Source organism: Budorcas taxicolor, chromosome 1, assembly GCF_023091745.1.
Source record: "Budorcas taxicolor isolate Tak-1 chromosome 1, Takin1.1, whole genome shotgun sequence".
Lineage (NCBI taxonomy): Eukaryota > Metazoa > Chordata > Mammalia > Artiodactyla > Bovidae > Budorcas > Budorcas taxicolor.
In genome coordinates, this window is record NC_068910.1 from 155,520,425 (window position 1) to 156,673,857 (window position 1,153,433).

The 1,153,433-nt window shown below is 36.8% G+C and overlaps 1 protein-coding gene and 1 non-coding gene across 2 annotated transcripts; one reads left to right on the forward strand and one right to left on the reverse strand.

Moving 5' to 3' along the window:
* Positions 1 to 9,882: 9,882 nt before the first annotated feature.
* LOC128057893 (U6 spliceosomal RNA) lies at positions 9,883 to 9,989 on the forward strand. Its single transcript, XR_008200355.1, has one exon. It is a non-coding gene; the product is annotated as a U6 spliceosomal RNA (small nuclear RNA).
* Positions 9,990 to 61,174: 51,185 nt separating this feature from the next.
* NAALADL2 (N-acetylated alpha-linked acidic dipeptidase like 2) lies at positions 61,175 to 957,139 on the reverse strand. Its single transcript, XM_052645317.1, has 15 exons — positions 957,017 to 957,139; positions 956,143 to 956,168; positions 954,437 to 954,940; positions 814,853 to 815,126; positions 796,111 to 796,230; positions 718,369 to 718,519; positions 570,258 to 570,401; positions 536,575 to 536,667; positions 532,547 to 532,752; positions 528,254 to 528,373; positions 383,890 to 384,036; positions 297,400 to 297,495; positions 165,924 to 166,017; positions 131,475 to 131,673; positions 61,175 to 61,373 (listed from the first exon to the last, which is right to left on the reverse strand). The coding sequence occupies exons 1-15, from the start codon at positions 957,137 to 957,139 to the stop codon at positions 61,175 to 61,177; spliced, it is 2,496 nt and encodes an 831-aa protein (XP_052501277.1).
* Between the last annotated feature and the right edge of the window lie 196,294 nt (positions 957,140 to 1,153,433).

A 1,153,433-nucleotide genomic window follows, 5' to 3' on the forward strand; every position in this document is an offset into this window, starting at 1 on the left:
TATTTAGTTTAAAATAAATAAGTAAATATTTAAACTGTTTTCGTATCTAATATAATAACCACCAATAGATGCAAACCATATTAACAAAACATCTTTGGGATCCTGAATAATTTGTAACAGCATAAAGGTTCCTGAGAAAAAACATTTTGGGACCCTCTGGACTAAACAATTATCCATAAAGTAACTTAGAGTAAGAGTTCTGGGCATGAGGAGGTCTTATACTGAACAGTGACTGGTTACCCTGAAGTTCCTTGTTTGAAGGATTTGAGAAAGGCCAACTAACATAACAATGCAGAACACAGAAGACTGAGGTGTACACGGAGAAGAAATAAATGAGGACCAGGCAGGCAATAAGTCTTCCCAGGTAGTGCTAGTGGTAAAGAACCTGCCTAGCAATGCAGGAGACTAAGAGATGCAGGTTCATCCATGAGTTGGGAAGATCTTTCGGAGAAGGGCACAGCTACCCATGCCAGCATTCTTGCCTGGAGAATCCCATGGACAGAGGAGCCTGGTGACAGTCTACAGCATGACAAAAAAGTTAGACACAACTGAAGCAACTTAGCACACAGGAGGCAATAATCGACCATAAATGTATCAAGGGCATGAGTAGAAAATAGACTAGAAGGAAAGCAGACCCGGAAGCAACACCAGAACAGACAGGATCCCTGGGTCAGTGAGCAGTGGCCATACCCTCCCCATTATGGAGTATCTGGACTGAAAATGAGCTTCCATGTTCCCTTGAGACAATCCCATCTACAGGGATGTCTGAATGTATGGCCACTGCTCTGACACTATCTCCAGCTCTTTCTTATTTCCTTATATATCTGCAAACTAAAGGAGGATTTGAAGAAAGTCATTATAAACAGGCAGTCCTATGACTTTTCTGATCACTCTTGAGAGAAGAGAAAGTCTTGGAATCACTTTGAACATGAAACATAGTCTCAATGACATGGCTGACAAAGATAAAACCTAGTTACATATAATGACCGTAACTCCAACTAGATTTGAAGGTAAATCACCTCTTCCCTCCCTTGCTTGCCAACTGGAGACCTTGGAGCAGCTTCCTGGGACAGGCACTGGGCTCTTTCTCTCCTTACCCGCCCATTATGGTGCCTCCTTGCTATGCAGGAAAATGCCTGCCTTTTCTCTCTGCATTGCTGCTGCAGAGGTTCTAGTGTTAAGGCATTTTATCTTCTCTGAACCTGGCAAATATTAACAGCTGATTCATGTGGAGGCATTTTTTGTGGATTTGCTGGAGATTTTCTGGCTGAGTCTTTCCAATTCTGACTTTCTTCATGTACACCATGCCGTGTTTAGTCACTCATTCTTGCCTGACTCTTTGGAACCCCAAAGACTGTAGCCTACCAGGCTCCTCTGTCCATGAGGATTCTCCAGGCAAAAACACTGGAATGTGCTTCCATACCCTCCTCCAGGGGATCTTCCCAACCCAGGAATCGAACTCAGGTATCTTCCATTGCAGGTGGATTCTTTACCATCCAAGCCACCAGGGAAGCCCCCTCATGTACACAGAATATCTTAAATTGGCCATACATTTACTTTCTCCACCTCTGCTCCCAAGAGTCTAGCCAAAAGCTGACCAGGGTCCCTGAGGTTACTTCAGATTGAAATGTATGCCACAGTTTTCATGTCTAGTCATCTGTCATCAAAGTACAATTACAAGCTGCTGTGATGAAAGGCTTCAGATATGTTCTGTGTGTGTATATGGCTGAGGAGGCAAAAATTGCAGTGACTACTTTCAAAGAAATCCTCTATACTCTTTTGACCTTTATTTGTTGTTGTTCAATCACTCAGTTGTATCCAACTCTTTGTGACTCCATGATCTGCAGTATGCTGGGCTTTCCTGTCCTTCACCAACTTACTCTCTTGCTCAGACTCATGTCCATTGAGTCAATGATGCCATCCAACTATCTCATCCTCTGTCACCCCCTTCTCCTCCTGCCCTCAGTCTTCCCCAGCATCAGGGTCTTTCCCAATGAGTCTGTTCTTTGCTTCAGGTGGCCAAAGTATCGGACCTTATTTACTACTGCTAATAGCAACAGGGTTCAGAGTAATATAACTAGTTTCTGGCAATTTAATTTAAAACTTTGAATAAAAAAGAAAAAACATGTACCTCTTTTGGAGTGAAGCATCTATTATAGATTGATGCCTTAGTTGAAACTTTCCAATTTAAGGCCCTGTTGCACATCCTGGTAATGAGCTCCCTTTAATTGAAAAAATCTGCTTTTCTTTGCAACATGAAAGAGCCTTTTAACATTAAATGTCTTGTGGTGTTACATATAAGAAGTACACTTAGCATTATGACCCAATACATGCATAAACATATTTATGAGTTTATACACACTCTGAAAAGTTTCTCAAAATCTTTTAATTCTCTATAACTTTATTCTTATCACAATTTTTCTAAGCCCTTATTGTGATTTTTTATTTCTCAACTCTTTGTTTTTCCTGTTAACAAAAATATTTCTTCTTTATCCCTCTACAGTGAACCATTGTTTCTGCTTGAAGCCACAGTAAAAATAAATAAATAAATAAGTTGGGAAAAATTTCACCATCTTTGACCAAATCATAATTACCAATATAACAGAGGATTTTAGGGGGAAATTAATCTTTACTTTCAGAGTTATGAGAGACCTTATAGTCCAGGAGGCAGCCTGAAAACAGTATTTAAAAGAGTGGATTTGGGGAGAAAGTGAAAATGAAAGTCACTCAGTCATGTCTGACTCTATGTGACCCCATGGACTATGCAGTCCATGGACTATTCTCCAGGTCAGAATAGTGGAGTGAGTAGCTGTTCCCTTCTCCAGTGGATCTTTGCAACCCAGGGAGCTAACCTGAAATGATAGCTGTTGTACATCTTAAACATCTACCTTTGGAAGAATTATTCTTTTATCCCCAACCATGTAAATTCTGCTTAAGTATTTTGCTAAGATATCATGGTACATTTTTCTAGGGAGAAGGGAAAAATCTAAGTCCAATAATGCCATAAAATGAGTGACCTGTGAAGGACTATATAAAGAAACATCTTAGTAGCAATGGACAAAAAAAATTCAGAAGAAACTGGGACCCATGAGAGCCACTATTTTTACCTCATGATTATTCCTACAATTGGTTCTGCTTATGTGGATGTGTGGGCAAAACAAGAACTGATGTATTTACCCACAACCTACTCAGGGCCAAATGCTGTATGAGAATATGTTCGTACATCAATAGGCATCTTTTACTCCATCTAATAATTTTAACAGTTTTCAAAGGCTTTTGTAATAAGTACCCAGACTTGGTGGAAAAGGAAATGGCAACCCACTCCAGTATTCTTGCCTGGAAAATCCCATGGACGGAGGAGCCTGGTAGGCTGCAGTTCATGGGGTCGCAAAGAGTCAGACATGACTGAGCGACTTCACTCACTCACTCACCCAGACTTGGTGGCTTAACTCACAGAAATTTACATTCTCATGTTTCTGAAGATCAGAAGTTTGAGACTGAGATGCCAGCAGGTTGGCTTCTTCTGAGGTTTCTTTTCTTGGTTTTTTGATGGATGAGTCTTCTCCTTGTGTCTTTTCTTGGTTTTCCCTCTTTGTCTTTCTTTTGTCCTAACCTCTTCTTATAACAACACTGGTCATGTTGGGTTAGCACCCACCCTTTAGATCTTGTTTTAACCTAATTACCCCTTTACAGATTTTACTGCCAAATACATTCACATCCAAAGGTTACTGGGGGTTAAGGCTTAAATATAGAAATTGGTCTGGGGAGTGATACAGTTCAGCTCACAACATTGCTTTAGTTATAGACCTCTACGAACCTGACTGAGAGACTTTCACTTTCACTATCCTGCTAACTGCTAAAGATGTTGGCACCTGGATCATATATTTATTTTTTGCTCCTTTTTGTCATCATCATGAATATCTTCAAGATTCAGGTAGATAATGGCTCTATCTCTACATATCCATAATCTACATATTTCACATAAGTAGTTCACTTCTATTATCAACCTCTAATTGTTGAGTTCAACTCGACCACAGGTTCCTGAAAGCGTGGTACAGCAAAAGAATGAGAAACACTCAAGAAAGTTACCACCAACACCCCCACGAGGTGAAGGTGCCCAAACTGATCTCAAGTCTACTTAATTATACTTTTTGAGACTTACTTGTACATGTTTACATGAGCATAGCAGGCCAAGTGGCCTTCAATGATAATCCTGTGTCATTAACATTTAACATTTTGGTATCCCTGTTTTTCTGCCTCAAGTGCAAAGACCCAGTTAATCTTTACGTGCCTCCCAAGCGCCAAAGATAGGAACAGTCTGTTGATGGTTTCCCATCCCCAGGTGTACATCTTGCTTTCAAAACGTTTTTTGTTCCTTCTTGGATTCCTTCAGGAGTCACATACTGGAATCCTGTCCTCTCAGCAAGATTGTTTAATTCTTTTGCCAGGCCTTTTAATAGGCCTTTCTCCTATACCTAATGGTAGCATTTATATCCATTTCACCACTGCACACTTATATTTCAGTGCCTACTGTGTAACCAAGGTTTTCCACTCTTAATTCTCTCAAACTTTGTACTTATCACACCTATTATCAACCTTCATTGTGATTCTTTTTAACTCTTTTTAAGAGCTCTTTTTAACTCTTTTTCTTGCAAAATAAATCCCCTTCTTTTAATTTCATCTCTACTGAGCTATTAATTTGTCTTCAAACCAGAGGAAAACATGAATCAGACAAAAATTTCTTATCTCTTCTTCCACATGTAACTGTTGAGTATGTGTATTTTCTATTACTGCATACCAGGTTATTACAAATTTAGTACATAAATCAAAAATTATGAGTTTAGAGCTTTCATGGGTCTGTAGTCCCTGTGAGAGTTAACTGGATCCTCTTCTGCGGTCTCACAAGGTTGAAATTAAGGTGTTGGTGCCTGCGTGCATGCTAAGTCACTTCAATTGTGTCTGACTCTTTTTGACCCTATGGATTGGATCCCACCAAGTGCCTCTGTCCATCAGATTCTCCAGACAAGAGTACTGGAGTGGGTTGCCATGCCCTCCTCCAGGGAATCTTTCCCACCCAGAGATCAAACTCATGTCTCTTATGTCTCCTGCTTTGGTAGGCAGGTTCTTTACCACTAGCGCCATCTGGGAAGTCCAGACCTGCAATCTCTTCTAAGGCTTAGCATTCTCTTGCAAACTCATTAAGGGAGGGAAAAATTAATTTTCTTACTGTTCTGACCGAAGTTATTGCTTGTTCTTGCTAGCTATAAACTAGGGCTTGCTCTCAGCCTCTGAACGCCTTCCTTCAGTTCTTTTGCCTTGTGGCCTCTTTCTCTTTATCATATAAGTTTACTTCATCTTTGATGCCAACAGAAGAATGTCTCTCTGTCACTTCATCTTCTTTTAGAGGGCTGACCTGTTTGGATTAAGCCAACTAAAGATATAACTGATCAGTAACCTAATAAGGGGAATGATATCTCATCATATTCATTCTTCTGGGATTTTAAAGGGCATATATGTGAGAGGATAGGAATCTCAGAATCTAGCTTAGAATTATGGCTACCCCACGACATCTGGAGAGCATCATACAACTGTGTTACCCCAGGAACTTCAAATGCATGATATCCAAAAATTGATTATATCCTCAACAGAGTCAGACATTACTGAGGTGACTTAGCATGCATGCATGCAGCAGGCATCTTATTCAAATTAATTTTTTTGTGAGTAAGGACTGGATAAGTATGTGTTTAATGTATTAACAAAAGGAATAAGTGCTATATTGTGATTCAGGAAAAAAATATCTTATTTATACTTAAGCTTTGGTTTTCCTTCAAACTCTCTCCAATTCTAACATTAAATGAGAATGTAATTGTACATCTTTAATAAAAGAAAAACTACCTATTGAAATAAGAAAAGTCATACCCTTTAAAATTACTTTTATAATAGGTTATAAAAGTAGGTTAGTTTGTATTTCCAGTAAGGAATATAAACATGAAAAACAGATCTCATTGTAAAATAATCATTGGAGAACAGGAATTATAAAATTATTATGCTATAAATTATTTATGGACTTGTTATGTTACAGTGAGAGAGAAGCAGTATATAGTCATCAACTAATCTGCAAGAATTCATTAACACCCTCACACTGTTTTATAATTAATATTTTGACTAACCTCCTTACACAGTTTTGGAATTTATACTTTGTGTATAAAATATATAATATAATCTAGGAGTGTGTATATATATATATGTATATATAATAGATTATATTATTATTTGGGGCAAGGTCTATGTATTATTAATCTTTGTCTTCTTAGCACCAAATAAAATACCTAGAAAAAGGAAATTACTAGTTATTTATTGAATAAAATAAGAGATTGACTAATAAGTAATCTGATGTACAGAACACTGAAACAAAGCTTGCAAAGGTAAGACACTTTCTTAGGTCATAATTTTCAAAAACATTTGGAAATGTAGAAAGAACAGTCCAGAAGATGTTAGTGCTAAAAATACAGACTTGAGATATATCTGTGAAGGTGGGTTTGCTTGTACATATAAATTAGGGCTAATACTACAATTAACTTTGATCCTTTTTACCCCAAGTCCTTTGCAGAGTCCTTTTTTATCCCACATCCTATATGCTTCTGTATTGAATTTTTTTGTACTAATTTAGCTCCCAGTCTCCATTTTCTTACCATTCTAATGTATAGTACAGACACATTTAGATGAAGTATCACAAATCATCAAGATATTGCCCTGCTTCAAAGGCACAAAGTATTCCTCCTAATTACCAAATTAAGGTGAAATAACCTGGTCCCATTTTCCCTTTATAGATCAGCATGCCAATTCATGTTACTTGTATTCTAATCTATTCAATGCAACCTTGTTTCCTAAAAATATTGGTGTACATAACTTCTCATTCTGTTTTCTCTCTCGGAAATAGCTTTCTTCATTACTGTATTTCAAAATTTTAAACATTTTCAAGTATCTAACTCATATGTTGTATTTTTCCTGAAGTCTCCTTAAACTTAACAGCAAGAAAGTGTTTACATGCTTTTGTCTTTTAAAACATGTTTTTTTTTCTGTTTTCTTATAGTACTTATTGTTTGCTATCATGTGCAATAGTTCTTTATATGCTTTATGACTTTCTTATTGAATGGGAAACTTTTTTTAAGATAAGGGTTTTTGTATTTTGGAACCCAGTTTTCTGTGAGGTGGCACAAAATAGACTCAGTGGAGTATTTTTTCATTGACAGTATACAATAATCATTGATTGAATCTTATAATATGCCTCATATTTTGCATATCTATCCAACCAACAACACAGATACAGGATCCCTAATTTAAAGAAAAGGCACAGACATATGTTAGTAACAGGATAGAGATTTGTATATTAACCTGTCAAATTTTAAAACCCATACACTACTGTATAACTCGGCTCCCACTCTAAATAGTGAAGAAACACCTTGATAAAATTTTTAAAAGAATTGAGCTTTCACTCTTTGAAAATTGAAATTTTGGTTTAGACACACTTACACTTGTGCCTCTATATTTTAAGCATTAAAAAAATTTAAGTATAGTTAATTTTCAGTGTCATGTTAATTTTAGGAGTATGGCAAAGTAAATCGAATGTGTGCATGTATATTCTTTTCCAGATTGTTTTCTGTTATAGCTTATTACATGTTAATGAATATAGTTCCATATGCTATATAGTAGGTACTTATATATCTATTTTCTATATAGTAACATGTATATGCTAATCCCAAACTCCTAATTTCTCCCTTCCCATCCCCCCACTATCTTTTTTGATAACATAAATTTGATTTCTATGTCTGTGAATCTATTTCTGTTATATAAGTTCAGTTCAGTTCACTTTAGTCACTCAGTCATGTGCAACTCTTTGTGACCCCATGGACTGCAGCACGCCAGGCCTCCCTGTCCATCACCAACTCCCAGAGTTTACTAGGGTTAGGGGTTAGGGTTAGGGCTAGGGTTAGGGGTTAGGGTTAGGGTTCCCAGCCCATAGTCACTAGAATAATCTACTCTCTGAGCAGGTTAACCAGAGATGTTTCTGTTGTTTAGAAACAAGAACACTGGATGGTACTATTAAGTACAGGAGAGGTAATGAATGTTCAAAGAATTTGAAATTAGTTATCTTGCCTATTTGGGCCTGAAAATAAACATATTCCTGCTGGGTTTCAGAAATATAATTCTTGCAGACTATAACTTGAAAGGAGTTGGACTAGAAAGAAAGCTGAGTGCTGAAGAATTGATGCTTTTGAACTGTGGTGTTGGAGAAGACTCTTGAGAGTCCCTTGGACTTCAAGGATATCCAACCAGTCCATCCTAAAGGAGATCAGTCCTGTGTGTTCATTGGAAGGACTGATGCTGAAGCTGAATCTTCAATATTTTGGCCACCTGATGTGAAGAGCTGACTCATTTGAAAAGACCCTGATGCTGGGAAAGATTGAGTGCCGGAGGTGAAGGGGATGACAGAGTATGAGGTGGTTGGATGGCATCACCAACTCAATGGACATGAGTTGAGTAGGCTTCACGATTTGGTGATGGACAGGGAGGCCGGGTGTGCTGCAGTCCATGGGGTCGCAAAGAGTCAGACATGACTGAGCGATTGAACTGAACCTATACCCTTTTTGGGCTCCAATTGAATCAAAACAGATTATCAATGGACATTAACAACATGGTAAAAGTAATGTTAGAATTATAAAGATCTTGAAGCAACCGTCATAAAAATGCTTCTATAAGCAGTTATGAACAGAATACAAACAAATGAAAATATAGAAAGTCTCAGCAAAGAACTAGAAAGTTTTAACCATTAAATAGAAGATATGAAAATCCAAATATAAATTTTAGAAACTTAAAATATAATAATTAAAAATCAGTGACTAGACAGTTAAAAAATAGAACATATAAGTATTTTTATAATACAGATAAAACGGTGCTGAGAGGGAGATTTATAGCACTAAATGCATGTATTAGAGAGGACAAAGAGTCTCAGACTGATAATTAAGCCCTTCCACGAAAACCTAAAAAAGAAAGACAAAATGAACCCAAAACAAGGATACCAAGAAACTAGATCACTCATACATTTCTGGTGGGAGTAAGAAATTTTATAGCCACTCTGGAAAACAATTCAGCAGTTTCTTAATAAATTAAACATTCAACTACCATCCAACCCAGCAATTTCACTTCTGTGCCTTTACTCCAGAGATATGAAAACATGTTTACACAAAATCTGTACATAAATATTTACAGCAGCTGTATTTGTACAAGGCCAAGATTAGTAAAACACAGATGTGCTTCAACTGGTGAATGGTTAAACAAATTCTAGAACGTTCAAGCCACATAATCTAGCTCAGCAATAAAAGGCAATGAACTATTGGTACATATAACAACTTGTACAAATCTCCACACTGAGTAATACACTGAGTTAAAAAAAAGAAGTCCCTATATATAGGTTATATATGATATGATGCAATTTATATAACGTTTTTAAAATGATTAAAATTGTTGAAATAATAAACAGATTTCTGGTTAACAAAATTTAAGACCTGAAGAAAGTATAAATGGCAATATGGAAGATCCTTGTAATGATGGAAAATTCTGTACCTTGACAATTCAATGTCAGTATCTTGATTATGGTATTGTTCTGTATGAATTTGAACTGCATGGTTCCACTTGTATGTAGATTTATTCAATAAATATTTAGTATATATCCATGGTTGGTTGAATCCTGGGGTACAGAACCTCAGATAAGGAGGGCCAACTCTAAATTCATACATGGAATTTTGACCCTGCAGGTGGTGGGCAGCTCTAGTTCTCTTGGGTTGTTCAAGTGTAAACTGTAGTTTTAGAATGTTATTGTTGCTGCTCACTTCGGTAGCACATATACTAAAATTAGAATGATACAGAGAAGATTAGCGTGGCCCCTGCACAAGGATGACATGCAAATTCGTGAAGTGTTCCATATTTTTAGGCTCAAAAGGGAGGGGATATATGTATACCTATGGCTAATTCACTTTGAGGTTTGACAGAAAACAACAAAATTCTGTAAAATAATTATCCTTCAATAAAAAAATAAATTAAAAAAGAAAAATGTTATTTTTGGGCAACTGGGAAAAAGGTACATGGAAATTCTTAGTATTATTTCTTAAAATTGCAGGTGAGTCTATAACTATCTCAAAATATCATTTTGCTTAAGACCATACTGTTAGTTCTTTCAGCCACTGACAAACTGTAAGGGAATCAAGAGGTGTAAGTATGAGTTTCTTAAAGTAAGACTCCCTCTGCATTATGCTGGAATTCCAGATGAAAGCCATTGATTAGTAAAGCACATTTTCAGTGGTTGAGTGATGATTTGATGATATTATTTGGTGAGAGGATCGAGGAATTCCCAAATTCTGTTTAGACCATCACTCCATATCCCCATTGAATTTCCACAGGAACTACCTACACACAGAAAACACGGCAAAGATACCATTTTACCCAGGGTCAAAATAGCTTAATACCTCCCAATCCTAAGCTCAGGTAAATTTAGGAAGGAGAATATAGATTAGGAGAAAGTCAAGTCACTCAATCTTGTCTGACTCTTTGCGACCTCATGGACTGTAGCCTATCAGGGTCTTTCGTCCATGGGATTTTCCAGGCAAGAGTGCTGTAGTGGAGGCTTACTAAAATGAGGCCTCTCTCTTAATCCTTATATTAGATTTTGAGATTATTATCATTTTAGTTAAACCCTAAAGCAATGATGAGCATACACAAGGAACTATGAACCCATGAAGAGAAGAGACAGGGAGAAGAAGGCATGACCTTGATCTTCAAATGAACAGTGATCCTGCTTCCAGTAAATATGACTGATGTCCGGTTCAAGACTTGAATAGCCACCTAACATGTACACACTGCTTTATTTAAAATCGATAACCAACAGTGACCTGCTGTATAGCATAGGGAATTCTGTTCCATATTTTTTGATAACCGTAATGGGAAAAGAATTTGAAAAAGAAAATATACATGTGTATTTATAATTGAATCACTTTGCCACATACCAGAAACTAACACAACAGTGTTACTCAACTATGCTCCAATATAAAATAAAAATTGAATAAATAAATAACTACTTGACAATGGGGGGAAAACTAGGGCATAGGTCAAGTGAGAGTTCCTGTAAACTTGTTTGGTTCCTGACAATCACATTTGGAATAATTTGACCAGAATTTTCACTTACGATCAGAGCATTTTGTATCAGTTAGACAAAATGATATAAGAAGGATTAAAAACTTCTAAGGCCTAATGACTCTTTCATTACTCAATTACTGTAGTGCATACTTGTAATTCAGCACTTCTCCTCCTCCAAATGTCTTATCATCTGGGAGTATTACATCATACAAGGAGTAATCAAAATACTTAAAGCATCTGCATGGAAGAGCAGGGTACAGCAATATCATTCTTGAGCAGAGTTCAATGGAGCAGTTTAGGAACTCAGGCAATGTCTAGTGGTATTGATGCCAAAAACAGGTCAGACAGGCCCGGCAGGCCTAATAAGACAGGCCTAAGAGTTTACCTAGGCTGTGCTTTTCTCCTATTTTCTCTGCCCATTCTGAAAACTGGTTAGGGGTAAGGTTAGGGCTAGGGTTAGGGGTTAGGGTTAGGGTTAGGGTTAGGGTTCCCAGCCCATAGTCGCTAGAATAATTTACTCTTTGAGTAGGTTAACCAGAGATGTCTCTGTTGTTTAGAAACAAAAACACTGAATGGTACTATTAAGTACAGGAGAGGTAATGAATGTTCAGAGAATTTGAAAGTAGTTATCTTGCCTATTTGGGCCTAAAAATAAACATAATCCTGCTGGGTTTCAGGAATATAATTCTTGCAGACTATAACTTGAAAGGATGGATTTTCTAATTAAATTATCAACTGTATACTCCCCAAATAAATTGCCCTTTGAAAATAAAGCTGTTAAATACTGAGTTGCTTCTACTTTGGAACAGCAAAAATAGAATTCAAGAAGGATGGAGTCCATTGACTATTTTTTAGGACAATGGGCAACTTAACATAGAGAATGGAAAGCTCAAAAATCCTAAATTCTTAATGCATATTCTAAATCCCCATATTTTCTATGATCACATTACAGCTATAGTTGCAGGCCTGCAGGAACCAAGAATCAAATGCAAAATTTGAATCTATAGTTTGCCAAATTGTAACATCCATTGATTTCAGTTAATCATCAGATCTCTTTTGGGAAAATTAGAGCTTTGATTAGAGTAAAGCAGAAATCTAAGAACTGGTGTTGGGCCAAAATAGGAAAGATTCAGAGTACCCTGTTCATCCTGACCCCCAAGCCCACAGGGCCCCCCCATTGCTATCTGAGTCCTTCTTCCCTTGGTTGTGACTCTTTTTCCTTGCTTATAGATGCTGCAAGTCCTTAATCTAAATAAGTTATTTCTTAAAAAAAAAAATCTTCATTGCTTATCTCTTAAATTTTATTATTTCTAGCTTTTTAACTTTTAACTTTTATCTATTTTATAGGCATGATAAGACATTCAATGTTCTGAAATAATTATTGCTAGTTCTAACAGCTGGAAATATTTAATCATATAGCTTGCTGACCAAAACCTGAACTCAATGAAAATACATACCAAATGAAGTTGAAATAAGATATCTTTCTTGAATTAAGATATTTTTCTTGCTATAATGAAATTCAAAGTTTCCATATTTAGAAATGCTAGAGAATGTTTATCATTTGTGACCTACTCTTTTGTTTTGTTTGTTTTCACTATATACCCCATGAAAGTCCATAAAAGGTGATGAGGTGCATGCCAAAGCTTTGAAAAGTACTTTGATAGCCATTTTTCATTCTGTTTTTCACTTTAGTTTTTTTGTAAACATGATATATTCATGGGAGAATATAAAGTTGAAATGAGCTTCCTGATAGGAATCTGAGGCAAAGGAGCATGTTATGATGAGATGATTTGTGAAATTTAAAATGGTCATAGATTTTTGATAGTTGCTTACTGGTTATACAGTTTCATAGAATCACAATATATGTATAGTATACTAAAGATTGTTTTACTTAGGGTAGGACAGACTTGTTTGTACTTGGTACAAACACACACTCACACCAAATATATGCACAAATATATAATCCTCAACACACAAAAAATGTATTTCTTTCCCAAATAACAATTATAAATGGTTCCATGAGAGAGGATGAGGAAGGAGGGCATAGATACTACAGAGCTGTTCACTAACCCAGGATGATGGTGCCTCTGCCAACCTCAACATGCAGCTTCCATGGGGGATCCTGGAATACTCTGGAAGGGAAAAGAATATGAAGGAGCGAGAGGTTTTTATGAGCCAGATCTAGAAGTGGTAGACAGCATTTAAAGTAACATTCAGTTGACTAGAACTCTGTCATGTGGCCACATGCAGTTGCAGGGAGCAAAACTATAAACTTGCTGTGGTCCAGGGGAGAAAAGGATGCCTATTTTGGTGAACAGCTAGCAGTTTGTTTGTTTGTTTGTTTGTTTTTTAAATAAAAGCTATAGGAGAGAAGCTAATGGAATCATAATGTTAGACTGTTGCAGCCATTCATCCCAATTCTCATATCTGAAAGTGTTGTCAAGGCCCGAGTCTACTACACTTTGAGGGAGCCAGACTCATTGGGAAACATTCTGAAATCACATCAAATAAATGCTTGGTGAATATTTCTCTCATCTTTTCTCAGAGATCAGTAACTATTTACAAGGGAACTGTACTATACTGGGAAATGGGAAATATCTAAATCTTTTTGAGAAAATTTTTTTAATAATTAATTTTTTTTAATTGGAGGGTAATTGCTTTACAGAATTTTGTTGTTTTCTGTCCAACATCAACATGAATCAGCCATAGGTGTACAAATTATTGATCACCAACTGTGAACTAACAGAATACCTACCCCTGGGAGGTTGGTGGTTACAATTTTGTTTCTCCTCCACAGGTTTCAGAATATTGAGATGAGAATCACAAAAGATTGAGAGAATAATGGATATTAATCAGAGCTGTACTGTTGGGTGCCTCCTTTGTCAAGAGAGTAAGTATACATAAGACAAAATTGCCCTATACTAAACTCCAGAATTCTTTTTTGAAATACAATATGAGAAAAAGAGAACTGTGGATATTGAACAACTAAGAGAGTAGATTGCAGTGAGCATTTGTTTTGGTCTTCCTAGCATCCACCATCCTTCTTATTTGATTGGACCTCAAGAAAGTTTAATGTCAAGGCCCTTCTTTCCACAGTGTAAGACAGATGGGGCAGAGAGTCTCTTTTACAGTTTTCTAATACTTGTGGTGGTGCTATGTGACCTAGGCTCAGTTCATCAGATGCTCTATCATAGAATTTTGGATCTTGGGGGTTTGACATGAGACTCAGAGGAGACAAAAATTATTCACACTGTAGGGTATACAGATTAAGAGGTATGATGTGTACACACAAAACTCATATAATATTATAAATTGCTGTTACACAATTAAAAAATATGTATTCAGTGGTATGTATTTGGTATGGTTAAGAGCCTGTGAGTTGAACTAAAGCTATTAGAGACTATTTCTCATATGATTTTGCTGTACATTTCTTTCCTCATATTCTGACATTGGTTTCCCAATACTTTTGTCAATTCTGTGAATGCTAAAGTATTCCTAAAAAAAAAATAAATAGATAAATAAAAAATAAAGTATTCCTTATATATGTTTCCTTTCTGTTTAAATTGGTCAGATATAGTTTTTGTTTCTTAGAAATACAAAGCCCCATTAAAAAACACCACCACCAAACAACAACAACAACAAAATGTTTACTCATTAGTCAGGATGAAAGTATCATTTGGAAAACATGTTTCAGAAGGATGAATATTGCTAAAGAAAGTAGTCTTTAGCAAATATGAATATTGCTAAAGACTACTTTCTTTAGCAATAATGTTAAAAGTATAAAATTTATGTTAATATTATAAAAATCTGGTATAAAGATGATACATGAAGGAAAGCGAAGAAAAAAATTGAGATTCTAGTTAATAAAGAAAGTGAATTAAAAACAATTCATTATTTTAACTTAACTCAAAATATCTTTGTATTTGCTTTCTCCAGTCACACTGCTAGATGTTTATTGTTATGATATTTTATATAATGGTCATGTAGTCATGATAACTACATGAGGTTCATGCTATCACTATTTTAAGGACAGGCAAATGATCATTTGATAGTTTTGTGACTTCCTATGGCTTTCTGGGTGATAATGGAATCAGGGCATGATTTTGACCTTAGCTCAGAATCTGCCTTTTTTTAATTGAAATTTAATAAGACTCCCAAAATGAAATACTTTGCTGCATGATTAATGTGGCAGGCTGATTGCATTAACTATCCCAATAGTAGTCTCTGTATGTGCTTTGAAATAAAACTTTTCAGCAACTTCCATCAAAAGATGAAGTCTATTTCACATCCCTTAGATCAAGGATTAACTTATATATTTTTCTGATCCATAAAAATGTGGCAAAAATGACATTCATTAGCCATTTTAGTCAACTCACTAGTCATTTTAATTAAGTCATTAATCTTAACCAAACCTTAGTCAAGAGAATTTGCACCTATCTTTTCTCCCTTGGATGGGGTGATCATCATTTGAACAAATCTGAGGCAACAAAAGAACAGCTAGACTATCCCCCAGCACCCTTCCACCCAACCACAAATATATAAGTGAGTCCAGAATAGATCAGGCAAGTTCAGAGCACTTAGCCAACTCACAAATTCATGAGAAATAATGAGTGGTAGTTGTTTTAAGCCACTAATTTTTGGAGTGACTTCTTACCCAGTAATAGTTAACTAATACAAGCAGTAATACTTAGTATTCAAGAAGGCTTTAAAATACTATTATGCTTATTGAATCAACAAAGCAAGTTTATGGTCTCTGCAATCTTAATGTTGTGAATTAAATACGTTGACTCTATTACTCAAATACATTGAGTTTTGGCATTCTATGAAAAAATGTTTCTGAAAGTTTATAATTAATCAAAAATAATTGAAGTAGTGGAATTAGTTTAGCAGATTAAGATATTTTTATATTTCCAGTGATTAAATTTAAATATATATATAGAGAGAGAGACAGAGAGAAAGAGAGAGTATAGGTCTTCTTGGGTCAGGATCAAAAGAATTTATGCAGTCCATCTGACAACAGAAATATTAGGAAATGGTAATATTTATTGAGTGCTTACCCTGAGCCAGCCTCTACGTGAGTACTTAGTCTTCATTCTCATTTTTAACCCTCAGTGACACCCAATCTGTATGTTCTACAGGGAATCCTTACATCCTCAGGGTCTAATTTGATTAAAGGTAAACCCACAGAGCATGAGCCGTCACAACTGATCAGAATCAGTTTGCAGACTGCAATCCACAAAACTGTTCTAGGGGTAGCAGCAGCAGCTGTGGCAACACCTGTGAAACTCAGTGAGCATCTAAGAATAGAGTCAGCAGGCTGAAGTTTCTGTAGTGAATTTTGCATGGAGAAGGTAGTATGGAGATTTCTGGAGTCCATTAAAGGGGTTTCCAGTTTTCCTGAAAGCCTAAGGAATCAGCTTCAGGAAGGACATTCAATAGAGAGTCTTCTTTCTAGTTCTGAGGAAACTGAACTACTGTTTAATGAAGTCCTAAGCTAAGACAAGTGGCCACTGGAGGAAACAGTTGTTTGAAAACAGAGCTTACTCTCTGTTCACGGTTGTCTTCTTCAGAATCATCTGGGGGATGTGTTTTAAAATGCAGATTGGTAAACTCAACACCCTGCAGCTTCTATTTAATATTCTGAGATTGAAATCAGGAATTTGTAGCAAGTATCCTCACTGAGCTTCACAGTTAAGCAAATTTGGGAAACACTGCTTGAGTGATGTAGGAGTTAGAACATCCAGATCTCTTGCAGCAGGCAGCAAGGGAGGGTATAACTAAGAAGCAGCAAAACCGCAGGCAAAACTGAGCAGATTAGAAAGAGGTGATTGTGTGAAACAAAGGGCAAGTTTTTATAGTCCAAGGAGTACTTGAGAAACAACTGATCTCATACTTTTCTGTGTGACCTAAGTTAATGATCCATTCATTCATTCTTCATATACTGAGTCTTAATGTGGATCAGGCACCAATCTGGGTTTGCTGAACTAAAAGATCTGTTATAAATTACCCCATCTCCAAGTGTGTCACAGTCTAATAAGAGAAATAGATATGCAAACAGTAATTAAACAACCTCATAGTTTTGATGTTGTGATAGAAGTGCAAACAAAATGAGAGGGAAGTAGAAAAAGGAATCATTAACTTTTTGGGGGAAAAGGAGAGGTATGAAAGATGTTAGTGAAACTTAATCTTGAAGGATAAGTAAGAGTTGACCCATGGCATCTCAAGCAGAGGGAACAAGTATATGAAAAGCCATTTAAAGAATCAGACATTTTGACTGAAAGCTAATGAAATGCGTTATGGCTAGAGTCCAGGGAGGAGAGGAGTGCAGAAACCAAGAAAATTAGGGTCAAGTAGTAAAAGTATCTCATACTCTTACTCTAAGAAATCTGGAAATTATCCAAACTTCTATGAAGATTCAATTCAGCCATCTAGGTATCTTTTTTAACAGAAAAATAATTATCAGTTTTATTTTTGAAAACACTTTCTGCATTTAATACAGCACATGCACCATATGGGGCTTTCCCATATGGTGGCACTAGTGGTAAAGAACCTGCTTGCCCACACAGAAGACATAAGAGATAAGGGTTAAATCCCCAGGTTGGGAAGATCCCCTGAAGGAGGGCATGGCAACCCACTCCAGTATTCTTGCCTGGAAAATCCTGTGGACAGAGGGCTACAGTCCATAGGGTCACAAAAATCAGACGCGACTGAAGTGACTTAGCATGCACGCATGCATGCACTATATGCTTTCAGTGTATGCTACAAATTGAACGCGACAAATGATATGTCAACACTCTAACCATCAATTTGATGGGGTTTGGCAGTGAGGTCTTTGACAGATAATTGGGTTTAGATGAGATTGTGGCCCCCAAGATAGAATGAGTGGCTTTATAAGAGAGACCAGAGCTCCTGTTTCTCTGCAAAGTGGGACAAACTCATGAAGAAGGTGGTGCTCTCTGGGCCAGTAAAAGAGCTAACACCTGCCTAACCCTTTGATCTTAGACTACCCAGAACCATGAGAAATGAATATCTATTGTTTAAGCCAACCAGTTTACGGCTTGTTATGGCAAATCAAGCTAAAACAAGGTACAAAGCCACTCTGTTTACATTTCTGTGTGTTGGAAATATGTGCAGATGGTAGGGTGGGGGAGAAGCCAGAGGAAGAATTCAGAAAGCCAAAGACTGCCTTGAACTTACAAGTTAGGCTTAGAAGCCTATTTTTGCAGTCTATATGATTATAGGTTGTTGCAGCATTATATCAAGAGATTTGAAAGGTACTGTAATTTTCCATCCCTCAGCTTGTCTAATTCATAGCTAAACACTGTGACTTGAATGAGCTAAAGGTATATGTGAAAAATTAGGGTGCCACAGAAAGGGAATTGGGAAGTAAAACTGGGAAAATATGAATTAAAGTAGAAAAATATTGAATATAAGTACCAATCAAATTAGGTAAGTGCATGTTAGGTGAACCAGATTGTCTTGCGGTGAGGACCAGTATAGCCGTGACACTCATCATACTTTACTTGTTGATCTTTCCACTATTTTCACTCTTCCATGTACATTTGCATTTGAAGGGCCATCTATAAGGTTTTTGTTTTTTTTTTTCCCCCATCTTACAGTACTCCCAGTGTCAAGATTCATGAGGTCAGATGTAAAGATAAATTTGTTGGTTAAGCTGTTCTCTCCTAAGGGCAAGGAACTCAATCTTTTTTTTTTTTTTTCATACTGACCTTGTCTTGTCTGGAGATGAATCAATGAATCAAGTAAGGAATAGTAAATCATGAATAAATGATTTATGCTTGGCTTGATCAAATATGATAGATTGCTTGGGTTCCTGACTATTACTGTGTATAAAGATTTATGTAATATATAAGTGACTGCGGACTGAAGAAAAAAACTGAGTTTTCTCCAAGAATATAATCCTATGTAACACTTTAAATGTTATTCCAAGTGATCAGTTCAATAAAACTTTTTTTAAAGTAATGAATGCATTCTTCCTTAGTTTCGCTCTTTCTCCTTTTTTTTCCTTTTTAGCCATAATTCAACATCAATAATATAATACCAATAATTCCAAATCAGTTTGGTAATGGATCTTTCTTTTTAGTTTTTATTGGAGTATAGTTGCTTAACAATGTTGTGTTAGTTTATGCCATACAGTAAAGTGAATCAGATATCTGCATGCATATATCACCTCTTTTTGGGATTTCCTTTCTATTTAGGTCACTACAGAGCACTGAGTTCCCTGAGCTATACAGTAGGTTCTCATTAACTATCTATTTTATACATAGAATCAATAGTGTATATATGTCCATCCCAATCTCCCAATTCATTCCACTGCCTATACCCCACCTTGGTATCCATATGTTTCTCCTCTAAATCCGTGTCTCTATTTCCATTTTGCAAATAAGGTTTTCTATTCCATTTTTCTAGATTCCTCATATATCCATTGGTGATGGATCTTTCTTACTGATCTACTAACTCAAATTTCTGGAAAATTCTCTACAGTCTTTGACCAGCAATAAACCAATAATATATTTACTATAGTCAGTGATGAACTAAGAGATAAATGATTGAATTTCCTCTGGATAAGTTCTCATATGCCAAGTATGTCTGAGATGAGGAGGGAGGGATGGAAAGGAGATTTCAAGGCACCCCGAGAAAGCAAGGCTAATTCAACTTTTCAGGCTAACACCTCCTAAAGATGATCCATCTGATTTACCAACTTGTATTGCATAATTTTTCATGTGAGCCTTTTAGAAGAATAAATTGGGAGTTGATTGATGAATGACTGCTCTGAAATTGGGAATGTATGTCACACACAGTGTGTTGGAAGCAGAGGTTTGAGATGGGAAATATTTTTCTTTCCCTAGTAATTAATATGACTATAATTCTTCATAAATGTTATTACATAATGAAAAGCACTATATGCCATGAAAGTTGCTGTCATCAACAAAGTAGAAATAATGGTGACTGTTTGAATTATGTGCTTGGCAATCTGAGTATCCTGTAAAATCATCTTTCTTGATCTTAAAAAAATATGTGAGCAGTAGTCAGTGTAAAATAGAAATCCACATACTATGCAAATTTTTATGCTATATTATAAAGAATTGAAGAATTAAAAAGAGTTTTTAATGTATTAACTACACCTTTATAATTTCTACTGGATGAATTAATTTGACAGAGTATGTTAAATGTATTCTATGCTGTACACCCTAAGAGAATAAAAAATATCCAGGCAAAGGTAGATGCAGAGGGGCTTAAGAAAGCACATTATATTGATGAAATTCAAAGATGTCATAAGAAAGAGCACTGGGGATATTTCTAGCCTATTCCAAAGGAGAACATTTGACCTCACTTTACGCAGATCATAGAAATATACTTTACTTTGCAGAATAATAAGTACAGTTTGTTTGCTTGTTTGTTTTCTGCAGTCTTTTCTGAGGCTTTATTTTCTTTTTGATATTCTCATATTTCAAGTTCCATTCTGGGCACTTATATAAATTTCTAACTTTTGAGGACCATTTCATTTTGAAGTTCTCAGGCTCTTTAAAATATTCATATCAGCAAGGAAGATCCAAAGAATATATCAAAAACAATCTAAATAATTAACAGGGTTGTGCTTAGTCACTTCAGTCGCGTCTGACTATTTGTGACCCTATGGACCATAAACCCGAGAAGCTCCTCTGTCCATGGGATTCTCCAGGCAAGAACACTAGAGTGGGTTGTCCTGCCTTTCTCCAGGGGATCTTCCAAATCCAGGGATCGGACCTGTGTCTTCTGTGTCTCCTGCATTGCAGGGAGGCTAATTACCCACTAAGCCATGTTGGAAGCCTAATTAACTGGGTTAAGCAAGCAAACTTCTGTGACTTCAAAGATTCTTGCCCCCTAATAAACACCTCCCTGGGCTCCCCTCATAGCTCAGTTGGTAAGAATCTGCCTGCAATGCAGGAGACCTCAGATGGATTCCTGGGTCGGGAAGATCCACTGGAGAAGGGCTAGGCTACCCATTCCAGTATTCTTGGGCTTCCCTTGTGGCTCAGCTGGTAAAGAATCTGCCTGCAATGTGGCAGACCTGGGTTAAATCCTTGGGTTGGGAAGATCCCCTCCACTCAAGTATTCTGGCCTGGAGAATATAGTCCATGGGGTCCGAAGAGTTTGACATGACTGAGAAACTTTCACTTTTTCAAACACATCCCTTGAATGTAGGCACTACCTGTGAGTATGATGGAGGTCACTCTCATGATTAGTTTACTTACATAGCAAAGGTGAAGGGATTTTGGAAATGTAATTAAGGTCTCTGATCAGTTTAACCTTAATTTAATCAAAAGGCTATCTTACCAAATCAAATGAGTTCTTTACCTTTGAAGGACAGATTAGTCTTTCCTTGAGTTCAGAGACATTTTCATGCAGGCCTTGCAAAGACAAAATACCCTGAGTAATACAGCTGCAAGAAAGTGAATTCTGCCAATAATCACATGGGCTTGGAAGAGGACCCCACACTTCAAATGACACTATAGACCTGGCTGACATCTTATTGCAGCTGTGTGAGACCCTGTGCAATGGAGTTGTAATGTAAGTTGTATATGGGGCTTCCCTGGTAACTAAGTGGTAAAGAATCTGCCTGCTAATGCAGGAGACCTGGTTCAATCCCAGGGTTGGAAAAATCCCCTAGAGAAGGAAATGGCAGCCCACTCCAATATTCTTGCCTGGAGAATCCCATGGATAGAGGAGCTTTATGGGCTACAGTCTATGGGCTCACAAAAGAGACATAACTTAGTGACTAAGCAATAACAACAAAGTTGTATCTGGACTACTGACCTATAGAAACTATAAGATGAGACAAAGTTATATCTGGACTATTGACCTACAGAAACTATGAGATGATAAATTGTTGTTTTAAGCTGCAAAGTTAGTTGTGATTTGCTTATACCTGTAGAAAACTCACTAAGGATATAAGGCATGTGTATAGTTATATCAGCATCAAGAACAATCTCTGTGAAAGTGAGAAGTGAAAGTCGTTCAGTTGTGTCTGACTCTTTGTGACCCCATGGACTATACAGTCCATGGAATTCTCCAGGCAGGAATATTGGAGTGGGTGGCCTATTCCTTCTTCCAGTGAATCTTCCCAACCCAGGAATTGAACCAGGGTCTCCTGAATTGAGGCAGATTCTTTACCAACTGACCAATCTCTGTAGATAACTGTATATAGCTATAAATAGATTTATTATAAGGGATTGGCTCATGCAATCTGAAGCCTGAGAGACCTAAGGTTTGCAGATGGAGACCCAAGACTACTGATAGTCTAAGTTCTAGTCCAGGTCTGAGTTTAAAGGTAGAAGACTGATATCCCACTTAGAGACAGTCAAGCAAAGAGAGGGATTTCTCCCTTAATTGTTTTTATTCAATTCATGCTTCCAACAGATTGGATGAAGCCGCTCAAATTGAGGAGTGCTTTACTTAGTCTATCAGTTCAAAAGTTAATCTTATCTAGACACACCTTCACAGACACAACTAGAACATTGTTAAACTAAATATCTGTGCACCCCATATCCCAGTTAAATTGACACATAAATTAATCGTTACAAGAGATAACAAAAGGGATAAGTTAAGTCGCTCTGTCGTGTCGGACTCTTTGCTACCCAGGCAAGAATACTGGAGTGGGTTGCCATTTCCTTCTCCAGGGGATCTTCCCAACCCAGGGATCGAACCCAGGTCTCCTATATTAGAGGCAGACGCTTTAACCTCTGAGCCACTAGGGAAGCCCAACAAAAGGGATAACTTTACGTAAATACTAGACATTTCCTGTAGATCTGCTTTAAGATAAAATCCAATGCATGGATGCATCCAATGCATCCAATGCATCCAATAGAATGAATGAGAAATTTTAAAGTTTGTCTGCAGCTCTCACAGTTTATTTCATTCTTTTTTTATATCAATATTTATTTTAGGTTTTCTATCCTTAATATTTTTTAATACAATGCTCATTCATTGCTTCAAAGAAACAAATTACTGAATAACTAATATTGGACATAAGTGTCTGTGGGTCAAATCAAGGTTAGGCACTCTTCTGCATTCTTCAAAGCATTAAAAAATACTGTATGCGTTATTTAAAAAATTTTTTTGGCCACACCCCATGGCATATGGAATCTTAATTCCCCAACCAGGGGCTGAACCCATACCTCCTGCATTGGAAAACAGCATCTTAACCACAGGACCACCAGGGAAGTCCCTGTATGTATTATTTAATTAAAACAAATTTGAATACTTACTAGGTACAAAATAATGTACTATGTACCATGAGTAATATAAAGAAGAGTTGATAGAAGCATTAGTCCTAAGAAATAATATCTGATGGGAACAGAGCAGACACACATGCAATACCATAAATAAGTTAAAGTAAAAATCTTACGAGATTATGGGAAAGGAAGAGACCAGTTCTAGGGGGGAAGATCAGTTCTAATGGAGATTATAGTTTTCAGAGAAAACATAGTATTTAAAATCAATATTGAAACATAGAGAGGACTTTGAAATGTTAGAATATGGTAAAGTTTAATGAACAGGCCATGCCTGCTGTAAATACTTTTCAGGGCACAGGGACATTAAAATAGCAAGACATTTGGACTTGGAAAACTTGTCTATATATCAGTTTGTGCACTTATGATCAAGCTTAAATTTTCTGAGCCCAAGATTTTTTGACAATAAAATGGGATAATATTAAAATCTGCATTCATGTTGTGACAATCAAATGAGATTATGTGATTAGTTGGATTAAAATAAAAATTTACTGTGCCAATTACTGTTTCCCAATGCCTTCTGTCAACTCCCCATCAACAGCTGAGCAAGGGGCTCTCTAAAGGATATTTCTGTATGATAATATATATTTCACTTATTAAAACAATCTCATTTCAGTTAAGACTTTGTTTTTAAAAATTCAACCTTACATTTTATTGAAAGATTTCCCTTTCCCCGTAGCACACAGACTTTTGGCTCCAACAGTGTAGAGCAGAAAAGGGAGAGAGAAGTTCGGGCAGAATCTTCCAGTTTCTCTTTTTCTTCTCAGGTCCTGGGAAAAGGCAGAGAGATTATAAAATGATCAGTCCATAAAGAGAGGACAAGGACCGTTTTCTGCAAAATTTTAATAGTCTATAGAAAGGTGTTTTCCTTTTGAACTATGGTGTGCAGTCTTTTTCGTTCTCATAAATGTATGAATTGGATTTTCTTGAACTCTTAGCACATGGATTCTGAAGAGAAGTGTGGAGGGGTCCTGGTGGTTTTTCAGATTTCAGGCTCAAGGGCTCCCAGTTCCCCTTCTATGTCAATCGATTGTTTCCTTCTGATAATAAAGGACCATTAAGTACACACTCTGAATCTTAGAACCCGTCTTGGTTCATAAGGGCTTATAACCTCCAGCCCTGTTCTTCCGGATTTCCTCAAGGACTGCAATCAAGTGACTCAGATCTTGTCTTTCTTTTTTTTCCCACTGATGTTTTCTGAGCTTTGCCTCCTCTGAGTTCCTGGAAAATTTTCAAGCCCCAGTCTCTCGTCCTCCCTCCAGTGCTTACACTCTGTTCCGTCTCAGCTAAGCTCTGCACTTACCTCTGAGGAAAGGCCTTCCTACTCTTTTGAGTGTGAATATTTTCCAGAGATTTCTGACGTCTTCCATTGGCTAGACCCTTTTATAGTTCCCTTTTTGCTCCAAGTATCATTTCAGTTTCCTGTTTGGGGTTCCTCCAGCCTCTGACTTTGTTCAATTTGGAGCTTGTAAGTTTTCTTAAGTTTGTAAGTTTGAACTCAACATTCAAGAAATGAAGATTATGGCATCCAGTCCCATCCACTTCATGGCAAATAGATGGGAAAACAATGGAAACAGTGATGGACTTTATTTTCTTGTGCTCCAAAATCACTGCAGATGGTGACTGCAGACATGAAATTAAAAGAAGCTTGCTCCTTGGAAGAAAAGCTGTGACCAACCTAAACAGCATATTCAAAAGCAGAGACATTACTTTGCTAGCAAAGGTCTGTCTAGTCAAACCAACTAGACAGTAGTCTAGTTTTTCCAGTGGTCATGTATGAATGAGATAGTTGAACCATAAAGAAAGCTGAACACTGAAGAATTAATGCTTTTGAACTGTGGTTTTGGAGAAGACTCTTGAGAGTCCTTTAGACTGAAAGGAGATTCAACCAGTCAATCCTAAAGAAAATCAGTCCTGACTATTCATTGGAAGGACTGATGCTGAAGCTGATCCTCCAGTACTTTGGCCATTTGATGTGAAGAACTGACTCATTGGAAAAGACTCTGATGCTGGGAAAGATGGAAGGCAGGAGGAGAAGGGAACGACAGAGGATGAGATGGTTGGATGGCATCACCAACTCAATGGACATGAGTTTGAGTAACCTCTGGGAGTTGGTGATGGACAGGGAGGCCTGGCATGCTACAGTCCATGGGGTTGCAAAGAGTTGGACATGACTGAACTGAATCTATATTTTAACCCTATACTTACACATGACTAAGCGACTGAACTGAACTGAAGTTTTCTTCAAGTTGAAATAAACCTAAGATTATTTGTGCTTGCTATTTTTATTTCTTTTTTTTTTTCCCCAGAAGAATGTGAGAATATTCAGATCTAAGCTGCTGCATTTTTCCTAATGGAAGCACTTGTTTTCACCAAATTTTATGACTGTAACATTCTCCTATAAGTCTCAAACTTTTAAACATATTTAATGTAACACTCCAATATGCTTACTTTTGGTAGTTGAAATCCTCTTTAGACCTTGTTGCCTCTAATTTTTGAAGACTTGGGTAGTGAAACCCTTGGTAATTATTAGTCAAATCTATGTCACCTGCCTTCACCAATCAAAGTTGTTTTAATTGCTCCTATGGAAGACTTGCATGTCCTCTACCTGAAAGTAACCTAAACAGTGAATTGTTTGCCAGAGTTGTTTTTCAGGAATTTCGAGTCATCTTCATCAAGTTGGAGCTGAGCTGGTTAAAACTGAATAAGGCCACCAAGCCTCCAACTAGGCAAGCAAAAGTGTTCAAACTGTGATATTTTGACATAAGAGTATCAAAATCTCCAGCCTCAGATCTTCTATGTGCCTTCATTCTAGACCATGCAGAGGCCTGTAGCCTAGCTACACTTGTGCAGAACAATTACCAAACCTTTTTCCAATTACCTTTCCCTATGCTCACCATGCCTTGGACTGCCCTGCTTCTTTATTGGCTATCTTAGAAATAATCCCTTGCCTTGAGGAAACAGTCCTGAGATTGGTCTTCTTGTCTCCTCGGTTGGCTGCCTTGTGAATAAGCATTCTCCTTGCTGCAAACCGTGGTGTTTTAGCATTTTGACCTGCGGCATGTGTACAAATGAATCTGGGTTCTGTCACTGTAGACTTGTTGTCCAGGAACAGACAAGAAGGTGAGTTTGTAAAAATAATGAAACTCCATGGTGTGCAGGTGTAGACCATCTTGGCCTGAGCATGGCTACTTTCCGTGTGTCTCTGGAATCCTCTAGAATGATTTTTGGTCTCTCTGACCTAAGTTCCTTTAGTGGCTGCTTAAAGGTAGAAACAGATACCCTCGTGAGGCTGTGTGGACAAAGATGAGGAAATGTGTGCAGATGTGGTAGTCCTCCATTTCCACCCATTTAGTTGCTCCTCGTTCCCCTCTAGCTCTGACTTTCCTTAGTGAGGCGATAATGGCTACCTGTTTTGATATATTTTTTTTTTTTTGCTGTGCATTTTTGGATTTCTCATGCTTGCTGATCCATTCAGGAAATCTCTTCCAGGTTAGCTTTTTTTTCTTGTTATACATGTCTGCCATTTTGGGGGGATATAAGGTGGATCAGAAAGGCTATCATGTATTTTTAGATCTCTGCCTTTAGCTGGAAATCAATGTTTTCTTCACTTTTTGACATTTTTGTCACATTCCTCTGGATAAAGTCTGGTTTATCAGTGTTCTTTTAAATTGCTGCACAGTATTGAATAAAATGGAGAAGGCAATGGCACCCCACTCCAGTACTCTTGCCTGGAAAATCCCATGGACGGAGGAGCCTGGTGGGCTGCAGTCCATGGGGTTGCTAAGAGTCAGATACGACTGAGCAACTTCACTTTCACTTTTCACTTTCATGCATTGGAGAAGGAAATGGCAACCCACTCCAGTGTTCTTGCCTGGAGAATCCCAGGGACGGGGGAGCCTGGTGGGCTGCCATCTATGGGGTTGCACAGAGTCAGACACGACTGAAACGACTTAGCACTGAATAAAATATTCTATTTGCTCTGTCATGAAAAATATGTGAGCTATCACCTCCCTTGGCCATTAAATTCCTATGAATTCAGTATAAAATTAGCACATGTTGAGAGTCATCATATTTGCTCTAATAGAAATTAAATCAATTAACACTAGAAGTTCTTTTAAAATGTTATTTATGTAGATAACATGATGTTAAGCTAAACAGTCTGTCTTATATTCATGCAGTTGAATTTTTGATCTATTTCACTTCCTTATCCCCATCTTTTTGAATTTGATTTGTTTCCCAATTTATTACCTAGCACTTCCTGCTTTCATATAAATTATGATCAATATGACCAAAGCTAAAAATAACTTTTTCAAATGACCACTGTATTTTTTTGTTGAATATACAGTTCACATACTAAATAACTTTGGGGATAAATTTTAAAATTTTATTAGTTTAAATACTTTTGTAGAAGAGCTATTCATTCAATAAATATTTATTGAGTACCAAGTCAAACTTAAGATATTAGACAGACAAATTCAAATAGACTCTCACAGAGTTTTTTGGTTAGAGGAAAGGACTATTGATACCAACAAATATACATTTCAGAACCATATCTGTGAAAGACCATTGTTTTGCCAAGAATTGAATAAGATGATTTGAGAGACAGTAACAAAGTGGCTACTTTAGATTTGCTGTTCCTGATAAATTATTTTTTGTGTTAAGGGCAGTTTTGGATACTAAGAAGATGGCCTCAGGAACATGACACTTGAAGAATGTTCCTGAACAATTTTTAGCTGCAGGCTTTCATACACCAGGGTGTCCTAAAAAGACTAAGGTTTCAAAATAAAAATTCACCAAGGATCCCTAGCCAGTTGAGCTGCTAGGTAACCTAAGGAGGTGAGAAACAGTTCCCAAATGAGCTAATGATGTTATGTGTATCATAAATTTTATGCTTATTTTGATTATGATCAAATACTTCCTGTTTTACCTTAAATGATCTAAAAAGTTTCATCTTAGGGAAATTGAGGCAATAGTATAGATAGATAGATGTTGGTGTTTTTTTTCTGCAAATAATTGCTTTAGCAAAAATTGAGTTTATAGCTTCAAATCTATATATTTCCCACTTGCCTCAAGTTCTAGTGTTGTTTCAAATTGTTACTCTAAAATTGCTCACAGATGGTCTTTGCTTCAGATCCTTTACTTACAACATTATTCTTTTAAATTTATATTTTTTCCATCTTAATGTTTCTGTAACATCCCTTATCTTCCATAATTTTTATTCATTATCTGATCTTGGGGAAAATATGCATTTTTATTCACTGTCAGTTGTAGAAACTGATGTTTCTTTATAGAGCAACTTGAAAATAACTTGAAATTTAGGGTTCATAGAGATCTTCCATTTCAAAACGGCAGATGAAACATAACTTTTCTTCCCCTTATCATTTTAAAGCCCTGTAAGAATGACAAAAACATACCAGAAGCATAAAAGCAGTGAAATTTTATAGTAATGAATATGATAGGGCTAATGCATTCCTGGACAATGGTTTTCCACACACTTCCCTAAAGTAGAAAAATGGAGGAGTGACTTTTTTTTTTCCCTAAGGAAAAGGTGCAGAAACATCTGCCTCTAAGATTGGAGGCCTCTTTTGTGCTGATTTTAAAGGAATATAGACATTCCTCTCTAACCACTTCTCCCATGAGGAGCCCTATAAAACTCAGTTTAACTAACAACTTAACCAGTCATGTGGGACAGAATGTTTCCTGGGCCTCTTGAAATGTTCAAGCACATAGAAGTGTGCTTTTCTTCCCTTTTCCAGACAGGAAGACCATCCAGACTGTTCTAAGCACCTTTCTTTTTCTTCTAATCATTCACTGAAGGAATACATATTGGACACCGACTTGTTGCCAGATACGTGAGGTATTTGGCATAAAATGGTGAGTAAATAAAACATTGATGCTGGCTTCATGAAATCGACATTCTAACAAGGGGAATCAATTATACACACACAAACACAGAGAATATAAAATTACTAGATTCCATGACAGAAATGGGAATTTCTATGTTGGTATGGGAACAAACAATAGGAGTATTTGATATCTTCTGAAACAATTTCATAAAAACGTGAAAATCTAACTGTAACCTGGAGGATGTACAAGAAGCGCTAAGGTAAGAGCATTCTCAGTAGTGACAACAGTCTGCATAATGCACTGTGCCAGGAAGGTTCTGTGAAAGTCCAAGATTAAAATAAAAAGCCAATGAGATTAGTTCAGTTCAGTCGCTCAGTCGTGTCTGACTCTTTGTGACCCCATGAATCGCAGCACGCCAGGCCTCCCTGTCCATCACCAACTCCCAGAGTTCACTCAGACTCACGTCCATCGAGTCCGTGATGCCATCTAGCCATCTCATCCTGGGTCGTCCCCTTCTCCTCCTGCCCCCAATCCCTCCCAGCATCACAGTCTTTTCCAATGAGTCAGCTCTTCGCATGAGGTGGCCAAAGTATTGGAGTTTCAGCTTTAGCTTCATTTCTTCCAAAGAAATCCCAGGGTTGATCTCCTTCAGAAGGGACTGGTTGGATCTCCTTGCAGTCCAAGGGACTCTCAAGAGTCTTCTCCAACACCACAGTTCAAAAGCATCAATTCTTCGGTGCTCAGCCTTCTTCACAGTCCAACTCTCACATCCATACCTGACCACAGGGAAAACCATAGCCTTGGCTAGATGGACCTTAGTCGGCAAAGTAATGTCTCTGCTTTTGAATATACTATCTAGGTTGGTCATAAGTTTTCTTCCAAGGAGTAAGCGTCTTTTAATTTCATGGCTGCAGTCACCATCTGCAGTGATTTTGGAGCCCCCCAAAATAAAGTCCGACACTGTTTCTACTGTTTCCCCATCTATTTCCCATGAAGTGATGGGACCAGATGCCATGATCTTCGTTTTCTGAATGTTGAGCTTTCAGCCAAATTTTTCACTCTCCACTTTCACTTTCATCAAGAGGCTTTTTAGTTCCTCTTCACTTTCTGCCATAAGGGTGGTGTCATCTGCATATCTGAGATCATTGATATTTCTCCCGACAATCTTGATTCCAGCTTGTGTTTCTTCCAGTCCCGTGTTTCTCATGATGTACTCTGCATAGAAGTTAAATAAGCAGGGTGACAATATACAGCCTTGACATACTCCTTTTCCCATTTGGAACCATGCTGTTGTTCCATGTCCAGTTCTAACTGTTGCTTCCGGACCTGCATACAGATTTCTCAAGAGGCAGGTTAGGTGGTCTGGTATTCCCATCTCTTTCAGAATTTTCCACAGTTTATTGTGATCCACACAGTCAAAGGCTTTGGCATAGTCAATAAAGAAGAAATCAATGCTTTTCTGGAACTCTCTTGCTTTTTCTATGATCCAGCGGATGTTGGCAATTTGATCTCTGGTTCCTCTGCCTTTTCTAAAACCAGCTTGAACATCAGGGAGTTCACAGTTCACGTATTGCTGAAGTCTGGCTTAGAGAATTTTGAACATTACTTTACTAGCATGTGAGATGACTGCAATTGTGCAGTAGTTTGAGCATTCTTTTGCATTGCCTTTCTTTGGAATTGGAATGAAAACTGACCTTTTCAAATATTCTTGAAAAGAGAGTCCTCAACAAAAACAATCACAAAATGTGTTGAAATGCCATGGAGAACATTCTCCCAACACTGGGTTTCTAAAGAGGACTATTTCATTTAACCATGATGTTCTTGAGAGCCATCCATGATTATGTAATAGATCAATAATTTGCTACTTTTTATTCCTGGATAGTAATCCATTGTAGAGTTATTCCATAATGTGTTGTATCATTTCAACAGTTCATGGACATTTGAGTTGTATTCAGTTTATGAAATATTATTTTATGAACAGAAGTAAATGTCTTTGTCAAGGAATAAGTTTTTATGTCTCTTAAATAATTACAGTGGGACAGGATTTTGGGGTCACATGGTATGTATAGTTATAAAAAATTGTTGAATTGTTTCCCAAAGTGGCTGTAGCATTTTGTCTTTCCACCAGTAGTGTGTGAGAGTTTAAGTTGTTTTATATCCTTGTGAAATTTTTGTATTGTTATTCTTTGTGCAGAGGTAACACATTATGTCTTATTTGAACTAATTTTGCATTCATAATTCTTTTGTGACATATCTGCTCAAATATTTTGCCCACTGTTTTAATTGTTGGTTTTGTTTTTATTATTGAGATATGAGTTGTTTATATATTCTGAATGGGTTTCTTTATCAGATAGTCTTTGCAAATAATTTCTCCCAATATTTAGCTTGCCTTTTCTCTTTCTTAAAAATACCTTTTGAAAAGCAACGTTTTAAGTACTGGTAAGTTCATTTTTTTTAAAGTTATGGTTTGTGTTTTCTGTTTTTATCAAGTAAATCACTGCTTATTTTATGGTCACAAAGATTTTCCATGTTTCCTTCTGAAAGTTTTTAGTTGCTCCTCTTAAAGGATTTTGAATATATATTCATTATATAACTTTTGTTCTGTGTTATATTTTTGTTTGCTTATGTTGCCGAGAAAGTGTGGGCCTCATAGTGTAGGTTAGTATTTCCTCTGTGGTTTCTAAAAACGTTGTCTAAAATGTGTATTATTTCTTCCCTAAATGTTTTTCTAAAATTCATAAGTGAATTCAGGTGGTTTTGCTGTTTCTTTGTAAAGTTAAAAAAATAATAATAAATTAAATTTCTTTAAGAGGATTTGGGTTACTTATGTTTTTCTTGAGGAAAGAATGGTATTTTATGTCTTTCAAAGAACATTTCCATTTCATCTAACATTTAAAAATCATTAAAACAAAATTTCTTTTTCCCATATATAGGCATGTTTTTAAAGAATATGATTCAGCTATTGTTGAGTAGAATATTCCATAAGTGTCAATTGGGTCAAGTTGATGCATTTTAAGGAATATTATATCCTCTTGATGAGATTATCACTTTATCACTTTGAAATGCCTTTTTTATTATTTAAGTATGGTTAGTTTACAATATTACATTCATTTGAGGCATACAACATAGTGGTTCAATATTTTTATAGATTGTATTCCATTTAAAGTCATTAAAAATAATGACTACATTTTCCTATGCTATAATCACTGGTAACCACTAGTTTGTTTTTCGTATTTCAGTTTGTTTTCTGCTTTGTTACTCACATTAGTTGTTATTTTTTAAATTCCATATAAAATCGATAGCACATAGTTTTAATATTAGTCTTTTTCTGCCTTATTTCACTAAGCATAATATTCTTTAGGACCATCCATGTTGTTGCAAATGACAGAATTTTATTCTGTTTAGGATTGAGTAATATTACAATGTGTATATGTGTGTGTGTATATATATATATGTATATATGTATATATAACATGTCTTTGTGAATGGACATAGGTTGCTAGAATATTATAGCTATTACAAATAGTGCTGCTATGAAAATTGGGATGAATGTATCTTTTCGAATTAGTGGTTTTCATTTTCTTTGCACATGGTTATTCTTTGTTTTTAATTTTTTTAGGAACCTCTATACTGATTGCCATAGTGAGTGTTCCAATTTACAGTCCCACCAACAGTATACAGGGGGTCTCTTTTCTCTGCATCCTTGCCAACATTTTTAATTGTAGACTTCTTAGTGATAGCCATTATGACAGGTGTGAGTGATATCTCATTGTAGATTTGATTTTCATCTCTCTAATAATAAGCAATATTATTATATTATATTATTAATATTATATCTTTCCCTGTGCTTGTTAGCCATCTGTAATGCTTTTTGGGGGGGGGGAAATGTTTATTCAAATCTTCTCCATTTAAAAAAAAAAAATTGGGTTGTTTTTTCTTTTTGATATTGAGTTGTATCAGCTTTTTATATATTTTGAATCTTAACCTGTTATCAGTTATTTTAGTGGCAAATATTTTCTCTAACTCACAAGGTTGTCTTTTTGTTTTATTGACAGTTTCCTTTGCTATGGAAAAGCTTTCAAGTTTAACTAGGTCCTGTTTATTTTTGCTTTGGTTTCCTTTGCCTTAGGAGATCAATCAAATAAATAAATAAAAATGTTACCAAAATTCGTATTGAGGTGTTCTGTCTCTGTTTTCTTTTATGGTTTTACATCGTACATTTAGATCTATAATCCATTTTCAGTTCATTTTTGTATAACGTGATATTGCCATCTCATTCTTTTAAATATAGCTGTTCGGTTTCCCCGGAACTACTTCTTGAAGAGACTGTCTTTTCTCAATTGCATATTCTTGCCTCCTTTGTTGTAAATTAATTGACCATAGATGTATGAGATCTTTTTCTTTTTCTTTCTGGGCTGTATATTCTGTTCCATTGGTTGATATGTTTGCTTTTCTGTCAGTACCATACCATTTTGAGTAATGTAGCTTTTTAGTATGGTCTAAAGTCAGGAAGTGTGATACCTACAGCTTTATTTATTTATTTATTTTTTCCTGAAGTTTGCTTTATCCATTTGGAATCTTTTGTGGTTCTGTATAAATTTTAGGGTTACTTATTTTAGTTCTGTGGAAGATGGGTGTTTTGGTTGGGAGTGCATTAAACTTGTGATTCCTTTAGTATGGACATTTTAACAATATTAATTATTCTACTCCAAGAGCATGAGATATCTTTCCATCTCTTTCTATTGTCTTCAGTTTTATAGTTTTTAACTTACAGGTCTTTCACATACTTTGTTAGCTTTATTTCTAGGTATTTTATTCCTTTTGATGGAATGTTAAGTGACTTTCCTTGTTTGTTTTCTGTAATGGTTCATTATTATTGTATAGAAAAACAACACATTTCTGTATAATAGTCTTGTATCCATAACTTTTATTGAATTCATTTACTGTAATAGTTTTCTGGTGGAAATTTTATGGTTTTCTATATGTAGTAACATGCTGTCTGCAAAAAGTGACAGTTTTACTTCTTTTCTTTAAATATGGATACCATTTTATTTCTTTTTCTTATCTGATTTCTGTGGCCAGGTCTTCTAATATTATGTTAAATAGAAATGGCAAGGGTGGGCATCCTTGTCTTATTCCTGATTTTAAAGGAAAGGCTTTAGCTTTTCACCACAGAGTATGATGTGAGCTGTGGGTTTGTCAGAATGGCCTTTATTATGTTGAAATATGTTCCCTATATACCAGCTGTGATGTATTTTTATCATGAATGGATGTTTAAATTTGTCAGATGGTTTTTCTGCATCTATTCAGATGATCATATGATTTTTACTCTTTTATTAATGTGGTTTATTGTATTTATTTATTTGCAAATGATAAAACATACTTACATCCCTGGAATAAATCCCATTTGATCATGTTATGTGATTTTTATTATGTATTTTTAGATTTGGTTTGCTATATCTTGTTAAGAATTTTTTCACCTGCATTCATCAAAGTTATTGGCTTCTACTTTTCTTTCTTTGTAGTGTCTGTCTGCTTTTGGTATCAGGATGGCCCTGTAGAATGAATTTGGAAGCTTTCTATTTACTTCAGTTCTTTGAAATAGTTTAGGAAGGATGGGTGTTAACTATTCTTGATGTATTCATTGGGGTTTCCCTGGTTGCTCAAAGGTAAAGAATCTACCTGCCACTGCAGGAGACGTGGGTCCAATCCCTGGGTTGGAAAGATCCCCTGGAGAAAGAAATAACAATGTACTTCAGTATTGTTGCCCGGGAAATTGTTACCTGTTATAATCCATGGGGTCTCAAAAGAGTCAGACATGGCTTAGCAACTAAAAAACAACAGGAGTGTGTTTGATGGAATTCAAAAATTCCATTTCATTATTCTCCTGTGATATCATAAGGTCCTGGGCTTTTGTTTGCTAGAATTTTTTGTTTTGGTTTTCTTACTATTATTGTAATTCAATTTTACCTGTAGGGATCAGTCTGTTTGGAATGTCTGTTTCTTCCTGATTTAGTCATGGCATGTGGTATCTTCCCAGAAATGTGTTCATTTGTTCTAGGTTGTCCAATTCATTGGCATATAACCATTCATAGTATTGTCTTATGACTTTGGTATCTCTTTGATATTTCTTGCTATTTCTGGGTTTTTGTAAAATGCCTTTATTTCTTAGTTTTTGCTATAAGGGTTATTTCACTTAAGATAAAAGAGCTGTTTAGGTTCCTTTCAATTTTTGTCATGTTGTATTTTTTCCCATTTTCTTTATTTTAACCAATATGTGTTTTCATATTTAAACTTGGTTCTTGTATTCAGCATATAGTTTGGTTTTGCTTTTTAACCACTATGACAATCTTGGGTTTCCCTGATAGCTCAGTTGGTAAAGAATCTGCCTGCAATGCAATGGCAATCTTTGCCTTTGAACTGTTTAGAATATTCATAGCCAATGAAATTATTGATACTGAATTTCAGTATGCTATTTGCTTTTTTTATTTGGTCATTGTGTCATACTCTCTGATACTATCACTTTTGTTGCCAAATTTTGGATTGAGCATTTGTTTGTAATTCTATATTTACTTATTTGCAAATGTTAAAACATAAATAGATAAACATAGATAAAATAATTGAAGATAAATATAGAATCACAAGCAAATTCTCAATCCAAAATTTGGCAACAAAAGGGAGAGTATCAGAGAGTATGACACAATGACCAAAGGGAAAAAGCAAATGGCATACTGAAATTCAGCATCAATAATTTCTATCTTCAATCTTTTCTTTATCTATATATTTTTATTGTTGCTTTTTACAATGTTTTTAATATCTATCTCTAACTTGTTGCAGTCAAACTTCAAATAACATTATGACATTTTATATAGATGGTATGTTTCTATTAAGAATATATTTCCATTCTCCCTAGTACCCTGCGTTCAGTTCAGTCGCTAAGTCGTGGCCAACTCTTTGCGACTCCATGAACCATAGCAGGCCAGGCCTCCCTGTCCATCACCAACTACTGGAGTTTACCCAAACTCATGTCCATTGAGTCGGTGATGCCATTTAACTTTCTCATCCTCTATCGTCCCGTTCTCCTCCTGCCTTCAATCTTTTGCAACATCAGGTTCTTTTCAAATGATTCAGCTCTTCACATCAGGTGGCCAAAATATTGGAGTTTCAACTTCAACATCAATCCTTCCAATGAACACCCAGGACTGATTTCCTTTAGGATGGATTGGTTGGATCTCCTTGCAGTCCAAGGGACTCTTAAGAGTCTTCTCCAATACCACAGTTCAAAGGCATCAATTCTTCAGTGCTCAGGTTTCTTTATAGTCCAACTCTTACATCCACACATGACTGCTAGAAAAACCATAACCTTGACTAGATGGACCTTTGTTGACAAAGTAATATCTCTGCTTTTTAATGTGCTGTCTAGGTTGGTCATAACTTTCCTTCCAAGGAGTAAGTGTCTTTTAATTTCATGGCTGCAGTCATCATCTGCAGTGATTTTGGAGCCCCCCAAAATAAAGTCAGCCACTGTTTCCCTATCTATTTGCCATGAAGCAATGGGACCGAATGCCATGATCTTAGTTTTCTGAATGTTGAGCTTTCAGCCGAATTTTCACTCTCCTCTTTCACTTTCAACATGAGGTTCTTTAGTTCTTCTTCACTTTCTGCCATAAGGGTGGTGTCATCTGCATATCTGATATCATTGATATTTCTCCCGGCAATCTGGACTCCAGCTTGTGTTTCTTCCAGTCCAGCGTTTCTCATGATGTACGCTGCATAGAAGTTAAATAAGCAGGATGACAATATGCAGCCTCCTTTTCCTATCTGGAACCAGTCTGTTATTGCATGTCCAGTTCTAATTGTTGTTTCCTGACCTGCATACAGGTTTCTGAAGAGGCAGGTCAGGTGGTCTGGTATTCCCATCTCTTGAAGAATTTTCCACAATTTATTGTGATCCACACAGTCAAAGGCTTTGGCATAGTCAAGAAAGCAGAAACAGATGTTTTTCTGGAACTCTCTTGCTTTTTTGAAGATCCAGTGAATGTTGGCAATTTGATCCCTGGTTCCTCTGTCTTTTCTAAAACCAGCTTGAACATCTGGCAATTCATGGTTCATGTATTGCTGAAGCCTGGCTCAGAGAATTTTGAGCATTACTTTGCTAGCATGTGAGATGAGTGCAATTGTGTGGTAGTTTGAGCATTCTCTGGCATTGCCTTTCTTTGGGATTGGAATGAAAACTGACCCATTCCAGTCCTGTGGCCACTGCTGAGTTTTCCAAATTTGCTGGCATATTGAGTGTAGCACTTTCACAGCATCATCTTTCAGAATTTGAAATAGCTCAACTGGAAATCCATTACCTCCACTAGCTTGGTTCATAGTGATACTCTCTAAGGCCCACTTGACTTCACTTTCCAGGATATCTGGCTCTAGGTGAGTGATCACACCATCATGGTTATCTGGGTCATGAAGATCTTTTTTGTATAGTTCTTCTGTGTATTCTTGCCACCTCTTCTTAATATCTTCTGCTTCTGTTAGGTCCATATCATTTCTGTCTTTTATTGAACCCATCATTGCATGAAATGTTCCCTTAGTAACTCTAATTTTCTTGAAGAGATCTCTAGTCTTTCCTATTCCATTGTTTTCCTCTATTTCTTTGTGTTGATCTCTGAGGAAGGCTTTCTTATCTCTCCTTGCTATTCTTTGGAACTCTTCATTCAAATGGGTATATCTTTCCTTTCCTCCTTTGCTTTTTGCTTCTGTTCTTTTCACAGCTATTTGTAAGGCCTCTTCAGACAGCCATTTTACTTTTTTGCATTTCTTTTTCTTGGGGATGGTCTGATCCCTGTCTCCTGTACAGTCTCACAAACTTCTGTCCATAGTTCATCAGGCACTCTGTGTATCAGATCTAGTCCCTTAAATCTATTTCTCACTTCCACTGTATAATCATATGGGATTTGATTTAAGTCATACTTGATTGGTCTAGTGGTTTTCCCCACTTTTCTTAAGTTTAAGTCTGAATTTGGCAATAAGGTGTTCATGATCAGAGCCACACTCAGCTCCTGGTCTTGTTTTGCTGACTGTATAGAGATTTCCATCTTTGGCTGCAAAGAATATCATCAATCTGATTTCAGTGTTGACCATCTGGTGATGTCTTTGTGTAGAGTCTTCTCTTTTGTTGTTGGAAGAGGGTGTTTGCTATGACCAATGTGTTCTCTTGGCAAAGCTCTACTAGCCTTTGCCCTGCTTCAATCTGTACTGCTAGGCCAAATTTGCCTGTTACTTCAGGTGTTTCTTGACTTTCTACTTTTGTATTCCAGTCCCCTATAATGAAAAGGACATTTTTTGGGGTGTTAGTTCTAAAAGGTCTTGTAGAATTTCATAGAACCATTCAACTTCAGCTTCTTCAGTGTTACTGGTTGGGGCATAGACTTGGATTACCATGATATCAAATGGTTTGCCTTGGAAACTAACAGAGATCATTCTGTCATTTTTGAGATTGCATCCAAGTACTGCATTTTGGACTCTTGTTGACTATGATGGCTACTCCATTTCTTCTAAGGGATTCCTGCCCACAGTAGTAGATATAATGATCCTCTGAGTTAAATTCACCCATTCCAGTCCATCTTAGTTAGCTGATTCCTAGAATGTCAACATTCATTCTTGCCATCTCCTGTTTGACCACTTCCAATTTGCCTTGATTCATGGACCTAACATTCTAGGTTTCTATACAATATTGCTCTTTACAGCATTGGACCTTGCTTCTATCACCAGTCAAGCACCCTGTGTTAGTTTTAATATATTTTATAATTTTGATATAAACTTTAGAATATTATTTATTAAATAGTCAGTTATTATATAAAAATATTAAGAGTAAGAAAAAAGATTTGTATTTACCTTCTCATTTACAATTTCTGGCATTCTTTATTCCTTTGTGTAGATCCAAATTGCCATCTTTTATCACACCTTCTCCCTAAAATACTTTCTTTATCATTTTAGTACATATCCACTGGCAATGGATAAATATATGCATTAATAAAAAACATTTGTTTTTCTCTTTCTGACTTACTTCACTCTTTGACATTCTCGAGGTCCACCACATCTCTAAAAATGACTCTATTTCATTGCTTTTAATGGTTGAGTAATATCCCATTGTATATATTTACCACATCTTCTTTATACATTCACTTTTCATTTGGCATTTAGGTTGTTTCCACATCTGCCTGTTGTATATAGTGCTGCAATGAACACTAGAGAACATATGCTCTTTTGAATTATGGTTTTCTCAGCGTATATGCCAACAGTGGGACTGCCAAGTCATATGGTAGTTCTGCGTTTAGTGTTTAAGGAACCTCCATACTATTCTCCACATTGATTGTATCAGTGTATATTTCCTGCAAAAGGATTCCCATTTCTCTACTCCCTTTTCAGCATTTATTGTTTGCAGACTTTTTGATGATAGTCATTCTTACCAGTGAGGTGATACCTCACTGTAGTTTTTAATTTTCATTTCTCTATTAACTAGCAATATTGAGCATCTTTTCAGGTGCTTCTTGGCCAACTGTATGTATTCTTTAGAGAGATGTCTATTTAAGTATTCTATAGCATATTGAAAAGCAGAGACATTACTTTGCCAACAAAGATCCGTTTAGTCAAGGCTATGGTTTTTCCTGTGGTCATCTATGGATGTGAGAGTTGGACTGTGAAGAAAGCTGAGCACCAAAGAACTGATGCTTTTGAACTGTGGTGTTGGAGAAGACTCTTGAGAGTCCCTTGGACTGCAAGGAGATCCAACCAGTCCATTCTAAAGGAGATCAGCCCTGGGTGTTCTTTGGTAGAAATGATGCTAAAGCTGAAACTCCAGTACTTTGGCCACCTCAAGCGAAGAGTTGACTCATTGGAAAAGACTGATGCTAGGAGGGATTAGGGGCAGGAGGAAAAGGGGATGACAGAGGATGAGATGGCTGGATGGTATCACCAACTCGATGGACGTGAGTTTGAGTGAACTCCAGGAGATGGTGATGGACAGAGATGCCTGGCGTGCTGCGATTCATGAGGTAGCAAAGAGTCAGACACGACTGAGCGACTGAACTGACTGAACTGAATGATTTTTTAACTGGGTTGTATGTTTGTTTTTGATTCTGAGCTTCTTGAGCTGTTTGTATCTTTTGGAGATTAATCCTTTGTCCATTGTTTTGTTTACAAATGTTTTATCCCATTCTATGGATTGTGTTTTTGTCTTGTTTATGGCTTCCTTTGCTGTGTAAAAGCTTTTAAGTTTAATTAGATAGCATTTGTTTATTTTCCTATTTTCATTTCTCTAAAAGCTGGGTCTAGAAAGATCTTGCTGTGGTTTATGTCAAAAAGTGTCTTTCCTATGTTTTCCCCTAAGAGTTTTATAGTGTCTGGTCTTACATTTACATCTTTAATCCATTTTGAGTTAATTTTTGTGTTTGGTGTTAGGTAGTATTCTAATTTTATTCTTTTGCATGTTGCTGTGAAACTTTCTCAGTACCACTTATGAAAAGGCTGTCTTTTCTCCATTGTATATTTTGGCCTTTTTGGTCATAGATTAGGTAGTGGCTCAGATGGTAAAGAATCTGCCTGCAATGCAGGAGACCTGGGTTCAAACCCTGGGTTGGGAAGATCCCCTGGAAAAGGGAACAGCTACCCACTCCAGTATTCTGGCTTGGAGAATTCCATGACAAGAGGAGTCTGGTGGGCTACAGTTCATTGGTCACTAAGAGTCAGACATGACTGAGCTGCTTTAACTTTTTGGGTGCCCATAGGTACATGGGTTAGAGAAGCCAATGGCACCCCACTTCAGTACTCTTGCCTGGAAAATCCCATGGACAGGGGAGCCTGGTAGGCTGTGGTCCATGGGGTCGCGAAGAGTCAGACACGACTGAGTGACTTCCCTTTCACTTTTCACTTTCATGCATTGGAGAAGGAAATGGCAACCCACTCCAGTGTTCTTGCCTGGAGAATCCCAGGGACAGGGGAGTCTGGTGGGCTGCCATCTATGGGGTCACACAGAATGGGACACGACTGAAGTGACTTAGCAGAAGCAGCAGCAGGTACATGGGTTAATCTCTAAGCTTTCTATCCTGTATCACTGGTCTATATTTTTATTTTGGTGCCAGTACCATGTTGTCTTGATTACTGTACCTTTGTGGTATAGTTTGAAGTCAGGGAAACTAATTCCTCTGGCTCCATTTTTCTTTCTCAATATTACTTTGGTATTTTAGGGTCTTTCTTTGGTGTTTCCATGCAAATTGTGAAAAAAAAAAAAAAGTGTCAATTCCATGAAGAATGCCATTGCTAATTTGATTGTATTTGCATTGAATCTGTAGATTGCTTTGGATGTCGTATTCATTTTCACAGTCTTGATTCTTTCAATCCAAGAACATGGTATATTTCTCCATTTGTGTTATCACTGATTTCTTTCATCAGTGTTTTATAATTTTCTGAGTACAGGTCTGTTGCCTTCCTAGGTTGGTTTATTCCTAGGTATTTTACTCCTTTTGTTGCAATGGTAAATGGGATTGTTTCCTTAATTTCTCTTTCTGCTTTTTCACTGTTAGTGTATAGGAATGCAAGAAATTTCTGTGCATCAATTTTATATCCTAAAATTTACCAAATTCATTGATTAGCTCTGGTAGTTTTCTGGTGGCATCTTTAGGATTTCACATGTATAGTATGTCATCTGCAACCAGGAACAGCTTTACTACTTATTTTACAGTTTGTATTTCTTTTATTTCTTCTCTGATTGCAGGGGTAGGGCCTAAAACACAATGTTGAATAAGAATGGTGATAGTGGACATCCTTGTCTTATTCCTTATCTTAGAGGAAATGTTCTGAGTTTTTCACCATTGAGAGTGATGTTTGCTGTGTTTGTCATATATGACCTTTATTATATTGAGGTAGATTCCCTCTATGCCCACTTTCTGGAGAATTTCTATTATAAATGGGTATTGAAATTTGTAGAAAGCTTTTTCTGCATCTACTCAAATGATAATATGGTTTTTATTCTTTAATTTGTTAATATGCTATATCACCTCGTTTGCTTTTGTGTATATGGAAGAATTGCATTCCTGGGATAAATCCCACTTGATGATGGTGTACAGTCCTCATAATGTTGTTGATTTCTGTTTGCTAGTGTTTTGTTGAAGATTTTTGAGTCAGTTTTTGTCAGTAACATTCATCTGTAATTTGTATGTGTGTGTGTGATATCTTTGTCTGGTTTTCATATCAGGGTGATAGTGGTCACATAAAATTTGTTTGGGAGTGTTCCTCTGCAAGCTTTTAGATGATTTTGAGAAGGGTATGTGTGAGGCCTTCTCTCAGTGTTTGATAGAATTCTCCTATGAAGCCATCTGGTCCTGGACTTCTGTTTATTGGAAGATTTTTAATTACAGTTTCAATATCATTAATTGTGATTTATCTGTTTCTGTTTTATAATTCTTCCTGGTTCAGTCTTGGAAAGTTGTATCCTTCCAAGAATTTGTTCATTTATTCTAGGCTGTCCATTTTATTGGCGTGTAGTTGTTTGTAGTAGCCTCTTATGAACCTTCACATTTCTGGTGTCAGTTGTAATTTCTCCTTTTTCATTTCTAATTTTTATTGAGTTCTCTCCCCTTTTTTCTTTAAGAGTGTGGATAAAGGTTTATCAATTTTGTGTATCTTCTAAACTTTTATTTTTATTGATCTTTGCTATTATTTTTCTTCATTTCTGGTCTCATCTTTATAATTTCTTACCTTCTACTGACTGAATTTTATTTGATTTTCTTTCTCTTGCTGCTTTAAATGTAGGATAAGATTGTTTATTTAAGACTTTTCTTGTTTTTAAAGTGAGGTTGAATTGCTATAATTTTTCCTCCTAGAACTACTTTTGCTCTGTATAATAGGTTTTGAATCACTGTGTTTTTGTTGTCATTTATTTCTATATATTTTTTTATTTTGTATTTCCTCTTTGATTTCTTCAGTGATTTCTTGGTTGTTTAGCAGCACACTGTTTAGCCTCCATGTGTTTGTGTTTTTTATAGATTTTTAAAAAAATTCTAATTTTATAGCATTGTGGTTAGAAAAGATACTTGACATGATTTCAGCTTTCTTAAATTTTCTGAAGTTTGATTTGTTACCCAAAATGTGAACTGTCCTGGAGAATGTTTCATGTACACTTGAGAAGAAAATGTACTCTGTCACTTCCAGGTGGAATGTCCTATAAATATCAATTAAACTTATCTGGTCAATTGTGTCATTTAAAGCTTGTGTTTCCTTAGTTATTTTCTGTCCATTGATGTAAGTGGGGTATTAAAGTCCCCACTATTATTGTGTTACTGTCGATTCCGCTTTTATAGTTCTTAACATTTGCCATATGTATTGAGGTGCTCCTTTATTGAGTGCAAAAATATTTATCACTGTTATATCCTCTTGGACTGATTCCTGATCATTATGTTTTGACCTCCCTTACTGTTTCTAACAGTCTTTATTTTGAAGTCTATTTTATCTGATATGATCTTTGCTATTCTAGCTTTCTTTTGATTTCCATTTGCATAGAATATCTTTTTCTATCCCCTCACTTTCAGTCTGTATGTGTCCCTAGATCTGAAGTGGTATATGTAAGCAGGATATACAAGGGTCTTGTTTTTGTATACATTCAGCCAGTCCATGTCTTTTGGTTGGGGGCATTTAATCCATTTATATTTAATGTAATTATTGATAGGTATATTTCTGTTACCTTTTTCTTAATTCTTTTAGGTTTGATTTTGTGGGTCTTTTTCTTGTGTTTCCTGCCTAGAGAAGTTCCTTTAGTATTGGCTGTAAAGCTGGTTTGGTTGTGCTGAATTCTCTTAGCTTTTGCTTGTCTGTAAAGCTTTTGATTTCTCTGTCTATTCTGAATGAGATCTTTCCTGGGTACAGTAATCTTGGTTGTAGGTTTTTTCCTTTAATCCCTTTAAATATATCCTGCCACTCCATTCAGGCCTGCACAGCTTCTGCTGAAAAATCAGGTGATAGCCTTATGGGGATTACCTTGCATATTATTATTGTTTTTTTCTTTTTCCTTGTTGCTTATAAAATTTTTTCTTGAATTTAATTTCTGTTAGTTTGATTAGCATGTATCTCAGTGTGTTTCTCCTAGGGTTTATTCTTTATGGGATTCTCTGTGCCTCCTGGACTTGGGTGGCTATTTTCTTTCCCATGTTAGGGGAGTTTTTGACTATAATCCCTTTGGATATTTTCTTAGTCCCTTTCTTTTTCTCTTCTTCTTATAGGACCCTTATGACTCAAACATTAGTGCATTTAACATTGTCTAAGAGTTTCCTGAGACTATCGTCAATTCTTCTGCCTTTTTGTTTATTCCTTCTTTATTTTAAATGAAACAAAGATGACTATTTTTAATGATAAAAAGTACAGTTCACAAAGAAGATAAACATCATAAACCATTAGACATTTATAAACCATTAGATACCTAAAACAAAAATCAGAAGAAATATAGGATCATAGTGAGACATATTATTCCTCTGAGAATATTTTATCAACTGAAGAAAAAATAAGATAGGAGCATCTTGAATGATGTCATTAATCATTTATGTAAAATATATTTATATTAATTTATATTGCTCTTATATCCTACAGAAATATATTTAAAATTTTGTATCTCATACATTGTTATTAGATGCCAATAGCACATTTAAAAAAAATTGGCAAAAAGATAAACATTGCTAAATTTCAAAAGGTAGAATTCTTTTTTGTGTGTGATTCAGTTATCTATATACACAGAAATTATTTTTTAAATTATTTTCCATTATAGATTACAAGATATTGACCATAATTCCCTGTGCTATAAATTAATCTTTGTTGCTTGTTGCATATCTATTTTTTTTTAATTAGAAATCTAGCACTCTATATATACTAAGTAGAACAAATGGAACCAAAGTGTCATAAATTTTGTAGTTAGGCAAAAATTCATAAGTTTTCTAAAATATATATGTTTATACATATTATATATACATGTATGCAAAAGCTTTTCTATTACACTTGATGAAGCCTTGAGAAAATACATCAGAAAAAAGAGATGGAGAAATTCAAAAGCAACTGAATATGAAATAGAAAAAGTGAAACAAACTAGATAAAAATAAAAGTTCCTCATATAGTCCAATTTTTTTAAACCTGGCTGCTCATTAGAAACTTATCTGGAACTCTGGCAAAAAAAAAAGGATCTGGCCATTTGTATTTTTCAAAAAAAATTCCAAGATAATTCTGATATGCATGTGGATTTTAAAAAGTGATTACAGGTTTTTCTATTAAATAGTAGTTTTGGTGATATAGAATTCTATTATTTTTCTGTTGAACAATTATGATACAATGGTATTAAGTGACTAATAGTTACATAATCACAATAATAGATGTTTATCAGTTTTCACAATCAATAACTAGACAAAAAATAAAAGATAATTACAAGTCGTAATGGAAACATAATTAACCTAACAATATAAAATTATTACATACAGTTTCAGGGGTCAGGCAGAGTGATGTGGTAAGTGGAAGTGCATATAAGCACATGTTTTCATCTGCTCAGCCAGTCTATGTCTTTTGGTTGGTGCATTTAATCCATTTACATTTAAGTTAACATGAATGATGCTATTACTGTTTTCTTAATGGTTTTGGGTTTATTTTCTGTAGCCAAATCATTTATTCCCTTCTCTTGTTTCCCGCCTAGAGAAATACTTTTAGCATTTATGGTAAGGCTGGTTTGGTGGTGCTGAATTCTCTTAATTTTTCTTGTCTGGAAAGCTTTTGATCTCTCCATCAAATCTGAAGAAGAGTCTTGCTGGGTAGAGTATTCTTGGTTGTAGCTTCTTTATCATCACTTTGAAAATATTATGCCGTTCCTTTCTGGCTTGTAGATTTTCTGTTGCAAAATCAGTTGGTATCCTGATAGGAGTTCCCTTGTATGTTATTTATCATTTTTCCCTGGTTGCTTTTAATATTTTATCTCTGCCTTTAATTTTTGTCAGTTTGACTACTATGTGTCTTGGTGTGTTCCTCCTTGGGTTTTTCCTGCCTGGGATGGTCTTCCCTGGTGACTCAGAGGTTAAAGCATCTGAATGCAATGTAGGAGACCTGGGTTTGATCCCTGGGTTGGGAAGATCCCCTGGAGAAGGAAATGGCAACCCGCTCCAGTATTCTTGCCTGGAGAATCCCATGGACAGAGGAGCCTGGTGGGCTACACTCCATGGGGTGGCAAAGAGTCCGACACAACTGAGCCACTTCACTTTGACTTGGTTGATTATTTCCTTTCCCATGTTAGGAAATGTTTCAGCTATTATCTCTTCAAGTATTTTCTCAGGCCCTTTCTCTCTTTCTTCTCCTTCTGGAAACCCTATAATGCAAATATTTATTTGTTTAATGTTGTCTCAGAGGTCTCTTAGGCGGTCTTCATTTCTTTTCATTCTTTTTTCTATATTCTATTCTGTGGCAGTGATTTCCACCATTCTGCCCTCCAGGTGATTTATCCTTTCTTCTGCCTCAGTTATTCTGCTATGGATTCCTTCTAGTGTGTTATTCATCTCTGTTTGCTTTTTATTTCTTCTAGGTGTTTAGTAAACATTTCTTGCATCTTCTCAATCTTTGCCTCCATTCTTTATCTGAATACTGATTCATCTTCACTATCATTATTCTGAAGTCTTTTTCTGAAGGGTTTCCTGTCTCCACTTCACTTAGTTGTTTTTCTGAGGCTTTATCTTGTTCTTTCATTTGGAATATAACTTCCTGCATTTTTCATGCTGATTAACTGTCTCTAATGTGCTTTTGTTTTAGTGACTGTGGGATTGTGGTTCTTGCTTCTTCTTCTGTCTGCCCTCTGATGGATGAAAGTAAGAGACATGTGTAAGCTTCCTGGAGGGGGGGACTTTTTGTTGTTCTTCAGTCACTCAGCTGTGTCTGACTCTTTGCAACTCCACGGACTGCAGCATGCCATTATGTGTGTGTTGTGCTTTGTTCAGTCATATAGTTCAATTACTAATTATTAGTAGATTTTAGCTTGATTCAGAAGTGTCCAGAGCAGCCTTTGACCTAGGAGTAGTTTTGCTTACTAGTAAGAAGATATCCAAGGACTCGGGCAAGCTACTTGAAAGGATATTATTATACAGCTTCTCTCCTCTGGTCTCAACCCAGAGCTTATTCAGACTCCTGTTTACTGGTTGTTCTTTGAGCAGCTTCCTAATAGCCCACCCTACATATTCAAGTAAAGGTTCCTGTCTTCAGATATAGAAAGCTCTCTTTATCCAATATCCAGTCTCTATTATTCTCTTTGTATTTGATCAACTTACTGCCTTTAGGCAGTAAGCAGGGCAATTATAGGGCTCACCTGATTTGTTTGTCTTCCTTCAGGCCTCTTATTTCTAGATTGCCTTTTGTCCAATGTCCAGGAAAACCTTTGTTTTGTATAGCTTGCCCTGTTTTTTAGTTTATAGTAGGAGGGTAACCTTCAAAACAGTTGACCCTTTTTTTTTCTTTTTACATTTTATTATTTATTAGTGAAGTATAGATAATTTACAAATTGAGTTTCATTTCAGATGTACAGCAAAGTTAATATTTTAAAAATATGAGAACTGGTTGATTCGTTTATTATTGTTGTTGGTCTTCTTGGATTGATATTTGTTTTTTTCCTTCTCTGCTATATTGGCTTTCCAACTACATATGCATATTTTTTTTCTGGGAAAAGTGACTTCTTACATTCATTTAGTGGCCTGTCTTATTTTTCATTTTTACAGAACTTTCCTTGCTTTATTATTATGTTTATTATTTTTTTGTGAAAATAGTATCTTCTCAAATTATCACACATATTAACAATTTAAGGAGGTTCTCTTTTCTTTGAATTATCTTTTTTCTTAGGTGTTTATTGATTTTTTTTTTTTTTTTCAATTCTCTTTTAGACTTCTTCAACTGTTTGGTACTCCTTTATTCCTCTATATGTAAAGATGAGTGTGAGTTGTTGTGTTGTTTTTTTTTTTTTTTCCTTTTGTGCCATAAGGCAGGTTTGAGTAACTTTGAGATGACTTCATAAGATTTATTTCAGAAAAGAAAGATGTACATCATATGGGAATTGGGGGCTGGAAGTTGTCTTACTGCAAGAATGAAAGCAGTCACGCAGATATTGAAATGAGAATGTGTTATCAGTTGGAAAATTCAGGCCCTTCAATTTGGCTGGAGTAGAAAATGTGAGAGGGAGAAGAGGCAAACACTGAGGCAGAGGTAGGGTGGGAATCACCTGAGAAGGATGCTGAATATCATCATAAGGCTTTCGGATTTTATGCTGAAGATGATGGGAAACCTCTTTGACTCTCTACTGTGAGGAGAATCTGTTCAGTATGTACTACATGCTCAGTATGTACTTTATTAGTCATTTTAAGTATTTTATAATATTAATACCAAGTAGAATCTAAACTAGTAAATAAATAGTCTAGAAGTTGCTCCTCTCACATAAAACACAATATTAAATTGTAATTTTGCTGAAGTAAAATAAAAGATACAAACTTCAAAGCAGAAAAGTATGGGAATGTCCTGGTTTTTGTCTCTGGCAAAATTTGCATAATCTGCTCCTTTTTTTTTTTTTTTTCTGGAATGCTATTCTCTTTATCCCCCCTGAAGGATTTCTATTCATTCTTCAGACTCCTGAGAAAACCTTCTTGGCTTCTAAAGAATTTAAATATTTTTAACCTCTGCTCACTTTTCACCTTATTTAGGCCTCCATTATAAGACTTAAGGCTTTACCACAGCTATGTGTTTATGTCTTTTGCTTTCTTAGCTCTGCCTTGGAGCTAGTCGTCATTTTTTCAGTTATGAAGTGGTGTAAGGAAATTACTTAAGCCATTTCAGATTGTTTTATTATAGATTAAGTGACATCCATTGATTTGAGGTGGGGGGAAAAGGATCTTAATACATGTGTATAAATGTTAGGTATGTTCAATCATTCATTCAAAGAAGAACAGAGAGCCATTTAGAGATTGCAGTAGAAATGATGTGTGTGGACTTGGTCCCATATCTGCCCACCTACATCCTCCCCAATAAGGCGGGGGCTGGAAGCAGAAACTGATTTCAGAGCCTCTCATGCCATTGGATTCCAGTGTGATCTGCCAAGGAGAGGGACTCAGAAGAAAGTCAAGGAAGTGTGGAAGATTTTTCGTGCTTCTAGTAGGGGAGGTAGAGGAAGTACAGGCTCCCAGACTTCTGATCAATTCTGTCGTTGTTCTTTAAGCCCTGTGAGTGGTGCTTAAAGCAGCAGCAACAAAGTCTCCAAGAGTCTGAGTAGAAGGTTGACTCCTGGGTCCTCACAGGTGCCTCCTTTATGTTTCTCCCACCCTAAGGTCAGTAGTGGTTTCCTACAGTTACTGATCTCTGAAAAACAGTAGCTTTACTTTTTTGTATAGTAGCCCTTACAATAATTTTTGAATGATATTTATGCTTTAAAATTCCCTTTGCTCTAAATACTTATGTCTACTGTAATGCATGTCAGAAGAAATGTTGACATTAAATAGGATGGTGGCAGTGGAGATGGAGAAGTGTCAGTTTGGGGCTGTATTTTGCAATAAAGCCAATTCAACTGGCTGATAGATCGGATATAGGAAGTAAGGGAAATAAAATGATCAAAGAAGATTCTTATTTTTAGTAAGAGAATCCAGAGTATTTACTAACACAAGGAAGAATTTTGAAGAAGAGCAAATTGGGCAAAAAATATAACTGTGGTAAAATTCTGTCTGTAAGCACTTAGGATGTCAGAGGATTCCTTCTAATAATGCCTCTTCCTTTATAAGATTAGTACAGTTGAAGGAGGAAAGAGCAAATGAATTGGGCTTAAAAAATTCTGTTCTTTAGAAAGACATATTAGGGTAGTGGTTACAAGTGTGGGTTTCAGGATCAGACCACCTTATTAGAAATTTGTTACTTCAGAAATTTTATTTAGAAAACCAGTGAGAATTCCACAACAAACATACATATATCCACCACCCAAACAGACTAGGGAGGATGTAAAGAAATGAGAAGAAAATCTGATATAACTCTCCTCCATTTTATTGTATGTGCTTCAATTCCTTTTTCTGTTAAAAAAAGGTAATAAAACAAAACAGTTATAGTGTTCTCTGTATGCCTATCCTTACCACTGTTTCCCTTCTACCATGAATCAAATTATTTACTTTTCAGTCTGTATTTTTATACGTTGAATACACATGTTAGTCATAGGTATACAATTTTGTACATTTAAACTTTGCTTTATGGTTAGAATCATATGCATATTATTCTGCAGAATATACATATGCAAAATACGTTATTTTTTGAAAATTTTTGTGTGTAGCATAGGTATACCTGGCACAATGGTAAGCTCCCGAAAAATGTTAGCTCTCATACAGCAGTGATGTTGGAGATAAGAATGAAGACGGAAACAAACAGAACAGGCTCTATCTTGAAAGCAGGACTCCATCTTGTGCTGGACTCTGGACTTTGAGCTATATGCCCAGTATCTATGGAAATGACATACCAACTGGAAAACCAGGCCCCTGGAAGAAAGAGCCCCAGGGCTTGTACCTAGACTCTTCATCTCCTAAAAGAATACCCTAAATATCTATGTAACCGAATAGAATCATACATTCTATTATGCTTATTGGGGTATGACCACAGGCCTATTGATAATTATCCACTGTTAACTACCTAGGCTTAAGGTGTATGAATCACGGGCTAACTTTGATTGTATGTTTCTTTTCCTTTGTTCAGACTAGTTTCAGGGAATTTGGGTTTGGACATGTACACTTAGGGTATATAAGATTTTCACAAAAATTGGTCAGAGTCCTTGGCTAAGAGGAGAATCTGACTTGGGCCTGCCGGTGTAATAAACTGCACTCCACTATCTACATTGTCCTTCTGAGTGAGTTTGTTTCCCAGAACACATGGCTACAACAAGAACACTCTGCTTTAGCCTTAACGAGCCTAAAGGAAGGCTCAGCGAGTTACCTATGTAGCCTGAACATTTGGTGCCTTTAAGCCATCTCTGCTCTGTCAATATCCTTGTGACAAATTACACTATTGGGAGTCCCTCTGAATCTAGTATTGCCAGTAGTTAATCTGAAGTGTTACATTTTATTTGGTTGTGAAATCCTAGAAGAGTGATCCCCGACCTTTTTGTTCCCAGGAACTGGTGTCATGGAAGACAATTTGTCCAGGGACTAGGTCTGGGGATGAGGGATGGTTCACATGGTATTGCGAGCGATAGGGAGCTGTAGATGAAGCTTCACTAGCTTGTGTGCTGCTCACCTCCTTATGTGCTGCCAGGTTACTGCCCATGGACCAGTACTGGGGTTTTGGGACCCCTGTTCCAGAAAGTCAAACTGTGTTAATCATCTTTATACATCCAGTCCTTAATGCAGTATATTGCCTAGAATAGGCTCTCTGTCAATGTTTGCAGAATAAGTAAATGAGTGAAATCTGCTAATCATGCAATAGAGATCCATTAGCAATAAAGAACTGGCATTTTCTAGTGTATATTTGAGGGAACAAAACTCCTTAGCATTAGAGTTGACACAAATGCTGTTACTTGATGTTAGAGCTTGGCACAAATATTAAAGCTAAATGGCCTAAAATGAGTTCTGCATGTCTGAGAAAAGAATAGAAGGCAAAAAAGAAAAAGGTGATAAAATCTTACACTGTGTTCTTGAGCAAGGCTTATTTCTCTTTGGGTGTAATATACAATACAGATAAATATATAAAAATAAATCATGCAATTGCACTCATCTCACACATCTAGTAATGCTCAAAATACTCCAAGCCAGGCTTCAACAATACATGAACTGTGAACTTCCAGATGTTCAATACGGATTTAGAAAAGGCAGAGGAACCAGAGATCAAATTGCCAATATCTGCTGGATCATTGAAAAAGCAAGAGAGTTCCAGAAAAACATCTACTTCTGCTTCATTGACTATGCCAAAGCCTTTGACTGTGCGGATCACAATAAACAGTGGGAAGTTCTGAAAGAGATGGGAATATCAGACCACCTGACCTGCCTCTTCAGAAATTTGTATGCAGGTCAGGAAGCAACAGTTAGAACTGGACATGGAACAACAGACTGGTTCCAAATAGGAAAAGGAGTAAATCAAGGTTGTATATCGTCACCCTGATCATTTAACTTATATGCAGAGTACCCAGAGAAATGCTGGGCTGGATGAAGCACAAGTTGGAATCAAGATTTCCAGGAGAAATATCAATGATCTCAGGTATGCAGATGACACCACCCTTATGGCAGAAAGTGAAGAGGACCTAAAAAGCCTCTTGATGAAAGTGAAAGAGGAGAGTGAAGGAGTTGGCTTAAAGCTCAACATTCAGAAAACAAATATCATGGTATCAAGTCCTATCACTTTATGGCAAATAGATAGGGAAACAGTGGAAACAGTGGCAGACTTTATTTTGGGGGGCTCCAAAATCACTGCAGGTGGTGATTGCAGCCAGGAAATTAAAAGACATTTTCTCTTGGAAGAAAAGTTATGATCAACCTAGACAGCATATTGAGAAACAGAGACATTACTTTGCCAACAAAGGTCTGTCTAGTCAAAGCTATGATTTTTCTAGTAGTCATGTATGGATGTGACAGTTGGACTATAAAGAAAGATGAGTGCCAAAGAATTGATGCTTTTGAACTGTGGTGTTGGAGAAGACTGTTGAGTGTCCCTTGGGCTGCAAGGAGATCCAACCAGTCCATCCTAAAGGAAATCAGTCCTGAATATTTATTGGAAGGACTGATGCTGTAGCTGAAACTCTAATACTTTGGTCACCTGATACAAAGAACGGATTCATTTGAAAAGACCCTGATGCTGGGAAATATTGAAGGCAGGAGGCAAAGGGGACAACAGAGGATGAGATGGTTGGATGGCATCACCAACTCAATGAACATGAGTTTGAGTCAACTCTGGGAGTTGGTGATGGACAGGGATGCCAGGTGTGCTGCAGTCCACAAGGTTGCAAAGAGTTTGACACACTGAGCAACTGAACTGAAAGACAATTCATTACTAATACAGACTAACAACTAATTCATTTTTATAACAAAACACAGTATAACAATGATTTTCACCTGTATTTAATATTTGTAAATGGGCATTTTAAATATTACTGTGTCACTGCACATACACATTACATTTATGAATCAGAAAATATTCCTTAAAAGATGTCTTCATTTCATAGTATTCAACTATGTGCAAATATTTAAACAACTAAAATATAAAATATTCACCTGTATTCTTAATGGACGTGATGTACCAATCCATTTTTTTCTTTTGTCACTCCAAATCACAACATAGTTTTCTAAGTAAGCCATATCAAGTCATGTGAATAGTACATAAAATGTTGTAAAATAAAATCACAATTGGGTAAATAGGAAAAGCACTAGATTTTTGGTGGACATCCACATATTATAGAAATTAGGCATTCAACCCTCTATAGTAATTAAGAAACTAGAGACACATGCCTCTAAATCAATCATTCAAAATCAGTCACAACAAAGACACTAATAATGAATTTCTTTACAATGAAAACGTTTCCAAATCACAGATGTAATCTATTTTGAACAATATTCAACACTGTAACAGTTCAGTGCAATTTAATAATTGGAACACCCCTTGAGAGAGATTTATTTTTTAATCAAACAAATTTAAATGAAGAAATTGTGCTCCAATTTTACCCAAAGTTAGTTTCTAAATCTTTATAAATCTGCTTATCACAATTCTTTTCGGGCTATATTTTTTATTTATTTGTATTTGTTATTATACAATTAAATTTTACTCATTATAAAATTTCATATATCTAAGTGTTGCTATACTGCTGACATGGCTAAAACTATTTCATGTTCCATATTAACATTCCAAACACATATGAAGCTATCGTCAATGATGTGCTGATTTTTCTAGATGTCTATAAAAGCAAATTAGCCCTTCAAAGTGTCTTAGAAAGCTTTTTTATCTTCTGAATACAACTGCATTCATACTCTAAAAGTAGCAAGTCTGAATATGTGGGAAATATTTGCCATTAAACCTTCCTATGTGAAATGTAAATACAAAATCACCTAATAGAGTCCTAGCTCAGCTTTTAAATGGAATTATGTATAACATCTTTGGAATATAATAATGTGAGCTACACTTAACCATCTGGGCACTTTCCTGCAGACAAATGGTGTAGTAAAATATGTTGTTTCTTATTAAACGGGTATGACAAACTTGTCTTTATAGACCAATAGCATTTTCTCTGACTTTCAGAATAAGGTGGTCACTTGCAGCACCTTGATATAAAGGTAGACAAGTTAACATTAATAAAATACTATCACATATACTGAAAGCATGATTTAACAATGGCTAATAATTTCAAAAGATAAAACACTCCAAAGAGTGTCCACCTGTGTTATTATTATGTTGAATAAATAGTCTTTGAACAAATTAGAGTTAAACTTACTGAGCAGGCCAGATAATTAAATAATTACACGTTTTGATTGAAAAAATATGTAGTTCATTAAAATAGAGACTCTAACTTCATTTCTTTAGCTAAGCTTCTGTTCCAATGCCAACTTTGTACTTTAATTAGAACAAAAGACCAATATTAACTTCAATACAACATAATAATTCATGATAATGATTGTATATAAATCTCTTGAGCTTGCTTGAATATAGCACATGACATATGGCATGATACAGGCACCTGTGTGATCCTTTTGGGACTGAGGGGGTACATATTAATTAGCCCCTGGAAAATAAAGTCTGCTTTCTTCTGAGAAAAGCTACTTTAGTGCTTATTGGCTTAAGACATCAAAGGGATTCGAAAGAACGTTGTTAGGTTCTGTCTACACTTGTTAGAGCTTTGTCTAGATGTAGGCTCTGCATCTAGAATCAACTGCAATTAGCTGAGTTAATTCTTGAGAGAGCCTGCTTAAGAAATCAGAGTAGTCATATATTTCTTTGGCCTTGATGATTGTATTTTGTCTAAAAAAAAAAATCAAAATTGCCATTTTGGTTATACAAAACTGCATAACTATTTTAATTCAAATACAAAATAATTAACCAGAACATATTAAAATTTGAAGCAGCTTTTTCTTGAGTGCTACCTGAAAGTGCCTCAGTTTAATCCTTTCCCTTGTAAATTCAGATATCATCTGAGTATGAGATTCTAAATGTCTTTAAGACATATGCCATTTCACAATCAGCCAGCTCTGAAGATCCTTGATGGTCCCAGGAATGCTCAAGGCACTTCAGTGTACATCTTTGAAGGATAATGGAAAGGTATTATGGAAATAAAATTCTAGCTGATTAACAGATAAATGTACATTGAAAAGACTAAATACTAAAATTACTTTCTCATAGTTAAAAAAAAAAAAAAAGCCTAATCCCATTGCTAGAGTATATCTAAAAAGGGAAAACGGAACTGAGTGAACATTGTGGTGACCAAAATAGGCTACATTTAAGAATTTTCTTTTGCAACGCTTTTAAATTTAGCTCACTTGAAATTCTAAACTGCATAAAATAAACCCACTTAACTGAAAAGTATTTACACTTGATGGGGAACTTAAAACTCTTGGAAGTTTAAGTTCTTTCTAAACAGCAATTCTAATGAGTCTTTTTTAAGCTAGCAATATAAACTCATGCAAGAAATACAAATTTACCAGTGCACCTAGGCAGAATATTTCTTTGCTCAAATATCACGTCTATTTTTTTCTCCTGTGTTGCATCCATGCTCCTGTAATGGAACTGTTAGTTTGCTGATCTATCTTTTGTAATGTATAGACCCATTTGCCTTCCACTCAATACATGGATTGGCAGTTTAAAATATAATTCTATCAAGGGAACTTGTAGTTAAGGCACATTTAAATGGTCCTTTAAACCAATGAGATGACAATGCAATATCAGTGAAAAAGTTTAGTTTTTGGAGTAATCACACATACCACAGAATGTCTCGTGAGAACACTTTTGGCTAGGTCTACCATTTATGAAAATAGTTTTTCATTTGAGGCAAAGATACTGACTCATCACTGGATACATGGTAACAAATCATTTTATTTTCGTAACACCTGTCTTTGCAATGGAGAAACCTATTGTATGCTATACATTTTGAAAGTACATGTAATTTAAAATATATGCAATTTAAAAAGTCAATTAGTTATTCTGAGTTTTAAGTATGATATAAAACTGAGGTTATAAGTCCCAGCACTTGGTCTTCCCCCCTTCCCCCAGTGAAGGTATATAGACATTTTGAGGAGGAAATTATGAGATAATTTTTCATCTAGTTGTTATGATATTCTACAATGGTAGACTTATTTTGTGCTCTTATTTACCTACTTATTTTTGTGCTCTTATTTACTTATCTTCTAATTTACATACATACGTCCACCATTGTGGGGTGGGCTACCATCATGAGGAATAATGTTGTTGGTTTCTTCAAGCTCCTTAGTTCAACCAGTGCAGTGGCAGATGACATAGTCTGATCAGTTGTGCTGCTGCTGCTAAGTCGCTTCAGTCGTGTCAGACTCTGTGCGACCCCATAGACGGCAGCCCACCAGGCCCCCCCATCCCTGGGATTCTCCAGGCAAGAACACTGGAGTGGGTTGCCATTTCCTTCTCCAATACATATAAGTGAAAAGTGAAAGTGAAGTTATGTCCGACTCTAAGTGATCACATGGATTGCAGCCCACCGGCCTCCTCCATCCATGAAATTTTCTAGGCAAGAGTACTGGAGTGGGGTGCCATTGCCTTCTCCGGATCAGCTGTGCAGTAATACATTAAAAATTTCAATAATGTCTCTTTCTGTAACTGATTCTTAACTTTCTGTAGCACCCAGCATGAAGAACACAGGTCTGGACCCCGGGGGGCCCAGCAGAGACACATACATCAATCATCTTTATTAGCTATGGAACTTTGGGCAGTCACGCAACTAAATTGCCTCCTCTTTTAAAATCAGTTGGCATGAGGAGTCAACTAGAAAAAAAAAAAAAACCATTAAATTGAGAAACATGCCTGACTTGTAGCAGGTACAGACTTAGCTGCATCTGGGTCCTTTTCTGAGAAATACAATGGTTACTCACTCTCTCTTTCTTTAAAATGCCATTATTAGCAAAGCTAGAAAGTGAAGTCGCTCAGCCGTGTCCAACTCTTTGCGACCCCGTGGACTGTAGCCCACCAGGCTCCTCTGTCCATGGGATTCTCCAGGCAAGAATACTAGAGTGGGTTGCCATTTCCTTCTCCAGGGGATCTTCCCTACCCAGGGATCAAACCCAGGTCTCCTGCATTGCGGGCAGATGCTTTAACCTCTGAGCCACCAGGGAAGCCCTAGGTATCTCCTATTATTGTGACCCTTCAATTTTTTTAGTATGTTGCCACATGATGTTTTCTCAGGAAGACTCAGGATTATTAAAGTAGATGAGAAATCATTAAGCATAAGGATCATTTGGGAAATCTTGCTAAAAATATAGATTCCTAGGCTCCCTTTCCCAAAAACTACATTTTGAGAAATATGGATTTAAATTGCCAATTTAATAGAGGGGAAAATGCTCTCTTATAAAAGTATTTTGCTTAATACCCTCCTTCCTGAGCACTGGTATCATGTGGAGACTCTACCTCCCCACAAGTACACAGGCTTGTGCCCTTTGCATGAAACTCCTTGGGACAGTTCTACTTGTTAGGTATATTAAGAGAATGAACTAGTCCCTAATTGAAAAAGCAGTGCTTCCAGCCCATCCAGCATCTGATATAGTGACTGAAAGTGAAAGTGAAGTCACTCAGTCGTGTCCGACTCTTTGCGACCCGTGGACTGTAGCCCACCAAGCTCCTCCGTCCATGGGATTCTCCAGGCAAGAATACTGGAGTGGGTTGCCATTTCCTTCTCTAGGGGATCTTCCCGACCCAGGGATTGAACCCAGGTCTCCCATATTGCAGGCAGATGCTTTAACCTCTGCACCACCTAGAATATACTGGAAAAGACCATTTAGAACTCTATGAAAAAACAAACAAGCTTAAATTTTAGCAGCCCTTCTGCTACTAACTAAAACTGTGACTCTATCCCAATTCCGTGACCACTTTGTCTGCAGTTACTGTATCTAATGGAGTGCTGATGCTTTCCCTGACTGAAGGTAATATTCTCAGACTTGAATCAGAAAGTCTTAGGCTTTCTTTTGACTCTGGAATCTGTATTTTTTCACAAAGAGCAGTATTCCAGGTGTACCCTGCCTGAACCCAAATTGCAGTGGTCCACATCTGCCACCTTTTCTTGGGGGAATAATTATTTATGATTCATTGTGGACTGGCACAATGCTATGTATGAAGGGTGGTGAGAAGTACCAGGCACCCAGATATTTCAGATATAACCTAACTAGCAATTCATTGAAAATACTTGTTAATAACTTGCACAGGATTTTATTTACTGGGATCATTAGGGAAAAATTTAAATGATATAAATTTCAAGGAACCCTGAGGTAATCAGACTATAGCAGTAATGTTCCTAGTTAAGAGGTTTGTTTCAGTCCAAGATGAGCAGCATGTATATAATTGGTGGATGTCTGTTTCAATTATAATTGTTTCCTCACATCATCTCTTAAATAGACTAATAAAAACATGTTAGTCCATAGTTAACTTCAGTTTCTAAGTATCAAATATCATGATTTAGAAGTAATAAGTACAGAATATTGAGACTTTGATCTGTGCAGTGTGGGTTAGCTAAATGCACAATCTTTCAACAAAAATGTGCAAACACAAACATTCATGTTCTCAATACCAAGGAGTGAATTTACTTGGGATTTTGCTCTGAAATGATAAACTATCAAATCGATAATTATTTCTCTTTGTCTGTTTTAAATCCAGCTCCAGAGGAAGAATTAAAATGAACACACTGAAACAAGTCACTATTTATGATCCTTTGGTATAGGGATTCTATTATTTGACCTGACACAAATCCATATGTGTATTCCTCCTGCCTCTTTTCTCTTCTTTTCTGCAGAAGGAGAGAGGGCAGTGACACCAAGGTATGTGGGAGTTTGGTTCTTTAGCCCCTTCCTGTAGCCACTTCTCAACATAGCAAATACTTTCAAACAAACACATGCATTGGTTAGAAATACATGTTGTAAGGTAGTTTCCTTTCTTATGTAAAATATGTGCACACAAGCAATTCACTGAAACTGAGTTTCTGCTTGAAATATCTAGCTAACTGCTTCAATTCTCTTCTTTGCCTTGAGTGTATAAACATTACTGATAGTAAGAACAGCTGACCCTTATAAATCAGTTAATCAATGCTGACTAATTCTTTCCCTTTAACTTCAGTTTTCCTTTAAACTAAGATTAGGTGTATCTTCATTCATACACAGCAAAGATTTAGACCTATAGGCACTGTTTGTGAAGTTGCTCTTGAGGTGTGTAATAGGGACATGTGTTTGAATGTTATGTTAGAGAAAAATAATCCACATGAAATATTCTGAAGATATGCTTCCTAAGAAAAATTGCTTTATCCAATACCAAATCAATTTCTAAAGGTAGACTCAGAGTTTAAACACTTAATGGAATTCTGTGGTTTGGGGGAATAGTGGATACTAAGGCCATTCAATGGCCTTAGTGTGAAAAGCTTCATTTTCAGCATGAGAGAAGAACTGAAGCCTGGGAAAGATATACTCTTAAAGTAATACAGTATTTTCTGCCTAAAAGTAGAAGCATGAATATATTATGTGTTGTCATCTCAATCACAAGTAAGGATAGAGAAGGGAAAAAAAGTTTTTTTCATAGAATTAAGGAGCTTTTTTGTTGATCAAAACAACTATTTCATTCATCAGAAGTCCTTTTTTGTTAGTGGCAGAAATAGCAATTGATACTTTTTAAGATATTTTGGGTTTTCAAAGAGAAACTTTGCTACTTTCCTGTGGAAATTATATGGTATTCTGAGAAAACTGCCTTTCAGCAAGGAGTTTCAGAAAAGATACATGAATGAGGAGCAAAGTGAGATGCTTTCATTTTAGAGTAGCTCTATTTCAGTGCTTCCAACAGAAACAACACAGGAAGAAATACATATTTTCTCCCTCATAAGACATACATCACTCCTGAAATTTTTACAAAATCAACTGATACAAATGAGGGATTTCAAAGCTAGTCATCTTATAAGTGGTTAGGAAAAAAACTTACAATTAAATTGCTCTGTGCAGCTACCTTGCGATTTTCCCCTGGAATGTTTATGGCTCTTTTTTTTTTTTTAATTAATACTTAAAAAAATACATTTTCATAACCAGTGTATTGCTACATCTAGTTGTGTTATAAACAGGCACTTCATTTCATAAAATAGACACATTCAAAGTGGTTTTCATCAACCAATCACTCAGTCAGAATACTTGTGTTCATATTGAATATTTGATAGTAAAAGTTAATCTGAAACCATATCAACTGTCCATTTCTATTACAGAAGGTAGGTCATTAAAGCTCTAACATAGGGAATCATTTCTATTCCTACATGTTTTATCCATAGGAAAAAGATTGTCCAGAACTTCTTGGAAATTTTTTCCCCCAAATATTTCATATATATATATAAATACAGCAGATTTCTTTTTAATAGATAAATCTTAAGTATTATTTTCAATAGCTTGCTTTTACATAATCAGAAATCTAGATATAAGAAAAATATTAAATGTGCAAAATGCTCTTTTTACATGTACATCAAAAATTCAAAGGAAGGATAGCTTTATACTTATATAAAAAGCTATTGAGGGGAAAAAGTCTTCCATGTCAGAAAATCTGGTGAGATTAGAGCTTTTGCTTGAGGAATTGTAAACAAACTTTTTAAAATGCTGAGAGTTTTCTCAGTTCTTTCCAACTAAGACACTCTCGAACACATCAAGTCCTGCTTTGAAGTAAACCTGAGCTGCATTAATGCTGTTCAACACCTCTGACAGGGCTTCTTGAAGGGTCTCATTTGATGCAAGTGACTTGCAGTGCTCCCAAGCCTCCAGGAGTATTGAAAACTGGCTTTTCTTCCCATCAAGGTGGTACAGGATATTTCTGAAAAAAACAAAACAAACAAACAAACAAACAAAAAAAACCCAAATAACAGAATGAGTAAATGTTTTAGGCACCATGCTATTTTGTATCAAACATTGTAAAAAATATTTTCAAGAAACAGTGATGTTTTAAATAAATAAAATAATTATAAGAATGCAATATTATCATTTTGAGGCCACTATTTAATGAATGGATTTAGACATTGATCATCCAAAGTTCCCTCTAGTGATGAGAGACATAGAACTAGACAGTATGTACCTCCTGATGGAAGTACACAATACAATCAATGAAATAAATTATTTTTTGCTAAAAAAGAAAAAAGAAAAAAAAAAACACTGAATCTGATGACGCTTCTAAATCTAATTGTTCATAAACACAAGGGACAGAAAATATAAAAATAATACTGCAGTGTGTCATCAGCAAAATATTGTGAGAAATTCTGTAGGACAAATGGCCCAGTTTATTCAATGACCAAATTATAACAAGAAATGGGTGACAGAGGAACTGCTAGACCAGGGTTTCTCAGCCTCCCACTATTGACATTTGTTGGGGGCGGGGGCTGAGGTAGATAATTCTTTATTGTGGCAGCGGTCCTGCGCATTGAAGGATATTTAGCAGAATCCCTGACCTCTACCCACTGGGTACCGGTAACACTCCTCCTGTAGTAGTCCCAGTCAGTCTGAACTACTATACCAGAATACCATCAACTGGGTGGCTTAAACAATAAGCATTTATTTTTCACAGTTCTGAAAGCTAATCCCAAGATCAGCATGCCAGTATAAACAGATTGTCAGTGAGGGGTCTCTTCCTAGTATATTCTTCCATGGCCTATTGCATGCACACAGAGGGATCCCATGTCTTCTCTTCTTTTTGTAAGGGCTTTATTCCCATAATGAGGGCCCCACCTGTATAACCGAACCTAAGCTGAATTACTCCCCAAAGGCCCATCTCCAAAATATAGTTCCATTGAGGTTAGGGTTTTAATGCATGTCTTTATATTGGGAGAATACAAACATTCAGTTCATAGCTGTTGTACGAACCAAAAATGTCTCCAGACTGCCAAAATTGTCCCTTACAAAGCAAAAGTACACCCAGTTGAAAGCTGTTGCTTTAGATTAAAAGAAACATCAACCTATGTAGTAAAGTACAGATTTTCTAGGTCTTTATTCAAACAGTTTTAAAACTGAGAAGTAGTATAAAATTGAATACTAATTAAGGATTTGTTACTATTAAGAAATAACATTTTAGGTACGATAAGGGTATTATCAGTATATTTTCAAAGTGTTCTTAACTTCTAGAAATACATACAGTAATATTTGTGAATGAAAAGTTACTATATTTAAAATTTGCTTCTAAATATTTGGAAGGAAAAATGGAGAGTGGAGCTATGGACATCACAGGTAGAATAAGACTGACCATTAGCTAATAACTGTTGAATTGGGTAATGTATTCATTATCCTGTTCTCTTTCTTTGTATGTGTTTGACATTTAGAATATCTTCTCATAAGTGTAGAGTATGTAATATGATGGTGCTCTGAAATTTATCCAAATATCTGAGAAAGAGGTATTTGGCCTTGGGCAAGTCTAAAGAGATTCCTTTTATTAGTTGATAAGTAGAAAGAGATGCATTTTGGTAGAAAGGAATGGATTATTGCATCATTTGACTTATTTCCAACCCAAACTATCTGAGCTAGGTGAAATTCCATGCTCTAATAAGAGAGGCAAATATATAAATAATTAAAATAAGGTCATTAATTGTCATGCTAGAAATGTAAAAAGTCTAGTGATAACAGATGAAGGTTTGCCACTGGCAAAGTTTATCATGGAGAACATTTCATCTTGAAGGATGACGGGAACTACCAGCTATAAGGGCAAAAGAAAGGAAATAAACTAGAAAGTGGATACAACACCCTATGCAGGAGGAATTAGCATATTCAGAGGTATGGATTTATAAAACAGCTTACTATTCTTAGTGGATCAGTGCCAGTGCTGCTGTATGATCAGAGCACAACAGCTATAGAAGAACTGGGAGAGCAAGCCATTGGCCACATCATACCAGGCCTTCCGTATCAAGGTAAGGTTATACTTTTTCTTATGGGCAGTAGGAAGCTAATGAAAGCTTTTAAGAAAGAAAGAAAGATTATTTGACTTTATTTTGGTATAGTTACTTTGGTTGTAATACAAAACCCAGAGATGAGAAGTGAACAAAGATGTCAGTGACGCTAGTGGTAAAGAATCCACCTGCCAATGAAGGAGACACAAGGGATGCAGGTTTGATCCCTGGGTCAGAAAGATCCCCTGGGGGAGGAAATGGCAACCCACTCCAGTATTCTTGCCTGAGAAATTCCACGGTCAGAGAAGCCAGGTGGACTACAGTCTGTGGGGTCGCAAAGAGTCAGACATGATTGATCAAATGGAGCAAGGATGCACAGATAAGTTTGAGAAGATGGAGCAAGGGCCACAGCATAAGATTTAGTTAATTTATAATTATCCCTAGTACTGACTTAGTGGAGAAGGGATAGGCTACTCACTCCAGTATTCTTGGGTGTGCCTTGTGGCTCAGCAGGTAAAGAATCCTCCTGCAATATAGGGGACCTGGGTTCAATCCCTAGGTTGGGAAGATCCCCTGGAGAAGGGAAAGGCTACCCACTCCAGTATTTTGGCCTGGAGAATTCCATGGACTGTATAGTCCATGGGGTCACAAAGAGTCAGACATGACTGAGTGACTTTCACTCACTAGCACTGACCTCAGTTTTAAATAAATTCTGGATCATTGTTTCCTAGCTGATCAAGACTCCACTACTTGAGCCTCTCCTGAACTTCGTAAGCTCAATAATGAAGCCTGTAATGTCAGTGTAAATTACATCAATTAGGTTATTTTGCATTCTCCTGTACTCTGGTGGTGAATGGACATTGAAATCTGCTTAATCACTCATGACAGAACCCTGCAAGTTATCTCTTTTCCTAAGTATCCAACTGGTCTTTGAAGATACTCACTCTTCCATCTTTTTCATGTCTTTTTGTCTCTGTTATTGGGCCCTGATCCCAATATTTTCAAGGATAGATTATGATATCATTGCTTTACATGTTTGACTTGAGAAATATGTTACTTTATCAAGTCTACATATGTTACTTTATCAAGACCAACCTAGACAGCATATTAAAAAACAGAGACATTACTTTGCCAGCAAAGGTGTGTCTAGTCAAAGATATGGTTTTTCCAGTAGTCATGTATGGATATGAGAGTTGAACTATAAAGAAAGTTGAGCACTGAAGAACTGATGCTTTTAAACTGCGGTGTTGGAGAAGACTCTTGAGAGCCCCTTGGACTGCAAGAGGATCAAACTAGTGAGTCTTAAAGGAAATCAGTCCTGAATATTCATTAGAAGGACTGATTTTCAAGCTGAGACTCCAATACTTTGGCCACCTGATGTGAAGAGTTGACTCTTTCACTCTCTCTTTCCCCCTCATCAAGAGGCTCTTTAGTTCCTCTTCACTTTCTGCCATTAAAGTGGTATCATCTGCATTTCAGAGGTATGCAGATGATACCACTTTGTATTAAGGAAATTTGTAGTCATAAAACTTTGTATTAAGGAACATATATTCTCTCTAGATGTGGGAGGGAAAAAAACATCTTCCAAATGGAGAGGCAAATTGGTCATGAGCAATGCTTTAGCTATGAGCTAAAAATGGGGATTCAGTTTACAAGGAGAATATTCCTTGAAACAGAGATTTCTGTCTTGCTATTTCCACAAACTTCATAAAATTAAAGAACTTTTCAGAAGAAGCCACTGTGCTGTGTTAAAATAATCACGTAAGAATATGTATATACATAGACATATGTATACATGTGTTTTATGTGTAAAGGTTTTTACTATATAAAACTGACAAATAATGAAAATTAGCAAAAAACCTAATGGAGGTTTCCCTAAATATTAGTTTTATATTATTAAATTGGTAGTGGGGGGGGGGTGGCAAAAAAAAAACCCTGCTAATACAGAGGAACCTTGATACAACCATGGAATTTTCCCAGATGAAGATGAAACTGCTTCAGATAGTCATATGTATTCTCCTACATGACAGAGGCTATATACAAGTCACATTTTCATGTTAACATAATCCTTAATTGCCATAAAAAAAAAAGGAGTGGGTTTTAGTGTCAGGATACCTATCAAACATTTTTAAATTCACAGTAAACCATTTAGATAGATTGATAGATAAAAATTGGTTTAGTATTTTGAGAATAAAAGTAGTTTAAAATATATTTTAATTAATCATTTTAAAAAGTATTCATTGTAGACAACTTATACTACTTTTCTACTAGTGGTTACTAAATTACTATAAGAAAAATTTTTATCATCTCATTAATATTCATAGTTTTGAATTCTCTTCCTCTACTTTATTAGTTTCATGTTTAATTATAAATCATTTAATAGCAAATATATTTCCAGAATTAAGAGTGCAAAAACATCTTCAAAAGCTGTACCAAATACTTCCATTCCTTGAGGGTATACTATTCAGCATGCTGACAAAGATACTGTAATCATTGTTATTCAGAGCTGTCCTTTAAATGAGTTGTAGCATTGCAATTAATACATTATGGGAAATATGTTTAATGATTTGGGGGCTGTTATAGTGACTATTCCACATATTCAAAGCCCACTAGCATGAAATATATTCCTAAATACACATTCTATGGTTATTAAATGTTAAATGTTATTAATATTCAGTTTAATGATAAGATATTAATAAAACATGCTCATAAAGGTTATAGGATTAATCCCTCAATGACAGTTCATTTAAGCATGAGCACAATCTCTAATATATTTACATAAAACTTCAGCTATAACTAGTATAAAATATTGAGAAGAGAGAGAATGTGGAAGAATAAAAATACATCCTAGAAAAAATGTTTATGTCTAAGCATAACACATACAATCACTGTGATTTTTTAAAAAACTGGAAAGCAATACATATAATTCTTAAAGACCAATGCAATGGAATCTGCAATGTGCCAACATTTGCTTTTTTCTAACTCGTAAGCAACTCAGTAATACTTTTCTAATGACTGTAAACAAGCCATGTGCATAGAAATGGGTCCTTTTTGGTTTGTGAAATTTCTACAAGGAGCTAAACACACTTTCCATATGCTACATGATTCAAATAGTAGGCTGTGGTAAGCTATTATGTAAGATAAACACTCATATCCATTTCGACCCAAATTGGATACAAATCAGCTTAAAACTACAGATGCTTAAATTCTGGTTGAAGATAAGTGACTAGTATTCTTTCATCATAGTTTAAGAGGGAAACTTCATTCAGGGTAGCTGCTGACTTAAGGCAATTGATCTTTATTATAGTAGAATTTATTTATTTTTTACTTGGATAGATTGTTTTACCTTAAAAACAAATTGAGGAAAACAAAAATACCTTCTTTAAACTTTCATAAGAAGGATAATTTCACCTATTGATCTTCAGAAGCAGCTTATCTTTTTACTATTTCTCTTTTGCATACTAAAAACTATTTAGCTTCCTGCTAACAGAAAATAAAGTTCAGTATTTGTAGACCTTTTCCCAAAAAGTGTCATAATATTATTTTAGTTGTATTATTTGAATGGAAGACAAAAAAACACAAAGCCCATCCACGTCTGTGTCTATATACTTGTTAATTCTGAGAAATTTCTTATATATTCATTCATTTGTTAAGTACCCCTGGGGAGCAAAACTGCTACTGTACCTTGTTTTTAGTATGTCAATTATTCTTACCTTTGAAAACATTTCAATTTGATCAATGTTTGTTATGGAAGCTTCTAAGCCAAAAGGTCTTTATATTCTCATATTATATGACCAAAACTGAACTTCAGTTATATGGAGTTAAAAGATGTCAACAATGTGCATCAGAATATTCAAATGTGTTTCTCCTCCTCATGTATAGAATCATATTTTTCAGATTAGGAACTTGGAATTAACCAATAGCCAGTCAAAAGGCACATGTCTTATAGGAAAATAGAGTGGAAAGAAAGTGAGCAAATACCCTTGAAGAGTTTCAATGTCAAGAGTCGGTTCTTTATAACCACAAGGAATTACATGCCTTATTGAACCATTCCTGCTCTTACACCTGCTTTAGTTCAATTCATAAGTTTCCTGGCAGAAAGAATGGACTGTGTTATTAATTCAATAAATCACCATCCTATTTGCATACATATAACATGCATTTCAGTATGGCATGTAGAGACATCAGACCTAATTAAAATATTACTTAATTGAAATCATTTTAGTAGTTATCATGTTTAAAATAACATTAATTCCACCCTCATGCCTATCTTCTCTCATCTGTAACAATTTGGATCTTATAAATGTAATTCATACAGTCATCCTGACCCACACACAACACAAAGAGACTACTAAAAGGGAAATGTAATACATTATTGATGACACTAATGAAATTACAACACACATCACTCATTTTAATGGGTCTGTTTCAATGACACATCACGGTGACCAGGAAGGAGCAGTGCCAAACTCAGAAACTTAATTAATAACTCCCCGCAGCATCAGTGAAGGAGATGAAGCATCTTTACTCAACTGACAAATCTTTTCCACTCAGCTAAAGCAAAGGAAAACTGAAGAAAATGAATTTTGAAACAAAGGCATCTAAAGTCTTCATGAGTCATTTCCTCGTGTGTGAATTAGCAAATTAATGATGGAAATGATGACTCTCTTTCAAATGTTCCTTTTATATTCATAAATGTGGAAAGGATGCCACCCATTCTAAATGTGAATTAATATTCATTAGACCCATGTCGAGAAAGTCCTAAATGAAATCACACTAAATAATAAGTCATGTCTTTTAAAATTGACTGGGTATGCATGTGGAATGCAGAAAGAAAAGGTCAGTTCAGTACCTCACAACTGTTGCTCACTCTTTTTAGGGATTATACGAGTTGTACTCCATAGTTAACAGTGGATTACTGTATTTATATCAACATTAGAAAATATTATGTGTCTTGGATACTCTATCCATGAGAAGTCACAGGATACCTGGCTATGCTATTTATAGTACAAATGTCCATTCAGTTAGATTTAAATATGGTCTAGACTGCAGCCATGAAATTAAAAGATGCTTACTCCTTGGAAGAAAAGTTATGACCAACATAGATAACATATTGAAAAGCAGAGACGTTACTTTGTCAACAAAGTTCCATTTAGTCAAGGCTATAGTTTTTCCAGTGGTCATGTATGGATGTGAGAGTTGGACTGTGAAGAAAGCTGAGCACCAAAGAATTGATGCTTTTGAACTGTGGTGTTGGAGAAGACTCCTGAGAGTCCCTTGGATCGCAAGGAGATCCAACCAGTCCATTCTAAAGGAGATCAACCCTGGGTGTTCTTTGGAAGGAATGATGCTGAAGCTGAAACTCCAGTACTTTGGCCACCTCATGCGAAGAGTTGACTCATTGGAAAAGACTCTGATGCTGGGAGGGATTGGGGGCAGGAGGAGAAGGGGACGACAGAGGATGAGATGGCTGGATGGCTTCACTGACTCGATGGACGTGAGTTTGAGTGAACTCCGGGAGATGGTGATGGACAGGGAGGCCTGGCGTGCTGTGATTCATGGGGTTGCAAAGAGTCGGACACAACTGAGAGTGACTGAACTGAACTGATACTAGCAAAAGCATCAATGAGAATTAAGACCATTGTTGATACTGTTAAACCATAAATTCACTTTGTAGACAATTGAGGCAGAAACACATGTGTGGTAGATTGTTTGTTTGCAAAAATGGCTATAGTTATTCTCCCTGTATGCAGGCCACTTCAAATTATGACTGTAGTTCTTTCCAACAAGAGGTGGGGTCTACACTCAAAAAGTGGGCCAAAGAACTAAACAGACATTTCACCAAAGAAGACATACAGATGGCTAACAAATACATGAAAGAATGGTCAGCATCATTCATTATCAGAGAAATGCAAATCAAAACCACAATGAGATACCATCTTGTGCCAGTCAGAATGGCTGCTATCAAAAAGTCTACAAATAATAAATGCTGGAGAGGGTGTGGAGAAAAGGGAGTCCTCTTACACTGGTGGTGGAATGCAAACTAGTATAGCCACTATGGAGAACAGTGTGGAGATTCCTTAAAAAACTGGAAATGGAACTGCAATCCCACTGCTGGGCATACACACCAAGGAAACCAGAATTGACAGAGACACATGTACCCCAGTGCTCATCGCAGCACTGTTTATAATAGCCAGGACATGGAAGCAACCTAGATTTCCATTGGCAGACAAATGGATAGTGGTACATATACACGATGGAATATTACTCAGTTATCAAAAAGAATGCATTTGAATCAGTTCTAATGAGGTGGTTGAAACTGGAGCCTATTATACAGAGAGAAGTAAGTCAGAAAGAAAAACACCAATACAGTATATTAATGCATATATATGGAATTTAGAAAGATGGTAACAATGACCCTATATGTGATACAGCAAAAGAGACACAGATGTAAAGACAGACTTTTGGACTCTGTGGGAGAAGGCGAGGGTGGGATGATTTGAGAGAATAGCATTGAAACATGTATATTATCATATGTGAAACAGATCGCCAGTCCAGGTTTGATGCATGAGACAGGGTGCTCAGGGCCAGTGCATTGGGATAACCCTGAGGGATGGTGTGGGGAGGGAGGCAGAAAAGAGGTTCAAGATGGGGGATACATGTACACCCATGGCTGATTCATGTCAATGTATGGCAAAAACCACTACAATATTGTAACATAATTAGCCTCCAATCAAATGTATCCTAAATAATCTTATTGATTATATAGCTATTAAAAATAGACCATATATTCCTTTATAACTATAGATACAATTTTATTTGACTGAAAAGATTTAGATAATTCATTCAGTTGACATTTAAAATAGACTGTATTAAGGTAAAAAATGCATTATTCCTCTTGAATAGAAAGTACATTATTCAGTATGATTTGAAAACTTAAAAAGTCAATAGAACATTAAATGTTTGCTAAATTTTAGCTAGAAGAAAAAAATAAGGACCAAGTAGAATAACTGATCTACTGAAGCTCTGAATGTTGATCACAGATGTTGAAGGTATTTAATGAAGAAATATACTAATGTAAAATTAGTCATAAATATTTCAAAGATTACCTTTCACATTTTATGGAATTGTTATACATGTTATTAAACATTCACTTTGAAAGTGTAACAAAAAATAACATTTTAAAGGAACTCTGTTCCTTAGCTATGTAAATTTGCTCACAATTTATTTTTATATTACTATCTATATTATTGCTGCTGCTGCTGCTAAGTCACTTCAACAGTGTCCGACTCTGTGCGACCCCGTAGATAGCAGCCCACCAGGCTCCGCCATCCCTGGGATTCTCCAGGCAAGAACACTGGAGTTGATTGCCATTTCCTTCTCCAATGCATGAAGGTGAAAAGTGAAAGTCTCTCAGTCATGTCCGACTCTTTGCGACCCCATGGACTGCAGCCTACCAGGCTCCTCTGTCCATGGGCTTTTCCAGGCAAGAGTACTGGAGTGGGTGGCCATTGCCTTCTCTCTAGCCTAAGGAAATAGGAATGCTGTGTTTCTACCGGTAAATAAATGGATCCCAATACAATTTTCTATGAAAATGTTTTAAAAATAAAATGATCTGATTTTTAAATACTATTAAATTTTTCAAAATACAAGTACCAGACAGGCAAATTCCTATTGTTTGTGTTGAAATTGACCATTAAAAAATTTAGATTGTGAGTAAATGGTAGGAATTTCAGTTCTTTGCTTTGGGAATTCAAAAAGAATATGCTTTCACCTGTGTTCTCAGGCATGGGTGTCAACGGTTGAAGAGGGTCCCCAGGTACTTAACTCAAAGAAGGTGTACATTTGGTTATACCAAAGTTATTTATATCTAATTTGAGAAAAAAACATATGTTTTCAATATATTTTCGACATACATAAATGTACTACTACATGTAAATGTAATGGCTTATAGAAAAACATTGAGAATGAGACAGTAACCAAGGGAAGCTGAGTATCAAAGAGCACCATCAAGATTCTTCTATAGCAGCATATTTAGGACATATACATTTCAGATACTCCCACTGCCACCACTTCCTTAAGAATACTTCACAACCACTGCAAATTTACTGTCTCTTAACATTTGCTCTGCCATTGCCAGAATCTTGACCCACAAGTGGCATGAATAATCTTGAACTGTTCCTCCATCTTTGCCTCACTTCTTTCAGATAGGAAGTCCTGGGAGAGCTCATCCAACTGGCTGAACTTAGGTCATGTGCCTGTACTCTAGGAAGAAAATACCTAGATTCAGTCACCTGCGGAAGCGCTAAGCCCTACTTTCCACCAAGCTCGTTAGAAGGAATTTCCCACTTATAGGAAAGAATTCTGACACCAGAAAGATTTTATTGTAATTAAAAAAACTCAAAACCACAACTCAATATCTACTGTGTTAGTGGTGGGAAGGGAGAGTGTATTTCCACAGGGTTCTCTTGGAATTACACTGCAAATTGCTGTTCTACTATATTGCAGTTTTCCCCTTCATGTTAAATGTTTCCAAGTACTCCTATAATATGGCAGCAGTGTTTATCAAATTGAATATGTACAAGAATAAGCTGAGGCATTTTGAAAACTGCTCAAAGGATTCAGATGCAATGAGTCTGGGATATCTCGTAGGACTACACATTTTTTTCCTGTGCTCCCTTACTTAAATCTGCTGGGTGATACCCATGCATACTCAGCAGTTCCCTCCAGTGAGTTCTATACTTGCCAAGAGGTCTTGGTTCGGCCTCAAACTAGCTTCTTCCAATGTTATATTATTATCTACAGAATTATGTGATTTATTTAACATTATGATAAATAAGACATATTGAATGTGAAAGAATCATTCCTGTGAAACTGAACCTGAATGTGTTGGAAAGATTCACAAAGATTAAGTGACACAATGGGAGTTGTTGAATTATATGTAAAGAGATAACTGAATAGATCATTAGCAAGGGGAGCAGGAATCTATAGTGACAATGAAAAAGAATCTGAATTTAGATTGTTTTGCAAATGCCAATTTATTTCTCCAAAATGAGAAAGCTGAAATTGGAAATCTCAGATGATGTATCCTTAGTGTGGCTTAAACAGGAAAGTAAATTAGAATTCCAATTTGCATAACATAACTCAAAGAAAAGTCCTTGGTCCTATATCAAAAGATCAGTGATGAATTTTGAGTTAAAAATAAACTGCTTTTTCTATCACTTGACCATTTACTGGTTCTAACTGTGTCAGATGAAGGAATGTTTGCCCTTTGGGTATTAGTTAGAACTTTACTGTTAAGAACTAGAAAGATGTAGGAATCATCTTGAGTTCCAACTATCACAGACGGGTCATTGAGACTTAAAGTATGAGATTAACAATGGGTTGGGCTATTTCAGGATCTAAAATAAAAGGTTTTTCGTGATTTAGATTCCTATGTGTAGACCTCGCTTAAGATTTTTTAGCCCATTCTCTTGGTAATAATATAGAAGTTTCTTGAATTAATCAGTGGATGTATAAAACAAAATCAAAGGAGAAAGTCATAATTATTTGGCTTTGCTAATTAGAGTATAATCAACTCAAGTAATCCCTTCTAAATTCTATATTCTAAATTCTCTAGTTTTCCTGTTTATGGATCAAAATGTTTTTAAAAAATTAAGTTTTCCTTTTACTTGCTGCTCTAGACTGTGTGGTCTCTGAGCAATGAACCAATCTATAAATAATCAATTAAATTATACTAAAAAATTAGAATTTATGGGCATTTTTCATAAATAATTCTGTTGCTGGACATTTAGTTCTTTTGCAAGATATGTTAGTAAGTGTCAATGTCTGAAATACAAATTACTTTTTAAAGTAATTGACTTTATTCAGTGAATAATGTTAATCTGTAGTTGCCTTTCTTGAAGACTAATATTTAGTATATGAAAAAAATAGTACATTCAGTTTTTAACTGAACCTTTTGGGGAGCTATGCCCCTAAATATAGAAGAAAAATAATTGGTTATTTGCACTGCACATCTGGATATGAGTCATCTTGAAATTTTGTTCTATCCTTAATGAATGTTCTGGCAGACATATTAATCCAATATTTTAAAAAACAACATCACTAAGTGAATCCTGAGCCATATAAAAGCAAGACATTTAGTAGTAGGTATGTCTAAATTGTGTAAATGTCAGGTATTCTGTGAGGTGATCGCTTAATTTCATAAAGTACATTAAGATGATTAAATCACATAATTTTAAAGAGTTTTGATATTTTTAATACTTAGATAAGGCAGATTCAAAACAGTCTACATCTGGATGGAAAATAGAAGAAAGAATATAGCAATTACTGTACTAATCTCATCATACATCAGAAAATCTAAGAATTTTTAAGTATAAGTTGATAGAAATTAAGGAACAATTATTACCTTGAGAGCTCAATTTATGAAATATTTATTAAGCACCAAGGACTATATAGTATACAAAGGAATTACAAGAGTGGTCTCAGTTCCAAAGAGATTTTGAATTTTGAGTTAAGTGGGAAGAGGAGAGTTTCAGAGCTATTGTCTTTTGCATATGAGTCTAACAAAATGAACCCTGATATTTAAAAAGTCTACCAATTTTCTTGCCCATGAAGACCTCAAATGAAACAATTTTAATAACTGTATATTTTATATTCCCCTGGTGGCTCAGACAGTAATGAGTCTGCCTGCAATACAGGAGACCTGGGTTTAATCCCTGGGTTGGGAAGATCCCCTGAAGATGGGCATGACAACCCACACCAGGATCTGTGCCTGGAGAATCCCATGGATAGAGGAGACTGATGGGCTATGGTCCATAGAGCTGCAAAGAGTCAGATGAGACTGAAGTGACTTAGCACACAGACCCACCCCCATACAGCCAATAAACTTTGCTTTTCCTCTAAAATGGAATTTAAAAATTATTCACTTTCTAATGAAGAGAAGTTATAGTGATAACAATTATTATTGGTAGTATTGAGCAGCTGTAGATAAATGAAGACTTTGAGGATTAAACCACACTAGTTTTGCCCTCCTGTGGTTTTATTAATGCATGAAGTATCAACTCAGAGAAAATCTTATATCTGATGATAATATGGAAACATTTCTTTTTATTCTTGCCCTTTAAGTATTTATCACTTGTCTATACATTTTTGAAATGCATGAATATATGTGTGCATGTAAATACATATGTGTGTATTCATAAATGTATGTGTGTAGATAGATATGTAATTTGTGCCACACTGGACTATGAAGAAAAAAAATCTAAATTTTATATCTACCTCCTATATCATATAAATGAATAGTAAGCTGGTTGTTATACTATAAAATCTTACATTTATTAGTATATAAATCAATAAGGATAAAAGACAATGAAAACTGAACAAATGTATTGGGTTCTAAGAGATAAAGGGGTAAGTATGTTGTTTTATGGACACCTGGGTAATTATGTGAAGATAGAATTTCCCATGTTACTTACAGGCTGTGGAAGATTTCCATAACAGCCTGTCTTGGTATCTGTTCTTATATCACACTCTTTTCTCCAGTTAAAGGGTAATCTCCAAATCTTAACCCTTATTATATTTTTTTAATCAAAATAGGACTTTATTTACAAAATTCTGATTACATCAGTAATCATCCTACTTGCGTAGTGGGAAGTTAACTTGGATACCTAAGTTTATATGCTTACTGCTTTTTTGCCCTACTGAGTGAGGAAGAGCAATCTAAAGAAGCTAAATGTTTGAAAAGAAAACATGAATCACATTTAAGAAGAAATTATAGGAACTTCCCTGGTGGTCTAGTGGTTAAGACTATGCTGCCATTGCAGGGGGCGTGGGTTCGATCCTTGGTCGAGGGAACTAAGATCCTATATGCCACATGTCTCTGTCCAAAAAAAAAAAAAAAAAAAAAAAATCCAGCCCAGCATGTCAACTCTGATTTAATAAACAGTAAAAAAGAAACTATAAAAAGTAAAAAGTAATTTCAACAACAAAGAAAAATGAAAAAATATGAAGTAAATACTAAATGATCAGTATAAAAATCTCGTCTGAGTCTAAAATCCATGCTCTTTCTCAGGATACTAGTCTTCTTTCCTATCATCACCACTGCATAGCTCTGTGATACACGGCACATTAAAGTTATTTAACTTCTTTGAGATTCTTCTTCCTTACTGGTAAGATGGGAAGTATTATTTTCAGACTAGAGTTTTTGCAGTAATTAGCTAAAGTATCTAAAGTGCTTAGTTTGGGCCTAGCATATACAATAAATACTTTATAAATAGTAGCTATTCTTATTTTTTTAACTTTTTAAATTTTATATTGGAATGTAGTTGACTTATGATGTTATGTTAGTTTCAGGTGTATAGGAAAGTTATTCAGTTACAATATATGTAGATACCTATTACTTTTCAATTTTTTTTTCAAATGGTAGCTATTGTTATTACTTTACGTTTCTGGGTTTTCCTTCCTTGGAAACATATTACCTCCTCCCCTTAATTCTCATCTAACTCTGTCCTTAGTGCAACAGAGCTGTGAGATCATCAGATAACTTTTCATACCCAGTAGAGTTCATCCAAAAGGAAGTTTCATGGAACAAGGGAAAGACAGCTTCTAAGGATTTCCCAAGAATATATCACCTCTTGCAAGTTTCTGTACCAGCAAACCATCTGCCTTTTAATTATCAAAAATAGCACCCATTCACTTTGCTGTATACATACAACATATATGTATATGAATGACTATTTTAAAAGGTGTTTTTCAGGTCAGAATAACCTGTTTTCAGATGGCTGGCAGGGACAATACATGGATACACATGTATATGTGAAAATGTTTTGCTAAACTGTACTTTAGATATTAGAAAAAAATGTATCTTGGTTCATTGGTAGATTAAAAAGCAGGTTCTTTTTACTTGTAATGCTTAAAGGATTATGGTAAATCAATGAATAAAAGTTCTATATTTTCTAACTTGATATATGGGAGGAAATCCAACTACTAAATCTGTGAGGTACTAATGAGAGCACAAGTTTCTTATGGTCTGGAGGAACCAGAACACAAATTTGATGAATTTCAGAAAGGAACATAACACTCATGTTTCGTCAACAACCGAAGGCAAACTTTGTTGATTCACCTCAGCGGAACATGGCATGGTTTCATCATGTCACTGATCAAACACCATTGTACTCTTTGATGAATACTTGTCTCTCAGGCAGACCTCTTCAAGAACAGAGTTTCTTGTTCACTGTGGATATCACCAGGCTTCTAACAAGTAGATATGGAATAAATTTGATGGTATAAATTTATAATGGTGAAAATAATTGCTAATATTTGTAGATAATATATTGTAGGAAATATACCAACCAAACATTCCACTTTAGCATAAGAATAATTTTTTAATTGCCTTAGAAATGTTATAGGAGTTTTTTAAATTATATTTATTTATTTATAATTGATGATTGCTGATTCCTTTATAATCTTGGTTTGATTTCTGCCATATATCAACATGAATTAGCCATAGCTGTGCATATGCCCCCTCCCTCTTGAAAATTCCTCCCTCCTACCGCCCTTTCCCTCTCATCTAGGCTGTTACAGAGTCCTGGTTTGAGTTCCTTCAGTCATACAGCAAATTTCCACTGGCTATTTTACATATGGTAGTGTATATGCTTCCAATTTAGCATAAGAATTATTTTGATCTGAAAACAATTGAGAAACTATAGATAGAAAAGCTGTCTATCTTCCACTAGCTCTTCATCACTAGAGATGAATCTATATTCTCATCAACCCAGAGACACCATCAAGAGGAATGCACATAACAAATCTTACTAAAATAGCCCTCATCAATTTTTAGCTTCCCCCACATATTTCCATTCCTCTAATTATATCCTTTCCCACAGTGTGCTGCCCTTGGAAGGCTATAACTTTATTGTGGGGCTTGTCACTTCTCTGTAAATTCATTGCTCTTTTTTTTTTTTTCAATTTTATAGAAGAATAGTTGATAATGTTGTGCTAGTTTCTTCTGTGCAGCAGAATGACTCAGCTACACCCCCCATCGACATATATAAGTCCTTTTTTTTTTCATTTTCTTTTCCATTACGGTTTGTAGCAAGACATTGAATATAGTTCCCTGTGCTATATTTTATTATTTATCCTATATACAATAGTTTGCCTCTGATAATCCTGAACCATCAGTATGTCCCCCCCCCACCCACCTACTTCCTGGCAACCTTGGAAGCAATTTCCTTGGAGAAGGAAATGGCAATCCACTCCAGTATTCTTGCCTGGAGAATCCCATGGATGGAGAAGCCTAGTAGGTTACAGTCCACCGGGTCACAAATAGTTGGACATGACTGAGCGACTTCACCTTCACCTTCACCCACCTACTTCCTGGCAACCACAAGTCTGTTCTCTAGTCTGTGAGTCTGTTTCTGTTTTGTGGATGTGTTCATTTTTGCCTTATTTTAGATGCCATATATAAGTGATATATGATATTTGTATTTTTCTTATTTCACTTAGTATGATAATCTCCAGTTGTATCCATGTTGTTGCAAATGGCATCATTTCATTCCTTTTTATGAGTGACTAGTATTCCATTGTATATGTGTACCACATCTTCCTTATCCATTCATCTGTTGATGGACATTTAGGATCCTTTTATGTCTTACCTTAATGTAAATAGTGCTGCTATGAACATAGGGGTGCAAGTATCTTTTTAAATTATAGGTTTGTCTGAGTATACACCCAGGAGTGGGATTGCTGGATCATTTGGCAACTCTAGTTTTAAGTGGAAAATTCACACAGCTTTCCAGAGTGGCTGCACTAATTTGTATTCTCAACAACAGCATAAGAGGGTTTTCTTTTCTTCACACTCTCTCCAGAATCTGTTATTTACAGAGTTTTTCTGATGGCGATTCTGACCTATGTGAAGTGGAACCTCATTGCAGTTTTGATTTTCATTTCTCTAATAACTAGCGATATTAAGCATCTTTCCATGTGCCTATTGACAATCTGGATGTCTTCTTTGGAGAAATGTCCATTTAGGTATTCCACCCATTTTTTGATAGGGTTGTTTGTTATTGTTGAGTTGTATAATCTATATGTATATTTTGCAAATTAAGTCTTAGCATCATTTGCAAATATTTTCTCCCAGTTTAGAGGTTGTCTTCTCATTTTTTAATGGTTTCCTTTGCTGTGCAAAAGCTTGTGTTTAGTTACGTCCTATTTTTATTTATTTATTTTTCTATTGCCTTGGTGACTCACATAAGAAAGCATTGGTAGAATTTATGTTAGGGAATGTTTTGCCTGTATTCTTTTATAGGAGGTTTATAGTATCTTATATTTAGGTCTTTAAGCCATTTTGAGTTTGTTTTTGTTTATGGTGTGATGGTGTGTTCTAACTTCATTGATTTACATGCAACTAACTTTCCAAACACCATTTGCTGAAGAGACTGTTTTCTTCCCATTGTATATTCTTGCCTCGTTTGTTGAAATTAATTGTCCATAGGTGTGTGTGTTCATTTCTGGGCTCTCTATTCTATTCTATTGCTCCATATGTCTTTGTGCTAATACCATGCTATTTTGATTATTGTAGCATTCTAGCAATGCCTGAAATCTGGGAATGTCATGACTCCTGATTTGTTCTTTTTTTTTTTTTTTCTTTCAGCATTGCTGTGGCAATTCTAGGTCTTTCATGGTTATGTATAAATTCTTCTTCTGTGAAAAATGTCATTGGTAATTTAATACGGATTGCATTAAATATGCAGATTGCTTTGGCAGTATGGCCATTTTAACAACATTAATTCTTCCAATTCAAGAGCATGGGGTATATTTTAATTTCTTTATTATCTTTAATTTTCTTTATTATCTTTAATTTTCTTTATTAATGTTTTATAATTTATTTATAAAGGTTTTACATTTACAACATGTAAATTCTCCTTGGTGAGATTTATTTGATATGATTTTAAAACGAATCATTTGTTTACATTCCCTTTGTGATACCTTGTAGCTCAGCTGGTAAAGAATCTGCCTGCAATGCAGGAGGCCCTGGTTCAGTTCCTGGGTTGGGAAGATCCCTTGTGGAAGGGAATGGCTACTCACTCCAGTATTTTGGCCTGGAGAATTCCATGGACTATATGTACATGGGGTCCCAAAAAGTTGGACATGACCAAGCGACTTTCACTTTTTCTGATATTTTGTGGTTAGTGTAAAGAAATGCAACCAATGACTGTGTGTCAGTCTTGTATCCTGTTACCTTGTTGAATTTTTTGATCAGTTCTAGTAGTTTCTATGTGGAGTTTTAGAGTTTTCCCTAGATATATTACCATGTCACCTGTTTTTAATGATGATTTTACCTCCCCTATCATTTTGAATACCTATAATTTCTTCTGTTTGCTGTGCTTAGAACTTCCAATGCTATGCTGAAGAGTAGTGGTGAGAATGGGCATTCTTATTCCAGATTTTAGAGGGAAGGTGTTCAGCTTTTCATCACTGAGTATTATATTATATGTGTATTTTGTCATAAATAGCTTTGTATCACACTGACTGATTTATGTATGTTGATTCATCCTTGTGATCCTAGCATGAATCCAACTAGGTTATGGTATATGAGATTTTTTATGTGTTGTTGATTTTGTTTTGTGAATAACTTGTTGAGAAATTTTGCATCTATATTCATCAAAGATATTGACCTGTAAATTTTTGGTAGTCCTTTTGTGTGAGGGTATCAGGGTGATGTGGACTTTATAGAGTGTCTTTGGAAATGTTCCTTAGTCTTTAGCCTTTTGGAAGAGATTGAGTTCTTTGTTTGTGTGCTGGGTATCCTCTGTAAAGTCATCTGGTCTTAGACTTTTGTTTGTAGGAAGTTTTTTTTCATTATAGATTCTATTTCATTTCTGATAATTGATCATTTCAAATTATTTATTTCTTCTTGATTCAAATTTGGTGGGCTCTATGTTTCTAGAAACTTGTCCATTTCATCAAGGTTTACAAATTTGTTCGTATACAATTGTTCATAATATTCTCTCTCTCTCTCTTTTTTTTTGTATTTCTGCATCGTCTATTGTGATTTCTCCTCTTCCATTTCTTTTTATTTTTGCTTTATTAGAGTACAATCACTTTACACTTTTGTGTTAGTTTCTGTTGTATAACAAAGTGAATCAGCTATATGTAGATATGTATCCCCTCCCTCTTGCACCTCCCTCCCATTCCCCACCTAATTCCACCCATCCAATGCCCACAGAGCATGGAGCTGAGCTCCACATGCTATAAATCAGGTTCCCACTAGTTATCTATTTTGAAAGATGATGCTGTGAAAATGCTGCACTCAATATGCCAGCAAATTTGGGAAATTCAGCAGTGACCACAGGACTGGAAAAGGTCAGTTTTCATTCCAATTCCAAAGAAAGGCAATGCCAAAGAATGCTCAAACTACCACACAATTGCACTCATCTCACATGCTAGTAAAGAAATGCTCAAAATTCTCCAAGCCAGGCTTCAGCAATACGTGAACCGGGAACTTCCTGATGTTTTAGCTGGTTTTAGAAAAGGCAGAGGAACCAGAGATCAAATTGCCAACATCCGCTGGATCATGGAAAAAGCAAGAGAGTTCCAGAAAAACATCTATTTCTGCTTTATTGACTATGCCAAAGCCTTTGACTGTGTGGATCACAAGAAACTGTGGAAAATTCTGAAAGAGATGGGAATACCAGACCACCTGACCTGCCTCTTGAGAAACCTGTTTGCAGATCAGGAAGCAACAGTTAAAACTGGACATGGAACAACAGACTGGTTTCAAATAGGAAAAGGAGTACGTCAAGGCTGTATATTGTCACCCTGCTTATTTAACTTATATGCAGAGTACATCATGAGAAACGCTGGACTGGAAGAAGCACAAGCTGGAATCAAGATTGCCGGGAGAAATATCAATAACCTCAGGTATGAAGATGACACCACCCTTATGGCAGAAACTGAAGAGGATCTAAAAAGCCTCTTGATGAAAGTGAAAAAGGAGAGTGAAAAAGTTGGCTTAAAGCTCAACATTCAGAAAACAAAGATCATGGCATCCGGTCCCATCACTTCATGGGAAATAGATGGGGAAACAGTGGAAACAGTGTCAGACTTTATTTTTTGGGGCTCCAAATTCACTGCAGATGGTGACTGCAGCCATGAAATTAAAAGATGCTTACTCCTTGGAAGAAACGTTATGACCACCATAGATAGCATATTCAAAAGCAGAGACATTACTTTGCCGACTAAGGTTCGTCTAGTCAAGGCTATGGTTTTTCCTGTGGTCATGTATGGATGTGATAGTTGGACTGTGAAGCAGGCTGAGCACCATAGAATTGGTGTTTTTGAACTGTGGTGTTGGAGAAGACTCTTGAGAGTCCCTTGGACTGCAAGGACATCCAACCAGTCCATTCTGAAGGAGATCAGCCCTGGGTATTCTTTGGAAGGAATGATGCTGAAGCTGAAACTCCAGTACTTTGGCCACCTCATGCAAAGAGTTGACTCATTGGAAAAGACTCTGATGCTGGGAGGGATTGGGGGCAGGAGGAGAAGGGGACAACAGAGGATGAGATGGTTGGATGGCATCACAGACTCGATAGACGTGAGTCTGAGTGAATGCCGGGAGTTGGTGATGGACAGGGAGGCCTGGCGTGCTGTGATTCATGGGGTCGCAAGGAGTTGGACACGAGTGAGTGACTGAACTGAACTGAGCCTGTATATGTCAATCCTAATCAACCAATTCATACCATGTTCCCCTTCCCTGCCTGTGTCCACATGTGTTTCCTGTACATCTGTGTCTCTATTGTTCAGTCACCAAGTTGTGTCCAACTCTTCACCATCCCAAGGACTACAGTATGCCAGGTTTCTCTGTCTTCACCATCTCCCAGAGTTTGCCCAAGTTCACATCCAAGGAACTGATGATGCCATCCAACCATCTCATCCTTTGTTGTCCTTTTCTCCTTCTACCTTCTATTTTTCCCAGGGTCTCCTCCAGTGAGTTCAGCTGTTCACATCAGATGGGCAAAGTATTGAAGCTTCAGCTTCAGCATCAGCCCCTTCAAAGAGCATTCAGGGTTGATTTCCTTTAGGATTGACTGGTTTGATCTCCTTGCTGTCCAAGAGACTCTCAAGAGTCTTCTCCAACAGCACAGTTTGAAAGCATCATTTCTCAGCACTCAGCCCTTAATGGACCAGCCCCCTCACATCCATACATGACTACTGGAAAGACCATAACCTTGACTATATGGATCTTTGTCAGCAAAGTGATGTCTTTGTGTTTTAACACACTGTCTAGGTTTGTCATAGCTTCCCTGCCAAGAAGCAATCATCTTCTAGCTTCATGGCTGCAGTCACCTTCCGCAGTGACTTTAGAGCCCAAGCAGAAGAAATCTGTTACTGCTTCTACCTTTTCCCCATCTATTTGTCATGAAGTGATGGGACAAGATGCTGTGACCTTCGTTTGTGAAATATTGAGTTTTAAGCTGTCTTTTTCATTGTCCTCCTTTGCCTTCAAGAGGCTCTTTAGTTCCTCTTTGCTTTCTGCCATTAGAGTGGTATCATCCCCATATCAGGTTGCTGATATTTCTAATGTCAATCTTGATTCCAGCTTGTAACTCATCTAGCCTAGCATTTCATATGATGTGCTCTGCATATAAGTTAAATAAAGAGAGTGACAATGAACAGCCTTGTACTCCTTTCTTAATTCTGAACCAGTCAGTTGTTGCATACAGGGTTCTAACTGTTGCTTCTTGACCTATATTCAGGTTTCACAGGAGACAGGTAAGATGATATGGTATTCCCATCTCTTTAAGACTTTTCCACACTTTGTTATGACCCATACTGTTGGAGGCTTTAGCGTAGTCAATGAAACAGAGGTAGATGTTTTTCTGGAATGCCCTTGCTTTTTCTGTGATCCAGCAAATGTTGGCAGTTTGATCTCTGGTTTCTCTGCTCTTTCTAAACTCAGCTTGAACATCTGGAAGTTCTCTGTTCACATAATACTGAAGCCTAGCTTGGAGGACTTTTAGCATAAGCTTACTAGCATGGGAGATGAGTGCAATTGTTCAGTGATTTGAACACTTTCTTAAGTACTGCCCGTTTGGGAACTGAAATGAGGATTGACCTTTTCCAGTCCTGTGGCTACTGCTGGGTTTTCCCAGATTTGCTGATATTATTGAGTGCAACACATTAATAGCATCATCTTTTAGGATTTTAAATAGCTCTGCTGAAATCCCATCACCTCCACTGGCTTTATTAGCAGCAGTGTTTCTTAAAGCACACTTGATTTCACAGAATGTCTGGCTCTGAGTGAGTGACTATACCATAATGGTTATCTGGATCATTGAAGTTCTTTTTTGTACAATTCTTCTTGTGTATTCTTTCCATCTCCTCTTGATCGTTTCTGTTCCTGTTATGTCTTAACCATTTCTGTCCTTTATTGTGCCCTTCTTAGGATGAAATGTTGCTTTGATATTTCCAATTTTCATGAAGAAATCTCTAGGCTTATTCTTTCTGTTGTTTTCCTCTATTTCTTTGCACTGTTCATTGAAGAGGGCCTTCTTGACTTTCCCTGCTATTCTCTGGAACTCTGAATTTAGTTGGGTGTACCTTTCCCTTTCTCCTTTGCTTTTTGCCTCCCTTCTTTCCTCAGCTATTTGTAAAGCCTCCTCAGATAATCACTTTTCCTTCTTGCATTTCTTTTAATTTGGGATGGTTTTGTTCACTGCCTCCTGTCCAATATTATGGACCTCTGTCCATAGTTCTTCAGGCACTCTGTCTACTATATCTAATGTCTTGAATCTATTCATCACTTCCACTGTATATTCATAGGGGATTTGATTTAAGTCATACCTGACTGGCCTATTGGTTTTCCCTACTTTCTTTAGATTAAGCTTGAATTTTGCTATGGGGAGCTGATGATCTGAGCTATCGTCAGCTCCAGGTCTTATTTATATTGAGTGTATACAGCTTCTCCATCTTCAGCTACAAAGAATATAATCAATCTGATTTCAGTACCGACCATTTGGTGATGTCCATGTGTAAAGTCATCTCTTCCATTGTTGAAAAAGAGTGTTTGCTTGGACCAGTGCATTCTCTTGGAAGAATTCTGTTAGCCTTTGCCCTGCTTCATTTTGTACTCCAAGGGCAAACATGTCTGTTACGTCAGGTATCTCTTGAGTTCCTAATTTGCATTCCAATCCCCTATGATGAAAATGATATCTTTGTTTTGCTGTTAGTTCTAGGAGGTCTAGGTCTTCATAGGACCATTCAACTTCAGCTTCTTCAGCATCAGTGATTGGGGCACAGACTTGAATTACTGTGATATTGAATGGCTTGCCTTGGAAATGAAGCGAGATCATTGTCGTTTTTAAGTTTGCACCCAACTACTTCAATTTTGGACTCTGGTTGATTATGAGGGCTACTCCATTTCTTCTATGAGATTCTTGCCTCCAGTAGTAGATATAATGGTCATCTGAATTAAATTCACCCATTCTTCTACATTTTAGTTCACTGATTCCTAAGATGGCAGTGTTTATTCTTGCCATCTCTTACTTGCCCACATCTAATTTACCTTGATTCCTGGACCTAACATTCGTATGCAATACTGTTCACTACTGCATTGGATTTTGCTTTCATCACCAGATACATCCATAACTGAGTGTCATTTCTGCTTTTGTCCAGCCACTACATTTTTTTCTGGAGCTATTAGTAGTTGTCCTCTGCTCTTCCCCAGTAGCATATTGGACACCTTCCAACCCGGGGGGCTCATCTTTTGGTGTCATAACTTTTTGCCTTTTTATATAGTTCATGGGGTTATCATGGCTAGTATACTGGAGTGGTTTGCCATTCCCTCCTCCAATGGATCACACTTTATCAGAACTCCCCACTATGACCCATCTACCTTGGGTGGCCCTACACAGCATTTCTCATAGCTTCACTGAGTTACACACTGAGTTCCATAAAACCCGCTCACAGTCACAAGGCAGTGATCCATGTCTCTATTCCTGCATTACAAAGGTTCATCTGTACAATTTTTTAGACTGCACACACACACACACACACACACACACACACACATATAATGATTATATATATACATTCTTCTCTTTCATTTCTTATTTTGTTTATTTGGGTCTTCTCTCTTTTCTTCATAGTGAGCCTGGCCAGAGATTTATCCATTTTGTTAACCTTTTCAAAGAATCAGTGCTTGTTTTTATTGATTTTTTTCCTATGACTTTTTAAATCTCTATTTCCTCTCTGATCTTTATTATCTCCCTTTTTTCTGCTGATACTTTGCCGCTTTCTAATTTTGTTTGCTTTTCTTTTTCTAATTCTTCTAGGTGATAGGATAGGTTGTTTATTTGAGATTTTTCGTATTTCTTGAAGAAGATCTGTATCATTATGAACTCCCTTCTAGGAACTGCTTTGTTCCATCCCACAGATATTTTATGGTTGTACTTTAATTGTCATTTGCCTCAATGTATTTTTTGCTTTCTTCTTTAATTTCATCATTGACCCATTGGTTTTTAGTAGCATGTTGTTTGGTGGCTCAGTGGTCAGGAATTTGACTGCCAAGGTAGGGGACACAGGTTCAATACTACATTTGGGGATATGCCCTGGAGAAGGAAATGGCAAACCACTCCAGTATTCTTGCCTAGAAAATACCATGGACAGAGGAGCCTGGTGGATTATAGTGCATGGGGCTGCAGCTGGATATGACTTGGAGATTAAATGACAACAACAACATAAAGCATGTTGTTTAGCCTCTGTGTAATTTTTTTCCTTATTTCTCTTTTTTTTTTTTTTTTTTGTGGTTGATTTCTAATTTCACTCCATTGTGACCAGAAAAGATTCTTGAAATAATTTCTGTACTCTTAAATTTGTTCAGGCTTATTTTGTGACCTTGTAAGTGGTCAGTCCTAAAGAATGTTCCATGGACACTTGAAAAGACTGTGTATTCTTCTGTCTTTGGATGTAATGTCCTGAAAATATCAATTAGTCTAGTTCTAATGTATTATTTAAAGTCTCTGTTGCCTTATTGGTTGTCTGGAAGAACTTTCCATTGACATGAGTGAGGTGTAAATATCTCTTACTATTATTGTATTTATGTCAGTTTCTCCCTTTCTGTCCATTAGTATTTATTTTTATGTTTTTGGGTGCCCCTATATCAGGTGCATATACACTGATGAGTATAATATCCTCTCCTTATATTGATCCTTTTATCACTATATTTCCATGGAGAAAGAAATGACATCCTACTCCAATATTCTTGCCTGGGAAATCCCATGGACAGAGAAGCCTGGTGGGCTATGGTCCATGTGGTCACGAAGAGTTGGAAATGACTGAAGTGACTAAACAAGCAAGTATGCTTCTTTATATTTCTTTATAGCCTTTGAGTTAAAGCCTATTTTTTCTGATATGAGCATTTTGACTCCGGCATTATCATTTCCATTTGCCTGAAATATCTGTGTCCCGCCCCCCCCCCCCCCCAATTTCAATCTATGTGCTTCCTTTATCCTAAAGTGGGTCTTTTATAGGTATCATATTGTAGACTCTGTTGTTTTTTTTTTTAATCCAACCTGCCACTCTGTGTCTTTTGATTGGAGCATTTAGTCCATTGATACTTAAAGTAATTATTGATAGATATGTATTTATTGTCCCTATTGATTTTTTATTTCTTCTTTATCCCTTTCTGTTTTTCCTTTTGTGGTTTAATGGTTTTCTTTCTATTATACTTATGTTCTCTTCATTTTGGTTGTAGTGAATCTATTGTATGTTTTTGATTTGTGGTTACCTTGTTTTTCAAATATGTTAACTCCTTCATATATCTACTTGCCTTAGACTAGTAGTCTTATAAACTCAGACACAATCTAGGGGGAAATTATCTCCATTTTCTTACTCTCTTTCATCACATTTTATAATTTTGATGTCCTCTTTTGCATCTTCACATTCATTCTTATACTGTTCATTTTGGTTATCATCACCTTCACAGAATATTTTTTTTAATCTGTGTACTGGCTTATTTGAGCTTCCCAAGTGGCATATTGGTAAAGAATCCACCTGCCAGTGCAGGAGATGCCAGAGACATGGATTTTATCGCTGGGTCTGGAAGATCCTCTGGAGTAGGAAATACTGGAGCAACCCACTCCAGTTTCTTGCCTGGCAAATCTCATGGACAGAGGAGCTTACTAGGTTATATAGTCCATGGGGTCACAAAGAATTGGATGTTACTGAGCATGCACACATGCATGCACTGGCTTATTTAAGTGATTTATTTTCCAATTGTAATTTTTGCTTTCCTATAGATTTTTATTTTTTATTTAGAGGAGATCTTTCAATATTTCCTTTAGGATATGTTTAGTATTGCTGTATTCTTTTAATTTTTGCTTGTCTAAGTAATTCTTTATCCCTCCTTCTATTCTAAATGATTTTCTTGCTGGGCTGAGTATCCTCATTTGCAGATTTTTCCCTTTTAGCAGGACTTTGAATAAATGTTTCCACTTCTATCTGGCCTGCAATGTTTCAGTAGAAAAATCAACTGATAGTCTCATGGGAATTCCCTTATAGTTCTTTGTTTTTCCTTTTCTGCCTTTAGAATCTTTTGCTATTTTTATTATATGTCTTGGTGTAGATCTGTTTGGGGGTATCTTGTTCTGAACTCTCTGTGCTTCCTGTATCTGGATATGTTTTCTTCTTTAGAATTGGCAAGTTTTCCATTTGGCATGCTTTATGTTATCCGATAGGTCTCATATTGCTTTCATTTTTTTCTCCTTTAAGTTTCTACCTGCTGTTCTTAATAGGTGATTTTCATTATTTATCTTCTAGATCACTTCTTCGACATTGTTCATCCTGCTATTCATAGGCTTTAGTTCAACTTTCATCTCTTCAAGTGAATTTTCTAATTTTTCTTGGCCCCTCCTGGTTTCTAGCTCTTTTTTATAGTATTCTGCATTTCTGTTGATAGTTTTCCTTTATTCCTTAAGTATTTTCACTATCTCCTTTTTGAATTTTGTGTCTATTATATTGAAGAGGTCTGTTTCATTGTTGTTCTTTTAGGGGTATTCTCTCAATCTTCTTTTTGTTGTTCACATACATTTAAAAAATTTTAATTTTGTTGGATTATCATTGATTTACAATATTATTAGTTTCAGCAAAGTGATTTAGTTAAAAAATACATATACATATATTCCATATTTTTATATTCTTTTCTCATAATTGGAAATGTTTCCTCTGTTGCCTTTATTCTTTTACTTATATTTCTCTTGCTCTATGCTGCTGCTGCTGCTGCTAAGTCGCTTCAGTCATGTCCGACTCTGCGACCCCACAGATGGCAGCCTACTAGGCTCCTCTGTCTCTGGGATTCTCCAGGCAAGAACACTGGAGTAGGTTGCCATTTCCTTCTCCAGTGCATGAAAGTGAAAAGTGAAAGTGAAGTCGCTCAGTCGTGCCTGACTCTTAGCAACCCCATGGACTGCAGCCTACCAGGCTCCTCCCTCCATGGGATTTTCCAGGCAAGAGAACTGGAGTGGGGTGCCATCGCCTTCTCCCTTGCTCTATGAGTTTAGCAGAAATATTTATCTACTGTGTAGAAGGCTATTTTTATGTGGCTAAACTCATGTGTACCCAGCATGGATTTACTATTTTTTGGTGCAAGGGCTGTTTGAGAATGGATTCTTGCCACCTCATTCCTGGTGTATAATCTTATCCCCTTGATAGGAAGTATGACTGATGTGACCAGAGCCTGCACTGGATATTGAGTTGGGCTTCCTCTTTGTTCTGTGGTTGTCACTGATCTGTTAGGAGTAGGATATGCCCCCTAGTCGGAATAGAAACCCCCAAATTATTTTCAGAGGTGTGTTTCTAATCTGGCATGTGAGGTAGGCAGGATTGGAGCACTCTCACTGGGAGAGGAACCACTGAATATTTCTGCACTGGAGCTGTTCACCTATAAGTATAATCTGTTGTGTCACCTTTTTACCCATTGTGCAGGCTTACAAAGTATACTCTTGTTGGCACTGCCCTTGGCCCCACCTCAACTGTGAATGCTGGCAATTGGCCCTAGTGTCATTCAGGCTTTATTTTCATAAGGCCACTGAACTCAGGTCTCTGGACCATAGTAGTAGTCATGTATATAGGCCCCACTGTGGGAGCTAGGGAGGTGGCTCCAACACTAACCCGACCCAGTCCCAAAGTGTATGTGCCCACAAAGCCCACAGCTACCAAGGCTAGACCTATCCCTGCCACAGGACCATCCATTGTCCTATCAGATACTTCACAAGCTCTGAATTTACAAAACTGGTAGCTGAGTTGTAAATCTGTGGTTCATGCCACGATGAGGAGAGGTTTCAGCTCTGCTTCCTGAGTCACATGACCCCTAGGAACTCAGCTGTGATTTCAGCCCCACTTCTTCATGCAGGCAACCCACTGGCAGCTGCTCCCAGCATTGCAGAGGCGGTGGCTGTGGCAAGCAAGCCAGACTGGGAGGGAGCCTCTCCTGGAACCTGCAGAGGCAGGGGCTGGAGGTTGCTAAAGAAGACTGTAAAGGTGGCCCTGCCCATCTCTTCAAATGCCACTTAACAATGGTGCTCAGCTCCTGTGGCCAGATGCCACTCAACAATGGTGCTCAGCTTCTGTGGCCAGATGCCGCTTAACAATGGTGCTCAGCTTCTGTGGCAGCCTGGACTTCCACAAATACTCTCGATCACAGGACCCTAGAGTCCAGCACCTTCAGGCTGTCTCCATGCAGCCAATACTAGTTCTCTTCCTGGACATGTCCTCTAAATCCCTGTTCCAGCAACCAGCCCCTGCCTGTACCAGCAGACGTGTCTCAGGCTGGGACCTGAATGGCAGTGGCATGGACCCTCTGGGTAGCTCTCTCTGTCCTGCCTACCACAAACCAGTAGTTGTACTCTCCTTTGAGCCTCTTAAGTTTCTTTTCTCTCCTTACTGATATCCTCAGTAAGGGGCTTCCCAGGGTGTGGGAACCTCTCCTCTCCTTCAGCCCCCTCCCAAGAGCACAGGACTCATTCTGCTTCCTCTTTTTTTTTCTTCTCTCTCTCTCTCTGGTCCTAATTAGTTATGTGGAGAACTTTCTTGTCCTTTCAGGTATCTGAAGTCTTCTGCTAGTGTTCTGAGGGTGCTCTGTGAAAATTGTTAAATTTGTAGATATATTTTTGATGCATTGTGAGAAGAACTTAGTTTGATATCCTACTACTTCACTGTCTTGATTACAATCCACCCATTGCTCTTCTTTAAGATGCTATAAAAATACAAGTTCGGACCACCCCTTTGAGTTGCTCATCACTGAATTTCTCTTCTGTGGACATGTGCTTCATGTGTTAATCAACTGTTTGTTTTTCTCTTGTTAATCTATCTTTATACGTCTAGTTTGCAGGGTCCCAGTTAGTGAACCTAGGGAGACAGAAGAAAAGTTGTTTTTTCCCCTCCCTACAATATACTGAGCAATATTCTAAGAATTTTGCATACTATGGCACATGTAATCCTTAAAGCAACTTAATGCAACATATACCATTAGTGCTCAGCTGCCAAGTCATATCTGACTCTTTGCGACCTCATGAACTGTAGCCCACTAGGCTCAGACTTTGTCCATGGGATTTCCTAGGCAATACTGGAGTGGGTTGCCATTTCCTTCTCAAATACCATTAGTATTACCCATTTTACAGAGAAAGGAAAAAGCATAGAGAGATATGGCAGTCTAACATCACACAGCACTTAAGTAGGAGAGGCAATATTTAGAAAAGCAATGGTTGAAAGGGTTTTGAGTATCAGTCTCTATTTTGGGACTTATATTAAAATCATATTTCAGTTCAGTTCAGTCAGTCAGTTGTGTCCGACTTTTTGCGACCCCATGAATTGCAGCACGCCAGGCCTACGGCAACACACTCCAGCACTCTTGCCTGAAAAATCCCATGGGCAGAGGAGCCTGGTAGGCTGCATGCAGTCCAGCAGTCACGAAGAGTCTGACACGACTGAGCGACTTCACTTTCACTTTTCACTTTCATGCATTGGAGAAGGAAATGGCAACCCACTCCAGTGTTCTTGCCTAGAGAATCCCAGAAAAGTGGAGCCTGGTGGGCTGCTGTCTATGGGGTCGCACAGAGTCAGACACGACTGAAGCAACTTAGCAGCAGCAGCAGCAGGGCTCCCTGTCCATCACCAACTCCCGGAGTTCACCCAAAATCATGTCCATCGAGTTGGTAATGCCATCCAGCATCTCATCCTCTGTTGTCCCCTTCTCCTCCTGCCCCGAATCCCTCCCAGCATCAGAGTCTTTTCCAATGAGTCAACTCTTTGCATGAGGTGGCCAAAGTAGAAGTTTCAGCTTTAGCATCAGTCCTTCCAATGAACACCCAGGACTGATCTCCTTTCGAATGGACTGGTTAGATCTCCTTGCAGTCCAAGGGGACTCTCAGGAGTCTTCTCTAACACCACAGTTCAAAAGCATCAGTTCTTCGGCGCTCAGCTTTCTTAACAGTCCAACTTTCACATCCAGAACTAAAATGGACTGGAATGGGTGAATTTAACTCAGATGACCATCATATCTACTACTGTGGGCAGAAATCCCTTAGAAGAAATGGAGTAGCCATCATGGTCAACAAAAGAGTCCGAAATGCAGTACTTGGATGCAATCTCAAAAATGACAGAATGATCTTTTTTCATTTCCAAGGCAAACCATTCAACATCATGGTAATCCAAGTCTATGCCTCAACTAGTAATGCTGAAGAAGCTGAAGTTGAATGGTTCTATGAAGATCTACAAGACCTTTTAGAACTAACACCAAAAAAGATGTCCTTTTCATTATAGGGGACTGGAATACAAAAGTAGGAAGTCAAGAAACACCTGGGGTAACAGGCAAATTTGGCCTAGGAATATGGAATGAAGCAGGGCAAAGACTAATAGAGTTTTGCCAAGAGAACACACTGGTCATAGCAAACACCCTCTTCCAACAACACAAGAGAAAACTCTACACATGGACATCACCAGACGGTCAACACCAAAATCAGATTGATTCTATTCTTTGCAGCCAAAAATGAAGAAGCTGTATACAGTCAGCAAAAACAAGACTGGGAGCTGACTGTGGCTCAGATCATGAACTCCTTATTGCCAAATTCAGACTTCAATTGAAGAAAGTAGGGAAAACCACTAGACTATTCAGGTATGACCTAAATCAAATTCTTTATGATTATACAGTGGAAGTGAGAAATAGATTAAAGGTACTAGATCTGATAGATAGAGTGCCTGATGAACTATGGAATGAGGTTTGTGACATTGTACAGGAAACAGGGATGAAGACCATCCCCATGGAAAAGAAATGCAAAAAAGCAAAATGGCTGTCTGGGGAGGCCTTACCAATAGCTGTGAAAAGAAGAGAAGCGAAAAGCAAAGGTGAAAAGGAAAGATATAAGCATCTGAATGCAGGGTTCCAAAGAATAGCAAGGAGAGATAAGAAAGCTTTCCTCAGTGATCAATGCAAAGAAATAGAGGAAATCAACAGAATGGGAAAGAACAGAGATCACTTCAAGAAAATTAGAGATACCAAGGGAACATTTCATGCAAAGATGGGCTCGATAAAGGACAAAAATGGTATGGACCTAACAGAAGCAGAAGATATTAAGAAGAGTTGGTAGGAATACACAGAAGAACTGTACAAAAAAAAAAGTCATATTTCAGCTAGTACTAAACTTGAAACTCAGGACTGGTAGACACAAAATTTCCATAGAAATAATGAAATGAATTTTTTCGAACTGCCATAAAACAGAAAACTCCAAACTTACAATAATTCATGGCACTGGCAATAAGAAAATAGTAAATAAAAATTTCTCCCTACTCCAATAATGATTTCCTTTGAAAAAAATCAAGCGAGATGGTAATACTTGCCTGAGGATGTTTTCTAACAAAAGAGGGAGGTGATCACGTATACTAAGTACTTCTCCACCCACTGTGAACACTGAAAATTTGTGTCTCTCTTTTTTTAATTATAAAATTTTATCTAGACATATTATAACATTTAAATAAATACTATAACTAAATGTTATAGTTATCTATACTTCAAATATGAGACCTGTACTCATTTTTCATGAATGTTTTCTTTTTTTATTGAACTACAGTTGATTTACAATATTGCATTAGTTTCCAGAGTAATTCCTTGTTACTTATCTATTTTATGTATAATAATTTGTATCTGTTAATCCCATACTCCTAATTTGTCCCTGCCCCATCTCTCAGCTTTGATAAATATGTTTGTTTTCTGTGCCAGTGAGTGTTTTTATGTTTTGATATAATTTTATTTGTATTACTCTTTAGATTTCACATAAAAGTAGAATCTATATTTGTCTTTGATACATAATATTCTCTAGGCCCATCCATATTGCTGCAAATGACAACATTCTTTTTTATGACTGAGTAATATTTTACTGTAAACATATACCACAACTTATTAAGCCAATCATCTGCTGATCGGAACTTGGGTGTTTCCATGTCTTAGCTATAGCAAAGAGTGCTGCTGGGAACACTGGGGGTACATCCATCTTTTTGAGTTAATGTTTTTGTTTTTCCCATATATATACTCACAAGCAAGTTCGCTGGATCATACATATGGTAGTTGTACTTATAGTTTTTGAAGGAACCTCCATACCATTTTCCACAGTGGCTGTACCAATTTACATTCCCACCAGCAGTGTATGATGGTTCCTTTTTCTACACATCCTGTCCAGCATTTATTATGTGTAGACATTTTCATGATAGCAATTCTGACCAATGAGAGAGAGTACCTCATTGTGGCTTTAATTTGCATTTCTCTAATAATGAGCAATGTTAAGTATCATTTTATGTGTCTGTCGGCCATCTGTATATCTTCCTTGGAAAAAGTGTCTATTTAAGGCTTCTGCCCATTTTGGGATTGAGCTTTTTGGTTTTTTCAGTATTAAGTTTTCTGAGCTGTTTATATATATTGGATATCAACCCCTTATTGTTCACACCATTTGCAAATATATTCTCCCATTTTGTGGACTGTCTTCTCACTTTGTTGAAGGTTTTCTTTGCTGTGCAAAAGCTTTTACATTTGTCTAGGTACCACTAGTTTATTTTTGCTTTTATTTCCTTTGAGTTGGAAGAATCATCTAAGAAAATATTGCTACAATTTGTCTGAGGTTTTTGTCTATAATTTTATTCTGGGTTATTTTCTAAATGAAATTGCTTTTTACCTTTCTCTTTCTGATATTTTATTATTAGTGTAAGGAAATGCAACACATGTCTATAAATTAATATTGTACCCTAATATATTACTGAATTAATTTATTAGTTCTAATAATTTTACTTTGGGTCTTTTTTGCTGTTATTATTATTTTTAATTGAGATATAATTAATGTATAATATTATAAAAAGTTAGGACTTCCCAGGTGGCTCAGTGGTAAAGAATCTGCCTGCCAATGCAGGAGAGGTGGGTTGCATCCCTGGGGAGGGAAGATCCCTTGTAGAAGAAAATGGCAACCCACTCCAGTATTCTTGCCTGGAAAATCCCATGAACAGCAGAGGCTGGTGGGTACAAGTCCATGAAGTCACAAAAGAGTCAGACACAACTTAGCAATGAAACAGCAACATTATATAAATTAGAGGTATACAACATGGCGATTCAGAACTTTTAAAGGTAATACTACATTTATAGTTATTATAAAATCTTGGCTATATATCCTATGTTGTACAACATATTCTTATAGCTTATTTGATTAATAATAGGCTGTACCACTTAATCCCTGACCCTATCATGCCCCCACCACTGGTAACCACTAGATTTTTATCTGTATCTGTGAGTCTGTTTCCTTTGTTAAAATTCATTAGTCTGTTTTAATTTTTAGATTCTGCATATAAGTGATATCATACAGTATTGTCTTCTCTGATTTATTTCACTTAGCATAATACACTTCCAGTTCAACCATACCTTTGCAAATGGCAAAATATCATTATTTTTATGGCTCTGTAGTATTCCATTGTACATGTGTGTATGTGTATATGTATATATATACACACACATATATATCACATTTGCTTTATCCATTCATTGCTTGATAGATAAATTGGGTAGTTACATATCTTTGCAACTGTAAATAATGCTGATGTAGACACTGAAATGTGTGTGTCTTTTGAACTAGTGTTTTCATATATGTATATAAAGTGAAAGTGAAAGTCACTCAGTCACGTCTGACTCTTTGTGACCCCATGGAGTGTAGCCCACCAGTCTCCTCAGTCCATGGAATCTTCCAGACAAGAATACTGGACTGGGTAGCCATTCCCTTCTCCAGGTGATTTTCCTGGCCCAGAGACCAAACACTGGGGCACTGCAGGCAGATTCTTTGCCATCTGAGCCACATACGCAGGAGTATAATTTCTGGATTATACTGTAGTTCTGTTTTTAGCTTTTTGAGAAATCTCCATTCTATTTTCCAGAGTGGCTGCACTAATTTATATTCCCACAACAATATATGGGCGTTTTCTTTTTTCCATAGCCTTGTCAACATTTTTATTTTGTGTTCTGTTTGATGATAGCCATTCTGACAGGTGTAAGGTGATATATCATTGTGTGTTGAATATGTTTTCATATGCTTGTTGGCCATTTTAATGTCTTCTTCAGGAAAATGTCTATTCAGGTCTTCTACACATCATAAGAAATACAGGGCTGGAAGAAGCACAAGCTGGAATCAAGATTGCTGGGAGAAATATAAATAACATAATCTCAGATATGCAGATGACACCACCCTTATGGCAAAGTGAAAGAGGAGAATGAAAATGTTGGCTTAAAGCTCAACATTCAGAAAACTAAGATCATGGCCTTGTGCTCCCATCACTTCATGGCAAATAGACGGGGAAATAGTGGAAACAGTGGCTGACTTTATTTTGGGGGGCTCCAAAATCACTGCAGATGGTGATTGCAGCCATGAAAATAAAAGATGCTTACCCCTTGGAAGGAAAGTTATGACCAACCTAGACAGCATATTCAAAAGCAGAGACATTATTTTGTCAACAAAGATCCGTCTACTCAAGGCTATGGTTTTTCCAGTAGTCATATATGGATATGAGAGTTGGACTATAAAGAAAGCTGAGCACCAAAGAGTTGATGCTTTTGAACTGTGGTGTTGGGGAAGACTCTTGAGAGCCCCTTGGACTGCAAAAAGATCCAACCAGTCCATCCTAAAGGAAATCAGTCCTGAGTGTTCATTGGAAGGACTGATGTTGAAGCTGAAACTCCAATATATTGGCGACCTGATGCAAAGAGCTTACTCATTTGAAAAGACCCTGATGCTGGGAAATATTGAGGGCAGGAGGAGAAGGGGACAACAGAGGATGAGATTTTGGATGGTGTCACTGACTCAATGGACATGAGTTTGGGTACACTCCGGGAGTTCGTGACGGACAGGGAGGCCTGGTGTGATGTGGTTTATGGGGTCGCAAAGAGGCGGACACAACTGAGCAACTGAACTGAACTGAACACATTTTTAATTGGGTTGTTTGTGTTTTTTTATGTTCAGTTGTAAGAGCTGTTCATATGTTTTAGATATTAACTCCTTATTGGCCATATTTGTTATCAAAGACTTTGGATTGTTGTCTTTTTCTATTTTCTTCTGGCTCTAGGCATTTTTTTTCAATTTCCTCTTTGATTTTTTCAGTGATCCATTGATTCTTTAGTAGCATATTGTTTAGCCTCCACATGTTTGTTTTTTTGCAGTTTTTTTTCCCCTTGTACTTTGTTTTTAGTCATAGCATTGCAGTTGGAAATGATGTTTCATATGACTTAATAGAAATTTAGCAAACAATTTTTTGTGGCCCTGTATGTGATCTTTCCTGGAGTATGTTACATTTGCATTTGAAAGAATGTATATTCTTCTGCTTCCAGATGTAATGTTCTATGTGTGTATGTGTATTACATTAATTTGATGTAATATGTCATTTAAGGGCAGTGCCCCTTTATTGAATTTCTGTCTGGATGATATGTCCATTGAGGTAGGTGGGGTGTTATAATTCCCTATTATTAGTGTCTTATTGTCCATTTCTCCCCTTTTGTTTACTTGCTTTGTGTATTTAGGTGCTCCTACGTTGGATGTAAATATATTGACAATTGTTATATATTCTTCTTGGATTGATTGCTCAATAATTATACAGTGTCTCCTTTATCTCTTGTAACAGTCTTTAAAGTCTATTTTGTCTGATATGAGTACTGCTACCATATCGTCTTTGGATTTCCGTTTGTATGGAATAGTCTTCACCATGCTATCACTTTCAGTCTGCTGTGTGTCATTGGATCTGAAATAAGTCTTACAGACTTGCTTGACTCCATATATGTGGGTCTTAATTTTGTATCCATTCAGCCACTCTATGTCTTTTGATTGGATCATTTAGTTCATTTATATTTGTGGTAATGATGTGTGTGTTCTTCCTATTTTATTAATTGTTTTGAGGCTATTTTCATAGGTATTTTTCTTCCTTTCTTCATCTTTGTTCTCCTGTGATTTGATAATCATATTTAATGTTATGTTTGGATTCCTTTTTCTCTTTTGTGTATCTATTATAGTTTGTGGTTACCATGAGGTTTTTGTATAGCAGTCTATATAGATATATGATTGTTCTAAGTTGTTGATCTCTTACTTTCGTTTTATTTATTTTTTTTAACTTTACAATACTGTATTGGTTTTGTCATACATTGACACGAATCCACCACGGGTGTACATGAGTTCCCAAACATGAACCCCCCTCCCACGATCTCTTACTTTCAAATGTGTTTTAATAACCTTGCATTTGTATTCTCCTCCCCTCATGATTCCTATTTTAGATATCATATATTATATCTAATTGATTTGTGTATCTCTTAAGTGCTTATTGTAGACATAGATGATTTTACTACTTTTGTCTTTTAACTTTCCTACTAGCTTTGGGTGTACATGGTTTCGAAGCTTTATGGCTGTCTTGATTCATTAGCTTTTTAACTTTGTAATTTTTATGTTTCTAGTTGTGGCCTCTTCTTTTTTTGCCTGGAAGAGTTCCTTTAACACTTGTTATAAAACTGGCTTTGTGGTGCTGAACTATTTTATCCTTTGCTTGCCTGTAAATATTTTTATCTTTCCATGAAATCTGAAGGAGAGAATTGAATAGAATATATTTGGTAGAATATATTTGGTTGTAGGTTTTTGTGTCTCATAACCTTAAGTATATTGTGCCACTGTCTTCTGACCTACAGAATTTCTGCTGTAAAACAATCAATGGATAGCCTTTGGAAGTTCCTTTGTGTGCTACTTGTTGCTTTTCCCTTGCTACTTTTAATGTTATCACATTATCTTTAATTTTTGAGATTTTAATTATAATGTGTCTTACTGTATTCCTCTTTGAGGTAAATCTATACAGGAGTGTGTACCTCCCAGATTTGAGTGTCTGTTTCCTTTCCGAGGTTAGAGGAGTTTTCAGGCAATATGTCTTCAAATATATTCTCAGGCCCTTTCTATCTCTCTTGTCCTACTAGGATGCCTATAATGTGAATGTTAGTGCACAAGATATTGTCCCAGAGGTATCTCTTAAACCATCTTTATTTCTTTTTATTCTTTTTTTTTTTTTAATTTCCTGTTCAGTAGCAATGATTTACACTACTCTCATCTTCCAGCTCACTGATCATTCCTCTGTATCATTTAATCTTCTGGAATGTCTTCTGTGGCTAGGACTTCCATTATCATGTTGAGTAGAAGTGGTGAGAGTGCACATCTTTATCTTGTTCCTCAATTTAGTAGAAGTACCATTGAGTATTATGTTGACTTCGGGATGTTGTAAATGGCTTTTATAGTTTTATGGTGTGTTTCTTCTAAACCCACTTTGATGAGAATTTTTATAATGAATGGATGTTGAATTTTGTCAAATGATTTTTCTGTGGCTACTGAGATGATAACGTGGTTTCTGGTTGTGTTAATGTAGTGTATTATATTAATTTACATATGTTTAACTATCTTTGAGATCCTGGAATCAATCCAACTAGGACAGGGTATCTTATCCTTTAATATATTGTTGGATTTACTTTGCTAATATTTTGTGAAGATTTTTGCAAAATATGAGCTAATTTTCTTTATTTGGTAGTATCTTTGTCTGCTTTAGTATCTGGATGATGATAGCCTCATATAATGAATGTCAGAGGAGTGTTTCCAAATCTTCAGTTGTTTGGAATAGTTTGAGAATCAGTTCAGTTCAGTTCAGTTCCGTCGCTCAGTGGTGTCTGACTTTGCGAATATTCAGTATCAATTCTTCTTTGATTGTTTGGTAGAATTCCCCACTGAAGTTGTTTCCAATGGTTTCTAGTATGTAACTTTTATTCTTAATTTTTACTGGTTCTATATTTGTCACTTACTGTCACAGGCACCAAAAATAGCATCATGAAAATAATTCAACATAGAGAGAGTTTCTTTTTAAAAAAAGAAAAAGAGATCTTACTACTCTCTTGGAAGTTTTATAAGACTACCCTGCTGTGAGCCAATTCAAAAAAATTAGATATTTCATTTACAAGATGTAAAATTCCTGGGAACATCTAGTGTAACATGTTCAATCAAATAATGAATAGATATATGTAATTTTTAATTTAGCTATATTAAACTAAGGAAAAAACAGGTGAATTAATTTTACTCTACTTAATCTCATTTCAACATGAATCACTATAAAATTACTAATGTGATACTTTTCACTTCATTTCAACATGAATTAGTATAAAATTACTAATGTGATATTTTTCACTTCATTTTTTTCATAAAGTCTTAAAATCCAGTGTATATTTTATACTTTTTATATCTCAATTTGAACTGAGTATTTCAGATTACAACTGCCACCAGTTGCTAGTGACTATTGATATTTCTCCTGGCAATCTTGATTCCAGCTTGTGCTTCTTCTAGCCCAGCATTTCTCATGATGTACTCTGCATAGAAGTTAAATAAGCACGGTGACAATATAGAACCTGATGTACTCCTTTTCCTGTTTGGAACCAGTCTGTTGGTCCATGTCCAGTTCTAACTGTTCCTTCCTGACCTGCATATAGGTTTCTCAAGAGGCAGGTTAGGTGGTTTGGTATTGATCCACATAGTCAAAGGCTTCGGCATAGTCAATAAAGCAGAAATAGATGTTTTTGTGGAACTCTCTTGCTTTTTCTACAATCCAGCAGATATTGGCAATTGGATGTCTGGTTCCTCTGCCTTTTCTAAGACCAGCTTGAACATCTGGAAGTTCACGGTTCACGTATTGCTGAAGCCTGGCTTGGAGAATTTCAGCATTACTTTACTAGTGTGTGAGATTATTGCACTTGTGAGGTCGTTTGAGCTGGAAGAAGCACAAGCTGGAATCAACATTGCTGGGAGAAATATCAATAGCCTCAGATATGTGGATGATAACACCCTTATAGCAGAAACTGAAGAGGAACTAAAAAGCCTCTCGATGAAAGTGAAAGAGGAGAGTGAAAAAGTTGGCTTAAAGTTCAACATTCAGAAGACTAAGATCATGACATCTGGTCCCATTACTTCATGGGAAATAGATGAGGAAACTGTGGAAACATTGTCAGACTTTATTGTTTTGTGCTCCAAAATCACTGCAGATGGTGACTCCAGCCATGAAATTAAAAGACGCTTACTCCTTGGAAGGAAAGTTATGACCAACCTAGAGAGCATATTCAAAAGCAGAGACATTACTTTGCCAACAAAGGTCCATCTAGTCAAGGCTATGGTTTTTCCAGTGGTCATGTATGGATGCGAGAGTTGGACTGTGAAGAAAGCTGAGCGCCGAAAAGTTGATGCTTTTGAACTGTAGTGTTGGAGAAGACTCTTGAGAGTCCCTTGGACTGAAAGGAGTTCCAACCAGTCCATCCTAAAGGAGATCAGTCCTAGGTGTTCATTGGAAGGACTGATGCTAAAGCTGAAACTACAATACTTTGGCCACCTCATGCGAAGAGTTGACTCATTGGAAAATTCCCTGATGCCTGGAGGGATTGGGGGCAGGAGGAGAAGGGGATGACAGAGGATGAGATGGCTGGATCACATCACCAACTTGATGGACATGAGTTTGAGTAGACTCTGGGAGTTGGCGATGGACAGGGAGGCCTGGCATGCTGCAATTCATGGGGTCGCAAAGAGTCGGACACGACTGAGCGACTGAACTGAACTGAACTGAACCATGTTGAACAGCATAGATAAGGAGATTTAGATAACATAATTATGAATTATTTTTCAATAAAATAGCTAATTGTTAAAATAATTTAAAAAAAACTATTTAACATCCTTTTTATTTCCCTATGAACAAACTAGTGATTCAAAGTCATTTCTACTTTGTGTTGTTAGGTTCTTTATAGATATTTGATAAGAGAGTAGGGAGAAGCAAGACTTTTTTTTGTTTTTTGAATGATGGTTAAAAGATATTCCTATGCTTAATAGTTATTTTTTACCATTCATAAAGTCAAGTACTTGGGGCTAAAAGCTATGTGGTGTATATATAGATGTCCTTTTTGAGTTATGAGACTGCTAATAGTTAGCTTACCCTAACTTTCACTGGCTAGCATTTTAACGGGGGGGTGGGGGGGGGAGACTGACAAATACTTTACAATCTTGTTAAAAAGAATTTTGACGATATCGTTTGACAACTGGGGCTTCCCTTGTGGCTCAGATGGTAAAGAATTTGCCTGCCGTGCAGGAGACCTGGGTTCAATCCCTGGGTCAGGAAGATCCTCTGGAGAAGGAAATGTCTACCCACTCCAGTATTCTTACCTGGAGAATTCTATGAACTGAGGAGTCTGGCGGGCTACATTCCATGGGGTCTCAGAGTCAGACACAACTGAGCAACTAACACGTTCACTTCACCTTCCTACAGCTAAGGCCTTGGCATCACAGAATTCAAGAAAGAGTAAGGATAAATGACCATATTATAGAACCCTGAAGTGATGGTGTGTGTTAGAAATGTTGACAGACCTTTAATTGTAGCAGCACAAAGTGTGCTGCTCCGTGTACCATACATCATTGATAAATAGGAATTTAGTATGCAGTTTTCTCCCTTGACCTTCAAGCTCCAACTGTGTTTTGACCGTCAAGAGCCTGTAAATAATATAATTTACAATCTGTGAAAAGAGACTATGTGGACACAGTGAACCACATATATGTTACATGGGGAAAAGGGAGATATTAATACAGTTGATTTCACAGCTGCAAATTCAGCCAACCTTACACACAAAATTCACTGATGTTAACATGTCAATTTTTAGTCAGTGTCCAATGGCTAATGTTTATTCTTAGGTGTATTGTTTACGATCCAATAACACAGGCTAATTTTAGAGAACTTCAGACTTTGGCCTAGTGAGTCTTTAGGTCTCCCAGTTTTCTCAGCAACAGTTTTCTGATTATTGTCACTATAGGATGAACACCCTTGACCTACACAAAAGCAAAAATTTACCCTCTTTTTCCAGAAAGAGAAAGCTGAAACGAGGATAAGTTTGTTTATGTATTAGTAATACTCTGAGGCTGTGCTTCTAGAACATAGCAATTAAGCTGAAATAAACTAAAACAGCACCTGCACAGGCAAATAATTACCACAAAGCCTATGGAAGGAGATAATACTGAATAACTGAGGCAGTCACCAGCAACTAGACACAATGACATCAATTAGAAGTAACCAATAAAAACAAAGGAGCAAAAAAGGAACTACCATAACACTGAACTAGTCATTCATTTCAGCAGCAAATCATCTATAGTTATTTCAATTCAGCTCAGTTCTGTCATTCAGTCGTGTCCAACTCTATGTGACACAATGGGCTGCAGCACACCAGGCTTCCCTGTCCATCACCAATTCCCTGAGTTTACTCAAACTCATGTCCATTGAGTCGGTGTTGCCATCCAACCATCTCATCCTCTGTCGTCCACTTCTCCTCCCGCCTTCAGTATTTCCCAGCATCAGGGCCTTTTCCAATAAGTCAGCTCTTTGCATCAGGTGGCCAAAGTATTGGAGTTTCAGCTTCAGCATCTATCCTTCCAATGAATATTCAGGACTGATTTCCTTTAGGATGGACTTGTTGGATCTTCTTGCTGTCCAAGTGACTTTCAAGAGTCTTTTTCAACACCACAGTTCAAAAGCATCAGTTCTTTGGTGCTCAGCTTTCTTATAGTACAACTCTCACATCCATACATGACAGTTATTTAGTCATAGGGCAAATGACTCACTAGTCTTTAAAGGCTTTGTTATATTAGGAGAGAATGCATAATTTTGATGACTTTCAATTGGCAAGAGAATGCTAAACATTGTTAAAATGATTTTGAGAAACATAAACTGATACCTTTTAGAAAGGTTTTATTGAGAAATTCCCTTCCATTCTCATTGCAAATGAACAAAACTCTTGCCTAATTTATAGACTCTATTGAAGTATCACTTCCCTTGTGATGCCTACCCAGATCCTAACCAGCTAAGGAGAGCAAAACAAAACCTCTCACTCCTCATAATTAAAATCTGGTCCTTTCCCAGGATATATTACTTTTAGCCTTATTTGATATTTATTTTTGGAGATATTTTGTATCTATATAAGATTATAAGGACAGAGGAAACACTAAAATTACCATACTGGTAATAATAGCAGGAAGAGACTACTATCTGTAGGACTAGGAAGCAGAAAAGTTGGGACTATTAAAACTTAGAAGTTTGAAGGAGGTGTCCTACAAAGCTGAAACATAGACCTGTGAATAGGGATTACTGCTTGGCTGTTATTAATACTTCTGAGCAAGATGATGCAATCCTGTGACCCTGGGGCCCAGATCTATGAGAAAGGGACTCTACTCAACCAGTGCTGGTGTCCCTGAGCATTATGAGGTTGGTTTAGATAATGTTGGAAAAAGTGTAAATCAGAATTAACTACTGCTACCAAGTGAACTGTTGCTACCAGAGTGAAGCGTTGCAAGAGTGGCAATGACAGGAAAAGCAGACACAGGAAGAAAATGCAAACAGGAAGAAGCACCTGTATATTCATAGCAGCACTTTTTACAATAGTCAATACATGAAAACAACCTAAATGTCCATTGACAGTAGAACAGCTAAAGAAGATGTGGTACATATATACAATGGAATATTACTAAGCCATAAGAAAGAATGAAATAATGTCACTTGGAGCAACATGGATGGACCTAGAGATTATCATACTAAGTGAAGTAAGTCAGATAAAGACAAATATTTTATAATATTACCTATATGGAGAACCTAAAATATGACACAAAAGAATCTATGAAACAGGAACAGACTCACAGACACAGAAACCAGACTGGTGATAGCCAAGAGGGAGAGGGATTAGAAGAGGAATGGATTGGGAGTTTGGGATTAGTAGATTCAAGCTGGCATATAAAGAATGGATAAACAACAAGGTCTTATTGTACAGTAGAGGGAAAAATATTCAATATCCTATGATAAACCACAATGAAAAGAACATGTAAAAGATTGTATATATATATGTATAACTGAATCACTTTGCTGTATAGCAGAAATAAATACAACATGGTAAATCAACTATACAATACAAATATATTTGAAAAAATGATGATAGTTTAATGACTTAAATGCATAAGGATTTCCCAGGGAAGAACCAATAGGATGGATGAATGGATGGATAGATAAGCAGATAGATAGATAGGAAAAAGATGTCTTCATTATAGAGGACTGGAATGCAAAAGTAGGAAGTCAAGAGCTACCTGGAGTAACAGGCAAATCTGGACTTGGAGTACAAAATGAAGCAGGTCAAATGCCAACAGAGTTTTGCCAAGAGAACACACTGGTCATAGCAAACACCCTTTTCCAACAACACAAGAGAAGACTCTACATGTGGACATCACCAGATGGTCAATACCAAAATCAGATTGATTATATTCTTTGCAGCCAAAGATGGAGAAGCTATATACAGTCAGAAAAAAATAACAGGAGCTGATTGTAGCTCAGATCATGAACTCCTTATTGCCAAATTCAGACTTAAATTGAAGAAAGTAGGGAAAGACACTAGACCATTCAGGTATGACCTAAATCAAATCCCTTACAATTATTCAGTAGAAGTGACAAATAGATTCAAGGGATTAGCTCTGATAGACAGATGCCCAAAGGACTATAGATGGTGGTTCATGACATTGTACAGTAGACAGAGATCAAGGCCATCCCCAAGAAAAAGAAATGGAGAAAAGCAAAATGGTTGACTGAGGAGTCCTTACAAATAGCTGAGAAAAGAAGAGAAGCTAAAGGCAAAGAAGAAAAGGAAAGATATACCCATTTGAATGCAGAGTTTCAGTGAATAGCAAGGAGAGATAAGAAAGCCTTCCTTAGTGATCAGTGCAAAGAAATAGAGGAAAACAATACAATCAGAAAGACTAGAGATCTCTTCAAGAAAATTAGAGATACCAAGGGAATATTTCATGCAAAGATGGGCACAATAACAGATAGAAATGGTATGGACCTAACAGAAGCAGAAGGTAATAAGAAGAGGTGTCAAGAATACACAGAACTATACAGAAAAGATCTTCATGACTGAGATAACCACAATGGTGTGATGACTCAGCTAAAGCCAGACATCCTGAAATGTGTAGTCAAGTTGCCCTTAGGAAGCATCACTACGAACAGAGCTAGTGGAGGTGATGGAAATCCAGTTGAGCTATTTCAAATCCTGAAAGATGATGCTGTTAAAGTCCTGCACTCAATATACCAGCAAATTTGCAAAACTCAGCAGTGGCCACTGGACTGGGAAAAGGTCAGTTTTCATTCCAATCCCAAAGAAAGGCAATGCCAAAGAATGTTCAAACTACCACACAATCGCACTCATCTCACATGCTAGCAAAGTAATGCTCAAAATTCTCCAAGTGAGGCTTCAACAGTATGTGAACCGAAAACTTCCAGATGTTCAAGCTGGATTTAGAAAAGGCAGAGGAACCAGAGATCAAATTGCCAACATCCGCTGGATCATGGAAAAGGCAAGAGAGTTCCAGAAAAACATCTACTTCTGGTTTATTTGACTGCAAGGAGGTCCAGCCAGTCAATACTAAAGGAAATCATTACTAAATATTCATTGGAAGGACTGATGCTGAAGTTTAAACTCCAATACTTTGGCCACCTGATGCGAAGGACTGACTCATTGGAAAAGACCCTGATGCTGGAAAAAATTGAAGGTTGCAGGAGAAGGGGATGACAAAAGAATGAGATGGTCAGATGGCATCACTGACTCAATGGATATGAGTTTGAGTAGGCTCCAGGAGTTGGTGATGGACAGGGAAGCTTGACGTGCTGCAGCCCATGGCGTTGCAAAGAGTTGGACACCACTGGTGACTGAACTAAGATAGATAGGAAGGTAGAGATAGATAGACTTAAAGAAATTGATTCCTGTGGTTGTGAAGTATTGGAAGTCCAAAATCTGTAGGGTAGGAAGACTGGATATCAGGCAAGGGTTGACACTGCAGTCTTAAATCTGAAATTTGTAAGCCCAACAGTAGGCTGGGAATTAGGATAGACTTCTATATTATGGTATTGAGGCAGAATTCCTTCTTTGTCCCTAGAACATGTTTTTGCTCTTAAGGACCTCAACTGATTTGATGAATGCCATTCACATTAACAAGAATAACATCCTTTAATGAAAGTCAACTGATGGCAAATTTTAATCACATAGTGCCTGCATAACAATGTATTCAAACTTTAGTATTTGACCAAACAACTGGGCAGCATAGACAAGTTGATATATAAAATTTATCACTAGAGATCATATCAACAGAAGTATGAATGGAGAGAAGATGAATTTGTAACAATTTATAGGTAGAATCTATAGAACTTGTCAATGGAATAAATGCAAGGGTATACAAGAGGGAGGAAATCAAGAATATAGGCTTCTCATATGAACAAAAGATTTTAACCATGATGATCTGGACTAGATGAGTTTCTATTTTCTAATAGAGGTTGTGCTGATTTCAGCTTAAATACTATGACTGATAAGGTAAGAATACTTGTGGTTATCACTTTAAATGGCTAATTAATATTGGGAAGAAATTCTATTTGTATCTGCCTGCTTATATTTGGCTAATCCTAATATAGAATAAAAATTCACCTTACCTTCTCTTTCTCACCCAGAAATAATTACATGTAAATAATAATCTGCTCTTTATACAAGAATGTGAAATGGAAGGAAGCAGGGCCAAATATTTTTGGAAAGAATAGCCTTCATATATGCCAGTTAAAGTGTCTCCAATTTTTTTTTTAAATTTCTAATTATAGTAGGTCTTATTTTCTAATCAAAGCTTATGTATGCTCCACCAGGGAGTTTGGAAGATATGCTGTCTCAATCTAACTTTACATAGTATCATTCAAATCCAATAAAATGCAGCCTTGTTGAATACAAAAGTTAAGGAGCAAAGAAAATAATATCTGCTCTAAATATTAAGTATCTTGTCTGCAAGTTGCTAGAAATTCTCTTTGTTCTCAATTATCCCCTTTTCTTAACTATTAACTGTGAAATTAAATAGAAAGTTCTGAAAAAAATGGTAGACATTTTCAAAAAGCTGGTTCATAGTGCCAGTTTTTCCTTTCTAAAGTAGAATCAGTTCAGTTCATTCAGTTCAGTCACTCAGTCATGTCTGACTCTTTGTGACCACATGAATCACAGCACACCAGGCCTCCTTGTCTATCATCAACTCCCGGAGTTCACCCAAACTCATGTGCATCAAGTTGATGATGCCATCCAGCCATCTCATCCTCTGTTGTCCCCTTCTCTTCCTGCCCCCAATCCCTCCCAGTATCAGGGTCTTTTCCAATGAGTCAACTCTTCTCATGAGGTGGCCAAAGTACTGGAGTTTCAGCCTCAGCATCAGTCTTTCCAATGAACACCCAGGCCTGGTCTCCTTTAGGATGGACTGGTTGGATCTCCTTGCAGTCCAAGGGACTCACAAGAGTCTTCTCCAGCACCACAGTTCAAAAGCATCAATTCTTTTGTGCTCAGCTTTCTTCACAGTCCAACTCTCACATCCATACATGACCACTGGAAAAACCATAGCCTTGTCTAGACAGACCTCTATTGGCAAAGTAATATCTCTGTTTTTTTGATTCGCTATCCAGGTTGGTCATAACTTAGAATATCAAATGGATAAAGAGAAAATTATTCCAGAATTAACATTAAGAATTTAGAAAAATAGGAAAATGCTTTTCTAGATTAATTTCTGGAGATAAACTTTCTTTCAGTTTATTTCAGAAAATGTTTGCTCCTCTGTCTATATATTTATTACTATAAGTCACAAGTGAAAGTTTTGATAACCCTTAAAGTCAGATTTCTTCAAACCTTTAACTGATTAATTTTGCATCAAATTTAGAGTAGCTTTTGTCAGATTTCAATGACCTCAACTCATTAGTGTTTTATATTTGAAATATTTCTAAATTAATGAAATTTCTTCTACTTAATCAAAAATTGTGTGATTATCATTTAATTCATTCATCTCATAAATTTTGGTAACTTTCTCTATTTATGTACAGTCATCCCAGGATATCAATGGGATATCCAGTATCCCTCATAAGAACCAACAGTCACTTGAGTCGCTTATGTAAAATTCATCTATATTTGCATGATAGTAGTATAACCAAGGTCGGTTGACTTTATATATGTACATCACCAGATACTGAAATCAGATTGATTATACTCTTTGCAGTCAAAGATTGAGAAGCTCTATACAGTTAGCAGAAGTAAGACCAGGACCTGACTGTGGCTCAAATCATGAGTTCCTCACTGCAAAATTCAGGCTTATATTGAAGAAAGTAGGAATAACCACTAGGCAATTCAGGTATGACCTAAATCAAATGCCTTATGATTATACAATGGAAGTGAGAAATAGACTCAAAGGATTTGGTCTGATAGAGTGTGTGAAGAACTATGGATGAAGGTTTGTAACACTCTCAGGAGGCGGTGACCAAAACCATCACCAAGAGAAAGAAATGCAAAAAGGCAAAATGAAGAGGCCTCAAAAAGAGCTAAGAAAGGAAGAGAAGCAAAAGGCAAAGGAGAAAAGGAAATATATACCCATCTGATTGCAGAGTTCCAAAGAGTAGAGAGGAGAGATAAGAAAGCCTTGTAATAAGTGAACAATACAAAGAACAAGAAGAAAACAATAGAATGGGAAAGACTAGAGATCTCTTTAAGAAAATTAGAGATATCAAGGGAACATTTCATGCAAAATGGGCTCAATAAAGGACATAAAAGTTATGGACTTAATAGAAGCAGAAGATATTAAGAAGAGGTGGCAAGAATACACAGAAGAACCATACAAAAAAGGTCTTAATGATCCAGATAACCACAATGGTGTGAACACTCAATCTAGAGCCAGACATCCTGGAATGTGAAGTCAAGTGGGCTTTAGTAAACATTACTACAAACAATGCTATTGGAGGTGAATTATAGCTTTGTCCAGATGTATGCCCAGGAATGGGATTGCTGGATCATGCGGTAGCTCTACTTTTAGTTGTTCGAGGAACCTCCATACCATTTTCCATTGTAGCTGTACCACTTGACATTCCCAACAACAGTATAGGAGGAGTCCCTTTTCTCCATATTCTATCCAGCATTTGTCGATTTTTGATGATGGTCATTCTGACAAGTGTGAAGTAACAACTTCACTGTAACTTTGATTTGCATTCCTATAATAATTAGCGATGCTGAGCATCTTTTAATATGCTTCTTGGCCATCTGTATGTGCTCTATTCTGCCCGTCTTTTATTTGTTTATTTGTTTGTTTGTTTTGATATTGAGCTGCATGAGTTGGTTTTAAATTTTGGAAATTAATCCCTTGCCAGTTGTGTCATTTGCAAATATTTTCTACCAGTCTACAGGTTGTCTTTTTGTTTTGTTTATGTTTTCTCTTGCTGAACAAAAGCTTTTGAGCTTAATTATGTCCCTTTTACTTATTTTACTTTTATTTATATTGCATTGGAATAATGGCCTATGTTCTTTTCTAGGAGTTTTATATTGTCATGTCTTATATTTAAGCTTTAAGCCATTTTGAGTTTATTTTTGTATCACATCATTTTAAATCTCCCCAGTTCTTTCATTACCTCTACAATTCCTTTTTCACATAGCAGACAAGGATGGATGGATGAACAAATCGATGGATGAATGAATAGATAGATAAAATTATTACCCTCTACTTAGAATCAGATTAAAATATACTGAAAATAACATCTAACCTCCTTCTTCATGATTCTAGGCCCTTGTCTATTTCTAATCTAAACCCAATCTCTCCCAAGCCATTTGGATACCTTAAGAGAAAAAGTCCTGTTTCTGCTAGACACTTATAAAACTTTGTGTTTCTTCTAAACACTTATAAAGTTTTTAATTACATATGTATTTTGTTGTTTCCTTATTTTCTTTCTCCCCACTAAAGGGTAAAGTCCACAAGGTAAGGTCAATATTTACATTTCTGAGCTCTGTATTCTGAATACCTGACAGAGTTCTGGGATTTGGTGGACACTAAGCATTTGCTGAATTAATAAATGCAATGAAATCAGCAGTAATCCTAGGTAAGTATTTTGAAAAAGTAGCATGGATTTCTAGCTCACAGATGAGAAAAACAGTAAAATTAACATAAGAATCAAACAAAATACAAGAAACAAAGTTTCACTAAACCTGTAGGCATCAGTCTTACAACCGAGGTCTGAGTAGTGACAAAGGATTAAATGTCTGTTTTTCATGAGATAATACATATTCTGTTTTTGATTCTCTTTATTGGGTTGAGACAGGATTATTTTATTCACTTGGACTTTTTTTTCTTTAATCTCCATTTTATCTTCTGTGAGGTTACTACAAATATGGTCATGAATTTAATTTAAAAATAAAATTTAGAAAGGCTGCAACTAGAGTTTATAATTTACCAGTCTGTGGCATTTACCATCTCTGTTAACTTTGGGAAAATTTTTAATTTTCTGAACTTTAGGGTCCTTATCTGCAAAATGGGGAAAATATCTACCCGGATGAGTGACTGAAAAATCAGTAACAATGTACTGAGAGAGCCATAGGTGAAACTGAATTTTCTATAAATGCTCTGGGAGAGTATGTCAGAGTAAATGAGGAAGTGTTTTAAAGCCAGAAAGTCTTGGGTAAAACTCCTACTTCCAACAGTTATTATGTGTGTTGTTTTCAAGATCAGAGATAGGCACCAAATGTATTAAATGCCTGACTTTGATTTTTACAATACTTATAGGCAGTATCCTTGAGTCTTTATATTCTCTCCTTGACAGAAAAATGTATTATATATTGAAACTGAAAGTGAAGTCCCTCAGTCGTGTCCGACTCTTAGCGAACCCATGGACTGCAGCCTACCAGGCTCCTCCATCCATGGAATTTTCCAGGCAAGAGTACTGAAGTGGGTTGTCATTATACATTGAACACTCCCAATAAAATCTAGGCTATACCTCCATCATGACCATCATCACCAATTTCAGAATAACCCAGATCCCAGCTCACTTAAGATCTGAAGAGAACAGCATAAAGGACAAAGTTGATTTTTCTGAATAAAGGGGTCAACAAATGCTCTCATGGCACAGAAAAGGATACACAGTTAAGTCAATCATCACAGGATTTAGAAAGCAGAAGATGAAGTGAAACTATACTTTCTAACAATGGTTGCAGGCAGGCAGATGGCAGATATAAGATTCACAGACTTTCCCAGAGAGCTCCTAAAAATCACCTGCTTGAAAGCTGCAAGCACCTGGACTGTCATTGAAGGTTTTCTTTCAGTTCTGATAATTCTTGATTTCATACATCACAATGGAAACTTCCTTGACCTTTATATCACTAACACTTCCAATGGACACACAAACCTCAAATTCTCTCTATTCAGGCTATTCTTACTTTGAATCCCTATGTTGCCTTCTAGTTTCCTCAGTGAAACTTGTCTAATAAATAGAGATTGGAAGGAAATGCTAGAATCCCACCATATGTAATCTGAAGGTTTGTTGTGTTATCTAGTTAGGGTTACACCAATCATGTATCAAATTATATATTATATTTAGTTCTCATTGAAGATGCTAGGATGAGTAATTCTCATTTTATCCTTATAAATCTTATATATTTTCAAGCTGATGTCATCTCAATATGGCTATAAAATCACAACTCGCCCCCGGCTTTTTTTTTCTTCTTCAGTTAAAAATGTTGTAGTTTGGCAACCTTAGTGAGCAAACTGGGTAAGCAGCCCACTAAAGGCAGTGGTTGGCAAACTCATAAAGACACTTGAGGTGACCATGGGGAAGGGGAACTTTTGTGTTTCTCCCCCACCTCAACTAGAGTAACTCATGTAGGCTTTCATTTGAACAAAAGATTCCACTGGAATTGCATACAGGAATAAATATATGCTTTACACCAACCTAGATAGCATATTCAAAGCAGAGACATTACTTTGCTGACTAAGGTCCGCCTAGTCAAGACTATGGTTTTTCCTGTCGTCATGTATGGATGTGAGAGATGGACTGTGAAGAAGGCTGAGAGCCGAAGAACTGATGCTTTTGAACTGTGGTGTTGGAGAAGACTCTTGAGAGTCCTTTGGACTGCAAGGAGATCCAACCAGTCCATTCTGAAGGAGATCAACCCTGGGATTTCTTTGGAAGGAATGATGCTAAAGCTGAAACTCCAGTACTTGGCCACCTCATGCGAAGAGTTGACTCATTGGAAAAGACTGTGATGCTGGGAGGGACTGGGGGCAGGAGGAGAAGGGGACGACCCAGGATGAGATGGCTGGATGGCATCACGGACTCGATGGATGTGAGTCTGAGTGAACTCCGGGAGATGGTGATGGACAGGGAGGCCTGGCGTGCTGCAATTCATGGGGTCGCAAAGAGTCGGACATGACTGAGAGACTGAACTGAACTGAACTGAACTTACAGAATCATGTCAACAGGCTCTCACTTGTTTCTATGTGTGCTTCTCATTACACTGTACCTGCTCCATATTCTGTGTGTATGTGTGATATAAAGATCTACTTGTTATAAAAAAAAATAAATGTTGTTACTAATAATCTAGTTTTTGGCAATATGATCCCTGAGCATCTGACCTACTAAAAATATGATCTATATAGCAATCAAGTATTTTAGTTTCATTATGTAGCAGTGGGTACAAAGAAAATATCAACCACAATCCTCTCTCTTAATTTTCCTTATTGTTGTTCACTTCCTCAGTTGTGTCCAAATATCTGTGACACCATGGACTGCAGCACATCAGGTTTCACTGTCCTTCACTGTCTCCCAGAGTTTGCTCAAACTCATGTCCATTGAGTCGGTGATGCCATCCAACCATCTCATTCTCTGTCACCCCCTCCTCCTCCTGCCCTCAATCTTTCCCAGCATCAGGTCCTTTACAGTGATGGCTCTTCGCATCAGGTGACCAAAGTTTTGGAGCTTCAGAGTCAGTCCTTCCAACAAATATTCAGGGTTGATTTCCTTTAGGATTGACTGGTTTGATCTCCTTGCTACTCGAGGGACTCTCAAGAGTCTTCTCTAGCACCACAGTTCAAAGGCATCAGCTCTTTAGTGCTCAGCCTTCTTTGGTCCAACTGTCACATGCATATGTGACTACTGGAAAAACCATAGCTTTGACTAGATGGACTTTTGTTGGTAAACTCATGAGTTCGCTTTTTAATACTCTGTCTAGGATTGTCATAGCTTTTCTTCCAAGGAGCAAGTGTCTTTTAATTTTATGGCTGCAGTCACCATCTGCAGTGATTTTGGAGCTCAAAAAAATAAAGTCTGTCACTGTTACCATTGTTTCCCCATCTGTTTGAGATGAAGTGTTGGGACCAGATGCCATGATCTTGGCTTTTTGAATGTTAAGTTTTAAGCCAATTTTTTCTCTCTCCTCTTTCACCTTCATCAAGAGGCTCTTTAGCTCCTCTTCACTTTCTGCCATTAGGGTGGTATCATCTGCATACCTGAAGTTATTGATATTTCTCCTGGCAATCTTGATTCCAGATTATGATCCATGTAGCCTGGCACTTCACATGATGTACTCTGCATATCAGTTACATAAGCAGGGTGACAATATACAGCCTTGACATATTCCTTTACCAATTTGGAATCAGTCCATTTTTCCATCTGTTTTTTTTTTTTTTTAATTTTTATTTTTACTTTATTTTACTTTACAATACTGTATTGGTTTTGCCATACATTGACATGAATCCACCACGGGTGTACATGCTTCTTGACCTGCATATAGGTTCTTAGGAGACGGGTAAGGTGGTCTAGTATTCCCATCTCTTTAAGAATTTTCCGCAGTTTGTTGTAATCCACATAGTCAAAGGCTTTAGCTTAGTCAATGAAGCAGAAGTAGACTTTTTTCCTGGAATTCTCTTGCTTTCATTATGATCCAAAGGATGGTGATCTCTGGTTCCTCTACCTTTTATTGAATCATTATTTTCCTTGAATCATATTAAATCAGCAACAAATGTATACCTACAAATGTTAAGATAAGTTGTATTGATGATAGATAAAATGTGTGATATGATTAAGGAGAGAGAAGCAAGTGTCAAAACATTGAACAGGGTTTCCTGAAGAATCTAGATTTTGTTATTTTTTTCCCTCATTGAAATAATTATTTCAAAAATTATTTTTTAAGTCAGAATGTTATACTTTCTCAACTAATATTTCCATTATCTTAGTTTGTTTTTTCTTACTTAATTGGTTAAAAGAATGAATGTCATGGAAATTTAAGTGACTTATAGGATTATTTGATTAGTGGACCTTTTAGATCTAAACCCATATCTCTAAATTCCTAATCTAGTGATTCCTCCTCTATTTTATACTATTATTTATATAAGAACATTTCTAACTATGACATTAGCAGACAGAAGTCCCTCTTTTAATTGCATCTAAGGTTTATGAAGACATGAAAGATTAGTCAATATTTTGGGTTAATTGGATACTAGGGCATCTTCCCCACTCCCCCCAGAACTACGGATAAATTTGGTGCTTAACAATTGTCCTTTGACAACCATCAGGGTTAGAGGATACAATTCTGCAAATGTAAAACAAATGAAACTTAAGTCTTTATGCAAATTGGACCTATTCCATACATGGCTACATTTGCACTAGAATCTAACTAAATTTATTAGTGACTTCTGAGCACACCAGGTATAATTTGGATCAAATATATGCAGTACTATCTAGTAGACAGAGCAGTGCTTTTCAACAAAACAAGCCAGGTTCAAGTCCCTTTTCTGCCACACATTAACTTTTCCTATGCTTCAGTTTTCTTAACCATATAAAGGGGACAATGAGACCAATCTTTCAATTTTGTTAGAAGTGTTACAGATAAATATATGAAAAGGTTCGGCATAGTGCCTGGTACAAAGTAAATCCTTCTCTGTGAAAAGTACTATAATTACTACTAGTCTTAATGTTATTAAATACACCGTAAAGTCACAGCTCACCCTGAGACACTGAAGGCAATGTTTCTTGACTTGTAAATATGACACCAGTAAATTTTTCTCACTTTAGATGGAATAAAATCTCAAACTTGAAAAAGATATTTTTATAAAATCCCAACAGTTGAGCAGACATGGATTTGTATTTTGAAACTAGCAGGCTGGATCTCAGACTAATTAGCCTGATAACGTAGTCATTGTTAATTGAAATTTTTTAAGCAAGTGTTTCAATGTCTAATCAAATTGTAGTGAACATTATCTGTCACAATGGGATACACTCCTTGTTTTACTAATAAGAAAATGAGTTATCGGGGGTAAAAAAAAGGCTGGCATTTCAGTATGTTAATTTGGTTCTTTTAAAATTTGGAAGTCTTTTTAAAATTTTTTTACTCCTTTCAGTAGAAACTTTGAAAATATGAAAGGTATATATAATTACCAAGCTAGTACATATATTTATTCATGAAAGGGTAAAAGGGGATGTATACAATGATCAGGTCTTCAACCCTCTTTTAGTAATTATACATTGTGTAGATTATAAAAGTGTATTCATATATAGATTCTTATGTGCAAGTAGCTGCTATTATAAATATTTTAAAAGCATTATGGTAATTCTTAATCACTAGTTATTTTTCTCATAGTCTAAAAAAATCAGAGGCGTTGCTGATAGAATTAATGACAAGAGAAACAATAGTGGGATTTTAGCTCATTCATACCACCCACAACTTGCTGAAAAAAAGTACAACTGGAGCAAAGTGGTTATTATCCCAATCAAACACTGAACATGAGGTTCTGTTAGTACTTATATAACTCTAATTAAAACACCATGAAAACGTGTAGTGAGATCACTGTTATCCTGAAATATTTGAGGGCAGATGGGGTTGGGTCTTGGTATCTTAAAATTCCTAAAGTCAAATGTATGTCTGGAGCATGTAGTTGAAAACCTGATCGTAGAGTCCCTGAAAAACTGTTTTAATAGTTTTGTCTACTGTCATTGATTGCCTAAGTGTAAGCCATTCTACTATCTTTCAAAAGCAAAGTTTTGGGAGGTTATGTGTTTGAAAAGTACTTTTAATGGATTGCTTGCTCTGTTTATTTTTGGCTCAAGACAGAAGCATCTTGACATTTACATTGCTATTTTCCTGCTTTCAAGGATGCTAACAAAAATTATCTTGGCATGGATTGACTTGAATCTGTCCTCTGAACTTTCCATAAGACCATTCTGGCTAGCTTGGAAAGGATTTATTTTATTATGAAGCTGCTTTCAGAAGGACACAAAGCCAGAGACCTACACACACGCACAGGCTGTCATTCAAATTTCAAATGGGTGTGTTCCCAAAACTCCTGATTAAAACCATTGTATGGAACTGAGAAGCATCTTCTTAAAGCGTTATTATAAAGGTAGTTGCTTAGATAGCTCCTAAGAGGCTATATAGGGGTTTCCCAGATGCCTCAGTGATAAAGAATCCACCTGCCAATGCAGGAGACACACATTCAATCCCTGGTCTGGGAAGATCCCCTGGAGAAGGAAATGACAACCCACTCCAGTATTCTATACTGGTAAAACCCCAAGGACAGAGGATCCTGGCGGGCTATCATCCAGGGGGTTGCAAAGAGTTGGACATGCTTAGCAACTGAACAGCAACAGATGACTTCAGCAGGGTATAGCTGAAATACCGCGTATTTAGAAAGAACAATAGGACAATACTGCAGCAAACCAATAGTTTTGCTTTAAAGGTAATAATTAGCCTTTAATTTATTTTGAATGGTGGTGCTTGAGGCTGTTCACTTTCCTAGAATCCTATTTCTGTTTAGCAGTCAGCATTAAACACTGGCTCCTGTTGGCTTCCTTCTCAGTTCCCCATACCCTCAAATCAAAACTAGTGCAATACAAATGCAGTGGATGGATCTCTGCTTCTCTTCACCAGAGCAACACCAAATTTCCTATCCTTTGGTAAAATAACCTGATAATACCACCTAATCCCTATTAATAGTGCATGCAAGAGCGTATGTGTGTATATGTCTGTGTGTGTGTGTCTGTGTATATAATCCATAATGGGGAGGGAGAGAGGGAAACCTTTAGTAACTTTACTACTAAAGTGCTGTCTCCTTAAATGTGTAGAGAGACTAAACATGGGATTTTATGCAGATGATTTATCTAGTGTATGAATTGGGATAATGGAACGTAAGGTCACATTGATATACTTTGTACTCATATATTAGAATTGCCAATTAATAGAAAATGTTTGCCAATCACATTTTTGCTGGGAGCAATGTTCAGTCAGTTCAGTCACTCAGTCGTGTTTGACTCTTTGTGACCCCATGGATTGCAGCATGCCAAGCACCTCTGTCCATCACCAACTCCCAGAGTTTACCCAAACTCATGTCCATTGAGTTAGTGATGCCATCCAACCATCTCATCCTCTGTCGTTCCCTTCTCCTCCCACTTTCAATCTTTCCCAGCATCAGGGTCTTTTCAAATGAGTCAGTTCTTCACGTCAGGTGGCCAAAGTATTGGAGTTTCAGCTTCAGCATCAGTCCTTCCAATGAATATTCAGGACTGATTTCCTTTAGGATGGACTGGTTGGATCTCTTTGCAGTCCAAGGGACTCTCAAGAGTTTTATCCAACACCACAGTTCAAAGGCATCAACTCTTTGGTGCTCAGCTTTCTTTATAGTCCAACTCTCATATCTATATATGATTACTGGAAAAACCATAGCTTTGACTATACAGACCTTTAATGGCAAAATGATGCCTCTGCTTTCTAATACTCTGCCTAGGTTTGTCATACCTTTTTTCCAAGGAGCAAGTGTCTTTTAATTTCATGGCTGCAGTCACCCTCCACTGTGTTTTTGGAGCCCCCCCCCCCAAAAAAAAATTAGTCAGTGTTTCCACTTTTCCCCTTCTATTTGCCCCTCTATTTGAAGATGGGACCAATGCCATGATCTTAATTTTTTGAATGTTGAGTTTTAAGCCAGCTTTTTCACTCTCCTCTTTCACATTCATCTTCTACTGTTCCTCTTCACTTTCTGCCATTAGAGTGGTGTCATCTGCATCTTTGAGGTTATTGATATGTCTCCTGGCAATCTTGATTCCAGCTTGTGCTTCATCCAGCCCTGCATTCCTCATGATGTGGTCTGCATAGAAGTTAAGCAAGGTGACAAAATACAGCCTTGACATACTGCTATCCAAACTTTGAACCAGTATGTCATTCCACTTACGGTTCTAACTGTTGTTTCTTGACCTGCATACAGGTTTCTCAGGAGACAGGTAAAGCGATCTGGTATTCTCATCTCTTGAAGAATTTTCCAGTTTGTTGTGATCCACACAGTCAAAGGCTTTAGCACAGTCAGTGAAGCAGAAGTTGACTTTTTTTTTTTAATTCTCTTGCTTTTTCTCTGATCCAATGTATGTTGGCAATTTGATCTCTGGTTCCTCTGCCTTTTCTAAACCCAGCCTGTACATCTGAAAGTTCTTGGTTCATATACTGTTGAAGCCTAACCTGAAGGATTCTGAGCATTAGCTTGCTAGCATATGAAATGAGCACATTTGTGTGGTACTTTGGACATTCATTGGCATTGCCCTTCTTTGAGATTGGAATGAAAACTGTCTTTTTCCAGTTCAGTGGCCACTGCTAAGTTTTCCAAATTTGCTAGCATATTGAATGCAGCACTTTCACAGCATCATCTTTTAGGATTTGAAACAGTTCAGCTGGAATTCCATCACCACCACTAGCTTTGTTCATAGTAATGCTTCCTAAGGCCTATCTGACTTCACTTTCCAGGATGTCTGGTTCTAGGTGAGTGATCACACCATCATGGTTATGTGGGTCATTAAGACATTTTTTTGTACAGTTCTTCTGTGTATTCTTGCCACCTCTTCTTAATCTCTTCTGCTCGTTAGGTCCACAATGGTTCTGTTCTTTTTTGTGTCCATGTTTACATGAAATGCTCCCTTAGCATCTCTAATTTTCTTAAAGTGATCTCTAGTCTTTCCCATTCTGTTGTTTTCTTCTATTTCTTTGCATTGTTCACTTAAGAAGCCTTTGTTATCTCTTCTTACCATTCTTTGGAATTCTGCATTCAATTCGGTATGTAGTTCCCCTTCAACTTTGCCTTTCACTTCTCCTCTTTTCTTGGCTATTTGTAAGGCCTCCTAGACAACCACTTTGCCTTCTTGCATTTCTTTTTCTTGGGTAGGATTTTAGTCACTGCCTCCTGTACAATGGTATGTACCTCTGTCCATAGCTCTTCAGGCACTCTGTCTACCAGATCTAGTCCCTCAAATCAATTTGTCATTTCTACTGTATAATCATATGGGATTTGATTCAGGTCATACCTGATGGACTAGTGGTTTTCCCTACTTTCTTCAGTTTGAGCCTGAAGTTTGCAATAAGGAGCAGATGATGTGAGTCAGCTCCAAGTCTTGTTTTTGCTGACTGTAGAGAGATTCTTCATCCTTAGCTGCAAAGCATGTAATCAGTCTGATTCTGATATTGACCATCTGGTGATGTCCATGTGTAGAGTCTTCTCTTGTGTTGTTGGAAGAGGATGATTGCTATGACCAGTGCACTCTCTTAGCAAAAATCTGTTAGACTTTACCCTGCTTAATTTTGTACTCCAAGGTCAAAATTTCCTGTTACTCCAGGTATCTCTTGACTCCCTTCTTTTGTATTTCAAACCCCTATAATGAAAAAGACATATTTATTTTGGTGATAATTCTAGGAGGTCTTGTAAATCTTTATGGAATCATTCAACTTTAGCTTCTTTGGCATTAGTGGTTGGGGCATAGACTTGGATGACTATGATATTGAATGGCTTGCCTTGGAAATGAACAGAGATCATTCTGTCATTTTTCAGATTGCTGTATTTCAGAGTACTGTATTTCAGACTCTTTTGTTCACTACGAGGGCTACTCCATTTCTTCTAAGGGATTCTTTCCCACAGTAGTGGATATAATGGTCTTCTCAATTAAACTCACCCATTCCTGTCCATTTTAGTTTACTGATTCCTAAAATATCAATGTTCACTCTTGCTATCTCCTGTTTGACCACATCCAGTTTAACTTGATTCATGGACCTAACATTTCAGGTTCCTATACAATACTGTTCTTTACAGTATCAAACTATACTTTCACCACCAGACATATCCACAAGTGGGCATCCTTTCTGCTTTGGCTCAGCCTCTTCCTTCTTTCTGAAGCTATTTTTCTGCTCTTCCTCCGTAGCATATCAGACAGTTACTGACCTGGGGGACGGGGGATGGGGGTCTTCTTTCAATGTCATATCTTCTTGCCTTTTCATACTGTACAAGGGGTTCTCACGGCAAGAATAGTGATTTGGTTTGCCATTCCTTTCTCCAGTGGACTACATTTTGCCAGGTCCTAACTAGCAGGGACATGCCTTTCAGCCATTCCACATAGTTGGATGACATGCCCAGTGCCCTGGTTGTCCCACTACTGATCCTTGTTGACCAGCTGTTGGATGTTGGTCAGCCCCATGGGGGCTGAGGCAGTAGCCCTGCCTTTAGCTTTTGTCAGTTTGATTACTGTGCATCGAGGCATGTTCCTTCTTGTATTTATCCTGGCTGGGACTCTGTGCTTCCTGGATTTAGTTGACTATCCCATGCTGGGGACTTTTCAGTTATAATCTCTTCAAATATTTTCTCAGGTCCTTTCTCCTTTGGGACCCCTATAAAGTTGGTGAGATTTAACACCCTGGGCCTCTGCAGGAGATCCTCCAGTACTAGCAGGTAGGTCTGGCCCATGCTCTTATGAGGCTACTTCTTTTTCCCTGGATCCTTATGTGCATGAGACTTTGTGTGGACCCTCCAAAAGTGGAGTTTCTGTTTCCCCCAGTCGTGTGGATTTCCTGGGATCAAATACCACTGGTCTTCAAAGCCAAATTCTCTGGGGGCTTCTTTTCCCATTGCCAGAACCCTAAGCCATGGAACCTGACATGGAGCTCAGAACTTTCACTTCTGTGGGAGAACTTTTGTGGTATAATTATTTTCCAGTTTGTTCATCACTCACCTGGTGAGTATGAGATTTGATTTTATTGCAGTTATTCCTCTCCTACTGACTTGTAATGGCTGCTTGTCGTTGGATATAGGATATCTTTTTGGTAGGTTCCAACCTTTATTTTCCTGATGGTTGTTCAGCCATTAGTGATTCTCCTATTTCCATAAAAATGAGGTGAGCTCTTGTCTTTCTACCCCATCATCTTGTCTCCATCTCCAGTAGAGGTATTCTAAATCATGTAAGAAGTTGAGAAAAATCCCCTGATGGTTGTGGCAGAAAAAAGTTAAATATCAGGAAATCCTCCAGAATCTTCTCTATCAAAAAGCCCTAATCTCCAGATAGGAAACTTTGTCAGGGTGCTATATTTTGTCAAAGGGTAATTACTGTGATATTATTGCAACTTGGGGAAGGGAATATCACCCCTCTTGAGCCTTTCTGTTTCATCATAGGAATAGCAATTCCACTCCTATGTCTTTGCTGCTGCTAAGTCGCTTCAGTTGTGTCCGACTGTGTGTAACCCCATAGACGGCAGCCCACCAGGCTCCCCCGTCCCTGGGATTCTCCAGGCAAGAACACTGGAGTGGGTTGCCATTTCCTTCTCCAATGCATGAAAGTGAAAAGTGAAGTCGCTCAGTTGTGTCTGACTCTTCACGACCCCATGCAGCCTACCAGGCTCCTCCATCCATGGGATTTTCCAGGCAAGAGTACTGGAGTGGCTTGCCATTGCCTATGTCTTTACCCAAGAGATAATCCAAAACTGTATGGGAAAAGAAGAAAGGTAATTCAATGGGAAAGAATAGTTTGTTTGTTTTTTTTCCTACAAATAGTGCTGGCATAAGATATCCACATGCAAAAATAATGAATCTAGACAGTGACCTTATATCTTTCATAAAAATTAATTGGAAATGGATCAGTGACCTAAATATAAAATACCAAACTATAAAATAACTAGAAGACAACATAGGAGAAAATTCTAGATCTGAGCCTGGGTTTGATGATGGGCTTAGATATAATACCAAAGGAATAATCGATGAAAAAAAATTGATATGTTAGATTTCATTAAAATTTAAAACTTCTGCTCTGCCACAGTCACTCTTAAAAAATATTTGCAGCATTCATACCTGATAAAGTTTTGGCATCTAAAATATAAAAAGAGATTTTAAAAACTCAACAGTAAGGAAACATATAACTGAAAAGATAGGGAAAATATATGAACAAACACCTCACCAAAGAAGGTATACAGATAGAAAGTAAATATATAAAATGATGCTCAACATCATATGTCATTAGAGAATTTCAGTCGAAAACAATGGGATAACATTACCCATCTCTTGAAATGAATGAACTTCACAATACTGACAACAGCAAATGCTAATGAGGAAGTGGAGCAACCAAAAGTGTTTCTTTTGCTATTGGGAATGCAAAATGGTACAGCCAATTTGGAAGGCAGTTTGGCAGTTTCTTACAAAACTATACATAGGCTTATTATATGATACAGCAGTTGTGCTTCTTGGTATTTACCCAAATGAGTTGAAAATATACATCTGCACAAGAACCTGCCCACAGATGTACATTACAGCTTAGTTCATAACCGTGAAAATTTGAAAGCAACTAAAATGTCCTCCAATTGGTGTATGGATAAACAAACTAGTACATCTGTGCAGTGGAATATGGTTCAGTGATAAAGAGAAATTAATAAGAAAGAAACAAATTCTTATTGCTTAGTGATGAGGCCTAAATGTGAAGGTTACATGCTGTATGATTCAAACTATATGACTTGGAGACAGTAAAAAGATCAGTGATTGCCAGAGGTGGAGGGAGGGATAGGTGGAACACAGATTTTTTTAGGGTAAAGAAACTATTTTGTATGATACTGAAATGGTGGCTGTGTGCCATTAAACATTTGCCAAAATCCATAGAATGTAAAGAACAAAAAAATGAATCCTAATATAAATTATGAACTTTAGTTAATAATACATCAACATTGGCTCATCAACTGTAACAAATGTACTACATTGCTATAAGATGTTAATAATAGGGAACTATGTGTTGGGAGCTGAGGGAACTGTGCCTATGAAGGGTTGTATAAGAACTCTGTCCTTTCTGCTCAATTTTCCTCTAAACCTAAAACCACTCTGTTTTTAGTAAATATCTATTTTATTGGAGAATGAAGAGATCACTGGATTATACTGCTTAGTCCACCTTTGCTGAGAACTATAGGGAGCTAAAAGGAATCCAACAACAAAACACAGGTGCCACAATATATCATCTGCAGATATGCCAGTTGCCTGGAGCAGGAAAGCAGTCCATATTAGAACTACAATAAAAGAAGGAGGGAGAGAGAAGATTCAGAATTCCTAAGAAAATACGTAATCTCCTCCTTACTCAGGGGCAACAAGTTAGATCTTGAATTGCTGAATTTTGATAGTAGTAATATTTTTGCAATGTTTTGTAGTTTTCAACACACTTTCCTTAGATAGTCCCTGATCATATACATCATTGTGTCTGCTCCCCATTGCCTACCAATCTCAGTACCTCTGGAGCTCTTAGCACCTTTTCGTTACACTACTACAGTCTATCATTGTGCTCTTTCTTATACCTCTTCCTCAGGATTAGTAGGATCCCCCTTGACTGTAGAGTTTGGGAGGGTTAAGGCAGTGAATGTGCATTAAATCAGATTTTTAGAGGAAAAGGACTTTGGAAGTTACTTTTCTTAACAGATTTCCATACAGTTACATGGAGAGCAAAGATACTGAGTGTCTTAACTAACTGGCTGGAGAAATGGGCAGAGAGGAGACTCTTTCTACTACTCAACATTTGTTCATCTGCCTAGCTCCATGTGAACCCCAAAATAAAATTCCCACAGCCACTAGTTGGTTAAATGTTCCCATTCTTCCTTAATATCATCTCCCAAATTGGATTTGCTTTTCATTCCTGACAATAACATGCCAAATCATATTCTCATCACTTCATGAATTTCCTAAATCCACAGTTTCTCTGACTTCCCAGCTCCAGGGCACCCTATTTGGAAGACCAGATAAGTTAACACAGGTTTGTTAATAGCATCTTTTGTGTAAAAAAATAAAGCCCAAAGCTCTCAACAGAGCATGCACGGAACTCTATCACTTGGTTCCTTCCTACCTTTCCATAATCATGAACCCAATAACAATTCAGAAGACTCCACTTTCTGTGCTTCACTCCCCAGCACACCACAGACAACTTCTCCCTTGTGTCTCTCTATTCACTCTATCCTTCCCTGATAATGCTCCCTTTGTTAGTTAGTTTGGACTGCTACAACATAGCACTATATACTGAGTGAGTTATAAACACCACAAATATTATTTCCCACTGTTCTGGAGGCTGAGAAGTCCAAGATCAAGGTGCCGGCAGATTCCATGTCTGGTTAGGTGTGGCTTGGTGAACTATAGATGACTCTGTCTTCACATAGCAGTATGGGTGAAGGAGGTTTCTTTTGTAAGGATGCTAATCCCACTTATGAGTGTCCTCATGACCTAATAATCTCCTAAAGACCCCATCTCCAAACATTATCATTAGGTCTCAACATACAAATTTTGGGAGGACACAAACATTCAGTCTATAGCACTCCCAAATTTATTGGATATCCTCCTGAAGACCAGATAAATTTTTCCCTTCCTCTGTAAAGTTTCTGACTGCCAGAAGGTAATTTCTCTCTTCTGTGAATCCCAACAGTACACCTTACCTGTAGCATTCATTGAGTACTTTGAATAAGTATTCTGGAAATTTATTATGATTTGTATATTTTACCTCTTGAATTAAACTCCTTGAAGGTAGAGATCTTATATTGCCAGTTTTCTCCTCTAGTTACTGTGGGAAGCTAGTGGAGCTCCTAGTGGTATAAGGAACTCCAGTATAGCACACACAGGTTTTGGGACCTCAGTTTACAACAATCCTGAAGAACCTCTGAGAGGATCAGGCAGGAGAAACTGGATATGGTTCTGAGGCCTCAGAAATCAGAAAGCACACATTAGAGTATCACTGCTCTCTGTTCATGGCAACTGACAGGCAAAGAGTAGATTAAAGAGCCTCCCCGCTTATGCTCATGGTGACCCAATGGCCCAGCAACAGCTTCTGCTCCTGCTACCCAAGAACAAGATGCAGAATGAGCCGCAGAGGCTCCATGCATCCCAGGGGAGCTCAGTCCACCCTGATGAACTTTAGGAAATCATGAGACACATTGAGGCATGTAGGATCTTAATTTCCTGACCAGGAGTCAAACCTGCATGCCTGCAGTGGGAGTGTGGAGTTTTAGCCACTGGACCTCCAGGGAAGTCCTAATGGTAGGTTTAAAAATAATCTTGTTCCAGTGGTAGAGTTGGCGGGGAGGCAACAGCAGTCATCTAGGACAGAGACCATCAAGATAGGAACTAAGGCAGAGATGGCAGGGTGAGAGAAAAGGAACACACCAGGGAGATACTTAGGACATGAACTGCCAGACACTGGCATGCAGGAGTTTCAGTGGAGTCACCTGTTGCGTGGACATGAGCTTGGACTGACTGTACCATAATCAGGGATGTCAATTGTCCACTCGAACATAGACTTCCTAATAACCAAAAGTCCTGATGTGTAGTGCTTGATAATTTCAAGCTACAAAGGGCTTGACAATCAGCTGGCAAAATTCCTGATGTTTTTAATGTTGCTTGTGTGGGCCCGAACAAGAAAGCTCTGGCACATCACTGACCTGAATTCAGTGTCAAGCAATCCAGTTTTCAGGTCACTTAAATTTTATTTCTTTTATCCTTCCTTCTTTGAATCTATTGACTATCTGTTTCTTTGCCATTTCTTCTAAGAATGACTCTAAAGCCATTCATAGGATTTTATGGACCTGGAGAATAGACAGACACTGGACATACACTGGACATACATTGCACTGTATATTGGATGTACACTGGAGTGTACACTGCACATTACATTGCACTGTGTACACTGGACATACACTGGAGTATATAGCACTGTACACTGGTATACACTGAACTGTACACTGGACATATGGTGGACTGTACACCAGATGTGCCCACATGTGTCCCAGATGCACCCAGCTATGCATTTGGCCTGAACATCGTTCTCCAAATGTGTCCAGCTATGCTCCAGATATTTTCCAGCTGTGTTCCCGCTGTGCATTTGGCCTGTATATCTGATTGTCCAGCTGTGCTCCAGATGTATTCCAGCTGTGCTCTTGGCCTCTATATCTGATTTTCCAGATGTGTTCCAGATGTGTTCCAGCTGTGTCCAATTGTGCACTTGGACTGTACAGATGTGCACTGGAATGTTTACTAGACTGTACACTGGAATGTATACTAGAATGCACCATGTACACTGGCTTTACACTATACTGTACACTGACTGTATACAGTATACATTGGATGTGCATGGACTGTACACTGGACTGTACACAGTGTACACTGGCTGTACACTACTGTACATGGGACTGTATACAAGGCACAAGTGATACAGATGTGCTCCAGATATGTACTTGGACTGTACACCAGATGAGTACTGGAGTGTACACTGGAGTATATACTGTACTGCGAAAAAACTGAAACAAGCACCAGCGTTTCTTCTGCTTTTTCCCTTAAGGTCCAGGTAGACACGATTAGTCAATTTTCAGTTTCAAGATGCCAAAAATTTTTAAGATCAACTTGCTAGCATTTTATTACAAGCACAGAGTCACTGATTCTAAATTATATAATGCATAGCTCAAAGAGACGGGAATACCAGACCGTCTTACCTGTCTCCTGAGAATCCTGTATATGGGTCAAGAAGCAACAGTTAGAACATTATTTGGAACAACTGATTGGTTCAAAATTGAGAAAGGAGTATGACAAGGCTGTTTATTGTCACCCTGTTTATTGAACTTATGGGAGCACATCATGGAAAATGCCAGGATGGATGAGTTACAATTTGGACTCAAGATTGCTAGGAGAAATATCAACAACCTCAGATATTCATATAATACCAGTTTAATGGCAAAAAACGAAGGTGAACTAGGAGCCCCTTGATGAGGGTAAAAAATGAGTGAAAAACATTGGCTTAAAACTCAGTATTAAAAAAAAAATCTGAGATCATGGCATCCAGCCCCATCACTTCATGGCAAACAGAAGGGGAAAAGGTGGAAGCAGTAAATTATTTCCTCTTTTGGGCTCTAAAATCACTGTAGAAATGACTACAACCATGAAATTAAGACACCTGCTCCTTGGAAGAAAAGCTATGACAAACCTAGACAGCATATCAAAAAGCAAAAAAAAAAAAAAAAAAAAATTCACTGTGCCAACAAAAGTCCATATAGCCAAGGCCATGGCCTTTCCAGTAGTCAGGTACAGATGTGAGAGTTGGATCATAAGGAAGGCAGAGCACCAAAGAATTGATGCCTTCAAACTCTGGTGCTGGAGAAGATTCTTGAGAGTCCCTTAGACTGCAAGGAGATCAAACCAGTCAATCCTAAAGGAAATCAACCCTGAATATTCATTGGAATGATTGATGTTAAAGCTGAAGCTCCAATAATTTGGCCACCTGATGTGAACAGCTGATTCATTGGAAAAGACCCTGATGCTTTGAAAGATGGAAGGCAGAAAGAGAACAGGTGATTGAGGATGAGATGGTTGTATGGCATCACTAATTCTATGGATGCGAACTTAGGCAAACTCTGGGAGATGGTGAAGGACAGGGAGGCCTGGTATGCTGCTGTCCGTGGGGTTGCAGAGAGTGACACAACTTGCAGTGGCTGAACAACAACAGTAGCTCAAAACCCAAAGCCCCACGACTGAACTTGGTATAAATGCATGTTTTTATACTCATAACTAATGTTTTTCAAGGGGAAAATTCAGGGATAAACATTTGTAAAGAAGTTATCATAATAGAGTTTAGGGAACATTACAAAAAAAAAACAAAAACAGAAAAAACCTCCCTGGTGGCTCAGAGGTTAAAGTGTCTGCCTGCAATGCGGGAGACCTGGGTTCGATCCCTGGGTCGGGAAGACCCCCTGGAGAAGGAAACGACAACCCACTCCAGTATTCTTGCCTGAAAAATCCCATGGACAGAGGAACCTGGTGGGCTACAGTCCACGGGGTTGCAAAGAGTCGGACACGACTGAGCGACTTCACTTTCACTTCAAGAAACAAAAGTCCAGGATCAGAGGCCTTCACAGATAAGTCCTGCCAAACACTTAGAGGAGAGTTAGCACCTATCCTTCTGAAGCTAACACTTATTTTTCTGACGTATTTCAAAGTATTTCAGAGGAAGGAACACTTCCAAACACATTCTGTGAGGCTACCATCACTCTGATATCAAAAACAGACAAAGATGCCACAAGAAAAGTACAGGTTAATATCACTGATGAATATACATGTAAAAATCCTCAACAAAATACTAGCAAAATGAATCCAACAACATGTTAAAATTGTTACACACCATGATCAAGCGGGATCCCAAGGTTGCAGGGCTTTTTCAATTTATCCACAAATCGAAACTACAGCGAGATCTGTAGATCAAAACTACAGTGAGACATCATCTCACACAGGTCAGAATGGCCATCATCAAAACATCTGCAGTCAATGCTGGAGAAGATGTGTAGAAAAGGGAGCCCTCCTGTACTCTTGGTGGGAATGAAAATTGGTTCAGACACTATAGAGAACCATATGAAGCTTCCTTAAGAAACTGAAGATAGATCCAGCATATGATCCAGCAGTCCCACTCCTGAACATATATATCTGGAAGAAACCGTGATTTGAAAGGATACATGCACCCCATGTTCATTGCAGTGTTGTTTACAATAGCCAAGACATGGAAGTCACCTAAATGTCCATTGACAGAGTAATAGAAAAAGAAGATGTGGTTTATATGTACAATAGAATAGTTCTTAGCCATTAAAAAGAATGAAATAATGCCATTTGTAACAACATGGATGTACTTGGAGATTATCATACTCACTGAAATGTCAGACAAAGACATATATCTATGGTATCAATTAAATGTGGTATCTAAAAAAAAAATGATACAAATTAACTTATTTAAAAAACAAACTGAATAGCCTAGGTCATGATGCTCAATACTCTCTAACAACCTAAGTATGAAAGAGTTTGGAAAAGATGTGACTGAAATATGATTAAATTAATTTGATGTACACCTGAAACTAACACTTTGGTAATCAACTATTCTCCAATATAAAGTAAAAAACAAACAAACAAACAACATTTTATTAGTAAAGTGAGAGACAGTATATTCTCAAGTCTGCTTTACTATTTTGGCAAGTCATTTAGCATGACATTTAGCATTTTTGAGCCCAGTTTCCTCATCTGTAAAATGGAGACCCTAAGAATATCTGATCCATTGACCCTTTGCCAGGATTAAATTAATTAATACATGGAATGGGCTTAACATAGTATCCAAATTAAGTATCCATATTAAGAAGTCAATGAATGTTACTAATTTAAAAAATTAAAATGTTTTATTTTTTGAAACTCTACTTGCCCTCTTTGTTTCATTTCTACTATTTCTGAGAACCAGAAAAACAAGTATGTGCTTGTGTGATCCTCTAAGAGATTAAATTGAATATGACAATGTTTTATTAAAGTATCTGTTAAAATTGTGAAAATATTTTCAGAAATCACTGTATTGTGGCCCTCTAACCAAATATGTCTCATAACCTGGTTGCTGCAACCTTCCTATAAATTCCTCTCCCCCCTGAATATTTTGCTGTTGTTGTTCAGCCACTAAGTCATGTCCAACTCTTTGCAACCCCATGGGCTATAGCACACCAAGCTTCTTTGTCCTCCACTATCTCTGGGACTTTGCACAAATTCATGCCATTGAGTCAGTTATTAAACATATTTAATTCCCTCTTAAAATGTAAATAGTTTCTAGAATTAAACACAAAGTTGTAAACATAGACTTACTAGGATAAAAACATAGGCTTATCTACAGATTCAGTATTTCTCCCAATACAACCTACAACACATTTAGTTTTTCAGTAGCTATATCACATTCGATTCACATTGAATTTAATGTAAAAATTCTTAGTCATTTTTTAGATGATACAGCTAAATAGTATCACATGCTGTGCTCTGTCAAGTCACTTCAATCATATCTGACTCTTTGCAACCCCATGGACTGCCCGCCAGGCTCCTCTGTCCATGGAATTCTCCAGGCAAGAACTGAAGTGAGCAGCCATTCTCTCTCCAGCGAATCTTCCCAGCCTAGGGATCAAACCCTTGTCTCATGTCTCCTGCATTGGCAGGCAGGTTCTTTATCACTAGCGTCATCTGGGAAACCAAACTGGTATCATAGATATAGATATCTATATCTACAAATAATATCAATATCTACAGATATAAAGAAAACTAAAGCTTTATTTATTCACCATGTATGCAGTTGAACTTTGCTTTGAGGGTAGGAGAATGAGCCTCAAATTGTAGATAAAATAACTACTTCACATTAAAAAAAAACAAAACAGCCTTATGTTCACAGAAGGTACATATCATATTCTGAAAGTAAAACACAAATATTTCGTTGACAGGCATGAAAATACCAAATTTGAGCACACTTCCTACCTGTAAAACCCTGGTGGTGCATGCTGCACTAGGAAGCTCTTCTCCATGTCCTGGAGAATGTCATTCAGCATCCGCACACGGATGGGAGCTCTTTCCTTGGGGTCGTTAGCAGGACGCATCTCATCTGACTGAAAGAGTTCAGCACTCTCCCGCAGGCGTGAGGCCAGGGCTAGCAGTTGAGGGGTGCTGGTTTGATCACCTGGTAAAGATAAGTAGGCCAGTCATAGATCAGAGCATCTCAAAGGCACAATATAAACATTTTATAATCATGATGTCAAAAGGAAGATTTACCATTAATTCAACTTAAAATCTTTCCACCAAAAATATTCTAATACATTCTACTGAGTATTAAATTTATTACTACTGTGTGTTAGTCACTCACTCATGTCTGCCTCTTTGGGAACCCATGAACTGTAGCCCACAAGGCTCCTCTGTCTGTAGGATTCTCCTGGCAAGAGAACAGGAGTGGGTTGCAATTTCCTTCTCCAGGGGATTTTCCCAACCCAGAGATCAAACCCAGGTCTCCTGCATTGTAAGCAGATTCTTCACCATCTGAGCCACCAAGGAAACCCACTGCTGATAATAATATCACCAGTAAATATAAACTGATGGTTGAAAGAATGCAACATTCTCAACACTGTCAAGCCATTTGACACAGACACTTCACACAATTATCTCATTTAATATTCACCAAACATTGTATTGGCATGTCTTTTCATAGAAGCTGAGAGTAAAGGTAAGCAAACTGCCTTAGATCATAAAGTAAGTGATAGGTAAGAATTAGAAGACTGATCTTTCTGACTTAAAATTCATACTCTTAATGGAATATCCTGGGTTTCAAGGAGAAAAAAGAAACTGTAAAAGGAATTATCTTCTCTTCTGAGAATATGTTACTCTATGTTGTATGTCTACTGGGGTCTTTTTGCTTTACTAGAGTATTCCTGCAATTTGAAGCTGAAATACACCTTTGATCTGAAAATACACTAAAACCTATCTTATGTAATGTTTATATCATTTTCCTTTTGAGATGATTTTTGTTTGTTTGTTTTTCCATCTGTTTGTGTAACTTACTGGAAGTCATTCTGATATGAACGGTGGTAGCAAAAGGATCAAAGAATATTCCTTTGACTAAGGGAAGGGCTACATCGTATAGTAATTATGCTGCCAAATCCTAGAATGAGACCACTTGGGTTCAAATCCTTGCTCTACCACATAGTATAATAGCTTTGTGATGCTGGGTTATTTTGCCTCAATGTCCTCATGTGAAACAAACATATAGTAGTACTTGCTTTATAAGTGAGTGAAGTCGCTCAGTAGTGTTTGACTCTTTGCGACCCGTGGACTGTAGCCCACCAAGCTCCTCTGTCCATGGGATTCTCCAGGCAAGAATACTGGAGTGGGTTGCCATAGATTTTTTTTATTGAGAGTTCAATAATTAATACTTGTAAAGTACTCCCCTACAGGTAAGCTGTTCCTAGCTGGTGCTTAAACTTGTTTAAAAAGCTTTCTTTTATCATGCTAGGGGGGCCTTCCATCATCTTCCAGATAGCCCCACCATTAGAGGCAGTTTTTGACACCACTGACTATTGCCTCACCCATTCTCAGCCTAGCTACAACTGACTCCAACAAGGTCAGCACTGCACTACAGAGGATTACTTCAAGTCAACATACTGAAATGAATCTGGTAAATCTCAACTGACAATCCTGAGAGCATGGCAGGATAAGTAGGTAGAAGAGTGAAAAGGGACCTCATGGAACCTTCGCCTGGGAAAGGCTGCAAAGGGACACTTTCTCCAAGTGAAGTCTAAGGGTAAGGATCACCAGCTTCCAAAGCACCTGTGTTTTGTGAAAATGCAGATTCCTAGACCTTCTGAATTTCTCTAGGGCCCAGGAATCACAATTTCAACATGCTACTTAGACTATTCCTTATATCTTAATGTTTAAGAAGCACTGTAGAGAGGTTATGTGCTAAGAAAATGAAAAGTAGATTAGAGTCATAACTGTAGTATAAAATATGTCTGTCACAGAATTATTAATACCAACCTTTAACATAATGATCTTTATTTCCTCTCACCTTCATTTGATGTGAATGATTTTATATGTCAGTTTCATTATAGCCCAGCATAGTTCTGACATTCAGTAATTGTTTACTGACTAAATAAAGTAGACTCAATATTTTTAGAAAAACATCTAATAAAAAATATAAAAAAATGACAACTATGTAAAGAAACAAGTGGTTTTAATGAAGGCTACAAAGAAGGAGCTTTCTTTATAGCTCTCTGTTCACTAAAATTAACAATATGAATACAATCAATTATAGGAGTTCACAGGGTTTTGGCATTTGATATTTTCAGTGTGTGTTTCACATTTAGTAGTAATCTTGTTTGATTTTACAACAAACTTGAGGATGCAAGCAGAGATAATTTTGCTCATTGAGAATATCCAGCCTCTTAAGAAACAATACTAATAATGACAATTTTTGAAGATATGGTTTCTCTTAAATTATTAAATTATCATAATATTAACATAGAAAACCTATAGATATCTTTTTGCACAAGGAAAGAAAAAGAAGGATAAAGGCACATTTGGATTATACTAGAATTGAAAGACTGAACAACAGAGAAAACTAGTTCGACATCCTTAAGAGTCTTCCATTTAAGAAAGAAAAATCTCTTCTGATCTAACATACACCACAGAATTGAAGACATTACCACTGAATCAAGTGAGACAAATTGTACCATTCTACCTTATTTGGCCTTAAATGAATTTATCTTTCATGATGGTGCAGGTGGAGAAAATTGACAGCTTTAGGAACTGGTTGGTTTCAGAAAGGACCCTGATAGTAGAAACCTGCCACCACAGCATACCCTGTGCATTGCTTCAAGGATATGAGGTTACAGAGTGAAAGGTAGCTTTACTCCCAGAGGTTCACTCAATCATTTTGATATATAACTGATGTTCCAAAGATTTCTAATAGCCATTTCTATGATCCCAAATGATTTTCCCTTGTGATCCTTAGGATGAATACTAGAATGCCAGCTCTGTGAGGGAAGAGATTTTTATCTGTTTCGTTCACTGTCATTAGGTGTCATTTCCCAGCACTTAAAACTGTGCCTGACAAACCATAATGAATGAATGTACAAATTATATACTGTGATCATAGCATATGCAATATTTTAGCTTTACTTTCATTGTCTCTCTTTTCCTTGACTGAAAAGAACCCCACACAAACAGCAAATATGTTTTCTCTCTTTGTATCTCTGTACCCTAGCACAATACTTGATATATGGGAGTCATTTATTAAAAATCTTGTTTGAGTTTATATTGAATTATAAGATAATGTCTTATTTGAGATACAGTATTATGTCTACAAAATCATTCAGAAAGATATTTAGCACATAATGAACATCAACAAATGCTATTTCTTTTACTTTCTTACTAAATATCAATAATAATTGCATAAAAAGGGAACAAAAATTAAAAAGTTATTTTAGGGTAAATATAGGTTAAATTAAACTATATAGAATTAAAATTCTACTGATAATTACCCCCCAAAACTAAGACTATTAAAAACAACAACAACAACAACAACAACAACACTTCATTTAAGGCATAGTGAATGCCAGAGAACTAATTGAGGTTCTTAACAGTTCAGGTTTAATAATCCATTTGACCAAACAAAATGAACTGGGAGCTAGAGATTTCTGTAAGGATAGATACAATTATCTTGAAGTTTCACATAATACATGGCATCTGAGGACCATGACTTGGTATAAAGAAAATATAAGAGCCTGGTTTATTTAATTTCCATCAATGTGGACATGAACAGATTACTTAATATTGATGTTCTCCAGCTTCCTTGGGGAAATGGTCATTTTACTTTCTAAGTATTTAAGTCACTATATAAACACAAGTTACTATTGGTATTATCAGAGCACACAAACTAAATGCAAATTAGTACCAGCTCATTTGCTCAAGGCACGCACAAAATACTTAAACAGCTTTGCTAATGATTTTATTCTCATAGACATTATTTCTTATCACTTCCCCCAACTCATGCCTCCCCTCCCTGCTACTGTATCACACTCCTCCCCATATATACTTTCATAAGGATTCCCAATTTTATTTTTCAGTGCTTATGAATCTGGAGCTAGTTTTACTTTCCATGGGCTGGCATCTCAAACCTCTGAAGAACAAGGAAAGGGGTAATATAAAGGGTAAAAGAATTAGGGAGTGATCAAGATGGCAGAGTAGTAGCACATGAAGCTCACCTTCTCCCAGAAATATATCAAAAGTACATCTATATGTAGAATGATCCTCACAGAATATCTGCTGAACACTGGAAGAAGACCTCAGACTACTGAAAGACCAAGAAAATCTCCATGTAACTGGGCATGAAAATACACTGAAAAAAAAAAAAAAAAAAAAAAGGAGTTGGGTCAGAAGCTATGCCCCTGCGAGAGAGCTGTGAAAGAGGAAAGGTTCCTGTACCTAAAGAAGCCCCCTCACCATCACGAAGAGTGGCTGGGACAGAAGGGGAGCCTCTGAGTCTCAGAGGAGAGCACAGCAGCCTGTTTATGGTAGCCACAGCAGACGGATAACTGCACGGATGGTGCCGCTGCCCTGCACTCCCCAGCCTGACATGCGTGTCTGCCAATGCTGGAGGGGGATGGATGCTGGAACCTGGGCTTCAGGGATTGGACCTGGGGAAAGGACTGAGGTTGACTGTGCTGAGACAGACTGAGGGAGTGGGAATCCTATGAAACTGTGGCTGGCGGTTTACTAAGAGGAACCCTGGACCACCTGATAGGCCAGTCACCATCGTTTGGAGGGCATGGGATGAATGAGGTACAGATTGTAGCCTTTCCCTTCATGCCTACAGAGGGCAGGACACTGCCTTCATTGGCTCCAGAGGTGGATGTCAAGAGTGGTCACAGGCCACCAGTGTCTCCTTCCGAGACTCCAGGAGTGGTCACAAGCTATACCCACTGCCACTGCACGCTCAGGGGTGTGCCTGGACTGCCACCACTGAGAACCCCAGGAGTGGGCAGTAGTCACTGCATCTGCTTAACTCCTATCAAGGGGATAATGACCAGCACACACGGAGGAAAGAGAAGACAGGCAACTGTACTGAAAACAGCCCTTGCTTCAAATATACTAAGCCCAAAGAAGCTACACAGGAACAGCCCCACACATAAATAGCCCTCCACAACCATAGTAGATAATTATTTCTCCTAAACTCACAGAGTAGGAGGAATAGAAGGAAAAAGAAGAAGCAAAAGCACGACTCCCAGTTAAAAGACCAAGAGACTTCCCCTGAGAGAACAAATGATGAAACAGTCCTCTTCAGTCTAATACACTGGTTTCTAAAAGGAGACAATGAGAATACTGAAGGAGTTAAGAAAGTCTATCAAGAGAAATTCAGATTATTGAAAAAAAAAAAAGGAACTAGAAACTATAAATAGGAATCAAGAAAAATTAGAAAATTTATTTGGAGAGACAAAAGCCAAGCTCAAGGCAATGGATAGCAGAATGAATAATGCAAAAGAATGAACAATTGACCTGAAAGATAGGATAATGGAAATCACCCAGTAAAGACAGAAGATAGAAAGCCAAATTAATAAAAAGAAAATTAAAGCAATATGAAAGAGCTATGGGACAATCTAAAGCATGCCAACCTATGCTTAATAGAGATTCCAGAAGGAAAAGAGAAAAGAGATCAAAAATATATTTACTGAACTGAACCCTTCCTAAACCTAAAGAAAGAAACAAATATTGAGGAAGCATAGAAGGTCCCAAACAGACCTACAACAAGACATATTATAATTAATGTTTGGAAAAGTTAAAGAGAGTATTCTAAAGGCAACAAGAGAGAAACAAAAGAGTTTATTACAAGGGAACCCCCATAAGACTATCAGGTGACTTCTCCTCAGAAATGTTGCAGGCCAGAATGGAATGGGAAAGATACACTCAAAACCCTGAAAGGGAATAATCTGCAACCTAGGATACCCTATCAGCAAGATAATCATTTAGAATAGGAGGAGAGAGAAAGAATTTCTCAGACAAGCAGAACTATTCTAAAGGAAATACTGAAAGGTCTTTCTCTAAATTTAAAATAAGTAAGAATATACAGGGAAGAGAAAATTACAATTGGAAAATAAATCACTTAAATCAGTACAAAGATTTAAAAAAATCAAATTTTCTATGAAAGTAATGATAATCACAATGAACAGCAGAAGGACGAACATAAAGATATAAAAGAGGACATGAAAATCATAAAATATGGGGGAGGAGAGTAAGCAAATGCAGGGTATTCCCCCCACCCCCCCAGAATGCATTTGAGACTATATGACTAACAGTCTAGGGCAAGTAGATATAGGAAGGGTTTAACATACTCAAAAAACAGTGTAACTGCAAATCAAAAATATACAATAAATTCACTAAAGCCAAAAAGAACATAAGTATAATACAAAAGAAAATCATTAAACCACAAAAGAAAAACGGGACAGAGAAGAAATGTAAAGTCAATGGAAAAACAAAGCTTAAATGCTCCAATCAAAACACACAGAGTGGCTTATTGGATTAAAAAAAAAAAAGAAAGAAAGAAAAAGCAAGAGTCTACAATATGCTGCCTACAAGAGATCCACTTTGGGGCAAAGGACACACATAGATTAAAAGTGACAGAAAGAAAAAAGATGTTTCAAACAGAAATGACATGAGATCAGGGGTTTCAGTACTCATATTAGACAAAATAGTCTTTAAAACAAAGCCCACAAGGAAAGATAAAGAAGGACACTATATAATGATAAAAGAATCAATACAAGAAGAGGATTTTATGCTGATTAATATAAACCTAATATAAGAGCATCCAAATATATGAAACAACACTAATAAACATAAAGGGAGAAACTGAAAGCAACACAGTAAATAGTAGGAGATCATAACACCTCACTTACATCAACGGACAGATCTTAGAGACAGAGATTCAGTGAGGCAACAGATCCTAAATGATACAATAGAACAGTTAGACCTAATTATATTTTCAGGACATTATATCAAAAAAAGCAGAATACACATTCTTTTCAAGTGCTCATGGAAGATTCTCTAGGATTGACCGCTTACTAGAGTACAAAACAATCATCAACAAATTTAAGAGTATAGAAATTATCTTAAGCATCTTTTCTGATCATAATGGTATGAAAATAGAAATCAGCCACAGAAAAACAAATGAGAAAAAAAAAACAACAACAATTACATGAAGACTAAAAACATCATGCTAAAAAACTGACAAGTCAATGATGAAATCAAAGAGAAAATTTAAAACACTTTGAGACATATGACAATGAAAACACAGCCGTACAAAATCTATGGTGTGCAGCAAAAACTGCTCTTAGAGGGAAGTTCATATTGATACAGGCCTTCCATAAAAAGAACAGGAAAAATCTCAAATGAATAAACCTACCACTTAAAATAATTTGAAAAAGAATAAGCAAAAACACAAGTTGCAGAATGAAGGAAATAATAAAGATCAGAGAGGAAGTAAATTGAGATTAAAAATAGAAAAAAATCAATAAAACCAAGAGCTGGTTATCTATAAGGGTAAACAAGATTGACAAGTCTGTGGCCAGGCTTACCAAGAAGTTAAGAGAGAAAATTCAGATAAACAAAATAAGATATGAAGGAGACATAACAACTGATACTGCAGAAATACAAAAAAAAAAAAAAAAAAATAGGAAATATTATGAACAATTATATATATAAAAAATCTGACAAGCTAGAAGAAATGGGCAAATTTCTAGAAATACACAGCTTACCAAAATTGAATCAAGAATACAAAATTTGGACAGACTGATCACTAAAAGTCAAATAGAATCTGTAATTTTAAAACTCCCACTGGCAATTTGCTGTATGACTCAGGGAACTCAAACAGGAATTCTGTAACAACCTAGAGGGATGGGATAGGGAAAGAGGCTCAAGAGGGAGGGGACATATGTATATCTATGGCTGATTCATGTTGATGTTCAGCAGAAACCAAGACAATTCTGTAAAGCAAATATCCTTCAATTTTAAAAATAAACAAAAAAAGAAGTCCCTATAAATAAAAGTCCAGGATCAGATGACTCTACAGGCAACTTCCGCCAAACATTCAATGAAGAACTTATACTAATCCTTCTCAAACTCTTCCAAAATATTGAAGAGGAAGGAACACTCCCAAGGATACCAAAACCAAAGACATCACCAAAAAATTAAAAAACAGGCCAATATTTTTGATAAATATAGATGCAAAAATTCTCAACAAAATATTAGCAAACCGAATCCAACAACACATTAAAGATATCATATACAAAAACAAAGTAAGATACATTCCACGCTCATAGGAGGATTAAACATCCACAAATAAATCAGTATGATACACCACATAAACAAAAATCACATGATCACCTCAATAGATGCTGAAAAAGCCTTTGAAGAAATTCAATATCCTTTCATGAAAAAACTCATAACAAATGGATATGGAGGGAATACATCTCAAGATAGCAAAAGCTACTTACGACAAACCCACAGCCAACCTAATACTAAATGATGAAAATTCCAGATTCTCACTAAAATCTGGAATGAGACAAGAAGGCCCAATCTCATTTCTTCTATCAATGTAGTATTGAAAGACATCCACAACAGTCAGAAAAATGAATAAATAAATGTGTCCAAATTGGGAGGGAAGAGGTGAAATCATCACTATAAGTAGATGATATAATATTATATATAGAAAACCCTAAACTCCATGCAAAAACTAGTAGAACTGATCAACAAATTCAACAAGGTAGCAGGATATAAGATTAACAAACATAAATCAATTCATTTCTTTACAGTAACAATGAAATATCAGAAAGAAAATGTTAAAAAAAATGTAAAAAAAAAACCAAAACAATAAACCTCACCAAGGAGGAGAAAGATTTCTAAGCAGAGAACTATAAAGCATTTACAAAGGAAATTTAAGATGATTCAAAGAAATGGAAATACATCCCATGATTAGAAGAAATAATATTGCAATGTTGTTAAAATGACCATACTACCCAAAGCAATCTATAGACTTAATATGTGTGTGTGTCTGTCCAACTGTTTACACCTCTGTGGACTACAGTTCATGGGCTCCTCTGTCCATGGAATTCTCCAGGCAAGAACACTGGAGTGGGTTGCCATTCCCTTCTTTAGGGGATCTTATTGATTGAGGGATCAAACTTAGGTCTCCTTTGTTGCAGGCAGATTTTTTTTTACCATCTGAGCCACAACGGAAGCCCATACAGATATAATATGGTTCCTTTCAAATTACCCATGACAGTTTTCACAGAGCTAGAACAAACAATCCTAAAATTTATATGGAAACACAACAAACCAGAATTGCCAACACAATGCTGGGAAAAAACCAAACAAACAAGAGGCATAACCCTCCCAGACTTCAGACAATACTACAAAGCAACCATAATCAAAATAGTGGTGCAAGAACAGACATATGGATCAATGAAACAGAATAGAGAGCCCAGAAATAAACCCACACCCCTATGGTCAATTAATCTTTGACAAATGAGGGCTAGGGTATACAACAGGGAAATGACTATCTCTTCAGCAAGTAGTGTTGGGAAAGCTGGACAGCCACATGTAAATCAATAAAGTTAAAACATACACTCTCATCATATACAAAAATAAACTCAAAATGACTTAAGGACTTGAACATAAGACTTCTAGAAATTCCTAAGACTCTTAGAAGAGAACAGAGACAAAACATTGTCTGATGTAAATCTTACCTAGATCTTGTGAATTTTTTTTTTTTAGGTCAGTCCCCAAAGCAATAAAAATAAACAAATGGGACTTTATCAAGGTTACAAGTTTTTTTCACAGCAGGAAAACCATAAACAAAATGAAAAGACATTCTAGAGACAGTTATTATTGTTCAGTTGTCTGACTCTTTTTGACCCCACAGATTGTAGTCTGCCAGGCTCCTCTGTCCATGGGATTATCCAGGCAACAACACTGAGGTGGGTTGCCATTACCTTCTCCAGCAGATTTGTGCAACCCAGGGATTGAACTCATAACTCCTGCATTAGTAGGCAGATTCTTTACCACTGAGCTGCCAGAGAAGCCCATCCTACAGACTATATTTGCAAATAATGAGACTAAAAAGGGTTTAATTTACAAGTATACAAACAGTTCATACAACTCAACAACAAAAGAAAACAACTCAACTGAAAATGGGCAGAAGACATAAATAGACAGTTCTCGGCACTGGCCACAGGACTGAAAACGGTCAGTTTTCATTCCAATCCCAAAGGGCAATGCCAAAGAATGTTCAAACTACCACACAATTGCTCTTGTTTCACATATTGGCAAGTTAATGCTCAAAATGCTTCTAGTTAGGCTTTAGTAACACGTGAACCAAGAACTTCCAGATGTTCAACCTGGATTTAAGAAAAGAAGAGAAACCAGAGATCAAATTGCCAACATCCATTAGATCATAGGGCTTCCCTGGTGGCTCAGTTAGTAAAGAATCTGCCTGCAATGCAGGACACCTGGGTTCAATCCTTGGGTTGGGAAGATCCCCTGGAAAAGGGAAAGTCCCCTGGAGAATTCCATAGAATGTATAGTCCATGGGATCACAGAGTTGGACACAATTGAGCAACATTCACTTCACATTAGATCATAGAAAAAGCAAGGGAGTCCAGAAAAACATCTGATTCATTAACTACGCCAAAGCCTTTGACTATGTGGATCACAACAAACTGTGGAAAATTCTTCAAGAGATGTCAATACTAGACCACCTAAACTGGCCCCTAAGAAACCTGTATGCAGCTCATGAAGCAACAGTTAGAATCAAACATGGAACAATGGACTATTTAAAAATTGGGAAAGGAGTATGTCAAGGCTGTATATTGTCACCTTTTTATTTAATTTATATGCAGAGTACTTCATGTGAAACGCCGGATTGGATGAAGCACAAGCTGGAATCAAGATTGCCAGGAGAAATATCAATAACCTCGAATATACAGACCTCACCACCCTTATGGCAGAAAGCGAAGAAGAACTAAAGAGTTGCTTGATGAAAGTGAAAGAGAAGGGTGAAAAAGCTGGCTTAAAACTCAACATTAAAAAAGTAAGATTCTGGAATCTGGTCCCATCACTTCATGACAAATAGAGGGGGAAAATATGGAAACAGGGGCAGACTTTATTTTCTGGGCTCCAAAACAACTGTTCTCCCACTGTTGCAAAAGTTCTAGAGCCCACATCAGATTTCCCAAGCTGGGGATCCAGCAAAGGGACTGAGAACCCACAGGAAATTTGACTCCAAAGGCCAGTGGGATTTGATGACAGATCTTCCATAGGACTGGGGAAATAGACTCTTGGAGGGCACAGACAAAACCTTGTGCATACCAGAACCCAGAAGAAAGGTGCAGTGATACCACAAGAGACTGAGCCAGACTTGCTTGTGAGTGTCCAGGATTCTCCGACTGAGTGGTGGGTTGACAGTGGCCTGATGTGGGATCAAGGGCACTGAATACAACAGTCCTGGCATGTCTTTTGAAGGAGGGAGACACACGCTTTTTCAAGGCAGAAGCCTAGTGTGTCTCCCTTTGCCTGGCAAAGTAACAGAGCTATTCTTTTCTACTTCATCCAAAACTCTGTCTCCAGGATTTGATTTGGCATCGATGTGCAGAGAGGCTGAGCTTTTGATAACGACATCAGGGCTCAAGATAGAACAGCCACGTTCATGCTCATCACTTCAATTTGTGTCCGACTCTTTGCGACCCTCTGGACTGTAGCCCACCAGGTTCCACTGTCCATAGCATTTTCCAGGCAAGAATACTGGAGTGGGTTGCCATTGCCTTCTGCAGGGGATCTTCCCCACCCATGCATCGAACCCATGTCTCCTGCAGATCCTGCATTGCAGGCAAATTCTTTACCACTGAGCCACTGAGGAAGCTCAGAACAGTAATTGCCCCACAATTAATTCTGAACACCACCAGCTGGAAGTCCTGCTGCTGCTAAGTGGCTTCAGTTGTGTCCGACTCTGTGCGACCCCATAGATGGCAGCCCACCAGGCTCCCCCATCCCTGGGATTCTCTAGGCAAGAATACTAGAGTGGGTTGCCATTTTGAAGTCCAGGGCTACCAAAATAATTCCCTGTCCTGGTCAGAACTGGCCCTAAAAGAGTGGCTCTCAAGTTTGAGATACACCATGGTGACCTGGAGGGCTTGTCAAAGCACAGATTGCTGATATTGTCAAAATGTAACAGGCGGGAAAGGGGCACAACTTTTGAAAGAATGACATAGCCCAAGGACACAAGAAGGAGAAGGCAATGGCAACCCACTCCAGTACTCTTGCCTGGAAAATCCCATGGGCGGAGGAGCCTGGTAGGCTGCAGTCCATGGGGTCGCTAAGAGTCAGATAGGACTGAGTGACTTCACTTTTACTTTCACTTTCAACCATTATCTCTACCATAGTTTGGCCTCAGATCTAACTACAGGAAGGGAAAACAGCCCCACCCATCAACATAAAATTGGATTAAGATTTGCTGAGTATGTCTCTGCCCATCAGAACAAAACCTAGATACACAATTACAGAAAACTAACCAAACTGATCCCTTGGATCACAGCCTTGTATAATTCAGTGAAACTATCAGCCATGTAGTGTAGGGTCAACCAAGGTGGATGGGTCAAGGTGGAGAGTTCTGACAAAATGTAGTCCACTGGAGAAGGGAGTGGCAAACCACTTCAGTATTCTTGCCTTGAGAACCCCATGAAGAGTATGAAAAGGCAAAAAAGATATGACACTGAAAGATGAACTCCCCAGGTCGGAAGGTGCCTAATATGTTACTGTAGAAGAGTGAGAAACAGCTCCAGAAAGAACGCAGAGGCTGAGCCAAAACAAAAACAACACCAAGTTCTGGATGTGATTGGCAATGGAAATAAACTCCAATGCTGTAAATAGTATTACATAGGAACCTGGAATTTTAGGTCCATGAATCAAGATAAATTGGAAGTGGTCAAACAAGAGGTGGCAAGACTGAACATCAACATTCTGGGAATAAGTAAACTAAGATGGACCAGAATGGGCAAATTTAATTCAGATGACAATATATTTACTACTGTGGGCAGAGACCCCTTAAAAGAAATGGAATAGCCCTCACTGTCAACAAAAGAGTCTGAAATATAGTACTTGGGTGCACTCTCAAAAATGACAGAATGATCTCTGTTCATTTCCAAGGAAAACCATTCAATATTACAGTAATTCAAGTCTATGCCCCAACCACTAATGCCAAAGAAGCTGAAGTGAATGGTTCTATGAAGACCCACAGGACCTTCTAGAACTAACACCAAAAAATGATGTTATTTTCATCATAGGGGATGGAATGCAAAAGTAGGAAGTCAAGTTCTACCTGGAATAACAGGCAAGTTTGGCCTTGGAGTATGAAAATGAAGCAGGGCAGGGTAACAGAGTTTTGCCAAGAGGGTACACTGGTCATAGCAAACACACTCTTTCAACAACACAAGAAAAGACTACACATGGACATCACCAGATGGTCAATACTGAAATCAGATTGACTATATTCTTTGCAATAGAAATATTCTATTTCTCCAAAGATGGAGAAACTCTGTACAGTCAGCAAAAATAAGACCAGAATCTGACTATGGATCAGACCATGAACACGATTGCAAAATTTAGACTTAAACTGAAGAAAGTAGGGAAAACCACTAGACCATCCAGGTATGACCTAAATCAAATCCCTTATGTGTATACAGTGGAAGTAAGAAATAGGTTCAAGGCATTAGATCTGATAGCTAGAGTGCCTGAACAACTATGGATGGAAATTCTTCACACTGTGCGGCAGGAGGTGATCAAAACCATCCCCAAGAAGAAGAAACACAAAAAGGCAAAATGGTTTTCTGAGGAAGCTTTACAAATATCTGAGAAAAGAACAGAAGTGAAAGGCAGAGGAGAAAAGGAAATAAATGCCTATTTGAAAGCAGAATTCCAAAGTTAGCAAGGATAGATAAGAAAGCCTTCCTAAGTGATTGATGAAAGAAACAGGTGAAAACAATAGAATGGGAATGACTAGAGATCTCTTCAAGAAAATCAGATACCAAGGGAAATTTTCATGCAAAGATGGGCACAATAAAGGACAGGAATGATATGGACCTACAGAAACAGAAGACATTAAGAAGAGGTGGCAAGAATACACAGAAGAACTATACAAAAAAGATCTTAAATACCCAGATAACCATGATGGTATGATCACTCACCTAGAGCCAGACATCTTGGAATGCAGAATCATGTGGGCCTTAGGAAGCACTACTACGAACAAAGCTAGTAGAGGTGATGGAATTCCAGTTGAGCTATTTCAAAACCTAAAAGGTGATGCTGTCAAAGTGCTTCACTCAATATGCCAGCTGCTACTGCTGGTAAGTCACTTCAGTCGTGTTCGACTCTGTGCGACCCCATAGACAGCAGCCCACTAGGCTCCTCTGTCCCTGGGATTCTCCAGGCAAGAATACTGGAGTGGGTTACCATTTCCTTCTCCAATGCATGAAAGTGAAAAGTGAAAGTCAAGTCGCTCAGTCGTGTCTGACACTTAGCGACCCCATGGACTGCAGCCTACCAGGCTTCTCTGTCCACAGGATTTTCCAGGCAAGAATATTAGAGTGGGTTGCCATTGCCTTCTCCAACATACGAATCTACTTCTGCCTATAATTTCTATGACTTGTTTAGAAGGTAAGAGATGGGATATTTTTAAAAGTTAAGATCTAAAATCCACTATTTTGCTTTGCTCTTCATGATTTTTCTCTAAATAAACTTAAATGCTGTGAGTGAAGCAGAGTGTTAGAAGCAAACATAATGTCAAACTGAGGATTTCAGAAGATTTGGAAGACAGCAAAACAAGCCAGTGTAACTTATGGCCAACACCAGATCTAAGAGCTCACTAAATATGAACAGATCATTTTTTTAAAAAATGACATTTTCATTCTCAATGATGCCAGCAATATGGAAAACTCAGCAGTGGTCACAGGACAGGAAAAAGTCAGTTTTCATTCCAATCACAAAGAAGGGCAATGTCAAAAAATGTTCAAACTACCACACAATTGCCCTCATCTCACATGCTAGTAAAGTAATGCTCAAAATTCTCCAACCAAGGCTTTAACAGTACATGAACTGAGAACTTTCAGATATTCAATCTGGATTTAGAAAAGACAGAAAAACCAGAGATTAAATTGCCTACATCCATTGCATCATGGAAAAATAAGGGTATTCCAGAAAAATATCTACTTCTGCTTAACTGATGATATTAAAGCCTTTGACTGTGTGGATCACAACAAACTGTGGAAAATTCTTAAAGAGATGGGAAAACCAATTCACCCTACCTGCCTCCTTAAAAATATGTATGCAGGTCAAGAAGCAACAGTTAGATCGCAGACATTCTGACTGGTGTGAAGTGGTACCTCATTGTGGTTTTGATTTGCATTTCTCTAATAATGAGTGATGTTGAGCATCTTTTCATGTGTTTGTTAGCCATCCATATGTCTTCTTTGGAGAAATGTCTATTTAGTTCTTTGGCCCATTTTTTGATTGGGTTGTTTATTTTTCTGGAATTGAGCTGCATAAGTTGCTTGTATATTTTTGAGATTAGTTGTTTGTCAGTTGCTTCATTTTCTATTATTTTCTCCCATTCAGAAGGCTGTCTTTTCACCTTGCTTATATTTTCCTTTGTTGTGCAGAAGCTTTTAATTTTAATTAGATCCCATTTGTTTGTTTTTGCTTTTATTTCCAGAATTCTGGGAGGTGGATCATAGAGGATCCTGCTGTGATTTATGTCGGAGAGTGTTTTGCCTATATTCTCTAGGAGTTTTATAGTTTCTGGTCTTACATTTAGATCTTTAATCCATTTTGAGTTTATTTTTGTGTGCGGTGTTAGAAAGTGTTCTAGTTTCATTCTTTTACAAGTGGTTGACCAGTTTTCCCAGCACCACTTGTTAAAGAGATTGTCTTTACTCCATTGTATATTCTTGCCTCCTTTGTCAAAGATAAGGTGTCCATATGTGTGTGGATTTATCTCTGGGCTTTCTATTTTGTTCCATTGATCTATATGTCTGTCTTTGTGCCAGTACCATACTGTCTTGATGACTGTGGCTTTGTAGTAGAGCCTGAAGTCAAGCAAGTTGATTCCTCCAGTTCCATTCTTCTTTTTCAAGATTGCTTTGGCTATTCAAGGTTTTTTGTATCCAAAAATCTGCAAGCAATAAATGCTGGAGAGGGTGTGGAGAAAAGGGAACCCTCCTACACTGTTGGTGGGAGTGCAAACTAGTACAGCCACTTTGGAGAACAGTGTGGAGATTCCTTAAAAAATTGCAAATAGAACTACCTTATGACCCAGCAATCCCACTGCTGGGCATACACACCAAGGAAACCAGAATTGAAAGAGACACGTGTACTCCAATGTTCATCGCAGCACTGTTTATTATAGCCAGGACATGGAAACAACCTAGATGTCCATCAGCAGATGAATGGATAAAAAAGCTGTGGTCCATATACACAAGGGAGTATTACTCAGCCATTAGAAAGAATACATTTGAATCAGTTCTGATGAGATGGATGAAACTGGAGCCGATTATACAGAGTGAAGTAAGCCAGAAAGAAAAACACCAATACAGTATACTAACACATATATATGGAATTTAGAAAGATGGCAATGACGACCCTGTATGCAAGACAGCAAAAAAGACACAGATGTGTATAACGGACTTTTGGACTCAGAGGGAGAGGGAGAGGGTGGGATGATTTGGGAGAATGGCATTGTAACATGTATACTATCATGTAAGAATTGAATCGCCAGTCTATGTCCGACGCAGGATACAGCATGCTTGGGGCTGGTGCACGGTGATGACCCGGAGAGATGTTATGGGGAGGGAGGTGGGAGGGGGGTTCATGTTTGGGAACTCATGTACACCCGTGGTGGATTCATGTCAATGTATGGCAAAACCAATACAGTATTGTAAAGTAAAATAAAGTAAAAATAAAAATTAACAAATAAATAAATAAATAAAGAAGCAACAGTTAGAACTGGGCATGAAACAATCAGTTCAGTTCAGTCTCTCAGTCATGTCCGACTCTGCAACCCCAGGAACCACAGCACACCAGGCCTCCCTGTCCATCAACAACTCCCAGAGTCTACCCAAACCCAGGTTCATTGAGTCGGTGATGCCATCCAACCATCTCATCCTCTGTTTTACCCTTCTTTCCTTCCTGCAATATTTCCAAGCATCAGGGTCTTTTCAAGTGAGTCAGCACTTTGCATCAGGTGGCCAAGTATCAGAGTTTCAGCTTCAACATCAGTCCTACTAATGAACACCCAGGCCTGATCTTCTTTAGAACGGACTGGTTGGATCTCTTTGCAGTCCAGGGACTCTCAAGAGTCTTCTCCAACATCACAGTTCAAAAGCAACAATTCATTAGCGTTCAGTTTTCTTTATAGTCCAACTCTCACATTCATACATGACTACTGGAAAAGCCATTACACTGACTAGATGGACCTTTGTTGACAAAGTAATGTCTCTGCTTTTTAATATGCTGTCTAGGTTGGTCATAACTCTCCTTCCAAGGAGCAAGCATCTTTTAATTTCTTGGCTGCAATCACCATCTGCAGTGATTTTGGAGCCCCCCAAAATAAAGACTGCCACTGTTTCCACTGTTTCCCCACCTATTTGCCATGAAGTGATAGGACTGTTTGCCATGATCGTAGTTTTCTGAATGTTAAGCTTTAAGCCAACGTTTTCACTCTCCTCTTTCACTTTCATCAACAGGCTATTCAGTTTTTCTTCACTTTCTGCCATAAGGGTGGTGTCATCTGTATATTTGAGGTTATTGATATTTCTCCCAGCAATCTTGATGCCATCTTGTGCTTCCTCCAGCCCAGTGTTTCTCATGATGTACTCTGCATATAAGTTAAATAAACAGGGTGACAATATACTGCCTTGACGTACTCCTTTTCCAGTTTGGAACCAGTTTGTTGTTTGATGTCCACTTCTAACTGTTGCCTCCTGACCTGCATACAGGTTTCTCAAGAGCCAGGTCTGGTGATCTGGTATTCCCATCTCTTTGAGAATTTTCCTCAGTTTATTTTGATCCACACAGTCAAAGGCTTTGGCATAGTCAATAAAGCAGAAATAGATGTCTTTCTGTAACTCTCTTGCTTTTTTGATGATCCATTAGATGTTGGCAATTTGATCTCTGGTTCCTCTGCCTTTTCTAAAACCAGCTTGAACATCTGGAAGTTCACAGTTCACATACTGCTGAAGCCTGGCTTGGAGAATTTTGAGCATTCTTTGGCATTGCCTTTCTTTGTGACTGGAGTGGAAACTGACCTTTTCCAGTCCTGTGGCCATTGCGGAATTTTCCAAATTTGCTGACATATTGAGTACAGCACTTTAACAGATCATCTTTTAGGATTTGAAATAGCTCAACTGGAATTCCATCACCTCCACTAGCTTTATTTGTGGTGATGTTTCCTAAGGCCAACTTGATTTCACATTCCAAGATGTCTGGCTCTAGGTGAGTGTGAGTAATCATAGCATTGTGGATATCTCAGTTGTGAAGATTTTTTTCTGTACAGTTCTGTGTATTCTTGCCACCTCTTCTTAATATCTTTGCTTCTGTTAGGTCCATAACATTTCTATCCTTTATTGAGCCCATCTTTGCATGAAATGTTCCCTTGGTATCTCTAATTTTCTTGAAGAGATCTCTAGTCTTTCCCATTCCATTGTTTTCCTCCATTTCTTTTTATTGATCACTGAAGAAGGCTTTCTTAATTCTCCTTTTATTCTTTAGAAATCTGCATTCAAATGGGTATGTCTTCCCTTTTCTCCTTTGCATTTTGCTTCTCTTATTTTCACAGCTATTTGTAAGGCCTCCCCAGACAGTCATTTTGCCTTTTTGCATTTCTTTTTCCTGGGGATGATCTTGATTCCTGTTTCTGTACAATGTCACGAACCTCTGTCCATAGTTCATCAGGAACTATGTCTATCAGATCTAGTCCCTTAAATCTATTTCTCCCTTCACTGTATAGTCATAAGGGATTTGATTTAGGTCATACCTGAATGGTCTAGTGGTTTTCCCCACTTTCTTCAATTTAAGTCTGAATTTGGCAATAAGGAGTTCATGATCTGAGCCACAGTCAGCTCCCAGTCTTGTTTTTGCCAACTGTATAGAGCTTCTTCATCTTTGGCTGCAAAGACTGTAATCAATCTGATTTCAATGTTGACCATCTGGTGTTTTCCCTATGAGAGTTTTCTCTTGTGTTGTTGGAAGAGGGTGTTTGCTATGATCAGTGCGTTCTCTTGGCAAGACTCTATTAGCCTTTGCCCTGCTTCCTTCTGTCCTACAAGGCCAAAGTTGCCTGTTTACTCCAGGTACTTCTTGACTTCCTACTTTTGCATTTCAATCCCCTATAATGAAAAGGCCATCTTTTTTGGGTGTTAGTTCTAGAAGGTCTTGTAGGGCTTCATAGAACCATTCAACTTCAGCTTCTTCAGCATTACTGGTTGGGGTATAGGTTTGGATTACCATGATATTGAATGGTTTGTCTTGGAAACAGAGATCATTCTGTTGTTTTTGAGATTGCATCCAAGTACTGCATTTTGGACTCTCTTATTGACTATGATGGTTACTCCATTTCTTCTAAGGGTTCCTGCCCACAGTAGTAGATATAACAGTCATTTGAGTTAAATTCACCCATTCCAGTCCATCTTAGAGCACTAATTCCTAGAATGTCGATGTCCACTCTTGCCATTTCCTGTTTGACTACTTCCAATTTGCCTTGATTCATGGATCTAACATTCCAGGTTGCTACACAATATTGCTCTTTACAGCATCAGACTTTGCTTCTATAGCCAGTCACATCCACAGCTGGGTGGTGTTTTTGCTTTGGCTCTATCCCTTCATTCTATCTGGAGTTATTTCTCCACTGATCTCCAGTAGCATACTGGGGACCTACTGACCTGGGGAGTTCATGTTTCAGTGTCCTATCTCTTTGCCTTTTCATACTGTTCATGGGGTTCTCAAGGCAAGAATACTGAAGTGGCTTGCCATTCCCTTCTCCAGTAGACCACATTCTGTCAGACATTTCCACCATGACCCATCCATCTTGGGTGGCCCCACACGGCATGGCTTAGTTTCATTGAGTTAGACAAGGCTGTGGTCCATGTGATTAGATTGGCTAGTTGTCTGTGATTGTGGTTTCAGTCTGTCTGCCCTCTGATGCCCTCTCTCAGAGCCTACTTTCTTACTTGGGTTTTTCTTACCTTGGACTTGGGGTATCTCCTCATGGCTGCTCCAGCAAAGCACAGCCAGTGGTCCTTACCTTGGCTGTGGGCTAGCTCCTCTTGGCCAATAGACTGGTTCAAAATTGGGAAAGGAGTTCACAAAGACTGTATATTGTCACCTTGCCTATTTAACTTTTATGCAGAGTACCTCATGCAAAATGCTTGACTTGATGAAGCAAAAGCTGGAATCAAGATTGCAGGGAGAGATAGCAATAACCTCAGATATGCAGATGACATCACTGTTATGTCAGTAAGGAAAGAGAAGCTAAATATCTTCTTGATGAAAGTGAAAGAGAAGAGTGAAAAATCTGGCTTAAAACTCAACACTCAAAAGACTAAGATCATGGCATTTGGTCCCATCACTTCATGGCAAATAGATGGGGAGACAATGGAAACAGTGAGAGACTTTGTTTACATGGTCTCCTAAATCACTGTAGATCGTGACTGCTGCCATGAAATTAAAAGACACTTGCTCCTTGGAAGAAAAGCTATGACAAACCTAGAAAACATGTTAAAAAGAAGAAGCATTACTTTGCCAATAAATATCCATCTAGTCTAATCTATGGTTTTCAAGTACTCATGTTTGGATGTGAGAGTTGGACCATAAAGAAAGTTGAGCACCAAAGAATTGGTGCTTTTGAACTCTGGTGTTGGAGAAGACTCTGAGTGTTCCTTAGACTTCAGAGATCCAACCAGTCAATCCTAAAGGAAATCAGTCCTGGATATACATTGGAAGGACTGATACTGAAGCTGAAGCTCCAATACTTTGGCCACCTGATGTGAAGAACCGACTCATTTGAAAAGACCCTGATGCTGGGAAAGGCTGAAGGCAGGAGGAGAAGGGGATGACAGAGGATGAGATGGTATATGGCATCACCGACTCAATGGGCATGAGTTTGGGCAAGCTCTGGAAATTGATGATGGACAGGGAAGCCTGGCATGCTGCAGTCCATTGGGTTGCAGAAAGCTGGACGTGACTAAGTGACTGAAATGAACTGAAAATCACTACAGATGGTGACTGCAGCCAAAAAAATTAATAGATGCTTAGTCTTTAGAAGAAAAACTATGACAAACCTAGACATCATTTAAAATGCAGAGATATCACTTTTAGACAAAGTTCCATGTAGTCAAAGCTAAGGTTTTTCTGGTAGTCATGTACCGATGTAATAGTAGGACCATAAAGATTGGAGAAGGAAATGGCAACCCACTCCAGTGTTCTTGCCTGGAGAATCCCAGGGACGGGGGAGCCTGGTGGGCTGCCGTCTATGGGGTTGCACAGAGTCAGACATGACTGAAGTGACTTAGCAGCAAAGATACTGAAGGTCAAAGATGCTTTGATGCTTTGAAACTGTGTGTGGTGCTGGAGAAGACTCTTGAGAGTCCCTCGGATAGCAAGGAGATCAAACCAGTCAATCCTAAAGGAAATCAACACTGAACATTCATTGGAAGGACTGATGTTGAAGCAAAGCTCCAAAACTGATTCAAAGAGCCTACTCATTGGAGAAGACCCTGATGCTGGGAAAGATTGAGGATAGGAGGAGAAGGGGGCCGTGGAGGATGAGATCGTTGGATGGCATCATTGACTCAATGGACATGAGTTTGATCAAACTCCGCGTGATAGTGAAGGACAGAGGAGCCTGGCATGATGCAGTCCATGCAGTTGCAAATAGTCGGCACAACTATTTGGGCAACTGAACAACAACAGCAACAGCCAAAGAAATACAAATTGTCAAAAGGTAGATGATAAAAGCTCAATATCATCAGTTATGAAAGAAATGCAAATCAAAACTACAATGAAATATCACCTCACACTTGTCAGAATGACCATGATTAAAAAGTATACAAATAACAAGTGTTAGAGAGGGTGTGGAGAAAAGGGAGCCATGATACACTGTGTGTGTAAAGATAAATTGGTGCAGCCACTGTGGAAAACAGTTTGAAGGTTTCTCAGATAACTAAAAATAGAGTTGCCATTTGGTACACCAATCCCACTCCTGGGCATATACCTAGACAAAAATAAAATTTGGAAATATATATGCACTCCTATCTTCATAGCAACATTACTCACAATAGCCAAAACATGGAAATGACCTAAATGTCCGCAGACAGATGAATATCCATTATTAAAGATGTTTTACATATGTAGAATGGAATACTACTCAGCCATAAAAAGAAAAAGATGATGCCATTCACAGCAACACGGATGGACCTAGTCAGAAAGAGAAACACATGTATCATATGATTTCACTTATATATGAAATCTAAAATATGACACAAATGAAAATAATTACGAAACAGAATCAGAATCACAAACATAGAGAATAGACTAGTGTTTGCCAGGGGGTAGGGGGTAGAAGAGTGGTGGATTTGGAATTTGAGATTAACATATGTAACCTAATATACATAGAATGGATAAACAACAATACCCTACTGTATAGTATAGGGAACATTATTGAATATACTGATAAACCATAATGGAAAATGATATGAAAACAACTGTATATATGTGTGTGTGTGCATGTGTGTGTGTATGCATGTGTGTGTGTGTGTATGTATAATTGAGTCACTGCTGTATAACAGTAATTAATACATTATAAATCATCTATATTTCTTTAAAAAATATAGAACTAGACAACCAATCTTTATTTCTTTCTTTCTACTTCTTGACTATTATTGTTTTAAATTAATTTATTTTAATTGGAGGCTAGTTACTTTACAATATTGTGGTGGCTTTTGCCCACATTGACATGAATCAGCCATGGATGTATATGTGTCCTCCCATCCTGAAGCCCCACCCACCTCCTTCCCCACTCTGGGTGGTCCCAGAGCATTGGCTATGAGTCCCCTGCTTCATGCCTCGAACTTGCACTGGTCATCTGTTTTACATATGGCAATATATATGTTTCAGTGCTGTTCTTCAAATCATCCCACCCTCACCTTCTCCCACAGAGTCCAAAAGTCTGTTCTTTATATTTGTGTCTCTTTTGCTGTCTTGCATATAGGGTCATACTTGACCATCTTTCTAAATTCTACATATATACATTAATATACTGTATTGGTGTTTCTCTTTCTGACTTAATTCACTCTGTATAATACAATCAACCTTTAAAATGGACCCTTTTATATCTTTGCTCTTGGTGAAAAGCCAATCATTATAAGTTTTTGCAGCATGGTAAAACCTCTTGATGTTATTCAAGAGGTAATTGAAATGTACTTCTAAATTTCAAATGAAAACAGTTTGCATTTTTTCCTCCATTTCTATGCAAAATACAAATATATTTTCACCAACTACTTATTGAGTCCTATTTTGTGTACTGTTTTATAAGTACTGGTTCTGTAAGACACATAAGACTAAATATGTAGTCTTAATAAATTCCTAATCTAGTTATAAATAATCCAAAAACATGGAACAAACAAGTATGAAGTGAAATAAATGCTCTCAAAGATGAAGGAATACATCATCGTGTATACCAATATTCTAATTAGATCCCAGGGAAGACGTGAAACTTGCGAGATCATGAAATTACACAGAAACCAACCTCTAATGGAACTCTTGATAGTCTGGAAACGACCTACATTAAAGCAGCTGAGGTAGGGTGTTCCATCTAGAAATAATAATATTGATTGGTCTTCCCACATTTCCCTCAGTCTTCATCCTTCTGGAGGATGAACCCACGTCTAACTTAAACCCTTCCATTTGTCCAGGTTTCTGTAGAAAGGACAGGGCTGGATATTATAATCAGTATTAACATTAAGTGAAGAGGAAAAGGGAAGAGTGACGGAAGGAGGAATTACGAGTCAGTGGATATAGAGATGGATATTGAGACCTAGACCAGCCACTTCAGGAGAAACTGAACCATGCTGGAGGAAGCAGACCCCTACTCCCCAGAGAGCTCCCTGCCTTCTAGCCAACAATCACCCTGTGCCATTCTCCCCAGTCAGAAGCAGCGCAGCGTAGCGGGAGAGCAGAGGCCTTGGAATCTGATGGACCTCTATTCCAGGCCTAAATTTACTGCATAAATGTATACACCCAAGTAAGACCCGTCCTAGGCAATCTCTTAATCTTTAAATTGGTCGTAATACTCAGCTCAGCCCATGAGGTTAGAGTAAAGTTAAATGTCACAAAGAACGTAAGGCTGTTAGCACATTACCTGGGTTTTGGGGAGTGACCCCTAAAATGGCAAGGTGCCTCCCAGAAAATGTGTTCTTAGTACCCTTGGTATAGGATCCTTAAATACCTTCCAACAATAGATCAGACGCTTAAAGTTATTTAATAAACGTCCTACCCACAAGGCCTGTAAAGCTTCTGGGTACGAACAGTAACTACAGGGCTGACTACACTCCTTGAGCCTACAGGTGTTCCAACCTGCCAGGGTCTGAGACCAGCACAAACAACCTCTTATCCTGTAGCACTTCATACCTTGATGAGTTTCTGCTTGGCAGAAACCCATGGGCATTATATTTGTTCTGCAGTCACCTGAACAAATTTATAACTGTCTTATTTTAAATAATGATTTTACTGCCTACTATTGTGGCCTCTCGAGTTTCATACTTCAAAAAGTTTTAGTTTATATCTGTCTTTTGGTTCTGCTTTGTGGCTGTACTTTTAAAAACTGACTCAATTTCATTTTGAATTAAGAATGAAATGTACTGGTCATACTCTAAAACTATATTTTTATATCAAACTAACATAGCCTTTTACTTTAACAGTATTTCACAGTATCTCTTCTTCTACAGATTGAGCTTATCACAATTTTAAAGGTGCTAACAACTGCACAATCACAGCTTAGATTTCACTGATTTATAGTGCTAAGAAAAAGTATGATTTATGTTCTGCATAACACAGCAGTTAAAAGCAGAATAGAAGATTATTTGTGGGGGGGGGGATGCATGCTACTTAATGTTGTCTTAAAAATATCTTGTGGCATCACTAAAGAGAAGAAAAGAAATTTCCAATATGATTTCAGCCAGGGGAAACAACAGTCCTTTATTATCCTACATTTTCTATTCTTCATGCTGCCTTCTTTAGTATGAATCACAATGAATCATCTCAGCTGGTTATTTAAAGAAGTTAAACAAACAAAAATGCAGGTAGAGAAAGAAGTGTGAGAGCTACAGCACTGCTGATACTCAAAAATCTAACATTGATTCTACAATGCATAAATAAGAGGATATTATTTTCAAAATGCAATATGCCAGAAGACAATGGATAATTGTTTCTAAACTGAACACAGTAGAAATTCTTTTTGCAAAGATGCCAAAGTGGCATGTTTAGAAGAATCAGGTGGGCCACTTTTAAAAACAGAGGCAACACATTCTAAAGATTCAGTTCAGTTCAGTTCAGTTGCTTAGTCATGTCCAACTCTTTGTGACCCCATGAACTGCAGCATGCCAGGCCTCCCTATCCATCACCAACTCCCAGAGTTTACCCAAACTCATGTCCATTGAGTTGGTGATGCCATCCAACCATCCCATCCTCTGTTGTTCCCTTCTCCTCCTGCCCTCTAAAGATTATCTTGCATTCAAATATTATCTAAAAATTCCAGGTAGCCAAGGCAGAAGGAAATCTAGCAAGACTTTTCATATATTGCATTGAATGGGTTCTCCCAACAGTGTCTGTCTGCCTAGCACAGAAATTGAACCAGAGGCTCTTTTTATGGTTCATAGATGTGGCCACTGCATTCTGTTTGCAACTACATGATCTGGTTATTGGTGGTTCTGGAAGAGTGAGTACAAGCTTTCTTGAATGAATTAAATTAATGTGTGGTTTATTTTTTATCACTCTCTTCCTGAGGCAGAAAGTTGGAATTTTATATTTAATAAAACATGTGAGTTTAATTATGCTTTGACTAAACCAAGAAACTGAAAAAGAAAAGGCTTTAATACAATTAATCAACATGAGGGCAGGGTACTTTATGCTCTATTACAAGCTATAATTAAAAGTATCTTTAAAAAAAAGTGACTTTGTAAGTGTTGCCAGTGAAGCAACACTTAAAGCCTAATGGATTGTAGTGCTATCCTGTCATGGAAACAGGGTTTTATCCTAAAACTACTCTTAGAAAAACCAATTCACAATATAATAGTTCATTATTGTGATAGTAAAAATGATACTAAGTCATTAATCTATTTCAATCAATGTAGTGACACATGTGGAAAGAAACCTTCAGGCAGATTTGGATTAAGTATTCAGAGCAGGGAAGAAAATGATGATCACAAAAGAAAGCTGTATGAATAGCAACAAATTGTGAGATGGGTAAAATGGAGCAAAGAAAGTATAACTTTGAGGAAAACAAAGGAGACATCATATTTAGGATAATAATTAAGGAACATTATGCAATAAAAATATGAGTTCAAAGAGAAATGAGGAGAAAGAAAATCTAATTTCAGGAGACAAACACTGACATTTTAGAAACGATCAGATTTGTTGCAGACCTAGCTGTCTCACATTCCTTTTTGGATGAGGTGTGGAATATTAATAAATGAAATACAATCTGTAATATAGTTATATAATCAGAATCCATAGAGAAATATAATGGAGACTGAAACTAAACACATTTTTTTTAGGAATTTACACCCAATGAATGGTTAATCTCTTATCAAAATTCTCTACCAATTTGGGTAAGCACTTCTCAGAGAATGTTTTTAAGTCCTTGTCACACCAAAAACTCAGTTCCAGAAATGCTAGTTCAGATCACTACTAATCTGGCATGGTTCAGAATTCCCTTGGAAACACAATCTTTCCCTGGAAATATTTGGATTTTAGATTATCTGCTTCAGATTTCTCAGGGAGAACACAGAACCAGATATCTACCCTTTACTATCTATAGGCTGGTCCAGAGTTTGAATTGGTAGTCATTAAAACCAAGACTGGATACAGACAGACTGAGGATGTGATCATGCAATTTATAAAGTGCACATTTATTTGCAAATTGGGAAATTCGTCTTACATTACTCAGAAAGGGGGGGGGGGAGAGATTATACAGGTCCCAATCACTTGGGATTGTAGTAAAGGACCAACATGACAAGTGAAAATAGGAAACTACAAATCTTAAAGAAATCACAGAGCTTGCCTCAGTGGCATCATCACATTGAAATACTATCCCTCCTCCAAAAATGAAGTGATTGATGCTAATGAATTATTAAAGCTTATAAAGAAACAAACAAAGAAAAAAGTCAGATCAAATCAGCATTGTTAGCATTTCAAAAAACAGCAGAAAAGCTGCCAACAACCATTTCACATTGAGTGAGACAATCAGAGGTAGCAACAAGCCACACAGTTTGAAATTCTGTTTCCTGTTGGGTCTGGGTTGCACTAAATGTGTACATAGCCAGATCAAATGAAAATTATTTTTACTTTATTTGGTCATTTGTATTTTTTATAATCATGCTAAATAATTAAAATCCAGGATTCTGGTGAAGAAAGCAAAAAGCATCAGAATTACACAGTTGTTAATTCTTTTGAAGTGCTATTTTTGCATTACAAAGTAGATAAAGTGAGAAACTATAAACTTAAACAAAAACTATCAGAACTATACAGTGGTTAATTATTTTGAAGTGCTATTTTTGCATTAAAAAATGGATAAAGTGAGAAACTGCAAACTTAGTAAGGTCATCAAGTGCTTACTCCTTAACTGGCTTCCAGGTTCAAGGGTGTGGTAAGTTCAACTTTACTTATTCCTGACACTCTTCTTTGCCCCCATAAACTAGAACCATTGGCTTGTGTGTGCATTTTTTGGACATACTTTAATTTGTCATAAATACATCTGATGCATGTCAGTTATCTTATCAGTCACTATTTATACTATATCCCCATGCACCAGCCATGTTATAAATATTCATCCTCTATTATGTGCTTGGCATTGACCAAATATTAAGAGCCAAGGTCACTCAGTCAAAATGAGCTTTCAAGAACCGTCTAATAAATCAACTCAAACAAATTATTCACTGGTAAATTATCCTTCTTTCTGGGGGTTGTGAGAAGGATAGAGAATAGTCTGCTGCTACTGTAAACTAGTGTAATAAATAAACAAGATGGCTGGTTGTCAAGGGGTAAAAATTACACCATTGAAAATGCAATTGGGTTTCAGAGACCTTCATACTTAAACTCTTTGCAGTAAGGAGAAACAGTATTTTATAGTTCAGCCCTTGAAGGTCATTTTTTTAAACTGTAGTTGAGAACTTAAGAATAAGCACCATTAACTGTCATAGAAATATAAGAAAATATATCAACAATTAAAGCTTGTATCAAGCAATAAAACTATATGTTTCATTTAACATGGTATAGGAACTCTGTTTTGCTAGTGAAATCATCTAGCATTGTAGCTAAAATTGAAACAAATATTTACTTAGTTGTTGATAAGTGATGTCCATTATTCATGCTTAGAACATTAAAATATCCTATTTTAAAACTAAGGTTATAACCAAAGTAGTCAAAACAGAATAAGTAAACAAAATTGCCCACAATTTAGCAAACATTTAAATAATCTTCTACTATGATTCAGATAATTCAAATAGTTTTAAATCTTGATGACTAAAAACATGTATAGCTTAAAGGTGACTAGTCATATCCCTTTGATCAAATAGTTATAGCCAGGTCATGGTAAAGGAATAATTTTTGCCTATTTTGGGGGTTACATTTTGTTTTCCTTTGCTTTGTCTTTTTAGTATGGGTGTATCTCAAGTCTGGCCACATCTTTCTGAGTGAAAGTGACAGGGAGACTCAAGGAGTTTCACATCAAAAGAAGCAAAACTCAAAAATAACCAATAACCAAAGAAGAAACAATCCGATATAACAGCAAGAAGCCAAAATGCTCCTGGCTCATCCAGCTGAGAACCTGAGATTTTCAAGGGGGTTTCATCTAGACTTTGTCATGTCTGGCCTGCAGTGGAAATCACTGTAGAATGACTGCAGTTTCATCTTGTCTTATTGTCTCCCCTGTACTGACATGCTTTTAGATACAGCTATCAAAGAAAGGATTAGTAATCTGGCCTATTCTCAGACTGTTTTCTTTAATTGTTTGCCTCAAATGAAACCTGGCTCTCCACTATTGACAATGCTCCCGTCACATCACTTTTCAGCAGTAGCTCTCTTTTCTCCCAGGCCCTCTATACCACTAGCCATAGGAGAACAATATGAAGTGTCTTTAAGTCCCTGATCATTCTCTGAAGATTTTACCTCCTGGTTCAATCACTGTTTCTTATAAGAATTACTCTTGTCTTAGCTCTTGACAATATCAATATCCACATAGACATAGTCTGGCCTCTTTTTCCACAGCTCTTTTCCTCTGTTGATCAGCTACCACACTTCCATGGTCCTGCCTCAACCCTGACGCTGTCATTACCAATATCTGCACTCTTTTTATGATCAGATTTTCAACAATTCCAATTGTGGGTCTTTTCCACTTACTTTTTCTAATTATTTGGATTGACAATAAATGAGGTCTATTGATCCTCTTTGTGCTCACTCTCAATCCCTTTGTATCCTTACTTTATTCCACACCCAGTTTAGGTATGTCAGTCCATCAGTATGAGCACTCCTTTTCAGACACTCTCTCATTTTTCCTAACCTTATCTAGCTCATTTGCCCCCTCCCAGCAAAGTCCCAGCTCTGATTAAATCCAAATCTGCCTGTTCTATGCCTGAATCCTCAGCTGAAGGTTGGAAAAAAAATACACAGTTATGCTGAATTATCTCACTTAAAGACTTCCCTAATGACTCAGATGGTAAAGAAACTACCTGCACTGCAGGAGACATGGGTTCAATCCCTGGACTGGGAAGATCCCCTAGAAGAGGACATGGAAACACACTCCAGTATTCAAGCCTGGAGAATCCCCATGGACAGAGGAGCCTGGAGGGCTACAGTCCATGGGCTCACAAAGAATCGGACATGACTGAGAGAGTAAGCACAGCACACAGGACATCTCACTTAAAACATTTCTTCTGAACGCTTCAGTTCAGTTCAGTTCAGTCGCTCAGTCGTGTCCAACTCTTTGCGACCCCATGAGTCGCAGCACGCCAGGCCTCCCTGTCCATCACCAACTCCCGGAATTCACTCAAACTCACATCCATCGAGTCGGTGATGCCATCCAGCCATCTCATCCTCGGGCATCCCCTTCTCCTCCTGCCCCCAATCCCTCCCAGCAACAGAGTCTTTTCCAATGAGTCAATTCTTCCCATGAGGTGGCCAAAGTACTGGAGTTTCAGCTTTAGCATCATTCCTTCCAAAGAAATCCCAGGGCTGATCTCCTTCAGAATGGACTGGTTGGATCTACTTGGAGTCCAAGGGACTCTCAAGAGTCTTCTCCAACACCACAGTTCAAAAGCATCAATTCCTCAGTGCTCAGCTTTCTTCATAGTCCAACTCTCACATCCATACATGACCACTGGAAAAACCATAGCCTTGACTAGACAGACCTTTGTTGGCAAAGTAATGTCTCTACTTTTCAATATGCTATCTAGGTTGGTCACAACTTTCCTTCCAAGGAGTAAGCATCTTTTAATTTCATGGCTGCAGGGACGGGGGAGCCTGGTGGGCTGCCGTCTATGGGGTTGCACAGAGTCAGACGTGACTGAGGCGACTTAACAGGAGCAGCAGCATTCACCAAAGAGTCTGAGATGACTGAGCAACTGAACTGAATTGAACTGTTCTCAACTCCAAGCTTTCCATCTAACAGCTGTTGCTGCTGCTGCTGCTGCTAAGTCACTTCGGTCATGTCTGACTCTGTGCGACCCCATAGATGGCAGCCCACCAGGCTCCCCCATTCCTGGGATAGTCCGGGAAGAACACTGGAGTGTGTTGCCATTTCCTTCTCCAGTGCATCAAAGTGAAAAGTGAAAGTGAAGTCGCACAGTAGTGTCCAACTCTTATCGACCCAATGGACTGCAGCCTACCAGGCTCCTCCACCCATGGGATTTTCCAGGCAAGAGTACTGGAGTGTTACCGTTGCGTTTTCCACATCTAACAGCACCAGACCCCGATTTATCACTTCTCATTTTCTTTGAACCCCTCTAATCAGACAATTTTTTATACCACTCTACTAAAATTGCTTTGGTTGAGATCACCATTGACCTCCAAATTGCTTAATTCAATACTTGGTCCTCACATTTATTAACCTGTAGTAGTATTTGATGGAGTGGATCCCTTCTTCCTCTTTCAAAGCTTTTATTCCCTTGGCTTCAAGATATCACATTCACCTAGTTTGTCTCTTATCCTTTGTCTCCTTTTCATTCTCTTTCGCAGATTCCCCTTCTGTTCCTATTTCTAAATGTAGACATGCCCAGAAATCATAAGCCTTTTCTGTCCCTTTGCTGCTGTGCTCCATCCTGTCTGATTCTCTGTGACCCCATGGACTGCAGCCCGCCAGGCTCCTCTGTCCATGGAATTCTCCAGGCAAGAATATTGGAGTTGGGTGCCATGACCACCCCCAGGGGATCTTCCCAACAGTGGGCTCCAACTCTTACATCTCCTGCATTGGCAGGTGGATTCTTCACCACTGCACCACCTAGGAAGCCCTTTCTGTCCTCTGCTGCTGCTGCTGCTACCAGGCTCCTGCGTCCATGGGATTTTCCAGGCAAGAGTACTGGAGTGGGGTGCCATTGCCTTCTCCTTTCTGTCCTCTATCTGCACTCAATTAGAAATCTCATCTGGGACAACTCTCACATGTGTATTCCCAGACCAAATCTCTCCATTGTGCCCTGGATACAACCACAGTCAGCTGTGCTCTGTAACACTTAATACAAATTTATTCCAAAGTGATTGATATTAGAGAACAATTTGAGCATAAAGCTAATTTAAAAATTGCTTTGACTTATGGCAATTTTTTTTCTACCATGTACATAAGTTTCTTAGCAGTAGAAATTTTAATTTTGTTTTATTTACTTATCTAAAGGCTGGGATTTATGTTTTGGTTTTCTGGTCATATAACCATACGAGGAATACCATGGAGAGTCAATAAATATTTGTTAAATGAATGAATAAATGGGTTCAGGAGATCTTGTTAAGTATGAGGGATATATGCAAACTGTTTTGTACAAGTGCAATTTTCTGAAGAAACAGACAGTACTTTCCTGTATATTCAAAGAGATTCTTAACTACCTGTTCACACACACACAAAGGGAAAAAAAAAAAACAAACAGTAATGATATAATTCTGACAATGATTCAATGACTCATTAGGACTTTTTTCTGACCTTCATAAGTAGACTACATTAATTAAAACACTCATATAGAAATAATAATGCTAAAATATTACTTATAGATTTTAAAAGTACACCCAATTGTTTAAAAAACAATAGAATTTGTAACTCAAAATGACAGTATTGCTACTGCTTTTGGTTTTGCTGGCTTTGCTTAATTTTAAAAATATATCTTGATATCTTTATTATAAAGGTATTAAACATTTATCATAGATCTGAACTCAGAAAAGCAACCTGTAAATCATTTATAATTCTATTGTACAGTGTTACTATTTCACAGTATACTCCTTGAGGTTCATTTCTATGCATACAGTTATTCTTTATAGATGGACAAATCTTCTTTTAATACAAATAAGTCTCTTCCATATGTTCTCTGCAAGTTTTAAGTATAATATGAAGTACCAACTGAATTTTTTAAAGTATGAAAATGAGAACTAAAGAAAAAGCAAAACAGTCTACAGAACAAATAAAATAGATGGTTAAAAGAAATCCTTGCAAAGAATGTATTATTCACAGAAGTTTTTAACCCTTTATTTATACTTACACCATTCTTATTTTATAAAATACTGCATACTTGGTTATGCTTGGGGCTGGTGCACTGGGATGACCCAGAGGGATGGTGTGGGTGGGGAGGTGGGAGGGGGGTTTGGGATTGGGATCATGTGTACACCTGTGGTGGATTCATGTTGATGTGAGGCAATATTGTAAAGTAAAAAAAAAAAAATAATAATAAATAAATAAGAGAAAATTTTAAATGGAGGATAGAGTGACTGCTACAGGTAGTCATACTGACAACAATAAAATGAAGCTTGACAAAATAGAAAAAAATAGAGACAAGCTTAAATATCCCCAGAGTAGAGTAATATGAGGCCATTTAGTATAGGAGTAAAAGGCCCTAAACAGCTCAATTGTTCCCAAGGTCACAATTTTACAGCCAATATAATAAAAGTCATAAGAATCACTGAGGGGAAAAAATATTTTATTGTAGTACTCTCTGGATTAAGAATGAATTCAGGTAGTCAAAATTTTCAAAGTATTAAAGCTTTAGGTACTAGAACTATTTGGCTCTTCAGACTGACCCATTTTCCAAGAATTACTGCTTAAGTACTATAGTGAAAATATTTGCTTTTATATTGAGAAATGCATGTTTACAAATGATATGGTAGTACGATGTGTGGCTCAAAGAAAAGGAGGGTGCACTTTTAAATTATTTACAACACTGCCCTTTGTATTTGTTGAATAGAGATAAACTAAAAGTTTGGTTGAAAGGTTTATATATAGAAAAAGGGAAAATAAAGGTAATTATTAGGGTGATATTAAAAATTTTAGAAAGAGATATATGCAAACGTGAAGCAACTGAAATAGAGACTATGGAAATAATTTCCTGGTTTCCTCCTTGTCAGCCTTAATCTAGAATGAGCCAACACTTCAGTCAAATGGACCCAGCTCATACCTCACAGAAAACAATCTCAAAGCACAAACTTTCAGCCAATATTGTTTGAACTGACTGAATATTAGGCATGTGGTGGTTTAATCACTAAGTCATGTCCAACTCTTTCAACCCCATGAACTGTAGCCCACCAGGCTCCTCTGTCCATGAGATTTTCGAGGAAAGGATACTGGAGTGGGTTGCCATGCACTCCTCCAGGGGATCTTCCTGACTCAGAGATCAAACCCAGGTCTCCTGCACTGCAGGCAGATTCTTTACCAACCTCATTCTTATTGACATGGCAGCCAACATTCCTCTAAGCTCTTCTCAACATTATCCTCTATATGAAGGAAAGTGCCACATTACCATACCTAGTGAAATAGTTGTTGTTAACTTTATACCTGTTGAAAATTAGTTGAACATTTTCATTTGCTAAAATTGCTATAATTCAAAGAAAAATTACCTTTAAGGTTGTTTTGAACTTCTAAAGCTATATCAAGAGCATTAAAGGGCAGAACTGGTTCACTGGCAATTTGCAAAATCACTTCTCCTGAGAGCTGAAAGAAAAAGAAATAAAAACACTAGAATTTAGTATGAAGGGTTTTTGTTTGCTTTTCATTATTTCATGCAATTTTATACTCTTATCTAGAGTTTTTTTAAAAAAGAGGGCAAATTTATTTTTATAAAATTTCCTTTTTTAAAACCTTTAAAAAAACTTTTGTCTTTCTGAAAAGAAAAAAAAAATGTTCTCAGTATATTTTCCATGTCTCAGAATAGTATAAGGAGATAAAATATTTTCTTTCTTTTGGGCTAACATATTAAGAAATAGTTTCCCTAGTTGAAGGAGTTGTTAAACATAAACTTTAAAACAATTCCTTATAAAACAGTTCAGAATGTCACATGATAAAACCATCAAGAGGAACAACTGCAAATCAATAGCTGATTATAGGAGCTAGGAAAATTCCAGACAAAATTAATGATCAGTTAATTTCATGTAAGATATAATTTTTAATATCCTTTAAAATCCACATACTTCATGCTTTACTATATTCATAATCAGTTTTCCAAACTTTATCAAAACTAATACCATTTATATATCTCTGATATCAATGTTTAAATTAAATTATAAAAATATAAAAATTTAAATGGCATTCTCTAAACTCATACCTGGAATTTTCACACATGCATATGTTTCTACCACTGCACTCCAAAACTGGGTCTGAAAACCAACATATGCACTACAGCTGAACTAGCATCTGCTTAATAGACTGAACAAGTCATGCATTTTTATACATCTCTAAGGAACTTCGGGCTGGGGGCAAATGCCATTGTTACTCCCCACCCCCTCAAGTGATATTTAATATTTACCTGGGCTTAACAAATGTCCCTAGATCTCTTTTAACCCTGAAGCTGGCACACAGGGAAATTTGACTGTGTTGTTGTTATTAATGTACTATGAAATTTTGTTAATGAATGAAAACATTGTCTTGTGAAACTACACAGGGGAAATGAACACACTAATTTGAGACCATAAAGAACATATAAAAGAAGCAACTTACAAGGAGAATGTGATGTTAAATATTCAAATCAACACATTTAACAAGGGTCAAATTTCATTTAATATTTAAAAGTTATATTTCCCAGTTGTTTGCACAATTTATATCATAATGATAATAGGTAATGTATTTCTTAGGAACAGGAAAAGAAAACACCTTTGAGATCCCTTTATTTCTTTGAGATATTTGTCTCCCAATGTAACAACCACTTCTCCCCAAATGCCTCAAGTATTTTGCAGCATTTTATCCTCAGCATATGATCACAAAAATCCTAGGAAACTGCCTACTTTGACTATGCTGTTAGCTATTCAGGAAAAAAGCATTATATGCAACATGTTGATATGAATCCTGTTTCTAGCCCACTCCACCCCTTCTAAACCATGTATGGAAAACCAGTATTTGGAAATAATTTATTTGTAAAAGGAATGTTTAAAGAAGATTAAGAGTCATTATGGTTTCTTTTTTCCAATTTGCATTGGAGAATGGAAACTACAGAACAGACGTGTTTTGTATACATTTTTGGAATCTGGAAACCACACATTACAAAAGATTAAAATAAAAGAATTGGAAGGCAGGAGAAAGGCAGATTCTTCTTGTGCTGCTGTAGAAAGCTGTTTTGTTTTGGGTCTTTTGAGTCATTTGGCAGCTAGAACAACTAGAATATAAACCAGCCACCTTGCTATGTTTCAAAAAGAAGCTGGTAACAAATCCTGGGACTTCAAGTCACCTGGCCCACGGTGGAATGCTTCAAGTAAATAGGCTTTATTTGCATCTTCAGTCACATGAGAGAGATTTGTATATGCTGTGCCACGCAGTGAGAAGAGACAAACCATACTGCATACCCTTTTCGTGGATTCTGGAATTCATTTTTATTGAGGCATGACAAAGTAACTTTCCTTCACATTTAAATAAGGCTCCTTTCTTTTCAAAGTGCTTTATACACATTTTGTCATCTCATTCAATTATCTTGCAAGCCTAGAGGCAGATCAGTTCAGTTCAGTTCAGTTGGTCAATGTATCCAACCCTTTGCAACGTTACGGACTGAAGCATGCCAGGCTTCCCAGTCCATCACCAACACCCGGAGCTTGCTCAAACTCAACGTCCATCGCGTCGGTGATGCCATCCAACCATCTCATTCTCTGTTGTCCCCGTCTCCTAATGCCTTCAATCTTTCCCAGCATCAAGGTCTTTCCCAGTGAGTCAGTTCTTTACATCAGGTGGCCAAAAGTATTAGAGCTTCAGCTTCATCATCAGGCCTTCCAATGAATATTCAGAACTGATGTCCTTTAGGATTGACTGGTTTGATCTCCTTGCTATCCAAGGGACTCAAGAGTCTTCTCCAACACCACAGCTCAAAAGCACCAGTACTTTGAGGCTGAGCTTTCTTCATGCTGCAACTCTCTAATCCATACATGACTACCAGAAAAACCATAGCTTTGACTATGTGGACTTTTGTTGGCAAAGTAATGTCTCTGCTTTTCAATATGCTGTCTAGGTTTGTCTTAGCTGTTTTTTCCAAGGAGCAAGTGTCTTTTAATTTCATGGCTGCAGTCATCATCTGCAGTGATTTTGGGACCAAGAAAATAAAGTCTGTCACTGGTACCAATTTTTCCCCATCTATTTGCCATGAAGTGATGGGACCAGATGCCATGATCCTGATTTTTTGAATGTTGAGTTTTAAGTCAGTTTTTTTCACTCTTTTCTTTCACTTTCATCAAAAGGCTTTTAAGTTTCTCTTCATTTCTCTTCCATAAGGGTCATGTCATCATCATATCTGAGGTTGTTGATATTTCTCCTGGCAATCTTGATTCCATCTTGTGCTTCATCCAATCTGGCATTTCACATGAAGTACTCTGGATATAAATTAAATAAACAAGGTGACAATATACAGACTTGACATCCTCCTTTCCCAATTTTGAACCAGTCCATGGCTCCATGTCCAATTCTAACAATTGTTTTCTGACCTGCATACAGATTTCTCAAGAGGCAGGTAAGGTGATCTATATTCCTATTTATTTAAGAATTTTCCACAGTTTGTTGTGATCCACACAGTCAAAGGCTTTAGCATAGTCAATGAAGCAGAAGTAGATGTTTTCTGAAATTCTCTTGCTTTTTGTATGATCCAATGGATGGTGGCAATTTGATCTCTGGTTCCTCTGCCTTTTCTAAGTCCAGCTTGCATATCTGGAAGTTCTTGGTACATATACGGTTGAGACTTAGCTTGGGGAATTTTGAGCATTACTTTGGTAGCATGTGATATGAGTGCAACTGTGCCATAGTTTGAACCTTCTTTGACATTGCTCTTCTTTGGAATTGGAATGAAAATTGACATTTTCTAGTTCTGTAGCCAATGCTGAGTTTTCCAAATTTGCTGGCATATTTAGCACAGCACTTTCACAGCATCATCTTTTAGGATTTGAAATATCTCAATTGGAATTCCATCACCTCCACTAGCTCTGTCCATAGTAATGCTTCCTAAGGTCAACTTGATTCCACTCTGCAAGATGTCTGGCTCTAGGTAAGTGATCACACCATCATGGTTATCTGGGTATTTAAGATCTTTTTTTGCATAGTTCTTTTGTGTATTCTTGCCACTTCTTCTTTATGTCTTCTGTTTCTGTTAGGTCCATGCCATTCCTGTCCATTATTATGCCCATCTTTGCATGAAAAGTTCCCTTGGTATCTCTAATTTTCTTAAAGAAATCTCTAGTCTTTCCCATTCTATTGTTTTCCTCTTTCTTTGCAACTGATCACTTAGGAAGTCTTTCATATTGGTCCTAGCTATTCTTTGGAACTCTGCATTCAGATAGATATATATTTCCTTTTATCCTTCATCTTTCACTTCTCTTCTTTCCTCAGCTATTTGTCAGGCCTTCTCAGATAGTGGAGGAATTAATCCTATATTGAAAACATTGAGTATAAGCCTTACTAGGCTGCAGTTAAGATAGTAACATAGGAGGTTCCTGAACTCCCCTCCTCCCACAAATACATTGAGTCTACAGCTATACATGAAACAATTCCATATTGAAAATAAAATCCAGAAGTCATGAAATGACCCTGGCACACTGGGGGAACAACAATAAAAAAAAAACACATTGAAATGAATAACAAAGTCTGAGACATGTTCTTGCTATAAACTCCACCCCATCACAGTGATATATAATAGGAAAGGAACTCAGAAGTCTCAATTTCTCCTTGAAGAGGAAATGTTAAGACTCAACATCTAAAGGCTCAACTTTTAAGACTTCCAACCAAAGGATAAAATATCAAGCCCTGAAGGACAAAAGGCCTCTGTCCACATGGTATACAACTCTACAGCCAACAAAGAAACAGTCCCTAATGGACTCAAGAGGACTCACTGCAGTTCCTTACCTCAGGCTCAGTACAGAGGAAAAATGCTCACCATCCAGCCTTTACCTGAAGAGGTCTTACTGAACACTTTAAAAGTTGCTACCTGCAGGTCATATCTCTAATTTCTAGGGATACAACTCAATCATCAGTGGAGAACAGGGAAGCAAGAAGAGATAAGAAAATCTTTTGAAGTGAAAAGTGCAGGTAAATAAAATAAAATAAAATAAGCAATAGATTGGGAGAGACTAGAGATCTCTTCAAGAAAGTTAGAGATATCAAGGGAACATTTCCTGCAATGATAGGCACAATAAAGGACAGAAAGAGTATGGACCTAAGAGAAGAGGAAGATATTAAGAAAAGTTGGCAAGAATACGCAGAACTATACAAAAGGATCTTAATGATCTGGATAACCACAATGATGTGCTCACTCACCTAGAATCAGACATCCTAGAGTGTGAAGTCAAGTGTGCCTTGGGAAGCATCACTATGAACAAAGCTAGTGGAGGTAACAAAATACCAACTGAGCTATTTCAAATCCTAAAAGATGATGCTGAGAAAGTGCTGCACTCAATATGCCAGCAAATTTGGAAAACTCAGCAGTGGCTACAGGACTAGAAAAGGTAAGTTTCCATTACAATCCCAAAGAAGGGTAATGTCAGAGAAGGTTCAGACTACTACACCATTGCAATCATCTCACAATCTAGCAAGGTAATGCTCAACGTCCTTCTAGCTAGGCTTCAATCGTATGTGAACCTAGAACTTCCAGATATGCAAGCTGGATTTAGAAAAGGCAGAGGAACCAGAGATCAAATTGCCTACATTCATTGCTGCTGCTGCTGCTAAGTCACTTCTGTCATGTCAGACTCTGTGCAACCCCATAGACAGCAGCCCACCAGGCTCTCCCGTCCCTGGGATTCTCCAGGCAAGAACACTGGAGTGGGTTGCCATTTCCTTCTCCAATGCATGAAAGTGAAAAGTGAAAGGGAAGTCGCTCAGATGTGTCCGACTCTTAGCAACCCCATGGACTACAGCCTACCAGGCTCCTCCATCCATGGGATTTTCCAGGCAAGAGTACAAGAGTGGGGTGCCATTGCCAAAAAGCAAGAGAATTCCAGAAAAAAACCATTTACTTCTGCTTCACTGACTACGCTCAAGCCTTTGACAGTATAGATCACAGTAAACTGTGGAAAATTCTTAGAGATGGGAATACCATCACCATACCTGCCTCCTGAGAAATTTGTACGCAAGTCAAGAAGCAACAGTCAGAACCAGACATGAACAATGGGCAGATTCAAAATTGGGAAAGGATTTTTTTAAGGGCTGTATGTTGTTACCCTGACTATTTAACTTATATGCAGAGTACATCATGCAAAATGTCGGACTGGATGATGCTCAATCTGGAATACAGATTGCTGGACAAATATCAACAACCAAAGATATGCAGATGATGTCACCTTTATGGGAAAAAGTGAAAAGGAAATTAAAGAGTCTCTTGAAGAAGGTGAAAGAGGAGTGTGGAAAAGTTGGCTTAAAATTCAACATTCAGAAAACCAAGATCATGGCATCTGATCCCATCACTTCATGGCAACTAGATGGGGAAACAATGGAATCAGTAACAGGTTTTATTTTCTTGGGCTCCAAAATCACTGTGGACTGTAACTACAGTCATGAAATTAAAAGACACTTGCTCCTTGGAAGAAAAGCAATGACAAACCTAGATAGCATATTAAAAACCAGAATCATTACTTTGCCAACAAAGGTCTGTATAGTTAAAACTATGGCTTTTCCATTAGTCATGTATGGATGTGTGTGCTGGACAATATAAAAGGCTGAGCACTGAAGAATTGTTGCCTTTGAACTGTGGTGTTGGAGAAGACTTGAGAGTCTCTTGGACTGCAAAGATATCAAACCTGTCAGTCCGAAAGGAAATTAACCCTGCATATTCACTGGAAGGACTAATGCTGAAGCTGAAGCTCCAATACTTTGGCCACCTTATGCAAAGAACTGACTCATTGGGAAAGACACTGATACTGGGAAAGATTGAGGATAGGAGGAGAAGGGGACCACAGGGGATGAGATAACTGGATGGCATCACTGACTCAATGGACATGAGTTTGAGCAAAGTCTGGAGATGGTGAAGGACAGGGAAACCTGGCATGCTGCAGTCCATGAAGTCACACAGAATTTGACATGACTGAGTGACTGAACAATAACAATAGATGCCATCTCAGCTTTCTCCTTGTAGCCCTCCCAAACCGCTGAGACCTCTCTAGAAGCAGCTTACAGACACACATCTGGCTCTATGGCTTAAGCTACTGCCACTCAGGGGACATACCCCTCAATCATTTGGCTGTTACCAGCTGGACTCGCATTTATAGACCTCACAAGACTGAAACAAACAGAGAAACACCTTTTAACTGTGCTCAGCACAGAAGAGGACTGAAATGCCCATCACTTAGTTTTTCCCTGGAAGAGGTTTATTTGCATAATGCAAAATCTTCTGTCTGAGAGTCTGACTTCTAATTAGCCTGCATCTAGGTGTTGACTGAGATATTCCCCTCTGGGAGACTAACAAGTATTAGCATATCCTCAACTACTGAAAGTCACTTTAAAAAAAAAAAAAGAAAAGAAAGAGGCTTGGATAATCACAAAGGTTTGTGATACAATCAAGAGGTAAAGCTAGGCTAGATGATAAGTTTTATGACCTACATGAGACCATTCCTTAAGAATAAGAGTGGCTGTTTTATCTAATGCAGAGAAACCAACAGAGTCTAAGAAAATGAAGGAACAAAAAACGAAGTTCCAAAATAGAACAAGATAAAACTTTATTTACAGACATTAAGGAAAGGAAGATAAGTGATTTACTTGAGAAGCATTCAAATTAAAATCATAAATTTCCTCACCAAAGTCAGAACAGTACATTAACAAATTGAGAATTTCAATAAAGAGAGAGAAAATATAAGGAAATCCAAACAGTAATCACAGAACTGAAGAATACAATAGCTGAACAGAAAAACTCAGTAGAGGGTTCAGCAGAAGACTAGATCAAGAGGAGCAAAGAATCAATGAACATGGAGACAGAACAGTGGAATTCATCCAATTAGAGGACCAAAAAGGAAAAAATAAAAATAAAAAGAGTTAAAATAGTTTAAGGACATATGGGGTACCACCAAACACATCAATATTTGCATTATATAGGTCCTGGAGAGGAAAAGAGTGAGAAAGGCTAATTCAAAGAAATAATGGCTGTACCTGAAAGTAACACAATATTATAAATCAACTATACTTCAACTAAACAAACAAACAATAAAAGAATAGAAATAGAACTAGATCATTTTTTGTAAAAGAAAAGTTAAAAAAAATACGAAAAAGAAAAAAGAAAGAGAAAAGTTCCCTCTCCTGGGGAAGGAAACAGACATCCAGATCTACAAATCCTAGGCAGTTCCAAATGAGATGGATCCAAACAGACCTACATGGAAACACGTTAAATTCTTAGATTTAAGACAAGATGTAGGGGGGTTCTCTACCCTACTTTTAACAATGAATATATTGTTCAGATCAAAACTCCATAAGGAAACATTGGACTGAAACTACACATTGGACAAGATGTACCTAATACACATTTATAGAACATTCTATCCAACTGCAGCAGAATATACTTTCTTTTCAAGTGCACATGAAACATTTTCCAGGACAGATCATATGATAGGTCACAAAACAAATCTTAATGAATTAGAGAAGACTGAAATCCTATTCAGCAACTTTTTCAGCCACAAAGATATGAAACTAGAATTCAATGACATGGAGAAAACTGAAAAATTCACAAATATGTCAAGATTTAGGATGGTGAAGTGTCTCACTGGCTCAGGCAACTAAGGTCTGTGACATTGGCAACTGTGTGATACTTGACAGCAAGAGCTGTGTGTGCATGTGTGTGTGTGTTTGGGGGTGGGGGTGTTCCTTAGTAGCTTCAAGGACTATTGGTATCTCAGCAACAAAAGACCAGGGTGGTCATGAGAGCTAAAATCTGTGGTGTATATATGCTCAAATGCAGAGCTGGCTGCAGGTGTCTGAATGACGGCAGGGACTATCTACAGGCACACCCACACTGGCAAGGGCCTAGAGCAGTGGCTAGGGGCAACTCTGGGTGAATGAGCAGCTACAGGACTCACGTGGTTATAAAGACTAGTCTTGTGCACCATAGTGGGGGTCAGTGACAGAAAATCTAAGGTATAGTATGCATGTTTGAATGATAGGGGCTACTTAAAGGATAGATAGTGATACAGATCTGGGTTAGGAGTCAGGACTGGCTTCCAAAACAGGAGCAGCAGTGGGACCCTTGGTTGTCAGCATGTACTCATACGGCTTCAGGGGCCAGCCATGGGTGGGTACATGACACTGGAGAATGATACTGGGAGTTCAGGCCAGTGGTGTGTGAATTCATGGCTACACAGGGGCTAGCTGCTTAAATGAGTGAAGGTGCAGGCCAGTGACAGGAGTTGGGGTCAGGTCCTTTGGGCAGTGCCCTGAAAGGCTAGGGAAGCTGGTCACTCACTCTGTTCTCTATTTTCCTACCAAAAAACCTCTCTCTGGCCAGAAGTTGTCTGTTGGCTCTCAACAGTGCTGGTCTGGTGGACAGAATGATACTGTACAGGCAAAATGTATTATTTGGGTGTGGTTATTCTCAGGTTATTTTGCTGTGCTATATGCTAAAACTTCTTAAGTAGACTATGAGGTTTCCCAGAGCTATTTTCACTTTTACATTAAATTGTCTAATTGTTGTCTTTGTGGGAAGATGGAGGTTGGTATCTCCTACCCTGCCATCTTATTGACAGCATTCCCCTGAACTCTCTGACAGTGCATTATAAATACGTTCACAGGCACACCATCTGCCTCAAGATCCCTGTGTCCTTCTTTCTTCACTCCAGATCGTCCTACATCTGACCAGAGATTAAAAGAATACATTAGACTGAAAAGAAAATTATGGAAGTAAAACTGTTCAAAAAAATAAAAAGATTGTACTAAGAAATGAGTTAAAGAACACCATGTTGCAAAAGTTTTCCTGTCTTATGAAATACTACTGACATTTCTATAGTTATATTGATGTTAGGCAAGATCAGGTTGTTGAAAGAAAATAATTACTCATAGAGCCTTCTCTTAGATTATGTTGTTGTGTTAGTTGCTCAGTCATGTCCGACTCTTTGAGACCCCATCGACTGTAACCCACCAGGTTCCTCTGTCCATGGGATTCTCCAGGCAAGAATACTGGAGTGTGTTGCCATTTCCTTCTCCATCTCTTAGATTTTAAAGGTAATAATGGAAAATAACAGTTATCCTGATAAAAATTTCTCCTTCAGCTTGAAATTTTTTCAGTTGTATTTTAAGATTCAAAAGAGTATTTTTAAAACTTAATAAAGGAAAATATATGTATTACACACACCTTCTTTTTTCTTAAACTTTGTAAATAACAAATAGTTGCCTTGTTGGAAGGTATGTTTATAGTTTCTGACTTTGTCACAAATCTTTCCCTTACTCATCAGTCTAGAAAAATATATTTATTTACTAAACTCTAAATATATAGACTTGGAGAAGGAAATGGTAACCCACTCCAGTATTCTTGCCTGGAGAATCCCATGGATGCAGAAGCCTGGTAGGCTACAGTCCACAGGGTCACATAGAGTCGGACACAACTGAACAACTTCACTTTCAAATATATAGATTAGGGTCATTGTCCCCCTAACCCTACTCACATATTGTATCTCATAGACCAGTATGATAACTGTATTGACAATGAATATTTTAAATGAATTTACTACTTAGTACATGAATAATGCAATTAGACATAAATAGGTTCACTAAAATAATTGCCATAGAATACCATGGTTTCATAATGTAATTTCTTTTAAGTTACCAGCTGAGACACTCAGTAATGTGTGGTTTGTTCCACTTATATAATTTTAAATTAAAGTAACCATAGTTTATACTTTGTCCCTAAATCATTAGTTAAACTATCATTGTGAGATTGGTTTTATGTCTTCAATCAGACTTAAAATATAGTATCGCCGCACTCTGAAAGGGAATGCTGTGAGATAATCCTAACAACTGTTTTATAGGTTAGTGTGAGAAAGAAATTGAGAGAGACTGGGTTGTTACGGCATGGTGTGACATAATATGACAAACAGTAGATGAAACATGAACCATCCCACTACTAGTTATTGAGCCTTTATTGTATAATCATTTCTGTGCTATGAAGGAGGAAAGAGGAATGTAAGACAGTTTCTCCCATTAAGACTTACTTTACTGTTAAAGACAAGTCTTACCACTTTTACAAAATGTGAAAAAAGAAATTAACAATATAAAAATTATCACACATGAATCTCTTTCCCCCTAGAAAACACCATTTTCTACTCTTTTTTAAAATTTATTTTTTTTATTAAAGGATAATTGCAATAGAGAATTTTGTTGTTTTCTGTCAAACCTCAACATGTATCAGCCATCAGTTCAGTTCAGTCACTCAGTCATGTCCGAGTCTTTGAGACCCCATGAACTGCAGCATGCCACGCCTCCCTGTTCATCACTAACTACCACAGTTCACTCAAACTCACGTCCATCAAGTTGGTGATGCCATCCAGCCATCTCATCCTCTGTCATCCCCTTCTCCTCCTGCCCTGAATCCCTCCCAGCATCAGGGCCTTTTCCAATGAGTCACCTCTTTGTATGAGGTGGCCAAAGTACTGGAGTTTCAGCCTCAGCATCAGTCCTTCCAATGAACAGCCAGGACTGGTCTCCTTTAGGATGGACTGGTTGGATCTCCTTGCAGTCCAAGGGACTCTCAACAGTCTTCTCCAACACCACAGTTTAAAGGCATCAATTCTTTGGTGCTCAGCTTTCTTCACAGTCCAACTCTCACATCCATACATGACCACTGGAAAAAAACAGAGCCTTGACTAGACGGACCTTTGTTGGCAAAGTAATGTGTCTGCTTTTGAATATGTTATCTAGGATGGTCATAACTTTCCTTCCAAGGAGTAAGCGTCTTTTAATTTCATGGCTGCAGTCACCATCTGCAGTGATTTCGGAGCCTCAAAAAATAAAGTCTGACACTGTGTCCACTGTTTCCCCATCTATTTCCCATGAAGTGATGGGACTGGATGCCATGATCTTAGTTTTCTGAATGTTGAGCTTTAAGCCAACTTTTTCACTCTCCTCTTTCACTTTCATCAAGAGGTAGGTCCTCTTCACTTTCTGCCATAAGGGTGGTATCATCTGCATATCTGAGGTGATTGATATTTCTCCCAGCAATCTTGATTCCAGCTTGTGCTTCTTCCAGCCCAGCATTTCTCATGATGTACTCTCCATGAAGTTAAATAAGCAGGGTGACAATATACAGCCTTGACGTATTCCTTTTCCTATTCGGAACCAGTCTGTTGTTCCATGTTCAGTTCTAACTGTTGCTTCCTGACCTGCATACACATTTCTCAAGAGGCAGGTCAGGTGGTCTGGTATTCCCATCTCTTTCAGAATTTTCCAGTTTATTGTGATCCACGCAGTCAAAGGCTTTGGCATAGTCAATAAAGCAGAAATAGATGTTTTTATGGAACTCTCTTGCTTTTTTCATGATCCAGCAAATGTTGGCAATTTGATCTCTGGTTCCTCTGCCTTTTCTAAAACCAGCTGGAACATCTGGAAGTTCACGGTTCACGTACTGCTGAAGCCTGGCTTGGAGAATTTTGAGGAGTACTTTACTAGCATGTGAGATGAGTGCAATTGTGTGGTAGTTTGAGCATTCTTTGGCATTGCCTTTCTTTGGGATTGGAATGAAAACTGACCTTTTCCAGTCCTGTGGCCACTGCTGAGTTTTCCAAATTTGCTGGCATATTGAGTGCAGCACCTTCACAGCATCTTTCAGGATCTGAAAGAGCTCAACTGGAATTACATCACCTCCACTAGCTTTGTTCATAGTGATGCTTTCTAAGGCCCACTTGACTTCATATTCCAGGATGTCTGGCTCTAGGTGAGTGATCATACCATCATGATTATCTGGGTCATAAAGATCTTTTTTGTATAGTTCTTCTGTACATTCTTGCCACCTCTTCTTGATATCTTCTGCTTCTGATAGGTCCATACAATCTCTGTCCTTTATCGAGCCCATCTTTGCATGAAATATTCCCATGGTATCTCTAATTTTCTTGAAGACATCTCTAGTCTTTCCCATTCTGTTTTTTCCTCTATTTCTTATCAGATTGATTATATTCTTTGTAGCCAAAGATGGAGAAACTCTTTACAATCAGTAAAAAAAAAAGACTTGGAGCTGACTGTGGCTCAGATCATGAACTCCTTATTGCAAATTGAGCCTTAAATTGAAGAAAGCAGGGAAAACCACTAGGACATTCAGGTGTAACCTAAATCAAATCCATTAGGGTTATACAGTTGAGGTGACAAATGGATTCAAGGGACTAGATCTCGTAGACAAAGTGCCTGAAGAACTATGGACAGAGGTTCCTACCATTGTACAGAAGGTGGTGACTAAAAGCATTCCCAAGGAAAAGTAGTGCAAGAGGCAAAGTGATTATCTAAGGAGGCTTTACAAATTACTGAGAAAAGAAGCAAAAGCAAAGGAGAAAATGATTGTTATGCTCAACCCAACAGTTCCAGAGAACAGGAGATATAAAAAAGCCTTCCTAAGTGAACAGTGCAAATAATTAGAGGGAAACAATAGAATGGGAAAGACTAAAGATCTCTTTAAGAAAATTGGAGGTACCAAGGGAATATTTCATGCAAAGATGGGCACAATAAAGGATGGAAAATGTATGGACCTAAGAAGAAGAAGATATTGAGATGAGGTGACAAGAATACATGGAAGGACTATACAAAAACTATATCTGGATGACCACGATGTTGTGAACACTCACCTAGAGTCAGGCATCCTGGAGTGTAAAATCAAATGAGCCTTAGCAAAGCATCACTACAAACTAAGTTAGTGGAGGTGATGGAATTTCAGCTGAGCTATTTCAAATCCTAAAAGATGATGCTGTTAAAGTGCTGTACTCAATACACCAGCAAACTTGGAAAACTCAGCAGTGGCCACAGGGCTAGAAAGGTCAGTTTCCATTGCAATTGCAAGGAACGGCTATGCAAACAATGTTCAAACTACTATACAATTATACTCATTTCACATTCTAGCAAGGTAATGCTCAAAATCCTTCCAGCTAGGCTTCAACAGTACATGAACTAGGAACTTCCAGATGTTCTAGCTAGATTTAGAGAAGGCAGAGGAACCAGAGATCAAATTGCCAACATCCGTTGGATCATAGAAGAAACAAGGGAATTTCAGAAAAATATCTACTTCTGCTGCAATGACTATGCTAAAGCCTTTGACTGTGTGAATCACAACAAACTGTGGAAGATTCTTAAAGAGATAGGAATACCAGACCACCTTATCTGCCTCTCAAGAAACCTGTATTCTGGTCAAAAAACAACAGTTAGAACCAGATGTGGAACAACAGGCTGGTTCCAAATTGTGAAAGGAGTACATCAAGGCTGTATTGTCACCTTGCTTATTTAACTTATACACAGAATACATTATGTGAAATGCCAGGCTGGATGATGCTGAAGCTGGAATCAAGATTGCTGGAGAAAATATAAATAACCTCATATACATAGATGATACCACTTTAATGGGAGAAAGTGGAAAGTAACTAAAGAACCTTTTGGTGAAAGTGAAAGAGGAGAGTGAAAAAATTGGCTTAAAATCCACATTCACAAAACTAAGATCATGGCATCCTGTCCTATCATTTCGTGACCAATCAGTTCAGTTAAGTTCAGTCGCTCAGTCATGTCTGACTCTTTGCGACCCCATGAATTGCAGCACGCCAGGGCCTCCCTGCCCATCACCAGCTCCCGGAGTTCACTCAGACTCACGTCTGTCGAGTCAGTGATGCCATCCAGCCATCTCATCCTCTGTCGTCCCCTTCTCCTCCTGCCTGTAATCCCTCCCAGCATCAGAGTCTTTTCCAATGAGTCAACTTTTCGCTTGAGGTGGCCAAAGTAGATGGGGACAAAATGGAGACAGTGACAGACTTTAGTTTCTTGGGCTCCAGCATCACTGTGGACAGTGACTACAGCCATGAAATAAAACAATTCTTGCTCCTTGGAAGAAAAGGCTATGGCAAATCTAGACAGCACATTAAAAAACAGAGACATCACTTTGCCAACAAAGGTCCATATAGTGAAAGCTGTGGTTTTCCCAGTAGTCATGTACAGATGTGAGAGTTGGACCATAAAGAATGCTGAGCACCATAGAATTGATGCTTTTGAACTGTGGTACTGAAGAAGACTCTTGTGGGTCCCTTTTACTGTAAGGCGATCAAACCAGTCGATCTTAAAGGAAATCAACCCTTAATGTTCATTGGAAGGGCTGAATCTGAAACTCCCTTACTTTGCCCACCTGATGCAAAGAGCCAGACTTGTTTGAAAAGACCCTGATGCTGGGAAAGATTGAAGGCAGGAGAAGAAGGGGACAACAGAAGATGAGATGTTTGTATGATATCACTAATTCAATTGACATGGGTTTAAGCAAACTCCAGGAGATAGTGAAGGATAGGGAAGCCTGGTGCGGTGCCATCTATGGGTTTGCAGAGTCTGATATTACTATGCAACTGAACAACAACAAAATTGAGAGGTGTATCGAAAAGGATAAAAACTGATCTCTAAACCCCATCCCAGATGAACCCAGGACAGTACACAGATATGCTACAAAAATAACCACAGTGACTTTTCCAACTCTTGCACATGCACCCTAAGTACACAGTGGATACAAACTAACCACAGGGGCTTCTCCAAGTAACCTCGGGCAGCTAGGAGTCCATTAAGGGTTCATGAATATTATATATATATCTGACTATAACAGACTGAATTATGGGAAGACATAAACAAAGAGCCTGCTGTTATATAACTCGCAATGTCAATCTGCCTTAAGCGTATGCCCTCTTGCATTCCCTTTCATTGACTGATGGTGCGTTATGCACAGGGCACAACCAAAAGGAGGGGATGGAAAGTATAAAGAGGGGGAAACCAAGAAGGAACGGGATGACTCCTTTGGGGTTGGCCTGATCCCTTGTCTTGGGAGTGTCTGTCTTATAAAACATCTGTCTGCTTGACTGAACTGAGCTATAACTTGTCTGTTGTTTTAAACAGACATTAGTCCAGCATTCCAAATTTGTATTGTGATAAGAAAAGAACAGAGGAAGATAAATAAATCAACCTGACAGTACTATACAAAATTAATACACAAAATCTCTATACCTATAATATTACTAAAGTTCAGTATTAAAACTCTCATCATCTCTCATCTGGAATGCTCCACAAACTCCCTGCTGCTGCTGCTGCTGCTGCTAAGTCACTTCAGTTGTGTCCGACTCTGTGCAACCCCATAGACGGCAGCCCACCAGGTTCCCCCATCCCTGGGATTCTCTAGGCAAGAACGCTGGAGTGGGTTGCCATTTCCTTCTCCAATGCATGAAAGTGAAAAGGGAAAGTGAAGTCGCTCAGTTGTGTCCGACTCTTAGCAACCCCATGGACTGCAGCCTACCAGGCTCCTCCGTCCATGGGATTTTCCAGGCAAGAGTACTGGAGTAGGGTGCCATTGCCTTCTCCACCACAAACTTCCTAGTTGATCTAAATATCTAAAAGTCATTCTCTACATGATAGCCAGAAATACACACTTATTCAAAATGTATTTCTCATGTGATCCCCAAAATATAGGCTTGTCTGTGCCACTTCCTTTCTACTGCTCCTCTTTAGCTTTGGGGACATTGATATTATCCAACACTCAACTAAAAACCTATAATCTGGTAAGTCTGTTTATCGAAAAAATTACTTGAAAATAAAACTTTCTTATAAAAATCAAGGACTTATATATCCCCCCCAAAAGTATCACTTTAGATCAAACCCACACATCACAGAAACCAGTGAGCAAAACTTGGATGCTACAACTGCCACCTCAGACCTAAAAGGGTTAGCCCTATAAAGGTTGCTTGTGTGACTAGATACCTAATCACCATGCAAGAGACTTCCCGTCATTGCCAACAGATGACTTGAGAGTTCCTTTCTTTCTTCTAAATTTAATTTTGTTTTATATTGGGATAGAATTGATTTACAATATTATTTTAGTTTCAGGTGTACACCAAAGTGGTTCAGTTTTATATATACACGTATCCCTTCTTTTGCAGATTCTTTCCCATATGGGTGAATACAGAAGATTGAATAGAGTTCCCTGTGTTGTTTAATAGATCCTGGTTGATTTCTAGTTTATGTATAGTAGTGTGTATATGTTAATCTCAACCTCCTAAATTATCTTGAGGGCTCCTTTCTTTGGAGTTTTGTTGAGATGTTTGGGAGGCCTTGCTGAAGACCTTGTTTCCATTGTTCTTCATATACATCTGTGAAGCTCAATAGTATGGGAGAGAAAGGGATGGGAATATTGTTATAAAATCTCTAAGCTTCCAGGAAAGAAATGGTTCAAGATTCTACCTTTCCCTTATTAAGATTTCAGAGATATTAGGCTAGTTCTGAAGGGCAAAGGTAGTCTCAAATGAAGTTGACTGATAGCAAAGGTTTTTAAAAAATCAGTGAATTCCAAAAGTTACAGAGGGGAAAATCCATCTTAATTTAATGAAAGAGAATATATGGGATACGTGGTTCCTAAATGTTGTGGCTTTTGTTAGTTAGGAACTTGTGGTGGCTGATCATTTCTGGCCCGTGGACCTAGTGCAGAGGTCATGTGTGAGTCTAAAGACCTAAGCTAGCAAACAGTGGTAGACTGGGGAACCCAGCATCATTGCAAGTGGAACACTCATGGCTCTGGATACTACAGGAGAAGAGTTCTTTTCTCTCCAGCACCCTGAGAAAATTCTTTTTCGGTCACTAGCATGTCTCTTACAGCTGCCAAGGGCTCAGCAGGAATTTAGGAACGTGAGGTTTGGAACTAATACATGTCTTCACTGCAGGGTTGCTACACCTGACGGACAATTCAAGAGCTCTCTGGATCCCTTGGATATGATGGCAAACTGATGGAATATGGACTAAAGAAAGGAGCAATAAATGTAGCATGTATCCACAGCGTTTTAATTTGATGATTAATGATATTGGTCCTTATTTTGTCTCTTAAATTGATAAATGTGTGTGTGTGTGCGTGTGTATTTACAAACACACACTAACCACTTATAAATGCCAGGATATTTAAAGAACCAAGAAGGTCACCTCTTCTGGCAAGAAACTACTTGGCTTGGAATACAAACTCCCTGATTCTACCCTCTTTTCTAGCCTCTGCTCCTGATGGAAGCCCATCTCCTCTGTGTTCTCAGTCTAAATTCTGACCATGCAAGTTTATATGAACCTTACTTTGCCTTCCCCAAGAAGGCTTGACGCAGATTTGAGTGCAAGTAGTTCACTGAGAGGTGAAGGTAACTGAATGGGGGGATACAAGAAAGAGAAGATGGTCAACAGAAGGCATTTGATCAAGTCACCTACCATTTTGGTTGACCAGAGCTTAACTTTGTTGGAGTAAACCTGAGAGCCAGTCTAAGATAGATTCTTCAGAATTTCTCTTAAAAATTAAGTGTAAGGGAAGTACTTTCCTGGGGACCTAGTGGCCAACACTCTACACTCCTAATAATGCAGGGGACACTGGTTTGATCACTGGTTGGGGAACTAAAGATCCTGCATATACATGGCACAACCAAAAATATAAAATAAAATAAAAATAAATAATAGTTTTTAAAAAGAGTAAAGGAGCTGGGTATTGACTCCTCAGCTCTCATCAGTCATTGGATAAGGGTAGCTTCACGGAGATGTTAAATATTTAACTGTCTGAACTGTTGTCTGTGATTGAAGAAAGACTTAGGCAAAGAAACAGAAATCTATTGCTAAAATAGAATGCTTCCTTTCTATTCCCAGACCACAAAAGTATCTGATACAATTTTTGTCAATGGTAAGTTATCTTTACTCTTTTAGTGATTGTTATCAACCATTTCTTATTAAACCGTAGCAGAGAAAACACATTTACAGATTATACTGGAAACAACCAAGATGCTGGCATTTTAAATGATTACTTTTAAGTGCATTTGGTCATGTTTTGACTCTATAATCCAGTTGTATTTTATGTTAGTCATGTTGCTCTTAGAGAGGACCACTGTAGGTTGATGTGTCTTAAATCATTGAAGAAAAGCCACTTTAAGATACCAACTTTTATTTTACATGGGGTTACAAAGAGTCAGACATGACTGAGTGACTGAACTGAACTGATGCTTGGTAGCAATTTGAAGAGAACTATATGTGCTGACTGAGAAATTAAATTTTAATTTTCTTTATTATATTCACTAATAACTACCTTCAGCACAATATTAATAATAATAATAGCAGGTAACATTCCTGAGTTATTGCTATGTGTCAAGCATTATCTAAATATTTACATGAATTAATTTAATTCTCACAATAGCCTTATTCTAGTTTACAGATGAGAAAAGAGAGACACTGCTCAATTTAATAAATTTCCCAAGACCACCTGGGTGGAAATTCTGAGATTTGAGGCCAAACATTCTGGCTGCCGAATGTGGACTCTTCCATTAAATTACTTTTTTTAAAAATTTCTTTCCAATCCCTCTAAACTCGGAGATATTCAACAAATTAACAAATCAGGAATGCTGGTGGCCACTAAGCCAACATTTACCAAACCTGAATATGTGATTCTAAGAAATCATCAAGGACTGATTACACCCATCAGTCATACTTAAAATCAAGACAGAAGTAGTTCTATCAGGGATTATAACTTCTGATACTTGTCAATTCTCAGGCTTTCCTGAACCTAGATAAATGGATGCAGAGATTTATGAAATGAAAAAAGAAAATCTAAGATGTTCTTAGCAAATTATTTTCTCATCTTTCTTACAATAAATAGCATTGATTAGGTAAGTATCAAAGCAACTAGAAGAGTACAGGTAATAAACACGGAGGATCAGGTTGTACACATAACAACTGGTATTTGTCTAAAGAGACTGTAAATTATTATTACTCCAACTTTGATTTCTTTGAATGATGTTCTTAGAACAAAGTTAGTTTAAAATTAATCTGTGTGTACGTGCTAAGTCACTTCAGTCCTGTTCAACTTTTTGTGACCCTAGGGATTCTTGGTGTCCTTGGGATTCTCCAGGCAAGAATACTGGAGTATGTTGCCATGCCCTCCTCTAGGGGATCTTCCCAACCTAAGGATCGAATCCATGTCTCTTATATCTCCTGTCCTGGCAGGTGGGTTCTTTACCACTAGCACTGCCTCAGAAGCCCAAAGCTAACATGAAAACTCACCAAATGGTTATCAGTAATCTCCCATCCACCCATATTTATACAGCTTGAGGACATTTATAGTATTAAAATCAATATATACTGGGCATTGCTAATATGTCAGAGACTGTGTTAGCTGCTCGGAGAAGGCAATGGCAACTGACTCCAGTACTCTTGCCTGGCAAATCCCATGAACGGAGGAGCCTGGTAGGCTGCAGTCCATGGGGTCGCTAGGAGTCGGACACGACTGAGCGACTTCACTTTCACTTTTCACTTTCATGCATTGAAGAAGGAAATGGCAACCCACTCCAGTGTTCTTGCCTGGAGAATCCCAGGGACAGGGGAGCCTGGTGGGCTACCGTCTCTGGGGTTGCACAGAGTCGGACATGACTGAGGCGACATAGCAGCAGCAGCAGCAGTGTTAGCTGCTGGAGATTTTCAAGCTTTTCTGATGAAAGGAAATAGATATTGACTATATTATTTAATAGTAAAACGTTATGTGATGCTATGAAAAAATATTTAGGGATGCTAATGCATCTGAGGAAATCAGGAGATGCTTCCTTGAGAAAATTCCTTCTCTGAAAAAGGCATTGTGCTGGACTGTATATCCTATAGGAAAAATCAGAAGCAGATTTGGTACAAACATCAGTTTACACAGAGTTGCTTAGTTGAATTTTACAAATCTTCACCATAATAATAAAATTTAAAAGTTAAAAATATATTTTATTATTTACCTTACATACATTTCATGAAGTTTTCTTTGAAAGAAAAATTCATGTCTTTCAGTAGGCAGAGCTAGCTACCCTCTCTCATCTCTCCTCATATCTCTAACACCACAGAAAGCAAATTCTGTTGTTGTAGATACTACTAACAGCTCTGGTGTGGCAAACAGGGTAGGGGTTGTTTATTTTTAAAAGTGTAATTGTATGTTTATTAAATCATGAACTTTGCAAATTACCTGAAGTAATTAATCATGGAAACAAAGATTAGAGAATTAATTTAGCAGAGTTTGTAATAATGCAAAAGAAACATACATCAAATATATATAATACAGTAAGATGGAGACCAAAGTTTTCCTACTTATAGCTTATTTTTAGAGATTGAATTTCCAGAGCATAATGCTGGAAATCTGCACATGCAAAACAATGTGGTTTTAATTTCCACTTTAAGAATTTAATAAAAGAGTGCTTCCAGTAAAGGATAAAGACAGTATTTCTTCCTAATACCCAATCATTAAAGAAAGGATATTTTGGTGAAATAGATTCAATTTCATATAAAGTCAATTATTTAGTTAATAGATTAACATTATCATTTTGACATACATTATTAATAAATTATTTCCTCCTATATGTCCTAATTAAAAACCCAACAAAAAATAAACTTCTATTCTACTCTAGATTTGGACATGGAGTAAAATTTCATTTTTGTAATAATATTTTAGAAACATTGTTCTACTTTTTTTACAAAAATACTAACACAGGAGTATAATGACATCATATTTCTATAATATAGCATCAGTAAGGGCAATAGACAAACATAGAGATATAAGAATGAAAAAATAAACTATTCTTTTGAACTTTCCCTGGTGGCTCACACGGTAAAGAGTCTGCCTGCAGTGCTGGAGACCCAGGTTCGATCCCTGGCTTGAGAAGATCCCCTGGAGAAAGAAATGGCAAACCACTCCAGTATTCTTGCCTGGAAAACCATGGGCAGAGGAACCTGGCAGGCTACAGCCCATAGGGTCACAAAGAGTCAAACACAACCAAGCAACTTCACTTTTCTTTCTTTTGAACTTGCTATCTCTACTTAGAGATGCTTTGAATGATGCCCAAAATATTTATATGTGACCCTTACTATATGCAAATATATTATTAATGCAGTCTATCTTCTGGCTATAAATGCAATAAGTGTAGACTACAAACTACCAAGTGAGACTTGACTTTATAAAAATAGTGAAAGAAACAGGGCATATTTAAATCCTTTGATTTGAGATTATATGTATGAGAAGTTTCTTATATCAACTTTTTCTGACCTAGATGTTATTATTCAGTTGAATACAAATATAAATATATGTAAATATGAGCTTGTACAAAGAGAACATATAGTCTAGCTCTAGAATATCCATGATTTTTTTTTCTTTACATGTTGCTCAGTGATAGATAGGGTTCTTATAGCTCCTCGATTCTCAAACATCCCAGGATGTCCTTTAGATGTTCTGTCCATCTCAGAACAACACAGAACATTTCAATAATTTTTTAATATTATTTTTAACAGGTGATATTGAGGCAGGAGGTAGATTTCCCGCCTCCCAGGGTAAAGCGATTGGAGATTCATTCCCTGTGGACCAAGACTCCAAGATGAGAATAACAGGACAATTAAGAGAGAAGGCTGGGCCCTGCCCAGATCACATATTTCTTATTTTCAAAGTCAGGAGACCTGCTCAACCACATATGCACAGAAAGGCTCCTTGGAGGTCAAAGGGGAGTAATGTTTAGAGGTGCTCTACCCATAGGCCTCTTTGATAGATTCCATCTTGGCTAAGAGATGCATTCACACACATGGGAGGACCCTGAGATATACCAAATATGGACTATGAACAAGATAAATCAAAACAATTGGCCAAAGGAATCCCAAAAGAAATGGCCCTTAAAATTAATTCAAACTGCCACAAGGGTATGACTCAGCACCTCTCTCTATCTGAGTCTGCCTGTGTATCTGTCCACATGTTCTGTGCTCTTTTCTCCTCCTAATAAATACTTGTTTCATCCCTCTCCATCACTGTGGGAATTCTTCTGCGAAGCCAAAAAGCCTTGTCACTGACCACTGGTTTGGTGGCTAGGATTTGCTGCTCTCGCTGCCATGACCTGGCCTCAATCTCTGGCTGAGAACCCAAGCCCCACTTCAAGCCATTGCAGTCAGAGGTCACCGAGGATCCATATGATCTTTACTTTTATAATTAATTCTAGAACACTTCATCTTAGAGCTATTTATTTTGAAGAAGTGCTTATATAAAGCATCTAGAATTCAAGAGCCTTGGGTTAAATGCTAACAATGTGAAGCAGTTCTTGCAGTTAAGGTGTTTATGAATTGGAAGCCAAGATATTAGTAAAACAAAAAGGGCATACAAAGTGATGTGACTAAAAGGTCAAATGAGTAAAGCAGTGACCAAAAAAAAAAAAAAAAAAAAGACATTATTGACAACAATAGCCCAAGAACATTTCCTGAAGATTCCACTTCAGTTGGGCCTTAAAGAAAGCAGACAATTTAGAGAGGTATGGAAATTTGAAGGCAGCACTTCTCAGTAAAATGAAAGGCAAATGCAAGTCCTGATTCCAAATACTAAGTCTGTTTCCAGGGAAGAAGGATTCTTAATTTTAAAGGAGAAAAGGAAAATAAAATCTGAGAAGAAGATTTTATTTTAAGAGATCTCTGTCCTTGTCAATGAGTTTTTTTATAAAGGAGAAAGTTATTACATTTATACTGAGATGTCTTGATAAGTTTTAAAAAAAAAACTTTCTTTTAATCAACAATATATGATTAATAAGTAATTAACCTGGAAAAAATGCTGATACCATTCTAAGCCTTATCTGGAATGGTAAAAATAGGGACGCTTTCACTTCTTCATTTCACCCAATAGCTGGCAATTTGTGTTTCCATGTTGCCACTATCACGTAAAATCAGTATTGGAATGTATGTTGTTAAAAACACAAAGGCTTTTAATTTAGAATGTATAGATTTAATCCTTGCATCTCTATGGGTCTCAGTTTCCTTGGGTCTGTAGGACCTTACTCTCTAAAATTCAACCACAATATTCTCTTGAATTTTAAATTCATGGTTCATTATTGAGGTGTACTGAGAGTGTTGAGGGATTCAATCTAATAACAAAAACTGGGGCTGTCTAAAGAGCTTAATGTGACTATTTTGTAGAACTTGAAGTGGATTTTAACCAACCACTATGTTTGCCACAACAAACTCCATGTTTCATGGGCAGCGCACTCCCACAGATACTATGAACTTATTAGGGAACCATGGACTGAAACCATTTGCCCTGGACAGGCATGAAAATAACCACTTGCATAAGCTGTCTCACAACAGGAGGTGCTAGTAAGCAACACAGAACTGACACACTGCTGCCAAAACCAACCAGAAGAATTTGGAAAGAGCCAAAAACTGGGAAGAGGTGCCAGCCCATAATATATGTCCTGCCAACATCCCAGAAATCCTTACTCTGGGATCCATCTTGACTGAGAGATGCATATGTCACCAGGAAGGGCCCTGAGCTGGACCAAATATGGGCATGAGTAAGATGATTGGATAGAGACAACCCAGAAACCAATCCTATCTCCAAAACACCTGAGACTGTCAGCCACAAGGAAGCGCAGTTCTTCTTAACTTGCTGCTCTCTGCTCGAGCATCACTTTCCAATAAAGTCCTTTACTTCATTAGTATGTGTGTCTTCTCAGAAAGTTTCATTTCCCTAGTGTTAGCAGCAGCAGCAGCAGTGTTAGACAAGAGCCCACTTTCAGGCCCTTGAAGGGGTCTTTCTTTGGTAAGAAATTGAGAAGTCTCTTCCACAAGGAGAATTTGTGTGAAGGCCAGGGTTCAGCGAAGCCTGTCACTACTTGTTGATTGAGATGCAGGAGGAGGCATGCTTCCCCCAGGCCTCAGGAGTCCTTCTTCCTTTGCTCTCTAAACTTTGTGCTATCTTTGTGTTTTTAGTTCCTCAGAGAAAATAGGAACATTATACTACCCATCACTGAATAATATTTCTTTTCACTCTTTGTGAAGACACTAAAGAGATGATATGGTAAAATAATGGGTTTTCTAAGTTTCAAAGGAGGGTAGATGAAAGGAGTCTTAATTGAAAGTCTGTGTGCCAGACCTTTCATTAATACCATGAATGTATGGTTTCATTTAATTTTATCAGCAAACCTGCCAGAGTTCATTAAGCAATGATGGTAAAAAGGTAGATTGAATCAAAGCTGTGAAGAGCCTGGTGGGTTACAGAAAAGCATTCAGACTTTGTATTGCAAACCAGAGTATCTTGGTGTCTGGCTTATCTACATAAGAATCACTCATGAAACTTTTTAAACTGCAAATTCTCCACCATGTTCCTCTGTTCCTCTACTCACACAAGATTCTAACTCAGTTGATCTGCAGAGAGATGCTAGAATTCATCATTATAAAATAAGCTCCATTGCTGGTTCTGATGCAGATGGTTCAGAGATCAAACTTTGCGAACTAGAACTATATAAAGTAAAATTCAATAAAGGATGTTTGCATGACTTGATTAGATTTATTAATACACACACATAGATGTATAAACATCCCTGATTGCTCAGACTATAAAGAATTTGCCTGTAATGCAGGAGACCTGGGTTCAATCCTTTGATCAAGAAAATCCCTGGAGAAGGGAATGGCAACCCAGTACAGTATTCTTGCCTGGAGAATTCCATAGACAGAGTAGCCTGGCGGGCTCTTTGAGGTCACAAAGAGTTAGACACGACTAAGCAATTAACACACACACACACATACACACACACACACACACACACACACACACACACACTAATATATATATACATATGTTTATAATGTTACCAGACTTCTATATGAAAAATCTTGAAATATGAATGAGACACCATAATTGGTTCATAAAAAACTACATACATAAATAGGGCTTCCCTTGTGGTGCAGCTGGTAAAGAATCTACCTGCGATGCAGGGGACCTGGGTTTGATTCCTGGGTTGGGAAGTTCCCCTAGAGAAGGGAAAGGCTACCCAATCCAGTATTCTGGCCTGGGGAATTCCATGGACTGTATAGTCGATGGGGTTGCAAAGAGTCGGACTCGACTGTGTGACTTTCTTTTTCATACGTACATAAGAGGAAACATAAGAAGACATTTAGCAAACATAAGGACAAAGCAATAAAAGCAATTCCAAAAAGCTTATTATATCATTCAGTTAATTTTGAATAGGAAAGATGCATTGAGTAATAGAAATATAGGTGTCTCCATTTAAAAATGCCATTTATTTAGTGGGAAATGGCATGAAAAGAGGCAATAGGTAGTAATGTGCCTATTTATTTTTCATTTCATGTATGATTAAGTTGCTAAAACTGTATAATTTTTAAAGAAGACAACAGAATCAATTGCCCCTCCATTCAACTTATTTAGAAGACTGGGGACATAAATTGGGTCAGGCTGTAGTGAACGATCTCATTTATTTAGGTAGATCAAGAGGTCCTGAGAGTTTATTATTTCAGATCTGTATTATGGCATTCATGTAATAAATAAAATTGTTCTATTAGCCTGAATTTTGTAATGGAAAATATTAATTGCTGGCAACATACTTTGTGAAATATATAATTTAAATACATATTTATAAGTAACGAAACTCATCCCCCAAAACTCAACCCATCCCCCAATCAAATATTTTTCATAAACTTACAGAGCAGCGAGTGGTGAAAGAAATCTTAGCTGTTTGATCTTAACATCTCAATTTGCAGATAAGGAAACAGGGGTGGAAGATTGAAATGGTTTGTTTAACATCATACAGCTGTTTAGAGGCAAAACTAGAACTGGGATTAAGAGTCTCAAACTCTCAATACATTGCTTTTTACATAACAAAATGCTAGAAGTAGCATCTAAATCATGTGCGTATATTTGTGTGTGTGTGTGTGTGTGTGCTGAAAATATGGAGGAAGTCTGGCAACCTTGGTAAGGAAACCATATACACAAGAAATATACAGACGATAGTGGGCTATTAAATTTGTCCATTGCATTATCACGGCACATCTGTTCTAATGCATTAAAAATTATTTCCCTAACCCATTATTCTCTAAGTCCTCTAGAAGTAAATGTTTGACAGTCCTCTCTAGAGCATCAGAATTGCTCATCTACTCTCCTATCTAGTCACCCCAACTCCCATGCTAATTTTTGTCCTATACCAATGTATCCTCAGTTTCTCTGTATCCTTAGATAATCTCCAATCTCTCAGTTTCTACAAAAAGTATGTTAAAAATCCTACATTGTGGTTGTGGATGTATTGATTCCATCTAACAGTCTGATAATTTTTGTTTAGTATATATACTGATTGGTACTAATGAGAGGGTAACAGGCAGGAAGGCCAGGGGTCTCCAAAGGGAGGAGATAGGCTACAAGTGTCAGACATTTTTTTCTCTCTCTTAAGTGGCAGGAGGAAACAAACCACAAGTGTTCAAAATTGTTTCCCCTTCTATATACAAATTTAAAAAGAGGTTTCTTAAAATTCTGTGTTGCCATGACAACACCTGGCTCCACCAAAACTTAACTCTTCCCAAACCTTGAGCTAACCCATGCGTTTTTCTTATGGAAATGTTTGTCTTAACCTAAGTTAAAGAACTATGTATTTACCTTAGACTCTGTCTTCAAGTCGGTTCTGCCTAAGACTCAGAACCCACTTGACAAACCAGTATGCTTTACTCATGCAAATGTTCTCTTAAGCTATGTTAATGAGACTTGTATCTGCTTGGAAATCTGCCTTTCTTCATGATTCATGTCAATCGTTTTATGGCCCTCAACACTCACCTTGTGCCAGTGTTATCTCAAAATGCATGTTGTAGGTGTGGGGCCTGGTGCCATTCTCTGAGTTTTGAGACATTTCCTTTCTCTAATTAACAGACTGCAAGTACCAATATAACATCTGGCTAAAAACTGCCCCCTTCTGATGTCTATGTCAGAAACTTTCTCTATCTCTTTTATACTTTAATAAAACTTTATTACACAAAAGCTCTGAGCAATCAAGCCTCATCACTGGCCCCGGATTAAATTCATCTCCTCCGGAGGCCAAGAACCTCCACGTCTTTTGTGGTTCAGCAACAACCTTTCACTAACATATTTGGAATACTGTATCTTTCCAAATAATTATTTCTTTTTTTTCTTTATGAGATAATCCTCATTATATAAACCTCTACATTTGAGCTGTAAATTCTATGTGATCTTGTGCTGTTAATCCTACATAAATTTTCTTTGTTTAATATTTGTCTGATATACCGTTTTTATTTTAAAACTCTCTTTATTTTCAGGTTTTCTGTCTCAATATTTTGTCTAACTTGAAATTAGCAAATAATTGCATTTCTTAAGATTAAAAAAATCCTGTCTGACAAATTTTCTTTCAATTGATTTAACCTGTATATAGTTATTATAACTACAAAGGTATTTGCATTTTTTCTATTGTCTCATTCTGTGTTTTGTAGACATAATTTTGACTGAATTTTCTTTGTTCTCTTTCCTATCTCTTCTTTCTGTATTAAAATCTGGCTTCTTATTTACACTCATAATACTAGCCATCATCCTTGAGGCCCGTGACCATGTGGTCCTCAAATTCACTTTGAACCAGTCTCACTTTAAGTCACTTTCATTTCCCAGGACATTCTAAGGTCTTTCCTGCCTTTACAAATTTGCCTATGATTTTCCCACTAATGAAAGTTCTCTATTTCCAATTATTTGCTGAGCTGGCTCCTTTTTATCCTTTAAGCCTCGGTTTAATTTTGAGCTTCTTAGTCAAGCTTCCATGTAGAATTCTTGCTCCTTTCCTCCAAATTCTTCTGAGTTCTATGTTTATTACATATATAGAACTTTTTATTAGTATATGCATATAGTTACTTGGTTATCTTTGTCATCATTAATTATATATCAGTTCTTTTAAAAAAAATGTATTTATTTTAATTAAAGGCTAATTGCTGTACGATATTGTAGTGGTTTTGCCACACATTGACATGAATCAGCCATAGGTGTATATGTGTGTCCCCCATCCTGAACCCTCCTCTCAACTCCCTCCCCATCCCATCCCTCAGGGTCATCCCAGTGCACCAGCCCTGAGTGCCCTGCCTCATGCATTGAATCTGGACTGGTGACTATTTCACATATGGTAATGTACATGTTTCAGTGCTTTCTCTCAAATCATCCCACCCTCGCCTTCTCCCACAGAGTCCAGAAGTCTGTTCTTTATCTCTGTGTCTCTTTTGCTGCCTCACATATAGGGTCATCATTACCATCTTTCTAAATTCCATATACATGCGTTAATATACTGTATTGGTGGTTTTCTTTCTGGCTTACTTCACTCTGTATAATAGGCTCCAATTTCATCCACCTTATTAGAACTGATTCAAATGCATTCTTTTAATGGCTGAGTAATACTCCATTGTATATATGCACCACCGCTTTCTTATCCATGCATCTGCCAATGGACATCTAAGTTTCTTCCATGTCCTAGTTTTATTGTAAACAGTGCAGCTGTGAACATTGGGGTATACCTGTCTCTTTCAATTCTGGTTTCCTCGGTGTGTATGCCCAGAAGTGGGATTGCTGAGTCATATGGCTGTTCTATTTCCAGTTTTTAAGGAATCTCCACATTGTTCTCCACAGTAGCTGTACTAGTTTGCATTCCCACCAACAGTTTAAGAGGGTCCCCTTTCCTCCATACCTTCTCCAGCATTTTTTGTTTGTAGACTTTTTAATGGCAGCCATTCTGACCGGTGAGATGGTACCTCATTGTGGTTTTGATTTGCATTTCTCTGATAATAAGTGATGTTGAGCATCTTTTCATGTGTTTGCTATCCATCTGTATGTCTTCTTTGGAGAAATATCTGTTTAGTTCTTTGGCCCACTTTTTGATGGAGACATTTCTTTTTCTGGTATTGAGCTGCATGAGCTGCTTGTATATTTTTGAAATTAACTCTTTATTAGTTACTTTGTTTGCTATTATTTTCTCCCATTATGAAGGCTGTTTTTTCACCTGGCTTATAGTTTCCTTCATTGTGCAAAAGCTTTTAAGTTTAATTAGGTCCCATTTATTTATTTTTGCTTTTATGTCTCAGGGATGTGGGTCATAGAGGATCTTGCTGTGATTTACATCAGAGAGTGTTCTGCCTATTGTTTTCCTCTAGGAGTTTTATAGTTTCTGGTCTGACATTTAGATTTTCAGTCCATTTGGGTTTATTTTTGTTTACGGTGTTAGAAATATATATCAGTTCTTTAAAGGAAGCTGTCCACTATATACCCAGTACCTTCTACAGTTCACTGTTTACAGTAAATGATAAAGGAACATTCATTTAATGAATAAAGGATTTGTAAAACTAGTCATGTCTATATCTCCAAATATCTCAGTACCATTGTATAGTCATATGTTGAAATTTTTTTTACTTAATTAATTTATTTTAATTGGAGGCTAATTAGTTTACAATATTGTGGCAGTTTTTGCCATACAGCGACATGAGTTAGCCATGAGTGTACATGTGTCCTCCCATTTTGAATGCTCCTCTCACCTCCTTCCCCAGCCCATCCCTCTGGGTTGTCCCAGAGCACCAGCTTTGAGTGCCCTGCTTCATCCATCAAACTTGCACTGGTCATCTATTTTACATATGGTAATGAAATTTTTGACTCCAATGTTCTTTGATCAATTACCACCATTTGCAAAGGAAAAACATATAATATCATTATAAGATTATTTTGAAATGTCTAGGCAAAAAAAAAAAAAAAAAAGAAATAGAACCATTCATATAGGTAGCAATTAGAGATAAATCAAGGAAAAATGTGAGGTTTTGAAGATATTACTATTATATTAAGCATTTTAAACATCACCTAAAGGGAATTCATATGTGATTCAAAAAAGCAAAATAGAGCAAACACTGGGGTGTCAGCAAAAATGGATTCTCATGTGGTTCTGTCATTACCCATGTGTCCTTAAAATTAATTCTCCAGGCCTTGTTTTGGGGTTTTTGTTTTATTTTTAACTTCATGCAGGATGATGTGAGAGTAATTTATCTAATACCAAGGAAAGGATTTATAAATACTTAAGGCACTGTTACTATTAACAATAATATAAAGAATATTGGAGTAAATCTGATCATTCTTAAATATTTATAATTACTTTTAATATGAATAGATAATTGACACAAGAGAAAGTATTGATTGTTTTAAAAGCCTGATTTGAACAGACTGTCAAAGTTGTTTAGGAACTCCTTTCAGTTCAGTTCAGTCGCTCAGTCATGTCTGACTCTTCGCGACCCCATGAATTGCAGCATGCCAGGCCTCCCTGTCCATCACCAACTCCCGGAGTTCACTCAGACTCACGTCCATTGAGTCAGTGATGCCATCCAGCCATCTCATCCTCTGTCGTCCCCTTCTCCTCCTGCCCCAAATCCCTCCCAGCATCAGAGTCTTTCCAATATTTCAGATCTTCGCATGAGGTGGCCAAAGTACTGGAGTTTCAGCTTTAGCATCATTCCTTCCAAAGAATACCCAGGGTTGATCTTCTTTAGAATGGACTGGTTGGATCTCCTTGCAGGAGTCTTCTCCAACACCACAGTTCAAACGCATCAATTCTTCAGCACTCAGCTTTCTTCACAGACCAACTCTCACATCCATACATGACCACTGGAAAAACCATGGCCTTGACTAGACGGGCCTTTGTTGGCAAAGTAATGTCTCTGCTTTTCAATATGCTATCTAGGTTGGTCATAACTTTCCTTCCAAGGAGTGTCTTTTAATTTCATGGCTGCAATCACCATCTGCAGTGATTTTGGAACTCCTTTACCAATAATTAAATAACATCATAAATACATCTAAAATGCTAACCTTCCTCAAAAAAATCTCTGTACTAGAAGCCATGAAATCATGTTAAATATATTTTAGCAGCCAATTCCATATTATACAATTATAGAAATTTTTTTATTTCAAGACAGTAGAAGACATTTTCAAGAATAAATGGAGTTACTTATTTTTAAGCAACCAAAGTCTGTGAATAAAATCACAAGCTGCCAGGAATATTTTATTCTATTCTTCTAAACAAAACAATATTTATACTCAAAATGAATCAAATTCAAAATCATTGATGAAAGATATATTAGGTGGACAAGTAAAAACATGAAAAGCTATCTTACTTTAAATTGTTGTACTTAGGATCCTACTAAGCATTTTACCAAATCACAACAGTGAAATATACTTATCTGTGAATCTTAACTTTGTCATTATCACCTTACAGGAAATCTACCAATTCAGAGTTTATATATGAAAACCAATGTTTGACTCCTAATTTCAGACTGTAGGAGAAATAAACTCATATATTAAGTTGTATTTGAAGTGTTTTCCTATTAAATCACAATTTATACAGCTTTTAAATTAAGACCAATGATTTTGAGACTTTATTAATTACCTCACAAGCTACAGTCATGGACTAGGTTATGCTGCAATAACAAATTAACTAGTAAATCTCAGTGGTTTAGCATAATATTGGTCAATGGGGTTTCTACCTCATATAGTCACTTGTCCTTAGGACTCTTAAATATTCCCTTGGGACAATGCTTGCTGACATGGCAGGTGAAGTGAAAAAGTGGAGCACCACTCACTGACTGTTAAGTGCTGTGGCTCAAAACTGACCTAAATATCATCTATTTATTGTACATTAGTTAGAGCTAGTCACATTACCTCCATCTGATTGCAAAAGGTCTGTGAGACGTGGGGAAGCACACAAATGGATGGTGAGCTGTAAAAGGGCTTACCAGTCAGACCTGTGTTTGAGCACCAGCTATGCTAATTCTCAGCTATGAAAAACTTAGATAATTTCAACAATTATATCACCTCTTCAAGCTCCAATATTGTCATTCATAACTAGAATATACTTCTTGTTTTTAAAAGTTAAATGAGACAGCATATACCACGTGCTTCTTTTATACTTAATATTGTGTTAACATTTTGGAGAGATGTGATGATGTGATATATGTTTCCCTAAAATGTTAAAAAGTAGAAAAATAGATACTAAGGAAGCAGAAAAAGGATACGGTTAAAAGAGAAAAAAACTGCTATTTTGCTTCCAAAGGGTGACTCATGAGTTCATGAGTCAATATGGTTTTTGAACAGTGTCAGAGCCTAGTAATTTTAATAACAAATTTATGTGTGTATCAGTTAAGTCAGTTCAGTCACTCAGTCATGTCTGACTCTTTGCAACCCCATGAATCGCAGCACGCCAGGCCTCCCTGTCCATCAACAACCCCCGGAGTTTACTCAAACTCATGTCCATCGAGTCAGTGATGCATGCCATCCAGCCATCTCATCCTCTGTCGTCCCCTTCTCCTCCTGCCCTCAATCCCTCCCAGCATCAGAGTCTTTTCCAATGAGTCAACTCTTCACATAAGGTGGCCAAAGTGTTAGACTTTCAGCTTTTTATCAGTCCTTCCAATGAACACCCAGGACTGATCTCCTTTAGAATGGACTGGTAGGATCTCCTTGCAGTCCAAGGGACTCTCAAGAGTCTTCTCCAACACCACAGTTCAAAAGCATCAATTCTTTGGCGCTCAGCTTTCTTCACAGACCAACTCTCACATCCATACGTGACCACTGGAAAAACCATAGCCTTGACTAGATGGACCTTTGTTGGCAAAGTAATGTCTCTGCTTTTCAATATTCTATATAGGTTGGTGATAACTTTCCGTCCAAGGAGTAAACGTCTTTTAATTTCGTGGCTACAATCACCATCTGCAGTGATTTTGGAGCCCAAAAAATAAATCTGCCAGTTTCTACTGTTTCCCCATCTATTTCCCATGAAATGATGGGACTAGATGCCATGATCTTGTTTTTCTGAATGTTGAGCTTTAAGCCAGCTTTTTCACTCTCCTTTTTCACTTTCATCAAGAGGCTTTTTACTTCCTCTTCACTTTCTGCCATAAGGGTGGTGTCATCTGCATATCTGAGGTTATTGATGAATCTGTTTTAGAAAGCCATAAACCTACTGTCTAGCCTTTGCTCTGATCCTAAATAGTCTTAGAAGAAATGCAGTAAGGAAGAACTATAAAGAATTTTAGTCAGAGTTTTTAATCAATATACATCAAATCTGTTTCTCCTATTTTTTTCTTAACTCAGGAACCCATCACCATCTACCCAGTTGTTAGAGGCAAAACCTAGAAATTTTGACTCTATTTTGCCCATCATTCTTAAAATAGGATGGAGATATTGACCTGTTTTGTTTATTGTTATTCCCCAGCACCTCAAACAGTGGATAAAATAAGCAGATATAAAATAAATATTTTAAAATATGTCCATTACTCAATGTTTCTTGAATTTGGCCATTTCTCTTAATTTCTTCTGCCATTAATCTATTTCAAGACACTGCTACCATTCATCTGACCACAGTATCTACTTTCTAACCAGTCTCCCTGGACTCATTCTCATCACTTTCCAATCCATTCTTTATATTGCAGTAGGATGACTTTTTCAAAATGCAAGTCTAATATTATTTCATCATTCTTTAAAACTTGTCAGGGTTTCCTTTTCTTCCTAAGATAATATCTAAACCTATTAACATGTCTTCATATGTCTTCTTACTTCTTCAGCAAGAGCTTCTGAATCTGTTTTATGTCTTGATCTCTATTCCTAGACATATTGAATTTCTTTTGTTTTCTTAGTGGGCTAACTCTCTCTCACCTCTGGAATTTATGCACAACCTTGCACTTGCCTTGAATACCTTCCGCCCCGCCCCCCCCCTTTTTTTTTCACTTTAGGACATCATTTCATGGCTCCATTTGACACCACTGTTTTCTAGAAAGTGTTTCCTAAAACCTAGGATAGGCACCTGTTGTATATTCTCCCTTAGGCCTATATATATTTTTTCTATCAAAGCAATCAGCACACTTGCTACAATTTTTAATTCACTGTATACCTAATAAACTTAATTGTGAGCTTCACGGCAGCATCTGCTGTTTCCATTGTACATCTCCTGAACTTTAGTATTTCAGGGAAATCTCTGCTCCTAGGAAAATTTTAAACAGTATTTGAATAAATAAATTATTTCCTTTCATCCCTATAATATCACCAAAAATCTCTCTCTCTCTCTCTCTAGTCTACATATAAAGAAATCAGGACTCACAGAAATCAAAAAAAATTCAAAGATGTGTCAGTTACTTGCTATGTGATATTCTAGTCAGCTTAGTGTTCTTGATACTTAGTTTTGTCATCAATACACTAGAAGCAAATAACCTTTGCCTTGACATGGATGACAGAATTTGAAATGAAAATGGTAAATGTCTAGAACAATGGTCCACAGGTAAATCCAATCTACTCCCTGTTTTTATATGAACTGTGAGCTAAAAATGGCGTTAAAATTTTTAAAGAATTTCATAATATATAAAAAACCATGCAATATTTAAATTTCACTCTCCCCATAAATAAAGTTTCATTGGAACACTACTACATTTACTCACTTACACATTGTACTTTGCTTTAGTCCCAACAGATTTTAATAGTTACAATAGATCTATGTGGGTCACTGCCAGGAGCCAGCACGGGAGATCCCACCCATGACAAGGTCATGCGGAGAGACCTGACGGGGCAAGGCGAGTCAGGTCTCAAGGGGTCCTCTGCCTGAGCATCTACCCCGAAACCAAAATCTGTCTGTTTGCTGTCTGCTATACTATCCTCTTCTGACATTACAGGGGGCTATCCCTAACCACCTTTCTCTAGAAAAAGTAACTTAGAGCTCCAACTGGTCTCCTGCATATGAAAGGAGTGTCTCAGCTCAAATCCCTCTGATGGCTCTCTAACTTGCCTGACAGGTTCCCCCAGACTTTTACAAGTATGCATGTGGTTGTTTACAATCCCCCAACCTCGAGAGGCATGAAGCTTAAAACATCTTAAAGATATAGAGTCTTTTAGAGCTAAGAATTAGTTTGGTGAAGGGTTTCATTGTTGAGTTAATATTTGCCACCAGGCCTCCATATACTTTATCTTTTAGGCACCTGGGAGGATATTAATCAATGTAATCAGGATGCAGAAATAGGAATATAGTAGTTTTGATGTTATCAATACTAGACTTTTGAGTTAATGAATTTTCTCTTTGTTATAAATCACTATACTCCTCTTTCCTTGTTATAAATTGTTGTGTCCTTGCTATGTAAGAATGTAACCTTAATTAGTGCTTTCTGAGAGTGGCACCAGACTTTAGTAAGAACATCACTTTTAAGGCAAATAAGTTTTCTGGTTGATGGACCCTTATCAGAAAAGGGCCATAAAATGCTAATAGGCCTCCTGGCCAGAAGATGATGTAAATCACCTAAGACCTGTGTATACAGCTAAGTATGCAGAGAGAAAGCCTGGTCTTGATAAGGGTCGGGGCTGCTGACCCTGCATGACTTTGTATTATTCATCGATATCTATGTACAACTAAACGTATAAAAGCTTTTCCTGGAAAATAAAGGATGGACCAGTTTCTCGGGCCAGTTCCTGGAAAGACTGGCTCCCCCGTGTCTTCTTTTCTTTCAACTTTATTTTCTGGCTGATTCCCATCTGGGGCATAGAGGCTAGCCATGTCTACTTATTTGCCTGGGCTTCTAAGACCCACGCAAGAGGGAGCCCAAGGTGGGGCACCCTCCGCTATTCAAGCAGGTGTCTGTGGCCCTACGTAGATGGTTCAAGTCCCTTGTCTTGGGGCTTTATTGGCTTTCTATGTAAACCAAGGAATACAGCCTCTTTCTCTCCTCTATTCTCTTAACTGCAAACTCTTTCCTTATCTCTCTCTAAATCTATATATCTCTCTCGCCAGGCCATCCCCGCTTCGAATTACCCTGGATCCACTGGGGCTGGTCCCCGGCAGGTCACAAAGCCAAAATATTTAGAAAAATGCCTGTAGGCACTCAATTATGCACCTATAATTTTTTAATATTGTTTTTAATAATCAAGAGACAGTGACTTCCTAGTATAAGTATATACTAGGAAGTATATAAGTATATATATACATACATATATATATATATATATATAAGTATCTAAGTATAAATGACTTATACTTCATCTAACAGGAAAATTTATCACTAATAAAAAGCTATAATGATAAGTCCCTCCATCATTATTCCAAGTAAATACATTATATACATAGAGTCAAGTAATCAAACACTGTTTTGCTTTTAATGAGTTAAACCACTTAACAATATAAATACAAAGAACTACATATGATACTTAAAGTACTCTGGAGGTAGAACTCAGTTTTTCAGAACTCACCTTACTTTCTACCTTTGTACAATAATATAATAAATATTTATTAAAGATATCCCTCTAAGATCAGGATACTGTACAGCAACACTGAAAGGTTAAATTGAGCATCCAAGATGTGTAAAGAAGTTGGGACTAGTCTCAACCAGTTACTGAAGCCCTCTTCTTTTTTTTAATATAAATTTATTTATTTTAATTGGAGGTTAATGGTGACGTGCAGTCTCTCAGACACTAGGGATTCTAGAGTAGAAGCGTGAATTAACAGCATCTTCTCATGAAGTATCAGTGTATTCTGGAACTTAGTTAGCTCAACAATGCAATTTATAAATATTTAACTATTTGGGATTCTGGGACAAAATCAAACCATTTGGAACACTGATACTTTGGGAAATATGGAGTAATAGATGTTGGGTACACATATCACAAAATATAATTTGAGCAGGCAAATAAAACTCCTGAAAGCCAGAGATTCTACATCGACCCCCTTGTTATACAGTGCACCTCTTTCCACTCACTCATTGTTCCTTCTTCATGCTGCCTCATGACCTATTTTGCAATCTGTTCCCCTGGCCTCAGTCTTTATGGACATGTGGAGCCCAAAAGCTATTCAAAACGAAGGCTATGTACATGACTGCATTGGAAATGTCCCATTACTTTTCTTGCCTATGTCCTTTCTTAAAGACATTATCGTAAAACCTTTCCTCCATCAACATTTTTAGATTACTGACTCATCTTGTTTTGAGCTTAATGTTGAACTCCTTCCTAAGAAGCAGAGTTAGATAAGTTGAAGAGATGATTTGGGCCTAGGTCAAGCAGACCCAGATTCAAATCTCGGCTTGTCAGTCAACTGGCTGCATGATCTTGGTCAAGTTACTTAGGCAAGTTTCATACAGCTCAGTCTTAAAGTCTTCACTTATAAAAACTAAATAATAATACTTAACTTAAACATTCTTGTGAAAATTCAAATAACATATAGAAAATACCTAGCATAGTCCCTGGCTCACAGTAGACAACCAATCAGCATTACTTTCTTTCCTTTCTTCCCTTTATCTTCACTTTTGATTGCTTTAGGATGGGAAAAGCACAAAAATACAACCAGAAAAAAACTTCTTTATGAGTAAATAGAATATTGGGTCACCTGTTAAAGGAATTCTGCCCTCCCCTCAAAATCCCTGCAACATATGTAACACCAAAGTATAAAGCCTTGTATCTAAATTAGAAATTTATTACTTAAAGAAATGCTAACTAGATATATAATACAGTATAAAATGTACACAATGGGAGTTAGGAGAAGACCTGGTCTCGAGTTTGGGCTCTGCTATTGATTTTCTATACCACTTATATTCAATGGGCCTCATTTTCCTCTCCTAAAAAATTAGGATAAAATAAACCATACAGGCCTCATAGGTTGATGTAACATCCTTTCATGGTTCCCATCTCTTTCCTCCTTTCCAGCTTTTCTCTCACTACTCCTTCTCTCTATCTGTACAAGACATAATTCTAAAGATTAGTGAGGTTCATGAGCAAACACCCCTGAACAGTTTTGTTTCTTCCATCTGGAATTTATTTCTACCTCAAGTTCTGATTTGCCTTTCACATATTCCTCATCCAGAAGATGGTCTCAGCACTAACCCTTCGACACAGAGTTCCTCCTCCCTTCTTTGCTCCCATGGTCATTTGTTCATAAAATATTTACATATTTCATCAGAGTTAAATGAAATTTCTGATTACACATGGAGTCCAGATTTCAAAACAAATTCTAGGGCTCAATCAGCTTTTTTTTCTTTTCTGGCCACGTCATGTGGTTGGTGAGGTCTTAGTTCCCTGATCAGGAATGAAACCTGGCCATCTGAAGTGGAAACAGAGTCTTAACCAGGGGTCCTCATTCAGCTTTGACACTTGGATATCAAGGAGAATATTAGCACACAGATCTGTCCAAGTAAGATGGGGATATATGAGCATGATTATTAATCTTTAAAGTCATTACAATTCCTACCTTTAAAGAATTGGGGAAACAAAAACACAGATTAGTGCAGAGCAAATGACTGTATGGGGAAGATTTTGCATTGAAAATCTGTGAATAGTTAGGATACATCTGGAATTAAGATGAAGAACAGAGGCCAGAAAAGAAAAGGAATTTAGAAAGTGAAGGGGGGGGGGGGATGGCACATAGGTGCTTGTTTCATATTTTTTATTGTATTGGGAAAAGGCTACCTGTGAAAAAAATATTTTAGCCTATTTTTATGTCATAATATCGGTTAAATGGTTCTGGGCGGGGCGGGGGGGGAGGTTTTGTCAGAAGTGCTATTTTAAGCATGGCATAGAAAGTATTGTTTCAGAAATTCATAGGATAGGAGTAAATTTTAGAAATTATATCTTCCAGGCCCTTTCAAATGTTTGCATCTAATGTTGCACAGAATGCAGAGCTCCAGAGAATAGCAAGGAGAGATAAGGAAGGCTTCTTAAATGAATAGTGCAAAGAATTAGAGGAAAACAATAGCATGGGAAAGACTAGAGATCTCTTCAAGAAAACTGGAAATATCAAGCGAGTATTTCATGCAAGAATGGGCATGGTAAAGGACAGAAACAGTAAGGACCTGCAGAAACAGAAGAGATTAAAAAGAGGTGGTAAGAATACAGAGAAGAACTATTTAAAAAAAAAGGTCTTAATAACCAGATAACAATGATGGTGTGGTCACTCACATCCTGGAGTGTGAAGTCAAGTGGGTCTTAGGAAGCAAAGCTAGGGCAACTGATGGAATTCCAGCTGAGCTACTTAAAATATTGTAAACAATGATGCTAATAAAATACCATAATTGCTGTTTCACGTGTCAGCAAACTTGGAAAACTCAGGAGTGGCCACAGGACTGGAAAAGTCAGTTTTCATTTTAATTCCAAAGAAGGACAGTGCCAAAGAATACAGTACAGTTACACTCATTTCATATGCTAGTAAGGTTATGCTCAAAATCCTTCAAGCTAGTCTTTAGTAATATGTGAACCAATAACTTCCATATGTACAAGCTGGGTTTCAAAGAGGCAGAGGAATCATAGATCAAATTGCCAACCCTGGTTGGATTATGGAGATAGCAGGGAAGTTCCAGAAAAACATTGAGGTCTGCTTCATTGACTATGTTAAAGCCTTTGTATAGATCACAACAAACTGGAAAGTTCTTAAAAAGTTGGGAATAGCTGCCCACCTTATCTGTCTGCTGAGAAACTTGTGGGAGGGTAAAGAAGCAACAGTTAGAATTGGACTTGGAACAATGGACTGGTTCAAAATTGGGAAAAGAGTACATCAAGGATGTATATTGTCACCCTGCTTATTTAACTTATATGCAGAGTACATCATAAGAAATGTCAATCTGGATGAATCACAAGCTGGAATCAAGATTTCCAGGAGAAACATTAATGACCTCAGATATGCAGAGGTCACCCTAATGGAAAAAAAAGAGAGAGAGAGAGAGAGAGAGAGAACTAAAGAGTCTCTTGTTGAGGGTGAAAGAGAGTGAAAAAGTTGGCTTGAAACTCAACATTCAGAAAACTAAGATCATGGCATCTGGTCCCATCACTTCATGGCAAATAGATGGGGAAACAACAGAAACAGTGACAGGCCTTATTTTCTTGTCTTCCAAAATCACTGAAGACAATGAGTGCAGCCGTGAAAATTAAAAGATTCTTGCTCCTTTGAAGAAAAACTGTAATAAACCTAGACAGCATATTGAAAAGCAAAAACATCATTTTGCCAACAAAGGTCTGTATAGTCAAAGCTACAGTTTTTCCAATAGTCATGTATGGCTTGTGAGAGTTAGACCATAAAGCAGGCAGAGTACCAAAGAACTGATGCCTTTGAACTGTGGTGCTGAGGAAGACTCTTGACAGTCCCCTGAATTACAAGGAAATCAAACCAGTCAATTCTAAAGGAAATCAACCCTGAATATTCATTGGAAGGACTGTTGCTGAAGCTAAAGCTCCAATACTTTGGCTACCTGATGTGAAGAGAAACTGGAGTCATAAAATGTTAGTCATAACTTTGGACAACAACAACAAACAAATTTTGCACAAAAGACAGAGGAAACCCTTTCTCACAGCATAGCGCTCTCTTTCAAGTAACAATATCTTATATTTATGGAGTACTTAGTTTATTGCAAGGACTGTGCTAAGAATTTTAGAATTTTACATTAAACTTATTAGCAAGTTTAATCCTCACAACAATTCTAAGAGGCAAATATAATTCTATCCCCATTTTGTAGAAGGAAGGAGAGACATGCAAAGAAAGAAAATATCTTGCATATGTCTTACTACTAAGACATGTTGAGTCATTATTCAAGAATTGACAATTTGGTTTGAAATCAGTGCTGTTAAACTCCATACCAGTGGAAGTCCCCAGAGGTCTTATTAAAGCACAAATTTCTGACATTACTTAGAGCTTTAGATTCAGTCTGGGTTGAGTTCGATAATTTGTGTCTAAGGTATTCCCTGGTAATGCTGATGCTGCTGATTCTCAGATAATAATTTGGAACCCTTAAGATCACTGCCTGATTTTAAGCCAATATTCCCTTTACTCATAAAGAAATTTTTTTCTTCAGTGTATTTTGGTACATTTCCCATCCCTCCTATGTGGTGATAATCATTGTATTGCAGAAGCTTCTCCCCAAAAGATGGACAACATCCAACCAGGTTCACTGGCTTCTGGAATCAACTAGTCATTTCTAGAATATGACATTTCCAGTAAGAAGAAAGAATCATTTCCACTAAGTTTCATGATTCTGTGAAACATTTTTCATGGAAGAAAGTGGAATCATGATTCCACTCCCTAAAACATTATACATAACCCCACTAATCCAAGAATCTCAGATACTGCTAATTGTAAAAATTAATATTTAAAAACATTTATTTCACTCTGAGACTCAGAGCATCAGTTAAAATTTACAGAAAAATTTAACTTATATTATTAAATGTAATCCTCACAACTGTGTGAGGTTGGGTATTTTTATTCCATTTTGCTCATGAGAAAAAATGGAAGCCTGAAAGATATAAACATTTGTAAGGTCACAGATATGACAATAGGCAGAGCTGGACTATAAAGTCAATCAGATTTCAACTCTGTGAAATCCTTGTTTGTTTGAGGACCTCATATTGTCTGACTTCCAAATCTTACATATGGGGGAAAGAGGCCACAAATTATATTGTTGAAGAACATGGGCTTTGGAGACAGTTGTTGAGGGCAAATTCCCACACTCCCCATTTTCTAACCCTCAAGCTCTGTAACTAACCTAGGATAAATAACTTATCTTATCTACATCTCAGTTTCCTCATCTGTAACAGCACTTAGCAAGTTTAGCATGTAGAATAAAGAATGCATGAGTATACTGAGTACATAGTACATAAAACGCATTAAAAAATAAATCCTTTGTTAGGATTTGTGTGGTCTTGGCATGTACTTTATGACCAGAATAACCTTATGACCCACAACAGCACTTAATGAGTTCTTTCTGGGCCCCTTGAGGATCTGAGAAATTAACATACTTAGGGACTAAAATTGGACCAGATGGTATTTTATAAAAGACTGGAATTAGTTTCAGAGACTCTTAGGGAAAAAACATTTAGAAAAGGAAGGTGTTTTCTCTTCACAGAGATACTAGCTATCAAAATGTTTTTTCTTCCTTAATTCAATAATCCAAACTCTTTTAGTTTTACTTTTTCAGTTATAACAGGATCAGAGTCTCATTCAAGCCTGGTCCTGAAGCTCCAAAGGAAACTCAAGAGTCAATTAATTATTTAGATGAACTTATATAGAGTATTATGAATGGACAGCTTTTAAGAAAATGATATAAAATGTGTTCACCCCATCAAGTAGAGAGATGAAAAAAGAAAAAAAAAAGATATATATGAGTTGATTTATTTAGCTCTCAGCAACTTAGGTTAAGTAATAAGGAAAAGAAGGTTCTTATAGAAAGCATTAATTATAGTACAGATATTGAGGACTGTCCAGTTTCTCCCTAGACTAGTAGAAAATGCCAAAGCTGTCAGACTTATAACACCTTAGAAAATCTCTAGACAGTTTGATGGACTTCCTGAATTATTTTATAATTATGCTGCTTGTTCCCAAGTTTTAATGATTCACTTGCAAAAGAAATTTCTCTTCACATTAAAAAAATCTGTTCATGAGCTGAGAAAATAGGATTCCAAGAATGCTTTAAATTCAGGGGTTATTTACAAGAAAAATTCTGTGAGTGCTAGTGCATTTTGATTGAGTATTATTCTAACCCTAAATTAGAACTCCAATGGAACATCTTTCTAATTTTTCAGAAGACAGTCAATCATGAAACTAAATTTAATTAAGATAATTTATACAGCAGATAAAACATAGTAAGCATATTGCATAGGATATTTCATAGCATTTCAGCACAACACTATCCTCTTCCAGTTATGAGAAACGTCTGATACCCACTTATATGTTGTGCTATTTTCTTTTCTTCAGTGTACTCCTTTTTAGATTTAAATTCACAATCTAAAGATCTACTCTTCCTACCCATAACAATATATTCTTCTGGAGATTTTTCTTTTTCATGTGCTGACAATTTAATTTACAATATGTACTTAGCTAGTAAGATATCTTAAGCACTTGAAATAGAAAGAATTGCTGCTGTTTTTTTTCTTAGATTCATCCTTTGACCACTGAGAAAAGTTTAGCTCTTAGAAGTTTGGGGTTTTAAAATTGGTAACATTGTGATAACTTTTATCAGGATCTTTCATGGAATAGATGACAAATTCTATTGTGTATCTTACAGTGAACTATAACTGAAATCCAAAGGCCACATTTATTTGATATGTTTAATGTAGTACTTTTAGTCAAGTATTTTTTGTTATTCTGTATCTTTGTGGGTAGTGATTATGTTTTTATGTTTTTTTCTGTCTTTCATGAGGCCTAGGAAACTTTCAACATAATAAGTCCTCTGTAAAGGTATTTTTATAGCAATTTGGCAACAAAATAAAATCAGCACACTTAAGCTACTTTGAAAGAAACACGAACATTAACTCTATCTTCCAAATTTTTTACATGAGGACTTCATGTAAAGATGTATGAGTAACTGAGTATGTGCTCAGTTGTGTCTGACTCTTTGCAACCCTGTGGACTATAGCCTGCTAGACTCTGTCCGTGGGATTTCCCAGGCAAGAATACTAGAGTGAGTTGCCTTTCCTTCTCCAGGGGATCTTCCTGACCCACAGATCAAATCCATGTCTCTGTCATCTCCTTCCTGCATTGGCAGAAGGATTCTTTACCACTAGCACCACCTGGGAAGCCCCAGGTGATATATGGGATTGTCACAGATTGTCATTTGCGAATAACAGCACCTTTTGTGCTTTGTGACCTACAGATAAAGAACATCAAAACTTTGACACCAGACCTCTATAAAGTACTGCTAGAACAGAATTAGAAGATTAGCTTTCTATTTCTTTTTTTTTTAAGTGCCATTTTATAAGACCATTCATTATCTTGTTAAATGTTAGACCTAGCATATTTGACATATTCATAATTTATTTTCTCAAGGAAAAGAACCTCAGAGGAAACTGTAAATAAATATTGGAGATTTGGAGGGTCTAATAAATTTAGCTGAATGTATTAGCTCTGATGACAGTTAAAGTCCATTATTCAGGAAATTGAAATTTGGATAAATTAGTGTGGTGTTCACTTAGTTTTTAAAAACAGAAGCATATAATAAAATTGAAGAACATGCAATTTTCACACAAAAAGAGAATTTTAATATATAGCTAATATTACCTAAATGTAGATGTTAATTCAATTATAATAATCCTATCACATTAAGCACATTTTTTGGAAATTTGAAATGCAAATAGAATAACTATTTACCAGAAAAATTGGACTTCAAAGACAATTTTTGTTTCTTTTTCTAAAAATACAGTCATGTTATTAACATTATAATTGTTCCTAATAGGGTTCCACTGGTGTTGGCTTCTTCTGCTGTTTCTTTCTGCTTGATACACCTAATCCAGTAGAATCATAGTGAATTAGGCAATTGCAGTTTTTCCTAAGTCTACAAGCACAATTTTTCAATGGAATACATGGTATTTCTGGTAAACAAATATGTGAAATCATCTGCTGATTAGAGGTACACAAGGGATAGTAGAGACACGTCTGTAATGAGAGACTGAATATACAAATAATGGCTGGGCTATATATAAAAAAGAACACTAATCCACAATCTGCAACAACTAGACAGGATGTCAACCCACAAGTTCTATAACGCACAACATCAGAACAGCCAAATTTTACCAAAACTGATAGATTCTCTAATTTTTGCCATTTCCAACACAAAACCTATCAGAAAAAGTCAAATATTCTTCATTCACTTGTTTAGGATGCCCTGCTTCTAGCCAGCCTTTCTGCAATTTCCCATGCTTACAGCTTCCAAATAGAGCATATGTAAAGTCTTCCCTTTTCCCCACTACAGACCTTTGTTACTCTTCTGTCTGCCTTAGAGCATCTGCCAAAGACAAGTGATGAAGTTTCATCCCCTTGCTCTAGTCAGCTCTGAACAAACAGTCTTTACTCATTCTCATCTGAGTGGCCTTCCCTTATTTCCACAGTAGCAGTCTTCCATGGCCCACACTGCTTAGTCTGGAGCACCCTAAAGTCCTCAGGGTGGCTCCTCTTCCATGCTCCTCTTTGCCTTTCCACTCCAGCAAGCAAAACAGTATTGCATGTTCAAAGATACAGCCAACACCACAGATTAAGACTCAACAACTACTCTACTGCTCTTACATATTTTTCAAGATGAAGAAGTATTTTATATTAAAAAAAAGAACACTTATCAACCAACATTGTTCCATCACTATGTTGTATACTACTCTTTGTGACCCCATGGACTGCAGCATGCCAGGCTTTCCTGTCCTTCACTGTCTCCCAGAACTTGCTCAAACGCATGTCCATTGAGTCATCCTCTGTCATTAATTAAATACAAACAAGAATGAGTTAGGAAGAATGATGAAACACAAACTGGAACTTACTTAATAATGTCTTCATCAAGGAAGTCAGGAAAATTGATGAGATTTTTTTAAGGTTCCTCTGAAACCCTATGATTCCTTACATTTTCTTAATACTTCCATATAGCCTCCCGTAAGCAACTTTAGGTAGTAAAGTTTCTGACTTTTAAAATGTCATATATATTGCAAAGCTCATAAAGAGCAGCTAGATCTTGAATACTTATCTGATTCTTCCCTGAGTTTTAGAAGAGCTAGCTACCTTTGTTAGAACAACTTTGGTGATTCATTTTCTAAAGGAAAATCAGTCTTTAAATTTTCTAGCTTTTTCCTCTGAACACATAAGATTTTATGATCTTAAATCTCATCCATGGAAGTTTCCTGAGCTTTTTCTGAGCTCATCTTCTACTGGCCAGAAAGAAATATTGATCTTTCTTAAATTTATTTCAATCAACTACCTCAGTTGAAGCCAAGGGAAAACTTATCAGTTAGCACTGAAAAAAAGAAAAAAACACTCTTATTTTTAGACACAACTAACATGGCCACCTCATGCAAAGAGCTGGCTCATTGGAAAAGACCCTGATGCTGGGAGGGATTTGGGGCAGGAGGAGAAGGGGACGACCCAGGATGAGATGGCTGGATGGCATCACTGACTCAATGGGTGTGAGTTTGAGTGAACTCTGAGAGTTGGTGATGGACAGGGAGGCCTGGTGTTCTGTAATTCATGGGGTCACAAAGAGTCAGACATGACTGAGAGACTGAACTGAACTGAACTGAACATGTTTGAATAGCTTCCCTCGTGGCTCAGAGGTTAAAGTGTATACCTGCAATGTGGGAGACCTGGGTTCGATCCCTGGGTCGGGAAGATTCCCTGGAGAAAGAAATGGCAGCCCACTCCAGTATTCTTGCCTGGAGAATCCCATGGACAGAGGAGCCTGGTGGGCTACAGTCCACGGAGTCACAAAGAGTTGGACATGACTCAGCGAATTCACTTTCACTTTCAACATGTTTGAATAAACATAATCCAATCTATAATATTTTTAATGAAACAAAGCCTTCACAGACACTATCATTTATGCTCTCAAAATAATACTATAGTACACTATGTTGATTGCAAATATAATCAATCTGTTTCTGGATAACTTTTGATAGATTTTATCTTTAGAAACACAATCCCCAAATGCAACTTGGAAATCATAAGAGCTTACTATCTATGATATTCTAACTGGACTATCAGTTCAGTTCAGTTCAGTTCAGTCGCTCACTCGTGTCCAACTCTTTGTGACTCCATGAATTGCAGCACGCCAGGCCTCCCTGTCCATCACCAAACTCCCGGAGTTCACCCAGACTCACGTCCATCGAGTCCATGATGCCATCCAGCCATCTCATCCTCTGTCGTCCCCTTCTCCTCCTGCCCCCAATCCCTCCCAGCATCAGAGTCTTTTCCAATGAGTCAACTCTTTGCATGAGGTGGCCAAAATACTGAAGTTTCAGCTTTAGCATCATTCCTTCCAAAGAAATCCCAGGGCTGATCTTCAGAATGGACTGGTTGGATCTCCTTGCAGTCCAAGAGACTCTCAAGAGTCTTCTCCAACACCACAGTTCAAACGCATCAATTCTTCAGCACTCAGCCTTCTCCACAGTCCAACTCCCACATCCATACATGACTACTGGAAAAAACCATAGCCTTGACTAGATGGACTATAGAAAGTGCTATTCTGCTACATTTTTGAATCTCCTGTCCTCTGATATTACAAGTACAACATTGTTTAAAATGTCTTAAAACTAAGTATTAAAGGATTTGGCATTTATCAATTATTTAAAAGGATCTATTACAATAATGACTATGCTGGGAAAAATCCTATGATAGGCACCATAGGATATAAAAATATCTTTCTAATTGTCACTTGGTAGTACTCAATGAACATATGGATATGTACACGTGTATGTGTGTGTCTGTGTGTTTATCACAACCCTGTACTTAATTTATCTAATTCCAGAAAGGGCAAAGAATATGTATTTAATAAACACTTGTTGAATAAAAATGATTTGTGATAGATCAAAGTTTAAGAGTATTAATCTCCTGGCAAATAACTATATTATGTGGATTTATACCCTCTCAAGTAGACATGGTGGGATAAGGGCCATAAGGGGCAGGAGCAACTTACAGGCTGTCAATGAGAAATTACAGCTATACTCTTGAATAAAGAACTAATATCTTGCATTACTCCTGGTGAAAGATAAAAGTTAGTGAATGTATCTCAGGTATATTAGCACACCTAAGAACTCCATTATTCTTGCCTGGGAAATCCCATGGACAGAGAACCCTGGCAGGCTCCAGTTCATGGGGTGGGAAAGAGTCAGACATGACTGGGCAACTACACAACTAGCACACCTGAGGCATAGAACTACTCAAGAAAGCTACTTTTACTCCCTTTTTGCCTGTTTTCTATAAGGTTATAGAAAAAAAAAAAAACCTCAAAGACTCTATTCAGAACAATTGTATGTATATACACATACATACACATATATGCATGCATGAAAATATATGGGTGTATACATAAACACACATATTTCTTTATGTGAATGAAGAATATGTGGGCCCTCTGGTTGTGTCTAAGTCATGTCTGACTCGTGATCCTATGGACTGTAGCCCACCAGGTTTCTCTGTCCACAGGATTATCAGGCAAGAATACTGGAGTGTGTAGCCATTTCATTCTCCAGAGGATCTTCCTGACCCAGGGATCGAACCCAGGTCTCCTGCATTGCAGGCAGATTCTTTGCTGACTGAGCCACCAGGGAAGTCTTAATTTCCTGAGTTTGTAACTAGTGGGTTCAAATCAGATTCTTCTAGCAAGAATTTGCACAGCTAGAGCTTGGGCATTTTGCTACAATATTTCTTTCTTGAAATGATCCTGCTCTTTCAGTTCAATTCAGTTCAGTTCAGTTGCTCAGTCGTGTCCGACTCTTTGCGACCCCATGAATCGCAGCACGCCAGGCCTCCCTGTCCATCACCATCTCCCGGAGTTCACTCAGACTCACGTCCATCGAGTCCGTGATGCCATCCAGCCATCTCATCCTGGGTCGTCCCCTTCTCCTCCTGCCCCCAATCCCTCTCAGCATCAGAGTCTTTTCCAATGAGTCAACTCTTTGCATGAGGCGTCTGAAGTACTGGAGCTTCAGCTTTAGCATCATTCCTTCCAAAGAAATCCCAGGGTTGATCTCCTTCAGAATGCACTGGTTGGATCTCCTTGCAGTCCAAGGGACTCTCAAGAGTCTTCTCCAACACCACAGTTCAAACGCATCAATTCATCGGCGCTCAGCCTTCTTCACAGTCCAACTCTCACATCCATACATGACCACAGGAAAAACCATAGCCTTGACTAGACGGACCTTAGTTGGCAAAGTAATGTTTCTGCTTTTGAATATACTATCTAGGTTGGTCCCATACAATTTTTTTTTTTTCATTTATTTATTTATTTATTTATTTTACTTTATTTTACTTTACAATACTATATTGGGTTTGCCATACATTCACATGAATCCATCACGGGTGTGTACAAGCTCCCAATCCTAATTCAGGATTGGTCCCATACAATCTAATAATAAAAACAAAATTTGAAAATGTGAAAAAAGTTTATATTTGGGGGGAGATTTTACAGAACATTTTTCTACAGAATTGTTTTGGTTTCCAGAAACTAGAAACTTTAGAGTCGAACAATTCAAAGTTTGAGCTACATGTGTTGTTGTATATTTCTGAATTCCTCATTTTGTGTGTGTTTAGTACTCTTTTTAACATTTTTTGCAGTATTATATGTACGTTTCAGTTCATTTCATTTCAGTTCAGTTGCTCAGTCGTGTCCGACTCTTTGTTATATCAAGTAATATTTGGATTAATGAAAATCCAGTGCTTTATGGCCTTTGAGGCCAAATATTATTTGACCAAATGCTCTATTCTCATAGAGATTATGGAACTAAAGGATCACACATTCATGTGGATAAATGGTTATGTCTGTCTCTTAAGTAACTGCCATGAAACTCATGGAAGTAACTCATGGAAGATGCCACCAAATATTTCCAAAATCCACATATTTTAATTTTTAATGTATTTGTCTATATATATGATATCAGAAAAGCTGTCTTGATTTTACTCTTAAAGGATGTACAACTCATATTCCTTTTTTCAGGCACCTAGTCATCAGAATCATTAGAATCATCACAATCAGTTTTCTTACATTCTACTGTCATAGATTCTTCCTTGATGTGTGTGTATATATATAAAGTTCTGCCTCCCCCACCCCCCCATCAGTGAGATTTTCTGTCCTTTTTCAATTTCAGTTGAGAATTTATCTTGGAGACAATTATGATTTACAAGATTATGAGATTAAAATGGTACACAGGTTAGTTTTGGAGTCAAATTTTACTTTCGATTCTAGAGTTAGCCCACAACTCAAAGTCAGTTTCTACATCTGAAAAACAAAAAGAACAATACATCTTCACGTGCAATTTTTTGCACAACACCAGCACACTGTAACCAGTTGTTCAGCAGCAAGTGGCTAGTAAGTCCTATCCGTAAAACACACATTTTGTGAAAATAGGATACTCTATATCCTCCTCCAAGGTATGGGAGGAATCACATCTGTGAGCATTCTGCTGCTCATATGGTCCAGCTGTGCAAGCTCAAGAGGGCATAAACTACAGAGACCTAGTTTGAGCCTCTTCATAATATCTAAATTCTGTAGCATTTGTGGTGCTAGTGCAGTCTTAAGATTGATTGATAGATCCCAAATGCTTCTGGGCAGGATGCTGCTGCTGCTGCTGCTAAGTCGCTTCAGTCATGTCCGACTCTGTGCGACCCCATAGACAGCAGCTCACAGGCTCCTCCGTCCCTGTGTTTCTCCAGGCAAGAACACTGGAGTGGGTTGCTGTTTCCTTCTCCAATGCATGAAAGTGAAAAGTGAAAGGGAAGTAGCCCAGTCGTTTCTGACTCTTCGCGACCCCATGGTCTGCAACCTACCAGGCTCCTCCGTCCATGGGATTCTCCAGGCAAGAGTACTGGAGTGGGGTGCCATTGCCTTAGAATCCATCAATGAGACCAGTAGGCCACCTCCTTAAAAGAATATCTCAAGTTCATTTTCTAGCCCTGGCCAACATACTTTTCCAGTTTGACCTCCCTTCCCTTATTTTTCCCCTTTATATCCATTACAGTCTAGTAAAACTACCCATTTGTGTGGCCCACAAACTCATCCTGTGTATCCACATCTCTCAGTTCAGTTCAGTTCAGTCACTCAGTCATGTCTGACTCTTTGCAACTTCATGAATCGCAGTACACCAGGCTTCCCTGTCCATCACCAACTACCAGCGTTCACTCAGACTCACGTCCATCGAGTCAGTCCATCCAGCCATCTCATCCTCTGTCATCCCCTTCTCCTCCTGCCCCGAATCCCTCCCAGCATCAGAGTCTTTTCCAATGAGTCAACTCTTCGCATGAGGTGGACAAAGTACTGGAGTTTCAGCTTTAGCATCATTCCTTCCAAAGAAATCCCAGGGCTGATCTCCTTCAGAATGCACTGGTTGGATCTCCCTGCAGTCCAAGGGACTCTCAAGAGTCTTCTCCAACACCACAGTTCAAAAGCATCAATTCTTCAGCGCTCAGCTTTCTTCACAGTCCAACTCTCACATCCATACATGACCACTGGAAAACCATAGCCTTGACTAGATGGACCTTTGTTGGCAAAGTAATGCCTCTGCTTTTCAATATGCTAGGCTTTGCTAACTCTCTTCCCTTTATCTGGAGTGCCAATTACTTTAAATATTCCCTAACTCTTTTCTCTCAAGACCTATCACTTCCAAATGATCCCCCAACCTGGGGTGAGAGGAAGACTTCCTGCCCTGAATTCTCATTCATTTATACTTGCTTTGTAACACTGATCCATTTCTCACTCTATTACAGCTTTGTATGTATGTCTCAGCTCCCTGCAAGGATACACACCTCTGCAAAGCTTCTAGCAATGCACTCTGTATATGTTAGATGCTCAGTAAGACCTATTAGATAAATGTTAATATATGTCCCTGAGAACACTGGATCAGAGTAGTTTTGTGAGCATTTGGGGATTAATCTGAATATTTCTCACTCTTTCTATAAAAACTAATTGCTAAACTAGAAAATGTTCTAACATTCTCTTCAGAGGCAGATCTACAAAGATCAAGATCAGGTAATAACACAAGTGATGCCATTTATTTTCTATTTTTGCAAACCTAGTGTGATGGTCAGTTATTAGCCTCACCCCTTTTAAAAATTTTTTTAAGTAGACCATTATATTACCATTTTAATTTCCACAGGGACCACTGGACTATTATGACCAATGAAATGTATCAGCCTCTATGGAGTACTAAATATTATTATGTTTGATGATTGTAATGATATGTTTGAGACATATATCATTGTTTATTGCTCAAAGGATATTCTAAATTTATCTCCCATACATTTAAATTTGTTTTGGGAACTATTGTACTATTCTAAGGAATCATTTTTGAAAATTATTTTATCCATTTTTTCTCAGAGCTATTGCTGAAAAGATGGTGTCTGCTCATCAGAGTAGCTTTGATTTGAAAGAAAAAAAAAAGCACTAATTGTACCTGCACAGATTAAAGAGGGTAATAACTGTGCCTAGAGAAGCAAGGCATATGTCCCTAAACTAAAAATGCAGTGCATTTTTTCAGCAAGCATTCTTTTAAACATCACTACGAAGATAACAACAGATGCTGGAAAGTAAACTTCAACAACAAAATTGCAACATGGAGTCTACAATTTAAGAGTATTTTGATGGAAGAAGTAGGAAAACAGAAAAATCCCTATTCAAAATCTGAAGCGATCTTGTTCTAAACTATGATTTATGCATAATTTAAGAAAAAGCACTCTAGATAAAATTGCAAGCATGCATTGTACAAAAATACCCAATTATTCTAGAGACTGGATTCTTGTTAAGGCATCTGTATGGATCTCACCATAACCATGTCAAATTAGGCAATGTAAACACGGCAAGCTCCTGAAAGTTTAAGAGCAGTGAAGTCGAAAATGCTCATTAAAAACAGAGCTCTGAATCTAATTTTATGTTTACCAATTACATTGTTGAAAGGCCCCAAAATCTTCACTGCTATACTACTAGGAAAGACCTATCATTGGATTAAATAATTTATTTATCTGAATTCCTGTTTCTATATCATTAAAAATCTGATAGATGAAATGGGAGATTGAAGAGGACTAAATTCATTTATTGATTAATGACAAAGGACAAAGGACTCAAAGATGAAAAAACAAACAAAAGCCCCTAAAGTCAAGATATCACTTTTTGTTTCAAATATGGACATTTTACAGAGCTATCTTAAAGGTTGTTACCCCTCCCTCTGCAATGTTAATTCCTTTCAAATCTCCAGAAAGTCACTATAGCATACAGGATAGATACACCAAGACAAGGTATATAGTATTGGAATTCCCAAAGAATTAATTTACTATGAATATCCTAAAATGCACTAAAACTCATTTTTCCAAGAGAACAAAAATAACAAATCACTACAGCCTATATACCATATTCTTCTACCACTTTTCAGAAATATGTTCACACCAAGGATTTGTTACTGCACTCAAGAACGTGTCTTGTATATACACCATTTTAAATTTTATGATTTATTTATGAGTCACTTTTTGACTTCTTAGACATATTTTCATTGTTGGAAGTAAAATACTTTATTAAAAAAAGAAACTGATTATTTTTAGAATGAAGAATTAAATACACTGTTAAAGTGGATTAAGTTGTAACTACATTGGGTTATATTTGCTATGTCTATTGGAACAAGTGAAAATTTATAGACTATGAACTAGGAGCTTTATTATTTATTCATGGCAGATTTATTTGAATTTATTTTCTTTGACTTACCAAAAGAACTTCTAGACATATTTCTTACAAGTTTTTTTTTTAATTTCTACAAATCCCTATATAAAACATATTTCTCAACAGTAATGTTTTTATATGACCAATATTTGCTATTATGGCATCAGTTATTTCTCCTAAAAGCAGAATAACCTGATTAAAATATAGGTTTTTACAACACAGATATTAAATGTGATATTATTATAGCTTCAAAAAATTGTTGAAATTTCTGATAAAGCTTATGTCATGGGCAGAAGATTAAATTCTATAAGATGATACAGAGAAAACTGGTAATCTGTGTAATATTCTTTTTTAGTGAAGGTAATAAATCATATCAATTTGTTGGCTTAAGAATACAAATACAGGAGTTTCAAAAGGAAGGGGATATATGTATACCTATGGCTGATTCATGTTGCAGTTTGACAGAAAACAGCAAAATTCTGTAAAGCAATTATCCCTAAAAATTTAATTAATTAATTTAATAAAGAATACAAATAGGTATTATATGTAATTTGGCATAGGTCTTATTCATAAAATTTTCATAGATTGCTATATCCAATATATATTTTAGCTGGACAATAAGCCTAGTTTTATAAGCTATTTTATTTTTTTCTTACAAAGATAAGCACACTAAAGTAAACTTGGAAAATGCAGAGAAGGAAAAAGGGAAAAAAAAGCAAAAAAAAGCATTAGTTTCCCCAAAACCTTCATTCTTAAATCTATCTGAGATTATTTATTCAATAGTTATGTGTGTTTTGTGTATCATACTGTCTCCATTTCCATTTAAACTTTTATTTACCTTTATATATTTATAATTTTATTGGAAAAGATGTTTAATTCAATGAACTTTAAATAATTCAGCATTTTGAAGTTCATCATGGAAAGGAAAAACATTAAAAACAGAATTAAATGCCCAGAATTAATTGCCAATAACCATCATTTTTCCTCTTCTATTTTTTCCTAGGCAATTGACTGAATAGCTCTAAATGATGGGGAATCACAGCATGCATTGTATATTCTACTTTAACATCTGGCTTTGATTTAACGTTCTTAATCATTTCCCTTTGTTTACCATTCCATGTCCATTCTTTCCTAACTTTAATTTCATCTTTTTGCATTGTACATATAAAATAACCTTTTATTATTTCTGGGGAAATGTAGAGAATACCTTTTTGTTTTCAGTTCTTAATTTGGTATTAAGTACAGAAAATCTTCAAGCACGCAATACAAAGGAAGCAGTGACTGTGCTTGCCAAGGGTATGGTACTTGGTTAACTCGATTTCAAAACTTACAGCTTATCCGTATCCTATTTTTTAAAACACAAAACTCTAAGGGGCTGCTTTGTTTTGGGGTTCAGCGTCATTGTTTTCTGTTTATTTTCCTTTAGTAATCCAATCTAATGCTATATAAGTAAGACAATGATTTGGATACATTTTTTGAAAAGGTGTATTTTGAATTTTTTTCCCCAGGATTGCCTCTATTTACCACTCCTTTAAAATGTGCCTACTGTTCAATATCAAGAATTTATCCAAGCCTCTATATTGAATCCTACAAGGCAATATCAATCATTTTAAAATTATTTTTTCCTTTTCTTCTCAAAATATGAATGCCTGTTGAAGTCACCAGCGAAGATAAAATATAATGTGGTGACAAATTAGATAAATTAAGATTAAAAACATTTCTTGAAAAGGAAAATACTGAAAAGTTTTTTGTGAAAAAATTTTTTTTCACTTTGCTAAGGATGTTTCTTTATTATTTTCTTTCAGATTTTTCTGTGTGCGTGAATGTTTTCCCTCATTGCTACTTTTCTGTGATTTCTTAAACTTACTTGAAGTGAGAGTCGCTCAGTCCTGTCCGACTCTTTGCAACCCCATAGACTGTAGTCCATGGAATTCTCCAGGCCAGAATAGTGGAGTGGGGAGCCTTTCCCTTCTCCAGAGGATCTTCCCAACCCAGGGATCAAACCCAGGTTTCTTGCATTGCAGGGAGATTCTTTACCATCTAAGATGCAAGAGAAGCCTAAGAATACTAGTGTGAGTAGACTACCCCTTCTCCAGTGGATCTTCCCAACCCAGGAATCATATCAGCACTATTATTTTTGTTTCCTGTAGGTATCAACCTATACAATTAGGAAAGGGATATAAATTAGTAACATAAAAACTGATAAGAAGAAAATAGAGGAAAAGGTTTTAAACTACAAAACCTAGTATCAATTAAAAAATACTATAACAGATAAAAATCTCAGTAACACCTTTAGTTATGAAATTAATACATTTATATGATATGAAGCTCTCTATATATACATAAATATATATAACTATATATATGTATAAAATAGCAACTCTACATATGTACATACACATAAAACACAACCAATTACAATATACAATGAAAGCAATGCCTACCTATTAAAGGAAAGAAAAGGTGCCTAGGGATAAATTTAATAAGAAATGTGCAGTATCTATGAGAAGAAAACTTATCATGGTACTGAAGGACACAAAAGAAGATATGTACACATCAAAGATTTGACAGGTTCTTGTGAAAAAAAATAAAAATAAGATTAGCATCATAAAGGCATCCTTTCAATCTAAGGTAACAACATGTTTCAGGTGCCACCAATATAACTAACAAGTTTGGTTCTGCTTTTGCTTTTATATAACCATGTATGATTTTCAAATTTGTTTTTTTAAAAAAAGCAAACTAGCCAGGAAAACACTGAAAATGAAGGCAATATAGAGACTGTTTTTACTAGATATTAAAACCTATTATCAACACCCCATATTCTAAAATTTTAATTAGATGAAAACTAAAAATTCAGAAAGTGTTATATTTTTAGACACCCACACAATCTTTTTAAAAGATAAAGGTAGTGCCTTAATTCAATGTAATGTCTTAAACTTTATATACCAAAGTCAACGAGGCTTCTTTTTTTTTTTTTTTTTCTACTTCCTAGTATTATTTTCTCTAGAGAAATGAAGGTGTCTAAATCTGGTAGCATTTTAGAATAACCTGGAAATCCAGAAAGACATACATTTTCTCCAAGGCATTGGAATAGGTCTGAAATGTGACCAAAGAAGCTGAATTGAAAGTCTCCCCATGGAAGTTACATTCTTCATTGAGATGGAGAAAGGGGTACAGATATGAAGCTGTACATCTGTAAGTTACAGCTAAGTAATTCAGAAAAATAATGCTTATGTTTTGAGTTCCCTATCTCTGACCCAGTTCATACTGTGGGTTAAAGTATTTGAAGTTATACAGCTGTACAATCTTACCCATCTCAGGATCTCATATTTTCTATTTCACATTTTTAGCAAGTTGAAATACTCAGCCTTCAATTTGTTGTTTGCCTTATAGTTATTAGATCATTTTCCCTCAAGATTTGTCATTTTTATCTGCAACCACCAGTAGAAGGAAAAGCAACATTAAAATCACCATGCCAAAAAAGGAAACACAGAAGCACATTAAAGGCAATAATGGGATTCACTCATTGAAAGTTGTTTATAAGGTAGAGATTTTCCAAATAAACCATATGATTTGAGTCCATAACATGCAGTTTTACCCCCTTTATGTTGCTCATCTATTTATTCTGAGTTGTAGTTGGAAGAAGGGAGCCATACTGTAGTGTATAAGTAAGTTTTAGAGTCAATTTGGCTTGAGCATGAATCTTGTCACACAATTTATGTGCAAAATGTGGGCAAGCACCTAACTCCTCTGACCCTCAATTTCCTCATTTATTAAATGTAGGTAATAATATTTATTATAGAAATGTCTAAAGATTAAATAAAATAATGTATGTAAAGTGGGTAATTCATAGCAGTAACTCAATAAATGTAATTATTAATATTACAAGTGATTCAAGCACAAATATAAAGGCATATTTCAAAGGTAACTCATGGATCAATAATGAGTTTTTCAAATATGAAAACTAGGATCTTGAAAAATTACTAACAAAGAAGAATTGACATTGGAAATATTTAAGATCTTATAGAGAAAATAGAGTTTGAGAACTATGATAATCAGAAAATCCATAAAAACCCTTATTAGCATTTTTTCACTAGAATACAACAAGACAGCTTGTTAGGCAAAACACTATGAATAATGCTTTTAGACACCCTGAATTATTAATGTAATTAATTGTCATTTATCATCATTCAGTTGCTAGACTCTTTTCTCAATCTCTTCCTTCTGTAATTCCAAAGAGATTTTTAAACATTCATTTTCTTAATTTCAGCGGATGTTGTGCATATTGAGACTCTCAGCTACTCCCATATTTGGCTATCCAAATTTTCACTATCATTCTGATTTCATGGCTCAGGGTTCTTGAATCCTGTCTCCTAGGTCTTATCACAGTCCAGGAAGCAATGTAATTTGAACAGTGGAAATGAAACAAAACACAGAAACAGTAACAGTAACAATTTGGGGTGATTTTTCATAAACATCTTGATATAACCAATAGATTTTTCTCGTTTGCTACATGATAAGTTTATAGCCATGATGCATACCTTATTATTCTTTTACAACTAATTCTCTCAATTCTTAATAGATAATGAATTACAGCTCAAAATCCCTGTATATTGACCCTCTTCTTCGTTAATTTCTGTAGAAACTCAATACTGTATTTTACCACTCATATTCACAGCCAGATTTTTAAGTTGGCTCAATATGAGTGACTGTAGAAATTCTGGAGTAAAAATTCCCCCAGATCTCATAAAAGACTAACAGAATCAAGCCTTCTATGTATATTTATCTATATTCTCTATGTATTTTGCATACATACTAAAATTCCTCCCTATCATAATTGTCAGTATAGGAAGTATTACTAAAGCCCCAAGGCATTCTGAAGGGCATATAATGTATTTGCTTACCAATGCAATTATATTCAGTTAGTAATAACTCCAAAGATAGAAATACAATTTAAAAAATAAAAAGGAGGTCAAGGTGATAGAAGAGAGTATAAATACTCTTGGAATATAGCTAATAATGTCTGTTGGATAAAAAGTCATCTCAAAGTTGCAGGTCCTTTTAGCCTGAAGCATATGGAGATTTTGACAAAGGCCACAGTAAAGAACATGAACATCACAACAATTCTCTAAATATCAGGAATCATTACAACTTTCCTCATCAAGAGAAAAAGAAAGTTTAAGTCCATTTATCCTGTAAATTGCATTAAGTAGCAGCAGGATTCATTAGGAATGTTTGCAATTGTTGGGAAGAAGGATTTTATATTTAGCAGATAACCATGTGATAAGTATGGTTTGGCCAAGCATATAGTTGAAATCTTATGTGAGGAGTCTGGTTAAAAACTTTTGCATTATTTTTCAGGCCCAATCCTTGGCAATTACAAAGGCTTTCCCTGGTAGGCCTCATGGGAGAAGGCTGATCTCCCCACTGGAGACATAATGTACAGCCAGTGTGCTGCTCTCCTGAAGGAAGTTGTACTCTAGGCCGCAGGCACACTTACCAGTCATTCTCTTTGTATATTTGCATGCTCAGCCCAGGTGCCTTAACTCCTAGGTCTCTGTATCTGAGGCTCTGAACACAGGTCTTCTTCATGAGCCTCAGCTGCGATCTACTGGTTGGGTGGGGTAGAGTGTGGAATAACAGGAAAGAAAATAGAGAACTTGAAGACACTATTCCTCTAAGTGAGAAGCATTTCTCACTCTAAGCTCTTCCTTCTTTCCCTCTTCTGGACCACAAGGCCCATAAGAATTCCCAAGCAGTTTCTTCTGGGCTCCCTCAACAGAGAGACCCTCCTACACCTGTGCTAAACCACTTGACCCTTGATCAATGCCCCCATTCCATGGAGGAAAAGGGGACAAAGGGTCAGCACTCTGTCTGGTTTTAGACGCTTACTTTTATCACCATAATAAGTGATTAAATGTTTGTCTTTAATTTTTATCTTGTTTCCTTAATTGGCTTCTCCAGTATTTAACAGTTCATCTCTGTCTCTCCCATCTCAGTTAAGCTCCTGGCAATATGTTATCATAAAAGCCTATAATACTACTCAATAATCATGCTTTTCATTCAACACAAAAATATAGTTAACCTCCAAAAATGATGTCTAATTTCTTGCAGAAAAAGGAACACATATTGAGAAAATAATTGCTACCAGAAAACATTGATTGGGTTAATTTTACAACTTCAAGAAAAAGTTTTCATTAATTTCTCATCCTAGGGAATCCATAGAGTCTTCATAATGATAGTTTATTTCATTCTTCATAGCAAAACTTTTATATAGGATCATAACCTTAGGATTCCTAAACACACTGAACACCAATTTGTATTTTGATACTATATGTTGCTTTCCAAAGTTAAATATGACAAATACTGAGGGAGTTTGGTGCATGTAAAGAGTGTCAGATCTGGACTCAATGTTCTGACCCTATTTATTTGTTAGACCCATAATCTAGGACCAGCCAGTAATCATACCTGACTCTTCTATATCAAAGATTGCTAGGAAGATCAGGTGGAGCTACTCTGTAAACTGCTGCATGTTCTCATCAGAATTTCTAATATTCATTAAGATGTGCATAAACAATAACAGATTTAATGGATATTAGCAATAGTACATTTGATGTCAATGGTCACAGCGGCACAATATCTACCTCATAGATGTTTTATCAGATTAAAATGCTAATGAAATAAACTCCAAATGGATTAAACATCTAAATGTAAGATCAGAAACTATAAAACTCCTAGAGGAAAACATAGGCAGAACACTCTCTGACATAAATCACAGCAAGATCCTCTATGACCCACATCCCAGAGTAATGGAAATAAAAGCAAAAACAAACAAATGAGACCTAATTAAACTTAAAAGCTTTTGCACAATGGAGGAAACTATAAGCAAGGTGAAAAGACAGCTTCAGAATGGGAGAAAGTAACAGCAAATGAAACAACTAACAAAGAATTAATCTCAGAAATACACAAACAGCTCATGCAGCTCAATACTAGAAAAATAAATGTCCCAATCAAAAAATGGGCCAAAGAACTAAACAGACATTTAAAGAACACATACAGATGGCTAGCAAACACATGAAAAGATACTCAACATCACTCATTATCAGAGAAATGCAAATCAAAACCACAGCGAGGTACCATTTCACACCAGTCAGAATGGCTACCATCAAATAGTCTACAAACAATAAATGCTGGAGAGGGTGTGGAGAAAAGAGAACCATCTTACACTGTCGGTGGAATGCAAACTAGAACAGCCGCTACGGTGAACAGTGTGGAGATTCCTTAAAAAACTGGAAATAGAACTGCCATACAACCAGCAATTCCACTGCTGGGCATACACATTGAGGAAAGCAGAATTGAAAGAGACACGTGTACCCCAATGTTCAATGCAGCACTGTTTATAATAGCCAGGACATGGAAGCAACCTAGATGTCCATCAGCAGATGAATGGATAAGAAAGCTGTGGTACATATACACAATGGAATATTACTCAGCTATGAAAAAGAACACATTTGAGTTAGTTCTAATGAGGGGGATCAAACTGGAACCTATTATACAGAGTGAAGTACATCAGAAAGAAAAACACCAATATAGTATATTAACGCATATATATGGAATTTAGAAAGATGGTAATGATGACCTTATATGCAAGACAGCAAAAGAGACAGATATAAAGGACAGACTTTTGGACTATGGGAGAAGGCGAGGGTGGGATGATTTGAGAGCATAGCATTGAAACACGTACATTACCATATGTGGAACAGATGACCAGTCCAAGTTGATGCATGAAACAGGGTACTCAAAGCCAGTACACTGGGACAACCCAGAGGGATGGGAAAGGGACGAAAGTGGGAGGGGGGTTCGGGTTGGAGGAACATATGTACACCCATGGCTGATTCATGTCAATGTATGGCAAAAACTACCACAATATTATAAAGTAATTAGCCTCCAATTAAAATAGATTAATAATTTAAAAAAAAAAAATGGTAATACATAGGTGGCACTTGGAATAGTGAATAGAACGTAGCTCACCATGCTGCATGTATTGGTCACTGCACTATCATCTCCACCATCAACATTTCCTTATAACACATCTACAGGGTAAGTGGAACACACTCAGAAAGAAATATAATTTAGAAGGATCTATGGTTAGTAATCATTGATTAATAATATTATTTTTTATTCTGCAAATCTCTAGAAATTTTATAATCAGATCATTATTATCTTTCAAAGTATAATTTATCCTTCTGGAAAATACTAAGAGTACTTAAATTAGTTTTGGAACATACTATCACAGCAATTCCATCATAATCTATAAATGAGAAAGTGATTATATTTCACTTTAAAAAGTGTATTATAATTTATAATATCCAACTTTATCATCTGCTTTATTTACCAAACTACTTATTTAGTAAGAAAGCTTTGACAAACCTAGACAACTTATTAAAAAGCAAAGACATCACTTTGCTGACAAAAGTTGTATAGTCAACTTATGGTTTTTCCAGTAATCATGTACAGATGTGTGAGCTGGATCATAAAAAATGTTGAACTCTGAAGAACTGATGCTTTCATACTGTGCTGCTGGTGAAAGTTTCCTTGGACTGCAAGGGGATCAAGTCAGTCAATCTTAAATGAAATCAACCATAAATATTCATTGGAAGGACTGATGCTGAAGCTGAAGCTCCAATCCTTTGGCCACCTGATGCAAAGAGTAGACTCACTGGGGAAGACCCTAATGCTGGGAAAGACTGAGGGCAGGAGGAGAAGTGGGTGAGAGAGGATGACTCAATGGACATGAGTTTGAGCAGGCTCTGGGAGGGGGTGAAGGACAGGGAAGCCTGGACTGCTTCAGTCTAGCTGGACACAACGGGGTGACTGGACAGCAAATCTAGTATGCATTCTGACCTCAGACTTGGATCTTTTTGCCCTCTTGCCTTCGGAGATTATCAACTTGAATATGGAAATGTAATCCTGACGGGCTTTTACTTCACTTCAGTTAAATTTCTATATTTCAACTTAGCCAATGAACAACCACCACAGAAAATTCATAATCTATAAATGAGAAAGTGATGATGTTTCACTTTGAAAATTTTATTATAATTTATAACATCCAACTTTACTATTTGCTTTATTTACCAAACTACTTATTTGGTAATTATCTACTTTATTTACCAAATTACATTTACTCCAGACTGCTTGTTACTGTTTTTATAGCTTCACTTTTCTACTATATAGATATCAAGGTGTCAATTTTCTACTATATAGGAGCTTACAACAGCTTCATTAGAGAGCTTTTTCTCTGGCATAGAGCAAATCACTTATCTAGAATGAGATTCAAACTCTGGCTCTGCCAACTCAAAACTTTGTAACTTAGACAAGTTACTTGAACTCTAAGAATTTATTTCCTGATATGAAATAAGAATAATAAAGGTTTAAATGCCATGTGATAGAGTGAGACTAAATAAGTACAGAAAATTTAGAAGACAACTTTCTCATGGTAAACATGTAATTATATTGCAGCAATTTTGATTACTTGTGTTTTATTTTGGCTGTTCTGTAACATTGGATACTTTTTCAAATTAAAATATGTTTAAATATACATATTTCGAAGTCTGCAAGTAAATTTGATCAGGGCCTCTCTTAGAGATATTTTATCCAAGTCTAGAATTAAGGCATGTAGTTATTCTTTAAGCTAATCTGTTAATATCCTTCATAATTAAAGACTGCTATTGTTGTTCAATGACTAAGTCATATCTCACTGTTTTGTGACATCATGGACTGTAACCCACCAGGCTCCTCTGTCCATGGGATTTTTTAGGTAAGAATACTAGGGTAGGTTGACATTTCCTACTCTGGGGATCTTCCCGACCCAGGGATTGAACCCATTTCCTGCACTGGGAGGCAGATTCTTTACCACTAGCCACCAAGGAAGCCCCTGGGAGGGATTGGGGGCAGGAGGAGAAGGAAACAACAGAGGGTGAGATGGCTGGATGGCATCACCGACTCGATGGACCTGAGTTTGAGTGAACTCCAGGAGTTGGTGATGGATAGGGAGGCCTGGCATTCTGCAATTCATGGGATGGCAAAGAGTCAGACACGACTGAGCGACTGAACTGAACTGATATAATCATAATTATTGGTTTTGTTTATTGTTACTTTTGCAGTGGCTATCCATCACCTAATCTGAATAATTATAGCTTATTTTATTATAGCATGTCAAAGTTCAAGATATTTTTAATCAGTCTTCAATAGTGTTTGTGGAGGAAGAACCATTAAAACACTGCAAAAAAATGTGGCAGATTCTTGTGGAGGAAAAGCAGCTAAGGAATATAGAAATGGTGGTTAGGGCAACTATCTGTTTACCCACTGCTATGTTTTTTTGTTTTTGTTTTGTATGTGCCATCTTGACTGCATCACAGGGTTAAAGGATATTTGGTCAAACCTTATTCTAGTGTGTCTGTGAGGGTGGTTTTGGATGAGACTAACATTATAATTAGGTCAAGTAAAGTAGGAAGAAAGAAAGAAAGCTCAGTCTTGTCAGACTTTCTGCAACCCCATGGACTGTAGCCTACCAGGCTCCTCTGTGGGTTGCCATTTCCTTCTCCAGATCTTCCTGACCCAGGGATTGAACACAGGTCTCCTTCATTGTAAGCAGACATTTTACAATCTGAGCCACCAGGGAAGTCCAAGGAGAGAAATAAAGTAGATGCCCTTGCTAATGTAGGTGGGCCTTATCCAATCAGTTAAGGCCTGATTAGAAGGAAATTGGCTGACTGTCTGGAGGAAGAGATAATTCTTCCCTGTCTGACTGCTTTTGCCCTGAGACTTCAGTAATTTTCCTGATTCACACTTGAACTGAAACATCAGCTCTTCCTGGGTCTCATGTCTGCTGCCCTTCAGATGGGAACTACACCATCAGCATACCTGGTTCTCAGGCTTTAAGACTTGGACTAGAACTAAACCCTTAGCTTTCCTGGGCCTGTAGCTTGCTGACAAGTCACACAATAGATCTGGAGACTTTCTCATCTCCAAAATCACATGAGACAGTTCCTTATAACAAAATTCTCTCTCACACTCTTATTCTCTCCTCTCTTTATGTCTATCTATCATCTATCTATCCAGTCTTTATATTCTTTCCTGTGAAATAAACATTTAAATATAAATTTTGACAATAATTGGATTATTGTTTGTTTTGACAATATTTTGCTATATAGGTATAGCCACTGAAACTATGGGATTGGCCAACAAGTTTGTTCATATTTTTTTTTGTAAGATCTTATGGAAAAATCCAAATGAAGTTTTGGCCAATCCAAATGAAGTTTGATACTTTCAGTTTTGTTTTCTGGAGACCTAATAAATTCTCATGCTTGGGCTCCCTATCAACATTCTATTCAACTATGGTCCAGCAAACACATAGGTATTATACTTAGCTCATTGATATTTATATTGATTTACTGGAGATCTTTTCTTTTGATTTTATTATGCTTCCCCAAAGGTATTACATATTCAGCTCATATCTATCTATCTATAATATCAGACAAGATAAATAAAATATAGGTTAAAAGTAACAAACTAAAAGTAAAGAATCCTTTTTTTTAAAGAAATTCTTGACGTGGCTATGCATTTATTTTTAAAATGTCAATTTTTAAACTATTTTTGTTTTTGTACTTTCAAATACTATTTTTTCACTTTCTCCACTCTCTTCCAGGACTTTTTTGGGGTAGACATTAAATTTCTGCAATTTATTATAACTGCTTAATTATATTTATTTTCTCTTCATCTCTCAGTGCTATATTCTAGATTAATGCCTCACTGTTGACCTCTAATTCATTAATTCTTTCTGCAACAGGGTCTAGTCAAATGCAAAATCTATTGGGCTTTTAAAATTTCAAGGCTATATTTTTATTCCCGAATTTCATCAGTGCTATTTTCCTGTTAGTTTACATTAATCCATTTCTTTCTTGAATTTAGAATAAACATATATATGATAAATTTAAATAATAATTTTTCAAAAGAGAATTTATATTCTAGATGTTTTTCATCTGGTCTTTCTCATAATCAGAATTTCTGAAATTGAGAAATTTATTTCTCCTCATTTGGAATTGGTGTTTCTAGGTCGAAGTTTACTTAAGTGATATGCTTTGATTTTATTTTTCTGTTTGTTGATTTATTTTTGTCCAATGATATTATAGTTGTTGCCCTATAAACCTGACCTGTAGTTATGGCATTTTGGCACTTTTGTTCCATAAAGTTGTTGGAAAAATCAATGTTGGACTCAATTTCAAAGTTAACAGATAAGTTGATTCAGTTACTAACTTCTTTAGGTGTATAGCTTATAGAAAGCTATAACTACAGGTGAAAATGACAACAGAGGGTTTTTTTAAACATAATTTAACTTCAAACAATTCCACATCAGGCTTTGTTTTCAAACATTGAGTCAGGGTTTGATCCCTTACAATAGTTTCATCTTCAATTATTTACACTTCATGGGTGATACACACTAAACTCCTCATTGCCAATGCAAAGAAATTGGCTTTTTAGTTTAGGAAACTATTTCATATTTTATCGGATGTTGTATGTTTGGAATAAAGGAATAAAAAATGAAAGCTGAGCCACTGTGAACAAAAATACTGGGTACTTTTGTAACATTTCTTTTAGAATCATCTAAGAAAACAGACAAATATATGATATAGCCTTGAAACTTTATAATAAAAACTCATACACATTTTGAACAAGAAAATATCCCATTATGATTACTTGATTTATTATAGTATTAAACATATTTAAATTCTAATATTTAGGAAGTATAATAGTGATTTAAGCTATTTTTTCCACTAAAATTAGAAATACTCTGAAGAATGTATAAAGGAGATTTCTGAGTCATGACATATGTCTAAGCTTTAAACTGAAAGATAGTGAGTTTATATATCCAGAGTAACTTATACTTATTTTGTAAATATTTGTTATCCATTTAAAAATATTATTCATAATTCTCAAATCTATTGAGATATAACATACTAACAGTAAAGCAGTAAAGCAGATGATAAAACTGAGAATAAGAATAAATTTAGATAAGGATTATAAAGGATGTTCTTTATTGAACAGTCTCTGATGCATGCAATTATATGATTCTTGCATAGAGAAGAAGTTTAAGCTAATGAGTAAAGAACATAGTTCTGGAATCCAAAAGTCCTGGATGTGAATCCAGGCTTTGATATTCAGTAGATGTGTGGCCTTAGCTCAGAAATGTGGCAATTTTTAATCTGAGTTTCCTTATTTGTAATATGGGGATACTGGTTATATCTACTTACATGAGCATTATAAGGTCTAAACAGGATCAAATGTGTAAAACACAGAACACTAGCATAAGATTAGATAAAATATTATTTTGATAAATGAAATAAATTAATATACAATTTGCTTTCCTTTAACATGGTGGAAACTTCTAATGACATTTACATTTCTGAGTGTTAATATGCATACATCCCTCTATCACTGGCACTAGACCAGGAGCTCTTCAAGAAAAGGAGATTTTTGAATCTCCATGGCCCCAGAGTCTAGAACAGGTAAATAAATGAAGAGAAAGCACATTTCTTTAGAGAGCCCCCACTCAGAAAACAAAATGTATTCACAAAAACAATGACATTTTCTATGCAGTCAAAACCACCATAGCATACTTTTTTAGTGTAACAGTGAAAGGTATATTAAAGATACCCAACTATCAAAAGATCATGGCTTTCCTGAAATGAGGTGTTAGGGTTAAAATACCTTTGAACCAATAGTATCTCAAAGCAATTACTATAAACCTCAGGTTACTTCTGGGCTCTTCAAAGTGCTCAAAAATTTGGTACAAGTGATGATAATTTTTTCCAAAGGTAAGGAGAATCTTTTCTCCTCACCATTTTCTTTTCCTTTTTCAGGCAGGTGAGGATTTGTGTGAAATTATCCTGTTATTGTCACCTTCTCTCTGTCAATTGACTATACTGTACAATCTTGAGTTGTCTGAACTCAAGTTCCAAATTATATTTCTTCTTATTTGTTATACTCTTCACTGAAAGATCTTTGCTCAAATTGGGTCTCTGAAATGCATGACATAGGCAATTTTCAGGGTAAGAAAATTGCTAGGAAATACAGCCTTCCCTCACTTCTTAGGTGTGATGGTTGCTGAGGTTAATGAAGTTAGTTTTGCTTATCATGGGTAAAATGGGTTTTGTATTGATTGGTTTGTCTCAGAATATGGTATTCTAATTAAGATTGCTAAAAAGAACTATAGAATTAAACCGTGAGTTAAAACCAGCTGTGATGAAATGGCATACAGATATGTACACTCTTCTAAAATTCACAAGCAATTCCACAGTATGGACAATGTTTCTAGTTCATTCTCAATAAGACTATCTAGAGGAATGAAAGTGGACTTTAGATTATAAAAATCACATTTTACTACTACATTTTTTTTTACTTTAGAATCATTTGTTCATCAGGCATTAGCCTACCTCAAATCTTACCCTCTTTTCTAAACTAAAAATGTGTTTTATCATGCACATTCCTCCAAAACCAACTACTCAGACCTATAGAGTAGACATAGCACACATCTCTCAGAATTGTCAAATATCAACTGTTAGCTGAATATTGTGTTCCCCACTAAAAAAAACTATTTTTTATACTTACAAAGATTAAAAAAAAAAACATTTTGAAGGGATCAAAAAACAAACACAAAACCTAACTTACCTAGATGAGAGGCACACCTTAATTGAAATTGCAACAATGCTGTCACTTTGTTGATTAGGGGCTGGGCTACCAGGTTCTAACCCTCTGAACCTTTCAAATTCCCCAGGAAATGCCTATGAGGCTGTTTTTCAGTCGAGACTAATTTAACTATGAATATATAAAGACAACTGAAGACTGGCTTGCCTACTCAGGTAGAGACCTGAGGCAATTATTAGACTAATTCAAGCAGAAAAATTTCCTGCTGAGGAAGAGATAATATTTGCTTGAACTATTCAGATTGGCCATCTATAATAATTAAATTCATTAACTTACCCCTTCACTTTGCCTAGGAAGACACCATCTTATTGCTATTAAAAATATACACAGAAAGCATCTCAAATACTTTTATGTAAGTTTGCAAAACACTTCATTGATTACTTGTAAATAAGTACACAAGTTTAATGGACTATAATTCACAGAGAATTAGATAAGGGAGTTCCCAGATGGGGCAGTAAAGATGGGAGAAAGAAGAATAAACCATAGCAACACCTTTTCTGATTTTCTAAGATCTATGCCCCTATCTTAGCAACCTGCTATAGGTGAAGATTTTACTTAAACACACACACACACACACACACACACACTCACTCACTCACTCACTCACTACTATACCATTCATCTGCTACCAGAAATATGTATTCAAATTTTAACACATTTTAATGATTTAATAATTATGATAATAAAGTCAGTGATCCTTCACCTTTAAAGGCAATGAGCAGGCTTCTTCAAACATAAAAGAATTTACAGACCAAAGTACCAATAAACCCTTTCTAAAACAATACAAGGACCTTATTTATTTCTACTAGTTTCTAGTCCAGTATCTCCAGTTCTTGTCTTACTATTGTTCAGCTAAGGGTACCCCCAAACCCCCTCAAGGCTTCAGTGTTACCAGAGTCACTCCCAGGGAGTCACTGTATTCAGTTCTCTCCAGCTTCTTCCTCACCAATCAAACCAGTGATAACATGTTTGCCTACTCAGATGACTGACATGTTTTCCTACTCAGATGACCAAGATGGCAGGCAGTATATATGGTTTGATGAACTTTGATTAGGAGGCAGTTAAAGAGAGCTTTTTTTAAAAAAAAAAAAAAGTGAGGAGATTCCCCACGTCCAAGGTAAGAGAAACCCAAATAAGACGGTAGGCACTGAGAGAGGGCATGAGAGGACAGACAGACTGAAACCACAATCATAGACAACTAGCCAATCTGATCACATGGAACACAGCCTGGTCTAACTCAAAGAAACTAAGCCATGCCATGTGGGGCCACCCAAGACAGACAGATCATGGTGGAGAGGTCTGACAGAATGTGCTCCACTGGAGAAGGGAATGGCAAACCACTTCAGTATTCTTGCCTTGAGAACCGTATGAACTGTATGAAAAGGCAAAAAGAAGGGACACTGAAAGATGAACTCCCCAGGTTGGTAGGTGCCCAATATGGTACTGCAGATCAAAGGAGAAATAACTCCAGAAAGAATGAAGGGATGGAGCCAAAGCAAAAACAACACCCAATTGTGGATGTGACTAGTGATAGAAGCAAGGTCTGATGCTATAAAGAGCAATATTGCATAGGAACCTGGAATGTTAGTTACATGAATCAAGGCAAATTGGAAGTGGTCAAACAGGAGATGGCAAGAGTGAAGGTCGACATTCTAGGAATCAGAAAACTAAAATGGACTGGAAAGGGTGAATTTAACTCAGATGACCATTATATCTACTACTGTGGGCAGGAATCCCTTAGAAGAAATGGAGTAACCATTATAGTCAACAAAAGAGTCTGAAATGCAGTACTTGGATGCAACCTCAAAACAACAGAATGATCTTTGTTCATTTCCAAGGCAGGCCATTCAATATCATGGTAATCCAAGTCTATGCCCTGACCAGTAATGCTGAAGAAGCTGAAGTTGAATGGTTCTATGAAGACCTACAAGACATTTTAGAACTAACACCCAAAAGAGATGTCCTTTTCATTATAGGGAACTGGAATGCAAAGGTAGGAAGTCAAGAAACACCTGGAGTAACAGGCAAATTTGGCCTTGGAGTACAAAATGAAGCAGGGAAAAAGCTAATAGAGTTTTGCCAAGAGAACGCACTGGTCATAGCAAACACCCTCTTCCAACAACATAAGAGAAAACTCTACACATGGACATCACCAGATGGCCAATACCGAAATAAGATTGATTACATTCTTTGCAACCAAAGATGGAGAAGCTCTATACAGTCAGCAAAATAAGACCAGGAGCTGACTGTGGCTCAGATCATGAACTCCTTATTGTCAAATTTAGACTTAAATTGAAGAAAGTAGGGAAAACCACTAGACCATTCAGGTATGACCTAAATCAAATGCCTTATGATTACACAGTGGAAGTGAGAAATAGATTTAAGGGACAAGATTTGATAGATGGAGTGCCTGATGAACTATGGATGGAGGTTCATGACATTGTCCAGGAGATAGGGATCAAGACCATCCCCAAGAAAAAGAAATGCTAAAAGGCAAAATGCCTGTCTGAGGAGGCCTTACAAATAGCTATGAAAAGAAGTGAGAGCAAAGAAGAAAAGGAAAGATATAAGCATCTGAATGCAGAGTTCAAAAGAATAGCAAGGAGAGATAAGAAATCCTTCCTCAGTGATCAATGCAAAGAAATAGAGGGAAACAACACAATGGGAAAGACTAGAGTTCTCTTCTAGAAAATTAGAGCTACCTAGGGAACATTTCATGCAAAGATAGGCTCAATAAAGGACAGAAATGGTATGGACTTATCAGAAGTAGAAGATATTAAGAAGAGGTGGCAAGAATACACAGAAGAACTGTATAAAAACATCTTCCTGACCCAGATAATCACGATATGTGATCACTCACACTCACCTAGAGCCAGACATCCTGGAATGTGAAGTCAAGTGGCCCTTAGGAAGCATAACTACTAACAGCTAGTAGAGGTGATGGAATTCCAGTTGAGCTATTTCAAATCCTCGAAGATGATGCTGTAAAAGTGCTGCATGCAATTTGTTGGCAAATTTGGAAAACTCAGCAGGGGCCACAGGACTGGAAAAGGTAGTTTTCATTCCAATTGCAAAGGAAGACAATGCCTAGGAATGCTAAAACTACCACACTCATCTCACACATGAGTAAAGTAATGCTCAAAATTCTCCAAGCCAGGCTTCAGCAATATGTGAACTGTGAACTTCCAGATGTTCAAGCTAGTTTAGAAAAGGCAGAAGAGCGAGAAATCCAATTGCCAACATCTCCTAGTTCATCAAAAAAGCAAGAGAGATCCAGGAAAACATCTATTTCTGCTTTATTGACTATGCTAAAGCCTTTGACTGTGTGGATCACAATAAACTGTGGAAAATTCTGAGAGAGATGGGAATACCAGACCACCTGACCTGCCTTTTGAGAAACATATATGCAGGTCAGGAAGCAACAGTTAGAACTGGACGTGGTCAACAGACTGATTCCAAATAGGGAGAGGAGTACGTCAACGCTGTATGTTGTCACCCTGCTTATTTAACTTATATGCAGAGTACATCATGAGAAACACTGGGCTGGAGGAAGCACAAGCTGTAATCAAATTTGCCGAGAGAAATATCAATAACCTTAGATATGCAGATGACACCACCCTTATGGCAGAAAGTGAAGAAGAACTAAAGAGCCTCTTGATGAAAGTGAAAGAGAAGAATGAAAAAGTTTGCCTTAAGCTCAATATTCAGAAAAATAACATCATAGCATCTGGTCCTGCCACTTCATGGCAAATAGATGGGGAAACAGTGGAAACAGTGGCAGACTTTATTTTTGGGGGAGGATCCAAAATCACTGCAGATGGTGATTGCATCCATGATATCAAAAGACACCTACTCCTTGGAAGGAAAGTTATGACCAACCTAGACCGCATATTAAAAAGCTGAAACATTATTTGTCAACAAAGGTCCATCTAGTCAAGGCTATGGTTTATCCAGTAGTCATGTATAGATGTGATAGTTGGACTATATAGAAAGCTGAGTGCTGAAGAATTGATGCTTTTGAACTATGGTGTTGGAGAAGACTCTTGAGAGTCCTTTCAACTGCAAGGAGATCCAGCCAGTCCATCCTAAAGGAGATCAGGCCTGGGTGTTCATTGGAAGGACTGATGTTGAAGTGAAACTCCAATACTTTGGCCACCTGAAGCGAAGAGCTGACTCATTTGAAAAGACCCTGATGCTGGGAAAGATTGAGAGTAGGACGAGAAGGGACAACAGATGAGATGGTTGGATGGCATTACCTACTCAGTGGACATGGGTTTGGGTGAACTCCATGTTGGTGATGGACAGGGAGGCCTGAAGTGCTATGGTTCATGGGGTCACAAAGATTCAGACATGACTGAGCAACTGAACTGAACTGAGGGAGAACATCTATCTGGAAATAAGCACAGAAACTCTAGAGAGAAACTGATTTAAAAGAACAGTAATTTTGATGAGATGCCTAAATTTGAGAAGGGGTATGATCAAGAACATATGAATTTGGCCACAAATAGCACAATAGGTGGAAGCATACTGCAGAAGCAAGGAAATTGCAGTTAGAGGTATAACTGTCCAAGTCAAAGTGTTAGTTGTTTAGTCGTGTCTGACTCTTTGCGACCCCATGGGCTATATCCTCAGTCTAAGGGATTTCCCAGGCAAGAACACTGAAGTGGGTTGCCATTTCCTTCCCCAGGATATCTCCCCAGTCCAGGGATTTAACCGGGGTCTCCTGCATTGGACATGACTGAAGCAACTTAGCAGCAGCAGCAGTCTGTGTTTGAAGGTGGATTCTTCATCATCTGAGCCAACAGAGAAACCCAATAACTGCCCAAAGCCAGTTCTGAATTTCTTTGGAGCAAAATACCCTGTACATGTCTTAGATGGAATTATAAGACAAAACTTTACCGAACCCCTTGTTGTTCAAACTCAGGGATCTCCAGTTGCTCTAAATAGGTTGGATATAATTGGACTAGCTCAAATGGATTCAAGCAAACTTACATACTGCCTACCATCATCCTCATTGATTGTCATCTTGGTACTGCATCAAATCAGAAAGTAGCCAACAGTAACCAAGCAGCTGGTGAATACTATACAACCTATCGCTTATAGTCTACTTGCATCTTTGGTGATCCTCACAAGGGTATTTGGAGAGAGGTCTGGAAACCTGTATTGCAACTCCAAGAAAACTAACTGTTATTTAGTGTGTGAGAAAAATCAAACTAAGGACAACAACCTACATTTTTCTTGATGAAGCATATGGAATGCCTGATATGAGCTTTTACCCCATATAAGATTATGTATTGTTAGGATCTGATAGGCAAGCCCTAGTGTAGGATCCAACTTGGCCAAAAAAGTAAGACTGCTTCCTGAAGACTGCCTGAAACATTTTATTCATATAAATACTAGTCCACTAGAATAAAAACCACAATATTCTTCAGATTGTGGATGTATATAATGACACATGCAAGGAAGAAAATCTTAATGGAAACTAATGGAAGAGAACTTGAGGGAGAAAGAAGATAAAACTATTGTTTCTGTTGAAACCAAAGGTGTGATGAGCTTATCTGACAAATGGGAGGAGAGTGGCCTGTCTTGAGTATTCATGATGAAAAGACTTCCAATGAACATAACTGGGTCCTAAATTTTCAAACACGGAGAAGTTCCTATTCTGATTGGTCCAGATAGGATTTTCAGAGGATTGGATCTGGAAGATGTAAAAGTTTTCATCAATAATGACTACCTAACTCCTCGGAGGGTTATATTCCTCTAACTGGAAGAGTGACTCAGTATTAAAACACTTTCTTCACAGCTAATCATAGAAAGGAACTAAGCTACCTAATATCTGCTTCATGAAGTCAGACCTGCAAATGATCCCAAGTTGCTTCAGTTGATCAAAGACAGAGGTTAAGGTCATTCTAAGGACAGAGGAATGGGCCCAATGGCAAAATGGAATATTTCAAACATGCACATTATAACCAATAGGCATATGTTACTAACTATGGCTGCACCTTGATTGGTATCTAGTGCCAATAGAATAGTTTCAATAAGGCTTTGAAAGTATATGTAGATGTCTGTTGTTCATAACTGCTCTTTATATTGGATATTGTCATATAAAATATTTATTTTTTAAAAGCAGAAATGACTGCAACATAGCAGTATTTTAATTCACTTTTTTGCTATTTAAGTAGGAAATATCTCTACATTCCTGAATCACATCTAGTGGGTTTCTTGTACTAGAAAATACAGGTTGTATTTCTACAAAAGTTAGTGTATAGTATTTTAAAATACAAAAATTCAATGCAATACCAAATTTAAAAAATTGAAGACTGAATTGAGTGTGATATATATATATATATAATAAAATGTAATGTAAAAATGTATTTAAATTTAAATTACCTACATTTAAACCATAAAATAAACATTCAACTAAATAAGAATATTCAAAATACTCAAAAACACTCAGAAATAAAACAACTGTAGTGATAAAACTGGTGTTGAGCATTAAACTTGATTGCTTTTAAAAAAAAATTTAAAGGATTCAGTGCTTAACCACTTCAATTAAAAAGATAGATATTACTATTATAAAATAAAATGTAGTCTTGATAATATAAATAACAAAAAAATAAGTATTACCAATCAAGTTTCAGGACTCAGCAGTAAGGTGTAGTAAGTATGCTATCTACATCATCTTATAAGCAGAAATTTACTGGATGTCATCTTAAGTTGAAACAGGTAGTGAAAAGAGCACAATGAATCCAAGATCTCAAATTTTTTCAGGATCTTTTTTTTTTCTCCATACATAGTAGAGCTTCTTCAGAATCTAATACATATTGTGAGTGAGCAAGTGAGTAACAGTCGCTCAGTCGTGTCCAACTCTGTGACCCCAAAGGCTATCCAGTCCACAGAATTCTCCAGGCCAGAATACTGGAGTGGGTAGTGTTTCCCTTCTCTAGGAGATCTTCCCAATCCAGGAATAGAACTGGGGTCTCCCACACTGCAGGCAGATTCTTTACCAGCTGAACCACCAGGGAAGCCCCAATACATATTATATTGAAGCAAAACTAAATGTAATATTTTTCTTAATATTGCAATTAAATAATTATTAACTAAAATACATCTATTCACCTCCATTCATCCAGCTCTGTCTTCCAACAGTATATATGCATTGAGAAACTATTAAAATAATATTTACAAGATATTAATGTTGGTGATTGGGAAGGTAGGATTTGGGTTAACTTTTAACAATTTTAATCTTATACCTCTCTGTATTGATTCAAATTATTATACAATTGACTCTTGAATAAGCTGGGGATTACAGACGCCAATCCTCTGAGCAGTTCAAAGTTTGTGTACAACTTGTAGTCAGCCCTTCACATGTATGGTTCCTTTGTATCTGAGGTTTCTCTGCATCCATGGGTCTGTGTTCTTAGTTTAACCAAACTGGAATCTTGTAATATTGTAGTATTTACTACTGAAAAAATAGCCATGTACAAGTGTACCCACCCAGTTCAAACCCATGTTGTTCAATGTCAATTGTAAGAATCTTTCAGAAGGTATTTTTGCAACACTGGTTTCCATGAGAAGAGGAACTGGGTGACTGGAGAACATGGATACAAGGAGACTACTCACAATCTACCCCTTCATAATGTTAGATTTGCATCTTTAGAATATCTTAGTAATTGATAAAAACAAATTAAGTTAATCTTATTTTAGTGATTTTATCAAATTTACACAGACAGAGGATTTAAAAAGTTAAACATAAAGCCCTCAGCAAAACTTATGATAACATAAATCCTCAAGACCGAGAAACGTGTAGAGAGTTTGTTTTTGAGTGTTTTTTTAAATTTATTTATTATTTTTTTAATTTTAATTTTTACTTTGTTTTACTTTACAATACTGTACTGGTTTTGCCTTACATTGACATGAATCCACCACGGGTGTACATGCGTTCCCAAACATGAACCCCTCTCCCACCTCCCTCCCCATAACATCTCTCTGGGTCATCACCGTGCACCAGCCCCAAGCATGCTGTATCCTGCATCAGACATAGGCTGACGATTCGATTCTTACATGATAGTATACATGTTACAATGCCATTCTCCCAAATCAACCCAATTTCTGAAGAATATTATATAGTTATCCATCTCCAACCACTTTGAAGATTATGCTCTGATTTCCCTTTTACTCAGGAGTCAAGGAAGCTTCCAGTTCAAAATATAATGGTTTTGTAGCATGAAGATTATGTAAATTGTTTAAAGAACTATGTAAAAGTTTTATTCTTAGAAGAAATATAATTGAGTCTGCCTGTTAAAGGGATACTTGTTGTGGGCAACACAGAGTTAGAAGGTGATGACAGAAGTGAGTCAGCTAAACACAGAATAAAGAAGTATTAAAAGAAAAGCAACTATATAAGATATTCATGTTCACTATAAAAAATTAAACATATTCCCACAAGACTCATTCAGTTCAGTTCAGTTCAGTTGCTCAGTCGTGTCCGACTCTTTGCAACCCCATGAACCGCAGCATGCCAGGCCTTCCTGTCCATCACCAAATCCCAGAGTCCACCCAAACCCATGTCCATCGAGTTGGCGATGCCATACAACCATCTCATCCTCTGTTGTCCCCTTCTCCTCCTGCCCTCAATCATTTCCAACATCAGGGTTTTTTCAAATGAGTCCGTTCTTCACATCAGGTGGCCAAAGTATTGGAGTTTCAGCTTCAACATCAGTCCTTCCAATGAACACCCAGGGCTGATCTCCTTTAGGATGGACTGGTTGGATCTCCTTGCAGTCCAAGGGACTCTCAAGTCTTCTCCAACACCACAGTTCAAAAGCATCAATTCTTCGGCACTCAGCTTTCTTCACATACCAACTTTCACATCCATACATGACCACTGGAAAAACCATAGCCTTGACTAGATGGACCTTTGTTGGCAAAGTTATGTCTGTGCTTTTTAATATGCTATCTAGGTTGGTCATAACTTTCCCTCCTAGGAGTAAGCATCTTTTAATGTCATAGCTGCAATCACTATCTGCAGTGATTTTGGAGCCCAGAAAAATAAAGTCAGGCACTGTTTCCATGGTTTCCCCATCTATTTGCCATGAAGTGATGGGACTGGATGCCATGATCTTAGTTTTCTGAATGTTGAGCTTTAAGCCAACTTTTTCACTCTTCTCTTTCACTCTCATCAAGAGGCTCTTTAGTTCTTCTTCACTTTCTGTCATAAGGGTGGCGTCATCTGCATATCTGAGGTTATTAATATTTCTCCCAGCAATCTTGATTCCAGCTTTACTCATAAAATAACCATGGCTTGAAGTACCAAATTGACACATAACTGAGATCTAAGGAGGATAACTCTCTAAGTTTGAATCTTGAATTTTAAGAAAATAATATGTAAGTAAAATAGTTTATATATCTCAGAATAGCTTTATACACTATGTTTTATATAAATTTTCAAAAAAATGCTACAATTACAAGCCCATTAGCAGATTTATAATATCTAGTTCAGTCATGAACCATGGCAATAAATCCTAAATTAGAAATAGTTTTGACTTACAAATATTTCATGTGCACTTTAAGGATAAAAGTGACATATTCATACATTAGTATTTTTTGGACACAAGCCATTTTGATTGAGTTGATAAGCCCTACTCTCTCATTTCAGTTCAAAGTTCTGATTTATGAATCCTAACTGGTTCCTTCATCTATTGCTAGTTCAGTCTTTTGAAGTTCAAATTTTATTATGAGCTAAATAAGAGGTTAATGCAATATTTTCCCTATCTTTTTTCTGAAGAAAAAAAAAATCCTCTCTACTTCTTTTGCTCGGGTGCCAAGAGTAAGCAGTCCTGTTCAGTGAGATTTTCATTAAAAAGCACCAATAGATTATTTTTCTCCATAGAACCCAATAGATTATTTTTCTCCATAGAACCCACAGGATAAAGGAGGTGGGGGGGGCTTCCCATTATTGGAAAGATATTTCTACAGAAGAAAAACAAAATAAAGGCAGAATCTGTATTTATGCATTGTACTCATTGTCTGGTGCTTATAATTTAGTCAGGTGTCTCAGGCGGTAAAGAGTCTTGCTACAATGCAGTACACCTGGGTTGGGAAGATCCCCTGGAGAAGGAAATGGCAACCCAGTCCAGTATTCTTGCCTGGAAAATCCCATGGACAGAGGAGCCTGGCAGGCTATAGTCCACGGGGTCGCAAAGAGTTGGACAAGACTGAGCGTTTTCACTTTCTAACGTTTGTAATGGAGTTAAGAAGGAAACATGTTTCTGGCAGTTTCAAGCAAGCACTATAAAGAAGCCAGCACAATTTCTAAAAATGATTTAACACGACTCATGTTGAAGTTCTAATTCAGCAACATTTCCCTCCCTCAGCAATTCCTGTTCCACGAGCTTCAGTAATTAATGTCATGTCTAAATTCGAAAATATCAGTGTTCTAAACATGGAAAAATGTGATCTCTTTCAGTAACATTTTAATAAAAGAAGTCATAGATTAAAACCTTAGCACTACTAGACATTGTACTAGAAAGGAAAAAAATATACAATTTCATGAGAAATGATCTAAGAATAAATTTTTGCATTATAACTCTATTGTAACATAATAATAAACTAAAATAATTTAATCTCCCTAATCATTAATATTTTTAATGATTCATTCCTGAAAAATAATGAGAGAAAAACATTTTTTAAAAATTAGTAAAATCATCCCCATTCTGGTTGAAATCTTAAAGTAGGTTGAATTTTGGAGACACAATTTTCTCTTTAAAAATAAAAAAAAGTCAGTCAGTCAGTCAGTTCAGTCTCTCAGTCCTATCCGACTCTTTGCGACCCCAAGAATCTCAGCACGCCAGGCCTCCCTGTCCATCTCCATCTCCTGGAGTTCACTCAGACTCGTGTCCATCGAGTCAGTGATGCCATCCAGCCATCTCATCCTCTGTTGTCCCCTTCGCCTCCTGCCCCCAATCCCTCCCAGCATCAGAGTCTTTTCCAAGGAGTCAACTCTTCGCATGAGGTGGACAAAGTACTGGAGTTTCAGCTTTAGCATCATTCCTTCCAAAGAAATCCCAGGGCTGATCTCCTTCAGAATGGACTGGTTGGATCTCTTTGTAGTCCAAGGGACGCTCAAGAGTCTTCTCCAACACCACAGTTAAAGAGCATCAATTCTTCGACACTCAGCTTTCTTCACAGTCCAACTCTCACATCCATACATGACTACTGGAAAAACCATAGTCTTGACTAGATGGACTTTATATAATTTGAATTTTTCTAGCAAGAAATTCTCTAAGTAATTGTGAAATAGTTTAGCTATTTATTTCTGGCACGCTCACCACCTTTCAGTCTTCTCTAAAATGGTTTGTAAAATTGGGATACAAATCTCCAAGGATAGGCTCATGTAAGATTCCAAGAGATTAACTCCTTTGAACAAACAAGAAACCAAACCAAAGTAACTCAGATTCTCTTAAAATGGAATCTAAATATATGTGATATTTCTTCATTATCTCAATGTAAAACAATAGATATCTCATGTTAATATTACTTTGACAACAAATTCCAGGATATCTGAAATTATCCTTCAGAGAGTAGATAGCAGATGCTAACAACTTAAACTAAAAACTATTAAATAAATTCATACCAAAAATAGTACTATTGAGCAAGCATAAGCTTTTTTCTTCAATTAATTTAAAAGCTTATGCAAATACCCATATTTCATGGATTTCAGAAAATAGTTCAGAGCAAATTTACCTTCCAAAAAATGGAATTAATATTTTACAGAAACTTATAATATAAATGAAAGGGGAAAAATGCTCAAATTATTATTTTCATTTCCTCAATAAAACTCAAAATTCACAGGTATTAGAATGTGAGTCACTGTTAAAAATTGATTATTTTCTTTAAAAACAAAAATATAATGCTTTCCCAGGAACCATATTTAAAACATTTTTCTATATTTTAATTTTCAATTTTTTTTTGCAACTAGAGACTACTCATTTCTCACGAGATCAAACTAAGCTAGTTTTCATATGAATCAGAAATATTCAAAATTGCTTTTTAATTGCATTTAATGCCCCTAGTTATCTGAAATTAATATGCCTTTTAAGTATATTTTTATTTGTAATGTTCTTCAAGCATTAGACTTTAAAATAGCAATGTTTATAAAGAAATAACATTTTCCAAAAATGCTAGACAACTTTGTACGTATACTCTAAAGTGCCATGGGTCAAGAGTCATCAGAGGTGTTTCCATTTTTTCATTAAACAAAACTTTTATGTTTTGCAAGATTTTTAAATTTTATTAATGGAAAACAAATATATGAATATAAAATCTCCTTGAATGTGTTGCTCGTTTTGATTAAAACAAGAAAATAATTTTTATAGTCAATTTAATGAAGTTAATTTAGTTATTCTTAAACTTCACCTCCTAATCTTTATAAGTCAGTCAATGACTGACTTGTACTTTTTATTTTGAAGTGGTTGTTGCTGATTGTCCCCAGTTTTGATTTTGAGCATAGACTCTGGGGTCAGACCATCTGGGTTTAAATCCTAGCTTTGCCACTTGCTGGCTCTGTCATCCTGGTCAAGTTGCTACCTTCCATACTATGCCTCTCTCTCTTCATCTATAAAATGGTGGTGACAATAAGAGAGCTTACTTCACAAAGTTGTTAAAGGAAATGATACACAGTGAACAGTGCCTAGTTCATGGTAAGCTCTACATTAGTGTTTACTTTTATTATTTCATTTTTATATATTATTGATTATGAAATTATCATCAAGCACTGAGAAGGATTTTTGATAAACTAGTTTCCATTATTCAAATGAATGGTGTGCTTTATTATTATCACTTGAGAAATTATGCATTTATCTCATACCACCACTAATTAAAAAAACATTTTAGATTTTCTACTTTGGAGTTACCTTTGGAGTCATTCCAAATACAAGTAAGAAAATTATATCATTACTGCTAGTGTTGCAAACAGTATCTTCTAACTGCTCATCCAATGTAGTTATCAGACATGAACTTAAAATATTAATGTTAAAAACAATAACAAAATTCAAGTTTACTGAATATTTTATATGCCAAGTATGTTCCAGTTATAGTTTCATTTGGTTAATTTTGACCAATTTGAAAAAAAAAAAAAGTTTCAGCCTCAATGAATACAGGAGCACATCATTATGGACATTCTGAAAAATGTCCAAAATGGACATTCTGAAAGCTTTGAAGGTGATTTCAACATAAAAAGCCACAAAAGGTTTTGCATTATGATACAACTCATGTCGAGATGACCACTGGGGCTAAGAAAGGCATAACTCTCTGGATGGCACATATTATCATATTTTGGTTAAAATAGATTGTCACATGATTTCAAAGTCATCGGTCATTAAGTATTTTTAATTAACAAGAAATTCCTAACTAGCAATGAATAAAAAACAAAAATAACCCACACTTAGTTTAGGCTACACTTATCTTCTTATTTAATTGCTTCAGGGGTTTAGAAAAGCATGAGGGAATATGTGGCAATAAGACATGCTTTGGCTGTAATGACTCTCAGTGGACTATAATAATCTGCTCTCTTAAATCTTTGGTTAAGTCTCCCAAAGTAAAAAATTTAAGCCTCTGTTACCCATTGGTTAAATGGAGGTGATACTCACCAAAAATAATGAATATAAAACATAGTATGCCCTGCCTAGTACATCATAATATATAATAAATGCTATTGATAAATGTTGGCTATTAATGGTCATAAAATTTGCATCTGAAAAAAATATCAAAAAACAAAGATGTAAGGTTTTTTTTGTTGTTGTTGTTGTTGTTTTATTGCATTCAAGACCTTCTTGGTCTTTATTCATTATTCCAAGTGGAAAACTGAGGCAATGTAGTTTTGTCAAAAGAAAAAAATATCTTTGTGTACAAATGCTACTGTCATTGCTATCAAGGCAAAACCTGATGAGGAAAAATCAGTTGTTGCAAAGAAGACGGCCGTGGTGAGAAAAAGAAATCTGAAGATTTGTATATAGAAATAAACAATATAAAGTTATACGAATGGCTTGAAGTAACATTTTCTGCCCTCACTAATGTCTCCTTGTATGTATGACTGCTGTTATTTATTCTGTGGTCACTTAAACAAGATCAAAAGTCATTCACATGTAGTATAGTGGCAGCTGCTAGACAGTCTCATTTTTGTGCTTGAAAATGAAAATATCTGAAAACACAGTAAAAACAGTCTGCAATACTAAAGTAAAATTACAATGCTAGGTTATCATAATAGAGAAAACAATAGCTTATAAAAAAAGATTTGTGGCCATGGCATAAAACTTGTCAAATGCCACAATGGTTCTCTGATAGCTACATAAGCCAAACTTAATGGGTATTATAGCATCTTAGTAACTCCAGCAGCAGCAAAAGTTCATTATAAGAATAAAGGTGCTAAAACGACTAAAGTGACCAGTTTTTTCTATCTCTCTGGGCAAATATTAGAATAATATGCTCCAACCAGAGATCATGTATTGCCTAATTAAATAGTTGATCTGAAGAGAGGGTAATTTTTACCAGTTGAAGGATGGTATAGTATTAAACCAATGCAATTACTGCAATCTTGTGATGCTGTGAAATGATGGGTGGTCTTTCCACAGTGCAAGTTGGACATTCCAGTATGCAGTGAATGCCCAACAATTAGTCAAAGCACAAATGAGCTGTGCTGATATGAATCATCTTTAAACAGACACCAAGGTAGATTTCAAGGTTATCGAAACCAATAAATCCAACACTTCAAATAGATCCTCTAGTGTTGCCTCATGACAGGCTCACAGGTAGAAGGAAAAATACATCCTCAAGTCTAACTTCAATCTTTTGTAAGTGATAAAACTGATATTTGGGGTTATGTGAGCACTAAGGACACCATAAGTGAAAACCAAGTCATACATTTTCTAACTGAAGTGCAGTATTGTTCTGGCTGCTAAATCTGAAATTACTTACACAAAATTTATGATATTGGATCTTTGTGACCTGCAGTCTCTGTGCCTGCATCCATAACAATAGCATTGATGCTCTAGGAAATTAAGAGGTTGGTACCTCAGCAATAGAGCATAACCCCATACTTTCTGTTTCATCTCAGAACTCAGGCAAACAATAAATAGTTCTCTAGTTCACAGACAAGAACATTTATAGAACTGCTAAACAATGTGACAAATTGGACCTTTCTTCGTATTTTCATTCTCTGAAGTATTGGATTTTGAAGTATTTGACCCAGAGGAATTAAATCAATCTAAACCCTTCAGATTTCCCCCCTCTTACTTGCCAACACAGACATAAGTTTCACAAATCTTTATGTAAATTTGAAAATGTTTACATACCTTGGAAACATTTTGAAAAATTAGGGTTAGGAGTTGGAAAATAGACCAATTAACTCAATTGGTGTCACTTCAATTAGATGCTAATATATTTCAGAACCTAGTAATATTGGGGCTTCCTAGATGGTGCTAGTGGTAAAGAATCACTGCCAATGAAGGAGACAAAAGAGACACTGATTCGATCCCTGGGTTGGGAAGATCCCTTGGAGAAGGAAATGGCAACCCACTCCACCATTCTTGCCTAGAGAATCTCATGGACAGAGAAGCCTGGTGGACTACAGTCCATAGGGTCATGAGAAATATCAATAACCTCAGATATGCAGATGACACCACCCCTATGGCAGAAAGTGAAGAGGAACTAAAGAGCTTCTTGATGAAAGTGAAAGAGGAGAGTCAAAAAGCTGGCTTAAAACTCAACATTCAGAAAACTAAGATCATGGCATCCGGTCCCATCACTTCATAGCAAATAGATGAGGAAACAATGGAAACAGTGACAAACTTTATTTTCTTGGGCTCCAAAATCACTGCTGATGGTGACTGCAGCCACAAAATTAAGAGACACTTGCTCGTTGGAAGAAAAACTATGACCAACCTAGACAGGATATTAAAAAGCAGAGGCATTACTTTGCCGACAAAGGTCCCTATAGTTAAAGCTATGGTTTTTCTTGTAGTCATGTATGGATGTGAGAGTTGGACCATAAAGAAAGCTAAGTGCAGAATTGGTGCTTTTGAACTGTGGTGTTGGAGAAGACTCTTGAGAGTCCCTTGGACTTCAAGGAGATGAAACCATTCAATCCTGAAGGAGATCAGTCCCGAATAGTCATTGGAAGCACTGAAGCTGAAACTGAAGCTCCAATACTTTGGCCACCTGATGCAAAGAACCGACTCATTTGAAAAGACCCTGATGCTGGGAAAGATTGAGGGCAGGAGTAGAAGGGGGCAACAGTTAATGAGATGGTTGGATGGCATCACTGACTCAATGGACATGAGTTTGAGCAAGCTCCAGGATTTGGTGATGGACAGGGAAGCCTGGCATGCTGCAGTCCATGGGGTCACAAAGAGTCAGATACGACTGAGTGACTGAACTGATGGTACATGGTACGTGAAAATGATGCCTTTCATTTAAATTTGAAACCAGGTTTTCTTGCTAGATTGGTGCCTGAATGTGCATAGGCACAAGTGCCTGGCACTTTAAAGAACCACCTCTCATCTCCTGGTTAGAACTGTTTGTTCAGAAAATGTTGCCTCTATGTTATAAGCACTAAAATAGAGACAATAAATTCACATGCTCTAAACATGACCAATAACCACAACAAATGCTTGAGAATTTTCCAGAAACAGTACCTTGAACATATGGTATTCAGGTTTCTATGTAGGAACCTGAGTCCTCATCTTAGTTTTATCCCCTCACTCTGAACTTCATTTTGTTTTTTCAATCTATAAAGTCAGGTAGCTTAGACCAGATGGTCTCCAAATGTCATTGCAACTCTTTCTGAAACACACAAGTACAGGAAAAGGCAGTTTTGAATTGTGTTGGTGGGGAGAGTTCTCGTTTCACATGATCTGGATGCTGTTCTTAGTACTTGTAGTAGACAGTTTTATGACTTTGAACAAATTTCTTAACATTTCTAAATTTCAGTGTTCTCATCTGTAAAGTAGGGATACCATCAACTGTATCCATATGGAGTGCTCATTCGGGTGAACAAAATTGTTAAAATCATATGCTAAAACATAAAAAAAAATGTTAAGATGCCACCATAATGAACTGGAAAGGATTATGTTTATTGTGTTAGGATTGATTGACTGTCAGAATTTATTCTAGCATTTGAATTTTCTGAGAAATGAAAATGTGAAACACAGGAACAAAGTTTCTATTTGTAATCTTTGTGTTTCTGGACATTTAAGACTTAACCCTAGTTTATAATTCTAACTTAAAAGATTTCCAAGATTTTTAAGAACTTCTGTAAATTTACATTTTAATGATGGGAAATTATAATTTAAATCCATAAAAAGTTAGCCTGAATTCATGAAATATATATACATTCAAAAGGATATATACTTTCAAATTAACTTGAGTGTTGACAAATAGTTGATTTAAAATATGGACCTGTATGCTCTATGATGCTTTGCATGTAATCTTGATTACACCCTTTTCACTTTCTTATTGTAAGTTTCAAATTCCACTGAGTTTATATCACGAACTTTGATGGATGAGCTAGACTGCTGTGTCTGTCTGGGCAGGTGTGAGATAAATTGCTGGGCAGGCTATGATCTTTGGGCAAATTACTCTCCTTGACTACAATATATATCGATGAGATGTGTCAGTGTTCATATACACACTTGTCAGTTGCATTATCCAGGTGATGAAAATACAAGCTAAGGGATCATCAGAATGAAGGGCGAGAAATTCACTATGTCATAGGAAATTAGTAAAAGAACCATCATCTTAAACTAGGAATATAATGAGGTAGAACCTTTGGTAGGTCTTGATAGGGGAAAAAATTCAAACCATTTAGTCAAGTATAAGTAATTCTACTTTTTCATATCCATTCAAATTTAGTTTTACCTAATACAAATGAAAGTGAACATGACAATAATTTAGGATGTTTTAAGTGGGAAGGAGCAGGTAAAAGGTTTATAATTTTAATTCAATAAACTTTGACCATTCATTCAAACTAAAAACTGTTTTATTGCTTTGTGTTTGATACAAAGAAAAATCATTGATTCATTAGCTCTATTAATGAGATCTTTAGAAAAAATTAATATTTTATTTAGAATCCTTTCAGCAGATGTATCATCTATGCCTTAGGAGTAAGGCACTGCCCCAGGCACTGAGGATTAATGCATAAGATTTAAAAAAAGGGTCTTCATTAATGAAGCTTGCTTTGTATAAAATAGTTCATGCTTGATGAAAGCATGAATTAATCTTGGATTCAAGATGTAGAATATCAGACATGCCATACACAAAATTTATCTATATCAAAGAAAAAGCAAATTTCATGAAGAAGCCAGATGATTCCCAATAATTTTGTGTTTTACCACACTAACTCCTAACAGATACCATGGTATTCCCTAAAACTTAAAAGAAATTCCTGATTCTAACATTGCTCAAAAAGTAGCAGAAGATATGTATGCCTATTACCATGTTTGGTAATCTGTGCTCCTATCATTTAGATAGATAGATAATATTAAAAATTCTGTTTTATTCTGATCATTATGCAAATTTCTTATATCACAGATGTTATAGAAAACTATGATATTACTTGGCATTATTTGTCTTGGTGATAATCAAGAATAATATAACTGTTCCCATTATGCAAATGACCCCAAAATGAAGACACAAAACATTTTGAAAGATTTTCAAAAGGTCTTATATAGTATCATGATAATATTTTTAGTCACTACAAGATTAATATTGTATGTTGTCTTGATCCAGGTAGACCCTACTCATAGTCCTAATTTGTGCTTGGCAGTACCCAGCTGGAGAGGGAATTTAGTTTCCTTGGAAACATGTTGACTTACAGAGAATTAAAAGGCAAGGAACCCACAAGCTAAATATAGAAATCTAGCTCCTATTTGGTTAGATATTTGGGTGAGATACAGTAATGTCAAGATCAAACTAAATTTTATGGAATAATGAATTCAGACTTCCCTGGTAGCTCAGTTGCAAGGAATCCACGTGCCAATGCAGGAGACATGGGTTGGATCCCTGACCTGGGAAGCACCTACATGCCACAGAGCCACTAAGCCTGTGCACCACAACTACTAAGACTATGCTCCAGAGCCCAGAAGGCACAACTGATGAGCCCATGTGCTATAACTATTGAGGCTTGCGGACCCTAGAGCCCATTATCCACAACAAGAGAAATCACTGTGGTGAGAAGCTCTGCACTGCAGCTGGAGTAGTCCCCACTATTGCAACTAGAGAAAAGCCTGCACAGCAATGAAGATCCAGCAGAGTCTAAAAAATGATTAACATTTTTAACAGTTTATAATGAATTCTTCTATTTTTAAGTGTCTTAAGCTTCTAAGCAAGACTTTATTAACTGAATAAATTGAAGTTAATTTAATCAATTCAATTGTACACAACTGAATGTCTGCTATTATATTAATTACAACATATTGAACTTATCAGTGAGATCTACTGATGTCTATACAATTTTCTATGTAGTGATTCAACATTCCAATAGCTACAAAAATAAACAATGGCAAATCAGAGAAATTTGAGAAAGTGTGAAACAGATTACCTGTTGTTAATAATCAAGAATTAATACTTTATTAAGTATACTTGTACCATGTGTAAGGGATAAGATGGTCTGGTTTTAAAAATCTAAACAAAACACTGAATTTTCCTTAAACTGCTATTATATCTGATAACTCATAAAGAAAAGTCATATACTCACTGAGAAATATTAATTTTTCCATTGGCTTTTCTTTCATGGTCAAACTTTGGGGGAATAAAAATATTAAAGTCTCTATAAGTAAATATACGTGCATGCATGCTAAGCCACTTCAGTCATGTTCAATTCTTTGCAGCCCTATTGACTGTACCCAGCCACGCTCCTCTGTTCATGGGATTCTTCAGGTAAGAATACTGGAGTGGGTTGCCATGCCCTTCTCTAGGGTATCATCCCGACCCAGGGATTGAAACAGCATCTCTTACGTCTCCTGCATTGGCAGGCAAGTTCTTTATTACTAGTGCCACCTGGGAAGCTATAAACTAATATTTATTGTTTATTATGTGTGGGGCATATGATCTTCAAAACAACCATAGTTGTTAGATATTATTATCATCAACTTACAGATAAAGCAACAAGGAATTTGAGAGTTTAACTAAGTTTCTCAAACTGGCACAATTACTTAATAATGGACCTAGAATTAAAAATCAATCTGCATCCACACTCTTCAGCCTTAGCTTTGTAAATCTAGACTGTAGCCAATAAAACGTGTGTGTGTGTGTGAGTGTGTGAGTGTGTGTGTGTGTGTGTGTGTGTGTGTGTGTATTGGGTGGGGAGGAATAGAATCTGTTTAAAGCACATGCCTGCATGCTCAGACATGTTGAACTCTTTGTGACCCTATGGACGGTCCACCAGGCTCCTCTGTCCATGGGATTTTTCAGGCAAGAATACTGGAATAGGTTGCCATTTCCTCCTCCAGGAAACTGACCCAGAGATTGAACCCACATCTTCTGCATTGGCTGGTGGATTCTTTATCAGTGAGCCACCAGAGAAGCCCTTAAACAGAATAAGGAAAATGATAATCTCTTTGAAAAATAATTAGTGTAAGATATTCTTAGAAATATCACTTTGGCAATTTTGAAGTTAAAAGAAGGCAGAAATGCAACTCTACTTAAAAAAAATAATATGTTTAATTCAAATTACAGTGAATTTTCAAAATCACACATTCATACATTTTCTAATGTCTATATTCTGTATACTAGAAATGATATATATCTAAACGAATTATGAAATCATAAGAAACATTTCTGAGTTTAGAAAACTCTGTTTTGCAAAGAAAAAGCAAAACTATCATACTCAGCTGCTATACTGTTGCATATTTTGCCTATTAATCTCCAACACTTTCTAGTTTTTCTCAGTACCAACTATCACAATCTCTACTTGAACAGAAGAAAGCAAGATAAGGGAGTACCAGAGTTTCAGTCTAAAATGTTATATATAATTCTTAAGGACTAGTAAGTAAGCTTATCAGATTGTTTCCCCTCAAATCAATATTCTTTTTTTCCTTTAGAGTAATTAGCTGCATTTTCGGAAGTCCTATGAAAATCTGAAGAGACGCATTAAGGGTCCTCTCATTAAGCCACATAACCTATAGCAACTGATGCATTTGGATTATATAATCTTTAGCAACAGCAGCAAGTATGGAATGCATATATGAAAAACATCTCTGAGGTTACCATGACATGATAAAAGTTAATTTCTTTCAACTGAGCAGTCCAACTGCAGAGAGTAATTTTAAAATCCAGAATCCTGAAATGTTTATAATTAATCACTTAGCTCCAAAGAATCACAAATTTTATCCTTGAGTAATAAGAGAAAAATTATGTATATAACATACAAATATACAAATCATATTGTCTCTTTCAAATAAAAACATATATACTTTTAAAAATTATGATTGTTTTCCTCCTCAATACTTATTGAATTCTCTGGCAGAGATTTGAACCTGGCAACACTGTTAAAGAGGAAAATTCTAAAGTGCTAATTACAATAAGTAAATGAATATTCCTTTCTGACATCACTTTCTCTTTTCATCCAAACCTCAATCAGTAGCAACTTAGGAAACATTACTCTGTTTAGAAGAAATCCTGATAATTCATTTTAATATCTTCATTGTGAAAACTAGGCAAATATTGTAAAAAACCATAGTAAAATAAAAATTCTATGATTTACCAAAAATGGAATGCTATTTGTACATTTCTCTGACATTCATCTTATATTTGAAGACCTACAGTTGACTTTAGTTCATAATCTACAGTGGTTAAATATCAAATAATTTGTTAGGATTCCATTATTATTTATTCACTTAAATAGCTATGTAAATAGCATGTTCATAAAATGTTGTTGTTCAGTCAGTAAGTCTTGTCAGACTCTTGCGATCCCATGGCCTGTAGCTCATCAGGCTCTTCTGTCCATGAGATTTCCCCGGCAAGAATACCGGAGTGGGCTGCCATTTCCTTTTCTAGGGGATCTTCCCTACCCAGGATTGAACCAGCATCTGTTGTATCTCCTGCATTGGCAGGTAGATTCTTTATCACTGAGCCACCTGGGAAGCCCCGTGTTCATAAATACAGTGTCCTTTAACAAGTACACAGAGTTTTGGAAATCTTATGCGAGTTAGAATGATGAAATAAAAGGGGACTTGAATTCCACTTCAAGTGGAATTGCTGGCATTCTGAGGTAGATATCTTTGAACTTCTACCCATATACATTTGAATAGAGAAATTATGCCAGTCTCTGATTTTGGCAGGACATCAGAGAATGGCATAATCTAATTTTGGATTAATCTAATTAATTATTAGATTATCACTAGCAACTAATTTTGGCAGGAAACAAAACAGATGGTAGTCAAACTCTCAGGTGGCTACTACCTCTAAAGAAAATACCCTTATGTGATATTTTTTGGATGAGACGGCATGGTATACAGCACAATTAATAGTATGCCAGAGTAAAAGTGAGTGCTTTGGAAGTCCAAACTCAGATGGAGAATTAACTAGCCTTGCAACATTAGCCAGATGACTTTAGATGAGCCTTTTCAAAAGCCTGTATTTCAGTCTCTCGCCAATGCAGGAGACTAAGAGATACAGGTTTGATCCCTGGGTCTAAAAGATCCTCTGGAGACGGCCATAGTAACCCACTCCCGTATTCTTGCCAGGAAAATCCTATGGACAGAGGAGCCCGGCGGGCTACAGTCCACGGGGTTGCAGGGTTGGACACAGCTGAAGGGACATAGCACTCACGCACATAGGTAAATTAAGTAGTTGGAATGGACAATTTCTAAAGCCCCTTTCAATGGACATAAGAACATCAGTAGAAGACATTAACCAGCTATAAATTTAAACATCTCTAGAAGTCATTAGCCAAACCTCAAAAGGAGAAAATAGGAAAATAATGATTGTCCAAAGCAATATGTTAATGTGATCTGACACTTTAAGGCGCTTAAAAGGGCTTTTTTTTTTTTTAACATACCACTGAAGTGTCATTTGTTTCATAATACTGAACTCTGAAATACTGCTGTATATTGTTGTGTAAGAGGAAATCTCCCTTGCTCATGTTTCAAGGATCTCTAAAAGTGATGTTCAAAAACAGCTTTTTTTCAGCACTCACAAAGAACATAGCATAAAACCCAAGATTACAACAGTGTATGTTTCTCACTATCTAGCAAGAAATACACATAAACATTATAATGATTTTGCACTGTTTAACTAATTCTAGGAAGCAAAGATATTAGTACATACACATAGCTATAATGATAGTATAGAATAATAAATACTATACTATAATATAATATTTATCAATATATTAATTCAATAAAATACTAGAAAGTAGCATCATATATTAAAATAATGGTCTTTTTTCCAATAAAGTGACATTTTATTTTTTCTTTCTTCTGTTTCCCAATAGCAAGTATGGCATGAGCTTGACTATGAGCTTCCTCGCCAGTTTTGATACTAATGATTAGGCAACTTGATACTAGACTGTAATTCTCTATGCCTACTTGAGCTAACATTACAACTCTAAAAGTTTGTGGTAAAAATATTTTTCCCATATTTATTGCTGACAAGTATTCCAGGAATAAAAAATTCACATTTTAAGTATACAACACCATAAAAATCATATATATTATATACATATACACACACACACACATACACACATATATATATTATATGCATCACATCCTTACAATCACATATAAAGTCATAGTCTAGAGGTGATTTTTTTTCCTTTTCAAAGATGAAAAAATGTGAGCAATAATATATTATTACTGTGTCACATTTTAACAGCTCATTTCATTTGTGAAATCCAAAGCTCTCATATGCTCTCTGCTGGGGTGGAGAGAAGGGACGAAGTTGCTGCCAACCAATTTAAAAACCCTCCTCAGTTTAATCTCATATGCAAAATAAAGAATATCTTAACTATTTTATCAATACTTGCATGGCATTTTTGCTTCATTGCCACCCCATATCAATGATAGGCCATGTTGATGTCTGAAACAGTGATTTTAGATCGCCTAGGCTTTACCGTCGGAGAAGGCAATGGCAACGCACTCCAGTACTCTTGCTTGGACAACCCCATGGATGAAGGAAACTGGTAGGCTGCAGTCCATGCGGTCGCTAAGAGTTGGACACAACTGAGCGACTTCACTTTCACTTTTCACTTGCATGCATTGGAGAAGAAAATGGCAGTCCATTCCAATTTTCTTGCCTGGAGAATCCCAGGGGCAGAGAAGCCTGATGGGCTGCTGTCTATGGGGTCGCACAGAGTTAGACACAACTGAAGCAACTTAGCAGCAGCAGCAGGCTTTACTGTTTGTGAGAGTGGAAACTCATTGAAATTAACTAACTCTTTCAAAATGCTCTTAGGCATCTTGTATAATTATTTTCATCTTAGTGAGCTATTCAATTATTAAAATGAAAAACAACAAACAGGATGGCACCACACTGAAATTTGAGATATGACTTCCATCTTATTGTTTTTGTCCATGAGCCATAAAGCTTTCATGTTATGAGCAAACACGGCAATCAAACCCAGAAAAATGTTTTGCTTCTCAAGAGCAAGCTTCTCTTTTGGTTTTGTTTGTTTGCTTTGCTTTGTACAACACATTAAAAAAAATCTATTGAATAGAAAATTAATTGCATGTGTAGGTTGTACAGTCATTTGACTATTAACTTGCTGAAGGACTCATACTAATATTTAATACAAAGGAAAGACTGTGATTAAAGAAAAAAGAACCTGAAACTATCAGAGAGCTATAACTGGATGCTAAGAAATGGACTGGAAACATTCCAAATATATGCATTATGGCAAGGTGAATTTCCATTATAGAAGAGTTAAAAACATATTTATACCTTAAAAAATCTAGTGGGTTGTGGTAAAGGATTTATATAAATCCTTAACAATATGTGGACCCCTGTTTCTGTTATAATATCCCTATAAATCCAAAGTGACTGCTGCTGTCCTATCTTTAAATAATAGGAATCCACTAAACTCTTTTTTTTCCCTCTGGCTTAGCTGTGATAAGAACCTCTGTAAAATGAATTAGAATGAAACCAACCAGTCACTTCCCACAAAGGTTCATGCTGGCAGATTCTATCATTTAATCATTAAGTTCTATAAGTTTGTTCAAGTCCATAACATTGAATAAAAATACTTAAATCATATAGCAAATAGTTGACATGTGCTGCCTTCTTATATTGCCCTTGAAACTTATTTTAATGTGCTCATTATACTCAAAATAACAGTTTTATTGTTGGTTGTGTCACTATGTTTAGTCACTGATTCAATAATTTTCTTCAATTATGGAAGAAAATTATATTTAACTAAAGTCAGTGTAATTTTAAATTATTTACATGTATGAATTAAGCAATATGTTAAAGAAATATCTTCCAGGAATGAAAGAAGAGAATATATTTAATACTAAAAGGCTATATAATAATGCTATAATGCCACAAACATTGTAAAACTTCTACCACTACTTTGGAATCATATTCTCAACAATGTGGTTGATGTCATCCATATTTTAGAGATGAGGAGATAAATTCAGAAAAATTAGGTAACAGCATCACTCAGCTAGCATGAAAATGAGCTAGGATTTGAAAACAGGACATGACTGAGCAACTAACACCCCCCACTTTTATTTTGAATAGAGGCTTTTCTCATTTTTCCAGTAGTTCAGGCATTTTCATGTATACCATGATACAACAAACACTCTCATAAATAAGATGGGTGCACCTGTCAGGTGAGCTAGATCTCTTTTCTTTGAAAAGAGAAGAGATAAAGGTTTCACACAAATAAAAACCAAGAAATATGTCTTCGAGGGTAAAATAATATTTACAGAGAATTCTTCCCTGAAAGCAGAAGGACTAGAGACAACACAGAAGTGAGTTCCAGAAATCAAAGATCATTTCAAGGGGATAATAGGATTAAATCTTACTGAAAACTGGCAAGAATTTGACTTGATACTACTGAAATGATAGAGGGACACTAAATGTACAGAGTTACACATCCATCTCCACAATTCAGATTTAGAATATTTCCAACATGTCCCCTTTGCCAATAGTCCCCTGGAGTCTCACTGGTAATCAGCCCCAATCCCACACCAGCCATAGGAAAACTCTGCTTTCTTTCTCTATAAATGTGTTTCATTAAACACGTCATATAAATAAAATCATGCAATATGTAGCCTTTGGCATCTGGTTTCCCTCATTTAGCATAATGTTTTTGAGGTTCATCCCTGTTGAAGTCATATACTAGTATTTCACTCTTTTTATACTGAATATTGTTTCAGTTCAGTTCAGTTCAGTTGCCCAGTCGTGTCTGACTCTTTGCGACCCCATGAATTGCAGCACGCCAGGCCTCCCTGTCCATCACCAACTTCCGGAGTACACTCAAACTCATGTCCATTGAGTCGGTGATGCCATCCAGCCATCTCATCCTCTGTCGTCCCCTTCTCCTCCTGCCCCCAATCCCTCCCAGCATCAGAGTCTTTTCCAATGAGTCAACTTTTCGCATGAGGTGGCCAAAGTACTGGAGTTTCAGCTTTAGCATCATTCCTTCCAAAGAAATCCCAGGGCTGATCTCCTTCAGAATGGACTGGTTGGATCTCCTAGCAGTCCAAGGGACTCTCAAGAGTCTTCTCCAACACCACAGTTCAAAAGCATCAATTCTTCGACTTGCATGGATATACCACATTTTATTTATCCACTTTCCAGATTGATGGAAATCTAGATTATTCATAGTGTCAGGTTATTCTGAATAATGCTGCTAAGAACATTCATGTGCATGTCTTTCTGTAAACATAGTTTTCATTTAGAGGAGTAGATCCCTAATAGTGAAATTATTATGTCATAAGGTAAGCTTATGTGTAACTTGTCCAGGAACTACCAAACTGCCTTCCAAAATAGCTATACTATTGTGCATTGAGAGGGCTTCAATTCTTTCCTCCATAATTAAATATTTAAAAATTGTGTGCTAAAATTAGTAGTAGATTTCCTTTTAGTATCTAAAATTTAAGTGATACACATACTACTATGGACTAAATGATTTATTCACCCAAAATTTATACATTAAAACCTTAACCCATGGTGTGTCTATATTTGAAGATGGGGCTTGTAAGGAATTAATTAGGTTAAATGAGGTCATAAGCTTTGGGTCCTGATTAGATGGGATTAGTGTCCTAAGAAAAGATACCAAACCACCAAGAAAATGAAAATATAACCTACTGAATGGGAGAAAATATTTTAAAATAATTTTTTGATAAAGCGATAATATCCAAAATATATAAAGAACTCATACAACTCAATAACAAAAAGTCCAAAAAACTTGCAAAGAAAATATATATATGGCCAATGGGTGCATGAAAATGTGCTCAATAACACCAATCACCAGGGAAATGCAAATCAAAACCACAATTAGATTGTTACATCACATCTATTAGAGTGGCTATTATCAAAAAGACAAAAAAAGCAAGAGAAATGCAAATCAAAACTATGATAAGATATATCACCTCCCACCAGCCAAAATGGCTGTCATCAAAAACTCCACAGACAATAAATGCTGAAGAAGGTGTGGAGAGAAGGGAGCCTTCCTATTCTATTGGTGAGAATATAAATTGGTACAATCACTATGCTTTTGAACTGTGGTGTTAGACTCTTGAGAGTCCCTTGGACTGCAAGCAGATCAAACTAGTTAATCCTAAAGGAAATCAGTCCTGAATATTCATTGGAAGGACTGATGCTGAAGTTGAAACTCCAATACTTTGGCCACCTGATGCAAAGAACTGACTTATTGGAAAAGACCCTGATGTTGGGGAAGGCAGGAGGAAAAGGGGATGACAGAGGATGAGATGGTTGGATGGCATCACTGACTCGATAGACATGAGTTTGAGCAAACCCCAGGAGTTGGTGATGGACAGGGAAGCCTGGCGTGCTGCAGTCCATGGGGTCGCAAAGAGCTGGGCATGATTGAGCGAGTGAACTTAACTGACAACCACTATGGAGAATAGTATGGAGGTTCCTTAAAAAATAAAAACAGAACTAATGTATGACCCTGCAATTCCATTTCTGGGTATATATCTGGAAAAGAAACATGATCTGAAAGGATACATGCACCCCAAATTAACTGCAGCAATGTTTAAAATAGCCAAGACATGGAAGCAACCTAAATGGCCATCCACAGAAGAATAGATAAAGAAGATGTGGTATGCAATGGAATATTATTCAGCCATCAAAAGAATGAAATAATAGCACTTTCAGCAACATAGCTGGACCTAGAATTGTCATACTGAGTAAAGCAAGTCAGAGAAAGAGAAATATTGTATGACATACCTTATATGTGGAATCTAAAAATAAATGAGACAAATTAACTTATTTAAAAACCTGGAATGGACTCACAGACTTAGTTACTTAGAATTTATGGATAGTTAGAGAGCTTGGAATGGACATGTTCACACTGCTATATTTAAAATGGATAAGCAATGACATACTATAGAGCACACAGACCTCTGCTCCTTGTTATGTGGTAACATGGATGGGAGGGGAATTTGGGGGAGAGTGGATATATATAAACGGAAGACTGAGTTCCTTTGCTGTTCACCCGAAACTATCACAACAGTTAAGTGACTATGTGCGTGCTTAGTTGCTCAGTTGTATCTAACTCTTTGCAATGCCATGGACTATAGCCTGCCAGGCTGCTTTGTCCATGGGGATTCTCCAGGCAAGAATACCAAAGGGGGTTGCCATGCCCTCCTTTGTGGGTTCTTCCCAACCCAGGGATCAAACCCATGTCTGCCGCATTGCAGGCAGATTCTTTATCGTCTGAACCATCAGGGAAGCCTAATTAGCTATACTCTAGTACATAATAAAAAGTTTTTTAAAAAAAGTGTTGGTGAGGATGTGGATAAAAGAAAACCCTTGTGGATTTCTGGTAAGACTATAAATTAGTGCAGGTACTATGGCAAACAGTATGGAAGTTCCTCAAAAAGTTAAATTAGAACTACCTTATGATTCAGCAATCCTACTTCCAGGTATTTATCTAAAGAGAAAAAAACCACTGATCTGAAAAGATGCACGCACCCTCACAGTCCTGGCAGCATTATTTACAGTAGCCAAACACAGAAACAGTCCAAGTATCCATCAATGGATGAATAGATAAAGAAGATGTGATATATACACTGGGGAATATTATTCAGCCACAAAAGAGAATGAAATCTTGCCATTTGTAACAGCATTAATGGACTTTGAGGGCATCATGCTAAATTAAATAAGTCAGAAAAGAATAATAAATATTGTATGATCTCACTTATATGCAGAATATAAAAAACAAACAAACAAACATATACACACAAAATGAGTCCATGGATAAAGGGAACATATTGGAGGAAGCTTGAGGCAGGGGCTAGGGTGACAAAATGGATGAAGGAAGTCAGAAGGTACTCATTTCTAGTTAAAAAGTGAATAAATCATGGAAATGTAATGTAAAGCATGGTAACATAGTTAGCAACAGTATATTGTATATTTGAAAATAGCTAGGAGAATGGATCTTGGGGAAAAAAAAAACTATATACAGTAATGGATGCTAACTGAACTTACCGTGGTAATCATTTAACAATATCAAATATTAAGTATCAAATAACTAATATTGAATCATTATATTGTACATCTGAAATGAATATAATGTTTTACCAACTATACTTTAATATAAAAAGAAAGAGAGAGACTCACTGCCTTTCTTTCACAACAGGCATGTACTGAGGAAAGGCCATGTGAGGTCACAGTGAGATGGGGAAACCCAAACTAAGGGAGAAAGTTCTTGCTGGCCCCTTGATCTTCTTCCAAGCCACCAAAGCTGTGAGCAAGTATCTGTTATTTAAGCCACCCAGTCTTTGGTATTGTGTTATTGCAGCCTGGGAAACGAATACATATACCAACCATTTATTCATGGCCACTAAAGGGATTGGCAGGTATCTGAACTCCAGGGAAGAATCCTTCACCGAAGGCCTCTGAAACAACCAGTGAGATTTGGAGTCTGGAAATTCTTCAGAAACGTGAGTAACTGGACTATATCATATGTTTCCTCTGTTATATTACTTTCACAGAGCTGTCTTAAGTATAAATAATTGCAGACAGTCTTTGAATTGAAGAGATAATGGTACCGAGGTTGGAGGACAGAATACAGTGAGTTAAGAGATTATAAAATAAATTGCTGATGCTATATCCTCAGTTGTGGTCCATCTGTAGTTTTTTTTTTTTTTTTTTTTTTTTTTTTAGAAATTATCTTGTTTTCACAGGCATCCAACTCCCTAATTATATGCAAACAATAAGAATCAAACTTCTGCCAAAAGAATTAGCTCTGTAGCCAACAGCAACTTACTTTGGCATGACAGATGTATTCACTAGCATTAAAAACACTTAACTTTTTAATTTCTGAATTAAATCCTTGTAACTAGTTTCCAAAAGGGACAACTAAAGATATGAAGACAGAATAGAAGTAACCCTAGGCAAAGCATTTGATACTTATTACTAGAAAAATAAAGCTTAACCTCATTATTTTTGGAGTTGGAGTTTATAGAGAAAAATAAAAATACTTTTATTTAATTTGCAGTGCTTTCATGAGATACAATGACTTAGCAATGATGTTTTGAAATAGAAAGTGTTTGGATCAAAGGAAGGTTCTCTGGAGTACATGTGGATTTGACTAGATGTCCAAGAGTAGAATTAAGAGTCAGTTGAAGTGACTATTTTGCATAAAAGTATTTGCCAGCAAAATATGAAAGTTTAAAATGTATGTGATATTGGCATATCTTCAAAAGTAAAGTATTCTTTATAATTCGTAATGATTAATGTACAGAAGAATGTAAGGAAAAGAAAATTATCTGAATTTTAGAATTCCTCATTTGAATTATTGTGAAAAAGAGTAGTATGGTTCCAAACTCTTTCATCTGTTTATTCTAAATATGAATATATCAAGATTTCAAGTTGGGCTCACTCATACCATGAACTTTTACATATATTACCTAATTTTTCATGTAATAGATCCTCCCTAAGGATTCTACTATATATGTATTCTTTACCCATTTTTCTCAGATGAGAAAATCAAGAGCAAAGAGGAAAATGAGAAACGACGACAATTTTCTAGTGATAGTACAATGAATGTGGAATGAAGAAAAAATAGAGCCTATTATAAATGTTAGTAATTACTCTGCTTCACCCATGCCCTTCATGCTTTAATTTTGCTCTCAGAAAAGTACCTAGAGCAAATATGCTACACCTCTAGTCATGTGAATTGGGATATGACAACGCAATACGAGACAGAAGAGAAAGACAAAACATGACTTTAGGGTTCACCACTTTGTGCTGAATGTTATTACAAAGTTCTGCTGGCGGTACACTGGATCTAGACCAGATTAACATTATGAAAGTAATTGCTTGTCTATGATTGCTCTAAGGGAAATCCATAGACAATAAAATACACAGCACTAAGTACAAGAAATGAGAGCCGCTGCCTAGAGACTTTCTTTTTGCCAGGATGCTATAGTAACTGTCAGAGAAGTCTTCTGGATGGTAATCTAAGTGCTGCTAAGGCTCATATCACTCAGACACTTCTTACATTTATACAGAACTCCAGGTGCAAGTTAAGTTGAAAGTTAATTACACAGTCGTGTCCAACTCTTTGCAATCCCATGGACTAAAGCCCCCCAGGCTGCTCTCTCCATGGAATTCTCCAGGCAAGAGTACTGAAGTGGGTTGCCATTTCCTTCTTCAGCCCTTCACAAACATCACGAGGAATTATTGTGCTTCTCAGTGAACTGTGCTTCTTTCTGAAGCCTAAGTAGTAAATACAGCAACCCAAAGTTGCCTATCAGATCTAAATTGTCACAAACCAGTCATGGTTATACTCTCCAGTCCTCTTTGTATGTCAGTTTTTTAAAAACTGCAACATAAAATTCTGTAATCAGAGATTTAAAGTGAATTTAAGTATCGCCACGACAAAACAGTGGGAAAATAATCTGCATATAGTTGTTACAGCCCTTACCATCTGAGTCACCAGGGAAGCCCACAGAAAAAATTAAAGACATCCATATCTAGCAAGGAACTCTTAACTGACAGATTTTATTTTCTTGGGCTCCAAAATGACTGCATACGGTGACTGCAGCCATGAAATTAAAGGACCTCTGCTCCTTGGAAGGAAAGCTATGACAAACCCAGAAAGTGTATTAAAAAGCAAAGATATCACTTTGCCAACAAAGGTCTACATAGTTAAAGCTATGGATTTTTCAGTTGTCATATACAGATATTAGAGTTGGACCATAAAGAAGGCTGGGCACTGAATAATTAATGCTTCAAATTATGGTGCTAGAGAGAACTCTTCAGAGTTCCTTGACTGCAAGGAGATCAAACGAGTCAATCCTAAAGGAAATCAATCCTGAATATTCATTGAAGGACTGAGGCTGAAGCTGAATTTGCAACACTTTGGACACCTGATGAGAAGAGCTGACTGACTGGAAAATATCCTGATGCTGGGAAAGACCAAAGGCAAAAGAAGGGGGATGCAGAGGATGAGATGGGTAAATAGCATTACTGACTCAATGGACATGAATTTGAGCAAACTCCGAAAGATAGTGGAGGACAGAGGAGTCTGGTGTGTTGCAGTCCATGTGCTTGCTAAGAGTCAGAAATGACTTACTGACTGACCAACAACCAGTATCAGTGTAGTTCTGAATGTTTACTTTTGAGAGCTTAAATGATATCAAAGAAAAGTAACCCCTTTCCCTTTTATTATACATGTCAGACTTACAGAAACAATTTTCAAGGTGCACACACTATATCACATTTAATAATAACATGTTTGTGAGTCTGCCCTTCTGAATTTTTAATAAATGGTATGTAAAATTCATATTCATATTCAAAATAACATATTTTGACTATGCTAAATTTGTACTCAAATTTAAGTGCCAATTACCATAAAAAGCAAAATATATTAACATAAATTTTGAAGATTTGTAATGAACATTTTATAGAACTAAATACTGTTCATTTTAACTATTGTATAATATAAAGATATAAGTAATGTAATAATTACAGCTTTTTAAAGAGACTGAGTGAAGGAACATGTTTGCATTTTACATGGATGTGTGCGTGTTTATGTGTACCACTATATTTAGACCTTCTTCGGAAAAAAATTCTTTAATAAGAGAGTACCATCAAATATTATTAGAAACACAGGAAACCAAATTATTTCATAAAAGATTAATCCATAGCTATGGATTAGAAGTTTATTACACTTAAGAACTTTTCCATAGATGAAATTATAAATTACTTTGAGTTATCTTCTGAAAAAATCAGTTCAAAGATACAGAAAACAACATTAGCATCTATTTATAGTGTCCTTTCACTGCAAGTTCAAAAAGGCCTTATTTTATATTATCTCATTCAATCTAACAGAATTTTTATTGCATTTTTTCTGGAATAAAGTTCCTGGAAATCATTATGGTAGGGGATTTCATTTTTATGTGTTTATAAGACATCTGAGATTATGTATAATAATAGAAGATCTTAACTCCAGTGTATGGAATGAATTGTGAAAAAGAATCTTATCCTTAAACCTTACTTTACACTAAGCTAAGCTAAGTCACTTCAGTTGTGTCCGACTCTGTGTGACCCCATAGATGGCAGCCCACCAGGCTCCCCCGTCCCTGGGATTTTCCAGGCAAGAACACTGGAGTGGGTTGCCATTTCCTTCCCCAATACATGAAAGTGAAAAGTGAAAGTGAAGTTGCTCAGTACTATCTGACTCTTAGTGATCGCATGGACTGCAGCCCACCAGGCTCCTCCATCCATAGGATTTTCCAGGCAAGAGTACTGGAGTGGGGTGCCATTGCCTTCTCCATACTTTACACTAGTATTTCTCAAAATATGTTCCATAAAAACTAGTTCCATTTTTGAAATACTAGTCTCAACAAAGTTAAACGGACATGTTTATGTCACAGCTTTTCAGTCTCTAATTTAATAATGTATTTTATGACTATCTTAACAGTATAGTTTATAATATATAGCTTTTTCAAAAATTGACTGATTCTAGATTTACTTTCTTCTCTGTGTCTAAAATGACTACTGTGCTACAGGATCTACTTTGATAATGTTGAAATCAAGCTGGCTATATGATTTTTTTTAAATACGTATTTTCTAGATCTACTCATTTAAATTCTAAACGTAATATTACCCCATTAGCAATGAGCAATTTAGTGGCCAGGTACTGCTCTATACTACCATTCTCCACTAAAAAGAATGAGGAATCATTAGAGAAATGAGTCTTTCTAGGTCTTGGGTAGGGAAAGTACAAGGTAAGTCTGGAAAAACTGGTAAAAAAAAGCAAGCAAGCTATCACAAGAAATGGGACCATGTCAAAAAATTTTAGGCCAAAACTTGAAAGAGTCTCCTGCTATCACCATCATGAAAATCTGAGCTTCTAGTACAAATAACCTTAATTGATGGAGATATATTGATTCAAAGAAAATTGATTGGTAATATAAAAATTTAAAGGGAAGAAAATAAAAACATTTATTACTACTATATGAGGTAAGTTCATAAATATCAGTAATTAGAGAAAAAGAAGCAGGCCTTTCCACAAAAACTGTATTTCAGGATAGCCAAATAGTTTGATTTTACAAAAGAATATCAGCTAATAAAGGTAAAATAAATGATAGAAAATCACATTTTACAAGATTTAGTAAAATGAGTGACTCGAATTATCAATTATTATTAAAACAGGTAGATAAATGTTAATTAATATAATTTGTACTGATCATCACTATTTCTGTTTCCTTCTGTCAAGATACACAGTAATAATGCCTTTCCCTATCTCCTTGAAGCTATACATAGCATGTGATTTGCTAGTCAATGATAAATGAATAGCAGTGAGACAGGTAGAAATATTTAAGACCTACAGCATTCTGGGCATTTCACTTTTTTTTTTTTTTTTTTTTTTTTTTGCCATTTTAAGTCACTGAAGAGTGGCAAGAAGGAATATTGACATTTTAGGTATCAGTGAACTAAAATAGACTGGAATGGGCAAATTTAATTCAGATGACCGTTATATCTACTGCTGGGGGCAAGAATCCCTTAGAAGGAATGGAGTGACCCTCAAAGTCAACAAAAGAGTCTGGAATGCAGTATTTGGGGCAATATTAACATTGACAGAATGATCTCTCTACGTTTCCAAGGCAAACCCGTCAATACCACAGTAATCCAAGTCTATGCCCCAATCAGTAATGCTGAAGAAGCTGAACAGTTCTATGAAGACCTACAAGACCTCCTAGAACTAACACCCAAAACAGATGTCCTTTTATCGTAGGGGACTAGAATGCAAAAGTAGGAGGTGTCACCAGATGGTCAATACCGAAATCAGATTGATTATATCCTTTGCAGCCAAAGATGGAGATGCTCTATACAGTTAGCAAAAACAAGACTGGGAGCTGACTGTGGCTCAGATCATGAACTCCTTATTGCCAAATTCAGACTAAAATTGAAGAAAGTAGGGAAATCCACTAGACCATTCAGGGACGACCAAAAATCAAATGCTTCATGGTTATACAGTGGAGCTGACAAGTATATTCAAGGGATTAGATCTGATAGAGTGCCTGAAGAACTATGGATGGAGGTTCATGACACTGTACAGGAGTCAGGGATCAAGACCATCCTCAAGAAAAAAAATGCAAAAAGGCAAAATGGTTTTTCTGAGGAGGCCTTACAAATAGCTGAAAAAGGAAGAGACATGAAAGGCAAAGGAAAAAAGGATAGATATACCCATTTGAATGCAGAGTTCCAAAGAAAGCAAGGAGAGATGAGAAAGCTTTCCTCAGTTACCCGTGAAAAGAGATAGAGGAAAACAAAAGATGAAAAAAACTAGGGATCACTTCAGAAAAATCAGTGATACCAGGGGAACATTTCATGCAGCCTTGGGAACAATGAAAGACAGAAATGGTATGGACCTAACAGAAGCAGAAGATATTAAAAAGAGGTGGCAAGAGTATGCAGAAGAACTATACAATAACGATCTTCACAACTCAGATGACCACAATGGTGAGACCACTCACCTAGAGCCAGACAACCAGGAATGCGAAGTCAAGTGGGCCTTAGGAAGCATCACTATGAACAAAGCTAGAAGAGGTGATGGAATTCCAGTTAAGCTATTTCAAATCCTAAAAGATGATGCTGTGCAAGTGCTGCACTCAATATGCCAGCAAATCTGGAAAACTCAAGCAGTGGCCACAGAATTGGAAAAGGTTAGTTCATTTCAATTACAAAGAAGGCAGTGTCAAGGAATGCTCAAACTAAAGCACAATTGCACTCATGTCACACGCTAGCAAAGTAATGATGAAAATTCTCCAATCCAGGCTTCAACAGTACATGAACTGTGAACTTGCAGATATTTCAGTTAGATTTAAAAAAGGCAGAGGAAACAGAGAACAAATTGCCAACATCCGTTTGATCACAAAAAAAAGTAAGAGAATTCCAGAAAAAATCTACTTTGTTTTATTGACTATGCCAATGCCTTTGACTGTGTAGATCACTACAAACTCTGGAAAATTCTTCAAGAGATGGGGATACTAGAACATCTTGCCTGACTCCTGAGAAATCTGCATGCTGGTCAAGAAGCAACACTTAGGACAAGGCAACAGAGTGGTTCACTCTGTTTGAAACAACAGAGTTGTTCCAAATTGGGAAAGGAGTATGTCAGGATTGTATATTGTCACCCTGCTTATTTAACTTCTATGAAGAGTATATCATGCAAAATGCCAGGCTGGAGGAAGCACAAGCTGGAATCAAGATTTCCGGGAGAAATATCAATAACCTCAGACATGGAGATGATACTACCCTTATATCAGAAAACGAAGAGGAACTGAGGAGCCTCTTGATGAAAGTGAAAAAGGAGAGTGAAAAATCTGGCTTAAAACTCAGGTTTCAAAAAGCAAAGATCATAGCATCGAGTCCCTTCACTTCATGGTAAATAGATGGGGAACAATGGAAACAGTGACAAACTTCATTTTCTTGGGTTCCAAAATCACTGCAGATGGTGACTGCAGCCAAGAAATTAAAAGATGTTTGCTCCTTGGAAGAAAAGCTATGACCAAACTAAACAGCATATTAAAAAGCAGAGACATTACTTTGCCAACAAATGTCCACCTAGTGGTTTTTCCAATAGTCATGTATGGATGTGAAAGTTGAACTATAAAGAACGCTGGGTGCCAGAGAATTGATGCTTTTGAACTGTGGTGTTGGAGAAGATTCTTGAGAGTCCCTTGGACAGCAAGGAGGCTAACCAGTCAATCCTAAAGGAGATCAGTCCTGAATATTCATTGGAAGGACTGATGCTGTAACTGAAACTCCAGTGTTTTGCTCACCTGTTGCGAAGAACTGACTCACTGGAAAAGACCCTGATATTGGGAAATATAGAAGGCAGGAGGAAAAGGGGTCAACAGAGGATGAGATGGTTGGATGGCATCGACTCGATGGAGATGAGTTTGAGCAAGCTCTGGGTTTTGGTGATGGACTGGGAAGCCTGGTGTGCTGCTGTTCATGAGGTCCCAAAGAGTCGGACATGACTGAGCCACCGAACTGAAGTCACTGAGATTTTAGAATTCTTTGTTACTGTGAATCTAGTCTTTCAGGTCTATTATAACATTGAACTGAACATTTGATTGTGCTAAAGTATCATCACAGATATGATTTTCTGGTAAAAAGGGAAAATGTAACTGTATAATAGAGAGATCAGAATATTATTACTCTCATCGGTGATTATTCTTGGAATTACTGATGATATAGCAACTAGGTAAGATGTGTCTCTGAATGCATTATTATATATATATATGTATATATGTGTGTGTATATATATATATATTTATATATATATCATATAGGATGCAGTCTAGCCCCAAATGATTAATATTAATGTGTAATCAGGCTTTAACTCCCAGTTTACAGGATTCCAGAGGACAGAACAATGTGCTAAATGATACTACAAATCCAGAAGGTAAACTAATGATTTGGGTATTCACCATATCAGTATTATTTAAAAAAAAAAAAAAAAGACAACTGTATATAAAGAGACTTAATCTACTGCAATGTGTAGTCCCAAACTGAATCCAGGTTTAGACAAAGTATTTGCAGAACATATATGGAAGATAATTAGGGATATTGGATTATGGAATAGTATTAAATGACACTGAAGGAATTTTAGTAGTTCTGTTACATAAGACATTATCTTGAGTACTTAGAAACATGTAATTTAAAAAATATTAATTCTGAAGTATTTCAAAATGAAATCACTTTTAAATATGTCAACATATTCAAATATCTTTAAAATGCATTAATACAATTTTGACACTTTGGGATATAAGCTTCATTTTAAAGATTCAGAACAAAAAAAAATAAAGTGAAAAAAATAAAGGCAAAACCAAACAATTACATAGCTAACTTATATTTATGTTTATGCTGCTGCTGCTGCTAAGTTGCTTGTCATGTCTGACTCTGTGCGACCCTATAGATGGCAGTCCACCAGGCTCCTCCATCCCTGGGATTCTCCAAGCAAGAATACTGGAGTGGGTTGCCATTTCCTTCTCCAATGCATGCAAGTGAAAAGTGAAAGTGAAGTTGCTCAGTCGTGTCCGACTCTTAGTGACCCCATGGACTGCAGCCTACCAGGCTCCTCTGTCCATGGGATTTTCCATGCAAGAGTACTGGAGTGGGGTGCCATTGTCTTCTCCTATTTATGTTTAAAATTACATGTAAATTAATTTTAAGCTAGACTTCTAATTTAACATTCTACAAATTTAAAATATATTAATTATGTTAGAGTGGATTCTCTTTTTGCACATTCTTCTCCTATTTTCTTCACTTAATCACTGTCAGACCATTGATCCAATTACTACTCAGAGGAGTCAGCTCCACTGTCTGGTGCTGCTTACTGCCAAGTGAAAATCAATAGAACCACCCATCATTATCTATTCTGAAGAATGTGAGTATTGATTTTGAAAACCCCCATTCTACTAGTTTTAGAATATGGCTCATACTGTCTTGGGAACTCCCTTCCTCTTACAGGCAGTATGATGCATCACAAGGTCCTATCTATCAACTGACCCTCATCCTTCAGTCTGATTCCCACCACTACTCTGCTCTCTGGCTTCCTTCTGCCTCACTCTTTTTCTTCTCCCTATTAAACCAGGGAATTCTTCCAGATACTTTAGGTCAAAAACTCAAAAATTACTTTTCCAGAAAAAATTTTCCAGATATCCTAGACTAGTCAGTACTCCTGCACAGCCCCATTTTCATTCTAATTGTAATAATACTCCATGTTTTCTGTGAGTCTCAGCCAAGTGTATATTTAAACCTATGTTTTTAAGGTCTCTGTCTCCCATAGGCTCTCAGCAGTATGAGAGCAATCATTCCCCTTTTACTTACTGTTGTATCCTTTGCAACTCTACTAGTAATGTTTTGAGTTTAATAGATTCATATGATGAATTTTAATAAAGATTTCTGTAAATTATTTTTGAATTTTGGCATAAAAAATAATATGATACAGAAAAACACTGGGAAAACACATTTTCTTATGGATTTCTCCCTGGATGCATATAAATGCTGAGTCAGAAGTTTTGAAAGAATGAATGGGATTGGAGCTTGACTGAGTCCAGTTTCAGCTACATATCTGCTACTGTCTTGATCATTACATCTATGAATTGCATGAATTCTATAAAATTAATTATTTAAAGGATGACTTTTATTTTAGCACTAGAAATCTTTCAAATAAGGATATTCAATTATTTGCTACTGTCATTACTACATTTGATGCTAATAATATGATAATCTTCTGAGGACAATCAATAGTATTGAATCAAGCCAATATATATTAGACAAGTATATATTGCTTTTAATTCCAGAAAAATTTAAACATCCCAGAAAAGCATTTGTAGAATATGACAAGCTATTTTTTTTTTCTTTTTAATATGGGCTTACTAGGTGGCACTAGTGGTAAAGAATCTACCTGCCAATGCAAGAGGTGTAAGAGATGTGGGTTTGATCCCTGGGTCAGGAAGATGCCCTGGAGCAGGGCATGGCAGCCCACTCCAAAATTCTTGCCTGGAGAATCCCATGGACAGAGGAGCCTGGCAGGCTACATTCCATGAGGTAGCAAAGAGTCAGACACAACTGAAGTGACTTCTCTCACTCAACCTAGACTGTCATTGTGCTAGGACAAATGTGTGATACATGGATGGAAGAACAAGGGTAAGAATAGTCAAGATATTTTACAGAAGAATTAAGTATGGCATACAAAATATAAGACAGAAAGTCTTATTTAAAGATATAAAACTTTCTATTTTGTTCCATTGATCTATATTTCTGTCTTTGTGCCAGTACCGTACTGTCTTGGTGACTGTGGCTTTGTAGTAGAGCCTGAAGTCAGGCAGGTTGATTCCTCCAGTTCCATTCTTCTTTCTCAAGATTGCTTTGGCTATTTGAGGTTTTTCTGTATTTCCATATAAATCTTGAAATTATTTGTTCTAGTTCTGTGAAAAATATCGCTGGTAGCTTGATAGGGATTGCATTGAATTTGTAGATTGCTTTGGATACTATACTCATTTTCACTATATTGATTCTTCCGATCCATGAACATGGTATATTTCTCCATCTATCAGTGTCCTCTTTGATTTCTTTCATCAATGTTTTATAGTTTTCTATGTATAGGTCTTTAGTTTCTTTAGGTAGATATATTCCTAAGTATTTTATTCTTTTTGTTGCAATGGTGAATGGAATTGTTTCCTTAATTTCTTTTTCTACTTTCTCATTATTAGTGTATAGGAATGCAAGGGATTTCTGTGTGTTGATTTTATATCCTGCAACTTGACTATATTCATTGATTAGCTCTAGTAATTTTCTAGTGGAGTCTTTAGGGTTTTCTATGTAGAGGATCATGTCATCTGCAAACAGTGAGAGTTTTACTTCTTCTTTTCCAATATAGGATGCTTGGGGCTGGTGCACGGGGATGACCCAGAGAGATGTTATGGGGAGGGAGGTGGGAGGGGGGTTCATGTTTGGGAATGCATGTACACCCGTGGTGGATTCATGTCAATGTATGGCAAACCAATACAATATTGTAAAGTAAAATAAAGTAAAAATAAAAATTAAAAAAAAAATAAAGACATAAAACTTAAACAGTATTGTGTTTGTAACCAGATGGACAAACAGACTTGGAATACATTTGAAAAACAAACCTATGCAAATACTGAAACCTGATATATGACAGAGTTCTATCTTATATCATTAGGAAAGGATGGAATTCTCAATAAATTACATGGAGAATGGAAATTGTGACACTATCTAAATCATCAAAATCATTATCATCATCATGATTATAGTATATTAAATGTTTAAAGGTTAAAGAAAAATTACAAAGATGTCTAAGGTACTATAAGAATATTTTCTCAGGGTAGTGAATAATTTCTTAAGACCCTATAAACACTAAATTTAAAGGAAGAGATTGCTAAAGTAGATTATACTGAAACAAAAAACTGTTAATCAAAAAATAAATAAAAAGGAAATAAAAGCTAAAATCTGGAGAAAATGTTTGCAACACAACATAACTGACAACAAGCTCGTGGCCAAGATATATAAATATCTCGTAAGAATCGATAAATAGACAACACATTTTTTACAAAAGGCAATGATTGTAAAAAGCACTTAGAAAACATACTTAAAAGCATTGAGACAACTAAAATTGTCAATAAACATATATAAAAGTGTTTAACTTCTTGGAAATCAGAGAAATGTATATATTTTAAATCAAAATTAGGCAGCACTTATATATATCAGATTAGCAAAAATAAAGAAAAAAAAATGAGTCTGGTGGAAGACTGTATTAAAAGAGCAAGGTCACACATGGTTGTAAAAACTGAGATATCCTTAGTCCACTTAGCTATCAGCACTGAAAACTAAGGTGACTGGTGCATAATAACTATTCCAAGAGATATTTATTTATGAAGATAAGGCTTTAAGCTGACAAACGACTTTGCTCCAAGAAATTTCTGTGAACCAACACACACAGACAAAGAGTGCGCTTGTCTATGCAGACACCTCTCCTGTCTGGACAATATGTTGCTCACTTAGACAAACAGCTTATTAATCAAACAATTCTCTCATCACTGTGTCTACCAATCAATCCTAAACTATTGCCATTTTTCCCATTAATGGTTATTTCTCTCAATTAAAACCCTTAGTTTAGAACTCAAGCCTGGACATTCAAGCCTTCTATTAATATAAATATTTTATTCAGAATACTCCTTGAGATACTGTTAATACTAAGATTCACTCAAGATGGTGTCCTTCCTTTATAAAATTAGTGTAATAAACTTTGCTTCATCAGTAGACTATTCTAGTGGTCTTTTGGGGATTCAGCAGTCAACTATTCTAGTAGTGGGCTTCACTAGTAGCTCAGACGGTAAAACATCTGTCTGCAATGCGGGAGACCTGAGTTCAATCCTTGGGTCTGGAAGATTCACTAGAGAAGTAAATGGCAACCCGTTCCAGTTTTCTTGCCTGGAGAATCCATGGACAGTGGATCCTGGTGGGCTACAGTCCATAGGCTCACAAAGTATCACACACACTAACACACACTTGTAATTTAGCATCATCAATAAAGGTAAAATATTAATACACTTATATACCAGTAACTCCATTCCTGGGCATATATACTAGAGAAAATCATAGACTGAGACATGTGCAAAAAATATTCTTAAGAGTTGTTGGAAACAATCCAAATGCCCATCAATAGTATAGCAGTGCATAGACAGATCTAGCATATTTATGCAATGGAAAATTTTACAGTTATGAAAATAAACTACAGTGATACCTATAGATATAAGTAGAGAGGTTTAGCTTGGGAGGAGAGTGTTTATGTCAGGTGCAGCATCAGAATGTATATCTGTATACTTTAGAAGATAAACTGGAAACTGGTGAGGAAGAGACCTGTTGCCTATGCCCACCTTTCATATGAAATCATCCTATTGGTGTGGATGAGAAGCCTTGAACAGAGAGAAAGCAACCATATTGTTTTAGTTATTTCCCTGTTGTACTGTAAATTGCTTTTTTAGTCATTTGTTCAAAAAAATTATCAAACAGACCCAGAGATAAAGCAGGAAGCACAACAAACCTAGGCCGTGCCCTTCAGGAACTACATTCTAGTGGAGGGAAGACAAATAAAATAATAAAGGCTAAATTAGGGATGTAGAGAAAAAGAGAAGGAAAGAAAGAATTTCAAGTCAGAAAAAGTAAGGGCTTTGAAGTAAAAGCTGGGTGAAAAGGCAGGGATGAGCATGCATGCATTCTCAGTCAGTCATTTCTGACTCTTTGTAACCCCATGGACTATAGCTTGCTAGGCTCCTCTGTCCATAGAGTTTTTCAGACAAGAATACTGGACTGTGGTTGCCATTTTCCTCCTCCAGGAAATGAGAAAGGATGCTATTTTATATAAGGTACTTGGGAAAGTCTCAGAAACAAAGAGATTCTTAAATGGAGCCCTTGAGCTGCTGAAGGAAGCATAGGAATGAGCCACATGGATATTCAAGAGGAGAGTCCTCTAGACAAAAGTGTGTGTGTGCTAAGTCACTTCAGTGGTGTCTCTTTGCAACGCCATGGTTCGTAGCCCATTAGGTTTCTCTGTCTATGGGGATTCTCCAGGCAAAAATACTGGAGTCAGTTGCCATGCCCTCTTCCAGAGGATCTTCTGATCCAGGGATCTAAACAACAACTCTTATATCTCCTTCATTGGCAAGCAGATTCTTCACCACTAGCAATCTGGGAAGCCCTTTAGACAAAGGTAGCCTTGAAGAAGAAACATACTGCTTTCTTTGAAGAACATTAAAGAGTTCAGTGGAGCTTGAGAATATGTGGGAGATGAAGTCAGAAAAGTCTTAGGTTTAAATTTTTGATCAATAAGGGGATAAATGCTTCCCTCTTCTTCACCTAACTTTCTTGTGACTTTTCTGTCAGTTCCATGGAAATAAGAAATCTGTTGCCTATTAAAATGGCCCAACTGGATGCATCTATATGTTGGTTCTCTTTCTGCTCTTGCTTAAGGTCTTTTAATGCACTACCAAAACTTTGTTCCCATCCTCTATCATCTCACTAATTAAATCATATTGTAATGTTTTTCTGATTGTCTATATTTTCCACTAGTTTTTAAATTCTGTGATAATAAAAACCATATATCTATACATGCACACACATGTATCTTTACTTACTGACCATTGCATTATCATTAGAGCAAAATATACATACATACTTAATAAATACTGAATGCATGAGAGGGTAAATATATTCTTCAAATGAATTATGGGTAAGATACTGAACACTATTATGAAAATGGAAACTTTTCTTATTCACTGAGGCTATTTATGAAAAAAGCATTGAAATGATGATGCTCTCTAGAAATCTGAATCAACCACGTGTGGTCTATGCATATTTCACCAAGTTGCTCAGTCTCTCTTAAACTCAGATTTCTTCTCTGTACAATGAAAATAGTATTTAATGCAGAGTGAATGAAGACTAGAAGAATGAGAAGCCTATCTACCTGTAAGCTTATTATAAGATAAAAAGAGAACACATGTATAATGAACAAATAATAATCTTATTCTCCTCATTTGAAGCTTTAACATGAAAAGTATAGAGCAACACTGAATAGTTGCATTTCTCCACAATTAAGAGTGCTGATAAATTAACATAATTGGAATTTTCTCTCATCCTGATATCACTTTTCCACATCATTTACAGCCTGTCACTTTTTTGATAATAATATATTAATCATTCTTTATTGTGCATCTATGGGTAATCTACATGAAAAATGATTCTTACCAGTTGACAGAAAGAAGAAATGTTACCTAGAGAGGTTCAGTAAAGCCCATATTGTTTCAAAAACCAATAACTTTCTTTTCTTGTTTGAAAATGGTTTTATTATTTCCCCAAGTCATCTGACATAAAAATTACATTTTTTTTTTCTATTCTGAAATAGCTCTGCTTTCTAAGATTCTCATCAATCTCTTGTTCATGCATTTATTACTTGGTCTCATATTCCCAGACACTTTGTGTGGTCATTCTTGGATACCCATCTGCCTTCATACCCTGCTTCCACTGAGTTATCTCTACTCTAGATTAGCCAAAATTATTAATAAAAGCAGATATGATGAACCATCACTACTTGGTCTTCCTTAGTTTCATTATTCCAAACCAGGGGTTTTTAAAACATCCACTGTAAGTCTCGGAAAATGTTGATATTGGAGGGAAATTAAAAATATCCAAGAAGTGAAATATTAAAAAGCAAACAAACACTAATTATGCATGAAGAGAACTATTAAGCTTATCAAACACAAAAAACTGTTTTCCATTCTTTCCATGTTTAAAACAGATCACTTTTTTCAATATCCTATGCTAAAACATAATGGTAAAGAACATGAACAATAATGTGTGTGTGTATATATATATGTATAATTGAATTACTTTTCTGTACATCTGAAATTAACATCACATTGTAAATCAACTATACCTAAATACAATAAATTTTAAAGAAAATATCACTTTTAAGAATATCACTTGCAAAAACTGCTATAGGCAATACTAGTTTGATAAGTCAGTTTGAACAGGTGAAGGAGTCTATAGGCCCAACTGTATGATAGAAGCTCCATGCAATTCTTAATCCTCTTATTTAACTGTGACCCCCAACCTCCACTGCGTTAGTGCAAACATGATGCTTTCTCTGTAGCTGAAGCAGGGTGTAGTGTACCTGCTAATAAATGGACCTTCAGATAAACAGAAATTCTAGTTGTTTAGTCAAACCTTTAAAAACTCATTAATATAACTGATTAGTGAAAGCCATAGGTTAGGTGTTATGGTACATTCAAAGATGGGGCAGAAGTGATAAATTACATTTCAAAAATTATTATAGTCTATTATAGAAAATAAGGTACATTTATGAACAATTGTAATTCACTATGAAGCTGTCTATATGTTAATGACTGACATAGTGGTCATTTTATCATATTTTCAGTTTAGGGGCTTGATGGACTCCTTTGTAAAATAACCGAATGCCATGCATATACTTAGATTCTCATTCTTGTTAATTTTCTTCAAATAATATGCTTATATTAATCTGTTTAGTTTTCTTGAAAATGGTTACATAATTTATTTGGAAAGTAAAATGGTTTGAATGTAATTGTAGAAGTAGCTATAAACAAAGCTAATGCACTTGGATCCCAAAGTTAGTACTGAGACAATCTGTATCTCTGTGATTCCTCTTCCCAACTCAGCAAATACAGCCATCTCATGTCAACCCTTAAAACTTTAGACACAAGATCCCAAGGCACAGTGGCCACATTTCCAAACACAACTTGGAGCCAAACAGCTTGATTTCATAATTAATTCATCGAAATAAGGAAAATCTGAAAGTGGCAGCTTGCTTGTCCCTAGGGTGTTCTGAAGGACATGAATAAAATAAATGTAAACCATTTCATTAAGGGTATCTGAATCTTCTATCTGGATCTTTGCTGAGGAAGTAAACAGGGTGAAAAATGTGAAAAGAAATAGCACATTCTATCTTCCCTTTTCATTGATTTTGGAATTAGTTACTTAGATCAAATAAATATCTTTATGGCATATAAATTAGGTGGCACTTAGGAGTTGTGATGAATATTTTGCTAATAAGTTTCTTGTATTTAGAAGAAATTTTTCATGATTTGAGTTAATAATGAAAGATACACTAATTAAATACTTTTTTCATTAGCAGATTCTTTACCTACTGAGCTGAGGGAAGCCCAATGCATTTACAATATTTTTTACATTTGCCATGTCTTCTGAAGTTGTCTGATACACTTTACCACCTTCTCTATGTAACTCTTTATTCCATATCACACATTTCTCTTATACACCTCCTCTTTCCTTTATGTACTAAACTTGTTAATACAACCTGAACAAATAACAATTAATGTCATATCTCTATAGGCTCCTAAATATGCATCTCTAATATTTCAATCTTTAAGTCTATAAAATTCATCATTACTAATATTTCAAGCACTTAATAAAAATGTATAGTTAACTGGTAAATTGAATATTTTATTTTTTCTTTGGCCAAAAATGACAAGGAAAAGTTTTAGGCTTTATAACTACTGCTAAAACTGGAATTCTATAGTTTTTTTCAGTATACTCATAACTGATAGCCATGCCTTATATCAAATATCCCTTAGACTGAGATATAAGAAATCACATCAAGGAGTGAATAAATGCCAGCAGGCAAAATGAACAACCGTTAGAGCGAATATTGTCTCAATATTTATATGGTTATTTTATTTCATTGGCAATCACAGAGTATTGGTTGAAGTTTGGATCAATATTGAATTGGAGAAATAATAATAAATCTAAATGAATTAATTACCACTTGTTTAGTAAACAAAATCTTTCAAAGATGACATTCTCGGATAAGCGATAAAATGAAATAGAAATATCCTGCTATACACAGAAGAATACATTCAGATGTTTCTATCATTGACAAGAATAACAACTCTTTAAGGGAAGGAAGGGGTTGTAACTTAAAATAGTTTATATTTTTAAGACTGTCTCATATCATAAATATATGTTACCTTCTAAAAAATTTAGTTGTTTTGGGGGTACTTCAATTTGTGTGTTTAATTACAGAGCTTCTCACAGTGGGGCTTCTTAAATCAGCTATTCCTTGAAGCTTCTAAGGGTCTAGTCAACTCTTTAAAAGTAGAGGGTCATAACCGATAAGCATTTTAGATCCAGGTTGGCCAATAGGTTTACCTCATATGTCAAATCCAATCAACACATACTGGCTGTCCAAGATGATGCATTAGGAAAGACTCTGAGTTTCAGTGTAAATATGATAATTACCTTAAGATGTCTACCCATGGGACAGGAAAAGAGATTTACTTCATGCATACAGTGAATTTTTTTATTTTCTTAACTCCATTAATACTTCATCGGATGCAGTGAAACTGGGAGTAAATGCATTAGCCAAACTCATCTTGTGACTATTTCTCACCTGTATTTCACTGTTTTGTTTTGTTTTGTTTTTCCCCATCTCCTGTTGCCTTTCAGGTGGTTACAATGACTAGACATATCAAAGTAATAGCAATTTAACAAAAATGCTTCCATGGCTTAGCATTGATCTTGCCTTTTCTGAAATACTAATTCTTACTCATTTGTAGACAAAAAACATTGCTATAATTGATAACAGATATGATGGTTGTGTTTGCAACATTATTGCTACTATGCAATTTATACTGTTTTGTATCAGCCACATATTGTGAATGGGATTGACTTCAGTTTCAAGGGAAAGAAAGATTGTTCTAAGCTAATCAGGGTAACTTTAACCCCTTTTCCATTGTCATCAGTTCATATTAACCTGGTCTAATCCAGTCAGCATACTAATTACCCTATTCACAAGTGTAAGACCAATTTAGAATAATATTTCCCCCTCCATCATCACCCCAGGGCTTTCTAGAAAGTAGCATCATTGCTGTCCTGAAAAAGTCACCAGAAAAATCCTTTCCTACTCTGACAGAATTATGAACAGATATGATACTAAAAACTGCTAACAGGATTATTGTACCATGGCTAAACCCTTTGATTGTGTGGATCATAACAAGCTGTGGAAAATTCTTAACAAGCTGGGAGTATAAGACCACCTTACCTATCTCCTCAGAAACCTGTATGCAGGCCAAGAAGCAACTGTTAGAACCAGACATGGAACAACAGACTGGTTTAAAATTGGGAAAGGAGTATATCAAGGCTTTATATTGTCATCCTGCTTATTTACCTTATATGCAGAGTACATTATATGAAATGCTGGGCTGGATGAAGCACAAGCTGGAATCAAGATTGCTGGGAGAAATATCAATAACCTCAGATATTCAGATGACACCACTCTTAGAAAGTGAAGAGGAACTAAAGAGCCTCTTGATAAATGTGAAAGAGGAGATTGTAAAAAAAGATGGCTTAAAACACATCATTCAGAAAGCAAAGATCATGGCATCTGGTCCCATCACTTCATGGCAAATAGGTAGGGAGAAAATGGAAACAGTGACAGACTTTATTTCCCTGGGCTCCAAAATTCATGGCTGCAGACTGTGACTGCAGCCATGAAATTAAAAGACACATGCTCCTTGGAAGAAAACCTATCACAAACCTAGACAATGTGTTAAAAAGCAGAGACATTATTTTGCCAACAAATGTCCATATAGTCAAAGCTATTGTTTTTCCAGTAGTCATGTACGGATGTGATAGCTGGACCATAAAGAAGGCTGAGTGCCGAAGAATTGATGCCTTCGAAATTTGGTGCTGGAGAAGACTCTTGAGAATCCCTTGGACAGCAAGATCAAACCTGAAGGAAATCAACCCTGAATATTCATTGGAAGGACTGATGCTGAAGCTGAAGCTCCAGTACTTTGGCCACCTGATGCAAAGGACTGACTCATTGGAAAAGACTCTGATGCTGGGAAAGATAGAAGGCAGGAGCAGAATGAGATGACAGGGGATGAGATGGTTGGATGGCATCACCGACTCAATGGACATGAGTTTGAGCAAACTTTTGGAGATAGTGAGGGACACAGAAGCCGGGCGTACTGCTGTCCATGGGGTCGCAAAGAGTAGGACGTTACTTAGTGACTGAACAACAAAAGCTGCACTGGTAAGAAGTACAGTGTAGAGAAGGACAGAGCTCAGAGGATAACAGATAAGTACATCTATTTTCTGCCTAGACTTTTCAATTGCATGAGAAAAATAGAATTATTTTATTTTTATTAAACATTTACACATGGGTATTTATTAATAGTAAATGAAAACTTCCTGATATGTACCTTTTTAAGTTTCGATGAAAATATCTTTAAAATGGATTACCCTCTCTCCTGTTTTCTTTAAAGTCAGTAAATATATGAATCACTTGTGTTTCTTGATGACTCAGGAAAATAATTGTGATTGTTCATTATTATTTTGTTTTTGAATATAGAAAAATGACTATTTGAACCTCCATTAGGTTCACTAGAACCACTAGCGCCTCCACTCATCAAGGCCACTGTAATTTCAAATGTAATGAAGTCCCAAATCTTGATTTTTTAATTGAAATATTATGTCAAAGTACCAGAGAAGGCAATGGCACCCCACTCCAGTACTCTTGCCTGGGAAATCCCATGGACGGAGGAGCCTGGTAGGCTGCAGTCCATGGGGTCACGAAGAGTCGGACACAACTGAACAACTTCACTTTCACTTTTTACTTTCCTGCCTTGGAGAAGGAAATGGCAACCCACTCCAGTGTTCTTGCCTGGAGAATCCCAGGGACGGGGGAGCCTGGCGGGCTGCCACCTATGGGGTTGCACAGAGTCGGACACGAATGAAGCGACTTAGCAGCAGTGGCAGCAGCAAGTCAAAGTAAACATTGTTTATCTATCACAATGCCCTTCAAACAAAAAAAAAAAAATGTTTGATTTCTTTAAATCTAATTCTTTGCTCAGTTACTGAAATTCTTTTCAATGTCATAAAAATTTTCGTATTTGTGGAATACATTCATTCTACCCTAAAATACCAGTTACTATGAACTCTTTAAGACAGATGTTAGATAACGGAAATTATGACTATATTAGAAGATAAAAAAAGATAGCAATTTTTTATATTTTCTGTATTACACCAACAGCAGCAGAATTTATAGGTCCAAAGATTATTATTTTTTTTAATACAGTAGATATTCAGGCTTCCTTGGAGAAGAAGGTATGCATACATATATATGTAATTCACTATTTTCTAAGGAATAACACTGAGAGAAATTAGCACTGAGAGACTGTATCATTGATAAATTAATATCACATTGTATGTATGTGCGTGTGTGTGCAGGTATGGGGGGATCTTTTATTATAGTCATCCAAAGGGGCAGTGGGTACTGTCCCCAGAACATTTAAGTATCATGAACAAAGTTTATTGTAACAGACTCCATTACACTGCCCAGAGTCTTCTTGTTTGTTGTGTTATATTAGATATTTTTAAATAAGTGATTACTGCTTAGGGATTTTTAACTTTTTTATTATACAGAGTCTCTGTGTCAATAGCACTTTTTGGAAGGACATTTGACCTGTCTACCAGAGCTCATTTGTTGTGCATCAACTACTCTGCCCTTTGCCTCTGTAATTCTACAGTCCTTTGAAAATGATGGTATCCAAGAATGGTATGACAAGACAAAGTGAGGAAAAACACAGAAATTAACATTAAAATTCACTATCTACATATTAACAGATTTCTGAAATAAGAAGGGCTTGTATTTAAACCATACAACATTCAGTTATCACCAAAAAAGTTACTTTATTAGACTACTGCTTCTGGAAATCTATTAGCTCATGAATACAACATGTCTCCAGTATTGCAGGACACTTCCTGAAGTAGGCTCACTGCCTTTAAAAGACTCATAGTATACAGGTGATCACAGTGCTTCCTATTCTGACTTATATTAATAGCGTATTTATATTCTGTAACAAATACATGTCAAAATCAGTTTTTATGTATTTATATAAATATATATATATATATTCAGAGAATAGCAGTTTTTCCTGTTATTTCTATCTTCATATACAGTAATAACTTCTAATATGTTGGAGCAGAATACCTATACTTTGATGAAAATCATCTTTTTACAAATGGAGTCAAATTTTGGCAAGCTTTTATTGTGTAATAGTTTGCTTTGGAGTAATAAAACTGATAGTAAATATAAGGTATGACTTTAGAAACTATAATATTTGCACAGTATAATGGAAAATGATAAACTAAACCTCTCTAGGCAAGAGGAAATATAGACAATATACTCTCCAACTTTAGTAAATGAAGATATTGAGTTTAATTACACATTTATGAAGAAAATACACACCTGTAATATTTCCCTTTCAAAGTATAAGAAGTTGGTTTAATATCTCATCATCTCCCTTGAGTAGGTCCAACCAGAATTCTTTATTACAAAGTATAATCTCTGCATTGAAAATACTTACTTGGGGTATTTTCTGGTTTAGCTCATGTCATAAATACATAGAGTATAGATATCTATGGACACATTTGGCATCTAGTAACAATAATTTTATATAGCAGAAAAAAATTCTGGAGTGTTTTTGAAGATAAAAACAAATGCTTTAAACACATAGCTTCAAAATAACCTCAGATATACACATAAACAGGATTAAAGAACATCATTTTGTTTGTTTTACTAAGTAGGATATAATAATCTCATAATTTATCCAAACAAGATATCAAAACATTAAAGGTACTTGGAAGACAAATCAGATTTGCTCATTTGGATTAGAAATCAAAGCCAGGTTTTCTAATCATTTAAAGAACTATACCAGAAATTCTATTAGCTCATGAATACAGCATGCCTTTGAAATTCAATAAAATGAATAAAAAATATTTGGTCTCATCGATTTCCTCTTACTTTATACAAGACTATGGAGCTACATTTTTAAGCTAGAGCTGAGAATTATATCTCAAGAGAAATGAAATCATTCTGTATTTTAGTCTGCCTCTATATTCTTTAGTTACAAGTAGGGTTTTTAAGTTTTCAGCTACCATGCTATAAGAATAACAACTGGTACAGCTATAGTTTAATAATGATATTTAAAAATATCTGTAGATTCATATTTTCAAATCATGTTTTTAAAATTAAACCTTGGAACTTTTCAGGCAAGAATAATGGAGTGGGTTGCCATTCTGTTCTCCAGGGTATCTTCCCATCCCAGGGACTGAACCTGTGTCCCCAGTATTGCAGGTGGATTCTTTGCCTGCTAAGCCATCGGAGAAGCCCCAGTTAGCAGACTATGACTCCAGTAATCAAAGTGATTCTGGTTAATCATTTCTAAATGAAGACAAACAGCCAAATGTAATTAATATTAACTGAAATGATTAAAATTTTGAATTATTTAAATGCTTTTCATCACTGAGGACACAACCATTAGTCTTTATTCACACAACTGCAATACTGATTTTTAAATTTATAGCTCTAAGTAACAGCAAATGAAACTATATTGATAGAATATAAACTATAAGAATTATTGCCTTGATTTCTAGGATTTACACAAAAACTGCCTTACTCTGCAATGCAATCTCACTATGACACTTTCTCCATATATATAATGGAAATAAATACTATATGACTCCTACTGTTTTCTCTTTGGGATATTGTCCAAATAATTTCAGTAAAAGATCTCTATTTTGACATCAATAAAAAAGAAGAAATGTATATCCATTTAAGAATATTTTGAAACCACATACTAATAAGAATATATTAATATTACATAATGTATACTAATTAAGAATAAAAGAACTTTTGTTTTTTTACTGAAACAAGGTGGGAAAAACAATGAAAGAACTAATAAGCTGATATTTCTGGAGGAAGCTCATAAGCGGAATTAGGTCATTTGCTGGTTTCCATGGTACCACACGTATAAAGTATTTTTTTTGTTTTATTGGATGCACCATTCATACTGAGAAGTTTTAAAATATAACATAGAAAATTCAGGGTTCCAGAAGAAAAACACTATTAAGTCAATAATATTATAGGTAGTACATTTTCTCTGACATCCAAATGCTCTATATTCATACTTGATTTTAAAGCTCTTTTCTTGTAAACATAGCTATAGTGTTTTTGTTTGGTTTAAAATACAAGTTATCATTCATCATTTATTGAATGTCTATTATGGCCAAATTTTAGCAATAAAATGATAACAAAATATATTAAATCCAAAAATATATAAAATAAATGTGATTTGTTGCTCAGTCGTGTCTGATTCTTTGTGACACCATGGACCATAGCCTGGCAGGTTCCTCTGTCCATGGGATTCTCTAGGCAAGAATTGCAGGGGTTGCCATTTCCTAGAGGGTGTTATATCAATCAAAAGTAGATCAAAGTAAGGGATCAAGATGTATGGAGCTATCTATGGAACCTATTTGTGGATAAAAGAAGAGAACAGCGGATCAGGCATAAATGAAGTGAAAAACAATTTTAAATGTCCAAATTATTGATTCAAAAGTTATACTGAATGAGGGAATATATTTCTTCTCCAAAAAGAAAAAAAATTGTGGTAAAAGCACACAACATGAAATTTACCATCTTAATTGCTTTTAGGTGTATAGTTCAGTGGTATTAAATATATCCATGATGTATAATCATCACCACTATCCATCTCCATATCTCTTTTTACCTTTTGAAACTGAAACTCTATATCCAATTAAACAGTAACTTCTACTCCATTTCTCCTCTTGCTTCTGGAAAAACCATTCTGTCTTCTGCCTCTCTGAATATGATGTATTCTAGGAGTCACATGTAAGTGGAATCATACAGTAATTTTCTTTTTGTGACTGACTTATTTCACTTAACATAGTACCCTCAAGGTTTATTCATGGTGTAGCAAATGTCAGAGTTTCCTATCTTTCAGAAGTTGAATAATGTTCTATTGTATATACACACCACAGGATGCTTATCCATTCATCTGTCTATGGGCACTTAGGTCGATTCCATATTTTCAATTCAGTTCAGTCACTCAGTTGTGTCCGACTCTTGGTGACCCCATGAATCACAGCACGCCAGGCCTCCTTGTCCATCACCAACTCCTGGAGTTCACTCAGATTCACGTCCATCGAGTCAGTAATGCCATCCACCCATCTCATCCTCTGTCGTCCCCTTCTCCTCCTGCCTCCAATCCCTCCCAGCATCAGAGTCTTTTCCAAGGAGTCAACTCTTCGCATGAGGTGGCCAAAGTACTGGAGTTTCAGCTTTAGCATCATTCCTTCCAAAGAAATCCCAGGGCTGATCTCCTTCAGAATGCACTGGTTGGATCTCCTTGCGGTCCAAGGGACTCTCAAGAGTCTTCTCCAACACCACAGTTCAAAAGCATAAATTCTTCGGCGCTCAGCTTTCTTCACAGTGCAACTCTCACATCCATACATGACTACTGGAAAAACCATAGCCTTGATTAGATGGACCTTAGTCAGCAAAGTCATGTCTCTGCTTTTGAATATGCTATCTAGGTTGGTCATAACTTTCCTTCCAAGGAGTAAGCGTCTTTTAATTTCATGGCTGCACTCACCATCTGAAGTGATTTTGGAGCCCCCCAAAATAAAGTCTGACACTGTTTCCACTGTTTCCCCATCTATTTCCCACGAAGTGATAGGACTGGATGCCATGATCTTCATTTTCTGAATGTTGAGCTTTAAGCCAACTTTTTCACTCTCCTGTTTCACTTTCATCAAGAGACTTTTGAGTTCCTATTCACTTTCTGGCATAATGGTGGTATCATCTCCATATCTGAGGTTATTGATATTTCTCCTGGAAATCTTGATTCCAGCTTGTGCTTCTGAGGGGCAGCAGCCAAGATGAGCTACCCCATGTCTGAGGTCAGGGGAAACGGCTGAGAGTGCCAGGCTGCAATGGCGCAGGAACAGCCAAGAGGAGCTACCCCACGTCCGAGGTCAGGGGTGGCAGCCGGGAAGAGCTACCCCATGTCCAAGTTCAGTGGTGGTGGCTGGTAGGAGCTACCCCCTGCCTGAGGCCAGGGGCAGCAGCCTAGAGGAGCAACCCCATGTCCAAGGAGTGGTGGCTGCATGGGCGCAGGAGGGCCTAGAGGAGCTACTCCACGTTCAAGGTTAGGAGGGGCGGAGGTGAGGAGATACCCCTCATCCAAGGTAAGGAGCAGCGGCTGTGCTTTGCTGGAGCAGCCGTGAAGAGATACCCCACGTCCAAGGTAAGAGAAACCCAAGTAAGACGGTAGATATTGTAAGAGGGCATCAGAGGGCAAACAAACTGAAACCATAATTACAGAAAATTAGTCAGTCTAATCACACTAGGACCACAGCCTTGTCTAACTCAATGAAACTAAGCAATGCCCTGTGGGGCAACTCAAGACAGGAGGGTCATGGTGGAGAGGTCTGACAGAATGTGGTCCACTGGAGAAGGGGATGGCAAACCACTTCAGTATTCTTGCCTTGAGAACCTCAGGAACCGTATGAAAAGGCAAAATGATAGGATACTGAACAAGGAACTCCATATTTTAGTTAATGTGAATAATGCTATTGATACTATCAATATAGAGTAAACAAATATCTCTTTAAGATGCCACTTTCAATTCCTTGGGGTATATACCCAGAAGTGGAACTGGTAGATCACGTAGTAACTCTATTTTTAAATTTTTGAGTTTTCCACAGCAGCACTGTTTTGCATTGCCACCAATAGTTCAAAGGGGTTCTGATTACTCCAGATCCTCACCAACACTTGTTATTTTCTGCTTTGTTTTGCCTCTCGATTTTAGCCATTTTAATGGGTTCAAGGTGGTGGGTGGATATGCTTTTGAACATTTCTTCCTTCTTATAGTATTGTCGCCCTATAGATTCCATGAAACATTCTACCTTGGGTCATTAGTACTCTCCATTTTGCAGTTGGTCTGCATTATGAATACTGTCTGGGTAACACCATCTGAATCATCAGTGATGATCAAAATGTTCCATAACATATGCTATTCAATGCCATAGTCACTAGCCATATGTTATCACTAAACATGAGAATTGTGGTTAATGAGATGGAAAAACAAAAGCCTAATTTAATATAATTTATTTTAATTTAATTTAAATCAACCTGTGACTAATGGTGATTATATCAGATAATGCATTTCTAGAACCTACTTCTTCCTGAACTCAAACGTCACATGTCCCACTGCCTCCTTTGAATGCCTTATAGCATCCAATATTCCACATATTCAACATCAAACTCATTATCACTTTTCTCAGGCCCACAATTTAGTTAGTTCAATAACACTAACTTTATCCAAGATAGAACTATTCAAATGATCCTTTACTATTCATTCTGCTTCATGTTTCAAATCTAGTAAATCATGTATCCTGTCATTTAGTCTTAGAAATGACTTTCAAATCTACCTTCTGTTTTCTAAAATACATAACATCATTTCTCACATGTTACTAACAACAATCAGCTCTTTAAAGAACTCTTGGGGGAAATTCATTGATATTAAGGTAAAATTGGAATTCTTAAATTCCTCAAACATCAATTCTCTGGTGAATTCTTCAAATCTCTTGTGCTGCGCCTAGTCACTCAGTCATGTCTGACTCTGCAATCTCATGGACTGTAGCCTGTGAGGCTCCTCTGTCCTTCAGGATTCTCCAAGCAAGAACACTGGAGTGGGTTGCCATACCCTCCCCTCCAGGTGATCTTCCCAACCCAGGAATCAAATTCAGGTCTCCTGCATTGCAGGCGGATTCTTTCCTGTCTGAGCCACCGGGGAATCCCGAATCTCTTAGTCAGATGTAAAATCTCTTGAGGTAAAAGTGCCACCCTCCCCTCTCCCATTCTTTGTCCATATTACTATCATATTGTTTAGTAATTATATTGACATATTTTGCTTACCTTGGACCCACTCTTGTATGTAAATTGTTTTGCATTTTAAGTGTTTTGCGTCATCCTTGGGTTATAATAGGCTACAATTAATAGAATGCTTAGATAACTAATGGCAATTTATGAGCTAAATGTTAAAGATTTAGAAATATAATGAGAAAATTCCTAAGTGTAGAAGGAGAAATAAGCCTATTTCAAAACATAAATCCATGGTGATTTTTATTCATTTATTAAAAGATTAAGCAGCTAAGATTTATATTGGCATTTCATTTATGTTTAGTCTTTGGAAGAATTAGTATGGCTTCTATGATAAGTTAAAAAAACAAATGCTATTTTTAAGGAAATTATAGAGGATAAGAAAAACATCTTCAACATTGATGTAAGATGTTGCCCGTAGGCAGTTTTATACTGTACCACTTGACTATCATTGAAGCCATGATAAATTATATATTTTGGCATCAATATTGAGCCTCATTCATTATTTTCTTAGGTTTTATGCTTTATAACAAAAAGAAAAATTCCAAGATAAATTCAAACTTTGTAAAATATTTCTTTTTTTAAAAAAGCACTACAGGATACATTGGAAAACTAGGATTCAACTCACAGCTCACATCCCATGTATAAGTGTCATTTATTTATTTATAATGTGTTTTAATTCAAAAAAGCACCAATGATAAATTGTTAAATGTTTAATACTTAGAAATTTAATTCAATTTGACATAAATTATATTTGTGTAAAGAAAGGTCTAGAATGCAGTTCTTAATTTGGAAAAATAGCAGATTGTATTACATGAACATTTATACAAGATGTATGTATTTATTGCATTTATTTAATTAGATAACATTAAATACATGGTTGTGTTACAGTGTTGTGTATCAAGTTAAAACTTTTGCTGGGAGAATAAGGACTAGTATCTTCAATATTTCCATTACTTCGGATTTTTTGAAAATGGAAATGGCAACCCATTCCAGTGTTCTTGCCTGGAGAATCCCAGGGATAGGGGAGCCTGGTGGGCTGCTGTCTATGGGGTGGCACAGAGTCAGACACGACTGAAGCAACTTAGCAGTGATATAATATCAGTAATAGCTGTGCTTTATCATTTTACAAAGTGTTCCTCATATTTCATGTTATTTTCATAATTGGCAGTAACAGAATTGATACCTATCTGTATCTTTTTTGTTAAAAATCCAGTGTTATTATAATAATACACTACTATGCGAAATAGGAGTATACAAAACATTTGATATACTCTGATAATACCACTATTATCCCCACTAAAACAAAATATTCTAAAGACCTCAACCCTTCACAAATGAAATTTTATACTCCATTTATACACATTAACTTATTAATATATTCTAATCATGAGAAACACTGGACTGGAAGAAACACAAGCTGGAATCAAGATTGCCAGGAGAAATATCAATAGCCTCAGATATGCAGATGACACCACCCTTATGGCAGAAAGTGAAGAAGAACTAAAGAGCCTCTTGATGAAAGTGAAAGAGGAGAGTGAAAAAGTTGGCTTAAAGCTCAACATTCAGAAAACGAAGATCATGGCATCTGGCCCCATCACTTCATAGCAAATAGATAGGGAAACAGTGTCAGACTTTATTTTGGGGGGCTCCAAAATCACTTCACATGGTGAGTGCAGCCATGAAATTAAAAGACACTAACTCTTTGAAAGGAAAGTTATGACCAACCTAGATAGCATATTCAAAAGCAGAGACATGACTTTGCCGACTAAGGTCCGTCTAATCAAGGCTATGATTTTTCCAGTAGTCATGTATGGATGTGAGAGTTGGACTGTGAAGAAAGCTGAGTGCCGAAGAATTGATGCTTTTGAACTGTGGTATTGGAGAAGACTCTTGAGAGTCCCTTGGACTGCAAGGAGATCCAATCAGTCCATTCTGAAGGAGATCATCCCTGGAATTTCTTTGGAAGGAATGATGCTAAAGCTGAAACTCCAGTACTTTGGCCACCTCATGCGAAGAGTTGACTCCTTGGAAAAGACTCTGATGCTGGGAGGGATTGGGGGCAGGAGGAGAAGGGGACAACAGAGGATGAGATGGCTGGATGGCATTACTGACTCGGTGGACGTGAATCTGAGTGAACTCCGGGAGTTGGTGATGGACAGGAGGGCCTGGCGTGCTGTGATTCATGGGGTCGCAAAGAGTCGGACACAACTGAGTGACTGAACTGAACTGAAGCATTTAATTAATTAATTTAGTTATATGTTTTCATGTCTAATTTATTGTTTACTTTCATATTTTAGGGAAAAGCTAAATGCAAAAAATGCAGGTAAGGGACTACTTAGAAGACATTAACACTATTACTTTTTAATGCCAATAATTATACTCAATTATATATGTACTGCATTTCCAGAGAAATGTACACACCATCTTTTCAATTTCACAGAATCCTAGTGAGGAAATCATTATGTGTATACTTCTTTTTGATGTAGACAATAAAGTTCTACTAAACAACATAACAAATTGGGAAGCAAGGCAGAATTAAAATCTATATTTCCTAGTTTGGCGCTCTAGTCAATCCCTCTATATTTGTACTTTCATTTTGTTGTTTATCAAAGAAAATACGATTTTTAAAAAAAAGTATCTATTAAATGCTTTGTTTTATGGCTCTACACGTTCTTATATTGGTGAGATAAGACTGAACTTCTGAAGCACAATTCTTCCCTTGGCCTATGTATACAACACTACTGGTTACCACAGGTAATTGTGACTGAGGAAACAGTATCAACATCAAGTAAATATATGTGGTCCTTAAAAAGTGTCACAGAACACCTGATTCTGCACTTTCAGTAGGTTTTAATTTTTCATAGACAGCATTATTTTCACCATCCATCTAATGGGTTAAACATTAGTGTGCACAAGAAATACATTTAAAAATACCTGTAGAACATGTACCATATCTGTGTATAAATTTGTGTCTTCACTCATATAGTCTCTCATTCTCTGTTTCATACTGAGTACTGATCTCATATTTATAAGCTCAGGCCATGCTCTATGCTCCCCTAATCCCTTTCTCACCCAGTCATTCTTGCCTCCTAACATTCTCTCAGGAGATGAAGGGTGACTAAGATCTCACATGACAATAATCACTGTGTGTTTTTACATCTAAAATCTAAACCTTAGAATTTTCTATCACTGAGGATTTCACATATTAGATGTGAAATCATCTCATTATATATCTGATACCAATATGGTCTCAAATTTCCCCTTCTATAAAAGTTTATGAATTTCCTGATCCAGAGAAAAACAGAAAAAATGGAGAAAACATTATTGTTTCATTGCCCTAAAAATCCTCTAGTGCCTTACTTAAAAATAAGTAAATAAACTAAGGCTCTAAGTACCCATATGATGATGATGATGATGATGATTATGATGAAAGTCACTCAGTCGTGTCTGACTCTTTGCAACCCCATGGACTATATAGTCCATGGAATTCTCCAGGCCAGAATACTGGAATGGGTAGCCTTTCCCTTCTCCAGGGGATCATCCCAACCCAGGGATCAAACCCAGGTCTCCCACATTGCAGGCAGATTCTTTACCAGATGAGCCACAAGGGAAGCTCAAGTACCCATAACATTTCAACAAATATACACATACATATAAACACACATGCACACCCTCACCCAAATATATATAGATATAAATATTTACATAGATATACATATATGTAGATAACAGATATGTATTTTTCTTTCTCTCTTTGCATATCAGGAATACAATTAAGATTCTAAATGCTAAGGAGTTATTATTTGTGGGCCCCTTCTATCTTTGGAGAAGGAAATGGCAACCCACTCCAGTATTCTTGCCTGGAGCATCCCATGGACGGAGGGGCTTGGTGGGCTACAGTCCACGGGTCGCAAAGAGTCGGACAGGATTGAGCGACTTCACTTCCACTTTCACTTTCTATCTTATTGTATTCGAGTAACAATGATGATTGGAGGATGGATATATTCAAAACTAAGCCAAGGAACTAGATTAGACTGGAAAGGAAAGAGTTATAAATGTAGTTAAATTTAGATATCTTGAGCTTAGGAGAATTTTACATAAAGTGTGGTAGAAATTTTGCTTATTTTAAAGGTTCAGAAAAAAATAAATGTACACATCTCTTAATTGCCAGGGTACCTAGAATTTTAGTTTTAGTATTCTGAATTCATTCTATTGCCACTCATTGAGTTCAGTTATTATGCCACAATTCCTCTTTCTAAAGCATAAAAAGAGCTGTGTAAAATTTCACTAAGAAGATGTAAGAATGATTCAGTATTTTACCTAAGCATACATAAATATGGATTATTTTAAGAGTACTGAAATATCAATATTCTGTTCAAACTCTATCCCCCAAAGGCAGGTTATAATTGGTTAAATCAATAGTTGGTAAATGTAAAATTTCACATGATGTCATATGTTCTCGGAACATTAAATTAATTTGCTCCACACTGTAGAATTTAATTTTCTTCATTCTATAAACTCAAAGTCAAGTATTTACCATAAACATAGATATAAGCATCATAGAAGAAAATCAATTAATATAAATGCAGGCTAACTTTTTCTTAGAAAAAGTGTCATTTTTTTTTTTCCTACAACGAAGTACCACAATGAACCACGCAACTTAAATATTGGAACAAACCTTTGAAGATACAGAAATTCAAAGACTCATTTTGTATTGTCCTTAACCAGAGGTAAAGGAAGTATACTTGAGAATATACCACAAGTCTAGTTTCAGATTAAGAATTTTATTAAGAATCTATTTTGGTAGTATATATAAAATGGGATACTGCTCAACCATACAGAAAGAATGAAATTTTGCTATCTGTATCAACATGGCTGGACTTGGAGGACGTTGTGCTAAGTGAGATATGTCAGACAGGAAAAGATGAACACTATATACCATTTATATGTGGAATTGAAAAAAACACACCAATCTAGTGAATTCAAAAAATAAGTAGACTCACAGATAGAGAGAACAAACTCGTGATTACCAGTGGGGAGAGGGAACTGGGAAGGGAGATAAAAGCGCAGGGAAGTACAATATACAAACCCTAATGTATAAAATAAGCTACAAGGATGTATTGTATAGGACAAGGAATATAACCCGTATTTTATAACAACTATAAATGGAGTAAAATCTTTAAAATTTTGAATTACTATTGTATACCTATAACTTACAAGATACTGCATCAACTATACTTCAATTTAAAAAAATTGATTTTTGAATATAATCATCAGCTTTTGGTCTGATTGTGATAGAATTGCTTATTATCTTTACTCCATAGTAAAATAATAGGAGGTACTTAAAATCCTCTCTAGTATACTCTAAAAACGAATATATATATATAGATTTCTCTTGAGTGGCTATTTTCCTTTCCTTCATTTACTAACTGAAAGAACAAAGCCTCAACTTTTTCATGAATACATTTCTCTCTTACCTTAATAATGGTCTCATGAAGATTGAAAAATGGATCCACTTCTTCAACTTTTATTGCATGTTTAGGAAAAAGAGCCTCAGAGAGAAAACTTGGACCCTGTGGAAAACCAGAAAATTAGCATTTTAAACTCATTGATTTTGTTTTTCAAGTGCTTACTGAATATTCTTTAAAGCTACAAAAAGACTAAATTGCGTCAAAGTTTCTGATTGTTGGATTTCATTCTACTGATCTAATTAATCATGAGATACTCATAAACTAAAATAAGTAGATTCCATAATGAATTATTTGTGTTTATCAAAGGGTATTTTCTTTCTCAGAAAAGATCATTATTTGCATTTCAAAGAAAAGGGGGTGACAAACGGCAAACTTATTACAGAGTAAGATATATTGACTGAAACTCCTTTCAGATATGTTTTTGCAATTTAATTCTTTAAGCAAGCATAAGCTTCTATGCTTAAAGGCTGGTAGAATGGAATGCTTTTGAATAAAACAAAGTCTTGGCAACAAGGTACATAATATTATAAATATTGTAAAACTTCAAAACTATAGTAAGATATATTTTAGATAGAGTGAACTCATGAGGTTATGTACTGCTGAAAACGCAAAAGATGTTGTATGAGACACTTAGAGTTAAGATGGTTGAAATAAATCAAGATATTGTAATTAATAATTTTGTACTTGCAAGTATAGATAAAATTCAGATTGCAAGAAGTAATGGGGTGCTGATAATCCTTTATGGTCTAAATATTTATTGCCTTCCCCCCAATTTATATGCTGAAATACTAATCTCCAAAGTAACAGTATTAGGAGGTGGGGCCTTAAGGATGTGAGTAGATCATGAGGGTTCTGTTCTCATGGGGTTTAGTGTCCTTATAAAAGAGACCTCACAGAGCTCCTTAGTCCCTTAAATGAGATAAAACAAGAATTCTGCCACCTGGCGGAGGGCCTTTACCTGATCATCAGTTCAGCTCAGTTCAGTTCAGTTCAGTTGCTCAGTTGTGTCTGACTCTTTGCAGCCCCATGGACTTCAGCACACCAGAACTTCCTGTACATCAACAACTCCCAGAGTTTACTCAAACTCATGTCCATTGAGTTGGTGATGCCATCCAACCATCTCATCCTATGTCATCCCCTTCCGCCTTCAATCTTTCCCAGCATCAGCGTCTTTTCAAATGAGTCAGCTCTTCACCTCAGGTGGACAAAGAATTGGAGTTTCAGCTTCAAATTCAGTTCTTCCAATGAAGACTCAGGACTGATCTCCTTTAGGATGGACTGGTTGGATTTCCTTGCAGTCCAAGGGACTCTCAAGAGTCTTCTCCAACATCATAGTTCAAAAGCATCAATTCTTTGGTGCTCAGCTTTCTTTATAGCCCAACTCTCACATCTATACATGACCACTGGAAAAACCATAGCCTTGACTAGACGGACCTTTGTTGGCAAAGTAATGGCTCTGCTTTTGAATATGCTATCTAGGTTGGTCATAACTTTCCTTCCAAGGAGTAAGCGTCTTTTAATTTCATGGCTGCACTCACCATCTGCAGTGATTTTGGAGCCCCCCAAAATAAAGTCTGACACTGTTTCCCTATCTATTTGCTATGAAGTGATGGGACCAGATGCCATGATCTTCGTTTTCTGAATGTTGAGCTTTAAGCCAACTTTTTCACTCTCCTCTTTCACTTTCATCAAGAGGCTCTTTAGTTCTTCTTCACTTTCTGCCATAAGGGTGGTGTCATCTGCATTTCTGAGGTTATTGATACTTCTTCTGGCAATCTTGACTCCAGCTTGTGCTTCATCCAGCCCAGCATTTCTCATGATGTACTCTGTATATATGTTAAATAAGCATGATGAGTATATACAGCCTTGATGTACTGCTTTCCCTATTTGGAACCAGTGTGTTTTTCCATGTCCAGTTCTAACTGTTGCTTCCTGATCTGCATGCATATTTCTCAAGAGGCAGGTCAGGTGATCTGGTATTCTCATCTTTTCAAGAATTTTTCACAGCTTGTGGTGATCCACACAGTCAGTCTTTGACATAGTCAATGAAGCAGAAATAGATGTTTTTCTGGAACTCTCTTGCTTTTTTGATGATCCAACAGATGTTGGCAATTTGATCTCTGGTTTCTCTGCCTTTTCTAAAACCAGGTTGAAAATCTGGACGTTCACGGTTCACATATTGTTGAAGCCTGGCTTGGAGAATTTTGAGCATTACTTTACTAGCATGTGAGATGAGTGCAATTGTATAATAGTTTGAGCATTATTTGGCATTGCCTTTCTTTGGGATTGGAATGAAAACTGACCTTTTCCAGTCCTGTGGCCACTGCTGAGCTTTCCAAATTTGCTGGCATATTGAGTGCAGCACTTTCACAGCATTATCTTCTGGGGTTTGAAATAGCTCAACTGGAATTCCATCACCTCCACTAGTTTTCATACTGATGCTACCTCACCATGCTGGCACTCTAATTTTGAACTTCCAGCCTCCAGAACTTGAGAAATAAATTTCTGTTGTTTATAAGCCAATCAATCTCTGATAGTTTGTTTTAGCAGCTGAAATGGACTAGGACACCACCTCAAACAATACTCTTGTAGTATTAAACTTGTAAATATACTATGAAATTATTATTATCTACCTATAACTTTTATTTGAAAACCTGAAGTAACTAGAGTTATTTGTCTAGAAAAAATATGTCTTAGGACAGGATATAAGTAACTATGGAGATGATAGATAGAAAAAAGCAAGATGGTAGATAGGTAAGTTTTTCTAATTTTATCATGGGAATGAGATGAAATCTAGTCTGTACCAACAATGACCACACAGGGTAACAAATTTTATTTGAATTCTGTTAGAACTACTTATTAGATCAATGCAGCAGTAGAACAAATTACTTTGGAATCTATCAATGGTGGGAAAGAAAGTTAGGATAATATAGCTGATAGACTCAGAAACCATACAGATGAGAAATGAAACAATGTAATTATAAGTCTCTATATGTTAAATAATTCTGTGATCAAGCATATTCTTCATTCCTTATTTTGAACAATACTATGATTTTTTTAAAAATTATTTAGTTGTTTGTTCTAGCATATGTGCATTTTTGGATAAGACCACAAATCAACCAAAGAGCTTACCTATCAAGACTAATAGCTTATTTATCAAAACTTGTTTATGTTCCTCTCCTTATTTTGCTTGCCATTCTAAACCTAATTTTAGAAACTGCCCAGTTCCAACCAGCACTCCACTTTTTAAGACCTGCCATAAAACCACACAACTAAGGCTTAAAATAAATCATAAATACCCTCTCCTAATTTCTCCCCACTCTAAGAGACTACTAAGATTCTCTGTTATGGGTTGAATAACTCATATGTTGAGTCCTAGCCTTTAGTATCTCAGAACATGGTCTGATTGGGAAATAAATCACTGCATATATAATTAAGTTAGAATGAGGTCATATTGGAGTAAAGTGGGTCCCTACCACAATATGATTAGTGTCATTACATAAAAAAGGAAATTTAGAGACAAATTTTTACACAGGGAGTAAGCCATGTGAACATGAAGGCAGAGATTGGAGCACTGTGTCTACAAGCGAAAGAAGTACAAAGAGTGCCCGAAAACCACCAGAAGCGAGGCAAGAGGCTTGGAGCCGATTCTCTGTCACAGACCTCAGAAGAAACCAACACTGATAACACCTTGAACTGTCAAAACAAGATATTTCTGTTGTTTAAGTCACTCAATCTCTAATGCTTTACTATTCAGGCCTAGGAAACCAATACACTCAGTCAAGGTGGTATTCTTCTTTACTGCAATAAGTATAATACATCTAATTTTGTCTATCAATTAGGTTTTGTTGTGGTATTTTGGGCAGTCAATATAGAATCAGGTTAAAATTTTGATTTGCCATAGTTCGGTGGCATCTTAATCTCTAAAGGATTAGTTACAGCAGTTAAGAAATTTTGGAGATTTACATACTTCACAGAGATTTTGTGAACAGTCAAAGCCTGCTAATAGGAAACACTGTTAATGGCATTGATGACATTGCTAAAAACAATACATATCATAATAATAATGATGAGAGTGGTAATGATGTGGTAGCGATTATGGTAGGATGCTGAGCTAAAGGAAATCCAAAGACTCTATTTATGATCCTCAGAGAAAGTGTACAATTTGCATGGAGATATTTTTGAATTGATTTTAGTGAAAGTATGACATGGACAATTTGTGGCTTCCATTATCATTTAATAATTTAACTTGAAGTCCCTAAAACTTTGCCCCAAGAGTAGTTGTAAATAAACTTCTTAAATTAATTTTATCTTATTAGTATATTTAAGACTTCATAAATAGTGCAAAATTAAAATATCAGCAAGCCTCAAACTGAAAGATCTCATAAGAGTATAAATTGAGAATTATAATTAATGAGGTTTTATTGAACTTTCAATTATTCAAAAGCAGAACATATTGATTTAAATCATCCATATGTGTCTTATTCTCTAATATAACCCCCTTCTCTATCTTGTTCCTTCACCTGCCTCTTACATACGACTCATATCATTTTTCCTTTCTAGTGCATTTTTTAAATCATTAAAAAAAATATGCTCCTAATACTTACTATATGTCAAGTGCTACACTAAATACAGAATATAGTCCTTAACCTCATGAAGTTTAATTTAATGGGATTTGAGTCCATAATAGATCAAACATCACTGTCTTTGAAAATGTTAAGACACTACCATTCTTTTTCATGTATATATGAATATAATAATCATCATTTATGAACAAGTTTTTGCATATCCTGACATAAAAAAGTAATGAAAATATTTGTTTAAAAAGGGATATATTCATTGTGAAAGTTTTTTACTGCTATCACATTAACTATGAGTGATGGCTGTTTGATAATAGCTCCCATCTGTTGATGAAGAGAGAGAAGTAAAACACCCTTAACCATTTAGAGAGTACTTCTATTTAGAAAAAATTCATTGATAGACTGAAATGAAGGAGTAAACCAAGATATTCAAAACTTAATTGTGTAGGTATGCCACATGGAGATCATACTAAAATTATTACATAAGTAGGGATAGTGATAAGAAAAGTCTATCCAGGAACCCGTTTGAAATTCAGTTTTTCTCCCTAGTCTCCAACTTACATGTCCTCTCTGTAACATTTAACAATATTTAACATACCTTCCTTCTTTCAACTCTTTTGCCCAAAGTCCATGATTTGTTGCTAGATCTCTATGTATAATTTTCTACTTATAACTGGATCCTCTTTTAATTTTTGAGCTTTTAATGTTTCTAGGGGGTCTGTACAGTCTTCCATTTTCACAGACTACCTAGGTGGTTTGGTCTACTTTTCTGGCTTCAACAACTAATCTCCGATTGATAGTTCCGAAAGCTTTAGTTAAATTCTTGTTTTTAGTTCACCATTTTTTCTGCAAGATCTTTCAGACACATCAACTCATAGTCCAAATCATGAGCATACATTCCTCCACTGTCACCTTCATTTCTTATCTTGGATAATATCATAATACCCACATTTTGTCCAAATGTGAAATTTTATATTATACCTGACTCCAATTTGTTTCACCCTTAGTACTTCAGAACTACACTAGCCAGTTTCCTTCTAATCCATATGCTTAGACAATTCTCTATAAGTTCTTATTTGTTGCTATAATACAGTTACTTATTACTTTTTCCCAAACTATGGTCCTTATTGTCTGTAGATGCAAGTCCAAATTCATTAGTATAGTTCACAAACAAGACCCAACATATCTTCTTTCATCTTTAAACAAGTCTTTCTTTCCCATAAGCTCATTTGCATGATTTCCATATAGCTACTGGTTAAGTCACAGCAGTCGATTTATCAAATCTTAAATTTATCCTTACCTTCACTTTCTCTGTCCCTTTGTGCCATTTCTTCTGCCTGGAAAGATTTTTCTTTCTTTTTCTTTATTTGTTTATCAGGCTTCTTTCTATAATTGTTTTTCTCGATCCTTGAAAACCCACCAGAATTCATATTTTTGTCATCTTTCCCTATCATTTTGTACTTGATTTTTACTTATCATTTATTATATCTTTGTTAATTTCTGTTTTTATCACTATGACATGAGCCTTTTAAGACTAGAGATTCTTTTCTTATTAAAATAGTCTAAAACTGCCAGGTAAACTTGAGTAATTAATCTCTCAGGATTTTCCTTTACAAAGTTGAAATGTAAATATATATTTGCCCTCCTAACCCCAGAAAGTTCAGGTCAGGATCAAGCAAAATAACAAATCACATAAATACTCGGTAAGGAGAAAAGGATTACACTAATACTGAATGATTTTTTATTTTTATCACACTTGCCAGGAATTGCTTTTCTATATAACCAAGAGTCAGGATTTTGAAGTTTAAATTACTAAAATTTTGTAATTGCATGCATCATGGACTCAATGGACATGAATTTGAGCAAACTCTGGGAGAGAGTGAAGGACAAAGGAGCCTGGTATACTGCAGTCCATGGGGTTGCAAAGAATCGGACATGACTTAGTGACAACATACATATATTCCCTCCTTGTTGAGCCTCCCTCTCATGGTCCCATCCCAGCCCTCTAGGCCATCACAGAGTACTGAGCTGAGCTCCCTCTGTTATACAGCAGATTCCCACTAGTTATCTATTTTACACATGGTAGTATATGTCAATGTTACTTTCTTAACTCATCCCTGACCCTGCTTCTCCAGCAGTGTCCACAAGTTCATTCTCCTCGTCTGTGTCTCTATTTCTGCCATTCAAATAGGTTCAGCAGTACCACTGAGATTTTTACTGGCATTAAACAAGATGCACAGCCCAGTGCCTGACACACGGTGCAACAAAAGAGCCATTGATATTCTCGTGACTAGATAGTCTCATGACTAGATTTCCCTTTCTTGTTTTCTTCCTTTTATGAAGATAATGAAGGAGAAAGGAGCCTGGTATACTATAGTCCATGGGGTCATGAGTTGGACCTGAATTAATGACTGAACAACAACAACAAATCAACAAAAACCTGAAACTTCTTTTAAAGTCTACAGTTGCTAAAGCTTGAAAACCATTTCTGTAGGTGATAGGAAATCCTTGGAGGATTTTGTAGAGAATAAGTGATATTTTCAAGTGCGTATTCAGGATAGGGACACACTGATACATATGTGGGGGATAAATTTAAAAGAGAAATTGTGGAAACAGGAAGCATAGACAGAAGGCTACTGCAGTAGTAAAGTAAGAAAGAGTCAGAGGTTAAGCCAGGACGATGGAAAGAGAAAGAGAAAGGAGTAGATATGTTTGATAAATGTTTGAGATAAAATTGGTAAATCTTTTCAGTTAATTGGATTAGAAATCTTAAAAAGGAGTCAAGATTGCAAGTATTTCTAAATTTGATAAAAATGAGTGATAAACATTGGCAGTGATGTGTTTGTGGATATCCATATGATGTTACCCAGTAAACGAGTGATTGTATCATTCAAGACCAATTTGGTTCAAGACTAAATTGTGAACTAAAGTTAATAATACTTTGAGAAGCATGTACATGGTAATTAAAACATAAAGTGGTCCACATGTAGACTTAGAAGTATACGGAGTGTAGCCACAGATATCTGAATGACAGTTGACATTGATTGTCAGTGGCATCTCTGAATAACATTGATATTTAAGGGGTGGAAGAATAAAATGAAGACCCGTGAAGACTTTATAGATGGGATCATCAGAGAAATGTAAAGATAACCATGGGAGTGTAATTTCATGGGAGTCAAAAAGATAAAGACTGCTTAGGAAGTAATAATCTATAATCAATGCTTCAAAGGAAGTGAAGAAATACAATTAGATAAAAATTATTAATTGGAAATAGCATTTCAGAGACTCCTGGTGTTCTTTGGTGGTAGAGGGGGGGTAGGTTTCTCTGTGGATTCATGAATACAGGAGACAATGCAATAAGTTGAGAGAATAAATGTCAGAAGAAAAAAAGGAAATGTCAACTATGAACTGACTACACTATTCTCACTAGAAAATAAAATTAGGCTGAAAAGTTGGAAACACTGACCAGTAATTATAGAGAGTAAACAAATCAAGGAAGAGTTTATTTGTTGTGTTTTAGATGTGACTTTGGCTTCTCTTGTGGCTCAGCTGGTAAACAATCCACCTGCAATGTGGGAGACCTGACTTTGATCCCTGGGTTGGGAAGATCCCCTGGAGAAAGGAAAGGCTACTCACTTCAGTATTCTGGCCTGGAGAATTCCATGGACTGTATAGTTGCAAAGAGTCAGACACAACTGAGAAACTTTCACTTTCCAACTTAATGTAGAGAAATGATGAATGCCTCAGGATTTTAGGGCTTCCCTGGTGGCTCACAGGGTTAAAGCATCTGCCTCTAATGTGGGAGACCCGAGTTTGATCCCTGGGTCGGGAAGATCCCCTGGAGAAGGAAATGGTAACCCACTCCAGTATTCTTGCCTGGAGAATCCCATGGACGGCAAAGCCTGGTAGGCTACAATCCACGGTGTCGCAAAGAGTCGGACACGACTGAGCAACTTCACCTTCACCTTCACCTTCACGGATGTGAGAGTTGGACTGTGAAGAAAGCTGAGCGACGAAGAATTGATGCTTTTGAACTGTGGTGTTGGAGAAGACTCTTGAGAGTCCCTTGGACTGCAAGGAGCTCCAACCAGTCCATCCTAAAGGAAATCAGTCCTGGGTGTTCATTGGAAGGTCTGATGCTGAAGCTGAAACTCCAGTACTTTGGCCACCTCATGCGAAGAGTTGACTCCTTGGAAAAGAGTCTGATGCTGGGAGGGATTGGAGGCAGGAGGAGAAGGGGACGACAGAGGATGAGATGGCTGAATGGCATTACTGACTCGATGGACGTGAGTCTGAGTGAACTCCGGGATTTGGTGATAGACAGGGAGGCCTGGCATGCTGTGATTCATGGGGGTCACAAAGAGTCGGACACAACTGAACGAAGGTGGATATATTTTTAATTTAAGAGAAAACATCCAGAAGATAGAGATTTTTTTAAATGCTAGAAAATTGAGGGGAAATAAACAGATCACAGTCTTAAAGGAAAGGAATTCAAAGCTCACTAAAGTTACCCAGAAATTAGAATTGTAAGTATACAGCCATTTGTTTAAAAAAGAAAAAGATGAAATGAGGACAGGTTATTATACATATGGTGGAAGACAATGTGAGTATGCAGACAGAGGTGAAGAAAATTAAACAACAACAACAACAAAACCCTCAAATTTTATGTTTAATTCAATTTTAAACTGAATTGAATTGACTAACTCACTACCATGCTAAAATATACCCTTTGCATTTTTATCCTAAAATAACCATTTAAAATATTTAGTCTATGTAGATTTAGTGAGTATTGAGCTAGACAAAACCATTGTGCACACACTTTAAAATATATATATAGTTGGCAGTCAGTAAGCATGACCTGGAATGAACAAGATAGCAACAGCCCTTTCTGCATACTAGCACTCTATACATAATCACCTAATTTAATCCACACACTTACCTTTAAGGCAGAAACTAGTGTTACTCGCTCTTTACAAACAAAATGGACAACCAGTGAATTTTGGACATTAGCACAAGATTGTACCATGAGTAAATGGTAGAGCTAGATTTAAACCCATGTTTCTCTGACTCCATAGCCCACACTTCCATTCCTATGCCACGCACTTCCTCCTCACTGCAAAGTTCCTCATAGTCTAAGATTCTGTGCTTTGGCACCTAAGTAAGAAAAGTTGTTTCCCTCACTTCTTGTTCCAATATCCTTCAAGTCCTAGTCTACTCTGTAAGCAGCATAAACACTATGCACAGTTTAAAGGATATAATCAAAGACTCCCTGCTTAAACTAAATAAAATTGATTCTAAAAAGTCCTATGTGCACCTCATTCATTGCAATATTCTCTTTTCTGCAGTCAGAGAATATACACATCGATACTTAAATTTAATATATGAAATTAAAACATTTGCTAGCTTTGAAAGGCACTGACATTTAAACATTCATAACATGCTGGGCTGAGGAAAAAGGTAATTAGAGCCATAATTTTTGAAATATAACATTCTCATCACTATTCAAAGTAAAACAGACCTGAGGTAATATGGAGTCTAAATAGAAGTGAAACAATCCAAAGGTCAAATGTGGAACATCAGGACACTATTTTTTGAATTCACTTATTTTTTCATTTCAATTATTTTTTCAGGTCCTTAGATGGTCCATAGCATTGGTTTTATTGAAAATATTCAAGACACCTTCATAGTTCTATTCATATTGATTTAGCAACCTAATTTGAGACTTGAATCATACCTTAGAAATCTTAATCCAAATATAAAAAGCAAAACTTGGAGAATTCAAGTGATTAACTAATTTTTACAAAGTCACAAAATATTTATTACAATACCAACACTAAAATTTGGCTCTGTGTGTTTTTTAAACATTTTGCCTTTGTTTGTAAAGTACTTTTGAGTGGGGATAATAATTGTAACACAAGCCTTAAAATGTGAAAATTTTCATTTAGTTCATATTTATTTTTGTTATTGAAGTTCTTATATGTCAACAAAATACTTCTATAGAACCTAGTTTTCATATTTTAAGCTTCCTTCAAGCTCACCTGCTTTACATATTTTGCCTTCTTTCCTCTCTTAATCATTAAATGTTTGCCTATCTTACCTATTAATTAATACATACTATGAATCATTAATTAAATAGTCTGTGCTTACATTTTATTTGGTTTGTTATTCACATCATATCTGAAGGCAGGGAAAGCTAAGCTACAGCAACAAAGAGCCAAATAATAAAAGATGCTCCAAGCAGAGTATTTCACAAATTAAGGCATTGTTATAACAAATACCTTAGATTACATTTTGATGCTAAATAATATGTTGATGATAAATAGTTAAGAATTAAGACTAAGTGCATGTGGTAGTGGATATTTAGTTACTAAGATGTCTCCAACTCTTGCAACCCCATGGACTACAGCCCACCAGGCTCCTCTGTCCATGGGATTTCCCAGGCAAGAATACTGGAGTGGGTTGACATTTCCTAAGTGCAAGGAGAGGGGAAACTATTTTGTTAATAAAAATTAATTATTCCGTTTGGTAAAACAAAATGGTGTTTGCTGCTTCCAGATCTGTGCTGTCATTATGGATAGAGGAGCATGTGACAATCCAACACAAAGAGCAGGCTCATTGGGAAGAACACTGCAAAGGTTGTATTAAAAAGTTAATGAGAAATGACTAGATCCAAAGTACTATTTATCAGCCCTGCAATGTCTAGGATCTCTATGAAGAGTTGCTATTAATGCTATGAGAGACTACCCTGGTAGCTCAGCAGTAAAGAATCCTGCAGCCAATGCCTGAGACATGAGTTCATTCCCTGGGTTGGCAAGATCTCCTGCAGAAGGAAATGACAACCTATTCTAGTATTCTTGCCTGGGAAATTCCATGGACAGAGGAGTCTATTAGGTTACTGCCCATGGGGTCGCAAAGGGTCGAACAAGGCTTAGTGACTAAACAACAACAAATTAACCCTATAAATGAGTTATAAGAAATAACTCATCTCATTTTACATCCTATCCTTAAACTTCCATTAGAATTCTTTTGTTTCTTGTTTATTTTCAGCAAAATAAGAGGGAGGAGCAATCAACTTGCTGATACTTGCTATCACTCCACGGAGGCACCAATGCAGCATAGTTTCACAGTAGGAAGGAAAAGTTATATATTATTATATTTTGTTATATTTTATACTCACTTTTAGTCAAGAGTTCTCTGCTCTGATGCCCTATAGTCCATACTTTCAAAAAATAATATAATACAATATCAGATTATAAAACATAAAGATGTATGAGAAATCAGCAGCAGGCTCTTCACTGTCCATAACTATAATTAGTGACTTCTGCATCCTGTATTCATTCCCTGAGACTTTTATAGGTGATTCCTTTCTTGCCTCTTCTAACTTTTTGATTGTGGCTATATAACTCAATATTTTTGCCTCTCATCTTTACATGACCTTGACTGTATGTCTTCTCTTTTGTGATAGACATACTTGCCATTGGATTGAGGGTCTACCCAGATAATTCAAGATGATTTTATATCAATTCCATAGCTTAGTTGCATGTGCACAGACTCTTTTCTTCATAAATGGTCACATTCACAGATCCTAGGTACGTGTGGTTTTGAGGGCCACTTCACCATATTACTATTGCTATTCTCATGTCTTTAATGGGAGTTCTATACTGAAGCAATGGCTGGTGCTTTTAATACAAGATCTCAAGATTTCAATTCTAATTCAGACTTCATTCTTGCTTCTCTTTTCAAGAACAACCATAAAATTGAAGGATTTATACATCTGTGAAATAACTGTAGATAAGGTGCACACTGAAACTGTTCTAATTTAGTGGTCATAAATTAGCTACAAGTTAAAGGAGTTGTCTGGTTAGGAAGGTGTTTGTATAGGTATGTAGGTGTGTGTGAGCACTCAGGCACTAAGTCATATCTGACTCTGCAGCCTCCTGGACTGTAGCCCTCCAGTCTCCTCTATCCATGGGATTTCCCAGGCAAGAATACTGAAGTGAGTGGTCAATTCCTCTATCTTCTGATCCAGGGATCAAACCTGCATCTCCTCCTATGGCAGGCAGATTCTTTACCACTGAAACACCTGGGAAGCCCTTATATAGATATATATACAATTCTCAAAACCTATTTTAAGTGTGCATTTTATTTTGTATAAATTTTACCTTAAAGGAAAGCAGCCTACATAGATAAGGGACATTTTTATCATCCTCAAGAAATTTTCTCTTGCCTTTCTTTCTTCTAGTAAATTGTGAAATATTATACAATTGATCATAACATCATCTTTTTATCATTTTAATAGGGTCTGAGTTTATGTCTCTTCTTTAAGTCATCATGCTGGTAATTTTTGTATCATTTCTTGATATTTACAATCATTTAAATAATTTAAAATTCTGGCTGTTTTCATCTTACCTCCATGATTTCTTACAAATATATTCCACATTTTAAAGTTTTCTGCTGCTTGAATACACTTTTTTAAAAAATATGTAGCCACGGTTATTTAAGATCAAAAAAGTGGTGTTATCATTACCCTTATCTTATAAGTTAGTACTGAGATTCAAAGAAGTTACCTATCTCGATTCTGCTAGTAAGTGGTACAACCTAGATTGGAATTCAGATCTTCATCTCCAGTCTGCTACTACTCACATTTCATAACCCTGCATTTCAAATGCCCATGTCAAGGTAAACCAGCAGTCAGCCTTAGATATTAAAGAAGATACTATAGAAATTTCAAGGCAAAAATAAGAACTGTTTGGTTTAGTATGAAACTAAATTGAATAGAGATAATTTAAGGTTTAAAAATTCGTGATAAAGTTCTACACATAAATCACCTACTGTTGAACTGTTTCATAGTACTTGTTAAGTGAACAGAGTCACAGACAATCTCTTTTACTCTGTTTTCTTGTCTCTACCCTTTCCAAGGCTAAGCTAAATGAATATTTTATATAAATGGCTTTTATTAGTGACATGAATGAAGTCTATCCAAGTATCCACAGAAAGGGAGGTAAAGGTTATGTATAGTCTCAAAAATAACATTTTATGAATTCAAAAATTGTTACTGAATAATACCAGAAAATTTCAAAGAGTTATAGAACAAACATGGTTATATACCATATTTTCATCTTTAATTCTCCTGAAACTGAAACTTAAAATAAAACCTTAAAGCTTTAAGTGTGCAAGGGAATACCAAAGTATTAAAACAAAATCTATCTAGAGAACTGTGAATTCAATAATAGTAATTTTGGTAGTATCATTTACTGAGTGCCTGCTATGTACTGTATTGTCAGGAAGTGAATCCTCATGTATTATTGCATGGCTAGTATTTTCTGAGCAAATTTTACTGGAACCCGTATTAAATGACAAGCCTCAGAAGTGAAATAATGACTAAATAGTGAAAGAAACCTGAAGAGATTCACCTTTCTGGAAGTATGTGTCTACTCTTTAAAGGGAATAAAACCCATAATCCTGGGAATATGACATTCATAATATTACAAAACATATGTAATACATGCCATTGGGTAGAATTCCATTGAGTTGAAATAAATGGCAGTTTCTAATTTTTTGGTGTTTGTTGGTTTTGTTTTGTCAGAGAAGGCAATGGCACCCCACTCCAGTACTCTTGCCTGGAAAATCCCATGGACGGAGGAGCCTGGTAGGTTGCAGTCCAGGGGGACGCTAAGAGTCGGACACGACTTGAGCGACTTCACTTTCACTTTTCACTGTCATGCATTGGAGAAGGAAACGGCAACCCACTCCAGTGTTCTTACCTGGAGAATCCCAGGGACGGGGGAGCCTGGTGGGCTGCTGTCTATGGGGTCACACAGAGTCGGATAGGACTGAAGTGACTTAGCAGCAGTAGCAGCAGCAAGGTACTTAATTGGTAAATTTAGAGTTGGCATTCTCTTAGTTGGGTGGGAGGGAGACTCAAGAAGGAAGGGATATATGTACACTTATAACTGACTCATACTGTTGCACAGCAGAAACTAATATAACATTGTAAAGCAGTTATACACCAATTAAAAAATAAATTTTAAAAAAGAGTTTGTTAGAAATGCAGAAGTTCAGGTCCCTCTCTAATCCCTAAATCAGAATCTGTATTTTAGTAAGAACTCCAAGTAATTTGTATGCACACATGAAAATTTGACATGTACTGATCTAAATAAGAAGAAACTTAGGAAACTTAACAGTGGATTTGATTGCATCTTGACTTGACCCTATCAGTTGCAAGAGATATTTGGGGGACAACTAAGGAAATCTGAATATAGATTGCTGCTGCTGCTGCTGCTAAGTTGCTTCAGTCGTGTCCAACTCTGTGCGACCCCATAGACGGCAGCCCACCAGGCTCCCCCGTCCCTAGGATTCTCCAGGCAAGAACACTGGAGTGGGTTGCCGTTTCCTTCTCCAATGCATGAAAGTGAAAAGTGAAAGTGAAGTCGCTCAAGTCGTGTCCGACTCTTAGCGACCCCATGGACTGCGGCCCACTAGGCTCCTCTGTCCACGGGATTTTCCAGGCAAGAATACTGGAGTGGGGTGCCATTGCCTTCTCCAATATACATTGCTAGATTATAGTAAGAAATTATGATTATTCTGCTCGGTATGATAATGGTGCTGTGATTGTGTAGGAAAATGTCCTGAAAATTTTAGGGATCCTTACTTAAGTATTTAGGAGTGAAATCTCATGTATGCATTTTACTTAAAAGTATTTCAACAAGAAAAAATAGTGGATGAAGCAGATATATATAAAAACATTGTGTATATTGTGTGTTAGTCGCTCAGTTGTGTCTGACTTTTTGTGATCCCATGGACTGTAGCCCACCAGGCTCCTTTGTCCGTGGTATTCTCCAGGCAAGAATACTGAATGGGTTGCCATTCCCCTCTCCAGGGGAATCTCTCTGACCCAGGGATCAAAGCTAAGTCTCTCACACTGGAGGCAGACTTTGTCTCTGAGCCCACCAGGGAAGCCGATATAGCTAATTGTTAGCAACTGTTAAATGTAGGTGATGGATATGCAAGTGTCCATTATGAAAAATTTATATAATAAAAATTAGAAATAAAAAAATAAAGTTGGCAGAGTCTCAACATTTTTTATGACTAATATCATTTATTCTAAAAATATTTTAATCTAAGAAATACTGATTATATGTTATGGGCTTTTTCATCATGTGAGTTTTAGAGATTAAAATGTTGATTTTCAGTACATTTATTCAGTTTTTTTGTTTGAGTACCTTGTGTGAGAACTGAAATCTCACTTTGGTCAACTGTCTCTTAAACATGCACTTATATTTAAAACACTATATCAGATCAGAGAATTCTACTATTTCAATAATATACAGCCTAAGAAGCTTAGTAGGCACATTCACTACTTCAAAACAATAATTAAACTACTTATGTGAAACACTTTTCTACAGAAGTAATACCTACACAGCAAAATGTCAAGATAATACAGATTTCCAGATTGGTAGGAAGCTTACCAGAATTTTCAATATATATGCTAAATACTGCTTAACAGAAGGTCAGAACACCCTCGGCATTTGAATATAATCTGATCATGAAAGAGGACTTGTAATTTAAGCCAGAGTTTCTAAACATTTTAAAACCAAGTACCACTTAAAAATAAATATTAAATATCTTGACTGTTTCAAAGATTCTGGCATGCCTTCTCTGTGTGGGTCAAGTATTAAGGAGAGATGTGGGGAAGTTACACTACCCTTGAGAATCACTGGTAAGCAAAAAATACATGCTTATACATAGATTTTTACTCAAAGTGAAAAAAATCTATAGATAGTTACACTATAAAATACAGGAAGTTCGGTCAATTCTTGAGTTCTATAATAGACATTGAAAAAGATGTTTTATGTATTATGAATAATCCTAGTAGAGGATACAGCAAATATTATTTCAGCTAGGGCTTCCCAGGTGGAACTGGTGGTAAAGAATCTGCCTACCAACGCAGGAGAGGCAAGAGATGTGGGGTCTGGAAGATCGCCTGGAGGAGGAAATGGCACCTACTCCACTAGCTCAGTCAGTAAAGAATCCGCCTACAATGCAGGAGACCTGGGGTCAATCCCTGGGTGAAGAAGATCCCCTGGAGAAGCAAATGGCAACCCACTCCGTATTCTTGCCTGGAGAACTCCATGTACAGAGGAGACTAGCAGGCTACAGTCCGTGGAGTCGCAAGAGTAGGACACGACTTAGCGACTAAATCACCACCACCCATATCCCTTGCCTGGAAAACTCCATGTACAGAGAAGCCTGGTGGGCTACAGTCCATGGAGCCATAAAGAGTTGGACATGACTGAGTGACTGAGCACAGCACAGCACAGTTCTCATAAAATTCCTATCAGGTAGATACTATGATTAGTCCACGTAACAGATGAAGAAAAACCTCTTATCCAAGGAGTAAAGCTGAGAAATGAACCCAGGCAATATCTGTTCTCTTATCTTTTCTCTTATAGGCAGTACAAAATACACTGCCTATAAAATATAATATAGTATTGCCTTATATGGTTTTGAGAGCCTTTACAGATAAGAAAAAATGAAATCCATGTTCATCTTGTATACATTTCATAAATGAATAAAATATACATGTGTGTAATGTAATTTAAAATCTTTCCATGCCCTGAACTTCTCTTACCCTGTAAATTCATCTCTTAAGTAATTTTCAATTTATGTACTATTCTATCATATTTTAATTTTTAGATAGGATATGTGAAACTAAAACTTTCCTAAATATTTTGGATCCTTATACTAAGTTAGACACTAAAAATGTTGTCTCCATTTTTGCATGAAGTTTAAATAACCTCAGAGTAAAAGAGGCAATACCATAATCTCAAGTAATTGAATGTTTAGCTAAGCACTCTGTTCTTTTCAGCTTGCAGACATAGATGGTTCTCTTAAAAATCATTTGCACTTATAGGTGATTATAAATTTCATAGTCACTTAGCTGGAGTCCTGGAGCAAGTTTCAGGAGGAGCTGCTATGGATGAAGGAAAGGCACACACAGGATTCAGAACAGCAACTATTTATCAACTCTTCTAACATTTATTTCAGATGTAACTGGTTCAGCTCTACTTGTGCAAACTGATTACACCTGGGGGTAGGGTACAGCAGCCAATGGCACTGTAACACAGTTAACATTCTGAGTATCACTGAGAATTCAAGACACAAAAACTGAGTTGCAAGATAGAAAAAGAAAAACTGGTATTTGAAGATCTTAGAGGAAAAGAATTTTTCTCAATAGTGAAGAATCCAAACTTTAATATGGTCTTTAGTAAAACCTGGTCTCCCTGGTAAGGTCTTGAGTCAATTTAACAACATAATTTCTTGGAGGTCAGAGCCTGTTAGCCTCCTGAAAAGTTTTCTGTTGAACAGTCAGTCAGTGCTTTTCTCAGGGCTGTTACTTAATCAACTGTGAAAGAAATGAGGGATTTAAAGGTCTTAGAGTTAAGGGCAAAAGAATCTAAACATCAGGTTAAGAAGAAACAAATACATTATTCAAATCCTGGGAGAGATGCTGTAGTCCTTCAAAGTCCCTTTGCTAGAAATAGGGAGAGATTACCTTTATAGTCATGACCTCATGTTCCATAATCTGGATGAAAACACCTGGGGAAATTAAACCTGGAACATTAGCCTATCTGAAATTTTGCCATTCATTCTATTTCTCTTATTATTAGTTTAAAATCTTTCCTTGTGTGTGTCAAATACTAAGCCCAATGTAGGTTAAATAGTGGAGAGACCAGAGGCTCAATTCAGGAAATGATTAGCTATTTAAAGCTCTCCCAATCTGCCTCCCTACTTCCCCTTCTTCTAGACCACATCTTTGGTCTTTCATTTAACATATGAATGACTACATATTAATACAGTCAGATAACCCTGGGCAAATTATGTATTTCTATTCCTGTTGCTACTTACTAAAGGCTTAATGAAAGTCTTTATTTCCCTATGTATCCCAGGGAGCACAGGTAGATTTAATTTCAAGGACTGAAAATGATTTTTGGAATATCTTTAGTTTGAGGCAATGTGTTTCTCTTTAGCTAAACATATTCATTTTAATCATTCAACCCATTTATTCACTTGGAAATCAATAAAGACACCAGATTAATTGTTAATTCACTAAAGCAAAAATCCCATTTAATTGAATAAATAAATGGTAAAGAAAAGAGCTACTATTTTAGCCCTAGTGGATTAAACATGTATGCTACATTTGTCTCTTAATACAAGTCTCTGAAGATGATTCTAAGCTTGAATTCAAAATATATCCAACCTTCAACACAAAACAGACCTTTTCCTTTGTGATTAAAGTATATAGAAAGAAAATATGCTTTTGGTTGATTTCTGATAACATCTTTTCTTAATTTTCATTTGAGAATAATTGGTTATCTTGATTCCCCTCCTCCTTCATCCTCATTCAAAGACAGTGAAATTAAAAAGACATTGATGTTCTCCTTTTCAAAAAATGGATCACTTCTGATTCAGATTCTATTGAACATTAAAATTCCAGACTTAAGACTAATTGCCTCCTTTCTTATTAATTTGGACCCAATTTTCAGCTGCCCTCAGGTCGCTCGATGGCAATTAATTAATTTATGAATCAACTGAAGAGGAATTCAGATTGCAAAAAAAGAGAGAGAGAAACTGGTTTTCTTTAAATTTATGACCAGCATTTTTTAAATGACTCAATTCTAAGTGTTTATATTCATAATTAAGCATAGTTCACATTTGCAAGTTATTTTTAGAGAAGTTGAATGTTCAAATTTAATTTTTATTTTAGATTATTTATTATTTGCCTTGGGATAAGAGTTTTAATCAAAGTACAAACACACTAAATAATTATTAAGTTATTCCACTGTGATTTGATAGAATAACTGAATGTGAAGGGCTGCAGTAATTCTCACCAACCTCTCAATACAGGCAGTGTGGTAAACTAAGCTACATAGGAATTTTGAACATAGGTTTGAATTTTTACTCTGTTACTTACTATGGTGACTTTGAACAGGCACTTTAGTTCTCTGACACTGCTTCTTATGAGTATTTTGGAATTAATATAATGCACACAGAATGATGACACCACCCTTATGGAAGAAAGTGAAAAACTAAAGAGCCTCTTGATGAAAGTGAAAGAGGAGAGTGAAAAAGTTGGCTTAAAGCTCAATATTCAGGAAACTAAGATCATGGCATCCTGTCCCATCACTTTATGGCAAACAGATGGGGAAACAGTGGAAATAGTGGCTGACTTTATTTTTCTGGGCTCCACAATCACTGCAGATGGTGATTGCAGCCATGAAATTAAAAGACACTTACTTCTTGGAAGGGAAGTTATGACCAACCTAGACAACATATTAAAAAGCAGAGATATTACTTTGCCAACAAAGGTCTGTCTAGTCAAAGCTATGCTTTTTCCTGTAGTCATGTATGTATGTGAGAGTTGGACTATAAAGAAAACTGAGCACCAAAGAATTGATGCTTTTGAACTGTGGTGTTGTAAAAGACTCTTGAGAGTCCCTTGGACTGCAAGGAGATTCAACCAGTACATCCTAAAGGAGATCAGTTCTGGGTGTTCATTGGAAGGACAGATGTTGAAGCTGAAACTCCAATACTCTGGCCACCTGATGCAAAGAGCTGACTCATTGGAAAAGACCCTGATCCCGCGAGGGATTGGGGGCAAGAGGAGAAGGGGACGACAGAGAATGAGATGGCTGGATGGCATCACTGACTCAGTAGACATGGGTTTGGGTGGACTTTGGGAGTTGGTGATGGACAGGGAAGCCTAGCGTGCTGCAGTTCATGGGTTGCAAAGGGTCGAACACGACTGAGGAACTGAACTGAACACAGAAAATTGTTATATACTGTTATTGTAGTTATGTATTAATAACATAATAACAAAGGAGAAAAGGAAAGGTATACCCATTTGATTTCAGAGTTCCAAAGACTAGCAAGGGGAGATAAGAAAGCCTTTCTTAGTAATCAATGCAATTAAATAGAGGGAAAAAAATAGAATGGGGAAGACTAGAGATCTCTTCAGAAAATTAGAGATTCAAAGGGAACATTTCATGCAAAAATGGTCACAATAAAGGATGGAAATGGTGTGGCCCAAACAGAATCAAAAGATATTAAGAAGAGGTGGCAAGAATATACAGAAGAACTATACAAAAAGATCTTCATGACCCAGATAACCATGAAGGTGTGATCACTCACCTAGGGCCAGACATCCTGGAATGTGAAGTCAAGTAGGCCTTAGGAAGCATCACTATGAACAAAGCTAGTGGAGATGATGGAATTCCAGTTCAGCTATTTCAAATCCTAAAAGATGATATTGCAAAAGTGCTGCACTCAATATGGCAGCAAATTTGGAAAACTCATCAGGGGCCACAGGACTGGAAAAGGTCAGTTTTCATTCCAATCCCAAAGAAAGGCAATGCCAAAGAATGTTCAAACCATCTCACAGTTGCAATCATGTCACACACTAGCAAAGTTATACTCAAAATTCTCCAAGCCAGGCTTCAACAGTACGTGAACTGTGAACTTCCAGTTATTGAAGCCTGATTTAGAAAAGGCAGAGGAACCAGAGATCAAATTGCCAACATCAGCTGGATCATCAAAAAAGCTAGAGTTTCAGAAAAACATCTACTTTTGTTTTATTGACTATGCCAAAGACTTTGACTGTGTGGAAAGATGGGAACCAGACCACACAACCTGTCTTCTGAGAAATCTCTATGCAGGTCAAGAAGCAACAGTTAAAACTGGACATGGAACAACAGACTGGTTCCAAACAAGGAAAGGAGTACGTCAAGGTTATATTGTCAGCCTGCTTATTTAGCATATATGCAGAGTATATCATGAGAAACACTGAGCTGGATGAAGCACAAGCTAGAATCAAGATTGCTGGGAGAAATATTAATAATCTCAGATATGAAGATGACACCACCCTTATGTTAGAAAGCAAAGAGGAACTAAAGAGCCTCTTGATGAAAGTGAAAGAGCAGAGTGACAAAGTTGGTTTAAAACTCAACATTCAAAAAACTAAGATCATGGCATCCAGTCCCATTACTTCATAGCAAGTAGATGGGGAAACAATGGAAACAGTGAGAGAGTTTATTTTTTTGATCTCCAAAATCAGTGCCAATGTACAGCCATGAAATTGAAAGACACTTGCTCCTTGGGAGAAAATCTATGACAAACCTAGACAGCATTTTAAAAATCAGAGACAATACTTTACCAACAAAACTCCAACTAGTGAAAGCTATGATTTTTCCAGAGTAGTCATATATGGATGTGAGAGCTGGACTATAAAGAAAGCTGAGCACCAAAGAATTTGTGCTTTTGAACTGTGGTGTTGGAGAAGACTCTTGAGAGTCCCTTGGACTACAAGGAGAATCAACCAGTCAATCCTATAGGAAATCATTCCTGAATACGCTGCTGAAGCTGAAGCTCCAATACTCTGGCCACCTGACGCGAAGAACTGACTCATTTGAAAAGACCCTGGTGCTGGGAAGGATTGAAAGTGGGAGGAGAAGGGGATGACAGAGGATGAGATGGTTGGATGGCATCACTGATGCAATGGACATGAGTTTGAGTAGGCTCCCGGAGTTGGTGATGGACAGGGAAGCCTGGTGCACTGCAGTCCTTGGGGTCGCAACAAGTCTGACACAACTGAGTGACTGAACTGAACTGATTAATAGCATACTTTAACACATATATTAATAATACTTATATATTATTATTCAGGAACTTCCCTGGTGGCTTAGATGGTAGAGAATACACCTGAAATGTGGGAGATCTGGGTTCAGTCCCTGGGTCAGGAATACCCCCTGGAGAAGGAAATGGCAACCCACTTCAATATTTCTGCCTGGAGAATTCAGTGGACAGTGGAGCCTGGTGGGCTATAGTCTATAGGATTACAAAGAGTCAGACATGACTGAGCAACTACCACTTTCACTTTCATTCACTATTCAGCATTATTAACCTAGATATTACAATAAGCAAAAGTCTTAGAATGATAGCTGAAAGATAGCAGCTATTAAATAAATTCTAGTAATTATTATTATATTAATGTGTCCTATTAAACTCTGTATCTCCATTGCTTAGTATGACTTCACACACACTAACACATGTATATTTGAGCTTAATATCTTTTTATCTTTATTAGAATCATAAATGACCAAATATTTCATACCAAAGGGGAAAAGTTGGAGTTTTTAAATACTCAAAAATGTCCAGACTATTTTGGAGGATTTTTATACATCATTTGAGAATTAAAAATTCAAGTTAGCAAATACTACTACTTGATTCTAAGACAGGTTGCTAAAAGACAAAGGCTATCATAGTTACCCCTGTGGCCATAGACATATACCATACATATTTTCATGCTTTCTTCCCTCATTGTAACAGTTTAACAAATGTTTATTGGGTTACATTCATGCACTAAGAATAAAAGAGAGTCATTAATACTGAGAAACAAACAAGAGAAGAGACAAGAAGGTGGTAAGCGAAGAGGAAAAGTTCAATAATTACATAACCTCCTGCTCTTTCTGCCTCTGTAACTCGGCTTGCTCCTTCCAAAGTCTAGATCATGTAGGTCTCAGAAAGTGGGGACTCACGAGCATATCTCACTCACCCTTGTCCTGTTGTTTGCAATTGCCCTAGCCCCTACAAACCCACAAACCCGCTTAATCATGCCTGCTTGTAAATAAAAACTCTGTAACCCCTTTGTTCGGGGCTCAGAGCTTGGAGTGTTAACTCCTCTGGGTCCACCGGCGTAATTAACCTGAGTTCTCCAGCTCTCTTTGTGTGGTGCTTGGTTTCTTGATTACTGGTTTCCGCAACATAGGTACACAAAAATGTGTCTAAATGTGTACACATGCATTTTTGTGTGGAGAGAGAAATAGAAGATAAAGTTTATTTACTTACACAATCTAGATAGAAAGATATATACACCTCTATGCATATATTCAGCTAACAGTAGGCTTACATATACGTGTGTTATATAAATATGGCATGTTTGGTTATACATTTATGAAGAAATAAACTCTGCTTAAATAAACTAAATGACAAAATAGAGTCATGCACAGGATGCTAATTCCAAATAATGGATTTGGGTTTCAGAGAAAACATCCTGCAGAAGTACTTTCTTACCTTAATCTTGAAAGATACCACACAGTCAGGAAAGAAGATGGTTAGCATATAGCACTAAAACGGAAGAGAATGCTCTGTAGTAGACAGATGAAGAACTCCTTACTCTGTGACTAGATACTCTTATTAGTTTGGTGTTAATTGGCTAAGTGACAAGGACATGAGGAAATGGAAGATCATTGAGGATCTTAATACAATGCCAAAGTACTCAGATTCTATTTTGAAGATAAAAAGGAGACATCTTTACAGTTTTAAACAGGGAGTAAGGATATTTGACTAGATTATTTCAAGGGCAACTCAGTTCAAATACTATATTTTATGATCGTATCAGAGGTATAGTACCAGAAGAATTTTTTCAGAACTGTTTGTATAAACTCAGTTCAGTTCAGTTCAGTTCAGTCGCTCAGTCGTGTCCGACTTTCTGCAACCCCATGAATCACAGCGTGCCAGGTCTCCCTGTCCATCACCAACTCCCAGAGTTCACCCAACTCACGTCCATCGAGTCGGTGATGCCATCCAGCCATCTCATCCTCTGTCGTCCCCTTTTCCTCCTGCCCCCAATCCTTCCTAGCATCAGAGTCTTTTCCAATGAGTCAACTCATCGCATGAGGTGGCCAAAGTACTGGAGTTAACTTTAGCATCAGTCCTTCCAATGAACACCCAGGACTGATCTCCTTTAGAATGGACTGGTTGGATCTCCTTGTAGTCCAAGGGCTCTCAAGAGTTTTCTCCAACGCCACAGTTCAAAAGCATCAATTTTTTGGTGCTCAGCTTTCTTCACAGTCCAACTCTCACATCCATACATGACCACAGGAAAAACCATAGCCTTGACTAGATGGACTTTTGTTGGCAAAGTAATGTCTCTGCTTTTGAATATACTATCTAGGTTGGTCATAACTTTCCTTCCAAGGAGTAAGCATCTTTTAATTTCATGGCTGCAATCACCATCTGCAGTGATTTTGGAGCCCAGAAAAATAAAGTCTAACACTGTTTCCACTGTTTTCCTATCTATTTCCCATGAAGTGATGGGACCAGATGCCATGATCTTAGTTTTCTGAATGTTGAGCTTTAAGCCAACTATTTCACTCTCCTCTTTCACTGTCATCAAGAGGCTTTTGAGTTCCTCTTCACTTTCTGCCATAAGGGTGGTGTCATCTGCATATCTGAGGTTATTGTATAAACTCACTTTAAAAATAAATATAACAGAAACTCATAGACATATATGTTTACCACTTTTATAAATTATGTCTTGGCTATAATGTGGTTATAAGCTAGAATCTAAGTGTTATGCTTTACAATTTATGAGTGTATGCTGGAAAAGATGCTTGTTAAACAGAACAGTTCTAGCCATGAAAGAAGCCATATTTGATTTAAAAACTATCAATATTTTTATGATTGCACTTCAATAATGCAAACTATCACCAACAAAAAGTGAAGATAGAATCCATTTATAGCAAAAGTCATCAAAGATCATTTTCTACAAAACAAAGCTCCTTTTCTATGTTAGCCTCACTGCAGTCACAGAATTTTGCTTGTACCTTTGCTTGGACATTTGGTAATGTCCAAAACATGTAATCCAGTTCAATGATGATTATCTTAGTCTTTATGGCTATAATTATCCCTCTTCTATAATGATATGCCATCAGATTTTATATTGTTTGCAGAATAACTCTCACTTCCTCATTTACTGAGAAAGAGCAAACACTGATAAAAATCTGCTTCCATTGGATGATCTTCTATGTTTTCCTGTTTATAAATTAAAGGAGTCTGTTTAAATTACTAATGTGGTAAATAGACAAAAACAAAATTTCAACCAATGTATATTTAGTAACAATTTTTATAAATTATTTTTTAGTCTTAAATTTAGAATTAGTATTTCAGAATTGGAAAGGACATTAGGAAATAGTCAGGAGAGTCCTTCTTTTTACATCTGTAGCATAAAGATGGTGACTTTTTTACCCAGTATAAAGAGAACTCAGTAGGGGGGCATCTGGAAATAGACTGGTTAGGAGAAAAATGCTTGTTTGGCACCATATTGCCATATCGTACCATCATGTAACTTTCCGAAATGCCTATCAAAATTGTCAGTCACTAACAACATAAAAATGCCCAGTGACTTTTAGTAGAAAGAAGATGGAGTGAAAGAATATGTAAGTAAATTTTCTCACAGCTATGCTACATAGCATCTAGATTTCTGTCCATGGCTAGGTTCATGCACTTTAATGAGATATTTTAAAAAATGCTGAGAAGAGAGACAAAACTCTAGCAATATATTTATTATAATGATATTCCCTCAAATGGTAGAAGCATGCACACAAAAAGCAAATACCCACATGCACACATGAGTGAAGGAAAAGGGTAAAAAAAAAGAAAGCATATGAATGCACTCCACTTCTTTAATGAAGTTAATATAATATCTATGCATATTAACTTCATGGAAATATTCCCTGTGCTTCCTTTACTAGAATCACTAAATTTTAAACAGAGGTCTTTTGTTAATTGAAAATCTTTGAAAACCCCAATGAGGCCAAAGTCAGGGTTCAATCCCCATGTGGTCTAACAGGCTTGTCACTGAAAACATTTCCTCTCTGGGTGTCCATTGTTATCACAGATCTCAAAAATATGCACTGCTCTCCAAAAGGGAAATTCAGTCAACACTCCTAGAAAAATCAAGTCACATGAGGCCTTGGATTGTTAGAATTATCTTTTTGTCTATGGATTTGGCGATGACAGAAAGTTGTAGTGCACATCAGAATTTACTTTGCTTTGTAATTATTTTAGAAATAACGAGTTAATGACATGTACAAACTTTCAGTTAAGCATAATGGCAAAATGACAGTATTTGTGAGTTTTACTATTATACCACTCTGGAAACCATTTATACTTTGCACAGAGCAGACATTCAGTAAACTTGTGATAAGAAAATAAAAGATCATTAGAATTTTCATGAATTCATTATAAAGTCTATAATATTATTAAATCAACCTATGTTTAAAAGACTTATTTAAAAGACAAATTCCACTCCCCTACAAGACTGCTATAAAAATGCTTAAATGATTGTCTTATTTTGCTTTAAAATGGTATGCCAAAGCCTGGGGAAGCATGAAGGAGAAAGAAACACTGAGAGAGAAGATAAAAAGAAAAGCAAAACAAAAATAATTCTTGTGTCTGCATTGCAGGAGCACTCTTTCTTTACAGAATGGATTTCCCTTTCAATAAATAAAGCACTGGGCAGAGACTCACTTTGCAGATGAACTGCTTGTAATAAATTATACATTCTGGAATTTAAAAAAATATATAGAAAATATAAACTTAGGAAAAATGGTACTGATATATCTTATTTAAGAGATTAGAAGGATAATAATATTTTAATAAAAATAATACTTTTAGTTAATTACCTCATAGCCCACAGTCTGATATTACAAAGCATATCTTTCATTAAATGAAAAACATATAGACAAGCAAAAAAAAAAAAAAGAAAAACCTAAAAGTATTTGCAGGACATGACACATGAGTCTACCTGTTCTGGAAGCATTAGGGATGAAAAGAGAATTCTCTTCAAGGCTTTGCTTCTAGCATCATTACCTTGGACAAAATCTTTACTTAGCATTATTGCACTTAGGTTGCCAATTAATGTGTGACTCTAGGCTTCTTTTATTTTCTACATTTCTCAGATTTTAGATTTGGTATTCCCATTTCACCTGCTCTTCTGATTCTAACCAGTAGAGTTATTATTATAGCTAGAATTATTCAGAGAGCTACTAAAATTCTCTGATGCCTGGGCCCCATCCAGAACAATTAAATCAGCATCACAAGATTGACTTTAAAAGATACATTTTAGCAAAACCTCTTTAAATGGGAATCAACCTCTTCCCTCTTTGTGGAGGCGTGATTGGGAAGAAAGGCATAATTACAGGTTTTAATATATACTAGCTTATTACAAATTTGAACTCCATGGTAGCTGTTACCTGATTTTATAACACCTCAAAACAACTTTTTCTTATCTTGGGAAGTAACACATAATAAAAATATGAAATAATATGTTGAACTTCCTATCCTGCCTTTACTTGAAAGAGACAGTGTTAGTCACTCATTTGTGTCCGACTCTTTGAGACTCCATGGACTGTAGCCCAGGCTCCTCTGTCCATGGGATTCTCCAGGCAAGAATACTGCAATGGCTTGCCATTTCCTTCTCCAGAGGATCTTTCTGACCCAGGAATTTAATCTGGTTCTTCCACATTCCCAGCAGATTCTTTACCATCTGAGCCACCAGGGAAGCCCTTTACTTCTATAGCCTCTGTTACTATTGTCAACAAAATAGAGATGAGGCTCTATTTGGTATGTACATGTGAATCCTTCAAGGAGTACACACATGTGATTCTATTGCAAAGTATGAGTGGAAGAGAGTTTTCAACAACAAAAACACTTTAATTTAGCAGAGTGGAGGTAAAAAGTATGATTAGAAATTAAATCCATACTGCTATCATCCATGTAGAAAACTGAGAAAACATCTGAGAAAAATACAATAAAATTTGAGAACAGAAACAGGATAATAGGTGAATTCTTATACTACTATTTCTTTCCATTTTCATCAACACACATGCACTGTTTTTATAAATAAGAACACTTGAATTGAAAATAGTATATAGCCTAAGTTTTTGTGGAACTCTCAGTTGAAAGACATTTGGCTGAAAGCCAGAATTTTCCTCAGGCTCATAAAAGAAGCCTAACTTCGCAATACACCTGCTTTCTCCTCTGTGTAATTTTCTTTTTATATTCATGGAGTGAGCTGCAATTCAATAGCTTTTGTGGCCTTCTTCTCTCTGCTCCCCATTTGTGGTGGCATGAAAGACATTAAAAAAAAACAATATAAACAACTCAATTGCTTGTTAAATTTTATGTTAAGGATATGCACTGATCCAGCAAAATCACCATAGACAGCCAGAAATGCTGTTGAAATTGAAGTATCCCTGCCCCCCTATTTGTTGTTTACAGAGAAAGCAAGGAGTGACCCGAAATTGCTTTGCTCTTCTCTGACACTTCAGTTAGAGGAACCAAACCAGGAAAAAGGAACGGAAGTATGTTAGGTTTTTCTATGCCGTTCTATTTATTTCAAGTAGAGCAAACTGTAATGAGGATTAAGAACAAATTCAACACCGTCGGTTCATGTAACTGAATGTACTGTGCGCTCAGTTGCGTCTGACTCTTTGTGACCCCATGGACTGTAGCTCACTAGGCTCCTCTGTCCATGGAATTTCCCAGGCAAGAATACTGGAGAGGGTTGTTATTTGCTCCCCCAGAGGATCTTCCTGACCTAGGGATCAAATCCATGGCTCCTGAGTCTCCTACATTGGCAGGTGGGTTCTTTCACTGCTGAGCCACCTAGGAAGTCCTAGCTGAATGTCGACTGGGATTCAAAAACAATAGCACTCGACCTGTTGGGTCACAGCATCACAGCACCTCTCCCTACCAGGAAGACGTTATAGGAAACATCCAGTTGTTTCAGCAGGAATGAGTTCTGGAATGTCATTCTTCAAGTATTATGAAGATTTTAGCTGAATTCACTTGAAAGGAAAATACCTTTGCTCTGAATGTGACAAAAAAGAACTTTTGTTATTGCCTTTCCCCTCATTTTTTTTTTTTTCCCCCTGATGAGCCAGCAACAAAGTAGTTTTCCCGTCAGGGAAAAAAAAGAAAAGTTTTCCAATTAATTGAATCCTGCTTAGACCATCAGAAAGGGAAAGCAAACAGTAAGACACTTCTTCCCTCTGGCTTTGCTTCTCAAGCAACCCTTACCAAAATCCTAGCTACAGTACTCACTTCTAAGCAAGGTGCGGGGACGTGAAATATTCTGAGGAGTTCTTCATCAGATTTTTGACATTTTAAAAAGAAGTAACTCAACACTCTTTGGAACTGCAAGGCTTTTTTTTGGTTCTGTTCCTCTTCAGCCTTTTATTTCTGTTCTTTAGAGAAACAGAAAATATAATGGCAACTTAAGAAACAGTGGATAGAACTTGCTAAGAGGACTGGATTCCTAAGCTCCAACCTTGTAGAACACGGTCCTGGATTTAAGTGCTCTTTTCTGTCAACCTGGTGAGGACAAATTTTATTTTGTATTCTCTTTCACCAAGAGATACTGAGCAATAGTAAAGTAAAATGCTTTTATTCACCCTGAGGATATGCTCTAGTGATATGCCTTGTAATTCAATACTATGTTATTGAAACATATGTTAAGAAACATACAGATAATACAGGCTGTAATCATTCCACAACATGAAAAATGGGAAGCAATGGACAGTGTTGTAAAATTATAACTAAATGTTGATTAAAACACATGGAGGAATAACAAGCAATATACATCATAGGTGTTTTGAGGCTGAGAAGAAAATTATGGTTAGAGAAGGATATTATGGTTAGAGAAGGATATTGGGTGAAGCAGAGATCAGACCTATCATTGTATTAGGATTGAGCTTATCTTTCCATTTCAGTTCAGTAGCTCTCAGTTGCTCAGTTGTGTCTGACTCTTTGCAACCATCGACTGCAGCACACCAGGCTTCCCTGTCCATCACCAACTCCTTGCTCAAACTCATGTCCATTGAGTTGGTGATGACATACAACCATCTCATCCTCTGTCAAACCCTTCTCCTTCCACCTTCAATCTTTCCCAGAATCCGGGTCTTTTTCAATAAGCCAGTTCTTCGCATCAGGTGGCCAAAGTATTGGAGCTTCAGTTTCAGCATCAGTCTTTTCAATGAATATTCAGGACCGATTTCCTATAGGATTGACTGGTTTGATCTCCTTGCAGTCTGAGAGATTCTCAAGAGTCTTCTCCAACACCACAGTTCAAAAGCATCAATTCTTTGGTGCTCAGTTTTCTCTATAATCCAACTCTCACAACCATACATGACTACTGGAAAACCATAGCTTTGACTATATGGACATTTGTTGACAAAGTAATGTCTCTGCTTTTTAATATGCTGTCTAGGTTTGTTAGAGCTTTTCTCCCAAGGATCAAGTGTCTTTTAATTTCATGACTACAGTTACCATCTGCAGTGATTTTGGAGCCCAAGAAAATATAAAGTTTGTCACTGTTTCCATTGTTTCTTCATGTATTTCCCATGAAGTGATGGTACCAGATGCCATGATCCTAGGTTTTTGAATTTTGAGTTTTAAGCCAACATTTTCATGCTCCTCTGTCACTTACATCAAGAGGCTTTTTAGTTCCTCTTTGCCATAATGATGGTCTCATCTGCATTTGAGGTTGTTGATATTTCTCCTAGCAATCTTGATTCCAGCTTGTGCTTTATCCAGCTTGGTATTTCACGTGATGTACTCTGCATATAAGTTAAATAAGCCGGTGACAAATCAGCCTTGATGTATTCCTTTCCCAATTTTGAACAGTTCTGTTGTCCAAGTCTGGTTCTAAATGTTGCCTCTTGACCTGAATACAGGTTTCTCAGAAGGCAGATAAGGTGGTCTGGTATTCCCAATGCATTAAGAATATTCCACAGTTTGTTGTGATTCACACTGTCAAAGGCTTTAGCTTTTGACTTTAGACTTTGTATAGAATACAGATACATGAACATAACTTAGACAAGACACTAAAGAGTCCTCACTGAGGGAAGAAGAAGAAAAGAGCAAAGTTTCTGTTGACACTGAAGTCTCAAATAAATGACTGACCAGATCTCTGCTGATTCTGCGTCACATCCATTTGGATGGGAACTAGCAAAAAAATAAATAAATAAAAAGTAATGACTATTGGTGAGGATATGAAGAAAGTGAAGAGCATGCGGTATGGAAAAATTTAAAATTTTGTGCACTGTTTATGGGGTATAAAATGCTACAGTTGCTGTAGAAAACAGTATGAAGTTTCCTCAACAAATTAAAAATAGAATAACCATATGATCAAACAATTCCAGTTCTAGGTATATTTCCAAAGCTTTGTCTTAAACAGATACACTTATGTTCATAGAATTATTCATAATAGCTACAATGTGAATGGAAAAATAATATATATATATATGTACAATAAAATATTATTCAGCTTCAAGAAGCCAGGAGATTCTGAGATTTACTACAACATGGATAAACTTTGAGGACACTATGCTAAATGAAATAAGCCAATCACAAAAAGAAAAGTATTACATGATTCCTCTTATGTGAGGTTCCTAGAGCAGTCACAATCATAAGAGAGAAAGCAGAATGGGTTGCCAGAAGGGAAGGGGGAAAGGCAATAGGGAATTACTGATTAATGGGTTCAAAATTTCAGTTTTAAAAGGTAAAAACAGTTATGGAGATGTACGGTGGTGACGGTTACACAACCATATGAATGCACATAACATCATTGAATTGTATACATAAAAATGGTTAAGATGGTAAATTTGATGTCATGTGTATTTTACCACCATGAAAAAATTGAAAACAATGTAGACCTTTTAAAAAAGACAAATGCTATGTAAATGGTACAGACTGATGGTACTAAAAGGCATAACAACAAAACACAGCCCCTGAATATAAATTGGTCCTTGTTCTAGAAAAAATAAAAACTATAAATTATATTATTGGGTTAATTGATAAAACTAGAGTGTGAAAAAGAGATCAGATAAAAATAATTTTATTAATGTTAAATTTACTGAAGTTGATACTGTATTGAGTCATGTAAAAGAATATTCCTGTTATGGGGAAATGCACAAAGAATATTTAAGGTAAAAAGACATGATATATGTAGCTCACTCTAAAACATTTCAGCTATATATAGAAATATATGTATTAAACTATATATAGATAACATTATATCTATATCAATATCTACATATAGAGAAGTAGAAAGAGAATCAATGATTGATAAATAGGGAACAGTGTTAACAATAGGTGATTCTGAGGAAATAGCATGTTTCTGTATTAGCATTTGTATTTTATTCTTATAACTTTTCTGTAAGTTTGAAATAAAAAAATTAGTAGAATTAAGTCCTAAATTCTGCATGGGAAATTTGAGACCCTTCACAGTTTGGCCCTAATCTATTTCTCTAGCCTCTTTTCAATTCCCTAAAATCGATACTTTCTGAATCACAGCACAAATTTTCACCAAGCCCTATAAGTTGGCAATTCTTTTCCATAATAATTGTCTACTGATCTTGTAAAGCCCAACTCAATTATCATGCTCAGACAATTGAGTCAGAATTAATGTTCATCTTTGTCTCTACTGAAATAGAGCTAAAGATATTGTTCAGTTCAGTTCAGTCGCTCAACCGTGTCCGAATCTCTGTGATCCCATGAATCGCAGCACACCAGGCCTCCCTGTCCATCACCAACTCCCTGAGTTCACTCAAACTCACGTCCATTGAGTAAGTGATGCAATCCAGCCATCTCATCCTCTGTCGTCCCCATTTCCTCCTGCCCCCAATCCCTCCCAGCATCAGAGTCTTTTCCAATGAGTCAACTCTTCATATGAGGTGGCCAAAGTATTGCAGTTTCAGCTTTAGCATCAGTCCTTCCAAAGAACACCCAGGGCCAATCTCCTTTAGAATGGACTGGTTGGATCTCTTTGCAGTCCAAGGGAGTCTCAAGAGTCTTCTTCAACACCACAGTTCAAACACATCAATCCTCTGGCACTCAGCTTTTTTCACAGTCCAACTCTCACATCCATACATGACCACTGGAAAAACCATAGCCTTGACTGGATGGACCTTTGTTGGCAAAGTAATAGCTCTGTCTGGTTTCCAATATGCTGTCTAGGTTGGTCATAACTTTCCTTCCAAGGAGTAAGTGTCTTTTAATTTCATGGCTGCAGTCACCATCTGCCATGATTTTGGAGCCCAAAAAATAAAGTCTGACACTGTTTCCACTGTTTCCCCATCTATTTCCCATGAAGTGATGGGACCAGATGCCATGATCTTCATTTTCTGAATCTTGAACTTTAAGCCAACTTTTGCACTCTCCTCTTTCACTTTCATCAAGAGGCTTTTTGGTTCCTCTTCACCTTCTGCCATAAGGGTGGTGTTCCATTGTACTTATCACCATATTTATAAATTCACATTATGGACAATGTCTATATTATGTTTAAATAAGATGTTGAATTTAATTAATAATTTCTAATAATTAATTATTCATGGTTAATTGATGAAATTAAATTACTAATGCTAAGTGACTCTAGTTCTGTAAGAAATTGGTAACAGAAATGGATATATATGCATGTGTACTAAACTGGACTAATATTCTTTTTTTAGTCTTTTATTTTCCTGTCTACTGTCTACTTCAGTAGTTACTATATATAGATAAGATTATCTATCCAATATGCTACTGCAGAAGAGCAGAGAAATGGTTCCAGAAGGAATGAAGATGCAGAGCCAAAGCAGAAGCAAGACCGGTTGTGGATATGACTGGTGGTGAAAGTAAACTCTGATGCTGTAAAGAAAGATACTGCATAGGAACCTAGACTGTTAGGTCCATGAATTAAGGTAAATTGGAAGTGGTCAAACAGGAGATGGCAAGAGCGAACATCAACATTTTAGGAATCAGTGAACTGAAATGGACTGGAATGGATGAATTTAATTCAGATGACCATTATATCTACTACTATGGGCAAGAATCCCGTAGAAGAAATGAAGTAGCCCTCATAGTCAACCAAAGAGTCTGAAATGTAGTACTTGGGTGCAATCTCAAAAATAACAGAATGATCTTGGTTCATTTCCAAGGCAAACCTTTCAATGTCATAGTAATCCAAGTCTATGTATGCCTCAACCAGTACTGCTGAAGAAGCTGAAGCTGAATGGTTCTATGAAGACCTACAAGACCTTCTAGAACACACACCCAAAAAAGATGTCCTTTTCATCACAGGGGACTGGAATGCAAAAGTAGGGAGTCAAGACATACCTACTTATAGCAAACATCCTCTTCCAACTATAAGAGACAACTCTACACATGGTCATCACCAGGTGGTTAATAACGAAATCAGATGGATCTTTTGGAGCTGAAGATGGAGAAGCTCTATAAAGACAGCAAAAAGAAGACTTGGAGATGACTGTGGCTCAGATTATGAACTCCTTACTGCCAGATTCAGAGTTAAATTGAAGAATGTAGGAAAAACCACAAGGACATTCAGGTATCACCAAAATCAAATCCCTTATGATTATACAATGGAGTTGACAAATAGATTCAAGGGACTAAATCTGATAGACAGAGTGCCTGAAGAACTATGGACAGAGGTTCACGACACTGTACAGCAGGCGGTGATAGAGACCATCCCCAAGAAAAAGAAATGCAAAAAGGCAAAATGGTTTTCTGAGGAGGCCTTACACTCAAATGAAGAGAAGCTAAGACAAAGTACAAAAGGAAAGCTATATCCATCTGAATGCAGAGTTCCAGAGAAGAGCAAGGAGAGATAAGTAAGCCTTTTTAAGTGAACAATGTAAAGAAACAGAAAAACAATAGAATGGGAAAGACTAGAGATGTCTTCAAGAAATTTAGAGATATCAAGGTGGCATTTTATGCAAAGAGGGGCTCAATAAAGGACAGAAATGGTATGGACCTAACAGAAGCAGAAGATATTAAGAAGAGGTGGCAAGAATACACAGAAGAACTGTACAAAAAAGATCTTCACGACCCAGATAATCACGAAGCTGTGATCACTCACCTAGAGCCAGACATCCTGGAATGTAAAGTCAAGTGGGCCTTAGGAAGCATCACTATGAACAAAAAGAGTTGAGGTGATGGAATTCCAGTTGAGCTATTTCAAATCTTAAAAGATGATGCTGTGAAAGTGTTGTACTCAATATGAGAGCAAATTTGGAAAACTCGCCAGTGGCCACAGGACTGGAAAAAGTCAGTTTTCATTCTAATCCTAAAGAAGGGGAATGCCAAGAATGTTAAAACTTATGCACAATTGCACTAATTTCACATGCTAGGAAAGTAATACTCAAAATTCTCCAAGCTAAGTTTCAGCAGCATGTGAACTGAGAAATTCCAGATGTAAAAGCTGGATTTAGAAAAAGCAGAGGAACTAAAGATCAAATTGACAACGTCAGTTGGATCATAGAAAGAAGCAAGGAGATTCCAGGAAAACATCTACTTCTGCTTCATTGACTGTTCTAAAGCCTTTAACTGTTCATATCACAAGAAACCTTGGAAAATTCTTAATGAGATGGGAATATCAGACCATCTTACCTGCCTCCTGCAAAACCTGTATACAGGTCAAGAAGCAACAGTTAGAATTGGACATGGAACAACAGACTGGTTCCAAATTGGCAAAGGAGTACATCAAGGCTATATATTGTCACCCTGCCTGTTTAACTTATATACAGAGTACCTCATGCAACATTTAGGGCTAGATGAAGCACAAACTGGAATCAAGATTGCCGGGAGAAATATCAATAACCTCAGATATGCAGATGATACCACCTTATGGCAAAAAGTAAAGAACTAAAGATCCTCTTCATCAAGGTGAAAGAGTGAAAAAACTGGCCTAAAACTCAACATTCAAAAAATGTAGGTCATGGCATCCGCTTCCATCACATCATGACAAATGGATAGGGAAACAATAGAAACAGTGACAGACTATTTTCTCAGGCTCCAAAATCACTCCAGATGGTGAGTGCAGCCATGAAACTAAAAGATGCTTGCTCTTTGCAAGAAAAATTATGACAAATCTAGACAGCATATTAAAAGGCAGAGATGTTACTTTGTGAACAAAGGTCTGTCTAATCAAAGCTATGGTTTTTCAGTAGTCATGTATCAATGTGAAATGTGGACCATAAAGAAGGCTGAGAGCTTAAGAATTGATGCTTTTGAACTGATTGGACAAGACCATTGAAAATCCTTAGACTGCAGGGAGATCAAATCAGTCAGTCCTACAGGAAATCAATTCTGAATATTCACTGAAGGAACTGATGCTGAAACTGAAGCGCTAATATTTTGGCCACCTGATGTGAAGAGTGACTCATTGGGTAAGACCTTGATGCTGAGAAAGACTGAAGGCAGGAGGAGAAGCAGACAACAGAGGATGAGGTGGTTGGATGGCATTACTGATTCAATGGACATGAGTTTGACCAAGCTCCGGGAGATGGTGAAGGACAGGGAAGCCTATTGTGCTGCAGTCAATGGGGTTGCAAAGAGTCAGAGCTGACTGAGCAACTGAACCATAACAAATAGATAAGAAAGCTTCCAAATTCACATTTTTCTGAAGAGAAGCTTACATACTATTAAGATTCAGAAACACCTTATATACATACTAATAAAATTCAAATCTACATAAGTACACATTAACCTATATTATTGTTGTTCAGTAATTAACATATATTCTCTTGTATGTATATGTATATATTGATACATATACATATATATACAAATAACCTGAATTATAAAAGTTGCATGTTTGTTTTATTTTTACAATTGATGGAAATTCATTTAAATGCTGAAAAGTTTGAGGAAACTCAGAACTTACCTTATTGTACTTTTACATGGATCAATTCTTTTTCAAATTCTTTTCCCAATTAGGTTGCCACATAATATTGAGCAAAGCTCTTGTGCTATACAGTAGGTCCTTATTCTTTATCCTTTTTAAATATAGTAGTGTGTACATGTTAATCCCAACCTCACAATCTATTCTCTACCCACTTCCCTCCCACCTCCATAAGTTTGGTCTCTCAGTCTGTGAGTCTGTTTCTGTTTTGTAAATACGTTCATGTGTTTTTTTTTTAAGATTCTATATATAAGTGAATATATATATTCTATATATAATCTAACAATCTACATATTAGATTGTATATATAATTGTATAATAAGATCTTATTCTATATATAAGATTCTATATAACTATACAAAAAAGATCTTCATGACCAAGATAATCACGATGGTGTGATCACTCACCTAGAACCAGACATCCTGAAATGTGAAGTCAAGTGGGCCTTAGAAATCATCACTACGAACAAAGCTAGTGGAGGTGATGGAATTTCAGTTGAGCTATTCAGATCCTGAAAGATGATTCTATGAAAGTGCTGCACTCAATATGCCAGCAAATTTGGAAAACTCAGCAGTGGCCACAGGACTGCAAAAGGTCAGTTTTCATTCCAATTCCAAAGAAAGGCAACGCCAAAGAATGCTCAAACTACCACACAATTGCACTCATCTCACATGCTAGTAATGTAATGCTCAAAATCCTCCAAGCCAGGCTTCAGCAATATGTGAACCTTGAACTTCCAGTTGTTCAAGCTGGTTTTAGAAAAGGTAGAGGAACCAGAGATCAAATTGCCAACATCCGCTGGATCATGGAAAAAGCAAGAGAGTTCCAGAAAAACATCTATTTCTGCTTTATTGACTATGTTAAAGCCTTTGACTGTGTGGATCACAATAAACAGTGGAAAATTCTGAAAGAGATGGGAATACCAGACCACCTGACCTGCCTCTTGAGAAACCTATATGCAGGTCAGGAAGCAACAGTTAGAACTGGACATGGAACAACAGACTGGTTCCAAATAGGAAGAGTAGTACGTCAAGGCTGTATATTGTCGCCCTGTTTATTTAATTTATATGCAGAGTACATTATGAGAAACGCTTGACTAGAAGAAACACAAGCTGGAATCAAGATTGCTGGGAGAAATATCAATAACCTCAGATATGCAGATGACACCACCCTTATGGCAGAAAGTGAAGAGGAAGAGTGAAAAAGTTGTCTTAAAGCTCAACATTCAGAAAATGAAGATCACGGCATCTGGTCCCATCACTTCATGGGAAATAGATGAGGAAACAGTGGAAACAGTGTCAGACTTTTTTGGGGGGAGCTCCAAGATCACTGCAGATGGTGACTGCAGCCATGAAATTAAAAGACGCTTACTCCTTGGAAGAAAAGTTATGACCAACCTAGATAGCATATTCAAAAGCAGAGACATTACTTTGCCAACAAAGGTCTGTCTAGTCAAGACTATGGTTTTTTCTGTGGTCATGTATGGATGTGAGAGTTGGACTGTGAAGAAAGCTGAGCACCGAAGAATTGATGCTTTTGAACTGTGGTGTTGGAGAAGACTCTTGAGAGTCCCTTGGACTGCAAGGAGACCCAACCAGTCCATTCTAAAGGAGATCAGCCCTGGGATTTCTTTGGAGGGAATGATGCTGAAGCTGAAATCCAGTACTTTGTCCACCTCATGCGAAGAGTTGACTCATCGGAAAAGACTCTGATGCTGGGAGGGATTATGAGTGGGAGGAGAAGGGGACGACAGAGAATGAGATGGCTGGATTGCATCACTGACTCAATGGACGTGTGTCTGAGTGAACTCCGGGAGACGGTGATGGACAGGGAGGCCTGGCGTGCTGCGAATCATGGGGTCACAAAGAGTCAGACACGACTGAGAGACTGAACTGAATATATAAGAAATATCATGCAATATTTCTCTGAGAAAGACTGATCTTCTTTAAATCAAAAATTCTATATCACTAATTACTACTTATAAGTACTTTACAACTATATATTGCTACATATCTTTACTAAAAGTATAATTTTATAGCTGAAGATGTTAAAAATGTTATCAATGCTCTGATTTTTAGATGTGGTGTTTGGTGTTTCTGGAAGGTATTAAATTTATGTGTTAAGGAATTAAGCCCTCCTTTTAACCAATGGACCAGATACTTCCATTTAATCAACTAATCCCAATTTAACCTAGAACAGTAAATATTTCGAAGGATGATAGTATGATTTAATCACTATGTTCAATCTATTCAAAGTATTTTAAGAGTAAAAAAGTCTAAAAGGCCAGAATCTGAGATTGTTCATGTGAGTATATTGCTGTGAACTTAAAACTTGCCCCCAATCACCAGATAATAAGTGTTCCTGACACTTGCATTATATTCAATAACTGTATCAAAATGAACTGTGACTTTATGTTGTGTCCAACATCACAGAAGTAAAAATAACAAAAAACTTTTTTCAGTTTGGTATAAGAAAATGAATTAAAATACGCTTACTCCTTGGAAGGAAAGTTATGACCAACCTAGTTAGCATATTGGAAAGCAGAGACATTATTTGCCAACAAAGGTCTGTCTAGTCAAGGCTATGGTTTTTCCAGTGGTCATGAATGGATGTGAGAGTTGGACTGTGAAGAAAGCTTAGTGCAGAAGAATTGATGCTTTTGAACTGTGGTGTTGTAAAAGACTCTTTAGAGTCGCTTGGACTGCAAGGAGATCCAACCAGTCCATTCTAAAGGAGATCAGCCCTGGGATTTCTTTGGAAGGAATGATGCTAAAGCTGAAGCTCCAGTACTTTGGCCGCCTCATGAGAAGAGCTGACTCATTGGAAAAGACTCTGATGCTGGGAGGGATTGGAGGCAGGAGGAGAAGGGGATGACAGAGGATGAGATGGCTGGATGGCATCACCGATTCGATGGGCATAAGTTTTGGTGAACTCCGGGAGTTGGTGTCGGACAGGGAGGCCTGGAGTGCTACAATTCATGGGGTTGCAAAGAGTTGGACACAACTGAGTGACCGAACTGAACTGAACTGATAAGAAAATGTGAAGAAGAGCCTTTACTTTGCCAAGTACATAGATAAGACTTCAGAAGTAATTTTAAAATACGTATTCTAAACTGATATTAAATAATTTCCTATTGTTTCAACTTTAACTATTTTGAAACATTATAAGTAAATGGTTTTGCAAACTTTTATGAGAATTCTGAAATAGATTTTAAAAATAAATATCAGGTACCTAAAAAATCAATAAAAAATATTAGAAGGCAATTTAAGGTGTGAAATAAAAATGCTGCCTCCATGTAGCCATATGCCTAAATTTTTCCTTCCTGAGAGGGGGGAAAAAAAAAATCTTTGTTCGACACAGATTTTTCTGTATCATAATTAGAAATGCAGATGGGAAGTTTAAATTAGGCAATGGTTGACAGGAGGAAAAACATTTGCTTTAAAACTGTTGGGAGTGATTTCAAGTTCATATCCTTTGAAATGAAACAAGGTCCATTTGTCACAGAATATAATACAATGGCACATGATCTGATTGTTGGCTCAAGCTTGGATAAGACTAAAATGCATTTGTGAGACAAAACGCAAATGAAGAACAGATACTGGTAAAGGATGCTCAGAAAAAATGAATTTGTTTTACATTTCCAGAAGCTAACATATTAAGGCTTTTCAAATCTCTGTGAGCTCATCTAATACTTTTCTGTGATGGTTTTTACCTTAAAAAGGAAACATCTGCTATGCAATGAGATGTGATTCTTTCACAATTCAAAATTATCTATACATATGTGCATATATCATACGTTCAAAATTGAGTGTCTTGAGACACAAGGGATAAATATATATATTTATATTTCTGTGAACATATATATATATATATATATATATGTAACATATATATTTCTCTGAGCTTATCTTTCTAGCCAGGGACATATAACTGAGAAGCCTATAAATAATTCTTCAAAGTAATTAGAAATATTGGTGTAAATCCTCAAGACATGTACAGCTTGATTTAAGTTTTTATATTTTAAATTGCATATGTTATACCTGGTATTTATTTTTACTGAAATTAAATATTGGAAACTATGGAATATGACTTTGCCTGCTCTTATACAACTGATATGGCCCTAAGATTTGCATTCATAAAATAATTAAATGATAGTGTTTAATTTAAACTTCACTTTCAGTTATTCATGTGATATTAAGTGAAGACAATTTTATTAAACTCTTTCTTTAACGATGTCGATTTGTTCACATAATCATGGGTAGTCATCAAAATAAAGGTACTGGTTTGGTCAAATAAAGCCTAGGTTACTAGAAAGAACACTGCTAGTAAATAAAGTTACATATGCTCTACCTTCATTAATTGAAGGAGTATATTTAAATAATACATTTATAGATTTTCTGTCTTTCATGATGGTATTTACAGATAATTTCAGCTCCTGATTTACAATCAGTAACTAGATAAAGCATATAAGAACTAAACAAGTTTAGAACAGTAGCTTTGCTTACAGTACATTCTTAATTATTGCTTGGGTTCTGACTCTTGCTTTGTGACCTGACTGAATCATTTCTGCTCTCTCAGTTAATTAACTTCTCTTCTTTCTCCTTTCCTCCTCTGATTCTAATTCTGATACTTTTTTCTAATCACACATCAGAGTAGTAATTAACTTTATTAACTACACCTTTAAACTTCTGATTTAGTTATCCCGATAATATTATGTGTTTTTTGAATCATATGCTAATACTACTCTTTATTAATTTATACATTAAAAACATCTATTAACCTTGTGCTATAAAGATGAACTGGATTCACATACAGATATCAACTTCCCACTCTATTACTCCATAGTTATAAATACTACCTTTAGTTCCTGCATGTCTCTAAATATTTACCTTCAAAACTCAAAAGTACTTAAATCTCTATTTTTACTTATAAAAACAATTAATTATATCGTAATCCCTCCACCTACAAGATTAATACCTTAGTGGATCTATGCTTTCTTCATCTCCAAATTTGTCACAGACAGGATTTCTATTATTTACATTCTGTTATATGACCATAATTATTTATATAGACTTACCCTAAAACTTGAAAGCCAGTCAACAACATGTATAACATTTTAACTATGTAACTTGTTCACCACAGAGCCAAACTGGATGTCATAATTACATATGTTCTGACCAGTAAGACATAAAACCCCACTCCTCTAAAAATAATTTTCATATAGATTTTCCTTTCTGACTTATTGATCAGAATTGAGATACACTTTAGTCAGCTTCATATTTTGATCATATTTTAGCTTTCGTTTTAGTTTTGTTTTACCAACTAGAATTTCTGAATTTTTTCTTCTTAGGGAGTGAATAAACATTTTCTGTCTGTATGATTTTCCCAATATCTGTTAGATTATTACATAATCATTGCTTGAAATTTATTCCATTCTTAAAGTCCACAGATTTCATATTCTATTTTAAAGTGAAGCTTCATATTTGAAACTTACCCAAAACTTACATATATGAATTTTGGGTTTTCCCAGTGTTTCTAGGAAATACTTGCTTTCTGTATTTTTTTGTACCCTTCCAGCTGCCTCTGTCCTTCTGCTCCTAATTGTACCACTTGGGTTTTTTGCATGGCTACAGAGCCAAACTTCCATTTCCACTATTTTCTTCCCTTTGGACTCTACATCGTCTTTTATCTTGTTTTTCTCCTCATTTGGTTGAATAACATCTTAAAAGTAATTATTTAGGAATGTGTATACATGAGAGATAAGCTTTGTGAGCTCACACAATGGAGAGGTCTTGATTCTGTTTGCCCAGTTGATTGGTAGAAGGTCAGAGTTAGTATTCTAGGTTGAAAATAATTTTCTCTAACACCTTTAAAGGTATTTACCCATTTTCTACTATTCTCCTGAGTTGCTGATGTGAATTCTATGACTGTTAATCTCATCCTTTTGTAAGGATTATGCTTTTAATTACATTATTTGTTCATTTATTTCTAAACTTTGGAAGTTTTCAGGTTACCTATGTTTCTTGTGAAAACAACACATTAGATATATTAAAATAAGATTACTGGAGAAGGGTCAGTTTACATGTTATTAAGATAAGAAACCTACCTATACTGTGAAATTTCAGAGGCACCTAAAGATTGGCATGATTTTCTCCTTTTAAAACCATTTCCAGTACTGATCAAATGTGGTAAATAAATATGCCCATAACTAAGTCATGTATCTGAAAAAGGACATAAGTATTTTTTAAAGTTCCTGAAAATATCCCAATTAATTTTTTTTAAATATCCCTTAAGGGGAAAAAAAAAGATTAGGTTAATTTACTAGCATTTGCTCAGTGCCTTAGCCAGTGTATTAAGCACTGGAGATACACAACTAAATTTAAAACATCTTTCCCAAACAAAACAAAATGTAAAGACAACCCTCAGAATAGGAGAACATATTTGCAAATGACATGACTGACAAGGGATTAGCCTCTAAAATTTACAAACAGCTTATGATGCTTAACAACATCAAAACCAACAACCCAACTGAAGAATAGGCAGAAGATCTAAATGGACATTTCTCCAAAGAAGACATACAGATGGCTGAAGGGCACATAAAAAGATATTAAACATTGCTAGTTATTAGAGAAATGCAAATCAAAACTACAAAAACATCTCACACCAGTCAGAATGGCTATCATCAAAATAATCCATAAACAATAAATGCTGGACAGGGTGTGGAGAGAAGGGAACCCTCCTACACTGTTGGTGAAAATGTACAGTCACTATGGATAATAGTATGAAGGTTCCTTTAAAAATTAAAAACAGAACTAGCACTTGACCCTGAAATTCCACTCCTGTGCATATATCTGGAGAAAAACATGACACAAAAGGATACATGCACCTGGATGTTCATTACAGCACTGTTTACAATAGCCAAGACAAGGAAGCAACCTAAATGTCCCTGACAGAAGAACAGATTTTTTAAAAAAGTGGCAAATAAATACAATGAAATATTTCCTAGCCATTAAAAAGAATGAAACAGTGCCACTTAGAACAACATGGATAGACCTAGAGAGTGTCATACTGAGTGAAGTAAGTCAGACAGAAGGAGAAATACATGACATCCCTTTTTATGTGGAATCTAAGAAGAAATGATACAAGTAAACTTATTTACAAAACAGAAAGATTTACAGATTTAGAGAACAAACTTATGGTAGTTGAGGGGTGGAGAGAAAGGGATAGTTAGGGAATTTAGGATGGACATGTACACACTGCTATATTTAAAATGGATACTGTAAGGCCGGACCCCAGGGGCCATGATGGGCTGCCCCTCCTCTCCCTCCCGCCAGCGTAGGAAGTCCCTAACAGAAGGAGCCTCCCAGATCCCGGGGATCAATGACAGCACACTTCACCAGCTAGAGCCGCCCCACCCCAGCCACACAGAAGGACCTGTCAGCCTGTGACGCCTCGGCCTGGTGACCTATCCGAACCCCCGTCCATCTAGCCTGACCATCCCTCTCAACGAACGTATAAAAACCACCCCCAACACGGTCCGGGCAGGAACTTCCTTGACCTGCCTCTTTCGGGTCCGGGAACCCTGCCTGGGAGCGCTTCACTAGTAAAAAGCCTGTTAGACACGCTTTTGGTGTCCTGGTCTTTTACCTAACATTTGGCGCTCAACGTGGGGCCCAAGGCAAGGGCCCATCCCGCGACAAGTGGGATTTGCGGCCCCCTCGGGTCTGGCCCGCGCCGGACCAGGTCACCCCGTCACCCCTGTGGGACCATTCAACCGTCTGGCAGGATACGGGGTAAGTTCCATCAGTCGGGCTCTGGGGGGCGTTGCTCCCATGGCAAATATTCCTAGAGTGTCTCAGTCCCTTTAAATAGCGGCCGCGTCTGGACACCTCCTCTGCAGGCCAGGCCTGCTAATTCCTCGGCGCCAGTTAACTCGGAGATGTCTGTCTTGGCTGAGTGGCCCTCTCCTCACTGGGTTGACGGCCCATTCAGGGACGCCTGACCAGACCACTCCCAGCCCGGCTAACGATTGGTCCAAGACCTTAGTTTCATATTCGCCATGGGGGCATCTGCCTCCAAAGCCGACCAACCCTGGTTTACACCACTAGAATGTTCACTGGCCAACCTCAGAACTCTACATATCTCCAGAGAAATTCACTCCAAACGTTTAACCTTCCTTTGTTCTGAGGCATGGCCCCAATATTCTTTAGATAACGGCTCACAATGGCCGCCAACCAGAACTTTCAATTTGAACATCCTCCGTGACTTAGATAATTACTGCCAGAAGATGGGAAAATGGTCTGAGGTATGCGGGAGACCTGGGTTCGATCCCTGGGTCGGGAAGATCCCCTGGAGAAGGAAATGGCAACCCATTCCAGTACTCTTGCCTGGAGAATCCCATGGACGGAGGAGGCCAGTGGGCTACAGTCCACGGGGTTGCAAAGAGTCAGACACGACTGAGCGACTTCACTTCACTTCACTTCACTTCACCCTACGTACAGGCTTTCTGGCTGTTGTGCTCCCATCCCACCCTATATAACCACTGTTCCCCTTCTGGAATTCTAACTATCGCCCTTGCCAACCTCTCCAATGTCTTCCCCTCCTCCACCGCCCTCACAGCCCAGCCCTCCTGTGACAAAGCCGGCTCTGTATCCACCCCTCCCTTCGTGCCCGGCTTCACTGACCTCCCCCACACCAACCCCCACTCTATCGCCCTTGCCAACCTTTCCCATGTCTTCCCCTCCCCCACCGCCCTCACAGCCCAGCCCTCCTGTGACTACACCTCTCGCCACTCCCTTGGCTCCACCTCAATATCCACCCCTTCCTCCATGCCCACCCCTTTCTGGCTCACCAGTCAGCTCACACACATGGTCGCAGACCGCTCCCGATCTGCCGCCAGCTCCCCTGCTTCCTCTCCGCCAGGTGGCCGGCCCAGAGAGTCTCACCCATGTCCACGTACCCTTTTCACTCCAAGACCTTGCCCATAGCGAACAGCGGCTAGGCTCCTACTCGGCCAACCCCTCCAACTACATCAAAAACTTTACCCAGCTGTCTCGGTCTTACGCCCTCACCTGGCAAGACGTATTTGTCATCCTGGGGTCCACTATTACCCCAGAGAAAAGAAAGGCCATTTGGGCCACAGCAAGAGTGGGAGCAGACTGGAGACATGTAGCCAACCCAGCAGACCCAGCCCAGCCACCCAGAGAGCCTGCTATTCCAGACGTAGACCCAGACTGAGACTATCAGGAGGGACAGAGAGGCGGAGCCAACATTCGATACATGGAAAAACGCCTATTGGAGGAAATAGAAACCACCTTCCTCAAGGTGGTAAACCTACTTAAGCTAGATAAGATAACCCAGGGCCCCAATGAAAACCCAGCAGCCTTTCTTAACAGACTGACAGAGGCTCTCACCACCTATACCCAGATTGCCTCAGATTCTCCGGCAGGGGTCACCACCCTAGCCAACCATTTTACATCCCAATCAGCTTCAGACATCAGAAAAAAAACTCTCCAAGGCTGAGGATGGGCCTCAGAACCCCCTCCAAGACCTGGTAAAAATGGCCTTTAAGGTTTATAACACCCGAGAGGAAGCCAGAAAAGCCAGCTGCAAGGCAAGGCTTAAACAAAAAGCCAAACTTTAGGCTAACCTCCTTGAGAGACACATCCAGGCACTGGTAGCAGCCCTGCGGCCAGCCACAGGACAAAAGGTGGGTCCCCAGAAGCCACCGCCAGGACCTGCTTCAAATGCGGTCATGAGGGCCACTGGGCCCGCCAATGCCCAAACCCCCGGCTCCTGACAAAGCCCTGCCCTCGTTACAAGCAGCTGGGACAGTGGGTGAGTGATTGTTCCTGGGTGACTCAGGCCCTGGCCTTACTGGGCCGAGGTCTGGGCTCCCAAAAGGACGTTTCCTCCCCGCACCCCACCTTGGAACTTCTCTCCTTTGATGAAGACTGACGGTGCCCAGACTCGGGGACCCCCATAACCCAAGCTGAGCCCAGGGTAATGCTTCAAGTGACAGGTAAGTCTATCAATTTCTTGATAGATACGGGGGCTACTTACTCGGTCCTTCCCTCTTTCAGGGGCACCTTGCAATCTTCCCAGGTCTCGGTGGTGGGTATAGATGGCACATCTTCACGACCCTTGCAGACTGGGCCACAGCCCTGTCAGCTTGGCCGCTTCTTGTTCACACACTCTTTTCTGACAATCCCTTCATGCCCCACTCCTCTGCTGGGGCTGGACATTTTAGCTAAGCTTAGGGTCACCATTCACCTACCTCTCTCATTTTCCCAATCTCTCACCTTGCCCCTACTCTTCCTTTGCTCCCCTGAGGCTCCAATTGTCAACCCTACCATCTGGGACACTGAAATCCCTCTGGTAGCAACCCATCACACCCCCATCCTGATTAAAGTACGTGATCTTTTCCACTTCCCAAGCCGCCCTCAGTTCCCCATCTCTCAGACTCACCTACACAGTCTTAAACCAATCATAGACCATCTCTTAGGCCAGGGCCTCCTAGTCCCCACGGCCTTGCCCTGCAATACCCCCATTCTCCTGGTACAGAAAGCTTCTGGCAGCTACCGACTGGTCCAGGACCTTCGACTGATAAATGATGCTGTAATCCCTGCCCATCCGATTGTCCCCAATCCTTATACCTTGCTTTCTGACATCCCTAGCAGTACAACTCACTTTACTGTCATAGACCTCAAAGATGCCTTTTTCACTGTTCCCTTACTCCCAGACTGCCAGTTCCTCTTTGCTTTTACATGGACCGACCCAGAAACCTGACAGTCCTCCCAGCTAACGTGGACAGTCCTCCCCCAAGGGTTTCGAGATAGCCCCCACTTTTTTTTTGGCCAGGCTCTGGCCCGGGATCTGTCTATGTGCCCTTTGGCCCTAGTGTCCTCTTACAGTATGTGGATGACCTTCTGCTCTGCAGCCCCTCACAAGCTCTCTCTCAGACACATACCACTATTCTTCTTAACTTCCTTAGCTCTAAAGGATACCGAACATCTCAACAAAAGGCCCAACTCACCCAGACCTCTGTGACTTACCTAGGTCTAAAGATTACCCCAGCAACCAAGGCTCTAACTACTGACAGACTCAGCCTTCTCTGAGACTCTGCCCCTCTTCCACTGGAGAACAAATCTTGTCCTTTTTGGGGTTAACAGGATTCTTCCAGCACTGGGTCCCCAACTATGCTTCACTGGCTAAACCTGTCTACACAGCCGCAAAAGACACCCCGACTAGACCGCTCTCTTCAGAAACAGAGGTCCAAAAGGCTTTCTACAACCTCCGCTCAGCTTTGCTGTCCTCTTCCCTGTCTTCCTGCCCAATCCCAACCTCCCCTATCACCTGTACAGTGATGAAAAAGGGGGCATAGCATTTCGAGCCCTCATACAGCCTGCGGGCCCTAAAATGCTGCCAGTGGCATTTATCTCCAAACAGTGAGACCCCACCACCTGGGGATGATTCCCCTGCCCACGTGCCCTGGCAGCAGCAGCTTCTCTATATGCAGATGCAAAAAAAGCTAATTCTAGATCAACCCCTAACTATATTCTCACCACATCACCTGGCCGACCTCCTGGCTTCCAAATTCCTGTCTGACCTTAGCGACTCTGGGCTCCAGCAATTCACCATTACTAAGACACCCCTGCCTCCCGCCAGTGAGTGACACGCCCTGTCCAATGCTTGTCTGGCTTCATCCGCTGTGGCTATTGCCAAACACAACTTTGGCTATACTCTTCGCCATTGGACTGGCTTTCACGGCCCCCAGGACTGGCTGTCCACACTCTGACTTTCACTGGCCCTTACGTACCTTATCATCTGTTCACTACTCCTGGGGTGCTATACCTTTGGAACAGCCTGACCTGGCCATATGTCTCTAGCCTGCCTTGAGGACTTTATCTTGACCCTACTACAAGACCTCTAGCTGGCTACCCCAATTATTGACTGTGACTCCTTCAGCCAGGCAATTTCTGATCTGCACTTACAGGAGACCTTCCTCTTTTTCACAAAAGCTCAAATTGATTTTTTCTCCTTTATCACTCACCTCCTAATATCATGGCTAAACATGCTCTTGTCACTATTCCTCCTGGCCATGATAACATGGGTGGGACAACCTATGCCCTGCCCCCGGGGCTGCACCAAACAAGACCACTAAAAAACTAGGTTCACAGCCTACACTTATGTCCACCAAGACTGTTATGTCTCACTTGCCCAGCCATGCTCCCATGGGGGTAAATGGTATTGGATGGCCAAGAGCCTTGGGAATGCCAAATCAAACTCAGCCTCTAACTGCTATAAAGCTAGAGACAAAGACCTCTGCTTCACCATAGAAACCCACTATGAAATGACAGACAGAAAGGGGGGCCCAAGATCAGAGACAAAAACAAATCCAACATAAGCTCCAACAGGACTTAATAAAATTGACAACTAAAGCCTCTAATCCACACCATGAGCCCAATAAACTCCTACTCTGAGTCGTTTGTACAGCAAGGTGAAGGGTGTGTGGTCGGCTTGGCATTCCATCAGTATTAACTTTTATCAATATCAGGTTCCTTCCTGCAAGAGTCTTATTTTTTATACATTATCTTCTGGCCCGGAGGCCTGTTGATATTTTATGACCCCTTTTTGATAAAGGTTGGTCAGGCCAGAACAATAATTTTCCCTTAAAGTGTTTCTTCTTAAATTCCTAGCCTTCATCACCTTTAAAGTACAGAGTTACATTTTTATGAAGCAAAGATTCAGTGGGTTACAGCAAAGAAAGAACTTATTAACTCAAAGTCTAATGTTGCTAATGCTAAAGCTGCTGCTTGTTTTTCTACATCCTGACTATATGCACTCCCAGGAACTCAATGGATAAGTGATGTGAGAACTTGGCAGCAAGCATTGGCTCAACAATGTTGCAAGAGTCTGGATAAACCTGCCAAGTAAGCTAGAATGCTAACAGGGGGTTTGAAACACTCTTTTAATGCCCAGGAGATTTATCAACTAGAGCCCTAAGTTAACTCTTTCCAGAGAAAGGTGATCGGAGACAGCCCCCTGTTAATGTCAGAAGAGTTGGTGAAAGGCATAAAATAGTAAGACAGACAGATTCTGGTTTTGGGGTAGATGCTCAAGCAGGTCTGGGGGATCCATCGAGTCCTGAGGCCTTGCTTATCAGGACTCTTCCTGCATGACCTTGTCATGGGTGGGATCTCCCGTGCTGGCTCCTGGCATCTCCCCCTTTTTTATTTTTTAAGACAGCCAGATGTAATTCAGTCACGAGCTTCTGAGTGCTCTGTCAAAGAGTTCTAACAATACAAGGAAGAATAATTATGAAAAGCAGAATTAGAGTGGCCACAGCAGCATAGCTAAAAAAAGTAAACAGAATATTTTTTCCTAAAATAAAGTTAGAGAATGTATGGAAAAAATCTCTTGCTACTCCTGCGGCAGCAAAATCTAATCAGGAGTGTTCCATGGGCTCTGTCTTCCCTTGAGACTCCGACCGTTCCTCACCCAACTGATCCCCCCAAAATAGATAGAGGCCCAAAATCTCACTCAAAATGCCACTGAAGTAACCTGGCCAATGGGGCCCTTGACCACCGAGGTACTGTACCTCCCAGCCAATGCCTCTTGTGTCCTGGCCAATGACACTTCATTAACCACAGTGGCCTGTGATGGCTCAAGACGAGACCCCCTATCCCCAAACCCTCCGGTATGAGGAAAACCAAGGATATTCTTTCTCTGCAATCAAACCACCTTATTACAATGCTTCCCACCCAACTGGACTCAGCCTTACCCTTACTCCCTACCTGACCATTCTGACACCCCAGGCAATGGAGGACCAAACCCAGTCAATCCACAGCCAGAGGGCACTAACTGCAGCTCCCCTGCTCCTCAGGGGAGGTTTATTCATGGCCTTAGGACTGGGGGTGGGAGGATTTGGATCAGCCATGCACTTCTACTATAAGCTGTCTGCAGACCTCAGTCGAGACCTGGACAAGGTGGCAGATTCCCTAATGGCATTACAAACCCAGATAACCTCTCTGGCAGCAGTGGCTCTCCAAAATCAAAAGGCCCTAGACCTGCTAACAGCTGAAAAAGGGGGAACCTGTCAATTCCTAAGGGAAGACTGTTGTTTTTTTTTCGATAATGCCTCAGGGATAGTTCAGGACAAGGTCCGAGAGCTGAGAGAGAGAGCATCAGACTTGGACAGGCCAAGTCAGACGGTTTCAATTTCTCAGGATGGTGAAAGTCGTCTTGGGCAAAATGCCTTCTCTCACTTCTCGGACCCCTCGCAGCCTTGTTCCTCATCCCGTCGATAAGACCTTGTGGTTTTCAGATCATCCTCCAGAGGGTCAGAGAGCTGACCCAGACGGCTACTGGACAGATGTTGATGGTAGCCGCATACTCCAAGCTCCTGTCCAGAGACCCTGAGGCTCCCTAAAGGTCACTGGGATCTGGCCACAACCCTCAGCCCCAGCGATGCCACAGTTCAGCAGGAAGTAGCCAGAAGTGATAACAGTGCCCCTTATCCTATCAAAAGGGTCAGAATGTAAGGCCAGACCCCAGGGGCCATGATGGGCTGCCCCTCCTCTCCCTCCTGCCGGTGGGGGAAGTCCCTACTGGAAGGAGCCTCCCAGATCCTGGGGACCAATGACAGCACACTTCACCAGCTAAAGCCGCCCCACCCCAGCCATGTAGAAGGACCTGTCAGCCCGTCACACCTCGGCCTGGCAACCTATCCGAACCCCCGTCCATCTAGCCTGACCATCCCTCACAACGAACATAAAAACTGCCCCCAACACGGTCCGGGCGCGGACTTCCTGACCTGCCTCGTTCGGGTCCGGGAACCCTGCCTGGGAGCGCTTCACTATTAGAAAGCCTGTTAGACACGCTTTTGGCGTCCTGGTCTTTTACCTAACAAATACCCAACATGGACCTACTATATAGCACATGGGACTCTGCTCAATGTTATGTAGCAGCATGGATGGGAGGGGAGTTTGGGAGAGAATAGGTACTGAAAGTGGAGAGTGAAAAAGTTGGCTTAAAGCTCAACATTCAAAAAAAACGAAGATCATGGCATCTGGTCCCATCACTTCATGGAAAATAGATGGGGAAAGAGTGGAAACAGTGTCAGACTTTATTTTTGGGGGCTCCAAAATCACTGCAAATGATGACTGCAGCCATGAAATTAAAAGATGCTTACTCCTTGAAGGAAAGTTATGACCAACCTAGATAGCATATTCAAAAGCAGAGACATTACTTTGCCAACAAAGGTCCATCTAGTCAAGCCTATGGTTTTTCTAGTAGTCATGTATGGATGTGAGAGTTGGTCTGTGAAGAAATCTGGGTACCAAAGAATTGATGCTTTTGAACTGTGGTGTTGAAGAAGACTCCTGAGAGTCCCTTGGACTATAAGGAGATCCAACCAGTCAATTCTGAAGGAGATCAACCCTGGGATTTCTTTGGAAGGAATGATGCTGAAGCTGAAACTCCAGTACTTTGGCCACCTCATGTGAAGAGTTGACTCATTGGAGAAGACTCTGATGCTGGGAGGGATTGGGGGCAGGAGGAGGAGGGGACGACAGAGGATGAGATGGCTGGATGGCATCACTGACTCGATGGACGTGGGTCTGAGTGAACTCCAGGAGTTGGTGATGGACAGGGAGGCCTGGCGTGCTGCATTTCATGGGGTCGCAAAGAGTTGGACATGACTGAGCGAATGAACTGAACTGAACTGATGTACATGTATATGAATGACTAAAGTCCTTTGCTGCTCACCGAGACTATCGTAACATTGCTACCTTTTTTAAAAATTACATTTTAATCATCTATACCCCAAAACAACATAAAAAGTTAAAAATATATATCTTTCCCAATGAAAAGCAACTTAGAACATTTTATATGCAATTCGTTTTTTTTATCCACCAAAGTTCTGAGAAACCAGTATAGAGTGGTCAATCAACATAAGGTCTCAGAATGACAAAGGCAGACAAATCATCCAGATGCAGATGAGCTGGTGGACTTGACTTGAGGTGCTGTTCTTTGATAGAAGCATAAGGAAGTTATGATAGAAGTTAAGGAAACAAATTCTGAAACTGGACTGCGGGGCTTCAGATTCCTCCTTAATTTGTGCATGGCCATAAAATGCTACTGAATCTTTCTAATAAAGCAATGGGTTTATAGATGACCAAATATTTAATACAGCACACAAAACATAGTAGCCATTCTATAACCATTAGCCATTATCATCATCACTGCTAGTTAGTAACTATGTGACTTGACCAAGATACTGAACCTTTGATCATCAATACTGTCATTGGAATAATGGAATTAATACTGATTCCTATATGACAAGATTTCAAGTGAGTATACTATATAGCATTTACATTTCTTTATAAATTTTTTGCTATCGCATAGTATCTATGTGCCAGGGTTACTTCATTAGCAGTAATTTTTATAACTCACATATCAGCAACATTGTTAGAGCAGTACCAAGTTTGCCCTTATGTTATCACTATCAATACCAGACCATTAAAGAGGTAACAAAGGTCTTCCTCCAAGGTAGTAAACAACATCTGTACTCAAGGCCTTCACATTGTTGAACAAAATGATCCAATCAATTTAACCTCAAATGTGTTTCAATTTATAAAACATTGTCAGTAACCTTAATAATGTCAGTGTGCTCTTACTACAAACTCAACTGAATGAGTGTCCAGTGGAATATTTAAGAGTACAATTCATATAAAGCATTGCCAAAGGCTGTTAGGGGGACTAACCCTCGAGTGCACTGTAAAGATTAAATTGAAACAGTAAGACCTCTGTCTCAGTCAATGTGTCCATAAGAAGGTTGAAATAATCTGTACCTAGATGGCATAGCTGAGGTAATTATATGAGACAAGGAAAATGGCTTTGAACTATATAGAAAACTAAACAAAGTATTGTTATTATTAACATTAAGAAAATGTAAATATCAGAACCAAGTTTTATGTTTTCACACACTGCTTTTCATCTTAGGCTTTTAGGAATCAAGAAGCCCTTTAAAAACCATCTTAGGCTTTTTTTTTTTTTTTTTTTTTAACCCAACTGTGGTGTTAAAGTTAGAAACTCTTTTTTTTTTGGTCACAATCCTTTAATGTTGTATAATGGAAAACAATTTTTTCACTCTATGTAGGCCTCTTGCTATGCATGTATTTTATCCTTATAGGGCCACAGAGGAGAGAGAAAATTTAAGTCCATCTCTTTTGCAAGTTTTTGGTAATTTGTAAATATTTAGTATCAAAGAGCACTAAAACTAATGACACTAGGTAATTATCAGATAGATATTAGCTGTTTTACTATGTGCCTCACTACTTTGAACAACAGACGGGTAATAGGCAATGTACTGGTAGACATATATGTATCAACACTTACATGCATTTATTCCATATATATATATATTTATTTATATACAAATACACATAGAAAGAACAAAGATAGTGCTCATGTTCTTGAATAGTATGGTTCTTCAAAGAAGAGATTATGAATGTCTGTTTATTATATGATAATCAGAGTGAAAGTGTACTGAGTTTTTAGGCACCAGGAAGTATGTAAATCTCTCTTTCTTTAAATGTATTATAGATATTCATTCCACCCAGTGAGTCTTAGGTGCAGATTATTTTGTCCTGCAAGGGACATTTAGCAAAATGTGCAGACATTTTTGATTTTCACCATTGAAAGAGGTTTACTATACTGTCATCCAGTAAACAGAGGCCAGAGATGTTGCTAAACATTCTTGAAAGCACAGGAAAGTCCTCCATGACAAAGAATTTGCACAAAATATCATGGTATTGAGGTTGAGAAACTCTGATATAATATTCAATGTCATTGTGAGGCAGGTATTATTTTAACATATATTTTATAGATGAGAAGATTATAGCTACAAAATATTAGCTTGCATATGGTAACAGGTCAGTTAGAAAGAAGACTGGGATTCAAATCCAGAGAGCCTGACTCCAAAAGTCACACTATTATATTCAATATATAAACCCATTCCCACTAAAAGAGCTTACTTTAGCTCTTTACGTTAGCTAGTATTAGAGATATATGTTTATACTGCTGGTTAGGTATGAAATAATAGAAAATCTCAACTTTTATGTCCATAGTAGCATTTTTCCTCAAAGATGACGGAGCCAAAGTCCCAACAAGAAGGGAAATGACTGAATTGTTGATAAGTAAACATTCAATCTATTCAAAGTTCAAAGACGTTGTACCCTTTACTTTTGTAGAGATAGGAAACTTGCTTTGAAAAGTGCTAATGAGAGTTGAAAGTTACCTTCAAGAAGTTATGCATATTTCAAAAGAAATAAAAGTCATTATGCATTCTCTCTAAAGAGGGTACAATCTCAAACTGTCAAAACCCTAAACTGTTCTACATATATTACATATAAATGCCATCTTTTAAAAACCTCTTTCCATTTTTTCCTCTAAATTAGCTTAGTGGGCCATGGTTTTACAGTGTCTTGCTCTGGCCTGTGAATAATGTGACAGATAATTTTTCCACTTCTTCTTCCCTGTAGTTAAGTTTGACTGAAGATATGGAAAACAACTTTTATGACTTAGGTGGTAAAAATAAATGTTCTGTTAGCTGTACTGAGCTAGGTTCTGGACAGCTAGCATAAAATATTGCATGCTGAATTTATAACTGCCAATAAATAATTTTAAAAACTAGGGGCATTTTATACTAATGTACATTAAATATTTTCTCAAAATAAATTGATAATGTTAGTAATAATCTCAATATACCTGTCATATTACTGAATAGCAAGTTTCTTAACATCAAAAAAATTATTCTACTTGGATGTGTTCAAAAGATAAATAGCAAATAAATAACATTCAAAAATAGGAAGAACTCATTTTAAAGATTAATTCTTTACAGTAAAGAACATGGCAACATTCGAAATATGTCATCATGATAATAATCTATTCCTATTTCTACAATGGGTAAGTTCAGCCCTTGTGCAAGAGGCTGTGATTGCAAACAACACAAAAATTCTCTCTAAGACAGTATAATTTAGCTTCGTTTAGTTTATAATGATCATGATTAAATCTAAACTATTATAAGCAAGCCACCATCTGGAACCATAGCAAATCAAGATTCTATTTTCTATGATGACCAATCATGGAGAGCTTATGCAGACTTCTACTTTGCAATATTGTATAGTAATGTGATTAGATAATCATGCAGACCAATGAACCCAGCTAAGTGGAACATAAACAAATGCAGTGTATCACTTGGAAATACTTCAGTTTTTTATCAGAGCCTTCTGACTGAAACTGCTAAAGTTATTTTAAAAGAACAGGAGTGAAATTTGATATCAAATTTGATATTCTGAATCTACACAGAAAGTTATAAAAGGGCTTCCGTCTAGTCAAGGCCATGGTTTTTCCTGTGGTCATGTATGGATGTGAGAGTTGGACTGTGAAGAAGGCTGAGCGCTGAAGAATTGATGCTTTTGAACTGTGGTGTTGGAGAAGACTCTTGAGAGTCCCTTGGACTGCAAGGAGATCCAACCAGTCCATCCTAAAGGAGATCAGCCCTGGGAGTTCTTTGGAAGGAATGATGCTGAAGCTGAAACTCCAGTACTTTGGCCACCTCATGGGAAGAGTTGACTCATTGGAAAAGACTCTGATGCTGGGAGGGATTGGGGGCAGGAGGAAAAGGGGACAACCCAGGATGAGATGGCTGGATGGCATCACCGACTCGATGGACGTGAGTCTGAGTGAACTCTGGGAATTGGTGATGGACAGGAAGGCCTGGCGTGCTGCAATTCATGGGGTCACAAAGAGTCGGACATGACTAAGTGATTGAACTGAACTGAACTAAAGGAATGGAAATGTGGACATTTTATACGTGATTCATAGCAGCATTTAAGCACTTTCAGAAATAAACAAATAGCGACATAGTCAAGTGAGAATTTACAAACTGACTTCTTTTGCAGGTGACCTTATGGGAAACAGTCTTTGCAAATGATCATGTTACAATGAGGTCATCAGGATGAGCTCTAATCCAATATGACTGTGTCATTATTAAAAGGGGAATTTTGAACACAATGGCAGAAACAGGGAGAACCCCACATAAAGATTGGAATTATGCTGCCACAAGGCTAAGAAATATAAAGATTGCCAGCAAACCAACAGAAGCTAGGAGAGAAACCTGAGAACCTAGGACAGAAACATGAAACAGATTCTTCTTTGTAGCCCCCAGAATAAACTAACCCTGCTACTGACACCTCAATCATGATCTTTAACATCCAGAATTGAGACAATACATTTCCACTGTTTAAGCCATGTAACTGGTGGCACTTTGTTATGGCAGCTCCAAGAAATTAACATACTGTGTCATTAGGGATTAATCAATTTTTATGGTTCTATATCCTAGGTAAAAATGCACTATACAAAGATGCTTAGGAAAATATCTGTTTCCTTAACTAGCATGATATACTACTAGGAAAATAAGAAAATATAAGTAACTTCAAGGCATTATCTGTTAGATGTCATGAGGATGATAAAAACAATAGTTGTTCTTCAGGGAAAGTTTATGTTATTTACAGGACCATTAAGATTTGTTCACTGGAAAATGTGGAAGGTTGTTTTGCCAGGGAGAGGAATGGGAAGGAGGGGCATAATCAAAGCAGAATTTTAGGAGGTTAGTTTTTGCTCAGTTTGCAGAATGAAGTGGTGGGAGGAAAAGCTCCAAACTAAGAGACCAAAGTCCAGATGTGCTGAAATAATGAATGAATGATTTGAATTAGACATCAATATTGAGATTAAATGATAGCAATTAAATAAATTATTTCAGAATACAGAAAAAAATGAGTTCAGCAATAGAATGACTGGCAAAAATGAGAGAAGAATAGATAGGAGTGTAAAGAAGAAAATAGTCAATGACAATTTCAAGAATTAGAGCTTGGAGATAATCAGTGAGGACCTACTGTGTAGACAGGGAGCTATACTCAATAATTTATAATAATTTATAATGGAAAATAATCTGAAAAAGAATATATATGTATATATAACTGAATCACTTTGTTGTACAGGTGAAACTAGCACAACATTGCTAATCAACTATATTTCAGTTAAAAACAAATAAAAAGACAGCTCCACTAGAAATAAATAAGAATTAGAGCTCAGGTGGATGGGCTTACGACTATAAGTTCTGGGTAGGTGGTATCACTAGAAGTCTGGATTCCGAATGCAAAGGATATTGTTTATGGATGGCTTCATGAACTGATGATTGAAACTGAGCCTAAATATGACTATGGAAGGCCTGTACTTTTGATGCTGTTACTTTGACCTCTGCAGAGGCACAGGGGTTTGTAGACTTGTAAGACCTGCTCTCTGCTGAATTTTCTCTCTGGTTTATCTGACAGGTACAGTCTCAATTTTATTTTTCCTCCATAGTACTCTTGAGATTTATTTTATCTATGGTGTGTGTCTCTGTATTTCATAAAGTGTCCAAGAATCTATGACAATGTTAATATATATATATATATATATATATAATATATGTAAACTCTAAGGAATTAAAACTAATGAAAAATTTAAATGAATCACTATGTTTACTATGGCTCAGATACCCCTCTTATCTACAGAAATCACTTGGCACTGAGCCTTGGCTTCTTTTTATTGTCATTCATTTGTTAATGCTCATGGATGAGCCTCGATGCTCAAAAGAGATTATGAATCCTTCGAGAACTATGGTTTGTGGCATAGCTTTACATGTTCTTATTGCATAGCAGGGTGTTCTGTACATAGTTTGTGCTCAATTAAACTTAATTGATGATGATGATTAATATTTTTAAGGAAGCAAAGCCTCAAATTCCTTTCCTGATACCATGATATATTTGTCCCTTTCTGTAATTCCCTTTCTCTGAAATATTTCTCACAAAAATAAACAGGTCTAACGTGTTTTTCAGAGAAGGCGATGGCACCCCACTCCAGTACTCTTGCCTGGAAAATCCCATGGACGAAGGAGCCTGATAGGCTGCAGACCAGGGGGTCGCAAAGAGTTGGACATGACTGAGTGACTTCACATTCACTTTTCACTTTCATGCATTGGAGAAGGAAATGGCAACTCACTCCAGTGTTCTTGCCTGGAGAATCCCAGGGACAGGGGAACCTGGTGGTCTGCCATCTATGGGGTCGCACAGAGTTGGACACGACTGAAGCGACTTAGCAGCAGCAGCAGCAACATGTTTCATGTTTTTAGGAAACTTCTAGACTTACAAATCTGGTATTTCTTTTAGCATCAGAATTATATTTTCTATTTAAAATAAGCCAAATCCTATTCCTTATTTTCAGAGAAACGCTTTATACATATTATATATGAAAGCATAGATAGAATCCATTAATAAAACAGTCAAAACAAAGATATCATGAATAGCACAGAAATTCAGAAAACTTTATCTTCCACCTCCCACACTAACCCCTACCCACCCACCCATTCACCCTCTATGAAGTGTCATTTTCTCTATGGTACTTCTTGAAAAATGACATCAGGGAATGATAGAGTGTAGTGTGGTACAAGTCTATTTTACTGTTGCCTTACAGGTTAATCATAGTGTAGTAACAGCACCGGCTATTTTGAAGGGGTGGCATGCCCACTAGACAGAGAAATTAATCATGCTCTGGGACTCTTAACAACCTGCACTCTAGTGCTATCGCTAAGCACACACATATACTTTTGTTCAGTACTAAAAGAAAATACCTACAAGTTTAAGATTATGACGCTGAAATCATTAATTGCTGATTTATGTATATTTTTAACTGCATTTCTTTTCATTGACCCCTATCTCCCACCCTCTTAGGAACTACTACTGACCTTGTTGAAGGAGCAAAATATATTGCTTCCTTGCATTAGTTTGAAACAACATATTGGAACTATTCCACAAGGCAATCTCTGACACCTGTCAACCAAGTTGTCACACATTTTATATTTTCTAGCTTCAGTAATCCAAGTGCTTTAAAGCTTCTGGAAGTTCATCCTTCAAAATGTATGTTGATTTGCAGAAAGATTCATGTCTCAGCAAACTTGAACACACACTCCTTTATAAATATCATCCTGTGACTGATTATTAAATAAATTATAAAATTTATCCTGTCTTAGACTGGCTCCTTTGTTAACACTTGTGCCATATTATTCCTTGTAGAAAGGGGATTTAATTATCTTGATATACGCCAACATACTCATTTCCAAATACAGACTCTACATTGGATATCCTTAAAAATATTTTCATCACTCAGTAAATTAATATTGAATAAGTTAACATAAGAGAAATCAAAACAGTGGGATAACATTTACCTAGAGATTGGTAAAGATATTTTTAATGCATAATGTTAGCAAGGGTGAGATTAAAAAACACACTAATGTTCTTTTATTAATGGTTTTGAAATGTACCACCATTTAGGCTACGGTTTTTCCAGTAGTCATGTATGGATGTGAGAGCTGGACTGTGAAGAAAGCTGAGCACCAAAGAATTGATGCTTTTGAACTGTGGTGTTGGAGAAGACTCTTGAAAGTCCCTTGGACTGCAAGAAGATCCCACTAGTCCATTCTGAAGGAGATCAGTCCTGGGTGTTCTTTGGAAGGAATGATGCAGAAGATGAAACTCCAGTACTTTGGCCACCTCATGTGAAGAGTTGACTCATTGGAAAAGACTCTGATGCTGGGAGGGATTGGGGGCAGGAGGAGAAGGGGATGACAAAGGATGAGATGGCTGGATGGCATCATCGACTTGAAGGACGTGAGTCTGAGTGAACTCCGGGAGATGGTGATGGACAGGGAGGCCTGGCGTGCTGCGAATCATGGGGTCGCAAAGAGTTGGACACGACTCAGCAACTGAACTGAACTGAACCATTTAGGAAGGTTTTTTAAAATAAGGAATTTAAAATATTCATACTTTGACTCAAACTTTATGCCTACAAATAACATTCCAAAAGAACTAGAAAGAAGAACAAACATTGAGTTTAAAATTGTTCCACAAAATATTACCTACAATATAACAAAACAATGCAGAAAAATATATCCAATAATAGGGAACAGTTGCATTAATTATAATACAATTATATTAAGGATTATTAGGTTCTATTATCATTTTTATATATAACTAACTTTGGCTTGCTAATATTTGATAGATGATTTTTACATCTATATTCACCAGATATATTAGCCTGTAATTTTTCTTTTCTGGTGTCTTTGTCTGGTTTTGGTATCAGGATAATGACACTCTCTATAATGAATTTCTAAAATGATCTCTACAATGAATGGGACAACAGACTGGTTCCAAATTGGGAAAATAGTACATCAAGGCTATATATTGTCACCCTGCTTATTTAACTTATATGGAGAGTACATCACGTGAAATGCCAGGCTGGATGAAGCACAAGCTGAAATCAAGATTGCCGGGAGAAATCAATAACCTCAGATATGCAGATGACACCACTTTATGGCAGAAAGCAAAGAAGAACTAAAGAGCCTCTTGACGAAAGTGAAAGAGGAGAGTGAGAAAGTTGGCTTAAAACTCAGCATTCAGAAAACTAAGATCATGGCATCTGGCCCATCACTTCATGGCCAGTAGATGGGGAAACAGTGGAAACAGTGACAGACTTTATTTTCTTGTGCTCCAAAATCACTGCAGATGGTGACTGCAGTCAAGAAATTAAAAGACGCTTGCTTCTTGGAAGAAAAGCTATAACCAACCTAAGTAGCATATTAAAAAGCAGAGGCATTACTTTGCCAGTAAAGTCCATCTTGTCAAAGCTATGGTTTTTCTAGTAGTCATGTATGGATACGAGAATTGGACCATAAAGAAAGCTGGATGCTGAAGAATTAATCCTTTTGAACTATGGTGTTGAAGAAGATTCTTGTACTGAGTCCCTTGGACTGCAAGGAGATCCAACCAGTCAATCCTAAAGGAAATAAGTCCTGAATATTCATTGGAAGGACTGATGGTGAAGCTGAAACTCCAATACTTTGGTCACCTGATGAGAAAAACTGACTCATTTGAAAAGAGCCTGTTGCAGGGAAAGATTGAAGGTGGGAGGAGAAGGGGATGACAGAGGATGAGATGGTTGGTTGGCATCACTGACTTGATGGACATGAGTTTGAGTAAGCTCTGGGTGTTCGTGATGAACAGGGAAGCCTGGCATGCTGCAGTTCATGGGGTTGCAAAGAGTTGGACATGACAGCAACTGAAATGACTGACTGATTGACTGACAATGAATTTTGGAGTACTCTCTCTGATGGATTATTATTTTATAAAACAATCAGAAATTTCATTAATATTATATTAAGTAAGAACAATGTATACATAGCATGATTAACATTTGATTAGAGATAAGAAGGAAGGAAGAAAAGAAGAGGAATTATGGTTGGTAAGCACATGTGCGTGTTCAGTTGCTCTCTTTGTGGCGTCATTGCCTGTAGCCTGCCAGGCTCCTATGTCCATGGAATTTTCCAGGCAAGAACACTGGAGCAGTTTGCTATTTCAACCTCCAGGGGATCTTCCCAACCCAGGGATCAAAACCACGTCTCTTGTGTCTCCTGCACTGGCAAGTGGATTCTTTACCACTAGTCCCATATGGGAAGCCCCCTTGTAAACATATAGTAGCTACTATCAAAATATTAATTTAAAAAAATGTGTCCATTCACAAATGTAACATTACCAATAACTATGTTTCAAGCAAACAGTAGAACTATTTTTGCTTTCTAGTATAATAATTTATATTATGCTACATCTTGATTCTCTTGTCAGATGTAACCAAAAAAATTGTAACTACTAAGAAAATATAAGAAAACTGAATTAATTCTGACTAAATTCTTAACTAACATCTCTTAGGTTCTTTCCAGTTTTCTGACTTGTATCTTAGTTCAGAATTTATATTTACCTCAATAAGAATCAAGCACAGAAATTCTAATGATCCTCTGTTTAAAAATATCCAAGTATATTTTCGCTCAAAATATTGCTCAAATCTCCTCCTGCAAGAGCACCAAAATTACAACTAGCTGTTGAACAACCATCAACAGGAAGATGCTAGAACCCACCCAAAAAAGATATCCCCTGTCCAAAGACAAAGGAGAAGCTGCAACACGATGGTAGGAGGGGTCACAATCAGGATAAAATCAAATCCTGTCCCTGCCAGATGGGCAGATCACAAACTAGACAACAATAATACGGAAGAAGTTCTCCCTCTGTTCTCTCACAGAACTGAAGGTTTTGGCCTTATGTCCAGAGGTAGGCTCTGAACTCATGACCCTACCATAGAGCCTATAAACTCGATGGCTGGGTCATATCAGGGCAGATAGCTAACAGGGAGGGAGTGCAGCTTCCCAGCCTGGGTATCTGGCAAAAGGACTAGGAATCCCCAGGGAATCTGACTTTGAAGACCAGCAGGATTTGATTACAGGACTTCCATAAGACTAGGGGAAACAGAAACTCCACTCTTGGAGGGCAAAAGCAAATTCTTGTATGCACCAGGACCCAGAGGAAATTGAGCAATGACTCCATAGGATACTGAATCAGACCTCCCTGCTAGTATTAGAGGGTCCCCTGTGGAGGCAAGGGTCGACAGTGGCTTGCTATGGGGATGGGGGTGGTGCTCCTTGGAGTGAGCCCTCTTGGAGGTTGTTATTAACCTTACCATAGAGCCTATAGACTCCAGGGATGGGTCACATCAGGACAAATAACTAACAGGGAGTGAGTGCAGCCCCCCATCACAGACAACGGGATTAAAACTTCATTGAGCATGACTCTGTCTGCCAGGGCAAATTTCAGTTTTTCCCACCACCAGTTCCTCCAATCAGGAAGCTTACACAATACTCTTAACCTCTTCCACTGGAGGGCAGATAGAAGAAGCAAGAACTTCAATCCCACAGCTGCCAGAGAAAAAGCCATATCACAGAAAGTTAATCTAAATGAAAGTCAGAGGCTTATGTTCTAGATGAAGGGACAAGATAAAACCCCAGAAAAACAACTAAATGAAGTGGAGATAGGCAATATTCCAGAAAAAGAATTCAGAATAGTGATGTTAAAGATGATCCAGGATCTCAAAAAAAAAAAAAAAAAAGAAAAGAAAAGAAAGGAGAAGATGTAAGAGATGATTACCAAAGACCTAGAAGAAATAAAGAACAGAGATGAGCAATACAGTAGAATGAATCAATAGCAGAACTAAGGCAGAAGACTGGATAGTGACCTGAAAGTCAGAATGGTGGAAATCACTGCTGCAAAACATTATAGTAACAAGACTGAAAAAAAAAAAAATGATGATAACCTAAGTTATGACAAAGCATTAAACACACCAACATTCACATTATAGGAGTCCCAGAAGGAGACGAGAGACAGGACCTGAGAAAATATTTAAAGAGATGATAGTTCAAAACTTTCCTAACATTCCAGTTTCAGGTCAGTCACTCAGTCATGTCCGACTCTGGGAATCGGAAGACAGACCTCCCTGTCCATCACTAACTACTAGAGTTTACTCAAACTCATGTCCATCGAGTTGGTGATATCAACCAGCCATCTCATCCTCTGTGGTCCCCTTCTCCTTCTTCCCCCAATCCCTCTCAGCATCAGAGTCTTTTCCAATGACTCAACTCTTTGCGTGAGGTGGTCAAGGTATTGGAGCTTCAGCTTCAGCATCATTCCTTCCGATGAACACCCAGGACTGATCTCCTTTAGAATGCAGTGGTTGGATCTCCTTGCAGTTCAAGGGACTCTCAAGAGTCTTCTCCAACACCACAGTTCAAAAGCATCAATTCTTTGGTGCTCAGCTTTCTTCACAGTCCAACTCTCACATCCATATATGACTACTGGAAAAACCACAGCCTTGACTAGACAAACCTTTGTTGGCACAGTTATATCGCTGCTTTATAATATGCTATCTAGGTTGGTCATAACTTTTCTTCCAAGCAGTAAGCATCTTTTAATTTCATGGCTTCAGTCACCATCTGCAGTGATTTTAGAGCCCAGAAAAACAAAATCTGACACTGTTTCCACTGCATTCCCATCTATTTAACATGAAATGATGAGACCAAATGCCATGATCTTAGTTTTCTGAATGTTGAGCTTTAAGCAAACTTTTTCACTCTCCTCTTTCACTTTTATCAAGAGACTGTTTAGTTCCTCTTCACTTTCTGCCATAAGGGTCATGTCATCTGAACATCTGAGGTTATTGATATTTCTCCTGGCAATCTTGATTCAGCTTGGGATTCTTCCAGCCCAGTGTTTCTCATGATGTACTCTGCATATAATTTAAATAAGCAGGGTGACAATATACAGCCTTGACATACTACTCTTCCTATTTGGAACCAGTTTGTTGTTCCATGTCCAGTACTAACTGTTGCTTCCTGACCTGCATATAGGTTTCTCAAGAGGCAGGTCAGGTGTTCTGGTATCCCCATCTCTTTCAGAATTTTCCACAGTTTATTGTGATCCACACAGGCAAAGGCTTTGGCATAGTCAATAAAGCAGAAACAAATGTTTTTCTGGAACTCTCTTGCTTTTTCCATGATCCAGCAGATGTTGGAGATTTGATCTCTGGTTCCTCTGCCTTTTTGAAAACCAGCTTGAACAACTGGAAGTTCACAGTTCACGTATTGCTGAAGCCTGGCTTGGGGAATTTTGAGCATACATTACTAGCATGTGAGATGAGTGCAATTGTGTGGTAGTTTGAGCATTCTTTGGCATTGCCTTTCTTTGGGATTGGAATGAAAACTGATCTTTTCCAGTCCTGTGGCCACTGCTGAGTTTTCCAAATTTGCTGGCATATTGAGTGCAGCACTTTCACAGCATCATCTTTCAGGATTTGAAATAGCTCAACTGGAATTCCATCACCTCCACTAGCTTTGTTCGTAGTGATGCTTTCTAAGGCCCACTTGACTTCACATTCCAGGATGTCTGGCTCTAGGTAAGTGATCACACCGTCATTATTATCTGGGTCATGAAGATCTTTTTTGTACAGTTCTTCTGTATATTCTTGCCACCTTTTAATATCTTCTGCTTTTGTTAGGTCTATACAATTTCTGTCCTTTATCAAGCCCATCTTTGCATGACATGTTCCCTTGGTATCTCTAATTTTCTTGAAGAGATCTCTAGTCTTTCCCATTCTGTTGTTTTCCTCTATTTCTTTGCATTGATCGCTGAGGAAGGCTTTCTTATCTCTCTTCGCTCTTCTCTGAAACTCTGCATTCAGATGCTTATATATTTCCTTCTCTCCTTTGCTTTTCACTTCTCTTTTTTCACAGCTATTTGTAAGGCCTCCTCAGACAGCCATTTTGCTTTTTTGCATTTCTTTTTCTTGGGGATGGTCTTGATCCCTGTCTCCTGTACAATGTCATGAATTCTGTCACATCAGGCACTCTGTCTATCAGATCTAGTCCTTTAAATCTATTTCTCACTTCCACTGTATAATCATAAGGGATTTGATTTAGGTCATACCTGAATGGTCTAGTGGTTTTCCCTACTTTCTTCAATTTAAGTCTGAATTTGGCAATAAGGAGTTCATGATCTGAGCCACAGCCAGCTCCCGGTCTTGTTTTTGCTGACTGTATAGTGCTGACTTTATAGAACTTCTCCATCTTTGGCTGCAAATAATAAAATCAATCTGATTTCAGTGTTGACCCCCCGCTGATGTCCATGTGTAGAGTCTTCTCTTTTGTTGTTGGAAGAGGGTGTTTGCTATGACCGGTGCGTTCTTCTGGCAAAACTCTATTAGCCTTTGCCCTGCTTCATTCTGTACTCCAAGGCCAAATTTGCTTATTACTCCAGATGTTTCTTTACATTAGAAAGGAAATAGTCAACTAAGTCCAAGAAGCACAGAGAGTCCTAGGCAGGTTAAACTGAAGGAAGAACACACTGATACACACAGTAATCAAACTGACAACAACAACAAAAAATATTAAAAGGAAGAATGTAAAAATAACAAATAGCATACAAGGGAACTCCGATAAAGTTAGAATTAATCACACCAACCAAAATACATAGACTGGCTGGGTAGATGAAAACATGTCCATGTATGCACTTCCACTTACTACATCACTCTACTTAACTCCTCAAATTGTACATAATTATTTTATACTGTTAGGTTAATCTTGTTTCCATTATGGCCTGCAACTGCAATTATCTTTTATTTTTTCTGGCTATTGATTGTGAAAACTGGTACTATTTACTACTGTCATTATGTAACCGTTTTAATACCATTGTATCATGATTGCTCAAAAAAATATAGTAGATTTCTATATCACTATAACTACCATACAATATGAAAATCTATAACCACTTTTTAAAATTCAGGTGTACATTAGAATTATCCTGTAATCATTTGAATAATACAAATGCCCAGGTATTGCTTTTTTTCTCCAAGTCTCCTGATGTGAATTTGATGAGCAGCAATGTTTAAAAACAACTGGACTATATGATGATCTTTTATCGAGTTTGTTTCACTTTCTCTATTTAATTCAGTGCTCTCATTTCATTTAGTTTATCTTTTTCAATTCATCCATCTCTCTCTTTTTTTTTTTTTTTGGTTGTTCTTTTTCAAGCCTTTATCAAGTATAGTAGAAAAGCTTAATAAATAGTATTTATAATACACACACTTTAGAAAGCTTATGAATTTTTTCTTAGCAAAAAATTGTATATTTTGGTTACACTAGTTTGACTAAGTATGAATAGAAGCCTAGATTTTAATTTGTATTCACTCAAAACTGTGATATAGTTCCATTCATTCTGGTACCTAGTATTACTATTAAATACCTGGAAAGCTTATTATTTTAGTGATTTTTTAAAAAAATTTCAATGAGGATTGAAATTTTAATCCAATTCTGAGAATATAAAAAATACTACTAAGCACTAAGCGAGGGTGGCTGCAAGAGCCGGCGCACTAAGCATGGCCTAGAGGAGCTATCCCACGTCCGAGGTCAGGGGCAGTGGCCTAGAGTGCCAGGCTGTGATGGTGCAGGAACGGCCGAGAGGAGCTACCCTGTGTCTGAGGTCAGGGCCCGCAGCCCGGAGGAGCAACCCCAGGAGCCCTGGATGCACAGGCGCAGAAGGGCCTAGATCTGATAGATAGAGTGCCTGATGAACTGTGGAATGAAGTTCCTGACATTGTGCAGGAGACAGATATCAAGACCATCCCCATGGAAAAGAAATGCAAAAAAGCAAAATGGCTGTCTGGGGAGGCCTTACAAATAGCTGTGAAGAGAAGAGAGGCGAAAAGCAAAGGAGAAAAGGAAAGATATAAGCATCTGAATGCAGAGTTCCAAAGAATAGCAAGGAGAGATAAGAAAGGCTTCTTCAGCGATCAATGCAAAGAAATAGAGGGAAAGAACAGAATGGGAAAGACTAGAGATCTCTTCAAGAAAATTAGAGATACCAAGGGAACATTTCATGCAAAGATGGGCTCAATAAAGGACAGAAATGGTATGGACCTAACAGAAGCAGAAGATATTAAGAAGAGGTGGCAAGAACACACGGAAGAACTGCACAAGAAAGATCTTCATGACCCAGATAGTCATGATGATGTGATCACTAATCTAGAGCCAGACATCTTGGAATGCGAAGTCAAGTGGGCCTTAGAAAGCATCACTACGAACAAAGCTAGTGGAGGTGATGGGATTCCAATTGAGCTGTTTCAAATCCTGAAAGATGAAGCTGTGAAAGTGCTGCACTCAATATGCCAGCAAGTTTGGAAAACTCAGCAGTGGCCTCAGGATGGGAAAAGGTCAGTCTTCATTCCAATCCCAAAGAAAGGCAATGCCAAAGAATGCTCAAACTACCACACAATTGCACTCATCTCACATGCTAGTAAAGTAATGCGCAAAATTCTCCAAGCCAGGCTTCAGCAATACATGAACCGTGAACTTCTAGTTGTTCAAGCTGGTTTTCAAAAAGGCAGAGGAACCAGAGGTCAAATTGCCAACATCTGCTGGATCATGGAAAAAGCAAGAGAGTTCCAGAAAAACATCGATTTCTGCTTTATTGACTATGCCAAAGCCTTTGACTGTGTGGATCACAAGAAACTGTGGAAAATTCTGAAAGAGATGGGAATACCAGACCACCTGACCTGCCTCTTGAGAAATTTGGATGCAGGTCAGGAAGCAACAGTTAGAACTGGACATGGAACAATAGACTGGTTCCAAATAGGAAAAGGAGTATGTCAAGGCTGTATATTGTCACCCTGCTTATTTATCTTCTATGTAGAGTACATCATGAGAAACGCTGGACTGGAAGAAACACAAGCTGGAATCAAGATTGCCAGAAGAAATATCGATAGCCTCAGATATGCAGATGACACCACCCTTATGGCAGAAAGTGAAGAGGAACTAAAAAGCCTCTCAATGAAAGTGAAAGAGGAGAGCGAAAAGGTTGGCCTAAAGCTCAACATTCAGAAAACAAAGATCACAGCATCCGGTCCCATCACTTTATGGGAAATAGATGGGGAAACAGTGGAAACAGCGGCTCCAGAATCACTGCAGATGGTGACTGAAGCCATGAAATTAAAAGATGCTTACTCCTTGCAAGAAAAGTTATGATCAACCTAGATAACATATTCAAAAGCAGAGACATTACTTTGCCAACAAAGGTCCATCTAGTCAAGGCTATGGTTTTTCCTATGGTCATGTATGGATGTGACAGTTGGACTGTGAAGAAGGCTGAGAGCTGAAGAACTGATGCTTTTGAACTGTGGTTCTGGAGAAGACTCTTGAGAGTCCCTTGGACTGCAAGGAGATCCAACCAGTCCATTCTGAAGGAGGTCAACCCTGGGATGTCTTTGGAGGGAATGATGCTAAAGCTGAAACTCAAGTACTTTGGCCACCTCATGAGAAGAGTTGACTCATTGGAAAAGACTCTGATGCTGGGAGGGATTGGGGGCAGGAGGAGAAGGGGATGACGGAGGATGAGATGGTTGGATGGCATCACAGACTCGATGGATGTGAGTCTGGGTGAACTCCGTGAGATGGTGATGAACAGGGAGGCCTGGCGTGCTGCGATTCATGGGGTTGCAAAGAGTTGGACATGACTGAGTGACTGAACTGAACTGATGTGGTTAAAAGAAAAGAATAAGAAACTTTCATGTGACACATTATTATGGCAGAAATGGCCACCCACTCCAGTATTCTTACCTGAAAAATTCCATAGACTGAGGAAACTGGCAGCTACAGTCCACGGGGTCACAAAGAGATGGATATAACTGAGCATACACATACACAGTATCATTAACTAAAGGACAGATTTTCTTCAGATTTCACAAAGTTTTATGTTAATGCTCATTATTTACTTTAATTCCTTATTCAAGATTCCAAATTGTATTTAGTTGCATTGAGAAGCTTCAGCTGTATGCAACAACTATAAAAAACACTCTTTTCATTTTTATTCTGTTATAAATATTTTCTAATTTTCCTTGTAATGGCTTCTTAGACATATTTATCATTTAAATGTGGATATTTAATCCCCAAATACCTACAGTATTAATTAATAAACATAAGTCTTTAAATTGTCAAAAATAAAGAATAGATGCTCTGTAACTGTGTGTAGCTTACTAGAAGAGATAACTTACAATCAGAAATCAAATAAAATTTATTAGGCAACCAGAAATTGGTCTAGTCTATAAACAGATAATAAAAATGCCAAATCAAATGGAAATTTCTTCTTTGTCTTGCTCTTTGCAAATCTCTCCCACATCTTTGTTTTTATCTCAAAGAGATAAAATTCCTTGAATAAAAAGTTCTATACTTCTTTTTATCTCTAGTAATTGCCTTAGTACATAAGAAAAATGCAGATATTCTAATAATATTTATCTCTTCTTCGGTTGATTAATATAGGAGCAGCTGATACTTGGCAAACTGAAAAATGTAAAAACTGTACAGTAGGAGCCAACACAACATTGCAAAGCAATTATTCTCCAATAAAAATAAATAAATAAATTTTTAAAAAGTTTTAAATATTACTGAAAATATTTTGGTATGCATACACACACCATTTGGGCTCATAACATACACAGTCTTACAAGCTTCTCTTAGTACATGATCATAATCTTTAAAGTGAAATAAATGGTAGAAAGTTAGCACTTGAAATTTGCTCAGTTTGTTCAAGGTTCTATCATGTATTCCTTTGTTTAGAAAAGTGTTCTTAAATTAATAATTGCTTTAAAGCACACCTCCAAGACACTGTCTCCTTAACTGAAGACTCTTCATTCTGACAACTTCTTATTTCTTTTTATGCCTCTTTAAGCTTGAAACTTTGGAATGTCTTTTCAATCATATTGTGGAATCATATTGCTGTAGTGAGTACCTCATAGGCTCAAGCTCACAACCACTGAATAGCTGCACCATTTAGAAGCTAGGTTAGGCCAACACCAAGCTGATACTGCCAATGATCTTATAATATTTGGTTAAATCTTTAGTTTTCTTGGCAACTCATTTTAGAGTACAGACTCAAGGCATTTGAGCAGGTTTATTCAAGAATACTTATCTATCCTACACCAGGGCTTTCTGTAGTTTGGCATACCTAAACTTCAGGATCTAGACTTTAGTTATTTTCATTTCCAGGGTCTTTAGGTCTTAAATCAACACAGACAGATGTGTCCACTCATGGTCTATGACTTCCTTTCTGGTTCAAGTTATAGTTACCCTGAACTTTAGAGTCTCTGAATTCCCTTCTCAGATGATCCCAGATTTGCTTGCAGTGATTTGGCAGTCTTCTTCTTAAGATCCGTACCTCCAGGAAAGACTGTGCTTCCACTGTGTGATCATAGATGCAGGGAGTAAGTGAGGATCAGTTGTTTACGGCTGTTGTGGGCTGTGCTCAAAAGTGCAGACTGGGGTGTTCACACACATATACATGAGCCCCTTCATGGTATGGGACAGAGTCAGGGTGGGCAGAGAAAGAAGAGTAGGCCAAGGATCAAAGATCAGAGGCTGAGGAACCACTTCTTCCTCTGTCATTACATTTTGGCATAAGATTCTCAGGAGTCTAAAAACACTATATTCAAAACTTCCTGATAACTTTAGGCATGTATTTGTCAAATCATGAAGAAAGAGCATTTTTATTTAAGAGTATTTTTTCAGTTTGAGTTATAATACTTAAATATTTAGTGTTAACCCTTTAGCATAATGGTGTCTATTTATACAATTGCTTCTTTGTGTTAGGGGAAAACCAGGCCATGACCTCATCTGTAAGCAAGTTACAGGCATCAGTCAGTTGAAATACACTAATTTTCAGAGTTGACTAAAATACTGAAAATAAAGAAAATGGGGAGGGGGAAAACAGAGTAAGAGTAAAAATTTTATATAAAAGGCAAGGGATGAAAGAAGAATGAAAGGACATGAAGAGAAAGACCATATGTTCAGGAAAAGGTGAAAGAAGACAGTGTAAAAAGGAGAAAGAATTAAGAAAATAGATGAAAGAAAGAAGAAAACATACAGAAAGGGAGACTAGAAGAGAAGGAGGAGCTGTATATAGAAGTGACCTGCTGTGAATAGGAAGAATTAAGTCTGTACTTTTTTCATCTCCTCAGTCAAGTATCATGCCCCTCTAAGCTCCTCTCTCCTTGTGCTAGAGAAATGGATTATGCCACCTGGGTTTAATGACCACTCTTGATCTAAATGTAAGTGAATTTGTAAGTGTTTCTTTTCCATCAGTCCATCAGAGAAAGTCAGGGCCAGGCACATCTCTAGAATCACCACTCTTAGGGTCTATCCTTTAACCAAAGAGGCCTTTGATCTCACTGTGACCATCTGGATTGTCCAAAATCACCCCTGAATTTGTGGGAGTCTGCAAACCAATGACTGTCAATGGAACAACTATTCCTAACCTGTGCTGTGTGGCCAGTACAGGAAGACGTGCCCTGAACTGAACCTCATTATTCTGCCATTATCCACATCCTAATTCTGACTTTATTGTTTCAAAGACTAGGTCTCAGCAATATTAATACAAATTTCTTTTAATTCAACTTTCATATATACACATATACATATATATGTGTGTGTGTGTGTGAGTCATAAGTTAGAAATTATCTTTAAACATGGAGTATGTGTAAATTTTCTGTTAAGAATTACCAATAAATAAAAATAAATGACAAGATACTAATTTATTGATATATGGCAAAACCAATACAATATTGTAAAGTAATTAACCTTCAATTAAAATAAATAAATTTATTTTTTAAAAAGAAAAACTGAAAATGACCTTGTGCATAAAGCTACAGCTTATGCTTTCCGTACTTTTACCCACTTACCAGTACCACAGAAACACTACACTATTTAGACTTAAAATGTTCTTCACTGATATGAGAAAACTGGGTCAGGATAATTTCAATGCTAAAACTATTGACAAGAGGCTGTCACAGTGAGAATACTGATTACTACTTTGTTCTCTTTCAGAATTCGCTCCATTCAATTACAGTCTCAGGGACAGAAGCCTCATGAAAAGAGAAGACAACTGAAAGCTCTCTTGAGACTAACATAAAAGCCAGAACTTTCATAAGGAAGCAGTAATGAACTTCATAAGCTAAGTGGCCTTGGCTTCGTTTCATGTTTTTATTTTTTTAACATTTATGAGATTTCAAGGCCACTGTTGTATCTTTACTTGTAGTTTCTATAGAAACATGTGCTTATTTAAAACAACAACAACAACAACAATAACCTTCTGTGTGAGACATTATAAGCTATGAAAGAGAGAAGATCTACAATTCCTGATGCAAATAAAATATCAGGTTGGCCAAAAGTTTCATTCATTTTTTTCTGTAACATCTTATGTAAAAACTCAGATACTTTAGCCACTGAATAGGAAGAAGGTGTAGAAAGAATGGAGAAGGAAGAAGGTGTAGAAAGAATGGAGAAGGAAATTGATTCATGACCCTAGTCACCATCCACAGCTATGTGAGCTCTAGATATTTCATTCTGAAATTTATAGTTACAGCATATGAGTACCAATACTGTTCTTAACATTTTAATTATTCATTTTAAAAAGTCACCTAATTAGTTCCCCAAGTGGGTTTAGATGTGAAACATTCTCCTTAAAGAAATGTGGCGCTATCATTGAAATTAGAATAGACAAACTTGTCCATCACCTCATCTTCCAAAATTACTTTGGAAATAAAATTAGGAAACAGAAGATAGGACAACATATTTAAAGCTATTGGCCTTCACATTGAGTGGACAATTAAAATATCATTTTACAAAGAAAGAACAGACAAGAAAAACCATATTCAGTTTATGTTTTTAAAATTTAGGAAACAATGGTCATGTTTAGAGTAGTTTGATTTCACCAGATTTTTCCTCTACTGCTTTTTAATCCATTCACTTATATTTGTTGGAACTGTAAACTTTGGATAGCTTAGAATCTAATTTTAGACTCTTTTATAAAAAATATATAAACTATTTTAAGTGAACACTAATATTAGTTTTGTCATGACAGTCAAATTATGGGTCCTTTTAAATCTCGTTAAGAAATATTACCCACCTGCAGTTGCCTAACTTTGAGAGTTTTCAAATCTGAGATGCTTAGCATCTTTGCAAAGGAAACTGTGAAAAATGAGAATAAAGTTCCATCGCATTGCTCTGTACTCTGAATGCAGTGGGAGTGGGAGAAGCAGGTAGCACGTGTGTTAGTGCACTCAGTCACTCAGTTGTGTCACACTCTCTCTGACCACATGGACCACAGCCCATAGGATTTGCTAGGCGAGAATACTGTAGTAGGTTGCCCTTTCCTACTCCAGGAGTTCTTCCTGACTCACAGATCAAATCGGTTGTGACAAATGGAAAGCATTTTAGAACTCATTTTACCTTAAAAAAAAAAAAAAAAATCTTGTGAAAGAGCGTAAGAGTAGAGAAAAGAGTTCAGAAATCTGTTGCTAGAGTGTCAGGTTTGAATCCTAATTCCATCGCTTGATATATGTGTGATGTTGGCCAAGTTTGTACTTGACCACTTTGTACTTCAGTTTTATCTTTAATGAAAGTAGTAATACTTTAGCAAAGTGCTAGTTATAAGGACACAGATTAAATAAAATAAATATATTTAAAGGATTTAGAGCAAAACAACATCTACCACAAATGTTACATCAGTATTTCTTAAACACAGCTTTGCTTGATACCACCTTGCCTCTATCACTTCTCTCTACATTAGAGGCCTTCTTAGTCAATATGATATGTCCCACTAAATCGGCGGGTTAATTATCCATATGATGGTTCAAATATGTGATCCGTAAAACAAACCAAAAAAACTGTGCATATAAGATATTATATATGTTAATTTAAAACTTGCATATGTATGTTTGCTGGCCAATAATTTGATGTAAAGCCAAGGCCTTGTCTCTGAATACTGATCTGTTGAATAAACTTCTATTATTTCTTTCTTGTGTCATATATTATATAGCTTTCATGTTGCCTTTGATTTAAAGTAGAATTTTTAAAGACATTTTTGAAGTATACTGAGCATGGAATCCATTTAGATGACTAAAGTTTCCCCCAATCTTGAGAGTTGCCTGGACCATTCCACACCAATTCTTTATTAGCAGCATACTTTTTAGAAAGATACAACTACAAATGTCTAAGAAATTATTGTTTTTATACTCATGATCCATAACTTTATACAACAAAGTACCTAGCTATTAAAAATGAATGCAAAGGGCATATATAGGTCTAAGAATAGAGCTGACAACAGGCAAACATACCACTGAAGAAAAGAACAGGGTGTGCAAAAATTCAGGATGGATCTCCCTACAATGAACTTCAAGGATCCTTGAGCATTAATCATTATGTTTTAAGGGAATGCAGGCTGTCAATTAACCCCACAGATCGGTTAACTGGCAGTCAGTTAAGACAAATTCTACTATACTGACTTTACTTGGTAGTTTATATGTCTGTGTGCGTGCGTGCTCAGTCGCTCAGTCGTGTCCAACTGTTTGTGACCCCATAGACTGTAGCCCACCAAACTCCTCATTTCATGGGATTTTCCTGGCACAAATACAGGAAAAGATTGTCATATATGTCTGAATCCCAAGCTAAACCATGGCTGCTGTGAGGAAAGGAGGGTATTTTTAAAATTCATCTTTGCGTGTCTAACATAGTGCTGGATTACTGCAAATGCTTAATAACTTCTGGCTAAGTTAATGAACATGTTAGAATGGGCCAATATCTGAATAAATCACCTCTGGAGTTGCCCTATATTCTTAACTCACATGCTGCCAAATTTACAATTTAGTTTACCATTAAAACCTGTTGTAAGTAGTATCATTGAAATTATCAAAAACTTCATTAAAAAAAAAATCCCCTCATAACAGGCATGATCACAAGACCATTTTTGAAAACAGCATTCAAGTTGAAATATAGTGCATATGTGATATATTTTGACCCAGTGATTGTAGGCATTCAGAATAAATGTCCTTATTTAGAAATCCAAGCAAGGACAATCGCTAGGGGAAATCTGTCCTCCTTGCAGTCATTTAAGAATATTAGGCAATTTGAAATATGATCTTTTGAATTATCCATTTGAGTCTTAACAGTTTATCCACTCTTTGTTTTTTCAATATCTGTCTCATATTTCAATTTCTTGTGTTTACTCCTCAGGCTCTTGGAAGCATACGCCAACTTTAATAGCACTCCTTCTGTGACAGGCATTTCATATACTGTACAATCAGAGCTTTCCAAGTCTGCTCTATAACTGCTGATTTGTTGATTGGGGTTTAACCTTCCCTTTTAAAAGAAGGCTTCCAAGAAGCAGAATTCTTTGTAGAGTCACAGTTTATGAGAGTGTTACATTCCCTACTTCATGCTGTTTATCACGTGGATGTGATGGCAATACTCAAAGATGACCAGAAGAGATAAACACAGGTTAATATGAAATCAGAGTTCAAATCCTTGAACAGGGAAAAGATGAACAGCTAGTCAATATTATAAAAACTAAACTACAGTTATCCCTCAGTATCTGTTGAGACACTCACCCATGGATTCTAAAATGCACAAATGTTCAAGTCCCTTATATAAAATGACTCAGTGGCTGTTGACTCTCCATATACACAGGTTCTGCTTGTGGATGCAGAGGGCCAACTGTAGAATAGTTTAATCAAGGCATTCTCTCAAATCAGTATCCCTCCAAATGTGGTTCAGAGACCTGAAAGTGACACTGAGACTAATCTATTTTCATAATGATAGTAATATTACATGCCTTTTTCACTTTCATTTTCACGCTACATTCACGAGTGTATAGGGTATACAAAGTTCAGTAATAGAGCTTCAGATTCCACACTCGAACTAACCTTCAGGAAACTAATACCTGCCATTTCAGTATAAAATAAAAATGTCTGTCGTTATATGACCATTTCTAGCAAAACAATGTTACAACAGAATGCAAAAACCAATATGAGAATTGAGCTATCTGTTTAGTATTAAGTCACATTAAAAAGACTGACTAAATATAAAATAGTGTACTCTTCTCATTTGCGTTTTCTTCTCTTGGGAAATATAATTACCTTTTATAAAAATAAGTTATTTATATTGATTTAAGTGATTTTATATTTAAAAAATTATATTCATTTAAATGTATTGATATTTTTAAATTAAAAATTGATATTGATATTTTAAAAATTGATAATTACCTTTTATAAAAATAAGTTATTTATATTCATTTAAATGTTCTATTTTAAAAAATTAATAAATACTATATTTTTTTCTTCAGTTTTTACTTCTAACATGGTAAATATTAATATCTACACATATTAGTGCATTCAATATCTCAGCAAATTTGGAAAATGCAGCAGTGACCACAGGACTGGAAAAGGTCAGTTTTCATTATGATCCCAAAGAAGGGCAATGCCAAAGAATGTTTGAACTATGGCACAATTGCACTAATTTCACATGCTGCTAATGTAATGCTCAAAATCCTTCAAACTAGGTGTCAGCAGTATGTAAACTGAGAACTTCCAGGTGTATAAGCTGGATTTAGAAAAGGCAAAGGAACCAGAGATCAAATTGCCACATCCATTAGATCACAGAAAAAAGAAGGGAATTCAGAAAAACATCTACTTCTACTTCACTGACAATGTTAAATCCTTTGACTGTGTGAATCACAACAAACTGGAAAATTCTTCAAGATATGGGAATACCTGTGGAAAATTCTGAAAGAGATGGGAATGCCAGACCACTAACCTGCCTCTTGAGAAATCTGTATGCAGGTCAGGCAGCAACAGTTAGAACTGGACATGAAACAACAGACTGGTTCCAAATAGGAAAAGGATATTGTCACCCTGCCTATTTAACTTATATGCAGAATACATCATGAGAAACACTGGGTTGGAAGAAACACAAGCTGGAATCAAGATTGCCAGGAGAAATCTCAATAACCTCAGAGTTGCAGATGACACTACCCTTATGGCAGAAAGTGAAGAGGAACTAAAAAGCCTCTTGAAGAAGTGAAAGAGGGGAGTGAGAAAGTTGGCTTAAAGCTCAACATTCAAAAATTAAGATCATGGCATCCGGTCCCATCACTTCATGGGAAATAGATGGGGAAACAGTGGAAACAGTGTCAGACTTTATTTTGGGGGGCTCCAAAATGACTGCAGATGGTGACTTAAATTAAAAGACGCTTACTCCTTGGAAGAAAAGTTATAACGAATCTAGATAGTATATTCAAAAGCAGAGACATTACTTTGCCGACTAAGGTCCGTCTATTCAAGGCTATGGTTTTTCCAGTGGTCATGTATGGATGTGAGAGTTGGACTGTGAAGAAGGCTGAGCGCTGAAGAATTGATGCTTTTGAACTGTGGTGTTGGAAAAGACTTTTGGGAGTCCCTTAGACTGCAAGGAGATCCAACCAGTCCATTCTGAAGGAGATCAACCCCGGGATTTCTTTGGAGGGAATGATGCTGAAGCTGAAACTCCAGTACTTTGTCCACCTCATGTGAAGAGTTGACTCATTGGAAAAGACTCTGATGCTGGGAGGGATTGGGGGCAGGAGGAGAAGGGGGCGACAGAGGATGAGATGGCTGGATGGCATCACAGACTCCGTGGACGTGAGTCTGAGTGAACTCCGGGAGATGGTGATGGACAGGGAGGCCTGGCATGCTGCGATTCATGGGGTCGCAAAGAGTCGGACACGACTGAGCGACTGAACTGAACTGAACTGAGACCACCTTATCTGTCTCCTGAGAAACCTGTATACAGATCAAGAAGCAAAAGTTAGAACCTGACATGGAACAACAGCCTGGTTCCAAATTGGGAAAGGAGTACATCAAGGCTGTATATTGTCACCCTGCTTTTTTAATTTATGCAGAGTGCATTACGTAAAATGCCAGGCTGGATGAAGCACAAGCTGAAATAAAAGTTTCTACGAGAAATATCAACAACCTCACATATGCAGATGATACCACCCTAATAACAGAAAGTGAAGAGCTAAAGAGCCTCTTGTTGATTGTGAAAAAAAGAGTAGAAAAGCTGACTTAAAACTCAACAATCAAAAGTCTAAGATCATGGCATCTCATCGCATTCAGTTCAGTTCAGTCACTCAGTCGTGTCCAACTCTTTGAGACCACATGAACCGCAGTACACCAGGCCTCTCTGTCCATCACCAACTCCCAGAGTTTACCCAAACTCATGTCCATTGAGTCGCTGATGCTATCCAACCATCTCATCCTCTGTCGTCCCCTTCTCCTCCTGCCCTCAATCTTTTCCAGCATTATGGTCTTTTCAAATGAGTCAGCTCTTCCCAACAGGTGGCCAAAGTATTGGAATTTCAGCTTCAACACGAGTCCTTCCAAATTACTTCATGACAAATAGAAGGGGAAAAAAGTGGAAGCAGTGACAAATTTTATTTTCTTGGGCTCCAAAGTCACTGCAGACGGTGACTGCAGCCATGAAATTAGACATTTGCTTCTTGGAAGAAAAGCTCTGACAAACCTAGACAGCATATTAAAAAATAGGGACATCACTTTGCTGACAAAGTCGTCACATACAGATGTGATTGTAGGACCATAAAAGGTGCTGAAGAATTGATGCTTTTGAATTGCGGTGCTGGAGAAGACTTTTGAGAGTTCCTTGGACAACAAGGAGATCAAACCAGTGAATCCTTAAGGAAATCAACCCTGAATATTCATTGGTAGCATTGATGCTGAAGCTCCAATACTTTGGTTACCTCATGGAAAGAGCCAATTCATTGGAAAAGACCCTGATGCTGGAAAAGATTGAGGGCAGGAGGAGAAGGGACAACAGATGATGAGATGGTTGAATGGCATTACCAACTCACTGAACATGAGTTTGAGCAAGTTCCTGAAGACAGTGAAGGTCAGGGAAGCCTGGTGTGCTGCCATCCATGGGGTTGCAAAGAGTTAGACATGACTTGATGAATGAACAACAACTCACATAAACAAAAAGCTCTTTTCTTTGGAATGTTCAGTACTAATAAATGCAAATAGGTTTTAGAACAAAATATTTTGAAACCTTTACTCTAAGATCTGAAAGTAATCATACCATATATTTTTCTCTGACAGTCTTCTTTTCCTAAAATAACTTAGAAAGAAAACAAATGAGCTTGAAAGAACACTGAAAAACCCCTTTCTATCCTGTTTGGAATTGGTCCATTTTGAAATAGCAAAGGTAAAATCTCATTTCTAAATGACATTAATTTGTTCTGTAGCTACAGTATGAAACAGATTCTATCAGGCACTACAAAAAAACACTTCAGTTTTTGCATAGTTGTGTATAACTCTTCAGTTTCTAAAATAAAAAGGTTTTAATTGACTTTTGAACAGCTATTACCTATTAACATAACAATGACAGTGACTATGTTCCCAACAAAAAATGAAAATGACAAAACAATCTCTAAGTAATGTGTTTTTTTTCAACTTTATACAGTAGAATAAAACATAATCACCATGTAAACTATGAGATATTTTGCTCCAAAATATGTATGTATGCATTGCATCTGTATTGCATCTGCACAAATAATTATTTTTATACAGCACAATTACCTTAAAGTTGTCTCTTTCTCACACATACATACATTCATGCTTTTGTATAGCAGTTTAAGAATCAGAATTTATATCAAAGTCATCTAACTTAAAAGGAATTAGTAAGAGTTTCCAAATACTTATGCTACTTGGTTCTCATTTGCTGGGGTACCAAGAGATATTGAAACAATTGTGCAAAAATCTCTGCTATATAAAACCTGTAATACCCTTTTATCTCATTATAATTTAAATGTTAAATGCTCTGTTATAGTGGTAAATTGGGTTTAATATAGAATTTTTCAAGCAGAAGAGCAAAAAATGTAAGGTCAAATAGAGTGAGGAACCAGAGCTTCAAACTGTTGTATAAAACTTGTTAGGGCACGGATTGATCTATTGATATACTAAGAAAGTCAGACCCTCTGACATGCCCTATAGAGAGTAAATATACTGAACTGGAACAAAAATTATATGAAACAGCTGTTAAGTGACAGAAGAAATGTGCATTGGACCGCCAGCTTGTCATAAATATTGCACTCTGAATCAGAAAGCATCTGTCTTTTCATTTTCTTTTCAGTAATCTCTGCATTGTATTTAATCTGTGCAAAATGCTTCTTCTAACAGGTGCAACGATGTTTACAAAGTGAAAACCTTATTTAAATGAAGTTTACAACTAGAGACGTTTCAATTAACAAGGTGATATCTTATGAGGTGGAATAATTCTAACATTTGGCAAAGCCACAGATTGCTTTTCATTTGTGAAATTTAACTATTGTAAAATTAGAGTATAGATGCCAAGAAAAGCTGAAAGATGAAAGGTATTTCAAGCAATCTATGAAATATATGAACATACAGAGAAACTACAGGGAAAACTTACTGGTGAGAATACGGATAGTATGAAATATTGGGAATATTTCTTATAAAATGTCATATTTCATTAAAAAAATATTAGAACTAATAATGTTCAATATCTTTCCCCAAAGTGGTGTCTATAGCACTAGTCTACTTTCTGACAGGTAGTTTTTCTCTTATTATCACTACTTACTTGTGGAAATTGAATATACTAGATTCATAATCAATCTTGCTAGATTAAAGATCCTGTCAGAAATTATAAGACTTGCATTATAATCACCTAAATAAATTATAAATAAATAATTTCTTTAAAAACATGATATAATGTTAGCATACTTAGAATGCATATACAATTTTTAAAGTGAAAGGGACTATAGCTCTAACTGCTTTTACTTAAAATGCAAAGATATTGAGCACAAAGATAACAAACTCAGTTTCTACAGCCTCCAGACAGGTAATAGAGGTGACAGGAGTCTGGTGAAGCATGTGGCCCTTTAGGCTGTTGGATCATTCATTTCCTAACTTTTGGTAGAAAGGGGTGTTGAAGAAATGTTTTTAATATTGTAATTGTAATGCACAATTTCAGAGAAGGCAATGGCAACCCACTCCAGTACTCTTGCCTGGAAAATCCCATGGATGGAGGAGCCTGGTAGGCTACAGTCCATGAGGTTGCTAAGAGTCAGACACGACTGAGCGACTTCACTTTCACTTTTCACTTTCATGCATTGGAGAAGGAAATGGCAACCCACTCCAGTATTCTTGCCTGGAGAATCCCAGGGACAGGGGAGCCTGGTGGGCTGCCGTCTATGGGGTCGCACAGAGTCGGACACGACTGAAGTGACTTAGCAGCAGGAGCAATGCACAATTTAGCCAATAGTTTCCATGGAAAAAAGAATCCATTGCTTTCAGAAATTCAAGTTTTCAATAAAGCTCAGAACAAACAAAAGATATCTGTGGACTGGATCTTTCCCTTGGGCTACAAATTTGCAAACTTTAATGTAATAGTTGGGATTATTGTAATATTTGAGGATTACTGTTAAAGAGATCTAGATAAACTTCTATCTTGGACATTTATTAGCTTTATGATCTTGGATAAGCTACTTGATTTTAAGCTCCATTTCATCCACAGCAAAAAAAAAAAAAAAAAGCCAGTAATAAAAGGTGACTCATAGGGATATTGTAAATGATAAATGAGATAAAGTAATATACCTCAGTTGCTAAATTGCATCCAACTCTTTGCAACCCCATGGACAGTAGCCTGTCAAGCTCCTTTGTCCATGGAATTTTCCAAGCAAAAATAGCGTAGTGGATTGCCATTTCCTTCTACAAGGTAATTTAAAATATTTCCTAATGTAGAACTATTTAGCAAAGCAAGTATTCAATAAGTGGTAAACATTACATATTATATTACACATATAGTATATTATGCAATACATAAACATAATATATATTTTATCTTCATTGCATGGGAAAAGCTCTAATTTCCTTATCTGCTTTTAATAATTGACATAGGATAAATATTCTTTAAAGCATGGATAAAGTCTTTCAATGTTTATAATTCCTCTTAATAACTGCATACAAATATTTATTATAGGTTAACACAGAAAGCAAAGGCTATTATCTGTTCTTTGGACAGTTCACCATACAAAATTGTCTCATCTCAAGCTTTCACATTTTGTAAGGGACAAATCTATTAAATTTTTTTCCCACACTAAAGCAATATAAACAAGGTAATTAGTTATAAAACACAGAAGATTCTCTTTTAATTACTTTTTTTTGGAGACAAATACAGTAGAAAATATTTTGATGATGGGAGTTAGACATTCTGTGTATAATCTGAAAAACTGATTCAGACTAATCCAGTTCTAGGGGATAAACTTTAGCCTGAAGTTTTTGTTATTTAGTCACTAAGTCCTGTCGGACTCATTTGCCACCCCATGTAGCCCGTGAGTTATCCTGGGGAGTTTCACATTATAATCATACCTTCAGAGAACTTGGGATTCCCTGGTGGCTCGGATGGTTAAGAATCTGCCTGTAAGGCGGGAGACTCAAGTTCAATCGCTGGGGTGGGAAGATCTCCTGGAAAAGGGAATAGCAACCCAATCCAATATTCTTGCCTGGAGAACTCCATGGAGAGTGGAACCTGATGGGCTACAGTCCATGGGGTTGCAAAGAGTCAGACATGACTGAGAAACTAACGCCCAACCTCAGAGGACTACACTGGAACCTGTTTCCAAATTTCCTCCCATAATGCCCTCAGATCTTCCAACTCTTCATAACCCACCTAGTCAGCCTTAGAAATATGCTTTTCTTAATGATTAGCAAACTCCTCCCTCCCACTAATGTCTTATCAAAAAAGTTTTGAAACTCCTCCAATAATGTGTAAGTCAGATAATAATAATTCTGATGGTAGCTATGGGTGATGAAGCCTTACTATATACTTAATGTTAGCCAAGTCTCTTACAAGCATGGTAAGCATTTAATCTTTACCATGGCTCTGTAGAGGCTTCCCTGGTGGCTCAGTGGTAAAGAATCTGCCTGTCAAGCAGAAGACGTGAGTTCCATCTTTGAGTCAAAAAGATCCCTTGGAGAAGGAAATGGCAACCCACACCAGTACTCCTGCCTGGAGAAGCCTGTGGACAGAGGAGCCTGATAGGCTATAGTCCCTGGGGTTTCAAAAGAGTTGGACACAACTTTGTGACTAAACAATGGTGCTATAGATTCTGTATACATACGAAGGTTCCCTCATCTATAAAAAACAGTTCTTAAAAAAGTTAAATCATTCTAGAACTTGAATCCAAAATCAAAGCAAAAGTCTCTCAGTTGTATCCGATTCTTTGTGGCCCCATGCACTATACTGCCCATGGAATTCTCCAAGCCAGAATACTGGAGTGGGTAGCCTTTCTCTTCTCCAGGGGAGCTTTTTAACCCAGGGATTGAACCACGGTCTCCTGCATTGCAGGGAGATTCTTTACCAACTGGGCTATCAGGGAAGCCCCCAAAGACAAGTACAGTCTCATTACCAAGGGTATACTGTATTGCCTCTCTAAATTCTTGGCTTAAACTCAACCAGCATGAATTAAACATACATTGAATAAAAGCTTTCTTTCAACGTGCTAACATGACAGGAGCTGGATGGGCTGGGATGGGATGGAGGGAGATAAAAAGATGTTAAAATGTGTCAACTAGGAAAATTAAAAAATGAGTTAATTTCTTAATACATCAATTTCATTAAAGTATATATAGTAGGCTTGGTATGAGAAAAGATACCTCTATACATGTACCCCATTTTCAAATAGCAATAGCATATGAAAATTTAATTTTAAACAGCATAAATCACAGTGATTGCTTTTCTACTACCCAGGAATTTATATACAAAAGGAGTCATCCAGAATTTCTCCCTCCAATACTATAAATTCTTAGTGATCATTTGTAAGTGTCTACTGGTGGGTCAGATGGTAAAGAATCCACTTGAAATGCAGGAGCCCAGGATTCTATCCTTGGGTTGGGAAAATCCCCTGGAGAAGGGAATAGCTATTCACTCCAGTATTCTTGCCTGGGGAATCTCATGGACAGAGGAGCCTGATAGGCTACAGTCCATGGGGTTGCAGAGTCAGACAAAAATGAGTGCCTAATACACACACAGACACACACTGAGGAAATGAAGCGTGAGGGTAGAGGTCTGCAGAGAAGATCACTTTAGCGAAAAACTATCAGACATTAAGAGATTGCGTATCTGATACTGAACCTATAAAAATACAATTTAGATAGAACTTTTTAGGAACATCTGTAACAGAAAAACAAGCAAAGCTTCATTTTCCAGCCACTGTTTTGTTAATGAAATAATTACTTCAAGAAGCACCCCAGAGGCTTTCAAATACCTCCCAGCAAAGAAGGGATAATCTTGTAAAAGAAGGAAAAATCTTTCATTAGGTTTGGATCTATAGAGCAACAGTTTCCTGTGACATAACTCTGAGAAAGATAAAAAGGCTTAAGGTCCAACAGAAGAATGAACACAATTAAGGTGACTCAGGCCTCTGTGATATTCTTTGGGAGAAAACTTCATGTCCTCATAAGAAAAACATAGCATCTTTTTAGGCAAGGAAACTATTGACAAACTTCGGAAAGCTACTCCACAGACTCACATTAATATACAGCAGGTGACACGTACTTTCCCTTGGGCAAGGAGAGGAGAACCTGTTGCATATGTCATCTGTTTCTGTGAATACTGAAGATTACAATTATGTTTTGATGTTAATCCAACAAGTACACATTTCTTGTTGAGAAGCAAGCTGCGAAAATGTGAGTGACAGTATAAATCTTTGTAAATTGAATTCAGCACTATTGAAAAGAGCTGATGTTTTCAAATATTCTTACAAAGCCTCTGAACAAGAATAATTTTCTAAATGAAGCCACTTTTTAGAGTAACCTACTTGGTAAGCAAGATGAATAGCCAAGATAAAATAAAATCCTGCATGTCTGCTATAGATGGTGTGTGTCGTTTGCATTTCTGTAAGCACTCACCTCTAATGCTCTGATGTCCTCATAAGTAAACCTCATGGTGGGAACTCCGAGATGGTTGATGAAGTAATCAGCATCATCCTGCATCTGCTCAGAACTGATATTTGTTTTGGGGCACTGATCTCTTCTGGGACAATTGAACTTATTTTTCTGAAAAACATAATTTAAATTGTTAGCACACACTATACTTCTTAGGCCATTCCTGAACCAACACTATTTGAAACATGGGCCAATATGAGCAGTGTCAATGGCCAGTATGAGCAGTATCAATGACACCCAGGAACTTATTTGAAATATGAACTACAAATGCTTAGACTACAACAATACCCTCCCAAATGGGAACCTTTGAGAACAAAGTCCAGAAATCTTTGTACCAACATTCTTCTACGAGGCTCATGCTCACTGGAGAGTGACTTTAGCACTGGCCTAGATCAAGCTTTGCCTGCTGTGGTTGCTGCAAAAGCATTTTTATTATGCTGTTGCTGCTAAGTCATTTCAGTCATGTCCAACTCTTTAAGACCCCGTGGCCTGTCCTGCCAGGCTCCTCTGTCCAAGGGATTCTTCAGGCAAGAATACTGAAGTGGGTTGCCATGCACTCCTCCAGAGGATCTTCACCCAGGGATCAAACCCACAGCTCTTATGTCTCCTTTATTGGTAGCCAAATTCTGTACACTGGCATCAACCAGGCTTCCCTGGAAGCTCAGCTGGTAAAGAATCGCCTGCAATGCAGGAGACCCTGGTTCCATTCCTGGGTCAGGAAGATACCCTGGAGAAGGGATAGAGTAACCACTTCAGTACCCTTGGGCTTCCCTGGTAGATCAGACAGTAAAGAATCTGCCAGCAATGTGGGAAACCTGGGTTTGATCCCTGGATTGAGAAGATCTCCTGGAGAAGGGAATGGCTACCCACTCTGATATTTTTGCCTAGAGAATTCCATGGTCAGAGGAGCCTGGCAGGCTACTGTCCATGGGATAGCAAAGAATTGGATGCCACTGATTAACTTTCATTTTTACCTGGGAATAGACTTATTATAATCTTTAATGACTCATTAAAAGAGAATGTAGAGTCCCTCAAAGGTTTAATTCTGTCTTTTAAAAAAAGTTTTCCCACAAATATAAAGGATGGTTTCAGTTCAGTTCAGTTCAGTTGCTCAGTCATGTCCGACTCTGTGACGCCATGAACCGCAGCACACCAGGCCTCCCTGTCCATCACCAACTCCCAGAGTTTACCCAAACCCATGTCCATTGTGTCGGTGATACCATCCAACCATCTTATCCTCTGTTGTCCCCTTCTCTTCCTGCCCTCAATCTTTCCCAACATCAGGGTTTTTTCAAATGAGTCAGCTCTCTGCATCAGGTGGCCTATGTATTGGAGTTTGAGCTTCATCATCAGTCTCTCTAATGACCACCCAGGACTGATCTCCTTTAGGATGGACTGGTGGGACTCTTGCAGTCCAAGGGACTCTCAAGAGTCTTCTCCAACACCACAGTTCAAAAGCATCAGGTAGGATATAATTCTATTCTTAAAATAGCTTTTCTAAAAAAAAAAAAACAAAGAAAATAAAGTTCCTCCATTTCTTATTCAAAACTTATCCCCATATGAATTATGAGTATATGCCAAATACCCAAACCAAAGAGAACCACAAAGCTGAGTGCAACCTCTAGGGAAATAAAAAATGATGGACTATTGTTTCTTAAACTAAGAGTTTTCTAGCATATAAAACAAATGACAGTAACTTTAAAAAAATAAAACAAAAAAAAATCAAAATTCAGTTAAATAAGAGTTCCTGTAACTATTATTAAGATTTAAAATGTCTTCTTCAAAAATATTTTCAAAAATCTAGAATATTTCTGTGATGCTATTGTCTCAAGTATGAAATGTGGAAGAATACCAGCCTCTTCAGGAATCATGAGGGGAGTGAGATGACAGTGTGAGAATATCACATATAATATGAGGCAAAAAGTATGTATTCGGTACAAATTTGCCATTGAATCAGCACATAGACTCTTCAATCCCTTCCTATGTTTTTTTGATATGATATAGTTTCAGAAACACTCAAATAAAACCTATCAAAAGATTTAGAAATATGCATTTTAATATTCAGAAACTGATTTATTTCAACTTTTTTCAGCTATAGTGCTAGATCCTTCAAACATATAATAATGTTTCAATACTTACCTATTTTTTTGAGGTACTAATACAGGGAGGCTACTACTACTGTGGGCAGGAATCCCTCAAAAGAAATGGAGTAGCCATCATGGTCAACAAAAGAGTTCAAAATGCAGCACTTGGATGCAATCTCAAAAACGACAGAATGATCTCTGTTCATTTCCAAGGCAAACCATTCAATATCACAGTTATCCAAGTCTATTCCCCAACCAGTAATGCTAAAGAAGCTGAAGTTGAATGGTTTTATGAAGACCTACAAGACCTTTTAGAACTAACACCAAAAAAGATGTCCTTTTCATTATAGGGACTGGATGCAAAAGTAGGAAGTCAAGAAACACCTGGAGTAACAGGCAAATTTGGCCTTGGAAGCAGGGCAAAGACTAATAGAGTTTAGCCAAGAAAATTCACTCATCATAGCAAACACCCTCTTCCAACAGCACAAGAGAAGACTCTACACATGGACATCACCAGATGGTCAACACCGAAATCAGATTGATTCTATTCTTTGCAGCCAAAGATGGAGAAGCTCTATACAGTCAACAAAAACAAGACCAGGAGCTGACTGTGGCTCAGATCATGAACTCCTTATTACCAAATTCAGACTCAAATTGAAGAAAGTAGGGAAAACCACTAGACCATTCAGGTATGACCTAAATCAAATCCCTTATGATTATACAATGGAAGATGATTATACAATAGAAGTGAGAAATAGATTTAAGGGCCTAGATCTGATAGATAGAGTACCTGATGAACTATGCAATGAGGTTCGTGTCATTGTACAGGAGACAGGGATCAAGACCATCCCCATGGAAAAGAAATGCAAAAAAGCAAAATGGCTGTCTGGGGAGGGCTTACAAATAGCTGTGAAAAGAAGAGAGGTGAAAAGCAAAGGAGAAAAGGAAAGATATAAGCATCTGAATGCAGAGTTACAGAGAATAGCAAGAAGAGATAAGAAAGCCTTCTTCAGTGATCAATGCAAAGAAATAGAGGGAAAGAACAGAATGGGAAAGACTAGAGATCTCTTCAAGAAAATTAGAGATACCAAGGGAACATTTCATGCAAAGATGGGCTCGATGAATGACAGAAATGGTATGGACCTAACAGAAGCAGAAGATATTAAGAAGAGGTGGCAAGAATACATGGAAGAACTGTACAAGAAAGATCTTCACGACCCAGATAATCATGATGATGTGACCACTAATCTAGAGCCAGACATCCTGGAATGTAAAGTCAAGTGGTCCTTGGAAAGCATCACTACGAACAAAGCTAGTGGAGGTGGTAGAATTCCAGTTGAGCTGTTTCAAGTCCTGAAAGATGATGCTGTGAAAGTCCTGCACTCAATATGCCAGCAAATTGGAAACCTCAGCAGTGGCCTCAGGATGGGAAAAGGTCAGCCTTCATTCAAATCCCAAAGAAAGGCAATATCACAGAATGCTCAAACTACCGCACAATTGCACTCATCTCACATGCTAGTAAAGTAATGCTCAAAATTCTTCAAGCCAGGCTTCAGCAGTACGTGAACTGTGAACTTCCTGATGTTCAAGCTGGTTTTAGAAAAGGCAGAGGAACCAGAGATCAAATTGCCAACATCTCCTGGATCGTGGAAAAACCAACAGAGTTCCAGAAAGACATCTCTTTCTGTTTTATTGACTATGTTAAAGCCTTTGACTGTGTGGATCACAATAAAATGTGGAAAATTCTGAAAGAGATGGGAATACCAGACCACCTGACCTGCCTCTTGAGAAATCTGTATGCAGGTCAGGAAGCAGCAGTTAGAACTGGACATGGAACAACAGACTGGTTCCAAACAGGAAAAGGAGTACGTCAAAGCTGTATACTGTCACCCTGCTTATTTAACTTGTATGCAGAGTACATCATGAGAAACGCTGGAATGGAAGAAACACAAGCTGGAATCAAGATTGCTGGGAGAAATATCAATCACCTCAGATATGCAAATGACACCATCCTTATGGCAGAAAGTGAAGAGGAACTAAAAAGCCTCTTGAAGAAAGTGAAAGAGGAGAGTCAAAAAGTTGGCTTAAAGCTCAACATTCAGAGAACGAAGATCATGGCATCTGGTCCCATCACTTCATGGGAAATAGATGGGGAAACAGTGGAAACAGTGTCAGACTTTATTTTTTGGGCTCCAAAATCACTGCAGATGGTGACTGCGGCCATGAAATTAAAAGACGCTTACTCCTTGGAAGGAAAGTTATGACCATCCTAGAGAGCATAGTCAAAAGCAGAGACATTACTTTGCTGACTAAGGTCCGTCTAGGCAAGGCTGTGTTTTTTCCAGTAGTCATGTATGGATGTAAGAGTTGGACTGTGAAGAAGGCTGAGCACCGAAGAACTGTGGTGTTGGAGAAGACTCTTGAGAGTCGCTTGGACTGCAAGAGATCCAACCAGTCCATTCTGAAGAAGATCAGCCCTGGGATTTCTTTGGAAGGAATGATGCTAAAGCTGAAACTGCAAAACTTTGGACACCTCATGCGAAGAGTTGACTCATTGGAAAAGACTCTGATGCTGGGAGGGATTGAGGGCAGTAGGAAAAGGGGACGACAGAAGATGAGATGGCTGGATGGCATCCCTAACTCGATGGACATGAGTCTGAGTGAATTCCGGGAGTTGGTGATGGAAAGGGAGGCCTGGCGTGCTGCGATTCATGGGGTCGCAAAGAGTTGGACATGACTGAGTGACTGAACTGAACTGAATACAGGGAGGATACATATGTACACATATGGTTAATTCATGTTGATATATGACAGAAATCAAACCAATATTATAAAGTAATCAATGCAAAATAAATAGATATCAAAAAAAAGAAAGATATTTGCAACAATGTTTAAATCAGTTAAAATGGAAAGTTGGTGTAAGGATTTATAAACTAGGCAAGGTTTCAGATTCACTTCATTTACAAATATCTTGCGTAATTAGATAGCACCATGTGGTGCTAGGGGTGAAGAATCCACCTGCCAATACGTGAGAACCGAGAGAGGCAGGTTTCATCCCTGGGTTGGGAAGATCCCCCTGCAGTAGGAAATGGCGACCCACTCCAGTATTCTTGCCTCAAAAATCTCATGAAATTTTTGAGGAACCACAGAAGCCTGGTGGCTACAGAGAGTTAAACACGACTGAGCAAAACAGCTAACCACTAAGCACTAGGTAACTAAGTACTTTGGGAATAAAAAGTAATGTGTGCTCTAGTATACAGTGTAATGAGAAACCTAGTGCTTTTCATGGTGACCTCCCCACCACATACACACACACACCGATTCTTTCCTTTAAAAGCTTAGTTTTCTGAAAAGATAATGAATCCTCTTTCACTCCTTCATATCCTCGTGGGGCCAAGACCCCTAGAGGTTTAATACCAACTGGAAGACTTTAAGGAATGTCTAAAGAAGTTCAGTTCAGTTCAGTCACTCAGTCATGTCCAACTCTTTGCGACCCCATGAATCGCAGCACGCCAGGCCTCCCTGTCCATCACCAACTCCCAGAGTTCACTCAGACTCACGTCCATCAAGTTAGGGATGCCATCCAGTCATCTCATCCTCTGTCATCTCATGAGCTACCCTTAAGTACTGGAACATGAAAAGCAAAGAGACCACTTAACATCACGTAAGAAATCCCAAGTATATCTGAGAGATCCAGGTAACTAATTGTTGCACCAGAATAGACTTTTTTCTAATTGAATTTGATTGCACTGAGCGGTCAAGAACTCTGCAGTGTCCCATGACTAGTGTCTTACAGTTTGGCTGCTTCGTTCATTCAAATGTACTGTGTGGTGACTGGAGGCATTTGAGTTTGTGAAACTGTTGCACCCTTTTATGTTATTAATAGGTTTTGATGGAATCTAGTCTCTTTCCAGACTCTAGGCAATAAAATTAAAATTTATTTTTTAAGTGATCTACTTTCCCTTTCTGCAGCAACATTTACATCTCTTTGAGATGGTACATGTACCCTATTCATCATCAATGAAAATATAGGTTTTGTTTCATTTTGTATACATAACTCTTACATTCACTCTAAACATCATCCATGCTCCTTAGACAGAATTTTTTCTCAACAGGCATGGATAAAAATTGACATTTTTCAATTCTATGAGCTATCTGTAAAAACTGTTTTTAATTAAAGTTCTAAAAATAACAGTGGTTTTAAATGTTGATATCACTTTTACTCAGTTATCATTGTTATAGTTTCCCTCTCACAAAAGGTAATAATTTCCCATATATGCAAGTTGCTAAAATGGGAGAAATGATCAACTCCAACCAATGCTTACATCCTTTGTTTTATCTAACATTTACTCGAAGCATGATTCTTGTTTTGCCTCAGTTTTTTACTGAACCCAAGCATTCATCCCCAAACCAGAACAGATTCTGTAGTCTTTCTGTTTTTTCCAAGAAGAACTATACAAAAAAGATCTTCACAACCCAGATAATCATGATGGTGTGATCACTCACCTAGAGCCAGACATCCTGGAATGGGAAATCAAGTGGGCCTTAGAAAGCATCACTATGAACAAAGCTAGTGGAGGTGATGGAATCCCAGTTGAGCTGTTTCAAATCCTGAAAGATGATGCTGTGAAGGTGCTGCACTCAATATGCCACCAAATTTGGAAAACTCAGCAGTGGCCACAGGACTGGAAAAAGTCAGTTTTCATTCCAATTCCAAAGAAAGGCAGTGCCAGAGAATGCTCAAACTACCACACAATTGCACTCATCTCACACGCTAGTAAAGTAATGCTTAAAATTCTCCAAGCCAGGCTTCAGCAATACGTGAACCATGAACTTCCAGATGTTCAAGCTGGTTTTAGAAAAGGCAGACGAACCAGAGATCAAATTGCCAACATCTGCTGGATCGTGGAAAAAGCAAGAGAGTTCCATAAAAACATCGATTTCTGCTTTATTGATTATGCCAAAGCCTTTGACTGTGTGGATCACAATAAACTGTGGAAAATTCTGAAAGAGATGGGAATACCAGACCACCTGACCTGCCTCTTGAGAAACCTATATGCAGGTCAGGAAGCAACAGTTAGAACTGGACATGGAACAACAGACTGGTTCCAAATAGGAAAAGGAGTATGTCAAGGCTGTATATTGTCACCCTGCTTATTTAACTTATATGCAGAGTGCATCATGAGAAACGCTGGTCTGGATGAAGCACAAGCTGGAATCAAGATTGCCGGGAGAAATATCAATCACCTCAGAAATGCAGATGACACCACCCTTATGGCAGAAAGTAAAGGGGAACTTAAAAGCCTCTTGATGAAAGTGAAAGAGGAGAGTGAAAAAGTTGGCTTAAAGCTCAACATTCAGAAAACGAAGATCATGACATCCGGTCCCATCACTTCATGGGAAATAGATGGGGAAACAGTGTCAGACTTTATTTTTTGGGCTCCAAAATCACTGCAGATGGTGATTGCAGCCATGAAATTAAAAGACTCTTACTCCTTGGAAGGAAAGTTATGACCAACCTAGACAGCATATTCAAAAGCAGAGACATTACTTTGCCAATAAAGGCCCATCTAGTCAAGGCTATGGTTTTTCCAGTGGTCATGTATGGATGTGAGAGTTGGACCGTGAAGAAAGATGAGTGCCAAAGAACTGATGCTTTTGAACTGTGGTATTGGAGAAGACTCCTGAGCGTCCCTTGGACTGCAAGGAGATCCAACCAGTCCATTCTGAAGGAGATCAACCCTGGGATTTCTTTGGAAGGAATGATGCTGAAGTTGGAACTTCAGTACTTTGGCCACCTCATGCGAAGAGTTGACTCATTGGAAAAGATTCTGATGCTGGGAGGGATTGGGGGCAGGAGGAGAAGGGGACGACAGAAGATGAGACGGCTGGATGGCATCACTGACTCGATGGATGTGAGTCTGAGTGAACTCCGGGAGTTGGTGATGGACAGCGAGGCCTGGCGTGCTGCGATTCATGGGATCGCAAAAAGTCGGACACGACTGAGCGACTGAACTGAACTGAATCCCATTGCATAGCTTTAATATTTTCATTGCCATCAGTCTATTTCTGTGATGTCTTCTAGCTACATCATTGCTTTCATTTTTTGTGTTTTTCAGGCAAATAAAACAAGCAATATCCAGCCTTCAGTATCACATTTCCTAAAATCCTTCTGAATCCTTTCCCCTACTCTGGCTTGCTTTACTTCACTCGTCTATGGAAAAGTCTACATCTTTTCTCTAAAAGTGTGTATTGCCTCCTCTGTCACACATAAACTCTTTCGTAAACTAATTCTAAGATGTCAATGGGGTGAATATTATCAGAATTGTTTTTAAATAATGTTTTGACAGTTAAGATCTCTTAAACCACATCTCTGGTACTAATATGGACTATTTAGGTAGGGAGAACAGAGTGCAGAATAGGCTTGCACAGCCCAAAGTGTAGCTGGGCCCTATAGCTGAAGGCACTGGACTATTGAGTCTCCTGTCAAAATGAAGCCCAATGAAGAGTAAAAGATTCAAGAAAGTCAACCCAAGTTTGGAAGATCAGGGGTGACACAGAATTCCCTAAGGAGCCTTCCTGGGGCCTATCCTTTAACTACTGAGTTTCCCCATAAAATCTTGTGGAGAGCTTACCTGGCCAGTGCTTCTGTCCCTCCCTCTGTCTCCCCTAGTACCTTATTTTCTACCACCCACTCTCATATTTAACCAGGGACGAGAGGCAGAACTATAGGATCCTCAAGCCTATGCTTATTTTGTTCTTTTGTTCCTAACTACTTTCAGAGTAAAATAGGGTTAAAAAGAACCCAATTTTTAGATTGAATCATCTAGAGATTTCCCTTAAGAGGGAAACATTCCTGGCACACAAAACCTATCTTCTAAATCTTTTTATTATTCACTACTTTAAATTCTAGGCCAAACTCACAGACCTGAAGTGATCCTAAATCTGTATTCTAATTTAATATAAATTGTTTTCTCTCACAGCAGTGAAGTGGATTGTAATGGATCCATATCAGGTAACAGATGCTGATCTACTCAACCTCTAAAAGCACTATTATCTGAGAGGGAAGTAGAAAATTTATTTTTTTCACTTTTCTAGAAGTTAGCCACCACAAGTGAGAGAAGATTGGTAACACATTTGTACAGATCAATAATTTTTTAAAATTTATTTACAAGGCTGAATAAATACAAATTAAGTATTTCATTCAAGGAGTTCAAAATGTTTCACACTTAATGTTTTATACCAGACATGTTTATTCCAGTTTATAAAATAATCAAGTTCAGACAAAAGCCATGATTATGTCACATTTAATTTCCTATCACTAGTCTGTTGAAGACCTGAAATGAAATCATAACCTCAATCCTAAATCAGTAAGCTTTTTGCAAGTATACTTTTAAGCTGAAAGGAATAACCTCTTAGTAAATTATTATATAAGTGAGCTATAAAGACATTCAATTCAGTTCAATTCAGTTCAGTCTCTCAGTCGTATCCGACTCTTTGCAACCCCATAAAGACATTAAGTCAACATTTGCATTAGTTGACTAGCAATACCAAGACACATTGACAGGTGTCTATAGTATTTGAAAATATGTTTAATAATTCAAACATTTTATTTCTGCTTTCCCTTGCTTACATATTCACCCTACGTACTTAAGAAATCTAAGACGACCACTTACTCAAAAAGCAAAAATTAAACATTCAAAATTAAAGTACTGCATTCTACATATTATAATAAAATTAAGTCACCTTATATTCATTCAGCATTATTTTGTAATTTTATTTGGGCAGAAGCAATTTATCATTCTGATTTTCACACAGTATAAAAATGTTCAAATTGTGATCATAATGTCTATGATATTTTAAAAATTATTTTTTATAGGTACTAGGATGATTAATTTTATGTGTTAACTTGTCTAGGACATGAGGTACCCAGATATTTGCTCAATATTATTCTGGGAATGACTTTAAGGGTGATTTTAGATGAAATTTTCATTTGAATTGGTAGATTGATTAAAGCAGATCGCCCTCCCTAATGTGGATGGGCCTAATTCAATCAATTTAAGGCCTAAATAGAACAAAAAGCAGAACTTCCCACCAGAAAGGAAGAACTCCTCCTCCCTGACTGCCTTGAAGTGGGACATCGATCTTTTCTTTTTCTGTATTCAGCTGAAACATCAGTTTTCTTGGGTCTCAAGTCTCCTGGTATTTGGGCCAGAACTTATACCAGCAGTTCTCTTGGGTCTCCAACTGGCCAAATGCAGATTTTGGGACCCTGGAGAACGCTGATTTATATGGACACTCTTAGATGGTTGGTCACCTAGTTGCATAAGAAATTTCAATCAGAACCAGTGAAAAAATAACCTTTAATCATACTGAGAAGAACATTTTGTTGTTTTTTGATCAACTGAAAGTGGTTTCACACAATTTTATTATTTTTTAACTTCAGAATTTATAAACATGATCCCAGGCAATGTGAACACATAAACAGGTGAGAAATCATAGAGAAAGGACTACATTTTGAAATTGGAAAGAATCTAAAAATCCTAACGCCCCAAGGTGATTATCTTGAGCTCCACAGAAAGAATTTAGATCAATGAAACTAATGGACAAAAAAAAAAAAAAAAGGCATTTTTATATTCACTTAATTCTAACTGAAATTTAATATTTCATTCAAATGTGACGATACCATAAAACCAATACTGCTAGCATTATTTGTGACTTTGTGAACTAAATGAAATCAGGCACTTTCATTTCACATTTCAGTTGTTGTATAAGCTCACCACTAATTTTCAAAGAAGAAAGTTATGAGATACTTTGCTGAATTTTGATATTTAATGTGTCAATTTTTAAATGTTTGTATAATACTAAAATGTATACTTTTATATTTAGTTAAGTGCACTTTGATACAATTTGTTTATTTTGTCATCGTGTGTATTTAAATCCAAGCATTTTATAATATTATTTCTGAGAATTAGTCTATATAGGACTTGCCAGCCTCTCAAACTGTTCCATAGGGGAGATATATCCTTGCAAAACAGTTTCATCTTACAAATTAGGAAACTGAGGCTTCCAAATCAACAGATCTTGGGCTCCAAAACCATTGTGGATGATGATTGTAGCCATAAAATTAAAAGACACTTGCCCCTTGGAAGGAAAGCTATGATCAACCTAGACAGCATATTAAAAAGCAAAGACATCATTTTGCTGACAAAGGTCCATAGAGTCAAAGCTATGGTTTTTCCAGTAGTTATGCACAGATGTGAGAGTTGGGCCATAAAAAGAAGGGTGAACACTGAAGAATTGATGCTTTCGAACAGTGGTGCTAGAGAAGACTCTTGAGAGTCCCTTGAACTGCAAGGAGATCAAACCAATCAGTTCTAAAGGAAATCAACCCTGAATATTCATTGGAAGAACTGATGCTGAAGCTGAAGCTCCAATACTTTAGCCGCCTGATATGGAGAGCTGACTCAATGGAAAAGACCCTGTTACTGGGAAAGATTGAAGGTAGGAGGAAAAGGGATCAACAGAGGATGAGATGGTTGGATGGCATCACTGACTCAATGGACATGACTGCACAAACTCTGGGAGATAGTGAAGGACAGGGAAGACCGGTGTGTTGCAGTCCATGGGGTTGCAAGAGTCAGACATGACTTAGTGACTAACAACAACAACAAATCAACAGAATCAGGATTTGATTCCAGGTCTTCTCACTCCAAATGTAATGCTTTTTCCTCTCTATCATGTTTATATTAATGTATTAATACAAACATTAATGTATTAACATTAGTATATCAACTTTACATTTGTTCTTCCTAGGATTCTAAGATTTTTGTTTTAAGTCATATTCAATTACTGGATATAATTGTAACAAACTGTACCTGTGGCAACTCTTCAATGCTTAGCTATTGTGTTTATCATGTGTTCTTTATTTATTTAGCTTGTATTTTTATGCCAGTATGTTAAGTTGCTATTTAGGAAGTAATTCTTAATAATGAATTATAGAACTGCTCTAATAATCTTTGAGAGGAAACAAGTTATGTTTACTACTTTCTTTAGTATTTTAAACTAGAAACTTAAGTTATTCTTAACATCAGCATCTGGTATTGAGTTCTTTATACATAAAATATACTTTCAAAATGGCAAACCTATTTTTAAAAAATCAATAGATACATTGGCATGCCGTTTAAATATGTTAAATTCAGTAGGGGAAAAATAGCTTTTTACTTTAAAGTGGCAATTTTAAACTCATAAAATGGAACTTTGAAAATCTCCCATATCTCAAGGTTTCTACGAAGGTTTTAAAACCTACTCCCATGGTGTTAACAAAGTATTTTCAGCCTTAAGAGGTGAATGATTACTATTTTTCTAGTACACTCAAGTAGAATTGGCAAACTGAAAAACACACTCTAATTCTGTTAGATTTTTAAACCACAATCTTGTTATTGAATATAGAAAAATATAACTTTACATTTGAAATAATTCAAACTGTATTTAAAATATATTTATGAACTAATGAATGCTTTAAAGAGCACCCTGCTGCTGCTAAGTAACTTCAGTCACATCTGACTCTGTGTGACCCCATAGATGGCAGCCCACCAGGCTCCCACGTCCCTGGGATTCTCCAGGCAAGAACACTGGAGTGGGTTAAAGATCACTCTGTAAAGGTGCAAATGGAAAAGAATAAAGACATTTGTCCTTGTTTTTAGTGTAACTTCTAACTTATATCCTCATCCATGCCAAACTCTAGTTCTTTTCTCCTTCCACTTCCCTGACCAACTTCAGGTCCCTGACCAAGAGACACATAAGGCAGAAGACCTACTTATCTTTTATTTCTCTCCATTGAAGGCTTTTTGATGCAATAAAAACAAGTATGTTATTTTTAAAACTATAAGATATCAACACTTCAGCTTTGTTGGGTTTAAATAAAGATCTCAGCCAATAGACTTCATTCATGGTCCAGTAGTTGAGAGTCTGCCCTGTAATGCAGGGAATGTGCGTTCGATCCCTGGGGGAATTAAGACCCTACATCCCTGTAGTAAATAAACCGGTGGACCATGACTAGAAAGCTGGCTTGCTTCAACTACTGAAGCCTGCACCCTCTGGAGCAAACATGTCACAACTACTGAGCCCACAACGTGACTAGAGAGTCTGTGCACTGTGATGAAAGATCATGAGGGTCACAACTAAGATTACCCAAGATGGCCAAATAAATAAATTAAAAAAAAATCTCAATTAATAAAATAGTATCTACTCTATGCTATCTTATACCACAATACGTTTCAGATGAATCCATTTTTAAAATATAAGAATCTAAACAATAAAAGTGAGTGAAGAGTGAAGTCCCTCAGTTGTGTCCGACTCTTTGCAACCCCATGGACTGTAGCCTACAAGGCTTCTCTGTCCATGGAATTTTCCAGGCAAGAGCACGAGTGGGTTGCCTTTTCCTTCTCCAGGGGATCTTCCCGACCCAGGGATTGAACCCAAGTCTCCCATACTGCAGGCAGACGCTTTACCGTCTGAGCCACCAGGGAAGTAGAACAATAAATTAGAACCATAAGTAGAATGGTTCTCTAAAAAGGTAGAACCATAAACAGTAGAAGATAATTTTAATAATCTTATTAGAATACAAAAGACAAACTCAAAAGACAAAAAAGATTTACTAGTCCAACTACATAAAATTGTAACTTTTCTGCATAACAAAAATTACCATAAACAGGAATAATTGAAAATGTAGAAGGAAAATAGTTACAATTTATTCTACAGGCAAATGGTTAATGTCTGTAATGGATAAAGAAAAAAGACTGAAAAGTTAAAAAAAAAAAGCAATGAATATTAACTCACATGTCATAGGAATAAATAATTATAAATGGCTTTTATATATAAAATACATATAAAGTGTCTCTTATAATTACTTTACAGAAAACTTTGGCAAGTTTGATTATAGATTGCATTGGAGAGGATGTGGGAATTCTAGTGCCTCATATACTGCTGAAGAAAAAACTAAGACAAACTTTATGTGTCCAACTCTTTGCAACCCCATGGACTATAGCCCACCAGGCTCCTCCGTCCATGGGATTCTCCAGGCAAGAATACTGGAGTGGGTTGCCATTTTCTTCTCCAGGGGACCTTCCTAACCCAGGGATCAAACCCAGGTCTCCCACATTGCAGGCAGATGCTTTAACCTCTGAGCTACCAGGGAAGCCCAAATAAATGATATTAGATTTATTTAAAGGAAAAACATGCTGCCTTGAGGAAATGAAGGTACTTTTGCAAATGGATAAGACAATCTCTAAGATAAATTTTACATTCTTAATAAAAAGATTAAAAGAAGATTATATATCATTGTCATTTGTGTTTTATTTCTGAAAGTAAAATTTTGAAGAAGTGTATGTATATGCTCTATTTCAGCTGACCCTCTGTACCTGTGGATGTACTTTGCCATTTCATATAAGGGATTTGAGTATCCTCAGATTTTGGTATGGGATGAGGATGGGGAGGCTGTCATGAATCAATCCCTGCAAATGCTGAGGGGCAACTGCGTATGCAAATAATATTTGCCTCTGGGGAGAGGTACTGGTGCGACAAACAGGCTTAGGAGAAAGACTTTTCATTGTCTACCTGTTTATAACTTCTGAATTTTCAATCTGTGATTGAATTATCTGACCCCTGCCCAAATTACATGTTCCAAATCCCCTCTGAACTTATAGTCTATGTTCCCAATTCTAAGATTCCCTTGATTGTAAGAAATATCATTTAAAACAGATTTTCTTGAATAGTAGAGGAAAGAAAGAAACCACTAACAGGCATCTCACAGTTTCAGAAATATTAACATTTTATAGAATGTCCATGCCTAGAAAGATGGGTTATTTAGAGTTGTATTGCTGGCAACCATTTAATATAAGAAGGTCAATTTAGGATTATCAAAAATCTATGAAGCATTGGGGGAGGAGACAAATGACAGTAACTGCCATTTCAATTTAATAGGGAAGAAAAGGTTCAAATATAGAGGATTTGGGAATAGATACAAAAACATGAGGCCCTTGATAGGGTAGGGGGTCACCAAAGTAGGCATTCTAAATAACCAAGAGGATACTGGGAGAGAAAAGAGAGACAAAAGACAGCAGGGAAAACAGAAAAAACTCTATTCATTTAATTATTATGATTTCCTTAAGGACAATTCTTGCTTACGTGGTTTGCCTGTGTTTATATTTTCTAGACACATATCAAACAATGATCAAAATATGTTAAAGACAGACCATCTCACTTATTACAAGGAGACATTTACAGAAGGATTTGTCATTTACAAACAGACATATTATAGTGAAACCCTGTGAAATGGGTAAAATAAATATTATTATCCCATATTGTGGACTAAAAGCTTTGCTATTCTCTAATGATGTAAGGATAGAAAATGGAGCAACATTCAGTGATTTCTAAATTAGTTTTTATGTTACTCCCTCCCCCACTTACTCCCATCTCTTGTCCAGTGTCTTTTCCCTCCAGCTTAACTAGGGCAATAAGGAAGGAGTACAGAATCTGTACATAAAACGCTGGTGGCCTGTTGACTAATCAACTAAATTAAAATCACTTTTCAGTTTAAGAGAAACAGTGACTTAAAGTATCAGATTAAAAGACTCCATAGATCCCTTAGTCACTTTGGAATTTCTGTAATATGTTTGCAGATGGTCACTGCAATAGCTAAGCCTATTTCTTCATGAAATACAAACTATATATAGAATGACAACCTCAGAGCCCTTTCAAAAGATGGTACTCTGATTATATCTAAATGAAACTGTGCACATATTGAAAAGGTAAAGCAGAACCATCCAAATTGACCTTTGGCCAACACACTGGATGAAAGCACACTCCTCTTGGGTATAATTCCTATAGGACTATTAATGACCAAAAGAATCAAAATATAGATTTTATGTCACAGTGAAGGATAACAATTCTGGCTTCACAGTGCGTTTCTATGCTGAGGAATTGGCTGACATAACATAACTTCAGCTATTATATCACCAGCTTTCTTGAGGTTTGTCTTAAATAGCTTCTCCTAGCCTTACAGGCAATGCTGTTTTAAATAATCCAATGTCAGCATTTTAGTGATATATTCCAGCTGCCAGGCATTAGAAAAAAAAAAACCAAAAACTGAAAAACCTAACCAGTTTTCAATTCAACATTAACTGTCTCAAGCTGCAAATATATTTAATGAAATATTTAAACAAAATTATCCACAGATGAAACAATTTAGCAACTTTACTCAAAAAAAAAAAAAAAAAAAAAAAAAAAAACCACACCTGTACAGCCAAAAGCAAGAAAACAGTTGGAAATACTCTGCATATATTTTGCATCATTTAGTAGACAGCCAGAGGAAGTTTGCAATCCTCTCTATGACCAGGGTTATGGGGCAGCTGTAAGTCAGGAGGGTGCTTTCTGGTTTTTTAGCGGTAATTCATTTAATTTTAGGAGGAAACAGGGAGAAAAAGCTAAAAAATGCAGACTTGGCAAGCAGGAGGGCAAAAGGATTTTGGTGGCAAACCATCACATATTACCATTTCAAGCAAGTGAAGTGCTGAGTGTGAGAAATCAGGAAAAGGGAAGAATACCATCAGCAGTACTATGTCTCACACTGAGGAGGGCAACATCATGGCATAACCCTAAAGCCCTGGGCCAAAATATCTGCTAGCCTAGGGATGCTTTTGCTAGAATAAGTCCATCAGAGAGTAGCCACTGTGTGTCTAAGGAGCACTGACCATAGGGCACCCAGACACCCCCCATGACTGTCAACCCCAGGCCCATCCCTATATATGTGAACTTTCTTTGCACCATATATAGACCCGTTGTTTTGGTCAGCATGTACCAGGAAGTCTTATATCAGTGTTTTAATTTAATTCTTCTTTGTATTTTTTTCTGCCCCTTCTACATGCTTTCTTGAAGGCATAGAATTTGTTTAGCCCATCTTTCTGTCAATCCCATATTGATGAGGACAGTAAAATGAGTAAAAATAAAGTCAATCCTGTCATATCAACCTTTTCCAATGGGATAGAACCATAAGGGAAAAGAAAAGAGCTACACAAACACCATATGGCTTAGCCTAGGTTTGGACCTGAAAATTATTGGACACAGAATGCCAAAGATGCTGCAAGAAGTTTGAGGCTGACTTCAGGTAATTCCATAAGTCACACTTACATTGCAGCACATTGTATCTCTTAATCTCTTGATGGGCAAAGTTTGCTTTCAAGTAAACAAGATATCCTATTAGCTCCTGGAGGAAATCAATAACTATGTGCTAATATCACAAAGTACATTGTGTTGAGTAGGTACTTGAGATACATATTAAAGAATGATCAAAACATGACCCATAAATACATTATATAGAGAGAGGCAATTTTGCATTCTCCTTTAAAAAACACTGCATTTTAAAGTATGACTTTTCAGCAGTATGACTTTAGAGCAGTTACTTAACTTCCTGATGTTTGAATTTCTCAAATGTAAGAAAGGAATATGTGTATTATGTAAAGTGGTTGACAGGAGTACATTAAATAATGCATGCAAATCACTCAGCACCTAGTCCATCAAAAGTACTTGGTACATAATTACTACCATTATGAATTATCATGACTACAAAAGTAACAGACAAATGCCGACATATCCTATATTTTTGGCAATGTCTCCCCTACCAAATCTACTTAAAACTATACTTTCTCCTGCTTTCTAAGATGTGGATTGCTTATATTTAGAAAGTTAAGTCTTTTCACAATTATTTAATTCACTTTTTCCTAATGAACTTTGGTAGACTTTGGTTTTAAAGAAGGCTTTTTACATACTATTTGTTTTCTTTTCCCAATTCAAGTTAATTTATTTGAATTTTATGAGTTAGTTCATGTGATGTAGTGGGATTTTTATTGCTTAATTTCTCCATGTGAAATGCTTTACAAATATTAAATATTATAAAGTATATTCCCCTTTTGATATTTCAAACAATGAAAGGCTTTTTTACTTGAGGTAAGGCTATGTAAAACATGATTATCTATATCTGAGAAATGATAAAATATTATTACATATTTTTTCATTCAGTATCAAGTATTTTTTATTAGGCATTTTAAATTTTCTTAAATTTTCCCTTAACAAAACTATTATTTTCTTAAAGAATAATTCTTAACAATAAAAAATGACAAATTGTTCTTGTGGTTATAGTTTACATAAACTTGTGATACTTTTTATTAAAATATAAATTGGATCAAGATAAGTCTGTGAAAGAAAAAATACTTTAAAAGCATAATACTTAATTCTCAATTTTGTAATCCCAATGCTGTGATTCCAAAGAAGTGAGCTTTCAGAATTCACCTTGAAAACTCTCTCTTCCCCACATCTGGAACTAACAGCACTTAGAAATGGAGACTAGATAGAAGACAATGTATGGGAGTTTACATTTTGTAGAGACACAAAAAGCACACAAATGACTATTTAGGCGGCTGCAACCGGGGCACTAAGCCCAGGTGGTTGTGACCAGTGCACTTAGTGCAGCTGAGAGGAGCTACCCCACGCCTGAGGTCAGGGGTGGCAGCCGGAAGGAGCCACCCCACGTCCGAGGCCAGGGGCAGCGGCAGGGAAGAGCAACCCCACCAAGGAGCGGTGGCTGTGCAGGCGCAGGAGGGCCTAGGGGAGGTATCCCACGTTGAAGATCAGGAAGGGCAGCAGTGAGTGGATACCCCTCATCCAAGGAAAGGAGCAGCGGCTGCACTTTGCTGGAGCAGCCATGGAGAGATACCCCACGCCCAAGGTAAGAGAAACCCAAGTAAGATGGTAGGTGTTGCAAGAGGGCATCAGAGGGCAGACACACCGAAACCATACTCACAGAAAACTAGTCAATCTAATCACACTAGGACCACAGCCTTGTCTAACTCAATGAAACTAAGCCATGCCTGCGGGGTAACCCAAGACAGGCGGGTCATGGTGGAGAGGTCTGACAGAATGTGGTCCACTGGAGAAGGGAATGGCAAACCACTTCAGTATTCTTGCCTTGAGAATCCCATGAACAGTATGAAAAGGCAAAATGATAGGATACTGAAAGAGGAACTCCCCAGGTCAGTAGGTGCCCAACACGCTTCTGGAGATCAGTGGAGAAATAACTCCAGAAAGAATGAAGGGATGGAACCAAAACAAAAACAGTGCCCAGCTGTGGAGGTGACTGGTGATAGAAGCAAGGTCCAATGCTGTAAAGAGCAATATTGCATAGGAACCTGGAATGTCAGGTCCATGAATCAAGGCAAATTGGAAGTGGTCAAATAAGAGATGGCAAGAGTGAAAGTCGACATTCTAGGAATCAGCGAACTAAAATGGACTGGAATGGGTGAATTTAATTCGGATGACCATTATATCTACTACTGCGGGCAGGAATCCCTCAGAAGAAATGGAGTAGACATCATGGTCAAAAAAAGAGTCCAAAATGCAGTACTTGGATGCAATCTCAAAAATGACAAAATGATCTCTGTTCATTTCCAAGGCAAACCATTCAATATCACAGTAATCCAAGTCTATGCCCTAACCAGTAATGCTGAAGAAGCTGAAGTTGAACGGTTCTATGAAGACCTACAAGACCTTTTAGAACTAACACCCCAAAAAGATGTCCTTTTCATTATAGGGGACTGGAATGCAAAAGTAGGAAGTCAAGAAACACCTGGATTAACAGGCAAATTTGGCCTTAGAATGCAGAATGAAGCAGGGCAAAGACTAATAGAGTTCTGCCAAGAAAATGCACTCATCTTAGCAAACACCCTCTTCCAACAACATAAGAGAAGACTACACATGGACATCACCAGATGGTCAACACCGAAATCAGATTGATTATATTTTTCGCAGCCAAAGATGGAGAAGCTCTATACAGTCAACAAAAACAAGACCAGGAGCTGACTGTGGCTCAGATCATGAACTCCTTATTACCAAATTCAGACTCAAATTGAAGAAAGTAGGGAAAACCACTAGACCATTCAGGTATGACCGAAATCAAATCCCTTATGATTAAACAGTGGAAGTGAGAAATAGATTTAAGGGCCTAGATCTGACAGATAAAGTGCCTGATGAACTGTGGAATGAAGTTCCTGACATTGTACAGGAGACAGGGATCAAGACCATCCCCATAGAAAAGAAATGCAAAAAAGCAAAATGGCTGTCTGGGGAGATCTTACAAATAGCTGTGAAAAGAAGAAAAGTGAAAAGCAAAGGAGAAAAGGAAAGATATAAGCATCTGAATGCAGAGTTCCAAAGAATAGCAAGAAGAGATAAAGCCTTTCTCAGCACAGAATGGGAAAGACTAGAGAACTCTTCAAGAAAATTAGAGATACCAAGGGAACATTTCATGCAAAGATGGGCTTGATAAAGGACAGAAATGGTATGGACCTACAGAAGCAGAAGATATTAAGAAGAGGTGGCAAGAACACACAGAAGAACTGTACAAAAAAGATCTTCATGACCCGGATAACCACAAAGGTGTGATCACTCATCTAGAGCCAGACATCCTGGAATGGGAAATCAAGTGGGCCTTAGAAAGCATCACTATGAACAAAGCTAGTGGAGGTGATGGAATTCCAGTTGAGCTGTTTCAAGTCCTGAAAGATGATGCTGTGAAAGTGCTGCACTCAATATGCCATCAAATTTGGAAAACTCAGCAGTGGCCACAGGACTAGAAAAGTCAGTTTCATTCCAATTCCAAAGAAAGGCAATGCCAAAGATTGCTCAAACTACCACACTATTGCACTCATCTCACATGCTAGTAAAGTAATGCTCAAAATTCTCCAAGCCAGGCTTCAGCAATACGTGAACCAAGATTTTCCTGATGTTCAAGCTGGTTTTAGAAAAGGCAGACTGGTTCCAAATAGGAAAAGGAGTCCGTCAAGGCTGTATATTGTCACCCTGCTTATTTAACTTATACGCAGAGTACATCATGAGAAATGCTGGACTGGAAGAAACGCTGGAATCAAGATTGCTAGGAGAAATATCAATAACCTCAGATACGCAGATGACACCACCCTTATGGCAGAAAGTAAAGAGGAATTAAAAAGCCTCTTGATGAAAATGAAAGAGGAGAGTGAAAAAGTTGGCTTAAAGCTCAACATTCAGAGAACGAAGATCATGGCATCCGGTCCCATCACTTCATGGGAAATAGATGGGGAAACAGTGGAAACAGTGTCAGGCTTTATTTTTTTGGGCTCCAAAATCTCTGCAGATGATGACTGCAGTCATGAAATTAAAAGATGCTTATTCCTTGGAAAAAAAGTTATGACCAACCTAGATAGCATATTCAAAAGCAGAGACATTACTTTGCTGACTAAGGTCCATCTAGTCAAGGCTATGGTTTTTCCAGTAGTCATGTACGGATGTGAGAGTTGGTCTGTGAAGAAGGCTGAGCGCCAAAGAATTGATGCTTTTGAGCTGTAATGTTGGAGAAGACCCTTGAGAGTCACTTGGACTGTAAGGAGATCCAACCAGTCCATTCTGAAGGAGATCAGCCCTGGGATTTCTTTGGAAGGAATGATGCTAAAGTTGAAACTTCAGTACTTTGGCCTCATGCGAAGAGTTGACTCATTGGAAAAGACTCTGATGCTGGGAGGGATTGGGGGCAGGAGGAGAAGAGGACAACAGAGGATGAGATGGCTGGATAGCATCTCTGACTTGATGGACGTGAGTCTGAGTGAACTCCGGGAGTTGGTGATGGACAGGGAGGCCTGGCATGCTGCGATTCATGGGGTCACAAAGATTCGGACATGACTGAGTGACTGAACTGAACTAAACTGAACCTGCCATCTGTAACCTTGAGATCCCACTTGGATGTAAAATAGGTACTTCAAACTTAACTCATCAAAGATTAAATTCTACATTATGCTAAATGAAACATGCTAGTCACAAAGGGACAAATATTTTATGATGCCACTTACATTAGCACTATGGAATAGATTGTCCCCCCAAACACATGTTGAAACTCTAACCCCAAATATGACTGTATTTAGAGACAGGGCCAGTGTGGAATGACAAAAGGTTAAAAGAGGTCATAAGGGTGGGGCCCTAATAGACTCGGTGACCTTAAGAGAAGAGAAAGAGACACCAGAACTTTCTCCACCTGAACAACCAGATTAATACAATGAAGGATCTAGGGCAGTCAAATTCATAGAGACAAAAAATAGGACAGTGGTTGCCAGGGTCTAGGGGGAGGGGGAAATTGGGGTCTTGTTTAATGGGTACAGAATTTCAGTTTTGCAGGGTAAAAAGCTGTGGAGACTGGTTGCACAACAATATGAATGTACTTAACACTACTGAACTATACAACTGAAATAATATGGTAAATATTGTGTGTACTGTATCTCACTATATAATTAAAATTTTAATAATATATCAAAGAAAAAAGACTATTGAGTTCCTCTCAAAATAGTTCTTTCCCCAGTGTTTCATATCTCCAAATACGGTTCCAATATTTATCCAGTTGTTCACATCAAATTCTCAGGTTATTCTGTACTATACATCCTCTTTTGTCCCTTAAATGTTATCTAGTGCCTCTCAAATTTTAGCAAGCAAGAGATCACCTGGAGAGCTTACTACAACATGGATTGGTGGGCCCCACCGCCACACTTATGAATCAGTAGGTCTGAGGTGGGGCTCAAGAAACATATTCATAGGCCTTAATGTTCATAGCAATACTATTTACAATAGCCAAGACAAGGAAGCAGCCCAAGTGTCAATATATATAAATAAATAAATATATATATATAAACACATATACATGTATATATAAATGCAATATGTATATATACATGTGTATGTGTGTGTGTGTATATATATATATATATATATATATATACATACAACAGAATATTCAGTTCAGTTCAGTTCAGTCGCTCAGTCATGTCTGACTCTTTGCGACCCCATGAATCACAGCATGCCAGGCCTCCCTGTCCGTCACCAACTCCCGGAGTTCACTCAGACTCACGTCCATCGAGTTGACAATGCCATCCAGCCATCTCATTCTCTGTTGTCCCCGCCTCCTCCTGCCCCCAATCCCTCCCAGCATCAGAGTCTTTTCCAAGGAGTCAACTCTTCGCATGAGGTGGCCAAAGTACTGGAGTTTCAGCTTTAGCATCATTCCTTCCAAAGAAATCCCAGGGCTGATCTCCTTTAGGATGGACTGGTTGGATCTCATTGCAGTCCAAGGGACTCTCAAGAGTCTTCTCCAACACCACAGTTCAAAAGCATCAATTTTTTGGCGCTCAGCTTTCTTCACAGTCCAACTCTCACATCCATATATGACTACTGGAAAAACCATAGCCTTGACTAGATGGACCTTTGTTGTCAACATAATGTCTCTGCTTTTGAATATGCTATCTAGGTTGGTCATAACTTTTCTTCCAAGGAGTAAGCGTCTTTTAATTTCATGGCTGCACTCACCATCTGCAGTGATTTTTGAGGCCCCCCAAAATAAAGTCTAACACTGTTTCCACTGTCTCCCCATCTATTTCCGTGAAGTTATAGGACCATATGCCATGATCTTCTTTTTCTGAATGTTGAACTTTAAACCAACTTTTTCACTCTCGTCTTTCACTTTCATCAAGAGGCTTTTTAGTTCCTTTTCACTCTCTGCCATAAGGGTGATGTCATCTGCATATCTGCCGCTGCTGCTGTTGCTGCTAAGTCGCATCAGTCGTGTCCAACTCTGTGCTACCCCAGAGACAGCAGCCCACCAGGCTCCCCTGTCCCTGGGATTCTCCTGGCAAGAACACTGGAGTGGGTTGCCATTTCCTTCTCCAATGCATGAAAGTGAAAAGTGAAAGGGAAGTTGCTCAGCCGTGTCCGACTCTTAGCGACCCTATGGACGGCAGCCTACCAGGCTCCTCTGTCCATGGGATGTTCCAGGCAAAAGTACTGGAGTGGGGTGCCATTTATTGATATTTCTCCCAGCAATCTTGATTCCACCTTGTGCTTCTTCCAGCCCAGCGTTTCTCATGATGTACTCTGCATATAAATTAAATAAGCAGGGTGACAATATACAGCCTTGACATACTCCTTTTCCTATTTGGAACCAGTCTGTTGTTCCATGTTCAGTTCTAACTGTTGCTTCCTGGCCTGCATACAGATTTCTCAAGAGGCAGGTCAGGTGGTTTGGTATCCCTATCTCTTTCAGAATTTTCCATAGTTTATTTTGATCCATACAGTCAAAGGCTTTGGCATAGTCAAGAAAGCAGACATAGATGTTTTTCTGGAACTCTCTTGCTTTTTCAATGATCCAGCAGATGTTGGCAATTTGATCTCTGGTTCCTCTGCCTTTTCTAAAACCAGCTTAAACATCTGGAAGTTGACGGTTCATGTATTGCTGAAGCCTAGCTTGGAGAATTTTGAGCATTACTTTACTAGCGTGTGTGATGAGTGTAATTGTGTGGTAGTCTGAGCATTCTTTGGCATTGCCTTTCTTTGGGATTGGAATGAAGACTGACCTTTTCCAGTCCTGTGGCCACTGCTGAGTTTTCCAAATTTGGTGGCATATTGAGTGCAGCACTTTCACAGCATCATCTTTCAGGATTTGACATAGTCTCACTGGAATTCCATCACCTCCACTAGCTTTGTTCATAGTGATGCTTTCTAAGGCCCATTTGACTTTACATTCCAGGATGTTTGTCTCTAGGTGAGTGATCATACTATTACTCAGACATATAAATGAAATTATTTGTAGCATGGATGGACCAAGAGATTATCATACTATGTTAAAAAAAAAAACCTGAAGAAAGACAAATATCGTAAGATATCACAGACACAGAAAATCAATTTATGGTTAACAAAGGGGAAAGGGAGGAGAGGGCATTAGGAGTCTGGGATTAACAGATGCAGATGACTAATATATAAAACAGATAACCAACAACAACCTACTGTATAGTATAGTGAACTATATTTAATATGAAAAAGAATCTAAAACAGAATTTATGTAGATATATATGTGTGTGTTTTTATATGTATCTGAATCACTTTACTGCACGGCTAAAACTAACACAATGTCTTAAAATCACTATATTTCAATTAAAAAAATAAAAATAAAAGTATTATCCTTGGCTCCTGTCTGAAAGAAAAAACAGGAACATGTGCATAGATGGGAAGTGTGGGATAAGAGATTTAAGAATTAAAATACATTATTAGTATTATGAAAGCTGATTTTTTTTAATATGAAATAAAGTTTACAAGATATTTCTTAAAGTTTAGAGGAACAAAATGTTGATCAAAAATAATAAACTTTATTTCCCAGAGTCCAGAGTCTACCTTTTTTTTTTCTTTTTTGATTATATGTTTGGCATTCAGTGAAATGATACAAATTTCAAATGGACTAACTGGATGAATTAATTTAATAAAGAAATTGACAGCCTTCTACCTGGAGTACAGTTTCTACCATTTGAAATTGAAAGTATATCCTTTTCTTTTTTTAAACATATTGGTTCTGAGAGCTAAGTTTTAAAAGTATATTATCTTATTCTTTAAGGGCTTTATACTTTATAAAAGGTTTTGACCCATATGCTCTTCGTATATTTTCATACCCTTTTGAGGTAATTAGGGAATTAGAACTATCTGATGAATATATTGGTATACAAAGAAGTAGGCAATTGCCAAGAATTATATAAGTAATAACTAATAGAGACTCTAGTAGAAATCAATTCCTATTACAGGTTCGTTTGTTATTTTTTTTTTCTCCTTCTTCATGACTTGTCAAAAGATTTTTGTTTTCTTCATTTTTTATTTTTCTTCCCAGGTGCAGCTTCAGAATGTTTCGCCCTAATCACAATTTGGGGGCTTTTTGGTGAATGTGTGTTAAGGGGGAGGCAGGAAATGAGCTTTTATCACTACCTACACTTATGCTGCTCTGTTTGATCATGGTAATAAATGGCAAGGTGACTGCTAACCTGAGCCTGTGCCCTTAGCTCTGCTGCCCATTGCCATTGGTCTCAGTCGCATCAGGACAACTTTCCTTAAAGATTACTACTCAGAAGTTAAAAGATATTAAAAATTTTTTTAAGTCAATTCAGTTCAAATCTCAAATATTAAAGGGAAGGTGAAGTTTTCCATTAACCATCCTGGAGCTCAGAGACTATAAACCTAGCATGACACTAAAAATTAAGCAACGAAGTACTCCTCTTTCAAATAATATTAAGAATGATTAATTTTCATCTCTCAGCAGCATCTACAAGATGTATGCCAGTAAGTAATCACAAAGAATTGCAAAGAGAGGTTAGCAAATAATGTAATAATATGCACCCACTGGTATCTGAAAGAGAGGCAGGGGTCTTCAACCATAGATACTACTAGCTACAAGACTCTTTTATGATAACTGAACACTGTGGGGGATAGATAAATTGCTAAGAGGGTCACTTTGTCAATGAAGTTTGCATTTTTGTTTCAAATACGTAGAGTTAAATAGCGATGCATTTCCTTGTTCCAACACAGAGCAACTTAAAAAATAAAAATCAAAGAAGAAAACTCTTCCATTCTTTTCTGTGGTATATTTTCCTCTTCAATTTTCCATCCTTGAAAGTCTAAAACTCCTTTCCTTTGTCTTGCCACTTTTGTACAAATTCATTGTCCTCTGTGACGATGCTGTATAAGCCCAAATCCTAACCACTCCTTTGAGTTACTCATCACTAAGTTCTCTCTGGTGTATGTACAATGCACACATTAATAAATTTTGTTTGTATTTCTCTTGTTAATCTGTCTTTTGTTCAGTCTAATTTGCAGGGTCCCAGTGAGGAACCTGGGACCTCACTGGGAGTGAGGTAGTAGAAGAAGAAAGAGTAGAAGAAAAGCTTATTTCCCATCTCCTACAAATGATCAGTTAATACTAATTTTTTAAATAGAAACATTCTTGAAAAGAAAAATTAGATATATTTAAAGAGGATTATGCAAAACCCTTATATGATTACAGAATGAGCCTAATTTTTCAGCTATAATATCAGGTACCATTACCATGGGGGAACAACTTCTCTCATTAAAACGAAGAGTTCCCAAGGAAATGAATCATATTTTAGAGTTTTGCTTTTTGATGCAAGTAAAATTTTAAAATGTCAAATATTTACAAAAACCTTAAAGTGAAAGTTGCTCAGTTGTGTCTGACTCTTTGCGACACCATGGACTATACAGTACACGGAATTCTCCAGGCCAGAATACTGGAGTGGGTAGCCTTTCCCTTCCCAACCCAGGGATCAAACCCAGGTCTCCTGCACTGCAGGCAGATTCTTTAGCAGCTGAGCCACAAGGGAAGCCCAAAAATATTGGAGTGGGTACCCTTTCCTTTCTCCAGGGGATCGTCCCAACCCTGGGAACAAACCCAGGTCTCACGCATTGCAGGGTGATTCTTTACCAGCTGAACCACAAGGGAAGCCCAAGAATACTGGAGTGGATACCTATCCCTTCTCCAGGGGATGTTCCAGATCCAGGAATCAAACCAGGGTCTCCTGCATTGCAGGCAGATTCCTTACTAACTGAACTATCAGGGAAGGCATTAGGAAATAAGCTATGTGGTTCTCTATGTAAGAACAGCAGCTACACAAAGAAAGAAAAGATACATGCGGGAGATAGCTGTTTGGGAGGATTTCATGGAGAAGCCTCAACTCAAGGTCAGATAGAAGGATCTGGAACTCAAGGAAAGTAAAAAGGATCTCAGAAACATTGGGGAGAAATTTTTTTCAAGGAACTTTAAAATGTTTTCATCCCTCATGACTTGCTTTTGTAGGGCATTCTAACTAAAATATCCTAATTTCAATCATTTGGCCTAGAGCCAAGATAATACAGGATTGCAAGGAAATTTCTGCTCTTCAGATTCTTATATATACATTCATTTTGGACCAACTGGTATGTAATTGGTCGGGATATATCCAGAATTTATTAGATTCTTTTTAGGATTTTAGCACATTTATTCAGCATCTACTACATTAAATAACAACAATTTTGATATTTCTATTTACTTTCTGGGGCCTCAATAACCTTAGCAAATACAAACTGAGCTATAAGCGTAAAAGGGAGGTAATTATTCAGACATAAACCTGGATATTTCATAAGCTGCCAACATGTCATGCCATACATTGAATGCTTTGAAAAGCAAGAAAGTAAAAGGAAAGCTTACATCTTTAAGAGTAGATTTAATTTTGTGCCATTTGATTTAGATCATAAAACTTTAAATAATGATAAAATATATAGTAAATAAAACCAATTTGTCACTAGCCCATATATTTTAAAGTACACCTATTTAAAATTAAATAACATTATATTGAACAATATTCCCCACTGAATCAAGCAATTAATTCCAGGAATTTCTGAAATATCATGATATATTTGAATTCTCACCTGTGAAAAATGATACAATGCATTATGTTCTCAGTGTATGTTTTTAAATCAATAAAGTGGAAAAAAAGAGGAAAATTTAACATATTGTGAAATGTATGCATCATATCTTATTATACTTTTATTAAATATTTAGCTGCTAACATAGCACAATAAGACTGTATAGTGAGAGCACACATATTAATAGAACATTTCCTTAACAACTTATAAAAAAGACATGCAGATTTTGACAAGCACATAATATAGTAAATCTCAGTAATATGAAAGTGTAGCTGTATATTTCAACATAAAATGAATGTTCAACATTTTAAAATAGCAGTAGTGGGAATAAAGTAATTTAATAGGCAGAATTGTCCCTAGCAATTTGCAAACTACTGAAAATTTGCATGTAAAATTTAATACTCTATTTTCTTTTTCACTAGAGGCTTTATTGAAGAGGGAAGAAAGGAGCAAATATGAAGAAATCATGCACTAGTGAGTATATTGTTCTTCTAGAAACTTCTAAGAAGGGAATGACAACGGTTTCACCCTGTTGCATTCCAATGAACTTCATATTTCTACCTAACAAAATTTTCTTAACCATCATTCTAATGCTTGCTTTTGCATTACACCTACAAAAAGCTTGGTTATAAACTGTATTATTCTAATATATATTGTATATAACTGTTTGTATATAGTCAAAAAATTTTGCACTGTTTATATATACCTATACTTTTAAGCCAATAAATGATAGCATGAAAATCACTAGCATAAAAATAAATGGCCATAAATATCCCACATTTACCACAAAACAGAATTAGTACACTAGGGTACATCTAGGAAAAGAATATCATCCTATACAGATTTTGTCATATGTACAGTGGTACAACAGATAATTCACTAAGACAGATAATGCTTCCCAATTTCAATGAGACCCTTAATCGTATGAGTAAAGATTTAAAGACTATACAAATTGTTAAAGAAAAATATGAAGCCAGAAAATGTTGTCACTTTTATATCTTCAATTAACTAAAAATAAGGGATCTGACCAGGAATTACAGAAGACAGTGTATTTCTAGTTGCCATTGTTCTTACTTAGGCTAAGTCCTCCTTACACTACAACGTTGACACTCCTGTGAAATCCTAGGTTGCTGTGACCTCATTGTCCCTGATCCCAGGACAATCACTCCTAAGTGTCTCTCTCATCCCTAGATGAAGAAACTCATCATTAGCACTTTTTCTGAGTTGCCTGGTTCAGATCATTAAACGTCTAAGTATTGCCCACAGTTAAGCAAAATTCACCACCATCTCATCAAATCCACCATTAAGTAACAAGAACACACACACACACAAACATACATACACACACAATATCTCTCCAAATGGATTCTAAGTCCAAAGTTTTTTTTTTTTTTTTCAGATTCAATTCCTAATTATTTCAAATGAAACCTCCATCAAAAAATCCATTTGAGGAAAGCCTGGAATTCTTTAATATCAACTCTCCTCTGTTTTGAAAAGCCATTGCTATTAAACCAATCTGGTGCTTGTGTTTCTTCCAAAGGAGGTGGCACCAGTCAAATGTTTTAGAAATATGCGAGCTTCCCCTAGAATGGCACGTACCCGGAGAGTTAGGCTTAACAGAATGGTTCTGTATTTGTTGCCTTATTTGAAGTTTCTGCTCCAGAGATACTAAATTAATAATCATTCACAACTAGAGATTCTTGTTCTTTGCCCTTATTGTTTATCCCAAATATGTTTCTGAGATCAGAGCAATCTACTCTGTCCAAGAAGATTAAGAACATAATAAAGATCTAGCCTAAACTGTCCCAATATAAGGCCTATAATCATATTTTCTTGTCATAAAGAATTAGAGTATCAATTAATAGCTATAAGATTTGTTTGTTTTATCACTAAAAAAGCTTAGTTATATTCACTGCCATATACAGGTCGTACAAGCAATGAACATATACTACTTGCTTTCATGTTTAGTCACATCTAGCCAAACCATTATTTATTTTGTCTTAGAATCTACCTACTTCCATATATTTTGAAATAGAAAACTGGTGCCCCTCTTCCCCATTTCTCTTTTTTTCCTAAAGGCAATTTCTATTTGCCTTTTTATATCCAGATTTCCAGGGGAGTCAATTCAGTTACTATAGACTAAGTTTATACTAAATGTCCTATTGTGTTTCGCAGAGCCTCCTGAATACTTATGCAAGATCATGTTGACAGTATGGTTTCTGGCCATTCTGCCCAAATTGTCAAGGGCTATCTTTTGACCTCCCCTCTGTCAAAAGCTCATAGCATGATAAAATCAAAAGAAGACTTGGATTTAAATCCATATTGGTGATATTACCTTTAAATAATTATATCAAAGAGAATATAATTTGGGGAAAATTACCCAATGTTATATACTGCACAAAATATTTTTATCAGTATAAAATATTTTATCATAGGCTTGGTAGCTCCGTTATTATTGCTTCCATTTAAGAAAAACACCAATACAGTATACTAACTTATATATATGGAATTTAGAAAGATGATAATGATAACCCTGTATGCGAGACAGCAAAAGAAACACAGATGTATAGAACAGTCTTTTGGACTCTGTGGGAGAGGGAGAGGGTGGGATGATTTGGGAGAATGGCATTGAAACATGTATACTATCATGTAAGAAACAAATTGCCAGTCTATGTCCCGTGCAGGATACAGCATGCTTGGGGCTGGTGCATGGAGATGATCCAGAGAGATGTTATGGCGAGGGAGGTGGGAGGGGGGTTCATGTTTGGGAACGCATGTACACCCGTGGTGGATTCATGTCAATGTATGGCAAAACCAATACAGTATTGTAAAGTAAAATAAAGCAAAAATAAAAATTAAAAAAAAAAAAAACAAAGTAAAAATAAAAATTTAAAGAGAAAAAATAAAGGAAAGAAAAATAATTTATCTTACAAATATGAATTTTAAATTGCTTAAAAGAAGACATTTAAATTGCTTAAAACATTACCTGCACTGTTCAGAGTATATCTCAGTCTCTAAAATGGTATATGAACAGGGAGAACTGGCTCAGTCTCAATCTAGATTAAAATGGAACAGAAATCCCCAGAGTTGCTTTAATTACTCAGAACTACCCTGTCAAAGTGAGAAACTGCTCTTATAGAAACAATTTAGGCCTGTCTGATGGATTTTCAAGGTTCCAAATGCAAGAGTGCCTTAGGTCCAGACCAGTAATTCTCAACTAATTTTCAAACTCCAATATATTTATTAGTAACAAGAACTCATTAGGCAAAAGGAAAGCTTTTCAAAATCTCCAGAGGGAAAGAACAGGAACAGTACAGGTAGACTTAAAAGTGTCCATCCTATTATACTTTTAATTAAAACTTTTAAAGCTGATAAGTTTCTTCCAGTTTTAAGTCACTGACATAGACCCCATAGCTGTGGGAAATATAGTATTAAACAGAGTGCTGTGGCTAACAGGAAACTTTGTTATTTAATGATTTATACCTTTAAGTATTACTGATGAATTCAACTGGAATAATAAGTCCCATTCGGGAGGAAGATTGAAGACAAACAGTAATCAAAAGAGAAATCTACATCATAATGGAAGAGGGAAGTTAAAAATGCTGGGATATATTTAGGTGATACAGAGTTACAATCATTTGTCAAAGACTTAATAAAACTCAAATGTGTTCTACCATAAAACCTTCTTTAAATAAGACATACTAGCTGTGTAATATAAATATTATCTAATATGGGAAAAATAGATAGCTATACTGTATCAAATAGAAGGTATGCTCTAATTAGTATCAGCTACTTTTTACAGAAGCAAATATAATAATTTACCTCAGAAAACCCAAAAGTGTAAAATAAAATTTTCTTTACAGATGACATTTCTAAAATTTCAAAACCTACTAGAAGCATGTTAAAAGAAAAAAGTCCCAATCTCATTTACTCTAAGGAATGTATATAGGACATGATGTTCCACTGAAAGAAAATTACATGTTTAATTTTGGCAAGAGGGTTGTGTTTACGTTATTTGGGAGTGTTCTTAAAAGTCTTTTCCAATTAAAACTTCTGTCATTTACCAGCTCTGCATATTTGGGTGGGGTGCTTTAACTATGTCTTTCTTGATCACTAAATGAGATTAATAAAAATATTTCCTAGCATTAATTTCAAGATTAAAATGTATCATAAGAAGATAATTTATAATGCATATCAATAAAAAATGCATGCTAAGTTGCTTCAGTCTTATCTGACTCTTGCGACCCCATGGACTGTAGCTCGCCAGCTTCCTCTGTCCATGGGATTCTCCAGACAATAAAGAATACCGGAGTGGGTTGCCATGTCCTTCTCCGTGGGATCTTCCTGACCCAGGGACTGAACCCCCTTCTCTTTCATCTCCTGCATTGGCAGGCAGGTTCTTTATCACTAGCGCCACCTAGGAATCCCCCAAATGTAAGCTGTTATAATTGTTATCGTTAACAAAAGTAAAATCAAACACCTGACACGTAATTTCTCTCATGAAAAAAAAATCCATATCTCTGTCACACAAAGAGACATAATTTAGAGCTTCAAATGGATCCTAGTAGTTCACAAAGCTTCATATCAAACCTTACCCTACATTTAATAACTTCCCAGAGAAACCATTACACATCTTAAAAGACACTAGGAGAGAAAAAGGATGATTCATGGGGTAATAGTAATCAATGGATTTATTTAAATTATACGCCAAGTATTCAAGAGTTCAAAAATGTTAAAGAGCCTGTTAGTTTTCCTATATTAATCAGAAAATAAGGACAATCGCTTATTTAGCACCTTCTATTTCTCAAAATGTGCTCATGTTATTATCTCTATTGAAAATTACAATAATTTACAATCTTTAAGTCTTGAAAACTTAAGTTCTTTGAGGACTGTCTCTATATTGTCAACACTTAACATGAAATAGATATTCAATAAATGTATGAAAAGATAATTAGCTTTAGTTATGAATATTAGTTTACAAGAAGAATGAGAAATCAAATGTTCTATGTATTATGGCTAATTGTGCATTAGAGATTTCAAATTCATATTCTCTGATTCTCTCCAAAGAACTGTATTGTCACTGAAAGCAGAAAAGGAACTTACTGCTATTAAGACAAATTAGATAAGGAGTCATAGTGAACAATTAAACTGTTTAAGGACAAATGTATAAGAAATTCATAGATAGAAACAGCATACACATGGAACATTTACAATGCTAAAAATAATTTCAGGAATAGATTTAATACCTATAGTAGTGCATAAATTAAATATAAATAAATTAGAATGTCAGTTAAAGGAAAATAACCCAATGGTTAGATGTGTAAGCAGAATATTCACATTAGACTACAGGAAAAGGAAAAAAAAAACTACAATGTGGAAGGGGGGTAAAAAAGCAATCTCCAAAATTTTCATGTATTGAATAACAAAAATCCATTTAAGCTCTACTATAAATTTCTTAAAATAAATATTAATTCAAAAGGAGAGCAGAGCTCAATTTTCCTAGATTGCTAGAAATCCAGATAGATAGCAATTTAGGGGAACACAGTGCAATATTCCCTTGCCTAGGATGTGTTGGGAGTAACAAGCAGTATAAATGTTAAAATCACCCTATGAGCCATTGAGTCTATTAATTTCCATCTATGAATCACTACCAACTCATCCTTTAAAACTATAGTAAAATATTATCCCCTTGGTGAGCATTAATCACATCTTCCTTTGTACATTTACTGTTTCTTTAGACATCTCACCATATTGTACCAATACCAAATCATTAAGGAGCATCAGCATTGAAAGCCACAACCAGGACTATTCATATCTGAATCTCCAGTGTCTAGCACTGTGCACTCTCCTTGGTAGCCACTTAAAACAATCATTTGCCATGCTATTCAAGTATTCCAAAGACATCTGTGAAGCCTTCTCCTATCCATCTAGCTGGAAGCATTACTCAGCAGATCGCAGTGCCCTAGGACTTAATCCACCAGTCACTGCCACCCAGCTGCCTCCTTCACTTAAATCTCTCTGTGCTGTTATTACAGTTACTGTATCTGTGTTTCATTTGCCTTGGGCTTCCCCTGTAGCTCAGCTGGTAAAGAATCTGCTTGCAATACAGGAAACCTGGGTTCAATCCCTGGCTTGGGAAGATCCCCTGGAGAAGGGAGAGGCTACTGACTCCAGTATTCTGGCCTGGAGAATTCCATGGACTGTATAGACCATGGGGTTGCAAAGAGTCAGACACAACTGAGTGACTTTCACTTTCACTTTCTTTTCTTATTCTGCCTTACCAAAGTACCATCCACTTGAGTGCAGAGGCCTGTGTTATTTCTGTTTGTATCCTATGCAGCAGAAATTGCTCTGTACAGTAGGTGCATGGCACAGATTTTGTTAAATTCACCAGTAAATATATAATGTAAGAGTTAATATATAAAATAAGGTTTGAAAATGCAACAACTAAATAACTATGCTTAAATATCAAAGAGGTAAATCTTTTATGTCCATATCGCCCAGAATTCTGATGTGTTCAGAACACTATCATTCTTGTTTGTATAAGTTGGCATTTAATAGCTTGAAGTGAAGTGAAGTGAAGTCGCTCAGTCGTGTCCAGCTCTTTGCAACCCCGTGGACTGTAGCCTACCAGGCTCCTCCGTCCATGGGATTCTCCAGGCAAGAATACTGGAGTGGGTTGCCATTTCCTTCTCCAGGGGATCTTCCCAACCCAGGGATTGAACCCAGGTCTCCCGCATTGGAGGCAGACGCTTTAACCTCTGAGCCACCAGGGAAGCCCTTGGTTCAACTTTTATTAAACTAACAAGCCCTAGAATACAAAATACACGTTCAAATACAAACTGAGGCTTGCTGGCATCAGGACAGCATGACAATAAATATTTAACATTACAGTAACAGAGAATGTTTTGCATGCCAGATTCAATGCTTTTAGCAGTTTATCTCTTATTAAACAACCAAAGAAGCAACAAAATTATTCAAGCTGGAAACTACCTGCAAACACTAGCAACAATGTGGAATAACATAAGAAAAATATAACAGGAAAAGCAAACATAGAAACTGTGGAAATCATTCATGTCTTGACAAGAATGAAATGTCTTCACTTTTAGGTATCTGAAATTTTAAGAAATTTGCCATCACTATTAGATATGTAACAACCTGGATACAAATCTAATACTTTAACTTGACCAATAAGTACTACCAGTGAATGGCTACTCTAGGACTGGATTAGGGAATATCCTTTTAATTCCGGACTTTTGCTACAAACAAAGATAGTGGAGGTAATGAAATTCCAGTTGAGCTATTTCAAATCCTAAAATATGTTGCTGTGAAGTGCTGCACTCAATATGTCATCAAATTTGGAAAACTCAGCAGTGGCTACAGGACTGGAAAAGGTCAATTTTCATTCAAATCCCAAAGAAAGGCAATGCCAAAGAATGTTCAAACTACTGCACAATTACACTCATCTCACAGTAGCAAAGTAATGCTCAAAATTCTCCAAGCCAGGCTTCAACAGTACGTGAACCATGAACTTCCAGATGTTCAAGCTGGATTTAGGAAAGGCAGAGGAATCAGAGATCAAATTGCCAACATCCATTGATCATCTAAAAAGCAAGAGTGTTGCAGAAAAAATCTACTTCTGCTTTATTGACTTTGCCAAAGATTTTGACTGTGTGGATCACAAGAGACTGTGGAAAATTCTTTAAGAGATGGGAATATCAGACTACCTGACCTGGCTCCTGAGAAATCTATTGCAGGTCAAGAAGTAACAGTTAGAACCAGACATGGAAAAACAGACTGGTTCCAAATAAGGAAAGGAGTATGTCAAGGCTGTATATTGTCACCCTGTTTATTTAACTTATCCAGAGTACATCATGTGAAATTCTCGGCTCAGTGAAGCACAAGCTGGAATCAAGATTGCTGAAAGATATATCAATAACCTCAGATATGCAGATGACACCACCCTTGTGGCAGAAAGTGAAGAACTAAAGAGCCTCTTGATGAAAGTGACAGAGGAGAGTGAAAATGTTGGCTTAAAACTTGACATTCAAAAAATGAAGATCAAGGCATCTGTTCCCATCACTTCATTGCAAATAGATGGGGAAACAATGGAAAGAGTGAGAGACTTTATTGTCTTTGGCTCCAAAATCACTGCGGATGGTGATTGCAGCCATGAAATTAAAAGACGCTTGCTCCTTGGAGGAAAATCTATGACAAACCTAGATAGCATATTAAAAAGCAGAGACATTAGTTTGTCAACAACGTTTCATCTAGTCAAGGCTATGGTTCTTCCAGTAGTCATGTATGGATGTGAGAGTTGAACTATGAAGAAAGCTGGGCACCGAAGAATTGATGCTTTTGAACTGTGGCTTTGGAGAACACTCTTGAGAGTCCCTTGAACTGCAAGGAGATCCAACCAGTCCATTCTGAAGGAGATCAGCCCTGGGGTTTCTTTGGAGGGAATGATGCTGAAGCTGAAACTCCAGTATTTTGGCCACCTCATGAGAAGAGATGACTCATTGGAAAAGACTCTGATGCTGGGAGGGATTGGAGGCAGGAGGAGAAGGGGACGACAGAGGATGAGATGGCTGGATGGCATCACTGACTCGATGGATGTGAGTCTGAGTGGACTCCGGGAGATGGTGATGGACAGGGAGGCCTGGCGTGCTGTGCTTCATGGGGTCGCAAAGAGTCGGACATGACTGAGCGACTGAACTGAACTGAACTGAGTCCTGTAACCCATTTCCTTTGGTTGATCCTTTTTCCAGGTCACTTAAAGAACAGGACATTTGAGGGCATTTTGAGAACACAACTGAATGGAACTGCCTTACCAGAATATTCCAGATTTAATAAATATTGAATTTTACAGGATTTTCTTTAGACTTAGTACACTCTGACTATATACATTTGGGAATATAGTTGAAATTCTGTGTGAATGTATCCTTCTGTGTCTAGAAATCCCCTAAGTTCACTCAAACTTTGGAACAACAAAAGTATTTTTCTCCTATTTGAGAGAATACTTGTGAAATGCGGTGGTGTTTGATGACCTTTAATTCAAAGTCCCTGCAGGAACAATCACTTCCTGTCACAAGTTCCTGCACCCCCCTAATTATGTCCTTAAATCTTTTTTAGGGATTGGACATGACTAACAATGGCTTCCTTTCAAAAGAAGATTAAAAACCAGGCATAAACACTGGCCTTAGGATATCTGGAAGAAAATAAAAAGAAGTCTAGACTCGATTGCACAATTTTCTGTTTGGAGATTCAGTTCAGTTCAATTCAGTTGGTCAGTCCTGTCTGACTCTTTGTGACCACATGGACTGCAACATGCCAGGCTTCCCTGTCCATCACCAACTCCTGGAGCTTACTCAAACTCATGTTCATTGAGTTGATGATGCCATCCAGCCATCTCTTCCTCTGTCGTCCCCTTCTCCTCCTGCCTTCAATCTTACCCAGCATCAGAGTCTTTTCCAATGTTCTTCGCATCAGGTGGCCATAGTGTTGGAATTTCAGCTTTAGCATTAGTCCTTCCAATGAATAGTCAGGACTGATTTCATTTAGGATTGACTGGTTGGATCATTTGGAGATTAAGTAGAAGTAAAATCAGTTTAAAACATAGATCTGGCTGTTAGTTTGTTTCTGCAACATGACTGGCAATTGAGATTGACAAAACTGAAGATATTTTAAAGGCATCATCTCAAGGTCTTTGCCTGGTCAGTCAGGTCAGTCTGGAGTGCTTCCCCCCATCCTCACAAGTCACGTTCTTCTTGAGGTTTCCTCACTTAAAGGCAATACCACCAGTGGGTTTTTATTGTATTTTCTATCATTTTCTTCACTAACTTATCTATCTCTTGGTTTATTTATCCAATATATCTGCCTCCAATCCTTACTTAATTGCATTTGTAATAAACTTTAAAACATTACTTTCTTTCTAAAGATACCTTTAGATCTTTGAGTCTATCAAAATAATACCACTGAAACTGAGTGTCTGACATTTTCACTTATTCAACAGTTGCCCCAGTTTAGATGGCTCTACTATTCATTCATCCTGTTGCTTAGCCCCAAAATTTTATATAGATGCTTCTCTTTGTCCTATGTTTAGTATTACATTTATCTGCAAAGCCTCTCCCTCATCCAAACAACCATTGTTTCTCCTGTTCCCACTGTACTGGCTTCCCTGCTGCCTCTCCTCCCAGAACCTCTCATTCTTTGCCAAAATGAGCTTTTAAAAAAAACGGTATCAGGTCATGTCAATCATCAGCTTAAAACTCTACAGTGACTTCTCCTCTTGCTTAGAATGAAATCCAAACTCTTTGCCATGGCTTCTAAAGTCCTACATGATGTGTGCCCTATGCTCCCTTTGATCTTGTCATTACTGCTTTTGGCATTTAGTCATTATGCCCTAGCTCTTCAGCCTTCTTGTTCTCCCCCAGTACATTCTCACACCAGGGCCTTTGGGTTTTGTTTCCTTTTCACAGAGATATTTCCACAATGATCAATTGCTCAGTTCATTCTGATTTCTTCTAAAATGTCATTTCCCTAAAAAGGCCTTTCTGGGTGATACTAAAATAATATTCCTTATAATTACTAATAAATATCTCCTGACCTACTTTATCTTCCTTCATAACATGTATGTCTGCAATCTGAAACCAAAATAATTTCCTATTCCTGTGTTAAACATCTTGGGAAACAGGCATATTTTCCTAACCCTGTAACTAAAATAATTCTGGAATCAAATTTATACTTGTGCTAAATAATTCTATGATGAAGTGTATTTTTTTCTTCTATTTGAGAGCAAGCAAAATGACTTCATTGCCTACTTGAGGAAATATCTGCTCATGAAAGGCTTGAGGAAATCATAAACAGCTTAGTTATCAAGTTTTACTTTAAGACTGTCACCTCATTGTGTCCTTCAGTTCAAAGTAATTCTGTCATAAATTCTCTTCAATGTCAACCAGCTCATCATGCACAAGATTCACCTTAACGAGCCTGCTTTTCTCGTGTCTCTTACATTGCAGGCAGATTCTTTACCACTGAGCCACCAGGGAAAGCTTAAAATTATTCAGTTCAATCCTAAAACCTGATAAATATTAGAACATTTCCCATTTCAAAGCAAATTTTGGTTCTGTTAAGGTTGTCTTCAACTTTAACATAGAAATTCAACTAACTTAGTTTTGCTAGATGAAAAGTCATTTTCCCCCCTGTGGTATTTTGGAGAGTTGCCAGATAATAATTCTGGAGGTTCCACCAATATCCCATTAAAAACTTGTGACTGAAAGCTCTAGGCTGCCAGACTCAGACTATAACACTTCCAGAATGTTCTCTGAGCTTCCCATTTTTCCAACAGCAACAGTGAGGTAGGTCTGAATTTTTTTTTAAATAATCTTCCAAATACTATGTTTGTCTCCTAAAAATGAACAATTATAAATCTTTATTCAGTTAGAAAATCACCATCTTTAGTTAAAAAAAAAAAACCTATCTTTTTTTTTTTTTTTTTTTTTTTGCCAGTTCTTGTCACTTTCTGTTGTGACTTTATGAAACCCAAATAATTTTGTCTTTGAACCAGGAGTCAACAGTCAATGTGGTTTACTGTCTGCTTGAATAGAAGACGTAACCTCCTTTACCAATTACATTCATCTCCCTTGCTAGAAAGGTCATGTTTAAAATCCTGCATGCTGGGCTTCAGCATTATGAAAACCTAGAACTTTCAGATGTCCAAGCTGGGTTTGAAAAAGGAAGAGGAACTAGAGATCAAATTGCCAACATTCACTAGATCGTAGAGAAGGCAAGGGAACTGCAGAAAAACATCTACTTCTGTTTCATTGACTTTGCTAAAGCCTTGCACTGTGTAGATCATAACAAACTGTGGAAAGCTCTTAAAGAGATGGGAATACCCAGACTATCTTACCTGTCTCTTCAGAATCCTGTATACTGGTCTAGAAGCAACAGTTAGCACCCTGTATGGAACAACTGACTGGTTCAAGACTGAGAAAGGAGTACAAAAGGGCTATCTGCTGTCACCCTGTTTGTTTAACCTACACACTGAGCACATCATGAGAAATACCGGGCTGGATGAGTTACAAACTGGAATCAAGATAAGTAGGAGAAACATCAACAACCTCTAATCAGAGGATTAGATGGCTGGATGGCATGACTGATGCAATGGATGTGAACTTGGGCAGACTTTGTGAGATGGTGAGGGACAGGGAGGCCTGGTGTGCTGCAGTCTACAAGGTCCCAAAGAGTTGGACATGACTGCACAACTGAATGACAAGAAGAAGCTCCTTTAAGACTAGTACTGAAAGCAAGCAGGACCCTATAGGGATCCTTGGAATAGAAGACAAAACAGTGGCTAATAAGGGAAAGGAGGGGAATGCAGAGACAAAGAAGGAGCATCCAAGAAATATGAGTGTAGCCTTGAGGGAGGGTCTTGGTTCTGCCTCAAGGGATACATGTAACAATGTATTTGAGCTCTTTATCAAACTAAAAGTGAAGTCAGTCAGTTGTGCCCAACTCTTAGTGACCCAGTGGACTGTAGCCCCAAGAGACTGACCCAGACTTCCCTGTGAATGTCCAGGAGTCTAGGGCAGAAGTGTGGGTCGCTGGTGGCCTGTTGCAGGGTTGGGGGAACTAGGTGTAGCAGTGCCCGCATGGGAACTTTTGAAGGAGTTCTACATTATCTTCATAACCTCCACCATAGTTTGGCCCCAAGTAAATAACAGGGCATGAACCATGAGCTTCTTAGTGCCAAATTCAGACTTAAACTGAAGAAAGTGGGGAAAACCACTAGACCACTCAGGTATGACCTAAACCAAATCCCTTATGATTATACAGTGGAAGTGAGAACTAGATTTAAGGGACTGGATCTGATAGACAGAGTGCCTGATGAACTATGGACAGAGGTTGGTGACATTGTACAGGAGACAGGGATCAAGACCATCCCCAAGGAAAAGAAATGAAAAAGCAAAATGGCTGTCCAAGGAGGCATTACAGATAACTGTGAAAAGGATAGAAGTGAAAAGCAAAGGAGAAAAGGAAAGATATACCCATTTGAATGCAGAGTTCCAAAGAATAGCAAGGAGAGATAAGAAAGCCTTCCTCAGCGATCAATGCAAAGAAATAGAGGAAAACAATAGAATGGGAAAGACTAGAGATCTCTTCAAGAAAATGACAGATACCAAAGGAACATTTCATGCAAAGATGGGCTCAATAAAGGACAGAAATGGTATGGACCTAACAGAAGCAGAATGTACTAAGAAGAGGTGACCACCTGACCTGCCTCTTTAGAAACCTGTATACAGGTCAGGAAGCAACAGTTAGAAGTGGACATGGAACAACAGACTGTTTCCAAATAGGAAAAGGTGTACGTCAAGGCTTATTTAACTTCTATGCAGAGTACATCACGAGAAACTCTGAGCTGGAGGAAGCACAAGGTGGAATCAAGATTGCTGGGAGAAATATCAATAACCTCAAATATGCAGATGACACTACCCTTATGGCAGAAAGTGAAGAAGAACTAAAGAGCCTCTTGATGAAAGTAAAAGAGAAGGGTGAGAAAGTTGGCTTAAAGCTCAACATTCAGAAAACTAAGATCATGGCATCTGGTCCCATCACTTCATGGCAAATTGATGGAGAAATAGTTGCTGACTTTATTTTTGGGAACCCCAAATCACTGCAGATGGTGACTGCAGCCATGAAATTAAGAGACGCTGGCTCCTTGGAAGGAAAGTTATGACCAACCTAGACAGCATATTAAAAAGCACAGACATTACTTTGTCAGCAAAGGTCCATCTAGTCAAGGCTATGGTTTTTCCAGTAGTCATGTATGGATGTGAGAGTTGGACTATAAAGAAAGCTGAGTACTGAAGAACTGATGCTTTTGAACTGTGGTGCTGGAGAAGACTCTTGAGAGTCCCTTGGACTTCAGGGAGATCCAACTAGTCCATCCTAAATGGAAATCAGTCCTGAATATTCATTATAAGATTGATGTTGAAGCTGAAACTCCAATACTTTGGCCACCTGATGGAAAAAGTCATTTGAAAAGACCCTGATGCTGGGAAAGACTGAGGGCAGGAGGAGAAGGGGATGACAGAAAATGAGATGGTTGGATGGCATCACCGACTCATTGGACATGAGTTTGGTAAATTTCGGGAGTTGGTGATGGATAGGGAGGCCTGGCATCTGTGGTTCATGGGGTCGCAAAGAGTTGGACGCAGCTGAGAGAGTGAACTGAACTGAACTGAAACAGGAAGCTAAATAGCTATTTGTTTACATATCAGTAAACAGACAAAGCCTCTCTTTAGGAGAGAACCTTCCATGTTCTGCCCTAAACTCATCACTGATGCTATATCTTCTTTCAACAAATATGGTAAGGTCGTATTATCTTATTACCGTATTATCATAATGAGATCTTGCCTACAACATCTACATTTTTTACTTTAGGACTCTAATGGCAGTGTATGCATGCTCAGTTGCTCAGTCATATCCAATTCTTTTCAACCCGATGGACTGTAGCCCGTCAGATTCCCCTGACCATGGGATTCTCCAGGCAATAATCCTGGAGTGGGTTGCATTTTCTTCTCCCACTAATGGCAGAGGACTTTTTAATATATGTTTCTTCTGCTGGTTTTTTAAGTTAGTACTAATTCAATTTTTTTTCATATAGTTGTATGATATTTTTAAAGCTGCTGCTGTTTTATGATTGATAATTAACATTGTTATTTGTTTACTAGAACACCAGGGCATAGTTGTAAAAAGTCAGTACAGCATTTATTTATCTAATTGTCCTAAACCTAGTGAGAACATAGAGAAAATATAATCTTTCTGAAATCAATACCTGCTGTTCTCACATACACACACAAAAACAAAAACAAATCTCAATGCTACTAAAGCATGGTACAGTGACATAATAAATTGACAACTTTATAGACTACCTTCTGCCTATTGCCAAAAGTACTACTGAGTTATTTTAATATACAAAATATAGTTTGAGAAGCATCAATGTTCAAGGAGTCTTACTTTGCCACTCAGCTTAATATTACTGAATAAATTACATGTTCTCTCAATTTTTCATGTCTAAAATAATAGAAAAAAGGTAAAAACAAAAATGAATAGAACAACAGTAATAGTAACAATTCTTGCAAGATATTTCACAGATACAAATGCAAATCATCTATCCTAGAACATGGATCACCATAGCATGATGAAAAAAATACATTTTAATTTTTAGCAAGATAAAATGAGTAAAGAACAGAGGTTTATTTTTAAACTCTGTAATGAATTTGAGCAAACTCTGGGAGATAGTGAAGGGCAGAGGAACCTGGTGTGCTGTAGTCCATGGGGTCACAAAGAGTTGGACATGATCTAGTGACTGAACAACAACGATAAATACCTAGGCCCCTAGATATATACTCAAAAAGAACCTATTTTTTAATTTATTTGAATAGTAATTACTTACCATGTATTTACTACATGCAAATACCTCAGTCTCATCTCTACACTAAAATTAGGCTGGATGACTAAGAATTCTATATATTGTTCCATTTAGTTGTCACACTCATTTTAAAAGAATAGTACTTACTTGCTTTCAAAGGTGAGAAAATTAAAAATCATATAAGTTAGTCAGCATGCTTATGGTTAAAAAGCTACTAAGTGGTACCTACCTGATTTAAACCATGTTTGTCTGCTTTTTCAATTCCAATATATTTTCCCCAAAATATTATTCCATTGATTAGATGAAACGGAAAATAGCTTTTTGTTGATACCCTACTATTTGCCAAGCACATAGCTAGTTATTCGTTTTTTATTTTAAGCACTCTTGAAGGGCTCCCTCTTGTCCCTGGATTTTTATAGAAATGGAATTGAGGTTCACAGAGGTCAGTAAGTAATACATGACCAATAAGTGAAAGCCAAAATTCAAACTCAGATCTGCCTTCTTCCAAAATTCATGTACAGATGGTGTGAACAGTGAAAAAAGTTGGGGTTTTGGAATCAGACTGATCTGGGATACAATATCAGGTTTGCCATCTGTCAACTCTATTAAACCTTATTGGGCCTCACTTTGGGCTCCTAAAAAATGAACATATTAGTGCATTTCTCATAAGTTTGTTGAGAGAATGAAATGAGATATATATACTTACAGATTGCTTAAGAGCTAGTACATTTAAAAGTAGCTATTATATTACCGGCCTCAGGAAGGATGAAGCTGTAAGGACTGGGAAGAATTAAAATTTATTCCCAGGCTTCTAACTTGAAAAACAGGTGGTTCCATTTTCTAAATTAAAAATATATACACAAATATGTCATGTTTTTTCCTGTTCATATGCCTTTGTCACCTCTGAACAGAGATTCATATATGACATGACACACCAGTATTTCCCACAACTAACACACCCACTGGTAATGGACAGACCAGTCATCATTTTCATCTCTGGATTCGGAGATTAAGACATCAAAAGTGTGGCTAGTCATAGTTACAGGTACAGGGGGTGGGATGTAAGGCTTTTTAAACTACTAGCTTATAGTCGTTTTTGGTTGTGTATCTTCTGTTAAAGAAATATAGAAAGGCAACTCCTGAGAGTAGCAGGAAAAAAAAACAAATGCAGAGTTAAGCTGCGATGAGAGAAATGAAGGAACAGATAGAAAGAAAAAGCACCCGGTTGATAAACTGTCAAGTTTCTGACATGTCAGACTGTATTTCCTCAAACTATTTTTTGAGATTGTTATCTATCTTGAGAGTGAAATAAATGTTTTCATTTATGCTAACTCAATGTGATACTTTTGGTAACCAATCTCTAAACAAGGGGAAAATATGAAATACGTGGACATTGCAGTTTTCCCCTTGACATCTGATTTATTATTCATTGTTACACAGTAGTCTTGTGAGTGGATGAGATTGCTTTCCCACAGTTCAAGGCATGGATCCTGACAAGTTGAAGAATTTGCGTTAGCTACTAGTGAGGGAAACAGCCAGCCACTTCGCCTTGGCTAAGAAGTTTTTTAGGGTTTTGGAGAAAAGTCTCTTGCTCTATGGAAAGAACGCTTTAAAAGATCTGCCTTCTTCTTCTTTTTTTTTTTTTTTGGACAATTTGAATGAAGAAATAAAACCTAGAACTATTGTGACTATTGTGTAACTTTCAAAGAAGCCTCTTTAGGAATAAAGCCGACTCTCAAAGAAACACAGAGCCAAAAAATCCTAAAGAAAGAGAACCAAATCAGCTTTTCCCAGGTCTATAGTTCTAACTACTTCTGAGCCAATAGATCTCCTTTATTGTTTAAACAGCCAGTTCAGCTGGGGCTTTTGTTCCTTGAAATGAAAGCATCCTGGCTGGCACAGGAGAGAGGAATAAGAAGTGGGGAGATAAAAAACAATGAAGTCATCCTGGAACAGGTAGAATATGACAATCTTGTAGAATATCCAGGTGGAGATGTCCAGTGTCCTATTGGATATACAGCTTTGGAGTTCACTGGAGAAATCAAAGATAGCAATATAAATTGGGGAGGTCATTCACATAAAGGTGAGAAACAAAGCCCTGGGATTCACTGCAGTCATCCAGAGAGGACATATTTAGCACTGATTGTCTGCTGTTTTCTTTTAGTCACCAGTATAATTTGGCTCAGACAAAACCTACTTGAAATATTATTTTTTTTAAATCAGTTTCACTTGCATTTGAAATGTTCCAGAACCATCTAAAAATTAAAAATCTTGGAACTCACAGAATTTCTACTCAGTGAAGTTGCTCAGTCATGTCCGACTCTTTGTGATCACACAGACTGTAGCCTACCAGGCTCCTCCATCCATGGAATTTTCCAGGCAAGAGTACTGGAGTGGGTTGCCATTTCCTTCTCCAGGGGATCTTCCGAGCTGGGGATCGAACCCAGGTCTCCCACATTGAGGGCAGACACCATCTGAGCTACCAGGGAAGCCTAGCAAGAAATATGCAGTTGTTTGAATTGTTTTTCAGAATGATGTGCTGAATTTAATGCTAGAGGTTTTCTCATAAGTATTTGAGCACAAAGAATGAATATTACTTTTTCTATTACTGTTTACCAGAAGTACAATTTGCAGAAATAAGTTTTACCTAGCATTTTTTTTTATTTTTCCCAATTTACTCAATTTTGAATTTTATGCTAAATACATTGTTGTTGTTGTTTAGTTGCTACAGTTAGTCCAACTCTGTGCAACCCCATGGATGGGAGCCTGCCAGAATCCACTGTCCATGGGATTTACCAGGCAAGAATATTGGAGTGGGCTGCTATTTTCTTCTCTGGGGATCATCCCAACCCAGGGATCAAACCTGCATTTCTTGCACTGGCAGATGGATTCTACCACTCAGTCACCTGGGAAGCCCATATCCATTTATACCAAAGCAATAAAAATGATTATAAAGTTTCCACAGAGCTTATTTTGGAAGAAAGGCTGATTTCTGCTTGCTTCTTATAATCTCTGAATGTATATCAGAAAAACAGTTTTTTAAGAAAAATATTTGACTGATAGAATCCATATATTTTCTTTATTGCTAGCACGAATGTTAGATCAGAGAGGTAAGCAGCACTGCAAGCACTGGAGAAGAAATTGAAAGAAAAAAAGAAAACAAAACACTGAAAGAGAAAATGGAGGAGGGATTAAAAATAAAAGTTGAGGGGAAAAAGTTTACAAAATAATGTAATTACTTTCTCATAACAGAAATTTCTGGCTATGTCTTTATGATGAAAACAAAACCAAGGGCATTTTGAGCAGCAGAGAAAATCAATATAAAAATCAACTCTCAAAATAAACTTCTACCTTCTAAAGATCTTAATTCTGATATATAAAATTGACATTTTAAGTCATCCATTTGAATGTGTTTTAAACTAGGCATCTTGCCATTGGCTTAAGTGAAAACTGCCCCATTTAGTACCAAATCCTCTATGTAGAAATTCTGAAAATCTGTTAAAATCTCCCAGATAAATCTACCTTGTTTTTTTGCATTGTTTTGTTTTTTGTCTCTCCTACAGGCTCCCTGTGGAGTTCTAGTTATGTTTCCTAGGCCTTGCAAAAACAATTAAATCTAAGAACTTCAATTTCCTTATTACTAAAAAGATGGAATTAGATTAATACTTTTCCCTCCTCCCCCCCCCCCCCCCCCCCCCCCCCCCCCCCCCGCCAAGAATGAATTATCCCTTGAAAATCAGAACCTCTAGAGGTCACTGGATGGGTACAGTTCTTCCAGAAATCCATATATTATTAAAAGAAAAAAAATACACATTTTTGAAAAAACACTGATAATTTCGTGTTACAAACTATAGAAACTTCAGCTCAGTAAGATCATTTTTGAAAATACACCATCTTTCGCAGTTAGCACCCACCAGATAAGAGATATGTGAAAGAAATTTGATTCCAAGAGGAAAACCCTATCAGAATCTCTCCCTGGCTGGGATCTACAGGCTGTTTTCAATCCACATGTTTTACTGTTTACACTGCTCTCCTCCACCTTCTCGGTTTTGTACAGTTCACATATGAACCATGGCCTTTGAACAACGTTATTCACTTCCGAAATATCACAATTGGATCACTCCCCCTTTTGCATGTTCTGCTGAGTCTCAACACTCTCCTTCTGAAGAACCTCCTTTTCATCCTCTCTTGCTCATATTCTCACCAATCAAAAATGCTTTGTTACAAAAATGTAAATACACTATTTCAGACAACATGCCCACCCTAAACAGGTCATACCCTATCTCTTGAGAATCAACCAGATTCTGAACCTATGAGTCTTTAACGCCTTAGGGAGACAATGAGATCATTATAATCATTCCAAGAATATGAGCTTAAAGGCTTATCTATAAAATAAGTCAATTTGTAACATAAGTATTACTGTTTTTCAATTGTATGATATGCATGTATATAGAGTACATGTAATAATTTATAGATACTATATTATGTGCAGGATATTATAAAATGCTTTGGGGATTTACAATATACAATCTAATGATTTAATAAATAATGTTAAATAATAAATATTTAAGTTTAAACAAAATTTTTTATTATTTAAAAATAATAATAGCAGATGCTTACTCCTTGGAAGGAAAGTTATGACCAACCTAGACAGCATATTAAAAAACAGAGACATTACTTTGTCAACAAAGGTCCATCTAGTCAAGGCTATGGTTTTTTCCAGTAGTCATGTATGGATGTAAGAGTTGGACTATAAAGAAAGCTGAGCACCGAAGAATTGATGCTTTTGAACTGTGGTGTCAGAGAAGACTCTTGAGAGTCCCTTGGATTGCAAAGAGATCCAACCAGCCATCCTAAAGGAGATCAGTCCTGGGTGTTCATTGGAAGGACTGATGCTGAAGCTGAAACTCCAATACTTTGGCCACCTCATGCGAAGAGCTGACTCTTTCAAAAGACCCTGATGCTGGGAAAGACTGAGGGCAGGAGGAGAAAGAGACAACAGAGGATGAGATAGTTAGATGGCATTACTGATTCAATAGACATGAGTTTCAGTAAGCTCCGGAGCTGGTGATGGGCAGGGAGGCCTGGTGTGCTGCTGTTCATGGGGTCACAAAGAGTCGGACATGACTGAGTGACTGCACTGAACTGAAAAATAACAGATTTTTAAAATAAGTTTTGCTGACTCAGCACATATCACGCATTATGGCATGGAGATAGTAAAATATCGCCTATCTCAGTGATTTGGAACTACTCACTAAATCACTTAGAATATTATCTGTGTACTATCTTGAATCATCTTTTTTACTGGTGGAATCAGAATTTAGAGGGAGGTAAAAGAAGATTAGAGACCAATCCAATAGCCTTAATTTTTTACTTTCTCAAGTATATTTTGGCTAGCTGAGTAATTAATAGTATTTGATTATAAGAAAATAGGGTATGGGTGGGTAATCAGGCTTACAAGGAGGTTATTACCTATTCACCATTAACTGAGATTATAACCAGGTAACTAACTGTCCACCTATACCTACAGTTTCGGTTGATGGGCCCCATCAACCATCAGTTTAGTTCAGTTCAATTCAGTCACTCAGTTGTGTCCAACTCCTTCCAACCCCATGAACTGCAGCATGCCAGGCCTCCCTGTCCATCACCAACTCCCAGAGCCTACCCAAACTCATGTCCATTGAGTCAGTGATGCCATCCAACCATCTTATCCTCTGTCGTCCCCTTCTCCTCATGCCCTCAATCTTTCCGAGCATCAGGGTCTTTTCAAATGAGTCAGCTCTTCACATCAGGTGGCCAAAGTATTGGAGTTTCAGCTTCAACATCAATGAACACCCAGGATTTATCTCCTTTAGGATGGACTGGTTGAATCTTCTTGCAGTCCAAGGGACTCTCAACAGTCTTCTCCAACACCACAGTTCAAAAGCATCAATTCTTCAGTGCTCAGCTTTCTGTATAGTCCAACTTTCACATCCATACATGACCACTGGAAAAACGATAGCCTTGACTAGATGGACCTTTGTTGGAAAAGTTGATTTTTCTTACCTCACAATAATCTTTGATGTTTAGACTGCCTGCCTCCTTTGTTGCAAACTTGTATATAGTCTAACCCACCCTCCCAATTTCTTGAAGTTTTCTCAGTGCTACTGAAATGTGGTCTCCCAGACTCAGCATCCTAAACATTCCCACCGAATAACCCTCTACTTTCAGGTTGTGACTTTTTGTTTTGTTTTGTTTAGTCAACATGTGTCTCCTTGGACAATTCATTTCTGAGTGTCAGACAAGAGCTCCCTTTCGGGCCCTGGAAGGTGTCCCCTTTCTTGCACCAAGTTAGTAGGTGAGTGGAGAAATGGGAGGTGGTATAAAGTAGAGAATAAGAGAATAATAAAATTCTTGAGTTCTACCCCAGCAAATTCTGAGCTTTGTCCTGCTTATATTTATTAAAATGACCTGGATCAGTTTTCTTATTAAGTGAATAGATTATACACAAGTAGAAAAATGTTGACTAATAGGAATGTTAAAAGACCATGGTAAATTAAATTTCAAAGGCAATTGGAAGTCCAGCAAATTTGGGTACCTATTACATATAATATATGTATGGCCACCTGATGCAAATTTAGGAGTATCAAGGAATTTAGCATTCTGTTTTGGGAGCCCTCACTCACATATAGAGGCCAGAAATCCCTGAGGACTGTGACATTTCTTGTTCATTGGTGTCAGTAGCAGTTAGTTTTTGTAGCTCCTTGGAGGAAGGCGTGGTTGCCCACTCCAGTATTCTTGCCTGGAGAATCACATTAACCAATGAGCTTGGTGGGATGCAGTCCACAGAGTTGAATAGAGTCAGATACAACTAAAGCGACTTAGCAGGCACACCCAGCACATAGTTAATTTACAATGTTGTGTTAGTTTCAAGTGTACATTTTAGTATGTTTAATTAAAAAAAATCATTATTTAAGTGGAGCTGTGTTCAAATCCATGTTGTTCAAAGGTCAACCATACTTACTTATTAATTTTTTGTGTTGTTTTATGATTCACAGGACTTTTAAATGTATCCTTTACTTCATTCAAAGGAAAATTATAGATTATATTAAAAATTGCTTATGATAAAGATAACAAAAAATTAGGTTACAAAGTAAAGGCCTAGGAAAAATAGAATATTAAAGTGAAGCCAGAATCAGATTATTATCCAATCTACAATAGAAGATAAGTTTATATCTTCTTAATGATCCAAACAAAAAGGAAACAAGACCAATTCCACCTCACATTATCCATTGATGATATCCACAGCTGATTTTCCTAGAACTGAGACCTGAAAGGAAAACTGTAGGCAGATAAAGACAAAATCATTGTGGGATGACAGTCCATTCATATAAAATTACATTCCAGGGACAGAGTTCTATAACATGCCTTGAAACTAAGCGACAACATCATGCCAAGAAACAAGTTCAATAAAGTAGAAACTAAAATAATGAGTTTGAGTACTTATGCTTTTTTTTTTTTTTAATCTTAATCTTGAGTGGGGAGATACAGAATAGTCAATTATCTACAGTAAGGTCTCTCAGCAGTGGTACTAATGCCATTTTAGGTGCAGTAATCTTTTGTTGCAGGGACTATAGAAGGTTTAGCAGCATCTCTGTTCTCTATCTATTAGATGCCAGAAAAGACCTCCATTCCCCAGTTTTAATTACCAAAAAAAATCTGATATGTTTGCTGGGGCGCAAAATCACCCTCATTGGAGAAACACTGCTCTAGAGTATTAATTCCCACTTTATGGCGGACTCACAGACCCCTTATCCATTCAAAGCTATGGATTCTTTAATAAAATACAGACCTGTGTGTACACAAGACAAAAATGCACATGTAATGTTCAGGGTTCATGGACCGTCTGCTATCTCTCTCATTTAAAGGAAGAGTGGACTGAATGTCTTTCAGACACTCATGAACATTTATTTCTTGAAACTGAACCTTATATACAATTGTGTGATTTTAAGGAATATTTAAACATTGTTCATAGGCTAGCTGAAATGAGAGAAAACAATGCTTTAACTAAAGATCTCCAAAAATTATTTCCAAAATTAAGATAAAAATAACTTAGATTATTACTCCCCACCTCCCCCTGCCTCAGGGAAGGTAAGGTATATTTCAAATATTAAAATCTATGGCTGTGTTCTAATTGTGTACTGAGAAGACTAAACATTGCAAGTGAGATCAGACATAAGGCAAAGTATTTACTGAAATCTATTGTACTTTAATTTGCTGCTTTTACACAACAAGCAATATTTCACTGTTTAATTTGACAGATGGCCTAATCTCTGTGATAAGAGTGGGCTGATTCACCTTGCGGTTCTAGTAAAGATTACGTGGCCACAAGCAGTGTCATTCCAGAGTATACCTTCTCCTTGGCCCAGAGATTATTTAAGATGTGGTATATGGATTGAGTCCTAAGTAGTCAGCCTGAGTAGTTGAGGAAATTTTATCCTTCTGTGTGTACTAAGCCAAAACTACTGATGCTGGTATTTGTCACGACATTGAAAGCCTGCCACAAATGCTTCTGAGTATTTATGATGTGCCAGCAGTGGCTACAGCAACCAGAGTTACTTCTCTCAGCGTGAGTAAGAGGCAATAATCACAGAAATTTAAAAATATAATTTCAAATATTGATGAGTATTTAATAAGAGAGAATAATGGAAAGATGTAGAAATCTACATCTCCAAATTCCTGGGATTTTTAGTTTAAAACTTTTAATTATTCAATGAATGGCTTCATTTTTTTTGTCAATATGAAAGTTCAACGCATTCTTGATAGCATGCTCTAAAGGGAAATAATATTAAAAATTATTAAATAACGACCCAGTCTTTAAAAGCAGGAAAATGTTTATTTTTCATTACTAATACTGTCCTGAGGATTTTCCTATTTAATAAAAATCCACTGCCAACTATTTCCCTCTGTATTCATTTCCTGCTGCCGCTATTGCTATGTCGCTTCAGTCCTGTCCGACTCTGTGCGACCCCATAGACGGCAGCCCACCAGGCTGCCCCGTCCCTGGGATTCTCCAGGCAAGAACCCTGGAGTGGATTGCCATTTCCTTCTCCAATGCAGGAAAGTGAAAAGTGAAAGTTAAGTCGCTCAGTCGTGTATGACTCTTCACGATCCCATGGACTGCAGCCTACCAGGCTCCTCCATCCATGGGATTTTCCAGGCAAGAGTACTGGAGTGGGGAGCCATTGCCTTCTGCTATAACAAAATATCATAAAATATGTGGCTTAAAACACTAGAAATGGGACTTCCTTGGTGGAACAGTGGATAAGAATCCACCTGCCAATGCAGTGGACATGAGTTTGATCCCTGGTCCAGGAGGATCCCACATGTCTCGGGCCACTAAAGCCCATGCACCACAACTATTGGAGCCCACGTGCTTTTGGGCCTGCGAGCCACAACTATTGAGCCTCTGTGTTGCAACTTGCAACATGCAGTTTGCAATTTGCAAGCATGCAACATGCAGCTTGCATGCTGCAACTACTGAAGCCTGTGAGCTTAGAGCCTGTGCTCCACAAGAAGAGACGCCACCACCAAAGCGAAGCTGGTACACTGCAGTTAGAAAGTAGCCCCCACTCTCCACAACTAGAAGAAAGCCTGCAGCCATGAAGACCTGGTACAATAAATAAATATGCTTTAAAAAATAGAAACATGTCTCAAATATTCTCTGAAAGGATCTGGGCTTAGGATCCTTCTTCCACTTTTCCAGGGTTTCTGGTAGATGCCTATGATCCTTGATATTCTTTGGTTTGTAGAAATATCACTATAATCTCCTTCATGTCTTTACATGGCCTTTTCCCTGTGTGTTACTGTGTCCAAAATTCCCTTTTCATGGACACCTGTCATTGGCCTAAAGCACTACGATTTCATCTTAACTTGATTATATCTGCAAAGACCCTAATTCCAAAGAAGGTCATATTCACCAGCATTAGAACTTGGGATTGAATATAACTCTCAGGGGGATATAATTTAACCCATTCCACCTTGTATAGATTCTTAAGAATTTAGTACCAAAAAATATAAATATATACTCACAGAATAAAACAATGAAAGAAAACAAAAATGCTAGAATTACAACTGATTAGGTTATGTATATTTTGAGCAATAAAATCTACTTATTTTGAGAATTATAAAAATACACAAATGAAGATTAATCACAGAATTTCTTCCAAAAATACAATTGCATTTCTTTTTGGACTCAATTTAAAATAGCATTATTTTGTTAGATTATAAAAAGCCATATTCACTTAAAAATAGTTCATAAAATTTAAAAGGGAAAACCCATAATCTCTGAGACAAAGATATTATAAATATTTTATCATATTTCACACCTAGTTGTATTAGCTTTTGTTTCCAGATTTTTACACTGTAAATATTGCAAAACTGATATTTAGATTTTGTTGTTGCTGAAGCATTTTGAGTCTGTGTAATCTAGAAATCACAAGGGAAAGTATTAAAATTTTATATGATAGACAACAATGATCTTTCTCTGCAAAATTGCCAAACAACCATGAAATTTTAGATCCTCACCCTGATTCTCATTTCAGCTCCAGTGGTAGACACTTTTTAAAGTGGGCCTTTCTTTTTTGGACAGCTCAACATGTCAAAGATCTTCATTTATACTCTTTTTAAATATCCCCCACTAGTCCTTGTTCTGCCTTCTTAAACTGCAATAATATATTTACTTCCTCTGTCATATTAAAGGACAGTTATATACCTTAAGTCTTTTCTTTCTTTTAAGATTAATTACTTCAATTATATTTCATATAATACAATTTCAGATGCATTTACTTTCTGACTTTCTTCTGGTTATATGGTCCATTCTTCAAAACTCATGCAAATTCTCTAGGGATGATCTGACATGTGTAGTGAAAAGTGGAGTAACAATCATCTGTATTCTTTTCTCTAAAGTTGATTAATGCAAATTAAGGTAAATTTAGTCATTTAATGGTCATGTAACACTGTTGATTCATATTTAGCTTGCTGCCAAATAGAATCTCTGGAGTTTTTCCACATGTGATATTTCTAAGACATCCTTTCTCCAATTATCTATTATAATGGGAATTAGCATTGGTAAGGATAATTAAAATACACAGACAATTCTCCAATTACAACTTATCCATTAATCTAAACTCTTTTTACAATTAAACCTCTACAGAATCACTAAAAAGTATTAAAATAGATTGGTTTGGAATTTGGTGTCTTTAATTGCATACCTTAGTAAATGGATCAAAAGTTAAGCAGAAATTCAGAGATAATAGAAAAGCTGTAAGTGTGCTATGGATAACCTTATTGATAATAACAAAAAGCACTGCATTTTAATACTTTGAACTCAGTATTTTAAAGTTCATACATTATGTTTCCTTTTAAAGCATTTCAGTAATATACTCCATTTTTCAATTTGGCTAATAGAAATTCATCCTATTTAAAAAATGATTTCATTATTGTGGTTGATATACAAGTCTGATCATTTACATTTTCATAGACAATTCCATAATGTTGTCTATTTGTTAATTCAGTGAATACCTACTGAGTGCCTTATATGTATCAGGTCTGTCTCTCTCTTGCAATTTGACATGCCTCCATGTGTATTTGTATAAATATGGATACTTCTTTGTCTATATTTAATAAAGGAACATAAAAGTAAAAAATCCAAAGGGAATAAAGGCACTATTTCCTCCTATGATCTGCTTTATGGATCTCCTCCCAATTGATTGACAACTCAGTAAAGAGCCTGAAGCTCATGAATTTGGTTCTTAGTTTTGTCATTGTCTTTTAAATTTTTAGATAATAACTACTTTTTTATATTAAAAATATAATATCATTGGTGTAATCTTCAAATTTAAATTTAGAACAAATACCATAAATAGCAAATTAATAATAAAGGTGCTTATATATAGCATGACATGTACCAAAAGTTTTAGTTTTAATTCTGCAATTTTGTGTTATCAGAAAGATGTCAGAAAAATTTGTATAAATTGACAAAAATATAGAAAGAAGAAAATTTTATTTTGTATCTTCTCTTTTTAGCCCTACTGTATACTAAGGCATGTTTAGAGATTACTAAGGCATAAAATTATGAAAAATAATCATTTATTTAAACCCATAGTTGGGTGTCATCCAGTAATATATTGTTATGAGTCACTGTAGTCCATTTGTCTACTTACTGATAAATGATGTTAGTGAATATGAGCCATAAAAATCTTAAGATTATAGATTAAGAGAGTGTAAATTTTAGGAGAAATATAAGGGAGAGACATGAGATTATTTTAAGTAGTATCACTAAAAATAATATTGACATAAATACAAGCCAAGAGGTGCTCCATTATACTCTATAAGAGTCTTGAACAGTGTTTAAAGAAGAGAAATAGCTGCATATATGTACATATAAGACTTAGCTAAGTTCAGTTCAGTTCAGTCACTCAGTCGTGTCCAACTCTTTGTGACCCCATGAATCGCAGCACACCAGGCCTCCCTGTCCATCATCATCTCCTGGAGTTCACTCACACTCACGTCCATCGAGTCCGTGAAGCCATCCAGCCATCTCATCCTCTGTCGTCCCCTTCTCCTCCTGCCCCAAATCCCTCCCAGCATCAGAGTCTTTTCCAATGAGTCAACTCTTGGCATGAGATGGCCAAGGTACTGGAGCTTCAGCTTTAGCATCATTCCTTCCAAAGAAATCCCAGGGTTGATCTCCTTCAGGATGGACTGGTTGGATCTCCTTGCAGTCCAAGGGACCCTCAAGAGTCTTCTCCAACACCACAGTTGAAAAGCATCAATTCTTCAGCGTTCAGCCTTCTTCACAGTCCAACTCTCACATCCATACATGACCACAGGAAAAACCATAGCCTTGACTAAAAGGACCTTAGTCAGCAAAGTAATGTCTCTGCTTTTGAATATACTATCTAGGCTGGTCATAACTTTTCTTCCAAGGAGTAAGCGTCTTTTAATTTCATGGCTGCAGTCACCATCTGCAGTGATTTTGGAGCCCCCAAAAATAAAGTCTGACACTGTTTCCACTGTTTTCCCATCTATTTCCCATGAAGTGATGGGACCGGATGCCATGATCTTCGTTTTCTGAATGTTGAGCTTTAAGCCAACTTTTTCACTCTCCTCTTTCACTTTCATCAAGAGGTTTTTTAGCTCCTCTTCACTTTCTGCCATAAGGGTGGTGTCATCTGCATATCTGAGGTGATTGATATTTCTCCCGGCAATCTTGATTCTAGCCTGTGTTTCTTCCAGTCCAGCATTTCTCATGATGTACTCTGCATATAAGTTAAATAAACAGGGTGACAATATACAGCCTTGACGTGCTCCTTTTCCTATTTGGAGCCAGTCTGTTGTTCCATGTCCAGTTCTAACTGTTGCTTCCTGACCTGCATACGGATTTCTCAAGAGGCAGGTCTGGTGGTCTGATATTCCCATCTCTTTCAGAATTTTCCACAGTTTATTGTGATCCACACAGTCAAAGGCTTTGGCATAGTCAATAAAGCAGAAATCGATGTTTTTCTGGAAGTCTCTTGCTTTTTCCATGATCCAGCGGATGTTGGCAATTTGATCTCTGGTTGCTCTGCCTTTTCTAAAACCAGCTTGAGCATCAGGGAGTTCATGGTTCACATATTGCTGAAGCCTGGCTTGGAGAATTTTGAGCATTACTTTACTAGCATGTGAGATGAGTGCAATTGTGCGGTAGTTTGAGCATTCTTTGGCATTGCCTTTCTTTGGAATTGGAATGAAAACTGCCCTTTTGCAGTCCTGTGGCCACTGCTGAGTTTTCCAAACTTGCTGGCATATTGAGTGCAGCAGTTTCACAGCATCATCTTTCCGGATTTGAAATAGCCTCACTGGAATTCCCTCACCTCCACTAGCTTTGTTCATAGTGATGCTTTCTAAGGCCCACTTGACCTCACATTCCAAGATGTCTTGCTCTAGATTAGTGATCACATCATCATGATTATCTCGGTGGTGAAGATCTTTTTATTACAGTTCTTCTGTGTATTCTTGCCACCTCTTCTTAATATCTTCTGCTTCTGTTAGGTCCATACAATTTCTGTCCTTTATCGAGCCCATCTTTGCATGAAATGTTCCCTTGGTATCTCTAATTTTCTTAAAGAGATCTCTAGTCTTTCCCATTCTGTTCTTTTATTTCTTTGCATTGATTGCTGAAGAAGGCTTTCTTATCTCTCCTTGCTATTCTTTGGAACTCTGCATTCAGATGCTTATATCTTTCCTTTTCTCCTTTGCTTTTCACCTCTCTTCTTTTCACAGCTACTTGTAAGGCCTCCCCAGACAGCAATGTTGCTTTTTTGCATTTCTTTTCCATGGGGATGGTCTTGATCCCTGTCTCCTGTACAATGTCACGAACCTCATTCCATAGTTCATCAGGCACTCATCTGTCAGATCTAGACCCTTAAATCTATTTCTCACTTCCACTGTATAATCATAATGGATTTGATTTAGGTCATACCTGAATAGTCTAGCAGTTTTCCCTATTTTCTTCAATTTGAGTCTGAATTTGGTAATAAGGAGTTCATGATCTGAGCCACAGTCAGCTCCTGGTCTTGTTTTTGTTGACTGTATAGCGCTTCTCCATCTTTGGTTGCAAAGAATAGAATCAATCTGATTTCGGTGTTGACCATCTGGTGATGTCCATGTGTAGAGTTTTCTCTTGTGTTGTTGAAAGAGGGTGTTTACTATAACCAGTGCATTTTCTTGGCAAAACTCTATTAGTCTTTGCCCTGCTTCATTCTGCATTCCAAGGCCAAATTTCCCTGTTACTCCAGGTGTTTCTTGACTTCCTACTGTTGCATTCCAGTCTTAGACTTAGCTAAATATTTGTTTATCTCCAAATGTGGCATATACCAGGTGAGAAAGAAAAGTATTTTCATGATAAACTTACAAAGATGGTGAGAAAGTTACTTAAAATAACTTAGAGTTAACAGAACTGATAATAGCAAACAGATGTCCAGATTTAGGAAAGAGGGACAGTGAAAGAAGATATTGAGTCCTCTTGTCTTGATACTTGAAAACTGTAAAACTGAATAAAAGCTCACAATATAAAGGAAGTGATCATAAGAAGCATCCAGAGTCCAGACTTTGTGCATTTTCAAACTATGAAGATAATCTTCAAGGTCTTTTTCTGTCTCCTAACTGGTATTCAAAATACTGATGGGCAAATGAATTGCTCAAATAATATTTTTTCTTTTGTTACTTCAGAGTTTCAGGTTCATGGCTACCATCTCAGGAAGAGTGATTCGCTCACCTAATCCTAGGCCTTTTAATTAGAAATTCTTTAAAAACATGCATGTTTGAATCACACTGGTACCATGCAGTAGTTTGTAAAGCTTATTGCAAAATCTCATCTCACATGTATCCATACATTAACACAAAAGCTTGATGTCAGCTCTTCTGCACTCCTCAGACAGTAAGTCCTCCTTGTTAAGGTAACCAGGGAAACAGCCTTGTTTCTCAGCCTGAGGAGATGTGGGCTAACATCTAACAAAAGATACACTATATGGATATCTTGTTGCTGTGACATGCAGATATATATCTACATATGCATTTATTTATGTTTATTTATTTTATTGCTCCATAGGCAATTCAGATATTTATTCTTAGTGAAGAACCACTGCTTAATAGAGACTATACACTCAGGAAAAATCTTAATAGAAAATAGCAAACTACCAGCTGCTGGCATCTATCTACGTGAAGGGAACTAAGATTTACAGCTTTTTTCATCCCTTTCATTACTAACTCTACCTTTCATTTTTATCTGATTTTCCTCCTTTGATTCACCTATAATCTTGCCTTTGGTAACTGCCACAGACTGCTCACTTTTGTGACCAGTTTTTTTTAATTCATTTTCTTCTTTACCAGCAGTGCTTTCACAAAGACAAGAAAATTCTAACTGCCTATAATAGAAAGCCACCCTGAATTCTACTTCATTCACGAACCTCCCTCCCACCTGTACTGTGTATATATTTCCATCAGAAGAGATTTCACAGAAACTAGCAGGTAAAAAGCAAGAGCAAAAATCAAGGTTTGATATTTATAATGTTCAGTCATTTTCATCACAACATGACTTAACATTTAGATCTTCAAGTAACGAATTCAAAGGTTTACAATCAGAAAGACATGGAAAGCAAACAACTACAACAATTTATTACAAAATTAATTCAATTACAAGTACCGCAGAAGCATTCAACTATCATTCTGCAGTTACTACAGTAATCTTAACTGCAACCCCATACAGCCTGCAATTGCCCACTTTATTCTGGAAAGAGTGACCTAGCAGTCACTTAAAACTCTAATAATCAAAATACTTAGAAAAGGCATCAAGGTTTCTATCTGTTCAATGAAACCATCAGAATTGTCCTGTGATTGGTTCACTGCTCTCATCTTGTTCTCAAGCCTAGCTTTGTCTTCACATTTTTTTTGTTGTTGTTGTTAATTCTCTTACCCTTTGGAATGGTGGCTCTGCCGAAGAGCACCTTGTATAGATTTCTTTGCTAACCCTGACAGGCATTCTTGGTCTTGAAAAAACACTTGTAACATTTTGTATAATTCTGTAATTGTGTTGATCACTAATGTCCATCTTTCTGAAGCCCTAGGGATCCAGGATGCCACACTCTGCAGTGTATTGTAGTACAAGCATGACGTCTCGAGATGGCCACTATAAATGAGATTTTTGTTGTTGAAAAGAATAATAGTGAAAAAAGATACTTCCTTTTCACATATATTCATGAATTACTTTTCCCCAAATATGGCTAAAATAGGTTATCCATAGTATTGCCATAGTAAACAGAATTAAACTATGCTTTATCAGAACACACAAATTGCTGGATTATACTAGCAATCTCTAGACTGGAACAGAATTTTTGGCAAAGATGAAAACGTTCTTCTGTCCAGTAGGGCAGCCATTGTCATATGTGACTACTAAGCACTTGAAAAATGGCTAATGTGATTGAGGGAATTAATTCTTTATTTTATTTTTATTAGTTTAAATTTAAAAATCCACATGCAGCCAGCATATACTATCAAACAGTTAAAGTCTAGACTGTATTTTCTTTTATGGCTTTTATCTTGTTCTTCTTTTTATCTCTAGGATTGTGCCTGGCACATATACAAAACATGTTGCATTAATAATGTTTATTGAATTAGTTAGCAAGTGAATTATGTGCTATGAGATTAGCTTCTAACTTGCAGGAAAACTGAAATAATAAGCACACAGAAACTAGGACAGAGCATAGAGCTCAGAACAGTACATTCAATAAGTAATGGCTACATGTATATTTTAGAGTAGCTTCCTGTAAAGTTGCTTCTGAATATGGTCTTTCACTCTGCAATGAAAGCAGAAGTCTGCACAATAGATGAACTCAGCAAACTAGACAATAGCACTTCAACTTTGAATTTGAAAGAATGTGAGTTCAGGGTCTGCTGACCCAAGAAACAAAGGCAAATTGTTTGTCTCTGCTGGCCAACCTTTCAGGTCTCACCAAGGAACACTGCTCAAAGTAGAAGAAACATGCAGAGGCAGGTGCTATATTTTTCTTGGAAGTGACAGCAGATAATATCTCATTTGAAAGATGACTGGTCCTCTCAAGAAAACTGTACAGCAGTTCAATCCTTACTCAAGAGCATTTTTTTACCACACTGACACCAGCATCAATTTTTGCTTTATCTTTTGTCTTCTGTCTTTCATATGATAAAAATAATTGTAGAAAAGCAGATTTGTTATCTGCAGTTTTTACTTCTTTCTTTAAAGTACTAAAAAAGTTAGATTCTATCTTACTAGGATTTGCTTTTCCTCATAAAATCTCAAATATAAGAAATGAAAGAACTTTGGGGAAGTTAACCATGCTACAGTGATGTCATATATTAATATTATAAGTATTTTAAAAGTTCAGTTATTCTTTTATAAATTGTTGATATCACTGACCCTTTTATAGCTTCCATAGACTCAAACCAGAGTCATTAACATTTAACAAAAGGCCTCATTTCTCATGAAAATTTCCCCTAAGTCTAAGGAAACTATTTCTTAAACCAATTAGTAGACAGGAACCCATTGATTGAAGCTTAATCCAGACAAAATTGAACACTTCCTGGGTTGAAACCTGATTGTAATGACTACTAGTTCTTCACACAGTAGGTTCCTGACATTCGTAATTTCCTTCTGTATTTGAATTAATTTAATGCAGAAGCACAAATTCGGTCCCTGAGGTTTATAGCCATGTTTATGGCTCTAGCAGAATCTATGAGATCAGAAGGAAGTCACATGATTCTGTTTCTAGCTAAGTAAACTGTGGGCTGGAAGATGAGCCAGAGTTCTGCATTAGTTTAATAGGGCTACCACAACAAAGCCACAGACTGGGTAACTCACACAACAGAAATCCCTTTTCTCATAGCTCTGGAGACTGGAAGTCTAAGATCGAGGTGTCATCAGGTTTGGCTCTTCTGAGGGCTCTCTCTTGGGCTTGCAGGTCGCTACCTTCTTTCTATGTCTTCGCAAGGTATTTCCTCTGTGTGAAGCCATCCCTGATGTCTCCTTGTACCAACTTTCCTCTAATAGGACACCAGTCAGATCAGATTAGGGCCTGCCCTAACACTTTGTCTTAATTGCTCCTTTAAAGGCCCATTCCAAATTCTCATAATCTGAGGTACCAGTGAAATCAGCTTTTTGCTCCTTTTCTGTTTGCCCATTTCTGTTCCCCTCTAACCTTCAGTTCAGTTCATCTCAGTTCAGTCTCTCAGTCATGTCCAACTCTTTGCAACCCCAAGAATCGCAGCACACCAGGCCTCCCTGTCCTCTGACCTTAAAAGAACCTAATTATAGGAATGAGATCACTAGGCAATTTAACCTAACACCTGACTGTGCTCTCCCGAATGCACACTATGCCTAATCTGTTGCTTGTTTTCCAAGATAAAAAAAAAGTAAGAATGAACAATCAAATAGTTAAGAAACAATTAGCTCTCTACTCCCAATAGCCCCTAAAGGAATCCTGCAGGCAGAGCCCGCAGAAAAGATAGCTTCTGAAAATAGAATAAGTCAATTTTCATTCAATGGAGAACAATGCAGAACCCAACCTCCTGCTTCAGTGATTCTTTCCCTCATTTTTCCCTTCAGAAACTGTTACGGCTGAGCAGAATCTTCAGAGTTGGTCCCTGGACACAAATCTACTTCTCCCCAGACTGCTATCTTTTCTGATTAAAATACCTTTCCTTTCTTCTGACACTTGCCTCACAAATCATTGCTCTTTGAGTTTGCGTGCATGCTAAGTTGCTCCAGTCATGTCCAACTCTTTGGAACCCTATGGCTTGTAGCCTGCCAGGCTCCTATGTCCATGGGATTCTCTAAACAAGCATACTGGAGCGAGTTGCCATGCCCTTCTCTGGGGGATCTTCCTGACCCAGGGAATGAATCCACGTCTCTTACATCTCCTGCATTAGCAGGGAGCTTCTCTCCTGCTAGCACCACCGTGACAAGCAGCCAAACCTGAGTTCAGTAACACTGGGGGCTGTGGCTTCAACATATCAGTTTATGGAGGAGAGGGCATAATTCAACCCAAAACAGTTGCTCATAGTCTCTTTTGAGAGTATTGTGAGATTAAATCATGATTAACTTGGGTCAAGATATCTAGAAACCGCCAATATGGAAGTGATTGGCCTTCTAACCGTGTCCACTTGACTTTCGTTATTTTATTATTTTCTGTGACACTATCAAACTCACACACTCTTTTGAATTTAGCATCTTAAACTAATTGTTGAGAGAAGGGTGGGAGGAGAAAGAAAGAAAGATTCTAGCTATGATACCAGCCCAGTCCCTCTTTACCAGGGAAAATCTATGGAATGATAATAAATTAACTGAGTGGTAGACAGTCTGCTGAGAGTTGTGGATATATTACATGCATTTATCCTTCATAAGGCACCTCTTATGTTGGAAACAATACCACCTGATTTTATGAGTAAAGAAAGGAGGCACAGAGCTACTAAATGTGGGAACTTGGATTTAAACCCAATTAGCCTGAATCTATAGGACATGTTATAGCAGGTTTTAGTGTCAAATCCTGGTTGATTTCTAAGTTCTATCACTCTCTGCCTGTTATTCTGTTAAACAAGTGTTTTAACTTTAGAGTGCCTCCTGTAAAAGTGTCTAATTTACAGAGTTGTTGCAAAACTGAGCTAATATTTAGGGAAAAACTGAAAATTGCAAACTCATTAAAAATATTAGTTATTATTTTTTCATCATTTCCCCATAGTTGATACAACAGAGTCAGCAGGTGATAACATTCTTATTGGGAGCCTTACAGATTTTCTCAGTGCCATTACAGAGAGAACAGTCATGACAGACGTGACTGAAATGTTCCATGTACATGGAAATGAATGCAACTGAGGCACAGAGGGAGACTCACATCTCACTTCACTCATTTATCTATCATTCACTCATTAAGTCATTAAATATTTAAATATCTAGTCTATATCTTTAAAAAAGCTAAAATACAAAATCAAGAGGGTCAAATAAATTTTAAAAAGACCTGTAACTAATACAATGTGATTACTAGTAAAATAGAACTATTCATAATATACAGAGAAAAGAAGCAATTTATTTTGTTCTAATGGCAAAGGAATGGTAGTAAGTATAACAGGTGACATTTGAAGGATGAATGAGATACCTTTAAAGGAGAAGTGTGAGACATTCACATTGGGATCACTTCTGCTGCTCTTTACCTGCTAAGTCATGTCTGACTTCTTTGCAACCCCGTGGACTGTAGCTTGCCAAGCCCCTCTGTCCATGGGATTTCCCAGGCAAGATACACTTGAGTGAGTTGCCATTTCCTTCTGCAGAGGATCTTCCTGACCCAGGGATCAAACTCATGTCTCCTGCTTGGCAGGTAAATTCTTTACTACTGAGCCAACTGCAAAGCCCCTTGCGATCATTACCTGCATCATTAAAGGGCAAAGCTTATTCCTGAGCTAGCAAGTCACTCATACAAGTTCAACTGTAGGATGTCCAGATGCGTCAAAGTCTTGTAGGGAAGCTAAGGATGGCTATGTTAAAGCTGGAGATACAGGGCATGAATGCCATATTACTGAAAAGAAATATTGCACTATATAGAAAGAAGCAAACAATAGATGTTTTGCTCACAGGTCTCTGTTCTTAAAGACAATCTAGTGTCAATAGTTGGAAAACCCTAAGAATGCAACAAATAAATTCAAAAGAACTAATTAAGATGATTTTGCAGCAATTTAAATAAGCAATCAAGAGGTTCTGAATTATGGCAGTGGAAGTTAAAAATGGAGAATAATTAATAGATTTATAGTCACTTTGAAGTAAATTAATGGAACATAGTGACTGATTAGATAAGGAAAAGGAAAAGTATGAACCATATGGATTTGTAGTCCAAATGGTTGGATAACTAGCATTTTCAACCTACTGTTAATATCTAGATTGCTAGCTATGCAGTTAAGTGAATCAATGACCCATTAACAGAGAGAATATATTGAGAAAGAGTACGAAGTTTGAGTATACATAGATGGAAGGGACATAGACATTTATTCAACTGGAACTGAGGTACCTGGGAATATTCAAGTAGGTAAATATTCAGCAGGCACCAAAGAGACAGGTTCAGGTAACTTCCAGGATATCCATGGTAGGTGACAACATAGGAGATACAGAGCTCCCCCAGGCAGAGGTGAAAGCAGAAAACCACGTTTTTGTGCGTGTGCATCAGTGTGGAGGGGAAACAGTTGAGGAAAAAGTATGGACTTGAGTGGTGAAGCAGGAAGAGAAATAATGAAGAATGCTTTACAATTCAAATGATGAGAGATTCAGAGCAGTCTGAAAGATTAAGAATTGAAAAGAGACATCGGAATGTCCCCTATTGACCCTTGTGAGAGCTAAGATATTCCTGTCTCCCCTCTGCAATGCAAAAGCAACTTTCATTCAGTAGCAAAAGTGTAAATTAGATCATAGTGGGAGGAGTGAATCAAAGACCTCAAAATGGACAAAGTTAGTATGAAAATTTCTTCAGATGTCTGGAAGATTAGAGAGGATTAAAAAAAAAAGGGCAGTGTCACAGTGCAAAGCAGCACTGAAAGGTCTGTTTGATTTTTGTCTTGTGTGTTTGTTTTCTGAGGGTGATGAAAACAGCCTGTAAAATGTCTGTTGTCAGGCTGAAAGGAAAGATCCAATGAAGAAGAAACAACTAGAGATATGAGAGAAGAGGGAAATGTGAAGTCCTGATGAACGAGGTGTGACAACAGAGGCTGTCATCACAGCAAGTGGGGCTAAAAGTCTCAGGAACTTTATGACCTCAAATATATGAACAACAAGATAAAGAATACTTTTATTTAGACCACAATGTTTATTCATGGTGACTAAACCTTAACAAACAACTGTGAAGTAGTCCAAGAGATTATATCTCATAGGTCTCTGTGTATACTTTAAAGAGAGCATTGCATTTTTAACCTTGGTTAATGCTTTCCTGTAACTTTTATACTCCTGGAAGTGTGCTTTCCCCCTCACTAGCTTAAGTCTAGCAAAGTGTGACTGAGATGAATAAAAACTTGCTAAAGTAAAGCAAGTAGAAGAGTTTGCATTTTTCAATCCATATTTCAATATGACTTTTTCACAGCAAGGGTATATGCTCCTGAAAGACTGATAACATATTTTATCGTTTAAAATTATTAGACCAAACATTTAGAGAATGAAAGTTGATAGTTCCTAAATGTTATACAATAGTATCTAAAATGAACATAAATTGCATGAACCTACAAGCTTTCATCTATTAGAGGATGACCTTTGGAAATTACTTTTGCCACAATAAAACTAAACCTTCCAGGATGATGCATGTGCGGTGCATTAAGTGAGAAGTGTTTACATGACACACACTGCAAAAGATAAATTGGAAGATTGGCCAAAGCAGCACTCCATATCTACTTTTATTTTTTTTTTCATTTCACCTCAGTGAAAAGGAATGAAATATCTGTGTCAGAGCAATCTTTATGTGCTATAGTTTATAATGTGTTTGTGCCTTAAAGGAAAAGAAAGTAACTATAGCAGCAGTCAGAATTCCTGGATCAAAAAGGGGCCTGGTCATAAATGACCCAACTTCTGCTGTGGTCTAAGCCAGTCAGTTGGTTTTCATGCCCCCTGATTAACCTCGCTGTGATTCCAATCACCAGAACCCAGGAGAAGAAGGATAAGCCAGCCTTAGAAGGCTCTAACATCTACAAAAATGTAATGACAGATGTATTTGGGCATTAAGTCTAAAATTAATAAAGAAAATTTATTAGCTACATAGATCTGTCTCATACCCATACTCTGCACCTCACACTTTGCTTTCTCTCTTCTTATTTTCTCCTTCTCAGAGGAAGAGGTGTACAATCTGTTCACCAAGGTAAACTCCTCCTGCCACGATATTGAATACATTTTTCTATCATCCCTTTAGGTCCTTGCTACATTTACTCTCTGATGCCTTTCTTGCAACTTCAGTTTCTTTTTCTTTGGAATACAAATCCTCAGTCTACGTCAATCTCAGACCTATTTTCTAAACAAAATCAAACCACACCACCACAAAAAATAACATCTTCCCTATACTTTGTCATTCCCACAAGTCATGTCTGTTGTCCTTATCTTTTGCTATGAAAAATCCATTGTGTTTTAAAATAATAACTTATTCTTATCACTCTTGGTTCTGTGAGTTGATTGAGTTCCAGTGTGTAATATTCACTCAGGGTCTTTGTGTCATTTGAGTCAGGTTGGGACTATAGTCCTAATCACACACATTTCTGGTCTGGCTTCTCTCATAAAACATATTATCCTCAAGGTTTCCTCACAGCCAGCAGTCACAGGATAACTGGACTTCTTACATGGTGACTGGATTCCTTCAGGACAAATATTCTGAGGCAGAAAGTGGGAGTGGGATCCAACTGTTAATAGGAGAAATGTCAAAGAATTTACAGCCAGCTTTAATTTGCCACATATGTCTTTTTACTTTCCTTCACTGCAACGATTCTTATAATAATCCTAAATTTTTGCTGCTGTTGTGTCATCCTTACTCATTCTATCATCCACACACTTAGAGCTAACATTCATTGAGAACTTGTAATTTGCCAGTCACTAGGTTAAGTACATTTGAACATAGCTTCAAGTAAAATCTATACAGGAGATACAATTACTATTATAATCTCTATTTAAGCATGAGTACATAGAGCCTTTGGAGAAGGCAATGGCACCCCACTCCAGTACTTTTGCCTGGAACATCCCATGGACAGAGGAGCCTGGTAGGCTGCAGTCCATGGGGTCGCTAAGAGTCGGACACGACTTGAGCAACTTCCCTTTCACTTTTCACTTTCATGCGCTGGAGAAGGAAACGGCAACCCACTCCAGTGTTCTTGCCTGGAGAATCCCAGGGACGGGGGAGCCTGGTGGGCTGCCGTCTATGGGGTCACACATAGTCGGACACGACTGAAGTGACAGCAGCAGCAAATAGAGTCTTTGGAGAAGGAAATGGCAACCCACTCCAGTATTCCTGCCTGGAAAATCCCATGGACAGAGGAGCCTGGTGGGCTACAGTTCATGGGGTTGCAAAGAGTTGGACACAACTGAGCGATTAACACACACACACACACACACACACACACACACACACACACACACTCAGATAGAGGCTTAGAGATTTTAAGTTTCTTCTCCATGATCACAGAGCTTTCTGCTTAGTAGCCTCGCTAGGAATTTAAGACCTCTCTATTCTCTCTCTTCTTTAAAAGCATGTATTCTTTAAAACATGCTTTTGTTTTACCTGAACTGTTCTCTTTGTGACCACCATTGATTTGCTACTTATCAAGACCAATAGCTTTTTTTTAAGTTAATTTATTTATTTCAATTGGAGGCTAATTACTTTACAATACTGTGGTGGTTCTTGCCATACACTAATGTAAATCAGCCATGTGTGTACATGTATCCCCATCCCAAACCCCTCTCCCACCTTCCTCCCCATCCCATCCCTAGGATTATGCCAGTGCACTGGCTTTGACTACCCCATTTCATGCATCGAACTTGGACTGGTCATATACTTCATATATGGTAATATACATGTTTCAGTACCATTCTCTCAAATCTTCCCACCCTCACCTTCTCCCAGAGTCCAAAAGTCTATTCTTCATATCTCTGTCTCTTTTGGTGTCTCACATATAGGGTCATCGTTACCATGTTTCTAAATTCCATATATATGCATTAATGTACTGTATTGGTGTTTTTCTTTCTGACTTACTTCACTTTGTATAATAGGCTCCTGTTTCATCCACCTCATTAGAACTGTTTCCAATGCATCCCTTTTAATAACTGAGTAATATTCCATTGTGTAAATGTACCACTGCTTTCTTATCCATTCGTCTGCTGATGCACATCCAGGTTGCTTCCATGCCCTGGCTATTGTAAACAGCACTGCGATGAACACTGGTGTACACGTGTCTCTTTCAATTCTGGTTTCCTTGGAGTGTATGCCCAGCAGTGGGATTGCTGGGTTAAATGGCAGTTCTATTTCCATTTTTTTAAGGAATCTGCACACTGTTCTACAAAGTGGCTATACTAGTTTGCATTCCCACCTCAGTGTAAGAGGGTTCCCCTTTCTCCACACCCTCTCCAGCATTTATTGTTTGTAGACTTTTTGATAGCAACCATTCAGACTGGAGTGAGATGGTACCTCATTGTGGTTTTGATTTGTGTTTCTCTGATAATGAGTGATGTTGAGCATCTTCTCATGTGTTTGTTAGCCATTTGTATGTCTTCTCTGGAGAAATATCTGTTTAGTTCTTTGGCCCGTTTTTTGATTGGGTCGTTTATTTCTCTGGAATTGAGCTGAATGAGCTGGTTGTATATTTTTGAGATTAATTCTTTGTCAGTTGCTTCGTTTGCTATTATTTTCTTCCAATCTGAAGTCTGTCTTTTCACCTTGCTTATAGTCTTCTTCTTTGTGCAAAAGCTTCTAAGTTTAATTATGTCCCATTTGTTTATTTTTGCTTTTATTTCCATTACTCTGGAAGGTGGTTCATAGAGGATCCTACTGTGATTTATGTCAGAGAGTGTTTTGTTATGTTTTTGTTTAGGAATTTTATAGTTTCTGGTCTTACATTTAGATCTTTAGTCTATTTTGAGTTTATTTTTGTGAATGGTGTTAGAAAGTGTTCTAGTTTCATTCTTTTACTGGTGGTTGACTTGTTTCCCCAGCACCACTTGTTAAAGAGATTATCTTTTCTCCATTGTATATTCTTGCCTCCTTTGTCAAAGATAAGGTGTCCACAGGTGCATGGATTTACCTCTAGGCTTTCTATTTTGTTTCATTGATCTATATTTCTGTCTTCATGCCAGTTACCATACTGTTTTGATGACTGTAGCTTTGTAGTAATAGTCTGAAGTCAGGCGAGTTGATTCCTCCAATTCCATTCCTTTTTTTCAAGATTGCTTTGGCTATTTGAGGTTTTTTGTATTTCCAGCAAATCATAAAATTATTTGTTCTAGCTCTGTGAAAAATACCGTTGATAGCTTGACAGGGATTGCATTGAATCTGCAGATTGCTTTGGGTAGTATACTCAATTTCACTATGTTGATTTCTTTGATCCATGAACATGGTATATTTCTTCATCTATTTGTGTCATCTTTGATTTCTTTCATCAGTGTTTTATAGTTTTCTATATATAGGTATTTTTTTTTCTTTAGGTGTTATTTATTCCTAAGTATTTTATTCTTTTCATTGCAATGGTGATTGGGATTGTTTCTTTAATTTCTCTTTCTGCTTTCTCATAGTTAATGTATAGGAATGCAAAGGATTTTTGTATATTAGTTTTATATCCTGAAACTTTACTATATTCATTGGTTAGCTCTAGTAAATTTTTGATTGTGTCTTTAGGGTTTTCTATGTAGAGGATCATGTCATCTGCAAACAGTGAGAGTTTTATTTCTTCTTTTCCAATCTGGATTCATTTCTTTTTCTTCTTTGATTGCTGTGGCTAAAACCTCCAAACTATGTTGAATAGTACTGGTGAGAGTGGGCACCCTTGCCTTGTTCCTGACTTTAGGGGGAATGCTTTCAATTTTTTGCCATTGAGTATAATTTTTGCTGTGTGTTTATCATATATGGCTTTTATTATGTTCCTTCTATGAGGTATGTTCCTTCTATGCCTGCTTTCTGAAGAGGTTTTTTTTTTTTTTTTTAAATCATAAATCAGTGTTGAATTTTGTCTAAGGTTTTCTCTGCATCTATTGAGATAATCATATGGTTTTTACCTTTCAATTTGTTAATATTGTGCATCACACTGATTGATTTGCAAATATTGAAGAATCCTTGCATCCCTGGGATAAAGTCCACTTGGTCATGATGTATGATCTTTTTAATATATTGTTGGATTCTGTTTGCTAGAATTTTGTTGAGGATTTTTGTGTCTATGTTCATCAGTGATATTGGCCTGTAGTTTTGTGTGTGTGTGTGTGTTTGTGTGGCATCTTTGGTTTCAGTATTAGGGTGACGGTGGCCTCATAGAATGAGTTTGGGAGTTTACCTTCCTCTGCAATTTTCTGGAAGAACTTGAATAGGTTAGGTTTTTAGCTTTTCTCTAATTTTTTTGTAGAATTCACCTGTCAAGCCATCTGGTTTTGGGCTTTTGTTTGTTGAAAGATTTTTGATTTTCAAAAATTTTCAACAGTTTCAATTTCCATGCTTGTAATGAAGACCAACAGCTTTTTATCAGCCCTTCTTTGGTGTAGCTGTGGATTTTGATCCTGGCAACCCATCTGTCTTCTTGGAATGCTTTTTACTTAGTGTCTTCTTTTATATACATGACGATCATTTTTCTTAATCTCCTAAAGTTCACAGTTTTAGCAACCATTTCTCTACCCACTTGACTTCTAATATTTTATATTTAGCATTCATCTTTCTCCTACATTCAAGTTCCATTGTTTCAAACATTTTGTTGCTCATTTCTACACAAGTGTTCTTCCTTCATTTAAACCTAACATGTCTCTGAAATATTCTTTTCATTCTCAAACTGCCTATTAACCTTTTTCTCATATGCCTCATTTCTGACAAAGGGCACTATCACACTCTGGGTCACTAGGCTCAAAATGTTGGTTTTTGAGGCAAATACTTATTTTTTGCCTGTCTTATACTTTCTCCTTTTGGAAAACCCTTCTTTCCTGTCTCTCAGTTCAAGGGCTTCAAAAGAGGTTGATCCAAACTCTAGTTCTTGGGGTGGACATCTAACCTAAACTGAGTGACTCAGAACCATTTTATACCTTTTGACTGAAATATAAGTTAAGATACTCTTTTTTGTTGGATATTTTCTGGCCTTTATGATGATGTAATTCTGGAGGCCAGGCACCGTCTTCATCACCATATATATGGACTCTACCTGAAGATGAAGCCAATAAGAGAAAGTGAATTTGAGAAACAGTAAATGACAGAATGTCTCGACTCAAATATGTGAGCCAATGAATCCTCATTTTTGTTTAAGCAAGTTTGATTTGGCTTATACACTTGCAAGGTACAGAGTTCTAGACTGATGCCACTGTGATTACATTTGACTCTTGTTCTCTTATCCAATTTCTATTAATTCTATCCCTATACAATTCTCTTCTGTATATTATCACAGCTACCACTCTAGCTCAAAACTTCATCATCTTTCATCTAAAGTAAAGCAATAGCCACCCACTTCCCACAGAACTTCACTGTTTCAAGCAATCTTATTCACTACTGCCAGAATGATCTTTTAAAATTGGGAGTTTTTTTATTTTGTCAAGCTTCTTAGCTTGTCATTCAAGGCCATTCACAGTCTGTCTGTATTTCTCTGTAGAGACTTATCTACCAATTCACTATATTAAGTAGTAGGATGCAGTGCTTAAAAGCACAGATTCTAGAGCCAGATTCTTGAGCTTCAATCCTTTATCTGTCATTTCTCAGCTATGTAAACTGATCAAGTTTCTTATCTTTTCTGTGCATCAGTTTCTCCATCTATAAAATGGAGTCAATAGGACCACACCATGATGTTGCTATGAAGAATAAAGTAATTAAAAGTACTAAAGTACTTTGGACATACTTAACATATAAAAATTGTTATCTATTACTTTTGATATTGTTATCATGATTTAGTTTTCATTATAAGACAGTAAAACACTCAAAGAAGAGTATTATATTTTCCCTTCTCTTTCTCTTTTTAGTAGCCCTTGTACCTAACGCATCTGATTCATAGGAGGCCCCAATTAGAAGTTGAATGGATAAATGAATGGAAAGGAAGATAGGAAAGAAGGAAGAAAATTTTTGCTCTCTCTAAACAAAACTCCCCAAGAACATCTGCATCCATCCTTCTACCTTTGTGCCTTTATGCATACTGTATCCTTGGCCTAAGATATTATTTTCCTCCAGGATTATATATGGAATACTGTTAATTCATGAGTGCTTATTCAAATACTCCCTTCTTGACTAATTGTCTTACATCCTCTATACAGATATAAATGGAATTCCCCCCACAATCATTCTGATTTATCTAGACCTCTCTAATGGCACATATTTTTCCCTACTTTGCATTAGAGTTATTTATGTATATATATTATACATTCTTTTTAAAGATGAATGATTATAGGAAGTACAAGAAGGATTATTTTTTCAGTATTTCATAACACCTAACATAGGGTCTTGGGTGGTTAAGACATTTAATATTTATTTGTGTGTTACTATATATGACTATAATATATATGCAGACAACTGATTTATTACTAGTAAGAATAAATAAGGATATGTCAATACTGAAGTTCTAATGGGACTAGGAGAAAGAAATGTTGCAATATTAGTGAAACAAATAGGCTGAAAGCTTTAGAATCAACCAATTCAGATCAGACCAACACAGACCAGCACCTGCAAAATTGGCTTTATCTGTTTACCCTGAAGAAAAGACATAGCAGGCTTACTACAAACATAAGAAAATCAAACTTCAGAAGGTCATGTACACACTGCTGTATTTAAAATGGATGGCCAACAAAGATCTATTGTACAGTGTATGCGTGCACACACACACACACACACACACACAACAGTAGCTTACAACTCTAAAACAAAATGACTAATGGCATAATCAAAATATAGCTGATATATGAGGTAATAATTTGGACAGTAATTGATGAAATGGGCAAAATTAAATAACACAGGAGACTTGATCATCTGGAAACAAAGAGTAAGAATCACCTAGGAATACACTAAAGGTTCACATCTCAGGTTCTCAATCATGGACTTTTTTAAGTCCATCAATCACACAACTCTGGTTGTGAAGCCCTAACTCGTTAGTTAGGTGCAAAATATACCAGCTAAATCTAAAGAATTAAGATGATAAATAAGTCAAGCTCAGAGAAACAGAGAGTAGAATGGTCAGTTTTTAGCACCTGGTGGGTGAGGGGACTAGGAGACTGATAAAAGAGTAGAAAATTTCAGTTATAAGATAAGTAAGAACTGAGGCTCTAATATAACTATGGTTGATAACACTGAATTGTATAATTCAAAAAAAATTAAAAGAAGATAAGTATGTGAGGTGGTGTATATGTTAATTCAATAGTGGGGATCCTTCTGTGCTGTATACATGTATGAAATCATTGCATTGTACACTTTAAGCATTTTACAATTCGATTTCAATACAGCTAAACTCCGGGAGATGGTGATGGACAGGGAGGCCTGGCTGCTGCGATTCATGGGGTCGCAAAGAGTCGGACACGACTGAACTGAACTGAAGTTAAAATAGGAATAACAACAGAATTTAGAAAACAAATTTAAATCCACAGATTAAATCCTTCTTTCTCTGAGAAAAGAAAGATGACCAAAACTGGAATGATTATACTTTCATTTGCTTAATTTTTAGGATGTTAAAGCATTAAGAGACTCTCATAAAATTGTTAAGGCATTTAGTTGCTTAAGTTTGTAATTAAAGTTGAAATGTTTGATGAAATCTCAGTAGATATATGCATATTTTATTATTATATTAGTAGCATGTTAATAATTAGAAAATGCTAAAATAGAAAATTGGACAAAGTATATATGGTAGTATTCCTATCTTTGCACTAAGGGTTCTTTAATATTAATGACTATCACAAACTGAAGTATGAATTATCCACTAATGAATCATAGCTTAAATGTTTGCTGTTAATCTGCATTATCCCTATAGTAAAACATGAAGAAAATGCATTGTAACTAATTAGTCTCTCTATAAGGAAAGCTTTCTTGGAAATAAGCAAGGAACTGATAATTTTTTCTTAGGATGCTACATTTAAGTTGTATAATCACTGAAAGGAAAACCCTTAAGTAAAACTGATAATGAAAGAATTCACAGGAAGCCTCCAAGACATACTCCACTAACATTGTATAGTTTGCTAGGCCATCCTAATCACCTCATTTTAATTTATTTTTCTTTAATGACCCTATCTCTAAATGCAGTCACATTCTGAGGCACTGTACTTTAGGACCTCAGTATACTAATCTTGTAAGGACACAATTCAATCCCATAACAATAACAAAATGGTTTTATTTTATTCTATTGCTAAGAAATTATTTTTCTTATAATGCTCCTAAATATAGACTGGTTGGAAAGACAAATTCATACATTATTTTTAAAAAGTCTAATAAGTATATGTATTCGCAATAGTCATGTAAAGATGGAAATGCAAAATCATATATATTCGGATGAGCCTAACTCAAGACAGACTCTGAACTTTACATCCTACACTGTACTACAAATAACCCCCAAGATTTTTCCATTTGCATGTGTACCCAGTTGCTTCAGTCATGTCCAACTGTTTGTGACGCAATGGACTGTAGCCTGCCAGGCTCTTCTGTTCATGGGATTCTCCAGGCAAGAATACTGGAGTGGCCTGCTATGCCCTCCTCCAGGATATCTTCCTGACATAGGGATCGAACCCCTGGTTCTTGCATTGCAGGCGGATTCTTTACCACTGAGCTCCAAGGAGGCCCACAAATATTAATTTCAATAATCTTTTTTTTTTCTCATTTACAAAACTTTCTTGGACAGAGGATTAAGATTCTCATAGCTTGTCATTTGCCACCCTATCAAGACTTCCTCAGTTTGCAATCATACATTATTCTTAGTCTACAAATTGGCTCTGCTTCTCTGGAAGGATTTGGCCACATGTATCAAAATTAAGTTGTTTCAGAAATCCTACTCCTGGGAATCTGTCCTATTGATATACTGTCCTTGAATAAGAAGATGAAGCTACATAAATCTTTCTTATAGCATTGTTTGTAAAAGATCAGTATCACTTAAGAGTCCACTCACAAAAGTCAAATTAAATAAACACAATAACCACACACAAGAATATTTTACAGCTGAAAAAAGAATGAAGAATTCATTTTGCATCAATGAAGTTGCCCAAGACAAGACAAGATATAGAGGAGTTTGCTTGAAAGTTTGTATATGTTTCTGTGTGGGTATAATTATTTGTAGTTGATTAAAATTTTCTGAAAATACACAAAAAATACTGATAAAGTGTTTATCTGTATAAAAAGTATGAAGGGAAGAAATAGAAGCAAAATTTTTCATCAAAATCTTTTATACTGTTTGATTTTGAATCATGCAAACATATTATTTCCTGAAGAAAGGAGCAATTTAAAAAAACAGATGCTTCATTTGCTACCAGAACAGATGAAAAATTATAAATTTCAGGTAAGATGTAAATATATTTCATTTTCCCTCAGAGAATCCTATTTTATATTTTGGATCCTTGTGCCTTTTACAGTTTAACATTTGTCTTAGAAGACACAAACTAGTTTGGACAGTAAATGATACAGTAATCTTATTTTTTGAGCCCCTCTTACCATGTGCCCAGCACATTGTCGAGGCAATAAGCCCCTTTTGATTAGTTGATTTTCATTTTATTATGGTAAAGTTCACATAAAATTCACCATTCAAACTAAAAATATGCAATTCTGTAGCATTTAATACATTTACAGTGTTATATAAATATCATCACCATTTGGTTTCAAACATTTTAATCTCCTCAATAATGTTTTTGTTTAATGTAGGAACTCTTTTGCTGTATCATATATTTAGATAGAGAAAAAAGAGAAATAGCAGGGATTCTTAGAGTTCTTATGTGTGAAATTTATAACAGAGGGACTAAAAATGTCTTGATATGAACAGATAAAACAGGTAAAGGATAGTACAGTGTTGGCTATTTCACTGAATTTCATTACAAATTTTAAGTCTATGTCAGTGACTGTGAAAATCCCTTAAGAAATAAAATTCAAGCTTTCATAAGGGAAATTTCTAAGGCTTCTCTAAACAGAATATTATCAAATTCCAAAAACAGCAGTTTTCATTACTAATTTTCAGATTCAATGGGGAAAAGGAAAGGAAATAAAAACTCTTGAGGGCCTCCCATGTTTCAACCATCCTTGGCAGGTTTACCCCATACGTTGTGTAATCATCCTCACAACAAATATATAATGCAGATATTATAAAACAATTTTATAGATGAGGAAATAGACTTTCATGAGACTAAGTGGTTTGTCAAAGGTGACACAATCAATATGATGGAGCTGAAAGTCAAACCTGATCCTCTATTGTAAGTTAAGAGCTCTTTTTAGTTTACCAGACATGAAATAAAACAGCAATCTGATTCAGGTTATTCTCAGATGAAAAAGTCATGCATATATACTGCATCCTACTTCAAAGCCATAAGGAGGAGCTTATCAACGGATTTGGCAATTTCCTATGAAGGAAAATATTATAAAACTAAAATTAGGAAAGTCATGTTAAACAGTCCTCCACTACTTTATAAAGTGATTGGTTAGGGATTGGTGCTAACCTTTCTTTTATGTAATAATCATGGCATAGAAAAAAATTGCAAAAATGTACATACATACATATATATATATATATGTGTGTATATATATATATATATTTCTTTATTCCTAAAGGAAGGGAAATGCTTCTTATACATTGTACAGAAATATTTTCATTTATCATATAAGCCATCATAAATTTAGTATCTTCACTATAAAAAGAGTAAAAATTATTTTTATAATTCTTAATATGTGTTCATATATAATTGAGAAAAAACTTCATAATTACCATTACATAAATTCAAATATATATTTAGATAGATTTTAATCCATCTACATTCAGTGAAAAGAAATGTATTAGAAAAACTAATAAACAAATAATCAAGATAAATTCATTAGAAGGTAATTCAGTATGTTTTAGGAAGATATTCTCCAACTTTTTGCTATTTCTTAGAAAATCACCCCTAATAACTCTAAGGATATTAAGAAAACACTTGTATTTAAATTATAAGTTGCAATTTAATTATAATTACAATTATAATTTGTAATCTGTATACAGGTCAGGAAGCAACAGTTAGAACTGGACATGAAACAACAGACTGGTTCCAAATAGGAAAAGGAGTATGTAAAGGCTGTATATTGTCACCCTATTTATTTAACTTATGTGCACAGTATATCATGAGAAACGCTGGGCTGGAAGAAGCACAAGCTGGAATCAAGATTGCCAGGAGAAATAATAATATCAGATATGCAGATGACACCACCCTTATGGCAGAAAATGAAGAACTAAAGAGCCTCTTGAAGAAAGTGAAAGAGGAGAGTGAAAAAGTTGGCTTAAAGCTCAACATTCAGAAAACGAAGATCATGGCATCCAGTCCCTTCGCTTCATGGCAAATAGATGGGGAAACAGTGGAAACAGTGACTGACTTTATTTTTCTGGGTTCCAAAATCACTGCAGATGGTGACTGCAGCCATGAAATTAAAAGATGCTTACTCCTTGGAAGAAAAGTTATGACCAATCTAGATAGCATATTGAAAAGCAGAGACATTACTTTGCCAACAAAGGTCCATCTAGTCAAGGCTATGGTTTTTCCATTGATCATGTATGGATATGAGAGTTGGACTGTGAAGAAGGCTGAGTGCCGAAGAATTGATGCTTTTGAACTGTGCTGTTGGAGAAGACTCTTGAGAGTCCCTTGGACTGCAAGGAAGTCCAACCAGTCCATCCTAAAGGAGATCAGTCCTGGGTGTTCATTGGAAGGACTGATGTTGAAGCTGAAACTCCAATACTTTGGCCACCTGATGCGAGGAGCTGATTCATTTGAAAAGACCCTGTTGCTGCAAAAGATTCAGGGCAGGAGGAGAAGGGGATGACAGAGGGTGAAATGGTAGGATGGCATCACCGACTCACTGGACATGGGTTTGGGTAGACTCCGGGAGTTGGTGATGGACAGGGAGGTCTGGTGTGCTGAGGTTCGACTGAGCGACTGAACTGAACAATTGCAATTAAATCATTTCCTTCCATATAATCAATCAATATATACTCTATTATTAAATATTATATATTAGAAAATAATGTTTTAAAGAGTACCTCGAATGAAAACCTGCTATATACAGCAAAATCACACATAAATGTTATAGGCTAGGACAGTTTAAATGGAAAGTCATGTCATGTTTTTAATATAATAAAATAGATTGTTTAGTACAACTAAGATAAGAACTTATTTGGTGAAAAGATAAATTTCCAGTCTGAAGCAGAATCAACTAAAAGAGAAATTACTGAGAAAAGTAAAGGAGATAAGATATTGTATTTCTTAACTACTATGTTATTTGGAAATTCTAAATCCTATTTTTAGTGGGATAATGAAAATCTGATGTTCAGAATCCTAGTTTAAGAACTAAAAGTTTTGCAACTAGTGGTATGCTAAGCTAGTTATTAAAAACTGTCTTTACAATTATGCATATTTATCTATTTCAGGAGAGAAATATAATTTATAGAATGTTTAAACATGATTTCTCCAGTATAAACTTTCTGCTATTTCAATTAATAGCAAATAAAGGAAGTTCATCATCGTCAATTCACCATAAGATCCACAGAATATTAAAATAAGTAAAAGAGAATTTATTGAAGTCAAAGCACCTTAAGTTTCTTCAGGGCTATACTGTGTGTTTTGTTTTGTTTTGCTTGTTCCTTTTGATTTGTAGTCCTGAGGATCTGGATAAACCTCAATATTATAAAGTTAAAATACACACACACACACACACACACACACACACACACACACACACACACCCCAAAGGAAATAAAAGAACATAAGTAAGCTTGCATTTATACTTGAAAGTCAACCCATCAGTTTTGTCACATTGTATAGAATTCATAAAAACTGTTTTAACATACATCATTATGTCCCAGGAAATCCACTTTATTTTCTCAAACCAAAACTCTCATGAAATTTAGATGTAAAGAAAACAGTAGGTTCGTTTTCTTACTTTATTTTTGTTGTTGTTTAATGACATCTAATTCAACCACAGACTAACCTGCCATGAATGATAAAATATTTATGTAAAAAACAAACTAAAGTTTCTTGATCTCTATAATGTAAACATGATTCCCAGAGGACTTAAAATAATGGCATATACTACTGTAAGAGCATATTTAGAGACTGTAACCATTATTAAGTAGAAATTGAAGTAAGAATTATGAAGATAATTTGGACTAAGACAAAAATAGGGAAACAGGGATAGTCCTACTAGAAGATATGTTTCCAAGTAATTTAAATCAGGACATATTCTTAGAAACTATCCATCCCAAAGTTTCTCATTTTAATGGTTGAGAAACTGAATACCAGAAAAATACTCTTAAATTTATGTGTAGAGTCAATGAGTAGCAATAATCAGAAACTCATTCAAGATTATAGAATATTTGCTCTATTTTTTTCCCCTTTCTCAAACAGTGAATTCCAAAAGGTAGAGTTCCCATCTAGAATTCTGAAATAAATTCAAGAAAAGAGAGTCATGGCATGGACAAATGTTTGTTTTTATTCTCCCCAGTTTATTACATATTATAGCTTGTGTTGGTCACTATAATTTTATCAGACTTCAAAGAAAAATGAGTAGATTTTCATGTTCTTTATACTTCCAAGCTCCCAGCATCTAGCAAATGATTTGTACCTGATATGTAAAGAATTTCAGAAAGATTAAAAATATTTTCTAGAGAAGGTAAGCTTAAAACTAATATAAGTGGTTTCAGTTCAGTTCAGTTCAGTTCAGTCCGACTCTTTGCGACTCCATGAATCGCAGCACGCCAGGCCTCCCTGTCCATCACCAACTCCCAGAGTTCACTCAGACTCACGTCCATCGAGTCCGTGATGCCATCCAGCCATCTCATCCATTTGTTGTCCCCTTTTCCTCCTGCCCCCTATCCCTCCCAGCATCAGAGTCTTTTCCAGTGAGTCAACTCTTCGCATGAGGTGGCCAAAGTACTGGAGTTTCAGCTTTAGCATCATTCCTTCCAAAGAAATCCCAGGACTGATCTCCTTCAGAATGGACTGGTTGGATCTCCTTGCAGTCCAGGGGACTCTCTAGAGTCTTCTCCAACACCCACAGTTCAAAAGCATCAATTCTTCGGCGCTCAGCCTTCTTCACAGTCCAACTCTCACGTCCATACATGACTACTGGAAAAACCATAGCCTTGACTAGATGGACCTTTGTTGGCAAAGTAATGTCTCTGCTCTTCAATATGCTATCTAGGTTGGTCTTTAGACTAAGATATATTGCCAATTATATATATATATGAGACAAACTTTCCTGTCTGAGCAACAATTTCAAATATATACTACAGAAAGTCAATCAGTTATTTGAAAAATAAATCTCTCATTTTAGCTTTCTAAATATCATTTGCACACCAAAAATAACAGAATGCTCTCTGTGGGAGAGACCTTATACAAAGTACTTTCCAAATATTTGCAGTATTGTTTGCTAATGAAACAATTTATCTCCAACTTACAGAGGAGTTAACCTCAAGCTTAAATGTGGTTTGCACTGACTCTTCGACTTGTGGTTATAAATCACACTTATCTATGCAGTATAAATATTTTAAAATATAAGATTACACTTTCTAATTAAAATAGAATTTTGAGAACTTTATATTATGGTAGATATTTTCACAAAATTAACTTTAAGGAAAAACAAAAACAGTAATGATCTTGGGAATTTAGATTAGGCATTTGGCATTTGAAAACCATCCACTTCAGCCACCTGCTTTAACCATGATTTAAGGACCACTGTCCATCCTGACACTATTTCATGTGTGTTACTTGTTCTTGTCTGACTCTTTATGACCTCATGAACTGTAACCTACCAGGCTCCTCTGTCCATGGAAGCCTCCAGACAAGAATACTAGAGTGGGTTGTCATTTCCTCCTCGAGGGGATTTTCCCAATCCAGGGATCAAAACCGTGTCTCCTTCACTGGCAGGTGGATGCTTTATATCTGAGCCACCAGGAAATTTCATAAATATTTACAATTTGCAAAAGAAATCCAAAGGTTTTATGAAATAGAATTTTTTCTGAGTGACTGTGACTGCAAATCAATATTAATGAAGAAAAATGTGGAAGATTTTTCAGTTAGTAAGCACCAGGTTGTTAGAAATTTTGTAGAAAGTGAATTCTGTAAGTGTGGGAACTTTTAAGGACTGAAAAGATTAGCAAGGTTTCTGTTCATCTGTTTACCAGATATTTACTGTTTTTCTGCTGTGTACAAGGTGGTATAATGTGTTAGTTAAGGGACGGGCTGTAAGGAAAACTGGTTTTGTATCCCATGTACATGGCCTGTGTGATCTTGGGAAAATTATTTAATTTTGAGTTTTAAATTTCTCATCAACAGAACAAGGCTGCAATAATATTTGCCTGATAGAGTTGAGAGGAGGATTATGCTTAACCATGTGTCTGGTACATTCTGAGCATCCACTAAGTGTTAACTATTACCTTAAAGCCATCGTGGAGTGAGAAATGCAAAGATAAAACTGGCATGCACCCAGTTGAAGTTGTTCAATCGTGTGTCTGACACTTTGTGGCCCCATGGACTGTAGCCTACGAGATTTCTCCATCCGTGGGATTTTCCAGGCAAGAATACTGGAGTGGGTTGCCATTTCCTTCTCCAGGGGATCTTCCCAACCCAGGGATCAAACCCAGGTCTCCCGCATTGCCTTATCCTCTGAGCCACCAGGGAAGCCAAGGAGATTAGATTAATTAGCAAATTAAGATAATAACTGCATGTAAATGATAATATAAAAAACATATTGGGAAAGAAAATACCAAACATAGAAAAAATAAAATAAATCTTGTTCTAATACTTTTTGATATAAATTGCAGAAATTAAAAGATATGATAAATTACAATTAGCAAATTATAATATAGGTCCTTAAAGTTACCAGAAGCTCAGGCAACTTCTGATCTAAAAGATGTTTAATCAATGGACTCTGATAGACCTCTAAATTTTAGTGTGATCTAGTCTGGTGTCCTCTATTTATTTTGGTATTTAGTTACATTGCATCTTGGTTTTATTATTTTTAAAATTTATTCATTATTTATTTACATTATTTCATAATAATAACTATGGCAGAGCCTTCCTAAGAGTAGATATTGGTGTCAAACAGGTTTTGCTCCAATATAATATAGGACATTTAAATAAAGTCTGCCATGAATGAGGTTAAATAATTTACAGAGAGAAGTCAATGAGTCATAAGTAAAATACATAACTGCTGGAAGATGATTATCTAGAATCAATTACCAGTACACTGAATGACAACTTTGGGTGATTAAAAGTAACATAAAGCCATTTTATGCAAAAACATGGCAGATTAACCATATTTGTGTATCTCTTCTCCCTCCTGAGAAACAACTAAAATGAGAGGGAAAAAAAAAAAAAAAAAAACTACTAAGAACTCTCAAAGACAAGGAGAAAAAAGAGGAGATATAAACAGAAGGGAGAGAAAGCAGGTGAATGATTAGCAAATAATTTAATGGGGAAAGAAATCACAATAAATTATGTGTAAAGAGGGTACAAGCAAAGAGAGTCGATTCACCAAGGAAAAACCCAAATGCAGGACATGAAGGACCCAGGATAGCACAGGTTAAGAGTGAGCCTAAGTTGGGAAATGGGAATATTCTGAAGGTCTGTATATGGAAAGTCACCACTCATGCTACTGTTGACCCCACTCCCATACAGAAATTGTTAACATCCAAGCTCCCATCTTTCAGCCAGAAGGCTGAATATTTCTTCCCTGGAGAAATGAAGAATAATATAATGTCTTGACAATCGTAGACACCAGGCACAGTACAAAATGGGGTGAGCCTTATATCTTAAGTTTAAATGAAAATTAAAAACTTCTAGTCAAGATTGCTGGGAGAAATATCAATAACCTCAGGTATGCAGATGACACCACCCTTATGGCAGAAAGTGAAGAGGAACTAAAAAGCCTCTTGATGAAAGTGGAAGAGGAGAGCAAAAAAGTTGGCCTAAAGCTCAACATTCAGAACACGAAGATCATAGCATCTGGTCCCATCACTTCATGGGAAATAGATGGGGAAACAGTGGAAACAGTGTCAGCTTTATTTTTTTGGGCTCCAGAATCACTGCAGATGGTGACTGCAGCCATGAAATTAAAAGACACTTACTACTTGGAAGAAAAGTTATGACCAACCTAATGGCATATTCAAAAGCAGAGACATTACTTTGCCGACTAAGGTCTGTCTAGTCAAGGCTATGGTTTTTCCTGTGGTCATGTATGGATGTGAGAGTTGGACTGTGAAGAAGGCTGAGCGCCGAAGAATTGATTCTTTTGAACTGTGGTGTTGGAGAACACTCTTGAAAGTCCCTTGGACTGCAAGGAGATCCAACCAGTCCATTCTGAAGGAGATCAACCCTGGGATTTCTTTGGATGGAATGATGCTAAAGCTGAAACTCCAGTACTTTGGCCACCTCATGAGAAGAGTTGACTCACTGGAAAAGACTCTGATGCTGGGAGGGATTGGGGGCAGGAGGAGAAGGGGACGACTGAGGATGAGATGGCTGGATGGCATCACGGACTCAATGGACGTGAGTCTGAGTGAACTCCGGGAGATGGTGATGGACAGGGAGGCCTGGTGTGCTTCAATTCATGGGGTCGCAAAGAGTTGGACACGACTGAGCGACTGAACTGAACTGAGATGTGAGAAAAAAATTGTGACATGATAGACTGACATTAACAAGGAAAAAAAAATTGGTAGAAAGTCCAGATAATACATAGATTAGATGAAAACATCAAAAAAGCTAGACAAAATCATCGAAAGACTAAATAATAACTGTCAGAAAAATATTGTATCTAATTAAAAGCAAGAGAAAAGATATGCTATGAAAAAGAAACAACCAGAGGAAATCAATGTGAAAAAATTCAAAAATGGTTCTTCAAGATAATGAGAGGCTATCTCCCAGAAATCAGATTTTTAACAAATGACCAAGATGGGAAATATTTTTTAAAATGAAAATGAGAAATAGAGGAACAACCTATGTCTCTCAGAATCAACTAGGGAGGGTTTCAGATGAAAAGAACAAAGGAAATAGAGAAGTAAAGCTATCAAAAAGAAAGTAGAAGGATTCTCCAGAAAGGAAGGGAATAACTAAAAGGGCATATCTGTTGTCTAACCCAACCTGTTGAGAAATATCCTCATGAAGGGACACTTAATTTAAGAACACCAAGAACAAACATGCTACAAGATCACAAATTTAAAAAAAAGGTCACTTTAATAGGAAAGTAATCAGAATGAACCTATTCTAAACAGCAACACTGGAATCCAAAATATAATGAAGAAATGACTTCAAAATTCTGACTGAAAGTAATCTTCAAGCTAGGTTGTATACTAACTCAAACTAATAATCACAGGTAGGGACAACTTTTTTTTTTTTTTTTTTTTTTTAAGTTTAAACATTCAGAAGTTCAAGAAATTTATCATGCTGCTGCTGTTGCTGAGTTGTTTCAGTCATGTCCAACTCTCTGGGACCCCAAGGACTGTAGCCCACCAGGTTCCTCTGTCCATAGGGATTCTCCAGGCAAGATTACTGGAGTGGGTTCCCATGCCCTCCTCCAGGGGATCTTCCCAAGCCAGGGATGGAGCCCATGTCTCTTATATCTCCAGCACTGGTAGGTGGGTTCTTTTACCACTAGCGCCACCTAGGAAGCTCAAATTTATCATATATGCATGCTTTCTTTCAAAGCTATTCTTAGATGTCCTCCAGCAAGATACAGTAATAAACTACAACTTAAAAAGGTGTAATATTGCTTATACAAATAATCCAAAAGAGAAGAGCAACAATAAGAAATCTCAGGTTGAAACTATGCAGCTGGTTTAGTGAGGAATTGTTCCAGATTAAAGTAGATGACAGAAAACTTCAAGAGGGAAAAAAAAAATTGCAAGTCTTAGCAAAATGAAGCCTTTGGAAAAGTCTGTTATACATTCCCAGTAACAATATGCATAGCCTATTGAAAGCTTCCTCCATGGAAAAAACACACCAACTAAAATAATCTATTATACTTTAAGTCTTCAAAAATTCTAAAGTGAAAGAAACCACAGATAAATGTATGAAGTCCTGTGGCATCTGACAGCCAGGGCCAGTAGATGATAGATCCATGGGATGTAATGAGGGATCCCAACCATCAAGGATTGCCTTGTGTGTGTGGGTGAAAGGGCTTAGCCCTGTTCTTCTGCTCTCAGAAATACCAATTTATATTTTTTTGTGTTTTTTCCCATAGTGAAAAAGGCATAGATTCTTGGAGCTGGGATATACTGCACCTATGTTATATTCTAAGGCATTGTTCATACCTGAAAATGAAGAAACTTACCTTCCATTCATCTGTGGCCGGTGAGTGACTACAGAGCTATCGAAATTTGCTAGGAACCCAGCTCACAAGATGAATTCTAATTTCTTTGATCTTCTAAAGCTACAGGCTTATTTTAAAAGATTAAATATAATACATGCCTAAAATGAAGAAGCAGAGTTGCTCTGCTATTCTGATTGCTGGAAATCTAATTGCTGAATTTTGCACAAAGATATATATATATATATATATATAGGATATTTATCACCACCAGTAAGAGAAAAAATTAAAATAGTTTAAATGCTTCAAAATATGTACAAATTATCAATTATGAAATACAAATTAATGGAAAATATTTGATATATTAAATTTAAAAATCAAGTTATTAGGCAATATATATAGCATGTAGAAGCTTTATGAAAGCTACAAATATATGTTCATATACATATATGCATATATATATACATTTGGATTAACATTAGATAGAGTCCGCAAATGGTGAAATTATAAATAATTTTTAATTTTTGCTAGTTTATATGTATTTTAGGTTTGTCAATAGGAAGCATTTAATACTTTAAACATAAGACTTTTAAAAAGTGTTTATGTTATATAAAAGAGAAGGGAGATAGGAAGAAATTATACCATGAATTCCATGTTAATCCTACTTATTACAAAAATTAATATTTGAGATTTTTAGTTTCTAAGAACATGAGGAAAACTAAATATATTGTACTATCTTCATTCTGTGTGTGCATGTCTATATATCAATCTGTCACTATCTGTCTATATCACAAATAATTTGAGAGTTTTGACAAGAGTTTGTAATGGAGCCTTCAATAAAAGATGTAAAGCCAACATAATGGCAAAATTTGTACTAGTAGATTGAAAAAGAACTGCATTTGTAATACTGGTGACTATTACTCATACTGGTCATTGGGGAAAAAAACACAGACTTAATGATTTGTAAAGGAAATGCTTGGAGTACTCCAAGTTTGGCCTTGGACAACAAAATGAAGCAGGGCAAAAACTAACAGAGTTTTGCCAAGAGAATGCACTGGTCATAGCAAACACCTTCTTCAAACAACACAAGAGATGACTCTACACATGGACATCACCAGATGGTCAATACTAAAATCAGATTAATTGTAGTCTTTGCAACAGAAGATGGAGAAGCTCTATACAGTCAGCAAAAACAAGATCTGGTGCTGACTGTGGCTCAGATCATTAACTCCTTATTATAAATTTCAGACAAATTTAAGAAAGTAGGGAAAACCACTAGGCCATTTAGGTATGACATAAATCAAATCCTTTATGATTATACAGTGGAAGTGACAAATAGATAAAGGGATTAGATCTGATAGACAGAGCTCCTGAAGAACTATGGATGGAGGTTTGTAACATTGTACAGGAGGTGGTGATCAAAATCATCCCCAAGAAAAAGAAACTAGAAAAGGTAAAATGGTTTTCTCAGGAGGTTTTAACAAATAGCTGAGAAAAGAAGAGAAGCGAAAGGCAAAGGAGAAAAGGAAAGATATATCCAACTGAATGAAGAATTCAAAGAATAGCAAGGAGAGATAAGAAAGTCTTCCTCAGTGAACAATGTAAAGAAGTAGAGGGAAACAATAGAATGGGAAAGATTAGAGATCTCTTCAAGAAAATTAGAGGTACCAAGAGAACGTTTCATGCAAAGATGGGTACAATAAAGGACAGAAACAGTATGGACCTAACAGAAGCAGAAGATATTAAGAAAGGGTGGCTAGAATACACAGAAGACACCTAGAGCCAGACATCTTGGAGTGCAAGGTAAAGTGGGCCTTAGGAAGCATCACTACAACAAAACTAGGGAATGTGATGGAATTATAGCTGAGTTATTTTAAATTCTAAAAGATGATGCTGTTAAAATGCTGCACTCAGTATGCCAGCAAATTTGGAAAACTCAGCAGTGACCACAGAACTGGAAAAGATCAGTTTTCATTCCAATCCCAAAGAAGGGAAATACCAAAGAATGTTCAAACTACCACACAATTGCGTTGATTTTACATGCTAGCAAAGTAATGCTCAAAATTCTCCAAGTCAGGCTTCAACAGTACGTGAACCAAGAATTCCAGATGTTCAAGCTGGATTTAGAAAAGGCAGTGGAACCAGAGATCAAATTGCCAACATCTGTTGGATCACAGAAAAAGCAAGAGAGTTTCAGGAACATCTGCTTCTACTTCATTGACTACACTAAAGCCTTTGATTGTGTGAATCACAACAATCTGTGGAAAATTCTTAAAGAGATGAGAATACCAGACCAGCTACCTGCCTCTTGAGATACCTGTATGTAGGTCAAGAACAGACTGGTTCAAAACTGGGAAAGTGATATGACAAAAACTGTATATTGTCACCCTGCTTATGTAACTTATATGCAGAGTACATCATGCAAAATGCTGGATGAAACTCAAGCTGGAATCAAGATTTCTGCAATTAATAATAATCTCAGATATGCAGATGACACTACCCTTATGGCAGAAAGCAAAGAGGAACTAAAGAGCCTCTTGATGAAGGTGAAAGAGTAGAGTGAAAAAGCTGGCTTAAAACAACATTCAAAAGACCAAGATCATGGCATGCACTCCTATCACTTCATGGCAAATAGATGGGGAAACAATGGAAACTGTGATAGACTTTACTTTCTTGGGCTCCAAAATCACTGCAGATGATGACTGCAGCAATGAAATTAAAAGACACTTGCTCCTTAGAAAAAAGCTATGACCAACCTAGAGAGCATATTCAAAAGCAGAGACATTACTTTGCCAACAAATGTCCATATGGTCAAAGGCATGGTTTTTCCAGCAGTCATGTATGGATGTAAGAGTTGAACCATAAATAAGGCCAAGAGCCAAAGAAATTATGCTTTTGAACTATGGTGTTGGAGAAGACTCTAGAGAGTCCCTTAGACTGTAAGGAGATCAGACCAGTCAATCCTAAAGGAAATCAACTCTATTCATTGAAAGGAGTGATGCTGAGGCTGAAGTTCCAATACTTTGGACACCTGATGTGAATGAAGAGCAGAGCTGGCTCTTTGGAAAAGATCCTGATGCTGGGAAAGACTGAAGGCAGGAGAAGGGGATGACAGAGGTCGAGATGGTTGGATGGCATCACCAACTCAATGGACATGAGCTTGAAAAAAACCTCAGGAGGCTGTGATGGACAGGAAAGCCTGGCGTGCTGCAGTCCACAGGGTCACAAGTAGTCAGACACAACTGAGCAGTTGAACAAGTGATACACTATAGACCCAATTCAAGTGCTCTGTGAGATCTCAGCTTTAATGGATATAACATTAAATTGAAATTTTGTAAATATAAAAATAAAGTGTGCTGTGCAGGGCAAAATTGAATCGTTAAGTTGCCTTGCTTTCTGGTGAACTGCTGTAATGTAGGAATTGACCTTGATGATCTTGGGTAGTAAATGGTCAAGATGACCCATAGATGAATATTTCAAGTAGTATGTGTCCCAAAGGGTGGACTACATTTTGATTGCATTATACCTATTTTATTAATTCTGACTACTTTAGTCTTCTTTTTAAGGTAAGCTGAATCCAAATAATACAAATTATATTTTATAGAAAGACAGCATTTTTTCTTAATAAAGGGGAAATATCTTAATTACATTTCTGATTATAAAATTAATGTCTTTACTACCAAAACTCAGAAAGTAGAGGAAGGTAGAAAATAGGAAGAAAGCCACCAATAATCTGATGGCCCTACTTTAGTTATTTAAGTGCATACAACATCTAGATATTAACACTTTTAAAGTGTATACAGATATAAACATTCATATAAATATGTATATACACAAAATATGTATAAGTTATATGTGGTAACATATACACATACCTTTGATATATTATGAGTTATTTTTTACTTTAAAAATATATTATGAAGTTATTTTTTCATATAAACAAAAGTATAACTATAGCACCTTAATGGTTTCAATGAAAGAAAGTCATATATTCTACTTATCAGTCATGTAGATAAAAACATAGTGTTTAATTATGGAAGTCAAGGTGAATAGATGGTCTTCCTGCCCTATTGTAATATTTTTTAAAGGCATTATTTAGAAGTAGTACAGTAGTATTTTATTCAGCAATATACTAATATGTATACCTCTACACTGATATTAAGTATGATGAACATATATAATTTACATCTGTGTATGAATATGTGTGTATATTCATGTGTGCTTTTGCAAATCATGCTTAGGTTTAAATTTATGTGATCATTCTTTGAATGCTTGGAATTATTATGAGCAAACCAGTACACAGGCTTCCCTCAGAATATTCTCTGCCAAAAGCACTGGTATGTTGGCACAACTGTCAAACATTTGCAATCATCATCCATTATGTAGGTATCATCTCTCCCTTTGAATGGCATTTACCATCTTACCTGATTAGCATTTCATACTCCATATGTCTTAATGTCTTCTTTTCTTTCTAAGACACTTTAAGGACAATGATAAAAAGTGGAATACAGATGAAAAGTATCCTGTCTCTCAAAGCCACAAATTCGACTTCAAGGGCTTCATTTTAGCACATTTCAGAGCTGCCTGATTGACTACTCCACATACTAAAGAATGAGCGGCAATTGAGGCCAATCATGCTGAACTAAAAGGAGTTGTGGAAGGAAAAACTTTTGATGTAGTGTTCAACTGTAAGAGATAAACAATATTATTCTACATTAAGAGCCAGCATTTTCTCATCTCATAGCTCAAAAGAAAATTTTACCCTGGAAATTCTTTTGAAAAATCCTTATTATACAGCCTGCATTAAACAAGTTATGTAAGCCTGATACTTGATGTATTTTTATAACTATTGCATAACTTTATTCAAAGGTCCAAATGTGACCTTGCATGGGAGCTCCATTCTAGACAATGGATAACTTTGCTGAGGTTTGAAAACATCATTTCTGAGTTTTGTGACTGTAAATTAATTTATACATGCTTCTGGTCATAGTTTTTAGTCAAGGTGATTCCTAACCATTTTCCATATTATGGTACTCACTAAAAAATGGTGATTTTTAGATATCTGCCCTAACTGTTGGTGATTGCCCACAGTTGGGAACGGAATTTTGGATACAGAGACCTCCCTGGTCACTCAGGTAACTCATGAACAGCATCGCAAGTGGCATGGCTCAACAGACAGAAAATTTTCCTCTAGAGGATCTTCATATTGCAGTGAGCTTATAGTGCCTTGCCCACAGCTAATCAGTATGATAGCAATGTGGGAAATAATCTTGTTATTCAGCAAAGCAAATTTTATTTAAAGGAAACCATAAAACAACTAGAAGTAAGCATTTGGAAAAAAATGTTTAAATATCAGACAGTTTTACAAATAAACCCTAAAGTCAGAATATTACAAGGGCAAAAGTTAAAATCACAACTACATAAAAAGTTACAATGTCATATACTTCAAATCTGGAGAAGGAAATGGCAACCCACTCCAGTATTCTTGCCTGGAGAATCCCATGGATGGAGGAGCCTGGTAGGCTACAGAACACAGGGTCTCAAAGAGTTGGACAGGACTGAGCAACTTCACTTTCATACTTCAAATGGAGACAAAAGTAACACACAAAAGAGATAAAAACAAGCTTTATATATAAGCATATATGACAAACATACTAATAGAAAACTTGGAAAACAACATTTACTGAGATGAAATAGAAATCAGATATGATGAAAATGAAAGGTATAAATAAATTAATAATCAAAAGGGACACATAGAACAGTGAATTACTTCCTAGCATTAATTGATTAAATAGAATACTACTCAATTTGATCAATGGCTTTGGAAAACATATACTCATATTTTATTGATGAAATTACTACTGTATCTTTTTAGGAGGACAATATCTATATAAAATCTTAAATAGCTGCATACACTTTGACTAGCCATTCCAGTTATAAGAATTTTACTCTGGGTAGAATGAATGATGTGCTCATTTACATATAAGAAACATTTATAAAAATGAAAATTCAAAACAAAATATACAAAAATAAGACATTGGTTAAATAATACATTGTCTATCTATAGGTTGCAATATGTTTATATATAATCATTTAAAATTATCATATAGAATTATTCTTGTAAATATTTTAAAAATAAATATTTTGAATTAAAATTTATTTTGTAAATAATAATAGACAGATATAAATACAAAGAAACACATATCTTAATAACCTAGAAGTTTATGTACCATTATTTTATAGCAGTTTGGATGGTGGAATTGTTTCTTCATTATGTTTAAGTTCCTAATTCATATTTGAATCAGGTATTTTTTGTGTAAAATAAATAAACTGACAAATTTAAAAGCTTTTTTGTTTTCTTTTTATGAAGTATCTGATGGCAGATTAACAGACAATATTTTTTATAGGCTCCTGAACATTACCTATGGATATATATTTTTAATTGTCTCAGAACTTATGGTTTGGCCATGACTTAAAGTAGTAGATCCAGAATCAGATCAGAGTCTGTAATTAACTGTGATTATTTCTGATATGTTCTTATAAGCAAGAGGCAATTTCTGAATTTACAATATCTCAAAGTCTTAATTGAGATTCATAACTATCCAATTCAATATATCTTAAGCATGTATTACATATGAGATATTGTGTTATCTATCATGGGGCTAAATGAAGAAAAAACATGTTTCTAGCCTAAAGGCATTTATAGACTGGCAGAAGAAATACTACATGCATCACAAGACAAACTATGATAAATGCCATGTAAAAGCTTCTAATAAAATGAGTTTAGAGAAAGGAGAGATAATTTTCTGAAATGACCTTCAGGAATCATAAAATTTAATTATTTTCAGTAATTTATACTTACTAAGGGAAGAGATAATACTTAGTCATTTTAGGAACTCTGCAACAAAATGGGCATAATATTAAAGGATTTTCTGTTTACCTTCCATTATTCAGAAAATTAAATTACCAGAACACTTCATTCTCCAAAATTCCAGCTAATTAAGGCTTTATTTCTAAGGGCATAGGAACATATTTTCTCCATCATTAGGCTTAATTTTATTATTCTTAATTTCATCTCATTATCTAGAGCAAGATGAGTTAATGTTATCTTTTATGATTACTTCTATACATTTAAACTAATTAAAATGTATTCTAATACTTTGATTCCATCTTATTTTTTTCTATATAAAAATAAAACTGCCAGTGCCAGAAAATAAAACTGTCAATAATTTCCTCCACTATTCCTTTGCCTAAACCCAAATCAGAGGGGAAAATTTTGTTCACCCATAAAATTTTGCAAGTTCATGTAATAAAATTAATATAATATAACTTAAAACTATGGAATGACTGAAACATTATCTTTCAATTTAAAAATCTCATTATGTGTATGTGTGTGTATGAGAAGGAGAGAGAGAAAGGGAGGATGGAAGAGGATGAGAGAAAGTTATTTCTGAGTGACTTTTGTGAATAAGTAATTGTCTCCTTTAAAACAGAAAAAAATAAATTTATCATGTGATAAAGAATATAGCAGCTAAAATACTAATAGAAAAAACAAAATAAAAAAAATTATCATTTTGAAAAAGAACACATCAGGGACTTTCCTGGTGGCTCAGTGTAAAAAAAAAAAATCTACCTGCCAGTGGAGGAGATGAAGTTTCTATCCCTGATCTAGGAGGAACCCATATGCCACAGAACAACTAAGTTCATGCATCATGACTACTGAGTCTCTGCCCTAGAGCCCAGGAACCACAGCTACTGAGCCCTCATGCCATAACTACTGAAGCCCTCACACCCTAGAGTCTGTGCTCAACAACAAGAAAAGCCACCTCAATATGAAAGCCACATACCGCAACTAGAGAGTACCCCGGCTCTTCACAACTAGAGAAAAGCCCACGTAGCAATGAAGATCCAGCACAGCCAACAAATAAATAAATAAAATTATGTTTAAAAAATCAACTCTTCATTTCAATTACTGGTAGTACTTTTGGTGCACAAAGCTCACGTCTGCTGCAAATGTGAATCTCTTGCCACTGCACCTTCATGCAAAGATATTTTCTCAGTGTATGAGGGTGCTAATAGTAGGATAATTTCAACAAATGTGAAATTTTAGAAGTAGAAGGAACTTTCAGAAATCACATTTTTATTCAATGCAGAAATGTCTCCTGTGACCATTTCACCAGGTGATAGCAAATATTCAGATAAATTCTGGGTCAGGATCTGAAATGTAACTTAACAGATTCAGAGTATTTAAGGAAATTTATAGAAAAAACATTCCATTATTTGGCAAGATAAATTATAGATTTCAAGTGAATTATTGAATTATTCATTTTTAGGTATCCTTATGTTACGGATAATATTTATTCTACTGTTTCCAATTTAAACATCTTTCTACTTCATGAAGGTGATATAAACAAGGCTATGGAATGTCTTTGATTTTGTTTTTTCTCTAGTCATCTTCATAAATCATTATAGGCATAGAGAGATTTTTTTTCTCTTTAATAAACCACAAGGCAGATTTTTTTTTCTGAGTTTTTTCAACTGTTTTCTTAGAAGGTAGATGTTGGTGTCATACATAATCACAAGTTTATCAGAGAGAAACTGGTGTCCAGACCTACTAGGTGGCAGTTTTTATTTTTTGTTTTTTTGGTACTCACAAATCCTGGTTGAAGATGACCATACTTTATCACACATAATGGCAACACTGAATATATACATTTAAGGATAGGCTTCTGTATCAGAAATTAAAAAATAATGCTTCAGTTCAGTTCAGCTCATTTGTTCAGTCATGTCCAACTCTTTATGACCCCATGGCTGCAGCACACCAGGCTTCCATGTCCATCACTAACTCCTGGAGCTTGCTCAAACTCATGTCCATCAAGTTGGTGATGCCATCCAGCCCTCTCATCCTGTTGTCCTCTTTGCCTCCTGCCTTCGATCTTTCCCAGCATCAGGGTTTTTTTCAAATAAGTCAGTTTTCCACACCAGGCAGCCAAAATATTGGAGTTTCAGCTTCATCATCAGTCCTGCCAATGAATATTCAGGACTGACTTCCTTTAGGATTCACTGGTTTGATCTCTTGCAGTCCAAGGGACTCTCAAGAGTCTTCTCCAACACCATAGTTCAAAAGCATCAATTCTTTGGCGCTCAGCTTTCTTTATAGTCCAGCTCTCACATCTGTACATGACTACAGGAAAAACCATAGCCTTGACTAGACGGGCCTTTGTTTGCAAAATAATGTCTCTGCTTTTTAATATGCTGTCTGGGTTGGTCAAGGAGAGCATCTTTTAATTTCATGGCTGCAGTCAGCATCTGCAGTGATTTTGGAGCCCCCCAAAATAAAGTCTGTCTCTGTTTCCATTGTTTCCCCATCTATTTGCCATAAAGTAATGGGACCGGATGCCATGATCTTTGTTTTCTGAATGTTGAGCTGTAAGCCAACTTTTTCACTGTCCTCTTTCACTTTCATCAAGAGGCTCTTTAGTTCTTCACTTTCTGCCATAAGAGTGGTGTCATCTGCATATCTGAGGTTATTGATATTTCTCCCAGCCATCTTGATTTCAGCTTGTGCTTCATCCAGCCCAGTGTTTCTCATGATGTATTCTGTATATAAGTTAAATAAGCAGGGTAACAATATACACCCTTGACGTACTCCTTTTCCTATTTGGAACCAGTCTGTTGTTCCATGTTCAGTTCTAACTGTTCTTCCCTGACCTGCATACAGATTTCTCAAGAGGCAGGTTACATGGTCTGGTATTCCCATCTCTTTAAGAATTTTCCAAAGTATGTTGTGATCCACACAGTCAAAGGCTTTGGCATAGCCAATAAATCAGAAGTAGATATTTTTCTGGAACTCTCTTGCTTTTTCGATGATCCAACGAATGTTGGCATTTTGATCTCTGATTCTTCTGCCTTTTTTAAACCCAGCTTGAAAATCTGGAAGTTCTCGGTTCACGTACTGCTGAAGCCAGTCATCTGAGTAACCATCATTATTACCTAATTGACTTTATTTAAGTCTTCTACTCCCTAGGTACATAAAAAGTATCTTGCAGTTGGGTTTCTTGAAGACTGTGAAGGTTGAAAGTAGTGATATGAATCTTACTGTCTTTAACCTCACCTCATTATGCAAGTAGTTTCCTTATCTGTTCATTAGTACAGTCTAGGGTTATCTAGGAGCAGTATCCCTGGTGCCAAACAGTGCCTTCTGCAATGAAGTAATAAGGCAGCAATAATAATAAAAGAGCCAAAAAATGAGTGATGAAAAAACTTTTGTTTTTAAAATTTCCACTGAATGGAATCTACATGGTGAATGTTAACCCTTTTATCATTTTACAGGAAAAAGGACCGATTTGATATTGGAGGTAGAACTTTTCATCATCCAATCATAATGATTTCTTATTCTATTCAGAAAGATGATTAAAGTAGGATTAAAAGACTTTTTTTTGTTCCTCTTCTTGGAATTTCCATTTCTATTAAATAAAATCAACCCATTTCCTCCACTTGGAGCAGAAACTGCAACTTATTCACATGAAAAATATTCACTGATCTTTTTATATAAGCTATTCTTTTAAGGAAAAATTTTCAGAGAAAGATTTGTCTTTTTCCTATGAATGAACTAGCATTAAATAACTGTGTTCCAACATAATGCTACACTATTGAACTGAATTCCAAATTCACTTGTGTGTTCAATTTTGCTTCCTTTGTCAAGAAAAAAGTGAAGCCAGAGAGACAATTCTTTGTCCAAACATGTTTAACCTTACCAAGGTGGGTAAAAGGAAACACCATGGTTTTCGAGCCTAGGAGTCAATGATATTTACTAATTGTGAGACCTGAGATTTCAAAACCGATATATTTCCTTGTTAAATAGGGGGGTGGGGGGGTTGGGGATTGGATTGACCATCAGGTTTCTTCCAATTGAAATGAAGGCCATGTTGAGGCTTTGCAAGTAAAACAAGAAGAAAATGAGTTTAGATGCAAAACACACATACACACACACAAACACACACACATCACTGAAACAGAGCGGACTCAATGGGGCCCTCTCTGGTTCAAATACATCTCTGCTTCTTATTTATAGAAAATAGGCTTCAATCAGTTTTCCTGACTTTCCTGGAGTTCCAAAGGAACTGGGGAACTGTGCAGATTCAAACAGCTGCTAAACAGTGAAAGGAGGAAATGCAGAAAAAAAAGGAGGAGGAGTCAAGAAACAGAAGTGCTACTTTGGGACAGAGTCCTGGTTCCTCTTAAAGGAATATACATAACAATTGCGTTGAGTTTCTCTGAAAGAATAGAGTCAACAAGAGTCCCAAATGCAGTACTCTGGATGCAATCTCAAAAACAACAGAATGATCTCTGTTCTTTTCCAAGGCAATCCATTAAATATCACGGCAATCCAAGTCTATGCTCCAACAAGTAATGCCGAAGAAGCTGAAGTTGAATGGTTCTATGAAGACCTACAAGACCTTCTAGAACTAACACCCCCAAAAGATGTCCTTTTAATTATAGGGACTGGAATGCAAAAGTAGGAAGTCAAGAAACACCTGGAATAACAGGCAAATTTGGCCTTGGAGTACAGAATGAAGCAGGGCAAAGGCTAACAGAGTTTTGCCAAGAGAACACACTGGTCATAGCAAACACCCTCTTCCAACAACACAAGAGAAGGCTCTACACGTGGACGTCACCAGATGGTCAACACCAAAATCAGTTGATTATATTCTTTGCAGCCAAAGATGAAGAAGTTCTACACAGTCAGCAAAAACAAGACTAGGAGCTGACTGTGGCTTAGATCATGAACTCCTTATTGCCAAATTCAGACTTAAATAGAAGAAAAGTGGGGAAAACCACTACTAGAAAACCACTAGTGGAAAACCACTAGATCATTCAGGTAGGACCTAAATCAAATCCCTTATGATTATAGAGTGGAAGTGGAAAATAGATTTAAGGGACTAGATCTGATAGAGAGAGTGCCTGATGAATGATGGACATAGGCTCGTGACATTGTCCAGGAGACAGGGATCGAGACCATCCCCAAGAAAAAGAAATGCAAAAAGGCAAAATGGCTGTCTCAGGAGGCCTTACAAATAGTCATGAAAAGAAGAGAAGTGAAAAGCAAAGGAGAAAAGGAAAGATATACCCATTTGAATGCAGAGTTCCAAAGAATAGTGAGGAGAGATAAGAAAGCCTTCCTCAGTTATCAATGCAAAGAAATAGAGTAAAACAATAGGATGGGAAAGACTAGAGATCTCTTCAAGAAAATTAGAGATAACAAGGGAACATTTCACGCAAAGATGGACATAATAAAGGACAGAAATGGGATAGACCTAACTGAAGCAGAAGATATTAAGAAGAGGTGGCAAGAATACACAGAAGAACTGTACAAAAAAAAATCTTTACTAACCAGATAATCACAATGGTGTGATCACTCACCTAGAGCCAGACATCCTGGAATGTGAAGTCAAGTGCACCTTAGGAAGCATCACTATGAACAAAGCTAGTGGAGGTGATGGAATTCCAGTTGAGCTATTTCAAATCCTAAAAGATGATGCTGTGAAAGTGTTGCACTCAATATGCCAGCAAATTTGGAAAACTTAGCAGTGGCCACAGGACTGGAAAAGGTCAACTTTCATTCCCATCCTAAAGAAAGGCAATGCCAAAAAATACGCAAACTATCACACAGTTGTACTCATCTCACACGCTAGTAAAATAATGCTCAAAATTTGCCAAGCCAGGCTTCAACAGTATATGAACTGTGAAATTCCAGATGTTCAAGCTGGTTTTATTAATTTTTGTTATTTCTTGCATTTTTATTTCTTTTTAAAAATTAATTAATTTATTTTAATTGGAAGCTAATTACTTTACAATATTGTAGTGATTTTTGCCATACATTGACATGAATCGGCCATGGATGACCATGTGTTCCACATCCGGAATCCCTTCCCACCTCCCTCCCCATCCCATTCCTCAGGTTCATCCCAGTGCACCAGCCCGGAGCATCCTGTCTCATGCATCGGACCTGGACTGGTGATCTATTTCACATATGGTAACATACATCTTTCAATTCTATTCTCTCAAATCATCTCACCCTCACCTTCTCCCACAGAGTCCAAAAGTCTGTTTTTTATACCTGTGTCTCTTTTGCTGTCTCATATATAGGGTCATCATTACCATCTTTCTAAATTCCATATCTATGCATGAATATAATGTATTGTTGTTTTTCTTTCTGACTTACTTCACTCTGTATAATAGGCTCCTGTTTCATCCACCTCATTAGAACTGATTCAAATGCATTCCTTTTAATAACTGAGTAATATTCCATTGTGTATATGTATCACTGCTTTCTTATCCATTCATCTATCGATGCACATCTAGGTTGCTTCCATGTCCTAGCTATTGTAAACAGCACTGTGATGAACATTGGGATACACGTGTCTCTTTCAATTCTGGTTTCCTTGGAGTGTACGCCCAGTGGGATTGCTGGTTCATATGACAGTTCTATTTCCAGTTTCTTAAGAAATTTCCACACTGTTTTCCAGGGTGGCTGTACTAGTTTGCATTCCTACCAACAATGTCAGAGAGTCCCTTTTCTCCACACCCTCTCCAGCATTTATTGTTTGCAGACTTTTTGATAGCAGCCATTCTGATCAGCGTGAGATGGTAGCTTATTGTGGTTTTGATTTGCATTTCTCTGATAATGAGTGATGTTAAGCATCTTCTCATGTGTTTGTTAGCCACCTGTATGTCTTCTTTGGAGAAATGTCTGTTTAGTTCTTTGGCCCATTTTTTTATTGTGTCATTTGTTTTTCTGGAATTGAGCTGCATGAGCTGCTTATATATATTTGAGATTAATTCTTTGTCAGTTGCTTTGTTTGTTATTATTTTCTCCCAAACTGAAGGCTGCCTTTTTACCTTGCTTATAGTATCCTTCATTGTGCAAAAGGCTTTAAGTTAAACTAGGTCCCATTTGTTTATTTTTGCTTTTATTTCCATTACTCTGGGAGGTGGGTCATAGAGGATCCTGCTGTGATTTATGTCAGAGAGGATCCTGCTGTGATTTATGTTTTACCTATGTTTTCCTCTAGGAGTCTTATAGTTTCTGGTCTTACATTTAGATCTTTAATCCATTTTGAGTTTATTTTTGTGTATGGTGTTAGAAAGTGTTCTAACTTCATTCTTTTACAGGAGGTTGACCAGTTTTCCCAGCACCACTTGTTAAAGAGATTGTCTTCTCTCCATTGTATAGTCTTGCCTCCTTTTTCAAAAATAAGGTGTCCATCAGTACATGGATTTATCTCTGGGCTTTCTATTTGTTCCATTGTTCTATATTTCCGTCTTTGTGATAGTACCACACTGTCTTGATGACTGTAGCTTTGTAGTATAGCCTGAAGTCAGGCAGGTTGATTTCTCCAGTTACATTCTTCTTTCTCAAGATTGCTTTGGCTATTTGAGGTTTTTTGCATTTCCCTACAAATTGTGAAATTATTTGTTCTAGTTCTGTGAAAAATACCATTGGTAGTCAAGTTGGTTTTAGAAAAGGCAGAAAACCAGACACCAAAGTGCCAATATCCACTGGATCATTAAAAAAGCAAGAGAGTTCCAGGAAAACATCTACTTCTATTTTATTGACCATACCAAAGTTTTTACTGTGTGGATCACAATAAAATGGAAAATTCTGAAAGAGATGGGGTTAACAGACCACCTGATCTGCTTCTTGAGAAATCTATATGCAGGTCAGGAAGCAACAGTTGGAACTGGACATGGAACAACAGACTGGTTGCAAATAGGAAAAGGAGTATGATAGGCTGTATATTGTCACCCTACTTATTTAACTTCTATGCATAGTACATCATGAGAAACACTGGGCTGGAAGAAGCACAAGCTGGAATCAAGATTGCCAGGGGAAATATCAATAACCTCAAATATGCAGATAACACCACCCTTATGGAAGAAAGCAAAGAACTAAAAAGCCTCTTGATGAAAGTGAAAGAGGAGAGTGAAAAAGTTGGCTTAAAGCTCAACATTCAGAAAACTAAGCTCATGGCATCCAGTCCCATCACTTCATGGTAAATACATGGGGAAATAATGGAAACAGTGACAGACTTTTTATTTTCTTGGGCTCCAAAATCACTGTAGATGGTGACTGCAGCCATGAAATTAAAAGACGCCTGCTCCTTGGAAGGAAAGTTATCACCAATCTAGATAGCATATTAAAAATCAGAGACATTACTTTGCCAACAAAGTTCTGTCTAGTCAATAGTAGTCATGTATGGAAGTGAGAGTTGAACTATAAAGAAAGCTGAGCACCAAAGAATTGATGCTTTTGAACTGTGATGTTGGAGAAGACTCTTGAGAGTTCTTTGGACTGCAAAGAATCCAACCCATTCATCCCAAAGGAGATCAGTCCTGAGTGTTTAATGGAAGGACTGAGGTTGAAGCTGAAAGTCCAATACTTTGGCCACTTGATGTGAAAACCTGACTCATTTGAAAAGACCCTGATTCTGGGAAAGGTGGGAAGAGAAAGGGACAACAGAAGATGAGATGTTTGGATGGCATCACTAACTCAATGGACATGAGTTTGTTTAAACTCCAGGAATTGGTGATGGACATGGTGGCCTGGCATGCTGCAGTCCATGAGATCTCAAAGAGTCAGACACGACTGAGTGACTGATCTGAACTCAACTGAACTGAAGGAACTAATAACCTCCCCACCCCCTCTCCCCACCATGGAGGATGGAAACTTTCGGCTGAGTAGAAGGTTCCTGGAGCACTGTCCTTTTACTTCACCACCAACAATCAGAAGAAAGTCACACATGCCACAGCCATCACCATAAATTTTTCCTAAGAAAATGTCCTGAAAACCATCAGGAAGTTCAGGGTTTCTCAGCAACCCATTCTCCTTGTTTGGCCCAGAAATAATTTAAACCTTTTGTATTCCAAACTCCAGTATTTTAGTTTGTTTGGCTTGTCTGTGCATCAGACACACGAATTTGTGTTCCATAACATCAAATAATAAGATAAATATGGTTTGAGGATAATAATCTATTAGCAATAATAAACAAGCAGTTTTAAAAGGATAATTTTTCTTTTAAAACAAGCACTAATTTGTGCATATGTAAGGGGATGTTTCCCCTTTCATGGAACACGCCTTGTGTTGAAGGGACTTGTGTAACTTAATGTAGCTATGAAGCATGTCATGCAGGGCCACCCAAGATAGACATGTCATAGTGGATATTTCTGACAAAACATGATTCAATGGAGTAGAGAATGGCAAGCAACCCAAGTATACTTGCTGTGAGAACCCCACAAACTATATAAAAAAGAAAAAAAAAGATATAAAAAGATGAGTTCCCCAGGTTGGAAGGTATCCAATATGCTACTGGGGAACAGCAGATTAGCATATTGGATAACTTATTGGTATAAACCATCCCAAAGACAAAGAAAAGAAAGATGGCAAAGTGATTATGTGAGGAGGCTTTATAAATAGCTGAAGAAAGAAGAGAAGTGAAAAGCAAGGGAGAAAGGGAAAGGTATACCCAACTAAACGCAGAGTTCCAGAGAATAGCAAGGGGAGACAAGAAGGCTTTCTTATTGAAAAATGCAAAGAAACAGAGGAAAATAACCGAAGGGAAAAGACTAGAGATCTCTTCAAGAAAAATTGGGAATATCAAAGGAACAGTATGTCAGCAGAGTGTGTAAATTTCTCAGTTCTGTCTCTCTGCAGCAAAGATGTGAAATGGCAAACCAGTGTTACAGCTCAGTTACAGCTCAGAGTCTTACTCAGCAAAGGATAGTATACCCTTGAAGGAGTTCCAGAAAAACATCTACTCCTGCTTTATTGACTACACCAAAGCCTTTCACTGTGTGGATCACAACAAACTGTGGAAAATTCTTAAAGAGATGGGAATACCATACTATCTTATCTGCCTCCTGAGAAACCAGTATGCAGGTCAAGAAGCAACAGTTAAAATAGGACATGGAACTATGGACTGGTTCAAAACTGGGAAAGGAGTATGTGAAGGCTGTATATTGTCACCCTGCTTATTTAACTTCTATGAAGAGTATATCATGCAAAAGGCCAGGCTGGATGAAGCAAAAGTTGGAATCAAGATTGCTGGGAGAAATAAAAATAACCTTAGATATGCAGATGACACCACCCTTATGGCAGAAAGTGAAGAGGAACTGAGTAGCCTCTTGATGAAAGTTAAAGAGGAGAGTGAAAACGCTGGCTTAAAACTCAACATTCAGAAAACTAATATCATGACATCTGATCTCATCACTTCATGGTAAATAGACGGGGAAACAATGGAAACAGTGACAGACTTTATTTTCTTGGGCTCCAAAATCCTTGCAGATGGTGACTGTGGGCATGAAATTAAAAGACACTTGCTCCTTGGAAGAAAAGCTATGACCAACCTAGACAGCATATTAAAAAGCAGACACATTATCGAAAATGGTCCATCTAGTCAAACTATGGTTTTCCAGTAGTCATGTATGGATGTGAGAGTTGGACCATAAGGAAAGCTGAGCAGTGAAGAATTGATGCTTTTGAGAAGAATTGATGCTGGAGAAGACTCTTAAGAGTCCCTTGAACTACAGGGTGATCCAACCAGTCCATCCTAAAGGAAATCAGTCCTGAATATTCATTGGAAGGATGATGCTGAACCTGAAACTTCCATAGTCCGGCCACCTGTTGTGAATGGCTGACTCATTTGAAAAGACCCTGATGCTGGGAAAGTTTGAAGGCAGGAGGAGAAGGGAATGGCAGAGATATGATGGTTGGATGGCATCATCAACTCAATGGACATGAGTTTGAGCAGGCTCCAGGAGTTGGTGATAGACAGGGAAGCCTGGCATGCTGCAGTCCATGGGATCACAAAGAGTCAGACTTGACCGAGCCACTGAAGCAAAGTGAAGTGAGACATGAGGGTGGGCTGACCTAAAAATGAGAGGTATCAGTACATCTTGACTTCCTCTATTTATATGTTTTATCTCCTCCACACTGAGCCTGCCCTATGCAAATCAGGCTAGTCAGGAAGAGGGTGTATTTGTTTAACCTGAGGTTCTCACTCTGGTCCGTGGATTTTCTTTTGTTCCATTTTCACGGGTTTTTCCCTCTTTGTCTTTTAGCCCATGCCATTTTGACTCATTTTTCCTATTGTAAATACCTAACAATTTCATCCAAAAAGGGGCATGATAAAGGACCGAAACAGTAAACCCCTAATAGAAACAGAAGAGATCAAGAAGAGATGGAAATAAACATAGAATAATTGAACAAAAATTATCTTAATGTCCCAGATAACCACGATGGTAAACTCAAGAGTTGGTGCTGGACAAGGAGGCCTGGCATGCTGCAGTCCATGGGGTTGCAGAGCTGGACACGACTGAGCGACTGAACTGAAATAAACCATGATGGTGTGGTAACTCACCCAGAGCCAGACATTCTGGAGTGTGAAATCAAATGGGCCTTAGGAAGCACTGCTGTCAATAAAACTAAGAGACGTGATGGAATTCCAGCAGAGCTATTTAAAATCCTAAAAGATGATGTTATCAAAGTGTTCCACTCAATATGTCAGCAAATTTGGAAAACCCAGCTGTGGCCTAGACATGGAAAAGGTCAATCCTCATCTCAGTTCCCCAGAAGGGTAATACTAAAGAATGTTCAAACCATTGAACAACTGTACTCATTTCCCATGCTAGTAAGATTATGTTCAAAATCCTACAGACTAGGCTTCAGCATTACATGAACTGAGAATTTCCAGTTGTCCAAGCTGGGTTTAGAAAAGGCAGAGGTACCAGAGATCAAATTGCCAACATTTGCTGGATCATAGAGAAAACAATTGAATTCCAGAAAAACATCTACCTCTGTTTTCTTGATTAAGCTAAAGCCTTTGACTGTGTGGATCATAAGAAAATGTGGAAAACTTAGAGACGGGAATATCAGACCACCTTTCCTGTCTCCTGAGAAATCTGCATACTCATCAAGAAGCAAGAATTATAACCTTGTATGGAGCCACTAACTAGTTCAGGGTTGAGAAAGGAGTATATCAAGGCTGTTTGTTGTCACCCTATTTATTTAACTTATCCACAGAACACATCATGAGAAATGCTGGGCTGGATGAGTTACAAGCTGGAATCAAGATTGCTGGGAAAAATATCAACAACCTCAGATATGCAGTTGGAGAAGGAAATGGCAACCCACTCCAATGTTCTTGCCTGGGGAATCCCGGGGATGGGGGAGCCTGGTGGGATGCCATCTTATGGGGTCACACAGAGTCAGACACGACTGAAGTGACTTAGCAATAGCAGATATGTAGATCTCAATCTAATGGCAGAAAGCAAAGAGGAACTAAAGAACCTCTTGATGAGGGTAAAAGAGGAGAGTGAAAGAAACAACTTAAAATTCAATATTAAAAAAAAAAGAAAAGAAAACTAAGACCATGGCATCTGACCTCATCACTTGGCAAATAGAAGGGAAAAGGTGGAAGCAGTGACAGATTTCCTCTTCTTGGGCTCTAAAATCATGGCGGATGGTGACTGCAGCTATGAAATTAGAAGAAGTTTCTTCTTGGCAGGAGAGCTATGACAAACCTAGACGGTGTGTTAAAAAGCAAAGACATCACTTTGCCAGCAAAGGTCCATACAGTCAAGGCTGTAAGTCAAGGTCCATAAGTCAAGGCTGTGACTACAGTCTTCTCAGTAGTTACATACAGTTGTGAGACTGGACCATAAAGAAGGCAGATAGCCAAAGAATTGATGCTTTCAAACTGTGGTGATAGAGGAGACTTTTGAGAGTCCCCTGGACAGCAAGGAGATCAAATCAGTCAATACTAAAAGAAATCACCTGAATATTCATTGGAAGGGCTGATGCTTCAAGCTGAAGCTCCAACACTTTGGCCATCTGATGTGAAGAGTTGACTCATTGAAAAAGACCCTGATGCTGGGAAAAATTGAAGGCAGAAGGAGAAGAGGGCAACAGAGGATGAGATGGTTGGATGGCATCCCCTATGCAATGGACATAAACTTGGGCAAACTCCGGGAGATGATGAGAGACAGCGAAGCCTGGTGTGCTGCGATCCATGGCATTGCAGAGTCAGACACAAGCTGAGAACTGAACAACAACAACAACAAACATATTTAAAAGATATTTCTGAAATTATTTACATTAACAAAGTCATATGAAAAACTAATGTGTGAAATATATTTAACTTATTAGGTTTCTCAGGCCACAAACAATATAATATAAATAAACTATGATTAATTTCTATAAAAGGAAATTGACTGGAAAATTATCTGGAACTTCCAGAATGAATGAGTACTGCTGAAGGCAATGTTTGGAAAAAACAAATTAACTATAGCGTCTCTGGAGTCCTGGGGAGTGGCAATTATAAAATATTCTGAGTTTGGACAGATTGGTTTAAAGCCAATCACTATACTCGTAATATTTTCTGTCAAATATCTTAAATGAGAAGTCTTGGTTTGAATTCCTAAATACAGTGTGATATTTACCCAGCTATCCACCTATAATGTAACAAGTATTGCCTGCTTCCTTATTTTGGTGGGGGATGAGCGAGTCTTCATTTCCTTGTAGGGGATCAAAGTTTGCCACCCCAAAATTTGTTTGTTTTGCATGAGGATTATTTTATGCTGGTTACTTTTAAGAAACAAGACTCAGGAAGAATGTTTGACCTTTCCTCTATTATCCTTAAAAAATTGAGATAGACGACCTGCTCCAGGAAGGCAGCTATCACCATAGATAAATATAACATAATATGAACTAGTTTGATAGACAGGGAGAAACCTAGCAAAGCCTATTTGATTTTGTAATCAATACTGTAAAAAAATACAGTGTTCCATTGTTTCTATGTGGCTCAGCATAGCAAACATTTGTTTACCAAACATTTACTCTCTTCCTTTATTTTTTTAAATATTTATTTATTTGGCTTCACCATGATTAGTTGTGGCATGTGGGATCCATTTTCCCAACCAGGGACTGAACTGAGGTCCTCTGCATTGGGAGTGTAGAGTCTTAGGCACTGTATCACCAGGGAAGTCCCTCCTCTTTCCTTTGAAGTCCAGACCCCTACTTATCTCTCCTAAGTCCTGGGTGACATACATACCTCATTTTACCTGTCTTTAGAATCTCTCATATTATGTGGATTACCTATACAATCATAATTAAATGTATATTTTTCAACCTATTAGTCTGTCTCATGTCAATTTAATTATTAGGCCAGCAGAGAAACTTACAATGATAGGGAAAAATTTTTCCAACACCAAATTTTCCATAACATTTTTTCAGTTATCTATCGCCACATTTATCCTGCACCTTCCATAAAAAATAGCACTTTCCATAAAAATAATTATTTATATTTCAAATGAGAAGAAGTATCCAACTAAAACAATAAAGGGAAACATTACTTTCTTAACTGAAAGTATAAATGTTTGAAAGAACAGAACCAGCAGCTTAAAAATTATCACCAAGGGTCTGATTCCTCTGTCTCTCTGACCACTCTTCCATGCTCTAGCCTGGCCCTCAGAGTCCAAATTTTTGACCCTTAGTAACTAGTTTCCTTGCTATAGTAGTAAAATTAAAATTACTATTAAAGTTTCACTACATATCATCAAGGGAAAGAAAGACTCTTTCCCAGTAGTTTCAAAGGTAAGAAAAAGCTCCTATTTTGTCAAAGACAGTCAGTGCCCTACCTCTAGGGGTGAAGGTCTAGATGAGCCCACGCACATCATCTGGATGAGGATGGAACAAGATCTTGGTCCCAGCAAAATCTGGGTATCATTTCCCCAGAAGAGGGGGAATTAGTAAAAACAAACAACAACAACAACAAAAACACATTTTTTTTAAACATGCTGATTTACAGACTATAACATCTTCTTAGAGTAGTTTCATACAGAACAATGTTCTGCTTTTAAAATGAGTCATATTTGATTTTGTAAAGGAATAGGAAAACAATTTATTCCATCAAATTTCATTATTTTCCTCAACAATTTCCATACCTATATTATGTCTAATAATTCATAGTATGTGTAGCCATTTCCACTCTTGGAAAAGAAATGTGAGAATTACTTTATTTCACATAAGACACTATGGTAATGACTTTGGTCCCTGATGACATGTCATCTGCTGGATTCAGATCAGTGATCCAGAAATGAAAAGTTCTAGCCAGTATTGTCCAGTGTTTTAAATTTCATAAGTCAACAACTAATTTAGGGTTTTCTGTTTTAAATTACAATTTCTTGAGATAACTTTTGCCTTCCTTATACATACATGATTATTTTTCCTTTCTCTAGTCTTCTTGGATATGGACAATAAAAATAAACTCCATGCTTATACATATCTGTGACAACTATATGTCAGTTTAATTATTTTCACTTACTCAGTCTATGTAAATATATGTGGCTCAATTCCCATTAAGTGTTCTAACTATAGCCCATTCTTACTTGAGATAAAAGTGGTAAAATTATTTTTGCAATAGCACTACTTAATCAGCCAAAATATATTCTTAATGTATTTTTTCTAAATATTTGTATATTATCTTAGTTTTATTAGAATTTTTAGTGATTTATTTACAAAATCCAATCACTTTAATAAATATAATTTTTCATTCTTCCTCAATGATAATGCAAATATAAGTTGTTATTTTACCTCCGGATGCTAAGATGAATAGCTGCCTGGTCTGTTAATCCTTGTCCATTGTGGCCTTAGGAAAATCCACAGGGAAATCATTCAGTCATTTTATTCCCACACCAATAGCTATTGTCATCAGCAATTCAGATGGTTTCTTCAGTATAAGTCCTACTTTTAACCAATTTCAGTGTCATGCTACATGACTAAGTCCTCTGACTCTCCCATTCAAGCAAGAGATGTGCCAACAGGGAATTTGGTCTCACTACAAAAAAGTTGTCATAAACTTTATCTTATTGCATACTTTTCCAATGATTCATCAGTAAAAAGATAAAATTCTGTACAGCAGATATGGAGAATGTGGCTTTAAACACAATCTCAAAGGTAAATAATCTTAAGATGGCCCTGTTTCTCTGGCCTAAAATCTGTTTGAAAGTAAAAAGAAAAAAAAATATGTGACAGAAAAATAAGACATTATCACTTTATAATTTTCTGGCTTTGTAAGAAACTTTAAAATTTCAAATTCAATGAACATAACTTCTTTTTGAAGGTTTTATTTGCAACAGACATATATGTGTGGGCATACACACACACACACACACACACACACACAGCAGTCAAGTAGTAAACCTCTCAGGGAAACTATTTCTAAGTAATATTTAGTATTCCCACAAACATTGATCAAATAATAGGATGCTAGTTTGTCCTAATTTTATCTATATAATCTAAATTATAGCCAAATTTGAAACTAGTATAAAGAGAGTCCTAGGATTTCAAATTAATTCATGCTTGCTCTCTAATTCATATTATGCCTGCCCACAATCTTTGATTAATTTCACTTGAAAAAGTAAAAAGAGAAATCATTAATTATGCCAAATGTTTAAAGAAACATCTATGATGGAAAATTAAACAAAAGTTGAAGTATTTCAGTGAAAAGAAATGTTTTTCTGACAAGCTAATATCTCAGCTATTCACGCTATTAAACATTATGCCATTTTCCATTTCAGTAATGTTGGCTTCATCATGTTACTTTCTTCTTGGCATTTACATTTCAGTAGTATTTTATTTGGTTTGTACTATTAACACTTTTATTTAAACTGGTGCTAATCTTTCCCAGACTACAGAGGTAGTGGATAGAATATATTGCTAAGTTCAGTTCAGTTCAGTTCAGTCAATCAGTCGTGTCCGACTCTTTGAGACCCCATGAATCACAGTACGCCAGGCCTCCCTGTCCATCACCATCTCCCAGAGTTCACTCAAACTCACGTCCATCGAGTCAGTCATGCCATCCAGCCATCTCATCCTGTCGTCCCCTTCTCCTCCTGCCCCCAATCCCTCCCAGCATCAGAGTCTTTTCCAATGAGTCAACCTTTCTCATGAGGTGGCCAAAGTACTGGAGTTTCAGCTTTAGCATCATTCCTTCCAAAGAAATCCCAGGGCTGATCTCCTTCAGAATGGACTGGTTGGATCTCCTTGCAGTCCAAGGGACTCTCAAGAGTCTTCTCCAACACCACAGTTCAAAAGCATCAATTCTTCGGTGCTCAGCCTTCTTCAGAGTCCAACTCTTACATCCATACACGACCACTGGAAAAATCATAACCTTTACTAAACTGACCTTTGTTGGCAAAGTAATGTCTCTGCTTTTCAACATGCTATCTAGGTTGGTCATAACTTTCCTTCCAAGGATTAAGTGTCTTTTAATTTCATGGCTGCAGTCACCATCTGCAGTGATTTTCGAGCCCAAAAAGATAAAGTCTGACACTGTTTCCACTGTTTCCCCATCTATTTCCCATGAAGTGATGGGACTGGATGCCATGATCTTCATTTTCTGAATGTTGAGCTTTAAGCCAACTTTTTCACTCTCCTCTTTCACTTTCTTCAAGAGGCTTTTTAGTTCCTCTTCACTTTCTGCCATAAGGGTGGTGTCATCTGCATATCTGAGGTTATTGATATTTTTCCCAGAAATCTTGATTCCAGCTTGTGCTTCTTCCAGCCTTATGTTTCTCATGGTGTACTCTTCATAGAAGTTAAATAAGCAGGGTGACAATATACAGCCTTGATATACTCCTTTTCCTATTTGGAACCAGTCTGTTGTTCCATGTCCATTCTAACTGTTGCTTCCTGACCTGCATACAGGTTTTTCAAGAGGCGAAATACTTTAAAAACATGTATTTCCAATGAAAAGAACAAACAAACAAACATGTATTTCTAACAATCCTAGATATGCCAGACATTTTCTATACCTTGAAAGCAAATAATTTACCATATCTGAATTAAATACATTTTCTACTACCTATAGACTTACAAGTAAACTCTTCTGTTAAAGTGTATCTTTAGACTAACTTGTATATTCACTGTCTAAATTTGTCTAAGAAGATGATGTGAAACAATTCTGAAAACTAGCAATAAAATGCATGCAGAGTCTAGAAAGAGGCTTAGTCTTTATGGGCTTATGGGTTATTATGCATGTCAGAGAGAGCAGTTTCCAGAACTCATTCAATATAAAGGTTCTGTGGATATACTGGACTTATGATCAAACTAGAACTGAGGCACCTGCAGAAAGGAAAAATTTGCCCTTAATTCCCTAGATAATATCCCAGATGAGCAATAAAAAGCTCCATTCATTCATAGAGAAATTGTTGGAGAGGCTACTATATACAAAGCATTGATATGAAAACATCGTGATCAAAACAGACAAGTATCCCTACAAGTCTTCACACACCTTTTATTTCAGAGGTGAGAGACTGACAGTCAATAAATAGATTATATAGGATGCTATAAGTGCTATGTCTTTGTACAGAGTAAAGGTCTCAGTAGTGCTGGGGTGGAAATTCAAACTTAAATAAAGTACTAAGACCAGGACCACAGCAATGAGCAGAGGGGATGAGAGTAGGAGATGGGGTCAGTTAAGTAAGAAGGTTAAATTTTATAGGACCTTTTAGGTCATTATGAAGACTGGCTTTTACCCAGAATGAAATGAGAAGCAGAGCACAGCATAGTCTGAGTTAGGTTTTGAAGGATCACTGTGGTTGATATTCTGATAATAGACTGCGGGAAAGGAGCCAGAGAAAGAAGATGTATGATCATTTAAGAGGCTATTGAAATCATCATAGACAGGACAAGAGTTTAGAACAAATAGTGAGATGTGGTTGCAATCTGTATATATATATACATATATTACGGAGGAGGAGAAAGAAGAGTGGTTTCATTATTTTGGTAGGCTAAGGGGGAACACTATAGGCTAGTGCCTCAAGAATTGTGCCTTCCTTCTGGCTATCTATTGATTGTAGAGCTAACGAGATTTTCTGCTGAAGTGTATGGACAGTAAGAGATCAGGGGAGAAATAACGGGTGACTCCACTGTTTTTGGCCTAAAGAATCGAGACAGTGTTAATATGTTTGAGACTAGACAAGAGACTTGCTCCAACTATTGATAAGTACAGAGTTTGGTAAAGAAATAATACCATTTACCATTGCATCAAAAACAATAAAATAACTAGGAGTAAACATACCTAAGAGCCTTTGGTGAAACAAAGGTGAAAGAGGAGAGTGAAAAAGATGGCTTAAAATTCAACATTCGAAAAACTAAGATCATGGTATATGGTCCCATCACATCATGGCAAATAGATGGGGAAACAATGAAAACAGTGACAGACTATTTTCTTGGGCTCCAAAATCACTGCAGATGATGACTGCATCATGAAATTAAGAGACACGTGCTTCTTGGAAGAAAAGTTATGATAAACACAGAGAGCATATTAAAAAATAGAGACATCATTTTGCTGATAAAGGTCCATAGAGTCAAAGCTATGGTTTTTCCAGTAGTAATGTATGGATGTGAGCTTTGGACCATAGAGAAGGCTGATCGCTGAAGAACTGATGCTTTCAAACTGTGGTGCTGGAGAAGCATCTTGAAAGCCCCTTCGACAGCAAGGAGATCAAACCAGTCAATCCTAAGGGAAATCAACCCTGAATATTCATTTGAAGGACTGATGCTGAAGTTCCAATACTTTGTACTTGATGCAAAAAGCCAACTCATTGGAAAAGACCCTGATGCTGAGAAAGATTGAAGGCAGGAGGAGAGGGGGACGACAAAGGATGAGATGGTTACATGGCATTACAGAGTCAAGGGACATGAGTTAGAGCAAAATCCAGGAGATTGTGAAGGACAGGGAAACCTGGTGTGCTTGCAAAGAGGGGTTGCAAAGAGTCAGACATGACTGAATAACTGAACAACAACAAAGGAGGCAAAGGATCTGTTCACTGAAACTATAAGACACTGATGAAAAAATAGAAGATGCCACAACAGATGGAAACATATACCATGTCCTTGGTTTGCAAGAATCAATACTGTCAAAATAACTGTATAATCCAAGGAAATCTACAGGTTCAACACAATCCCTATGAAATTGCCAATGGCATTTTTCACAGAACTTAAACAGAAAAAAAAACTTAAAATTTATATGCAGATGCAAAAGACCCCAAATAGCCAAGCAATCTTGAGAAAGAAAAAAGGAGCTGTTGGAATCAGGTTCCCTAACCTCAGACTATACTACAAAGCTATAGTAATCAACACAATATCTCTGGCATAAAACCAGAGATATATATCAATGGAACAGGATAGAAAACCCAGAAATAAACCCAAGTACCTATGGTCAATAAATCTACAACAAATAAGGCAAGACTATACAATGGAGAAAAGACAATCTCTTCAATAAGTGGTGCTGGAAAAACTGGACAGCTACATGTAAAAAAAAAAAAAAAAGGAAAGAAATTAGAACACTCTTTAACACTATGCAAAAAATAAACTCAAAGTGGATTAAAACCTAAATGTAAGGCCAGACATTATAAAAGTCTTAGAGGAAAAGATAGGGAGAACACTCTATATAAACTGGAGCAATATCTTTTTTTGATCCATCATCTCCTAGAGTAATGGAAATAAAAACAAAAATAAACAAATGTGACCTAATTAGACTCAAAAGCTTATGCATAGCAAAGGAAACCATAAACAAAACAAAAAGATAAATCACAGAATCAGAGAAAATATTTGCAAACAAGGCAACCAACAAGGGAGTTATCTCCAAAATATGCAAATGCCTCATGTGGCTAAATATCAAAAAAATTAACAACCCAATCAAAAAAATAGGCAGAACACTTTAATAGAAGTTTCTCCAAAGAAGGCATACAGATGGCCTAGATGTATATGAAGAGATGCTCAAATCATTAATTGTTAGAGAAATGCAAATCAAAACTACCTCACACCACTGAGAATGCCCATCAAATCTGCAAACAGTAAATGCTGGGGAGGGTGTTGAGGAAAGAGAACTCTCTTACACTGTTAGTAGGACTATAAATTGGTACAGACACTATGGAGAACAGCATGAACATTCCTTAAAAACTAAAAATAGAGTTACCATATGATCCAGCAATCTCACTCCTAGGCATGTGTGGTTCAAAAGGATACATGCGTATCTGTGTTCATAGCACCATTATTTACACTAGCCAAGACATGGAAACATCCTACATGCTCACTGACAGATGAATGGATAAAGAAGATGTGGTACATATACACAATGGAATATTACTCAGCCATTAAAAGAATGAAATAATGTCATTTGCAGCAACAAAGATGGACCTACAGATTGTCATACTGAGCGAAGTCAGACAAAGACAAATATCTGATACTGCTTATAAATGGGATCTTGAAAAAAGATACAAATATACTTAGTTATAAAACAGAAATAGAGTCACAGATGTAGAAAACAAACTTATGGTTACCAGGGAGAATGAATGGGAGGGATAAATAGGGAAATGGGAATTTACATATGCATACTGCTACATATAAAATAGATAACTTATACAGACTTACTGGATAGCACAGGTAACTCTACTCAGTATTCTGCAATGGCCTATATTGAAAAATAATATTTTTTAAAAAGTGGATATATGTATACGTATAGAGACATTACTTTGTCAACTGAGGTCCGTGTAGTCAAGGCTATGGTTTTTCCAGTAGTCATGTATGGATGTGAGAGTTGGACTGTGAAGAAGGCTGAGCACCGAAGAATTGATGCTTTTGAACTGTGGTGTTGGAGAAGACTCTTGAGAGTCCCTTGGACTGCAAAGAGATACCACCAGTTCATTCTGAAGGAGATCAGCCCTGGGATTTCTTTGGAAGGAATGATGCTAAAGCTGAAGCTCCAGTACTTTGGCCACCTCATGCAAAGAGTTGACTCATTGGAAAAGACTTTGATGCTGGGAGGGATTGGGGGCAGGAGGAGAAGGGGACGACAGAGGATGAGATGGCTGGATGGCATCACTGACTCGATGGACGTGAATCTGAGTGAACTCCAGGAGTTGGTGATGGACAGGGAGGCCTGGCGTGCTGCAATTCATGGGGTTGCAAAGAGTCAGACACGATCGAGCAACTGAACTGAACTGAACTGATAGCTGTTTTACTTTGTTGTACACCTGAAACTAATAAAACATTATAAATCAAATATACTCCAATAAAAATTAAAACAACAACAACAACAACAAAAACCTACTGTATAGCACAGATGTGCTGTGCTGTGCTTGGTCGATCCATCATGTTTGAGTCTTTGTGACCCCATGGACTGCAGCCCACCAATTTCCTTTGTCCATGGTGATTCTCCAGGCAAGAATACTGGAGTGGGTTGCCATGCCCTCCTCCAGGGGCTCTTACTAACCCAGGGACTGAACCCAGGTCGCCTGCATTGCAGGTGGATTCTTTTCCAACTAAGCCACCAGGGAAGGGCAAGAATACTGGAGTGGGTAGCCTATCACTTCTCCAGGGGATCTTCACAACCCAGGAATCAACTGGGGTCTCCTTCATAACAGGCAGATTCTTTGCCAGCTGAGCTACCAGGGAAGCCTGTATGGCACTGGTAACTGCTCAATATTCTGTAATAACCTCAATGGGAAAATCATTTTTAAAAATAGATACTTATATATGTATAATTGAATCACTTTACTGATCACATGAAACTAACACAACATTGTTAATCAACTATCCTCCAATATAAAATAAAATTTAAATAAGAAAAGAGTTTGATGCAGCAATCTGTATTATGTCACTCACCTTGTTTCTAAATCAGAACCCAGGGAAACATTTGCCAAATCAAAGAGCTTTCATTCTGAGGAATTACAGAGAATGAGTGAGGGCTCCCTCTTGGGAAACTACTAAAAAATCATAACCACAGAACTTGAAGGTGGAACTCCACACACATCCGGAAGACTGCCAAAGACATCGGAAGGGATGAATGTAAACTTTGAAAACCACAATAGGTTTATCATTCAGGAAGCCAACAGCAGTGATGGAATAAGGAGAGACACCATCTGGGCAATGAAAGTCTTTCAAGTCATAGTATACAAGCCTAAGTGAAGAACAGACATAGAGAGTGCATGGTAGGGATGGGCCTTAGATAAGAACCTTCTCTTTAGCCTCTGCCCTTCAAGAAGAGATGTGAGAAGGCCAAGAATCTGGCACCTGATTCTAATTCTGAGGAGTGGAGTAAACCTAATATGTTGTTACCTCTTGATTTTACCATGATCTGTTTTGATCTGGTCTTGTTATGGGAAAATAGATTCATAACCTTTGCAATTTTGAAAGGTGCTTTAGTCACGTTAAGTTTATTAAACAAGGAGACCATTAGACTGAGGTGGCTTTAATGCTTTCAGCTCAGTTCAGTCACTCAGTCATGTCCGACTCTTTGCGACCCCATGAATTGCAGCACGCCAGGCCTCCCTATCTATCACCAACTCCTGGAGTTCACTCAGATTCAGGTCCATCGAGTCAGTGATGCCATCCAGCCATCTCATCCTCGGTCGTCCCCTTCTCCTCCTGCCCCCAATCCCTCCCAGCATCAGAGTCTTTTCCAATGAGTCAACTCTTCGCATGAGGTGGCCAAAGTCCTGGAGCTTCAGCTTTAGCATCATTCCTTCCAAAGAAATCCCAGGACTGATCTTCTTCAGAATGGACTGGTTGGATTTCCATGCAGTCCAAGGGACTCTCAAGAGTCTTCTCCAACACCACAGTTCAAAAGCATCAATTCTTCGGTGCTCAGCCTTCTTCACAGTCCAACTCTCACATTCATATATGACTACTGGAAAAACCATAGCCTTGACTAGATGGACTTTAGTTGGCAAAGTAATGTCTCTGCTTTTGAATATGCCATTAGGTTGGTCATAACTTTTCTTCCAAGGAGTAAGTGTCTTTTAATTTCATGGCTGCACTCACCATCTGCAGTGATTTTGGAGCCCCCCAAAATAAAGTCTGACACTGTTTCCCCATCTATTTCCCATGAAGTGATAGGACTGGATGCCATGATCTTCGTTTGCTGAATGTTGAGCTTTAAGCCAACTTTCTCACTCACCTCTTTCACTTTCATCAAGAGGTTTTTTAGTTCCTCTTCACTTCCTGCCATAAGGGTGGTGTCATCTGCATATCTGAGGTTATTGATATTTCTCTTGGCAATCTTGATTCCAGCTTGTGCTTCTTCCAGCCCAGCATTTCTCATGATGTACTCTGCATATGAGTTTAATGCCTTAGGTTCCTACAAAAGCAAACTATAACCTAAACTTGAAATGTCTCAATTTTAAGACATTAAAATGTAAGGACAATGAATCACAGCCAACTAGGTTTTCTCAAAGAATGTAGCCAGTTAAGCTGTAACAAATCAAGCAATGGCCTTACTTTCCTTCTGCCTGTTCTCTATAAGAGCTGCTGCTAGATCCTGTTTGTGGAGTGCTCTAACCACTTGGATGCTGCCTGATTTAAATTAGTCTTTGCTCAAAACACTCTTTAATTTTTTTAATGTGCATCAGTTTATTTTTTTAACAGACACAATCTTTTTCTATTCCCACAATAACTTTTTGGAGAAAGTAAGAAACGCAGTATTTGGATGCAATCTCAAAAATGACAGAATGATCTCTGTTTGTTTCCAAGGCAAATCATTCAATATCACAGCAATCCAAGTCTATGCCCCAACCAGTAATGCTGAAGAAGCTGAAGCTGAACAGTTCTTTAAGACATATAAGACCTTCTAGAACTAACACTCAAAACAGATGTCCTTTTCATTACAGGGGACTGAAATGAAAAAGAAGAAAGTCAAGAAATACCTGGAGTAACGGGCAAGTTTGGTTTTGGAGTACAAAATGAAGCAGGGCAAAGACTAATAGAGTTTTGCCAAGAAAATGCACTGGTCATAGCAAACACCCTCTTCCAACAACACAAGAGAAGACTATTCACATGGACATCACCAGATGGTCAATAATGAAATCAGATTGATTATATTCTTCACAGACAAAGATGGGGAAGCTCTATACAGTCATCAAAAACAAGACCAGGAGCTGACTGTGGCTCAGAACATAAACTCCTTATTGCCAAATTCAGATTTAAATTGAAGAAAGTAGGGAAAAGCACTAGATCGTTCAGGTATGACCTAAATCAAATCTCTTATGATTATACAGTGGAAGTGAGAAATAGATTCAAGAGATTTGATCTGATAAACAGAGTGGCAGAAGAACTATGGACAGAGGTTCCTGACATTGTACAGGAGGGAGGGATCAAGATCATTCTCAATTTCCTCAAGGAAAAGAAATGCAAAAAGGCAAAATGGCTGTCTGAAGAAGCCTTACAAATGACTGTGAATAGAAGAGAAGGGAAAAGCAAAGGAGAAAAGGAAAGATAAACCCATTTGAATGCAGAGTTCTAAAGAATATCGAGGAAAGATAAGAAAGCCTACCTCAGTGATCAGTGCAAATAAATAGAGGACGACAATAGAATGGGAAAGTCTAGTGATCTCTTCAAGAAAATTAGAGCTACCAAGGGAATATTTCATCCAAAGATGGGCATAATAAAGGATAGAAAGGGGATGGACCTAATAGAAGCAGAAGATATTAAGCAGAGGTGGCAAGAAAACACAGAATAACTGTACAAAAAAGATCTTCATGACCCAGATAGTCACAATGGTGTGATCACCAACCTAGAGCAAGACATCCTGGAATGCGAAGTCAAGTGGGCCTTAGGATGCATCACTATGAACAAAGCTAGTCGAGGTGTGGAATTCTAGTTGAGCTATTCACTAAAAGTTGAATGCTGTGAAAGTGCTGCACTCAATATGCCAGCAAATTTGGAAAAGTCAGAAGTGGCCACAGGACTGGAAAACGTCAGTTTTCATTCCAGTCTCAAAGAAAGGCAATGCCAAAGAATGCTCAAACTACCACAAAATGCACTTATCTCACATGCGAGTAAAGTAATACTCAAAATTCTCCAAGCCAGGCATCGACAGTATGTGAACTGTGAACTTCCAGATGTTCAAGCTGGATTTAGAAAAGGCAGAGGAACCAGAGACCAAATTGCCAACATCTGCTGTATCATTGAAAAAGCAAGACAATTCCAGAAAAACATCTATTTCTGCTTTATTGACTATGCCAAAGCCTTTGACTATGTGGAACACAGCAAACTCTAAAATTCTTAAAGAGTTGAGAATACAAGATCACCTGACCTGCTTCTTAGAAATCCATATGCAGGTCAGGAAGCAACAGTTAGAACTGGACTGGAACAACAGACTGGTTCCAAATAGGAAAAGGAGCACGTCAAGGCTGTATATTGTCACCCTGCTTACTTAACTTATACGCAGAGTACATCATGAGAAACACTGGGCTGGATGAAGCACAAGCTGGAATCAAGATTGCTGGGAGAAATATCAATAACCTCAGATATGCGGATGACACCATCCTTATGGCAGAAAGTGAAGAAGAACCGAAGAGCCTCTTGATGAAAGTGAAAGAGGAGAGTGAGAAAGTTGGCTGAAAACTCGGCATTCAGAAAACTAAGATCATGGCATCCAGTCCCATCACTTCATGGCAAATAGATGAGGAAACAGTGGAAACAGTAACAGATTTTATTTTGGGGGGCTCCAAAATCACTGCAGATAGTGACTGCAGCCATGAAATTAAAAGATGCTTGTTCCATGGAAGGAAAGTTATGAGCAATCTAGGCAGCATATTAAAAAGCAGAGACATTACTTTGCCAACAAAGGTCCCTCTAGTCAAAGCTATGGTTTTTCCGGTAGTCATGTATGGACGTGAGAGTTGGACTACAAAGAAAGCTGAGAGCTGAAGTATTGATGCTTTTGAACTGTGGTGTTGGAGAAGACTCCTGTGAGTCCCTTGGACTGCAAGGATATCCAAGCAGTCAATCCTGAAGGAAATCAATCCTGAATATTCACTTGCAGGACTGATACTGAAGCTGAAACTCCAATACTTTGGCCACCTGATGCAAAGAACGGACTCATTTTGATGGGGAGGGAGGTGGGAGGGGGGTTCAAGTTTGGGAACGCATGTACACCCATGGTGGATTCATGTCAATGTATGGCAAAACCAATACAGTATTGTAAAGTAAAATAAAGTAAAAATAAAAAATTTAAAAAAAAAAAGAAAAGGAGATGGATGAGAGCAAGATTTGAAAAGAAAAAAAAATAAAAGACTTTGATGCTGGGAAACAATGAAGGCAGAAGGAGAAGGGGACAACAGAAAATGCGATGGTTGGATGGCATCACCAACTCAATGGACGTGAGTTTTTGTAAACTCCAGGAGTGGGTGATGGACAGGGAGCCCTGGCATGCTACAGTCCATTGGGTCGCAAACAGTCAGACATGACTGAGCAATTGAACTGAACTGAAGACAATATTATTCTCATCCTTGTTTTACAAATTGATGAAACAAACAAACCAAACTAAAGCTGAGAGAGACTAACCACTTGACTCAACATCACAAAGCTAATGAAACATCAAGCCAGAAATGATCCTTCTAGACAAGCACATAGGCATTAATATCATGATCCCTGTATTGCCTATTGCTCTTCATCCTTAACTAATGCAGCTGGCAAAGCCAAGAACCATTAAGACAACTAGTAGTTGAATTTCAACTTAGAACTTCTCTATATAGACAAAAAGCACCTCTAATTGGAACAGTAATCAGCAGTCTATTTTCTCAGCAGAGAGCCACACAGTGGTTTCAAACTTTCAACCTCCTCTCATCATGTGACAACAAGGAAAAAAAAAAAAAAGACTATTTATGCTGCTGGTTAAAGATGGCAATCTAAATGATGGAATTTGCTTTTCATAATCTAGCTGTTAACCATAGTTCTTATTAATATTTGGACTAATTAGGCTCAGTTCTAATCAATACCAAATGAACACACACACAGTCTATGAAAATAACTTAAATCACTACATATTTTTGTTTTTACTGGACACATCATCATATGCATCAATAGCAGAATATTTTAAGAAATAGTTGGACACTATCAAAACATTATTTTCTTTGCTAAAATGCAAATAACATTTTTAATAAAACACAAAGTAGTCTCAGTTGAGTACACGGGATCCTGAATTTAAAGCATACAGCATCAATCAAGTGGCATTTTAGTTGTAATGACAGCACTTTTATAACATGATTAAAATATATCTTATAAATATGATTTATGTTAGTTGCATAATGTTTGCAAATAATCATGTCTTTCAAGAGACACTTTGCGATTTGAAAATATTGACTATTACAATATTACTCAAACTGTGAACTCTTTTTATAAATATGTATATTTTATGAATATAATTATTAATTTTTTCTTACTGGGTTTCCCTGACAGATGAACTTTTAAAATAACAGCAAACATTTTGTTCTTTGTGTACTTGTGTTCACTATTCACAGATAAAGGACTCTTAACCAGTATTTTTCTTTTAATTTTACTGTTGCCCAAATAAAGCTTTTGGTCAGGAAGTGGTCCTTCTGCTGAACTATCTTGTTCCTCAATACATCTCGGTGCCTAAGACATCCAGTTAGCCATGGTTCTACTCTGTTTGCAAGACTGACTGCTCTAAGTGTGAAGTCAATCTGGCTGGAATTTACATGTCTGCCAGTCTAATCTCACTACTAGCAACTCTTTGTGGCAAAACTAGTTTGTACCTTTAGTACAATTGGAATCCCAAAATTATAGAGTTATTTAAAGGACACAATGAAATAATAATATATAAGCCTATGGTTAGTATAGGACATGCTTAATAAATATTTATTTTCCTTTCTATTGTTCTCAGCAGAAGTCTGCACTGTTTTTCAGTACTCAATACAGACTTTCAGTTACCCTAGTGCATACTCAGTTTTGTCTTCCCCAGACAGCTCATTGCTGTCAACATATGACCCCTTGTGTTTGAATTGAATGCTCCTCAGCAACCCCATCCTGAAAAACCAAATGCATTCCTTTGAGATTATTTTAAAAAGTAAATAGTCCTGAAATCCTAGCCTTGAGGGTAACTGACTGAGTTGAGGAAAATCAGTAATAAAAGTGAAAGAAAATTTTAAATGATAGATAAGGAGGGTATTGATTTTTTAAATCCTTGAAAGGAAGAAAAAGAATTAGAAAAATAAGAAAAGATGATTTATGAAGTAGCCTGTAAAGAACAGGTTTAAAGGGCCAACAGGAAAATAAAAGTAGATGAAAAAGCAAAAGGGAAATCAACTCCAACTAAATTTCTTTGTTGCCTGGTACGTAGCTTTCTGGGTGAATGCTTTCAAAGAATGATTGCCTGTCTGTCTTCGGCACTTCTCCAAAAATTGTCTTTATGTATCTCTAATAGAATAAAATAGAATAGAATAATAACTAATAAGATACTGAGGTTCAGTTCAGTTCAGTCACTCAGTCGTGTCTGACTCTTTGCGACCCCATGAATCGCAGCATGCCAGGCCTCCCTGTCCATCACCAACTCCCGGAGTTCACTCAGACTCACGTCCATCAAGTTCGCAATGCCATCCAGCCATCTCATCCTCTGTCATCCCCTCCTCCTCCTGCCCCCAATCCCTCCCAGCATCAGAGTCTTTTCCAATGAGTCAACTCTTCGCATGAGGTGGCCAAAGTACTGGAGTTTCAGCGTTAGCATCATTCCTTCCAAAGAAATCCCAGGGCTGATCTCCTTCAGAATGGATTGGTTGGATCTCCTTGCAGTCCAAGGGACTCTCAAGAATCTTCTCCAACACCACAGATCAAAATATTGAGGTTAAGAATATGTATTACCTATAGTGCAACAACTTGATTTATAAATATTTTGCTGACCTAGCCCCGTTTCCTAGGGACATTTGTTACTCAATAATTATTTTGTGTATTTTTAATATCTTGATCCCTTGTCTCAGGTATGTTTATTTTAAGGAACAATGTCTAAATGAAGTGCACACATCTAATTTGCGTGTCCATGTTCAAAAATATTATTGAAATGAGCAGAGAAGTTTTCAAATAAAATGCCACTCTTTACATCTAGTAAAATGCATAAGGAAATTAGAAAAGATTCAGAAAATAACTAAAAGTATTACGTGTCAATCTCAAAAGGTTATATTAAATATCTAGCTATGCTTTCCGCATAAAATTCCCTAAGATCAACATCAGAATGTCATTCAAATAGATTATAAGTCTGATTTAAATTTACTGTTTATCTTTTAGGCTGAAAGGGATCATTAATCTCAAATTAAACTAATAGGCTAGTGAACATGCAGACAAGAATAAGTTACTTTTAAGAAAGCAATGAGTCTATAAGAACAACTATCTTTTTAAATGCAACAAAATGAGCTTTTGAGAAATTTCTGAAAATGTCACATGACAATTTACACAGCACTCTGAAAGATTTCTTTAAGGGGAGCTAAAAGTTGTAATTCTATAATAAATGCCCTTCAAGACACTGACAGATTAAAGGGCCATTCCATAGAACATGGTCTTCTTTGCCAACTGCACAGATTTCCTGAGTTACTTAAAAAAGATTTTGGCTAAATAAACTCTACGACTTCAGTCCATTATTACATTTTTGAAGTTAACAATTTTTATGATTTTATCTTTTGAGATACATTTGGTGATTGGAAATTTGATACTGAATAGCAGCCTCTTGAAGATTTCAGATTTAAGGAGTCTCCTGGGTAAAGTGAAAATTTCACTGAATATAAAATTATTGCAATTTTAACAGACTTAGAAGCTAATGATTACTTCAACACTCATGCTGAGATTTTCTAGATGTTGGCCAATATGTGTCTCTTAGATAAGTATATTTTATTTTCTATAACTCTTCTTATAGAAAAGTGAATAACATTTTTTTCTCAACAATATTTTCAGTATTTTGTGCTTAGCCTCAACACTATTATTATATCAGAAATTCTGTATTTCTAAGCATGAGATGGACCTTTCGGAGTTTTTTTTTTAAGGATTTACACTTAGTACATTTATAATGGTAATCCAAACCCAAAGGTGAGTACTGTTCTGATTTATTTCACTGTAGATTGGTTCTAGGATTTTGTATAAATGGAATTTTACAAATGTGCTCTTGTGTCTGGCTTCTTTGGCAAGTCATAGCATTTTAAAATTCATCCAAGGTTTGTATATGTCAATAGACTCTTCCTTTTTTATTACTAAGTATGAGTAAACCACATTTTGCTTATCTGTTCTCCTAATAATAGACATTTTAGTTGTTTCCAGTTTGGTCTATTATGAATAAAGTTACCATGAACATGTTTGTTCATGTCTTGTTATTTTCCATTTCTCTTGGATAAACACCTGCACTTGGGATTGCTGGGTATTGTGGCTGATATATGTTCATTTGCCAAACCAATTTTTCAAGAGGTAGTACCATTTTATTTGATCTCCAGTGAAGTATGAAGTATTGCTCCAAAGCCCTGTCAATATGGTATTAATAGCCTTTTTAATTTTAGCCATTATAGCAGGTATATATAAAATTTTAAAAAATATGTTATCTATCACATTTGTCCATTAAATGTCAATTATATTTACCTTTGGTGTGCTCTCTATTTATCCCTGCAGATCATTTCCTTTCAGTGTGAAGAAATTATTTAACATTTCTTCATGGAAAAGAGTTAACAGTTGGCTTAGTAGGATGCCTTAAATCCAGAACATTCTCAGAAACTCTGTTCTTAAGGACTGCCCTTCTGACACTACAGAGAGATGAGCTCTGAGCCCTCGGCATAGTCCATCTGCTGAGAGTATTTTTAAGTCACTGACTCTAAGAGTTTATGCTAACAACATGATTTATGGTAAACTCCATGCTGAGATTTGATTCCTGATGGGACTCTCATGAATCTTCTATGTCTAGCTGCCAGTACTCCAAAGCATGCATGATCTCTCTGTTTTGCAGCCTAAATGCCACTTTATTCTGTCTTGTTTTGCTTTGCTCTACAGTCTTGTGCCTTGTTTTCTGAACTTCAGGAGACTTCTTTTTGCCCTGCTGCCCTGTTCTAAACTTCAATAGCTATTGCCTTGTACTTATTGATGACTTAGGATACCCAGGATGGATTTCTCTTAGTTTACCTACCTTCCCCATGTATCTTTAGCCACCACTACTGTACTCAGTAAAATGCTGGATGCCTCAAAGGAATCTCTCAGATATCCTTCCTTGCCCCTGGCCCACTAGTTCTCTAAGTTCAGTGCAGATCAGAAACACTTTAGAGGCAGTTCTCTGAGCAAAACTGACCGAGCTTTCAGCTCCTGCTTATTGTACTTGATGAACTCCTTGTGTGTTTCAGAGAGATTTCTCACAGTTAATTTGCCCCTCCTCCGGCCTCTGGTGTCCTACCTGGCGCTCTCAGTGAAGACCTACAGGGAAGAGTCGGTGGTTTATACTGGCTTTGTGGACGAGGCTATTGGGATTCTGACTCATCAGGCCATCCCAAGGGGTCTGCAAAAAGTTCATTTGAAGTTTTTCTGATTTTTCCTTATCCATGATACCTCCTCATCTTGTCATTCTGCCACAAGTCCTACAAAGGCCACATCACATTCTGCATTTCAGTGTATTTAGGCTTATTTGCATCTTAGATCTCTAAAAGATTGTTTAAAACTATGCATTTGTAACCTGTATCACTCATTTTCATTTTAGACTGGGAGCAAGGAAATGGCAATCCACTCCAGTACTCTTGCCTGGAACATTCCATGGACAGAGGAGCCTGGTAGGCTACTGTCCACGGGGTCACAAAGAGTCAGACATGACTGAGCAACCTCACTTCACTTTCACTTTATGGTCCTCTGCAACTCTGTACATTTTAAGTGGAAGCAAAAAGTCCTGTACACATGCTTTACTTAATAAAAAGAGAACATGTAAGAAATGAAGCATCAGTCCATTTATTTATTAATATAAGATAAAAGTATTTAATGATCTCTACCTGCCAGATACAGGAAATATAGCATTGAACCAAACAGTCCAAATCTTTCAAGGAGTTTACATTCTACTGGAGGGAAAAAGTAATAAACAAAACTGCTAGTTATATAATATGTTAATGATATGTGCTAGAGATAAAAATATAGAACACTAAAGGAGACATAAAATGTCAGGATTGTGTTTCATACTTCAAATGTTGGGGACCAGGAATTTCTCACTCAGAAGGTGATTTTATGTACAGATCTGAAGGAAAAGATAATGCTGCAAATCTATGACCCTTTTGTATTAGAGAACTGGGCACTGGACAGCTGCATCTGCTATATCTTAGGAACTTCTCTTTGATGTGCATAGTTGTTTCCCCAAACCTTCCAACAATGAAGTCCTCTCCTCACACAATCAGGCACAGACAACATAAATTGAACAGCAATATATATACTACCATGCTTGATTTTCATATTTGTAAATAATTTTTAAAAACACAATGCTATGAAAGACTCTTTACAAGAATAGGTGCTCTGATATACTGTTAGGATGTTATAAACCAATAACCTTTGACCCAGATAGTTCATATTGTCAGATGAGTGTATTCTCCTCGGTTCTGTCTCGTCTCAACAAAAATTTGAAGCTATGGATATTAGAGCCCTCGGCATGTCATAGCTCCCCTACAGACCGTGTTATAGCTCTCAGGTCTCGAACAGACCGTGTTACAGCTCTTAGACAGATCAGTGTTACAGCTCCATGTTACAGCACAATTTTATTTAGAAAATATCAGGAAAATACATCCTCGAGGCAAGAGGGCATGTCGACCCAAAGACATGAAGAAAAGAGAGGGAAAGGGGAGCCCCGGCCCTTTGGCTCCTCTTTTTATTATATGTTTTTTCCTCCCCCCTGGGCCTGCCCTATGAAAATTGGGCTAGCAGGAGTGCCCTGTTCTACCTGAGGTCCTCACTCTGGTCCTCGGACCTTCCTTTGTTCCATTTTTGCTGGCTTTTCCCTTCCTTGTCTTTTAGCCACCACCATTTTGGACTCTTGTTTCCTATTCTAACCACCTAACAATATTATGGAATTGATTCTTAGAAAGTCTAAGATTCGCTGCGCCATTACTAGAGACTGGAAAGCTAATGATCACTTTGCAACTTGCTGAGACCTAGCTGCCACGATGTACATGCTTGCCTGCAATTAGTAAGGTGAATATAACACAGCACCTGTTTCTGCTGTGACAGGACAGTCACAGAAGTGTGGGCTGGCGCTGCCTGCCTGGTAAACAAAGCACAACTTTTCTTGTGTTGTATGGCTGAAGTGATGTCCTAGTCAATAACTTTTAGTTCTCTGGATTTTAGTCAATATACTGGGTTCTAGGCAAGCAATTTGGGCAGTAACTTCTTGATCCCCAAGCTTTCTGGTCATACAGAGGCAGCAGTGCCCTTGGAAGGTCTCTATGATCATGCTGTTCTGTGAGTCATGCCTGGAAGACCTGGAGATGGCTCTTGCAGCCCTTGCAAAGACTTCACAACAACTAATTCCCCATCAGAACTTTCTTCTGCTTAAAAAGAACTCCTTCCATTACTGCAATTGCCTAATGATAAAGCAACTCATTGGAAAAGGGCAAGGGGTTTGTACAACTATGTGTATAATAATAGCATGGCTAAAATTAATAATAATAATAATATATAGACGTTTAAAGGGGAAACTGGTTAACAAATGGTCATACAGAAATGCAATAAAATAATATATATCCATTAACTAAATTTATTTTGAAAAAATTCAAATTAAAACAGAGAAGTTTTAAGTATATTACAATGAATTGCCATGTAGTACTTACTTTCATCTATATTCACTTATGTACCAATAGTATTACTATATGTATTTTGAACTTTAAAACTATTTATAATACATGGAGAGAAAAAATACGAAGAATCTCCCTTTTGTAACAATATATCTACATGCATTATATATTTTTCTTTTTTTGTTGTTTTATCATTATCTACATGCATTATACAAAGAAAAATATTCTTAGTGGTTTTCTCCAGATACACAAGTTATAGATGACTGATTGCACTTTTATTTTTGCCCCTGTGAAATTATTTGTCTACAAAGAATATTTTTTTTTTATTCAGTTGTTAAGTCATGTCTGACCCTTTTGTGACCCTATGAACTGTAGCCTGCTAGGCTCCTCTGTCCATGGGATTTTCTAGGCAAGAATACAAGAGTGGGTTGCCATTTCCTTTTCCAGGGGATTTTTCTGACCCAGGGATCAAACCCCTCATCTCCAGGACTGGCAGTTAGATTCTTTACTACTGTGCTACCAGGGAAGTCTCCCACAAAGAACACAATACAGTAATTAAAGGAGCTACATTAGTTTTCAGGGAGTCCCTTGTAATTAGTACAGAGTTCTTTCATCAAATTCCTTCTTTTAGGATAGAATGAAAATGTCAATCACCTTGTGGATTTTTACCAAGCTAGAGCATATACTTTCTTTATACAACACTTTATTATTTTATTAACCTATAATTACCTACTGAACATTATTGAAATTTGCTTAATTTTTTGAATGATACTTTATATACAGCTAGAAAAATGTCATTTCAAAGATGACTGAACTTCATGTAAAACATAATTTATAAAATAATATCCTTCATTCAATCTCTGAGATTTTCAAGTGAAATAATTCTCTATTACTTTACTTGAAAAAAAAAAAAGTGCTGTGGAAAGGGGTACCAGTTTTGATGCTGTGATTTGAAATTACTTTTCTTTATTATGCTCTCTAGATTCATGTCTATTTCAATTTTAAATCTAGGCTACTGCCATCTTTAACTCTTTTTGTAGTTACCATTGACTGCCACAGATAAAGGACTTGGCACTGCTTCAGAGTGAGGTGGTTATCACAGATGAATATCTGCAGCATTCCACCATGTTTATTTACCTACACCACTTAGAAAATAGTTGTAAACATCAACACTGGCCTGGAAATTATCAGGGTTTCATATTCACCAACTGTTATTATACATGGCTTGGAGATTAAGAACCAGAATTTCTAAAGGCACAACATAGATAAGTAAAGAATAAATATGAAAGCTAACCACCTAGAAACAAGCAGAGCCTAAGAAACCATCTGCAGGTTTTCTTATACATTAATGTTAAACAAATAAGTAAACAAAAAGGATGAATTCACAATAAGTGAGTTACTATGAAAATTAAGATTGGCTGGAACCACCTCCCATAGAAATGTTTGATCCTCCTTCACAACATCTGCAGTGTTTGAGAACTTTAAGACAATTCATCCTACCTGAGAATTCTTCCTTAGGCTACATGGAAATGATTTCTTTATTCCTTGGAGATATACAGAACATTGCCTCAGGAAGATTGTTGTTTCAGAGTTAAAATAGCTTAATTTCTTCTGCTGTGCAACTTCTTTTATCACCCTGGTCTTAAAATTATAACTTTGCAACTGAAAATATAGTTAACAGTAGTAACTGTGGAGAGATTAGTGTCAAATTATAAGATACTTAAGGGTATGAATTTGCAGGTGAAATTCCAGATCAAAGGGAAGGAATAATCAGTGCCTTCAAGTCTTATCAGCACTGTATATAGACAAGCTTTTTTGAAAAAGTGTATGCAAATTGTAGATCTTGCCATTTGAAGACATTCATTTTCAAAGTGAAGAGATTGAGCCCTTGTGTAAGTTTCTGTAAAAATTCCAACTTTTAGGCACATATAAAGTTTGCTTAAAGCAGCACCTGTGGCCATTTTCACAAGATGCCTGTAGAAAAAAGGCTTAAAAATAAAACAACACACACTGGAAGATATTAGTTCAAAGCAAAGTTCATTTACACACTACTTGTTTAAGCATTTATTATTTTAATATATTACAATATATTATACAATATTATAATATTGTAATATTATAATATACTAATATATTAGTATATTATATATAATATATTATTATAATATTATACAATAATATATTATATTGTATTATATTGTATATTATATTATATATATTGTATATATTGTGTATAATTTATTACATTATTATTATATCAGTTTCCTTGTTTCAAAGAACCATTTTTTCAGTCAAAACATTTGTTACTTTTACCAAGAGCTTATTTAGTTTTTTATTTTAGATTTTTTTCTTTCAAATTTTTAAATTATATATTTTTAAAATGTACAAATTGAGGATGTGATATGTATCTATACATTGTAAAATGATTTCCAAGATTGAGATAATTAACACATCTATCATCTTACATAGTTAATATAGATAACTTTGACGTGTGTGATGAGAATACTTAAATACTTTAAAAAATTTTAAGCACACAATACTGTATTACAATAAGAACCATCATGTATATTAGATCCTCAGAATTTATTTGAAAAATTTGTGGCTTTGACTGACACAAACTCACTTTCCTCTCTCTTAGATCCTGACAATCACCATTTGATTCTTCTGTTTCTATGAATTCTCTCTCTCTTTTTTTAAGCTTTCTCATGTAAGTGATACCAAATAATATTTGTCTTTCTCTTTCTGGCTTATTCACTCAGCAAAATGCCCTCCAGATTGATGCTGTTGTTGCAAATGCCAGGATTTCTTTCTTCTTTTATGGCTGAACCAGATCCCATTTCATATATTGATACAGCACATTTTTTAATAAATTACAATATGTACATTTTTTTAATCCATTCACCTGATGATGGACATTGAAGTTGTCTTCATATCTTGGCTGCTCTAAATAATGTTTATGAATGCAGGAGTGCAGATTTCTCTCAGAGATACTGATTTCATTTATTGAACATCCAGGAATGGCATCACTAGATCACATGGTAGTTCAATTTTTAATTTTTGAGGCTGTTAATTACTATTTTCCATAATGGGTGTATAATTTTACTTCCACCACTAGCACATAAGAGTTTCCTTTTTTCCCACATTCTAAATATTTGTTGTCCACTATCTTTTTTTATATAATAGCTGTCCTAACAAGTGTGAGGAGATATTGAGGTTTCAGTTTGCATTTACTTGATATTAGTTGATGTTGCCTATGATTTTTATATCTTATCCAAGAAATTATTGCCAAGATTAATGTCAAGAATATTTTTACCTATGTTTTCTTTCAGGATTTTCATGGTTTCATGTCTTACATTTAAGTCTTTGATCCGTCTTGAGTTAATTTTTATGAGAAGTGTAAGATAGGGGTCCAGCTTCATGTTTTTACATTTGAATATCCAATTTTCCCAACATCGTTTATTCTTCATTACATGTTCTTGGCATCCTTACCAAAAGTTAGGTTACCACAAATAAATAGTTTTACATCTGGACTCTATTCTGTTCTACTAGCTTATGGGCCTGTTTCTATGCAAGTACCACACGATTTTGATAATTATAGCTTTATAGTATGGCTTGAAATTAGGCAGTGTGATACCTTTTGTGGTTTCATACAAATGTACAGCAGTTTTTGTTTTGTTTTTCCCCTAGGAAAAATGCTGCTTGAATTTTGATAGAGATTTCATTAACTCTGTGGATCATTTTAGGTAGTATGAGCATTTTAACAATACTAATTCTTCCAATTCAAGAACATTGAATATCTTTATATTTAGTTTTGTATTCTTCTACCTTTTTTCATCAAGCTCTTATAGTTTTCAGTGTACAGATCTTTCCCCTATTTGGTTAAATTTATTCCAAAGTACTTTACCGTTTTCAATGCTATCCTAAATGGCATTACTTTTTAGGTTTCTCTTTCAGATAATTTGTATTTAATGTACAGAAACAAATTATTTTGTTAAAGAACTACACAAAACAATGTCCACACATATCAACAATGTTTTGTCAATAGAATACTAAATTGCTTAACATGTCACTTGAAAAAGAGAAACAACAAGTGAAGATATGTATACAACCTAGACTCCACTGATGGATGAACTGATAAAGAAGATGTGATGTATATACAATACAGAAGGACAAACCTGACTTCACATCGGATCAGTTCCTTTAGCTCTAACCCTTGTACTCTGTTGCCTGTGTTTAGTCATGCTTGCTCTGCATCTTTGTAAAAGAATGTTGCCCATACCCTGAAATAACACATCATGGCCCATTCTCAATGCTCTGACTTTTAAAAGTATAACTCTTCTCCATTCCTATAGAGATACAAAATATCCAAGATAGAAAATAACAATTATATTATTGAAAGCTTATAAGAGCATTGTGATCAGACCCAGGGACAGAGCTGCAAGAACAAAAGAGTTTGAATTTGAATATTCCCTTCCCTTTTATCATAAATAAACCTAAATTCTAACTTGAGAAATTTGGTTCTTTGGGACACTAGTCCACCATCTTCTCAGTCCACTGACTTTTCAAATAAAATTTGCATACCTTGCCCCAACAACTTATCTCTCAATTTATTGGCCAGCCATGCAGCAAGCAGTATCAATTTGGACTTGGTAACATACATACACAATGGAATATTACTCAACCACAAAAAGTCACGACATTTGTGACAACATGGATGAAACTTGAAGGTATTACACTAAGTGAAAGAAGTCAGACAGAGAAAGATAAATACCATACGATTTCATTCATATGTTGAATCTAAAAGGACAAAACCAGTGAAAAAATAAAACAAAAAGAAACTCACAGATACAGAGGTCAGATTAGTGGTTACCAGAGGGGAAGGAGGTTGGCAGGTGGGTGAAATGAGCGAGGGGGTCAACTGTGGGAAAAGATGACAACTGCAGTTGCAGTGGTGATCACTATGTAGTTCACACAAATGTTGAATTATAATGCTGCATGTCTGAACGCCATGTAATTAAAGAGGAAGAGAAATAACAAATCAGAAAAGCCATGGCTTACTCAACTTATCAAAGGTAAGCATGTGCCAATAGATTATACAATTACCCCAGTACTTATATTTGAAAAGTGATTTAAAAAAACAATAAACTCGTGTTTGTTTAAACTACTTTCATTGCTCATAAATATTCTACATAAAATGTCATGTGTCAGAATGGCAAAACATTATTATTGTAGTTGCTATACAGATTATTAACTGATGGCATAAGTGGTAGGTCTTTGCTGCTGCTGCTGCTAAGTTGCTTCAGTCGTGTCCGACCCTGTGCAACCCCATAGATGGTAGCCCACCAGACTCCCTGTCCCTGGGATTCTCCAGGCAAGAACACTGGAGTGGGTTGCCATTTCCTTCTCCAATGCATGAAAGTGAAAAGTGAAAGTGAAGTCGCTCAGTCGTATCCGACTCTTCGCAACCCCATGGACTGCAGCCTACCAGGCTCCTCCGCCCATGGGATTTTCCAGGCAAGAGTACTGGAGTGGGGTGCCATTGCCTTCTCCAGGTAGGACTTTAAAACAGATTAAATATCAGATGGGAAAAAATAATTCAGCAGAGTAAAGTTTATTTTTTTGTAATACTAACGTGTATAGCTCTGCATTAAAGATGCCATGTAAGTGAAAAAATTTTATGTAACTTGTCAACAATGATGATTTACTAATACCTCTCCTCAGTAATCTGCCTGCAATGCAGGAAACCTGGATTTGATCCCTGGATTGGGAAGAGCCCCTGGAGGAGGACATGACAACCCACTCCAATATTCTTGCCTGGAGAATCCCCACGGACAGAGGAACCTGGCAGGCTGCAACCCATGGGGTTGCTAAGAGTCAGATACGACTAAATGACTAAGCATAGCTCCTCAGTAAAATGGCCTTTCCTTTCAGTCCTGTAGAGAAGTCTAGTGTCCAAAAAGTCACAGACAATAAGTCAGCTCTAGCCATTTAAAAAATGTGATGTTCATTCTGATTGTATAAATATGTTCAACTTAAATTTCTTAATACCTCAATTTGTTTGCACTGGTCTTTGGCTATATAGTTCATGTATTTAAATCAACTGCCTTCTGAAATTCAGGGTTTTAGCCAGAGTCTCAGTAAGACTTCCCTTGATATCCAGATTTAAATAAAGGGAGCACAATAAATAAAGGGATTTACAAATTGTCAGTGTATCCTGAACAGAAAACCTAGTAAAACAGTAGTAAACTGGAGGAATTTCTTGGTGTTAACACAAAGTAAACCTTGTAAACCTAGGAGATAGATAAACCTGCCAATAGAATCACAATTTTAAATGCGAGACTTTATTGAAGTGGTAAATTAGTGAAAGAAAGAGTTTTAAATCAGTTTATTGGTCTTTATGGTCACTTAAGTTGACTACTTGTAGCCAAAACTGCAGAAAGGAAGATAAATTAAGTAGAATCCTTTAAAAATAGTTGAAACTCATAGTGAACAGAGAGTGCAAAGAATCTCTCCTTAAAAAATAAAAGATAAAAACAAAAATTACACCATGTGTCAGACAAGTCACTACGAGACTATTTCAGAGTCAATTTTAGTCAAATATAAGAAAGAATAGAAAGTAAGCTTTGTTTCAGCACTGTCCATCACAATTATCAACAACAGAGAGAAAAAGACAGCTATTTCAATTCTACCACCCTATCTTCTGTACTCAACCACTGTGCATTTTGGTCAGTAATATGGACTAAATCATGTCCTATCCAAACTGAGGTTGAAATCTAATCTCCAGTGTGACTGTAACTGGAGACAAGGCCTTCAAGAAGGTAATTGAAAGTGAAAATGTTAGTCGCTCAGTCATGTCCAGCTCTTTGCGACCCCACAGACAGCTCCTCTGGGGATTTTTCCAGGCAGGAATACTGGAGTGGGTAGCCATGCCCTTCTCGAGGGAATCTTCCCAACTCAGGGATCAAATCCAGGTTTCCCACATCTGAGCACAAGGTGGATACTCTAATTTAATAGGCCAATTGTTTTTATAAAAGGAGAGAGATATACCAGGAATGGGTACATTCTGACGAAAAGGCCATTTGAGGGCACAGTGAGTAGGTGACTGGCTGCAAATCAAGCAAACAGGCTTGAGGAGAATCTACGCTGCCTGCAGCTTATCTTGGACTTCCAACATTCAGAACTGTGAGAAAATAAATTCCTGTTTTTTAAGGTACCCAATCTATGGTATTTTGTTATGACTGCCCTAGAAAACTAGGGTTTTATTTTATTTTTAATTCTAGCATGTATATTGGAGAAGGAAACGGCAACCCACTCCAGTACTCTTGCCTGGAAAACCCCATGGGCAGAGGAGGCTGGTGGGCTGCAGTCCCTGGGGTTGCAAAGAGTCAGACATGACTGAGTGACTTCACTTTCACTTTTTACTTTCACGCATTGGAGAAGGAAATGGCAACCCACTCCAGTGTTCTTGCCTGGAGAATCCCAGGGACAGAGGAGCCTGGTGGGCTGCCATCTATGGGGTCGCGCAGAGTTGGACACGACTGAAGCAACTTAGCAGCAGCAGCAGCAGCAGCATGTATATGCTCATAATCAAGATAAAAACTGTTCATTGATAACTCTGTTACTGAAAATCAGGCTCTTCTTAACGCAAGAATTGAACCAATAACATATGTGCATTGTTTTTATATTCTATAGAATAGGGGCATGGTCAGGCAGAAGGCAAACGAGCACTGCAGCAGTCACTAACAACCACACAAGTACCACGGCAGACATAACTGTGGCAGTCCAGGGCCCCTCAACACAAGACGAAAAGAGCAGAAGCATAGCATTAAACTTGATTTGATGGTGGAAATAGGAAAGAACATCAGTTTGTGTGATCTGAAAAGAAGCACTGGTAGTTCAATAAAAGAGTTTGTTTCCATGATCAAAATACAGAAGTCTGAAAAGACAGATACTGAGTACATTCAAACTTTGTGCCATTGTTATTTAATGCATAATTTTGAATTAAATCAATGATTCCTTCCCTGTGTACTCCAGTATACACATATGACAATCACCCCTATATTTTAGTTAGTCATACATGTCTTACATGGTAAAATCATAAACTCCTGGGTAAGAGGGGCACTTCATCTACTTATGATGTGCCCTACACAACTGAAGCAATTGTATGCACTTGGGTTCTCTATAAATATTTATCACATTATAGAACTCTGAAGCAGACTGGGGGTATCCACAATGAAATCATACTGTAGTTTGATTCTGGGCTCAATTCTCTAATGAATTTAGTTGAAATTAAATATATGTCCTATATTTTCTGGTGTGCAGTTTTTGGTATATAAAAAATAAGACGTATTAAAAAACATCCTATAAACACATAGATCTTTGATACTTTTTCAGGCTTTTTAAAAAATCACTGCCTATTCTGCGGACAGCTACAATATTGATGCAATTGTTTAGTTTTGATTAGGTTTGCACGCTTCTGGCAGATACTTCAAAAGCAACATTTAAGCAGAACATATCTAGATTGACTACTTTCATATGTATGGATGCTTCAGGCTTCGTCAAAATAACTTCTTAGAAGTTTCAACACTATTTACTTGAGAGTCACAGAACACTAATATATGGATGATCAAATTCTGCTTTTCTAAAGGCAAAATCAATACTTTCTGTGATCTATGAAAGATTTTTCAACAAACAAAGGTGGAAGCATTATGTATGGAGAGTGAGCATATCCTTGTGTTACATCCTAATATTTAAAACTACTATTTGGTAAGAAATCTTATCTTCAGTTTCATTACCTATTTTGCATGAAGGCAGCTGCTTATCATTAATAAAAAGTTAATGACCTTACATCCTTTACTAAAGTCACTGATTAGCTCTAATAAATTTGTAATAGTATCTTCAGGGTTTTCTATGTATAGTATCATGTCATCTGCGAACAGTGAGAATTTTACTTGTTCTTTTCCAATCTGGATTCCTTTTAATTCTTTTTCTTCTCTGATTGCCATAGCTAGGACTTCCAAACCTATGTTGAATAATAGTGGTGAGAGTCAACACCCTTGTCTTGTTTCTGATCTTAGAGGGAATGCTTTCAATTTTTCACTGTTGAGAATAATGTTTGTTTGCTGTGGGTTTGTTATATACGGTCTTTATTATGTTGAGGTAGGTTTCTTCTATGCCCATTTTTTGAAAAGTTTTTATCATAAATGGGTGCTGAATTTTAGGGGGCTTTTTTTTAACATTTGAAATACATTAGTGTTTTCATGTAGTTTTCATGAATTCTAAAGAGAACTCTAATGTAGAGCAGTACTCTCTAGGCAAGGTGCCTTTTTTCCTTTCGCTTCTTTCAAGATGGTTTCTTTGTTTTGATTTTCTTCAGTTTGAATGTTATTCTTGCCTTGGAAATCCCATAGACAGAGGAGCCTGGTGGGCTACAGTCCATAGGATCTCAAAGAGTTGGACACGACTGAGAGACTAAACAACAACAGTACACTTTGGTATCGATTTTGGGGAGATTTAGCTTGGTTTGACAGAGAAGGCAATGGGACCCCACTCCAGTACTCTTGCCTGGAAAATCCCATGGATGGAGAAGCCTGGTAGGCTGCAGTCCATGGGGTTACGAAGAGTCGGACACGACTGAGTGACTTCACTTTCACTTTCATGCATTGGAGAAGGAAATGAAAACCCACTTCAGTGTTCTTGCCTGGAAAATCCCAGGAACGGGGGAGCCTGGTGGGCTGCCGTCTCTGGGGTCGCACAGAGTCGGACACGACTGAAGTGACTTAGCAGCAGCAGCAGCAGCAGCTTGGTTTGAACTCTTTTGTTTCCTGAATCTGTGATTTGGTATCTATCATTACTTTAGGGGAATTCTCAGTTATTATTGCTTCAAATATTTCTTCTTTTCTTCTCCTTCTGGTATTCCCATTACTCTTATTTCAGTTTTGGACATTTATTGACATCTCTTCTAACTCACTGATTCTTTCTCCATGTTTACGTACTAACAAGTTTATCAAAAACATTTTATTGGTTAGACAATGTTTTTGATTTCTAGCATTTACTTTTAATCCTTAGAGTTTCCATCTGTCTCCTTACATTATCTATCTGATTTGGATGTTGTCAGCTCTTTCTTGGAGAAGGCAATGGCATCCCACTCCAGTACTCTTGCCTGGAAAATCCCATGGACAGAGCATCCTGGAAGGCTGCAGTCCATGGGATTGCGAGAAGTCGGACACGACTGAGCGACTTCACTTTCACTTTTCATTTTCATGCATTGGAGAAGGAAATGGCAACCCACTCCAGTGTTCTTGCCTGGAGAATCCCAGGGACGGGGCAGCCTGGTGGGCTGCCGTCTATGGGGTCGCACAGAGTTGGACAAGACTGAAGTGACTTAGCAGCAGTAGCAGCAGCATCCTTTACTAAATATTTAAGAGGTCAGTTGACTTTTTTGTGTTTTTTTTTTTTTCAAGAAAGAGGTTTTTTTGTAAGAAAATGTATCTTACAAAGGATCTTTTATTTCCTATTTATTCAGGGGACCTGGGTATGGGGACTTCACTCATCTCCACAGAACATTCTATAGTGGCCAGAAGAATGAAAAACATATATGTAATAAAGACTCAAATGTTTGTGGACAACATAATGGGTTATAAAGTTCTCAAATGCTCCTTAAACATCAATACTAAATTTAAACTAAGTTCACCAGTTTTACACAATAAGATACAGGAACAATAAATGCTGTATAAAAGATTTACAAAGAGACACTGATAAAAAATTAATCACATGATTAATACGAGAGTGAAAAGTCACACCACAGACTGGGGGAAAAATTCACAATATATAAACAACAAAAGACTTGTATGGAGAATATAGAAAGAACTGACGAACTGTTAAGAAACAGAGTATGTGAAAAGGTGTTCAATATTAGTAATCATCAGAGAAATTAAAATTAAAACCTCCAAATATACTACCATACATTCATGAGAGTGATAGAACTAAATGTTGGGGATGACATGGAGCAACTGTGCCATTCAAACATTCATGCTGGTGGAGGTGTCATTGGTATAAGTCTTTTAGAAAACCTCTTAGGCAGTGTCAACTAAAGTTAAACACAAGGCAACCTAGTGACTTAGCAATTCCACTTCTATATAAATATTCAAGAAAAAGGAGTACACACATTCTACCAACCCATGAGAATAATAATAACTAACTCATTATAGCTGAAACCTGGAAACAATCATATAAAGCCAAATGACCACCAACCACAGAGTCAAAGCGAGGAGATTTACATCTGAATCCTTTAAGGTGCCATGCAGAGGAGATTTTTTTTAAAATAAAAGTTAATTTGTGACTATTTTACTAGATTTTTATCAAAAATCCTTTGTCTCATATGACTGACATACTTTTGTGATGTCTATAATGCACACTTTTGCATTACTATTACAGGAAACTATTTTAAAATTATTTCCCTGTATTTTTCAAAATAAAATGTCAATGTTAAGTAAAATATTAATATGAAATGAATATTTTCACAAAAGACAGGTAATTTATCATTTTAATATATATATTCATTTTAAATGGGAAATGTAAAGAAATATTAATGTCTATTTTGTAGTTTTTTGTTTTTAAATCCTCACACTTATAAGCTAATTTTAAGTGAACTATTGATTTTTATTTTATAAAAATATTTATTACACAAAAGAACAGAAAAGCATAATTTAAATAGTTACAAAAGTTCCAGAAAAAAGTTGACCATATAAAAGCCTTGGCTATTACTCCTTATTACCACTTGATGTGTAAGTCATTGGCAGATTATTGCTACTTTCAAAAGACAAAATAATTTGTTAGTTATCAGCACTATAGCTTAGAAAAATTAAGTACTTTGAGATTATTTTTTCAAGTTATAATGAAAATTTCCAAATAAACCCAGAAGAAGAGGGAGCAGAACAGTACAATGAACTCTCATGTTCCAATTACCCAACTTTGGTAGCTATCAACTTTTTCACTATTCTTTGGGCAATTTTTTTTAAAATCAAATTTTCAATAATCCCAGGAAAAGCCTTTAAACACTGCAGTGAATTAAGATTAATTAAAGATTTCTGAATCTTTGAAAGATTCCATCATTTAGTATGGAATCATTCCTTTCACTTAGGATGATTTAGTTCAACTTTATTGGGCTAACCCCAGGGGAATAGTTTATTTTCTTAAACCAAAGTTAGAATATCAAACCAGAATCCAAAGATACTGCAGTCATCCTAGTCATGAGTCACTGTTTCCTTAGTAGTCTAGCAAGATGTTGTAGAATGACTGGCACATGTAACGACATGGGTAGATCTTGAAAATCATTATGCTATGGAAAAGACACCACATACACATGGCTGCATACTGTATGATTCCATGTTTATGGTATTTTGAAAGATAAAATTACAAGGGCAGAAATCAGATCAGTGTTTACCAGGAACTGGAGATGAAGGGAGGAGACTGAATACAAAGTGACTTGATGGGGCTTTTGTGAGTGATAGGAATACTGCATAGCTTGACGGTGGCAGTGCTTAAATAAATATATATATTTGTCAAGAACCGACAAGCTGTACACACAAGGAAGATATTATAAGGGTAAATTATACCTCATTTTACCTAATAAGTCTTAAATAAAAACAAACAAACAAAAATCCTTACTAAACCATCTGAGGGATCACGTATAGAGAAGTCTTCCATCTTTCTTGATTGGAATAACACATATATTAATGAGGTTTAAGCTGTTTAAGGTGTTTGATTTAGGAAAACCTTTTCATATTTTTGGTATTCATCAAGGTTCTAATTCAATAAAATAGTCTATATTGTGTCTAGTTTTTAAATAAATGCAGTACTGCACATTAATTATTTTAAAATTCCACCTAACAGATTGATGTCCACCACATGAACTTAGCAAGGTCTTCTAGAATTTGTACTTACTATACAAGAGTAACTAGTCCATTTTGTGGTATTTTGACACACTTTTTGTTTTTATAATTTGCATCATTGGCTAATTAGTTGATATTTAAAATTATTTGAGGATTTCTCTGTGGTTTCATGCTTGATTTCTTTCCGAATATTTGTAAAAGAACAGTTCTGTATGTTTTCCTTGCTGTTGGAGTTCTCTGACGGTGTGTCAGCTTTCATCATTGGTTTTGATTTCCTGTCTCATCCTGTTGTCTGCTTAGTCGTCATCAATCCCGAACCACCACCCCCCCTTACCCCCGAGGCTGTAGTTTAACCATCCCTCTCCCCTCCCCCGTGCCCCCACTTGCTCTGGTCATGGCCGTGCTGTGGTCCACAGCGTGTGTCCCCTTAGTCGGGTTTGTACTTAGTCTTCATGTCTCATTAAATGGTGTTTTTCCCCCATAGCAGTAAGTTGAATTGGTGTGTCACTATGCAGTTACAGGAGAAGGCAATGGCAACCAACTCCAGTACTCTTGCCTGGGGAATCCCATGGATGGAGGAGCCTCGTTGGCTGCAGTCCATGGGGTCGCGCAGAGTCGGACACGACTGAAGCGACTTAGCAGCAGCATACAAGAGTACTTAATTCTCTACAATCTTTTGTCATCTTCAATTTAGTCAGCATGCTTTCTTTATAGAAAATATTGTTCCATGTTGAATCATTCTGAATGTGTTCTGTTTGCTTAATTGTAGGGCAGGGGGCGGGGGAGGTGCAGTTATACTGGATTATATGGGACATGCGGAGAAGGCAATGCCACCCCATTCCAGTACTCTTGCCTGGAAAATCCCATGGACGGAGGAGCCTGGTAGGCTGCACTCCATGGGGTCGCAGGGAGTCAGACACGACTGAGTGACTTCACTTCCACTTTTCACTTACATGCATTGGAGAAGGAAATGATAACCCACTCCAGTATTCTTGCCTGGAGAATCCCAGGGACAGAGGAGCCTAGTGGGTTGCCGTCTATGGGGTCACACAGAGTCGGACACGACTGAAGCGACTTAGCAGCAGCAGTAGCAGCAGCATATGGGACATGACATTTGTATATAGTAAGGATTTAAATAAACTGATGAAATATAAAGATACTAAAGACTGATAAAATATTTTTGTCTTTGTAAGTGAAGTTACATTATGTCCTGATGTTATAATTAAGTTCTTCCTTTGAAAGGAACATTTTAAATATTTCTTTTATATGCCACTAGTGTTATATTAACTAAATCATACACATTATTGAGTTTTGTTTCCTTTGGTTCTCTTGACTTTTATATTTCTAGTGGCACTTATATATCTTAAAGAAAAATGTAACATTAAAATTTTGTATACAAATATACCTTGAATTATCATGTTTGTTCTATATTAATAACATAAATATATATAGGTAAGTAAACCCCACTATTTTAAATTATGCCATGGTTTGTTTGAACTTGTGATAATCTTACCCTTCCAAATTGTTCTATAGAACACACACACAGACACACACAATCTCAAATGAACGAAATTTTCTTTCATTACAGATTCCAGTTCATTCTTAGGTTAGTATTAATATAATTATTTTCAAATATAGAACAAAATGTTTCCTCTACCAACAAATAAGGATGTACATCTGTCATTATTGGAAACCATGCCATATTCTCAGACTTTTAGGTTAGATTGTAAACTATTTTATAGCCTTCTATTATAAGATGTACAAAGACATTTTAAATAGTATTATATTTGCAGACATTTTTTTAGAGTTAGTATAGGTAGATAGCTCTAAGCACTATAAAGTCATTAACAGTTTATTTATTTTTGTATATTAATATCAGTGATTCCATATCTTTCAAGATTCTTAAATAGGAAAACTGTAATACAAGAGAAGGAAAAGACATCATTTTTAAACTAACTGGATATTTGAGTTCATAATTCCTTCCTCCTGTTAATCCACTTACTCAGGAATATCTTAACTTCCTAAGAGAGACATCTACAACTGATTCTCCTCTTGTGCCTTTTTTCCCAGGCATTTAAGAAAGTCAGAGAATTCAAAGCAGTAAAAGAGCAGGAGGGACCACTTACAGATCTGGATATGATTTAGGACACACACATTGAGGATTAGCTGATCTTAAACATACAGATTTATCTATTTCATCTTTCATAATGTCATTATTATACTACATATAGAAATGTCAATGAAACCTACTAAACTAGAAAATACTTTATGAAAGTTATAAAATGTTAGTTTGCATTACATTTCAAACAAGAATTATGGCTAATTCAAAGCACTGTTCATTTTCGCTCTCTTTTTCTAATTCAGCGTCTGTGATACTGCAAACTCTGTGAGCATCTAAAAGGTCATTTTCTAATATATATCATTAGCCCTTGGAATTGGGAGGAAACCACCCTAGAGTAGTGGCATGATTGCTTTCATTTCTAGACATAACACATGTCATCTGGGTGAAAGTCATAGAAAGAGTACAGAAACAAAAGTGTGAACTCTACCCATAAAAGAGGAAATATGTTCCAAAAATTTATTTGAAACAGATGAGAAGTAACTACATTAAAAAAAAAATAGATAACTATAGAAAGGCATTATCACAAACTGCATGAATTATTTTCAAGGTATTTTAGGAAAAAACACGCTTTATTTTTCCATAAATTTTTTTCAAATAATACTTTCCAAGTACCTTAAATCAAGTTCTCATTATATTCTAGGAAAAAGACATGGGTCCTGCTATGAGGAGGCTTGCCCCATGTTTGAAAAGATAGAAGAGGACCCACATTTACTCAAAACATAACTGAAAAAGAAATCTCCAAGCAACCAATTTTATCACAACATGCCAACATTGGCAGAATTGGGAACTTAAGCACTAAATTCAATTTTTAAGAAATAAATTTCCATTTTTACACATATTCTCTATAGATGTATAATTCACACCTACAATTATAACCATAAAAGTGTAGTAAAGAAAGAATTTCAGAACATAGCACATTGGTTGAAGAGATGACAATAAAAAGTCAGGAATAAATCATTCCTTAAAACACTTATGGATAGTTTCATGTATATTAAAAAAAATAAAAAGATTAAGAAACGCCAGATTATGGAGAAAAAGGCAGTTTTACAAAATCATTTTATGAAAGTGGTTCATCTTACCTCAGCTACCAGTTGCTGAAGAGATGGTGAAGCAACAGAGTGGAGAGTTGAGTTACCCCTTACAGGACTGTGGAGACTAATGTAAGCCACAACATTTCTCTGCAGAACCTTCCGGAAATCCTAAAATTAAAAAAAAAAACAAACCACTATATATATATATATATCTTTAAGATAAATAAAAGTGACAGATTCCACTTTATCAGTTACATGTTGAACAATAAACACGTCCTACTTAAAATCATTACCTTGCATAATACTTTATATTTTGTATTTAAAGCAATCTCTTACTATTTAATAGAGTAGTCAAGGGCCATAAGTGTATTTTAAATAATGGTGGCAAGGGTAGTATTTAAATATTTAAATACAATATTTAAAATGCATTTTAAATAAGTATACTCCTTATTGTATATCCATACAATATACAATATTTTAAAGCATGTTCATGTCCCTCAAAAATGTAAAAGTTTAGGAGAAAAATATCCTTATATGGTTTATACAGTATGAGATTCAACTTCAGAATACAGGTTGGAATATTTGCTCTATGACAGCATTTAATTTTACAGACTCTGAATTAGAGAACAGACATGGATAAATCACCAGTGCTTAATAAAACCAGCCCTTTCCTTTGGAGTGTTGAGCTACATTTTGCATAAAGTGGCTCTTTATTCTGAACAAAATAGGGCATAATACAACTGTGGCCCTGCACAGATCACCTGAAATAAAATCTGATGCATTTCACCCATAAACTAGCATAAAATGATTCAGCAGATTAGTTATTTCACTTCTCTGCTAAACACAAATTCCAAAAGCTGAAGACCACTGATCCTATTGATAAGTTACCACTAAGAAGCCCTTCTGTTATTTTCTTCCTTTTCCTACACAAATATTTAATGAGTAATTATCATGGTGTCAGTTCTATAGGAATACCCTAAAACTTGTATTACTTCATGCTTTAAAAATAGTTTTTTCTTCTTTCAACATTATCAGATGAAAGTCTGTAAAGGCTTATATATCCAGCACATAAATATTATTCTTAGTTTATGTTAAAAATTCAGTTATACCTCTGTAAAAGTGGTGAGAAGACAATTCATTTTAAAATAAATATTTTGAATATAAATGATGAACTTTAAGCTTAAGTACTCTGCTTTACACATAATGTTGTTATTAAAAATGTTCATTATTACACAAGAGCTATATAAAAAAAAGCTTCTATTAACATACTACCACACTGACAATGTCTATAAGTCAGTCCATTTAATTCTCATGAGAACCTCATAACATAGACATTAGTACACTTTTAGGAGGAATCAAGCCTTGGAGAAATTACTCTTGCCTAAGATCACATGTTCTATTGTACAGAAGATTTGAACTCTGATTTCTTTGATTACGAAATCTATAGTATTGCCATAATAGCCTGAGATGAAGATTCTTCACAGGAGAGATGGTACATTTTTTAAAGAACCTATTTAAGTAGAATGTCATAATTCTCTTCAAGGATCAAAATCAATATTGAGTCAAATAATAACTCTATCACTATAAATTCCATCTGACCAGCATAGCCTAATCCTTTTAATTATAACTCTGCATTTCAAGGGGATCCTGAGCAAAACAAAATTAGAAAGGGCATAATGACCTGTCAACAAGTGCTTTCCTCACTCATCTTCATTAGGGAATATATTTAGTGCACAAATTGGTTTCATCTAAAAGAAAAAAGTCTTCCATTTTCACAAAAAGTAGGTTTGATAAGAGTAGACAGAACAGGAAAACTAATAGTTTTCTAAATTCCTCCTCAACTAGATTGTTACAAAAATACTACGTGAACTATACTGAAATAATCTAAGATATAGTAGTTCACAATAGTACATTTTATGAGGTAATAATTAAATTACACAGTATTCACTATTTTCTTTATTATATATTTTTGCTCATCTAGTCATGGAAAAAGCCAGAAATTGATTGGGTGTATAATCTTGCCTGGAAAATCCCATGGATTGAGGAGCCTGATAGGGTGCAGTCCATGGGGTTGTGAAGAGTTGGACACAACTGAGCAACTTCACTTTCACTTTTCACTTTCATGCATTGGAGAAGGAAATGGCAACCCACTCCAGCGTTCTTGCCTGGAGAAGCCCAGGGACAGGGGAGCCTGGTGGGCTGCCGTCTATGGAATCGTACAGAGTCGGACACAACTGAAGCGCCTTAGCAGCATAATTAGTTGTCAAATATGCATATACACATAAATACTTTAAGACAGAGGTCTCTAACCTTTTTGACTAGGAAGAGCATTTTCTACAAGAAACATTTTTTTTCCTATGGACTCTTACAGTATAACAGTTGTATTTTTAGTATCTGTTGTTTGAGAAAGTATAAAATGACCAAAAGGTACAACAGAGTCAATAAATAAAATATTTTATTAACTATAAAAAATATTTACTTAAGGTGAAAATATAATTGCTCACATACATAAAAGGTCACAATAGTGAATTAATTTATGGTTAGCATGCATGATGCTCAAATAAATTCAAGGACTATTTGCAATATACTTCCCTGTGCAGAGGAGTTAGTGATATTTAGGAATTTAAGTTAAAACTACTATTGTTGCATAAGCCTACTTTGAGAACACAACTTAGAAATATGTGTGCCAAGTTAGAATGAAAATGAATTGACTGAAAATTATGGAAAAGGCTGTATAAAATACTGGAATAAACTTTTTGAGAGAATCTTAAAGATACTTTCTTAAAATGTGCCTTATTGCTACAAGAAAACTAAAACATTGTTTTCTTTGTGATAAAACATTTCTGAATTATTAAAATCAGCCCATATCACATATGTACTCACCAAATTGTTTTTTTTAATTGTTTTTATCCTTAAAGTAAGGGATTTGGAATAGAAGTTTGAGAGATTACTTTAGCTAATACATTTTCCATCTTCCTAAAAATTTGTCAGCTTTAAAAGATTCTGTCAGCAATGGAATTTCTTTATTTGAATTAATTTTCTTGAGTAATGGAAAAAAAACTCATACACTAATTTAAATACAGAAAAGTATTTTGATTTCCAGTGTATGAATCTTCATAAACTTTACAACTGTAAAATTTTTCTTGTTTTGAAACATCTTTCTCTCAAATTAAAAAAAGAGGTTTGCTTGCTTCATTTGTATACCTTTTTGATAGCCAATAGACATTTTGTGCATTTTTGAGTGATTAAATGAAAAATGAAACGAGAATTTCTCATTATATATTTGGGATTTTTTCCCTCTAAAGCTGACGTAGTAAACAAACTAGAATATGAACTGTTTTTAGTTTTCCTAGTTAAACTTATGTAGGTTTTTTAAAATTCTTATTTCTGTTAAAATTCTTTTTATGAAATCATAAAAGTAAATAGAAAATCTAAGAATTTTATGATGTGTTTATTGCTGTAAATGTGGAATCAATCCAAAGTTGTCATATTGCATTAAAAACATAGTGTATTTGCGAGACAGACATATCAGATGCATTTAAAAATTTATTCCAGTTGTATTCTAACTGTAATCCATTGCATAAAAGATTTCATTTGAACAATGGCTGGGTGGTAGTTTAGTTGCTAAGTTGTGTCCGACTTGTGACCCTATGGACTATAGCCTGCCAAGCCTCTCTGTCCATGGGATTCTCCAGGCAAGTATCCTGGAGTGAGTTGCCATTTCCTTCTCCAAAACAAAGGCTACCTAAGGTAGCTAGGCAAGCAGGCAGGAAAGTAGATAGGTAGAGATGCAGGTAGAAAAGAGGAGCAGGGAGATAGGGGTTTGGATGGGAGGGAGAAAACAAGGCAGAAAAAAAGGAAACTGCTGTTTTCAGTCCAATCTCTATGCTGTTTAGGTAAGATATAATCCCAAGTTAATACACATTTAACACATAAGATTGTTTCCTAATTTCAGAAAATTGCTAGAAGATTTATTAAAAAAAAAGGTAATGGTATGTATCACTTGATCACTTCTTATCCAGTGCCTGTCAGTCTAAGGATTGACATAATAACCAGGTAAACCTCAGTGCAGTTATATTAGAGTCTGTAGGTCTGGTAGCAACAAGAATAAGATAGCTGCAGACCACACACCATTCACTGTGGGCTAAATCTAACTCCTTAGCATTCTTAGAGGTGATCTCAGCAAGTGAGCATACAGAACACTCTGGTTGAGATGCACATTCCTGTTAACGGCTTCATCAGTTTTACTTTATCTACTCTAGTCCAGAGAGCAAGAGAAAGCGAGAGGCAGCATGACAGTGCAATTATGAGAGCAAGGCACAATAATTAATGTACATTTACCTCTCCCCATTCATAGGAACCAATATTTCCAAAAGCTGTTCCTCCCCATGAGCAGAAAACAATAGTACGGTCTGGTCTCCACCCTCTCTTAACTCTTAACATCAAGGCCCGGACAAAAGCTGTGATGATGGCAGTGCTGCTGGCCCATTCTTGTCTATTATAACTGTGAGCGGTATGATGATGGCTGCCAACTATGACATAACGGTCTGGAAATGGAAGGAAACAAGAGCCACTGAAACATAATATAAACCTTAACAATAAATTTAATGACATTTACATAATCCTATTGCACAACCAAGCAACAATTATGCAAAATTATTCTAATAATTAGGACTACTTTAACATTTTTCACCCACTGTCTTGATTTACACATCTGTGTATTTCATAGCAGAGGCAGCTGCTGAACTCAATTATGAATCCAAAGCTTAGATCCGTATTACTGTCCTCTGCAACATGCATATTAATTAATGAAGTACACAAATATGCCACAACGAAAACCTTATCTAACATTTTTCCAGAATCATAGTGGGAAGTGCCCTATAACAATGTGTATACGCTCAGTAAATATTAATGAAATATTCTTACATTTGATGGGACGATTATTCAGTCAGTGCAAATGTTAAAAATGTGGTACTCATGTAGGAATTTTGCAATAAATGAAGTATTTAGGGAATCAGTTTTCATTTCCAACTTATAGTTTTAACCCCTCTCCTTTCCTTGATGGAAAAAAAATCATCATAAAAAGTCATCCAACTACTCTTTTTTTCACATATTTTATTTCATAGAATCATTCAAAATCAATTAGGTACATTACTAGAAAGGTCTCCATGACACCTGGATGGGTTCTGAACAACATATTTAACTGACTATTGTCAGTAATAAGGTAGTACAAATGCATCTCCAGAGTTTCCTCTGATTTTGTTGTCTGTGAATGTTGTTGGCACATATCTAAATTTACTTCAGCAAGTAGCCCTATAATCTGTGTAAAAATGTTTTTCCTCATTAAGTGTCATTTTCTGAGCAGATGTTCCATAGCATGATGGTTAAATGTGCAGAGTTTAAGGACTTCATGCTTGGGATGGAATCCAGGGTATTTGACTTACTAGTTGTATGACCTTGCCAAGCTTGTTCAGGTGCTCATGACTTCTTCAACCATAAAATGGGTATAAAATAGTGCATACATCATTTTTTCTTTTTAACTTTATTTACTTTGAGAAATTTTATTGTAATATAGTTGCTCTACAATGTTGTGTTAGTTTCTGCAATACAATAAAGTGAGTCAACTATATGTATACCTATATCCCCTTTCTTATATTTCCATCCCATTTAGGCCATCAGAGAGCACAGAATAAAGATCCCGTGCTATACAGTAGATTCTCATTACCTATTATATATAGATACAGATATATCCTCTTGGTATCCATCTTTATTCTCTACAACTGTGTCTCTGTTTCCATTCAGATGTTTGGAGTTTTAAGTAAAGCACTTTCAATAGCTCCTGACACACAGTAAGTACTACACATGTGTGGAATGAGTAAATCACGTCTTGGCTTCATGGCATCAAAAAGCTACTTTACAGGAAACATTACTGAGTGAAGCAATTTTAGTTTTCCTCACTGATACTGGAACCAACAATGAATTTAATCCATCAATAGTGTGTTAACATTTAATTAATGATATATATAGTGTGACTGCTCAGATGGTAAAGAATCTCCTGCCTGTAATGCAGGAGACCTGGGTTCAATCCCTGGGTCAGGAAGATGCCTTGGAGAAGGGAATGGCAACTCACTCCAGTATTCTTGACTGGAAAACCCTATGGACAGAGGAGCCTGGTGGGCTACAGTCCATCAGTTCTCAAAGAGTTGGACACTGCTGATTGACTAACACACACACATATAGTTTGCCTGCAGTGTTGAACTGATTTACTCAGATATGTATAAAAATTCTGTTTGGAATTGTCTGTGTTCTAGATAAGTGGTGAGGGATTGTTAGTTGCTCAGATGTGTCTGACTATTTACAACCCCATCGACTGTATCCCTCCAGGCTTCTCTGTCCATGGACTCATCCGGCCGGAACACTGGAGTGGGTTGCCATTCTCTTTTCCAGGGGATCTTCCCAACCCAGGAAGAGAATCCAGGTCTCCTGTATTGCATGCAGATTCTTTACCATCTGAGCCACCAGGGAAGCCTTCATTCTAGGTAAACCATATCTATAAAACTAAATACTGCCGCTACTGCTAAGTCACTTCAGTCGTGTCTGACTCTGTGCGACCCCATAGACGGCAGCCCACCAGACTCCCCCGTCCCTGGGATTCTCCAGGCAAGAACACTGGAGTGGGATGCCATTTCCTTCTCCAATGCATGAAAGTGAAAAGTGAAAGGGAAGTCGCTCAGTTGTGTCCAACTCTTTGCAACCCCATGGACTGCAGCCCACCAGGCTCCTCCATCCATGGGATTTTCCAGGCAAGAGTACTGGAGTGGGGTGCCATCACCTTCTCCGGAAAACTAAATACTAATTGATGCCATTTCTAATTTTCAGAGTCATTACATAAAGAAAGCATGTGAATGATCAATATTTTTGTAAAGTGCAAATAAACATGAGAAACATATTATACATTAAGGAATACTATTAATTAAACTGAGTTTAAAAAGTTGGTGTTTTTTTCTACATTGAGTGTCAATAAGGAAAGCTTTTCTATCCTAAATCTAGTATAATTCAGTACAATATTTTCTTCAAAAATAACTAAGAAATGTAGCAATGATGATAAATATTTTTAATACTTCAATTAGAGATTATTGTGACGGAAATTCACTGAAATGGTTGAAATGCAACAGCAACAATCTCCAAAATCATTCATATCTTGCATTAAAGATATTATAAGCAGAGGTTGTTCAACATTGCTACTGTAAAGAAATCAAACAGAAGGTGCCCATGAATTTTTAGAGTTGGCTGGCAGGAAACTTGGTAGGGATGTAAAACTTGATCTCAAAATTCCCTGAGTTAGCAATTTCGGGGTCAATTTGACTAAAATAATGGAGAAGATAATTTCTCCAAAAAGAACTTGAGTAAATATCCCTACCAAATAATTAGAAGTGGAACAAATGTACTAAAAGACTTGGATTCTATATTCTGTGTAACAAGCAACACAGACAGTGATGTCCTTCAGTCTCACAATGTATTCAGAAGTGTTGACTTTAATTAGATAATTAATGTATTTGTGAGTTATTTTCACTTCTTTAGCCTATACAGCATCATCTGAAGGTTCCATAAGATCCCATAACAAGGTATAAAACTATTTAAAATTTAGCCAGGTGAACTTTTCCATAAGCATCTTAAAAACCTAAAGCCACACGAACATTAGGCAGAATTGTCGGTGAACCAAGGATTAGGGATGGGACACAGACTAACACTGAAATATTTGAAACCAAAAGTTTTACTAAAAAAAAATTAAAACTAAAATATTTCATTTAAAAAAATGGTATTATAAAAATAAAATCTTCAATGGTGTTATAGTGAATAAAAGAAAAACAATGACTTCTGTAGCTTTCATTCAAAGGTACATGCCAGTTTAACAAATCTAAACTCTGTTTTTTTCTGTTTTGTTTCCCTTCTTAAACTCTTTAGTATGATTTATCTTTGAAGAGATTTGGTATGAAATAGAATAAAGACCTGTTTCTTGCTTTTATATATCACCCACCCCTTAAAGTAGCATGAACCTAATTACCTCTAAAGCAGGACATTTAACTATGATATTGTTACAGAGCATTTGTGATATGTAAGATGGGATTCCTTGGAGCTCAGACAGAAAAGAATTCACTTGTCAATGCAGGAGACCCTAGTTCAACCCCTGGGTCAGGAAAATCCCGTGGAGAAAGAAATAGTAACCCACTCCACTACTCTTGCCTGAAGAATTTCACGGACAGAGGAGCCTAAAGGGCTACAGTCCATGGACTTCCAAAGAGTTGGACATGACTGAGCAACTAACACACTATATAAGATGTAGATTATAAATACTTGGGTCTACTTACCTGGAAATGTCACCCCCTTTAAATATCCAACAACATTAGTAACTGTTTCAAATTTTGTGACTGTTTGAATTTTCATGTTGACAATTCTTTCCTCTGCAAAAAAAAAAAAAAGCAAAACAAAACTAAAATATACTTGTTTTTCTAAATTCTGCTGTTTTAATTTTTATTAAAATATCCAAATTCATTTATAATATATCATCAAATTATCCCAAACAATTGAATTTTTCTAGGTAACAAATGTCACACTTTTTGGCAAATATGCATTGGAAAGATTGTGTAGACAATTTTAGGTGCTTATTATTCAATGATGACTAAGATGCAATTTCTAGCTTCATAGAACTATAGAGCCATAAAAGGGCTATTTTATTTTTTTGTTTTTATTTTTATTGGAGGCTAATTACTTTACAATAGTGTGGTGGGTTTTTCGTCATACATTCACATGAATCAGCCATGGGTGTACATGTGTTTTCCAACCTGACCCTCCCCGCCACCTCCCTCCCAAAAGGGCAATTTTAAACTTCATATTAAAAACCGCAATGAGATTAAACAGGAAAACACACAGAACAAGATCTCAAGGATATGTGTGCAACTCTTAAAAAATCATCATCATCATCATCATATAAAAATATTTCCAAACAATTTTAAATACTTGCCTAGCTTCAAAACAAAATCACATGTGGAGATAATTTGACCATTTCCCTTTGATTCATTACTACATTGTTACTTTGAAAACCGGAAAGCATTACATAAATTAAAAGAATAAAGATTTTTAAAGCTACATATACTTTAAAATATTGGAGTTTTGTACTTATGTTTATATGTCTCTCACCACTCCGGTACTCTTGCCTGGAAAATCCCATGGACAGAGGAGCCTGGTAGGCTGCAGTCCATGGGGTCGCGAAGAGTCAAACACAACTGAGTGACTTCCCTTTCACTTTTCACTTTCATGCATTGGAGAAGGAGATGGCAACCCACTCCAGTGTTCTTGCCTGGAGAATCCCAGGGACGGGGGAGCCTGGTGGGCTGCCGTCTATGGGGTCACACAGAGTCGGATACGACTGAAGTGACTTAGCAGCAGCAGCAGCAGCAGCACCTCTCTTCTAAATCTCTGCCAACTGCTCTGCCTCTTTGAGTTTTTCTATTCATGCTTGATAGTAAAAAAATTTGACAACAAAGAAACAAAGACACCAATCAGAAAGGACTTCAATCACAGCCCTGAAGGGATCTCTGAAGGTTTTTGATGATCACAAGTGTTAATCCTGTATTTGATGGATCCTGAAACTAAAGCACAATTTCACTCATCTCACATGCTAGTAAAGTAATGCTCAAAATTCTCCAAGCCAGGTTTCAGCAATACATGAACCATGAACTTCCAGATGTTCAAGCTGGTTTTAGAAAAGGCAGAGGAACCAGAGATTAACATCTGCTGGATCATCAAGAAAACAAGAAAGTTCCAGAAAAACATCTATTTCTGCTTTATTGAGTATGCCAAAGCCTTTGACTGTGTGGATCACAATAAACTGTGGAAAATTCTGAAAGAGATGGGAATACCAGACCACCTGACCTGCCTCTTGAGAAACCTATACACAGGTCAGGAAGCAACAGTTAGAACTGGACATGGAACAACAGACTGGTTCCAAATAGGAAAGGAGTATGTCAAGGCTGTATATTGTCACCCTGCTTATTTAACTTATATGCAGAGTACATCATGAGAAACGCTGGGCTGGAAGAAGCACAAGCCGGAATTAAGATTGCCGGGAGAAATATCAATATCCTCAGATATGCAGATGACACCACCCTTATGGCAGAAAGTGAAGAGGAGCTAAAAAGCCTCTTGATGAAAGTGAAAGAGGAGAGTGAAAAAGTTGGCTTAAAGCTCAACATTCAGAAAACGAAGATCATGGCATCTGGTCCCATCACTTCATGGGAAATAGATGGGGAAACAGTGGAAACAGTGTCAGTCTTCATTATTTTGGGCTCCAAAATCACTGCAGTTGGTATTGCAGCCAAGAAATTAAAAGATGCTTACTCCTTGGAAGGAAAGTTATGAGCAACCTAGATCGCATATTGAAAAGCAGAGATATTATTTTGCCAACAGAGATCCGTCTAGTCAAGGCTATGGTTTTTCCAGTGGTCATGTATGGATGTGAGATTTGGACTGTGAAGAAAGCTGAGCACTGAAGAAAAGACCCTGATGTTGGGAGGGACTGGGGGCAGGAGGAGAAGGGGACGACAGAGGATGACATGGCTGGATGGCATCACTGACTCAATGGACATGAGTTTGAGTGAACTCCAGGAGTTGATGATGGACAGGGAGGCCTGGCATGCTGTGACTCATACAGTCACAAAGAGTTGGACAGGACTGAGCGACTGAACTGAACTGAACTGGGCAGTCTGAGGACTGGGGTGGTGGGGAGGAAGAAGGTACTGGTAGAAAGGTAGTTTCCCTAGGAGACATTCTAGGGCAGTCAAGTAAAACTGTTCAGGAGGGGGTGACAATTAGAAAGCAGCTAATGCAAAGCAGGGGCTTCCCTCATGGCTCAGGGAGCAGTAAAGGATCTGCTTGCCAATGCAGGAAGTGTGCGTTTGATCTTTGGATATGGAAGAACTTCTGGAGGAGGAAATGGCAACCCATTCCGGTGTTCTCTTTTTGTGTGTATATAGTTTTATTTATTTATTTATTGGCTATGCTGGGTCTTCATTGGTGCATGGGCTTTTCTCTAGTTGGAGCAAGTAGGGGCTATGCTCTAGCTGTGGTGCACTTCTCATTGCAGTGGCTTCTGTTGTTGCTAAGCATAGGCACTAGGGTGCTCAGGCTTTGGTAGTTTTATATTCTTGGCTCCAGAGCCCAGGCTCAATAGTTGTGGCACACAGGCTTAGTTGCTCCATAACATGTGGGATCTTTCCTGACCAGGTATTCCACCAGTGTCTCCTTCTTGCCTGGCAAATCCCATGGACAGAGGAGCCTAGTAGGCTGCAGTCCATGGGGTCGCTAGGAGTCGGACACGATTGAGCGACTTCACTTTAGTTTTCACTTTCCACTTTCATGCATGGAGAAGGAAATGGCAACCCACTCCAGTGTTCTTGCCTGGAGAATCCCAGGGACAGGGGAGTCTGGTGGGCTGCCATCTATGGGGTCGCGCAGAGTCGGACACGACTGAAGTGACTTAGCAGCAGCAGCAGCAGCTCCTGCATTGGCAGTCGGATTCTTTACCGCTGAGCCACCAGGGGAGCCCTCCACTCCAGTATTCTTGTCTGGAAAATCTTGTGGACAGTGGAGCCAGAGGGCTTCAGTGCATGGGGTTGTAAAACAGCCAGACGCAACTAAGTTAAAAAAAAAAGCAAGACAGACACACTTTGCTGACAAGAAGTTGAAATTGAACTTCTTACTGCCAGATGAGCTTCCCTGGTGCCTCAGACGGTAAAGCATCTGCCTGCATTGCGGGAGACTCGGTTCGATTCCTGGGTCAGGAAGTTCCCCCGGAGAAGGAAATGGCAATCCACTCCAGCACTCTTGCCTGGAAAATCCCATGGACGGAGGAGCCTGATAGGCTACAGTCCATGGGGTTGCAAAGAGTCGGACACGACTGAGCGACTTCACTTTGACTTTCTGCCAGATGAAACTATTATGACAAATAAGTTGCTTCTTTCTTTGTAGTATGAAAGTGAGAGTGTTAGTCACTCAGTTGTGTCCAACTCTTTGTGATCTCATGGACAGTAGCCCACCAGGCTCCTCTGTCCATGGAATTGTCCAGGCAAGAATACTGGAGTGGGCTGCCATTCTCTTCTCCAGGGGATCTTCCTGACCCAGGGATTATGCCTGGGTCTCCCACATTGCAGGAAGATTCTTGGTCTGAGATTCTCTGAGATTCTTTATCTCAGATTCTCTGGAGCTGGTTGCCATTTCTTCCTCCAGGGGATCTTCCCAATCCAGGGATCCAACCTGTGTCTCCTGCATTTCTTTACCACTGAGCTACTTTGAATGTGCCAAAGTAACAGCTCAAATAGAAAATCACTACACTAAAAAAATTATAACTAAAACAAGAGTAAAGCGACTTGAAGAGAATACCTGAATGCCTTATATATGAAAAAAGCAAATCTACTTAGAACTGAGCATTGTGGTTCTAATTAAGGAGCTATGTGTTTTTGTTTACTTTTTAAAATCAGTATACTTTGTTTTTATAGAGCAGTTTCAAAAATACAGATGAACAGAGCAGAAGATACAGGATTCCCAAATACCCTTTCTCCCCTGCCTCTATTTAGCATCTTGCATTGCATGCATGCATGCTCAGTTGAATCCAGCTCTTTGTGACCCTATGGACTGTAATATACCAGGAACATCTTCCATTAGCATGATCAATACCTGTTACCATTAATGAGACAATATTAATAAGTTCATAAATTCCATAAATCACATTGTTTTACTGGTTGTACTGTGCATTCTATGGGTTTTGACATAAACAGAATGACAGGTATGCACCATTATAATATCATATAGAATAATTTCACTGCCCTAAAAATTTCCTGTGCTGTACCTGTTTATTTTTTACTCTCTCCCTTCTTCTTAAGCTCCTGGCAACCAATGATCTTTTAAATGTCTCTACAGTTTTGCCTTTTCCAAAACATGATAGAGTTGGAATCATAATTTGTTTTTAACATTTAATTCCCTGTTCTAGTTTTGTTCCAAACAGTTCAGATAAATGAACTTTAGATGAGGGACTCATGACCTTATAGTTGTTATTTTTAATATTTTTACTTTATTTTTGAGTTAGATACAGCTGAAGAATCATCTCTGGTTTCCTAAGATTCATTATTAACTTTTTTCAAGTTCAGAAGTAAGAAAACCTTATAGTATGTACAAATGTACTGCAAACTTCTTGAAATATTACCTTATGATATAGTGCCTTACAATTTATAATACCATTGACACACAAACATACTAATTCTTCCCTGTGGCTCAGACCATGAAGAATCTGCTTGCAATGCAGGAGACCTGGGTTTGATCCCTGGGTCTGGAAGATCCCTCAGAGAAGGTAGCAGCAACCCATCCCAGTATTCCTGCCTGGAGAATTCTATGCACAGAGGAGCCTGGTGGCTACAGTCCATCAGGTTGCAAAGAGAAGGACATGACTGAAAGACACACACAAACACACACATACACACACTCTCACTCACTCACACACTAATTCTCACTGGATCATTTTTTTGTTTTTCCATGAAACATTAATGAAGCAGCTTCATTAATGTTAATATTGAGTTCTTATTTATACATGGATTTGTTTTTAACCATTCTAATATAACTCATTTTAACAGGGCCATAGTGTTTTAATTAACAGAAATTTGTCATGACTGAAATACTGGGTCCACTACCAGCACCACCATCATCATCTAATTTAACTATTCAATTTGGAGGAAATTTCCAACCCTATTTTTATGAAAACTTTTATATTAGTTTGCCATGTGCCGTGAAAAGACATTTCAGGATTTCACTAGGATTGCATTAAATTAGCGAACCCATTTGAGAAAATTATATCTTTTATATATTACATATACTTCTCAATTTATTTCAGCTGATTTTATTTCTTTAAAATTTTTTATATTTTTATTTATAAAAATTTGCATGATTATTAAATTATTTTAAGCTTTTCCTGCTATAGTAACAAAATATAGTGTTTAAAATTCTTTTACAATGTATAAGCATGCTATTTAATTTCATATGTTAGTCTTATAAAATGCCTTCTTGTTATTCTACTATAGGTTTTAATAATTAATCTGTTGAGTTTTAATGTTTGTTAATTTCACTTAGATGCATACCAAAAATAGTTTTGTTTTTTCCCTTTTAATCTTTATAGCTTATCTACTGTTCTCAACATTTTTTCTAGGACTGCCAGTGCCTTGTGGAATGCAGATAGTAAAAGCAGCATTCTTTGGTCCTAGCCTTGTATTCTTCACTACAAATGTTTCTATAACTGTATTTTTTTTAAGTTATTTGCTACAGCTTTCTAGGAAATTCCCTTTAAAAGTAAGATCACTTTTATATCTTCCTTTGCTAAGAGGTTTTAGCATAAACAGATATTGAATCATCTTTTGAAATAACTCAAAGTTTTTTCACATTACAACGTTTAAAAAAATGCTTATATTCCTGGATTAAGCCCTTCTTGGTCATGATATTTTTTGTGTGTGTTTGGTTACCAATACTTTAGAATATATTCATATGTAAGTGACATTAATAACTTTACTTCTCTATTTTTCCTGGTCTGATTTTGATATGTAGATTATAAATCTCACAAATATTTAGGGATCTTTGCTTCTTTTCATTGATTCTGTGAGAGTTTATACAGCACAAATTAACCATTTTACAAAGGAGAGGTAGTTTTAGTATATAAAACTATTTGGTACTGGTATTTTTTGTGTGTGTTGCAGAGAGAAGTACATTTTCACCCATTGTATATTTTCATTTTATTTCACTTGATATTTTCAAATTGTTATTATTAATGAATATAAGCAAATTGATTCTTATGTTTATTTCTTCTAAATGTATTTAATTGTTCATTTTATTCTTGTTCTTCAAAAAATCATTCATTTGTCTATGATTTTGTTTCCTATTCTATTTCTAACATCAATTTACTTAGTCTATGTTTTTAAATCTTTTCATCAGTTTTACTAGAGTTTAGTTAATTTATTAGAATTTAAAAAAAAACAAATTTCGGGTTTATGGATCCTCAATCATTTTTTCTTTATTTCTTGCTACAATATTATATTCTACGCTTATTAGTGTCTGTGTTAAATTTTGCCTAATGTATTCTCTGTGTGTATATGTGTTTAACCTAAATTCTTAAGATGTTTAGCTCATTTCCTTTCAGTTGTTACACATATCTTTAAGGCTATAGATTTTCTATGTAGCTGAAGTAAATTAATTTTGATATATGGTGTTATTATCTCACAAATTCTAACATTCTTAAACTTCTATGATAATTGTTTCTATAATAAATGTATTAGTCCAAAGAATTTTCAAAATATTCAAATACATGATATGGGTTACCGCTTTAATATTGATGTCTAGCTTAATTTAATTAATGAACTGAAAGCAAGGTCTATATGCTGATAATTTGATTTTAGGTGAGATTTATTTTGTGACACTGGCAGGCTATTATAAGTGATTTATAGAGACTAAACATTTTTATAAATGTTCCATATAAAGAATGTTCATTCCCTGTTACATGGTTGCAGCATATCATTCATAGGTCCAGTAAATCAGGCTTGAAAACTGTGTAGCTCTAGTTTTGGTGTTCTACATACTATCTCTGTCAATTATTGAGACATTTTATAGTTTCCCATATGTTAATTTATCAATTTATCTTGGCATTCTTATATTTTTTGACTAGTTACATGTGTGCAAGCTTAGAATTGCTACTATTCCCTGATTTTTATATAGATTATTTAAAATGTGCTTCCCTGTTAACTCAGCTGGTAAAGAATCTGCATGCAATGCAGGAGACCCTGGTTCTATTCCTGGGCTGGGAAGATCTGCTGGCGAAGGGATAGGCTACCTACTCCAGTACTCTTGGGCTTCCCTGGTGGGTCAGCTGGTAAAGAATCTGCTTTTAATGTGGGAGACCTGTGTTCGATCCCTGAATTGGGAAGATCCCCTGGAGAAGGGGACACTGTGTTGGTATGTATAGGGCTTCCCTAGTAGCTCAGCTGGTAAAGAATCCTTCTGCAATGCAGGAGACGCAGGTTTGATTCCTGGGTTGAGATGATCCCCTGGAGAAGGAAACAGCTACCCACTCCAGTATTCTGGCCTGGAGAATTCCATGGACTGTATAGTCCATGGGGTCTCAAAGAACAATTATTCTTTACATCATTTCTATCCCAATTATACCCTAAAGTCTCCCCCTACATTAATATAATTATTCCATATTTCTTTTGCTTAGTATATCTCCAATATTTATTTTCCAAGCATTGCCTTTTTTTTAACCAGGCATCCTAGGGGGATCTCTGACTTGGATACAATTTTATGTTAATTTTTTGGCTTGATGTTTCTATACTACAATGTTAGTAAAAATTCTAAGCCAGGATTTTAAATTTCTAAAGTCATTTAAATTTTTATTTTTATTCTTTATCCAGAGCTCAAGCAGAAGAAAGCTTTTCTTCATCAGTAGGAGGATTCCTTTCCAGTTTTCCTACTTCAACTCCATGGTCCTGGTTTTATGTAGATGTTAGTTACAATTCTTCAGTACTCTTGCCTGGAAAATCCCATGGATGGAGGAGCCTGGTAGGCTGCAGTCCAGGGAGTCATGAAGAGTAGGACATGACTGAGCGACTTCACTTTCACTTTTCACTTTCATGCACTGGAGAAGGAAATGGCAACCTACTCCAGTGTTCTTGCCTAGAGAATCCCAGGGATGGGGGAGCCTGGTGGGCTGCCGTCTATGGGGTTGCACAGAGTCGGACATGACTGAAGCGACTTAGCAGCAGCAGCAGTTACAACTCATCACTCCCTATAGTTCCATAACCATGTCCTTTGTCCCCATGTGGGTGCTATGTTCCCACTCTAATTTACCTAATTCACTGGGACCCATAACCTTTCCCAACACCTGGAAATTATATGGTCAATTTTTCTATTTATTTCCCTGATTTTTCACTCTGTCTTTGTGTTTCCTTCTGGACATTTTACTTTTTCTTTTTGATAGATGCTTTCAAAAACATTTTTTTCTTATATTTCATACAGAGCTCCTAGACATTTGCATGGACAGATTTCAAATTATTTTACCTGCCCTCTTCTATATCCTGAAGTGTAACTTTTATTTAAAAGTAACATAGAGGTCTGAGAAAGTAAACACAATTTCTTTTACAAAGATGCTAAGATTACATTGGTTCTTTCCAGCTGAGAGAAGGACTTCCTATGAGTCACAGGCCCAATATCAGGTCCAAATAATGGCATGCAACATAGCAAAACACTGCCTTTCATTATTTAGGTACAACCCCACATATGATGTTGATCCTAATAATATTGTTTCATAATAGTCCATACCCATGTTTGAAAGCAAATGTTCACATAGCCTGTTTGCCTTCACTAAAATCAGTACTATGATCACACCCTCCATTTTAATGATAAATATCAGTAAAATCTTATATAAACTTTCATGTTCATAGCACATCTATTGCTGTTGGCATTGCTAATTTAAATACCCATTGCTAAAGCAATACTACTCTTCATAGCAATAACATTGGCAATCTTGTGCTTTGGAATTTATCCTACAAGGATAATTGAACTCTTTGCAGCATAATTTTAATAGCAATTACAGACAACAACATAGATTTCCTCAACAGGGAAATGACTTAGAAAAATTGCAATAAAATGTGAGAGCGTTAAAATGTAAAATACTATGTAGAGACATGGATACACTGTAAATGAAGAGAACAAAATACAAAGAGATATACATGATGACTTAATTTAGGCAAATTGTGCATTTATGGACATGTTCAGAAAGAGACATTAATAAATGAAGCATAAACTGGGTTATGAAGAGACATCTCTCCAAAGAAGACATACAGATGGCCAAGAAGCACATGAAAAAATGTTCAACATCACTAATTATTTTAAAATGCAAATTGAAACTACAATGAAATATCACTTCACACCAGTCAGAAAAGCTATCATCAAAAAATCTGCGAGCAATGGAGGGGGTATGGAGAGAAGGGAAACTTCCTACACTTGGTACAACCAATGGAGAAATTGGTACGGAAGATCCTTTAAAAAACTAATAATAGGGGGGTGGTCCTAAGATGGCAGAGGAATAGGACAGGGAGACCACTTTCTCCCCCACAAATTCATCAAAAGAACATTTCAACGCTGAGTAAATTCCACAAAACAACTTCTGAATGCCAGCAGAGGACATCAGGCACCCAGAAAAGCAGATTATTGTCTTCAAAAACGGGTAGGAAAAAATATAAAAGACAGAAAAAAAAAGACAAAAGAGGTAGGGAGGGAGCTTCTTCCCGGGAAGGGAGTCTTAAAAAGAGGGAAGTTTCCAAACATCAGGAAACACTCTCACTGCCGAGTCTGTGGCGAGCCTTGGAAGCACAGAGGGCAACACAACAGGGAGGAAATAAATACATAATTAAAACCCACAGATTAGGAGCCCAACGGTAACTCCCCCAGTGGAGAAGCAGCGCAGACACCTGCATCTGCCACTAGCAAGCGGGGGCTGGACAGGGTGGCACAGGCTGCGTTGCTTTTTAAGAATCAGGCCCAAATGCCCCGAGTGTACCCAGAGTGAACTAACTTGGGCTAGCAAACCAGACTTTGGGATAGCTACCACGCGAAAAGCTCTAACATAAGACAATGCCAGGACCACGCACAGAACAAAGGATGGAACAGAATCAGCCGGCTGCAGACCATCCCCCTCTCGTGACAGGCAGCCAGAGCCGGAAGGGCCAGAAGGGGGCAATCGCAGCCCCAGAGAGACATTAACTACCAAACTGCAAACAGGCTTCTTTGCTAACTAAGACTTCTTGGGGTTCTGGACAGTCATCATCCACCTGAGAAGGTGCGCCAGTTGCACACCCAGAAAACTGGGCAGTAGGGATGGGAGAGGTGATAAGTCGCAAGGACTACGCTCGCCAAACACCTGAGCTACTCGGACTTGGGAAGGGCACAAAACGCAGGCCCAACCGAGTCTGCACCTCTGAGGACTACCTGAATGGCTTAGGCCTGTGAGGTGTATGCAGCCCAGGGCCGGCCTCAGATGGTTCCTGGTGGAGCAACCTAGAGCCTGAGCTGTGTGCGCCATGAGTGGCAGGGTGGGGGATGGGGGCAGGCCCAGTGTTGTGGCTGAGACATTGTGGGCACACACAAGTGTTATTTGTTTGAAGCATCCCTCCCTCCCCACAGCGTGACTGAACAAGTGAGCCTAAAAAAAACTGTCCACCACTGCCCCTCTTGTGTCAGGGCAGAAATCAGACACTGAAGAGACCAGCAAATAGAAGCTAAAACAGGGGGAACCGCCTTGGAAATGAAAGGTGCAATAGATTAAAACCCTGTCATTAGTACCGACTACATAGGAAGAGGCCTATAGATCTTGAGAAATATAAGCTGGACCAAGGAACTATCCGAAAATGAACTGACCGCACACTGCCCACAACAACACCAGAGAAAGTCCTAGATATATCTTCACTATTATTATGATCATTCTTTTTTTTTTTAACATTTTAAAATTTTTAAGTCCTCTATTTCTCCTTTAATTTTCATTTTTATAACCTACTATTACTTTTCAAAAAAAAATACCCTATTTTTAAAGAAAACTTCATATATATATATATATTTTAATAATTCTTGTGACTTTTTTTTTTTTTTTCCCCCCTCCTTCGTCTTCTTTTCTTTAATATTGTATTTTTGAAAATCCAACCTCTACTCTAGATTTTTAATCTTTGCTTTTTGGTATTTGTTATCAATTTTGTACCTTCAAAAACCCAACCTTCAGTACCCATTTTAACTTGAGAGCGAGATTACTGGCTTAACTGCGTTCTCCTCCTTTGGACTCTCCTTTTTCTCCACCAGGTTGCCTCCATCTCCTCCCTCCCCCTTCTCTTCTCTACCCAACTCTATGAATCTCTGTGTGTTCCAGACGGTAGTGAAAACTTAGGGAACTGATTACTGGCTAGATCTGTCTCTCTCCTTTTCATTCCCCTCTTTTATCCTCCTGGCCACCTCTGTCTCCTTCCTCCCTCTCCTCTGGATAACTCCGTGAACATCTCTGAGCAGTCCAGACTGGAGCGCACACAAAGAAGTGATTACTGGCTAGCTTGCTCTTTCCTCTTTTGATTCTACCTCATCTCATTCAGGTCACCTCTAACTCACCCCTCCCTCTTCTCTTCTCCATGTAACTCTGTGATCCTCTCTGGGTGTCCCTCAATGTGGAGAAACTTTTCATCTTTAACCTAGATGTTTTATCAATGGTACAGTATAGAAGGAGAAGTCTTGACACTACTGTAAAAATAAGACTGAAAACCAGAAGCAGGAGGCTTAAGTCCAAATCCTGAGAACATCAGAGAACTCCTGACTCCAGGGAACATTAATCAATATGAGCTCATCAAATGCCTCCATCAGTTCAGTTCAGTTCAGTCGCTCAGTCGTGTCTGACTCTTTGCAACCCCATGAATCGCAGCACGCCAGGCCTCCCTGTCTAACACAATCTCCCGGAGTTCACTCAGACTCACGTCCATCGAGTCCGTGATGCCATCCAGCCATCTCATCCTCGGTCGTCCCCTCCTCCTCCTGCCCCCAGTCCCTCCCAGCATCAGAGTCTTTTCCAATGAGTCAACTCTTCTCATGAGGTGGCCAAAGTACTGGAGCTTCAGCTTTAGCATCATTCCTTCCAAAGAAATCCCAGGGTTGATCTCCTTCAGAAGGGACTGGTTGGATCTCCTTGCAGTCCAAGGGACCCTCAAGAGTCTTCTCCAACACCACAGTTCAAAAGCATCAATTCTTTGGCGCTCAGCCTTCTTCACAGTCCAACTCTCACATCCACACATGACCACAGGAAAAACCATAGCCTTGACTAGACAGACCTTAGTTGGCAAAGTAATGTCTCTGCTTTTGAATATACTATCTAGGTTGGTCATAACTTTTCTTTCAAGGAGTAAGCGTCTTTTAATTTCATGGCTGCAGTCACCATCTGCAGTGATTCTGGAGCCCAAAAGAATAAAGTCGGACACTGTCTCTACTGTTTCCCCATCTATTTCCCATGAAGTGATGGGACCAGATGTCATGATCTTCGTTTTCTGAATGTTGAGCTTTAGGCCAACTTTTTTGCTCTCCTCTTTCACTTTCACCAAGAGGCTTTTTAGTTCCTCTTCACTTTCTGCCATAAGGGTGGTGTCATCTGCATATCTGAGGTGACTGAGATTTCTCCTGGCAATCTTGATTCCAGCTTGTGTTTTTTCCAGTCCAGCGTTTCTCACGATGTACTCTGCATAGAAGTTAAACAAGCAGGGTGACAATATCCAGCCTTGACATACTCCTTTTCCTATTTGGAGCCAGTCTGTTGTTCCATGTCCAGTTCTAATTGTTGCTTCCTGACCTGTGTATAGGTTTCTTAAGAGGCAGGTCAGGTGGTCTGGTATTCCCATCTCTTTCAGAATTTTCCACAGTTTATTGTGATCCACACAGTCAAAGGCTTTGGCATAGTCAATAAAGCAGAAATAGATGTTTTTCTGGAACTCTCTTGTTTTTTCGATGATCCAGTGGATGTTGGCAATTTGATCTCTGGTTCCTCTACCTTTTCTAAAACCAGCTTGAACATAAGGGAGTTCACGGTTCACGTATTGCTGAAGCCTGGCTTGGAGAATTTTGAGCATGACTTTACTAGCATGTGAGATGAGTGCAATTGTGTGGTAGTTTGAGCATTCTTTGGCATTGCCTTTCTTTGGGATTGGAATGAAAACTGCCCTTTTCCAGTCCTGTGGCCACTGCTGAGTTTTCCAAACTTGCTGGCATATTGAGTGCAGCAGTTTCACAGCATCATCTTTCAGGATTTGAAACAGCTCAACTGGAATTCCATACCCTCCACTAGCTTTGTTCATAGTGATGCTTTCGTAGGCCCACTTGACTTCACATTCCAAGATGTCTGGCTCGAGATTAGTGATCACATCATCATGATTATCTGGGTCATGAAGATCTTTTTTGTACAGTTCTTCCATGTATTCTTGCCACCTCTTCTTAATATCTTCTGCTTCTTTTAGGTCTAGACAATTTCTATCCTTTATTGAGCCCATCTTTGCATGAAATATTTCCTTGGTATCTCTAATTTCTTGAAGAGATTTCTAGTCTTTCCCATTCTGTTGTTTTCCTCTATTTCTTTGCATTGATCGCTGAAGAAGGCTTTCTTATCTCTTCTTGTTATTCTTTGGAACTCTGCATTCAGATGCTTATTTCTTTCCTTTTCTCCTTTGCGTTTCCCCTCTCTTCTTTTCACAGCTATTTGTAAGGCCTCACCAGACAGTCATGTTGCTTTTTTGCATTTCTTTTCCATGGGGATGATCTTGATCCCTGTCTCCTGTACAATGTCATGAACCTCATTCCATAGTTCATCAGGCATTCTATCTATCAAATCTAGACCCTTAAATCTATTTCTCACTTCCACTGTATAATCATAAGGGATTTGATTTAGGTCATACCTGAATGGTCTAGCGGTTTTCCCTACTTTCTCCAATTTAAGTCCTAACACCTCCGTACCTACACTGAAACCAAGCACCACCCAAGGGCCATCAAGTTCCAGAGCAAGACATACCATGCAAACTCTCCAGTAACACAGGAATACAGACCTGAGCTTCAGTATACAGGCAGCCCAAAGTTACCTCAAAACCACTGACATCTCATAACTCATTACTGGACACTTCAATCCACTCCAGAGAGAAGAAATCCAGCTCCATCCACCAGAACACTGACACAAGCTTCCCTAACCAGGAAACCTTGATAAGCCACTAATACAACCCCACCCACAGTGAGGAAACTCCGTAATAAAGAGAACACTAACTGCCAGAATACAGAAAGGCCATCCCAAATGCAGCAATATAAACAAGATGAAGAGGCAGAGGAATACCCAGCAGATAAAGGAACAGGATAAATGCCCACCAAACCAAACAAAAGAGAAAGAGACAGGGAATCTACCTGATAAAGAATTCAGAATAATGATAGTGAAAATGATCCAAAATCTTGAAATCAAAATGGAATCACAGATAAATAGCCTGGAGACAAGGATTGAGAAGATGCAAGAAAGGTTTAACAAGGACCTAGAAGAAATAAAAAAGAGTCAGTATATAATGAATAATGCAATAAATGAGATCAGAAACACCCTGGAGGCAACAAATAGTAGAATAACAGAGGCAGAAGAACAGTTCAGTTCAACTTAGTTCATTTAACTTGCTCAAACGTGTCTGACGCTTTGCGACCCCATGAACTGCAGCACGCCAGGCCTCCCTGTTCATCACCATCTCCCAGAGTTCACCCAGACTCACGTCCATTGAGTCCGTGATGCCATCCAGCCATCTCATCCTCGGTCGTCCCCTTCTCCTCCTGCCCCCAATCCCTCCCAGCATCAGAGTTTTTTCCAATGAGTCAACTCTTCTCATGAGGTGGCCAAAGTACTGGAGCTTCAGCTTTAGCATCATTCCTTCCAAAGAAATCCCAGGGTTGACCTCCTTCAGAATGGACTGGTTGGATCTCCTTGCAGTCCAGGGGACTCTCAAGAGTCTTCTCCAACACCACAGTTCAGAAGCATCAATTCTTTGGCGCTCAGCCTTCTTCACAGTCCAACTCTCACATCCATACATGACCACAGGAAAAACCATAGCCTTGACTAGATGGACCTTGGTCGGCAAAGTAATGTCTCTGCTTTTGAATATGCTATCTAGGTTGGTCATAAGTTTTCTTCCAAGGAGTAAGCGTCTTTTAATTTCATGGCTGCAGTCACCATCTGCAGTGATTCTGGAGCCCAAAAAAATAAAGTCTGGCACCATTTCCACTGTTTCCCCATCTATTTCCCATGAAGTGATGGGACCGGATGCCATGATCTTCGTTTTCTGAATGTTGAGATTTAGGCCAACTTCTCTCTCTCCTCTTTCACTTTCATCAAGAGGCTTTTTAGCTCCTCTTCACTTTCTGCCATAAGGGTGGTGTCATCTGCATATCTGAGGTGACTGAGATTTCTCCTGGCAATCTTGATTCCAGCTTGTGTTTCTTCCAGTCCAGCGTTTCTCATGATGCACTCTGCATAGAAGTTAAATAAGCAGGGTGACAATATCCAGCCTTGACATACTCCTTTTCCTATTTGGAACCAGTCTGTTGTTCCATGTCCAGTTCGAACTGTTGCTTCCTGACTTGCATATAGATTTCTCAAGAGGCAGGTCAGGTTGTCTGGTATTCCCATCTCTTTCAGAATTTTCCACAGTTTATTGTGATCCACACAGTCAAAGGCTTTGGCATAGTCAATAAAGCAGAAATAGATGTTTTTCTGGAACTCTCATGATCCAGCGGATGTTGGCAATTTGATCTCTGGTTCCTCTGCCATTTCTAAAACCAGCTTGAAAGTCAGGGAGTTCATGGTTCACATATTGCTGAAGCCTGGCTTGGAGAATTTTGAGCATTACTTTACTAGCATGTGAGATGAGTGCAATTGTGTGGTAGTTTGAGCATTCTTTGGCATTGCCTTTCTTTGGAATTCGAATGAAAACTGAAGATAGGATTAGTGAAATAGAAGATAGAATGGTAGAAATAAATGAATCAGAGATGAAGAAAGAAAAACTAATTAAAAGAAATGAAGACAATCTCAGAGACCTCCAGGACAATATGAAATACTCCAACATTCGAAATATGGGAGTCCCAGAAGAAGAAGACAAAAAGAAAGACCATGAGAAAATACTTGAGGAGATACTAGTTGAAAACTTCCCTAAAATGGGGAAGGAAATAATCACCCAAGTCCAAGAAACCCAGAGAGTCCCAAATAGAATAAACCCAAGGCAAAACACCTCAAGACACATATTAATCAAATTAACAAAGATCAAACACAAATAACAAATATTAAAAGTAGCAAGGGAAAAACAACAAATAATACACAAGAGGATTCCATAAGGATAACAGCTGATCTTTCAGTAGAAATTCTCAGGCCAGGAGGGAATGGCAAGACATACTTAAAGTGATGAAAGAAAATAACCTACAGCCCAGATTACTGTACCCAGGAAGAATCTCATTCAAATATGAAGGAGAAATCAAAAGCTTTACAGACAAGCAAAAGCTGAGAGAATTCAGCACCACCAAACCAGCTCTCCAACAAATGCTAAAGGATATTTTCTAGACAGGAAACACAAAAAGGGTGTGTATACCCGAACCCAAAACAATAAAGTAGATGGCAATGGGATCATACTTATCAATAATTACCTTAAATGTAAATGGGTTGAATGCCCCAACCAGAAGACTGGCTGAATGGATACAAAAATAAGACCTCTATATATGTTGTCTACAAGAGACTCACCTCAAAACAAGGGACACATACAGACTGAAAGTGAAGGGCTGGAAAAAGATATTCCACACAAATGGAGACCAAAAGAAAGCAGGAGTAGCAAAACTCATATCAGGTGAAATAGACTTTAAAACAAAGGCTGTGAAAAGAGACAAAGAAGGATACTACATAATGATCAAAGGATCAATCCAAGAAGAAGATATAACAATTATAAATATATATGCACCCAACATAGGAGCACTGCAATATGTAAGACAAATGCTAACAAGTATGAAAGGGGAAATGAACAATAACACAATAATAGTGGGAGACTTTAATACCCCACTCACACCTATGGATAGATCAACTAAATAGAAAATTAACAAGGAAACACAAATTTTAAATGATACGATAGACCAGTTAGACCTAATTGATATCTATAGGACATTTCACCCCAAAACAATGAATTTCACCTTTTTCTCAAGTGCTCATGGAACCTTCTCCTGGATAGATCACATCCTGGGCCATAAAATTAGCCTTGATAAATTCAAAAAAATTGAAATAATTCCAAGCATCTTTTCTGACCATAGTGCAATAAGATTAGATATCAATTACAGGAGAAAAACTATTAAAAATTCCAACATATGGAGGCTGAACAACATGCTTCTGAATAACCAACAAATCACAGAAGAAATCAAAAGAGAAATCAAAATATGCATAGAAACGAATGCAAATGAAAACACAACAACCCAAAACCTGTGGGACACTATAAAAGCAGTGCTAAGGGAAAAGTTCATAGCAATACAGGCATACCTCAAGAAACAAGAAAAAAGTCAAATAAATAACCTAAGTCTACACCTAAAGCAACTAGAAAAGAAAGAAATGGAGAACCCCAGAGTTAGTAGAAGGAAAGAAATCTTAAAAATTAGGGCAGAAATAAATTTAAAAAAAAAAAAGAAAGAAAAGAAAAGAGAGAGAGACCATAGCAAAAATCAACAAAGCCAAAAGCTGGTTCTTTGAAAGGATAAATAAAATTGACAAACCATTAGCCAGACTCATCAAGAAACAAAGGGAGAAAAATCAAATCAATAAAAATAGAAATGAAAATGGAGAGATCACAACAGACAACACAGAAATACAAAGGATCATAAGAGACTACTATCAGCAATTATATGCCAATAAAGTGGACAACATAGAAGAAATGGATAAATTCTTAGAAAAGTACAACTTTCCAAAACTGAACCAGGAAGAAATAGAAAACTTTAACAGACCCATCACAAGCACAGAAATTGAAACTATATCAGAAATCTTCCAACAAACAAAAGCCCAGGTCCAGGCAGCTTCACAGCTGAATTCTACCAAAAATTTAAAGAAGAGCTAACACCTATCCTACTCAAACTCTTCCAGAAAATTACAGAGGAAGGTAACCTTCCAAACTGATTCTATGAGGCCACCATCACCCTAATACCAAAATCTGACAAAGATGCCACAAAAAAAAGAAAACTACAGGATAATATCACTGATGAACATAGATGCAAAAATCCTCAACAAAATTCTAGCCATCAGAATCCAACAACATATTAAAAAGATCATACACCATGACCAAGTGGGCTTTATCCCAGGGATGCAAGGGTTCTTCAATATCTGCAAATCAATCAATGTAACTCACCACATTAACAAACTGAAAAATAAAAGCCATATGATTGTCTCAATAGATGCAGAGAAAGCCTTTGACAAAATTCAACATCCATTTATGATAAAAACTCTCCAGAAAGCAGGAATAGAAGGAACATACCTCAACATAATAAAAGCTGTATATGACAAACCCACAGCAAACATTATCCTCAATGGTGAAAAATTGAAAGCATTTCCCCTAAAGTCAGGAACAAGACCAGGGTGCCCACTTTCACCGCTACTATTCAACATAGTTCTGGAAGTTTTGGCCACAGCAATCAGAGCAGAAAAAGAAATAAAAGGAATCCAAATTGGAAAAGAAGAAGTAAAACTCTCACTGTTTGCAGATGACATGATCCTCTATATAGAAAACCCTAAAGACTCCATCAGAAAATTACTAGAGCTAATCAATGAATATCGTAAAGTTGCAGGATATAAAATCAACCCACAGAAATCCCTTGCATTTCTATACACTAATAATGAGAAAGTAGAAAAAGAAATTAAGGAAACAATTCCATTTGCCATTGCAATGAAAAGAATAAAACACTTAGGAATATATCTACCTAAAGAAACTAAAGACCTATATATAGAAAACTATAAAACACTGGTGAAAGAAATCAAAGAGGACACTAATAGATGGAGAAATATACCATGTTCATGCATCAGAAGAATCAATATAGTGAAAATTAGTATACTATACTACCCAAAGCAATCTACAGATTCAATGCAATCCCTATCAAGCTACCAGTGGTATTTTTCACAGAGCTAGAACAAATAATTTCACAATTTGTATGGAAATATAAAAAACCTCAAATAGCCAGAGCAATACTGAGAAAGAAGAATGGAACTGGAGGAATCAACCTGCCTGACTTCAGGCTCTACTACAAAGCCATAGTCATCAAGACAATATGGTACTGGCACAAAGACAGAAATATAGATCAATGGAACAAAATAGAAGGCCCAGAGATAAATCCGCACACCTATGGACACCTTATCTTCAACAAAGGAGGCAAGAATACACAATGGATTAAAGACAATCTCTTTAACAAGTGGTGCTGGGAAAACTGGTCAACCACTTGTAAAAGAATGAAACTAGAACACTTTCTAACACCATACACAAAAACAAACTCAAAATGGATTAAAGATCTAAACGTAAGACCAGAAACTATAAAACTCCTAGAAGAGTACATAGGCAAAACACTCTCCGACATAAACCACAGCAGGATCCTCTATGACCCACCTCCCAGAATACTGGAAATACAAGCAAAAATAAACAAATGGGATCTAATTAAAATTAAAAGCTTCTGCACAACAAAGGAAACTATAAGCAAGGTGAAAATACAGCCTTCGGAACAGGAAAAAATAATAGCAAATGAAGCAACTGACAACTAATCTCAAAAACAGACAAGCAACTCCTGCAGCTCAATTCCAGAAAAATAAATGACCTAAACAAAAAATGGGCCAAAGAACTAAATAGACATTTCTTCAAAAAAGACATACAGATGGCTAACAAACACATGAAAAGATGCTCAACATCACTCACTATCAGAGAAATGCAAATCAAAACCACAATGAGGAACCATTTCACACCAGTCAGAATGGCTGTGATCCAAAAGTCTACAAGCAGTAAATACTGCAGAGGGTGTGGAGAAAAGGGAACCCTCTTACACTGTTGGTGGGAATGCAAACTAGTACAGCCACTATGGAGAACAGTGTGGAGATTCCTTAAAAAACTGGAAATAGAACTGCCTTATGACCCAGCAATCCCACTGCTGGGCATACACACCGAGGAAACCAGAATTGAAAGAGACACGTGTACCCCAATGTTCATTGCAGCACTGTTTATAGGAAATGGAAGCAACCTAGATGTCCATCAGCAGATGAATGGATAAGAAAGCACTGGTACATACACACAATGGAGTATTACTTAGCCATTAAAAAGAATATATTTGAATCAGTTCTAATGGGGTGCATGAAACTGGAGCCTATTATACAGAGCGAAGTAAGCCATAAAGAAAAACACCAATACATTATATTAACACATATATATGGAATTTACAAAGATGGTAATGACAACCCTGTATGTGAGACAGCAAAAGAGACACAGATGTATAGAACAGACTTTTGGACTCTGTGGGAGAGGGAGAGGGTGGGATGATTTGGGGGAATGGCATTGAAACATGTATAATATAATGTAAGAAACAAATCGCCAGTCTAGGTTCGATGCAGGATACAGGATGCTTGGGGCTGCTGCACTGGGATGACCCAGAGAGATGGTATAGGGAGGGAGGTGGGAGTGGGGTTCAGGATTGGGAACTCATGTACACCCATGGTGGATTCATGTTGATGTATAGAAAACCAATACAGTATTATAAAGTAAAATAAAATAAATAAAAATACACCACCACATGATCTTGCAATCACTTTCCTGGTCATGTATCTGGAGAAATACATGATTCAAAAGGATACTATGCACCCTAATGTTCATTATAGAGCTATGTACAACATCCGAGTCATGGAAGCAACCTAGATGTCCATTAACTGATGAATGGATAAAGATGATGTGGTATATATTTACAACAGAATATTCAGCCATTAAAAAAAATGAAATAATGCCATTTGTAGCTAGATAGACCTAAAGAGTATTGTACTATGTGAAGTAAGCCAGACAGAGATAGACATATATGCTATTGCTTATATGCGGAATCTAATAATAATAATAATAATAGGGTGAACTTATTTACAAAGCAGAAATAGACTCAGACAGAAAATGAGCTAATGGTTACCAGGGGGATTGTAGAGGGAGAGATAGATCGGATGTTTGGGATTTACATGTACACACTCCTATATTAAAATAAAATTCTTTTCCATGAAAAAAAATTAGGAAACATGGAAAAGGCAAGATCATATAATGATAAGCAAAGAAAACATAGACAAAAAAATACTGAAGACCCCATAGGTGATTTAGATACATGAGTTACATGAGTGGGTTCAACTGTGAAAAGTAATTGGGCTATGTACTTATAATTTGTGTTGTTTTCTGAATGTAAGATTTAAATGAAAATGTTTAAAAGCTAAAATTGTTTGACCTAATGACCAGTGGCTTAGTTCAGAAAGATCTTTATCCATCAAATACAATCCATTTATCCATAAAATACAATCCATTTAAAGCATAAAATCTATCTTTAAAAAAAATTATGTAGTTTTAATTAAATTGTGTTATAAATGTAAAATACACACTGGACCTTGAAGTCTTAGAAAGAAATAAAGAATAAATTATTTCTTTACTAAGCATGCATACTGATGGCAATAGAGAGATAATATTTTGGGTACCTTGAATTAAATAAAATGTAATATTAAACATAAAAAAAAACTAAAAAATATTTGGATTAGGAAGTCCTGCCTATATCAGTTGGCGTGTTGGACTCTTAACCCTTGGACTGTCAGGAAAGTACCAAGAAAGCTCTTCTTTAAAGGAGAATGCCAACTGATAAGAGTGGAAGGAATGTGGACTTAGAAGGTAACCCTTAGCATCTTGGCAATGACTGGTTGGGCAGGAAACATCAATGAACATTGAAACTAGTAGATGAAGGTAGAAATGGGGGTAAGATATTTGTGTGATTTCAAATGCTTATTGATTACTTTAAAAAAAGAATAAAGAATAATTTTGATGAGATCTAGTGGGCACCACCTTAATTACGTGATTAAAGGTAGGTTTATCAGTTATGGAACAAATTAATATGAGCTATGAGAAAAACACAGTCTTGCTTCCATACCATTACTGCCAATGATTCAGAGCCTGAACTTATTCACAAGAAACATCAGATAAACCTAGACCGGGGAACACTCTGAAGATAACTGGCACTTAAGCTTTAAAAGAGATAAAATAATCAGAAAAAGAAAAAGGAGAAACTATTCCAGACTGAAGGAAATTTGAGACTTGGTAACTTCAAGACATGAATCTAGTTTAGATCTATTCGATATTTAGGACACTATTGGGACAATTGGCAAAAACTGAATGGGGCCTTGGAGTGCGTGTAGAAATGCATCAAAGTTTAATTCCTGTTTGCAGCGGTACTGCTGTTAGTGCAGGAGAGAATGTCATCATGAGAGAATTCAAATGCAATTGTTTATCATTCTGCAGCCTACCTGTCGGAGAAGGAAATGGCAAACCACTCCAGTACTCTTGCCTGGAAAATCCCATGGATGGAGGAGCCTGGTAGGCTCCAATCCATGGGGTCGCTAAGAGTTGGACACAGCTGAAGCAACTTAGCAGCAGCAGCAGCCTACCTGTAGGTAGGTGAGGAAGAACTTTTTTTGTGTACTATTCTTGCAACTTTTCTGTAAGTTTGAATGTATTTCAAAATAATAAAAATACTTTTGAAATTAGAAAATCCTGGGGAACCTTTAGATGCAGCTTGTTACATGAAAAGTCAGAGCATATATATGTGTGTATGCATTACTACTTTAAGACAGCATTTTCAGCTCACGTTTACTAAATGTTTTCTGTCTTTCATATTCCATAGCTGGATGGCAGCTTTACATTTGATATGTGAAGTTCAAAAGATTTCAAGATGACAAAAATGTGTTCCACTCAGAGAACATTTGTATTCAAATAGGGTGAGGAATGTCAGAGCTAAAAGACATAAAAGCAGCTGCCTCTCTCCAGTCCTTAATTTAATCATGTTGCAGGAAAAATTATCTGCTTCAGAAATTATATTCCAGTGATAATTCTGTCTTGCATTTTTGTTGTTGTTATGAACTGATTCTCAGTCATCTTCCCCAATAGGTCATAAAGCTTTATCTCCACCTGCACTGTAAGCTTACCCAGTATCTAGGAAAAATTGCAACATCATTTAAAGATTTAAGCACTAACAATTGCTGCTAACTCTTGAGTTCCAGCTGCAATGATTAACCATTTGTTTCCAAGATAAAGTTCTTCCTGGAGTTCCTAATTTTAGTCAGATATTTGTCTCGTTCTTGGCTACCAGAATTTAAAATTTCTTGGATTGGGCTCTGAATTATTTTTTCAATTTTCTTGTATCCCAAGAAATGGAATCTGCTCTAGAATCACAGTTTTGATGACTGAGACTTTGTAATCTTCTAAAATTCTTCCTAAATACCAACTGCTTCTCTGACTATCTGAGTATAAAATGCTTCTGGATTATATACAATCATAATATATATCAGACCCATGTGGGTGTTCCATTTTTTTACATGGGGTTTTCCTGTTGTCAAGGGTATTTTTGAACTGACACAGTGACTGGATATTATATGTTCTAGACTAAAAGTCTTATTTTAAATGTTTATCAATTGATATAGCATACAGTGACAAATCAGAAAGGATTGGCACCAAGCAACTAGAAAATCCACACTAACATATACAAACTGATAATTGGTCCTGTCCCAAACACCATGTTCTTCCTGCCATATTGAAATTTTCTCAGAAATTGAATTTCAATAGATCCTTCAGTAAGTGCAGGCTTATGCAAAGGGGTAATTCCAGTCTTAGGACCCAATTCTGTCCCTCATGACTCACCTCACATGAATCAATTGGACTTGCCTTACCATCTCCTGGATACTGAAAAAAATATCAGCCTCAAGAAAATGTACTTAATTTTTTTAAAAACACACTGAGTGTTCTATTATAAGCCCTAAGAATTAATTTCAGGTTTACAGGAATTAGAAGAATTAGTTGAATACAAATCACAAAGAAGCATCCCACAATGAAGATGATAAGACTCATGCAGAACAAGTGACTTGGTCTCACAAAGTAAGTGTAAAAAGAAGAAAAGGAGGATCATACTGCATTAGAAGAAATATGATTTTTAGGTCTAGACTGGATATTGGCTTGGATAAACCCACTATACAAAGACTAGGGTGATTAGTAAAACTTAATATAGTCTGTATTTTAAGAAAGATTAAATTTACTATCATGATAAAGTAGAGATATTTAATTTTCAAAATAAATTCCATAGTGTAAGGTATGATCTCATTTGGTCATATAACATATTTATATATAAATCTAGATGAATTTATAGAAGGTATTGATAGTTATAATTATTGGGTATTAGGAAAGTGTTCTAGATTAACTTGTGTCCCTTAAAATTCCTATGCTGAAGCCTTCAGAACTCCAATCTGGCTGTATTGGAAAGGAAGGAAATAGAAACTTTAAAAAGAAAATTGAAGTTAACAGAGATCTTAAGAATGGTACCCTAATCTGATTTGATTGGTGGTCTTAAAGGAAAAGGGAGAGACATCAGAGATCTGTTACTCTCTCTGTGTGTACCCAGAGGAAAGGCCATGTGAGGACTCAGAGAGAAGGTAGTCCTCTATAAGCCAGGGAGAGAACTCTGACCAGAATCCTAATTCTCTTGCACTTTGAGTTGGAACTTCTCAGCTCTAGAACTGTGAGAAAATAAATGTCTGTTGTCTAATACATTCAGTCTGTGGTATCTTATTATGGAAGCCTAAAATGACTAATACAGAATGTAATATGTTTGCATATTTTTGCTTATCTATTTTCTAACTCAGTAAATAGTAACCATATTGTAATAACAGAGATCATCTTTGAAAAGATAAAAATATGCATGAATACTCCCAAAATATGTTTTAGTAATATAAAAATTTGGTTCTGAAAAAGTGAGACCAGCACTTTCAGTGAGACCAGATATTAAACAGAAACTATTTGCTTGATCTCTTTTACCACACACTTTTAGGTGATAGTAGCTAACCCATGTCTTTAGTGAACACATAAACATAGAAAAATCCAAGTATGTATGTACTCTTGTGAGCTTGTATGCATTTGGAAAAAAAATTAAAGTTTAATTAAATATTCTTTTAACTAGCAAAGTATCTAAATTGGAAAATATTTTGAAGAACGTAAATTACCAGGAACCTCTTGAGAAATCAGCATGCAGTTCAGGAAGCAATAGTTAGAACTGGAACAACAGACAATAGTTAGACATGGAACAACAGACTGGTTCCAAACTGGGAAAGGAGTACGTCAACACTGTATATTGTCACCCTGCTTATTTAACTTACATGCAGAGTACATCACAAGAAACGCTGGGCAGGATGAAGCACAAGCTGGAGACAAGATTGCCGGGAGAAATATCAATCACCTCAGATATGCAGATGACACCACCCTTATGGCAGAAAGTGAAGAGGAACTAAAAAGCCTCTTGATGAGAGTGAAAGAGGAGAGTGAAAAATTTGGCTTAAACCTCAACATTCAGAAAACGAAGATCATGGCATCTGGTCCCATCACTTCATGGCAAATGGATGGGGAAACAGTGGCAGAGTTTACTTCTGGGGGCTCGAAAATGACTGCAGATGGTGACTGCAGCCATGAAATTAAAAGACACTTACTCCTTGAAAGGAAAGTTATGACCAACCTGCTGCTGCTGCTGCTGCTAAGTCGCTTCAGTCGTGTCCGACTCTGTGCGACCCCATAGACGGCAGCCCACCAGGCTTCTCTGTCAGCCTATTAAAAAGCAGAGACATTACTTTGCCAACAAAGGTCTGTCTAGTCAAGGCTATGGTTTTTCCAGTAGTCATGTATGGATGTGAGAGTTGGACTATAAAGAAAGCTGAGCACTGAAGAACTGATGCTTTTGAAACTGTGGCATTGAAAAAGACTCTTGAGAGTCCCTTCAACTGCAAGGAGATCCAACCAGTCCATCCTAAAGGAGATCAGTCCTGGGTGTTCATTGGAAGAACTGATGTTGAACCTGAAACTCCAATACTTTGGCCACCTGATGTGAACAGCTGACTCATTGAAAAAGACCCTGATGCTAGGAAAGATTGAAGGGAGGAGGAGAAGGGGATGACAGAGGATGAGATAGTAGGATGGCATCACTGATTCTATGGACATGAGTTTGGGTAAACTCTGGGAGTTGGTGATGGACAGGGAGGCCTGGCATGCTGCAGTCCATGGGGTTGCAAAGAGTCGGGCACAGCTGAGCAATTGAACTGAACTGACATACCAGGACAAAATATCTTTTACCTTCTTTGTATCTGAGTGAAAACCAACATATTTTTACACATCTTTCATCCTGAACAGTCTACATGTCACAAGTCATCATATTAGTCAGCAGGCTAGTCATCTATTATACTCTGTGCTGCACCTTTTCTATCTGTCCTTCCAGATCTGTGTTCATCGTTTAACCAGATCGCTGACCCAGGAGGCTAACCTCTATAGAGTACATCTACCCAGTTCCTTTACACTTGGCTCCAAGTTGAGTTTAGCAAATGGAAGACATCAAAAAATGATCAGCAGCTTAGATTAGAGAAAGATTATTTTCCATCACCTTTTCTGACTGGTAACTTGCTGGCAGTGACTGTATTCCATAGATGAAATCCACAGCTTCAACAGACCAGCCTCTCCTGAAGCTCAAAGACTTGCCAGTTCCTGTAACTACTTTCTTTTTTTGCCACTTCATGTTTCATTTCAGTTCAATCGCTCAGTCATGTCTGACTCTTTGTGACCCCATGAACTGCAGCATGTCAGGCTTCCAAGTCCATTACCAACTCCCGGATCATGCTCACACTCATGCCCATCCCGTCGGTGATGCCATCAAACCATCTCATTCTCTCTAATCTCCTTCCCCTCCTGCCTTCAATCTTTCCCAGCATCAGGGTCTTATCCAATGAGTCAGTTCTTTGCATTAGGTGGCCAAAGTATTGGAGCTTCAGCTTCAACATCTGTCCTTTAAATTAATATTCAGGACTGATTTCCTTTAGGATGGACTTGTTTGATCTCCTTGCAGTTGAAGGGATTCTCAAGAGTCTTTTCCAACACCACAGCTCAAAAGCATCAATTCTTTGGCACTCAGCTTTCATTATGGTCCAACTCTTACATCCATACATGACTGCTACTGGAAAAAAACATAGCTTTGACTAGATAGACCTTTGTCAGCAAAGCAATGTCTGTCTCTGCTTCTTAATATGCTGTCTAGGTTTGTCATAGCTTTTCTTTCAAGGAGCAAGCATCTTATAATTTCATGGTTGCAGTCATCATCTGCAGTGATTTTGGATCCCAAGAAAATAAAGCCTGCCAGTGTTTCCATTGTTTCCCCAACTATTTGCTGTGCAGTGATGGTACAAGATGCTATAATCTTTGCTATTTGAATGTTGAGTTTTAGGCCAGCTTTTTCACTCTCCCCTTTCACTTTCATAAAAAGGCTCTTTAGTTCCTCTTTGCTTTCTGCCATAAGGGTGGTGTTATCTGCATATCTGAAGTTATTGATATTTCTCCCAGCAATCTTGATTCCAGCTTGTGTTTCATCCAGCCCAGTGTTTCTCATGATGTACTTTGCATAGAATTTAAATAAGCAGGGTATATAGCCTTGACATACTCCTTTCCCAATTTGGAACCAGTCATTGCTCCATGTCTAGTTCTAACTGTTGCTTCTTGACCTGCATATAGATTTCTCAGGAGGCAGGTAAATGGTCTGGTATTCCCATCTCTTGAAGAATTTTCCACAGTTTGTTGTGATCCACACAGTCAAAGGCTTTGACATAGTCTGTAAACCAGAAGTAGATGTTTTTCTGGAACTCTCTTGCTTTTTCTTCACTTTTTCACTTTAGGTTTAGGAGGAATAATAACTAGTTATCCCTTTTCTGTTCCCATTTTCATTCTCCATAGGCCTCGAATTAAATTTCCTTGGATTGCAGTTTAGTGCATCATTGATTTCCTGATGATAGCCTGATTTATATGTTGAGCAACTTGGGTATATTCAGAGTCATTCATTTGTGTTGTCAGGGAATAAATGAGAGAAGGGTGCCTTTTCTTGCAATATGGTGGGCTAGGGTATTCCAACCAGCTCTCCCATTAGACATAATTTAAAATGCTGAATAAAATATGTAACAAATCTTGTTAATGGCATTTAAGTTCTAGCAAGAAAGTAAGGAATTACTAGATGAAAATATAGGTTGTGACGGGAACCCAGATACGTAAAGTAATAAAGCTGAGGGAAATTTATTAAACCTGGAGAACTTTTTAATTTTGATAGCTTTGTGGGCTACAAATGTCAGAAGAAAATGCCCTGGGCCTGTCCAAGCTGGAGAGAAGAAAGTAGTTCTAAAAAAGAGACTCTTCCTCCATGAAGTAGGAACCCTAAAGGACAGTTCTCCCTACTCCCTCCAAAGAGGCCTACCATAGAGCAGAGCAGGAGAGGAGATAACCAAGAAGCAATAATACTAGGGTGACTCTAAAAGAATACAAAAAATATTGCTAACTTCTAAAATAGTAGAGGAAAAAATATAGTGGAAAAACCTAAAACCTAAAAGAGATACAAAATAAAAGGAAAATACGTGGTACAAAGTAGAAACCCCAATCAAGGTGAAAAATATAAGCATAAATATGTTAGTAATCACATTAAATATAATAGATTAGATGCTTCAGTTAAAAGATTGGATCGCATATTAAAAACAAATTATTTGCTTTTTTTAGGCATACTAAAAAAAGAAAGACACAAAAAGTTTGAAAGTATAAAATGATATAGCATAAAGACACTGACTGAAAAAAAGTTAAAAAGCTAATGTAGCTAAATTAGTATCAGGTCAAATCAAATTTAAGACTTGCATTCTAGATATGAAGATAACTTTATTTGATAAGTGTTTCAGCCAACCTGGAATATTTGATATATTTGAATTTATAAACACCTAAGAAATGACTACAAAATATATAAATCAAAAATTTATAGAACTACATGATAAAATAAATAAATTGATATTGTGGGAGATTGTAGTGCTCAAAATAAGATACTAAATATTGAATGACCTTAGATATTTGGTCTGAAACCTGACATTTATATAGTACACACTGTTTTTACATTCTCATGGGACATTGATTATGTCCTGGATTATAAAGGAAACCTGAAAGAATTGAAACCATATAGAAATAAACTAGAAACAATACATTCTAACAAAAATTCACATTGCTTATCTCTTCCTCAGAAAAGTATGATATCCCCATACTACATAGCATTCATTAATAACTTCCTAAAGCATAGCAGAGACAGTCAGGGTAATTCCAACTGGAGTAAAATTCCAAAGGGCGCTCCACAGAGGAGGTGGCGCTTACATGGAGTTTGAGAGGATACTGTGGCTTTACAACTTGCAAGACATATGTGGATAATATTGAATAAGATAATGGTGAGAAACTGTGGACACATGAAGGGAATGGCATGATATAGACCCAGAAAGGCATTCAGGAATCTCTGGCAGTTTCTAGAATAGTAAATAACAATGGTCACCCATTGTGAAAAAAAGGATTATGAAAAATGATCTTTAAAATATAAAGGTAGGTTATGCTCTGATGGATTTATATATAAACTACAGAGTTTAGTTGGAACTTCCATAATTTGGAAGGAGTGACATGTACTTAAGTGACATGTGATAAGAATGCAAGAACCTATAAAAATTGCTGAGAAACATCAAAAGTTGGAAAATACTTGTTAAAGGAATTTTGCTTAAAAGTGTATATTTCGGTTTATCTTTAAGTCTTCCCAGCAAACAACCAAACAAAACTCTAGGCTGGATCCAAGCTAAATCATTTCCTAAAATCAAAGCTGTCAGGATGGAAAGCTGGAAACTCGAGAAGTTCTGCTAAATGACAGATCTGTGTCACCCTCTGTAAACCCAACCTGTACTCCCTGGGAAAGAGAGAATTGACTGTACTTTCTGTGGACTTTGGACAATAGGTTTCCCACCTATGTTCACTCTGTTTAAGACCCTTGATGAACAGACCTTCAAAGTGATTTCTGAAGCTTTTTCTTCCTTTTGTCTGAGGACTTCAGACTGGCAGCTCATGAAGGCTGATCTTTAGTTCTATAGATTACTCTGTTGTCAGCTTCCTGCTCAGACTCCTAGGTTCACTGTGCAACTGGCAGCTTGAAGAGGCATAAAATTGGGGTATCACCAGTATAGCTTAGTGATTCCTAACATCTAGCTTGCATCTGTCACAAGATCTATCAGTCTTGCCTACAGCAGTCTAGCTCACTGAATTTTTAAAAGAGTGACCATCATACCTATATGAATGCTTTGTAGGAGTTGTCTGAATAAATTGCATTTTTCCTCATGTTCTCCTAGATATTTTCCTCCATATTGATGGCTAGAAGTTATTAAAGCCCATTCTGCTCTAAAATAAGCTTTCAATTCTCTTTTACTTCAGATCTACTAGGGAATTCTCTTTGACAAAGTCTCCAAAAGCCAAGCCACACCATATCACATCCAAAGTGAAAGTATTAGTCTCTTGGTCATGTCCGATTCTTTGTGACCCCATGAACTATAGCCCACCAGGCTCCTCTGTCCAGGGCATTTTCCAAGCAAGAATACTGGAGTGGGTAGCTATTCCCATCCAAACTACTCCATCGCCTACTTCACATACATATATACACACGCACACACACACAGCTCAGGATTTTTTTTTTTTTTTTTACCAGAATAGCACAACATACTCCTGGATCTTTCACATACAGCAGCACTGAGGCTACACTGAACAGGATGATTAGTCTTAAATGTAAAAAACAGCAGTGCTAGACTTATTTTTACTAACATTTTTTGTTAGTGGATGTCTCCTCAAGAGCTAATTTGTATTATTTGCCAAAAAAATTGTAAAATCACCAAAGTTTATAGATAATATTTTCAGTACATCTTTTTCTCTGTTCAAGAAATGATAATAATACATACTTTCTTTAACAAATTAGAAATATAGATATTAAAAATTCATTCATATGTAAGAATTATAAACATTATCAGAAGAGATTAAATTTTTCTGATAAAAATATTTTTAACAAAGAACATATGAAATTGTGAATAGAGAAATAGGAGTTATATATAGTTATGTATGTGTGAAGACATGATCTGAAGATATATAATCCAAATTTACTTAGGTGAAAATTTAACACTAATGACACTAAGTTTTATGCATCATAGTAAGTCATTTTTTTCAATTTATCAAAAGTAATTTAAAAATATTAAAATATTTCTTCTAACATGATTCATTAAGCCTTCCACTCTGTATTATACTAATGGATTTTATACTTTCTCATCTAATTTTTTTTTCACTGCAGTCATGGTTTTTAATGACAAGCTCAGATTGATATATGAAAATTCAAATTCCCAGCTATTGATTGACTCTCAAGGACAAAGACTGACAATATATAATCAGTGAGTAAGACCTACAGAATATAAGGTCATGGGAAATTAAATGGCATCAATATCTAATTATTTACTCAATACAAAAAATCTGTTTATATTTGGGCAAGAAATTTTTCTTCTGCTTGTTTTTCTATCCCTTATACAATCTTCTTAGTTCTCGCAGGACTTGCCACATAAATAACATCCTCTTCACTACACTTTGCTGAGTCTGTTTGCATGCAAATATCCTTTAGTTTAGTGTAAGTTTTACAGTATCAGTTGCACGACTTTTGTTTCTAAGTAACTGAAATTAAACAAATAAGTTGACTATTAAAAAGGGAATGTATCAATATATATATGGTTAATTCAGTAGCTATGGCTTCAGACGAGGCTTTATTTCGGTATCAAATGATGTGGACAAGAGTTAGTCTGTTTCTCACACTCTCTCTCTTTATGTTATTCATCTACTGCTTCCTCACCTTGGTTCCATTATCAGGTATTATGCCTTTAAGGTCCTCAAAAGGACCAAAATATCCCAGAGCTATATGATTTCTTATTCAGTTCTACCATTAAAATTAGCCATTGCTCAAAGTCCAGAGATTGAATAATGTCTCTGTTTGACCAAATTTGCATCATCCTTGAACCAGCTGTCATTACATGGTTGATGTGATAAGCTGATAGACTTGAGGCAATCAGGATCTCCTTCTACAGATTAAGATAGGAGGGACTCTGACTGTTTATTGAATAAACCAATCAATCAGTTAATTAAATCTGGACTTAAGTTTGATCTTTTCAATGTCTGATGCTTTTCTTACAAGAAAATTATTAGTATAGTGTTAATACATATTTTAGCAAATAGAGCTCATTATCAAAATTTGGGGCTAAGACTAGAACATAGAAAAAGCTAAACAAAAAACTTCTCAAGAACAACTTCTTTCCTATTTTGAGGACATAGTCTTAGCATTGTTTTCTATAGTTCCTACTATGTTCAATCAATAATCAGTTTAAGAGGTTCTCATTCTACAAATTTTTTTAAAACCTGTCCCTAAGAAAGAGCAATTCAGAATGCATTCAGGGTTTTTTTTTTTAATTATTTTTTAGGCTTTTTCAAAACATATTTTTTAATGCTTTTGTTGTCAGGAGAAAACAAATTAGATAAAATATGGGTAGTTGAGCCTCTGGGTCTGGACACAAAAATGGACCCCTCAAGTTGAATTTCACAGCCAACTAGATACAAATTTAACAATATATACAGAAAGTCTCTCCTTTAGTAGTTTAATGCTGAGGCTGGAGGCAGAAATAAGATGAAGCCCATGACTTTCATCCCACCACAGGTAGCTTAACTTAAGTTTTATCCTATGTGGTCCAACAAGGCCTGACAAACTGCACTGCAGTATAAGAAGCATCTCTCCAGCAATGATGCGTAAAGACAGAGGGATTTTTTAGTCAATTGCAGGAATTAGGCTTTAATGCTTTCTACTAAAAGACTTCATACCCCAGATAGCTGACTGCTATCCACTGAATCTTGGCAGGCAACAAGCCTGCTGAAGCTGAAACTGAGAAGCTATGTTAAGCAGATTTTCATGAATGTACAAAATGCTTTATTTGTAAAGCTGCTTTTCTTAGTTGCAGTTCAAAATGTTTTTCTTCTTTTTTTAATCTCTCAGCTTGGTCAACTCTCAGTCTTTATAGAATTACTTTTGAAAAGCCAGAGAAGAGAAATAAATGCTCATATCAACAGAAATAAATGTTTTTGGGTTTTTTGAGAAAGAATAATCCTAAACATGCCAATCGAACAGATTAAAAATGATCATGGGCCTTATAAAAACGATAAGACACACAGAAAGACATTAAGTACTTTACCATTATTTGGAAGTTCTAGAGGGCTGCAGGCACCATTTGTGGTTCTACCCTTTGGCAAGGAGATGAGTTTTGCAACAAGAGATGCTGAGATGGGCTGCACTAGTAGAGAGGTGAGGTTTGATCGGTTTTGTCTAAAGCTTCCATCTGTATTCAAAAGAGAAAAATAGAATCCTTAGCGAACAGAAATTAAAGACACTTGAAGAGCAGGTTTTCTATAATAAGTATTAGTGGTTTTTTTTAACTCATTTGTTTGTTTACTTCTTATTAATACTGTCTACTTGTTAAAAATGATCTGATATTTGATAATAAAAATTCAGTCAAATAGCATTATGTAATCTAGTTCATGATGGCAGATTGTACACAGACATTTACTTCCATTCGCTACTGAAATGACAACAAAGGGATAGGAAAGCATCGATCCACAGGGGCAAAGAGAATAGGAGACACACTAGCAGTAAGACACTAGAAGGTGGAAAGCAGATGAGTGTCAACGGATGTGACAGACCAAGGAGACCAAAGCATGGCCGGCAGAGTGAAGAAGCTGAAAAGCAATGCAGTTTGTATTATAGAGCCCAGAAAGATTTGAGAACTGAAAATATCAGCTACCTATTAAAAGGAGGGTAAAAGAAGGGCTGAAAAGAGCAGGGATTGGTCAAATTCTGATTGTGAAGGAGTCTCTCCTCCTGAACCCCTCACTCATTCAGTCAACATGAACAGCACCTGGTCCTCCTTCCAGTAGAGACTGTAAGTGGGACACTGAACAGGGAGACACCAGACACAGGGAAGGGTGTCTCTCATACTTTAAATGGGATGGTGTTATGATTGCTAAGACCCTTCAGATGTCTTGTTCTCATTGGTGCACAGAATCCTTCCTTCCAGGTGTGTGCATGTGTGCTCGCTAAGTAGTAGCTTCAGTCATGTCCCATTCTTTGTGACCCCATGGCCAGGCTCCTCTGTCCATGGAATTTTCCAGATAAGAATACTGGAGTGGGTTGTCATCTCCTCCTCTAGAGAATCTTCCTGACCAGGGATTGAACCTGCATCTCTTGTGTCTCCTGCACTGGCAATCAAATTCTTTGCTACTGAGCCACCTGGGAAGCCCCATAGAAATATAAACAATGACTTTTTAACACAAAAGTAAATATCATTCTTCACGAAAAAAGAAAAAAGGGAAAATGTCAGGGTTGAGGGAACATGGAAACCTATGAAAGAAAATGAAATCTTTATCTTTCATAGTGGTAAGTCAATATAATGGATACAACTGAAAAATGAATTCAACTATTAAACATACTCTTGAGAGGTAGTGAGATAAATATGAAAAATAGGTAACAACCAAATGTTGGAAGCATTTTAGTGCTTGCTTTGGGGATATAGACAAAGCAGAGAGAAACACAGGGAAGGATGAGAGAAGGTGACACATTTTTATAAATGTGTCTAAGCTTTGTAGAAATTTCTATTTATATTCATCTATAACTTTGAAAAAATAAAAATTAAATGAAAATAAGGAGAGAAACAACTATGGTAACACAAGCAAGAGAAAATTACACAAGTATTCAGAACAAAGAGAATGAAAAGAATAAACTCGGCATAAGGAAAAAACAAAAAAAATACAGTTTATTCACTTTTATATATATATAAATATAAATATTTATATATATATTTATACTGACTCAGAAAATGAAATACACAACAGAATGACTATCAGGCAGCCAATAACGTTTGTGAACACAGAGTTGTATTTTTCAGAACTTTTATTGGAGAAAATAATTGCCACAGGTTTTCTCAGAATTTAATTTGATAGGACTGCAGGGGGTGCAGAACTCTACAATACTGGTATTCAGGCTTCAGGAGGCAGATTATTAATGACACAATATGTTATAGAAGGCTTTCCTTAATTTATCATCAGGAAAACTGCAAAGCTAAAACATATTTAGCTGTGGCAGCCACAGAAGTCATGGCTTTTGAAGAAAAAGTAGTAAGATTTAAGCTTAGGTTCAGTTTTGTTGTATAAACACAAAGCTGGTCTCATAAGTTAGTACTCCTTTTCATATGGCTATACGACCATGCATTTTGACTATAATGTAGTTCATTGCATCCTAACCATTTTCATGTCAAAGTACTAAGACTGGACACATAATTCACAAGATCAGAGCAAAATGACAATGTGGGAACTCTCGATCAAAAAATAGGAAGGATTTCAAAGTGGCAATAGCAGGGAACTGAATCAAGTGCGCATCTTTCTGAGTGTGAGTTGTATGCCCATGAATCAAGCCCTGCGTGGTTCACACAGAAGATGTGAGCAGCCATGCAGCCAGTTGAGGGCACCTGAAGGGGACTTTCAGACCACAAGGAAGCTGCTGTCCCGAGTCGCTGTTGCTTCATGCTGGTGCTCTAAGGCACAGACAGTGTGGCCCACTCAGCAAGCCAGCTGGGAAGTCCTCCTGTGATATAGCCATCTCACTTTGGCTCTCCCGGCATGCATTTCCTCCCTTAGCTATTGCCTTTGAAACTTCCAGTGTATAGGGACAATGAGACAGTATTTGCAACAAATGTGCAATCTGTTCTTTTGCAGTTTCCATGGATGTTAGGTGCTAACATGCTGCCAACACAAAATGAACCTTCTCAAAATGTTGTGTGATTTCACCTCTCCTCAATTCAAATACTGAACTTCCTTCAAGGCCCTTCACAATCTCAGACCTTATGTTTCCAACATTATTGTCTACCAGCCTTCTCCATACATCTTACACTAATACTTAAACTGTCCCCCTGCATATTCCATGATTTGTATTCTCCATGTTTCCCTTAAGCCATTTCTTTCACTTTATTTGCTTATCTCATGTATCACATGTCTGAACATCTCTGAAATATACACTTCCTTTAAAGCTTAACTCATTTTCTATAAGAAACTTCCTCTGACACCTTCAGCTCTATGTGATTTATCTGCAATTTTTTTTTTTTTCAGTGCTTGGCATTTCTAATTACCTGATCACTATGCAAAAATACTTTGATTTTCTCCTCTAAACTCCTTAAAGAAAAGGAGCAAGTCTTTCCCATTATTATATAACACACAATATCCAACACATTCCTAGGATCATAACAAGAGCTCAGTAATTAATGGGGTAAGGAAAGGAAAGGAAAGAAAGGAAAAGGAAACAAAAGCAAGAAGGCAGGGAGGGAGGGTGAATTAACAATTCCTTGAAAAATAGTTCAGTGTTTCTATCTTACTGATTTTCGAAATGTCTATAAATTGGAGCAGAGGTACAACTGAAAGCTAATAAGAATTTGATTAATCCCATGTTTGTTATATATTAGTGCTTTCTTGCAAGCTAACTACTCTCAAAACCTTCAAAACCCACCCACTCCTATCAACTCACTAATTAACTGTTCCAGGTTACAAATAGTATTTATATAAATACAAACAATATTTATATAAATAAAATTATATTTGAGATATATTTTTAAGTTAATAAAAATTAAATAACTGCATTCCTCTTTTTTCTCCAGAATGTTATATTAAGCATCTGAAACAATGCATTTAAAAGTTAAATATGAGTGAAACCTAAACAGTAATTGAACAAACCAACATCTTTGATTTTTTTGTATTGTATGACTAATAGACTTGCATTAGTTTTGAAATATCTGAACTAAGTGGTTCATTAATTTTTCACCTTCAGCTTAATGGAAATTTGACAAACAGTTCACTTCGAAGAGCAGGTACTAAAAGAAGGACTTTACAGGAGGACATTAACACTAAATTACAGATGAAAGTTATTTAAAAAAAACTCATTTGTTGAAGAACTAAGAGAATTTAATCTACTTATATGATTAAGAATAAAACCAAACACATGTACCATTTTTACTCAGTTATATTTTAAAACACTTATAAACTATAAGAATCCATTAGATGTGAGCTGAAAATCAGATGGATTATGTACCTTGACACAAAGAGTACCATCCAGGAAATATACCACATAATATTTTAGCACTTTAACTTTTAGATTGTGGCATTTATATCATACCTTGTACATTTTGTATGCTCAATAAAGACTGACACTAAGTTTTATTTTAGTAGGTATCTAGTTCTTTCTTCACTTTATGAACTCTTTGTAACTCAAATAAAGATCCAAATTCATCCTTCTCATTCAGTAATCCAATCCTCAATAAAATGCCATGTGCATACAGCAGAAAGAAACTGGATATACAGAGTCCCAAAATTGACTCCATTATTGACTCACTGTTTGAAAAAGAACAAATAAATAATTTCACTATGAGAAGATTGTCATCCCATCTACTACATCTGAACAACCAAGGTAACACTGAAGGGTTGGGATTACATGATTGACTGAAATAAAAACAATACAAGAGCTCAGAGGCCTAGAGTCAAACTACAGTGGCTGAAATGTAGAAGTGAGGTTAAAAATTAGTAAAATGGTTTCTGGTTGTACATATGTAATAGGCTTTTCATTACACCTTTTCAAATCTTTGATGCCTACTTCAAGCCCATCTGTATATAAAGAAAATATGTTAGCTGTCAGCACTTTTGTGTGGTGAGATGCAATTCTTTTCAGCTAAAATGAAATGTTTGTGTATATTGCAAATGCCAATCACCTGGGGCATCAGGAAAGATAACCCTTAAGAGACCAGAAGTCTTAGACACTGGGATCCTCAGAATTAAAGCAGTAAGAGGAGAGATGAAGTAAAGAATATACTGATAAATAAAATAAAAAGGGCCTTGTGTGGCTCAGACATGAAGATGTGCTGCCTTTGAGGAGCACAGCATGCCTTCCAAATTGAGGTGTGTAACTTCACCCTCAGACCTGACTCGTGTGTGTGTGTGTGTGTGTGTGTGTGTGTGTATCCATGCTACATGATATAATAACCATAGACCCTACAGATCCTTCATTATTCAGTGCACAGTCTTCAGACAAGTAGCATGGGCAGGATTCCTTAGGTGGCTCAGTTGGTAAAGAATCTTCCTACCATGCAGGAGACCCAGGCTCGATCCCTAGGTGGGGAAGATGCCCTGGAGAAAAGAATGGCAGACCACTCCAGTATTCTTGTCTGGAAAATTCCACGGACAGAGGAGCCTGGCAGGCTACAGTCCATGGAGTCAGAGTCAGACTCAACCGAGCGACTAAACCGTCACCACCACCCCAGCCCTTCTGAATCAGAATCTGAAGCCTAACAAGATTCCCCAGGTGATTTATATGCACATTAGATAAGCAATGACCTACCATCATTACATATTTAGCCGTTGCATAATTTATATAATTTTCATAGCAAGGAAGATATAAAACAAAGCAAGATGAAAAGGATGAAGAATAATAGACTATGTTTGCTTACTTTACCCCAAATTAAGGATGACAGAGTCTGATTATATTCATAAACTCCAAATCAACAATGTTCTCAGAAAGTCTCCAAAATGTGTAACGAGTCTGTGCATGTGCTAGCACTAAACAGTAACTTCCAATTGGACTGACAGCATTTTATTTTTCTTTTGGTTTTGACCTTTTCTTAAAAATAAATTTGGTGATGTAAAAATCAAAACTATATTTGCAACACTTTATTTCAGTCATGAATAAATATTAAAATAGCTAACTGATTTGACTTTCTTTTCTTCATTTTCAAGTATTCTAATTCATTATAGCAAAAAACTGACAAATTGAAAGTATAAATACTTCCCACTTGCCAGACAACCAAGCAATCAAAGAGCTTAAAAAGCAGAGATTTTAAAAATATATTTTGTGGTACACTTTTATGAAAAAGACTCAGCTATCAAATGAACAAGCTGATTTCAGCAATATTATCCCTGAATATTTGATTTGACTTTCTCCAGAGGACTGCCACTTTGACAGAAATCAGACCATTAAATAACTGTCATGAATGCTTTTTCACTTTTATCATAGCTTTCTAAACTTAGTTATTTCCCTGAAATGATCAGTGCACTAAATTGGCTAGCCATTTTGTTATGCTTGTAAATACAGCTGATCCTTTATTATTTCAGTATCTCATAACCTGCTGGTTCCATCAAGCTAGTCAAGTTCAGCACTGTGTTGTTCAGGTTATGGATAAAAATGAAATACTTAACATTTGAATGTGCTTTGTGCTACACAAGTTCTCAGAGCACATCCATGTTCTCTGTGTACACATCCATGCATATACACACATACGTATATGAACATAAACACATAGTTATTGTTAAGGAAATAGGGTTTGTATTACTGATGGCTACTCTCACAATTAAAGTGAAAGTGCTTATTTCATTGTTACCGTCATTCAGTCACTCAGTCGTGTCTGACATTTTGTGACCCCATGGACTGCAGCATGCCCCACTTCCCTGTCCTTTATCATCTCCCAGAATTTGCTCAGACTCATGCCCATTGAGTCAGTGATGCCATCTAATCATCTTGTGCTCTGTCATCCCCTTCTCCGCCTGTGTTCAATCTTTCCCCAAACCACAGTCTTTTCTAATGAGTTGGCTCTTCCTATCAGGTGGCCAAAATATTGGAACTTCGGCATCAGTCCTTCCAGTGAATATTCAGGATTGATCTCCTTTAGTATTGACTCGTTTGATCTCCTTGAAGTCCAAGGGACTCTCAAGAGTCTTCTCCAACACCATAGTTCAAAAACAGCAATTCTTTGGTGCTCGGCCTTCTTTATGATCCAACTCTCACACCATACATGACTTCTGGAAAAACCATAGCTTTAACTACATGGACCTTTGTTGGCAAAGTAATGTCTCTGCTTTTTACTACACTGCCTAGGTTTGTCATTGCTTTCCTTCTAAGCCACAAGTGTCTTAATTTCATGGTTGCAGTCACCATCTGCATTGATTTTGGAGACCAAGAAAATACAATCTGTAACTGTTTTCATTGTTTCCCCATCAATTTGCCATGAAGTGATGGGACCAGATGCCAAGATCTTCATTTTTTGAATGTCGAGTTTTAAGCCTCTTTCACCTTCAAGAGGCTTTTTAGCTCCTCTTCACTTTCTGCCATAAGGGTGGTGTCATCTGCATACCTGAAATTATTGATATTTCTCCCAGCAATCTTGATTCTAGCTTGTGCTTCATCCAGCCCAGCATTTCTCATGATGTACTCTGCATATAAGTTAAATAAGCAGGGTGATAGTTTACAGCTTTTACATACTCCTTTCCCAATTTCGAACCAGTTCATTTTTCCATGTCCAGTTCTAACTGTTGCTTCTTGATTAGCATAGAGGTTTCTCAGGCTGCAGGTAAGGTGGTCTGGTATTCTCATTTCTTTTAAGAATTTTCCACAGTTTGTTGTGATCCACATGGTCAAAGGTTTTAACATAGTCAATGAAACATCAGTAGATGTTTTTCTGGCATTCTCTTTTTCTTTAAGCCCGGAGCTAACGATTACACCACAAAACAACACATCTTGCTTAAGTGTATTTTTCCTTAAACTCTGTACTAATGATTATATAACAAAAATGTATCCTGTTCAAGGACATGTTTCTCCTAAGCTATGGTTTTTCCAGTAGTCATGTATGGATGTGAGGGTTGGACCATAATGAAAGCTGAGTGCCAAAGAATTGATGCTTTCGAACTGTGATGTTGGAGAAGACTCTTGAGAGTCACTTCAACTGCAAGGAGATCCAACCGTTCCATCCTAAAAGAAATCAGTCCTGAATATTCATTGGAAGGACAAATGCTGAAGCTGAAGCTCCAATACTTTGGCCACCTGATGCAAAGAACTGACTTATTGGAAAAGACCCTGATGCTGGGAAAAACTGAAGGCAAGAGGAGAAGGGGACGACAGAGGATGAGATGGTTGGATGGCATCACCGACTCGATGGATATGAATTTAAGCAAGCTCCAGGAGTTGGTGATGGACAGGGAAGCCTGGCATGCTGCAGTCCATGGGGTCACAAAGAGTCAGACAGGACTGAATAAACTGAACTGAACTGAAAAACCTGAATAATCATTTTATCTTAAAATGTTTGTTGTGGTAATGGGTCTAATAAGACATTTCTATGTTAGTTCTAATCCTGTTATCTTAAAGTGTATGTCATGGAAGTGGATCTGCTAAGACCTTTCTATTGATAGTAACCAAATGAAAATGTATATAAGGCTTTGATGAGACTAGCAAGTAGGGCACTCCCAACCCCCTCCCCCACCTACTTGTGATGTGTATGTAAGAAAGCTTTTTTCTATCCCCTTTTAATGTAATAAACCTCTGCTACAAAAAGCTCTGAGTGATCAAGCCTCATCTATAGTCCTGAAGCTAAATTCTCTTCTTTGGAGTTTACATATCTGACAACGTTCACCATAAGTTGCCAATTCTGTAATTATAATATTCTATAGAGTTGGTCAATTCTAAATTATTCTACTGCTATCAAAATCTTCAGGAATAAATTTGTACATTAATCAACTTTTATACCCATGAGGGTTTCTACAAGGTTACTACAGATAAATCGATTTGGCGTAAGAGAATATGTAATTTTTTAATTTTTTATTTATTTTTGGTTGCTCATGGCATGTGGGATCTTGATTTCCTGATCAGGGATCCAACTCACATCTATCAACCTGCATGGAATTTTATCCACTTCTATCACAGCTGGAAGTCTGTGAATATGAATATTTTTAATTTTATTAAACCCTGGCAAATTGTCCTGCAAAGTGGCTATACATATTTTCAGTACACAGCATTACAGAATAGAACTCACATTCCCTATCCTCCTCAAACCTTCTAAATAAAAGAAACCCCATATGTGAAGGCCCTGAATAATGAAAGAACACGGTCTATTGAAGGAAGCAGGAGATTAAGCATGACTGAAGTGATGTAAAAGAAGGTCACAAAATCACAAAAAATCTTAGGACATGAAAAAGATCTTGTCTTTATTTTAAAAGAAATGTAATCAGTTAAGTTTCTCTGTATTCTCCAGGGCATTTGGGGAAAAGTGAGAAAATTGAAAAATATAGAAATGCCAAAGGAGTGAAAACATATATGATACATACACACCCATATTTTTTATGATCTACAAGTCTTCAGTCCTACTGCCCTCTCTCCATCCTTCTCCAGAAGGAACTAATATCATGAATTTGGTTTGGTTAAGCCCTTTGAACACATGCTCTGTACTTTACGTCACCCTAATCATTCAAAACAGTTAAATCTCAAAACATGTTGAGTGGGGAAAGAGACAAATGCAAATAAATAATATGCAGTTTATTCAGTATCCTATAAAAAACCATAATGGAAAAGAATTTTAAAAAGAAAATATGTATATATATATGTAACTGAATCACTTTGCTCTAGAAATGAACACATTGTATATCAACTATAGTTCAATAAAAGAAAATTATAAAGAACAGTAGAAGCACTAAAAGTTTTATATAGAAGAGTGGGACATAGTCAGATTTGAGGTTTTGAAAGCTCATTAATAATTTGTCAGAGAATGAACTGGAAACTGTAGAAAGGAAAGAGTGAGATCAGTTAGCAGGTAGCTCCAGTTGGCTAGATGAAAATTAACATCGCCTTTGATCATGGTCCCTCATAGTTCAGTTGGTAAAGAATCCGCCTGCAATGCAGGAGACCCCGGTTTGATTCCTGGGTCAGGAAGGTCCCCTGGAGAAGGGATAGGCTATCCACCCACATTTCTGTGGCTTCCTGTGTGGCTCAGCTGGTAAAGAAACTGCTGGCAATGCAGAAGACCTGGGTTCAATCCCTGGGATCTTCTCCTGGAAAAGGGAAAAGCTTCTTACTCCAGTATTCCGGCCTGGAGAATTCCATGGACTGTATAGTCCACGGGGTCACAAAGAGTCGGATACGACCGAGCAACTTTCACGTCACTTGATCATGGTGGAGATAGTGAAGATGGAGAACAGAAATATTTAGAATTCATATAGGAGGTAGAACTGCCAAGACTAATTGGAAATACAAAGGAATCAAGAATCCTAAAAGTCTAGGAAACTTTTGGATTGATCAATTCTCATGTTCCACAAGCTTAGCTAACTCTGACTGAACTCCTCCCCCCATCAACTCCCCCTCACCCCCACCCACACACAGCCATCCACTCAGATATCTCTTTGCCTTCCTGCTCCAGTATAAATTTTCTGAATTGAAGAGATTTTGTTGGATGACAAGCAATAGTAATTGGTCTAGGGACCTGGCATTTTGTTCTTATGAAATGAAGTCTGGGATCTTTGAGAATATTCATACTTTTACACAGCAATAATTCATTTTTCACTTCAGTATTATAAATCAGAGAATTTTTCTCTCTTATTTTTCAAAAAACACTTTTCCTGACATTCTCTTGTACTCTAAATACATGCTAAAGTTAAAAATGTGTCACTGAAGTCAGGTTGCAAGCCATTATAGACTCTATGATCAAATAATCAGGCCCTGTCTAGAAGAGTAAGATGCAAAATAGAGAGCTGGAAATTTTGGGGATGCTGGAAATATTATATATCTAAATGTTACTGATAATTATACCATAAGCATGAAACATTTGGTAATTTTTATATTTCAGATTAGTGACCTTCATGTTCTTCATTATAAACATGATTTTTTTAAGTGGAAAAGATTGGATCAGGAAAAAATGCTCCATATAAATACATAGGAAGAGTTAATATGTGAATGATATTAAAAGTCCACATCTCTACAAAAATAAGTATTTATATAATACTCTACAAGAGTATCAAAATAATGGCATAAGGAACATTAAGCAGCATTTGAGTACAGGTGAAAGTCAGTTGGATTACTTGAATGTTTTCATACCTGAGATGAGTGGTATAAAACTAGTCAAATTTTGATAATATGTCTACTGGAAAAGGCTAAAGAAATGATGATCAGTCTGTAAAACAAGAAATCTAATATTTTTTAGAGTATAAAAATGTATATCAAACAAAATGATGAGCTATTCAAAGACAGAAACAAAATTATTTCAAGTAATGAATACCAAGTAAACTACCACCTTCCACTGTTGTGGAAATATACTTGTATTGCTCTGGAAGTTTGGCAACATGAATATGTTTCATAATTGTATTGCTTGAAAGGTATATATGTATATATATATGGTATGCATATATGGTCTATATCTGCCTAGGATCAGCAATTACAATAATATATGGGGGAAAGGGAGTGAATTATTTAATAAGTATATCAGTGTTTCAAAAAAAGCAAAAAATTATATTTTAAAACTTTATTTTATATTCTATTTCCATGAATTTAGGGTATTCAGGGTTCTTAAGTGTTGAGTGCACAAATACCATTGCACTATGTTATGTGAGAATCAACCCCAGAAAACTACTTGAAATAATTTCTTTTATCCGTGTTGTTAATTTTAAAAATAGGCTTTCAGGAGTTCTTTTCCTAAGTTGATTCAGCACATAGATTCTTTCTGAGCCTTAAAGTGATAAAGCAGGTGGAGAGCAGGACATAGCTAAGGAGTAAGCTCATCAGTCACATTTTTTGTTTGTTTGTTTGTTTTGTTTTGCTTTCTGTCATAAGCCTTAGAGGACCAGAAGTGAGGATTTGGGGTCTTAAATGCCTGATAGAGTTCAAAACCAGTCTGACAATCTTTCAAAACTAATTACCTCCTAAAACTCATCTCAGGTCTGAACAGGGCATCACGTCACCACAAGGTTGTTCAGGTCACAGTGTCAATGCACCCCATATCCAGGGATGGTTTCTATCTTCACAAAATGTGGCACATTCCCTGATACCCTGTCAGCTGCACAGGTGCTATTAGAGTGATTCAGCTGCTAATTATTTTAAAGCAGCAAATGTGTATAAAGATGGAAAGTTGCGGGGAAGGAAAAGCATTGTCAGTAGAAATGATAAATGCATGTTCATTATACCAGAGATATTGTACTCTGAGCTCTGTGAGTGGGAAAGGATAAGGTGGGAATATGATTTTATCATAGTTAAGGTTGGCTTACTTTGTAATTGCAATCACAGATTCAAACAGTAATTACCTTAAAACCAGTGGTCATAAATACTGTAACACTACAGACCTGTGTGCACTCTTGCAGATATATGTATGCATACTCATTTAAGTCTATGTGTGTGAGTGCATGGGGAGGAATCTGTACACAAAGAAAAAGAACATGGGAAGGAGGATTGATAAAATCCCCATTTTCAGTGGGCCTAACATTATAGAGGTGTAACAGTGACAAAACATAAGTTATTGCAGAACCACAATAGTCTTCACTTGGCCCCTGAATATCAGAAGTAGCATTTCAGTTCTCTGTGACAGACCTTATGCTCGCTCATATTCCAGACAAAAGTCTGATGTTGTTGACCTCCATTCAACTGTATCAGTCTCAGAATTCATCCCCACCATGGCAATGAACACTTTTTCTCTCAAGAGTAAATCAAGGGGTTGAGTCAGATGATGATTTAAATGCATCTTCATTGTAACAACTATAATATTTTAGTATTTCCACATATTAGCTACAATATAGATGATTCTATGTCTTTATTTTCAAAATTATCTAAAAATTGCCAGAAAACATTATTGCTAACAAGATGGAAGTCATGTTTCCATGCAGTTTTATAAGATTTTATCTGGAATCTTACGATTTGTCATCCTAAAACACAAACAGAAATGAGAATCATGGATTGAAAGGCCTGTGGGGCCAACTTATAACAAAAATGTGTAAATCGGAACCTCTCTCAGTTCAGTTCAGTCACTCAGTCATGTCCGACTCTTTGTGATCCCATGAGTCACAGCATGCCAGGCTTCCCTGTCCATCACCAACTCCTGGAGCTCAGTTAAACTCATGTCCATCGAGTCGGTGATGCCATTCAGCCATCTCATCCTCTGTCGTCCCCTTCTCCTGCCCTCAATTCCTTCCAGCATCAGGGTCTTTTCCAATGAGGCAACTCTTTGCATGAGGTAGCCAAAGTATTGGAGTTTCAGCTTCAACATCAGTCCTTCCAATGAACACCCAGGACTGACTTCCTTTAGGATGGACTGGTTGGATCTCCTTCCAGTCCAAGGGACTCTCAAGAGTCTTCTCCAGCACCACACTTCAAAAGTATCAATTCTTCAGCACTCAGCTTTCTTTACAGTCCAACTCTCACATCCATACATGACCACAGGAAAATCCATAGCCTTGACCGGACGGACATTTGTTGGCAAAGCAATATCTCTGCTTTTCAATGTACTATCTAGGTTGGTCATAACTTTCCTTCCAAGGAATAAGCGTCTTTTAATTTCATGGCTGCAGTGATTTTGGAACCCCCCAAAATAAAGTCTGACACTGTTTCCACTGTTTCCCCATCTATTTCCCATGAAGTGATGGGAACAGATGCCGTGATCTTCGTTTTCTGAATGCTGAGCTTTAAGCCAACTTTTTCACTCTCCTCTTTCACTTTCATCAAGAGGCTTTTTAGTTCCTCTTCACTTTCTGCCATAAGGGTGGTGTCATCTGCATGTCTGAGGTTATTGATATTTCTCCTGGCAATCTTGATTCCAGCTTGTGCTTCTTCCAGTCCAGCGCTTCTCATGATGTACTCTGCATAGAAGTTAAATAAGCAGGGTGACAATATACAGCCTTGACATACTCCTTTTCCTATTTGGAAACAGTCTGTTGTTCCATGTCCAGTTCTAACTGCTGCTTCCTGACTTGCATATAGGTTTCTCAAGAGGCAGGTCAGGTGGTCTGGTATTCCCATCTCTTTCAGAATTTTCCACAGTTTATTGTGATCCACACATTCAAAGGCTTTGCAGTTCAATAAAGCAGAAATAGATGTTTTTCTAGAACTCTCCTGCTTTTTTGATGATCCAGTGGATGTTGGCAATTTGATCTCTGGTTCCTCTGCGTTTTCTAAAACCAGCTTGAACATCAGGAAGTTCACGGTTCACGTATTGCTGAAGCCTGGCTTGGAGAATTTTGAGCATTACTTTACTAACATGTGAGATGAGTGCAATTGTGTGGTAGTTTGAGCATTCTTTGGCATTGCCTTTCTTTGGGATTGGAATGAAAACTGCCCTTTTCCAGTCCTGTGGCCACTGCTGAGTTTTCCAAATTTTCTGACATATTGAGCGCTGCACTTTCACAGAATTATCTTTCAGGATTTGAAATAGCTCAACTGGAATTCCATCACCTCCACTAGCTTTGTTCGTAGTGATGCTAAGGCCCACTTGACTCACATTCCAGGATGTCTGGCTCTAGGTGAGTGATCACACCATTGTGATTATCTGGGTCGGAAGCTCTTTTTTGTACAGATCTGTGTGTTCTTGCCACCTCTTCTTAATATCTTCTGCTTCTGTAGGCCCATACCGTTTCTGTCCTTTATTGAGCCCATCTTTGTATGAAATGTTCCCTTGGTATCTCTAATTTTCTTGACGAGATCTCTCGTCTTTCTCATTCTGTTGTTTTCCTCTATTTCTTTGGATTGATCTCTGAGGAAGGCTTTCTTATCTCTCCTTGCTTTCTTATCTTTCCTTGCTATTCCTGGCAGCTGTGTGGGCACAGGAGGGCCTAGAGGAGCTACTCCACATCAAGGTCAGGAGGGGCGGCTGTGAGGAGATACCCCTCATCCAAGGTAAAGAGCAGTAGCTGTGCTTTGCTGGAGCAGCCGTGAAGAGATACCCCAAGTCCAAGGTAAGAGAAACCCAAGTAAGATAGTAGGTGTTGCAAGAAGGTATCAGAAGGAAGACACACTGAAACCATAATCACAGAAAACTAGCCAATCTGATCACATGGACCACAGCCTTGTCTAACTCAATGAAACTAAGCCATGCCGTGTAGGGCCACCCAAGATGGGAGGGTCATGATGGAGAGGTCTGACAGAATGTGGTCCACTGGAGAAGGGAATGACAAACCATTTCAGTATTCTTGCCTTGAGAACCCCATGAACCATATGAAAAGGCAAAATGATAGGATACTGAAAGGGGAACTCCCCAGGTTGGTAGGTGCCCAATATGCTACTGGAGATCAGTGGAGAAATAACTCCAGAAAGAATGAAGGAATGGAGACAAAGCAAAAACAAAACTCAGTTGTGGATATGACTGGTGAGAGAAGCAAGGTCCAATGCTGTAAAGAGCAATATTGCATAGGAACCTGGAATGTCAGGTCCATGAATCAAGGCAAATTGGAAGTGGTCAAACAGGAGATGGCAAGAGTGAACGTCAACATTCTAGGAATCAGCGAACTAAAATGTACTGGAAAGGGTGAATTCAACTCAGATGACCATTATATCTACTACTCCGGGCTGGAATCCCTTAGGAGAAATGGAGTAGCCATCATGGTCAACAAAGTCCAAAATGCAGTACTTGGATGCAACCTCAAAAATGACAGAATAATCTCTGTTCATTTCCAAGGCAAACCATTCAACATCACGGTGATCCAAGCCTATGCCCCAACCAGTAATGCCGAAGAAGCTGAAGTTGAAGTTAAAGACCTACAAGACCTTTTAGAACTAACACCCAAAAAAGATGTCCTTTTCATTATAGGGGACTGGAATGCAAAAGTAGGAAGTCAAGATACACCTGGAGTAACAGGCAAATTTGGCCTTGGGGTACAGAATGAAGCAGGGCAAAGGCTAATAGAGTTCTGCTAAGAGAATGCACTGGTCATAACAAACACTCTCTTCCAACAACATAAAAGAAGACTCTACACACGGACATCACCAGATAGTCAACACCGAAATCAGATTGATTATATTCCTTGCAGCCAAAGATGGAGAAGCTCTATATAGGCAGCAAAACAAGACTGGGAGCTGACTGTGGCTCAGATCATGAACTCCTTATTGCCAAATTCAGACTTAAATTGAAGAAAGTGGGGAAAACCACTAGACCATTCAGCATGACCTAAATCAAATTGCTTATGATTATACAGTGGAAGTGAGAAATAGATTTAAGGGACTAGATCTGATAGACAGAATGCCTGATGAACTATGGATGGAGGTTCGTGACATTGTACAGGAGACAGGGATCAAGACCATCCCCATGGAAAAGAAATGCAAAAAAGCAAAATGGCTCTCTGAAGAGGACTTGCAAATAGCTCCGAAAAGAAGAGATGCAAAAAGTAAAGAAGAAAACGACCTCTCTAGGGCTATGAAAAAATGATAAGGCCAGGGGCAATTCAAGTCCAAAAACAACACTACAGCATTAGTGCTCTTTTTCTATTTCAAAACAACAGTGACAAAAATAACATATTGACAGTCAACCAAAACACCTCTATGGACCAGATTTGATTTTAAGTTGACAATTATGCAGTAACATATTTTTCTAATAAATGTTTCCTGCAGTTTTCCTATAGTACTCAACACTCAAAGCAAAAGAAGAAGGGCCCTGAGTATCTAGTCATTTACACTGCTTACAAAGCCAAGTCTCAGGGCCAGTTACTTCCTCACAAAATTTCAGATCTTGTTTCTCACAATGGGTTTGTAATTTCTTCACCTGAGTTAATAATATTTACCAACAGAAATTTTATACAGGCTGTTACAATTAATGTAGTAGGTTATCATGGAAAAAATATTCAGATCTTGGGAAAAATGAAGCAGTGATAAAAGTACCCAGAGAAGGTTCACAAGAACAAAAGGAGAATAGCTGACATTATTTTATTGCCTGGTATTTCACAAGTCTGTTTGAGTATACACTTGAGTCAAAATGAATCCTTCATGAGACAGGCACACATTTGCTCTATAATTTGCACTACATTGGAAGAAAGGAATAACTGGATAATTATCTCCAGGAGCCCTCCATTGCACAATTCTTAGACAATCACTTGATAATTTAACCTGGTTTGTGCTTTTGTGGTTTCTAAAAAAATTTTTCGAGAAATATGAAACAGAGAGCAATAATTAGAATGACTGACATACTGACTTTTTCTATGATAAGTCTAATTCAATTCATCTAAATCTTTCAAGACAAGAATTTCAAGAACCCTCCACATAGAACAGAGAAGAAGGCTGTTTGAGGAGAGATGGAACCTCTCCCAGTGAATCCCCCTCTTCCCTACCCATGAGCAACATGTATAATGGTTATGAGAATTCACTCTGAAACTAGAATGCTTTGACTCTGACACTGAACAGCTGTGTGAACTAGAATAATTTATGTAATCTCTCTGTGCATCTGTGACTTCAAATCCTTAAAAACCAAACAAAAAATGGTGTGATCACCATTGCAGGTAGAAGGTTTAGTCCATTAGACACAGGTGAGCTAAGACATATATGAATTCAGTTACCTTCCATTGCTCTCAACAGTGCAAAAATTCAGGTGTCTTTGAGTCCTAATACAAGCTACACAACTATAACAATTTAATTTGAGTGCCTGAAGCTGAACTATTGTATGGTGTCTCCTTTTTCAAACAATATCAAACCAAGTGGAAAAAATAGACTACTCTGATCTATGTTGTCCTTCCTTTCCTATTATTTGCCCTCTTCACTGTGAACATCACTGTCACTGACCCAGGTGTTTTTCAACAACCAACACCAATTAGGCTATTATGTACCAATCACTCCTGAATTCAAAATGAAGCCTGATACACCATCTTCCATGGGTAATGAGAAAGTGAACAACCAAAGCAACATTACAGATTTTATACATAGTTCTTTCATGTGCTGAATTGCTCTGAGGGAGAAAAATGGTGCCTACCATTAAACCTTGTAAAGTTTCCACTTCTAGGGTCTTTAGTGAGGGATAATAAACATTCAATGCATGTTAGAAATACAATCCAACCATGTATTACTTGCACAACAGCTCATATTGAATCTATAACCATGTATTGCACAGTAATCTTACAAAAGTGAAACACCTTTAAAAAAAAAAGAAAAAGAAGAATTTAGCTGGGTAATTTACCAGATGACTCAAGTCAGAAAATGTGTCTATTACCCAGGAAAGGGTTCTTTCACTGTCCTAGAGGCCCTTCTATTTGAAGTCTAGTGCTGAACAGATAAAGTCTATTCAGTCTTTATTGAAGATTTTCCAAAACATTTAAAAGGTGATTTTGTTCATATTCACAATAATTTTTATTATCTCTTCTTGTATCACATGTATTAGTTCACTTCTACTGATTTCCTCCAAATCTTGCCAAACCTAACCAATCTAGAGCATCCAATGCACTTTTCTGACTCTCCCCTTTTATCTTTTTTTCTATTTTACTTTCCTTTTACCATAAATCCCCACCATATCCAATATACCTCAAGCAAATTCTGAGACTCTCTAAGTACTCAAGTTCATCTATTAAGCTGATCTGCATTAAAGGTTCAGGAGACCATGTTGTTGTTGTTGTTGTTGTTGTTCAGCCACTCAGTCGTGTCCTATTCTTTGTGACCCCATGGACTGTAGCATGCCACACTTTCCTGTCCTTCATCACCTCCCGGAGTTTGCTGAAACTCATGTCAATTGAATTGGTGATGTCATCGAATCAGCTCATCCTCTGTTGTCCCTTCTCCTCCTGCTTTCAATCTTTCTAAGCACTAGGATCTTTTCCAATGAACTGGCTCTTCACATTGGGAGACCAAAGTATTGGAGCTTCAGTTTTATTATTAGTTCTTCCAATGGATATTCAAGATTGATTTCCTTTAGGATTGGCTCATTTGATCTCCTTTCAGTTTCTAGAGTCTCCTCCAACACCACAGTTCAAAGCAGTGATTCTTTGGTGCTCAGCCTTCTTCATGGTCCAGCTCTCACATCCATACATGATTACTGGAAATACCATAGCTTTGACTAGATGGACCTTTGTTGGCAAAGGTCAACTTTGGTCCAATTAGGTCCAGTGTCTCTAATTTTTAATATGCTGTCTAGGTTGGTCATAGCTCTTCTTCCAAGGACCAAGCATCTTTTAATTTCATGGCTGCAGTCACCATCTGCAGTGATTTTGGAACCCAAGAAAATAAAGTCTGTCACTGTTTCCATTGTTTCCCCATCTATTTGCCATGAAGTGATGGGACCAAATGCCATTATCTTAGCTTACTGAATGTTGAGTTTTAAGCTTTTTCACTCTTCTCTTTCACCTTCATGAAGAGGCTGTTTCTTTTTGCCATAAGGGTGGTATCATTTGCATATTCTGAGGCTATTTATATTTCTCCCTTTAATCTTGAATCCAGCCTGTGTTTCATCCAGCCTGCAGTAGCACATGATGTACTCTGCATATAAGTTAGTTAACCAGGGTGACAATATACAGCCTTGACCTCCTTTCCCAATTTTGAACCAGTCTGCTTTTCCATGTCCAATTCTAATTGTTGCTTTTTGATCTGCATACAGATTTCTCAGGAGGCAAGTAAAGTGGTCTGGTATTGCCATCTCTTTAAGGATTTTCCAGTTTGTTGCGATCCACAAAGTCAAAGGCTTTAGTATAATCAATGAAGCAGAAGTGGATCTTTTCTGGAATTTTCTTGCTTCCTCTATGTTCCAGTTGATGTTGGCAATTTGATTTCTGGTTCCTCTGCCTTTTCCAAATCTAGTGTGAACATCTTGAAGTTTTCAGTTCATGTACTATTGAAGCCTATTGTGGAGGATTTTGAGTATTACTTTGCTAGCATGTGAAATGAGAGTAATTGTGTGATAGCTTGAAGACTCTGGCATTGTCTTTCTTTGGGATTGGAATGAAATTGACCTTTTCCCATCAGTGGCCACTGTTGAGTTTTCCAAATTTGCTGACATATTGAATGCAGCATTTTAACAGCATCATCTTTTAAGACTTGAAATAGAACAGCTGGACTTCCATCACCTCCACTAGCTTTGTTCACAGTGATGCTTCCTAAGGGCCACTTTACTTCACATTCCAGGAGGTCTGGCTCTAGATGAGTGATCACACCATCATAGCTATCTGAGTCATCACACCATCATAGCTATCTGAGTCATGAAGATCTTTTTTGTACAGTTTTTCTGTCTTATCACCTCTTCTTAATATCTTCTGCTTCTGTTAGGTCCATACCATTTCCATCCTTTACTGTGCCCATATTTGCATGAAATGTTCCCTTGGTAGCTCTAATTTTCTTGAAGAGATCTCTAGTCTTTCCCGTTCTATTGTTTTCCTCTATTTCTTTGCATTAATCACTTAGGAAGGCTCTCTTACCTCTCCTCGCTGTTCTTTGGAACTGTATTCAGATGGGTATATCTTTCTTTTTCTCTTTTGCCTTTAGATTCTCTTCTTTTCTCAACTATTTGTAAGGCATCCTCAGACAATGTTTTTTTCCTTTTTGCATTTCTTTTTCTAGGGGATGGTTTTGATTACTGCCTCCTCTGCAATGTTACAAACCTTTGTCCAACTAGTTCTTCAGGCGCTCTGTCTATCAGATGTAATCGCTTGGATCTCTATCACTTCCACTGTACAATCATAAGGAATTTTGTTTAGGGTATACCTGAATGGCTAGTGGTTTTCCCTACTTTCTTAAATCTGAGTCTGAATTTGGCAATAAGGAGCTCACAATCTAAGCCACATCCAGTTTGTTTTTGCCAACTATGTAGAACTTCTCCTTCTTCCGCTGCAAAGATTATTTCATTACATTACATCATATCTCTTGCCTTTTCACAACTAATATAAATTTCTGGTCTAAATATCAGCTAACGCCAGTTTACCCAACTCTTAAATGTTGTTTACACTGCAAAGTTTCATCCTTGTGTGTGCCCCCATGTAAGCCCTTGCATGTGTGCATGTTAATTTGCTACAGCTGTGTCTGACTTTTTGTGACCCTAAGGACTGTAATGTCCAGTCTCCTTTTTCCATGGAATTCTCCAGGCAAGAATACTGGAGTGGGTTGTTATTTCCTCCTCCAGTGGATCTTTTCAGGGATAGAACTGGTGTCTCTTATATCTCCTGCATTGTCAGGTGGATTCTTTACCACTAGCGCGACCTGGGAAGCCCACATAAGTCCCTACTTTCACACTAATATGTCTGACTCTGCTCTAATTCTCTTTTGTTTTTCTGGTCACTGACCAGAGTATAAACATCTTGAGGGTACATTCACTGGAGTATTGCCACAGCTTAGCACACGGCATAGTAAAAAGTAGGGGTTACGTGAGTATTTTTTGAATGAATGTTCATATCAATGTTCAAGTAACTATTTTATCTAATCATAAGCCTAAAACTCATGACTCATGATAAACACATTCACAAAATGCTAAAAATGTAGACACAGATGGCCTCATCTCCTTATTACCATGGTTCTCTCTCAAGCTAAAGAATTCTGCCATGTTACCTAGTATACATCATAACATTTCACTATTTAACTAAATTTGAATAAAAAGTATTTATTAACTTCATCTAATGAATTATAAAAATATTCATATTTTGTTTTACATTAAAGAGAGTAGAAAATAACACTCATTTACAAATCAGGATCTGTATCTTCTGACTTTAAAAAAGCATGCAGATTATGTGGACTACAATTTCATTTTTTTTAAGTACATAAGAATCATCTTTGTTAATAATTTATGAATTTACATTAATCATTGTTAGTGTAATTTGGGTTCTACCCTTATTCAAAGATATTGATCACAGACATGACACAGGCTCAGAAAAAGATAGAAAATCTTTCCAATATCCAAAAATATATTTTTTTCTATATTTAGATATATAAATTCAAGATTTATATCAGTAAAGTGAAATTATTTGGTCGCACAGAGCCCTAAAATATAAATTACCAACATTTTATCCCTGAAGAAAATATGCTTGTTCAACTTTTTATATTTGTGGTTATGTGGCCTTGGAATTTATTCTAAACTTTTCAAACATTCAATTAAAGAAGAGTTTTTATTATATTAAAAAGTTTTGATTAATGGCAGTTAAGCAAGGTACTTTTTCCACAGTTTTTTGTGATCCACACAGTCAAAGGCTTTGGCATACTCAATAAAGCAGAAATAGATGTTTTTCTGGAACTCTCTTGCCTTTTCCATGATCCAGCAGATGTTGGCAATTTGATCTCTGGTTCCTCTGCCTTTTCTAAAATGAGCTTGAACATCTAGAAGTTCACAATTCAAGTATTGCTGAAGCCTGGCTTGGAGAATTTTGAGCATTACTTTACTAGCGTGTGAGATGAGTGCAATTGTGTGGTAGTTTGAGCATTATTTGGCATTACCTTTCTTTGGAATTGGAATGAAAACTGCCCTTTTCCAGTCCTGTGGCCACTGCTGAGGTTTCCAAATTTGCTGACATATTGAGTGAAGCACTTTTACAGCATCATCTTTTAGGATTTGAAATAGCTCAACTGGAATTCTATCACCTTCACTAGCTTTGTTCATAGTGATGCTTCCTAAGGCCCACTTGACTTCACATTCCAGGATGTCTGGCTCTAGGTGAGTGTGGGTGATCACACCATCGTGATTATCTGGGTCATGAAGGTCCTTCTTGTACAGTTCTTCTGTGTATTCTTGCCACCTCTTCTTAATATCTTCTGCTTCTGTTAGGTCCATACCAATTCTGTCCTTTATAGAGCCCATCTTTGCATGAATGTTCCCTTGGTTATCTCTAATTTTCTTGAAGAGATCTCTAGTCTTTCCCATTCTGTTGTTTTCCTCTATTTCTTTTGATTGATTGCTGAGGAAGGCTTTCTTATCTCTTCTTGCTATTCTTTGGAATTCTGCATTCAGATGGGTATATCATTCATTTTCTCCTTTGCTTTTCTCTTGTTTTTACAGCTATTTTAAGGCCTCCTCAGACAGCTATTTTGCTTTTTTGCATTTCTTTTTCTTGGGAATGGTCTTGATTCCTGTCTCCTGTACAATGTCATGAACCTCTGTCCATAGTTCATCAGGCACTCTATCAGATCTAGTCCCTTAAATCTATTTCTCACTCCCACTGTATAATCATAAGCAATTTGATTTAGGTCATACCTGAATGGTCTGGTGGTTTCCCCCACTTTCTTCAATTTAAGTCTGAATTTGGCAATAAGGAGTTCACGATCTGAGCCACAGTCAGCTCCTGGTCTTGTCTTTGCTGACTGTATAGAGCTTCTCCATCTTTGGCTGCAAGGAATATAATCAATCTGATTTCAGTGTTGACCACCTGGTGATGTCCATGTGTAGAGTCTTCTCTTGTGTTGTTGGGAGAGGTTGTTTGCTATGACCACTGCATTCTCTTGGCAGAACTTTATTAGCCTTTACCCTGCTTCATCCTGTACTCCAAGGCCAAATTTACCTGTTACTCGAGGTGTTTCTTGACTTCCTACTTTTGCATTCCAGTCCCTATTATTAGGTGTTAGTTCTAGAATGTCTTGCAGGTCTTTCCTGAACCGTTCAACTTCAGCTTCTTCAGTGTTACTGGTCAGGGTATAGACTTGGATTACCATGATATTAAATGGTTTGCCTTGGAAATGAACAGAGATCATTCTGTCATTTTTGAGACTCGTCTAGTCAAGGTTATGGTTTTTCCAGTGGTCATGTATGGATGTGAGAGTTGGACTATAAAGAAAGCTGAGCAGAGAAGTTGAGAATCCCTTGGACTGCAAGGAGATCAGTACTGGGTGTTCATTGGAGGGACTGATGTGAAGCTGAAACTCCAATACTTTGGCCACCTGATGTGGAGAGCTGACTCACTGGAAAAGACCATGATGCTGGGAAAGATTGAGGGCAAGAGAAGAAGGGGATGACAGAGGATGAGATGGTTGGATGGCATCACCAACTCAATGGACATGGGTTTGGGTCAACATCCGGAGTTGGTGATGGACAGGGAGGCCTGGCATGCTGCTGTTATGGGGTCTCAAAGAATGAGACACGACTAAGTGACTGAACTGAACTGAAGCAAGGTACTATGCTTCTTTTGATGATTTTATAGGACATAAGCAATGTATTGAATTCTACTGTAAGTTGAAATCTGGTGTTTCCTATAATTTAATTGATTATTATTTACAGAATTATAAGAATATATTTTTGAAAACATTTTAATCACTTTAGAGCACATAGATATAATTACTTCAAGGACGAAATCCATTGCTATACTTCAGGTAAAGAGTGGTCATCATTAATAACACGTTCTATAAAGGTATTTTTGGAATAGGATCCTTTTGCTCCAAAAAATAGTACTACCTTTGATATAAGCTTTTACCTCACAGAATGCACATTTATAAATTTGCCATTTTAAGTGAAAATATAGATGTATAATGTAGTGGTGTTATTCTGATATGACAAATATTTTCTTAATTCTATTTTAGAACAGTAGTTGGTTATATGAGAACTGATTCCCTTTCATGTAACTCTAAATGTTTCATTTCTTTTGTATTCATCGTTTGTCTACTCCAACACTATGTAATTCCCTAAAGCATTTTAAGAATTTGAACATTTGGAAATGAACTATAAACTATATCATAAGGAAAACAAACTAACAGACAGATAAAATATTTTGTTTATTTTTTACATTGAAGAGCGTAGTCTAGAATCATAACTGGAATAATTGACCATCTGCACGCTACATGTACGATAAGGAAAACAATCCTCTTCAGAGGCATTCCCCTGAGAAGCTTCCTATCTCACACTTGAAGTATATGAACATTGGAATGATTTGCAAAGTTTCTTGTTTTAGAAAAAGTATAGCTTGCATTTTTTAAAAGACAGCAAATAAATTATGTAGATATGTTCTGTCTGCTTTGTGGTTGTTGTGAAAGTATGAAACCATTAATTTACGATAAAATTCTTCTAACAAGTCTGTGATGAGAACACATTATTTTATGAGACTGATTAGATAAAAAGGCAGAAAATCAAGTGTGTTATTTCTGGATAACTTATTTTTTATATGTTTTCTGACAGCAAAGGTAGAAAAATAAATTAACTCCTGTTCTCCTCGTATAGATGTCAGATTAAATGAGCTATCTATATGAAGCACTTTCCAGCTCTTCATGGTTTCCTGTGCATTTTCTGTTGTTGAAAGGGACACACTGACACAACAAAGGAACAGTGATCTGGATTCCAGAGAGCAATATCTGCTTTGTATTCTGTCTGTAACTGGAAAGTGACCCTGAGAAGTTCTCCTGTTTTGCAGCCTTAAACTCATTCTATGTATACAGTTTTAGGATTACCATTTCTAAGATTTTGATGCCAAACTTGGCCATGAGTGATCATTTAAATAAGCAAACAGTTTCTTCTCAAAAATGTGTTTCAAAACAACACGTGGCACTTTATAATCCTGATAGTAATTTAATAGAAATCTTTCACATCTTTATATTGAAAGAGACTCTCTGTTTTTACATGGTTACTTCTATATTTTAGGTGAATATTCCACTGTAATTATAGATAAATTTTTCATACTTGGGATGGGTTACATGAAAGATTTCAATAAATTATCTTCCTAGTGTATTATTTTTCTTAAAATATTAAACATATCTTACTGTTAATTATGTATAGAATTGTGATGAAAAATTTCCCTATAATATCTTGCTGTAGTGTTAGTGTCTCTTCAGAGAAGATATATGTAGATACATGTAGAAAAGATACACCTGGAAGAGATTTTTAGATAAATACCATGGAAAAAAATTCCCTCAGCTAATAAGTTACAGATTGATCTTCAAGAATTATCTGCACAGAACTCTAGTCAGAAATGCTCTTAATGCTTCCTCTGAATTTATATTTATGAATGGTTTATTAAAGAAGAGTTTTATTCTTATAACTTGAACATAACTTAATCAATTTGTTTTGGATTTACATTTCCTCAAAGTATTTTATGAAATGGAAAAAAAAAAGATTAGGATAATTCTTTGCCTATTCTCTTACTTAGGTGATATTTTAAGTGTATTGAAAGGTTATTTCACTAAATAATGTCTTCTTTGAAGTCACAGCACAGGGTGTAATGTCACAGCAAGACACAGTATAGTACTAAGGATCTAGTTAATAAATGAGGGTGTTTTTAAGGATAAAAATGATGTCTTAGTCCTTGTATATAGGACTTCAAATAGCACCTTACATAGTCATCTTTTTAAAGCTTTTCCATGATAATTGCGATTAAAAAAATTCAAGATTATTCATTCTGGCCTAATTTTTGGCTGAAATTCTAAAATTTTTCTTAGGTTCGGCACTTAACTCTTCCTAACAATTCAATGATATAATATCATATGCTGAGCTACATGTCAAGGACCTTTTGGGTTGCTCTTAGGCAATATCAGGAATATTTCCTAGAAGAGGTAGGAAATGAATGGGATCATAAATTACTAGAAAATAAAAAAAGTGCAAGAAGTTATTTCAGAACAACAGATCCTTGTTTAACACCTCTATTTAACTTCATTTTGGTGGCAGGTGGGTTGGGGTGGAAATGGGGAGCCCAATAGAAGAACTAGGAGGAGACAGAAAATTTAAAAAAAATCCAGCCTCATGGCTGGAGCTAGTAAGTGAATAAATGAGCTTCACAGTGGCCAGAAAACTCAAGGTCTTTGACTACAGCATGTGAAATGAACCAGTGAGCTGAAGAGGGTTTGGCAGTTCTGAAGAGAACAGCAATCCCAGAAATAAGGGTGAAACAGATCTCTGAAAAGGACAAGGATGGATTCACTGGAACAAGAAATAAACCACTATAAGGTGAGTAGCACAGCAGTGTCCCATGACTGGTCAGTGGGCAGAATATCAGAGATGAACTATGAAACAATGACTCGAATTATTCTCTTTTCTTACAAGTAGTTTCGAATGATTCTGGATTTGGTAGGATTTTTTTTATGCAAAATGCAAGTTTCAAACTATAAAAAAATGTGAATGAAAGAGATGACTCCAGACAAAAGAATCAACATCATTAAATGGCCATCATGGGAAAACAAAGGTGTGAAAAGGGAGTGTGGTAAGCAGCCAAGTTAACTGAGATCACTATGTATGTTGCAGATTAAGATTAGAATTATACAGTGCTTATTGTGCTGGGCCTTGCATGACAGATAAGTGTAGAGAATATTAAATAAATACTGGACACTTGGAAAGGGTTTTGAGCAGAGAATTGGTACCATACAAGTGGATTTTAGGAATATTGATCTGAGAGTGCTATGCAGAAAAGCACAGATCTGTAAAAGGGAACACAATTAAAACAACACAAATAGATTATATTCTTGCCAGACACAGAATTTAGTACTTAGTATATATTATTTCACATTATTTCCATGCTTTATATATGACAACTTTTCAAACTAGCTATTGTTATTTCTGTTTTATGGAAATGATTGTAAAGCTCAGAAACCTCGAGATGCTCAATAGCTAGTAAGCAACAGAAGTGGACTCAAAGTCTGGTTCTTTTAGACTCTAAAATTAAGGTCCTGAAGTTGCTCAACAAGAAGTAATATCTGCATTTTAAAAAAAAAAAAAAAGAGAGATGTCTCTGGAAGCAGAAAGGTGAAGGTTCACATGAGAATTCTCCACACGACTGCTAAACTTGGCAAACCATTGCACAGAGTCATAGCAATAAGGTAATAGAGTAAGCAACTAAGGTCTCAATTCTGGATGTATAGAAGAATGAAAGTCCTATTAACCACCCAGAATCAGAAGGAAAACTGTCTCTGGGTAAAGAGAGGTCAGAATATTCTAAATAATTATATTTAGCATTTGGATTCTTAGGACAGTTATTATTATAAAGCCTTTATAAATAAAGTAAGAAATCCTTCTCACCTGCTCACATTACAGTTGGTTGTGTTCTGAATGCTACAAGTGCCTGCACAATGACATCCTAAAACTATAGTCTCCCAGGCCATAAAATGAGTACAAAAGCTGTCAAATATCCAGCCCATGGAAAGGCTTTAGGATTAATGAGAGTGACCACAAAGTGCTTTGAGCTCCACAGAACAGGCACAATACAAATGAGCCACATTACACCAGTGACAAATACTATTCATATACTGTCCAAGAGAATTGAAAAAGAAAAGAAAAATGCACTCTCCTGTTGCTGCTTCTGATACTGCATGCTGTCCTACCATCACTTCTTTTAATTCTTTTGAGGTTTCCCTGAGGGGGAGAAAAAAATATTTCCACTTCATACCCAATCTATGGAGTGTGCTGGGATATACAAATTGGACAGATAATAGGACAGTCTATACCCACTTTGGTGATTGCAGCCATGAAATTAAAAGACACTTAATCCTTGGAAGGAAAGTTATGACCAACCTAGATAGCATATTTGAAAGCAGAGACATGACTTTGCCATCAAAGGTCTGTCTAGTCAAGGCTTTGGTTTTTCCAGTGGTCATGTATGGATGTGAGAGTTGGACCATGAAGAAAGCTGAGCATCGAAGAATTGATGCTTTTGAACTGTGGTGTTGGAGAAGACTCCTGAGAGTCCCTTGGACTGCAAGGAGATCCAACCATCCACTGTAAAGGAGATCAGTCCTGGGTGTTCTTTGGGAGGAATGATGCTAAAGCTGAAACTCCATTACTTTGGCCACCTCATGCGAAGAGCTGACTCATTGGAAAAGACTGATTCTGGGAGGGATTGAGGGCAGGAGGAGAAGGGGATGACAGAGGATGAGATGGCTGGATGGCATCACCGACTCGACGGACATGAGTTTGAGTGAACTCCGGGAGTTCGTGATGGACAGGGAGGCCTGGAATGTTGCAATTCACGGGGTCGCAAAGAGTCGGACACGACTGAGTGACTGAATTAAACTGAACTGATACCCACTTTCTCATAGTACCTTTGGAATAAAAAGAATTAAAAAGAGCAACATGCTTGCAAGGTGGCTTCTAAGAACACATGAATCATATGAAAGCTAGATGGTTATTTTTAGAATGTTTTATATTAAAGTCATTATTTTCTTTTAGTACAAAAGAAGACACCAACTACCTTCTGCATGAATTCAGGATTTATTTGAACTATTTGAAATTTCAAAATTATTTCAGGTTTCAGTTAAAAAAAAATCAATGACATGCTAGACTTATAAGATCCCTTAGCATATCTATAGTCTATACTGATCCAGAATTGACCTAATATTCACTAGTTTTCCATAAGCAATAAGAAATTCTAAAAAGATTATCTAATGTCATACTAATGCCATATCATAATATAATGCTTCAATAGTCTAAATCTGTTATAGTTATCAATGAAAATTCATAGATTCTTTAAATATAGTTGCAATAAATTTTCATGAATTCACCTCTATGCTAATCTTCTAGGTTTAGGAATTTACATAATATTGAGATGGGTAATACTCAGTGGGGAAATAATAATATATAGAGAAAAGAATTAGTTATTCATTGAGCACAGCTCTGGATAATAGAGAAGTAAGTAAGATATAAGATGATAGTATTGGTGAGACTCATCATACTAATTTTAGCTGTAAGAAAAACTGGAGTTTTATATATAATCTAGTTAATAAAATAATTGGGAATCAGAACTCACATAATGAAAGATTCTCTTTAACAATGAGATTGAAATCTCTAAGTTCTGTATGGAATATTTTCAATTAGAGTATATTTTAAAGTAATATCATTGAAACTTTTACAGTTTTGTTTTCAAGTTCCCAAATTAACATACATGTAAATATAACATGCATAACATACACGTGCATATATACATATATACACTCAGGCACAAACATACACATAGATTCACATATAACAAAAAATAAATTACATTATAGCTTTTGAAAACATGCAGATTAATTACTGGAAAATTATATAATTTAAAATGGTGGTTCTCAGAAGCATAATTTAAAGAACAAAAAATATAAAATCAGAATACTGAAGATAATATATTTCATAGAATAATAATCTCTATTTCTCTTTTGTGGCTCATAGGTGACTTTACCAATTCTTAATTATTTAAATAAAATACATTAATGCATTTTTATTACAAAGACAAGGACATTTTAAATAAAGTGAAGGGTCATTCTGACCATGCCCCACATTTCAAACCTCCATACCAGTACCACCAACATATCTTAAACTTTATAACACTAATATTTTCACACATACAAATTTTAAATTAACTACATAACATTTTTTCCTTTCTTTTACTTAAAAGATATTGTAATATACTTATCATTGTGGATTTTTTTTTGCACTCAACAGTTCTTAAAGACTTTTTTTCATGGAAGCTTGCAGAGATGTATTTTACTCTTTTTGGATACTGCATAGTATTCTGAGAGAGTTAATTCCTAGATAGGTTGATAATGAGTCCGGGGTGCTAGAGGAAGAGAAAGGGGCCTGGGACCCTCAAGGAGGAGAAAGGGACAAACTTTTTTTTCTGTGTTTCTCCATCTTAGTCACTATTTATAAGGCTTCCCCAGACAACCATTTTGCCTTTTTGCATTTCTTTTACTTGGGGATGGTTTTGATCACTGCCTCCTGTACAGTGTTACAAACCTCTGTCCATAGTTCTTCAGGCACTCTATCAGGTCTAATCCCTTGAATCTATTTGTCACTTCCACTATATAATCATAAGGGATTTGATTTAGGTCATACCTGAGTGGCCTAGTGATTTTACTTACTTCCTTCAACATAAGTCTGAATTTGGCAATAAGGAGTTCATGATTTGAGCCACAGTCAGGTCCTGGTCTGTTTTTGCTGACTGTATAGAGCTGCTTCATCTTCAGCTGCAAAGAATATAATCGATCTGATTTCACTGTTGCCCATCTGGTGATATCCATGTGTAGAGTTGTCTCTTGTGTTGCTGGAAGAGGGTGTTTCTATGACCAATGTATTCTCTTAGCAAAACTCTATTAGCCTTTGCCCTACTTCATTTAATACTCCAAGGCCAAACTTGCCTATTACTTCAGGTATCTCTTGACTTCCTACTTTTGAATTCCAATCCCCTATGCTGAAAAGGACATCTTTTTGGGGGGATCTTAATTCTAGAAGGTCTTTCAGGTCTTCATAGAACTGTGCAACTTCAACTTTTTTGGCATTAGTAGTTGGGTCATAGACTGGGATTACTCTGATATTGAATGGCTTGCCTTGGAAATGAACAGAGATCATTCTAATGTTTTTGAGATTGCACCCAAGTACTGCATTTCAGATTCTTTTGTTGACTATGATGGCTACTCCATTTCTTCTAAGGGATTCTTTCCCACAGTAGTAGATATAATGGTCTTTTCCCCATTCCAGGCCATTTTAGTTCACTGGTTCCTAAAATGTCAATGTTTACTCTTGCCATCTCCTGTTTGATCACTTCCAATTTACCTTGATTCATGGACCTAACATTCCAGGTTCCCATGCAATATGATTCTCTTTAATATTGGACTTTACTTCTACCACCAGACACATCCACAACTGGGCATTATTTTTGCTTTGGTTCAGCCTCTTTCTTTCTGGAGCTATTTCTCTGCTCTTCTGCAGTAGCATATTGGGCACCCACCAACCTGAGGAGTTCATCTTTCAGTGAGCCCATAAGGCCAGACATATTTATCTATAACTGATGGAGGACAGCAGAAATGTCACCTCAAATTATAACACTTTGGCATAAGGATTATATTGAGTTGAATGCAACTGAGAAGAAGCTAATACCAATAATAATAATAATAATAACAACTCTCTGCCCTTCTCTTTGCTTAAAAGCAGGACGTAAATTTGCAAAGGTATTCCATCCCCTAGAGAAGGAAATGGCAACCCACTCCAGTATTCTTGCCTGGAGAATCCCATGGACATAGGAGCTTGGTAGGCTACAGTCCACGGGGTCACAAAGATTTGGACACGACTGAGTGACTTCACTTTCACTATACACTGAAACTTTTTTCTTGTCAGACAGGTCTAAAGTGCCTTTAAAAAAGAACTGATATTATAACCTCCTTTTACATATGTTCCTTCTTCCTTATTTTGATATTCTATTTAGAATTTCAATAGTACCAGTGAGTTAGAGCTTCTTTGGGGGTGTGGAGAGCTAATGGGTTTATGTTTAATAGAAATTTGAGAACTGAGATAATTACTGAATTGGCTTTCTTCAACTCATTATCCTACTCAGTAGAAGTTAATGTATCCTCACAATATTAATTGAACCAAAACAGTTTTTTTTTTTATTTGAAGGCGTCATATATTTCAGCTGACAGCACACTGATGATGAGTTTAAAATGTAAAATTGACTATAATACTAATTTTTCTTCCAATATTATTGAATTAAATAATTTATGGCCAATGGATAACAGTGCTAATTATATCCAGTTTCAGAATTATTCAATAATTATTTACTCTCCTCTGCTTCTGAGTAATTAATTAGAGCAGATACATCTTAGTTTACATTGCCTTGTCTCATAAAAAGGACTTAGCATTATTTATTGGACGTTTTAAAAATCACTATGTTTTGGACAGTTTTGGTGACTATCTAAGTTGTTTTCTTTTTTTTCTACATTTTGCCTGCTAATTTTCTAACTAAAACTTAACTGCCATTCATTATTCAGCTGGATTTCAATTCTACTAAATTCATTCAGTTTTGTGTTTTTTGTTTGTTTTTTTTTACTTAATGCACCCCGGAAAACAAAACAAAACTGCTTAACACTCTATAAAGTCCAAATTAATACTGATTTACCCCTAGGTTTTATATTTTTAAATCTTTTGTATTTCAAAGAATATTATTGATCATTAAATGCACCAATTTAAGCAACACAAATTCATATTCTTACTTGTTTTCACACATTATCATCCACGTACATTCATATATTGAGTCTCAAGCACAATTTTCACACTTTTTTCATAGTCATCTCATTTAATGCATTCTCTGCTGGATAGCTAAAGTCTTAAATTATTTAAAAATCATGTTATAAGAACTGCTTGAATGGAGAAGAGAGATATAGGAGCTAATTTTCATGCTAGCCACAATTTTGTTCTTTTGTTGAATTTATAAGTGTTTAGCTAAGTATATACAGTAATGGAAACTGTATATCATTGAGAAGACTCAGCATTTTATTACACCTAACTTTTTAAAAAGTGCAAGCCTTTCTCATTTTTAATATCAGTAATCTTGTCACTAGCATAATACTTCTTATATTACATCACCTTTGTCATCATGATAGATTCCAAAGTTATTTAAGCAAAGACATTGTTTCTAGCAGCAAACTACTGATTCAATTACTATAATACTAAATACTCTCTTCAGATGCAGATTATGTTTCAAAATTAATTAATTTTGCTATACCTAATTGTGAGAACTAGTAATTTGGAAAAAAGCCCACATATATACACTTTAAAAATGTATCTGCACCATTTTCTATTTTATTTCTCATCACAATACTGTATTGCACACACACATGCTTCCGTTGTGTCTGAAGCGACCGTGTGTCTCTTTGCAACCCTGTGGACTGTAGCCCTTCAGGCTTCTCTGTCCAAGGGATTCTCCAGGCAAGAATACTGGAGGGGTTGCCAAGACCTTCTTCAGTGGATCTTCCTGGCCCAGGGATTGAACCTGCATATCTTGCATCTCCTGCATTGGCAGGTGGATTCCTTACCACTGGTGCCACCTGGGAAGCCCTGTTACACTAAGAGGGCAGGTGAATCTGCTATCTTAGTAAGTCACTGGAAGAATAAATCTGTAAAAGTTCTCTGCATTTGTTAATTTATTTGCCTGAAATAGATTCTTGATTGGAATAATTTTTCTAAGGGTGTAAACATCTTTATGTTTCTGACCATGTATTGCCTTTCATCTAGTTTTGTAAAAGGGTTATGTTTATTCACAATATCAATAATGATAAATTAGCATATACACTTTAAAAACAACTTTATCAAAATTTAATGTTGAGATTTTTTTTTTTCCCCTTAGTTTTGTTTTGTATTACATTGTGCTATTTTGGTAGTTTTAAAAAGCAATTTCAAGGCTGGATAGAATTGCATAAGTTCATGTCTTGTGAGGGTTTTTGCTTAGGTTTTAGTTTGTTTTAGTGTTTCTCATTGTGTTATTGTTTTCATACATTTTCTCTATAAATTGTGGTTGAGCTATTTTATTCTGTTAGCAATATTAGATTCTGTTTCACTTTATCTTATCATTAAAAATATTTGTGTGTGTAAACATGAGTCCATTGATCTACATTTACACAGGTATTTAGAGAGAAAAGCTAAAGAACCAAGAAAGAAAAGTTTATTTAACAATTATCATCCCATAAGAAAACTTTTCTACTTAAAAGTACTTCCTTTTGATAAGTTATAATGTTCATCATTTATTCTAAGTTTACTCAGTGTCCCCAAAGGAGAACTCATCAATATTCAATCTTTAAAACTTTCCCCATACCTTTTTTCCTCAGCCAAGTGAACTGTAAGCATTTTTCCTGCATAACTTCACTATATATTTTTATCTTGTAACTCTGTAGATCTTTCACTTTAACCAGTTTTGAACTTGGATCTACACTAAAATCAAGACCGCTTTAATGTTTGCTCTTTTGATATATCTGTACCTATCGACTCATAGTTACCAGAGTCAAAGGAATATTACTTGAACACATTACAAAGCCATGTTTTTAATAATGTATTTTTGACTAAAACCTGCACGGAAACATCAGCCTTTTTTCTGACTTGTCACAATAAAGAAAAGATTTTTTGCTTCAAGTTTTGGGAAAAGCCTTTGCTTTTGAGAATATTCACTTCATCAATTAAAATATATACTTTACTTATATAAGTCTGTTGATCAGAAAACATAAAATATTTCAAGGTTTGTTAACTATGTATAAGCAGTTAATAAGTAGATCACTTGTGTGTTAAATATAGATGGAAAAAAATGGATAGACCAAAAGATATTGAATATTTGAAAGATATTAAATACACATAAGGCATCTGTGCACTAAATACTCATATACTAAAAATATACGAGCACTTAATATTTATTAAGTCCTTAATTCTGCTAGTTATTGCTCACAAGGATTTGGGGTCCAGGTGTCCTCTGCCTTAGAAACACTAAATCACTGACTGCTCAGCAGGCTAATGGGAAAGCTACAAGTATTAGGGAGGCATATTCCCCCCGTTTCCTTCCCATAGAATAAATGTATAGTACATCCCCCTCATGGGCCCCTTGCTTGAAACCTAACTAACTCTGGGCCTGCTGACCTTACAATCATTGAGGAAAGGTGATGTGACAGAGAGATAAGATGATTGTATACATCAGAATTCAGGTATTGTGCCCTTTCTAACCTGCCTGTACTTTATCCTAAGAATATTAACCTATCTCATATTTCTCCTCATATCTCCTTATGTGTTTAAATTGATTTTTTTTCTTTCTTTTTTTTAATTTTTACTTTATTTTACTTTACAATTCTGTATTGGTTTTGCCATACATTGACATGAATCCACCACGGGTGTACATGCGTTCCCAAACATGAACCCCCCTCCCACCTCCCTCCCCATAAATTGATTTTTTTTAAAATATGTGATTGAGCAATTTAATTGGTGAGGCTCTATGTTTTATGACCACTGGTATAATTTGCCTTATGGTATAATTGGAGGCTACCTTTTCTATAAGGTAATTTGTTTAAATGAAAAGTTTCAATTCCAATAGTGATCTCACCCTAAAAATTAGCATATGTATGTGTGTGTATGTGTGCTCAGTTGTGTCTAACTGTTTGCAACCCCATGGACTGCAGCCTGCCAGGCTACTGCTCTGTGGAATTTTCCAGGCAGAATACTGGCATGGGTTACCATTATGGTCTCCAAAGAATCTTCCCAACCCATGGATTGAACTCACATCTGCATTGGCAGGTGGATGCTTTGGGTTTTTAATTACAAATAAATTATATATTTACTAGGTATATCAGTAACTAGTGATTCCCACTACTTGAAACAATCAGATGCTGAATTCAAGAATGGCTAAAGTTTATAAAGAACTTGATGACAGAAAAATGAAGAATGCCTCAGTTTTCCAAGAATTAACTTGTGTCTCTTATAGCAAAAGAGCTGACTCATCAATGGGAATATTCACAACACCTTTCAAGGAACTCTTCCCTCATATTTTAATGTTTAATAAGGATAATGCCAACCAATGAGTTATTTAAAATTAGCTCACTTCTTGGAAAGAATAATCAACATCTAAGAGATTACACTCATCCCAAAGATAGCAATCCAAACTATCACTCTGCTTGATGGAATTGTTCTTTAGTGAATAGCTGTCCAAACACAAAACATTTATTTTTTCTTACTTTGTCATTTGACATACGAGTTAAAAGCTTCCCTATCATAAAGACCAATTTAAGTAAATGTCTCTAACATCTATTCACCTATTGAATATTTTGCTTATTTGAGCAATATAAATTTCAACACACAAAGAAGTATATGAACTATACACAGACACAATCTCTTTTGTGTCATCCTCTTCATAAAAAGCGGAAAGTAAAATCTGTAAGGATTTAAAGTGTGTTCTAACAGTTTAGACATCAACCTAAAGTTCAAGTTAAAAGTGCTTTAAATACAAGGAAAATGTCTTGAATTCAGACAGTCAGATGACTTTTACCACTATCAGAATTTAGACAGACTTTGGGCAGAGGCTTGGGCATTTAGAAGAAGCTTGCTATTATAAACCATTGTTTACAGAACTCTTCTTGTCTTTTAGAATCTGGCCATGTGAACTCATCATTAGGCTCTGATCTTTCCTGCACTTGGAATTTTCAGATCAATCTCTGGTTTCTTGCCCACAATCTTCTATAGCCCCACACAATTAGTCTACTGGTGGCTCTGACAATCAGTTTTATTACAGTTGAGCAAGTCATTGACCAATTAGTCAGTGATATTACAAAGTTATTTTAAAAATAACTCATTAACAAATAAAATTCATCACTTTGTTCCTGACTTTTGGACACATTAACCTATGACTACTTTTCAGACAGACACAGTCATATTCCATGCCACCCCCCATCATTGTCATCAAATGAAACTGCTTCCCATTAAACATTCTCTGATTATGAGCACATCTTCTGGCTTGCTTTTTCAACTTCTCTCCTATAAATTACTATTTTTTTATCACATGTTAGAGATTCCCCCAATTCCTTAAGCTCATATTATATTTCACTTCAATTCTTTTTTCCCCTAAAACATCTCAATACCCAGTCCTTTTTTTTGAACATAGGTGAAGTGACTCAAATTTTACCCCCAGTCCATACTCTCCTCTGAATTCCAGACTGATGGAATTCCCCTCTTTCCCTGAATATTTGCGGGTATCATACTATACATCCACAACAAAAGAAGGGAAAGCATAACTCAAAGCTTCTCCTCTTCCTATAGTCCCTCCTTAGTTCAGGCTTCTCATTGTACCTATGTACCTGGAATCCTAAACTCTAAACTGCCCCACTTACCTTGCCCACCCCCCCCCCACCCCCGCCTTCTCATACAGCATGCTTGTGTCACTCTTTGCAAAGGATAGAAAGGGTTTCATTAATTTACTCCACTTGTCCCAAGTTTGCTCCACCTATAGGATAATAGCCTATTTTATTCACTCTACATCTGAAAGACCTGCCAAGTTTAAGTGAAGGCCTGATTATGCCTCAGATGATCTGTTGCGTCTGTTACTCATGATACCATGTGAATATCTTTAAATTCTATATCTATTTGTGTAATTATTTGACTGACCATCTTATTCTTTAGACTGGAAGCTCCATGAGAGAGCAATGCTATGTATTTTGCCCAGTGTTTTCCAGTGCTTTAACAAAACGCCTACAATGAACAGGTAATTGGAAATATCTGTCAAGTAAACTAGCAAATGAGTGCAGGGGAAGACTGTCATTCTGTTGTAACACTGTTCCACTGTATCCATGCAGGCTTTCTCTGTGCTTGCTTCTGGTGGCTTACAACTCAACTGTTTGGGATCTTTTAAATCAAACAAGAGATAATTTCCAAAGAGATCCAAATTTTAAAAATGCCATGATTCAAACAGTATATGTGCATGAGAGCAAATGAAAGGAATAGTTGAGATTATATTGAAAAGCAATTGACTCCAATTTCTTTTGTTCCCCAAACCCACTTCCCACAGTCACTTTCTTTAAATGTCCCTCCTTAAAGTGTTTCTGGTACTTACATTCACAGCACTATTTCTAGATTTATCAAATATCTGAATAATATAAATTGATTTCTTGATATTAAAAAAATGAGAATTTAATTTATCCAACCCATCTCCACTTCTTTTCAAAGCTTAACACATACAATTATGCTGAGTTCTAATTTTAAATAACATCTGGCCCTTTACATTTCAGCAGTATCTTTCAAGTTTTCCCTTTGAAAAATACCTTTTATTTTTAAAATTGTGCAATTCACAGTTTCATTCTTATATTTGCATATCCTAAAAGGGTACATTAACAAATGTATAATCTGATTATGTTCTAGTGTTCCTTCTGCAAGTTTACACATTAAAGTTTTCCTAAAAACAAGAGAAATCTTGCTCCCAAAGTGTATCGGTTAAAATATATTCAATAGTTCATATACATTTACTTTTTTATAAATGAAAAATGTTGACCTATATAAATTAATATACTTATAAACCATCTGAAAAAATTTGGTAGTTTCTTGGGACAAAGAGGGTAACATAAAAAAAGAAAAACTTCTGACTTGATTAAATAAAGCTAATTTATCCCTTGGTTTGCTATAGTTTTGCTTTATACATCACAAATTTTAAATCATACTTTAATTTAAATTTAACATAGATACAGAATTTCACTAGCAAGATGAGTAAAAAATCTAGGTGAGATTCACCAACCTAAGAATTCATTGAGACAAATTACTCAAAGTAACTGCTGCAAATATTTTTAGAAGTAAAAATAGACATTTCTAATTCAATAACATTTTAGATACTTTTTGTCAGAAATAGGTAGTTAGATAGTTCAAGCTATTTTTTTTGTTTCCTCCCTTTTCTTTAAAGTAACAGAGTATAAAATAACATCTACAATGACCTTTGGAAATTTGAAATGACTTTGGATACCTTTATGACCATAGGATTAGGGTTTGATAGAATTTTGCATTTATAATTAAATATCTAACATTGACATTCAGAATTCACAGAAGACAACTTAGATTCACATAGAAAAAGTATCTTCATATGCAACTAAATTATTTAAGAAAATAGAATATTTTATATTCAGAAAATAGAATGCACATATATCTTCAACTAAGAAATTTAATGTAAACAATAAAAGTAATTTTTGATTGACAAAGATGTGTGGGCATGGGCACATTGTAAATATCTATACACAAAGTCAGTGAAAATGAGGTTTGTTCTTGCTTGTGAATAAATTTACACTTCTATAAATACTCAAGAATACATTAACCCAAATTTTCCCAATTCTTTTAATTTTTAATTCTTTAACTATTCTATGATAAGTATTTGATGCTCAACATAATGAATGTCTCTAAAGACAATTATTCAAATAAGTCCCCCCAAAAGAGTAGAGGCACATTTTTTAATTTAATAAAGGCAATACAAAATCATTAGGTAGATAGCACATTTTATATTCAAATAAATAAACCAGATTGACCTATTTACCATATGGCAGTCACTATGATTGTTCAAATGGCATCAAGAGTCTAATTCATTCTGGAACATTCTGTACATTCTGGTTTACTATAGCCCTTTAAAATCTATCAGAATGGGTTCCAAATCTTATCCAGATCCTTTATCATTTCAAACAAAGGTGTCAATAAATGGTCATCCCATGGCAGTTAGAATGTTATTCCAATAATGATATTTAAACCATTTATGTTAGTTTTAATAATTTTTAAGTTTTTGTGGCTTACTGTGCATAATTGAGGGAAGTCACAAATTAAATATTAAACAATGTTCAATCATCAAATCACTATCAAGTAAATTAAAATTCTTGGCAAACTGTAAAAATAGCATTCTATAAGGAGATCCTAACATACTTCTTTTAGATTTTCCTTACAATGCTTAAAACTAGGACTGACAGACAACTTAGGCCGTAAAAAGCAAAACCAAAGGAACTTATTCATGGAATCAATTGGACACTTACTATGATTTATTGATAGAAAATGAATCAAATTGGCAATTTTATGCATTTAGCTTTAGAAATAAAATCTATATTTTTGAGAAAATATTATTCTTCAATTGCATCTCTCTAAAGCAAGTAAGGTGGTTATCTCAGTTCTTTGCTCCTTACCAAATATCTTTTCCTCTATATTAACTCTGAAAATATAATTCCTAAAAAATGAGTAGAAGAAAAAGGGAAAATGATATTGCATTATACTTTTTCCTAGGTAAATGTATAGAAAATATAAGGACACATCATAGAAACAGTACTTACTGAGGTTTGTAGTGTAGAAGTATATATGTAAAGCATATAGAATGCTTTACTTGGGATAAGATTTTATAAACATTAGGTAGATAGAACATAAGAAGATTCTATAGAATATCGTCCTTAGTCTGGATTTTAATAGGTTTTCAGTATATAAACAAATGAAATGTGTAAATAATTTCTAGTATCAAGAATAAAGTATAAGAGAATGTTCCACATAATACTCATATTTAATATCACTATAAAAATATTAAAATATAGGGTCATTGGCAGATTACATGAAACAACATTCACAAATGATTTAGTACAAGGCCTGATAGCTTAAGCATATAGATGGTGCTTGGCGAAGATTCTTACCATTGTTAGTTATTTCTCCAACAAAATATGTGTAAAGAAATTACTAAGGCATTAGGTTTAATAAATTTTAAGGTATGCAAAATAAATTAGAAAGAAAATATTAACACATTTAATTATGCATAAGAAATTATCATGAAGTCCACAGAGTTTTTAAACAAAATTAATAATTTATAGCAAAGTTTCATACTTGCAAATATTTTATGTAAAGCTTAAAATCATCTCAGCAAGTTAAAGTTTTGGCATACTTACTAATGATCAGGGGTGTTAGACTACTGTTACATGTCCTACTAAAAATTAGCTCAATAAAGCATACATGAGTCTTCTTTTTATTAGCTTAAAATTATGTATTTGCCTGAACAAAATCACTTAATATTTTTTACATTAAGTTGTGAATGAGTCATATAACAATAACTTGTCAGAGAAATAAAGTTATAAATCAACGCACAGGAAATGATCACAGAAAAAGAAATCTCCAAGTTACTTTTATTTTTAAAACAGTTCTTAAAGTTGCATTGTAAATCTTAAATAATACAACTTTATATTGCTAATGCAAACATGTTATACAAGGTTAAAATGGATCAAAATGAGTGCAGCTATACATGCACGAGTTACAGTAAAATTAAGCCTCACAGGATAAAGCTGGATTTCAGTGATTGTGTAGACTGTAATATAAAGTAATAATTTTTTTTAAAAAATCCATTTTCTCTTTCAACTCATCTAATTTGCCTAGTGAAATAATAAAAGGCATAATAAAATTAAAACATTTTCCAGGAAACACATTTCATTCAAATATAAATTTAAGTGATTAATCACTATTCTCAGTAAATATGATATTCCCAGAAGTATGTGTTGTCAAAATAATTTACCCTGTGGCAAGGATAGTAGTGAAGTGTTGATGGTCCTTGATATATGAAGTCATCTTCCACTTAGTTTGTATGTAGTTTGGAATGAAATTCCATTTAAAAGTATAACCTTAGATATTCTCAGCATTTTACAGAAGCAAGAATAAAGGATTTTACATTTATATTAATACATTTCCCAAACTCATCATATCTATTGTTTTTATCTTTAGATTGAAGGCCTTATGTCACTTGTTAGCACTTAAATCTAGTTCTGTCTTACGTGTCCAGCCACTAACAGATTAGATGCACTGCCAGTCAACACACAAACACTTGCTGACCTTCTCCGTTACTTGCCCTGACTGTGCTTTTATTTATAGGAATACTTAAACTCACATGGCTTTTGCAAATGATCCTTCTTGGTAAGTTGTAACTATTACATGCTTGGAAATACAGGTGAGGTGACAGTTATTTAGCAATTAAGGAGCATCTTTCATTAGCAAATTATTAGATTATGAAAGCAGAGTCATAAATAGGAAACATATTTAAAGAAAATCTAATGTTATTCACAAAATATTTGGGAGGTCCAGTCACTGTCCAGAATCCTAAAATCAGTCTCTGCAGAGTTGGTGAGGACTGGAACCCAGCGTTTTTGCTCCAAAGACAGTGCTTACTGTTTCCAGTACACTGTGTTCAGAGATTGCCAGAAAATGACTCCCAGGTAACTGGTGAGGAATTGTGGTTTTACAGAATTCAGATTGGGTCCCAGAAACCAAAGGAGATATTCTGGTTTTCACTGTCTACTCTCCAAAATGATTGAGAATGTATAATTAAATTTATAATGATACAGAAATGTACCAACATGGTTAAGGAAACCTGTATTTAGTAAAAGAGTAGGCTTGCCCTTATTACTGCTATTCAAGGACCAGAAAGGATGTTGGGAACATGTTTCACATTTTATAAATATTTGTTGCATAAACAAATAAGTGAAATTTAAAAATTAATGAGCTCATAGAATAGTCTCCAATTTTGGTTCCGTTCTAGTATTGGATGCACCTGGGAATTTGTAATAATTAAATTTTTGTGGCAGACCATTATTTTGAATGATGTCAATGATATCTGGTAAATTCTTTAAAAATTATTCTCCTCCACCAAATTCAATAAAAATTAAAATGAAAGGTATATATCCCCCATCATTAGTGATTTTAGTAGACATTTCATACTTTATTTTTGTCAAAAATAACTCAAACACTATCTTATTTTCTTTCTTTTAACGATACTGAATATTCTGAAATTTTAAGGAAAACTTACTGACTAGTAAAATAAAATGGGAAATAAAAAGTATATTTGGTCATCAGTGTAAAATTTACTGATATCAATTTTAGATGCAAATGTTTTAACATTTTGTTTGCTTGTTTGTTGGTGTATGTACCTGGTGTTCACTCAAAGTATGAAATGGATACCCACACACTGGCCTGACCTGACATTTTGTGACAACCGAATGAAATCATCTCCTGGACTTTTACAAAAACAGTTTACTGAGCTCCAAGGGACAATTCATTTCTGGCTGCCTCTACTGCACAGCTTCAGAGGAAAGACTCTGAGATGGTAAAAGGTCTAGCACAGGTCATACAGGATGGAGAGAGTTGGGAAGTATACACAGAAGAGTGAGTGAGATCAAAGAAAGAAAGACACACATCTCACAGAAATTGCCTGAGGGAAGTAACTCATTCACAGGAAACCTTTTATCCTACTTCACCATTCAGTGCTACGAGGACGTATACACGCACACATGTGTTTGTGAGCTAAAGCAAACCAAAATCAAAGCTTGAGCCAAAAAATAGTGTGTAAGGTAACTTTATAAGAGTGTGAACACATTCATTTGTTCATTCCAAAGCTATTCATAAAGGATTTACAATTATCAGGCTCTTTTTGCTAAGTGCTAGAGATATAATCATGGTATTGACCTTTCCCAGAGAGCTTACAGACAAATAGAGTAAATCAACTACTTAGACCAGGGAATGTTAAGTCCAGTCAAAGAGGAATGCAGAGGATGCTGGAAGAGTCAATTTATTCAGAGTTGAAGAACAACAAGCAACATATGACAAGGAGACGCTCAAACCCAATCTTAAAGAAGTGACCATTTGGTGGTATGAATTCAAATGTTGCTGGGAACAGCATATTGGAAAGGCATTGACCTGAGAAACAGGATGATACCTCTGAGAACTGCAAATACTCAGTACTGTATGTCTGGAACAAATAACATAGATGTATCTAAATAGTTATGGACTATAAATGTATTGTGGCTCAGACGGTTAAGAATCTGCCTGAATTGCAGGAGACCTGGGTGTGATCCCTGAGTTTGGAAGATTCCCTGAGAAGAAAATGGCAATCCACTCCAGTATTCTTGCCTGGTGAGTCGCATGGAAACAGGACCAAGTGACTAACAGTTTCTCTTTTCACCATATATGGAGGAGGCTAGAGGTAAGCAGGACTCAAATGAAAATGACCTTGTTTACTAATATGAGAAGTTGTAGTAATTTTAGTAAGCAGTGGGGCATCATTCAAAGATTGCAAACCAGTAATTTACAATGATTCCAAAAGAGTTTCTCAAAAAAAAAAACTGAAGGAGACCCAAACAAGAGGCAGGAAGAAATGTTGTCTTCTTGATTCAAAGAACTGCTCCATAGCAATCAGCTCATTTTTATGATGCAGGTATGATTTGCTTTCTTAAAAAGTAATCATCCATCACATTAATTTTTTCAATTTGCTTTTTATTGGATTTTTAGTGTTGCTTATATTTAATATGCAAATTATACTTGGTTTTATATTTTTCCAGCTGGATCCCCTTCAATGCCTCATATCACATACTCACCTCTAAGTCAAAGATCAATTGTACCTGAAAACTTTTTATGTATATTAAGAAGATACAATATATTTTCTATCAATAGACTAATTTAATTCAATCTAGCACCATAACTATAAATATCCAGAAATCAAAGGATACATGTTAGGAAGGTTTGAATAAGAAAGAAAAGTCATTCCATGAGTAGCTTATCTCCTGCCACCAAAATAAACTATATTAAAAGCTGAGTCTCCTCAAATACTTGGGATTTTCTACTGGATCCTTATTCTTAGAATGCTAGGAGGTGTACCAAGAAACTACTATACCCTAGGAGAGTGACACACATAATAACGTATTCCTACTTCAAATAGGCCCAGTTGAATCTCAGAATGAGATATTTATGATATATGTGGGTTATATATGTGTGTATACATATACACATTTTTAAACATAAATCTTCTATATAAATATTTATCTAATAAAGAGATAAGCTATGACTTCAAAAATAACTAAAATTTGGGGGCAAGATTTTTTAAAAAAAGAGAAACCACTCAGGCGCTAATAGATGTCCCTAACTAGGACAGGATTTGTTGGCTACTATGTAAAGCAAAATGCTTCCTCTTTTCCATAGCACATATAGAAAAATTTAATACTGACACCCTAGAGTAAACACATGTGTCTGCTTCTGGCCAGAGGTGACAGATCAGGATTTCTGGTATCTTACTTTCCAAGTGCCCCGAGTGCTGGGACATTAACTCATATATTTAATGCACCCATTTCGACCTACTAATGTATCTTAGTGTTTTGGTTTGGCAGCTCTACCTTTAAGAGACTCAAGGGCTGAGAAAGGAGACCGTACCAGAAATCTTCGGACTTTAGGGAAAGGATAGATGTGTTGTATACAAGCTGCTTGGCCCATCTAACTCTAAGTTGATAAAGCTTCATGTGCCTCCAGCAGATGAGTCAAGCACTGAGATGGCAATAATTTTTCCATCCACATGCCAACTGCTTGATTAATAATGGCTAATTGGACAATTTTATTTTGATAATCTAAGGCTTTGTCTAGGCACAGTCAGATATAATACTGGATTGATTAATGACATCAACCATGGGTGAAGTAGAAGAGAGCAGCACTATTAGCTTACCCAGAACGTAAAGTTGATTGTACAACATATATTCTGCAACCCTTTCTTTGAAATAATTTTATGAATTGAAGCACAGGCTTTATATACTAGATTTGTTGTATGATTTGGGTTACAAATAATTTAGGTGACAAACCTACATGTATCTCTTTCTATTCATCAGGTAATCTCTAGCTGATTTTACCTCCATTTATCTTTGCCTTTAAAGTAGAAATTGATAAGTAACCTCACAACAGACACAAAAGAACATAGCCTTCGTGCTAGAGGAAGCTGGATGTGTACACTTTTCCTGTGAGCTCTGCACAAGAGCTTCTGCAACACAAAAGAAATCCCAAGACCATTGTTAATGAACCCTTGGTCCTATGCTCGTTGACTCAGGGAGATGGACAGCAATACCTTGAAAATCACTCATCGCTGTGGCTTAGGAGAAGCAGATCAAATTATCCATGATGAAATAATGTCCAAGAATTTATAGGAATAATGCAGGTTAATCATATTTTTCTCTTTTAAAATTCACATATACAACCTTCTTTCAAGTATTTACTTAATGCTTAGCCCAGGCCCCTTTCAAGTAAAGAAAGGGAATAATATTCCATTTGTTCAAAAACATGAAAATCAGCCCTTTTATCTTTTAAATAAAAATAACTTTGCTTCTAACATGCTTGATAACTGGAACACATCAATTGACAGACTAGAATAACATGTCTCTAGAGATTTATCACTTTTAATGCTGAATTAACTGCTAAAGCATTACTATAAAAAGCCAGATGAAATAATAGAAAAGCTAGATACACCAACAGGAAAGTGGGGAAAGGAATGAACAGCCTGTTCACTGTCCAAGAAATACAAACAGTCCACCTTGCTAGTCATCAAAGAAACACATATCAAAATGAAACATTGAAAATTTTTAAAATAAAATGAATTGGAATTCAGGGAAGCAGGTACTTTCCCATAGGGGTATAATCTTTCCTAGAGGCTAATAATACAAAGTGTTAATACAAAATGCTTTTAAGGGTCCTATTTCAATCTAGCAGTTTCTTTACTGAAAATGTACCTTAAGAACACTTTTTCCAAAAGCCTTGCTTATAATTTTCTTAATTCTCTCTATTAAAGTAACTTAATTTTAAAGCAGGTTATAGAGTTTGAGGACATCACAATGTAAACTATTCAGCACTTTCCTCACGTGAACACTCAGGCTGCAAAGGCTGCATGGAGAATAGGGGCAATGAGTGCTTGGAAAGGATAGAAACAATAAAAACAGCAGAAGCATCAAGGATCGACTGAAAGTGTCCTGGACTTCCAGCTCACACTCCTGCTGAGGATCAGGTCTGGGGCTATCATTTTACTCCCTTCTGTGCCTCTAATTCGTTGTGGTGGTCCATCACCGGAAGATCTAATTTGCATGTATTCCTACTGCACAGAGAAGTTGTCCTCAGTGACAGAGCTCAGTCTATATCACCTCTAAACAAGAAACATCAGTAATATACTTCCCCTCACACCAACTGAATTAACTTTCTTACTGAAATAGTTGACAGGAAATAAAATGCAAAGAGCCAACTCATTGGAAAAGACCCTGATGCTGGGAAAGATTGAGGGCAGGAGGAGAAGGGAGTGACAGAGGATAAGATGGTTGGATGGCACCACAAATTGATGGATATGAGTTTGAGCAAACTCCAGGGAATAGTGAAGGACAGGGAAGCCTGGTGTGCTGCAGTCCATGGGGTCGCAAATATTTGGACACGACTGAGCAACTGAACAACAACAAAGCTATAATTTGTTTGGAAGAGTGATAACTTCAAGAACATCCAGTTCAACAACTGTGAGTGAGAAACAAGACCAAAGAGGTAAACTGGCTTGACCATCGTTACACAACTCATTGTTAATAACATGGGCAGGTTTTCAACTTGAGTGTTTAGGGAAACTCTTAGTCAAATCCCACCGTAAGAAACAACAGTTCCCTAACCTTCACCATAAGTTAATGCTTTTCCCCTTTCTCATGGCTTGTGAGACTATAAACAGTAAATTGTGACTTCTGTCCCTTATACTTACAAAAGTCATCTGGAGATAAGTATGCACATTGTGCAGAAAGCTAAAGAACACATATTACATCAAATGGAATATGTAACGCCACGGAATTCTCATGAGGATCTCTCTCTCCAGGAGTTATACTCGTTTAATGTTGTCATCAGAAAATAAGGAAAGATTTATCCCACCCATTGAACCTGTTATCAACCAGGTAATAAAGTATGACTGGATGTCAGTACTGTTCAGCATTTCTGTTTTGAGGAGAAACCAACAGGAATCAGAAACACACATACATCCCATGAAGCTGTGACCTCAACATGACATCAAAGACTGAATATTGGGCAAATTTTTCTGTTACAGTTGTGCCCCACACTCCCCTATACACACCTCTCCAAAAGAGAATCTACAGCTGTTAAGAAATACAGAAGAGGATTTAGAAATGGAGGTGAGAACGATGAGAGTGTCTTGCTAATAAAGAATTGAAACTAGGATTAACAATGAATATAGCTTAGCACTGTCTTAGATAACAAAATAAACAATATAGAATAATAGTTTGACTAGAATCTGTCTTTGTGTCCCCAAACTTACAATTCAGCATTTTTAAAAAGGTGTTTAAACTAGGCCTCCTGCCCTGGATATTTACAGTGTGTTTGAACCAATAGCTTTAGAAGAATAATTAAAAATAAAGTTAATTCAGATGAAGCTTGGATCCCACTTGGAAGGCTTTTCTGAATTTTGAAGGGTTCACTCTGGTATTTTCATGTCATGTTTAACCTTAGAATCATCACAGCTGCTCACCAAGTCTCTGGGATTTCTTTTCCTTCTTGCTATGCAGAGACATGCTCATATGAACCCTTCAATGCTCAAGGAGGCTAAGGAAAGCAAGGGCTGCGAGTCAGGTGGCTTTCATACAATAAAATGATGATATTTACTAAATAGATAACTGTGGTTTCTCCTTCATAAAGTACTGATCACTCTTAATGCCATGATGATATGAACACTTCACTGGGTGGCAAGGCATCATATTTTTTTAAAACATGTAAAAGTGTTACTTACTCAGTCGTGTCTGTTTGCAACCCCATGAACTATAACCCACCAGACTCCCTTGTCCATGGGATTTTCCAGGCAAGAACAGTGGAGTGGGTAGCCATTCCCTTCTCCAGGGGATCTTCCTGACCCAGGGATCAAACCTGGGTCTCTCACATCCCAGGCAGATTCTTTACTGTCTGAGTCACCGGGGAAGCTTCAAAAAATATAAGATGGGTCTCAAATGCAGTCAGTAAATGTAATCACAGCCATGGGATTCTTGCTATTTTAGAGCAAGACAATAGTTGCTTTGGAACTTAGAGTAAGAAAAAAATCTATTATTATTCTGTGATATTTGATTTAATCTACCTGGTCTAATGACTAAGTCTAAAGTTTATACTGGGCGAAGTATTATTTATCCAGAAGAAAAGAAGGTAATAAAATGTTAATGGTGTATCTCTTGAAAACAAAAGACAACATGGGGTGTACATGTATTTGTGTGTGTGTGTTTTTTTAAATACACTGAATATTACTTATCAAATATTGGTCATATTAAAATCTTGGCATCTTTGAGCAAGACTGCAATACCTAAGATACATGAATCCATTAAGACAGTAAGAAACCACATACTAAAATGTCTCTTAAAGTTCTGCAAGTGATATTAAAAGGCATAATTTGATATATAGAAAGCATACTTTTAAAATCAAAGAATTCATCATAAAGTATTTATTTCAGGTGTTACTTTCTTGGTTGGCTGTAACCCAAGGATGTTTACTTCTAAAATAAAAGTCTTCCCTAACTTCTGACTGAAGGGTAAAAGTAAAGCCCATTTACCTAATTTTGGAGAGGTTCAGAATTCAGTGACTTTTTTTAATTTTCTTTTCAGAAAAAAATAATTCTGCAGGTGACAGAGGGAAAACATATAAAGAAGAAAAACCTTTTGTTCAATAAATTGCTTAATAATCCTTAAGCTGAAGATTACTAACCTTCAGACTAAAATCCTGGATGGCTGAAATTCATAAAATCAAATGAAATGAATTTGGCAAATATGTATTGACCTCCTACTGTGTGCCAGGTAATGGGGTAGGATATAGTCTAAAAGAAGCTGGTCACAGTTTCAGTAGTTAAAGACCATTTAACTACTAGAGGTTAAATGGAAATAAACAGAGGTCTGGAAATAAAGAGACCTCTTCATGTATCTGAGCTTAACTGGAGTCTTTCCCTGATGTTAATGTTTTTATGTTAGAAGAGAAAAAAAAGACTACATGGATTTAAAAAATATGTTTAGAATATGTTTGCCAGAACTCAGAAAACCACTAAAATAGTTGGCACCAAAATTATGCAGTAATTATATTGTTAATATTTACTAAGACTTATGACTTTTGTGTGTGCCAAATACTGATCTAAATACTCTGTATGATTCATCTCATTTAGTCACATTAACCTCTTCAGTAAAGTACTATTAAACATAGTATTACACTTAAAACAATATGCAGCACAGAGATTTTTCAATCAGTAATGAATGGATAAATTATCCCCATATATAAATGAGGAGGCTGATTTAGTGATTTCTCTTGGTCAAAGTCATTCAGTTTGTAGGAGTTCAAGCTTTAGTTTAGTGTGGTAAACACCTTGTTAGAAACAAACACATATTCATGTGGGAGTAGTGAGAAAGACTCCCTAACCTTAGACTGGGGAGGAGAAGGTCACAAAGAAGATGAAAGTTCATATTACTTCTTCCCAAATCAGGAAACCTGTGCATTTATTACACTGTGTTCTGATGATCTACTGGTATGTCATCTTTCCTAATTAAACTGTCAGTCTCCTGAAGTCTTTAATGTGTCTTAATCCAGCTTTATTTCTCTAATGCCTTAGGGTGTATCTTGTACAGTGTAGGTAGCAGAGAAGATTTTGCTGACTGAATAAACAAAGAGATTGCCTTTGATTAACCAATAGGGCAAATCTGCACTGAATGGTGGCCCATCTTTGGGGATATTTTCTAATACTTCTCTAATATTCATTCCGTGTGAATATTTTAATGAATGAATATTGAATGAATATTATGACTTACAACATCATTGTGTTTTACCTTGTATGTGTAAGGTCATGAGACATATTAATCTTTCTTAAAAATTCATCTTTCATATTATATATGATTACCTAGGAAGATGGTCATGAAAGAAAAGATATTTGTCACATATATGGCTTTTTATTTTATGACTGAATAGCAAGACTCCATTGCTATTCATCAGCAAATAAAATTTATCCATATATCCACAGTGAGTTGTTTACTGAATACAGCAAGATTGATTTTAGCTTGTTTTGGCAGGTGAAAATGAACACCATGCTTTGTTTGTTCCAATGCTTGGTAATAGGCAAAGCAACAAAGGAACCCGAACAGAAAGAGTCCATGAATTTCTTAGGAGTCAGAGGTTAAGAACTGGTTCATATTGCCCATAAAATATAACACAGAGAAGCTTAGTATGAGACTGGCAGGTGTTATTATTGTAGCAACTTATAATATTTGGAAGTAATAGTCTTTTTCACAAGTGGGTTCAGCTGTGATTGTTATCGTGTGTAACCAAAGATTACACAGACATCGTTTTAAGTAACTACATGTTAAGTAATTTATACTTCACAACATTAAATGAAAGTGTCACCTAAAGTTTTTCCTTGATCTTTGCTGAAAATACGTCCCAGGCGTGTAGTCATCTTGAATTCTTTATCTCACAATAATGGAACAGTTTTCTTGCGACTCAATCAAGGCCATTGTTTCTAGGAATCCCTAAAGGACCATATCCTTAATGGACTGCCCTCTTTTCATTACTCTATTTTAATTTGCTAAAGGAGAGCTCTTAAGAAATTTGGCTACACTTATCTACAGTTAGCATTTTGTGGGAATGACCATCTCTTCAGGGCTTGGTGATAAAGATGAGCACAGTATAATCTAGTTCATAGAAAAACTAGGTTTCTAAGGCTACAGAAGACATTAAGTAATACAGCTGGCAGTTTATAGACTTGTGCACAACTCTAGTTTCAGTTTTTTAACATATTTTGTAAAACACAGTGCCTCTAAGTCAGTATCACACCTCATCTTTTTGCTTTTTTGTGTATGCGTATGTGTGTGTATCTTGTTTTTATAAAAATCTTTACAGCTTTCTAAAAGAACCAAAGTGAAATGTATTTATATAAAAAAAATCCAAAGAGATACGCACTATTTTTCCTTTACCTCAAAATAGCAAAGAGCTTATTGGCTCTCTACTTCCTGGGTATCTTTAAAATAAACTTTAAAATTCTACCCCCACAACATTCCCTGAAGATATATAAATCAAGACTCAGGACAGAAGATAAACTGAGAGATGGCCTATACGAAAGTCAGCTTGTACTCTAAAAAAATATTAAGGTCATGAAACCAATAACATTTTAAAAAGGCTGACACTTTCTTTCAAAAGAGTGCTGGGAATGGAGAGACAGCTCTAAAGGATGTTTTTAGGAGAACTGTCAAAATGTGAGGATGGTCAGCAGGTTGAACAAGAGTATTATATTAATATTAAAATTTCCTGATTTGATCATCAAAATGTAGTTGTATAAAAGAATGCCTTTAGGTTAGGAAAAACACAATGAAATACGTAGGATAAAAAGTGAACGTGTCTGCAACTTACTGTCAGGTTATTGAGACAATTATCTCAACTAATTTAGAGAGAAAATGTGCTTGAGAGAGTATACAGAATGAGCATAAAATGATTAAACAAATGAGGCAAAATGTTGACAACTGGTGAATCTAAGTAAATAGTATGCATTTTTGTGATATTCTTGAAAACTTCTTGTAAAATGAAAATTTTATTAAAAAATGATAGACAAATTTATAGTAGTAAAATTTAAATGAGTGTTACCCCACAATCACAATAATTTATATATTACTTTGTTTCTGCATGGTCATGAACCATTAATAAAGCTTCCAAAAATTCTAATTTATTTGACGTTATCATTGGAACTAACCTAAGACTACAGATGTCCTTAGCCCCATTTTAAAGACAGAGAAACAGAACTACTTCAACCCTTCAGTATGAAAGCCTTTGATTTATAGTCCTTTTTGAAGTAACGACACCACAAACTGTGCAAATTGCCCTCATTTAGGTCATGAAGGCAAGCCTGTGGTTTGTCCTATGCTCACTAACCAGCTGTCAAGCTGGAAGAATTTGGGTGGTTGCAGATCAGTAAGCAGCTCTATAATTTAGAATCAATCTTCTAAGCTGTGTTGTCTCTGTTTTCATAGCGTGTTATCGGTTTTCATCCCAAAGCTGTGCTAGCTCTTCTTGGCATGATCGATTGTGCAGGTGCACAGTTTTAGCAAAGAAACAATAGGAAACTCTACTGGCTTATGCTGCATTATAAACAAAAAAAATGAAAAAAAAATCAATGTGAGACAAGTAGGATAGAGAAAGTCATTAGGGAAATAAATTTCATTTTCATGCTTTCAAAAAGTACATCAAAGAGTACATATTTTACTTGAAAAGCTATAGGTGTTCTTTGGGGAGAGAAAGCAAAAAAGAAGGGAGGGTCTAAGAATGCATATTTCCAAAATTCATATCTCATGAGAATATAAGACTTGTCTTCTGAATTGAGAAAACTTTTCTTTATTTAAAATTACTTGATATATCTTGGATTCTTTGTGTATGAAGGCAGATGTAAGAGAACAAAGTTCTCCATGTTAGCACTTTTTAAAAATATTACTATATTCTATTAAGTAGTAGTTTAGTATTAGTCTCTAAAGTTGAATGCAGTTCGGTGGCTATACAGGTAATCCACTGAGTGTCAGGTAGAAAAAAAATATATATCCAGATAGATAGATAGATAGATATGGAATAGTTTGTTTTTACATAACATATTAATATAATAGTAATGGACTATGAATTACATATTAATGTAATAGCAGGCAATATTTTATTTACTTACATAAATTTATATATGTGCATGTGTTGAGAATACTTGGTCAATAAACAAATGGAATGATCATAATGTATTTTGGAGACCACAGTTTTAGCATTCTTAAGTAGTGTTAGCTATTAAAGTGAAATAAAGGACACTAAAATTTAACATTAAATATGTAAGTCTAAGGGTTACACAAATAAAAAGTTAATAAATAGAAACTTCAATTAAATAGAGTTAGGAGACCAGAATCTGAAGTTCTTCTACTCTGTAACAGTAGCAGAGCCCAACAGGAAGAAGAAAGACATTTCTTTATTCCTGGCAAGGACTCAGTCAATGAAGAGCCCTAGACTCTTTGTTTACTGTGGCCCTCACAACTTCCCTTTCACCCCTATAAAAACTTCTTCCCTTGCCATTTCAGAGGGGGTGTGGTGGGGGTGGCTTGCTTGTGACTCACCAAGGTTATAGACCCCAGACTGCAATTCTATGTTGATTTCAGATAAACTTGTCTTTGATGGAGAATATCTAGCAGTCAACTCAACACTGTGGTGACCAATATAGCAACCAGAAAGGACTGCCAACTGTTCCAGCATTGGTGAGCAAACAGGTGTTGTACCCACAGTTGAGCCCCTTATCCTTACTGCTTTTCCTGTTAATTCTGGACTTTGAAGGTACATCTTCTCACTGATTCAAATTTCTACCCTCTGCATGTGAAGCTGTCTAGGTTTTGTTTGGGGGGGGGGGAGGTCTAAGCTTTTATATTTCTGGTTAAGGCCTTGTTCTCTGTGCAAGTATTAATTTGACACTTTGGTCTGATTTTCAGATATGTCTGATTCAGTTGAAGATGATTAAAAATATCTTCAGCCCATTTCTATAAAAACAGGGACTGCTTCACTGAAATTATGTCCACTTTTCAGCCTTCAGTATATTACTTTGGAATAGGGTATTCCCTGGATACTAGCTGTAAAGCCGTCAGTCTGGCTTTTCTCAGTTCTTATAATTGGCTGGTATAGCTTACAAGCTGTTTAAACTGAATTGTTTCAGCTGTTTGAATATTGTTCTTTAACTCTAGAAAAAAAAATTCTAAGAAACAGGATCACAGTTATCTAAACTTTGTGAGAGCACCCCACAACAGGGATGCTGGCTGATTTTATGTTTAAAACCTATGGTCCTTCTTCATGTGCATTTCTAATTAAATGGGCCACCCTGACCAATCGCAATTTAGAATATCAATGACCATGATAAGGAACTTTTGAAATCCCCAACTCAATGCTCTTAAAATCAAATTGGACAAAAACAGCTCAAAAATTTCCAGAATTGAGTGGAATATGTATGTCAATATGTATTTTGAGCCTCTTCAGGAGTCTAAAATGACCTCTTTGTCAAATAAGATTTTACGGAACTGAAATGAAGTGAAGTGAAAGTCGCTAAGCCGTGTCTGACTTTTTGTGACAACATGGACTATACAGTTCATGGAATTCTCTGGGCCAGAATACTGGAGTGGGTAGCCTTCCCCTTCTCCAGGGGACCTTCCTAACCCGGGGACAGAACCCAGGTCTCCTGCATTGCAAGCGGATTCTTCATCAGCTGAACCACAACTTAGGTCAGTTAAGTTCAGTCGCTCAGTCATGTCTGATTGTTTGTGAACCCATGGACTGCAGCATGCCAGGCCTCCTTGTCCATAGCCAACTCCCAGAGCCTACTCAAACTCATGGGCATTGAGTCAGTGATGTCATCCAACCATCTCATACTCTGTCGCCCCCTTCTCTTCCAGCCTTCAATCTTTCCCAACATCAGGGTCTTTTCAAATGAGTCAGCTCTTCACATCAGGTGACCTAAGTATTGGAGTTTCAGCTTCAATATCAGTCCTTCCAATGAATATTCAGGACTGATTTCCTTTAGGATGGACTCCTTGAGGTCCAAGGGATTCTCAAGAGTCTTCTCCAATACCACAGCTCAATAGCATCAATTCTTTGGCTGTCAGCTTTCTTCATAGTCCAACTCTCACATCCATACATCACTACTGGAAAAGCCATAGCCTTGACTAGACAGATACTTGTTGGAGAAGTAATGTCTCTGCTTTTTAATAGGCTGTCTATGTTGGTCATGATTTTCCTTCCAAGGAGTAAACATCTTTTAATTTCATGGCTGCAATCACCATCTGCAGTGATTCTGAAGCCCAAGAAAATAAACTCTGCCACTGTTTCCACTGTTTCCCCATTTGCCATGAAGCGATGGGACCAGATGCCATGATGTTGGTTTTCTGAATGTTGAGTTTTAAGCCTACTTTTTCACTCTCTTTGTCTTTCACCAAGATGCTCTTTAGTTCTTCACTTTCTGCCATAAGGATGGTGTCATCTGCATATATGAGGTTACTGATATTTCCCCGACAATCTTGATTCCAGCCTGTGCTTCATCCAGCCCAGCGTTTCTCATGATGTATTCTGCATATGAGTTAAATAAGCAAGGTGACAATATACAGCCTTGACATATTCCCTTTCCTATTTGGAAGCAGTCTCTCTTTTGATGTACAGTTTTCAATATTGCTTCTCAACCTGCATACAGATTTCTTAAGAGGCAGGTCAGGTGGTCTGATATTTCCATCTCTTTAAGAATTTTCCACAGTTTATTGTGATCCACACAGTCACAGGCTTTAGCATAGTCAATAAAGCAGAAATAGATGTTTTTCTGGAATTTTCTTACTTTTTTGATGATCCAGCAGATGTTGGCAATTTGATCTCTGGTTCCTCTGTCTTTTCTAAATCCATCTTGAACATCTGGTAGTTCACGGTTCACATATTGTTGAAGCCTGGCTTGAAGAATTTTGAGCATTTCCTTTTTTTTTTAAGTGTCACAATCTGGGTTTATTACAACCTAGATGTCTATCAGCAGATGAATGGATAAGAAGGCTGTGATACATATACACAATGGAGTATTACTCAGCCATTAAAAAGAATACATTTGAATCAGTTCTAATGAGGTGGATGAAACTGGAGCTTATTATACAGAGTGAAGTAAGCCAGAAAGAAAAACACCAATATAGTATACTAATGCATATATATATGGAATTTAGAAAGATGGTAACGATAACCCTGTATGTGAGCATTTCTTTACTAGCATTTGAGATAAGTGCAATTCTGCAGTAGTATGAACATTCTTTGGCATTGCCTTTTTTCGGGGTTAGAATGAAAACTTACCTTTTCCAGTCCTATGGCCACTGCTGAGTTTTCCAAATTTGCTGGCATATTGAGTGCAGCACTTTCACAGCATCATCTTTCAGGATTTGAAATAGCTCAACTGGAATTCCATCACCTGCACTAGCATTGTTCATAGTGATACTTCATAAGGCCCACTTGACTTTGCATTCCAGGATGTCTGGCTCTAGGTGAGTGATCACACCATTGTGATTATCTGGGTCATGAAGATATTTTTGTATAGTTCTGTGTATTCTGGACACCTCTTCTTAATATATTTTTCTTCTGTTAGGTCCATACCATTTCTGTCCTTTATTGAGCCCATCTTTGCATGAAATATTCCCTTGGTAGCTCTAATTTTCTTGAAGAGATATCTAGTCTTTCCCATTCTATTGTTTTCCTCTATTTCTTTGCCCTGATCACTGAAGACTTTCTGAAATCTTCTTGCTATTCTTTGGAATTCTGCATTCAAATGGGTTTATCTTTCCTTTTTTCCTTTGCTTTTCACTTCTCTTCTTTTCACAGTTATTTGTAAGGCCTCCTCAGACAGCCATTTCACTTTTTTTGCATTTCTTTTTCTTGGGGATGATCTTGATCCCTGTCTCCTATACAATGTCACGAACCTCAGTCCATAGTTCATCAGGTCTATCAGACCTATTTTTCACTGCCTATCTATTTTTCACTGCCTATCTATTTTTCACTGCCACTGTATAATCATAAGGGATTTGATTTACATCATACCTGAATGGTCTAGTGGTTTTCCCTACTTTCTTCAATTTAAGCCTGAATTTGGCAATAAGGGGTTCATGTCCTGAGCCACAGTTTGCTCCCGGTCTTGTTTTTGCTGTCTTCCCCATCTTTGGCTGCAAAGAACATGATCAATCTGATTTCAGTGTTGACCATCTGGTGATGTCCATGTGTAGAGTCTTCCCTTGTGTTGTTGGAAGAGGGTGTTTGCTATGACCAGTGCATTCTCTTGGCAAAACTCTGAACCACAAGCTCTAAGCTCTGAGAAAAAAGCTGAGCCACAAATGAAGCCCAAATGACTAAAGGAAGATAAAATGGCTCCCAAAGCCTCAGGTTCATCTTCCTCAGTTTCTTTTTTCTTTGTCTCAGGCTTGTCCTCTGGCACCGTCTTCTCTCTCTCCCTCTGCTTCTTGTGGCCAGACTCCACCTCTGGCTCCATCTTCCTACTTTCCTTCTACATTTCCTCTATACTTTCAACTTCCCAATGCAAATTTTGTCACCAAACCTCCCCTGTTCTCTCAACACTCCCCTTTCCTTTGAAATTACCAGAATTTGTCCCTTTAAAATTAAGCCTTCTTAGGATCTAGAGGCTAAAATCCTAATTTCTTATTTTCTCTGACCTAACGGTGGCTTAGACAGTAGAGAATCTGCCAGCAATGCAGGAGACCTGGATCTGATCCCTGGATTGGGAAATCTCCTGGAGGAGGGCATGTAAGCCACTCGAGTACTCTTGCCTGGAGAGTCTCCATGGACAGAGATGCCTAGTGGACTATTGTTCATGGGGTCACAAAGAGTCGAACGTGACTGAGTGACTGAGCACAGTATACAAAGCCGAACTTCCAGCCATTGTCAAAGATTTTCCCAAAGTAACAAGATCCTTATAATTTGCTGAGGAATTTAATATATTAATTCATTATCAAACTTGTTTCTCTGACATACATCATCTAGTTCATATGCTTGTGGGTAAAGGCCAGGCCTAGCATTGAATGAATATGATTAATTGAGAAAATCCTGGAAGATATCTTGAATTACAACTGTTGAGATAAACTCACTAACTCTTATAGAAGCAGTTTTAAGTAATTACTAGGTGACTACACTGAGCAATTCCTAGGGTTTAATTAAAGCCCTTTGATTGGAACAAAATTCAGGCGTGCACACAAAAAATTCTCATGAATCTGCTCATGACTATTACAAGCAATTTAATATTATTTTGAAATAAAATTCTGAGCTTCCTTTAGAGGTAGATCACACCAGGGTAGCTTTTAACTCTATGTTCATTAATGAGCTGAACTGAGATCTTCCCTTCAGGTAAAAAGGCCTAGAATGGAATGGGAAACCATGTCCACTCCAGATTTAGTTGATCTGGTAGGCCAGCTTTTTTATACTCTAGATGAGCCACCCTCAAGGAAGAACACCAAAATTCTTAAATGTCAACTCTAACAAACAAAAACTCTTAAAAAAACAAACAAACAAACAAATCCTCCAGTTTCTGCTATTATTACAAACAGAACTTTGGAAATGTGACTACAACACATTCCCTACATGCAAATCTTCAAGTTGTGAACTGTCAAAGGTGTAAATATGAATTTGCATGTTCAATCATATGGTAGTTCACAAGTTTGGTGTACACTGTCACATGTGTGGATCCTCTGCAAGTGGTTGTACATTTGTGTACTTCACAGTATAGTAATCTATAGAGTGCATAGGACAGTATCTTTGTTTCAAGTCCAGGATGTCTGGAAGCAAGTGTAAAAGCAGCGGTGATATAGCCAATTGCATTAGTTAGGTAACTGAGCTAACTTTTTTGGACTAATGAACAAACTGAACTTACAAACATGTTCTTGGAATCAAGCTTGTTCATGTGTAGGAGACTTACTGTATTACAAATGTAAGCACTTTAGGTGCCTTCAGCCCTCTAGCCAGCCTTTCCAATGTCCTTCCAATTCTTAATGTCAGGTCCCTGATGAACTACAGGGATCCTTCCTAATCCTTCCTCTTAATCAGTTTAAAGAAGCATTTCATGGGACTTCCCTAGTGGTCCAGTACTTAAGAATTCTCCTTGCAATGCAGCGTACTTGAGTTGGATCCTTGGTTGGGAAACTAAGATCCCATGTACTGCAGTGTAACTACCAACTACTGAGCCCCAAATGCCACTACTAGAGAGTCCATACACCTCAGTGGAAGGTCCCGCATGACACAGCAAAGGTTCTGTGTGTCACCACTAAGACCTGACACAACCAAATACATAAATACTGTGAATTCCAAATTGTGGGCAAATCTCTGCTAGTCCTAACTGACACAATCACCACACTCTGGATACTCAACTCCACTACTATAAAATAGCCCCTGCCTCAGAGTACTAAAGTAGTTAAAATAGTGGGGATCTCTAATGAACCTCAAAAGGTGTCCATCTTTGAACCTATTCCCTTTTGTTTAGGCCCTTTGAGAGACACACACTCTTTCCTCCGTAATTTCTCTGCACCATACATGCATTAGGCAGACTTTGTAGAAAAGTATCATGCCAGAATTTCCCCAAAGAATGGGAAATAATTCTAAAATTTGACAATATTCATCAAAGTAACCAACCAGATGAATTAAATAATACTCTGGCAACTTTTACTTGTTCCATCTCTGACAGTACTAGAGATGATTCTTGAAATACTGATTATTTGCCCCTATTTAATCAGTTTCTACCTTTGTTATGAGTAAAATCTCCAACTGATGTGGGCAGAATTCACAGCATACTTCCCATCAAGATTCATATGGACTTGTTAAAACCTCTTCCCATAATTAATTAATATCCTGTAAGCAAGGAAGCCCTTCAAGGCATTAAGCCCATAATAGAAGTTTACAAGGCTTATGGCCTCATACTCCTTTGTACCATCACCTGTAACACTCACATTAAAAGTGAGAAAAACCTCATGCTGAGAGTGAAGGTTTCTCTAGGACCTCTGAGCAAGTTAAAAAAAAAAAAATGTTATCTCTTGACATCTTGCTGTCGCTAAACCTCATACCTAGCTACTACTACTACTATCTATTTCCACCAAAAGTAAATACTGTAACTGATTTATGCAGTGCATTCCTTGATATTTCATTTCATGAAGCTAGTCAACATTTTTGCCTTCCCTTGGAAAGAAAAACAAATCACTTGGACAGTAGGCTGCAGGGTTTTACTGAGAATCCTTTTCAGTTCATTTCAGTTCAATTCAATCAGTTGTGTTCAACTCTTTGCAACCCCATTGATGGCAGCACACCAGGCCTCCCTGTCCATCACCAACTCCCAGAGGTGACTCAAACTCACGTGCATTGAGTTGGTGATGTCATGCAACCATCTCATCCTCTGTCGTCCCCTTCTCCTCCTGCCTTCAGGCTTTCCCAGCATCAGGGTCTTTTCCAATGAGTCAGCTCTTTGCATCAAGTGGCCAAAGTATTGGAGTTTCAGCTTCAACATCAGTCCTTCCAATTATTATTCAAGATTGATTTCCTTTAGGATGGACTGGTTATATCTCCTTGCAGTCCAAGGGACTCTCAAGAGTCTTCTCCAACACCACAGTTCAAAAGCATCAATTCTTTGGCTCTCAGCTTTCTATATAGTCCAACTCTCACATCCATACATGACCGCTGGAAAAACCATAGCCTTGACTGAATGGACCTTTGTTGGCAAAGTAATGTCTCTGCTTTTGAATATGCTATCTAGGTTGGTCATAACTTTCCTTTCAAGGAGTAAGCGTCTTTTAATTTAACGGTTGCAGTCACCATCTACAGTGATTTTGGAGCCCCCCAAAATAAAGCCAGCCACTGTTTCCACTGTTTCTCCATCTAATTTTCATGAAGTGAGAGACCAGATGCCATGATCTTAGTTTTCTGAAAGTTGAGTTTTAAGCCTACTTTGTCACTTTCTTTGACTTTCACCAAGAGGCTCTTTAGTTGTTCACTTTCTGCCATAGGGTGCTGTTATCTGCATATCTGAGGTTATTGATATTTCTCCCGGCAATCTTGATTCCAGCTGTGCTTCATCCAGCCCAGCGTTTCTCATGATGTATTCTGCATATGAGTTAAATAAGCAGGGTGACAATATACAGTGTTGACGTACTCCTTTCCCAATTTGGAACCAGTCTGTTGTTCCATGTCCAGTTGCTTCCTGATCTGCATACATATTTCTTAAGAGGTAGGTTAGGTGGCCTGGTATTCCCATCTCTTTAAGAATTTCCCACAGTTTGTTGTGATCCACACAGTCAAAGTCTTTGGCATAGTCAATAAGCAGAAGTTGATTTTTCTGGAACTCTCTTGCTTTTTAGATTATCCAGCAGATGTTGGCAATTTGATCTCTGGTTCCTCTGCCTTTCCTAAATCCAGCTTGAATATCTGAAAGTTCATAGTTCACGTTCTGTGAAGCCTGGCTTGAAGAATTTTGATCATTACTTTACAGCGTGAGATGAGTGCAACTGTGCTGTAGTTTGAGCATTCTTTGGCATTGTGTTTCTTTGGGATTGGAATGAAAACTGACCTTTTCCAGTTCTGTGGCCACTGCTGAGTTTTCCAAATTTGCTGACATATTTAGTGCAGCACGTTCACAGCATTATCTTTATAATTTCCTACAAATTTCCTTCTAATTTCTTACAAATCCTGCAAGCTTATTGGAGGATATAAAGTTCCTTAGAGGTTCTACTTTATTACAATATGTGGGTGATTTGCCTCTTTGATCTCTTTCTCAAACCTCCTCACAGAAGACAGAATTCACTTGCCAAAACTTTTAGCCTTAAATAGACATAATATTCCCAAAGAAAAACTGCAGTCTGCCCAGTCCCAGATTTGGTATTTGTGGTGCCTGATATCAAAACAAGGGTTACATCTGGATCCACATAGGCTTCATTGTGTTGTATGTTTTCCCAAACCCAAAACTAAACACCAGTCGTGATGTTTTCTCAGGTTAGTTGGTTACAGCCAAAACTGAATTCCAGTTTCTCTTTTATGGCAAAACCTCTGCATATTTTACAAAATAATAACCAGCCCAATAATATGGGAAGCACCAAATGACATAGCGAAGAAGGCCTTAAAGCAAACTGTGAAGAATCCACATTCCCCTGGGCATCTTAATTATTAGATTCCCATTTTCTTGTTTGTATATGAAAAGGAAGGGAATGGTCTTTGGGTACTACCAAAATCCTGGGGAGCAGCATCAACCCAAAGGGTATGCTAGCCAGCAAATGGACCCTGTGGCCTGAGGATACCCTCCCCATGTTAAAGTCATTACATACATTGCTTTTTTGGTTAAAGTCACAGAGAAAACCATTATGTGATCTTTTTTAATCACTTACATGCCACACAAGGTAGACGTCCTCCTGAATTCTCATCTCATTCAATATTTCTCAGCCAGCCATCTCACCTCCTAGTTTGTCTTTTTGTTAACTGTTCTTCATGTAATTCTTCTAAACTGTAGTGACCTTAACCCTGCTACTCTTCTCCCTCCATTACCAACAAAAGCCCTCAGGACTGTTTAACGTTGACAGATCACCTCCTGACTCCACATAATGATCTACAGGAAATTCCTCTGGGTAATTCTGACTTCTCATGGTTCACTGATCACTCCTATTTAAAAGTTGACAGTGGCAAATACAGTGCTGGGTATGCTATTACAACTCCTTTTTACATTATTGAGGTGGCACCTTTACCTAAGGCTACTTCAGCCCAACAGGCTGAGTTATATGCTCCTACTTGGGGTTGTACTTTAGCTGAGAGCAAAATTGCTAATATTTCTATTAATAGTAGGTATGGTTTTGGAGTCGTTCACAGTTTTTGGATGTTGTAGAAGCAATGTACCTTCCTTACTTTCTGTAGAAATAAAATTTTAAATGGATTCTATGTTCAGAAATTACTGGATGCAATACTTTACCTGCTGCTTTAGCTATTATTAAGATTCCCAGACATTCTAAGTCTGACTATCCAGAAGCTAAGGAAAACCAGCTTACTGACATTTCCACAAGTAATGCTGCTGTTAAAGGGGCTGATAGCAGCCAAAGCTCTGTCATGATACAAAGGAATATTTCTGCAAAGGATAACTTAGAAAACTTGGCTAGAAAAAACTTAGAATTAGCCTTAGAAGAGGAAAAGATCAAGATTGGAAATTTAACAACTGTTGGTTTTATTAAAAAAAACAGTTCTTGATTGTGCTAAATAATAACCCATTTCTAATGGAGATTATAAAATTACCACTCCTCACCAATCTACATGTATTAAATTATTCTCCTGACAAAACAATAACCTTCATGAGTCAGCATTAGTGGGGAAGCATTAAGGCCACAAAAATGCCTTCCTCACTTGGCCCACAAAGTACAATATCAGGAAGCCTGTTGATACTGCTCCCAGATATTTTACACTGCCTAACTGACCATTAGAGATCTAGCAAATGAATTTCACAGAACTTCCTCTGTCTCGTGGATATAAATATGTTTTAGTGTTGGTCTGTAATGTTTTCACATTGGAATGAAACACTTTACTGCCTTTTCTTTAAAGAATCTTTTTAGAAAAGATTATCCCTCCATGAAGGCCCCCCTCAAACTTCACAGTGATTAAGGAACATGTTTTACTGATTGTTTTGACAAGTCTGTGTTTTCTGGTCAGTTTATAACACTTTTACTGATTTAGTGGAATGCACTAAGACTCAGTGCAATCTGTAGAAACCCTCTAAATACTTTGGGCACAAGCATAACCATTGGTCTTTCAGAATCTGAGATCTACCACTTGTGAAACTCATAAACTCTCAACATTTGAGACAGTCACAGAACCCCAATGTATTTGAATCTTGATTCTTTTGACCCACAACTGATAAAGGGAAAGATATTCCAACACTGCAAAGGCCTAACTGCTTCTATTAAAAATAACATGTCCTGGTAGAGCAATCTTTTCACAGTGAGCTCTCAGAAGATGAAGACCTTAAGCATCACACCTTGTAATGTGGAAATTTCATCTACTGGAAAAGACGTCTCCAGAAGAACTCTCTACAACCTTACCAGACAGGCAGATATCAAGTACTGCTAACCTATTCTTGTACTACCAAACTCCAAAGAATAGACTGTTGGATTCACATGATAAATCTAAAGAAAGCATCACATCTTGACTGGAACTGTACTTTCTCTGGTGGCCTGAAAATAAAAATTTCCTGCACTTGAACCAGATGACATCTTAGGAGACAGCTTTCCCAAGACATTGGGACAAGGCCTGTTAGAAGTTTGTTACCAGACTTTGATAATGACATTATGTTTCAGATGATCTCCAATGTCTATGATATTGATAACATATGGATTTTAGATAAAATGTACCTGGGTATTCTCCTTCCTACCCCTTATTACTCAGTAGGTCTCTAATCTGCTTACTTTCCCTCCAACAGAGGCTTAGATGGTTGCATGGCATCACCAACTCAATGGACATGAGTTTGAGCAAACTCTGGGAGATAGTGAAGGACAAAGAAGCTTGGTGTGCTGCTGTCCATGGGTCACAAAGAGTTGGACATGACTGAGCACCTGAACAACAAAACTCACCCCAAATATGCCTCTTTGGCTTAGGAATTAATTTAAGATATTTCTAAGAAACAGAAGACTTGGGAAGTTTTTCTTGTTTTCTCCCCTTAATGCCTGAGATAGTTTAGATAAAGGTCCTACTCCTGGAGCTATCACCAGAGGTGTCTGCAAATACTAAGGGCTAAGAGAAGTAGGTGAAATGTGGCAGGGCCTAGAGATCAGAGCCCATTCTGTGTCCCAGTGTATGAACAGGGCTCAGAAACATTTGTTACCAAATATTTGCTTTTCTTTCTCCATGAGAATTGTCTTTCTCCCCACTTTGAAGTTGCAAACCACTACCCCTAACATCTTTTGAATTTAGCTGAAGGTGGTACTCAAGGTGAAGATTTTGACCATTTTGTCAATTTACCCCCTTTCCCTGGGTCTCCTGTGTATACAAACAATTATTTTATTTTCTCTTGTTAAGCAGTCTGAAATCAATTTAATTCTTAGACCAGCTAGACGGACTTAGAAGAGCAAAAGTTTATTCTTCCTCAATCCCTATTTATTTTGGTAGTAACTGATCAATGCTGAGTTTTTTGCTTTTTCTCTCTTGCTTGAATGCACCTTGATTGTATTTATGCTGAGAGTTTGTCTGCAGTGAAGAAATTCTCTGTCTGAAATCATCAATTGTGTTCTTTTTACTATAATGGCAAATATTCCTACTCTGTATTCTCTTAGTTACTATGAAAATAGTTTCCTGTTTTGAATGTGAGTTGGATAAAGATCTTTGTTGGTATTCTAAAATCTCCTAATTTTATTGAAGATGTTTATCCTGTATTTGTTTGAGCAGTCATCCTGGAATATTATATTTGAAAATTTGAAGAGTGCCTGCAGTTTGGAAATATGTGTGTTTTCTTGATGAATCTGACAACAACATTAAACCTTAGGTTTCAGATTTCTTTGGTTTTTCCATTAACAAAAGTATGAGTACAGATGTATCCTTTAGCCCTACATTTTATACAAAATAAAGTTTTAAATTTATGCATTGCAGATTAATAGGAATTATTCATCTCTCACTGCTAAGCCATAATTTCTCTGAATTTGTTTGTACAATGAAATATAATTGTTATCATCAACTTTATTTTCCATGGGAGACTATTCAGTAGAATACGCAGTGTACTTTTCTCTCATTAGGTAAAAGAAAGAAGAAGAAGAAAAAAAAAGGAATCCCTCATTGTCACCCTGCTTATTTAACTTCTATGCAGAGTACATCATGAGAAACGCTGGGCTGGAAGAAGCACAAGCTGAAATCAAGATTGCCAGGAGAAATATCAAGAACCTCAGATATGCAGATGACACCACCCTTATGGCAGAAAGTGAAGAAGAACTAAAGAGCCTCTTGATGAAAGTGAAAGAGGAGAGTGAAAAAGTACGCTTAAAACTCAACATTCAGAAAACTAAGATCATGGCATCCAGTCCCATCACTTCATGACAAAAAGATGGAGAAACAGTGGAAACAGTGTCAGACTTTATTTTTGGGGGCTCCCAAATCACTGCAGATGGTGATTGCAGCCATGAAATTAAAAGACGCTTACTCCTTGGAAGGAAAGTTATGATCAACCTACACAGCATGTTAAAAAGCAGAGACATTACCTTGTCAACAAAGGTCCATTCAGTCAAGGCTATGGTTTTTCCAGTAGTCATGTATGGATGTGAGAGTTGGACTATAAACAAAGCTGAGTGCTGAAGAATTGACACTTTTGAACTGTGGTGTTGGAGAAGACTCTTGAGAGTCCCTTGGACTGCGAGGAGATCCAACCAGTCCATCCTAAAGGAAATCAGTCCTGGGTGTTGATTGGAAGGACTGATGTTGAAGCTGTAACGTCAATACTTTGGTCAGTGAAGAGCTGACTTATTGGAAAAGACCCTGTTACTCAGAAAGATTGAAGGCAAGAGGAGAAGGGGATGACAGAGGATAAGATGGTTAGATGGCATCACTGACTCAATGGACATGAGTTTGGGTAAACTCCGGGAGTTGGTGATGGACAGGGAGGCCTGGCATACTGCAGTTCATGGGGTCGCAAAGAGTCGGACACGACTGAGCAACTGAACTGAACTGAACATGAACTCATCTAGATCTTGTTGAACAGACTATGGCCAAGCAGAAGGCAAGCATCAAACTAGGCACCTCCCACCAAGTCACATCTCTTCATACTCAGGAGGATATTTTAAGTGTGGTCACTGAATGACCATCTACTAATCCGATTAATCTGTCAAGCTTTAAACTCCTATTTCATTATTTTACTTTTGAGTATATTAATAGAAAACATTGATGGGTATAAATAGATCACAATGAAATCGCCCCCATTAACTTCCATTCAAAGCATAAGTACAAGAAAATACGAAAAGAAAAAGAGATGCTACTAATCAGTATCATAAATGTCACTCACATTATCCCAATCTGCTAGTAAATTTGATTCTTACTTCATCTATCTTAAAATATAAAGAAATCCTCAATACTAAATCCATTATGAAATCATACACATATTAATATTCTGTATAGATCTCTGATTCTCTCTAAATAAGATAATTTATATCTATAATGTAAATCTATAGATTATTATGCAGATGTATTTACTAAATAATTTCTTTAGTGATTTATGATTATTTACATAATATTAAATAGAAAAAAGATACATTAGCAACTCCTCCATAAAACAGGCTAACATGATGTTTTGAATTTAAAAAAAGCTACTAAACCAGTTTTGGTAATCATTCACAAATTAATACCATTCCATATATATAGATCATATCTTGTAAACAAATCTTGTCTTAACAGATAGCATATGAAGCTTCAATGTGCCATAGGAAACTTTACTGACTCTGTGATAAGTATGAAATTTTGTGACATTTCATTTTTATAAAAATTTCACTGTAGAAAATTTCTATGTATAAACAGGTAAAAAGAGAACATATCAATAAAACTCCAGGTATCCATTGCCCAGTCTCACAAACTCACCAATTTGGGAGCATCCTGTTTTTCATCTATGCCCCAGCTAACAGGATTCTTTTGAAGAAAATCCTACATACTCTTTTACTTCAGTTTTCAGTCATGTCTGACTCTTTGCAATCCCATAGACTCCTCTGTAAATCCCATGATAGATCCCACTATAGCTCCTCTCTCCATGGAATTCTGCAGACAAGAATACTAGAGTCTGTAGCCATTCCCTTCTCCAGGGGAAATATTTCATGGTATACATCATTAAACAGAAAGACTTTCTCTATCACAACTGTGATACTATTATGCCACCATGAAAAATTTATGATAATATCTAATATAAATTTGCTCTTTCTTGACTCTTTCTTTGATTGAATCAGAATCCTGAAGTTCAGTTGGGTCCACAGATTGCATTTGGTTGATAGATCATTCGTCTCTTTCATTCTATAGGTGGCCTTCCCTCTCTTAAGTCTCTATGATTTTTGAAGAAATTGGTCATTTGTTTTATAGAGCTTTTCACAGTATGGATCTTCTTGCTTCCACCCTCATGGTATCATTTAAAATATTTGCCTGATGCCTATGTTCCCTATGACCTGATGGTTAAGTCCAGAGTCCTTATTTGGCTAGATTTAGAGTTTTTACAAGTATACTTCATAGATATAGAATTCCATCCTGAGGCACATAATTCCTATTTCTCTCTATTCTTCTCCTTCTCCCCATTTTTTCTTATTAATGTCCATTGTTGCTTACTGCCTAGATTCATTATTTCATTGGGGGATTACAAAATAGCAATATTTTAAATCTATCATTTTTCTTCACATATTAGCTAGAATATTTTATAAAGAAGAAAATTCTGTGGCCAGTTTTTTTTTATAAAGTTTAGTTAAATGCTGAAGTATTTCTTCTATTTACTCATTTTCAGGCTGACTACTTGGTTTTCTAGCAACCTCTGATGGTCCCCAACAGACTCATATTTTTAGTATCATTATGTATTCAAGAGTGTTTCACTTTTGAATATGTGAAACTCATTCAATTTCAGTTATATTAGGGTAAAAAATTTAACCAAGACCATACCTGCAGTTGAAAAAAGAATAAAATTCTAGATTTGCTCAATACATAAAACTTAGACTAGTTCCGTAAACTCTCTAAGCCTCCATGTCTGCTTCACAGGGTGATTATGACAGTTAAGTCAGGCAGTGAGTGGAAAGAGCAAGGGCCTGGATTACCAGGCTCAGAAATGTTTACTGTTTAATATCAGATGATATTAGTGAATTCCAACATTTCTTACTACTGAATATGCAGTTTGTATTTAAAAGTAGACAATCCCCAGTCTTTAGAAATGTATTTAAATAAATATAAATAAATATTTAAATATTTAATAAATATAAATAAATAAATATTTTATTTAAATAAAATGGACTATAATTCCACTACATTTTATTTCTAAAGATCTACAATGTTTCATCTGTTTATGATGTGCCAACATGTATGTCAAACACTTTATATGATCTACACTACTCATGTATTCATTGAAAGTGAATATTAATAATTTATATTTGAGAATATCTAGTCTGGTGAGAAAGACCGAGTGACATTTAATATTATGCTTATGTCTTAGTTAACCTTAGACCTTAGGGTCTAAGGGTCCTTCAGGACTTTAGGGTCCCTGAAATCCCTACAGGATTTGTGAACAGCTCCAGGAGACCTACCATCCTTCTGAATTTATCAGTGTGTATGCACATTTTTTCCAGAGGGACTCTGTATAATTTTAACCAAAATTTGAAGGGAAACCACAATCTCCCAAAAGAATCAATCAATATCTGGGTTAATCAACAAAAGTTTGATGAAGACATTAAATCTGAGAATCTATTTGATTTTATTTGTGCAAACATTTCACAGATCTACCTGATTTTAGAGGCAGTACCTAGCCTCTTTTCTTTGGAGATATATATGTATATGTGTGTGTGTGTATATATATATATATATATAAAATCTGTGTGCATGCATGTTCTGTCACTTCAGTCATGCCTGACTCTCTGAGACCCCATGGACTGTAGCCCACTAGACTCTTCTGTCCATGGGATTTTCCTGGAAAGAATATCAGAGTGGGTCTCCATGCCTGACTCTCTGAGACCCCATGGACTGTAGCCCACTAGACTCTTCTGTCCATGGGATTTTCCTGGAAAGAATATCAGAGTGGGTCTCCATGCCCTCCTCCAGGGGATCTTCCTTACTCAGGGATGAAAGACACATCTCCTGTGTCTCCTGCATTGCAAGTGGATTCTTAACTGTTTGAGTCATTAGGGCAAGCCCCTAATATGCAAGGCTTTATACATGAAAATTTACAGAACCTCAAATATATCTTCTACCTAAGTTGTAACATGTTTTTATGATGTCAAATGAGACTCAGTCACAGATGCTGCTAGATATTATATAATCTAGACCTGAAGTTTCAGTAGGTACACCTCTGTCAATGCAATAAATATAAAAATCTGTTGCATTTAACTGTAAAAGAAATCTTTACATCAGATAATAAATATTTCTGAGGAAAATATCACTATTAAATAATAAGATGACAAATAAACACCATTCATTTTAATATATGCACTTGGCGAGAATACTAGGAAAAAACTAAGATTGATTTCTCCCACCATCTCTAACAATGAATTTCATAATAGACACAGAAGACTGCTGATGATTTTCTTGTCTAACTTTTTTACAGCATTCTTGTCAATTTTAGTCAGTTTCAGAAATATTATTGGTGCTATTTGAACTGTTTTTTTTTAAAGTAAATTGGCCATTTTAAAATTTAACTCTGTGTCCTTCATCCTAGACTCTATCTATAATTCTTAGAAGTAAACCATAATACCAGACATTTGCTACTGATAGATTTTCAATGCCAATTTATTGACAGTTTTAACACTATATTCTAAGGACAGATCATTCTTTTACTAAAACACACACATACACACAAACCTTTTTGCCTTGATGGGTATTCTATTTCATTTCTGCTTAATGGTACTTTTTATCACTCTGTTCATTAGGATAGTCATCCTGGAACCATAAACACCCTAAATGAAATGCCGTGGGGGACAGATTTCCAATATTTCTAATGAAGCATACTGTTGACCATAAGCTAATTAGAGTAAGCAACTCTTTGGCATGGTACAGAAACTATAAAATACAAATTACTAGGATTAAAGATAGTGTGCTCATTGAAACTTTATCAGATTATATAAGGTAGGTTTACAGTGAATCCAAAATAATATTGAGTTGCATTTGTTTCAATGGAATATAATTTGTTTTTAATTATCTATTTCCTCTCAAAGACCACCCTTGGCAGAGTCAATATTAAGATCCAAGAAGGAACAGACATTGCAACTACAGTCCCCACCCCCTCTTTTCCCCCTCTTTGTCTCTGTAAGTTAAGTGGAGAATTGAAATACTATCTCACTAATATAGGCAGCATTTAAACATTCATTCAAATAACTTGTGTAGTTTTTTTTTTTTTCCTGCTTAAATGAATCTATTATGTCCAGGGTGAGGAGTAATACTAGAAAATGAATGTATACTCATCCTTTTACATTTTTCTAGACAATAACTGAATGCTTCTTTTCTATTTTAACTTCAAATTGCAATTCTAGAATACATTGTCTCAATCTGGAAACTAAAAGTTAATCCTCTGGAAAATAGAAGGATGGAAGAAGGGCAAATTCTGGCCATGGAGGTCAGGTCAAAGAACAGGCCTTTTTGTCAGGAGCATAATCTGTGACATCAAACACCAGCTCCAGGGAAGAGAAAAGCATTTCCTACAAGGCACGAGGAAGAATATGTTTGTCTCAAGCTACAATCAAAGGCTTTAACTGAATTCTAAAGCAGAATGAAACCTTTGAGATATAACAGTCAACTCAGAACTATATAGAAAGTAGAACAGAAATGGCTAATAGTAATTGTGAAGTTAGCAGAGAGTTAAAGAATAAGATTTATGCATTCAGACTCCTTTACGGCAATTTATTGAAAAAGGCACACACAAAAATCAGAACTTTTCATATAAAACATGAAAGTACATAAGTAATGCTGAATGGAAAAGTACACCACTGCCCAACCCAGAGGGAACCACTGTGAAAAGAAATAGGGCTTAATTTCCTTTACATTTTTCCATTAAATACACATATCCATATACACACATCCCTATGTGCATGTGTATGTGCTTTTTTCACTTGAAAATTATTATAATGATCTTCATCTTTTTCTGATTTGATTATATCATGAACATATTTCATAGTTGGAAAGGATTTACTTCTTACTTTTTTAAATAACTGTTAACATTCTAAAGGATGGCTCTAACAGAAATATTCCCTTTAGTGGATATTCATTTTAAATCTTTCAAAAGAACATGGAACAGAAGGAGTTCAATCCAACAGTGTTGTATATTTTTGTTGTTTTAATTTTTTTTAATCTATGCTGCTGCTAAGTCATATCAGTTGTGTCTGACTCTATGCGACCCCATAGACGACAGCCCACCAGGGTCCCCCACCCCTGGGATTCTCCAGGCAACAACACTGGAGTGGGTTGCCATTTCCTTCTCCAATGCATGAAAGTGAAAAGTGAAATTGAAGTCGCTCAGTCGTGTCCGACCCTCAGCGACCCCATGGACTGCAGCCTACCAGGCTCCTCTGTCCATGAGATTTTCCAGGCAAGAGTACTGGAGTGGGGTGCCATTGCCTTCTCCGTTTTTTATCTATATGTGATATCAACAGTACTGTGAACTTTTCCTAGGGCTGCAGGAACCAGGAGAGTGAGGTATATTTTTATAGGAATATTGAGATCCATTTATGTCAAGGCACCCCTTGGGCAGTAAGGCCACCTAACTACCCTCAAGAGACAAAGACATTTCTAGGATCTGAGTCTTCTTCCAATTCCATAGGGTGGTGAATGAACCTTAAGGCCTTCTTTGCAACCTGTATCCTCCTCTCCAATTTGGTGATTCCAGAGGAAATTTTGGAAGGGCATGAGAATAATTAATACAGACCCATGACACCATCTGACCATCATGCCCCCCTATATTTTAGAAAACCAGATTTCAAGTGCAGAAGAAAATATAATGAAAAAATTATAAACATGATTATGGCTAATTAGATATAAGATTTCTTCAAAATTAATTGTTCTATAAGAAATGATTTCAGTGAGAAAGAAGAAACCATAGTCAATGGAAAAAATAAAACCAAATATTTGCATTTTCAAAATAAGAAAATCAATAAATGTAGAAAACTGGTCTAATGAAACCATTATTCATAGTTAGAAAAGTTAGAGACAGATATTTAAATATGTGATGTGTAATCATTTAGAGAAGTATATAGGGATCAAAGAAGTCAAAACTGATTCAGTAAATACAAAGCATAATAAATCTCCATCTTTCCTCTTTCTCCTTTCTTCTTCAATAAAAAAAAGATAAAAATCATATGATAATCTCAATAGAAGCAGAAAAAGCCATTGACAAAATTCAGCACCATTTATTATTAAAACTCTTCAAAAAATGGGCATAGAAGGAACCTACCTCAACATAGTAAAGGCCATATATGATAAGCCTACAGCAAACATTATTCTCAATGGTGAAAAACTGAAAGCATTCCCCCTAAAATCAGGAACAACACAAGGGTGTCCACTCTTACCACTATTATTCAACATAGTTTTGGAAGTCCTAGCTACAGCAATCAGAGAAGAAAAAGAAATGAAAGGAATCCAGGTTGAAAAAGAAGAAGTAAAGCTCTCACTGTTTGCAGATGACATGATACTGTAGATAGAAAACCCTAAAGATAGTATCAAAAAATTACTAGAGCTAATCAGTGAATTTAGCAAAGTAGCAGGATACAAAATCAATACACAGAAATCACTTGCATTTCTATATACTAACAATGAAAAATCAGAAAGAGAAATTAAGGAACAACCCCAATCACCATTGCAATAAAAAGAACTAAATATCTAGGGATAAACTTACCTAAGGAGACAGAAGAACTGTACACAGAAAATTATAAGACACTGATGAAAGTAAAAGAGGAGAGTGAAAAAGCTGGCTTAAAGCTCAACATTCAGAAAATGAAGATCATGGCATCCGGTCCCATCACTCCATGGGAAATAGATGGAGAAGCAGTGGAAACAGTGTCAGACTTTATTTTTTGGGGCCCCAAAATCACTGCAGATGGTGACTGCAGCCATGAAATTAAAAGACGCTTGCTCCTTGGAAGAAAAGTTATGACCAGCCTAGACAGCATATTCAAAAGCAGAGACATTACTTTGCTGGCTAAGGTCCGTCTAGTCAAGGCTATGATTTTTCCAGTAGTCATGTATGGATGTGAGAGGTGGACTGTGAAGAAGGCTGAGCACCAAAGAATTGATGCTTTTGAACTGTGGTGTTGGAGAAGACTCTTGAGAGTCCCTTGGACTGCAAGGAGATCCAACCAGTGCATTATGAAGGAGATCAACCCTGGGATTTCTTTGGAAGGAATGATGCTAAAGCTGAAACTCCAGTACTTTGGGCACCTCATGCGAAGAGTTGACTCATTGGAAAAGACTCTGATGCTGGGAGGGATTGGGGGCAGGAGGAGGAGGGGATGACAGAGGATGAGATGGCTGGGTGGCATCACTGACTCGATGGACATGAGTCTGAGTGAACTCCGGGAGTTGGTAATGGACAGGGAGGCCTGGTGTGCTGGGATTCATGGGGTTGCAAAGAGTCGGACACGACTGAGTGACTGAACTGAACTGAAGTGAGTGAAAGAAATCAAACACAATATAAACAGATGGAGAGATATTCCATGTTCCTGGGTAGGAAGAATTAATAGTGTGAAAATGACTATACTACCAAAAGCAACCTACAGATTCAATGTAATCTCTATCAAATTACCAATGACATTTTTCACAGAACTAGAACAAATAATGTCACAATTCATATGGAAATACAAAAGACCCTGAATAGAGAAAGCAGTCTTGAGAAAGAAGGATGGTGCTGCAGGAATCAACCTTCCTGACTTCAGATTATACTACAAGGCTACAGTCAACAAGACAATGTGGTACTGGCACAAAAATAGAAATATAGACCAATGGAACAAGATAGAAAGCCCAGAAATAAACTCATGCACCTACAGGTAACTTATTTTTGACAAAGGAGGCAAGAATATACAATGGGTCAAAGACAGCCTCTTCAACAAATGATGCTGGGAAAACTGGACAGCTACATGAAAAAAGAATGAAATTAGAACACTTCCTAACACCATACAAAAAGATAAACTCAAAATGGATTAAAGACCTAAATGTAAGACCAGAAACTCTTAGAGGAAAACATAGGCAGAACAGTCGATGACATAAATCAAAGCAAGATCCTCTATGACCCACCAACTAGAGTAACAGAAATAAAAACAAATGTATAGAAGTGGGACCCAATTAAGTTTAAAAGCTTTTGCATTGCAAAGGAAAGACTACACAAAGTGAAAAGACAACCCTCAGAATGGGAGAAAATAATAACAAACAAAACAACCGACAAAGGAATAATTTCCAAAATACACAAGCAGCTCATACAACTCAATACGAGAAAAAACAAACAACCCAATCAAAAAGTAGAAAAAAGACCTAAACAGACATTTCTCCAAAAATGACATACATATGACTAACAAACACATGAAAAGATGCTCAGCATCACTCATTATTATAGAAATGCAAATCAGAACTACAATGAAATATCACATCACACCAGTCAGAATGGCCATCATCAAAAAGTCTACAAACAATAAATGCTGGAAAGGGTGTGCAGTAAAGGGAATGCTCTTGCACTGTTGGAGAGAGTGTAAATTGATACAGCCACGATGGAAGATGGTATGGAGATTCCTTAAAAAACTAGGAATAAAACTACTATGCTGCTGCTGCTGCTAAGTTGCTTAAGTCATGTCTGACTCTGCGATCCCATAGACAGCAGCCCACCAGGCTCCCCCATCCCTGGGATTCTCCAGGCAAGAATACTGGAGTGGGTTGCCATTTCCTTCTCCAATGCATGAAAGTGAAAAGTCAAAGTGAAGTCGCTCAGTCTTGTCCAACTCTTAGCGACCTCATGGACTGCAGCCTACCAGGCTCCTCCATCCGTGGGATTTTCCAGGCAAGAATACTGGAGTGAGGTGCCATTGCCTTCTCCAAAAACCACCATATGACCCAGCAATTCCCCTCCTAGGCATATAACCCAAGGAACCCAAAATTGAAAAAAACATGTATCCCATTGTTCATTACAGAACTATTTACAATAGCAAGAACATGGAAGCAACCTAGATGTCCATCGACAGATGAATGGATAAAGAAGTTGTGGTACATATACACAATGGAATATTACTCAGGCATAAAAAGGAATGCATTTGAGTCAGTTATGATGAGGTGGATGAACCTAGAACCTATTCTACAGAGTGAAGTAAGTCAGAAAGAGAAAGGTAAATATTGTATTCTAACACATATATATGGAATCTAGAAAAATGATACTGAAGAATTTGTTCACAGGGCAGCAAAGGAGAAACAGACATAGAAAATAGACTTATGGACATGGGGAGTGGGGAGGAGAGGGTGAGATGTATGAAAAGAGTAACATTTAAACTGACATTACCGTATGTAAAATAGATACCCAATGGGAATTTGCTGTATGGCTCAGTAAACTCAAACAGAGGCTCTGTATCAACATAGAGGGGTGGAATGGGGAGGTCTATGGGAGGGAGGTTTGACAGAAAACAACAAAATTCTGTAAAGCAATAATCCATCAATTAAAAATATATATGTATATAAAAGTAATGTAATGTATTGATCTTAATGACCCAGATAACCACAATGGTATGATCACTCATGTAGAGCCAGACACCTTGGACTGTAAAGTCAAGTGGGGCTTAGGAAGCATCCTTACAAGCAAAACTAGTGGAAGTGATGGAATTCCAGTTGAGCTATTTCAAATCCTAAAAGATGATGCTGTGAAAGTGCTGCACTCAATCTGCCAGCAAATTTGGAAAACTGAGCAGAGGCCACAGGACTGGAAAAGGTCAGTTTTCATTCCAATCCTAAAGAAAGGCAAAGCCAAAGAATGTTCAAACTACCACACAATTGATTGCTAGCAAACTAGCTGTGCTAGCAAACTAATGCTCAAAATTCTCCAAGCTAGGCTTCGACAGTGGATGTACCAAGAACTTCCAGATGTTCAGGCTCAATTTAGAAAAGGCAGATGAAACAGAGATCAAATAGCCAACATCCATGGGATCATAGAAAAAGCTAGAGAATTCCAGAAAAACATCTACTTTTGTTTCATTGACTACATTAAAGCCTTTGACTCTGTGGATCACAACAAACTGTGGAAAATTCTTAAAGAATTAGAATTCCAGACCACCTGATCTGTCTCCTTATTCAACTTACATGCAGAGTATATCATGCGAAATTTGGGGTTAGATGAAGCACAAGCTGGAATCAAGATTTCTGGGAGAAATATCAATAACCTCAGATATGCAGATGATACCACCCTAATGGCAGAAAGTAAAGAGTAACTAAAGAGCTTCTTGATGAAGGTGAAAGAGGAGAGTGAAAAAGCTGGCTTAAAACTCAACATTCAAAAAACTAAGATCATGGCATCTGGTTCCATCACTTCATGGCAAATAGATGGGGAAACAGTGACAGACTTTATTTTCTTGGGCTCCAAATGCACTGCAGATAGTGACTGCAGCCATTAAATTAAAAGATGCTTGCTCCTCAGAAGAAAATCTATGACAAACCTAGACAGTATTTAAAAAAACAGAGACATCATTTTGACAACAAAGCTCCATCTAGTCAAAGCTATATTTTCTCTAGTAGTCATGTATGGATGTGAGAGTTGGACCATAAAGAAGGCTAAGTGCTGAATAATTGATTCTTTAACTATGGTGTTGGAGAAGACTCCTGAGAGTCCCTTGGACTGCAAGGAGATCAAACCAGTCAATCCTAAAGGAAATCAACCCTGAATATTCACTGGAGGAACTGATGCTGAAGCTGAAGCTCCAAAAGTTTGGCTTCCTGATACAAAGAGGAGAGTGAAAATGTTGGCTTAAAGCTCAACATTCAGAAAACTAAGACCGTGGCATCCGGTCCCATCACTTCATGGCAAATAGATGGGGAAGCAACAGAAACAGTGACAGACTTTATTTTGGGGGGGTCCAAAATCACTTCAGATGGTGATTGCAGCCACGAAATTAAAAGATGCTTACTCCTTGGAAGTAAAGTTATAACCAACTTAGACAGATGTTATTTTGCCAGCAAAGTAGGTCTGTCTAGTCAAAGCTATTGTTCTCCAGTAGTCATATATGGATGTGAGCTGAATGCCAAAGAATTTATGCTTTTGAACTGTGATGTTGGAGAAGAGTCTTGAGAGTCCCTTGGACTGCAAGGAGATCCAACCAGTCCATTCTAAAGGAAATCAGTGCTGAATATTCACTGGAAGGACTGATGCTGAAGCTGAAACTCCAATACTTCTGGCCAAAGTACTGACTCATTGGAACTGACTCATTGGAAAAGACCCTGACGCTGGGAAAGATTGAAGGCCAGAGGAGAAGGAGATGCATAAGATGAGATGGTTGGATGGCATCACCAACTCAATGGACATGAGTTTGAGTAAACTGCATGAGCTGGTGATGGACAGGGAGGCCTGGCGTGCTATAGTCATGGGGTTGCAAAGAGTCAGACATGACTGAGGAACTGAACTGAACTGAACTTGACTGAACTGTTGCAAAGAGCTGACTCATTAGAAAAGACCCTAATGCTGGGAAAGATGGAAGGTGGAAGGAGAAGGGGATGACAGAGCATGAGATGGGTTGGATGGCAAAACACACTCAATGGACATTAGTTTGAGCAAGCTCTGAGAGATGGCGGAGGTCAGGGAAGTCTGGGGTGCTGCAGTCCATGGGGTTACAGAGAGTTGGACACGACTGAAAAACAAATATACTGAATTCCTTCGATAGGTGACACAGTATTATTAAAGGCAGTATACTAAACCACATGAAACAAATAAGAGGTATCTGTGAATTCCTGCTTACCAGAAAGCAAATACCTAAGTATGGGAGAAGAGAATCAGAATTGCAGCTTCTCATTAGCTATTCGTAGATCAGTAGGGAGGTGGTTAGCAGAGACTGAAATAGCAGAGTCTAAGAAAAGGTGTCAGTGATTTCTCTTCATTCCTTCAGCTCAACTCCTTTCAGTTATTACCCTTGGTATTTTCACATTAATATACAAATTTTTTTTTAATACTAGGAATGGATTTAGCTGAGAGAAGCTTCACATTAAGAACTCTAGTTTATTGCAATTAATTTAAAAATACCTTCTTTGATTTTGTATTACTTATTTCAATTGATAATCTCTTAATCAAGAAAGTGACATGTCTCTTTTTAAATTAATTAATTAATATATTTTTTTTACTTTATTTTACTTTACAATACTGTATTGGTTATGCTACTTTTTATGTATTACAAAAGCTAACCTAGTTTTTGGCAATGATCACAGAAGTTAAAGAACTTGACAAGATCATTCTTAATATAAAAAGGAAGCATTTGGCCTAATCACAGAAAATATTACAGAAAATAAATATTTCCTTCACAAATTCATCATTTGATATTTGCCACATGGCAAAACAAAATAACGTCAACAAATTGATAACTTGCTAGATGCAAAACATTTTGAGAGGCATTTTATAGAGTCAACTCTTCTTGTGTCTCACAGTTCTGTATAAGATGAAGCACAGACTGCCTTTGTTCCAGGCCATCATTTCAAGGATGTTTATATAGCAAACAGACAGGGAAAACAGAAAAATATCTTTCTCTCAAGCTTTAACGTTCTCTTGGGTAACACAACCCATTGTGTGTGCTGATGTTACCTGTCCCTCTTCAAATCACCTTGAACAAATTGGGAACTGGGCAAGAGGCAAAGGAAAATGCTGATATTCTGGCTACTGAAATTGTGGTAAGTAACAGTCCTTTGTCTCTGACTGAGGAGGCCTGTGTCTTCTGCCAGCATCCATGAAACTGTCAGGCTCATTTGTTAGCTGGAAAGGAAGGCAGAATCCCAGACCCTTCACAGCTCTTAGAAACATATAAAACAGAACTGCTATCTTTAAAAGGAGGGTCAATCTACTTAGGGAGACTACTTATGGAATAAATCAGAGCATGGGTGTGTGCTAAGTCACTTCTGTTTTGTGCGACTTTGTGCGATCCTATGGAATGTAGTCTGTTATGCTGTTCTGCCCATGGGATTCAGGGAAGAATACTGTAGTGGGGTTGCTCCTGGACGAAGCAATACTGGAGGAGAGCTTCCTGACCCGGGGATCTAACCCACATCTCATGTCTTCTGCATTGGCAAGTGGGTTCTTTACCACTAGTGCCACCTGGGAAACCCAAATCAGAACATACATATAAAAAAAATTTAATAGTGCATAAAATTTGATCCAAAATTAGTATGCAAAATTTGATCCAACATTGCTGGTGGCCATGTAGAATTGTGCATTCATTTTGCAAAGCAGTTTGAATGTTCTTCAAGAAATTCAAACATATAATCATTCTGATATGATCTACTAATTCCACTTCTTGATATCCAGGAGAATTCAAAACATGTATCCACACACAAAAGAAATTGTACATAAATGTTAATATTAGCATTATTCATAATAACCATAAAGCAGAAAAAAGTCTATCAGATAATGAATGGAAAACCAAATATGGGGTGTTCATATAATAGAAAATTATTTGGCAATAAAAAGGACTAAAATACCTATACATGCTACCATATGTATCAGGCTTCCCTGGTGGCTCAGTGGTAAAGCGTCTGCCTGCAATGTGGGAGACCTGGATTCAATCTGTTGGTTTGGGGAGATCCTCTGGAGAAGGAAAAGGCAACCCACTCCAGTACTCTTGCCTGGAAAATCCCATGGACAGAGTGCCTGGTAGGTTACAGTCCATGGGGTCGCAAAGAGTCTGATATGACTGAACGACTTCATTTTTGCTTTCTTTCACAATGTGTATCATGTATGATATTAGATTATACTGAGAGAAACCAGTCATAATAGACAATATATTTTATTATTCCTTTTACATATATAGTATATGGTTTTGTACTATGCCACGTATATGAAATGTCCAGAATAAAGAAATTCATAGAATTAGAAAGTAAGCTTGGATTAGTTTCCTCCAAAGTGACTCATAACCTCCGTTATTTATTTATACTGTGTATCTTCTACACCGTGCTACAAATGCCTTTAATACTCTAAGCAAATTGAATATTGAGGCTGTTTCCTGTTATGTTGCTGAATCTTCAGTATTTAGAACCAATCATTCATTCATATATAGTTTTGAGTAGCCAAAAGTACACAGTATTATAAGTGCAATAAGTATATAGCAAGCAATAAGCACAGCATAAACAAATCAAGACTTCTGCCTTGTGGAATTTAGATTCTAATAGTACATACAGTAAATTCTAAATAAGTTATTTGTTTAATAAATGAATTAATGTGAAAAATATCTTTAACTTTCGAATTAACTGACAATCCATAAAAGAATGACTATATTTAAAATAAAATACTAAATGGAAGTGAACAATTTGTCTTTTTGAGTTTGTACTTATCAGAGTCTAACAGATTGACTAATAATTTTGACCAACACATGGATGTCAACCTTCCTAATAAATTTATTCCATCACACAGTATTAAAAGCATCATTTTACAAATATGATAAGAAGCATTCAAGACATTAAAATGAAAATGATAACCCAGAGGCAAAATAAAAATCTACTTGGATTATCTGCATAATTAAACTTATATTACCTCTAAAATAACAAAACATGTTAAGGGTGCATTCATTACTTACTTATAAAGTAATCTAGTTAGGGACTCATAAATATCCTATTAGAATTAATGATAGCACTAACTGATTTAATGCAATATGTAAAATCACAATTGTTTCAGCATTTATCATGGCATAATGATGCTTCATCTACAGTGATGAAGCCAATGTATATATGCAATCCATTAAGTGTACTTTGTTAACTTGAAGATACTCCTGATTAGCCATATCTTATGTAGTAAAATAAGATTAGCATATTGGAATTAATTAGTTTAATTTTTCTATAACCTACTATAATTGGGAACTGGATTAAATGAACTCTATGGCTCTTTTAAATCTACAATCAATGATTCTATAAATTCAGTTGAGCTGCTTTGATCTGTATGTTCTCACATTTTAGAAGCACATATTTTTTTAGGATAACATGTTTAGCACTTTCTTTTCGAGATCATTATTGTCATACAAAAATATTAAAAACTGGCTTATGGTGGGGAGAAAGGGAGATCAAAGAAGTTTGGTTAATATTAGACTTAAAAAGTTCAATTGGTTAATTTATTGAGTGATTTCTCAGATCTCTATCATCCTGACAGATTCTCAAGTAGGGGAAAAGAGAGTATCTAGTTCCTTTCAGCTATAAGATTCTGTTTTTCTTTTAAATATAACAAAGACTTTCTACAGACCTCACTCTGATGCACTGCTTATTCATTTGAAAAATTTCATAGTAGAAAGTATTGAACATAAATCTTTTACAATATTTATCCTCTTTAGACTATAATACATTTAAACTTCAACATATATGGTTTTATTTATGATTTATACTGGAAGTTGGCAAACCTCTGTAAAAGCAAGAGAGTAAGTAATTTTGTTGGACATACGCTCTCTGATATGACTACTCAACTGAGTTGTATCACAGACATTGATACAACTGTATGGCTCTATCAAAGTAGCCATAGACATTTAGTAAATGGATGGGCATGGTTATGTTAGACTAAAACTTATTTTCAAAACAAGAAATGAGCCACAGTTTGCCAATCTCTGTTTCAGATAGTGGAAATTGACTCCAAAATAAAATTTAAATGTTTTGTGACAAACTACATTAAGCTACATGTTGATGGCTAAGAATAAATTAATTATGGTTCTATTTAATTTAGATTTCAGACCTTAAAATATCCTTTTGAAGAAATCAATCTTAATTTATACATCTTTTGCTCAAAAGGTGATACTTTCTTGTAAACAGGGTTCATTGCATTGTTAGGATATTGGTCTTTTCTGAATTTAGCAAAGAACAGGAGAACAGATGGCAACATTTTATATTAAATGTTAATATATTCCAAGTTTGATGTACAGTAGGTTTAAGAGTTCCCATCATGTTCCCAAAACATCATATTAAAAAAAATTCTTGTCTACAAATGTTTATTTCACAAGCAAGAGGATTTTTGCCTTAGACCACCTGGCATGTGTAAACTCTTCAATTTTTAAAGATGTATGAAATAATGTCATATTGTTTCCTGAACCATTTGAAAAGATTTCTTCACATTTGACTTCATTTATTTATCTATTTCTAGGTAGGACTATTTTATTGAACCATTTTCAGCTCTTATCCAAACAGCATGCTTTTATCCGGAAAGGTGGAAAAATATAACAGTACTTCAGTTCTCTAAGGTGCTCCCCTCCTGTGGTACTGAGATCCTAAATTAAGAGCTGAAAGCATTTAAGCCTCTATATCAAAGATAGGACAGGACACAGCAGTTAGTCCAAGAGAAGGGCAAGTGACCAGTATGGCAGTAAGTGGGTTAATAGAAAAACTAGGGCACTGAGAATCATCCTTCAAAATAGAGCAACCTGATCACACTGACAGGTACCATTGAGATTCTTACAATTGGACTGTTGCTGGCAGTATCCAATGCCATTCTCACTGTCCCAAATGTGTGGTCATCTGTTGCTCCACAAAGGAGACAGATGCTAGACACTTACACTCTGCTATTCTTTGAACTGTATTCGCACTAAATTTTACAAAACAATTGCTATGACAAAAAGTGAAGTTATTAATTTTTAACCATTTAAACCACACCATTTATTAATATATTTTTGCATGCTCTTATTCAAGACAACTGAAACAGGATTTATACTACTTATGCTCTAAAATATTATCCTTATAGATATTGGGTAAATGAGTATACTGAGAAATTAAAATGTATTTTCCATTACAGTACTTAAAATATATTGAATAAAATTATTATTAAAATTGTTGGATTTATTTTAGAAGAAGGTTGCTATGAAGCAATAATAATAAATAAAATCTTTTTGAAATTTAATTATAAAGTTTCATATATTTGAGAAATTGTTAACTGAACATATTTTTAGAAAAATCGTTAAAATGCTAAGTCTATTTATTATTATACTTATGTACAATGGAAGAATAGATCTTGTATTTGTCTGCTTTTTTCTCAACTAAAATGTGGATTTTCAATGGAAATAAAATAACTGTACTGCATAAAAATCAACTATAAACACATGAATGTTTTAAATCACTACCTGGGAAAAGAACTTCATCAACAAAATTACCTTAAGAATGTGTAAGAAAAAATTTACTAAACCTTATAATTATTGAAATCTTCTAGCAATAGATACATAATTATATTTTATTAAATGGACTTAAAATACAAGAAGCTGGCAAGTATGTCTATGCTGAAACTAAATATACGTAGTTTAGTATAAAATCTATTGGATTTTTTGAAAACATTCTCTGTAATTTTAAAAATGAGGCATTCTGATAAGTAATGGCATATTTGATAAAGGGTAAATTGTATTAATTCATTATCTTTTATCTATCTTAAGAAATATTGCATAGAAAAAAGATGGAGATTTTTTAAAAATTGCTTAAAATTTCATAATTTAATAGTATTTACATTTCATAGGACTGGAAAAAGTCAGTTTTCATTCCAATCCCAAAGAAGGGCAATGCCAAAAATGTTCAAAGTACTGCACAATTGCCCTCATTTCACATGCTAGCATAGTAATGCTCAAAATCCTTCAAGATAAGCTTCAATAGTATGTGAACCAAGAACTTTCAGATGCACAACTGGATGTAGAAAAGGCAGAGAAACCAAAGATCAAACTGCCAACATCTGTTGGATCATAGAAAAAGCAAGGGAATTCCAAAAAAAGGTCTACTTCTGCTTCATTGATTATACCAAAGCCTTTGACTGTGTGGATCACAACAAACTGTGGAAAATTCTTAAACAGACAGGAATGCAAGAAGCAGGAATACCTTACCTGCCTTCTGAGAAATCTGTATGTATGTCAAGAAACAACAGTTAGAACCAGACATAGAACAATAGACTGGTTCTAACTGGGAAAAGAGTGTATCAGGGCTGTATATTGTCACCCTGCTTATTTAACATCTATGCAGTGTACAGCATACTAAATGCTGGGCTGGATGAAGCACAATCTGGAATCAAGATTGCTGAGAGAAATATGAATAACCTCAAATATGCAGATGATACCACCCAAATGGCAGAAAGCAAAGTGGAACTAAAGAGCTTCTTGATGAAGGTGAAAGAGTAGAGTGAAAAAACTGTCTTGAAATTCAACATTCAAAACACTAAGATCTCGACATCTGGTCCCATTAGGTCATGGCAAATAGATGGGGAAACAATAGAAACAGTGACAGACTTTATTTTCTTCTGCTCCATAATCGCTACAGATGATGACTGCAACCATGAAATTAAAAGATGTTTGCCCCTTGGAAGAAAATCTATGACAAACCTAGATAGTATATTAAAAAGTAGAAACATCACTTTGCCAACAAAGGTCCATTTGGTCAAATTTATGATTCTTCCAGTAGTCATGTATGGCTCTGAGAGTTGGACAATAAAAAAGGCTAAGCACTGAAGAATTGGTGCTGTGAACTGTGGTGTTAAAGAAGACTCTTAAGAGTCCCTTGGACTGCAAGGAGATCAAACCAGTCAATCCTAAAGGAAATTAATCTTGAATATTCATTAGAAGGACTGATGCTGAAGCTGATGTGAAGGGCCGGCTCATTAGAAAAGACCCTGATGCTGGGAAAAATGGACAGCAGGAGGAGAAGGGTGTGACAGAAGATGAGAGGACTCAATGGACATCAGTGACTCAATGGATATGAGTTTGAGTGATAGTGAAGGACAAGGAAGTCTGGCATGCTGACGATCGTGGGGTGGCAAAGAGTCAGACACAACTGAACAACTGAGCAACAACAACATTTCATTAGAGAGTTTCCTGATGCCGAATCCCTATATGCTCAAAATGGAAAACATGGGCAACCAAAAATGCAGTTAAATTGGATGTTTAGTTCAGTTCAGTCACTCAGTCATGTCTGACTCTGTGATCCCATGGACTGCAGCACACCAGGCTTCCCTGTTCATCACCAACTCCCGGAGCCTGCTCAAACTCATGTCCATTAAGTCGATGATGACATCCAACCATCTTATCTATAACTGAATAATGTCTTCAGTAGTTTCATAATACATGTAAAGCTTTACATAAAGGTCTCCAGTGTATTTTTAAATATATAATTTCTGACTATCTAGAAAGAAGAGATTGATTTATATAATAGAAAATGAACTCACTTTGAAAGAATCTAAATTGTCTTTTTTAAAAAAATTGTAAAACTATTCAAATGGTATATTAAAAGGATGCTGTAGATACTATACATAGGGGGTTCAGCAAGAAATTTGATATTTTCTTGTTATGTGATAACTTTATGGAAACAATAGAAAACTGAGACTTAAGTGATAAAACAATAAGGAAAATTTCTATCTTATTGAGTGCTGGTGTTGAACACTACCAAACCTGGAGAAAGGCCTCTACTGCAGTGGTTGTTAGATTGTGGAGAAAAAGGGAAATAAATGCACATCAGAAACACAGAGACTGCTTTTCAAAATATACATGTTGGGACCCTTTGTTAAGCAACAACACAACCATAAATTTACATACAGAAAATGTCAGAGCTTTAAATGTCCATTGATAAAAATAATTTAAAATATATAAATTATGAAGAAATATATCAGGTTTATGAGCTTGGCAGATACAACATTGCTACAATTTCTATTCTCCCCACACTGCTTTATACATTCAACATAACCCCTATTAAAATCCTACTGGGCAATGTTACAGAAATTTATACTGCCAGTTGAAGGGGATTAAGAAGCCATCATAATTTTAAAAGATAAAAAGAAATTTGGAGCACTATCATTTCATTTCAAGACTTACTGCAAAGTCAGTATAATCAACATAGTTACACTGCTGTAAGAATAAGTAAACAAAAGACTAAAACAGAGTCAGAAGAGAGTCCAGCTGATATCCTGACCTGTATATAATCAATTAATTTGAGTAAATGAGAAAAGCAAAAGCACCAAATCCTGTTGGCTGACTTAACAGTCATGAGGAAAATAAAAATACAAATTTTTGTATTTTTACTGTTTACAGTAAATATTTACTGTATATTTACTGTTCCAATAAGAACATAAGATGTTCAAAATCATTGATTGTCAGTGAAATGCAAATTAAAACTGCAGTAAGTACAAAAGTACTAGAATTTTAAAACAAAAACTGATGATATGCGTGTTTCAAAGATGTGGGTTAAGACTAACATTACTGGTGCGAGTGGTAATATGGTACAACCACTGTGAAAGTCAGATTGGTATTTTATTATAAAAAGTTAAACATACATTTACTATATGACTGAGTAATTCCACTCCTCAGCATTTGCTAAGGAGAACAAAACCTGTGTTTTAACAAAAATACTTGTACAGGAGCATTTACCTCAAGTTGATTCAAAATAGCTACAAAGTGGAAATAATCAACATGCCAATCATCGAGAGGATGGATAAGTAAACAGTGATACTTTATAGAATGAAATATATATTGAGCAATAATCAGAAATGAATTAATGATACACATACCAACACAAATTTTAAAAACACATTGTCCAAAAGATGCCAGGCATGAAAGAATATGAAGTTATACAAACTTCTGGAGTAGACCAAATAAATTTGCAGTGATGGAAATCTGATCAGTAGTTTCCTAGGACAGGTGGTGGTGGGATTGAAAGGAAAAGAGCATGAGAGAACTTTTGGGGTGACAAAAATATTTTATATCTTGTTAGTAGTGGTAGCTAACAATTGTGTACATTTGCCAAAGCTCGACAGGTTTTACATTTAAAATAGTTGTATTTTATCACATGTAAATAACACTTCAGTAAAACTGATAAAAATACAAATGTGGGAGAGGGTAATCCTAACTTTGGTTCATTCCACGTGAAAAATTTCAGAGGGCTTTGGCTGACTGCATATTCAGTTTGAACCAGTTACCAAAAATATTTGTAAATGAGAGGTTGCCTGATTAGAAATGTAGTAACTTGGAACAAGAGTCTGAACCCAAGTGTCATTTTTAGGTCCAGCTCTGAGTGCTGTACTCTCAGAAGGCACTTGAAAATTTGGGAAGATGATGACGTTTTTCATGAGGGATCTTAAAAAGAAGGTTAAAGTAGTTGGAATTGCTTCTACCTTGACAAAGAGAAGAGAGAATTTGGGATCTTGCAGATGTTCTAGAATACTTAAAGGTTAATGTGGTAGATACCTCTTGATGCTATGATTTTCCCCTCTTTTTTGTTAATAGAATCTCAGTTTCATTGTGTATGATAATGTGCCCAGATATAAAAATTCTCTTCTTAACCATTTTAGCTAAAGCCAATGAGATTTAAGAAAAATCACTGGGCAGAACTTTAAACAAAGCCCCTTGAAAGATCTGCAGAATTTGTGGAGATAAGTATTTATTTCTTCCTCTTCTGTCCACTGTTAACTCCTTCCAGTAGCCTCAGCCTCCATCAGTAACCGTGAGGAAAAGACAATGACTCTGAGTCTAATGTTGTTGAAATATCGAATTTATACTAAGCCTTCTACCGAGCTTCTCATTTCATTAAAAAGCAATCCCACATGCAGATGATACCATCCTTCTGGCAGAAAGTGAAGAAGAACAAAAGAGCCTCTTGATGAAAGTGAAAGAGGACAGTAAAAAGTTGGCTTAAAGCTCAACATTCAGAAAACTAAGATCATGGCATCTGGTCCCATCACTTCATGGCAAGTAGATGGGGAAACAGTGAAAACAGTGGCTGACTTCATTTTTCTGGGCTCCAAGATTGCTGCAGATGGTGATTGCAGCCATGAAATTAAAAGACGCTTACTCCTTGGAAGGAAAGCCTAGACAGCATATTAAAAAGCAGAGACATTACTTTGCCAACAAAGGTCCATCTAGTCAAGGCTATGGTTTTTCCAGTGGTCATGTACAGATGTGAGAGTTGGACTATAAAGAAAGCTGAGTGCTGAAGAATTGATGCTTTTGAACTGTGGTGTTGGAGAAGACTCTTGAGAGTCCCTTGGACTGCAAGGAGATCCAACCAGTCCATTCTAAAGGAAATCAGTCCTGGGTGTTCATTGGAAGGACTGATGTTGAAGCTAAAACTCCTATACTTTGGCCACCTGATGCGTAGAGCTGACTCATTTGAAAAGACCCTGATGCTGGGAAAGATTGAGGGCAGGAGGAGAAGGGGACGACAGAGGATGAGATGGCTGGATGGCATCACCGACTCAATGGACATGGGTTTGGGTAGACTCCAGGAGTTGGTGATGGACAGGGAGGCCTGGCGTGCTGCGGTTCATGGGGTTGCAAAGTGTTGGACATGACTGATTGACTGGACTGAACCCCACATTTGGACTAACCACTGGTGACAAGTTTCTACCAAATGGAGAGAAACATAGAACCCCTAACAGACACAAGGGAGCTATGAAGAGTGCACAGATAAATACACTTTGACTTCAGAAGGCATAGTTTGAGCGAGTGAGTGATAGACGTGTAAGTATTTGGTTAATATAAGGAAAAATTCAGATGAGATCAGGCAGGTTCAGGGCAGTATGGCCATAGCCAAGGGGGAAAAAAAAAAATCATACTGGAGCTTTGTAACAACTGAACAAGTCTGCTAACAATGTATTGACCACTCAATACAGCAGAGGCCATGGGGCAACATGTTAAATGAGGTCTACCTATAAAGCTGTGGATGAAAACTATGTGAGCTAATTCCTAAGGGCTATTCCTTCAAATTTTATGATACTATGGCTGAGCTTTTTTTAGACTAATTGCATTTGCCTATTTCATGTTGTGACAAGAATGTGGCCTAAGGAAGTAAAACTCTTTTACCTTAGCATGGTGATATTTCTTCTAAAAATTATTAGGAAACTAGAGGGAGCATTTCTGTGAATATAGTTTTCTAAAGGTCACATAAAACTTCCAGGTATAACAGATTCTGAAAGATGAATGATAGTCACTTTAGTGGTTATCAAATCATTTCCAAAGGACTTGTGTAGCACACAGAATGGTTTCTAAATAATATTATTCATAATGTTAATTGATAGTCCCTTCAGAATTCTAAATTCAGCATTTCACAAAGCTTTACAAATGAAGGGGAATTTTTAGGTAGAGCTAAATACAGAAAAAGAAGCAAATTACCACAAAATGACTATACATATTATCATTTGAAAGTGAAAATGAAGCCGCTCAGTCATGTCTGACTCTCTGCGACCCTGTGAACTGTAGCCCACCAGGCTCCTCCGTCCATGGGATTCTCCAAGCAAGAATACTGGAGTGGGTTGCCATTTCCTTCTCCAGGGGATCTTCCCTATCCAGGGATTGAACCCAGGTCTCCTGCATTGCAGGCAGACACTTTAACCTCTGAGTCATCAGGGAAGCCCTATTATCATTTAAAACTCAGTTAATATTGTCTAAGCTAAATCATCCTTTTGGGATATCCATGCCATAATTTTCAAACTATCCTTCACCTTATAACGGTAAATGTGGCCCAATGATTCTCATTTTTAATCAACAGTGTTGTCATACATTTCAAAGATGCTAGACATAATAATATTATGACATTCAGAGCCAGAGAGCAAGGAGTCCGTACTTGCTTTCAGTTGAAAGCAAAGAGGTTCTCAAAAGCTGTCAGCGTTTCTCCTTTATGTTCTGAAAGCTGCCTGAACTTGTCAGTTAGCTTTCGTGGCACTTTTATTGAAATAATGCAAGAAAAAAAGAAAAGTTATTATGGTGTTCACACTTTTAAATGTCATTCTTTTGTAATAGGGTAGAAATGTCACAGAACCATAGAATGCTGGAATCAGAAGAGTGTTATCATTAAATCCAGTACCCCCATCCTACTTAGAAGGAAGCTAGAGGGGGCCAGAGGACCTATCCAAGCCATATACCCAGTCAATAACAGAGCAGTTCTAAAAATAGCATGTGACTCTCAGCACCACTGTTCATCTTGCTCTTAACAGGCAAATGAAGAAAACTAATTTTTATACAACTCTCTCTATTTTTTGGCAATAATTATAAATTCTGGTCCCTTTTTCAACTTTAAAGCATAAGATTAGAAGTAGCTATAGATAGTAATAATTTCAATTTTATGTAGAATTTTAAGGTTCATAGGTACACTTTATAAAACAAGTTTCCAATAGTTCATTTTCTTACACTGGGTGCTTTAAAAAAACTAAAGCCCCAAAATCCATTTTATTAAAATTTTATATTTAAAATCATAGGTAAGAATAATGGAAGATTTCTCCCATTATCTTTGCTCTCCTACTAACATAGTAACTAGATAAACGATTTCCTAGAGAAATAGATAGAATCACATAAGATAAAAAATTTTTTTCCCCATTCTGTTCAGGGTTAACAATGAAATGCGTCTGAATATTGAAATAATCATTATTTGATCCTTTATAGTCAGGCTTATTTTGTGCAGTGGCAACATGATCAGAAAAGCAGCTCTCAGATGACATGTGACAATACTAAATTCAATCTTAGCAAGCAGCTCCTCAATTTCACACTTATGGTAGCTGGATTAACCCAATTATTTTTAGGAGTTTAAGGGAAACTACATTTGGGAACATCATCCTTCAGAGACCAGGAGCTAGGAGCTAGGATTTTGTTGTCTCATAAAGAATTTTATGGAGTTGAAAGGATAAGTTAGTTAGTTATTAAATTTTAGTACAAATTAGATGAAGAGTTTTAAAGGAAGTAGATATGATTCCCTAAAAATGCACTATGAGCTTTTCACCTTGATCCTCAGAAATGTGTGAAACTTGGAACTTTCATTTAGCATACCTGTCAGGTAAAATATTTCCAGTATACCAGTTTCAGGCTCCTGGTTCGAGGAAAGAAGATATATACATATATATAGATACAGATATAGATATAGATGTATATAGAAAGAGAGAGAGATACGCTACTATCCTTAAAAAGCCGAAACCGAACCAAAACAAGATGCAAAGTTTGTAAAATGTAACCATTTTCATTATAGTAGATTTCAAGTTCATTAGACATTTTTAAAAATTATAACAAATTCCTTTTAAAATGTATCCCAGAGCATCAACCCTGATGTTAAACATATCTTTATATCTCAGATATTTTTGACTTATCAACTTCAAATGCTCTATCTCACATCACTCAGAAATATACTCACTTTTAGGCATGGTATTGTGATTTTTTAGATTGAGAAGGATGACTATACAACATGTTATTTTGACTTGCTGTAATAAGGACAACTCATAAAATCTAATTAACATAAATTCATCAGGGGTCACGGATGATATAGGTCATGGATAATTTAAAATTTATGAAAACAGAATAGGATTTAGAACCACAAAACTTGCATTCTGCCTCCGTCATTTACTAGTGGTGTAGCCTTAGGTGATGTACTGTTACTATGAATCAGGATCAGCATTTCCTATTCTGTAAAAAGGGGATAATGACACTTTCTGAGGTTTTGCAAAAATTAAACCAAGTAATGAAATCATGTGATCTGTAGGAATGCCTTGTCAATATCAATTTTATATTAACATATAAAAACAAATCTGCACAGTAACTCATTACTATAATTAATCCACATGCACACCTTTTTCATTGTGTTCTAGACTAAAATCAGCAATTCCTGCAAACATTCATGCATAATTTTCAGATACACTTCCTTTACTTTTCTTCTTAAATACAGTGGTAATGATATGCAATTAACTATATCATCCATCTAATTGTCCCAGAATAAATTTCTGAGTAGTGAATGGAATAAATCATATGGAAGGCAGTGCTATACAAAACATAATTTTCCTGTAGAAGTTAGAGAAAGGTTAATTCAGTGAACTGAAAATATCAGATTTTCCAGCAGAAATATATTTTCTCTATATTATCAGATGGAGTCATGGAGGATGTTAAGTCAAAAATAGTTGCTAAATATCATCAGTTTAATGTTTTCTCCCATCTAAAGTATGTGTCCTTATTCTGAGATAACAAGTGACATTCTTCTGAATGCATTATTATACTCACTTTATTGTCATAAATGCTTAAACTATAATGAGATCAATATCAATGTACAATTTACCCCAAATGTAAGACACTACTTTCATCTACCTTTTTCTACTTGGCTGAAAAGATTTGCTTTGCCTTCACAGTTGGAAATTAGGACTATGTTAATTAGGTAAGAAGGAACTTATGGAGGTAGGCATGCTTTAGGGACATCAAATGTGGGTCTCAGCTGCTGCACTCCAAAAATAATTTCCTCCACTATAGGCTGTATGTTATGTGACTTAGTTCAGTTCAGTCGCTCAGTCATTTCTGATTCTTTGCAACTCCATGGACTACAGTTATGTGACTCAAGGGGTTTACTAAAAAATGTAAATAGTCTAAACAAGAATTTAAAGGACAGGGTGTAACTGTTAATTGTCACACCCAAATCCACAACCCAAGACAATTTTATCACTACGCTGCTGCCGCTGCTGCTAAGTCGCTTCAGTCGTGTCCAACTCTGTGCTACTTCTAACCAATTTCTTAGAACCTAGACGCTGCTCCACTTCTCTTGCCATCTTTCCTCTTGCTACTTCTTCTCTTCCCCCATTATCACATTCTCTTCCTTTGATTTTTAATCTTCATCACTAATGGTGTTAAAATGGAATTACTCTTTTGGCTTTGCTTTATGCATAGGGATAAAGATTTATATTTCCTGATGTTAACAAAAAAGAGATGAATTAGGCCTTTCATATTTTCTAAGAAAAAATAAAAAAGGATATGAGAGAGAAAAAGAGAGAGGACGTGTGTCCATTGATTTCTCTCCACTATCCTCTCTTCGAAATAGTAAACCTAGTTGTATAGATAAATTTGAGCACACTCCAGGAGACAGTGATGGACAGGGAAGCCTAGCATGCTGCAGTCCATGGGGTCATAAAGAGTCTACATGACTTAGTGACTGAAAAATAATTGCATAAAGTGTTCAAGGGGAAGTTTTCTCTCTGCTCCTCTAACACAAAGCCATGTTCCCCTAGAAATACAGTCGGAAAAAAAAAAAAAAAAAAACACACACACACACTGTAACTGTTTCAAATCACAAGGGAGTGATGGTGAAAATGCGTTTGTGCTAATGCCCAAAATATTCAAGTCAAATGTCAAATCAATCTTCAGAGTGGTTTCTTAACTAAGGAACTGATTTCTAATAGGATATTTCAACATAAATTATTTTCCATGGCTACACTTTTATTTTCTGAATCTATTTGAAAAATTACACAGCTCAAGAAAATACACAGAGATAAAATTACAGCAATATTCTAGCTATTGAAAGACATATTAAAGATCCTTTAGTTATTGGATTCTCTACTACTCTTAAACAAAGACATCTTAAAAAACAGAGAAAATGCTATTAATTTCATGAGAAAATAAAACAGATTTTCCAGACTAAAATAATTAAAAAAATAATTATTTCACATGAAGGTATATATATGTGTGTATGTGTGTTCAGTTGAACATGAAAAATAATATTTTACCACTTGGAACTTGATAGAGAGACAGAAGATATCTACTTAAACATATACATTTTTAGGTATGTATGTGAGATATATATATGTGGATGCATTTATCTGTCTATATCTATCTAGAGAGAAAAAGAGAGAGTTCTATCTCAGAGGGAAAAGAAAATCTACTTGACAAGCTCTTCTTCCCCTATGGCCATGAACAGATTCCAGTTATATTTGTGATATTTTATTTTTAAATATAAAGGCCAGAATAAGGTCAGCAGGCATTTGATGATAAACTACAACATAAAAGAAACAAAGCAAACAAAATAATAATGCATAGAAATAAAGACATTACACAGAAAGAAAATAATTGGAAAATGCACAGTTAAGATTAACAGTATAAAAACATTTCTACATTCGTTAAAGAGACAGTGTATTTGAGAAAAATGTATCAGAGTTGAAGAACAGCTCCTAGAAATTAAAAACATGACAGCAGAAACAAAAATTAGGTAAAAATTTGAGCCAAAGTTGAGAATCATTCTAGAGGTAGAACCAAACAAGCAAACAGAGATGGACTATAAAGAAACAAAGAAAATTAGAAGTTAGAGTAGGTGGTCAAATATGTAACACAGTATAAGAAAACAGCAGCAAGTAAAACAAAGCAAGTTATGTTAGGGAATAAATATTTCAGAACTTTCCCCTAAACTAAAGAACACACATTTTCAGATTGAAAACACCCACTGACAGAATTCAAAAACACATTAAAAGAATAGTATATCATGACCAAATGGGGTATATCCCAGGGATGCAAAGATTCTTCAATATATGCAAATCAATCAATGTGATATGACATATTGACAAATTGAAAGATAAAAACCAGATGATCATCTCAATGGATGCAGAGAAAGCTTTCAACAAGATTCAATACCCATTATGATAAAAACTCTCCAGAAAGTAGGCATACAAGGAACATACCTCAGCATAATAAAGGTCATATACAACAAACCCACAGCAAGCATTATTCTCAATGATGAAAAACTGAAAGCATTTCCTCTGAGAGCAGGAACAAGACAAGGGTGCCCACTCTCAAAACTAATATCCAATATATTTTTGGAAGTCCTAGCCACAGCAATCAGAGAAGAAAAAGAAAAAGGCTTCAGATTGGAAAAGAAGTAAAATTCTTTACTGTTTGCAATTGACATGATGGTATAGGTAGAAAATCCTAAAATGCACCAAGAAATTACTAGAGCTAATCAATGAATTTAGTAAGGTCACAGGATATAAAATTAATACACAGAAATCCCTTGCATTTCCTATTCACTAACAACAAAAAGTCAGAGAAATTAAGGAAACAATCCCATTCACCATTAGAATAAAAAGAATAAAATATCTCCCTAAAGAGACAAAAGACCTATATGCAGAAACTGTAAGACACTGATGAAAGAAATCAAAGATGACACAAATAGATGGAGAGATATACTGTGTTTTGCATTGGAAAAATTAATATTGTCAAAATGATTGTACTACCCAAAGCTTCCCTAGTGGATCAGTTGGTAAAGCATCTGCCAGCAATGCAGGAGACCCAGGTTCAATTCCTGGGTTGGGAAGATCTCCTGGAGAAAGGAATGGCAACTCACTCCAGTATTCTTGCCTGGAGAATTCCATGGACAAAGGAGCCAGCCTGGCTATAGTCCATGGGATTGCAAAGAGTCAGACATGACTGTGTGATTAACTGTCACTTTCTTTTCACCCAAAGCAATTGAAAAATTCAATGTAATCCCTATCAAATTACCAATGGCATTTTTCAAAAAACTATAACGAAAAAATTTCACAATTCACATGGAAACACAAAAGACTCCAAATAGCCAAAACAATTTTGAGACAGCAAAGGACAGTTAGAGAAATCAACCTCCCTGACTTTAGACTATACTAGAAAGTTAGAGTCATCAAGAAAGTATAGTACTGGGACAAAAACAGAAACACAGACCAATGGAACAAGATAGAAAGCCCAGAGATAAACCCATGCACATATGGGCACTTTATTTTTGACAAAGGAGGCAAGAATATAAAATGGATAAAAGGCAGCTTCTTCAATAAGCGATGCCAGGAAAACTGAAAACTGGAGAGGTACATGTAAAAATGAAATTAGAACACTTTTAAAACCATACATAAAAATAAGCTCAAAATGGATTAAAGACAAACGTATGGAGGGAAACTATAAAGCTCTTAAGAGGAAAACATAGGCATTACACTCTTTGACATAAACTGCAACAGCAAGATTCTCTCTGACCCACCTCCTAGATTAATGGAAATAAAAGGAAATATAAGCAAATAGGACCTAATAAAACTGAAGATCTTTTGCACAACAAAGGAAATTATAAACAAAATGAAAAGATAACCCTCAGGATAGGAGAAAATAATTGCAAATGAAGCAACTGAGAAAGGATAAATCTCCAAAATATATAAGCAGATCGTACAGCCCAATATCAGAGAAAAACAACCCAATCAAAAAATGGGCAGAAAAGTAAATGGACAGAAGACCTAACCAAATATTTCTCTAATGAATACATAGAGATGGCCAGTAAACACATGAAAAGATGCTAAAAATCACTCATTATTAGAGAAATGTAGATCAAAACTACAGTGAGGTACCACCTTACACCAGTCAGAATAGCCATCAACAAAAAATCTACAAACAATAAATGCTGGATAGGATGTGGAGAAAAGAGAACCCTCCTACATTACCGGTGGGAATATAAACTGATATAGCCATTATGCAAAACAGTGTGGAGATTCCTTAAAAAACTAGGAATAAATCTATCATATGACCCAGCAATCCCACTACTGGGCACATACCCTGAGAAAACCACAATTCCAGAACATACATGCTGTTGTTCAGTTGCCCAGTTGTGTCTGACTCTTTGCAACCCCAGGGTCTGCAGCACTCCAAGCCTCCCTGTCCCTCACCATTTCCCGAAGTTTTACCAAGTTCATGTCTATTGTATCAGTACCATACATCAATGCTCACTGCAGCAATATTTACAGTAGCCATGGAGAAGGAAATTATTACTCCATTATTCTTGCCTGGGAAATCCCATGGATAGAGGAAGGTAGTGGGCTATAGTCCATGGCATTGCAAAGACCTGGACATGACTGAGCGACTAAACAACAACAAGAAGGCCACGGAAGCGACCTAGATGTCCGCTGACAATGAATGGATAAAGAAGATGTGGTACATGCATGCAATGGACTATCATTTAGGCGTAAAAAGGAAGGGATTTGAGTCAGTCATATGAGGTGGATGCACCTAGAGCCTCCTGTACAGAGTGAAGCAAGTTGGAAAGAGAAAAAACAAGTATCATATATTAATGCATACATATGGAATCTAGACAATGGTACTGATGAACCTAGTAGAACGGACTTGTGGACACAGTGGGGGAAGATGAAGGTAGGATGAATTGAGAAAGTAGAATTGACATATATAGATTACCATGTGTGAAATAGTTAGTGGGAAGTTCCTATTCATGCCAGGGAGCCCAGCCAGGCAGTCTGTGATGATCGAGAAGGATGGGATTGGGGAGAGGAGGGAGGCTCAAGAGGGAGGGCATGTACATGTAATGATGACTGAGTCGAGCTGTTGTATGGCAGAAACCAACATAACTGTGTAAAGTAACTTTTACATGAATAAAAGAAATAGACAAACCACACACACAATAAAAGAAACATTCACTGCGAGATGAAGGGGATATAATGGAAAAATGATCTATAACAAAGCATATCATTATATATGTATAAAATAAAGATTCTAAAAGTTTCCTGGGGTCAAGTAGTAGAATAGGTCAACCTGTAGAAAGGATGGGGAATTAAAACAATCCTGAACTTTTCAATAGAAGCAATGTAAGCTGAAAAGCATTATAAAATTCTGAAGCAAAATTATTACAAACAAAATTATACCTAGCCAAAATACTAGCCAAGAATATGGCTAAATAAAGACATCTTCAAATATGTAATGCCTCGATACTTTTGTTTCCTACACACTATTTCCCAGGAGATAATGGAGAATATTTTCCTTCAAACTTAAGTAACCAAACAGGAATAATTGGACCCAGGAAAAGAAGCAAGAAGAGCAAGGCGAAAGAATGATTAGGCTGATTATAAAAAGGAAATGATCAAGACAAAGAGAATTAAAGATTGACGTACTCCAGAAGGATGTCTCCAAGAAAAAAGAATGGAGTTGAGGCATCATCTAATATATCTGTACAAATCTAGAGATTTTATAGTAGTGTTTAAAAGTTTGGAAAATAATTTATGATAGTCACTTAGAAAACAAAGCAATTAAAAAGTCTTATAAGAAATTCATATAAACAGATTATACAGTGACTGATCTGTGAATAATGATTGCCTGATGACAAAAACATTAAATACTGATTTATTTAGAACTGAGAAATAAATGGGAAGATAGGAAGTGAAAAATGGAGTGTACTGTTGGTTATGTAAAGAAGTCCAGTCATCTCCTTTCTCAGTTCAGTTCAGTCACTCAGTCGTGTCCAACTCTGCGACCCCATGAATCGCAGCACGCCAGGCCTCCCTGTCCATCACCAACTCCCGGAGTTCACTCAGACTCACATCCAGAGTCAATGATGCCATCCAGCCATCTCATCCTCTGTCATCCCCTTCTCCTCCTGCCTCCAATCCCTCCCAGCATCAGAGGCTTTTCCAATGAGTCAACTCTTCACATGAGGTGGCCAAAGTCCTGGAGTTACAGCTTTAGCATCATTCCTTCCAAAGAACACCCAGGCTGATCTCCTTCAGAATGGACTGGTTGGATTTCCTTGTAGTCCAAGGGAATCTCAAGAGTCTTCTCCAACACCACAGCTCAAAAGCATCAATTCTTCAGCACTCAGCTTTCTTCACAGTCCAACTCTCACATCCATACATGACCACAGGAAAAACCATAGCCTTGACTAGACGGACCTTTGTCGGCAAAGTAATGTCTCTGCTTTTCAATATGCTATCTAGGTTGGTCGTAACTTTCCTTCCAAGGAGTAAGTGTCTTTTAATTTCATGCCTGCAGTCACCATCTGCAGTGATTTTGGACACCAAAAAAATAAAGTCTGACACTGTTTCCACTGTTTCTCCATCTATTTCCCATGAAGTGATGGGACCAGATGCCATGATCTTCGTTTTCTGAATGTTGAGCTTTAAGCCAACTTTTTCACTCTCCTCTTTCACTTTCACCAAGAGGCTCTTTAGCTCATCTTCACTTTCTGCCATAAGGGTGGTGTCATCTGCATATCTGAGGTTATTGATATTTCTCCCGGCAATCTTGATTCCAGCTTGTGCTTCTTCCAGTCCAGTGTTTCTCATGATGTACTCTGCATAGAAGTTAAATAAGCAGGGTGACAATATACAGCCTTGACATACTCCTTTTCCTATTTGGAACCAGTCTGTTGTTCCATGTCCAGTTCTAACTGTTGCTTCCTGACCTGCATGCAGGTTTCTCAAGAGGCAGATCAGGTGCTCTGGTATTCCCATCTCTTTTGGAATTTTCCACAGTTTATTGTGATCCACACAGTCAAAGGCTTTGGCATAGCCAATAAAGCAGAAATAGATGTTTTTCTGAAACTCTCTTGCTTTTTCTATGATCCAGCGCATGTTGGCAATTTGATCTCTGGTTCCTTTGCCTTTTCTAAAACTAGCTTGAACGTCTGGAAGTTCACGGTTCACGTATTGCTGAAGCTCGGCTTGGAAAATTTTGAGCATTACTTTACTAGCATGTGAGATGAGTACAATTGTGCAGTAGTTTGAGTATTCTTTGTCAGTGCCTTTCTTTGGGATTGGAATGAAAACTGATCTTTTCCAGTCCTGTGGCCACTGCTGAGTTTTCCAAATTTGCTGGCATATTGAATGCAGCACTTTCAGAGCATCATCTTTCAGGATTTGAAATAGCTCAACTAGAATTCTATCACCTCCACTAGCTTTGTTCATAGTGATGTTTTCTAAGGCCCACTTGACTTCACATTCCAGGATGTCTGGCTCTAGGTAAGTGATCACACCATTGTAATTATCTTGTGGCTCAGCTGTTAAAGAATCTGCCTGCAATTCAGGAGACCTGGGTTCGATCCCTGGGTTGGGAAAATCCCCTGGAGAAGGGAAAGGCTACCCACTCCAGTTTTCTGGCCTGAGAATTCCATGGACTGTATAGTCCATGGGGTCGCAAATAGTCGGACATGACCGAGTGACTTTCACTATCACTATGGGGCTCCTTTCTTAAGAAGATGCTAATTCAACATTCACAAAATAGTAGCATGAAAACAGAGCTAAATGACAAATGACACAGTTAAAGTAACATAAAATGGCTCCAATTACCAAGTGCGCTGGGGATTCAGAAAAGGTAGGATAACAAACTGCTCTCTCCTGCTTCCTCTCCCTTCCCCTTCTCACATCCCTCCTCTTTTTCTTCCTTCCTTTCTGGCGCTAGGTTTTATTATTCTATTTACTTAAATGTACAAATTGATAAAGAAAACATTAAAGATAAACTCATACAGTATTTAATTTAATGATATATCTCTATTTCATGGAAATTACTGTTTTATTTTTTGAGAAATTTTGTGTTCTGTCATTACGCAGTAATCATGCAAAAGGTAACAGAGAATTGGCATCAGGCATTGGTGAATATTTTACTGTTAAGATATTGAATAAAAGGCACATAGTACTTGCAAATAAGCACTTTCTAACTTGATCAAACTGAAATAAGAGTTTCATTATTTCTATCTCCATCAGTTAGTCAGTACATGGAAGGCATAAACTGAATTTCAGTTATTATCATTCAGTATTTTTTTACTAGCCACACAGCATAATGAAGTTGTTTGCTGTTATTGTCATTGTTTTAATTGAACTGGGTAATTGTGGCATATTTTTCCAAGATGGTCTTGGAAAAATTCATTAATTCAATTGTCTTTTTGTCCTTGGCAAAAAAAGCATGTGCTGTTTCCCTAAGGTGATTGGTTTGCAGGGTGGGGGTGGGGGGTCATTTTAGTAAGCTGGATAATTGTTAACTAATTATTGTAAATGATCTTTGTGTATTGGCAAGAATTGAATATTTAAGGGTAATGGGTTTAACTGATAGTAGGAGATTGCTGTTTTGGAGTTTATACAATAACTGCTGGTGTCCATTTACTGCTTGCAATAAGCATGTGGACAGGATTTAAGTCTGCATTTTCAATATTTTAAAAAATGATTGCTTTCTTCAGTGAGAAGTGTTGAGATAGCACAAGGTACAGACCCTTTGTATGGATGGCTTACATTTTCTTGGGTTGTTACTTAAAGGGAATTTTGCATTTCTCATAGCACTTGATACCTGGTGGGGTTCACTCTCTTCGAAGACTAGTTATCCCAAGGGTACAGTTCTATACCTGTTTAAGCTACTGTGTCAAATTTGGGAGAATAAATGTGTTTTCTGTTGTGCTCCAATCTTGCACTTATCTCTTGAAGATATGGGATTTAGGGTAACCACTATCAGCAATAAAAAGCATGTTTGCTGGACTATCACTTTGTCTCATCAATGAACTATTACTTCACTGTACTGGGAGCACACAAGAGTAGGGCAGCATAATATACTAGAGAGGAAACTTGAGCTTACTTCTCACTTTTGGAAAACATTCTAAAATACTGATACACCCAACTCATATGAAAGAGAATAACATTCAGTCCCTTTAACAGGACTGGTTGCATTCATCCTTACTGGGGCCATCTTCTTTAGCTTTATTAGGGTATTTTATCTTGTTGATTTTCAAATAAGAATAAACTGACTTCCTCAGTCCAGTTGAGTTGCTCAGTTGTGTCAGACTCTTTGCAACCCCATGGATTGCAACATGCCAGGACTCCCTGTCAATCACCAACTCCTGGAGCTTGCTCAAACTCATATCCATTGAGTCAGAGATGCAACCTTCTCATCCTCTGTCATCCCCTTTTCATCCCACCTTCAATCTTTTCCAGCATCAGGGTCTTTTCCAATGAGTCAGTTCTTCACATCAGGTGGCCAAAGTATTGGAGTTTCAGCTTAAGCATCAGTCCTTCCAATGACTATTCAGGACTGAAATCCTTTAGGATGGACTGGTTGGATCTCCTTGCAGTCCAAGGGACTCTCAAGAGTCTTCTCCAACACCGCAGTTCAAAAGCATCAATTCTGCATACAGCTTTCTTTATAGTCCAACTCTCACATCCATACGTGACTACTGGAAAAACCATAGCTTTGACTAGATGGACCTAATTTGTCGGCAAATTAATGTCTCTGCTTTTAAATACACTATCTAGGTTGGTCATAGCTTTTCTTCCAAGGAGCAAGAGTCTTTTAATTTCACGGCTACAGTTACCATCTGCAGTGATTTTGCAGTCCCCAGAAATAAAGTCTCTCACTGTCTCCATTGTTTCCTCATCTACTTGCCGTGAAGTAACGGGACTGGAGGCCACATCTTAGTTTCTTAAATGTTCAGCTTTAAGCCAGCTTTTTCACTCTCCTCTTTCACTTTCATCAAGAGGCTTTTTAGTTCTTCTCTTTCTGCCATAAGTATGGTGCCATCTGCATATCTGAGGTTACTGATATTTCTCCCAGCAATCCTAATTCCAGCTTTTGCTTCATCCAGCCCAGCATTTCACATGATGTACTCTCTATATAAGTTAAATAAGCAGGGTGACAATATACAGCCTTGACATACTACCTCTTTCCCAATTTGGAACAAGTCTGTTGTTCCATGTCCTGTTCTCACTGTTGCTTCTTGACCTGCATACAGGTTTCTCAGGAGGCAGGTAAGGCGGTCTGATATTCCCACCTCTTGAAGAATTTTCCATAGTTTGTTGTGATCCACAGAGTCAAAGGCTTTGGCCTAATCAATAAACCAGAAATAGATGTTTTTTCTTGGAGAAGGCAATGGAACCCCACTCCAGTACTCTTGCCTGGAAAATCCCATGGACAGAGGAGCCTGGTGGGCTGCAGTCCATGGGGTTGCTAAGAGTAGGACATGACTGAGCGACTTCCCTTTCACTTTTCACTTTCATGCATTGGAGAAGGAAATGGCAACCCACTCCAGCGTTCTTGCCTGGAGAATCCCAGGAATGGGGGAGCCTGGTGGGCTGCCATCTATGGGGTCGCACAGAGTTGGACACGACTGAAGCGACTTAGCAGCAGCAGCAGCAGATGTTTTTCTGGAATTCTCTTGCTTTTCCAATGATCCAACAGATGTTGGCAATTTGATCTCCGGTTCCTCTGTCTTTTCTAAATCCAACTTGATCATCTGGGAGTTCACAGTTCATGTACTATTGAAGCCTCACTTGCAGAATTTTGAGCATTACTTTGCTAGTGTGTGAGATGAGTGCAATTATGCAGTAGTTTGAACATTCTTTTGCATTGCGTTTCTTTGGGATTGGAATGAAAACTGACCTTTCCCAGTCCTGTGGCCTCTGCTGAGTTGTCCAAATTTGCTGCCATATTGAATGTAGCACTATAACAACATCATCTTTTAGAATTTGAAATAGTTCAACTTCCTAATCCAGTGAATTAATCAGAGTTCCTAGGTCAATCATTATTTCTGTAAAGAATGAAGAGGGATGGTACAAGGAGGGAGGTGGGAAGGGGGTACAGGATGGGGAACACATGTACACCCATGGCGGAATCATGTTGATATATGGCAAAACCAATACAATATTGTAAAGTAATTAACCTCCAATTAAAATAAATAAATTTATATTAAAAAAAAGATATCCAGCATGTAAAAAAAAAATAATAATTTTTAAAAAAATGAAAAATCAAAAATGCTACCATAATTACATGAAAACATAATATGGATATTCTGAGTCATGGTATTAAAGTTAGAAGGATAAGGAAGAAATGATTGTACATTAAAACTAAAAACAACAACAACAACAAAACATCAACTATATATGTGTGTATCCAGAAAGGGAGTTACAGAATGAACCCGCCAGTAGGAATATAATAATAGGCAAAATCACCTGTTCACTTCTGTTGCTTAGTTCTAAGAACCTTATGAAAATGAAGCATTTTGAATTATATTTCACATGAGAATACTGTGGTTTTCACATCAAAAGACATGCATTTCAGATCTCAAAGTTCTTTTCCTTTGATGTGACTGTCTAAGTTAAACCCATCTGCTGGCCAGGCCAAGTTGTCCTTAAGGGGCAACTCCCACATGCCAGGCTCTCCTGGACTTTGTAGGAGACCCTGGCCTCTCTTGCATTTCTCAGGTTTCCATGTCAGCTAGTGTCTGGCACTGACATCTTTCCTCTAGGTTTCCTTATTATCGCCCACCAAGCTTTTCAGTTGTGCCTGCCTCCATAAAATTCTTTTAAGAAGTCCCTTTGTTTAAAGCACTTAAAATAGATCCTCTCCAAACCCCACTGCTAGACCTTGATTGATATAGCCACAGTGGTACCTGGTGTGTGTGTGTGTGTGTGTGTGTGTGTGTGTGTGTGTGTGTGTGTATATATATATATATATATATATTCCCCCCCCCAATGTGAAGAAGGCAGAAAATGCATCATCATTTATATTACTTTACTTCTGCCAGAATCTCAAGTCAGACTCAAAACCATGAGCAATTCAATAACTGTATGTTGTTGCAAATACTGTATAATAAACTTGTTAGGAGGAAGGATGGCATATTGGTAAGACTGCTGCTGACCATAAACATTAGAATTCTTATAAAAATATGATATCTAATAGGACAAAGAGAAAAATCAGTAGAAAAATTATTTCTTATAAAGAAGAAAATATTCTGTGTAATTATAATTTATAGCCTATCCATAATTGCAGGTTTTCAGCATAAAGATAAGGGATGATCCTTATCTTTCAGAGAGAATGAAAAAGAAATATAATGTAGTAAGAGTGTTGGCAGAAGCTTAATTCTGATTTTCCTAGGAAAAATCCCTTCTCTCTTATAATTTCTTAGTTGTCCTTGACAAATGTAACCAACTTAAGATGAATCAAGCCTAAATAATTCAGCAGCATGGCCTGTCACTTTTCCTCAATTGATCTTTGTGACCTATTCCTTAGTGTAGGTTACTTTTCTCATTTTTCAAAGAGTAAGAAGAAAATGGATTCCATGTGGGTGGAATATGTCTATTAAAGCAAGCCAAGTGGAATAAAAAAATAGCAGGGAGAGGATATAAAAATGTTTAAAAGATTATTTCTCACTGTAAAAAGAGAAGAATCCATCACTCACTGAGAGTAAAGTGAGATAATTGACTAGGAAAGTAGTGTGGTTTGAAAATACCCTGAGCCAAGAGACTTCATAGTAGACACGAGAGATTGGAGGTATTGGGGCAATTGAGCTCCCTCAAGGGGACCCTATTCTTTCACATTCTCCAGAAAAAAATAACAGCATTAAAACATTATGAGCATGCTCATAGCTCTCACATTACAATGGACCATTTCAGCAGCAAGGGTTCTGTGAGATATGAAGTTAGTTGTTCCAAAAACATGCCAGCCCAAGAACTTACACCTGTTACAGGACACTTTCTCAGTGGCTTCAGATTCTTTATGCCTCTCCCCTCTTATCACCTGCCTTTCAACATGCACTAAGCTGCCCAGTTTGCCTTACCATGTTGTTGTTTAGTTGCTAAGTTGTATCCAACTCTTTTGTGACCCCTGGTGGATTGTAGCCCACCAGGTTCCTCCATCTATGGTATTTCCCAGGCAAGAATATTGGAGTGGGTTGCCATTTCCTTCTCCAGGGGGTCTTCTCTACCCAGGGATGGAACCCACGTCTCCTGTATTGCAGGTAGGTTCTTTATTAGCTAAGCCACCAGGAAAGCCCTTGTCTTACCATAATATAATGCTAATTATAACTGCTTAAGACTTTTCCATGGGCTTTCCCTGTGGCTCAGACAGTAAAGAATCTGCCTACAATGCAGGAGACCCAGGTCTAAACTCTACATTGGGAAGATCCCCTAGAGAAGGGAATGGCTGCCTACTTCAGTATTCGTGCCTGGAAAATTCCATGGACAGAGGAGCCAGGTAGGCTACAGTCCATGCGGTCTCAGAGTCAGACAGGACTGATTAACACACACACACACACACACAAGACTCTTTAATGGCTCCTGATGTTTCTACCTTTCAGTTCAGTTCAACTCAGTCACTCAGTCATCTCCAACTCTTCGTGACCACATGAAACATAGCATGCCAGGCCTCCCTGTCTATGACCAACTCCTGGAGACCACCCAAATCCGTGTCCATTGTGTTGGTGATGCCATCCAACCGTCTCATCCTCTGTCATCCCCTTCTCCTCCTGCCCCCAATCCCTCCCAGCATCAGGGTCTTTTCAAATGAATCAGCTTTCTGCATCAGGTGGCCAAAGTATTGGAGTTTCAGTTCAACATCAGTGCCTCCAATGAACACCCAGGCCTGATCTCCTTTAGGATGGACTGGTTGGATATCCTTGCAGTCCAAGGGACTCTCAAGAGTCTTCTCCAACACCACAGTTCAAAAGCATCAATTCTTTGGAACTCAGCTTTCTTTATAATCCAACTCTCACATCCATACATGACCACTGGAAAAACCATAGCCTTGACTAGACAGACCTTAGTCGGCAAAGTAATGTCTCTGCTTTTGAATATGCTCTCTAGGTTGGTCATAACTTTTCTTCCAAGGAGCAAGAATCTTTTAATATCATGGCTGAAAAACATCTGCAGTGATTTTGGAGCACAGAAAAATAAAAGTCAGTGTTTCCCATCTATTTCCCATGAAGTGATGGGACCAGATGCCATAATCTTTGTTTTCTGAATGTTGAGTTATAAGCCAACTTTTTCATTCTCCTCTTTCACTTTCATCAAGAGGCTCTTTAGTTCTTCTTTACTTTCTGCCATAAGGGTGGTATCATCTACATATCTGAGGTTCTTGATATTTCTTCTGGAAATCTTGATTCCAGCTTGTGCTTCTTCCAGCCCAGCATTTCTCATGATGTACTCTGTATATAAGTTAAATGAGCAGGGTGACGATATACAGCCTTGATGTACTCCTTTTCCTATTTGGAACCAGTCTGTTGTTCCATGTCCAGTTCTAACTGTTGCTTCCTGACCTGCATGCAGGTTTCTCAAGAGGCAGGTCAGGTGGTCTGGTATTCCCATCTCTTTCAGAATTTTCCACAGTTTATTGTGATCCACACAGTCAAAGGCTTTGGCATAGCCAATAAAGCAGAAATAGATGTTTTTCTGGAACTCTCTTGCTTTTTTCATGATCCAGCGGATGTTGGCAATTTGATCTCTGGTTCCTCTGCCTTTCTAAAACCAGCTTGAACATCTAGAAGTTCATGTATTGCTGAAGCCTGGCTTGGAGAATTTTGAGCATTACATTACTAGCGTGTGAGATGTGTACAATTGTGCAGTAGTTTGAGCATTCTTTGGCATTGCCTTTCTTTGGAATTGGAATGAAAACTGACCTTTTCCAGTCCTGTGGCCACTGCTGAGTTTTCCAAATTTGCTGGCATATTGAATGCAACACTTTCACAGCATCATCTTTTAGGGTTTGAAATAGCTCAACTGGAATTCCATCACCTCCACTAGCTTTGTTCGTAGTGATGCTTCCTAAGGCCCACCTGACTTCACATTCCAGTATGTCCAGCTCTAGGTGAGTGTGAGTGATCACACCTTTGTGATTATCTGAGTGGTGAAGATCTTTTTGGTACAGTTCTTTTGCGTATTCTTGCCACCTCTTCTTAACATCTTCTGCTTCTGTTAGGTTCATATGATTTCTTTCCTTTACTGAGCCCATCTTTGCATGAAATGTTCCCTTGGTATCTCTAATCTTCTTGAAGAGATCTCTAGTCTTTCCCATTCTACTGTTTTCCTCTATCTCTTTGCATTGATCACTGAGGGAGGCTTTCTTATCTCTCCTTGCTATTCTTTGGCATTCTGCATTCAAATGGGTATATCTTTCCTTTTCTCCTTTTCTTTTTGCTTCTCTTCTTTTTACAGCTTTTTGTAAGAAATATAGCTAGTTCCACCTTTAACGTGAATGCAATGGCATTTTCTTTCTTCAGGAGCAAAAGCTTTTATATGCCATAGACATTCCTTAAAATTCTAATAATAGTCAATGTTCCAAGGATTTCTGTTACATCAAGGGTCTTAAGGACTTTGCTCTTTTCTTAGTTTTACAGCCCACTTCTCTCAACATCAATTCAGTGCAGAGATGAGAAACCACCTGGGAGATATTGTTTAGGTTCTTCTCCATTAGTTTCCAAGAACCTGGATCAAACAGACGCTATATTATAGCCCTATTACAACTACTGTTGCTATGCCAAATAGGGAGTTCTCACTCCACCCTACTCAGGCTGTTCTTACGATGCTCAATAATTTCACACTCTTCCTACTACTGATTATTATTTCCCATCATGGGGATAATCTTTCTATTGTCTCCGTATGTTTTTGTCAAGCTCTTGCTTATATTTTACTAGTCACATTAGGTAACACTTTTAGTAACTACTGTAGTCACCAAAATTGAGTTGTTAATTATTCTCTATTCCACTTCATGTCAAATAACAATGATAAGAGCTACCATTTACTGAATTCACAATGGGGTTCAAAAAGGGTAAACAAGGCATTGTCTTAAAGCTTTCTTTACATGAAATCTTCCTGGCCATCTTCTCCAGTAGATTTTGCTGTTATCATTACCATATAAAAGAACCCAGGATGGCTGTTTTAACAGATTCTGAGTGCCATAGTATTCTAAAACTGGATTAAAATCCTGGTTTCTGATGTCCAAACTTGGACTCTTACAAATTTTGATACCTGGTATCTCTTGACACTTTACCCAATTCAAAGTCAGTGTGGGTGGTTACAGTGGCATGATCCTTTCCCATTGTTTTCTGTAGTGCCTACAATACTGATCCTTATGAACTTATTAGCTGAGGGATTGAAGGGACATCTACCTTATTTTATAATTAACATTTTATTGTGCCCTAGAAGTGCATTATGCCAAAAAGAAATATATGCAAAATTTAAATAATTTAAATCCAATTAATAAATATTTTCTGTTTCAAAAACATAAGCCTTAAGATATAGAAAAATATATATGTGACTGAATCATCTCTGAAAAGGAATTGTCAATATTTTTTCCTTAGGAGGTGTCAGTAACTTTAATGTAACTAGGGCCTAAAAAAAAAAGATTTTTCTCCCTACTAATCCCTGATTGTTACTGTTATTTTTAAGATTTTATCATATTCCTATTATCAGTTGTAAGTATATAAGGTAATTCCATTTCATGCATTTTAAACAACCTACAATAAATTTCAGAATATCATTTAGTTTTCTAAATAATAGCAATTTCCACTTAATTTAAATTAAAGATTGGGTTAGATCACACATCTAATCTTTTCTGATCTCAAAGTGTTGGTCATCATCAAGGTGTCATTGGTAAGATACATTATTGTTGCTTCTTCCATTTGATCATTTTCTCTAAAAATGTTTTACTAGAGTTTTAATGTATGGGCAATTCTAAGTGATGAAATTTCCATATGATTCTTTGTCATCATGAAGGCATATCCTTGGTAGTTATCATTTGGCTCTTTCACAAACACAGAGGTTATTTTATATACTAAGCAGGTTGACAAAATATGCTGAGTGAAAAACTGCTGTATTTGAAAACTAGATTAGAGGGAATTTGATGTTTCCAAATAAGTGGTTGTTAGATTTCAAATCATTTTCTTCAAAGCCAGCCTGAAAATCAATACAACTTAAAATTTTTTTAGAAATATTTTAAGTTTTTATGACACTGAAAACAATAGTAGGACAACTGGCTGAAAAGCAAGAAACCAGCTCTATTACTTTGTAGCTTTGTGACCTTGGGTAAACCACATAGATTTGACACATTTTAGTCTTCTCACTTTCTGAAATTCTTTAAAGTCATAACAACCTGTAATAAATTACTTATACAGAAAGCTATGTTGTTTTATTTAAGTTTTTAAAGAATCTTGAATAGCCAAAACATAAAGTAAAAATATATATAAAATGGATATTTACATTCTTATTCAAATTTTCTGAAATTAAAAGTAGAGAATTGGATTCTTTAAACTTGGAATGAAACACATCAGGATTGTAAATGAATAATAGCACAAAGCCACACACATACACACACACACACATATACACACAAACATACACACAGTGTCTTAAAAGAAAATAGCAGAAACTCTGCATCATTCTTTTGAATTAGTGCGAATGCCCTATCTTTGAGTTCATTGATTTCAAGAAAACAATAGCTGGAGAAATAATGACTATCTGCTTGAGTCCAAGCATGCCAGGAATAAGTGGCAGGTTTAACAGTTATCTGTGAAAGCTCATATTGGGCTACAACTTCTGTGTCTTTTAGTTTTCTAACATACACACAGAAACGTAATACAGCAAAATTTTGACAGAGATAAAACATTTGCTTTTCACTTTTCATATCATGTCTTCACACTCCTTTTAGGCAGTTACTCACTTCTCTCAGTTCCATCTCAGTCCCATAACAAATCTTGAGCTTCACTCCTTTGTTAAAATGCTCCCTAGTAAGGTATTATTTATTGAGAGTGTGCATGTCTTCCCTATCAAGACTCTGAAGGCACTAAGGATAGACTTTGAATGGCAGCACAATATATCCTATGGCTGAAAGAAAGGAAAATATTTGATGTATCTCTAGTAATAAGGTAAGAAACTTGAAGAAATATTCTCAAACTACCTTAACTGGGGACTAAATTTCTTGCAATCAGAATTTGGGGGTGTTGAATTTGTCATATGAGGTCTCAGTAGATTGTATATTAGGATTCTTTTGTGTAGTAAAGAATCTGAGTCCAGTTTTAGATATTATTGAGAGCTTTTAAGCTTTATCCCTCCTTCTTGCCCTCAGCCCTATAGGTGGACAAACTGTCTAGAAACCCCAGTGCTCCTCTCTTGCTGCTGGAAGTTCAAGCCATGTACAGAAACCTTCAGCCTGGCTGCATCCCTTAATCACACACAAAAACAAAAACAACAACAACAAAACAAGCCAATCTCCCTTCCTTGCTCTTCAAGCTATTGCAGACCTTGTGAGCTACCTGCAGTACTTGCTTTCTGCAGAATGCCTCTTTCTACAAATAATAAACCTCCTCATACCCTCTTGGGGCAACCATGGCATCACTAACCTTAAACTCTGGACAAAATTGGTTAAGGAGGGCCCATCCCATTACTGAAGACTATCTGCAATGCCTTACTAGTTCTGACAAAACTGATGATTTACTGGAGCATCTCATTTATTCCTCTGAAGCAGTATCTTTAAGATGAGGGAAGCACATTCCCCACCCTCAAGTGGCTGACTGGGAATTTCCTGGAGAAACTCCAGTTGTGATTTTCCCTCCACTCTCCCTGCTCCTCCTTATCATTTAGCATATTCCCATCATTCCTCCAATTCCACTGTTTGTTTAGAGAAGCTGCACCAGATTCCTTCATACTCTGAGGTTATCTCACTCCTGTTGTGGTCTCCGTGATATCTCTGCACATATACAAATTCAGGAGCATGTCAGACAATCCAGTGTGGAGACAACCCCTGCCATCAGTGTTTTATATATCTTCCTTCCTCATTCCTTATATTTCAACTTCTCTTCTTCTATTACTTAAAGTACAAGATCAAATTTTTGATTTATTCAACATTTTAAATCTATAATACTAGCTAATAGCATATGAGAAAATAATATTTATATATGGAAAATATCTGTTTTGATGCTAACTTCCCTGGTGGCTCAGATGGTAAGGAGTCTGCCTGCAATGCAGGAGACCCAGGTTCAATCCCTGGGTTGGAAAGATCTCCTGGAGAAGGAAATGGCACCCCACTTCAGTATTCTTGCCTGGAAAATCCCATGGACGGAGAAGCCTGGCAGGCTATAGTCCATGGGATCATAGAGTTGGACATGACTGAGCAACTTCACTCAAGAGTGTGTATGTGTATAAACTTAGAAATATTCATGTATAAACTTGCAATTATAAATATGCTTCTTATTTTTCCCTATACACATATGTATATTTATATGGTTATGGATATTTATTTCAATATGTATTGTTATTTTTAAACAACAGAAAACTACCTTAGATAAAATTAATAAAATGAATGGAGCTTTGCCAAATAACGCAATGCTTATTACATTTCACCTACATGGTCTTTGTAGTCATTATATGAGGCAACCTGTACAATTTACAGGTTTGTAGCATATTTACTGAACATATTAAATCACACTTCCAGCTATGTGTGATTCACATTTTATTGTTTCAAAGCTACTGTTTTTTTCCTCCTCAGGAAAACTATGTATATGCTCAGTTATTCTAAGTTCATCTATTTCTATTTTTAATTAAAAACAAACAAACAAACAAAAAAAAACCAGGGCTGTCTGTGTGTGAAAGTACCCTTTTTGAGAAAAAGCAAGGATTGGATTCCTAGTAGAATTGTATTTACAATTTACAGTTGTTTATTTTAGGATTTTAGAGATTCAATAAAAAGCAAGTTATTTTTGAGAAGGAGATATTTTTCCAGAGGCTAATGAGGTAACAAGAAGAATAAAGAGTAGAAGAAACAGCCTACTCTAACCCTTGGCTCTCCCACACTGTGTCTCAAATTGTTAAATTGAGAGACTCTTTCCTAGGAGTATGGGTGATCCATCTTTCCATCCATCCAATACTTATATTTCAGACACTGTGCCAGGCACATGAAAGAAAAGGATGAAAAACATAATTCAATCTGTGTCCTCCTGGGCCTGGGATGTTGAGCCTGAGATTTCCTCTTCCACTTGGACCCTGCATATGCTAACCAGCACCTAATATGAAAGGAAACCAACAAATAGGTAGACGGTCCCTAACCTTGATTTCCAGACTCATCAGATTCTCACACGGTTTAGAAGAAAGAAGTACACTGCTGCATGGTAGCCATATGAACCCATGGGGTTTTCTTCCCCAACAGAGAAATAATGAACCTCCATCTCTCCAAACTTTCTTCAGTTCACATCCAAAAACACACTTAACAGAGGAATAACAAGCAAAACATAAGTTAGAGTAAGTGGTGCTTGTCCTCTCAAAGAACCATACTTTATAAACGCAGCCTCTTCATAGAAGCCTTTAATGACATGAATAGCTCCTGAGACAAAAACAGCACCTGCCCGTAATATGGCCCACAAGCCACTTCCCTCTTAACTCTTTTTTAAAAAGCTATATATGAGTGTCCCTTTAAGCACTTTTACAGAAAAAATATAACTGTTTATAACGCATATCTATTTGGTAATAAAAGTGATGTTTTGTTGCATTTTCTAAATATCATAAACTGTTATTCTCCAACAGTACTTTGAAAAGTTAAGAGAAAAAAAACCTTGTAATAAGTTGAATTATATTCTCTAAAAAATATGATAGATTGATGTCCTCACCTCCAGTATCTCCAGAGTCTTTGAAGATGTAATTAAGATATTTAAATTAAGATGAAGTCATGCGAGATTAATATGGGTCCTGAAACCAGTCACTGTAAAGACAGACACAGTCACACACAGAAGGAAGACAGGCATGTAAAGATGGAAGCAGAGACTGGAACAAGGCATCTGAAAGCAAAGGGACCCCTAGGATTTCTGGAAATGACCAGAAGCTAGGAAGACGCAAGGCAGGGCCCTCCTCTAGTAGCTGAGAGGGAGTGTGGCCCCACTGACACCTTGATTTTTAACTTCTAGCCTCCAGAACTCAGAGAATAAATTTCTATTGTTGTAAGCCACCTAAGTTTGTGGTACTTTGTTACAACAGCCTTTGAAAACTAATGCGAAGGTCTATGATAATCCTCCACAAATATCCTTCTTTAAATTAGGAACACCACTGAGTTAAGGATATAGATTTAGTAGACAGAACTGGGCTTTTGAAAGCTGCATTGGTCTCTTTAAGACATCAGATCTCTTACTGTGTATGTGCTGTGTTAACCTAAAATAATTTTTTTTTCATTTCTTTAATGAAATTTTGACATAAAGCCATGATGAAGATATGGACCAAAATATCTTTTTTGTTTTCTTAGTACTACTACTACTGCTACATGAATAAGTGCTGATGAGGGAGTTACTACCAAGGAGACAATGCCTACTTCCTTTCCTCTGCCCCCTAAATATAACCGTATGCCTGTGTGGTGTACTCTTGTAAAAACTAAAAGTAACTGTCTCTATTTCCGTTTTCCCCCTCGGTGCTCTGAGTATAATATGAAGCCCTAGGGTGTAGACCTAGTATATTTGGTTTTAAATACTCCATGTAAGTGCATAGTCAATAGTCAATTTACATAGCATCAATTCCCTTTATAAAATACAAAGCATAAATCTGCTTTACCAGCTAGTAGATCCTGGGCTAGCCAATTGGAAAGAGATTAGACAATCCAAGGCCTGTTTGGCTGAATTCATCACTTGATAATAGGCAGAGGTATCAGCAGTATTTGTTGAAAGCTGAAAATTAATGCTGAGGGTAGCTTAACAAGCCCTGAGTCACCAGCTTCCCTGTTTTCAGGCACTGCTGTTGGAAGGCAGCCCAGTACAGTAGCAGCAGCGCAGTCAGGGGCTCCTTGTTGTGAGCAAGTGACATGCCGCCTGTGCCCTTCTCTGGAGTCAGGGGCTCCTTGTTGTGAGCAAGTGACATGCTGCCTGTGCCCTTATTTTCCTCAGTTATAAAATTCTGACAATAATACTTGTGATTAACAGTAATACTTGTCTTGCAAAACTAAATCTGTATAAAAGCCCAACACAGTCTGATATTTAATAGATGGTCAACAGATTGTAATCATTATTGTTCATACTGTTTTTGTTTTTCAAAGTGGTCATTCGGCTCCTGTAAGATGTTCAGTTTCTTGTTTGGATTCAAATAAGGGGGGCACACTTTCTGCTTCTAACAAGTTGTTGAAACTTGAGCCAGTCATTTAAACCTCTTGTACTTGGTTTCTTCATCTGTAAAATGAGATAGTTGGGGTAGATTTGCGACAGCCTTCACAGTGTATGTTTTTAATGAGAGCACAAAGGAACTGAAAAATGCATTTTTTTCCCCTGTCATTCTGTCTTAAGAGTCATTGAGCCATCTTGACTGATGTGTTAAACACTCACATATATAACACACATAATGTTGACTCCACTAGAGTGGGTAAAGGAAACCTTTAGTTTTCACTAGGCATATCTTTTGTGAGGTGAATATGCATTTTGATTGAAAGAAAGAAAATTCCATGGTCTGAGTGGGATAAAGATAAAGTGTTTGGGGAAGATGAGCAGGAAAAATAGCATATGGAATATATATGATCCCATTAGGTAAAATAATACAGGTACACACATGTGCATGCATAGACACATATTTATACATATGTAACTACATGATCAGTTCATTCAGTCGCTCAGTCGTGTCTGACTCTTTGTGACCCCCTGAATTGCAGCATACCAGGTCTCCCTGTCCATCACCAAGTCCCGGAGTTCACTCAAACTCACATCCATCGAGTCAGTGATTCCATTCAGCCATCTCATCCTCTGTCATCCCCTTCTCCTCCTACTCCCAATCCCTCCCAGCATCAGGGTAATTTTTATAAAGATGCATAAAAGAGTGGCCATTAGGTATCCTTGGAAGTTATCTAAGTGTGATAGAACTGCAGAAGGCCTTAACTTTCTTCCTCATATTCTATATACCATTTGAATTTGTATAATGAATACATTTTATTTATATATTCAGAAAAATGTAATACAATTACATCCTTGAGATCAGAGAAAGATGTACACATTATACCCAAATATGCAAAAATGAGCAGCTTGAATTTTTAATTTTAATGCAGATGATACATACTTTCTCATCCATCTCCTTTGTCCCTGGACAATTGGAAGAACAGATTTGCCAATTAAATAAATCTCAGTCTGTTTTCTTTACACTATCTTAGGGAGGGTAAAATTTCAAAAATGGTATTTGTTTCAACAAGTAGCTTTTTATTGTCCTTGTAGGAAAATGGACCTGGTATCCCTATGCAGATCATGTTAGGATCTTCTAGCATTTTGCAAACCTCAGCAGCAATTTCTGTTAGTTGGTTATTACATATTTGATTGACAACTGCTATCAAGTTAGTGAATGCCAACAGCTTACATAAATTCTCCCCCAACGCTACTGTGAAGCTCCCATTTCATCTAAGAACTGATCTCACCCCAAACTGATGGTGTACATTTGCTGGCTCTCAGTCAGTCAGTTTAGGCTGCCCTTGGAAGGCTCTCTGTGATGGTGCTGTAGGTTCACAGGGTGTCTTGTGCCAGCCAATAGATTTAAAACTATCACACTCCATATCTCCCATGGTGGGTCCTATTCTAAGCTGCATAAATGCTGAGGAAAACTTCTCAGTGCCCCCAGTCTTCTGGGTCTTCTCCCTGCCAAATACAGCAAACTTCTCTTCCACTGTGATCACCACGTGGGATCAAGCTGGAGTAGTGCTACTACTGAAATGCAGAACTTGCTCTGTCACTTTCTCTCTCCTTCCTAACCAGAAAGGTTCTTTCCGTCTCCTCCCTAACATCATATATTTGTTCTCCAGGAAGAGGCATTTGATACTCTCATTTCCTGGATCCAATATGGTAGAGAGGGTACTGGGAGAGAACTCTGACCTCAAAAGGAAGATATATCAGAAGGTATTTTTTAAATATCCTGATATATTTGAAGAGATGCATGTACCCCAATAATGGCAGCATTATATACCATTCCCAAGATATGGAAATGACACTTGGGTGTTTTATCCATTCATCAACAGATAAATGGATGAAGACAATATGGTACATATATACAATGGAATAGTAGTCATAAAAGAGAATGAAATAATGCCATTTGCAGCCATAAGGATGGTCTCAGAAGACATCATGCTAAGCAAAATACATCACACAAAGAAAGACAGATACTATATGATTAGCTTAGATATGAATCTAAAAAAAATACAACAAACTAGTGAATATAACAAAATGAAGCAGCTCACAGATATAGAGAACAAGCTAGTGGTTATCAGTGAGGGGGGAGCAATATAGGGGTGGGGGAGTGGAAGTTACAAACTAGTGGGTGTGAGACAGGCTCAAGTATGTATGGTACAACACGGGGAATATAGCCAATGTTTCTAAATAATTGTAAATAGAAACTAGACTTTAAAATAAAAAATAAAAATAAAAATAATCTGTAAAAATAAATAAATAAATAAAATTTTTATGGGAAAAAAAAAGTCTCTTTGGGAACATATCTCTGACTGTTTTCCTACTATTAGAGGATATTTTCCACCTTTACTCTTTGAGCTTAAAATCTATCTACATATAATTCTAATAATTCTTTAAATCCCCTTCATACATCTCTTTAATAATATTTAAATTAATATTCACTGAGTACTTTCTAAGGGTCAGCTATAGAACTGATCATGACAGAGTATAGTATTGAAGAATAGAATTGATGAAGTACTAGTACGTTAGGAAAGTTACTCATCGAGTAACTATGCCTGAGTTTCAGTATATTTCTTTCTTTTTATTTTACAGAATATTGGCAATGCTGGCTAGCTAGTTACTTTGGCTACATAATGTAGTGAATAAGGGCATAGATTTTGGACTCAAAATACTTAAATTCAAATTCTAATTCTCCACTTATTACCTGTGTAATTTGGGAGAAACCTATTTAATCTCTTTTTGCTTCATTTTCTTCAGCTATAAAGTGGGTATTAGTAATACCAATAATAATGAAAATACCTACCACATAAATTGTGAAATTCAGAGTAAACATTTGTACAACATTTATAACAGTGCTTGGTGTAAAATAAGTGTTCAAGAAATTGTTTTTCTGAATTGTTGGAATATTAAAGGATAAAAAATAAATATGAGATAAAGTATTGAGAGGTTTTTTTCAGACAGTAAAGAATCTGCCTGCAACACAGGAGACCTGGGTTCAATCCCCGAATTGGGAAGATCCCCTGGAGAAGGGAATGGCAACCCACTCAGTATTCTTGTCTGGATAATTTCATGGACAGAGGAACCTGACGGGCTACAGTCCATGAGGGCAGAAAGAGTCAAATACGACAGAGTGATTAACACTTTCACTTTCATTAATAGTAACTGCTGATATATTTTAAAAATCTAGCTTATTACGTTCCCAGTATTAATAATACACTACCCATATCTACTTCTCCAATATTTCTGGATAAGCCAGGAAAGGCCTTTTATCTACACAATAGATTCACATGTCAATAATCATCGAGTAAATAATACAAACTAAAGTACAAAGATGTAAATAAACATTACCAAAACTATAAGTCATGGCGAAATTATTTCCACATTCAAGTTAATGCTTTAAAGTAGAAGAGAAAGAAGGAAGAAAGGAAAATGTTTGGCAGAAGACATGTTTCTCATAACCACACCTACAGAGTCTCTTTGGGCAGAGTAAGCATACTTGACCAATGACGTCATACTATGTGGGACATATTGGGTGTGGCTGCCTGCCCTTTCCACTACTGAATTCTAGGCCTACTGCAAAGTTGAAACAGATTAAATAAATAAAAAAACCTTTTCTCAAAGAGAAGTGCTGATGTTCATGTACTTGGCAAAGAAACTGCCAAATATAATGGGATCCACCTGGATGTCAACACATAAATACTTCAACCTTTTTCTTCAGCCTAATGGAAATTTTCTCAACTTTATCAAAGCAGTTCACGATCATGAGTGAGCCTGGCAGAGAAAATAACAGCTTGTCAGTATTAAAACTGGTGCAGGACTGGGTTTATGAGACAGAAAGAGAGTTACTCCAAAACTGAAATAAGCTCCGGAATCTTGCAGCACAGAAGGAATTTTTTTTTTTAAACCAAACTGGTTTAATCACCTTCCCTTTGCCTTTTACAGATGAAAATGTAGGTCACTCTAATAGTGTTCCATTCATTATCTCATCTCATTCAATTTGTTATTCTCTCTTTCCTGCTCTCCTATGGTCCCCTTTCATTGTTAATACTTTTTAACAGAAAGAGTACTGTTAACACTGCATATTTTCATTAATACTCCATTTTTTCAATCTCTTCTGCCCACGTGTTTGCAGTTTGATAAGTGGAAAGAAAGGAGAAACCTAACCAACCACATGCAGCCTCCAGGCAGACGTGGAATAGATCCATACAAGATGCTTGAAAGACCAGGTGGCTCAGTGAACTAAACAGCACTGTGGAAACTTAGATTGTAAAAGAGTCTTCTTTTCCTTGCTTAATTTCCGTAATTTAATCTTTCCTTAGTTTTTGTGGTTTTGAGTTGTCCAACTGGATCATCAAAACATTTTAGAAAATTACTTCAGGTATTGTAATTTATAGCAAAGTACTCTAATGATTCTATAATTTGTTAAGAAAAACAATATGGAAATGTGGCTTCCCAGGAGTGACAGAGTAGTAAAGAATCACCTGCCAATGCAGGAGACACAATAGACACAGTTTCGATCCCTGGGTCGGGAAGATCCTCTGGACTAGGAAGTGGCAATCTGCTCCAGTATTCTTGCCTGGAAGATTCCATGGACAGAGGAGCCTAGAGGGCTACAGTCCATGAGGGCGCAAAGAATCAGATATGACTAAGCGATTGAACACAAGCACAGCAACAAACTTCAATGACACTAGAATTTGTTAAGAAAAATAATATGAAAATGGGTCATTGGTGGAGAGAAGCAGAGTTCTAATTCATTCAATGTCAATTTTTTCATCTGTACAATGGAGAAATTCTACATACCTCAGGGTATGCATGCCTTGAAAGTTATTTGTCATGAGAAAACTGAAAAAGAACAGTGATTGTTATTTATTATTAACACAATTATACCAGAGTCTTTCATGCTTCTGGTAAAAAATGTGTAGTTAAAATTATAAAGCTGTAGTTCAATCTGGGGCATTCACAAGAAATACTGTGCTCAACTTCATTGTACTAAACACATACATGTAACTGATTGGTACCATATTGTATTGGACTTTTCCAAAGGGATTAAAGTAAAAAGCACAGCTTCATTCACCCAGAGTGATTAAATTCAGGCGTGATGAAAAGATCTACCTGACGACAATAGCTGTGAAGTTTTGACTAAACACCAAAACAGAAGACAAACAAAAATCATAGAGTCTTTAGATAGAATGGAAAATATTTTTCTCTTAAGTTATTATTTCTCTGGTCTTTCGTGGTGTGCATAATTTAGTAAAGTCAGTCACTCTTACAGTTTGATTTGAATGGCTATCTTGGGGAATTAATCATAAAATATCCAGAGCACTTACTGAGACTTATTTTGCTTTAGAGGATCTCTGTATTATTTGGGAAGGTGGGGATAGTTTAAAATATCTCTCTATATCAATGTGTGTGTGCTCAGTCGTGGGTCATGTCCAACTCTTTGCAACACCATGGAATGTAGCCCACCAGGCTTCTCTGTCCATGGAATTTTCCAGGCGAAAATACTGGAGTAGGTTGCCATTTCCTTCTCCAGGGAATCTTCCCTACCCAGGGATCAAACTCACATCTCCTGCATTTGAAAACAAAGTATGAGTTAGGGGTGCTGCTACTGTCCATGCAGTTGAAAATCTGCATATAATTTTACAGTTAGTCCTCTGTATCTGTGGTTTGGCATCTGTGGAGTCAAACAACCAGAGACAGTGTAGTACTACATATTTGTATAGTAACACAAATTTAATACATAATATATTAATACATATTTGTTGAAAAAAATTCACATGTTCAATATAAGTGGACCTGAGCAGTTCAAACCTGTGTTGCCATACATTATATATATATATATATATATATATACACACACACACATACACATATATATATATAATATGTGACCTGTATATTGTTATACATACACACATGGGGTGTGTGTGTGAATATCCAAAGAGAATACAAATATTTTGCAAGAAAAAGTATTAATTTTGGAACAACAAAAAATGATTGCCATCAACTCTCATAGGTCCCCACTGCCTAGAGAACAAAATACTGCCTCTAGGATCAAATGTACTGTGGTCTGGCTCCAATTATTGTTCCATCCTCATCTCTCGCAACTCCTTATTCTCTGGTCCAGCCAAACACAATCACAAAGTACCTGTTTCACTTATCTCGGCACTTGTGTATCTCTTTACCTGGAATCTATCTCATGCATAGAATTTAGATGTATTTCTTTTTATATTCAGTGATACTTCTCTTTCCCAAAACCTAACATCCAAAAATTTGATCATCTTCTATGCACTTTTCAAAATTTAGTCCAAACTTCATTTGGAAATACAAGGTATCCAGAATAGTCAAAACAAGGACAAAGCTAAAGGACTGATACAAAGTGCAAAACCTACAGTAATCAAGAGAGCATGGTATTGGCACAAGCACAGACACATAGTTCAACACATGCACAATTGAAAACACATACATAAATCCTTATATTTCCACATAATTTATTGTCAACAAGGATGCCAAGATATTCCACAGGGAAAACAGTCCTCAACAAATGGTAGTGAAAAACTGTATATATACATTCATAAGAATAAATGTGGGCCCCTACATCACACCAATTCCAAAAATTAACCCCAAATTAATCAGAGACCTGAATGTGACAGCTAAAACTGTAACACTCTTAGAAGAAAACTTGGGTGTATATCTTCATACCCCTGAACTAGGCGATGGTTTCTAAGATATAGCACTAAAAGCACAGTAGTTAAAAAGGGGAAAAAGATAAATTGGATTCCATCAAAAGTAAATTTTTGTGCAAAGGACACTATTAAGACAGTGAGAAAAATGTACAGAATAAGGAAAAGCATTTGTAAATCAAATACTGATAAAGAATTCATACCAATTCCCAGTGGAAAAAACAGATATAGCAAAAAAAAAAAAATTTTTTTTGAAAAAATAGGCCTGCCCACTCTGGATCTTTAGCTTTTTGAATAAGGAGTCTCTTCTTTTGCCTCCATGTGCTTCACATATCATAGTCACTTGAGCAATGCTTATAAAGGATGGCACTCTCAGGGCATATAAATACATCTTGAGAAAAGGAAGAATCCATGATCATGGATATTTGTACTTTTTCTTTACTTCAGCAATCCCAAAAGTTTGCTGACAAGCATCTTGAATAGTGTGACTGAGCCTGGTTCTATAATCCAAGGGCCCCTTAAAGAAAGTAAATTAGCACAATGCTACTCCTAAACTCCCTGATGAGATTGCCTCCTTTATGTAGAACTAAGACAGAGTTGTTCACAAGTTCTAGGTCCTAAAAGGAATTCCTTGAGTAAGAGAAGGTTACATTACCGCAGACACTGAGAGCTGCTCTATCATAAGAGAGAAATAAACACAGCATACATTTAGATTCTGCACAGTTCACTTATCCACGGCCTTGTTCATCATTTTGATATAAATCACCTGGCCATCCCTGCACTGAAAACTGTGGCATAAGAGTCATCATAATCTACCCTATTATATTCAAATGCAATTTACAGTAATCCTAATTATATCTTATTTGTAACAGGATAGGCTTAATATCTTAGGCTGTCATATTTACGAAATTTACTGTATTTCTCCTATGTATTATAATGAATCACCTGAAAGAAAGTGAAAGTGTTGGTTGCTCAGTTGTGTATGACTCTTTGAGACCCCAAGAACTGTAGCCCGTCAGTTTCCTTTGCCCATGGAATTCTCCAGGCAAGAACACTGGAGTGGGTTGCCATTTCCTTCTCAGGGGATCTTCCCGACACAGGGACTGAACCTTGGCATCCTGCATCACACATGAATTCTTTACTATCTGAGTCACCAGAGAAGCCTAATGAACTACATATTACATGGTCATACAACTTCTGAATTGTATTTACCAAAACGATCTCCATTCTATGGTTGGTTCTAATTTTGAGTTGTATTTACCAAAAATGATCTCTATCCTACTGTTTGTTCTGTTTGCAGGTCAGGAAGCAACAGTTAGAACTGGACATGGAACAACAGACTGGTTCCAAATAGGAAAAGGAGTACGTCAAAGCTGTCTATTGTCACCCTGCTTATTTAACTTCTATGCAGAGTACATCATGAGAAACGCTGGGCTGGAGGAAGCACAAGTGGAATCAAGATTGCCGGGAGAAATATCAAGAACCTCAGATATGCAGATGACACCACCCTTATGGCAGAAAGTGAAGAGGAACTCAAAAGCCTCTTGATGAAAGTGAAAGAGGAGAGTGAAAAAGCTGGCTTAAAGCTCAACATTCAGAAAACGAAGATCATGGCATCTGGTCCCATCACTTCATGGGAAATAGATGGGGAAACAGTGGAAACAGTGTCAGACTTTATTTTTTTTGGGCTCCAAAATCACTGCAGATGGTGACTGCAGCCATTAAATTAAAAGACGCTTACTCCTTGGAAGAAAAGTTATGACCAACGTAGACAGTATATTCAAAAGCAGAGACATTACTTTGCCGACTAAGGTCCGTCTAGTCAAGGCTATGGTTTTTCCAGTGGTCACTTATGGATGTGAGAGTTGGACTGTGAAGAAGGCTGAGTGCCGAAGAATTGATGCTTTTGAACTGTGGTGTTGGAAAAGACTCTTGAGAGTCCCTTGGACTGCAAGGAGTTCCAACCAGTCCATTCTGAAGGAGATCAACCCTGGGATTTCTTTGGAAGGAATGATGCTAAAGCTGAAGCTCCAGTACTTTGGCCACCTCATGAAAGAGTTGACTCTTTGGAAAAGACTCTGATGCTGGGAGGGATTTGGGGCAGGAGGAGAAGGGGACGACCAAGGATGAGATGGCTGGATGGCATCACGGACTCGATGGATGTGATTCTGAGTGAACCCCGGGAGATCGTGATGGACAGGGAGGCCTGGCGTGCTGCGATTCAAGGGTTTGCAAAGAGTTGGACACAACTGAGTGACTGAACTGAACTGCCCATATTTTAATATTTTCTTATTAGTTCTGAAATCTTTTCCCCCAAGTGAATGTTATCGCTGAAATTATATTCTTCTTTTAATTCTGGACATAGAGTCTAACCAGATAGGTAGTAGACACATACCTTCACAAAGAAAGTCTTAACCTGGTTTCCATTTGTCTATAAGAAGTTATCTAAAAATACTTTTTCAAAGCGATTCATAAATCTTCTAAAATTATTATATTTTTAAATTATGTTATTATTTACAGTTTTTTGGAAATAGGATAGTATAACTCTCAGAGCTCTCATCAATCATCTCATATAATTATTGTCGCATATATCATGCCCATTTCCATTAATAATATCCACTCTTTTACTCAAGAATATCATGTGCACAGCCTAGAGCTATACACCATAAAGGATTAAAGGCAAACGTAAGTTATTGTTTATAGACTCAGGTATGTAATCATGCAACTGAAGAAATGAAACTGTTGCTCTCTCATTTTTATATGGAACAGAGTGCATTCCTGACCTCTAAGTTTCCTTCCCGTGTGAGAAATCTAAATTTGTGATTTGTTATTCACATGTATCTGTGAAAATAAAAACAAAAAAAGAGAAAAAATAAACAACACAGAACCTCTGCATCTTTTCACATCACACTCAGCCAACTCAACCTGACAATTCCAAGCTGGAAGATACCTCAGTCCAAACCCCTCAGTTCACACAGCCTCTCTATCTTTTGATTAGCAACTATAGTCAATGTGTGATGTGGCTGTCACTATTTGCAACATTGACTCTGAGATTTAACTTCATTCTCCTGAAGTTTGCAGAACAATGGCTTTGAAATGTATGCCAGCCCAGCCTGCAGCACAACCGTGCCCCAGTGCCTCTGGGTCTCTCTGTATTGCCCAGGGCTCTCCTCGAGGCTCTGTGTCAGTGAATCTTTCAGACTCCTCCTGCCCTCTTTCTAGTTACCAGGCTTCCAATCTGTACAACACCAACACAGTTCTGGGCTGCCTTCCCTCCCCTCTGTGCATCACCTTGTCTAGTGTATCTGAGGTAATGACTCAGATTCTTCCACCAAACCCCCTCTTCACCTCGGTTGACTTGACAGTACCCTGAAATCTCAGGCCCAGAGCAGGTATAAGATGGATCTGAAATTTATCTAAGGGGAACCCCAAAAGCCTTGTACTCCTGTCTGTGTTTTAGTGCCTGGGATTTTCCTGGAACCTAAAATTATTTATTTCATTAATAGTTCTAGGAACTCAGTCTCTTCCCTGCCCCCTCATTTCTCTGCCTCTCTTAAATTGATAACCTGCCCAGCATCTCTGTTCTTACAGAACAGGGGCCCTGTTATGATTTTTAATTTCTTCATGGGACTGGACTTTTTTGGAAGAACCCCAATCCTGAGGTTCCCCAATTGCCAAGCTCCTTAACATCCACAAATGCTGCCCTTTCTGCATACCTGCCCACAGGACTCCATGTAGAGCTGTTGCCTTTACCAGGCTTTGAAAGACAGCTTAGAATCACAAACAAAAAAAGGACAACATGAAAAATTTAAGATTAACCATCACTAGCTTAAAAATGAGCCAGCTCTTTCCCATCACAGGACTTTCTTTCAAGTGTCCTCCCTTAGGGTTAGCTGAACACAGGCTGTCCTGCCCTTCTTTCTTTTAAGAACGTTTCTTCCTTCTCTAGCTGCCAACATAAAATCACACTTCTCACATAGCTTTGTGAATCTAAAAACTCATTATATGTGTTACAAGTGCAGGGGCAGTGAAAGGCCAGTTTTGTTTATGAAGGACCAGAAATAGCTTTTAGGCAGGATTCTACACCCTTCTCTCATAAGGGCTAAGGTCAAGGCTGGGGTACTAGGCTCTTCCCAGTTATATGAATTTGTTCAAGTGATAACATTATCAAGTCATAAGCTGAAAAAAGTTCAGTTCAGTTCATTTCAGTTGCTCAGTTGTGTCCGACTCTTTGCGACTCCATGGACTGTAGCACACCAGGCTTCTCTGTCCATCACCATCTCCTTGAGCCTACTCAAACTTATGTCCATTGAGTCAGTGATGCCATCCAAACATCTCATCCTCCATCGTCCCCTTCTCCTTCTGCCTTCAGTCTTTCCTAGCATAAGGATCTTTTCCAAGGAATCAGTTCTTCGCATCAGATGGCCAAAGTATTGGAGTTTCAGCTTCAACATCAGTCCTTCCAATGAATATGCACGACTGATTTCCTTTAGGATGGACTGGTTGATCTCCTTGCTGTCGAACGGATTCTCAAGAGTCTTCTCCAACACCACAGTTCAAAAGCATCAATTCTTCAGCTCTTAGCTTTCTTTATATTCCAACTCTCATATCTGTACATGACTACTGGAAAAACAATAGCTTTGACTAGACAGACCTTGTTGGCAAAGTAATGTCTCTGCTTTTTAATATGCTGTCTAGGTTGGTCATAACTTTTCTTCCAAGGAGCAAGCGTCCTTTAATTTCATGACTGCAGTCACCATCTCCAGTGATTTTGGAGGCCCCCAAAATAAAGTCTGTCACTGTTTCCCCACCTATTTGCCATAAAGTGATGGGACCAGATGCCATTATCTTAGTTTTCTGAATTCTGAGCTTTAAGCCAACTTTTTCACTCTCTTCTTTTACATTTATCAAGAGGCTCTTAAGTTCCTCTTTACTTTCTGCCATAAAGGTGGTGTCATCTGCATATCTGAGGTTATTCATATTTCTCCCAGCAATCCTGATTCCAGCTTGTGCTTCATCCAGCCTGGCATTTCACAGGATGTACTCTGCATGTAAGTTAAACAAGCCAGGTGAAAATATACTGCCTTGATGTACTGCTTTCCCGATTTGGAACCAGTCTGTTGTTCCATGTCCATTTCTAACTCTTGCTTCTTGACCTGCATACAGATTTCTCAGGAGGCAGGTCAGGTATTCCCATATCTTGAAGAATTTTCCACAGTTTGTTGTCATCCACACAGTCAAAGGCTTTGGCATAGTCAATAAAGCAGAAGTAGATATTTTTCTGGAACTCTAGCACTTTTTTGATGTTTGCAATTTGATCTCTGTTTCCTCTGCCTTTTCTAAATCCCGCTTGAACTGGAAGTTCACAGTTCAGGTACTGTTGAAGTCTGGCTTGGAGAATTCCAAGCATTACTTTGCTAGCATGTGAGATGAGGGCAATTGCTGAAAAAAGTAACTTACATCTAATCAGGAGCAGAGACTAATGAGCTACTGTAATAGATGCTAAATTCTGCATTTTTTGTTTTTCTTCTTGAAGATGATGACAACTGTGGCATTGTTCTTTTTTCATGATAAAATCAAAGAAGATTTTTCTTAACTTCCCCTTGTATTGCTAGGGTTGCAATAACAAAATATCATAGACTGAGTGACTTAAACAGCAGAAGGTTATATATTCTCATTTTTTAATAGGCTAGAAGTCTAAGATCAAGGTATCTGCAGGGTTGATTTCTTCAGAAGCTTCTCTCCTTAGCTTGTCAATGGCCATCTGCTTCCTGTGTCTTCTGTGCTTGTTTGTGTCCTATCTCCTCTTTTTAGACGAACATCAAGCATATTGCATTTGGGTCCACCCTAGTACCCTCATTATAACTTAGTTACCTCTTTGAAGACCCTGTCTCTAAATACATTCTGAAATAGTATATCTTACTAGGATTTAGTACTTCATCATAAGAATTTGTGGGGGGAGGGGGATACGTTTCAGGCTGTAACATCTCTTAACTATATATATTATCTCACCTGGATTCTATCATCAAGTATATTGGAAAATCTCAGTTTTATTCTAAACAGTCATCATTTTTTTTTTTAAAGCATGCATGCTCAGTTGTGTCCAACTCTGTAACACTGTAGACTCTAGCCCGCCAAGCTCCTTTGTCTATGAAATTTTCCAGGTAAGAATACCAGAGTGGGTTGCCATTTCCTACTCCAGATCCTTCTGACCCAGGGATCGAACCCACATCTCTTGCGTCTCTTGCACTGATAGACTGATTCTTTACCACTGCACGACCTGGGAAACCCAAAGTCATCATGACACCCAGTAAATACCTGTTGCCTTACATAGTTATTCATAGCAACCCCTTTTATTCTCAAAAGTGCCCTGGTTGGTCTATGTATAACATAATTACCCTGAGTCTAAAGAAAGTTTCTTGGTTTTATCCAGTTTTCATTAGTATACTAGAAGCCATCCTAGGAAAACCAGTATCACTGAGTAAGGTTACTAAATAGTGAACTGGCCTGTGCTTACTTGATTTAATACTCATCAGAGCTTTCTCTGAATATTGAAATGACTAAGACTTTCTCAGAGATACCATGGTAGCAACTCAAGTATGTTCATAGATCAGGTGAATATGTCAATGAGATGTTCTAGAAACAATTGCCTTAAAATACACATTATCTTTTTAGACTATTGCATGAAAATGTGTACATATGGATTATCTTAACTTTCACTTGATCATTTTTCCCAAGATAAAATTGCATTTTCTATTCTGTCACTGAAATGGGAAGAAATCACCTGAGGGACTGGTTAGAGAAGGCTGTTTACAAGTTTTGTTCGAATTTGTGTTTTAAAAAACAGATTTTTTAATGTGGTTAGCAATGAACCAGAACATATCATGCTGTGTAAAAGCTTAGCTGGGATACACTGATTTTCCCAGGTCTAGACTATACCAAAAATTCAATTACAAATCTAATTACAACTTTAATTGTTAAACAATCAACCAGATTATTTTTGTGTTGCTTGTTGTTTTGTTTCCTGCCGACTCATAAGCAGGTGTACCTGCAGGTGTTAACTTTGCCATCACAGGTGACATAATCAGCCCTGCCCTTTCCTGCTTTCTGTATTCCTTTTTACACTGTATCCTAAGCTACAAAGTCTGCAAAAGCTGAGGTACAAGCCATACATCTACAGGTAAGCACATAAAACTGGGGAAGGATTTGTGGCAGGAAGAAGGGGTAGGTGCTTCAGGCCAGTGATTCCACAAAGATTTGACTAAATAATAGTCCTCCCAAATGCTCCTCTCAAAAATGAACTACATGGTCAAATACATTTTAGAAACTTTCTTGACTAGAGTATTTTTGGAATTTTGTAAAACATATTACAATAATAGTAGGTTTAAAAGTTTTATACTAAAAAAAAAAAACTGAGTAGCTTAATCCTTCATTTTCTTAACATTTACTAAACATACTTTTAAAATATTATCAAGTCCAAAGCCTGAGGAATTAATGAGAAGAGTAGGGAGAAAAGCGGAGAAGGCAATGGCAACCCACTCCAGTGTTCTTGCCTGGAGAATCCCAGGGGTGGGGGAGCCTGGAGGGCTGCCGTCTATGGGATTGCACAGAGTCGGACATGACTGAAGCGACTTAGCAGCAGCAGCAGCAGGGAGAAAAGAGAAGAAAGGCTTGCAGGAACTCCTATGCTTAATAGGAAGCTATGAGGGTATTTTGTAATCCTACAGGGGTATAAGCCCATAAGTCACAATCTTTGTGAATATACAGGTGATGTTGCTTCATGTTACTCAGGTATCTAGGAAAGAAGGATCATTACCTGACTTATTTCCACCAGGCAGAGCTAGTTTTCCATGCAAAAGAGGTTCCAAAGTCAGGTTTTTAAGCAGTCCACATTTACGCTCCTCGAAAGTCGGACACTGAGAAGGTTATCTCTCAAAAAACATAATATTCCAAAGATTTAATTTTTTAATTCTCACTGAAAAATTTAGGGCCAAGTGGCTGTTGACAGGCAAAACTCAAGTAGAACACAGTTTTTTTCATCCAAGATGCATCCTTCAAATGAAATCATATGGGACTGAAATTTACAATGCCAGCAGTTTGAAGCAAATGCAATAACACTTTAAAGTAGCATTACAAGATTTATTTTTACATACTTAAAATTCAAAAACTCTTCAGAGAATACTGGAAGTGGAAAATGTTTACTTTAGGAGCACTCAACTATGTTTTGGTTCAACACTAAACCATAAAAGAATTCATGAAGCATCCCCAACATGTGGTTCTTAGAGTCTGCTTTGTAAATAGATTTTAAATAATTCAAGTGGTAAAAAAGACAAACAATCTTCAATTCTCAAGATTATATACAGAAACAGTCTCATGGATGAACTAAAACAGAAGATAACCACCGGATTTTGTATAAAGTCACATTGTTTTAGATATTTACTCTGTAGTGTTCATCGAGTAGACTGCTCCTTAATGATGGAAGTCCTTTATAATAGCCACATGTGGCTACTGAGCATACGAAATAAAAACACTATGACTATATTTTATGTTTTATTTAATTGTAATTAGTTTAATTTAAAATTAAATGGCCATACAGGGCTATTGGCTGCTATAATATGCGGTGTAGCTTTAGCACTTCTAACTCATGACCAAGAATGGAATTAAAGCCAGATTTCTGTGGTGGACATAGTAATGTCCTCTCCAGATGTTCCATGGTAATGTCCCATCCTGTCAAGGAACATTCTGTGAACCTGCTGCTATGAGGACTATAAACATACATCCACCAGCTTTTAAGACTTCAAAGTTGTCCTCAGTCACAGGAATCACTTTGCCAAGTGAAATACCATTCTTGGGGAAGCACACACATCCAAAGACTGATTTCAAAAGAGGCATATGGGTCTGTCCATTTGATCCACTAATGGCCAATCCTAATAGACCATTTATTCCCAGTGGTGGCACTGCTGTGCAGTCCACATTCCCCTCAGCCCCACCCCCCCGTGCACGCCCCCTCTCTCCCACAAGTGTTCATCTCTAGTAATTCTGCCAAGTAAACACTCTGTCAGTACCTGCTTCAGGAGAACCCAACCATTGGCAATCCCTAAGAATCAATACAAATTTTTACAATAACAGCTAAATTAAAAAAAAAAAAAGTACCTCTAGTTTACTCTCTCTACTTTTAGTCAAAATAGTTACTTGAAGTCCTTTCCAAAGAAATTAGGCAAGAAAGATAAATCAAAGAATCTGGATCAGAGAGAAAGAAGTAAAAGTGTCTCTATCACAGATGTGTACTGTGCTAAGTCGCTTCAGTCCTGTCTGACTCTTTTCTATCCCATGGATTGTAGCCCTCCAGGCTCCTCTGTTCAAGGGATTTCCCAGGCAAGAATACTGGAATGGGTTGCCATTTCCTTCTCCAGGGGATCTTCCTGACCCAGGGATCAAGTCCATGTCTTCTGCATTGGGAGGCATGTTCTTTACTGCTGAGCCACCAGGGAAGGCCCTGTTGCAGATCATATGATATATCTATATCTATCACTTAAAACTTCTCCAAAAGACTCTTACAATAACTAAAGTTATTCAATAAAGTTATAGAATACAAAGTGAATATTGAAAAATCAGTTGTGTTTCTACATACTACCAATAAACTACTGGAAAGAAAAATTTCATTTATAAAGCTTCAAAAAGAAAATAAACACTTAGAAATAAAGATCTATATTCTGAAAGCTATCAGGCACTGATAAAAGGAATGGAAAGAAATATAAAAAGACACAAATCAATAAAAAGTTAACCCGCTTTCCTGGATTAGAATAATTAGTATTGCTAAAATATCCACAATACCCAAAACAATCTACAGGTTCAATGCAATCCTGTAAACATTCCTATAAAAATTCTAATGGCATTTTTTCACAGAAATAGAAGAAAGAACACTAAAATTTGCATGGTACCACAAATAATCCTAAATAATCAAAGCAATCTTGAATAAAGAAAAGCAATCCTGGAAGTATCATATGCTCTGATTTCAAACTATATTACAAAGCCATAGTAATCAACACAGTATGATACTGGCATAAAATTAGATACTTAGATCAATGGGACAGAATAGAGAATCCAGAAATAAGCACACATCTATAAAGTCAATTTATAACAATGGAGCCAAGAATAACAACAGGGAAAGGGTAGTCTTTCCAATAAGTGGTGCTGGGAAAATTAGATATCCATATACAAAAGAATGAAACTGGATTTTTGCTGTAAGCATCACCCACAAAAGTTAACTGAAAATTTTTTAAAAAAATTTGAACACAAGACGTGAAAATGTACAACAGTTAGAAGAACACATAGCAGGTAAGTCTCTTTACAATGGTCTTTGCACTGATTTTCCATATTTGTAACTGAAAGTAAAGGCAATGCAAACAAAAATAAATAAATGGAATTACATCAAATTAAAAAGCCTTGCACAGCAAAAGAAATCTGCCAACTAATGAAAAGGCTATGTATTGAATAGGAGAAATATTTAAAAACATATATCTGGTAAGGAGTGAATATTCAAAATATATAAGGAACTCATACAATTCAACAGCAAATGAAAAGAAAAGCCTGACTAAAAATGATAGAAGACATCAATAGACATTTTTCTAAAGAAGACAGACATGAGGGCAATAGGTAAATGGCAAGATGCTCAGCATCATTAATTATTAGGGAAATGTAAATCAAAACCACAAATATATCATCTCATACCTGCTAGAATGGCAATTTTCAAAAAGAAAATAAATGTGTTAATGAGGATGTGGAGAAAAGGCAACTCTCACATACTGTTAGTGCAAATGCTAACTGATTCAGCCACTATAAGAAACAATATGGATGCCCCTAAAAAATTAAAAATATGATGACCATCGATACAGCAATCTCATTTCTGCATATATATCACAAGGCAACAAAGTATTATTTTGAAAAGAGATTTCTATTCCTATGCTCATTGCAACAATATTTATAATAGTCAAATTACAGAAACCACCTAAGTTTCAGTATAGATAAATTGATAATTAATAGTGTTGAGGAAAAAAAAAAAGACTGCTATTGTTTTTATGCTCCCTTAATAATTCAGTATTGAATGCAAAACTAGACTATATCAACCTTTATAATTTCATATATAACATTAGTTATATTAATGATATTTTCTCTAAAAAATATTTAATTTTGTCAGTAGGAAAATCTTTTCATACCGTAGTTTATAGACTCTGACCACAACAGATAAAAAAAAAAGCATGAACATTGGCTGGAAAGGGTGAAGTTAAGTGTGATGATCAGCATGGTATATTATTTCTCAGGTTTACTTCTATTCTTTTATATCTGCTATGCTCAGCTACTAAGTTCCTTGAAAAGCTGGATTATACTTATGATAGTAACAATTTTTGAATCTTTGAGTAAGCTAATATGATGGTTCTATTTTACAATTTAAAGCTATCAAATATAAAGTCTAATAAAGTTCATAAAATGACAAGCTGTGACTTTATTCCTCTAAAATAATTTACATAAATTAATGGTTGAAAAATAACACTCAGGGTCTTTTGTTCTTGTTGTTGTTGATTGTCCTTAGTTTCTTTGGTTAGTTGATTCATTGTTCAATTTATTTACTTTATAATATGCAATTTCCATTTTTATAGGTAAGCGTACAAAACTACTCTGGAAGACAACTGGCAACTGCAAACAATTTAATCTAAGTTTTCTGAGGTTATATTGATACAGTCTAAACTTATAGATAAGTTTTATAATTTTACTATCATATTTTATATTTCAACTTCAACATTACCCCCCCCCCAAAGCATATGTTGAATGTGTCAGGAAAACAAAGTCAAACTTTGTTCATCATTAAATTTGAATCATAGATCTGATATCACACCAAACTGCAAATATCATTTGCCTAAGTTTTATAGTTGATGCCAAATTATACAGTGGAATTCCCATTATGTTACAAGTTAGATAACCTTGGATTTAAAGGTGATTATGTTTGGCAAATCATTGATTGAGACCAAGTTTCTCTAAGGATCAGTTTATTTACCTATCAAGTTGGGCCAGTAAAAGCTGTCCTGTTGAAAGATGTTAAAAAGAATAAGTACCAAAAACATGTCAAACTAATTCTATCGCTGTTTCAATTAACTTCTTATATGTGCTGTAATGGAAATGTATTTGTAAATTATTTTTTAAAACAGTGGACTGTATTATCCTCTTAGAATCACCAATTTTTTGTGAAAACTGATTTTTAAAGCAAACAAACAAAAAAACCTGATTGTCTCTATTGACAGAGTGTGTGTTAATTTAAAATAGAAAGTTCCTAGTACAATAATAAGTAAAGAACATTCTGAGCATTACAGGGTAGACTAATTTCCTAAGAATAATAATCAACCAAAAATGTCTCTGAAGGCTATCATCTTAGACTTTTCAACAAACAGTTGGAAATTTTCAATTTTTTGGAAACAAGAAATCCATAGAAACTTATATTACCATTATAGTAAATAAAATTTTGATTTTTTAAAGGAGTAGCTTGAATTTAAATAGTCTATTTTTTCAATATGTCGCAAATTAAACTTCTTAAAAAAAATTCACATTGTTTAATAATGAGCCACTCTTTGAGTGGATCTAAGAATCAAGCTGAATAATATGTCATGTAAACAGGAAGACTTTAGGAAATGTACAAGACCCACCAGTTACAGTAAAATAGTAAGAATACAGACACTTTCCTTTTTTGCCAACTAAGTGACAAGGCACTTTATGCTGTGAATGTCTAACACTCTGCTTTGACAACGAGGCACATATTTATATTTTTGCTATTCTAGTTCAACACTGTCTCAGTTGATTTAGTGCCAACTCAAGTCAGTCTTTCAACATTTGTCCAGGTAACTGGACCAAGAACATCTGGTGAAGACTTGTCACAAATTACAGTGATATTCTTTATTCTTTGAATGGTTTTGGTCGGCAGAGGTGATGCTGGGAAGAAAGCAGGTAAACAACACTCAGATCCACTGAATTGTAACACTGGGAATATTAAATAAACTGTGTCGTTTGATACACTTCACTAGAGTAAAATGACTGAAACGATTTTCCTCTCCAGAATTTAAAACAAAAAGGAAAGCAAAACAGGATTATAACTAATAGAGAACATGGCACAGATATAAAGCTTTAATCAGGATAGATTTTAGGAAATAAGGTGTAAGGAGAATCAAGTCTAAGTCCAGATAAAAAGAAGTATCTTGGGTTTCAAAGTACTAGTCCAGAGATTAACCAGGCAGTTATCTGGAGATGATAATAAATTTAAAGTCAACTTTATAACTTACAGAGTTTTCAGAAGATACATTGTTAAGGGAAATAATATGGAAAGAAAACAGATTTCTAATTCTTAATACTATTTCTAGTCTTTCAGATGTCAGATAATCTTAATACTTAGAAATCGGGATAGGATTTTCTTTTTTTCTTTCAAAATAATGAAAATGGAATACTCCTTAATGATATCAATTTCTCACTTCTCTATTTTAAAACTCACCCCATAGCTTTTTGATTCCCTCCATTTCGAGCCAAACCTTATGCCCCCAATTAATGATTTTAAGACAAGCACATTTTTTATTATAACTAACCACAGATATTATAATAATAACCAGTTACTGTAAATGTCAGTTCTTATGCCTCATTTATCTAAGTCCCTAGATAATGTGATCAAGTTTCTTTTGCCTCAATTTTGAGAATAAAACTGTGCTACTTATACCCTAAAGCTTCTTAGAATTTTAAAAGTATATAGTTTCAGGGAATGAACTTTGCTTGAATTACAGTTTAATGCATTAAAACGCTCCTGACAAGTTGGTGGAAGCAGTTATGATAAAGTCTAATAGTTTGAACATTTAATCTTTGAAATACTTAATAGATTATCAAAGGAATTAAGAGATTAGATTAGATTCTGATATCCTAATATCTTATATGTAATTTCAAAGCTGTTTGAATCAATGCAATCTCTGATAGTTTGAGTGGTAAAAGAGATGTGAGAGAGTTGACAAAAGCATTTAAGGAGGAAAAACTGCATGCAAGTGCTTTTTCTTAAAAAAAAATCAGGAATTTTAATTAAAATTAGGATAAAACCTAGGATCAGAATCATCAGACAAGCAGTCAGGGACCTAGAGATTATCATAAGTGAAGTGAGACAGAGAAAAACTAAAATCATGTGATCTAATTTATGAGGAATCTAATAAAAATTATAAAATTAACTTATTTACAAAACAAAGCAGACTCACACACCTGGAGATCAAACTTATGGTTACCAAAGGTGAAACACGGGGTAAAGTGATAAATAAGGAGATTGGGACCGACATATACACACTACTATATAAAAAATAGATAACTAACAAGGACCTACTGTATAGCAAAATGAACTCTACTCAATATTCTGTAATAAACCATATGAGAAGAGAATCTGAAAAAGAATGGAGATATATATATATATATATATATATATATATATATAATTCACTTTGTTGTATACTTGAAATTAACACAGCTATATAAATCAATTATACTTCAATAAAAAGTTAAAAAAAAAAAGAATAACTCGTTCACTCAACAAATATTTACTAATAGCCTGTTGAGTACAAAAATTTGATTGAGAATCAGGAATACATATGTTCCCCAGTCCTGACTGGTGTGGAGGCAGCAATACAAGATGATGTGAAAGAACAGTATCATGGTGCCACAAAATTTAGGTCAATAGCCACAGTGGTCCAACTCAGATGTGGTAGATAAAGGACGTAAAGGTTCTCTGGCTCAGTGGCTCTCAAAATTCATTTGTATCAGAATAACTAAAAATGTGTTAGAACAGAGATAATTGGGACACTTCTTCAGAGTTTCTATTTAATTATGAGGTGGAGACCAGAATTTTGCATCCTCTTACAAACAATCTTGTGATATACCTATTAGTGTAATGCTTTTTATTGTGAAGAGAATAAGACTCAGAGTAGTTAATTAACATGCCAAATGAAACTAAAACCTCATTCATATTAAAAAGAATGATGAATCATTTTCTGTATTACAGGGACAACGATTATTTTAAAACTTTTACTCTCTTCTGATTCTACAATAATCAAGAAATATTTGGATATGCAACAGGCTCACTGAGCAGAACTGTCTTACAAGAAGGACAAGCATTTGTTTGAACAATCAATTTGGATCATACATTGTAGCAAACTGCATCAACACTTTTGTTTTTTTAAAAATGTACTTAAACCTACATAAAATTGTGGCATGCTTCCCAGAAATAAAAGGGAATGAAATACTAATAACTGCAAACATAAATAAATATCACAGACATTATATTGAGCAAAAGAATCTGCACACAATAGAATATATACTTCATGTCTCCATTTATATGGATTTCTAAAATTCTGTACCAATCTTGAGACTGGTGGTTAGCTAGGTTTGGTGATGAAGAGTTACTCTGAGTGACCCAGAGAACTCTTGGAGATGATGGGAATGTTTTTATACTAAATAGGAATGGAAAGTACATGGCTGTATCCTTTTGCCCATTAAGATGTATCTGTTTCAATTTATAAAAATTTTATTTGAAAAAATGTGGTTATAAGGAGTGTGAGGGGATATACAGACAAAACAAAAATATTAGAATAATTGATGAAACTGGTTGAGATATATGGAATATTCATTTTACTATTCTCTTATTTTGTATATATTAAAAAGAGAGAGAGAGAGTTCAAAATAGCAGTGTGGGAAGATACCTCCTCTCAGACACACATCAACTCTACAATGACATATGGAATAAATCTCAAGAAAAGGGACATGAACACTGGATGTATGAAGACTCCACAACAAAGTGTAAAAGGACAGTTTTAAGATGAGTAGGAAAGGTAGAGATACAATTTCATCAAGGGGAAAAAAATCATTTCAGAAAACCACAATTGGGAAGAATCACAAACACATGTATCTTTAACCTGAGAAACAAGGGCTCAAGCTCCATATCAACCCTCCCAAACCTTAGATCATGCACAGGAGAAATAGGCCCACAAAATATCTGGCTTTGAAAACCAATGAGAAGTATGTGCCAGAAAGCTACAGAACCCTCAGTTCAGTTCAGTTGCTCAATCATGTCCGACTCTTTGCGACCCCATGAGCTGCAGCACACTAGGCCTCTCTGTCCATCACCATCTCCCGGAGTTCACCCAAACTCATGTCTATCGAGTCAGTGATGCCATCCAGCCATCTCATCCTCTGTTGTCCCCTTCTCCTCCTGCCCCAAATCCCTTCCAGCATCAGAGTCTTTTCCAATAAGTCAACTCTTCACATGAGGTGGCCAAAATATTAGAGTTTCAGCTTTAGCATCAGTCCTTCCAAAGTACACCCAGGACTGATCTCCTTTAGGATGGACTGGTTGGAGCTCCTCACAGTCCAAGGGACTCTCAAGAGTCTTCTAAAACACCACAGTTTAAAAAGCATCAATTCTTCAGTGCTCAGCTTTCTTCACAGTCCAATTTTCACATCCGTACATAACCATTGGAAAAACCACAGCCTTGACTAGACAGACCTTTGTTGGCAAAGTAATATCTCTGCTTTTGAATATGCTATCTAGGTTGGTCATAACTTTCCTTCCAAGGAGTAAGCGTCTTTTAATTTCATGGCTGCAATCACCATCTGCAGTGATTTTGGAACCCCTCAAAATAAATTCTGACATCATTTCCACTGTTTCCCCATCTATTTCCCATGAAGTGATGGGACCAGATGCCATGATCTTTGTTTTCTGAATGTTGAACTTTAAGCCAACTTTTTCACTCTCTTCTTTCACTTTCATCAAGAGGCTTTTTAGTTCCTCTTCATTTGCTGCCATAAGGGTGGTATCATCTGCATATCTGAGGTTCTTGATATTTCTCCCAGCAATCTTGATTCCAGCTTGTGTTTCTTCCAGTCCAGCATTTCTCATGATGTACTCTGCATAGAAGTTAAATAAGCTGGGTGACAATATACAGCCTTGACGTACTCCTTTTCCTATTTGGAACCAGTCTGTTGTACCATGTCTAGTTCTACCTGTTGCTTCCTGATCTGCATACAGGTTTCTCAAGAGGCAGGTCAGATGGTCTGGTATTCCCATCTCTTTCAGAATTTTCCATAGTTTATTGTGATCCACACAGGCAAAGGCCTAGGGAATGAAAAACAGAACCCTAGGGAATGAAAAACCTTTTGTTAAAGGGCTTGTATATAGACTAAACTGATCTGAAAATCAACACAAAACACATGAACTAGGACCCACTTCCTAATTCTGAAGTTTATGCCAGGGAGGAGGAAATTAGGTGGGATGATCCCTGGGGACTGAGATACCGATGGATACCATTTTGTGATCCCAGACTACTTTGATAATGTCAGCATTGAAGAGCAGTATTTTGGAATTCTCTCCATAAACTATTGGAGACAGTGGGCATGGACGCACTGAGAGTCCTTTCTCTCCCAGCACCAAAGTCAGACCTCAGAAAAACTCTAAGAAGGGTCCTCCTCACCAGTGTCCCACAGAAGCCACAAGACCCTCAGCTATTCCAAGGGCAAATCCCGCATGACAGCATGCCAAAGCAGCCACCATTGGGCTCCACCAAAGGAGGAAGATGTAGAGTCCACATAAGTGACACTCCTTGATATCTGGCTCTGGAGTCAAGGCAGGATTGTACATCTGAGCCTCACAGTATATCTCCTAAATAAGATCGCTCCTTTAAGACTGGGAGAGAGAGTTAACTTAATATATAAAAATAGAGAATTAGACAAATTGAGGAGAAAGAGGGTTATGTTCAAATTGAAAGAACAAAACAAAATCTCAGAAAAAGAACTGAAAGCAACAGAGGTAAGCAATCCACTGATAAAGATTTAAAAGTAATGGTCAAGAATGATGCTTCACTGAATGTGGAAAAAAAATGGATGAACAGAATGAAAGCCTCAACAAAGAGACAGAGAATATAAGAAGGTATCAAGAGAAGTTATAACAGAGCAGAAGAGTTCACTAGAGGGATTAAACACCAGAGAGAAGGACAGATCACTCAGCTAGAAGACAAAACAATGGAACTCAGAGCTGCAAAATGAAAGAAGAATTTAAAAAAAAAGAAAATAGGGACTTTTGAAACAACAATGATCAGGATAATATTTATATTACTATAGGGGTCCCAGAAAGAAAAGTGAGAAAAAGAGTCAGAAATATTATTTAGGGTAATAGTGGCTGAAAATTCTCTAATCCAGGGAAGAAAACAGACATCAGAAGAAAGCCCAGTTCAGTTCAGTTCAGTTCAGTCACTTAGTCATGTCCAACTCTTTGCAACCCCATGAATTGCAGCAACCCAGGCCTCCCTGTCCATCACCTACTCCCAAAGTTCACCCAAATTCATGTGCATCGAGTCAGTAATGCCATCGAGCCATCTCATTCTCTGTCGTCCCCTTCTCTTCCTGCCCCCAATCCTCCCCAGCATCAGGGTCTTTTCCAATGAGTCAACTCTTTGCAGAGTTGCAAATAGCATGAATCAAAAAGGATACATATGAAGATACAATTAAAATTGTAAAAGTTAAGGATAAAGAGAAACTTCTAAAAGGAGCGAGAGAATACAACTTGATATTTGCAAGGGAAATCCCATAAGAATATCTGGAGATTTTTCAGTAAGGACTTTACATACCAGAAGGAAGTGGTGTGCTATATCCATCATGCAGAAAGGGAAAAAACCTCTAGCCTGAAATTCTCTACCCAGCAAAGTTAACATTCAGAATTGAAGGAGAGATCAAGGCTGTACCAGCTAAGCAAAAACTAAAGGATTTCATCACCACTACACTGGTCCTGCAAGAAATATTAAAGGGATTTCTTTAAGCTGAAAAGAAATGGCATTAGTTAATATGAAAATATATGAAAGAAAAAAAATCCTTATTGGAAAAAGTAAATATATAGCAAAGTTCATAAAATGGTTAATAAGGCAGATATAAGAATTACAAGAAAAAAGTAGTAAAATTAGCTAAAATTACAATAATTAAAGGACACATAAAATAAATAAAGATGTAAAATGTATTATCAAAAATATAAAATGTGTACATGCTAGAGAGAGTAGAAAGACAAAGTTTTGAAATGTGTTTAAGTTGCTACCAACTTAAAACAAGCAACACTCACAAGAATGTTATATGTGAATTTCACAGTAACCCAAGGGGGTCAAAAAATTATTGCAAGTATACAAAGGAAAATGAGAAAGAAATCTAAATATAACACTAAAGAAAGCATCCAATACACAAGGAAAGAGAGAAAAAGAAAAAAGATAAAATCACAATAAATACATGCATGTGTGTGTGCTTAGTCATGTCTGACTCTTTGTGACACCAAGGACTATAGCCTGCCAGGCTCCTCTGTCCATGGGGATTTTCCAGGCAAGAATATCGGAGAGGGTTGCCATGCCCTACTCCAGGGGATCTTCCCATACCAGGGATCAAACCCAGGTTTCCCACATTGAAGGCAGATTCTTCACTGTCTGAGCCACCAGGGGAGCCCAAGAATACTGGAGTGGGTAGCCTATTCCTTCTCCAGGGGATCTTCCTGAGCCAGGAATTGAACTGGGGTTTCCTGCATTGCACGTGGATTCTTTACCAGTTTTAGCTACCAGGGAATCCCCAAAAAGTACATACCCATCAGTAATTACTTAAAATGCAAACAAACTAAAGGAACTAATCAAAAGATGGAGTGGGAGAATGGATAAAAACAGGACCCATCTATTTTCTGCCAACAAGACATTCACTTTATAAGAAGTGACATGCCCAGACAGAAAGTGAAGGAATGGAAAAAATATATATTTCATGCACATAATAATGAAAAGAAAACTGCAGTAGCTATTCTCATATCAGACAAAAATAGACTTTAAAACAAAGACTGTAAGAAATGACATAGAAGAGCATCACATGATAATAAAAATGTAAATCCAGCAAAAAAAAAAAAAAAAACCAGAAACCCAACAGAAGAGCAACATTCAGAAAACTAAGATAGTGGCATCTGGTACCATCACTTCATGGCAGATAGATGGGGAAACAATGGAAACAGTGACAGACTTTATTTTGAGGGGGTCCAAAATCATTGCAGATGGTGACTGCAGCCATGAAATTAAGACACTTGCTCTTGGAAGAAAATCTATAACCAATGTAGACAGCATATTAAAAAGCAGAGACATTACTTTGCCAACAAAGGTCCATGTAGTCAAAGCTATCATTTTTCCAGTAGTTATGTATGGATGTGAGAGCTGGACTATAAAGAAAGCTGAGCACCAAAAAATTAATGCCTTTGAACTGTGGTGTTGGACAAGAGTCTTGAGCGTCCCTTGGACAGCAAGCAGATCCAACCAGTCAATCCTAAAGGAAATCAGTCCTGAATATTCATTGGAGGGACTGATGATAAAGCTGAAACTCCAATACTTTGGCCACCTGATGTGAAGAACTGCGTCATTGGAAAAGACCCTGATGCTGAGAAAGATTGAAGGTGGGAAGAGAAGGTTGTGACAGAGCATGAGATGGTTGGATGGCAAAACTGACTCAATGGACACGCGATTGAGTAAATTCCAAGAGTTGGTGATGCACAGGGAAGCCTGGCATGCTGCAGTCCATGGGGTTGCAAAGAGTCAGACATGACTGAGAAACTGAACTGAACAGAAGAGCACCAAGATACAAAAGAAAACATTAATAATCTTAAAGGGAAAATTTGAAAGCAAGACAATAATAGGGGACTTTAACCCCCTACCTACCTCAATGAATATAACATCCAGACCCCCCCCCAAAAAAAATCAATCTGAAAACATTAAATTTAAATAATACATTAGATAAGATGAACTTAATGGATATAGAGCATTCCATACAAAAGCAAAAGAATACACATTCTTCTTAAGTACACATGGAACATTTTCTAGGATAGATCACGTTAGGTCACAAACTGCATTTCAATGAACCGAAGAAAAACTTTCTCCAGCTGTAATGGTATAAAACTAAAGGGGTCTTTGAATAAAGCAAAAAAAAAAAAAAAAAAAACTAAAGGCAAATGAAAATAGAAATACAACATATCAAAATCTATGGTATTCAACAAAAAATTGTTCTAAAAGGGAATGGTTCAAAAATACCAAATAATCTAACTTTACACCTAAAGGAACTATAAAAAGAAAAAGAATAAATGAAGCCCACAATTAGCAGAAAGAAGAGAATAATAAAGATCAGACAGAAGTAAATCAAAGAGAGACAAAAAATAAAGTGGGAAAGATCAATGAGACTAAGAGCTGGTGATTGAAAAAGATAAAATCTACAAACCTTAAGCTAGACTAATCAAAAAAAAAAAAGAAGAAAGAGGATACAAATAAATAAAATTTAAAAAAATGAAAGAGAAGTTATAAATGTAACCACATAAATTTGGAGGATAAAATGAGACTCCTACCAATAGTTAAATACCAACAGTTTGACAACCATGGATAAATTCCTAGAAACATAAAATCTTCCAAGACTGAATAATAAAGAAACAGGAAATCTGAACAGAAATTACCAACAAGGAGATTGAAACACAAATTAGAAAATTTCACAACAAACAAAAGCTGAGGACCAGAGAGATAGCTTCTTTGGCAAACTCTACAAAACACTCAAGATTTAATACTTATTCTTCTCTCAACATTAACACAAAATATTCAAAGATGACTTAATAGTTTTCTTCAAAAAATTGAGGAGGAGGAAAACATTCCAAAGCACTTTACAAAGCCAATATTTCCCTAATACTAAAACCAGCCAAGGACACTACAAAAGGGAAACATGCATGCCATATCATTAATATCTACAGATACAAAAATCTTCAACAAATTATTAGCAAATCAAATCCAACAAAACATTAAAAAAATGTACATCTTGATCAAGTGGAATTTATTCCAGGGAAGCAAGGGTGATTCAATATCTACAAAAGTCCCATGCAATACATCACATTAACAAAATGAAAAATCAGAATTATATGATCATCTCAACAGATGTAGAAGAAGCATTTGACAAAATACAACCCTATTTTAACTACCAATAAAGTGGGTATAGAGAGAATATACCTCAAATAGTAAAGGCCATGTATGACAAATACACAGCTAATAACACACTCACTGATGAAAAATTAAGAATTTTTCCTCCAAAATCAGGAACAGGGATGCCCACATAGTACTGAAAGTACTAGCTACAGCAATTAAGCAAGAAAAGAAATAAAATTATCTCAAACCTGAACAGAGAAAGAAAACTGTCTTATAATATAATGGAATATAATGTCATCTACAGATGACATTGTATTATACATAGAAAATCTTAAACAGCCTACCAAAAAGGTTTGAGAATTAAAAAATAAATTCCCTAAAGTTACATGTTACAAAATCAATATACAGAAAGGTGACATTTCTACACATTAATAATAAACGATCAGAAACAGAAATTAAGAAAACAATGTCATTTACAATTCAGTTCAGTTCAGACGCTCAGTTGTGTCCAGCTCTTTGCAACCCCATGGACTGCAGCATGCCAGGCTTCCCTGTCCGTCATCAACTTCCAGAGCTTACTCAAACTCATGTCCATCGAGTCAATGATGCCATCTAACCACTCATCCTCTGTCGCCCCCTTCCCCTCTGGCCTTCAATCTTTCTCAGCGTCAGGGTCTTTTCTAATGGGTCAGTTCTTCACATCAGGTGGCCAAGTATTGAGTTTCAGCTTCAGCATCAGTTGTTCTAATGAATATTCAGGACTAATTTCCTTTAGAATGTACTGGTTGGATCTCCTTGCTGTCCAAGGGACTCTCAAGAGTCTTCTCCAACACCACAGTTCAAAAGCATCAATTCTTTGGTGCTCAGCTTTCTTTATAGTCCAACTCTCACATCCTTACATGACTGCTGGAAAAACCATAGGTCTGACTACATGGACTTTGTTGGCAAAGTAATGTCTCTGCTTTTTAATATGCTGTCTAGGTTGGTCATAGTTTTCCTCCCAAGGAGCAAGCATCTTTTAATTTCATGGCTGCAGTCACCATCTGTAGTGATTTTGGAGCCTAAAATAATAAAACCACTCACTGTTTCCACTGTTTCCCCATCTATTTCCCAGGAAGTGATGGGAACAGATGCCATGATGTTGGTTTTCTGAATGTTGAGTTTTAAGCCAACTTTTTCACTCTCCTCTTTCACTTTCACCAAGAAGCTCTTTAGTTCTTCACTTTCTGTCATAAGGGTGGTATCACCTGCATATCTGACGTTATTGATATTTCTCCTGGCAACCTTGATTCCAGCTTGTGTTTCATCCAGCCCCATATTTTGCGTGATGTACTCTGCATATAATTTAAATAGTGGGGTAACAATATACAGCCTTGATGTACTCTTTTCCCAATCTGGAACCATGTACAATTACAATTTACATCAAAATAATAAAATACTTAGGGAATAAATTTAACCAAGTACGTGAAGGATTTCCACACTGAAAACTGTAAGACACTGATGAAATAAGAAGACATAAATTAATAAAAAAATATTCTGTGCTCATAGATTGGAAAAATTAATATTGTTAAGATGCCCATACTATGCAAAGCAATCTGCATATTCAACACAATTTATATTAGAATTCCAATGTCATATCTCACAGATATAGAACAAACAATTCTAAAACTTCTAAGAAAACACACACAAAAAAAACCTGAATAGACAAAACAAACTTGAGGAAGAAGTAAAAATTGGAGACATCGAATGTGCTGATTTCAAGCTATACTACCAAGTGATGGCAATCAAAACAGTATGATACTGGCAGAAAACCACACACAGAGGTCAATGGGACAGAACTGAGATCTCAGAAATAAACCCATACATATATGGACAATTGATTTACAACGAAGGATCAAGCAACAAACAATGGGCTAATTATAGTTTCTGTGACAAAAGGTGTGGGGAAAACTGAACACTCATTAGCAGAAGAATGTTACACCATATATAAAAATTAACTCAAAATGCGTTAAGAACTTGAATGTAAAACCTAAACCATAAAATTCTTTAGAGAAAATATTGGCAGTAAACTCACTAACCTCAGTCATTTTATTATTATGTCTTTTGTTGATCTGCTCCAAAAGCAAAAGGAGCCAAAAATACAAATAAACAAAATGGACCATGTTGAACTAAAAAGGTACTGGACATGAAAGAAACCATCATCAAAATGAAAAGGCAACCCACTGAATGGAGATTTTTGCAAATCATATAACTGATAAGGGGTTAATATCTAAAATATATAAATGACCCACACAACACAACAATACAGAAAACAAACAACTCAAATAAAAAATGGCCAGAGAGTCTAAATATTTGCATACTTTATTTGCAACATTTTTTTGAGTTGAAGTTATTTCAAATTAAAAAATTATTTTAAAAAATCATGTTGAGATTCTCAAGACAATGGCCAGCACTTTGCTAGAGATGACTGAATTCTACATTTATTAAATGACCTAAGTCAAAAATATATAAATAGTAACTGTTGCCAATGAGGCATTTACCAGCTTAAGCAAAGTATTCAACCAGCATCTGCTTTTCAGCAGCACTGCAGAACAGTGCTTTGCAGCAGAGTTAGCTGCTACATGAAACCTCCTGATATTGAGGCATTACAACCCAAGGCAATCAGAGCGTTTGCAAGTGAGAGGGCTTAACTGACATATCTGGTGAGGTCTGAGAATTGTAGATGGATACCTATTAATTTTAACTTGAAAACTGCAAGAATGAGAGTGAACTGTTCAAACTACAGAACAGTGAGTTCCCAGAGAAAATTCTTACACAGATTATTAAAGGGGTGTTTTAGTAGACAAAGTAGTACTTAACAAACCCAACAAAATTCGTAAAATTATAACTCATATCTGACTTAATTTGCTTCCTTCTTGGAGAAAGTTATTAATTGATTGGTAAAGTTAATTATATACAAAGGGATGTTAGACTTAAGAAAGATGCTTTTAGTCTTTTGTTATATCTTGTGGAAAACAAAGAAAAATATTGATGGGACACATGGATAATTACATGAATTTTTTGTTAGCTTAAGTCCTGACTGAAGCATCACAGTTAATGGGTTAGTATTACAGTGGAAGGAGGTTCAAAGAGCTTTTCCTCAGCCAAGCTTGTACATACAGAATATTTGTCAATGACACATTAGACAGAAGTTCAATGATGCAGTGAGCACCTGCCAAAATCACAGTTGTTTCTCTTTGCCACATGACCCCCACTGGAATGAACACAGCTTGCTGGGAAAGAAACGGATGTTTGATGCAAAATAGCCATGTCTATGCTGCCAAGTGGCTGGACAAACAAATGAGATCCCTTCTTTTAGGGAGCCAGACAATTTGATCATGTCAACTCTAATCCTATCCAGCATTATTTCCCATAGCTTCAGGGCTTCCCTAATAGCTCAGTTCATAAAGAATCCAACTGCAGTGCAGGAGACCCCAGTTTGATTCCTGGGCTGGGAAGATTCACTGGAGAAGGGATAAGGTACCCACTCCAGTATTCTTGGGCTTCCCTTGTGGCTCAGCTGGTAAAGAATTCACCTGCAATGTGGAAGACCTGGGTTCAGTCCCTGAGTTGGGAAGATCCCCTGGAAAAAGGAAAGGCTACCCACTCCAGCAGGTATTCTGGCCTGGAGAAGTCCATGAACAAAGAATCAGATACAACTGAGCAACTTTCACTTTCATTTTTCACAGACACCTAACTTGAGCATGTGTAGCCCTAGACTCGGGGCTTCAAGTTATAGCAACAGCTCCAAAGTCACAGATATTTCATGCTTCTAGGTAGATTCATGTGTTTTCTACCTATGCAGTACTTGTCCCACATGGTGTTAATTTATCTTATCAGTCCATCAATAACACTTAAAATGTTTTCTCTCTGTTTACTATACTGTAAGTTATTGAGACAAAAATCTATTATAGACTTTTTCAAGTCATATTCTGGGGCAGTCTATAATTTGGGGAAGATAAAACTTTCATTTTTTGAAATATGGAGTGGTAAGAATTCTTCAAATTTATTATTTTTTAATTACTTTAGGTAACATGTACTTATAAATTACAACCTTATAATGCTTATAAGAATAATAAGGATTAATAGTAAACTTACCAATACTTGGATAACCGGGTGTAGAAGGGTCTCCTCCTGGATTCAGTGATACCATGAAGGTATTATAGCTAAGATTTGCAGTCTTCGGTAAATCACAAGGATCAATATATAGAAGAACACCTCCAAATCCAGTCTTTTCCAATAAGGAAAGCTGAAAGAGGAGAACAAATTTTTAAAAATATTTTCATATGTATTATTAATTCATATACTGCCACTTTATAAAGTTACTACAATTAGATGACTCTCTTTACTACTTTTATTTTCTTGTAAAATAAGCACATTTCAGATGCCATCATTATCAAATCTCAGACAAAGTTATCCTACTGGTTTCTTCCTTTTTCCTCTATTCAGCAATATTCAAGCTTCATTCCTATAATGTTTATATTTTATTCCAATGTCTATTTTTAGAATTTCATCACTTTTCAGTTGTCCACATACATCTAGAAGTTTTCACTTCTATGAGAGCAACAAAAGATCTACCACCGACAAAGTTCCATTGCAAAAGGAGAACTGTTCTGACCACTATAGTGTCCTTCCTGAGAACAGAAGACACCTACAGGACCTTGATATATTTCCTCTAAGATTGAGCCTTTCATATCAGTTGCTAAAATGTTGAAATACTTTCACAATGGCAAAGAGCCACTGCCCTGATCCTCCTGAGAGCTCCCACTGTACTAGTCATTCTGGTCTCTGCACTGGATGTTCCAGCCAGACGTCTAAGACTGAGCAACTAATGGGTATATACATAACCAAATGAGGGGCCTTCTGAATGGTCAGGTCCTGTTCTGTCTCTGTCATTAAATACTTTGATAATAGCCCAATTACCTCATATGAACATATTTCACTCAAAGGTTCCTCTCTGTTCTTAAGAATAGGCAGATGAACCTGTCACTCCAGGTTCTTTTGTTTTAACTTGTTAAACTATATTTTTAGGGCAAAGAACTTACTAACTTTTGCATGACTACCATGATTTGTACAGTAATGATCATGATTTGCTAGACATGTTTCTTTCCCAGTAAAGAGGAAAAGTAATTAGGGGGCACTAGTGAATAATGCAAGGAGATCCAACCAGTCCATTCTAAAGGAGATCAGTCCTGGGTGTTCTTTGGAAGGAATGATGCTAAAGCTGAAACTCCAGTACTTTGGCCATCTCTTGCAAAGAGCTGACTCATTGGAAAAGACTCTGATGCTGGGAGGGATTGGGGGCAGGAGGAGAAGGGGACGACCCAGGATGAGATGGCTGGATTTCATCACTGACTTGATGGACGTGAGTTTGAGTGAACTCCGGGAGTTGGTGATGGACAGGGAGGCCTAGCATGCTGCGATTCATGGGGTCGCAAAGGGTCGGACACAACTGAGCAACTGAACTGAGTGAATAATGGAGACTATGACTAAGTCATACTCAGTATAGACAGTTGCTGCTCATTGTGTGACTCTAATTAACACCTATATTTCACTTCCCAGTTACTGCTTCTGTTGTTTATTGAGTTTTACAGTGGACTAAGCAAGGCTTCCCAGATGGCTCAGTAGTAAAATAAATAAACATATAAATAAATCTGCCTGCCAATTCAGGAGAAATAAGAGATGTGGGTTCGATACCTGGATCAGGAATATCCCCTGGAGAAGGGAATGGCAACCCACTCGAGTATTCTTGCTTGGAAAACCCCATGGATAGAGGAGCCTGGTAGGTTATAGTCCATGAGGTTGCAAAGAATCAGACATGACTGAATATGCATGCAAGCAAGGCATCAATTGGGTCTCAAACTAGACTACACCAGGAGGGTAGGAATCATGCTTATCTTTTGTCTGACTGTCTGTACACTTTATATATAGCAAGCACATAGTAGACATTTAAGATGTTGAATAAAAGGACAAATAACACACATGCTGATATGGCATAACAACCACATAAAGCAAAGTGAGCTCTGAGAAAATATTTGGGAGGTACTTCAATAAGAAAAATAAAACATATGAATATAATATAATTTTAACTACATAGAAATAATACATAGAAAAATAAATGATACTTGATGTAAATATTCTACACTAATTGCATCTTACCAACTCCTTTAAAAACATTCTGTATTTTCCCATTTTTAAACAAATAATGAACAAGAATGAATTTTTATAATAAAGATAAAAACCTAACACTGAGAACCAAAGCTAAGTATAGTTGACTCACGTGTATACTTTCTATAAGAAACTAATATGATCACATTTCTGTTTTTTCCCACCAATGTTTTACTGAAGATGGGTAAAGTATTCAAGGAGAGAGGAAGAATGAGAGAGAGAACAAAAGAAAAAATATATGTGAATAAGAGGGCCAGATTTAACACCGACTCTTCAAATGCTCAGATTGAAGTCCTTAGGGAAGGCTTCTAATATTTAGATGCTGAAATTACTATTCTCAAAAAGAATAGTCAATGAAACAATTTTGAATGTTCTGCTTACTACAGGAGAAAATATCAAGAAAAAAATGAATGTCTCTAGAAAGCAATTTTTAAAAATACTAGAAATTACTTATTTTATTAAAGCAAACAGTGTATACTGTCATGTAAGACAGGAATCGCCAGTCCATGTTCGATGCAGGATACAGGATGCTTAGGGCTGATGCACGAGGATGATCCAGAGAGATGATATGGGGTGGGAGGTGGGAGGGGGGTTCATGTTTGGGAACTCATGTACACCCGTGGAGGATTCATGTCAATGTATGGCAAAACCAATACAATATTATACAGTAAAATAAAGTAAAAATAAAACTTTAAATAAAAAATAAATAAATAGGCAGGGTGACAATGTAAAAATAAAATAAAATATTGAGGTAAAAAAAAAGCAAATAGTGACCATTAGTGAGAAAGAGATACACATCAACAAAACAAAACAAAACAAAGCCAAAAAGCAATTCCATTATCTTACATGTCAAGTGGCAGCAAATATTAACATGCTGATGTTTCTAGATACCTTTATTAGGGTTTACGCACATTCACACATATATTTACAAAATACCTATGAAAAATATTATTTTGCAATAGTTCTTTTTCACTTAGTATATACTAAACATGTATCCATGTTGATAGGTACACTTATGTATCACTTTAATAGATATATACTATATATGAGTGATATAAATAATATAATATAAAAAGTCCATCAAATATTAGTAACCAACTCCTGATTGTTGATTAAATTATTTAGAAAAATGATATTACAAACTCCCTTATAGCTGTATCATTGCATAAATACCTGTTTTAATGAAATATATATTCACATGTAGATTGTTTTTAATTTTATTTTTACTTTATTTTACTTTACAATACTGTATTGGTTTTGCCATACATTGACATGAATCCACCACGGGTGTACATGAGTTCCCAACCCTGAATCCCCCTCCCACCTCCCACCCCATATCATCTCTCTGGATCATCCTCGTGCACCAGCCCCAAGCATGCTGTATCCTGTATCGAACATAGACTAGTGATTCATTTCTTACATGATAGTATACATGTTTCAGTGCCATTCTCCCAAATCATCCCACCCTCTCCCTCTCCCTCTGAGTCCAAAAATTCATTCTATACATCTGTGTCTCTTTTGCTGTCTTGCATACAGGATTATCATTACCATCTTTCTAAATTCCATATATATGTGTTAGTATACTGTATTGGTGTTTTTCTTTCTGGCTTGCTTCACTCTGTATAGTCGGCTCCAGTTTCATCCATCTCATTAGAACTGATTCAAATGTATTCTTTTTAATGGCTGAGTAATACTCCATTGTGTATATGTACCACAGCTTCCATATCCATTCATCTGCTGATGGACATCTAGGTTGTTTCCATGTCCTGGTTATTATAAACAATGCTGCAATGAACATTGGGAACCAGGAAGAAATAGAAAATCTTAACAGACCCATCACAAGCACGGAAATTGAAACTGTAATCAGAAATCTTCCAGCAAACAAAAGCCCAGGTCCAGACGGCTTCACAGCTGAATTCTACCAAAAGCTTAGAGAAGAGCTAACACCTATCCTACTCAAACTCTTCCAGAAAATTGCAGAGGAAGGTAAACTTCCAAACTCATTCTATGAGGCCACCATCACCCTAATACCAAAACCTGACAAATATGCCACAAAAAAAGAAAACTACAGGCCAATATCACTGATGAACATAGATGCAAAAATCCTCAACAAAACTCTAGCAATCAGAATCCAACACCACATTAAAAAGATCACATGTAGATTTTTGAGGTCAAGGTACTCCTGTTTCTATGATTTTTAAAATAAATTAGTTTTCCTCCATAAAAGCTATTAAAAGTTATTTTCTTACCAATAGTATATGTGAGCATTTGTTGCCTATCATTATCACCAACACTGAATATTCTTACTTTTCCAAAGATATTTGTCAATACGGCCAAAATTTAGTTCTCCAAAAATATTTCATTATTAATGAAGTTAAATGGATATTTGTTGGTGATTTTGGTCAATGTTATCTTTTCTCCTGAAAAATTACCTGCTTGTGAAAAACTATTTTCACAATTCCTAGGCCATTTATCCATTCATAACTACCTAATGAGTGTCACTGTCATACATGTAATTGGGATCATTGGATCATGGAGGTAAGGAAGACAATGTCTTTGCTCTTAGCTGAGTTTACCAGTGGAATGATAGTTTTCTCTTTGAGTTATTGCTGTTGAGTCACTGAGCTGTGTCCAAATCTTTGAGACCCCATGGACTACAGCATGTCAGGCATTTCTGTTCTCCACTATCTCCCAGACTTTGCTCCAATTCATGTCCATTGAGTCTATGATCCAATCAACCATCTCATTCTCTGTCACCCCCTTCTCCTCCTGCCTTCAATCCTTCCCAGCATAAGGGTCTTTTCCAATGAGTCAGCTCTTTGTATCAGATGGCCAAAGAATTGAGCTTCAGCTTCAGCATCATCCTTCCAGTGAATATTCAGGACTGATTTCCTTTAGGATTGACTGGTTGGATCTTCTTGCTGTCCAAAGGACATTCAAGAGTCTTCTCCAGCACCAAAATTTGAGAGCATCAGTTCTTTGGCACTCAGCCTTCTTTATTTTGTAACTCTCACATCTGTACATGACTACCGGATAAAACCATAGCTTTGACATAACGGACCTTTGTTGGCAGAATAATGTCTCTGCTTTTTAATACACAGTCCAGGTTTGTATAGGTTTCCTTCCAAGGAGCAAGTGTCTTTTAATTTCATGCTTGCAGTCACTGTCTTCAGTGATTTTGGAGCCCAAGAAAATAAAGACTGCCTCAAGATGGGCTCGATAAAGAACAGAAATGGTATGGACCTAACAGAAGCAGAAGATATTAAGAAGAGCTGGCAAGAATACACAGAACAATTGTACAAAAAAAGATCTTCACGACCAAGATAATCACGATGGAATGATCATTCACCTAGAGACAGACATCCTGGAATGTGAAGTCAAGTGGGCCTTAGAAAGTATCACTACGAACAAAGCTAGTGGAGGTGATGGAATTCCAGTTGAGCTACTTCAAATACTGAAAAATGATGTTGTGAAAGTGCTTCCCTCAATATGCCAGCAAATTTGGAAAACTCATCAGTGGCCACAGGACTGGAAAAGGTCAGTTTTCATTCCAATCCCAAAGAAAGGCAATGCCAAAGAATGCTTAAACTACAACATAATTGCACTCATCTCACTTGCTAGTAAAGTAATGCTCAAAATTCTCCAAGCCGGGCTTCAGCAATACGTGCACCATGGAAATCCAGATGTTCAAGCTGGTTGTAGAAAAGACAGAGGAACCAGAGATCAAATTGCCAACATCTGCTGGATCATGGAAAAAGCAAGAGAGTTCCAGAAAAACATCTATTTCTGCTTTATTGACTATGCCAAAGCCTTTGACTGTGTGGATCACAATAAACTGTGGAAAATTCTGAAAGAGATGGGAATACAAGACCACCTGACCTCTCTTGAGAAACATGTATGCAGATCAGGAAGCAACAGTTAGAACTGGACATGGAACAACAGACTGGTTCCAAATAGGAAAAGGAGTACATCAAGGCTGTCTATTGTCACCTTGCTTATTTAACTTCTATGCAGAGTACATCATGAGAAACGCTGGGCTGGAAGAAGCACAAGCTGGAATCGAGATTGCTGGGAGAAATATCAATAACCTCAGATATGCAGATGACAACACCCTTATGGCAAAAAGTGAAGAGGAACTAAAAAGCCTCTTGAGGAAAGTGAAAGAGGAGAGTGAAAAAGTTGGCTTAAAGCTCAACATTCAGAAAACGAAGATTATGGCATCTGGTCCCATCACTTCCTGGGAAATAGATGGGGAAACAGTAGAAACGGTGTCAGACTTTATTTTGGGGGCCTGCAAAATCACTGCAGATGGTGACTGCAGCCATGAAATTGAAAGACACTTACTCCTTAAAGTTATGACCAACCTAGATAGCATATTCAAAAGCAGAGACATTACTTTGCCAACAAAGGTCCATCTAGTCAAGGCTATGGGTTTTCTAGTGGTCATGTATGGATGTGAGAGTTGGACCGTGAAGAAGGCTGAGCGCCGAAGACTTGATGCTTTAGAACTGGGGTGGTGGAGAAGACTCTTGAGAGTCCCTTGGATTGCAGGGAGATCCAACCAGTCCATTCTGAAGGAGATCAGCCCTGGGTGTTCTTTGGAGGGAATGATGCTAAAGCTGAAGCTCCAGTACTTTGGCCACCTCATGCGAAGAGTTGACTCATTGGAAAAGACTCTGATGCTGGGAGGGATTGGGGGCAGGAGGAGAAGGGGACAACAGAGGATGAGATGGCTGGATGGCATCACCAACTCGACGGACGTGGGTTGAGTGAACTCCAGGAGTTGGTGATGGACAGGGAGGCCTGGCGTGCTGCGATTCATGGGGTCGCAAAGAGTGGGACAGGACTGAGCGACTGAACTTAACTCTTTCCTTTGTTTCCCCATATATTTGCCATAAAATGATTGGCCCAGATGCCATGATCTTCATTTTTTGAATGTTGAGTTTTAAGCCAGCTTTTTCACTTTCCTCTTTCACCTTCATCAAGAGGCTCTTTAGTTTCTCTTCACTTCTTGTCATTAGAGTGGTATCATCTGCATATCTGAGATTTTGACAGTTTTGGAAATCTTGATTCCACGTTGTGATTCATTCAGCCCAGAATTTTGCCTGATGTACTCTGCATATAAGTTAGGTGACAACAAGCAAGGTGACAATGTACAGCCTTGCTATGCTCCTTTCACAATTTTGAACCAGTCAGGCGTTCCATGTCCAGTTCTAACTTTTTTCTTGATCTGTATACAGGTTTCTCGGGAGACAGATAAGGTGGTCTGGTATTCCCATCTCTTGAAGATTTTCTACCATTTGTGGTAATCCACACAAAGTGAATGAAGTGAAAGTGAAGTCGCTCAGTCGTGTCTGACTCTCTATGACCCCATGGACTGTAGCCTACTACACTCCTCCATCCATGGGATTTTTCAGGCAAGAATACTGGAGTGGGTTGTCATTTCCTTCTTCAGGGGATCTTCCTGACCCAGGGATCAAACCTGGGTCTCCCACATTATAGGCAGACACTTTATTGTCTGAGCTCCCAGGGAATCCATACAAAGACTTTAGCATTTAGTATTTAGTCAATGAAGCAGAAGCACTTGTTTTTCTGGAATTCCCTTGCTTTTTCCTATTATCCAATGGATGTTGGCAATTTGATCTCCAGTTCCTCTGCCTTTTCTAAACCCAGCTTGTATATGTGGAAGTTCTCAATGTATGTACTGCTGAAGCCTAGCATGAAGGATTTTGAAAATAACTTTACTAGTGTGTGAAATGAGTGCAATTTTATGGTAGTCTGAATATTATTTGGCACTGCCCCTCTTTGGGACTGGAATGGAAAATGACCTTTTCCAGTCCTGGAAAAGTGGCCACTGCTGTTTTCCAAATATGCTAACATAATGAGTGCAGCATTTTAATAGCATTTCACCTTGACTGCTAAGTCTAATTAACTAGCAAGGAATAAACAGCATGAAAAGAATGTGAGGATGGACTCAGCATCAGTGGAAAGTGATTCTTTGAGAGATCACTGTTTTGGACAAAGAAAGGGAATGATGATCCACAGTATTTTTTTTTTTTTTCAATCTGCTTTAGTGGAATATCAAATATGTTCAAAAATCTCTTCTAAAAAGATACAGATGATAACAATTTAATGTTTATGAAACAGTGGTTAAATTTATTTTAGTCAAAAATCACATGGAAGAGTTACATGTTTTTCTTTTCTGATATATTAAGTAGTATGTTGAGATACCTTTTAGAAGGAATATATATCATGATATACTTCTATACCTCATGGCCAATTCTGAAGCAAAGTGGTTTATTGGAAACCTATCTTTGGTTAGAGTTGATTACCTCCCTACACCCTTGAAGAGACAGTTTTATATATGAACCAAACTTCTCTTCCTGTCCTCTGCATACAATAGTTGGACCTGAAGTGGACACCTCTTCGATTTTGTCAAATCTGTTTTCTGACTCTACCCCTCACTTGCCATTATAGAGCTCTTAAACAATTAGTTTAATTCAGTGACTCAATTTTAGAGAGTAATTATTGTTGGATTTCCAATAACATTGACAACAGGAGAAACTGTTTACATTATATCAAATTTTAAAAATGTTCCTTTGCATTGTTAGCATTACATTTTGAACCTGATAACATGGAGGTTGCCTAAAATGCTCAAAATAGCTCCCATTTTGGTGAGATTATATTTTTAACAATACATTCAAAAAATGGCAATGACAAAAAGATGAAATCAGCTGTCCCTCTGCTGTTTGATGGCAGACTGTCCCTTGGTGCATAGGGGAAAGTCATTAGCCCTGCATAGTACCTCTCATAGCTTGAGACCTAGACTGATGATTATACTGGGGGGTCTGATACCTGAAAAGATAGGGCAAGTGTCAAGCCAACATTCTCGGCATTAAACTTCAACTGTCTTTTGCTCCTCTTTCTCAAGTATATATCTGATAAGTTTGGGGTCCTTAGTTCTTGTAAACTAAGAAAACGTTTGACATAAATAAGGCCAATTGGAACTTAGAATGAAGACACCAGAAATGAGTCAGGCAGAGGGTGTTAGGCCTGAGTGTTGTATGGTGACCAAGAAGCAGGTCACAGCCTCTGGCTAATGTGGTGCATTAACCCACAAGGCTATGTCACCTTGGAGGGGCACCATTTCCTAATTAATACAAATCATCATATGTGCAAATAGCTTCTCTATTCAGAACTAATTGTAAGACATGTACAAACTAGTTATTTTTAGAATGTAGAAACCATGAACCTTGCCAAGAAAACTGACAACTAAAAAGGAGGAGGAAGTCAGAGAAACTAGAGATGAAAATAGGCAAGAGAAAAAATAGCACACACAGACCTCATGTCCAGCTGTGCGCCTTTCACTTGGACTGGATGAGATTTCCTCCCTTTCTCTGAGAGTGCTTCCGTTATTTGCCAATAAACCAATTCATAACCAAGACAAGTGAAAACTCATGAGACTGGGATGCAGTACTGGATTTTGGTACCAACTCTAACACTAATAGCTATGTGACAACTCATAATTTTTCCAGCACTGGTTTCACCATCCATAAAATGCAAGAATTGAACAATGCTACCCTCAAACATTCATTCTTTCTTAATTTAAAAAAAGCAAGTAGTTTTATTCTATGATTTTCAAAATGTTTATGGAGACATTTATTGTACTTTTAAATATGTTGTCATATATGAAACTTGCTTTCAAACTATTGGTTGGGAATACCCTCTCCAAAACATTTTCTAAGAGTAATAAAGACATGTGAGATAGTTTTTATGATTGATTCTATCTAACATATTTTTTAAATATTTTAATTTCACATTAAACTTCTATTAGATATGGAATATAAGGAAAATCAAAATACTTAGAATCTGTATATTGAAACTTTAAGTTACTGAATTGATTCTTTTGTCCTTTGAAGTACTAATTTAAATTGTGTACTAATTTAAATAGTACACTGTGAAGTGTTAATGTCATCTTTTAAAAATTATTTCTGACTGAGTCCATTCACTGTTCCCCTGAAGCTATTACAACATTGTTAATTGCCTATACCCCAATAAAAAATGAAACATTAAAAAAAAACTATATCACAGTGTTTACACTCAAAAAGATATATATGACAATTGCAATAAATCACACAGGATTAAATGAAGACAACTTCAATGAGGCTATTAATACTCTGTTTAAATTGGAAATATTTCTACTCTAATAAGTACTTCAACCAATATTTTATTTTCAGGAGACAAGTTACATATCATATAAATTTACAGATTATGTTTATTCAAAATGTCCACACCCTCCAAATCACAAGCTTCCCACTCCCTTTTGTTTAACTAAAAGAACCACTAAGTGCTAAGCCAACACAATTATTAACCAAGTTTTCATGGGTGCTAAAATATCAACATGCCTGAGGTAGCTGAGATAGATGCTAGAGTAGTAATCGAGAAGTGATCCTTTGTACCTCTGAGACATTTTTCTTTTTCTGTACAGAGTCAGCCAACTTCCTTCAAGCTGTGTCACAGCTTCACATCATTTGAAGCATTTATAATGCCCCAAGTCTCCAAGGTGAAATTTCATTAGTATTAATTTTTCATCCTCAGTAATTAAAAATGATCTGATGGAAAATTTTAGTAGCACTAGATTTTGACTTCCTTTAAGACAGTAACCTCATAGCTTCATTTTGTATTCCTAGTGCTTGATATAGTGCCTGGTAACTATTGATATTTCTATTGTTGAGTTATTGAATAAATTAGTGTATATATCAATGAATGAATGAATGAATGAAAAACATAGTGCATACCAGTACAAATGTATTAAATGAATGTTATTTTGCTCTTTGGTTTCCACCCACTGGCTGGAAAACTTATGCCATAAATTATGCTATGGCATCTTATATATGTCCATTAGAATGTAAGTATAAGTATTAAGTCATCTTGTTTCTGAAATTAAAAAAAAAACCTCAACAAAATGTGTTATCCTTTTATACTTCTGTAAAATACACACTAAAATTGGTCTATTTTGTTTAATTTTGTTTTGTATTATTTTGCTATCTAAGAATAGCGATAAGGAGTAGAAACTAGCCCCCAGGGATTTAAGTATATGAATTTGTCTTATTGACAGTGTCTTAGAGACAAAATGTCTTTGACCAAGAAATATCATCTCACATTCCTTGCTGTGAATCATGTTAGTACATTTCTCCTTGTGTAGTATATAAAGCTCTCTGTTGCCAAATAACCCACTCTGAAATAAATGGCACTACCAATCCGTGGGCAGGACACAACAATCTACTGAACAAACCTTACAAAATGCAAAGCTCCTTCGGAATCACTCACTCAGGGGTCATAGTCTAGAACCTGAAAATGGTCCAATGGTATTATATTCCCATTGCCTTGGACAGGCAAGCATACGGGAACAGGATGGCTACATGGCATTCAGATATTCAGGAAACAATCATTCAAAGAAAATCAAAGCCAGAGACAGTAAAAGAAACAGGACCCTGATCTGATTCCTACCACTTAACTTCTGTACTTATTGACATCTACTCTTACTTTCAATCAAAACCCCTTTTCTATTTCAGGAGAAGGATGCTGTTGCTATTGTTGTTTAGAAAATACCTTGCTTCACAGTGTCCATCAAGAGAATACTGGCTGAATTCTGCAGCTAGACTCTAATCCATTTACAGATGCTCTTAAGTTGTCAACTCACCCTTTTGAACCCACTGAATGTCAGTTGTGCTCTTTATTTTCACTGGTCACAATGCAGGAGATCTCTGAACTACCACCTGGTATCAAGAACCAAAGGAGGAAGCTTATGGTTTTCTTTGTACTTCAACCTCTTCAAAATACTGGGTTCACTATTAGAACCATTCCTCTGGCCTCCACAACTATAAAAGTTTCTTGAGCCTTCATGTAGAAAAGAACAAGGGTACCAAAGGAGACAAATTTGGTTTTACAGACAAAATTAAGATCTATTATGTGGTGTCCCCGTAAGATTTGTAAGTTTAAGTTCTAACCCCCAGGACACCTCAGAATGTGACTACATTTGAAAATAGAAACTTTAAAGAGGCAACAAAGGTTAAATGAGGTCATATGGGTGGGCTCTACTCCAATATAACTAATGTTCTTATAAGAAGAGGGAAAGACATTAGAGGTCTATGTGCAGTGAGTGAAAAAACAAAACAAAAAACATGGGGACACAGCAAGAAAGTGGCAGTCAGCAAGCCAAGAAGTGAGGCCTCAGGAGAGACTGAACCTGTCAGCACCTTCATCTTAAATTGTCAGCCTCCAGAACTGTGAGAAAATAAATGTGCTTAGGCCATGCAACCTGGAATATTTTGTTATAGCAGCCCTGGAAAATTAATACTTTCACATGAGATAAATATCTGCCAAACTTTATATATAGATTCTGGAAAATCATGTAATTAGAATCTAGGTCTTCTGAGTCTAGGTCTTCTTAGGCCAAATCATCAATTGTGTACCTACTATAAGCCAGATACTGTCTCACAAGATATTTGCTGATTTCTACTCAAAGCATCTGATATATCATTTCAATTCCCATTATTGTGAAATTTTGATTCAGGAAGGTGAAGAGCTTGACCTGGGGTCAGAGATAATCCATGGTAAAGTGTGCATGTGTATGTGTGTGTGTGTGTGTGTGTGTGTGTGTGTGTGTTAGTCGCTCAGACTTGTCTGACTCTTTGTGACCCCATGGACTATAACCCACCAGGCTCCTCTGTCCATGGAATTCTCCAGGTAAACATAGTTGAGTGGGTAACCATTCCCTTCTCCAGGGGATCTTCCCCATTCTGGAATCGAATCCAGGTGTCCAGCATTGCAGGCAGATTATTTACCATCTGAGCCACTAGAAGCCCAGTAAGTGGTAATTCCAAGGATTAAACTAGAGTTTTCCAAATTCAAGTCTAGTGATCTTTCCATTAAAACATACCTTTTCTATTATACATCCATCCTTTAAAAAGACAAATAGATTGGCCAAAGGGTGAATTTATTAATCACGTCACATGCTTCTTGCATGGTCTGCTTTCTGAGAAGTATTAAAATCAATACTACGTGAATTATATGCCTATTTGTTTAGATTGCTAAGAAGAACTGGATTTTTACAAAGTGCATAGTGGGGATTCATATGTATTAAAAAAATAAAATGTGAACATTTTATACTAAAGATTCATGGCTACTATAACATAAGAATAAACTTTTAAAAACCATGAACTAACATTACTTAGCACATTTCTACTCATTAAATTAAATAGTTCTGGAATACGTGAAAAATAAAAACATTGAACACAGGTGTTCATTTCTTAAGCATTTGTTTTGACTTCGGGGGTCAAATTTTATGTTATTCTTTCTTCTTGAAACTGTTTTCCCCTGTTAATAGATCTGTTATTTGGTCCTTTATGTATTGTATTTTTAGGATGCCATTAAAGAGATTCATAAGATTCCTGTTTGCTTTATCAAAAGTATTTCAGAAATAAGCTCATCTTTTTTCTTTTTTTTTTAAAGACAATTATGGTGAGGAATATTCACTGTAATCAGATGAGTACATCCAAGACATAATCACAGCATTTATTTCTGATTTCTCTGAACACTGTTACTTGGATTCCAAATTGCTTTACTTGATGTATCTAAAGTTACCCAAATAATTCTAGTAAGTTTAATAAGAAGCAATGATCTCCTTTTGCAAGGAAAAAAAAAAAAAAAACCTGAAGCTATTCAGAAAGTAAAGCCTGTTGTCAGAGTTCTAAAACGCATTTTCAATTTTTATTATTACATTACAGAAGAGGGAAAGAAGGAAGGAAGTAGGGAAGGAAAGAAGAAAGGGAGGAAGGTAGGGACGGAGGCAAGATGTCCTATTTTATAAAGTATTCTCATGCAGAATTATTTATTGCACTTTAAAGCTCCGTGTGGTGCAGTAAGTGAGGTTTCAGAGTCGGATACAACTGAGGAACTCAACAACAACAAACATCTCATTTGGTCTGTGGAATAATTTTTATCTCACAAATAAAGTATTCATGACATAAAGATGATTATATCAAGATCACATAGTTAATTCTCAGATTTCAGACTAAAGGAATGAGTGCTCATAATTTATTTTCCTGTGTTTCTCCCATTAAATCATATTGCTTTCAAATAAGGAAGAAAGTGTGCCTCTGCATTTTTTGTTTGTTTGTTTGTTTTTTTAAAGGTCATATTACATTATTTGAAAATACAGTGGTAGAGTAGAGGTTAGCAAGGTGGACAGTTAAGAATACAATGATAGAGTGAGGACCAGCAAGTATTGACCTAAATTGACTTATTTTTAAGGAGAAGAATTTGAGATTGAGATAGGAAACCCAGTGGCTGGGGTCTTTTCCTCTGTATAGGTGGTTCATGAATGCTACATAACATATGAAGGTTTTTATTTTATTTTTTTTTCTTTTCTTTTCCAAGGGAATGACAAGAAAGAAAAGAATGTGGAGAATGGAAGTTGAGGAAATTTAATCTCTTTGCCTTTTTTTTTTTTTTTTGTATTTTATTTTCTTTTTGTTTTTCAAGGGAACGATAAGGAAGAAGAGAAGGTGGAGAATGAACCAGGTGGATAACTGAGGAAATGCAATTTTGCTTAGTCCTTGGAAGAAAAGCTATGACAAACCTAGACAGCATATTAAAAAGCAGAGACATTACGTTGCTGACAGAGGCTAATATAGCCAAAGCTATGGTTTTTCCAGTCATGTATGGATGTGAGAGTTGAACCATAAAGAAAACTGAACACTGAAGAATCGATGCTTTTAAACTATGGTGTTAAGAGAAGACTCTTGAGAGTCCTTTGGACTGCAAGGAGATCAAACCAGTCAATCCTAAAGGAAATAAGTCCTAATATTCATTGGAAGGACTGATGCTGAAGCTAAAGCTCCAACACCTTGGCCACCTGATGAGAAGAGCTGACTCACTGGAAAAGTCCCTGATGCTCGGAGAGATTGAAGACAGGAGGAGAATGGGATGGCATAGAATGAGATGGTTGGATGGCATCACTGACTCAATGAACATGAGTTTGAGCAAGGTTTGGAGTTGGTGATGGACAGGGGAGCCTGGCGTGCTGGAATCTATGGAGTCACAGAGTCAGACACAACTGAGTGACTGAACTCAATTTCTTTGCAATTGTCTGCTGTTAGGGAATGGTATTGGGGAATAAACAAAAACAAACTAGTTAATCTGGAAAAATATTTTTCTTGATGTAAAATGATGAAATTTTATGAATTCATTTCCAAAAGTAAACATTTAAGTAATTTTAAAATCCTCTTTCATTGCCATTCACTTATTAGCAGGCTGTTTGCTATTTGTTGCATGTTAGATTGTAGGAACCATGAATAAAAAAATTCTAAAATACCCCATGTTATATTTTTTCCAAACTACATTAGGCCTTTAAAATTTGTATAATCTCATTATTTAAAATATTAGCTTGTATCTTTAAAAATTAGGATATGATTATTACATTTTCCTTATCTATTAAGGAAACATTATTTTTGTTATCCTATTATTTTTCTCAATTAAAAAAAAAGAAGTCTACTTCACAGAAATGATTTCTTAACCCTTCCTGAAATTAATTCACTTACTTATATAAAACCTGACGTTTCAACCAGGCACAGAATTTGTAATCAGATGCAAACAGCTGAGGGATGTTCTTATTCCAGGACAAACTAAAGGATTACAGATACGTAGAGTCTTTGTAGCTTATATATTTTTAAGAAGCAAATTTGATGCATATGTCTTACAGAGAACTTAATCGCAATAGAAATAGCTTCCATATTATTCTTTCTCACATCACTAATTAGAAAGATTTATAGTTGTAAAGAAAGAATCAGAGTACATGTCTCTTGTCCGTGCAGTTTATAGATCATCACTTGCTGTCTTTGCAATCCTGTCTGGCAGAAATTGACAATGACTTCTTACAGTGCAAACCTATCAGGGGTCACAGCCACAGTTTCCGTTTCCCTGACCATGCAAAGGCTTCTGATTTTCTTGAGAATCACTTTCACTTTTGAGTAAATAAAAAGTTATTTGTATGTCATTCAGATTTCAGATATTTTTAAAATATGTAAGATATCAAAGGTGAATCTGACTCTGAGTTGCCTTTTGATAACTGTAACACCTGTTAAATCAATCTGCTATATTTTTCATTATCTTATATGAGATATACTATTGTGACTGAGGTCACTATTGCAAACTTCCCTCACTTTTTTCTCTTGCTTTTAGTAATATATTAAGACATAATGATGGGCAGGAACATGTTCAGTTTAATGCCTGAGTGCCTGGGAAAAAATATGATACTATGGATGTACTGTTTCCGTTTAGCTCCACTGTGATGTACAGCATTATTATACCACTGAACCAAAAAGACAAAACAGAAACAAGCGTGGAAAACTGGAAGAGGAAAACATATTATCACAACTGTCCTTATGGTTCATGGCTTCTTTCCACATAGTTCATTATTCTCTCATGACAGAACGCCTTCCTGTATAGAAATATATAACCCGTATGAAAATACCTACTTTTTATTGAAGCGATAGTTAAGCAAAAGTAATTTTTAAGCCATCAAATCTACTTTCCTAGGCATTTCTAGAATCTTTAGAAGCTATTGTGGACATCAAATAGGAGTAAATAATTACTTTACTTTGTTTTCTCTTTTAATTGAATAAGTTTTGCTAATGTTGTAATAGGTTTATTTAAAAGTGAAAGTAATTTGCTATAGAAGAGCAGGTTTTATAAATGGAAACTTCTACAACAGAACATTGCGAGGTGTTTAAATATTAACCAGACATATTGTTCACTCTCTACACTAAATTTCAGAAACTTAATACAAATTAAGAACATATTTTATTGCTGGATCTGGCTTACCAGTGCTAAGAAATCCACAATGTTCAATTCTAATTAAAAATGAAATTGAATTGCAATTCCCTGGAAACAAGGGCTGATCAGATTCAATAAGCTTTACTTAATTTATTTCAGAAACAAAATAATTGAATTGTTCATATGCAAAGAAAAAAATGCTTGCATTGTTATTGAAATGCATGCTTCCAAGTCTTTTGCAATTGTATTATATTTTCTAATGTTCACAGTGATTACATATCTCATACGTATATTTCAAGATATTTAAGGATACAAGAATATATCACATACCTTTATTATTCACATCTGGAGAAATATCAATAACCTCGGATAAGCACATGGCACCACCCTTATGGCAGATAGTAAAAAGGAAGTGAATAGCCTCTTGATGAAAGTGAAAGAGGAGAGTGAAAAAGCTGGCTTAAAACTCTACCTTTAAGAAGCTAAGATCATGGCATCCAGTCCCATTACTTCATGGCAAATAGGTGGGGAAACAATGGGAATAGTTACAGATTTTATTTTCTTGGGCTCCAAAATCACTGCAGATGGTGACTGCAGCCATAAAATTAAAAGACCTTTGCTCTTTGGAAGAAAAGCTATGACCAGCCTAGACAGTATATTAAAAAGCAGAGACATTACTTTGCTGACAAAGTCCATCTAGTCAAAGCTGTGGCTTTTCAGGTAGTCATGTCTGAATGTGAGAGTTGGACCATAAAAAAAGCTGAGCACCGAAGAATTGATGCCTTTGAACTGTGGTGTTGGAGACTCTTGAGAGTCCCTTGGACTGCAAGGAGATCCAGCCAGTCAATTCTAAAGGAAATCAGTACTGAATATTCATTGGTAGGACTGATGCTCAAGCTGAAGCTCCAGTACTTTGGACATCTGATGCAAAGAACTGACTCATTGGAAGAGGCCCTGATGCTGGGAGAGACTGAAGGCAGGAGAAGGGGATGACAGAGGATGAGATAGTTGGATGGCATCAGCCACTCAATGGACATGAGTTTGAACAAACTCTGGGAGATGGTGATGGACAGGCCGGCCTGGCATGCTGTAGTGTATTGGGTCACAAAGAGTAGGACACGACTGAGCAACTGAACTAAACTGACTGAGGGATGCAGCCTAAATTATATATATAATTTTATTTTTTTTAATTTTCAAAGCAATATAAAGAAAACTATTATTTTTCATAATATTTAAATTGTATTAGTATTTTTTAAAAAGAATTTTCCCAAATGCTTAACTAATGTCACAACTACCCTGTGAGATTTTTGAAATTACTCTCCTTATCATTCTTATTTGCATTTGGTTTTTATTTCTTCAACTTCAGAAAATTGTCTCAGTGAGGTGTGATTTTTTTCCTATGATTCTATAGGTTGTAATAGTGAAAATAAAAACAATGATTTTAACTAGTAGGAAAATTGAAAAAAAAAAGAAAATTCATATAAAATATCTGAAATAAAAAACATGAATGTAAGGTATACTGTTGAGCAAAGAGCAGAGCAAGTGTTTCCTTACTCCCCTCTGTGTTTTTAATTGTTTGAGATCACAATGGCCCCATCATATCTAAGCTCAAAAATGAACATCTTCAGAAACAGTGTTCTTTGGAGATGAGGTGGGATTAAGGAGCATGATTTCAGAGTAGTCCTAGACAATAACTCTGTGCAGCTCTGGACTTTTACATAAGAATAGACATTATAATAATTGGAATGGTACAGTAATGCAATAAAGATAAGACTTCATCAAGGGACAGAGTTTACAAAGGAGAGAATGTCCAGAACTGAGCCAAAGTTTATCTAAATCTGTTTCTCTAATAGTACTTTCCTTCTATAGATCAAATAATACATGAAAATATTTTGAAAGATATTTACAAAATAGTATGAGTGTAATCATTAATACCACAATATTTTTTTATTAGATGATCTCAAAGATGTTTAATAGAGTAAAAAAAATTCATATAATAAAGTTGTATGAACATACCAAATCAGAAAATTTAAAAAAAAATGGCAATGAACATTTAGAATAAAAAGAAAGATATAAAATTTTACCCTGAAAGGTAAAGAATGAATTGTTCCATTAAATACTCTCGCTATATCTATTTTTCTCTTTTTTTAACAAGAAATTTTCTTGAAGCAAGACAAGACTGGGAAAAAAATACCCGCAAACAGATGCCTGTCAAATTAAAACAGGCAGAAGAGGAAAGCTCATATAAAATATCTAAAATAAAAAACAATTTAAATTAAGATTTGGAAGCATTTCTCTAATGTTGTAGGCATTTTTTAGGTTTATGAGCAAGTTAATTATTTTGTTTCAGAAATAAATTGAGTAAATTAGATTGAATAAAAATATACACTATAGAATTATAAAACATCAAAGAAATAGATAAAGGATGAGATACAAAGCTAAATAAACTAAATAACACAATGACAAAATAAAAATACAGTATAACACATGCAATATAGAGCCTTACAAACAATTATATGAGAGACCTGCCGCTGCTGCTGCTAACGGGCTTCAGTCATGTCTGACTCTCTGTGACCCCATAGACAGCAGCCTACTAGGCTCTGCCATCCACAGGATTCTCCAGGCAAGAATACTGGAATGGGTTGCTATTTCCTTCTCCATAAGAGACCTACCTCTTTCAGAAGTGGAAAAATTTCAAAAGCCATAAAATGTAAAAGTATACAGGAATTAGATAATTAACTAAAGAACTTGAGATAGAGAATTACATTTTTCACAGAGCACATGTATACCCATGAATAATTTAACATGGACTTTGTCATGAAGAAAGTCTTTTAAAAGTTCTAAAAACTAGAATTTTATTGGTCATATATTTACCATAATCTACTCAATTTGAAATTAACAGTAAAACCATGAACAAAATTCATTTATACCCAAATCATTGGATAACAAAGCAAATGAAAAGCAGAAAGTAAAATGCATAGTAATGAAACTTTGGGGAAATGATATAACTGAATAGCTAACAATTTATAGTTTATGTGGCTTATTGAGGAACTTAGTCCTCATTTAAATAAGTTAGTAAAAGAAACATAATTAATTAGGAAGAGGAATCATTTAACATAAAAGCAGAAAGCAATGAACTAGAAAACAAAAATATTGAAAAGCATATAATTTTTTTTACTATATGGATCTGAAGTACTAGTTGCACATTGCAATATCTGAAAATATTAAATGGAACAAATTCATCACAACTGACAGCACACTGAAGACTGTGGCATCTGGATAAATTAAATATTTCAAAATTCACCTGACCACGTCCCTAGACTAGGATTAGACAAAGTATCCAGCAGTGGAGCATCTGGCCCAGCAGCTGCCAAGCACGCCCTCTGAGTAGAAATGAGCACTGGCTTCACTTGGAAACTAAAGCAGAAAGTGCCAAGGGGAAGGGCCTTTAATAAAGCCAACAATGGGCAGAAACAATGCCAAATTAATACTGAAATCAGTACAGGCATGTGCCATTTTGTCTCGATTACAGAAGTCAAATCTGCAAAGCATGGAGTCATATCAGACATTTACAAAGGGTAGCAAGTTTTGAATATTTAGGTTGTAAACACTTGGACACACTAATATACATTTGTAACCTCTCTGAAGAGATTTTTGAAAATAAAGGAGGGCCAGAATTTCTTTTATATCCTCAGAGTTGAAGAGAAAGAGATTCACTAACAGGTTCATTTCTGCAAATCAAAAAGCTCACGAAGGACATGGATGTGAAAGGACTCAGACAGACAGTGGTAACTCCCACCGGGCAGTGTTTCTCTTCAACTTCCCCTTCTCTCCCTTGTTGGGCAAATAGTTATATATATATATATATATATATATATATATATATATATATATATATATATATATATATTCTATCCTTATAGACTCACAGTAAATACTCTTTCTTAAAATTATCAAAATAAGACAAAATCACTATCTATATTTGGTTGTATAGTATGCTTAACCTTACTATCATCTTAATATAGAAAAATAATTTATAATTCAGTGAAGCTATTGATGAAGATGTCCTTTGGGTTACTGACATATAATTTTACAGGTATTTCAGGAACAGAAGGAAAAGCTCCTTACAGAGCCATAGCCTGCACGCCACTGCTGCCCTGCTGGGCATAACTAACATTTAGAAAGTAGCAGAGCAAAGCAGTAGATAAATAATACAAACATGTGAATGAGAAACTACACCATCTCAGACCTGTAAAAACTTTCACAGAATCTGCTACTGTTTTCATGTGCATTCAGTGAAAAATATCAGAATGATTGCTAGCTCCTCCAGTGCTTTGATCCCTAAAGAAAACATAAAAATGAGTATGCAGGCCAAGTCATTCACTGTGTGAGGTAGTTTAAGAGAAATTACAATCATCTAATTCCTATACAAAATCCTAAAAGAAAACAAATAATATATAATCATGAGATTATTTGATAGAGACCCATGTCATGGCTTGGTATATATTGGGTTGACCAAACTTTTCCTCAGGATTTCCATAAGATGGCATAGAAAACCCCAAATGAACTTTTTGGCCAACTCAGTATTTAAGGGGTTACAAAAATAGAAAAACCAGGTTGGGATCTGAAATATGAGAACTGTTCTATTTATTTATATTTTTGGATGGTATACTTGTTCACACTATGCAAATCTCAAAAGCTTTTTCAAGCAGGAAGCTAGTTCCAACAGACTTAAAAACTGCATAATTGCTATACAACCTATTTATTGGTTCCTAAGTTTTATCTTTAGAAAGGAAATATCACCATATCCCAGATTTTCACTTTTCACTTCCATGCATTGGAGAGGGAAATGGCAACCCACTCCAGTGTTCTTGCCTGGAGAATCCCAGGGATGGGGGAACCTGGTGAGCTGCCATCTATGTAGTTGCACAGAGTTGGACATGACTGAAGCAACTTAGCAGCAGCAGCAGCAGCAGCAGATTTTCCCTGACAGCTCAGCTGGTAAAGAATCTGTCTGCAATGTGGGAGATCTGGGTTGGGAAGAGCCCCTAGAGAAGGGAACAGGCTACGTACTACAGTATTCTGGACTGGAGAATTCCACGGACTGTATAGTCCATGGGGTCACAAAGAGTCAGACACAACTGAGTGACTGTCACTTTCACTTGGCATACACTTTGCAGTTAGATATACACAATAACACAGAAAGAAGGGCACTATTAATTTTCTCATACAAATGTGGACTGAGGGCAAAAGTTTAAGTAACTTGCCTAGTCTCTTAGAACAAAGTGGTAAAGCCGAGAAAAGAACTATGTCTTCAAAATCCATTGCTTTTTCATCATTCTGTATGACATAGGGCCTCTTGAATATTCTAAAAAAAATATGATTTCCATCTAAACTTATGTCTACAGATTATTCATAGTACCTATCAATGTCATTTATTTAATAAATTTCTTATTGCTTTTAATATGTCCTTTTAATTAGTTTTGAAATATAATTTTCCCTTTCTCCTGCCCTCCTTTAATTTTCTTACATCCTTCCATTTGTTAATTATACTTGAAATTATTTATGAATATATATATATATAATATGTGAGAGAGAGACAGACAAGACAGATACAAAGGCAGAAAGGAACAGATAGATATTGACGTTTATAACTCAATTTAAGTGGTAGACCTACTGCCCTAGTATTTACAAACTATCTCTTTGCTACATGCCATTTTCTAAATAATACATCAATTAGGAGTATTTTGAGTAATACAAAATAATACACAAAAAGTCTTTACATTTTTACAATGTATGCTATATTAACTCAGCCTATATATGGGAATTAATTTATATATTATATATATTTTCTTAAAGGAAGTATATATTAACAATTATGTATTCAGTTCAGTTCAGTCGCTCAGTTGTGTCTGATTCTTTGCAACCCCATGGACTGTAGCATACCAGGCCTCGCTGTCCATCACCAGCTCCCAGAGTTTACTCAAACTCCTGTCCATTGAATTGGAGATGACATCCAACCATCTCATCCTCTGTCATCCCCTTCTCCTCCTGCCTTCAATCTTTCCCAGCACCGGGGTCTTTTCAAATGAGTCAGTTCTTCACATAAGGTGGCCAAAGTATTGGAGTTTCAGCTTCAAAATCAGTCCTTCCAATGAATATTAGTATTCAGGACTGATTTTCTTTAGGATGAACTGGTTGGATCTCCTTGCTGTCCAAAGGACCCTCAAGAGTCTTCTCCAACACTACAGTTCAAAAGCATCAATTCTTTGGCACTCAGCTTTCTTTACAGTCCAACTTTCACATTCATACATGACTACTGGAAAACCATAGCCTTGACTAGATGGACCTTTGTTAGCAAAGTAATGTCTCTCCTTTTTAATATGCTGCCTAGGTTGGTCATAACTTTTCTTCCAAGGAGTAAAGGTCTCTTAATTTCATGGTGCAGTCACCATCTGCAGTGATTTTGGAGCCCAAAAAATTAAAGTCAGCCACTGCTTCCAGTTTCCCCATCTATTTGCCATGAAGCGATGGGACCAGATGCCATAATCTTCGTTTTCTGAATGTTGAGCTTTAAGCCAACTTTTTCACTCTCCTGTTTCATGTTCATCAAGAGGCTTTTTAGTTCCTCTTCACTTTCTGCCATAAGGGTGGTGTCATCTGCATATCTGAGGTTCTTCATATTTCTCCCAGCAATCTTGATTCCATCCTTTGCTTCATCCAGCCCAACGTTTCTCATGATGTACTCTGCATATAAGTTAAATAAGCACAGTGACAATATACAGTCTTGATGTATTCCTTTCCCTATTCGGAACCAGTCTGTTGTTTCATGTCCAGTTCTTTTAATTTTTTTTGCAATGACACAAAAGAAATTCATTAGGATCTCAGTGAAAGTGTCATGAAGGGAGGGATGGGTGAAGAGCTAGATTCTGAGGATTCAATTTTATTGTTGTTCAGTCACTAAGTCATTTTTGACCCCATGGACTACAGCATGCCAGGCTCCTCTGTCCACCATCTCCTGGAGTTTGTTCAAACTCAGGTCCATCGAATAGTAATGCCATCCAAACGTCTCATCCTCTGCCACCCCCTTCTCCTTTTGCTTTCAGTCTTTCCCAGCATCAGGGTCCTTCCCAATGAGTCAGCTCTTCCCATCAGGTGGCCAAAGCATTGGAGCTTCAGCCCTAGCAATAGTCCTTCCAGTGAATATTCAGGGTTGATTTCCCCCAGGATTCACTGCTGCTGCTGCTGCTGCTGCTGCTGCTGCTGCTGCTGCTAAGTCGCTTCAGTCGTGTCCGACTCTGTGCGACCCCATAGACGGCAGCCCACCAGACTCCCCCATCCCTGGGATTCTCCAGGCAAGAACACTGGAGTCGGTGGCCATTTGCTTCTCCAGTGCATGAAAGTGAAAAGTGAAAGGGAAGTTGCTCAGTCGTGCCCAACTCTTAGTGACCCTATGGACTACAGTCTACCAGGCTCCTCTGTCTATGGGATTTTGTTTTTAATTTAAATAAATGTATTTATTTTAATTGGAGGTTAATTAATTTACAATATTGTATTGGTTTTGCCATATATCAACATGAATCTGCCACAGTTATACACGTTTTCCCCATCCTGAACCCCCCTCTCCCTCCTCCCTCCCTGTACCATCCCTCTGGGTCATCTCAGTGCACCAGCCCCAAGCATCCAGTATCATGCACCAAACCTGGATTGGCTATTTGCTTCATATATGATATTATACATGTTTCAGTGCCATTCTCCCAAATCATCCCACCCTCACCCTCTCCTACAGAGTCCAAAAACCTGTTCTATACATTTGTGCCTCTTTCGTTGTCTCGCATACAGGGTTATCATTACCATCTTTCTAAATTCCATATATATGTGTTAGCATACTGTATTGCATATTGTACTGTATTCCATATATGTTGTTAGTATACTGTTTTTTTTTCTGGCTTGCTTCACTCTGTATAATAGGTTCCAGTTTCATCCACCTCATTAGAACTGATTCAAATGTATCATTTTTAATGGCTGAGTAATATTCCATTGTGTATATATACCACAGCTTTATTATTCATTCATCTGCTGATGGACATCTGGGTTGCTTCCATGTCCTGCCTATTATAAACAGTGCCATGATGAACATTGGGGTACACGTGTCTCATTCAATTCTGGTTTCCTCGGTGTGTATGCCCAGCAGTGGGATTGCTGTGTCATAAGGCAGTTCTATTTCCAGTTTTTTAAGGAATCTCCACACTGTTCTCCATAGTGGCTATACTAGTTTGCACTCCCACCAACAGTGTAAGAAGGTTCCCTTTTCTCCACACCCTCTTCAGCATTTATTGCTTGTAGACTTTTGGATCACAGCCATTCTGACTGGCGTGAAATGGTACCTCATTGTGGTTTTGATTTGCATTTTTCTGATAATGAGTGATGATGAGCATCTTTTCATGTGTTTGTTAGCCATCTGTATGTCTTCTTTGAAGAAATGTCTATTTAGTTCTTTGGCCCATTTTTTGATGGGGTCATTTATTTTTCTGGAATTGAGCTGCAGGAGTTGCTTGTATATTTTTGAGATTAGTTGTTTGTCAGTTGCTTCATTTTCTATTATTTTCTCCCATTCCAAAGGCTGTCTTTTCACCTTGCTTATAGTTTCCTTTGTTGTGCAGAGCTTTTAAGTTTAATTAGGTCCCATTTGTTTATTTTTGCTTTTATTTCCAATATTCTGGGAGGTGGGTCAGAGAGGATCCTGCTGTGATTTATGTCAGAGAGTGTTGTGCCTATGTCTTCCTCTAGGAGTTTTATAGTCTCTGGTCTTATGTTTAGATCTTCAATCCATTTTGAGTTTATTTTTGTGTATGGTGTTACAAAGTGTTCTAGTTTCATTCTTTTACAAGTGGTTGACCAGTTTTCCCAGCACCACTTGTTAAAGAGATTGTCTTTAATCCATTGCATATTCTTGTCTCCTTTGTCAAAGATAAGGTGTACATAGGTGTGTAGATTTATCTCTGGGCTTTCTATTTTGTTCCATTGATCTATATATCTGTCTTTGTGCTAGTACCATATTGTTTTGATGACTGTGGCTTTGTAGTAGAGCCTGGAGTCAGGCAGGTTGATTCCTCCAGTTCCGTTCTTCTTTCTCAAGATTGCTTTGGCTATTTGAGGTTTTTTTGTATTTCCATACAAATTGTGAAATTGTTTGTTCTAGCTCTGTGAAAAATACCATTGGTAGCTTGATAGGGATTGCATTGAATCTATAAATTGCTTTGGGTAGTATACTCATTTTCAGTCTATTGATTCTTCTGAGCCATGAACATAGTATATTTCTCCATCTATTAGTGTCCTCTTTGATTTCTTTCAGCAGTGTTTTATAGTTTTCTATATATAGGTCTTTAGTTTCTTTAGGTAGATATATTCCTAAGTATTTTGTTCTTTTCATTGCAATGGTGAATAGAATTGTTTCCTTAATTTCTTTTTCTATTTTCTCATTATTAGTGTATAGGAAAGCAAGGGATTTCTGTGTGTTGATTTTATATCCTGCAATTTTACTATATTCATTGATTAGCTCTAGTAATTTTCTGGTGGAGTCTTAGGGTTTTCTATGTAGAGGATTATGTCGTCTGCAAACAGTAAGAGTTTTACTTCTTCTTTTCCAATTTGGATTCCTTTTATTTCTTTTTCTGCTCTGGTTGCTGTGGCCAAAACTTCCAGAACTATGTTGAATAGTAATTGTGAAAGTGGGCACCCTAGTCTTGTTCCTGACTTTAGGGGAAATGCTTTCAATTTTTTACCATTGAGGATAATGTTTGCTGTGGGTTTGTCATATATAGCAATTATATGCCAATAAAATGGACAACATGGAAGAAGTGGAGAAATTCTTAGAAAAGTACAACTTTCCAAAACTGAACCAGGAAGACATAGAAAATCTTAACAGACCCATCACAAGCACGGAAATTGAAACTGTAATCAGAAATTGTAATCAGCAAACAAAAGCCCAGGTCCAGACGGCTTCACAGCTGAATTCTACCAAAAATTTCGAGAAGAGCTAACACCTATCCTACTCAAACTCTTCCAGAAAATTGCAGAGGAAGGTAAACTTCCAAACTCATTCTATGAGGCCACCATCACCCTAATACCAAAACCTGACAAAGATGCCACAAAAAAAGAAAACTACAGGCCAATATCACTGATGAACATAGATACAAAAATCCTTAACAAAATTCTAGCAATCAGAATCCAACAACACATTAAAAAGATCATACACCATGACCAAGTGGGCTTTATCCCAGGGATGAAAGGATTCTTCAATATCCGCAAATCAATCAATGTAATTCACCACATTAACAAACTGAAAAATAAAAGCCATATGATTATCTCAATAGATGCAGAGAAAGCCTTTGACAGAATTCAACATCCATTTATGATAAAAACTCTCCAGAAAGCAGGAATAGAAGGAACATACCTCAACATAATAAAAGCTATATATGAGAAATCCATGTCCAGTTCTAACTGTTGCTTCCTGACCCACATACAGATTTCTCAAGAGGCAGGTCAGGTGATTTGTTATTCCCATCTCTGTAAGAATTTTCACAATTTATTGTGATCCACACAGTCAAAGCCTTTTGTGTAGTCAATAAAGCAGAAATAAATATTTTTCTAGAACTCTTTCTTAAACTTTATTAAAGAAAGTATATATTAAACATTATATATTTCAAATAGTAAAAAAAAAAAAAAGTTTAAAGTTTACTACCCTCAAGAGCAGTTACTGAAATATGTTTATTATTTTTAAATCCCTTAAGCCTCAGCTAGGCTATCATTAATTAAGGAAGGTGAATAAAAAAGGCCTAAAAGTTTATCCACTGAAATACATAATACATATGTCAGTAAAACAAATATTTGCTTTTGATTCATTCTTCTCCTTCATTGACCTAAAAAGATACCATTAATTTACTTATTTCTCATCTAAGTATTACTTAATTTCTAGTATATGGTTCAAAGTGTACTTCTTTGAATACTGATTTAGTTAATAGCTTAAGCTCAGCAGGAAAAAAAAATTAGAGAAGAATTATAGATCGAATAACTCAGAGTGGTTAAATAATTGCCCACATTTAAAAATGAGAAATTTTTTCTTGCTACTCTTACTTTAAGATCCATTACTTCTTTCTGCATCCTCATGATCAAATTCATTTTATACTTTGTCTTCTTAAAGTAAATTGAACTATTCTTCACACCTCTAGCTAACAGCTGTATAGCCGCAGAAGTAGATTTAATCAGGTAAAGATGTTCCCTCACTGGAAAAGCAACTGGATTTACCACATCTGCCATCTTTCCTGTATTTTGTGTCAATTCAGATTCAAAGCAAAGAGCCTCAGACTGTGAAAGCATCAACATTATTGAGTAATCTACAAGGAATATCCACTGTGGCTGGTATTATAATTAAGAGTTAAATGCCATTCTCTACTTAACAAAGGGGAGGATTATTTTGATCCAGTAGAAATTCATCATTCACATTCTTTCAGTAGTTATCAACCCTGCCAAAAATTCTCTATTTCAGTAATTATTTTCTTCCTATTTTCTCTTTTTCACCCATGCTTATACATCAATAGCCTAAATCACAGCTAATTGAATGTGCTTCAGCACAAGTTTTCATATTCAGTGAATCAGAAATGTGTAATCGAGAAATTGGATTAATGGTATTTTACAAATGCAAAGCAAAAAAGACAGCTGCATGCATTTTTGTAGTAGCATCTAAGCCATTCAACATACTTTGCTGATGCTTATACTGCTGTCATTACTCTGATAAGATTGACTTAAAACTTAACCTCAATAAAAAGATATATAAATGTGCTTCATTTCACTTGTACTTAGAAATGTTTCAGTGAACAGCCCTAAAGGTAGTTTAAAGGAAACACAAAAATTTAACAACAACAAAAAGAATAAACAGTGGTTTTTGCCTCATTAAGATATAAGGTATTTTACAACAATGTAGTTTTCATATAAATGCAAGTTGATCTTTTAAGTCTTAAAACTGCTTTTCTAGTTAAAGGATTTAGGCTCGTGCTGATTTAAATGTTTCCATTGTTTCCCCATCTAGTAGAAACAGTGGCTGACTTTCTTTTTCTGTGCTCCAAAATCACTGCAGATGGTGATTGCAGCCATGAAATTTAAAGACACTTACTCCTTGGAAGGAAAGTTATGACGAACCTAGACAGCATATTGAAAAGCAGAGACATTACTTTGTCAACAAAGGTCTGTCTATGTCCCAGTCAAGCCTATGGTTTTTCCACTGGTCATGTATGGACGTGAGAGTTGGACTATAAAGAAAGCTGATCATCAAAGAATTGATGCTTTTGAACTGTGGTATTGGGGAAGACTCTTGAGAGTCCCTTGGACTGCAAGGAGATCCAACCAGTCCATCCTAAAGATCAGTCCTGGGTGTTTATTGGTAGGACTAATGCTGAAGCTGAAACTCCAATACCATGGCCACCTGATGCAAAGAACTGACTCATTTGAAAAGACCCTGATGCTGGGAAAGATTGAGGGCAGGAGGAGGAGGAGATAACAGAGGATGAGATGGTTGGATAGCATCACCAACTCATTGAACATGGGTTTGGGTAGACTCTGGCAGTTGGTGATGGAAAGGGAGGCCTGGCGTGCTGTGGTTCATGAAGTCGCAAAGAGTCGGACATGACTGAGTGACTGAACTGAACTGATTTAAATGACCTCAGTATAGAAATGAAGAATATGTAACTGGGAGAAAGAACTCAACTTTACAGAAGGTTAGGGCTTTGGAAAGAAACGGCTGAGAAACAGGGTATACCAGAAGAAGTGGGCACAGAGTGATGTGGGAGGTGGCAGGGAAAGGGGCAGTCAAACAAAGATTTGAAAATCCTATAGCTTTTCAGATTTAAGACTGGACAGCAAGAACTCCAGAAATATCATTAAGTCCAAAACGGATGACAAGAACATTTTTATTCTGTATTTTTGTGATAGTTATTTTTTCTTATTTTTTTTTATTGAAGGATAATAGCTTTCCCGAATTTTGTTGTTTTCTGTCAAACCAAGGCATGGGATGGGGAGGGAGATGGGAGGGAGTTTCAAAAGGGAGGGGATACATGTATACCTATGGCTGATTCAGGTTAAGGTTTGACAGAAAATGACAAAATCCTGTAAAGATATTGTTGTTTTAAAGGGTAAGGAAATTAATTCTCAGAGGTCTGTTAGTGGAGCTTTATCATTCTCAGGAAAAATGATCTGCACAAAGCCACAACTACAACGCAATAATCTGAGCTCAAAGCAGTGAAATAAATGAAAGTGTTTGCTCAAGTATCATGTCTAAGAATTTATAGTATCAAAACAAGCTTTCAAGTCTGTCTGGTCCATTGCTCATTAAGGTCACCAGTCAGAGGTGTTTTGCCAGCAGTTGATTTCAAAGGGGCAACAGTTTCATTAAAAACTTACAAAGAACCCAACAAGATAATGAAAAATGTCTGGTTGAATATAAGCATTTTGTTGTTTTGTTCCCACCAAGTCTTATTTTAAAACATTGTAAAATGAAAATGCATTATTCATAAACTTAGCTATCATTAAACAGGTACTTATTGTGGGTCCCCTATATACTAGGCAATATTTTAGGGTTTAAGAGACAACAATTAGCAAATACTAACTGCATTTCCAGCTACTTTTTCAAAGGGAGACAATGTATTCATAGGCATTACATTTTTAGAATCCATCATGTGTGACAATGTCAGATTTTTACATAGAAGAAATTATTTTTCATGCAAAAGGAATAATGCATACATTAGTTTTCTGCAAGATAATTGAGGTAGTCAACATTATTATGACTATAACAAGATGTGGCAGAGAAGCCAATTCTGACTCCATGTTGGAAACTCTTCCTTTGACTTGCTTTTGTTATTATAATCATACATAATAGCCTGCCTCAGAGGGCCCTCACCTTCTCCCCCAACTATAAACTAACATGGGTTTTTTTCAGCTCATAGATAATCTGACCCTGCACACCTGTGAATGGAAGAGATTAACACATCTCTCCCAAAGGTTGGCCATTCCCAGAGATGTTTTGCAAGACCGAAAACCCTTTCTTTAACTTCTCCATTGCCTCTCCCTCCCTTTCAGTTAACTAACCCACTGCCTATCCCTCTATATTCTACCTTTTGACTTCAGTTCCTGCTTGCCTGTCTCTCTGGCTCTGTTAAAGAAACTGGCTTCCAAACCCTGACAAGATGGCTACTTGAAACTTTCTTTAGTCTACCATCTTCTCCGTCAGCCAGCTTTCCAAATAAAAGTTGTATTCTATGCCTCAACATCTCTTCTCTCGGATTCATTGTCTGTTATGCTGCTGGCAGAGCAAGCATGGACTCAGTAACAAAAATACAATGAAATCAAAAGCAAAAGTGGATACATGTTAACATCAATATCAGGATTCAACAATCAGACTACAGTAATGGCAGATATGCTACCCGATAAGCAATATGGGACAGTTTTAAAATGTGAATAAATGTAATAAAAATGACTAAAAATTGGAGAGAATGTGATAAAGGTATACTATCCAAATTATGGACTTCCCAAGTGGCACATTGGTGAAGAATTTACCTGCCAATGCAGGAGATGCAAGAGAAGCAGGCTTGATCCCTGGGTTGGGAAGAACCCCTGGAGCAGAAAATGAAAGTCTACTCCAGTATTCTTGCCTGGGAAATTCCATGGACAGAGGAACCTGGCAGGCTACAGTCTACAGGGTCACAAGGAGTCGGACATGATAGAGCACACATCCAAAGTAGACAAAGAGAAAAAAGCAATTTGGCCAGATTAATCACTTTTGTTTAAGATCAAATAGCCGGTTCATGAACATGATTTTATAAAGTGATTCATCAACAACATGTGTTCTCATTTCTTGTTTGTAGAAAAAGGCTTTAGTCCCTTAGGCCTCTCTTGAGCTCCAAAGAGCATACCAGAGCACTTAAGTTATTAGGGGAATGAGGTAACAGAGAAACAAAAAAGAGCAGTCAGGCAAGAAAACTATTGATAGATTAACAATAGCTCAGAGGTAAAACAGAGTCCTAGTTCCTCCTCAAAGGGTATACATAACAATTTGATGCATATCTTCAAGTTGTTCTGCAGAATCTAAGGCTCTCCCTCCCCCATCCGGCTGGATGACTGTGACAACAGGCTGACCATAGCTTGCAGACTCAAGACTGGTTGGAACCAGAAGATTGATGATTGAAACTCCCAAAACATCACTCCAGTTTACCTTATCACCAACCAGTAAGAAAGTCAGACACCTTGCAATTAGAAACCCTTCCCTGAAAGCCACTGAGGAATTCAGGTCTTTTGAGCATGAGCTGCCTGTTCTCTTTACAAGTAAATGCCCTGGTAGAAGTATTCCTTCACCACAACCCAGTTTCAGTAGGTTGCTTTGGTTCAGTAACAACTGCAACTTAAGATACAACATTCATGGAAATGAAAGAATATCTTAATTTGAAGATTTTGTTCTGGTGATCACAGCTGATATATATATATATATATACTTTTTTTTTTCCCTGATGTACTAATAAGGTTAAATAAGAAGTTAGGACTACTGTGTTGAACACAATTTTCTGCCATCTTTTTGCTGAAAACTTTTTTTTTTTTTTAAGACCAGAATCCAGTAACTATTTCCTGCAAGGGCCCTATAGTAAATATTTTAGACTTTGCAGGCCATATGGTCTCCATTGCAACTACTTTTATCTGCTATAGTAGCACAAAACATAGGTAATACCTATATGCCAGTAACTGTATTCTAATAAAATGTTCTTTGCAAAAATAGGCTGTGAGCTGGCTTTGTCCCATGGCCACAGTATGCTTACTCCTGCTCTAGAGCCCATCTGTGGCCCTTTATGTAAGCCTGGATAGGGAATTACTGAAGAGACCTGATAGCCTTTCAGAATAATCTAATCTTGTTCTTCCCCTGCTTCATTAGCCTACCCACTGTTGCAGTGAAAAGGAAATAATAATAATAATGAATTTTCCCTTCTCTTTCCTGAGAAGGAAGAAGAGAACAGTTAGCAGGCCTGCACATTCCCAGTTTTTACTTCAACCGTTCCCAACCGGTAATCTGTAATCTGTAACTAAATTTGCTTTTCTGCCCCCTATTTCTGCATAAGTTACATTCTGCACCTATTGTCTTTTTACTCTATGCTAAATATATTCTGTATCTGGTACTCACATTTACAGCACTCTCCCCATTGTAGTTGCTTTCTTTTTATATATCAGAGAGAAGACCACAGAGCTACTGGACTGCCAGACTCCATTACTGGGTTACTGTTGCCAGCCTATGACTATTGTTGAAACAACGCAAGAGAAAAAAAACAAGATCCAAACACTTTTGTTTCTCATCACTGATCCGTGACTGTAAGCCCACATCTTATATAAGCCCCTAGACTCCTCATGGTTCAGGGGAGGGCACAGTTCTTGAAGCATGAGACTACTGTGTTCCCCTCTCTGCTGGCTGAGAATTAAAGCCACCTTTCTATTTCCTCCAAACTCTGTCTCCGTAATTGTTATTTGGCTTTGACAGGCAGATAAAGAAAAGATTTTGGCCAGCAACACCAACTGTCAGGCAAAGTAGTAGCTCATTCTTTGAAATGTAAAGAATGAAATCCCTTCATTTTCTCTGAGAAGCAATAGTAGGTCCAGTGACATCCTATTTAAATTCATAATATAATTTATTGCAATTATTTTTATTTGTTTGCCTTTTACTGTGAGCACATTCTAAATATATTGTGGAAATTTACAGGAAAAAAAAAAAAAACCACAAACCTAACAGGATATGAGAAATAACAAAATCTTCTAAGAGGAAGACAGAAATATTCCTTCTGGACATTAAATCTCAGCTTCCTGTTGGTCGGGAGGTGGCGGGGGGGACACAGGGCTGTATTAGTAACTTAAGCAGAAGGGCACTTCTGAGTTACTTGGGAAACTGTTTAAACATATAAATGACTCAGACCAACTTGTCTGAGATCTGGTTTTGGAAGCCTATGGTGAGATACAGCTATGCTTCAAACCCTCATGATTAATTGCCTTCATGGTGTGTATAGCCTAATACAGTTTCTTAGAGGAGGACTTTGCAGCATTTTGGGTGGAACAGCGGTTCCTCTAACAGGACTGTCCCAGTCAATGTAAAACAGGATCTTTGCCCTTGGCCCTCTAATACCTGTTGCGAATCCTAGCCATTACAACAGTTGAAACCATCCTTACATATGTCAGATGGGATATTGCTTTACAGGCTATTGCTCCAATGAATACAAAAGGAAGTTAGTGACAGACTGTGTCCTCACAGAGCTAATGGTGGATTTAATATTGTAGTCAGGAAAGAGACACAGACATGATAAAAGTCCACAGAAAAGGTTCCTAAATGGGCAGATAAGTTAAAGACAACTTCCTGTGATAGCTAAGGCTAAACTAAACCTGAAATCTTTTGCTCACTGGGAAAGTGCATTCCAAACCGAGGATACAGCATTAGCAATGATACAAAAGCAAGACTGGCATAAGTATGCCTGAGGATTATAATCAGTTAAATTCTGTAAACAAGTATGAGGCAGAGAATGATGCCTGTTAAGGTTTGAAGGGCCAAAATGGTCAGATTATGAAAGTCTTTATATGACTGTTTTACGACTTCAGATTTGTCCCAAATGTGTTTGAGAAGCATAGAAGAGTGTATGTGTATGTGTATGTGTATGTGTATGTGTATGTGTATGTGTATGTGTATGTGTATGTGTATGTGAGGAGGTGGAATTGAAAGATTCCATTGAAAGGGAAGCATCAGTGTCAGATGGTGTTTCTTAGATAATGCTCTTGAAGGCACACAGAGGGTATGTGTAAATGAAAAGAGGACTCAAGCCAAGAAAGCTATACTTACGAAGTAGAAGCACAGATGGAGAGGACAGGAGGATTAAAGACTTGTTATAAATTGCAAGCCTTGGCAGTTTTTTATACAAGGGCATAAAGGTAATCTGAAAAATCAAAGGTGACATTGATTTCTAAACTTGTGTAAGGAGATATATTGTTCTACTACTCAGGATGCAAAAAAAAAAAAAAAAAGAAGAAGTAGTAGCAAGGGCATGGGGAAGTGAGTTCAGATTTGTTCATGCTGAGTTAACCTGCCTCTGAAACATCTAATCAGAGTTGTTCAGCACTTATTGGGCTGGACTGTGATGGACAACCTTGCTTGCCAGACTACTGTAAAGTCAAGACTAGTCCACTCCTGGAGAGAGAATTTAAAATTCCCCTTTAACATGTAGTGATTACAAATTATCAGATAATTTGTTTTCACAATATATTATCAGTACAGGATAATCTATCAATATAGTTTCTGGTTCCTGAATTTCTGGAAATATATAATAATGTCAATATTTACTGATCACTTATTCTGTGCCAGAGACTCTTCTATATGAGTACATAGATTCTTATATAATCCTCAAGGTGACCCCATGAGAAAGGCTCTGTTATTATCTAGCCTTATTTTAAATATGAATAAACAGAAGCAGAGAAGGTAAGTATATTCTCACTTCTACTTAGTAGCAAAGATATTAACAGGAAACCATGTTGATCCAACATGGTAAACTTCAGAGGGTCTACCACAGTATAGTAAGTAATACATATGCTTGGCAGACATATACATTAATCCTAGCATTTAAATCTCCTAAAATAGCATCAAATATTTTCAATGCTCTTGACACTACCATCTTTGCCCATACTTCTTTACAAATCGCTGTTAGAAGTTCTCTATAGATTGTTATACCAAGTGAAATAAGTTAGAAAGAGAGAAATAAGGTATGATATCCCTTATAGGCATAATCTAAAAATAAATGATACAAATGAACTTATATACAAAGCAGTACAGACTTAGAGAACAACCTTATGGTTACCAAGGGGTAATGTGAGGGGAAGGGATAGTTAGGGAGTTTGGGATGGATGGGTACACACTGCTATATTTTAAGTGGATAACCAAAGATGCTTGCTCCTTGGAAGAAAAGCTATGGCAAACCTAGACAACATATTAAAAAGTAGAGACATCACTTTGCCAACAAAGGTGAGTATGGTGAAAGCTATGATTTTTTTTTTAGTAACATACAGATGTGAAAGTTGGACCATAAAGCAGGCTGAGCACCAAAGAATGGATGCTTTCAAATTGTGGTGCTAGAGAAGACTCCTGAGAGTCCTTTGGATAGCTAGGAGATCAAATCAGTCAATCCTAAAGGAAATCAACCTTGAATATTCATTGGAAAGACTGATGCTCAAGCTGAAGCTCCAATACTTTGGTCATCTGAATCAAAGAGCCAATCCACTGGAAAAGATCCTGATGCCAGGAAAGACTGAGGGCATGAGGAAAAGAGGGCAACAGAGGATGAGATGGTTGGATAACATCAATGACACAATGAACATGAGTTTGAGCAAACTCTGAGAGATAGTGAAGGACAGGGAAGCCAGGGGTGCTGCAGTCCATGGGGTCACAAACAGCTGGACACCACTTAGCGCCTGAACAACAGCAACAACAGTGACCTACTGTATAGCAGGGAACTCTGTTCAATAACATGTGGCATCCTGGATGGAGAGAAATTTGGGGGAGAATGGATACATGTATATGTATGGCTGAGCCCCTTTGCTGTCCACCTGAAACTATCACAACATTGTTAATCAGCTATACTCCAATATAAAATAAGTTAAAAACAGAAGTCTCTCTATAACATTATTTTCATAAATTATTTCTATTTTCACAAAAGAATTTTTATGAAACCACATACAGTGGTTACCAATATGAGGTTTAGAGTTCAAAAGACTTGGGTTTGAATATTGGCTTTGCAACCTACAAGCTAGATAAACTTGAACAGGTTGCCATGAGTCCTCAAAGTCAAAAATCCTATCTATAGGTAACTGGAAAGATTATGTAATAAGCCAAACATTCACATTTTTCTTTTTTCTAGGTTGTTTTGATGCCCGAAGCACTTTCTGTTCCACTGGCTCTGTTCCAGGTCTTTAGAGACTTCTCCAGAACACTATTCCCACTCACCCCATCAAATTCCCTGGCTAACATTTCATTTCCTTGGGCTCTTCCCTAGTACCTACTGCAACCTTCCTGCTTAGTGCATCCAGACTGAGCTGCTGGAGGTACTCAATCTGGCGTGGTCTGGCCAGGCTCTATGGTAGCCCCTTTACGACCCCCTTTGACTTCATGATGTGAAAATCGAAGGCCCAATCAAGTGTAGCTCTGTGTACAGCTTGAGCTATCAGACTTGAGGTCACATGTTAAGTTGTTCAAGAAAGTGTTCTATCTCGGAAAATATACATACACTCAGGAAAAACAATTAGTTTGCTATTTTTCTCTATATCACTAGTGATAACAAAAACTACTAATTACTAACCACTTTCTATGTGACCTGCAGTGGACTTCAAATACACTATCTCCAAACAAATTTATGCAATGTGTATCATTCAGTCTATTCAGAAGGTATAAAGAAGCTCAGACCTGTGGCTAAATAGCTCTGGCTATCTGATGTCTGCTATGCAACTCTTTCTCTGCAATGCCCACCTGCATGTAGAAACAAGATCCACTCCAAGAAAACTGATCAGGGTTTCAGTCTGGATATGATTGTGTCTTTCCCTGCTGGACTGAACACAATCACAAGGAGACTAAATTTGTTCACAATAGTAACAAAAGTCCTCTTTATTTCTATCTCCCTGAATTCTTGCACCTGGCCTACCATATGGCCTACCATAACAAATCAATGAGCATTTGTTGAATGGATGACTGAACTATCAAAATGAATCTGATGAACCTAGAATAAACCTGGGTGTCAAAAGAAGATTATTTATGTCCCAACTCACAATCAGATGTCTGACTATGTGCTTGTAGAGTCTCAATTTGTATTCCATGGACAGATAGTAACAATCAGTGAAAATAATTATTCATGGTTCAAACTTTGATTAAGTATTTTGTGTCTAGTGGCAAACTCAGTAGCTAGCAAATAAGCCAAAGTCTGGTGACATTCAAATGACAAAAGCATCAAAGAAGAATATATGATGGGGAAAAGAAAGGTGACACATTTTAATATGTGTGAATGAAGTCAATGCAGATTCTGTTGTTCAAATGGTGTTCTCTGAATAATTTCATAAAACATTTTTCAAGACTGATTATAAAGTATATTAGAGACTAATAAAAGATTTAAGATAACTTAGAAATTGTATTTGCCTTGTGTGGATGATAAATGTACCTTTATTAGTATATGTTCTTAAAACATGTGTAAATAACATTTATCCTCAGTCTTTTAATCACCAAGTCACATTTACTACCCTGGGTAATTACAGCTTTAGAACCCTGTTGCTAAGTTGCTTCAGTCATGTCCAGCTCTGTGCAACCCCATGGATGGCAGCCCACCAGGCTCCCCCATCCCTGGGATTCTCCAGGCAAGAACACTGGAGTGGGTTGCCATTTCTTTCTCCAATGCATGAAAGTGAAAAGTGAAAGTGAAGTCACTCATTTGTGTCTGACTCTTAGTGACCCCATGGACTGCAGCCCACCAGGCTCCTCCATCCACGGGATTTTCTAGGCGAGAGTACTAGAGTAGGGTGCCATTGCCTTCCCTTGAACCCTGTTAGATGTTTTATATGTGATTGTTTTCAGCAGTGTTGCTTTGTGGGTCCATTTTCCTCTCTTCATTATGTCACTGCATAAATGTCACTATATTAAAGATATCCTATCTCCATGAAATTTTATGAAGAACCAGGACCCTTCATGCCTTGACATGAAGTTCCTGTGTATCACACTTCCAAAACAGCCTAAACTCATCATCATATTCCTCTAGTATTTTATATATAACATGTTATTTTATAAACCATTTAAACTTTGTCCTGTTTAAATTATTTCCAATGTGATTAACACATATAACTCCAGGCAAGGGTAGGTATCTATGAGTTGGAATAAATTATTTAGTCAATTAATACTTACATCCACTTACAAGATTAGACATGCAATGTTTAATTACTTGGTAAATCTTCTCTTTAAATAAATCAGTATTGAAAGATAAAGTCATTTATCATTTTCATTAGAGCAATATATACAAATAAGTAATAGAACATAATAAACAGGAAAAAGTCTAATTTAGGTCAAATCAACTGCTACTTCAATATGCTTATATTTGAAAGAAATTACAAGCATTCAGGGAACACTTAAAATAGTTTAGGATTCAGAGCAAATCAGTAGTTTTGTTTGACTTTGAAACAAACTCACATAAAATTATTTTCTACTAAATTACTGCTTAATTGACATTCATATTGATAAACCAAATAGGTACATTTACAATTTATTTTCCATCTAAAGCAAATTAGCAGCAGTGGAAAAATGGCAGAACAGTTCACTATAGTGCTAATATATATATATATATATATATTAATATGCATATTAATTGGCATATTTATTGGAAGGACTGATGCTGAAGCTCCAATTATTTGGCCACCTGACATGAAGAGCTGACTCACTGGAAAGGATCCTAATTCTGGGAAACACTGAGGGCAGGAGGAGAAGGAGGTTGAGATGGATGGATGGCATCACTGACTCAATGGACATAGTTTGAGCAAACTCCCAGAGAAAGTGAAGGACAAGGAAGCCTGAGGTGCTGCAGTCCATGGGTTTGCAGAGTCAGATATGATGTAGTAACTGAACAATATATTAATGTGCATATATATAAGACTAAATAACATTAGCTGTATTACATAAAGAAATTAATTTTTTCCAACAACTTTTTTGTTTTGTGGAAATAATCATAGTGGTAGGTAAAAAGTTAAAGATTCTTATTCTTCATTGCAAGTGAAGGTATATTGAGGATTTCTTTCATTAAGAAGACAAGATGTGGAAATCTTGGAAAAGTCTATGTTATTTAACACTGGTTATTCATGAGTTACAGTGATACTTGCAGGGCTTCATTTTACATACATTATATACTGAATAAGATGTATTGAGATGTAATTTCTATAATATAAAATTTACTAGTCTTTGTGTATTTCAATGAGTTTTAAAAAATATATATATATGCCTATTTATCCACCTCCAATATCAAAGTATCAAATATAATATTTATTTCCCCAAATATAGAATATTTCCATCACTCTCAAACATTTTCTTATATCCCTTTGCTGTCAGTCCTTTCTTATATCCCTTTGCTTATCAATTTTGGTAACCACCGATCTACTTTCTCCATAAATTAGATTTGATATTTTCTAAATTGAAATAAGTGGAATTATAGAGTGTGTACTCTTTCAAATCTCCTTTTCATCAGCTATTTCTTTAGGTTGCATTATTGCTTATGTCAATAGTTTTCTCCTTTTTATTGTAGAGTAATATCCCACTGTTTCTGGACTCTACCCACTGACTGACCTATACGTATATCCTTACAATAGTACCACACTATTTGATTACAATAATTTTACAGAAATCTTGAAAACAGGTGGTACAAATATTTCAAACTCAATTATTTTTAATCTGATATATACTTATCTGAAACAATAGAATATCAGCTTATTCCTTAAAATCTAAAAATTCAGAGAACAATTTATTTCTTTTAAATAATGGATATTTAAGATAACAAATATGAAATGAAATGACTAAAGATGTTCATTTTCTATGTGCTTGTGGCCTGTAGAAAGCCATTTCTACAGCATTTTCTACCATGTGTGGGGGTCTCGGCTCCTGCAGAACAACTCAAAGATATGCATCAGATTGCTATGTATATCCCTTCAGAAGGAACCAGATGTATATGACTCTATTGTTCTAATCATCAACTGCTTGAACCTGCTCTTTGGAACTTGGGAAGGTATAGGAGACTAAAGCTTTTTTTTTTTTTCCCCCACAAACAAGAAACTGGGGACACTAAGCAACTTTTATACCTTTTAAATTCTGTTTGATTTCAGTACCGTCTTTTCCTTGATACTCCTCAATCCTGAGGGCAATAGGGGTGGGACAAGAAAGGGAATAAAGTTTTGGATAGAGAGGTTCAGTGGAAGCCCAGAAGGGGAACTCAGTTTCTAGGGGACTTGGTTTTAATATCATGAAATTTAACCAGTTATACAAAGTTATTCAAAAGTATCAAACATATGAGGCGATCAAGAAGAGAGACACTATATGTTTTTACAATATTCTTATGCTGTGTTTTAAGTCATTTGAAATGATATGCCTCTTCAGTTCAGTTCAGTTCAATCTCTCAGTCATGTCTGACTCTTTGCGACCCCATGAATCGCAGCATGCCAGACCTCCCTGTCCTTCACCAACTCCTGGAGTTTACCTAAACCCATGTCCATTGAGTCGGTGATGCCATCCAGCCATCTCATCCTCTGTCGTCCCCTTTTCCTCCTGCCCCCAGTCCCTCCCAGCATCAGAGTCTTTTACAATGAGTCAACTGTTCATATGAGGTGGCCAAAGTATTGGAGTTTCAGCTTCAGCATCAGTCCTTTCAATGAACACTCAGGACTGATCTCCTTTAGGATGGACTGGTTAAATCTCCTTGCAGTCCAAGGGACTCTCAAGAGTATTCTCCAATACCACAGTTCAAAAGCATCAGTTCTTCGGTGCTCAGCTTTCTTCACAGTCCAACTCTCACATCCATACATGACCACTGGAAAAACCATAGCCTTGACTAGACGGACCTTCATTGGCAAAGTAATGTCTCTGCTTTTGAATATGCTATCTAGGTTGGTCATAACTTTTCTCTCAAGGAGTAAGTGTCTTTTAATTTCATGGCTGCAATCACCATCTGCAGTGATTTTGGAGCCCCCCCAGAATAGTCACTCACTCTTTCCACTGTTTCCCATCTATTTGCCATGAAGTGATGGAACTGGATGCCACACTCTTAGTTTTCTGAATGTTGAGCTTTAAGCCAACCTTTTCACTCTTCTCTTTTACTTTCATCAAGAGGCTCTTTAGTTCTTCTTCACTTCTGCCATAAGGGTGGTGTCATCTGAATATCTGAGGTTATTGGTATTTCTCTCGGTAATCTCAACTCCAGCTTGTGCTTCTTCCAGCCCAGCATTTCTCATGATGTACTCTGTATAGAAGTTAAATAATCAGGGTGACTATATACAGCCCTGACACACTCCATTTCCTATTTGGAACAAGTGTGTTGTTCATATCCAGTTCTAACTGTTGCTTCCTTCCTGCATACAGATTTCTCAAGAGGCAGGTCAGGTGGTCTTGTATCCCCATCACTTTCAGAATTTTCCACAGTTTATTGTGATCCACACAGTCAAAGGCTTTGGCATAGTCAATGAAGCAAAAGTAGACTTTTTCTAGAACTCTCCTACTTTTTTGATGATTCATCGGATGTTGGCAATTTGATCTCTGGTTTCTCTGAATTTTATAAAACCAGCTTGAACATCTGGAAGCTCACCATTCATGCATTGCTGAAGCCTGGCTTGGAGAATTTTGAGCATTACTTTACTAGCGTGTGAGATGAGTGCAATTGTGCAGTAGTTTGAGCATTCTTTGACATTGCCTTTCTTTGGGATTGGAAAGAAAACTACCTTTTCCAGTCCTATGGCCACCGCTGAGTTCTCCAACTTTGCTGATATATTGAGTGCAGCACTTTCACAGCATCATCTTTTAGGATTTGAAATAGCTCCACTGGAATTCCATCACCTCCACTAGCTTTGTTCGTAGTGATGCTTTCTAAGGCCCGCTTGACTTCACATTCTAGGATGTCTGCTCTAGGTGAGTGATCACACCATCGTGATGATCTGGGTCATGAAGATCTTTTTTGTATAGTTCTTCTGTGTATTCTTGCTGCCTCTTCTTAATATCTTCTGCTTCTGTAGGTCCATACCATTTCTGTCCTTTATTGAGCCCATCTTCACATGAAATGTTCACTTGGTATCTCTAATTTTCTTGAAGAGACTGCTAGTCTTAGTTTCATTCAAATTTGAAAGGAGGAAATAAAATTGTCTCTGTCTGCAGATGATATGACGTAATACATAATAAAGATTCCACTCAAAAAAAACCTGTTTGAACTATAAATTCAGTAAATTTTCAGGGTATAAAATCAGTTTACAAAAATCAGTAGCATTTCTATACACTAAAAATGAACTATCTGGATGAGAATAAGGAAAACAATTCCATTTATAATAGTATCAGAACAATAAGACGCATCAGAATAAATTTAACCAAAAATGGTAAATCTGCACTCTCAAAACCATAAGAAAGGAACTGAAGAGACAAATAAATGGAAAGATAGCCCATGTGTGTAGATTAGAGGAATTAAAATTACTAAAATGTCTATACTGCCAAAAGGGTTCCACAAACTCAGTGCAATCCCTATCAAAATTTGTATGGCATTTTTCACACAAAAAAAATTAAAATCCTAAAATTCTTTGTGGAACCACAAACACTTCAAATAGACAAGGCAATTTTGAGAAAGTACTAATCTGGAGCCATCACACTTCTGATTTCAAATTATATTACAAAACATGGTAATCGAAACATGATATTGGCATAAAAATTGACATATTGATCAACGGAATAGAATAAGAGTTCAAAAATAACAATGCCATGCATATATAGTCAAAAATATTTCAACAAAGGAGCCAAGCCTGTATGATTGGAAAAGAAAAGTCTTAATAAATTTTGTAAGAAAACTGGACAGCCATGTTCAAAATAATTTAAATGGACTCCTATCTTACATCATCCACAAAAATCAATCCAACATGGATTAAAGACTTGAATGTAAAACCTGAAATCATAAACTCCTAGAAGACACAGGAGGTAAACTCCTTGACATTAGTCCTGGAAATACACACACACACACACACACACACACATATCCTGTAAATGTGTGTGTGTGTGTGTGTATATTTAATTTGAACCAAAAGCAAAGGCAACAAAAGCAAAAATAAACAAGCAGAACTATATCAAACTAAATAGGAACAGCAAAGGAAACTATTAACAAAAGGATAAAGCATAGGAGAAAATATTTGCAAACCATATCTCTGATAAGAATTTATATCCAAATTATACAAAGAACTCATGCAACTTAATAGCAGGAAATAATTGAAAAATACAACTCAATTAAAAAACAGACAAAAGAACTGAACAGATCTTTTTCCAAGGTGACATACCAGTGACCAAATAGATATATGAAAAGATACTCAGCATCACTGCTGCTGCTGCTGCTGCTGCTGCTGCTGCTAAGTCGCTTCAGTTGTGTCCAACTCTGTGCAACTCCATAGACGGCAGCCCACCAGGCTCCACCGTCAAATCATCAGTAAAATCCAAATCAAAACCACAATGAGATATTATCTTACATTTGATAGGATGTCTCTTACCAGAAAGAAAAGAGATAACAAATGCTGGTGGTGATGTGAAGAAAAGGGAACTCATGAACTGTTGTTGAGAATATAAATTGGTAGAGCACTACAAAAAAAATCCTAAAAAAGTTAAAAATAGAACTACCACATTAGACAGTAATCCAACTTTTGAGTATATATTCCAAGGGAAAATAAAATCACTGTCTCAGAGAAATATCTGTATTCCCACATCCATTTCAACATTATTCACAAACATCAAGACATGGAACAACCTAAGTGGCCATTAATAAATGAATGGATAAAGAAAATGTGGTGTGTATACACACACACACACACACATATACACATGTCTGCATATATATATATACATGTGTGTGTATATATATATATATCCATATAAAGTATATACATATATATGGAGGGGACAGAGAGAGAAAAATTTTTGCCTTAAGAAAGAATGAATAAGCCAGAAAAAGACAAATAGTGCATGTTATCACATATCTGAAATCTAGAATAATAATAATAACAAAAGTAAATATGTGAGGATAGTTTACCTAGACATCAACAGTCTTTGAGGAGTGTGACATTTATCAAGCCAGTAATAGATTCTAAATGAACATGTAAGCATTTCTAAGATGTTAAAATAACCAGTTCACCTAAAAATCTGTAAAATTTGTCTAAATAACTTCCTGAATTTACTGACTAGATTTTCTGACATATATAGTTGTATATTGCTTCTTCTTAAATACTATTAGCCTTCTAGGCAGGTAGAGGGCTTGCATTATTTTTAAAAATTGACAAACATAAATCAGAGAAACTGGTTCAGATTTGAGGGAAAATGACTCAAGACAAAACATTTTTAACATTATGTCCACAGAATGAAGCTCTTTGTGTTACAGTCGTACTGGCAGCCAACAACAAAGATTCATTTTCAGGCTGTCTTTAGATTATTCGTACAGGTGAATCCAAACACCAAGCCTAAGAATACCTTTTTTTCTCAAATACAAGGACAAATGATTTAGTGCCTAGTTATGCTTGTGTGCATGCTAAGTTGCTTCAGTTGTGTGCGACTCTGTGCAGCCCTATGGACTGTAGCTTGCCAGGTTCCTCTGTCCATGGGATTCTCTAGGAAAGAGTACCAGAAGGGTAGCTATACCCTCCCCCAGGGGATCTTCACCACCTGTGTCTCCTGAATTGCAGGAGGATTCTTATCACTGAACCACCTAGGACACAGCAGCGCCAGTTACACATTACAATTCATTGATTTTGTTATTATTTTAAGGACTTTTCCTCTTTTCTATTAAAAAATATTGCTTATTCTAAAAGATGGAAAAATATGATTCCTAAACCTTCAAAGAATAGGCCTAACCAAATGTTTATAAATGCTGTTATAATAGAAATTTTAAGAGAAAAAGGAAACAATTTGTTGAGTTGATAAGCTAACTAAGAATTTAGCTTCTCTTATCTGGCTCCCCCCACAGGCTTCTTTTAAGTCATACACTAATTCACATATATAAGAAATATCCGAATATTTTCCTTCCAAATGGAAAATGAAATGTAATAGTATAAGAAAATAAAACATTTAGAGGTAACCCACTCCATCCATGAAAGTATTTAGTTTCCATGGATGAATGTTTCATGACTCTTGTCAGTATACATCTAACTTCTAGAAGCAGGACAGAAGGGACAAAGGGAGTCAGTGTAAGTCATCCTTATGTACTTATCCTCTGACATACATAGCCACACCAAAACAAAAGCAAAAAATAAAAATTCTAGTGTAAAGAGGAAAAAAAAAATCCTTTATCATTTCTTTCTCATTCACAAAGCATTCCATTTACATTTAAGCATGTTTCTTATACAAATAAGTTTGGAAGAAAAGACACTTATTCTGTTTCAGGATAAACACATTTTGTTTGAAGTGGGACTGCAAGGCGTTGGCAGTGCAAAGATAAATTAAAATGATTTTCTCTGTTTATACAGGATATTTATAGACTAGATCGGCTTTTACCTTTCCTAGATGTGCTTCCTTGAAGACAAAGTGAATCTGATTCCTTCCTCCAGGAAGATTAGAACATTTAGAATAGCGATCAGCCTCTCTAGATATTAAGCCTCCTCTCTAGATGTACAATATAGAAATATCTCCAAGGTAGCAGCCAAATAACCACTAGATACATTAAAGCATGAGCTTCTCAGGTGTCTCAGGGTGAAGAATCTGCCTGCCAACACAGGAGATGTGGGTTTGATCTGTGGGTCCGGAAGATCCCCTGGAGAAGGGAATGCAACCCACTCTAGTATTCTTGCCTGGATAATATCATGGCAGACTACAGTACATGGGGTCACAAAAGAGTCAGACATGACATAGCAACTAAAAAACAAACATTAAAACATAAATTGCCAACATCCGCTGGATTATGGAAAAAGCAAGAGAGTTCAAGAAAAACATTTATTTCTGCTTTATTGACTATGCCAAAGCCTTTGACTGTGTGGATCACAATAAACTGTGGATAATTCTGAGAGAGATGGGAAAACCAGACCGTCTGACCTGCCTCTTGAGAAACATGTATGCAGGTCAGGAAGCAACAGTTAGAACTGGACATGGAACAACAGACTGGTTACAAATAGGAAAAGGAGTACGTCAAGGCTGTATATTGTCACCCTGCTTATTTAACTGCAGAGTACATCATGAGAAACGCTGGACTGGAAGAAACATAAGCTGGAATCAAGATGGCTGGGAGAAATATCAATAACCTCAGATATGCAGATGACACTACCCTTATGGCAGAAAGTGTAGAGGAACTAAAAAGCCTCTTGATGAAAGTGAAAGAGGAGAGCGAAAAAGTTGGCTTAAAGCTCAACATTCAGAAAACGAAGGTCATGGCAGCCAATCCCATCACTTCATGGGAAATAGATGGGGAAAGAGTGGAAACAGGGTCAGACTTTATTTTTTTGGGCTCTAAAATCAGATGGCTGCAGATGGTGACTGCAGCCATGAAATTAAAAAATGCTTACTCCTTAGAAGAAAAGTTATGACCAAACTAGATAGCATATTCAAAAGCAGAGACATTACTTTACCGACTAAGGTCCGTCTAGTCAAGGGTATGGTTTTTCCAGTAGTCATGTATGGATGTGATAGTTGGACTGTGAAGAAGGCTGAGCACTGAAGAATTGATGCTTTTGAACTGTGGTATTGGAGAAGACTCTTGAGAGTCCCTTGGACTGCAAGGAGATTTAACCAGTCCATTCTGAAGGAGATCAGCCCTGGGATTTCTTTGGAAGGAATGATGCTACAGCTGAAACTCCAGTACTTTGGCCACCTCACGCGAAGAGTTGACTCATTGGAGAAGACTCTGATGCTGGGAGCGTTTGGGGGCAGGAGGAGAAGGGGATGACAGAGTTTGAGATGGCTGGATGGCATCACTGACTTGATGGATGTGAATCTGAGTGAACTCCGGGGGTTGGTGATGGACAGGGAGGCCTGGCATGCTGGGATTCATGGGGTCACAAAAAGTCAGACACGACTGAGCAACTGAACTGAAAAACATATGTTTAGAATTAGCTGAAGGGATCCCAAGCAGATGTTCAGGAAATTGATACAAGCTACAAATCCTTGTCCCTTAAGCATGTAAGAGAAGTTCCTGTTATTTCTTCTGCTTTGCTCTGATCAAACGTGTGAGATTTTGTCCTAATTTTGTATTCGGTTTTGTGCTACCTTACACACAAAGCATAGCATATTCAAAAGCAGAGACATTACTTTGCCTACAAAGGTCCGTCTAGTCAAGGCTATGGTTTTTCCAGTGGTCATGTATGGATGTGAGAGTTGGCCTGTGAAGAAAGCTGAGCACTGAAGAACTGATGCTTTTGAACTGTGGTTTTGGAAAAGACTCATGAGAGTCCCTTGGACTGCAAGGAGATTTAACCAGTCCATTCTTAAGGAGATCCGTCCTGGATGTTCTCTGGAAGGAACGATGTAAAGCTGAAACTGCGGTACTTTGGCCACCTCATGCAGAAGAGTTGACTCATTGGAAAAGACACTGATGCTGGGAGGGATTGGGGGCAGGAGGAGAAGGGGACAACAGAGGATGAGATGGCTGGATGGCATCATCAACTCGATGGACGTGAGTTTGAGTGAACTCCGGGAGTTGGTGATGGACAGGGAGGGCTGCTGCTGCTGCTGCTAGGTCACTTCAGTCGTGTCTGACTCAGTCTGACCCCATGGACAGCAGCCCACCAGGCTCTCCCATCCCTGGCATTCTCCAGGCAAGAATACTGGAGTGGGTTGGCATTTCCTTCTCCAATGCATGAAAGTGAAAGTGAAAGTAAAGTTGCTCAGTCATGTCTGACTCTTAAGGACCCCATGGACTGCAGCCAACCAGGCTCTTCTGTCCATGGGGTTTTCCAGGCAAGAGTACTGGAGTGGGTTCCCTGGCGTGCTGCAATTCACAGGGTCGCAAAGAGTCGGACATGACTGAGCAACTGAACTGAACTAAACTGAACACACAAGGCAATCTGTTAATCCTTACATAGTGATAAATCATGTTCTCTCTCTTTAGCATTGTATGGAGGGCTGTTTTTATTGGGAGGATTGTTTTATTTCTCCAACAGGAGGAAAAAAAGGAACATAAAGTGACCTCCTAAACACAGTGTGTATTAATGTATTATTTGGAGCTTAGTGGAGGGGGAAAAAAAAGGAAAAACTTTCACACTGCTGGTAGAAATGTACATTAATGTAGTCACTATAGAATCCAGTGTGGAGGTTATCCCCAAAAATTAAAAATAGAATTACCACATGATTTAGCAATCTGAGTTCGTGACATTGTACAGGAGACAGGGATCAAGACCATCCCCATGGAAAAGAAATGCAAAAATCAAAATGGCTGTCTGAGGAGGCCTTACAAATAGCTCTGAAAAGAAGAGAAGTAAAAAGCAAAGGAGAAAAGGAAAGATAAAAGCATCTGAATGCAGAGTTCCAAAGAATAGCAAGAAGAGATAAGAAAGCCTTCCTCAGTGATCAATGCAAAGAAATAGAGGAAAACAACAGAATGGGAAAGACTAGAGATCTCTTCAAGAAAATTAGAGATACCAAGGGAACATTTCATGCAAAGATGGGCTTGATAAAGGACAGAAATGGTATGGACCTACAGAAGCAGAAGATATTAAGAAGAGGTGGCAAGAATACACAGAAGAACTGTACAAAAACGATCTTCAAGACCAAGATAATCACGATGGTGTTATCACTCACCTAGAGCCAGACATCCCGGAATGTGAAGTCAAGTGGGCCTTAGAAAGCATCACTATGAACAAAGCTAGTGGAGATGATGGAATTCCAGTTGAGCTATTTCAAATCCTGAAAGATGATGCTGTGAAGGTGCTGCACTCAATATATCAGCAAATTTGGAAAACTCAGCAGTGGCCACAGGAATGGAAAAGGTCAGTTTTCATTCCAATCCCAAAGAAAGGCAATGCCAAAGAATGCTCAAACTACCACACAATTGCACTCCTCACATGCTAGTAAAGTAATGCTCAAAATTCTCCAAGCCAGGCTTCAGTCTGTTCAGTACGTAATCCGTGAACTTCTAGATGTTCAAGCTGGTTTTAGAAAAGTCAGAGGAACCAGAGATCAAATTGTCAACACCCGCTGGATCATCGAAAAAGCGAGAGAGTTCCAAAAAAAACATCTATTTCTGCTTTATTGACTATGCCAAAGCCTTTGATTGTGTGGATCACAATAAACTGTGGAAAATTCTGAAAAAGATGGGAATACCAGACCACCTGACTTGCCTCTTCAGAAATCTATATGCAGGTCAGGAAGCAACAGTTAGAACTGGACATGGAACAATAGACTGGTTCCAAATAGGAAAAAGAGTATGTCAAGGCTATATATTGTTACCCTGCTCATTTAACTTCTATGCAGAGTACATCATGAGAAATGCTGGACTGGAAGAAGCACAAGCTGGAATCAAGATGGCTGGGAGAAATATCAATAACCTCAGATATGCAAATGACACCACCCTTATGCCATAAAATGACAAGGAACTAAAAAGCCTCTTGATGAAAATGAAAGTGGAGAGTGGAAAGGTAGGCTTAAAGCTCAACATTCAGAAAATGAAGATCTCTGATTCAGGACAGTTCACCTTATGATTTTATGATGATACAAAAGTGATATGAATTTAGTAGAAATCATACTTCAGAGTTTGAATTTTGGTCATCTCCTGAGGTAGAGGTATATGGGAAGACACTCTCTTAGGGGTGCTGGGCAGGGCAGTGAGCCACATCTCCCAATTAGTCACATGATTAAGAAAGTAAACAACTATAAAATAATGAAATTAGAAGACTCTCTAACACTACACAAAAATTAATTCAAAATGGATTAACGATCTAAATGTAAGGAAGGATACTATAAAACTCCAAGACAAAAACATAAGCAGAACATGCTTTGACATAAATTGCAACAAGCTTATCTTCAATCTACCTCCTAGAGTAATGAAAATAAAAGCAGAAGTTAACAAATGGGACTTAATTAAATTTAAAAGTTTTGCATAGCAAAAAAAAACAAAAATAAAATGAAAAGACAATGCACAGGATGGGAGAAAACGTTTGCAAGCTGAGCAACCAACAAGAGAGCTCATGCAACTTAATATTAAAATAAATAAATAAATGAGGGAAGAATTAAATAGAAATTTCTCCACAGAAGACATACAGATGACTGAAAAAGCACATTTTAACATGACTAAGTATTAGACAAATGTGAAGCAAACCTGCAGTGTAGTATCACTTCAACAGGTTAGAATGTTCGGCATCAAAAAATCTACAAATGTTAAATGCTGGATAGAGTGGAGAAAACTGAACTCTCCTACACTGTTGGTGGAGATATAATCTGATACAGCCACTGTGGAGGACACTATGAAAGTTCCTTAAAAAACTAAAAATAGAGCCACCATATGATCCAGCAATCTCATTCTTGGGCATATATCTAGAAAAAAAAAACACCAAAAAAACATAGTTTAAAAAGACACATGCACCCTGATGTTCACAGCAGCATTATTTACAATTCCCAGGACATGGAGCAACTGAAATGTCCATCAGCAAAGGAATGGATAAAGAAAATGAGGTACATACATAGAACAGAATATTGCTCAGCCGTGAAAAGAATGCATTATGTACAGCATGGATGGATCTAGATATATATAATAGATAACTAATAAGGACCTACTGTATAGCACAGGGAACTATACACAATACTCTATAATGGCCTATATGGAAAAAGAATCTTAAAAAAAAAGGTGGATATATGTATAGGTATAATCAATTTGCTCTACAGGTGAAACAATATTGTAAATCAACTATATTCCAATAATTTTTTTTAAACAGAGTAAATAACTGATAAATTTGTAACAATGTAACATAATGATACACTAAGACCATTCTGTGCCTATCAGTTCAGTTCAGTTCAGTCACTCAGTCATATCTGACTCTTTGCAACCACATGAATCGCAGCATGCCAGGCCTCCCTGTCCATCACCAACTCCCAGAGTTCACTCAGACTCATGTCCATCGAGTCGGTGACGCCATCCAGCCATCTCATCCTCTGTCATCCCCTTCTCCTCCTGCCTCCAATCCCTCCCAGCATTAGAGTCTTTTCCAATGAGTTAACACTTCTCATGAGGTGGCCAAAGTACTGGAGTTTCAGCTTCAGCATCAGTCCTTCCAATGAACACCCAGGACTGATCTCCTAAGGATGGACTGGTTGGATCTCCCTGCAATCCAAGGGACCCTCAAGAGTCTTCTCCAACACCACAGGTCAAAAGCATCAATTCTTTGGCCCTCAGCTTGCTTCACAGTCCAACTCTCACATCCATACATGACCACAGGAAAAACCATAGCCTTGACTAGACGGACCTTTGTAGGCAAAGTAATGTCTCTGCTTTTCAATATGCTATCTAGGTAGGTCATAACTTTCCTTCCAAGGAGTAAGTGTCTTTTAATTTCATGGCTGCAGTTACCATCTGCAGTGATTTTGGAGCCCCCCAAAATAAAGTCTGACACTGTTTCCACTCTTTCCCCATCTATTTCCCTTGAAGTGACGGGATTGGCTGCCATGATCTTAGTTTTCTGAATGTTGAGCTTTAAGCCAAATTTTTTACTCTCCTCTTCCACTTTCATCAAGAGGCTTTTTAGTTCCTCTTCACTTTCTGCCATAAGGGTGGTGTCATCTGCATATCTGAGGTTCTTGTTATTTCTCCCGGCAATCCTGATTCCAGCCTGTGTTTTATCCAGCCCAGCGTTTCTCATGATGTACTCTGCATAGAAGTTAAATAAGCAGGGTGACAATATACAGCCTTGACGTACTCCTTTTCCTATTTGGAACCAGTCTGTTGTTCCATGTCCAGTTCTAATTGTTGCTTCCTGTCCTGCATATAGGTTTCTCAAGAGGCAGGTCAGGTGGTCTGGTATTTCCATCTTTTTCAGAATTTAGAACCCACTCTTTTTTTCACCTTTAGTATACTATTTAACAAATTACATGAGATATTCAACAGTTTAGTATAAAGTAGGCTTTGTGTTAGATGATTTTGACCATCTGTAGGTTAATGTATGGAGAAGGCGATGGCACCCCACTCCAGTACCCTTACCTGGAAAATCCCACGGATGGGGGAGCCTGGTAGGTTGCAGTCCATGGGGTCGCGAAGAGTCAGACATGACTGAGAGACTTCACTTTCACTTTTCACTTTCATGCATTGGAGAAGGAAATGGCAACCCACTCCAGTGTTCTTGCCTAGAGAATCCCAGGGACAGGGGAGCCTGGTGGGCTGCCGTCTATGGGGTCACACAGAGTCGGACACGATTGAAGTGACTTAGCAGCAGCAGCAGCAGGCTAACGTAAGGGTTCTGAGCCTGTTTAACAGAGGCTAGGCTAAGCTATTCTGCCCTATTAAATGCATTTCAACTTACAATATTTTCAACTGTATGATAAGTTTTATCAGGACAGAACCACATTCTAAGTTGAAGAAGAACTGTACTGCTATGAATGTATAAGCAGAGGAGTTAGGAGGTCAATTGCAAATTAACAACAATAAGCCCTTTTTTCTCCTGAGTATATGACTTCACAAAATCTTACTTCCTTTATGAATTCTGGTAAAGTGGAGGGGACACTGTCTTAACTTTGTTCTTTACCTAGTAGATTTTTTAGAAAGTAGAAAATATTTTTAAGAGTGTAAATGAAAGCAACGTTTAGATGTAGAAAAGAGAGAAATCAAGACAAAATTGTAGAGCTAGAAAGGAGTAACAAGTTGGACAGGATAGCCAGCAGGACGATAAAAACAAAGATTCCTCATCTTTCCAGTTTCAGAAAGATAAGATGCCTGCCAAATAATAAATGGCTGATTATAAGTCCTAATTCTCAGGATACCATCTAAAGTTACTTTAACGTTTCTAACACGTAAGAGAAAAAAACAAATACAACTTTCTAGTTTCTTTATTCTATAAAGGAAGGAGAAAGAAAAATTCCTATCTCCATGTTTTCCTTACATAAATTTGCATGCTCTTTTGCTTCTAAAACCCTAAGAAAGTGCTTACCTATTCAGTAAGTAATTCCCATGAGCATGACTTTGAAATTTGAATGTAGCTTATTTATGATACATATATATACTAATATATAGGGAATCCTATTTAGAGATTGTCAGAAAATTCAGAGCCTGTTTTTTTTTTTTTTTAATCGTGTTGGACCTCCTGACATTATCACTGTACATCATTCTTTCTCTCCAAATTTCAGGAAGTAATAAAATATTATGTAATATCTTCAGCCATAAAAAAAGCCCAGATGGCTTGAACTAGGAATTAAAGTATGTGGTTTTGAAGAAATATATGGTTTTATGCCTAGAGTATAATAAGGCAACAGATTTACTATGTATTTTAACCCAAATGGGAAAATTAAAAAAAAAAAAAAAACTTATGCTTTTAATTAAAGGCATATTTTCCATCAAAAGCATCAGCCCTTTACATATGAATCTAAAATGAAAATTGACACTAAAACACACATTAAGAAGGTTTAACTTTGACAGAGTTATAAGAAGTAAATTCTTTTAGATAGTAGAATGTGCTTTCTTTCCCTAGAGCTGTTATTAAAATATTTTAGTAATTTCAGGGAGTACTGGCAATAAGGATAAATCTCTGCAGTTAGATTAAATATCCACTTGCTCTAGGGTTCCATAGAAAATGAATCCAAGTTTGCAAGTTCATTTTGTATCTGATGTGTCACTGTCAATGGTGCATTACTTATAGGGAATGTGTCTGGTAATCTATCTACTTCTATGGGCAAAAGCAAACTCTAATTGCAACTGGTAGATTTATTCATAGTTTGAGAGTTAAACTCAACTGAGATGAAGGACACACAATGTGTACCTTTGCAAGAGGAAGGAAAGGTACACTCCCTCCATCTGGTATTTAGAAGTAGAAGAAGTGCTTAAAATAGTACAATAAAAACAGCATTTTCCCTTTACTGAAGACACATATTTTTAAGATCATAGCTCTTATCTCAAAGACAAATATAAATTTCCTTTGATATATAGATAAAATTGTTACACCTTTAGTTTGATTCAGTACAGTTGCTCAGTCATGTCCAACCCTTTATGAGCCCATAAACAGCAGCATGCCAGGCCTCCCTGTCTATCACCAACTGCTAGGGTCTACCCAAACCAATGTCAATGGAGTCGGTGATACCATCCAGCCATCTCATCCTCTTTCATCCCCTTCTCCTCCTGCCCTCAATGTTTCCCAGTATCAGCATCTTTTTAAATGAGTCAGCTCTTCACATCAGGTGGCCAAAATATTGGAGTTCAGCTTCAACATCAGTCCTTCCAATAAACAACCAGGACTGATCTCCTTTAGGAAGGACTCATTGGATCTCCTTGCAGTCCAAGGGACTCTCAAGAGTGTTCTCCAACACCACAGTTCAAAAGCATCAATTCTTTAGTGCTCAGCTTTCTTTATATCCCAACTCTCACATCCATACATGATTACTGGAAAAACCATAGCCTGACTAGACAGATCTTTGTTGGCAAAGTAATGTCCCTGCTTTTGAATATGCTGTCCAGGTTGGTCATATCCTTCCTTTCAAGGAGTAAGCGTCTTTTAATTTCATGGCTGCAATCACCATCTGCAGTGATTTTGGAACCCAGAAAAATGAAGTCAACCACTGTTCCCTTTGTTTTCCCATCTATTTGCCATGAAGTGATGGGACCAGATGCCATGATCTTCATTTTCTGAATGTTGAGCTTTAAGCCAACTTTTTCACTCTCCTCTTTCACTTTCATCAGGAAGCTCTTTAGTTCTTCTTCACTTTCTGCCATAAGTGTGGTGTCATCTGCATATCTGAGGTTCTTCATATTTCTCCCAGCAATCTTAATTCCAGCTTGTGCTTCCTCCAGCCCAGCGTTTCTCATGATGTACTCTGCATATAAGCTAAAGAAGCAGGGTGACAATATCCAGCCTTGATGTACTTGTTTTCCTATTTGGAACCAGTCTGTTTTTCCATGTTCAGTTCTAACTGTTGCTTCCTGACCTGCATACAGGTTTATTAAGAGGCAGGTCAGGTGGCCTGTTATGCCCATCTCTTTCAGAATTTTCCACTGTTTATTGTGATCCACACTGTTACACCTTAGAATAGGAAGAAAGCAGGAGTTTCCAGTCTTAGATTCCAGCTCTTCAGTCTGACACCTGCTAAACTATATAATAGAAAAGTAATCACTGGCATCCTCAGTTACACATGGGTACAGTGATCATGATACCTTAAAAACAGTGCTGTGGAAAGAAATACATTTAAAGGAAGTCATATAAATATGTCATCATTTACACTATAAAATCACATCATCAGAACAGGGCTCTTAATTTGGACTTCTCCAAATGAAGCAAAAACAAAACAAGAAGCTGGCATGGTATGGATAAGTTTCTATTTTCAAAATGATTCTCCTCAGGGTTTGGCTCATCATACCATAGCTAATATTCTACTTGTTTCCTTGAGCTTTAACAGCATAAGATGGTTAGACTCTGCCACTCAACAAGCTAATATAAAGCAGTTTTAGAGCTGAAAAGAGAGCTGAGCTTGGATTTTTCTCTGCTATATTAACCAGACACACTCATAAAGTCACTCACTTCTTCAACACATAATTTTTGAGAAACACTTAGCATGTATCAAAGGCAAGGGATGATGTTAAAAATTGAAGGTATAATAGAGGAGAAAAATATAGACAACAATCTTTCCCGTTTTGAATTTATCATCTAGCAGGGAGGTTAAATACTAAATAATATTATACAAATGCATTAAATAATAAATATATTTGTTAAGAAATGGGGAACCATTTATCCAGAAGTTCCAAAGTATTATTTGGGGTCAAGGAAGCATTATCTAAGGAAGCAATACTATGTGATCTGAAGATCAAATAGATTTGTGTGGGAAAAAGTGTAGAAGAAGGAAAATCCAGGTAGAAGAAATTAGAGTGAAAAAAATCTGCTGAAATAGGAGAATAAATGATATAGTTTATAAACTAAAAGAAGGAAAAAGGTAAGAAATGAAGTTGTATAAGATAAATTTTGCAAATGTCAGATTATTAAGGGATCTGTTTGTAATACTAAGCATTTTGGTCTCTATCAGTGGAGAATACCTTCATGACAAAGAGTTGCAAGCACCGATTGTGTAATCAGGTTTGTGTAAGGAAAAGATCACTTTGACTGTTGAATGCAAGGTAGACTGAAAAGGAAGAACACTGAAAAATGATACATCTATTTCTGGAAACACAGCCATTTCATTAGACTAACATATTGGTCCCCATTCTTCAGTTTTCTCCTCCATTAGTTTGTCAATCCACAACCTTGCCATAACCTTATGGTTTTTGAAAAAGAGAATAAGAAGTTAGGAACTCTGTCTTGATTATATTATAATAAAATATATTCTGTGTATTAGATAGTCAAAATATGGGTACTTGTTGACAAAAAATTCAAATCTTATTTAATCAAATCAAATCAAACACACATTTCGGTTTGTTTTGTAATACATAAAGTCACTCATTTGTGTCTGACTCTTTATGGACCCCATGGACTGACTATACAGTCCATGAAATTCTCCCAGTAGCTGTTTCTTTCTCCAGGGGATATTTCCAAACCAGAGATGGAAGCCAGGTCTCCCGCATTGCAGGCAGACTCTTTACTGGCTCAGCCACAAGGGAAGCCCAAGAATACTGGAGTGGGTAGCCTATCCCTTCTCCAGCATATCTTCCCAACACAGGAATCGAACCAGAGTCTCCTGCATTGCAGGTGGATTCTTTACCAGTTGAGATACCATGGAAGCCCATAATACATGGAAAACATATTTAAATATGTTGGTTTCAGTATACTATATCCTTGGTCTTCAAATGAGAATACTGAAAATCTTATCCTGTGTATGTGCTCAATTGCTCATTGTGCTTTGTGACCCTATCGACTAGACCATCAAGCTCCTCAGTCTATGGGATTCTCCAGGCAAGAATACTGGAGTGCATTCCTCCAGAGGATCTTCCCAAACTGGGATCAAACCTCCATGTCCGGCATTGCAGGTGGATTCTTTACCAGCTGAGCTAACAGGGAAGCCCATACCTAGGCAGCATATTAAAAAGCAAAGACATCACTTTGCTGACAAAAGTCTGTATAGTCAAAGATATGATTTTCCAGTAGTCATGTATGGATATGAGAGTTGGACCATAAGGAAGACTGAGTGGTGAAGAACTGATGCATTCAAACTGTGGTGCTGGAGAAGAGAGTCCCTTGGACAGCAAGGAAATCCAGCTAGTCAATCCTAAAGGTAATAAAGCCTGAACATTCATTGGAAGGATAGATGCTAAAGCTGAATCTTCAATTCTTTAGCCACCTGATGGGAAGAGTCGACTCACTGGAAAAGACCCTGATGCTGGGAAAGACTGAGGGTAAGAGGAAAGGGGGGCAATAGAGGATAAAATGATTAGATGGCCTCACTGACTCAATGGACATGAATTTAAGCAAACTCCAGGAGATAGTGAAGAACAGTGAAGTCTGATGTGTTGTAGTTCATAGGATTGCAAAGAGTTGGATATGACTGAGTGACTGAACAATGAACAACAACAGTTATGAAAGATCCATTAGAACTTTTTTCACATCTGCTTAGTCATTTTTCACATGACTTGCCAAAAAATATTGAAAGCTATAGGGTTAAAGAGTACATTTGTATAATGATTCTCAAAAGCCTTTTTAGGGCACAAGTTATTTTTAACTATGTTACAAAGAGAAATGGAGACCTTGTTAGTGGAACTAAATAATGAAATAATGAATGCTGTTCAAATGATAAATAGTAATTTGTGATAACTCTGATTATATTATTCTTTATGCATACTCTTAAAAATTTATCTAATGAGTATTAAGATTTACAGGATATAATTTTGATTAAAAAGAAGCAATTTTCTCATGTAGATACATTTTTATTGAAATGTATTATCTTATGACTAAAAAAAAAAAACAACAAAATAGCCATAGAATGGTTCATACCATGTAAGTGCCATACTCACTTCTGGTGGATATCAGAGTTGTAATCTGAATTCCAGAAAAAGAATTGGCCTTCAGAGTCTTTTTATAATCATTGCTGCTGCTGCTGCTGCTGCTAAGTCGCTTCAGTCGTGTCTGACTCTGTGCGACCCCATAGAGGGCAGCCTATGAGGCTCCCCCGTCCCTGGGATTCTCCAGGCAAGAACACTGGAGTGGGTTGCCATTTCCTTCTCCAATGCATGAACGTGAAAAGTGAAAGTGAAGTTGCTCAGTCGTGTCCGATAGGATATTCTTAAAGTGTTTCTTATAACTATTATTTTACTAATATAATTTGTTGAAAGCCTAGGAATGATTAAAATTTTCATGTGTGACTGTATCTGATCCTTGTATTTTATGGTTAGAATATGTCATGACTTCATATTGGTTAAATTTTGAGCTCTTACTAATATTCATAAAGATACTACATGGGTAAAGGTACCTATAAGACAAGAGTCCTCAAGATACTTGACTCCATCTGGTTAAAATTTGTCATAGTACATTGATTTTGTTGGGAGACACTTAAATTCTGCCAGATAGAAAATGGTTTTAAAAATTTACGAATTTCTCATTTCTCTGTTATCAATATTGCCCCCAAAGATGTAAATGACATGACTGGGACAGCTGCATGCAGTACTCCTGGTAAGCAAACTCTGCACTTGTTACTAACGGAAAGGAAATGTGAGATTTTAGTTTCCTGGAAATATACAAGAAAAAAATCTTCCTTATTTAATTGTTTAATAACTTAAGATCTTCTTGAAAACATTAAGAAAGTAAATTACTTCTTTTAGATGAATGTATATTTTTTATTCAGCTATTTGTAATGTCATTCTCAGAAACTGCCTGAGTTTTCTCTTTATACATCTTCACTCAGTAAACATCTGCTTATATAAAATGAAAATGGAATGTAGCCTTTGATGTTCATATATGGTTTTCTATCACCGCTGCACTCTGGTTGCTTTCTATTACCAGAAAACCTTCTACAGTGTTACAGTACCTTTACTGCCATCATTTCAAAAAGTGGAGGCAGTATTCAGTTAGTAAAAATTACATGAGCACTGAAGAACTATTTGGCAAATAAAGCAAAATAGAGGGTCAGAAATAGCAGGTGTTTCATGTCATAGCTCTTAGAATTTCAAGGGGATTTATTTCTTAGGATTTATAACTCTGACAAGTTCTTCTCAATTAAACAAAATGCCTTTTTGTGAATCATGTTCAAGAGCAAAGACAAAAATAATTATATGGGATAATATTAAAATATAACTCTGAATATGTGAAAAGTATTGGTCCAGCTTGCCTATCCTCACTTAAAATAATGGGTTTGTATCACCTTGAAGTTAGTTCACTTTCAGTTCACTTAGTGGAGACTTTGTGCCCTGCACTGTATTATTTTTAAGATGAATAGATGAACTTGTAGGTGAAGTGACTGTCTTGATGTAATACATTGAACCAGGATTTAAGTCCCAAAATGTTTTCTGCCAGAGCCTGGGCCATTAGGCACTAAGTTCCTTTCCCTCATTAGTTAATTTTATGGTTGTTCTTTTATTGGGAAAAGTCAATTATGCCAACTTAAAACAAGTACACAGAGTTCACTAATATTCTAAGACTTGACACTGAAATCTCTATGTAGAATAGAAATCAAGGCATAGAATTCAAAAACACTGTGTATGTAACATTTATTTATTTTACTTTCTTTTGTTGTACTATGATGCTTTTTGGATTATTTTGGGAACTATTTATATGTATATTTGAAATTAATTTATATTTAAACTTTAAGTATAATGTATAATAAAACTGTATTAATCTATAGCCCCTTATCCTCATCCAATAGAGGGCAGAGAGAAGAAGCAAAAAAATGCAATCCAATGGCCTCCTAAACGAAAAACACACTCACAGACAACTAACGAAAATGATCACTTGGATCACAGCCTTGTGTAATTCAATGAAATTATGAGCCATGTCATGTAGGGCCACCCAAGACAGATGGGTCATGGTGGAGAGCTCTGACAAAATGTGGTCCTCTGGAGAAGGGAATGGCAAACTACTTCAGTATTCTTGCCTTGAGAACCCCATGAGCAGCATGAAAGGCAAAAAGATATGACAAAGAAAGATAAGACCCCCATGTCGGTAGGTGTTTGATATGCTACTGGGGAAGAGCAGAGAAATAGCTCCAGACATAATGAAGAGGGTGAGCCAAAATGGAAACAACACCCAATTGTGGCTGTGTCTGGTGGAGAAAGTAAAGTCCGATGACCTAAAGAGCAATATTGCATAGGAACCTGGAAAGTTGGGTCCATTAATCAAGGTAAATTGAATGTGGTCCAACAGGAGATGGCAAGAGTGAACATCAACATTTTAGGAATCAGTGAACATAAATGGATGGTAATGGGCAAATTTAATTCAGATGAACATTATATCTACTATTGTGGGCAAGAATCCCTTAGAAGAAATGGAGTAGCCATCATAGTCAACAAAAGAGTCCAAAATGCACTACTTGGGTGCAGTCTCAAAAATGACAGAATGATCTCGGTTTGTATCCAAGGCAAACCATTCAACATCACAGTAATCCAAGTCTATGCCCCAACACTAATGCTGAAGAAGTTGAAGTTGAATGGATCAATGAAGACATACAATATCTTCTAGAACTAACACCAAAAGAAATGTCCTTTTCATTATAGGGGACTAGAATGCAAAAGTAGAATGTCAAGAGATACCTGGAGTAACAGACAAGTTTGGCCTTGGAGTACAAAATGAAGCAAGAAAAAGCTAACAGAAGTTTGCAAGAGAACAGGCTGATCATAGCAAACACTTTCTTTCAAAAACGCAAGAGACAACTCTACACATGAACGTCACCAGATGGTCAATACTGAAATCAGATTGAATATATTCTTTGTGACCAAAGATGGAGAAGCTCTATACAGTCAGCATAAACAAGACCAGAAGCTGACTGTGGCTCAGATTAAGAACTCTTTATTGCAAAATTCAGACTTAAATTGAAGAAAGTAAAGAAAACTAGTAGGCCTTTCAGGTGATCTAAATCAAATCCCTTATGATTATACACTGGAAGTGAGGAATAGATTCAAGGGACTAGATCTGGCAGACAGAGTGCCTAAAGAACTATGGATAGGGCTTTGCAACATTGTACAGTAGGTTGTGACCAAAACCATCCCAAAGAAAAAGAAATGCAAGAAGGCAAAATGGTTGGCTGAGGAGGCCTTACAAATAACTGAGAAAAAAGAAGTGAAAGGCAAAGGAAAAAGGGAAAATTATACCTGATTAAATGCAGAGTTCCAAAGGATAGCAAGGAGAAATAAGAAAGCCTTCTTAAGTGAATAATGCAAAAAAATAGAGGAAAAAATAGAATGGGAATGACTAGAGACCTCTTCAAGAAAATTAGAGATATCAAGGGGACATTTTATGCAAAGATAGGCAAAATAAAGGACAGAGAAGGCAAGGATCTGAAGGAAGCATAAGAGATTCAGGAGAGGTGGCAAGAATACACAGAAGAACTGCACACACACAAAAAAGGTCTTAATGATCCAGATAACCACAATGGTGTGGTCACTCACCTAGAGCAAGATCTCCTAGAGTGTGAAGTCAAGTGGGCCTTAGAAAGCACTACTACATACAAAGCTAGTTTAGATGATAGAATTCCAGCCAAGCATTTCAAATCCTAAGAGATAATGCTGTTAATGTGCTGCACTTAATACATGAGCAAATTTGGAAAACTCAGCAGTGGCCACAGGATTGGAAAAGGTCAGTTTTCATTCTAATAGGAAAGAAAGGCAATGTCAAGAATGTTCAAGCTACTGCGTGATTGTACTCATTTCACATGCTAGCAATGTATTGCTCAAAATCCTTCAAGCTAGGCTTCAATAGTATGTGAGCTAAGAACTCCCAGATGTACAAGATGGATTTAGAAAAGCCAGAGGAACCAGAGCTCAAATTGCCAACATCTGCTAGATCATAGAAAAAGCAAGAGAATTCCAGAGAAGTATCTACTTCTACTTCATTGACTATGTTAAAACCTTTGTGGGCACAACAAACTGTAGAAAATTCTTAATGAGGTGGGAATACCACACCACCTTACTTGCCTCCTCAGAAACCCAAATGTAAGTCAAGAAGCAACAGTTAGAACTGTACATGGAACAACAAACTGGTTCCAAACTGGGAAAGGCTGTATATTGTCACCCTGCTTGTTTATCTTACAGAGTACATCATGCAAAATCCTGGGCTGGATGAATCCCAATCTAGAATCAAGATACTGCTAAGTCACTTCAGTCGTGTCCGACTCTATGTGACCCCATACACGGCAGCCCACCAGGCTCCCTCATCCCTGGGATTCTCCAGGCAAGAACACTGGAGTGGGTTGCCATTTCCTTCTCCAATGCATGAAAGTGAAAAGTGAAAGTGAAGTCACTCAGTCGTGTCTGATCCTTAGCGACCCCATGGACTGCAGCCCACCAGGCTCCTCCATCCATGGGATTTTCCAGGCAAGAGTACAGGAGTGGGGTGCCATTGCCTTCTCTGAGAATCACGATAGCCAGGAGAAATATCAACAACTTCAGATATGCAAATGACACCACTCTAATGGCCAAAAGTGAAGTCACCAAAGAGCCTTTTGATGAGGGTGAAAGAGGGGAGTGAAAAAACTGGCTTAAAACTCAACACTCAGAAAATGAAGATGGTGGCATCTGGTTCTATCACTTCATGGTAAATAGATGGGGAAAATATGGAAACTGACAAATTTCATTTTCTTGGGCTCTAAAATCACTGCAGACAGTGACTACAGCCATGAAGTTCAAAGATGTTTGCTTGGAAGAAAAGCTATGAGCCACCTAGACAGCATATTCAAAAGCAGAGACATCACTTTGCTGACAAAGGTCCATCTAGTCAAAGCTATGATTTTTTTCAATAGTCATGTATGGATGTGAGAATTGGACCATAAATAAGCTGCATGCCAAAGAACTGATGCTTTCAAACTGTGGTGCTGGAGAAGACTCTGGGGAGTCCCTTGGTCAACAAGGAGATCAAACCAGTAAATTCTAAAGAAATCAACCCTGAATATTCATTAGAAGGACTGACGCTGATTCATTAGCCACCTGAAGCAAAGAGCTTACTCATTGGAAAAGACCCTGTTGCTAGGAAAGACTGAAGGCAGGAGGAAAAGGGGACAACTGAGAATGAGATGTTTGGACAGCATCACTGACTCAGTGGATATGAGTTTGAGTAAACTCTGGGAGATGGTAAAGGACAGGGAAGCCTGGCATGCTGCACTTCATGGGGTTGCAAATAGTTGGACACAAGTGAGTAAGTGAACAACAATCTATAGTTACCTTTGCTAAAATATTCAAATAAATCAAAGAAAATCCTATTAAAGACATTTTAATTGGTAGGAAAAAAAAAACAAAATAGCAGTAATATGCTTATTTTAGATTACTTTGAATCAACAGAAATGTATTAAGGAAAAGTAGTAAAAACTACCTTTATATTCACCATAGATTCATATCCAAAACAAAATGTAATAGAAACAACAATTCTTTACTCACTGGCCACTCCCCATCCTGATAATTCATTATCAAATACTCTAACAGTAGGGATAAAAAGGAGAATAAATGGTCTCCTTTTGATCTATGCCACAACTCTTTGATCCCTGCAAATTTCTTAACCTACTTTGATTGGGCTGGCCAAAAATGTTTTTCGAGTTTTTCCGCAAGATGTAACATCTTATGAAAAAACCTGAATGAACACTATATCATCTTAAGAGTAAGAATTTGTTATCGATAACCTTGAATGATCATCTCTTCTAAATGAATAAAAATTTCAAGATTTCAATATGGAAGATAACTAGTGCAGCAACTGAAAATCTTTGGCATTGATTTCTAATAGGAAATGTGCAATAGAATACTTTTAAATGAAATACTTAAAGAAAGAAAAATCTTGGCTACTTGCAAATATGCTACCAAATTAAACTTTGGTGAATTTTTCATGTCTATAGGCATATGTGCAGAGATAAATTGTAGGATAAGGACAAACACAACTGCAACAGTCTATCACTTATGGTGCAATGAAAAATAAGCAGCCATATTCATATATATATATATACTTATGAACCTACACGAGCAATGAGACACCCAATGCCTTTTAATTAAAATGAAAAATGAAATCAACTTACTATGAGAATCTAATGTTAAATTACATAAACAAAGATTTTAAATGCACTAAATATTTAGAGGTAGACCTATGGAAAATGGATTCTCGGTAGATGAACTATAAAACATAAGTCAAATATTGTTGCTTTTCTTATCCTGATCCATAACCTCCATGTTATTATTGTTACATGTTATTGCTATATTGCTGTGATTATGTTTAGTTTTCTCACATTTTTTAATCTTAGTACCTCCCCGTTAGAAAAGGCTACCCTTTAAAGTAAAATATCCATGACTTTAAATAAGATAAATAAGTGAAAAGAACTGATCAAATAATTTATAAAATTAGGTTCCTATAGACCTAGAATTACAGATGGAATTACCCCATTTCATATGAGAAATGAGTTGCATATGTTTCAAGTCCTCCTAGAAACATCTTCTACATTATAAAAAGCAATGCTTTAAATGGTTTTGTGGGATAGAGAAGGCAGTACTAAGGATGACATATGATAGCAGAAATCAGCCTCTCAACCCTCAATATTAATCTGATGTCAAATGTAGCAGGGTCAATGTATCATACATTTATGTGATCAAGTAAATTGCTAGAAGCAAATTTGACATTAAGATGATAAACACAGCTATTAACAGAAATCAGGGTCTATGGTAATCAGATCCAATAAGCTAATTAATCTTAGCTCTGTCACAAAGATTCCTTGAGAGTGGAATGCTAACCTAAAGCATAAGTAGCACATTTCAAAAGATTTAATCTTCCATCTCCTATGAAGTAAACATGAGATGGATAGGGCCACAGTCACTGGGATTAAATGCTCTTCTTTTCAAACCTTGTTCTGGGAGTCTGCACAGGAGTACATTGTTAGTCCAGCTCCAAGACAGTCAGGATATGAAATTATCTAAATAACTGATGTTATCATAAAATGAAATATGATCAATTTTTACTTTGGTAAAGTTACAAATTACTTTAAGCATAAAAAAAAAAAAATCAATTCTAGGCCTGAATGAAACAGCATCAGCAGATCATGCTAAAGCAGGGGGAGTGGCAGCAATCTTTCCATAATACCAAGATGGTCTGGATAGGGATTATGTCAGTCAGAGTAGCATAGACAGTAGTCATCTTCACAAGTGAAAATAAGTCATCCACATACACAGTCCTCTTTTAACACCAAAGATGAGTAATTCACATTGATTTGACTGAAAATATAATAAACTCATTTTCTTAAAAATATACACACAACTGTCTGATTTTCTAAAAATATTTGTAAATTAATGCATCCTTGGAGCAGACTTTTCTTTTAAAGTATATTTGCCATAAGTTGAATGAAAAGGTATAACATCTTTTACTAGAATGAAGTAATGAGTTCATAAATGCCTTAACCACTGCTTTCAGAAAGGACCAATTCCTCAGCCTACCTTATCACAAAAGCATTACTACTAATGTATGGAAACATTATGAGCCTTCTTATTTTTGGTTTGAAACTTTTCTTACCAGAGCCTAAAGTGGTATAAAGAAAAAGATAGCTAAAATTCAACATATACAAACCAATATATAATATAACTCTGTAACTTGTAGTAAATTATCAAGGATACATATACATATATACAAATATTAAATGCATATTAATGTATATATCAAGAAACATATAAAACATTAAGTATTTTAAAGTTCTATAAGCAGACTAGGATAACTGTCTTTAGAAGCTATTTCTGGTACTTATTTGGCCTTATTTTATTAAATTATTTATGTACAACCTAAAAATATTTTGTTATAATTGAAGTCCATAGCTTTAATCTCTGCAAAAATTGGAACCGTTCCTAATTTTTAAGACCTGAAAATTCCTTCTTGTGCTTGAAAATGGTTCTTAACTTTCCCCTCAGCCTTTTCTTCAGATTAAGTAACTTTCAACTAAATAATTCACCACATTTTCCTGTTCCTTCAACCATTTCTAAATCAGTTCCTCAAATTCTTCTACCCATCTTAAAATAGAGCAAATCAAACCTACCCTGAGATTCTACTAATTAACCATGCTTGGGAAAGATTATTTTTCTACTTTTGTATATCTTTTTCTTGATAAAATGAATCAGTAAGTTTTTGCTTATTTTTAATGATACTGCCCTGATATTTCCCGGTCTTTTTCAGTTGCTCTAGGGCCAAATGATTCCTTTTCTTATATAACCAAATTTCTCTGGGATTCTGAGAAATCAAAACAGTAAGAGAATACAATTATACAGGATCTTTAACTACAACAACAACAACAAAAAGTGTGCCTACTCATTAAGATCTAGTCTGCTCAGATGTGTATTTTTTAAAATGCATTTTATGAAAGACAATAAATAAATCAGTAATCCTTACCCCAAATTTATAGGCCTAGTTAGTACAATAAAATATGCTTGTCATAATTAGAAGCTATTCCTTTTTCTGAGAGTTTTGTTAACAGCCAACAAAAATCACTACAGTACCAGAAGATGTTCACAGCAGCCCAGCAGTTACTTCTCATTTTCTCATTAAACATTCCATATGCATCCATCAAGTCATTACAATATTCCACATGTCTGTCAACCTTTGCTACGCTATCACATACAAGCCTGCACCCTAAGACGATTCTTATGAAATATTCATAAACATTTTCAAGTTACAAATTTCTCTCATTCAAGATAAGATTTAATGGCAACACTTTCCTGAACAAGTTAATGAGAACTCTTCTTTAGTAATAAACGAGCTCAGATATACAAGTGCCCCATGATTTCACCAGGCACTTCGGTCAGGGACAAACTCAACACTAATTCACATCCAGCTTTCTTTTGTTTAGGTGCCCAAGGCAATGTCTTCCTGGCTGTCAGCAATCTTATAAAAACATCAAAATTCAGTCAATGTGGATGAAGAGCGATTTAACTTTAATGACCATATCCAACCCATCAATTGATTTTTACCATATTTCAGGAAGAATATCAAGTGATATTTTTATCCCTTAAATCAAGTCAGATTTTGGATTGCTAAACTGGTAAATCTGAATTCTGATTAGTATGCCTGATTAACAAAGAGCAGAAGCCAACTGAAAGACTCCCTACAGAAATGGGAAATCTTGTTCACATGATTTCCCATTTGAGTGGCATGAAAGCATGCCACTCAATTAGTTCTCTTGGTGAGGGGTGGGGTTGGGGTGGGCGGATAAACTAAATTAACATTGAAACAGAGGCATTTGCAGCACCTGTTGAGAATCCTGATTTAGTCCACTCACATCACAACACTCCTCCCAATTTTTATTTTGAAGATTTCAATTTAAAGGAACAATGTAGCAGGATTAACACTCACATATTAAAAGCTTCTTCAGATGTTATTTTTCCCCACATTTGCTGTTTTCCATATGTAGCATTCTCACTCTGAACCATTTGAAAGTTATCTGAAAACTCTTTGTTTAATTGTGAAGAACCATCATGGCCATAGTGGTGCTAATGTCTGAGAAAAGGCACTTAAAGTTTCATTCATAAATACAGATATGTTATGAAGCTCTGGGAAGCAAAAAGTGCACTGGATTTGGAATGACAACCTTAGCCCTTCTGTGTAATACAGGTATGATACTGAGTAAGACACTCAAAAATCTCAGAGACTAAGTTACTCACTATAGAGCCAGGATCATGCCTACTTCACTAGGATTTTGCTACGACTATTAGTGTTTATATGAAGTAAAGTATCTGAAAGAAAAATACATTGTTACATAAATATTATTCAGGAAAACTATGTTACTTAAAATCTCCAGTGACAATAAGAATTACCTGGTTACAACACAAAAGCAATAGACATTTGTTGAGCACTTACTATAAGCTAGATGACTATAATTATACTGGTTTTACAAGGAAGTAAGTCTTACTGAGATGAAAAGATTTGAAGATTGAGTCAGTGATTTAAGTGGTAGACCTGGGATCCCCGGGAGGAGGGCATGGCAATCTACTCCAGTATTTCTGCTAGAAAAATCCCAAGGACAGAGGAACCTGGTGGGTAGCCCATGGGGGTCACAAAAAGTCGGACATGATTGAAGTGATTGAGCCCACAATAAATTTAGACTAAACTGAAAATTACTTTAAAAACCTGTAACAGAAAAGTTATTTTCAACCTGCACATTATTAAAACCAGAAAAACTTTATTCTTAAGTATAATATATATTAGGCTATAAAACCTTCCCAATAACTTTGCATAAACACAGTAAAAACATACTTTGAGTTAAAAAGCAATTTAATGAATATTTATGAAAATAAAGTAACATACATTAATAGTAACATTAAAATAATATTTTATTGAGTGTATATTGTTTTCAAAATTCAAGTGAAAATATTTTAAGCTTATGTAGCTACATTAAGATTTTATAGCTTATTAAAGGTTAATTTTTTATAAAATAAGTACACTGAATTAAAAAATAGATACAATATATTGTGTAGCTATAATTTTAACTAAATAAATTTTAGGGAGAGGTATTTTTTTACCTAACTATTAATACTTTTTCAATGCTATTTTCTTCCAGAAGTATTTTAAGTTTGTCTTCACATATCTCACAGCAACAACAAATTAGTAAAATCCAAGTTGCTGCTCAGAACCAATGTATTCCTGAGCAAGGCAGTAATCTATTTTTACCATAAGAAAATAAATGAGAAAAAAAAAGTAAGAGGAAAGAACTTAGAGTCATACAGTGATTAACAGTTATGTAGTGATTTTTTAAACTTTGTTAATGTGGAGCAAAGGATTTATCTATTTTATAATTAAAACAATTTGTTAATATCCATGACCTCTATGAAATATCAACACAAAAGTGAAAGAACTATGCAAAATTTCCAAGTCAGTTTTAGGATACTCTAACAGCAAATACATGAGAAAATCTTAAGCTAAAGTTTCAACATCATAATCATTCCTGAAATAATCTAAACCCTTTACTGAAGTACTGAGCTTTAAACAAACAAGGCTGGGATTAAACCATTTAGCAAATGATAAGGTCTTAAATTTTTGACCACACAGAATGAGGACCAATAACAAAAATGGAATTCAAATAGAAAAGGTAGTATTTAATATACATTTTGAGGTGATTAAACAAAATATTAGCTTTCTTTTAAGGAGTGTTTAGTATATTCTTGGCATTGTGTTAAGTACTTACATGCATAATTTAATTTTGATAACAGCCTTATGATATAGAGGCACTTTCATGATACTCTTGAATCATATATAATACCTCAATTTCAGTTTAAAATCTGTATTAGATGTTTATACAACTACTCTATAATAGTAATACAGTTTCAATTCCTAAAACAATATTATTTTTAAATATTATATAATTCCATTACCTGACAAAAAATATCTAGGCATTAAAATGCATATTGAAGAATATAAAAATCAAAAGCATTTACTACCCTGTATGTTATTGCTTATATTCATCCTTAATAGTCTAATTATATTTACCTTTAACATTTATTTTTCTGTTTACTTATACCTGTCTTATTCCACAGAAGTCATTAGAGACAACTTTATTTATTTTTATGGTTTGAGATGCTACACGGTATCATCATAATTTTTTACTGTTAATGCAAGAAGCACAATCTTAAAAGACTGTATTTCTGTAACTGATTTAAGTATATTATTATATTCAGTTCAGTTTTGCAAGTTTGAGAGAGCTGTCATTCCCCATTATTCAATTCATATCCTTTCTGTTTAGAATTTTACTCAGATTTTAAGGGCTTACTAAGAATAACTAGTATTTATTAAAAATCATGCATGCATTTTGAGATTCAATATTCACATAACCATGCAAGTTGGGATTACTTTTATCACCACTTTGTGAATTAAAAAAATGAATTAAAAAACCCTGAGGTTTTAGATAATATTCCAAAGTCACACAGACATCAAACAGAAGAGCTAGAAATTAAGCTAGTCTCTTCCATCTTTGCATCTTGCCATGCTGTGCTTCACTATTCAAAACAAATCACCTGGTGAATACAGAAGACAACACACTGGAAAGACTGGGAAACCCATCTACAGTAGGAAAAAAGTAAAAACTGTCAACCAGACAGAGAGAGGAAAAACTGAAATGTGAAAGGATAGCTCAGGATTACCTCAAAGCCAGACGTCATCATCATCGAGAGATCTACACCGGTGTGTCAAATAAGTTCTCAAAAATTAAAACATGTCTAAAACTTACACTTTCAGATTTTAGAGTGATACATAATGTATAAAAAAACTTTTCTGAAACATGAATAGTTTCAGGTAGTCCACTGTGCCTTGCTGTGCTCAGGTTTTAGTCACTTCAGTTGTGTCCGACTCTTTGTGACCGCATGGACTGTAGCCCAGCAGGCTCCTCTGTCCATGGGATTCTCCAAGCAAGAAGGCTGGAGTGGGCTGGCATTTCCTCCACCAGCGGATCTTCCCAGACCCAGTGATTGAACCCACATCTCCTGTGTCTCCCACATTGACAGGCAGATTCTTTACCACTGAGCCACCTGGGAAGCCCAAGGAGTTAATTAAAGCGGGTCAACTGCCATTTTTTCCTTTCTTCCTATCTTTCCTTCCTTCCTTTCTCTCTGGCTTCTTTCTTGATTTATGCTTTTCTTAGTTTATAACATTTAAGACAAAATAATCAGTCCTTTTTTTTTTGCAACCAAACTTATAGGAATGGATGGGGGTGATTTACACATATTACAAAAAGATACATGCAAAATTCAATCTTTCTAATAAATAATGTCACTTGTTATGATTTTACAATATTAAAATGGTTAGTAAAATTAAATTATATGATCATTTAGGTAAAATACAGGCATGACTTCTAAATTATGGGATTCATTCACAACAGACTCAAGACTTGCAGATATACCTTTATTTGTTTTAAGCCACAAAAAAATTTAATATTAGGAATAAGGTTGGAAGCATTCAGGATTAATTATTCTTGTTCTCAATGGCCTGGCATGCTGCAGTCCATGGGGTCGGAGTCCATGGGGTTGACTGAGCGATTGAACTGAACTGAAAATCAGATTGCTAAATGGTAGAATAACACTAAGTCTAGTTTTTTCATTATAACTTATGATTGAAGTTGTATTTCAACAGAAACTACCTTTTGTAGATATGATAATATTTGGTCTAAGTCATTTAGAAAATAACTAAAGTCAGTCAGTGGAAAATGGAAAGCATTCTGATTTTAAAAATAATAGCACATTTGGCTTTTAAATGCTTTAAATCATTGTTTTCTGATTTTGTGTTCTAGTCCTGACCATGTTTTCCATGACCAATGGAGCCTCTAGACGCTTACAGTATTAAAATATGGAGTATTGGTCTTTTGCAATTACTTCTGAGAACAGGGTATGAAATACCTCATTAAATCAGCCAGTGAACAAACTTATCCTTTATAAGTATCAAGATAGTGTTCACTTTTTTTTGTTCATGAAATGCCTTAAAAAATTGCCTTAAAAATGAAGTGTGCTTCCATATACAAAAGCGTACATAAAATATCATGAAGTGACAATGAATTAAATGTTTCTTTTTTTTATCTGAAATATTCAGACTGTCACATAAATAAATCTGCTAGCTTCATCAATAGCAGGGAAAGTTATAATGCATCAAAATTTTCAATAAGGAAGGAATCTTTTTCTTCTTTTGTATCCTTCTAGCCTCACTGTCACATGGCACGTAAGTCTGTACCAGTGTACACATACATATACCACGCATACACACACACACACACAATGAATGTTTTAGCTTCAAAAAAATATTGAATTCCTTTTCTATGTACATTGTTGTACTATCATACTAGGTACCATACATTGTGATGCTAATTATTAAATAAACACATCATATTTTAACTTTGGCATATAAAAGAATAAATTTTAGAAGTACCATCTTAAACTTCTACCACATAGAGTAAATGCTGTTCTAACTGAAATAAAAAAATTAATTTTTTTGAATGCAGTTATCCTAGGGATTGAATAAATATAATCAGGAAAAACAGGGGACTGGGGTAAATGAAACTTATAGTTCAGCAAATACGAAAAGCATGCAAACATGTTATGTGAGGTTAGTTTACAAAATACACTCTTTCTCCACACTTACTTTACCTAAACTGGAGAATTTCTTAATGACCTTATTGTCCATTTATTGAGTACTGATTGGTAAATCACCAAATATAGAGATTTCTTCAACTCAATGTTTTAAATTTACTTATTTTTAGATGAAGTTGTGTTTGAAATTCAAATAGTAAACTTTACTTTTTCTTAAGCTGTTGGAAACAATCTGTTTGAAAATATCAACACATAACAATTGCATTCTATTCCTCATTTCTTTACCAGCTCTTCCAAAAGGCCCAAGTCTTTAAGCATGCTTTATGGAGTTGGGTGGCAGTTGGTTAACTTACACACTGGCCAAACAATGTACAATTGATATTAAAATATAAATCTTATCTGATGAATAGATAGGAAACTTTCATTTGTAGGAAGTTACAAAATCATTTGGATTTCTAAAACATTAACATTGTGATTATAAAGATAAAAAGATATAAAAAATATAAAAACCAGCTAATACTTGCTAGTATTTTACTATCTAGCTGTGAGTACTAAGATTATACTCTGTTACTCCATTTATGAAAAAAATAGCAACAGCATTTACGAATATTTTTCTGTAACTCCACTATGAACAGAAGGCATAAGATATTTATGCATTTGTAATTTTACCATATGCAAATTTGACTCCTATAAGACTTGGGGCTTAAATGTGGTGTGGACCCAGACAATGGCCCAACTTCCACATTTCTGAGGAATTACTTGATTTCTAGTTGCCATGCAGTACACAGTAAATTTTTTTTTTTTTTTTTTACTATTGCTCTTCAGGAAAATGATTAAAGGAAAGCCAATAGCTTTTTATTATATTTTATAAAATAAATTTCATACTTGAGAGTTATTTAGCAATTTGGGAATTTTTAAGGGTTTTAGAATCTGCTGTACTGTATCTCAGATTGTCACTGAGAGAAATCCAAGTGAATCCATTATGATATATAAGAGAGTATTTTGTCTTACAGCTTAAAGAATTAAAGCACACTCTTATAAAATAAACTGCTATAAATCCCAAGTTCAAAGAAACCTAAAGCCTTTCCTCTAAGGTTTAAGCATAAGGAAACTGGCACAAGCTAGTTCTGAGGAGCTTGCTTGACCCTTTCCTGAAGTAACTAAGAGCAGACATCAAGGCACAAAGCTAGAAGCCATCTGCCTTTTATGATTCCTTTAACAAATACAGGGATTTTCTCATCAATCCCTTTCTAGAGACTAAATTAACACATACATATAATTTATGATATAAACTAATGAGATCTGTTCTTTCTTGGCTGTAGATCATTTTCTACTCATTTTAGGAGATAACATCACAATTATGCTTCCCCTTTGCCCTTTCCATCTCAGATGCAGAGTTTCCCTCTTAGGTTCATTTCTGAACTATGATATAGATACTACTTCACAGGTAAAATATGGTTAACTTTTCTCTTTACTCAGTCAGTCCCATGTTCCCAGTCCAGATGCTCATTTAGAACCATGATTAACAGTTGTAATTCACACAGAAGTCAATTGGCCCTCTCTTTTTTTTCAACCCAGCCGTGTTGCTGTATTACCTCTCTTTTCAATTTCAGCCTCAGAATATATTGGATGGACAGGTGAAGCAAGTTCAGCTCTAATCATGCTATTAACTTTTTGTCTGCTCCACACTTTCTTTTTTCTTTACAGTGGAAATGTATATGAACCGATATGGTATCAGTGATTATATAATCTCTGTGACAATTACAGAAAACAAAGTTGCCTGGAATAGAATTTGAAACATTAAAGAAAGGATGCTCTATCATCTTTGCCTCGAAGAAAATGCCAAGCTTGTCACAGGACTTTGTGTGGCAGGGAATATTGCATAGATCTCTCTATTAAATCTTTTCATAGGCCTGTAAGGAGGATGATCAGGGAAAATGTACCAGGTTCTTAATAACTCTGTCCTATTCTAGTTAATCCACTATTTCACTACTTTATGAAACTCATCTAATGGTTTCATAATGTAAATATTCTCTGGAACACTCAAATAAAAAGAAATTGGCTGTTTTAATCCATTATCTACTGGTAAGGATTTTGAGAGTTTGGCCTATAAACATTGTTAGAAAAAAAAAATTTTAATGTCATAACATGAATTTTTAGATTTTTTTCTTATAAAATTTATAAAGAATCTTCAGAAAAATATATAGTAGTAGAAATCATCAGTAATTCCATCAACCCAATTTAAATAATTGCCCCACCACAAACAACATTTTAGTATCTATATCACTATTAGTTTGATCAATCAGGATTCATATAACGTACCCAAAACAGTGTTACAGTGGTTCCTCATTATTCATAGGTTCACTTTTGGAGGTTTCAGATACTCAGGGTCAAAGACAGTTCAAAGAATATTAAATGGAAAATTCTAAAAATAGTATTCCTAAGTTTTAAATTATGTGCTGTTCTGAGTAGCCTGATGACATCTCAGGCTGTCCCACTCCCTCCAGCCAGGATGTGAATGGTTTCGTTGTCCAGCATATCTACACTGTGTATTCTCTCCTGCCTGGTAGTCACTATGCAGCCCTCTAGCTGATCAGAGTGACTGTTGAACCTGGGTTTCCTGCATTGGAGGAAGACGCCTTAACCTCTGAGCCACCAGGGAAGCCCCATGGAGATATGACACTCACATAATGATTATTACAACATATTGTTATATCTGCTCTATTATTCATTATTGTTGTTAATCTCTTACCGTGCCTAATTATGAATTAAATTATGTCATAGGTATGTATGTGTAGGGAAAACCATAATATATGTATAGTTTGGTGCTATTTGTGGTTTCAAGCATCCATGGGGGTCTTGGAATTTATCCTCTGTGGATAAGTGGATACTCTATTTTTTTCCCACTGTACTTTTAAACATCCAAAAAGAAACATCCTCCCCAAAAAATTTAGAGGAAGACATCGTCTGATTATTGCTAATAAAATGTCCTCTAAGCAATTTGAATCACTTGTCTTAAATAAGTAATTAGAATATCTAGTCTTATACCATGATCAAAGCTGTACCCTTGATTTAAAATTTCATGTTCTTGCCCCTCTACCAGATTTACACTGTTTTCAGAGGAGTGCACTCTATATTATTTCCGTCCTTATGCATTTGTGATACTTATCTATAAATTGAAGATAATAATCCACACCTCAACACTATGGTGATTGTAAAGATTAATGTGAAAATATGTTAAAAATGCTTAGAAAAACATTTAGCCAACATTTCTAACAATGTTACTTTTAGAAGTAACAATAATTATTATTATATAATTATTATAAATGTCCTCTTTTTAATTTATTTGACATATGAGGATTTTCACATATTTTAAATATGTTTTATGTTGCACTTATTGTACGGTATTCAGCTGTACCAGTATAGCATGATTTTCAATGCTAAACTGGATGTATGTCTGTGTGCTCAGTCGTGTCCAACTCTTTGCTCCCCCATGGACTGTAGGCCACCAGGCTCCTCTGTCCATCGAATTTTCCAGGCAAGAATACTGGAGTGGATTGCTATTTCCTACTCCAGGGGATCTTCCCAATACAGGGATCAAACTAGTGTCCCCTGTGTCTCCTACATTGGCAGGAGGATTCTTTACCACTGAGCCATATGGGAAACTGAAACTAGATGCATATATCATTTCAAGTATTTTCTCACATCATTGGGCACCATGTTTTTATCATACCTGTTTTCCCCCCTTAGAATATATTGATTGAAATGGAATTATTGGGTCAAAATGTGATTACTTTAAGGCCTTTAAAACATGACAAATTATCCTACAAAACACTAGTATCAATGTTATCAATGTATATTTTCAAGACTATCTTAAAATTCTGGCCTGTTATCTATAATCAGACATTGATTTAAGTATAAGGGCATCCTTGGAAGATAATTTTTAAAAAACAGGCACAGAATGTGTTCTTGTGTCCTTACAGAGTGTACCAACAGAGTTCTGGAAACTTTTTTGCTCTTAGGAGTTAGCAAAGCTCATATAGTTTTGAATGAGGTGAAATCCAATATGTGTTCAGAACCAGAGTTTTCCAGTGACAGAACTATACTGACCATTCTTTTCTAATAGGAAAAGAAAATGAACTAAGGAAGAGCAGTAGTGACTCTCTATTGTGATGGCTCATTATGAGATACTTTTATATTGAACTGCTTTAATTATGTAAATGCATCTAGTGGATGAGTGTTAATAAACTTCTATTTAAATAAAATAAATCAAACTCTGCCTCTTCTTAGTACATTATACTTTAATTAAATTTCTGAGCACAGCCAGTAACTATGAAGTTATACAGTCGACAAAATTAATCACTGAGGAATGTAAATCTGTGAGATACTAGTGTAACATAAAGCACATGATAATTAGATAACAGATTAGAAGTTTCACAGATGTCATAAGAGGACACTGTGGTTCTCATTTTTACCATTCCAGATGGATGTTATAAAGGGAATGCCAACTTTATGAAGGTCCCACAAGCACAATATCTTAAAGACTTTATTATGAAATCAGCCATTTTGGAAAAGTTATCTTCCTGTGACACGTTATGCCTCTTTCTCTCTCCACATTCTCACTCACACACACATACATACATACATACACTCTTTCTCTTCATGTTCCCAGATACACATGTAACCCCAACTAAACAAAATATTCACCCCACAAACAAATGATGGGCGCTGGACTAACCTTATAAAGTAGTGGCAATTTTCCTAATTTCAAGAGTGCAATGCGATTTGTGACATTTTTCATTTTTTTAATCCGCTTTAAGTCATCTGCATTTCCATAACTCACATCAATGACTTCAGCCTGAAAGAGAAGACAAAGAAAAATAAAGCCCTGTCAGGAGAATTAGGGCAATTTGTCCATTTAGTGTAATAAAATCATTCATAGTAATTTGAAATATTCAAAAGAGACCTAATCTCTCTTATGTGTCCCAATCATGACCTTTCTAGTTCTTTTTTTTTTTTTGAAGGTTTTATTTTTATTTATTTTATCATTATTTTTTTTAATTTTAAAATCTTTAATTCTTACATGTGTTCCCAAACATGAACCCCCCTCCCACCTCCCTCCCCATAACATCTCTGTGGGTCATCCCCATGCACCAGCCCCAAGCTATTAGGGTACAACAATTCTTCTTTGAGAGGTCACTGGAGAAAAAGGTTTAGAGTCATATTTGTTTTTTACTCATGCTTCTGGAAAAGTTACAAATCCAGTTTATGTCTCTAAAAGACCATGAAGTTTGATATAGTCGACACTCATATTTCTGGAATTTGAATCAGAAAACTGCAAAATTCATTTCCTTAAGTTTCAAGAATAATCATGCCATTCTGAGATGTGAAAATAACTCAAAGATTCTCTATGTTATCCAAATTAAGTACAAAGTTTATGATGCCCAGCTGTTCAGGATGTACACATAATCCAGCTGTGAATGACAAACCCCCAGCTTATGTGGGATACAACCTGTACAGCCACACCTACTACTATGATATCCAAAACTTCAGAATATGCCCACAAATAACAATTTCTGTCACCTTTCCCATTAGCCCCCTACAGTTTTATTTTACAACACTATTTCTCATTTTTAAATTCTACTTCATTGACATATAAGTTGTTGCCTTCCCAGAACTTTTAATGGGAATCCTCTGATGTGGTTATTTCCTTCCCCACTGGAAAAGTACTGCCCTGAGTGTTCAATTCAGAATATACCTATAGCCAAGATGATTCCTTTCAGCTTAACTTTCTGTATATCTAATTCAAATAAAGTTGTTATTCTTTCCATATTGTGCTGCACCCACTATGCCAGCAAATTTGGAAAACTCAGCAGTGGCCACAGGGCTGGAAAAGGTCAGTTTTCATTCCAAGCCCAAAGAAAGGCAATGCCAAAGAGTGTTCAAACTACTGCACAATTGTACTCATCTCACACGTTAGTAATGCTCAAAATTCTCCAAGCCAGGTTTCAACAGACCGTGAATCAAGAACTTCCAGAGTTTCAAGCTGGATTTAGGAAAGGCAGAGATCAAATTGCCATCATCTGTTGGATCATCAAAAAAGCAAGAGAGCTCCAGAAAAACATCTACCTCTGCTTTATTGACTATGCCAAAGCTTTTGACTGTGTTCAGTTCAGTTCAGTCGCTCAGTCGTGTCCGACTCTTTGCGACCCCATGAATTGCAGCACACCAGGCCTCCCTGTCCATCAACAACTCCTGGAGTTCACTCAAACTCGTGTCCATCGAGTCAGTGATGCCATGCAGCCATCTCATCCTCTGTCATCCCCTTTTCCTAAGGTCCCCAATCCCTCCCAGCATCAGAGTCTTTTCCAGTGAGTCAACTCTTCTGCGTGAGGTGGCCAAAGTACTGGAGTTCCAGCTTTAGCATCATTCCTTTCAAAGAACACCCAGGACTGATCTCCTTTAGAATGGACTGGTTGGATCTCCTTGCAGTCCAAGGGTCAAGAGTCTTCTCCAACACCACAGTTGTAGATCACCAGAAACCCTGGAAAATTCTTAAAGAGATGGGAATACCAGAACACCTTACCTGCCTCCTGAGAAATCTGTATGCGGGTCAAGAGGCAGTAGTTAGAACTGGACATGGAACAACATGCTGGTTCCAAATTGGGAAAGGAGTACATCAAGGCTATACATTGTCACCTTGCTTATTTAACTTAAATGCATATTACATCATGCAAAATACTGGGCTGGATGAAGCACAAGATGGAATCAAGATTGCCAGGAGAAATATCAATAACCTCAGATATGCAGATGACACCATTCTTACAGCAGAAAGCAAAGAGGAACTGAAGAGCCTCTTGATGATGATGAAAGAGGAGAGTGAAAAAATTGACTTAAAATTCAACATTCAGAAAACTAAGGTCACAGCATCCTGTCCCATCACTTCATGGCAAGTAGATGGAGAAACAGTGGAAAATAGTGGCAGAATTTATATTCTTGGACACCAAAATCACTGCAGGTGGTGACTGCTGCCATTAAATAAAAAAGACACTTACTCATTGAAGAGCTGTTTGAAAAAGCTATGATCAACCTGCTGCTGCTGCTGCTAAGTCACTTCAGTCGTGTTCGACTCTGTGAGACCCCATAGACGGCAGCCTACCAGGCTCCCCCATCCCTGGGATTCTCCAGGCAAGAACACTGGAGTGGGTTGCCATTTCCTTCTCCAATGCATGAAAGTGAAAGGTGAAAGGGAAGTCTCTCAGTCATGTCTGACTCTTAGCGACCCCATGGACTGCAGCCTACCAGGCTCCTCCATCCATGGGATTTTCCAGGCAAGAGTACTGGAGTGGGGTGCCATTGCCTTCTGCAATGATCAACCTAGACAACGTATTAAAAAGCAGAGATGTTACTTTTCTGACAAAGGACTGTCGAGTTAAACCTACAGTTTTTCCAGTAATCATGTATGAATGTTAGAATTGGATCATAAAGAAAGCTGAGTGCTATAGAACTGATGCTTATGAACTGTGGTGTTAGAGAAGACTCTTGAGAGTTCCTTGGACTGCAAGGAGATCCAACAGTACATCCTAAAGGAGATCAGTCCTGGGTGTTCATTGGAAGGACTGATGTTGAAGCTGCAACTCCAATACTTTGGCCACCTTATGTGAAGAACTGACTTACTGGAAAAGACCCTGATGCTGGGAAAGATTGAAGGCAGGAGGAGAAGGGCACAGCCGAGGATGAGATGGTTGAATGATGTCACTGACTCAATGGATATGAGTTTGAGCAAGCTCTGGGTGTTGGTGATGGACAAGGTGGTCTGGTGTGCTGCACTTCAAGGGGTCTCAAAAATTCAGGCATGGTTGAGCTACTGAAGTGAACTGATGTTTTCCAATGATAAAATTATAATACAAAATTTGTTGTTTCAAAATATAGCATATCTATGTCAAGGTGTTGATTTTAAACAAAATTAGTGGTGGTAAATAATGAAAGAATGGAGATGAAGAATTTATATGTTTAACTGCCCATCCTTTTCATCTGGCACTAACATACTTCAGTTGGTTGTATACAAAGTGCCTCCAAAGAAGGCTCATTTGAAGAATATGCAGACACCAACAAGAGATGGGTAAATCTATTTAAAGAAACATTTGTGGCATGAAATATCTCCTTTGCCATTACATTCATCTGCACCTGTGGAAAAATTTACTAATATGTTAAAATCTATTTCAAATATTAGCTACCTGATGAACTATAGCTCTCTGATGGCCAATGTTATGTGAATTTATCTACTTTTTATCCCCAGATGATCTATCTCTTCCTCTCTTAAGAGGGTGTGGAGGAAAGGGAACCCTCTTACACTGTTGGTGGGAATGCAAACTAGTACAGCCACTATGGAGAACAGTGTGGAGATTCCTTAAAAAATTGCAAATAGAACTGTCTTATGACCCAGCAATCCCACTGCTGGGCATACACACCAAGGAAACCAGAATTGAAAGAGACACGTGTACCCCAATGTTCATCGCAGCACTGTTTATGATAGCCAGGACATGGAAACAACCTAGATGTCCATCGGCAGATGAATGGATAAGAAAGCTGTGGTACATATACACAATGGGGTATTACTCAGTCATTAAAAAGAATACATTTGAATCAGTTCTAATGAGGTGAATGAAAATGGAGCCTATTATACTGAGTGAAGTAAGCCAGAAAGAAAAACACCAATACATTATACTAACACATATATATGGAATTTAGAAAGATGGTAATGATGACCCTGTCTGCAAGACAACAAAAGAGACACAGATGTTTAGAACGGACTTTTGGACTCTGTGGGAGAGGGAGAGGGTGGGATGATTTGGGAGAATGACATTGAAACATGTATACTCTCATGTAAGAAACAAATTGCCAGTCTATGTTCGATACAGGATACAGGATGCTTTGGGCTGGTGCACCGGGATGATCCAGAGAGATGATATGGGGTGGGACGTGGCGGGGGGGGGGGGGGTCAGAATTGGGAACTCATGTACACCCGTGGCTGATTCAAGTCAATGTATGGCAAAACCAATACAGTATTGTAAGCAAAATAAAGTAAAAATAAAAATTTTTTTAAAGTAAAAAAATTAAAAAAGACTTGTATCTTTATACATACATGTGTCTAATAGTTTCAATATCAATTACAGTGTAATTTCCTCAGTAAAGGGCCCATCACACACCTATTTTCATCCAGGTGTCCAACATACACTATCAGCCTATCTATCTTGAGTGAAATAATTACAGTATCTTCTAAAAGTTAAGTTATGGTACTTTCAAATATATTTGCCAAGAAAATTTAATTGTTAAAGTTATTTCTGTTACAGTGGTTCTTGATCATAATTTTGCTCCTAATAAAATGTCTTATTAATTTGACTTTTTAGTTTGCTGATGCCATTACCATATAAATAATTATTGATTCACAATTTTAAAGCACAATTAAATGATCACATAACATTAATGATTACAATGCAAAAATGAGAATTAATTTTTCCATTTCAACTTTGCAAGTTCTCTACTAATTATGATTCACTGATAGCATATTTAAAGAGGGATATTATTCAACTGGTTATATGCCGGGGTCCAGCCCCAGTGGATCCAGGGAATTCGAAGGGTGGACAGCGTTGGCGTGAGAAAAACTTATTTATTGATTGATATAAGAAATATAAGATTAGATTAGGAAGAAATAGTATAGTAGGAAGATTAAGTGGAGAAAGAGGGCTGAATAGCTTGTATTACACGGAAGACCAATAAAATTCCAGACAAGGAATTTGCACCATCTACGTTGGGCCCCTGGCGCTCGCTTGAATATCTAAGGGTGCCTCGCCTTAGGCTCCCTTTAGCGCGGGTCTTAACAGCCAGGGCAAGTAAGTAGACTTGGCGAGCCTCCGCGTCCCAGATGGAAATTCAGCCTGAAATTAAAGTACAGAGCAGAGGGAGGGAAAGGAAAAAAGGAGAGAGAGAGACACGGGGGAAACCAGTCCAGCGACTGGCTCCGTCCTCTATTGTTCAGAAGGCCTTTTATACTTTTGATAAAACGTGGACATCAATGGGTAACACAAAGTTATGCAGCATTAGCAGTCCAGACTCATCAAAACCAGGCTTTTCTCTCTGCATACCTAATTGTATACACAAGTCTTAGGTAATTTACATCATCTTCCAGGCAAAAGGGCCAATTAACATTTTACAGCCTTTTTTCTGATAAGGGTTTGTCAACCAGAAGACTTATTTGTGTTGATCTTCCCAAGGTCTGGTGCCACTCTCAGAAAGCACTAAATAAAGTTACATTCTTACACAGCAAAGATACAGCAAATTATAACAAGTAGAGGGAGTACAGTGATTTACAGCAAAAGAGAAGCAATTGACTCAAAAGTCTAGTGTTGCTAACATCAAAACTACTATGTATCTATTTCTACATCCTGCTTACATTGAGTAACATCCTTCCAGGTGCCTAAAAGATTAAGAATATGGAGGCCTGGCAGCAGTCATTCAGTCAACAGTGAAAACCCTCTACCAATATAATTTTTAACTCTTTAGAAAAGGCTCTGTATCTTAAGATACTTTCAAGCTTTGTGCCTCTCGTGGTTGGGGGGCTGTAAGCAATTCACAAGCTGTAAGAGGTCTGGGGAAACTGTTAGGCAAGCCAGAGAGCTATCAGAGGGGGTTTAACTGAAACATCCCTTTCAAATGCAGGAAGACTAAAGCCCTGATTTGACTTTTTCCAGAGAATATCAGAAGAGTGGAAAAGCAGAGCACAAAAGCCGGCAGATTCTTCTTTTTGGAGGGGTGGATGCTCAGGAAATTCCAAGGGGAAAACCTGAGGTCTGATTAGCCTTGCCATCAGAGCTCTTGCCGCATGACCTTGTCACGGGTGGAATTCCTCACGCTGGCTCCCAGCAGTTATATTAATGAATATATTTTCATATTTAGGAGAAGTGGGTGGAAAACTATACTGGTGTGAGAGGGTGTAGCCAGACTATAGCTTTGTTTTTGTACACACCAGAAAGCTAGTAAAATACAAGTCTGTAAAAGGCATTTACATTATTAGAAAGTAGCAACAGCTGAATAAACAACGGTGGTTTCAATTAAAGAACTCTTCAGCTCATCTTCTATAAATTGTACATATAATATCAATGATTAAGCATTTTAACATAGATGAGGGCTCCCCCCCCAGAAAAAAAATATACCCCAGCACAGGCATCATTTTAATAATTTATTTTGGCTTATGTACCTTGAGGGTTTGCATTAAAAGTCAATAATTAGAGAAGTCTCAATGCTCTCACAACCCGACAGGTGATAATAAAAATTACCTATTGCCTTTACAGGATGCTTCTGAACCAGGTCCTTTCTGAAAGTCTTTCTTATTTACCTCCAAATCACAGCTGCAAGAGAGCACTGAATTTTTCTGAGACAAATCTATATACAGCAATATGATAAAATGCCAAGTCATTTTTTTCCAACCATTCTTGTTGCTACAGTGAACCTCTTCTTATTGTGTGTATTCTGTCACACTAGAAAACTGTTCACTTACCCAGCTGGGGTACTAAGTTTACATTCAAACACCAGGATTAAATCACCTCTGAGTAGTCTTTGGGAAACGCCAAGTGAATAGCAACCTAGGTGCTTGTTGAACTATTCACTTTATGTGCACCAGTTTTCCCCTGATGCATAGGAAAGTATAAATGAGAGTTGCAAAATAAGACAGAAATACCTGTTTTTTTTTAAACCAGAAAAAAAGGTTAAAAAGTCTACACATTAACTTTCATTTAAAGTTTATATGTTAATTTTTGAACAAAGAAATTAAAAAAAACAATTGAAATTTTAAAAAATTATATATTGTTAAAAAAGAGAAAAGTATTGCATTAAAATAGATAGTAGTGGGTCACATAAAAAACAGCTAAAAGGATAGAACAATTTAGAAATGAATATTAAAATACAATTATCTTCCATTCATTGTAAAATATGCAATTAGAAGATAATGAGCAATGCTTAAAATAATGAGAAATGCCTAAAAATCAAAACATTAAAAAGTGACATTCTATAATATAAAATGTTGTATGGAAAAATGGAAAGATTATCCTGAGAGGAAACACCAGAAGAGAATGAACAAGATAAATGAATAGAATTGGTATAGTCTGTAATAAACTGAATAAAATAAACAGAACAACAGAAAGGAGCAAGATCAGAGAAGTGTTTCTGGAGTGCGCCACCTGCTGAGGGCCTGGGCTCCACTTTGAGGAACAATCCAGTGCCATGTTTTTCTTTCTACCTGTGGCAGCAAAATTTATTCATGCTTATGAAATTATGTATGCCTTGAATTTTTCAGAATTGACATTTTCAACCAAATCAATCACTTTGAATCCTCCTAGTTATTCTCTAAGAGAGATTCTGAATGTACAGAATGTTTGAAAAGCCTGCTTTAACTAAAATAGTAATTTTCTACTCAAAGTCAGAAATGGTAAATCCAAGCAGTTCTCATGCTGACAAAATACAGGGTTATCAGAAGTACTATTCATCTAAATACAAGTTTTACTTTAGAAATTTACTACTATCTTACATAATCTTGCTTTTGCATATTCTTCAAATTAAAGTATTTATGCTTATTAAAAACATAAAATCAAAATCATCTTCCCTGTTTACTGTTATCCTTTCTAAAACAAAAAATAGTTAGTAAAAAAAATATGCTAGTAAAGTAATGCTCAAAATTCTTCAAGCCAGGTTTTAACAGTACATGAACTTCCAGATGTTCAAGCTGGATTTAGACAAGGCAGAGTAACCAGAGATCAAATTGCCAATTTCCACTGGATCATGGAAAAAGCAGGAGAGTTCCAGAAAAACATCTACTTCTGCTTTATTGACTATGCCAAAGCCTTTGACTGTGGATCACCACAACTGTAGAAAATTCTTTTTTTTTTTAAATTAAATTTTTATTTTTACTTTATTTTACTTTACAATACTGTATTGGTTTTGCCATACATTGAAGAGATGGGAATACAAGGCCACCTGACCTGCCTCTTCAGAAATCTGTATGCAGGTAAGGAAGCAACAGTTAGAACTGGACATGGAACAACAGACTGGTTCCAAATTGAGAAAGGAGTACGTCAAGGCTGTATATTGTCATCCTGCTTATTTAACGTATATGCAGAGTACATCACGAGAAATGAGGGGCTGGATGAAGCACAGGCTGGAATCAAGACTGCCAGGAGAAATTCCCATAATCTCAGTTATGCAGATAACACCACCCATATGGCAGAAAGCTAAGAATTAAAGATCCTCTTGATGAAAGTGAAAGAGCAGAGTGAAAATGTTGGCTTAAAACTCAACATTCAGAAAACTAATATCATAGCATCCAGTCCCATCACTTCATGGCAAATAGATGGGGAAGCAATGGAAACATTGAGAGACTTTAGTTTTTGGGGCTCCCAAATCATTACAGATGGTGACTGCAGCCATGAAATTAAAATATGCTTGTTACTTGGAAGAAAAGCTATGACTAACCTAGACAGCATTTTGTTGTTGTTGTTTTGTGTTTTTCTTTTAATATAAATTTATTTATTTTAATTGGAGGTCAATTACTTTACAATATTATATTGGTTTTGCCATACATCAACATGAATCCACCACAGGTATACACGTGTTCCCCATCCTGAACCCCCCTCCCTCCTCCCTCCCTGTACCATCCCTCTGGGTCATCTCAGTGCACCAGCCCCAAGCATCCAGTATCATGCATCAAACCTGGATTGGCTATTTGCTTCATATATGATATTATACATGTTTCAATGCCATTCTCCCAAATCATCCCACCCTCGCCCTCTCCCACAGAGTCCAAAAGACTTTTCTATACATCTGTGTCTCTTTTGCTGTCTCGCATACAGGCTTATCGTTACCATTTTCTATATTCCATATATATGCATTAGTATACTGTATTGGTGTTTTTCTTTCTGGCTTACTTCACTCTGTATAATAGGTTCCAGTTTCATCCACCTCATTAGAACCAATTCAAATATATTCTTTTTAATGGCTGAGTAATACTCCATTGGGTATATGTACCACAGCTTTCTCATCCATTCTTCTGCTGATGGACATCTAGGTTGCTTCCATGTCCTGGCTATTATAAACAGTGCTGCAATGAACTATGGGGTGCACGTGTCTCTTACAATTCTGGTTTCCTCGGTGTGTATGCCCAGCAGTGGGATTGCTGGGTCGTAAGGCAGTTCTATTTCCAGTTTTTTAAGGAATCTCCATACTGTTCTCCATAGTGGCTGTACTAGTTTATATTCCCAGCAACAGTGTAAGAGGGTTCCCTTTTCTCCACACCCCCTCCAACAGCATTTTAAAAGCAGAGACATTATTTTGGCAACAAAGGTCCATCTACTCAAACTATGGTTTTTCCAGTAGTTTTGTATAAATGTGAGAGTTGGATTATAAAGAAAGCTGAGTGCTGATGAATCGATGCTTTGGAACTGTGGTGTTGGAGAAGACTCTTGAGAGTCCCTTGGACTGCAAGGAGATCCAACCAGTCCATCCTAAAGGAGATCAGTCCTGGGTGTTCATTGGAAGGACTGATGCTGAAGCTAAATCTCCAATACTTTGGCCACCTGATGTGAAGAGCTGACTCATTGGAAAAGACCCTGATGCTGGGAAAGATTGAAAGCAGGAGGAGAAGGGGACAACAGAGGATGAGATGGTTGAATGGCATCATCAACTCAATGGACATGAGTTTGAGTAAGCTCCAGGATTTGGTGATGCACAGGGAAGCCTGTCATGTTGCAGTGCATCGGATCACAAAGTCAAACACGACTGAGTGACTGAACTGATATAAAGGAGAGAAAATTAAATAAAGTAACATAGAAATTTAACTCAAGTAAAACAAAATTCTGTTAGGATTATATTTCCATATTTAAGTTGATAATCTTCATAGTCAACAGGCAAAATGCTATAAATTTGGGGTAAGAATGTATACTAGATTTATCGTTCAGTCTCTCTGTTATATCCAACAGGATTGTAGCACACCAGGCTTCCCTGTCCTTCACTATCCCCTAGAGTTTACTCAAACTCATGTCCATTGAGTCAGCAGTAACAGCACATTTAACCATGGAGATTATCAGTTGCTTTCAGTATCTTCAGAACATTCATGTTTAGTAGAGAATTCTGCCCACTATATAGATGAGGAAACAGAGTCTAAAATATTTAGGTAATATCCTAATGTTAAGAGCAGATTGGCACTATGAAGTTGTATAATTGCTTACCTAACTGCCAGTTTCCCCAATTAGACTGTCAATTACACGTGGGCAGTGTCCAAAGATTCTTATATATCATTTTGCCTCTGTGATCAGCGTAAAAAGGCATTCAGTATGTAGCCAGCAGGCTAAATTCTATATTAGTTCATCTTTCAGTATCAAAATAAAATATAAGGAAAAACAGATCAATAATCAAAGGGTACTTTATTTAATAAATGATACTCAATGTCTTAAAGTAAGAGTATCAAAAGAGTTGCAAATTCATTCAAGAGAATTCCTTCTGGAGACCGTTTTTGTGATAGAATTCTGCTTCCTTTAGAATTACCTATATTAGGTAATAGTGCATAAATCTAAGAATCAACATTTATACAGATCTCTCTAGTTCAGAAAAGACTGAATTTGCAGCATCCAATGAAATGAGGTAAACCTTATTTGTAAACTGTTTACTGGTATTTTATGCAAATTAAACAATAAATTAAATCTGCAAAGAAAGTTACTTTATCATAACATTATACATGGTATGCTTAAAATAATATTCAGTTCAGTTGCTCAGTCGTGTCCGACTCTTCGTGATCCCATGAACCACAGCACACCAGACCTCCCTGTCCATCACTAACTCCTAGAGTCCACCCAAACCCATGTCCATTGAGTTGGTGATGCCATCCAACCATCTCATCCTCTGTTGTCCCCTTCTCCTCCTGCCTTCAATCTTTCCCAGCATCAGGGTCTTTTTAAATGAGTCAGCTCTTTGCATCAGGTGGCCTAAGTACTGGAGTTTCATTTTCAACATCAGTCCTTCCGATGAACACCCAGGACTGATCTCCTTTAGGATGGACTGGTTGGATCTAATTGCAGTCCAAGGGACTCTCAAGAGTCTTCTGCAACACCACAGTTCAAAAGCATCAGTTCTTCGGCCCTCAGCTTTCTTTATAGTCCAACTTTCACATCCATACATGACCACTGGAAAAACCATAGCCTTGACTAGACGGACCTTTGTTGGCAAAGTAATAGCTCTGCTTTTCAATATGCTGTCTAGGTTGGTTGTAACTTTCCTTCCAAAGAGTAAGCATCTTTTAATTTCTTGGCTACAGTCACCATCTGCAGTGATTTTGAAGCCCAGAAAAATAAAGTCAGCCACTGTTTCCCCATCTATTTGCCATGAAGTGATGGGACCAAATGCCATGATCCTAGTTTTCTGAATGTTGAGCTTTAAGCCAACTTTTTCACTCTCCTCTCTTACTTTCCTCAAGAGGCTTTTTAGTTCTTCTTCACTTTCTGCCATAAGGGTGGTGTCATCTGCATATCTGAGGTTCTTGATATTTCTCCCAGCAATCTTGATTCCAGCTTGTGCTTTCTCCAGTCCAGCATTTCTCATGATGTACTCTGCATTTAAGTTAAATAAGCATATTCATATTAAAACTAAAAATTCTAACCTAGAATGTTCTATCAAATAGTTATGGTGATGCAAAATCTTTAAAAATAGCTGGTCAAATTAGTAACCTGTAGTCAAACACCTTCTGAGTCAAAACACCACATTTCTTCTAGCGAAGATGGAGAAAAATAGTCCAAAGCACTTTAACTGTTTAGGAAAATTCAGCTATCTTTGCTGTAAACTTTTATTTCATAAAGTAAGCTTTTGATTTTTCCTGGGAATAAGATGCAATCTCCCTAACAAATATTTAACTATGGATGCTATGTTGTGTTAGATCACTTCTTTATTTGTAAATGTTTCTGTCTAAATTTTAAATCCAGGAATAATATATACCTTAAATATGTGAAAACTAACAACATGGATTAATTTGGGGAAAAAAGCAGCCAATTATGAAATTCTTTTGCTAACTTAGTTACTTCACAGAGCTCATGAAATCAGTAACAGAAGATCATATTAAACCAAGGGTTTTTCTACAGAGTTCAAAAAGTGAATCTCTTACATATAACTGTGTTCAAAACCATTCATTTCACACTGTTGTGCATTGTTGACCAAAAGATGGATTCCACAAGAGAAAAAGAGGGGGGACAAATAAAATGCAAAATCCTTTTCAATATTGAAAAACTGCTCCAAGCTCACATTTCTGTTTGTGAGAGTATAGATTCATTTTCACACCCAGAAAAACAATACAATTTCAGTCTGTTTTGTTAGCTTTCTGATATTTTTATCTGTAACAAAAAGAATTCAGAGCTAAATGCATATAGCTTTTCCTTCTGCCATAACACTGATAAGTTTGCCTTTGCTTGATAATATTAAAAATAAAAGAAGAAGACAAAGTTTTCCCAGCCATGAGAAAATAGACATCTGACTACAAGTTATCCAAGGATTCCATGCCAGTTATTATTTCCTCTCTTCAGATTTTTTGAACAAAATATTCGATGTAGTTTTCAGATATCATGTGTTATATACTAGGTCTTGATATTTTACAAAACAAAGACAAGGAACTCTCTTCAGTCCCAAATTGATATGATTGTCCTTCTGGATTCAAAAATGAAATATTTCTTTTATTAGAGATTTCAGTTTTAAAAGAAAAAATATAGTCAGGGATTTTTTACTAGGTATTCATACTTAAGGCATTTTCCTCCCTTACTAAATATTTGTTTTGTTAAATAGAAGATAGGAAAATTATATTTACACAATATGTTAAAAACTAGGTAACATTTATTGAGTACTTTTAAATAGTAGACCCTTTTTTTGGTTTCTATCATTTCTTGCCCACAACAATCACTTGAGGTACTATAATTATTCCCCTTTTACAGATGAGGACCTTGAAGCTTAGAAAATTGAAGTAACCAATCCATGGGTGTGCAGATAATATGGAAGGTTGCTAGTCTGGGCTAGTGAACTATGCTTTCTGAGGAATGGGATAGTGTTAAGTGTGTTGGTAACAATATTTCATGCACAGTAAATGAGTTGTTGAAAATATTTCTTTATAAAATTGCATCACTTGACTTTTCTTTCAAATGCAAAGTAATGCTTAACAGAAAGAAAACTCCAAAATTCATAAAATGTATTGGAATAAAAACAAATCCTTTATTCAAAATAAGAACATGGTAGACCCAATGTGACCAACTTTTATTAAATAAATATTAATTGTTCCCATTGTTTTTCATATCTGCATGGGGCTCACAAAGGCCAAAAGAAACAATTGCATGGAAATTATATAAAGCCATATATTCTATTTATAAAACTGACTAGACATTGTCAGTACTATCAGTGTCTTAACATTAATGATGATATTACAGCTGATATTTCCCATTAATAAAAATATAAATCACTATTACTCCCTGAAACTAACCTCAGTTCAGTTAAGTTCAACCACTCAGATATGTCCGACTCTATGAAAACCTATGGAGGGAGCACACCAGGCTTCCCTGTCCATCACCAACTCCCGGAGCTTACTCAAACTCATGTCCATCCTGTCAGTGATGCCATCCAACCATCTTATCCAATGTTGTCCCCTTCTCCTCCCACCTTCAATCTTTCCCAACATCAGGGTCTATTCAAATGAGTTGGTTCTTCACATCAGGTGGCCAAAGTATTGCAGTTTCAACATGAGTCCTTCCAATGAATATTGAGGACTGATCTCCTTTAGGATGGACTGGTTGGATATCTTTGCAGTCCAAGGGACTCTCAAGAGTCTTCTCCAACACCACAGCTCAAAAGCATCAATTCTTCGGCACACAGCTGTCTCTATAGTCCAATTTTCACATCCATACATGACTACTGGAAAAACCATAGCTTTAACTAGATGAGTCTTTGTTGGTAAAATAACATCTCTGTTTTTTAATATGCTGTCTAGGTTGATCATAGCTTTTCTTCCAAGGTCATGGCAGCAGTCACCATCTGCAGTGATTTTGGAGCCCCCCAAAATAAAGTTTCTCACTATTTCTATGGTTTCTCCATTTATTTGACATAAAGTGATGGGTCTGAATGCCATGATTAGTTTTCTGAATGTTGAGTTTTAAGTCAACTTTTTCACTCTCCTCTTTTACTTTCATCAAGAGGCTCTTTAGTTCTTCTTCACTTTCTGCCATAAGGGTAGTGCTACCTGCATATCTGAGCTTATTGATATTTTTCCTGGCAATCCTGACTCCAGCTTGTGCTTCATCCAGTCTGGCATTTCACATGATGTATTCTGCATACAAGTTAAATAGGCAAGGTGACAATATACAGCCTTGATATACTCCTTTTCCTATTAGGAACCACTCTGTTGTTCCATGTCCAGTTCTAACTATTCCTTCTTGACCTACATATAGATTTCTCAGGAGGCAGGGCAGGTGGTCTGGTATTCCCATCTCTTTAAGAATTTTCCACAGTAACTAACCTCAGTCATGCTAAATTATTTATGTATCCATTTTAATATATATTTTGCATCTGACAGGGCAACTCTCCTTAGAACCATTTTACTGACCCACCTGTCATTATGATGGGGTAAACAATGTCACCTTTCTGGTGCACAATGAATTACAAAGAAGTTGCAAAGTACACCATCCATCATGCTGACACTAAGTAGGTTTTCAAAGTAGATCTCAGATATCACAAATGCTGTTTAGACTGTTACCAGAAAGCAAAAATTGGAAGCTTATACAAAACAGTCATATGATGAATGAACATGACAGCTCTTCAAAGAAAAAGGGTACGCCTCTTCTACAAATAACCTTGTCAAAAGCAAAAGTAGTGGGGAGCTTGGCTGGCAGTCAGACTAGAATAATTTAAGAACTTGATAATGGCTCTGCCTGATAGAAATTCATGCAAGCACAATGGACTCAAAATAAAAAAGTACGTATGCCTGTATCATCAGCAGCAACCTCTCAAGCTTAATTTGAATTAGGAAATATTCTGAAGAAACATGGAAAATTCACCAGTATCCCATTAACTAGAATATATGAGTTTCACTAATACATCCATCTAAAACATGTATATAAAATATATGCAAGCATTCCGTATGCATATAATATAGTCACCTAGAAATTGCTTTTTGAAAATTATAATACTAATATCATGATACAGTGTGAATTCAACAAATCAATATCAACATGAACTGAAAAGGTTAGTTGCTCAGTTGTATCCTACTCTTTGTGACCCCCATAAACTGTAGCCCATTAGGCTTCTCTCTCAAATTATCCAAGCAAGAACAGTGGATTAGGGTAGCCATTCCTTTCTCCAGGGGATGTTTCTGACCCAGGGATCTAACCTGGGTCTTCCACATTTCAGGTGGATTCTTTAACATTTGAGCCACCAGAGGGGTGTATTCTTTATTTATATTATTTATATAAATATTTAAATTATTATGTACTTAGTAACAGATTTGAATTGCTAAAATAATTCTAAAAAATACTTAATACCAATGTCTTCATCTAATTTGCAGTTAATTTCTTAAATATGTTCTTCAAATACAAGGTATTTGTTTTATCCATAATTGCATTTTAGTTCTTTTAATATTATTTCTTCCTATCTGGGCCCAAAATTTCAAAGATAGAATACATTTGTACATCTATAGCTAACTTTATTTCTCCCTTTTAATAGTCATATTTTGAATTTTCCTACATTTCTTTATTAAAAATGCTAGTTTCTTAAAAAATTCAAGTGTAATTGACAATATTATATTAGTTCAAGGTATACAACATAGTGATTCAATATTTTTATAGATTATACATCATTTAAAGTCATTATAAAGCATTGGCTATAATTCCTATGTTGTACATCTTTGTAGCTTATATATTTTATACATAGTAGTTTATACTTATTAATCCCCTATCTTTCCCTTTCCTTTCCCTCTCCCTACTAGTAACCACTAGTTTGTTCTCAACATTTATGAGGTTTTTTTCTTCTGTTTTGTTATACTTATTCATTTTATTTTTTATATTCCACACATAAGTGATAAAATAATGTATTTGTATTTCTCTGTCTGACATTTCACTAAGCCTAATACCGTCCAGGTCCATCCTGTTGTCAAACATGGCAAAATTTCATTTTTTTATGGCTGATTAACATACCACTGTCTATGTGATTGTGTGTATGTGTAAAATAACATCTCTATGAACACTGGGGTGGGTATATATTTTCAAGTTAGTGTTTTTATTTTCTTTGAATATATACTCAGAAGTGGAATTGCTTGGTCATGTGGTAGCTCTATGTTTAGTTTTCTTGAAGAACCTACATACTGCTTTAAATAGTGGCTGCACCAATTTACAGTCCCCCAAGAGCGTAGGGTTCCATGACTTGTCACTTCACAAACAGTTAAGCACTTCCACAATTCTATAGTACATCTTGATTTTTTAAAAAATGTGAAACAGAAAATTTAAACACATAATTGATAAGGTAAATGTATAATAATCAGAGATATGATTACATAGGAATACAAAAAGCAATTCAGTGTGTCCAGGGAATTATTAGAGACGTCCATATAGAGACAATAGAGACACAAGTTATAGTTCCATGACTTTTCCCTATCAGCTCAGTCAAGGAATAATGACTGTTTGCCAGAGGAAATTGAAAAGAAAATAAATGGGGTGATTCCAAGGACCTTTTTGATCTTCTGTGATTTTATTGTTGTTCTGTGTTTGGGATGTGCTTTGTTTAGGGAAGGAGATGACTCTGATATACTTGAATCAACTGGGATAAGGAGGAGCCTGGAAATGTTGGGCTTTCCGTGTAGCTCAGCTGGTAAAGAATCCGCCCGTAATGAGGGAGACCTGGGTTCAATCCCTAGGTTGGGAAACTCCCCTGGAGAAGGGACAGGCTAACCACTCCAGTATTCTGGCCTGGAGAATTCCATGGGCTGTATAGTCCATGGAGTTGCAAAGAATCTGACACAGCTGAGAGACTTTCACTTCCACAGGTTTGGGAGTCTGAGAGAAAATCTGCGTGTTAACTTTAGAATCTCAACTTAAGACCAAAGTTTCTGAACTAAAGAAAGAAAGCTAGCAGCCTCCTTCTATTTCTTTTAATATGCAGATACATTTCTATTATTGCCTATCAGAAATAGGGTATAGTAATCAAACCAAACCATGAGTCCTACACTAGAAATATTACACTTACTACTATGTTAACTTTTAAGTAATAAAAATACTTTCAAGATGGTGCTGGTTATGTGTAGTAGATATGCTAAATGTCAGCGATGTTAAAACACAGAACAAAAACAGTGCTGAAGGATCAGTTAACCGCCTCTCCCCATAACACCCCCCAAAACTTAACAAAAAATTTAGGAACAAGCCTATATTTATGCAAGGTAACTCTAAATGATTTAAATTCATCATCTTATTCTGACTTAATCATAAATTAGAATCTTAAAAAGCTGTGTCAATATTTAGCAAAAACATTTTATTCACACAAAATCTATAGAAGAAATTTACAGCTTTATAAAGAAACTAAATGTGTTTATTAAAATGAGACTTTTACATGGATATGGAAAATTTGCCCATAAAGGAAGCTAGTGATCACTTAATTGCTTGAAGTCTAACTGCTATATTGTTCTTACAATAGGCTAAGCTCTATCTTCCAAGATTTACATCTATTAATTCAATTTTCACAACAAGATTATGAAGCTGGGACCATTATTATCCCCACTATAGAGAAGAGAAAACTCAGCCCTAGATGCTTAATTATCAGTGATAATTGGGGATTTGAGAATTGAAACTAGTCCACGTGGCTCTAGAAGCTGTGCACCTAACCACAGTGCCAGAAAAACACATTAGAAAACAAAACAAACAAAAAACAGCTAACTTAGACTAAAGTGAAAAATTCACACCTGGTCCCTTTTTCATGTATTTTCCATCATAAAGCAGAAACACTGTATATCAAATCTTAAATGTGTGAATAATCACATCCATTTTCCACTTCATTTCTTGTGTGCATACACAATCTCAAAACACAACTGCCTCCATTTCTATTCTTTCTGTCCACATCAGTCTATTAAAACTTGCCTGTTTAGAACCAAAGAAGAAAATGAATTTGCACTGTAAGAGCTAAGCAAAATGTGAATGACTCAGTCACACATTCAACACTTTTGAATTAAATTCTTCTAACATGTTTTCACTTTCCAAATATGACAAGGGCCAGGCAGTTTAAATCTTCCTTCCCCTTTCCTGGCACCTCTACAGTGAGAACATTTAATGGTTACTTTGGTATGCTGTATCTTGCCAGTTAGTTCAATTTAGATGAAAGCTGTTGTTTTCTAATTTCATTTCACTGTAAATGACAGAGATAAATGGTCATATTACCTCGAGAATTCCATTGGCAGAATAGGCTGCATATGAATATAGCAGGTCTTGGCTGCTCCATTTTCTGGCTTCTTCACTGCAAGGCTGGCCATTAGGATGAAAGCACTGGCCACTGCTGCTCAGAGTCACAGAGCTGGGAGAAAGACCTGGCAGGTTCAGCAACACAGAGTAATTTACAAGCTGTACATCTTCTAAGCCCAAAGAAGTCCACTGAGTCTTAATCTTCTTTGAAATTTCCATGTCATCTTCACTTTTGTACAGCTGTACCAAGTTTCTGAAAGAAATTTAAAAGGCATACTCTTAAAAAAAAAAAAAACAGGAAAATCTTTATTCTTTTGAGTTATGGTTGTTCACTATATGAACCATTATTAATAGATATGGGATATGAAACATGAATGAGACAGGATGCCACACAAGAAACTCAAGTTTGGTAGAGGTGATGAGCTTGTACAGAAATTATACAAATCAAAGCAGAATGAATTAAACTCTCAATTAAGAACTAATAAAGGACTATGGGACCACCGAGAGGAGAGTAATCAATGCCAAAGAGTTCTTTTATTAGTTCTGATCCTTCTATTGACATCAACATAATCTTATTTAAAACTGGGCTCCAAAATGAGTGATCATGCTGGTTGAGACAGTTACATATTATAGTTAACATAATTATACATAAAGCCACATGATTAATACACAGCTATTGCTATTTAAAATGATTTAGAGTCAAATCTTGATACAAATTACATGCCAAATTATATGATGCTATGAAAATCATGATATGCAATAAAATCAGTATATTCTGTTAAAGCCAACCACACATTGTCAAAACAATATGAAGTTAATTTTCAGGTATTCTTGCTGTGTAGTCTATAAATTTATTTCTATACCTGTTCCAAGTCCATAGTAATACTATTTTTGCTTATGACATCCTAGAAACCACAAAAACTGTGGTTAAAAAAATGCATAGAACCTGGAAAAGAATGAGACATAGGAAATTAAAATGTTAAAATTTAATAAAATCTTGCTTTGTTTGGGGCTAGAATATAAAGGAACCAGCTCTTTTTGGTTTTTGGCCAAAAAAAAAAAATGTATCTATCTTCCTATAAACATTTCATTTCTATCTAAACTATTACCTAATAGTATGATTTTTTTTTTTTTTTTTTTGCCCATCACATTATTTTTCTCAATACTTATTTAAGAACCCCTGAACAAAACCAGTCAATCCTAAAGGAAATCAACACTGAATATTCATTGTAAGGACTGATGCTGAAGCTGAAGCTTCAATACTTTGGTCACCTGATGTGAAGAGACAACTCACTGGGAAAGACTCTGATTCAGGGAAAGATTGAGGGCAGGAGGAGAAGGGGGTAGCAAAGGATGATATGGTTGGCATCATCACCTCAATGGTCATGAGTCTGAGCAAACTCCAGGAGATAGTGAAGGACAGGGAAGCCTGGTATGCTTTAGTCCATGGGGCCACAAAGAGTTGGACATAACTTAGTGACTGAACAACAACAGGGCACTTACCTTCTCCCAATTTTTGCTTTCTCTTTCATTTTCAATGTCTTGTTTCATGATGAAATAAAGTTTTATAATCTTAATGTGCAATTTTTGAGGTTTTTAGTTTCTTGTTTCTATTGAATAGAACATATGGTACCATACTCTAGCCACAGTATGGTGTCATTTGCTCCAGAAAGCCTTTGTGTACATGTTTTATTTTTTTTAATACAATGTAATGGTTTGCACATTTTTCTGAATCCTTCTCAAATCTGAGGTAATGAAGTTATTTTCATAAAAGATTTAAAGAATTAAGTTTTTCACATTTCAGTGTTTACCTGGAATATTTATGTGTGTGTGTGTGGTGTGGTAGAAATGAATGCAATATTACCCAATATGATTTTTTGTGTATGAATAATCATCCTGGTTCCATTGCTACACTCTTCACTCATGTGCAATAAAAATTCTTTCATTTATATATATATATTTCTACATGTCTTTGGGTCTGACCAGGCTCCTTAGTCAATTCCATTCATCTTTTTGATCCATCTTCATAGCAATACTTCATTTAAATCATTATTACCTTAAAATATGGCTCAATATTCAGAACGGCAAGTCCTCTAATTGTTCTTCCTCAAGAATATCTTCATTACTTTTTATCTCCCATATTAATATTACAATACATGTATCATTTTCTATATCAAGCTTATGATTAGAATTACATTAAAACTTGAGCACCTAACCTCTATGTATTAGATATGAAGCCTTTATAAGAACTTATTACTATTCCGTATTTTGGCCACCTCATGTGAAGAGTTGACTCATTGGAAAAGACTCTGATGCTGGGAGGGATTGGGGGCAGGAGGAGAAAGGGACGACAGAGGATGAGATGGCTGGATGGCATCACCAACTCAATGGATGTGAGTTTGAACGCCAGGAGTTGGTGATGGACAGGGAGGCCCGGCGTGCTGCAATTCATGGGGTCACAAAGAGACACGACTGAGCGACTGAACTGAACTGAATTGTTTACTATTCCCATAACATCTAAGAGGGAAAAAATGTGGATAAACAGTTAAGAATTAGGACCCAAATCCTTCTTCTTCTGCACTTACTTTATAAATATTTCTTCAGTATTTATTGATATACCATGTTATACATTATCTCTACCTGATAGAGATTATCTTATCAAAATCTTGCATACTATGGTGGTTAGCTGGATTTAAAGGAACATGTATTATAGTACTCTGAATACCACTATATCAATATAACAAATATGTACCCTGAATATGTTAACAAAGCCTTGTTATACACAGTTATAAAAATATCGGCCCTTAGAAAACAATTGAAGAAACATTTCCTAATAAGTATTTCCTAACATTTCAAATAATTAAGCTAATAAATACCTCTTCAAGGCCAATCTTCCTAATTTAACTTTTAATTATTTTTAAATTAAAATATGATATAAATTAATCAATTTGTTTTAAATTTTACATTTATTTTAAATTTATCAAATTGTTAATATGAGTCTTGCCTTTTGCACCACTCCCCTTGAAAAAAGATTTAAGGAAGCTATATGAGTTCTGTGTTCTAAGATTATGTAACCTTTAAATCTAAATTGTTTCACATAAATTAGTTTTATTGATACAAATGGTTGGTTCAAATGATTCTATCTACGAATCATTCCAAACCCCTTAGAATGTTAAAATGCCCAAGTTTTGAGAATTTACAGTTTTCTGAACTTCCCCCCAAAAATATTTTGAGATACATGGTGAGCAGTTCTGTTATAATTAGGCAGTTTGCTATATTCAAAGAGAAATATTAGTAAGTAACTAACTGCAAAATAATCTCAATTTATTAATTTCAGAGAAAGCTGAAAAATTAGGAGTATGTCACCTAAAATCACATGGAATTTGAGAGAAACTTTTGCTCTGCTTTAATTTTTAAAATAAGAGTTTCCATGGGCCAATAGTTTTGGCAGGAAGCAAATGAACTGTGATGCCTTAGACTTGAATTTGAAAGTAAGCTTGGCATTAGTGTTTCATTGGCCAGTAGAGACTGGAAATGGGAGGATTATGGCTTTGCTAGACAAAATTCTGTTTATATCAATGTTCAACACCTGCTACTGGATGAGCCACAGAGCAACACTGGTGTTAGAATTGGAAGAAGCGATGCATGTAGTATTCCTAGTATAAGGGGGGCTGCCAAGACTCTACTGTAAATGAGCAGGGAAAGAAAAACCTTTAAAGAAACGCACTCACAATACACAGAAAACAAACAGCACATTTACTAATGTCCACTGAGATTTTCTTATGTGCATATACAATAACATACACACACACTCATATTTGTATCAGTTTGATACTTTGCACATATTAATAAGTCAAAAGTTTCTTTAAAGTTATTTGACTTGGTATTCAATGTAGTAAAATTCTCAGAATCATGCACCGTATGTGCCCAGTAAATTTCAAGATGCTACAGCATGAACTGACTTTATTTCAATTTTGCTTTAGAAATATTAAGACTAAAATGCATGGCAAAGCTATATCACACATGGTAGCAAGAAATCAAGTGGTTAGGAGGGTAAAGGATCATCCCCTCACCTTCCTCACCAGCCAGCTACTAACATCATGCCAAACAGCATGCCTATGTGCCCCACTACTTTTTTCCTTCTAAAATGCCGAATCAACCGTAAATCATGTACCGAATGTCTACTATAGAGACTGAAAACACTGTGCATAATCAACTTGCAAAAAGATCCTCATGTATCTACTGTTACCACTTTACAAATAAGAAATTTGAGTGTCAGGTAATATAACTAAGTTGTATAACGTCCCGGATTAGGTAAGTCAGAGTTCTTCTCCACTACACTGTATTTTAGACTTCCACACCAGTTAGAAGGAGCAGATAGTCTTCTAAATTTTGATGCTTTCCAAAAGTAATAAAAATGTGGAGCATTATAAAGAATAATATTTGGATAAAGTAATTAAAATTTGGATGGTGTGAAGTTAGAGGAAAGTGGCCTTTATGTTCATGACAAAATAAGACTTAGGGAAATCACAGTAACTATTTTTAGAATTCAGAAGCCCAAAATTCAGAATTTGAGAACCATCTGAAGGGAAAAAAAAAAACAACTGCTTATTATACACCACATTGAAAAAAAAAAAAGCTATCACAGAAGTATATTAACTGAAAGAGAACTTAATGCCTCCTAATGATCAAGGAGAACATGGAGTATAGCTGTCTGCTTTGCAAATTATAGAAGGCACACAGATGATCACCAAGATCACTGAGGCACCATGCTTGGTGATCTCCAGCATAAAGCTGGTAATCAATACTCTATTCATTAATTTAACTTGATATGACACAAATAGTAAAATAAGCTTGATTAAAACCCAGGACACACAGAAATAAAACTGCCAATACATCTGTTACTACCTGAATTTGAAAAAAAAAAAAATTAAAAAGAGTCTAGTGGTATAACTCCTCATCTTTCATTCCTTACACACATTTATATAGGAAATAATTTCATCTCTGGTTAATACTGTGTGTATTTTGGACTGTATATTATAGTATCTCATGATGAAGCATTTAAAAATATTTAGAAAGAAGAAATGTGAACAAAATGAAGGCTAATGCAAGGCATGAACACTAATAAGCTTTTACAGAATGTACCATCCCTGCACAAGAATGTTATTGTTAACAGTACCTGGCTTTAGAAATTCTTTATCTAGTTTTTATGGAAAATAGTTGTCAAAGATCACTTACCAATTAAGTCACCTTATTTATCTAAACTAAATCTTAAAGTTAATTCACAAAATAGACAAGTTAACCCAATTAGTAGGACATTATAAGTCTTTGATAGCATCTGTTTGTTCTCTAGTGAAAATGACATAAACTTGAGTGGTACTAAAAATTAACATGGATTCTTGGTTTTGGAGAAGGAAATGGCAACTCACTCCAGTATTCTTGCCTGGGAAATCCCATGGGCAGAGGAGCCTTGTGGGCTACAGTCCATGGATTGGCAAGAGTCGGACATGACTTAGCAACTAAACCACCAACTGTATAATCCAATGAATAAATATTGGGAGGAGCATATTCCAGTTTAAGATCATAATAAAAATGACTGATCTCCATGCTTCGGAATAATCATTTTACTGAGAATATTTTAAAGTACCTGAAACACTAAATGATTCTTTATTCTTAACATTAACACAAAATTATCAGTGTTTTCACAAAACTAAAAAAATAAACTTTTAAGGACAAATATTGAGTCTTATCCATTTTAATGCATCTTGAAAACCCAACTACAGCTCCTTGTGCTTAGTAAGTGGTGTGAAAGTGAAAGTAACTTAGCTGTGTCTGACTCTTGTGACTCCATGGACTGTATAGTTCATGGAATTGTCCAGGTCAGAATAAGGGAGTGAGTAGCCTTTCCCTTCTCCAGGTTATCTTCCCAACCCTGGGATCAAACCCAGGTCTCCCACATTGCAGGTGGATTTTTTACCAGCTGGGCCACAAGGGAAGTCTTAGAATACTGGAGTGAGTAGCCTATCCCTTCTCCAGCAGATCTTCCTGACTCAGGAATTGAGGGGTCTCCTGCATTGCAGGTGAATTCTTTACCAACTGAGCTATCAGGGAAGTCCTAGTAAGTGGAAACCACAGCAAATAATTGTTGTTTGGTTTTTTTTTTTTACTAATATACAGTTAAGACTACACTGAAAATATAATTGATACTTATCTTCATTTATTTTCCAGTATAGCAAATTAAATCTTTAGTACAGCAAGGTTGAGTAAAATGATAACATTATATAATGAGGGGAATTAATATACTGATATTTTAAAAATAACTTTTAGATGCTATCTTTTTGTGACACTACAAATACATTAAAGCTATTGTGAGCACAAAGAGTGATAATGTCTACATGAGGACAATAATCAGAATCAGTAAGAATTTGTGTTATTTGTCACTGTTAATCAAGACTACCTTTCATGAGCATATTCATTTCAGCACTCAAGAGTGAAATCTTCTCTATTAAATGATATGCAGATGGGGGAGCCTGGTGGGCTGCCATCTATGGGGTCACAGAGAGTCGGACACAACTGAAGCGACTTAGCAGCAGCAGCAGCAGCAGCATGATAAATTGCATAAATCATGAGAAAAACAACTACTAATATGCCCATCTTTATGAAATGTATTGAAATCAGTCTGTAGAGATATTTGGTCATTGGAAGTCATAACAGTATGGAAACATAAATGAAAAATGAAAAGTAAGTATAAAATGATAGAAAATTAGAGTTATGACAAGAAAAACATATTGCAAACTGAGATATTTGAATAAGCTGTCATTTAGAAGCTTCATCTCTGTTGTATACATGAAGAAAGAAGAAAAGAGGCTTATTGCTAGAGAAGAAATGAGCAGCATTGATGGTCATATTTCTGACATGCTTCATCTACATAATTGGACAACCAACTGTCAACAAAAGATTGGTAGAGGGTAGTGGGTATGGGTGGGGAGAGAGTAGCTTTCAGAGGAGGAGAACACAGAGTAAAGATACTGGATTCTGAATTCAGTAAAAGAGGGCTTACATTTTGGCTTTTGCATATAAGCTATATGAAATTGCACATGTGAGTATCTTTTGAGCCTCAATTTCCACATGGTAATCTTTTGAATAGTAATATGTTACTTTTTTTTTTTTTGAGAGCATTAAATACATATGTAAAGTGCTCAGCACAGTCTCCAGAACCTCCAGGGATATAATAAAGGTTACTTTACTTTCTCTTTTTCCTTTCCTAAATGATCTGTCCCAAGTACTGAAATAAGAATAACAGCATCTACTTTAGTACATGAACTACTTCAGAGTACATACCTGGATTTAATTTGATTCACAGTTGAAACTATTAAGCCCTATTTGTCATATTTCTCTTCTTCTGAGTAAATTCATGGTATTTAAATATCCTAACACACATTTGAATTCTAGATACTGAATTCAGTTTTTCATATTTTCTTTCTTTCCTACAGATCATTAACAGTTAAAAAAAAAGGAACACAATGAAAAAAGCTAAGTTTAGAAGGAGCTCAGATTATTGGTTACCTATTCTTCAAAGAAAAATTAAAATCATCTCTCTTTCGAGGTTTTAATTATTATGCAATTAATGTATATTTACTGGAGAAAACATAGAAAACATAGACAAGCAAAATTTAACAAAAGAATGCAAGAAAATAAGATATAATAATAGGAAAATATAAAAAATATACAATAATAAGAAAATCCTCTCCTGGTAATAAAGCACGGTATTATCCTTGGTAATATTGAGTTCACAATTCAAATACCTTTTAAAATAAATACTCATAATAGTCAAAGCACTTATGCTGTTACCACTACCAATATTTTCTGAGTGCTTAGTGCCAGTCATTGTTTTAGGTGGTTTATATCCACATAATATTTATACATGCAATTTAAAATTAAATTAAAATGGGCCTAGAAAAGAATTAGAATAATTCCCAAGTTTCAAGAGAGAATATCTAGAAACTTGTCTCTCTGCCTTTACATAAGCCAAATAGCTGAATATAGAGATGCCAGTTAGTGAAAGTTGGCAGAGGAAGCTGACAGCATCAAGTCTGGAAGACAGAGGAGTAAGCAAAATTTCAGAGAATTATAGTCTTTCTAGTAAGAACAGAAATGGTGAACATTTCTTGGTTAAAGATGTGTGTAGGTTGATACCACTGAATGAATACTGATGATGCTAATATAGCTGAAGAAGGCTAATACGCTCCCAGGCCTTCCCTGGTGGCCCAGACAGTAGAGTCTGCCTGCAAAGTGGGAAACCCAGGTTTGATCCCTGGAGAAAGAAATGGCAACCCACTCCAGTATTCTTGCCTGGGAAATCTCATGGACAGAGGGGCCTGGCAGGCTACAGTCCACGGAGTCTCAGAGAGTTAGACATGACTGAGCAACTAATACTTTCATTAATATGCTCTCAGATAAAGGAAAACAACAACAAAACACAAAGAGTAGTACTCTCATCACTGAGTATCTACTATGCACAAAGAAATTTAAAAGCTTCCATCTGGCAAAATCTGGCCAAAATATCTTAACGTCTTTGGCAGCTGGTCAAATCTCACTTTGTACTATCCCATGCATATTTTTCTGGACTTTGTCACTAGATACCTATTTTTATTCTCACATTCATTCACCCCCTACCCAAATAACCAGTGAGTGTCTACTGTATGGCAGCTTTGTGTGTCCTGCAAGTAAGTAGTTAAACCAAAGAGACAAAACTCTCTGATCTCTAGTTAAGTGAAGTAGGCTTTACAACTTACAAATCAAAATTTGAAAGTACAAATAAAATATTTAAATTCACAGAGTTGGAAATTTTAATAAATTTCTCTCAGTAACTGATAGAATAAGCAGAAAAAGAAAAGTTAAGGAATAGAATACCAGAATAATTTTAAAAATTGATGAATATAACATACATAGAAAATCATACCCAATAACTTTCTAAGTGCACATGGAACATTTACCAGATCCCCATATGGTAGACCATAACAAGGAGTCTCAACAAACTTCGAAACACTAAAATCATGCATCGAACCTGGACTGGCGGGTTCAATGCATGATACTGGATGCTTGGCGCTGGTGCACTGGGATGACCCAGAGGGATGGTACAAGGAGGGAATGGGGAGGGAGGGGGGGTTCAGGATGGGGAACACATGTATACCTGTGGCAGATTCATGTTGATGTATGGCAAAACACAATATTGTAAAGTAATTAACCTCCAATTAAAATAAGTAAATTTATATTTTTTAAAAAAGAGGTTAAAAAAACACCATTAAAATCATATAGACTCTTTGTTCTGAACACAGTGGAGTTAGGCTAGAATTCAATAATAAAAATACAATTAGAAATTCCAGTTGCTTGGAAATTATATAATTCTAAATAATCAAAAGTTAAAGATAAAATTAAAATTGAGAATATGTTTAAATGAATGATAAAGAAAACATGGCATAGCAATATTTTTGGGAAGCAGTAAAGCAGTGCTTAGAGAAAAACATATTGTTTTAAACTAGTATGTAAGAAAACAAAGTTAATGATTTAACTTCAATTTCAAAACCTTAGAAAAATACAGCAAAATAAACTTAAATGAAATTTAAAGAAGGAAATAATAAAAATAAGAACAAAATGATTGAAATAGAAAAAAATGTATTGGAGAAAACATCCCATGAACTCTCTGATAAGCATTTTGGCTATTTTTTTTACTATATCACATGAGTTTTTAATAGACATTCTTTTAATAAATATACTTTAATTATCTATATGGAATATTTACATATCCCATGAACATTATTTAATATTTGTAATCCATTTATATAATATATGAAGTACGTAATACATGAAACAACTATAAAGTATGCTTCATTTTATCCTAAAAATTTAGTGAGCAAAGAAGTGAAATATACATAATTGTTTTCAGAAACTTGGTCAGGCCACACATTAAACATAGTTAACACAAATAACCCCCTGCCCTTTCCTTAGTCTTCATCACTTTTATGATTTCTATATACACAAATTGTGATTCAGTTTCTCTTACTAGCCAGTGAGTTTGGAATTTCCTAATGAACTCCAATGAAGACAAAGACACAAACATAAGAGAAGAAAACATTTACTTCTTTAGAGCCCACTACTCCAAATCCTTGTTTTAATTCTTGAAATATGGGCACACACTTATTTTCATATAGGTTCACAGTTGCCTTTGGCCACATAATGTTTAAATTGGTATATAGTTAAAACCAGAGCTCTGATTTTTCTTATAGCCATCCACTGCTCTTTTCATAGCCATAATCATGTTACATAATTACAGTGAACTCTGTTAACTGTAAGAAATAAGTACCAACTAAGCAACTTCTGTTAATTTCCACCTTTAGCATTACTTTTCCTGACTGACCAGCAGCCTATTTTTAGAGTCTTTAAAAATGTACACACATATTTCCAAATTGTCATGCTGTTTGGGAATAATTGAACTAATTTTCTGCCAATATGAAATTAACAGGGAAAAAAAATTTTATTTGAGTCCTAAGCAAGAAAGTCATACAGAGCAGAGTTGCTTCTTTTGCTTGTTATTTTTAGAAAAACAAAGCTTATATGAGGACAGCAAACTGGAAATGTGCACATGCTGTTGCTGGGCAGATTTTCCTCAATATCTCTCTCAAAGAACTGAAATGTCCTTATTTCTATATTTTTCTAGACCTCTCTCTATAGGTTTAGGCTATATGTACCATGTTGGGCTGTATTCAATACATGTACAAACAGAGAGATATGAAGGGAACAAAATTGTTCTGATTTTTTTCTGAATTCAATTATATTATAGACAATACAAACTAACAATATATAAAATACCTAAAGTGTGTATGAATCAACATTTGGTATTCCTATATCTTGTATCTTATTAACATTCAGAATCAGAAGTTTTTAAGAATTTCTGATTCTTTTTTCTCCTTTTGCTTCTGGTCACATTTTTTAATTTAAAGATCTAATATCACTGGTCTGGAATTTCCACTTCTGAAGGAGGATGGAGGATGGAGAATGCCTGGCTATTTTAGACAAAGCATGAGCCCTTCAGTTCACTATGTACCTCAGTCCCTAGTACTCTAGCATTTTATGTTATCTAGTTGGCCCAATTAGGGTTTTTAGTTTTTTGACCTCTCTTCCTAAAATATATACTCTAGAAAGGAAGCAATTGTAAATAATTTATCTACCTTTCCATGAACTCTTTGCAACTATTTGCATTTATCTTTAAATAAAGTGTGTTTTTTTTTTATACTCTCTTAAGGCCTCATTAAGTCTGAGGCAATTCATTTTATTTCCTGTAAACTAATGGCACCAACAAGTATGCTAAAGAAAATGGCCACAGCAGAATCTAATTTTGTTTTAATATTAATGTCATTGGTATACATTAAAAGATGAGGGAATGGCAATCAGGATATGTAATATTCATAAGTGGTCATCTTTTTCATATGACTACCCTTATACTGTTTCTTGTCAAACTAAAAACCAAGAAAGAATTTTTAAAATCAGATAAGAAGTCATACAGTACCCTTGTGACAGATTATTGGCAGGCTGGAAAATGCATTTAAGTTATCTTTGGGAAAGATGATTACAAATTGGCACTAAAATTATTCATCCATTAAGGATCAACTGACATGTCATCACGTCATAGAAATTAATAGAAAAGAAATCATTCTATTTAGAGATAATTCCACTTCTCTCCAGGAATATCTTTATTACCAAACAACCTGTCCGACTAAACCAGTCCTCATAGTCTTACTACCTAGCCTACCCAAAAATTTATTTTAATTATAAAAAACAATCAGGACCAGACTGATAGATTGTTTGAAATGTTTTCACCGGGACAAGAGTGGAATGGCCTGTATGCAAAAAATCAAGAGCTGAATTGAATCAGAGGTATGCAGACAACCATATTACTTCTAAGAATGAGAGAGGTCATCAACTAAAATGACTTTTGACCCAGTAGCTAGAGGGCATTACTTGCAGAATACCTGAGGCCAGAATTCTCTAAGCGTCTTTATGGCAGCCTGAGAGGTGGCCACAGCCTGGTGATAAGAAACATAATATTGGACAATGTGCAAAAACCCAGGTAAGCAGTCAATCATCTGATAATTAGATTCCAGGTAGCAAGACTCCTGCATGAGTTTATAAATCTGGAGCATTCTTCAGTCTCAAAGTAAAGAAGACTAAGAAATACAAGACAAAAATGCCATGAGAGCACAGACTAAGTGATGCATCAAGACTCTGATCGAAGAACTGGAGTTTATTAGAGGAAATAGACATAATACTAACATGGGAGAAATGCAAACATATTTGGATGATACTTCTCTGATTATTGATGGACTAGCACAAGTAATAATGATAATTTATTGATATGTATTTCAACAGTGCAAAGTGTACTGAAACAGAAATGAGGAAATTGAGATTCAGAAAGATTGTCAGAAAGCTAATTCAAAAAGGTACAACCACCCCAAAGCTCACTGCAGCATTATTTACAATAGACAAGAAATGGAAACAAGCTAAATATCCACAGACAGATGGATGGTAAAGAAGATATAGTGTGTATATACACAGGCTGCTGCTAAGTCACTTCAGTCATGTTCGACTCTGTACGACCCCATAGACGGCAGCCCACCAGGCGCCCCTGTCCTTGGGGTTCTCCAGGCAAGAACACTGGAGTGGGTTGCCATTTCCTTCTCCAATGCAGGAAAGTGAAAAGTGAAAGTGAAGTCGCTTAGTCGTGTCCGACCCTCAGCGACCCCATGGACTGCAGCCTTCCAGTCTCCTCCGTCCATGGGATTTTCCAGGCAAGAGTACTGGAGTGGGGTGCCATTGCCTTCTCCATATATATACATATATACATCGATATATACATACACACACACACATACACAAACAATACAATATTACTTAGCCATAATGAAGGAATAATATTATATGCAGCCACATTGATGGACCTAAAGATCATCATATTAAGTGAAGTAAGTCAAAGACAAATATCATATGATATCACTTATAGGTGGAATCTAAAAAATGATACAAAGAAACTATTTGAAAAACATAAACAGACTCATAGACATAGAAATAAACTTACGACTATCAAGAAGATAGAGGGGTTGTGGGGGAATAAATTAGGAGTTTGGGATTAACATAGACACACACACACATGTGGTCAGTGACATTCGTGTTGCTAATGTGCTGCACTCAAAATGCCAACAAATTTGGAAAATTCAGCAGTGGCCACAGTACTGCTGTGGTAAGTCAAGCCACAACAGCTAGAAGTGGACATGGAAAAAGAGACTGGTTCAAAACTGGGAAAGGAGTATGTCAAGGCTGTATATTGTAACCCAGCTCATTTAACTTCTATACCAAGAGAAGAGAGGTGAAAGTCACTCAGTCATCTGCCTCTTTGCAACCCCATGCACTATACAATCCATGGAATTCTCCAGGCCAGAATATTGGAGTGGGTAGCCGTTCCCTTCTCCAGGTGATCTTCTCAACTCAGGGATCAAAGCCAGGTCTTCCCCACCGCAAGCAGATTCTCTACCAGCTGAGCCACCATGGAAGCCCTGTATGCAGAGTGCAGTTCAGTCTCTCAGTTGTGTCCGATTCTTTGCGACCTCATGGACTGCAATATGCCAGGCCTCCCTGTCTGTCACCAACTCCTGGAGTTTACTCAAACTCATGTCCATTGAGTCAGGGATGCCATCCAACCATCTCATCCTCTGAGAATATCATCCAAAATGCTGAGCTAGATGAAGCACAAGCTGGAATCAAGATTACCAGGAGAAATGCTCAATAACCTCAGATATGTGGATGATACCATCCTTACGGCAGAAATTGAAGAGGACTAAAGAGCCTCTTGATGAAGGTAAAAGAGGAGAGTGAAAAAGTTGGCTTGAAACTCAACATTCTAAAAACTAAGATCACCGCATACAGTACTGTCACTTCATGGCAAATAGATGGGGAAACAATGGAAACAGACTTTATTTTATTGGGCTCCAAAATCACTCCAGATGGTGACTGCAGTCATGAAGTTAAAAGATGCCTACTCCTTGGAAGAAAAGCTATGGCAAACCTAGTAGCATATTAAAAAGTAGAGGCATTACTTGGCTGACAAAGGTCTGTACAGTCAAAGCTATGGTTTTTTCAGTAGTCATGTATGAATGTGAGAGTTGGACCGCAAAGAAGGCTGAGTGTTGAAGAATTGATATTTTTTAACTGTGTGTTGGAGAAGACTCTTGAGAGTCCCTTGGAGTACAAGGAGATCAAACTAGTCAATCCTAAAGGAAATCAATCTTGAATATTCATTAGAAGGCCTGATGCTAGAGCTGCAATAGTTAGGCCATCTGATGTGAAGAGTTGACTCATTAGAAAAGACTCTGATGCTGGGAAAGATTAAAGGTTGGAGGAGAAGGTGATGACAGAGGACGAGATGGTTGCATGGCATCACCAACTTAATGGACATGAGTTTGAGAAATCTCCAGAAGATGATGAAGGTCAAGGAAGGCTGGCATGCTCCAGTCCATGGGATCACAAAGAGAGGGACACAGATGAGCAACTGAGCAGCAACAACAGTCACTTCAGTGTTGTGTGACTCTTTGTGACCCTATGGACTATAGCTTGCCAGGCTTCTCTGTCCAAGGGACTGTCTAGGCAAGAATACTGGAGTGGGTTGCTATGCCTTCCTCCAGGGGATCTTCCTGACCCAGGGATGGATCTCAGGTTTCCTGCATCTTCTGAATCGCAGGCAGATTCTTTACCTCTTTGCCACTAGGGAAGCCCTAAGGCAGACACACTACTCTATGTAAAATAGGTAAAAAACAAGGATTTACTCTATAGCATAGGGAACTATACACAATATCTTGTAGTAATCTATAATGGAAAAGAATCTGAAAATAATATATGTATGTATCTATATATATATGTATAACTCAATTTGCCATATACTTGAAATTAACACAATATTATAAATTATCTATGCTTCAAAAAAAATACTTTAAATAAAGTTCTAAAAAATGAAAGACTAAGCCAGAGACATTCATATCTCCCCTAAATAGTAACTAACCTCAGAGACTGTGATGGTGATTTGACTGATGGTAAATAATCTGCCTGTAATCAAGACCCTGGTTCAATTTCTGAGTCTGGAAAATCCCCTAGAGAAGGGATAAGCTACTCACTCCAGTATTCTTGGGCTTCCCTAGTGGCTCAGATAGTAAAGAATCTGCCTTCAATGTGGGAAACCTGGGTTCAATCCTTGGGTTGGGAAAATTCCCTGGAGGAGAGCATGGCAACACTCTCCAGTATTCTTGCCTGGAGCATCCCCATGGACAGAGGAGCCTGCAGTTGATGGGGTCAAAAAGCCATACATTACTGAGTGACTAAACACAGCAACATACAGATGTCAAGTAACTTCAACTTGGGAAGAAGAGAGTCATAGTCACTGAGAACCACTTAATGAGCTTAATTATAAGAAAACATTATCTAAAATATTATCTAAAGTTGTATGCAACATGTAAAGAATTAGTTCAGTTCAGTTCAGTCACTCAGTCGTATCCGACTCTTTGCGACCCCATGAATTACAGCACACCAGGCCTCCCTGTACATCACCAACTCCCAGAGTTCACTCAAATTCACGTCCGTCGAGTTGGTAATGCCATCCAGCCATCTCATTCTCTGTCGTCCCCTCCTTCTCCTGCCCCCAATCCCTCCCAGCATCAGAGTCTTTTCCAATGAGTCAACTCTTCGCAAGAGGTGGCCAAAGTATTGGAGTTTCAGCTTTAGCATCATCCCTTCCAAAGAACACCCAGGACTGATCTCCTTTAGAATGGACTGGTTGGATCTCCTTGCAGTCCAAGGGACTCTCAAGAGTCTTCTCCAACACCGCAATTCAAAAGCATCAATTCTTTGGCACTCGGCTTTCTTCTCAGTCAAACTCTCACATCCATACATGACCACTGGAAAAACCATAGCCTTTACTAAACAGACCTTTGTTGGCAAAGTAATGTCTCTGCTTTTCAATATGCTGTCCAGGTTGGTCATAACTTTCCTTTCAAGGAGTAAGTGTCTTTTAATTTCATGGCTGCAATCACCATCTGCAGTGATTTTGGAGCCCCCACAAAATAAGTCTGCCACTGTTTCCACTGTTTCCCCATCTATTTCCCATGAAATGATGGGACCAGATGCCATGATCTTAGTTTTCGGAATGTTGAGCTTTAAGCCAACTTTTTTGCTCTCCTCTTTCACTTTCATCAAGAGGCTTTTTAGTTCCTCTTCACTTGACAGAAATGCATTACACACTTGTGCACTATGGAGCAAACACTACAACAAAACCAACACTTATGTATATGGATCCAAACTAACACACAAGAAGTTCTATACTGCTGAATCAAATCCTAATGGTTAGGACTTAAATTAACAAGGAATGTGTGCAAATGTAATCATATCCTTATTAATTAAATTTCATTTTGGTGTCTACAGAAAGTTGCCAGTTCAGTAAGAATGAGCAAAACTAGTTTCAATTTCATTCTCATTATCTGTACTTCTGTAGTTCTATCAATCAGCCCAAGAATATGTTTATTGTCTCTTCAAGACTCTATAAGAAAAAATGATTTTCTCCTGACAACCGATTTTTTACTTTTTAGGGGTCAGACAAAGAAGACTGATGATAAGCAATACCTTAACTCACCTAAAGCTCCCACAGGACATGAATAGATCCATCAAAACAAAATCAGTAACTGACATTTGTACAAAACATGCAATTAATCCAAAGGTTTATAGCCTCTCAAGATAAATAACTGTCAGGAAGTCATCCTTTAATAAAAGAATATTTCATCTGAAAGGCACACATCCAATTCCAGCTCCACTGTGAAAGCCAATACAATGGCAATGACTGGCAAAGAGTGTGTCTAAAATTTTCTGTGTTTTTTTAAATTATGAAGTCAACACATTAATTTATTAGGCAGAAATACTGTCAGATGACAATAATAAACATAACTTCTATATATAAAGGTAATGGGTTTTTTCAAAATGTCTTGACATTTGGTTTAAAAAAATAATTTCAGTTATTTATGCAAAATAAGCCTGTTAGCTTTATTATGTATATATCTCTTATAAAATGATAACTGGATTCTATTTTCAAATTGTCACTGAGGCTTTTTTCTTAGTGTTTTTATAGAATCATTATGGAAAATTGCATTTTGATTTTATCTTAAGGATTCCCTCTTATAGTCCATAAATATAGAGTTGTTAAGTAAGTGGGATATTCCACTTCTTATGAGAAGTGGGAATGCACCAATGGGAAATAAAATTGTGATTCTGGAGAGAAAAATACATTCAAATCTCTATTCTGTCACTTACTGAACAACCTTGGAAGGATTATTAAAGCTCTTTAAACCTCAGTTGCTTCACTGGAAGAAGGAAGTAATGATAGCACATACATTTTTAGGCTGCTATGATTAAAGATGATAATCCCTACAAAATGTTTATTATTTATCCTACTGACTACTCAGTTCCCATCTACCACTCAATCCATCACATTGTCTTCTGTATGTACTATATATAAATGCAGAGTACCTATCTAGATTGTTCCTGCTCAGGTCATGAGTAGTTATGTATCATGCAGAGGTCTCAGCCTTCAGTAGCTGTGGATATTCACTTGATTATGAGGCATCAGATAACTAGTTTCTACTTGTTGACTAGCAGACAGCACTAGCTCTCCTGTGAGCTCCACTACTGTATTACAGACATGAGAAGTAGAAACTGTGTTTCGATGATGTAACTTCCCTACAACTACTTCCAATCTCCCTTAGTCTCTCTAAGGCAAAGGCCCAAACCTACTTTTCAGCCGTGAAGTTTAGGAACAGCCTTGTCTCCACTTCCATTTTTAATCTGATCTAGTAGAATATTTTCATTCTGTTGGATGATTTCAGAGGCATTGCCCCACACTACTGAGGAATTGGGAGCCAGCCTGGCATCTGTTCTCTACTGTCCAGATACAAGACCTGGGACAAGTTATAACTCAGATGCCTCAAAACCATTCATACTTCACTGAGATGGTAAAAATCAAAACTGATGCTTATAAACTGCTTAGCACAGGTATACCACAAGTACTCAAGAGTATGTTCTACCTTAAGCTTGCACTTTCTTCTTGCCAACCCTGCCCATCACTGCCATGCTTCACTGCTACCATCCCCACCTACTTCCCTCACCTGCAAGAGGAAGACATTTCTGTACAGACAAGCCAACTCTCACTAACATGTCTCCAAACACTTGGCATTGGGTTGTCAATTATCACACAGTCTTCTATTGTTATTCAAATATTTCACCTGAGTTCTTAAAATCAGCAGTTCTTTTGTTATTTTCATAAGTGTAGAAATAAGTAGTGTTTTAAATTTCTTTAACAGCAGCTCATTTCTCGGAATGCTGACTTAAAACTTTCCTCATAGTAATCAGTAAATCAATGTTGATTTAGGGAGATAGTAAAGAAGGGACATAGGGAGGAAAGAAGAAAGAGAGGGAAAAAGAAGGGAAAAAAGGAAAGAAGAAATTATTAACAATGTATGGGGTTTCCTAATTCCTGAAGTATGTCATTATTATATCCGGAAATATATTTTTCCCCCCGATTACTCCAAAAGATGAAATGTGTTTTCAGATTTGCTTTTACTGTAGAATCAAGCTGTATCACAATTTAAACTGAATTGACCCTTTTAGCTTTGTTTTCTTTTAAACAAATTAATCAAATGTAACTCATTTCTTAATCTTACAATGGCTTGGTTAATTATGTCTTGTAGAGCAATGTCATTGTCAGTTGGTAGTTCCTAGCCTGGAGAATCCCAGGGACGGGGAAGCCTGGTGGGCTACTGTCTATGGGGTCGCACAGAGTCGGACACAAGTGAAGTGACTTAGCAGCAGCAACAGCAGTGTGCAGATAAATAATATATTGTAAACAGACTCGTGTTTGCTTTCTTTAATGGGCATAGATACTATGTAGAAATTGGACTACTGCAGATAATAGAAACTATTCTAGATTGATGTGTTTTTATCTGTTCTACTTCAACCGCTATTATTTTTCAGGGAGATTCAGAAAATGTCCTTTCAGTTACTCTTAAAAAAAAAAAATCCAACTTGAAATAGTTATCCCACAGATGTGTCAATGGCATCCCACACCAGTACTCTTGCCTGGAAAATCCCATGGACAGAGGAGCCTGGTAAGCTGCAGTCCATGGGGTTGCTAACAGTCGGATACGACTGAGACTTCACTTTCACTTTTCACTTTCATGCATTGGAGAAGGAAATGGCAACCCACTCCAAAGTTCTTGCCTGGAGAATCCCAGGGACGGGGGAGCCTGTTGGGCTGCCGTCTCAGGGGTCGCACAGAGTTGGACACGACTGAAGCGACTTAGCAGCAGCAGCAGCAGCAGCAGATGTGTCTGAATAATATCAAATATCCTGGTAAAAAAATAGCCAACATATGGCTACTTCACTGTGTTTAAGCAGAACACTTTGGTGAGTGATTGAATTGTATGTCTGGCATCACAAAAGGTACGTACTGGCCCACTTATTATTTTGTAATAAATGCAACATGTCAATATTTTAAGTGCCGGATTACTTTGGCATAAAATAGAGGCGTGTTTCTAAAAGCAAGGCAAATAGAACATCTCTGTATAGAGTACACTAGATTCAACAGGCAACTTCGGCCTTAGATCAAAGGTAATCACTGAGCTACTTCCCCTTGGATCTCTTTTATTACTTATGTCCATCTGGACCGCTTCTCCTCCAAACATGCACTATTCAAATTCTGACTATTATTGAAGTGGCTCTTTCCCGAGAGCATTTTTGAACACGTGCATAAAATGTAATAAAGACGCTGAAGTATCCTTGATTATTTGCTGTTTTTCCTAGGTGGTTTCAATAGGTTAAATTAAAATGTGTATCTCTTTAAATTGAAGCACTCTCTTCCACCCCTCAGCTTTACTGAAATAAATTGTTCTCGTTTACAATTTTAATCCTTTGGCCTAATTAAGGGATCTCTATCCTGGTTAGAATATAAAGGATTCTCAGAAGTAATGGGCCTTTTTGTTTAAATTGTTAAACTTAATTTCCTGTGAATAAAATTTTACAGCATGGAAAACAGTAGGCCTTGTTATTGAAACACTAGTCAAGTGTAGTAATCATGAAAAATGCCAATAAGTAAAAAAAAAAAAAAAAAAAAACCCATTCTATATAATTAGTGTAGTATTAAAGGTAGATAAGTCACAAATATTCCAATATTTCCACATCTGGAAACAAGATATTTAAAAAAACGTCTATGAGTAGTATAGTATAATAGAACACTGGATTAGGAACCATGGGCCTAGACATTAATATTTTCTTTCTAATCATTATTTAAATTTATATATATACATAATCATGTAATTAGTTACTACATAACATTTTAAAATTTTCCTTTTCTTGTTTAGTCCTTTTTTTTTTTTTACTTGTTCTGCCTTCCTCCTGTCCACTCATATCACTCTATTCTATATTCCATATTAACAGCTTCTGTGTTCTTCATACATACTATGAATATATAATTATGTAATACATGTTGTGTATTCACCAGTATTTTCTCCTAAAACATAAATACACACATAATACACATGCAAATATACATGTAAAAATCTATGTATAAACTGTTTTACGATAAAAATGATAAAGATCAAACGTACACATTTTTCTATGCTGCTTATCAAACTCGATTTTAACTCTTGGAACTCCCTCTAAGTCATCTAGAATGCTTTTAATTGTCATTGTCATTTTCTACTGATTGCAAAACTAATATTTTATATTTTTATGGTAAGCCATGGATATTCAATCATTCTTTATTGATATCCATTAATTTAAATTTTAGGATTTTTTAAGAATATGAAATTAATATTCTTTTACAGGTGTTTTTATTTACTCTTTTTAAACACATTATATTATCAGAAGCATGACTACTAACTATATATTTATCTTTACAAATCCTTGACAACTACAGAATTCGAGAAGTAACTTTTCACATTTTATATGACCACAAAGATTTGCTCTTATATAAACACCATATTCAGGCTTCCTTAATAGCTCAGCTGGTAAAAAATCCACCTGCAATGCAGGAGACCCCAGTTCCATTTCCAGGTCAGGAAGATCCCCTGTAGAAGGGAAAGGCTACCCACACAAATATTCATGGGCTTCCCTGGTGGCTCAGACAGTAAAGAATCTGTCTGCAATGTGGGAGACCTGGGTTCAGTCCCTGGGTTGGAAAGATATTCTGGAGGAGGGCATGGCAACCCACTCCAGTATTCTTGCCTGGAGAATCCCCATGGTCAGAGGAGCCTGGCAGGCTACAGTCCACGGGGTCACGAAGAGTTGGACATGACTGAGCGACTAAGCACAACACAAACACCCTATTCAGTGTTTGACTAACTTTTCAGTTTGTTTAGTTTTTTTCTTACAAATTTGAAATGATTCTTTGTCCATTATAGATATCTACCCTATTTTGTCACTAATGCAATTTTTTAAAGAGACTTAGAAAAATTTTAGAACAAAATCTAGTAATTTTCATTTTAATATAGCATGAAAAGAAAGAACCTTAAAATCATTACAACAATTTTAGTGTACTTCTTTTTCCAGTTTCTTGATTTCCCTGATAGGTTAAGATTCTTTCTCTTCATGCTATATTAAAATGAAAATTGCTAGACTTTGTTCTAAAATTTTTAATCTTTCTAAAAATCTTTTTATCTTTATCCCACTACCACTGAGAATCAAAGAGATCCATTTTTTTCTTCTTGTGATACTCTCTATGTTACCTTGTGTAGAAATGAGGTGGAGAAAAAGAGATGTAATTTTGGTAGCCACTCAATATAACCAATTATGACTTATTTTAATGTAACATAATATTTTGCTAAAGGAAGAGATGAAGGAAAGAAAAAAGAAAGAACAATTCAGGTTAAGTGTTAAATCTGTCAAGATGATAGGTCAACAGGTGCACAAGTGAAATTGTCCCAGATCAACATGTGTGCAAAAACCTCTCTATTACAGCACATAGGCTGACTCCATGGTCATATTTTTCATATGGTATTGCACAAGTTATCCTAAATTTCTATCAGGTACATACTAAGATCGCAGAACAGTGGAAATGATTTATTTTCTACAATGCCAGCATCTGTTACAGATCTAGAAAAATAAGTGAGCAAATGAATTTGAACAGCAAGAAAGCTGTCTGTGTGAATGGTATATACAAGTACTCAAGATCTAATTAAAAGTGAAAAAGTTTGCTTGGGTTTTATGGCACAAATATTCATTACCATTATTTATGAGGACCTTGTACTATTTATAGATATTTACCAAATATGAGGGCTTCTCTGGTGGCTCAGACAGTAAGAATTCACCTGTAATGCAGGAGACAGATCCTTGGGTTGAGAAGATCTCCTGGAGAAGGAAAGGGCTACCTACTCCAGTATTCTTGCCTGGAAATTACCATGGACAGAGAAGCCTGGTGAGCCGCAGTCCCTGGGATTTCAGAGTCAAACATGACTGAGTGACTAACACTTTCACTTTCACCAAGTATATATATCCAAATAATTAATATGTGTCAACATTAAAAATAAACTGTATGACTAATTTTTAACCTATTCAAATGTACTTAATCTTTTGCTGATCATGTGATACAGTAATAGGCACACAACAACCAATTTTCTATGCTTGATCTTCTGAAGTTATAGAAATGAAAGTACTGCATTTCTTTACTACATAACTAGCACAATTGCCCCAAACATTTTAAAAGACAAGTACCCAATTTTCAGACAGAATTTTGTCTTTTTCGAGTGTCTCTTAAACTATAATATAAACACCCACTGGTTCTGCTTCTGCTCTTTAAGGAAGATGAAGGAATATAGCATCTCTTCCAGACTCTTTGCAGTGAACAAAATGCTTTTCTCTGCTTTCATCTTCAGCAATATCTTTTATATACTGAATAAATGCATGCATATAATTAAGCACACTATCTCAAAATCAGAAAGCCTTTTTTTTTCCCAGTTTGATTTAGGAACAGACAACATGCTTTCTTTGATATCCTGTTTGCTACAACACCTTCAATTTTAAGATCCACTAAAAGAAGACAAAGGAGATCAAACATTCAAAAAAATCTCTTTCAATTTGGTGACTGTTGCCCAGGAAACCTCTCCACATCACCTTGCTCTGGGAGCCAGCAGGGTTTATGTTTATAGTCCCACAGGAATATATTTCTTTGCATTCTTGAAAAGCTGCTGCCTGAGAATCTGGCTTCCAACCAGCCTGAATCTAGGTGCTAACTGAGTTCCTCCCCTTTAGGACACTGTCAGATCTTGGCACACCCTGAAATACTAGGAGCTATTAAAAATAAAATAGGCTGCATGGACAATCAGAAAGGTTTGAGAGACAACCATTACTCTGATACCAAAACCACAGAAAACCAGAGAAGGATATCACATGAAAAAGAAAATAGCAGGCTAACATCCTTGATGACAATAGATGCAAAAATCCTCAACAAAATGCTAGCAAATTGAATTCAATGATGCATGAATTGGACACCATGATCAGGTGGGACTAGGGAAGCAAGGATGGTTTAGCATCTGCAAACATCAATTTAATGCACCACATTAAATGAAGAATAAAAATAATATTACTGTCTCAATAAATGAAGAATAAACTTTTGACAAAATTTAAGATTCATTTTTTATTTAAAAAGCTGTCAAAAATGTGGATAGAAAGGGAATAGACATCAAAATAATAAAAGCCATATTTGAAAATCCCACAGCTAATATCATATTCAGTGGAAAGGCTGAAAACTTTTCCTCTAAGGTCAGGAACAAGACAAGAATGCCCGCTCTCACCACTTTATTCAACACAGTATTGGAAGTCCTAGCCAGAGTATTTAGGCAAGAACATAAAAGATGACCAAATCAGAAAAGAAGCAAAACTGTCACCATTTACAAATGTTATGTGATAGTATATGCACAAAAAAACCTAAGGCCTAACACAAAAATGTTAGAATAAATGAATTCAATAAAGTTGCAGGATACAAGATAAATATACAGAAATCTGTTGCTTTGCTAAAGCACTAATAATGAGCTATCAGAAAGAGATTTCATGAGAATAATCCCATTTACAACTGCAAGAACAACAAAATTACCTCAGAACAAAATAAACCAATGAAGTGAAAGTTCTGAACACTATACTATGTTGATGGAAGACATTGAAGAATACACAAATGAAAAGATAGTCCATGCTCATGGACTTCAAAAATTAATATTATTAAAACATCTACACCATCCAATGTCATCTATAGATAACAATGCTACCACTATCAAATTTCTAATTACATTTTTGTAATGAAACCGAAGAAATAATTCTAAAATTTGTATGGAACTACAAAAGACCTCAATTAGGCAAAGTAATTTAAGAAAGAAAAAAAAAGTGCTAGAGGCACCATGCTTCCTGACTTCAAATTCTATTGCAAGTTTATAGTAATCAAAACAATATTATGTTGGCATAAAAACTTATAGATAGGTAAACGAAACATATTAGAGAACACAGAAATAAAGCTGCACGTTTAATCAACTAATTTATGACTAAGGATCCAACTATACACAATGGGGAAATAATAGTCTCTTCAAAAGTGGTGCTGAGAAAACTCGATAGCCACATGCAAAAGAATGAAATAAAAATAGATAATTGGGACTACTCAAACTAAAATGCTTTCAATAGCAAAGAAAATCATCAATAAAATGAAAAGGCAACCCTCTGAATGGGAAAAAATGTTTGCAAATCATTTATCTGGTAAGAGGTTAATATACAAAATATGTATGAACTCATACAACTCAATAGCATTGATAAAAACTTAATTAAAAGTGGGTGTAGAATCTTATTAGACATTTTCCAAAGAAGATATATAGAAGGTCAACATACATGATAAGATGCTCAAATCACTAATTAACATGGAAATGCAAAGCAAACCCACAATGAGGTATTATCTCACACCTGTCAAAATGGCTATTTTTAAAAAACAATACCAACAAGCCAAAAGTGTTGGTCAAGTTGCAAGAAGAAGGGAATCCTAATACACTGTTGATGGGACTGCAAATTGGTTTAACCACTATAGAAAACAGTAGGGAGTTATCTCAAAAAGTTTAAATGACTACCACCATATGACTCAGCAATTCCACTTCTGGGTATTTATCCAAAGCACATAAAGCACTAACTCAAAAAGATACATACACTCCCATGTGTACTGCAGCATTAATTACAATAGCCAAGACATGGAAACAACTTATATATCCATCAATGGATGAACAAAGAAAAAGTGGTACATATATATATATATGCATATGTGTATACATGTGTGTATAATATTAGCCATAAAAAAGAAATGAAATATTGCCATTTGTGACAACACAGATGGATCTTGAGGGCCTAGGCTAAGCAAAATAAGTTAAACAAAGAATGACAGATACTGTATGATTTCATGTATCTGTGGAATCCAAATGAAACAAAGCTCACAGATATAGAGAATAGGTTGATGGTTGCCAGAGTTGTGGGGGGGAGGGGATTGAAGGGGGGCAAAACAATCGAATGAAGTCAAAAATTACACATTTCCAATTATAAAATAAATAAGTCATGAAGATATAATATACAGCATTGTGACTATAGTTAATATTACTGAATTGTATATTTGAAAGTTGCTAAAAGAATAAGTCTTAAAAGTTCTCATCACAAGAAAAAAGTTGTAACCATGTATAGTGATAGATATTAACTGGACATTGTAGTGATAATTTCTCTGTAGATATAAATATCATTGTACTGTATAATCATTGTGTTGTATACTTGAAATTGATACAATGTTATATGTCAATTTTACTCTAATATTTCTTAAAAGTTATAAGTTGTATATAATTTAAAAAGCAAGACTCGAAAATGCACCCTAGCTAGTTCTATGCCTGGACTGGCCCTTAAAATCTTCAAAGAATAAACATTTATTTAAAAAAAAAAATGATTCATAGTTGTCCATCAAATAGTATGATCTATTAAACTTGTTCTGACATTAATACACTTTCCCATTTTTCATATTATTTACTTCCTCTCTATCTAAATTGAGTTTTAAAATTCAACAAAATAGAAGTTTATGTGGCCAGTGGAAAACTGTATTATTGGGAGAATTTAATATAAGTTTCATCTTTAAGATCCATAACAAAATTATATTTATATTAATTTTAGCCAAGTCATGAGGATTGGTTGTTTGGATTTCACTTCATAACAGTTTATTCATTAAGCACACAACGACTGACTAGCTAGTGTCAACAACATAGGCAATGGTGTCTACTATGTCAGAGAGAATTAAAAAAAAAAAACCACTTCTAAGAGGCTAATCATGTTTTGAATGGAAGAAAAAAATATAGCATACAACAAAGAAGACAGGAATAAAGTTTGTGCATGTCATTCCATTATAAACTTTCAAATGCCTGTGAAAGATAGCAGGATATGCCACTTTGAAATGTGTTATTTGGCATAAGTATGAGTTTGAGAAGAAGCAACTGAAAAGAAGCAATTTCAAGAAAAGCTCTCTGCCCTCATCCTTTGCCAAAGAACAGAACATAAATTTGTAAAGGAGTGCATCCTCCACTCTCTAGTGGAAAGGACAGAAGTTGATCAACTGGAGGTAAAGTCTATAACTTTATCAATGGAGAGAGTCTGGCACTAGAAAAGTTCACATAACGCACCTGGCTAAACCCAGCCCTCATCTACTGTTCAGTTGAGTTCAATTCAGTCGCTCAGTCGTGTCCGACTCTTTGCGACCCCGTGGACTGTAGCCCACCAGGCTCCTCCGTCCATGGGATTCTCCAGGCAAGAGTACTGGAGTGGGTTGCCATTTCCTTCTCCAAGGGATCTTCCCAACCCAGGGATCAAACAGAGGTCTCCCGCATCGTAGGCAGACGCTTTACCCTCTGAGCCACCAGCGTGCTTAAATTGTTTCCCTTCCATATTTCGCTACTTTAGACATGCAGAATGCTTTTCCTTTTTGCCTGTCGCTTCTCTACAAAATTATGATTATTTTGTTAAGATGCTATATGAACCCAAATTCTAACTATTTAAATCATTCATCAGTGACACTCTATTATGCATGATGCAAGTGTGATAAACTTCAGCTTGTTCTTCTTTTATTAATCTGTCTTTTGTTAGTCTAATTTGCAAAATCCCAACCAACAAACCTAAAATAGATAGAGGAAAAAGAAAAATGTTGCCCTCCCTGCACTTGGTAGATCCAATGGCAAGAGTGCTAGAAAAACAAGAGTGGTTTAGACAGAGGTCTTCACCTAGACTTTTAAAGAATTAACATCCCCAAGTTGATAGAGCAAGGGTGCAAAATGCAAACACGTTAATAGCAAAAATACAGCAGGTTGGGACACGAAGAAATCAGTATCAGTAAGATAACGAGGTTAGTAAGGAGGTTAGTTTAACTGCAGCTGAGGATGGATGGAATACTAGTGATTCCCTAAACAATAGTCAGATGGAAGGCAAGGAACCAACAAAAGAATTGGACATTTTATTTCTCAACAGACATGTCATTTTTTTTTGCTTCTTTTACCTTCGTTTTAATTCTTTTCAATGAGTTTTTGTGTCCTCATTCAGTTTATATTCCCTTAAGTAAATCTTCTCCTCAAATCGCTTCTTCAGCTTTAAATACACATTTTTTTGTGGTACAGTTAGTTTTCTCTTCACTTGGAACCAAGTCCACCATTTCATTCATCAAAAAAAGGACAAAATATACCTGCTTTGTCAGTGTATTTAATCTTGGGCCCCTGTAGAGCAGCTCCCTCTTTTCAGATATGTTTAAGCACTTAAATCGACACATTAGATAAAGGGAAGATTTGATAAGCCTCATTCAGCTTAATGTGTCTCCAAGGCCCGTTATTAAAGCATTAAATGAAAATATAATCAAAGAAGGGAAAAGAGGAAATGTCTAAACAACTAGGAGATACAGATGTTGAACAATCACAATTAAACTGAAATATGCCCCCTAGTAACAACATGTTCCCATCACTTCATGGGAAATAGATGGGGACACAGTGAAAACAGTGTCAGATTTTATTTTGGGGGGCTCCAAAATCACTGCAGATGGTGATTGCAGCCATGAAATTAAATGACGCTTACTCCTTGGAAGGAAAGTTATGAACAACCTAGACAGCATATTCAAAAGCAGAGACATTACTTTGCGGACAAAGTTCCGTCTAGTCAAGGCTATGGTTTTATCAGTGGTCATGTATGGATGTGAGTTGAACTGTGAAGAAAGCTGAGCGCCGAAGAATTGATGCTTTTGAACTGTGATGTTGGAGAACACTCTTGAGAGTCCCTTGGACTGCAAGGAGATCCAACCAGTCCATTCTGAAGGAGACCAGCCCTGGGATTTCTTTGGAAGGAATGATGCTAAAGCTCAACTCTGATACTTTGGCTACCTCATGAGAAGAGTTGACTCATTGGAAAAGACCCAGATACTGGGAGGGATTGGGGGCAGGAGGAGAAGGGAACGATAGAGGATAAGATGGCTGCATGGCATCACTGACTCAATGGATGTGAGTCTGAATGAACTCCAGGAGTTGGTGATGGACAGAGAGCCCTGCTGCTGCTGCTGCTAAGTTGCTTCAGTCGTGTCCAACTCTGTGCGACCTCATAGGCGGTGTGCTGCAATTCATGGGGTTGCAAAGAGTCAGACATGACTGAGCGACTGAACTGTACTGAACAACGTAGTCTAATGTGCAGTCACCTGAATTGCTGACCAACATATACAAATGGGCTGTTTTGCTTTATGAATGCTTAATCTTGAAATGCAGATGTGGAAAGCTATTGTTGTATAGCAAAGATAAATTAAGCACTCCAAAAATCCAGCATTAAACCTTTGGAAACGCAAGTCAACTTGTAACATAATATCTGGCAATAACCTTCACATTTAATAAATAGTCACAAGATCAAAATGCAAATGACCTATTTTTACCTTGCCCACTTTTGTGGTTTACCTGTTCTCAATTTCAAGCCTTCCAAAGCTTCCAATAGTTTCTAAAAATGGTTTTAATATTAAGGCTCAGTCCGATATAAATAATTTTATGTTTAATCAGACAGAATATTGGCTTGTTCAACTAGTTTAGTTACTCAACACTTAATTTGTAAATATTAGTTGAGCACTTCAGATCTACACACTCCAGGGTTCCTTTAAGAATAGTGCTCCTCCCAAGAATTGTTTTATTCTTTTGATTTTTTTTATTCTTTTGATTTTTTTGAATTTTTTTCTATTTTTCACCTTATTCTTTTTTACCACTGCATTATTTTTCTTTATTTCCATTTTCTATTTTATTTTCCTCATTTTGATGTATGTCCCTAGACTACTCTTATCATACCTTATTCATTGCTTTTTTCCCATGTGCCATCTCGGAAGTTTGCTTTTCTCTTTTTTACATTCTTATTTATTTATTCATTATACATGTTTTGCTATTCCCTTCTGCATACATCAAGGAAAAACTCCCATTGACTAATTCACATATTCATTTATTTTCTAGTATTTTCTTTTTATGTATATTTTCTCTAATGTTTTCTGAAATTGACATGTATATGGGGAACACATGTATACCCATGGCTGATTCATGTCAATGTATGGCAAAAACTACTACAATATTGTAAAGTAATTAGCCTCCAATTAAAATAAATAAATAAATTTTTTATAAAAAGAAAAAAGAAAATACATATACAAGTAAAGCTCTAATGCTCTGTAATATCTACCATTTAATCTAGCAATCTATACTAACCTATTTCTCTCTATATAATATGCAAATATATAAATATACTACACTTATATAAATACTATATATATATGTGTGTGTGTATGCATGTGTATTTGTGTTATTAGTGTGTGAGTATGTGTATCCAATTTTTCCTAACTTTCCTACTCATTTTTCTGTCTCATTTTCTTGTTTTTCCTCTTTTTAATCATGAGCCAAATATTTAAAGAGCTGTGTAGATTTACTGAATTTAATACCAATAAATAAAAGAGGTGAGTGCGCTGGGTTACCCCATCTCTAAACATGTTGGAAGGGTTAACAGACAGTCTAGGAAAGGAGACAAAGTAGTAGCTCCATTTCTCTACTCTGCTGCCAGTGACATCTAGCATCATTCCCACATGGTTCTTTCCACTCCCCTTGAGTCCAGTTAGCCATGCATGCTAAAACCACTTTTCCCTGAATCAAGGGAAAGCTGCTGGCATGTTGCATGAGACAATTCTTCATTGTTCTAGTGAAGCATGTCAGGCATTCCAGAACTCATTCCCCTATCCAACATTAAGCAGCCATGGCAAAACTCAACTCACCCTCCAAGACCTGTCCTTAAACTAAGAGGAGAGATGTGCGCGTCAGAGAGGACTAAAGAGGACCTCAGTGGGCTTGTATAGCACAGAACTCTCCTTCCTGCAGGAGGAAGGAAAGGGCTGGAACAAGGCCAGCATGGTTGCCTTGGCTGGACCCACCATCTTCAGTGAAGCCAGGTGCTGAGAGAACAACTCCAGCCTGGCAAAGAAGCTAGTCAGCTGCAAACCTCAACCTCTTTTGGAATTCAGCTTCCAAAGAAGGTATCATAACACAGAGATTACAAGGATGGACTCAAAGCCAGAGTGATCACACTCAAATCCTTAGCTCTTAATATTGGGTAAGATACAGAAGCTTTCTGTGCCTCAGTTTTATTATTAAAAGAGTGGGAATAAAAGTATAGGTTAAATAAGTCAACATTTGTTGATGTTTAAAACATGTTAAGTGCAATACAATAAATAAAATGAAAAATAAAAAGCACTGAAAAGATCAGGTATGTCCTTTCTGAGGAAAAGCAGATGAAAGAGTTCTATTTATTCCCTTACGTCTTCAAAATCTTCCTGTCAATCCTCTCTTTAGCAATATTTTTACAAATTTGTTTTTTAAGAAATAAGTACCTCCAATTGAACAAGTAGCTGCTAGCTAAATGGAGAAATGATGCTTAAATGAGAAAGAAGTATACAACAGATGGCAGGAGGCCTGCAAAAGGAAATTAGAGAGCAAAGTTAAAAGAATATGGTTATTTAAAAAAGAATTGGATAAACTAAGTGAAGTTCTGTTTGTAGAGAAACACTGTAATCAAAGAATGTAATGCCTGAAATGATTTAGATTTACTTTCAAACTGTTAGTGTCCTTTATTGTTTTCCATATATAGAATCTGAAGCTGCAAAGAAAAGTTAAATTACTCCATGGTGATTAACGCATTGAATGATTATAATATTAAAACAAGAAGCCATCCGGGGTTTTTAACACTATTGGGCATAGGAAAAAATATTACTTATTAAATCTGTGGAAAACCATTAAATGCATGGGACATATTTTAACTATTGATGTGGGGAGATGGCTGACAAAAGTTAGTGTAAATCTAATGTTATAAAGTAACACTGAGGAAACCAGAATTGAAAGAGACACGTGTACCCCAATGTTCATCGCAGCACTGTTTATAATAGCCAGGACATGGAAGCAACCTAGATGTCCATCAGCAGATGAGTGGATAAGAAAGCTGTGGTACATATACACAATGTAGCATTACTCAGCCATTAAAAAGAATACATTTGAATCAGTTCTAATGAGGCGGATGAAACTGGAGCCTATTATACAGAGTGAAGTAAGCCAGAAAGAAAAACACCAATACAGTATACTAACACATATATGTGGAATTTAGAAAGACGGTAACAATAACCCTGTATGTGAGACAGCAAAAGAGACACAGATGTATAGAACAGTCTTTCGGACTCTGTGGGAAAGGAAGAGGGTGGGATGCTTTGGGAGAATGACACTGAAACATGTATAATATCATATATGAAACGAATCACCAGTCCAGGTTTGATGCATGATACTGATGCTTGGGGCTGGTGCACTGGGATGACCCAGAGGGATGGTACAGGGAGGGAAGAGGGAGGGGGGTTCAGGATGGGGAACACATGTATACCTGTGGTGGATTCATGTTGATGTATGGCAAAACCAATACAATATTGTAAAGTAATTAACCTCCACTTAAATAAATTTATATAAAAAAATAATAGTAACCAGACTAACCCAAGATGGAGTTGCTCATGCTAAACCCCATGTCAACAAACCAAAACTTAACAAAGTTTCTGGGCTTCGCTCTCCCAGAAAAAGCAGGCTTAGGTGAACCTTGCCTTTTCAGCACATGTTACCTGGTCCAGCTCCCAGCTTTATTTCATGTAAGGATGGTAACCCTGATTTAACCCATCAGCAGATGCCCAATATAACTTCCTTGTTCCTCACTTTGATCTATAAAAAAATCTCTCGCCCTAACAGCTCTTCACAGCTCCTTTCTATCTGCTATAGGCAGCCTGATTCATGAATTGCTGAATAAAAGTCTACTGGATCAATAAACTGTCTGTGAAAAAAAAAAATTCATACAAGAGTGACAGGAAAATTTGGGTTAAGCAATTATTTTCAGTTTCAACTTTGTTTCTAAGTATAGTCTTTCATTCACTTTGGCTAAAAAGTTCTCTTCTTGTTCACATTTGATTTGTCTGTAAAAAGGATGGAATCTGCAAATCAGTGATAAATTACATACTGTATTTTTAATATATATGGTACAGTATGCCACATATATGACAATGCAAACATTAACATTTAATATTATCAATTATGCTATGTTATCCCCTGACCAGTGATCTTTTTTTGGATGTGTTTTCAATAAATGTTGTTAAGAAGCACATAGATCCTGTGAGGGAGAGGAAACAAGCACTAGAGATATACAAGATGTATCCCTTGCTTACAGGGAGTTTATATGAAAGATATTCAAAAAGACATCATAACACTGCATTACTGGAAGGAGAAAAATATATACAGTGCTTTGGAATCACAGGAAGAGTTCACCTAATTCTGACTAGAAATGAAAGAAGTTTGAAAAGAGTTTTTCTGGAGAAGGTAAAATACGTACTATGTTACAAAACATTAATCATTAGCCTGGGAAAGACAAGGGAGAAGTATATTCAGTTCAGTTCAGTCGCTCAGTCGTGTCCGACTCTTTGCGACCCCATGAATCGCAGCACGCCAGGCCTCCATGTCCATCACCAACTCCGAAGTATATTAGGAGTCAATAAAAGCGCCCAGGACAAAACCCCAGAATGATGTGATCTGAATGGGGGTAAGGGGATTTGGTGAGAAATCAGGTTGGAGAGGTCATGTGAAGTGTTCTGGATTTTAAATCTGCACTCGTCAAGGCAATGGGCACTTTCCAGAGTGACCAGCAATTCTGTACATTAGAAAGGAGCTGTGTAGAAATTAGTTTGAAGGAAAAAGGTTTTCTTTAGTAATTTGGACAAGAAATGCCAAGGGCCTGAATTATGGCAATAACAAAGGATGATAGAAGGAAGAAACATGGTGGAAGGCATTAAGGCAATCAAAGTCTTTAGACTTGATAACTCACTGGCAGGTGTTAAGTTTAACCCTCACTTTCTGGCCTCCATTTCTGGGAGGGTGTTTATTCCCATCACCACTAAAGCAAGTAGAGAAGGAAAAAGAGACTGAATATAGCTTTCAGAAACTGATTCTGGAGATAATCATGAAATACCTAAGCAATTTTAGATATACATGTTTGGAATATGCAGTTTCAGATAGTGGGTTTCCTTTCATTCTCTTCTGGAAATAATTTTCTCATCTCACACATTATAGGAAAGTAATCTCCCTGTTGTTTTATGTTTTATGGTTGGTGTTCCAATTATGTTCTTCATTTCTTTTACTTGGAGAGAGAATGGGATTGCTTAAAGGAAAAAAGAAATTGGTTAACTGAGAAAGAATTTCATCCTATTGACTCATGATATGTCAATCATCATGGTTCTGAAATTGAGCTGGGAACTGGTAGCATTCCTCAGGCTAAAATCAGGTGTGCAACTGTGGGACACAAGATGCAGAACACTTTCAAACATATGAAGCCCACTGAGTCATTTAAAATAATAAATGAAGAAGCTAAGCATAAGCAAAATGAAAACCAGCTAAATGTGGTTAGTCTTAAACAAATTGGTGGTGATGGGCTTTGGTGAGGGTGGGAGAAGAAATGGAGAGCCTTTACGTGGACAGAGCCACGCTCTGTGAGGCAATGCCCAGCTGGACTCTGGAAAGCAGTGGTGCAAAAGCTTACCCGCTTCCATGCTCACACCTGTGCTTCTGGCTTAATTTGTGTTAGTTTTCCCATAATCTCCTTGGAATAGCAACCTTGCTTCTAGTGGACTAAGGGGGAAAGAGCTGTGCTTTTTCTCCACAGATAAAATGGGATGACACTTTGGTTCTAGAGCAATGAGTCAACCGGCCACTGTGGCCAGAGTTATAGGAAATACAGTTCCTGGAGAGTAAAGGTAAAGCATAGGTGAGATACAGAATGAGTGAGAGCAAAGTGAAGTCCAAGGGCGAGGCAGGGCCACCACTGATTGCTGAGTCATGCATGTAGACAAGAGGTAGCCCTTACTCAGTGTTCATTCACCCAGTCATAGATTCAAGTAACAAACAATTACTGGATGCGTATCACATGCTCAAAACTGTGCAAGCAGATGGAATTTATTAAAACAGTGAATAGGCACACAATCTTTGATCTTGGGAGCTTTCCAACATTATTTACATATTACATATAAAGAGAATATTGCAACGTAGCACAGTATGAAAATTTTAAATGGGAGTAAAGTGTTGTATCAAGATGTACTAGCAGTGTACTTCTCATATTGCCCACATTTTTCATTTTTCTTTGAAAAATGAAAAGCATGCAAATAAAGATATGCCAAAAATAAAAATCATTCTATGGCATTTTGTTCTTACAGGCATAAAAGAATTCCTCCAAAGAGAGTAAAAAGGTACAAGATGGTAATCAGGAAGGACTAAAAGTCATTGGAAGACAAAGTATAAATACACATTATTTCAAAAATACATATTTAAAATAAATTCAAGAAAACAATATCAACCTTACAAGAATGTTGTGAATGAACTTCATAACATCTGAAAGCTGAATGACTCAAAACCTGGAGTGCTGAAGGCAGATAGGGCATATCTCTTATGAAGTTATTTAAAAAGAATTTGTGACACTGGAAATCTCATACACTAGAGATGACAGTATAAGTTCATAGAATATAACTTGACAACAATTTGACTTTATCATCAAGTATAATAATTCATAATGAAAATAAGTATATTCGTAACACAGCTATTGCATTTCAACTCTAAAAAACTGGAAAACAAAACAAAGATGTAATTGCAGTGTTATGATAGGGTTTGGTGAGGGTGGGAGGTAATTAACAAAATATCCAATAGGGAGGTAATTAAACAATTAATAGAAACACACAATAGGCAAGTTTGAAGTCTATAAAAAGTTGCAATACAATACAAAAACACAAGGAAATGTGAAATGAAAGTTACTTAACTCTCTCACTAGCTTACTTATGTGTGGTTGTGTATGTGAGTATGAACACACACAGTTTATAGGGAAACATTAAATTTAAAAACTTCAAAATATCAAAAGCTTCATAAATACGGTACTGACTAATCTGAGCTGAAGAATGTTATTGTTTCTTGTGTTTTCTAATTTTTACATTTTTGCCAATAGGTATATATTAATTTAATATTAGAAAATATAGCTATATAGTTAATAATTTATCTTAAAACATACTTTAAGCAAGGATCTCAGACAATACATGGCAAAAGGTAGACAGTCTTTGGGGAAAAAAAAATTTTTTTAAAGGCTATTGAACCATTTTAACACATAAAAACTGAAACTATATTCAAAATGCTTTCAGTTTAGAAAATGTTAGTCAATTAAAATATACTATTTTCTTTAAGAGTTACTTTACTAAAGGATCCAGTTTTTTCCCTTTGTTGAAAAGTCTCAGAAAGAAAATACTTAATTAACATTTATATTTAAATATAAGTCTGAGATTAGTATATCCAACAAGAGTTAATTGTGTCTGCTAAAGACCAAAAAGATGTTCGTAATATAACCTGCTTTTTCTACCCATAGACATATCTAACTACAATTCAATTTGTCTCCCACTCAGTCAGTCAGTTCAGTCGCTCAGTCGTGTCCGACTCTTTGCGAGCCCATGAATCGCAGCTCACCAGGCCTCCCTGTCCATCACCATCTCCTGGAGTTCACTCAAACTCACATCCATCGAGTCAGTGATGCCATCCAGCCATCTCATCCTCGGTTGTCCCCTTCTCCTCCTGCCCCCAATCCCTCCCAGCAGCAGAGTCTTTTCCAATGAGTCAACTCTTTACGTGAGGTGGCCAAAGTACTAGATGAAGCATAAACCCACAGAGAAAAGCCACACTCGAGCTGGAGAACTATTCCACCTTCAATATCATTCAGAAGAAGGCTCAGAGAAAGGTCTGTGTTCCTTTGAAAAGAAGAGTTCAGTTCAGTTCAGTTGCTCAGTTGTGTCCGACTTTTGCAACCCCATGGACAGCAGCACATCAGGCTTCCCTGTCCATCACCAACTCCCAGAGATTGCTCAAACTCATGTCCATAGAGTTGGTCATGCCATCCAATCATTGTATCCTCTGTCGTAAACTTCTCCTCCTGCCTTCATCTTTCCTAGCACCAAGGTCTTCTCCGATGACTCAGTTCTTTGTATCAGGTGGCCAAATTATTGGAGCTTCAGCTTCAGCATCAGTGCTTCCAATGAATATTCAGGACTGATTTCCTTTAGGATAGACTAGTTGGATCTCCTTGTAGTCCAGTGGAATCTTAAGAGTCTTTTCTCACACCACAGTGCAAAAGCATCAATTCTTTGGCATTCAGCTTGCTTTATGGTCCAACTCTCACACCCATGTATGACTACTCGAAAAACAATAGCTTAGACTAGATGGACCTTTGTCAGCAAATTAATGTCTCTGCTTTTTGATATGCTATCTACGTTTCTCACAGCTTTTCTTCCAAGGGGCAAGTGTCTTTTAGTTTCATGGCATCAGTTACCAACTGCAGTGATTTTGGAGCCCAAGAAAATAAGGTCTGTCAATGTTTGCATTTGTTTCCCATCTGTTTGCCATGAAGTGATGGGACCTGATACCATGATCTTCATTTTCTGAATGTTGAGTTTTAAGCCAGCTTTTTCACTCTCCTCTTTCACTTTCATCAAGAGGTTCTTCAGTTCCTCTTCACTTTCTGCCATAAGGGTAGATATGCCATCTGCATATCTGAGGTTATTGATATTTCTCCTGGCAATCTTGATTCCAGCTTGTGCTTCATCCAGCCTGCCATTTTGCATGATGTACACTACATATAAGTTAAAGAAGCAGGGTGACAATATACAGCCTTGATGTACTCCTTTCCCAATTTGGAACCAGTCCATTGTTCCATGCCCAGTTCAACAGGAACCCCAACTTCTAGCTTCAAATTTATAAAGAATATATTAGGCTATCCTGCTGGCCAACTCAGTCCCATTTTCAAAGGAAAAATGATTATACTTCATCTAACACGATGCTTACCTAAAACTATTTGTTGAAAGCATTCTTAAAAATGTAAGTTTAGAATCAGTTCAGTTGCTCAGTTGTGTCCAACTATTTGTGACCCCATGAACTGCAGCATGCCAGGCCTCCCTGTCCATTACCAACTTCCAGAGTTCACTCAAACTCATGTCCTTCGAGTCAGTGATGCCATCTAGCCATCTCATCCTCCGTCATCCCTTTCTCTTCCTGTCCCCAATTCCTCCTAGCATAAGAGTCTTTTCTAATGAGTCAACTCTTCGCATGAGGTGGCCAAAGTATTGGAGTTTCAGCTTCAGCATAAGTTCATCCAAAGAACACCCAGGACTGATCTCCTTTAGAATGGACTGGTTGGATCTCCTTGCAGTCCAAGGGACACAGAGTCTTCTCCAACATCACTGTTCAAAAGCATCAATTCTTCGGCACTCAGCTTTCTTCACAGTCCAATTAAATCATGTCCAACTCTTTTGGGACCCCATGGACTGTAGCCCGCCAGGCTACTCTGTCCATGGGATTTCCCAGGCAAGAATACTGCAGTGGGTTGCCATCTCCTTCTCCAGAGGATTTTCCTGCCCAGGGATGGAACCAGAGTCTCTAGCATCTCCTGCATTGCAGGCGGATTCTTTACCACAGAGCCACCTGGAAAGTCCGCTGCATTGTTTAGACTCCAGATAAACATTATTCTTATACAATGGCAACTCTTTAAATTTTAAATTTTTTCCCATATTAACATAACTAGGGGGAAAACTTCATTATTAAATGAGTTGATGCTCATAATGACTCTTTTAGAGTTACAAGGATGCAATTTCTTAAGTAGAAACATACCTTAACAAACTAAATAAGATTTTTGAATGCACATGCAGAAATAATATCATGAATACTCATAGACTGAATCATAATTATTAATGCCCTGGCTTTTAAAAAAATTCATCTAATTTGCATATTAAATACTTGATTAATAATGAGCCCACCTCTGTAAAAGTTAACCCAATTACAACCCAGTATTTATAAGAGCAAATATGTCTTAAAATATTTAAAAAGAGATTTCCACTTGAGTTTTTTTTCCTTGCCACATCATTTCTAAGTTGCTGTAGCCTACCTTTCATGAAAAGTTGATGTGACAGATTGCTGCCATTTTCGGATTGCTAAATACTTCTGTCAAGCCCCTCGAGGCATTTTCAGAATTTAGTTCTTGGATTTGTTGGGATAATTTCCAGGCTCTCCTTTTTGGTGGGGATGAGGTGAGCAACAGCTTGAAACTATGATTCATTTCTGTTTGAGTTTCTGTCAGATACTTGCAGGAAAAAGAAAATGACTAATCACCTACTAAAAATGGCAACAGATGCCATAAGCAAAATTTCATTCAACCTGTTAACTTTGGTTCCAATGTAAGAATCATTTAATTAAAAGTCTTAGTTTTTAAATATGATTTTTTAAAAATAACATCTGCTTCTAGAATATGAGGAAATGAATTTTATGCTCAATATTTTGAAAAAGTTCTTCATAATGACCTTTCAAGTATGCACTTCAGTTTATACCAACAAGCATATATATATAGGATATATATTACAGTAACATGAGGATACACATATATGTACTCCAAGACAGGGATATTAGCATATTATATTTCTGTCTTTTTATAAGTTCTAATGGTATAAAATTTACATTTGGTTCATATGAAGTTGTGATTAATGTTTCATTAAATATTTTTTATCTTTTGTATTCTAAATGCATTTCTGTTTAAGGCCCCTGTGATTTTATGTGTGAAAAAACATCAGGTTCAAGAAATAGTAGATCAATTTTGTGATTCAATGCAGTACATTGATAAAATAGCAGAGGAATTAAAAGCTCTTTCTAAAACAAGTAGTGATCTATGGAGGGTTTGTTTTGTTTTGTTTTGTTCCCGTGCAGTACTTTTGGAAATTTTGCTGCCAGTTCCTGAAGTAGGTAGTGTACTATGGAATGGGTTAAGAACCTAAACTAGTTAAATCCTGAAAGAGAAGAGAGGAATAAGAGAATAGTAAGACAGGTACTTCCCTGGTGGTCCAGTGGCTAAGACCCTGTAACCGCAATGCAGTGGGCTTTGATTAAGTCCCTGGTGAGGGAACTAAGTTTCACATGCTGAAAACCGCATGCTGCAGTGAAGATCAAAGATCCCATGTGCTGCAGCTAAAACCTCTGTCAGTTCAGTTGCTCAGTCGTGTCCGATTCTTTGCAACACCATGGACTGCAGCACACCAGGCTTCCCTGTCCATCACCGACTCCCAGAGCTTACTCAAACTCATGTCCACCGAGTCAGTGATGCCATCCAACCATCTCATCCTCTGTTGTCCCCTTTCCCTCCCACCTTCAATATTTCCCAGCATCAGGGTCTTTTCCAGTGAGTCAGTTATTCACATCAGGTGGGCAAAGTACTGGAATTTCAGCTTCAGCATCAGTCCTTCAAATGAATATTCAGGACTGATTTCCTTTAGGATAGACTGGTTGGATCTCCTTGCAGTCCAAGAAACTCTCAAGAGTCTTCACCAAATAAATAAAAATATATTAAAAAATAATAGTGAAGACTGTTTATCTTTTCCCTGCCCTAGAGGATAGAGGCTACAACAGGAAATTTGAGGTCTATGTATGATATTCATAGGAACCATCGTCGATTTGGGTCTTTTAGTAGGGCTAATGCTGGAGTGTCTAGTCCCTTCTTCTGATCAATACACAAGTATCAGGGTCCATATAAAGGAAGAGCTGTGTTGTCATTGAGAAAAATCCTCCAAAGTTAATATTTTCACACATACTATTACATCTGCTACTTAAAGCAGGTCTGTGAGCTTCCATGACTCCATTTTACAGAAAGGAAACCAAGTCTGAGAAGGAATAAATAATTTGACAAGGGCACATAACTAATAAGAGACAGAGCTGGAATCTACTCAGGGCTACTGGCATTTAATCCAATTGTTTTGCTACACATGCTTAAACATGCATCCCTGACATTTTGCAAATAGAAAATATCAAGTTCACAAAAGTCAGGTGACTTTCAAAACATCAGAAATCTACGTAGATTTTCAGTCCAGTGATATATGCAAGACATCCAAAAAGTCTCTTGACCTATTTGAGTCACATTTTGTTTGAAAAGTAAAAAATATATACCAGGTGATTCCCAAGGTCTCTCTCAGTTCTAAGAGGTTTAGGCTTTTTAATTCTACATTGGCTATAGCTAAAATCATAAACTGATTGATACCATCAGTAACAATTCCAAATTATCTTGGATAATGTTAAATATCACTGATATGTTGATAAGAGTATTATTTCACTAAACGAATAACAACAAAAAAAAAAAACAACAACACTGACTTGGGGAATGTATAGTAGATAGGAGCAAATAGAAATGGTGCCAAGAAGAGCTAATATAAACATTAGCCACAATTCAGAAAAAAATACACACGTAGAGACTTGTGTCATAATTGAAATACATGTGGTGATTTTTTTGGCTTGAAACAATAATTAATAATTCTTTCTCTTCTTTTTTGATGACTAATTCACTTAAAACTCAGGAGGCAAATTAGTGAATATTCTGCACTTATAAAACAAATTTTAGCTGCAAATCTCCTAGGAAGTGATGACAAAATACATTAAATGAACCTATATTAAGTTATTCAAATGTGACAAGGTAAAAATCAACCTTCTGTTCAACTAATACAACAAAATGAATCCATGAATGAAATGATAGAGCATATAATTTCATTCAGAGAACAGAAATCAACTTTTTTAAAAAATCAACTCTCCCCCACAACCCAAATCTTGAAAACATAAGACTCTAAGTTTAACTTTCTGATAGTAAAGCTCTACCACTATTATGGAAATGATTATATTTATTTATAAACCCAACGTATATTCCTTCTGAGGCTTTTTTTCTTAGAAATACATCTTGCCACAAAAAGTGCACCCTTCTTTCAACACTATGGTAAAGCATGATGCATTAACAATATTTGTTTTTACCTATTTTGTGCCTAAGACATTACAATGTGAAAAAGCTAAATGAGATTTATTAACAAATAAATGAGTCAATTCTATAACTGATATTTTCAGTCCATTTTTAATGTGCATTTTTAAATTATTTTGGTGGAAACAAATGTGCTTAGTTGGAAGGCTGCTGATGACACAACATCTCAATGTTGCTGCTGGAGAGGAAGCTTTCATCAGAGGGCTCTGACTTCTATCCTTCCCTTAGAAATAGATATAAACTACCTTACTTCAAGCAGATTCTAATAAGGGGATCAAAATAGCCTCATGTTTTCTATCTACTTCTTCAACAAATCAATAAGAACACACTGTTACATAAAAGGTTTAACTTTAGACAACATCTCCTCAAAATAAAGCTTACTATAAAGTAAAATCAAACCACACAGACTATAGCTACATTTTGGGGCTCATCCAGAACTTACTGCTTAGTGAAGCATTTCTTATTCCCTCACTGGCATTAGAACCCTCTCTTTTCTCTGCACCCAGAGAGACTTCATCCATATCACATATATGGTTTGATTCAGACCATGCCCTCTGGGGTTATTATTGTAGAGATGAATCCTTGACATCATCTTTGACAACTGTCTCTATGTTCTTTCAAAACTACCCCAAACACAGCATTCCGATGGCCAGAATGTCTTAGGTCACCACTCATACATTTACTGATTGAATTCTGAACTGCAATGAATTTATGATGACTTCCGTAGAAGCAAAAGACTTCTATCATTCTCTAATTACTTGATTATATTCACTGATTGTTGCTTCAACTACACGAACATTCCGAGAACTGCCATAAAATTTGCATTTTAATTTCATGCTTAATATTTTCCCCTCATTTCTTTGCGGTAGATCCACAATCAGTTGCATTACTGCAATCAGGTATTATAGGTCAAAATTGCCTGTGAGACTACAAAATGAACGACAGGGTTCATAACTGAGTCAACAACATGTATTACAGAATAAAGAGAATATTTGATGCAGGAAGCATTAATCCTTGCTGACCTAGAATTGGAGTTCAGTTTGATGCATTAACCCACAGTAGGGAAGAAGAGCATAGAATACTGTATACTCACATCACAGGCAAAATAAATGCTAATTATTCAAAATATTTAAAAGACAAATGGAGAAGCAATGAGTTAGTCCTGCAAGTGACCATCTGCAATTAAAGTGCTTACACTTCACACTTCACACTAATAATGTAATGTCTATGTATTTATCTACCCTTCGAGGGCAAGAACTATGTTCACTCATCTCAATAGTCTCAATTCACCTCAGGCCCCAGAACTGCACTTGGCACATAATTTGGAAGGCTAATCAATGTTTCCTGAGTGGGTACTTGTCCTACTGATCGGATCACTCTCATATGTCCTCACAGGATAGTCATACTAGGATAGCTCACAGTTGGCTGAAAAAAATGAAAACAGTTTTTTTTTTTAAATTCAATTAGAATAAAAGTTTAGTCTTTAGAGAATTAAGGTACTTTAAACATATATAATACCATAATGATTTATTCAAATTTTATTCTACAGTGTTCTGGACCTAATCAAAGATTTGTGGGAGAAAAATGAAAAAGTTTAAAAATTAGATCCATATCTAAAGAGTATAATATTTGTTAGAAAACATCATAAAATTCAAAGCAACATAAAAATGTCAATGCTAAAGTCCATAAACAAGGTAGGCAAAAATAAACTTGAATCTTCATACCACTGTATCAGTGCTTCTGTTATAGCACTTGCTACTGTTATGGAATTGCTTACATCCATGTATCTAGAGCCAGACATCCTGGAATGTGAAGTCAAGTGGGCCTTAGAAAGCATCACTACAAACAAAGCTAGTGGAGGTGATGGAATTCCAGTTGAGCTATTTCAAATCCTGAAAGACGATGCTGTGAAAGTGCTGCACTCAGTATGCCAACAAATTTGGAAAACTCAGCAGTGGCCACAGGACTGGAAAACTATAAACTAGTTTTCATTCCAATCCCAAAGAAAGGGAATGCCAAAGAATGCTCAAACTACCACACAATTGCACTCATCTCACATGCTAGTAAGGTAATGATCAAAATTCTCCAAGCTAGGCTTCAGAAATACGTGAACCGTGAACTCCCTGATGTTCAAGCTGGTTTTAGAAAAGGCAGAGGAACCAGAGATCAAATTGCCAACATCCACTGGATCATGGAAAAAGCAAGAGAGTTCCAGAAAAACATCTACTTCTGCTTTATTGACTATGCCAAAGCCTTTGACTGTGTGGATCACAAGAAACTGTGGAAAATTCTGAAAGAGATGGGAATATTAGACCACCTAACCTGCCTCTTGAGAAACCTGTATGCAGGTCAGGAAGCAACAGTTAGAACTGGACATGGAACAACAGACTGGTTCTAAATAGGAATAGGAGTATATCAAGGCTGTATATTGTCACCCTGCTTATTTAACTTCTATGCAAAGTACATCATGAGAAACACTGGACTGGAAGAAGCACAAGCTGGACTCAAGATTGTCAGGAGAAATATCAATAACCTCAGATATGCAGATGACACCACCCTTATGGCAGAAAGTGAAGAGGAACTAAAAAGCCTCTTGAAAATGAAAGAGGAGAGTGAAAAATTTGGCTTAAAGCTCAACATTCAGAAAACGAAGATCATGGCATCTGGTCCCATCACTTCATGCAAATAGATGGGGAAACAGTGGAAACAGTGTCAGACTTTATTTTGGGGGGCTCCAAAATCACTGCAGATGGTGACTGCAGCCATGAAATTAAAAGACACTTAATCCTTGGAAGAAAAGTTATGACAAACCTAGATAGTATATTCAAAAGCAGAGACATTACTTTGCCAACTAAGGTCTGTCTAGTCAAGGCTATGGTTTTTCCTGTGGTCATGTATGGATGTGAGAGTTGGACTGTGAAGAAGGCTGAGCGCCGAAGAATTGATGCTTTTGAACTGCGGTGTTGGAGAAGACTCTTGAGGGTCCCTTGGACTGCAAGGAGGTCCAACCAGTCCATTCTGAAGGAGATCAGCCCCGGGATTTCTTTGGAGGGAATGATGCTGAAGCTGAAACTCCAGTACTTTGTGCACCTCATGCGAAGAGTTGACTCATTGGAAAAGACTCTGATGCTGAGAGGGATTGGAGGCAGGAGGAGAAGGGGACGACAGAGGATGAGATGGCTGAATGGCATCACTGACTCTATGGATGTGAGTCTGAGTAAACTCTGGGAGTTGGTGGTGGACAGGGAGGCCTGGCATGCCGCGATTCATGAGGTCGCAAAGAGTTGGAAACAACTGAGTGACTGAACTGAACTGAATGTAAATTCCCATCCTTGCTCATTTCAGTAGGACAACAATAACCAGAGATACAGTGATGTTTAAACATATTTATGGAATGAATACTGAATGCATGTATGCACACACAAATGAACAGCTGTCAGTGAAACATAGAAAGACATCTCCTAAATGAAGGGTAATTCAGTCATCAACGCCTTCTAACTACAGCAGAAATACAAGCTCTGAGATGCTACCAATCAGTGTGAATTTAAACTTTATGTATTACAAAATGAAAAGTCATAAAATAAAGTAATAGACTTTACTACTGCTGCTGCTGCTAAGTCGTATCAGTCGTGTCTGACCCTGTGCAACCCCATAGATGGAAGCCCACCAGGCTCCTCTGTCCCTGGGATTCTCCAGGCAAGAATACTGGAGTGGCTTGCCATTTCCTTCTCCAACCAGCTGTTAAGATGATCCTTGTTTTATTATTGTATTATTTTTGCTTTTCCCACATAGGGGGATTTTCTCTCACTGTTCTTCTATTGCAGAAGGGCTCTGACTCCAAAGAAAAAGGTAGTCAGGACAGTCTTTTAATTACTTTGAAATTGCTTGTGCTAGTAGAGAGATGGTATGACTACCAGCTTTTCAGAAATAAATAATTCAAGGACTCTGACCTTGAGGTAACCAAAGAGTCCATATATTTGGCCAGAAAGCTTTCTGTACTTGATGCTAAAACTTTAAGGCAATAAAGGAAAAGCAAGTTATGTGTAATAAAGGAAGAGTTGAATACTTCACATATTAATTTCTTTATTTCTGTGACTTTTTTTAAAAATGAAGGAAGTCAGCCCTGGGATTTCTTTGGAAGGAATGATGCTAAAGTTGGAACTCCAGTACTTTGGTCACCTCATGCGAGGAGTTGACTTATTGGAAAAGACTCTGATGCTGGGAGGGATTGGGGAAAGAAGGAGAAGGGAATGACAGAGAATGAGATGGCTGGACAGCATCACTGACTCGATGGATGTCAGTCTGAGTGAACTCCGGGAGTTGGTGATGGACAAGGAGGCCTGGCGTGCTGCGATTCATGGGGTCGCAAAGAGTCAGACACGACTGAGCGACTGAACTGAACTGAATGGTTCATCAATATTTCATAATCTCTTGGTTGTTTATGAAAAGAGTTTAACAAAAGGGGCACTTGAATGTTTTTATTTTTTTTTTTATTATTATTATTTTTTTTTTTTAATTTTAAAATCTTTAATTCTTACATGTGTTCATGTTTGGGAACACATGTTTTTATTTTTAAATTAGCCAAGTCATAATCATTTTTAAGTCAACAGAAAAGCAAGAGACAATTAGAAGGAAAAGGTAGGGACATCTGACAAAGGTCTTGCTCTTAGTTCTAGATTCGTGTCTGGAAGCACTGGGGTACAATGAGAAGGTCAAGGTTGCATCTGGAATGCCACACCAGGAAGAAAATTCTCAGAATATAGAGTGGTCATATGCAAGATTATTGCATTATGGAGACTGACACTAAAATTAATTTTCATCATTTTAGTTTTCTAGGTTCATCTCTTCAACATTAACAATATGTCAGACATCACTCAAATGGTCAAATATTTAAATTCATGTCTTACTGAGTTATGTGATTCAATATTGCAAGCTGACACCTCCAGCTAATTAATAATTAGGTTGAAAGAAGTCCTGAGATAAATTACTAGAAGTGAAAACTAGATGACTTCTAAAATTTGATACTGAAATCTCACCCAGTAAGTATTAAAAGAATAAAGTTTCAAAATAAAAGGTATATACTTTTCAAGCCAGAATTGTTATGAAAATAGTAAAATAAAGAAAATAATAAATAATTAGAAAGTTACAAGGGCTTATTTTGGGCTGTATATTTATAATGGACATACTGCCCTACATTATTTGACTAAACATTTTACATAAATGAAAGGCTTAAAATAATCATATAATAAGTACTAGCTTAAAAAATTGACTTTTCCTGTTGCATGATCACACTCCTGCCTCCCCAAAGAAAACTACCTTGAGTTTGATTTAGTCCCATGCATGAATTTATGTTTTCACACATATATAATACATATTTTAATACATGCAATACTGCTTTAATATAGTAAAACATTACATATCTCACTGCATGCATCCTAATACATATTTTTTCCTTTCAATCTTATATTTCTAAGGTTCATTCATGCTAATATCAAAACATTTACTTCATACATTTTCACTGTTGCTCTATGAATGCACTATAGTTTACTTACATAGAAAGGGATATCTACGTTTCCTTTTTTTTTCCCATTATAAACTACACCATTAAGAACATTCTTTTATTTATTTTTTAATTTAAATTTATTTATTTTAATTGAAGGCTAATTACTTTACAATATTGTATTTGTTTCTAGCAGAAAGTGAAGAGGAAATAAAAAGCCTCTTGATGAAAGTGAAAGTGGAGAGTGAAAATGTTGGCTTAAAGCTCCACATTCAGAAAATGAAGATCATGGCATCGGGTCCCATCACTTCATGGTTGAACTAGATGGGGAAACAGTGTCAGATTTATTTTGGGGGGCTCCAAAATCACTGCAGATGGTGACCTCAGCCATGAAATTAAAAGACGCTTACTCTTTGGAAGAAAAGTTATGACCAACCTAGATAGCATATTGAAAAGCAGAGACATTATTTTGCAAACAAAGTTCCTCTAGTCAAGGCTATGGTTTTTCCTGTGGTCATGTATGGATGTGAGAGTTGGACTGTGAAGAAAGCTGAGTGCCAAAGAATTGATGCTTTTGAACTGTGGTGTGGACTCTTGAGAGTCCCTTGGACTGCAAGGAGGTCCAACTGGTCCATTCTGAAGGAGATCAGCCCTGGGATTTCTTTGGAAGGAATGATGTTAAAGCTGAAACTCCAATACTTTGGCCACCTCATGCGAAGAGTTGACTTACAGGAAAAGACTCTGATGCTGGGAGGGATTGGGGGCAGGAGGAGAAGGGGATGACAGAGGATGAGATGGCTGGATGGCATCACTGACTTGATGGACATGAGTCTGAATGAACTCCGGGAGTTGGTGATGGACAGGGAGGCCTGGCGTGCTGTGATTCATGGGGTCACCAAGAGTTGGACACGACTGAGCGACTGAACTGAACTTCCATACATCAACCTGAATCCGCCACGGGTATACAGGTGTTTCCCCTCCCTCCTCCCTCTCTGTACCATCCTTCTGTGTCATCCCAGTGCACCAGCCCCAAGCATCCTGTATCCTTAAGAACATTCTTGCACACATCTCTTTGTCCATATGTGGACACATTTCTCTAGAGTGTACAATCAGGAATAGATTGCTAGATTATGTGTATCTTCAGTTTTTATAGATAACATCAAGTGGGTGTCCCAATTTACCAGAATGAATAAGAATTTCTGTGGCCTCCCCCAGACTTCATTTAGTAGCTCTTCACTGTATTTCAGTTGTTCCACAGGTTCTCATGTTCTGAATCAGAATCTTTCCCATGGTGACACATGACCAGTAATAAGAATGCTTTGAAAACTGAACATCACTCCCAAGAATACAGAAAAAAACAAAGAATTTTCCTATCCCTCAGCCTTAAAATGCTCATAAGCAAAAGGAACAAGTGTCCCAAATAGCAATCAATATATATTGTGATCATACAGTAGTTAAAATGATAGCAATAGCTTTTATTTACTCTGAGGATATTATTTGCCAAGCACAGTAGTAGGTACCTAATGTGCATTTTCTTATCACATCCTTGGAACAGGGCTGTCAATGCAGTTGTTGTTATCTTTGTTTTATATAAGAAAGAAATTCAGAAGCTGAATCATAAGTTCAATTACTTGCCCAAGACAATATAACTAGTAAATAACAATCAGCATTTAACAGAAGTAGTCATGTTTCAAACCCTATTTTCTCTATTCTGCCCTACAGTAGGCTTCAAGTTAAAACTCAAAGCATTCATTCTCTACAACAGTCTATAAAGCACTGCAAAGAGCAAGTAGCTCTAATTAACTTCACTTAAAATTTAAGGACCTATACATGCACATGGGATTCTCGAATTGTCTGTTGTCGCTTTATTTTGGTGGTAAAATTTCACTACTCCTCAGGAGAAGATAAGGGATCATTAAATAAAATAACTTCATTCAAATGAACTTAGTCAACTGTACTAAAATGTCACAATATTGCTAAAAGCTACAGTAGAATGTAAACAGTTAAAATGAATTTGGGTCATTATCTGTGGATTTAACTTATTTATAACCTCCCTCTTCCACATTTTCATAATGACTTAGATGCCCAAGCACCTTAAGCCTTGCTTAATGTTAAAGAAGAATTCTGAGCCTCTAAAGGAGAATGAATCTCACAGAATTAAAATCATCCACATTTAAACTATATTCTTCCAAAAGTATTCAGTCCTACATAAGATATTTAAGAAATAGGGGACCCAGGCAAAGAGGGTCAAAGGAACTTCCTAAGAACAAGTAGAGACTGGCAAAAATCAGCACAGGACACTTTCCCTTCTTAGGAATGGTAAGAGCAGAATATTGGGGCAATAAGATATGAGATCAACAGAGTTTAAAGACAAAAATCTGAAGAGCTTGAAAAAGCATAGAAAACAAATATTTTCATTTTGAGGGTGGGGAAAAGATGTCCACTTGATGCCTAAAAGTAGCATTCTCAAAGTCAGGTTCTTTCAATTTATATTTCATAAAATGTAAGTATTGGGCATATGATGGGCCTCATTCAGTTCAGTTGCTCAGTTGTGTCTGACTCTTTGCAACCTCATGGACTGCAGCACACCGGGCTTCCCTGTCCATCACCAACTCCGGGAGCTTACTTAAACTCATGTCCATTGAGCTGGTGAAGCCATCCAAACATCTCATCCTCTGTTGTCCCCCTCTCCTCCCACCTTCAATCTTTTGCAGCATCAGGATCTTTTCAAATGGGTGAATTCTTTGCATCAGGTGGTCAAAGTATTGGAGTTTCAGCTTCAGTGTCAGTCCTTCCAATGAATATTTAGGACTGATTTCCTTTAGGATGGACTGGTTGGATCTCCTTGCAGTCAAAGGGATTCTCAAGAGTCTTCTCCAACACCACAGTTCAAAAACATCAATTCTTTGGTGCTCAGCTTTCTCTATAGTCCAACTCTCACATCCAAACATGACTACTGAAAAAAACATAGCTTTGACTACACAGACTTTGGTGGTACAGTAATGTCTCTGCTTTTTAATATGCTGTATAGGTTGGTATAACTTTTCTTCCAGAAGCAAGCGTCTTTTAATTTCATGGCTGTAGTCACCATCTGCAGTGATTTTGGAGCCCCCAAAAATAAAGTCTGACACTGTTTCCACTGTTTCCCCATCTTTTTGCCTTGAAGTGATGGGACCAGATGCCATTATCTTAGTTTACTGAATGTTGAGCTTTAAGCCAACTTTTTCACTCTCCTCTTTCACTTTCCTCGAGGCTTTTCAGTTCCTCTTCACTTTCTGCCAGAAGGGTGGTGTCATCTGCATATCTGAGGTTATTTATATTTCTCCTGGCAATCTTGATTCCAGCTTCTGCTTCATCCAGCCCAGCATTTTGCATGATGTACTCCGCATATAAGTTAAATAAGCAGGGTGACAATATAAAGTCTTGACAATGTACAGTCTTGACGATTTGGAACCAGTCTGTTGTTCCATGTCCAGTTCTAACTGTTGCTTCCTGACCTGCATATAGGTTTCTCAAGAGGCAGGTCAGGTGGTCTGTTATTCCCATCTCTCTCAGAATTTTCCACAGTTTGTTGTGATCCACACAGTCAAAGGCTCTGGCTAGTTAATGAAGCAGAAGTAGATGTTCTTCTGAAACTCTCTCGCTTTTTCGATGATCCAACAGATGTTGCCAATTTGATCTCTGGTTCCTCTGCCTTTTCTAAATCCAGCTTTAACATCTGGAAGTTCACAGTTCACATACGATTGAAGCCTGGCTTGGAGAATTTTGAGCATTACTTTACTAACATGTGAGATGAGTGCAATTGTGCAGTAGTTTGAGCATTCTTTGGTATTGCCTTTCTTTGGAATTGAAATGAAAACACCTTTTCCAGTCCTGTGGCCACTGCTGAGTTTTCCAACTTTACTGACATATTGAGTGCAGCACTTTCACAGCATCATCTTTCAGGATTTGAAATAGCTCAACTGGAATTCCATCACCTCCACTAGCTTTGTTTGTGGTGATGCTTCCTAAGGCCCACTTGACTTCACATTCCAGGATGTCTGTTTCTAGGTGGGTGATCACGCCATCATGGTTATCTTGGTTATGAAGATCTCTTTTGTATAGTTCTCTCTGTACTGTTGCCACCTCTTCTTAATATCTTCTGCTTCTGTTAGGTTGATACCATTTCTGTCCTTTTTTGTTCCCATCTTTGCATGAAATATTCCCTTGGTATCTCTAATTTTCTTGAAGAGATCTCTGGTCTTTCCCATTCTATTGTTTTCCTCTATTTCTTTGCATTGAGCACTGAGGAAGGGTTTCTTATCTCTCCTTGCTATTCTCTTGAACTCTGCATTCAAATGGGTATATCTTTCCTTTTTTCCTTTTCTTTTCATGTCTTCTCTTTTCTCAGCTATTTGTAAAGCCTTCTCAGACAACCATTTACCCTTTTTGCTTTCTTTTCTTGGGGGATGGTAATGATCACTGCCTCCTCTACAATGTCACCAATCTCTGTCCATACTTCTTCAGGCAGTCTGTCTATCAGATCTAATCCCTTGAATCTATTTGTCACTTCCACTGAATAATAGTAAGCGATTTGATTTAGGTCATACTTGAATGGTCTAGTAGTTTTCCCTATCTTCTTCAATTTAATTCTGAATTTGGCAATAAGGAGTTCATGATCTGAGCCACAGTCAGCTCCTGGTCTTGTTTTTGCTGACTGTATAGAACTTCTCCATCTTTGGCTGTAAAGAATATAATCAATCTGATTTCAGTACTGACCATCTGGTGATGTCCATTTGTACAGTCTTCTCTTGTATTGCTGGAAGAAGGTGTTTGCTATGACCAGTGCATTCTGTTGGCAAAATCTGTTAGCCTTTGACCTGCTTCATTTTGTACTCCAAGGCCAAATTTGCTGGTTACTCCAGGTATCTCTTGACTACCTACTTCTGCATTCCAGTCACCTATAATGAATAGTCCTTAAACTCTATTACAAGGTAAGAAATAACAGGACTCTAGACTTTATCAAAGCAAACAACCTGGGAAATAGAAAATTCAAGGGGTGTGAAATGAGCTGTTTTCAAATATAAAAAGTTTCTTTTTCCTTTTTCTTTTCTTTTTTTTTTCTTAATTATTATTGCTATTATTTTCTATGCCATATAAGGAACCTAGGATTAGTGGACCTACCTTATAGAGTCATATCTTGGTCCAGTGCCACACCCCACAACTGCCCACTAATATGATAATAGACAAAGGTCTTAATGAACATAGTTGTTTCCAAATGTCACAGGAGGTGTGAAAGAGCAGAAATTTTCACTGTGTCAGGGACTTCATTTACAGGCATATGTATAACATGGTGTTTCATAGAGCTTTAGAGTTCAAGGACCTGGGTTCTGATTTTCAGTTCAGTCTCTTATTGTTTATTTGACTTTGGGCAAACTATTTAGCCTCTTTACACCTTACATTCTTTATTTTTAAAATGAAATGAAGATTAAAAAGATAAAAAACAACTACCTAAGAGACTCATTATAAGGATTAAAGGATTTATAGAAGTGCCAGCCAACTAATACATTCTAGACAATAATATTATTAATTTTTCTTTTATAATTCATAATTAAATAACATTCATGATGATGCTGGTAACTGAAAAAAATGACAGAAGTCCTCTTTCTCATTTCCCGAATTAATGGTATAAATTTAAATTTTCTATGACCTTCCTACTTATTGCCAAGAAAATAGTAACAGATATGCTGCATGTGAACTGAACTTTAGGAAGTTACCCAGAGGGAGTACCTTTAATGTGATATATTAGGAGGTGGGGGCTTAGAGAAATAACTAGTCTTAGATAAGGTTATAAATGTGAAGTCCTGTGATGGAATCAGTGTTCTTATAAGAAAAGGAAGAGATGCCAAAACTTCATCTCTCTGCCATGTGAAGGTACAGCCAGAAGGCAGCTGTTTGCAAGTCGGGAAGAGGACTCACTAAGAACTGAATCTGCCACAAACCTTGATCTTTCCCAACCTTCAGAACAGTGAGAATAAATGTCATTTGCTTAAGCCACTTAGTCTGTGATATTTTGTTATAGAGTCCAAACTGACAAAGATACATACTCAGAGAGTAACAATTTAGCAAAATTCAATTATTTAAGTCAATGTATTCTAATATAGTCAGCACGTGTTAACTAAAGGCTGAATATTTTCATTTTGTTGGTTACAAGTACCTTTTCCAAGTTCCCCCATCAGGAAATAAACACCTTATGGCCTGCTAAATGAAGCTCAAAAAGCTGATCTGATAATCAAATTACTGTAGGAACTGAAACATGCTTAAAATCTGAGCTAATGCTGTCAGTGAAGGCGCTTGAATGCAAACAAAAATCCATGCACACGCAGACTGTGTCACCCTTCAGACTGGCAGAAATTTGTTTTTCAGGCTTGACCTAATCTAAAATATGTTGTTTGAAATTCTGAACCAGTATAAAGTCATGCCAAAGTAGCTGATAAAGTAGCCTAAATTCAACAAAGTAAACTATGATAAATATAAAAATGTAATTGCTATCCTTTAAAATGCCAACAATTCAGTCAAAATCCTTGGAAAAATGACAGTGGTTAAAATTTGGTTATCTCTGGGAATAACACATATCTGGAAAAACAAACATACAAATAGCTACAAAGTTTTGCAAGTATCTAAAGGTTTCCAGACAACCAGAAGCCCTTCATAGATATTCATGTTACCAAAGAAGGAAATATGCAAGTATTTTGAATTTCTAAGGACCAATGAAATATTTTAGGCTACTTGTTCTTTCAAGAGGACCCTTTTAATGTGAGATAAATAGTATTTAATAATTATCTTTGTTTTCATAAAGAGAGCTCTAGTACCCATCATACCCCATCCCTCACTGTAATCATACATGCCTCTGTGTGTGTGTTTGTGTGTGTGTGTGAGTGTGTGTGCGTAGGCAGGGAGAGTGAGAGAAGAGGTGGGAGCAGTTTTTAGTCTATCTGTATTTAACAGAGGTCAGAAGTTACCCAACTCACTAGCTATCATTTACTTAGTTATTCATTTAACATTTATTTACGGTCTGTCTTATTCCTGACACTGAGCTAGTTGCTGGAATTATTAAGCCAAATAAGAGCTCACAGTTTGTAAAGGGGAAAAAATGCACAAATTAACCAATTAAACTACAAGTTGGTCCATCCATAAATGAGAGTATATTTTATGAGTTACAAGTCAGAAATGGAAAATAACTTTTTGGGTACCAGAGAAGTCACCCCAGAAAACAACAGTAATACTAGAAATAACTCAATAACTAAAAGTAACTCTTAAAGAGAGAGCTTGTCCAGCAGATCCGATAAGTTAGTCATTTTGAGTCAAAGAAATCGTGTGGTAGCTACCAGCCATATTTTTCACAGAACTAGAACAAATAATTTCAAGATTTGTATGGAAATACAAAAAACCTCGAATTGCCAAAGCAATCTTGAGAAAGAAGAATGGAACTGGAGGAATCAACTTGCCTGACTTCAGGCTCTACTACAAAGCCACAGTCATCAAAACAGTATGGTACTGGCACAAAGACAGACATATAGATCAATGGAACAAAATAGAAAGCCCAGAGATAAATCCACACACATATGGTCACCTTATCTTTGACAAAGGAGGCAAGAATATACAATGGAGTAAAGACAATCTCTTTAACAAGTGGTGCTGGGAAAACTGGTCAACCACTTGTAAAAGAATGAAACTAGATCACTTTCTAACACCACACACAAAAATAAACTCAAAATGGATTAAAGATCTAAATGTAAGACCAGAAACTATAAAACTCCTAGAGGAGAACATAGGCAAAACACTCTCAGACATAAATCACAGCAGGATCCTCTATGATCCACCCCCCAGAATTCTGGAAATAAAAGCAAAAATAAACAAATGGGATCTAATTAAAATTAAAAGCTTCTGCACAACAAAGGAAAATATCAGCAAGGTGAAAAGACAGCCTTCTGAATGGGAGAAAATAATAGCAAATGAAGCAACTGACAAACAACTAATCTCAAAAATATACAAGCAACTTATGCAGCTCAATTCCAGAAAAATAAATGACCCAATCAAAAAATGGGCCAAAGAACTAAATAGACACATCTCCAAAGAAGACATACGGATGGCTAACAAACACATGAAAAGATGCTCAACATCACTCATTATCAGAGAAATGCAAATCAAAACCACAATGAGGTACCACTTCACACCAGTCAGAATGGCTGCGATCCAAAAATCTGCAAGCAATAAATGCTGGAGAGGGTGTGGAGAAAAGGGAACCCTCCTACACTGTTGGTGGGAATGCAAACTAGTACAGCCACTATGGAGAACAGTGTGGAGATTCCTTAAAAAATTGCAAATAGAACTCCCTTATGACCCAGCAATCCCACTGCTGGGCATACACACCGAGGAAACCAGAATTGAAAGAGACACATGTACCCCAATGTTCATCGCAGCACTGTTTATAATAGCCAGGACATGGAAACAACCTAGATGTCCATCAGCAGATGAATGGATAAGAAAGCTGTGGTACATATACACAATGGAGTATTACTCAGCCGTTAAAAAGAATTCATTTGAATCAGTTCTGATGAGATGGACGAAACTGGAGCCGATTATACAGAGTGAAGTAAGCCAGAAAGAAAAACACCAATACAGTATACTAACACATATATACGGAATTTAGAAAGATGGCAATGACGACCCTGGATGCAAGACAGGAAAAAGACGCAGCTGTCTATAACGGACTTTTGGACTCAGAGGGAGAGGGAGAGGGTGGGATGATATGGGAGAATGGCATTCTATCATGTATACTATCATGTAAGAATTGAATCGCTAGTCTATGTCTGACGCAGGATACAGCATGCTTGGGGCTGGTGCATGGGGATGACCCACAGAGATGTTATGGGGAGGGAGGTGGGAGGGGGGTTCATGTTTGGGAACACATGTAAGAATTAAAGATTTTAAAATTAAAAAAAAATAATAATAAAAAAAAAAAAAAAGTTGGAAAAATTAAAAAAAAAAAAAAAAAAGAAAAAAAAAAAAAAAAAAAGAAATCGTGTGGTGAACATTAGTGAACAGTGCCTATGAAAATAAAGTTATATATTTTTAATCATTAACCAAATGGCATTTGAAAGTAGTCATTTATCTCACAGTAGAAAGCCTCCTATAGAAATATTTATATTTCAACAGATATTCTGATAGATATGTATCAAAATCTAAATCTTCTGACCTAATATAGAATTAACTAGTCTCACATAGAGTTATTTAAAATGGAAGCCAATGAAGGATTATTTTAAAAATTTTGTGTTTTCCACAGAATTGGTTCTGTTATGGCTTAAGGATTTAAGGCAGTGATTCTCAAAGTAGACCCCTGGGCCAACAGCACCAGTGGTTGGAACGTTTAGGAATGAATCTGATGCTATGGACATGCAGACCGGCACTCTGTTCTAAGAAGCCTTCTAGATCATTCTCATGTAGAGATTGAGAATCACTGATGTAAAGCATGCACACTTCAGCATTAACATATTGTTTCATTATCTTGAGAGGAGAAAAACTCAACTCTGATATAGCCTACCTTGACCAGTTCTACTTTGAATCAATCTCAATTTTGTTCCACATGAATACATAATCGAACATGTTAGTTTATCTAAGATTATTTAACAGTGATTAAAGATAACAAGGACCAAAATGTATATTTGAGACAAATGAAAGAAGCATTTCTAGAAGTATGTGTATAAATATTTTTTCCCATTAAAACACACTTGTATATTAGATAATGTTATTTCAATTGAAATAATTATAACAGCTTACAACGATACAGTCCCCTGGAGGAGAGCATGACAACCCACTCACCATGGACAGAGGAGCCTGGTGGGATACAGTCCATAGGGTTGCAAAGAGTCAGACACGACTGAGAGACTAGACATGCAGACAGCACAATGATACAGAGCTTAACTTGTGTCAAATGATGTTACAGAATATTTTACATAGATTGACTTCACTAACAACTATATTATCCCAAGCAACTGAGTCACTGTACATTAAATGACTTGACTGGGGGGCAATGTTTTGAATCTGAGCAGTGGGGGGGGGGGGGGGGGGCAGTGAATACAGATGATTACAGACTCCATGGTCTAATCACCTTAATGGCTGTCTGGGGAGGCCTTACAAATAGCTGTGAAAAGAATAGAAGCGAAAAGCAAAGGAGAAAAGGAAAGATATAAGCATCTCAATGCAGAGTCCCAAAGAATAGCAAGAAGAGATAAGAAAGCCTTCCTCAGGGACCAGTGCAAAGAAATAGAGGAAAACAATAGAATGGGAAAGACTAGAGATCTCTTCAAGAAAATTAGAGATGCCAAGGGAATATTTCATGTGAAGATGGGCTTGATAAAGGACAGAAATGGTATGGACCTCACAGAAGCAAAAGATATTAGGAAGAGATGGCAAGAATACACAGAAAACTGCACAAAAAAGTTCTTCACCAGCAAGATAATCACGATGGTGTGATCACTCACCTAGAGCCAGACATCCTGGAATGTGAAATCAAGTAGGCCTTAGAAAGCATCACTATGAACAAAGCTAGTGGAGGTGATGGAATTCCAGTTGAGCTATTTCAAATCCTGAAAGATGACACTGTGAAAGTGCTGCACTCAATATGCCAGAAAATTTGGAAAACTCAACATGGCCACAGGATTGGAAAAGGTCAGTTTTCATTTCAATCCCAAAGAAAGGCAATGCAAAAGAATGCTCAAACTACTGCACAATTGCATTTATCTCACACACTAGTAAAGTAATGCTCAAAATTCTCCAAGCCAGGCTTCAGCAATTTGTGAACTGTGAACTTCCAGATATTAAAGCTGGTTTTAGAAAAGGCAGAGGAACCAGAGATCAAATTGCCAACATCCACTAGATCATGGAAAAAGCAAGAGAGTTCCAGAAAAATATCTATTTCTGCTTTATTGACTATGCCAAAGCCTTTGACTATGTGGATCACAAGAAAGTGTGGAAAATTCTGAAAGAGATGGGAATACCAGACCAACCCCTACTTGCCTCTTGAGAAACCTATATGCAGGTCAGGAAGCAACAGTTAGAACTGGACATGGAACAACAGACTGGGTCCAAATAGGAAACGAGTATGTCAAGGCTGTATATTGTCACCCTGTTTATTTAAATTATGCAGAGTACATCATGAGAAATGCTGGACTGGAAGAAGCACAAGCTGGAATCAAGATTGCCAGGAGAAATATCAATAACCTCAGATATGCAGATGACACCACCCTTATGGCAGAAAGTGAAGAGGAGAGTGAAAAAATTGGCTTACAGCTCAACATTCAGAAAATGAAGATCACGGCACCTGGTCCCATCACTTCATGGGAAATAGATGGGGAAACAGTGGAAACAGTGTCAGACTTTATTTTTTGGGGCACCTAAATCACTGCAGACGGTGATTGCAGTCATGAAATTAAAAGACACTTACTGCTTGGAATGACCAACCTAGGTAGCATATTGAAAAGCAGAGACATTACTTTGCCAACAAAGGTCTGTCTAGTCAAGGCTATAGTTTTTCCAGTGGTCATGTATGGATGTGAGAGTTGGACTGTGAAGAAAGCTGAGTGCCGAAGAATGGATGCTTTTGAACTGTGGTGTTGGAGAAGACTCTTGAGAGTCCTTTGGACTGTAAGGAGATCCAATCAGTCCATTCTAAAGGAGATCAGCCCTGGGTGTTCTTTGGAAGGAATAATGCTAAAGCTGAAATTCCAGTACTTCATGCAAAGAGTTGACTCATTGGAAAAGACTCTGATGCTGGGAGGGATTGGGGGCAGGAGGAAACGGGGACGACCGAGGATGAGATGGGTGGATGGCATCACCGACTCAATGGATGTGAATTTGAGTGAATTCCAGGAGTTGGTGACGGACAGGGAGGACTGCGTGCTGCCATTCATGGGGCAGCAAAGAGTCGGACACGACTGAGCGACTGAACTGAACTGAACCGACACTGCAAACAGTGCAAGAGGTATTTTTAAAATAAACTAAGAGTCTAATGGAGAAGGCAATGGCACCCCACTCCAGTACTCTTGCCTGGAAAATCCCATGGATGGAGGAGCTTGGTAGGCTTCAGTCCATGGGGTCGCTAAGAGTTGGATACGACTGAGCGACTTCACTTTCACTTTTCACTTGCATGCATTGGAAAAGGAAATGGTAACTCACTCCTGTGTTCTTCCCTGGAGAATCCCAGGCATGGTGGAGCCTGGTGGGCTGTCATCTGTGGGGTCACACAGGGTCGGACACGACTAAGTTACTTAGCAGCAGCAGCAACACTCTAATAGCAGAGGATAGCTTATAGCATTTGTAAATGATGTTATTGGTTATAGGGTATTTTGTGAGTAGCTAGAATGTGCACACACACACACACTTTTCCAACTCTGCTACTTGTATTACACTGGGAAAAATCAACTCACTTCTTTCAGCTTCAGTTTCCTCTTGTGATAAATGAAGACAGAGTGCTAAGCATTAATTAAATGTTTTAAATTTTAAATTAGAAGTTTAAATTATTTAGAACATGATCAAGATAGCCTCTATCATTCTTTTGTTGCTATTGGAAGTAAAAAAAAAAAAAAGTCAAAGCACATCATATAACAAATGTTCCTTCTATATTTTGTATTTTTACGGCCTGTGCCAATAATTTTTACATTTATTTTAAGTATTCCTTCCTTGAAAGTTTTTTATAAGTTGCTTTACATCACCTACCACTATTCTTCCCAAGTCTTTCTTTAATTAGTTCTTCAAGAAATTAAACTATAAGAGTGACAGAAGTAGGGCCAAAAAAGGCTTGCTTACCCTGAACACCTTTTCCATCAGTAGGTTTGAATTAGAATCCTCTCTATATGCAGTTTTGAATTAAAATTCTCTATTAATAGTTTTGAAATGTCTTACATTAGGTTAGAGGATAGGGACGAAGAGACCACCAGCAACAGTGAAGTTCTCATGGAAACAGAGCTAAAACAGCTACTTTATCGGTTGCAGATACAGAGATCAAACACGAAGTTGTGATGATGGGGGTTTATGAGGAGAGGTAGAGTGACAGATTTTATTTTCTTTGGCTTCAAAATCATTGCAGATGGTGACTGCAGCCATGAAATTAAAAGATGCTTGCTCCTTGGAAGAAAAGATATGACCAACCTAGACAGCATATTAAGTAGCAGAGACATTACTTTGCCAACAAAGGTCCATCTAGTCAAGGCTATGGTTTTTCGAGTAGTCATGTATGGATGTGAAAGTTGTACCATAAATAAAGCTGACCACCGAAGAATTGATGCTTTTGAATTGTGGTGCTGGAGGACACTCTTGAGAGTCCCTTGGACTGCAAGGAGATCAAATCAGTCAACCCTAAAGGAAATCAATCTTGAATACTCATTGGAAGGACTGATGTTGAAGCATGAAACTCCAATACTTTGGCCACCTGATGCAAAGAACTGACTCATTGGAAAAGACCCTGATGCTAGGAAAGACTGAAGGCAGGAGGAGAAGGCAGGTGGGGGTGCGGGTGGGCAAAAGAGGATGGGATGGTTGGATGGCATCACCAACTCGATGGACATGAGTTTGAGCAAGCTCTGGGAATTGGTGATGGACAGGGAAGCCTGGTTTGGCTTCAGACCATGGGGTTGCAAAGAGTTAGACATGACTGAGGGACTGATCAGAACTGATAATGGAGGTGGTTGGAAAACAGAAAGGAAGTATACAAAAACAAACAATGGAAGATAGGACAGAAAAGGAAGAATGATTTAGATAAGACACTAATTCTGGGGCATGAGGGAAGAGTTCAGGGAAATGGTTCATTTCTATAGAACATCCAAAAGGAGGAGAGAGAGATCTGGAATGAACTTTATCTACATTGTAATTATACTTTGGCTGCCTTTTCTTTTCTACAGGTCATCTTCCTAATTATGATTAATTGTTGTATTAGGTTCCTATTACTCCCGTAGCAAGTCATCACAAGCTTAGTAGTTTAAAATGACACAGCTTTATTATCTTACAGTTCTGAAGGTTAAAGTCCAAAATTGGTTTTACTGGGCTGAAACCAAAGTCAAGGTGCTGATAGGGCTGTGTTTCTTCTGGTGTCTTTATGAGAAAAATAAATTTCCTTGACTTTTCTAGTTTCTAGAAGCTATTATATTCTTTGGCTCATGATTTAACCCATTTTCAAAGTCAGCAGTGTATCATCTTCAAATGAATTCAGTCATTCATATTCTCTCCCTCTCTCTCTGCTGTTGCTGTTTCCATCATCATATTCACTTCTCTGACTCATTGCCTTCTTCCATCTAAGAACCTGACATTCTATTGGGTCCAACCAAATAATCCAGTGTAATCTCCTCATCTTTAAATCCTTAACCACATCCTCAAATTCCCACTTGTCATGTCAGATAACCTACTCAAAGATTACAGGGATTGGTATGGGGCCATCTTCGGTACTATTCACCTCCCTGGTGGCTCAGAGGTTAAAGCATCTGCCTGCAATACGGGAGATCCGGGTTCAATCCCTGGGTCAGGAAGATCCCCTGGAGAAGGAAATGGCAACCCACTCCAGTACTCTTGTCTGAAAAATTTCATGGACAGAGGAGCCTTATAGGCTACAGTCCAAGGGGTCACAAAGAGTTGGACACGGCTGAGTGACTTCAATCACTCACTCACTCATCTTTGGTACTGGGGCAGGGAGGCATTATTTGTTTACTAGAATTAAGTTCCAGTATCTTCTCTGACAATGCTTGATTTAAGTGCAAAGCTACCAAAGGTCTAGGGTCTTAAATATGTCATCTTGTAAGACTGCTCCAAGATTCATAGAACTATTTGTCAAGCTTATGCAAAGCATTTCTCTTCTTTTCAGTAAATCCACATGTTCCTATTTTAACATCATAACTGATATAATAACAAATAACTATGCATTTGTCTGACAAGAAATGATTCATTAAAATGCAGAGAAATCTATTTTTAAAAAGTGTTTTCCAAGCAGTAGGAAAGAAAGAGTTACTTTCTATGGTCACAGAAGATATATTTATAATTATTTTACCCATGAAGCATAAAAATCATTCAGTATGAAATGTGCAGATCAAATAAACCAGTTCTTGATGGAAATGAGCTTTATAAAAATTGTCTTTTATACCATCAAAATATAATGTTGTCTTTTCAAAACAATTTCCAGATGAATAGCATTTCATAATGTATATTTGCTAGCACATAAATAAACTGCCTGAATACAAAAGGATAGCAAGCACAGATACAATTTGAAGATACATGTTACAAATAAAGCAGATATTTTATGATTCTCTGCTGCATCTAAATTTGTGTGTATATGTTTCTCTTTCCAGTATGACATCTGAATATTAAGATGATAATTTTTGTATCTTTGGAACCTAACGTTAGATCCACTGGCACAGACTGAGTGAGTATATGAAAGAAATGTATCATTGGCTAAAAAGAGATTATTAAACTAGTGAAAATGAATGAGAAAAACAAAGTTAGGCTCAATTATGTCATATCACTTGGTTAATTGTTGAAACAGCAATAAAGCAGTAGGTACTCTAAGTAAACACTAAACAAATGTTAAGAATCCACACACATGTACCTACAGTACTATGTGATGTCAAGAATATAAAACTACATGAAACTAACAGACAGAAGGAGATAAAAATAGATGATTAAGATGTTGTAAGCTCATTTAAAGAACAGAGCAGTTAAAATGCCAAGTAATACAGGACACTGTTAAGACATATAAGCAAATAGAAAGAACCAAATCATTTAGAAAATTGTTATCTTCAAAAGTTGGAAGTATAGAATGGAGTGGTGAGTAGACTGGATGAGACAATGAGAAAGCTGATTGTGTATTCAAAATACATATTCAATTGTCAATGACCTGAAATTTAAGTTTGAGAACAACAACAAAAGAAAAAAGAAAAAAAAAAAAAAAAGAAACTTCTATCTGAAAAAGCATAGCTCAAAATAAAAAGCAAAATTATGCAGACAATTTTTCTTTTTCAGACACTAAATCCTACCAAAGTACTAAATAAACATGTTCATTTCTAGAAGAAAAGGTAATTATTTTAGCTGTTCACATTTACATGACAATGTGTCCTATTTACTAATTAATCAAAAGCCAAGAATTTTCCTGGAATTTGTACAAATGTCATAAAACTGATTTCTGTAATATCTGGTTATGAAACTTGCAACAATAAAATAGAAAGCAGAAATGTTAAAAAAAAAAAAAAAGTACTTTTAAAATATAGAATTAAGTACTGCCTTTAAGATTACTGGGCTTCCCTGATACCTCAGTCAGTAAGAATCTGCCTGCAATGCACGAGACCCCAGTTTGATTCCTAGGTCGGAATATCCACTGGAGAAGGGATAGACTACCCACGCCAATATACTTGGGCTTCCCTTGTGGCTTAGCTGGTAAAGAATCTGCCCACAATGCAGGAGACCTGGGTTCGATTTCTGGGTTGGGAAAATCCCCTGGAGAAGAGAAAGGCTACCCACTCCAATATTCTGGCCTGGAGAAATTCAAGGACTGTATCATCCTTGGGGTCCCAAAGAGTTGGACACAGCTGAGAGCTTTCACTTCACTTTAAGATTATCATCATTGAGTTTTCAACTGCTAATTCCCACAGTATGTATCTTCCCAACATTGTGCAAGAGAGTTAAGGGGCAAAATTTGAACAATGGAGTTAGATCTCCATTTTGGTTTCTATCTGCAAAATTTTCAAATATATATATATATATATATTTCAATTTCTGTTGATATATTAACTGAATTTTATGTATAGTCCTTAATTTTTCTAATTTTTCATCATAGTTAAAAATACCTGCATTTATGCAAGCCCAGTAAGTATCTAATTGAGCCTAAAAATATGTTAATATTGGCATGCTTATTACTCTCATCTTTGCTCTATTTTAGTAAGGACAAGAAAATTGATTTTTATTACTTGTGTCAGCAATATAATTTTTCCATTTTCATGTTCTTATATAAAATATTGAGTTCAGTTCAGTCACTCAGTCGTGTCCGACTCTTTGTGACCCCATGAATAGCAGCACGCCAGGCCTCTCTGTCCATCACCACCTCCCGGAGTTCACACAGACTCATGTCCATTGAGTCCGTGATGCCATCTAGCCATCTCATCCTCGGTCGTCCCCTTCTCCTCCTGCCCCCAATCCCTCCCAGCATCAGAGTCTTGAGTCAACTCTTTGCATGAGGTGGCCAAAGTATTGGAGTTTCAGCTTTAGCATCATTCCTTCCAAAGAAATCCCAGGGTTGATCTCCTTCAGAATGGACTGGTTGGATCTCCTTGCAATCTAAGGTACTCTCAAGAGTCTTCTCCAACACCACAGTTCAAAAGCATCAATTCTTCAGTGCTCAGCCTTCTTCACAGTCCAACTCTCACATCCATACATGACCACTGGAAAAACCATAGCCTTGACTAGACAGACCTTAGTTGGCAAAGTAATGTCTCTGCTTTTGAATATGCTATCTAGGTTGGTCATAACTTTTCTTCCAAGGAGTAAGCGTCTTTTAATTTCATGGCTGCAGTCACCATCTGCAGTGATTTTGGAGCCCCAAAAAATAAAGTCTGACACTGTTTCCACTGTTTCCCCATCTATTTGCATGAAGTGATGGGACCAGATGCCATGATCTTCGTTTCCTGAATGTTGAGCTTTAAGCCAACATTTTCGCTCTCCTCTTTCACTTTCATCAAGAGGCTTTTTAGTTCCTCTTCACTTTCTGCCATAAGGGTGGTGTCATCTGCATATCTGAGGTGATTGATATTTCTCCCGGCAATCTTGATTCCAGCCTGTGCTTCTTCCAGTCCAGCGTTTCTCATGATGTACTCTGCATAGAAGTTAAATAAGCAGGGTGACAATATACAGCCTTGACATACTGCTTTTCCTATTTGGAACCAGTCTGTTGTTCCATGTCCAGTTCTAACTGTTGCTTCCTGACCTGCATACAGATTTCTCAAGAGGTAGGTTAGGTTTTCTGGTATTCCCATCTCTTTCAGAATTTTCCACAGTTTCTTGTGATCCACACAGTCAGAGGCTTTGGCATAGTCAATAAAGCAGAAGTAGATGTTTTTCTGGAACTCTCTTGCTTTTTACATGATCCAGCAGATGTTTGCAATTTGATCTCTGGTTCCTCTGCCTTTTCTAAAACCAGCTTTAACATCAGGGAATTCATGGTTCACGTGTTGCTGAAGCCTGGCTTGGAGAATTTGAGCATAACTTTACTAGCATGTGAGATGAGTGCAACTGTATGGTAGTTTGAGCAATCTTTTGCATTGCCTTTCTTTGGGATTGGAATGAAAACTGACCTTTTCCAGTCCTGTGGCCACTGCTGAGTTTTCCAAATTTGCTGGCATATTGAGTGCAGCACTTTCATAGCATCATCTTTCAGGAGGGTGGTATGAAAAATGGAATTATATATTCATATAACTGCACAAACATTGCTTTTTAAATAAGATGAAAATGCTGCAAAAATGTAACTATCATCTATCAAGATGTGTTAACATGTAGTAGCCAAAATATCTGTTTTGATGGTAATGGATATGGTAAATTAACCATGGTAATGGGTACTAGTACTGGTTGAAAGATGGGGTGACCTATTAAACACTGGTTAGCCTGTAGTAAGAAATATTTTTAAAACATTTGCTATATGGATCAGTTAATAATTTGAAGCACAATATAAATTAGTATATGAAAATGTGCCTGTATTTTATAGTACATTCTTTGTGTAATATATGTTTGTGTGATTAGTGGTATTTTACTGAAATTCATAATCTTTCTAAAATTCATGTTCTAAATAGTGTTTCAGAGATACTCAAGGTTACAAAAGCATAGTAATTTCCCTTAGAAAATCAAAAGTATATGCGACTGGAAGGCCAGTGGCACAAAAACTAAGGTGAGGAATTATCCTCAAAACATTTGTTATTAATAACATCTGTTATTAAGGTATAACTATTATTTTTCTTTGACGGGTCAAAAATAAAATTTAAATCCATAGACTAAAGTTGCAGAAGTCCAGTTCAATACATCTGCTGATACTATAATATATCTTACATGCTGCTGTATACAAAACTATGATGAAAGCATTGAAAATATTGGATGCAATTTTCATTGATCAAGGTGCTTGCAGCTAGGAACCTTGAATGCACTAAAGAAGAGGAATGCTAACTAGAACAACAGGGAACAGAAAAATAAACCAGTGTTGTTTGTGTGTTTTAGTCACTCAGTTGTGTCCAACTCTTTGTGACCCATGGACTGTAGCCCACCAGGATCCTCTGTCCATGGGAATCTCCAGCTGGAAAGTATATTGGAGCAGGTTCCCATTCCCTTACCCAGGGGATCTTCCCAGCTCAGGAATTGAACCCAGATCTCCTGCATTGCAAGCAGATTCTTTACCATCTGAGCCAAACTATTTATATTTGTAGTTAATGTAGGAGATGAGTAAATGGTCCAGAAAGTCAGAAAACCAAATATAATATAGTGAATAAGCAAAGGTTAAGGCTTAAAATAAAGTCACTCAAGTTTCTCTCAAACTATTTGAAAAATCTCACTGAAATATTTTTAAAAGATGCCAGGGTGGAATGGCTTTATTTGATAAAGTACCAAAAAACTGGACTTGGTTTCTTTTGCTGAAAAATTCCTAATTAGCACCACATAGGAGAAGGCAATGGCACCCCACTCCAGTAATCTTGCCTGGATAATCTCATGGACAGAGGAGCCTGGCAGGCTGCAGTCCATGGGGTCGTGGAGAGTTGGACACGACTGAGCGACTTCACTTTCACTTTTCACTTTCATGCACTGGAGAAGGAAATGGCAACCCGCTCCAGTGTTCTTGTGTGGAGAATCCCAGGGATGAGGGAGCCTGGTGGGCTACCATCTATGGGGTCGCACAGAGTCAGACACGACTGAAGCTACTTAGTAGCAGCAGTAGTTACCAAAGAATATGATCAGTATTTCTGTTAGGATGCTAACTGGAGATGTCCAGTCCCCACAAACAAATCATCACTGGGCAATGTTTAGTGGTATTTCACAACTTGACGTAAGATGTAGATGCTATCTCTGACTCAGAGCAGTCACTACAAGTGGAGATTATGGCTTTTTTATATTTTGTCATGTTTAAATGATAAATTTAATGTATCTACTTACTCAAGACCCAAATACTGAATTTTCATATTTTAGTCAGCACATTATATCTTGAAATATAATAATCTTCCACAAAACATATCTGGGTCATAAAAATTATTTTATGTGTAGAATCATTGTGTTTTTTCCTTTGGTACAGGAAGTATTTTTTTTTTTCCTCTCTTAAGCAGATACAAAATCTGTTTAAAGATTATTACCCAAAAAGAGACAGAGTATATATAAATTGCACTAATAGATATACCTGCACTCTTCCCTTAAATTATAAAGCTCCTTGAGCTGTGAAGTAACTTTTTTCACACAATTCAGCATCTATAATAGTGCCAGACATGTAACGTGTTCTCAATAAATTGGTTAAAAAAAAAAATAGTGGATTGTCTGTCTCTAAAGATCTCATGGACCCTGTTTTAAAAACACCTTTAAAGAAGAAATTTAACTACAAAAATAATCCCTAAACTAATATGGTTTTTCATTTTATCTTACATGATTTGCCAGCTGGTAGCTCATCTGGTAAAAGAATCCATCTGCAATGCAGGAGACCCCAGTTCGATTCCTGAGTCAGGAAGATCTCCTGGAGAAGGGATAGGCTATCCACTTCAGTATTCTTGGGCTTCCCTGGTAGCTCAGCTCGTAAAGAATCAGCATGCAATGAGGGAGACCTGGGTTCGATCCCTGGGTTGGAAGATCCCTTGAAGAAGGGAACAGGCCACCTACTCCAGAATACTGGCCTGAAGAATTCCATAGACTGTATAGTCCATGGGGTTGCAAAGAGTTGCACACAACTGAGTGACTTTCACACTTTATGATTTATAAATGACTATGACAGTAATATCCACTCTTAGTAAACTATATATGGACTAGGAGGAAAACAGAAAAACAAGCGATATTTTGATAGATCATCAAGATCAAAGTCCAACGTTTTCAGAAGAAATGAACTCTACTGTTCCAGCTGGCAACACAGAAGCAAGAGCCATGGATTTTCAAGACATGTTCCATAGACAAATTAATGAGCAAATGAGCAAATACATAATTTCCATCCTCCCAAGGTGAGATACTGGTACTCTAGCATTTCTATATACAGATTTTAAGATGATTAAAGCACAATGTACTATATACACAACTGTATTTAAAAGGCAATGGAAAACTATTCCAGTAGCTGTGTGTGTGACTCTAAAAGGAGAATCATGGTGACTTGCTTAGTTACTCAATACTAGGTACTGTAGTCTCAAATTGTCAGTTCTTTTGGTTTCAGTATGCACTGCTTCTCTATGACATGTTTTTGACATAACAAGGAAATGTAATAGAAAAACAGAATAAAAGTCCCTCAGTTCAGTTCAGTTCAGTCGCCCAGTCGTGTCCAACTCTTTGCAACCCCATAAATCGCAGCACACCAGGCCTCCCTGTCCATCACCAACTCCTGGAGTTCACTCAGATTCACGCCAATCGAGTCAGTGATGCCATCCAGCCATCTCATCCTCAGTCGTCCCCTTTTCCTCCTGCTTCCAATCCCTCCCAGCATCAGAGTCTTTAACCTAATTATAATTCTGAGATATTGTAAGAATTTTAAATATTTGAAAAGGTAAAAGTATCATAATATTCAAGAGAAAAAATAAAACTATTCTGACTGTATATTGCATTTTACCTAATGATAATTGTTCTATTTTACACTCTTACATATTCACTATAGAAACAGAGAAAACAAGGGGAAATATAGCAAAAAGCATAAAATTATCTGTATTAGAACTGACAGTAGCCACTAGTAGCATTTTATTTCCATCTAGTCTCTTATATACCTTATATTTTTCCCTGGTTGAATCATTCTTAATATAAAAATTTAACATTTTATAGCCTTATGTGATATTCTAAACATGCACCAATGAATATATATCCAAAATTTTTTTTTTAATATATCTATTTAGCTATGCCAGGTCTTAGCTGCAGTGCTTGACAGTTAGCTCCCTGACTAGGGATGGAACCTGAGTCCTCTGCATTGTAGGTATCTTAGCCACTGAACTACTAGGGAAGTCTCTGAATATACATTTTAATGGCAATGTCACATTAAGGTATATAACAGTTCCATAATTTAGTCATTCCCCCATTATGGTCTTCGGTTTGTTTTTTCCAATTTATCTATATTGTAAATATTCCAATGAACATATCTAGACATGAATTTCCATATGAAAATTCACTAACTTTCTTAGAATTTATAGAATGTGGTAGTTATAAAGTCACAGTATAGATTATTTACTATTAAAGTGACAAATTAGAAATGATAAATGCAGCTATCATCTTTTCCAAACAAATATATATACATATATATATATACACACACACATATATATGTTTTGTTATAATTTATCATTAAATATTTTAACAGAAAATCCTCTTGCAAATCAATTTAGTTTCATGTATTGATTCATAAATATAGAAAATTAATAAGAAAATAGTATAATTTTGCAATTTTTATCCTATGATTCTTCTCTTTTTAAAGAGAAAAGGAGAAATATATAGTGTGGGAATTAGAAATTAATTTCAATAATTTACATTATTGTGCCTATTAGTTAAAAACTAAAAACAAAAATTCAGTATGAAATCTAAGCAGAGTTAAAAGTTGTCAAAATAGGTTTATCAGAATATTTCTATTAAGTGAAACCCAACCAGGTTGTAAAAAGTTGAACATAGGGAATAAAATATGTAGAACTCTCTTATATCAAGGAAATGTTTTAAAATATTCTTAACCAGAGAATTGGAAATGATGTTAGATTAAGTAAACCACCACCTGAAACTGCAGGCTCTATCAGTAAGTTAACAAATATGTGTCTCCAGATATCTATTCCTATACAACATGTAACAAATCATTGGAATAGTCCCATCCAACAAAAGAGCTATCATCAAAGTCTGGTTGAATCTTTTAATGATAAACTCTGGCATATTTCCAAACTGGCAGTATAGAACATGACAAAGGATACATCATGGACGGAATGTAGAAAGCAATAAAAAAATAAAAAATAAAGTACCCATACGTAGAATACCTACAAAATTAAAATATCACATTAAAACAAAAGCAAAAAATTTACAACAATGTTTCTGGAGTCTTACAAAATTATTAGGCATGATGCTATGATCAAAAGTAGCAATGTCATTTATATATGTTAAGAGACTGTGTGTATAATATCTTAACTCATCCTTACAACCACCTTCTCATCTATGGACAATTACACTCATCTCCCATGCTAGTATGGAGAAGGCAATGGCAACCCACTCCAGTACTCTTGCCTGGAGGATCCCAGGAACAGGGGAGCCTGGTGGGCTGTCGTCTATGAGTCACACAGAGTCGGACATGACTGAAGCGACTTAGCAGCAGAAGCAGCACATGCTAGTAAAGTAATACTCAAAATTCTCCAAGCCAGGATTCAACAGTGCATGAACCGTGAACTTCCAGATGTTCAAGCTGGATTTAGAAAAGACAGAGGAACCAGAGATCAAATTGCCAACATCCATTGGATTATCAAAAAAGCAAGAGAGTTCCAGAAAAAATATCGATTTCTGCCTTTGACTATGTCAAAGCTTTTGACTGTGTGGATCACCACAAACTGTGGAAAATTTTTAAAGAGATGGAACTATCACATCACCTGACCTGCCTTCTGAGAAATCTGTATGTGGCTCAGGAAGCAACAGTTAGAACTGGACATGGAACAACAGACTGGTTCCAAACAGGAAAAGGAGTACGTCAAGGCTGTAATATTGTCAACTTGCTTATTTAACTTATTTGCAGAGTACATCATGAGAAACACTGGACTGGATGAAGAACAAGCTGGAATCAAGATTGCCGGGAGAAATATCAATCACCTCAGATATGCAGATAACACCACCCTTATGGCAGAAAGGGAAGAGGAACTAAAAAGCCTCTTGATGAAAGTGAAAGAGGAGAGTGAAAAAGTTGGCTTAAAGCTCAACATTCAGAAAACAAAGATCATGGCATCCGGTCCCATCACTTCATGGGAAATAGATGGGGAAACAGTGGAAACAGTGTCAGACTTTATTTTTTGGGCTCCAAAATCACTGCAGATGGTGACTGCAGCCATGAAATTAAAAGACGCTTACTCCTTGGAAGAAAAGTTATGACCAACCTAGATAGCATATTCAAAAGCAGAGACATTACTTTGCTGACTAAGGTCCGTCTAGTCAAGGCTGTGGTTTTTCCAGTGGTCATGTATGGATGTGAGAGTTGGACTGTGAAGAAGGCTGAGCGCCGAAGAATTGATGCTTTTGAACTGTGGTGTTGGAGAAGACTCTTGAGAGTCCCTTGGGCTGCAAGGAGATCCAACCAGTCCATTCTGAAGGAGATCAGCCCTGGGATTTCTTTGGAAGGAATGATGCTGAAGCTGAAACTCCAGTACTTTGGCCACCTCATGCAAAGAGTTGACTCATTGGAAAAGACTCTGATGCTAGGAGGGATTGGGGGCAGGAGGAGAAGGGGACAACAGAAGATGAGATGGCTGGATGGCATCACTTACTCGATGGACGTGAGTCTGAGTGAACTCCAGGAGTTGGTGATGGACAGGGAGGCCTGGCGTGCTGCGATTCATGGGGTTGCAAAGAGTTGGACATGACTGAGTGACTGAACTGAACTGATTTCCTCTTTCACACTACAATGGCAGAGTTGAGAAGTTGCAACAGACAGTTTGGCTGACACAACCTAAAATATTTCTTTTCTTTTATAAGAAAAGTTGGCTGACCCCTGGATTAGAAGGATAGAAGAGGACCTGATGGGAAGCTTTAGCACTAAAAGACCTTACCTGTCACTAACTGAGTAGTGCAAAAGCATATCAATGAAAAGCAGCAGATTTAAAACATACTTATAAGACTTTAAAGAAAGGATTAAGTTATTAACTGGATGTGAGTTGGAAATTGAGCTGTTAGGTGAAAGGTGATGTCATTCGTTAAAATAGGCAAGACTGGATAGGCATTATGACACTGTGAGGAGGAAATCAAAAGTTCTATTTCATTCATACATACATGAGATGCTATGAGAGAGTTAGAGAGGTCAATGGATGGTTGTATTTATGATAACAGAACTTGAGTTTTGAAGAGAATAAGGACAGGTATGTAAATACTAGAGTCGTCATCAGAGAAATGCACCTAAATTCATGGAGATGGATGAGATAATCTAAAAAGAAGACCAACAGTAGTGGAAAAATGAAGAAAAGTTTTTTAAGAAGACAGGAGTTTTAAATGCTGCTGAGAGACTAAGTAGAATTAAGACAGAAAGATGTCCACTGACTTTTCAAATAAGAAGCATTTAGTGAATTATTATTGTTCTTCTACTGGCACAGAGTTAGAAGACATACTGAAGAATGAATGAGAGGAAATGAATGTAGGATGAAAAGACAAATCATTGCAAAATTTTGGGAAATGGGAAGAGACCCAGAAGCACAAGGGAAAGTAAAAATAATTTGTGTGTGTGTGTGTGTAGAATGGGCTTACGTGAATGAGGAAAGGGATGTTTTCAACAAAACTGAGCAAGTTTTGTTTAAGGAGTAAGATATCCTAGGTTATGACTCTGAAGGTGATAAAGTTAAAAACCCCAGTATATAAAAATTTCAGTTTGTGTCTAAAATAGAGAAGTAAAAAAAAAATTGAACATTTGGAAGAAAAGAAGAAAATAGGCAAGTCCACTGACGGTTGAAGATGGTGATATTAAAAGGGCCAGAAAACGGTAATCGGAGAAAGATTGTGAAGCTAGCACTGAGCCCACACGCTGTTGAGTTCAAGAGAATTGAATAGAAAGAGTCAGGCAAATAGCAATGAGAGGAGGGAGATGTTGAGTTCATCTGAGTGAAGAGCCTTACCAGGCAAGAAGTCACTAAGCATACTCTGAGGTTCCCCTGTGTGTATACATCACAGGAGAGGAATGCAGGAAAGGGTAGTCAGCAAGGAATGTGCATCCTCACAGCAGTGGATGTGCAGGACCTAACATGATGAACACTGTAAAATGTAAACAAGATTATGGGCACACCCTTAGCATCACATCCCAAGCTCATTAATTTCAAAGAACACTTTTTAGAGACGTGAGTCAAAACCATATCTTACACATTTTATAAAAACTGCTGTGTTACTGTCCTAACACTAACATAACTTTTCCAAATTCTGGAATTTGTTAAATAAACAAATATGCCTTCACAATTTCATGAATATTTAGTCATAACTACTGTGAAGTGAAGTGAAAGTTGCTCAATTGTGTCCAGCTCTTTGTGATCCCATGGACTGTAGCCTGCCAGGCTCCTCTGTCCATGGATTTCTCCAGGCCAGAATATTGGAGTGGATTGCCATTCCCTTCTCCAATGGATCTTCCCAACGCAGGCATCGAATCCAGGTCTCCTGCACTGCAGGCGGATTCTTTACCATCTGGGCCACTAGGGAAGCCCCAAAATATTGGAGTGGGTTGTCTATCCCTTCTCCAGCTCATCTTCCCAACCCAGGAATCAAACTGGGGTCTCTTGCATTGCAGGTAGACTCTTTACCAGCTGAGCTACCAGGGAAGCTAATAACTACTTTAAAATTATACGTTTTTGTTTTAATAACTACTTTAAAACTTAAATTTTACAATATGAATTACTTTTTTCAGTTCTGCTAAAGATACTTTGTTGATTAATTTATAATTTATTCATCAATTAAATCACTCATGACTGTATAAGCATTTATTAAGAATTCATTCGGGGCCATGTGCTAACTGAGACTGTGAAGAAAGCTGAGCGCTGAAGAATTGATGCTTTTGAACTGTGATGTTGGAGAAGACTCCTGAGAGTCCCTTGGACTGCAAGGAGATCCAACCAGTCCATTCTGAATGAGATCAGCCCTGGGATTTCTTTGGAAGGAATGATGCTGAAGCTGAAACTCCAGTACTTTGGCCACCTCATGCAAAGAGTTGACTCATTGGAAAAGACTCTGATGCTGGGAGGGATTGGGGGCAGGAGGAGAAGGGGACGACCGAGGATGAGATGGCTGGATGGCAAAACCGACTCGATGGACGTGAGTTTGAGCGAACTCCGGGAGTTGGTGATGGACAGGGAGGCCTGGCTGCTGCAATTCATGGGCTCGCGAAGAGTCGGACACGACTGAGCGACTGAACTGAGCTATCTGAGACACTAAAGATTCAAAGATTAATCTGACAAATCTGCTGTCAAGAAGCTCATTTCTAACACTGTAGATTATCAGAATGACAATTGATTATTCTTTGTTGTACTATGAAAGCACTGGGAGAAATTGTCTATTTCAGCTTGGGTATTGAGAAATGTCTCACAGAGGAATATGTGAACGGAGTAATAAAAGATTAGAAGTCAGGTGTAAGCTCCAAGAAGACAGAGACTGTTATTTTCACCATTCCTATAGGACTTCTTGGCCCAGAGTGAGATGTGATTAATATCTGCTGAATTCATAAATGGCGAGGGTGTGTGGCAAAAAGCGGTTCTACTTAGAGAGTATGTAGGACATTCACAGATGTAGCACATGCACATCTACTCACCTCTTTCTACAATTTATCTGCTTCTAGCATTTTGTTTTCTGTGGTATTTAGCTGGAACGCAGGGAGTTAGTTACACAGAATGGACTTGCAGACTTGGGGCACACATTAGAAAATGTTGGTTGTGATTTTAAAAGTTTTTCTTGCGAGACACTCCCAAACTCTGTTAGCTCTTAAAACTATAAAAAAAAAAAAAATAGGTTTCTGTGATTTTTGTTTTTAATTCTATTAACACGTTTTCACTGGTTACAATATATTCTCACCTCCACACCATGTCTAGAGCTCTTGCCAATTAACATATCTCCATCTAGAATAACAGATATTTATTGAATCTTATGCACACCAGTCTTTAATATACACTTATCTATTATGTACTTATTTACCCTTTGCAAATGCTGTAAATAGTAAAATCAATACTTTTCTTCTTTAGGAATTAAGTTATTTTAAATAAATTAAATTATTATTGCAATTCAGTTTCCCAGATTCTTCTCTTTTATTATAATTATCTGAGGGAAAGAAGAGGAACAGAATTTTGATCAAACACAGCCATATTTGATGAAGAGGTATCTACCCTGGTTAACTAAATTAGAAAATTTACATTTTGTGCTGATTCTATATAGTTACACATACATCTTTTTAGGAAGGAATGAGAAATTGGACTATTGGTTCTTTTACTTTTGGCATGGCTATATTAATGCACATACATTTAGTTTGCTAACTGAAGAACAATAAAAGGTTATTTTGAAAGCAGTGTTTTGGAAATGGACTTAAGATGGGTTCTTACATTGATTAGATTTAAATGTCACCACAATGATAAGATATGCCATCATTTTAACTTCCCATGTAAAGTTAAGTGAATCTGTATAGTGTTTTCCTTATGGTCTCCAACAAAACTAGAAGTTTCTGCCAAAATGCCAAGAGAGAACCTGCTTTATATTCAAAATTTCTGCATCATTGAGAATAGAAGTTTGTGCACTATCTTTGAGAACAAACACAGTCTTCACTCTTTCCTGTGCAGGTTCATGAATCATTGAATTTCCTTCCCCAGTGCAGGAGCAGCTGTCCCTCTGGTACTCACCCAAGGCTTATACAAACCAAAAGGTGCAATGGAGCACACAAAAAGAACTATGTAACCTACCACATGAACTCAAACAGATGAATTGAAAAATAAATCAATTTACAAAATAATAGGAATATAACAAAGTTCCTATTATTACAAAATAATAGGAATAATATCAATGCCAAGGACTCATGGGTCTCTCTAAACAAGTCAAGTATGGACAGCCATTATTGTGATAAGCTAATGCAGAAAGGCAGACTGTTGCATTTCTCCTACTCTCACTAGATGGATGGAATGCTGTGGTGTGCATTTTTAGCCTTATTCCTGGTTCTCCTCCATCCTCACATTTATTTGTTTCTATTTGTTTATATCAATTTCAGTTGAAGCTAAATTTCTGTATTTTTCCTATCCATGTAATCTACCTTAAAGTCTTAATATATTTAACCTCTTCCCATTTCAAAGACAATGCTCACAAAAAGGAACCTCTGTGGGGGAGAAAAGAAATCAGCAACTCCATTTGAAAATAATGACTTTATAACTTTTCACCCAAATGTCTCAGAGTAATATTCCATTCATCATTTGAAAAGAGTATAGACTTTTAAAATAAAGTTATATAATCAGCAGGTAGAAAGAGCACACACATTCTGGATTTTTCCTCTGTATCTTGGATAAACTTTTTAAAGTAGAGAATGAGTAAATGTTTTTCCAGCTATTCCAATCTACTGTGTTATATCCTCCAGTTGTAACTTGAGTTTTATGTCATATATACCTGAAGCATAACATGAAGGTTTGCCTGCCTCTATGAACTATGTATAGACTAGTTCACTTCAGACATTTTCTAGAAACAATATAGATCACAATAATCAAACCGCAGAGATTAGTTGTGATATCCTTTCTCAAGCCTGGAGAAAAGAAATAAGTGGTCAGTTTCAGGCAATATAATTTTATCTAGGTTTATTCATATGTAAACATCAGTGCATGCCGATTGGGATCTTATATATGTATATGGCCAGAAATATGTTCTAAAAATAAAACAGATTTTTTATTTTAAAATATTTAAATACTGTATAGGTATCTCAGTTTGCCTAAACAGAGAAAAGACAACAAAGAATCAAGCATACAAATTTTAGATACACCTCTTTTACACCTTTAATTTGACAAAGCTTCCCTTGAAAATGAAATCAAATCAAGCTATTTTAATATCCTGGAATATTAACTTTCCCCTTGAGTGCTGGTTCCTGGCAAGAATCACTTAGAGAGTTTGCAAACAGTATGAAGATGTTGTGCAACTTTTGGGCTCATAGTATATACTCCAGAGGCACAAATAATTTGAATTAACTATGTATGAGAAAGAGATGCAATCAGTCAAAGCTGAAGAAAATAGAAACCTTTATAAACATGGCAAAATGCATCCTCCTCCACTGCCCGTTAAACATTAAGATGAGATTTGCAGTCTGTAGCATTTTGAGCATCTATGCAGACACCACAACGTAGTGCAATGTAAAATTTCAGTAAGCTAGGGCGGTAGGAAGGGGAAAAAAACATTTTGATAAATAAAATGTTGGTCTCAGGCAAAAAGAAAGATTGAAGCATTTAATTCAGGGGGATAATTCTTGGTTAAGAATCAGGAAAAGGAAAATTTAATAGCCTTTTCTTGGTTAAGAGGCAGCAAAAAGGAAAATTTAATAACCTTTTCCCTAAAACTCAGGTTACACTTTACAACAAATCTGTTTGGACATTAGGATCTTACAACTAAGTTATAATTAAATGATCCTAGAAAAAATTAATGATTTTGTTATTATAGTACAACTGAAGTCCTGTGCTTTTAAGTGCATTTTTTATAAAATCCTTGCCTGTATTTAACTCTGATTTATTCAACAAATGACAAAGATTCTTTCCATGACCAAACTACTCAGGCACCTCTGAATTCTTTATCAATTAGACCTTCACTTTTGAGCTACTGCATTCCTCTCTGTGTTGTTCAATATTAGTAGGAATCCTGTGAAGTCAGTTTAACCAGGATGCCCTATTCTCAGTGGGCTTCTCTGGTGGCTCAATTGGTAAAGAATCTGCCTGCTTTGAGGGAAACCTGAGTTTGATCACTTGGTTGGGAAGGGAGAGGGGAAAGGCTACCCACTCCAGTATTCTGACCTGGAGAATTCCATGGGGTGTATAGTCCACATGGTCACAAAGAATCAGACACAACTGAGCAACTTTCACTTCACTCCCCGTTCTCAGTAGATTATCACCCTCGGTATCTCATCTTGTTCCTCATCCCCTACCATTTCCCAGGGGATTCCTGATCACCTTGGCCTTCCTTCAGGAAGAATCATTTTGGGTCAGTTTAGCCAAAATTTACCTGATCACTGAAGTGTCCTCTAATATTATTCAATTTATTGACACAAACTCTTTTCCTTGTCTATAAAGGACTATTTCTGGTATTTGGAGTTAAGTCCAATCTCTGTCTTCAACTGCAAAAGCCTACTGCAGTGGTCCCTATATTTACTGAGATGGTGAGACAGTCTGCTCAAACAAGTCTGCCTTCCCTTCTCTAACAAAAATTTATGAATAAATTTTTCTTTCAATAGGTAACCCACTATAATAACAGTTCTGAACTTTGTTTTGTTTTATTGTAATTATTCTCTCCGAAAATGCAAATAAGAATTTGCTGACAGAAATCTCATCCACAGGGATAAATAATAATCTTATGGATACCTCTTGGTAAAAAAAATATAGAAAATATAATTTCCAAATTGGCATGAATGCTTTTCCAAAATTTTACCTCTTCTGAAAGGGTAGAAATGTTTTCTAGCTTTGAAACACTTCGAGACTATTTATGATCATAATTCTCAATTACAAATATATCTAAATTAACCATTACTTCTAACAACTGCATATTGCTTCTATTTTTGTAAACAAAAAGAATATATATCTATATGTATATCTATATGTAACCACATATAACTGTATCTAATGATGTACATGAATCATTATATCGTGAACTCTTTATTGCCAAATTCAGGCTGAAATTGAAGAAAGTGGAGAAAACCACTAGACCATTCAGGTATGACCTAAATCAAATCCCTTATGACTATACAGTGGAAATGAGAAATAGATTTAAGGGACTAGATCTGATAGACAGAGTGCCTGATGAACTATGGGTAGAGGTTCATGATATTGTATAGGAGACAGGGGGCAAGAACATCCCCATGGAAAAGAAATGCAAAAAAGGAAATAGCTGTCTGAGAAGGCCTTACATATAGCTGTGAAAAGAAGGGAAATGAAAAGCAAAGGAGAAAAGGAAAGATATCCACATCTGAATGCAGAGTTCCAAAGAATAGCAAGGAGAGATAACAAAGACTTCCTCAGCAATCAATGCAAATAAATAGAGGAAAACAATAGAATGGGAAAGACTAGAGATCTCTTCAAGAAAATTAGAGATGCCAAGGGAACATTTCATGCAAAATGGGCTCAATAAAGACAGAAATGGTAGGAACCTAACAGAAGCAGAAGATATTAAGACGAGATAGTAAGAATACATAGAAGAACTGTACAAAAAAGAGCTTCATGACCCAGATAATCACGATGGTGTGGTCACTCACCTTGAGCCAGACATCCTGGAATGTGAAGTCAAGTGGGCCTTTGGAAGCATCACTACGAACAAAGCTAGTGGAGGTGATGGAGTTCCAGTTGAGCTATTTCAAATCCTGAAAGATGACACTGTGAAAGTGCTGCACTCAATATGCCAGCAAATTTGGAAAGCTCAGCAGTGGCCACAGGACTGGAAAAGATCAGTTTTCATTCCAATCCCAAAGAAAGGCAATACCAAAGAATGCTCAAACTACTGCACAATTATACTCATCTCACACCCTAGTAAAGTAATGCTTAAAATTCTCCAAGCCAGGCTTCAGCAATACGTGAACTGTGAACTCCCTGATGTCCAAGCTGGTTTTAGATAAGGCAGAAGAACCAAAGATCAAATTGCCAACATCCACTGGATCATGGAAAAAAAAGCAAGAGAGTTCCAGAAAAATATCTATTTCTGCTTTATTGACTATGCCAAAGCCTTTGACTGTGTGTATCACAATAAACTGTGGAAAATTCTGAAAGAGGTGGGAATACCAGACCACCTGACCTGCCTCTTGAGAAACCTATATGCAGGTCAGGAAGCAACAGTTAGAACTGGACATGGAAAAACAGACTGATTCCAAATAAGAAAAGGAATACGTCAAGGCTATATATTGTCACCCAGCTTATTTAACTTCTATGCAGAGAACATCAAGAGAAACAGTGGGCTGGAGGAAGCACAGGCTGGAATCAAGATTGCCAGGAGAAATATCAATAACCTCAGATATGCAGATGACACCACCCTTATGGCAGAAAGGGAAGAGGAACAAAAGAGCCTTCTGTGGCAAGTGAAAGAGAAGAGTAAAAAAGTGGGCTTAAAGCTCAACATTTAGAAAACAAAAATCATGGCATCCAGTCCCATCACTTCATGGTAAGTCAATGGGAAAACAGTGGAAACTGTGGCTGACTTTATTTGGGGGGGGCTCCAAAATCACTGCAGATGGTGATAACAGCCATAAAATTAAAAGACGCTATTCCTTGGAAGGAAAGTTATGACCAACCTAGACAGCATATTAAAAAGCAGAGACATTACTTTGCCAACAAAGGTCCGTCTAGTCAAAGCTATGGTTTTTCCAGTGGTCACGTATGGATGTGAGAGTTGGACTATAAAGAAAGTTGAGTGCTGAAGAATTGATACTTTTGAACTGTGGTGTTAGAGAAGACTCTTGAGAGTCCCTTGGACTACAAGGAGATCCAACCAGTCCATCCTAAAGGAGATCAGTCCTGGGTGTTCATTGAAAGGACTGATGCTGGAGCTGAAACTCCAATACTTTGTCCACCTGATGTGAAGAGCTGACTCATTTGAAAAGACCCTGATGCTGGGAAAGATTGAGGGCAGGAGGAGAAGGGGATGACACAGGATGAGATGGTTAGATGTTATCACTGACTTGATGGACATAGGTTTGGGTGGACTCCCAAAAGTTGGTGATGGACAGGGAGGCCTAGTCTGACAAAGAGTCAGACATGACTAAGCAACTGAACTGAACTGAATGTATACATAAATGTACAAAACTTGTAAAACTTTTATAAATATTTAATATAATATTTAATCTCTAGTAACTGCTAAGCTGCTAAGTCGCCTCAGTCGTGTCCAACTCTGTGTGACCCCATAGACAGCCACCCACCAGGCTCTGCCATCCCTGGGATTCTCCAGGCAAGAACACTGGAGTCGGTTGCCATTTCCTTCTCCAAAGCACGAAATTGAAGTTGTTCAGTCGTGTCTGACTCTTAGCAACCCCATGGACTGCAGCCTACCAGGCTCTCCGTCCATGGGATTTTCCAGGCAAGAGTACTGGAGTGGTATGCCATTGCCTTCTCCAGTCTCTAGTAAAGCAAATCTTAAAAAAATATAAACTCAAAATTGATAGCTAATGTTATCAAACTAAGCAAATAATTAATTAAAAATTAAAAAAAGAAATTAATTTGCTATACCCTCCACTATTTCTATCATCTCCAGAAACTACTTAGGTACTGCTAGTAAGTCACTTGTAGCCCCATGTAGTCAAGACCAAATGAATTTCCTTTATGTCAGTTTTGTGCTACTTATAAAGGTTCTGAAAAGTTGCCAGTGTTATCCCAGATGCATTTCATGAATCTGATGCTACAAAGGCTGGACATAGTAGAGAGATTTTAAATTCTTTCACTTCCTATCAAAACTCTCAAGGCTAAAATCAAAGAAGCGTTAACAGATAAAGAAAGAGAGAAATCTAGTCACTTCTTCTTAAACTTGACTACAATTCTGATAAAATTTCGACTCCTGTTCATGGCATCTTTATAGGCCTAGACATAATCAGTATCCAAATCAGCTACCTTCAGCTTGCAGGTATGCTTCTGTAACCCTGGCTAAGTTAGTCTTTGTTGTATTCTCAATACCAGTGAAGTCCAAGACTTTCTCTGAATTAAGATTTAGTTTTACATATTTGTGAGAATTTTACAGGTATAGATTACTGATATTTCATTGCACTTGCAGCTAATTGGATATTTTAAAATAAAATTGAAAATAAATTAATCTAGAAATTTTAGGTTATTTATTCTTATTAAGCTAATAAATTTGGCTTGAATTTATATGCATCTGTTGGCATTCAAATTGAACCCTCAAATTAACATATTTTTTCTTTTATCTTTATTTGATTTTGAAAACATATTATTAAAATTCCCAGATGAAATGAATCATATGTTCATTATGTTTAACTGATTTCAAAAATAGAATACCCTAACAGTAAAATTCCAATTAATTGGCTTTTTAAAAATATTTTTAAGAGTTATATCTTTACAAGATAGCTACTCAGTAAGAAATTGCAGTGATTTTAAATACACTCAATTTTATTCACATTTTCTGATCATTTCAAACTTTATTTTACTGATTAGCAACTCCTTGTGTTTCCTTTTCTTGGTAGAACAATCTTCATTGCTAAGCCTATTGTTATTTATACTTTAAATACTAGAGTTCCAGAATGAAAGGTTCTTTGTGATTTACATTTTTTTTTTAGCCACTAAGGTACATTTCAATCATTCTTACAGATTTCAATCAGTGATCAGAATTCTCTCTTTATTGATCTGGATAATATCGGGAATACTGTGTTTTTCCAATATACAACTACTATTGGGAATGTGATATGCTGTATGTGTGGATGTACGTGTGTGTGTGTGTATCTGTGTATTTTTTGGTTGAAAAATATTCTAACATAAATTCTATATTCCTTTTTTCCCAGTTACCAAAAAAGAAATGAAAATACCAAATAACATAAAGAGGACAAACAATTTGTGAACTGAACAATGTAAAACCAAAGAAAATGTAGCCATAAACTCTATGTAACCTAAGAATTCAGCTAAAAGCTGAATGTGCTTTGCATACAACATTTTTAAAATTTATTTTTATTGAAGGATAATTGCTTTACAGAATTGTGTTGTTTTCTGTCAAACCTCAACATGAATCAGCCATAGGCATACATATATTCCCTCTCCTTTGAACCTCCCTCCCATCTCACTGCCTATTCCACTGGTCTAGGTTGATACAGAGCCCCTGTTTGAGTTTCCTGAGCCATACAGCGAATTTCCATTGGCTATCTATTTTACATATGGTAATTTAACAACAGATTTTTGATGACTGAAGAAATAAATGATTCCACCTAAATTCTGATTTCACATCTAAAGAAAATTCCCAAGCTAAGATATTTAGGCAAAAGATCATTATCATTTTTTTTTTCTATAAAATACTTATTTTTTAAAAGGGGCATACAAACCTCTTCTATACCTTCATGGTTGCTATGAGTGGGGTACTGGGCTTCCCTGATGGCTCAGTAGTAAAGAATCTGCCTGCAATGCAAGAGCTGAACTGCAGGAGACATGGGTTTGATCCCTGGGTCAAGAAGATCCCCTGGAGAACGCAGGGCAACCCACTCCAGTACTCTTGCCTGGAGAATTCCATGAACAGAGGAGCTTGGCAGGCTATATAGTCATAGGGTCACAAAGAGTCAGACACAACTCTAAAGCAACTTAGCATGCATGCATGAGTGGGATATTAGTCTGAATTATCAATTTTTATTTTGCAGGAAATTTTATGTTGATTAAATAAACAGCACATTTACAAGTAGGGAAAGACTATATTCTTTATGTTAATCAACTGTAATCCTATTTTTTGGGGGGGAAATTGTTAATTACTACATGGAATTATACTGAATTATATTCACCCCAAAAGATAAAAACTGAGATATTAAATAACCTTCAAGTTAAACGTAGGAAGACTGCAGTCAACTTGAGAATCCTAGTTAAGGCATGACTCTCTGTTCCGCCTCATTTTTGGCTATATCTGTGTGTGTGTGTGTGTGTGTGTGTGTGTGTGTGTGTGTGTGTGTGTGTGTGTGTGTATGTGTGTGTGTGTGTGTGTGTGTATAAATGCCACATGCCAGCAAGCTGATACTGTGACATGCTATGCAAATGTAGTTGGAAGAATAGATGTCCAGATAAAGCTTAGAGCTTCATAGTATCTTATAATAACTAGACAAATTCAGAATTGTTTGTTAGTTTTCCAGATTCACACAGAATCAAAATATTAATAGAATCCATTTAATACTCAATGTCATCTGTATGTCAGCATATTCATAAGTATTATATTATTTAATCATAACTGTAATAAGTGATATTCTCTCCATTTTACAAATGATTAAGCTCAGGCTTAGAGAATTAAAAGATCTATATAGCACGTAAAATTTGATCGAATATTTGAACAAAGATTTAGCTCAAACCCTAAGCTTTTATAACTACACAATACTGCCTTCTGCACTCCACGCTGTATTTACCTAGATGTAGAGGATCTTTCTTTCATTCTGGTGATAGAAATCTCTGACGTTAGAAACTGGCACAAATTAATCAATTTAAGTATAGCAAATAGAGGTATGCAGTCCCGAGGCAACTATGTCTGTTCATTTTTATGATTTTGGTTTAAAGACTTTTCATTTTTAGATATTTTGTGGTTTAATGATTTTTCTAACTCACTAGATGCTAAGCATTTTCCAAATTTCTAGGATGCTCACAGAGGATAGAGGATAGATACGTTGACAGCAATATCTAGGTCTCTGTTTTAACGACAAAGAAAGAGGCTAAATGTGACACTTAGTAGCAGTGTCTTTGTTACGCAAAAACTTCATTATAGTATTAAGGAAATATTTAGGCCTACCTTGATTAACTCTGTTGTACTGAACACAGGGTAGGTGGGTAATTTGACCAGGCCACAGGCAGTCAGAATTTTTGGCTAACCATTGTCTTTGGGTATGTCTGTGAGTGTGTTTCTGCAGGAGATCAGCATTTGGTTTAGCAGGCTGAATGAAGACTGCCCTCTCCACAGTAAGTGGGCATCCTCTAATCCACTGAGGGCTTAAATATTGATACAACAAAAAGGCAGAGGAAGAAAGAATTCCCTCTCTGAAAGGTCAAACTGGGACACTGGCCATCTTTTGTTCAAATTAAAATTTATACCATCAAACTCCCTGGTTCTCAAGTCTTACAGCTTAGGCTGGAACAATACCTCCAGCTTTTTGAGTTTTCAGCTTGCAGACATGCAACTTCTCAGCCTTAATCAACATATGTGTCAAATCCTTATAATAAATGTCTCTCTCTGTCTCCCTTCTCTTTCTCTACATACTTATGTGTGTGTGTATGTATGTGTATATACGTATAACATACATATATATGTATATCCTATTGATTCTGCCTCACAAGAGAATTCTGAATAACCTAAAGGGATGTAACAGATCAACTAATTTAGAATATCTTTTCTTTTAAACTTGACCACAGTAGTTACAGAGATATAGCTCTTCTGCTTTTCTGTACACAACCAGCTATGCGATCACATGAGAAGTTCTAAATTGTTCAAATTAAGAGCTAGTTCCAGAAATCCTCCAGCCAATATTTTAGAAGAATAAATCATCTTTATTTTTTCTACTACAAACTTTTAGTGTCTTAAGAAAGGACAAGATTTAGTAATTCAGTATCTCATCATTGAAAGACATTTTAAAATAACAGAAAAATCAAAGGATACAACAAGTAATTTAGTACATCATCTTCTAGAGTCTCTTTTTTTTTTTCAAACTTTTCAAAGCCAATGAAGTGTGTGATTTCAACATAGTGCTCAAAAAAAAATGCAATGTAGAAAATAATAAGCGTGTTCAATCATTGATCACATTATATATAATTCTATATATACTTATCACACATCTCATCTTTAAATAATAAACTTCATTCATGCAAGAAATTATTAAAATATTATCTTCACTGAGGTGGTAGAACTATTCATCTCAAGATTTGCTTGAGAATAAAAACATGGAGTTGAACATGCCTCCAAATGATTGTGGTCTCATTTTAAATCTATGATTCATTTCATGATTTCACTCTGGTATTGGGATAGCATGAAAATACTGAAAAATACTGACAATTAGTTTAACCTAGAAACATGAACCCTTAGTTTAAAACAACCTCAACACGGTTTTCATGCCACCTCCTTGAACTAGGCTGAATTTAACCTATTACTTTCTTAATAACCACCTAAAAAAGAGTCTAGAATTTTTCCATAAAAATGTATTCTATGTTTTTTCCCTCAAATTTTGCCATATTTTAAACTGCATTATTATCTTTTTCTCTTAGCATATATTTCTCTGCTTTTTTATTCTGATGTTTTATCTACATCTCTTAAATAAATTATTCCCAAATTTGGGTGTACATTGTTATTTAAAAACTTATTATTTTTTAATAAATATTTAAAACAAAATATTTTAAAACTTTTATGACAAAATTTTATTGTCTATATCCCCTCCTTCAAAGATTCTAATTCAACTGGTATAGGATAGGCCCAAGGATGTATCTCTCTTATAAGTTTCTTGATTCTAAGACACAATCATTGGGACACACCACTCAGATCCTCAAAATGCAATACTTATAAATATCTAGAGAAATATAGACCATTTATTTAAGACATCAGTGTGGATAAGAACACATATGACATAGATGCATTCAAGACCCAGCCAAAACAAATAGCAAAGGACTTTAAACAACTGCCGTACACCCAAAGTACCAGGAAGTCATTCACAATATAAAGATTATCATCAGTCTTACTCTCCACTTTCTTTATTACCAGAAGTTTCCTGAACTACTTTTGCAGTGGTCAAGACTCTGTAGCTTGTCTATCAGTTCAGTTCAGTCACTCGATCATGTCCGACTCCTTGCAACCACATGGACTGCAGCACGCCAGGCCTCCCTGTCCATTATCAACTCCCAGAGTTTACTCAAACTCACGTCCATCGAGTCAGTGATGCCATCCAACCATCTCATTCTCTGTCATCCCCTTCTCCTCCCACCTTCAATCTTTCCCAACATCAGGGTCTTTTCAAATGAGTAAGTTCTTCACATTAGGTGGTCAAAGTATTGGAGTTTTAGCTTCAATATCAGTCCTTCCAATGAACACTCAGGACTGATCTCCTTTAGGATGGATTGGTTGCCTCTCCTTGCAGTCCAAGGAGACTCCAAGACTCTCAAGAGTCTTCTCCAACACCACAGTTCAAAAGCATCAATTCTTCAGTGCTCAGCTTTCTTTATAGTCGAACTCTCACATCTATACATGACTACTGGAAACCCCATGGCTTTGACTAGGTGGACCTTTGTTGGTAAATAATGTCTCTGCTTTTTAATATGGTGTCCCTAAAGCGTCTGCCTGGAAAGTGGGAGACATGGGTTCAATCCCTGGGTCAGGAAGACCCCTTGAAGAAGGAAAAGGCAACCCACTCCAGTACTCTTGCCTGGAGAATCCCATGGAGGGAGGAGCCCGGTAGGCTTAGTCCATGGGGTCACAAAGAGTCGTACACAACTGAGCAACTTCACTTTCACTTTCTTTCATCCCCTAGATAAATGAATTTAAATCTTTTTTTTTTTTTTTTTGTCCTGAGAACAGGTGAGTGATAACACCATGATTATCTGGGTGATGAAGATCTTTTTTGTACAGTTCTTTGGTGTATTCTTGCCACCTCTTAGTATCTTCTGTTTCTGTTGGGTCCATACCATTTCTGTCCTTGATTGAGATCATCTTTGCATGAAATGTTCCCTTGGTATCTCTAATTTTCTTGAAGAGATCTCTAGTCTTTCCCATTCTATTGTTTCCTCTATTTCTTTGCATTGATCACTGAGGAAGGCTTTCTTATCTCTCTTTGATATTCTTTGGAACTCTGCATTCAAATGGGTATATCTTTCTTTTTTTCCTTTGCTTTTGGCTTCTCTTCTTTACACAGGTATTTGTAAAGCCTCCTCAGGTGGCCATTTTGCTTTTTTGCATTCCTTTTTCTTGGGGATGGTCTTGATCCCTATCTCCTGTACAATGTCACAAACCTCTGTCCAGAGTTAATCAGGCCCTGTCTATCATATCTAGTCCCTTAAATCTATTTCTCACTTCCACTGTATAATCATAAGGGATTTGATTTAGGTCATACCTGAATGGTCTAGTGGTTTCCCCTACTTTCTTCAAGTTAAGTCTGAATTTGGCAATAAGAAGTTCATGATCTGAGCCACAGTCAGCTCCTGGTCCTGTTTTTGCTGACTGTATAGAGCTTCTCCATCTTTGGCTGCAAAGAATGTAATCAGTCTGATTTCAGTGTTCACCATCTGGTGATGTCCAAGTGCAGAGTCTTCTCTTGTGTTGTTGGAAGACGTTGTTTGCTATGACCAGTGCATTCTCTTGGCAAAACTCTGTTAAAATTTGCCCTGCTTCGTATTGTACTCCAAGGCCAAATTTGCCTGTTACTACAGGTGTTTCTTGACTTCTACTTTTGCATTCCAGTCCCCTATAATTAAAAGGACATCTTTTTTGGGGTGTTAGTTCTAAAAGGTCTTGTAGGTCTTCATAGAACCATTCAACTTCAGCTTCTTCAGCATTACTAGCTAGTTCTGTTTATTTCTCTCATTTCAAGCCTTAAAGAATTAAAGATGCTAAAGGTCAGAGAAGCAGGTGGAGACCTGGTAAAGAAGCAGGTATCAATGGGGCAATGTCTGCAGCTCTGGCAAATGTAGGCACCCACTAGCCATGGCGTACCTATAACACTTTAGTGATTCTCTGCCCTGGTTGCACTCTCTGGGGAGCTTTGAAAAATTCCTGATACCTAGGTCCCACTGCCCCAGAGATGTGAGGTAAGGCTAGAATATCATACGTTTTGAAACCACTCAAAGTGTTTGTAACGTGTAGCCACTGTTGAGAATCATTGACTCAGATAGCTTTGTAAAATCCTGAAAGTCATGTGAATATAGCCAATTTGTAATATGTTCATCATGACAAAATCTGAGGGACTCCTCTTCACTCATATACCTTTGACTTCCCCTTCTGACATGCTTTCCCTTCATTGTTGCTTTTATTCATTTTGAACTTACATTCACTCTAAAACAACAGAATTAAGGAAAGTACTGTGAGTTGTCATGAATTCTCTAACTCACAGAGCGGCTTTTGTTAGAGGTAAATAGATATTTGGGGCTAAAAGACCCTGATGCTTGGAGGGATTGGGGACAGGAGGAGAAGGGGACAACAGAGGATGAGATGGCTGGATGGCATCACCGACTCGATGGACATGAGTTTGGGTAAACTCTGGGAGTTGGTGATGGACAGGGAGGCCTGGCATGCTGTGATTCATGGCGTCGCAAAGAGTCGGACACGACTGAGCGACTGAACTGAACTGATCCTTCTGTTATATTTTATCTTCATTCTCAGTTCTTCACAGTTTAGGTGTCAAAGATACCCTACCTTGTTCTTCAGAATGAGAAATATATAACAAATGTTATGACAAATTGCAAAGCATCTATCCTTTCTTCTCAACTACCCAGATGCAAACATGATTCATTTTTAAAAGTCTTTGATCTTAGTAATGAAATTAAACACACACATACTATTACTAGAGCATTACATCCCAGGACTGTTCTAAACACTTTTAATATATTAATTCATTTAATCCTAGTAATAACTCAGTAAAAAGTGATATTTTGCATCAGTTTACAGATGAGAAAAGAGGCATGGAGAGGTTAAGCTTCTGAAGGTCACTAAGAAATACATAGCAGACAACCACTCCTTTAAAATCTGTGTTCTTCACTACAGTCTGTGATGCCCCCATGAGAATGAAAACTTATTTTCCTAAAGTAGACTGATGATTTACAATTTTATGCTTGTAATTAATGGATTGAGTCCTCATAGTCTAATGGGATAATGCAACAGTAGCAACATTTACCTTTTATAGTATTTTTTCTGAGTGATAAAGTTACTAAGAAAAAATCACCTTAAAAGCACTGAAGTCATCCTCCAGTTCTCAGAAAAACAGGCATGTGATGTTTTAATCACCTAGGAACTATCTGCTATAAAAATGAGTCATGTTGGAAGCTCCATTAAGAGAGAGTCACTGTGAGTAAACTCAGGCAAATCCCCTCAGAAGAGTCGGTAAAATCAGCATGGAAAGTTCAGTGAGTTGAGGAAACTGATAAGAACAAAAAACATTCCCAAAATACTAAGAAAATTTTAAATGTTCTAAGCTCAGAACTGGTTTAAAAAATTTTAATCTGTGACAATTCATTTCAGTGAACAGCCTCTGAAAGCCAACCAATGAATGACAGCCTCATCCTCTGAAAGTAACAGTCAGTGAGAAGTGGACTTACTCCAGTGGAAAATGTTCTAAGCCCTTATAAACCTTCTCCTAAATCTGTAATTCATGTGCCAAGGATGTAAATGAAACCGTAAGTTTGCTTTGGTCAGCAAAACGGTGCCTGAGCAACATAGCACTCCCTTGATTTGACTTTCTGGGTTTCAGATACTGAGTGGTAATCTCTTCTCTAAACAGAGGATTCTCTTCTGCGTTTTTGTTTTAAAACCTTAAAATGTAATGCTATTCCATCACTAGACTGCACCCAGTAATAGTAGTTCTAAGTGAGTGGTGTACAGCAGGCTACCTCTAGTACTGACATAGTAACCATCTGGTAGAGTGGTACTCACAGATGAAGCTTTGTAAGTGAATCAAAAAAGCTACATATGAAGATGGGTCCTCCATGGGGACCTGAGCACAGGGCAACCGGTGCTGTTCCAGACTGAGAAGGTACAATTTTCCTTTCATGGAATCAAAGCAGTCCTAAAATGATTCTAGCTGAAGGAAACCTCAATGCCTCAGTGAATACCATGTTAGAAGAACAGTCTAGTCTTCAATACTGACATGACAAGGTATAGAAAAGCAACAGCAGATGGAAAGTGGGCAGAACAGGTTCCCATTCTGATAGAAAATCTAGACACCTTCTGAATTGTATAAATCTGTAAGGTTTAGCGCAGTTCAGCAGAAAGATATTTAAATGCTAAGTGGTGTATTTCCTATTAATAAGGCATTCAGTTCAGTTCAGTCGCTCATTCGTGTCTGACTCTTTGTGACCCCATGAACCACAGCACGCCATACAGATTCAGAAACAGTAAACTGGAAAAATAAGAGATATGCGTGTATTTGCACCTTAAGCCTGGAAGAAAGTTGACACTTGTGAATGTGTGATTTCTATTTACTAATGAAATCTCATGGTTCTTTTGGGTACTTTCTAAAATCTCTTCTCAAAGACAGACCTTGCTTGAGATCCTCATATTAGAGTTTATATAATGTAGAAATGTTTGAATGTCCATATTATTTTCTCCATCACTACCAAATCCTCATTTTACTTTTAAATAGTATTTTTGATGTATCAGTTTTAGTTTTCTTTTATCTTACCTGGGGATTAGTACCCACATATTATAGCCTTAATTTCTCATGTACTATTGTAGAAGGAAACCATCAAAGACATCCTAACATTTTATTCACAATATTTTGATGGTTCAAGTCATGGAACAAATTTCTATTAGGTTGAGTTTCATTACTATATCACTGTTGATCTTTAATTTTTATTTTGCTGTGTTGCTCAGTCAAAATATATGGCGACTTCTGACCTAGAGGTAATCAGATCTACATCAACCTTAATCTCAGGATAGTACACCCTTTAGGAACTATTTGCTGTGAATTAAAAGACAATTCCCAGTCTATAGGAGAATAAATAGGAGGTTTACCACGGAAAAGCCACTACCAACAAAGCAAATCAGCCAGAACTGTTGAATCTAACAAGAGCAGACAGCCATCGAGCCTGCCCACAGTGGGCACCAAGCAGTGGCTGGCCGGAAGTTTCTAAGGTGGCTGCCTATTAAGCCAGGCATAATGACAGAAGAGCCTGGCACACTATGGTCCATAGGGTTGCAAAGAGTTGGACACAACTGAAACGAATTAGCACACACACATGCAATGTAGCTAACTCAAGGATCAGGGATTTGAAAACTCATCCTGGCCTCTCCAGGTCCCTGATCACACATTGCTGATGACATGCTAAGTGATAAATGGGAGAAGCAGCTCACTAAGGCAAACACAGTTCTCACAGTCACTGGGAAATCCCTACTTTAATCCACTACAAGTTCAACCTCAGAAGCAGAGACCCACATAACGCACTCAGACCCCAGCTGCAGCTCTTTTTTAAAGGTTTGCCTCATAGTTTAAGCAAATTTTGAATTTGAATTTTGTCCAGTAGAATATTCACTCTCTTTTAGCCACTGCCTCCTCCACTAGTTATAAGCTTTTATTCGTAGCTTCCCTATTGGAAAAGGAAATGGCAACCCACCCCAGTGTTCTTGCCTGGAGAATCCAGGGACAGGGGAGCCTGGCGGGCTGCCGTCTATGGGGTCGCACAGAGTCGGACACGACTGAAGTGACTTAGCATTCATAGCTTCCCTAATTTTCTTTATTTACTTGACCCTGAAGTCATTTGAATTTATAACTCCCATGACTAACCCGTCAACTAAAGGAAGGCAGGGATTATGTCAGTTTCAATTACTAATGTATATTTGGCAGCTTACAGAATACCTTATACATTGCTGGCTATCATTAATATTTGATGAAGCAGAGAATGTATAAATCGATGAATGGTAGCCTTGTATTCAGCTCTGCCAAGTGAGCAGCAGAGAAGTAAAATCTATATATGCCCACCATTTTTATATTCCTTAAAATTGACCATTTCTTGTTCCCTTAAACTCTAACAAATGCAAGTGAAGGCAGGCCATCTAAATTGTTACTCTGACACCAAATGACAAATCTGTTTCTGAGTCCTGGAGGTGAAGGTCACCAAGTGAATCCAGACCATTATATCTGTGAGTGCACTCAGCATCTAACACATTGCTTCTAAAAGACAAACAACATACAGCTGCACTGGCACCTGTCATATCATTTTAAATAATAATCTGTCTCAGAAAGAGAAAAAAATGGGGCAAGGGGATCCTTAAAAGCCGAGATAAACAAAGCTAGGACAAACTCCTTTCATTGGTATAAAATCTGACAGCCTCATTTATGAGTGGCTCCAGGATTGAGTATGAAACCAAGAGAGGTTATTGTCATCAGCTTTCCTTTGAATAGACTAGCCTATGAATTTTTGGCACCTAGCTCAGTAGCTTTTGAACAGGCACTTGGAGACAACTAAACATTTCCATCACATCCTTTATGCTCTTCTGAAACCTTTCAATTGCTTAAAAATACATAATGATTCTTAATCTCATTGTTGTCTATGATGTAGAAACTTCATCGCCAAAGCTGAGAAAACATATGCTGGCAGAGAAGTATGAAATGATTGCTTCTTTCTAATACCTGTGGTCAGAGCATGATAATAACTGTGTAAGACAACTTTTCCCTCCTCTCAAAATAATTATGGCTCTCTAGAATTCAGCATCTGTGCCACCAGATGTTACTGTCAAACACGTAAGCAATGGGTTTGAGCACTGCACAAACCTGGCTAGCTTTCAGGAATCTTTGCCTGAATACCTCACCAAAAGCAGGTGAGTTTCTGAAGTCAAGATTTTAAGTATCAGACCACACTATTCCAGTTTCTAACGAAGAAATGGTTTTCTTTAGTGATGGATTGAATCTGTTCTGGTTCAAGCTACTACTTTGTGGCTATGGATCAACACTTTTATAGCTATGTTTTAGATGGAATATAAATGAAAGCATTTAACATCACTAAGAAGAAAAGATAATTATAAACCAAATATATGCCATTATTTTCCCTCAAATAAATGGCATCCTGCTGTCATGGCAAATAACCAAATAATTTTGTCAGAATAGAAAGAATTTCTTTACAAAAAGATGCAATGTTAATACTTTAGGCAGACTGTGAAACATTAGTTATATAATACAGTCAGTATTAGGAAGCCATTAAAATCTTGATTAAGTGATACAGTGAGTTTTAATAAAGTGCTTCATAAAATTAGGTGCAATTCTTAAAGCTGGAGATTTTTTTTGATATTAAAATAGCTTCAATTTATAAAATAAAGAGAGCAGATCATAGTTTCATTTTTTAACTTAAGTAAATTAATAATGTATAACCATAAAAATATACAAATTAAATATAAAATACTGATGTTTTACTAAGATTTAAAGATGCATTTGTTTCGAACTCTAAATTCATGTCAGAAGATATTAGTTAACCTTTTCCTAAAAGAATGTCTTAGTCAAAATCAGTGCTTCTCTCTAGCAAAAACTGCTTAAATGTAAATAATTTAGGAACTGTGTGAAAATGAAGCTTCTTTATGCACATTTTTTTGTGATTAAATGAGTGCTACATTTCAGACCTTGGAAGAATATTGTGTATCTACATGATGCCAATAAATCATAATTCATTTAAATTTAGCTTAAAAATAACTAGCTTTTTTTTTCAAAAAGGGAAAATCCAAACCATCACTTTTATAGGAAGAAAGAAAATTACTTAAGTAATTAATTTTCATACTACTATTCAGTCATCAAGTAGCTACAGGGAAAACATACAGTGAAGGAAAATAGTAGCTTTGAGTCTGTTTTAAATTATTTTTTCTATTTAGTTCATGCGATTGAAGTAATTCATGCTTCAAAATCTACTTCTTCCAACATACTTAGTAATACATATGATAAGTCCAATGTTTTAAAGTAAGATAAGTCAAACTGAGTTTTATTTTACCTCTATACTTTTCTTCTGCATCCTCTCACTGTGAGCTAAGTTATTTTAGCTAGCCAGTTACTTATTAGTAATCCCACCAGAGGGCAGACAGGAAAAAGCTCAGACTAAAATCTCAAATAAGCACAATACTGTTATTTATTTCTTTTTCCTACCAAAGTCAGAGAAATATTTAATGCTTATTTTAGACCATTTTGCATATTTTTCCATAGTCATCTCTGGACAGATCAGAAGCTCTTTATGAGCTAATAATTATCTAAAATAAATTTTAGTGGAATTATTTTGTATGAAGATTAGAGTCAATGATACACATCAGCCAAAGCTAAAATTCAAGAAAAGTTCATAATAGTAAGCCAATACAGAGACTTCAACTGGTGAGATATTCACTGTCTTGTAGGAATCATGAATCATACTTATTACCAAATACAGTTACCTGTCACATTTTCTACAATGAGAGTTCTGATAAAGGTGCATACAGAGAATTATATTAATCCAATCTGCATGCTACAAAACATATAAAATAATTTCCACATCCACAGGTGTCAATCATTCCTTGATTCCAGCTATAAGCCTGACATAATGTAAGGGGGGATTAATAACCACTTTATTATATTTGTCAAGAGAGAATTCTCTTCAAATTCAAACTTCTTTGAAATAGTAGGGAGGAATGTTCTAGAATACGCTTTTAAAAACTTTAAATACTGCAGTGATGAGGAACAGTAAATTATTACTTCAAAATAATTTTATGCAAAATTAATAGAAGCATGCATTTTTGCAATAGCACTAATTCAGGTGAAAAACTATTGAGGAGTCTCACAGCATAACACAAAATCTCATTTTATAGTTATCAATAAATTAACTGGGAACTAATATACTTCACTTGGGGAAACAGTGGAAACAGTGTCAGACTTTATTTTTTTGAGCTCCAAAATCACTGCAGACGGTGATTGCAGCCATGAAATTAAAAGACGCTTACTGCTTGGAAGGAAAGTAATGACCAACCTAGATAGCATATTCAAAAGCAAAGACATTGCTTTGCCAACAAAGGTCCATCTAGTCAAGGCTATGGTTTTTCCAGTGGCCATATATGGATGTGAGAGTTGGACTGTGAAGAAAGCTGAGCACCGAAGAATTGATGCTTTTAAACTGTGGTGTTGGAGAAGAGTCTCGAGAGTCCCTTGGACTGCAAGGAGGTCTAACCAGTCCATCCTAAAGGAGATCGGTCCTGGGTGTTCATTGGAAGGACTGATGCTAAAGCTGAAACTCCAGTACTTTAGCCACCTGATGCGAAGAGTTGACTCATTGGAAAAGACTCTGATGCTGGGAGGGATTGGGGGAAGGAGGAGAAGGGGACAACAGAGGATGAGATGGCTGGATGGCATCACTGACTCTATGGACATGAGTTTGAGTAGACTCCCGGAATTGGTGATGGACAGGGAGACCTGGTGTGCTGCAATTCCCGGGGTCGCAAAGAGTCGGACACAACTGAGTGACTGAACTGAACTGAATATACTTCAGTACTATGTCTAAACAGTTTTATCTTTGAGTATAGATTCTTAAATACTGGCTCAAGAAGGACAAAAGAAAAAAATCATTTTCTTTATGGTCAATTTTAACACAAAAACTTTGTTAATTCTGAAGGTAACTTGTTCAAACTGAATATCTAGATCTGTTAGTGGGTTTACATCCACTGAATGTCACTACTAAGTAGGCACACTGGGAAATATTAGAAGTGTCTCTAAATCTAACTAAAGAAATATGAACAGCTCACTAAATGAAAAATCCAGGTAGATGAAAAGAGTGTTAGCATGTCAGGGGGCATAGCAGATACTGCCGCAGAGGAGGTAAGTGAACACTGATTTACAAGAGTCATCCAAACGGGATATATCAGCTACAGAAAATTTGCCACTACCTAAATGAACAGCAAGGGATCTAAGACAAATATCCTGCCTATGAGTAAATAGTAGATACTCCAAAATTCCTTTCTATCCAATGATGAATTCAAAGATTTAAAATTTGATGTATATAAAAAATGCAGCAAATTAAGGAAATGAGAGGATGGTGATGAATAACAGAAAAATGGGGGATGTGGTGAGGGGGATTTTTTTTAGAAGAAAAAAAAAAAAGATTTAATACCAGAAAGTTAGGAATAATTTTGAAACTACTGTTTGAAAATATAAAAGATTAAAAGGTCTCTGAAATGCTGTAATTTTGTATGAGATCAGCAGCAAGCTGAGATTCACAGAGTGTGTCTCAAAATGACTAAAAATGTAAAGAAATTGAAAAACACAACAGCAAAGTTAGAATTAGCATTGGAGACATTGGATACCATAATTGGCACTGGAGAAAATTAAATGAGGGATTTAGAGAGTAAATCTGAGGTGCTTTCCAAAAACAGAGAAATAAAATGAGTGGAACAAGCAGCATGCTGAATTCTGCATGTGGGGATTATATTTACTAAGAATAAACAGAGGAAATAGTCAAAGGCGCTAATATTGACCATCTCTAAATTGTGCAATCATGAGAGAATTTTTCTCTTATTCTTTACATTTTCTCAATATAATGAGTTTTTCAGCTAGTATGTGCTACTTTTATAATTAGAAGCAAAAGTAAACACACAGAGGCACAACATGACTATATTTTTGGTAGATCCACTGATGGACTGACTTTGTCTGTAATAACCCATTCCTGCTCTCTGATCTGTGTTAGATTGGAGTCTGTGTAAAGCTATGCTGTGCTGTGCTTATTCACCCAGTCATGTCCAACTCTTTGTGACCCCATAGACTGTAGCCCTCCAGGCTCCTCTATCCATGGGATTTCCCAGGCAAGAATACTGGAGTGGGTTGCCATTTCCTTCTCCAGGGGATCTTCCTGACCTAGATAAGAATCGAACCTGCACCCCCTGCATTGCAGGCAGTTTCCTGCATTGCAGGTGGATTCTTGCTGATCTACCAGGGATGCCCTATAGGGAAGCCCTTAAATTACAATAATAAAGCTTAATTAACCCAGGCTCTATTTCTCCCTTTCAACTCTGCATACTTTAAAGTTCTATGAAGTTGGTGCTCAGAATTAATTTTAATTTTGTAAAAGCATGACATGCTGGATGATTACTGGTTACATCATTTAAGAAAGATACCGGTTTATAAGTATTCTTCAGTTAACCAAGAGGAAAATAAATAGGATAATTTGAAAAATATCATCTCTAAGATCTAACTTTTTTGTTACTCTTTAAAATTATCATAAGTACAGTCACTCAGTCATGTCTGACTCTTTGCGACCCCATGGACTGTTGCCTACCAGGCTCCTTAGTCCATGGGATTTTCCAGACAAGAGTACTGGAGTGGGTTGCCATTTCCTTCTCCAGAGGATCTTCCCAACCCAGGGATTGATCCCAGATCTCCTGCATTGCAGGCAGATGCTTTACCATCTGAACCACCATGGAATGATCATAAGCTCCTTTATGTATTTGCTTAGTTTCTCCTAATTAAAATTTAGGAAAACTTCCTTTAAATTTTCATGAAGAAAAAATAAGAAGTGTTTTTCACAATAATGTCTGTTGTGCACAGCAAGGTAGCATGGTGTGGTATAAGGAAAACCAGCTTTGAGCTTAAATAAACTGAAGTAAAATCTCAGCTCCACTCCTTACTAAATACAAGTCATTGGGTAAAGAAATAATCATTCTGAGAGAAGTTCCATATCATTAAAGAAAATAAACAAACCTAACTGCTAATACATTTATTCCCCAAATTCTGTGCCAGACATTTTTATACTTAGAGGTCCTTTGGAATTTAATGAATTATTTTCTAAAACATATATTTGCCAATTTTTAAAGTGTCTCCCTTATTCAATACTAGCTTTTCTACAAAACTGACCTTTAAAGTAAAGGCTAGATTCTTCAGCTCAGTTCAGTCACTCAGTTATTTCCAACTCTTTGTGACCCCATGGACTGCATTATGCCAGGACTCGCTGTCCATCACTAATTCCCAGAGTTTACTCAAACTCAAGCCCATTGAGTCAGTAATGCCATCCAAACATCTAATCCTCTGTCATTCACTTCTCTCCCCACCTTCAATCTTTCACAGCATCAGGGTATTTTTAAATGAGTCACTCTTCACATCAGGTGGCCAAAGTGTTGGAGTTTCAGCTTCAACTTTAGTCCTTCCAATAAACACTTAGGATTGATTCATTAGGATGGATTGGTTGGATCTCCAGGCAGTCCAAGGGACTCTCAAGAGTCTTCTTCAACTTCTTCAGTTCAAAAGTATCAATTCTTCAGTGCTCAGCTTTCTTTATAGTCCAACACTCACATCCATACATGACTACTGGAAAGACCACAGCCTTGACTAGATGGATATTTATTGCCAAAGCAATGTCTCTGCTTTTGGATATGCTGTCTAGGTTGGTTGTAACTTTCCTTCCAAGGAGCAAGCATCTTTTCATTTCATGGCTGAGGTCACCATCTGCAGTGATTTTGGAGCCCCAAAAATAAAGTCTGTCACTGTTTACATTGATTGCTTCCCCATCCATTTGCCATGAAGTAATGGGACCAGAAGCCATGATCTTAGTTTACTGAATGTTGAATTTTAAGCCAAGGTTTTCAACTCTCTTTCATTTTCATCAAGAGGCTCTTTACTTCTTTTTCACTTTCTGCCATAAGGGTGGTGTCATCTGCATATCTGAGGTTATTGATATTTCTCCCAAAAATCTTGATTCCAGCTTGAGCATCATCCAGCCCAGCATTTCTCATGATGTACTCTGCATATAAGTTAAATAATCAGGGTGAGAGTATACAGCCTCGACATACTTTTTTCCCAATTTGAAACCAGTCTGTTGTTCCATTTCCAGTTCTACCTGTTGCTCCTGACCTGACCTGCATACAGATTTCTCAGGCGGCAGATAAGGTGGTCTGTTATTCCCATCTATTTAAGAATTGTCTACAGTTTGTTGTGATCCACACAGTCAAAGGCTTTGGCATAGTCATTAAAGCAGAAGTAGATGTTTTTCTGGAACTCTCTTGCTATAGCAATGATCCAATGGGTGGGTCTTATTTACACTTTAATGTTAACAATTAAATTAGTGGAACTTTTGATATTTTGTTTATATTGAGATGCCAAACAAAATCATTCCATTTCTGTTGATAGTTTATGACCAATACAGGACAGACTCATCAGTTCTGCAGCTAGCCTGTTTTCAGAAATGGCAAAAAGTATACTCTGATTAAAACATTTCCAATGCAAAAAACTGATTTTTAGAGTCATATAGACTATTGTCTCATATATCAGTGGAATTTATCTTTGCTTAAATTAACAAAGGGGAATATTTATATACCTTAAGACTGGAAGACTTACGGACACTTGGTTGGATACTACATATATAAGAGAGAAAATGAACATGTACTATACATGTGCATAATTATCCACATATCTTTGCTCTGATCCTTTTAGGAAAAACTGAACTGAACTGAGTATACTTTTGTGGCAAGAAATTTAGACAGGTACCTTGCCCAGAGTCATACACTGTATTGTGGTAGTGTCCATTGTCAGAATTTTTTTTTTTTTTACTTTATTTTATTTTACAATACTGTATTGGTTTTGCCATACATTGACATGAATCCACCACGGGTATATACAAGCTCCCAATCCTGAATCCCCCTCCCACCTCCCACCCCATATCATCTCTCTGGATCATCCCCATGCACCAGCCACAAGCATCCTATATCCTGTATCGAACATAGACTGGCACTTCGTTTCTTACATGATAGTATACATGTTTCAATGCCATTCTCCCAAATCATCCCACCCTCTCCTTCTCCCTCAGAGTCCAAAAGTCCATTCTATACATCTGTGTCTCTTTTGCTCTCTCGCATACAGGGTCATCATTACCATCTTTCTAAATTCCGTATATATGTGTCAGTATACTGTATTGGTGTTTTTCTTTCTGGCTTACTTCACTCTGTATAATTGGCTCCAGTTTCATCCATCTCATTAGAACTGATTCAAATGTATTCTTTTTAATGGCTGAGTAATACTCCATTGTGTATATGTACCACAGCTTTCTTATCCATCCATCTGCTGATGGACATCTAGGTTGTTTCCATGTCCTGGCTATTATAAACAGTGCTGCGATGAACATTGGGGTACACGTGTCTCTTTCAATTCCGGTTTCCTCGGTATCTACGCCCAGCAGTGGGATTGCTGGGTCATAAGGCAGCTCTGTTTGCAATTTTTTAAGGAATCTCCACACTGTTTTCCATAGTGGCTGTACTAGTTTGCATTCCCACCAACAGTGTCAGACTTTTGTAGGCAAATTTTCCAGGCTCCAAGACCTGTATTATTTCCTCTAGAAAGAATAAAATTATCTAACTTAAAAGTATTTTAAGATGAAGTCTCTTCAATATATATAAACATGCATTATTAAAAGTTAAAATATGACACAGAACAGAAAATATTCTATAGCACAGATGAAAAGATATACTAATGACAGGTATTCATCTCTCTCTTGAAATAGAATTTGACAAGCTAAAATATCTTTCAAGTAGCCAAATCATGTGAGAATCCAATATTAGCAGAAGATTTATTGTCCTCAGAGAATGAAGTGAAGACCTAGCCAAAGAACCAACTTGTTCTATAAAACATTGGATGAGACAGACTGCAAATGTTACTTGACATAGGTTGCAGTTCAATGAATGCATAAGAAAGTACTGAAACTATATCTTGAATGAAGAATTGAGGCTATAGGGACCACAGTAAAAAGACCATAGGCTCTGGATGCAGATTCCTGAGTTTAAAGCCAGGTTTTTCCTCTCACTAGAAGCCTCAAGAAAATTACTTCACAGCTCCATGCCTCAATTTCCCCCTTTGTGAAAGAGGAAAGAAATAGTACTGTTTCATAGGGTTGTTGAAAGGATTAAAAGTAAAATATATAGCAAGGTAAGTAGCAAAATCTGTGTATATTAAAAGGGCAGTATGTCTATACACTATAAACAAACACATGATATTTTAAAAGTAAAACATGGCTGACTCAAACTTATACATCACTGTTGTTGCTAAGTCATATCTGTCTCTATGTGATCCCTTGGACTGCAGCATGCAGGCTCCTCTGTCCTCCAATATCTCACTGTTTGAGTTTGCTCAAATTCATTGAGTCAGTGATGCTATCTAGCCATCTTATCCTCTGCATCCCTCTTCTCTTTTTGCCTTCAATCTTTCCCAGCATTGTCAACAAGTCAATGTAAAACTCATTGGGTTTAATAATGCCAACTGACACTTTGTTTAATTCATTTGAGAAAATGTCTTCAACTTAGACACACAAATGAGAAAGAATTAAATTCATTCAGGGAGGACAAGAATAGTACTAAATACTTTCCTACAGCTACAGAACACTGACTTTTCAAACACAGATGGAGAACATATGTTCTGTGCCTTGTTCTGGGCACCAGGGTGGAGGTGGGGAGTGTCAAAGAATAAATGAGACTTTGGGAATTCATCAACTAATACTGAAGACAAGAAGGCAGATACCTATGGTGTTTTTCATTGATACCATACTTTTAAGTATTCAGATAAAATGGCAATATATGAAATAATCTCTAGGGATGTCATGGCTCTCCAGGGATGTGGAGGTTCTCCCAACCTGCTAAATTACATCCTCATCTGCTCTGTCAGTGCTTAAAATACTTTAATCCTTTGAATAAAAAGGTGGAGTCGCCTATTACACAATAAGTGCTCTCTTAAAGTAAAGCACATTAAACCATTAAACACTTAGCTCAAAGTTAGTTCATTTAATTGCTTGGTCAGACCGAGAATTTGGGGGAGGAAAAGCCAGATGAATATTCCTAATATTATGCTATCAGCTCCACCTTTGTCAGTCATTTGTTATCTAATCTGAACACCCATATTTCTAAACACCACAGCAGATCTACCTGTACTTTCTTATGATATGTATAGATCTTTGCAGTGAAATAAATGTATATTTCTTAGACTAGTTTACGTTGGATTGCTGGATGTCCAAAGAGGCTTTGTTAGTCTATGGAATCACCTGAGCCATGCCATGTATCCTCTCTTCCTCCCTCTCAGACAACTCTGGTCTTCATGTCCTCCTCTATGATGAAGTAGGCTAAGTATCCAACCCTTGAAATAGTTCTTGCCTATAGTCTCAGCTGTTTCTCTGCCTTGCCTACCTAAAAATAAGACCACTGAACCCCAGTTTTCAGCAACAGTCTACCTAATATATCTGAAGTTGGTCTGCTGAGAGCTGCTGAAAAACTCCTCAGGTTGATGTCACCATATTTTGCAGTTCGGAAGCCTGGAGACAGGTCTCTGTAGCTGAAGCAGACTGACAGGGTGGACAATGGGAGGCCACGTGCTGAACTCACTCCCTAAAGCTGGGTAGTGATCCAGTGATTTGAATTAAAGAAAGAATGAGATGATAGAAAAATTATTTGAATATGAAAAATAAAATATAAGATGATGCCAAGAGAAGATCTATGATTCACCACCTATGTAGCATTTGCAAATAAAATATATGGAAAAATCTTACAATAGCAAAGACATAGGAAAGAAATGACCTCTTCTAGACTAATGATTATATAGCAATATCTTTCTTATCTGATAATAATGGCTTTTGTATTACTAAGAAAGATCAAGTTGTGTTATGTCTAAAGAAGGAATAAAGAACATTTCCACAGCACAAATTACTAAGTAGAAAGGAACCCAAACTTCTTTCTCTCCCTGAGTCACTTTTTCAGGTATTAACACAAAGCCAAGCCAACATTTTTTTTTCATGATTATCAGAACAAGGATAAATTTTAAACAAAAGCAGTTATTATCAAGGAAATTAATAAATCTGAGGCTAAATCTATCTTCTTCATACATGATAATTTATACCATCTAAATATTTAATCATCAAGATATTTGCTTGGAAAATCTAATTTCCACAGAGAGATATTTCAGAAAAAATTATCACTGACTCTCACAGAGTAAAATTTGTATTTCCTTTCAATATCTCATTGGGTAAAAAATTCATAGAAAAATATTCCACTTCTTACAATAAAGTACACTTCAAATACTTCATATGACTTTTGAAAAAATATAAGAAAACAAAGGGAAACAGAAATAAAACCCCCATCATTTAACAAAAAGGGTTAAAAATCTCTTTAAAAAAGCTTAAAAATCTAGACCATATAGTGTAATTTACCTATTTACACATGATAGCTCTAAAGAAAATCTGAAAGAAAAAAAAAAAATCTCAAAACACCTGGATTCTAAACATATCTGTCCCCAAAGGGTTTGGATAAAAATTGTACCCCTGTTTCTCTGGTTGATTGCCTGTGACCCATTTTGGTTTTTTTCAGCATCAGTTGAGTCTCTATTTGGTACTTCTCTTAGTCTCTATTTCTCTGTATCCAGTCTTCTAGAACAAGCACTGTGACATTCTACCTCATCCTCCTTTTAGCTTCTTGAGCTTCAGTCTTCTCCCAGATTGTTTCTCACTCATTCCATCCTCTACCTTGAGACCCCCTTTACTATCTCTGGTTTTAATTCCCTAGGCCCAGCCTCTTACCCCATAGGTAGACATTTGGAGAAAAAAAATATACACTCTAACTGGACAAATTTGTAATAGTAGTAACATACTCTTTTGGAAAGATAACATTTAACATTTTTATTAAGAGATGTAAAATTGGGTCCGGCTTTTATCATGTTAATCCCACTTGTGGGTATCTAAAGAAACAATTGTTTACTAACTGAGCTACCAGGGAAGCCATGTGGTGCTGGAGAAGACTCTTGAATGTCCCTCAGACAGCAAGGAGATCAAACCAGTCAATCTTAAAGGAGAGAAACCCTGAATATTCCCTGGAAGGACTGATGCTGAAACTGAAGCTCCAATATTTTAGTCATCTGATGTGAACAGATGACTCATTGGAAAAGCCCCTGATGCTGGGAAAGACTGAGGGCAGAAAGAGAAAAGGGCGTCAGAGGACAAGATGCCTGGATGGCATCACCAATGCAATGAACATGAACTTGGGCAAACTCTGGGAGATGGTCAGGGACAGGGAAGCCTGGCATGCTGCAGTCCATGGAGTTGCAAAGAGTGGGAAATGACTGGGCAACTGAACAATAACAACAAAGAAACAATTCTACACACTACTATATATAAAATAGATAACCAACAAGGGCCTACTGTACAGCACATGAAACTACACTCAATATCTTGTAATAACCTATAATGAAAAATTTTAGAAACAGAGTAGATCTATTCATATAAGTACAGCTGAATCACTCTGCTGTATATCTGAAACTAAAACACCGCAAATCAACTGCATTTCAATACAAATTAGACAAATAAAAAGAAACAATTCTAAATATGAAACACATTTTATGCACAAGGTTTTTTATAGAAGTATTACTTATGAAGTTGGAAAATATAGTTAATTTGCATGTATAATCATAAGAGGTTAAATGAATTATATCATGCCACTTTATAGTATATTATGCAACCATTATAAACAAAAATTACTGAGAATAAATAAACCAAAATTAGGGAGAATGTATTATAAAAATTTAATGACATAAAACTAGGTTAAAAGAACTTGGTAAAATATACAATAGACATGCAACTTTTTTCCTGAAGCATGCATGGTTATGCAAAAGAAACACCAATATGCAAATTGTGGTGGGACTAATGAAGATATCTTTTATCATCCATACTTACACATTTCCCGTAATGGGAGAATATTACTGTGTAATGAGAAATTTTTCTTTAATATGAAAGAAAGAAACATGCTTAAGACTACTAAATACCAATTTTTCAAACTGTTAATCATCTTACAAGTTATAATTTTAGTGAATACTATAGTTTCCAAAACAAAAGTTTAATTAGTGGTTGAGTGAGAGAAATCCATTATATGGACAGTTATATTTGCTCACTACTGATGTATTTACTTTTTTTTCCAAAAATAATATTTGATTTCCTGGAGTTATTTTGAAACTCAAAGACTTACGTGAAGAATCATTTCAAAGAAACAGCATAATTTTTAATGACTTATGTAATTACAAGTCACTATGACCTCTTAGCTACCCAAGTTGGTAGTCACACCAGATCATCTGGAAAGTATAAATCTGCTAAATAGTTTTGCCCTACATCAATCAAGTCTTTAATAGGTAGCAAACTTTATAGTATGAGGTCACTTTTGCAGAACAGGCTCATTACTGTGAAAATCCCATTTAACATCCCCCTCACCAAAAAAAAAAAGCAAAGCTGGATTTAGAGGTTTTCTCTTTGGGCAATGCTTAGAAAAAATGTGCATCACAATGTGTACAATGATGAAGGCTTCAATAAGAGCAAATAGATAAATGGGGAAAGTTGTCTCTTCCTCTCTCTCACCAGCCTGACTGGCTCTAGGTCCCCTAATCAAATCCTTGACTCTATACATAGGGACCACTCACCTGTCATGTACAGCCTAATCCAGCCAGAGGAAGTTTAAAGGACTGGGACATTTAAGCTTTCTCCAGCAGTTGAGGGATGACCAGTGGTGACTGAAGCTGACACTCACATACTGAATACCCATAAGATTTTAACCCCTACCTCCCTTCAGGACAGTTCAAAGCTTTTGGTCACACACCCCAACTCTACCCTCCCTCAGTTTTGTGTTTTTTCAGCCTTCCTTTTCTTTTGAATGCAAATGACCTTACTTTGGCTCCTCTAGAACCCAGGTGTTCTGGGCCCTCAGACACTGACTCTGTCCACCTCACCTGAACTTCCCTCTTCTCACCCTGAGGCACTGGCTCACGTTGGTTACCAACCTACAAGATGTGCTTTCCAGAGCCTTGCTTTTGCTCAGTCCCCCCGTTCCTTCTCCCTACAACACTTGAATGCTGGGTCTGCAAATGGTTTTCAGCATCTGCTAGAATATGCTTCTCAGAGCTTACTCTAAACATTTTTTTCCAGGATTAAACTTCAATCTGCTTTCTAAAATTGTGTTCTCAGACTAACTCCCAAATTTTTCTGATACTTATGACATAAATACCTACTTATTCTCTTGACCACATAAGTTTTATTAAAATGTATACTTTCCCCTAACATTAACTCTCTCTGTCCTCCAGGTACTGTTCATAAGACCTTCCAAGAGTTACCTGCTGTGAGAGATATTATCATATCCATGTTATGTATTTTATTGCTATGGGTCTCTTGTTACCAGTTGAATGTGGGCTCTGTGATCTATATCTTTTTTATTACTGATTTTTCTCATCAGAAATTTTAACTACTTTATTTAGCTGAAATAAATATTTTATTTACTAAATTATTTTTATATTTTAAACTTATTAAAAGTAATATGCCTGCTAAATCCTACTATAAGGTTTACTGCATTGGTTATTTATTTCTGCTTACTATACAAATCTGTGTTTATGTGTTTGGTGTGCACATCATTTTCTGAGAAAAGCCTAGGGATATTACCAAAGGAAATTCAAGAATTTTCCCATTACTGTAAAAAGAAATATATGCCTTCATTCATCTTCCCAGCACAATGAATTATCAATTTTCTTGGCAAGTATGTTAAATGACTTTGAAACAAATCTCTCATAGGTAATGATGATACTCTATTAAAATTCTTCTCATTAACTGAGAATTAACTCATTCCTCCCAATGGGGAAATCAGCTCTCCAGAACATTTCTGGGAATTGTAATGATAGGAGTTTAAAGTGTTGAGGATATTATTTGTTGAACAAAACTGATTGTTTGCCTTAGTGCTAGAACAGGAACCATCCATTTGTTAAATAAAGAACTACAGACATAAGGAAATAATTATATCTCAATTATGAGAAAAGAAAACAAAAAGGGAAAAACAGTCATTGGTTAATGTAGAATATCATCTTTTTACTCTATAAGGTTATATTTGATGTACTAGGCTTTGAACTATAATATGTTCAAAACTAAATATAATCATTACATTTGCCAAATTGATTTCTACTTTATTACAACAACTTTTTAGGCATTTTGTATATGTGTTAATTACCTTGGAATCAATCAAGCAGGAAGAAAGCAAAGCAAGCACATCGGCTAGAAGAGAGATATGGGTCAAGGACAAAGGCATATTTAATGACCCAATGAGTACTGTTTTTGCCCCTTCTGAAGGCCATTCTGACAGGAATTTCTTAGCATAAGCCACCGTTAGGAATTGGCACTTACTTAAACTGCTTTTTCTGTACTCATGAGGTTGAACTTAAATTTAACCAGTATTCAGAAAGCCAGGAATATGGCAACAGGCCAAGACCAAGAGGGTAGACAGATATTCAGTTTCACTATTAGGATGGAGGTGGCAAGGTGGTTAAAACAGTGATATATACTATCAAATTTAAGTTCTTCCATGCTCAGTATTTCAGTATTATTCTTGACCTCCCATATTTAACACTCCAGCCACCCCCAAGTCTTTAGGACAGCTTTATTAATTCATGAAATGGATGTTACTGTCACATTTGTATTCTCCTACATTTGGGGGAAAATAATATCTATGTGTCAGGGTTGTTTGAGGATTAAAAATAATATACTCTAAATACCAGATATATAGGATCAATGCATGACAACTGTTGCATAGTTCTAAGCTATAAAAGTCATGAAAATCTAAGAAAAAATTATACAAATGAACTTATTTACAAAACAGACTCATAAGCCTAGAAAATGAATTTATGATTACCAGGGGGACAGGGTGAGGAGAAGGGGTAGTTAGGGAAATTGGTATCTATATGTATACACTGGTATACTTTAAATGGATAACCAACAAGGACCTCCTGTATATAGCACAGGGAACTCTGCTTAATGTTGCATAGCAGCCTGGATGGGAGAGGAGTGTGGGGGAGAATGGATACATATATATGTATGATTGAAATTTTCTGCTATGCAACTGAGATTATCACAAGATTTTTAAAGAGCTATACTCCAATATATACTTAAAGCTTAAAAAAAAATGTGAGGGGGTCATGAATGAGAACAAAAAGAAGTTGGGAAGTAGACAGCACTCAAAGTAAATTAAAGGTATGACTTATGTAGACAAATATCATCACTTCTAAGAGATACAACAAAAATGTGTGTGCACAAATAACTCTGCAGTTGGAAAAGGAAAGCAGCGAGTACAGGTTAAACTTTAGCTACAAGTAACCCCTGAAGCTAACTGTCCAAGACAATTCTCTAAGGGATCCTAGTTGTTTTTTTTTTTTTTAATTGATATATCAAAAAGCACTTGAATGTTTATTATAAGAGATAGCGGGGGGTGGGGACAAAATCAAACCAGAAGTGTGATTGTTAAAAAAAACCCATGCACACACATACAAGACATACTCACTGCCAACACGTGTGTGCACACATCCAAACTTTATTGCATAAGACTATATAGAATCATTCAGAAAACCACTAATCAGATGCCAGATAGATCATTTTCTGAGGGGTTTACAACTTGCAGGGGGTCAAAGTCACTCAGTCGTGTCTCTGACTCTTTGCGACCTCATGGACTATACAGTCCATGGAATTCTCCAGGCCAGAATAGTGGAGTGGGTAGCCGTTTCTTTCTTCAGGGAATCTTCCCAACCCAGGGATCAAACCCAGGTTTCTCACATTGCAGGCAGACTCTTTACTAGCTGAGCCACCAGGGAAGCCCTAAAATACTGGAGTGGGTAACCCATCCCTTCTCCAGCAGATCTTCCCAACCCAGGAATCGAACCAGTGTTTCCTGCACTGCTGGCAGATTCTTTGCCAGCTGAGCTACCAGGGAAAGCCACTTGCATTATATGCCTAAAGATGATTGTCAACTAGTTGTTTGACTGTGAGTAAATTATTCAATTGGTCTGAACTCTGATTCTATCATCAAAAAAAAGTAATGGATTTGATGCTATTTAAGGTCTCTCCATGGAGAAGGCAATGGCACCCCACTCCAGTACTCTTGCCTGGAAAATCCCATGGGCGGAAGAGCCTGGTAGGCTGCAGTCCATGGAGTTGCGAAGAGTTGGACACAACTGAGCGACTTCACTTTCACTTTTCACTTTCATGCACTGGAGAAGGAAATGGCAACCCACTCCAGTGTTCTTGCCTGGAGAATCCCAGGGATGGGGAAGCCTGGTGGGCTGCCGTCTACGGGGGTCACACAGAGTCGAACACGACTGAAGTGACAGTAACAGCAGCAGCAAGTTTTAACATGCTCCAAGTCTGTAGAAATTAATAAGAAACTGAACTGCAAATAACACACTGGAGGCTTATAGCTAGGGGTCTACTGCAAATAAAAAGACACTCTCAGAATGACATTAGTGGAATTTTATAACACTACCTGTACTTGTGAAAGAAAGATTCCTCATGAGTATCGAAAACAATAATAATGGGGAACAAGTGTACACCCTGGCATATTCATGTTGATGTATGACAAAACCAATACAATATTGTAAAGTAATTAGCCTCCAATGAAAGTAAATAAATTTAAATTTAAAAAAAGAAATGAACAAATCAGTGCAATAAGAAAGAATGTCAGTGCTCTCACTTCTTGTGGTAAAATTCACTCATATCTAAAACATGATACTGAACTGTTTCTCCTTGTAGTGCCCTATACCGTTCAATTTCCAAGTGAACAGAAACAGTATAATAGGACATTTTTCCAATCTTTTGTGCAATGATGAGAATATAGAATAAAATCTAAGAGACAAAATCTTGGCAGATGTTAGAACGTCCTACCAGCAACATGATGGTGGGGGGGGGGGGGTGGAAAGGAGAAGAAGGATAAATTGGGGAAATGATACTATTAAAGATCCTGTGATTCTTTGAAGTAGCCAGTCTTTAACTATTGACCATTACTGTATTCATTCTAAAGGTTAAAAAATTAGAAAACTGTGCTTTTAATACATCCTGGAATTTGAAAACCTTTAAGTCAACCCTATATTTTTTTCCTTCTAAAAGATGCATGTATGCATGCTATTTCACCTGAGTTCAGTTCAGTTGCTCAGTCGTGGACGACTCTTTGCAACCCCATGGACTGCAGCACACCAGACCTCTCTGTCTATCACCAACTCCCGGAGTTCACCCAAACTGGTGTCCATTGAGTCGGTGATGCCATTCAGCCATCTCATCCTTTGTTGTCCCCTTGTCCTCCTGCCTTCAATCTTTCGCAGCATCAGGGTCTTCTCAAATGAGTCAGCTCTTTGCATAGGTGGCCAAAATATTGGAGTTTCAGCTTTAACATCAGTCCTTCCAATGAACACTCAGGACTGATCTCCTTTAGGATGAACTGGTTGGATCTCCTTGCAGTCCAAGGGACTCTCAAGAGTCTTCTCCAACATTACAGTTCAAAAGCATCAATTCTTCAGTGCTCACCTTTCTTTATAGTCCAACTCTCACATCCATACATGACTACTGGAAAAGCCATACCCTTGACTAGACAGACCTTTGTTGGCAAAGTAATGTCTCTGCTTTGAATATGCTGTCTAGGTTGGACATAACTTTCCTTCCAAGGAATACGCATCCTTTAATTTCACGGCTGCAGTCACCATCTGCAGTGATTTTGGAGCCCCCCAAAATAAAGCCTGTCACTGTTTCCACTGTTTCCTCATCTAATCACCATGAAATGATGGGACCAGAAGCCATGATCTTAGTTTTCTGAATGTTGAGCTTTAACCCAACTTTTTCACTCTCCTCTTTCACTTTCATCAAGAGGCTTTTTAGTTCTTCACTTTTTGTCATAAGGGTGGTGTCATCTGCATATCTCAGGTTCTTGATATTTCTCCCAGCAATCTTGATTCCAGCCTGTGCTTCTTCCAGCCCAGTGTTTCTGATTATATACTCTGCATACAAGTTAAATAACACGGTGACAATATACAGCCTTGATGTACTCCTTTTGCTATTTGGAACCAGTCTGCTGTTCCATGTCCAGTTCTAACTATTTCTTCCTGACCTGCATACAGGTTTCTCAAGAGGCAGGTCAGGTGCTCTGGTATTCCCATCTCTTCCAGAATTTTCAATACTTTATTGTGATCCACACAGTCAAAGGCTTTGGCATAGTCAATAAAGTAGAATTTGATGCTTTCCTGGAACTCTCTTGCTTTCTCGATGATCCAGCGGATGGTGGCAATTTGATCTCTGGGTCCTCTGCCTTTTCTAAAACCAGCTTGAATGTCTGGAAGTTCACGGTTCATGTACTGCCGAAGCCTGGATTGGAGAATTTTGAGCATTACTTTACTAGCGTGTGAGGTAAGTGCAATTGTGCGGTTGTTTGAACATTCTTTGGCACTGCCTTTCTTTGGGATTGGAATGAAAACTGACCTTTTCCAGTCCTGTGGCCACTGCTGAGTTTTCCAAATTTGCTGGCATATTGAGTGCAACACTTGCACAGCATCATCTTTTAGCATTTGAAATAGCTCAACTGGAATGCCATCACCTCCATTAGTTTTGTTCATAGTGATACTTTCTAAGGCCCACTTGACTTCACATTCCAGAATGTCTGGCTCTCCATGTCCAACTCTTTGTGACCCCATAGACTGTAGTCCACCAGGCTTCTCTTTCTGTGGGAGTCTCCAGGCAAAAATAATGGAATGGGTTGCTATGCTCTCCTCCAGGTCTAAAGGATGACCAAAGTTAATTTTACTAGCAAGCCCTTCACTTCAAATTCGAATATCTTGAATACACTATAGTTAATATATTAATTTGCTAAATTATTTTCCAAAATATTCCCGTGTTTTTCTTTTGTTCTCCAATAAGAACTTAAGATTATCACTCTGGAGAGTAATTCTGATAACATTCCATATTACCTACCAGAGGGATGATTACAGTTATAGATAAATGCTCCCAAATAAAATCTTTCTTTGTTCATATAATTTATAAGTACAAACACATACTGCATAAAAAGAAACACATAAAAGTATAAAGAGTTAAGTTGATGAATAATTACACAACTTTTATTTTTAATGGTTTCTTTTTATTTCTGTCTTTTTATATTGCATTTTTATTATATTTATTTTATAGTATAAACATAGTATAGAAAGTTTTACCTGGTAAGTCAAATTATTGAACTTCAGTGAGTACAATCAGCATAAATGTAACAATGTAAACAGTATTTAATAGTATTATTTCCAGATAAGAGTCTCTAAAAAGTCCAATTAAGAATACAGTCCACCTAAAAGAAATGTAAAAAAATATCTCTTCCTCTTCATAGTCAATTAATAATATGGTCAACAACATAGCAGAAACAGATCTATTCTTGGCACACCTGCAGGACTCCTTCTACGGACCAAATAAGCATAACTTATAAGGCCCAAAGGTGTCCCATGTCAACTCTCAAAGTAAATCTTTCTATTATTCATGAAATTTCTATGTAAGTTTCAAATTTACATTTGAAATTTCAAATGAATTACTTGCAAATTACCATTTTATAATTTTATAGGAAAATGGTATCTCACTCATTTGAGATACCACTTAGATTACCTCAATTCAAGTACTTTTTGTTTAGTTAGGGGATGATGAAGTGGAAGACATACGATTTATCATAGTACTTACCTTTCCTGAATGACAACCATGATGCCAAGCAAAGTGTTCACAGGAGAGCATATCTATGAACACAATGTAGACACAACAGTGTTCCGTGGCAGAGGCCCACAGACCATTTTAGAAATTTCCTTCAAGAAAGGCCAAGGTCAAGGCCTCAGGATTACTCAGCCTACTTTCAGCAGTATCAATTAAGTACACTCTTTTTTTTTTTCCTCCTTAGGCACATGTTAAGTGAAGACATTTTTACCTCAAATGTTCATAACATTGAGTCATGATACCTTAACAAGATCAACTAATAACTCACATTGAATTTTCAGGATGCTAAGTTGGGGGGGGGAAATATATATATATATATATATATATATATATACACACACACACACATATATATACCTTGAACAAGATGAATGTTCTAGGGAAAATTATTTAATCTCTGAGTTTTGGTAAATCTAAACTCTGAGATTTAAGTTGCAAACATTTATGTTTTTATCTGCAAAATGTAGGACACTTCATGAATTTATGCATTAAATATATTTCCCTTGATGAAGTGCTCTGCTTAACAGCTGAGGGAAAAAGTTTTTATTTAATTGCAATAAAGCTTCCCATTATGAGATATAATTATTTACTTTTCCCCCAAAATAAGCTAAAATTCATTTGCAATGAAAATATTTTCCTTTATCATACCTTTGAATTAAGGTTGAATTTTTAAAATGGAATTATCCAGTTACTTTTGAAATACCAGTTTGATAGGCTGATAAACTTAATAAGACAGCTCTAAATCAGTGAAACTGCCAATATAGTGTGCAGTGAGTGAGACAGCTCAGGTGATCCAAGAACCAATAAAAGAAATTATGTCTGCCTTAAAATATACTTTTCTTCCTTTACCTCTTTCAAATTAAGCCTATATCCTGCACAATCATAATTTATTAGAACTTATTATTTTTTCCCTATATCAGTCACCTTTTTTTATCTATCCTATCTCCAATTCCTCTCTTCTAATCTCCTTTGAATCTACTCAGATCAGGTTTTTGTCACCCCTACTCCCCAGAAATTATGCTTACTGCTATTATCAATAACACTCATATCCCATATACCACTAAATCCACTAAATCCACTAATCACAGGGCCTCATTCTCTTATGCAGAAGAAGGACATTTTGACATAGTTGAACATTTCACCTTTCTTGCCTATCCTGGTTTTCCTCCTATGTCACTACCATTTCCTTTCATGTGTCTCTGGGGCAGGTCGGGGGAGGTGGTTCTTCTTCGTTTAATACTACTGGATGCAGTGCCTCAAGATTCAGTCCATGCACATTATCTCTCGCAACCTACACTCATTCCTTTGGTGTGCTCAAATAATCTCCTAATTTTTAAATATCACTAACATGCAAACAACTCTGAAAATTTTATCTCAAAACTAGACCTTATTGAATTATACATTCCCCATATGGTCTTAGATGTCTAGCAGGCATCTCAAACTTCAGTTCAGTTCAGTTCAGTTCAGTCGCTCAGTCGTGTCCAACTCTTTGCAACCCCATGAATTGCAGCACGCCAGGTCTCCCTGTCCATCACCAACTCCCGGAGTTCACTCAGACTCACGTCCATCGAGTCAGTGCTGCCATCCAGCCGTCTCATCCTCTGTCGTCCCCTTCTCTTCCTGCCCCCAACCCTTCCCAGCATCAGAGTCTTTTCCAATGAGTCAACTCTGCACATGAGGTGGGCAAAGTACTGGAGTTTCAGCTTCAGCATCATTCCTTCCAAAGAAATCCCAGGGCTGATCTCCTTCAGAATGGACTGGTTGGATCTCAAACTTGCCAGGCTCCAAATCCAAGCTTCTGCTCTTCAACAAAGTCTATGCCATCTTGGTCACCCTCACTCATTTCAGTTAAGAAATCTTCATTTCTTCTAGTCACTTAGGCCAACAAATGTAGAATTATTCTCTATTCCTCCTTTTCTCTCATTTCCTACCATCCAATCCATCAGGGAATTCTGTTGATTTGACTTTCAAAATGTATGCAGAATCCAGCCTTTCCAAACCGCTTGCATTTATGCCATTCTAATGAGTACAATCCATAACCACCCACCATCTGGATTAGAGCCATACCCTCTGTCCCCTACTTTGCACTATTTTTAACAAAATGATAGAGTGGTCCTGTCAAAGCGTAGTTTGGATTATGTCACTCCTTTGCTTAATACCCTCCAATGGCTTCTCTAACATTTTCAGAGGAAAAACCAAATTCAACCTACAATGGCCCAAGCTTACATTAGAACCCATGCTCTCTAATCTGTAATACTAAGTATGGTAACTACCAGCCACATGTGGTTAGTTAAACTGAAATGGAAAAATGTAAACTCAGTTCTTTGGTCACTATAGTATATTTCAAGTGTTCAATAGCCACACGTGGCTATTGGCCTTCCCACTGAATAGCACAGACAACATTTCTATCACCACAGAGAGCTGTATTGGATGGTGCTGTCCATCCAGTCCATTCCTTCTCATTACCTCATTGTCTCACTAAACCCATGTCTGCAAGCTGAAGATTGATCTCTACACTGACTGACTTCTAGATATGTGTAATGTTCCTTTCTTTACTTCAATATATTGCCTATGATAATTTCTGTCTGTTGAAACTGTATTTACCTTAAAGGTCTATATCAGACAACATCATTTCATAACCCGTCTCCTGAATACAACTCTAATTAGCTACAATCTCTTCATTCTAAGAGCATCCATAGTGTCTTGTTTGAATGTGTCATATGGCATACATTCTTCTTGTTCTACCGTGTAGGATAACCACTTAAACACATATCTTATCATCTTACTAATATGTGGCCCACACTCTTGGTTAATGAACACCTTTTCTTTCTTGCTCCATTTTCTTAAAAAGGCTGGAAATGGCTCCTCACAATTAGGAAAAGCCATGTGGTAAAAATGTGGCCAATATGATGAAAACTTGCTGAAGGATTCTGAGAAGGTATTCCTCCCTCTGACCAAAGTGATTGATATGCTTAGGGCTGCCTTTCTTCCTTTTCCTTGGATGTGAAGTAAAGGCCATTCAGTCATGTCCGACTCTTTGTGACCTCATCGACCATACAGTCCATGGCATTCTCCAGGCCAGCATACTGGAGTGGGTAGCCTTTCTCTTACAAGGGATCTTCCCAACCCAGGGATCAAACCTAGGTCTCCTGCATTGCAGGTGGATTCTTTACGAGCTGAGCCACTAGAGAAGCCCTTTTCTTGCATAGATGCCTAAGTACACAGTGGCTTTCCTGTGACCATGAGGTGAAAGTCCTGAGGGTGAAGAAAGCCGAGATGTTGCAAACTGAGAGACTGGCAAACAGACTGTTATAATATGCTTGGGCCTCTGATGACACCACTGAATAGCCGAACCAACAGCCACCAGCTGGTTCTAAATAGCTCATTTGGTTTGCTTGAGCCACTGATAACTGAATTTTCTTTTTCTTAAAGATAAAAACAAAAGATATAGATTGTAAGATTTAACTCTGCCCTAGACATTTATTCTTATTGAATGTGGCAGAGACCCCTCCAAAGAGGAGGAGGTCCAATACGTATTTTAACTCAGGGGTCCCCAATCTCTGTGATTTAATGCCAGATGATCAGAGATGGACCTGATGTAATTATAATAGAAATAATGTGCAAAATAAATGTAATGTTCTTGAATCATCCCAAAGCCATTCCCTCATCCCCTGGGTCCATGGAAAAATTGTCTTCTACAAAACTGCTCCCTGTTGCCAAAAAGGTTGGCTACTGCTGTTTTAAATTAGTGGAACCAAGATGGATTGCCCACTTAAACACACAGACACCAGCATACTAAAGTGAATGAGTGAAAGGTGCTCAGTCGTGTCCAACTCTGCAACCACATGGACTATAGAGTTCATGGAATTCTGTAGACCCGAATACTAGAGTAGGTAGCCTTTCCCTTCTCCAGAGGATCTTCCCAACTCAGGGATTGAACCCAGGTCTCCCACATTGTGGTCGGATTCTTTATCAATTGAACCAAAAGGGCAGCCCAATAATACTGGAATGGGTAGCCTATCTCTTCTCCAGCAGATCTTCCCAACCTAGGAATTTGAACTGGGGTCTCTTGCATTGCAGGTGGATTCTTTACCACCTGAGCTTTCAGGGAAGCCCATAATAAAGTGAGGGATGAGCAAAAACAGTAAACACACCTGCAATCTGATTTAGAGAGGACCTAGGGAGTTATTCAGGAGAAGGCAATGGCACCCCACTCCAGTACTCTTGCCTGGAAAATCCCATGGACAGAGGAGCCTGGTAGGCTGCAGTCCATGGGGTCGCTAAGAGTTGAACATGACTGAGCGACTTCATTTTCACGCATTGGAGAAGGAAATGGCAACCCACTTCAGTGTTCTTGCCTAGGGAATCCCAGAGACAAAGGAGCCTGGTGGGGTGCCATCTATGGGGTCATATAGAGTTGGACATGAGTGAAGCGACTTAGCAGCAGCAGCAGCAGCAGCAGCAGGGAGTTATTCTCAAGTTCATCTTACTTCCCTTCAGAGGAGAAAAAAATTGTCTTTTTATGAAAAAATAGATCGTACTGTTAGATAAAAAGCAGACAAAAATTGTACACTCTTCATACATAGCACTTCCTCTTAAGAAACTCAGAATTTGGTAGAAGAAAATAAAACCTATAATCAAGAATATTGAAGTGCCCAAAACTACTATATATTGTCAGAACACTGAATTCAATATCTTCAGTCCCCTTTGATAGAAAACTGGTAAAGGTTGGCAGGTAGTCAGAGGAAGAAATGCTTGAGCAGACTCTTGAAAGAGAAGTATTCACCAGACATGCAGGCAAGGGCATTTGATGCACAGGCAGCAGCTTGAGCCAAGGACACAGGGACAGGAAAAAGCAGGGGGGCATCTGGACAATGGCAGGTAGCCCAGCTGAAAGCCACCATTGGGAGAGACAGACAGAAATAGAAAAAAAGAGCCAGGTCATGCTCTGAAGCCATGCTCAGGCATCTGGCCATTTTCCTATAAGCAAGAAGGAACAATGGTGTTATCAAGATCATTGTCAACAACTATCATTAATTGGGCAGATCACCAAAGCTCTAGTGTGGAGAGGCACTGTGCCAAGTGCTAGGTACCTAAAAAGGTTTCATGACAGAAATTATGATTTGGGACCATTGCCCTTCTATCTATTAACACCACCATCCATAAGCATGACTGTAAGTCCTGAAATCCATTTGTCATTGGCACAGTTCAAAATCCTATATACATCTTATAATCAACAAATATTTCCATAGTCTAGATTCTTTTAAGTTTAAGGGCTTTTTCATGTGATTTCTATCTTCTCGATGTTAAACACTGAAAAAGTAATTTTAAAAGATGTCCAGATACATTTTTTTTTTCTATCTGGATCCTACAAAAAGCATGTGTGGTGTGTGGAGGCAAAGTCAAGGGGGAGAAGTAATAAAGAGAAAGCTGCTCTGTGCCAAACTCATACCCAAGAGGGAACCAAGCCAAATTGAACAGGAGACTCCCAGTTTATAACCTAAGTTATTACTAGATTACAATTTCTAACTCTTCTCAGGTTAGAAAGCTCCTCCCTCCCCCTTTCTGGTCTAATGAGATGTCAACAGCTTTCTTCCTAAAGCCCTCTAGTCAGCCCTTGTTGAGCTATAATATTTAATGATCTCACCATACCTATTCAAAGGCATTTAGAAGAATATGCTTAATACTTTGATGTCTCACCACAGCTTTCATGAGCATTTAAAAGAAAAACAAGACCTAAGTGAAAAGAAGCAATGCTTGGTTCATAGCCAAATGAAATCCAGGAATCCCATCCAAACAATCAGATTATTCCACTGCATAAACCAAGCCATCACATGCCCCTGTCACTTTTGATTTCAGTGGCTGAGTGGCAATCAACTAGGTACCAGAATGGGCACATGTTTCTGTCTGGAGGCAATCATGATCACAACCTTCTATCAGTATAGCCAGTCATAGAACATGCCAAAAAAAAAAAAAAAAAAAAAAGTCCTTGTGAAAATGGATTCACAAGGTGTGTTCCATCTTTTCACTGTCTAATTCCTCCACCAATACAACACTGAGTTTAATCAACTATCAATTCAGGACAGCATGATTCTTTTTTTCATTCTTATTTCCTCAACTACTGCAATGAATCACCATTCTGATAGGAAAGAATTGGAAATAAATACAGGGATCACGGACAAGAAAATGAAATGGGTAGAAAGCAACAGGAGCTGGTGCATCGTTCGATGCTGAGAGTCTCTTCCAAGTACTGGCCTCTATTCTGAAAAACAGAAAGGAGAAAAGTATATTCTGGTTAAGCTAAAGAGGCCAACAAAACTGTGGCCAGAGGGAAAGCTCAGAAAAGCCTGCCTCGAATCTGGGCCTGCCTTGCCTCAAAGTTCTGTGGTACAAGGCCCAGCACAGGGAGGGTGCCCAAGTGATTAAGTAAGAGTAAAAGCCTTTCAGGACACAACCATAAACAAAAGTGTGGTGTTGATGGAAATATAGGTTTGAACTTTAACTAGATGTTGGAACCATTTAGTCCCTGCTCACAGAAAAACAACTATTCCCATCTAGTCCCATAGAAGAGGGTGTCCCTCAGGTCTTTGAATCAAAATGGATATGTAGATACAGCTGCAACCACTGGAGTCCACTAATCAGTGTGGTTCCTTCCCTGTCCACAAGAGGTAAGTTCGTGCCTTTCTCCCTTTACTTCAGTTTTCCCCAAGCTCTAGTTATGAAGCTTCTAATTCTCACTTTGTAAGCCAAGAAGTAACCAAGGACAGTGGTAAAATAAGCATGAATGTATCATCAGGAAGTTGCCTACATGTCAATTCTTTGTTCAAATGTGAAGTTAAAGAACCTAAGACAAGTTAGTGTGTGTGTGTGTGTGTGTGTGTGTGTGTGTGTGTGTATATATATATAGAGAGAGAGAGAGTAATAACCAGCCATCACTAATATACCTACATATTTCTATGAGCATTTAGCGAGATCCTCAAGAATGGTCTTAGGCAAATACCTCTTTGTTGACCTATGTGAACAGGCTCAATCTTATTACTTAAGGCAGGATCAGAGAAAATATTAACCTAAACTGGAAAGAATTCTTAATAGCCATTTGAGAATGTTGGGTACCATCTAAAAAGTTTAGGCAAAAAGGGACTATCAGAAAAAACACGTACTGTACACAACTCCATCAATAATTCTTTTAGTGAATTAATTTATAGCTTTCTAAAACCCTTATGAATCAAGGCACCTTTGTTAGATGACTGATTTTTTATTAGCCCAGAACAGTCTTACTCTTTGAAAACTAATTTTTAAGGTTATATCTATATGATAGCAAAATAAGAGTTGGTGTGAACAGTCTGATCAACCAACTAGCCAAAATAGAATTTGTTTGGAACTTGCAAAGAGAATAAAAGAATCAACAATCAAACAGATTCTTGCATAGGTATTGAAAACAGCTACACTTTTCAATTAGTTGTGTTACAATCGTGCAGACATAGCTTAAGTGAACTAAATTGAAAATAACAACCTTTTTATTGCATGACCATTGTAACACACAATTATTAAAATTGATTAATACTTGGACCAATGCAGTTTTATTATCTCTGATCAATTTCAAGCATTCCTTTTTAATGGCCTTCACTCTTGTCATTCCAGTTAGAATTGCATGAACACTAGCTTAGTGGAACAATACAAGTCCTTTTATGTAAGATAGTTCTCTGCTTAAACAACGAGTCCCAGATGAATAAACTGGGAAAGAGAGAAGACCTGAGGCTTCCACAAACACTATTTAGAAATCCATATCTTTCAGAGGATTTGTTTTGATGGATTTTTACGTTTTCAATGCCAGAAAAAATTGCATTTAGCAGGAGTTGTAAACACATATGATGTATATGTAAGTCCATAGCATTGGGCTGTACTTAAAATTGGCACCCTGGAAAGGGTTGTTATGTGACTGCATGGAAAAGAAAACAGATACTTTCTAACCTAAAACTATATTTTCCTCAGAATCAGGAAAGTACAATCTGGAAAGATCAAGCAATAATTTGAACTCTTGCAATAGCTTCCTATCTCCCTAACCTCATTCCACTTTTTCCCTCATGTAATCTATCCTTAATATTGTTTCCTGGTTTTGTTTTAAAATACTTATCTCATTCAGTATCTCCTTGACTGTATTGTTAAAAATAAAACAAAACAAGCCAAAAGCATTTTAATGGGCTATAAAAGGTCCTTCACAATATGTGACCTGTATCTGTATCTCTCTCTGCTCCTCCTCTATCCTCCCTTCTCCCTCTCCTTTCCCACGTAACTCTCCCCTTCTTTTTCAAATCACCTTACCTCCATATAACCTACAATTCAGCCACAGAGAACTATAGGCCATTTACAAGTACTCAATATAATTCTGCACTTTGAACTCTCTTTTTCTCTTGCTCTGCCTAGAAACCTTTTAACCCATTCCCTTTGTGACACTATCCCTGTTCTTTAAAACCTTGTTATTAGTTCTTACCTAGATATTTTCATAATTCTCATTTATTTCATACTTTATTCAAATAATATCATTTCAAACACTCCTACCTCCTACCTCTTAATAGTCTGAGCTTTTTAAAATCAGGAAGTCTACTTTATATATTTAAAATTTTCCCATGCCCAATAACCTCAGATATGCAGATGACACCACCCTTATGGCAGAAAGTGAAGAGGAACTCAAAAGCCTCTTGATGAAAGTGAAAGAGGAGAGTGATAAAGTTGGCTTAAAGCTCAACATTCAGAAAATGAAGATCATGGCATCTGGTCCCATCATTTCATGGGAAATAGATGCGGAAATAGTGGAAACAGTGGCTGAGTTTATATTTTGGGGCTCCAAAATCACTGCAGATGGTGACTGCAGCCATGAAATTAAAAGACGCTTACTCCTTGGAAGGAAAGTTATGACCAACCTAGATAGCATATTCAAAAGCAGAGACATTACTTTGCCAACAAAGATCTGTCTAGTCAAGGCTATGGTTTTTCCAGTGGTCATGTATGGATGTGAGAGCTGGACTGTGAAGAAAGCTGAGCACCGAAGAATTGATGCTTTTGAACTGTGGTGTTGGAGAAGACTCTTGAGAGTCCCTTGGACTGAAAGGAGATCCAACCAGTCCATTCTAAAGGAGATCATCCCTGGGTGTTCTTTGGAAGGAATGATGCTGAAGCGGAAACTCCAGTACTTTGGCCACCTCATGCAGAGTTGACTCACTGGAAAAGACTCTGATGCTGGGAGGGATTGGGGGCAAGAGGAAAGGGGGATGACAGAGGATGAGATGGCTGGATGGCATCACCAACTTGATGGACATGAGTTTGAGTGAACTCCGGGAGTTGGTGATGGACAGGCAGGCCTGGCGTGCTGCAGTTCATAGGGTCGCAAAGAGTCGGACACGACTGAGCAACTGAACTGAACTGATATCACCTGTACTGTAAACAGATGCTTAACAATGTCCCCTGAATGCACGTATGGATACAATTTAGGAATTTGAGTTTATTATTAAATTGATATAAAATAAAAATATTTTAAAATATGGGTAGCATTAAGTGTTATAATATGCAATAATTTATCTTCTTGATAGCTAATGACCAGCACATCTTAGTTAGGAAAGTAAAAATTAGGCTATATTAAAAGCATACTTTACAAAACTGATTATATCTCTGTATGTATGCTATAATCTTGAGTCTAAGGAGCCACAGGAAGAATCAATATCATCAAGGCAGTAATCTGAGGAAATTAGTGGGCAACTGGTGTCATTCTCCATTCATCATGATATTGTTATAGCAGAGACTGTGCACAATTGTAATCTATCCTGACAGTGCTCACTGGTCCAGAACCCTACTGCAGATTTTTATAACTTGCATTTTTAAAAATGCATTACAAACTTTGATTTAGACATTATAGCGTATTGAATAAAAAAGACAGCTGGATAAGTCATAGTTCTACTGTGTATGCCACCACTGTACCTTATGCTGACTAGTCTATTCACAACTTGACAGTTTGTTTACCACTTCTGTATACTGTTGTCATTAAAACACATCATTTGTTGATTACAAAGTGCTAATGTGTTGTTTCCAAGACTAGTTTTGTTATTTTTTATGCTTTATGTACTTATTTTTTTGATAATACAAGCCCCACTAGCATAACTCATTATTGACACACAAAGCAGACAGACAATTCATTTTAGTTCTATGATCTCTCCATGACCACTATCAATATCTGAGAGGACATTCTGAGCTATTCAGAATGTTGAAATTCTTAAATCTGACACTGGAGAAACAAAGTGAGTATCTTATCAAAGGAGTAATATCTATTATCACTCCCTCACTTAAAGACTCTGAGATTCTTACAACCCATATTTCTACCAAATACTAAGTGAATCAGTTTTAAAAATCAAATATAGATTTTTTCCTTTGCTGCCTAAAAGTATATATTCACTTTTATGCTAACACTTCTTACAGACTTGGTATGAAAGTATTAAGACAAGCATGTTATCTGCTACTTGCAAATGCTCAAAGTTTTACATATAACTTACAAAAAGTGTTTTATTAGCACCTTTCATTTAAACAAAAATAAAGCCAAGTTTATACACTAATCACCACATGTCTTGAATAGATTTTGGTACCAGTATGTCAAGAAACTATACCTAACCTCTGTGACATCTATGCTGCTGCTGCCGCTGCTGCTGCTGCTAAGTCGCTTTAGTCATGTCTGACTCTGTGTGACCCCATGGACTGCAGCCTACCAGACTCCTCCATCCATGGGATTTTCCAGGCCAGAGTACTGGAGTGGGGTGCCATTGCCTTCTGCATGTGATATCTATAAGGTTTAATAGGAAACACACCACTACCACTACCACTACCACCACCACCACCACCACCACCCTCCCACACACACAACAAACTGGATTCCAATACTAACTCAACAAGCTTTTGTTTGTTGTTTGCTCAGGCTTTCAGAGATCAGGCAAGCACTCCTATTAACTGCTTAAACTCTCTAAGTGGGAATCAGAGTTAATTTCAAGAACTAATGGAGAAGTAGGTATTTATGTCTGCAAATATGCAATAGATATGATGACTGTCTAAATAAGTGGACAAAGATTCATTTTACTAATTAGTCAAAGACATTTTAACATTGTTATTTTCCATTTAAACCTGTTTATACATGCTTTAACTTCAAGAACCCATTTTATTTTATTATAAAATTTGGGAAGAGACACAGATCAGTGTGTCCCTGATTAAATAATTATTAAAAAGAAAGGACAACTATGAAAAGTTTTCTGATTTGAATGGGTTGAAATGAATTGCTACTATGGCCATATGCATCTGCTTTGAGATTTTCTCATTGTTTGTATATTAAAATTAGTCTAAGCCTCCTGCCCCACCAAACACTACATAGTGAATAACGTCAAAATCTTCTCCAATTTTAGGCAGACTTTTTCATTCTAAGAATTTCTAAATTCCAATGCACTATTGTGACATTCCAACCATGGCTAAACGGTTTAGGGTTTATAGCATATTCTAGAAAGTCTACTAAGTTCTAACATTCTGCTTTCCTGTGTTTAATTGCCACATGATTAGTAATGCCACATCAGAGTATCATAAAGCATAGCTAGTTAGTTTTTCAACGCCTGAAGTAGCTCTAAGAGTATTAACACTTACATGTTTAGTATACCTTTATAAAATAAATATCCACTGAGAACAAGGAAATGTAAATTAATTAAATTCGCTTTGGTCTAATAGTATCAGGAAGCCCATAGACTAAGGAGAGTACTCTGTCAAAATCCTATTTCCATCTAGCCATATCCATAACCCCTCCAGGCTGCCTGGGTTCTCTCTCAGGTTTAGTTTGATTTATCAGAGTTTATTTTAGCTGTGAAGCTAAATTCAACTGTTGAAAAGAACTACTGCCACACCTGTGTGATTTAATACTCCTCTAATGAGAATCTTTCTTCTCCTAATGACACTTTGTCTATATCTGTTTTACTGCAATTATAACAGTCAGCTTCTACTGGGACATATTTTTCTCTTTATCCTTCACCAAGACTTCAAGCTCTTTGCAAGCAGAAACTACATTATATTCCTTTGAGAATTCCATTCCTACCTACTGTACAAAGCAGATGTTTGATATATCCAGGTAACTTACTGTATTCTTAGTTGCTCAGTTGTGTTTGACTCTCTGTGACCCAATGCACTGTAGCCCACCAGGCACCTCTGTCCATGGGGATTCTCCAGGCAAGAACGCTGGAGTGGGTTGTCATATACCTCCTCCAGGGGATCTTCCCAACGCAGGGATCGAACCCAGATCTCCCACATTGCAGTCAGATTTTTTTTACTGTCTGAGCCACCAGGGAAGCCCAGACAACTTACTAAAGCCTGACAACTCCAAGTCAACGATGAATGCACATTTTTGTGCATCTTATGAGAAAAGGCACAGACTGCCTTTACTCAGAATTATCATCCAGGGGCATGTATACAGCAAACAGCCTTGGAAGATATAGTGTTTCTCCCAGAGAAAAAGTCAGGTCCATTCACAGCTTTGTTAAGATAAATATAGTGTTTACTTCACACGTGTGACTACTCCCCAGTATAAAAGATCTGGGATCCCTGAACAGAAGGTTTCTCTTCTGTGATGCAACCACACCATGTTCTGGTGTCCACTAACCCTCTTTTCATCACCCTGTGGGAAGCTGTTCTCAAAGAACTCATGCAAGCATAATGCTTAGGCTGCTTACTATGCTATAATAAACAATCGTTCATCTTTGATCCAGGGGTCGCACGTCTTCTGCAAGTTGCCACGCAACAAATCCTGACTGATGTGTTCACTTGGCAGCTCAGTAAAACCTGAGACATGGCAAGAAGTCTTGGCAAAAAGAACTGATACAGAGGATTTAGTCTCAAAGCCTGAGAATTTTAGTTTGTATCAACGTTGGACAGGAGATATAAAATCAGATTTGTATACCATGGCTCTCACTTCAGCATTTTAACACTTGTATACCTCTTCACTGATGTTCCACCAACACATAGCTCATTGATAATGCACCTGATGAACATTAAGTATTTACTGTGAAAGTGACACCTGTAACCATCTCTGCACTGTCCTTATTTCCAGTCTCTTCCTGTGTCTAACCTGTGCTTCAGAAAGTGATCATAAGAAAAGATACTTCTGGACTTGTATTCTCCTACTCAGAAATCATTGATAATTTATCATTATATCAGAACCAACTTCTAACCAACTTTGCTCCAAAATTCCTCATGAGATTATCCTCACTTCTTCACTCTTTACAGTATTTTTTAACAAAAACAGGCTGTTGCTTCTTCTCTGCCTACTGCCGTCATCCTAAATAATGTGGTTTTCAGTAGGGAAGCTAGACTTTTCCCTGTTGAGAGACAAGATATTTTATTTCTAAGGTGGATTAAGTGTTATTAGCAAATATGATCAGGCACTTCATACACTATGCATTATTTTGGATGACACTAAAATTCTTGGATGAAATACTTAAAAAATCAAAGGTGAGACTTATGGGCATGACTTAGAAGAAGAAAAAAAAAAATAACATGAACATGAACATCAAGTTGACAGAAGAGGAGAGAAGTAAAGAACAGACACAGGTTGGGCTACACTCCAAAAAAAAAAAAACAGCCTGTGAAGGATGGTGATCAATGAGAAATTACCACTGGAGAATGGCTGAAGACCTTTTACTAACAAAAATAACAGCAATAAAAAATAGATGATTTTGTGTTTTATGGATGTCCCTGGTGGTTCAGTGGTTAAGAATCTGCCTTCCAATGCAGGGGACACAGTTGAATTCCTGGTGGAGGAACTAAGATCCCACAGGACATGGGGCAACTAAGCCTGAGCACCTCAAACTCTGAACTCTGGACCCTGTTTACCACAAGCCAACATGCTTCAGCTAAAATCTAAGGCAGCCAAAAAAAAATTTAAACAAATTAAAAATATATGTTTTACATGCTAATCCCTAAGTACTTTTTTTATATCCCTTTAAAAGCACTGCAGATGGTGAGTGCAGTCATTAAATTAAAAGACGCTTACTCCTTGGAAGAAAAGTTATGACCAACCTAGACAGCATATTAAAAAGAAAAGACATTACTTTGCCAACAAAGGTCCATCTAGCCAAGGCTATGGTTTTTCCAGTGGTCATGTATGGATGTGAGAGTTGGACTATAAAGAAAGCTGAGCACTGAAGAATTGATGTTGAAGCTGAAACTCCAATACTTTGGCCATCTGCTGCAAAGAGGTGACTCATTTGAAAGACTCTGATGCTGGGAAAGATTGAAGGCAGGATGAGAAGGGGATGACAGAGGATGAGATGGTTGGATGGCATCACCAACTTGATGGATATGAGTTTGAGTAAAGTTCAGGAGTTGGTGGACAGGGAGGCCTGGTGTTCTGCAGTCCATGAGGTCGCGAAGAGTCAGACATGACTGAGCTACTGAACTTAAATGATTTGAAAGTGGGACAACTATCACCTACATTTTATAAATATAGGAAAACTGTGTTATCATAAGTTTAAGAAATTCCTCAAGATCATACAGCTGAATATAGTAGAGCTGGGATTTGATCCCATGCAGACTGATTCTAAATCCCTTTCCAAGTTGTTTGCATTGTTGTGCTATAAATCCCCCTGAGTTCATGTCTTCAGTGGTATGGATGTTACAGAAATGCAGTATTGGCACCACAGAGAACAACAATATGTGTGGAATGCTCCCAATTTACCTTTTCCCAACTGACTGACTGCAGAAGCTGGTAGCACTGAATCATGAGACTCCTGAGTCTACAAGTTCCAGGAGGGACCTATGCTAAAGTTACCTGTGGACAACGGCTGAGTTGTGAGAAACTGCTTCAAGGTAAACTAACTCAGTAGCAGATGGAAACCCAAGTCTTTATTATTTTCCCAAATAAACTATTAGTACCTGCCTACAAAGAATCAAGGTTGATACTGGAGCATGAGTCAGTATTGAATTCAACAGTAGCTCTAGGTGCATATTCCTATTTCATATCACTCTGATTTCAGAAACACTAGACATACATACACCTATGACAAATTTGTATTAATAGTTTCATCTGCAGAAAAATACTGCATGACCTCTATCAACATTGAGTGTGCAGCTTAGATATAGATTCTGGAAAATCCTGGGAAATATGTCAAGGCCAAATGAGATCTAAAAGTATGTTTGGTTTGCTGCTAAGTTTTGCAGCCCTCTCTACGTTCCTTTTCAGATGCTCACTTCATTTCCACCCAGGCTGGATAAATTTTCTGTGGATGAATCTTCATCTTCTTCCCAGGACTTGTACACAGCCAACACAGAATATGGGAGCCGAGCTTTCTTGGATCAGAACAGCTGAGCTGTTCTTTGACATTTCTCAAAGTCTTGGTTGTTGCCTCTTTCTCCCATTAGCTTCCACTGTAGCCTCTTCTCTTCCCTTCTAAGAATTTTCTAGTCTAGTTTCTCATGGTTGCATTTCCTTCCTGGGTTATTTTATAACCCAGGTTTCTAATTTAGACACCTTCTTTTAATTCAGCTGGCAGAAGGAAAACTTAATTTATTTTGTTAGTGATTGTCATCTTGTTTCTCTTACTTCAAATTATCTAGTTTTCCTTTTTTTTTTTGTCATTCTGTGTCATTTTCACAGCTTCTCCTCCATCCAGTCAGCAAATTATTTTTCAAGTGGCATCCTCCCAATGGCCAAATTTCTTTTTCCTGATTAATGATGGTTGTTGTTGTTCAGTTGCTACGTTGCGTCTGACTCTTTGCAACCCCATGTACTGCAGCAAGCCAGGCTTCCCTGTTCTTCACCATCTCCAGGAGTTTGCTCAACTATTATTACAGCAATACTTAATACCAATACTATCTGTCATTCCATTTGCCCCTATTCCCAGCAGAGGAAAATATTTTTATTTCTAGCATGAACATCGCTAGCAGCAATCACTATCTTCTCTATATTTGTGGTTACTCCAAAGCTGCTACTATCCCAATTCTGAGAACCCACACCTTGAGACTTTTCAAATCCTCTGGTCCCAATTTCTTCTGGACATTTCCTGCCAAAAGGGTCACATTTTTCCACCAAAAAATACTAGAATAGGAAACCTTCTGATACCCTGTTCCTATTCATATGAAGTTGCAACATATATAGATGTTAAGAAAATTCACTTCAATATATTTTAATTGTCTTTTCTGTAAAGCAGCACTCTCACTGATACTGCCTGCAGCCTTAAACAGCTAACATGCACCACTGAGTGTCAGACCGTAATTACATATAATTAGCAAACTGCAACTCTTTCAAAAGATTATAACTGATTAAAAAAGAACTAACATCTAAGGAATTCATGGTTAACAAATCATTCTTAGAATGATCATCTCAGAATAAGACAGCTATAAGAAAGATTTTACTTATTGTATAATGTGGAATTAGTGGAAAAAAAACTAAACAGAAACAACCATGAGTAATGAGGCAGTCCTTAGAAATGAGGCTATTTGGGGAAGAAAAGCAGAACCTTAAGTTAGTTACCCTTTCTTCAGTAATTTTAAGGAGACACAGCAATGGAGCAGTGGTTCTTATTTAGAAGAATTAAATTCTGAGTTGGATATTGCAAATAAATAGAAATATAAGGGTCATCAGAAGTCACCATCTCCTCCCATTTGCTGCTTCCTACTGAACTCACTCTTTACAAGTGGGTTAGCTTTATATTTTTTGTTGTTGTTTATTTGCAAAGATAGTGGTAAAGAGCAAATAAGTCAGCAGGGAAAAGAGTTCCATGGAAGCAAGGAGGACAGACAGGCTCCACCAAAAATCTGCTAAGCAATCTATAGTCCCATGGACATCCCAGGGTAAAGGTCCAGAGGAACTGGCCTGGCCCACCCTCCAGGAACACAGCGTGTCCACTTGAAACTGAATGGACCACTTCATTCAAAATTAACCCCTAGAGACTTCTGAAAATTAGTCAGTCTCCTCCTCCTTCCCTTTCTACTGACTCCAATGCATCATTTGTGTCATTATGCTTAGCTGACTGAACAACTATTTTCCCATTGCTTCCCTCTGGCCAGTGGAAACATAAACACCATAAATGCAGGTATCCTGTAGTCTTGTTCATCATTTTGGTGCTAACCCAGCACACAGTAGGCCCATAAGAAATAGTTATTAAATAAATACATTCATAAAGAAATGCAGTGATGTTAAAAGGCACTTGAATAAGATTTTGATGGTAGCCCATCAGGTGTAATTTTTTAATGGAATATAAATTTGATTAGAAAAATACAAACCCTTAAATTAGAAAGGTGAAGTGTCTCCTTTCCCTTTAACAGTGTATAGCTTTGACAGTGCTTCTAACTCATTGGCACTATTCTATATAAATAGATCATGTGCTTACCTTTGTTTATAATTTAACGTCTTTAAAACATAATTTTAAAATTTGAACCAGGACAAACAGATTGAATGGGAATTTAGTTTCTCTAAATAAGAATGGCAGAAGGAAGGCTCAGATCTCTATTATGTGGCATGACAGCAGCAAGTGACTCACACCCAGCCATGGCTCACAAGAGCAAGATGCAGAAAAAAATCTGTAAGGGTTTGGCCAAGAGAAAAACCCACAGGAAGTCAGAAGGAGTAGCAGCCTATGATAATCTGATACAGTTTATTAATATCTTGGCTGCCCCTCTGGGCTGAAACAAACATTTTTCTTTTGTTGTGCTTTGCTCACATGAATAGCAAGAGTATTCTGAAATAACCAGTTAAATTCTCCCACCCAGACACGCTGAAGGCAGCTATAAGGTAATTTCTGATGTTTCATCAAATTACAAAAATTATCAGGCTAATAAATTGGAACTTTTAAATATGTGTAGCAGCTTGAACTACAATATTGATACAAGCTGATCTTACAAGTTGTTCCCTACAGAATAGAGTCAATATGATGAAACTTGAGTGAAGAAATAGAGAGAAAACACCCACACTGATTTTATTTTTACTGAAGGTAAAAACCACCTGCACACATTTCTCTTCAAAGAAAAATGTTCAGTTTCATTTTTCTCTCACAGATAGAAATGTACTCCACAGAATCGGAATGACTTCTTTTGTTTCTTGTTCTATCAGAGTTTGATTTGCATATTTGGGGACATGATAACATGTTCTTTGTGATTTAAAGAGTTTATAAAAAGGTAATTTGATCTCAAATTATAGTTTTCCTTATTTCTAATACTGAAAGCTGCACACCCTTCTGAGAAGTGAGTCATGAGAGGAAGACATTAGCTTGCCTTGTATGAGATAATAAAAAAAAAGTTCCACAGGGGACAAGTTACATATTATGACACTATGAATATACGACTCATTTGGATTTAATTCATCACTACATCATGTTGCACAGGAAAGCAATTTTTAAGCAATAGAAGTGCACTTCATTTGTAAAGGGCCCAGCTATAACACACAATCAGTTATTGAAGACAGAAACTGATTTCCCAAATCAGGCATATAAAATTTAATATATTTGATCCAGTTATAATGAAAGTGAAGGGAACTTCAATGCCATTTTTTTCCAGATAAGAATGACTCTTTGTAAAATTTGTAAGATGCATTTTTGCTTTGGGAGTTGACTACATTTTGATGTCACCACATTTAATAAGCTGAAAAAATAAAGCATTTTTAAAATATTTTAAATACTTGGTAGACACTTAGAATGTAATTTCAAATTCTATCCTATAAATTTATCATTACATTATTAAAAATAAGATCTCAGATTAATAAAATAAGTATGATGATGCTCATGGGCTATTAAAAAATTCAATTTTCCATATTATTCAATTTAATACTAAAGACTGACTAAATTATTCTAGAGTGAAAAATACCCAGCCAAATTGCATTGGCTTATTTAAGTTTCCTAAATCTGCATGTATTGCTAGTTAGGGTTCTCCAGAGAAAGAGGACAAGGATGTATGTATGTATGTGTGTATATATATATATACACACACACACACATATATATATATATAGAGAGAGAGAGACAGGGAAAGGGAAGATGAGGGAGGGAAGGAGGGAGATATCTATTTTAAGAAGTCAGCTTATGCAATTGTGGAAACTTGGCAAGCTCAAAATTTATAGGGTAGACCAGTAGGCTGGAGACTCAGAGAAGCATTGCAGTTCAAGTTCAAAAGTAGTCAGTGTGATGGTAGAACTCCCTCTTCTTCGAAAGAGGTCAGTGTTTTTCTATTAAGGCCTTCAACCAATTGGTTGAAACCCATCCACATTATTAAAGATAATCTGCTTTACTCAAAGTCTACTGATTTAGATGTTAATCTCATTTAAAACAAAACAAAACACTTTCACAGAAATATCTACAATAATGTTTGACCAAACATCTGTACACTGTGGCCTAGCCAAGTTGATATATAAAAATGACCATCAAACTGTAGTTATATAAAATCAAACAATTGGGAAAGAAATTAATCTATCCATTTTGTTAGTTTCCCAAGATAGGGTCAATGGAGAGGAAGCTTTCATCATCATTTTAAATATCTGCATTACCAACCAACTTTACTTTCTCTCCCATCAGCTAGAAATATCCATTTAAAAAAATTTAGGTGACTGCAATAAAATATGCAATGTTTACAAAATTCAGTTCACTTCAGTTGCTCAGTCATGTTCAACTCTGTGTGACCCCAATGGACAGGAGCATGCCAGGCTGTCCATCACCAACTACCCAAGCTTAATCAAACTAATGTCCATCAAGTCAGTGATGCCATCCAACCATCTCATCCTCTGTCATTCTCTTCTCTTCCTGCCTTCAGTCTTTCCCAGCATCAAGATCTTTTCCAATGAGTCAGTTCTTCATATCAGGTGGCCAAAGTATTGACATTTCAGCTTAAACATCAGTCCCTCCAATGAACACCCAGGACTGATCTCCTTCAGGATGGACTGGTTGGATCTCCTTGAAGTCCAAGGGACTCTCAATAGTCTTCTTCAATACCACAGTTCAAAAGCATCAATTCTCCAGCGCTCAGCTTCCTTTATAGTCCAACTCTCACATCCATACATGACTACTGGAAAAACCAAAGCTTTGACTAGATGGACCATTACTGGCAAAGCAATGTCTCTTCTTTTTAATATGCTGTCTTGGTTCAGTTCAGTTCAGTCACTCAGTCGTGTCTGACTCTGTGACCCATGAACCACAGCACACCAGGCCTCCCTGTCCATCACCAACTCCCAGAGTCCACCCAAACCCATGTCCATCGAGTCAGTAATGCCATCCAACCACCTCATCCTCTTTTGTCCCCTTCTCCTCCTGCCCTCAATCTTTCCCAGCATTAGGGTCTTTTCAAATGAGTCAGCTCTTTACATCAGGTGGCCAAAGTATTGGACTCCAGCTTCAACATCAGTCCTTCCAAAGAACACCCAGGACTGGTCTCCTTTAGGATGGACTGGTTGGATCTCCTTGCAGTCCAAGGGACTCTCAAGAGTCTTCTCCAACACCACAGTTCAAAAGCATCAATTCTTCTGCACTCAGCCTTCTTTATAGTCCAACTCTCACATCCATACATGACCACTGGAAAAACCATAGCCTTGACTAGACAGACCTTTGTTTGTCATATCTTTTCTTCCAAGGAGCAAGCATCTTTAATTTCATGGCTGCAGTCACCATCTTCAGTGATTTTGAAGCCCCCCAAAATAGGTCACTGTTTCCATTGTTTCCCCGTCTATTTGCCATTAAGTGATGGGAGCAGAAGTCATGAACTTCGTTTTTTGAATGTTGAGTTTTAAGCCAACTTTTTCACTCTCCTCTTTCACTTTCATCAAGAAGCTCTTAGTTCTTCTGCCATAGGGTGGTATCATCTGTATATCTGAGGTTATTGATATTTCTCCTGGCAATTTCGATTCCAGCTTTTCTTCATCCAGCCCAGCATTTTGCATTGTATACTCTGCATATAAGTTAAATAAGGAGGGCGACAATATACAGCCTTGATGTACTCCTTTCCCAATTTGGAACCAGTTGACAAAATTACCTCTTTTAAATTACCGACTTTAAATTTCTCCTATAAATTACCCTGATGAGATTATGGGATTAATGTTTTTAGCTGAAATTGTCAAACATATTGCTTAATTTCTAAAGCATGGATTGAGATTTTCAAATTGCAAGTCTCAAGGGGCCATCCATGTAGGTTATTTGAATCTTGTTTTATTGACATTAAAAAGGGACATGAAAGAGAGAAATGTGTAATCAGTTCCCAACCTTTCCATGTTTAACCATATTTCACTCCATTGAATGTGATCATTACCAACTTTTCTACTGCAAGAGTGTCAGGAAGTCAAGTGAATCCACAGGAAACTGACATACTTTATCCTCAGAGGAAAAGGTTTATCTTTCCCTTGTACTATATCTGACTGATCTTGTTCCTTTTTTTGGAATGAATAAGATCAAGAAGTGAATGGATGAAAAAGCCTATTATAGTCAATGTAGGAAAGATATAAGAAAAAATGTGATAAGCCTTAAGGTTGAGCAATTTTCAGGATAGGCAGCCAGTAAGCACAGATGATCTTGATATATATGACGAAAATATTTCCCTGACCATCACTGAAAAAGAGTCCTATCTTTATGTAAAATACATTCCTCCCATTAAGAAAAAATCAAATTTGAAAAACTAAGAGTTCCTTTATCTTGATCCTTAACAATCTAATTCATTCCTGGTGTTTCACAGGAGAGACAGATTTAGTGAAAAAGATAAAGAAATTTGCTTATTAGGAAAGGCAGTAACCTAATTGTAGTATGTAACTTCAAATATAAAATAATTGAGTGTGGAGTGTGTAGGGAGCAGGAAGAGGGCAAGAGAGAAGGGATGGGATTGAGAGAAGGAGAGAGGGTAGAGGGAGAATCCTTTGATTCTACTTCACCATTAAAAAGGAAGAAAGCATGACTTCTAGCTGAACTGGCCTTACCCTGAGACAACCCATTCCTTACACTGGCAGAGTATAAAAAGATCTGTGAGGGAATCTACTTTGTACCTCCACCAAACCTGTGATCACAGAAATATCTTTCTGTGCAATGTGTACTTTCATCTCTTCTTTATAGAATGGAAATGCTCCCTAGATTAAACACAATATCATTAAAAACTGTCGAGTGATTGGCAGACTGCTTGGAATACAGCAGACACACGGCACATGTTTTCAACAGAGAAAAGAAAATCTGCTACCCTTAAAATCAACTTTTTAGCATATTCTATAAGAATGTATATACATTAAAAAGTCAAAGGCTTTATATATATATACACACATATATACATAATTTTGAATTTCAGTAATATACATAAAGAGCCAAAAGTATATGTTCTTTTCTTTTAAAAAATGATCATACACATAGAAGTGAAGGCTTTATAAGAAGATCTATATTTTGGGTACATTGTCTCCTGCAATAAAGATTTACTGACTGACCATGTACTATGACCCAAGGACTGGGCCAGACTCATAGTTCTTTCTCTCCTGCAAGATAGAAGGTGGTTTATGTCAACAGAAAGAGAGAAAAAGTACTGATCGTTGCAGGGAAAGAGAGAAAGAACTCAATTGGTGGGAGATCAAAAAGGGGGATTATAGAGATTCCCTGGAATTCCAGTGGTTAGTACTCAGGCTTTCACTGAGGCACATGAACACCCTCAAAAGTTGCCTAGGATTAAGAAGGTAGCCTTTGCTTCAAAGACCCTCTGTCAATAATCTTCACTCATCCTCTTGGTGGGTGCTGCTCTTGCTCCTGCCAAAGGCCTAAGGATTGTGAAAGGCATGAGCTCTCATGAGGCATGAGCACTCATCTGTGAGTTGAGCCAGTCACTTAAGGGAATTAATGTCACTCTACATAGCACCGAGAAACTGAGTGAAGCAGTTGCTTTATCTAAAGTCCAGAGTAATAAAATATTATGGATAATTAAATAGATCTTATCCTTTGTATTCCTTTTGTGATTAAATTTGAGACAATATGCATTTGCTATCTGGAGAGATCAGTGATAGGATAGCTAATTACTTTCTTTAGGAACCATCACTCTATTACTGTTACATTCATTCTGTTGTCATTTGCATAAATTGAATTATGTGCACTGCTTAAATACATTTACATGTTTTTCTCCAATTCAAATGACGTTTGCTTTACTGCCTTCTTCATATTTCCCAACCTCCCTGCTCTCATTCCCTCTAATACTAAAATTGGATAGGAACACACACACACACACACACACACACAAGACAGGCTAAAATATAATTCAAGACAGAGGAAGAGCAGGAAGATGTCTGGAAAGTACAGCTCGAGAGAATAGCTATCAAACCTGGCATTTTAAAAGTATGACAGTAAATTCATATATATATATATATATATATATATACACACACATATATGCATACACACACACACACACACACATATATATATATATATATATGGAGAGAGAGCACGCTAGGCACGAGCTGTGGGGTCAGAGGAGAAATAACTCATGATAATTTATACATGTTCTAAACTTCTAAAGAGTTAAGCAGGAGCTAAGAAAATATGGCATTTTATTTAATGTTTGTAAAGATCATTTCACAGTATAACTTAACTTCTGGCTAATTACTTGTAATAAGCCAGAGAATAATGAAAAATATTGCCTCTGTCAAAATAATGCAGATATTTTAAAAATCTAGGAATTTTTCTTATTGTTCATTTTCATTTGTTAACAAATAAGATACATCAACTGAATGAAATTCAGAAAGATGGGACACCATATATGAAGTAATAGACTATTTCACTACAACATTCAGTAAATATAAACTTTTAAATTATAAAAGTAGTTCATACATGCAAAAAAGAACTACAAGTGGTCAATTAAGATATAAAAGTTTGTCAACACTATTTTTGGCCTATCAAAGCAAAAAATAACTAGGACCTAGAAGGTTGGCAGTCCTACAAGGCAATTTGGTAACACAAAGCAAACAACTAAACAAATTTAAACTCTCTGAATCTGTGATCACTTCCAGGAATTTATCAGAAGGAAATAATTAAATATACACACTTATGTATGAAAATGTAGTACAAGCTAAATGTATATTTGTAAAGAACAGGCTCAATAAATTCATGCCCTCTACATAAGGGAATACCAGCAACATTTTAATGTAATGATTCAATTCTGTGTTTATTGGTTTGAAAATGGTTCTCACTATACTGTAAGTGGAAAAAATTCAACAGCAGAAGTCAAAAAATATAGATGGTATAATGCAATTTTGCTGTTTGATAGGATAAGATAGAAAGAATAAAATTATGGGACTAAAGTGGTAAGATTATGGGTGTATACTTTATATTTTTCTAATTTTCTGTCTATATTTCACTTATAAGAAGAGGAAATAATAATTCCCTTTCATTAAAAAAGATACAATATTAGCCATAATTAGAATGTAGAAAGGAACTAAAGAGCCTCTTGATGAAAGTAAAAGAGGAGGGTGAAAAAGTTGGCTTAAAACTCAACATTCAGAAAACTAAGATCAAGGCATCTGGTCCTATCACTTCAAGGCAAATAGAAGTGGAAACAGTAGAAATAGTGACAGACTTTATTTTCGTGGGCTCCAATGCTTTGGCCACGTGATGAGAAAAATTGACTCACTGGAAAAAACCCTGCTGCTGGGAAAGACTGAAGGCAGGAACTGGGGATGACAGAGGATGAGATGGTTGGATGGCATCACCAACTCGAAGGACATGAGTTTGAGCAAGCTCCAGGAAGTTGGTGATGGACAAGGAAGCCTGGCATGCTGCAGTCCATGGGGTCACAAAGAGTCAGACACGACTGAGTGTCTGAACTGAACTGAATCAACAGCCTTCCTGCTGAGTTCAGCCAACCAACAGATAACTGGGAGGAGGGCAGAAGGAAGAGAGAAGCCGTGGTACTTCTTATTCTGCTTTCAGTGGTGCCTCTGGCTGAGGTTACATCTCCCACCAACCCATTTGTGTATCCAGAAAATTCCACCTTCCACTGAGTTTCCGCAACTCACTCTTTCTCCAGCCTAGGTTTAGTCATGACTCCATTCTGCTGTTCATCTGTTGGCTGTCTCAGTGTCCCCAAATTGGCTTCTCAGTTTTTCAGCTCTGTTGAAATTATTTCCCTATTTTAAATGCCTTCTCTTTTAAATATTCAGAGAGTTTTCTGCTGTGGTTGGATCCTAATTGATACAATCACTGATTATAAGACAATGTTGTATCTTTCACTCAATTCACTATAAATAATTGACATTGAGAAATACCATCGAAATTGTTAGTTTCTTCATTTGACAGAGACATAGAAGGACATAGCAAACAAATGACCATGAATCGTGTGATATTCAGACAGAATTATATTTCACCAACATCAGTGTGATATGTCCATACATAGATTAAATGATGCATCTGCAGTGGGCATGCTCCCTAGAAGATCCCTAGAAATGCATGTGTGCTAACATATTGTTGGTAATAAGTTGGTGTAACCCAAAAGGAATATCCTTATGACCTAATATACCTTTCTCTCAACTACCTACACACAACAAATATGTTTCACTTAGGATTAGTCTTTATTACCAAGTATGGAAGACCCAAGTGAATGCTAATAATTAATCTTCCCTTCCAGTTCCTCACCTCTCTAAATGCATCAACTAGGAAACCCTTTACAATTCAATATATATGTTAATGATAGGATAAGCAATAAAATTTAACTTACCCATTTGTCATATGATTTGAGTGGAGCTTTTCCCAAGAACTCAGAATTAAAGCCTGATAAAAATATTTTATCATTTAACTTATAAATAACACATTCTGGCTAAAGAGGTCATAGGCAGACTTACCTTAAAAGAGAGATGACCTTTTACAACTGCCTGATACGTGGAACCCAATGTGTTTCAATATAAGTACTCATTGGGAAGCTCAGTGATGCAGGGAACCAAATACTACCAGTGCTTGCCTTAGCTCTTGACAGTTATTTAAGTCCATAAAGCACATTTATTTTACTCTGATGTCATTAAAAATTTCAATCATAAGTCTAATGCACTAGTTTTTATTACATGTACATCCAGCAGTCTTTGCATACCAATTTGCCCTACCTGGAATTTCCCAAGAGGGAGAAAATATAGTGGTTCAAGTCTTTTAGTATCTACAGGGGTTATGGTTCTTATTATTGATTATCAAAGCATCATCATAAATTTGTATTATAATATCATAAATCTGAAACCATGCATTCCCCTCCCTGAAGGGGTTGCTGGTAAGTTATAATTTTGCAATAATCGCATTCTTCTTCTTTTTTTTTTAATGAGGTGATAGGTATGTTTTGTATTTTATACATTAGGTTTGATCGTAAGGATTATTTTCTCACATATTCCAGAGTGTCTGCATTTCAGGGGAGGGCGGACTAACTTTAAACCACGGAAACATCACCAGTAGGATATTCCCTGTAAGACATCTTTCCCAGGAGATGCATCCCACCAACATCCATTTTTTGCACACCTACCTGAAAGACTTCTTAATATCTTCTGCTTGGATTGTCTTGAGAATCTCCTGGTATAACTGAAGATCAAGGGTTCCTGAAGATGTAGCATTTGAAGGGCAATTTTTATGTGAGTAATAGCCTATCAAGATTCCAGAAATAAATAAAATGATTGCCATGCAAAATATTTTTAAAAGGCGGCAAAAGTTGCAGGGGTTGCTCTTTGGTGCAGATCTTGTATAATGGGTCACATAGTCAGATTCTTCTTGAAGTCTCTGAAACCTTCCTTTGGGTGAAGTTGCTGGTTGAATGGGATCAAGATTGAGGTCTGCAGTCTCTGAATTTTCCAGGTTCTGATTCTCAGCACTGTTTAGCTGGAACTGGTCAAAACCAGGCTCCTCCAGTTCCTTTTCCATGTCCCACTCTAAGTCAAGTGCAGTGGCTTGGAGGTCATCATTGTCTAAGTACTGTGAATGTCCTGGAGCTCTTTGATCTGCACTGACCTTCTGATAGGCCATCTTTTTACCTGTGAAAATAAGAAAAGTATATTTCATGAAAATAAACCAACAAAGACAACTTCCAAGGTGAAAACAAATAATCTAAATCACGTTCTAAGTCACTTCAGTCATGTCCGACTCTTTGAGATCCTTATGGACCACAGCTTGCCAGTCTCCTCTGTCCATGGGATTCTCCAGGCAAGAATACTGGATTGAGTTGTCATGCCTTCCTCTGGGGCAATCTTCCCAATCCAAATTAGCTGTGTAGAAAATTGTAATGATTATGAGTAGGGGAAATACCTCATTCCTGTAGTATCCATAAGTGCATGCATGCATGCTCAGTCATGTTCAATTCTTTGGGACCCCATGGACTATAGCCCTGCAGGCTTCTCTGTCCATGGGAATTTCCAGGCAAAAATATTGGAGTGGGTTGTCATTTCCTCTTTCAGGGGATCTTCCCAACCCAGGAATCAAACCCGCATCTCATCTCTTGTATCTCCTGAACTGGCAGTCAGATTCTTTCCTGCTGAGCCACTGGGGAAGCCTCCCTAAAGAAAATCATTCAGTAATAATCTTATACTGTGCTGTTGATGTTTACTATAGGAGAAAAGACAATAAATAAAAATAGAAGGCACTCGATACAAAACTGTGAGAAAACATAACACACACACACACACACACACACACAATTCCTCTGAGGCTCAGGAGAATAAAACTCAAATGCACAACTGCATTAAAGATAATGTATGTAATGAAAAAGTTTAAACTTTTTTTCAAGGTCACTTTTAAGAAAAACTGAGAACAGAAGCAATAATGTTGTGACTTTTTAAGTTAAGATGAGGTGGGAGTTGGGGGGGGGGGGGAGACCCTGGGATCAGTTACATTACCAGAGCTCATTTTAAAAATGTTAATTCAGGTTAAGAATGAAAACAGTAAAATGAAGTAGCACCTCTATAGAAATTCAAGAAGCAAAATATGGTGTTTTGCCTACTCATGAGTTATCAAAATGATTGGAAAACCTTGACACTACCATAGAAAGCTAACATGTTCCCTGGGATTAGTGACATGAACTGGCCTGGCTCGCTGAACTTTAAATAAAATCTGGGATGGCATCTATCCAAACAAGGAAGCCTTTTGCCAGGATAGGAGGGTTTAGTTTCATAACCTTGCTACAGAGTGGCAGATGGAAGCTTTTCTCCCCTACACCGTTCTGGATGACAGTTTGCTGTATCCTGCAGAGTGGTATTAGGATAACTGGGCTAATTAACTACAAGTGGTCTTCAGTCTGTATTCAGTAACACACTGGTGTATAGTGGTTGCAGATTAAGAGTATTTATACTTAAATTTTCTGTGTATTAGATTTGTCATCCCAGCTGGATTCTAAGGTCTCCCACTATGTTTTATGATTTTTTCTATGTGCACCACTGTGGTGGGTGAAAAACAGAGCACAGCCGACAACTGACTTCCTAAATGCCTTAGGGCCAGTTGTGAACAAGTGAACTCTAATGAAAAAGGTACAAAGACCTCATGAAAGAGTGGCATTATGTACAGAATTATGGGTATATACAATTTCAATCCTGGCTGGCAGATGTCCATATACATTAAAACGTCCTGAATGTTTAAGATAGTTCAAGTACCATTAAATATTAATTTTACAATATAAAAATTTGAACTCCAATTAGATTTCTCATCTGCTACCATATCATCTAGGATTTAGTCTTGTCCAGAGCTGACTCAATAAAGATGAGTATCTAATATATGTCAGGTACTGGGATGGGCAGTGAAAACAAAGATGAACAACAATGATTCCCTATTCCTCAAGTAGGGAATGATTCAAAAAGAACAACAGACATTTGAACAAACAAGTCAGTCACATAACAAATACAAAAATGCAAGGGAGACTCAGTGGTGATGGATTCTAGCAGGAAATGTGGGAAATGACTCTCTGTTCAAGTTATTTCTACCTGGAGAGAAGAGAGGAGTACTACTGGAGAGAAGGGAGAAGTTAAACTAGGGCAGACAAGGGGTGGGAGAGGAGAGCAGCTAGGCAGGGTGAAATATATAAACACACAGATGAATACGAGTGCATGGTGCATGGGCCACTCACCTGATAAACCCAGACTGGTGTGCTATGACAGAGGATGGAGCACAGAGCCTGAGCTGGAGAAAAAGCTAAGAAAGGGTAATCGTGGGCAAAAGGCTTACCTTCTCTGCAGCTCAGGGTCTTCATTTGTGAAACGGGCATGATGGTAACACAAACCTCACAGTACTCTCAATAGAATTAACTGAGGTAGTGAACATAAAGCACCGGTTTGTGTCATATAGGCTGTATGGGTTTGAAGGGCCATTTCTTATATTAGAGGAGGGAGGAGAGTCAAGCATTGTTGAAAGAAATAAAATGAGTTACATAATACAGAAGACAAGACACAATTCTTCACGACACTGTGGAAAAGGGAGGAGGTTGCATAATATGCTCATGCACGTACACTTGACACACAATATGATACTTGTTGTTTTACAGTTAGTCCCTATGTAGACTAGGGTCTTTTTTCTAAAGTGCCACATGACATACTGTTACACAGGAGCTTAATTGATACTATATATTAGATCAGCCTCAGGAGTGACTTTTTTCCCCTCCCTCTTCTGTTCTGCTTCCTTCCCTCTCCCCTTTTTCTGCTTGACCTGGTTTCCACAATGATTCAAAAAAAAACAAAAAGCATTATTTGAATTCTTTGGTCACATCAAGAGAAACAGAGAAATGGAGTGATTATGGAGTTAGTGATAATTATTGACAGGTTAGGAGATGGTTATAGTTGATTAAAAAAAAAAAAGAACAGCATGAGATATTACTAGAGAACAGGAAAAACCTGAAGGCAGTAGAAATAAAGTATCTTTAAAATCCATGATTCTAACCTATTTTATATTACAGAAGTGGAAGCTGATGTCCAATGCTGAATCATTCTTTTGGCTGAGAAAAGTGGTATTTGGAGACACATTTCAGTTGATGGTTTTATAAAACTATGAGATTAATGTTAGTGATTAATAAACTGTGGTGTTAAAAACCCCACAATCCATTTTTTAATGTACACTGCAAAATACTACAAATTCTAGCAGTTATCCATTTTTTTTTCTTATTTGACTTATCTTGACATATGATTATTTACTTCTTTAACAGTTCAGCTTATGCATTATTGATTTATTTAGACACTGTTTCAATATACTTTTCTAGATTTTTTTTCCTCCCATTTTAATGAATCACAGTGTCTCTAATAGTTTTCTTTAAAAATACTGAATTGTAGACTGTGGTTTATGCTCAAGGAAGATTTTGGCACACAGAAGTTACCACAGAAATGTGAGATCTCTAATTCTGACCTCTAATACAAACATTCAAAGTCACTTCTCTACAAATCATTTACAAACCAACTGCAGTGATGAGGAAGAGTTTTCATTTCTACCCTGACAATAGGCATTCCATCACCTGTACATCAGCAATTTAACGCTTTTCAAACATCAGACAGAGCCATCAATTAGAATGCTATGCAGATACAGATATTAACTCCTCATCATGATGGATATCTCCATACTCACTACCACTTCTGGACTCATTATACATTTATAAATTTACACCAAATTCTATCTTCCAGGAGAGCAGTATCTGCATGAATTGAGCCACTTGATCTAACAAAACCCAAAATTTTAGAAAATTTTCAAAAAAATAAGTTTGTGATAACTTAAAATGGGCTTCCCTGGTGGCTCAACTGGTTGAGAATCTGCCTGCAATGCTGGAGGCCTGGGTTCTATCCCTGGGTTGGGAATATCCCCTGGAGATGAGAATGGCCACCTACTACAGCATTCTGGCCTGGAGAATTCCATGGACTGTATAGTCCATGGGGTCTCAAAGAGTCAGACACAACTGAGTGACTTTCACTTTCAACACATATAATAAAGCATTCAATAAATTACTTGATAAATTTATATTATAGATTATTAGAAATTCATTTATTTAAAATTATCTTAAGGAAAAAATGGGGCTTCCCTGGTGGCTCAGATGGTAAAGAGTCAGTGTGCCAAGCAGGAGACCCAGGTTTGATCCCTGGGTCAGTAAGATCCCCTGGAGAAGGACAAAGCAAGCCACTCCAATATTCTTGCCTAGAGAATTTCATGGACAGAGGAGCCTGATAGGCTACAGTCCATGGCTTCACAAAGAGTCGGACACAGCTGAGTGACTAACACACACACACACAGGAAAATATTATACCTTTTTACAAAAACATAAATCTCAGCCCTGACAGTTTTGTTTCACTTACCCTATTTAAAATGAACTTCTCAAAAATTAAACTGAATGAAATTAATAATATATTCAGTTTTAAATAAGGATGAATTATTTCCTTTGTCCCACAAAAATAATGTAGCTTTCTTTAAAAACCTATTACCCATGAGAACAAGAAAAGGAAATATCACTTTTTTTTTTTTCACCAAAACTTTCAAATTCCCAAATACAATGAAAACTTTGTATTGTAAAAAGAAATCGCCAGCAAAATCAGTATGTCTTAGGTATGACTGCATAATTAGGTCAAACTTCATACATTTTATACAACTGGTGTACTTGATTCATTTTAACTTATACTGTCATATTAGTTTACAGCTACCATATATGAGTAATTAAAAAAAAAATACATGGGGCAGATTTTAGAATCTACCACATGAATTTTTCCCTAAAAGAAATGTACTTAGTAGGTATACATCAAGTCATAGAAAGTTATTCCGTTCCGTTCAGTCGCTCAGTCGTGTCCGACTCTTTGCGACCCCATGAATCGCAGCACGCCAGGCCTCCCTGTCCATCACCAACTCCCGGAGTTCACTCACACTCACGTCCATCGAGTCCGTGATGCCATCCAGCCATCTCATCCTCTGTCATCCCCTTCTTCTCCTGCCCCCAATCCCTCCCAGCATCAGAGTCTTTTCCAATGAGTCAACTCTTCTCATGAGGTGGCAAAAATACTGGAGTTTCAGCTTTAGCATCATTCCTTCCAAAGAAATCCCAGGGTTGATCTCTTTCAGAATGGACTAGTTGGATCTCCTTGCAGTTCAAGGGACTCTCAAGAGTCTTCTCCAACACCAGAGTTCAAAAGCATCAATCCTTCGGGGCTCAGCCTTCTTCACAGTCCAACTCTCACATCCATACATGACCACAGGAAAAACCATAGCCTTGGCTAGACAGACCTTAGTCGGCAAAGTAATGTCTCTGCTTTTGAATATGCTATCTAGGTTGGTTGTAACTTTGAAATAGAAGTATTTGTCGCATCCTTACTTTATTATACTACTTCTTTTCATTTTGTTATAAAACTTAATTTTTATGAAAAGCACAATTTTCAAATACCTTATTTATTTAGGTGAATCCCTTCCTACCCAGGCCCACAGCGCAGGCTGAATTGTTTTTAAAGTTCAATATATGCAAACATTTATCTTTTATACACACACATTCTTTCGTAAGGGAAAGAAAACAAATATAAGATGAACTAAGAGATATTTTTCTACACTATGACAAGCTTAGATCAATAAAAATGAATTTGTATTCTTACTAAGCATATGAGTAGTATCAATTTAAAATAAATTGATACTTCTGAATGCTATCTTTCACACATTTTTACTGGCTGAAACTAAGTAAATTATATAAGTGTAAAAAATGAATATAGAAATAGGCTAAAATTTCAATATATAAAATACAGTCTTTCAAATCTAATAGCACAACAGCTGGCAGATACTTTAGAAAATAAATACACACTAAATGCAAGTTTCATTTTAATAAGTTATATGTTACAGATGTCACTTAGAAATAAAATTATGGCTCTGTTACTTCCTTGCTCAGCATTCACAATGAGGGAATTTACTACATGAATGCTCTGACCTTATCAATCTCTAGATTAACACTATAGTCAGACTACTTGGTTCAAATCCTAGCTCTGCTATGTAATTTAAACCAATCACTTAATTTCTTTATACTTAAACTCCATATTTGTAAAATGGATACCTTAAGAGCATTGTATTTGCAGCATTACTACAAGTGATATAAATTATTAAAGGTGCTTAGAACAAGGTCTAACATGGTGTAAGTGATCCACTAACACAGCATCACTCCCCATCTATAGTGTTTAAGAAATTAAATATTTGGAGCATACAACTTTAAAATACAGACTTAATTAAATTATGACCAGAGGGCTTAAGTTTCAATCACAAGAACCTGGAGATAATGAGACGGAGCAGTACACTCAAGCACTTTTGAGAATGGGAAGCATCTGTTAGTCATTAACTGTGCTTCAGATAGATATGAGGGAAGTGGGGCTAATATGTACACAAAAGTTATCATTACATTTGACCTGCAACTGCCAATTCTGCATGATGCTATTACAGAGTTGAATTTCTTTACAGTAAATTAAAAAAAAAGAAGAAAAAACAATAGCTTTTTCATACTGCTCAAGAGTTCAGTTTAACGATTTAAGGAATTCGTGATAATTAATCATTAACATGGGTTAGGCATTTTTTTTTTTTGTAGAAAACTATATTTGCTTAGATGGTTGACTTGATCCATTGACTATGATGATACTGATAGTATTTTAACTGTAACAGTATAAAAGACCATACAGATCTTATTAGAATTACGAACACATCTAAAGGCTTTTCTACTTGTAAAAGTTATTTTACAAGTAAGATAAATAAATGAGGCTGGCAGATTAATTTGAAAACATAAGGCAGAATCTCAATTTCCTATGACAGCTCTATGATTGAATCTTTATTGTACAATGGGGAAAAATATATTCATATAGTGTTTCCTGAAGCTTTGAATGTCAAATCATTTGCTGGTTGGAGTGGATTGATTTGAGGCAAAGGCATTTCTTAGAAATGTCAGTGCATCATCAAAAGACATTCATTATGCACCTCCGTGCAGCATCACTTTAGATGCTGCACCAGTGAGCTAGGAGTGCCCAGAGGAATTTTTATCTTTAAGTTAAGGATATTCCTTATAGGCTGAAAATATTTGACATAAATTTTTCAGTATGAACCTAGTTTGTACAAATAAAGCCTATGTTTGTGAAATAAATTTTTGTTGTTGAAAGCTTTAATGGTCTCAACTTGAGAGCAGGGCCAAAGATAAAACTATAAAAAGAGTAATACAGAAGACTCTCTTCCCTGACTTAATTTTTTCAGTATAATGAGATTTTTTTTTTTTTTTTTCAATCTGGTTTTGTGAAATGGAACCTGGCAATTGCCATAGTGTCTGGAAAGGCAGTAAGAATTCCTTATTTTTTGCAAGTTTGTATGATAACTGTATAAAATAAATGACAATAATTATTTGTTGTTCATGCCTCACTAATTTAAAGACTTTATAAAGTAAGAGGAAATTATTATCTGTGCTTTATTTTCAGGGGTTAAAAAATGCAAATAGGCCAAACCTACTCTGAAACAGATAATTGTACACTGAATTTAGGGAAAGTTGATCATCAAGCTGAAGGTATATAACTAAAACCTTAACTCCGAGGCCTGAGTACTTCGATCTCTAAATGACATGTAAAAGGTACTTCTAGGATGCCAAATTTATGAGCTATAAATTGCCAAATGCAGTCAAAACCATTTGAGGGAAAATTATTTGATGAAATCCAGCAGGTTTGTGTAAGTGTACTTTATATCACTTGCATATGTATAACCACCTGGCAGTTCCCTGAGTGGGCTGGCCTTCCTTTGGGCACTTATGTGTAAAGCACACTAACTGAATAGTTTGTTGGGCCCACCCAAGTTCCTGCATTTAAAATAAGGTTTTCCAATATCAGAATAATATAATTCAGTACAAAACTTGGCAAAGAGAAGACAATTTAAATGAACTGAAATGATGAAGCATACTCTCTGGCTCACTTGAACAGGTAAATACTCTAGAGAGTACTATGTGTTCAAATTACTGAGTTTCAATTTCCTCTAGCATCACAAAACTATCTTAGGTCTATGTAAATCATTCCTGTTTCTGCCATGACTCCTTTCCTGGTCGTTTTTTATGTTGATTCCTTCTAGATTCTAGAGTGTCCTTTGTTTCCCCTTCCAAATCATCATCGCACTTACTCTAAAGTATTTATAAAGTATTCACTAACTTGCACAGAATTTACATCCTGTCCCTCTTCAGAGTAATGCACATGGCCTACACTAGAAATGCACATACAGGAGAGAAAGGACACCACAAACTATAAAATAAATGAGAGGATAAAAACTCTGATCATGTAAGGAAAGTCACTGAAATTCAGCGTTAATGTAGGTGTGAGCTTCACTGAAGTCAGGATGCAGAAGATTCTGTGGGGTTTTCTTAGGCTCAGTCAGCCTTCCCCTAATCTCACTTGTTAATTATAAAACTCAGTTTTAGCTGAAGAGTTTACATTTATTTTTTCTGAGTTATCTCTCTTTGTAGTTGCCAATTTCCAATATGGTAAGCAACTTTCTCTATCTAGTCAGAGAAATCTATGAGTCTCTTTTTTTATCTTTAACTCTTAGATTTGAATATATAACACACCCATGTTATGGTATCCAAAACCGTATCCTAATAGATGATTTATGGAGCCCTTAAAATAAGCAAGGATTCACTATAAGGTTAACACAACGTACATGATGTCATTTAATCCAACAATCCTATAAGTTAAGTACTATTATTATTCCCATTTTACAGATGATATATCCAGGTGATACTAGTGGAAAGAACCTGCCTGCCAATTTAGGAGACATAAGATGTGGGTTCAATCCCTGGGTCAGGAAGATCCCCTGGAGGAGGGCGTGGCAACCCACTCCAGTATTCTGGCCTGGAGAACTCCGTGGACAAAGGAGTCTGGTGGGCTACATACAGTCCATGGTGTTGCAGAGTCAGACATGACTGAAGCAACTTAGCAAGCATCTGTGACTCAGGGATTAAGTCATTTCCTCAAGTTCTCACAATTATTAAAGTGCAAGTAGCTGGAGCATCACAGCTGGCCTGTCAAATTCCAAAACCTACTCTTTTCAAACAGTACAACATTCAGACTGAAAGTCCCCAAAAGCTGGTATGATGTTAGCAATTTCAGAGATCTGATGGATTTATTTATCCTTGTTTGGTCACCAATATGACTACAAGCACCAGATGTGCATTAAATTTGAATGATTCTGCCTGGATCCTTAGATTCCCCTGGAAGTTGCTCTGACTCCAGGACCTAAGAGAGCTCTGTGGCTTGCTCTCCACATTGCTGCTCACACTGATGTTTCTGGGCATTGTGGTTTTAAATTAGGGAGCATTGCTTCCATGTCCATTGCTCTGAGGAAAAAAAAACACAATCTTCACTTTATGGTCTCTTCTAAGCAATACTTTCAAATTTTCTTTTCTCTTGCAACTGGGGGACAAAGAGCAGAACAACTGTGCTCAGAACTTGGAAACTACAGTTCATATTCAACATGCTGCTGTCCTGTTTTCAGGCAGTCGAACCCTTTGATTCAAGCCCTACTATGTGTGGTTTGCATGAGTCTAAGAGGGCTTGAGAATGTCAAGAGTTAATGTGTCAATACACAGTTGCTGCTCTGCTCTGAGACCTGCCTGCCAGGAGGAGCTCTTTAGCTTGATAGATACACTGCAATTTTTTATCCTTTCAGCCAATGTGAATGATCTTAAATTGCTGCTTTTTGACTACAGCTCTTGGATTTCTGGGACCAGACGGAAGGCGCTTTTATCTACATGAGGCCACTAAGCACTCTATTTTTCACTTTTTTCAAAGGCACTTATTGGCTTACTTTTTTAATAGCTTTACTCTTCAAAAAGTATCAACAGGTTTCTACCAACTGGAAGTGCTTTATTTTAAAATTTGTATCCCTGTTTCCTAAAATCATAACACAGAAATACTATTCAAGGTCTAGGTTGGTAATTCAAGGCACCCAGAAACTGTGCTTTTTGTTTTTGAAATGATTCTTCTCATACTTGGTCCTTAAGGGTGTTATTAGAAAAAAAAAAAAAAAAAGTTAATGGTGGGAAAGGAAGCAGCCCAGAAAAAAACATGGGTAGAGAATGTTTATGTTCACTTAAAATTCAGTTAGGAAATATGTATCATATTTAGTTCAGTTCAGTTGCTCAGTCATCTCTAACTCTTTGTGATCCCATGGACTGCAGCACAACAGGGCTCCATGTCCATTACTAACTCACGGAGTTTACTCAAACTCATGTCCATCAAGTCAGTGATGCCATCCAACCATCTCATCCTCTGTCGTCCCCTTCTCCTCCCACCTTCAATCTTTCCTAGCATCAGGGTCTTTTCAAATAAGTCAGTTCTTCACATCAGGTGTCCAAAGTATTGGAGTTTCAGCTTCAGCATCAATCCTTCCAATGAATATTCAGGACTGATTTCCTTTAGGATGGACTGGTTATATCTCCTTGCAGTAAACGGGAGTCTCAAGAGTCTTCTCCAACACCACAGTTCAAAAGCATCAGTTCTTCGATGCTCGGCTTTCTTTATAGTCCAACTCTCACATCTATACATGACCACTGGAAAGACCATAGCTTTGACTAGATGGACATTTGTTGGCAAAGTCAAGTCTCTGCTTTTTAATATGCTATCTAGGTTGGTCATAACTTTTCTTGCAAGGAGCAAGTGTCTTTTCATATCATGGCTGCATTCACCATCTGCAGTGATTTTGGAGCCCAAAAAAGTAAAGTCTCTCACTGTTTCCATTGTTTCCCCATCTATTTGCCATGAAGTGACGGGATCAAAAGGCATGGTTTTAGTTTTCTGAATGTTGAGTTTTAAGCCAACTTCTTCAGTCTCCTCTTTCCTTTTATCAAGAGGCGCTTTAGTTGTTCCTCATTTTATGCTGTAAGGGTGATGTCATCTGCATATCTGAGGTTATTGGTATTTCTCCCGGTAATCTTGATTCCAGCTTGTGCTTCAACCAGCCCAGCATTTCTCATAATGTACTCTGCACATAAGTTACATGACCATATAAAGCCTTGATGTACTACTTTACCAATTTGGCACCAGTCTGTTGTTCCATGTCCAGTCCTAACTGTTGCTTTCTGACCTGCATACAGATTTCTCATATGAACCATCCCAAATCTATACTGGGTAAATTCTGAAAGACTATCCTTCAGCTAAACATCCAAGAGTAAAATACTGATAGAAAAATTTTAATATTAAGTTCATAAGCTGTTATACCATGGAGTTAAGGAAATTAAAATTGGAAATGTAACCAAAAATACAATGACAGGAATTCACTATAGTTAACAGCATGGTATGCTCCTTATAAGACAAAGATCTTATATATTAATTCACCTAATCTTAGAGCTAAAAATGAAATTAAGTGAATTATTGTTTGAAAAAGTAGTAGAAATACATTAACTGTAAGAAAATAAATATTTGCGAAGCTTTCAATTGACAACTGATGGCAGAATCACAATTGAAATGTTTTTAACATAATCTCAAGCAGAACAACAGAGCAACAATTTGCCAAGATTTTGCTATTCTTTCTTACTTCTAAAATGCCATATCCATAATTATATACATATACATATATATATCTGAAGCTAAACAAGAATATATTTTTGCAGTGTTTTCTTCTAGACCTCCCACTTATACAAAAAATATAATATTATCTAGAGAAAAGATGACAAAATTATTTTAACACACAAAGTCCAAATTCTTTCTATAAGTGACCTTTCCTTTAAGTATGATAATACTAGTAATTATTAACCTTTTCAATAAAGAAAAGATTTATTGAAGATGAAACAGGATGAGAAATACAATAGCAATATATTACATCTGTATAACAGTTCGGCATTGAGAAGCTAATTTTTTATTACTAATTTACATACATGCATACTAATAGTTTTGAGTAAATTAAAGCAACTAAACAATTTACCAAAAACTATATTAGGCACTGCTTATGTCATTTATATTTTATTTATGAACAGGAATACTATAAAAAATGGAAGACCTCTAACGGCACATAAAAGTAATGCTGATATGAAATTAAATGTCAGGCAAAAGTCATGAAAATGCAATATTCACAAAGGCATTAAATGTAAAATGTTTAGCAGAACTTTTATATAATTGACACTATTGAAAGGTAGTTTATTATAATACATGCAAACTTTTCAAACTCACCTAGCACTTCAATTTTAAAATGTCAAATGTTACTTTACCAACACGAATTTTAGCTTCTTTTCTTATTTTCTTTCTTCCTATGATACATCCTTTATCTTTTTTGTTTGTATTTTTGCCTCCCTTCAGCCATTCCCATTATTTTGTTTTCACTTTCTCATTTTCACTGTTGATGTTTCAGGAAATCATTGAAGATAAAATAACTGAACTTAAGGAGTTCATTTAATTATTTTCTATATATTAGGAATGATGTATCTTGAATAATCAGTGGATTTATTTGAAATGAGGACCTGATGGTGAAATCAAAGATTACGTTTGGCCCTACCATTCCAATCACACCAAATCTTGAATCTCCCAAATAGTAAAACTCAACATACCCTTAACCTACTGCTTGGGAGTTCTGTTCTCTGACATTCTGTAGGAAAAATGAAAGGCCTTCTCTCTAATACTCTATAGAGATTTCCTTCAGCTCTTGGGACTGGTGGGTTTTCTCAGTGCATTCATCCTCTATAACTATAACCCTTAAAAAGAACTCCCTCTCAGTAACAGATTTTAGAAACCAAAACATTCTTTTTCTTTTCTTTTTTTCAATCTTTTAGAAGATTGAAGTATTTAATAATTGCTGAGTAGTTTTAAAATATGTCAGAGACTGAAATAATGGAAATATTATAGTTTCTGCCTAAAAAGGAACAGAATCTTAAAAGATGTGGAAAATAAAAATTAAATTCAAAATTAAAACAGAGACAAGAATTCCAACACAAGTTGTAAGTAGACGGTCTTGATTAATCGTGTTAAAGAGTATAGTATTAGGGGAAAAAAGCACACATGTACTACTGTATACCCTTTACTTATACTAATTCATTTACCCATCAAACCATATCATGAAGTTACCACTGTTTTCATCTCCACTTTACAAGTCAGAACACTACAGAGAGAGAGAGAGAGAGCTGAAGTCACTTGCTCTAGATAGCACAGGACTTGAACTCAGGCACTATGGTTCCAGTGCCTGTGTCCTTAACCACTCTACAATCATGACTTCAATCACATAGAGCATAGTTTTAGTTCCTCCAAAAATTAAGAAAAAAAAAAAAACAGAACATCACTCAATTTCTTCACAATCAAACCCTAACAACATTTTGTAATATGATCTTTTCATAGCATTTCCATCCCTAAGTAGCTATCTTAGTGTCTTTCAGGAAGAGTGAAGATAGGAAATGAACAAACTCACCTATTCACATATAGATGTAAGCCTCTACTCTCTGGCTCACTAAATCAGCTTGTGGCTTTCCCAAATAAATTGCAAAATCATCCACGTGGCTACTGATGTCAAAGTCATGATATTTATAATTAATTTTTTATTGAAGGATAACTGCTTTACAGAATTTTCCTGTGTTCTGTCAAACCTCAACATGAATCAACCATCAGTTCAGTTAGTTCAGTCGCTCAGTCGTGTCCAACTCTTTGCAACCCCATAAATTGCTGCACGCCAGGCCTTCCTGTCCATCACCAACTCCCAGAGTTTACCCAAACTCATGTCCATCAAGTTGGTGATGCCAGCCAGCCATCTCATCCTCTGTCATTCCCTTCTCCTCCTGCCCCCAATCCCTCCCAGCATCAGAGTCTTTTCCAATGAGTCAACTCTCCACATGAGGTGGCCAAAGTATTGGAATTTTGGCTTTAGCATCATTCCTTCCAATGAACACCCAGGACTGATCTCCTTTAGGATGGACTGATTGGATCTCCTTGCAGTCCAAGGGATTCTCAAGAGTCTTCTCCAACACCAGTTCAAAAGCATCAATTCTTCAGTGCTCAGCTTTCTTCACAGTCCAACTCTCACATCCATCCATACATGACCGCTGGAAAAAATATAGCCTTGACTAGACTGACTTCTGTTGACAAAGTCAAGTCTCTGCTTTTTAATATGCTATCTAGGTTGGTTATAACTTTCCTTCCAAGGAGTAAGCGTCTTTTAATTTCATGGCTGCAATCACCATCTGCAGTGATTTTGGAGCCCCCAAAATAAAGTCAGACACTGTTTCCACTGTTTCCCCATGTATTTCCCATGAAGTGATGGGACCAGATGCCATGATCTTCGTTTTCTGAATGTTGAGCTTTAAGTCAACTTTTTCACTCTTTCACTTTCATTAAGAGGCTTTTTAGTTCCTCTTCAATTTCTGCCATAATGGTGGTATCATCTGCATATTTGAGGTTATTGATATTTCTCTCGGCAAACTTGATTCCAGCTTGTGCTTCTTCCAGCCCGGCATTTCTCATGATGTACTCTGTATATAAGTTAAATAAGCAGGGTGACAATATACAGCCTTGACATACTCCTTTTCCTATTTGGAACCAATCTGTTGTTCCATGTCCAGTTCTGTTGCTTCCTAACTTGCATATAGGTTTCTCGAGAGGCAGATCAGGTGGTCTGGTATTCCCATCTCTTTCACAATTTTCTAGTTTATAGTGATCCACATAGTCAAAGGCTTTGGCATAGTCAATAAAGCAGAAATAGATGTTTTTCTGGAACTCTCTTGATTTTTCCATGATCCAGCAGATGTTGGCAATTTGATCTCTGGTTCCTCTGCCTTTTGAAAACCAGCTTGAATCTCTGCAAGTTCATGGTTCATGTATTGCTGAAGCCTGGCTTTGAAAATTTTAAGTATTACTTTACTAGTGTGTGAGATGAGTGCAAATGTGCAGTATTTTGAGCATTCTTTAGCATTGCCTTTCTTTGTGACTGGAATGAAAAATTGACCTTTTCTAGTCTTGTGGCCACTGCTGAGTTTTCCAAATTTGCTGGCATATTGAGTACACCACTTTCAAAGTATCATCTTTCAGCTCAACTGGAATTCCATCATCTCCACTAGCTTTGCTCATAGTGATGCTTTCAAAGGCCCATTTGACTTCACATTCCAAGATGTCTGGCTATAGGTGAGTGATCACACCATCGTGATTATCTGGGTCATGAAGCTTTTTTGTACAGTTCCTCTGTGTATTCTTGCCACATCTTCTTAATATCTTCTGCTTCTGTTAGGTCCAGACCATTTCTGTCCTTTATTGAGCCCATCTTTGCATGAAATGTTCCCTTGGTATCTCTAATTTTCTTGAAGAGATCTCTAGTCTTTCCCATTCCATTGTTTTCCTCTATTTCTTTGCATTCATCACTGAGGAAATCTTTCTTAACTCTCCTTTCTCTTCTTTGGAACTCTGCATTCAAATGGGAATATCGTTTCTTTTCTCCTTTGCTTTTTGCTTCTCTTCTTTTCACAGCCATTTGTAAGGCCTCCTCAGACAGCCATTTTGCCTTTTTGCATTTCTTTTCCATGGGGATGGTCTTGATCCCTGTCTCCTGTACAATGTCACAAACCTCTGTCCATAGTTCATCAGGCACTCTGTCTATCAGATCTAGCCCCTTAAATCTATTTCCCACCTGCACTGTATAAAGGATTTGATTTAGGTCATACCTGAATGGTCTACTGGTTTTCCCTACTTTCTTCAATTTAAGTCTGAATTTGGCAATAAGAAGTTCATGATCTAAGCCACAGTCAGCTCCCAGTCTTGGTTTTTACTGACTGTATAATGCTTCTCCATCTTTGGATGCAAAGAATATAATCAATCTGATTTCAGTGTTGACCACCTGGTGATGTCCATGTGTAGAGTCTTCTCTTGTATTGTTGGAAGAGGGTGTTTGCTATGACCAGTGCATTCTCTAGGCAAAACTCTATTAGCCTTTGCCCTGCTTCATTCCGCATTCCAAGGCCAAATTTGCCTGTTACTCCAGGTGTTTCTTGACTTCCTACTTTTGCATTCCAGTCCCCTATAATGAAAAGGACATCTTTTTTGGGTGTTAGTTCTAAAAGATCTTGTAGGTCTTCATGGAACTGTTCAACTTCAGCTTCTTCAGTGTTCCTGGTTGGGGCATAGACCTGGATTACTGTGATATTGAATGATTCGCCTTGGAAATGAACAGAGATCTTTCTGTCGTTTTTGAGATTTCATCCAAGTACTGCATTTCGGACTCTTGTTGACCATGATGGCTACTCCATTTCTTCTAAAGGATTCCTGCCCACAACAGTGGATAAAATGGTCATCTGAGTTAAACTCACCCATTCCAGTCCATTTTAGTTCGCTGATTCCTAAAATGTCGATGTTCACTCTTGCCATCTCCTGTTTGACCACTTCCAATTTGCCTTGATTCACCTCCAAGTTCAGGAGGGGTGGTGGTGAGGAGATACTCCTCATCCAAGGTAAGGAGCAGCAGCTGCGTTTTGCTGGAGCAGCCATGAAGAGATACCCCACGTCCAAGGTAAGAGAAACCCAAGTAAGATGGTAGGTGTTGTGAGAGGGCATCAGAGGGCAGACACACTGAAACCATAATCACAGAAAACTAACCAATCTGATCACATGGACCACAGCCTTGTCTAACTCAATGAAACTAAGCCATGCCGTGGGGGGCCACCCAAGATGGGAGGGTCATGGAGGATAGGTCTGACAGAATGTGGTCCACTGGAGAAGGGAATGGCTAACCATTTCAGTATTCCTGCCTTGAGAACCCCATGAACAGTATGAAAAGGCAAAAAGATAGGACACTGAAAGGGGAACTCCCTGGGTCGGTAGGTGCCCAATATGCTACTGGAGATCAGCAGAGAAATAACTCTAGAAAGAATGAAGGCATGGAGCTAAAGCAAAAACAACACCCAGTTGTGGATGTGACTGGTAATAGAAGCAAGGTCTGAAGCTGTAAAGAGCAATATTGCATAGGAACCTGGAATATTAGGTCCATCAATCAAGGAATCAGCCATAGGCATACATATATTCCCTCCCTTTTGAAGCTCCCTCCCATCTCCCTCCCCATCCCATCCCTCTAGGTTGATACAGAGCCCCTGTTTGAGTTTCCTGAGCCATACAGCAAACTCCCATTGGCTATCTATTTTACATATGGTAATGGAAGTTTCCATGTTAATCTTTCCATACAACTCACCCTCTCCTCCCCTCTCCCATGTCCATAAGTCTATTCTCAACAATAGACTTTTCTTCTCCAGTTCTGCCTACAATAATTACATCTTATTATTATTTTTACTGACCATAGCTTTTATAATAATTCCTTTACCATGTAAATGTTTGTTGGATTAAACCCCTGAATAATTGACAATCACCTCACATTTAAATGTATGCTCTTTCAGGAATATGTATCTTAAGGGCAATCATTTAACTTAAATATGATGATTATTAACAAAACAGATTAACTGATAGTGCAGTATTTATTTGCAAGAGTGTCTTATGAGAACTTTAATTAAGGCACAAGTAACTTTTAGCTACAAGGACTGTTGAGGCCCTGAGAACTATAAGTCCAACTACTCTGTTGAAACAAACATGTGGAGAGGCTCTGACCATATGGAGAAGCTGCTGAGCCCAGGCATTCAAACCAATGTGCCACACATGTGAGAACAGATCAGCCACCAGCTGATGGTGGAATCAAAGAATTGGCCAAAAGAGACCTGATGAAGTAAGAAGACATAATAAAACAGTGGTTGTTTAAAGCTGGACAATATGGGGATGATTTGAAACTCAGTAGTAAACAACTGGGCATACATGCTCAGTCACTTCAGTCCTGTCCAACTCTTTGCTACCCTGTGGACTGTATCTCACCAGGCTCCTCTGTCCATGGGATCCTCCCAGCAAAAATACTGGAGTGGGTTGCTGTGTCCTCTGCCAGGGGATCTTCCCCACCTAGGGATCAAACCCCTGTCTCTTGTGTCTCCTGCATTACAGGCAGATTCTTTACCACTGAATCACTGGGGAACACTAAAGCTATTTTTCCAAAACAGAAATCTGACCACATCACTTAGCCACTTAAAATTCAATGAGGGGTTTTATTCTACACTAACCAGACATTTCACAGACTCCTTTTCAAGGCACAGAACATTTCTGTGCCTTGGCCTCAACTTCTCCTTCATCGTTTCTCCTACTTCTGGCTTTAAAGAACACATCAGGCACTTTGCCTGTGGTGTTCTTCTGCCTGATTTGCTTTTAGGTTCAAATTTTTGAAGGTAATTTGTCTACTTAGCTTTAATCTTTACAGCCTAGCACACTATAAGAAACCTTATAGCTTCTCAATAAGTGATAGGCCCTAAACAGCCATGGATTCTTGAAGAGTATAGAAGTTAGGGCAAGTGATTGCCATTTTACCAGCATTGTGTCTTATAGTAAATGCTTCAGTTCATTTAGCTTTTAAAACAAGACATAATATCTATTCTATGTATTTCTAAGTGTTAACTGAAGAATAAATATTTAACTAAAGGCAGTTGATAAACTTGGAGAAGGAAATGGCAACCCGCTCCAGTACTCTTGCCTGGAAAACCCCATGGGCAGAGGAGCCTGGTAGGCTGCAGTCCATGGGGTCGCTAAGAGTCAGACACGACTGAGAGACTTCACTTTCACTTTTCACTTTCCTGCATTAGAGAAGGAAATGGCAACCCACTCCAGTGTTCTTGCCTGGAGAATCCCAGGGACAGAGGAGCCTGGTGGGCTGCCGTCTATGGGGTCGCATAGAGTCAGACATGACTGAAGTGACTTAGCAGCAGCAGCAGCAGCAGTTGATAAACTATAAAATCCAGTATAATTGCTATTGTTTTAAATTTATAAATGATTAGGAATCAAGGGAGCTTGGTTTGGATTTTGGATCTACAATTACTATCTATGAACACCAGGGCAGATCACTTTTCTTCAGAGGTAAATATAGATTTATGTGTGTGAAAAAACAAACAAGATCACTGAGAAAAATGTTTTAAGAACTATTTATCTTTATTATATAAAGATTGTCAATGATGAATAACTGATTAATGTTAATTAAGTTAATCATTGTCATTTCTGTATCACAGGCAGCTATCCCAATTCCTGAATATTGCTGAGAGGAAAACCACAAGTGAATTTGTACCACAAATGCTCGAGTTTTTCTTATTCCTGAACAGGACACAGAGCCTGGAATGAGAGAACACAACAGAGACTGGGGTACGTCAGATGTGAAGATTGTATCCAGGGTAGATGGACGGACACACAGTAGCAGGAGGAGGAAGCAAGCAACTTCTGGAGAGAGGCCTTCTGCAAAATCAAGGGATAATTTAACAGCTTTGAGTCCCTAAGATACATTATAAAATTACACCTTTCAGAACTGATGTTTGCAAAGAGGGGATGCCCAGAGTTAAAAACAAACTCAGGTCCTGTCTCTTGAGGGGGAAAATGTGAAGGGATCTATGGGAGAAGATAACTACCTTCCTCCACATAATACATTTTGAAAGGAATCTATCCAGAAAAATCCATTTATCTATGCCCAGAACAATCAGGACTGACTGTGTAGAGATTGAAGTGCCTCAGTCCATCTGCTGATGATATTTATTGCTTTTTGGCACCTTCTACATATTTACCAAGCCTATGTAAAAGAAAGCCATGATTCTTATTTCTAGGACAAAAACAGATGGTGCTCCAGCAGGTAATAATTTAATTAAATGGCTTCTAAAGCATGAACAAATTGTTCCAAAGGAAAGAAAATATTTTATTTATTCTTTAAAATAGGGAGGGGAAGAAAAAGCTAAATCAAATTTGACTCTTAATGCAACATTACTAGGGTTTAACTAAATCTCCTGCTCTTGCAAAACAAAGTGCCTTTCCCTCTTTTACTTCCTCCTAATATAGAATCAAATTGTCTCAAATGATATGGATCTTGTTCAACAGGTTTCATGCTTTTTATCTTTAAGAAATAAGTTCAAGCTAATATGAAATAGTTTTGATAAAGCTGAAATCAGATATTTTTGGAGGACTAATTTTTATATTTCAATTAAGTTGTAGAATGTATTTCTTGGGCTCAACAGCATAGAAATAATAAGCTACCTATCTAAAATTCAATTTATTAACAAACAAAAAGAAAGTCTTTCATTCCAGTTAAAGGCAGGAGGCCGTTTTAAAACCCCTGTGATACATGGATTGAAATGTTCTTATAGTAGAAAATAATACCAATGCTGTAGCAAAACATAGTAAAGATCATACACTTGGGTTTAAGAGAGAAATGGGAATGAATCCCAGCTCTGCCACTTGCCAACTGTGTAACTTTACGACAAGAAATTCATTTTTCTAAAACTCGGCTTCCTAAATTGTACGTACATACATGGGTACACACACACACATACAAAGAATGATTGTATTTACAGGGTCACTGTGAGAGTTTAATGGATGAATTTCAAGCACTTAGCACATTCTTAAGTGCAAGCATTCTACAAATGGCTGCCAATCATCACTACCCTTAAAATTCATTAAGTAATAAGAATAGTGTACAGTACTGGAGCAATGAAAATAAGAACACAAAAATAGAAAATGTTTCAAGTAAATTACAATCTAATCAGCAAAGACAAATATATATACACACTTAAAGCATTATTAAGAAGCAATCTGAGAGGTCTAAAAGAAGAATTCAGGAATGATGAAATTAAGTTAAAGAGGCTTTCAATAGGAACTAAAGCTGTGCCTTGAAAAATGAATAGTGTTTAAGCATTAAGAAGTCCCTAAAGAAAGAAAGATGTGCTCCAGCAGGAGGTTGGGAATGAGTATCTGCATCCGACCATCAGTGAAAGGCCTCTCTTAAAAGACAAAATGATAAATAACAGAGGCCAACAGAAAATAAGTTTGGGTGGATGGGACAGGAAATGTCTATCTATGTGAAAGGAGATCACTGCACCTTCTTCCAGGATAAAGATTCCCTGAGAATTATGCTTGACAAAAATGGTGATATAGAATAAGGAAAGGTAGCACCAAGAACATTATTTCAGTGAAGTATGTAACCCTAGAAGGCTTTCCAGGTGACTCAATTGTAAAGAATTCACGTGTCAAAAAGGAGATGCAGGTTCGATCCCTGGGTTGAGGATCCCCTGGAGAAGAAAATCGCAATCCACTCCAGTATTCCTGTCTGGGAAATCCCATGGACGGAGGACCCTAGTAGGCTATAGTCCATGGGGTTGCAAAAGAGTCAGATATGACTTAGCATCTAAACAACAGATAACCCTAGCGAGTTATGGGATAGATAACAGAGAAGACTGAAGCCATTTATATTAAATGATGATGCCCTTTACTAAAGTTTGGTAATTTAGAACTCAAAGTGATAAACTTGCCTTAATAATGTTATCATTGTTTAAAATTATACTGTTACATATTATATTTAATATCTACATATAGTGATTATATATTTAATTTATACAATATTTAAAATATGGCCTTGTATTCAGTGATAATGATGATAGCAATACACTTTTCACATTCATATTCTCAGTCTTGGTTAAAAGTCATGTAAACAGGATTTTTGGTGTGTTGAATCCTATTTGTTCTCTTAACTCTGATGAGCAGTGATCCAAATGTTTCAGCATGTATAATGAATCCCTAATTATTAAGAAAACATTCTTTTTCCTATAATCAGTAATACCTTGAATTCCAATGCCTTGTCTACAAAAGCCACAGTATAAGGCAGCTGTAATTCTGCCTGGATAAATTTATATTATAATGTACAAGCAAATGCTTCTGGGATGCTTTTGAAAGGAGAATAGATGCTTTACATAGAAAATAAATATTCTAGTTACCCTATTGACATAGTCGACCCTGACCAACTTGGAGAATTAGGGTTAGAATTTTGGTAAATCAGAAAGATGAATACTATTTGATACTATAATTGCTGGTATAAGAATTTAATACCTTAAGTGAAAAATCAGGGTTAGATTAACCAAAATAATCTTTTAATGGTATATTTCTAAAACATGTGAAAAAATGCTCTTAGAGTTTAATAATTCTTATATTCATTAAAAATGAAATGTTAAGACAGCAAGCTAAGAAATACCATGTGTGTCCTATGCAATTTAAGTAAATAATGGTTATTTTGAAGTTATTCTTTTTTATCATTTGCTACTTCAGGGATCCCTCCTCTAGAGTTTCAGAAAAAAGCCTGCATATTCATTTTAACTTGCTCTAGAAAATATGCATATGAAGAGTTACTTTCCCTGGCCTGTTCCTTGTTGCAAAGATTTAAAACCTTTTTTTTTTTGGTTTAATTTGGAATTGACTTCAACATCCTACCTCCCACTTTACTCCCAGACATGTAATATACCCTGGACATGTATAACCAAAAACACTTTTAAAAAGTTAACATACTTGATGCCCAGTGTTTCTCTATAATCTGTCTCTAAAAAGCTTATTGCAAAAAAATAAAAAGTAACAAATGAAAAAGTTGTACTTCATCAAAAGCAAATTTGCACTTCAAAGGATACCATCAAGAAAGCGATAAGGCTACCCACATAACAAGAGTAAATATTTATAAATTTTATATCTGATAAGGGAGTTTATCCAGCATAAATAAAGAACATACGCACCTCAATAGCAAGAAGAAAAAATTAAAAATCAAAGGATTTGAGTAGACATTTCTCAAAAGAAGTTATACAAACGGATAATAAGCATAGGAAAAGACACTGAGTCATTAAGGAAATGCACATCAAAATCACAATGAAAGACTTGACACACTTTAGAGTGACTATAATAAAAAACCAGTAATAAGAATTGTCAAAAAGGCAGAGAAATTGTAACTCTGATGCATTACTAATGGGAATGGAAAATAGTATAGGTAGTTTGGAAAGTAGTCTGGCATAGCCTCATAAACTGAACATTAAGTTACTATATGATATAGGAATTACACTTCTAGAAATATATCTAACATACATGAAAATTTCTTAATTTGTACAGGGATGTTTCAGAGCAGTATTATTATTAATAACCACAAAGGGAAAACACTCCAAATACTCACTAAATAATGAAAATATAAATATAGCATATCTATACGAGGACTATTACATAGAACAAGATTCTATTTATACTAAAGGTCCAGATTAGGCAAGTTTAGAGTGATAGACAGTAGATAGTGACTACATGATTACATGGTGCTAAGCAGGATACCAGTACTCTTGCCTGGAAAATCCCATGGACGGAGGAGCCTGGTAGGCTGTGGTCCATGGGGTCACTAAGAGTCGGACACGACTGAGTAACTTCACTTTCTTTTTTCACTTTCATGCGTTGGAGAAGGCAATGGAAACCCACTCCAGTGCTCTTGCCTGGAGAATCCCAGGGACGGCAGAGCCTGGTGGACTGCCGTCTATGGGTTCGCACAGAGTTGGACACGACTGAAGCGACTTAGCAAGGAAGATGCTAGTTTGGAAGAAATGAGGAATAACCATGTGACTGCTATGAATGGGAGATTTCTTAAGTAACACAAAGTTTCTAAAATTGATTTGGTTATGGTGATATTTGTACAACTCTGAACACAGTAAATACCACTGAACCAAACACATCATATAGGTGGATTTTATGGTATGTCATTTATATGTCAATAAAACTTTTTCATGTTTATTGCCAATTCCTATTATTCTTGTTCTGCCTTTTGCTAGAACTTCCTTTCCTAAACTCTAGCCAAAATTTCTTCATTTTATAATTGTTCCCAGTAAGAATGCAGATAATCAACATGGGCTTGAGGCAAAAACTTTCCCAAAAGGTATACAGTAGTAAATCTAAATATTCCAAACTGATACCAGGAAAACTTTCAGGTAGGAGAAAGCTTTGCCTTCAAGAGCTGTCATCCTTTGACAAAAGTAATGATTCCTGCTCTCCCTATCCACAGATTCATGTTTGCTTACAAAATAAATATGGAAAATAGTATGGAGGTATCGAAAAAATTCACTCTTGGGCATACTTCTGGAGAAAAACTTGGTTCAAAATTACACATGCACCCAATGTTCACAGCAGCACTGTTTACAATAGCCAAGACTTAGAAGCAACTTAATGTGCATCCACAGATGACTGAAAAAAGAAGATGTGGTACATATGTACAATAGAATATTACTCAGCTATAAAAAAGAATGAAGTAATGTCATTTGCTGCAACATGGATGAACCTAGAGATTATCATACGAAATGAAGTACACCAGACAAAGACAAATATCATATGATATTACTTACACGTGGACTCTTAAAAAAAAAAGATACAAATGAACTTATCTAAAAATCAGAACCCTATTTACAGAGTAAACATGATAACCAGGGGTGAAGGTAGGGGGGAAGGATATACTGGGACTTTGGGATTGACATGTCCACAATGATATATGTAAAAGAGATAACTAATAGGAATTTACTGTATAGCACAAGGAACTCTGATATTCTGTAATAACCCAATGGGGAAATAATTTTTAAAAGAACAGAAAAAAGTAATGAAGAAAAAATAAAGGCACTAGAAGCTTTAAAAATTTTTTAAAGTCATGCTGTGCAAAAAAAAATAAAAAGAGGAAATTGACATATACAAGGTTTTCTTTGGAAAAGTAAAGTCTCTTCTTATACATAGGGTGATGGATTTAGAGGCAATTTTTTAAAGAGCAGATGCCTCCGTTAATAAATATTCATGTGACACAGAACTGGAAAGTCAAAATTACATTTATAACATTACTAAATAAATAGCATTGTCCTTATTGCAGGCTTAATAATGCTATTAGAATGGTAAATATGCAGAAAGCTCAAATTAATTACATTGGCAGTATTTTTAAATAAGTTTTAGGAATAAGGATCCAAATTAGAAATATTCCCCTTTATGTGAGTTTCTTTGACTTGCCATACAAATGTTAAAGCACAATTTTCAAAATTTTAAGTGTCGGCTAACCTGATGGAGAAACTGTTGGGTGCTGCTGCTGTTTTGTCTAAGTCCACTGCATACATTATTGTTTTCCTTCCTGCTTTGCTTTTCCTTTCAGACATCAGAACATTAAACAGAACCACCCTAAAGGTCACTTGGATATAGAGACAGACGAATTTCCAATGTTCTCCCCAGTTGTTTTACACAGTTAAAGCTCAAAATGTTAAATAAACTGTGAAAATAAATGTACTTTAAAAAAAATTTTTTTTTAAACACTTCAAATCATTTAGGCTAGACTTGTCACTTGAAAAACACTGAACAGCAGATCTTAACAAAATTCATTTAACTTCACAGTACATCTGCCATTTGAAAACTTTTCTTCTGACACAGCTTAATGAACCGTTAATTTACCTTTCATTCAGTATCCACTGAGGGTCATTAAAAGACAAAGTCTTAAGTCAATGCACTTAATTACAGTCATCATATGTTATTATGTACTATTATATAACACCATATGCCAATTATCAGGGGGCTTCAATAGGTACTGAACAACACATCTGCACACATGTATCACTTGGTCTATAGACCTAAATTTGAACAATCTTTGAAAAGAAACAGCACTTTTAAAGTATTGATACTCAGATTTAAGACATTAACTAAATGCATTATAGATTTTTAAACTAAATATTATTTTAAATATAATAGTGTTGATTATTTTCTACTTTTGTCTTGGTATTAGACTACATTTTAACATATCAAGTAGAACCTCTAAAAGAAAACAGACTGGTCATACATCAAGACACAATGAGTCCAAAGTAATTTAATACCTGACTTTCTGAAAGATGAGGTAAATAACATTATGCTTGATTATCATTTGAGAACTATTAGAGGATCTGTCATTCATCCAAATTTACCCCAGGCACTTCCCTTTTCTCTGTTCTCAATGCTGCTTTTAGCCATAATTAGTCTCTATTACACACCCACTAAAGAGTCATCTTTTAAAATTTGACATTTTTTGTTTTATTTCTGTCCTTCTTAAAAAAACTTGAAATACCCATTCTCCAGAATCACTTAGAATATATTTTCATCATGAAATACAACATTTATCATATGCAATTTTGATCTACCTTTCATATCTTATCTAATCTTCCATGATGCCATTGTTAGTTTGTAAATTGGCCTCCTTACATGGAGCAAAGGAGAGGCTGCAAAAGCAGCAGACAGCTCCAGATCAGTAGGCTGCAGGTGTAACAAGCAAGGCTTATTATGAGGCTGCTTTTGGGTGGGCACAAGATGGGTAGCACTCCATACCACCACCCCCTCCAGAATCTGGTTTATAATAGAGGCCTTAACTGGGGTCAGTCAACATACTATACAGATGGTCTCAAGGCATACTTTCTCACTGTTGCACCTTGAAAATGGTCTTCACTGTGAGAATACTGGAAAGAATGTACGTTCCATGGACAAAGGAAGAGATGAGGAACCTCTGATTGCTAGGGTCTAGCTCATAGGCTAAACTGTGGTCAAATTCTCTCAAAGACCTCCTCCAACAAACATTTTATATACACATAGGGAATACCCATACACCCATTACCCTGCTAAAAAATCTACTTTATTTTGAGATGTTTACTTTCCCCGCATCCAAATGCATAGCAAATTCATACTTTCCCACACAACCAAATTCATAGCAAATGTTTACAATCACCCCATCCCAAGTGGCAGTCACGACCTACTTTTACTAGTTTGTGCATATGCCAACTTGGTTACTATTCTGAACCTGATTAGACAACTATAGTTCCTTTTAGGTTTCAACTTGTTGAAGGATGATTTTAGAAAAGAACACAAGACCCTTGTTATTGTTAAAAAGCCTTTCACTGATACCTTTTGATAAGTTCAGGAAAAAATCAGCATCAAAATTTCCAATGGGTGTCACATGCTTGGAAGAAAGGCCCAGAGACAACCTTGGAGCACCTTTTAATAAATCTTGCATCGCTACCTCTCTTCATAGCACAGAGTGGGTAATGCATGGAGAAATACAGGCATTAACCATTCTGGGTCAAAAGAGATTTGAATGAGTCCATTTCTGAATGTAAAATGCTTTAGAAAAGGCTTATTTTTTTATTTTTTGTGAATGATATAAAATATACAAAGAATGATTTTAAAGTTTGTGTCAAGAACTCTGAAAGAATTCTTTCAATAAGTACAAAAATTCTTTATTTTTCCTTCTTATACATAAAATAATAGTGTACATTATAATAATTCAGTGACACTAACAGTTCAAGAGCTTCATCACTGATGTTTTAGACAAGTTGCTTAAACACTCTGAACTTCAATGTCCTTATCTGAAAATTGGTGATAATACTAGAACCAGTTTTTATTGTTCTTGTGAAGATTCAATTATTTAAAACAGTCCTGGATATGAAATAAGTCTTTAGAGTGTTGCTTATATGTCTAGGACTTAACTGTTGGCCCAGACAATAAAGAAGCTGCCTGCTACTTTGTTCCTCCATAAACACTTTTGTCTATTCATATTTCCTTTCATTCTTCTCCTCCTTTCCATCCTCCTCCTTTTTCTCCTTATTTTTCTTCTATTACAGAAAATATTTAACATACATGGAAGTAGAAATATATCAACCGTCAACCCCTGGTAATCATTTCCAGCTGACCAGCAACCTAACCATAACCACATTTCCATCAATTCTCACTCATATTATTTTGAGAAAAAAAAATGAAAAAATCCCAAACCAAAAAACTCAAGACATATTTTATGTGTAATCAATTTAGTACATATTTCTAAATGTTAAGAACTAATTTTTAACATAAATGCAATACAATCATTCACCTGACATTAATTCTCTAAAATTATCAAGTATGCAGGAAGTGTTCAAATCACAAATGATTCTGAAGAATTATATGTGATGTACTCCAGGTGAAAAGCTGTAAAGTCAATGTATTTATTTCACAAAAAAATTCAATAGCAAAATTAAGATTATTTAGTGCAAGGAAGAAATAATAACAGCAATATTCAAAACTTCAGATTTCCCTAACTTTAATGGATAGTGACCAACCTAGATGACAGAGGATGAGATGGCTGGATGGCATCACTGACTCGATGGACATGAGTTTGAGTGAACTCTGGGAGTTGGTGATGGACAGAGACGCCTAGCGTGCTGCAGTTCATGGGGTTGCAAAGAGTCGGACACGACTGAGTGACTGAACTGAGTGGATAGTGTGCATGCATGCTATGTCCGTAAGTATCTGGACTCTTTGTGACCCTATGAACTGTATCTCGTCAGGTGCCTCTGTCCATGAGATGCTCCAGGCAAGAATACTGGAGTGGGTTGCCATGCCTTCCTCCAAGGATCTTCCCAACCCAGGGATCAAACTCACGTCTCATCTCCTGCATTGGCAGGTGGATTCTTTACCACCAGCAGCACCTGGGAAGCCCGATGGATGGTAACAAGTGGTACTTACTAGATACTGAAAATCTGCCTTTGGGAATACTTTTGTTAAAGAAAATCTGGCCAAGATACCTTCTACCTCACCAAATATATCTTGTATTTTAATAGTTTTGATTAGCATTATGTTGGGTTTTCCCAGTGGCTCAGGGGTAAATGATCTGCCTGTGATGTAGAAGATGCTAGAGACCTCAGGTTCAATCCCTGGGCCGGGAAGATCCCCTGGAAGAGAACATGGCAAGCCACTCCAGTATTCTTGCATGGAGAATCCCTAGGAAAGAGGATCCTGTATACACAGTATTATGATAGAGTGTAATAACTTTGAGAGATACTAGTCAAAAGTTATTAGTATTTGTTCTAAAAAATTAGTCCCATGTATTTCATATTACTCTTTATTGAATATTTTATAAATACAATTTTTGGTGAAATTCATTCATTAATTTAATAAGTGGTTATTGAACATCTACTGTATGCTGCCAGGTTATGTTCCCAGACCCAGGAGATACAGCAATGAAAAGAACAGCAGGAATCCTGGCTCTCATGGAACTTACTTCTTGTGTGGTATGAAAAACAATTAAATAAAATTTTATAAATATATGTAGTATAACACATAACATGTAATATAAATATACATATTATGTAAAGTGGTGCGCAGATGGACAAAAATCCTGAATAGAGAAACTGGGGCTGTAGTTGGGAGCAGGGAGAGGGCTTACAGTTTCAAATAGGTGGTCAAAGAAGTTTTCCAAATAGGTGGTCAAAGAACTAAAGTTCTTTTTATAATTCCATTCCACTTACTGTCTTCATGAGGATGATGTCTACTAACAAAGGCTAGTCTGTGGCACGTAAAAACTGGTTTCCATTAAATCTCCTCTTGGGGAGCAGTGAATACAAAGTCTGAAATTTAGCCATAGGTCAAGCTGGCCATTCAGGATTTACTTGAAATACAACTGAAGCACTGATTTCAAATATGTCCTTCACAATGCTTCAGGATAAATAAAAATATAATTCATGCCACTAACAAGGTTTAGAAAAATAGCACTCAAGCATTTTCACTTCAATTCATACAAGCAAATGTATTAGACAAAGAGCTTAGGAAGAAGCCTCCAGCCTGATGCTCCAGGTAACTGTGGTAACCCCTCTTTAGAGCTATTGAATTATACTGTCTGTATGACTACCTTCAACATGACTTAGAATGATGATTTTCAAGAGAAATATAGAGCTGCTATGTATTCCCATGACTGATCTTAAAGCTGTAGGATCACCCTTCTTGCAATCACTTCTTTGCTACAGGAACAAATAAGTCTTTTTCAAGGCAACCCTAAACACATGATGAATTTTGGCCCTGTTTAACCCTTTCAAATATAAAACAATCAAAAAGAGTTTAGCTTCAGAAAAAAAGACCCAACAGTGTTTCATTACTAACAGGACTGAAGGGAACTGTGCTATTGAATTTGCAAGTTAAGCCTCAAAAATCTTTAATGGTTTAAAAAAAAAAAAAAACACTGGATGCCAGGGAGGCTGTAGAGAGGCCAACAGTCTCAAAACACTGCTGATAGGAGAATGAGTCCAACACTTTTGGAAAACAGTTTAAGAAAATTTATCAAAGGCCTTATAATGTCTATAGCTATAATCTACTTCTTGCAATCTAGCCTGAGGAATTAAAACAAAATGGAATAAAATGTTTATTGCAATTTGTAAATTAGAATGGCTCTTTTCTTTTTAAACCTCTACTTACCCTTTCAATTTTCAAAGCTAATCTATACTATAATCCTTATCAGCAGCAAGAAAGGCACTTGTGAACCTCTTAAAGATACATGTCACAATAAGGATTCTAGCAGTATCATTTGTTCAAGATAGGTCATTCTCTTTTTATATTGCAGAACGAACTCAGTCAATAATATACAATCCAGAGAAGGGATAGAATTCTTACCAGAGCTCTTTAACATGACCATTTAGTTTTAGACATGCCCAGATAATTTGACGGAGAAGGCAATGGCACCCCACTCAGGCTGCCGTTTATGGGGTCGCACAGAGTCGGACATGACTGAGGTGACTTAGCAGCAGCAGCAGCAGTAGCAGTAGCAGCAGCAGCAGCAGCAGATAATTTGACATGACCTCACATGTTGATATCCAATCATTTGCTGTCTAGTTTAATAAAATTAACTATAAAAATAACAACAACATTTATGAGAATGTAGCCAATACTCCACATCTTAAGTCTCAAAACCATTTTGAAATGTGTTACTTAATTATTTTCATATTCAGATGAGCAAACCAAGACTTTGAAAGGTTGGCTCCTGCCTATGGTCACAGATACTAAATGGCAGGATGAGGATGCAAATTCAAGACACAAGATTACCTAATTCTTAACCCAATGCAACACTGTCGTCTTTGTTGTAAAGGCTCTCAAGCTCTTTCAGCATTCTTGAATGACAGCTGAGGTAAATTTTCCATCGTAAACTCTACAGCCTATTGTGATGCCGCAGCTTTTACATCATGACTGTATTTTCTGAATCACAGGCTCACCTACATGGCCTGACAAATTCAAGTAGTCTTACAGGCACAATATATAGACTATATGAAGTAGAAACAGTCTGGGAAAGACAACATACAACTGTTGCACCATATAGTTGAAAATACAGCCCTTGATATTAAAAAAAAAAAAAGTTATTTCTGAAATACTGAGGAAAAGACTCAATAAATTGCCTACTACTTAAATAATTATTGGAGAAGGCAATGGCAACCCACTCCATACTCTTGCCTGGAAAATCCCACGGATGGAGGAGCCTGTTAGGCTGCAGTCCATGGGGTCGCTAAGAGTCAGACACAACTGAGCGACTTCACTTTCACTTTTCACTTCCATGCATTGGAGAAGGAAACGGCAACCCACTCCAGTGTTCTTGCCTGGAGAATCCCAGGGACAGGGGAGCCTGGTGGGCTGCCATCTATGGGGTTGCACAGAGTCGGACACAACTGAAGCGACTTAGATGCAGCAGCAGCAGACCTTCTGATCATTTTCCTCTATCACCCTTTTGGTTCTGTTTGTCTCATTTTTCTCTTAACTTTTTCACAAATTTCATTTCCTTCAAATATATGCCTAAGCAGTGTTGCTATCAGTCATTGTTGGCTGTGTACATTTGGCCTGATAACATTCTGTGGTCGACTGATGTGCTGTTGTGCTGTGCTTAGTTGCTCAGTTGTGTCCAACTATGCAAACCCTGCTACAGCCAATTAATTAGTGCACATGTATATACACAAACCAAATCTGACAAAATTGTCATGCAGGAGATATAGTTTAAATACTGTAATCATTTTATACAAGAGCATTATAATTCTGCTAATCTCCCCAGGAGGTATGTAAGTATAATATATGCAAATAGTTCCAAATATGTAATACATATGTACATGTATATGTAAACAAACAGATTTTCATATAAAAAACTATGCACACAAATGATAAACAAAAGAAAAAGATGAATTAATCCCTTATTAGTTGATAACTAGACAATGAAGATGATACAATAAAGCAGCCTTTGAAAAGCAAATGATACAATTATACCTCTAAAAATAAATGTAAAGAATCTCAAGACGTAATGGCATGCATTTAAAAGATCTTAACCAAATTCACAAACTAAAATAGACTTGAAGAAATTATTAAAACTAGTCAGACTTCAGACATTAATCTGTGGTAATAGGGAAATTTAGGAGGCACTTGCACTTATTTAGAACATGAAAGATTGTATGTTTATTTGTCCCTGTACTGCACTAAATGGATAAGAGTAGCCCAAGAGGAGTCTCCTTTCTAGAAATACTGTGACATCAGGAGACACCAGCTAAGTTCTCAGTAAAGGCACGTTTCAGACACATCTTTGATCCACTGATAGATCTTCTTGGATACCCTTTGTTTCATGACACTGACATTTTATATCTTTTTTTTAAATTGAAGTATAGTTGATTTATGTAAGTTTCTGATGTACAGCATAGTGATTCAGTTAAACATACATATACACATTCTTTTCCAGATTCTTTTCCACCACAGGTTACCAGAAGATATTAAACATAGTTCCTTGTGTTATACAGTAGGTCTTGTTTATCTACTTTATATATGGTAGTTGTATATCTGTTAATTCCAAATTCTTAATTTATCCCTCTCCCTCCTTTCCCTTTTGTTAAACATAAATTTGTTTTCTATAGTTGTGAGTCTGTTTCTGTTTTATAAATGAGTTCATTTCAGTATTTTAGATTTCACATATGAATGACATCATATGATCTGTCTGACTTACACTTCAATTAATATGATATGCATGCATGTTGTGGCAAATGGCATTTATTTCATTTTTTTTTTTTTGGTTGAGTAATATCCCACTATATATATATATACATCTTTTTTATCCATTCATCTGTCAATGGACATTTCAGTTGCTTTCTTGTCTTGACTTTTGTAAATAGTGCTACTATGAACAATAGAGTGAATGTATCTTTTTGAATTAGGTTTTCATAGGTATATGCCCACGAGTGGAATTGCTGGATCATATGGCAACTCTATTTTTAGCTTTTTAAGGAAACTTTCTACTGTTCTCCATAGAGTCTATACCAATTTACATCCTCATCAACAGCATAGGAGGGTTCCCTTTTCACCACACCCTCTCCAACATTTATTAATTATAAGCTTTTCAATAATGGCTATTCTGGCCAGTGTGAGGCGATACCTCATTGTAGTTCTGATCTGCATTTCTCTAATAATGGCAATATCGAACATCATTTCATGTGCCTGTTGGTCATCTGTATGTCTTTGAAGAAATGTCCATTTTTGTCTTCTGTACTTTTTTTTTTTTTTTTTTGGATAGGACTGTTTTGTTATTGAGTTGTGTATTTTGTTACTGAGTTGTATGAGCTGATTGTATATTTTGGAAATTAAGCCCTTGCTGGTCGCATCATTTGCAAATATTTTCTCCCAGTCCATAGGTGAGTCTATAGGTCTTTTCACTTTGTTTATGGCTTTCTTTGCTATGCAAAAACTTTAAGTCTGATTAAGTCCCATTTGTTTATTTTTGCTCTTATTTCTATTGCTTTGGAAGACTGACTTAAGAAAATATTGGTATGGTTTATGTCAGAGAATGTTTTGCCTATGGTCCCTTCTAGGAGTGCTATGATGCCATATCTTCAAGTCATTTATAAAAAATACTTAATTTATATATTTGGCTGTATTGGGTCTTTGTTGTGAAATATGGGATCTTCACTGCACCATGTGAGACTTCTCACTGTGACAACACAGATTCTCTAGTTGCAGAGTGAGGCTCAGTAGCTCAAAGCACGGTCTTACATGCTCCGTGGCATGGAGGATCTTGAGGCCCATTGTGGCTCAGATGGTAAAGAATCTGCCTGCTATACAGGAGACTCAGTTCGATCCCTGGGTTGGAAAGATCCCCTGGAGAAGGGAATGGCAACCCACACTAGTATTTGTGACTGGAAAATCCTGTGGACAGGGATCTCAAAGAATCAGACACGATTGAGTGACTAACACTTTCCTATAGGATCTTAATTCCCTGACCAGGAATGGAATCCATATCTCCTGGACTGCACTGCAGGTTCCCACAAACTAGACTACCAGGGAAGTCTCTATATTTAAGTCTGCAAGCCATTTTGAGCTTATCTTTGTGTACGATGTGAATATGTGTTCTAAATTCCTGGATTTATGTATAGCTGTCCTGCTTCCCCAACACCACTTGCTGAATATATCTTCTTAAACAAGGTCTTGAGCAACGGTTTAATGAAACTCACATCTTAACAGGGTAGTAGATCTACTGCAAGAACTATTCAACCATACATACATATTATTAGTATATTATATTAGTATATATATATCCTCATTTCAAATGAGTATAAGTGCTATCTTAACAAATAAACTACTGCCACTATTAAATACATATTTACTTTAAACCAATGCTAAATCTTAGTACCATTTTAGCAAGTGCTTTCGAATCAGCAAATGTTAAAAAGCCAGCTACAATAACATGTGTCTGTAACACAGTGGTTTATACAAAAATATATCTTCAAATCTGAAATGTTTGAGATTTCACTGTATTATAGCATACTTTCTTTGAGAGAGTTGAGAACTCCCTTTAAACACCTGAGACAAAATGAATGTGCTACACTTTAATAGTTATAATAGGATTATCAATTTTAAAAAGCCAGCCACTTTACTTCATCAATGAACTAGAACAACACTAGAAGATTAGGAAGGCTTATCAGTTCAAGACACTTTAGGACATGTCTAGTGGTTATAAAATTAATTTTTAATGATTTCTATACCATCTGGGAGATCCTCATTATGTGCAATAAAAGCTAACTTAATAATGTTTTAAAATTCTCCATTTCACCTAATCATCACAGAGGTCTAGTAATTTTATGTTCAAGTCCTAATGAAAATTTATACATTTGAGTAGAATAATACAAAATGTTTAAGATAATATTTTTAAAACCTACAGACTATAGACCTTTCTTAATAAAGGTTTTTGATGGCTCTCCTCCTCTCCAAATAATTAAAACATATGGCATATGGCAAATTTAGCCAACAAAAATTAGCTGGCAATTTTCTTAATGGTTAATCTATTTTAGAGAGACCCATACTTCCAGGGGAGTTTTGCCTGGAAGATAGTAACAAGTTTATACATTTCTAAAGGCATTCTGATTGCAAATTTTCTATACCCACTATATGGATACTCAATATGCCAAAATAGAAGTAGACCTATGTTTAAAAACCAAGAAATAATAACTAACTCTAGTACTATTCTTAAATTTTCATACTTTCAGTTCAAGTACCTGAATTACAGGTCTTTCATGCCAAAATTTTCATCTCATTACCTAGACATAATGAAAAGATTTGGATTAAACTGGGTGTGCTCTCAGTCAGAGAACCCCTGTGAATCCCCCTTTCAAGTTTCACAGAGGTAACCACTAGAAAGAATCTCCCAGCCCCTCAAAACTTTCACAAATATCTCTATTGTAAAATATTCTACCACTTTTTTCTATGTTCTGTTTTTATTTCCCTTGTATCCCTTTTGTTTTGAATACTACTCATTTAAGAATAAGTTTTAAAGTATTTTTTTTTTTGATGGTACCACTCTTGTTGTTCTAAAACTTCTTATGTATTTCAAATAGTATCCACCCAAAACTTTTTAATCATCCATTGCTTCAAGGAGTTAGAAGTGCAATTAAGCATTTTTACAAGGCAAGGAAAAAATCAGCTCATTTCTATCAATATGTCAGCACATTTCTTATCAGGACCTTTCTTGTCCACCCAAAACAGCAGTCAACAATCTATTTTTAGCAAACTAAGGATTGAGTATGAAATGTTGCTTGCTGCTGCTGCTTACATTACTAGAATTTAAAAATCAAAGGGAAATGAGGAGTGTTCAAGGTAGTAGTAAATGAAGTGAAGTGAAGTGAGGTCGCTCAGTCGTATCTGACTCTTTGTGACCCCATGGGTTGTAGCCTACCAGGCTCCTCTGTCCATGGGATTTTCCAGGCAATAGTCCTGGAGTGGATTGCCATTTCCTTCTCCAGGGGATCTTCCCAACCCACGGATCGAACCTGGGTCTCCCACATTGTAGACAGATGCTTTACCATCTGAGCCACCAGGGAAGTCGGATCCTAAATTCACATTCTCCCATTGACACAACAAATCTACAACAACATAAGGAATAATACCCTCAAAAGGGGACCTGAAAACTGGATGCACAGAGCTTCCACATCAAAGAGACAGAAAACATGAGGAAGTACCTGGTAGAAGTTTCATAATATAAAAATACACTAAAGGGGTTCAATAGCAGACTGGATGAGGTAGAAGGAAGGTCAAGTCAGCAAGTAGGAACAAAAATGATGAAATGCATTCAGAGAAGCAAGATGAAACAAAATTTTTAAAAACTGAAATATCTTAGGGATTTTTGAAATAACATCAAGCAAAATGACGTTGATACTCAGGAGTTGCAGAGGAGGAGAGAGAGAGAAAGAATACATACACACACACACACACACACACACACACACAAAATGAAGAAATAGTGGCTGAAAACATCCCTAATCTAGGGAAGAAAACAAACATCAAGGTCCAGGAAGCCAGAGAGTTTCAAATAAGTTGAACAAAAAGAGACATACACCAAGAAGCACTATAAGTAAAATGGTAAAAATTGAGGATTAAGAGAAAAGCCTAAAAGCAGCAGGAGAAAGTTTGTTACAGACAAAGAGAAATCCTATAAAGCTATCAGAAAATGTTTAAGCTGAAACTTTACAGGTCAAAGGTCATGAAAGAAGTCATCCGAAGTGCTCAAAGAAAAAACCCAACCAGGAATTCTCTACCAAGCAAGGTTTTCATTCTGAATTGAAGAAATGATCAAGTGTTTCTTATAAAAGCAAAAATTTAAAAAGTTCATCATGACTAAACCAGGCTTTCAAGAAATATTAAAGGGACTTCTATAAGATGAAAAGTGAAAGTGAAAGTGAAGTCGCTCAGTCATGTCCGACTCTTTGCGATTCATGGACTGTAGCCCACCAAGCTCCTCCGTCCATGGGATTCTCCAGGCAAGAATACTGGAGTGGGTTGCCATTTCCTACTTCAGGGGATCTTCCCAACCCAGGGATCAAACCCAGGTCTCCCACATTACAGGCAGACACTTTAACCTCTGCACCACCAGGGAAAAGATGAAAAGAAATGCATCAATTAATAGTAGCACACATATGAAAGTAAAATATCTCACTAGAAAAGGTAAATATATAATAAAGACAGGAAATTACTTAAAGCAAGCGTGAAAGTTAAGACAAAATTAATAGAAATTACTCAAATTACAATAAGTAGTTAAAGAATGCAAAAAGTTAAAATACGTAAAATGTGTCATCAAAAGTGACAACATAATGGGGGATTAAACATAAAAATCTGAGCATATTACAAAGCTTTAATAGTCACACAAAAGTTGTCACTACTATTTTCAGAGACACAGGATTCTAATGCCACATTAGATCAGATAAATTAACATATATATCAATATCTATATCTATATATAAAACATTCCATCCCAAATTGACAGAAAACACATTCTTTCAAGTGCATACGGAATGTTCTTCAGGAGGAATCACATGTTGGGTCACAAAACAAGTTTCAAATTCAAGAAATATGAAATCACATGAAGCATCTTCACTAACCAAAATAATATAAAGCTAGAAATCAAACACAAGGTAAAAAAGGAAAATCTACAGAGATGTTGAGATAAAACAACATGCTATTGAACAACCAATGGGTCAAAGAAATCAGAAGAGAAATAAAATACCTAGAGACCAATGAAAACAAATATGGCATACCAAAATTTATGAGATGAAGCAAAGGCAGTTCTAAGAGGGAACTTCACAGCAATATAGGCTTATGCAAAGAAACAGTAAAGGTCTCAATCTAAATTTATATCTAAAGGAAGTAGAAAAATAAGAAATGAGGCCTGAAATTAGTATAAAGAAGGAAAAAATAAAAATTGGAGTGGAAATAAAGGCTAAAAAATATAGAAAACTAAGAGCTGGTTTATTGAAAAGATAAGCAAAATAAACAAGATTTCCCCTAGACTAATCAAGTAGAAAAGAGAGGGGACTCAAAATCAGAAGAAAGAGAAGTTACAAATGACATCACAGAAATAAAGGATCATAACAGACAATGATGAACAATATATGTCAACTTGTTGCACAACCAAAAAAAATGGATAAATCCTAGAAACAGACAATCTTTCAAGACTGTATAATAAAGAAATAGAAAATCTAAGACAGACTACTAATAAGAAAACTGAGAAAGTAATTTAAAAAAATCTCCCTCCAAAAAAAAAAAAAAAATGCTCAGGAACAGATGGCTTCACTGGCTAATTCTACAAAACATTCAAAAGTTAATACTTGGCCTTCTCAAACTTTCACAAAACACTGAAGAGGAGGGAAACTTTCCAAACACATTTTATAAAGCTGGCAATACTCTAACACCAAAATCAGACATGGACACCACACACAAAAAGAAAATTATAAACAAGGCATCTTTGATGAATATAGGATGTATAAAAGCAAAAATCCTCAACAACATATCAGCAAACGGGATCCAACAATACATTGAGAGAATCATACACCATGATCAAGTACGCAAGAATAATTCAACATCCACGAAGACCAAGCAATTGATACACCACAGTAACAAAATATAGGATAAAAATCATATGATTATCTCAATAGATGCTGGAAAAGCATTTTTTAAAATTCAATATCCATTTAAGATAAAAATTCACAACAGAATATAGAGGGAATAGACCTCAGCATAATAAAGGCCATATGTGATAACCCACAGATAACATCATACCCAAAAATTTTCAGCTTTTCAAAGACTGGGAACAGGACAAGGATGCCCACACTCACTACTTTTACTCGGAATAGTATTGGAAGTCCTAACCATAGCAATCAGACAAGAAAAGAAGTGCATCGAAATTGCAAAGAAAGACGGAAAACTCATTATTTGCAAATGACATGATACTATATAGAGACAACACTGAAGGCTCCACTAAAATCAAACAAACAAACAAAAAACTGTTAGAACTGATAAATGAATTCAGTAAAGTTACAGGGTACGAAATCAATAATCTGTGGCATTTCTGTACACTAATAAACTATCATAAAGGGAAATTAAATAAATTATATTTATAATTACATCAGAAATAATACCCAGGAATAAGTTAAATCAAGGAGATAAAAGACATGTACACAGAAAAACGATAAGACACTGATGAAAATAGTTGAAGAAGGCACAGATAAATGGAAAGATATCTCATGATCATGAATTGGAAAAATATTATTGAAATGTCAATACTACCTAGAGAAATCTACAGATTCAATGCAATCCCTATCAAAATTCCAATGGACAGAGCTAGAACAAATAATTCTGAAATTTTATAGAACCACAAAAGATCGTGAATAACCAAAACAACCTTGAGAAAGAACAAAGCTGGAAGTATCATCCAGTGAATCCAAAGCTATAGTAATTAAATCAATACTGTACTGGCACAAAAACATAAATAAATCAATGGAACAGAACAGAGAGCCCCCAAATAAATCCACACATATATGTACAATTAATTTACAACAAAGGAGTAAAGAATATACAATGCAGAAAGGACAATCTCTTTGATAAATGGTAATGAGAAAATTGGACAGCTACATACAGAAATAAAACTAGACTGCCATCCTACACCACACATAAAAAATTAATTCATAACATATTAAATACTTGAATGAAGGAAAGATTTGAAATCATAAAACTCCTGGGAGAAAACATAGGCCACACTTTTACTTACATCAGTCAGTGATATTTTGTGGATCTTACTTAAAAGCAAGTGAAAGAAAACCAAAGATAAATGGGACTTCATCAAACTAAAAAACCTCTGCACAGAGAAGGAAACCATCACTAAAACTAAAAGACTTACTGAATGAGAGAAGATATTTCAAAATCATCTATCTGATGGGGTTAATATCCAAAATAAATAAGGAATTCATGCAACTCAGCAACAATTTTAAAAAGCCCAGTTGAAAAATGGGCAGAAGATCTGAACAGACCTTTTTTTTTTTTTTTTTTTTGAAGAAGACATACAGATGGCCAAGAGGCACATGAAAAGATGTTCAACATTGTTAATTATTAGGAAAATGCAAATCAAAACCACAATGAGATATCACCTCACACCTGTTAGAATGGCTATTATCAAAAAGACAAGAAATAACAGATGTTGGGGAGGATATGGAGAACAGTCCTGTTAGTGGGACTGTAAATTAGTAAAGGCACTATGGAAAATGGCATGGAGGCTGCTCAAAAAAGTAAGATTGGGATGATTAGACTATTATCCAGCTACTTCATTTCTGGTTATTCATCTCAAGAACACTATTTTTAAAAGATACGTGCACCCCTATTCATTGCAGCATTATTTGCAATAGCCAACGTATAAAAACAACTTAAGTGTCCACTGATGGATAAATGGAGAAAGAAACTGTGGTACACATGCATACACCCATACACACACACCATGGAATACTACTCAGCCATAAAACAAATGATAACTGCCATTAGCCACATTACAGGTGAACCTTGAGGGTATTAGGCTAAGTAAAATAAGCCAGAGAAAGACAAAAACCATGTAACTTCACTCATATGTGGAATCTAAAAGAATAAAACTAAATACCACAAAAACTCATTCATATATACATAGAATAATATTTACCAGAAGGGAAGGGGTTGAGGATTAAGCAAAATGGATGAAGGGGGTCAACTGTATGGTGATGGATGCAACTAGATTGCAAGGGTGACTACTCTGTACTGTATACAGAGTACTGTATAGTGTATTGTATACAGATGTCAAATTATAATACAAAATGAAAGAAATATATCAGATAGGCCTCAATATTCAGAGATTGATAGAATCTTAGTAAAGTTTAAGAATAAACTAGAGTGAATATGCTCCTGTCGGAATAAACTCTAAACTCAAGTATACATTCTCCAAACAAGCATATATTAACAATATCTTCCAGGAAGAGTGTTCAAACTAATCAAGGAAAAATTTCACCTTGTCAATAACCCATCAGGCTAAAAAAGGCAGTCTTTTATTAGGCTACAATTCTGGTCATCAATGCCCGATGAAGGTGGGTTTCATCACCACCAAGCAATGGTTTTAGATACTGGCTGGGGGTCCTACAATTCCACTCAATTGTAACAACACCTAGGGATAGTGCAACATCTAGTGATAACACAACACAGGGTAAGGACTCTTCTTCCAGATTGCCACATACCCCCATCCCAGCACTTTAAACTCCAACCAGAGATCCATGCTTCTGACCATCTGTCCACAGATTGGAAGTTATGAGATCCCACTGTGGACTTGATTAATTTGCTAGAGTGGTTCAAAGAGCTCAGAGAAACATTTTACCTACAAGATTTCCTGTTTATTATAAAAGGATATAAATATGGAACAGCCAGATGAAAAAAGACACAGAAAGCAAAGTAAGGGAAAAGGACTGTGAGTTTCCACATCATCTTCAGAAGGTACCAATCTTCCCAGATCTCCAGGTATTCACACACCTTGAAGGTCTTTAAGCCCCACCCATCTGTGATTTTATGGAGGCCTTATTACTCAGGCACAACTGATTCAACCATTGGCCATTGGTGACTGAACTCAATGCAGGGGTGAGGGAAGTGACATTTAAAGTTCCAAGACACTAATCCTGTGGTTGGTTTCCTTAGTAATAATCAGCTCCCATCCTTTGCTGTGATCCAAAGTCACCTGATTAACAGAAAAGATACATTTATTCTAGGAAATTCCAAGGGTTTTAGAAGCTCTGTGCCCAGAAGAGTGGATAAGGAATATATAGTTATTATTATAAGTCACAATATCACAAGGCCCCAGTTGGTTCTCTTTTCTAGTTACAAGCCTTTTGAGTCATTCCTTCTGTTCAAACCTGTGCTGAACTATGTTCAATACAAGGCACCTGATAGAAGACAGAGTATACGATTCCTGCCTCCATGGAATAGCCAGTCTACTACAAAATTCAGATAAATAACTGCATGCAGCACAGCATGATATTAAAGTGTGAGAGTAATCAGGAAGGCAGCCTAACTCAAGTTTAGAGGGTGAGAAAAGATACCTAATTAGTCAAACCCCTTCTTTCCTCACGCTGGCTACAATGTCACTTTGTGAAAACTGACCTTGCGTCTTGCCCTGTAACATGTATGCATGTGTGCTAAGTCGTCTCTGTCATGTACAACTCTTTGTGACCCTATGTACTGTAGCCCGCCAGGCTCCTCTGTCCATGGGATTCTCCAGGTGCAGGTGAAAATACTGGACTGGGTCGCCACACCCTCCTCCAGGGGGTCTTCTTGGCCCAGGGGTCAAACACGCATCTCTTATGTCTCCTGGATTGGCAGGCAGCTTCTTTACCACTAGTGTAACTGGGAAGTGCTCCATATGCCATGGCTATACTCGAATGATAACACCTCCCTGGTAGCCATCTCCCTGGTAGCTCAGATGGTAAAGAGCCCACCTGCAATGATCCCTGGGTTGTACATGACTGAGAGGCATACATGTCTGAGCAACTAAGCACACATCCTCTGATGCAGCTCTCCTCCCATACACCTAATCCTAAGGAGTGGCAGAACAGCCATCTTCTTTCAGGCATTCTAAGATGGCTACATTTCAACTTGTTCTCTGGAGTGCAGTGACAGAGAAGCTCCAGGTACCAACTGGGGTCAAATATCAAAGCACATTCTGTTACACTCCTCTCTGCTGTATATGCCTACCTGACTTTCTTGATTCATCTGTTTCTCTGCTGCTTCTCTAATACATGGAAATTTACATAACCTAATTCAGGCTAATCTTTCCATTCACTCTACATTATTGATAAAGGGGTAATTTTACAGAGATACAGTTTTTAAGAGGGACATTTCCAGAATGGGCTTTTGAAGCACCAACCCTCTTCTGGCTATGCCTCTTTTTGTCTCTATGACCTTTGACAAGGATTGCAGCCAGCTGCATTGGAAGAGCTTACCATATGTTGTAAACTGTCTTCTGACACCTGCTCTGACATTCCTTGTTTCCAACGTGAACTTGTGTCTAAACCAATTTGAATTATACAGCCTTGTTTCTCATCAATTGTAACAGGGATGGATCTAGTAGGGAATCATCCATTTGAACTAGGATTATCCAGACCTTATGTATCATCTTGAAATGTTTGAATGAGTATCAGTGAATCTGATCATCAATAGTTAACAAAAGTATGTTCCCTTATAAACTCCATGTAGATTCACTCTATTTTTTACTCTAAAAGGAGTCTAATAGCAGGCATTAACATTTTTAAAGAGAGATTACAAGGCTCAGTGGTATACTAAAATTGATATTTGCATTTTGTGATATATATAAAGACATCAGTAACGGAACTCTGATAATAAAAATAGCACTGGGTCATTCAGGCAGCACAGTGCTCTGTGATTAAGTAAAACATCTAAGTTCTCAGTAGTAATGCCCCAGTCAGGATTCAAACTCAGTTCTGACATCAGTCACTTGACTTTCCAAATCTGCCAGCTGCCTTACAATGACTTTCCCTTCTTGTTAAATGCTAGTTCAAAAGTCTATAATTTTATCCTCACTTGTTACTCTAGTAGGTACTATTAACATGTATTTTCACTGTTGAACAACAATCTTTAAATCAGTAAATGATTATCTGAAGTACTTTTTCATGCTATGTATTATTAAATCATATTTGTAAAGTAACAAAAGGCTTCCTTACACTTAAAACTGAGACAGTTTAAATTTAATGCACACAGCTATACCAGGAAATGTTTATACAGAGAACTTTCATTGGCCCTCCACCCAACTCTGCCCAGAGAAGCTCAACTGTGAGGCCTCCATCAACAAGCTCCCTTGTCCTCTGGCTTTTAGTGGGATTTATCCAGTGAAAAGCAATGGTAGGAGATTATTGGGCAGGAAAAGAGAGAAGACCAGAGGGTTTACCCTTCAGTTTCCTCCCTGCCAGGTCACAGCAGGCTGGCCCTGTTTCTTGACTGAATGCCATAGCTCCTTTAGAAATGTCCTCCACAAAACTCTCTCTCCAACTATTGCTCCATTTCCCCCTTGCCCACTAGGCAAAGGGCAGTGAAGCTTTCCTTATTGCTAACCCTGGGACACTTTCCTTAAACCCATCTATATCTTTACATTACCTGAGTATGCCCAGTTTCCTGATTTATACAGTTGCGAATAAACATGTTTTGCACTTGGGCCTTAGACAAATGAATGTGACTAGCATCATCTCAGAGGTTAAAGTGTCTGCCTGGAATGTGGGAGACCCAGGTTCGATTCCTGGGTTGGGAAGATCCCCTGGGGAAGGAAATGGCAACCCACTCCAGTACTCTTGCCTGGAGAATCTCATGGAGGTAGGAGCCTGGTGGGCTACAGTCCATGGGGTTGCAAAGAGTCGGACACGACTGAGCGACTTCACTTCACTTCAGCATCATCACCTGATTTCTTCTTGTGTTTGTGGACTAGAAACAACTTTGTTTAAGCCTGTTTTCTTTTTCCTTTTCCCCAAGTTTAACTATTTCCCTCATGACAAATACCCACAAGCCCAGGAACAATGCCATCTTTTCAACACAACTTCATAACCTGACTTTAGGTTTCTGTCTCTAAAGTGCACATAAGATTCAGACAACTTCACAGTGAAGAGACATCATGTGAATTCCTGGCATGATCCATGATCTTGGATACACAGGATTTCTGACCTTTCTGCTGCATTAACAGTCAAAAAATTGGATCATTAAGTGACAGCTGAGCTGTTGAGATGGCAGAACTGAGGATTAAGAAAACATCTGGATCACCCAATAGTTAAAAAGCATTGTTTAAAAACAGTGTCATCATTAAACTTACTGACTTAGATAAATTTGATTGTAGTTGCTTAACATAACTGACCTCACTCTAAAGATGTTTGCTTTAGACTGCTGAAAAGGTGGAAGAACAAACTTCAAAAACAAACTGTTTACTTTTACATTATTATTCTGTTATCTGCCATCCCTGAACTCTCACCTAAAAGACTGAGTTTCTCACTACTGTACATTTACACTGCTTCAGCATAAGACTTTATTCTGCCCCATTTCCAAAATATAGGTAAAACAAAAATCATTTTATAGATTAATCATAAAGTTAAAAAAAGTTCTTTAGTAAATAATGTGACTTTCCTAGGTTAAAAAGTATGACAGTTAAATAAATTTTGTCCAATGGAGTGGTTAGAATTAGGCCTATGAAATCAAAAACACACAAACAATAAAAAACACTAAAAATCACTGCAGATGGTGATTGCTGCCAAGAAATTAAAAGACGCTTACTCCTTGGAAGGAAAGTTATGACCAGCCTAGATAGCATATTGAAAAGCAGAGACATTACTTTGCCAACTAAGGTCCATCTAGTCAAGGCTATGGTTTTTCCAGTGGTCATGTATGGATGTGAGAAATGGACTGTGAAGAAAGCTGAGCGCCGAAGAATTGGTGCTTTTGAACTGTGGTGTTGGAGAAGACTCTTGAGATCCAACCAGTCCATCCTAAAGGAGATCAGCCCTGGGTGTTCTTTGGAAGGAATGATGCTAAAGCTGAAACTCCAGTACTTTGGCCACCTCATGTGAAGACCTGACTCATTGGAAAAGACTCTGATGCTGGGAGGGATTGGGGGCAGGAGGAGAAGGGGACGACAGAAGATGAGATGGTTGGATGGCATCACTGACTCGATGGACGTGAGTTTGAGTGAACTCCGGGAGTTGGTGATGGAGAGGGAGGCCTGGCCTGGTGTGATTCATGGGGTCGCAAAGTGTCGGACACGACTGCGTGACTGAACTGGGCTGAACTGAACCTCATTACAGCTAGAGAGAAATGGTTCAATAGCATTCTTTTCCCCTAAATAATAAAAATGCATTGATAGTTCTATAGTAGTAGTAATTCCTAGCTACAGTTACTTTAGGAAAAGTAACTGGGCATTTCAAATGTCATTCACATTCGGGGGGAAAAAACGCACACACACATACCCAAACTCCCTGCCCTCAAAACAGGACGGAAAGACACTGATAACAATCATTATTACAAGTTAAGTGGTGTCACAAGCCCAAGTTCAAATTTATCTTTCCAGCATCTAGCTAAGAACTAGCTGATCCAACAGTCTCCAGAAATAAATTACCATAGAATGACCAAAATATCAAGACCTATGACCTTGACTTTCTTTCTCTATCAGTAATCCTGTCAGGATGGCAGAAGTACAATTTGTAACCAAAACATATTCCTCTGGTTTTCCTTCTAGATGAAGTTGCTATTTCTTTTACCTCACCCAAAAGTTAGGGTAAAACGAGAAATTCAGAGCACTGGATGGAACTTTTCTCTTGATTCCAAGTTAATGTAACACTATATTTTTCAACTGTTCCAACAACAATTATATTTAAGTGTTAAAGAAAATAAAAACTCCTTTTCTGCTTTTTTTTCTTAAACTTACCCAGAAATGTCTCTGCCTCTCTCACACCTGTGCTCAAGCCCTTCTTAGATGTATGAGCACAAGTTGTGGTTAAACTCCATCTGTTTGAATCCAGTTGGAGACTTCTATATTTACCCAAGTGCATCTATATATCTCTTTAATGCAAGGTTTCATTAGAACAACTTAGGCACAGCCAAGACGCAAAATTACATGAGCACTGCTAGCTCATGGGTTAGCTACAAGATACAATATTTTGGTTTAAAAAATTTAGCACAATTAACCAGATTAAGATGAATTATTGATTTTATGTCATACCTATGAGATAACAAACAGAACAAATGGAAGACAAAATAATTTATCTGAATTTCCTGAGGCTAAGAAAAGCTCAGAGGTCTTTCAACTCAAATGTGTCTTTCCTCACATTCTCTTTCACCCTGCATGGAACAAGAGGACTTAATTCCCTTTTCCACCATTATAGGCAGACCTAAAGGAAGAACATAGTACTGTGAATTTGAGGTGTTTATGAATGAGGACTGTAACAGGAAAACATATATAACAGCAATGGATATCTGTAATCGAATATTTTTCTATTTAAAATTCCAGTTGAGATTTATTTCCTCGTACTTTATTTTCACTGAATAATAAAACCAGCTGATCACAATCCTGTTCATAAAACACTTTCTTGCTGCTTAAAATTATTATTACTTAGGAAAAGACCATTAGTTTTTTCATCTGCCCATGAACTAATTCCAATTCATTTAAGCCCCTTCCATTGGTAATATTTCCTGGCATTTTAATGAGCTCTATTGCCCTGCTGTACTCTTTTCTTAAAAGTATCATATTCACAAATTGAAAAGTAAAAGAAAAAATGGATAACTACATAACTTTATAAAATTTCTGAAATATGCCTCTTTTAAAAGATTTCTTTAAAAATTCACAGACAGCTTGTGGTCCACTTTGGCTCCCAGATCTTAGTTTACTGCATATACCTTGTAGCTAATATAATGTAATAGCTAGTATAAAAGTGAAAAGTGAAGGTGAAGTCACTCAATCGTGTCTGACTCTTTGGGACCCCGTGGACTGTAGCCTATCAGGCTCCTCTGTTCGTGGGATTCTCCAGGCAAGAATACTGGAATGGGTTGCCATTTTCTTCTCCAGGGGATCTTCCCGACAAAGGGGTCAAACCCAGGTCTCCTGCATTGCAGGCAGATGCTTTATCCTCTGAGCCACCAGGAAAGCCGAGGAGAGAATAGCTAGTATAATACAGCTAATAACTATTATGCTCAGATTTTAAAGATCATTTTGTGTTACATTTGCATCGTTTTTATTATATTACTATATAAATATCAATATTAAAGGTTATTAAAAAGAGAACATTATAAATACAATTAGGACAAAATTTTAAGAAATATCCAGAACAAAAGCCTGAATGTAAATATTTAAAACAATGCTGTATGTCAGATCTAGCATCTGCCAGTTGTTCAGTATTTGACAGATCACTCACACTTTATAACCTTTTTTGGTAAGTGAAGCCTACAAAATAGAGATCATATCACAGCATCCTGGAACAAGTATATGAAATTCTATTTGTGCTTTAAAAGTTTTCATTTTTTTCCCCTCCAGATATCTTTATAATTAAAATAATTGGAGAAAAGTGAACTTTAATACATTGATCCCCAAGTATTTCTCTTGCCACCAATGAACTTCCATCTCTGGAAAAAAAAAAAGAGCAAATAAGTGTTTGATTAATACTGTGTTGGGTAGTGGGGGGTGCCATAAAAAAAAAAAAACAAAACTGGAAGTAAACAGCTCAAGGTCCACTAATGACTTGTAATCTCCAAGGAAAACTGATTCTATAAAAGAATATTTCATTTTCTATGCAGAGTTAGGAAAAAATAACTAAATAAAAGATATCTGAAGAAAAAAATAAAAGTAAGTAAATAGAGACACAGGCAAAATAACTTTGAAAACTTTGTCTTCACACAAGGTATTATTGTTTTATTTCAAGGGTAACACCAATAAATATTTCCTGACCCAAGAACTTTGATGCACTATCAGAAATAACTCATTTTAGAGCAAGGGCACTGGTAACTTCCTCTAAATTCATTATGAGGATTATGAATATTTTTATTAGTCAAGATTGGTGGGTGGGGGGAAAACAAGACTAAGCCCATTAATCTATTCACTAATCTTTCTCTTAGTGAGAGGCAGGGTTGAGTTTAGACAGGTGAGGAAAAGAGCACAGGTCCTAATGTTAAGGGTAGTTATGGAGGGATTCTCTAGCTGCAATAGATAAAATAGTTAAGATTAATATTTTAGGTCAGTTAAGCCTTTCCATCCATGTTGTAATTCCTCATCCTTTCTGAAAACCAATTTACTAGCCCTCATTCAGAGGTGCATGCTCCCCCACAACAGGGCATCTGTACATGTTTTTCTATTTTCAGAAGACTCTGTCTCCCCACCTGTAAATATTGCCTCAGTATCCCAACTTTTCATTCCTATCTCATCATTCAAATGGCTTCCTCAGAGAATGCATACCTATTCACCAGATGAGGTCAACACTTCGAACTGAGATCTCACAAAAGTAAGTATATCTCCTTATCCTGTGATCATATTTTGTCTTCACGGTTATTTGATGAATGAATTAACCAACAGATGAATGAACACTTAACCAAAAAGTACTTGAGTCAGTTGACAAATATTTGTGATGGTTCTGTCCTTAAACATGGAAAACCCCAAGTTGATATAGCTTGCATTATGACCATCTTCCTTTTCCTTTAAACTATCCATGGTTAGAAAATGTTTATTCAAATTAACCAAACCACTCATTTGAGAGGTGTTTTTCTTACAATAGAACTTCATCAATTTGGCATTTCAAAGGAGAACATTTGTTCTACTTAAATATTTCTGGAATGCTAACACTTTCAACAATCTGTCCTCAGAGAATGTAATTAATCGGGCACATTTAATTATGGCACATGTAGTAATTTTAGTATTAGGTCTGGATAGTATTTTACAAACACTATTGTCTAGTTTTGACAAGAAATTTGGCCTGAAGACCAGATCTCATGGCCTAAGGGTTAGAATGTTGTCAAAGGACACAGTAGAGACAGTTGTGAGTTCAGTGGGGGAATAACTTAGTGTCTCTATCAAGTATGGAAAGTCCCCTTTAAGGTGAAATCATTGATGATTTGGGTTTAGCAGTCAATGATCTGGATTCCGTTTCTTGTATTGAGTATGAAACAAGAATCTTAGTGACCTTGACATCTGAATGCATGGAGTCATGGATTTGTTACACAGCCACCTAAGGCTCTCACTGCCTGAATCCAGCAGACAGCCTAATTAAACAGCAAGAGTTCCTGGAGGGGAATGTTAATGAGCCTGCTTGGCAGCCAACAGTCTGTTCCCCAGATGGTGTAAGGGTTATAAATTGTCAATAGGGTAAGGGTAGTGAAAAAAGTCAGGGAAAATGCAGAAACACTCCTACACTACTGGAATTTTCTGAGATATTAGTCCCACCATGAAAATATTTGGAGATTCAGTGGCAGGGTAGAAGTACCAGCATATTCTGTTTACTTTGAGCTGTAGGAACACATCAAAGTTGCATTGGCTTTTCAAATAAACATCATTCTGTTAAACTGAATATTGGGGTGGTTAACTCAAGCACTTTCATCAGGATGATAATGACTGTAAAAGCATGAAAATATCATTAAAGCTTGACCAGTTTCATAGGTAGTATTTATTATTTTCTGCCTTTTAATTTTTCCTAATGGATGGAATCTGGAGCATGCAAGCCCTTGCCTAATTAGGGCATTTTTGAATGAGTAATATCTTAGGAAGAAACAATTTTCCATGACCTTAAAGTCACGCCCTCACTATTCTAAAGTAACCAGTGTGAAAGCAACCTCTATTAAGAACGAAAACACCTCTTTTCCTTTTATCAAGCTTTCTCTTCAGCTTATCTTTAATTAAGCTTTAGAGCCAAATGAATATGTGAAAGCTAGGGTGAAGTTTAACCTTCACTGTATTTCAAAAGTCAATTCCAAGAACCATCTGTTTTAAAATCTAGGGGGGTTCCAATAATTTTTGACTCTTAGTGTCCATATATTTATGCAACTTTTTTTTTCCATTAGTGTGTCTAGTTTCTAAATAGAAAGTAACAACAATAACAACAATAAATATGTCACTTCTATGATTAGATTCTGTTATGTAAGACTGAGATGACAAGAGTGAGAGTCTCTCCCCTGACCTTGGAGAAGTAAGCTGCTGTATTAACTGCCTATGAAGAGGGCCATGGGGCAGAGAACTACAATAATCTCTAGGAGCTGAGTGCATTTGTATAGCTACAAGCAATTGGATTCCTCCAATAACCAACTTTCAGTTCAGTTCAGTTCAGTGACTCAGTCGTGTCCAACTCTTTGCGAACCATGAACCACAGCACGCCAGGCCTCCCTGTCCATGACCAAGTCCCAGAGTCCACCCAAACCCATGTCCATCGAGTCAGTGATGCCATCCAACCATCTCATCCTCTATCATCCCCCTCTCTTCCCACCTTCAATCTTTCCCAACATCAGGGGCTTTTCAAATAAGAGCTCTTCACATCAGGTGGCCAGAATATTGGAGTTTCAGCTTGAACATCAGTCCTTACAATGAAAACCCAGGACTGATCTTCAGCAGTCAGCTTTCTTTATAGTCCAACTCTCACATCCATACATGACTACTGGAAAAACTATAGCTTTGACTAGATGGACCTTTGTTGGCAAAGTCATGTCTCTGCTTTTTAATATGCTGTCTAGGTTGGTCATAACTTTCCTTCCAAGGAGTAAGCGTCTTTTAATTTCATGGCTGCAATCACCATCTGCAGTGATTTTGGAGGGCCCAAAAATAAATTCAGCCACTGTTTCCACATATATTTCCCATGAAGTGATGGGACCAGATGCTGTAATCTTAGTTTTCTGAATGTTGAGCTTAAAGCCAGCTTTTACACTCTCCTCTTTCACTTTCCTCAAGAGGCTCTTTACTTCTTCACTTTCTGCCATAAGGGTGGCATCATCTGCATATCTGAGGTTATTGATATTTCTCCCAGCAATCTTGATTCCAACTTGTGCTTCATCCAGCCCAGCATTTCTGATGGTGTATTCTGCATATAAGTAAAATAAGCAGGTGACAGTATACAGACTTGATGTACTCCTTTTCCTATTTGGAACCAGTTTGTTGTTCCATGTCCAGTTCTAACTGTTGCGTCCTGACCTACATACAGGTTTCTCAAGAAGCAGGTCAGGTGGTCTGGTATTCCAATCTCTTTCAGAATTTTTCACAATTTATTGTGATTCACACAGTCAAAGGCTTGGGCATAGTCAAGAAAGCAGAAATAGATGTTTTTCTGGAACTCTTTTGCTTTTTCCATGATCCAGCAGATTTTGGCAATTTGATCTCTGCTTCCTCTGCCTTTTCTAAAACCAGCTTGAACATCAGGAAGTTCACAGTTCATGTATTGCTGAAGCCTGGCTTGGAGAATTTTGAGGCTTACTTTACTAACGTGTGAGATGAGTGCAATTGTGTGGTAGTTTGAGCATTCTTTGGCATTGCCTTTCTTTGGGATTGGAATGAAATCTGACCTTTTCCAGTCCGGTGGCCACCTCTGAATTTCCAAATTTGCTGACATATTGAGTGTATCACTTTCACAGCATCATTTTTAGGATTTGAAATAGCTCAACTGGAATTCCATCACCTCCACTAGCTTTGTTCCTAGTGATGCTTCCTAAATTCACTTGACTTCACATTCCAAGATGTCTGGCTCTAGGTGAGTTACCATTGTGATTATCTGGGTCATGAAGATCTTTTTTGTACAGTTCTTCTGTGTATTCTTGCCACCCCTTCTTAATATTCTCTGCTTCTGTTAGGTCCATACCATTTCTGTATTTTATTGAGCCCATCTTTGCATAAAATGTTCCCATGGTATCTCAAATTTTCTTGAAGAGATCTCTAGTCTTTCCTATTCTATTGTTTTCCTCTATTTCTTTGCATTGATCGTTGAAGAAGGCTTTCTTATCTCTCTTTGCTCTTCTTCGGAACTCTACATTCAAATGGGTATATCTTTCCTTTTCTCCTTTGCTTTTCACTTCTCTTCTTTTCACAGCTATTTGTAAGGCCTCCCCAGACAGCCATTTTGCTTTTTTGCATTTCTTTTTCTTGGGGATGGTCTTGATCACTGTCTCCTGTACAATGTTACAAACCTCCATCCATAGTTCATCAGGCACTCTATCAGATCCAGTCCCTTAAATCTATTTCTCTCTTCCACTGTATAATCATAAGGGATTTGATTAAGGTCATACCTAAATGGTCTAGTGGTTTTCCCCACTTTTTTCAATTTAAGTCTGAATTTGGCAATAAGGAGTTCATGATATGAACCACAGTCAGTTCCTGGTCTTGTTTTTGCTGACTGTATAGGGCTTCTCCATCTTTGGCAGCAAAGAATATAATCAATCTGATTTTGATGTTGACCCTCTGGTGATGTCTATGTGTAGAGTCTTCTCTTGTGTTGTTGGAAGAGGGTATTTGCTATGACCAGTGCATTCTCTTGGCAAAACTATTAGCCTTTGCCCTGCTTCATTCTGTACTCCAAGGCCAAATTTGCTTGTTACTCCAGCTATTCCTTGACTTCCTGCTTTTGCTTTCCTGTCCCCTATTATGAAAAGGACATCTTTGGGGGGTGTTAGTTCTAAAATGTGTTGTAGGTCTTCTCAAAAGTCTTCACTTTTGAGATTGCATCCAAGTACTGCATTTCAGACTCTTTTGTTGACTATAATGGCTACTCATTTCTTCTAAGGGATTTCTGCCCACAGTAGGAGATATAATGGTCATCTGAGTTAAATTCACAGTTAAATTCCAGTCCACCTTAGTTCACTGATACCAGAATGTCAATGTTCACTCTTGCCATCGCCTGTTTGACCACTTTCAATTTGCCTTGATTCATGGACCTAACATTCTAGGTTCCTATGCAATATTGCTCTTTACAGCATCAGACCTTGTTTTATCACCAGTCACATCCACAACTGGGCATTGTTTTTGCTTTGGTTTGTTTTGCTAACCACCTCGAGAGGACCACAAACTCCAGAAAGAAATGCAGCCTGGCTAATCTTGACAGTGGTCTTTTAGAACCCAGAGCCATGGACTCTGCTAAGCAACACCTGAACCCCTGACTCTTGAAAACCAAGATAATAATTTTGTTAAGCCAATACATTGTGATAATTTGCTGTGTGGCAATATAAAATACATCATTGAAGAATTTTTCATTTTGACCATATGGTGGCTACTTTTATGTGTCAATTTGACTGAGCCTCAGGGTGCTAAGATATTTGATCAAACATTATTCTGGGTGTTTTCTTAAGGATGTTTCTGGGTAAGATGAATATTTAAATAGGCAATGGCACCCCACTACAGTACTCTTGCCTGCAAAGTCCCATGGATGGAGGAGCCTGGTAGGCTGCAGTCCATGAGGTCGCTAAGAGTCGGGCACAACTGAGAGACTTGACTTTCAATTTTCACTGTCATGTATTGGAGAAGGAAATGGCAACCCACTCCAGTGTTCTTGCCTGGAGAATCCCAGGGACAGGGGAGCCTGGTGGGCTGCCATCTATGGGGTCGCACAGAGTCGGACACGACTGAAGTGCCTTAGTAGCAGCAGCAGCAGCAGACTGAGTAAAGCACATTGCCCTCTCTAAAGTGAGCAGGACTCATCCAAACAGATAAAGGTCTGAAAAGAACAATAATGTTGACATCTCCCAAGTAAGAAATAATTATTCCTGCCTGATAGTCTTTGAAGTTGGACATGAGCTTTTCTTTTGCCTTTGGACTTAAACTGAAATAGAGGCTCTTCCCAGTGCTTGACCTGCCAACTTTGGAACTGACCTACATTGTCAGCTCTTCAGCTTGTTCACTTACCCTGAAGATCTTGGGATGTGCCAGCCTCCATAATCATATGAACCAATCCCTTCTAATACACACATACATACACACAGACCCACACAAACTCACTCTATTGTTTTTTTTCTCTCTAGAGAACCTTGACTAATACAGGCCATAGTCACAAGTAAAAAGAACTGCCAAATCTTAGAGATGGAATGAACTGTAAACATCAGCTTGAGAAATTTCCATCCTCAGTCTGCAGACTCTATGGACTGTTGACACATTTTAATTTAACAAAAGCACAAGTTTACAACCCTGATTTCTTAGCAAATACTTTTGAACTGACCCAAAAACTGTCTTCCTCATAGGTGCTAGCTCTATTAGCCCATAGTAAGTATTGATATATTTCCTCTTTCAAAGATTTGGATAACTGTTTGGCCTCTAATAAATCTTATCCAAATGAAACAGCCCTACTTCTTTTAGTTCTTTCCTGCATGACATAATTTCAGAACAACTCACATTTTCTGCACATATCTCTGAAGGTACATTAAAGTCTTCTATGCACTCAGAACTAAAAACAACATTCTCAACTAACTATGGTTATAATAAAATATAATGGTATTAACAACTCCTTTCAACTATTTCTAGTATGTTAAAGAGACTTGGTTTATACACTATTCAATTGTGGCTCATATTACAGATTAGTTTAATTCTTGTCTTATAAAGTCCAGAAGACTAAGCACTTAATATCTCAGCCTCCCTTGCAGCTAGGAGACATTAAGTAATACCATGCTAGCTAATGAAGTATATACAAAAGATGTCTACTCAATAAAATGGTTAAAATTCATCAAGAAAAAAATATTGCCTTTCCTTTCTTCCTGCCTGTAAGGCTATCATGATACATGGAAGTTTAGCAGTTATCTTGTGACTACAGGACCACAAACACAAACAGAGAGGAAAGACAAATAATGAAGTCTCTGTTGAGAGCATAAGCAGTTCCATCAACTTTGGACTACCCACTTTCTATCTTCTGGTTGTATGGGAAAAATCAACTTTTATGTTTAAAACCGCTATGTTACTTGTAGCTGAATGCATTCTAAACTGGCACTGTTTTTTTTTGTTGTTGTTTGTTTTTTTTTTTAAACAGAAACTAAAACTTGGGAAGCTAAAGAGTGCCAAAGGGCACATATCTAGTAGAAGAACCGTAAACTCCCTAGCTCAGCATTCTTGCCACCATATGGTTCTGCCATTTTACATAATGTTGCCACTCTAAAGGTGTAATATGAATGCTCTATTTTATATATATCACAAAGACAATCTCAATGTTACAACTAGGATGTGACTAAGAAATACACACTCTGGCACATAAGACGGTCTACAAATTAATATAGAAACAATTCTTGGTCACAAATACATTTCAAGACACTCAAGTGAAAGATTCAATTATGATCATAAAATTCAATCCAATAAATAAAAACAAAAGTGACCCAGAAATGATTCTTGGGAACTGTCATTCCATTCTAATCAGAACCATCATCTTTTCCTCTTTCCATTAAATTGCATACTTTGGTTCTTACATAAAATTATAAGTTAAGTATCTATTTCAATGATAATCTTGAATGAGCAATTTTAAGTTTACTACAGAAAGCACACTGAAAATACATTATCTCATGACCATGAAACAAGAAAAATCTTTGGGGGCCCTTCTCAAAATTTTTTTTTTTTTGAAAATGCAGTGAAGAACAAATTTTGCTTTCTTCTACATGGCCATTTTCTCTCTCTCTCTACAATAGGCATACACTTACCAATTTACCTTTAAAAGATACTTTCCTGGCAGATAATCCCTAGTTTGAATAAAAATCCTTCACCTGGACATTTGTTGCCATTTTAGAAGAAGGGAAAAAACAAACCTCACACACAATGTATACTTGAAGTCAAATAAAATGTAATTGAAGGCTCTACTCTTATTTCCAACTTATCAAAAACCACATAAATGAAAGTACAAATCCCACCACCAAAGACATAGTAAAAGGTTGGAAGAATATTCTAAAGGTCACATTATCTTAATGAAGTGCCACTTCCTGACAACACGGCCATGATATTGGAGTAATATACTCCATTTAGTGGGAAATGCTCTGTGAAATCCATGCCCTCTGCACTCTAAACAAAGACACTGGTAATTTTCTTAAAAGGTCACACACAAAAGTGTTATTTAAAACTAGGCATTTGCCAGTTGTGAATAAATGAAAAGTGAGTATCAGATATAGGAACTGGGATAAACTACTTGTAAAATGCTAGGGCTTTTCACCTATGCTTTAAATATATAAAATTTTGTCAGATAATTTAATTCTTTGATATCATTTTATTGAAATATTAAAGGGAAAATTATACTGAAAATTTTAATAAGATTATATCTAAAACATCTGAAACCTAAACTGTTAGTCACTCACACGTGTCCGACTCTTTACGATCCCATAAGCCTGCCAGGCTCCTCTGTCCATGGGATTTCCCAGGCAAGAATACTGGAGTAGGCTGCCCTTTCCTTTTCCAGGGTAACTTCTTGACCCAGGGATTGAACTCGCATCTCCTGCTCAGACTGTTTACTGTCTGAATTACCAGGGAAGCCTCTGACTTTCTCAAACTTGAAAGTGCATTTGAGTAAACTGACAAAGTTTATTTCAATTCAGTTCAGTCGCTCAGCCATGTCCGACTCTGGACTCCATGAACCACAGCACACCAGGCCTCCCTGTCCATCACCAACTCCCGGACTATACTCAAGCTCATGTCCATCGAGTCAGTGATGCCATCCAACCATCTCATCTTCTGTCATCCCCTTCTTCTCTTGCCCTCAATCTTTCCCAGCATCAGGGTCTTTTCCAATGAGTCAGCTCTTTGCATGAGGTAGCCAGAGTATTGGAGTTTCAACTTCAGCATCAGTCCTCCCAATGAACACCCAGGACTGGTCTCCTTTAGGATGGACTGGTTGGATCTCCTTGCAGTCCAAGGGACTCTCAAGAGTCTTCTCCAAAGCCACAGTTCAAAAGCATCAAGTCTTCAGTGACCAGCTTTCTTTATAGTCCAACTCTCACATCCATACATGACCACTGGAAAAACCATAGCCTTGACTAGATGGACCTTTGTTTGTAAAGTAATGTCTCTGCTTTTTAATATGCTGTCCAGGTTGGTCATAACTTTCCTTCCAAGGAGTAAGCATGTTTTAATTTCATTGCTGCAATCACCATCTGCAGTAATTTTGGAGCCCAGGAAAAGTTTCATTTGTTTTATTTTATATTTTTCAGGGAAGAAGTTGCATATTTATATATATGCCACAGCTTTAAGTACATTCTCAATAAATATTTTAAAAATTAAATTATTATATACTTGTCAACTCAAAAGAAAAACCTAGCAACTTTATTTATCAAAGTCCCTGAGTGAACAACAATCATTATCACACTCCTAAAAGAAATACCTATTCTATTACATTTTCATAAAATATACTTAGCATGAATGGATATGGAGGTTAAAACAGTTGTTTTTTTAAATTTTTGTAGAATTATAGAAATACCATGGTCAAATAAATGTATGATAATATGAAAAAGGTAGTATTTTAAAACTAGAAAGATAAGACATCTAATAAGTAAAAGCTGGAAAACTAGTTAATAACATCAGAAACAAAGCAGTCATCTTAAACATTTACTGTAAAATAATCATAAAAATAAACCTCATTTGGATTTTAAACATTTTGCACATATTACAGAAAAATTTTTGATAATTACCCAGAAGAAAAATAAGGAATATGTGTGTATATATATATACACATACACACACAGAGAGAAGACAAAAATGCATATTAAAAATGGATAGATTTGGCAAATCAAAATTTAAATTTTCTACATGCATAAAATGTAACAAAAGTCAAAAAGAATATTTATAGTATACTCGATGAACAAAAGATTAAGATTATGTTAAGAATGTCTATAAAATAGGAAAAAAAACAAAATAACAGACAATTTGACAATTCACAAAATACAATTAGAAAATCTACATATGGAAAATACTTCAATTTCACTGATAACACATAAAAAGGAAACAAAATGCTTCCAATGCTTCTTTGCTTTATCAAACACAATAGAATTTTTAAGGTGATTGATGACTTTTGGGTAAAGATAACGCATACTTCTATAATCCCTTGTTTTTAAAAAACCCAGTGAACTTCCACAATAAATAAAATAATGATAACAACAAGAGAAAGGAACTGGGATAGCAATGATGGCAAGAAATAAAGGCATCTATGGATCTGAAATCCTGCAGGTGCTGAGATACAATTGGATTGACGGAGCAAGAATATTTAGGAAATTAGGTTGCCAAATCCAGGTGGTAAACAAACATGGGGCCTGACTAAGAGGGGTGAGAAAATCATCTCCAAGCTTAGAGTCAAGGAAAACTAAGAGTCAGTATGAACATAGCCTTGCTGCTAAATCGCTTCAGTCATGTCCGACTCTGCGCAACCCCACAGACAGCAGCCCAACAGCTCCCCTGTCCCTGGGCTTCTCCAGGCAAGAACACGGCAGTGGGTTGCCATTTCCTTCTCCAATGCATGAAAGTGAACAGTGAAAGTGAAGTCACTCAGTCGTGTCCGACTCTCAGCGACCCCATGGACTGCAGCCCACCAGGCTCCTCCATCCATGGGATTTCCCAGGCAAGAGTACTAGAGTGGGGTGCCATCGCCTTCTCCAGAACATAGCCTTACTCTAGTTAAAATTCCCCTTGCAACAACTGAGGCAGCTGGGGGCTATAGTAAGCTTTCTTTTTTTGGAGAAGAAATCCATAGTTGGTCTACCCATTGCCAGGGCTTTGGGGAAAGCACTTTCACTATTTGGTTCAATCACTATCCATCTGAGACTTCTGTTCATAACTATGGGCAACATCATATTTATGAAGAAAACTAGAAGTATGAAAAACTAAGATAAACAGAACTGGCTCCTGAAGAAACAAATTTAATAGACACCGCTAATCAATTTGCTGCCCAAGGATAAATAACATGGCATCACTAGCATTTTATTATCAGTTTAGAATCTCAAGTTCCTACCTCAAGCTTACTAAATCTGCAGTTAAATGTATTCTCTAGGTGACATATGCACACTGAAGTTCAAGAAGCACTGACCTAGAGAACAAAAGATAATTCTTAAAAATCACTGTAAAGTGTTCTGAAATACTGTTATGCTTCCCCACCTCTTCAAAGAACAGGATTATAAAAATAAATCAGACAGAGAACAAACATTAGATTCAGAAAACTAAAAGGTTTCCAAAGTTGAAAAAATTTAAAGGATAGATAAAACAATGAATGGGCAATGCTTGAGTTTCTCTTATTTCAGTACATCTTGTGAAACAAACCACTAATTGCCTTTTGTTTGGGATTGTTTTTTTCAAGGATATTTGAATAGGATGAAGCCTTGGAAAGTAGTGGAAGTGTTTCTCTTTAGAGGATCAGTTTGCTTATAGCCTTGGATGATAGAGATGGCATACCACTGGAGCAACGGGCAGGCATGCTTCATAGTCTCTTTAAAAACTCAGTTTTTAAGCTCAGGATTTCTCTCATGTTTGAGCAGTCACCTCATAGAACTTAGGAGCAAGGGAACTGACACAAATAAATTGCTGCTCCTGCTACCTATGATGCCTTGGGTAGTACATTTCTCAGTCTCTAACTCAGTTTTCTGTATCTGTGAAACTCTGAGAGGCTAACTTGTGAGCCACAAGTAGGTAAAAATCCCAGGCCATTCACAGTATTTGACAAAAATAAAACGGACACTGGTGAAAAGCAATCAAGAGAAACAAGGAGATCTCTTCATATGTCAGGAAAAATGAGAGAAGAAAATATATATATATATATAAGTTTAAAAACTTGGGGATCCCAAAGATATGATAAGAATACTAGGAGATAACAAAGATAATGAAGAACAGAAAAAAAAAAATGAAATTTTCTTTAAAAAGGCATTTATAGCATGAGACAGAGTATACACGGAGAGTGTTATCAGTATGAAAGTTAAGACTCCAACTTACTTATAATGCAAAATTTTATAAGTTCAGAGAAAAAATTCTAAAGATTTTTATAGAAAAACAGATTTTCTACAAAGTAACAAGATCCAAACAACTATTAGATGTCTTCTCAGCCCAATTTTATGTTAGAGGACAAGGTCTTCAGAGCTGAAACTAGACTGGAGCAATAAAATACAAACTGAGCAATATTTAAATATCTAAAACATCAGCCTATTATGAAGGTAATATAAATCATCTTCAAATGTTTTTAAAAAATTAGAAAGTTTACCCTGTGATTTTGTGACTAGAATCACTCAAGGAGAAACTCCACCAAAATAAAAATGAACTGTAAGAAAAAAGAACAGTCTAGTCTATAAGAAGCAAGAACAACTGAGTAAGATTCAGGAGCGAAAATGCTAAGGGGGAAAAAAAAAAGAAAAAACATTCAGAACATGTGAGACTTTGATATGTAAAAGATTCTCTACCAACATTTTCTCCTTCTTCTTCTTTTTTTTTAAGGATCTAATAAACCTATATGGTACAACAGAAAATAGGAATTATATAAACATAGAAATGTAAAGTTTATTAGTTTTCAACAGTTGAACAGATAGTCTACCAATTGCACTTAATAAATATTAAATGTTAGAAGAATGGCCTTCTAATTTTACACTAGGGAATTCTTAGAGACCAAAAATTCCTAAAGCTATCATAAAATGAGTAAGTTACTTTACAATTGTCAACAACCTACTTGTCACTTGGAATACCATCAGCAACTGAAACTAGAATTTTGTCCCTTCATAAATGCTCAAATATGTCAGATTTTATGTTCTAAAAGTTACCAGTGACAAACATGCAACTGGTTTTCCAGATTTAAGATTATATGAATATATATCCATGAAGGTTTTACCTGAATTTCTTGTGGCAGCTCAAAATTCTCATGATCAATTACCACAAAGATAAATAGTTGCAGTGCTTCCTTGCAAAACAAGACATAGATCACAAAACATCAGAAGTGTGTTTATGGTATGAATATCTGAACAAATGAGGTAACAGAAGGCAACACCAACACACTAAGAGCAGAATAGCCTCAGATTGGAGAGGAGGGAGAAAGACTGCATTCTACTCATTCTTTGCACCTCTGATGTATTTGATTCCTGTTTCAGATCTGATATTGAGCCTAAAACAGAACAGAAAAAATCCCTTTTGAATCAACTATATATGTCATTTTTTACTGGCAATTAGCAATTACATATAAAGCCTACATGAGTATGTCATACTCAGAAGAAATAAAGTGAGAATATAATAAAGTGTCATACCAATATGGGGAAATGTATTGAGGAAATGGATGGAAACCACACTTATTAGAATGCTCGTTTCTTGGTGTCTTAGATTCTTGTCTGTCATCCATGAGCAAAGGATTACTAGGACTCATTAAATAAATGAGTTACCAATTTTAGCCCTAATCCTGGCTTCCAATAATCTGAACAAAATTTCAAAAATCCCCAAAGCTTTGTGTGGTTTATAACTATATAAGTGTTTAGAGAAAGAGAAAAGCTTCTCTGAAGAAAACTTCAAATCATTCTGCAAACATATTACCCCAAACAGCAAACACTGAATACAGTTTCCTCTGCCTCCAGATATCAAATGTAGATTCCTTATATACCAAAATCTTAAGAGGTTCTAAAAGCATTAATTATACTGGATATATTTCAATAAATCTTGAAGATAAAATTTGCCAAGTGAAAAAGAGTAGACTCCAAGATGTTGTTAATAATAATGTATTCTAGACACTAGACATAGAAAACATAGCATCAGCATGAAAAGTGAATTTTAAGACTGAAAAGTGCTATATCCACAATATGCAAAATATCGATGATAATATATTCCAAGAGGCATTTGCAGAAAATAAAGCCATGGCATGAATGAAAAGCAACTTTTCAGGCTGACAGAAAAATGAAGGCATTAAAGAAAGAATGAATAAAAAATGTATTGTAAATATGCAGTGGCATGCAGACACAGTATCTACAGTTACTTGGTGTGTGCCCAGGCATGAACATTTCCTGGGCTCGGAGCTGATGCATGTTTTTTAAATATGGAGTTCTGCATATCTTAGTGCAGGATTAATACAATGTATACTGAGAAAACCAGAAGGATGAACACCCTTCACAGAGACTGAATATTATGTTGTGGACTTGCCTATAAAAGTATGATTGAGAATTGTATAAATAAGTGGCTTTATTTTTATATATAACATCCCAGTTTACAAAACCATTTCAAATGTATTATCTCAATTGATTCTTGAAATAACATACTTACCATACTCACTATTGTTACTGTGGTATAAAGTGACAGAAAATGCCACTAAGTTAAGAAGTGGGGGTTGAGATGGGGCAGAGAAGAACAAAGAAGGTCTTCTGACTTCTACTCTGGAGTATTTGTGTCTTCATCACACTGACACTGAGGAAATGTCACCTCTAAGTATACTGCCATTTGGCTGGGAGATTTAATTACATGTCCATTTCTTGATTCCACAAATATTGATTGTCAATTTTATACCGAGCTCCCTGTTATATGCTGTACATATGATGGAAAAAACACAAAACACAGAATCTGTCCTTGTTCTTATAAAAGTTACAGACTAGTTTATTCCCCTAGTTAATGGGTTTCTGAGGTCTGGGTATTTGCATGGAGAATGGGTCCAGTTTATTAAAAAATGGTGCAGTGGGAGAGGGGCAGTTTGGAAAGAAATGATGATAAATTCAGGCTTGGATACATGGATTCAGGAGTCTTTCAAACATCCAAAAACAGATGTTAAATGGGTAGGTGGACATGGGCTGGGTGAGTGGATGTGTATAGAAGTATGGAGTATGAGCATGTACATGTGTGCATCCTTTTACAGGTGTAAGATCTATGTAGCTTTGTAAGGTAAAAGTATGAAGTCTACTCTTAGTACAGAGTGTTGGTATATGTTTGCATAAATTTATTACACTGGAAAACTAAAGAAATAAAAATGCATGAATAAATGCAAGAACAAGACATGGATGTGGGAGCAGGTATGTATGTACATACACACACATCTCTCAAAGCCAGGTCTATGTAAGATAAAGTGGTATCGGAAAATGGAATATACCTTTCCTTCTCTGTATTAAACTCTTGGTACTCAGTAAACATTTCACAAATAGAACTTCCTATTGTTAAATCATCATAAACTATTTTCTTCTGCTTACCTCTCTAGTAAATTTAAAACTAGAAAAATAGTGGTAAATGGTCAAAACACTCCAGCATAAAGAATACAAGGAGGATAGCATGTTACCTTTTTTTGTAATTCATGACATTCAACTATGAAAAAAATTTACATGAAAAATATACCACATTTAAAATTTAAATGCAATGAAACTAGAACACTTTCTAACACCATAAACAAAAATAAACTCAAAATGGATTAAAGATCTAAACATAAGACCAGAAACTATAAAAACTCCTAGAGGAAAACATAGGCAAAACACTCTCTGACATAAATCACAGCAGAATCCTCTATGACCCACCTCCCAGAGTAATGGAAATAAAAGCAAAAATAAACAAATGGGACCTAATTAAACTTAAAAGCTTTTGCACAACAAGGAAACTATAAGCAAAGTGAAAAGACAGCCTTCAGAATGAGAGAAAATAATAGCAAACCAAGCAACTGACAAAGAATTAGTCTCAAAAATACACAAGCAGCTCCTGCAACTCAATTCCAGAAAAATAAATGACCCAATCAGAAAATGGGCAAAAGAACTAAACAGACATTTATCCAAAGAAGACATACAGATGGCTAACAAACACATGAAAAGATGCTCAACATCACTCATTATCAGAGAAATTCAAATCAAAACCACAATGAGGTACCGTCTCACGCCGGTCAGAATGGCTGCTATCCAAAAATCCACAAATAATAAATGCTGGAGAGGGTGTGGAGAAAGGAGAACCCTCTTAACACTGTTGGTGGGAATGCAAACTAGTACAGCCACTACGGAGAACAGTGTGGAGATTCCTTAAAAAACTGGAAATAGAACTGTCTTATGACCCAACAATCCCACTGCTGGGCATACACACTGAGGAAACCAGAATTGAAAGAGACACGTGTACCCTAATGTTCATTGCAGCACTGTTTGTAACAGCCAGGGCATGGAAGCAATCTAGATGTCCATCAGCAGATGAACGGATAAGAAAGCTGTGGTTCATATACACAATGGAATATTATTCAGCCATTAAAAAAGAATACATTTGAATCACTTCTAATGAGGTGGTTGAAACTGGAGCCTATTATAGAGTGAAGTAAGCCAGAAAGAAAAACACCAATACAGTATACTAACACATATATATGGAATTTAGAAAGATGGGTAATGATGACCCTATATGCGAGACAGCAAAAGAGACACAGATGTATAGAACAGTCTTTTGGACTCTGTGGGAGAGGGCAAGGGTGGGATGATTTGAAAGAACAGCATTGAAACATGTCTATTATCATATTGAAACAGATCACCAATCCAGGTTTGATGCATGAGACAGGGTAGTTAGGGCTGGTACACTGGGATGACCCTGAGGGATGGGATGGGGAGAGAGGTGAGAGGGGGATTCAGGAAGGGGGACACATGTACATCCATGGCTGATTCATGTCAATGTATGGCAAAAACGACTACAATATTGTAATTAGCCACCAATTAAAATAAATAAATTAAAAAATTAAATTAAATGCAAGAGCTCTATGTAATTCCTTTCAAAATTTTGTTAATAATGCACTATAAGATATCTGTGTAAATAAAATTTTTTTTTTTCTTTAAAAAGAATGGGGTTTTTTTTGACCACTGATTTTTTGGCCAAGAAAAGGACTCTCTTTAGCCCACAATTACATATGATCTCACCATATGACTAAATCGACTAACAGAGTTATTTGTTTTGACTAGGTAGCATATTGCAATCACTCATCGGTAGAATGGCCATGTGTTCTGGTTTGCACAGTTCCAATTGATACCACTTGCCCCAACACAATTATCAATAGGACTTTTTCCCCCTTTTCAAAAATGTACAATTTTGCATGATAAATTATTTGCTTACCATTTATGTGAAATTCTTTTTTAAAAATAAAAAGTCCTCAGCTTTTATCCAGTTATTCTAAGTCATAGGTCATTTCAATTTGGGGACAATAACCTGTTTATTCTAAAATGTACCTCTGGTTTGGTCCCTTAGTTAAGATAACTGCTGAGTTAAAGTTCATCAAGTTACAGAAACAAAGAAGCATTTGGTGGCAGATATACATATGCTGAATTCACAACAAGGGCAACTGGATGGCTAGTCTGAAAGTAGTTTGGTGATATCTTTATGGAAGGAAAATAGGAAAATTTGATTCATCAAATGTCTAAACCTGAAGTTGTGAAAACTACTACAGCTGTGATAGGTTAGTGTTATGTTTCTCATAATAATGTGATTCAGACAATAAACTTTTGTGTTACTTAGATGAGTCTCATCTAAAAGTTCAGTCAAATGACTTTACATTATTTTATTTGACTTAATATAGAGCTGATTATTAAAACAATTCCATGTAAACGTTATTTTTTTCATTCTTTTTTCTTTCAAAAACAATGTTATTTCTTTCATTCTTTCATTCTTTTTCATTCTTTAAAGTTTTGTTTTGTACATTTTCCAAGAATATAAATACACAGATTTTATGTAGTATCCTTCCCCCTAATCTGATAAAAATAAGTATTCTACTTCATGATTTTAAATAAAGATGTTATAATATTTATTGATATTTATATGTTTTATGATATTTAAAATGTTATATTTATTGATAAATAAACATGATATAATGTTTATGCTCTAACAAGAATCTTGGTCCAAGATTTTGGACTGTGAATGACAACTAAAACTTCTTGCCTACTTTCTCCTCATATGAGAGCTCTCTCTTATAAATAATGAGAATCTATATTTTTAGTTTTAAGTAGTGGGTCAGGGTTAGGAGGGGATTCAAGAAACATTTGAGTGTTCGTCTTCTCTACATTCCTTGCATCTTTCCTCCCTACAATCTGATTCAGTAATTATCCAGCCCACAGAGGCCTGCAAACATGCAGACACCCTCGCCTGCTTAACTGAGCTCTTTGCAGACCTATACCAACACCCCTTCTTGGTCACTCCTTAGGACTAGGATGCATATACCAGCATATAGTCCATTTTGCTGCCCCTTTGCCTAAGAAAGGGGCTCCAACTAGATGCAGAAGCAGCCATGAAGCCAATTTGGTAGGGAATTTCAGGTTCAGGTACATATAGAACAGTCTTGGGGTCGGGGAACAGTGGGATTCACCTGGGCCCAATTATAGGGGAATCACTTCACCATGGATTCCTGGTTACCTTGCATATCTTTACATAGGCCATGTGGGCAAGGCTTAATCACCTAGGTCATCTAAGTCCTGGTCAAACACCGTGTTATTCTCTGAAAACATGAAAACATAGGAGGTATCAGAGGAGGTGCTACAAAGATCATTTCCCTCCCATCTCCCTATCTTCTCAGGATACTGTCATGAGATAATTTCTTTTTCTGGGTTCTGCTGAGGTACAGAGCTTTCTCCCTCCCCATGCTGTTTTGCTTGGAGTATAGCTACAGGCTATAAACTGCTTAGTCACAGCACAGAAGTATCCCAGCCACAACGTTTGCCAGGACTCATGCCATTTCATCACATCACCCAGTGCTTTTGGTTTCAATATCATCCTGGGGACCAAGGCATGTGGAGAGCTGGCACCTTGGTGCATCCTGCTTTTGTTTTCTATGTAAGTAATAAGCTGGCTGCATTTTAAAGAGCTTGCTCTTTCTTTATAGGTTGAGTCTTTCAACCTTCTTGACTTCATGGATGAGAAGTGTAGCTACAAGAGGCTGGAGCAGGGTCCTAGGAGTAAGGACTCTGTTGCCAGATCTCAAGCAGAACTGCCTTAGAGGGAGCAACTCTCAATGAATGAGAGAGAACTGACTGTGTGTGGATCCCACTGAAAAAGAAATGACACTACGACTTAAAGCCAGGAGAAGACAGAATTTATTTGAGCATATTTATGTCATGGTTTCTACTGAATAGGAAAACTGAAAAAGAACAGTTTGTAAAACATGATATTGGTCAGCAGGAAAATTAGGAAAGTATTTACTATAATATGAGAATATTTTTTAAAAGTAGTAAGTAGAAAAAAAAATTGCAACACAGTATATCCTATGTGAGCCTGATTTTGTAAAGCAAAAGCATAGATTGAAAACTAGTAGTTTTCTTAAAAAAAATCCATACTGTTGAAAATGACCATAATTACCATTGTAATTAGAAAAGGAATAAATACAAAATGGATAAGTGTAAAAGGGATAACTATATAAACACAAAAATTTCCGGAAGAGACATTGAAGTAAGAGAAAGATAAACAAGGTAATGTTCAGACAAATAAAACATTGAAAACTAATTTAGTGGCATGTTGATTTTAATTAAGATGTTAAACATTTATTTACGCTGGTTCATTTTACCATAAATGAAATAAAAAATAAAAGGATGTATATGCTTTCCAAATTACTGACCTAGTGAAATTGTTGAGTATCACTTCATATTTTAATTAGCTCCTTTACTGTAGGACTATCTGCTTTACCCACCCTCTCTAAATCGACTGAAGGCATGTATTCTAGAACTTTTGTAAGCAAATGCTGACAGCGAGGAAGGGGCTACATAAAATGTAAGTAGTTGAGCTGTACCTTAAGAATTCAGATTCAGTCAGTCTAAAGCAAAACCCAGGATTCTGCTTTGCAAATGATTCAGATGCTGAACATCTGGGAAACATTGGGTTGGTCAAAAGGTTCATTCCGGGATTTCCATAATTTCTTACAGAAACACCCAAATGACCTTTTTGAACAATCCAATACTTAGAAAGATATTGAATGAACAAAAGAACTCTAATTAAACATAAATATACATAATTCTACACATTTGGTTTAATGAAATGTTTGAGTTTCTTGACGTCACATACTTCTAACCAGTGCCTGCTCCGGTTCCTAAACACTGATATGATCATTGGTACATTTATCTAAGAATACATCTTTTCTAATTTTTTATTTCCTTGCCAAAGAGAAATCACAGCCTGGGGGAAATTATAAGCCATGCGTGCTCTTCTTCTTAATGAGTCTTGATGCTTATTGAACAAGTTTTACAAACAGGAGAATATTACTACTATTATTATTATCTTTACTTGCTCAGTTCAGTTCAGTTGCTCAGTTGTGTCCAACTCTTTGTGACCCCATGAATCGCAGCACACCAGGCCTCCCTGTCCATCACCAACTCCCGGAGTTCACTCAGACTCACGTCCATTGAGTCAGTGATGCCATCCAGCCATCTCATCCTCGGTTGTCCCCTTCTCCTCCAGCCCCCAATCACTCCCAGCATCAGAGTCTTTTCCAATGAGTCAACTCTTCACATGAGGTGGCTAAAGTACTGGACTTTCAGCTTTAGCATCATTCCTTCCAAACAACACCCAGGGCTGATATCCTTCAAAATGGATTGGTTGGATCTCCTTGCAGTCCAAGGGACTCTCAAGAGTCTTCTCCAACACCACAGTTCAAAAACATCAATTCTTCAGCGCTCGGCCTTCTTCACAGTCCACCTCTCACATCCATACATGACCACAGGAAAAACCATAGCCTTGACTAGATGGACCTTAGTCGGCAAAGTAATGTTTTTGCTTTTGAATATGCTATCTAGGTCAGTCAAAACTTTTCTTCCAAGGAGTGTCTTTTAATTTCATGGCTGCAATCACCATCTGCAGTGTTTTTGGAGCTCAAAAAAATAAAGTCTGACACTGTTTCCCCCTCTGTTTCCCATGAAATGATGGGACCCAATGCCATGATCTTAGTTTTCTGAATGTTGAGCTTTAAGCCAACTTTTTCACTCTCCTCTTTCACTTTCATCAAGAGGCTTTTTAGTTCCTCTTCACTTTCTGCCCTAAGAGTGTGTGTCATCTGCATATCTGAGGTTATTGATATTTTTCCCAGCAATCTTGATTCCAGCTTATGTTTCTTTCAGTCCAGTGTTTCTCATGATGTACTCTGCATAGAAGTTAAATAAGCAGAGCGACAATATACAGCCTTGACATACTCCTTTTCCTATTTGGAACCAGTCTGTTGTTCCATGTCCAGTTCTAACTGTTGCTTCCTGACCTGCATACAGATTTCTAAAGAGGCAGGTCAGGTGGTCTTGTATTCCCATCTCTTTCAGAATTTTCCACAGTTTATTGTGATCCACACAGTCAAAGGCTTTGGCATAGTCAATAAAGCAGAAATAGATGTTTCTCTGGAACTCTCTTGCTTTTTCAATGATTTGGCAGATGTTGGCAATTTGATCTCTGGTTCCTCTGTGTCCAATTCTTTGTGACCCCTCGTATTATAGCCCCCATGCTCCTCTGGCCATGAAATTCTTCACACAAGTGTACTGGAGTGAATAGACATCCCCTTCCCCAGAAGATTCCTGACCCAGGGAACAATCCTGGGTCTCCTGCATTACAGGCAGATTCCTTACCCTGTGAGCCACCAAGGAAAGCATACCCTTCCTCAATGTTGAGGCAGAAAAAGAGACAAATAGCATAAAGTAAGATACTCTTGTCCTTTGTCCCAGACCCTCCGCATCTGGTCTTATTCTAAATCACCCTCACCCCGACTTGCTGAATGACTGATGGTGGAGTGGTCTTGCTTGTGATTACTGTTTATCCACTTTCCATTTTCTTCATTCTTCTTTTTCCCACAATTATTAAAGTCTACTTCTACTTAAAGCTATTTTGAGATCCATTTTCTTCTTAAAGCTTGCCTATTTAACAAATGAACCCAATTTATCCTACATTTGAACTCTATTGTGTTTATTAGCAACATGACATTTGTGTAGCTCATGTGGAATTTATGTGCTCAAGGAGACATTCAGGGGTCCAGTTGGATGTGGGGAGTGACAGGGAGGGGTTGGTCACAGAGCAACTTAACTTAATACAGTCTTCATCCATTTACTGTGACTTCATGTTATTATCAATCATTCAGTTTTCCCACAATTCTCTCTTGAGGACATACAACATGCCAGGAATGCTTCTGAGTACTGAGAACACAGCAGTCAACAGAATACCCAAAGTACTTATATTCTAATGAGTGCAGATAAATATTAAATAAAGAAATATATTAAAAATATCACAAAGAAAGAAAATCACAGACCAATATCACTGATGAGTGTAGATGCAAAAATCAACAAAATACTAGCAAATCAAATTTAACAATATATTAAAACGATCATATTCCAAGATCAAGTGGGATTTACTCCAAGGATGTAAAGTTGTTTTTTTTTTTTTTAATATCTGCAAATTAATCTATGTGATACACCACATTTTCAAATTGAAGACTAAACACTATATGATCATCTCAATAGATGTAGAAAAAATTTTTGATAAAAATCAACACCCATTTGTGATAAATCTTCTAGAAAGTATTGGGAACCTAACTCAACATAATAAAGGCCATATATGACAAACCCACAGCTAACATTATTGTCAAGAGTGAAAAGCTGAAAGAATTTCCTCTAACATCAGGAACAAGACAAGGATGGCCTCTCTTACTACTTTCATTCAACATAGCATTGGAGGCAAAAGACCCATAGTCTGAAAACTATAAGATTCAGATGAAAAAAATCAAAGATGATACAAACAGATGGAAAGATATACCATGTCTTGGATTAGAAGAATCAACATTATCAACATGACTATACTATACAAGGCAATCTACAGATTCATGCAATTCATAATAAGTTATTGATTGCATTTTTTTCTAGAAAAAAAAATTTTTAATTTGTGTGGAAATATAAAAGACCTGGAAAAGCCAAAGCAATTTTAAGAAAGAATAATGGAGCTGGAGGAATCAATCTCTCCAAATTCAGACTATACCACAAAGCTGCAGTCATTAACACAGTATAACATTGGCACAGACAGAAATCTAGATCAATGGAACAGAATAGAAAGCCCAGAAATAAACCCATGAACATATGGTGAATCAATCTGACAAAGGATGAAAGAATATACAATGGAGAAAAGACAGACTCTTAAATAAATTTTCTGGGTAAACTGGACAGTTATATGTAAAAACCTAACAGAACATTCTCTAACATCATACACAAAAATAAGCTCAAAATGGGTCAAAGACCTAAGTGTAAGATTGGAAACTCTAAAACTCTTAGAGGAAAACATAAGCAGAACACTATGACTTAAATTATAACAGTATCTTTTTCCAAGCTATCTCCTAGAGTAATAAAAACAAAACAAATAGGGCCTCATTAAATCAAAAACTTTTGTGCAACAAAGAAAATCATAAACAAAACTAAAAGACAATCCACAGAATGGGAGAAGATATTTGCAAATAATGCAACTGACAAGGGATTAATCTCCAAAATTTACAAACAGCTCAATATCAAAAAACAAACAACACAATTAAAAAAAAAAAAATGGGCAGAAGATCTAAAGAGACATTTCTCCAAAGACACACAGATGCCCAGAAAAGCACATGAAAATATGGGCAGCATTGTTAGTTACTAGAAAAATGTAAATCAAAAGTATAATGAGGTATCACCTCACATCAGTCAGAATGGTCACTATAAAATGTCTACAAAAAATTAACACTGGAATGAGTGTGGAGAAAAGGGAGCCCTCATTCACAGTTGGGGGGAATACAAATTGGTAGAATCACTATGGAGAACAGTATGCAGATTCCTTTAAAAAATAGAAATAGAGCTACTATATGATCCAGCAATACTAACCCTAGGCATATACCCAGAGCAAACCATAATTCAAAAAGACACATGCACCCTAGTTTTCAGTGCAGCACTGTTTACAATAGCCAAGACGTGGAAGCACCTAATGTCCATCAACGCAGAAATGGATAAAGAAGATGTGTTACATATATGCAAAGGAATATTACTCAGGCATTAAAGAGAAATAATTTCATTTGCAAAAGCATGGAAAAACCTTGAGATTAGCATACTAAGTGATCTAATTCAGACAGAGATGTGATATCAGACTTATGAGAAATCTAAAAAAGATACAAACGAACTTATTTACAAAACAAACGAGAAAGGGGGAGAGAAATAAAGTAGGAATTTGGAAATAAGTGATACACACTATTATATTTAAAATATGTAATCAACAAGGACCTACTGTATAGCACAGGGAACTCTACTCAGTACTCTGTAATGGTCTATATAGGAAAAGAATCTTATAAAGAATGGGTATAGGTATATGCATAACTGATTCACTTTGCCATTTACCGGAAACTAACTAAACATTGTAACTCAACTGTAGTCCAAAATAAAAGAAATCTAAAAAAACAGTAAACCAACAAGGACCTATTGTGTAGCACATGGAGCTCTGCTGAATGTTATGTGGCAGCCTGGACAAGAGGGGAATTTGGGGGAGAACTGATACATGTATGCTTCTGCTGCTAAGTCATTTCAGTCGTGTCCAACTCTGTGCAACCCCGTAGACAGCAGCCCACTAGGCTCCTCTGTCTCTGGGATTCTCCAAGCAAGAATACTGGAGTGGGTTGCCATTTCCTTCTCCAATGCATGAAAGTGAAAAGTGAAAGTGAAGTCGCTTAGTCATGCCTGACTCTTAGGGATCCCATGGACTGCAGCCTAACAGGTTCCTCTGTCCATGGGATTTTTCAGGCAAGAGTACTGGAGTGGGGTGCCATTGCCTTCTCTGGATACATGTATATGTATGGCTATATCTCTTTGTTTGTTCACCTGAATCTGTCACAGCAATATTAATTGGCTATATCCCAATACAACATTTTTTCAAAAAGTGACAGCAAAAAATGCAAATTATTATAAACACATATTGAATGTTTACTAATGCCAGATACTATTTTATGTGCTCTGCGCTAACTCACAACAATTTAAGAATTATTATTTTCCATTTTACAGATAAAGGATGTAGGCACAGAAAGTTTCAGGAACTTGCTCAAGGTCATAAAACAAGCAATAGAAGCAAAGGTTTAAATCTAGGCATTCTGGATCTAGCATTCACCCTTGTAAGTCCTCACTATACCTTATCATCAGTAATAAAGGTATGTACTATGAAGCAAAATAAAGCACTGTATGTGGGACAGAGTAATGAAGAAAAAGTGTGGCCAGAGAAGGCCCCTCCAACATTCAATTTTATAGCCTAATGAAATGTCAAGTGAAACTCTTAATTAGAGTTTCTATTAAATTTGAAGTAAAACATAACTTGGGCTTCCCTGATGGCTCAGTGGTAAGTCCCTGCAATGCAGGAGACACAGGAGACATGGGTTTGATCCCTGGGTCAGAAAGATCCCCTGGAGAAGGAAATGGCAACCTACTCCAGTATTCTTGCCTGGGAAATCCTGTGGACAGAGGAACCTGGAGGGCTACAGTCCATGGAGTCACAAAGAGTCAGACATGACTTGGCAACTGAATGACAGCAACAATAGAGACATATTTCAACCGGAGATCATGATGCCAAACATAATTGCATTTGAGAAACTCTGCACTCGTTAAAGCTATACAGGTCAAGAGTAGGTTCATCCTATTTCTGTGGCCTTCTAAGGGTACAGAAGTGGTTCTGGGGCTCCACATGAGGGAGCATGGGGTTAGAAAAGAGAACAATTGTTAGGTCAGGTAAACCAGAGAAGTTGAAGGGTGGAGATCATCTACTAGAGTTTAAAGATTTTTGAAGAGATGGTGGCATTTTCTTCAGGATATGAGGGAGCAAAGATGAAACTAACAACACATTCATGGCAACCACCATCTCATTAGAGCCATTTCCATACAATGGAGCCAGAACCAGGGACTCCTTCCCATCACCTCTTTATTTACTCAACTACCCCTCCTCTTTCCCTTCAATCCTAAATGAAAAGAGGTGTCACAGGGCCTGATCACATTATCACTTCTTCCTCTAAAACTGTGGGCCACTGTCTTCAGTTCATGCTGATTGGAAAAGAACAGGCAAATCTAAAATATTGAGATTGCACTAATAAACTGAAGTAACAGAGTTATGGAGCCTCTCTTAAGGGACTATTAGAGGAAATACTGGAGAAGGCAATGGCAACCCACTCCGATAGTCTTGCCTGGAGAATCCCAGGGACAGAGGAGCCTGGCAGGCCGCCATCTATGGGGTCGCACAGAGTTGGACACAACTGAAGTGACTTAGCAGAAGCAGCAGAGGAAATACAGTTGAAAGCAGTGATAAGAAAAATAAAACTTCATCCAATTTACTTCTGAATGCATTTAGACTCCTAAATAACTTGATGATACAATTAAGAAAAAGCTGTAGTAAAATGTGAAAAAAGGTGGAGACAGTATTTTAGTTTTGGGCAGTCCAGTAAACCTCAAAGGAGGAAAATTTGAGCTGAGACATTTGAACATAGTGAGGAAGTAAAACATGCAAACACCTGGAAGAACATTCCTGGTAAAAGAATATTTTAGAAATTCTAGCTATTGGTTGACTGATTGATTGGATTATATCATATTTGTATCTGTGATAGAAGTTCCATATGGGTGATGTTTGTCTTGACACTGTAATGTGGAAATGAGGTCTTGAGAATATTTGGTACATTGAGGACATTCACAAGCAATGAGCAATAGAAGTTTTGATAAAAATGAGAAACCAAATTTTCCAAAATTTAATAGACTACTTACCATATAAATACCACTAACGCATCTGGTCCCATCACTTCATGGGAAATAGATGGGGAAAAAGGGGAAACAGTGTCAGACTTTATTTTGGGGGGCTCCAAAATCACTACAGATGGTGATTGCACCCATGAAATTAAAAAGACACTCCCTGGAAGGAAAGTTATGACCTAGATAGCATATTAAAAAGCAGAGATATTACTTTGCCAACAAAGGTCCATATAGTTGAGGACCAGTGGTCATGTATGGATGTGAGAGTTGGACTATAAAGAAGGTTGAGCACTGAAGAATTGATGCTTTTGAACTATGGTGCTGGAGAAGACTCTTGTGAGTCCCTTTTACTACCAGGAGATCCAACCACTCCATCCTAAAGGAGATCAGTCCTGGGTGTTCATTGGAAGGACTGATGCTGAAGCTGAAACTCCAGTACTTTGGCCACCTCATGCAAAGAGTTGACTCATCGGAAAAGACCCTGATGCTGGGAGGGATTGGGGGCAGGAGGAGAAGGGGACAACAGGGAATGAGATGGCTGAATGGCATCACCAACTCAATGCACATGAGTTTGAGTGAACTCCTGGAGTTAGTGATGGACAGGGAAGCCTGGCGTGCTGAGATTCATGGGGTGAGTAGGACACAACTGAGCCACTGAACTGAACTGAACAAAAGAAATTAGTTTGTATAGAATACAGCCAAGAATTAGATATATTCTCATTGCAAAATGACATTTATTTTCATGATTATATTTGTTCTAATGTATTTAATGGTCTCTAGCATATGTAATTTTTAACTATTTAAAATTGCAATATTAATTTAATGGACTATTCTGAAGTCATTAAAGTCATGAATTTGAAGAGTGTGGATATATATCAGGTAATATATTTATTGAAAAATTAAGACAAAAATATAAATGAAGAAAAATGAAAAAAGATATTATCATTCACTCCAGAGTCCAAGAATTTGGAAATTTCATATTTTGTTTACATTTCAATAATTTTAAAACTATCTACAGTTGGTGGGGGAGGAGCACAGTGTGTGTGTATGTATATATATGCATATTTACGTATATAATTCCTAAAACATTGATTATGCACAATCTTTTAATTCTTCAGTGAAACTAAATGTGTTCAAAAATAGCAGCTAACTGCAATTTTATACTTCCTTAAAGATTTATACTATTTTATACTTCCTTAAAGATTTATATTAACACAGATAAGATTTCCCTTTAAGTTTCTTAAATTTAAAAGGAGTTTCTTGATTTACAAGGAGTTATTCAGAATTTACAAACTAATTTTGCAAATTCCACACAGTGCTAATTGTAAATCAATAACTCTAATCTTAAAGTAGAAGTTTGTTTTAACTCTTTGCTTTGTTCTTGGGAATGCAGAAACTAAAAACCCCATCCAATCTGCCCTGAAGCCTTTTAAACTTGCTTTTATTTTTGACTCCTATTTTATCATTCACTGGTCTCCATGATGTGGAACACAACTGTCAAACTGCTTGAATTTCAGATGAGTCATTTGCCTCATTATGACATGCATTTATAGGAATCAAACAAAAGATGAAAAAAACATTAGGAGATATCTTAATTTTTAGGAAAGAAACAAAATTCATTTATATGCAACTTGTACACTAAGGTAATATCTATAACAAAACTTAACAGACTGAAGTACCATTCTCCTTGCAGGTCCATTTTTAAATGAGAGGAAAACATAGCTAGCAGCAAACATCTTATTAAACAACAAGTGTGCAAATCTAAAAGGCAGAAGCCTCTAGGGCCATGTTAATTATCTCAGGGTCACAGGCATTAAGAATACTGTCTGGCAGTTTCTAAAGCAGTCAGATGGCAGTGCCAGCTCACAAGCATCCCCAAGGTCTTGCAGTTACAGCACTGTCATATTTCAAATGACAGGTAATACTTATGAACACGCCGACACTAACCTCCTCAATTATAGTCAATGTCAAGGTTTTACAAATGGAGGAACTACTAATTTCTAACATATATATTGCCTGACAAAAAGACTTTATAAAAATAAGTGTTCAAAGCATCCACTGCAAGATGCTAAAAAAAGTTTTGGAATGTTCACAACAAGATTCTTTGACCATTTTTCTTCCTGGGGCGGAAAACATATTTTCTGTTATAATAAGGATCATTTTTGTAACATTTATAGCACAAGAAAACTTTAAAGAAGTTTAATGGGTCTGAATGCTGCTTTGCTTGCCTATAATGACATTTTATCACAAGATATCTCAAGTTAGATTTAATTTATCTTCAATGTAAAATTAAATTAGAAATGCATACTTGACATATAGACACGTTATTTCATCAAATTACATTTTTCCTACTTTTTACTAGGATGACATTTTTCTGCCTTTTCAGTTTGCTTCTGAAAATTTGCAACTGATGTGCTGGCTCTATTAACACTTCTACTTGTAAACCCCCTTAATAGACCACAGAGACTTACTCGGATGTCAGCCTGTGTTTCCAGTAATACTCACATGGCTCAGCTTTTGACAAGGAAACAGAACTCTCACTTAGTATCAAACTTAATACTACAAATTGCTAAAATTAAAGTAATATGCCTGAGATTAAGCTCCAGGGAAAATGTTACCTTTACCTGAATGGACATTACTAAGGGAAATATTGTGTTTCTATGGCACAGGAAGGCTAACCTATGCTTTAAAGTTTTGGATGAGTAGTTGAAAAGACAAATTTCATCTTCCATAGAAAGTTATCAATCAAGGGTTCATAAGCCACTGATAGTCTTCAAATATGAAATTGCATGCATATTTCATCTTTATACAAACATGCATAGTTTTCTGGGGAGAGTGTATAATATTCATCTACTTCTTATAGGTATCTATAACTCCACAATTTAAATTTTTTATATAATATATGGGACTTTTTAATTCCCTAAGAATATTCATATACATGAAAAATATAGAAACAGATTGACATGAGAGACTAATTTAAGAACAGATTGAAGTGAGAGACTCAATTAAGACTCAACTGAGAGTTTTAATTTGCAAATCACAGAATATTGATTTTTTCCAAAACCTGTTTGATAAAAAAAAAAAGCACTGAGAGTTGAAATAGTTAAGTATTATTTAGATTCTGATGTGCTTATGTTTTTAGAAAATTTATTTTATGAATTTAACACTATTTAGGAAACATCAACATCCCGTTAGTAATTTAGAAGACATTTTAATTTTTTTCAAGTATAAAAGTGTTCAGATTATAAGGAAAACAAACTTCTGAGGTAAAATTTTCATGAAAATCTTTAATATTTACTTGAAAATGCATTTAAAATATCTGAAATCTTGGTCTGAATTAATGAACCTCATACAGTTTACCTCTGGCCCTAAGAAGAACACAAAATTAGCTTAAAAATCCTGTTCTGTCAAGGACACGTTAGAAGTCTTAATTCTGTCTTTGATCGTGCGTCAAAGACGTAACGATCATTCATAGGAATGGACTTAGAGATTTTCATGTTTTAAAGTGAGTGAACATTTAAAATAAGGAAATGATTAAATCATAACAGTGCCTGCTATTTTGGATATAAGTGTTTCTACTTTGTGATATATTCAAACTAACTTCCCCTCAGAGTAAAAGATGCTTTTAAAATTGTTTTGGTTTGCTGAAGCAAAAGAAATTGGTGACTCAAACATACCAAGGAAGAAGATGAGGATCACCTCCCCTTGTTTCTTTTTGATTGGCACAGGAAACCTTTTACTCTGTTAAGTGATACCTGCTCTCTTTGCAGATATGGAGCAGCTCACATCTAGATGGTGAAGTTTCTGCAGGTTAATTTCAGCTTCTGGCTAAAATGCCCTTGTTTGTATTGACTTGCATTGCCTTCTTACAGGCGAATAATTCCAGATACAGTTTTAGGTCAGTTCCATCTAGATACAAGATAAAGTGTTCAAAAACAAATGAATAGAAGCTACTTTACTTTAGCTAGGTGATCAAAATAAATGCCTGCTCTGACCTGAAAGCTTAAAAAAACAACCATTTGCCATTTCAAGGTGTTGCACATGAGCCTGGGTCACTGCCAAAAATATGAAATTCTAAGTAAGGGCAAGCAAAGTACTCCCTATCAGTGTTTTATTTTTCCCATATCCTTTTAGAATAAAAAATACACTATGTTTCAGACTAACTTTCAACAGCATATATATTCTCCTTATGGAATAAAGAGAGATTGTGAAGCCAAAGGATTTAGAGAAGAGCATATTGAATGCTCAAATTACCTTAATTTGGAATTAACATGGTCTCATCAGGGTTATCAGAGCTAAATTTTTATTGTCATTTAAGCATCTGGTCACAAAGCCTTTTCAATTGAACTGATTATAGTACATAATGAAGCCACACCTTTTTTTTCCCCCATAACTGTCCTGATTTGGTAGAGAATTTGTGAGAAGATGTGTTTGCAGTTGAAACTGGAATGAGATTTTGGGGATCATACAGTATTTTTCCACCTGTGCTACTTTGGCTCTGGAGACATTTAAGAAGTTACTGGTGTATAACTTCATTTTTCATCAATTGGCACTAATTTATTCTTTTATTACATATGTTTGCACCTGCTATAAACAAAAGCAACACACATGAAGTGAACATATGAAGATTTTGTTTCATGGAGGAACACAGTGTCCTGTGTTTGCATGCCACATGTGTGTGTATAAGGCAAAATGTTTATATTTTTTCCAAGTGTGGCACTTGAAGAAATAAAGAATACACAAACTCAAATTCTTCAAATCCATCCACTCATCCTTCACAGAAATAGATGCAGAAATAATGCTGGTGCTTGGAGGTTCCTATTGGGCTCATTGCCATATGCAGAGGAGTCCATATGCTAGGGACAGAGGAAACGCTGAATGCCAAATTCAGCCTGTTATATTAGGCAGGCTCATGAGTTTTCAAAATAATCCACTGGAATCTCTGTAGGCGTGCTCCCCACAGTCACCACAGGTACCACAGTCACCTCCAGCCCTTACTACCATACACCCAGCCTCATCTGGTGTTTGAGCTGCTTTGCACCTGAAGATATTAGAGTTAGGTACCTCTGTTAGGCAGTCTTTTCCCCTTACTTTAAACCATAGATGATTTTTCATCTTTAATGGGAAGACAGTGCTTTCCTAGTGGGTTGGCAATTTGGACTTTCTGGGTACACTCCCTAGTTTCCCACCCACTTGTAGCCAAATACTTATCTCTTGCTCATTCTTCAAAACTGTCACTGAACCTCCAAATTACATGAGACTGTGCCTCAAGGTGTGTATTTTCTCATCAATAGCACCTGGAAGTTTATGAGCCTATGCAATCTGCACAATCAAATTTTTTGTCAGTAAAGAATTTTTCTTCTATTATTAATAATCCATTTGTTAGAACGGCTAGAGGGAGACAGAATCAATATGGAGAAATGGTAAAAACAGACTTGAATTTTCCCCTAAAAAACTTTTCAGATTCTCTAATTTCTCCATTAAAAGAAATAGTTCTAGTGTCTTCTATTAAAATAATATTTTTGCAATCTTAGGCACTTAACATTTACATTCCTTCCTTTATTTATCTGAAGATGCCTCTTGACCAAGTTTGGAAATCTATAGTTATAAAACATTTAGAAAGTTTCCACAATAATATCGGCAGCTGCCAAAACTGTGTACTTTAAGTGAAAGTGAAGTCACTCAGTCATGTCTGACTCTTTGTGACCCCGTCGACTGTAGCCTACCAAGCTCCTCTGTCCATGGGATTCTCCAGGCAAGAATACTGGAGTGGGTTGCCATTTCACATAATTTAATATACACAATGATCCTATGGGAGACATTATCTCTTTCTGATGAACAAATACAATCAAGAGGAGTCAAGTAGCTTGATGTAGATCAAGCAAGAATACAGTAGGGCTAGAGCTAGAGTTTGTTCCTAGAAGAAATAAACCGTGAATATTCACTGGAAGGGTTGATACTGAGGCTGAAGCTCCAATACTTTGGCCACCTGGTGGGAGGAGCTAATTCTTTGGAAAAGACCTTGATGATGGGAAAGACTGAAGGCAAAAGGAGAAGGGGGTGGCAGAGGATGAGATAGTGTCATCAACTCAAAGGACTTGAATTTGAGCAAATTCTGGGAGATAGTGGACAGAGGAGTGTGGTGTGCTATAGTCCATGGGGTCACAAAGAATCAGACAAGACTCAGCGACTGAAGAACAGTGCCAAGAGTTGGTGTATGTTTGACTTTGAAGGTGGTTCTCTCCACCACCCAACATCATGTCTCATCATTTGACAGCTTTTCAGTGGGTGGTACTGGCCAAGTTTAACCATCCCTGACACAAGATGCATGCACATGAGGATCTTTTTCAAATACCTGCTGCCCATTTCAACTCTCATCGCGACCCAGAGTTGAGTGGGACATTTTGCTGTCCTCCGTTGGAGATGCCCTAACATCATCTTTACTTGCTCATCATCATGAGTTTGAGCAAGAACAGGAAAACCTGGTGTGCTGTAGTCTGTGGGGTCACAAAGAATCGGACACAACTGAGCAACTGAACAGCAACAACATAAGAGCAGATTACTGGATTATAGTCTGAATATCTAAAATCAAAAGCCATCATTATTATCAACTGAAGTGAATACAGTGGAATTTAATTCAAATTCGGTTTTTGAAATGTAGCATTGTAGGTATCTAACAAATCATTTCTAAAGGTAACAGATGCTTTTAGACACACATTTTCTCTTGTTCTTGTACCTAATAAACATTTTTATACATGAACTGCTATTTGCATGCCTGCGTGGGTGGCTGTACCACCCTCAGACTCATCTCCTTTATTGTTGCATATCACTTAAGAATCACAGAGACTCGATTAGACCTCAGTTCTCTGAAATGTATATGTTGCTCTGACAAAGGAAAGCTGCTACCCTCACTAGAGTGTATGCTATTCTGTCAACTTGTCTTCAGCTTATTAAGAAGAAAAATTGAAAAATATTAGTACTGCTCTTTTCCAGTCTTTTATCTTTTTTTCCTAAACTATGAAAGTAAATGTCTTCAACTTTTTAAAAGCTCATACCTTTTTCACACTGATACACACAATAATATTCTGAAAAAAGTGAAAAATTTTACGCTTACATAAGTCATTTAGTTTCTTATCCTTTGTTACAGGACTTCTAATCAAATTTACTATCAAGAAATAGAACAATTTTGCATTTTCTCTTTAAGAGATCACTCATGGATCGGATAGCTTCTATTTCAAGTTACTATACAAAAGTTACTACTTTGGCCTTTTCACATTTTCATCGTTCACTCTTTGATGCTATTTGGTTAATTCATTATTGGCATTTCTTTCTTTTTTCTTTTTTTTTTCCTTTGCTACTTTTTGATTACTTGATTACTTTTGTCCTTCAACAAAGCAGACTTTTATAACCATAACTGACAGTCATCATACAGTACTTTATGAGTCAGAATTTTAATACAAGCAAGTTTATTTTTCTCAGCTTTCTCAAATGCTTCAACTTACAAATATCATATAGGATATTTTTATAAAGAATAAAATGTTATTTTTTTAGGTCTGAAAAATATTTTTATGGGCAGAAGATCATATTGAAAAATTTTCAGATAAAAATAAAAGTAGCTTAAGTTCAACCAATCAACCAACCAACAAAAATTTAAAAAAAAAAAAAAAAAAAAAAAAACATCTCACAACCCTCTATCAGCCAAAACAACCAACTCTAGGTAATTTAGGATCTGTTTATGGTCTGAATGCTCATCTTCCCTCAAAATTGTACATTGAAATCCTAGTGACCAATGAGACAGTGTGGTCTTTGGGAGGTGGTTTTCCTGGTGGCTCAGAGGCTACCTTTTGGGCTCAGATGGTAAAAGATTTGTCTACAATGCAGAAGACCCAAGATCAATCCCTGAGTTGGGAAGATACCCTGGAGAAGGGCATGGCAACCCACTCCAGTATTCTTGCCTGGAGAATTCCATGGTCAGAGTAGCCTGGCAGGCTACAGTCCATGGGGTTACAAAGAGCTGGATATGACTGAGCAACTAACACTTTCACTTTTCACTGAGTTAATAAAGTGGCATCCTCATCAATGAGATTAATGTTCTCATAAAAGAGATTTCATAGAGCTCCCTAGCCCCCTACACCATGTGAGGATGCTAGAAATCTGCAACCTGAAAGAGGGCCCTCTGTTGACCATGCTGCACCCTGATTTCAGATTTCTAGCCTCTAGAACTGTGAGAAATAAATTCTGTTATTTTTAAGCTACTCAGATTGTGGTGTTCTTAGCCTGAAGGACTAGGACAAGGTTCTTAAAAGGTATAAATCTGAGAGCTCTTCTATAGCATACTCCTTTTTATCCCCAGGGCCTAGTAGAGAGGCAGACCCAAGGTAGGCACCCCACAAATTTTGAATGGATGCATAAATGGATGACTTAGGATGATGCTAGCGGAAAATGTGCTTTGAGCCACTTTTCCCTAGTAAGATTGATTTCTACTGATACATTGATATATTCCCAGCCAATCTCCCTCGGCCAAAGCATGCCTTTGAGAGTTGGCAGGCTAGGTCTTGGTGTTTAGTCTCTGGCCAGAAACAGAATCAAAGGTAACTGGACTGTAAAGGGTATTAAACTCTTGACCCTGGTCTTATTAACTCCATGCTTTAACTAACTGAGTTAACCAGCCATGGCTATAGGGAGCAGCAACGTTCATAACCTCTAATTACACCATTCTCTCTAACTGTCCAAATGTTATAGACTTGGATGAGAGGCACATTTGAAAAGACATTAATGGCATAGCATATGTTACATTGTAAGTCTATTATCCAAGCCAAAATTATAACCCTTTTTTAGATATCCAGTGCTCTATTCTCTGAAATCAAGCAGTCTATTAAGGTCCTTAAATTTCTATATTAGAACCTATAGCCCCCCACCAAATCCAGGAGCATTCTATTAATAGTCACATGGTGTTTATTAGTATCCTTATAATATCCAACTTCTTCAAAGGCAAAACTTATTATTTTGCAATCAATGGATTTTACTGCATTGAATCTATCAATTAGAAAACAATGATCAAATACCTATGAGAAAGGTTCACTTCCACATTCCTCCTGGATACAAATTATGACAAATATTTGTTGTTTTCAAGGAATTTACAACCAAATCTTAAAAAAAATGAGATATACATACAGAAATATATGTACCCATCTCACCCAAACAGAACTGTCAGAGAACAATGTGATATGCAAGAAGGCACAGAAGGCAGCTTTGCATGTAAAAAGGGCTGAATTCAGAAGACTGCAAGTAACATTATGTGGAAAAGACTTGGCAGTTTTATGTGCCTACAAGTTCAATATGAAACACTTGAGGGGAAAGACAAACCACTGAATTCTTTATTATAGCATATATAGATTTTTAAATTATTCCTACTCTATTATTGTCCCTAATGCCTTGTGAGCTATTTGAGGACCATAGCTGGATTCTTTTTATCTCTGGGTACCCAAGACATAGCACAGTACTGTGTTTTTTGTTAGTTCAACAAAATTTGTTCAGTTATTTATTGAACATGAATACTTTGTGCCAGACATTGGGAACAGAGGGTTTAACTAAAGAGACATGATCCCTGCTCAACAAGTTTACAATCTTGTGAAAAAAAAGAAGGCATGGATGAAGGAATAGAGAATGTATTCAGTTCAATTCAGTTGCTTGGTCGTGTCTGACTCTTTGCGACCCCATGAATCGCAGCACGCCAGGCCTCCCTGTCCATCACCAACTCCCAGAGTTCACCCAAACTCATGACCATCAAGTCGGTGATGCCATCCAGCCATCTCATCCTCTGTTGTCCCCTTCTCCTCCTGCCCCCAATCCCTCCCAGAATCAGGGTCTTTTCCAATGAGTCAACTCTTTGCATGAGGTGGCCAAAGTAATGGAGTTTCAGCTTCAGCATCAGTCCTTCCAATGAACACCCAGGACTGGTCTTCTTTAGGATGGACTGGTTGGATCTCCTTGCAGTCCAAGGGACTCTCAAGAGTCTTCTCCAACATCACAGTTCAAAAGCATCAATTCTTTGGCGCTCAGCTTTCTTCACAATTAGGCATGACCAATGAACAACATCTGCTTCCCAAGTCTTTCTCCTTTTGATCACAAACTTTCTTCACTCTGGTGCATCATCTTCCCACCAATTATTAAGAAAATGCAGGAAAGTTCATCTCCTATTCTTCTGTTTTAGCCCTACCAGTCAAGAAAGTTCAGCCAAGTTCTATGTTTTAGGTCAATATTTTGAAAAGGATAGTGTTTTCCCATCCCCACCCCCAAGACAAAATGTATTACAATACTGAATATGTTTTTGCAAACACACTGTCTGGAGGTGCTAATATCTTTCCTGGGGGGTAGGTGGTCGAGGCCAGGAATCCTAAAGGCACATGCCATTTGGAGAGAGTATAAGAAACAAGAGAAGAGAAACCAGGTAGTTCAGATATTCACCCTGAAGGAACTGAAGAGTCTTTGGCGGTATGTGAACTGGGAAGTGGCAGCATCAGAGTAACATTTTGAGATGGTAATCCACCAGTGACACAGTCTATGTTGTTACAAATAAACTTAAGACAAGGAAGACTCTTAAGGACCCTACTGCAGTAGTTCAAGAACAAACTTTCAATTGCCTAAACAATGGTGGTTACAGAGGTACTAGAAATACAACTAAGGATTGTAGCCTGGGGCTGGGTAAACTGGTAGTGCCAGGATTGTAGCCTGGGGCTGGGTAAACTGGTAGTGCCACAGAGGAAATCAGATCCATCAGGAAAAGCAGCAATTTGGAATTAGGAGAGAATAAGAGAATCGATACAATAACTAATTTTTTAAGTATAATTGAATGCAGTTACATAGAGTTCTATGATTAAAGGAGTGAAGATAGATCAGTTTAAAATTTACAAATGCCAAGTGTAAGCATTCTTTTCATGTTAAAGTTCTTCACAAATCTTATTATAAACAGTAACATTAGCGTTCAATAACTGAGAAGTAACTTCTGACTTCTTTGAAATGAGCAAGAACCAAGACCTACTGATCCTTCATATATATTACAGTAATATAAATCATAACAGTGTTAGTTGCTCAATCGGGGTCTGACTTCCAGGCTCTTCTGCCCATGGAATTCTTCAGGCAAGAATACTGGAGTGGGTTGCCATTTCCTTCTTCAGGAGATCTTCCGAACCCAGGGATTGAACCCAGGTCTTCCACATTGCAGGCAAATGCTTTACCATCTGAGCCACCAGGGAAGCCACAATATAAATTATAACTTTTGAAATTTGGTACAATTAGTGCTGGACCCTGTGGCAGAATGTGGGCCCTGAATGCCAAATGCTTTGCATGCCCCAATAGTCTATGAGTTTCCAATATTCATTCATACATCCATTCACTCACATATGTGAACTGAATTCTTATTATGAATAATATATTGTGCTGGACTCTGGGATTTAGTCAAGAAATAGGGGAGCTGTGCTCCTTGCTCTCATGGAGGTCACATATTTCCTGGACTGAAAAACAAGCTCCTTTGTTTTTCCCAATGGCGTACAATGAAAGCTTCTCCCTACAGATGTCTCAGGCTGACACAGGAAATTATCAGGTATGTAAATTTTGGAAGTGACTAATTGAAGCCACATACATACAAACATAAATAAATATAAATATATTGAGTAATATTTGATGCTGCAGAATGGACCTTGCCTCCTTGTATCCATAGATTCAGGGAACCCAGATTAATGCCATTTTAAAATAGGATACAGTTATGCTCTGCAACTGCTTCCATAGTTCCACAGGGGAAATGGAAGGAGAGAAGAAGCTAAAAATGATAAGTGAAATTAGCTCATTGGGAAGCTCATAACTTAAGTTCATACCATTTGGTCAGTTTTCTAATGGCTCTAACTTAATGATTCAATTAGTTTCCTGGGAACAAGAATAAGTGCATGTTCAATGTTCTGTATCATATTACTGAATCTGCCAAAACCATGTCTAGCTGAAGCTTATAAGCAATGAAACTAAAAAATACTTTATAGTTGTTATAGTTCCACTATGAGTAGATAGATGAGTACATGGTGGTTGACAATAAAAATAAGCAGAAATTATTATACAGAATTGTTTTCTCAATTATTTTCTTAGTGGATAACAATCATCTTCATCATCATTCTACTCACACTGAACATCTACCACACGTAAAGCAGATGCTGTATTCAGCATTGTAAATGGGATAAAGATGACCTGTGGTGTGTTTTACATCAACAACCTTGAGAGGCAACCTGATATAATTCAATAAATAGCAGTGTAGGTCACATAATGTATACAGATATTAAAGATATAAATCATGATAGCAGAGGTGATGTAATATTATGACATACAGTAGTCATGAGCAATGATGGAGACTATGGCGGTTCATTAGCTAAACTATATTTCACAAAATATAAAAGGAAATCAGGAGACTGCCTCTTTCCAGAAGATGAATAGGCAGAAAAATGTTAAATGCTTTGGTGTGAACACTTTTCAAAAAATATAAACCTCCAAGAAGATTACCATTTTAATGGCCTGTCTTTATGTAATGATTTTCCTATATAAGTCTAATTATTACAATGGGTATAAAACACTGGTAGTTTGTAATGAGGGTGCTATGTAAATTTTTCATGTTCTTTTGAAATTTTCTGGTTCTTAAATGTGAGGAATTACTTCTCTCATATACAGAGAAGACCATGTAGAAATGTGACACATTTCACTTTTTATAAGTTGAATGCCATGAAATGTCGGAGAAGGCAATGGCACCCCACTCCAGTACTCTTGCCTGGAAACTCCCATGGATGGAGGAGCCTGGTGGGCTACAGTCCATGGGGTCACGAAGAGTCGGACACGACTGAGCGACTTCACTTTCACTTTTCACTTTCATGCATTGGAGAAGGAAGTGGCAACCCACTCCAGTGTTCTTGCCTGGAGAATCCCAGGGACGGGGGAGCCTGGTGGGCTGCTGTCTGTGGGGTCACACAGAGTCAGACATGACTGAAGCGACTTAGCAGCAGCAGCAGCCATGAAATGTATGGTAGTAAAAGTATACCCCAGGCGATAAATAACTTTTATAATGATTAAGGTAGGTGTGTACTTAGTGAGCTAGGGGTAACCAGAATTCAGCTCAGTTCAGTAGCTCAGTCATTTTTGACTCTCTGTGACCCCATGGACTATAGCATGCCAGGCCTCCCTGTCCATCACCAACTCCCAAACTATACTCAAACTCATGTCCATCGAGTCAGTGATGCCATCCAACCATCTCATCCTTTGTCATCCCCTTCTTCTCCTGCCTTCAATCTTTCCTAGCATCAGGGTCTTTTCAAATGAGTCAGTTCTTTGCATCAGGTAGCCAAAGTTTTGGAGTTTCAGCTTCAGCATCAGTCCTTCCAATGAATATTTAGGACTGATTTCCTTTAGGATGGACTGGTTGGATCTCTTTGCAGTAAAAGGGACTCTTGAGAGTCTCTCCAACACCACAGTTCAAAAGCATCAATTCTTCTGTGCTCAGCTTTCTTTATAGTCAAACTCTCACATCCATACATGACTACTGGAAAAACCATAGATCTGACTAGATGGACCTTTGTTGACAACGTAATGTCTTTGCTTTTGAATATGCTGTCTAGGTTGATCATAGCTTTTCTTCCAACGAGCAACTCTCTTTTAATTTCATGGCTGCAGTCACCATCTCAATGATTTTGCAGACCCCAAAATAAAGTTTGTCACTGTTTCCATTGTTTCCCCATTTATTTGCCATGAAGTGATGGGACTGGATGCCATGATCTTAGTTTTCTGAATGTTGAATTTTAAGCCACAGTTAAGTCTCTACCATCAGGAAGCTTCCATAAGCCTCTTATACTTCTCCATCAGTGGGCAGACAGAATGAAAACCACAATCACAGAAAACTAACCAAACTGATCACATGGACCACAGCCTTGTCTATCTCAATAAAACTATAAGCCATACCATGTAGAGCCACCCAAGGTGGATGGGTCTTGGTGGAGAGTTCTGACAAAACATGCTCCACTGGGGAAGGGAATGGAAAACCACTTCACTATCCTTGCCTTGAGAACCCCATGAACAGTATGAAAAGGCAAAAAGACAGGACACTGAAAGGGGAACTCCCCAGGTCAGTAGGTGCCCAATATGGTACTGGAGATCAGTGGAGAAATAACTCCAAAAAGAATGAAGAGATACAGCCAAAACAAAAACACCACCTAGTTGTGGATGTGACTGGTGATAGAAGTAAAGTCCAATGCTATAAAGAGCAACATTGCATAGGAACCTGGAATATTTTCCTGGAATCCAGGAAAATTGGTAGTGGTCAAACAAGAGAAGGCAAGAGTGAACACTGACATTTTAGGAATCAGTGAACCAGATTTAAGTTTACTTAATTCTCCATTCTCAATAGGCCATCAACCAATAAGTGGTTCACATCCGTTTATGAACATCTTGTTTCCTGTATCTTAAAAGCAAACTATGTGTGCATTTATAAACATTTCTAGTAAAATTCAACAATTAAGAAGTCAAACCTCTAGACACATAGCAGCAATAAAATTTCCAGGCCAGATCCTATTACTTTTTGTATTTCATTTATGAAAAGTGGCTTGGCACCTGTCAGTGTGCTTGCTTCTAGAGGTACCTGAAAAAGCTTAGTAAAATCACAAGTATACAAGACAGACTTTGTGAAGGCATGCCCAGTTCACCTTGAGTGTATATTTGATGGATGCTTTATATACTAATTTTGACAATGATATAAGAGCTGTGAACATGGAGGAGTCCTCTCCATATATCTTTACTGCAAGTGGAAATATTGCTACTAAAAGACAAGCTTGAGTCAGTATTTAGAATGATTGATAATTCTGAATATAAACATGAAGACCTCTTACCCAGAGGTGGCATGACTGTACTGGATACTGATATCATTTTTGATGGGTTTTATGAGACCCTAAACAAGTGAGGGATGGTGTTGCAAGACCACCTTTCATATACTTGCCAGTCTGATTTCCTGCAGTAGTGAACTTCAGAAACTCTGCTTGCTAGCAAAAGTCATGTAACGTAAGGAATGCACATGTGTCTCAAAAACTGCCCAGGGAAGATAGAAGAGGCTGGCTAATGTGCTAATGTGAATTTTTTCTGTATTCTGAACAGAGAAGAGAGTAGAAAACTACTTTAGTGCCAAAAAAATAGTATTTGGAAATATTAGTTATAGTTGGACATTATCCATAATAGGAAGAAACGAATGTTAAAAGATAACATTTTTCTGGGAAGATGCTTGTATTTCCATTCTTAGTTTGAGTCTTCATCCAGGGCTTGGAAATCATCTTATTTAGGTGAGAGTATTTTCAGGAAAACATGTAATACCAATCATATAAAAATATGCCTACTGACTCCTAAGAACTTTGGAGGATAAACTAGGACACACTGTCAACATAATAAGGTTCCAGGAAGGAGGATTCCGTGTATGCAAACAATTGCATGACCTTCCCCTCTTCCTGCTGACATCCATGATGTGCCAGAATTGGTAGGACAGATTCAAATCCCTGGTCTGCCACTTAGTGAGCAACCTTGGGCAAGTTACCTGCATTCACCTTGAAGGATGGCTGTGAGAATTAGCAACAGAATATTTTAACTATTTAGTTTGATGCTTACAACAAAACTGGTACTTAACTATTTTACTTAGCTCAATCCCACCATGTCACAAGTCAGCTCCATAGGATATGGGCTGTAAGTTGTGTGTCTATGTAAATTAAGGTAAGCTATTCAAAAGTATTAAGTTTTTATTCCAGCCATAGCCATTCTATGAGGTAAGCGGCTATGATTCCCCAACTAATACTTTCTATGCAAGAAACATAACTGCATTATGATTCACATGACAATTCATACAAAATAGCTTTGATATTTTCAGGTCAAAGATGGCTTTTAATTACTGAAAAATAATAGTATAAGAGTAAAGATATTCTACTCTTATTTAATGAAATTTACTTAATCCCATATATTTGTTTTAAATAAACATTTCAGGAAGACAAAAGGAAACCTCAGGGATAAGCACTTTTAATGCTATCTGAAAAATCACTTTTAGTATTGTGGGCTTAATCTGGTTATACTCTCCTATAAAACTAGAATACTGTAGTACATATTGTTTTGTAACTTCATTTTTTTCCACTTAGCAATATACCTTTCCTGGCCAAAGGATATGTTTCTGATACATTGTTTTAATAGGCCGCAGAATATTCTATTATACAGATACATTGTGTTCTATTATTAAAGTCTTATTAGATATATAAATAATTTATCCAAGAATGAAGTTCTGTAAGGATGAGATCAATGCTGCTTTTATTCTCTAGTGTACATCCAGATCCTAGCACCATACCTATGATACAGAAGAAGCAGTTATGTTGGTCAATATTTTTAAAAAACTTTGTAATTGTATTCATTCAGAAAGTAGTCATAAAATACTACAGACCTAAAATCATGCTTGAGTCTGGAAAAGCAATGAACAATAGTTAATAGGTATAAAGAATATTTATCAAATTATATATTTATGAAAAACTCTTATAAAATTGAATATTTTTAATCTAACAGGTGATTAGTGAGCTCTTGCTATTAACATATCCCAGCCCTATATTAGGCATTGGAGATAAAGGAGTCAACAAAAGATATCCTTTGCTAGGAAGAAGACATATTTTTAAAAGTTCTAAATAAGATTTGTAATTAAAAAAAAAAAAAGAACAAGGAGTACATATTCACAGGGAGCCTACTGAACCAATAAAATCAAGCTAAAGAAGGGTTCCCTAAGAATACAAATTTTAGGCTGAGGTTTAAAAAATTAGTTGAAGTTGCCTAGGTAAAAATGCTAGATATGAATAATCCAAGCAGTGGGATAAATGGGAGAAATGATAAAAACTTAAACTAGTCAACAATGAAAGAACAGAAGACAACCTGACTGAAGCAGAAAACACACAATGGAGAGCAATAGAACATAAAGATGGGAGGTAAGAAGCTCACAAAGGACTTTGCAAGACATGTCTAATACCACAACATCATCTTCAGGATACTGAAAATCAATAAAGGATAAAGATATAGCTCAAGGTGAAAGAAGAGAGAGGCAGGGTAATTCATCAGGAAGATGCTATTAACAATGGCCCAGGTGAAAAATGTCATCAGTAGAGAAGTAGAAAGATCTTCAAGATATTTATAGGGTAGAATTGAGAGTTCTGGCTGTGGGTGGTCCATTTCACTTTGTGACTTAATTTCAACTGCTGTCTCATAATGTGAAAATTGATTTTTTTTTAACTTAAAATTGTGCTTCAGAAGGGTTTGTTTCACTTGTGTATACTTGAGTGTGGTGGAAACTGCAGTTGTACCCATATATCCATTTTTTATCTCCATTGTTAGTATTAGGATCCCTGATCTTCAGCTAGGTATGAAACCACTGAGGGGAAAAAAGTTACCAGTCTACTTTGCAGGAAACTGTGGCCATGTGATTAACATCTGGCTTCTGGGGTAGGAACAGAAGTGTAATGTGTAGCTTTTGAGAAGTATCCTAAAAGGGAAGGGGTGTGACTCTCATTTACTTTCTTTAACTGACAAATGTGCATGTAGTGGCTGAAGCTCAACCAAGGATCTTGACCTAGAATGGAAGCCATGTGAGATAGGTTATGAGATAAAACAGAGCATCATGCCAACACCTGCCTTCCTAACCACTTGAGGCCTTCTTTCAGTAATCGCAAAATTTCTACTCTGTCAAACTTGCTTTGTTTCCTGTCCTATGCAGCAGTACCCTAATCCTGTTACATTGGGCAGGGGTTGGAGGGGAGTGGGGGCAGCTGTTAATTTTACAACCATCATTTAACAGCTAAATATCCTGCAATGAAGGGCATATGTTATATCTTTTGTAATTCTCAATATAAATTTAGTGAGATTCTTCTTTAATTGACCATAAGGGGATTTTGTTTACAAATCAAGAGTTGCTGTATTAATTTCTTGAGGTTGCCATAACAAATTACCTCAAATTGGGTGCCTTAAACAGAATTTTTTCTCACACTTGTAAAGGCAAGAAATCTAAAAATCAGGGTGTTGGCAAGATTGGTTTTCTGGGGGAGCTGAGGGAAAATGTACCTAATGCCTCTCTCCTAGCTTCTGTTGGTGGCCAGAAATCCCTGACTTTACTTGGCTTGAAGAACCATCACTACAAGTGTTCCATCATCACGTGGCCTTCTCCCATATGTTGCATGTGATGTGACATCATGTTTCTGTGTCTTCACATGGATTCTCCACCAGTCATTGGACTTGGGTCCACCCTCATCTAGTATTACCTCATTTTAACTTGATTACATCTGCAAAGATCCTCTCTCCAAGTAGGGGCACTTTCACAGGTATTGGACATTAGGATTTCAATATATCTTTGGCGGTAGACACAAGCCACAGCGCTTATATTTTAAATATAAGTATTTTATAAACTCCTAATAACTTTACATTCTTTAAATTTATAAATTCTGTGACATGTAAAGTTGGGTTTCATGGAAAAGTTCTGAATAAACATATATACATTATATTTTCTATGAAAAAATTATAAACCCAATATTTTAAAGCTTCTGTCAATTGATTTAACTGAAATTATATTTTATTAAGTCCTCTTGAGAACATTTTGAAAAAATTGAATGTCTAAGTAAATTTTTTTTCCTAAAAATTCTTGAAATGCCATGCAAATATTTCTAAATTACACTTGTATTTGGTAAGCACTTAATGCGTTTTTGGCCTCCCCTGGTGGCTCAGATGGTAAAGAATCTGCCTGCAATGCAGGAGACCTAGGTTCAATCCCTGGGTGGGGAAGATCCCCTGGAGAAGGTAAGGGCTATTCACTCCAGTATTCTTGCCTGGAGATTTCCATGGACTGAATAGTCCATGGGGTTACAAAGAGTTGGACACAACTGAACAATTTTCACTCACACTAATTCAATGTATTTTTAGTGAATGAAAAAATGAATGAAAGTGAATTTATTCTTATTAAAATGTATAATTTATGTTATAATCATTTGCTTCTGTTTAACTGAAAATATTAATATTAAAGGAGTTTTCAGGTGGACATTATACTATTAAGGATATCAGTTTTTTCCCCAAAAATTATAGATGTGTTCTTGGTAGGGAGGAACTTAAAAGTCCTCCATCCTCAAAAAAAAAAAAAAAAAGACTATTAACAGAATTAAACAAATATTACTGTCAACAAAATTAAGCTACATGATTTACAATAAATCTTTTAAATGTTATCATTTGATGTATGGTATTGGTATAACTTTTTAAAAGATTATAACCTTTATAAAATTTTTACCTTATTATAATAATATAAATAAGATTTTCTTCAAAAGAAGTAATCAGAGTTTAACATATGACAACAAAAAACTTGGAAAGTTAGATCTAAACTGACTTAACTGCCATGGTAAGACTAAATATAACTTATTTTATTATTCTGTTCTCTGAGAACATATGCTACTTAATCAATAAGGCAGGAAAAGGCAGACATTTCTTAGTACCTAAGCTGTTATGACTAGATATGCCTTAAGTGTTTCATAAAATTAAACATCTTTATGCTTTATCTGGTCTCAGAGAAACAAGCTAAGAGTACCAAAGCATGACGTGAGAATGGCCATTTGAGTGGGAACTATTTGGCGCACTGCTCTAATGGCAGGAAAGGCTTTCCTCTACAGTTTAAATTGTTTTATTTGGAATATGCTTCACATGTTCTTTCAAGAGCTTTAAAATGCATGTACGTACCTACATTGATTAATAGGAAAACAATCAAAAATTCCTTCAAATAATGTTGTCATGGTTTCATTTCACATAGTAAATAGTGAAGCTGAACATGATACTAAAGTGTTAAGTCCACCAAATGGTGTGTTTTAAAGCCTAGTCTCAAAATATAGTAAGATTTTTAAATTCAGTTTTCTTTGTGCCAAATTATAACCTTTATAAGTCTGTTCTTCTGTAAGATCATATGCAATTGATTTATTTTGTAATTATGTAGTATTTGCTTATTTGGCACACTTTTTATTGAAAAATCTAGTGTACATGATTAATATTGTATGAATAAAAACAAAAATCCTTCCTTGAAATCTGAAGGCTCCATTCCTAAGCTCTACGAAATGTAAGAGATCCAGCACCCTAATGCAAGTTAAAAAGCTGAGAAAGAGGAATGGAGGGAAGGAGAATAAAAGTACAAAATGACTTCTAAGTGAATACTGTGGATTTTAAAACCTCATTGACTAAAATTTCAGTGCTCTAAGAATATAAATGGTTAGAGTTAGTATTTGATCCTAAAACTGAAGAATAGAGTTATTGGCTATTTTTATTTTGGTGAGCTATTCTAGAAGTAAAAGAATGTTTTCTAATCTCAGAAAAAGTAACTTTAAATGTTTGCAATAAACTGCAATAGAACCAACTCTTTATAATTTGCACATATTTAATTCATACCATCTGCATTTTTTCCAAATTCATTCACTTCCAAATGTTTTATGTAGTTTATTAATTTTTTCAACCTATATTTTAAGAGAACCTTCCACTGTGAGTACTAGGGACACAGGAAACCAAATAATCAAATTTATGGAACTTAAAAGGGCTAATTTCAAGTAGACAAAATAGATCAGTAAAATATATTTAACATCCATGATAAGTGCTAAAGAAATAGGAACAATAAAGATGGGATGTGTGTATTGTAAGGAGTTGCACAATTATTCAATGTAGTATCAAGAGAAGACATCAAAGATGCAAGTCAACAGACCATCCAATCATCTAGGAGAATGCATCCCAAAGAGAAAGAGCCTCATGGGCAAAGACCAAGAGCTAAAGATCCAACCTCTCCTGTAGGGAGCAGCAAGAAGGAAGATAATCATAGATAAGGGCAGAAAGGCACAGTATGGACTCTCACTACTGCACACATGTGAATGTATGTTTATCATGTAGAGTCTTGTGAACCACTGTAAAAACTAAATAACCTTACCTAATAGTGCTCTGGTAAAAGCCAGAGGTGAAATTTTAATTTCTATGTCAGTGTCCTATCTAATTTTTTTTTTTTTTACCTTTACAATACTGTATTGGTTTTGCCGTACATAATTTTTAAAGAATATGTCACCTAGAGCTGATACAATACATGAACCTCGGTATCATGGAATTACATTCTCAACTCTGCTGTGCCTCAAGCTTATGAAAAAGCTTAATCTTAGCATAGTTCAAGACAGATCAAAACATGAGTGGAAATCTGAATAGGTGAGAGGATGGAATTTAGGAAAACCTTTGTTGCTCCTGAAGAGCTAAAAATAACCAGAAGAGTTGTATATAAAAAGGACTCTTTCTAAAGAGACTAGAAAGTTAGGAAACATTCAGAAATGTGGTTCAAATTTTAACTTTTTTTTTTTTTTTCCAAATGGAAGATTCAATCAGGAATTGATCCAAATAAGTTTAGTTCATAGACTGTACTGGACAAAAGGAGACAAAATGTATGTATCTATTTTTAAATTTATACAGTGGCTTTATTCCTAAAATATATTACAAAAATATGGCAATTAAAATCAATTCTAACAACAGGAAAATAATTTTTAAAACAGATCAACAAAAATTTTTCTATACACAGACAGGTATTTGATATTCTCTGTACACAGACAGATAATTTGAGGCTTTGCAAGGGCATATGTTCTGCCACAACCACTGACTTCTGCCTTTATAGTGTGAAAATAGCCATGGACCATGCTAAATGAGTGAGTATGGTTTTGCTACAGAAACAGGTTATGGGCCAGATTTGGCTTTCAATCTTTTTCTAGAAGGATAAAAAGATATTGGCCATAACACAGTAATTACAAAGAAAAAATAGTTTACTAAAATAGTGACTATACAAGATGTTCACTCGGGAATAAATATTAACTCACACCACCTCAAAAAATATTAGCCACAGTCTGTCCGTTTTTTCCTATATAGAAATCTTTGTTTGGTTACACTCAGTATGTTCTAGACAAAATACATTCATTAATCTTACTGAATGTATTGCATTCATTCATTCAGGACAGACGTTGCTGTCCTGTCCTTTTGCTAGGGAGTAATCTTACAACAATGTAGCTGATAATCTTCATATTGATTATAAGGGTAGCTTTTTCTGTTTTTCTATGCTTTTTCCAGAAATGTCATTTTAATAAAATAATAACTCTTAATAAACATGTTGGTCCACAAAGCATAGTCTTACAGCATCCAAATAGTGTAGTCTGCTAGGAGGATGCTAGGAAGGATACAACTTGTCATTGTACCCTAAGCCATGTTGGACAACATTCTCTTAGCACCCAACTTACCTCAGGACCTGCTGTCCCTGTCATGTGGCCAATGCAGACTTGAAAAAGCAAAATTGAAAACCTGTCAAAGGATACTTGGAGAAGGAAATGGTAACTCACTCCAGTATTCTTGCCTAGAGAATCCCATGGACAGAAGAGCCTGGTCGGCTGCAGTCCATGGGGTTGCAAGAGTTGGACATGACTTAGAAACTACACCACCACCACCACCACCAGAAGGATACTAGGGTTATCAAAATACCAAGCTAACTTTAGGCCAGAATGCCTCAAGGCTTCAGATCTAACTTGAGCTACAAACTTCACCACCAAGATTCTTCAACTCTATTCCCTGCTTATGAAAACTGGCTTTGTTTTCCTCTTTCTACATTTTGGATATGTGTGTAATAAGTGGAAAACAAACCTGCTGAGAGTGAGTTTTCATATGGGATATACTCTATTGACTGATAACAGCCACTGAGCCAATTCCTCACGCTATGAAACTTGGGATAGTCAGAACTGGTCTCTCTTTGGTGGTTAAGTAAGATTATATCTGAAGTCCACCTTTGGGGCTAGAAACTATGGCCAAGAGGAGAGAGCCATATACAATTATTGGACACCCTCCCCTCTAACAGGGAACTGCATAAATAAAAGTAAGTCTATTTCTGAAAGGAAGGTATGTTATATAGTAAAATCAAGAAATAGTACACTAATGAGTACATACTGTATAGCTCTACTTAATACACTGTGGTGACCTGAATAGGAAGGAAGTCCAGAAAGGAGGGGATATATGTGTACGTATGATTATTCATCTTTCTGATTTGTAAAAACCAACACAACTAGTTGTCAGGCAACAGACTCCAATATTTTTTTATTTTAATTTTTTAGAAAAGAAATAGTGCAAATCTTAACAGCTAAGACATTTCAATAGGAGGTTTAAATTTAGTAGTTCTGAAGTTACAGTATCTATATATTTTCAAAAGGTGGTATTCTCTTTATTACTTTATACCAATTACATAAACTAATTGTTTATAATTTTACAAGTGGGTGAACAATAGGTTTTATGTAGGAATCCAGTGAGAGATGCACAATTTAGTGGCATCTGAGAGCCTTGAACTATCCTGTACTCAACGAACATTCCCACTTTATAATACCAGACTTCATCATCCTAGACAGGGTTCTGCTAAACATGGTGTAGACATCTTGGGTAAAGGCTTCTGAAGAACACACCAAATCATTCCATTAAAATCCACTAGACAGCAAGATATCATTGGCAAAACTGCTTTCACTTTTCCTCAGCTGGCCAAGAACTATTTGATGAAAGCTGGTGAATCTGATAACTTCACAGACAAAACTATTGGGTTCCACAATTTTTATCCTTTGAGAAAAGCATTCCTTAAGTTCAGATAGAAAATGGCACCACTTAAAGCTATATTAAAAGAATTTTGCTGCTAAAACAAATGTTTAGAAGCAATAACATAGGAGCAAGATGGTGATACTAGAACAAATACTGGGAACAGACTGTAGATGGTGAATAAAGGTCAAGTGTTTTAAGACTCTAAGCTAGTAATATTCTCTTAGCAAAATATTCCCCAGTGTGCACTTCTCCCTTTGGAAGATGTGGCATAATTGACTTTGAGTATAAAAATAGACCTAAATAGTTTTAAACCATATGGCTGTTGTCTAACACTTTACTTATTTGGACTACAGATAACCACACTATTTTACCATCACTTCTTTAGTTTTTCTGTATAGATTAAAGATTAACAGCAACACTGTTGACCAGGTGAAAATCATGTGCTACTCTGTATAGGGTTAATCAGGATCCATCCCTCAACTGCAAATGTACCAATTCCAATTACTGCCCTTTGGAGGAGGGGTTTAAATTCCTACCCACTAAACACTCACCCTGTGTAATTAAACTCAAAGGCAACCAAGAAACATTTTAGCAAATAAGCTCCATTTCTTAAGCATTATTTCGTCACCATTTTTTTCTTTTTTACTTCTTTCTGTTAAACAATATTTGGCAAAATATATTATTTAGATATGAAACCAATAAATCAACTCTACATTAATATAAAAATCAAGAAATATTATTTACGTTGTTAGAAAGATCCAGATTTTGCAATTAAAAGAAAGGATTAGCTAATCGATATTGCTGTTGAATTCTTGGCATCAATAAATAAATGAAAAAGTATTGAGACTACCTGGTGATAGTGTATCCCTTTCATTTATCATTTAAGAAACTTAAAGTAATATAAACCCACACTACAAACATCAGTCCAGAGGTAAATAGTTGTTAATCTTTTCATGGCTGTGCTAGTAAAGAGATCTTTATTCTTTGTTTGATATACTGTATCATTCTTTGCATTTTTAAAAGATACATATTTAGAATTTATATTTTTAAGTTGAATGAGTATCACACACTGCTAAGAGGGCAGAAGTACTAAGTGCCCTGCAGTGTAAAGATATGAAATTTGATAAGTTTGATCATAGTGAAATATTAAAGAATTACAATTTTGTCTTTACAGGCTATATAATATATTCATCCTAGATTGAGGAAAAATAGAATTTAAAAAGTAATCTTTATAAATATATTTGAACAAAGCTACCAAAGCTACTTTTATATAATCTCAAATTATATTTGTGAATATAATCATTTAAAACAAAAGCATAGTTTTTTAACAGTAATCTTTTTAATACTAATTTTGGTGCCTAAATACTAAAATAGAGTTTTAGAAAAATTAAAAATTCCTAGATTTGTTATAAAATTATTTTTCTCTCAATAAAAAGAAAAACCTTTAAAGTACATGTACATAGATTCTACCACTGATAACCAAAATACAGTCTGGAGATATTACTAACTTCTTTCAAACAACACAGAGTAAAATATTTTTCTTGAGAAAAGCTAAAATAGTAACACTGTAAACAGTACCTAATATGTCAAATCAACATACTTACTGTTTATTGCCCTACTGTGTATTACTTGGTTCTGTTTTTACATTAAGATTAAAAAATATGGTTCTCTTTTATAGTGGTATATTACCAAATTAGCATTTTAATACACATAATGATTGTATGTGAAGTTTTCATCCTTTGGGCAACATTCTCACAAAAATTAAGTACTAAATTTACTAAGTTTAAAAAACGCTAATGAAAATTATTACTTTCTCTGTTCTTACTCTATCCTCCAAGGCTAGTATAGGCAATGGTTCTCAAAGTATTATCTTAGGACCTGTGATATCAGCATTATCTGATAACTAACAGAAATGAAAATTCTATGCCCACCCTATTCTGAGTCAGACACTCTGGGACTATGGCCCAACAAGTTGTACTTTAATATGCCCTACAGATGGTTGAGGCAGCAAAAGTTTCAATGCTCCTCCAGAAAAATTTAACACAAGCTAAAGTTCATCATCAGATTGTTCCTTATATTAGAAAAATACCATAAAAATGTTGAGTGTGGGCTTACCTTTTTAACCAGATATGGACATTTAAGGATAAAATAAAGCATTTATTTTAAAACAACAACAACAACAAAAGAAACCGTTTTCCTTTAAACGAATTTTTACTGACCTGAGAGCACTCAGATCAGTGAGAGAATACAATTTTCTAGTTACTTTGTAAGTATTGATGGCTTGATCACCGCAGAATTAGAAAGAACACTGGAAGGTTGAGTGACTACCACAAGGGTCCCCAAACTTGGGGATCTAATGCATGACAGAGGCAGAGCTGATGTAATAATAGAAATAAAGTATGCAATAAATGTAAATGTGTCCAACTCATCCCAAAACCACCTCCCCCTCAACCCGCAGTTCAGTTCAGTTGCTCAGTCACGTCTAACTTTTCACAACCCCATGGACCACAGCACACCAGGCCTCCCTGTCCATCACCAACTCCCAGAGTCTACTCAAACTCATCTCCACTGAGTCGGTGATGCCATCTAACTATCTCTTCCTCTGTCGTCCCCTTCTCCTCCTGACTTCAATCTTTCCCAGCAACAGGGTCTTTTCAAATGAGTCAGCTCTTTGCATCAGGTGGCCAAAGTATTGGAGTTTCAGCTTCAATACCAGTCCTTCCATTGAACACTCAGGACTGATCTCCTTTAGAATGGACTAGTCGGATCTCCTTGCAGTCCGAGGGACTCTCAACAGTCTTCTCCAACATGACAGTGCAAAAGCATCAATTCTTCAGTGCTCAGCTTTCTTTATACTAGTGCAGGGAAAAAAATTGTCTTCCACAAAACAGGTCCCTAGTACCAGAAATGTTGGGGACCATTATATTAACAATACAGCATAAAACCCAAACTCCTCCAAATGGAACACAAAGTTCCCACCACTACAAGAATCCAGTTTTGACTGGCCCAATGATAGATTGTTAGCCTAGAAGACTCTTGAGAGTCCTTTGGACTGCAAGGAGATCCTACCAGTCTATCCTAAAGGAGATCAGTCCCGGGTGTTCATTGGAAGGACTGATACTGAAGTTGAAACTCCAATACTTTGGCCACCTGGTGCTGACTCATTTGAAAAGACCCTGATGCTGGGCAAGACTGAGGTAAGGAGGAGAAGGGATGACAGGGGATGAGATGGTTGGATGGCATCACCAACTTAATGGACATGGGTTTCGGTAGACTCCAGCAGTTGATGATGGCTAGGGAGGCTTGGTGTGCTGCGGTTCGTGGGGTTGCAAAGAGTCGTATACAACTGAGCGACCGAACTGAACTGAACCTGATTTTTTAGTAAGTCTAGGAAACTGCCTGAATTACCAGTTCTGAAACTGGCCTGAAACCAGAGCTCCTGAAGTCTAGGGAATTAGTAATTCTCAAATTTAGCTAATAATCGGATATCTTTGTGAGAGTGTTTCTAAAATAAAGTTTACCAGATTTCATTCCAGACCTAAATCTCTAGCCCCAGGAACTTTGTGATGACCAGCTGGGTATTTTTAATATTTCTTAACCCCACCCAGGAACGGACTAAAATATTCACCTGACCTTCCTAATTCTATTCAGCTGAAGGGTTAGGATAGCTTGTGTGGCTGTTGTTCCTCCCAATTTTTCTACAATTGCATGAGCTTCTTCTGTTTTCTGCAAGCCTAGTAGGTAAATCTATTTTTAGCATCTCATTTCTCCAACTATTCTGGTCTAAAACAACCCACTTACTTCAAAACTCTCAATCTGATACTATTACTTTGAAAACTGATGCAAATTTACTAGCAGTGCCATTGGTTACATAGCACTATCTTTTTTTCTGGCCCCTGCTACTGCTGCTAAGTCACTTCAGTTGTGTCTGACTCTGTGCGACCCCATAGACGGCAGCCCACCAGGCTCCCCCGTCCCTGGGATTCTCCAGGCAAGAACACTGGAGTGGGTTGCCATTTCCTTCTCCAATGCATGAAAGTGAAAAGTCAAAGTGAAGTCGCTCAGTCGTGTCTGACCCTCAGCGACCCCATGGACTGCAGCCTTCTAGGCTCCTCCGTTCATGGGATTTTCCAGGCAAGAGTACTGGAGTGGGCTGCCACTGCCTTCTCTGGCCCCTAGGATAATATTTCTTATTCTATAAAAGAAATTAACCAGGTATGTGTGAGAATTAGGAGAGTGGAAAGGCACCAAAGAATGCTTAATTTGTATCTCAAATTATTTACCTTTAAAATCTAATTTCTATTGAAGCTAACAGGTTATGTATATAATCATTTTTTTCCATAATTGTTACTAAACTGAGATAGAAATTTTATAGTAATGAGATTGTGCCAAAATAAAAATTAAAAACCCCTATAAGGAACTGGTACACTGGGCCACAGAAAGCTATACTTACATAAGACTGTATAAGTCATATGCTCACAGTACCCAAAAAAAAAAGGCTTAGTAGCAATATGTACACATGTTTTGCTTTCTATTGAATGTAAAATGCAAATAGTAATAACAATTTGACAAAGGAACTTTTCAACATTTCAGACACTATATCCCATCTTTTATGAAAAATATCTGTTCAACTGATTTAGAGGTGGCTATTAAAATCCCCAAAGGCCCTGTGTACTTAGCAAGAAGATGAAATGATTTTTCTCTCTACTTTCCTTCTACCTCCGACTCCCAGTCACAAAGAACTATGCTCTGTAAGGAAAAAAACAAAAATGCCCTCTGCCAGCTATACTTGGGTTTAAAAGCAGGTTTAAGTAACTTGGAAAAGCCTTGGGTTAAAAACAATATTCCACATAATGCCAAGAGAACTGACACATACTTGTGCAAAATTAGACAATATCCAAATGAAATGAATCATTCAACGAGTATTTCCTGCATATCTGATAGACGTTCAGTTCTGCGTTTGCTAAAACACAGGGAAGTATAAGACACAGTCTCTACATTCAGGAAAGTATCATCTAATTATGGAGACAAAAATTACTCATAACTAACAGCAAAAGAGTAAGACGACTCACCCAGCAAAATGAATCACAAGAGGTTGGGACAGAGGTGAAAGTACAAGAGGGCAGAGCAGGCAGTGGCTAGGGCCACTGGAGTCCTCTTGGAATGCTCCACAGCCCTGGGGGATTGTGGGTAGGCCTCTAGGAGCTGCAACTCTGAACTGGCCTAATCAAGGGAAAGGCATTCCAGGTGGGAACAGTCATGAACAGCCATAAACAGGTGATAATGAGCAGGGAACCTGGCGATCAGGAAACCTGGCAAGCTGGAATTCCAGCATTTAATTTCAGAGCAGAAGTTAAGTATTTAAGGCTATCACAAGGCTCACCTTAACCACAGTAGATATTTCAAGCTGTATTGCAAACTCAGTTTACTGCTTTGAGCCAAATGCTGTTACAATATCTTACAAATTAACCTACGAATTATGATTTTTAAATGTTCTGAAGATGTCTTATTGCAGCAGCATTATTTCCAAATAAGCTGAAAGACTTATTTTAAAACAAAGCAAAAAATAACTACAGTCTACCCTTAGTGCTTACAGGTTTTACACCTATCAGTTCAGATCAGTCACTCAGTCACTTTGCGACCCCATAGACTATAGCATGCCAGGCCTCCCTGTCCATCACTAACTCCCAGACTTCACTCAGACTCATGTCCATCTAGTCGGTGATGTCATCCAACCATCTCATCCTCTGTCGTCCCCTTCTCCTCCCACCTTCAGTCTTTCCCAGAATCAAGGTCTTTTCAAACGAGTCAGTTCTTCTCATCAGGTAGCCAAAATTTTGGAGTTTCAGTTTCAGCATCAGTCCTTTGAATGAATGTTCAGGAGTGATTTCCTTTAGGATGGACTGGTTGGATGTCCTTGCAGTAAAAGGGACACTTGAGTGTTCTCAACACCACAGTTGAAAAGCATCAATTCTTTGGCGCTCAGCTTTCTTTACAGTCCATACATGGACTCTCACATCCATACATGACTACTGCAAAAACCATAGCCTTGACTAGATGGACCTTTGTTGGAAAAGTAATACCTCTGCTTTTCAATATGCTGTCTAGGTTGCTCATAACTTTCCTTCCAAGAATAAGCGTCTTTTAATTTCATGGCTGCTGTCACCATCTGCAGTGCTTTCGGAGCCCCCAAAAATGAAGTTTGACATGGTTTCCACTGTTTCCCCATCTATTTCCCATGAAGTGATGGGACTGGATGCATGATCTTAGTTTTCTGAATGTTGAGCTTTAAGCCAACTTTTTCACTCTCCTCTTTCACTTTCAGCGAGAAGCTCTTTAGTTCTTCCTCGCTTTCTGCCATAAGGGTGGTGTCATCTGCATATCTGAGGTTATTCATATTTTTTCCAGCAATCTTGATTCCAGCCTGTGCTTCTTCCAGTTCAGCATTTCTCATGATGTACTCTGAATATAAGTTAAATAAGCAGGGTGACAATATACAGCCTTGACATACTCCTTTCCCAATTTGGAACCAGCCTGTTGTTCCATGTCCAGTTCTAACTGTTGCTTCCTGACCTGCATACAGGTTTCTCAAGAAGCAGATCAGGTGGTCTTGTATTCCCATCTCTTAAAGAATTTTCCACAGTTTGCTGTGATCCTCACAGTCAAAGGCTTTGGCATAGTCAATAAAGCAAAAATAGATGTTTTTCTGGAACTCTCTCGCTTTTTTGATGATCCAATGGATGTTGGCAATTTGATCTCTGGTTCCTCTGCCGTTTTAAAAACCAGCTAGAACATCTGGAAGTTCATAGTTCACATACTGTTGAAGCCTGGCTTGGAAAGTTTTGAGCATCACTTTACTAGAGTGCTCAGCCAAACCTCAGTGGAGAACCCTTGGGTACCGAGGGACTGTACTTCCTATTTTATGGAAGGACTTGAGCATATGCAAATTTTTGGTTTCTATGGGGGTCCTTAAACCAATCTCCAGTGAATATAATAGAATACTGTATTTTGACTTAAAGTTAAAATAATACAGTGCTGAACATCTGATTTTTGTCAAGTGGAATAATTGTCTCTTTGTGGAATAATAGCCATAGATACAAACATCCAAGATTGAGCTTAAATAAATGGGTTCAAGAACATTACAGGGTATTAGGAAACATAAGGAATGAGTCAATAGGTAAACATAGAAGAAAAGAGATGTCTGGATTCCCAAGAAGTGAACTAAGGTAGATTAGTGAAAGGAGTCGAGCTGTATTTAGAAAGAATCAAACCAGGAACAAATACACACAGGTGAATATTATCTCACTCTAATTAGAAGTGGACTAGAACTGAGCTCTTGAAACGTGAAAGTGTGAATCACCTGGGGAATCTTGTTAAGAGGCAGATTTTGATTGATAAGGTCAGGGTGAACCCCGTGCTGGGACAAGGATACTTCCTTATCCAGAATAGAAACAGATAAGCAGCATCAGCATCACCTGGAAACTTTATGGAAATAAAGATTTCCAGACCCCATACCAGCTTAAGCAATCGGAATCTGAATCCCAATATGATAATCAGATTTCCAAGTGATTCTTAAGCACATTCTAGTTTAAGAAGCACTGAAATCAAAGCTGGGCTATTTATTGGGAAGTATCAAATTATTTCTGTTGGCCTGGAACCTTCTCAATTTTAGCACTGAATGTCTAAGCACTGGAAATCCCTGAGCCTCAGACAAACTGGGACAAACTTGTTGGTCACCCTACCTATTTATTTCATAAGTAGTACTAGCGATTTCTCTGCATGCTGCAGTGTGCTAGAAGTCATGGCTACCATATGCATCTTGTTCCCTATCCTCTGCTAGCTGGATAATCTAGAAGAAATCCCTTTCCGTCTCCAATTTTATTTATTTGTCTTGTATATAAACTTAAAATGATACCTAGTTTTAAGGACTGAATGAGTTATAATGTAGCTGAACATGGTCTGCATACAAAAAGTTTTAAAATCTTAGGTATTAGTGAGAATTCTTATCATTAAATAAAGGACTTAAATCTCTGTGTTTTCCAGGCTATAAGCATAACTGATTATGATTATGGAGTCAGGCTTCAAATCAAGATAGGAGGAAAAAAAGAATGAGAAGAAAACAAAAAAGGGAGAGAGAAAGTATAAAGTGAGTGTGAATAAAATAAATAAATAAAGTGAGTGCGGTGGGAAGGATACACAGGGTGAAGTACTCAGCTACTAGTCTAGCAAACTTATTTCCACTACAGGCTTGGAGATGTCTCATGGTTTTCCCTTGAAATATTGTATATTTCTGTTCTTGCGCTACAGTGGGAGAGTTGAGCAGTTGTGATGTCTGGCACAGCTGAAAGTATTTACTCTCTGACCTTTCACAGAAAAAGGATCTATAGAAACTTAGCAAGAATTCCAAAAGACCCTACAGCATAGTCAGACTGAGCATAGGCTTGCCTGTGCTTCTATTGTAGTACGGTGCTGCGTTTACTGATCTGTCTTCTCCTAATGAACTGAATGCTTCTCAAGGGCAGGAATCATACCTTCTCCTTCTGTGTCCAGAGCCTAACAAAGAATCTGACTCATAAGATCTGGTCTATAAATGCATGCTGAACTGAACTGAGTTACACATTGAAGTTTATATGTATTACACATTTTAGATATAGGGCAGGGTAGTGAACTGCAAAAATAATTTATATTTCTTTTAATAGGTACGATATCCTCCGGTGAAAGCTGACTTCTGTGCCAACAGCAAATTTGCTATTTTTATGTTTCTCAAATGTACCTATCTGGTACACCAATGAAAGGTAATTAAAACTGAGAAGTTCTCTATTTGAAGTGAGAAAGCATTCTTGCCTGCTCTTGCAAAATCTAATAAAATCTATGAAGCAAAAGGTTATATGTAAAATAACAGTTTGCTTAATAATTTTAATATTGAAAAATGCCTCTATCCAAAGCTTGAACTGCCTTAGTTAACATGACACATACACTTTCAGGAGCTAATTAGTCAGTGGTACTCTAAGTACTTACAGGAGCAATTCATAAGACTGACTTCCATATGTATTTATTATTCCATAAACAGGTCTTAGTCACAATTAAATTTCTTGCTATTTTGATCAGGTTACCATACTGTTTTAATATCAGGGAATAATGTGGCCAGTGGTACTAATTATGGAGGGTATTCTATGAATAACTGATGCACTTATTAGTAAGCATTACAAGAGATATGCTTTCTTCAGTAAATTGGAATACCTAAAATTCAATACATTTCAAATAATTCTAATAACTGTCAAGGCCAAAACTCCTTACATAAAGCATGTACAGTATAAAAAGACAATTTTACAAATAAATCTTTTGAGAGAAAATTAAAAATATCTATCTTTTAAACACATAATTTTCTCCCTGCTAGCTACTGTCATTACCCTGCTTTGTAATGTTGATAAAGTAAGCTTAATTTTGGAAAACTTTTATATTGCCAGACCTGTAGATGGGAGAAAAATATATTAAATTTCTCTCAAAAAGCTTGATAGAATACAGACTACATGTCTTCTTAGCTATATTATTTTGCTCAATTCAAAGTAAAGAAAATAGGGAATGCACTCCCTAAATGCTGGAAAACTAATAAGTTTTTCAGCAATTTTGTTTACACTTTTGTTTTAAAATATAATTGAATGTTTTGGCTGCTTACAATCATCATAAAGTTTACAATCTTTAAATTATTATTTATCAGGCATGATGAACTCTATAGATAGATTTTCTTGTAAAAGTTCTGTAGGTTGATAAATTGTTTTACTTCTAACAGATGATTAGTCTTCATTGCAGCTAGCATAAACAGATACAATTTGGCCATAGTACCACAGACAGGGTTTTACCACTGAACTATATATATCAGTAGATTAACATAGCTTTTTCTTGGAGTGGGAAGTGATTCTCAATTAAAAAAAAAAAATGTGCATTGTCAGACATAGGAAAAAAATCTAGCCAAAAATGAATCTCCCATGTGTTGCGCTGTTGGTTTACCGCTAGGTATTTCAGCAGACTTGAATCCAATATGTAGATTCTTCCCAGGATTCGTATGAAAACTTGTAGGCTGAAAATGTTTAATAGTTATGTTGACTGGAATATGAAGTCAAAATGTATCATAGTTTGGTTTAAAATGCTGTTGAATTGCACCTCTCTTTCTTTGCATTGATCGCTGAGGAAGGCTTTCTTATCTCTCATTGCTATTCTTTGGAACTCAGCATTCAAATGGGAATATCTTTCTTTTCCTCCTTTGCTTTTTCCTTCTCTTCTTTTCACAGCTATTTGTAAGGCCTCCTGAGACAGCCATTTTGCTTTTTTGCATTTCTTTTCCATGGGGATGGTCTTGACCCCTGTCTCCTGTACAATGTCATGAACCTCTGTCCATAGTTCATCAGGTACTCTATCAGATCTAGTCAAGGACAAAAATGGTATAGACCTAAGAGAAGCAGAAGATATTAAGAAGAGGTGGAAAAATACACAGAAGAACTGTACAAAAAAGATCTTCACAACCAGATAATCACAATGGTGTGATCACTCAACAAGAGCCAGACATCCTGGAATGTGAAGTCAAGTGGGCCTTTGAAAGCAACACTACGAACAAAGCTAGTGGAGGTGATGGAATTCCAGTTGAGCTATTTCAAATCCTAAAAGATGATGCTGTGAAAGTGTTGCATTCAATACGCCAGCAAATTTGGAAAACTCAGCAGTGGCCACAGGACTGGAAAAGGTCAGTTTTCATTCCAATCCCTAAGAAAGGCAATGCCAAAGAATGCTCAAACTAACACACAATTGCACTCATCTCACATGCTAGTAAAGTAATGCTCAAAATTCTCCAAGCCAGGCTTCAGCAATACTTGAACCGTGAACTTCCTGATGTTCAGGCTGCTTTTAGAAAAGGCAGAGGAACCAGAGATCAAATTGCCAACATCTGCTGGATCATGGAAAAAGCAAGAGAGTTCCAGAAAAACATCTATTTTTTGCTTAATCGACTATGCCAAAGCCTTTGACTGTGTGGATCACAAGAAACTGGAAAATTCTGAGAGAGATGGGAATACCAGACCACCTGACCTGCCTCTTGAGAAATCTGTATGCAGGTCAGGAAGCAACAGTTAGAACTGGACATGGAACAACAGACTGGTTACAAATAGGAAAAGGAGTGCATCACGGCTGCATATTGTCGCTCTGCTTATTTAACTTACATGCAGAGTACATCATGAGAAACACTGAGCTGGATGAAGCATGAGCTGGAATCAAGATTTCTGGAAGAAATATCAATCACCTCAGATATGCAGATGACACCACCCTTATGGCAGCAAGTGAAGAGGAACTAAAAAGCCTCTTGATGAAAGTGAAAGAGGAGAGTGAAAAAGTTGGCTTAAAGCTAAACATTCAGAAAACTAAGATCATGGCATCTGGTCCGATCACTTCATGGAAAATAGATGGGGAAACATTGGAAACAGTGTCAGACTTATTTTTGGGGGCTCCAAAATCACTGTAAGAAGGTGATTATACTCATGAAATTAAAAGACGCTTATCCTTGGGAGGAAAATTATGACCAAATTAGATAGCATATTCAAAAGCAGAAATATTATTTTGCCAATGAAGCTCCGTCTAGTCAAGGCTATGGTTTTTCCAGTGGTCATGTATGATGTGAGAATTGGACTATAAAGAAAGCTGAGCACGGAAGAATTGATGCTTTTGAACTGTGGTGTTGGAGAAGACTCTTAAGAGTCCCTTGGACTGCAAGGAGATCCAACTAGTCCATCCTAAAGGAGACCAGTCCTGGGTGTTCATTAGAAGGACTGATGCTGAGGCTGAAACTCCAATCCTTTGGCCACCTCATACAATGAGCTGATTCATTGGAAAAGACCCTGATGCTGGGAGGGATTGGGGGCAGAAGGAGAAGGGGACAACAGGATGAGATGGCTGGATGGCATCATCAACTCGATGCACATGAGTTAGGGTGAACTCCGGGAGTTGGTGATGGACAGGGAGGCCTGGCATGCTGGGATTCTTGGGGTCGCAAAGAGTCGGACACAACTGAGTGACTGAACTGAACTGACTTGCATCAAAATTCAGTGATAGAGGGTAACTTGATTACAATTCAGGAAATCTAAATACAGTCCCAAGATTTGTTCTCGGCAAGCCTAACTCACAAGCCTACCATGAGATGTGCAGGTCTTTGAGTTTCCTGAGGTGTAAAATGGGGTATTTTGCTTAAAAGATAAATAACAGCTAGCAAAACATGTCTGCAATTTGAATCCTACTAAATACATGACGTTCGTGTGTTTGGTGGGATAGAGACGTGTTTTCCAATAAATATGCCCCAATATTTGGCTGCCTCCACTTCCTTATCTGTAAAATGGGATAATAGTAAAGCACCATGTTGATGGTTGTCTGTGTCATGCCTAAAGATAATGCCTGACGTATAGTTCAGTTCAGTTCAGTTCAGTCGCTCAGTCATGTCTTGTCATGTCTTGTCATGTTTTGACTAGACCATAGCCTTTACTAGATATATACTTAGTGCTACATAAATGTTTGCTATTATTATTATTATAGAAAATAAATCAAGTAATTTTCAATACCAGATGCCTGTTTTCTTTTGCAGTCAATTAGAAATAAGAATAAAGGGAGATAATACTAACCATACTGACTAGAATTCTAATGATGCCAGATTACCAAACATGAAAATAGCCTTAATCCAAGGGAATATGATTAAACACACTAGTTATTGAGGTGAAGAGGTAAAGAGGATGACAGAGGATGAGGGTTGGATGGCATCATTGACTCAATGGACATGAGTTTGAGCAAACTCTGGGAGATAATGAAGGACTGGAAACTCTGGTGTACTGCAGTCCATGGGGTCATAAAGAGTTAGACGTGACTGAGCACACATGTGTTCATTACATAAAAAGTAATAAAAGCTATACCTTTCTATGTATATATATATATATATAAATTTCTGATTAGAAATATTAGAATTTTGTTGTTGTTGTTATACCTCTTCTATTGTTTATCTCCTTTGATTTTTAGTTAAAGCTTCCTCTCTGTTCCTATGCTTTTCTCAATTTAGCATTTTCTCTTGTTGCCATTTTTATATTCATTTACCCTTTTCTTTCGGAGGAGGCAATGGCACCCCACTCCAGTACTCTTGCCTGGAAAATCCCATGGATGGAGGAGCCTTGTAGGCGGCAGTCCATGGGGTCACTAAGGGTCGGGCACGACTGAGCGAATTCACTTTCATTTTTCACTTTCATGCATTGGAGAAGGAAATGGCAACCCACTCCAGTATTCTTGCCTGGAGAATCCCAGAGACAGAGGAGCCTAGTAGGCTGCCGTCTACGGGGTTGCACAGAGTTGGACACGACTGAAGTGACCTAGCAGCAGCAGCAGCAACCCTTTTCTTTAAGCATTAATTGTTTTTACCTGTCTGCCATTATTGCAGATAATTGCTTGGGGATACAAATGAAAATCAACAAATAAAACTGGGAACTCTCAATTATCAAGGCTCTACTAGTTTTCAGTAAGATAGACATACAACCCAAGAGGAGGGAGCAGAGGTAGGCAACTCTGGAAGCATTCAGTATACTGCAACCTTAATTCAGTGTGATTTAAAAGAAGACAGGAACTATAGATAAATCAATCTACTTGATTAATGAAAGTAGTCAACAGAACTTGTTGTTGTTTAGTCACTAAGTCGAGTCCAATTCTTTGGGACCCCATACTGCAGCATGCCAGGCTCCCCTGTCCTTCATTATGTCCTGGAGTTTGCTCAAATTCATGTCTGAGTCTGTGATGCTATTTAACCAATAGAACTTGTACTGATTGTGTAAAACCATAATATACATCTGATTTTCTTAAAATTCAGTGTTCTTAAATTTTAAAAAATTGATTGGTGTATACTCTAGTGAGATGGGCAACTGAAACTTCAGTGTCCTGCCTTCCTTTTTTATTCTCCTGACTCTCCTTGTTCCAAGACACATAGTCAGTTGGAAGTGTCTCTACTTGAATGTTGTTTTTATATGTTACTATTAATTATATAATACTGTCTCATGTTTGGATTACTCAATGATCCAGATAGGGTTTATTGTTAGATTTTGATATAAATCACTACATCTCTATATTTTCACAAATTTTTTAAGTCGCAGAATATGAGCAATTTAAAAGGCTAATATTTTTAAAATTCCAATTGATTTGCAATGTAGCTGAATACAAGATATCCTAGTAGAAAATTCTATAGTGTGTTTTTATCTAATTTCTTAAGTGTAAGTTTTAAAAAGCTTGTGAACAGTTCCATTACTCATTACCTGTTTTCTGAGAAGTGTAATTGAGGTCAGAAAATTATGTGATGCAAGTATGATGTCTGAAAAACCTGCAATTCATTAACACAATAGAACCAAAACGGTAACACAAACAACTTTCCCTAAGCAAATTATATGCTTGTTCACTAGGAAAAAGGCTAACAGAAATTTTCCTCTTTTGAGAGAAAAAAACTAAATTCTTTAAAGTTATAAGCTTGAATTATATGCCATAATTTTTAATTTTCTTAAACTAATAAAATGAAGACATTTATTTATGGAACCAAGGAGATTATTTCCATTACCACATTGGAGAGAGAAATAATCTGACTGAGATTTTTACTTTTTAACCAACTGATTTATCTGTGTAAATCTATCTAAATGACTTACCTGGGCAATACTTAAAAGAAAATTATTCAGATTCAGGTATCATGTTTTCTTATCACATTTTTTTGCCATTCTTTTTTTAGTTGTTTTTTGTTTGTTTGTTTGTTTTTTCCTCCTCTGGCCTTTCTACTTTGTCCCTAAATTGCCAGAGTCAGTAAATATTACAGGATGATCTAAACATTATTTTCTAAACCCTGAAGCATAAATAGGCAAAGAATCACCATTCAGTTAGGTCTCTGCACCTCTGATGGAGTTAGTACAAAAGAAGTTTTTAAATAGTACTTAACACTGACAAGTGATAAATATTATGAAGGAACTATAAAAAGAATAGTTGACAGCTTAAGCAGATAATAGACATGTCATAAACTATATAAATTGTGAACAGAATTCTTAGAAAAATTATATATTAAAAATAAGATGTTTTTAAATAACATTAAAATTTTGACATTTTCTAAACTGAAACTGACTCAGGGTAATGAAATCACAGTCTGGTTACGGAAACTGACATTGTTTTCATATGTATTAACCATATAAAATCTGGAAAATCTCTCTGTAGATGAGATCCTATAATTTTATATCAGCATATCCACATCTTGTGGTTTTTCCCACCCTTTAATGAAAGAAATTTTGGTTAACTAGCCACTATTACCATTCATTTTTTGCTGCACTCTTAAATGTTTATTTTGTCATTTAAACTTTGTTATACTAAATTGTGTTAATCCTTAAAAGAAGAGTTTAATTTGTAAAATAAATAAAATGTACAATGTTAATAAAAGTCAGAATATAAGTGGCAAACTTAAATATGAGGTAATTACCCCCCAAAAAATATATATCATTGTTACCTACTAAAAATAAATAGTTAATTTTAGTTTTTGGTTGTTGTATTTTAAAGTGTTAAGAATGCTTAGAGATATGGAATGCCATGGAGAGATGAATGCTAAATGAATTATTGCTTCTGGATTTTATGCCCAGGACATTTTCCCCCTCTTTCTCCAAGGGCCTTCATATAACTCTTCCAGCCTTTAATATATACATGGTTAGAATCAAGTCTTCCGAAACACCAAACCAAATATTATTTTCAGTTACAGTGACACCGAGATAAAAGATTTGGACCATAGACCTGCTATTTTTTTTCCCAATTTTTTGTGTTACATGTTTTACTGAATAGTGTCCAAGACAGATACCCCGATTCATGTATACTTGGAGCCTGTGAATGTAACCTTAATGGAAACGGTCTTTCCAAGTGTAAATCAGTTAAGATGAGGTCATACTGGACTCGGCTTCCTGATGGCTCAGTGGTAAAGAATCTGCCTGCCAACGTAGGAGATAAAAAAGATGCAGGTTTGATCCCTGGGTTGGGAAGTTACCCTGGAGGAGGGCATGGCAACCCATTCCTGTATTCTTGCCTGGAGAATCCCATGGACAAAGGAGCCTGAAAGACTATTGTCCTTGGTGTCACAAAGAGTTGGACAAGACTGAAATGACTTAGCATGCATGTACGCATACTGGAGTAGGGTGAGTCCATAATTTAAAAGTCTGATGTCCTATAAGATGAAGGAAAGATGGACACAGAAACAAATATGGAGAACACCACTAGATGATGGAGGTAGAGACTGGAATGATGTGTCCACAACCAAGGAATGCCAATGATTGCCAGCAACACCAAACACTAACAGAAAGGCATGGACCTGTCCCCTACAATTGTTGAGAATATGGCCCTCCTGACAGCTTGATTTCAGACATCTAGCCTCCAGAACTGTAATAGAATAAACTTCTATTGTTTTAAGCCACCAAGTTTATGGTGCTTTTTCTGAATAGTCCTGGAAAACTAACACACATACTATTTTTTACATTCCTTATTTATTGCTATCTCTTAATAGCAATGATTGATAAATCTTTCTATGCCATTTATATCCTAACACTTATCTACACAGATAAAAATCCTCAACAGAAATGGAAGTTTCTCCATGAAGGCCACTTGTGTCACTTCCTTTGAGACATCTCCCCTAATCTCTGTGACTTGGGTAGTTCCCCCATCTCTATCTCCCACGTCACTTGGGAAAATTACAATTTTATATTTGTTTCAGTTTGCCTCACTCATCTGAAGACAAACTCCATGAGAACAGACACTTGATTTGCTTCTGCTTGCTCCTGTATCCCCAGCATCTAAAACACTTCTTTACTCACAGTAGGGAGAAAAATGGTAAGCAAATGAATGAATGTTAATATCTTCTCATGTCTCCAATCCTAAGTCCTTATTTTTCCTTCTGAATTGCATATTTTTTAAAGAACTTCTCTTACTAGACTTATTTCCTTTCTACAGCTATTATCCTGCATTACAGGAATTCTTAACAAGAAAGGTTAGGGAATATTTACTTGTTTTTTTTTCCAAAATAAATATGCCTGATTTCATCTCATTTCACCCTAGTAATATTCTCCTAGGAGAAAAGAACACCAATGTATGTGAGGAGTTTTTGTTGTTTTTACATGCCTCTTTTTCTTCCTATCTGGTAGACGGGACTAGAAGAAAACAGAAGACCTGGTATTGGGCCCTAGAGTTTCAACACTTTCTTATAAAATAAAATAAGGCAGAATGGGCCATTCACTTCCTGAGTGTTCCACTGTTAGTCAACCAAAGAAATTACATTGCTTCAAATCAGCAGTGATCTTATCACAATTGAGCTTCACTTTTTTCCAGCTTTTATTCCAATGGCATCTAGTCCCATTACTTCATGGCAAATAAATGGGGAAACAGTGGCTGACTTTATTTTGGGGGGCTCCAAAATCACTCCAGATGGTGACTGCAGCCATGAAATTAAAACATGCTTACTCTTTGGAAGGAAAGTTATGACAAATCTAGACAGCATATTAAATAACAGAAAATTCAATCTTCAGGTCTGCCTAAAAAGAGTTCTAGGTCACAGTCAATAAGTTTATACGTGGTCTCAAAATGTTAAATACAGAAATGATAACACCCTACAGCCTACTTATTCTTATTGATTTTCCTCATATTTACTGCCATAGCTTCAGAGTCACAGGTGTATTTTGTTAAGGCTTGAACTAAAGGATCATCGAAAAAGCAAGAGAGTTCCAGAAAAACATCTATTTCTGCTTTATTGACTATGCCAAAGCCTTTGACTGTGTGGATTACAATAAATTATGGAAAATTCTGAAAGAGATGGGAATACCAGACCACCTGACCTGCCTCTTGAGAAATCTGTATGCAGGTCAGGAAGCAACACTTAGAACTGGACATGGAACAACAGACTGGTTCCAAATTGGGAAAGGCTGTATATTGTCACCCTGCCTATTTAACTTATCCGCAGAGTACATCATGAGAAATGCTGGGCTGGAAGAAGCACAAGCTGGAATCAAGATTGCTGGGACAAATATCAATAACCTCAGATATACAGATGACACCACCCTTATGGCAGAAAGTGAAGAGGAACTAAAAAGCCTCTTGATGAAAGTGAAAGAGGAGAGTGAAAATGTTGGCTTAAAGCTCAACATTCAGGAAACGAAGATCATGGCATCCAGTACCACCACTTCATGCAAATAGATGGGGAAACAGTGGAAACAGTGGCTGACTTTATTTTGGGGGGCTCCAAAATCACTGCAGATGGTGATTGCAGCCATGAAATTAAAAGACGCTTACTCCTTGGAAGGAAAGTTATGACCAACCTAGACACATATTAAAAAGCAGAGACATTACTTTGCCAACAAAGGTCCGTCTAGTCAAGGTTATGGTTTTTCCAGTGGTCATGTATGGAAGTGAGAGTTGGACTATGAAGAAAGCTGAGCACCAAAGAATTGATGATTTTGAACTGTGGTGTTGGAGAAGACTCTTGAGAATCCCTTGGACTTCAAGGAGGTCCAACCAGTCCATCCTAAAGGAGACCAGTCCTGGGTGTTCTTTGGAAGGACTGATGTTGAAGCTGAGACTCCAATACTTTGGCCACCTGATGCAAAGAACTGACTCATTGGGAAAGACCCTGATGCTGGGAAAAATTGAGAGCAGAAGGAGAAGGGGACAACAGAGGATGAGATGGCTGGATGGCATCACCAATTCAATGGACATGGATTTGTGTAGACTCTGGGAGTTGGTGATGGACAGGCAGGCCTTGTGTGCTGCGGTTCACGGAGTCGCAAAGAGTCAGATATGACTGAGCAACTGAACTGAACTGAACTGAACTGAGATACTAAAATTAACTCTTCTAACAGATAATTCTAGGAAACTATGCCATCCATGTAAGCCACGGTATTGCTTAGTAAAATAAAATAGTAATGTATGATTTATTTTATATTTTAAATTTATTCGGATCACTTTTAATGTGAACTTTTCAATGACTATAAGGCTTTTCAATAAGTCACATCTATTGCCAGGGAAAGTCTTACAGAAAAATAAGGCTAGAAGCACTGCATTCACACAGACATTGCCTTTCCTGGAGGTTTTATTTAGTCATGTGCAAACATGCACAGTAATCTTACACACGGCACTTAATTTGAATGTTAATGTTTCCAGACACAATACTAACTCATAGTAAAAATCATTATGCATCTATTCTCTCAAGTGAACAATAGAGCTTGTGCTCTAGTTTCAAATCAACTTATTCTCAAGGACAGACTTTATCACTTCTATCTCCAATCAGAAGCATATTTTAATTGCTTATTCTTTTCTGGCTTCTTTCTCCTTCATCTGTCTTCCAGCTTTTTGTTATTTTTGTATATAGGGTGATGAGTTTCAGGGTAGAAGAGAGGACATATCTGATGGTACTGAATGGCAGCTAATATTCTTGTACAAATTTTAAATAAAACATATGCTTAATGAAGAAAATTATGACTCTAAAGAATATACTTCCATAAATATAAGTAAAACTTCCAACTTTATTTTCTCCCACATCTTAGAGCATTTCAGAGTCCACATATGGATGCCAAGAATGTGGCCAAATATCTGTCATTCAGGTAATATTTTCACAATTTTTAGGTCTTAACCTGATTATATTTGCAGAGACTCTATTTTCAATAAGGTATTACCTGGATTATTAGTAATTTTACTTATTTTATTAGACTTCAATTTTAATTTTAAATGTTCATTTTAAAAAGGACTTTTCTATCACTATAAAGAATGGAAATCCATTGGTAACCTAAAAATAAACCAATGACAATAAATTTTCAATGAATTTTAAATCTCAACTCGAATGTAAGCTCCATGAAGGCGAGGATTTTGTCTTTTATTCACAGTTCTACCTCAGGTACTTACAGTAGCACCTATACATAGTTATTGCTCAAAAAAAAATGTATTGAATGAGCAAAGAATAAATATGCTGAAATAACTTTTGTGCTTTCCTGTTCCACAAAGATAATTCTCTAAATATCATGGGTTTTTATTCCCATAAATTCTTATTCATCTCAAGGGCAAAGGAAGTTCTTATAAAATGTGATAGAATCTGGCAATTATGTACAGCATATACATAAATGCTTATATGTTTATTCACTGAAATATATTAATTTCTGATAGTCAGCAGGGTGTTATCATATTATTGTTTAATACTATGTTGTCCTGATGTTATTATTGTATAAAGTTCAATAACTCAATTTCCAAGTTGACAAAAACTATAAGGTCGTGAGCGCTTTTCTCTTTTGACTGCAAATAGAATCACTGGCAGAAATTTAAATAATACCAATGCCTGAATTCCAAATACCCTGGACCAATCAAATCAGAATCTACTGGAAATGAGGCTAACCATCCACATTGTCTGTAAAAGCTCCCATGTGATTCAGACTGTGCAGACAGTACTGACAGCCACTGATCTGGGACAACACTGAAAAGCCATTTGTCTATCTAGAATATGACCCGCTATCAGCCTTGAACTTTGAAAATTTGTCTTCATCCAACCCAGCTTTTTCCCTGTTTTATTAAGAAGTTTGAAAATTTCCTCCCAGGTTTCTATATGCACAATTTAAAAAAGCTATCCTTATTTAAAACTATCTTAAAAAAAAAAACAAAAAACCTTCACTTTAATCTGTTATAATATAACTTCTATAAAAGCCTCCTAATAGCTCCCATTTTTGGGAACTATAATCTTCTGAATTGACTTAGAAAATAATATTTATCTCCTAGGAGGCACAAAGCTTCATTTTCTCACTCCTTCTCTTGGCTCAGAATTGGTAATGGACAACGTGTAAATTGTACGCTGCATAACATAATGGAGAAAATATATTTCAGACATGACAATGTGACAGCAGAGTGAGCCCACAGTTGTGCCAACACGATCAGATAAGACAGAAAAATACCCTAGGTGGCCAATAACTTAAGAAACATTAAATCAATAATTTCAATTTAGGACCAAAGTAGGAATGGGTGTCTGATGGAGGTGTTTATCAAAGGGATGGGGGGCTGCATTCACAGAAATTCAATTCCCCTACATGAACTCCAGGATCCATCATTTGGATAAGGCCCTGTTCTACTTTCATGCAAACTGATTTATCTACATATTATACCATATTTTTTTTCAACAGGAAATCTGCTTCTATAGTTCCCATAAGGAATTTATGACCATTGTTATTTAAGGACATCAGTTGAATCAGCAAAGAATTATTATGTTAGGACAATGGGGGGAATCTAAACATATAACTAAAACAAAAAAAATTAAAACAGAAAATAACATGTCCTTGCTATCTATGATGGTTACCATTTTCCTTGGTGTCAGGGCATGAAACCCTACTATACCTGCTTTTTCTATATACACATGTAATTAACAACCACATCTTATAAAATATATCTTTCAAAAAAGGTTTTGCCTACCCTAGTTTTACATTCTCCCTGCATCGCCACTTTGGGGCCTTAGATTTTCAATCTTGAATTTTGGTTAGAGCCTCTGAACTTGTCTTCTTGTTTTCTTTCCTACTATCCATCTTGCACATTACTGGCAGATTAATATTTTTAAAATCCCACTATCATCATCTTGACCTGGTAAACGTTTTCTTACCAACCGACCACATAAAAATGAAAATCTACTATCAGATATTTCTTACGTGATTTTATTCTCAACAAATTTTTCATCACATTTTATTTCTTCTCTTTTCTAATTTGTTAAACATATAAGTACTACCTTAAATTGCTTTTTTGAGGAACAAAGTGAAATTTTATTTCTGACATCATATAATATAAAATATGAAGCCAGAAATATTTGCAATTAAATATTAACTTCACTACCAGCTTATTGATTGTGTTCTCCCAAAATTCACATGTTGTGATCTTAACTCTTTGTACCCTAGGAAGTGACTTTACTTGGAAATACGGTGATTGCAGATGTAATGCATTAAGATAAGTCATACTGATTTGCTGTCCTTATAAAAAGGGGAAGTTTGGACACATACAGACACAAACACACACACATGGAATGCCACGAGGAGACTGGAATCATGCCAATGAAGTACCAGAAGCTAACAGAGACAGTTCTAGAACAGTTCTTTCCCTAGTGCCTTAAGAGGAAGGATGTCCTGCCTTCAGCTTCATTATGGACTTCTAGCCTCCAAAATTGTGAGGTGACAAATCTATGTAAGCCACTTAGTTTGTAGCACTTAACTTCAGCAACCATAGGAAACTAATACATTGACTGAATCATTATTTCACAGGTTTTAGTTGAATTATTTTCATTAAACAATGGGGATTGTATTGACAACACCTATACCACATGATTGCTATGAAGATTGTGGAAAAGACTCTGATGCTGGGAAAGTTTGAGGGCAGGAGAAGAAGGAGGTGGCAGAGGATGAGAGGGCTGGATAGCATCATCGAGTCAATGGACATGAGTTTGAGCAAACTCTGGGAGATAGTGAAGGACAGGGGAAGCCTGGCATGCTACAGTCCACAGGGTCACAAAGAGACACGGCTGAGCGACTAGGAAAAAAAAAAAAAATGAGACAGTACTTGTAAAGTAATATCGGGTCTGAATATAGGAGTTATTTTTTTCTCCTCTCTGTTTCCACCGCTTCTAATTTATGTGAGCTATAGGTACCTGGGAAAGGTAAAGCTTCTCTGGGCATTAGTTTCTTCAACTGTAAAATGGCAAAAAGACTACCTGACAGCAACCTGTATCAGAGGACCTGCAGTTCCTTTGAGCTCAGAATTCTCTGGCTCATGATCAGAACTCGTAACCACGCTGACAGTTTATTCTTCAGGTGATGATATAACTTGAACTATGACTGACATTAGCAGTTTTTGTTCTTCACATTCTGAGAATTAACTTACAGTATATCAAATGTGGTTTTATAATCTAAAAAAAATCTTAATAGTTTTCACTCATGACTATTAATGTTTATGGTAAAAATATTTTTACATTAACTCTAAAAGATAAGATTTGCTATTTTTTTCTTTTTAAATTAAGAATAACTATTTTTATTATTGTATTTATTTTATCATGGTTGTCAAAGATCTTTTAAACTCTAAATTTCTTCACTAGCATTGTTGAAATAAAGGAACATTCATCAATGTGTCTACTTATGAGCATGCATGCTCAGTTGTGTCCAACTGTTTGTGACCTCATAGCCTACAGCCTGCCAGGCTCCTCTGTCCAAGGGATTTTCCAGACAAGAATAATGGAGTTGGTTGCCATTTCTTTTTGCAGGGGATCTTCAGAACCCAGGGATTAAAACTGTGTCTCTTGTGGGTCCTGCATCGGCAGGCAGATTTTTACCATTGAGCCACCTGGGAAGCCTGAATGTTAGAGTATTCATTTTAATACTCTAACAATGAATGGTCAATGGCTACAGCAGTCATGAGTAGTACATTAATTTTGCAAAATTTTAATCAGATGATCAAGTGTTTGGTCTGAAAGAATGAGGGAAGTTCTTCATTTCCACTGGAAGGAGTGCTAACTCCTGTAGCTGAAGATGGATGGAGTCATCTTCATTTTCTTAAAAACCTAACTTTATGTTCCATGTGTGCCTAGAGTGCAGAATCTGTCCCATGAAACAATAAATGCCCCCTACTGATGCTGGGAAAGATTGAGGGCAAGAGGAGAAGGGGCTGACAGGATGAGACGGTAGGACAGCATCACTGACTCATGGACATGAGTTTCAGTAAGCTCAGGGAGATAGCGAAGAACAGGGAAACCTAGCATGCTGCAGTTTGTGGGGTCACAGAGTTGGACGTGACTTAGGGACTAAACAATAACACTGATCTTTGTTCACTGCTACTCAAAAATTTAGATTTTAATATTCATTTAATGAGGAATTAATCTGCTAACCAATATTTATGAAGTTTTAATTCCAAGCCATTTTCAAACACTGTAAAAGGAGCAGTTTCAGGAATTAATCACCGATTAGAAAATATCCCTAGCTCAATAAACTTTAGAGAACTGTATATAATGTCCAAATGTTAAAGTTCATATTAATTAAGTTCTGCTTCCCAGTGTTAGCAAGTAACTACTACTTCAATTTGAGTACAGAATTACTCATTTTCTAACTAAGGGCTAAATTCTACCATTTAACAGTAGAGACAGCATGCTGAAAATATACATACTATTAGAAATAAATGAAAACACTGCAGCTACATTAAGTTTATAGTGATGAAGAAATAAAAATATAATTGTTATCATATCATATCATATATACCTATACATAGAGACACATTTACATGTTGAACAGGTGGTTCTAGGTATTTTCTAATAGAAGTTCAAATATTTCTAATCAGAAATTTGTATACAAATATACATAGAAAGGTATAGCTTTTAATACTTTTTTATGTAATGCATACCTGTGTGCTCAGTCATGTCCAGCTCTTTATGACCCCGTGGACTGCAGTACACCAGAGTTTCCAGTCCTTCACTATCTCCCGGAGTTTGCTCAAACTCATGTCCATTGAGTCTATGATGCCATCCAACCCTCATCCTCTGTCATCCTCTTTACCTCTTCTCCTCAATCTTTCCCAGCATCAGAGTCTTTTCCAATAAGTCAGTTTTTTTTGCATCAGGTGGCCAAAGTATTGGAGCTTCAACTTCAGCATCAGTCCTTCCAATGAATATTTGGAACTGATTTCTTTTAGGATGGAATGATTGGATCTCCTTGCAGTTGAAGTGACTCTCAAGAGTCTTCTCCAACATCACAGTTTTAAAGCATCTATTCTTTAGTGCTCAGCCTTCTTTATTGTCCAACTCTCACATCTATACATGACTACTGGAAAAACCATAGCTTTGAGTAGAGAGACTTTAGTCAGCAAAGTGATGTCTCTGCTTTTTAATACACTGCCTAGGTTTGTCATAGCTATTCTTCCAAGGAGCAAATGTCTTTTAATTCTGTGGCTGCAGTCACCATCTGCAGTGATTTTGGAGCCAAAGAAAATGAAATTTGACACTGTTTCTACGTTTTCACCATCTATTTGCCGTGAAGTGATAGGACCTGATGCCATGATCTTCACTTTTTTTAATGTTGAGCCAGCTTTTTCACTGTCCTCTTTCACCTTCATCAAGAGGCTCTTTGGTTCTCCTTCACATTCTGCCATAAGGGTGCTGTTATCTGCATATCTGAAGTTATTGATATTTCTCCTGGCAATCTCAATTCCAGCTTGTTCTCTATCCAGCCTGGCATTTCATATGATGAATTCTGCATATAAGTTAAATAAGCAGGGTGACAATATACAGCCTTGATGCACTCTTTCTTAGTTTTGAATAAATCCATTGCTGCATGTCTGTTTCTAACTGTTGCTTCTTCACCTGTATACAGGTTTCTCAGGAGGCAGGTAGTGTGGTCTGGTATTCCCATCTCATTAAGAATATTCAACCATTTTTTATGATCCACACAGTCAAAGGCTTTAGCATAGTCAATGAAGCAGAAATAGATTTTTTTTTTAATTCCCTTGCTTTTTCTATGATCTAGTGTATGTTGACAATTTGATCTCTGGTTCCACTGCCTTTTCTTTTTTTTTAATATAAATTTATTTATTTTAATTGGAGGTCAATTACAATATTGTATTGGTTTTGCCATACATCAATATGAATCCACCACTGGAGCCTATTATACAGAATGAAGTAAGCCAGAAAGAAAAACACCAATACAGTATACTAATGCATATATATGGAATTTAGAAAGATGGTAACAATAAAACTGTATGCGAGACAGCAAAAGAGACACAGATGTATGGAACAGTCTTTTGGACTCTGTGGGAGAGGGAGAGGGTGGGATGATTCAGGAGAATGGCATTGAAACATGTATAAGATCATATATGAAATGAACTGCCAGTCCAGGTTAGATGCATGATACTAGATGCTTGGGGCGGTGCACTGAGACGATCCACTGCCTTTTCTAAATCCAGTTTGTACATGTGAAAGTTCTTGGTTCATGAACTGCTAAAGGATTGAAGGATTTTGAGCATAACATTGCTGGCATGTGAATTGAGTGCAATTGTACAGTAATGTGAACATTCTTTGTCATTGGCCTTCTTTCGGACAGGAGCTTCCCTGGTGGCTCAGAGGTTAAAGTGTGTGCCTGTAATGCGGGAGACCTGAGTTCAATCCCTGGGTCAGGAAGATCCCCTGGAGAAGGAAATGGCAACCCACTCCAGTATTCTTGCCTGGAGAATCCCATGGACAGAGGAGCCTTATGGGCTACAGTCCACAGGGTCGCAAAGAGTCAGACAGGACTGAGCAACTTCACTTTCACTTTCACTTTTCTTTAGAATTGGAAGTGAAACTGATTATTTCCAGTCCTGGGGCCACTGCTGAGTTTTCCAAATTTGCTGGCATAAGAGTACAGCTCTTTAACAGCATCATCTTTTAGGACTTGAAATAGTTCAGCTGGAATTTCATCACCTCCACTAGCTTTGTTCAGTAATGCTTCCTAAGGCCCACTTAACTTCACACTCTGGGATGTCTGGCTCTAGGTGAATGACCATACTATTGTAGTTATTTGTGCCATTAAGAGCTTTTTTGTACAGATCTTCTGTGTATTTATTGCCACCTTTTCTTAGTCTTGTCTGTTTTTGTTTGGTCCTTGCTGTTTTTGTCCTTTATTGTGCCTACCTCTGCAAAAAATGTTCCCTTGGTATCTCCCAGTTTTCTTAAAGAAGTCTCTAGTCTTTCCCATTCTATTGTTTTCCTGTATTTCTTTGCATTGTTCACCTAAGAAGGCTTTCTTATCTCTCCTTGCTATTCTCTGGAACTCTGCATTCAGTTGGGAATATCTTTCCCTTTCTCCTGCTTTCTCTTCTCTTCCTTTCTTAGTCATTTGTAAGGCCTCCTCAGACAACCCCTTTGCCTTATTGCATTTCTTTTTCTTGGCATTGGTTGGTCACCACCTCCTGTACATTGTTACAAACCTCTGTCCATAGTTCTTCAGGCATTCTGTCTACCAGATCTAGTCCCTTGAATCTATTCACAGAAAAATCATAAGGGATTTGATTCAGGTCATAGCTGAAGGGCCTAGTGATCTTCCCTGCTTTATTCAATTTAAGAATGAATTTTGCAATAAGGAGTTCATGATCTGAGCCACAGTCACCTCCAGGACTTGTTTTTGCTGACTGTATAGAGCTTCTCCATTTTCAGCTGCAAAAAATATAATCAATCTAATTTCAATACTGATCATCTGGTGATGCCCATGTGTAGAGTAGTCTCCTGTCTTCATATAAAATAGATAATGAATGAGAACCTACTGTACAGCACAGGAAACTTAACTAGGTGCTGTGTGGTGACCTAAATGGGAAGGAAATTTAATAAAGAGGGCATATACGTATATTTGCAGCTGATTCGCTTTGCTGTACAGCAGAAAATAACACAACATTGTAAAGCAACTATCCTCCAATAAAAGTTCGAAAAAAAAAAAGGAAAAGAATTTAGATGGGGGTCTGGTACAGGATGAGAGCCATCACCAGAAATAACTATAATGACTATGAGCTAGGTGTGGTAAAAGAGGAAACTCAGCAGAGTCTGTTTGTTCAAAGTCCGCTGTGTCCTATTTTCTCTGCATGACATGGCAAACACTTCTTTACCAAACGTTTGCTTTTCCCATCTCCTGTGAATTGTCTTTCTTCCTTTCAAAGTCCAAGACCCATACCCCTTCCTAGCTCAGTATAGCAATCAGCCTCAATTGCCTGAATGTCATGGAGCATCTCATTGTCTTTGTGGGGCTCCTGTGTGTACACAATTAAGTTTTTTTCTGTTAATCTGTCTTATGTCAGTTTAATTAATAGAACAGCCAAAGGAACCTAGAAGGGTAGAGGAAAATTTTTTCCTTTCGGACAATTCAGATGGCCAATTCGACTGAAAGAATGATTCGTATTCGTCAACATCTGTGAATCACTTCTAAAAATGATTAGCTCATCTCATTATTTCCATCACATAGTTTTATATTCTTCTGAATCTATGATTCTGTTCAATTGAAATGTGATCAGTACCTAACATGACTTTTAATCCTTATCAGATTAATTACCATTGTCAATTTGAGTCTAAATATCAAACAATGTCCTTGCTTTGTTTTTTGGTACCTTTCCCTAAGATTCCAAGTTCAAAGTGCAAAGTTCATCTGTATGGAAGTATGATCTTATGAACCATGTATTGGGCAAAATGGAATTCTCAAAACACTTTTTAATTCTAAAATACCAATGATCTGAGAAAGCAGTTCAATATATACCTTCGGGAAGTTTCTACAATCTCAGGAAATGGCTGAGTTAAAGTAAACCACATCGCCAAATACATCCCAAACGTTGATGACTAAAAGTACAATCAGTTCAGTTCAGTGGCTCAGTTGTGTCCAACTCTTTGCGACCCCATGAACTGCAGCACGCCAAGCCTGCCTGTCCAACACCAACTCCTGGAGTTCACCCAAACTCATGTCCATTGAGTCAGTGATGCCATCTAACCTCTCATCTTCTGTTGTCCCCTTTCCTTTCTGCCTTCCAATTTCCCAGCATCAGAGTCTTTTCAAATGAGTGAGCTCTTCGCATCAGGTGGTCAAAATATTGGAGTTTCAGCTTCAACATCAGTCCTTCCAATAAACACCCAGGTCTGATTTCCTTTAGGATGGACTGGTTGGACCTCCCTGTAGTCCAAGGGACTCGCAAGAGTCTTCTCCAACACCACAGTTCAAAAGCATCAGTTCTTCAGCACTCAGTTTTCTTTATAGTCCAACTCTCACATCCATACATGACCACTGGAAAAACCATACCCTTGAATAGATAGACCTTTGTTGACAAAGCATTGTCTCTGCTTTTTAATATGCTGTCTAGGTTGGTCATAAATTTCCTTCCAAGGAGTAAGCATCTTTTAATTTCATGGCTGTTATCACCATCTGCCGTGATTTGGGGGCCCAAAAAAAACGAAGTCTGACAAAGTTTCCACTGTTTCCCTATGTATTTCCCATGAAGTGATGGGACCGAATGCCATGACCTTAGTTTTCTGAATGTTGAGCTTTAAGCCAACTTTTTCACTCTCCTCTTTCACTTTCATCAAGAGGCTCTTTAGTTCTTCTTCACTTTCTGCCATAAGGGTGGTGTCATCTGTATATCTGAGGTTATTGCTATTTCTCCTGGCAATCTTGATTCCAACTTGTGCTTCCTCCAGCCCCGTGTTTCTCATGATGTACTCTGCATATAAGTTAAATAATCAGGGTGACAATATACAGCCTTGACGTACTCCTTTTCCTATTTGGAACCAGTGTGTTGTTCCATGTCCAGTTCCAACTGTTGCTTCCTGACCTGCATACAGGTTTCTCACGAAGCAGGTCAGGTGGTTTGGTATTCCCGTCTCTTTCAGAATTTTCCAAAGTTTATTGTGACGCACACAGTCAAAGGCTTTGGCATAGTCAATAAAGCAGAAATAGAAGTTTTTCTGGGATTGCTTGTTTTGATGATCCAGCGAGTGTTGGCAATTTGATATCTGGTCCTTCTGCCTTTTATAAAACCAGCTTGAACCTCTGGAAGTTCATGGTTCACATATTGCTAAAGCCTGGCTTGGAGAATTTTGAGCATTACTTTACTAGCATGTGAGATGAGTGCAATTGTGCGATAGATTGAGCATTTTTTGGCATTGCCTTTCTTTGGGATTGGAATGAAAACTGACCTTTTCCATCCTGTGGCCACTGCTGTGTTTTCCAAATTTGCTCACATACTGAGTGTGGCACTTTCCCAGCATCATCTTTTAGGATTTGAAACAGCTCAACTGGAATTCCATCACCTCCACTAGCTTTGTTTCTGGTGATGCTTTCTAAGGCCCACTTGACTTCACATTCCAGGATGTCTGGCTCTAGGTGAGTGATCATACCATCGTGATTATCTTGGTCATGAAGATCTTTTTTGTACAGTTCTTCTGTGTATTCTTGCCACCTCTTAATATCTTCTGCTTCTGTTAGATCCATACCATTTCTGTCCTTTACTGAGCCCATCTTTGCATGAAACGTTCCCTTGATATCTCTAATTTTCTTGAAGAGATCTCTAGTCTTCCCCGTTCTGTTGTTTTCTTCTATTTCTTTGCATTGATTGCTGAGGAAGGCTTTCTTATCTTTTCTTGCTATTCTTTGGAAATCTGCATTCAGATGCTTATATCTTTCCTTTTCTCCATTGCTTTTTGCTTCACTTCTTTTCACAGCTATTTGTAAGGCCTCTTCAGACAGCCATTTTGGTTTTTGCATTTCTTTTCTTTGGCGATGGTCTTGATCCCTGTCTCCTGTCCAATGTCATGAACCTCCATCCATAGTTCATCAGGCACTATCAGATCTTGTCTATCAGATCTATCCCTCAGATCTAGTCCCTTAAATCTATTTCTCACTGCCACTGTATATCATAAGGGATTTGATTTAGGTCATACTGATTGGTCTAGTGGTTTTCCCCACTTTCTTCAATTTAAGTCTGAATTTGGCAATAAGGAGTTCATGATCTGAGCCACAGTCAGCTCACAGTCTTGTTTTTGCTGACTGTATAGAGCTTCTCCATCTTTGGCTGCAAAGAATATAATCAATCTGATTTCGGTGCTGACCATCTGATGATGTCCATGTGTAGAATCTTCTCTCGTGTTGTTGGAAGAGGGTGTTTGCTATGACCAGTGCATTCTCTTGATAAAACTCTATTAGCCTTTGCCCCGCTTCATTCTGTACTCCAAGGCCAAATTTGCCTGTTACTACAGGTATTTACTGACTTCCTACTTTTGCATTCCAGTCCCCTATAATGAAAAGGACATCTTTTTTGGATGTTAATCCTAAAAGGTCTTGTAGGTCTTCATAGAACAATTCAACTTCAGCTTTTTCAGCATTACTGGTCAGGGCATAGACAGATTACTGGGATATTGACTGCTTTGCCTTGGAAATGAACAGAAATCATTCGGTCATTTTTGAGATTGTGTCCAAGTACTGCATTTCAGACTCTTTTGTTAATTATGATGGCTACTTCATTTCTTCTAAGGGATTCCTGCCCACAGTAGTAGATATAATGGTCATCTGAGTTAAATTCACCCATTCCAGTCCACCTTAGTTCGCTGATTCCTAGAATGTCGATGTTCACTTTTGCCATCTCCTGTTTGACCACTTCCAATTTGCCTTGATTCATGTACCTGACATTCCAGGTTGCTATGCAATATTGCTCTTTAAGGATAGGACCTTGCTTCTTTCACCAGTCACATCCACAGCTGGGTGTTGTTTTTGCTTTGGCTCCATCCTTTCATCCTTTCTGGATTTATTTCTCCACTGATCTCCAGTAGCATATTGGGCACCTACTGACCTGGGGAGTTAATCTTTCAGTGTCCTATCTTTTTGTCTTTTCATACTGTTCATGGGGTTCTCAAGGCAGGAATACTGAAGTGGTTTGCCATTCCCTTCTCCAGTGGACCACATTCTGTCAGACCTCTCCACCATGCCCTGTCTGTCTTGGGTGGCCCCACATGGCATGGCAGGAGCAGTGGCTGTGTGACGGCGCGGAAGCGGCCGAGAGGCACTACCCCATGTCCAAGGTCAGGGGCAGCGGCTGAGGGGAGCTACCCCACATTCAAGGTAAGGAGTAGTGGCTGTGCTTTGCTGGAGCAGCCATGAAGAGACACCCCAGGTACAAGGTATGGAAAACCCAAGTAAGAAGGTAAGCATTGAGAGAGGGCACCATAGGGCAGACAGACTGAAACCACAATCACAGATAACTAGCCAATCTGATCACATGGACCACAGCTTTCTAACTCAATGAAACTCAAAAGTACATTCAGAAAGACTTATTTTTGGTTACATTACATCTTATGAACTCTGTAGAGGAACAATATATGAAATCTGGACATGCCAACCTTCTCTTTGCTCTTAAACAAGCATTCTCTCTTCAATTAGAGGTGCCCAACCTATGGTGAGTGCACTCAACATTTTTGTCTTCAAATATTTTAAGTTCCTTACAGGCATGTTTTCAGAAACTTATAGTTCATTTGTAATAGCTCATAATAATAATTTAAAAACTGGGTGTTAATTTGTATTTCTCTTTCTCTATTTCAGTGGCTTTCAAACTTTGACATTCATCTAAACCAGGAGAAAACTTGTTAAAACCTATTGGCAGCATTATTAGAGTTTCTGATTCATTAGATCTGAGGGTAAGGCCTCATAATTTGCATTTCTAACAAGTTCTCAGGTGATGCCAATGTTCTAAAACCACACTTTAAATACCACTGCTCTATTTGTAGGGCTTCCCAGCTGCCGCCAGTGCTAAAGAACTTGTCTGCTAAAGAACTTGTCTACCAAGATTTAAGAGACATGGGTTTGAGCCCCTGGTCAAGAAGCTCTCCAGGCAGAGGGCATGGCAACCCACTCCAGTATTATTGCCTGGAGAATGCCATGGACAGAGGAGCCTGGGGGACTATAGTTCACAGGGTCACAAAGAGTCAGGCATGACTGAAATGATGGTATGCATTCATGATCTGTTTATAACAAAACAGTTTAAGCAACCTATATTCAAGAGTCAGTCCAAATTTGGTAGACTAGGAACGCATTTCTGGTACAACTGTAAAATCGCCTACAAGCATAGACACTCAAGCAATCCTTTGCTACCATTTGATATCTGTTTGAACAAAATAAGTATTATAATTTTCCAGTGTAAAGTTCCATAGCTAAATCTAACATATGGTAATATATAAAGTCAATATGTGATACGTAGGTTTTTTACCAACCTTCTTTTAAAATTTTGATAATTTAATTTGTATTATCCCCATAGAGGCTACATGAATAATTCTTTTTTTTTCAAATCTCAAGCTGTTATTGAAAACTTATTTTACACTTCATAATCATTGTGAATTGATAAATAAGTTGCCTAGAATAACACAGGAGAAGGCAATGGCAACCCACTCCAGTACTCTTGCCTGGAAAATCCCATGGACGGAGGAGCCTGGTAGGCTGCAGTCCACGGGATCGCTAAGAGTTGGGCACAACTGAGTGACTTCACTTTCACTTTTCACTTTCATGCATTGGAGAAGGAAATGGCAACCCACTCCTGTATTCTTGCCTGGAGAATCCCAGGGACGGAGGAGCCTAGTGGGCTGCCGTCTATGGGGTCACACAGAGTCGGACACAACTGAAGCGACTTAGCAGCAGCAGCAGAAAAACACCAGTTAAGTGATAGGCAGCAGACTTGAATCTAGCCCTGTTTGATTATTCTAGAATGATTCACAGCTGCCTGGATAGCATTAACCTATTCATAATTTATTAAATTAAGTATCTAAGGGCCTACTTTTGAGTAAGGTATTGCATTTGATATTGGAAATACACATTGAAGATGAAATCTTGCACTGAAGTTTACAGAACAGTAAAGAAGTTTGACGTGTAAGTAAAAAGCTTTAATACAAAGTGATAAGCACTGTAGTATCAATAGTACAGCTTATTCACTGAAATCTAGTTTCAAATCACATTTCCAAAAACAATATAACTTGGTCTTCAAAACAACATGAGGGAATTTACTAGATTTTTCTTTCTCAATTTGATAGATAAACTAGTTAGAGGATAAAGATTTTACATGACTTTCCTCCTGTTCTGTTCTCTAGATCAATGTTTCCCAAAACGTATTTAAAAGCACAATTGACCTAAGTGATGCTCAGAAGACAAAAAAAAAGAAAAAGAGGTCTCTGAGCAATTTTCTACTTCTCTGTAGAGATACATAACACCTATAGTCATTTTAATAGTTTCAAGGAGACCTGTAGTTTTTGTTTGTTTTTTTTAAGCCTTTGCTTTCAATTTTGCTTAATCCAGTCTTACCCAAACTTACATAATCATACATCTCTATATGAAACTTTAAAAACACTTCTCTGAACCTACAGTCTTTTTTAAGACGTGCTGCATAGACAAAAGTTTCCAGAAGATTATGGTACTGGTGTGGGATAGATGCATTGAAACTATCCTTCTTGGCTTCTTTCCTCTTACCCGACCAGCCCAGGTTTAATCAACAGTTCTACTTTTGTTTATATTCTATACTAAAGGATTTTATTACCCAAGTTGAATGAAAGCTCACTACTTTACAAAAATCATCAAAATTTAAATACCCAGGAAAATGGTTTAAATAGGACTATATCTTGAAATATAACTAAAGCTTATTTTGCATTTAAAAAATTTAGGCTATAATGTGTTTTTGTTTTTGTTTTTGTTTTTGTTTTGATGAACATATAACAAATGTAGAGGTTATAGAGTTTAAAAACTATTTTGAAAAAAATTTGATAGCATGACACATGAGTTTCTAAATGCTTGACTTTTACATATTTAACATTAAAAAGCCTCTTCAATAATAGTCAAAACTTTCATCAATTTCTTCAAAAGCCTCTCTTAATTCTTTAACAAATGTACCTAGCAGTCACTTTTGAGACAACTATCCTATTACTATCTTGAATGCCTTTTTGTGGATGGGTTCTATGATAACCACATAGAAAACAAAATTTTAAAAAATAGAGAAAAAGATATGCATGAGAATTAGAAAACAAAATGTTGGGAGTAAAGTAGGAAGGGAAATAGTGAAGGTTGTGATGTGGCAGTGTGTATTAATCATGCCTTTGTTTCTGTATTTTATGATGCTTTGACATTGTGGGACCTGGTCCCTCCCATCAGAGCCAGCTAATTCCTAGAGATAGCAAACAACTTGCCTGCCAGCATGCTCTTTATAGGCAAGCCAACACATTCAAAGCCCACATCCCCAACCACCTCATTTATCTCTCACACACCAAGTAAATATTCCTCCTTCCGAATTCACCCCAGGGTTAGGTACCAGACAACTAGAAACCATTCCTATAGCTCAGAGCCCCCAAAATTATTCAAACCAAGCAGTTCTACATTGTTTACCCTGCCCCACTTTGTCTTTCTCTTGGGCCATGCTGCCCACTCACTCTTCCTCCTTCTTGCCTGAAGAGGTTCAGAATAACCCCCTCCAAATATTTCACTTTGGCATGTGGATGGCTTTTGACTGGAGACACTCAAGAGACAACCAGAGACTCACGAAGAGCTTTTTCTCCTTTAACCATGTAAAAGAATGTAGATAGGGAGCCTGGCTTAGAGAGAGACTTCTTATCTCTCTTACCTTACCTATCACAAGGAAAGAAAGTGAAGTCGTGTCCTACTCTTTGCAACCCCATGGACTGTAGCCTATCAGGCTCCTCCATCCATGGAATTTTCCAGGCAAGAGTGCTGGAGCGGATTGCCATTTCCCGACCCAGGAATCTAACCCAGGTCTCCCGCATTGCGGGCAGATGCTTTACCGTCTGAGCCATCAGGGAACCTCGATTACCTATCACAAAGAAAGATAACTTTCTTTGCTCAGTTGCTCAGCCATGTCTTACTCTTTGCAACCCCATGGACTGTATAGCCCACCGATGGGATTTTTCAGATAAGAATACTGGAGTGGGTTGCTATTTTCTCATCCAGGGGATCTTCCTGACCCAGGGTTTGAACCAACATCTCCTTCATTGGCAGGTGGTTTCTTTACCACTGAGCTACTTGGGAAGCCCCAATACAGTAGGGCAAACATCTAATTACCAAACATCTGCTCTTATTGTCCTGTGAATTACCCTTATCCCCTTTAAAACCCCAGGTCCCTAACCCATTTCTTAGCTCAGGATAGCACATAATCTTCATTTGTCTGACTTGCCCGAGTCTCTCTCTCTCTTTTTTTTTTTTGTTTTTTTTTGCCGGGGTGGTGGTGGTACTTGTATGTTTCTAATTAAACTTGCTTTTATCCTTTTAATCTGTCTTATGTCAACTTAACTAATAAACCAGTGAAAAGAAGCTAAGAGGGTCAAAGGAAAAATTTCCTCCCCATCTGACCCAAGCGGATACTTCTCATATGGTCTTGCAGGGCATGGCATTCTTCTTCTCTTGGAAACTGTAAGTAAAAAAAATTTCTTTCAATGGTATCATGTTGCCAATCATTCTTTTCCAAAAATGAAATCCCAGGTACAATCAAACTTAGTTGAAATGCCCTCTGACAGGTCATCATTTACCAGTGACTTTGCATGTAATTTGATCCCTTCGCCAATAGTACCTACATCAAAATCACGAAATCTTGTACTTATTACAAGGTTTAGATTTTACACTTGCAATTTAATTATGTAATGCAGTCATATGTAAATATTAGACAAGGGAAACTAAGGCTTGACCTTGTTCATTTCAATTCAGTCCAGTTGCTCAGTCATGTCCAACTCTTTGCAACCCCATGGACTGCAGCACGTCAGGCCTCCCTGTCCATCACCAAAGAGCAACTTATTAGATGATCTAACAAGACTTTTCTTTGTAGGTAGGTAAATATAGATTTGTTTTAAACTGGGAGGGGTATTTGAGTAGGGATTAAATATGTAATGAGTTCTCTGAAGAATATTTTTTCGTATAATAGCTATTTCCTATTTAATATAGGGGTACAATTATAAATAATGAACTCTCAAATAACCAGGAGCTCCTGTCTACACTCTACATGTTAAGGAAATGTACACCTATAAAGGAAATTTCCATTTGTAAAGGTATCCCCAAGCCAGGAAAAGAAATACACCTAGAGACAACATATAGCCTGAGAGACTCTTATCTTCATAACCAGACAACCCCAGGGACCATACATTTTCTGTCCTCACCTTCCTATAACTCCCTCTCCCCACAAGAAACCTAAACCCTTTTTTGTTTTGATTAGCCTACAACTGCATTTTAGTTTGCATAAGTCTCAATCATCTGATACTTCCTAGGGTCACATTTCATTCTAAAACTCCCACATATCCATAATTAAACAGCTATTTTTCTGTTAATTTATCTTTTACAATTTGGTTGGCAGGCTCCAGCCACTGAACCTAGGAGAGTAAGGGAACAAAAGCTTTCTTCCCCTACAATAGTCTCAACGAGTGTGAGGAAAACCAAGATAACATTTTTACTACTTTACCATGTTGAATTTTTTAAAGAGAAAAAGTAAGTTTCTGTCATAATTTAAAGCTTGCTTAATCTAGAATTTTCTGGAGGGCTTTATTTTTATCTGTTATGAACTAATAAATACAAACTTCAAATAAATCTTCAGTTGCAAATACAATTCATTACCAGTGTATTTTACACTGAGTCTTGAGGGCTGCAGCTTTTTAAAAGCATAATTTTGAAGATATAATAGATGTGGTTAAAACTACATAAGTAATTAATTTGAAAATATAAGATATATAACATATATTAAACCTATAATCAAGCAAGGAAGAATCATTTATATAATGAAGACAAGCATAATATGCATTAAAATGTGATGTGTTCTTATAAATACAGAACATTTTGATAACCCTAAGTAGCATAACTAGAAACTTTTTCTTTCATTAATCAAATATTTTAATTAACAAAAGTCATATTTATCATAATATTAGTATATTTATAGATAGTCATAAATTTAGGTGGTATGTTGCAAGACAGCAGAATGACATCCAAATAAAACTACACATAAAAATTTTATCTTTCCTTTCTGATATGGAAAATATTTCATGATCTCTCAATGCTTTGGGTTACCATTATAATCAACATTTTTAATTTACTCATCCAATCAACAAATGCCTCCAACATGGCATATATTATACTAGGTTCTGGAAATACAAAACAGACAAAGCAAAACAGTGTCTGCTCATGAGAATTTTACAAATCTGCTCAAAGGGCAGATAATTAAATAGGAATTAAAAGGCATAGTGATATGAGCCTTAATAAGAGTATACTAGAATAGGCTGGAGAGATCAGAGGTGGCTTCCAAAAGAAGGAAACAACTAAAATTAGTAGGACTTGGGAAGTCTTTCTGGTCTGTGGACTCAAAGGTAAGAGAGTAAAGCTGGCCCCAAGTAGAAGTACAGTTGTAACATATAAAGCTAACTGGTCACAAAAATTCAAACCATAAAGGGTTTCTTGGGCTGAGTAGAGTTTAGCCATTATCCTGAAGGTAATGAGGAGCTATTGAAACATTTTTATCAGAGATAGAAATGATGGACACTGCTAAAGATAAGAGACAGGTCATTAATTAAGATTTATAGAATCCCAAATGCTAATGTATCAATTCAACAAAAATATAAACTTTTTCTCATGGTATGATTTATTCTACATCATTCCCAGCCATTAAATCTATTAGGTTAGTGCAAAAGGGATTGTGGTTTTGCATTGCAGAACTTAACCATTTGATATTGGAATATGTTTTCAATGTCATTATGCTATATATCATTTTAATGCACATTCCCCATTTTATGTTTTTTCCTAATGACTTATTATTTATTATTTATTTTAGACTATAGAAATGATGTTAGACAAAAAGCAAATTTGAGCATTTTTTAAATTTGGATTTGAAATGGGTCATAAAGTAGTAGAGAAGACATGCAACATCAACAACATACTTGGCCCAAGAACTGCTAACAAACGTACAATGCAGTGGTGGTTCAAGAAGTTTTGCAAAGGAGATGACAGCCTTAAAGATGAGGAGTGCAGTGGCGAGCCATCGGAAGTTGACAACAACCAGTTGAAAGGATCATCAAAGCTGATCCTCTAACAACTACATGAGAAGTTGCCAAAGAATTTAATGTTGACCATTCAATGGTTGCTCAGCATATCGAAAAAACTGAAAAGGTGAAAAAGCTTGATAAGGTTCATAATCAGACCAAAAAACCAAAGGAAAATCATAATTTTGAAGTGTTGTCTTCTTCTACTGTACACAACAGCCAACCAATTCTTGATCAGAATGTGACAATATGACAACTGGTGATGACCAGCTCAGTGACTGGACTGAGAAGAAGCTCCAATGTGTGTGTTAGTCACTCAGTCGTGTCTGACTCTGCGACCCCTTGGACTGTAGCCTGCAAGGCTTCTCAGTCCTTGGGATTTTCCAGACGAAAATAGTGGAGTGGGTTGCCATTTCCTTCTCTAGAGGATCTTCCCGACTCAGGGATGAAACCCAGGTCTCCTGCATTGTAGGCAGACTCTTTACCATTTGCGCTTCCAGGGAAGCAGCACTTATCCACACCAAACTTGCACCAAAAAACAGTTATTGTCACTGTTTGGTCGTCTGTTGCCCATCTGATCCACTGTATCCAGGGATACAGCTTTCTGGATCTCAATGAGGTCATTACATCTGAGGCGTATGTTCAGCAAATTGTTGGGATACACTGAAAACTGTAATGCCAGCAGCCATTGGTCAATGGAATGGGCCCAATTCTCCACAACACCAAACTGCACATCACACAAACAGTGCTTCAAATATTGAATGAATTGGGTTATGTTTGGTCTCTTCTGCTATATTCACCTGACCTCTCGGCAACCAACTACCACATCTTCAAGCATCTCAACATCTTTTTTGCAGGGAAACACTTCCAGAACCAGCGGGAGGCAGAACATGCTTTCCAAGAGTTCATCAAATCCTAAAGCACAGATTTTTATGCTACAAGAATAAACAAATTTATTTCCTGTTGGCAAAAATGTGTTGGTTTTAATGGCTCCAATTTTAATTAATAAAGATGTGTTTGAGCCAAGTTGAAATCATCTAAAATTCATGCTCTGAAAGCACAATTACTTAGGTACCTATCTAAGATAATAATTTTCTTTGTTGTTCAGGTAAGAATTATATTCAAATTGCCTAAAATAGACCACTATATCATTATCATATATTTATATTATATTACAAAATGCTTGTATAATATGAAAAAAACAAGATTTCTATCATAGAAGGTCCTGGAAAGTCTTTTATTACAATACCGTGATCCATTGAAGAATACATAGATTTGAACAAGTCAGGAAAATTTAGAGTAGTCAAGAGAAGAGCATAAAAATTCTTTGAAAAAAATAAGAGTTACAAGAAAAGGTCAAGAGAGTCAAAACCACTTTGTGAAGAAATTCTGAAGAATGTCTTAGAAACTGCTCTAAAACATACTTTTTATTTTGTGGATTAAATCGGTAACATTTCTTTTGAGTGATTATAATTCCCCCTTTTCTGTCTCCTTTCATCCAAAAAGAAATAAAAGAAAAAATTTCTGGTCATCCATGTGAATTATTTCCTGACTTGCAGAGAAATAGAAAATGAATTATTTATCATCTGACATTTATGGCTAATATTTAAAATCTTTTAAGATTAATCATTTGCCTACACTAAATATATCAAATACACATGTGTGCTAAGTCGCTTTCAGTTGTATCCAACTCTTTTGTGACCCTGTGGATTTTAGGCCACCAGGCTCCTCTGTCCATGGAATTCTCCAGCCAGAAAAGCTGGGGTGGCTTACCATTTCCTTTTCCAGGGGTTCTTCCTAACCTAGGGACTGAACCCACATCTCTTGTGTCCCCTGTATTGGCAGGTTGATTCTTAACACTAGCACAACCTGGGAAACCTTCACACTAAATATATCAAATACAAATACCTCCAGGAAGACTACTATGTCATTTCTTAGTTCTTAAGTAAAATGTAATTAGTTCCTTTTCTGAATTATTGGTTTAAGGAGGCTTCAAAATATTATACAATAATTTACAGTTAAATGTTTAATTATACTTAAATACTAATAATTTTTAAGGGTTTTATCTTGGCCATATTAGGACACCTAAATTCACCTTACAATGTTTATTCATGACATGAATTTCTACTATTATCAGAAAAACACATATAATAAGTAATAACAAGATAAGGTTAGCCAAATTTAACAGGTTTTCCCTGTACATTGTCATGTATATCAATAAAGCAACAATTAGTAAATGATTTCTTATATTTCTCAATAGACATTCTGGTAGCTATGAATCTCTAACAACATTTCCTTTAAAAAACTGTATTAGAGAAAAAAGGAAATAAGCTCTAAGCAAGTAATTTTGCTTCTGCTAAGATCTTCATCAGTTAACATGTAGGCCTCTCTTCAAGTCCTTCAACCATGAATAAATAACTAAAAATTGACAATAAAATTGACTAAATAATTTGAAATGATATGTAAGCAAAAGAGACAGGAGAAAAATTTTCAAATTAGTAATGTACAATTCCACATATTTTCTAAACAGACTGGCTTGTTTGATGCTAAAACATAACATAAGGTAGCATTAAGAGTCCAAATTGTAAACTTCCTGGTTTAACTTCTGATGCCTCCATTTACTTGTATGTCCTTGTGTGTTTCTTTCTCTCTCTGCATTTCAGCTTTCTCTATGCCTCAGTTTCCTCATCTGTAAAATGGGCATAATAACCATACTGACCTCATAAGTCGACTGTGAAGAACATGTTAATTAATTCATATAAAACATTTATTTACAATACCTCCATCTCCTTTTGTTCTGATAAGACCAAGCTTTTGTTCCTTAACATCAGCTCTCACCTTTTTCTACCATAGGCCTACCACTATACATTTATACAAGCTTTGCATTAAAGATAACTTCAAATATATATGAAAAAAAAAATCACTGTCAGCTGAAAGTGAAAGTTGCTCAGTAGTGTCAGGCTTTTTGCGACCCCATGGACTATACAGTCCATGGAATTTTCCAGGCCAGAATTCTGGATAGGGTAGCCATTCCCTTCTCCAGGGGATCTATCCAACCCAGGGATTGAACCCAGGTCTCTCGCATTGCAGGCAGATTCTTTACCAGCTGAGCCACAAGGGAAGCAAAAGTATACTGGAGTGGGTAGCCTATCCCTTCTCCAGTGGATCTTCCCCACCCAGGAATCAAACCAGGGTCTCCTGCATTGCAGGTGGATTCTTTACTAACTGAGTAATTCAAAAAAGAACCCATGTTTGGGAATCCTAGCAAGTTAGTAATTAAGTGCTCCAAAACTGACAGCTATGTTTGTTTTCAGGTTTTTGTGGTATTGTTGTTGTTTTTTTTTTTTTTTTCGCTATATTATTTCATTTACTTGTCCTAACGAAATTTTAGGGCATTGTCAGTTCTAGAGAGGAATCTGAGGCTTTAGCTAAGAAGTTGAACAAGTATCCTAAGAACATACCACTAGAATTTGAGGCCAGCATACTTCTCTCTGTCTTCTGTGAAGAGAGATGGAGAGACTTCCAAAAATACTTATGAAGATGAATAGAAAGGCCACGGTGATCACTTAAGTGGTATACACAGGTCTTCATGAGGTGTGGATTCATAACTTATCTCTCTTCCATTGAGGAAAACATTTGCTAATGTCCAAAACTTGAATCTTGAAGAAAAGTAATTGTCTTCTAATAGTGTATAAGTTATTTTCTCTTTTCACAGGCAAGGCAGCATATTTACAAAAGAAGTTTCCGTTAAATAATCTCATTTAAAGTTGCCTTTAATGCCAAGATTTTCATGCTGTTTCTTTTGGAAAGAGGATGGTTTGACTGCATAGCCACCGTTCCCCTGCTATCCATAGTAAAAACCATATAGCTTTACATAAGATGTGCCAGGCATACAGCTGCCTCTTTTAAACCTACCATTTCATTTAGTCGCTGCAACTGCACTAGTCTACGAATGAAGCAACTGAAGCAGAAAAAGGTTAATCTGATGAAAGTCACAGAACTAGCAAGTGTTCACCTGTGATCCAAGCCCAATGTAGGTCTAATTTGCTGGGTCTCTTTCTTATTTATACCTGCTCCCAACTCCTCCCCTAACATAAGCTACACTAAAAATGTATGCACAGACACACACAAATATAGTGTGCCATTAGTATGGTAAGTAAGATAGATGAATGTAAAAATAAGTGAATATGAATAACTTACAGAGAAAGTTGGACACCTACACCAAAAAGATTAAGAATTCATGGTTAAATGGTTAAAGCCAGGGGATGGAATTATTTGTTTCCTATAAGTCTCTTGTTTTAAAATTCCCTTTTTATGTTACCTTCCTGTTCCCTTTCTGTTGCTTTTGTAATTAGAGAAAAGGTTAATTTTTAGAAATTCTATTTTTAAGTATTTGTGTTTAATTTTTATTCTGCTTTTTGGTCTTTCTTGAATTTTTTCCAATACTATATGTGTTTTAATGGAGTCTAAATTTTATACTAAATAAGATTGCATTCTCTGCAAATTGATGTTATTAACTCGTCTTGATCACAGCATAAAGAATGGATTCATTTATTCAGACTTATTAGGTATACAAATGTCCACGTATTTTAGAAGATTTCATTCTAGAGATTTATATAAAATTGGAAGGGATCTAAAATTTGATAATATAAACATATAATCAAAATTTGCTGTGATATGATAGGAAATATATATGTATATATACATACATATATGTGTGCATGTGTGTCTGTTCTCAGTTTCTGTCACAGAAGTCCTAAAAGTCTCTTTAATTTCCTAATAGCTCCTAAAGAGCATTAATAGCATATTTGGCTCTAATATTTGGTCTTTGGTCTTGGTTCCTGACAGAGTTCCTAAATTTCTCGGAACTTCCTGGTTTATAGCAGTCATTTTTGTTCCATGAGGAGGTTTTGGTGGGCTCCTGAATAGCACCTGGATAGGAGTTGATCATCAAAAAGACCAAGCTCTAAGTAGAAGCTTAGAATTTTCAGCTCTCTCCCATTCTCCAGGAAGGAGGAAGGACTGGAAATGGAGTTAATACTTGAACATGTCCATGTGATGAAGTCACGATAAGAATGCCAGAGTATGAGGTTTGGAGAACTCTCAGGCTGGTGAACAAGTGGAGGTCCTGGGCAATTGGTGCCCCATAGAGGACAGGGAAGTTCCAGCCCCTTCCCCTCATAATGTGCCCACATCTCTTCCATATAGATGTTCAGCTGAGTCCTTTGCCGTATACTTTTATAATAAACTGGTAAGTGAAAGTGAAACTGTTAGTCACTCAGTCGTGTCCAACCCTTTGTGACCTCAGGCTCCTCTGTCCATGTCCACACAAGAATACTGGAGTGGGTTGCCATTTCCTTCTCCAGGGGATCTTCCTGACCCAGGGATCGGACCTGAGTCTGCATTGCAGGCAGATTCCATACTCTCTTAGTCACCAGGGAAGTCCCGTGGTAAACTGGTAAACTGTAAGTAAATTGTTTTCTGAGTTCTATGAGGTGCTCTAACGAATTAATCAAACCAGAGAGGGGTTCATGGGACTCTCCAGTTGATAGTCATTGACTAGAAACATAGGTGATGATCTGGACTTAGGATTGACATCTGATGTCATGGAGTAGGGGGACAGTCTCATAGGACTCAGCCCTTATCCTGGGGGATAAACAGTGCCAAAACTGAACTACATTGTAGGTCAAGGGTCTTCAGCCCCCGGGCCTCAGTGCAAGAGATGAGCAGCTGGCAAGTAAGGGAAGCTTCATTCGCCATTCCCCATCACTCCCATTGTTCATATTACTGCCTGAACCATCTCTCATCTCTCTCAAGTTTGTGGGAAAAAAGTGATCTTCCACAAAACTGGTCTCTGGTGCCAGAAAGGTTGGTCACTAATATTGTAGGACATCCAGCTGGTGCCATAAAGAACTTCTGGTCTTGGGGAAAAATCCCCACCCATCTGGTGTCAGAAGTGTTGTGAGCGTGGCAGTGTTCAGAGTGAGAGAAACACAGGAGGAAGTTTGTTTTTCTTTTTTCCTGCACATATGCCTAAGAAAAATGATCTGTCTATAAAACATATTAAGGTTTTAGAATTTTTAGAACTAACTGTTAAATTCAGTATGACCTAGCATCAAAGCTAGAGGCTTTGTCCTTTCATTCTTTAGTATATGCACTTTGGAGCTTGGTCCCACTGCCTCAGGAAGACTTTCCACTTTCCCTTCCTACAAATGTCCCGTTTTTCTAATTCTCTTCCCTTTTCATTCCTTATTTACCAAACTTCCAGCCTACCCACACCACTCCAATGTTACACAAAGAACAGAAAGAGAAGTCATGAGAGTAAGTAGGTGGAGGAAAGAAAATATTATTTTGTTCACCTGAATCGTACATATTAATAGTAATATTTCCCCCAATCTATACTATTACAGAAAAGAAGCGAAGGGAGCAGTCAGAGGAGCGGGAAGGAAAAGAAGGAAAAATCAGGAGAGGAAAAAGAGAGAGTCCCTTGTGCCTTGCTCATCCTTCATAACAGCTTAATATTTCCGACTTTGAAATAAAAAGGGAAAAGGATGAAAGTGTCATGTTTATACTCAGAAGCTTTTAAAATCTTTATCACTCTCCCTAAGACTCTTATTCATTCACACCCAATAATAATGCAATCATCGTCATGACACATTTATTTAAACATGATTCAGAGTTGTTATTGAGGCTGTTGATGTTAATGGAGAAGTTGACATCTTAAATCATAGCTGTTTGCCACAGGGTAAAGCAACACTTTGGAAAACAGAGAGAAGTATAGATTAAATAGTTGGGGGTGGGGAGGGGAGCAAAGGAGAGAAAGAGGGAAAAGGGAGTATGAAATCTCACAGGCAAAAATTGTTACAAGGAAATCACTATATGAATTGGGCTTTATACCTTAACATGTATTTTAAGTAGCAGATATAGTCACATATAGGTGGTTTCCTTCCTAGATTTTAATGCGACTAAGAATTATCAATGAATATAGTTAAAGAATTTTAAAATTCCAATTAGCTTTCAAAGAAACTGAATCTGTTAGTTATCTCTCTATGTATAGGTTCATGTTACATGTGTTTCTGGAAGAATCATTTATCCATGTCTAGCTAGCTATGCCAAATAAGCATAGTTCGAATTATAGCACCATCCTCTCAAGATTCTTCAAATAGCCATCAGGAAATGTGTCATTGTGTGTGTTAACACACTTCATTTTGTTCTAGCTAGTATTTGTCTAGTTGCTTGTTTAGGTTTATTAAGGCTTCCCTTGTAGATCAACTGGTAAAGAATCCACCTGCAATTCAGGAGACCTGGGTTCAATTCCTGGGTTGGGAAGATCCCCTGGAGAATGGAAAGTCTACCCACCCCAGTATTCTGTCCTGGAGAATTCCATGGACTGTATAATCCATGGGATTGCAAAGAGTCAAACAAAACTGCATGACTTCCACTTTCACTTTTGTTTAGGTTGGCAAATGACAGGATTAACTAAATGCCAGAGAAAAATCAATCCTCTCAAAATAAAGGCATTTATAACTTACTCTTTTAGTACAAAGTGGCTCAGAGGTTAAAGCATCTGCCTGAAATGCAGGAGACACGTGTTCAATCCCCGGGTTGGGAAGATCCCCTGGAGAAGGAAATGGCAACCCACTCCAGTACTCTTGCCTGGAGAATCCCATTGAAGGAGGAGCCTGGTAGGCTACAGTCCATGGTGTCACAAAGAGTCGGACATGACTGAGAGACTTCACTTTCACTTTCTTTCTTTTTCATTTAGTATTTTAAAAGTAACAGTTTTGTTTTTTGTTTTTTGTTTTTTTTTTTTTTAAGATTGATGTTTTAGGTAGGAAAAACAGACACACCCTACCACATATACAAATCTTTCTTAGGAGTCTAGAAATGCTATAGACAAAGCATGTCTTAGTTACTGCTCAACCTGATACCACATGCTTCACAATACAGTACAAACAAAGCAGTGGACAGGGTTCAGTGAAAAATAAATATCCAGTTGGGATTGTGATAGCCTGGAGAAATAGAAAGGATTAACTGGGCACAATATGGAAGTCTGACTTTTTAGGGAAAAGGATGATATCTCTTATTTACATAATCTTCATCTTTCTTTGAATATACCAGAATCCTTTAAGTAGGAAAGATGCAAACATACTTCTTAGATAAAATTAAGCCACAATACAGAAGTATAGTCACAATGCAACCTAGGCCAGCACCTTCACATTGGGTTCTATCAGCTATCTCATTTGAAAATGAGCCAGTTTTGTAACTCAGTTGTTTAGTTTAACAAATATTTTTTGACCACCTACATATTCTGGAACTGTCCTGAGCCCTTGGAATACACAAATGAAAACAACAGGTATGGTCTCTGTCATCTTGGAACTCACAGTCTCTCTGTTTGTTTTTTTAGTCACAATTTTCTAAAAGCATAAAAATCCAGGAAGAGGGATAAAACTGTTTGTTTATTCAGACATTTGCCCTAGGGCTGATTAAAGCTTTCGTTTGTTTACATCCGATTTGGCCTGATGGTCCACTGTGCAATTTACAAAATCAACTACAGTCTCCTGCATGCTTACTTGACCTCCATAACAAAATTATCAATGCAGACATTTTATCTATGGCTGCCTCAAAGTTTTGGTAATTTTCACATTTGGGAATGGGAATAAATCCCCCAAACAAATGAAAGCAATGTCTGATGGGCCCTCCAAGAACCCTTGCCACATCCTGAAGTTCAACTGAAGTGAGAAACTTAAAACCTGGCTTATTAACATTTCCTTGTTTTTACATCTTCACAGGGACTGGGAAAGAAATAAAAACATTTCATTGTCACACAATGAATTTCTGTGGACCTCTACCCATGATTTGCTACACTTCATTAAAATTATGCCACTGAATCAACTGTACTTCAATTTTAAAAGTTTCTTTTTAAATGATTAAAAACTATGCCACTGATATTCCCTTTGATGAAGACACAATGTTAATGATTTCTCTAAGTCAGAGAGTGGACTTTGAGAACAGTTACAAAATTGTGACTAATTACAACTAATTAATCATTTTGCAAAACTCACAAACACAAGCATTATGGGGAGGTAGGTGAATGAGTAAAATCTGTCTGGGACTAAACAATAGGGAGTGGTGGGGACTGCAGCTGCTGCTGCTAAGTCACTTCAGTCGTGTCCGACTCTGTGCGACGCCATAGACGGCAGCCCACCAGGCTGCCCCGTCCCCGGGATTCTCCAGGCAAGAACACTGGAGTGGGTTGCCATCTCCCTCTCCAATGCATGAAAGTTAAAAGTTAAAGTGAAGTCTCTCTGTCGTGTCTGACTGTTCGTGACCCCATGGACTGCAGCCCACCAGGCTCCTCCGTCCATGGGATTTTCCAGGCATGAGCACTGGAGTGGGGTGCCATTGCTAGGTGAAAGAAAAACATGTCACTCTGGATACAACTTAAGAGCCATCAGTTGCAACTTCAGCTCAGATCTCTTGTTTTGTTTGTTTTTTCATATAAACCCCTTTATTAAATAATCTCTATAGCTCTTTCTAGCTCCATCTTTTAAAAGTCTGTCATATCAATCCTCTCGCTACTGGAGTTACTAAATAGAGGATAAATTAAACACTCCCCAAATTTTTGCCTGGTATTGCAAACCACTTAGTAATTTACAGTGGAATCAAATTCTTTTCTAGAAATTAATTATATTGAATGACACAAGAAATTAGGAGCTTTTCAATAATATTAATAATATTCCACACTAGCTAGCATAGCTTCATTTCACACTTTCACAAGTGTTTGCTGCTGCTGCTGCTAAGTTGCTTCAGTCGTGTCTAACTCTGTGCGACCCCACAGAAGGCAGCCCACCAGGCTCCGCTGTCCCTGGGATTCTCCAGGCAAGAACACTGGAGTGGGTTGCCATTTCCTTCTCCAATGCATGAAAGTGAAAAGTGAAAGTAAAGTCGCTCAGTCGTGTCCCACTCTTCACGACCCCATGGACTGCAGCCTAAAAGGCTCCTCCATCCATGGAAGTTTCCAGGCAAGAGTACTGGAGTGGGGTGCCATTGCCTTCTCTGTTTGTTATTATCCACACTTCACAAATTAGCAAAACCCAGATATCCCGCAGGTACTTCAAACACAAATAGTTTGAAATAGAGTAGGTGGAAGCCACTGGAAGAAGCATCAGCATTGGAATCAGGTTGAACCTCCTGCTATGACATTCATTAATTTTGTGATACTCAGCAATGCTTAATTACTAGTTTACTCAGTATAAAATAAAGATGAACATTTATCTCATAAGTTTGTTGTGAGACTTGGAGAAAATGTACATTGAGAGACCTATTTCATTTTTTTTTCTTTTTTTAAATTTATTTATTTTAATTGGAGGCTAATTACTTTACAATATTGTACGAGAGACCTATTTCAATGTATAGCTGAGAAAAAATGTTCAAGAGTAGGAGGACCAGCAGCAGCAGCAGTAGCAATGGCCGTGGTAGCAAACAACAGCAACTACAGGACAGCAGAAACATGCCCATCACATCTCAGGAAACTCTCAGCACCCCTCTCAATCTGTCCCTACACTATTCAAAAAGAAATAAAAGCCTGATTTTTTTTCTCTTTTTCTAGCCTGTTTCTCAGGACATATCCTTTACTTCAGTGATAATCAGCATCATTCACCCAGGTGACTAACTACAAACAGGAGATCTTATTTAACCCCATCCTTTCTCTTGCCCACATCTCTGCTTACTCCCACATTTGTCCGTCGCTGAAACCTAGTTTCCCCCTTTCATTGGAAATCCATTCTTTTATTTTTCCCTTCATTTTCACTGCTATTACTTTTGCCAGAGTAAGCAAAGGTTTCTCATTTTTTAAGTCATTTTTTTTCATTGAAGCATAGCTGATTTACAGAGAAAGACAAATATATGATATCACTTATATGTGGAATATAAAAAAATGATACAAATAAACTTAGTTATAAAATGGAAACATAAATACTTAGAAAACAAACTTATCCTTACCAAAGGAGAAAGGCTGAGGGGGAGGGATAAATCAGAAATCTGAGAGTAACACACATACACTACCGTATATAAAATAGATAAACAACATGTACCTAACTGTATAGCACAGGGAGCTATACCCAATACTTTATGATAAACATATATGGGAAAATAATCTGAAAAAGAATATATATGTATCTATATATGTATATGTATAACTGAATCACTTTGCTTCACACTTGAAACTAACATAACATTGTTAACCAATGGTTTCTTAATTAGCTTCCTGGTCCTCATTCTATCCCCCTCTCTTGCCTCTCAAATTCATCCCCTATTTTCCTGCCACATTAAACAATGACAAATGCAGAATATGTACCTTCTATACTTAAACTGTGCCAGAACCATAATGTTGCTGCTGTTGTGTGTGTGTGTGTGTGTGTGTGTGTGTGTGTGTGTGTCCAGTCTCTCAGTCATTTCTGACTTGTTGCGACCCCTTGGACTGTAGCCTGCCAGGCTCTGTCCATGGAATTTTCTAGCCAAGGATACTGGAACACGTTGCCAGTTCCTTCTCCAAGTCTTCTTCCCAACCTAGGAACTGAACCTGCATCTCTTGCATCTCCTGCATTGGTAGGCAGATTCTTTACTGATTGTTTACAGATTCTTTACTGCAGATTCTTTTACTGTTGTTTTCAGTGAAGTCCAAACTTCTTTGTAATGGCTGTATTTTAGTGGAAGTAGCACATATGTTGCTGCTGCTGCTGCTGCTGCTAAGGCGCATCAGTCGTGTCCAACTCTGTGCGACCCCATAGATGGCAGCCCACCAGGCTCCCCCGTCCCTGGGATTCTCCAGGCAAGAACACTGGAGTGGGTTGCCATTTCCTTCTCCAATGCATCAAAGTGAAAAGTGAAAGTGAAGTCACTCAATCGTGTCCGACTTGTAGGGACCCCATGGGCTGCCGCCCACCAGGCTCCCTCATCCGTGGGATTTTCCAGGCAAGAGTACTGGAGAGGGGTACCATTGCCTTCTCCGAGCACATATATTAGGCCTCTGCAATAAGTTCAAATCCCAGTTCTGCCATTTACAAGTTGCTTGAGTGCCTCATACTACAGATTCTCCAACTAGATTAAGTTGTTTTTTAAAAAAGACCTTGTAGGACTTCCCAGTGGTCCAGTGGTTGATACTCTATTCTTCCATTGTAGGGGGCTTGGGTTTGATCCTTGGTGGAAGAACTAGGAAACCACATGCTGCATGGTTTGTGCAAAAAACAAACAAACAGAAAGAACCAAAAGGACCTTGCCATATATGACATCCCTGGAGTCATTTCTCATGCCCAAAACAAAAAAAGTGGGGTATCTGCTCAGTGATTGAATGAGATCAGTCACTGCAAGTCCATATAACTAACAAAGTTGGAGACAAACAGTCTTCTGGTCCAGAGATTTATTTCCTCCAATTTGGTGAGGTTTCTTCTCCAGTCAATGGATTTGAAAAAATAAATTCTCCCAATGAAGGTGACTCTATTGCTCAAATGGAAAAAACTAAGACCCAATCCAAGATTTCCTTTTATGCAAAAGGACGTTTGGTCATATTCTAGATTCTAAAATCAAGCAAGTGTCTTTATGATTAACTGTGTGAATAAGCACCATAAATATACTCATTTATTCACCAATAAATATCAATTGGGCATCACAGTGTACCAGAAAATGTGATAGAATCTGAGGATACAGATGTGGTTCCTGCCCTTGATTTGCTTATGAACTACAGTAAGAAAAAGTAAATAAATAATAACACATACACACAAATCTGTTAAATGCTATGACGAAAAACATAAAAGCTGAGATAAGACCATAAAATGAGGACCCAGTTTAGGCAGTGTTTCAGGAAAGGCCTCTCTGGGGCTTTCTAAACAAAAATGAGAGGTGAAGAAAATAATTAATTTAGATATCTTTGGATATACACATAAAGTTTAAGCATGCCATAAAGAGAAATAATTTTATTTTGGACTTACTATTATATTTTAAATAATGATATCAATCCAATCTACACTGTCTTCCAGACTGTGACCTTCTGAATGGTGGGATGCTTCTTATTTCTTTTGTGTTACACTGATGTACTCAATTCCAAATTGCATGAATGACTATTCCATAAATGCCTGTTGACTGAACGTGTGCAAAAGGGTTAAAGGTAATGAGACAAGATAAGTATGTATGATTTAGACCACACTATGGCAGTCACTTTAATTAAGAGGTTAGTATGCTCATTAACCAATCTGAAGAACCATTAGCAATGGAAAATAAAGAGAGTGAAAATAAGTACTGAGGAACAACATATTACAATTAAATTAATGGGGTTTAGGGAAGATCCATGAAAGTTCCCACAGCTTCTGCCTCTTCTTTATAATGTCATGGTTCTAATTTACCTCATTTATATTAATGAACAGAGGATCGCACAACTATTAGCATGATTGAAAATTACATTAATGCTCAGTAAATCTACCCCTAATTATTATGATTAATGAGAAGTTGATCATCTTGGACCAGATTAACAACCTAAAGCAACTGAAATAGAGCAAAAAAGCTTTTTCTTGCTAATCCAGGTCTTTAGTCTTTTTTATTTAATGAAACCCTGAGCAATCCACTCAATCATGCTGTATACTAATTCACTATAACTATCCATTTACATAGATTTACATAGATTATATTTTCCACATTTATGTATTTATTTGAATAATTATTTCTATGTGTGTTAAACTGTGGTTTTATGATTGGCTTTATGCAGTGTTAACATTCCAATATGAAATTGAATAATAAAACCAACCATATTTTTTCTTTACCTGGTTCCAAGTTATCTGTTTGAGGGTTATCTCCTCTAAAAGAGAAATTATTCATCTTTGTAGCCATCAGAATTAATAATTAAAACATTAAGAGCATACATCTTGCCTAATTATTTGTTTAAATATTGCTACTTTACAAAAAGTTTAAAATGATAAAAAGCAAAGATAAAATACCCAATTTATTTTATCACTTTAATATCTGACATTTTTATTATTGCAATGGGTGAGCTATTTTTATGTTAATTCTACCTCTATTAAAACTTCAATATGATATTGCCTTATGTTTCAGTCTAGTTTATTTTCTATCTTCTTCTCCTGATAGGTGTCCATGGAAACAAACCTGTAGTCAATGCTAGACTCCTTAGCACAGTGGCCTAAGACATACACTTTGACAGCACAGCAAGCAAAAAGCTGTCAAGGCTATTTCTGAGAACTCCATGACAGGCTTTTAATGAAGCAGAAAGAATTTCACATTAACATGGCCTTTACATCCTGAAAGTATTGTCCCATCTCAAAACTGCATTTATTCTGCTCTTATTATCAAGAAGAGTTTCTTATTGTACTTATGGAATCTTGTTACAACCAGTTTAAACACACATGTCATTTCTCCAGGCCTGTCTATAGTCTAAAATCTCAAAAATTAATTCACAAAATGTTTATTAAATGACTGCTCTGCACCAGACTTTGTGCTACGGCTGGGTTTTAATAGTACCAGAGATAAAATGTCCCCATCTTCATGGAGATTATTTTTTAGTGGAAGAGACAGAAATGGAAACAGTTATAAATATAACAAGTGTTGCATAAAGCATAAAAGATGGACAGGTGCCTTGGCAGTATGGAACAGGGAAACTTAGCTAATATGAGAGATTAGGAAAGCCCTCCCTGAGAAAATAACATTTAGGAGGGGAGCCTAAAAGAGGTAATAGTTCCTAGCAATTTATTCTGTGATGAAGAACTAGAACTCTGTGAAATACAATAGAGTTTATAACTAGGTATAAATTCAAAGAAAAAGGCCAAGTAGCAAAACAGACTTGTGTTATGGTCTAGCTTTACCAGTTCCAAGGTTGTATGACCTTTGGGAAATTATTTGTCTCCCTGTTTTACACACCATAAAAGTAAAGATGGTGTGTAGGATGACTATGAGGACTATATGATATATATATATAATATATATATATATGAAAATGCCTGATACAACAGCAAGTCTTCAAAGAATATTAATTTTCTTTTCCTACATAAAAAAAGGGCTGCCCAAAATTCTGTCTTGCCACTAATTCACAAAAGGAAATTTGGGGAGCATATCATAAAAGTGCTTTGGATGTAGAACTAAGTGACTATTACTAGGAAAATAGACTGTGCATCTGTCAAACCTGTGTCAAGTCACTTTCCAGCCCTCACTAGTTGTGTGGCCTTGAGCAAGTTACTTTATCCACTCTGAGCCTCAGTTTTCTCATCTGTAAAATAGGATATAATAGGGCCCAGGTCATAGACTGTTAAAACAAAATTAGAGACTGAAGACCAAGTTCATGGGAGGACTTCTGGCAAATAGTAAAATATCAATAAAGTTAGTTGTTTATGGTACTATAACAGTTGTGACAATAACAGCATCAGGAATAACCATCTTGGGCCACCTTCATTTATTTACATTTACACAGAGAGAGGAGGGAAATAAATTTGGGAGAATAAATCACGAGACACAGGCATCAGAATGAAAGAATTAAGAGTTCTACATAGCAGTCTAAAAACACTCCAAGGTTTCAGCTACAGCTTTGAGATAAGGTTTGGGTGTTCAGAGGAGATTTAAAAGTCCATTGTTCAGAAAATATCAAAAGTATCTATTCATGAAAGAATTTATAACCAGTTGGTTGGCCATTTACATCTAAGGATTGACAATTGTTTCTTATATACTGTATGAGTCATCTAGGCTGCCTAACAAGCATCTCAAAACTTGGTGGCTTCTACAATTATTTTATTCATGACTTTGTAGGTGACAATTTGGTTTAAGAAGGGTGGTTCCTCTGCTTATCTTGCCTGGGGGCACTGATGTGTTTGCAGTCATCAGTTAGTTCCGCTGGGGCTGGATTGCCACAAATAACTCCCTTCACAAGTCTGGGGGATGGCACTGGCTATTGGCAGGGTCTCTCTCTCCACATGGCCTCTCTCTCTTTGCAGAGTAGCCTGACTTCTTCTTAGTGAGGGAGGTCTCAGAAAGACAAGAAAATGAGAAACAAAGCTACAAGGTTCTTGTGGCCTGGGCCCAGAACTTCTGAAATATTACTATCATAATCTATTAGACAAAGCTAGTCACAGGCCAGATCAAATTATGAGAGGTAGAGAAATAAACTGTACCTCTTGAAAGAGGAGCTGCGAAGACAAACTGCAGAAGAAGAGTACATGAAGAATTAAAAGAAACTTCTAAAAAAGAATTCTTTTTTTTAATCTCCCAATGTACTATATAAAGCTAGCTCAGATTTGCTAGCTCATATTCCCTATCCTCCCATAGTAATAGTACTAAGTTTTATTGCCACATGAAACTTAATCTTATACCATTTATGCTCATCTTATTGCATATAATATGTGAAACATACAGACAGCCAAATCACTCCAGCTCTGTAGATCTCTTCAGTTGATGTGCATGGGAATCATCAGGAAGCTTCAAAAAGGGAATGATCTCTACCTCCCACTGCTTAGGTATTCTGATTTAACTGATCACATATGTGATCCAGATAGTCCTTTTTTTAAAAAAGGTCCTCAGATGATACTAACAAATGATCATGATTAAGAATCAATATTTCTGATGTTCTAGTTCCTTTCAAATATAAATATGAGTGTATTTTAAAAGCTCTTTCTATTCCCTTTGACAACTAATTATTTTATTTCTCCTTCCCCTATGACTGTTCCTTTTTATTCTTCCTGGAAATGTCTTTATGTTTAAATCTTCATTGCTAATGATTTTCAAATTATGATCTGTCTTCTTGAACTCACTCTGAAATTTTAGACTTATTTCTTCCTGAGGCTTATAGGACATCTATATATACCTGTAACTTAGGTGTCTCAAGTTTATATATATATATATATATATATATATATATATATATATATATATATAAAATATATTTTAAACTGAACTAATCTTTCTCTTCATCCTGCTTCTCCTTTTTTAATCAAGTTTCTCATTGAATGTTACTAACATCTATACCATCATGTAAGTAAAATATCAAAATCTATTTGTGATTTTAGACACCTCCCTATCACTTTATCCCTATGTCCAAGTCATTTTACATTTTTAATATCTCTCATCCTTTGTTGAAATTCATCTTTCTTGTCACCACTAATGCTTTAACTGAGGTCATCATCACATTTCACGATGACCACCTTGCTGAGCTTCCTGAAACTGGTAATGCCCTATTCCAAAATATTTCCATATAATCTAAAATACAAAAATATCATTAAAATGCAAAATGGTCACTATCTAATGGAAAATATTTCATGATTTGCTGTGGTTGGAGACACAGTCTAAGGCTATTTGATGACAGACCTAGAGATTAAATTCTAAGCATTTGACCTTCAAGATCAAGAAGAAACAATGAAATTGTTGGCCTAGAGATTAACTTATGAAGAAAATTATTTTGAGGAGATTGATGTGGTAGTATCTGGGGAAAGAAACCTGGAGGAAAGACAGCCATTTGGACTATGATAATCATTCAGGCATGTGGTAATCTGGTCTAAAATAGTCATAATCCCACAAATGTGCTGACTGGACTCACTTATATTTATGATCATGAATCTCAAATGGGTACTTGCAAAAGCCAGACAGTCCTACTATACCTTTCATAGTAAATTCATTTTCCTCCTCTCCAAGCCAACCCACAATTCACTTCCTTTCTTAAATCTGGAGTACTCTCCTTTTTGGGGTTTCACAGACGGTGCAGTAGTAAAGAATCCATCTGCCAATGCCGGAGATGCCAGAGATGTGAGTTTGATCCCTGAATTGGGAAGATTCTCTACAGCAGTAGATGGCAAACAACTTCAGTATTCTTGCCTAGAAAATTCCATGCACAGAGGAGCCTGGTGCGCTACAGTTCATGGGATCAAAAAGAGACAAACACAAATGAACATGCACACACACACACACACACACACACAAACACACACCCCTTTCATTCCACATTTCATTCCAGTGAATATCGCATCTCTCTTCTACCCTTTTCAGAAGAAAATTCTCAAAGGACTTGCATATATCTGGAGTCCTCACTCCTTTACCACTGAAGTAATGGTTTAAAATATGTTCACACAGTCTTTGACATTTGCTTTAAAAGGTAGAGCAGAAATTTTTGTTAGGAATTTCCTTTTGATACAGAAACAACAGAAGTGATGTGATATAACTTTTGAGAATGTCACAAAAAGTAGAAGAACTTTCTCCTCATTTGATCTCTTTTTCTGTGGGAAAAGCTGCTGCCCTTTGGGGACATGCCCTGTGGAAAGGCTTTGCCTCCTGAGAACAGCCACTGAGGACCTGAGCCCTCCAGCCAGCAGCTTTATGACTGAGTTACTTTACAGCAGGATCTTTCAGGCCCACTGAAGCCCCATCCAACAGCTGACTGCTACTTCATGAGAATTGGAGGCAGAACCAACCAACAAAATACTTCTGAATTCCTAATTTGTAAAAATAATGAGATAATAAATGTTTGCTGTTTTTTAAGCTGCTGTTTTGGGATATGAATTTTTTTTAATGTAGCAACAGATAACTAATATAACTACTTCTCATTCTTGTTTCAACCCAACCCAATTAGATACTTTCAATCATCACTCCAATAAGATGTTTCTCATGTTAATTATAAATTAAATCACACAAAACCTGTTAAGCACTTAGAACAGTATCTGGGCTTTAGTGCTATGTGGGTGTTTGCTATTAAGAGTAGTATTACCATTATTATCACAAATAGCAGTAAAATACATAGGTCACTGAGGTCCATCATCTTGTAAAATCCAATGGTTAATTTTCTGTCTGTGTCCTCTCTACTTTTCATAGCACAAGCTACTATCATGTTATTAAATACTTCCCATCTTCACCCTTTTTGGTTTCTTGGCATCATATACCCCATGGTAATCTTTTGAAAAGATTATCCTGTTTTGCCAGACATATAATATTGAAGCATCCATGTACTGTTCTGACCTCTTTTTCTTTTCTTTATTTCCCTCCCTCCTTCCTATCTTTCTCTCCTTCTTTCTTTATAATTGACACAGTCTCCCTAGACAAATGTATCCATAACCAAATCTTTACATATCATGATTTTTCTATATACTAATTCTTTATCTCCAGCCCTGATCCCTCCTCTAAGCTCTAGATATACATATTTCATTCTCAATATTTCTGGGTATTTATTAGGCTTCTTAAATTTAGCATGTCTAAACAAGAACTCTTGATATTATGCATAATTTCATTTTATATTTCCCATCACTGAAATGTAAGCTCTTTGACTACAGGAAGTTTTTATACCAGGCACTAGGGTTTGAAGATTCTGAGCTTAGAATAGTGCTAGGAACATAACAGGCACACTAGAAATTTGCACAAGTGAAGAAAGAATGGGTGGAATCATTTAAAACACCCTGAAAAGTATAAATAAGTATCTATTTTAGATTCTACTTAAATTTCATAAAGGTAGATGTTTGTAATAACATGCAAAATAGCATGTAGAATCAAATTATTATGGCAAATTCCATGTTTAAGCTCCTTATAATGTTTGACCTTTAAAAGTATTTATATTGTTAGAAAATACAATATATCTCCTTCATTTAAAAATAGGAAAAAAAATGGCATTGTAGAGTCCTGCGAAACAAGTCTCTAGTAGGAGCAATGTATACTTGTAATAAAAATGTATGAATCACTATGTTTTCTAAATACTATCATTTTAAGTTTTTTTCCAATTCTCTTAACATTTTATTATGCTCCTAATACATGCCAAGCTATGTACACATAGCGTGATATAAAGATAAATAATACTTGGTTCTTAGCAGCTAAAAGTATCATGACAGGAATGGTCAGAGACAGACGTGAAAACAATGATCACAAAACTATGAGAAAGTCTATGGGCATGTATATGAGGATAAAGCTGGCATATCAGCTAGCTGCCAAGGGAGTGCAGGAAGACTTCTCAGGGGTATAACCCACCTACTATGGTATAGTAACTGTGAGGTCTGTCCTACCAGGATTAAAGATGCTTCCAATCTGTAATACTTTTTTAATGTTTTTCTAATTTGTTCCACTTTTCTATTTAGATTCAACAGTCAGCCCAACTATGAAGTTTTTACCTTTTAATGTCCGTGTCCTTGATACAAATTCTTAAATATCTTTTTGAAACTATCATAGGTGTAATGTGACTGAAGTATTTATATTAATCCTATAAATGTACCCCATGAATTATTTCTCAAAGTCATTCATTTTGAATCTTTTTTATATTTAGGTCACATGAAACACACCACATTTTCCAATATCTTCAGCTGTTGAGTATCAGTGATTCATGCCAGATAATATGCTAAGCTTGACATCACCAGAGTCATATAAAGAGAATATATTAGGCCAAGGAAAGCTGATATTTTTTCTTGGCCCACTCAGCTATAAAACAAACACTCTTGAAATCATTTTACTTTTGACTATTGAGCATCAAATCCCCTGTAACCAAGGAAACAGCTTTCAGATCCCAGTTTAACAGACAAAAGGCAATTATCTGTTTGAAATAAGGGCCCATTCTCAGCACCCTTCTTCTCAGCTAATGGAGCCCACTTTTTCACCTTTTCTTAACTTCTGTGCATCAACGACATACAGTGAAACTCTTCTGCCTAAATTATCTCTGGTCTACTTATTAGACTTTCCTACTATGAAATTACCAAGCAATTGCAAATCTTTACAGTTGGGACAGACTCTAAACTGCAGCCTTTAAAAATCATTATTCATAGAAACTAGAAACAATGAATGTCATCATCAACAACAACAATAACAATCTGGTGTTAATACAGCCGGGAATAGTAGCCTAAATACAATACAGAAATCTCTGAGCAGGTTAGCTATGTGGTTCTAGCTCATGATATCTCATGAAGTTTCAACAAACTATTGATGGAGGCTGCAGTCACCTTAAAGCTCACCTGGGGCCCTCGGATCTTCTAAACTCACTCAGATAACTATTGGCAAGAGGTTTCACTTCCTCATCACTTGGCCTTCCCTATAGAGCTGCTTATGACATGGCAGTTGGGGGAATAATCCCAGAGAGACAGAGCATAACAGCGTGCACCCAAGACAGAATCCTCAGTGTCTTCTGAAACCTAATCTTAGAAGTGATACACCATCATATATCAACAGACTACGACTACCTAGGGCTCTGAATTCTGGAAGGTAAGATCTATGAGTCCTCAGTTGTTGTGAGAAAGAATTAATATCTATAAAACATATAAAATTGTGTCTGCCTCCATATAAATGTTATGGAGAAGGGCATGGCAACCCACTCCAGTATTCTTGCCTAGAGAATCCCATGGACAGAGGAGCTTGTTGGGCCACAGTTCATGGGGTTGCAAAGAGTTGGAAATGACTGAAGCAACTTAGCATGCATGCTATATAAATGTTATATAAGTTTTATATCTGTATCATCATCAGCAGAAGCAGAAGTAAAGTTAGGTTAGAAATCTCTAAGCTGTGAGATGGGGGACAAGCCTGCCAGATATGGTCTCACCCCCTAAACTGGCCAATAGTACATAGGACTATAATTCTAATACTGCCACTAAGTATGGTATGTGAATATGTTTTTCATCTTTACTGCAGTTTCCTCATTTTGAAGTTAGGGTATTAGAATTTAAACAAAATATTCACTAATCCTTCTAGTACAGGTAACAAATAATGCCACCATTTTCCTTCCCCTGTTTAATGTTTCAGGAACTAATTAAAATAGGAAAAATACTTTTTCTCCCCATCTCACTCAATATCTTTAACTAAACTGTTTTTATTTCCAGGGCATTCAATTTTTATTTTTCTAAATGGCAAGTCTATCATTTAGGTTAGCTAGATATCCTTCTAACATCCTGGATGGTTTTCAGAGAATCTGTTAAATATTTTAGAGAAGGTAGCTCTGAAAAAAAAAAATCGAATTTGTTGCATATCATCAAAGATTATGTTTCCCAAACTCTATCTATTCAATAGTTGCAATGTTTCCTCATAAAGTATATTAATATCTAGACAGTTTCCTTTATTTCTTTCACATGGTTTATTGTTATAATTGCATATGGAAATGCAACTATTTTCTGTATGTTGATTCTGTATCCTGCAAATTTATTCAATTCTTTTTATTATTTCTAATATTTTTTTGGTGGAATATTTAGGATTTTCTATAAGGACATGACTGAGCGACTTCACTTTCACTTTTCACTTTCATGCATTGGAGAAGGAAATGGCAGCCCACTCCAGCGTTCCTGCCTGGAGAATCCAAGGGACGACAGAGCCTAGTGGGCTGCCATCTATGGGGTCACACAGAGTCAGACACGACTGAAGCGACTTAGCAGCTGCAAACTATTTATTACAGTAATAGCATATATAAGCAATTAAAACCTCAATTTCTTCTAATTCATATTAATTCCAAAATGGGGTATTCCTGATCAAAGAGTAACTCTTCCCCCTTAATGGGGATTAAGAGACCCATGTTACCTCCACCTTGTGATCTGCCATTTCTTGGTCTCGTGTTCACCAGCAGAACTGGAAAGAGGGCCCAAAAGTTAGACCTGCTTCTTAACTATCCTAGTCTGAAAGTGATACTCAGTCATATAGCCACTTAACGTAAGAGAAAATAAACTTTAACCTAGCAGTGTTCACACGAAAAGGAAGAAAGAGAGTTGTATATCAGCTATGTAGTATCCATGCTAATTCCTAATCATAGAAGACTGGAGCTAAAAGGAACTTTACCATCTTTCAACCACCTAATTTTACAGGTGAAGAAGACCCTGACGACTGGGATAATGAGTGCTTACAAAAAGTAAACAATAGCGTTAATGTAGAATACAGACTTTCCCACTATTGCCTGATAGTGTATCCAGTCACTCCATCATAAACGTTGTGGAGGTAGACCCAGCTACTCCCAATCATACACTAGAATCTGCATCACTTTAGCAGCTATAACCCTCCTCCAAGATTCCCATTGTCACAATAGCAGACCTAAAACCCATCATGGACTGGCCAGGTAACTCCCTTAGAATGAGAAGACCATTTGAGGGACAATTAACTTTAACAGTTTGATGCAAAACTGAGGACAAACTGTGTCAAAAGCAATGAATATTAATTTACAAATAAAGGAGCACAAGATACCTCCAAAAAATCTAAATTATTGGTTTGCCTGCTTAAAATGATATGATCTAACTAGAGGATGAATTCTTAAGCCCTATTAAGTCATTTGGACTAAAAGCATAACTTTGGGCATTTGATCAATGAATTTTAGAAACTTCATTGTCAACGTGTTTGCAACTTCACTTTGCCTGGGATAAGTAATTACTGCTTAACTATGTAACAGATATGCTTCCAGAATAAAATGTTAAACTTTTCCAATTTATTCGCTTTCTCCAGGTCATCATTTAATGATCATAGCCCCACTGCATAGTTTGGTATCTGTGCCAGGGAATACAATGAATCATCCAGCAGAGGGATTCTCCAGTGTATCATGTCCAGCAATCTTGTTAAAGTATGGGGAATTGCTACAATGATGCCCTCTGTGATGTAATTCCTTGAAACAACTGCCAGTTGTACATTTCTAGAACCTATGTGTAGCAGGCAGGGCAATGCACAAACCGGATCTGCTTTACCTACAAAATAAATTCTAAGATTAAGATCTATTTTTATCGAATTTCAGACATTTACAATGTCTGTTTTCAGGTAGTGCATGCTCCTAAATAGCCCTGTGAATAGCTCTGCGTTTACCAATAACATCTTGCCAGCTGAGTCTCTGAGTCTTGAATAAACACATATACTGCTGCAAAAGCAGTTGAAAATTGGCCTGGTTGCCATAAACTAAGCCGTATTCCAATGTCACTAAGTATACTATCATGAAATAATTTTTAAGCAATTGTCACAGTCTCAAGGCAGATGTCCACCAAGTTCATTTTACAGTTTTCTGAATTGGACCTTTTTTTTCAGCATCAAAACACAAGTAGAAGATTATGTGTTATATTGTAAGAGAATACACCAATACTTTGAAAGTAATTACTTTTTGAAAGATAGTTATTGCATAAACGATTGGTTGCACTGCTAAGTGCTTACAAATGTCTCATATAACAAACTGAATATAAGCAATCATACTATCTACAAGCAACAATTGATATAATTAAATTTACTGTGACTGTAAACATGGCCTTCACCAACTTCACACTGATTGAACACAAGTAGTCTAAATATTGAGGTGACTCATCAAGAATTAAAATTTATCCCTGTTTCAACAAACATATTAATCTGCTTGTAATGCAAGGAGACACAGAAAATAATGAACAAAAGAAATATACAAATGTAGCAGTTGTGTGATTTCAACTACAGAATGCTACATCGTTTCAAATCATAGGTTCACTGAGGAACAACAAACTAAAGATAAATAGATTTGCAGATTTGCATGCACATGCAATTAGTAACTGAATCACTCTATTTAAATTTAAATTCCTCTATATGCTGCTTACAAGAGACCCACTTCAAAACAAGGGACACATACAGACTGAAAGTGAAGGGCTGGAAAAAGATATACCACTCAAATAGAGACCAAAAGAAAGCAGGAGTGGCAATACTCATATCCGATAAAATAGACTTTAAAACAAAGGCTGTGAAAAGAGACAAAGAAGGCCACTACATAATGATCAAAGGATCAATCCAAGAAGAAGATATAACAATTATAAATATATATGCACCCAACATAGGAGCACCGCAATATGTAAGACAAATGCTAACAAGTATGAAAGGGGAAATCAACAATAACACAATAATAGTGGGAGACTTTAATACCCCACTCACACCTATGGACAGATCAACTAAACAGAAAATTAACAAAGAAACGCAAACTTTAAATGATACATTAGATCAATTAGACCTAATTGATATCTATAGGACATTTCACCCCAAAACAATGAATTTCACCTTTTTCTCAAGTGCTCATGGAACCTTCTCCAGGATAGATCACATCCTGGGCCATAAATCTAAACTTGATAAATTCAAAAAAATCGAAATCATTCCAAGCATCTTTTCTGACCATAATGCATTAAGATTAGATCTCAATTACAGGAGAAAAACTACTAAAAATTCCAACATATGGAGGTTGAACAACACACTTCTGAATAACCAACAAATCACAGAAGAAATCAAAAAAGAAATCAAAATATGCATAGAAACTAATGAAAATGAAAACACAACAACCCAAAACCTGTGGGACACTATAAAAGCAGTGCTAAGAGGAAAGTTCATAGCAATACAGGCATACCTCAAGAAACAAGAAAAAAGTCAAATAAATAACCTAACTCTACAACTAAAGCAACTAGAAAAGGAAGAATTGGAGAACCCCAGAGTTAGTAGAAGGAAAGAAATCTTAAAAATTAGGGCAGAAATAAATGCAAAAGAAACAAAAGAGACCATAGCAAAAATCAACAAAGCCAAAAGCTGGTTCTTTGAAAGGATAAATAAAATTGACAAACCATTAGCCAGACTCATCAAGAAGCAAAGAGAGAAAAATCAAATCAATAAAATTAGAAATGAAAATGGAGAGATCACAACAGACAACACAGAAATACAAAGGATCATAAGAGACTACTATCAGCAGTTGTATGCCAATAAAATGGACAACATGGAAGAAATGGACAAATTCTTAGAAAAGTACAATTTTCCAAAACTGAACCAGGAAGAAATAGAAAATCTTAACAGACCCATCACAAGCACGGAAATTGAAACTGTAATCAGAAATCTTCCAGGAAACAAAAGCCCAGGTCCAGACGGCTTCACAGCTGAATTCTACCAAAAATTTCGAGAAGAGCTAACACCTATCCTACTCAAACTCTTCCAGAAAATTGCAGAGGAAGGTAAACTTCCAAACTCATTCTATGAGGCCACCATCACTCTAATACCAAAACCTGACAAAGATGTCACAAAAAAAGAAAACTACAGGCCAATATCACTGATGAACATAGATGCAAAAATCCTCAACAAAATTCTAGCAATCAGAATCCAACAACACATTAAAAAGATCATACACCATGACCAGGTGGGCTTTATCCCAGGGATGCAAGGATTCTTCAATATCCGCAAATCAATCAATGTAATTCACCACATTAACAAACTGAAAAATAAAAACCATATGATTATCTCAATAGATGCAGAGAAGGCCTTTGACAAAATTCAACATCCATTTATGATTAAAACTCTCCAGAAAGCAGGAATAGAAGGAACATACCTCAACATAATAAAAGCTATATATGACAAACCCACAGCAAACATTATCCTCAATGGTGAAAAATTGAAAGCATTTCCCCTAAAGTCAGGAACAAGGCAAGGGTGTCCACTTTCACCGCTACTATTCAACATAGTTCTGGAAGTTTTGGCCACAGCAATCAGAGCAGAAAAAGAAATAAAAGGAATCCAAATTGGAAAAGAAGAAGTAAAACTCTCACTGTTTGCAGATGACATGATCCTCTACATAGAAAACCCTAAAGACTCCACCAGAAAATTACTAGAGCTCATCAATGAATATAGTAAAGTTGCAGGATATAAAATCAACACACAGAAATCCCTTGCATTCCTATACACCAATAATGAGAAAGTAGAAAAAGCAATTAAGGAAACAATTCCATTCACCATTGCAACGAAAAGAATAAAATACTTAGGAATATATCTACCCAAAGAAACTAAAGACCTATATACAGAAAACTATAAAACACTGATGAAAGAAATCAAAGAGGACACTAATAGATGGAGAAATATACCATGTTCATGGATCGGAAGAATCAATATAGTGAAAATGAGTATACTACCCAAAGCAATTTACAAATTCAATGCAATCCCTATCAAGCTACCAGCCATATTTTTCACAGAACTAGAACAAATAATTTCAAGATTTGTATGGAAATACAAAAAACCTCGAATTGCCAAAGCAATCTTGAGAAAGAAGAATGGAACTGGAGGAATCAACTTGCCTGACTTCAGGCTCTACTACAAAGCCACAGTCATCAAAACAGTATGGTACTGGCACAAAGACAGACATATAGATCAATGGAACAAAATAGAAAGCCCAGAGATAAATCCACACACATATGGACACCTTATCTTTGACAAAGGAGGCAAGAATATACAATGGAGTAAAGACAATCTCTTTAACAAGTGGTGCTGGGAAAACTGGTCAACCACTTGTAAAAGAATGAAACTAGATCACTTTCTAACACCACACACAAAGATAAACTCAAAATGGATTAAAGATCTAAATGTAAGACCAGAAACTATAAAACTCCTAGAGGAGAACATAGGCAAAACACTCTCAGACATAAATCACAGCAGGATCCTCTATGATCCACCCCCCAGAATTCTGGAAATAAAAGCAAAAATAAACAAATGGGATCTGATTAAAATTAAAAGCTTCTGCACAACAAAGGAAAATATCAGCAAGGTGAAAAGACAGCCTTCTGAATGGGAGAAAATAATAGCAAATGAAGCAACTGACAAACAACTAATCTCAAAAATATACAAGCAACTTATGCAGCTCAATTCCAGAAAAATAAATGACCCAATCAAAAAATGGGCCAAAGAACTAAATAGACACATCTCCAAAGAAGACATACGGATGGCTAACAAACACATGAAAAGATGCTCAACATCACTCATTATCAGAGAAATGCAAATCAAAACCACAATGAGGTACCACTTCACACCAGTCAGAATGGCTGCGATCCAAAAATCTGCAAGCAATAAATGCTGGAGAGGGTGTGGAGAAAAGGGAACCCTCCTACACTGTTGGTGGGAATGCAAACTAGTACAGCCACTATGGAGAACAGTGTGGAGATTCCTTAAAAAATTGCAAATAGAACTCCCTTATGACCCAGCAATCCCACTGCTGGGCATACACACCGAGGAAACCAGAATTGAAAGAGACACATGTACCCCAATGTTCATCGCAGCACTGTTTATAATAGCCAGGACATGGAAACAACCTAGATGTCCATCAGCAGATGAATGGATAAGAAAGCTGTGGTACATATACACAATGGGGTATTACTCAGCCGTTAAAAAGAATTCATTTGAATCAGTTCTGATGAGATGGACGAAACTGGAGCCGATTATACAGAGTGAAGTAAGCCAGAAAGAAAAACACCAATACAGTATACTAACACATATATACGGAATTTAGAAAGATGGCAATGACGACCCTGTATGCAAGACAGGAAAAAGACGCAGCTGTCTATAACGGACTTTTGGACTCAGAGGGAGAGGGAGAGGGTGGGATGATATGGGAGAATGGCATTCTATCATGTATACTATCATGTAAGAATTGAATCGCTAGTCTATGTCTGACGCAGGATACAGCATGCTTGGGGCTGGTGCATGGGGATGACCCACAGAGATGTTATGGGGAGGGAGGTGGGAGGGGGGTTCATGTTTGGGAACACATGTAAGAATTAAAGATTTTAAAATTAAAAAAAATAAAAAATAAAAATAAAAATTAAAAAAAAAAATAAATAAATAAAAAAAAAATAAATTTCAATAAATAATGAAGTAATAAAATCTTTAACTCTGGGGGATTGAAGAAGGCAATCATGTAACAAATTTTTGAGTCTCTGGGCAGTAATACCTGAATCTTACCCTCCCTCACTTGATATTCCTGACACTTTGGACCCATCTACACAGTTTCCTCTCAATTTGGAAACAAGGCCATTCTCTGAAAATATTCCTTAATTTACTCAATAAATACTTGTTGAGCATCTAGTATATCCAAAGCATGATATTTTAGGAATACAAGTAGAAATATGGCAAAGTCTCTGCCCTAAGGAGCTCACACATGAATTAGACAAAAGCAGACTTTTACATAAACAGCTGCAATAAAGGGACTCAGAAAAGACTGAAAAGTGTTCAGTGTTGAAACAAAGAGCAAGCAGTCGGCTCTATCTGGGAGAGAGAGTGGACTGTGGTATGGTGAAAGGTTACATAGACGGTGTGATACACAAGATGAATAGGTGTTTTTCACATGTCAGGGAGCTAAAAGATGTCCCAGAGAAAAGTAACTACATTAGCAAACCGCATATGCAATAGGGAAATTAGCTTTGTCAAAGTTGATGCAGACTTTACAAATTGGGGCACAAATTAATCAGAGAGAGATAAAATACTAGACTTTCTACCTTTCTTTCTCCCCACTGATCTGATTTAGACACACTGATCTGCAAAGTCACACTTATTCAAGTTGAATTTCCATATTCATCTTTTCACCTTGAAAACAGCCAATAGAATGAAATTATTTATCTATCCCAGGTGGCTCAGTGGTAAAATTTCACCTGCCAAGCAGGAGATGCAGGTTTAATCCTTGGGTTGGGAAGATTCCCTGGAAAAGGAAATGGCAACCCACTCCAGTATCTTGCCTGCCTGGGTACTTCCACCATCAGAGAAGCCTGGAGGGCTACAGTCTATGGGGTTGCAAAGAGCTGGACACAATTTAGTTACTAAGCAACAGTAACAACTCATCTGTCACTTCTTAAAATTAACATGCTATTCATTAAAGATTCCAAGGCAACCCTAAAAAAAACAAAGAATGATATATTACACTGGCCAATGTCATATTTCTTGGGCTGAACTCATACAGATGCAATCAAACAATAACTTTGTTTCACCAGTTTAAAACTTACTGTTGGGTCTTCCTTCCTGGCTTCTATGCTAAGTGAAGTCAGACAAAGAAAACCAAATATCATATGACATCACTTACATATAGAATATAAAAAGATGCTACAAACAAATTTATTTATAAAACAGACTGGGAGACTGCAAAAACAAACATAGTTACCCAAGGGGAAAGGTAGGGGGAGCGGTAAATTAGGAGGTTGGAATTAACATATACACATTACTATATATAAAATAGATAATCAACAAGGACTTACTATACAGCACCAAGAACTCTATAATAACCTATATGAGAAAAAAATCTAAAAAAGAATGGATATATGTGTATGTATAACTGAATCACTTTGCTATACACCTGAAACTGATACATTATAAATCAACTATACTCTAATATAAAATAAAAATGAAATTAATAATTAATAATAATAAAGAAAAGTCATTGTCACTCTGACTTCCATTCCAAAAAGAATTGTATAAGCAACTCTTTTTAGCATCAAAAAGTCCAGTCTAATCAAAACCAAAACATGTATCTCACAAACTATGACAAGTTTCTTGCCTTTCCCTAGCTGAGGTCTGGCCTTTTCTTAGCTGGCAGCAGAGAGAAGGAGAGGCTTGATTTGACTCTTTTATTCTCCTGGTCCTCTCTCTCTGTCTGCTTCAGAGTCCTTGTGCTGTTTCCTGCTCTCACAACATAGAGGTGAGAAGAAACACTGAGAAAAGGTTGAGGTCTCTTCCACCTGGCTGTCGAGTATCAGGGTTACCTGAGCCCTCTCTTTGGAGGTCCAGCTTCTGAGACTAACACCATTCTTTAGAAAGAGGAAAGGACATTTGTTACTTCTATTCTGTGGCCTAAGCTGATACTATTAGCAAAATAACAACATCAGCAAAAACCTATCAGACATCCTTTACATGTAAAGTAACAGAGCAGAGCGAGACACCACAGAGCATGAAGCTACAGAAAGAAAAACAGGAGCAAAACTGATGAGAAGCAATAAAGCTCAAACCTCCAAAAGGAGAAATGGCTTCTGCTGAGAAAAGGTATAAATTCCCCTTCATCATTTCCTTTGATTCCAGAAAACTGCTATCAAATATTACCCTGCACTGTGGCTTAGATGGCAAAGAATCTGCCTGCAGTGCAGGAGACCTGGGTTCCATCCTTAGGTCGGAAAGATCGCCTAGAAAAGGGAATGGCAACCCACTCCAGTATTCTGCCTGGAGAATCCCATGGACAGAGGAGCCTGGCAGGCTGCAGTCCATGGGGTTACAAAAAGTAGGACACAATTAACATTAAGGTCACCTTGTTAATCCCCACGTGAATCCTTAGATCCTTTTTCCACTTTGGAACTGTGTCAGAAGACTCTCCTCTCATCCTACTCCATCAGGACTTCCAGCAGAAAAGGATCTGAGTTCAGTGAGTGAAAAAGTGAATGTGAAAGTGTTAGTCGCTCAGCTGTGCCCCACTCTTTGAGAGCCCATGGACTATAACCCGCCAGATTCCTCTGTCCATGGAATTCTCCAAGTAAGAATGCAGGCGCTCACTAAAGTGGGAGAAACACTGGACAAAACAAACTGACTGTTACCCTCCACAGCAACCTGCCTCAGAAGCTCGTTGCCTTAGGCTCTAGTAGCTCTGTTTTTCTCTATTTGACTTTTCCAGTCTTGTCCACATACCACTCTCTCTAGCAAAGGCATGTGTAAGTCAACCAGGCAATATCTGTTCGGTCATTGTCTCTGTTTGAATGCTATCCTCATCTGTTTTCTATAGGGAATGAAGATAAAGAAGTGGCTGAAAAAAAAAAAAAAAAGAAGTGGCTGATCCCTAAGTAAATTCCTTATTAGATCTTCAAACCCTTCACTGCTTTCCAGAACTTAAGGGTAAACTTGAAGAGAATATCCCAACAGACATCTGTTGTTTTAGAACAATGAGAAACCCTCAGGGTCTTCAGAGAGAAAATCCGACTGGAAACCAGATTCAAACTTGTTTTATTTGGCACTAAATGTGAAAATGATTGTTTTTAAAATAACTGTGGAAATTGGTAGCATCTCCTGATATGCTATACTTGCCACCTTTTAAAATCTGTAGTGAATTATATTTGTAGTTTTATTTCAAGGAAAAAATATTTAAAAATAGAAGACAATGGCAAAACTGATGGTCTATGGAGGTCATCATTTTTCACTGTACCATTCTCATTATTTGAATGACCATTTCAATCTTTCCTAAAAGTAAGAAAAAAATGTTTCCAAATACATTTTATAAAGGCAATGAATTTTACTCTTCGAATTACATTTAGATTCATGGAGTATTTTTATGAAGAGTCTTTTAAAAAGATAAATAGTATGATATTGTTAATGGAAGTAGAAATTTCAGAAATCAACACTCACCACAACTGAATCTACAAATCCAATGAATTATCCTGAAGACACATACTGCAGCTCTTAAGTTAGACAAACTTTCATTACATATTTAAATGTTTTATGAACTGCTCAGTGACAGATGAGTGACAACTGTCACTCAGGTCATCAACTCTCCCATTCACATTGTACTAGGCAAATCTGCACATTCATATGATTTTAACTTCTCGATTGTGTTCTTAGATCTTTATGGTCCTTAAATTTCATTCAGGTGATAATTTACTGAATATACTATATTATATCCTATTATAATAAGAAAACAAATATACCAGAAACTATATTTCACTATTGTCCTACAAACCACGGCTTCCCTGGTGGCTCAGAAAGTAAAGAATCTGCCTACAATGTGGAAGACCTGGGTTTGATCTCTGGGTTGGGAAGATCCCCTGGAGAAGGGAATGGTTATCTACTCCAGTATTCTGGCCTGGAGAATTCCATGGACAGAAAAGCCTGGCAGGTTACAGTCCATGGGGTCACAAAGAGTTGGCCACAGCTGAGTGACTTTCACTTTCAAGGCTACAAACTTAACCAAAAACTTAGTATCCAGATGGCTTGACCGCCTCCATTTTTTTGATAGGGTCTCCTGATACTATTTACCAGTATTATCTAAATGTGAATAACTCCCATTGTTAATTAACAAAATGGAGTTTTGGTCAATCACAATATAATGCATCCTCAATATAGTACAGCTTCCATTTAATGAATTAATTCTTATGCAAATTTAACCTTTAATGGAGCTACAAACAGTTGCATTCAAGTTACATCTGCATAATATTTCCCAAATGGTTTAAAAGTAGTGGGAGTGGAAAGCAACTAAATTTTTTTGGTAATTAAAATGTCCCAAACATTGCATGTCAGGCTCAGTACAATTCTCCAAAGTCTTATTTATTTGTTTTGCAGTACACACTCAAACTACATGATTACGACAGAGAGCTTGATCCCCTTCAGTGCATGTGCTGGAAGGGACATTGCAAATAGAACTATTGCTAAATGGACCACATCTAATGAGGTCAAAGCCCCTGGTAGGATACGCCAAGGCCATATCTAAATAGACTCCAAGGAACCATGACATTAAAATTCTACCTGAGAACTTTTCTCTAAACATGATTGTGTAAGAGAATTAAAGGCTTGTTAATAATTTAGCTTTAAGTATTTTAATTTCCCTGAAACCTGGCCACTGGGGACAAAGTGTATATGTCTGTTTATGTTTGGTGTTTATCAAGAAAAAAATAATTAGAAAATGATTAATTCTGCTTATACGTCATAGGATTAATTCCACTTAAAAATAATAGAAACATAGAGTAGAGATACAGTTCTCCTCTTGCTGTTGTGAGAGTGATGTGGTAACCTGCTCCAGAAGAAAGCTCACCAGAGAGCCTGACACCCAATGGGCACTCCAAAAGGTTTCCTTAATTAAAAGACTGCCCAAAGTCAAGGTTTATGGGAAAAGATATTGTTGATCCAGGATGTGTAGTACATTCATGGCTGACTCCTTCCACTGTAATCACCAACCAAACTTATTTTTGTTGTTTCACATTATACACAGGAATTAACACTGACTTTGGGATTGGTGCTGGAGAAGACTCTTGAGGGTTCCCTGTACTGCAAGAAGATCAAACCAGTCAATCCTAAAGGAAATCGACCCTAAATATTCATTGGAAGGACTAATACCGAAGCTCTATAATTTTTGGCCACCTGATGCAAGGAGCTGACTCACTGGAAAAGCCACTGATGCTGCAAAAAATTGAAGGCAAAAGGAGAAGAGAGTAGCAGAGGATGACATGTTTAGATAGCATCACTGACTCAGTGGATAAGAATTTGAGCATACTCTGGGATATAGTGGAGGACAGAGGAGCCTGGTGTGCTGCAGTCCATTGGGTCACAAAGAGTCAGACATGACATAGTTACTGAACAACAACAACACTAACTTTCATCAAAATATTTGCAAAATGGCACCATGAAAACACAGTAGAAATATCCAGTTCTTGAAACACAAACTCCCTAGGTGTGGTGATTTTGTTTTGCTTTCTGATGTGCTTCTAGTGCCTAGGACAGTGCCTGACATATAACAGATACTCAATAAACATTTATGGAAGGAAGGAAGGAAGGAAAGAAGCAAGGGATGGAGGGAGGAAAGAAGGAAGAAAAGATGGGACCAGAAGAAAAGAAGAATGATGTGAGTCCTAATGATCTGCTTCTCCACATACTTTTATTTTCTTCTTTTTAACCAGGAGGCAGTGTGGTATAACATTTGACCTTATAAATTCTGAAACCAGATTACATTTGAATCTTACTTCTTCTGCTTATTAGCTATTTGGCTTCACATATTTCTGAATTTTTTTGTGCCTCACTTTCTACTTCTGTAAGAATGGAATCATTATAATAAGCGTTACTTTCCACAGGGTTGTTGTAAGGATTAAATGTGAAAATATATTTGGCAGCATTCAATGAATATTATCTCCTACTATTATGCTCTATTATTGATCTCCCTTTAGGAGATGACTCATTTCTAATGTGATGTATTATTTATCATCCTCACTAAGACACTTTTGAGAATGAAAGGGGGAGGCATTAACATGATTAAAAATCATCAATTGACCTGCTTCAAGTGTAGACTGGGACAGTACCAACCAATCAGAGACATATGGTTCTGCTACTTACTGGCTAAACCTGATATCAGACAGAGATCCTTATTCCCAGACCTTAGACTGAAATATTTAGCAGAAGCTATATAACTATCACTTTTACAAGCAACACAGTAGGCTCCAACAGTGGATACAAATACAGTGGGTACAAATACAACCACCTCAGCAGCCTTCTTAATGTCCTCCCAAAATTATGTTTCAGTCAAAATATTCCTCTCTACTACTTGTGTATATCTCCATTTCCCACTTCATTGAGGCCAGGGCTCATCATTTCTAGTAAAGTGTGGCTCAGCCACAATAAATGAGCCTATCAAGCTGAATATTTAGGTCCAAATACCCCTGGCTTTATTCTTCATTAAATTACCTCTGAGATGATATGGAAATTACTGTCACAGGCATTTTGTATTTAAAATGTGGGGATGAAACAACTGGCTTGAGCTGTAGTCTGAGAATTGTATATCAGGTCAGAATGTTAAATGCAAAAAGAGCTATGACAGGAAATATTGATTCCCTGGTGAAATAAGCATTTACAGGGTGCATTTGAGGTGTTCAGTGCTAGAGAATCCATGTACAGAAGACAAAGACTTTTTTCAAATCTTAAAGAGAAAACGAGTGCAATGTAACATGATAAGTATCATGTCAGAGGGGAACAAATTATTGAATGTAATAGCAGTACCACAAAGTAGGATCTGAGGGATCTGTGATACCAAAGAAATAATATTTGATGAATCTAAACAAGAAAATTTCACACCAAAAAGAAAAAAATTGATTTTTGGCCCTACAGACAACTCTGAGTTTGCTAAAAGAATTAAATATGGGAAGCGCATTTGAGAAAAAGTCTGATGAAAGACATGGGATTGTGAAAAGTGATCTTACATTCAAAAAATTAAAAATAGTTTGATATGCTTGCAACAAAATGTTTGAAGCCGAGAATAAGAAGCAATAAGGCTTTGGATCAATCTGGGTTGTTATTAGACATCACTAGTTCTAAGGAAGAAGAAACTAGGGAAAAAAGAATGTGATAATAGAAAGATAACAGCTAGCAAATACTTTAAAAATATTTTGCAGCATTTTCGCCAGATACTTTGAGGTAACAAAGATGTAACACAATATTTTGATTACAGTACTTAAAAGATATATTCACACCAAAGTTAAAAGGAAAAGAAAAGCTACTTAAGTGCAATTTTGTTTTATTACCTAAAACTCTGCTTTAACTTTATCTTGAGATATGTAGCCTTAACATCTACTATCAACTGAAGAAAAAAAATTTATAAGGAGAAGGGAAGGAGAACACAGACACTTTATTAGTATCAGCATGAAATACCCTTTCAAGTATAACTTCCTTCCACAGCCTTAGAGACAATGAATCCAATCTGTACTTTTTCCCTTTTTATTTGGTCATTTCAATTGGGTCAAACATGTTAGCATATTGATTCATAATATCAGCTTGAAAACTGATACTTAGCAAATCATTTAGAAGGTTGACTCTAGGTCATTGTCCTAATTGGAAAAGATAATCATTATTACTTTAGACATTTCAGTCATGCCTTCTGAAAATCACATTCACACATCAATTGAAAGTGACTTATTAAAATATATTTTTACCCATTTTGAAGACTTTCTATAAAATAGAGGCTTTAAAGTCTTCAGTTCAGGAAATTATAAAATTTGAGATTTTAAACATTATTTTATTTTTTCATTCTTTTTATTTATTACAGTAGAAAAATGAAGATGTATAAAATTGGCAAGTTCACTATTAACACATTGGTATATCCTATTCTTTGTCTTAATATCCTTTCTATATCCTTCTATCTCATAGTTATTAAATAGAGAGGCATGTAGATACATAAGTAGATAGATACATAGATGGATAAAGACCTATAGACAAATAAATATATATAGCTATTTGACTCAAATGGTAGTATGTTATACATTGTTTTATAAAATGCTTAAATTTTACTTTCATTGTGCCCATTTTTCATTTTCTTAATTATTTTTCTACAACATCACTTAATAACTGCTAAAGAAAGAAAGTGAAGTCACCCAGTCACGTCCAACTATTGTGACCTCATGGACTGTTGCCATGGATGGACCAGTTTTCTCCATCCATGGGATTTTCCAGGCAAGAGCACTGGAGTGGGTTCCCATTTCCTTCTCCAGGGGATCTTCCTGACCCAGGGATGGAACCCGGGTCTCCCACATTGCAGGCAGACGGTTCGTCCTCTGAGGCACCAGGGAAGCCCTAATAACTGCTACGTGTGCCACATAAGGAACACAGTATAGTTTAATCCTTTATAGCAGCATACTGCCCATGTAGTTGACAAAAAACATCAGTTCTAATGAGGTGGATGAAACTGGAGCCTATTATACAGAATGAAGTAAGCCAGAAAGAAAAACACCAATACAGTATACTAACGCATATATATGGAATTTAGAAAGATGGTAACGATAACCCTGTATGCGAGATAGCAAAAGAGACACAAATGTATAGAACAGTCTTTTGGACTCTGTGGGAGAGGGGGAGGGTGGGATGATTTGGGGGAATGGCATTGAAACATGTATAATATCATACAAGAAACGAATTGCCAGTTCAGGTTTGATGCAGGATACAGAATGCTTGGGGCTGGTGCACTGGGATGACCCAGAGGGATGGTACCAGGAGGGAGGTGGGAGGGGGGTTCAGAATGGGGAACACGTGTACACCCGTGGTGGATTCATGTTGATGTATGGCAAAACCAATAGCATATTGTAAAGTAATTGGCCTCCAATTAAAATAAATAAAATGTTTTAAAAAGTTTTGCACAACCTTGATATTTAAGGAAATACTTTCTAGAATTTACAATTAACTTAAAAGGGGATTTATAATCTTCAAGAACACTACATTATAAAAATGTCAAAAATGTCAAAGACCAAACTTTAAAAGGATCTTTGCTCTCAAGAAAAGAATATTCAATTACTTTCTAACTCAATGTTTTTTGGCTATGATACAACAAAACCCACTGTAATGAACACTTTCATGGTGGTGGTGGTTTAGTCACTAAATTGTCTCCAACTCTTGCAACCCCATGGACTGTAGCCTGCCAGCCTCCTCAGTTAATTAAATTAGCCAAACAAAGCTTGTTTCCAAGTATTTGTAGACAATCAAAATGAGTGGTTTTCAAAACTTAGCAGACATAAAAAAATTTTCAGGGGAACTTTTCAAAGATTCATGTTCCCGAAATATACTCCTTTCTCCCATAATTCAGATTCAGTAAGTCCATGGTGAAACCGGAAATTGCATTTTAATCAAGTATGCTAGATCAGAAAACCAATAAGCTTTTCTCTTTAAAGAATCTTATAATAAATAAATATTGTAAGAATAAATACTTTAAGCTTTGGTGTTCTCCGTCACATTTATCTTTGTCTTGTCTTGTTTTTTTGTTTTGATTTTTACACGTCTTAAATTATGTAAAAACTATTATAGTAAATCGGGCTATACAAAATCTAGGCAAGAATTAGTCTATCAGCTGTAGATGGCTGACCCTTGCACTCAATGATTCTGAAGAGGTCAAGGGGTAATACTTTGAGAATTTTTACTCAAGACCAGTGCACAAAGAGGAGCCCACAAAATGTGTGAGTGAGGCAGCTATAACAATATGCTATTATTTGGTACAAATTAGTACTAATGTTGTTTCACAGTTCTTCTGGGTAGCAATGAGACATTTTTTTTCTGTTGACTGCTTAGCTACTATAGCTAAGCACTGTTTTGTTTGCTTTTTGGGGCCGGGTTCTAAAGAACAGAACAATGATCATGTGTACAATGAACTGTAAGGTGATACTAGCATCCTCTGTAAAAGGTACAATGCAATGGCATTATATGTTGATGCCATGGTTCATTTGAGATGTTGGTTCTGGTCCAGATTCCAAGATTACTGATAGAATAAAAATCAGTACAGTACAAAATACATTAAGAAGAGCCAATTATGGCTGATTATGAACTTTGCTTTTTTCTATCAATATAGAAGACTATATTTTCCAGTGATGGCTATAAAAACATTTAATATCAGCCATGCTCTTACAATGTGATTTTGACACTCCTACTATTCACAAGTAGTGTCTTTCCATTCCTTGAAATTGGTAAGACTTGTAAAAATGGCAGAAATGACATTATGTGAGTTCTGAGGCTAGGTAACAAAAGGCAGTAAAACTTCAACAGGCTTTCTGGGAACATCTGTTTCCAGAATCTTGCTGCCATGCTGTGAGGAAGCCCACAGGAAGAACCCATGTATAAATATTTCAACTGACAGCCCAGGTCAGGACTCCCAGCATCGACTGTCAAACATACCAGTGAAAATACCTCTGGATTATCCAGCCTCCAGCTGTTGAGTCACCGCAACCTTCAAGTCTTTCCAACTGCAGCCTCTGACATGATAAAGGGGAGAAAAGCCATTTCTGCTACACCCTCTCCAAACTGCTGACCCACAAAAACCATGAGAGGTAATATAAAATTTTATTATTGTTTTAAGGCACTCAGGAATGATTTGTTGAGAATTGACAATAATTAGAACAGCAAAGGAGATAAATATATCCAATGACTTTGATATACTCAGTAACTTTGATAAATTTAGGTCATTAAAAAATAGATCTCTACATGGGAACCTATGACCATGAATGTGTGAATGCATACTCCAATGACATTTTAGGAAACCCAAAAATAATCTACATGTTTTTTAAAGAATTAAATTTAGTTGAGGTCTAGTTGAGTTGGCAAAAACTAACAAGATGTCAAGTCCCATATGTCAAAAGTGGCAGATGTCTAATTAAATATAAATATATCAAACATAAAAATAGCATTCCATAGCTATATTTACATCTACATAAAAATTGAATAATAGTTATTAAAATGGCAGTTTACCAAAATAAAATATATTATTAGTGAATAAAACTCAACACAAATCTTTATAATACAGGCATATCTCCTTTCATTGCACTTTGCAGATACCGTAATTTTTACAGATTGAAGGTTTCTGGTAATCTTACAATGAGCAAATTTATTGGTGCTATTTATCCAACAGCATTTACTCACATGTATCTCTATATCACATTGGTAATTCTCACAATAATTTAAATTATTATTATATTTGTTATGGTGATCTGTGATCAGTGATCTTTGATGTTACTACTATAACCATTTTGGTGTGCCTTGAATTGCTCCCATGTAAGACACCAAACTGAATCTATAAATGTTGTGTGTGTCTTGACTTGCCATTTCCTCCTCTTTCTTCCTCTTCATAAGCCTCCCTGCTGCCTAAGATAGAACAATCTTGACATTAGGCCAGTTAATAACCCTACAATGACCTCTCAGAGTTAAAGTGAAAAGAAGAGTCTCATGTCTCTCATTTTAATCAAAAGCTAGACATGTTTAAGCTTAATGAGAAAGGAAGCTAGGACTCTCGAACCAAAATAGCAAGTTGTGAATGCAAAGGAAAATTTTTTGAAGGAAACTAAAAATGCTACTCTACTGAACAAATAAATGATAGGAGAGCAAAACAGTAATATCAGTAATTATTGCTGATATGGAGAAAGTTTTAGTGATCTGGATTAAAAGATCAAGCCAACCCTAACATTCCCTTAAATCAAAGCCTAATCCAGAGTAAGTCCCTAACTGTCTTCACTTCTATGAAGACTGAGAAATGAGAAGCCTGCAGAAGACATGTCTGAAGATAGCAGTGAATGGTTCATGGGGTTTAAGGAGAGAAGCTATCTCTATAACATAAAAGTGCAAGGTGAAACAGCAAGTGGTAATGTAGATGCTATAGCAAGTTATCCAGAGGAAGAAAGAGGATGAGATAGTTGGATGGCATCACCAACTCAATGGACATGAATTTGAACAAGCTCCAGGAGATGGTAAAAGACAGGGAAGCCTGGTGTGCTGCAATCCAAGGAGTGGCAAAGAGTTGGACACAACTGAGCAACTGAACAGCAAAAGATAACTAATGAAGGTGACTACACTAAATAACTGGTTTTCAAAGTAGAAAAAAAGATCCCATCCAGGGTTTTCATAGCTAGAGAGGAGGTCAATGCCTCGCTTCAAAACTTTAAAAGACAGACTGACTCTCTTGCTAGTGACTAATGCTTCTGATGACTTTAAGGTGAAGCCAATGTTCATTCACTATTCCAAAAATCCTAGAGCCCTTAAGAATTATGCTATATCAACTCTGTCTGTGCTCTGTAAATGGAAGAACAAAGCGTGGATGACAGCACATATGTCATTTGTACAACATGGTTTACTGAAAAATTTTAAATCCACTTTTGAATCTACTACTCAAATAAAAAGATCCCTTTCAAAATATAACTGCTCATTGACAATGCACCTGGTTACCCAAGATGGAGATGTATATGGGATTAATATTGTTTCCAAGCCTGCTAACACAACATATTCTGAAGCCCTTGGATCAAAGAGTAAATTTAAATTTTAAGTTTTATTACTTAATAAATATATTTTGTAAGTTTAAATCTACTATAAGTAGTTATTTCTCTGCTGGAGGAGGGATCTGGGCAAAGAAAATTGAAAACGTTTTGAAAAGGATTCTCCATTATAGATGCTATTAAGAACAGGCATGATTCATGGGAAGAAGACAAAATATCAACTTTAACATGAGCTTGGAAGAAGCTGATTCCAATCCTCATGGATGAGGGGTTCAACACTTTAGTGGACAAAATAACTGCACATGTGGTAAAAATTACAAAAGAACCATGATTAGAAGTGAAGCCTGAAGGTGAAACTGAATTGCTGAATTCTCATGACAAAATGCTAATAAATAAGAAGTTTTTTCTTACAGATGAGCAAAGAAAGTAGTCTCTTGAAATGGAATCTACTGCTAATGAACATACTGTGAAATTTATTGAAATAACAACAAATAATTTAAAATATTACATAAATTTAGTTCTTTTATAAAGCAGTGGCAGGGTGTGAGAAACTTGATTCCTATTTAGGGAGAAGTTCTACTATACATAAAATGTTATCAACAGCATTTCATGCTATAGAGAAATGTTTTTGAAAGGAAGAGTCAACGGATAAGGAAATTTTATTGCTGTCTGATTTTAAAAACTGCTATTCCAGCTTTCAGCAATAAATATGTGATCAGTCAGTAGCCACCAACATCAAACCAACAAAAACTGTATTTCTTCCATCAAGCTAGAATAAAAATAGCAACTCAATGAAGGCTCAGATGATGCTTAGTACTTTTTAATTAAGGTATATATACATATTTATATATAATGTTGTTGCACAATTAATAGACTACAGCAGAGTATAAACTTTTATATGCACTGTGAAACCAAATATCATGCCACTAGCTTTATTGGGATATTTGCATTATTGTAGTGAGACTGATTATATTCTTTGCAGCCAAAGATGGAGAAGCTCTATACAGTCAGCAAAAACAAGATTGGGAGCTGACTGTGGCTCAGATCATGAAGTCCTTATTGCCAAATTCAGACTTAAATTGAAGAGTGTAGGGAAAACCACTAGACCATTCAGGTATGACTGAAATCAAACCCCTCATGATTATACATTGAAAGTGACAAATAGATTCAACAGATCAGATCTGATAGACAGAGAGCCTGAAAAACTATGGATAGAGGTTCAAGATATTGTACAAGAGGGAGTGATCAAGACCATCCAAAAGAAAAAGAAATGCAAAAAGGTCAAATGGTTGTCTGAGGAGGCCTTACAAAAGTTGAGAAAAGGGGAGAAGGGAAAGGCAATGGAGAAAAGGAAAGATATACCCATTTTAATGCAGTGTTCCAAAGAATAGCAAGAAGAGATAAGAAAGCCTTCCTCAGTGATTAGTGCAAAGAAATAGAGGAAAAGAATACATGGGAAAGACTAGAGATCTCTTCAAGAAAATTAGAGATACCAAGGGAACATTTCATGCAAAGATGGGCTCGATAAAGGACAGAAATGGTATGGACCTAACAGAAGCAGAAAATATTAAGAAGAGGTGGCAGGAATACACAGAAGAACTGTACAAAAAAGATCTTCACGACCCAGATAATCATAATGGTGTGATCACTCACCTAGAGTCAGACATCCTGGAATGTGAAATCAAGTGGACCTTAGGAAGCATCACTACGAACAAAGCTAGTGGAGGTGATGGGATTCCACTTGAGCTATTTCAAATCCTAAAAGATGATGTTGTGAAAGTACTACACTCAATATGTCAGCAAATTTGGAAAACTCAACAGGGGCCATAGGACCGGAAAAGGTCAGTTTTCATTCCAATCCCAAACAAAGTCAATGCCAAAGAATGTTCAAACAACTGCATTCACCTCACATGCAAGCAAAGTAATGCTCAAAATTCTCCAAGCCAGGCTTCAACAGTACATGGACCGTGAACCTCCAGATGTTCAAGCTAGATTTAGAAAAGGCAGAGGAACCAAAGATAAAATTGCCAGCATCTGTTAGATCATTGAAAAAGTGAGAGAGTTCCAGAAAAATATCTACTTCAGCTTTATTGACTACGCCAAAGGCCTTGACTGTGGATCACAACAAACTGTGGAAAATTCTGAAAGAGAAGGGAATAGCAGACCACTGCCCTGCCTCCTCTCTGTATTTCCATACAGAGAAATCTGTATGCAGGTCAAGAAGCAACAGTTTGAACTGGACATGGAACAACAGACTGGTTCCAAATCCTGAAAGGAATACATCAAGGCTTTATATGGTCACCCTGCTTATTTAACTAATAAGCAGAGTACATCATGTGAAATGCTGAGCTGGATGAAACAAAAGCTCGAATCAAGACTGCTGGGAGAAATAATATCAATAATGTCAGATATGTAGATGACACCACCCTTATGGCAGAAAGTGAAGAGGAACTAAAGAGCCTCTTGATGAAAGTGAAAGAGGAGAGTGAAAAAGTTGGCTTAAAACTCAACATGACCCAGAGAGATGGTATGGGGAGGGGTGGGAGGGGGGTTCTGGATGGGGAATATGTGTACACCCATGGTGGATTCATGTTGATGTATGGCAAAACCAATACAATATTGTAAATTAATTAGCCTCCAATTAAAATAAATAAATTTAAATTTAAAAAACTCAACATTCAGAAAACTAAGATCATGGCTTCCAGTCCCATCACTTCATGGGAAATAGATGGGGAAGCAATGGAAACAGTGAGAGACTTTATTATTCTGAGCTCCACAATCACTGCAGATGGTGATTGCAGCCATGAAATTAAAAGACGCTTGCTCCTTGGAAGAAAAGCTATGACCAACCTAGACAGCCTATTAAAAAGCAGAGACATTACTTTGCCAACAAAGGTCCATCTAGTTGAAGCTATTGTTTTTTTCAGTAGTCATGGATGGATGTGAGAGTTGGCCTATAAAGAAAGCTGAGCACCAAAGAATTAATGCTTTTGAACTGTGGTGTTGGAGAAGACACTTGAGAGTCTCTTGGACTGCAGCGAGATTCAACCAGTCAATCCTAAAGGAAATCAATCCTGAATATTCATTGGAAGGACTGATGCTGAAGCTGAAACTCCAATACTTTGGGATCCTGATGCAAAGAACTGACTTATTGGAAAAGACTCTGATGCTGGGAAGGATGAAGGTGGGAGGAGAAGGGGACAACATTGAATGAGACGATTGGATGGCATCACCAGCTTGATGGACATGAGTTTGAGTAAGCTCTGGGAGTTGGTGATGGACAGGGAAGCCTGGGATGCTGCACTACATGGGGTCACAAAGAGTCAGACACCACTGAGCAACTGAACTGAACTGAACTGGAACTGAACACATATCTCCAGGGTTTGCCTTTAATGACTTAGAGGCAACTGACAGCAGAATTTATATATATATATATATTTGTTTGTTGCTTTAATCGCTAAGTCATGTTTGACTCTTTTGCATCCCTATGGACTGTAGTCCATCAGGTCTCTCTGTCCATGAGATTTCCTAAACAAGAATACTGGAACAGGTTGATTGCCATTTCCTTCTCAAGGGATCTTCTCCACCCATAGATAGAACCCATGTCTTCTGCATAGGCAGGTGGATTCCTTACCACTGACCCACCAGGGAAGCCCATAATATGTGTGTGTCTGTGTATGTTTGTATGTGTGTGTGTGTGTACATATATATGTAAACATACAAATATGTTTATCATGTATGTGTTCAGCTTTTCAGTTATGTCCTACTCTTTATGACCCCACGGACTGTAGCCCTCTAGGTTCCTCTGTCTATGGATGTCCAGGCAAAAATACTAGAGAGGGTTGCCATTTCTTCCTCCAGGGGTTCTTCCCAAGCCAGAGATTGAACCCGTGTCTCTTGCATCTCTTCTTTACTACTGCACCACCTAGGAAGCCCTATATGTTTATCATATATATCATATACTACTATTTATCTGCAATGATAAATCCAAAAAACTCTGGAAACTAGAACACTAAAGGAAATATGATTTAAAAGTTTTAAGACTTTTTCTAAGAACAATAAAATTGTAAAGGAGAGTCATTAACATCATTCCTAAATTCCATTTCCTAAAATCCCCTTCCATTCCATTCTATTTCACATCTTGCTTATATCTGTTCTTGAGAACAGTATTTCCCAGGGAATTTTTAAAAATTTAAATTTCAACACCACCATTCCTTACCATAATCAGTATTTAAGAAAGGTATTGTTAATCTTAGAAAAAGGTCATAGTCAGATTATGCCTATAAATTTGATCAAAGTGAAACCATTAAACAGTAATCTTCGACTCTGCTTTTCTGGGAAGCCTTATAAATTTCCCCTTGCTAGGGTTGGGCTAACTTAATATGCAATCATGTACAAAGAAAGTATTCATGTTACATTTGAAAGAAGAAAATGAGTTGCTTTTAACCTACAATCTGGTCAAAATAAGTATGACATAGAGAAATTGGCATCACGTGTTAGAGAAATTATACATTTGACCCTTCTAGAGGTAAATGTACTGTGATAAGTTACGATGTTCTGTGTACATGGCAATTACTCCATTTAAGCACAGTTCTCTACCAGGGATTTTATATGATTGTGAGCTGAGGTGAAGGGTTATGTAAGCGACGGTTCTATCTTCACAACTTTTAAATGTTTATTTTTATTAAGTCCATAAACTGCAGTAGCAAATCACCTTGCTAAGAAATATCTACATACTCAATGTGAATAGATATAAAAGTACAAGAGTGTAGAGTTTACACTGCATGTCAAAACCTGTTAGAACTAGAAGAGTCTTAAGTGTACTCCTAATTTCATACCTATCTCCTTTCCATCTTCCTTCTTCCTTCCACCCTCACTTTTTCCCCTCTCTCCTTTCCTGATACAATTCTTTCTTCCCTCACCCTTTATTTTCTTGTTCAACTAGTGTGAAAAGAAAATTAGAATCACAAAAAAGTTAGAATCACATGGTTCAAATCCATGTAAATGAAACTGATTAATAAAAAAGTTACTACATAATATAACTCACACATTACTATATACCATACCATGTACTGTCCTAAATGTTTTATAAAATATTGCCCCAATTAATTCTTAAAACAACTCTATAAGATAGGCACTATTATCATCTCTTTTTAATAGATTAAAAAACTTAGATGTACAAAGCTTATGTTTCCCAAGTGACATAGCTAGGGATTAGAAAACAGGATTCAAATCCAGGCAGTGCGACTAGAACCTGCCCTCTTTACCATTTGTTCATTAATGAAATTTTTGTCAAAATTTTTGTTTAAGCCAAATAAACAGTAATTAACTAATTTTATAAAATGGCACTCAACTGATAAACATTAAAGTCAAAAAGGAAGTACCCATAGCTTAAATTCTGTAAGGCTTTGAAAACCTGGAAATATCCAAGAAATGCAGGCAGAACCAACACAGAGAGAGTTTTTAAAATTACTACCAATGTTTTTATTTCATTTTGAAGAATATTTAGAGAGTAAGGAGGAAGTCTTCAAGAGACCTTCTAATTCATTCTTTTAACTGATAGAAATAAAATCCTTATTTTCCATAAATTTCAGAAATTTTAAGGCTAGGTCTTCCAATCACAGAACAAGCCATGTTCAATACCCATTTATTCAGCCTTGAATGTCTAGGTGTACAAGTGTACCAAAGGTTTGAGAACTCTATTAAAGAATATATTTCACAAATTTCAGTGAATCCAAGGAATTTGGGCTGCTGGTACTTTAACTTTCCTGGTGGCTCAGCGGTAAAGAATCCACCCGCACTGCAGGAGACCCAAGTTTGATCCTCAGGTCAGTAAGATCCCTTGGAGGAGGGCATGGCAACCCACTCCAGTACTCTTGCCTGGAGAACCCCATGGACAGAGGAGCCTAGCAGGCTACAGTCCACGGGGTCACAGAATTGGACACGACTGAAATGACTTATCATGCATGTGTGACTTTTTTTTTTGCAAAAGTGTTGTAACTCATTCTGCGGTCAAATTTCAGAGATTGGGATTAAAATGTTAAATATGGAAGAACCTCAGATAATAGTGCAGCAGACAAAAAAAAAAAGTGGCATTAAAAAGATGAGAATCTCTCTTTTTGCATTTACCATCCCTCATGCAATATGGCTTTGGTAAGCCTCTTTTTCTGTAACATGATAATACCCATTTTGACCTTGTAAATTAGTTACGAGGATATTATGTTAGAAAATGTGGTTTAGTATACATTGGATTTTCATTAAGGCTTGTTTATAAATAAAGTGCGCTTCCTAGGTAGCACTAGTGGTAAAGAATCCACCTGCCAATATAGGAGACAGGAGACGCAGGTTTCTCCATGGGTGGGGAAGATCCCCTGGAGAAGGAAATGGCAACCCACTCCAGTTTTCTTGCCTGGAAAATCTTATAGACTGAGGAGCCTGGCGAGCTACTGTCTGTGGGGTCACAAAGAGTCAGACTCGAAGCGACTTAACACACACATAAATAAAGTACTGGAGACCTCTGTACCTAATGCTGGTAAGTATTGCATAATCTTTTCAGATCTCTGTTTCATGGATATACAAAACCCCAAGAAACACAGGATATGTTTTTACTTTAAACAATACATTACCATGAAAATTACATTTAATACATGTTAAGTGAACTTACTATAGCAAATAATTTCTAAAGAAATATACATATATAAATATATTTAGAAATATTTTTCTACTCCAGAAAAAGTAGGATACATCTATGGAACAAATATTTGTCTGTGGCATAAAAATAAGCTGAAAATTAAAATACTCATACAAAGAGAAATTATCTCTGAATTTTGCAAATATTTGCCTATAATACAAGTTCAGATTTTTTTAATTAAATGATTCTCATACAGGAAACGGTTTCAAAACCAGCCTTCAGACACAAAAATCATAAACCAGCAGGAGATCAGTGATAGTTAGTAACTATTATATTCTGGCAAGTTGCTTAGCAACTCTAGAACTGCAATTTTTCAGGCTTTTTATTCAGCTTAGAAATATTTATTGAATACTTACTACATGCATGTTGCCAAGGAGAGATACAAACAGCGTCATGGAGGGAATATAATTTTTATCATTTCCTCCTATGACAAATTGACTCTACACAGTTTGATAACTTGACTATAAACTAAGAAGAGGAAAATGAAAGAAATTGATTTTGAAATCCATCTAGATGGCCCCCAAAAACCCTGTGGTTCTTTATCTTATTTTCTGCTGATAAGCCCTAAATCATGCCTTTGGAACCAAATCATAGCCTGTCCTACAGCTATGGAACTGTTTCACTTTTATGCCAATTGTAACTTCCATGAGGAATAGGGACCCTACTTCAGGTGTATTTTTAATTCATTTTTCTAGAACAGCACTACTCAAAGAGAGCTGTGGGATATTAATTTTTGATAAAAGACTTGTTACTAGTCCCTGGTGAAATAGGTACAGACATTGAGATTGCTAAAATTTTAACGACAATTTAAATGATTTTATGTCTCTTGAACTTAATGATAAAGTGTTTGGGTATGCCATCTATATATTTCATTTTTTAAACCAGATGTCTATATCAATGCCTCTTTTTAATTTTTTTAAAAATAAGGATGGGATTAACATATACACAATATTTTATATAAAATAACCAACAAGGACATACTGTATAGTACAGGGAACTATATTCAATATTTGTAATAACCCATAAGGGAAAATAATATGAAAAATATGTTTATATATATACCTATATGTATTTATACATATATAAATATGTATATGTATATTACACACATACATATATGAGTCACTAGTCTTTACACCAGAAATTAACACAACACTGTAAATCAACTATACCTCAATTAATCAATAGGGGGATTTTATATAGATTTAAAAATGAAAAGTAAAAAGTAAATAAAAATTTCACCTTTGGGGGGTATAAATGAAGAACACTAGCCTGCACATTTGAATCAGTTTTGACATATGTATGTAGCCATGAAATCATCTTTACAATCAAGACAAACATTTCTCTCACCCCTTCAAGTTGTCTTCTGCCCATTTACAAGCTATTCCTCTCTCCAGCTCCATAGATAATTAGTAACAGATGGATGTGGCTATGTTTCACCAAAAATAATTGGTAAAAACAGGCATTAGGATGGATTTGGTCTGTAACCTGTAGTTTGGTAACTCTGCTTTAGAGTCATTCCACTGTTCTTGAAAAGCATTTGAAAATGATTTAAAGACAAAGAGAGAAGTAAAAGCTGTTGGATTTTTGGTCCTAAAATTATATATATATATATATATATATATACACACACACACATACATATATATGTTAGAAGAAGTTACTGTAAAATGAGATTCAAGTAGAACACCATCCTGAACTTGTTGGTGTTTAGTTGCTAAGTCACAATGTAGTCATGTCTGAGCCTTTTGCAACCCCATGGAACACTGGCCCACCAGGCTCCTTTGTCCATGGGATTTCCCAGACAAAAATACTGGAGTGGGTTGCCATTTTCTTCTCCAGGGGATCTTCCCAATCCAGGGATTGAACCCATGTCTCCTGCAATGGCAAGTGGATTCATTAGAACTGACCCACCAGGGAAGCCCCATTCCTTAACTTACATTACAGTTTTATTTACCATTATCTAGTTTTTACACCCAAGGAAGGCAATGGCACCCCACTCCAGTACTCTTGCCTGGAAAATCCCATGGACGGAAGAGCCTGGTAGGCTGCAGTCCATGAAGACGCTAAGAGTCAGACACGATTGAGCGACTTCACTTTCACTTTTCACTTTCATGCATTGGAGAAGGAAATGGCAACCCACTCCAGTGTTCTTGCCTGGAGAACCCCAGGGATGGGGGAGCCTGGTGGGCTGCCATCTATGGGGTCACACAGAGTCGGACACGACTGAAGCGACTTAGCAGCAGCAGCAGCAGCAGCAGCAGCAGTTTGTACACCAGAAGACATATACAGGGTACTCACTGAAAGAGAAAGCTTAAAGGAGCACAACAAGATAACTAAAAGTGTGCAACTAAAAACCTCATGTTTATTGTTACTCAAAATTTTCAAGTCACAAACTACATGTGTGCATGTGTGAGTCTGTGTGTATATATTACAAAAGTTAAAAGTTCCCCAGGGTATTGCTCCATATTACCTTCACTACTACCAATTAACTGTAAATTTTGAAATAGGGGATCAAAAAAGTCAAAGATCACAGTATTCTATAGAAAGTACTATAAAGCTTTGTTTTTTCTCTTAGTTGGTAACAGTTTATGTCAAACATACATAAATCAGAATATTTATTATGAACCATAATTTCATTCTGGGGCTTCTCTGGTGACTCAGCCAATGAAGAATCTGCCTGCAATACAGGAGACACACATTTGAGTCCTGGATCAGGAAGATCCCCTGGAAAGGGAATGACAACTCACTCCAGTATTCTTGCTGGGAATACCCACAGAGAGAGGAGCCTGATGGGCTACAGTTACTGTTACAGAGTAACAATAAACATGGGGTTTTCAGTTGCACACTTTTAGTTATCTTGTTGTGTTCTTTTAATCTTTCTCTTCCAGTGAGTACCCTATATATGTCTTCTGGTGTAGCCCTCTTAAAGAGGCAGACCATGGAGCAAATAAGCACACACACAGAGGCATATTTTCCTTCTACATGACTGTGAGAAATTTTGATGCATCTGCTATGGATATTCAACATCTACCTGGACAACTACAAGATCATCCCTTACTAAAACTGTTTCAGCATCACTACTTTGGACAAACACTTATTCAGTTAGAATAATACTGTATGTGCAAGTAAGCAGTTTTTCAGTTGATGTTCCAAACTCTATCTGAACAATCATATCAAATTAACTTTACAGATAATCCTTTGAATGTGTGGATCTTCTCAGTTTTAGAAATATCTAAAGTTCAATAAGCTAACACCATAGAAACAGGAAAGCAAGACCGTAATCTTATGTGAAGCAGGGCAGTATATTTGCAGTACTCATTAAAAAAAAAAAAAAAAAAAAATAGTGTTCTTACACAGTGCATAGATTACATGACTTTGTGTGGGCATCAATGCTCTACCAAAAAGGATGGCAGATAAAAGACTTAAGATCATAAAACAACACCCTGTACATTCTTACTATCATATTCTTTGAACTTCATTTTTTATTACATTTTAGTTATTGTTTCCACCAGGTTGTACATTCTTTGGAACAAGGAGAATGTTTTTATTTTCAGGAACTATTTCCTTAGTGCCTAACACAATGTCTGTAACATAGCTGGTATTTAATAAATATTTTGAATGACTAAACAATATATATACAACTGACAGAATAAAATCTCAAGGTTTGTTATATTACTATTATTATTAAATAAGAAATTGAAAATACTTTTGAAGCAGTCATTTATAACTCTAGACTGTGTTTCCCAAAGTGTACTTTGAGAACTACCAAAAATAAATCGATCTGGATTAACAGTTTAAAAAAGGTACCTCTTATCCATTTAATACATAACCATCTGAATTACTTGGCTATGGCATAAATATCTCTCTCTCTGGGCATATGTATCTGTGTTTACATATGTGTATGTATATATATACATACACATATATATTTCACAAAAAGAAAACTCCCAAGAGCTTCAGTTGTACACTTAAGACTGAGAAATCGTACTGATGGTGATAAAAGTAGTAGGTATACTATTATTGTTGCTGTCAGTAGTACTAGTACTAGAAACAAAAGTAGTAATAAAAATGAATAAATAAATATTTGTTGAATAAATGGAGTGAATGAATCATTGTCACACGCCTATGTGTCAGAATGCTAAGTAGTTTATAATACATTTAGTTAAGATGTATCTTAATCTTTAATGCATCTGTATGCAGGTGAGGAAGCAACAGTTAGAACTGGACATGGAACAACAGACTGGTTTCAAATAGGAAAAGGAGTACGTCAAGGCTGTATATTGTCACCCTGCTTATTTAACTTATATGCAGAGTACATCATGAGAAACGATGGACTGGAAGAGACACAAGCTGGAATCAAGATTGCCAGGAGAAATATCAATAACCTCAGATATGCAGATGACACCACCCTTATGGCAGAAAGTGAAGAGGAGCTAAAAAGCCTCTTGATGAAAGTGAAACGGAGAGAGAAAAAGTTGGCTTGAAGCTCAACATTCAAAAAATGAAGATCATGGCATCCAGTCCCATCACTTCATGGGAAATAGATGGGGAAACAGTGGAAACAGTGTCAGACTTTATTTTGGGGGGCTCGAAAATCACTGCAGATGGTGATAATAGCCATGAAATTAAAAGACGCTTACTCCTTGGAAGAAAAGTTATGACCAACCTAGATAGCATATTCAAAAGCAGAGACATTACTTTGCCAACTAAGGTCCGTCTTGTCAAGGCTATGGTTTTTCCTGTGGTCATGTATGGATGTGAGAGTTGGACTGTGAAGAAGGCTGAGTGCTAAAGAATTGATGCTTCTGAACTGTGGTGTTGGAGAAGACTCTTGAGAGTCCCTTGGACTGCAAGGAGATCCAACCAGTCCATTCTGAAGGAGATCAACCCTGGGTGTTTTTTGGAAGGAATGATGCTAAAGCTGATGCTCCAGTACCTTGGCCACCTCATGCAAAGAGTTGACTCATTGGAAAAGACTCTGATGCTGGGAGGGATTGGGGGCAGGAGGAGAAGGGGATGACTGAGGATGAGATGGCTGGATGGCATCACAGACTCGATGGACATGAGTCTGAGTGAACTCCGGGAGATGGTGATGTACAGGGAGGCCTGGCATGCTGCGATTCATGGGGTCGCAAAGAGTCGGACACAACTGAGCGACTGAACTGAACTGAACTGAACTGAACATGTATTTACATTTAATAAAATTTATTACAACTTCAGGGATTCCCTGGTGGCTCAGATGGTAAAAAATCTGCCTGCAATGCAGGAGACCTGGGTTCAATGCCTGGCTTGGAAAGATCCCCTGGAGAAGGAAATGGCAACCCACTCCAATATTCTCACTTGGAGAAACCCATGGACAGAGGAGCCATCCATGGGGTCGCAGATAGTAAGATACGACTGAAGCAACTTAGCACACACGCATGCATAACAGCTTCAAAGATTGGGAAACAGAATCAGAATGGTTAAGAAACCTGTGTAAGGTCAAAATATCATAGAACTGTAGAGAAGTTTAATAAATGGCCAAGGCTATAAAACATTTTTAGTGCTGGCACTCTGTTCTATTTAATTCAGAAGTGCAAATGCTGTTCACCTAATTATATATCAGAATACACGCAATATATCTATTCCATGTATTCAATTCCATGTATCAATTCAGTGTCACTGAAAGAAAACATATTCATAGAATTTGAGAGTTTGGGTCTCTTTAAAAATTAAATATACCCTAGAGCAAATATCTTTGAAAAACATCAATTATTCTGACTAATAGGGCAAAATGACTGTCTATCTAGAGAAGATACAGACATAGCAAACAATCAAACTTCAACTGAATTATTTTAATGGCTTTTTGTGTTGTTGTTAAGAGTTCATTATATAAATAATTTCACCTGAAGAAAGAAACTTTGTAATGAAGCTTTGAAAAAAATACAATAGTTGGTCTAAAATCCATGAAAATTGACTAAATGTCAGGATCTACACTGAGAAGACAGATTCATCTTTTAAAAAACCTGATGTAGTTTAATAATTGAATGCTCTCAATACCATAAAGAGATTCCCAGAAGAAACTGAAAGACCTATTTGTAACAGAAATTCATGAAATAGAGTAGCTTAACGTAGAGAAAAAAGAATTTCAATTATCAAGGATTTTGAAAAGACAAGTATGTCCACATAATGGCAGGAAAGGCTAATTGTAGAAACCTAAAGTGAAAGTGAAATTTCAAAAATCGTAGAAAACTAAAGTTCCAAATAATTCCTTCTTCAGAGAAACTACTTCATTATTTAATAGAAGTAGCCTTAATTAGAAGAGCAAAAAGTCACCAAGGTTCAGCAGAGCCAACAGGCAGATAATCTTTCCTATTACAAATTTCAAAGTAATATTTTCAAGATAAGACATTACTCCAGAGGTGATCTTGAATATATAAGTCATAGTCATAACATTAAATCTTGGGAATTTTAAGCAATACTAAGTTTTATGCAGAATTCACCAAAAAACAGAAAATTCTACAGTATTTTGTTACTTACACACCATGTCAATGGAGCATCAGAGACACTCTAGTATCCAACAGGATTTACTAAGTAAATGGAAAGTTAAGAAAGCCCAGCAATTCTTCAGTTGGTACTGAGGTAATATGCCCAATGACCATTCATTTTAATATTATTAAGTTTCAGTAGACTTAATTTCTATTTCAATCGACTCTACCAGGTATCTTTCTTAGCCAGCGGTTTCCATACCTCAAAAGATACAGAAAAATTAAACCAGGATGATCGAATAAAGTAAATAAGCTAATGTTTGAAAATAGAGGAAATTAGCCTGGGCTTTCTGAGTTGCTGCTACTGCCTTGATTTTACAGAGTGCCACTAGGCTCATTATTTGAGTGAAAACATCTAATTCAGCTTTGGCAGTTTCTTTGTTTTGATGATGTGATGGTGCCTGGTTAATGATATGCTGTTAGATATATCCTAACTGGTAATGCAGCAACTCCTGGGGAGAAAGCAATGAAACGTTATACTCTGCAGTTCTGGTGAAACAGACACTGTAAGTAGCACTGCATGCCTCCATCAGGGGTCGAAATTACAAATATAATTTTATGTCTTTAAAGTTTCCAATAAATTGTAAAACTTTAATGTTGGTGAGAATGATTAAGATACTACTAAAAGAAAAACTCATCTCAACACAAAAATTCTGCCACCACTGGATTGATTTTACCTATTAAAAACACATCACAATTATTGAAGTTATTTGAGTTTCCTCAATCATTTCTCCATACTTAAATAAGTCTAAACTTTTGAATTACATAATCCAAGGTGAAAATAGATAACAAATCATCGTGCAGTAGGAGTCACCTTATCTCACAGACTAGCAATTTATTCAGCCTTAATTCCTCACAGGGCTTCCCCGGTGGCTCAGCAGTGAAGAATCTGCCTGCAATTCAGGAGACCCAGGTTCGATCCTTGGGTCAAGAAGATCCCCTGGAGAAGGAAACAGCAACCCACTCCAGTGGGTTGTCTAGGAAATCCCACAGACAGAGGGGCTTGGTGGGCTACAGTCCATGTGGTCACGAGAGTCAGCCATGACTTAGTGACTAAACCACCACCACCACACCAATTCCTCACAATGCAGGAACAAGGGAATCTCATTTCCACACCTCTTCCTTCACAACACACTTGCAAGAATTGTCCACTCTATTCTTATCAACAATCTCCTTTTGGCCCAAGTATTTTAAAATTTCCAACTCCACATCTTTGCTCTTGCAACCCAGCCAGCCTAAATCTTACCTATGCTTAAAGAGGCAGTTAACATTTGAGTACTGCCATGTCAATGTCCCATGGTGATTTCTTTCCCCTGCATCTTGATAACAAAGTAGTCTTCACATTTTCTATCTGACAGAACCAAATAAGTCTTTAATAATAACTGAACATGCCACAGGATCTTTACCATCGTACCAGAAATTTTAATCTAACTTCTTTACAAATTCAGTTCTCTTAATCAGCATAATAACCTCATGATATACGCACTGAGAGTACCCTTCCCATTTCATGTATGGAGAAGGGAGATGTTACGTGACTTCCCGTGGGTCACAAAGCTCCTGAGTTTGTAGAAACAGGAATCAAACCCAACTAGTCTGGTACTGGAATCCATGATCTTAATCGTATTCTACATTGCATTGTATATTATATTACATGAATTATAATTTTATCAACTATTGTTTCTCCAAGTATAGACTGGTCACAGATTACTAGCAATCATCCCATGGCATTAGGTGATACACAGCAGAGTGCTATAGTCAACAAGTGTATTTTGCTTGGTTAAGCCTCCAAAATACCTATTTAATAGAAGTAATATACTTCATTTGTATAAAACTATGTCCTCTTCAAAGTGTGAGAAGAGAACTATCTTTCATAAAGAACCCAATAGCATGTTAGGTATTTTGTTAGATTAAAAGTGATTCTACTTAATCTAAAACATAAGTATAATAAATGCAAAGAGTACTTAAAATATTCATTTTTCTTAAAAGAGACACCTTATTATGATTCTATTTAGTGTATAAAATATACTCAACAGTGTACCTTTTAAAGCTGTTCATATCATATTTCAATTTTTCCACTTTAATTAAAAGGCTACAGAAATCTTTGATTAAGGCTATACCCAATACACAACAATGAAATCTGCTAAATAGCTAAGTAATGAAAACACAGAAAGAACAATAATAACCACGTTTCCCTTTTCTGGACAGAATTACAGTCACTCTAAGCTAGTTACAGTTCATGTAAGTAGCATCAGCAAAGCTATACTAGGTGTATATTACACAATTTTTAAAAACTATGATAGGAATAAAAGCTAAAAAAATAAGCCCACCATATCAATTCTTTCTATGGTTTTACAGAATATTCCAATAAACCTTGCTCTTGAACTTCCACATTGTTTATTTTTAACATTAGGCAATACAGGTAATGTTATTTATGTGGTTTCTTTTTATATTCTAAATTAACATGAACATTTCCTCCTTTTTGTCCTTGATGAATACCATATGCAGACTTCCCTCAGTAGATAAGAAAGATAAGTGTATAAAGATTTATGCAAAGTGCACTGAGAGAAACAAAGATGAGTTTGCTTCGAACAAAGATCAGAGAAGATAAAATTTAAAAGATTTCATCATATCAATATATAATAAATTTTAAAATGACAGTATGTAGTACATACTATATGCTAAGCATAATATTTATTTACATATGTCATGTCATTTATTCTTTGCTGAAGTAGGTATCATTTTACAGAAAAGACTAAGAAATTTCAAAATATTAATTAATTTGGTCAAGAGTAATAATTCCACATGAAAACATGGTCCGATGGTGGCAATTGAAGAAATTATTGAAAAGGATGTGCTTCTCAACCAAATTGTAGCAAAAACATAATTACTTTATGTTCAGAATAATATATATTATGTATATTTATATAATCATAGTATCATATATGTATGTGCTGTGCTATGCTAAGTTGCTTCAGTCATGTCCAACTCTTTATGACCCTATGGACTGTAATCAGCCAGGCTCCTCTGCCTATGGGATTCTCCAGGCAAGAAAACTGGAGTGGGTGGCTGTGCTCTGCCCCCTGGGACCTCCTGACCCAAGGACCAAACCCACATCTCTTATGTGTCCTGAAGTGGCAGGTGGCTTCTTTACCACTAGTGCCACCTGGGAAACCCCATCATATATGTGTATATCCACACAAATATACTTGTATATATATATTAATATGTAATACTTGGGTTATTTAAAGTCATATGATTTTATATGCATGATTCTACATGTTTAGAGGAGGATAATAAAGATAGAATAAGTAAAAAGATGAAGAACATGTTAGAGCACTTTTACTACCTGTGTCATTCATCATTTTTCCTTGTATAGAAATGAAAATAATCCTTGAAAATCATAAATAAAATCCTCTCACTAAAATCCCTCAGTGACTTCCCATGGCCCATTAAATAAAATCCAAACTCTTTAAGCTGGTTAACCACAAACCATCTCTCCTTTGCCTGCCATATTCCTATCTGCCCCTTGCCCCTTTCCAGCCTTGGTGCCTCAGTACACACTGTTACCTCACTGGAATCCTCTGACTCAAGCTTCCTGTGACTCCTTCATTTTTTCAGTCAATCTGACCTTAAATGTTATTTCCTAAGAGATGCACATCTTTCATATAACAGCTTTTAAAAGTAACAATTAAGTGTTTAATTATCAGCTTCTTACTACTTTTTGTCCACTTGATTATAAGTTCTATATGGACAAGGGATCATATGAGTTTGATTTTTCATGGTACAAGTGAACTAAATGTCCACAAATTCAGCAATGTACAAGAACAATGATACTTAGACTTAAGTATTATTTCAAACTATTACTCTCACCAGTGAAATATACATATTCCCCCCAACCTATTTCTAACCCTTTTTATTGTAATTATAATTTTAGAGCAAGCTATGAGTATTATATATAACTAAGCTTTATAATTTGATGAGCTAAATATTATAATTGGCTGTTACAAAGTTATTATTAGTAGTTTGCTATTCAATTTGTTTGCTAATAACTGATACGCTAAATATAGTTGTGTATCTCCTCTAAACAAGCCAGACGTCAGTAATCATGATTAGATCAGTATGAATTTCAAAGATGGATGAGACCATAGCAAATCTTATAAGTTCCTTAACTTCTGTGCTAGAACTTTCATATCTATTGAATGAACACATTGAACTGAATGACTTCCAATATCTTTCAAATTCTTATATTTTGTGATTTAAAGCATTTTAAAAAAAGAAAAAAAATACATGGACAGCTACAGTGATGACTAGGGCTATCTGCTCTTAATTTTTAGGATATTTCTACCTCTAGTCAAAAAAAAAAATATATATATATATATATAACAGAGCAAAGAATGTTTTGGGACTAGTAAGATATCATTATGTGTTTTTCTCCATTTAAGAATCCTTTTATAAATATAGTTCAGAGCTCCAATGCTATGAACAGCTGGTTAGATTTATGAATGTCATTACAGTATGTGTCCTTCTAATAATTACTCTGCCAGAGGACAGGACATGGGCCATCTGAATTTCCAATGGTGAACTTCCAAAAGATAGCAAAAACTGAAGTTTTGTATTTTGCACCAGTACCAAGACAACAAATCTAGAGAAGTGCTGAAAGTGCCAAAGAACCTGATTTTTTGTTCTATACCTCTGTGCCTAGCCAGAGGCTGCAGTTAAATAAAAGGTTTAATTTCCTAAACAAAAGGAATTATTTGAGAAGAGGGTATTGAAAAATGATACCATCTGGCTATGTAGTAAGGAACTGCATAGAAAAGGAAATACTTCTATGTTTTAGAAGATTATTTGTATTTTAGGCTTTAAAATCAAAGATACTCTGTTTCATCTCAAATTTTTGCTCACTAAATTTAAGATCCATCAGTGGATAAAATCATTACCATGTCATTTGCCTAATGATGACTTTATTTCTCCCCATTTTATGTCTCCCCATTCTTCTACTTTTATTAATAAAAATCTACTGTAAGGAATACCTGTCCCTTCTCCACTATTATATAATTCATATTTGTATGGCCCTAAAATTAAAAGACGCTTACTCCTTGGAAGAAAAGTTATGACCAACCTAGATAGCATATTCAAAAGCAGAGCCATTACTTTGCCAACAAAGGTTCATCTAGTCAAGGCTATGGTTTTTCCTGTGGTCATATATAGATGTGAGAGTTGGACTGTGAAGAAAGCTGAGTGCCGAAGAATTCATGCTTTTGTTGGAGAAGACTCTTGAGAGTCCCTTGGATGGCAAGGAGATCCAACCTGTCCCTTCTGAAGGAGATCAGCCCTGGTATTTCTTTGGAGGGAATGATGCTGAAGCTGAAGCTCCAGTACTTTGGCCACCTCATGCGAAGAGCTGACTCATTGGAAAAGACTCTGATGCTGGGAGGGATTGGGGGCAGGAGGAGAAGGGGACGACAGAGGATGAGATGGCTGGATGGCATCACTGACTCGATGGACGTGAGTCTGAGTGAACTCTGGGAGTTGGTGATGGACAGGGAGGCCTGGCGTGCTGCGATTCATGGGGTCACAAAGAGTTGGACATGACTGAGCGACTGAACTGAACTGAACTGAAAATTCCTTTGTAAAATCCTAAGCCCTAATGTGATGATATTTGCAGGTGAGGACTTTAGGGGGTAACTAGGTTCAGATGAGAAAAGTGGTGCCCTCCTGATAAGATTCCTGGAGGAGGAAATGGCAACCCACTCCAGTATTCTTGCCTTGAGAATCCCATGGACAGAGGAGGCTGGCAAGCTACAGTCCATGGGGTTTCAAACAGTCGGACAAGACTGAAGTGATTTAGCATGCATGATAAGTTAGTGATCTTATCAAGAAGAGGAAGAGACTTGAGAGCTCTCTTTCTGTACCCCATGTCTGGATATAGCAGGAAGGCAGCTGTCTGCAAGCCAGGAGTGCTTTCATCAGAACTCAGCCATGCTCCCATCTTGACCTTAGACTTTCCACTCTCCAGAACTGTGAGAAGCAAATGTCTGTTATTTAAGCTACTCAAGTTATGGTATTTTGTTACAGTAGACCAAGCCATGACATACACCTTGAATAATCTTTATTTATTCAATTGCATATTTATATCAATATGGACTCAGGGATGTCTCTGGACTAATATCCAAAACATCACTTATTTTGCTGTTCAAATTAGTTCAACTTTAGCCCTTGGAGTTGTTCCCCTATTTTTCTGACATTCCTCACCTTTTCTGAACACTTTCATAAACTCTCTCACCACAGGATGCTTCAGGGTCACCTTGCCCCATCTGGAATCAACTATTTTCCCAAAGAGTCTTTGTTCTGTTAGTGCAGAATGATGCTTAGAAACTAGGACCTGGGGGTTGCATAACCTCAAAGTATTTCCCCAAGGCAGAGCTGCTTCTTGGTATTACAAGGAGGTTAGTTTCAGGGCCCACATAAATCAAAATCCAAGGATGCTCAATTCCCTTGTTTAAAATGGCTTAGTACTCCATATCCATCAGTTCCTAAAATATGCAGATTTGAAGGTATCTCTCTTTAGTAACTGAAAAGGGAAAGATAACTTTATAGTAACTTTGAGACTCTTCACAAACCTGTGTACCAAATAACCAGGCTAATGTCATCAGCATAAAGGTATAGTGATATCATAGACACTTTGAAATGATGCACAGAGAACACAGTATCATTTCAGTGGTAACACAATGCAAAAATACACCACTTCATTTCTATCATGAGAACAAAAATGTCCAAATTGAAGGGCTTTCTATAAAACAGCTGAGCAGTACTCTTAAAAAGTGTCAAGTTCATGAAGGAAACAGAAAAACTGAGGATTTACAA

Coding starts and splice junctions, on each gene's coding strand:
- NAALADL2 (XM_052645317.1), bottom strand. CDS start 957,139: ATGAAGACCCTGAGCTGCAGAGAAGGTAAGCCTTTTGCCCACGATTAC. Junction 956,169..957,016: donor CACCAGTCTGGGTTTATCAG/GTGAGTGGCCCA, acceptor GTAGTTAATTAG/CCCAGTTATCCTAATACCAC. Junction 954,941..956,142: donor TATCCTAATACCACTCTGCA/GGATACAGCAAA, acceptor TCTTATTTTCAC/AGGTAAAAAGATGGCCTATC.